The 1,153,433-nt window shown below is 41.8% G+C and overlaps 15 protein-coding genes and 1 long non-coding RNA gene across 53 annotated transcripts; 6 read left to right on the forward strand and 10 right to left on the reverse strand.

Annotated features, from left to right (window-relative positions):
* Positions 1 to 665: 665 nt before the first annotated feature.
* Positions 666 to 193,834, reverse strand: RNGTT (RNA guanylyltransferase and 5'-phosphatase). Of its 4 annotated transcripts, none has more exons than XM_055810192.1 (16): positions 193,596 to 193,834; positions 186,039 to 186,148; positions 173,121 to 173,224; positions 172,912 to 173,000; positions 168,596 to 168,671; positions 165,119 to 165,368; positions 158,695 to 158,804; positions 157,702 to 157,803; positions 137,533 to 137,668; positions 130,969 to 131,040; positions 114,448 to 114,612; positions 92,977 to 93,045; positions 62,589 to 62,689; positions 34,794 to 34,860; positions 6,263 to 6,386; positions 666 to 3,496 (listed from the first exon to the last, which is right to left on the reverse strand). In XM_055810192.1, exons 1-16 carry the CDS (start codon positions 193,657 to 193,659, stop codon positions 3,333 to 3,335), a joined length of 1,803 nt encoding a protein of 600 aa, XP_055666167.1. In that variant the 5' UTR covers positions 193,660 to 193,834; the 3' UTR covers positions 666 to 3,332. The 4 variants fall into 4 exon arrangements, with proteins under 4 accessions (XP_055666167.1, XP_055666168.1, XP_055666169.1 ...); XM_055810193.1 differs by lacking the exon at positions 193,596 to 193,834 and adding an exon at positions 175,382 to 175,586 and having other exon boundaries at positions 186,039 to 186,150; XM_055810194.1 differs by lacking the exon at positions 186,039 to 186,148.
* Positions 193,835 to 216,781: 22,947 nt separating this feature from the next.
* Positions 216,782 to 220,134, reverse strand: BORCS6 (BLOC-1 related complex subunit 6). Its single transcript, XM_055810171.1, is given in 2 exon segments — positions 216,782 to 219,953; positions 219,955 to 220,134. Coding segments are annotated over 2 exon segments (1,263 nt in total). The 3' UTR covers positions 216,782 to 218,870.
* On the forward strand, positions 220,133 to 222,364 carry PNRC1 (proline rich nuclear receptor coactivator 1). Its single transcript, XM_055810172.1, has 2 exons — positions 220,133 to 220,561; positions 221,199 to 222,364. Exons 1-2 carry the CDS (start codon positions 220,133 to 220,135, stop codon positions 221,637 to 221,639), a joined length of 870 nt encoding a protein of 289 aa, XP_055666147.1. The 3' UTR covers positions 221,640 to 222,364.
* Positions 222,365 to 256,837: 34,473 nt separating this feature from the next.
* PM20D2 (peptidase M20 domain containing 2) lies at positions 256,838 to 272,554 on the forward strand. 3 transcript variants are annotated; one of them, XR_008748074.1, is made up of 7 exons: positions 256,838 to 257,349; positions 257,426 to 257,574; positions 261,147 to 261,289; positions 264,180 to 264,334; positions 266,326 to 266,461; positions 268,192 to 268,327; positions 270,789 to 270,896. XR_008748074.1 is itself a non-coding variant. In XM_055810348.1 (7 exons), exons 1-7 carry the CDS (start codon positions 256,900 to 256,902, stop codon positions 271,919 to 271,921), a joined length of 1,338 nt encoding a protein of 445 aa, XP_055666323.1. In that variant the 5' UTR covers positions 256,845 to 256,899; the 3' UTR covers positions 271,922 to 272,554. The 3 variants fall into 3 exon arrangements, 2 of the variants coding, with proteins under 2 accessions (XP_055666324.1, XP_055666323.1); XM_055810348.1 differs by lacking the exon at positions 268,192 to 268,327 and adding an exon at positions 271,725 to 272,554 and having other exon boundaries at positions 256,845 to 257,349; XM_055810349.1 differs by lacking the exon at positions 270,789 to 270,896 and having other exon boundaries at positions 266,998 to 268,327.
* A 4,570-nt stretch (positions 272,555 to 277,124) lies between these two features.
* On the reverse strand, positions 277,125 to 313,404 carry GABRR1 (gamma-aminobutyric acid type A receptor subunit rho1). 9 transcript variants are annotated; one of them, XM_027785974.2, is made up of 12 exons: positions 312,817 to 313,404; positions 310,292 to 310,498; positions 309,557 to 309,692; positions 294,215 to 294,268; positions 292,372 to 292,478; positions 290,929 to 290,996; positions 287,077 to 287,300; positions 284,905 to 284,987; positions 283,561 to 283,701; positions 282,951 to 283,103; positions 281,062 to 281,132; positions 277,125 to 280,261 (listed from the first exon to the last, which is right to left on the reverse strand). In XM_027785974.2, exons 3-12 carry the CDS (start codon positions 309,676 to 309,678, stop codon positions 279,974 to 279,976), a joined length of 1,311 nt encoding a protein of 436 aa, XP_027641775.1. In that variant the 5' UTR covers positions 309,679 to 309,692; positions 310,292 to 310,498; positions 312,817 to 313,404; the 3' UTR covers positions 277,125 to 279,973. The 9 variants fall into 9 exon arrangements, with proteins under 9 accessions (XP_027641775.1, XP_027641771.1, XP_027641773.1 ...); XM_027785970.2 differs by having other exon boundaries at positions 281,062 to 281,258; positions 312,817 to 313,401; XM_027785972.2 differs by lacking the exon at positions 310,292 to 310,498 and having other exon boundaries at positions 281,062 to 281,258; positions 309,557 to 309,649; positions 312,817 to 313,398.
* A 22,432-nt stretch (positions 313,405 to 335,836) lies between these two features.
* On the reverse strand, positions 335,837 to 380,407 carry LOC101918974 (gamma-aminobutyric acid receptor subunit rho-2). The gene is made up of 9 exons (XM_005236904.3): positions 378,425 to 380,407; positions 368,618 to 368,724; positions 355,408 to 355,475; positions 351,539 to 351,762; positions 347,315 to 347,397; positions 345,601 to 345,741; positions 345,222 to 345,374; positions 342,968 to 343,164; positions 335,837 to 339,975 (listed from the first exon to the last, which is right to left on the reverse strand). Exons 1-9 carry the CDS (start codon positions 378,610 to 378,612, stop codon positions 339,667 to 339,669), a joined length of 1,470 nt encoding a protein of 489 aa, XP_005236961.2. The 5' UTR covers positions 378,613 to 380,407; the 3' UTR covers positions 335,837 to 339,666.
* A 142-nt stretch (positions 380,408 to 380,549) lies between these two features.
* UBE2J1 (ubiquitin conjugating enzyme E2 J1) lies at positions 380,550 to 419,177 on the reverse strand. 3 transcript variants are annotated; one of them, XM_027786004.2, is made up of 9 exons: positions 419,097 to 419,177; positions 417,425 to 417,507; positions 399,971 to 400,044; positions 398,056 to 398,187; positions 396,777 to 396,861; positions 395,239 to 395,344; positions 392,809 to 392,938; positions 388,714 to 388,845; positions 380,550 to 381,723 (listed from the first exon to the last, which is right to left on the reverse strand). In XM_027786004.2, the coding sequence occupies exons 3-9, from the start codon at positions 400,028 to 400,030 to the stop codon at positions 381,466 to 381,468; spliced, it is 903 nt and encodes a 300-aa protein (XP_027641805.1). In that variant the 5' UTR covers positions 400,031 to 400,044; positions 417,425 to 417,507; positions 419,097 to 419,177; the 3' UTR covers positions 380,550 to 381,465. The 3 variants fall into 3 exon arrangements, with proteins under 3 accessions (XP_027641805.1, XP_055666557.1, XP_055666556.1); XM_055810582.1 differs by lacking the exons at positions 417,425 to 417,507; positions 419,097 to 419,177 and adding exons at positions 407,617 to 407,995; positions 412,855 to 413,044; XM_055810581.1 differs by lacking the exons at positions 417,425 to 417,507; positions 419,097 to 419,177 and adding an exon at positions 412,855 to 413,047.
* A 4,308-nt stretch (positions 419,178 to 423,485) lies between these two features.
* Positions 423,486 to 443,348, reverse strand: RRAGD (Ras related GTP binding D). Of its 2 annotated transcripts, none has more exons than XM_055810579.1 (7): positions 442,945 to 443,250; positions 436,507 to 436,802; positions 435,896 to 436,095; positions 434,772 to 434,886; positions 428,882 to 429,024; positions 426,917 to 427,065; positions 423,486 to 423,594 (listed from the first exon to the last, which is right to left on the reverse strand). In XM_055810579.1, the coding sequence occupies exons 1-7, from the start codon at positions 443,087 to 443,089 to the stop codon at positions 423,518 to 423,520; spliced, it is 1,125 nt and encodes a 374-aa protein (XP_055666554.1). In that variant the 5' UTR covers positions 443,090 to 443,250; the 3' UTR covers positions 423,486 to 423,517. The 2 variants fall into 2 exon arrangements, with proteins under 2 accessions (XP_055666554.1, XP_055666555.1); XM_055810580.1 differs by lacking the exon at positions 423,486 to 423,594 and adding an exon at positions 423,679 to 424,976 and having other exon boundaries at positions 442,945 to 443,348.
* A 1,213-nt stretch (positions 443,349 to 444,561) lies between these two features.
* On the forward strand, positions 444,562 to 547,240 carry ANKRD6 (ankyrin repeat domain 6). Of its 3 annotated transcripts, XM_055810742.1 has the most exons (18): positions 444,562 to 446,497; positions 447,711 to 447,847; positions 496,584 to 496,743; positions 511,419 to 511,675; positions 520,753 to 520,851; positions 529,062 to 529,160; positions 529,720 to 529,818; positions 533,359 to 533,457; positions 534,509 to 534,607; positions 536,381 to 536,479; positions 536,715 to 536,792; positions 537,599 to 537,703; positions 537,956 to 538,093; positions 538,456 to 538,632; positions 540,743 to 540,895; positions 541,491 to 541,604; positions 543,337 to 543,664; positions 544,923 to 547,240. In XM_055810742.1, exons 4-18 carry the CDS (start codon positions 511,556 to 511,558, stop codon positions 545,495 to 545,497), a joined length of 2,382 nt encoding a protein of 793 aa, XP_055666717.1. In that variant the 5' UTR covers positions 444,562 to 446,497; positions 447,711 to 447,847; positions 496,584 to 496,743; positions 511,419 to 511,555; the 3' UTR covers positions 545,498 to 547,240. The 3 variants fall into 3 exon arrangements, with proteins under 3 accessions (XP_055666717.1, XP_055666718.1, XP_055666719.1); XM_055810743.1 differs by lacking the exons at positions 444,562 to 446,497; positions 447,711 to 447,847; positions 496,584 to 496,743 and adding an exon at positions 507,298 to 507,670; XM_055810744.1 differs by lacking the exons at positions 444,562 to 446,497; positions 447,711 to 447,847; positions 496,584 to 496,743 and adding an exon at positions 508,337 to 508,658.
* A 1,842-nt stretch (positions 547,241 to 549,082) lies between these two features.
* LYRM2 (LYR motif containing 2) lies at positions 549,083 to 551,452 on the reverse strand. Its single transcript, XM_055810745.1, has 3 exons — positions 551,310 to 551,452; positions 550,586 to 550,726; positions 549,083 to 549,650 (listed from the first exon to the last, which is right to left on the reverse strand). The coding sequence occupies exons 1-3, from the start codon at positions 551,352 to 551,354 to the stop codon at positions 549,570 to 549,572; spliced, it is 267 nt and encodes an 88-aa protein (XP_055666720.1). The 5' UTR covers positions 551,355 to 551,452; the 3' UTR covers positions 549,083 to 549,569.
* A 910-nt stretch (positions 551,453 to 552,362) lies between these two features.
* Positions 552,363 to 656,264, reverse strand: MDN1 (midasin AAA ATPase 1). The gene is made up of 102 exons (XM_055809860.1): positions 656,029 to 656,264; positions 650,165 to 650,391; positions 649,320 to 649,544; positions 647,661 to 647,768; positions 647,389 to 647,581; positions 645,258 to 645,470; positions 643,845 to 643,976; positions 642,204 to 642,307; positions 639,750 to 639,864; positions 637,329 to 637,522; positions 636,102 to 636,183; positions 635,230 to 635,325; positions 634,053 to 634,165; positions 633,375 to 633,523; positions 633,197 to 633,257; positions 632,406 to 632,617; positions 630,835 to 630,938; positions 629,645 to 629,789; positions 628,163 to 628,259; positions 626,456 to 626,569; positions 625,665 to 625,812; positions 625,394 to 625,504; positions 624,411 to 624,562; positions 623,781 to 623,959; positions 623,213 to 623,421; positions 622,014 to 622,160; positions 621,115 to 621,256; positions 620,858 to 620,992; positions 620,643 to 620,781; positions 619,561 to 619,699; positions 619,335 to 619,465; positions 617,291 to 617,435; positions 616,030 to 616,159; positions 615,218 to 615,451; positions 614,282 to 614,479; positions 612,656 to 612,864; positions 611,998 to 612,120; positions 610,813 to 611,010; positions 610,613 to 610,720; positions 609,338 to 609,526; positions 608,143 to 608,232; positions 607,774 to 608,034; positions 607,374 to 607,644; positions 606,546 to 606,705; positions 606,124 to 606,240; positions 604,763 to 604,971; positions 604,045 to 604,190; positions 602,982 to 603,184; positions 601,658 to 601,878; positions 600,529 to 600,642; positions 599,601 to 599,733; positions 598,829 to 598,938; positions 598,008 to 598,141; positions 597,135 to 597,295; positions 596,608 to 596,728; positions 595,299 to 595,509; positions 594,920 to 595,151; positions 593,665 to 593,791; positions 592,587 to 592,757; positions 592,228 to 592,442; positions 591,748 to 592,129; positions 591,433 to 591,542; positions 589,593 to 590,289; positions 588,457 to 588,618; positions 587,350 to 587,623; positions 586,108 to 586,343; positions 585,377 to 585,472; positions 585,052 to 585,146; positions 584,204 to 584,328; positions 582,925 to 583,071; positions 582,539 to 582,648; positions 582,015 to 582,088; positions 581,645 to 581,840; positions 580,016 to 580,175; positions 579,702 to 579,848; positions 578,968 to 579,094; positions 577,913 to 578,018; positions 573,977 to 574,092; positions 572,211 to 572,690; positions 571,511 to 571,737; positions 571,025 to 571,171; positions 570,629 to 570,801; positions 570,108 to 570,269; positions 569,844 to 569,981; positions 569,486 to 569,627; positions 568,362 to 568,534; positions 567,987 to 568,130; positions 567,164 to 567,299; positions 566,238 to 566,557; positions 564,513 to 564,674; positions 564,011 to 564,112; positions 563,646 to 563,847; positions 562,874 to 563,041; positions 561,298 to 561,455; positions 559,633 to 559,722; positions 558,616 to 558,731; positions 557,822 to 557,996; positions 557,244 to 557,317; positions 557,041 to 557,155; positions 556,024 to 556,087; positions 554,174 to 554,316; positions 552,363 to 552,994 (listed from the first exon to the last, which is right to left on the reverse strand). The coding sequence occupies exons 1-102, from the start codon at positions 656,125 to 656,127 to the stop codon at positions 552,806 to 552,808; spliced, it is 16,716 nt and encodes a 5,571-aa protein (XP_055665835.1). The 5' UTR covers positions 656,128 to 656,264; the 3' UTR covers positions 552,363 to 552,805.
* Positions 656,265 to 656,433: 169 nt separating this feature from the next.
* On the forward strand, positions 656,434 to 681,250 carry CASP8AP2 (caspase 8 associated protein 2). Of its 3 annotated transcripts, none has more exons than XM_005236898.4 (10): positions 656,434 to 656,785; positions 658,455 to 658,530; positions 659,634 to 659,714; positions 661,580 to 661,680; positions 663,213 to 663,287; positions 664,454 to 664,569; positions 667,073 to 669,579; positions 672,038 to 674,960; positions 676,805 to 676,904; positions 678,239 to 681,250. In XM_005236898.4, the coding sequence occupies exons 2-10, from the start codon at positions 658,482 to 658,484 to the stop codon at positions 678,293 to 678,295; spliced, it is 6,009 nt and encodes a 2,002-aa protein (XP_005236955.2). In that variant the 5' UTR covers positions 656,434 to 656,785; positions 658,455 to 658,481; the 3' UTR covers positions 678,296 to 681,250. The 3 variants fall into 3 exon arrangements, with proteins under 3 accessions (XP_005236955.2, XP_055666560.1, XP_055666561.1); XM_055810585.1 differs by lacking the exon at positions 656,434 to 656,785 and adding an exon at positions 657,248 to 657,360; XM_055810586.1 differs by lacking the exons at positions 656,434 to 656,785; positions 663,213 to 663,287 and adding an exon at positions 657,248 to 657,360.
* Positions 681,251 to 685,499: 4,249 nt separating this feature from the next.
* Positions 685,500 to 699,512, forward strand: GJA10 (gap junction protein alpha 10). The gene is made up of 4 exons (XM_055811262.1): positions 685,500 to 685,671; positions 688,964 to 689,794; positions 689,954 to 690,281; positions 696,691 to 699,512. Exons 2-4 carry the CDS (start codon positions 688,980 to 688,982, stop codon positions 696,727 to 696,729), a joined length of 1,182 nt encoding a protein of 393 aa, XP_055667237.1. The 5' UTR covers positions 685,500 to 685,671; positions 688,964 to 688,979; the 3' UTR covers positions 696,730 to 699,512.
* Positions 699,176 to 895,989, reverse strand: BACH2 (BTB domain and CNC homolog 2). 7 transcript variants are annotated; one of them, XM_055809680.1, is made up of 8 exons: positions 895,917 to 895,989; positions 854,087 to 854,173; positions 808,991 to 809,095; positions 788,941 to 789,092; positions 753,355 to 753,609; positions 723,205 to 724,749; positions 713,431 to 713,637; positions 699,176 to 706,152 (listed from the first exon to the last, which is right to left on the reverse strand). In XM_055809680.1, exons 5-8 carry the CDS (start codon positions 753,595 to 753,597, stop codon positions 705,673 to 705,675), a joined length of 2,475 nt encoding a protein of 824 aa, XP_055665655.1. In that variant the 5' UTR covers positions 753,598 to 753,609; positions 788,941 to 789,092; positions 808,991 to 809,095; positions 854,087 to 854,173; positions 895,917 to 895,989; the 3' UTR covers positions 699,176 to 705,672. The 7 variants fall into 7 exon arrangements, with proteins under 7 accessions (XP_055665655.1, XP_055665656.1, XP_027641744.2 ...); XM_055809681.1 differs by lacking the exon at positions 895,917 to 895,989 and adding an exon at positions 895,227 to 895,846; XM_027785943.2 differs by lacking the exon at positions 895,917 to 895,989 and adding an exon at positions 894,917 to 895,846.
* Positions 895,990 to 988,357: 92,368 nt separating this feature from the next.
* MAP3K7 (mitogen-activated protein kinase kinase kinase 7) lies at positions 988,358 to 1,036,594 on the reverse strand. 11 transcript variants are annotated; one of them, XM_055809935.1, is made up of 18 exons: positions 1,035,965 to 1,036,592; positions 1,024,897 to 1,025,007; positions 1,023,235 to 1,023,300; positions 1,022,308 to 1,022,353; positions 1,021,514 to 1,021,652; positions 1,020,226 to 1,020,350; positions 1,016,636 to 1,016,764; positions 1,014,382 to 1,014,512; positions 1,013,891 to 1,013,972; positions 1,012,593 to 1,012,744; positions 1,011,791 to 1,011,950; positions 1,009,163 to 1,009,243; positions 1,002,780 to 1,002,844; positions 997,017 to 997,125; positions 995,010 to 995,096; positions 994,124 to 994,185; positions 993,462 to 993,577; positions 988,358 to 991,432 (listed from the first exon to the last, which is right to left on the reverse strand). In XM_055809935.1, exons 1-18 carry the CDS (start codon positions 1,036,052 to 1,036,054, stop codon positions 991,252 to 991,254), a joined length of 1,932 nt encoding a protein of 643 aa, XP_055665910.1. In that variant the 5' UTR covers positions 1,036,055 to 1,036,592; the 3' UTR covers positions 988,358 to 991,251. The 11 variants fall into 11 exon arrangements, with proteins under 11 accessions (XP_055665910.1, XP_055665908.1, XP_055665911.1 ...); XM_055809933.1 differs by having other exon boundaries at positions 1,002,780 to 1,002,847; XM_055809936.1 differs by lacking the exon at positions 1,009,163 to 1,009,243 and having other exon boundaries at positions 1,002,780 to 1,002,847.
* Positions 1,036,595 to 1,041,436: 4,842 nt separating this feature from the next.
* Positions 1,041,437 to 1,141,489, forward strand: LOC114012017 (uncharacterized). Of its 2 annotated transcripts, XR_008748166.1 has the most exons (8): positions 1,041,437 to 1,041,574; positions 1,052,702 to 1,052,992; positions 1,088,996 to 1,089,157; positions 1,090,493 to 1,090,583; positions 1,104,835 to 1,104,874; positions 1,132,861 to 1,132,930; positions 1,134,142 to 1,134,517; positions 1,141,335 to 1,141,489. It is a non-coding gene; the product is annotated as an uncharacterized LOC114012017 (long non-coding RNA). The 2 variants fall into 2 exon arrangements; XR_008748167.1 differs by lacking the exons at positions 1,041,437 to 1,041,574; positions 1,052,702 to 1,052,992 and adding an exon at positions 1,060,507 to 1,060,914 and having other exon boundaries at positions 1,132,861 to 1,134,517.
* Positions 1,141,490 to 1,153,433: the final 11,944 nt, after the last annotated feature.

Genomic DNA, 1,153,433 nt, shown 5'->3' on the forward strand with positions numbered 1-1,153,433 from the left:
GGAGTAGGGGTTAGAGAAGTTACCACACCTCTCCAGATATGCTCAAATGCCAGATTTGGTCTGGCATTCACACTCAAACACAAGAAAACCAGAAATGGTTGAGAGAAGTACCACAAGAATTGCACATGTAACAAGAACATATCAGCAGTGGATGTAGGATCTCAATTAAAGAGAAATGTGAAAAATCAAGACTGGCCTTTTAGCTCCTGAAAGATGCGCTCTAGACAGTTGCAACCTGAAAACCAAACTGCCCTATGACAAGTCCGGGAGTTGGTCCAAGTAGGCGGGCTACCACGTTTAGGGTCATGCTGGATGATGAAGTGGCAGGGAAGACCCACGCAGACCTCTTGCACAACTTTTCATGCAACTGCACCTAACACTGAATGGATAAGCTACATAACATTAGCCTGTCATAAAATACGTACTTCAGGTACCACCGGGTTTCCTTCTGATTCGAACTGCAGGAAGAGCAACTTAAAAACGGCATAATGGATCATGGCCACCATGGGCTGGGGGGCTCCCACCTGAGAGAAAAGCCACTGACCTCTGAAAAACATGGATAATTTTCTTGTAGCACTGAACAGCAGTAACACCACAGTATCCTTGTGCTTGCACTGGTACCAGGAAAGTACAGGCATCAGAAGTAAATACAACCTTAGAAAAAGTATTTTAAACCACTGACTTTATTAAAATACTTAATACACTGTTTGAGAGGAATGTACTTACATTTTCTGGAAACTCCACTGAAACCAGATTTTAATTAGATATTTAACAAATGACAAGACAGCGGATGAATTCATGCTGTACACCGAAGACTAGACAAGTTAGGGGGGGTTTAATCATTATTATTTTCCTGGCACAGACTCTTCTTTGCTTCTTAGCTTCCATCTCTTGAATATCTAGTAGCAGAGAAAGGAGGTGTGCATTTCTCACAGCATCAAACCCATCTGGTCCAAGCGAAAATTCATTTGTTTTCATCAGATTCTTCATTCAACCCTTCCCCAGTAGCTTTCTTTTCCAGAAAAGCAAAGGTGATTGACCACTCTAAAAAGCTACAGGTCATAGTGCAAGAAGAGTTTGACAATCAAATGTGAATTTGGAGCTCTAAACCTTCGCAGAGTCATTACTCTTCCAAAATATCAATTTCAAGCTCAGAGTGGAAAAAAAGACAGTGTCAAAATACAAGGGCCACAACACATTCATGGACTTGGTGGAATGCACATGGAAGACAGCCTGCAGTGCTGCAGCTCTGAAGTAGAAGGTAAACCAGAAGCTAGGTCTTGTTGAAATACAAGATGCAAGGGCTAGGAAGGAGAAAGATGGAAATAACCTGGACACATCCTTAAAAGAACGAAATGTCCTAACCTCATGGAGAAGGCTGTAATCATCATACACATTGCAACTGCCACAGAACCATGAAGATCAGTGACAAAGTGTATGCTACGACAATCTCAATGACAAGTATAGTCTGGGGGAAATTATTCATACTGAGTGAAAAAATAATTAACTGTGTGTTTCAATGCAAGATACACAGAGGCTGCATAGGTTTTCACATCAAATTCATAAGGCTCTTTTTAGGAGATAATTTTGCAACCTTGCATAGGTGATATTATACCTTTTCTATAGATAATATGCAGAAACTATGTACAGTTGAAAAAAAGAACTTTGATGAATGCATTTTTTTTCCCATCAAGTTTAACCACAATATAAAAAGTAACTTACAGAACTCCTTCAGTTCTCTAAAACACATATGGAATATCCCAGAAAGAGACGCTAGGAACGCCATCTAAATGATGCCGTGTGCATTTATACAACAGGTTGATACAACTAAAGAAGCCACCACAAAGCATAGTCGTAAAGTTTCCATACAGAAAAAAAAATAATGCAGGAGTTCATTTTGCTTACAAACATTAAAACTTATTTAAACAGAAATGCATTTTAGTTACAACAACAAATTAATGAGCTTCACTAATCAGATTGCTGAATGAACGGATGACTCGCACGCTAAGTAAACTATAGAAAGAGCCAATTTGATCCCTGCTTGATAAATGTACGGTAAACTTTAAAATCTGCATTTGGTTTCCAATTAATCCCAGCTCAGAACAACTCCTCCCTTAGATAACCAGAACGCAGTTTCTCAGAACTAATATGAACATCTGCCAGCGCCCTACAACAAAAGCCATCAGGGCATTCATGCACTTCTTCATTTGGCATGAAAGCAAGCCAGCCAGAGGATGGGCACGGTGCCACGGGACAGCCGACCCCACCTTCGAAAATGAGCACCCTGTTCCCTGGGACTCATCCACCCCCCCTAAGTGGCTTGGTTTTGCCCTGCAATCACCTAAACCAGGAGAACTCCTTTCTGACGTGGCTCTCCTCCACTGAAACTACCTTCTCTTTCACACAGGAGTTGCCTGGCGTGCCTTTTGCCATTTTGTGCCTGGACCTAAGACATCATCATTTCCACTGCTTATTACTCTTGCATATCACAGTGATGTGTACTTTTTAGTAATATTTACAATTGTATCACTGTGGAGAACTAAGCCCTGTACTAGAAACAGTCTCTTAACAGAGACCTTTAATACTAAGGATTTGGTGTATTCCTTATCTACAGATAAACTTAAAAAGGCAAAGCTAAAATCAGCCCACTATACATTTGTTGTGTTAGGTTCAAACGGGAGGGGGGGGGGAACAACAAACACGCAGCACATTTCCTTTCGAAAGGATGCTATTTACAATAAAGATTCATTTTTTTTAGTATTTCAACAACAAAAAGCCAGCTTATTTTGAAATTAGTGAAATCTTAGTTTTTAACCAACACAAAGCACAAACAACATTGCTGTTTTCTTTTAAACACAAGTCTCAAAAATGCAGGGAAACTACGATCAGTTATACTATGGGTGACAAATCACAACCAGTTGAAGAACAATAATAAAAAACCCCTTCTGTTTTTTTTTAAACACAGCCTCTAAAAAGTACAGCATCCCAATGTTTTCTCAGTTCCAGATTGCTGACATTATAAATTAAAGGTGAAAAGAGATCCATATATAAACAAGGCAGCTTTCCATTGACTTCATTGTACTGTTCTTGTCTAAACCTTTGGAAATTTCACCTTCAAATACCATAAGGTAAGGCTGAATTTATCAGTTAGAAAACAATGTCCATTCATATGTGGAATCTGAAGGAAAAAAAAAACAAACCCAAACAACAACCCCCAAACTCAAAAAACCACACCCAAGTATTTACAGCAATTCAGATTTCTTCCAGCCTTCACATTTGTGTTTCACCTTCTGCAGAACTGTATAAACACACTATCGGCCGAGACCAAGGCCTTACGTTATGGTACGTGGCCTTTTGGGTGGCGGCGGCGGCATGAGTTCAGTGTCAGGATCGAGGTGGTGTTTCCGTGTCTGTCCTTGAGAAGCTGCCGTACATCTGTCAATGAACTCAAACAACATCTCCTTCGTGACCGGATTCTGGATGCTGTTGCATACAGCTGGGAACAAAGACAATATTCTCAAGTTACTAAATTGATTTGTTGTAGCTGGCACTTCAACCGTTTCACCCCCTCTTTGCAAAGTAAACAATTTGGCTCAAGTATTCAGCCTTAAACGTGGGCCTTCACAAGATGATTGTGTCAGGAGTCAAGTGCCTCTGCTTTGTCCCCCCAGAAAGCAAACCAGTGTAGTGGGCCCCTACCTTGCAGGAATCTCCCTTTTTAAAACAAACAAAAGGCATGTGTGTGTAGGCTTCACAGGGCAACTATAAAAGCGCCAAGAAGTGACATCTTCTTGAGGCAAGCAACAGCAGCAAAGGTCTTGTGAGACACGGCTTTAAAACACTCATAAAATTCAAATAGCTAGAAACGAGATTGGCTAACATTAAAAACCTCTGCATTAAGATAACCTTTTTCTTCATCACTAAGTACTATAATTATCATAAACCCACCATGCACAGCACTTTTTTTTTTAACCCATATACCTTCACGTGGCAGAAAGACTTGACACCAAGCAAGCTACATGTCAAGCACACCAGACCGTATGATGGAGGAAGGGCCGTAGGTGCTGCATGGTGGCCAAGGCATGCATGTACAATCCAATACACTTGGATTACTTAACATGACTCCCCGAGTCATAGTTTCTAAGTAATAGCCCACAGGATTTTATAGAACAAATAAAAAAGCTTACTTCTGTTAAAACAAATGAAATATTTTTAATACTTTTCCTATAAAACTTTATACTCCTCTAATTTAATCCTTCTGAGACACTTAGGGAGGAGGGAAAGCATAAAGAACAAGAAATTAAGGAGGAATCCTATGACTATCTTGGAAGAAAGTACAAAATTATTAGAGGATAATTTATAGCATGTAAGGATTGGCCACACTATGGATGCAATTTCCATGCGAAACAATCTATTGACCCCCTAGAGTACGAAACAACATTAAGACACTTTAAAATGCACTTGCAATTATAGCATTGTTACAAATAACGACTCTTAAATTAAAACACTCCCTTCTTTCTTGCAGAATTACAGAACCATGCAAAGCATTACTTTCCAATTAATAAAACACCTTCTTAGCACTATTTTTTCATTATCTCACTTTTTGGTGAAAAGGTGCTTTAAAAGTTGCAGCGTATGTGACTTTTGCATTTGGAAACCATTATTATTAGCGGTAGTTTATGAAGGTAATTTGTGCCACAAGGCAGCTGGCATAACTTAGTATCAACTTTTAAGGGCTGTCCTTGCTTTATCATTCAAAAAGCCCTCCTCTTTTCAATTTAAAAGGTATCAAAGTTCTAAAGCAAGACGGAGACAGGTACTTATTTTGTTGTCATTTCAACTATGAGGAAAAATAAATAGTATTTTTCATCAAGAGAAAGCAAATAGAGGAGAAAGGATCTACAGAAGTCTCAAATAAGAAAATACAACTTTTGGAGGTAACAGTTTTTCCTACAGGATTTAATTTTCTTTTAATTTTTATTTTTAGGAAGTTCATTATGTTTTGGCAGAAAAAAAGCGCCAGAAATAACACAAGCGCTCTACAAATGCAGAAAATGAAGAGAAAAAGGGCAGCTACATATACTCTTAAGAATGAAGGAAAGAACAACACGCTGCTCCTCAAAGAAGAGAAAACTCCAAGGGAAACCAACTATTGAAACAGTAAGGTAAAACAGAGAAAAGAAATTTAGGTCATGGTGACAAAGAGATGTACTTGTATGACTTTTGTGGCTCATTCCTCTTTCCCAACAGGACTGCTCAGCAACATTTCAGCTACATTCTGTGCTGGTTCCCTAAGGTGCCAACAGATTTATTATCTCCTGGCAAAAATGACCACGTTTTGTTTGTTCAAGAAAATCCACTCACTGCTCAGGCAGAAATACAAGTAGAATGGTTTGGAGAAAATCCGACATCATCTGTACACGCTCTAGTAAATAGTGTGGTCTTAAATATGATTAAACTTCATTTTGGCACTTAACAAAAAGTCAGTATCAACATGACTATTGTTATTCAGCCTTGCACACTTCTATTCAAACTCTTATACTTCATCTGAAAGTAAACAACATAATTTAATTTACAATACTTGGCAACATGTTTTTTGATAGAACATCATAAAAGTCTCACAATTCTGTGGGGATATACCCCGCTTTTCATTTGTTTCCCTCTTCATTGTTTGTATGACTATTGTAGAAACTTAAGGTGACACTTCCTCCTATTAATCTTCTAGCCCATCTGCCAAACAACAGTTTCAGCATTTTGAATAGAGGTGAAATTATAACGGATTTTTTGTTCAACAAATGCAACTCACAGTGTGCCAGTTTGCATTACATCCCAACAAGCCAACACGATGCTAGGAACTGATGTTAGTTAGTTAGCTGCCATTGCAATGCTATTATAAATAAAAACTTCCTTGGGTCTCAATTAAAAGGCATGCTGTGCCACTTAAGGTCTCTGAGCAAGCGTTTGCAATTCTACAAAGACTTAGGCACTTGCTTCTGCATTATCCGTCAAATACTGCATCAGAGTCTCCGTTTAACTGACTTCATCAAATGACCCTGAAGCCAAAGGCCAAAGGATTCATGCTATATAAAAGCTAAACATGACATAAGAATTTGCAAGATGAGGTATTACTGTAATAAGCTAGAGAAGCCAGCACTCAAACTAGAAATGAGAGCACAGAGTGCCTTTCCTCCTTAAATTAGGACAGAGTTAAAAAATTAAAATTTGAGCCTGAAAAACTTTTAAAGCAATTTATTCTACTCACCCATGGCAGTGCTGTAGGCATTTGGAAAGCTTTTGTCTACTCTCTGTCTCATGAAAACCCAGCTGTTGTTCTCAAACTTGCACTCTATAATTTTATTGTCATACTGCTTCAGTTCTTTTGTCACCTGTTAAAAAAAAAAATTGTTTGGGATAAACAATTTAATTAACTATTTTTTTTTTCTTTAGGGATAAATAACAGAAGATCAAAAACTGCCCTGCATTTTTCAGCAACATGTTCCATCCTACACAGAAGAACTGCACAGATTACATCTCCGTATATACATATGCTCAGCTACTCAACATTTTAAAAATACTTTTCAAATCTGCTGTCAATATACACCAATTATAATATGCTAAAACATCAGCACCTCTAACAGAGGGGGAAAAAAGTCACTTCTGGCCCAAATGCAAATAGGTTTCCATGGGAATAAACTGCATCCAGTGTAAGCGCTACTGCCAGCCTAAGTGCACGAAATGTATTATCCATGTTTCATCAACCTTCTTTGTTGAAGGTCTCAAAGCCAAATGTCAGATTTCAATACCAGAAAGAGCTTGTGGAAAATCATTTCACTCTTTATATTACTGAGGATTTTTCTTCTCTCTTCTTTAAAAAAAATTATTTTGTCTTTTAAGAATTAAGATTGTAACTCCAAAATAATGCAGGATTTCAAATTGCATATGCTCTATATTTCCTTCAGGCCTCTCTATTGATTCAGAGATTTGTCAGCAGCCAATATCCCGAGCTATTTGTCTATTTGGCAATGCTGTGTCATTTGGAAATGTAGTCTATATGCATTGAACTTCCTAGTTGTTTTGGCTACTTCATCCTATGCATCCTAATCTATGATACAATGCAAAATTCTCACGTAACCATGGTAACCTGAGAACCTTATCTAATGCTTTAACAATTTTACCCATATACTTCATTCTGTTCCAAAGGGCCTCTTCAGAACTATAAAGCTGTATTTAACTGCTAGCTGCGTTTAGTTTGCTATACTTTACCCACAAAAAGCTGTATAAGGTAATACAACACTCTGGATTCATGAGCTTACGCATAAGCATTCTCATAAAAAGGGACTGGTTATTGCAATTCATTAGCATAATTTTTCACCTCTCTCGTCTACTTGCTCCTGAGCAGTGACATGGGAATTTACTACTGTCAGAGGGATGCAGGTTTGAAAAAGGCCATAACTGTCTCGAGACAGCTTAATAGCACATACAGTGGAAAAACCCATGAACCTCTTTTCCATTAATTCCCAGATAAAGGCAATTAATTCACGAAAAGGCCCTGAGTATAGGCTGAGTCCTCCTATACTGCATGGTACAGGATCTATCCTTAATTTGGTAAGCAGAATCCCAACATTTTTCTGTATATTTACCCTGAATACTTGTGCTCATTCCCAGATAGGGAGTCCTGGGATTTTACTTCTTGAATGAACATGGCACTGTAAAACCATTTTGTTAAACCCGCTTACAACTGAGACCTAGGACAGGCCTGCAGGACGCTGCGGGACTGACAGAGTTAGAGTCAGGTTTCTGTGTCACACATTATTCCTTCACCCATTCCATCTCCTGCAAAGAGCTTTTTTCCTAAATTCGTTTAATCCTTAAGTGAAGTTTGCAGCTGCTGATTATCACTTGGGTGAAATCAACCAATTGCCCAGACAAGCAATCTTTTCCTTTGCAGCATGCTCTGCGCAGCACATCACTACTCTCCATCCACGCTGAAAATCTATATACAGTCCAGATGTTTGACTGCCACACGTTTGTGGGTGCACTTATGTTCCTTTAGGTGTACGCAGGAAAACACAACATCTTTTTCTAACGCATTATGGATACATAAACCCAGGAAGAAAGTCTTGGCTGCGCGGCGCCTTGGGAAGGTATTTTACTTTGAAAACAGCTGCCTAGTGGAAGCAGGGGCAGCAGGGGGTATGACCACATGTCTGATGATCTGCCAAAGCAGGGAAATGTTAGAAGGATCACCTGCTAGAGAGGTATAAAACCGCAGGCAATGACTTCAACTAACCAACCATTTCATATGGCTTTCCCATGGTTTATCATTCTTCCAGTGTTCAGATGCTCAGAACAGCAATGAATTAGGTGGCAGCTTTATCTGACTGTGGCAATTAAGCAGCATTATTAACTAGGTAGATACTCACTTGGCCATTCATTAGCAATCTGGAAGACAGATCTTTCCACAAAATATGAACACCTGCCAAAGCATCAATTTCGAATGAATTTTCCCTTTAGAAAACCAGTGATCATAGTCTTTAACAATTGCAGGTTGTAGTAATTATTTCACAAAGGAAGAAATACAGCACCTACTTTTCTCAACGTTAAGTGACCTCAGTCTTGTAAATGTAGTTGTAATATTAACAAAGATTTTAGGAACTGCTGGGCATCTGGTTGAGACTACAACTACTCTGAGCAAAACATACTTTTCAGCATTAAAAATACTCTTCTGTGGCATCTTAGGAGACTTCTAAATGGGCATTGTTTATGCACAGGACTGAACAAGCCCATAGTGATCCTTGTATCCATAATTCACACCTTATATCTACCTATTACTTGCATGCTACTTTCTGGTATTTCAGCTTCAAAGCGTGACAGGGAAACCGTCAAATTTAACGGTCTTGAATTTCCTTTGGGAATTCATTCTGAGCTGCTTAGAGCAATGCCTTCTCGATTTTCCTTAGCAGTATGGGGTTCATCTCTCCTTCTCCCCTTTGAAGTATTACAGTCCATAGAGTACCTGAATAATGCACCATCATTTCTCTCCCTGAGAGGTGGCACTTCTAGCTAGTGCTTTATGGGAACAGGAGAAGCATCTGAGGAATGATGGCAGTTCTCAGCCAAAATGTTTATCCTCATCAGCCCCAATGCTTCTGGTAGAGTGTCAATGCTTCTGCCATACTGTTGATAAAATGCCTTGAATCAGCACTCAGCAATTTCAAGACGGAAATTCCCAGCACATTAAGGATCCCATGGAGCCTCCCTTAATTGAATATTTACTCCCTAGCCTTTTTTCGGGTGGCCAGTCCGAATTAGAAGCCCGGAGGATTACCCCTCGGACATGGGGCTGTCAGAGGTGGTGTGCAACAGAACAGTATTCTGGTCTGGGCCGCAGCTGTGTCCCCGGCAAGGACAAACACCAGCCTCTACACTACTTTCCTTTCAAGAGGAGCCAAACTGTTCCTCAGCAGGAACACTTGCTGTTCCTGACTGCATTCGATCTAGTTATCAGGAATCAGCCTACTTGCCCAAAAGAAATCATTTCCCAAAATTATGGATGAGCTTCCTCTTGGAAGCTGATTCACACCGTTACTGCTAGATTGCAAGACGTGATCGGAAAAAAGTGGGCAAAAGCTGCACCCCCATTTCCACAATAGCTCACTATCAGATCAGACTGGACGTAATACAAGCCCATTGCCTACAAATGTCAGATTACATGAAGATGACAGCTATCTTCCCCCCTCCCTGCTGAGAAAGGCTTCCCACTGTCATCATCATCATCTATTCACTAGGAAAATATTCGGTGGGTAAGCTTATTTCTTCTTCTAAGAATGATGACAGTTCAGGTTTAATTAAAATCCCGTTTTCCAGTCTCCCTCCATCCCCAATGTTCTGAAAGAAATTCAAAATATATTTTAAAAAGTGAAATATCTAAGCCATCTCAAATTATCTCCCCTGGCAGAATAATGGAGCCATTTTGAGATGAATCACAACAGTGTGTTTAAATGAAGCCACATTTTATGCTAATTTAGAGCAAAATGTGAAAAAACAATAGTTGAAAAAGAGGAGAAACCATTTACATTGAATGTCGTTGGCTCCAGTCCCATGAACATGCATGCATTATCTCTGCTGACTACCAGCGGCCAAGGCTTTTCTGTGTATCTCCACAGTGCACTTGATCATCAGACTGGTCCGTCACCCCACCAGCTGCTGAGTCATCGTTCCATTTACCTGAAGCATATGTATTTTATGGGAAGACTTCACTCAAACATTAGTCGCATCACCATTAATCCAAAAATAGAATGAAATTCCTGGGCAAGCCGCTACTTTACGTAAGAGGTACTAACAGTAAGAATTTAGATTTTAACGTTAATATTAAGTTAATATTTCAGAAAGCATGCCTACAATGGACAAGCATAAGCTTTACAAATGCATATACCTTCGCTATATTCAAGTTCTTTAGAAAGAAAATAGGAGGTAAGCTTTTAGATAAACGGAAACTTGGTTGAAAGAAGCCCCGCATTTCCATATGCATATTTTTTTCAAAGCAACTGAAATTATTTCAGCTCAGTAAATAATACCCTTTACAGAAAGCAGTTTGTAAGCAAAATCTGAACACGTTCTATTTCAAATCCCTTCTCTCTTTAAATGCCTTTTTGTTGCACTTTCCCCTCTATTACCAAACATTTCTAGAAAGAATAGAATTCAAGTCACCTATTTCTCTTGTTTATTCCACAACCCTAGTTATCAGCCTATTTCTAAGATCCCAGAAGAAACAATCATCATAGTAGACGCAGAGAATGTTAACTTCCATGAGAGAACAAACGAGCAAAAGCAGCAGTTGAAATCTTACAGAATTAAGAAGGTCTTTATTTCTAAATACAGAATTAAAAAAAAAGAGCCATAACACACAGGCAAGATAGATTCTAAATTTAATGGCTTTCTATTTTCTAAGAAGACTCTGCCTTTTCTTTTTATAGCTGGCACGTGCAATGAAGGTATTCCTTTTTGATACACTCAAGTACACAAACTGTTTCCTGGCTTTTTAAACACAAGTTCCAACACCTGGAGGGGAGAAATGCTTAGAGCCTGGAGCCACATAAGGCCTGGAAAGTAGTTCTCCCTCTCTGATGTCATAACTAACTTTTCTCCATTAGGATCCATTCTCACAGCCAAAGCAACCAAACAAGTGACAGCAGCACATCCCAAAACAAACTGTCAGCTGTGTTCACGAGGGAGAAACCTTCTGGTTGCTTCCCAGTCTCCTACGGCAGAAGGACTGGAGCACACACCCTCTCTAGTCAGCCACCCTGTAAAAATCAAACCACATTTTTCTAAGAACTGTCAACAAAATACGACATTTGCAAGCTCCTTGTCCTGAGGGTACTGGGATACATTCAGCCACAAATGACAGTTTAGGAAATAAAATCTCTCTCTAGCAAAATAGCACATCCCAAATCCTGATTTCTGCATTACTCTCAAATGCTGTGACTGCCCACAACTGTGAAGTACTACAGACTTCAAAACTACGTCTCTCAAGCGATGTGGAATATCCTAGACAACAGAGCGAATTAACCTGCCCACTGGTACCATGTAGTAGTAAGGACATCATCTGAAGCCCAGGGAGAAGCAATGACAACAGTCAGGGAACAAAAAGAACAATTACATGGGAATTGGAGGGAACAAAGAGGGGCCAAGACTTCCTGAAGGAACAGGATGGAGACAGAAAAAACAAAGAAGCAACAGTAACAAAATCAATAGTTTCTGAAGATAGAAAGATAAGCCAAACTCAACATGAGGTATTTTTGAAGACTGAAAGGTGACAAGCAAACTCCAAGGACCTTCAGGTCAAACCAAGGCAACTGAGAGGAAATGAGGTGAGAAACAGGGCTCCCATTTACTTTGAGAATACACCTAAAACAAAGCTTCAAAGTTCATGCTTTTAGTGTACGCCCAGCTTTCCAGAGGAATGTGCATATGGGCAAGGACCGTCCTGGAAAAGCACTCTTACATGCAATTACAGAAGTGGACATGAAGATAAGAAACTCTAACAACCTCAGAACATCCCGGAGAGTCAGTAGCCATGTAGTTATTAGAGCCCCCAACACAGCCCCTAATACGGATCCCAGGTTGTTATTTCAGTGCTTCTTCCTAATTCTTGGCCAGCTTGATCAGATGCTTTTAAAGAACTTTTTTCCCCACTCACATAAAGTATCTCATGTTTTTCACAGTAAAATTTCTCAAAGAGCTATAAAAATTTACAATATGGTTATTAAATGCCTGATCATACCATTAGTGTATACAGGACCACAAATATTAATACTGTCAACAGGCAAAAGTTACTCAGCTAAATACTCCGCTTCACATTTTTGTTCAAACCAAAACAGATTTTGTAATGTAACTTAATATCTATATCTTAATATCTATTTCTTAATATCTTTCAAGAGATTATTTTATCAAAATGCATAGACTTGTCCAAAGTAAAATAAAACCACTGGTAACCAATTCTGTTGTTACACTAAACATACTGAGTGTTTCCTTTTAAGTAATATATTACCCAACAAATAGTTATCAGCTTGGGTAAACACAATGCGATTGATATGTTTATTTAACAATAAGAAGCCTTCTAAGTGTAACTACACCATTTCTTGTGTATACAGGAAATGGAAATGCTCCAACTTGAATTTCATTCTTGGAAAGGAACATTAAGAAATATAAAAATTTTAACATTTTTGTTCACGCTAAATTAAACGACAATGTTAACACCAAGCACTGGAAAATCACGGAAAAAGCAAAAAAAGAAAAAAACATGTTTTAAAATCACAAGACTGTGGCTTTTTTAAATTGTGGCACTTTTTTTGTTGGTTTTGACTCTCCAGAGTCTAGCACTCACAGTTCATTATTTATTTTTTCTTTTAAAACATACAATATTTTCTCAAAGAATTTCCCATTCTTACATGTAGTAATTTCAAATATGAATAGTGTTTTCTGATGTATAGAATGAGCTGGGAGTCCTGGGATTTTCCTGACAACTGACTGACGGAAAGAGACATCAGAAATAAAAAGCCTTCCTCTTATCAGTGATATTACAAGTTTAATGACTTTCAGTGCCAGCTGGAATTAGATTTCTTAATGTATCCTGGAAGGTCTCCTGTACACCTGACCTCACACCACCATCTGAACTACCTGGAAGAAACCGATGTTTTCCTGAGCCTAGTTTGGGACTCTCAGAGGAACGCTGGTGTCTATGACAAAGCGTATAGCTGGTAACTGCTAAGACCATGATGTGGAAATATATCGGTGTTTGCATAAATGCTTTGCTCTATGATGCATGCACTTCAAGATACTCTTTTTCTATCCTTGCCATTTCACCCCCTTTTGGGCATTGTAACTCAGGCATCTACAGTACTCAGAAGGCAGCTGACCTTCCTGCTAGACTGCCATCTCCACCTAACTCCTGTGGGAACTTTTCAAAACCCTATTTTCTTTTGATCATCATCAAGAGTGCGACACAGAGATCCAAGGGTCCATACACATCCCGAACAGTTAAATGAAACGAAGTAATAATTGATAACCCTTGCCCAGGCATCCTAATCATCACAGGTATGTGGATTAAAGAAAAAAGATCCCTCTGTATACCTTCTGTAGAAACTGAGAAACCGAAGAATTCTGTGCTGAGGACTCATGAACCTGCCAGACTATCACTGCAATAAGTTCTTAAATGGAGTTATATTTAAAAAACAGCTCATGGAATTCTGACCCTCAGCATGTGCTAATGAAAGAGGAAGACACTTCAGTGGATTTGGGAACTGCAGTAAACACCCAGGCAGTAAGACAGCAGTAACGGAGCTCTCAAAGGAAGCATCAGTGTGAACTTACTGTACAAAGGACGTGTGTTTGGTGCAAAAAGAGCTTCACCAACTCATGAATTTCTAGGAGGTTGAGAACAATGCTTCACTGCAAGCACCTGCAGTAACTTTGTAGAGGCCAGAGACAGCCACCTTGGATTTGGCACACCAAGAATAACTGTGCCACTAATAATCCCTGGGGTCAGTACTGGAATTTGAGGGTGTTTGCCAAAGTATTAAAGAAAAACAGGCAGGTGAAAGCGAAGTAGTCAAATGCCACAACAGGCCGCAGAACTGTTCAGCAGATTATGCAAACACAAATAAGCAAAAAAAATCCTTTCAGTGAAGGACAAGGAATCCACAGGAGGTTTCTGAAAGAAGTGCCCCCCCTCCCCAGAATGTAAGCAACCGTACAGGAGGGGAAGACAGAGTAAGGGTATACAGTGCAAGTTGATAGAAAAAACTGAAATCATAACACAGCTATGATTCCGGGAGGAAACATTGCACCTACAGCCTGACATATTTTGAGGACTGTATTTCTACTTGACATGAGCTAGCTTGTGAAAGCCAGTCTCATTTGTGTTTTATTCACTCAGAGTGCTTTTGCAAAAGGGAGCGAGCCCCAAACTGAGACCGCTGCATGCTAAGACACAAAGATCCAGGAGAAGAGAGTTATGCACCAACAGTAAAGAATATACTTCGAAAACACCACTTAGCTCATTCATAAATTATTAATTTCATAAGGCTTATTATTCTCAGTTTGCAAATGGGGAAACAGAGAGAGATGGTTTGTGGTCACACAACAGGGAAAGCATTTACCCCCCATTAGGTTCTCTCAACCCAATCTTAATTACCCCTCAGGTACTTACACTCATGCTACCAAGAAATCCTGTGACACTGGGCAGATGAGATCTCTTTAATAATTTATCAGTAGAAACCCAAACAAATCTTCCGGAAACAAAGAAATGCTATCACTGTTGTACAACCTTTGGCAATGCTATTTCTATACCTCAAAATAAATGAAAGATAACCTAGGCGACTGTGTCAGAATAGGATGAAGAGTCTTTCTGTCATTTTCTGCCTTTCACTTGTTGATGATGGCTCTCTTGACCAACGTTTGTGTTTATCACACATAGATTTTACAGTGTACTTTCTCATACGATGCTTTTTCATCTTTTCTTTGTGCTCAAGCCGTTGCTACTGTAGGAGTCTAAATTAATCTCATTTTATCTGTACTTCTTACACCCTGCAAGGGGTTCTGTTCCTTGCTGTCACACTGCTGGGGATGGGTTGCAGGGATATTCCCTGGGGCTGGGCTATCAGGAGCTTCCCAGAAGCCTTTCCATGTCATCTGAGGCAAAACTACTTTTATGAGTCAGATTGTATCTGATCGCTATTCATGAGGGCCCTGGATCTACAAACTCTTACCCTTCTGAGTTATATTCCTCCGAGCAGCTTCGTAAGATCAATTAGCCTGCGTTAGTGTTTATCAGGATCAGGCCCTAAACCTAATTCTGGTCCTTGCTTACCTAGCTTCTGAAACGTTCTTAGAAACCATGGCTTTATACTCTTTTAGAAAAATGCCAAATGATACCAGAATAAACAAAAAGAAATTTAAACTAGAATCCAAAGTAGCAGGTAATTGCAAGTGAGTCTTTTAAACCCACTTTTACTTCTAACAACACGCAGCTTTCAAATTACAGCCATTATGAATCATATTCTTTTCTTCTATTTAGATCCCAAACATCCAGTTTTATGCGCTTAAAGTTTTTTTCTCCATAAATCAAAATTCGCCACTGAGAACAACTGTGTTAACACTACAAGGAAATTTGTTTGCCGTGTTAAATTGAGCTTCAAAAACATGAATTGAACATACATTTGTGATCGCAAGTAATGCCTCTTCTTATATCCATTCAAAATGTTTACTTTATTACAGCTTATTATAAATGTACTGTCTAAAATGCAGCAGCATGACTGTTCAATTTCCAGGCCATAATTTTATGATAATCATATGTAATATATTCATGGTGCCTAACAAAGCCCAAAGTGGTTTGTTAGCAGCTCTGCTTTCCCCATGGTTCAAATTTCTTTGCCTCAGAACATTACTGAATAACAACATGAAGAAAGATATAATGAAAATTTTACTTTGTATTCTTCACTGGAGTAGGCAGACAAAGAAACATATAACACTGGAAGCTGCATATGGCATACTGACTTTATCAAATACTAGTATCTAAGTGATATGTAAATTATTAAACATGCTATGCAAGCATTATTAGAAAGGTGGGGGTAGGGAGCAAGATTATAAATTTATAAATGTTTTCAACATCGAGAAATCCTATTAGTACTTGAAAATATTGAGATTGTACAGAGAGAACGTGTGCATACACTGAGACCAGAACTGAGCAAACTTGCTTTTAAATCTCCTATATTTAACATGTGTGTCAGTTTTTGCCTAGGACATATTTACAAAAAGTAGTAAATCTTTCTTCTTCATACTTTCAGAGGCTATTCCTAGTTACGTATGAATCTGATATTAGAATATACCGAGGTTTACGGGACTTGTAGGAAATAAAAATTCAGACAATCCCCATCTGCTTCACTAGACTGAATGGTTTGTCATCAACCAAGACACCTATGAACCAAAGGGTCGAGTCAGAGAGGAGGGCTCAGTCTTGCTCGTCGTAGCATTTACAGGATCTGTGTAATAGGTAGTATTTGTAAAAGAGTGCGCCAGATTTTAAATCACGCAAGTCTCTTACAGCAGAGTGAAATCTTACTATTTAAAGAAAAAAATCAGGGTTTGTGGTTTTTTTAATTTTAATTTTTACTTTTTAAAATTTATTTTTATTTTTTTATATGTATTTGTATTATATAGATAAGCAAGAACTCTGAATTTTCAAATACAAGATGACAAAAAAAGTCAAACTACAATGATTAAGACTTTGCCATTTTGAGGGGGCACTCTTACACCTGATTGCTGAGATTGGAGTTCACAACCCTGCTAACTCAACCTTCATTTTTGTAGCTAATGACATAGGATGAGTTTCAGGTGACTGCCAGAACCACTTAAGTGATGGAGCTGATAAATACCTCAATGAAACACTGCCACAATATAAAACACAAAGCCGTGAAGAGTCAAACAACAACAGCCACCAAATTTATCTACTCAGCAGTGCTATAACAATAAACTAAAGATGTGTTGGGGAAAAAAGCTGCAAATGGCCTATTAGAGATTTTTCATTGTGTTTTCTACCCTTCTAAGATTTCAATTAGAAGGGAAATAATTTTTTTTTCCATTGCTGATAACACATCACAACAAAAAGATTAATGGCTGCTGACTTAAAGTAGACTTTCAAAAATTAGCCTTGATCAAAGCAACTCCTGCAGTGAAAGTCAGCTGCCCTAACTCACTTCTCAACTGCTTTCATGGCATCGAGCTGGCTTGAACTCCCTCCCTTGCTTGAATAGTTTGCCTTAAACTTCAAAGCCTAACTGTCTTTGAGGCTTAAATCATGGAAAGCTTTTTTCCTCCTTTTTTCAAAAGCAATTAAAGGCGTTCCATATAATTGGATCTATAAACTAAAATCTAAGCATGCAGGTCTTCTTGATCATTGTGGGGTTACAGAATGGAAGGAGCTAGATGGGGAAGTTAATCGTGGCTCAGACGCTGCAAATGGTTTCACGGTGCCTGCCAGCTGATGAGGTCAGTCCTCTGAAAGAAAGGTAAACAAGGGCTAATCCATCAATGGCACAAATTTGTCGGTAAATTAGGCTGGAGAGGGGATCTTACTGCTTTACCTTTCATTGCAAACCCCTCCTTCCTTTCCATTCCATATTATTGATGAATCTGCAGAGTTGGGAAGCCAGATTTCCCAGGACACCACGGTAATGGATGTGGGGTGGGGCAGCAGACTGCAGTAATCATGAGGCAGAAGAATGGACAATATTCATGGACTTGGAAGAGTCACAACTGGCTTCAAAGGATTTTATGGATTTTGCCAGCTGTGGTCCAAGAAACCTATGAACTTCTTGATCTGTTTGGGCAGCAGTATTTCTAGACAAATCAATAAGGATTTTATCAGAGTTTCTGTTCTACTATCGACTAAGTCAGTTTACAATTTTGAACGCTGAGTGCTGACAACAGGAGATAATTAATGGTTTGATAGTTGGCCCTGCCAAAGCCCTGAAAGACAGGAAATTTAGGAAAGCATGCTGTACATGAGCACAATTCTCGTGGCTTTGCTCATACACTTCGTTATTGTATACTAGATCATTAACAAACGCAAGCAACAATATTTAGTCTTCATTGTTATTTCACAAAATTACTTTACTCAGCCTGCAAGAGTTAAGGCAAGCGAAGCCAAGAAAAGTCTCTTGAGTTTTCTAACCAGATGATTTCTCCAAAAAACCCTTCCCCATAAAGCTGTGGCCTGCAAAGACCTCTGCATGGGCTGATTCTTAAATTCTCCAGAACTCAGAGCCTAATTTGAGTGCTGTGCTCAAGTGCTACAGTTGTGTTTGAGCAGCCACCCTCCCCAGCCTGAGGCCCAGGATGGAAACAGCATTAGCTCTTCAACAAATACAGCTGGAAATGCTTGGTTTGCTCTTCGCATGATGTAACAGCATTACAAGTAACATCATACACCCATTCTAGAGCCAGCCAACATCACTACCAATTCCAGATAGGAAAGAAAAAATTCTTAAAGGCTCTTCTCTAGAACAGGCACCGCTGGAAAGAGATAAGAGAAAGAAAAACCAGGTCATGGCAATGGCAAGTCTGTAACCTGTTGCCCAATAATCTCAAAAGTGTATTCTTATATATATAACCAGGTTCATTAGCTTTAGATAGAAGAGTTTTATGTTCACAATTCTACAGCTGAAAAGCCCAAGGTAAAAGGGAGTTGATGTGCCAGGCAAGAGCACACACAGTGGGGAAATCCATGAACTGAAATGCAAAAGCCTTAGTTTGTAGTTTCCTGCTATAACTACTAGCACTAATTACTAATTACAGATTTTTTTCCTTAAAGTTTTGAATGAAATATTAACAAGCTAGTAATTAAGTAGTTCAGGGTCTGTTTGCTTTAGCATTAACTTCAGTATTTTAAGTCCAAAACCTCTGACTCACGGATTCATAAGCGTCCTTCTAAATTACTCAGAAATGTCCTTTGTTTTCCTTCTGTTGAAGTTAAGTTACTCTAAAACCTCTTTCTAAGCATTAATGGCATCCAAAATGTAACAGGTAGAAAGAAAATGTGATCATGCAGGAAAATACAGTAATTCTATCTTGCGTTATCGTGTAAAAGAACAAAACCATTCTTGTCTCTAGTTCTGGTTTTGCGTATTCCTTTACATTGCTTCTACTATAGACCAGCCTCTACCCTACATCCCACACAGGTTTCTTCCGAGGTTGAAGTTTGTGTATAGGAAATGCTACAACACTTAATTAATCTGCTCCTGCAATGGTCAGCAATCAAGCGTGGCTAACCATGACCCACTAATGAAATTAAGCAGAAGCTGTGTTGCACTTGTCTGTATTACTGTTAAATTACAACTGGGGAGGTTGACGTATGACACTACTCGGGCATTTTATTTCTTGTGTGGTGCAGCATTAAGATGCAGGCAATGGGCAGCTCCCCAGCGCAGTGAGGACCACGGCTGATACTAAACACCTCTGCAGGACGGGCTGAATCCTAGCAGACTGCGCAGCTGAATCAAGAAGCTTTACAGCACCATTTTGCTATAGCCTCATTCCCTCTTAAAAGCACTGTCAGGGTCTTGGCTGGCCCAGTGAAACAAAGCCTGTGGATGACCTCTGCAGAGCTCAGGTGAGAGAACTGTCCTCCAGCAGAACCTGGGTCTTTACTTCCCTTCTGTACCAATGCTGACTTCTCTGCTTCACGTACGAAAAACAGATTAAAAATTCACATCGGGGCCTGTACAGAATCCAGCACGGCATCTCATGAATCTACCAAATGAGAACATACTCAAATATTTTTTATTACAACACATTAAGCTAAAATCAATAGATTCATTTACTGAAACGGATTTAGTATTTCAGCTAATCAAGGGAAAGTAACATTTTTCTGAAAAGAAGTGACATTTCATTACAGCATTTGGTTGTAAAGTCACTGGCAGAAAATTTTCTGTATGCCAATTAAACAGTAACTCACTGAAGTTAGTAACATAAAAAGCAATATTGCATATTTACAGTTTCCTCCCCACTAAATGAAAACATCTACAGTTCTCAGCAATACAAATAAAGTGTCTGCACAATGGTTCTAACAATGCTGCCACATCTCTGATCTTTCCTTTTCAAATCTTTCTACATTATTTTCCCTAAAGATATAACATGCTATTTTCTCTACAATCAACCTTTTTTTCCTTTGGAGAGAAGCAGAAGTGGCATTTTGAAAACTTCAATTTGCCGAAATATAATAGCACCACTGAGCTCTGTTGTTCTTTACTTTTATTCTCACTTTCTGCTAGAAAGACAAAACTGCAGTGATTTTACTACTGTCAAACAAAAAGCAAATAAATAATTGTTTTGTTGACTATTATATAACACGATGCTGCATCACTATTATTCAACTGATTATTCAATTTAGTATATACTTCTGTCTCAACGGCAAAATTTTACAAATACTATAATCACTCCGGAATACTGCCAAGCAGAGGTGTATATGACCCTTGCAGTGAAAACTGTGAAAGCCAATTTGATGAAAAAAAATATCATTTAATTAAGTATTTCACTGTAAATCATGCAAACAGAAAACAAATTAAGAATGCAAACCCAAACAAACTTACCTGACTTACTGATTTACAGCTTAATTTCCCCCTAGGATTACTGCTTTCTAGGTATCAAAGGCATTCTTCTAATCATACAGGTGCTATTTATCACTTCCTTGTGTAGGAGATAAGCATCCTTCTACTTTTACTAATATGAAAACTCATCTTTTTGCCTACAGGCCAGCCTTTCATGGGCACAATCTAGTTTAATTCTACCTCCTTTCCTATTTGCTAACCTTCTCTAAGAGCCACCGACTCTCATCAGAGGTCTAACAGAGCCTAAGCTTGCAGGATTTATCTGGTTTTACAGATTATATTTAAGGATAGAAACGGTGGAAAAAATGGATTTCTGAAAAATCTATTAGCCGTAGCTGAAGTGACATTTAAGGCACAATGCTTGTCTGTGGGGAATACTATACTGTAAATGCTCACTTGCAGTTAAAACAGCTGCACAATACCAATTTGGGTTTACTCCAGCCTTTAATCTCATAATTGGAAAAGTCCCAGAGAGACAGGCAAGATGAGTATTTGCACCATTACTTTAGGTACTTAAAATTTAGGAGCTAGTTTCGGCATGTAATCCACTGAGAGACACCGGCACCTCTAGAAGCAATTTAGAAGACCCAGCAAGGCAACTGTCAGGCGCTTTTCTTAGAGGTTCCCAGATTCACCCTTGGATTCAGCTGTTTCCCACAGGGAGCCTGTGGGGTACAGGGTGGCTGAAATTAGTTCATGTGACTATCCTCCTTTATAGGTATTATAATTAGACAGGATATTATCCACAACCCGTTTTCCTTTGTAAGCTAGTATCCTGCATAATTATCTCATTCGATATTTCTTCCACCTTCTGTGTTATTGTTTGCAGGCCTATTCTTTTTCATTTATCTAAATTTAATCTGCATTTGCCTTTTACTAGTCCTAGAGCAGCACGGTACCTCTCAATACAGTAATTTTTGCCATCAACTGTTTTTCTCCAATCTTATCAGTATCTGACATTTAAAATATTTCTCATTCATGATGTTCACTATGTGTTTTATATATACTATAAAGAAAGGTCTATGAAACAATTTCCTAGTCAAAGAATTTCCCTGTTACACCATCTCTCACCCTTTTCAACTTCAACATCTTGATTTATTCATGTGCAATTTATTTTAAAGACATTATAATCTGCATTTCGCAAAGGTACTACAAGTTCAAGCTCATTTATCAAGTTCAACCTCATTTGTTCAGTTTATACTCAAAATAACTCACCTCTAAAAAGCTTAACAAATTTAGATATACTCTGTCTGTAAACTGTTCAAAACAACAATTTGCTTTCTTTTCCCCCCTCCAGCCTGACCGTGACTGACCTTCTCATGATAGTTCAAAACAATAAACAATTAAAAAAAGACCTAAAGGACTGAATACCTTTTGCTCTCATCTGATCAGAAAAAAATCCTAATAGGGCCTGTTTTTTATAATTCTTTTTAGAAACTAGTTTTTGTATCTACTTTTTCTCTTTGTCTGTTGCCCGTTCTACAGCTTTTACTTCACTTGCTTGCAGTACCAACAGTAGTCTCTAATGCAGAAAGATAAAATGAAGAACTTAGTATAAAAATCAGAACAGATTAATTAAGAACAATTATGATAACAAATATGACATGAAAAGAATAATTTCTGAAGGAAACAATAAGCACACAAATTTAGGACACTACTTTCTCCGAGAAGACAATTATCTACAAAAAGTTTTCTAAATTGCCTAAAACTCATGAGAAGCTTGAGCACACTGCTATACTGTTTGAGTATTGTACTACAGTCAAAAGAAAATGGAAATGCAGTTGCATTTATGGAAAGTAAGCATGGGCTTGTCTACATCAAAGGAAAAAACAGTCCCTGCTGCAACTCAGTCAAGCACAGGAGCCAGCCCCATAAACAGCTGTTGTCGTCAAGGTATCTTCAATTACTCAGAACAAATTACACTCTCTCTGTGCAGAAGCACACCCAAACCAGGTTTGACAATGCAGTTATAACACAGGAACAGCTGCAGCAACAAATTACCATGTTCAAGAGCTTAAAATCATCATGGACAAATCATCCTCTTCTGCAAGATGATTTTTGTAAAACATAAGAAAGCAAAACAAAAGATGGTGCCAACCCCAATCACCCACGTACGGGAGCCAGAACACTGTCAAACACTCAAGCCTGGGAAAGAACAATGTGACAAAGAGGATGAGGACAATAGCAAAGCACAACTTGCACTACAGCACGAGAAATTTGGCAGCTTTACAATGACCTGATCAGTTATTCCACTGTGACAAGTATAAGGGCTCAAGGCAATGCAGATGAGAAATATCTGCAATATCTATGCTCATTTATTGCTAAAACAAACCTCTCATTCCCAGTCATCTTTCTCAGCAATTTTTAGTTGGTAGTGAGCAATAACTTTATGGTTCAGAGACACAACTTAACCCTTTCGTTTTGCCATCTCTTCAGTACAGAAAAAAACTATCTATCTACTAATGTGTTATTTTAATGAGACATAATCGGCATGTCCTAATGCTCGCATTTATGTGGTATGTTTTCATACCACCAGGCATAGGAAAGACACTGTAAGCACAATCTGCTTATCACTTTGAAAATCCAGTTTTCTGTATGACTGTGCTTCTCAGAATAGTATCTGTATGGGGTCAACAGTAAATATTTGGAAAATTATCGAGGAAGGTAAGAAAGGAAATTAATTCAAGAAGGAATGCTGAGACAAAAAAATAAAATTATGAAAATGAAAGTCTGATGGCACATATATTAGCTGCTGCTGGTTTCAAATCTCATTATTTATAAAATTAAATGAAATGGGAAGCTCCACATCAACCATTCCCAATGCATTAAAAAATTGCTGGTTGCCTTAATCTCACAGGTGAGATGACAAAGTCATGACAAAAGTACTCCAACAAAAAAACTGAAAAAGAAAATATGAATGGTCTTCGGGATTAATTTTGGAGGCTCTTCCTAAGAGTCAGTGTTGCTGCTGGAACAGCGGTCACAGACAAGACTGGAAGAGAAGGGAAGGTATGAATGTTAGCATGACCACGACTTCCCAGCATATACACAAGCTTTGTCTCTACAGTACTCGGATGTCCTGTGCTGTATGCTGCTATGCACTCGTCTTCCCTTGCTAACACCCATTATGCACAACATATACACCTCATTTTGTACATTTACAACGTCTTCTCAGTGGGTTTACATCCAACAGCTAGCCACTGGCTACTCTTCTTCCAGCTTGTTACTCTTGAGTTTTGCTACTAATCTAGCCAGTGCTGACACTTCCAATTTCTTTTCTTGCTACAATTCTTACAAAAATTAGTTATACGGTTCTGAATAATCTATAAACCTCTGAAGTTTTAGAGACATTCCTGAGAACACCAGCTTCTCTCAGTTCCAGTTATGCTCACAGATTTTTAGTTTAAGACACTTTATTCTCAAATATACACCACACACTCCATTAAGAATACTGTGTCATCCCATGAAAATAGCTGCAGAATGACTTCAAAGGAAAAAAAAATCCTTTCTTCTTCTAAATAAACATTTTAGTGAAGAAAACACAGCATATTCTCTGAAAGAGACCCACAGGATCTCTGGAAGGTAATGCAATACTACCTCTTAAAGGAAAAAAAGATGCATCTTTTTGTATTTTTGATATTATGAGAAAACCAGCCACTTACAAAGGTAAACATTTAACAAGAAAAACCCAAGATACTAAGAATGGAAGAACTGAAAGCCTTGTATAATGCAAGTTATGGTTGCAGCCATAGGAAAAGATAAGGAGGAAGAATTGACTGGTATACTCTATGTTAATATTATGGACTGAAATTAAGCTCTATTCAATCAGTAACAGTGGAGGCTCAGCAATACCAAACTGTATAATTTCCTAATAAACACAACAAATGATGCAGTTTTACATATCCTTAAGAAGTAGTTACATTTCACAAAGGTGACTGCCCGTACTCTAGAATGTCACAGAGCCTGAAAAATTCAGGCTAGAAGGGACGTCCAGCCATCACCCAACCCCACCTTCAGCTCTAGGCTGGGTTAACTTAACGGGTGAGTCAGGTTGCTCAGGGCCTTTTCCAGTTAAATTTTGAAAATCTCCAATGACAGAGATTTTACAGCCTCTCCAGGCAGCGGGCTGCCATGCCCAACTGATCTCACCGTGATTTTTTTTTTCCATAAATCCCTTTTCCCCTTCCCCAAGTATCTCTGAGAAGTGTCTGGCACTCTTTCTTCTGCAATCTTACTTCAGGTGGTAGAAGATTGCAATTAGTCCCCCTTCTTCCCTTCTCTTCTAAACAAACCCAGTTTCTTCAGCCTCTGCTCATATGCCACTTGCTCTACTCTGTCATGACCCCCGCAGGAATTGCTCCAGCGGGGTGAATTCTCCTGCACCAGGGAGTCCAGAACAGCGCACCGTTACTCCAGATGCATGTCACAAATGCTTCAGCAGAGAACACCGACTTTCCTTGACCTGCTGGCTATGCTCTACCTAACACAACCCAGGGTATGGTTGGCCTTTACCAATGCAAGGGCACATAGCTGGCTCGTGTTCAACTTGTTGCCACCGAGACCCTCAGGTGCTTTTCTGCAGAGCTGCTGTGCAGCCAGTTAAGGCTCTGGCTTGCTCTGTCCCTGATACACAACCCTGCATCTGCTTCTCTTGGATTTCACAAGGTTCTTTTGTAAGCCCTTGTTTTTCTAAGCTTTTTGAAAATGAGGTAGTATCATACCAATTTTCTATTGTTAGGATGTATTTGTATTCCAAAGCCCAGGAGATGGAAGGCTTAAGAAACTGCAATCTGTTCATTTTCACAATACTCATTAAAAGCATCTGAAGACTTTTTTTCTTAAACAGTTAATACAGAAGTAAATAGAAAACTAAAAAAAAAACCAAACAAAACAACCACCACCACCAATAAATTAATATCTACAATCAATTAGCTATTATTTTAACCTTTCCAGAAGGCTTAATTTACCCTATGCTTAGCAAGAACAAACTGGATTGATTTAAAAAAAAAACCAAACTGCTGGGAGTTGAAATAACAAAAGCTGCCCCGCCCCTGCCCCCCCTTCCCAATCATGGTCCAAAACCCAGCACCAATTATTTTATCTTACTGGCAGCAACAACAGAAAACTGCAGAGGTAATCTTCCTAATTCTGTGCACTTCTATGGAAAACCACATGCTTTACAAAGAACAAATTTTTAAACTGAATTCATAAGTGTAATCATGACAAAAAGCAAAATGAGGACTGATCCATGAGAACAGAGTGAATTTATAAATTATAGCTCATTAACATTTTGTTCTCAGGGGCAGAAATTGTGACAGCATACAAAATCACTGCTTCAGTTTTTGTAGTGCTCATGCAGATTTTCTAGGTTGGTTTTTTTTTTCCTGTTTACATCACCAGTTCCAAGGCTAGATCATTTTTATTAATTTTTAGTATTTTTTTCCCTCTCAATGTGTCTATAGAGAATAAATATGCCAAGTGTATGGTGGCATTTACTATAATATAAATGCACACATGAAATATATTACTATTTATTTATACTACTGGTGTCTTAACATTCCCAGGCAGGACTGAGGGCTCTAACGTTCCAGGGACTACACAAACACACAGGCAGTCAGGACCCCCTTGCCCTTACAAGTCAGTAATTGCTTTTGAGAAAAGCTGCAGCAAAGAATGCCAAGATGTAGAGAAATGAAAGGAAGTCAAGAGATAAAGAATTAAGCCATATGCTTTTTTTCTTCCCCAACTAATTCTCAAAAGTAATGGTTCAAAGGTATCCTGTCTTCAAAATGAGCAAAATTTGCTGCCTTTAACAAACATGTAACTTAGGAATGAGCAGTGGGTGATTTCTTGCTAGCACCTTACAACATTTTCTAACTTGCAGTTTGTTCTGTAAATTCTCTCTAGCACCTCACTCATCTTGTTTACAAGATACAAACTGCGTGGGCAGGGCAGTTTTTTACCTCTCAAGAGTTCCTGTACTGCTGTCACGAATTCAGAATTTTGTTTTTTAGTATTTTCAGATTATTGTCCTTGTTTCAGCTGGGACAGAGTTAATTTTCTTCTTAGCAGTTAGTACAGTGCTGTGTTCTGCCTGTGATGTGAGAACGATGTCGCTGTCGATAGGACACGGATGGTTTTAGCTGTTGCTGGGTGATGTTTATACTAAGTCAAGGGCTTTTCAGTTCCTTGGGCCCTGCCAGCCAGAGGGCTGGGGGGGCACAGAAAATTGGGAGGGGACACAGCCAGGACGGGTGACCCAAGCTAGCCAGAGACGTATTCCATGCCATGTGACACCACGCTGAGTATATAAGCTGGGGGAAGAAGAAGGAAGGGGGGGACGTTTGGCATTATGGCGTTTGTCTTCCCGAGTAACCGTTACGTGTGACGGAGCCCGGCTCTCCTGGGGACGGCTGAGCACCTGCCTGCCCATGGGCAGTGCCGAATGAATTCCTTGTTCTGCTTTGCTTGTGTGCGCGGCTTTTGCTTTACATATTAAATTGTTCTTACCTCAACCCTTGAGTTTTACATTCCTTTCCGACTCTCCTCCCCATCCCTCTGGGTGAGGGGGAGTGAGCGAGCGGCTGCGCGGTGCTTGGCTGCTGGCTGGGGTTAAACCACGACAGACACAAAGTCAAAGAAAGGCACCTTGAACTTGGGACAGAACATTTCGAGATGTGTAACCACTCCAGGTCCTGTCAGGTTCACTTCAAGTCCTAGGCTGCGCCCCTGAAAACCCTCTCGCTGCTGAAAATTAACTTATTTTTAATGCAAAACCTTCCTGCATCCCTGAGGAAGGCCAACACAGCCCGTAACCCTACGCCAGCTAACTTTTCGTACATCCCATATCATACAAGCACCCTGAACATAAAAACTAAGATGCTGAATTTGACTCAGTCCTCCATGTGAAATCAGTGCCCAAGGAAGGAAGGAATGGAAAAGGAGGACAGGTTCAGGCACCAGAAGGCATTACCTCAGCATGGTATGGCTTCCCATGAGGAGACTGTACATTGTCATCTTGTAACAATAAAAATAAGGAACAAAGCTTAAATTCCTACTCTACTGAGAAATTTATTTGGAAAGATTACCTAGCAATCAGTCCTACTTTTTAAGTGTTGGTGCTAAAACTGTTTGCATGTGCTGATTTCTGCGTGACGCACTAATACAAGTGGTTTTCACAAAAAGACGGAGTAAGAAAAAGAGAAGGATGTCCTTATGCAGCTTCTCAACAGCCCAATACTAGCCATTCCAGTGATGCCCAGTGCAGCTTCCACATCTACCAAGAGGATATGAAAATCCTGCTGTAACATCCCACAAAACTCTCGAACATTAGAGCCACCCACCAGTTCTGTTTGAGGATGGTTAACAAGAATAAGTATATATTGTGAATGTTGATTACTTTATCCTAAGGATGGAGTTAGAACTTCAGAGAGGTAGAATATTATGCAGCTTTCTCCTCAGTCTGTGTGTTTTAATTCAGAGTGACTGTGTTTAATGAAACATAGGAACCCAGATTATCTGAGTATACCTCCTCCTTTCACAGCTATCACATCATGTAATTATCACATCCCTTCTCAACATTGTAAAGGTGGTTTTTTTTCCTAGTGGAAGTATAATTCCAGATCTGTAGCACTCAAAAGTATTCTTCAGCTTTCAGAATAAAATTATTTCTGTTCAGCATAACCCATTTGTTCTCCTATCATTACTTTCCTAGTTTAAAATAATCTCCCCTTCTTCCCCTCACCACCTGTGTTAACTCTGCTAATATGAAGATGAAAGAATCCTTCTCTGACACTATCTTACTAAGCTAACCAAGCAAGTTACTACTATTTTTCTTTAATTTGACAGGCCTCTGTTCAGCTCAGTGGTATCTCTTTCAGTTTGAAATCATTTGTCTTCAACGTGAACAACCAGAATCAAACACCTACAGATAAATCTGTATTTCCTTTTTCTCAGGAACATCTCGCTCCAGAGATTCTAGGGCTGTATTTGTCGTCATCTTCAAGCTGAAGGCATGATACCCTTCTGTTTTAGTCTATGGCATTTCACATCGCATAAGATACAGTAACAGCACAAAATAATAAGAAAGGGAGATAGGCAACAGAAACAAAACCCAGATTATGACTTCACCATGTGATAAAAAAGAAGCCTTTTCCTGCTGTGGTAGTGAATGCAAACATCTCTCGGTGTGTATGAAAGTCCAGTAAGCAAAGCATCAAATAATTAGGGCATCAGCATACTCCTACTGGCTGTCAACAGGCATAAAGGGAAAACTTTTACACCTATTTTCCTAAAAGACTGTAGAGACCACGCTGTCATTGCGGAGCTCTGTAAGGACAGCAACTGAGTGTATGGCGAAAGTTGTACTGATTCACCTCCTAGATCTGAAGTAAGTCTGAAGAGCTGTACCCTAACAAGGCGCTCTGTATCTGTCCTCTGTGACTAGACAGTGGCAGTCCACCCAGGTTTGGCATCACTAATTGGTAGTAGAAGTCACTGCCGCTCAGGGAGGAAAACCATGCCAGCTTCAGCTAAGAAATCAGCAGCTTATCCTAGCTTAAGAATCAAGCTCTTGGAAGCAGCAAGTTCACCAATTCATTCCTTTTCCCTCTTCTTTCAGGAGAAGATTGTTCAGCAAATTGTGGCCAATCACTTCAGTAATCACCTACAGATACTGCTCATTTGATACTGCTGAAGAAGTCATGAATTAGGTCTAGCCTGGTTCTCAGACATCGGCTGAGCCTCAGTGTCTGGACAAAGGTAACAGAGCTGTGTTGAAGATGGTTCAGCTCTTGGGAATTCTCTGAGGTGCTGCAAAGCTGCCTGCAGAAGTAAAGGTGGATGTATGTGTATCTGGAGGGTCTACTGGTTTTGATGTGATATTACCGGAAAAATTATTCTGGGGTGATTACCTGCTGTAAGGCCTCTCTCTGGCAGAACTCCACTATGCTTCATGTTTTAAGTTAAAAGTGAATTTGCCAAGGGAAAATGAGGCAGTTGGGCAAATAATAGCTTAGACCCAAACTGCATTCCCGGAGTGTAGGTGGTACGTTTAGCTTCTCAGCAATCAGCAATACTGTTCTCAAGTTTAACAAAATCATAGATAATGGTTACTGAGCTGCGGGCCAGAGCAGAGAGCTTGATTTCTTGCTAGTCCTTGACAGCAAGGCTGCTGTAACTACAGCAGCAAGTTGCCCAGAAGCAAAATTAAAACTTTCAGAATCTTTCCACTGGGCTCCTACCATAGAAACAAAATACTAAGAACACATCACTATTTCCAAAATACTCTTTTCACCATAACTGTCCTCATATTCTATTAAATCAAACAATTCTATCTTGAACAAAGTAGTATTTATTATGAAACTTTTTAATAACTACTCTTAAAATACTAAAAATAAAATAGCAGTAATTAATCTTTATTTAAATGGTAATTTAATGTGTTAAGAGCCCAAAATGAAACTAGTCATTAGCTCAATAGTAAAGACTGCCAGAAGCTTCATTACCGATTAATAATGGAGAACAGAGTGTACTGAACACTTTCCCCTAATCCCAGAAGCAACTTGGAACTGAACTGCAAAAACTTACCATCTTAATAAATTGATTAAACAATATAATTTTCTTTATAGTTATAATTACTGGATATAGCGTTGCTAAGTTTTCTTTCTAATCTACATTGATCAAATCTCTATTTTAAAAACGTGTCATATATGTCATCAAGACTCCTTGCTCTGTAAACAGGTTAAACTGTAACATACCCTTCCATCAGGTGACTATTACGTATGCTGGGACAATGGATGTAGTTACTTCCAGTAAACACAAAATTTCTATGATAAAGATTTTGCCTTAATAGCTGCATTTTACTAAAAGAATACTAACAATAACTTAATGTAGATAGATTTAAGAAAGTTTGCCAGTTAATTACAGCTGATGTCAATGCTCTATCTTGCCGATCAAGATTGTCACTTATAGAAACCTTTTTTGTTTCATCCAGTTTCCAAGAGATATTTAATAAATATAACCACTGAAGAGCCAAAGAAAGCTGCAAATCACTGAATTGCTCCGAAGTTCTTTGAATGAATGCAGAAGTATATGACAGTAACTACTACTACCACTAGCACCGCTACTTAAATGGGAAAAAAAACCCAAACGTAAACATTTATGGTGAAACTGTTCTACAACACCTTTGAACAGACACTAGAATTAAGCAATAATTTAGAATAATTTCATTTAGAAACAAAATAAAATTATTAAGAGAAACTACTCTCTGTGAAATTGATTCCTTCAATATAATCTTAAAGAATAGTCCCCTGGAAATACAATGAGAATTCATTGCCACAGAGAATTTGACTTTCAAATCATTAATTCATTTAATACTCTCAGCAGCTGAAACAGCCATCGTTTTTATAACCCACTGAACTCACTGAAACTTAGTGAATATTACCCTAGAAAAAAGCAGTCACAAACACTATACAATAACTGAAAAGTTCTGTACCATGAACTCTGTTCAAAGTAGCAATACACAAAATCTATGAACTGGTACATTATTGGAAAAGAAAAGTCCTAGGCAGATTCCTCTAGCCAGGAAAACACTTCTTTCCCCACTTCTTCCAATTTATCTGCTATCAGATACAGGATTCGAAACCTTGAGGACTGAATGCTTCACTCTTTTTTTTTTTTTTTTCCTTTTCTATAATGAAATAGAGAGATCAAACATTTATGAAGTACTACCACTGACACTACTGAAAGCAAGTCAGGAGGAAGATCAGGTAATTTCGGTTAATCTTACGAGTTCATCTATGTCTCAGAAACATTATAAATATTAATAAGTATTAATGAATTATTGATAGGAGAAAGACAGACACAGAAAAAATCATCCTAGAAGAGATGTTAGTATTTCAAACTCTTCTCCCAGACTTGCTAGCTACAGCCTTCATCATCAAAGACACTGGTGCAATTATCTCCTGCAAAGTTCTGGAAAAATCAAACTTGTTTACTTTTGGGAAGGGATACTTTGATAAGGAGTTTCTCTCTTTGCAGTTTTGTAAATGCACATAAATTATAACATGAATTTATGAGTACTAGCATGGCAGTTTATATGTTTACTATGAATATTTCAAAGGCCTGGTAACACTCCAATTTGTCCAACTGAAAGTGCACTAAAATGCATTGGAAGTAGTGCTGTATAATAATGCTTCACTTTCAAGTCATAAATCTACACTGACGGAGGAGCGTAGTGGTTTGGGGCATTCCATAATGCAAGAAATGCCGTATCTTAACGGAATACATGATACTTGGGATGTTTGCAAATGAACACGGGTGGGTAATTTATATAATGAGAGAGACCAATCCATCACACAGTGAGCAAAAGTGTATCTGAACTAAAAGGTTACAAAGACTCTGCCTTATAGATATTCCAGGACCAAATGCGGCTCACAGGTCTTTAACTGGGGGAATCATTAGCAACCACGTATGAAAGACCTGAAGAACTGCCGGGGGAAGAAGGAAAGAAACTTGTGTCAATAGCTGCAAAAGACCACTGTACATCTCCAGAATACATACATTTCTTTTCGCAGCACCAACGCTCAATCATTTTTGGTGCTGAGGATCTCGATGGAGTTGCAACCTTATCACTCTACACCAGGCCCTCCTGCTCTCATGCTGCCAACATCCTTCTAGAATCTCCAAGCAATCATATAGGAGCCTCAATTAAAAAAACATTGTTTTTGTTAACTGTATGCCATTTCCCAGTTGCAGCTAATAATACAAGCCACAGAAGAGATGACCCTGAGACAAATTAGCTTGCTACTTCAGGATTACCTTTAGCATCTGAAACAAAGCAAAGCAACGGTGTGCAAATGTATGCCCATATATGCCTATAGCTTCAAAAATAAAAGTTACGTTTTACGGAGTACAGCTTGTGGAATTAGCTTACTCAAACCTGTCCACGTAATGTACAGTAATTTAGTGGGTAATAAGCTTTGTTTTTCCTAGGTAGTAACTGAAAGTTATTTTGAATATCCACAATACCTACTCTGTGGCAAACACGACACTTAGGATGAAACTACACCAGCAATATACCAGAAAGTCTAATATTAACCTACTCAAACTAATATGTCAGACATTTATCAAGCACTGTACCATTTGTAATACAAAAACAGCAAAGAGAAAGCATTATTGTGCTCATATCTTGAATATTGAGCCATTCCTTACCTTAAAAAAGGCAACAGTAGAAATACATAAGGGTACGAAGAATAAAAACAGTGTTGATTGGAGATACTGAATGGTTGGTTACAGGGAACAATTAAATAGTTTAAAGTTTTGTAGCTGGGAAGATGCAAGATTGGGGTAATGTGGAAGAGAAGATAAAGTCAGGAATGACTGCTCACCATTCTTCCTGACATAAGGTCTAGGTTGAATCAAAATGAATTATTAGGCAGTAAGTTTAAAAGAAATAAAATACCTTAACTCACAGAGACAGTGTGGCTTTGTATGCTGAAAATTTAGTGGAAAATCCCTTAGGCACATTGAAGGAGGAAGGTCCATCTAAGTCTACTAAGAACCAGGATGCAAATACAACTTTTCCAGCAGAAAAGGCCCTGCATGCAAATTGCAGGGAACTGGCTGCGTACTTATAGTTATCCTGTTTTTTCACTGTTTCCCTAAGCATTTGCCCGTGATACGATACTTAGTCCTGCAGCCTGACTCTGTGCAGCATCTGCTTTGCAGCTGTCCTGTGAGCAGAAGGCCCTCTGCCTGACTGCAAGCGATGGGAGTACCACTGCCGACCGCAGATGGCTGAAAATGAGTGCAGCATACACCTCCTCTCTCCCAAATCCACCTAGTGACCTTACAAACTCTCCCCAGCCATAGGGAAAACTTCTGCATTTTGCTGTTTATTATTAGAAATGGATGGGGCAGTTAAGGGTGAGAATGGGGCCTCATTTGGAAAGGGAGAACAGTATGGAAGAACTTCTATAAAGCATTTAAACAAGCGCTATTCCGAAATTATCACCAAAACCACACAAGCTTATTTGTGATGAAACTACTGGCAAGATGTTTCATGCAAGAAACATTTAAATTGTTTGATTATTAGCCAAACTGAATAATACACATACAGGAACTGGGGAGACGACAGAAAAGGGAGAGGGAAGATAAAAAGCATTTATCTGTTATTTTCAAGTAATTTTAAAACAATACTAAGGTTTAAGCTATAAAAAACAGGTATTTACTAGATATAGTTGGGAATGCTGTTCTTTCCTAATGTAATTAGGGATGTGGCAAAGGAACACATCTGAGTTTTGGAAATTAAGTTTCATTTTGATGTAAAACAAAACAAAGGCTTTTAACACACTGAGAGGCACAAGTGTGTGCACACAATGGAGGGACCAATGCTGCCAAGAGTGCAGAAAGTCATTACAGGTATCATCTGGGGCAGGGGAACATTTCAGCACTCTGAAATGGATACCCCATTTCCACATCCCAGCATAATGACTAACATGTTGATGCCTCCCTCTCCTTGCCCTAAGAAAAATCCTAACGAAACCCATCAAAATCAGTCCATATATTCTTGTAAAATGTTTTTGTTCGTAAGTGACATGACAGTAACTAATTAGCAACTGGCAAGTAGAAATGTGAAATTATTATAGTTTGACTGAAGGAAAAGAAACAGTAAGTCATAAACCACAAATGATTTTCCAGCAATTGTATGAGTCTTTCATAATAAATCTATCCATACCGGGAAAACAATCTGTGCTTTTTACTGCAGTGTCTTCCCTCTCAAGGATCACTAAAAAATTACAGAGTTCCAAAAGTGGCTTTGTTTTGAAATGTCTCTGACAAGGTAACCTAAAAAATAAGACCCCACCCCAAACATTTTCCTTCCAATAATTAACCCAGAGTAAAAATTAATCAAAAGGATAAAAAACCCTAAACTTCTTTGGCAAGTACACAGATGTAACTAGAAGAAAACCCAGAATATGGTAAACATCACCAAAGTAGCACTATTTCCCATAATTTTTCCTGAAGCTATATTGATAACTTGGATTTCTCTAAGACAAGACTTAAATGATACAGAAGTGAAATAATTTAAATAGCCACCTCCCCCCCCTAGCTTATTAATCGTACCTTAATTTGTGCAAAAGGTCTGTCAAAGTTTCCAACATAAAGAAGACCAACATTCTGGGTGAGTAGCCTAAAAAAATGAAAAAAATCTTTTAAGATATCACTTTACATCCATAAGGTTTTTTTTGCATCTCCAGTAGTTGTTACTGAACCCTAGCAGGGTAACAAGCTTCATCACAATAGCAAGAGCTACCTCTGCAAATCTGATTCTAGTTGAACTACCACAAAAAAGGCAAGACGTGCATTAAAGATGTATGCACACCGGTAACTTGTGTTTATGGTACAAACAGCTTTTCAACAAAATCATTTCACAGGCTTCTTTGTGACGGCTGTCACTCAGTAACATGGAAGAACAGCAGGCAGGTGCCTCTTCTATTAGAGACAAAGGGGCAGCACCAGAAAAGTCTAGTAAACACACATTCAGAGCAGCAGGCCTCAGTTAAAATAGACCAGGGCAAATAAAAATACGCACAGTAATACAAAAGTGACATCACAAGTAGAAAAATAACAAAGAATCTCTGCAATACTGTCTAATGGCTTCCTATATAAAAAGAACCCCAGATGCAGTTAGTGCCTGCTATTCTCTTCAACTCTTTATATAAAGTTGCTGCGTCCACCACCAAGATCCAGAGGGACAGCAGGTAAGTTGACTCAAGCGACTGACTGTCGGTACGTCTGGAAAAGGGTTAGTCTGAGCTCTGCAGATCCCGTGCAAGTCAATGCTATTACTACGCAAGCTCCAAATCCCAGAGGAGCATTAGGGTGAACGGACAGGCAAGAACATCTCTGGCCAGTAACAAGGGTAGGAGAGCACTGTGCTGTTCAGACTGGACAACCACAACGTTCTGGCTAAGCACAGGCATAGCGGTCATTCCCTCTAGTTTAGAGACTCCAGAAGTGTCACACTGAAGTACAGGCACCCCATAATAAGGAGAACTTTGACAAACCCTTGAAAGGGTTTCTGTTTTGATTAAAAGGGACATTCAAACCCCATCATACTGTTCAGTAGCTCCAAGTTTTCATTAAGCATTTGCTATTTTATATTTCCTTCAATTTTACATCCCATTCCCTTTAGTAATATGGCCTCAAATATGAATTAAATTAAATAACCAGAAATAAGTATGAAGGTAGGGATCGGATCATGCTGCTTAAGACTGACACTAAGGTGTCTCTTTCTTATGTTTTTAAGCATATATATAACTTTTATTTCATGCTGAGTTACGTATTTTTTTTCTACATACAAACCAGCTTTAACTTTTAACTCATTTCTCACCATCGCCAGGCCTGTTTTCGTAAACAAAACAGAAACTAAGATGGCAGTAAATCGTTTTAACCCCACAGAATGTACACATCTTCATATGATTTTGATTCTTTCCATTTCTGACAGCAATATGATATATATGACCATAAACGGGTTCACCAACAGTGGGAACTGGCGGAACACAGCAAAATCACAACATCGAAACATTCACATATATAAAACGGTTAAGTAAGAAGTGGTGTGGAACAGTATATTGTCATCAAAGAATCCTTCTGTAATTAGATACGGTCTGCAAAAATTTCCTGGGCATTGACAGAAATACCCAAATGAAGGGAAGACTAGTAAGGATCAGAGCACTTCCGTCACAGTATGGACAGGCAGCTGCCTTCCTCCCCTTGCCCATCCATAGTCCGGACTCCATCGGGAAGATCAGTACTGTTTCGCAATGGTTCTGCAGTATATGGAAGTCATGCTGACCATATCACACTCATTTTCAGTCACAATAAGTCAAATTTATTCAGAACTCAGGTGTCCGCAGTTGGAAAAGCCAGCATATTGATCAAACCTCCTCCTAGGATTATAAAGCAAACCTGGAAAACATTTAAGGGTTTTCTAAATGAAAAGAAGCACAAGTAATTAGCAAAAAAAGGTTAAAAGAGAATCTGTAAAAAGAATTCAGGGTATGTCACAATATTTATGAGGGGCACCTTAAAGGAAAAATGTATTCTTAAAAAGAACTGCACGCAATTATTGTAAGGCCAAAAAGGAAAAAAAAAAAAAATCCACTAACTGCATTTCTAGTAAGGTACCTAAAAAAAGAGAAGACGTACAGTGTGATTATTCCCATGTGGTCATTTTTCACATTGTTTTCTTTACCAGATAGAAATGTAGGACCATTAAAAATCTGAGTCTTTAGAATAGTTTTAGGCCTTTCCAGAAGACCACACAGCCATCCAGTCTACACTGTTTAACTTGCTATCACTTATGTATGCCCAAAACCTGCAAACAAACTGCAAGAATTGGCTTCCTTAATAAGATTGATATTGACACAGCACAGGCTTATTACTATTTGTTCACCTTTCACTGCCTTGGCTGAAAAGTGTTTTACTTGTATTTTTTTATTTGTATTTATATGGCATTTCAAAAAGGCAATGTTAATTCAGTGCGATGCTAGCAAAATTTTCAGGGAATAGAAAGTTATTTGTAACTCTCCATTGCTTAAATAAAAGGTTGCATTCTTTGTTTCTCTAGTTTTCACATTCTTCTTGAATTCTGAAGTTCAACATTTTTTCACCAACATGCAAAACCAGTCAGTTTTTGATAAAAGTACTCAATGAGGCTGAAATGAGCATCCCAATATAATGATAATCTAATGTTCTGAAATACTCTGGTTTTCTGCCTCTAAATGGTCTGAACAATTAAAAAATTCTGAATCTCATTATTATTATAAGCTCTTTTACTTTAGGGTCTTATCAGCATAATCTCCGTATTTCATAGAATCAGCTCACACAGCAGAGTCTGGACAGGTAAGCAGCCGGGGGCAAGGGTCAGTGCTGAGGCTCTGGATCAGCCAAGCTACTCCAGGAGTGTTACCCCCCACTCCACAGCCACCAGTGGCAGTATCGAAAAAACATGTGCCATTGAGGAGAGGGGTGAGAGGGAGGAGGATGTCCCAGTCTCCATCTCACCCATAGGAACTCAGCCCAACCGATCTCCACATTATCATGAAGATGTGCTCCTCACCAATCGGAATGTTCAGGTTACACACAGCCATTCTTGCAGTTCTCTATCATAACATCAGGCTGTATTTTTAAGTACCTAAAATTAACTTTATACCATAAACATCAACATGTCTAAATTGATACAACTATTCACTCCTAATGCTCTCAACTAATTACCCTTTGCCTTTGAAGATTTTCCAATGGAAGGCAGGCTTGGTTATAAGCACATCTATATTTTCTTATGCCAGTGTTCTCTTTTAAAATGTCAGTCTTCTATTTCTTACCTAATTTCACATTTGAACAGTTCTATTCTCAAAACACCATCAGCAGTTCTCAACACCTAACCCTGCTAGCAGCTAGGTGTAATCACCTGTAATTGGCCAAATCAATACCAGCCCAAGAAACAGTGGTGACAGTTTCACAGCACAATTACAATCTTGAATTTCACATTCAAATAATTACCTTAAAATTATGTGAAACAATCGTCAAAAATGTAAATGTCTACTGGCACTTCAATATATATATTTACTTTTACTTGAAAATATGTAGCAATATACAAAGATACCTCAACTAATCACATTAGCTCAGACTGCCATTCAATACGTTATCTCTTCCATTCAATACATTATAACACAATTCCAATTTTTTTCTGGAAGCAGAAGGAAAGAAACATCGCTCCAAGAAGCGGTGGTTCTTCAAGATGTGCTGTTCATATGTAACATTACATTCCCTGCACTCCTGTCCTGTACACCCAAGTGAGCAGACTTCTGGCTCGATGTGCCTGTTAGGGCTGTACCATTACGTTCCATGTGAACAGCATAAAAAAAATCAGAAAGTATCAGGACAACCCACATCTGACTTTTGCAAATATAATGCCAAGGTCTTAAAGCCCTTCAAGTACCAAGAAAACACTGCTATACGCTGACCACCAAAACTCCCGATTTTCTGCCCCCAGAACCCCAGATTTGGCTTTCTCTGGTGTAAACCGTAGCCAGTGTTCTCCACGCCCGAGCTGCAGAAGCCAGGCGCTGCTGCCGGGGGGGAAGCTGGCTGTAGGAGCGGGCACGGTCAGGGACAGCGATTCAAAAAACGCGGTGGCAACAGTGATGTGAAGGGGGTAAATGCAAATAAATACAGGACAGGATTAAGGGCTTGGGTGAAAGAAAACTTGGAATAAGGCAGTGTGAGACAGCAAGGAATGTGGAACGTGAGGGATGAGAGAGGTATAAAGGAGTGGCAAAGCAGCCCTCTGTGTTGGAAAGCATTGGGGCAGAGCTCCGGGCTGAGAAGCCTGACGGCCTAGGGCTACAAGAGCAGTAGAGACTGACATATCACAGAGCTCACCCTCCCTGACCTTGCTTTGTGGGCCAGGACAGTCCCAGAACCATCACCACCTTCCTACCGGCTTTGGCCATGGGAAGTAGACTGACCGCTGGCTACGGACTTTCCGAGGGCAGCACATCTCCAAGAAACCTGACCATTTCCTCTTCTCCACACATGGTCTGTCCCCGGTAAGTCGCCGAGAGCTGTCTGCTGAGATGAAGGTGAGTATTTCAAGATACCCTTAAGAAAGACTGAGCTCACAAGCTCACCGACGCACCAGTGCTCCAGCCATTAAGTAGTGCTTTGTGAAGGCAGAAAGCAGCCGTCAAATAGTTCCTCCACATCTTGTCGGGAGGTATATCTTGGGAACATCACTTCAGCTTGATCTGAACCCCAGACGCTGACCCCTTCAGGCTCCAAGGGCTGCCTGGGAAGTCCGCTCAGGTTATCAAACCGGGCCATGCAAACTGCAAAGCTGAAAACACAACTTCTGAGCAGCTCATACACAAACCAGTCGGGAGTTTCTCTCTAGGCTATCTGGATCCCGGCGCTGCTGTGCAGGAAGGAGGTTTCCAGAAAGGAGCATGCAGAGAAATAAAGGAGCAGGTGGAGCCAGGAGCCGCTGCCTCTCACAGGAGCAAGTTACTGCAGATTAGCTGAACGCGGTAACTTGCTCCTGTGCGAGGCAGCAGCTCCTGTGCTTGCTCCGTTGCAAGACCGGTGGCGTATCGTGCAGGAACACAGACTGAGACTTCAGCTCTAACCAACAGCACAGAGGTCAGACAGGCTGGGAAAGCAGGGAGCACGGAGTGAGAAATGCAATGTGTGTAGCAGAATGGCTGAAAAGAGGTAAGGTAACTGGAAGGGTGGACTGTGCCAAAGGAAAATGATGGCCAATGGACAGGCATGTGGGCTTGAGTTGTCTGGTTTTTCAGGATGAAAGCTGCCATGAAACAGGCAGTGGTAGGCATTCAGAGCTGCTGACAGCAATGCTTCAGTTACTCACTGCCCCTGAGAAACAGAACACCTCTTCCTTATATTTCCACAAGAACACTCACCCAAACCCCAGAGCTGATGACAATTTACCAAATAGTATCTTGCAGTATTTGTATCAGGCAATCCTAAAATGTAACTTGACATACATTGTGGCAGAAGAATAGTTCGTCACTCCACATAAAGTCAGTCATTGGATTCTGTGTTTCTGGGTTTATTATTGACTGTTGCCTGTTCCTTTCACTAGCTTTTGCAACCACCAAAAAACCTTACTCTAGACAAGTCTGTGTTTGTTTTCAAGCTCAGTAAGTGCTACAGCCTGCCACCAAAGCTTTGCTAGCTGCAGTAAAACTTCATTGTTATATCGCATAACCAGGGAAGTATTTGAGTCCATGCAAGACAGCAGAAACTTCCAAAACTCATCTTGACAGCCATGCATATCGGTTTCTACTTCTAATGATGGTGCTGAGGAGCAGCTGAGGGAACTGGGGTTGTTTAGCCTGGAGGGAAGGAGGCTGCGGGGAGACCTTATCGCTCTCTACAGCTGCCTGAAAGGAGGCTGTAGGCAGGTGGGGGTGAGTCTCTCTTCCTGGATAACAAGTGACAGAGTAGAAGGAAATGTCTTCAAGTTTCACCAGGGGAGGTTTAGATTGGATGTTACAAAAAATTTCTTGCCTGAAAGCATGGTCAAGCACGGAACAGGCTGCCCAGGGACGTGGTTGAGTCACCATCCCTGGAGGTATTTAAAAGACATGCAGATGTGGTGCTTTCAGCAGAGGACAAGGGGCTGCTGCTGCTCTGGTCTGTCCTACCTGAAACAAGTCTCTCCAGATCAGACAGGGTTTTTTTCTTGTTGATCTTAAGAGTAGACTGATACCTGAAACACCCTCTGGTGTCTGTCTGGAAGGCATTTCACCATGTCACCCTAGGAGATATGTTTAAACATGAATACCAATTCCACTGATGAGACAGCAGGATTAAGATGCGTGGACTACTTCCACTTCACAGTCAGATGCAGCAGTAAGTAGCTACAATGGGGCTGGGATCTGATCTAACAAGTTCATCCTTCATATGCTGCAGAAATACATTTGCAGCCTTCACAGAGGTTGCTGGTGAAAAAATTGCAGTCCTGAGAAGACGTGTATCAAGAGTGGAATAGATGTGAAGCAAAATGAAAAGAAAATCAAACCTGACACTCAGTGGGGCTACTGACCCTTGTGCACATCCGTATCTTTATGGCTAAGAAGATCTCAGAATACACATTAGTGGCCAGAAATGGAATACTACCTATTTAAAGTATAAATTGCACAGTGAGATAAGATTTTGGGAAAATCCCTGTGACACACTCACATTCTAATCTTCCACATATAACTATATAATAGAGATGAATATTCATTATGGTCTGAATGTTTTTACATTTCATTTTAAGGCATACCTTTTGTGTGATAAGCATATACAAAGAATTCCACTGTTACGTTCTGTACCTAAATCCTAGAATCATTTAGGTTGGAAAAGACCTTTGAGATTAAGTGCAACCACTAACCCAGCACCGCCAAGTTCATCACTAAACCATGTCCCTAAGCACCACATCTACGTGTTTTTTAAATGCGTCCAGGGATGGTGAATCCACCACCCCCCTGAGAAGCCTGTTCTAATGCTTCACCAACTTGCAGTGAAATTTTGCCAGAAATGTGCTTTTAACTGTCTCTAAAAATGGCTCCAGATGCATTTGTACATTTTAGGCAGAAATGACTGTTACAGGTTACAAACACAGAAGAACAATAGCCCTGGGGAAAGAAGCAACACCTTCATGAGTTCAGTAACTGTATTTTCAAACACTATTTGTATGTTCGTCACATATAACTTTGAAGATAAAGGTAACTTTTATACATAGTTTTAGAAATCTTGTATTTCATTATGCAAAGAAATTATCCCAATATGTCATTATTGGACATGATGACATGAGCACAAATAAAGCATCATGACACAGCAGAAAGAACGCAATATTCACATGATGGAGCTGATGTCCTCTTAAGAATATAATAAATATTCTGTATTTATCCTGTGTTCGCTTAAATGGTAAGGGAAAACTGTGCTGCAATATCTTAACCATGCAAAGAGAACCAGTTTCTTAAGTAGTCTCTTAAACCACAACTTGGATTCTATTACAATGACATTACAATTATGTTTTGCTTCTTGCTTATGACAATTGTTCCCCATTGCTTTTCAACTCCAATTATGTATTTTCTAGGAACATGAAATTGAAAGAAAAAGCAAGAAGAAAATCAGAACAGCATAAATAGAGAATTACAAAAATTGATGTTAAGGTCAAAAGAATTAACTTCCTACATTCAATTTTTTCAAGGTCATTAAATATTTCATTCATTCATTTTATAGACTAATGTAAGAGTAACATAGTGAAGATATTATATTAGGTATTATGAAATATAAAAGGATTCAATAAAATTCTGGAAAAGGCTAATACCTTCAGCACAGATAAGGTTGTGAATTTAAACTGACACGCATATACGGTCTGCAAACAACATGCGTGTCATTTTGTTCTGAAAGCATGAACAGCCAAAGAACTTGACAGTTCACAAAAGCAGCAGTGAGCCTTGTACACAGAATACTGACAATGGCAAAGCAGGGGCTTCACAGGCAAGACAGAAGAGCGCTCTCCTTCTTTCTACAGTGCACTCACCAAACCACTTTTTCAGGCTATGAAAATATTCCAACAAAATGATTTACTCATCAGTCATGCAAGAACACTTTTTCCATGGCCAAATAAAAGCTATTCTAGTATAATCATCATGGTTAAGAGCAGACAAATAGATTGTGTGTCTGATTTAGGGCATTCTTCCTCAAATTAGAGCACAAATCGAAAAAAAAGCTAGAAGGAAGAGATACTATGCGCAGCTGGTTACATAGTAAATATGTAAAAAACCCTGGGTTTGAACTCCAGAGAGGAAAAAGGTTGGGAAGCGATACAATTAAGTCTCTTTTTTAAGAGCCTGTAAACAATTTTACAATGCTATCTTCATCTCCGCGATAAACACCCCCGCAGAAACAAAACTTTCTCATTCAATGAATTCTGAATTTACAGAATATCCCAAGCCACGGTGACAGCATGGTGACAGCAATTAACATAAAACTGTATTCTAAATAATATTAACGGGGGGAAATGCAGTGGACAGCACCAACTACAGACTTGAATTTAACACCCTCAGCCTTCCCACAACAGTACTCCAACAGTGTGTGTTATTAGTCATATTAATAAGCATGTTGCTTTCTGAAACACATGCAACTCAGGCACAAACATCGATGTTATGTGCTAATTGCCCTTCATAGGAAAAGCTCCTCTGCGTAATACTTGAAGGGCTTCACTGAACCACCTCACTCCCTAGAGTAAATCACTGCGTGCCGTTGACTATTTATAATGAGAATCTGGGAAGTAACTGATCCCTGAAAGACATACTTCCACTGAATAACGTCACCACAGTTATATACCAAACCCAACAAAAATGACATTCAGAGAGCTCGAAACTGCAAAATGAAGTGACCTCATATTTGAGGTAATGGTCTGCAAGTGATTCTACATCATGGTCAAAAAAAAATGAACGTGACCGATGTTAAGGTTTACTTTGAGCTAGGAGGGTTTCATTTGCATTGGTTTTGAACAAGTGTTTGGCTGCTTGGTTTTTTGGGGGGTGAGGACTGAAGATGAATGCGTTCCTAGAGACAGGGAGATTTTTCAAGAAATACTCTTGTACTTTATAAATAAAACCACACATCAAATATTTCCAAAAGCACTTCCTTTTGTTTGCTGCATTTATGTCTACCGTTGATAATATTTTAATGTTTGTCCACGCTTTGCCTTACAGGCAAATCACATACAGAAGTATTTTGACTACATTTACATATAACTTATCCATAAAAAGTAGAAAGGAAAAGTAAGTAGAAAAAAAAAAACTACCCAGTAAATAATCATACCCATTCTTCCACCAATGGAGTATTATTCCCTGTAGCATAATGAGCAATTTGGCCAGGTTGGCCATAAATTATCTGAAAAATGAGACTGCTTGCCTTTTCCTTTGACAGGGTAAGATTATTACATAGTCTGAGAGATTCACTATTAGAATCTACTTCTGATAGTAAATGTCAGAATATCATCCCCTTCACCTCACTGAAATATCGGACAGGAGTTAGGAAGTATTCCCAATTTGCTGAAAGACCTGCCTGCTACAGGCTGTGCTGCAACTCTGCCCAGATTTATCCAAATATCACAAAGCAAAAGCACTTACCCAGCCCTGCAGCGGACTCACTGGAACACTGTAAATCTATGTTCTAGTCTAGGACCCCATAAGGTCCTTTCACCTTGGCCATCTTTTAAAATATAACAGAGACCACAGTACTAGCAAATTCAACACCCAGAATTAAGTGAAGAATTGACACCATAACATGAAGCCGTAACCGAAGCTTTATATCAGACTTCATAAAATAAGAAGTCTAATTACAGATATTTTAAAGTCAAAACAAAGATGTGAAGTGTCTCAGGAGCTACTTAAGAAAAATAGATTTCTAACAGCAAATAAGATATAGAAGAAATAAATGAGATAATGACAAAAAAAATATCATGTATGTCCAAGTATTTAAGCGGTAAAAAAAAATAATCAGAGATTCACTTGATTGTGTGCTAATACAGGGAGCAACTAAGGAAGACAGGGAGACTGCTGAAAAGCTAGTGGCTTTGTACCCAAAGGAAAAAAACCAAAGACACCTAGTCAGGACCTTTTTTGGGGTTTGGTTTTTTTGGGGGGTTTTTTTTTTTTTTTTGCTCTTCTCCAGTTACCAAAATAAAATGCCTGCAGAAATAGAGGTACTAAAAGAAAAGCTCTGGGGATATATTGATAATTGAGGCGAAGTAAATCACCAAACACTGATGCCACATATCCAGGATTTCTGACATTTCTTAATATGGAGAGTCTGACTTGCTATTAAAAAAACCCACACGCCAATCTTTTACACCCAAATAGGGTCATTTCTGAAAACTTAGCTCCGAGTCCCACCCTTTAGCAGAGCACTGTTCAGCATGCCTGCCTTGGCTGTGCACGGCAGTGCTGCTCAGGAGGTTGCACATCCCCTGCATTCACACTGTGGCTGCATCTGCCTCTCTTTTGATCATTTTAATGAAAGAGTGCTTAAACAGTAGTGGGGGACAGGAGAGGCACCACACTGACATAATTGATTCAGACTGCCAAAAGGCTTCTGTTAGAGTCTTCCACAGTAATTTATTTTTAAAAAAATAAAACTAGGCAGTAAGTACTTTTATATGGAGGAGGCTACTTACTGTTATAGATCAAACCCTGATTAAGAGACTGGACAGGCAGAATAAATGGTCAGTTTTCATCTTGGCAAAGGCCAAGTGACTATTCAATTTCTGTAACAGACTGTTTAGTATATTTATTAGTAATGTGAAAAAGTCATGAACAGAGAAAGGCTGCTGATAAAGCAAGTTATGAAGCAAAGGCTGGCAACTAGCTAGATTATAAAGTTCATCACTTTGAAAGGAAGCTGATGTTGTATTTAGAATCACCCATACAACCTTAGCATTACTTTCCTCAGCAGTGACAGATACGTGCTCTTTTGTGTGTGAATTACAGAAAGGTACTTACACCATTTAATGAAGGAATGTATTATAATGTGTATGAACCTGGCAACTAAAACTCTGCTTTTTCCTAACATTCAAAGGCTTGCCTTCAAAGTTCACTGAACTTCCTTTCCACATAAAGTTTTATCATTCCTTTGTCCTTGGTCTATCTATTTTAAAAAACTCCAAAACAAACAACAAAAAAAAACGCCAAAAAGCTAAACCCAGAAAGAAAAGCCCAAATTTTTGTTCTCCACAACTACTCCAAATCATCAGAGCAGAGCGGAAATGTAAATATTCAGCAATTTTAACACATGTTGCTACTGCTGAAAAACCATGACAAAGAATTGGCAGGAAAGCTACGATAGGGTGGTCTCATCTGGCTATAACCTCCCCGGTTCTGCCCTTCATTTGTCAGCACAGATGCTCCAACAGTTTTCTGCTTTTCCTGGTGCCCTGCATGCTGCACCAGTGGCGGCAAGACCTCACGGCAGACCCAGATTTTGGCAGCTAACACTTTTAAGTAAAACAAAACGGGCCACTCTGCAGGTTGGCCAAATTTAGAGAGAATTCCTCTGCAGTGTAGAAAAAGCACTTCTGGATCCCATGGAGGCAACTCTACCATGTATCAAAACCCCGATGAATTACAGATACAAAAGCTTTTCAGATAAAATACTGTAAACCATTTTGAAGTGCAGCATAAGGTACCCTGAGCAAATCAGTTGGTACCAGTATTCTTTTGACAATGCAGGGCAAACCAGAGATTAATCAGGTGATCCATATTTCATTTCTCATAACAAAAGAACAAAAGGTGACTGAATTATGCCAACTGAGGGAGAATTCAAATCTGATAAATACTTCGTAACAAAACACATTAATTAGACTGGAGCTCATTGACACTGCCTTGGTGTGGCAAGAGAAACAGGCACCGAACACACAGGCGCATCATAAGAATATTTAGAAGACCAACAATTTATCTTTAAAGTAAATCACTAAAGAATATAAAATGCACTTGTCTACGTGGATCAGAGATATAATCAGTATGAAAATTCCTACCTTCTTATTAAAGATCCTCCATGGGAAGGCCTCATGAAAGAGCACCCTTGGCCCTTGGCCATATGCATATGCACTGCCAGACCGCTCCAACTGATTCCTCTTTCTTCCTATTCACCCATACCGCTTTAATAATTTATACAAAACACATACTTTATTAATCAATCATGCACAACCAAATAAATGATCAAATTACAGTCTACAAGCCATTTAGCTATGGGATCATGAAGGAACTATGCAGATTGCAAACCCAAAGTGAAGTCCATAACGAACAACAAATTATTCGTCTGGAACTGGGAGTGATATACACCTCGCTGCCACCTACCCTGATAGAAGTGCCATCACCAGAATGCGTGAACACCCGTCTGCTACAAACAAACCTACCACCCAAAATAAGGTAGGAAGGCTGTCGGAGACTTCATGAACTTTACTGAATGCTTCACTTTTTCTGAAACCTGCACAGATGGTGCAAGACTTAGTTCTTCTGTTCATTATAAAATTAAGTCCCTCAGCCTATTCATTATATGAACTTTTCAGTGGATTTTCTTTTACCGAAATTCTTCAGGTAGTAATAAACACAGAATGAAGTATTCTGCATTCTGAAGTATTAAGAAATGCAGCTGAAGTACTTTCCTGGGTGTGACAATAGAAAGGTCTATTGCCTTGCAATACCAACTACCAACACTGTAAAACTGATTATCCCATCTGTAATCTTAGAAGGCATTGGCAGCAAAGCTGTCCTGTCTTTCTGGTGTATTATTACGCTCTGAAAAATCAGCATCCTTACCCATAAGGCTCCTTTCTCTATAAAGGAAACCATTGCTTTGCTTCACTTCAGAAGTGCCACAGCTCCCCCAGCAACCCCTTTCTCCACTCCTATTTCTCTCCTTTATTACTGACTTTAACACCCAGCTGCCCCTTGTTTTCATTTTGTACAGGCTTTTTAAGATGGCTATCTCCCTCCAGTACATCATCCCCTTCTTCTTTCTCCAAACTTTAGCACCATTTATCCTGATTCCCAAATCTAGAGAGGGGAAGCATACTTTTCTTGGATCTGCCAGGAGGGGAGTGGGAATGCACTGGGATGCTGGCAGCTTGGATGGTGCTAAGAAACAAAGAGCTGCCAGCAAACAGATAGGAATATAAAAAAAACCCCTTGAGGTACCTCTGCTCCACACACAGCATTTGCTTCAAAGCACGTGCCCCCAGGCTGAGAAATACTGTTCCAGCTTCTCTTGAGCAGCCACGATCTCCACAGCAATATAAAACTGATGCAGCTACTAAAACCACACAGGGCACTAGCCAGGCTCCTTTCTTCCTAGGTACTTGGGGTATGGTCACATCTGAGCTCACAAACACCCCAAGAAGTCCCACTTGCTTGCCTGTGCAAGAGCTGAGGAAGAGAACCAGGAACCATCATCATCTTAGGGAGCTGCTTCTACAAACTTTGGTTCAATATAACCATTTTGCAAGCTCTTCGCATGCTATTGGTAATCCTAGTCTCTTTTTCCAATGCCAGCTTTTTAGACCTTACTTGAAATTAACCTGTTTTGTGACACACACTCTAAGCAGTCAAAGAAGCTAAGGCCTGGGTGACGAGCAACTTGCAAAAAATGTATCTTTCCTATAAACTTTGCAAAAAAATAACTGAATTCTTCATAAAAAGTGCTGTATTATTACCACAGAAAGAGAGCATCTTTTCATTTACTGGCCTGAATTACGAATTGTTATTATGTAGGGCACAAGTGAAAGAGCAATTATGATTAAATGCTAACTGCATAGGACAAAAAATTAGTAACTTCCAGACCCTGGCTGATAACTACCGATTTACCTGGTATCAGGATGAGCTGCTCTGTGTTTCCTTTCATCTATTTCTGAGAAGGTTTATGTAAGGTAAATTATTAAGCTATTAATTAACAAGCGTACAGTAAAGCAGAGAGGGTTTTTTTTTCCTTTTTGCAATACGCCTCCAAGACATCATTTTTTACTGCAAGAAATTTTGCATGTCCTTTTGGACTATAATTTGCCTTTGCCAAAATAAGCCTGCTAAAAATTAGTGCAACGTGATCCAGTACGTTTTGATTTTCCAAGTAGAAGATGCTCATGGTGGTATTATAAACTACCTGCACAGATAATAACCCTTTTTTGGTAATACAGCTAACTGCAGTTAATTACAGGTATTAGAGAAAAAAAAATTTACATTGTTCATTATAAACATTGTGAATTTCATTCTGGTCTGATTTAAGGTAAGACAAAGTCTCTAGGAAAAAGTAGTATGTTTTCTTAGGCTAAATGATATATCTGGGAAAAACAAGGCCTGGAGCATGCAAGTTAATCTTGAGTACGAAGGAAGACTTTGATGTCTCAAAATTTGGCTACTTTTAAAATATATATGATAAGCATAATAACATAAGCTATTACCTTTTCCTATATACAGAGTCTTATCTACATCTTCAGACCGTCAGAGAGAGAGAAACTTATCAATCGTAATACAGGAATGCAATTTCAGCTATTTCATGGAAATCCTATGCATTTTAACCAGGACTTTAATCACTTTGGAGTAGCAACTGACAGCAAATAAAAAATAATCACCTTTACTGGCAAACCAACCCTGAACACTCACATGCAAATACGAGTGAGAGAAGTAAAGGAGACTGAATGAAACTTCAGCAGGAACAGAAAATTGAGTCTACCTGTATCACAGAAGATGAAAAGACAGAAGAAAGAAAAGGGCAAACTGGTAGAGCACATATTCCCGTAACAGATGATGGGAAACCTACACATTAACACATCCCTGCTGTTGAGCTGAGTTTTATACCAGCTAGGAAACCCAACAACAGAGTGTCTCATACCTTCTTTTACAACCTGGTTTCTTTAGGGAAGTGCAATTTAGGAGTGGTCAAAGTTATCCCGTTTACTCAACTACTACACATCTACCTGTCCCAGCAGAAGTAATGCACAGCCCCTGGGGTCAACTCTTTTTGGAGAAAGTAAATTTCTTTTTGATGCTAGGCTCCAATCTCAACATCCCTCTGCTACATTTTACATGCACAGAATAGGATGACACTGAGAGTTCCTACAATTCTTTTTTTTTTTTTTTGTCTAATATATTTGATTTCATTCTCAGAATATTGCTTTAATTTTTCACATCTGGTACTGACACTGGAAGAAGACTTATCTATAATTGATGTAAAATGCACAGAAAAAGAACTAACTCTAGGTTTATTTTGTATGCACACACATACTTTCCTGAACCACTGAAACAACATCTATTAAACAACAATTAATACAAATGCTTCAAAATCTAGTTTTAATTGTTCCTGCAGAGAAATCCTTTGTCTGTTTAAATATTAAATAGGCCATTCCTTTCTTTGAAGTTACTTTCAACACCACCTTGTTATTATGGCAGAGAAAATTTATTATCAGACAGCAAACAGGCACTTCATTCAGATATAAATTACTCAAAGCTAAGATAGAATGTAATGATTATGTTTGACATTTGAAAACTAAAAGAAAGGAAAAGAGAATTATCTTCCTTAGGACCAGAATGCAGGAAGAAGGGGTTTTTAGACAAGCTGAAGAATTCTTGTTTATTAACTTGTGAAGAGACCCAGGCTAAAGAAGCCTGAGTGAGGAAGGAGTGCAACCTCATACTTGAAGCTTGTGGGAGTTGCAAAATTATTTCTTACCCAACTTTCTCAAGCTTGTACACATGGCACAAACAGATTTTCTGCACTTGTCGCAATATCCCAGCTAGTCTGTTTTTACTGCAGCTGAAACGATGGTTATCCTCCTCACTACACATCATCCTTTCTCCATTCCTCAGTTTTTAATAAAAACTAGCTTTGTCTAAGCTTATCAGTGGCCTTTCCTTATATAGGAGACTAGTTGCTATCTGCAGAACCCCAGAGTTCGGGCGTGGTGGGGTGATTTGTTGTTGGTTTGAAGTACAGCAATCTTCAGTAGAAAGCTGCCGTGGCTACCAGTAAACAAACAACAGATTATCTGAAACAAGGGCAGAGAAAGAAGCTCTCTAGCTAGAATTAAAATTTCCTCCACCTCACTACTTCCCCCAACTCATCCTTTCTCACTGCTAATAGCTTTCCATAACTTCTGTACTTCTGTCTTCATAAGTCCCTTTGGTAATAAACTTCAGGAACAGGCTTTGTCAAAAAATCCAAACCAACCTGCCAACTTCTTCTGTTGACAGAGTTGCTGTTTTAGAGCTTCAGAAACCAAATTTTTTTTTTTTAAGTTAATTTTAAGTTTAAAAACCCCTGTTTGTGATCCTGGAGCTATTACATCAGAAGAATTAACTTTAAATTATTACCACATTCTTGCCCTTTTGTCATATCCATCTCTGGTTTTCTGCCAGAAAAATCTATGCACTTTGTCTTGCAAGAAATTCATACAAATTCAAATTTAGTGAATCAAAGGAGTAATTCAGATTGAGCAATAATAGATATATATCTTCTGCATTAAACAACAGTACATAACTAGATTGCACTGTTTAAACATTCACATGGAAAAAACTGCAAAAGGCAAATTAACCTGCAAAGTCTACCTTTATATGGATTATATATGGATTTCTGGGTTGTTTAAAATCTTTCTGTATGCAAGCCTCACGTAAAAAGAATCATCCATTTTGTAACACAGTTTTCAGCAATAAACACAAACATTTGGACCAAATGCTATATAAAATCCTTTGGGAAATGAATGATCTTCAATCTATACAATGGAAAGCAACAGACAGACAATGCTATATAATTTCAGTATTAGCTCTTTTCTCCACTAGTTAGGGTTCATTCTTCTTCCTCAGGCTTGTCTAGTAAACTTGTCAACAATGTATGTCTTTAAGCAATGGGTACAGGCAATGCCATGCTTTAAATGCATGGACCGCATTTATTTTTAGTCAAATGAAAGTGTTTTGTAAGTGTAAACACTGGACACTCCACTTGCCACAGACCGAATACAGATGTGCCTTTTGCCAATACAGGCCCTACCAAACCATAACAATTCGCCAGCCAAAGAACATCAAAGAATCTCAATTTTATCTCCCAAAAAGCAGGATATCATCTTCAGAAGACACTTGGAAAATTCCTCCATTGTGAATGTCTCTGAATATTGCAAAGAAACAACGGGCATAAAATACATGTAAAAAAAAAATGTAAGTTTTATAATAGCTTCCTCTTATTTTTCATGTAAGAGAGGTAAGGTAAACAACAGAGAAATTATTACTGTTTTTGCAGAAACCATTCATCATATCCTACTATAAGGCTGAGTGAAAGAGGAAAAAGACCAGTTTTGATTATCTAGTTTTAGTGACATAATTTAAATAACTGAAGCTTAATACTGCTGCTGTTAAAACAAGCTGCATTTATGACCTATGTCAGCTGGAGGAATGCATTTGCATGCCATACCATTACCTCTTTCAAAACCAAAACATTATTCTAACTTATCATGATACGCAATTCATCTCACAAAACACAATTTTCTTATCACTTAATGTGTGCAATTTTTTATCAGACTGGGTATTGTGCAGAAACTAAGCACAAACATCTTGCTCAGTGAAGCTTGAGAGTCATTTCTGCTTCTCTTCTTGAATGAAAGCAGAACGAACAACAGTAAGTCCTGAATCAGAACTGTGTACAGATCATTATCATCACAAATGAAGAAGTCAGCAATATTATATTATTAATACATTAGTTGAGAAGGGTTAACCATGCCCATAGCAAATTTTCCCTTCTGGAGGGGTAAGAATAGTTCAGAGCCTTCATTAGGAGATAACCAGTTCACTTCTGAGTCCAACTATCCTGCTCTACGCCCAAAATCAGTGATCTCCTACCACTGAATATCCACTTTCAAGCAGAATTTTGTACTCCTGAGTAAAAAGATTAAAAACTTGAGCACTTGAGATTTGACGCTTTAACATTCACCAAAAGGGTGAAGTGCTTTTATGAACATCTGTGAGAGACGATGGTTTTGATATGAAGACTTGAGGGGGAAAAAGTAAAATAACTAAGTTCACTAGCCTGTTTTGTTCTCCTCATTCCAATCTTCTCTATCCTGTAATTAGAGATATACACATTATATATCATTTATAATCCACTGACAAATATTTGCTCACAGTGCAATCTTTTAATACTTCGTGGAAAAAGGCTTTATTTTAGAGTATGAAAATAGCCAAAGATTATAGGTTTGAAAATATTTAGTTGTTATAAGGGGGGAAAATGCCATCTGCTGGGTACAGCTGAGGACTGTCCTTTTCTTATTAGTACACCATGCTGCCCTGAGCGAGTTTTCTCTTCACTTCAGAATTCATTTTCCCCCATCCTGAAAACTGATTAGGATATACGTATTGCTTTTGGGGAGAATATAAAAGCAACCTCATTAAAACTGTGTAACATAAACCTTCTTACTGTCGTATGTCTCAGAGATCGGGAGGTCTGACAATAGGATGACTAGCATATGAATAATGATGCTTTTAATCTTTCAAGAACATTAGAATTGTCTCTAAACTCCCCAGTATTTTGTATCTACACATATATAAATTTTGCAGTTAGGTAAAGAAAAAAAGTGTTCAGCTTATACATACAAAGCAGAGCAACATGCTGGCATTTCTTCTCTATTGTCATATACAACTTTTCTACCGTTCATAAGCCAACAGTGGAACATTGGTTGGTGGAGTATAGATGCAGAACCAGTTAGTTACCTGGCTTAAAACCATGAAACCAAGGCATTGAAAACCATATTGCTTAAGCAGGAAAAATATCAAAAAGGAGAAGTCAGGAATGTCCAGTTAAGAAATATACTTACACAAAAAGAGCTAAAAATCGGAAATAGCAAAGTCTGATTTAATCAAATGGATAATCTTCAAAATTAAGAAGTATGACAAAAGGAGGATAGGGTTCCCACATGTAAACATGAGGAGGAAAAGAGGAGTCTTGTTTTGATTTGTAACAGCCAAGGGAATTCTTTTACATTTTTGTTTGTGTTTTTAATTTTACAACATAAAGCAACAGCTGTCACCTGTGTGTGTACACACACATACATATGCATTTAGGAATATACATTTATAAATAAAAAAATCTGATTCATTTCATGTGAAGCTTAAGCAGTTTACATCCTTTGAAAACTGGGTTTCAAAGTTAAAATAAGCACTTATTTCTCACATATACAATAACGCTGAAAATTAAGTAGATCCTGTGTTTAAAAGTCTCGAAGTTGATTTCAGAATAGAATTCAGTACAAAACCTTGTTTGTACTTCACACTCAGTGTCATCAAGACTGCTTTGTAAAAAGCAAGCAAGCAAAAAGTGTATGAAAACAAGGAATTTTGGCCTTTTTAAGATCCTCTAGTAGGATAACACGCTTACGCCTGCTGTCAGATGGAATCAAATCTCTACCGTAAACTATTAATGGCTTTTTACAAAGCACTAGGTGTTCCGGGTCGGAGTGCAGCATGCACACAAGCTCCATACCCAGTAGTTACTAATCTTTTCCCTATCACTTGGGTAAGTAACAACGTAGATTCTGTGTCACCATTGACTCATCAGGCCTTGGCTCTTCAAACTGGTCCCCCACAGACAGATACATGCACCTATAGCCTTACTGATTTCAGTGTGTTTCTACAATAAGGTAAGCACCTTTTCCCAGATGAAAACTACAAGCTGGCCATTAGCCAAAAAGATGACAAGTGCGAATCACCAAGCCTACGGCAGAACCTAAACCATTAAAGTAACAGATTTATTTCCTCAGAATGCCCCTTAAAATGCTAATTTTTTTAAAAAAAATCATCATACATTTTTTATTTTTTTAAATCAGTCATCACAACTGGAATCTCTACAAAATCAGAGATAGTAGATAATTATACAAAAAAATAATTAGGTAGGTTTCTTTTCTAATGTCTCTGAGGTTTTAAGACAAGTGCATGTACCGAGAGTTTCTCTTCACTATCACACAGGGAAGATGAAACTGCTGATGATCTCCCAGTGTTTTAGAAGCCCACAGTTGCATATATACCATATTGATAGCACTGTCATGGCTGAAGTGCAAACAACTCACATCAGGGTCATTTATTTTATTGACATGTTTTGCTGAATCCAAAATACTTGTGAATTCAGGAAGACACCGAAAACTGGGCTTCTAATTCCTAAACCACTTTCAAAACATTCTGATGGTATCACAGCAAACTGAATGGCACCCTTGGAGTTATGACCGTCATGAGTTATTCTTATCTTTAATATATTCACTCTTTAGTACTTGTACCTGTTCTTTTATGATTTGTGAGTTTGGTATTATCAGAAAATTAAATAATAAAATGTTCAGAGTAAGACTGGTGAAGAGTACAAAACATGCACAGTATCTTTGGCTGTCCAGCCTGTTTGTTCTTCTCTACCACGGTGATAATTTTTTCCCCTCTTAGTTTGCTTTGTTATTCTTTGAAATACAGCACAGCATGCAAGGAAGTCATCTGAGCTGAGGGTTTTTACCTAAATACAAGTTTCTTTAAATCCAAACACCATGAAAAATAGTTAAGCCTTCAGATCTGTAATAATTCTATACTAATGCTCTTTTCCAGACATGGTTTTAAATGTACCGATCTGTAAACTCACAAAAATACACAATAAAATCTCACTGAGCAACAAACTAAAAAAAACCCCAAACAACTGACTATTGATTCATACTGCAGGCAATTAACGGAGGAAAAAATATTCTGAGTTAAAGTATTATTTATGGCATACTCACAAAATCTGGAAAAAATACTTCTTGTTCAAAGGAGACCAAATACTTACTACACACAAAAATGCATTTCAAAGAAGCTCATACCAATTTCTAAAATCCATTGAAAGCACTTCGAACAGGATGTTCAAGAATATTCTCTAGTAACTCCTATAATTTAAAAAATTAACTTATACTAGTGTAAAAGCATGCTCACAAGCGAGTTCCAGTAAGTCTGAGAGCAGCATACATATTCTTCAAGCTACAGCAAAATGAAGATAGAAACTTTCTGTATTTAGATTAAGCAATTTTCATATTATGTATCTGGCAAACCTTTACAGCATATAAAAAAGAACAATGTCAAATTCCTCTCTGTAAAAAATGCATGTTATTTTACTTGGCAACTCAAAAATTGTCTCCAAAAGAACAATCCCACAATTTCTAAATTAAATATAGGTACAGCGAGTATTCTGAAAAAGTATCTATCTACATTAAAGAAAGCATGAAGAATTAAAAACAAAAATGCTTTAAAATATTTAGGAGCTAAATGTCTACCAGTTCCATATCATTTGCAAAATATTTAACATCTGATCTGCAGATAATCTCAAAATAACTCTGACTGGAAAGGACCTTTGCATGTCATCTGCCTCATGCTCAAGACAGGGTCAGCTTCCAAGCTATATCGGGGTTGCTCACAGCCACACCCAGTTAATTCTGAATACCTCCAAAGATGGAGACCCTACAGCTTGTGTCCTCTGCTTTTCATTCTCTCAGCGTGCGTCTCTGAGCAGCCTGGCTCCGTCTTCTCTATCACCTGCCGTTAGGGAGTAGTAAACAGCCATAAAGTATTATGCAGCCTTCTCTTTTTTGAACAGAGTGAACCCAGTTCTCTCAGCCCCTCTTTGTATGTCATGTTCTCCAATCCCCCGCTGCCTTGGGTGGCCCTCCACTGTACTTGCTTCAGTACCTCAACATCTTTTTCATACTGGGGAGCCCAAAGCTAGACAGTACTCCACATACAGTCTCGCAAATGCTGAATAGAGACAAGGAACCATCTGCTCTACCTGCAGCCCAGTTATCGGTTGGCCATCTTTGCCACAAGGGCTAACTGTTGCCCCAGTTTCAAAGCTCTGCCCCCTCCAGTACCCTGAGGTCCAGTTTGCATCAATAGTCGCTAACCTGAACTTCCTCACCTGGTGGCACTAATTAATTTCCCTGCACGCTGCCATGAAGTACAGGGACTCAGAGGTCCAAGAGCAGACCTTGCCAGTCAAGACCAAAGCAAAGGCAGCAGTGTGTACCCTCAGCCCTTCTTGTACCTTCTGTCACTACATCTAGTGCTGCATCAGCAGCGCACCACTTGCCTTGGTCTTCCTTTCATTACCAGGGTACCTATAGAAGTCCTTGACTCACTTTCAACTCCGGCTAAGTTTTGGCTTTCTGAATTCCTTCCCTCCACACCCAAACTCTGTTCTCATGCTCTCCACAGAGCCCTGTCACGGTTTACATATTCCTTACACTTCCCTGTCTGCACGAGTCGACCCAGGAATTCCCCATTCAAGCATGCCGGCTGTCAGCCACACCTGCCTGTCTTCCTTCATGTCCTCGTATGTTCTCAGGAGGCTATCCTGGAATATCAACCAGCTCTCCTGGGCCTCTCTGCACTTTCGGGAGCCTGCCATGGGATACTACCTACCCGTTCCTTGAAAAAGCCAAAGCCAGCCATCTTGAAACCCAAGATCATTCCTTCACTGCCCGCTTCTCCCACCCCTCTCCCAGATTCTACCACCTTATAGTTGTTTAGCCGGGGAAGGCATCAGCCCTCAACTTCCATACTCAAAAGCAGGAAGAAAGCTAAGCTACACGGGCAAATAGGAATAGTGTATCCATCCAAATGTAAAACAGGATAGAGAAATGCATGAGAGAGAAGAAAAATTTAGAGGCATCTGGTATTTGGGAGCTTTTCTTAATCTCAGAGATAGAAATGGATCTTTGACAGACTGGATAATCATGATGATGGCTGACATGACCAATGGGAAAGACTACTTTAAGATGGCAGCTAGTTTAAGAAAAAGGAACAGGGTGTATAAAACACACAAGGCTACATTCCATTTGGCAAGCATATAGATAATTTTACAATGATATGAGGCAAAGCTTTTAAAAATCCGGAGAAATGAGTAGCTAAAGTCGAATAATTATCTGACAGATGGAGATTGCCCAAGGCTGCCACTTGAACGTATAAAAAGATGAGACTGAGCTCATTTCTGAAATCCAACATTAGAAATTCCAAAAGCATCCTGAGTATTAGTTGTGGAAGGTACAACATTATGTTCAGTGTACCAGAGTATAAATAGAGGTTAGATTCAAAGCCTCACTTTGAAAATAGTTTTTAAAAACTAAAACGTTACAAGATTTTAAATATCCTCATAGCAGCAATACAGCATAAATACTTCCTACATAAAATGTCTACTGGCTTCCATCACAATGCCAATGGTGGCAGTTGCGCATGCATATATCTTCCATAGCAGCAGTTGTGTCTCCCCTTTCTGTGTCACCGCACCATTCTTTCCACACATAGCATATTATCTTGATCAGTGTGCACAACCCTGCCCCTACATTTCTTCAGAACTAGAAGACCTACTCTTGTAACAGCTGAATGCCTGTAGGTACTAGCTAAACAAATTACTCCTTTACTTGCATTTGCAACTCTCACAATTCTATAAAAAGTAAGCAACTTCGAAGCACACGCTTCCTCTAACAACAGTCTAGCCACAAATGCAGTTAATATATTCAAGCCTGCACTCTTCCTGCTGACATCCCAGCACTGTGCATCTCTGCATCTATTTGCAATGTCTTGTCCTTATTTGTTCCCTAATTGCTGTGTGACATCATCTGCATTCAGCCTCATAACTCCACTGTACCCAACAGCAATGCAGCCCCAATCTTGACTCTGATCTTTGCAGGCTACAGGAATGTAGGATTTTATTATTTTTTTTTTTTATCGCCAGGGTACTATTTGTAAAGCTCTCTTTCTGTGACGGATGGCACACATACGAACAAGTTTGTGCTCTTTGATAATGGATGTTCTCCAAACAGGTGAAGAGGCAAAGAGCTCACAGCCCAAACTGACAATTTATGAATCACATAAAAGGGGGAATGGAAAGAGAGGAGGGAGCAACAAAACATGGGCCAAACAAACTATCATGTCAGTTCTGCAGATCTTAGCTGATTCAATTAACTTCTGTGATTTTTTCAGCTAGTTACCAATTATTTTTTTCAAAGCAGAAGGGCAAGGAAGACTAGCTTATGAAAAGGATGTCACCCTGTGACAGACACATAGCTATATGAGAGCAAATCAAGAACATCACAGCTATTTTGAACCAGCTGCAGCTTCCCACCCACCCCCAAAGCTCCTTCTAATTTATAGAACAAAAAGGACAACATCACATCTAACAAAAGGAAAAGGTTCACGTGTCTGTATTCATGGTATCTGTATTTCGTTGTTGATTTGTAATTACCAATGCACCCAAGATTTTAAGCCCCTGCTGTCAAGATCTGAAGACCCTACTATCCTCAAACGTACTGCACTTTATCACTTGACAATGCCCAAGCTACACAGAACTTTGCCTACACACTGTTTGTTTTTTTCTCCCCAGGTGTTCTACTTAAACATGGATATAATAATAATAAAAAAAGTAGACTTGCAACTAACAGAGAGTTCATATCTACTTCAGATTACTTTTTTTGAAAGAAACAAGCCTTTATTACTATTTCTGTCTTAGAAAATGAGTAAAATTATTCTTTCCAATACTTCAAGGTTCTACATAAAATTTGTATTATTCGGTGATTTGAAATAGTATCAGATTCACCCAGTAAAATATTCATTCAAAGCCAATAAAACCAAAACCTTGCTTGTAATTTGATTTTAGAATGTCTGATTCATATAAAATTAAGGGACTCACACAGGCTAATTTAAAAAATGCAAAAGGAAGCATGGACATTTAAGAAATTCTGGTTTGGGAAGCTACCACAGATCTGGCACTATGTAGACATTTTCTGCTGATACTTGTGACATTTAAGTAAGGCACAGAGTTAGTTTGAGGTTTTTATTTTTTTAAGAAATATTCTTAGAGTCAGACATTTTGGGAAAAAGCATCTCTACTGTTTAAAAACAGTCTTCTCTGTACTGTAACTGAGATACTGCACACCGCAATTAAACACCCTCTACAGTCTCTTCTGATAAGGTCATTTAACTTGTAGGTCATTTGGAAACGCAGTTGATGTGCTTAAGTCCCTGTTACTTTATTTTCTATGAGTATCATTACAATTTAGGAAAAATACAAGGTACTATTATAAGATCAAAGGGCTTCACTTCACATTGCTGATGTGAGACCATTATCTTACTAAACCTGAAATGACAGAGAAGTGCTGGGAAGTGGGTCTACCTTTTTAAAGCACATCTAATGTGAGGGCTTTTCAGTTCAACTGCTGTGTATCACTAGAGAGAAATGACGAAGTGCTCTCTTGTTTAGCTGACTTAATATGTTGTTGCTTTGGGGTTTTGTTTGTTTTTATTTTTTTTAAATAGAATTAACTATATTGATGTCATGAGAAGAGACTGAGAGAGAGCATAAACTGGAATTCTTGCAAACAACATAAAAAGAGTTAACCTAAGCATCATCCTGATGCTTGGACAGGCTGGACTATGACAATACACAGGGGACAATTACCATGGCTCAGCTGATAACCTGTAACTCACTAAGGTGCAACAATGCAATTTCTTTCGAATATGTGCACTGAACAGGAGTGCCAGGACTAGGTCACTGAGGTTACAGAAACCCTGCCTTTCTTTGGGATGCAATAGTTCCTTTTTTTTTTAATGTTTATTCTTTGTTACACAGCCTTCATCTTTATAGGGAAGCTCATTCTAAAAGTAGTTCATTGATTATAATCCAAATCCTTCTTTTTAATTCAATGGTAAAACTCCTTCCAATATCAATACTGAAATAACTGAACCCTAGATAAAAACAATTAGTCATTCATCCATAACCAAACTACATCTGGGGTGAAACACAGCTATTTTGCAGTTAACATTACTACTGCAGACTGATTTATGGATGGAAATGCACAACTGAAAACACAGGGGAATTTTAGGTAAATGGAAAATAATCATACTGACTAAAATCTGACAAACTCCCTAGAGGTAACTCCTTTATTCATATGAAAAATGCACAAGATTGTTTACAATTGTTCAGGTTCTCAATTACATTTGCTATCCAAAAGACAGGCCCAACAGCTGACAGTGCTCTAATCTTATGCTACTGAATAAATAATGCCCCTATATGCTTTTTTTTTACTGTTTAAGTGAACAGGGAACTATAAATACAAGGGCTGCATGGTTGGAGTTTTGCAATACACGTTCATCCTGTATCACTACTAGCTAGGCTGTAAACTGTGAAAAGATCACACACACTTGTAACATAGGTTTAGATATGTCTACAATTCAAGACGTAAAGATAAGCCTGTAAATCAGAACAGAGGACTTGGAAACCACAGACAATCCTTGTTCTCGTTGTTTCAAGCTGTCATTTGAGATCAATACTTTGACTTTGGGTCCTCATTTGTCAGTAGGAGATCAATACAAAGGCATACCTTCTATTTCCGTAAATAATATTGCTTAACCGTACCAAAACAACACACAAATTCTGTAACAGTACTTAATTCACATCTGTATTACTCAGCTGTCAAATGCATGCCAGATGTCTTTTTGATTACTTAAGAAGAAAAAATTCTACCTAAAAGACTGAAAGCAGTATCAATGCTTACTTTTAGTCTCAGCTGGGGTGGGGGGAGGCAGGAAGCCTACTGTTGTTATGTTAGCATTGCCAGTAGCAAGACTTTCAGTTCATCAAAACAGAAATGGTTGATATGTGATATAACTAAAAATTATTTATGGTAGTGCTCAGAACTCAGGAACTGCCTTTTTACAGTCTAAAATTAAAGATGCTTGTTTTATAAATCTAGTCAACAACTTCAAAATCAGTATTATTCTGATGCTTCCTCAAATGACTTCAGATTTTACCAAGCGATAAATTGGATACTGAAATTAACAACTGAAGCAGTTAAATCTGGAGTATTTCATTCATTCATTGTGTTTAACTGGGCAGAAGCTACTGTTTCATAGGTCATTACTTAACATAAATACCTCTCTCCCAACAATGGCAAATTATTTTTTCCCACCCAGTACTTCATTAACTTTTCTTTTGTTGGATGAATGCACTTATGTTACCAATAGCTGTCAACTGTCACGCAAGATGAAGTAAAACTTATCTGGAAGAACTGTACTTTATTTATCAAATGTCAGATTTCTAGGATTATTTTTTTCTTATGCATGTGACAGGAACATAAGCATTAACATATTTAGGTATTACACTATTTACAGATTAATTTGGTTAATTATTTCCACAATATGAGTAACTGAACATGGAAACTGCCCCTATTTAATATGCACAGTGACTTAACTAGGCAAACAGTACGTAGAACTGATGCAATGTAAAGATTTACATATCTTCTGCCATTAGAACTCACTGGTTTTGATTAAGACTTTAATGGTTTTAAAGACAATACCAAAGAATACCCATTGAGTAAAAATGTCAAGTTTTCTATTTCTCTAAGAAAACAAGAGCAGTTTGTCATTTGCAGAATTCTAAAATGGAAGAAAGCATAGGTTGTTGATATTATTTTGCAGAAAACCAATGGAAAATAGTCATTTTATATAAAAACTTAAGCTAGTACAGCTTGCCCACCTTCTGAAAACACAAGGGGTAGTGCCAAATCCAAACAGAGTTTTTTAAAGAGATTTTATGAAACTTAAGAATGAGTGAACTTATGTTATAAACATCTGTCATTGTTTTCAGTACAACACAGATTACAACAGTAGCTTATAGTTTCAGTAAACAAATTCTACAGAATATAGAAAGGCTTAGCCCCAGGAAGTGCCCAGAAATATCAGGAGAGATTCACTGCTAAGGGACATTCACATGAGTGCTATACATTTTAAAAGGGAAGAGGTTACATACCCTTCTCCACCAATTCTTGTTATCTTTAGACGAAAATCAACAGAGTTCAGGCTGGGTGGCTTCCATTTTAAAATATCATCACATCGACCAGGCTTGTATTTCTGTAGCAAATTGAAAAGCAGTTTAATTATGCTTATTGGTTTTCACTGGTTTTAAAAGTAACAATTCAGCATTTCAGACTATATTAGCTGTCTCTAATGAATTACAATACTTATTGACTGAAACAATGAATTCCATTACCACAGATGTAGTTGTGCTTCACTACTTTATTTGCCTGGTCCCTTTTAAAACTGCTTAGCATTGTAGACAAGCCATTGCATATAATAAAAAGCTGAGAAGGGACATAAAAATTAACATACTTCATTATCTCTCTCTGGCTAATGGAAAATTTCATGAAAAAAATAAGAGAGCACAGAAACAAATGAAAATACTGACAGGACATACAGAAAAGATACATTTCTGAATCATTTTATGAATGATATTTTTATTATTCATGCTGTTGGCTGACACAACATGAAAAAGCCAGCAATCACCATATTGCCAACTATCAGAAAGGCCCATCAGAAGCATGTTCTTTCATACCAAAGTAATTTAAGTTATGTAAAGATTAAAGAACATCATGACATACAGGAATATAAATAAGGGAACACTGTTGCTTAAGAGAAAGGGTATATACTTGAACCAAAAGTTGCAAAGAGCAATTTTCTCTTAAATTAGAGCTTTGGTTTCTGATGGTCTCTTCTATCATCTGCTTCAATTTACTAACCTACCATCTTGTTCATCCTCAGCTAATAGTGACAGCCAACCTGCTAACCCTCTCCTTACTACAATACCTTTCTTGGCAACGGAGAAAATCAGTATTAATATGAATAAGGCAAAAGTAAAAGTATAACATGTAGATGAGAATTTCTGGTTGATAGGTATTTATTAATCCACAATGAGAAAATTCATGCAATTTTACCTAAAAAACCCACAGGAATGTCCAGCGTCTTTTGGTAACACAGTGGTTGCGAGCATCACATTGCACCCATGCCATGCTAAATATTTGCAAGACAGAAGATCTACTAATGCTAAACCTAAAAGTTCTAGATCTGAAGTGACAAAAGCAGATGAAGAAATTTCTGTTTTCTGATCTAAGAATGGAAAGTTATTCTTCCCAAAAAAATGCAGTATATCTTTGGCTTATCATTTCTTGATGAAAAGATCGTGTCTGACTTTTGCTAGACAGTAAGTAAAGGCAAGCTTTACATAATTCAAAACCCAAAGTAGTTCCAAACATTTTTAGCCATAATTCTGCTACGCATGAGAAAAATAATCAACTAAAAGTTTCTTCTGGAATTTGAACATGGCTAGCTAGAGAATATTATCTCTTATTTTTTGATCATAGCTTTTAGATTGTTTGAAAGCGACAGCTTCAGGTGTTCAGTTCTGGCGGTCCCAGACATCAGCATCAATCACCTGCCCAAATCACTATTCTAATCATGCACAACTCTGCACTGAATTTCTCTACAGTCTTCTCCTCCTCAACATATGAATAAAATTTAAATGATTTATCCTTGTCCTTAGAACAACATACAGGAGCTGCTTCTGACACATCTTACTATGCCTGGTCCCCTTCCACATCTTTTATTTTATTCCTTCCCAGACATCTTCTAGTTGGAAATTGTCCCTTGGAAAGCAACTTTCTTAAAAGGTACCTCGTATCTGGATCTCCTGCCAAACCAAATCAAACACCCTCATTTCACTCCAATCAGAAAACTAGTAATGTACTGTGTGACTGTACTGTGTACAGCTCATAAAGCTATGAGACTATGTTTCTTTCTTTTCTTTCCATCCTGTTTCCCCTTCATATCATTTCCATGCTGTAACGTCAGCAGGTATTTGAAGAAAGCTAGTTGCCTGTACACCTTTACAAAATGGGATTTAGGAAGGTATTGTTTAGGCAATTTACAAAAAACAGAAAATCTTTCAGCATTGAAGAAATACTCCTTTAGTTGCCACAATCCTGCTATTCCCTCCCTGATTTCTCTGGCTCTTTTCCATTCACCAGAAATATCTTAACTTTCCAATTATGTCCTCTTTAAATTCTTATAGTAATGAAGTTTATCTTGCTTCTTAGTTCTTTCCTTTACTAAAAATCTGCTATTGTGCTGTATGTTTTTAAAAACATTTAAGGACTCATGCCATACATACTATCTGATATTAAATTGATAAAGCAGAATATACGAACTATGATGTTCAGTAAAGCATTTAGGCTTTTCAGATCATCACTTTCTATAACTTTTTTTATACACAGATAATGTATTTATATATATTTTGAAGTATTTACATTCAATTTTACAGAAAGTACTTACTATTTTAGTATATATTCAATTGGTTGCATGCATTGAAAGTGAGAATTACAGTAAAAGTAGATGGCACTAGAATTTCTTTTTCAGTTAACTTTTCCTGCCATTTTCTTGTACTTATATCTGAGATAGGAAGAATATGGAATTACATTCTATGTAAATTTTATTACTAAAGTATGTCCCAGGAGTAACAGGACAAAATACAGTGTTTTCAAAGACATTATTTGTCACTCTCTCTCATCTGCAGTTTCTAATTTGGCCAGAGACCATTACTACTACTAGGTATTTACTACTTAGATCAAAGGAGAACTATGGGGAACACTTTGATTTGCGATAAATTCTGCACAGACAGTGAAAATTTAAATTATGAAACAACCGCTACAGCAAGTATGAAGGAACACAGGGCAGAGCTGAGTAGCTGAAGTTGTTGGAACAGGTACTGATTTTGCTGTATAGAACAGAAGATTCATCTTAATGGTTAGTCTTGGGTCTTTTAGCATGGCTGAGGTCTTCAAACATTCCGTAACAGTGACATCTGTCAATCATACATAAATAAAACAATCATACATACATAAAAAAGAGGCATATTTTCCTCTGTGTGTCATGGCTTCTAATTTATTGACTTGTGATAATCTTCTGAGCAGGATTACTGGAGTGTTTACAATGATAGACGACTTAATATATACTCAAGTAATCAATGCCTTTTTAAGCACTAGGTCATGTGTTTGTGACCTTATGAGCTATTAAGACTAGACCCAGTCTAACTGACTTTAGAAAGCAATCTCAGCTGGTTTAATATAAGGCTCCAAGCCATCCTTCTACATATCATTCCTTTACAGAGAAATAAAACAAGGCTAACAGTCTTCAAGACAGAGGAGATTTTCTCTTTTGTACAGAAATACTAGTCTCAATCAAAAAACATCCTGTAATTTGGGTCCAAAAGGTAAATTCAGACTGCTCCTGCATTCACAAGTACTAAATATTTCCTTCCAGCCGTAAACAGGAGCCTTAAATAGGATTGAAACACATCTGGAAAACTAAAGATCAAGGTTTCTTCTGAGCAAGGTGAGAAAATTCAAAGGCCTTTAAGCAAGGACCACAGGCTTCTTTCAGCATCACAGACTCTTTCTTATTTCTATTTACTTCTGCCTGGAACATAAACCCTTAAAATGCTAGACGTTCCTTTAGGAAATGAATTCTTATCTCTCTCAGTCATGGCACTGAAATCCTGAGGAAAATCTATAGAGGAACCTAAGAAAGTCCTTACTAGAGCTCTAGCATCCTAATTCTAACTAAACAGCCAACAGCATGTGCTCAGGAAAGGTGAAAAACAGGGCAATCATATATGATATTTAGAGACTATCCATTTTCAAGCTCAGAAACTTCCTGACATGGATGTGATTCAAATGTGATTCCTACGTATTTAGTTATTTTCAGTTTCCCCTGCGTGAGCTCATCTAGCTCCCCAGTAAGACCATGTAAACTTCTACCAGCTGCTTAAGCCTGCAGCATAATGTTTCATGTACAACCTGACTACACTGCAAGAAAAAAACATCTTTTATTCTGAACCAGCTATTGTTGGTTTCAAAGACTTGCACTCCCTAGACTCTTACTAAAAGAGATGCTGAACAATCAAACCCCACTGCTTCTATGCTACTTATAATTTCATGTGCTTCTATACGCATGGAAACACGTATAGAGGTTATCATTTTACATGTGCAGTTACAAAAGTTTTTTCTCCATGTACATTACTCTGCAGTTACCTACACAGAAGTTTATGTGCTGTTTTGTTGCTCAGCCACCCAGTCTTGTAAGGGCTTACTGTAATTCTCCACATTTAGCACCAACACTTGCTGATCCAGCAAGAAAATCTCACTTTATGGTTCACTCAGCTTTCCAACTTGCTTACGCGCAGTACGGGTGACTCCTCTCCCTGGTGAGGCCTGAACTGTACCCCACGCCTTGACACCCACTTTTAACCTATTACTTATCTGTGCAAGAACCTTTTCTTCTAAGTCTCACATCTCCTCTAGTTTCTTCAAGAGTTTTTTGTTAGAAACTTTTACACAGGCTTTCTGGAAGTGTTAGCAGAGAATACCATACTATCCTTACTCAGATGATTTTTGATCCCGTTGTTGGAGAGGCATAACCTTCCTTTCAAAAAGGCATATGATTTTTCCCAACTGTATCATGTTTATCCAGGTATCAACTGTAGTATCCCTTGTTATTGTTTCTACTCCTTTGTCCAGTACAGACATCAAGCTTACAGGTCTTACTTCTTTCCTGATCTTCCATGACACCTGCTCCCACTCTCAGTTTTTTTAAATGGCGTTGTATTTTCTACCCTCATAAGGTTAGGCATCAATGTGTATTTTCCACATAGGTCTACTATATGATTTTTTCAAACTCTGTTTTTCAAGACTGAGAAGTTACACTGTCCTAAAAGTCACTACGAAACCAACTTCACAACAGACAGGAAAAAATATTACAAGATCAGTAATGAAGAACAAATTTTTTGACAGGATGGATCTGCATACCTGTAATTGTACTGCTGGATCCAGTTTTTGATTCAAGTTGAATTATAAAATTAATTGGCTGGCTTGCTTGAAGAAGAGTAGGGAAGTATTTATTCTTTAAGATGGACTTACCTATCTTTACCTCTAGAACCAACAGTGTGAAACACACCTCAGCTAAAATTTTGTCCTATTAATAGAAAAACTGAGGAAAAATTATCTGCACCACACTTCAAGTTAGCCAAAGAGATCTTAACCTAGAAAGCAATGGCAATAAACAAACACTTTTGGCTATTACACTTAGTTTTGACCATTTTCAAACAGCACCCTTCTCACTTCACAGCACTTTGTAAACACTGAACACCTGGTAAAGGTAACAGGTAGTTTACAGGTATCTCTCCAAAACAGTTACAATGGCTTAGATAAGCAATCAGACCTCTAAACTCACATTAAGAGCAATTATACAGCCCTCTCAGACTTCTGTTACCATGTTACCAAAACCAGAAATTCACAGAAGTCTAGCTTAAAGAGAGAATTCAACCAAAGGCCACATTAATAATACCTGAGAAGGAGATTAGTTTTTGTAATGGGTGTGTCCATACACACGATACAGCAGTACCAAGTTCTTGAGCTTGAATGCTAAGTGCTAAATCAATTTCTTTAAACACGAGCTGGAGCCAAACAAGCATTCTGCTTGTTAAATATATGAAAACTTCACCTTACATGAATCACTGCATACTGCAGACCTGTTCTGCCTGAAGTTATTCTACATTCTAATTCTAAAACAAAATGTAAAGCAATCTGTCTGAGATCAAACTACTCCCTAGCATTTTAAATATAGCATTCATAGCAATGATAACTTCACCACCACCCCCTGACAACTATGCGTGTACATGACTACTTCTAAAACATACCAGGTCCCATAACATCTCAAATACAAAGTTCATGCTTCAGTCTGAAACCTTTCAGCCTAGTCTAACCACAGAAGTAAGAGCTCTACACCAGAAATGTACAATGACAAATCAGAAACTATCTCAAATAGCTTTAAAGGACTGGACTAGCTGACCTCCTGAAGTCCCTTCCAGCCTAAATTATTCTACAAACTGTAATCTCTCTTTGAACACTTGTTCTTCTAGTAGCCATATTGACAGCATTTTAGTTTGCAAAAGTAATGCACTTTCAGAGCAAATCCCCTGGCTGTTCCTACTTAGTGTATGTCAGCTGAGATAGCTGGGCAGCTCTGGTGCACACAAATTGGATTCCATGTACACAAAACAAAATTTGATGTTTCCCTTCAGGGACACAGCTAATGCACTTCAACCCGCAATACTGACACTAGAGTCCAAGGCAAAGGCTGTACCACCGCAAGGCTTCCCAGCACCTACCTAGCACAGATGAACCTGAGCTGTGAAGATATTCTGCAACATCCTGAAATGCTACTTTAAAGAAATAATGCCGTCGGTGCCTTCAGGTTGGCTATGAAACCCCAGCCCTCAAATTTTTACAACCCAGCTACTCAGTACCTACCTAACTTTTCTTCTATCTTTGTACTATTACTAGTAGTAGTAGTAGTAGCAGTAGTAGTATTATAAATGCCCTACCTTCTGTGGACAGTCTCTCCTGGCAGAATCCCAGCTCTTTCTTTTCAGCATTCCTCTTTTTCACAGCCTCCCATTCCACCCAGGGCTTCACCCAACAGCAGCGTCAACCACCTCAGACACCTAAATATTGAGCTTGGCCCGTTAGTACTTGTCAGCCAGTGCTAGTGGACCAAGAGCTTCTCCAGCAGCAGCATAACTGGTAGAATCAAGAGGTTACTAACCTGAAGAGTGCTGTAGTGTACAAGAGCACTATCAGTCAGCATCACCTGAGCTCAAGAGCCTGAAGGCCAGGGACAACAGATAGGTCAGAAGTAGCATGGCAAATGTACCCCTATTAAGGAGATCCCAAACTTCAGGCAAGAGCACATGAGTTAACCTAGAACTCAGAGGTGCACATCCAAAACCCTGGGATGCACAATAATCACACAAGACAGCAGAAAGCACATCTTCTGGCGCCCGCCCGTAGGCTGCTGAATCTCAGCGGTTCCTAAATTCATATTCGATTCCACAGGCTTAAGTGGGTCCACAGGCAGGGTTTTTTGCTAGACTCTGATGGGCCATTTTAGCACTGCAGGGCAAACTGATGGGTTGCTGGTCATGTTGAACCCCAGTCCCCTGCCCTGTCCCAAAAGTACTGAGTCTAGTAGCCCCCTTCCTCCACAGCTGCCCGTAGAGGGGGCAACTCTTTTTTCCTCTCCCTGCAGGTCAAGAGAAAGGCAGGGCCTCAGAGAACAAAGCTCTGTTATCTGAACTTTTACTGGCAGGTTTCTTGATAGTTGCAGATATTCCTCCTAGGCAGGTTTTCGTTTTGCCTAAAGCCATGCATCTTCTCAGCATTTGCATTCAATGGGTGGTTCAGCAGAAAGCTGAAGGCCTGGAAAATGGGGATGTTAGCAGCCCATAATGAGGATGAATTTTCATTCCAAACAGCTGCTTTGACTGGGATAGACTTTGCTGCTTAGTATTTTGTAGGAGGAAGAGTACGGTTCGTTTCTGGGACTGCATTCTGGGCAGGCAGTCTGGGCTGTGGGGTGTTGTTGACTCACCATGAAGACACCCACCTGGAAGACTGAGTAACTTCAGCTGCAAGTCTAGATATAACAAATGGTTCATTACTGAAAAGGAAGAGGACGACCGAAAGAGAAGTCCATGCCTCATTAAAAGGAGGAAGAGATGATTTCCTTGACAAGGGTGCCTTACTATCTTACAAAGCCTACTCACCCTGCTCCATCTACCTCCCTGACCCTTACCAAATACCATCCTCCTGAAATACAGCAGAACCCAACGTAGGCCACCTTGCATTTCCCTTCCTCCACATCCTCCCTCAGCCCTTCCACCTCCAAATGACAGGAAGCCAGCAAAAATCCCAGCTTTCTTTTCTTCTGAACGGCACAGTGCTGCTCCTCGCCAGCTGTAGTTCCCCTCAGTAAACCGGTCTGACCTAGCCCTGCAAGATACCTAGAGGGCTGCTAAGCCGGCAGCTGCAGACACACACCAATTCAGAAAGAAGGTTGAAAAAAGGGCACAGAAGGGTCAGGGAAGATTTGTTTGAATAACCGTGCTTGCCCAAGAGACATGGCAGGTTGAATACCACTGGGGAGTAGGGGCAGATGGGGCAGGAGGTGGATGGCGTTAGCCAAGACAGCTACCGAGAACCTATTGGACTTCTTTTAAATCACCAAACATAGTTTGCCACATTGCAAACATCACTAGCATTTAACCACACTGAAAATGCAATTAATTCAAATTAAGTATCTTCAAACATGAAAAATACCTGTTAATACATAATGTTTTATATTTGCAAAAAATATTTATAATATTTATAAAAATAAATATATTTATATGTTAAATATATTTAATAAGAATAAGTATATTTTCTTCTTCAATAATTTTAAGTTTCAAATAAACTACCTTGCTATTTCATATTTTAACACCAAGAAGAAACTTCTGTCATTACATAAATGATATCCTAGTATTTAGACAGACGTACCTACCAGGATGAAGACACTAAGAGCATTTTAAAAACATTCTAGAATGCTTAAGGTTCACAAACAGAAAGAAATATTTGCTCTGTTGTAAAAGCCATCTATTTCCATTACCAGTATTCTCCTCTGTTTTAATTAAACTGTTTGCAAGCAACTTTGTCTTCAACATCAAGCCAAAGCTTTTCACTCGAAAGGAGAAAGTTATCAACTGCAAACCTATAATAACACATTGGCTCCTCTTTCCCACTCAAAACAACAGTTAAATATTTTTCTCTGAAGAGGTCTACTTAATTCTGAGGCCTCTTAATATCCATAGGGCAGCTGCTGCCCTACGCAATCTAATTGCATTCAGCTGTGCAAACATAAAGACAGAATGATTACCCAAAATGTGTTTTTATTTTCTTGCACTACAGACCCTGGATCATTTTAAAGAACCAAATGGATTTATTATAACCAATCATTTCAGGCTAGACCTCAGACACAGATGAGCTGAAGAAACTGAAGTTGCTAACACTGTTGACAGATTATGTGAACAAGTCACATCAATGGATCAAGAAACCACAAGATGAAAGGCTACTATTGACTCAATTGTATATTCATAGATTTTTAGGACTGGAAACCATTACTGCACTCAGTGAGTCAGCTCTGTTGCTCACAGGACAGAGAAACTTGAACAATAACATTTAGATCAAGCTCTTAATTCCTATCCAAACTACAGTAATGTTTATATCAAGTTTATAATTCCTATTCAGGTTACAGCGTACCATTATGCAAGATACCAAGTGATGAAGAAATCGCAACGTATCTAGGCAAGTTACCACGGCCATTTCTTACACATGTGCTCAAAAATGTATGCTTATTTCTACACCGAGTCTTGTTAATGCCTTAGTTTAGACCAAAGCTCAGCTCTCCATGTAATTTCCTTTTGTAAGATAAAATGACTAAGTCTGAGTCTCATTGATGGGTAATTTTCCAGTTGGCTAATGTACATATCTTCACGGTGTAATTTCACAAAAGCCTTTAGAAGACTAGGCAACAGAACTGAACCTACCACTCCAATATTCTTTTCACTGCTTATGTATACAGCAGTATACAAAAGAAAGTGTAGATGTACTTTGTATTCTTTTGCATTGCACTGAAAGCTGTTGACAAGGCTGAAGTAATTCTTTTCAGATTCATGCCTTTGGCTGGGACTTTATACACTTGCTCCTAGATATACAGCCCACAACTGGCTGTATTCAAGCAGCGTCATAAGACCAAATGATCCAAGTTAGCCTACATGACTGATCCTTTGGGAAAATAGGTAAATTTGCTGAAAAACCTAGAAATAGTAACATGACCATAAACACTACACACAAAAAAAAATCCAAACCCTATCATTAAAAACTTTCACTGTAACATACTTCTTTATCTGTCACAAAAACAAAAAAGAAAAAAATACCCAAACATAAGACACTAAAATCTACTTCAAGAAATAAGTTATCCCACCAGCAGTTAATCTGTGACTCTTAGCTTCTTAAAGTATCCTGCCTTTGCTGCTTTCAGCTTCTCTTCTCAGTTCCAGCTCCTTTGGTTCCTCAAAGCATCCATACAGACAATTTATATCCTCCGCATATTCCCCATAGACCATCACTGCAATACCCCCATTCTTCCCCATGTACTCTCTTTGCCTGGTAAAAAGCTAAGCAAAAGGGAACGTGGCACCAGAAGTGTCTTGGTCATTGATGGGTAAATGTGATTAATGATTGTTCTTGCTGTATATTGAGCATGACACTGAGAACTGGAAGAAAGAGATACTAGTTCGATCATGGGCCCAACAACACTCCCTAGCCGAGAAGCAGAAAGTCCAGCTTTTCCTACCGAAGTTTGAGGCAAACGTTATTTGGGAAGACTGCTTTACGAGTGGCAGATTCATCCCTAACTCACATCCTTGGAGGTGAAGACAAACTATGCTGTACACGATGGCATTTATGGCATTTAGTGGTGGTCACTCATGACTAGTGAATCAGCTTCAGAGATACGCATTGTATGCGCAGAGAATGAAGATGATCTAGGAGACAAAGGAGAATTAGGTCCAAGAGTAAAAGCCTCCAGGCTCTAACAACAGGGTGTGTGATTGCGAAGACTGATGCACAAAAGCGACTAAAAGGAAAAAAACACCAGGACAACACTATATACTAAGACCAAATATTATCAGACAGTAAGAGAATATATATGATTGTTTACTCTTGCATTAATCGATTGTATTTGGTTGTTATTTAAAATACATCAGAGCTGGCCAAACTGATTATCACACCGAAATCTTTATAGAGGTCAAGATTTGCCATGCCACATACCTCAGAGTCAGAAAGTGAACCCTTAGATGGGGTCCAAGCACATGAAGGGTCCTTGGGCATCCCACAGACACTGACCACACTAGTTTTCAACTGGCTCCACTCCTTAGGTAGCTAGAAATAACCATCACTGTCCCTATCATCCCATCCTGCCCTTGCCAAGCATCTCCTTCCTAGGACAACCATTGTACTGTTTGCAAACTACCACTCGGCCATCCATTGTGTAGATCCAAAGATGCCAAACCAGGTTCACAAAGAAATAGCTGAATCACAGAGAAAAAAATCCAGCCTCATTAAAATCAAGTTCTACACCATAATTCTGCAGCTTAGAAAGTATTATTTAGCCTTTTAAGAGCTAATGGGACTAATGTGAGCTAACCATGCTTGTTAAGGATGAGAACTTTTCAAATCGTTTCCGATTAGAAGCATAACTGTGACTGCACTGCTCCTGAGAAAAAGCATTTTTCCTACAAATAGTTTAGAGAAATTCTGCAGTATTAGCAGAATGTTTGATACCTATGAACCCAGTTGAGACAACTTACTTGTTGATTTCTAGAATGTCTTTTATAAAAAAACCCAGCCTATGTTTTTAACTGCATAGGAAAGATTATTTATATGCAGGGCTTTCAAGCCTAAGAAACTGTATTAAGTAGTTGCCACTGAACTGAATGTTTAAGTGCTCATTATTTCTGAAGGCTGAGAAACATACTTGGGCACTTAAAATATGCATTTAGGAGCAGTGCAAAATGATTATAAGCAGCAGTAAAACAATCAGATGCTAAAGCTGAGGTATAAACTATATTGGTTGATCAAGTCTGGAGAGTCTGAAGAATTCAGAGGCATGTAAGAAACTTCTATCAATTAATGCAATAGATGAAACTTTGACAAACGCAGGTCAGCAAGGGAAAGATGCATTGCATTTTACTTGACTGTATAGATCCCGCTAAGAAAAGGTGCTTCAATGAAATCTCTTCAGTGGCACTCAGTGTCTTAGATGACTAGGTTTCCTTTCTTTAGAAAATCAAACCAAATGTAGCCAGTACTGCTTTTTTCCCCTGTAGAATTCGACATAATTCCTGTATAAATTCTTGACATTTTAAAGCAGGCAGTTTTTTTATAAATGAGTCGATTGTCCCTATATTTATAAAGGAAAGATGGGGAGATGTGGTTTCTAAGTACTCCTAAGAGTGATCAGGCTAAGAAAAACTCCTGGGTAAACACCAGTACTTTCCAAACACCTATCATTTGTGAAAGGCATTTTCATAGTTGAGAGAAAACAGAAAAATCTAAATATTGAATGGAAAATACATAAGAACACAAAATGGCTGCAAAGTTTGTGCCACTCCCAAACATGATCCAAATGCTTTCCAACTTCATGCAGTTTACACACCTTGTATCAAGTCCCTCACCCTGCACAACCTGTGTCTAACCATGGACAGATGCCCGTGATGCCCTAACTAAAAGATGACAACCAAAAAAAGCAAATTCGTCCTTTTCAAAAAAACTTTTTAACTGAAAATAAAATAATAAATGCTGATTTTTATGCTTAGAGTTCTAAATTACTGATTCAAACCACCTGAACAAACAAGGAGCTGCAGTCCTGACTAAACATCAGCTTTTTGCCTGGTTCAGTGATTTGATCAGAATACAGAGACACGCTGATGTTCAATAAATATTTGATCAGCTTGAAAATAACATTGTTAATGAATTCCAAACATTATACAGTGTAATCTTATCACATCATAGAAAGCCGATCTGTAGACAATAACTTTAAAGGCTCAAAAAGATAGGGAAAAGACAGGTTCCTTGGTGAAGCTCAAATCATTCTGTATTCACAATTAAGCCCAAATGATAGAGCCAACTCCTGATAAAGCTTTAAATAACTCATTATTTGACAGTGAAGTCACCATGCTGCTTTAACTCCATGTAGTCAAGCAAATTTGTGTCAATTCTTCCATTCCTCCACTTTAAAAAACAAAATAAGGAACAAGTAAAATTAACACATGTTCTAAAACACAGTAACTCTGGTGTATTCCAGACATTTTTCCTTTAGAGAGACTAAGTAGGAATGATACTTTTTCATACATTAGTACTGGTTAGCCAGAAGTAGCAGTTTTTATTGTGAAAATATTACTATACCACAATGTGTCCGTTATGGAAACGTGACCTAGAGCTATGAAGTAGAAAGAAAAAGGTTATAATCAAAATTACTTCTGAAATATTAAGCTTAACTGCCACAGCAGACTGAAAAGCAAATTATGCTACTAATACGCACTCATTTAAATAGTGTTAGACTATGTTTTATACTAAGGATTTTAACATCTGAATGCAAATCAGGTTTAGAAGGTCATGCAACCTGTATGCAGAAATTAATCTGTTAATATTTTAATAGATTTTTTCAATTGCTTTTTCCAAAAGTGCCTCTGAACTTCAAGATAATGCAAGATTTATATTGGACTTCTTTAGTAAGCATCACGCTAAATGTCTTCTGCTCTTGCACTTTAATTTAGCTTTATACCTCCGGCTTCATTAAACATCTTGTTTCACAACTATACTAATAGCTTTTCACAATATTCCATTAAGCAAGAAGAAAAATATGAGGAAATTTTCCTCATAACTAATGTCATTTACATATTAATCCTATTAATATTTGACAAATGAAGTTCAGTTCACAGCCAAAAATCCATGTTTATAGCAATCAGAACATAGCAGCCACAAAATTACTCATTGCTTTTTCCTGCTCACCACCCCACTGCACATTACTGTAAGCAGCAGAAACCTATTCTTGGTCACTTCTGTTTGTACTTGTCCTTTCACTTATTATGATCTGGAACTAGAAACACTTAACATTTGGTCTGAAGCAAAACCAAAAAAATAAATGGCTTCAAATTATTGGCTAATATATATATGATCCGCAATGGAATAAATTGTGTCTGTCTTAGATTTTAAATTCTACTTTTGGCAAACTAAGGCAACTGTTGAAAAGCCACATACTCGTTCCTACCTTTGTGACAGAAGAAATGTCCTGACAACAGAACTACAGTCCCTGTGGTCAAAGGAACTGGTGATCGTCCATGGATGATACTTAAGGTATTAGATTATATTGCCATTGATTATCTTGTAATTTTTTTAATTTCCACTTTCTAGTATTTATAACTTCATTAAATACATGCTGTGCAAGTCTTCAGGAAAAATTAACGCAATAAGAAGAACAATCAAGATACTTCAATTTGCCTTCTGTTGCTTTATTTCATTCTCTTTATTTCACTTTGGATTACTAACTTGAACAGAGACGGCCTCAGCGTGTAACCACAATGACTACAGAATACTATTGTACTTACTTCTGCAGGTGAAATTTTCTTTCCAACTAAGCTTCACAACTCACTAACAGCCTTAAGCAGAAATTAATATAATGGAAAAGACCAAGTCTACATAAATTTTCCACAGCCATACATTGTTAATTCCCCACCTCTCTAGAAACACAGATAAATAAACTCAGAGATAAGAAGCTCAATAGCTTAAAACAAATGTCCAGAAAGGCCAATGAGAGTTAGGCTAAATTAGTGTTTCACCCCGATCTCCAAAAGACCCTGTGAAATACGGACTGAAATCAATCTTCCTTCATTTCTATCCACCCTTTCTCCCAAAATAGTCAGCCTCTTCCTCTCGTGTGATCAGCAAACCCTTTTCTTCCTCAAGACTTCAACACAATCCTTGCTAAAAACTCCAGCAGTTAGCTTGGCACTGAGCCCAAGGGTTATGTCTACCTTTAATTATTTTTAAGAAGGCAATAATCATTGAAGACTGTGCTAAGGTAGGCACAACAGAGACTGGGAGTTGTAGGTGCTTAATAAAGCTGCTCTCCAAAAGGCACCTGTTTCCCATGTGGTGAATGGAGGAAAGAGGAGTACCTGAAGCTTTACAGATGTTTACATACCTCATTTAGGAGAGCACTCACTGTCACTTGCTCCTCCTCACTGAATATATGGTACTTAGGCGCTTCCTTTACAAATACAAGATGATACCGTGCTGTCTATATTTTCAGATTGATATACTCTTTTTCAAGTCATTATATTACTACATACCTGAAAGATTCACACACTCCTTAAATAAGAACATTGGAGACCACTAACACTTCTTTTTTCTGCTATTCTTTCAGATCTAATTAGGTACTAATATACCTAACAGAAATGCAATGTTTGCAACGACAAGCCACAGCGTGGACTGTGAAAGGCAGAAGCAATTTTAGTTCCATTTTATTTATTAGCTGATTTATATTATTTTCAGTCAACACTAATTGAAATTTAGAAAACACAACAGAAAAACTTTTGGACAACTGTATTGCTAGATACTGTGACAATGCTTAGCTGATGCTTTCTGTGTGTACAAACAATAACCTTTTCAGAACTATCCTACAGTTGATAACACTTCAAATTTTAAATGTTAATATTATCTTTCCATTGTATGCTTAACATTACTGTATCCAAATTCATCTCCGGAGGGCTGTGTAAGACATTAGCTTTTAATTCACAGTTACAGAAGTCGCTGACATGGATAAAGGGATGAGTCTGAAGTAAACTGTTGGGACAACCAAGATAATACAGAAGCACTCCTGGCTCCGCTCCCTTTTTTTTTTTCCTTTTAGTCTCCTAAAGCAATACTTATTATTATTCCCCTCTCCCCCCGTGACAGAACAAATCTTTGAAAGAGTCTTAGGAAGATCATCTTCCTTCTTAATCCTCCTTTCACCTTTCACTGTGATAAAAATCCTTAATTGCATGAAACCAGTGATGTCAAGAGGAAACATTAATTTTCATTGCATAAGTGCAAAGTGCTCATTGCATCACTTGGTTTATGAAATTGATTGTTTATGTCTTACATAACAATGTCTTTAAACATTTCACATGCTTAAAGCTTTGCATATATCAGCCTAGAACTTCTCTCATTTCTCAAAGCCCAACAACCCCAATCTCTCTTCACCTTCTGTCCTTTCATTTTTACTACCTCTGTCCCAACTCAAGCTTAAGTGTAGTCACTTGAATTTACACCAGAGAGTGAGGGAAGTCAGTCTCTCAGAGGACTTATTTCTTTGTGGATGGTTAGTTTGTGATCAAAGGCACCTAGAAATCTCATAAAAGTTGGGTTGGATCAGCGGGAAGTATTCAGTGCTTGAAGTCTGACAGCAGAAGCATCCCAGTGTAACAAAGGAACCTCCATGAACTGAGCAGCAGTGCTCTTGGCTGACTCACTACAATAACCTGATTTGGAAGTTGGGTAATTCACCAGTGTAGAGACCACATTTGCAGGAGGTAAAACCTGTAAATTTAAGGCTTTGTCGCAACACTGATTTTGTTGACATTTTTCTTAAGCTATGATGATAATCAGTATACCAGGAATAATATTTCAACAAATCACCTTTGAGCTCAAGAAGATTTTAATGAAAACTACCGGCCCTAAATAGAAACATGCAAAAATATATTCAAAAATACTTCTTGAGGAATGCCAATCTTGGAAAAAAAAAAAGGACAAACCCTTCCTTACATCAAAAGGCAAACAGTGGGCTAGAGCTTTAAGCTAATGTGAACATAAGGAGAAATGTGCAAGTACAGACTAAGAAATTGCAGCATGCTGGTTTCAGACATAGTCTAATTTCTTTTTTTAATTCCAGAGCTAAAAAGCCCCTTGAGCTGAACAGATACGCATGAAAGATGATGCAGAGAATTGCCAGCAGGATTTTTTCTACATGTTGCCAAACGTATGTTACACAAAATTGTCATTAAAGGCTAGCTTATTACATTTTACAGGGCTACAAATCTCCTTGAATTAAATATTCATGAGTCTTGCTTGAATACTGAATCCCGTAGTATTTTATAAGAAACAACAGAAACTACATTTTTTGACTACATATTCTAATATATAATTATACAATTATGAGTTTTAATCATAATAAATTCATCATTAGCTATGTAGATTGAAATAGCAACCTCCATATTTTACAACCTTAGTTTCACAAGAAAACATTCATACAACATGAGAGTAAATCAACAAAACTCAGCATGTGCTTTGCAGTGCTTTTACTTTGCAAGTAGCAAGCTGACGTGCTTGGAGATAAAAAGCAAAGTGGGAAAAAAATGTACACTGAAAAAAACCAGTATGTATTTTCTCTTTCAAGTCTGCTACAAGACTAATACAACATAAAACTGCATTTTGGGGAGAGTAATTTGGATAATGAGAAGGGAAAACTCCTTGAAGAAGAAAAAACACAGCATGCTGAAGGAGAAAGCGCCCACTCTGTGAGAAATTAACCCTTGTCGTTCTAACTTAGGAACAAGTAAGTCAGTGGATCTGGGTTAAATTTAACAGGGTAGCTATTTCCTTAGCACTGCAGCTAAAGGGGAAAAAAGTGTAGGTTGTGTTTAAAAGAAGACACTCAAAAAACTCCAGTTACTTTTTGCTGTCCTTCTTAGGGAGCATCATTCTCACCCTAAAAGCAGATTCTGATATTGGTTGTTAGTCCTGCCTTGTAACCAATATGAAAACACAACAAAACAATAGTGTCGGCCACATCACATTTTTTTTACCCCCTTCTACAGAGCACGACCACACAAATGTCAATTGGACATGCAAGACGACTTCTCTGGTTTGAATACTGGGATTGGGCAACTCCTGTGAAGAACACCTTCCCACTTTGCTGCTGCTGGCAGGGAACTTTCATTCTGTTACTGGCAGAAGGGTTTCAGACAGTTCCCAATCTCTGTCATTTTCTCTGCTCTCCCTTCTCTTAAATGTTTCCTCTCCTTTAATTACACCAAACATTAAACTAACTGTTTATGTAGCTGTGCTCTGAGCAGGCAAGCAGATGAAGGTGCAGAGAATTAGGGGAGGAGGTAAATGACAACTACCATTTGCAAAGACAAGCGTCAACGGGCTTAGCAGCTTTTAACGTTGCTACAAGCAATGACAGGGGAACAGAAAGAGTGGTTAAGCATGGCTTTTCCACAAACAAATGTAGAATGTATTTAAAAGACAAAATCGAATTTCTTAAGAAAGAGAACTGCTCCTCATGGGGCCAATTCACCAGTATCCATCAAGTGAACACTGAAACGTTTGATGTGCAGTCACTGAACAATTCTGGAAGAAGAAAGCAGACAAACCTGAGCCAATATACAAACTTTTTTCATATCTGATATGCCTCTAAAGGATTTGTCAACTTACTCAGTTTCCCATGCATCCTTTTTACCGATGTCATTAATAAAATAAAAATAGTCCTTTCTTTAACCTCTATAACCTAAAGCTTAACATCTCCATCACAACTGAGAATAATGTAGGGAAAAAATATCACCATTGGGTCAAGGAAAAATCTGTGACAACATTCAGAAGGTATTTTACAAATCTCCTCCCACCTCCAAGATAAAGTGAGTTTATTATTCCAATCTACATGTTACTAAAATGTGAAGAGATAATAATGAACATGCTAGTATGAATTTTGAGCCAATAAACTAGATTTCTGTGAAGCTCAATCCTATTAGTGAAACAATTTTAATAGAACCCTTCAAAAAGTTTCTTATAGCAGAGTGAGAGCGAGGAGAGTACAGAGATGGCAGCAAAGTGAACAAGTCTGCTTGTCGATCAGCAGTTACTCCAAAAAGGATTAGACATGAGCTACACCTCTCTCAACACCAAGGACACTATGTACCATGCTCATTTTATGAGCTGTCTTGTAAAAACCTTTTCTGCTATACACTACATCCTCAACAGAAGGAGAACATTACTTTTATAAACCAAAAACATTTAATAGGCTATTTGTTAAAATGAAATTATTCTAAAGTTTGGACAAAGAGCATGAACCTTACAGTTAGCAGACAGGGAGCCAGTGGCACTAGTTTTGGCAGAAAGATCTAGAAATTCAGCTGAAGTGGAAAGGAAAAACATCTTGGCTAAAATAAAGCTGCAACAATGAATGCGATGGAAGTTGAGGGAGGATATTAGGGGAAGTACCATTTCTCATTTACCAAAATACTAAAAATAGATGGACCAAAATTTTAGTTGCATTAAATACACAATTCTCAGATTTTTAGGCTCCTGGGAACATCTCGCCCGCAGTTGCATACATGTATTTGTGCTTTCAAAATATGAAATTGGGAAAACCTCTGAAAAAAACAGGTTTCAAAAGGTGTATCAGCTCAAATCCTGACAATTGTTTATAACTGTTGCAAACAGACGTATTGCAGAATAATCTGTTCCAAGAAAGGTATCGCAAAGGATCAAAGTTCTAGACTCCCACTCACAAGTGTGTGTGTGTGTGGGGGGGGGGGGGGGGGGAAGAAAGACCATTTAACAAAAAAGACACTCTAGGACACTAAAAACTAATTAGAACAGAAGACTGGTATACAAAGGGAACAACATTCAATTGTTCATTAGGAACAGAAGGCAAGCAATTTTGTCTTAGGGTGGCATAAGAATACTGAATTGTGTTTGACTCAATGCATCCCTTGTCCCCAGCACCCTTTGCAGAGGACAGAATAGGACACACAGCGGTGTTCAACCAGCAGTATTGTTCCCTAACTCCTATTCAAGCACCTAGGGAAGCATACGCACCTGTACTTAGGTATGTGCCATCTTGCAGAAGTGAACCGTGACTATACATGATTGCAGTCAAAAATTTTCAGTGCAGGAGAAATGCAAAAGCTGCCTGTGGATTACCATGATATTGTCTCTGTTCGTTTGTTTTTCTGTTTTCCTGAGTTTCAGGTTTTCCTGAGTTACTCAGGAAACTCCCATTTATGGATACCTACCAAGACATTCACACCTCAAAAGCACTTATTTCATCCTAAGAAAAACTGTGAGCTACATCATTACTTGATTTAAAATTCTACTTCTATCCAAAATTTCCACTACAGCACAAGAAAGATCTCACAGTATAACACCATTAGCTATACAGCTAAAGACATTTTTTTTCCAAAAGCGTAAAACTCAGCTCTACTAGCTGTAAGCTTTTTTTAATTAACCAAAATGTATACAAGTGGAGCAGTATATAACCAGTTAAAATCAAGCTGGAATATCCAATCTAGTAAAAAAAAACATTATAAAAACCCCTTGCCTTCTGGATGCTAAAAGTTTTAATACCTTTTTTCCTCCACTTTTTTTCCTGGCCAGTCCAGTTGCCATTAATATTGCCAAGAAATTAAGTCACAAATGTTTGTAATGAGAGGCTGCAGAGTTTCAGAAGTAATGGAGCAACACTCACCAAATTTGACAGAGGACAAAACCGTACTTCTTTTGAAGGCCTAGCAAAACATGCAAGCAAATGTCATGGAAACAGAAGCTCTTGCCATGGTAACATTATCCCTGGTACAGTAGCTAACCACTCTAATTTATAATATGCTCCAAGACAAGGTACTAGCTTAATTCCAGTTTTCATTTGGTATTTGTTCCATAACATTCCGTATATCTAGCAGCTGTAAATATTTATTAAAAACATTAATAGTTCACAAGCAAGCAGTATCAAAGCCAAAGCCAAACATAAAGGCAAACTGATGAACTGTAATAAAGCAAGTCTGAGTAACACTGCCTTTTGGGGGAAGAAAAGGAAAAAAAAAGAAAAAAAAAAAAAAAAAAGAGAGACTTATGGCACCATAAAGAATTATATTACAGCTGGTTCCCATTACACATCTGACTCCATGTCAGATGCACAAACACATAGAATGAACTATAAAATAAAAAGGCCCAATTCATAATTACAGTTAAGCGATCCTTGACACCTGCCTTTATATAGAATTTTAAATTTTCTATCAATCAACCCAGCAACCAAAATTCTCAAAACCAGCTGAAGACTCCTACTAGTATTGCAGTTGCTCTCCACAGAGACGGACCAGCTTAGGGCATAGCAATCAGAGCCATGGGAATGATTTTCAATTAACAATTTATTTGATAAATTAGACCCTGTTTATGAACTATCTGCATGCAGCTCATGACTCTGACAAAAACTACTATCCCAATTTATTCTACAATGATGCTTGCTAGTCTATTTTCTGATCTGATCACCAATGCTAAGTTTCACTTATCTGACTGTTACTAGATACAAGGCACATGATGCTACATGCCCCTTCAATCCAGAAACTGAAAAGGGTCAGCACTGCAAACGTAAAAAAATACAGTTCCCGTAATATTTTTCCAAGCAAATCAGCAGGCCTTGCATAAACAGGTACAGCAAGCATAGAAAATACAGCTTATCCTGCAGAAGTCTTTTAAAATGTGAAAAATATTCACAAAAATAATCTACTTGGCTGTTCTGGCTCATACGCAAATTATGAGAACTACACTGATGTTCTTCACTGGTTCAAATATTTTAATGAAATGCAAAGTTTAAACCAAATCTTCTAACAACAATTAAAGCATCATGACTGTACAACTTAAGCTGTCTGAAATGCAAAAAAAAAACCTTTACCAGTATGCCTCATCTGAAAAATTACATCTTCAGTTTTGTTTGTATACATAATCTACAGAAAGGACAGGTTTATCTTCTACAGTCTTAGTACACAGAAATAGTACCGTGCTCTGTATTTTAGCGTGTTGTTGGTTCTCCTCAAAAAATCAAAATCATTATCCTAAAATCATGTTAGTGCTCTGAAAAAGTCTTGAAGGTTTGAGAAATACAATATATATGATATGATCCATTACATACAAGTTTATTTGTCTAACAGAAAAATCTGTGTTACCTAAAAATGATGCTTTTTAAAAAATATTCTGTAAACACCATGCAAAGCAGTAACGCTTGTGTCTGCTGTTCTTTCCTGTTTGCCCTTGAGCCAGCTGTGTAAAGAGGGGAGGGGGGGAACCAACCCCAAAAACCAAATCTGAATTTTCTTTGCTTGGTTTAAGCTGATGCTAAGACTGTTGCAAAGGAATATGCTGCCTAAAAACTAGCAAAAACTGACCTCTGCCATTCTTTTCTCCAACTAAACTTTCATTTTTTCCTCACCTTTTCTCAACATAGTATGCATCAGATATCCTGTAGAACAGATTTAGATAGAAAATTGGAACTTTACTTTTTATACATCAAAAGGAATAACCTTGAAACTCTTGTTTTGTTAACCATATAGCAAACTTTTTTCCACGTGTTCTGAGCTCATCCTATGAGCACTGGATCCTGTGATCAGCTTCCATTTGTTAAACAGCTGAGTGTTTCCAAAACTACTTAGAATTATCTTTTATTCTTATGTCATTCCTTTTCCTCATTACCAGCAGAACAAGCCATATTTTCCCTTAACAATGGCAACATCAATTCGCAATCTGACAAGTCCCTAAGACACACATTTTAATTGCTCTCCTAACTTAAAAGTTCTCTCTAGAGAATCCTGTGTTGCATAAAACACAGGTTTTGTTTCAGTAGTTGTATGACTGTACAGATATTAAGATCTTCTTGGGATTTAGTGATCACTGTTTGGAAAAAAATCAACATCCAGTTTGTCAGCTCAAACTTGTCCGAACTTTCAGATAGGATTTAACGAGTGTACTAATTGTTTCTTTAACGAACAATTCAAAGTGCACAGAACATCTGCATTTTGCAAATCTGGGATATTTCCAGCTAAGACTCCTATTCATTTTCCCCTTTCGGAATGAACCAGCAGATACGTCACAGTTGCACATTCCTCTATTTCAGTGGAAAGCCTCTAGAGTAACATGGAGAAAAAGAGAATTTCATTTCAGAAACACAATAAGCAGCATTAAAAGAAAATAAACTCTTGCTTTAGGAATATCCACACTAATTATATAAGTAGTTTTCATCATGTTTCTTATCTCTGTATGATACAATCACATCTAAATTATTCAGCATGCATGTAAATGGAAGACAATGGAATTTTCTTAAAAGCAATTTACAGCTTTCAGCTCAAGCTCAATACTTTGATTGTTAATCATACTTAATGGACTTGGTTCACCATTTTGGGAATGTCAAAGACTAGGAGAGCTCATGAATGGAACAAGGAGTATAATTACAACTGAAACTAAAGTTATGGCAGCCAAAATGAGATCAAATTATCACAGCTGTGTCCTGTTGTACCACCTCAAAACAGAATATTACTCCACAGGCACCTCTGAGCCTTGCAGAGCATACCATTCCGCACAGTACGGTGCATGTCATTACTTTAATGTGTTGGCACCAAATATACACAGTTACTTTCAAAGATTTATCTCATAATATCTGCTATCACCTAACAGACATATTTCTAAAGTTACAAAAATTCAGTTATCCTTTTGTGATATTGATAATTCATTTTCAAATTTGCTATTTATAAGAACAGTGACCCAGTAAACATTTCAAAAACACATTCTGCCTTATCCTGATACAAACCACTGTTTTTGCTTTACAGCTATGTTCCTGATTAATAAAAATGAAGGATCTTCATGGGAACTTAAGAAGTCTGTTGGCTGTCACGTTCTGGCATGCACAATAAACAGTACTGGGGAAAAAACAACCACAACAAGGTAGTTCTTCCAGATATCTTCCTTAATCTTTTCAGTTTTATAAAGTACAGATGAATCATGCATGAGGCATTCTGTTTACTGATAGCTATTCCAGGATCCAAAGAAAATAATGTATTGACAAAATACTTTCTACTATATCTTTCAATTTCCAAGTCATTCCTGATCTACCAACTTCTCAGTCCTGGAAAGACTGCTGTAAAATTTAGCATGAGAAGGAACACTGCCATGGAGACAAGTGACCACTTCATTAGTGTATGTTAAGCATCAAGAGCTGAATCAACTACTCTGATAATTCAGCAAAAAGTTTTCAATGATTTGAAGCAGAAGCTCTCCTGGACTGCCCTATCCAGCCATAAAAGATTTGTTTTTCAAAGCTGATCCACCACACATATAAATTAACATCATCTGCAGAATACAGACTTAAATTGTTAAAAGCAAGTATATTTTGCAGAAGCTGAACAATGGCTTTGGTATTCTCCCCTGAATGCTGCATTTACCGTATATATTCCTACACTTTTTTATTTATTTAAGCTGGAAAGTTCATGCAATCTGACATAGCTGGAAGCATGATAGCCAGTGCACTCAACAAGCTCCTTGGCATCTAGCTTTGAGACAAAGAAGGTATGCAAAAATCATATTTGAAAGCCTTTATGAATGATGATTCTACCTGTTCTAACACAAAATACATCTTTATTTTCCATACATTTAGAACAGTAGCATCCAGAAAAGGTGCTTTCTTTTTTCCCCTTCTTCTAAACAACACATGCAGAGAAATCACCATATTAATGTCAACTGACAATCCTGAGGATGACTAGTACACATAACGTAAAATGTAAGAAAGATCTTTCCTGTCTAATGCCATTGGCAGGCAGGATGATTTAGCTGCACAACAGAAGTTCAAGAACCTATCTGGATAGCTGCCATAAAGGCAATTCCTTGCCTGAGAAATCAGAGAACGTCGGATGTCATAGGTCATAAGCAAACAAATGAGATAACACACCAATTAGAACTAACACTTTCCTCAGGTAATCAGACTCAAGAAACTGACATCTGTTTAGACAGACATAAAAAGGAAGTCAGGTTAAACACTTCTGGCAAATAGCACATACATTTGCATCTGTAAATGTACTACAGGACCAACAGCAGAAAGTTAAACAAGAAAAACTTGTGCTACACCTTGCTATATTCAGAGCTAAAAATGACTCACGACTCCTAACTCCCTCCCGTCTTTTGTCAAGTGTGGACACCAGGAGTTCGTACGTGTAAGAAATGTTCAAATTTCCTGAGGTGTGAATCATCTCAGGTTCTTGGAAAGTAAGTTGAAATCAAAAATCTACGATGTTCCAAGATCATGGCACTTCTATAGGAGTCTTACAATTTAATTAAATGAGCTCTAATTAATTAGACCTTACTTATTGGTGTTTAAGTAGCATTTCTGTTGTTATTTTTATTTAATTTTCTACTTTCCAGAAAATGCAGAAAACAAATCACTTCAAGACAGCAAAGACAAACTTGAATTGGTATAAAAATTTTACTTGTAGTCACAGAAAAAGTCTCAAAGAAATACTGTGCATTGCTAATAAATTTGAGCATGTTCATAAAACATATGATAGAATGGTATATTTGAGATATGACCAGTTATTTAAGAGACAAATGGCGAGGAACATTGCCATGGAAATTGAATATAACAGCTATTCATAGGCAGAAAAGAGTTGTAAAGCTCAGTGGCATTTCAGGAGATTGACAGCAAGTTCTCTGTTAAAGCAAAACCTACAACAGCATAAAAAGTGCGTACTGACATGACAACAGCATCCCCTGACTAGTAACAGATTCAGTCATGAACATTCCTCTTACAGAAGAAATCACATCTAGCAAAGAGGTATTCTAAAGATACATTAAAGGTTTTAGTAGTGTGGGTCAGTACAAAGACCGATGAAAAATATTCTCTCCAAATTTTCCTCCCTTCTGCTGCAAACTCTGGAGAAAAAATAAAAAAATAAAAATCAGGCAGTCTTAGCATCCATGTTAAGGAACTGAGGTGCTGACCTCTTCTCTTTGGTGTCCAGTGACAGGACATGTAGGAATGGTTCAAAGCTGTGCCAGAGGAGGTTTATACTGGACATCAGGAAACTGGACATTATCTTTACTGAGAGGGTGGTTAAACACCGGAACAGGCTTCCTAGAGAAGTGATCAATGCCCCGAGCCTGTCAGATTTTAAGAGGCATTTGGACAATGCCCTTAAAAATTTGCTTTAACTTTTGGTCAGTCCTGCATTGGTCAGAGAGTTGGACTACATAATTGTTGCAGGTCCCTTCCAATGGAATGCCTCCAAATCCTGTATGAATCACTACAAAATTAGAAAGCTAAATCCAGAAACTAGTACATTTGTTAGAAGCAAAAATTTGTTATATGATTCCTCCCAAGACTTTATATATCAGGTTTGATACTGAGACTATATCTGAGCCTATCTGAAGCCGCTACTTGCTATTGCAATAGAAATATTTAACAATAATTGATGTCCCGTGACTGGTAAATGTGATGTCTGGGTTTCAGAAATAGGCCAGCAACTGACCTGACCTATGTTTAAAAAAATCACAGACCATTCAATAAAACATACACTGCTGAAGGAAAGGCTTACCAATTACATAGGATTATTTAGAAGAAACTGGCACCGCTTAATGAAACAAAACATGGCCTTTTGCAGATATTTTATTTGGTGGTACCTTTTGGAGATATTTCATTCAGCGTTAACTTCAATGATTTTGGGTGAACTTTTACAATGGCAGAAAGTAACACAGCCTATTATACAATAGGAATAGCACAATTAACAGGCAACCAAGCATTTCAGATCATCACTAAGGCTGCCATAGGAGGGGAAGGAAGATATATTAAAAACTCATGCAATGTTAGTCAGTAATAAAAACCTGTTCACTATTCTCCTTTCATTTTAAAGGCTAAGCTTTTTGTTGGTATTCAGTATGGAGAGTTATGTGTTAAATAATTCAGCCATTCTTTAAAATAACATTTAACTTAGAACACAGCTCGGCAGCTGCCCTTCTTCCTTCCCCCAAAAAATCCCAAACTCACACAACTGGACTTTACTCCTCACCCAAAACAAGAGCATGGAGAAGTACCAAACAGAAATCAGGCTGAGCCAACACAAAAACATTACACAGCTCAGGAGGCAAAAAGATGGAATAGAGGACAAGAAACTCTGATACAAGCTTTCCACAGATGCTCAAAAACTGTCCTTAGGCCTTCTTAACTGATGGCCAGTGAGCCTTCTTTTAGGTGGCTAAAGAAAGAAAGTAATTCCTACATTCTTTTCCCAAGCCAGGGAAAATAATAGTTCTAGCCAGCAAGAAAGGCCGTTATTAAGAGATTGCTAGCATAAAAATTAGACAGCCTTGAGATACCTAGCAAAGGTATGATTTACAAGGCAGATAACAAAAGTAATTTCACTGATGGGTGGGCACAGGTCAGAGAGCCAATTCTGCCACCAAAAGATAAGAAGCCTTTTTTGAGGTTTCCATTAAAAACGCAGAGGCTGGCAAACTGCAAGTGTCCTAAAACAAATGCATTAATTGTTCACTGTTTTGAAGTAAACTTTTAGAAAAAAGTATTGAAAGATCCAATGTGAATTTGTAAATCAGGTGTTCGGTTTTTACCTGCAAACTAATTCATTCATTGTCTGGGGCATGATCCCAGGGACACACCTGTCCACAAAGTCTCCTGCTGGCCTGTTTCACTCCTAATTAGCACTTAGCTTCTGTCCCTGCTCTGCCAACCTGCTACATGTAGAGGGATCAGAAAGCTGATCAGATGGAATGGAATTGGCTTAGCCACGCGGGAGTTCTTAAATGGATAGAAAATGATGCAGGGAAAAGAAGCATTAGGGAGAAGCAACATAAAAGGGAAATCAAAAGGAATGTGGGAAACAGGCTGTTGGATACAGAGGATTCATGAAAAGAAAAACAAAAAAGGCAGAGAATACAAAGGGAGGAGGAAAAACAATAGTAAGAAAATGTTATATTTGTCTGTCACCACAGAGTTGTTAAAGAGCAGTAAGTTAATCCAGGAGAGGCACAGGGGAGGCACTATGAAGCACACGTATCAAATCACCGACAAAGCATTCTTAAATCATAAACAAGGCAAAAACCTCCATCACTTTCACTAAACACACTCTTCTCATGAGCTGTGAAAGCTTTTGGTCTCCGGAAAGGGAGGAAGGGAGAAGAAGGGAGGCCTCAGTCACTGCCTTTCAATTGTCATTGCGAAATTAAAGCACTTGTATACCCTGGAAAATAACCAATTTAAGTAACTCAAATAATCAGTTAATTAGTTAGGAATAGTAATGCTCAGTTAGCATGACCTTGCAAAATAAACTAACTGCACAGGCAGAAAACAATCTCCTTACCCCTTAACATTGATTCTACTATCACCACTCACAGTGCAAAACAAATTCTGCTTCAGAACAAGAACCTTGCTGCTCATAATACGAGTTTACACAGGAAGACTAATAGAAAAAAATAAACCCTATTTTGTCTACTGAAACCCTAGATTCGGTAGTAAAACTTTTTCATAAATCCCTTTTTATTAAAGCATGTATTCAAAACTGAACTAATGCACAGGTACCCGATGCCAAATCTCTTCAAATCCAAGAGAAAAGTAAGAAACCCCACACCTCTTAGAGGCCAAAAGCATAATCCATATTCACAAATCACTTTGGGTATTTTGATTTTTGTTATAAGGCAGAATTAAACCAAACTTCAAAACAACAAAATATTCTTCATTCATGTTGACTCCCAATACCAGCGTTGCCTATAGCTAGTGGGGAATATATCCATATACTCAGGTCTAAATGCCCGTGTCTAAGACCAGAGATCAAGAGAAACATCCCTGAATAAACGGAAAAAAACCCCACAAGACTGAATTAATAAGCTCAACATTCTTTATATGAGTTAACTTCTGCATGCTGCTTCAACTATTAAAAGTATGGAAACTGTGGATATTTCTCCACAAAAACATTCCTGTCTGTAAATGGCCACATCCCATCCATCCTCCTCTGCTGCCACTTTATCCTTCTCTGTGATTTTGCTTCAATTCCTGTTAACTTTTGTTTTCCCCTACTCAAAACACACAGGAGACTTCAGGAGCTCCCAAAAGATGTTCGTAAATTTCCCTGATCTTCTAAAACTCAGCATCATTTCTGTCTTTTTTTCTGCAAGATCAAGTATGTCAATAAAAATGGTTGTTAGAGAATTGTCTTTTTCTGGATATGCCATTGATCTCTTCACCTGAGACAAACTGGTTTTACAAAGGTATTTAAGTTTCACGGTGACCAAAAGGCAGGCCTCTACCCTGATCAACAATAGGTATCTTCCTCTGTGAAAACATGTCATACATCACACATATAACTCTACAATAAAAAAAAAAAATCTGTTAGTATACTCAAGGGATCATTTATGCATTGTTATACTCTGTTGCCCTTGTATTATTACCTAGTAATTTATGCCCTCTGTACCACATAAAATAAAAAAGCAGTATCAGCTATTTGTATCAGCTTCACCCCTTTCAGTTAATCAGCTTTAATACTTATTTCCTAATTAATAGGTTTACAATAATTTCTTTTGCTCTGCATATATTTTCTCCACTACAAAAAGCCATTGAGAAAACTGCATATGGCTTAATACAGGAAAATCAGTTTAATAACAGATGCAACAAACTTACATTCCATAAATCTTGAAATAATACTGAAAATTGAACATTACATTAGACTAAATAAATATATCCCATGTTTTAAATACGAAAAACTTTTATAAGCATTTATGCAAGCAGATTAGTTTTTCCGTGGGTTATAAATTTCTCAGTATGCTAAATTAGAAAACACAAGTTCCAGAAACACAAAACGTATCAGATATTAATTTCCGGTAACAATAGCAGAGACACACATTCTCAGTAATTTCATTTCAACTAGAAAAGGTAATATTAAATTTAGCTGTAGTAACTGGCCACAGCTTAACCTCCAATATTCAGGAAAGTAGTTTTGAGAAGTCTTTACAACTGCTTTAGATTTTAACAATATTTCATGACACCATGAGGGCTTCTTATGAAAGTATGAACTTTCTTTACCCTAGTAGTTTTGCTTTGACTGGGAAATAGCTATATATTTTTTTAAAAAGAGAAAGTATCTGGTCTAATTGCTTCAGTTAAGTTTATGGTTAGCTGATGATACATGACTTGTGATAAAGAGAGGTTAATGTTATTTCCAGATGGGAGTGTCATCACCCTTGCCAAGATCTAGAATATAGGAAGTAGACCAGAAAAACATGTTTTATTTGGAAGACTAAATACAAATATTTTCTGTGAGCAACTATAAGGGGAGAAATATCTGTCAAATGTGAAATAATCAAAACCAATTCCTTGTTTTACAGGCTAAGAAAAAAATCAACATGGATTGATGTTACAGTTACTCTCTATGCCAACATACAATACACACTGCAGCATATCCATCCTATCACAGGGAGCAGTAGTAGGATGGAGAAGGTCACGCTACTGACTTCCTTTAAAGACACCCTTCCTGCTTGAGAACTATTTACATTTTTTCTTTCTTGTTATCTGCGGTTCTTCTGGTGACTTCCCCCAGCCCAGTCATACACCTTTATACTGGCAGATATGGCTCAAGAATATATCATGCTTTAATCGCACTAAAATAACATGAGTCACAAATTTAATTAACATTTTAACACGTGAACATCCCTGAGAAAGAAAAATAATCCAAGAGCTCAAATCAATGGTTGAAAGATTTACAAAACCCATGCAGTAAGAAAAAAATCCTTATTTAGCAGCATGTCATAGTATGCACAGAAAAAAACCATGAGTTGATTCCCAAAAACTACCACCATGGATTAATCTGAAGTCACACATACTACAAATTAGATTGCAACCAGCTGAATTTAAGTAGTCTGAGGAGCTGGAAAAATCAGAACCAACTGCAAAGTAATCCTGACTGAAACAAAAATTAGGTAGTAAAGGGAAGGATGAGTGGGGAGGCAAGGTGAGAATCTCATTTGAGAGTGAAAAAACATTTTTTGAGAAAAATCCATTTCTACGCTACTTACTCCTGTAGGCTGAAATATCAGGCCATCCACTTCATGGCTAACTTCTCTGGCAAAGCTTCCTTCCAGGAGCTGTAGAACAAAAGGAAAATAAATACTTTTTCCATAGAGAAATATTTCACTTAGAAGACTGCCCATCAAAGCAGATTATACACTACTACTGCAAAAATTTGCTAGTAAACTGCTTATTTATGGTTTAACATTAGAGTTTGGGAAATGTCAACACAGAAAGATTCAACAAATTAGCAATTTTTACAAAGAACACTCAAGGCTGAAACAAGTTTCAGGGACGCAAATCCTTACAGTCCTGTTCAAGGAAAATGCCTTTATCTAGAAAGATATACTGAGAAACCAAGATGATTCTATACACTAAAAACATGAAGAAAAATAATTTCTGATACAGGACACCACAGTCATTCGTAGCCAAATTAAAAAACACATCTGCCACTTCAACACACAAGTAGCACTTACTTTAGATTGAAACTACATACTGAAAAATATTTCAGAGCATCATTCAAAATTCATGTTTGGCAGACTCCCTAACTAGGGCACAACCCAGTAACACAGCTTCACTACTGTAAAACAACTGTCTGAAGTTGGATCTTGAATATTCATTTTCAAAGACTGTGAATTCCATATGGAGATGAATACATCCATCAAGATGCATTTACCAGAGAAAAAACATCTAATTAAATAAACTAATGAAACCAGCTAGTCGACAGTTAAGAGAATTGATTATATAGTTCCATGTTAAATTATGACTTGCTTAAGGAAAAGTAAATAACCAATGAGAACTACAGTTCTAGTAGTAACAAAAGTAATAGCAAAAATTAGGTGAATTACCAAAACACCTCTCTATTAATTTTGGTTTATATTTTACTGTAGAGACAAAGAATCTGTTGTAAGTGCTTTTAGTAACATTTGGGGGGAAAAAAACAAACCAAACCAAACTTTGATGTGTAACCAATCACATGGTCATAAAATACAGCAAATACAGAACTCAGTAAACCAGCCAGTTCTAAAAGCAACATTTTGGTCTAGACTGTTAATTTTGTACCATTTCCCTTATATAGTTCAACTTAACTCAATGACCCACTGACTGTATTATTCAAATTAAGTCAGTAAAGGGCAAAAGTATGAAAGCAGTTGAGAATTAACATTTGTATTTTACTATGGGCTGTACAACTCAAAGTAACGCACTTACATGTTTCAAGGATCAAAAAACCTGATGGCCAAATATTTCAAACAATATTAATATAACATGATATTTCACTTAAATCTGTAACTGTTTGCATAGAATAATTGATCATTTTGTTATAAAAAACCTAGCTTTTTTCCTTATCCACACAGTCATTACCATATTAGTGCCTACAGCTGTGTCAGCAAATACAGCTTCCACTATTCAACTTTTAGATACAATTTAATTGAAAAAACACACTCTTTGAGAATACTCTCAAAGTAGTAAAATACTTTAAGAATATTTGACTCTGAGTAAGAAATCATCCAGTGGAACATTATTTTTCAGTAGAGAAAGCCCATACTTGGAATTTGAATTTGTAGCTTGCATTTACATGTTATCATTTTGCAATTTACAGCTGAGGCTCACGGTATAATGCATCCTCTATCACGTGTCTACACAAAATAACAACAAAAAAAAATCAAATTATTTCATAAATTCACTGTCAGTCTCCGCTTCATCACAGCAATGAGTACATTGGAGAAATATTTAAACAAATGTCAAAAAAGGTTTTTTAATTTTTTTTTAATTTCTACACAAGCGAAGTCTTCTGTGGATCACTTGTAAGGTTACTGTGCAGTTCCAAAACTGACTTGCCAGTGAGAAATATGTAACAAGAATATGTTTCACACTGACAAAAACACACAGGAAAGATTTCATTAAATTCAAGTACCAAAAAATATCTCTCTGAAGAATAATAACAGCAACAACAACTTTAAAAGTAAAACACAAACTTCAAATTAGCTGAGACTATACTAACCAAAGTGGCAAACAGAAACCAATCATCTCCCTTCTGCTTCTTTGAAGTTCTTAAAGGAACTATAATTTGAGGACACTGTTACTTTGGCATTAGAGCTTACATAAATTGTATTATTTACTCTTTCCCAAAATAAAACTTCAGAATACGGAAATAATCTTTTAATTTGGAGTGTGTGACTCACTGGGATAAAGCATAAAATTATTATCATGCACTGGTTTTTTACCTGTAGCAATCTCCACTCTGGTCTACATATAGTTTTAGAAAGCTACATTAAGGCACTATCACAACTTCATAAATGGAGATGAAAATGTAAAGTCAAAATTTACCATTTAAAAAATTCATTCTAGTATTCACTTTCATTTGCTACTTCACCAGAATTATAAAATGCAAGGGAATCTCTCTTATCAACATGACACCAAGTTTCAGACTTGAACTCGTTCTCATTTTGGAAGTCCACAGTGTTCGCACTAAGCCATCTCCTCCCAAGTGTCAATTAGATCTCAAAGACAAATAGATTTTAAAACCAGTGCAAGCCTCAACAGATAACTAAACTTCTTTATACTCCCAGTTATTCTGCTTTCATTCTCAGTTATGCTGCTTTCATTCTTATTAGGTCAATTACAAGTATTTGAATGATAACACTCTAGAAAGGATTTCTTACTAGAAAGGATTAGCAATTTGGGGGAGGAGGAGAGGGAAGTGGGAAGGAGGGAATGGAAATTTTCTCTGAGCTTCTTCCATGCACATTTTCTTGAGAATTAAACTAGAGGCTGTTGGTGAACAGCAAAATATACATGCACTGAATATTGCAGAAAGTTTGGAATGACAGGGGAATGAGCAGAAAAGGAATGTGACATGTAAGCAAGTATTTTTGACACTAAAACCCAAAGTTTATATAAGGCTTTTAGGTTTATGAACTTAAAATGCAGATATTGTGGTTCATCTTTTAAAAAAACATGTTCAACTTTCTACACGTTAAAATTTCTAATTAACTTGAACAGTACAGTCTTTTTTAATCAGCAGCATGATGAATGGCACACCTGCTTGACTGGGATGACTGCCAGGGATCAGATAAAACGCAATGCATCTCAATGACACTTTATACGAGATGGGTAAATGATGCATGCGAGCCAATTCTTCTGGCATGTTATTCCTTGTAGCCTCACGGCATCTATTTCCACCTGTGAACCCCTTTGTTCACTTCTTGTAGCTTCCCACTTCCCTGTGAACATTGCAATAAATCACATACTCATACCAGACTTCATTATTTAAAACTTTTTTCCTTTCTAACTTTATAACTAAATAAAAAATTGCTACATTGAATAATATCCTTCTAACAAAAGGAATAGAATAATCACATGGAATGAGTGGAGCTGTACAATGAGTAACAGCATTTGTCCTTGCTCTTTAACCACTGAGAGGAGGAGCAGCAGTATGTCACCAAAGTAGCACTAATAACCTGCTGAAGCTGATTTCACTACAACACTGAACCAGTCAACAGTTCTTGAGTGGCTAATTGAAAAATCATGCTTTGGACCTCTCTCTATATTTACCATTAAAGAAATCACTTGGCTCCTCCTGCAGGAAGAGGAGAAAATTCAGGTGCATACAGATTCCACATAACGATAGTAGGTTTTCATTAATGTTTCTGCAATTCAGAGGCAAGCCACATTGACTGTGACAAGTTTTCAGATGTTACTTTATTAATGAAATAAGTTAAGTCCCATAGGTATTACTATGCCTTTTCCTTCCCCTTACAAAAATGTTCTAATGGAAACACAACATTCTGAGTTATATAGATTCCAAAACATAATGACGACTCTGCAAAGTCATGTTGACTTTCTACAAAATAATTTGGTTAAGGTCCTTGCACACAACTATTATCGATCTGCTATGTCACAATATTCAATTATTCCTAACCATTTTGTACACATTTCTGACTGAAAACTGATACTGCTTGTTAGTCTACTGAAATACTTGGAGGTACAGAAAAAAATCCCTCTGACTTTTATAATACAAGACAAATATATGTCCATTTTCCATGGTTTTTCAACTTCAGAGCTGCTGAAGTTCAATTCAGTTTCAAGTAGAGCTGGAGCAACTCTGCCTACACCAGTCCCTAAGCAGTTTCTCAGTGGCACTTTCAAATTACTGATCATCTACCTCTTCACTCCACAGTGAAAGCTGCAAAAGGGAACATACTTTACTCAAAAGTATTAGGTACAAATAAACTACCAATCAACCTGTCAGTTAACTAGAATGTAAAACATCTTTGGACATGAGCATACTGTCACTCCTAACTTCACAGAGCCAGCATATTCACTGGCTTAGGTTTCAACTCAACTTACAGAACAAACCCTTCCTCTGATGATGACAGCCCTCACCATCAGACCACAGAGTAATTCTCACATCCTGAAAACTGTCAAGTTTTACAGACATGAGCTCATAAATCTCTGTACAGATAATGCAGATTCTTTAAACTCTACAGTCTTCAGAGAAAGATTCAGAAGTTACCAGCACCACTAACCATCTTTTTTAAAAAGGAAACAATTACTCTGGCTCCTTCCTCACATTTCTCTAACAGAGATGGACTATTCTGCTTTTATCACTCCTCTTCTATTTTTACATTAATTTGTTTCATCTTGCTTGCCAGTTTCTCTATTTACACAACAATTTCTTCAATAGCCCTGTCTCATCTCAGCATACACTCTTTCATGAGATCTTAATTATGCAAGTTCAACATAAAATTTACTTAACACTGGTTGCTGACGTATTTAAGACATCCCAGAAAAAGTTTTACATCCAAAGTAGGAGGTACAAATGCTTTCAAATGTACAGAGGTTTAAAAACATTCAATTAAACATACCTGAATTTAATGTGTCTAGTACTAAGTATTTTTATAATATTTTTGCTAAATAATTCTAAAAAAATCTTCTCTATTATTACATACAGAAGGCTCTAATGAAAAGATCTATGAATCACAAATCCATCTGAAGATCTGTGTACGAAAACCAGTATTTCTACTGGGTAGCCTCCCAGGATTTAAGCTTTAAAAAAAAACTAAAACAAATGAACACAAAAGCCTGCCTAACAAAACTATTTGGCTTAAAAATCAGAACTGAAATATGAAGATCTCAATCTATAAAGACTGAAAAGAAAAATGAAAGGAAAATATATTGAGAATATAATATATTGAAAGCAACCTATTACATAATATCCTCAGTAATCCTGTTTTTGAATAACATCAGAAAGCACAGAATCCTAGAATCATTTAGGTTGGAAAATACCTTTGAGATTAAGTGCAACCACCAACCCCGCACTGCCAAGTTCATCACTAAACCATGTCCCTAAGCACCACATCTATGTGTTTTTCAAACATTTCCAGGGATGGTGATTCCACCACCTCCCTGGGCAGCCTGTTCCAATGCTTGATAAACCTTTTGAGGAAGAATTTTTTCATAATATCCAATCTAAACCCCCTCTGGACAACCCGAGGATATTTCCTTTTGTCCTGTCACTTGTTACCTGGGAGAAGAGATCGACCCCACCTGCCTACAGCCTCCTTTCAGGCAGCTGTAGAGAGCGGTAAGGTCTCCCCTCAGCCTCCTTCCCTCCAGGCTAAACAGCCCCAGTTCCCTCAGCTGCTGCTCATCAGACTTGTGCTCCAGCCCCTTCCCCAGCTCCGCTGCCCTGCTCTGGGCACGCTCCAGCACCTCAGCGTCTGTCTGGTAGTGAGGGGCCCAAACCTGAACCCAGGGTTCGAGGGGCGGCCTCACCAGTGCCCAGTACAGGGGGACAGTCACTGCCCTGGTCCTGCCGGCCACACTGATGCTGACACAAGCCAGGATGCTGTCGGCCCCCTCGGCCACCTGGGCACACTGCTGGCTCATGTTCAGCCGGCTGTTGACCAGCACCCCCAGGTCCTTTCCCCCAGGCAGTTCCCAGCCACCCTTCCCCAGGCCTGTGGCGCTGCCTGGGGCTGGTGTGACCCAAGGGCAGCACCTGGCACTGAGCCTTGTTGGAGCTCATACAGCTGGCCTTGGCCCCATCAATCCAGCCTGTCCAGAGCCCCCTGCAGAGCCCCCCTGCCCGCAAGCAGATCAACACTCCCCCCCAACCAGGTGTCGTCTGCAAACTTACTGAGGGTGCACTCGATCCCCTTATTCAGATCATCGATAAAGACATGAAACAGGACTGGCCCCAGTGCTGAGCCCTGGGGAACACCGCTTGTGACCAGTCACCAACCGGAGTTAACTCCATTCACCACCACTCTTTGGCCTCGGCCATCAGCCAGTTTTTTACCGGGTGTAGAGTGCACCATCCAAGCCATGAGCAGCCAGTTTCCCCAGGAGAATGCTGTGGGAAACGGTGTCAAAGGCTTTGCTAAGGCCCAGGTAGAGAAAACATCCACAGCCTTTCCCTCCTCCGCTAGGCCGGTCACCTTGTCGTAGGAGATCAGGTCAGTCAGGCAGGACCTGCCTTTCATAACCCCTGCTGGCGGGGCCCGATCCCCAGTTGTCCTGCACATGCTGTGTGATGGCCTCAGGGTGACCTGCTCCACAACCTTCCCCGGCGCTGAGGTCAGGCTGACAGGCTGCAGGTTCCCGGATCCTCCTTCCAGCCCGTTCTGGGGCATCATACCGGCTAACGTCCAGCCTTCTGGGACCTCTCCAGTTAGCCAGTACTGTTGATAAATGGTGGCTCCCCCACCAGCTCCCTGAATACCCTTGGGTGGATCCCATCCAGCCCCACAGACTTGTATGAATCCAAGTGGAGCAGCAAGTCATTAACTTTTTCCTCCTGGGCTGTGGGGACTTCATTCTGCTTCTTGTCCCTGTCTTCCAGCTCAGGAGTCTGAGGGTAACTGGTCTTGCTATTAAAGACTGAGGCAAAGAAAGCACTAAGTACCTCAGCCTTTTCCTAATCCTTTGTGGCAATGTTCCCTGCAACATCCAATAAAGGATGGAGATTCTCCTTGGCCCTCCTGTTTCTACTCTATAAAAACACTTTTTTTTATCTTCTACAGCAGCAGCCAGCCTGTTATCTAGCTGGGCTTTCACCTTTCTAATTTTCACCCTGCATAACCTTAAGACATCCTTATATTCCTCCTGAGTTGCCTGCCCCTTCTTCCAGAGGTGGTAAACTCTCATAAAGCAAAAATAGTCTGGCTCAGATTCATCCCAACTATCACATTTTCCAAAATAAATCAAACAGTAACAGGCAATGATGGAGCCATCATCCAAACTATTAACATTCTAAACTCCAGCTTTCAAACATTACATTTTGAAAAGGAGGCCTTCTGGAAAAGAATTAAATATGCTGTTGGTGGGGTGTAAGTTTCCTTCCAGATGATACACAGGCTACTGTGCAATGCTTGAAAACATTTATCAAATGCAGCTTCATGTCAGGTGAGGGAAGCTGGTCCCTCTAAGTACGGTAGTCGTCTCTGCTCCTTCCTTCTCCCCAGAATCTTTCCAGTTTCCCCTGTCCTGCAACATATTTTTTTATTTGTTTGTTTTGTTTCTGCAAGCAGAGAAGGTATCAAGAATTACAGAGCTGCTTCCAGTCTCAAAGCAAAAAAGCATCAAATAGCATGTGAGTAACTATATACCTGGGGCAGGGGGGAAATGTCATATATTATTTAAAAATAAAACTCAATATCTCAAATTTTCCACAAATAAAAGCTGGCTAATTAACATTGTAAGATAAATGCAGCCCAAAATAAAGTGTTGAGAAGTTCTGATTTGTTGACTGAAATTACCACAAATATACAGTAACAGTCTTTAGTGACTTGGGAATACACAGTTTTTGGCATTAAAGGGAGCACACAACTTCTGAAACATGGAAAAAATTAAAATAAAAACCTCAAACTGAATTCACTCAGACTTTTATCTTTTTCATACTTGGGTTACTGTTCACCTCACCTAGTGTTAGTGCTTGCAGGAAACCAGCTGACCTAAAAAAATCCAGTGTAAATTAACAGTCTGGTGGGACATGGGAGAGGATTAACGACACACCTCTGGCAGTTCCACTGCTTCCTCCCCTCCCTGCCCAAAACCAGAGATAGCTGAGTCACCAGTTCTGCCTTTCATACAGCTATGAGGATGAAACCCTCTCATGCATATTGAAGCTCCTCTTCAAGAGATATGCTCAAGTGCCAAGTAATTTTTTTGAAAACTATGCAGTCACAAGTTACAGCACACTGTGATGAAGAACCACAATCTTCATTAAGCTGTTCCATGAAGTACTGCATGCACACTTAAAAAATTAATGCCTATTTCTCTGGATCTTTTCTCTTCCTTCAAATTTTCATCCTGTTTCCTCTATTTAGGCACTGACCAAGACATCTCTTGCAGGTTTTTTTTGTGCAAAGAAACAAGCTTCATATTTCAAACATTTTGCAGGAAAGTAGCTGTAACTCTTCAAATATTTCAATAATGTTCCTCCAAACTTAGTTATTATTTTTTTTCATCAACTGAAACAATCCCAGCTAGACTAGATAGAATATTCTGGAGGAGCCATAGCAGTGAGAAAAAAAATGCACTCCATCTTCTCCTCCGCAGGAGTCTCCTTTCAAGGAGATCTCTGGAGGATATGTATCCAATCTTATACAACACTATCAGTTGAAGTGTATCTTTACAGCAGAGTAAAGTCCAATTCTATAATGCACCCTCAATTATCATTGTATTTGGCTATCTTAAAGATTCTGAATATTTGTTTGCTGGGAAACCAGCAATAAAAAGGCAAGACAGGAAATGCAGCACGATAACTGACAGTACAGTCAGAAATCCACAACTTATACTCAATATTCTTAAGGTAATATACTAAAAAAATCATGAAGTTACAAAACATTTCTTGGCCCATGCTAATGATCTCAAATATGCATAAAGAAAGAGTAGGATCAAAACCTGTATAAAATAAATTTAAAAATGACCTCGCTAGGAAGTAACTATTTAAAGAAGTTTTTTATGCAAAATAAGAACCAAAACATTGAAGAATAACTGCTACATTTTCAGTAAACTAGTGAAATAATCTACTTTGCCATAATGGCATAAGGAACACAAAGTACAAACTTCTCACTTGCTCATTACTTAAAAAGAAATTTCATGCTCTTGGGCTGTAAAATCAGTGTATAATTCAAATTAGATGAAAATCCTTTAAAAAAATTTATGCTTAAAGCTCAAATCCCAGCTTTCACACAGCCATCCATCCACTCAAGATGTTAATCAAGATATAAACAGAGAAAAGCTGCAAACGTTACTTTGTATGAACACGTACATCTTGAAAGCGCTTGTTTAGTAGAATTATTGGTTAACATCAAGAAGAGTAAAAGTAAATTCCAAAGGTTCACGTTTAACAAATTCACCACTATTTTGAACTGTGTAATCTGTGGCAACAGCTGTATCATACTCTGATGAAAATTATACCAAATGACTGCATAAAGACACATGGGAATTTTCTCAGCTGATAAAATTTAAAAATACATACTTTTTATAAAATACTATTTTACGGAATGCCTTTCAGTTTGTTAGCTCTGAAATCAATCATACTGAAAGACTAAAAATAACCTCTTTGCCAAGTTAATCATACAGAACATTTTGGTGCAAAAGACATTAAAAACACCTAATTACTGCAATGGATTTGCTCCTTATAAGAACGAAAGCAGATAATGGCAGCAATGTGAGACTGATGTTCACTAATATGATCAAGAGACTAATTATTATCCATGAATCATTTGTAGCATTCAAAACTTGATTAATGTCAGGTCAAGTTTAACATGTGATACGTTTTATTAGTAATGCTCGGCTATCCCACAGCTTGTCAGTTTAAGCGAGTGCCATCTGTTAGGTGTAGGAATAGCCAACAGCCACAACAAAAGCACAGTGGATACAACTGGTCACTGAGGTACCTTTTAAGAATTCCATAAGCGGCCTACCCTAATATTTTTAAACACACGAGATCAGAATCCAGCACAAAAAGATCTCCTAAAGACAGCAAATCTGTAGCCCAAAAAAAGCAAGCATGCAAGGTGGGCCTTCCTCAGTTTAAAGCTTGGCCAAAGGCATGTTGAACAATACTGAATTTACCTTCGCAGATTGACCAGTCTCTAGTAACAAAAATTCTTTTGCAGGAGAAATACACATAGTTTCCTCTAGACGCTCCTTCATCATGTTTAGCAAGCATTCCTGTACAGAATACACTGCTTTACCCTTTAAAGCGGCACTCATAGTATTGAAGTACATATGGTCCCAACTAACGGCTCATGTAGCAAAACACTGCTAGAAGACAATGAAACTGAATTCATATTCCACAGGGAAACATTTACTGACATTTTCCCACTTGTTCTAATTACAGATAATGGCAAGAAGAATTTTTTTGCTCACTTTCCAGTATTTCACAGCCAGTTTGCGGGTGGCCAGCTTTACCAGGGGTCACGTCTCCTATGTAGAGCCCATTCACAGATCCTGCAGCAGGATGGGAACTTACCTGCTATCGTAAAAGCTCACCTGGGCACCTCCACTGAACTTCCACAAGCTGTGCACTAGTAACAGCGGGAGCAGCAAGGCTGAAATAACATGAAGTGGCAACAGACAGGTGCATGCACAGAGAGGAAGGAAGGTGACCTAATTCTACCTGGGTTTGCTCTGACACCTATGTACTCTCCTCTGGTCTAAATCTAGTTAGAAACTCAGCAGGAGCAATGGAAAAAACATTTATTTACCTCACACCTATCAAGCTACAACAGCCCTCTCATGTATTATGAATACATTCTCATCTGATGGCTCTCTTGCATTCTATGTGGATGAAGCTGAAGGGCTGCGGATTCAGGCTGCCGCTAGCATAACTTGGGGCCTGTACTTCAGCTCCAAGTGTTCTCTTCTGGCTACAAGCATGACGTGCAGGACTCCCAGACTCCTTGATGTCAAAGCCACATACTCTGAAGACTTGATGCTAGTAGGCTAGAGACCATAAATAACACCATGCTTCAAAGAACTGTAACTACTGTAGAGTTTATTCCTCAACTGTTTGCTCATATAATTCCATAGCTGATGACTGACAAGGATCCAAACTATTAGCACCTGGGCATTAGCGTTCTAACTAATGACACCACTCTCCATTGATTGTATTTTAGAAGAGCAATTCTGCAGAAAAGTCTTTACCAGAGCCTATGTATTCTTTCCAGAACAGGTAGGCAATAGAAATTCCTTTTTATAGTCATGTGATGGGGAATGAGCAACATCTCCAAGCAAGAAAGTCAGACTCAGCCCTTCTATCTGCAACTAGCTTTTTGTTATGATTCAGGTACCTCTGAAAAGAACAAGTTATTCCACACACTGGACTCTTAAGAGCTTTCCCAGCTCCTACTAGAACTGCTGCCAGTTCTATAACTGGCGCAATACAACACAGGGGAGTGTTATAGTCTGCTTTTTTCATAGTGATCTTAAAGCAACACATATCATATATATATATCATATTCTGAAACCTGCTTCTTAAATCTCTTCTATTACCCCTCTAAAAGACTTCAAGAAAAGCCATTTCCAGACATATCATTAGCTGGAAGTTACAGTAATCTATGATGGGATGCAACACTCGATCTTGAGAAGGCTGAAAAACCGCACTAGCCTGATTTCATTACCTCACCACAAGGGAAAAAACACTCTAGTGAACAATAATAAAATATATTGTGGAGGTGGCAGGGAAGAAAGTTTGATGGTTCTATTCTTTTTTTAATCTCTTTTTGGGTTTGCAGCTAATTCATTAACCGCACTCTTTACAGATGCTACTAACATCAGCAATATGCTGCGTTCCTTAATTATTTGGATGGAGACATTTTAGAAAAACATAGAGCACACTGCAGTAAGAGTCCCACTGAGCTATCACCAGTTTGCTGGTTCTGACTGAACAACTCCAAAGGTCATGTACCTAATATATTCAAAACAATACCCAAGAATAACACAAGCGCTATGTGTATAAATGCTTAATTTGACAGCACATCTGCATTCCTGAATTCAAAATAAGCATGAGGCATTTCTCACTGTCAATCTCTTCTTAGAAACAAAACTGAGAAATTGCCATCAATTAACTACGATGTTTTCAAATGGCTTTTTCAAATAAGAGAAATAGGCTGCTGCTTCAAGAAACTTTAATTGACTTTTGTGATAGCTTCAAAATGGGAAAAACACAGATTCCTCGAGGCTGTGAGGGAATGCCACTGCCAAACAGCAACAATATTTCATTTATTTTACCTGATGAAGAAACAGCAATATATTTCATAGCTTGGCCATTTAATTTACTGTGCTCTTGCCAGTTCTCTATTTCAGCCCTCAAGGGAACTTCAGTTTTTTCTTTTAGGGACTGGGATTTTGTCCACATCCCTTTCCCCATGCACTCCTACTTGGCAGAGCACACCTGCTTGAGACTAGAGTCTTGCTGGAGCTGGAGGAGGTTTAATAGGTGCCACCAGCAAATTCTCTGACCTATTTACAAACGATCCACAATCTGTGACATTCCTGAATGGATGGCAGATACTCGGTAACGTCTATTACCTGATGTCCTCAACTGAGAAAGGTTCTCCCACTAATGTTTAGAAGCTTCCTAATACTCTGGGTTTGATCAAATACAACACTCAAAAGTTCTGACGTCAAAGGGGAAAATGACATTGAGTTGAGTGCAATGGGTACAAGTACATTTTAATTTGTTCTCTAAATAATCTTCCAACATTACAAACTTGATAGGGTTTGCCTGTTATTCAGCCCCTGTGCAAACTGCTACAACATAACCCAGTCTCTGGTTGTCAAGAATGTGGACAGGCCTGTTTTAATTAAATCAGATAATTAAGGATTATGTTTTATTAAGCACTTCCATTAAGACTCCTGAACAAAGACAAATTTGTATATGCAATAATTCAATTAGACATAAAATGGATGTTCAAGAATACAAGTCTTCACACATCTACTGTTACAAAGCCTGATTCAAAGTGCACTAAGGTATTCCACTAGGCACTGATGCAGTGATTTTAATACAAAAATTAAGCTTTAACATTATATACTAGATGTTTACGAATATAATTCTTCTGTTACGCAAAGGCACTCGAGAGCTTTATTTGCTACAAAACTGAAATTAAAACTTGCCACTCTAAGGTCATAACAGTAAAATGCTAAGATTTTATTATTTCTTCATAGTTAAGAAAAATTAATTTTGTACAGTTTGGGGTTTTTTGCAAGACTGGGCATATTACAAGGAAAGAAAGAACTAGCAGGGATGTCCTATAATCCTGTATCATAATAAACTGCTTTAAATTTCAACCCCCATCTTTACAATTTTCTTTGTGCTTTTATTCATTTTATCCAAATTAAGCGCATGTCTCTTGAACATCATTCCAATACGAGAAGGCTGATGGCTCCCCTGTGGAGCTGTATTGCCAGGAGGCAGTTTGGAAAGTGACAGGCTGTGAAGTGGCACAACAGACAATATTAAACAGTTGCCCCACAATTAATGAATGGAGTGACCCACTTAGTCACCACAGCTGAGTCCTCTAACTAATTCAGAAGATACCAAATATACCAGTTCAATTGCCCATACTGGGATACCAACTGGCAATTAGGTCCAAACAGATTTGCATTTTCTCTGTTTTGGTAACACACCACAAAACTTCAAGTAGAAATCACTGTTAAAATACACTTTTCCTGGTTAAAAAGGTTTTTCATTATTTCTGTATTTCCATTACACAAAATACAAAAAAAAATAATTTACAAAACTTTAGAATGTTCAAAGCTAATGTTAAAATGTTGAAAGCTAAACTGAGTATGTACTGTTCTGATGTTTAAACTTACAATGTGCATCAAGTATAACATTTCACCCATATGCCTTTATTTTTCCACTATTTTCTTTCATACTATAGTTTGGCAAGTCAGAATTTAATTATAAATTTCACATCTGAATTACTTTAATTTAATTTGTACAACTAGCAATATCTAACATGGGCCACTAGTTATGAAAATAATCCTTCATGGAAATATTCAAGACTGTATGTTTTAACTTCAGTAGATCATTTCCCAAAAAATGTGAAATGTAACTAATGTGTGAATAACTGCTTAAACCAAAAGCAAAAAAATATTTATTTTCCTAACCAAAATTATACTGTGCTGAAATATTATACTTGACCTTCAACATCACAAATAATAATAATCAAAAGCAAGTAGCCTAATCCTCTTTTGTTAACTCCAGGAAATGAACACAGATTCTTGTTCGTGAATGGGTCTCCTCAAGTGACTCCACCAGAGCAGGGAGGCTGAAAAGTTAGCCACAGCCAAATCATTCCTTCCCTAGCACAAGGAAAAATCTTTTGGTGTAAACCAAATCTAACCAAACAACTACAGCCTCCCTGTGGCACAGAAAGCAAAGGAGCACCCAGAGGCAGCTGGACACCCCACCAGCCTTGGCCAACAAAGTCTGGGCTATGCTCATCCTCACACTGCCAGGAATTTTGTTGACCAAGCATTATCCACAGCATTCCAGTGCTGCAGCTGGCTGCACGAAATAGCCGCAGTTCAAGCACTGAACTCTAAGCAGCAGTAACTTAAATTCAGCTTCAAAAGCCACAGTTTGGTCATCTACTTCATATACAAAACTACCACTTGCTCTGGTTGGCTGTCCTTAGCTTTACCTCACATGGTAAAATAATTTTGAAAATTCAGGCTGAAGTACTACACGTTGGGATACAAGACAGCTGCCGAGTGAAGATTTCAAATTCTACTCAAAACATAAGGTAACATCTTTCCAGCTTCTTATTCATTACTCATTTACTAGTTTGCTCAAGTCGATGAAAATTTGCATTTACAGGAAGAAAATCACTCCAAAAAGATTTGAGTGAAAATAACCAGCAGCACAAAAGCATCTAAGGGTGGAATAAGGCAATTTTTACATTTGGGGAGATGGAATAGCATATATATATATATAAAGTAAAGAAATAGAAGCAAGGAGAAACAAAATGGTGGATGGGAGATGGGTTAGAAGATAATTAAAAGAAGATGAGATGATAAATAGGCCAAAAGCCTGGAACAGAACAGATGGAGTGAGGACTATGGTGCAGACCAGACACCGATGACTGACTGCCAACTCTGGGTCAGGAAACGCAGTATTGAAAGGTGGGCTGATTAAGCTACTCCTTAAGGCAGAGAAAATAAAAACAAAAATAAAAACAGGGGACACAAGTATTTTTGGCATTAAAAACCCTCCAGATGGTAACATTTCCCCTCCACCGAGATGCAGAATTCAAAATCTCCAATAGACAGAGATTACTTCACACTGCTGCTGCTGCCATTGAATTCTTTCGTCTTCTGCCCCATGACTGCAAACCTTCTCCACATTTTTGTCTGTAGGCTACTTGGTGACATAAGAGGGCTTTGTGGTCATTTACAGTCAGTTCTGGGTTAACAGCTCTCTTGGCAGACATGGATGAGCTATGTCCACATATTGTGCCTTTTATCATGGTTCATTTTTTCTGGCCATGCAAATACTAGCTTACAGCTTCTTCAGCTGCCGGCAAAATACTTCACACCAACATCAGCAAGTCACGTACTTACACAATATCCATCACTGGAGAGAGGTCCACAGTCACTTAATTTTCCAAAGCAAACTACCTCAACAGTAGTTATACATTTATGGGTACAAACTTTTAAGCATTCCACCTTTCCTAACTACAACAAAAGCAGTTTCAAAAAAAAAGTAAAAATAAAAATCCAAGTGTCAAATAAACCAGGAGAACAAAGTAAGTCATCTGTCAGTTCACAGATTTGACTGAAAACTTCCAAGAAGATCCTAGACCATTAATCTTCTAGCAGAGATTACTCACCTTCATCCTAATCCCTCTAGGACAAGCTGTCATTTTAAAGCCAGATAATAGTCTAAGAGCTGACAAGTCATTGACATACAGCATGCTAACATTTGCAAAAGGGTGTTCATTTGACCTGTATCATTGCTTAACCTTTAGCCCTATTGTTCTGTTGAGACTAATGGGCACAATACTCCACGGGATCATGGACAGCACAGAAAGGAACTTTATTTTCCACTCCTGTTGAACAGCACTTTCACTAACAACAGGCTTTAGTAATGACATCCGGGCTGGGACTGTCCGCACAAAAACGCCTTGCAAAAGAACTGTGGGCTGGTTTAGGCAATGAAACCCAAGACTTGCATCGCATCCAAGAGTTTAATTATTTCTATGTACCTGTACTTCCTATTTAATATAACGAAGATAATGTCTTCGTTGAAAATCCTAAAATATTTGTATAAATAAAAGGCTAAAGCTCCAAGGCTAAGAATATACAGCATATAAAGTATTAATCTCACTGGTCTTTAATACTTCATCATCAAGGAAGCCTAAAATTCAGCTTCTTCCACAGACTGCTGCTATCGTTACATGATGGGTGGGAGAGCTGGCAGGTTTGACCATGTCACCTCCTTGAATTCTGATGCACGCTAATAAATGAAAAGAAAGCAAGCTGTGCAAGACAAGTGACCAAACATGCAAGTGTAATAACAAACAGTGAAGATTCAACATTGCTCAAAAACACCTTTCTAAAAGAATTTGGAAGTTATATCAAAACGCAAAATGGCTCACAGAGTACACGTGTTCCCAACTAACACTAAAAGAGTAAACTGTGTTTAATGATTCTTTGATTATAGAGGCAGACAAGTTTAGTGATACTGCTTTCTTCATCAATACCAAAACTGAACAAGGTAACATTTTCAGAAATGCCAAGAATATACAACCTGTCCCCACTGTCCCTTTCTTTTCCTCCTCTTAGCACCACAACTCAGTCTTACATAAACCAAACAAAAGTGCATCAAAACATATTAAAATAACAATACACCATGATAAAGATATAACATTGTAAAGACACAGCCCGTATTTCCAAAATCTTGTACCAACAACGAATAGCAAGGCACAACTATAAATGCTGCCATACTTCATAACTGCACTTTAAAAGTCCATTCCATTTCACAATAAATTGATTTTCAGATTAGAAAAAAAACCACCCAGTACTCTAACTCTGGTATTAAAGTCCCAAATCCATAACTCTAAGAACAATTTCATTATTGGACATATTGTATAACACAGTACAAAGCTTACTGCTGTTTCATGTAATTACTTCAATATTTTCACAGAAAATAACTAACCCTATGTGGACAACATTCATTTTTCCTGGTATAATTAAAAGTTTTAGCCACTTACTCTACTATTAAATACAGTGCTGAGACTCCTGCCCTTTCTGAGTAATCTTCCTACAATCCACCCAAGCTAACACATGTTTACTGATACCTGCTATTCTTAGTAAGAAGAATGGCCAACAACGGCTTTCAATTTGGACCACTATGTCTTAACGCAGGTCACAGAAAGGAATGACGTAGGGAGGCTGTGAAAGGACAGGTCTACAATATTTACTTTTGTGAGGTTCAGACTGCATCCTGGCAACACATTTCAAAAATTGAAGTTTCTCAAAACAAAGATGTGATGTGTGGTTCCAGCTGCTTTTCTTGTCCCTAAGCAAAACCCAGCTACGCTTCAAAAAAACCTCCAAGACATACTCCAAGAATTTTGACGAAACACATTCTGACCAGCAGTATGGGTTTTCTACTTTTTCAGTCTTGAATATGCTGGTGCAATCAGAGATCCACCTTACCTGTGGACAAAGACTGCTATGTCCATTGATCTTTCTTTGAAAATAACAAGCCTTGGGGGTGACCTATGAAGCTCTGTCTTCTGTCAGTGCAGTACAAGAACTGGAGGTAGGGAAGAAACCCACGCTTCAGAAAATGCAGTTTTTCTGAGACCATACATGGGTGTAAATCTCTAAGGACCTCTAGTCAAGAAAGAAATGATCCTGTTAGATTCTTTCCAAATATGAAAGGATCACACTGTTCCTGGAGAAGAACAAGAAAAATGGCTAATTAAGCGTAAGGAAAAGATCTACCTAAGCAGGTCCCATTTGTCAGTCCTTTAGCACCCATTCTGCTGCCACAATCTCTGGAGAAGGATTGATGGATATGCTGAGTCAATCTGAATATGAGCAGACTTAAAAGCTAGAAGGAATTCCTTGTCTCCCTGTAGACCTTGCTGTGCTGCACAGGGAGTTCATAAACCCTGTCATTTGTCATTGATGCAAAAGGAACTCAGCTTGCTCTTTCAGCTATACTAATGAGGTATTCATCGCGATGAGTACATTTGTTGCTATAGTTGCAGAGATGACTGAAGTAACAGAGGATAAAGATCTTTTGGGCAAAGCAATACCATTTTTAAACAGTCCTCTCTCAGAACATGTCAATGCTTCAAAACAGTAGCCTATTCTGACCATATACAATGACAAATTCTGTTCATGAAGTTGTGATAAATATGAAGATGTAATCCCTGCTTCACCATCCTACAGAAGTTTTACAGGAATCACACTCATCAAGTTCACAGAAGTAATGAAACAAAAAATGTATTTTTGAGGTAAATAAGAGCAACAACAATTCTTAGCAACAATTACTCTTCTAGGAAGATATATTTTATGAATCCTATTCCTTTGAGCAGATATAGATTTGAAATATATTTTGAATCTATAATGTTTCCCTTAAACATTTACTAATATTGCTTTAGGTAAAACTCTAGATCAATACTGGTAGCACTACCTAAAACTCCTTAATGTTATCATAGGGCATTCAAACAATTCTTAAATATTGATATAAAAGTTATTGAAAACAATAATCAGATTCAAAGCCTCAGAAGTTTTCTGTTCTAACAGTAGTATAATGTACATGTTTCAATAGGTAACAGTGACTTCAAATGAGGACAAGGACTATTTAAAACCTAGAACGCACACTGTACAAAAAGTTTTAAAACCTATTGTTATTTCAAACCCAAAATGTAGAAAGCTTTACAGTTTGCCCTGATTGCTACTTTAAAAAAATACTCCAAAACCAAACCAAAACAAAAAAACCCCAACAATGAGCACCAAAAAACCCACACCAAACCCAAATACCCCAATAATGAAGTGTACAGATACTCTTATTTCAAAGATGTTTTTAGATGGTAATAACACATTAAGATGAGAATTCGTTGACTGAACTGCATTCACAACATAACCTCAAAGGCAGACTGCAGTGTTCTTTAAGTTCTACCTGGTACAGCAGGCTTATTGATATCTTCCAATACTGCTTTTTAAAAGCTTGAGATAAGTAACAAAAACCAGAAAGACAGCCATGCTTCATCTTTTCAGATGCCCTGCTCTCTCAAACTGCAGAAGTCACCACTGCATCTGTTCCAAGGGTGTATTCATCGCTCATAAAAAGGCAGCGAAACTCTCAGAGGAAAAGGAACCCTCAAGAAAAGAACATGAGCTACATAACTGTACAGCAGAGTAGTCATTGACTTTCACTCACTCTAACTGGGGGGAAAGTTAACTGACAAAAAAGAGCCGTAGTTAAAAAAATAATCTCTCAACATATACAGTTTGATAAAATCTAGGATATTACTCTTACTTGCTTTATCTTCCTACCAATTTGATCTAATACACGCACAGAGTAAATATATCATAAATGTTTGAAATATAAAAATATATGAAATATGAAAGTAAGAGGAAAATAACTGTGGCTATTTGCTCTGCACTACCAGTAGCTCTAACCCTTCTGCCATCTGTGTGTATCTCCAGCTGCTGCATACAGAAATATTCTTCACAAAAATAAAGAAAATTCACCTGATAACTGTTTTAGACCATAATTCACAATTTAAACTTGGTGGCAAAGGACAAAATAAAGAAATATTGTCCAAGCATTAGTGTCAAAAGCAATTATAAGTCTATTAAGAAATTAATTCTAGCCATCTGTAATTTTTTTCTCCTCACCAACTTATTTGATGCTTTACTGCTGGGTAGTAAGACAGTCAACATTTTAAAAGAGTTTATGCTCAGAGCTTTGAGAAAGGCAGATAAAGACCAGTGAACAGCATCACTCCATTGCTGACTTTTAAAAGTGCTGCAGGCAGAACTGGTAAAATCCAATATATTGGAACACACGTGGACAATTCAGAAATCTCCTTTAGACAGGAAAAATAAAGCCGTTGAGCACAGTTTTAATGACCTAGGTTTTGGGAAGCAGAGGACCATTTCAGTAGTCATGTGCTGGCAATTAAACTTATCTAGCACAACATTTGTTTACAGATGTGTTTTACCTAGAAACTTTTCTAGGAATACTTCCAACCATGTTCTTCCTGTGATTTTTAAATAAGGTTAAATAACCTGGAACTTCAGAACACTTCCGAAAAAGCTATAAATTTCTGTTAGAGGCCATTTTTAAAAAATGTTCCTTTTGTTCTGTTTCTTTTAATTTCAGGCTCAAAATCATGTGTCCTAGACAAACAGCCTTTTTCCCTCCATGAAAAATTTACTTCAAATTTATGATATTGATTTTCAATAGACAACCCAGAAATGCAACAACACAAATATAAAGAAGTGATCAAAACATTTACAGAGCCTTATTCACACACACTTCTCATAGCATTGTTTGTGACTTAAACTTTCCAAAGACTGCTACCCTCTGCCAGGTTTTTTTGAAAGTCCAGCTTATGCTTTATCTCTTCATTTACTTTTCAGTCACTCTTGGTTAGCCAAAGTATCATTACTGCTTCTCTTGGGGCAAGATTCATTACCTGCTACAGGATCAAGGAAATGACAAAAGCAAATGGAAGCTGCCAATTTGATGTTCACTGCCCTGTGTTGATGAGACATGGGACTACTTCTAATAGCACTGCTGAGCAAAACAGGTTCCTCTAGAAGAAAGTATTATCCGGGAGTCATTTAACTCATAGAAGAGAATAAAAGTATTTTACAGAATGTTGGGGTATTTCTATACTGAAGAAAAGAGTGCACAATGAAAGACAGGAACTCATATATATATCTTTGCAAGTCATACGCATTACTTCAGAAGACCTGGGGGGGTATTTTAATAAGTAAAAGGTGGAGACGTTAACTAGAATGAGCTCTTAGTAATCGCTGCTGAACATGAAGTGGGAGTTCAAGCACAATTCATGATTCTTATACTATGGCCAAATGGGGACTGGCAGTAAAAACAACATTATACTCTTACCTGTGAAGGAGGATAGTGTAAACAACAGCACTCAGACATTCCCTTGAGCTCAGAGATATCTGAGACCTAAAGCTATTAACTTCTATATCATCATTCAACGTTACGAAACGAAAGAATTAGGTTTTGCCAAAGCATAGCTTTTAAATATGATAAAATAGTAATTCAGAAGGAATAGGCAGCCTAAAACCACTCTTCAGAGTATCCCAAACTGCCAATTGCCCCCCAAGCATTGCTGAACACTTGGTTAGCAGAGGAACTCACTAGAAGCTAAAACAAGCTGAGGGGAAACCTATACCCAACACTGCTTTGCTGTCTTCAGTGCCACAACATAAACAACTGAAATCAAGTTTACCTTTCTTGAAGTGTAGATGTCGAAAAATGGTTTGTTTCGAACACTGAATGGTTCCTGTGCTTTGTCGATAAGACCATTTTTCATCTTTTCATGTCGTGGAAATATAATCTCTTTCTCTATACATGCAAGTCGAACATTGAAATCACAGTCTCCAACAGGCTGTCCCTGCCAAGAGACAAAAATCAGTATTAAAACCAAACACCAAATTATTTGAACAGTCTAAGTTTTCCTTGGACAATATTTAGGATCATACAGATACATAAAAATATTTTGCCAAATACTTGGTTTTCAAACATTTGTATCGGACTGTAAGAGGTTTAGTGAAACCAAAGCTCATAGAAAGATACAAACCTATAATATACGTATTCAAGTACATAGGAGTTAACTGTAAAGGTATTTAGATATTTAAGCAAAATAATTTAAATATTTCCTAATTATACCTTTGGATATAGCAGCTACATATTTGTCCACACAGTTTTCCCCTGAAGTCATTTAGCTATTCTTTTTCATAATATTTTTAATGACAACGCAACAATGCAATTCACCCAGTTAAGCAATCTCACTGCTTTAAATGTACTATATTGGTTTCTTGAAAGAAGCATTAATTCTGTAAATGCTCACTTTTCTGTCACAGAAGAGAAAAATATAGCTGCAGTTGGAAAATATGCCAACAAACAGTAGCTGCAAAAACCTGCAAGACAATCGCTCAGTGACAAAAGGTAGTAAAAGCCTTTCTCTGAGTCTCAGTACTGTACTCTGACCTTTTGATATCTAAAATAAACCAGCAGCTTTATATTGCTCTTTACACATTTGGTGCATTGCACCACATCAGTATGAGCATTCAAAATGCACATTTATCACATTAGTAATTGCTCATAATTATATTTTGAGCATCAGATAGTGAGGAGAACACACTGTGGATATCACTAAGAGGAAATAAGCAACTGGCAACTGGTAAAATCTAAAGTTAGTTTCAATCAGACATATCACTTTCATAATAATAAGGGACAAAACTCATAGATTTGCATTGTTACAGGCACGATACAGCACTGAAAGTTATTTACACGAGATCATCCCTCATGTTGCCATTTCACACATTGCCTCATTCACACAAAAAAAGTAATTTCCAAAAACTATCCTTTTCACAGAGAATAAGCTCACGGAGTTTTGGCTTCAAAACCACAATTTTTCAAAATTTGAAAGCAATGAGCACAGGAAACTGGGAAGACATGGGACTCAATCATCAATGGCAGCAATACAGATGAGGAGGAGAACCAGCAAGCAGATATTTCCTGTACTAAACATAGCTAGAAGAGAAACAGAAAGGGAATCTAAAAGCAAAGAAGCCCAGCTCTAATGTGCATCAAAGAATCAGAACTGGTCAATCTGAAAAAGGAAATAAATGGCAAAATGACATTCTGACAAGGCATACAAAGGTAGGAGATAGAATGAGTAGTATCAGAACAGATATCTTAAGAGAAAAACAGAATGCCAATTTAGACTAATTGAGTTTAACCATGTTCTTTCCAAACTCATCCTGAACCTTCTGTATTTCATGCTCCCAAAAGGGCATTAAGTTTCTCTTAACATTTCCTTCCTAGCAGTAGACCTCTATCAAAAGTCCTCAACCGTTTATTGCAACAGCTTTAAGAACTATGCGCTGCTCCCATACTACATGGAATTCACAACCACTTTCTTTCAGGACTCGGCTTCAATCTTGGACAAGGACAGGCAGCACAGCCACCATCACCTGGGAGGAAAGCACGTCCTGTACAAAGCCAGTGACAACATGGGTGAAATGTCTTCTAATCTCTGGTCATTGATCCGTGCCTGTGAAGAAGAAGAAAGCCTATCTGGCTGTTGACTTTGCCTTCAGCGTTGCCTTCCTTTCACCCATGAAGGTGTTATTAGTAAAGAGCCATTCACATGAATGGAAAATTAAGACTATGGAAAAATCCCAGGAGCAGGAGAGTGGCTCGCTCTTTATTCATTTGCGGCAGAACACAGCTGTGTGATTAAGTGTCATAGACAAAATTCTGGAGAATCACTCTTTCTTTCTTTCTTTCTTCGCCCATGTACAGCATACTTGAGAAATCATCTATACAGTGATTGAGCTTGTCCTGGTTTGCATATCTAATTAAAGCATAGAAAACACAACTTGACTTCTGTTAACAACTGACTGAAGAACCAATTGAAGAATTCTTTCCTGGGAAATCTATATACATATTTTTTATTATTTCAAAGAACACCATAAACTGTTTTCTAGGTATGTTTCAACAAGATGCTCTCTTCCCTACAGTAGCTTTTCCACTCAGCCACATTTTACAAGTAGGTCTGAAAGTGCAAATGAACTAATTAATGTTCCGAATATTTGAGCTTCCAATAAGCAGTAAAGTTATTTAGAGAGCTTCTTTACAATTATTTATTCAAAAACATTTTGCATCGTGACTTAAATTTATTTCAATCCCTTAACAGTTAAATTAAAAGATGAGACAACTTCATATGCACCATAAACCAGCTGAACCATTTTCTTTTCCTTTAAATAATCCTTTCATTTCTCCCATCTACTTGGAACTAATTATTTCCTGCAGCTCTGCCAATCATGTATTTTTATTTCAAGGCTTGTTAAGCAGAAGGGTGTATTACCACTAGGTTCCATCATACAAAGGTCAGAGCTAGGTTGATATAAGATTATATGAGATGGGAAAACACAGATAATGCTACCGAGCAACTTCATCAGTCAAGTAAACTAAAAGTTAAGGAGTATTTCACTCTCACAAAAGCACAAGACATTAGCAATAGGAAAATCACCATAACATTGAATTTAAATCAAGAACATACTGAAGAAAAGAAATACTGGAGGAGGAGGGCTTTTTCCTTATTAGTAGATTCTTGCATAATTACAAAAAAAGTTGCTAATATACAATATATTTATCCCAGGCAGATCCAAAACCTTCAAGTGGTAAAATCCTAGCTTTTATCAAACAAGTAGGAGGGTAACGCAGGCTGCAATAAATAACTCTGAGACCTTGACAAAAAGAGGAAGAGATTATTTAGTATATATTTTTATATATATAAATATATATATATATGACACATTTAAAAGTTGTCCAAAGCCAAGGCATTGATGCATGTATAATTTAAACCCAGACATCAAATACTTGTATGTTTTCAGGCAATACAGATGCTTTATTAATTTAAGCATTCAAATGTTTGAGGTATTATTTAAATATCAAAGTTTTTGCTTGTCTGAGAAGGATGAGGATCATCACTGCCTAACAGCATAGTTACTGGAGTGCATTATGTGATAATTCCTGTTCCAGATGTTTTTAACCTAAAATAAGTTTGTTAGCAAAGGGTAAAACAAAATTAACAAGTAGCATGTTTCCTGTCTGTGCTAGAAAGTTACATTTCCCCCTCACTATAATTAAAATTTATCCTAAAGCAAAATATCATTTAGACAAGCCTCAAGAGAGGAGTCACCTGTTGAATCAACATCTCTTCCTCAAGCAGCTGAATTCTCTTCACCTATCGAAACTTTGTGCATCACACTAAGAGGTCACAGTATAAAGTGGGCTTACAGCAGATGTGACACTTTAAAATAGTGTTTTGGTTTTAAATACAATCCTCCACATATTCTCAAAATGTAAAATGAGATTTCTACCGAGCTTTGACATCTACTCAGGACTGAACATTTAAAAATTTAAACTTACATTATTTCAAATTAACTTCTCAACAGAACCCATACACAGGCAGTCACATAAGATTTGACCAGTATACCAGTAAGATTTGTCCAGTATACTGCAAAAAGAAATAAATGTTTACAAATCCTAAAAAACAGGGCCTGCAGTTCATATAATATCCATTGTCTTGAGGAGGTGGGGAAAGGTAATTTATTTGCTGAAAAGAGCTAAAAAAAATAACAAAAAACCCACCAAAACTCACAATCTCAAGGACATTCCTCCAGCTGGGTGCCAAGAGACTGTATTTGGTCAAGCATCAGGCTGTCCTCCTGCCCTGCACCTAGTTCCCAGAGACCTCCACGCTGAAGTCACAACGTCATGCTGATACGGCTACGAGGCCTGGCGAGTAACTCTGATGTCAGGTCATTAAGTCCAGAAAGGCAGCAGGAATCTCCGAGACAGGTAGAGTAACGGGATTTCTGCTGCGCACCCCACCTTAGTCCCCTCTCTCTGTGCAAGGAGAAAGGTGTCCCCGAGGAGCCACCATCGCCCTCCAGGTTTAAGTCTCCCTTCCCCTGCCTCTAAGGTTGACCTTGTGGCTACAGCTCAGTAAATTCCGTGAGCCTTATGTGGAAAGTCCTTTACCTAGATAGATGCAGTACAGATAACAATGTGGTGTGTGTAGGAGCTAAATCCTATAAAAGTACTTTATTTGAGAATTTGATCTTTTTCCAGCTTTTTTTCTATGCAGCTATAGTAAAAAGAAAAATAATGCCTGGGCCTGTGTACACAGCTGATAACCAGCTTGGTGCAGGATAAATGTAGGCTATTTATTCTCTTCCTCCATGAGATATGGTTCGAAGCCTACCTGCCAGCAAAGCATGCCCCATTTGCTTCCCCAGATCAGTACCTTAGTCATGAATAATTCAGCACATAAACGCATATACGTTCCACACACATCTTCACTTACTGAGCCATAGCAGAACATATGTCACAACTGTCTTAGCTTTAATGATTTTAAGAGAAGAATAAAGAATAAGCTCAGGCTGACATTCTACCCTGTGTTTAACATTATTATTGACAATTCAAGGCACCCACAGCTGACATCTGCATTTCCAACGAAAGCCCATTATTAGTTCTCCCATCTTCTGAAGACCGTGCAGTCTAATATTTTGCATTTTATATTAATGATCTGGCACGTATTTCTTCTGACTGTGGTTTTATAGATGCTGCTGGTTTTTTTGATGCACGTAGCTTTATGTAAAAACAATCTGAAGGTGCTATCTATTTCATTCTCCAAATAAGATTATTACTGTAGTCAATCACCTAAAAGTTTGGGGGTTTTCATTTCCAATTAAGTCTTCTTTTTAAAACAACATTTAAAGTATTAGAGAAATGAAAAAAAATGTAGAATTGTGACTCTAAGATTTTCACTTCTAAAAGGCAGAAAGCAAGACAACCATTATAATCTGAAAATGCACTTTAAAATTTGTTTTTCTAAATTTTACCACTCAAATATTCAAAAGAGATATGTTAATGGCAAGGAATTTAGCAGTTTCAAAATGGTTTCTAAAATCTATCTTGGCACCAATGAGGTTGAGCATGTGAAAAACTGTTTCAATTGTAACTATATAACCAACATGCTGCAGGAACATAATTACTATTTATACGTTGTCAGCTTATACACTGGAATAATGCTTTGATTTATCACTGAATGAAAATGGTTTGGGGAATCCAACCTATTAAAAAGATTGCTTAAGACATGTATTAAATTATTTGTATTTCCTTTAAAAAAAAAAATCACTGAAAATAAACAAGTAAATTCAAATATGTATTAATCAACAAAGGAAAGAAGTTTGTTGCCCATGGATAAACATCAAGACCTAACAGAATATACAAATATAGCTCCACACTTTTTTATTAGCAAACATACTTGAATGAAACAGCAGAACTGTCAAAACTGTGACTAAACAGATAAGATCAAAACATAAAGTTGATTGTACTACAGACGCTGCTCCCTTCCTCACTCTTCTCCTCCTTGGATTGCTCAAAACAGAATACAAATTCAAGATAAAAACCATCAGACCTTATAACTATAAGTGGATGAGAAATTTGCTTCAGCTGTTTAAAGGTAATGTATATAAGGCAGAATATTTACAATGAGTTGAAGTGACTGAATTATGATTCTCACCATCAACATTGTACAATGAAGAGGCAGACTTATGGATATGGGCATCTACCATGGGTGAACACCTAAACCCTCTCATTTTAAAACAAAGCTCCAGTTAAGCACCAAAAGCTTAGTAGCTACTACTTTGAGAGCACAGACAACTCAGTCCAATTCATTGTTTGACTGCATAAACAGTGGCTTCATTTAGGATCTTTGTAATCCTCATAAATCCTTCTGAGCCTTGAAAAACAGAACTCAATAAGGGGGATTTTACTGGGATGCAAATAATAAAAACCAAAAGGAATTATGTTCTGTCTAGACTGGCTGCCTCCCCTCAAGTAATCTGAGAAGTAGATCAACTTCCCATTTCAATTACACAAGTACAAGTCATAATTCTAATAAGCCATAGCTGTAAAACAGATTTGCCATCATCACCATGGGATATTTACACACAAAAACACTGCACATGGGTCTCCCAGGGGAATATAAATTTAAATAATTTATTTTGCGCTGAATTTTGGCCATCCACAAAGTCAAATAGCAAAACCAGGGCTTTACTGCTTCTGTTTTTTCCAATTATTTTTCCTAGTGCTGCTGTTGCACATAGTATGGAGGCATCCTTACCTTAACTGTGACAGACACCACTTCTACTCTCCTCACACTCACTCTCTTTCTACCAGCCATTCACAGTGACTTCTCATAATACCTATTGCTGGGTTTTTACAGGGCTGTCTTTATGACAAAGATTTACCACTTCAGTGAATTAAAAAAACATGGGAAAATTCCTACATCTTGAAGACATTATTCAGGGCATTTCCATACTTGAAAATATTGTGGCACTATTTTTTTTAGAATACAAATCACCTCATAGTATTTAAAGTAAGACTGCCTAGTACAGTAATCATAAAGTATCTTAAAAATTAGAAAAGAGAAAAAAAAAGTAGAAACAATAAGCACTGATTCACAAATACCATCTTAGGAAAGGAACCACCCACTTTTCCTAAACCATGATAAAACTAAAAATCAAGTATCTGCTTGTAATACATGTTACACTTCTAAAGACTTGTAAAAGATCTGTAACTTTAGTACACAATCTGTTTGAAATATCTAGTTCATTGTGTGCATGGTTAGCTTATGAGTGAGAAATACTGATTAATTACTACCATACTCATCTCAAAAGAAAAGCAGTATTTTTCTTCATATTTCTTTTAAATAAAGAGAAATATTCTAGAAAGGATGAAAATATGGCCTTCATATTCTCTCCCAGACTGTAACAGTCACTCAGTTTATTCACACATACTAGCTATGGAAAAGAAAATACTAGAGAGGTCCTGCTTTCACCTTCATAAAACCTATCCTGAATTATATAGTTATTTTAGATCTGGTATAGCCTTCTGATTAACTTTTATTATTTTTCTTCAGTTCTTTTTCTCTAGAAACAGTAAAAAGGTGGAAAGGCAAGAGACAAGGAGAAAGCTGAAACAATTAAATATTACAGCTAGATTAATTGTAGAAAAGGAGGACTTAAAACTAAGAGAAAAAAGACATAACGACATTTGAACACACTCCTGCTGTTTCCATACAATAACCCCGCAACCATCCTATAGGTTTTCCTGTTTTGAAATACACTGGACAAAAAAAGCTCTGTGTTAGACTTCATTCTCAATATTTAGGAAATTGGACATGATAATGCAACCAGAAAACCTGCTCTGCTGTAAAGTTTTTCACACTTTCCACTTCAGTTGTGATCACTGCCAGATTCTTGAGAGGTATGAGTATTTGCCTGAGACAGAAGTTGGGTTTAAGTCCACTTGGCAGTTACTATGGGAATGATCGTTATAAACAGCGAGCTGAAGGAGACAGTTTTTCTATTTAATCATACGTTACGGTTCCTAGCACAACAAGATTAAAAAAATATTGCAAATAAAAAGCAAGGGTTTTTAAGGCGAAAAACATGAAAGACAGAAAACTGTTTAGCAAAAACTATGGAGAAGAGCTCTTTAAAAAGACCTTCTAAGAACAAAAACACTTGGTTGTAGACTTCGTTCTCTAATTTGTATAAGTTTTAAATTTTTCAGAGTTATTCTCATTTACTTGTAACTTGTTATTTTCATTCTCATGTAACTTAAACTTTCAGGTCTTCCTTTGCATTTTTTGTAGCAAGTTTCATGGTTTGCTGAAGAAGCGTCACATCAGAGTAAGCAAGTAAAACCTATGGAACTCGAACACCTGAAAAATAGAAAGGATTTAATAACATGGCAACTCCTAAAGTTGCTCTTGGAGAACTACTTGTCCCTGTATCTCTCTCCCAGGAGCAACACTATGTGTCTCTTCCCCTAACAACTAGCGAGAATCTGCCATTCAAAAAGGTTCTCACGAGACATGCTTTATGTTAAGGTATGGAAACACCTTTGGGGAATAAAAGAAGCATAACAAAATTTGATACACTCCCTTTGCTTGTATATAATACTGCATTAACATTCTTTAATTTGGAAAACGTGGAAAACAAACCATCTTCACTACAATCCATACTGCCCCCTGGGTTGGGAAAAGGAGACTCTAATTCCATGTAATTCCAGATGTATTTTTCACATAATCTAATCAGTAAGTAAAACAGCCAACCTTCAAACTAATTACAATGCTAAAGAAGCTCCCCCAAAACAAGCAGCTTATTAACACAAAATATATAAAAAGAACACAAGCACGCCAAAGATACAGTGGTCAGCATGTACCAATTACCACTCTGAGCAATAATTTACTTTTTGTAGGCATCATAGCAAGACAGAGTTTTAAAGAGGGATACAAATATGAGTTAAAATGCTACTTTTCAGTTGCATATGCACTTTACTCAAGCACAAGGACCAACAGGGAAGAAAGCAGAAATTATCTGTTTGGAAGTTTACAGACTAGGTAAAGAGATTTGCAAATTTTGCTGCTCAGACATGCAAGTCCGGTTTTCTGTGATGATCAACAGGGAAGGGGAATAAGGCAAGAAAGACTGAAAAAGACAGCTAGCTAAAGATGCATTTCTAACCATCCATCTCCACGGATCCAAAAGCTTCTGCAGCATCACTCCCTTACTATGTTGATTCTCCATTTTACAAGTGCTCCTAGCACACCACTTGTTGCCCTCCCTATTCTGTAATGCTACCCTATTCATATAGCCTAAAGAATACTAAAACACAGTACCTGGCCAAGCTGCCCCTGCTCTCAATAAACTGCATTATAAAAATGGGATGAGGAGGAGACAGCACCGATGTGACACCAGAAAGCAAAGTAAGACACAACTGAGTAGACGCTCTGTATTCCATTACCTGACACCTCTAAACCATGACAGAATGAAGGGATATATACAGACTTTGAGAACGTAACACACCGTAAGAGCACTGTTACACACATTTGGGCGCTTGTTGGGTATGTCTCCTCAAGAAATAGAAAGGGTGTAAGAGTAAACATGTGCATGGCATCCTCATTTTCCAGAGTACTATTAGTAACAAAAGCATTTTAAATCCGTATTTTGAGGTGGCACTATTTGAGAAATAACCTCAGAACTAAAAGTGGAAGGGTGACTGGCAGCCAGGTGCATTTGTAAACTGAAAATACTCAATTAAACACTTGCATCTCTGAATTATGGCCTCAAAATGTTCACAGTACGTTTTAAAGATAAGGTTAACAGGCTAATAAATGAGAGACGTCACGTACCATGAGCTTTACATCACTTTCAAATGAGTTTTATAACAGGAAAGTGTGACATGTTAATATTTTACAGGGATCTAAACCAAAAATTTTTCAGACATGAATTCAATGAGCACGTTGGGAGGATTTATGACCAGCGTTATCTGTTTACCATGAAAAATTTTATCTAACAGCTACAGCATTGTTACACATAATGGCAACCAAAGAAATCTTGATCTTGACTTAATTTAATGCACAGAGTATTAGGAAATTTAATCAAAATTCTATCTCCCCTCTAAAAATTAAAATAATTACTCTTTTTCAATCATTCAAGTCTATTCTTATCATTGCAATCTGGTCTCATGAAAACTTGGCTAGAGTTTAAAAATTTAAAGGCCAGGGTTAGAAAGGAAAAGGAAAGTACTATTCATTTTCAGCATCTTTGCTAAGAATGCGTTAATTAGATCCTACATTATGCCAGTGTTACTTTTTATTACTTAACTAAGGAAAAAAATAGTTGCTTAAGTTTAGTATCTATACATCTACATGTAATTATTGAAAATTACCTAAGATCTTGTCTCAGAACAAGGCTTCTCAGGAAGAGCTGTCTCAAAGGCGACTGGAGAATGAAGACATGTTCTTTTGTGGATTGTTTCTGGTGAACAGGGATTTGAATTTGCTTGTATTTGCCTCTGGGACTGTGAATTATTCTATTGTTGCCTTCCTCTGTTCACTAGAATTACCCACCAAATGTGAACCTTTTATTCACTATTCAGGTGAAAGAGGTAGTTATACAGCTATAGCTACCGTAATAACGAACTCGGCTACATGCCGACACAAATCAGGAAGGTGACGAGTACCAGGCATTATATAGCTCTGTACTTAATAAGACTAAACACCGCAAGGAATATTGGGTGCCATTAGCCTTTTATGTTCAGAGGAATATGAAAAATCCAGATTTCATGTGTGCAGAGTGCACACATAGCTAGTGACATAAACGTGGACCAGAACCCCTCAATTAGAGTATGAAAAGCCAAATATATACATGCATTTTTAAGAAATATTTTGTCATTTTCCAATGAGAAAAAGACTCTTCTTAGAAAAAAAAAATACTTAGGATGTGAGAAAAGATAAACAGTGTTGCGACTGATTTCTACTTCTAGAAACATTTCACATGTCAAATGTGACTTCACATGATAATGACATCTTTCCTATATTGGTGCCATCTTCTCCATAGACAAGTAGAAGTTTCATACTAGTTTTCAAGCTTCTTGGAACTTCTTCTACCCTCCAGAAGGGAACGCTGCTGTATGTCATGATATACCACTATTTTTTATTCCGCTTTATTCCCTCTCTTTTCAACGCAAAGAACCTTCACGTCCTCTGCCCTAAGCCCCTAAAGGCACATTAACAGCAGAATACCTGGTATTTCACAGAACAGCACCTTCTGAACTTCAGAGAGGTGAGCCCCAAATCTGCGAACTAGAAGACTCTGGGTACATCTACACTGGTGAACCACCACAGCAAATGCCTCATCTCTGCCCCTGCAGCCACCAGCCGTCTGACCACAGACATACTCTCGCTCTCCAAAAGAAGGTGACGGCATCTCAGAACACTGATAAGAACGGTCCCTGAGCAACGTTGAACTTTAAACTATTCTTGAGAACTGCTCAAGGGCACCATAGCCAGCCAGGGCCAAAACTGTGTCAGGGACCATTTTAACTGCTTAAAAAGAGGATAAACTTTCAGTAGCAGGATCCTGCCCTTTGCACAGCTTCAGTTATTAGTATATGCGTATGCAGCCTCTCAGAAATAGGCTTTGAGAGATGATTTTATATACTTTGAGCCAAATGAAGCAGAAAAGAAAAAGCAGAGATTGCTCTGTGTCTCCTCGGAGTTGAGGTCCAAAGGTGGCCTTATTTCACTAGGATATAGCTTCCTTTCTGTGAATCTCCTTTTAGCATATGAAATGAAAGCAGTGAGACAGCAATGTCGTATTTTGAGTTGCTGTTAATAATAATCAACATCATGATTCAGACTGAAAAAATGACAATAAAAATCTTTTTTTTAATCTCATGAAGAATCACTTGTTTTTCTTGACATAGGCATCTCTTGTAACACAATGAGATGTGTTACCACAAGCTTCTAGAAACTAGATGCCACAGAAACAGTGATTAAAAGAAATTAATCTAAGGGTTACATCAGCATCCCTGACTGACTTTTGCAGCAGCTAGAGGTGAGAAACATCAGAACTCAATACAAAATTTATCATGGAAAAAGACAGCCAAGATAGATTATTTCCATGTTTTCCCTAAAAACGCCAGTATAGGTCTCTCCCAATCACTGAAACCCTTCTTCTTCTTCCTAAGACTTTTCCCATGGAGACGCTTAGAGCCAAACACAAACTACATATTTCAACCAGTCTATTCTCTTAGTTTCGAACGTTCTTTCTAGAAGGCTGCTGTAGTTTATTCCTGATACACCACAGCAAAATCAAAAAGCTAAGTAACAATAAGAGTCACTGATAATAATGTGGATGAAAATTTGTGAAACTTAAGTCTTTGCCCACTCACTTTCTCTCATTTTTCTTTTTATAGCCTCTACTCACTGTTAAGCTTCTGTTACCATTCTCTCCTGATGAACACATCACCCTTCTTTAATGACTTCCTTACCTCTTCTGGGTCATACTCAGGTGAAATCCTGACCAAGTCTGAAGAAAGATGTCATGACGTACTGAGACACTCAACTCCGTGATTTCACGACGTTCTCCCAAAATCACAGTATTGTACATCAAATGAAAACAATTACTTTTACTCCCAGATGACCTGTTACTAGCAGACCACTACTTCTCTTAAATCTCAGATCGATGTTGGTCTCTCAAACACTTAACCTGTCAAACGCCAGTGCTGCAAGGGACAAATTGGACACAACTATTTATAGATTAGGTTCTTTGGGGTTTAGGCTGAAACTTTAAGCATACAGCTTTTAAGAATAAATGTACCCTCTCACAATTTCTGCTCATAAAAGGCAACAGCGCTCATGGTATTTAGTTAACTTAGACACAGAGAAGCCAAGCTAAGTAATTTGGGCTTCATTTAGGTATCGGTCTTCAGTCTTACAAGTCCCTTCGTTAAAAGCCAGAGAAATACAGCATATAACTGAGACAAGGTTGCCCTGTCTCAACTACTACACTTCTAAACATGAATTTTAACACTATTTAGCCCTGTAAAACAAAGATAACGTAGAACCAAAATAAATACAAAAATGGAGTACACTGCAATTTTGAAACATGACAATAATGCTGGCCAAAAATACTGAGAATAGTTCAAAGTGATATTCCAGTAAATGACATTTAGAAATATTATATGACATTATTTTGTTATGATCTAAAATTTAATTCCACAGTTTCTCTGTATACATGTTAACAGTTTCCACTGTAAATATACAGTCATTCTGAGGGGCATAAGTTGACATATATCTTACTATAAATACATGGTGCATTGTGAAAAGCTATATAATATTTTAGTACTAACTTCTATATTTTTGTGTTAGTGCTGGTCATCCTAGCACACAAATTCTCAGCAGTATTAATAGTGCACATAAGTCTTTGGGACTTAATGTGGAATTTGTGACTGCAGTATTTCAGAAGGAATATACTGACAAAGCCAGAAAACTTTGTAACACTGAACTAGCAAAATAGGTTGAGCATTTGAGAATAAGGTCAGATGAAAATATCTCTGTTCACTAGACCTGACTAAAATACGCGGTTTGCCTGAGCAAAGGCGTTTTTCAACAGGGTTTGCATTCACATTTCCCCAGCTGCAATGTCACATCTCTAACAGCAGAGTATGCCAAGTCACTGTGGGGATGAGACAGGGGACATGTTGGAAATCTTGTAACTCACACGACAGACAGCGAGTACAGTTACTCCACCATTCATCTCCAGGAGACACAACTACTTTCAAGATCAAAAGGAGCAATGTCGAATTACAGAGCACCTCATATAACTGTCTGGCAGGTTGCTTTGAGGTGTTGGTGTGGGGTTTTTTTGGAGTGGGAGGTTGTTTCAGAAGAGGGGAATGTTTCATTTTTCAACAGGAATGATGTTTTGTGTAATTATTTGATTTGACCCTTAGCTAGGAAAATTTACACAAATCTAACCTACAAAACTTTAAAAGGAATTTACTTCTTGCAAATCACAAGTTTTTAATACATTTACTTCTCAGTGATAGAATTCTGTTGATCATTTCCTGCCAAGACAAACATCCTCAGGTGCCCAGTTTTGTAAGTTTCTAAAAGTAACCTAAAAAACACTGTGCTTTTTAGTCTTTATAGTAGGACCATTGTTAAGGACTTCTTGCAGCTGAAGCCCTCCTTGTACTCACATGGATAACATTATTTTAGTTTGCCCTTGACATTAAAGTAGTATTAAGTAGTAACTAACTCCTCTCTCTTGTTCCCAGTGCATTTAAAAAACAACCAACCACAAACAAGCTTTAAAGCATTTACAGCTCTGCTCAAGAGAAAACTTTTCCTAAACCTTACCAATCCTCTGGAAACCCTCTGATCATTTTTCCTATTGCCTGCCATGCAGGCAAGTGCGATTCTTCACATTAAGTCTGGACACTTTGCTACAAATGAGGGTTTCCTCCCCCTCCACCCCAAAAATGTTTAACCAAAATAATAATGACTTTCAGAAAGTGTTATTTTGCTGGGACAGTACATGTACATCCCAAACTGAGAGAAGAAGACAATATACTACTTACATTTATTTTTCAAAAGGAGAGTAACAGCAGTGAATGTCAGGTTAGACACAAAGTGAGAGCAGAGACAAGGAAAGACATGAAGGCAAATAAAACACAGAATCACAGGCAGAGGAACAGGTAAGAAAATGTAAAGGAGAAATGAGAACCCAGGAGTAGTTATAGAAGATCATATTTTTTTAGAAGTATACAAAGAATTTTTGCATACTGAAAATTCCCAGTCATAAGAGGGATCCAGGAAACTAACACCTACTTTTCAGAAAAGGTTAAAGAAAACGTCGTCAAGACGCAGAATTAAAATGAGTTAACAAAAAGCTTCTACTCCTGATCTAACTTCTATTCCCCACAAACTATTACTTTCAAAAGCAACTGTCCTAAGTCACAGTGTGACTACACTCCCGAGAATATCAAAGTCCTTTTTGGTGACTAGTACCATGCCTACAGTTGTACTTCCCACTTACACTGAATGGCCTACTTGAGCTGAGTAGTATCTCACCCAGGTCTGGAAGGGTCATCGGTAGTTTAGGAAATCTGAAATGCACTAAAAACCACTAGTGGTTTACTAACACTGTTTGTCCCATTAGAAGCACTGAAACAATAACTTTGTTTTTCCAGAAGCATTTACAGATACTGGAGTGTTTTTCCATAGGCTATTTAGTCACAGGTCTAGTGAAATCTAAACACATTGTTGTGGTTTAACTACAGTAGGTAGCCAAGCCTCATGCAGTCACTCGCTCACTCCCCCTACAATGGGACAGGGGAAGTGAGAAAAGTCACAGGTTGAGATAAAGACAGTTTAACAGGTGAAGCAGAAGCCACGCACGCAAGCAAAGCAGAACAAGGAATTCATTCACCACTTCCCCTGGCACCAGGTGTTCAGCCATCCCCAGGAAAGCCGGGCTCCGTCGTGTGTGACAGGTACTTGGGAAGACAAACGCCATCCCTCCGCACGTTCCCCCTTCCTCCTTCTCCCCCAGCTTTATATGCTGAGCGTGGCGCCATGTGGTATGGGACATCCCTTTGGTCAGCTGGGGTCAGCTGCCCCGGCGGTGCCCCCTCCCAGCTCCTTGTGCCCCCCCAGCCCGGTCGCGGCTGGGGCGCAGTGAGGAGCAGAAAAGGCCTCGGCTCTGTGCAAGCACCGCTCAGCCACAGCTAAAACATCCCGGAGTTATCAGCGCTGTTTCCGGCACGAATCCAAAACATAGCCCCGAATCCAAAACATAGCCCCGTACTAGCTACTGTGAAGAAATTTAACACTAACTCAGCAAAAAACAGTACATGCTGTATTCACAAAGTTCTTTTAAATATTGCTTTCAAAAGACATGTATAGTTAAATTCATCCTTCCTGAAAGACATTTTCTTTCCCTCAGACATAACAGAAAAATCACTAGAAATTTTATTTGATAATAAGAGCTAACAAGCGGATCACATTGTCAAGGTTAGTTCTTCAAATCAGCTTCAGTAGGATACACTGCCATAAGACCTCTGAAGAACTTCAATTTCCGCACATATGATTTTGGGGGGAAAAATACAAGAAATTAAAAAAAAATATCTATGAAAGATAACATACAAGAGCCCTTTGGTGACATTCAAACCTTGACTATATTTGAAAGCTGCTTTAAAGAAAAAAGCTTCCTATTTTCTGTACTGTTTAACAGCTCTTTCTTGCGATCATGAAGACTTTATCCCTGGCTGTCAACAAAGGCTTCTCCTTTTCCACAGCTTCCATAATGTATTTCTTTGTTACATATTTGCACTACAGCCAGTGTAAACAAGAAAGCCTGCTTTTGAGACTTAACAGATTACCAGCCGCCTGGTTTCACAGAGACATCTGAAAAAGAGATGATGGAGCAGCCCAATGAGCAGCACTGTGATGCTTGCTAACAAATACACCACTTACAGGCTAACTTCTCCATCCCCTCTCAATTTCACTGCCTAAATAGTTCAAACATGCTCTAGAAATCAGAAATTTTCCCACAGTGTTTAGTGAACTGTTTCAAACCACCGTCTTTTCTTGAGCAGGTGGAAACAAATCAACAAATTTGGGAAGACAAATGCCATCGCTGCTTTCAACCTTAACTCTGATGAAATGCTTGTTAACAAGTTACAAAATACCCAAACACTTTTGGTGCTCAAATTTACTCTGAAGCTCTTACTTACACAAATAAGATTAAAATAGAAATGAGAATTAATAACCAATGATAAAAGCAATAAAACTGAAAGTACTTACATTAAACTTGATAATGTCATATATCAAGTACCGAGGGACAACCTGTCCATTAACCTTGTCGATGATCATTTCCTTTAAGAAAAGAGATTACATTTACATTTATTTAGAGAATACAGAAGAATGTCAACACATCTATTCTTAGTGCACGTACCTGTAAGTGTGATGCAATCAAACACTGGCCACATCTTTATTATGAAAAAAATTTACAATAGGTCAAGATTATAAAATTAATAGTATGTCTTAAATGTCTCTCATGAAGCATTCAATAAGAAGCCAAGAAGCTGTACGAAGGCTCCACATTCTGATCTGCAATATTTATACATTAGTTTCCCCCACAGCTTTCAAAATCACTACCTTTCTTGAGTAAATAACGAGGTTTTAGAAACCTCAGTAAGAACTGCAATCCTAAGCCAACCAAGCACTTTCGAAAATCTCACCTACAGTAAGTAGTACAACAGTAAGGAAATAAAAGAACAAGCATTCACATCCATTTTCTGTGCTCTAGGTTGGATCTTTTCATGTTAACAGCATCCTAGGCAGCAGTGACAACTGCAATTTACTTGGAATGTTGCATTGTGACTGAACAGTAGGGTTCCTTCAAGTGGAAATATCACAGGTACCATCTGTATCACATCAAATCAGCTAATACATACTACATAATATATAATAATACCAATATATACTGATAAATCATCTTGAAAGTTTGTCAGCCAGAAGACTATTAACAATCAACATCCAAACACAAAGTGTTTCCTGAACTTAATGTTACATACAAAAATATATACATCTTACATGCTGGTGATAAAGTAAACAGAATGTTTAGTTTCCCATAGATTAGTCATGATTGAAAATGGTAACAATCAACCCATTGGTAGCCCTTTTTCACAGACAGTTGAAATATTTCCTTCTCTAAACACAATCAATTTTCTCCCTTCCCTCACCCACTTCTTGGCTAGTAAGTTAGTTGTGCCAGCTAAGGATTTTTTGCTGGCAATATAAAGTTAAAATTCCAAATTCACTCATATAAGATAAAACAATTGGAAAAGGTGAAAATATTTCACTATACCATAATGAAAACAAAATTGTGAGCTCAAAAATTATTCAGAAGAGAATCTTACATCAACTCAATTTTGTTGTCTTTGTTTCTTGCTAGGTCAGTAGCACTTTTATGTTTTACAACCTTTTAACTTCTGTTAGAATACTTAACTTCTACAAAGTAAACTCAAACAAGAGTCTCAAATAAGACTGATTTTCTGTCTCTGCACATACCAAGCTTCTTGATTTGTACCTAGTACTTAATTGCATTTGGCTTTTAAAAATAAGCAAGCAGTTGTAAAAACATAGATTTACTTTAAAGCAAACACCAAGCTTGAAACATTTAAAACTAAACTAGAATACATTAACTACTTGTTCTCAAAACACCCTGGGAACTAAAAGTTGCTTACTTAATATTCTAGTATCTCATCCTCTGTGAACACAATACTGATATGGAGATCAGGCTTTCACAGCCACATGCAGTATTCACAGGTGTTGTGAATGACTACCTCAAGTGACCTTACACATCCTTCCACATAATTAAGAAAAATTAAAAATTAAAAAAAAAAAAGAATGAAAAATATTCCTTTGTAACATTAAAATATCTTATTCTTAACTCTAAAAATCATTTAGTCACAGGTACTGTCACGTAACTTTTGCAAAATGTCTACACAGAAGTGATGTAACAAATGCCATTCTGTTACTTTCCCGTATTTAGGCAAGATACTGGTGAGTGTACTGTCAAAGGAACAGCAGATGCAACACTGCAATGCCTTCCTTGACAATAACTAACTGCAAGAACAGATGGAGTAGGTACACCCTAGAAGAGAAAGAAAGCGTGATGTTCAAAGTTAGAAGCATGTGAAAGTCTATAATTGGGGTGGAGAGTAGAAAACCCACCCAGAATTCCTGATAGTAATCAGGTGAATTGAGTAACAAAGTACAACAGAAACAAAAGAATGCTACTGCATTTCTTTGAAGTTTCAATCACAGTAGCAAATGAAACAGTTTTTTAAAATACATTTAACTGAACATGTATTTCAGGACTCATTTCCTCAGCACATATATTCAGAGCCTCAGCTTTGATGCAGAGCTAAAATTTGTATGCAAAACCCTGGAAACATTTCCATGCCTGGTATTACAAGATTTTATGCCTCATTCTCAAAACCTGAATCTCTGAATATTCAGTTCAAGAAGAATTATAAAATATAGCCAAGAGGATCAAGAATGATTTTTAAACTTTCTCTGGTACATTCAGTTTTAAAACAATTAATTTTATAAAGAAACTTTTTCTCTACTTCAGACATGTATAAACATTTTTGATACTATTACTGGTCAAACTAGCCTCTTTTCCTCACATCCTCACTTCTTTTCTTCCTCCCATGCCTCTTGCTCTCTTTTCACGTCCTGACTGAAATCCCAGCTACTACAGCAAATAAACAAGAGTACAATATGCCTTAGAAGTAGACATGACAAATTCCTACACTGCTCATCTCCATCATGACAACAACATTCACTGCTCCATTAGTTAACGCAAATACAACTGTCACAAGGCAGCTCTAAAGTGGTCGTAAGAATGATTCAGATTAGAAATACTCTAACACATCATTATTTAACAGTCGGATTTCAGAATATTCCTTGAAATTATGAGAATTGAAGAATACTTCAAGGAATAGACCTTGAAGTTCAGAGACTGTTAGGAAAATGTAGTACTTGAGAACTGATCACATTCAAACTCGCTCATTCTGATCTGAGTAATAACCTGGTACTATAAGGCTATATTTATGCCAATTTTTAGATAACTACATCTTAAACCCAAAACCACACACATGACGTAATAGAACACAAGTATCCATAAGATGCACCTGCATCTATGCATTGCCTTTTATATACCCCATGAATATTTACAGCCACTATTGTGTGTTTTTAAATTACTGCTGCTAGTAAGTATGATCTTTAACACCTGTGCATTAGCTGGTAGGTTAAGTATTAGCTTAACCTGTGGGCTTGCAGAAAACGGCCAGTTTCTTCAATGTAATCTGGCAAAACTGCACTGGTGTTAATGTCCTTTTCTCAATCATGTGGTGCTGCAAAGGACAGCCTTACAGAATATTAGAAACAGCAACTGTACTAAGAGCTTTTAGCTGAACAAGTACCAAAAGAACAATGCTGGACTGACAGCTCATGGACTTCCCCACCCCACCCCCATATCCAGCAAGCAACTTGGACTTAAAATAATCCAAAATTTAATCATAAAGCAAAGGATCTCACTTTATCAGCCACTTGCAGAATATATTTTTTGTTGACACAAAGTATGGAATCGGATCTAATCATACATCATCTTTTTGTTCCTTTTCCTCCTGTGCATTACCTTGCAACTCTAGTCACTGCTGTATTTCAGGGATTAAGAGAGCTTTATTTGGTTTGGGTTTATTTTTATTTTTGCATAAAGTACCAGCCTTTGATAACTCAAAAAGTTAAGTTATGCCATTTCTGAGAGAGCTTACAAATAAGTGAAGTCTGTACTGAAACAAAAACACGGATCAGTGTCAATCTCACTCTCCGCTTCTGGAGTCCTTGTATTCAAGTATGAGCAATATTTTATGTATAAATAAAATATATACAAAATTGTATTAAAATTGTAGGAAGTACTTCCAGCCTAAGAATGCTTCTGCATTTTCTGCTCAACTGTTTTAAAGCTAAGCAGAATGCCAAGAAAGTTCCTCAAAATAACTAATTTGTTTTCTTGCATGACAGCCATAACACTTGAACAAATACCTATGCATTCCCTCAGATAGCAGTAGGGATACAAAACAGTTGGCTTCTAAAGGAATACTTCATATTATTCTAGTCACCTGTAGGTAAAATTCAAATAAGCTTTAATGAGCTTTGCAGAAAACTTTCTTCCATGCCAGGAGAACAATCACAAATGAAAAGCTGGAGATGAGCACAAAGTGTCACAGTTGCATCACCAAGATGTAACTGATCATACTAAGAACCGTTTGCAAGTGATTTCAGCCTGAAGTGAATTATAAATGTATTTGAAATTCTCAAAGACAACCACATGAAAGGCTTACACCAGAAGCCTTAAAGCAAGTTAATAGATCACTGAATCCATGGAAATTGTCTTTATGAAAGTTTTATAAACACTGTCATTCTAAATATAGTTAAGGGACACTACCTCATCTTTTGTATTCTTAACACCAGTAGTTGTTTTGCTGCATGGCACCTATATCTCTGTTTTCTCTTTCCTCCTTTCTCACACTTTTTAAGCTTACTGTAAAGCAATGCCAACTGGGCCACTTCATTCTAAACTTTCATTCTCTGAAAGAGAGAAAGCTACTTCAAGGGCAATAAGTATGAACTACTTAAACCTATAATTAAAGAATTAACTTCAACAGCCCTTCAGTACTAATTAGCAAAATATGTTAACACAAAAAAGCCAATTTTTTCTTCCCATGGATAAAAAAAAAAAAATCATGCATATACCCAGAGTAAAGGAACAGTCATGGAAATTACCATTTGGCACTAACATTAAACAAATCCTCAATTACAAAGTTAAGCTGTTTGATGCTTCAAATAATAGCAAATTTTATTTTCAAACCTGTTGAAAGGAACTTCAATTGAAAAGAAAAATATTCTATCAGTCAGTTTTTAACTGACCACACTTAAATAAATTCAGAAATCTGTACTATGAAATGTATTTACCCATTGAAAGGTGTTAGTTTTCGCTCAAGGTACTTCACTGAATCAATACTTGTGCATTTAATGTAATTTTGTTTTCCACTTCATGAAAAAAATGGGGGGGGGGGGGGGGGGGGTGAGGGGGGGGGAAGGGGCGGGGATCACAGTAAGACTAATTTTATGCCAATAAAGTGAAATCCTAAAATACACTGTAACAGTCAAACTTTTACAAAACAACAAATTAAGTGAAATTATAGATCATGTCCGGGGTAACTGAGAGAATTTAATTTATTCTTAAGAGATTTAAACTATAAAAACAAAAAAACACTAGATCAGAGCCCCTCTCCCATGCCCCACAGCCACATTTATGCACGTATCTCAATATATGTGTGTCCCTGTCTTCCACACCATGTACATATTAGCCAACCTAAGTAAATCATCTGTTTTGAAATGCACACAGAAAAAATAAAAAATAAAAAAGCAGCACTTTCCCTGAAGAACACCTAGGATTGCACCACATGGACACCGCCAAGCCATTACTTTCTCAAGAGCCTTATGAAAAGCAGTGAAAAAAATAGTACCAGGCTTTTTATCTCAACAGTAAGGAACCTAATGTATGTCATTAAGATTATTATTATGTATGTCATTAGGAAGTTGCCTCGCTGAAGAGGCTCCTACCAGACATGCCTGTGCAACCACTTGTGAGCTGACAGCAAGCATTTCTTGCATAATGATCACAATTTTTCAGTGAAGCAGAAGTGGTGGAATATATTCCATTATCTGCTTCTCTGTCCCTGAGACAGTACATTGTTCATTGCAGTATTTACCCTCACAGATTCAGTTTATACATGCTTCACATGTAAATCTGTGTTCGGTAAGACAGATCATTCACAGAAGTGACATTTCAAGAAAGATACTGACAACAAAGGCCTGAAAAAGGAACGTTAACAATGGCAGTATGGTCTCCCATATCTGAAAGGTGCATTAGGCTTCAGAAGATCAACCCAGATATTCAGTACCTTGGCAAGCAAGAGTTACAGCAATGCAGAGAGCCTCCAGTGCTACTGAAACATAATAGGAAACTGCATTCATCTACATTGACACGTATTTAGCATAGGAGCTAACGAAGTTGTTTTGCTCATGTAAAATAGGAAGGTCAAGAAAGGAATAATTTCTTGTGGCTACTGTTCTGAAAAAGTTTACCAAGAATACTCCAGGCCAGCCTCCAAACAACAATGTATAGAGATGTTTTATAGCTTGTTTTACAACCAGCTTAATTAGCTGGTTACAACTAACTACAACTAGTTCACTAGCAAGTTTACATAATTTAAATTAGCATGATAACTTAGAAACGTTTTAAACAAATATAACTAACCCATTTCTAAGTCAATAATTCAGATCAGCAAAAAATAAAGTTGACAGAAGCAAAGACATCAATTCACAAGTATCTATCAGAAGATGATGAAAATTTTATCAGATTTTAGAAATATTTACATTAACTGGATCAAATTGACCATGTTTACTGTATCAAAATATAAAACTGTAGCAAGAGACGAGGTTCTGCAATACTTTAGATTCTCTTCACACCTTTTCTCATATTCAGAGAATCTCATCTCAATACCTTGACTTACGTCAAAGACAAACCGCTCTCCCCAGAGCAGTCATCACTGCCATTCTGTAGGTAACAAATAACTTAGGAAGTGTAATTCCCACATTCAGCCAGTGACTAAATCTATGACTCCTGAAATCCTATGATTCACTGATCTAGGCCTAAAAACCTGGCCCTGTTTCCACACAAAAGCAAGTGGCACTGAAATTGTTACAATTGTACCATATGCTCCTTACCCCATCCAGAAGAGTATTTGTTAGATGTGTGCGAAGATCTTTACGAAATGGAAATTCCAGATTAGATACGTGAAAAATCGAATTGTCTCTATCAATCATATAAACTTCATTCTTGCCATCAATCAGCATCATGTACCTGCAAAGGCAATGTTAAGATATTATACTTAAAGGTATATCCTCTAAATCTCTACTGATTTGATTTACATTAAGTGCTAAAAAATAAAAAAAACGCATTTTTGAATTGTTTACAGGTAGAAGTTTAACCCTATTGCTTCATGAAAGCAGATAATTTAGTTCTATGCAATTATCACAAAAAAAAAAATCAAAAATAAAAGTTCAGAATACATGAGAACGTTGCTGTGTCCAAATAAAATCTGATGCCTGAAGATCAATTAAAAATAACAGGAGTTTTAAAGCTGTAAGAAATATATTAGGCTAATTCAGCTAGGCTCAGCTAAAAGACCTTTTACTCCAATTTTTCCTTTATTAAGTGGACCAGACTTTTGCCCAGTATGACTCTGCAGAGTTTCATTCAAAAGAAACACTTTTCAACAACACAGTATTGCGAAGTCCCAGCCAACTACTGAGCCACTTTTCATTAAAACATTGACTAATTTAGCCAAGGTACATTCCTCTCACATTACACACAAAGAAAACCCCAAAGGTTACTACACTATCATCAGCAACTGTCAGCTTCGTTCAGTTGCAGAGATCTGAATTTTCTAAAAATATCTTTCTGTTAAGATGGTACTTGGGTGTTCATGTCATTAATTTAGACATCTCTGTGTGAATCCCAAAGACGACTTCTCCATAGAGGTAACATTCTGTATACAAGAAAAAACAGTGAACAAGTAGAAAGAAAAAGAATAGTGAAAGAGACAAACCCCAGAAGACATACTAAATAGCATGACAGCTGTAACACATTTGAGTCACCTTTGTAAAGTTTTCTTTGATCTTTCCAAGAAGAGTACTAAAGTAGAGTTTCAGGAAAAATAACAAGGCAGCTGTGCAGACAAAGGTCTTCTCAAACTTGTGCAGCAGCCTAGGACAGCACACCTTCTGAGTGGAGCAAATAAACTGAAGACGTTTCAGCAGAAACTTGTATCAAAGGCCAGATGCAACAACTCAACATCCTGGCAGTGAATGAGAAGTAATAAAGATCCTGAGCATACTCCTTCACCGTGATGGTGGTGAGACACTGGCACAGGCTGCCCAGAGCAGCTGTGGGTGCCCCATCCCTGGGAGTGCTCAGGGCCGGGCTGGATGGGGCTTGGAGCAACCTGGTCTGGTGGAAGGTGTCCCTGCCCATGGCAGGGGGTTGGAACTGGGTGATCTTTAAGGTCCCTTCCAACCCGAACCACTCTATGATTCAAATACCACAAGCAGCTCAAAGTGAGGACTAGCAGCTTGATTCTGATATGGTAAAGGAAGATAGAAACTGTTGTGGGGCTCAGAAGCAAAGCAAAAAAAGACCAGAAAAGTGCCTTTATGGAACCAACAAGATGTGGCTGTACTTGGTAACACCAGTGAAACGAATAATATCATTAACAAGATGTGATTGAATGATCAGACAGGAAACACCATGGCTTAACAGCAGTGCAAAAAATAAGTGTACAAGAGACAAAGCTGACATGAAGACTCAAAAGTAAGTTCAAGTTTGACGTCTCAGTCAAACCTGAGTTAAGTCAACTTTACCAATTACCACCTGAGCTGCTGGAATTGAACTTATGCCTAATCATGCCATAACTAACCATGCTGGTGGTCTCCACCAAAACTGTGAGCATGACCCTAGGCTGAGCTTTCTTTCACTGATCCTTTCATTTCACCTTGCACACAGTTGTGCTAAAAGCACAAGTGTTATTACAGAAGTTCTAATGAGAAAAGTCAGAATCACAGAAACCCAAAAAGAGAAGAAATTAGGAGCACTAACTGTCAAGGTAGTTCAATGGTTCTAAAAGTTCACAATATTTAATGTTCTTGAATAGCCTCTGATATAAATGGGGAAGGGACACAAATCTTCCCAGAGCAGCTAACCCATTTGGACTGCACTACAGTTTCTTTGATAGCACAGAATAGGAAAACACTTGATTAAAAGTAAAAGATTACAGGAACTTCACCATCCACACCAGAATATTTTGAAAGTAAGCAAGCATATTTTGAAGACTTGTTCAGCACACAACTCTTCATACTTGTAAGTCTTTGGATGTATGTGGGGGGAAAAAACAGTACTTTTCATAATTCATTCATTCCTCCTTGGGAAGTCCTGGTGATGAAGAAATAACAAGCTATCAGTAGTCTTTTCTAAAATTCACCATTGCTCTTACAAGTAATGCCCACAAGATCTCTGCTGTCAAAACAAAACAGCGAGCATCCCCTAGAAACCCTGCAGGCGAATGTTCTCTACGCAGGCAGCTGTCCTGTTGTCTCCACAGATCCTACCTCTAGAAATCAGTAGATCTGACTACATGAGCACAGTACTACCCATGCAGCTTAAATAAATACTTTCTTTCAGTATTATGACTATAATCATAATTCAGTATGTATCAGCTCAACTACCATTTCTCCACACACGAGTACTTCAAGATGTTAAAAATCAGCTTGGGAAAAAAAAGACATATATGAGCAGAAAATCTAAAGTTGGGGGGAGTAGATTAAATCAATGCAACATTAGGAGAGCTGAAAGCTACACATGACATGCTTTATGAAAAAAATAATTCAATACACATTCAACTACATAACTTGGCGCCAGTTCTTCAGAAGCAAGAATAATCTACAGACAACATTCATTTTCAAACAATGTAAATTAATTGAAAACTAAAACAAAGAGCATGTTGTGTTTTTCTCAAAAGTTAAAGAAACCACGGGGAGGGAAGAAGAGGTGTGCGACTAACATAAAAAAAATTATACACACTACTTTACACTTAATTCATAAATAAGCTTAATTGGCCATCTCTGCAATCCCATAATCATGGCTGGTTTAAGTACGTGCTTTCACTGTAACTTGCTTCAATGACAAAACAGCATCTAAGGCTTCAAGAAATCTAGCACTTAAGAAAACATACTTGCATCATCATTACAAATGTGGTACACTAAGAAATCTTACAACTGCTTTGATTAATAACCCACAAAAGCACAAAGAGTTAAAAACTTTGTTTTCAGCCACCTAAAACATCAGGTTCTGACAACATACAGAAGATTTCATCAAAACCTATTACTCAGACATCAAAACTGTGACTTAACACACCACCACTTTCCCTAGATCTTTCACTCAAAACAAAATCTATGGGAATTTACTTAACAGTTGGTAGCTGGATATCCACTAACCACTAGTGGTGAGATTCTTTTTCTCTTTCAAACCACTGCACTAACGTTACATCTATTCTCCCATGGGTTTTTGTCTTTTTCGTTTTAACATTTGTCACCGTCAGCTGTTTATACTGCAAATTCTAAATGACGGGGACAATGGCAATTCTTATGACTGCATGCAAAAGATTTCCTATCAAAGATCACGAGGAATCAGAATTATATCTTACTTTAGAAAGCTACTGAGAAAAAGCAAAGTGCTTACTTCGAAAACAAAAAAAAATATTTGGTCTCAGGGCAGCAAATACCTTTATCATGGTATGTAAAATACATTTGTCATGGCTCTCATGATAATACATTTGCCTAACTTAGAAGCTGAACAAGTTCTTTGCATGAGAAAGCCATTAGACTGACCCAGATAGATCTGTTTTGAAAGGGTTTTGTTTTGTTCTGGGGGGCTTTGGGTTTTTTTTTTGTTGGTTTTGGTTTTTTTTAAGCTGAGAGCCTAAAAAACACCACCCCCAACCTCCCCTAAAAAGAAACTTTGAATGTGGTCCAAACAACAGAATTCGTCAAAATTCTGATTTTGTAAGACAGAAGAAATTTGGTCAAGGATGGACTGACAATCAGAAATGTTCTATGAGCAGCTGATCATTGAAAATGTGAAAGAAGCAACAGAGATATGTAACCATGCCAAGGTTTTGGTGAAACTGAATTTATTAATTAACAAGGGGGGTTGGTTGGTTGGTTGGTTGGGGTTTTTTGTTTGTTTAATTCAAAAAAGCTTAAGTTCATGTGTTTAACATCAGGCTTTAAGTTTTCTGCAGATGACACATCAAGCTTTCTTGGAGAAATCTTGTAGACTGCTGATCGGTACATTTCTGAATATTATTTGGATGTGCCCTGACCAGTTACATTTTAAGAAGTTAATTAAAGTATTAGCAGCATAAGCAGTTACACCAGAATAGAGAGACTGCCTCTGGGCAACACCACATAGGCAAAGAAAGAAGAATGATGATTTCTCAAATACATTCAGTAGGAATTAAAACAGCACATAGGCGCTTAACTTTCATGAACCGTATTGCATACTGTGAACACCACTTGCTATTATAGCTGTACATTTATTACTAATTATCTATGTTGTGCAAGCACCAAAAATCTCCAATTAGTAAGCAGGCCCCATTGTATTAGATTCTGTCCAAGTACACAAAGATGACATGGTCCCGTATCAGATGGCTTAATCTGAATTTAAAACAAGACAACTGAATAAAAGAGCAAGAGTGGAGGAGCAATAAAAGCAGTATCAGAACTGCTCATTCACCTCTGATAACCAACATGAAAGTGGAGAATCATGTTTGAGCAACAAACATCATCTCCCCAAACTGCTAATCCAACCCCTACAAACCAGCCAGTTTCCATTGCAACAGAAGTTCTGACAAGCAAGTTAAAGGGTCAAGGTGTCCACACAGATTAATCTCACAAGCAGATAAAATATCTAGGCATAGAAATATTAAAATGTAAAGAGTCATTAGAATCTACTTTTCATTCACTTCTGGTCCCCAGGCAAGGTCCGTTATTAATTCTAATTGGACGATCCAAATTATCTAATTTTAATTATGGTATTAACATGATAATTCCGAAAACAGGATGAAAATTTCATTAGCAAAGAGTTACAGCTCTTGGCATTAGACAAGCAGATCTCCAAATCACCTACCAGAGTATTAATAACTTTAACCTTTAAACTTTAAAAAATGTCAACCACCAAATATCATCTTGAGAAGTTTTCTCTTCAGAAATCAATTATTTTTAGCATACCCAAATAAAGGCAACTGTTTCAAAGGCTCATTTGCCTCCACATATATCCTGTTCACGCAGTCCACATCAGTTGAGCCCAAAATACATATTAGAAAAATGATTCTGTTAAACTTTCATTTTTAGTTTAGTTTGTTTTGGTGGTGGTGGTGGGTTTTTCTTTTTTACACAATTCTGAAGCTGACAAGCTACATTGAAAAGGTTAAGTTAAAAACTAAGGTTTCTCCTTTATGTGGATCTTTAGTATTCTCCACCATTAAATTTGAAAGTACATTTCAGGAAAATATTATTTAAGGCAAAATAAGGCAAAGTACTTGGTCTCTCTTCACCTACAGCCAATTCAGAGTCAAGAACAGGAACAAAACTTTGTCTCCCAAGGTCCAAATCCAGTACTGCACCCACTAGAGCATGAAGCATCTATCCTCTTTCCCAGCTTACCAGGATTCACAGAACTGGCTTTGAAAATATTCCCCAACACAGTACGTCACATGCAGCACAGTGCCTGCCAAACCACATTTATGGTGAAACTGAACTCCTAGAAGTTCACAGGACTTTTGCCACTGACTTCAATTTTATTGTGTGCTATACCTATGTTCCCTCAGCCAAAATCCAAGCAACTATCCTAGCAATAAGGTTACATATGTTGAGTTCGTACTTTATAGAGTTTTAAAACCTTAATTAAAAAAAATACAGCACAGCTTCTTCAAAATTTGAGACCTCAGCTTTTGAGTTTGAGTTCAACACAAAATTAATTTTCTGAAAAAAATCTACAAGTGGCAAATGGATTAGAAATATTTTTTTTACAGAAGCTTAAAAATTCAGCTCCTATAAGAGCTTTCTTTGTCCCACAGTATTTCTTTAGACGGCTATATTAAAGAAGATTATTTATTTCTACACAGTATCATCATTGACACTTCTTTTTTCCTTTTTAAATCTGCTTGTGTCTTTATTATCACATTAAAGAATGCAAAATGTAAGAAATTCCATCATCAACTCCAAGCACAAAATACATGGCAGCTCTCCATTCCCAGGGGAGTTCATTACACTCAGCTCAGAATTCAGTCTTGTGAAATCACTGCCCTCCCACACAAATAAGCATTACCCAACTCAGAACAGCAATTAACATCACTAATATGTTCGCTGACGCAGAGGCAACAACGAAATCCTGTTGCAGATATCATTTTTAATTTCTTAATTCCCTTTTATTATTGGCAACATTTCAAAATCAGGAGCGTGTTGCCGCTCTGTAGATCGATCAACTAGGACAAGGCCAAGCCACTTCAGCGCTTTACTTTGGACCCTGCCACTCTCTCCTGGCAAGACAGCACCAGCTTCTGGCCAGATGCATCAAACACTGTAGAAAAGGCCAGGAGAATGAAAATTAATGACTGCCCTCTATCCACTGACAGCAGATCACCTACATGTGTCATGAAGCCGCTGCGGTTCCCTGTCCCTGCCTGAATTCGGACTGAGCTGGATCTAGAGTAAGTTGAAATCAGCCGAGGTTGAGACTGGCCTGTAGCAGATGGAGCAATAAACCCTGAAGTCCCAATAAATAGGGAAGGCTCAGCTTGCTTTCTTCTCTTATATTAATTGCTACTGGCAATGGTCGCTGCTTCAAACTATGTCTCCTGAAGGATGACAAAGCCTCGATACAGGGACACTAACACAGGAACTTTGTGAAGACTCATATTATTTTCAGTGTGTAAACGAAAGGAAAACAATGTCTTTTTAATCAATACACTGACAGCTCTGTCATAAATACCATTTTCAAACTTGTACACACGGTTTCATTTGCACAAGTACAAGCATATCAGCCAGCGAGAAACACTGCAACACGTAAGGAGCTGCAGAATTATGCATTTCACTCGATAATCTAAACTCTAAATACATTTTTTAAAAATGACACACACAGGCCCTTGGAAGTTTGTCTCCTCTGAATATATCGATACTCTGTATTTCTCTTGCATATTTCTAGGCTAAATTCTGCCACCAACAGTCTCCCCAGTATTTTTAACCAAAACACCCTCTTAGATTCTGACTGACAGTCATTCCCAATTAATAGCCTCCAGCTCCAGTATTTCTCATTCATGACCTTGCATTTTCTACATGTAAATATCCTTCCAGTTTTATTATTCTGCTCCTCAGTGAATTCAGTGGCTTGTCTCCCTCATTTGTTTGTCAGAACATACTTGGTTCCTGTTTCAAAATTCTTAATGACAATATAAAATTAATACTCAGGATCTCCACTTGTGGCTTTCTATATATTTTCTTCCAAAATCATCCTCTGACATTTTCTTTCAATCCATTCTTTACCTATCTTACAATTCTAGCAATTTTCATTAGCCTGTCTCTATAATAAACCAAATTTTTGTCACAGTCCAGAAGCACGAGATCCACCACTATTCCTGTGTCAAAAAAAATATTTTCCCTTTATATGGTATACAAACTCCTACCAAAATGGCTGAACTCAGAGGAAATGCCATTCCTCATCTATACTGAATAGTGTGTTACTCAGTCCTGATTCTCTTAATTACTTCCCTTAATTTATCCAAATCTGTCATTTTAAAAGAGAGAACCTACATTATCCATCTATTTTTAGCTCTAATTACAATCATAATTTTCTAAGTTTAAAGCAAAGCCTTTTCATCAATGACCCAAACACATCTTCTACAATCAAGGTTTTTTTTCTCAGTACTAAAATCTGTGTTACTGGGCTGCTGTTTAGTAAGTAAATGTATGTCACATACCTCTTATTATGTTCAGATGCAACTGGATTTGTCACTGGTCAAAATCCTCCACCAATTCTTCACACTCAAAAGAGGGCAGAATTCAGCTTCTGATTAAGTTTTGAAATTGTAATGTGTCCACTTCAGCAGGAAAAGCTCCTGAGCCTTCAGTAACTGTGTGGGCTAAACTCTTACTACATCAGTGGAGATCTAAACACTCAACTTGCATTCAGTGCTAAAGTGTTCTCATACTGACAACTCTGATTAGGTTGAGTATCTGCAACAGATTCAGCAGTAGCCCAGAAGTTTACCTTAACAATCCTGTAGTGATTTTTTGAAAACCTGAACTCCGTAACATTTTTTTATCCTTCAGCTATTATGAAAATAATGTTATCCCTCAGACCTTCTTTTGCTCCCTCCTAAACAATGAATGCTTTCCAATACTCATGTTACTGTCAAGAAAGTTATGCCAGCATATTTGCTATGCCAATGTCCAATTTCCTAAGAAAGTAGAAGGTTCCCAATACCGAGCTTCATCAAGCTTGTTCAAGCTACTGCTGTCCTGACTTGATGCTCCTATGGAAAAAAAACCCACTGTCTTGTCTTATTGATTACCTCATATAGCACAATGAAAGGGCTGTGCTTAATTTCAATATTCATAGAATCATTTAGATTGGAAAAGACCTTCAAGATCATCAAGTCCAACCATTAAACTAGCATTGCCAAGTCTGCCACTAAACCACGTCCCTAAGCACCACATCTGCACCTCTTCTAAATACCTCCAGGTATTGATGAATTGATATTCATCAATTCATCCTGCTAATTCGAGACCACAGAACTTAATTTCCACAAAATTTGTTAAGGTGGTATTCCTTGCATACTCCCTGCATATATACATTTTGTGCAAGTTACCACTGGGTAACAGATACTCCATAGCTTACACAGGTATTCAGTCTCCATAATCTTTACTATTCATCAGTCTCTTCCACTGTTATCAAAACATTGCATCAAATTATTTTCCTTATTCTTGCCTGCCACCACTTTCCTTTAAATTTTGAATGCAAGTTTCCCTTTTCATTTGCTCCCCTTGACAACCAAAGGTCCAAATAAGTTTGTTTTGTGACCGTTACAACCCTGAAAATCATCAAAAGTGAGGCAGTGAATCTGCAGATGACATTTACTACAAAAATCTTCAGAATGCCCCAAACTACAGCAACAAACAATGCACGTTTCAATATCCAAAAGGTACCAAGACTCAGGCAGAAAGACAGATACAACCATATTTCCCAGCCTTACAAGGTTCTAAATTAACTGTCACCTGAGAAAGGTAATATAGCAGCTACTTTTTAGAGGTCAATGAGAGAACAGAAAGACATCTGCAGTCAAAACAAACCCAGTAAACAAATAATTGGGCCACATAACTAATCAGATGGTGCATAATACAGAATAATATTGCATCATTATATAACTTACTGGTATCCCTTCATCTGGCATACTATGCGTACCAGTATTAATAGGGAAGTTGGCTTTTGGATAAGGAGCACAGAAAAATGCGTAGTGGAAACTGATATAACTTCTCCTAATAAAGTATCATAGTTTAGACCGAATTCAAACTTTAATTTTCCCTGGTTTATAAAGAAAGGATAAAGATGCCTTCAATTAATTTAACAGATGGCAAATTCAGAACCAATGTAAAACTACATTTTCTATCTGAAGTATTATTAGACTGCGAAACTCTGCAACAGAGCTGGTAAAACCAAGAATTTAGCAAGGTTAAAAGAGACTACCCAGTTACAGTGTTTTTCTTGACTGCCTTCCAGGGTTTTAATTAAGTTTGACTGCTGTGGGAGTTTTGTTTCTTTATTTCTGAAAGGATATTAAACCTTATGGGTTAAATTCTAAGTCATCTTGTTATTATTATTTGACCTACAACAAAGGGTAAATTAATCTACCACTACTATATATTGAAGAGTTCTTATAGTGCATTATGACATATCTGGTGTAAAACAAAAGAAGAATTGTTAACTAGCTAGAAAAGATGTGACCCAGTAACAGTATCTGTATAGTAGTAGATTTATTTTAAATTCCAGATTCTCTTTGTTTAACCCAAATTTCAATGATGCTAAGTGGTCAAGTACATATTGAAGTCCTTTTCTGTATTAGTGGGATGAACAGTATTGGAAAACAACTGTACAGCATAATGTTCTGATTACTTTTTTTAAAAGCTCTAAGATTAATAGAACAAATTATATCTCAAGCTTGACTGGAGTACTGAATTCTCCTATAATATTTTATTGTTACTGTTATTCATTGTAGATACTGAGCCTCAAGCTTGCTTGAACTTGCTTGATTCCATCCCTTTTCCACAAATTTTAGCCTGAAAATATCTTGGAGATTTAGAGGGAAAATCGTGCCTGAAGCAACAGGCTAAAAAAAACCAAAAAAAAACCGCAAAGCAGCAGTTACACAATGGTATAAGAAAGAAAAATTAGCATCACATGACAAGTAGTTACATTCCTCCTTTCCCGATGCAAGAGAACTGTAACATCTCTCACAGAGGCCCATAACACAGCAGTCAAGAAAAGAATATCACAGGTTTGAAAAAGGAGGTTCCCTTAACTCTGAACTGACTTACATCAGAACGTATGCTGGGTCAATTCTGTCCACGTCACAGGCACAAGCCACAGAAGAGCCCAACTGCCACTTGCGCTCACAGATTACAAGATCAGCTCCAAGGGAAAGGGCTGCTCTAGATATTGTATAGTTAAAACTTTACAAACCGAATGTCATTCTTCCCTGAATGAGCTTAAGCCATTACACTTCATGGCTGTGCTCCCCCCAACCCCCCAAGAGAATCGGCACAGCACACACTGTTCCGGTATTAAAAGTGGTCTGAGAGAAAGGAAAAAAAATAAATAAACCAGAAATCACCAATAGTTGTCACTTGAACATCAGGTACACACGCAGGCACACCATCTATCTTGATCTAATTAGAACATTTTAGGACCACAGCTGAATACTCTAAGATTAGTATTCATCGCACAAGCTACATAATAAGCATTTTAATGCATTAACTATTTATAAATAAACAAAAGAGCTTGCTTAGAAGACAATCTGTCCAAATATTCAAGTAGTTATATATGAATAATCAGTTAAGTAGTTCTTTCCAAAGGGCTCAGAATTGTGACCATAAAGCTTTGTGAGCTGTCAAAAGGCTTCAGAACTGTGAAGCATCAAGCCTGCTACTTCACAAACTATACCTTCTACATGGTACCACATCAGCAGTGCTCCTTAAGCACTTAAGAAAGGGACACAAAAACAACAGCTTCCTTCTGCCTCTTCTTTTCAGAGTCTTGACACCATTGCAGGCACATACAAATGAGAAAACACAACCTAGAGTAAGAATGCCAGCTTTGACTGAGTCAATTTGGAACCAGACTGGGGATGACATATTCTGTCGCACCTATTTATTCATCCCTCTTTGCTGATTCAATGATATAAAAAACAGAATTCAGGAGATGAAGAAACAGCAAAGTGATACGGATGTGCCTTACTATTAAATAAATAAATACATACACCACCACCACCCCCCAAGAAAAGAAACCACCCAACCACCCATTCCAAATGCAACATTAAGATTAAAAAAAAAAAAAATTTCAACTTATTCCAGCAGCTATGAAACCAACAGACCTGGTTTACAGTATACATCTCTACTTTAAATAATGCTGCCTTGTGGGAACATCTTATGACTAACAATATTTATACCCAATAGTTCTAGATATCAGTTTAACACCTTATGACACTGTGCTGTGTTGTTTGACTTACAGTCTGTCAGTCAAGAAACACCTCTCCTGGCTCATAATTCATATAGTTAAACAGAGCTGATGAGTTATCTGATGACACCCATGAGTCTGGCTACCAAAATCTGGCAACTCCTTTTCTGCTGTCAAAGTCAGTCTGCTAGCCAAAGTCTAGGCATGCTCTCATTCCCTGTACAATAGGTAAAAAACCTAGAAAAGGACACCATGCCCTTTGACAACATGTCAACAGGTCGAGGTTATGAGGCCACCCTGTACTAAAGCTTCTTCATCCTGAGCTAGAATGTCTTTACCTCGAGATAGGGGACATGCTAAATACGTTGAAAGTGCCCTTAATCTTACCTCAACTTACTGAAGCTTTATTTTTGCACTCTCAAATCAAAACTCAAGTAAGCATACAATATTCATGGGTTCTAATGCTGTGGGAAACAGGCTGATACCAGTCCTGTAATCCTAAATGCCCAACACAACTATAAGGGATAGGTATTAAAACGTAGAGTGCGCAAAGACTCAGATCTCAGCTACTAAAACTCCAACCTTCTAGTCTCAAAACACATCATTCCTGCCTCCCCAACCCATTGTGTCTTCTACTCCTACCTAAACACACACAAAAAACCTATGAATTAGGCATCTGCTTTTTCAGAAAATTAAGAAGAATGCTGTTTAGAGTGCTTAACATCTGTGAATTGCTCTTTTCAGCAATTATCAGAAAGGCAGTTTATACATTATAATCCAGAATCAAATGTGACCTTTATAAACTTTTGCAGAAGCTTGACATTATGTTATCATTACACACTTAAAAGCTAAACTGTAGGTTCATAACAAGCGATTAGTACTGTAGTCTAGAAAAGCTATTTAGAGCTTTTAATCTTGACTGGAGGTGGGGGAAAAAAGCTTTATTACAACCATTTCAATAATTTTCTCAACTTTTTTAGTGAAATTTCCAGACAAAATATATGTTATCTCCATTTAAGTATATTATTCAAAATAAAGTCAGTGAAATAAATCCCGCATGGATTCCAGACTCTAAACCTAAACCAAGGCTCTTCCAGCTGTAGACCTACAGAACTAGTTTAAAAATGGACAAGCTCATTTTCTCTTAAAGAACTAGTTCACGTAATTACAAAGAAGGACCACAAGGGACTATGCCATGTAAACAAAAACTGCATTTCCCTTCCAAAGACCTTGAGAATGTACCATAAAACAAAGCAGTGCACAGTCAGGAATAGGGGAATAGCAACAGTCACTTTATCCTTTTAACTGTGATTTTTGTTCCAAGTCTTCTCTTTAAATACCATCCCATTTTGACAGTTTCATGGGAATAATAGAGAAAACCTTACAACTACTACTTTGAGATACTCAATGAAAATAATAACAAATGTCTGAAGAGTAGCTGTCTTACACACATGAACGATGTATAATTAACACTCAACAGTTGAGGCTTTGCCCATTGCTGATAGTTACATAAGCACATGGTTTGAATAAAGCTAATTTAGCTTGGAAACAAACCACTTGAGTTAAGCCCAGTTGTTCACAAAACCTGTCACTGCTATAAAAAAATCTCTTTCGTCCCGAAAAGTCTGTTCAGTACACATCCAAACCCCGGAATATTTCTGTCCTTTAAAATTTCAGACCACAGAAATGCGCCCCAACCACAGAGGAAGGGATACACTGCATCACCAACCAATGGTGCAAAACTGATAAACAATTAAGTCTATTTCTTAAGGTAAGTGGGGAGAAGAAGATGGGAAAGGAAAGTAAGGTGTGGTTTAAAAGCATCCAGATGATTTTTGTGGGGGTTCTTCACCCCATCCTATCATTGGGACACAAATGCTCCTTCCTGACCACAAGTCCATAAACATATATGACTAAACGACAAGCCACTCAAAACACAATATATAATAACCCACCTATTCACTAGCCCTCTAGGGTCAGAAAGTAAGGTGCCCAGCAAGGGCGTATTCATACCTTGAGAAAAGCTCTTTACTCACAAATGCCTTCCAGTGATTTAACAACCCTAAACTTTCTTGTTAGCACCGTTTCCAAAGCCATCTGTCAAATCTCAAAATCCTACATTTTTGACCCCCACCTCTAAATTAGTAAAGAATCCAGTAACAATTGCATAAACCTCCACTTCAGGCATTTTCCACTACTGGGCAAAAAAATCCACATCCATGAGAATCTGGTCATGTCATTTGTACCAATCTGAAAATTATTCCGTGGCTTCTTTCTTACACCAACTGAGTCTCTTTCGAGTTCAACTCCACATTAATATCTTTGCTCCCAGGAGACAATCATCCCGTTCTCTAGATCTGCTTTCACGACAAATTGATGTCTTGTTCTTAATAATGAGTTCTCAAGTACATGCATTTGTTTTCTTCAATCTTCTGTTTCTCCTTCACTCTCATTATTATCCCAAATTTCCCTCTAACCTCCTCCTGTCTCTCAGGGATAACAGTTTTTCCATGAACACATTCAACTACCTCTTCTTTAATCCTTTACAGACAGGCTATCATTTTTCTTCCATGCCACCTAATTTTGGCCTCGTTTCTTTTACCTCTTTATTTCAAAAACAAAAGTCTGCTTCTCAGTTTTCTCCATTTTCTTAGAGCTGTTCTTTAGCAATGATCACCTTTTCACAAGCTACTCTCATCACAAGTGACTTCTGGATAACTTTTCATGTTAGGAATCTGCAATTTCTCAGTTACGCATGTAAGCGTCATTTCATCATGCACACAATCAAAGATTAGGGGGAAAAAAAAAAGTATTTAGCCATGCAAATTCAGGGAGAAACTTTTACCTTACCTTCATTACATTTTAACAACATGCATGAAAAGTTACCTTAAAAAGTAAACCTGCTTCATGTAAAGGTCACAAGTATGTTTCTGAAGAGGCTGCAAGTGCCAATAATTTTAAAGTTTAATAAAAATAGAAATGTTCTTCACTTTGTACAAAAAGTTAAAGAAACATGGGAAGTTTGATAATACAGTGACTTACATGCTTTGGATAAATCAAAATTATTTGATTAATAAACAGAACCCAAAAATTTGGCCACCAGTTTTACCATACGGTTAAGTTTAGCTTTACTATTTCTATTTTGTAGTATGATACCAACAATGTGAGAATTTTTTAGGCAACAGGCCTTTTTTCTAAAATGTAATTTGCTAATCATGAAAAAAGAACTAACTTCAGAGATGTTCCTATTTTGTTACAAACACCTTCAGACAATTAGCAGCAATTCTCAGAAGAGCTGCTTTACATTCTGTATCTACTTGTTCAGTTAGATACCTGCAAGCCAATTAATTTGCATGAATATTTTTCAAATATAATAGCCTTTGGCAAGAACTACCTGTTCTGCCTTTTTTTTAATAGCTGCCTTACCGTAATTGAACAGCCATAGTATTATGATCATATTTATTATTTTTACTAAAACTGCCTGTGTACAGATGCGAAAAATAAAAAGGTACTCGTACAAATGTAGAATAATAACTTACGCCTCTTAATAGCCTGCATTTAGTTCAGGTCATATTTTAGCATTATAAAACCTAGCCCTGTTTGATTGTATTAATTTGAATTATTCCACAGCCATTTTAAAAGCTTTTTATTATTCTTAGTGGTAACAGTCATCCTTTTTTTTTTTTTTCCTCAAAACTGGTGTCTCATTACTTTATCAACCATACTCCTGTCTGAACATTCAGCTCCACTCATTAGAACGAGCATCTGCTACAAACTGTATTAATGAGATACATATCAAGGGATACAGCAAGCCGCTAACCACCTGGGTTAATCACTGTACAGTACCAAGTTGATAACAGAGTCATACAGTACGCCTTGAACATACTGTTACAATTACTCAGGTAGCAACTACTGTTTTGGAAACAGCACTACAAAATTGGATACATTTGTAAAGCCCTACATACCCTGTAGCTAATGGTAACATACAGAGTATATTTCAACACAGCCAAAAGGCATGATTTAAGAGTGGGAAATTTACCCTTTGGAATTCTTGTGCCTTATGAATAGACTAGCATTAAAATTACTTTTAAGACTTCAGTCTGACAACTGTTCCAAAGAATATACAGGATAGAATTCACAAAACCACTCAGAACAGCTGCAGACTTACGCGATTTATTTTTTATAATAATAATAATTTAAAGCAATATGATTTTAGAGGTGTTCTTTCCCCAAAACACAGTTGCATATAATATTTACATACACACAAATACTGGCACAAAGAAAATATTTTTCCAGAGAGGCAATGCTAAGTGAGCTTCAAAGCTCTTTTAATTTAAAGTTTGCTTGTCTAAACCTGAGATGTAAACGTGCACATCTTTATACACAGGCATTCATGAAGAGTAGGGCAGTTCACACTGCATTTCCCATTGGAGCAAACATGCTCCAGAACGAAAACTGGATTGAGAACAAGAGGTGTGCCTTGCTGATGTTCATGGAACAAGGGCTCTGGAAACGAGGCGCAGAACAAGGAAGACCATGGTGTAGGCACAAAGTCTGTAAATCTAGACAGACTAAGCAAGGGTAAGTCAAAAGATTTTGAACTCAGGGCTGCAAGAGAATGGAGGAGGATGAGTTTTTACACAAACCAGACTCAGAACCCACACGTTTACAAAAGTGTGTAAGATACCACTCAAGTAAATGAAACATCTAGAGAAAACTACTGTTGCAGGAATAAAATACAGGTATTTAACAATGGTGAAATGTAAGAAGTTTGGCTAAGTTGAGCAAATATTGCTATTAACTGAGATTAGAATGTTTTGGCTAAGTGAGAACGTATAAAGTTATTAGTTAAGCACCTGCTTTTCTGAAAGTCCAATCCGTCTGATGAAACAGCAGTGCTTTTTTAAGCAAAAAGAGAGAACACAACAACAACAAAAAAACAAACGTATGCAAGCCAAATAATATTGTAATAGGCAGACCCTAGACTGCTGCATCTAAACTACACTTAACAGAATGGCTTCAGAGATATTTGATTACAGGGGTTTCATCTCCAGATGAAGTAAGCAGGGGATCCATAAATGGATCTCTACTAACTGATATCTTAATATTAAATTCAGGAAGGTCACGCCTGTCAACACAAGCATTCAGAATAATTAATGAAAACCTGTTTAATTGCATATGGAGTCCAGATCATCAGAGGACAACAAAATAATTAGAAGCATGTCCAATGGAAAAACTGTCATCATCATTTTTCATTGTTGATTAGCTTAACTATCATGCACCGTGTCTAGATGTCCAAATAATAGCTCAGGGTTTCATCTTTAATCTCTCTTTCACATCACACCTTCAGGTGAATATCAGTAACATTGAATCTTTGTAGCACCATTTTCCTCTCTGAACATGCTTATCATCTCTGTATCTCCATAAACAACTACAAGTTATTACGTATTGAGAAAATTTAAAAGAAGTATTTCATTCCCTCAGTTTTATTCTTCATCCAGTCTGTTTTGTCACCATCCTAGAACTGTAAAAACACAGGACAGAATGTCCAAAATACTGAAATTTTCTACAAGAAATTACATGTACACTTTAATTTCTCTTACAAAGGGCAGTCTTCCAGGTGCACTACTATTTTCTATATATTTATTTTAGTATTCAGTATGTATGCATCCTCTACATCTGAGTAAGAAAATAAGAATACTCCCTAAGACTTCAATTTTCCAAATGAATAATATATGACAAACACTCACTCTTCATATTGGAAACACGAACAAAAAAATAAATGTGGAAAAATAGCTTACAGCCCCACGGAATAGCACTAATTGTAATTTTACAACATCTTTGTATTTGTTCTAAGACATACCAATCCATATTAGCTAACAACACACAGTTTTGCACACGTTATTCTTCAGTGGCAATGCACACTAAGAGACACTGCAGATGAACCAATTTTTTCCTTTAGTATCAAATGGTCTTCTGTAAAGAAATTATTTTAAAAAGCAGAATTATTTTCTGCTATTACTATTTTGTGAAGCAATAGGCCTAAATTATATGAAAACACATCCATACTGTCTTTAAGACATACTAAAATACTAGTGTAAACCAATCCCTAAACAAAGGCTTCCTGAAGGACTAAGCTGTGAAAAAAGGCAAGGATTATCAGCATCTGAGCCGCACAGGACATTAATACTTTGTAAACATATTTTCATAGTTATACAAGTCAAGTCCACAGGCAGTATAGCTGGAATGTGGATTAAAAGCATAATAAATGTAATAAATGCTAAGACTCCCATCTGGCTCTTTGCATGGTCAGTTTAAGTTGGCCGAGTTTACTTGTTTAGGCTCAGCAGCTTTTGAATGCACTGTACTGCTCCGAAAATAAGCCTGAATCTCCCAACGCCATGTTTCTGTAACCTCGCACCCTGTGAACACCTGCATCACATTACCCCAGTGCTTGTGCATACAGCCAGCCAATGTTCATAAGCCAAATATTCCCACCCATTTCTTAATGCTTGGATGTTATATTGAGTGCAAGTTTATTTTGTATTTTCACACCACGCTCTGCCCAAGCTAATAAACCGTTGAAGTACAAACTCCACTGATGAGAGAAACCTGAAGGGCTTTTTTTTTATAGGAGACAGCTTAGTTCTGGCTGAATTGTGCTGAACCCTGACTGACTCCATGTGGAGCCACTTGGTAATTCTTCTAAGACACCTAATTCCCCATATTTTCCAAGCTTTTCATAATCTAGGATACTCCATCCTATTACTAAAGATAACAACCCTAACAAAATAAAGAGCACAAGAAAAACTTTAGAAGACAGGCTACACTGCCTTTTATTTAGTATCAAAACTCTGTTGTCTCAGCACATGGAAGGAGAATGCTTTCCATTGCACTGCTAAAACAAAACTCTTCTTGCACTTAGCCATATGCACAACCAGTATTTTAACTTCACCAGCCTGAAAACAAAAATTATTACCTCCTGGTTTTGAAAGTATACATTTCTTCCACACAACTGATGCCTTCTAACTTGTACATGTGTAAAGCACCACGCGCAGATGAGCTTAACAGTCCTCCTCTTACTGTGTCTACATTCACTGTAATTGCACTTTCTCTGATCAAGTCAAAGCAGGTTAGAAATCTACTCATTTGCTCTAAGTGAAGAAAAACTAAAGTCATTCCACTTAGCACAGATTACAATTGCTTAAATACCACTGTATGTGAAGAACATCTTTAAGAAATAAAAATCAAGCTATGGAAATGAATGTGTCTTACAATTTAAATTCTTCCTGTTACTCAGACACTATTGACTATGATGTAAGAAATCACACTATTAATGACCTCAAGCTAGCACCCAGAACAAAAAGGAACACTGTGATCCGAATGCTACATGTAGCATAGGTTAAAACCATTTCCATTAATATCTAGAATTCTTGATTTTAATTTTGAAACCAGAAATACTAAAGAAAAACAGAAAGTTAGATGTAGATGGTTACTTCAAAACCTCAAGAAAACAGTTGTAATTTCACAAATGTTTCAACCTATTAAAGATATTCAGTCCTATGAAAATAAGTATGATTTTGGAGGTTTGGAATTTTACAGAAGGTAGTTGCTTGTATGAAAAGCCACAGTAGCTCCTTGCAAGAGTACAAGGAAACAGGGCACCTAACGTGTAGGGTTTTATTTCAATGTGAATAGCAAATACCTTCTATACCTCATCCAAGCTGCTGGGTATAGGGACAAGAAACCCCATGTGACATGTTTTTTTCATACAAAACAAAGTAATGAAAGGATACCCACTGCTACCAGATGCACACGTTTGAACAACAGAGTCTCATGCAGTTGAGATTGATCTATAACCAGTTAGCGAAGAAAAAAAAGTGTTTTCCATTCTGTATTTGATGATGTTAGCATTTCAGAGCAGAAGAAACACCACACAAGTATACTGGAGAAGTTAAATATAAAGATACGTTTCAAACCAGAAATAACAACACTGAAGAGGTTCAACACATCAATCCAATCAGATTATAGTCCGTTATAAAAAAAAAAAGTTACCCCTACAATGAATGTAAGAGAACTGGTAATGGAAAATTAAGCTATATTGACTCTTTCACTGACCAGAACTACAACTTTGAACTATGGATCACAGCACACATGAAAAAACCCTATGAAATTTCTAATGCTAGACAGCTTCTGAAGGATCAACTAGAAGTTTTAATTTAGCTTTTATAAACAAGTTCCTTAGCTTAACAAACTCTTACTGTTATCTAAGATTATTCTAAGACCTTGGTAAGTCCTGACTGACAGACAGTCAAGGGTTATGAAGAATAAAAGTACATACATTAACAGTCTGTTTGCAGAACAGCTGCTAAAGAAACTTGGCCACAAACTTCAGCAAATGTTAGGTACCAAGACAAGCAAAAAATTAACTGCTGGAGTCAGTTTTCTTGTTAGAATATGCTTTGTCCTTTGTAGAAGCAAATTGACTTTCCTGAGAAAATACAGTCTACCCAATTTACTGGGTGTTTCTTTTTAATTTAAAATTAACTTACCGAGTGCCGTCTGCTTTCCAGCTAACTTTGTATGGCTTCTGTTCCAAAAATTTAATATTTTGCTTGTCCATGGAAACAGGTTGTGCTCCAGGGAATCCAGATCTTAAAAAAACAAACAAACAAACAAACAAAAAACAACAAAAAATACATCCATGTTTATTAATGTTCTGCAATAAACAGTCACACATGGCAATGCATTTTTTATGTTAGACTAAAGTTACACCTTGTACCAGACTTGCTGCAAGGTTAACTTGGAGTTAGAATATCTTCTCCAATAAGGTATTTTGCAAGAGGAATCAAATGCCTCTCTGATAAGGACACAGGTATTTGTTTACGACAAAACACTAAATTACGTGGAACTTCAAAGCTGGAGGAAGAGATATTTGAATTCAAAATTACAAGCACAGGAAGAATTATAAGCATCAGCAGGTCAGTAAGCATGGTGAACAACTGCCTGGATCGTCAGCTTTGGAAAGGAGGAGTTCAGAATGTGAGACATTAAAATCAACATTCTCATTAACATTGGACACAAATCCAAGTTGGCTATAAAAAATTAGTATTGTACCTCAATACTGAAATGTATAAAGAAAAACTATAATATAATAAAATAATAGAAAGCAGTTGTATAAATAAGTTGGGAATGTAGTGCAGCTTCAGCAAGCACTAAATTTTAGACAAATACCTGGACTAGACTACATCTGGAACTTGCACAGGAACAATTCATCTGAAAACATTTTGTATCTCAATGGAAAAGCAGTTCTACAATCTTCATTTTTAATATCAACAGCTGATCACACCATTTCACAGTACAATGCAAGATCCTCATCTGTTTCACTATTGAGTGTTTTTGGGGCTTGCTTTTTTTTTTTTTTAAACAATCCATCCAAAAATAGTTACTTTTTCTCATTTTTACAATGAGTTCTTCCGCAAAACTAGGAATGTAACACTTATTTCTAGACAGTATAAATAAACAGGTTCTAAAGGTTCTCATACCCTTCCCATCCACAGAACTGCTGACATTTTTGCTGTATTCCTCCTAACTTTGGTTGTGTTGTCACTTGGGTCACACATTTAACTGTTATTCCTTCCAAGAAAATTGCACCCTAAATAAAAAAAAAAAATAATTAGTATTTAAGCCTTCATAAAAGCTGACCAGAGCACATTACTACAAGATTGTCTGTTTTTACAAGTTGATCCTCATGAACAATAGTAGCTTAAATATTCCTTAAAAATTTACCCCCAGATACCAAGATACATCACTTGAGATTTGCCAGTAAACTCACTGGTGAGCCATATTATGAATGTAGGAACTAAAATGACTTATTTATGGGGGAAAACCTAAAATAATGATTAAAAAAATTTACAAAGGAGGTAAATGGTAAGGGATAAGCATTGTTTAGCTAGTACTCTCAAGAAAGTTGCCATGTCAAGCTACAGCATCAGACTCATTTTTCATTTGCAATTAAAATTATCTTATTTAAAAAGAAAGTACATTAGTATCAAGTATTTAATAGTAAATTGGTCACACATGGAATTTCAAGGTAATGCAAGATGTTTATTTATGGATGAAAATCTGAACCTAAAGCAAATCACCATACATTAAAGGTCACAAAATCTTCTGGCAGAAGCCCTTGTGACACCACTTTTAAGTGTGTCAAAAAGTATGGCCTCAAAATAAACAAACTGGAAACCAAGGACAGAATTGACATATGAAATGTTAAATAAAGTTTCTAATACATAAATAGTATTTCCAGACCAACAATTCTGTGTTTTCCTTGATTCATGAAAAGCAAGAGCTGCTCACTAACAGTAGAGATCTAACACAGAAGGTAAACCTAAGTAGCTCGGTAATTACTGAGCTCAAGTCACTGGGAAAAAATCTTTAGACAAGAGGTTTCTGCTGGGTCTTTTTAAAGACATTAAGTCATTCTTTTCTCCCTCTAAATCAAAGTTGTATGTTTTCAATTAAATATGTTAATTTTATCAGACCTAGATGGTAACTGCAGTACAAGAAGTTCAATTACATTAATTTCACCTCCAGCTGGGTATCTACCACATTTTATGTCTGAAAACTTAAAACTTACACCAGAGGGAAAACAATTGAAAGAATGAATGTACTTAAACAGCAGCAGACTTAAAGGGCTCTCAGTTGGTCTAGGAAAAATTTATTAACAAAAGAGAAAACATAAACGGCTGGTTTGTAACAAAGTATTTGTGTGAAATTATACTTGCATGATTTTATTCTCAATCTAAACCAAGTTACTAAAGTGGAGGTGCTATCCTGAATGCCACAGAAAAGCCTAAATAGAGATCAATAAAAGAATACTGAAAATAAAACTCAAAAATAACTTGTATATTTCAGAAAAAGTTTGATGCTGAGTGGAATAAAAACAAATTCTGTACAACAGAACACATTAAAGCCATCAGATCTAAAAAGCTACATAATAAAAGATCTCTTTAGAGATCCCAATTTGACCAGATTTATTTCAACAGCATCTCAAATACATTCGCAATGCAGACTAAGAAGATCAAAGCATGGTGTTTCAGCTGTTGAATTATGAATCCTGCAAATGAAGGTACAAGTATTGTGTATGTCATCACTAAAATGTTTGAAACTTGCCTTAACAAATCTAGCTGCACACTACTGATGAAAGGAGCTTTTTTGCTCCTTTTTCCACACACCATGGCACTCATCTGTTCTACTCTTGAGCAAGTCTAGGAACTAATTTGGCAAAAACAGTATCATAAATTAATAATTTTCTGGCAAATTAGTATCCTAAACTAGTTCACCATAGGATGAGTCAGCACTAGTGCCAGCACAAGGGAAGCAGAAGGAACACAGAAGTGCAGGGAAAGCAGGACTACAGTTTTCAGTACATTTACTTAACTGCATTTAGTTAAGATTGGCTCAGTTGCATCTCCAAATTGTATTCTGAGAACAGTACATCCTAAAGAAATACCCTAGTGCATAACCTTAATCACCTTAAGCTCCACAGACCTTTGGTGCATCACTTGTCCCATATTATTTATGTGGGCACCAGCAGGTGCAATGGCACACAGGTGACTGGGCAAGGGAGACAGACAGTTACACGTGCCTGGCCAGCATGTTGTCTGAATTCTGTCTGGTTAAGAGCACCATGACCAAAGAAAAATGGTTGTATCTTCCTTCTCAAATAATGGCAGAATGTGACAGCAGTATGACTGCTATATATTAAAGCAAAAGGCAGGCAACTGGAAAAATTCTCCAGAAAATAAAAAGTCATAAACATGAAACTGGTGCTTGCCATTTGAAGGTCTCTCTTGCAGATTATCTGCCTCAAGTATACTCACTAGCTAAGGCACAGCACTATGAAAACAAGGTGAGTCACTTGGGCACCTGTCCCTGGCCAACTCAGCGCTCCAGGTTTCATGAGGACATTTCCTTGGATAAGGTGCCAAAACTCAGCCAGATCCAGGCGCTTCCCGCACCGTTGTTGAGCTAACAACCCCCTCTGGAAACGCTACACCGGAGAATACAGTGCAAGGATGCCAGAGCGTGCAGCTCAGCAGGAGCACCTGAGGTCCTCAGTGCTGCTACTAAGCCAAGAGCTATAAGCCCTGATGGATCCAAGGTAACTACATGCACTCAGTATCTAGTCTCTGCGCAAGCTGTACTAATTAATCAAGCTCTTCCCACCTGCCACCATATCCCTCCACCCATCACTTCAGCTGAAGGAGAAGTGGCGATATGTATCATCTTGTGTTGGTTCAGATCCTAAACACCACCTGGAGGAGTGGGTGCGAGTGGGAACAGCCCCAAACACACACCTCCCTAACCCTAGTGGCTATCACCAGGCCTGGGTGATAGCCATCTTCAGGCTACTCAGACCTGACTGGGTGCCAGTATGCTCAGAGACTGCCTTCCAGAGGACAAGAAACGTTCCAAAACATGTCAGGAAGAGACACAGCCTGCATCTTCTAAAAGACAGGAAGGGAGAGACAGGAACTTACACTGATCAGCTTTGATTTAATACCTAGAAATACCAGACCAAATCACAAGAACTGCCTCTAGGCATGTACAAACAAAAAAGATACAACAAAAATATACTGACTGTCACTCAGTAACCATGGTGTTCAACTAATCATTTGGTTTTGGTGATGAAACAAGCTTCACAGAATCAGGAGAAGCAGGAAATATCACATCTTTTGATGCTGGTTTTTGGCTCGGCTTTTGTTTGCTTGTCTTGTTCTCAGAGGGGAACTCAGAAAACATGGGGCAGATCTAACTTCTATAAAACAGGAGAGCAACACGTTTTGAAACCAGGTTCAGAGGAGCTAGTGTTTCACGAACAAAATGGAAGAATACCTTGAGGAGAATCTGCGGGGTTGTTTAGGTATAAGAGAGTTAATTTATTTTCCCTAAATTTCCTATTAGCATATTCTTATTTTTGTGACATCTGTGAATTTAGTAACAGGGATACAGACTGTGATGGCAGCTTAAGAATTCAGTGTTATCCTTAATTACAAGAATGGGCTGGAAAAAACACTGTACAATTCAGTATAAACAAAGTTCTACACTTAACAGGGCATAAGCAATTACACAAACACATACTGGTAGGTAATTAGAGGAAAAGATACGGAAGCACCAAGAGAAAAAGCGCTGAATTAGTATTATTCTGTCTTGTAAAAGGCAATTATATTGAGATATATAAACAGAAATACTAGCCTTAAGATACGAAAAATTAATTCCTCTCTATTAAGCATTAGGATGGCCTCAGCTAGAGGCTTGTGTTCAATCATAGGCACCACAGTCTCAGAAAAATGTGAGTCAACACGACAGAATATAAAGAATGACAAGAATGGACAGAAATACAAAAAATATGGACTATAGGGAAAAAGTGAACAAATTGGCATTTAATGTGGAGAAAGAGGAGGCTAAAAAGGAAATTACACCCATATATGAGTATATAAAATGCTGCTGTAAAATCAGAAAATTATCTTTTTTCCATATCCATCAAGATAGAAGCGCTACATATCACACCCTGTAATACCTGTGAAATACACAGCTTACATGGGACTAGAATAGGCGGCATTCCTTATTAAACAGTAAAAGATCCCGTTGAAAATTCTGAAGGTTCTAGCTCAGAATTATAACTTTTTGTCCTATTTGCAAAACCAAGTATTTTTTGCTCCAAAAACTTTTCTCCCTGAAGTGAGATTCTAAGTGTCAGTTAATAATGTTGCTTCGAAGCTACAATTATTATGGCATGCGCTGACAAAGTCAATGTGTGTTTGGATTTGCTGTGTAGCATCTGAGACCACAGCAAACAGATTTGCTGTTACCTGTCAACTACATTCAGATGATGACAAAGGAAACTGTAATGGCATTATGTTCTAACTGTTCCCACAGTTTATGTAGCATAGAAAAGAAAGGCTGTCATGACTTTTTGACATCAAAATATGGAATTTTTAATGCAAGATGCTGCAATAAAGTTTCTCACATCCAAGATGGAGTTTCTGAAATGGACAGCATGCTAACTTCACAGGCTAGCCGGGCAGCTGCTTCCGACTATTCATTATCCTAGCAAGCTGCCTGGGAAGTGTCTCCTCCTCTACCTCTAAACTTTACTTGTCCCCAAAAAGACTTGGGCCAACATGAAATCATTTCAGATCTCACCACTATCACCACAGCCACCTCTAGTTTGACACTGTCTACCCTCAGGTGTTTACAGAAAGAGTCATATTTGAAGGCTGAAAACAAATGCTACAAGAAATCAACATAATGCTGAAAATTTAGCCCTTTAGACAGTAAAATAATAAGAAAATCTGAGCAAGAGGTATTTACCTGATAATCATACCCATGTAGATCACATATTTACAAGGAATCACAAATAGACTGTATCCATCTCTACTGAGTTAAGCAGTCCAATCTGCCAGCCAAGAACCATGGTAAAGAATTCTCCCAGTTCCTCCTCTTCATGTCAAAGAATGTTCCTCCAGAGCTGCAAAACTGAATTATACGAATATGCATATTAACTAGATGTTTCTTTTTTCATAAATTCTCTAACTCATAATTACCTTTTAGTCATTAATATGCTTATTCGTATAATTTAGCTTCCAGCTTTCAAAAGAACTATGGTGGCAGAAAAGAAAAAGCCTGGGAAGCCAGGATCATGATTCCTGTTAAACAGACCAGTTCAGTTTTATACTTGCTGAAAAGAGGCTGTCATTGGATGTCACCATCACACCTCATTTGCTAACACATCAAAAGGCAAGTCAAAAACACAGGTCTGTGGTTCCAGCCCAAATAAATTTTCTGAAATATCAATGTTTTACTGCAAGGCTAATGGAGGTAGTGACCATATCCCTGAGTATATTTTTACTATGGATTTTCACTGTGTTGGCAATTTTTTATTCCAGCTGATAGACTATTTGAAAGTTTTCAAAGTTCATCTTGCTTCTCTGGACAAGATTTTATATTCCTTTCAGGCTAATTTCTTCCATACTCCATCTGTAAACCACATTGAGCAGCTGCAGTAACAACAAAATGCATTTTTGCAGCGTATTTCCTATGAGGATTTCCAAGTGTTTGCAAACAAATACACCTCAGACACAAGTAAATGAATTCAGTGTTATGCAAAAAGAACCGAATCTATTTTTGCACTCAGCAACATTCTCCCCTAGTTTATCTGCAAATAAAATAAAAAAAGTCAGGGATTTGGAGAGAACTGAGCCATTAGTCTTCAGATGATACAAGTATATTCTTCACTCTGGAGTATTAGTTCCATACTATGGTAACTACAGCAACTTATTTCATCAGAATTATGCAGATGTATGTTCAATCACCATAAGCGATCAGCCATATTTCTTATCATGATACAGTTAAAACAGCTTTGAACAAAAAATAATTTCAAAGCTGCCTTGGGGATTTTAAGCTCATATTGCTTTTTGATAACCCAATTCTCAACCCTCCAAAATTTCAAAAGGTAAGAATATTTACCAAAATGAGCAGTGAATTTAAAAAAATTCTGAATTTCATCCACATGGCTACAAAAAAATAAGTAAAAACTGTTTACACATATACATCATAACATTTCACCCCTAAAGATAAAGCGAATAATTAAAAAGTGCTTTACCATTTCAACGCAAATTTATTAAAAATTGTTATATAAGAAAAAATTTAAGGAATTTTTACAACTGGAATAACTGGAAGTTGTAACAACAACTGGAAGTTGAGGTGTTGAATGTTAAAGTTCGAAGTTCATACAGGATGCATAAGAAAGCTTGCAATGAAGGTACCAGTTTTTCCCGGTTAAGAGACAATACTACCAGTCCTTATATGCAAGAGCACTGGCACTTGTTTAGCATGTATTTGATGACTATGAGTTTATGAAATTAAGTATAGCAATTAGAATAGTAAGTTCTTAATCAAAAATACCAGTTTTAGGCGTTCTTTTTTCCTCTTGCCAAAGGAAGAGCTTGATGATCCAGGTTCTGATTCTTGGCCTCCTGTTTTACCATTATCATCATCCTCCTCTTCATCATCATCAAAGCACCATTCTGGTAGCTCAGGTGGTGATGGTGCATCATCTTCATCTCCATAACGACGAAATAATTCCTTCAAATAGTCACCTTTATAAATACCTGGTGGTCTAGCCTGAGCAAAAGTGGCCACAGCAGCCTCAATACTGTCAAATAAAAATTGAAAATTACTCTGGATGCTTAATTTATATGTTTTAGTCATATTCTGCCTTATCAAACCTAAGATTTATTGGGACTGAGAATTAAAAATTCCAAACTGGTAAATGCAAAAAAACATTCATTATATTTGAAACATCATGCTTAGATCAGCCTGGTAACAGTTGCTCTTGCACAAGATTCTGCATAATTATGTAGGCACTGCATATGTTCTCAAAAGTAACTGCATCTTGCACTGCTTCCCTGATTGTAGCAAATAAGTGGTCTGTTGCTCACCTAGGTAAAACTTTTATTGCTACAGAAAAGGCATGAGTGACACATAGACAAGTACTTAAAAGACTGAATGAAGACAAAAAAAGCAACACAAAAAGAGATGAACAAACTTAATGAAGAAAAATGCAAGTGTTGAAATTAAAATGTGGCAACATTTTTCCCCCTAAGAATTATCTCTCCTTTCATTAGACAGTTTGTCATCACATTGGGAAAAAGCATCCTCATCTTTTCAAATTACTTCTCTTTCCAGAAGTCACTCATAAAAAAATGTAATTCAGAAGCCTTTTACTGCGCAGCTAACACTTAATCTTAAGTGCTTTAATAAACTGGAGACTGGATCAAAAAAAAATTAGAAACCAAAATTAACAGTCATGCACCTTTACTTGCCAACTGGAAAGCACTCCAAAATATACACCAGCAAGCACAGCACAAGGGGTTTATGATTACTATTTTCACAATTCCTTTGAAAACAGTTAACATAAAACAATGGACATAATTCTGTCTACAATTTGTCATGGCTGTGTGGAGCACTAATGTTCCATGGACCAACATTTAGAGATTTTGCTAAATAAAAGGAGAAATCACAAAAGGTACATGCCCCTGTTAGGCTTCTTGACAAGCCTTAAACTGGAACAAAAAGTCTTAAAGCTGGAACAAAAGTACAGATTACATGCTGTGATATGAATTTTTTCATTTAAGAAAATAGCCTGCCACTGGAACAAGGAAAACATAGAGCTAAAATGCAAAAAAAGAATTTAAATACCAAAAAGTATATTTTTTTTTGTCATATCTGTACAGTATGAGAAAGAGCCTGAGAATTTTATGAAATAAATTTCCCAGAATAGACAGAAACACCTCCCAAAAACCAGTAAGTTTGGCCCTCTCTTCTGATCTTTGGTAAGAGTAGAAAACAAAACATTTTCCAGAGTAAGACTATCAAATGGTCAGCCATCAGGTCTCATAAATTACAAGTTTAAGAATCTGAATTATTCATATACAGAAGAAGCTTTAATATAAAGAAGCTTCATATAAAGAAGGAGCTTTCTTTGCCATTCTGTTTTCTAAGACTCCTAATTTTCTCCTCACAAGAAATTTTTTATTTTGGTATCTTTCTTAAATTGTTTCAAATCTTCTGTAAGCAATGCCATAGAAAGAACAAAACAAACCAAAAGGGATGGGGCCTGAAAGATGCTTAGATTTGTCTCTGATGATATTAGAAGAACTCTATATAGTATTCTGGAATAGATGGCAATGAAAGCTAAAAGAAGCAGCATAGATTTCAAGCACGGAAACCTAGCTGAAAGAAAACATATTTTGCAAGTTCTAGAAACATAGCAGTCTTCAGGAAAAATCAGTTGTGAAAAGAGAATTAAGGTTTCTGATCACTAGCTGGAGAGCTTTCGGTCTGGATGACCTTTCTTTAAACTGAACTATAAAATACATCTCAGTATTCACAATACATCAGCAGCATTCCTGTATCATACACTTAAGGAATGAATACAGATGGATTTTTCCATCAGGAAAATCTTATTTCCTCATCAGCAAATAACAATGCCTATTTTAAAGAATGATACAGCAAATTGGATTTATCTTGACACAATTCTTAGCATTAACTACCACCTTGTCAAAATTCATTCTTTTGCTGTGGACATTTTTCCCTATCAGATTGTTCTACTAAAAAAATCTGACAGAGATGAACAAACTTGATAGACCTAAATGGAGGGGAAAAAAAAAAATAAAAGAAAAAAAAGAGAGAGACATGGCTGTTAAGTTTTAAGGCTTTTCCCACAGAGTTTTGAAAATAAAGAGAGGCTCCATAAGAACAGGAGTTCCAAATAGATTCAAATGCATTTCCTCTTCAGAACAAAGGAACAATTCTAAGTCTAATTATTGCATACTGCTTTAAAATTGTTAGATTAAAAGCATACAAATTTGCTAGTTCATAGGAACAAACGGATTCATACTATAAAGATATTTGTATCTGTGTCTACTTCTTATGCTCAGCTAAGATTCTGCCAAGATTCAGCCACCCACTACTAATGGTGTTCTGTCTCCATTACTCCAATGTCTTTCTTCCAAGTTTACTAACAGACAACAATGACCTAGTTCTTTGCAAACAGCTTGCATGTACATGCTAAGTGCCAAATAACTGTATGTCCAGTCATATGAAAATGCTGCAACAGGAGTAGAATTTTCTTCACTTAAATGGCAAAACCAAGAAGTATCATCAGAATGCTTAAGGGGCTTGTTAAGAAACATGCCTTGCATGGGATCCCGTCAGCAAAGAAATAGTGTTTTGTGACTACTACCAAACATGAGAAAGTCATGCCCAGCATGGTACAGGCAATTTTTTGTTATTTGAAAAAGTTCACTACTTTTTAGGAAGAAATCAACATTTTTATAATCACAAAAAACCCAGGTGAATCTGTACAGAGGCATGGTGTAGCCCTTAGTCAACAAGCTGGAAACAAGGACTTTGTCTCCCCGCGACCCCTCAGAAGCAAGTATGTCACTCTGCTGTTGCTCTAGCTAATCTGTTCAGAACTCAAAAAAACCAAAAAGTCTACATGCAAATCTACATGAAAAAGATGAAGTAAGAGAAATAATCTTTCATGCATCTCTGAACTCTACATTCTTACTCAAAATGTGGGACACCTCACAGGGAAGAGACACAATACAATGTATACACTGCTAAAAGCCCACACACAGCAGGTACAGCTGACTTTTCACCTACTGAGCCTGGAAAGCTTGACTGAAACAGGCTAAACTACCAAGGGATTACATAAACCATGTTAATATAGCTTATTTGCTCAAGATTAGTAGGCAGTTTTAAAAAACAAAACAGTGAATATATTAGGATAGCTGTCAGGACAGTAAGCCAAACAAACTAAAGATGCCTTTGGTCACTCTCCACAAATCCCTAGAAATTAACATTCAAAGTTACCTCCAGTCCAACTTCTCGACCAAAAAGGCACAGATCAGAAATCCAGTTCTATTGAAACCATGTGTGCAATGGACACCTAGACAAGACAAGAGAAGGGTTAATCATTTGCAAGTCATTTTAACGTATGTCCTTTAGTTTCACAAGTGTGTTTTTGGATCCTTCTACCTTCAGCAGCAACATTAAAGAATTCTCCCCCTTCCCATCAAGGCAGCTTAGATCACATAAGGCGTATAAGCCTAAAAAGCAGTTTATTAAATTCTTTCTGCAAATTATTAGCAACAAGAGTATAGGATACTTCGGTTTCTCCCAATTCAAGAGCACTAACTTAATGCAAATAAAATATGGCTAATACAGATAAGATCCAAAATATTTAATGATTAATGCTTATCAGAAGACAACACAATCAAATTCAATAATTGTGCTTTTAGTGGATTCAACAAGCATTACATTCATTTCACACCATCAGGCATAAAAATCATGTTCAGTTTACCCTACCTCAAACTTGAAAGCAGTGTCAATAGACCACAATTCTATTTCAAATTTGCCATTACCATGCTAAGACCAAACTTACTGATCTTGGGGAAAAAAAAAAAAACCTACAAAAGGTAAATTATACAACACTATAATCACCTTGAATTACTTACCTTTTCAATGTAACAAAAAAAGAATTAAGTTTTCAGCCTCTATTTTACTGAATTCATCCCCCAGTGAAAAGAGGGAAAGAACTAAATGCATTGGAACCTTACTTTTCTCTCAAGGCAACAGCACCATCTAGTGATAAACAAACCGGTCCAAAAATTTGTGTTAATGTGAAGGGTTCAGGCAAGATGTTGCCTCTTCCTCATACTGCATTTTAAATATAAATATCAGCGTATTAAAAGTTTCCACTAACACGAAATGCAATTACTCTTAATATTAACATATTTTTCAATTGTGACCATAGAATCATACGGTAGATACAGAACCAGCTACCAACTCCACCACTAAAGCATGTCCCCAAGCACCACATCTGCACATCTTTTAAATGCCTCCAGGGATGGGGACTCAACCATGGGCAGCCTGTTCCAATGCTTGACCACCCTTTTGGGGAAGAAATTTTTCCTAACATCCAATCTAAGCCTACCCTGGTACAACTTGAGGACATTTTTTTCCTCTTGTCCTGTCACTTGTTACCTGGGAGAAGAGACCGACCCCACCTGCCTACAGCCTCCTTTCAGGCAGCTGTAGAGAGCGATAAGGTCTCCCCTCAGCCTCCTTCCCTCCAGGCTAAACAGCCCCAGTTCCCTCAGCTGCTGCTCATCAGACTTGTGCTCCAGCCCCTTCCCCAGCTCCGCTGCCCTGCTCTGGGCACGCTCCAGCACCTCAGTGTCTGTCTGGCAGTGAGGGGCCCAAACCTGAACCCAGGGTTCGAGGGGCGGCCTCACCAGTGCCCAGTACAGGGGGACAGTCACTGCCCTGGTCCCGCTGGCCACACTGATGCTGACACAAGCCAGGATGCTGTCGGCCCCCTCGGCCACCCGGGCACACTGCTGGCTCATGTTCAGCCGGCTGTTGACCAGCACCCCCAGGTCCTTTCCCCCAGGCAGTTCCCAGCCACCCTTCCCCAGGCCTGTAGCGCTGCCTGGGGCTGGTGTGACCCAAGGGCAGGACTTGACACTGGACACCAAGAAGCAAGTCCCTCAAGAATTTACTGATTTCCTTATTTATCTACCATACTTAGTAAAGTAAGTTTAGCAACAATTCACTTGATGATTATTCGGACAAAACATGATATCCTTTTTCTATATGCTCCCCTACACTTCAAGTTATTTATTTTTTTTACTGGAGATCCAAAAAATGCCTACAAAGAGTAGACTGATAAAATCCAGAAACTTTATATGGGTAAAGAGAAATATATATCAACTGTATCAGGCTTGGGTTTTGTGCCTGCCCCATCAAGCTTCCCTTCTTAAAAAAAAAAGACAAAAAAACTACTATAAATTTCTTGGATTCATCCATTCTAATAATTTAGTAACATTAAAAACTAAGTTGCATCAAATGAAATTAATTTTAGCTTCCTTATAGAATTTGTTCCCAGCAATCACTTCTCCTTTGTTTTATGCTTAAGCAAAAATTTTGCATTTTGTTTCCTTAAGGTTGGCAGGCATACTCCAGTCCTTCAAGCTGCAAAAATAAAGTTTCCATCCTATATTGTTCTGGCTGAATAGAAAATTTTGTTCACTTATTCACAATTCAGTCTCTTCTCATATCTAATCTTAACACTGGAAATTAAATTGCACACAATTGCTATCAGTAAGTCCTGCAGCTGTTAATGACACCAAGAATGTTAAGTCAATAATTTTTTACACATGACAAAGATAAGCAGCATCTCAGCAATAAGACCAACAGCTTGGAAGAGAAAGATCACGCAGGGTGCAGTACTATCACTGCTGCAGACTGCTTTCACTTTTAATAAAAACATTCTCCTCATCAGTCCCTCTGATGCTCTGTGAAGAAGAAACAAGTGTCCAGACCCAGAAATAACTTTTCAGTAATTCATGGAAGGGAAATGGGAAACCCCAACATTTCTCTTTTACTATGAAAGCTTACACCACAAGTTATTTAAAAGCTCAGCTGACACACTATTTTTTCCTTGATTCTTTCTCATCAGCTTTTTTTCATAGAGGTGAAACAATCTAAATAATGGAAAAACATTCCAAAATTCAGAAATGTCAAAAAGTTAGCAACTCAACACTAAAAATGGCATTTTAAAAGTTGAAATACTAGTTAAATGGGTCTGCTATTTACAGAATATCATCATGCTATCCATGCTCCGTATAAATTGCTGACCATAACAATATTTCAAGTTCTAAAATATTGTTGGAGGACCTAGTGGGTGAACTGTGAAAGGAGAGTGAAAAATGAGGAACTGACAAATGCGAGTGAGTGGGATCAGTCACCAACAATATTTCAAGTTCTGTTACAAGTTCTGAAATATTGTTGATGACTGATCCCACTCACTCTCATTTAGCAGTTCCTCATTTTTCTTATCACATAGTTACAGTTTAGCAAAGAAAACATAGGCCTCAAATGTACATTCTATGTGAAATAAAGAAATAAGAAAGTACCTACAAGAAAATCATGTGAAAAAGGGTGTACCCAAATCAAATCTCTCCAGCACTGAAAAAAACTTAAAGATTCTCAGTGGTAACCTGTGACAGGACAAGGACCAATGGGTACAAATTTAAATACAATAGATTCTGTTTAAACGTAAGAAAAATACCCTGTATATTGTAACAGTGAGCAAACACTGGAAGAGGTTGCCAGAAAATGTTGTGGAGTCTCCAGGCTTGGAGATGGTCAAAACCCAAATGGGCACAGTCCTGAGCAAGCTGCTTTAGCTGGCCCTGCTCTAAGGAAGGGCAACTGACTAGATGATTTCCACAGGTCCCTTCCAACAGCCTGAACTACTGTACAATTCTATGATTCTGTATGAATCCTAACTGCACCAGCTTAGTTTATCAAGCTCTTATCAGTGACACCTACACAAACAACTGTTCCATGCACTCCCAAGTTGCACAGTACACTCAGATTCAGGAAGGCTGCAGAATTATCAGAGACTTGAGGATGACACCATTCTGACTCTGGAAACTCAGCTGCAAAGCAATTTTCTGTCTCTGACAGTTTGTAGACAGAGTTGAATATCAATATATTTAACAGAAATCAGAATAAAATGGTTTTAACTAAAACTAGAAGCCACCCAAATTAAACTGAGAATTTCTTTTGCTCTGGGTAAAAAAAAAATTCTTAAGAACATTCAAGTATTCACTGCTAGACAGTACACCACAGGAGAAAAACTTAAGCCTAAAAACTACTACCAGTTTCCAGCAATACATCAGTTGCTTTGTGAGATTTGCTAAAGAATCCCTGATCATTCACTTATCAAATACAACTTCAAATAAGCCAGACCACCAAATGTCAAAACAATGCTTAGACAATACATAACCTGCATCTGCATCAGCAGAAGTTACAAAACCACAATGCAAGTATCGTGTATTTGTAGACAGTCCTTAAGCCTGTATATTTTCCCACATTAAGCTGTGAGATGTAATCAGATTGATGGATACAGAAGCATACTGGTTTCTGTGAAAACAGAAACATCCTAGTTTCTAGAGCAAAAGCAATCACATCTATATATGCATAAACACTGTACTGAGGAAACTCCTTTGCTTAGACTTTCAGGAACGAGACTGCATTTATAAGTAAATATGATATAAATGAACAGTAAAAAATAATGATAGATACAAGATAAATATAATGGATATAAGACAACATACCTATAAGCTCTGAGGGATTCTTATCACTGAAGTGTTCACATACACGGATAAATGTTTCTGTATTCTCAGGTGTAGGGCACTCACCATGCCTGAAAAAAAAGGGAAAACACAGATTAGGAGACAGCTGGGGGAAAGGGAAGAAAAAAAAATTACTTCAGTGTGATCTTTCAAATTAAAAGCTAAATATTAAAAAAGTGCTGACAACTTACCCTTTACACTGGAGCTTTATATATTTAATGCCTTCTTTCTCTATATCATTCCTATCATAGAATCTAGTGGTGTTGGTCAAGTCTACCAGCAAACCCATTTTAACCTAAAAAAAAAAAAAACAAAAAACCACACACAACCAACTTATATATGTGATTCAAATATCAGTGCATAAATAAAGAAGCTAATACCATTAAAATTAAAAGCAATAGCAGACTACAGCTGCAATTTTAAAAATTCTTAAATATTACACTTGTTCATTAAATCCATATTCTACCACCATCACAGTCATCTCTGTTTCCTTGTGAAAGCTGCTGTCTGACTTAGCACCAGCCATCAATTAAAAAACTTCAGTTTGTTCCCATCAACGTTCCTAAATAAGAAAGACCTGGTAACAGCAAGACAGTATCTGGTTAAGAATTATTTTAACACGTTAAAAGAGAAATATGGTGGAATTGGGTGCTCTTATGCTTTAAGTAGAACAGTATTAAACACCAGCACAGTGGAAGTACCATAATAAAAATTAATTACTGAGACATATGTAAGTATACTCTCAGGAAAAATAACTCATCTTAATTTATCCATCCATTAAATGGGATTGCAAAACGAACACCTTTTCAAAATTTCAAAATTTCAAAAATTTCAAAAAATAAAACAATAATTCCCTTAAAATCTCAGAAACATTATTCAAAGCTAAAACATAAAACTACTTCAAATCTTGAAAGATTCTGTCAGTAATTAAGGTGGCAGCATCACACTCTCAGATATTAGGATGCACCTGAATTCAGGCTGCCTTGCCCACTTCATCCTAACGTGTTCCCTTGTGCATGAACTTACTTTTTTAGTGTTTGGGTTCTATAGCTGTAAAATAGGTCTTTGAAAGCAGCCGTGTGGAAGTTACGTTTTTTTAAAAGCAACATGGAAAGCAGAAATTCCACTAGGTGGCATCCACAGAGAACATTCGCAAAGTGCATCCTACTGATCCTTGGTCCAAACAAAATTTCCACCAACCATAAACCCTCCAGTATTACTGTGCAAAAACAGCCTGAGTATCGAAAGTATCCCTGGTTTCCTGCCCTACAAGTAAAAGCAATTGCTTTTGGTCAAAATGCTGAATATCATGCTTTCAAGTAGGCTCCCCACCATGAAACCAGATGTCTTTCAAAAAGGCATTTGAAGAGTGGTAGTCCCAACAAAATCCTTGTTCCACAGCTTTGTCTTTTTTAAAGATACATCAATAGCACACCTGAAATAATACTGAAGCATGTTACAGATGCAAAACTATAGAAGCAACTGCACCTTCAGTATATTTAAGACTCCAACATATACTCATAAATAGGACTTTTCTCAGGTTTCATTTACCTTAAGGTCAACAGACGCAGTAAATTAGCAGTGCAGTTGGAGGAATTGCAAATTAAAACATCACTTCCAACAATTGAGAAAAGATAAATCCCAATTACAACTAGAATACCGTTCAGAAACAGCTGTTTCACATGGATATGTTGTTCAGTAGATCCCAAAGACAAATTTCCAATTATCTACAGAGGTAGTTATCCACGGTATTCAAAGTTGGGACAACATACTTTCATTATACTTCTATACTTGCATAATACTTTTATTTAGCATCATAACACTATGTCAGCAGCATTACACATTTTGAAGTGTAATATCCAAATCAGTTCTGAACTCCTTCTTTACTTCAACTTTGTATATCTGTCCTGGTTTCAGCTGGGATAGTTAATTTTCTTCTCAGTAGCTGCTGCAGCGCTGTATTTTGGATCTGGTGTAAAAATAACTCCATAACACACTGATGCTTTTAGTTATTGCTACGTCATGTTTATAATATTTTTTATATATATATATATATACTCTAAGTCAAGGATGTTTCAGTTTCTTGGGCCCTGCCAGGGAGCGGGCTGGAGGGGCACAAGAGATTGGGAGGGATGCAGCCAGGACAGCCGAGCTGAACTAGCCAAAGGGGTATTCCACACCACAGAACAACACTCTGACTATATAAACTGGGGCAAGTTGGCCAGGGCCTGGCGATCGCTGCTCAGGGACTGGCTGGGCATCGGTCAGCGGGTGGCGAGCAACTGTGTCACACATCACTTGTTTTCTTTTCTCTCTTCCCTTTGAGTTTTGTTCCTCTCCCCTTCTCCCTCCTACTTGTTACAGTTCTTATTGTTGCTACCGTTGTTATTACTGCTTTTATTTCATTTCAATTATTAAATTGTTTTTATCTGAACCCTTGGGTTTTACATACCTTCCCCATCGACCTCCCCATCCCTGGGCGGGGGAGGCAGGGCAGGGAAGCGAGCAAGCAGCTGTGTGGTACTTAGTTACTGGCTGGGGTTAAACCACAACAGTATTGTCTTCAGAACGCTTTATTTACTTCATTACTGTGTTTTGCAGAAATGCAAGCTACTTCAGTAGGGGTCCACTTGAAAACAATGTTACATCACCTGAAACTTCAAATATTTAGTGTCAACCAAGCTGTCAAATACACAGACTGACAGCATACTAGTCAGTGATCAATTTTGTAGGAAGGATACAAAAGACAATTAATCCAATGATTACTTTCCTTCCCCTCCATTCTTAACAGCATTTAGCTAATATTTCAAAGACTGCTTAATTCACCAGTAAGACCACACAAAATTTCCAGGTGCTACACACTGTAGGTCCATAACACTACAACACTAACATAAATCAGTTCAAAATAACTGTTCACAGCAGAATGCCATATTTCCACACCAGTACCTCTAGATGATTGCACAGAACAACATGCTAGGATAGAAAAGTACATCTAAAATGAGCTAGTTCTAGGAAAACTACTTAGATATTTTTCTACTGTTCTACACAAGCAACAGCTCCATGGAGGGAATTCTCAGAGTATCTTCCAGTAACATGCCATGCCCCCAAAAAAAGCATTGGAATTCCCTTTGTGTTCTGCATTCTATCAATAGTGTGATTACAGTTGGCAAAAAGACTCGTAAGAGAATCAGGCATGTTTTCAACAGAGAGCTCTAGACTATGAAGCCACATAAACGGCCCCTAACTACCCTCCTCCCCAACTCCTACACAGCTCAGCTTGATAACCCATATTTTGTGTACAACATGGGGTAAGGTGTAACACTTCTGAGATGTCCTCAGCGAAGGGGAAAAAAATCAATTTCAAAGTTAGATTAAGATTTAATGAAAACATCATTTTAAAGTAAAGGGGGTTGCATTCATTTCCAGTCTAGTAAGAAAGAAGACATTCCAAAATGTTAATTATTCTTGAGAAAAATGCTGTATCATCTGACAGTCTGGAGAAAGAAAAAGAATCATGAGGAAAACAACCCTTAATAAAAGCATGAAGACAGACTGAAAGGTAACACTGTTTAATATATCAAATTGTTAAAGGAGATTTACAAGAAGAAATGCAAGTGATCAGCAGAACATCGAAGAAGAAATGCAAGTGATCAGCAGAACATCGTTCCACATCTTCCCATCCAAAAGTAGGAGATACAATTCCATTTTAGTGTTGAAAATTCAAAGCCCATTCCCAGCCCCACTGTTCTCAAATACCAGCAGCTTCAATTGTTCCCACCAGAAGCCTCCAAACTTCCCCAAACTCCTGCTACAATGAAGAATTATCACCAACATGTGCAAACACAAAAATTAATTCTATGTCAAAGCTTTTATAATCAAACAATACTCACATGTTTTACTCTTTCAAACACACTCACTCACAGATGACAGACATGTAGAAGCCAGAACACTACAACATACTTCAGACCCAACGCATCACTGGGCATTTGGGATGTTGTATTTAATTTGAATATGAGAATGAAATACAGCAGTGTCTGCCAGAGAGGAAGTTCTGAACTACACAACTCTAGGACTTCTAGCCTGCGATTCCTTTGCCATTATTAATCGTTTCAATCATACACAAGTAAAGATCTTGTGAAGTGACAATTCCTCACACATTTAATGGAGCAGTAAACCGAACAGGCATCCAATGTAATTTAGCCAAAGCTATAAAAGCATGTATGACATATAGAGCATATGAGGCCTGACAGCAGCTTCCTTGCTTTACAGAAAGCATAAACATTTGCTCTCTCAATTCATGGAATTAGCTGCACATAACACACTACAATTTAGAGAGTGGAAGGCATGAGAAAAGGATAAAGAAATTTTTAAAAAGTAGGGGGTTATGTAACATATCGAAGTATACAATTATGATGTTTGAAAAAGTCATGTAAAAAACCACTGGTACCACAAGAATCAAAACATTTCTGTCACTGAACTGGGGTTATACTATGCTTGTCCTGACCAACCACAGTTCTCGCCAACAGAACAGATTCTAGTACACATACGTCCATCATACAGGTGCTTTGCTCTGCTCTGAAACCCTGACATCACACTAGTCATCCTCTCAGTCACACTCTCACAAGTTTGCTCCTAGGAAGCTCTTAATAGTCTTTCAAAAAAACAGCTTCTATTTAAGCTACAATAGTCAACCACTGGAAAAAAACTGTTTTTTCAGATGTTTTGCATGAATCACATCTTTGAGTTCACCGCACCCATTGAATGACACAGTTTTGGAAGAAAGAATAAATTGTTGAGCAATTTCTCAGTAAAACATACGTTTATTTCTTACAAAGATTGTTGCAACACTACAATATTAGAACACCACATTGAAACACAACTGAAACTAGTTGTTTTTCTTGCTTCTAATTGTAAAAGATTACTGGATAGAAGGAAAAAAAAATAAAGCTCGTTGATAGCTTGAAATTCTGATCTTCTACGTACAATAATACCAAGATCTTCATACCACCTCCATTCCGCTCATACTTATTTTGGCCAAGCTCTCCACGTCCTCCTACAGTTATAAAAGCCTTCCTCCTCACTTTCTCACATTCCAGCTACCTCCATCTATTAATGTCTTATATATGCGCCCTTGCTGCTGTGCAATTAAACAGGTTTAGCTAGGTTCCCCTTGTTTGACCCCAGAAGTTTCTCATTAGACACTGGAACGTGAAAAAAAAACCTCCCCAGGAGGGAGAGAGCATACCACAATACACTGAATTCTCTCCAGTCCCAGGAATTTTTATTGCACTCCTTATTTGAGGAAAATAGTTTAAATCAGTGATTTAATTTATCTGTGAAAACAATAAAGTGGCTGAAAACTGGCAACTGGTTTTTCTAATGGGCATACTGTAACTTGGGCACGCTAATTGCCCAAACATCCTTTTGAGTTAACTAATATCCTAGCTCTTTGTAACAAAGATAAATCTACCTTTTATGAAGCATAACATTATGAAATACTAACCTACCTACTCAAGACAGTAATTTTAAAAATCAAATTATTCACACTGTCACAAATTGGCAGCTTGGCGAATCATGGACCCTCCAGCCAGTGGCGAGAAGCTTTCTCAAGGAGACTCCCTGATTCCCGGCCCAACGATCTCAGAGCCAAGAACACCGGTAAGATTTAAGGCATTTTTTTCTATATTTATTCTGGTTCTGCCTGCTTGTAAGACGGTGGCAAGAGCCCCACAAGGTTGGGCTAAAGTGGTACCTGAGGGGTTTGACCCCTCCAGGTTGAATCACATGGCGAAAGCCCGAGGTTCCTGGTCTGGTTTGAAGACTTTCAGGTGACTTTTCTGCTTTCTAGTTTTAAACTTTTGGCTCTGTTATTTTGACTAAGATTGCATTAAAGAATTTGGTAACATGAGGCTGGGCTAGTCTCAAGGGAGTATTATGAAAAAGTCACCTTTAGGATATATACTACAACATTGGAAAGAAATTAGTGGGCCCCCAGGAGGATCGGTAGATCGAGGAATATTAAGTATTGTAATTGTAAATTGTGAAGCGGCCCCTTTATAAACTGGATGATGAGGAGAAATGGCCTATGAATGGATCTTCAAATTATAATACTTTGTTGCAATTAATGTTTTTAAGAGAGAAAGTGGGACAACAAGAGGTATGCAGATATGTTTTTTTACTTTAAGAAATCATTCTCAACAGCAGAAAGAATGTGGTATTAATCTACCTCCTAGTGATCCTTTAGTGTCAGCATTAGAGAAAGAGAAGGAAAAGACACTAAATAGATGTTACGTTGCATGGGCAGTGTATAGGGATAGGGAAACTCAAAAGGAGAACGTAAGTTAGTTGCTGTGCTGGTTGGAAATAGTGCATGAGGAGGATTTAGAGGAAGAGGTAGAGGAGCTATTTAGGGGCACGGAGGATAAAGATAAGGGAATGGGATACCTCCCAGACTAAGGAAGAATCAATGTGCATTTTGCAAAAGGGAAGGACACTGGAAATGATAATGTCCAGAATGACAAGGGACTCCTGATGCTGTACTTTTGGTCAAAGTGGAGGACTGAAGACGACCAGAGCAATCCTTCCCAGCAGAACCTCTGGTTAAAGCAGAGCTGGGAAGTGAGAAAATTGAATTTCTAGTAGATACAGGGGCTACATATTCTGTGTTAAATACATTGGAAGGGGAATTAAGTACTAAAAGTGTAAATATTGTGGGTGCCACAGGGTCAAGTGATTCTGGACCATTTTTTAAACCTCTGACAATGAAATTAGGGAAGCAATGGACCACTCGTCAATTTCTACACTGGCCAAATTCACCCAAACCTTTATTAGAAAGAGATACACTAGACAGACTGGAAGCAGAAATTAGATTTAAAAACAGAAAACTTGAAATCCTAATTCCTGCAACTAAAAGTGTTAAAGTGGCAGCTTTTTTATTACAGAATAAAACCTCCAAGGAGATACCAATTCCTTCCAAAGTGGAGGATGCTGTAATCCCCATTGCGGAATTGTGCAGTTCCTGTGGGCAGGAGAAATTCCTGGAAGATCCAAGAGAGCAGAACCAGTGGTAACTGAACCAAAACCAGGATCAACTCTGGTAAGAATTAAGCAATATCCCCTGAAAACAGAAGCAAAGAAAGGACTAGCACCTATAATACAAAATTTTATAAAATACAAGTTACTAATAGAACGTGAGTCAAAATATAATACCCCCATTTTACCAATCAGAAAGGCCAATGGCAAGAACTACTGGCTAGTTCAGGGCTTAAGAGCAATAAATCAGATGGTCCAAGGTATTCACCCCATAGTGGCAAATCCATATATGCTGCTAACATCACTTACAGGAGAACAGGGTTGGTTTACAACGTTGGATGTAAAAGATGCCTTTTTCTGCATTCCTCTAGATACTGAAAGTCACAAGCTTTTTCCATTTGAATGGGAAAATCCTAAAACAAGAAGGAAAACACAATACACCTGGACAGTTCTACCTCACAGTTTTAAAAAGAGCCCCACTATTTTTGGAAACCAACTAGCAAAATAATTAGAAATTTGGAGAAAAGAAAATAATCAAGGAATTGTTTTGCAACACATAGAAGATATTTTAATTGCAGCAGAGACTAAGAAGCAAAGTACTGATTTGACCATAAGCCTTCTGAAGCCTTCTGAATGTCTTGGGAATTAGTGGATATGGACTAGCAAAAAAACCTAAATAAATAAAAATTGGGATTTGAAATTTTTAAATGTCAGAGACAATTAGGGTCTGAAAGAAAAGAAGCTATTTGCCGTCTCCCTGAAACAAAGATCATAAGGGAGCTGCAAACATTTCTGGGAATGACAGGATGGTGTGGTTTATGGATCATGAATTATGGAATATTGGTAAAGCCTCTAAATGAGTTACTGAAAACCTCTCAAAATAGATATCTAAATTGGACTGAGGACACCAGGGCTGGCTGAGATGCCTAAGAGCAGTAGCAGCAACAATATTATTGATTGAAGAAGCCTGCAAATGCACTATGGGAAAGAAAATGACCGTACATGTTCCTCATATGGTAGCTACGTTTTTAGAACAAAAAGGAAACCACTGGTTATCTCCTAGTCGTATGCTGAAGTACCAAGTAGCACTGTTGGAACACGATGACATACAACTACAGTAGCTGTCAATCCTGCTATGTTTCTTTCCGCTGAACAAGAAGAAGGAACACCTGAGCATGACTGCTTACAAATGATCGAATAAGTTTATTCCAGCAGGCCTGGCCTCAAGGACACTCCCTTGGAGATCCCAGACTGGGAACTCTACATAGATGGCAGCAATTTTATCTGGGATGGGAAGCAGATGTCTCGATATACATTGACAAGGTAATTTGAATCTCAGGCATTATCTTTAAAGGTATCTGCGCAGAAAGCTGAATTGATAGCTCTTACATGAGCCTTGGATTTGAGCGAAGGAAAACTAATATATGGACTGATTCCAAATACACCTTCAGTATAGTCCATGTCCATGCAGCCATTTGGAAAGAAAAAGGACTGTTGTCATCACAGAAGACAACAATCAAAAATGCCACACAGATACAAGAACTATTGGGGAGTATCCAGAAGCCAACGGAAGCTGCAGTAATGCACTGCAAAGCACATCTAACAGGTAAAACTGTTTCAGAATTGTGTAATAAGCTAGCAGATAAAGCCACAAAAGAGGCAGCAGAAAAAGGTATCTTGACCCTAGCTCCTGAAAAAGAAATAGTTTTGCCTGACTGATCACCAAAATATGATGAAAAGGATATTAAGCTAATTAAAAAAATCACAGGTCAAAGAAGGAAAGGGAGGATGGGCAGTCATACCCACAGGCCAAATAATCATCTCAACGGCATTGATGAAAGCAATAGCCCAAAAGGAGCATAATAACCACTGGGGAACAGAGAACTTAGTTATGAGTAGAGCCATGACTGAAATCGTTCAGTTTGTCACAGGAAGGTGTGAAATCTGTCTCAGAAACAATCCAAAGTTAGTAACAGATTGGTTCTTGGAGTGATTAAAAGAGGAGATCACCTGGGGACTACTGGCAAATAGATTTTACTGAGTTACCCAGAAAAGGAGGATACAGACATATTCTGGTACTAGTTGATACCTTTGCTGGGTGGCCTGAAGCCTTTCCCTGTCACACAAACAAGGCAAGAGAAGTGACTACAATGTTATTGAAAGAGGTAATTCTCCCATTTGGAATTCCTTTAGGTATATCATCTGACAATGGACTGCATTTTATTGCTAGAATTATAAAGCAATTGAGTAAAACCCTATCCACAACCTGGGATTGTCATACCTCATAGAGACCCCAATCCAGTGGTAAGGTGGAACAGATGAATTACACACTCAAACAGCAACTTGCCAAAATTTGTCAGGAGACATCAACGACATGGCTACAAGTTTGCCTTTGGCATTATAAAGAATGAGAATTCAACCCAAAGGAAAAGGTAAATTAAGCCCATATGAATTAGCGTATGGGTGACCCTATGAGGTTCCACACGTGCCTGTTCCACACATATAATTGGAGATTTGAATCTTAAAGCTAATCTTATTTCTTTAGGGAAAATAAATAAAATAATAAATATATTATATATATATTATATTATATATATAAAAAATAATAAATAAATAAATAAAATAAATAGAAAAAAACCAGAACCGTAGAGGTCTGTAGTAACCAACGGGCCTCTTGAATTAAGACAACCCTGCACATCCCTTCCAACCAGGAGACTGGATTTATATCAAATCATGGAATGCAGAACCTCTGACTGAAAAGTGGAAGGGACCTTTTCCAGTTCTATTAACCACCTACACAGCAGTGAATATTTGGTGTAAGGGATCGTGGATTCATTATTTCAGAATAAAGGCAGCCCCAACCCCATGGACAGTACAGCAACAATCACTGCTGAAAATAAAATTCACAAAGAAAACTGAGAATAATAAGAGGAAAAAGAATTGTATGTGCTTTGGTAAAAGATATAAATTACACATCACGGGCTTTAACAGCCTTAGGAACTGTTAGGGAAGCAACACTAGAAAATCGAGCAGCAATAGATTACTTGTTACTTAGACACAATCATGGATGTAAGGAATTTAAGGGAATGTGTTGTTTTAATTTATTGGATAACTCAAAATTAATAGAGAAAAAGTCAACAACTAAAGGACTTAGCCAAAGGATTTGCAGAGAGACAACAGTTGGATTTCTCATGGTTAACATCCTGGCTGCCTAACTTAGGATGGCTTAAACAATTAGTTCTTTCGATTTTCTTAATTGTAATCATAATTCTCATTTCTTGTTGTTTGATTCAATGTGTACGCCTTTGTAATCCGCAATGAAATAATAAAATGATGATTTAGAATGAGGCTATAATCATAGAAAATAGCCTTAAAAGCAGAGGGGGGAGCTGATGCCAGAAGTTTAATGTATAACCTTAGTATAACTATTAGATTGTAATCAAGAAGTTCAGTATAATTATTCCATTGTGATCAAGAAGACCTGGTATTGCATGGATGAGATTTATGATCCAACTTGAAAGGAACATCTAGGATGAAAGAAAATAACTGATTGAATCTCACAGAAACCTAGCAGGTTTTGCCAAGAAAACATCATAAAAGGACCAAGATGACCAGGTCATGAAGTAAATGTCTCAGTGGTTGCAAAAGCAGCCCTCTGACTCAAATAAGAAGAAACGATGGATGTACAAAAGAAGGAGGGGCTAATGCAAATGCATTTCGGAAAATAATCAAATATGTATGAGATTTTGAGGAAATGTAATGCATATGTATGATTATACAGAATATACGGGACATGTATTTGAGGACAAGGTGAGCACATTAGGTGGATATATCCCCCATGCTCCCCGCACCGTAATAAAGAATGCGGGCTTTCTAAACTGCAAAACAAGTTCATGCAACTGACCTTTTGGTAACACTCCTGCAATTTTTTTTTAATGAGATCATTAAGATACTATGTCAATACTGGCAATTGGAAAAAAAACAGGACTGCCATCCCTTATCAAATCAGTGTCTAACATTCAGATTTTCAGCTACTAGCTCCAAGAGAAAAAGGAATCGTAAAGGAAGCTTGTCAGAGAAAGTTAATCCCAGACAGATATTGTCTTAAATGCTGAACCAGTACCTTCAAAAATCTGTGGTAGCAGCAATATCTCACTATTACCAAAATCCAGATGTAAAAGCTTCTGCTGAAGTCTCTTATTTGGGAGACAAATTATATGGACTTAAGTAATAACCACATTTCAGAAGTGATTCATTTTGCCAAGTACTAGCAGTTAAAACTCAGTGCAGTAAAATGACAAGAACCACGCACAGTAAGATACTTTTGCCTTGGGAAAATCTAGTTTTGAAGGTCTCCTCAATTCCACATTCATCTCATTGCCAGACTGCTGGTAAACTTGTCCCGCTTGTGGGCAGTGCCAATTCACACACCAAGTTGAGGTGTTTCTATCTTTTTCATTCTAGCTTGGGCAAAGTAGGGTGCCAGGTGATAACCCACAAAAATTAGCTCACCTCTTAACACACAGTAAAACACTTTATACACTTTGAACAATTGTTTACAATTACAGTTTAGCCACACTTAATTCTGTGTCTGAGGAGCTTAGTTTCGTTTCCATTTAAAGGTACAGCGTTCTTTTTTTTTTTTTTTCCACCTTGCACACTCTCTGGGGAGGGGGCTTTGTTAGTGTGGGCTTTCTTTGCAAGAGGGTGGATCTTTTGGCATGCTAATTGTGAAAGGTTCACACACAGTTCAAGTAACTTTCTGTTTGGTCTCCTTAACCATTTAGTTCTCCCTAAGCATATATTGTTACTTCTCTAGCTTGACATATTTATGGTGTCTGTTCCTTTTCCCAAGGCTGTGTCTTCTTAACTTTTTGTAACATTCTCTGTTTTTCAACTTCTTTCTTGATTTTTATTATAGATATTTACATATTTTGTCTAAATTTCAAGTTAAATAACAGACTGGCTGTCTACTAATCATATCTCTGCTAGCCAGTCAACTACAATAGTACTTTCTTATCACATTAGTCCATGGGTACTTCTATCACTCCTACGATAAGTAGCTCACAGTCTACTTCATACCTAAGCCTAAATAACTTGCATCAACAGCACACAAAAAAAGAAAGAAAAAACGAGAGAACCAGAAAAAAATGTCACCAGTGTGATTAGTTTTATACAATAGTAAAAAAAAAATGGTGCTAAGCTTCTATATAACAGTTTATTAAACAGATTAAAAGAATTAGGTTGTAAGCCTGCCTTTGCCTGAGAGGTTCAAAATCCCTTTTCCCCCATCTCCAAATGCACTGGACTGGGCACAACACTTCACAGACCTATACGAATAGCTGGGAAGGTCCTGTTCCCCACCTTTATTGTCAAACTCGTGCTACAATGCAGAACAATATGCAAGCTGAAGTAGATAGACAGAAATGGGCAAAACAGGGAATGAAGAAATAAACCAGATAAACAACTCTGTAACCCAATAATAAAAGGATCTACCCACCTTCCTGGGTCCCAATCCAATCTCATTAATTTTTTTTCTATTTATGCCTTTTTTTTCCTTAAGCAAGTTACTGGATAAAAGCCATAAACTGTTTTCTTCCATACTTGGATATGACTGGTATAAAGCATTCTATGCATCAGAAGAAAATTATGCATTGAAACTACAGAAGAGTTCTATGAAGTTCTCCTTTCACTGTTAAACGCTTTCACTCCTATAAGCAAAACTGGAATTTAACATATGCATATGCAAGATTAATTTGTAAAACTACCAACTCTGACCATCTGAATTTTGATAATGCCATCTCTCCAAAATGCAACAGCAATAACAAGAGTGAGATTCTTGCCGCTAATATAGTGAATGAGCTAGAGGATTTTGCACAGTTTTTGCCTATAAGAAAGTACTTTTGGAAATTTAGGAGTTGCAGAGAAAACCTGAAAATGTAAACAAAAAATAAATTTTCTGTAAAGATGTCCCAAAGGAAGCCATCAGCTACTTTCTTCCTAAATCTGACAAGCAACATTTGAATAAACACTAATAATAAAAGTAATGTTTCAATTACACGAAAATTTAACTTTACCTTCAGACTCTTTAAGTAGTTGGATAACATACTCGGATGAAAACGATTTTCTTCAGCAACTTGTTCATCATATCTTGGTCCTAACATTGTCTTCAAAGGTAAAAACTTCCCTATGAAAGATAATCAAATTTTGCAGTATTTTATGTATACTCATATATGTACACTTACTGATTTCAAAGCATTCTGAAAGGATTTAGAGGTTCACATTCAATGAAAAATAACTGCATGAAAAGTATCAATAACAGTTGAATTGGAGTATTTTTAGTTCTAAGTTCTCAGAATTCACAAGTAAGTTTAGAAGTTTTAAGGAAATACAGGTCAACTCATTTAAAACAAAGTAATTTAACATTCTTAGCTAGCTTTTAGTGTGATTTAAGCTGCAGAGCCATAGCACACAACAGAATAGAGAAAATTTAAACTCAGTACAATTAAAAACATGAAAATAGCATTTTAAATCACAGTTTATTACCAACCATGTAAACATGAGCTTTGATTACCTGCAAACACAAAATAAGGTAAAGATTACTGGGGGTGGGGGGAAGCATTTGGTCCAGAACATTTATGCAATACAAATCTTTCTAACACGCTCCTTACGGCTTGTTGGAAGAGTTCTGTGGCAGTGTTCAACCTTCCTTCTGAAACAACATCTACACATGGTTCAAACATCAGGGAAGTTACAAAATTGCAACAAAAACTTGATCAGAATTAGTACTTACTAGACTACATCCATCACTCCCCAGATATCCAAAATCTTTTTAAATACTCATTTTATTTTTTTCATCCATCACATTCACCATAGGGTAGCTGAAATAATCTCCTTAGAGATCTCCAGCTCTTTCCTGGTGAACCCCAGCAGGAACAGGTATTTGAGCAGCACGCACTGACCCACAGATAAGAACTTGGAGCCCAGGTCACGGACACCACATCTGCCTGGGAAGCAGCATACCTCTTCCCATGCACACCTGGGATCCTGAACAGCAGTTAGATGTGGAAAATGAAAGCAAACTGTCAGTAAGAAAGAGACCTGGCACATCTGCCCAGCCACACCAAGGTCAATGACGTAGCCAGGGAGTAAAACTGGGAGAACCTCAGCATTTCTAAATAGCTATGAAATTATTTAAATGAATTACAGCCCAAGACTGATAAAAAAATCCTCCCCCAAGGAAATGTAAAAAAATTATTGTCCCAGAACTTTCCTTTCTTTTAAATAAAACTGTTTCCATGCTGTTAAATAGACAGCCCTTCTAAAACCAAGGAAACGCAATCATATAATTGTATGGGACAGAAGAGCAGGAGAAATGGTTTATTAATGCAGGAAGAACTTCAGACTGGAGCACCAGACATTACATCTTCCAGGAAAAAAAGTGCTGATAGGTCCTGAAGTTATTGAATTAGATTTATAAAATGGCTCTAAAAGCAGTTAACCCACCTACTTCCTAGCAGGAAAAAGAAATACAGTTCATTCTATATATATTTTTTTTTTCTTTTTAATTTCAGTAACTTTTCAAAAGCTTTTCCTATTTAGAAACACAAATATCCACACAATATTTTGAACTAAGAAAAAATGTAACACACTTCTATACTACTTAAAGCACCTGATGCATCTGTTCAGCTATGTAGAGTAACAGCCACCATCCACTAGTCTCTATGCAGTATTTAAATATTCAGTTTCAGATCCTTAAGTGAATCAGCACATCCAACACTAATCCTAAAAAATTATTCTAAATTACTCATGAAAATACTGTTTTCTCATCAAGAAAGAATACTTCCTCACAATGTGAGAGACAAAATCCTCTTGTTTTCAGCAAAACAAAACTACATCAAATGAAAAAGACACTAAAGCACCCATTGTAATCAGCTAGAAATCAAGTTTTGAGAGAGAAGCTCACTAATCTTTGTAAAAATAAAAGAATGCATACCATTTTTACTAAATTAATGCTGCTGAGAGGTCTCTCTATGCAATAAATTGAAGTTCATAGAGTTCTCCGTAGCCTTAAATTCTATCAAAACATCTTACATAGTCTCCAGCAAGCATTTAACTTCTAGGAAAGAGACATTATAAACCACAGAAGACAGGTAGTTATGGAAACTGAGCAGCTTTACATAACTTGTTAGCTCAGGTTTAATGTTTTTCAGCAACATGAGAAACACCCTCACTGTTACACCTGTCTGAGACCATTCCAAACCTTACAACTAAAAGTTATTCACTCCTTTAGTCAACATACACATTAAATGGCAAGAAATTTATAGTCAGTTCAACTTCAACTTCTTTTACTGTTAGAAAAACTCCTAACTTCACTTTACTTCCCTTTGCCTTTTCATTCCACCAGTTATATGTTCTCCACCCTGCTCACAGCTACCTCCCCTCCACATCCTCATTTTTTGATCTAATTTTCTTGCTTCTTTGTGTTGTCACCTTCAACACTACCATTCAGCCTCTCTCACTCACTATTAACCCTTCCACATTAACTTGTAATCCTCCTCTGTAAAGACTGATTATGCAAAACCTAATTTTGGATTATCTTAATGCGAAAATCTATCATCACCATAAATTCTGCAAAACACCAAGCATGCTTTAAAGTTTTTTAACTTTGCCATTCCCATCCTAATACATCCACTCACCCATTACAGAACATGCAGAATGTAACTACGGTTTATTTTTAGCCAAGGCATTAAATTAAGCAAAGGAGCTGCACTGACACAACAGTCAAAGGATACATAAGAGAACTATCATACTTCACACGATACTGGGAAAACGGAACAGAGTTGGAAAACAGTGCCTGGAGGCTAAGATTGTTTCCTGTAGCATCTGATTAGAGACTATACAATCACCTTGAAGACTATCCTGTTCTCCATCTCTAGAACTGAGAACAAATGTATTCATTCTCTTCTCAGTAGTGGACCTTGATTTAGTGTCCAATTTCCTTCAGCAACCATAACACATTCCTGTCCATCACCGGGAAAAGACAGACGAAGCAGTCCAGTCAGCAACCCCTGCAGCATTTCAACACCTTTATACAGCTCTGGAAGTGATGAGTCTTTCAATAGAGCCCATTTATTATCACTTCCAAAGATCAAACCCAGACCTTTGGAACTATTTAGTCGCCCAACTTCTATAAACTCCAGCTTGGTGGTATCACTGAGAAACAGTGCTTACACGGCTGCAGACAAGCTGCCTGCCAAAGTTAGAAGAGATCAGTGAATTAATGTAATTCAGTTCCATTTTACGGAAATTCCGTAATTAGATTATGAAAACAATAGCTCTGGTTTTTCGGTTGGGGTGGTTTTTTCGCTTTTGTTTTTTTTTCTTTTGGTTTGTTGTTTCGTTTTTTTGTAATAAACTGTTTCTCTGCAATAGAATTTCACGTTATTCCTATGCAGCAAACACTATCTTCCTTGTTTACATTCTTGTTTTTTTCTAAACTGTGACTGCTACGCATGTATTAAATATCTTTAATATGATCTCATATCGTATTCCTCTTGTAACAGAAACCAAAGTTCCCTTACCTTGAAAATTTACTATTTGATCTTTGTATAGACTCTTGAAAGTCCTCCTTCCCTGTGTGCATATAAACCCCTCTCAGGTGAGTGTCATTAAGCTACAGAAAATCTAAGCTTTAATCCTAACAAAGACTTCTAACCTTTCTGAGTAATACGGATGTGAATAAATGAAGCAGTAGCTACAGTGTCTGCTAAAGTTTAGCCCTACACCTTATGCTAAAGAATCGATGTAGGAAAAACTGATGCAACAACTTAATCTCCATGCGTAAGCACTTGAAGATTAAATAATCAATTCTTTATGTTGAACTAAGTGATCTGACAGTAATAAGGTGATATTTTACAAGGATATCAAAGCACCCCAAGTCATTAGTGTATCTAAATGAAATTATGGTAACAATTGTAACTCCTTAATCAAACTTTCAAATTAACTCCAAAATGTGACTGGAACCTTGACACTTGATGATTACCTACTTCCACAATTTAAGTTAAAATTTGTCAAATAGTTTTGGGAAGTGGATATTAAAATATTTGCCAAATTAGTTACCTGTATAACACGGTATTACTTTAGGTTGAAAAATAGGTAAAAATTCTAAGAATAAGAGTGCAATATGTCAGAGCATAGACATCAAGTGGATAAATCTAAGAAATCAAAGTGAACAATGTAAGACATCGCATTTCCTACATATACATGCTCTAATTTGGCACATTTTTTACCTTAAAATTTGAACTCTAGAGCATGCCAGTGAAAAAGCTATCCTCAATTGAGTCCAATTTTCTGTGACATGAAACTATTGACTCAGTATGTGATAGCAGCCACTATATTATGTATGACCATGGTATATTTAGATTTAGCATTGATTAGGAAGGCTAGACTGTGTAAAGTGACCATGGCTAAGAAAGGGAAATTTGAATAAAATGAAATACTAAAATCCACAATTAAAAAAAAAAAAAAAAACCTAAAAAGTAACATTCTTCTGTTTCAAGAACAACTGCACGGGGTCAAAGCATACATTTCACCTAGTATCCCATCACCAAAACACGTGATGATGACAATCCATCATCAGATTATTCCCCCCCAACTACAAGCAGCTATAGCTCAGTGACTTCCTGAACGAGAGGCGTTACTCTTGTATTTGAGGTGCTATCTCTAAAACCATATGCGATATGGATGTTTTTAACAGTATCTCACCATGCTGCATACTGATCCCTGATCACTTCAGATCTAAGAGTTCAGAGAAAGCTCTTTTCATCCAGTATGTGACTGAGGTGCTACCACAATGCAATAAATGTGAAAATGTGCCGTTCTGAACAACTGCTGTACCATAAAACCATAAAGCAGCAGAAAACCACCAATATTTCAAGTAAACTGGAAATAACAGGAGATGTAGATCACAATCACAGAATGGTCAGGGCAGGAAAGGACCTCTAGAGATCATCTAGTCAAACCCCCTGCTAAAACAGGTTCACCTAGAGCAGGTTGCAGAGTTGCATCCAGAGAAGGAGACTCCGCAGCCTGTTCCAGGGCTCTGCCACCATCAAGGTAAGGTTCTTCCTCATATTCAGAAGAAACTTCCTGTGCTGCAGTTTGTGCCCATTTCCCCTTGCCCTCTTGCTGGGCACCTCTGAAAAGACCCTGGCCCTGTCCTCCTGATGCTCACCCTTAAGATATTTGTAGACATTGATCAGATCCCCTCTCATTCTTCTCTTCCCCAGGCTACACAGCCCCAGCTCTCTCAGCCTTCCCTCGTACAGGAGATGCTCCAGTCCCCTCATCACCTTCATATCCCTCCGCTGGGCCCTCTCCAGCAGTTCCCTGTCTCTCTTGAACTGAGGAACAGGACACCTCATTCAGAATTAAGGGTTCTGTTAACCTGAATGAACTCAATCTCACCAACAGGTCTCCAGGCCTCATTAGCATTTGAGGTCACCTAGAAATTGTAGATGCCACAACCATAAAACAAGAGGGTCATAACCAAACACTTGATGAATATTAGTCCACAGAAGCCAGACAAACCTTGCTCAGCAACATTATTACTATTACACTTTCAGACAGGAATAAAGTCATGCACAGATGCTTAGAAATATGATTGAAATGCTAATTAAAACCAGAATATAACATATCTGGGAGACAGTACCAACATCAATAAATTCTAAAAATTATCTCTCAGTAAAACTGTTAGATGTTTTTGAATGTAAAATAGCAAAAAAGGAGAGAAGACTGACAGTGTACTGTGACTTCTGGTAAGTTGTACACACTAAAAAACTAAAAATCAGGTGACTAATATAAGAATACATTATGATAAAGCAGCCAAAGAAATGAACCAAACACTTTCCTTTTTTTTGAGCAACTTCTTACGCATGATCGCACCGAAGCAGTTACTGAATGAACAAACACACACAAGCAGCGATGCCACAGCAGATGACATGATGATGACCTGCATGCTTGCTTGCTCTATACTGCTATTTTTGAGAAGTCATGGCTTAAAAGACAAACAAACAAAAGCAACAACTTCTAGAGATCAAGAACTTGCTGAGAAGAAAAACAAAGAATAAAGAGTCATTAGTCTATTTTTGTCATAGTCAAAGGCTAACAACTTAGGCTATCAAATCTTACTTGGATACAAAGCAAAGCATTTGCCAGTGAGCAGGGAAAAAGAGCCAAGCAATGCAACAATGCTGTTATTTGAGTCAAGCTCAGAGAAATATAAGGAACTTGAAGGAAACCAGTAACCCACCAAACTAATACTAATAAATGCCAAATAATGCATATTGATGGGAAGGTTAAGCCTACTGAGATATCTCACAAGTCCTAAATAAATCTGTAAGAAGTCATCAGTATCTTCAGTTCCACAACCAACTGCCATCAAAAAAATGTAAGATGATGACGTGGGGTAGAAAACGCAGGAGTTTTAACTATTAAGCAAATCATGGCACAGTGCCACCTAGAACAGCACACTGAGTAGCAAGTACTGTGTTTTGAAAAAAATACCTTTAAATTATCACAGATGAAAGGAGTGAAAACCAGAAAATACTGTGGCGAAAATCTAGGGGTTGGAACTGCTTACCTTATAAAGGAAAGAAAAATTGAGAAAACTGGAAAGAGCAAAAGTTGTTTACTTTCTCTCATACCAGGCAGCAAGGGAAACATTCATCTGAAGTCAGCATGGTAGTTACCTCACAATCAAAAAAATGTGTGTTTAGATGATACTTAATTCACTGTCACTAGATGCCAGCAAGACTAGGAAGCTAGCAACAACTGAGACAGGCAGCGTGTCATGGGTAATAACATTCAAGATGATGGCAATCACTGACAAAACCTGAAACACACATGAAGTTGGACTACAACACCTCAGTCCAACCTCCAGCTAAACAGCCTAGGAACACACCAGTGACTGGTCAGCCCAGTAACAGATCAACGTCAACTGATAAACGTCAGAGCCTTCAGGAAAAAAAATGCAAGAGGCTGCACGAGGCACTCATCAGGGCTGAGGTATTCTCCAGTGCGGCAGCTTCTGCACACCCGGCTGCCATCTCTCTCACCAGGCGTGACAGATGGGAGAAGTTTTAGTCCTAAACTTAACCACTGCGAAGCGAGAAGCCAGCATTAAGGCTCCCAAGAGCAGGAACGGGCCTGTACCCTGCAAGGGAACCGGGGCGAATCGGTTTCAGGGACTGCACGAGCCGAAGGGAGGGCGAGCCTCTGCGCTGGAGGCAAAGCCCTGCTGCGGGCTGGGCTTTCGGGGAAGCAGTAGCCCTACGGGAAGTCTGCTCCGGGACAAACGTCGGCCCCGGGAGCTCAGGGGAGAACGGCCGCCCAGCGCCCCCGCACCAGCGCGGCCGCGGCCCCAGGACAAAGAGCCCCGGCTGGGCCGGAGAGCGAGGGGCCGCGGCGGCCCCAGTGAGGCTCCCGCCCGCCCCACGGCTCTGAGGAGGAGCGGGGGGCGGAGGGCCGGGACCGCCGGGCAGGGGAGCGCAACGGAGGGGAGACGGCCGTCCCCGCGGACGCCACACAGCCGCCGCGGGGCAGGGCAGGACTGGGCCGGGCCGGGCGCTCACCTGCCACGGGCTGCCCCCTCCTGGGGCAGTGGAGCCAACGCGGCGGGATCTTGTTGTAGGACATGGCGGGGCCCGGGCGGCCGCCGCCGCCGCGACCCGCCCGCGGGGAGGGAGGGAAAGGAGGGGGCGCAGGGTGCGGGGCGGGGGCGGGCGCGGCCCCGGGGCGCTCAGCGGCCCCTCGCCCGCGGCGCCTTCATTCAGACCCAGCTCCGCCTCAGCCGCCGCTAGCCCACAGTGCACCGCGGCGGCCGCTTCCGCTTCCGGGTGGGGGCCCCAGGCTGGCGGCGCCGGGGGGCGGAGCGCGGGCCGGGGGCTGCGTGCCCCGGGGCTCCCGGGGAGGGCCGGAAGGGGTGCGGGGCCGGGCTGGGGCCTTCGGGGGGGCATGAGGGTGGCGGGGCAAGGGCTGCGCGGCAGCTCTCAGGCCGCGGTGTAATCGACCGGCTTAGAATGAGATAAGATGTTTGCATGTATGTGGCTGATAGAAGGTCAGTGTATTATTTAACCTGAAATCTAGACGAAATATGTAAATACCCGTAATAAAAAGCCAGAAAGAATTTGAAAAACAAAGGATGTTACAAACAGTTGACGAGACACTGCCTTGGGAGAAGGAGCAGACACCATCCACGCCCCAAGCTGGGGCACAGGATAAGCTCAAGGAGAACCAAACGGTTAATGAGACCACACAGAAAATCACTCGAACCGTGTGTGAACTGTCCCCCTTAGTGCACTAGAAGGTGCACCCTGGAGCAAAGCAAGCCCCCTGCTAACAAAGCCCCCTCCCCACAGAGCGGGCGTGCTGGGGAAAAACAGCGGCAGGTAGGCATGCTGTACCTGTACGTGGGGAGGGGGCTCGCCAGACCCAAGGAGGATCAAGTGCGGCTGAACCTAATTGTAAACAACTGCTCAGTGTGTGTGAAGTGTTTGACTGTGCGTTGAGGGGGCCCAGCCCTGTGGGCTCACCGCCTGGCACCCACCCCTGCCCAGGGAGGCGATGGATGGCGTCCGGGCTGCGGGGCTTGGCTCCTCGCACAGCGGGCAGCCACCTGCCCTGGCGGCACCTCGTGGACCCATCACTCGTGGGTAGATGTCGCGGAGAGCAATAGAGACGGCATCGCCATGCCGGTGCTGGGCTGTGCAGCCACACAGAGGTGCTGGCTGAGCTGTTTCCCTCATCCTCAAAAAAAGGCACATTGGGGAGGGGAGGGATTCCTGGTGAAAAGTGAAAAAGGTTTTTCACTTGGATAAGGGCAGCCCAAACCAGGGCTCCTCAGCCTGGAATGGGGATGGCCTGGGAAGAGTGGTAGTCACAAACTGCTGTGGGCTCCTCCGAGGGAGGACTGCGGGGCCACTGATAATAAGCAAGCAGGAGGTTGGTTGGCAGTGGTCGGAAGGATCACTTGTGCGACAGGAACTGGAGCTGGGGCATCACTGGCAAAGGCTGTCGTTCATGCAAAGGGTGGGCTTCAGGGGGGGCTGAGCAGGTACTTGAAAGTAATTGGAGGCTACTAAGGTAGCAGACTGCATCAGGCTCGGAAACGATCTGAGCTGAAAATAGCTGGAGGCTTACACAGACATGCTTGCCCTGCTTTTGGTTTTCTCTGGTTGTTCCCTTATAGCCACGGCTGGAGGTGGGAATAGATGGATACCTGCTCCGGCAAATAGTGCATCGATTCTAGTCTGTGTAGTAGGTTTGCTACTGTAGCAGAGATGCCTCTGTACTGGGCTGCCGCCTTCCTTGGTAAAAATGTACGGCTAGGAAGATTAGGCTTGCAGATCGTTCGTGTAACAAAACCTGCATTTCTATACAGAATCCCAGTGAAAATTCTTCATGGCTTTAAAGCGACAGGTCTATTTGTGTGGACACAGTTGAAGAATTGTAGGCTGGCAGTGTCTGCCTACATGAAAGGTGTATTTAAGGTGGTAGTGTGATTTAACTCCAGTAGACAGCTAAGCCCCACATAGTTACTTGTTCAATCCCCCCTGCAGCAGGATGGGGGAGAGAGTCGAAAGGGTAAATGAGAAAACATGGATTTGTTGGCTCTAAATGCCAGTCCATTCCCAGTGTGCAGTAAGCCAATCCTACACAGTGAGACAAGATACCATTTTATTACAGAGTTGCACAAGCCTGGATGCTAGAATACAAAGCTAGCATCCCGCAGCACAAAGTTACAAACATTATATACAAAATTGTATTGTACTTTCTCTGCCCAGAGGGTAGGTCCATATAGATGATTGGCTACACATTTGCATATCCATTACCTAACTTATTTGACTACTACATATGCTCTCTGAGGAAGGGTCTTTTAGTGGGCCTGGGTGTTTCCCTTAAGGGGTGTGATTTTAGTATTGTAATGAGGATAGTTCATTTCTAGGGCAAGGCTGAACACCATAAGAACTGATTAATCAGATTTTAACATGAGCAAGATAGTCCAAGTATGTATGGCTGACATCACAAAGATAGGATGTTCTTTGTTTTATCTTTCCCAAGGCTGACTCTCTTGATTACAAGTCCCTTCATATGTCATTCTTGACAACTCTAGAGGGTCAGCTTGACCTAAACTGTGTGCACATATTTGTTTAACATGTAGTTAAACACTAAATTAGAGTTTAGCACTAAATCAGAGTTCAAGAATTCGGGAGTTCAGACAACAGGTTGACATAAGGAAAAATAAGGAATTAATTCTCCCACTTCCCATTGGCAGGCAGGTGTGTAGCCATTTCCAGGAGAGCAAAGCTTCATTGCTCACAATGGTTACTTGGGAGGAAAAATGCCATAACTCTGAACGTCCCTCCTCTTCCTCCTTCTTCTCTGAGTTTTTATTGCTGAGCACAACATCATGAGGTCTGGAGTATCTCTTTGGTCAGCTGGGTCAGCTGTCCCAGCTGTGTCCCCTCCCAAATTCTTGTGCACCCCCAAGCCTACTCGCTGGCAGGGCAATAGGAGAAGCAGAAAAAATATTAATGCTGTTCAAGCACAGTTCAGCATTAGCCTAAACATCCTTGTCTGATCAGCACTGTTTTGGTCACAAATCTAAAATGCAGCACCCTATGAGGTACTATGAAGAAAATTAACTATCCCAGCCAAAATCAGTACAGGTGGTTTCAGTGAAACATTAGGAAATGACAGCAATGGATTATTTTTAATTTTGTTGCTTATTTCCTTGTTACATTTCAGCACTGTTCTGTCTGGACTGTCTGTTTTTCCATAAGCCAGGTGTGCTGCCTTTGCAATTCAGTAAGCGCAGCAGCTCACACAACTAACCACTATTGTATGTACAGATACAATAGGAAGTCCTTAAGTTCTGTGAACACATCAAAACAATGGAAATAATTTAATCTGTCTAGAATTTATTACAAACTTCATTATACAGTGCCTGTGTTTCCTGCTGCATTTTATCACTCTAGATTTTATTAAACACAGTTTCTTCCCTAGAATATCCTCTCATAGTAATTGAGGTAGCCAGTTAAGTAGTTCACATATCTGAGTCACTAGGTTTTCATACTGCATTAGAAGTTTCTGAATTTTATCCTCTAAGGCTTTTGTCATCATCAGATATTTATCTTCTCATTCTAGCTAAAATTAAGATTCTTGCTTCAGCAAAATACAATTCATATTACTCTCCCTAATACACTTCCATTAAAACGTTGTGCTATGATGTTTGAAGTAAGTGGCTGATTTTTCCTTTACAGAACAATCAACAGACACCAGGTGGTGCCGAAGATCATCCAGAAAAGAAAGTCAAACCAGTGCAAGGAGTGTTCAGAAAGAGCAAGAAGCAAGGAACAACTGCAAGATACTCAGTTTCTGATTTCAGTAAATTGGAAGCAACATACAGTAACATCAGCAGTATGACAAAATTAGGAATGAAACCATTTGCATAATTAGGAATGAAACCACTTGCAGAGATGAATAGTACAAAAATATATCATGAATGCGCAATAATCTCTGTTCTTGTCATCTAGCTTTAAGATTCTGATATGCTTTTGAAACAAACTTAACAGCTACAGAGCCCAAATACCGTGTAAAGTTGTATAGTTAAACTGAAAGGATATGTACACATGGGTTTATTTAGCAGTGCACAATCCGAATAACATATTTGAAATTTTAAATGCAAGGTAGGGAGTTAAAACGAAGCATACAGCCAAAATTATTTTAGCCAGGCATTATCCATGGTTTAGCCTTTTGGTGGTTCTGGGGTTGGCTGAGCAGAGTTGCGGAAGTCCCTCTGGCAAACCAGCGTAATGTGAGTAGCTGTTCAACAGAGCATCTCTACCACACTGGAGGGCTTTTCCCGAGTTGTGACACTTCGGTCTGTTTGTCACATACCATCTTGCTCCACATCAGGTACCAAAGAAATGATGACAGTTTGAAGCCAGGTGCTGAATGAAAAAGAAGGAAGCAGCTTGTTCCTTTTTTGTTTCCCAAAACAAAAGTGTCACAGCTGCTGTTGAGCAAGATGGTGGTCTTAGCACAAGGTGGTCTGTAGATCAGCTGATGGTGATATGAGGATTGGTGGGGTTTGTCTAGATTTTAAGAGTGAATATACTCTATAAATATGACATTAAGAGGTGAAATACAGGACAGGGAATACAGAAGCATGGAATAATCCCTGTTGCTGTAATCACTGTTCAGTGTGTTCCCTAGGGAATTTTACAGAGGGAAAATTCAAACACCCAAAAGGCCGGTATTCTCCAGCAGAGTAGGAGAGTATTCACATGTTTGAGAATGTGTTGCTGTGTTGCCTCCCACAGATACAACACAGATTTCAAGTGACTCTGTTTACTCTTGACTTGCTCTAGTGCAGCCTTGGTGAGGTGTCCTTCTGGTCTGGACAATTTGGTTATTTACAGCTGATGTTACAAGTTGTGCATATATAGTTTACACTGCACTTTGCCATGTTAGACACTTTGAAACAATTTACGCAGGCATAGGATGATGCTTGCATATGACGTGAAACAGTCTTTGTTAATGGACTGTTGCGTTAAGAGACTTCTTCAGCGTGGAGCGGGGAGGATTTGGCACAGACACAGATGTACGGTTACAGGCGTGCGGCACTCACCGAAGCAACACCAGGCTGTGCGGCCCCCGCGCACCCCAGCTGTCACTGGGTTGGTTTGCTTGTTAGACCACATCCGTTTTCTGTTTTGTGAGATAGACATGCTGCTCAAGTCAAACTCCCAGCTCCACTTCGAGCTGAATACAGTTGTGCACTGTTAGGGCTGGCGGGGAGGGCAGGGGGAGCACACCGCCGTGTTCCATCCTATGACCTTAGTCACAACTCGCTGAGAGGAACATCGTAAAATTTGGATTTAGACAGGTTGAGGGGTTCACCTCTCTGTCCGATGTTTTCATCTTCTCCTAGTAAAGGGGTATAATTAGTAAGGTGAATCATCTTTATGTTAACAGCTTTCATTACAGTTGATTTTATGCAAGATATTGCTACGCTTATGATAATTATATTCACAATAAACATCAAAGCATATTGTATTAAACTTTGGATCCAACCGGTAACACCAAGTCCAAACCAACTAAACACTTTAGAAAGCCAGCTTTTATTCTTTGATTCTCAGAATTCACGGCTGTCTTCTGGCATCTGTCGTATCTTCTCTAGTTGGACGTTGAGATTCTGTATAACATTAGGGATATGGATGCAGCAGTCAGTGCTGGAGAGGTTTAGGTAGCCACAAAGTCCATTTTGATGTAACAACATTAAGTCCAGTGCCATGCAATTCTGAAGAGCCATTTGTGACATAGCTTGTAAAGCTGGCTTTGGTAGTATTAGCCAGCCTTTCTACTTGATAGGCTAACTTACCCATCCATAATCATGTTTGCATGGCAGCAGACCTAAATCTCCATAATCCTTCCACTCCCAAGGTTATGCAGGTGGCTGCTCCTGGGTTCTGCCACCCCTCTACATCTCCCCCTGGTTCTGTTCTCGCCCATTTTGTGCGAGCCACCCAGTGGGGTCAGACAGGAGTCCTTTTCCACACAGGACACAGTGTTGGGAGGCCCAAGGTACATCGGAGGTCAGGTAACCCAGCCCACAAAGAGAGATACATATTGCCGTTATTACAGGCCCAGATCAAACCAGCCAAAGCATCACCAGGGGCAAGATGGCAACCACTGCGAGGTGCAAAGTCTGCACTTACCACCTTATATGTTATACTACCACCTTATATGTTATACTGTGGTTCTGACACAGACAGCCCATTTTGAGGGTGATGTAAACCGGCCAATTTAACCCATGTTGGTTCCAATTGGAAGATTTTATCACATTTTGGCAAGACCACAATGCTGGCTCGTTTGATACTGAAGGCAAAAGAGAATTCCATGACAAATGGTGTAAACCCCTGAGGGCCATGCTTATCAAATGCAAACCAGGCACAACTATAGTTAACAGCCATCTGTTTTGGGACAATCTCGCCCTTTATTCCACTGTATACACCAGGATGTAGTTATGGGTTGATTATATTTCAGGATGTTTCTTACTTGTCCTCACAGTCACTAATCTGTTGTTCCCCATATGATCTGGTAGCAGGGAAAAGTTACATTTTCCTCTTCACAATCTGTACACTTTGTGCTACTAATGGTGGAAAAATTAAATGGCTGACTATTGCACAGCAGCTTGCTTTCTTTCTGAGGAATAAGGATTCACTGTTTGCAGAGTATCTGTTGTATCCCACAACCTCAGCAAGCTCCTTGCTATGTCTGTGGGAGGAATACCCATGGAAAGGGGTTTTTCCACAGATTTGGGTAGAGGCAAACAGGCAGTAATGCTAGATTCATTGGGGGTGACTGCAAATCCCTTTACCAAGGCTAGGACTAAGTTATCATCCAAGCTATGGGTGATTTGGACAGATAAAGTTCACCTATTTTCACTCTGGGTATCTTTTTGATTCCAGAAAAGTATTGTAAGCATATTAGCCCAACTCATATTTTCTCAACACCAGTTACAAATATTATGTCTGCCAACCCTAATTATACCCTTCACCTCACAGCCTACACCTTTGTTTACAATCCAAATTTATCCTACCAAAACCAGTTCGTTTATACACAGATACAAAACACACTACATGTATACATACTAAACTTACAGTTCTTCCTAAAACTACTCATACATAATAGGACTATTGATTGTTAAATGGCAACTGAAGTTCTGAATTAATAATACAAACACATGCATTTCAAACCAACACCTTAATATACGTATAAGTTATTTCAACTTATTATCTCAAACAATGTCACAGGTTTGTTAGCTGTGTCCATATTAAAATTTTGGTTTCTAGAGAAGTATGAGAATTAAAAACAGAAATGCCAAACAAATAAAAATCAGCAGTCCTTTGAGCACTCTAGATTGGTATAGGAGAGTCCTTGATTGCAGCTGCAATTGCCTGACATTCACCTGTGAACACAAAAAGGAAAAAAGATGCTCAGTCGTTACTCCACCAGCAAACATTAGGTTAAAAGGTGGGTGCTACCCATCTAGTATTGATTTGATGGAGTTTTCTGGAGCTATCTTTTGCCTCCCAAGCCTAAAGGTTCTTTGGGGTTGTTAGGACCATTGCCCCTGTTCCAATCTGAGGCATTTTAACTCGGACAGACAGAAGAATTATAGGAGGAGTATGCCTGAGTGATAATACCTATTTTTTCTAAATCTGAATGTGCAGCTGCTGGCAAAGTAGTTGTTAAGTTCGCAATGTTTGGTACAGCAGCTGTTAATGGGTCTGTATTAGCATTCAGGCACTGATAATCAATTGTTAAACACCGCCTCCATGTCTGGTTTCTGAACCAGCCAGACAGGTGAGTTATATGGGGAGTGGGTTCTGGAGATAATCTGTCATTTCCCCAAATCACCTATGAATTCAGAAATGCCATTCTGTGCTGCAGCAGCAAGCAGATATTGCAGTATGTTAGCAGGTTTTGAGTCAGGGAGTGCAGGGGCTGCATGCAGCACATGCACTGCAGCCTCCCCAGTTTCTGCCAGGGTTGGGATCAATGTTTGAGCCAAACGATCACACGCTGCCAGGCACCAAGTTCTTCCACTGAAAGCATTGAAACCTAAAGCGTTTTCACGATGATCTTTAACTGCAAAACAAGTAGTCAACATGCCTTCTGATCAGGGAGCCGTAGACTGACCTTGGCAGTTTGACACACAAGACTTGCTCCATTCACACTGCTAATCTTAACTCTTTGCCATCCGGACCGCACACCCAGCTTCTCGGCAACTTATTGTGTTAGATGAAATTTGTGCTCCCATGTCTGTTAAAAACTTCATCAATTGTCTCTGAGGATCAACTGGAATTAAAACGTAAGGACCATCTTCAGCTGTCCACTGGTAAGCTTCCCCTTTCCAGGCAGGCAGGCAGGCCCGATTGCCTTCTGGACGTTACTAATTTTTTTTCACTTCATGTTCTGCAATTCCACCCTAACGGGGAGGAAGGAGTTGTCTTCTTTTCTGGGGACCAGTGCTGAAGGAGTTAAAATACACTCTTTCCTTTCACCATTAGTTTCTGGCATTTTTTAACCAGTTTCAAATTAATGCCAATAGGCTGGCCTTGAACCAGCGCTCTGGGAATGCCTAGGGTTAATGCATCCTTGCATAACTCATTCCTCCATTCTTGAGATTCTGTTCGAAGTTTTTTAGATTTGTTTACCTTTGATCTAGTTTCTGCCCCCTGTTTCAAGGGTCTTACTTTGCAATCTCCTCCCCAGGACTTCAGGTTTTGTTTTTCAGCTAGTGCACCATCCCAGCCCATTTCACAACTGTAGTTAACAATGCTGTGCATCAATTCTGCCCATGTCAGGAGTTGCTTACATGCATTATTGCTCTAGTTTTTGTTGTATTCAGTATCTTTTTTAATGTCATCCCATTCTGAAACTAGATAGGGTTTAAGAGTTATTTGGGCTCCTCTAATCAGTGGTTTAACATTCCAAAATCTATTAAATCAATTAAATTCTGTTGCGGGGCTGAGGGCACGGCTCAACCAGGAATTGATTTATTTCCTGCCAGCTGGCCTCCCCCTGTTGAATCAATTCTTTGGCTTAGGCTTAGTGGTGTGGACCGGGCAAACCCATCCGGGGGGGCTGCTCTGGCAGTTTCCCGGTTGTCAGGCCCACCCAGCCCATTCGGTGCCCATAATTCACTATCTCTTGCAGAAAATTGCTCCAGGTGTTTACGTGGATTTGTTCCTGGGGGATTTCTGCAGCAGCTGCAGCAGCATTCATAACACAGGTGGTCTGTATACAGTCCTGAGCATCGCCTACATAAGTTTTCAAGCTATCTGGGAGACCCCAAATAAGGGGAGTTACTCTTGCCGGATCAATAGAAGCTAGCATTGGGGATTTCATTAACACATTTCTCTCGTACATTGCTTGTATGCAGGCTGCCTTTGGCTCAGATGTGGCCAAAGCAGAGAACCCTGAGGTTTTGATCACAAAAGGGTCACCTCGCTCTTGCAGGTCTATATCACCGGCCCAATAGGCAGGTCGTGTGGTTAATGAATAGTTGTGGTCGCCTGGTGTGATGGTTAGAAATGCTCCAGGGCCCCAGTAACTTCCTGCTTCTCCCTCACTTAGTAAGATTCGGTGCCCCCTCCCGTAAGGTAAACTCACCAACACATATTCCATGCCAGATTCCCCTGGATACCTGGAATACTTTTCCCGGAACTTTGCCAATTCAGTGGGAGACCATGAGACAATACATACAGTAGTACAGACATTGTCATCTCCCTCATTTGCAGTTTTGGGTTTGATCCATGGTGGTATAGACACAGGTTCTGGGGTAGGATCATAACCAGAACCTTCCAGCAGTTCATCATTATCATTATCACACCAGATGTCTCCATCCCACATCTCGGGATCTGCACAGTGGTTTAGTTTGAGGATTTGCTTAGCCAAGACTGAGAATGGCTTTTGATTTAATAAGAAATTTAACATTCCCTGCAGTTGTTTTTCTCGTCTCTCAGCTGAGGCTAACAGCATTTTAAGTTTCCTGTTTTCAGTTCTTAAGATTTGGTTTTCACTTGTGAGGGTATCTACTAGTGTCCAATATTTTTGGACCCATTCTTCTCCCACTTGGAATAGTGCACACTTATATTCTTCCAGCAGTTTATCCATGGCAATCCTGTCTGTGACACCAATTTTCTGTCGCATTAAGTCTGACGAGTGATGGGCAAGGGGGGCGACAGCCCTCCCGTTGAGTCACGAGGTTCGGAAAAGATCTCCTTGCTTTCCAAACTCCTTCTCAGAGAGGAGTCTGGGTGCAGATAGATCCAATCCTAGTCACCGACCTGGGCAAGGGGGTTAGGTCTCAGGGATGGTATCTACAGCCACTCGTCAGAGTTACCGTTTGCCTGTCGGCGTCCGGTCTAAGGACTTTCACTGAGCGTCAGCGTTTGCCTGTCAGAGCCCAGTTAAGGACTTTCACTGAAACAGTTTTGCACAGTGGGAACACTGGATAATTTATTAAGATGACAGATATAACCAATTCAGAATTGCCACTGATAAATACACTTACTACAAAAATCGAGCTCGAGCAAAGAGTACAGCGCTTCTGTTAGTAACATTCTCCCGGTAACGGCCGACAGAGTCGGAGGCGCAAGTCTTACCGAAGAGGCGTCCCTGCCGGGGGAGGAGAGGCATCCAGGCCTGTCAACCCGTCCCGTAGCTGAGTTCTCATCCTCAAAAAAAGTATCCTAAATTGCCAGATTTTATACCCGTGGCGTGGTGGGACTAAGTTAATTGTTGTGTGCTGATCGGCCCTTAACGAGGTGTCAGTTTGGGAGGATCAGCTGGGCCCAAGGGTGGAGCGGGGAGGATTTGGCACAGACACAGATGTACGGTTACAGGCGTGTGGGACTCACCGGAGCCACACCAGGCTGCGCGGCCCCCGCGCACCCCAGCCGTCACTGTGGTCACTGTGTTCGATGTCACTCAGCTGGCTCAGCCCCTGCACACTGACCAGCAGACCCCGGCCAGCTCCCCCCGGCTTATACACTCAGCATGTTGTTCTGTGCTGTGGAACTTCCCTTTGGCTGGTCCCAGCTGTGTCCCCCCTGCAATTTCCAGTGCCCCTCCAGCCCTCCCGCTGGCAGCGCCTGAGAAACTGAAACGTCCTTGACATCACCCAGCAACAACTAAAAACATCGGTGTGCTATATCAACACCAAATTCAAACGCAAACGCAGCACTGTACTGGCCTACTAAGAAGAAAATTAACTCTATTCCAGCTGAAACCAGGACAAGGCTGTAGTGGTTGTTTCAAGGATTGCTCCGAGAAAGCAACTGCAAGTGTTTTAATAGTCTACGATATAACATTTCCTCTGTTCTATATCGATTTGTAATTGATTCCCTTTTACCTAGTGCCATTCTGATGCCTGTATCCTTAGTCTGGTTTCTGCTCACCAACTTAAATCCTTTTCCTGGCAGAGCAGACACTACAATCAAGAAGTGATTTCCCAGGATGCGGTTCATCCTCTGGGCCATGGGTATGTTACTTCTTTGGTTTTGGCTCAGCCGCACTGTTTTAGGTAGCGGAGAGCTGCATTTCTGTTCCCCCTTGACTTAAAACCATAACAAACACACACACCAAACCCCCTTGCAAAGTTTAACTCTTTTTTTTTCTAAGTGCAAACTGAATATTTATCCAAACTGTTGCTGATGAATAATCTTACACTTCTAGTGTCATATATTAATATTGTAAGTAGCTAGGTAATTTAGGTTACTTGTTCTATGCGAAGTGGATAAATCAGGTATTTTGCTTGAAGGAAGACCACACATTATTGCCCTCTTTTATATCCATATAGGTCAACAACTCTATTACTGTTCTGTTTCAGTGTAACATTATTTTCCATGTATTTATAAAGTAATAAGGAATGTAATAAGAAAATAAAAACACCCCTCAGGATGTTCTATGAAACAGACATTTCTGACTATCTAGTAAATACATTTTCTTAAAAAAGCAAAGATCAAATGACTATTTGCTAAACTGAGACAACAACAGGATTTATTTAAGTGAAAGCAATCGTGAAAGAATCTAACTGTACGCAAACATGATTCAAACAGTATTATTTTTCCACTTCATGGTATAGGTGTTCACCTGGAAAGAAACTTGGTGCCATAAACTTGTAAGTTACCATATTTGGAACACAGCAAAATATATTTTCATTTCTTATTTACTGATTCAATTAATTCATTCCTTGCTTATTGGTTTTAATGTTCATGGCAAACTGACTTAATAACAAGATGGATGACTAATACAATGTTCCTTTATCACTGATTTAATTTCAGCATGCCTGAAGCTTTTGCGGGGACAGATAAGTACTGTCTAAATCTGAATAAATTTTTTAACTTTTTTGTTAGTGTAGTTGTATTTTATGCTAATAGCACGTAGATTCTGATAGTGTCAGAACCCAACCAACCCACTAAAAACCAGTACAATTAAAAGATATTTTTTTTATTTCAGTGGAAGTTAATATTATGGTTGCGTATGGTTAGGATCTCTAATACATGTGTAGGATTCTACATTTAAAAATGCTGAGTGTGCACTGACTTTCAAAAATCAAAAGAAAATGCTAGGAGCTTAACATTTTTTTAATTCATGCCTATTTGTTTGGTGTCAACAAATAATTAAGAACCTGGCTTCTGAGACAAATTACTTTTCTGGGTTTGAAAATGAATATAAGATTTAAAAAGAAAGATATCTTATTCCTTATGTGTATAAAATATCAAAAAAGGGATGTTGAAACAAAGCTTTAAGTGCTGCAATATATTTGAGAAAATAAAATGTAATTTACAGTGTTCTTCCTACAGAGACCTTTGAGAGGAAGCCAGCAACAAAATTACCAGTCTTTAGCCTTTAAGACATTAGGGGGCACCACGACCTCACAGACCTAAAATGATATAAATTAAAGTACAGTTACTTTTCCTATCCAAAGTAAACAGGAAACAGCATAAAATAACGAAATCAGCTCCCAGAGTCATTCCCTAGTGTGAGATTATGATGCAGCTCTTAAAAAATTTTGCAAAAGACAACGCAGACATTTAGAAGAATATAGACTCCACCCTCCTTTCTGTAAGAGTAATAAGACAGACTAATGGATGCAATATAAGCAGCTTGCTTTCAAGTCTTTATTTAAATCTTAAGTTTTTCTTCAGGGTAGCATTCTGGGAATACGTCATTTTCAGCTAAAGCCTCTAAAGTATTACAGCATTAGTTCAACCTGTAAAGTAAATTTCTGTATAGGCAGGGAGCACACCGTGAGCTTGGGATGGAGCTGCTTTAAACCCAGGTCCCTGAGTTGGGTATCATGCTTGGGATAGTCACCATCAGCTATCTGACTACACCGCTAAACCTGCATGTGCTGCAACAATGCCATGCAAATCTCATGCCACTACAAGGGGACATTAACAGTCTTCGCTCTGACATGCAGATGTGTCTGACATGACATGTCTGGGAAGGAACCGGAAGGATGTGGATCTGTGCAGAGGGAAGGTGTCTGGTCGGTCCAGGGGGCTGCTGTTCTTGAAGAGGGACAACAGCTGTGACTTCAAGCACTGACTTGCAGAAAACCAAGGTGCCTTGCTGTTGTTCCTCTGCAGCTGAGCTGATGGTGTGCTTGATGTGACAGAGGTAAGCAGCTGGACAGAAAGCTTATAAGCAGATGCCTGTCTTTCCTGGAAGACTAACAAGTCTCCCTAGGGTTCTTACAGTTTGACCTAGACACCTGAGGCCTTACTTGCATCAGCTGTGTAGGATGATTTTCAATGGAAATCTACACTGTAAAAAATATCCAGGTGTAACATCTAAGAATATATGGTCTACTGCATAAAATCAAATCATATAGTAGTGTGTGCTTTGAGTATAAAATAATCAACTAACTAAAATTTCATGATGGAAGATGACTAGCAGTTGGGAAAGGTATGACATAATATATGAGAAACTCGTTTATGTAAGTGGAAAGCATGACTCATAGCCTTTGGAGCTGGGCTGGGGAGTGACTGGATTCTACAAAGTAAAACAGCACTCTGTTGCTACACTTCCTAGTTTCTCTACTGCCTGAATATGGGCACCTTTGTGAAAAACTCGCACTGAATGGAGGTTGTAGTTAAAACTAATGGAGTAACTGCGGTCCTGCTTAGTGCAGGAGGCAGACTAGGGCAGTCTGTAGCTGCTAGAGGGTTATCACTCCACTGCAGCCTGAAACAGCCAAGAGAGGGTCAGTGTTTCAGCATTTCAGCCTACAAACCTGTGTATGTGATGATCAAGTTCTGGGCTGCGATACTGGCAGAAATCTTCTCAAGTGATCGGTCAAACAAAGATATGTATACTATGAATATATGTGAATATAAAGCCTGTAACGACTAATACATGTATGAACTATAATATAGTACCTGAAAAAATACATACAGACCTTTATTTATATGGCTTTATTACACAAAATATGCATGGCAAGCTGTACAAATGTAAATTAAGATCAAAGTGTCTCTCTTGAGATGTTTGCAGCCCTGAAAATACCCCAAGAAACTGTCCAAAGGCAAAGGAAAGGAATATGGAGTAAAGCCTGGCAGCCACATAAGCTTTTTGCAAATAAAATCTGAATATATATGTATATATTATATATGAATTAAGTTGGTTTTCGTTTGAAATATGTTTGTCACTGCCTAGAAATACTCTTTTTCACATTCTCACCACTTTAGGCTTCATAGCACAGTGACAGCTTATGAGGGACATTATGGAATGGACTTTGCCTCAGAGAACATAGTGTCTGTGGTCCATTGCTGTTCATAGATCTACAGCTGAAGTTCATGCCACTTCTTTCCACTGCTGGTTTTACATGCTGTAACTAGGTTAAAATTAACACCAAAAAAACCCCCAAACCTATTCTCCTTGCACTCAAACCTCTGCTCAGTATGGGTATGAAACTGTCCTTGACCTTATGGATTTTTAGGGAGTTACTCAGAGATTGAGGTCCTTGGGAAAGGGAAGGAAGTACAAAGATGACTCTGTACTTGCCTAAAATAAATTTTCTAGGTCTGAGTAGTTTGAAGTTTTGGAATTTGGCTAACAATCTTTAGCCAATGAAGCAGTATGGGCTGTTACTGGAAAATGTTAACACTTCTTCAGAAAAGTAACTTTGTGAATTCCTGTATCAACCTCTGCTCTACAGAAACAGTTTTTCAAAAATCCCTTAGGGGAGAAAAATCTCCACATGTCCTTTCACGTACTGGGAGTTAGATCTCCTAAAATGAGTTCAGTATTGTACTTTTTACTCTAATTGGACGTTTTGTCAGAGACCCACCACACTGACACATCCTAGGCTTTCCAAACTTCAGTGAAAGAGTCTCAGTCTCAGTGGCCTGTGACTCAGGCCCTACTTATACATGTTCCCTAACATGGAGGATTAGAAAAACATGCCAGCAAACGCTGGTATGCAACAGCAGGGAGTCTTTAACTATAACAGATAGAACTATAGAAATTTATTAAATGTAAGTTATTGAACAATGACACAGAAATAGAGAGATTCATACTATAAACAGTATGGACACAGTGCTGAGTATACACAAGCGTATGCTGGTTTAAAATAGGAAGCCTGTTTTGATTATTTGTATCTTAGATGCAAAGTTTGATTACTACAGAAGGAACAGGTAGCATGAAAAGACAAGTAATTTTGTCCTGAAACACAACCCACTTAATTATTTTCTGGGTTTTTCTACACCACAGTTTGTACCAGCTTCAAAATGGGTAGAGCTGTTGCTAGGTAATCTTTACCCGCTTGGTAACGGAAGTTTCAGCCAGGCAGAGAAGGGTTTTTATATATCTCCAACAGCATAAAATTAAAATCTAAGACGTTGCTTAATACCTCTTCCCAGCGCAACCCCGCTCCTTAGCTATGGGCCTCTTTCCTGGGAGCAGCCCAACTACCAGCACAAGCATCCCACTTGCATAGGCTGTAGGTCAACATGCTTTGAGTGGTAGCAGCTGTGAGCCCTCCCTGAGCACCTTCCTTATCTCGGCTGTGAGCATCAGGCTTGCACACCCGTTCTTCTCCACGGTGATTCCTCCCTTGTGCTGAGCAGCTGTCTGTGCAGTGAAACGAGGCAGGGAAAGGGAACTGACGCAGCTGAAAAGCAAACCAGCCTCCCCCTCCCTCTTTGCTGGGCTCAGCTAGGTCAAGTTCCTCGCTTTGGTTTGTTTTGTGGCTGCATAAGCAGTACGGATAAACTCAGAGGGAAATGCAGTAGGTGGTCAGAGACAAGTGGGCTGGCGTGAGGCAGGAATGGGGCTGTTCAGGCTGCCTCAACACATGTGTGGCATTGCCATGAAGTATCAAAACGTAGCCTCAGTTTCTCTTACATTCATGATCTACCAAGGATCTGAAGGAAATTTGGCTCAGCTTAATGTGTGAAGCTGAACTAAAAATAGTACACAACTGGTATATTAATCCAGATCTTGAAACAAACATTTAACTCATACTTTAACAGAAAAACTGTGTGGGGAATTTTACAGCTGTAATTCCAATGTGGAAAAGACCAAGACAAAGTTAAAACTCAAGACGGCTCTCAGATAACCACAGTCAGCAAACTATGGTTGCATCCTCCATTGTTCCTGATCTAGAGATGTTCTTTTCCATCTGTTACTGACACCCACTGTCACCATAAAGAAGCTTTTTTACCTTTGGGTGGCAAAACCACACATAGAAAAATCGGCAATTGTTTTCTCTTTTTCACAGGATGTGGGCTACAAAGGATGGTTCAATTACATTCATTATCTGTTTAATGTTACATATTATTTTCTTCTGCATGAACCATTGCATCCAAAAGCATGATAAATAAATATGTACCCAGTTTCAATGGTATTAATCACCTCAGAGATAAATTTCTGTCACTGAAGGAGATTGCAGCTGCAGTGAGTACTTGCCAGCCCCACAGATCCACTCTGGCAGATTTGTGGTGATACAGGCAACCTACTACCCAACCTGTTTATTATTTCTTCTTACTTCTAGAGAAGCAACCTGGAGCCAAGCTTGCAGATCTCCCTGTGGGATCTCTGATCCTATTCTGCCCTAGGGGTATGCCACTTCTGCATTAACTCACAAAAACGCTCTTCTGCAGTGAGAATTCACTGTCAGCCATGCCTGCTATTGAATAGGTTTCCAAAATACAAGTATTTCAGCCTACTAGCACACTGGCTGTGCCAGCATGATGTATGCATGAAGCATATTTGTTGATTTACTTTCCTAGAGATTGTTTAAAACAGCAGTGCAACTTAGAAAAACGATCCACTAACCAGAAGGAAAGCTGGGAATGGAAAAAAGGGCTCAGTTGTGGCATTCCCTGAGGGAACTAGTAAGAACTGAAAAGGTATCAGAAGAAAAAATTCCTAATAAATAAAAGAGTGTAATAGAGAAACCTTTTTATATGACTCATCCATCTGCCTTTTTACAGAAGTAATACATAACGTTAAAGGTACACTATCTAGCACGCAGCAGTGACAAGTCACGCTGCTGAGGGTACATTGTGTAACGAGAAGTTGATTGCCTATGTTCAACCCAGGAAACTTTTGTTTTCAAAATATTATGCAAATGGTTATCAGCAAGTTATTTAAATCAAAGTCTCACTTACAGAGTCCTAGAGAAAAAAAATGTAGTTTTGTCCCCGTCTTTGTTTTGTCTGGTAGTGAAACTGAACTGTTTCTGAGACAAAGTATTAAACCCTATCTTTGAAGCACAGCTCATAAATAATCAAGGACAAAGACTATGTGCATGTGATTTCACAACCATAAATGTTGATGAATGAATGCTGCAACCAAAAACTCTACAGTGCTGCATAAAGTCCATTAGTCATCAAGAAGTTACACAATTTTTCTGGTTTATATTAACACATAGTGGAAACACATTGCATGATTCCCACTTTACTCAATGTCTAAATCAGTTACCTCACTTGCAGTTCAGCTAAAGTGTAAGAAACAGACCCTGGCGTTTGGTTGGACTGAAGTCTTTGCAATCATTGCTGATAGGTATTTTAGTAAAAAGGCTGTACACACTTATTAAGAACTGCCTAGCTGACCAGTATTAAAACTTGACTTTTAACAACTTTTAAGCTTGACTTTTTACAGCAATTCAACTCAGTACAGCCCAACATTAATTTTTGTTTTAAAGCAGACATTTTAACATTTACGTAGAATTAGTCCTTTGGTTATGACTTGCATTTGTCCACTGACTGGACAATAAGGGAAGAATAATCTTGGTAAAAAGGGATTTATTTGCCATCCTAAAGTATGTGCATGTGAATCTTGGTGAACAAATGGGAGGAACGGGTTTGGCATATCCTGTACCCCTAATATTTAAGCCCATCCTTCTTTACCACCAACCTTCCTTTACAAGGTTTGGTGCAAGTTATAAACATAGCACATCCTATTAAGTTTCATAACTTCCACATAAATATACACAGCTCTTCGTAAAGTCCGCATCAGCCCTGTATGTGTACGTGCCAAAAGGAAGGCAGGGAGACCAGAATTCCATTTCGCAGTAGCCTTACTGCAGTATTTAATTGATCTTTCTATGATTAAAAGGAAAAACAACACAGTTTGCTTTGGGGGTTTGCGTGTATTTTATAAATATTGCATCACCTCGCGATGTCACATGGTATTTGGTATCCTGTAACCCCATCCACAAAAGCTTATGTTAGCAGCAGCTGACTGATTTTTCTGTCTCTTACCAGATGCATCACAGCACACACAGTTATACCAGCATTACTGTGCAAGTAGTTGCTCAGTTTTAATTGCATTTGTTGGCATATTCTAAAAACAGATCAGAGCCAAATAACAAGACCTAGCTCTCTTCTGTTACTGATGTTTAATTTTTCTGTAATGCCTTCCGGTTAGTGTCAGTAGAAATCTACTATGGATGTAGTTTCTGACTTGCCTACTCCCGAGAGTTGACTTAAAAACAAGACAACTGGTTGTATTAGGGGTGTTCTGGATACAAGGAGCATTGCAGAAGACAGCAGCAAGGAAGTCATTGCAAAAGAAAGCATAACGTATTTTACCGAGGCATTTAAAAGGATAAAGGAATGGGTGACACCAAATAAGAACAGGTCAGGTAGGCAGAAGCAGCTAGCCTCGGCCAGGACTTGCAGATGACCATTTTTTAATTTGAGGCAGAATAGGAATGAAAAACAACGAGGGCAGCTGAAAGAGGACATAACTGAGCTAAATAAGAAGGTCGGTGCCTTGGTAGTACAGTAACAACACTGATGTAGTACGTCATGGAATCACAGAATCACTTAGGTTGGAAAAGACCTTTAAGATCACCGAGTCAAACTGTTAACCTAGCACTGCCAAGTCCACCAGAAGATACATGGGATTAAATAATAACGCTGAGAGCTGATGAGGTCCAGAACAAGGTTTTGCCAGAGGAAATGCAGTACAGCTGGTAGCTGTGGAAAATGGTGAACTTCCCAGTTGCTCTCAGCAGACAAAAGCGAGACAAAAGCGAGCTGATGACATCTAAGCAGGAGAGAGGAAAGGCTTCTAGTTGCACATCTTTTTTAAAAAAGGGAAACAAAACCAAACTAGATCTGTATCATCACCTATAAATGGCATGTGGGAGGAGTTTTGGAAAGTGGAAAATCCCAGTGCTGCTCAGCAGTGAGAAACCCCCCTCTCCTTCCAGCTGAGGACATGTCACTGGAAAGTCCCAGCCTGAAAAAAAAAAAAAAAAAGTCCACCAAGTAAACAAATTGTGTAGGCACTAAAAACAGAAAAAGAACAAAGTCAAATGATACTTCAACTTTAAAGGAGTTTATTTTAGGGTTAGCATTTCTTTGAGTGGCAACAGTTTGAGTTCAAACAAGAAACATCTCATTAAAGTGAAAAGGTCTGGTAAACATCACTGCTGATATTAGGCCATAGAAAGAAAGGTTTCTTTAAAGGCTAAGATTTCAGCTTTGGGATGTTTTGGATTTTCTGCAACTGAGTGTAGTCAAACGATCCCAGTGACAAACCAGATACCCAGGATTATTACATCTCTGTAAAATTAGAAATGATTGTCTGGCAACTTTGTGGAATTTTTTCCCCCTTCATTTACATGTACTTCCAGACAAGTAAGCTGACCTTAACAAAGGGCTTCCCCAGAACTCACTGGGCACAGCTTGTTGTCTTACAAACAAGTTCAATGCTGGGAATTTTTCCAGCACTGTCCATAAACAAAAAAAAAAAAAAAAAAAGGAAGAACCACGGTTGGTCACATTAAGACAAGAAAGTGTTGAACAAAATTCTAGGATTCTTCCCTCTCTAACTAGCATTCATGAAAATAAAAATATTAACATAAATTATTACCCTTCTCTGAAATAAATCAGCTTTCAACAAAGGTACTTTGCAGTAATTAATCACAGCAACATTCACTCAAATCCTGGAACCAATTACAGCAGCAGCATTTTCTAGCTGTAATGTAGGAAAATAATCAAGATAGTTTTAACCTTACTTTTCCGCTCTCCCAGTTAATGTCACCACATCCTGACCGATGTTCACGGCAGTCCAACCCTGACAGCAAACAACAGATGCCGGTTTTTGTCTAGACTGCCCCATCTTCAACCCTATCAATATTATAATTAAAATGTAGTGTTTTCTTTTCTTTAAACTCATGTTAAGTGTCATCAGGATTCAACACTGCTACGACAGCCATCTCAAGCATGTTATCCTTGACAGCCAGTAACTATTATTATTTTTTAAACTGCTAGCTTATTTACATCCTCTCAGATTTGGGAAGAGGACTAATTAGCAGTCTTTGCAGGGGGAGGGTTATGGTTGTTTCTATTTTGGTTTGGGTTTTGCATTGCTTCTGATGTGTATAAATAGTAGGAGGGAACCAGAACTGTAGGAAGGTTTGGAATTTTGATTCTTTACAATTTTTCCTGTTACAAAATAAGGACATAATGCTATTACTGTCATAACAGGGGGCAGGAGGACTTGGCTTCTAAGGCAGAAGCTCGGCGCCCAAGTCCATTGATCACATCTCTGTTTCTGGAGCTTTGAACAGCCAAGAACAATGATGACAAAAGCTTTCCCCAGGCACCAAGCTGGAGCAGCAAATGTGAAACTCAGCTGAGTTCCAGTTCCTGCATCTGATGCAATAACTGCGTTAAGCTTTCTAAAGGAGAAACGTCACAAATCTCTTCCATGTGTGCTCTTCAGGCATGGCAGCAGGATCCATGATGTTTCCTGGTTGGGGCCAGGGTGGGGACAAAAGTGGAGACAATATTGAAAAAAATGTGCCGATTGGACCCTTCATAATTTTTATAGGAATGTCCTTTCCTCAAAGCGATTTCCTAGCAATAAAAGCAGATTGTGACAGCATCATAAACACGATCTGCTGATCTTTTAAAGGTTTTTTTTTCAGGTGTACACACCAGTGTGGATCAGGATGAGGTAGCACAGCATCTGACAACAAGAACTGTCTTATGTTGGATGACACCTATTTATTGCAAGAGGCCTCTGTCTTAAAAGACTTTTCAGTTTCAGCTAACACAAGTTTGCTCCAAGAGCTGATATACTAACTCCTCTGGAAATCTGCTGATAATTTCGAAGCTTCAAGTTTTTTGTCTTCTGGTAGTACAGCCATCCTATTTGAAACCATTTCAAAATAGCTGCATCTTTAATGCTAAGAGGTATGCTCTTGGATTCAACTAACATGCTGTTCCTCATACTGGTAACTCTGTCAAGACCTTACTGATGGGAGTAAGCACTACCATAAATCTGGACATTCCAGCCAAGAGACTTACATATTTCAGTGTCTGGCTGGCAGCAAGACACACAAATAGTCACTATGTTTACTTACAGAATACTGATACAATTAAGTAACACTGGGAAAAAAGCCTTAAAGGTGAAATGTCAGTGATGTTTCTGCCTGCTTCAGGTGACTGGTTGGTTTTTTTCAGCTGTAATAAGGTTTTATCTGGTAAAGCTCCTTTAAATGGCATGGATATGGAATCAGTTCAGAGTCACGGAATATAAAAACTCACGAACAAGGGAAGAAAATGTTCTGAATGAACCAGAACCAACCACACCTTCATCAGAAGAAGGATTTCCATAGTCAGAGCTGGCACTTGTCCTGAAGAAAAAAAAAATAAATATCAAACTAACCTAATTCCTGACAGAGTAACCTAATTCCTAACAGTCACTGGCAGTTATCAGAGCTGGGGAGTCATGGCTGGCACACAGCTAGCTCTCTATCTGGCTTTGCTTAGTGCTCTGCACGTCATTTTATCCTGTTAGTTTTCTTCTTTGACCTTGCTTGCCTTGTTACAATGGAATTTCACTTGGTAGCCGATGACAAAGGAAAACAAAACCAATTGTAAAGCTGAGTGACTAAGCAAGAAAATATATGCAAACCCATTTGAACATCTCAGAAAACCCAAATACGGTTTTACTCTGCTCACTGACAGGTTAAGCAAACAAGGCTTAAAGAACCCGAAAGCTTTCACATTCAACATCAAAAAGTTGGGAGCTGCCAGAATTAACACAGAATATGCACAAGAAAATCCTGGACTAGGATCAAAAAGGCAGTACAAAAGTGTCTGGCTGCAGAAGGACCAGGTTCACCGGAGGCTATACTGAGCTGCATGGGGCTCACAAGCAGTTCACATGGGACTTCAAGGACAGGGCTGGCACCAGAGCTGCACTGACACAGATGCTGGCAAGTGCCACCATTCCTGCAGCAATGGAGGCCGGTATGGACAGGGGGGCTGGAAACCATAGCAGCTATGCAGTATCATACCGCTATGGACAGTGGTGGCACAGGACAGGCCCACGTCGTTTGGGCCGTGCGTGCCTCAGGGACAGCAGCCATACGTGGCAGACACCTGGGAACAGGAGCTGCTTCACCAAGCTCAGTGAAGTCTGCCCTTCAAACAAGCTGAAGCTTTCAGACAGGTATTAAAAACCAAACCCGAACAGTGTAATTACCGCTTCATTCATGCTTGTAATTCACTAGCCATCCCTTTTTCATCACATGAATGACATCACTGTCAGAAATTACTGCCAGAGGACCTAGACTGAAACTGGCTCTGCAATCACATTAAAGGTTGTCTGTGCCGATGCAGGAGCAGAGTTTAAATTAGCTTTAGGATTATTTTACCAAATAAGAAAAGCAATAATTAAGAAGTGAAACTCTTCAACAACTAATCACTAACAATTAAAAACATAAAAGTAATCATTTTATTCTACAAACTTGACAATTTTAGCAGGGAATTAGCATTGAATGTAGGTGACTGCAAATGAAACGCTACTGAAAACCAATAGCGTACTGAAATGTGTATGCTTTAAAGGCTTCACCTTAGCATGTATGAATAAATCCTAGCTGTACATATGTGGCTATACAAATAAGCTTGCAGTTCTTTCCTGTACATTTCAACAATACAAGTTAAGCAAGATAAAACTTTGGTTTTCACTTTTGACATATATACAAAACACACTTAGCAACAAAAAAACTACTTCAGCTCCATGACAGACAAGTTCAAACTTTCCCAAGTGTAACACCCCAAAACTACCAAGAACGCAGCTGTTGCTGTGGTGTTAAGAAATCTTCAGTGTCTTCTAGGCCCATGGGCAGGGGCAGTTAGGTTCTTCTTTTTCTCTCTGCTAACCTCTGTTAATCCTCTGGTAAAACTTTCTGGAGCCACAGCCATTCCCCAGAAAGCAGTACCACAAGAGCTGTGACCGCAAAGAGCCTGACCTTGGCACTGCCCACTTCCAGCCTTCCCCCATCGCTAGGGCTGAAAGGCCACACACGAAATACATCCCTGTGCTGAGGGGAAGACAAGGCCATGGTGAGAAGCCCAGAATAAGCCAGAGACAGGTATTACGCAAACCAGGGTGGCATAAAAATGAATTATTTTGTTACAATTCAGTTTTGTCTACACGCAGAGGCACAGCATATCACTGCATCTGCCCCACAGTCGGTGTTTATACTGAGGCTGTGGTGGGGGAGCAGCTGCACCCATCATAAACCTATCTGCTCTTCAACCGAAAGCTACAGGACTTGTGTAGTATTTCTGTTTACCTTTTCTCCAAGGTTTTTAGGAGCCACCGGTCACCAAAAGCACCATTACACATACATAAGATCACAGTGATCATTTCTCTACTGAAATCTTGTTACAAGGACATTTGGGACATAAACGGATTGCTAAGAGCGTCATCTAAGAGGCTAGTTGCATAGGAACCACACTGAGCAGAGAATTTGGCTACTCTCAGGCCTCAGAGGACACACTTACTGATACAGCAAAATCACTTCTGCATACGGTGATGCATTTACAAAAGCTTCAAGTCATACAAATAAATTCTCCCAAGTACCTATTTTATGTCAGTCATACACCCATGTAATGTCATCATGTATTTATGTTCCTTGTCTAATTAAATAGGTATTTTCCCAATTGAAAAAACAACCCAAACAAAATCACAGGATCATTTCATAGTGATGCCATTTAAACTCCTGCACTGTGAGAACTGTAGAGACTAATAGAGGCAAAGCATATTTTATCTGAAAGCTTTTATTTAGAACTGCTTATAGACTTGTTCCTAGATCTGAATCTCAACTCTATCCCATGGATTTTATATTCTTCTCGGAAAGCAAGGATCTTTATATTAAATTTCCTCTTAATCATCTCCTAAACCAGTGTCCTGTAAGAGACAGCAGTGTTCTGTGTGTTTATGTGCTGCAACAGCCACAGCATGAACTACTCTTCAGGCACTAAGTCAGCTACGAATGAGCACGTACGCCTGTAAGCATCAAGCGAGTATTCACGACAATTTCAAATTTGGTTAAAAAAAAAATTAACAGCTGCTTTTAATTAAGATAGGTTAGTGTTTCCTAGCCCTCAATAAATGGAAAGCGTAAGGCATGTGGAATCCGAATTCTTTAATGGAGCTGAAGCTATAAAGCACCGTTTGCCATTTACCCCGCGGTGTCAACCGGGGCCTTTTCCCCCACCGGCTGCAAACACTTGGCTTCCTCCAGGTGCACTGGGCACACCGCCGGGCGGTCACGGCCGGGGCTGGGGGGAGCGGCAGGATGTACGGGCCGAGAGCGGGGGAAGCCGTGTGCGGGCCCGCTGGCGGGGCTGGCGGGGGAGGGCGGCGGGAGGCCTGGCAGGGCGGGCCGGGGCCCGTCGGAACGGCCGAGCCCCGCCAGCAAGGTCGGCGGCGGAGCCCCGGTTTTCCAGCCCCGGCGGCTCCTCGTTCGGCATCCCGGCGGCAGCGAGAGGAGCGCCGGGGCGGCACTACTTGCAGAGCCCCTCCAGCCGCTCCAGGGTGCCCTTCATGTCGCGGATGCGCTTGGCCAGGGCGGGCACGGGCTGCATGGCGCGGTCCAGCTCCTCGCAGCGCGCCACCAGCGCGTACATGGCGCGGATGCTGAGGTCGGCCGCCTCGCCCAGGCTCTCCACCCCGTCGCGGTAGGTCTGGATGCAGCCGACGCTGAGCGCCGTCAGGGCCTGCAGGCCGCAGTGCACGTTGCGCAGCAGCTCGTCCACCTGCGCCGCCACCTGCCCGGCCAGGGCCACCACGTCCTGCAGCGCCCCGGGGTCGATGGCGGGGATAGACCCGCCGCCCCCCGCCGCCGCCGCCGGCGGCTCGCTCCGCGGGGCCCCGCTCAGCCGGATCCGCCGCTCCAAGTTGTTGGCCACGAACTGGGTGAGCCGCCCCTCGCGCAGCACCGTCCCCTCCAGCTCCAGGGCGCTCGCCAGCGTCGCCCGCCGCCCCTCCGGCAGCTGCCGCCCCGCCGCCGCCCCGCCGCCGCCGGCGGCCAGGCTCAGCGCCTCCAGGCTCCGCTCGTCCCGGTCCAGGCCCCGCCCCTCCGCCTCGCGGCTGGGGCCCTCCGCCGCGGCCGGGAGCCCGGCGGCCGCCGCGGGCCGCAGCGACGGCACCTCCATGGCGGGCGACGCGGGCCTACCCGCCAGCGCGTCGCCGCCCACCAGGGGGCGCGCCGCCGCCTGTTTACGTCCCCCTCGATTGGCTGCGAGGCGCGCGGGGGCGCGGCCGCGGCTGTTTGTTTGCCGCCCGATTGGCCAGCGGCTCTCGCAGGGCGGCCCGCCCGTCCCGTCCGCTCGCTTCGCACTGCGGGGCCGCGGCTCGGGGACCGGGGCGCGCCCGCTGTTTGTGCCCACCCGGATTGGGCGGCCTGCGGAAGCGGGCGTGGCCCCAAGTGTTTGTGTCGCTTCTGATTGGCCGGGGCGGGGCCAGCGGGGCCGCCGTTTCGCCGAGACTGGCGGCGCCCGGCGAGGGGGCGTGGGGCTCGCGCCGTCCCTGTACGGCGATTGGCGCGGGGGCGGAAGGGGGCGTGCCCCGCTCGGGTAACAACACCGGGGCGCTGTTGGCTGCTCCTCTCACTCCCCCGCCATGTTCTCCTAGCAGCGGATCCGACTTGCGCCACCATCTCAGCCCACAAAGCCCGGGCAGACGTTTCCCGTCGACCCGACCCGCTCCATCCCCACCTGGGCTCGACCCCTCCTCCCGGTGCAGCTCTGGGTAGCCACGTCCCACCATGGTCACCACGACGGCGCCGCCGCCCTTCCTAGCTCGGATCTCGGCGGGCACCGAAGACCCCAGGCGGCTGCCCTCCGCTCTTCTCCAGCGCCTCAGGCGGGGGGACAGCAACTGTGAGAACCAGCCCAGCTGCTGCCTGGCGGGCCCGGGGGGCAGCGCGCGGCCCGCGCTGAAGAGAGTCCGGCGGAGGAAGGGAAAGATCCGGCCCAGCCCCGCAGGGCTCCTGCCCAGCCGCTACCAGCAATACCAACAGCACCGCGCCGGCCTGGGGAGGAGGACCCCGCTGGGAACACACGGCCCGGGCGAACTTCGCACTCGCCCTGCGCCGACAGGCTCGGTCGCCCCCGGGCTGGTACCCGCCCCCCCCGAGGAGCCCCCCGCGCCCGCCCCCTCGAGACCCGCGCCCAGCAAACCCCTCAGGAAGGAGGTAAAGGCGGAGCGCCGCTACTTCTCACTTCTTTTCCCCCTGCCCCACTTCTCCCGTGCTCTGGGAGCCGGGGGGCCGTCCGCCACCCCGCCGGAGGCGCAGCGGGCGGCGGGCCCCCTCCCTTTGCTCCCTGCGTGCGTGTGGCCGGGGGCGGGGGGGCAGGAGAGTTTCCGTTACGCCCGCTCGGACGGGGCGCGGGGGGGAGAGAGAGGGGCAGTCGCGGGCGGCGATTGGCTGCTGGGCGCCACCAATGGGCGCCCGCCGCTGCGCCCAGCAACAGCCGAATTTAGCCTGCTGGCCGCGCGCCAGCTGTCCCTGCGCGCGCAGGCGGGACGTGCGCGGGGCGCAGCGCCCCATGGCGGCGGCGGGCGGGCGGTGAGGCCCAGCCGGTGGAGCGGCCCCCGCCGCCCGGCAGCGCCGACGTGCTGGCGGGGGAGTTGTAGAAGAGGGGGGCTGCCCCCCTAGCCCCCTCCCCAGCGTCTCGCACCGCGTCCCCGGTGCTGTGCGCCGGCAGCCCGGCGCGGGGGTGGTGCGGGGGCGCTTCGTCCGGCTGGCGGCTGCTCCGCTGGCGGTGCCGTGCCGGGGGCGGCCCCTGAGGCGAGGGGGCCCTGGTGACGTGCCTTCTTTGTCTCTGCAGTTCTTAAAGAATAAGATGGGAAAGACAGAGAAGGCTGCCATCCCCTACAGCCAGCCTGTTCACGGTTTACATCTGTGTGAACAACCAAAGACTAACAGACAGAAGAGTAAATATAACGTGCCGCTGACAAAGATCACCTCGGCAAAAAAGATAGAGAACTTTTGGCAAGATTCTGTATCGCCAGAGATAATTCAGAAGCAGGAGAAAAAGCCGCTTAAAAACGCAGAGAACTTCAGAAATGCCAAGTCCAAGAAACCTATCACCCTGACTGAAGCGAGCCAAAAAGAAAATTATGCTGGGGCAAAATTTAGTGACCCACCATCTCCCAGTGTCCTTCCAAAGCCTCCCAGCCACTGGGTGGGTGGCACAGCTGAACCGTCTGACCAAAACAGGGAGTTGATGGCAGTCCACTTGAAAACTCTCCTGAAAGTTCAAGCGTAGTTTCTGAGATCCCTTGAGTAATTGGCAAAGAAAACTCCATCCAGGAAGCTTAAAACATGCCTTGTTGCAACAAAAATTGCAAAAGACTGTCAAGTCTTATAATCACATTTAAAAAAAAAATAATCCTTGTATTATATTTTTTATGGTTGTGTAAATAGTGTACATCATGTATTATGTGTATATTCTTGTTCATACTTTGAGAGGTACATTTTAGTTTTGTTATGAAAGGATGTATTTTGCACTGCCTGAATGGTAGATGTCTTGTATATAAAATATGGACAATTTTAAGTGTGTGCGTGACACATGAAGACTTGACTTGATTTGCACAAGGTAATGACAATTTTGGAAGGAGAGTACAGCTTTCTGATTTTAAGGTTCCAGATCAAATGTGAATGTTTTATCCATGCACTACTGACAATAGTTCTACATTCTGTGTCTCAATCAAGTACAAACATGGAATTTTCATACAAATGTGAAGTTTTGCTCTCTGCTCTGGAAACAGTATCTTGAATTCCTGTTCATCATGTTTTTAAAATTAACTGGAATTTGAGTAAAATTCCAACCCATCAATTTAAGCACTGCTGATTTCTTTAAAGAAAAAAAAAAAGACAAAAAAAAAAAAAAAACCACCAAACAAACCCAACCAAACTAAAAGAGCAGAGGTTTCTGCCAAAAATCCAATTGGTCACTAAAAAATTAAATAAAACAATTTGGCCTCCCCTTAAGCATGTCTCTTTTTCTTTTGTTGTGTGCGTGTCTGTTAATTCAAGGATGGGAACTTAAATCTCTTGATTGCCTTCTGGTGCGTTGCTAGGAATATTTTGTCCTCAGCCTTTAACTATCCAAATAATTTAAGAGATTTGATACCTCATTAAGAATTTCTTGGGGTTGTTTTTTTTTTTTTTTTTTTAAAGCTTCCTTTGTGATATGTCGGTTTGGGTTCCTTACACTTTTTGTTTCTTGAAAATATAGATGTTAAGAAAGCTGAGTAATTATACATTCAAATTCATGCTGCAGTACTATTTTCATAGTAAATTGTTATTAATAATTGATACTGAAAAGTAGCAATGACAGAGGGGTATCGATGAGGCAGGTTAAACTTTGTGGCTTTAATCAGATTTGTCTCTTGCTAACAGCTGTGCTTGAAATTACGTTCCTCTGATCTAAAGTTTTTAAGGAATTGGACTCAGATTAGTCTGACAGGCGTGTCAGATGGAGATAACATAGATTTGCAGTTGTTTTACTAATTGGTATTTAATAAAGCCGGAAATGGGTGAAATTTGCTTAAGATAGGAAAGTATTTTTAAGTTTTTGGATCCACTGGGAAAAAGAAATTCTGTGGGCACTAATGTACTAGGAAAGAGCTGTTGGAAGAAAATGCTATCAGCAGGGTCCCGGCTGAGGTGGTTCCTTGGCATGAGTGGTGTTTGCAGAGACTGAGCGTGAGCAGTGTGAGCTACATTCATGCTACGTGCAGTACTGCTTCTGATATCTAGCATCACTTTGTTCCATGCGTGTGAATTGGCAGTCTCCATTAACAGAGTCCCGAAACAAGATTGCTAAAAGGGAGAACTTCTTTGCTTCATTTATAGAAATGAATCATATAGTCGCAAAATGTTTCATTATAATGCTTTTAGGCTGTTTAACTATATATTTTAGACTAAGAGCTCATACAAAATTATTTGGTCCGCTCCAAAGAGTTAATGGGTTCATTGCCTTGCAAAATAGACCTGTATTACTTGATGGATTGATTGATTGTACATGCTCAAGGTAAATGTATGGCTTCAACAGCCCAGCTTGCTGCCTAATCTAAATGCTCCATAGTTTAGTGTACCCTAGCTTGGTTTCTAAAACTGAACAAAACGTCTCCTGGTTTTTAATAAACAGTATTAGGGCAAAGAAAAATTTAGTGGAATCTCACAAAGGATGACTCAAGTAGACCATAAGTCCCAGTTTACTGTATTTGGTATATGCTCTATTGATCTACTGTTGTGCTTTTTTTCTTTTTTCTTTTTCCTTCTTTTTCCTTCTTTTTTCTTCTGCCTGAATGTTACCAAGCACAAAGGAAAACGCCTGTAGCGATCCCCTATAGCTTTAGGCAATGGTTAATTTTATCAGCTAAACTTCTGATGGTCTTGAATCTTGATAACTAGCTTGGTAAGAGCTAGTTTCCATCAGCCTTGTAGGTTGGCCTTATTTAAAAGGAGGTATCCTTTTTCCCCCTTATTACCTCTGTTACTATCAGCCTCTTTTCTTCTCTGCCTCTTGGAGCTGACATCAGGTTATGTAGTTTGAATGCCACCTGATCCTGCATAAAATTTACCAGTGTAGCGTACCTCTTCATTTCTACCCTGATCTGCCAACGTGACCCTGGTGATTACAAAACTCATTAAATGTGAGTGCTGATAGTTTTTGGCTTCTTGGCCAATTCTATTAAAACAGTTGGATGAGGCTTCAGAAGTCTTGAAAATTCAAAACTTTCCATTCCTTGTTAGATCTAAAGGTTTTCAGGGTAAGGTAATGTTTTGCTCGCTCTTTCCAAGGGCGGGGCAAGGGGGGAACTGTTCATTTAGCTTACTTCTGTGTCAGTATTCCTGGCCCTGTTCTGACCTGGCAGAAGTGTTGGGGCACTTCCATGTTTTCTATCTTAAGATGTTTGGGTTGAGGACTGGCTTATAAAATTAGGCCTATGTGCAATGTGTGCTTCAACAAGATTGCCTGAGTAATCCGGACATTGTCATCTCTTGGGACCGTATTCTGCACGTATTTTGTCACTTTCCCATGTTTTTTCCTTTGTCGTTCCACAGTATTTCCTGAGAGGGATTTTCACTTTCAAGGTTTCCTTCACTTGTACAGATTTCTCATCACAGTTCCCTGAAGGCAAGGCATTGTATTATATCAACATACTATTAATTGAGTTTAGAGCCAGTAAACAAACCAAAAATATTAGTGTCAACGTTTGGAGGACTTCTTTGCGATACAGTACAAAGTCTTAGGAAGTGAACAGCCTTTTTAAGGAAGAAAATTAACAAACTCGGTGGATATGTTATCAGCTCATCACATGGCTGCCGTACAGCAGTCAAATTAATTGCTTATTAAATCTTCCAGATTCAGTCAAGAGTAAGGAAACTGAACGTACTGCATTTTGGTTAGATAATGAAAATCTTTTTCTGTTCAAAATTCTCTGTCGCAGAGTGTGTTGCAGAACTGCAGGGGAATCAGCTGTGCGAGTAAACTACCAGTCACTCGCGAGTTACTTTTAAACAGTTAAATGTCATGCGGTGATGGTCCTGAAAAATTAGCTTTCATGGAGCACAGAAGTATCTGTTGTTTTCACGCGTGGCTAAGTTTCAGCTGGTTGGACAGCTTCATTAATAACGGCTGGCTTGGTGATCTGCTAAAGCTAAAATGCTTCTGTCGGCTAATGTGACGAGTTAGAAATCCTGTGTGCCTTTGAACTCGTTACACCAGTATCTCCTCAGAGATGCTGCTAAATTCTTGAGTAGTCTGTATTACGAGGATGCAACTTTTTCCATGAATTGAATTTTATTTCAGCTGATGAATATCTTGTCCAAGTGGTGTCATTTTAAGCAGTTCTTGTAATTATTTTCAGAGGGTATATTTTAAGCTCTTGCATTATAAAGTGTTTGATACCTGCCACACTTCAGGATTTTTTTCTGCTTTTCCTGGTATTGAGATCAAATATGAAGCCTATAGATCGTAGGAAGCCTGAATATTATAGATTGCCTTTCATTGTAATTTTAGAAATAAGTTTACTTCTGCATGAGAAGTCTTGACACTTCCGTCATGCAATTAAACATGCATGATGTTCCTTACTCTGCAACCCCTTGTACTCTTTGAATTCTGATTTCACAGTGCGTTTGTTAAATATTTCTTTTTTCATAGTATATATCTGACTGAACTATTTAAGGGGAATTATTTTCTGTTGCAATTTCTAAGAAGGTTTTATTTTATGAATAGGCTGGTCCTTACCCTGAAGAGGTGAGGAGGTAAGCAAGTAAGAGGGATGGTAAAATGTTAGTATTCACTGTGAAAAAACTATGCTACCTTGTTGAACAGGAGCCACAGTGTTAAATATTTCTGATAGCAGGAAATGCTTACTTGCTGATATAATAGAAAAGAATAACGAAGGAAGCATCCATCAATTAGAGAGAAAGACTTTAGCCACTAAAAGGGCTAACTACTGAAGTTGGGCAACAATGTTGTCAGCAGCACAGAGGCTGCGACCTTTTTATGTTGCATTGAGAGCGCAGAAGAACGTTACCACAGTTAAGACAGGAAGGTCAAGAATTCAACTGATTTGGAAAAAAAAAAATCCTGAGGAATTAATTCACACAGCAAGCGCGTCCTAGTAGAGGTACTTCTTCCCCTGTGTTGAAGTCAACATTCCTCTAACTTTTTTTCCCATGAGATGATAAAATCTCATTTATTCAAACTGCCAGAAAATTTTACAAAGCCCTGACTCTGTTGAAGGTGCTGCGCTGGTGCTTTTGTTTAACGTTACTCTAGTGACGATGCTACAAGTTGTGCGTATTCAGGCTTGTGAGTGGCAGATGTGGTTATTTAGTCAGAGCGGTCCATAAACCCTTGTCTTCAGTTGGAGAGTTACACCGGTTACACGTACTCGCTGTACGTTGCCAATGGTGAGCAAACTGGTGTGACTTTCGTAATTTATACCTGAAAGAGGAAGCATTTGGGGATCAAGGACTTGTATTTATAGCACTTCACTAAGTCGTCAGTTGTAGTTGGTATTTGGCTGTATGGATTTCAGGAAGTGGTGTAATCACCGTTGCCATTTTGTTGTTCTTAAGGTCATGAAGCATAAAGTTTTGAGGAGGTGCTATATCTATGAAAGATGTCATTTGCTCCTTTAATGAAGCGGTGTGCTTTCATCAGGTTGGTCTGTGACCCTTAATTTGCAAGTGTCCTTGTAAGTGGTGATGCCAATGGCCATCAAAACAAAATTTACTTTCCATTTTTATTCCCCGAAACAAGACCTAGAGCTACATTCAATAAAGGGCTTAGTATATAGACTTGGGCCTTTCTTGTTTTGTCTCATCACCTGAATCTTGCGTTCTTTACTGCCTGGTGGCAAAGTTGCACGAGAAAGGTGTGCCCTTAATATATAGTTTGAGATCTGTAATTTGCTTTTTTATATTTATGTATATGTCTATCATAAAGCTTTTGTAAGTTGCTTTCCTAGCATTAGAATATTCAGAAATTGCATGTTGCAATATTTAGAATATTGATAGGTCATTGTAGGTATTAATGGAGTAGTAAATTCATAGACCTTGTCCAAACTTTTGACATTCTTTGTATGCAAGTACTAAAGAAAGCGCTGATACGTTTTTGTGCCTGGTACTAGGAGTGCTATAGGAAGAAGTAATTGATGAGACAGAAAAAAAACCAACCCTGAAAAACGAGGTCAACTAAGAGATAAGAGAGAAGCAGCATAGATGCCGCCATTGAGTTATGTGGGAAGGAAAGACACTGCAAGAAAAAATCATCTCCCAAAGGATCTGGTGGTACTGTGCATTTAGGGAATTTCAATGACTAGATGAAATGCAGTTTGCTACCACTTCTTGGCTGGGACCATCTGGGGAAAGACAGTACGAACTGGCAAGTTTTGTAACTGATATTTCTCTGTCTGATCAGTACGTCTTTTTCATTACTAGAAATCGTGGCTTGGCACAGCATTCTTAATGACTAGCACTGGTTTTGGTCTCAGAAAATGCTTACTGCTCTCAGGTTTCCACAGGTTTTTAGGACTGGTCAGATAAAGGATGTATGTTCATGATAGCAGCCTTCATGTTCTACAGGTGAAAAAACAGGCGTACAGAAGTGAGCTGGCTTGCTTAAGAGCACTCAGCAGGCTGTTCCCTAACCCAGGAAGGGAATCAGTTTCTGGAGCTCCAGCCAGGATTTTCCTTTGCTAGTGCATGCAGTTGCTGTGTGAGCTGCAAGTCTTCCTTGTCCTGCTGTGTGTAGTATGTAAAACACAATGAATATAATGTTCTGCATTGAAAAGTTTGGCGTTTGTAGTCAGTGATAGGGCTGGTGAGATAAATCAGGCTGCATTTAGGTTTTGTGTAGTTTTGTTACACTGGCTTTAGTAATTTGCACGTGAAAGATGACTGTTAGCCTTTTTTCCAACCCTGCTTCTGACCCTTTGATACAATATGTTATCTGTATGCACCACTGTCATTTTCAGCTCATCCTCTCTGTCCTCTCCCACAGCCAGCAGTGGGAAGGCTGATGGTAAGTCAGAAGTTTCTGCTTGCTGGCTGCTGCTCTCCACTGCCGTGCAAACACAGCGCAGCCGGCAGCTGGCTGAGAGGGCCACGGGCATGCACAGCATCCTTATAGTTTCTTGAATTTACATTTGCTTTGTCGTGAGGCTCTCATTAAATCCTGGAAAACAGAAAGAAGCCCATCTTTCCCAAGAGAGAGGATGTTCCTGCAGGAGGACAGAAGGTGAAGTTTATGAGTGACCCTGTCTTGCTGTACCACCAGCCAGTCCTTCTTAAGACCTTGAGCCTTCCTATCACCTTCCCCTACTGTTAACTGCAGCTGCAAGTTTCTGTTTTCTTTTATTTACCCCCTAAACACATTTAATCATTCTCAGTTTCCCTCACTTCTCTGCAAATGTTCATAACATATTATTTTTCACCTGAAAAATCAATTTGAGTATGCCACATCTATTTGCTATGTTCAGAGTACATTTCCTCCAAGAGAGACCGTTTTTTTTCTAACGGACAGCTAGATTTTTACAAGATACAATAGTTCTCTTGAGATTTCTTCTGTCAAGGTGGTATGGATTGAACTAGCAAGCATGTAGCACACCTCAATAACCATCACACACCCCACTTGATACCCTGGAGGGCTAGAAATGATTCAGATGAGCTGGTCCACGCAGATACCACAGAATTCATTTGCCAAACACCTCAAAACCCTGAAACCATTAAAGGAGTTGAAGGATTGTTTCCTCAGAGACCAGGAAGTCTGAGAAGTCTGACCTGGGCTGGTTGCTCGCAGGAGGACATGCCAGGCAGATACAAATGCAGTCAGTCACTAGCTGAGATTCATGCATTGAGGCTTTTTATCTAATTTGCCAGGCTGGATCTACAGTTTGACAGCCTGTCACAAGTACAACCTGCTCGCTGCATGTGTCCAAAACTCTGCTGCTCAGCCTCGCGCCTGTAGTAGGGTGCCTTTCTGCGTGGTCAGTGATAGTTCAGTGGTTAGCTATATGTTTCCAACTTGGTTGTGTCCCAGGTGGATTAAGATAAGAGTTTGTACCGCTCCTTTGGGAGGGTCTTATGGTTTATATTCCTTTTTTAATTCATTACCAGGTACCAGATTGGTTCAGTAGCTACAAGGCCTGCTTTCCCTCAGGTGCCATGGCAGAGTTAGTAACTGCCTGCCCCAAAGCACTGAGTCATACGCTTTAGGACAAAAGGAAAAAAAAAAGTACTATACAGGCCTCATATGCCCCAAGCACACTGTGCATGCTCTGCAGCATCTACAGATCCCAAAGCCCACAAGGTCTATTCACATCTGCAGGGTAGTGCGCTATGCCATTTGTATCATTTTTGTTCATTTCTCAGTCTCCTTCACAAATGTAATAAGGGACTTCCCTTTTCAGGGAAACATTCCCTAAACTTGCTCATCAGCAGTTCAGTTAATTACTCATCCACCTTCCCAGAAAGTAGATCACAAATAAGATTCTATTTGCTTTAACATGTATTGGTATCTTCTGTCATACGTTGGCAAAATAATCTTTTAGTCCCCAAGACAGGTATCATAACAGACTTCCAAGGGGAGAGGTTCAGACCCTTTCAAGAAAGAGCCCAATATATACGCAGGGCACAAGAGATGGATGCATCTAAAAGCCAGACACAAGTAAGAGAAAAGTGTCAGCCCATTTAGTCTCCATATCCCGGGCTCTAAAATTGCTGCTTCCAGTGCCTTTGCTATATTCCTCCTGGCCTGTGCCACCTATTGCTTTGGCTTTCCCCCATAGTCCCCATCCATAGTCCTCGTTTCTGCCAAACTACAGCCCTTCTTCCCTCACTGAAAGAAATTGTTCTCTCGTAATGCCTTACTATTCTGCTGCTCATCTACCACGCATCTACATGTATTTGATTAATTTAAAAATTATTTCCAATGTCCTTTGAGCTCCTGTGCTGAAGCTACATTTTCTCTGCATAAATGAAAATAAATAAACCAAAGGCTTTAACATGGAACCTGCAGAGTTTTCTCACGGTTTGGCCAAAGGTAGAATTTCAAATTTATAATAACAGAGATCGAATTCAACAGCAGCCATATGACTTCTTGCTGCATGTGAGTTATCTTCCATAAAGAGAAAACGGCAACACAGGTGCCATTCACACGGGTAACCATGACCAACTAACTGTGCCTGTGCAGAAATTAAACTCCTGTTTTCAAGACTTTTCATTTTAACTCTTCCTTCTTCCATAGTGATTTTTTATTTCTGTTATTTTTCTTCATTTTTCTGACTACCATGCTGTTTGGGACAAATGTCAAAGCTCTGGAGAGCCATAGCTGGGTAGATGAGACTGAACAAATAACATACTCATTGAAATTTCTGCCTTTAGGAAGTGCTGGGTGAAGAGAGGGGTCAGGTGAGAGCCCTCAGTTCTGGTAACCCTCCGTCTGGATCCCGTAGTCACTGTCCTCTGTAATCTTGTGAAATGGGCCAGATTTTATGGCAACTTCAGGGTATTTCGGAGTGTTCAGAGAAGGCAGCCTTCCAACAAACAGGAGTTTTTGCTTCACTGCCCCAGAAGTAGCAGAGGACAACCTCCACACCTAAATATCCCCAAGATGAAACAGAAACTTCTGTACAGGCAAGACAGCCTGTTTTTATTCCTTCCCCCTGTGGCAACACTGAAGTAACTACTAACCTGTATTGCTGTTATAACTGATTACATGTACTGTTTCAAACTGTTGCATTTTTATATCATTTTTAACACAAATATGCCTTACTTTTCAAATACTGGGGGGACACAATGCAAAAATGTAGGGGGAAGGGGGAAGTAATCTTGATCCAGTCTTCCAGTCTTGATCTAGATGCCAGCTTAGTCGCAGTTTTCCTAGGAAGGGCTTTGCTTTTCATGTTATTGAGATGACTGTGGGATGAGCCCTAAGGATGGTGAAGGACAGTGCTTCCCCCCGAGCAGCAGTCTCTTGAAGGAGAAGGAGCAGAAAGCCAATACATGATGACCAAAGGAAGGAGCTCTTCGCTCACTTAGAAACCTTGCACTGTATTCTTCCCTCAGATACAGCCAGCCCCTCTGACAGCACTTTTTAAGTACCTCTAGCAAGTCTCCACCCTTCCTCAATTTCCTACTGCCAAGTCCCCTTCTTGCCAAACGTGCAAGGAATGTGTTTTACACACCCAGTGGCAGCCAGGAGCACATTCAGTAGCCCTTTGGTTCACTTCCAGAAATGATTGATACCACAGAAACAAAGAAATGATGATGAAAGAAAAGAATCAAGAGGGAAAAAATCAAAAAACCTACATTATTTCAAATATAAAAGATGAAACATGTCATGTGCATGCGCAGTACAGAACACTGGTACATTTGTTTTAACAGATGGGGGTTACTGTGGCAGGTGTCTTTACAGTGTACGCATATAGCTGTAAAACCATTCTGTGATTCTGTGGTATGCGTATAGCTTAAAGTAAAGGTCTAAGTAAGTGAGTAGTAGGGAAGGCTCAGTGGCATGGCCTCGCAGGGAAATGGCTGAGTTCCATCTAGTGGCTTGCTTTGGCATTTTGCAGGGGTGGCCCCAAAAGGGCCAGTTTTGGGAGCAGCAGCAGTCCGTCCATCACTCCTCCCTACAGTCTTGCCTGGAACCCATGCTGGTATAAGGGAGCTGGAGGGTACGATCACTGAGTAATTCCTGGTGAGGGCCTAATTGCAAGATAATTTTGAGTTATGTAAACAGATTAAACCAATCCTTTCCTGTATTTATTCTTCATTGGTTAACATGCAGATGCAACCACTCTTGAAAATTCACTATCTGCTTTATTCCGCTGCTTCATTGAGTTGATGTCCACTGCTAATACCTGCTGTTGCTAATACCTGCATTAGACTGAGGCTTTGTGAGACACCAGTGAGTCAGAATAATCTATGGGATGTCACTGGGCAGTTTTGGGGAAAGGTTCTGCAGATGGAAAACATGGCCTGCAGCAGCTGAATCTGTATTTGTGGCTCAGTGTAATGCATTTATTTGAAGTGGACATCAGGCAGTAATTTATTAGGTCAAAATATTGCTGAATTATTGTTGTACTCTTGCATTAGAACATACAACTATGTTGTATGTATTCTACTGAAAAGATAGCAAAGAAACAACAGAAGAAAACAAAGAAGTTAATGTTTTTGGTTTGTTTCAGCTTGTGTTTTACCAAAAGGGCATCTAGAAGTTTAAGACAAATGGATTAGGCAGGAAACCTCTGTTTCTAAAAGAAAACAGCCGGTGCACTTTTGGCAGAGAGTGTTTTTTGTCAAACACAAACTTAGGACGCATTAATTCCCGTGCACCTGCGAGGTGCCGCCAGGGCAGGTGGCTGCCCGCTGTGCGAGGAGCCAAGCCCCGCAGCCCGGACACCATCCATCGCCTCCCTGGGCAGGGGTGGGTGCCAGGCGGTGAGCCCACAGGGCTGGGCCCCCTCAACGCACAGTCAAACACTTCACACACACTGAGCAGTTGTTTACAATTAGGTTCAGCCGCACTTGATCCTCCTTGGGTCTGGCGAGCCCCCTCCCCACGTACAGGTACAGCATGCCTACCTGCCGCTGTTTTTCCCCAGCACGCCCGCTCTGTGGGGAGGGGGCTTTGTTAGCAGGGGGCTTGCTTTGCTCCAGGGTGCACCTTCTAGTGCACTAAGGGGGACAGTTCACACACGGTTCGAGTGATTTTCTGTGTGGTCTCATTAACCGTTTGGTTCTCCTTGAGCTTATCCTGTGCCCCAGCTTGGGGCGTGGATGGTGTCTGCTCCTTCTCCCAAGGCAGTGTCTCGTCAACTGTTTGTAACACCTTTGTTTTTCAAATTCTTTCTGGCTTTTCATTACAGATATTTACATATTTTGTGTAAATTTCAAGTTGTATAACAGATGGGCCGTCTATTAATCATGGATCTGTGAGCTGGTCGACCACACCTGGGTTTTTTTTAAATACAGAACATATTTCCAACTGTACACTCACGTACTTTGGAGGAAATTACAATAACTAGGAGTAAAACTGTATGTTGTTGCTCTCTGTGTTTTTATCATAGGTCACCCAGTGTAGAATATGCCATTAATAAAGGGCCTAAAAGTTAGACACCTATGTCTAACCGCAGCCTCAACAGTCAGAAAGGGGCATGTTCATTTCTGGGAACTATTTTTACAGGTTTGGAGGAGATTATAAATAATTCTATTTCTCAGAATTTTACTAGTTTGTCTAGGCTGGTACCTATCATTGTCAGTACTAACCTAGTCACAGCCTAGAGGAGATAGCTATCAGGTCATTCACCTCCAAAGAAACCTCCTCTAAGCTCCTAGAGACTGATATCAAACCTGATGTTTTTCCATCTCTCCTTCAATGTCTTCTTTTCTTAAATATTTGTAATAAATTTGGCAAACAAAAGTATTCATAAACATAAATACGTGGCAGTACTTTTCAGGCCTGCTGTATTTTAGCTTCGGTGATATTTTGCAGCAGTATGTTACATAGACTAGATACCCATTAAGTGTCGGATTAATTTTAAAAAAGATTAGCTGCTACATGAATGTACAGGCAGCCTATATGGCGTAAAGCAAGCCATGACTCAACTGGCAAAAATATTTAAGAAGAAAGAACAAGTTCTTTCAAAGTCCCTCTTTTATGAAAAGCAACCTAATTGTTGAAATCAAGTCATTTTTAACATACCATCTCACTCTATATGAAGTCAGAACTAATCAGAGTGTATTCTTGGTCTGTGTCCGTACTGTATAACCCACACCACCTTGACCAACACAGCTCAGTTAAAAGCCATACCTTATCACACCTGAAAATGCTCTTTTGCATAGAATAAAACAAAAAAATATTACAGCTTATCAAAATCTCCTTAATATTTTGAACTGAGGAGTCTGATATTCCTTATTTTCCCCCAAAATAATTGTCCAGCTGGTCAAAACCAAGGGAGGTTAAGTATAAAATCTGCTACTGGGACAAATTCTTTCCCAACGTATAGATGTTTGCCTTCTAACACAACACACTTTTAAAATACAGTTATAATACAATGAAGACATAATTCAACAATATGTAAAAGTGATGTGTTCATTTATTTGCAAATATTACGTATTACAGCAAAATATGACTTCATATGCATAAATACACTTTTTAGTTAATATTTTTTTTAAAATAGAGTTTCTATACGAGATGCCAGATGGATACTGTGTCTGGTTTACCTGTGCATCACCTCTCACTGTGCTTAACACAAGCTTTTTATCAGTGCCCTGGGAAACTAGCCTGACTGTTCATGTCTACCTGGATGAGCTTGCTGAAGTTCAGAGCATGGATCACATTTCTGACTTATTCAGCCTGGCCTTTTGCTGAGTTTGCTATTTTTTAGAATTGGGAAAACTTTGACAGGTTTTGCAAGACTTGACAGTTTATTCTCAACTCTGTTCTGGAGCCACTTGTGACTGCTTCAATGTCATAGGCACTTAAATGTCATCTAGGTACAGAACATCAGAAACTGAAGTTCTCCCGGTACTCTGCTTCCTCATATGAACAGTGGTTCTGATCTAATGGAGTTCTTGTAGCATCACCATGTCAGGCCAAATTTTCTCTTGCCAGTGGAATGAATTAAATGTAAACTCAAATTTAGAGATCTGAGAAGAGGACATCCTCAATGTCCTTGTCCTAAGAAGAGGACCCTTCAAATGAAATACCAAATATCAGTGAGATTCTTCATTGTATTCATTTCAAGACAGTGAACGGGTTATTGTAAGGTTAATAAGTCTGCAACAACTTTATAAACTATTATGTTCTATACTCCTGAGAAATTTAACCATTTTAAATAATCTTTGATTGAAATTAAACGTTTCAATCATCTTTGAATGCCAGTCAATAGCCAGTTTCATGACAGAAACTCTGAGAGCTGGAGCATAAGAGAGAATTTGGATATTGTAGTGTTTCCTTACATTGTGCTTTAGTTTGAATGTCAGTGTGTTTCCTGGAGAGATTGGGACAGGGGTCTCAGCACTGAAGAAGAAAATCTTAATTTTGTTCCTTGACTGGAGGACCTTTGTTGGGAACCCGACCCTGATTTTTCCATAGTTTGACCTGTCCCTTAATGCCTCAGTCTGTGACTTTGTCCTTGATCGCCCTGTTGATCTACAGCATCTTGGAAGTGGTCTGGAGTGGAACTGAAACTGGCTGTCAGAGCGTTGTCTACAGTCTGACAGGCAAAACAGACACAGTATTATTACAGCACTTCTTCAGTAAAACTACAGTATTTTTTATTGCAGAAATAACATTTTAGGCATGCACACTTGAGCTATCTTGTCAGTTCTGTGAACAGTGTTCACATTTATTGCTTTCCATTTTGAAACCGATTGAAACATTTTAAGTAGCTTGGTCTCATATCTATGTACGACACCACACCATTTTTCGTATTTAACAATAGTTTCTTTGCATTCAAATTTCTGCTGGATAACAACTCTGGTTTTATGCTTCAAAATTAGTCGTGTAAAGAATAACAAGCATTGCTGTGAGTCAAGTGATAACATCAGCGGAATAAATATAAGAAAACATTTAAGGGACTGTATTACCCCTACCATCTCCTTAGAATAAATTAGGTACTGACATATTTTTGTGAGTCTAGGCCTTTGTTCAAAATAATTTCATAACACCTTTTTCACATCCTGCATGCAAACTGAATAGTCCTGTATGAGCACAGAATCTGCAGGAGATAAAAGCAAAGGAGATATGCAACAAATGAAAATTTAAATTCATCCTAGTCATGAAGCTAAATAAAGCTTCATTGATGATTTAATCCCTTATAATGAGATAAACTGAATGAGATAAAGTGCCCCTCACCGTGGAACCTCTACCACATGTCCAGATAGGTCTCCTGCCCTGGTCCCTTACCTGAGCATGGGTCTGCTGTCCGGACAGCAAGGCTTCTGCAGTACCCAGGGGAGGGCATCTGAAGAGCTGGGAGACTTTCACCCATGCTTATTTTTTCTATTAGTGAGTGGACTTACTGATGTGACAATTTGTAACAATATTAAGCACATACTGAACCTGTCTTCATGCTCAGGGCCTTACCAAAGATTCACATTTGCAAGTTCATTGTGAAGTTACTAATAATTTCTCCATAAACTCTATATACTCCATCATTTTAATTCCCCCCATCTACAGTTTGCATCCCACAAACGGCACTAAGGAGACAAACGTGATCGTGGTCATCCCATGGACTAGGGCAAGACCTGCCCTCTGAGAAGGGTGTGTTCCTCCTCCACCATCATCTCAATGTGGTACACACTCGTGCAAAGGACTGTTTGTGTGGTCTTTCAAGATAGGAAGAAACGTGTTGCGTGCTGCCGGCCATCTATCTGTGAACTCTTCATGGTCTCTAACCTTCCCCAGCCAAGGAGGTGATGTCACTGCTGCTACCGTGGGTGGGCAGTGAGGATTTGTGCCTGCTTGATGGGAATATCCATGTGTAGCATGACATGGCTGCAGTGCCAGTGTGGCTCCCTGGGGACTCCAGCAGCCATAGCTGATGGCTTGTATTAACTGAAGGAGCAGCAAGAGATGTCCCAGCTGTTGTAGGAAGAGAAATATGTTTTGAGGATATCGAGGAAATAATTTATTCTTCTCCTTTGAGGCAGGTGTGTGGTTCCAAGATAGGATATCTGAGATGTTCCTTGTGCAAGCTGAATACCAACACCATGGGGAATGCTGCAGGCCTATCCGCTGATCTCCATCCGCACTGTTTATGCAACATTTGGAGGTTTGGAAAGCGCCTTTGGCACTCCAGAAAGATCACTTTGCTAAGGTTTGCCATGTTGAAGTCAAACACTAGTTCCCGGTACCTGACCATAAGGTAATTCAGGCTGGAAGGGACCTCAGGAGCCCTCCTCCGGTCCATCCTCCTGCTCACAGAAGGGTCAGCTGCGGGGGCAGACCAGGTTACTCGGGGCCGATTCCGATCATCTAAAATGGAGCCTGGTGGAGGGTTGCATGACCGACTGCCTGCAACCTCTTCCTGAAATACAGGATTCCCCCTGCCAGAGAATAGAGCTCCGTAATCCTAATGGTTTGGGAAAGCTTTGACAGCAATCTGTCCCCATTTTCGGCATGTTGAGTGAAAGGATCTGAAAGGTATAAAACATTTAAGAATGAGCAGGATGGACTGAAAAAATCACAATGGCTCTTGTGCAAAGTGTTAATTCTGCAACTGCCATCTAAAAACAAATGGATATTTACTCTAGTGTCCCATGAGAGGATTTGTCCCACATTGGTGGGAAAGCACATCCTTATGTTACATACAGGCAGCCAAGCACATACAATGCACTCATAACTAAACGGAGTGTTTATATGGATTTAAATTGTAAAAAATTGAACAGATGAGAAAAACTAAATGATCCATTCTGGAACAGTAATTTGTTATGTTGTTCTACAAATCGGATGCTCAGCACACTTAAGCTAACTCACTCTGTTCACCAGGTGGCAAATAGTAGTTTTGCATTAGGTGTCCATCAAATCAAGTGAATACACGCTAGTACCATGAATTTTGCAACCATGTTACTCCACAAGCAGAGCTGAGTAAAGTACCTGACCTGTCCATACATTGCGTCTCACAGAATAAAATTTTTCCAAGTTTATTTTTCCTTTACAATTTTGGAAGGATTTATGTGCTGCTTGTTTATGGAAAGTTGTGGAAAAGGCCAGATACGATACTGAAAATAGGTGGAATTTATATACCTGGTGAGGAGAGTGAGGATACTTGGCTATAGGAGTAACACAATTTGGAGATTTTCCTGCCGAGATTAGCAGTAGTACTAATAGATGCTGTGTACCTTAAAGCAGCTGTAAGAGGAGAGTGGAAAAAACTGACAATTACTTTTATATCTTTGGTGCTGATTGAAATCACTGGACTATAATTTGTTCTGTGGAGAATTAATTCGTTTTTTCTTAAGTATCTATTAAAAGTAAAAAGTGGTACTGTAGAATCAATACCCAGCCTGACTCCAGAAAAGACATTGCTAGGGTTGGAAATTTAATTTTGTTCTTTCGAGTCACTCAAACCTTGGACTTTCTGCCAATCTGCAAAGTAATCATGCTAGAGAGTCTTATGATAGAGGCACCTGCTGCTAGGGAACCCAGATTAATATTACTGGCACATATTGAGTAGGCTACAGAACAGCCAACACATACTAATGATGCCCGGGCTGCGAGGTTGGCTGGCAGCCTGGAGACACCCCACTGTCAGTCCCCTGCGCTCCGCCGTCACCACAGCTTCCCAGTACCAGCACAGGCACTCCCTGCCAGAGCAACTCTAGCCTCTATTTTTTTATTTATTTATTCCAAAGTAGGTCACTCCGTGCCATCTGTTGACACTTGAAAGCCACGGAAGTTTCCAGATTCCCTGTGGCATCCTGCAGTTTAACATATATTTTTAATATCCTTTTGCTCTACCTAGCTAGTGAGACTACTCATCACAAGAGCTCATGCAAGTCAGGTGATGTTTTTAGCAACCAAGCGCAGGTCTTGGAGTAATATACTAGAGGTGAGTATAACTGCGTGGAGAGGGAATGCAACAAGAAAGGCCTGATTTTTTTTTGCCGTTGGTGAACACTGCTTTCAGCAAAGAGGTGCTCGTGTTCGCCTGCTTTCTGCTTCTCCGCCAGCCTTGCTGAAAGCTTAGGGAAGCAATCAGTCCCGGATAGGTATACAGTGGGTCTTGTCAGGCTCCAGTTAAATTTGCTTCTCTTGTTTTCTAATGGTGAGCATGTGAGATAAAGAGCATTTCATGTACACAGCTGTCTCTCTACCTTCCTTGCATAGCACCCTCAGCTCTCTCCCATGTGCATGTTCAGTATGGATTACCCCCACACTGCAAGGATTAATTTTTTTCTTTTTTTTTAAATCGTGCTCTTGATTTGAAGCGGTGACATTCAAGTTATCCACAGGCAGAATTCTGGAAAGGCACATCTCCACATGGGTGAGTAGGGGTCGCATCACTGGCATTGCACACAAGTCCTAACAAGTGCCTTTGGTATGTGATACAGATTGATAAGGAGACGGGAGGTCACATGCATGCGATACAAAACATGTATACTATAGCATATATATATATAGCATATAGCCATACTACAGCACACACAAATATCTGTTGGTGCATGAACATTGTGCACGAGAATGTAGGAGATGAACTTTTTAATTATAGGAACTGACCTTGTCCACCTTGCTACTCGCTGGCTGTTATTTGAGGTATACCCATCTTCCCCTGCTAATATTGACCCACCTCTGTCTTCTGTTTCATGAAAAGGTTTGAGACAGTAGAAGGAAAGTCAGATCTCTGTAAGTGTAAGTGCACAGACCAGATCTGAGATTTATAACAAACTGTGAAAAGGTAATATGGTTCTGAAGTACCTGAACAAGCTGCAACTCAGCATCTCGATGATGTGCTTAAAAACAAAACAGCTTAACTGTAGGCAATGACTAAAAGGCTGGGGTAACTAAAGATCAAGCTGTCTTGGACTAGAAACAACTAGAACACATTAGCTAAGTTTGGCAGATGTCACCGGGCAATGCATGACTTCACCTCAAAATCATTTTAACCATTATGGTTAAATGGATTGGACTAGCTTGTTTAGTAATACAGTTTGAACACAACCGTTGGCAATTTTCAGTACTTGTTCACAGGTCTCTGGACATACCAAGTGTCCTAGTTTCCGTGGATTTTAAAAACATAAAAGCATACTTGTTTCATTTCACAGTGATGACTGCACAAGTTCAAACAACCCTAAAACTCTGCAAAGGTCTGCATGTTTCATGACCTGAAAAAATCCAGCTGCACTTTTGTGAGTTATTCATATATCCAAGGTCAGCAAAGTTCATAGCAATGTAAATTAGAAATATGATTCTTTCTAACAGCCCTGCAGAGAAATGTATTTTTTCCTTTTTCACTTATCTGCTTATTTTTTCCAGAAAACTGATATAAATTCAAACAAATCTGCAGATTCACTATACCCATAAACCTCTTCTTGCCAGCAGTAAACCCACGATTATATGTGGTGAGTGCAAACATACTCTGTAAGTGTTTATTTAAGTTTGTGGCATCATATAAATAAAGACTAAAAAAATCACTGTGTGTTACAATGGCTATTGCCAGCATTTTATTGCTTTGTTTATTCCCACTATGAACAGATAAAGTATGGCTTTGCAAATATTTATTTTGAAATTAATATCTTAAGCAAGTAATTGTTATTAATGAGCACCCATAAGGCTTATTGTGTTCGTATTTGCGTGATTGGTACAAATCTGTTCAGTAACAGTAGCAAAGATAATGACTCTTTTTAATGTAATTTCTCAAGGTATTATGGAAAATGTCAACACTTAATACAAGTGTATTTACGATTGTGCAATGTATCATACTTCAGATTTAAAAAATCTAATAACAAAAAAGCTTTGGGGGTAAAGAGATTTGCAATTAGACACAGTAAGCTTCTGGTTTGCTGCCTCAATAGCTCCTCAGTACCACTAAATGCACAACAAAGTACTTAATAGTAATTTGTGATGCCTAACAGAATTAATCCATTTAAGATTCCTGTGGATTGTAAATATATCATAATTTTGCTGTCTATCTGAAAAATAGTATACTGATATGAAACAAACTACAAGCTTTCACATGATTTTTTATGAGATAAAAATCTTCTATATTTAAACCTAAATTTAAAAATAGAAAATAGAATGTTGAATTGTTTGAGTTGAGTGGTGATCTCCTGTCTGTTTAACACACAAATAGATACTGTCTAAGAACAAACAGCTATAATACTTCAAAGACCCAATGGATTAAAAATAAAGATATGTAACAGCTGCAAAATACTTTCTTCCTCCAAGGGAATAAAAGGGCTGGGCCCTGACTGTGGTTCTGTTTTAATCAATAGCAGAATTAAACTTTGTTTCTAACAGCATAGGCTGTCATTGTAAATAGCTAGTGGCATACATATGTTAGTAAAGGGGCATTTTAGCATCAGGAAAGATCAGATTTTTTGAAAAGTTTAGCACAGTCCAGATTTCATTTTTCACTTACATTTGCATTGCCGCAAATATTACAAATATTTTCAACCATTTTTAAATTGGCAGAGGAGAGAAGCAATTAAATGTGTGGAGATTTCCATAAGCATTTTTTACTTTCTCTTTGGCTCTATAGAGATTTAACAGGGAAAATGCTTGGTCTCATGAATATAGAGATGGATTAACTGCCTTTTACAGGCAAGGGGGGGGGAGTTAACAATGACAGTCTTTGACCATTATATACCTGCCTGTTTTCTGTGCATTCGTTTACTGTGCTGTGCCGAGCACAAGTGGTCTGTGCGTCAGGCAGCGAGCGTACAGCGGGAAAGGCAGCAGGAACTGTTGATGTGCATGCTCCCGTCCTTCCCCAAGGTGAGGCGGCTCTGTGCTCAGGCTGTAGGGAGGAGATGCTAGCAATGGAGGCTTAAGGCATTCACATCTTAAGATCACTTTTTCCTTCCCCTCTGGGCTGAGTTTATTGCCCAGTTAGTAAGTCATCCTATGAAATCAATTGCTGAATTTATCTGACTTTAAATAAGCAAAATCTGCCTTTTAGAGGAAGAAAGGAACTAGTAATCTAAGACACAATGAAATATAATATAACAGATAATAATTAAACAAATATAACAAAGGCTCATGATGTCACTAATGGAGCTGTTCTAGCATCAAGTGTCTTGATGGGACATCTATGTTATCAGGCCATTTTCCTCACAAGTCTTTTCAAGCTGGGATAGCATTATGACCATTGATGCTGCTACAAAAAAAATTATAAAAATACAATTGACCTATTGTATAATGTGAAATACATGACCATATTAGCGATTAAAGTACATATGTAAATGTAATGATGTAAGAAATAAAAGGGCATAGTTGAGGCAGGATTTTTTAATTGGAGGAGTGGGAGTGGTTCAAGGCATTTTTCTCCAAGGTAAGATGTCTGGTGTTTGACTCTTTTCTTGCTGTTACAAAGCTAAAGAAGTTTAAGAGCAAGTGGTCACTAAATTTTATGTGTTAAAAAGTATTGGATATCATTAATACCAGAGATTTAATTCTCTCCTTACATTCTGCTGTGCAAACTTCAAGGAGCCCCATAATAGATGATGAGTTTTCTGTAACTCTTCAGAGAGCCAAACCAAATAAAGAAATACGTATTTACCTAGCCCTGCCTTTTAAACAGCAACCTGCCCCAGTTGGCAATACTTAAGTCAGGCAATTTTTAAACTTTTCTTGGAGTTAACTGATGTTTCTTGATACAAAATATTTCCCCAGTTGGAAAAAGAAAAAAAAAAAAAAAAAAAAGCAAAAATACAGAATACAACTAAGCCCTCGCTGCATTCTTGCAGCTTTCTGAGTGCAAATGAAAATCTGCACCGGACAGAAAAGCACTGTTTTGTTTGTTAAACCAGTCTAAAGCTAGCAAAGCTGATACCAGCCTCTGTGGCTAATGGTGCATGACAGGGATTGCTTTCAAAATAACTGTGTCAGTTTTAAATATTACTGCCTCTCTCCCAGAGGGTACCACCCACATAGCAGAGTCAGCAGACTGAAAACGCAGATAATTCTAAGCTGCTTCAGGATAAAGTCCACTGTTTAAAGCATAAAATGCCGGGGGGGGGGGGGGGGGGGGTGGTGCAGCTTGTTAAGCTCTTGGACTTTGTGCTGAAACAGCTCAGAGACACTTGTAGCTCGCTCTGCCATCAGAGCTGGGGCAGGCATCGTTGGCAGGTACGAAGAACTGGGGAGCAGCGGTGTCTCAAATAGCCACAGCTGCCTTCTCAGTGAACGTATCTGAGCTCTGAGCATGGCTTTTACCTTGCCTTTTTGGGTAAAGGTTCACAGCGTTTGGGCGAATGGTGAGGTCTTAACCACCAAGTCAAATACCTAATATACGGGTGACTGGGAAAGGAAGATGAAAAACATCCTGAGGAATAAGCATGCTGTGTGAGGAATTTCAGATTTAATTATTTAATTTCATTTCATTTCATTTAAAACCTGAGGGGAATATTAAGCTAATTTTTTTTTACTCAGTCTGCTCTGGACAACGAAATTTTGACCACACTATGGTTAACTCTTAAGTGGTGGGAACAATATATCTATAGGGAGAAGGCTTTACTTTTCTGAATCCACCTATCCTGCATTTCTTTTCCCTTGATAAGAAATGTATAAGATGTTGTGGCATCCTTGATCCATTAATGGTTAAAGAAGACAATATGCTTCAGTGACTTAAGCCATTTCTCTTCCTGAGACCTTTAAAATTCTTCTGCTCTATGGTGATATTGATATTGTGATTAGACCAAAGAAGTCCTTACCACGCTTTCTTTTTAAACACAAAATCCACTTCCATAGCATTTCATTGTCTTGATACATACTTCCTAATATACAGCTATTTGTAAACCAGACTGGAATGTTATTTTAGGCAAGTCAGTGTATAACTCCTACACACAGCAACAGCCTAATTTTGTTTTTAATACTCACTGTGCTGTTGGTTTTAATACTCACTGTACTATTGTTTTTAAAGCTTTGGATTTTGGCTTGAAATCCAGGCCACCCTGAATTTAACAGCAAAACAGACTGAGTTCAGTCTGATCTGGATTTCAACCTAAATGCCTAATGTTGCTAATGTGGGATGTGGTGAACTTGATCATCAAGTTTTTTATGGCCACAACAGATGTTCCTTCCTTTAGACCAATGGAAAGCTACCAAACCTCATCCACCCTCTAAAACAAAAATACAAGCATTTGTTTACAGCTTGATTCCAGGAATATGAATTGAATTAGCAGCTGCAAAGTTTGTTCTTGTTTACATACAAATAAATATATGCACAATTCTTGCTTTTCCCAATGAACCATAATGTTCTCTGGACTTTATTTCCTATATAAAGAAACAGTATTTTTTACAGTCTAATACTGTATTATAATTTTTTTTAGCACTATCAAAGTATCAGCATACTATTTTTGACCTTGTGTTTAAAAAATGCATATTTTTTTTTCTTTCTGATGTCTAGTAGACCCGAACAACATGTTTTGGATGTATGTTTTGCGTTTTGTAGATTTATAATTTAGGTTGACTATAATACAACATTCACATAATCATAACCCAAGGCACAACCTACAGAAAATAAAGATACTGAATATAAATGTTTTCTTCCTACTGGTGACATTCAATGAATTTTCAAATGGGCATACAATACTGAAAGCCCGGTGCCTTCTTCTAAAGTAGGAGAACTAGTAACTGTGAACTGAAGCTTTCTACTATATGGAGCAAGAAAATTATTCCTTGATTTGATACATGCCATCCCATCTCTGGGGTAAAATATCCAATAGTTTTTCCACACAATACTGAGGAGGAGATAGAATAGGAACAAGACTAGCAGGGCAAAGATTTTGTACAAAAGGAATAGAAGCCTCATTTAGCATGCATCTGTTGCTTATGACTAAAAAACACCTTTTCCTTTGTGTTTCCTAAATTTGTCTGATTTCAAAAGTCACAGCTCTGTTTTTACTGGGTCAGAGAAAAAACATCTTGTGGCCTTACTTAGCCTTCAGCTTCAGTGGAACTGTTGCCTGGCTTTGCCCACAGCTGAGGCCCCCTCTCTGCTTTGGTAATGTGCTGCAGCTGCAAATGAAGTTTAACTTTTCTGCTGTGGGATGTCCTCGACAGTGATGCTCCCAGCAGCTCTGTCAGGATGGGATTTACCGGAGTGGCTGAGCTGACCGAGCAGCTCACTGCTTCCACGCAGCTAGTCTCACTACACCCTCCTTGCCCTGGCAGATTTTGGACCTTTGCCCAATTTAACTCACCAAACCAGCAGGAAATTGCCCGACTTTTTACATAAGCTATTTTTGTGCCAATTTAGTGAATCAGGTAAAGGTCCAACAAATGCCAAAGACAGGACAGCAAGTGGCAGTAGTTTTTGGCTGGGAGAGGGAAAATCATGGTGGAACTGGGGAAGACCCTTTTGGAAGCAGAGCACTATCATGTGTCTTGTGAAACTGTATCCAGCTGAAAAATATTCCTTTTCTTTTCTGAGCTGTTTTTACTGACTGAACTAGCTCAGTGAAGACAACATGGTTGCCAGACCCACACAAGAGAAGCAGCAGCAGGAGCATGTACCAGGAGGTATGGATGGAAGCTCTCCCTGTCAGCAAACCCCTCCCAAGAAACCGCACTCGCAGGCACCCTCTGCTTGGCCTGTGCTGTGCTGTGCCCCTTGCAGAGGAAGGAGAGCTTTCTGGTGGCGCTGTGGTTTCCCGACTTTAAAGGACAGTCAAGCCCCTTGAAGCATCTCTTTGATTAATTGCTGTGATGTCAAGACACCTACCCACCCATTTCATGTTGTTTGCCTACTACATTCTTTGGATTTGTCCTTTGGATGGTTTCTGTGACCTACTGATGCTGACTGGCGTGCTGTCAAAGCAGTGTAACAGTCTTACAGGTGCAAGATGTATCCAAGGAGAGTATCCAGCTGAATGGCCAGGCCTGAGGGTTGTGATCAGTGGCACAAAGCCCAGCTGGAGGCCAGTCACTTCTGTGGTACCCCAGGGGTCGATACTGGGTCCAGTACCGTGGAGCATCTTCATTAATCACCTGGACACTGTCCACGTGATACAAAACTGGGAGGAGTGGCTGATAGACCAGGGGGTTGCACTGCCATCCAGAGGGATGAGCTGGAGAATTGGGCTGAGAGAAATCTCACAAAGTTCAACAAAGGGAAGTACAAAGTCCTGTCCCTGGGAAGGAATAACCCCAGGCACCAGCACACGCTGGGGGCCAACCAGCTGGAAAGGAGCTTTGCTGAGAAGGACCTGGAGGTTCTGTTGGACACCAAGCTAAACATGAGGCAGCAATAAACCCTCATGGCAAAAAGGGCCAAGAGCACTCTGAGCTGCATTAGGAAGAGCATTGCCAGCAGGCTGAGGGAGGTGCAGCACTGGTGAGGCCATGTCTGGAGTGCCGCATGTGGGTCTGGACTCTCCAGTGCAAGGAAAAGATGGAGCTATTGGAGTGAGTCCAGTGCAGGGCCATGAAAATGACTGAGGGTCTGGAGCACCTATCATGTGAGGAAAGGCTGGGAGTGTGCAGCCTGGAGAAGAGAAGGCTCAGGAGGATCTTAGCAACGTGTATAAGTACCTGAAGAGACAAACCCTTCTCAGTGGTGTCCAGTGACAGGACAAGAGGCAATGGGCACAAATTAAAACCCATGAAATTCAATCTGAATACAGGAAAACACTTTTTCACCATAAGGATGACCAAGCACTGGCACAGCTTGCTCAGAGAGGTTGTGGAGTCTCCATCCTTGGAGATATTCAGAACCCAGCTGGGCAGCCTGCTCCAGCTGACCCTGCAGGGGATGGACTAGATGGTGTGTAGAGGTGCCTCCCAGCTTCAACATTCTGGGACTCCCTGACGCTGTCATCTGTAAATCATCTGTAGATGTGATTCGTAGATCACCCTGTGAAAGTCTGGGGCATAGACAAATGCCACCGAGAGTCCCTGTACTGCAAGGACATAGTCCATTGCTTATTTTCTAGGACATGTTGATGAGGAGAAAATCAGCAACAGGCCACGGGTTTCCTTTGTAAAAGAAGAAAAAGGAGCAAGGAAAGGTCACAGAAGGTTTTTCCTTCTCTACGTGAGATAAATTGAAGCACATTCCTCCTTTGCCTGCTCTATGCTGTAATGAACACCTCACACTTCCCCAAGAGGAGAGACATCTCAAAGAGTCATTGTAAAATATTAGCATTCCCAGGATGGAGACCTGCTGAACGTGTTGTATTTTATAGGTTCAGCATTTGTTAAAGTCTAACATGTTTATGCAATCTGAAATATTGTAGTTTGGAAAGAACAATTATATACAGATGAAAAGTCGGGACCTAGCACAAGCAGACATACAATACTAACAATAGAAAATTATGTTGTACATGGAGCGTGCAAATTGCCTGGGTCTGTGAAGTGGAACATACCAAAATAACATACCCATTATTATGCTGACTGATGTTAGCACTAATTATGATACATATTATCAGTTTTCAAACATGCAAGTTGGAACTGTCAAGCTGGCATAAACCCTGTAATGCTTAATTTTTTTTAAATTATCAGATAACTTACTGATGCATGCTTCACAAATCCTCATGGCAGACAAAGAGGACTTTAAGTATATCCTAAAGGTTAATTTCAAGCGATTGAGTCTGTGGTCACATGAGTAATTCAATAATCTGATTATCTGAGATGTCTCAGTTGGAAAAGAAAACAGCAAGCTGTGAGCAGATAACATAAAACCCTAAAGTAATTCAGCTGTTCCCCATGACTGGTAAATTTTCCCTGGATGAGCCAGAGCTAAGTTTGTCTCCCTTTCAGGCGTCTGCATTCCTGTGCACCCCCTGCTCCTTCTTCAGCCCTTCAAACAAGCAGCCGGTTTGTTTGGAGGCCGTTACCACAGTGCGATTTGCTCCATGGCCAAGCCTCGCCACTCCTGTGCCTGTTAGATCAGGCTCAGCTGTAATGCCAAAGCAGCCTACATCAGTCCTAGACTAGAACCAGTCATTGCACTGGCCACTTTGGCTTTGCCCTTCATGTCACAGTTACCCTGACCGTGCTCTGGCACGTCCTCCGCAGCGCACTGTGCTGACTGCTTTCACCTGACCCCACGCAGAGCCATGTCAGCAGCCTGGCAGAAGGCTAACTCAGCCAAAAAGCCCCTTGTTCTCAATTCTCAAATCACAGGCTGCATCATATGGAGCGCTCTCTGCATCGGATGCAGGTAGCCTACAGACTGCACAACAAGTACAGGAGAGGTGGGAGCAAGGAGGAACAGCAGAAGAGCAAACTCTGGAAGCTGTAAAGAAAACAGGGTTTAGGGAGACTGAGACAGGAAACAAGTGGAGACATGACCTGAGCTGGCTGGGCAACAAACTGGGATTGTCTTCAGCAAAGAAGTGGAGACATGACCTGAGCTGGCTGGGCAACAAACTGGGATTGTCTTCAGCAAAGAAGTGGAGACATGACCTGAGCTGGCTGGGCAACAAACTGGGATTGTCTTCAGCAAAGACTGAAAGAGCTTGGGAGGGAGAGACTGGTACCTAGTGGAGGCAGGGAATGCAGCTAGGAGGAGGGAGCGGGACAGGAGAATTAGGATCCATTAAGTGAGGAAAATTATACTGCAAGCACGGACTTGGGGCCTTGAGGGGCACAGTAGCACTTTGTGGGTAATGCTGAGGAGTGAAGGCTGGAACTGGCTGGATTTGCTAAGTGGGGCTGTAACAAGCACCCAGGGATGGTGTAAAGACAGACTGGAAGGGTGTTAGTGGAAGGAGGTGATGGCTAGGGAAGGAGAGGTGAAGGAATTTGTGCTCTGTGGAGGATACTCCTACACTGAAACGGAGCCCAAGAGTTTGCATCTGACTCTCACCTTTTCCCCGTTGTTGGCAAGTACCTATGAGACCTAATGCAGGGATCTCCCCTGGTACTTCTCCTCAGAAGGCCATGACACATGACATGCTCTTGCTTTGTTAGAGCAAATGGACAAGGTCTATTGCAGAGGAGTGAAGGCAGTGGGGTGATCAGCTTTGATAATGTGCAGCTGTGGCCTGGCCTCAGCGGCAGTGGGTTGATTGACATGGATGATGTGCAGCTGTAGCTCGTTCCTGCTAAGTGGTTAAATAGCCCTGAGGGTTGTGGGAGAGGGGTTAGATGGAGGAGGAGTAGTGTGGTTGGATGGAGGAGGAGTAGTAGTGTGGTCGGATGGAGGAGGAGGAGTAGTAGTAGTAGTAGTAGTAGTAGTAGTGTGGTCTGACCTCTGGAGGAAGGAGCTACAGCACAGACAGTAGAATCTGACCCATGGCAAAGCCTTGTTGCAGCCTACTAGTTTGCTTGTGCTGCAACAATCGGTGCCCTGTGTGAGGCTGACTGAGTTGGACTCTGTCTCAGCTACATTGAGCACCAGTTGTTGTAGCCAATCAGGAGAACCTGCAACTCATAGCAGACACCGTGAGAGGTGAGCTGCTGCAACTAACAAATATGGGTGCATTGCAATATTTGTTGTCCATCTTAACTCAAATTGCAACTTTTGGAGTATAGATGGGGACTAATTGATATGGGTACAGAAGAGGAAAATTCTACTTTAACAATGCTTATAGATATATTTGAAAAAAGAAGTGTAAAGTATAACAAGAAGGCAATAAGAACTTTGCTAGGATGGTGCAAAGTAAATGATGTGCTTGTTATGCCAAAAAATGTCTCTAGTGTTCAGATATGGCAAAATGCTGGAAAATTTCTTTTGGAGGCTACCTCAAGGGATGATAAAATTGCAACAATGTCGCTAACAGCATGGAGATTAGTCTTAGAGTAACTAGAACAATTAAATGTGGATAGGGAGACAAATTCTATATTTGCAATGCTTATGGATATATTTGAAAAAAGAGGTGTAAAATATGATAAAATGGCAATAAGAATTCTGCTAGTGTGGTGTAAAAAGTATTTGTCAGTTACAGTGAAAAAGGTTTTCAGCATTCAGACATGGCAAAGTGTTGGAAAGGTACTTCTTGAGGCTGCCTCGAGGGGAGACAAAATTGCTACAGCTTCATTAACAACATGGAGATGGATCATAGATTTGCTAGAACAATCAGATGTGGACAGAGAAACAAACTATATTAACAATGCTAATAGACATATTTGAAAATTAAGGCATAAAGTATCATGAGATGGCAATAAGAACTCTGTTAAGGTGGTGTAAAAGGAATAATTTGCCCTTTAGGTAGAAAATGTCTCCAGCATTCAGATATGGTTAAGTGTTGGGTTGTTACTTTTGGGGGGTGCCACAAGAGGGGACAAAATTGCTACAACGTCATTGACAGCATGGAGATTGGTCTTAAATTTACTAGAACAATTGGAAGCAGATAGGGAGACAAAGGCTGCAGTTGAAATAGCCACATCCCTGGCTGCAGAGATGATGCCCAATAAGGTACCTCTGGTGCCCTCAGATTCTCTGCCATCACCTGATTCACACAGTCAAGGCCGGCAGGAGGAGCAGATCGGCGCCGGGTCAAATGGGCAGAGTCGGTTCCCTTTGGGGTGGTGGGGAGATCTAGTCATTGTCCTGTTGCCTGTCTGTGATCCCAAGTAATCTGTGATAGGTTTATCGGAGGAGACCTCGGGTCATGTTCAACAACCAGTCCAAATTACAGCAGTGGGACCAGATCCTGCCAAACTCTGGAAAAAGATGCGGGAGCAAGCACTCACGGAAGGGGATATCGATGCTGCAACCACCATGGGGGGCAGGGTGTTAGCCTGCCCAGTGCTTCAAGGGATGGTAATGCTCCCCCCAAGTGGGTACCTTTCAATTGGGGAGTGATAAGAGTTAAGATCAACCTGTAGATGGTATGGAATAGGCTCGCCCTATGCTCAGTCATTGTTATGTGCTGTTTTCATAGCAGAGCTTACTGCTCATGATTGCCGTTCAGCTGCACAAATTATATTGACCCCCATGCAAATGTTAATGTTTGAGTCAAATTAGAGTCACTTGGCAAATGAGCAATCATTGATGAATTTAGAATACCCCCAGGATGATCCACATTTTGGGGCAGGGTTGATGGGGGAGGCTCCAGTTAACTCTCCTCAGTTACAAGCTTGCTTAGATCCTTTAGTCCTGCAGCAGGGAAAAGCTAGCTCTCCAAGCTTTATTGCAAGTCCCAGATCATGCCACTCCACAACAGTCATGGACCACAATAACACAAGGTCCAAATGAGGGATACGTGTCATTCCTGGATAGGTTGAAAGACGTCTTGGATAAGCAAATACAGAATGGGGCAGCCAAGGAAGCATTGTTACTTCATTTAGCTAAGGACAATGCAAATGAGGGTTGTAGAAAGGTGATTGCAGGCACGGCGAATTGTAATCCCACTTTAATAGAATTAATGGATGTATGTGGGAAGGTAGGAACCGCTGCCTTCCAAATGGAGTGTCTGGCAAAGACCTTTGCAGTCAGGGTTGTCCGCTGTCATTACACATGTGGGCAAGAAGGTCACCTAAAAAAGGACTGTCCAAAGCGATGGAGGCCAGGAAGGGCTGATGGCTCTGGTTTGGTATGCTGTCGGTGTAACAAACCAGGGCATTTTGCAAAATACCGTAGACCTAAATTTAACTCTCAAGGACGGTTACTTGTAAGTGGCAACATAAAGCAAGGAAACGGGGGAAGGAACCACATGTTGATACAAATGAATCCTCCACAACAATTCCAGGCTTATGCAGCCAACTTGCAGCCCAAACTTCAGGGAGTGCTGGGTTGGATGTTACCACAGCAGCCGCCTTTACAATAGAGGATGATAAAGTACATAAGGTCCCACTGAATGCCGTGGGACCCATCAGCAATAAACTGAGTGCGCTGTTGCTTGGATGTTCTAGTGTAACATTACAAGGTTTATTTGTCTTACCAGGATTCATTGAAGCTGATTATATGGGTCAAATTCAAGCAATGGTGTGGATCCCCACCCCTCCCCGTGTCAATTCCTGAAGGCAGCCGGATTGCACAATTAATTCCTTTCAGGACAAGTTAATTATGCCCATGAGAAAGTTCAGGGCAAAGAAGGGTTTGGTTCAACAGGAACACCACAAATTTTCTGGATTCAGTATACAAAGTGCTTGACCAACTCTAACCTGTAAAATCACCTTTGCCAAAGGGACCCCTTCCACAATACGGGTGACCGGAATGATTGACATGGGAGCAGATGTAACTTATATCTGCGCACATCTGGCCTCGCTCTTGGCCTGTCTGTTCGGCAGGTTCCATGTTGGCAGGAGCAGGTGGTGTGACACAGTATCCAAAGTCAGTATAGGGTGCAAGTTTGAAACCCTGAGGGCCAGACAGCAACAATCCGTCCCTACATGCTTGATGTCCCTATGAATTTTTGGGGATGGGATGTTTTGGGACAATGGGGAGTTGTTATTGGTACCCGGAAGGATTTTTGATAGGGACCACTGTGATGGAGGGTGTACAAAGACCTACTCTGCCTTTGACCTGGAAGACAAATACCTCTGGTTGGGTGGAACAGTGGCCCCTTCCTGAGGAAAAATGTGTAGCCCTCCAACAATTAGTCAAAGAACAATTAGCACAAGGACACCTAGAACCTTCCCATAGTCCTTGGAATACCCCTGTGTTTGTGATAAAAAAGAAATCAGGCGTTTGTTACAAGATTTAAGGAAAGTAAAAAATGTAATGGAGGGAATGGGAGTCCTGCAATAGGGCATGCCTTACCCAACGATGATCCCGCGAAACTGGGGCATTTTGGTAATTGATTTAAAAGATTGTTTTTTCAGTATTCCTTTACATGAAGCTGATAAATGTAAATTTGCTTTTTCAATACCTAGCAGAAACCATATGACTCCTTGTAAGTGATACCAATGAATGGTGTTGCCGCAGGGTACGAAGAACAGTCCTACTATACGTCAATGGTATGTAGCAAAGGCATTGGCACCTGTACGGGAACAATTTCCACAAGTATATTGTTATCGTTATATGGATGATATTCTTCTATCAGTTGCAGATAAGGCTGAACTTCAGCAAGTGTATCCAGTTTTGCAGCAGTCGTTGGCCACCTTTGGGCTATGTATAGCACCAGAAAAGATTCAACAACAAGCCCCGTGGAAATACTGGGGAGTTAAAGTGCTAGATCAAACGCTTGAGCCACAGTCTATCCAGCTCCAAGTACATGTCAGAACCCTAAATGATTTGCAAAAATTATTAGGGACCATAAATTGGATAAGGCCATACTTGGGCCTTATAACAATTGAAACCATTCTTTGATTTATTGAAGGGTGACACTGATTTAACATCTCCCCAATCACTAACTAAGGAAGCCAGCTTAGCCCTAGAGAGGGTGGGTGGTCAATGGTCTGCAACAAAAAAGGGTACACTCTGTAGACTTAGAAACCCCAGTAAGTTTATATATCGTCATTGTTAACTGTCATCCCATGGGATTGTTGGGCCAATGGAATAAGTGCTGGCAAGATCCATTACATGTCTTAGAGTGGTTATTTTTATCTATACAACCACAGAATACAGTGAGCACTCAGATTGAACTAATATCAAAAATCATCGCCAAAGGACATACATGGTGCGTTCAGCTCACGGGCCAAGATCCCAATTACTTGATAATTCCCATTGAGCGTGATTATGTAAGCTGGCGTTTGGCAAACAGTTTACCATTTCAGTTGGCTCTGGAAGGATTCAAGGGACAAATACCCTATCATCTTCCCAGTCATAAATTCTTACAAATTTATTTAGACATACAAATACTTCAAAAGCCACTGGTAGCAGATAGCCCAGTGCAAGGCCTTACAGTCTTTACAGATGGTTCTGGGAAATCGGGAAAGGCAGTGGTCACTTGGTATGATGAGAAGCAATGGCAAGAATTGATACACTCGACACAGGGATCACCTCAATTGGTTGAACTTAGTGCTGTCATTGTTGCCTTTAAAACGTTTTCTTGATGTGCTGTAAACGTTGTTACAGTCTGCTTATGTTGCACGACACATTGACCGTGTGCTGCTTAAGGAGGTAAATTCAGAATGACTATTGTTTTTAATAAAAACATTATGGGTAATAGTAAGTCAACGTACACATAGATATTACATCCTGCATGTCCGCAGTCACACTGGATTGCCAGGATTCATCTGTGAAGGAAATGCCTGTGCTGATGCTCCTGCAGCTCCTGCTTGGACTCCTCCAGTGCCAGATCTGATACGACAGGCCCTCATGTCTCATCAGTTTTTTCATCAGGGGGCTCAGGCACTGCTCCGTCAATTTAAAATATCTTTTGTGGATGCAAAATCAATTATCACCGCTTGTCCAGAATGTCAGTGATTGGGTCCTGGACTAATGTTTCTATGAGGGGTCAATCCACATGGATGTCAGTCCTTGCATCTGTGGCAAACTGATGTCACACATGTGCCTTCTTTCAGTTGTTTACAGTATGTTCATGTCTCCATTGATACCTTCACAAAAGTTGTATGGGCATCGGCCCATACTGGGGAGAAGGCTCTGGATGCCATTTCACATCTTTGACAGGCTTGGGCTGCTCTGGGGGTTCTGGAGCATCTCAAGACAGACAATGGACCAGCATATTCATCTGCACGCACGGCCAAGTTCCTTGTCTCTTGGGGGGTGGAGCATGTTACTGGCATCCCGCATTCCCCAACTGGCCAAGCCATGGTGGAATGTGTCCATCATACTTAAAAGCTACTTCTTGAAAAATAAAAAGGGGAAATGGGTTCTGAGACTCTGCATGCTTGTCTATGGAAAGCTGTGTATACATTGAATTATTTGACTGTGCCGGCTGGGAAAGACTGTCCTGTGATTATTTCACTTCTTGTCTTTGCAGGGAGGAGATCCTCCTATCTGTGAGATCTACAAATGGGAAAATGGACAGGCCCGTGGGATTTAATTACCTGGGGACGAGGGTATGCTTGCATCTCCACAGATGCAGGGCTGCGGTGGCTTCCAGCTAGGTGTGTTAAGCCTGTTTTAGATCCTAGAATTGACAAGAGGACATCAGATACCGGCTGCTCCACAGAACTCTCGAGAGGGGAGTCAGAATATCTGGGTGACCCTGATGTGGAGGCTGAGTCAGATGTAGCTTTGTGCCTTCTTAACTCATCCTGAGCAGCCTTTCCACATATCCTGCCAAGGGCCCTACAATAGATGATAGATACAGCCTTTTTGGTTAAAAACAAAACGGGGGAATTGTAGAGGAGTGAAGGCAGTGGTTTGATTGGCATTGATGGTATGCAGCTGTGGCCTTGCCTCAGCGGCAGTGGGTTGATTGACATGGACGATGTGCAGCTGTAGCTCGTTCCCACTAAGTGGTTAGATAGCCCAGAGGGTTGTGGGAGAGGGGTTGGATGGAGGAGGAGCAGCGTGGTCTGGCCTCTGGAGGAAGGAGATACAGCATGGACAGTAGAATCTGACCCATGGTAAAGCCTTGTTGCAGCCTACTAGTTTGATTGTGCTGCAACAGTCTATGTGGTAGATTTAATCTTTCTGAAGAATCATGTGCAAGCCACTGACATGTCACATCATGAAATATTTATTTTTCCGGTTTACAGATTTTTAGAACTACCGCAAGCACCCAACCTTTGGGTGCAAAACTATGGATCAGGTATATAAAGCTACACCTTGTGCAGGATGAATTTGTGCAGAAGGTACAGTAAGCTGAGGAGGACACTGTGTTTTTGTTGATGAAATACAAACCTACACAGTGAGCAGTAATGCCTCAGGGAACCAGGCACTTAGGAAGAAGAAACATGTGTGTGGGCTTTCTCCTCACTAAAACCTCAAGTGGGAGCCAGCTCTTTCCATGAGTAGAAAAGTGATTGGGTTTGATGGGTGCCTAGAGTGGCTGTTCCTAAAGCACACTGGCGCTACCCTCAGCAGCACCCTGCCTACTCCAAAGCACTTCAAGCCCTAGAAATGCCTTGGCAAACAGACCTGAATTATGTGACTCCTTTGCTGAGTATGTGCCCCCTCGGTAGCTAACACGTAGTAACTGCATGCATCCATAGGGAGCTGAAAGTTCAGCGCATGTTTTGGGGTGGAGGGCTTTATTCCACTTCGAAGGATTGAAGGGTGGAGGGAAAGAGCCGACCACGAGCATGATACTTGCCGGAGTGGGTTACAAGAGCAAAAATAGCTGGTAACAAATACAAGGCATGGGAGCGTGAACTCTGCTTCAGGTGACCTCAAGTCCAGTAGCATTTCGGTGTCACTAGGAAAAGAAGCTCCTCCATTGTCTGTGGAGAGGGGACACCTGCAGTTCAGCACACCAAAGCACCTCTCCAGGTGACAAAAAAGTTGTGCAGAAAGGGTGCAGTGGATAAACCATGAGGAAAATAAACAAAAAGTCAATTTCTGGTAACTAAATGAATATAGGAAAAAGACCAGGGTTTGTAATTTCATTTCTGTTGACTTCAGCTTTCGTCAGGTATGGGTTCGTTAGGCAGGCAAGGTTCCCTGCTGTCCAGTTTGTAACCGAAACTCCCCATGAGCCCTTCATGCTTCCAACTTCTGACAAACCATCCCCAGCCACGCACCCACGCAGGATTTTAAACAAACGCTGCGTTGTGCAACAGCTCCGGGGGACAAAGCCCCCAAAGCCAGGCACCCGGCCCTCGGGGCTGCGCTGTGCCAGCCAGCAGGGCCGCAGGCAATCCCTGCGGGGGCTTGTGCGGGCAGCACTACGTGCCCACAAGCCGTGCGGGCCGCAGGCTCCCGGGAGCACCGGGCTCCCCGCAGCGGGACGGCGCAGCGCCGCAGCCCTCGTGCTTTGCGTGGCCGCCGCTGCGGTGGGACAGCGGCCATCACCCCGGCCGCGGGGGGAGGCTGGGGGCGCGGGGGCTGCCGCCCCCGGCCAGCGACGGGGCACGGCCCTCGCGGGGCTGGCGTTCGGCAATACCAAGGAAACGTAAAGAAGAAAGCCAGATACGGGCAGGCAGCGCTTCTAGCTAAAAAAAAAATAAAGGCGACGTCGGGGAAAATAAGGTGTTAATTTCCGAGCCCTGCGGAGTTACGGTGGGTCTTGCACCTGCGGGCAACCCCTGCGAAACGGCACACGCAGGCAGCAGGTGACGGCTGGATTTAGCTTGTTTGGATGGTGTAAACACACGCGCGTGCAAGGCGTGTGCTAAGCCCGCAGCGAAATACGGCGGCTGGAAGTGCGCAGCGGCGCGGGGCGGCACGCCGCGGCGGGCGGGCGGGCGGGAGGACCCCGCGGAACAGCTGCCGCCCCGGGGCCGCTGGGACGGGTAGTGCAGGCTGGGCGCTGCCCGCAGGCCCGGGCCCGCAACGAACTACACTCCCCAGGGCGCCCCGGGGCGCGGAGGAGGCGATAAAAGGCGGCGGGGGCGGCGGGGGGCTGTGCGGGGCTGCCGCGCCGCTGCCCGTATGAGGCCGCAGGAGCCGCCGCAGGGCGGCCCCGCTGCCGCGCTGGAGACGCTGAAGCAGCGGGCGTGCGAGAGCGTGGAGCTGAACGCGGCGCGGCTGGGCGCGCTGAGCCGCGATATTTGGAGCCGGCCCGAGCTGGCCTACGAGGAGCACCAGGCGCACGACGCCATGACCCGCTTCTTCTCCAGCGCGGAGCTGCCGGGCGCCGCCTGGGCCGTGCAGCCGCGCTACAAGCTGGGCACGGCCTTCCGCGCCGAGTGGGGCACGGCCGCCCCGCGGGGCCCGAGCCCGCGCCCGCTCCGCCTCGCCTTCCTCTGCGAGTACGACGCTCTGCCCGGCATCGGCCACGCCTGCGGGCACAACCTCATCGCCGAGGTGGGCGCCGGCGCCGCGCTGGGGCTGAAGGCCGCCCTGGAGAGCCTGCCGCCGCCGGCGCCCGCCGCCGTCCAGGTGAGCGCCCTCCCGAGGGCGGGGGCTGCGGCCCCGGGGCGCCGGCGGGCCCTGACTCTCGGCGCTTGTGCTGCAGGTCACGGTGCTGGGGACGCCCGCGGAGGAGCAAGGAGGAGGCAAAATAGACCTGATAAAGGCTGGAGCGTTTGATGGCCTGGATGTGGTGTTCATGGCGCACCCCTCGCAAGAAAACGCGGCTTACCTGCCCGATGTGGCCGAGCACGAGTGAGTGAGCAGCTCGGGTGGAAGGGGTCGGCTGCGCCTTGGCCCTTTCTCCCTCCCTGAGTAGGGGAGTTGCTTTGGAAGGGGCAGGACCTGGGGCGGGGGACCTTGCAGGTGCCCTTCAGACACAGCGTGGGCAGTCGGCTGGGGGCCGGGGCGCCGCCCGGGGCGCGGAGCCGTGCTTCCACAGTGTCGCGTTCGACCTAGCGCTGAAGATCCCTGACTGCTCTGAGATAATCTGGCGCGTGTCCCAAAAATCCATTCTTTCTTCTGATGTTGCTAGGCGTTTCTTTTTTTAAAAAAGCATGTGCCATCCGTTAAAAAAAAAATACTTAAAAACGCAGCTGGAGGGAGTCTCCTGAATCATAGCTTCTTGCTTTCCTGGGCACCAGGTCACGTAGTTCTCGATACATGCTTTATCAGTTTTGAAAGTGTTCCACGCTTTCTCTCCCCCTTTTGAAAGAGCCAGCCAGCTGAGCCTGACTGCTGTTAGGATCCTTATTAACTTCCAGCCTAAATTTAATCATGGCAATTTAATATCTATTAACTCTCATATCATATATTAACTCTTTTTTTAAATTTTTTTTTATTTTTATTCAAAGTGGTTCATGGCTCTCCTTCACGTTTGCCCCCAGTGTAAGTATAGACAGCAGTCATATCCTCCCTTACCTTTTTTTGCCAGCTAGCTTGCTGGTTGCTGTATAACTCCTCGGAAGTCATGCCTTGTAATTTTTTAGCCCTCCTGTTCAGCGACAGCACTTGTTCATTTGTACTTGGTGTCATTTGAGTTGTGTTGAAGTACTCCGTGCTGGATGTGTGTAACCAGGACTGTACATCATTAGTGTCTCCTTACCATTTTGGAGACTGCTAACATGTTTGGGGCTTCCTCTTAAGTCATTTTCAAGTAATCAACTCTTAGACAAATGCGTAGTCTGTAAGTACATGATCTTTTAAATATTTCTGAGCTTCATTCAGTTCTTTCTCTGCCACTCTGCAGGCCATGCTGTTCTTCCTTTGATGTTATAAACCTTTTCTGTTTTTGTAGTAACCCAGCAGTAGAGCATCAGCAGGCTTTGTTACTACATTTTGTATCACGTTTGCTGATGATTCTTGATCCCAAGGTCATATCTTGCAGAGATTCTGCTAGTTACCTCCCTCCAGTGCAACAGTTTATTCCAAGTACTATGTTTGGCTGTCTCTGACTAAATTCTGTAATATTTAAATAGCTGGTTTTCCGGCCATTTCTGACTTGATGTACTGAAGTGCTGTTTTCAGCTTGGTTGTGCTACCTTCCAGCTCTGATGTGCATGATTTTATTGGCCATTTTGCTGTTTCTGGTGGATAATTTGCTCCTGTTACTGCTAAGTTTTATGGTAAACCAGACGAGGTTAACAACACATGGTCTAGCTAGCTCTGCTCTACTCTGTCAGTGTTGCTGAAGAGCCTTAATTGGTTATTGTCATCTCCTTCAAGACTTACCCCAGCTTGCCTTTTGGTTGCCGTACCGTAAGACTGTATTTGTAATGTTCAAGGTGCAGTTTTCATTGATAGTTTTGTCTTTCTGATCATTTCAACTCCTGCAATAGCCTTTTGAGTTTGATACAGTAAGATTTGGAAATCTTTGTTCAGGGATGATGGTCCGCTGTCGGCCCAAGTCCTAGATGGCGCGCAAACCTTGAATGTGGAGGAGGCACAGAACTGAAGTACCGAGTGAAACAACTTGCTCCCTCAAAAAGCTTGAAATACTGAGTTTGTCATCATTCATGTAATTATGAGATTCCAAAGCTAAAGGACTGTTTTGGTAGTGTGTAATTGATCTTTGGTTGTTTCAAAGTAATTTAGGGACTGATGATCACTAAATTGCTGATATTACTGTGTCTGCAGCCTCTGAAAGCTGGCTGGTGCCTGAAGTAAAATCAACGTACTTGGATAACTGGTGGATACATGCCAAAAATTGCTGATTCTTACTCACTTACCCTTCACTTAATCAGTCTATGTATTGTTGGTCAAACAGGATCTACATTCTGCTGATAAACTGGCTCAGGGTGGTGGTATTCACCAAAATTGGTTGGCTTTTCTGTGAGATTGTGACATTTTGTGTAGCATTAGAAGTACAAGAAAAGGAATGCTGAAAGAAACTTTTTTTAATAAGAAGCATATGTTTCTTGCAAGGAAAAAAAAATGCTGCAACGTGACTTTCTGCTTTGCTTTGCCTTCTCTCCATTTCTCAGAGAATATCCAGGGATCTGTCCTGCCTTCTGTGTGAGTTAATTTGTGGTGTTGTAGTCTAATACTTGGGTGGTTAATAGGTTTTCTTATCTTGATTTCATAATGATAATAAATTTTAAATAAAACACATACTTTACAGAATGGGACGTGTGGTTGTGTTACAGGATGGGGGGTGGGTGGAAAAGGGTTAATTTGGGTTGCAGGCAGCAGGAGACGTTTTCTGCTGCAACAGTTCACTCTGTTACGGCCCTCTTTGCTATCCAGTATTTAGGTTCTGGTATTAGCTTGCAGCTGTGGCATGGTTCAGAGCGTTAGGTGTCTGTTCAGGATAAGTGGTAAAGTTGGAATTTTTGCAAGACAGAGGGACAAGCAAGTTAGGCTGCTTCTAGCTGGGTAAGAGACAAGGTTGTGCATCTTGGGGTGGGGGGGAACTCTGAGCTTAAGATGGAAGTTTTTTATGTAAAGGACTGTGTGTTGAGTATGAACAGATTTAGTTAAAATCTCTACTCCTGGTAAAAAACTAATGTTTGTGTATTCAACAGTAACACCTTATGTAGTTGTCAGTATTTGGTATTTGCCTCTCATATAAAAAGTTTTCATATAATTTGAAATATTAAATTATTTTGTAAGGCTAATATAAATGGCCCTCAGATGAAGCAAAGCACAAATTCTTACTGGTTATGTTTAGGTGCAGTATTTTGACTCCTGTGAAGTCTGAGGATAACATTTGCACTAGATTTCTTCCTTGTTGCAAGCCTTTCTACCAGCATTTTTGAGGTGTGTGGGAAAAGAACATTCTTGCTGTAGTATAGTAATGTGTATTTTATACTAGGCTGTGTCTTTACTACACTTTTAAAACTTGACGTTTTTTATTTAGACGTGGATTGTATGTGATCTTACTAATGTGCTTCTGCTGTGTGCATTTGACAAGAATTGGGACAATCACCTTGTAATTTTGAATCTGAGAAAAGGGTTTGTTATCATCCTCCGACATGAACGTTAGTAACTTCAAGTCTCAGAACAGTATAAAAAACACGTGTTGGAGAAATTTAGTACGAAGCCTATACTTCTCAGGAAAAGGCTATATAGTGGTATGTTACTTGTAACTCTTTTGCCTGATTGGCTCTTGGTATTGTCCCATGTCACTGGTTTTCTAGAAATCTCTCAGCCTCTTCCTGCATTCAAAGATAGTTCAACTTTGCAACAGTGTAGTGTCAGGTAAATTGTTTGTTGTTCTGCTGTACAAAACATTAATGAAAAATACTTGTGTGAACAAAAGGAACTTTTTATTTTCGAGGTTTTTTCAGTGAATGAAAAGCAAATAAGCAATGCCTTTTATTTCCTAGTGTGACTGTGAAATACTATGGAAAAGCTTCTCATGCTGCTGCTTATCCTTGGGAAGGAGTTAATGCATTAGATGCTGCTGTTCTTGCATACAACAATCTGTCTGTTTTAAGACAGCAAATGAAACCGACCTGGAGAGTTCATGGTGAGATCTTCATTAAATCTAATGCAAGTAGGAGTTTAGGCTGTTGAAATACTAACTTACGCAATCCCGCAATTTAAGGTATTGTGTTATTGCACTAAATCAGTGTAGTCACTTCAAATAATATGAAGTAGCATTGTTTCATTGAGATAGTTTGTCTGTAGTCTTTAAAATCATGTCAGTGTCCAGAACTAACTGCTGAAAACAGGCTTATAGGTCACATTCAAAAGAGGACACGGGTACCTAGGTAGAGGCTAGACAGATGTTAAGTCTTTGCACTTGAAGTTCAGAAAGAAGAAAGTGCTAAGCTAATTTTGGAACATGGCCTTGAATTCCTTAAATTTAATGTACATGTATTTTTCAAAGGTGTAAGATTAAATGTTTCTGAAAAATGAAGTATTCATGTTTGTGTTGGACATTAATTAGATGGCATTTATTGGAAAGGTGTGGTGGTGTAGGGTGACTGAATTAATTTGCTGAAGTACACAAAACAAATGATGGCAGAAGACATGTTAACCATTAAGCTTGACTCATACTCCTTCAACACCATAAATTTATTTTTGTACAGAGAAAGGTTCAGTTGAGATGAAAGCTGCCCTTCAGTGACAAGCCCAGGTTTCCCTTAGTATACCTGACACAGCTTTTTCCAAGTTGAAATTAAGGAACTTTGCCTTTCTACAGGAATTCTGAATTGTAGACCTGTTTATTTGGAATACTTGTTAGGAGCTTAATACACTTCCAGAAGTTCTGAGCTTATCGTGATATGTCTTCGCTGCTTTTGCTGTATAATGTGTGTTTCTCTCCAGGATATCTGGATGGAGTCTGAAGCCCTAACCCTTTTGACTGTAGATGAAGGTGTTTGCAGTTCTGCTGTGCAGCATACCCAAATGAATTTCAGACAGCAGGCATAGCCTCTCTATCCTATTGCTCTGTAGGAAACTTAATTAATAATGAGTTTTGGTTGTGTTGCAGGTTTAAGGGTGGAGGTGCCCAAGTCTTCTATTGAATCTAAGTCTAAACCCTTAAGTACTGCCGCCTTCATTCATGATTTCTAAAGGCTGCATGGGTACCGTAGGCAAAACCCTGAGTATTTAATCGAGCCTCCTAGAGGTAACACTTCCCGAAACACAGCAAAACTTAAATTACTCTGTTGATACAACTGCTGTCATAAACCTTGTTTTCAAACTGGAAACATTTAAAATACTTCTGCGAAAGTATAAGCAGCCAGAATGAGATTTAATTTTAGGAGTGTTTTTTTTACAACAGTGTGTTGGAGATCTTGTGTTATAGGCTTGGCAGTAACAGCAGTGGTTGACTTAAGTGATACTAAAAATCTTAGTGTTAACCCGGTAACAAAACCTGAAATTTCCATTGCTTAAAGTCTGGAATTTGTAAGCAGCGTTTTATATACTTGAACTTTGTTGGTTTGAGTTTGTCTGATGTAAGTTGTCTGTCTTCCCTGCTTATGAATGGAGTAAGTGTTGCCCCCTTGAAAAATAAGAATGTATATTTTTTTCTATTCAAAAATTTATATGAAATGAGTTAGAAGAAAAAGTTTCCACCTGCAAGAAGGGCAGACTGGGTGCTACTAGTAATGTGTAGGCAACCTGCTTTTAAACTAGACCTGCTGTCCAGTCCATATTGCAGTTACTTTGAAATTTAAGTGTAGACATAATCTTGGACTCTATCCAATTCCATTTACAAATGTGCTGGACAAAACAAGTGAAAGTTGCTTATTCATTAAGGTACTTGTTTTGTTATGGTATGTGTCATGCCAATTTGCATGATTGCTGACTTGCTGGTTCCTTTCATGTGATGCCTGTCCTTCTCATTTAAGCTTTTTTTTTTCCCCTTTTGTTATGGACTAGTACTGCTAGTGGTTTAGTTTAGCACTTTGTTTACTTTGACTGTATTCGAGACAGGAAGGGTTTTATTTGAGCAGTTCATAGTATTAATAGATTTTGTGCCCCAGAAGTAAGGATTCACTCATTTGCATCCTGATGGTGCTGGCTTTTCAGGCTTCAGTGACACATATCAGTAATTTTGTGCAGTATTTCTAATTATGGTAAATAGTTTCTCAGTTCTACAGAAAACAAATATTATTTCACATATGTAAGTTGTGGGTAGGAGGCCAGGCTGTTGAAAGCAGCTAGCTGTTAATACATTGAAATCTAATGTAGAATTGAGGTCTACAATGTTTTATTGTTGAAATACATAAATATTACGGTCTTTCATGGTAATGCCTCTTATGCCATAATTGAAAATTATGTTGTTGTCACACACTTCCTTGAGGGAATATTTTCAACTCAAACTTCACTCTTGAATAAAACTACATATGTTATACGTTGCAGTATTTCTAAGTAATTAGTATGAGGAATCTAATGAACTTTCTGTGCACTGCAACACACATGTTACACCAGTATTGGTGAGAAATGCAACTTACTCAGTTTCTCTCCAAGCTGGCAAAATGTTTGAAACATTCTAGTTGAGGAAACCTTTAAAAGTTGGAATCCAAGGTAGCCTTTATAACAAAATCTTTTCTTTCAGTGGCAGACAGATTGCTTTGAGTCCAATGCACTGAATTTCAGGGGATTCATTAGAAATGCTAGTTTGGCTTGTCTTTAGATTTGTAGCAAAACAAACAAAATTCTAACAAAAAAATACAATGAAATTGTGCTGAAAAAACATGTATGTCCCACTTAATCTGATGTGATAAAGAAACTTTGTCCACACACTGTATTTTTGACATTCTTTGTATTTCATGCTCAGCTGACCTCTTTTTTTTTTTTTCCATTGTTTATATATTTAGGTCTTGAGCAAGTAGCTTCCTGACAGGGCTGAAGATGAAGCAATTGTATTTAACACTGATAATGTAACTTTTCCCTTTCTGCAGGTGTAATAAAAAATGGTGGTGTGAAACCTAACATCATTCCATCTTACACTGAACTAGAGTTCTACTTGCGTGCTCCTTCAATGAAAGATCTTTCTGTGCTGACAGAGAAGGTTGAGAACTGCTTCAGATCTGCAGCACTGGCCACAGGATGCAAAGTAAGAATGTGTTCGTGGTCTTGTGTTTCTGTTATGCTGGAGATAAGGTAGGCCAGTGTAGGAAATTGAGGCTTACAGTATTTGTCTTCATGGTGTTTAGGTGAAATAAATCTAAATTTGTATGGTACTACTTGCCATTCTGTTGCTTTGTGTCCTGAAAGAAAATTTTAGTTTATGCATAGACTACCAGAATCATAGAAGGATCTAGATTGGGAGAGACCTCCGGAGTTCTTCTAGTTTAACCCTCTGTTTGGAGCAGGACTAGTTAGACCAGATCATTCAGTGCCGTGTGAACTTCTGAGTATCTCCAAGATGAAATTCTGCAACCTCTCAAGTGCTCTACCCAGCTCGTGGTGAACAAGTGTTTGCCCAATGTTTCTGCTGTGATGGCTGAGTACTGGAATAGGTTGCCTGGAGAGATTGTGGTGCTTCAGCCCTTGGAGATAATAAAGAGCTGCATTGATATGGCCCTGGGCAACCAGCTCTAGGTGACCTTGCTTGAGCAGGAGAGTTGGACAAGATGACCTCCAGAGGTGCTTTCCAACTTCAGCAATTCTATTGTATCTCATAGAAATTTCCTTTGTTGCCTCTTGTCATATCACTGGGCATCTCTGAGAAGTCTCACTCTGTCTTCTCTGTACCCTTCCCATCTGATAACTGCAGACAGCAATAAGATCTCCCCCCTTAACCTTTCCTGAAGGCTCAACAAGTCAAGTTCTTTCAGCCTTTTCTTTTATGTCATGTCCTCTAGCACCCTAATAGTTTTGGTGGCCGTCCCATGGACTAGCTCTAGTCTGAACACAATACACTAGATGTAGTCTCGCAGGAGTTGTCTGCATCAATAATAAAGCTATTGAAACAGTAGTGCACCAGTGTTGATTGCAGATGAGTGCTACAAGTAATGGCCAGCAATTTGGATTTTTTGTGCCACTGATCATAATACTTTGTGCTTGTGTATCTTCTGTGTCCTCTGAGCCAGGCATGTCATCATGGAAAGCTAAGCTTGGTCATGTACTGTCTGCTCTTCCGTGAATATATGCTGGATGCTCACAATTGCCTTGTGGTTTGTTTGCCTGGATATGGGTCTCGGGAAGATTTATTTGTTCTATGATACCCTTGGGAGTTCTAGGATGTTGTGCCTGACCAGTCTGTTACTTCCAAGATCCTTCTCTTGGCCTGTCAAGGTGCATGTGACCTTTAGCTCTTTTTTAGTGAGCTGGAGCATCCCTCTGTTTCAGCGACATTTAAAACATGATAGCTGCCTGTTTGCATTGCTGCTTCTCTCTTACTTAGCGTCCTTGGGTGCATCCCACCTGGTCCTATATACATACAGTTTCTTTAAGTGTCCAATAATCTTGGGTTTTTGCTATGGGTGATGCTCCTCCTATAGACAAGTGCTACTAGGCTCAAAGACCTGGGAGGCTTGATGGCAAACCACCAGTAGGAATGGGCAAAGCAGATATTGAGCGTTTTGTCTTTTTTTCCATGTTCTTTGTTACTAGGTCCTTTGCTTTACTGAACAGCAGGCTAGCTTAGCAACCAAATGTGAAAGACTGAGTGATTTTTTTCAGTTAGCATTCTTCTCATTTTTTTGCTTTTAGTAAATGGAAGTGTTCTGAACAATGGTAAAATAAAATTTGGTGAAAGCCCAAACTGAATTCTCTGTAGTTTAATAGTACCTGCAGTGGAAATCATTAGGTGCTATTACAGGAAATGTTTTTATTTTATTTTTGGGGATGCTATCCATGAAATCCTCGCTTCTGGGATTTGGCTGCCTAGTGCAAGCTTGGCAGAGCACTGGTTGTGTTTTGATCGGGGTAATATTTGGCAGAATGTTGTATTTTTCAAAGAAACTTAGCATTTTACATCTCTTTTGGCATGGGCCTGAAGTATGGATATGTACTTATTTTCTCTGGCCTTTTAAATGGTTTACATTAAACTGGCTTGAGTTGGAGAAAAATTTCTAATCATTTGGAATTCTTTCTGTCTAGGTGGAAATAAAAGGTGGTGTAAATGATTACTACAATGTGCTTCCAAATAAGAGCCTGCAGAAAGTTTACAAGGAGAATGGACAGAAGCTTGGAATAGAATTTGTAGCAGAAGACTGTATCTTGAATGGTTTGTCAGGTAACTCCATCTGGATTTTTTTGTTATGATTTAAGCTTAGGTTGATCAACTCTTTAAGTGTATAAAACCATGGGGTACAGCTAGGCTAAACACTGTTTGGTCAGAAGAAAAAGCCAAATTAGAAAGTTGAAGCTCTGTAAAAGGGTTGTACCTCTGGTCTGTGTTTCTGTACTTGTTGTATAAGCTGAAAAACTTTCCCAACAGGTATGAAAAGCAGTAATCATTTTCTGATGATATTTCAAGTAAGAAACTGTTTGGGGGGAGGGATGGAAGGATGGAAAGCTAACAAGTTTTACTGAGTACATGATGATGTGTAATGAGTTGCAGCTCATTCTGTTGCTTTGAGATACAGAATCCTGGTTTACTATGAATGGAGATGAGACTTAGTTTTTAGGAACTTCATTTAATATTTTCCCAGCTTATGTATAAACAAATTTACTAGCATGTCACTAATACTTTAGAGGGAGTTTTGAAAGAGATTAAGTGGAAATTTAAGCATCTCAGTAACCCTAATTTAAACCTCTTTCCGTTAACAGGTAATTCTATGCTTCTAATTTTAGTTCATGAGTTTTCCAGATTAGTTTTCCAAAGGGGTGCCATTCAAGTAGGTGTTCACTTCTGTCTTGACTGTGTCTCAAACTGTGGCACTTTCTTGGTCTCTCAACACTATAGTAATAGGAATGTGAATTCTTGAATATTCAGGTGAGTTTCTCATTACCCCTAACAGTTTTTTCCGGTATCTTTCCTACAGGAGCTCTGTTCGTCATAACTCCAGCTGATACTTTATAGCCTTCACTACTGATCTTAACTACATATAAATGTTTTCATTGCACTCACGTTAAAGGTTTTTCTCTTTGGTTAGAAGGAAAAGATTGTTCTCAGCAAAAAAGTTGTTGTTCTGATTAGTTTGATTGTGATACTAATCTTCTGTATCTTACATGCAGATTATCTTTGGAAAGTTGAGTTCCTGGTGTTTAGGGACACACTTCTCCACTTTCTTTTTTTGGGTGGGGGAGACGGCATATCTGGTAGTATTCTGGTTGTTTCTCTCTGTTTCTTACTCTTTTCCAAATTAGGGCAACAGTAGTATATTAGTTTCAACTGGTTCGTTATCTTGGGTTTGACACCAAATTATAACTAAAGGCAGATTTCTCTTTTTCTTTGGGGTGAAACAAGTAAGATTTACTGCTTTGTTCATTTTGCCTAAGAAAGGGGCTGAGGAGCTTAAAATGACTACTGTAGTGAAACTTCCTGGAGGTCTGCTTGTTGCTTCCTTCAAACCGTTGTGTTAAGAGTGAAGAACATGAATGCTGGTGATCTTACCGGTTCAGAGGACTTCAAATGAACTTAGTACAGCCACCTAGTTGTAATAGTGCTTTCACATGAAAGTTACATGATATGCTAAATGTTGACCATTAACTTACTTAAACTGAAACTCCCCATATGCCTGTCCTGTCCTTAAATTGTTTGTCAAATGTCAAAATGTGCTTGAGCAATTGTGGTTTTCTCTCACACACTGCAGTAGGCTTTACCACATTTTCTTTCCACAGCTTCTCTGAATTATTGCAGTGGGGATTCAGCAGTGATAACAAAGCACAGTCTCCAGAGACTTAGGAGTGGACTTTTGTATGCTACCCTGGTTTTTTGGGGGGGTTGAGTGTTTTGTCTCATCTTTTCCAAGACCTCTATTTCTGTTTAGTTTTCATATGGTTTTCAATGTTTTCTTTTAGGATATCAGTTTCTTCTGTTGAAAGGGAAGGAAGATAGCTCAGTTGCTTCTCCATGTCTGTGCAGCAGAGAAGTCGTTAACAGATGAGCATACTCGCTGCCACCTCTACATGGGTATTAGTATCGGTCTGCTTACAGGTATCGCTCTAGGCAGCTAAGCCCTACAAAGAATTCTTTTAGTCCGTCAACTTGCACTGCTGTCTGTGTGCCTTGTGCACGCTCCACTCGTTTGGCACACAGCCAGGATGATGTGAAACAATGTGAATCCGAGTTTGGCTTTGACCAGGGGCCATGACCTGTTTCTCCTTCTGCTGGTAGGGTAGCTGTACTACAGGCTATTGAAAACCCCCCAAAGCCCATGGCTTCCTTTAGCATACCTTAGTTGAGGCACCCACGCTTGTGAGATAATTTAATGTGGTACTTTTAGCATTCATGGGGTTCATTGGCTTCCTGTGCACGTAAGAAGGAGCCAGTATGTTTTGAAAATACCACTTTTGTAGCTTGGGGCTTGTATGTAAATGCTTCATGGAAGCTTTTGCGTTTTCCCCTCCATTCATGTTTGTGGTAATAACTGACTTCCATTACACATTCAGTGACTTGAAGAGGCTTCAGTTTCAGCTTCGAGGTATATTTTTGAGAGGATGGAGCTCCCAGTACCTTTCTGTTGAAGATAGTACATGACTCTGTACATTGCATTGGTAACTGTGCAATTATTTATGCTTCTAGAAGGAATCCTGATCTGTACATCTCTAGCAGGCATACAGTTCCAGATGTTTGTATGGAAACCATTGCAACACCTGATGTTTTAAACATGCCACTAGGTTATTACCGGTAAAGGATGTAGCATATTTTCTGATAGAGGGGAAGATTGGACTGTCACTTTTGTTAAAAGCTACCTGGATTTTGGCTTGGTAAGCTCGCCGTCTTACTAGGAATTACCAAGTTTGAATCTCACATTCGGCAAAAATAACTTGTAAACTGGTAGTAGATTGGATATAGATATAACGCTAAGTAGAATTACATGACAGAGAGCTGAGATACACTGAAATTTCCAATGCTTCATTTGCTGAGTGAGAGCAGGGAAAAAGGCCAACACAGCCTTTCCAGCAGTTTGTATATTAGGAGTTAGTAAGGCAAGATTAGAACTGGTTTAGTCTGAAGTAGGCAGAACTTTGAGACTTCTGGTTTGTCTTTCCAGACCGACCAAAGAATGGATCGGTGGTGTAGACTACTGAAAATTATAATCTTGTTGCTGTGCCAAGAGTTGGAATTTTCTTCAAGTGCGTACTGAACTTACGGGAAAGGATCATGTTTTTGGACAAAGCTTGCAGCTTCTCTTTGTAGGCAGAGCAAAATAGCCAGCTAGTCTTGTCCTCTTTGATCACAAAATATAGGCTCTGGACTCACTTTTAATTGGTGTATGCTTCCAAGTAATCTGTATCCTTCAGTCATTTCGTTTCTGAGTCTTAAGGCATTAGCAATACAACTTCTGTCCATAAACTATCATGATGTGGAGGCTACCTCATGTGTTACAAACAAATTTGAATCTTTGTAACAGTCATTTTATGTTACTGCTACAGAAGAATATTCTTGCAGCTCTTATTGGCCTAAAAAATGTTCATTGAGATCTTGATCATCCCTATTTCTTCCTGCTATGAAACAGTGCTTCATCCTGGTATCTGAATTTCACAGTAGCTTGTATGTTGATTTCTCCAGCTTCTGAATGTCATTTTAACAAATACGGGATGGATTGCTTGTTTGGGTAAAAGAAAAAAAAAGTTCTCAGAGTAGTTGCAGGCTCTTGGATGATTTACTATGAAGGGTCTGCTACTTCTGCATGGTTACCATTAAATAGATCAGGCGGTACTCTGAGATAGGTGCTGTCACTAGCTAGCATACTGGAAGTGCTAGTCAGGCATGAAAGAATCACCATTAAGATCTGCAGCACTCCTATCAAGAATTGTTTTATGTCTACAAAGCACGAGCATTTTGTCAGGAGTTTAGTTCTGATCTTGTTATTTCCAAGAGTGCTTGTAACGCGAAGGTTTTCATAACTGAGAATAAACAAAAAGCACAGGAAAAAATAGTTGTCCTCAGTCTGTTTTTGTTTAAAGATAACTTGTTCCTACTTCAGAGTCCCCTGCTTAATGCTGAATATTTGCATACTGGTGAAAAGTGGGAATTGTTGGGCCTGGTTCTAAGGGCTGTAGCAGGAAAATAGCTGAACTGCCCAGAACTCCCAAGGTTTGCAGCTTTCATTGTTTCTGAATTAACAGCTTACTCTCAGGAGATGCTTGATAAAAATTTAACAGTAAATGAAACAGGAATATGCTGATAGATCTTCATTGCAGTCCAGTAACTGATAATTGATCAGAAGCGCACTGGAGAGCAGCATCTGAAGGTGGCTAGTTAGGGAAAACATCTCTGTGATGGTGGAGTTTCGTATGGATAATGACTCATTAGAAATGCTTTTATTTTAGTATTTGGGGCAAAGGATATTCTATTTTAGATAAAGGCTGGAGATATGTCATACATTTTCTTACAGCATTCAAAACCCTTCAACACTTGTTCATTAAGAACATTTCTATGCTGCTTCTAGGTTCTACAGACTTCGGAAACGTTACATTTGTAGTCCCTGGGATTCACCCTTACTTTTATATTGGCTCTGATGCATTGAATCATACCGAGCAGTACACAGAAGCTGCAGGTGAGTGGAAGTGAAAAACATTAGACGTTTATATTTGGAACCCTTATGCATTTTAGGGACTGGTTGCTGACTCGTCACTATGATGAATCTAGAAATTAAAATATTTAGAATTACAGAGAATTAAAGTTTTCACATGCTTCTGTGGTATTGAGAGCTGCTGTGTAGTAAATGCATGAAAGTGTAGGTACTAGATCTGAAAGTGGCTGCGTGTGAATACCTGTATAGAAATGAATTGCTTTCTTCAAGCATGATGGGATCTGAGGTGTATATGGACCCTGAAACAATTAACTAAGTTAATTGTAGTGTTGCAAAAAAAATAAGCTGACAAAATGTAAAATTTCTATTTTTGTGTTTAAAGTGAAACGTATATGGGAAGGATGACCACTCCTCATTCTAAAAGCCTGACTTAATATACCATCTAGACAGAAGAAATTAGAAGGATTATCCCTAGCAGCATATTCAGAGGAATTTCTAAACATCAGCCAAAAGACAAAATTAATTTTTAGTCATAAAGCTCAATACTCTGGAAATAGAGGTAACAGTATAAAAGTCTGCATTTACTAAAAAGGAAAATGTGAAAACAAGTAAATGAGTGTTCAATCTCATTTGTTTTCATCAGTAGCAGAAAGTTAAGTACTTGTGAAAATTTGGTTTGAGGCATCAGTAGAAAGACACACTTCATGCAAGTATATTGTTAAGAAACTGGTCTTGCAATTGAAACTTGGAAGATCTTATTTTTGTACAAAAATAAGATCATGGTAAGCTAGTGGTTTGTAACTAAAATTCGTAATCTAACCTGAAACTTCTTTCACTTTTTTTTTTCTGCAGGGTCACAGAATGCTCAGTTCTACGCTTTGCGCACAGCAAAAGCTTTGGCAATGACAGCACTGGATGTCATTTTCAAGCCAGGTCTGCTAGAAGAAGTCAGGGAAGACTTTAGACAGGTGAAGCTAAAAGAAGAGGGGCAAATAAATCCAGCAGAACCTAACAAAGAATCTGGTGTTGGCACAGGAGCATGTGACTAAACTTTATTAAACTTCTCAGTAGGATTGACTTCATGGAGACGCTGTATTTAAATCCCTGAGGGGGCTGGATAAACACATAGCTGAAGAAATGCTGATTTATTTTATTTTTGGACTTTAGGAGACGCAAATAGTACTGCTTTCAAAAATGTGAAATTTCATCTAGCTGTAATGTTTGCTGTATTCAATATGGTGATGAATTTCAGAGAGGTCTCAAATACATCATTCTCTTTAAGTTGCAGTGTTGAATAAACAATAGTGTTTAGATCTCTTGTCAGTGATTTTTTTTTTTCCTATGTATTGCTAAAGTAATATTCCTGATACGGGGAATATGGCATTTACATGGTAATTTTTATTCTAAAATAAGCATTGTTCACTTGGTGATCATAGGCTGAATCTGATCTGCAAAGCATTTTTCTGGCCAGTCACTTTTTTCTTGGGACAAGATAGAGGCATAAAACCTGAGCTGGTTTCACTGGAAGAAGGATCTATGTTTGGAAGCATGACTGGTTTTGATGATGGCAAAACTAAGCAGAATAGAAGTTTTTTTGATCTTCTAGCAATGGAAGAGAACTGTTGGTATGGAAACGTGTTCTGTAAAGGTTGGCTGTCCTGAAATGTGTTTACCTTCCTCCTTCTCCATAACACCTCCAACATTTATTAGGTCTTGATCGAAAAATCAGAAAGCAACTAAATGTTTCTAAACAAACATTTAAACTGCTGCAGAAAAATGCATGTGCACCTTTTTTAAGTTCTACTCTAAAGCAATACAGGTGCCTACACAAGGTGTTGCGCTAGCTTGACTGATCTGTAGGATTTGTATAAATTTAACTGAACCAGTGAAAATATATTCTGCAAAGATGCAAGCGTGATACCGTGAAGCAGTAGATGAAGGTAACCTTAAACTGGTTATGTGCACTGTAGTAATCTCTGGGAAGCTTTCACTGAGGCTTGTTTGTGCATTAACTGGCTTCTCAAACCATTTTGTTCCCATATCCTAAGCAGCAGGTATGTTAAGTCTTGCCAGTTGTGCTTTCTCTGTTGCATGATTAATCTATTTAATCTTTTCTACTTTGTTTTGCTTCTCAGAGATGTTAATATTGCAAATTTTATCTAGGTGGTGTTCTGTGTTCAAGCATGTTAGGAATTATTTTTAATTCACTTATTAAAGGATCATGTGAACACATAGAGAAGGAGCTAATCTTTTGTTCACATACAAATTACTGAGTCAATGGACAGACTGAGTGAAAAAGCAGCTTAGTGGTTAACGTTTTCTGACACATCAGTATTACAGTGAGCTTCTGCAAAGAAGTTGGGCAAACTGTATTCTCCAGGAAGTCAGAATACCCGAAAAAAAATTCAGAAGACTTTAACAGCGCTAGTCTCTAAATGGTAAACTCTAGACTTATAATTAGAATATGTATTTTATTAACTCCTATATTCAATTTTTAATTTCAAAAAATCTCCAGATTCCTTATATTGGTTTAATTGTGCACTTCCTCTGCATTTCTGCACGTTCTTTAAGCACAGGTCTCCAGCTGCTATTTAAGAATTGTATTTCCTTTCTTTCTTAGAAGGAAAAAAGCATGGCTAGTCTGGCTTGTGTCACGTAGACAGTGTAAATGACATAAATTGACTGTCTGATACTTCAGTCTCTGTGCTTATGATAGCAAGACACAGGCTGTCTGTTGATACTTCCTTTTTCCAAAGACACTATTTAATGTAACTGGATATCTTTTTGTAAGAACTAGTGGAACAATTAAAGGGATTTGTTTTCTATTAAAGCCAGTTATTTGAAGCACTGAGCATAGCTGTAAGTATTCCAGGTTACAGGATGGTTCTTACACCAGTATCCTTGCTTTCATTAGCAGAAGTTTTTGAAAAATAAATGCGTGAAGCGGATGAGGGTTGAACTCTGAGCTATAGGCACGTCCAGGATACTAAGCCGGATGCTGAACCCAATTGAAATTTGGTCCAAGGTTTATCAGAGGAGCTTTGTCCTTAACTTCCAATTTAAACCCTGCCTTGCCAGGTCTCAGACTCAAATGACAATTCATTAAGTTCTACTAGGTTAACAAGCTGGTTTATGAATTTCCTTACCACATGTGGCTTTTTATTTCCCCCTGTATGAACTGCCAAAGTTCTTGCTTTGCCGTTTTTAGGACGGGGTGTTGGGATCCTAAGTGGTAGATGCTGCACTGTTGTGTTTCCTAAAAGCTGATGTGCATTGCAGCCTTCTTGGCTCTCTTTAGCCAGCTAGTCTGGACATTGGCTGCATCTTGTTCAAGATAATTTAATTAAACACTTCTGTACTAAATGCATGTTTTAGTTTTGTTGTAATCATTGCTGGAATTAAATGGAGGTACTGATTAAAGATGAGTTGATATCAATAAAGCAGTTTAATTGTGACTGAATTTTCTTGTCTTTTGATTAATATTGGGATGCTGCATGAAGCCATTTGAATAGCATGTTTTGATTATTTTTTTTCCTTAGTTTGGTATGATTATCTTAGAGTGAGGGTGTTTTAAGCTTTCCATTTTGGTCTGCTGTAGTGAGCAGGTTTTTTGTGAGGATTAATGCTTTTCAAATTCAGTATTTAATGGTAGCCTTTAATCTTAGGGCTGCTCTAACTATTAAAACATGGTAGAAATAGAATAATAGGAATGCTGCTTGGGAAGGCTCTCTTGGAGGATCTGTGTTAAGCTAAACCTGGTCCAACCTCCAGCTTGAAGCAGTAGGTAAGGTGAGGCTGACTTCATTTGCTGAATCCTGGAAGCCTCCAAGGATGGTGACTTTAGCTTCGTCAGGCAAGTTAATTCCAATTTGTGCCTCAATGTTCATTCCTAAGGTCCAGAACTAAAGCGGTTTGGGATTTAATGTTCATAATGACACTATGTATGGAAAAATTTATTTCCTGTGGGAATAAAACTCACTTTAATTTTCAGTAATTTGTGCTCATAAATCACATATGTATGAAAGTATTTGACATGTTTTTTAAATTACCCTAACTGCAGTCGTCTTCCCCAAGCTGTTTGTAGTTTCAGAATATTTGTTGAGAATAGTAGTTCTAACAATGAATCAAAATGTGTAGGTAATAAACTGTAATTGCTAAAATGATTCTGGACAGCTGATAGCAAATCACAGCTGTTTAAGGAGGAGGTGATTATGTCCAGACTTTGTGAAGACATTAAAGCACCTGCCAACCTATCAAGGTACAGTGCTTCTTTATTTAATATCTGTCCTAGAACTTGAGTACTTACATGCTTGGTTTAAAACAAAACAAAAAAATAAACTATAAATTGTGATGGATTTCTTCTCAGGGAAAGATTGGAAGGAGAGAACTTGTAACCTGCTGAGTTATACTACCTGGTGTAGAAGGGTCCAGCAGCCTTTTTTCAAACAGTAAATGGGAAGGAGCTTTACGTTCTGGTGAGTCGTATTTCTGCTATCAATTTGCTCCCGATGTCAAGAGTGCTCTCTGCCTGATTGCAGTCACGGAGAGCAAGGCTGTTCCTGTGATGAAGAGTTGTAACACAGTAGCTGTTGAAGTCTTGGTCTAGTATTCATTGAGTGATCTTCTAACTTGCTAACAACGTTCTTTGAAACAGGTTTTTATTTAGAGCAAAGTGTTTAGGATTAAATGATCTTAAAACAAAGAAAAAGTCAGCCTACATGATATCATTATTTTTCCCAAGGTTTACTATTTCCTGGTTGTGAAAGTAGCAGCCCTCCACAGAGCCTTTGTCTGCCAGCCTCTTTGGTTGACTGCTGCTGGCACCCACATTTTGTTGTTTTTATTAGGGAGCAAAAGTGCATCCCTCAAGAACTCTTACCCAAACTCTCTGCTAGGCCAAAGTTGGGTAAGAATGCAGCTGTTTTAGATTGCTTTAGGCACTAATGGAAGCCAAAAGTATCTGACGAACTCATCAAGGATTTTCTCAGCCACAGCTGCATCTGAATGTCCTTATTTAAAAATACAGTGAGAAGCCAAATGCTTTGGTCCCAGGAAAGAATGAAGTCCACATGGTTGTGGAAAATCTTACTGGCTGTTTATACAGTTCTAGCATTTTTCATTGCTCTAGAGCACCTATTCAAAGTTATCTTTTCAGCTGTTTAGTCTCAAAGATAGCTGGAAATGTAGAATTGCTCCTCTCTACTTAGCTTCTCAAGACCCTGTTGAAGGATAAAAGCACACAAATGTAGTACATGTTCATCAGAAGTACAGTGCTGGAGTCATGTTTCGTAACTGATAAGTACTTAAAATTCATCAGGAGTTGTTTCCCTGTTTTATATATACTTCAGGTTCTTGGAGACTGGAGCTTCCTTCACGCTCTGCAGTTTGGCTGTCGTGGATTTGCTTTGGGGCCTGAATGGCTGGCCATCCTGTGCTGTACTGCGCTGAGCTACTTGTGTCCCGTTGTGGAACATGTGGCGTGGGTGGCCTCACAGCTGCTTTTCAGTTCTCTGTGCTGCTGCTTCAGTGGCCCATCAAATACCATGTTGCCATATGAGCAAGTACAGGAGAGGGGCATCCCAGGGGTTTCTGCTTGCTCATCAGGGCTTGCAGGTAATTTGGGGCTGGTTTGTACTGAGCATTGCTTACTTGGACATGCAGCGTGTGGGTGGACATCTAATGATACGATGATGAGAATATCTTTTTACTGGGGAAGGAGAGATTGATCTTTCCTCATGCCTTTTCACTATTGTCTGTTGCTGACCGCAGTTTGCCTCCTTGCTGCTTTGCCCTATCAGTAATTATCAGCATCCTTAAAGACTATTAAGGGCTTCAGTTTCCAAAGCTCTTAACCTAGACATGCTTACAGGCAGAACTTGTCTATCCGTAATCCACATGGACCTACCAATACCCTTTGACTTATAAAAACAGCATCATCCCAGGCTGGGCTTTGGGCTAACTTCCAAGGAATTGGTCTGAATTTTGTTGCAGAGTATCAGCCTAGGCATGAAGAGTGAGGGCTGTAGCACACGGTCTGGGGTGGAAAGCTTAATGTCACCTTCTCAGTGATTCTGAGTGTGTGCAGGCTGATTGTCAGAGCCCTGCCTGTGAAATCCCAGGGCTCTCCAGCCCTACCAGTGTCACAGGATTTAAGGACATTTGGTATTTGGCTGGCTCGAGTCCTGAGCAAAAGGTCTTGCGTACATGTATAAACTCACGGAGATTGTTCTTTTGAAGGTAGAAAACACACAATGCTGTACAAATGCGAAGTTTTATTGTGATTTTGAGTGTTTCTAGAAATAAACAAAACCAAATCACTAATTTATTGTGGACATGGAAAGGAGCAGATTGTTAATGATTGGATAAAGGAACCGTACACCAAAAGCTTAAAAGCCAAATAACTGTGTATGTAAGTATGTTCAGTGAGTACAGCTGATGGCAAACGCTGGCTGTATATGACATATGCTGTACTTGGAGAATACATCTATATAAGACTGAAAAGGCACTAGAGTTTCCCAGATAAAAGACAAGTAAATTAACAATGTGAGTCCAAACATGGAGGCTGAGAGGAGTCTGTTCAGGGAGATGTGCTGGGAGAGAAACTTTGAAACTCACATGAGAAGACAGAAACCAGTGTCCCGCTGAAAGCCAGGGAATTTGAAAGTCCAGCTGCCATTTGTGTCTTCACAATCTCCCTCAATATACTAGTCAGATGCCAAATAATGTATGTACTATGGGATTAATGAGCCTACAAAGGAATGTACAGTACTGCAGCAAACTACATAGCATTAAGCTTAAGAAGCTGGACAGCTTACTGTAAAATCTGGCGCTCCTCTTTGTGGTGTGCTTAAATTGTAGAAATAAATGGTTTCTTACAATACGGAGAATCTAGATACGATCCTGTGCAAGCAGTACCCAAGAAATCTTGGAGCTGTTTGTTGGAGAAGGTGCCACTGGAATAAGGTGGCCAAACCTGGTGGCCAGCCTTTCCTCTGCTTTTGCCAGAGTGACCTTTCTACCTTCGTTTGACTGAAATGTTTATGATTTAAGAAAACAGGTATTTTTTTTTAATCTCTTGGAAAAACCTACTGGAAAATAACATGATATGAAGGAAACTTGATAAAATGAAGCGAAGGTAATATGTGTATGTGAAAAAAAGCTATGTAGAAATAAGTACTAAAACTATCTTACGGGTGGGTGTGTCTTTTAGTGATTTTTAGCTTTTGTGATTTCATTGCCTTACCTGTGGAGTGTAGGCTGTAAGTGCAAGGTGAGCGTACATAGTTATGTAGGTCAGGATTTCAGCAGTTGTAAGAAATGCTGAGTTTGTTTATGTGACATTTATTTACATGGGAAATCAAAGCAACAACCAGCAGCCTTCAAACAAGTACAATGTCTGTGTCACAAGCCTAATGGTAGAGTGGCAGATCAGTCAGGCCAGGGTGGATTTCATGTAAGGAGATTCACTTCCCTTTTGGAGACACAGCTGCTTTGGTCTGATTCTCAGACCGGTTGTGCTTGTCAAGACAACAGCATCTGCTGTGCAGGGAATAATGAATTTTGTACTTGTGTGCAAAAGCGTGCATGTGTTCAAAGTCCTGTTAATCCAAACACTCAGTTAGCTTTGTGGATGTAGGTGTGTAACACATGGCAGCAGACCAACTAAATGTCCATGCTTTCTGAGACACCTTTGGTGCTCCTAGTATTGTAAAGGCCCCTGACTCCATCCAACCAATTCTTGTTTTCCTGAAATATTTTATTACTTCTCCATTACAGATTTTGCCTTTTCCATACGGAGCATTTATGCTGACTGGCTGCTTTGCAGAAACTGTGATGGAGGCTTGGGACTTAAGCCATTGCTGAGTGCCCCTGGCACCAGATGCGTCTTCTTGCTTCTGCCCTGGAAGGTGCTGACCCTGCTCTAAGAGCACAGCCGGCTGCAGGGTGCCAGGGGCATGACACAGTGTGAAAACCAGTCAGTGAGTTCTACCTGGGTCTGCAAGGGAGCTGTTGTCTCATGGTAGGAGCTCCTTTTTACTTCAGCCCAATTTTTTCGGCATGGTCTCTTTAGTAACTCAAAGATAAAGTCCTTACTACTGCTTTGTCAGCTGTTGAGCACCTTTCTGTTACGTTTTTACTAAAAACAGATGGACTGGGCTTTTCCTGGAAGCAAGTACAATTACTGGTGGCTTTACAGGCTGCAACAGGTTCTCAGGCTGTACAGACCAGGAATGTCCAGGCTATCTCAGAGAAAAGAGGCTTCTCCTGAAGTAGTTTAATTCTTTTCATAGACACCTGTTTGTCTTCACTGTATCATTTTGTTGTATCAATCTGTTTCCTCCTGTAGAAAACTCAAGAGCAAAACTCCCACTGACCCAAATAAGCAGGTCCAAGGAGATCTCCTGTGTTTCCCAGAGGATTTGGTTAGCACAGCAGGAAGCCTGGCTTTTGTTCATTCCTTAGTAAATGCACATTGCAAGTCAAATTTAAAAAAAAATATTTTAAAAACTCTGAAAGTATTCCTACATGGACTTGTCAGTGCAGTACTGCTAGGGCAGCATGCGTTAAGCAGTGCAAGCAAGCTGTAGCCATCAATAATGTGTTTCCCGGTACTGGCTGTTTTCTGTTTGTGATGACCCTTTCTGACCTCATCCTGCAAACACACAAGTATTTGTGTATTCTCGTATTTATTGGTATTGTACGTGATAACTCTGCTGAGCTGAGAGGAGTATGCATGCACTCAGGTACTTAGAATTAGGGTTTCAGGGGCACAGAATGGAGGATGCACCATATATAAGCAACTGGCAATTATAGTCACTTGTTAAAACAGTTTACAGTGGCCTGCGAGGCACGAGAAGAAACATAGCACAGCCTCAAATAAGTATAAAATTTTAGACTGTATATCCTATATTTTGCTGAAATGCGAAACTTGTACAATTATTTATGCCACAGATAAATTGCATCTAATAAAAAAAAATCCTGGAAAAAGAAAGTCAATCTTCCTTCCATTAAAATAATTCTTCATTTTCTTTCTGTTAGCCTATAAGACTGTACTTTTGTTTAATGTCACGATGCTCTGTGACTACAGAAGTTACATATATTTATGAAAAAATGGACCAGTATATCAAATTAAATAGAATGTATGCACCAGGGAATATTATCCTGGAGTACTTATCAATGGCGTGAGTGTTGATGCGCATGCTGACGTATCTCTGGTTTTTCCTCCTGCCTGAGCCCCTCTCGGATCCCAGCGCCAGCTGCACCATCATTCGGTCTTGTTTGTCCCCGTTCTCAGACACGTAGTGCCCCAGTTCACTCACATCGCCGTCGTTGTAACTGCCGTCCATCATCATGGGCCGAGGCTGGGCCAGGCTGCACGCGCAGGGAAGCTGTGGGCACAAGCAGGTGCAGGGTGGGTTTGAGTCGTGTCTGGAGATGCACAGACATCCCTTTTCCCCTTACAAAAGTAGAGGGGACAAGCCTGGGGAATTCAGGCTGCTGGGACACAGAAAGGAGAACGACAGGATGGTGCTGGGCAGTGATTTTTCCCTCTCCTTTTCATGTCTGCAAGACACAGTGTGGTCAGGGGGAGTGCAGGGCTGTCTGTGGAAAAGCTCATTTGGCTTAAGCGCTGCTATCGGGGTGTAAATAAAGGTTGAAGCTGAGAAAATCAGAGGAAAGAGCAGAGGGAAACCACAAGGAGGAATATATGGAGCTTGCCCTGTTGGGAGAGAGAAGCTTAGGCTGAAATTTTGGATGGTTATAATGTAATGTAACAAAGGCAGAAGGAGGAAATTTGGATCGTTGTGTAAGTTTAGACCGTGCCTGGAGAAAAGTGGCGGGTATCTGCTGTGTTATCCAAAACCCAGGGCAGAGTATCCATCTGGTGCTATTCACAGGTTTGGATCTGCAGTATAAAAAAATGTTTAAAGGAAAAATCCTAAAATTTATCCCATTTATACAGACACTGGAGGCCTATATGTAGAGGGAGTTGGCGTCCTCGGACTCTGAAGAAAGAGCAGCGAGCTTGGGTGCGGGTTGGCTGTAGCGAATCTGTACAGCCTGGAACGCCTCACTGCTGGCGGCTTTTTGTACACAGCGCATCCTCCCCCGGCAGCTGAGGGCAGCACGCTGTAGCTGCAAACCTTTCCCAGGGGCATGAAGCTGCACTGGAGACAGAAAACCTCACCTTGTCCCGCAGTTTCCTCTCCTTCCGCTCTTGCACCGTAGTCAGGTAATTCACAGCCGCGTATTCCAGCACTGAGAGGAAGACAAACACAAAACTGACCCACAGGTAAATGTCCACTGCTTTGATATAGGAAACACGAGGCATGGAGGCGTTCACCCCAGTGATGATCGTGGACATGGTTAGCACGGTGGTGATCCCTGGGAATACACCAACAGAGAGACTGTAAGACACTTTCAAACCAGACTCTTCATCACAAATACCGCTGTCGTTGCAATTTCTTGACACCTGAATTTACCTTGCAGTATTGTTTTTCACATTTGGGCAGTGGGTTTCACTGCCTGAGGAGGAGGGTCCAGGCAGCCCTGATTTCTAACTGGGGTTTTCTTGTCTTTTCAGTGGAAACAGCTCTACTTCTGGTCTTCAGGGTGCTGATAGCCTGTTCTTGCCACACCACCAGCCTCCCACCCCGTGGGCAGGCAGCAGCACTCTGACCCTGCGCTGGCTACACCCTGTCTCCAGGCTCAGGACAGTGCCTGGAGGCGTACAAGTACACAGAGTTGGACTCAATGATCCTTATGGGTCCCTTCCAACTCAAGTTGTTCTATGACTTTATGATTCTGAGTATTTCAGTTTCTAATTCAGCCCTCCCACAACAGGGGCACAAGTGAATCCCAGCTGCCGCTGCTGCTTCTACCACTTTCCCCAGGCCTGTGTTTTCCGTCTGCTCCAGGGAAGTCCTGCTGCGGGGGAAGTCACTAGCCAGCTCTGCTGCATGGTCTGTGCTTTCCCTGGAGCCAGAGGAATGGGGCTCCATAGGGCAATGCTGCCCGGCGTTATGCCATGGGCAAGCACAACGAACGCATCAGCAGGGCAGGCGTCCATGTAGTTTGGTGTCATCCTGGCTCTGAGGGAGGCTCTCTGTGACCCTCTTGTGACAGGGGCTAATTATGTCACATTAATGATCCCTTTGAAAGTTGAGATTATGTGTATAAGCACAAAGGGCTGAATTTACAGTAGTATCTAAGTGCTAACAAGTACTGCTAAAGGCAGTCCCTACATCTTCTGAAAAGCCGTGGCCCAAACCCTTATGCTCCTTTTAATGATGTCTCAAGGCAATGGATGTTGTTCCTAAACACAGACATGGATAACTGCCCCGTTGCCGTCTCTGTTATGCCTATATGTATCCTCTCCACTGAGGAGTATGATTTTAACAATAGATGAAGTCTTCAGGTGTGTTGCCTGGAATAAGCAGAAGCAAGCTTGGGCTTGAAGGCTGCAAACCCACAAACTTTGCTAAGGCCAAAGCATCCACTTCAGAAGAAGATTTATGTCCATATCCTAGTGGTGCTCCCATGGTGACCGACATATGACTGCATCTGTCTGAAAGGTGCTGCAAAAGTGGAAGCGGAATCCCTCACACTGCACTGTAAACTCATTTAACAAGTTGAAGAGTGCGGCTCAGCTGACTCTGCTACCTCCACCCTCTCTCCTCTGGCAGAACTCGATAAACTGAAATTTTGCCAGGGCTGCTAATACTGATTTTCACCTCTCTTGCTGAAGTCGCTGAAGGATACCGACACTTGGCTTTGTGTGTGCCCCGTCTCTGTTAACAGAAATAAAAGCAGAGCAGGATGTTTGCTCTCTGATTTGCACCACATGCAGCCAGTGCTTGTGCAAGCAGGGAGGGCGATTCGCTTGTCACCACAGGGGAGATGGAGAGTTTATACCACGACCAGTCCCCTGCACGGGGGACATACCTGTGGCACAGCTGATTTCCATGCCACAAGGCAATGTGGGGGAAGCGCATGGCACGGGATTTCAGCTTGATGGTCAAGGCTGCAGTTGCAGCAATTGTCCCTTAGGTCTGCTGACTACAAGATTGTTTTTACCTAGTGGGACTCTGGCAGGAACTGCTCGGCGATCGATCCAGAAGGACACCCAGGACAACATGACCATGAGGGTGGCGGGGAAGTAGGTTTGGAGCAAGAAGAAGAAGATGTGTCGGCGTAAAGTGAAGTTTATGTAGAGGCGATTGTACCATCCTGTATGACAGAGAGAAGGAAAAAGAGAAGTCACAACAACATCAAACTACTTTCAGATAAGGCAATGTTGCATCAGGGGAATAGCACTTCATTTTCTTTTAGAAAAACACAGTTAATGACCACTGATCATTGCAATGTACAGAAAAGACTCGTTACTGAACCAGCTATCAAAGTGTCTCTCAGGACCATATCTTCCAGAGTTTATAACATAACCTGTGCACTCAGGGAATTTAATTCATGTTAAGGCTTGTGATCTTGAAGAGGGATTGTCTTTCTGACTCCGTAACCATCAGGATGGAAGTCTGTGGCAGGGACAGCAGCCTCAGCATAGAAGAGATGCAGGTCTGATGGGCCACAGGGAAACCTCCCAGTGGACAATCCGCCATGGTCAAGGTCAAGGGAAACAGTTTGCACTTCTTCCCCCAGCCCGCTCTCTGACAAGCACTCCAGCACCCACCTGTGCTGCTGTAAAAGGCGAGTTTTGTGGTGGTGTGAAACTCCTGGATCAGGAACTGGGACAGCGATATCCTCTCATCTGTTTTTAGGGAATCATTCCCATTCTTCCAGTAGAGCATGAGGTCATCTTCAGTGTAGGCATCTAGGGGAGCAGAGCAAACCTCAGTGCAGTGCACCGAGCCAGTTGCTATCACACCCACAGCCCAGGGTGTGCCCACACACCTTCCAGGCTACCTGTGAGGTCCTGGCTGAAAAGGCTAAATGCCACCACCTAGCTGAGAGCCACGCCGCTGAGGGGTATGGTTGTGGCAAGGAGTGGGCTAGTTCATTGTCACAGCCCTCAGGCCTGATGCCTGGTGCACTTTGTAAACCCTTCTGTTTCTCTAATCATAATTTTGCACACACAATATGTGTGTCAGGTAACCCACCACACCAGAACTTGAAAAATTGTCCCCTGTGAACATCCTAAAATCCAAAGCAAAGGAAAGGAGATGTGAGAAAAGAGAATGCTCGGGGTAATGGGAGGAACAATCTATCAATAGTCTGAGGCATGCAGGAGGAAAAACGCTTGCCGGTGATCACACATGAACATTACAGCTCTTGGTTTTCTAATACGTACAAATACAGTAAATGTTAATCCTTTCAGATGGGTTTAGTAGCAGCTCTTCCCAGACGGGGAGAAAAAAATCACACTTCAATGTTCTAAAACAGAATTAAGATTATAATTTCTTACTGCAAACTTAAAAAGGAGAAGAAAGAACCTCCTAAAAAGCTAAAAGTTTAAAATGTTGCTGTACGGAATCTAGCCATTCATATGTGTGTCAGACTTTGGACAAAGGAGCTACATGTGGGTGTAAGCTGGGTTTACCTCAAATAGCTGTAAGAAACATAAGAGGAAGGTGATTAATGTCACTGTCTCATCATGGTTTCTACACCATGGATGAGCAGATGGGGCACATGAAGGGCACAGGGCTATTTATTTATGTGTTTGAGGGCACCTGGGCAAGCGGGTGCTGCTGGAGACTGCTGACCTGCAGGCAAGTGGCCTTGGTCCTCTGGGGACAGGGTGGCAGCATGACAGGCTAGCTGGCTCTCGGGGATGCTAGCCAGACAGTGCTCACAGTTGGTCTTTAAGAACACTACGTTGTTGCAAATGCCATCTAAGGCTAGTGAAAAAATACGGGCAGGGAGTTTTTTCTTAATGTTGAAGCCTGCTGACTTTGGGTAGAGCTCCCATGAATGTAGCAGCAGTTCAATTATTGGCATAATTATTGATACAATTAAATACATTTTGGGTGACCATGGGGTGCAGCCCTTAGCTCCCCTATACCTCTGTTTTACTTACAGCTTTCGATCTCCAGGGAACATGTCTGTGTGTCCAGGGGAAAGCGACTAAAATCCATGTTGCACATTGCTGTTACTGTAACTCTAGGAATAATAAAAACCACTCCGTTAAAAAATTGTCTTCTTATGCAACTGAAAAATAGTAAAGCTGTGAGTTTGGGTTTTTATTAAGTAACTACCTGGCCAGTAAGAGTCCACTGAAAATAAATACCTTCCATTCAGCTAAAGACATTAGCCTTTAGTTAAAAGCCATTTCATCTCAGCAAACTAGTGTTAGAAACAATGACTAGAAAGTTAGACCATTACAAATTGCTACTAGATCACAAAAGTGCTGGAGAAGAAAATGGGAAAGGGCAGAGAGGGCACTTTTTCCTATTCAGCTACCAGCAAGTATCTCTCTGCAGAGATCTGTGCTTTCAACAATTGCCTTGTGCAGTAAAATAATTTCCATCAAAATTTTATCAAAGCTCTCGTAGTGCCATGAGGGTAATAGGTAGTTTTCTCTGCACACAGTGAATTTCCAGGTGCTCAGTGAGAACCCAGTGATGACACATGGGTACCAGCCACCAGAGTACACATGCAGCGCCTCGAGTTAGGGCTGGAGCTGGTATGCAGAGACCACTGAAATGCTCTGCCCCATCGATCAAAAGCTCTAGTCTTCCTACAGTCTGATCGTCTCATTTTTGAGAGCACAATTTATGTTTGCACTGGAAGCATCCATAGATCTTGACTCAACTGGCTTGAGCTTTAGGGAAGTAAATGAAAATAGAAATAGAAATCATAATGGGGGAAGAATTAATGAATTATAGCAAGGCTAATGGTAGGCAGACATCTGTCACATAATGATAAAAGCACAATGCAGTCCCTTATGTTAGTAGTCCTTCTGCATTTGTGCGTTCCTGCTGATGTTGCTTTCCTATCTGGATTTAATCTTGGAGTGAAAGTTCTTGGCTCAGATTTGTTGTTTAGGTGCCACTGAGGTGTACAGTCGTTTCCAAGACAAGAGAACACAAAGTCTGACAAAGACAGATACCAAGATAAAATACAATTTACAGGCAAAGACATTTAGCAAAGGCAGGCAGGCAGCAACGACCCATTTGCTGTTAAGGGGAGACGGGCATTCATACTTCCCCAGCACTCCTAAAGCGCTCCAACCTGCAGCTGCCACCGAATAAAATAATGAAACTCTGTCAATTTGCTATTCAAGACATTCACCACCATTTTGTACAGGACAGTTGTCTAAGCACAAGACCGTGCATGGGAGGATCTGAGTAGTTTGATAGCCTCCTGTTCCCATCTTCTTTAGACAACTGTAAATGCTTGCAACACAGATGATTGGTGTCATGCAGCTAAATGAAAAGGTATATAGACACGCATGCTATAGGTGAACATTATGTCATTTTATTGTCCTTTCTTTATTGTACTATGGACCTGAGCAACTTTGGAAAGGCCTAAGTAACACCTGAACTTTGTCTAATATGTTGAGTGAAGAAAAGGCTTTAATAATGAGAAGGTAGACACTGTTCAGGGTGTGAATTCCCATCAACAGTAAAGATAAAAATATCAGAGAACAAGAAAATTCTTGTCAAACTGATAACCCACAGGGAATCAAGAATTTCTTTGTTTGCCTTCCTTTCATAAAATCATAAAACACCCTGGCACGCTGAGGACTTGATCTTCTCACCTCGTGGCAGGCCCATCTCTACCTGTGCCACTCCTAAGGCTGCTGTCTAACATGCCCTTAAAGACCTCCACAGGTCTTTAGCTATAGCTGCCCTAGATTTCTGTTTATTGCCAGACATTCTCCTCTTCCTCAGATCGTGCCTCGCCTCTTCAGCTGTGCCCTGCGGGGCTGGCAGCCTGCTGGTCCCCGGTGAGCTGCCCCAGGGGACTGCCACATCTGGCCACAGCTTCCCAACAGCAGGAGCAGGGCTAACCAGGCACACAAGGCGAAGGGACGCTGGTGGAACCAGCAACGCTGGCAGAGAAATTGGCTTCCTGCGCCAGGCACTTACTGAATTTGCGCAGGGGCTCAGATGCCTGTGGATGGTCAGCACGTTTCTCTTTGTTATTTTATTTTTTAGTATGCAGTCATGCCAAAACACAATGCAGGAATCAAACCGCTTTCCCTCTCACTGCACTAATAGCTCACGCTGACTGAATGCAGCTTTACCTGAGGCTATAAAGGACCTTCCCGTCTGGCTGGACCCGCAGCATGACATTGTCTGTCGTGGTGTCATGGATGAAGGAGCGCTTGGAGTGGACGAAGAACATATCAGGGACCCAGATCTTCTTCACCAGCCTGCCGTCAAATGTCATGCTTTGGTTGTTGGTGCTGGGGAAGGACAGCCTCTCGTCTTTCCAGTAGTGCCTCAGATAAAGTGTCATGGTGAAGTCCTGCAACGAACACACTTGCGTCACCACTTACCCCTTATCGGCATAGCAGTGATTTCTCCTCTCTGGGACAAACCACGAGCTGTGAAGCACCATTCTGAAGGCACAGCCGCTCCCTGAGCTGCAGGGGGAACGACTGGCTGCAGCTTGTTTATTCCTCAGAGCAGACCCACTTACTGGGTTCAGAAATCAGAGGCCATCCAGGGGGCGAATCCATCTCTGGAATGCAAATGTTGCATTGTGCTGTCTTCGGGCCATTCCAGTGACCAAAAGGCAGACATGCCGAGGCAGCGGCAGGCACAGGGTGCTGCCGACCACTTAACCCGCCATGTGTTTCTGGATGCTGCCCATCAGGAACCATCCATGAAGAAACACTTGCTGTCTGCGCTGCCCTCCACGCTGCTCCGGCAGCTGCCTTCCCCCAAGCAGCTGGAAGAGCATGCTGCAGAGGAACCTTTTGCTCCAGCACGGCCACTGAAATCTTTTTGATTTGATATTTGACCAAAATGGGGGGCTTTGTACTCTTTCTCACCACAATCCTACTCTTAGATCCAAGCCATGCTCCTTCCCTTTGAGCTGTGTTGTATTTGGAGTCAGACCCCAGAGGTCCGTACACTCGGGTTTGCCTTTGCCTTGATTTCCAAAGAAGCCCTCACACATATGAAGATAAGCTCACGCACAAATGTTTATAAGCATGGCATCTTTGAGTGCAGCATAATATATCGCTCATGAACTGAGGGACATCTCTAAGACTGACCAGCTGCCGTGGTATCTGGGGCAGTGGAACTCAGATGGGTTTGGGGTGGTTTCTTTCGAAATTATTCTACCCTTGAATTTTTTTTCCACAACACTTTCCCAGCATTTTGAAATATGGGGGCTTCTGCATTCTTTTTTCAGAAGTGATTTGTTAGTTGCAGCCCATGCTATTATTACACTAGAGGCCAATATAATCCTTGGAAATGCTTTCTATTGCATCCAACTGAAGCTCCCAAAGCCACTGACCATGTATGTAATTTGTTCTTTTCCATTTGATCTGTTCTATAGTGTTCTTTAACATCTTTTCTCTGTATTCAAATTTAGAGAAGATTGTTCTGGGAAACCTTTTACATTGACTCCTGTGTGTTAATGTGTCCTTTAAACAGTAATAAACTCACAGATGTTTGCTCTTCAGTGAGAAGTCAATGCCTCACTTTTTTGCATAAAGTTATATTTATGGTTGCTGTGGAAAAATCAAATATTGTTAGCTTTCATTAGGAAATATCTATTAATACTGCTTTTAGACTATTAAACCGGGAGGCACAATATTTTACAATGCATCATCTAAAAATTCATCAAGCAACAACTATATAATATCTCCCTCTTCTTTTGGTCCATTTCTCAGAGACACTATTAGCTCTCCCATTGTGCCTGCAAATGAATTTCCAATCCTGGGTAACAATCTGGTTTTTTCCTTCTTCCCATCTTTCCTCCAGGTAAAACAGCTGCCCCACACATCCTGCAAAAGCTCTGTTAATTTCAGGGTCATTGGCCCATAATAGGTATTTATAAAAATTTTAACTAATTAGACAACAAGATTCTGATTTGTGACATCCTAAATTTATAATGGCCTCTATTATTTTACCACTTTCTTGCAAATAGAAAGTAGGAGAAAAGAGGAAAAGTTTGATATATCTAACCCCTCAAGCTTAAATTTATTAGACAGTGAATATCTCTGTCACTGATCTCTCTTCATTTAAAAAGCAAGCAACAATCTTGCAAAGCGCCATGGCTGTTTTTCTATAACCCTGCAAGAATTAAAAATAATTAATTCCAACAATACAAAGTCGTCTCCATCAGTATTTTGCAAACAGGCAAAAATTGACCCTGAATGCTTTTTTAACCCAAGGCAACACAATGCTTTTCCCATGAAACTGGGTGTTGCAGCACCGTGTTAAATGAGGAGCAGGGGCAGTATTCAAAACCCAGGGGAAGTCATTCAAAATCATAATGCTTGCTTAAAAAATGAGTGGAATGGTTGTATTTTAATGCCAAAATCCTCAATGTTGAGTTCTTTCCCTTTGTTTTCAAGTTCCAAAGTTTTTCAGGGGCTTTCCAGCCACCTTCACAAGCTTTCTCATCAGCGAGAACGGCTGGGGCCATCCCAGGAGAAGCGAAAGCTTGGAGTTCCCATGGCTGGTGGTCAGGGTGCCAAGAGCACCAGGGACAGGGTGACAACTGGAGGGCTCCCCGGGGCTGGGGAGAATGTGCCCTCTGATGTACCTCAGCATTGCGACCCTGCTGTACCCTGCGAGCGGTCGGTTGGCTGCATCACCTGCTCAAAAGCTGAAATAGCTGCAGTGAGAAGAGCCCGGGCTGGCACAGCCGTGTTCCTGACTTAGACATAGGAGGAGGCTGGGCACAGACTCTTTAACCCTATGGCTGTTAATTAGGATCACCGAGAAGTTGGGGCTTTCTGTGAAAGCTTCCGAGATGTTTGATACTTTTGTTGAACGAGCAAAACATTTTGAAAAGTATTTTGTATTGGGGTATGATTCTTTTTTTCTCTTCCAAAGCAAAAGCTGAGCTGTTCAAAGAGCCTGGGGATGCTCCAACAAGGTGGGTCTGACAAGCTCTGGATTTTGAAAGGGTGGATAAAATTGGTGTATATCTTGCAACATACATTCAGGGCCATCTCTCGTTTCCCTTCTGTGCTCCTGCTCTCCTACACAGGCTGTTGTTTACGTATCATCTATGCATGTATAATCTTCCCATGGAAAATCTCCTGCAGAAATCATCACACCTTACTTTCAGCAGTGTTTTGTGATGAAAAAAAGCCCCTATAGCAAAAATCAAGATAAAAACCTACACCACTTTGAGAGCATTTGAAAACTGACCATTTTCTCATTACCAATTATATGGTAGGAAAAGAGGGACAGAGACTCACTCATGAATTTAGCCTGTGCAGAGAACCAGCATTAGTCCTGCGTGCCTCTGAAATCCTCCTTCAGCATCACTGCGAGGTCACAGGAAGAACCAACAGAGCCTTATGCTGGTCCTCAGCACACAGCAGGGGTGGTACAACTGCTAATGCAGCAAAGGCAAGTTCTGGAGGAACTTCTCCCCTCCAAGTTCATTCTGGCTGTCCTGTCAAGAGCAGTAGTTCCCAGTCTGAATCAGTGTTGCTCTCAGGATGGCTACATAGCTTCTGGTTGGGAGCTAGCTGGCCCCTGACCACCTCAGAACATGGCCAAAGAGACTCTGTCGTCGAAGTGCCTTAAAACTAACACATCAGCTGGTCTCCTCAGAGCTTTTAAATGCGTTATCACTTCTTTAGAAAATGTAAAAACCCAAATCCTTTGGGACAGTCTTGGCAGTGTTGTAGCATTTTGCCCTAGAGAAAAGAAAATATCAGATTTCTTCCTTCTGCTTCAAGGGAAGACAGTAGCATGAGGTCAGTAGAAGAAATTGTTGGCAGATTCAGATCAAATCCGAATCTACCTCCTTGGCTGTGGGGTGTCTGTTCCTGGAGGTATTCAAACCCTACGGACACAAATCCAGGCAGCCTGCTCCAGCCAGCCCTGCTTTCCGCAGGGGTTTGGGCTAGATGGTCTCCAGAGGTGCCACCTAACTTTAGCCCTTCTGTGACTCTTACCATGTCCACCTCAGAAATGCTGTCCAAACTTTCAACTTGGACATCCACCCCGACAGGAATTGCAGGGCCTGGGGAGAAAAAATTAAAAGTTGACAAAGTATGAACTTGGTAAGACAAAGCAATCCTCTGGCTTTTGTATCTTAGAGATAAAAACAGATGCTCAGTCTGAAACAGAAACAACAGTAAACAGAAAGTAGAAATTATTGGAATTAATAACAAACCCCTCCTAATAGTGAACAAAATCAGCAATGAGACTGACCTATTAGTGATCTTCTCTTTTTATTATGTCACCCTACATGGATCCCTCCAAAATTTAAAAGCAATTTAAATTGCTTTTAGCTCTAGCGCTCGGGTCCAGGGCTAGTGAGACGGATGCCCAGCAGAGCATCCATTCACATGGAGAGCAGAGGCAGCTCAGCTATGGGAATGTGGGAGAGTTACTCCAAATTTTTCCCTCATTTCTGCACCTCTCTCAGGCTAATAACGTCCCTAAGAGCTACTCCGTGTATTTGACTTTCACATGGCTCAGTGCTCGGCTGTGGAAAAGGCAGGGTGATGGGAAGGGATGTGTTGCAGGACACAGACATGTGCCACTGAGCCTGCGGCTCCTGAGAGAAGGGTCCGACTGTGACCCCACATAATAAGGATTTTGATCTTTTTTCCCTCCTCCAGGATCTGACTAGCCCCTCTTATACCTCTGGCAATTACAGCACAGAAGATCCGTCAAGATAAATGATGCTCACATTAGCAGACTGCTATGAAACTGAAACCTTTTTAAATTAATTGAACATGCTGGTATTTGGTATATTGAGCATTTAGCAATAAAATCTTCTTTCATCAGAGTATATAATGGTATCCTGGATTTGAATGACCATCTGTCAGCCACAAAGGGTAGATAAATTACAACATTCTCTAATCCGATGGGCTGAAAGAAAATGTGTTCTCCTTCATCCATTTCCCTGAAAGCTTAAGTTGCTCTAGCACACAGCCACAAAACTGTGAGCAAGCATTAGCACGCAACAGTCAAAATATTTTGTGTTATACATTAAATGGCCAGGTCAGTAAGTGTGTTACATGATGTGATTACGCACGCACATCACCATAGTAAGATGAAATCTTAGAATTTCCCCATCATCCGAGAATAAACATAAGGTGTATTTGCAGATTTTTATTAGAAGTGTTGCTGAATACCAGGAATATTCCATTGCCAGTATTCTCATTTCCATGCCTTTGACTACACTATTCACTCATCAGAGGAAGGCTATTTCACTGCACCCTTAACCCCCCAAGCATGTAATGAATTCACAACACAAAATGACAAAAATTAGAGACAGAAAAGGCTCTGCTTGTCAGTGTTCACAATGCCTGTTCACCTGAGTATGTTACAGTATAAAGGAGTGACAGTATATAACAGGAGCAGTGACAACTGGGCACATTTCATACCTCCAAAACCTGGTCTCATGCTGAAGTCATGGTCATCTATTCGCAGCAGCTGCTCTGACTTCGTCAGGGGAGATTTGGTGATGTCAGGGCTTCGTTTTAGGATTGGGCTACCAGGAGGAGAGAAGCACAGCTATGAGCCCTGAGCAGTGCCGGTGACAAGTACGCGCCCGCTTCGCTCCATTACCCCTTAGACCATTTGCCCTTAGACCGTAACGATGTGACTGCCTGCAGTGGTTGGCAGCATGTCATTAAACAATGATTCCTGCACTCAACATACAGCTTAGGCACCTGTGATAATTCTGGCACTGAGAAAACACTTCTTTGGCGACTTTTCATCCCTGTAAAATTACCTCTGTTTATAGCAGTTTGGAGATAATAATTCAAAAGTGTGAGCTGGAGGAATTGTGTGTGTGGGTACGTGGAGAAATGGAAACAGGGGGAGGCATTTCTGACATTGAGTTACCATGGGGCATGAGGCCACGAATTAGGGAAACAATATATCAAATAAGCCACTGGCTGTCGCCCAGGAACAAAATGGAGACAGGCTGGGAACCAGGCCAGGAGGCAGGCCGTCTCCTAACTTGGGATAAAATGATTAGCTTCTGCCCCAGATTTCTAACAAGGATGAAAAGGAGCGTTAAAGACCTGGGAGGTCTCTGAGCATTAAAGAGCCTGGAAAGGTCATTTCAGAAGCCGTTGGAGTTGCACCAAATCCTGGGCAGAGGATGCTTTGCTCCCTCTCCACATCCAAGGTGCCAAATGCTGCTCAGCACCCCAGTGCTTTGACAGCGATGGTGGTGACAGCAGCTCCTTGGCTGCTCCTTTGTGTAAGTGAAGCCTTGCCACCCTCAGAGCCAGCTGCATGCCAGCCGCTCGGGCGGCAGAAAGGCTCAAAAACAGGAGGAAAGGTTTTGCTGGTTCTTAGTTTGAGAAAAGATGGCATGCTCGGAGAGGCACTTGTTCCGAATATCCAAAGCACAAGACAGAAACAGATTAAAGGCAAACAGGACAACAAAGAAACTTGGTGGGAAATATATTCCTGAGATATAGCTCATCGTAAATACGACTGCTTAGCCGTGCTGTACTTCTCACAGACTGGTGGGCAGTTGTAGCAACAGAAGCCAATACAACAATCTTAAGAGGCCAGCAGTGCTGTCAGTGACTCCTCTCTCAAATGCAGAGCTTTATCTGGACTATGGAGCATCTTAGAAAGATGATCGGTCTCAGTTTAATAATTTATAGGAGAGGCAAGTTGTTTACCTCCATCAGTGAGTTCTAGTCATGAATTATCCCTCAGGCATTTTAGAAGGTGGTTCCTGCTTCTGCTTTAAGTTTAATTCAGCCTCCGAAAGACTCGTGGCATTGTGACCGTGCGCTGGGGAAGATTTATACCTGGCTGAGATGGGGGAATGATATTAGCAGGTTGCTGGCAAAGCCTTCAGCATTTGTGAGCAGGCTTGGCCATGCTCAAAAAGATGCTTTCTCCCTGGAGTGGCAGGGGGAAGAATGAGCAGCGTGATGGAGAGCCTGTGGAGTGGGGCTCAGCTCTGCAGTGGGGATGTTCGGAGGGAAGGCGCCCGCTCACGCAGCACCGAGCGGCACAAACCACGCAGAAGCACAACGCGAAGCCCAAGGGGCTGTGGCGAACGGCCATGGCATCACACCTCACCTCCATGATGGCTTCCTCTGGGGCCCACTGCATACTGCTAGCGGCATGACTCCTTCCTAAACACGACTGGCATGCTCAGGTGGTGTCCCCTTCCCGTGCCACAGCCACAGCCCGGCCACGGGTGTGCAGCCAGTGGAGCTGGGCCAGCAGCAGCCGCCGGAGGGTTTCACCTACCTGCCTTGCTTGTGCGCCTCGCCGTGGGCCTCCCGTCGCTGCCGCTGGGGCCGGCTGCATGGAAAGGACAGGAAAAGGGAGAGCTGAGACGGGCAGTTACGGGTGGGTGGGTGAGGACATCGGCTGGGAGGCACTGATCCCCGCGGCGATACCTTCTGCCACGCGTGAAGCGGCCCTTACCCTTTTTTTCTTACCTTTTCACCAAAGGGCGGTGTCAGGCTGGGCATGGTGGAGGGTGCGGACGGGGGGTGCCAGGGGCTCGCAGCCAGACAGGGGAAAAGGGGAGCGGTGACCCTTGTGAGGTGGGACGCCGCTGGTTTGGAGTGCCTGGCAAGGGACGCGGGCGGGCGGCTCGCCCCCCTCCTCCTGCCACCATGGCCGGCGCCTCGGGGGCTCTGGAGGGGTCTGCACGGCAGGGGCTGGGTGGGCTCCCCTGCCAGCGAGGAGCGCGGCCATCGCAGCTACGCACCGCAGGCAGCCGGCTGTTTTCATAGGAAGAAAATCTTTTCGAAGTATTCCAGTGGGGGAAAAAAGTAAAAAACTATGGAAATATTTGGGTTTAGTTTCATACTGTCTCCCAGCTGGCTGTCAAGAAAGCTCCTCTCATGATCAACCAATGTTTTATTTTATCATTAAAGGAAAAAACATTGCTTTTAGCAACATAAGTGCTAACTTGAGCAAAAGTAACATTTTAAACATTTGACACTTCTAACTCATTTTTAATTAAAAGTTACAAAAATTAGCTTCCCTCTGTAATAAACACTGATTCTAATCAACTCTACTAATGAGGCTTTTAGCCCATTAGCATACATTTCAAATCCCTCTGTAGAGATTTACAGTGGCAAAACTCCTTTTGCAATGACAAGTGTCACCACCTGAGCACCATTGCCCCTTCAGTGAGCAGTGGTCGAACCCCAGGCCTTGCAGGGTGGTTTCTCCCTGGACTGGGAGCTCGCTGAAAGCTGATGGCATTGGAGGGACATTCATCTTTTTGCTGCCACCGAGAAGCGGACCACCTCTGCAGCACCCAGACGAGGGGTGGGCACACTAGGCTGTATCGCTGACTCACCCTGAAGCGAAGCCTTGGCTGAGCGGGATTGGGTTTTTTTCCAGCATCTGCTAAGTCTGGGATTAAGCCCACAGGCAGACCAGTGTTTGGGGGAGCCTTGGGCCATGCAGCAGCATCGCTATTACAAGGAGCAGCTTCTTTGGCATTGCTTGGACGTGGGTGTCGTGTGTCAAAATGCACTTGCAAATGCAAAATGTGCTTTGTAGAGGCTTCTGCCTTGTCAATATGCCCTCGGGCTGCCGCTGACAGGTTGCTCTGCTGCCTGCTTCTCATCTGCTGGCTGTCAGGAGGTAATTTCACATGTGTTGGGGGTAAGCAGATTCTGATGACAAGCTGACAGACTTCCGTGACTTTAAAGTGCCCTGGTAAACTCTTTGGCTGTACAGGAGCTGGTATTCAAACATGGATGAAGCAGATCATGTTCTTGCAATTTCTAATTTTCATTTCTCTTTGTAGAGCTTATCTAATACTTCATGTTGACCCTGGCCCTATCATGTCTGTTGAGGGAACCTTCAAGGCATGGCCATCAAGGATTCATGGCCAAATTCTCCCTATCCTCTGCACCCAGCAACACAGCATAGCTCATTTTATTTCTTCCAGGTGGTTCCCTGCTGCCTCCAAATTAAACTTCATTTCCTTGTCACATACTGGCATAAAATGTCCCCCATGCTCCAGCCACCGCAGGGGGCTGTGTTCATTTGTGCTTTGGTTCAACTCCTTCACTTCTTTTTGCCAGTCCCATTCCCATTATCACAGCTCTGAGATTACCGAGCCTCCTCCGCTTTCCTGCCTCCTCCTGTGGCAGCCAAACAGTTTTACCTGTTGCAAATCATTCCCCAGCTACTGCGATTTGAAGCCCCATTTCTTTCTACTCAATAAATAGCTTTTCTGGTCTGGTTCCCGAGGAATGCTCTGCTGGGTAAGTGATCGATGGCAGCTCCATCACAGGACCCCATTAGCCTGCCCGTTCTGGCTGTGCATCAATGGCAAGCTAATACGGATTCCCCTCGCACGTCTGCTGTCCCTGAGCATTTGTGGCAGACAGCCGCACTCGGAGATTCCGTCCAGACATTGCTCACAGATCGCTCAGCACAACTGTTTGTCACTGCAGCCAACACAGTGTGACAGTATTGCTCCTGTCTTGGCTGGGGTGACAGGCTGTCTTTAGAACTAACCAATAACTCCTGAGGTAAAATACACTGAATAATGAACAAGCTTCCCCCCCTCCTCCCCCCATGTCCATATTTATCTCCTAACAATTACAGTGCCAAAAGGCATTTCATGGCTCATGAAGCTCAGTGAGATGCTTTATGAAAAAGCAACAACTGAAGCAGAGTAACATTTATTCACAGCGCTCCCTGTGCATTGCTGGAGTAGCTCTCAGGCTCCTGATGGCAGCTGGGGTGATGCAACCTCTCCAAAGTCATCATTATTTCCCCACATTCTCCCACAGCTTCAAGGGATCATGAGATGCCTCTGCCCCAAAATCTCAGGCTTGCTGGGTCCAGGGGGAATGAGGCAACTGAAGCTTAGGGTAGCTGGGGGAAAAAATATTCACCCAAACCAGATTTTCATCACTATGACTACAGACACAAAGCAAAAAGTAGTTACTCCTTTTTTAAAAGCCTGGGGTTTACTATGGCTCTTACAGTCCCTCTGACACAGGAAAAAGGGTTGCAAGGCTAAGGATAACCATGTCTGATTTCAGAAGTGACAGTCCAACCATGATATCTCCAGGTCCCAGCAGGCATTTCCAAATGCACAGCTTCACAGGGTGTGTGCCAGAGGAATGCCAGGCTTACACTTGCACAGTGTACCAGAACATCCAGTTCTTCATCTTTGAAAGAAGAGCTTTTGGAAACAACTACAAGAAATGCAAGAGAAGTCACTACCCAGCTTAGTATTTTAGTTTGTAATTACTTATGCAGCATACATTTCCCCACCTATAAATCACACCTTTTTTTCTCTACAGGAGGCAATACTTCTGTACTAGAGTGACCTATTTTACATTTTTATTAGGAAAATCTCATTAGGATCTGAGAGCATTTCTTCCTTGAGGTGTTAAATCAAGACACAGTTTTGGTTCTTCAGGAAAAAGCAAGATTTGATATATTTTCCTCAAGAGAAAAGTGAAAGTAAGCTGCTGAAGTAATGGAGCCAGATTCACACAGTCTTTCCTGGGTCCAAAGGGTGACATCCTCAAGGAACAGTGCTGGTGGATTTAGCAGACTAGGCTAACACTAACATTACTATTATCAGATTTCATGAAGTTCTGGAACAGTCTGTTCTCTCCATCCCTTATGGTATCAGGTCGGCAAAGAGGATGGCAGATCAGAGAAGAGATGTCAGAACAGATCCTGTCTCAGGAAACACTGTTGAGATGCTGCTGTGGCATAATCTCTGTCCCTTGGGTTACTTGCATCATCATGAACATTTTGGCCAGGGGCCGTGGCTGCAAGTGATCCCAGACCTCCTGCCCTGAGCAGAGGTGCCTGCCGCCCCGGGAAGCCGCCAGCCAGCACCTGGGGCAGAGACACCCGGGGTGCCCGTTTACTCTCTGCTTATCTCATGCCTGGGTGATGCCTCCACCCCTTCTCCAGTGCAGGCAGAGACTGTGGACTCTCCCCGCTTACCCTCTGAAATCACCACATGCTTAATTTTGTCAGATACGAGCTCTGCAGCTCACGCTGCGCTGCTGGGCAGCCGATCCACAGCCTCTCCTACCACTGACGCAAGCCAAGGGAGGTGTGGAGCTTGTCCGGCCAGTTTTCAGCAGGACTTTTAAATGAAAAGTAATGTAAGTGACGAAAACTCCCTCATCGCTGCCAGCCACGCCATGGCACTTGGCTCCGGGCTCCCTGTTCATGGGTGGACAGTGGTGGGCAGCCTCCCGTCCCGCAGCCACTGTGCTGCACAGCCTGCGTGCAGTCAGGGCAATGGCAGCAGCCACGCTCTCCTCCGTCTGCCCATAAAACATTATGGCTGGACAAATCCCTGACAAAACACTGCCCGGGAGAGAAGGACCAGGAGAGAACAGCAGAGGCAGCTTAACTCCGCACGGGGGACAAGGCCCTGGCAGGGGGACACACAGGAATGGCAAAGGTATATTGGTACTACTAAAGAGTTGTGGGAAGTATAAAGGCCTTATTAAAGACCTGCGCCTAAATATTTGACTAGTTTTTGTTTCTCCCTCTGTTTTATGACCAGTTAGTGACTTGGGTTCATACCACATCAGCATCGCGTTAAAGGCAGAAACTCGGTGGAGGGTGCTGGGTCAGGGAATGAGGGAGAGGTGGGAAGGGGCTGGGGACTGCATGCCAAACATACGGAAGGTTTCTGCAGAGAAGAAGTGGGGCAGAGGCAAAAGGAGCTTGGATCTGCAACAGAGCCTATGCATGGGGTGAGACTGAGGAGAAAGGCTGGATAGGCAGAGATAGGGAGGGAGGGTAACATGGGGTAAGGCCAGAGGGCAACATGTCAGAAGGAGCAGAGAGGAGACACTAGGCTCAAACAGTGCCTCATCATTGTGTGGGATGAATTCTGGGGCACGGACACTTGGGACAGTTCTGCATGAGTTGGGGTGTCCCCTCACCGCAGAGCGGTGCAGGACAGAGATGCTGCCCAGTCCTGGGGATGCATGAGACTTGCTGGGCTGAAGAACCCCCCACGCTGTGTCCCAAAGGAAGGAAAGGTTTGGGGGCAGGGCGTGACAGAAAGTCCCCCCATAATGTGCCTTTGACTTGCACATAAATTGGGAAGATCTCCTCAGCAAGCAGGCAGTGCGGCAGGTCTGGGTGAAGACTGAGAGGCAGTCCAGAGCCCAGAGAAGTGCTTTGTGAGTGGATGAAAAGTGAGGCAGCTAAACGGGGGGAAACCCACCCAGCACCTAAGGAAGGAGAGAGCAAACTTGCAACAGGAGGAAGCTGCTCTTATCCGGTGACACGCGCTGTAGGAGACACTATGCTAATTCCCAGGGATAATGTAGGATAGAAACCCACTAATTTGTACTCAAACTGGCAGAGTTACAAAGTTATGAGCTGTTAACAAGCCACTGAAAACTGAGGAAAATTAATCATTAAATGTATTTTGTCTTGGCATTTGGCAAGACCTTGTTTGCTTGTAATTGTGAGTGGTAGGTTTAAAGAAAGGTGACCCATTGCTATTATGGGTGGTTAAATCTGTGAAAAGAAATGGGGAAAGAGTGCTATTTTTTATGTTTACATCACAAAGTCTGAGATACAGTGGGATTCAGAGTTCTTCTACATCTTATTTTTGAGCAATACGGAAAATTCAATGAGAACCCCATTTTAATCCAGTATTACATGCATATAGATCAGTCTCAGAATGCAAAATAGACAGAGGCAGGAGACACATATATATACACCCTTTAACTTTTGCACTTCCTTTGTTCTTTGCCTGGACATAAACACTGGCAAAAGACAAAAAATGAAACAAATGTACACACATTGATTATTCACAGAAATGTCATGCCACCTGGGGTCTTGGCACTGTGCCTGATCTGGCAAAAACGATAGTACCCTTATGTGGCAGACATTGCATCCAGCAGATGTGTGTTTGTTGGGTTTTGTGTTAAACGCGTTGAAAGGAAGGTCAGAGTGAGCAGGAGGAACATGGCTGAGGTCACTTGTGCCAGCTGAGGAGGCGGGCACGGCGCCAGGGCTCAGCTAAGTGAAAAAGAGAAATGGATGAAGGGAAGGGGAGCAACTAATGGGCCAACACAGAACGTGCTGAAAGGTTTAATGTCTGCTGCACTCTTCAAAGAAAAGTTGACTTGTAAGCAGATGTCAGCGCAGTGCAGATCAGGGAAGAGCATGTTAAGGAATATTTAAATAAATCAGAGGTATTTAAGTCAACAGAGGCTGACGGCACTCCCTCAGGAGCACCGGGAATACCAGCTGTCACAGTTTCTGAGCTGTAAGCAGGTACCTCTGAGGACCCCTCACACATGGGTGATGCCTCTGGGAGAGGGTGAGGGTGAACAGGAAACCTGGTTTTAAGCAGGGGACAAAAGAGGGATGCTGGAGTTTTGACATTTGGAAAGAAACTGGGACAAAGTCGTGATCCATTTGTCTGTGCTCCACCCCCACCAACCCAAGATAATGAGATTATAAAGTTCATTCAATGTGAATCTTTGCAATAACTGACGTCAAACCAGTCTAACGTCCTTTCTGACGGTGTAACCGGCTGCCTTAGCGTAAGCAGGAGTAAAAGTAGATTTGAATGAGGTTCTAAATATTTCATTACTAAACTAGGGACATACGACTGAGATGAAAATGTGACTTGGAGCATGGCTGAAAAACCATGATTAGAGTAACTGCCACTAGTTTGCTGTCGAGAGACATTAAATGACATCTCAGAGATTTCATCCTGGAAACTACTAGTCAATTTTTTCAACAATTATGCAAATGACAGAACTATAAAACTAATGCATGACAGCATGCTTGAAAGAGAGACATTTTGGGGTCTAGGATCAGAATTCAAAGCAGCCTCAGCACATTGGAGAAAAGGTCTGATGTCAATAAGATGAATTTCAGTAAAAGAGAACGTAAAGAACTGCATGGAGTACAGAGAAATAATTGCACAAATGCAGAATGGGGAATAACTAGCTAATTATGGATACTACACTTGTCTTAGTTTGTTACTTACAGCAATGAAAGTACTTTGCCTTTATAAGGGAAATCAAAACCATCAATAAATAAGGAATTCACACTACAAAAATACAGAATTGTTAGAACTCTGCTGTGGGGCAATGTTAAGCAATACTCATACTGACACAGGACCAGAAACAGATTTAAAGTAAATGACCTGAATGGTAACAAGTCATCAGGTTTCTACCCGGAAGAAAGCTGAGCAAGAAACTGTTGAAGCAGTATTTAAATTGTCCCTGGTGTCACAGGAGTAACACTTGGTATCACACTTCTTTGGAGAAAGAGCTCCAAGTGGACTCTGAGAAGCTACAGACTGCTCCACCTGACAAATTAGCTACAAAGACAGTAAAAAACACCAATAGTAGACACCAGATAAATGAAGCATATGCTGAAGAAGAGTGAGAGGCATTTTGACTTTTCTTGAGGGATGTTACGCACTGTAAATATAATAGGCTTTTCTAAAAAGTTAATGACCTTCTAGATGACGGTGACCAAGATGGCACAGTGTACCTCAATTTCTACAAGGTGTTGACAGGTCCTTTCCAGAGACTTGTAAGGAAATCAGCCAGTCAGAAAGAAGTTCCCCACATGTGAATTGTTACAAAACAAGAAACAGAGGAAAAATGGAGAGTTTTCACTGTGAAGAAAGGTTTTCAGCATAGCCCCATGGAAATCTGTGATGGTATCACTGTTATTCAATAGCTTTATAAATAACTTCGGAGAAAAGCATAATTACTGGCAACAATATTTACTGAGGATATGTAAGCATTCGAGGTAGTCAAAATCAGAATTATGCAGCATGAAGAATTACAGCAGAATCTCATGATGCCAAGTGACTTCAGAAAAATACAGTGTTAGTGAATTCAGAAAAATGTGCATTGTTTTGTACTTTGTATTTTAAAATTTTTCCACTGTACTTTCAGAAACAATGTTAAGATCGTGGTTGCCCTCAAATCAACTGTTACTGCTTAGGAAGCAGGCCTCAGTACCGTTGTGGCTATTTCTTGGTAAACACCAGCTTAATGCTCCCCAGTGCTCAAAAAGACAACCAGGAGGTTTGGCGTTATTGGGAATGGAACAGCAAACCAAACAGAAAGCATTGCAGCGTTATTAGTAACACCAAGGCACGTCCACATCTGACATATCCAATGCCCATAGCTGGGAAAAACAGCAGAGCAAGAGGAGAGAGAGAGCTCAGAGGTGGGGAGGGCTTCCAGGCAGCCTGAGCAGGGCACTCTCGGTGGGAAAAGGGACAACAGCCAAGCGATACAGTGCAATGATACAAAATCAGGAGTGACGTGATGAAGGTGAACAGGAATTTGTTGCTCAACAGTTTCCACAACACATAACCAGAAGAAATTTGAAAGGAAGCACACAAATACAGCGTGTCATCATGCTGTGAAATTCACTTTCATTGAAGCTGTGACAGCTAAAAACACAAGTGAGTTTGGGAGGTGACTGGGCAGTTTTGAGAAGAAAGACCAGCAGGAGCATTTGAGATGTGAAGCTGTGCGAAGTGTAGCCCCAAAATAAGTTCCAGAAAGGATGAAAGGAGGCTGATGATGATGACAAAAGTAGAAAATATAATTTTCAAAGCATTGTTATTTGCAACGATAAGCAGAGAGAGGACACTTTTGGCTGGGTTGTGAGAAAAAACAAGATTTCCAAGAAAAGTTGTCATGCAGGATTGAAGTTACTTGAAAGAACAACAGGGATGGAAAGGCAAATGAGAGAAATAGCAAAGCAATAATGAAAAATAAGTTAATGTATAATAGTGTTACAGATCTGCTGATAAGTTAGAATTAATTAACTTTATTTGATTTTATAAAATAATTTTAATAGAAACATAGAGGAATAAGAAATATATTTTAATGAAACTAGTAGTTGCACAACAAAAGCTGCTATGAAATCCTCTGTACAGCCCTGTACCAAGGCCAGAAGAATAGGTCAGAATCACCTAGTAGGAATGATTATAACCTAGATAACAGACTTAAGATTCAAAATAATTGCATGCAGTATTTACAGGTAGACTAGGAGAATGCATTGAAATGTCAGAATGTAAAATTAATGGGAACTGGGGAGAGGATTTCTTTGTAGTTGACTAGTCTTCTGTATGCAGAAAGTGTATTGAAATGTCAGAATATAGAATTAATGGGAACTGGGGAGAGTCGACTGGAACAGCTTGTAGTTACCTGCCAAGAAACCGTGAACTTTAGTAAAAGGTAATTCTGGCAGGGGGAGATCGCGACCACCGACTCATATACCACCTACCCAAATTGTACCCTAGACCCATTTCTAGACTTTTCCAACCTTTACTGCGCTGAATCGGATTTGGGAGGAAGGTATGTTAATGATTTTTGGGAAATATTATGATTTTTCATGAATAATTAATGAATATGCATGACTAAGTTCTATATATGGTGTATGATTTTGAAACTTGGTGTGCGTTGATCGTGAGAGGACTCACTCACGCACCCGGCCGTTAATAAAGAAGTGTCTGCTTATCTGCATCACATTGGTGTCGGTAAGTTCTTCATTCCGAGGTTTCGGCAACAATAGGTTAAAGAAGATGAGCACTGTTGGACGGAAGAAAAGGATTTCTGGAAAGGGGAAAAAGAGCTAAAACAGGCAGCAGCAACAGCTGCTGGAGGGGAGAAGGAAGTTACAGAATAATACAAAGTGGAAAGCAACAGCAGAAAACTTGGCAGAGCTTGTGTGACAGGGACAGGAGATGTGCCTAGGGATACCTAAATGAGGCAAGTGAAGAGAAGGGCAGAGAAAGCCAGGGCCAAAAAACAGAGAAGGAGGAACCATGAAGCGGGGAAAGGAGTGAAGGAGATGGAGGCAAATGGAGGAAAGGGAATGGCAATATACCAGCAGGGGAGATGGAGAGACTCCAGTTGCATCGGCCTGAAGCCCATACTGGGCCTCTTGTTGCTCTCGTGCTTGTCACATTGCTGGTGCAAATGGTGTCAAGGCACAACACAACCTGCTGATCCTAAAAAACAGTGCCTTGGGAGCTGTGGGTGCTCAGTGCGCCACTGGATCTGGCTCGCTACTGATAATGTGCTCCTATAGGCAATGCTTTCAACAGGCTTTTTACAGGCTTATTGTGCACTCTGAAGATCTGATCTAAAGACAGCTTGCATTAGTAAGCTTTGTTCACGCAAATAAATGCTTTCAGGATCAATCCTGAAGATAAGACACAAAAGCAAAACTCTAGGACAAGAGAATGGCTTAAGGATTGCTGGAAAGTAAAGGAAGAATGCCTGCTAGGGATGAATTTATAAGGCCAGAGAAAGCATTAGGAGGGCAAGAAGGTAGGAGCTGCCCTACGTGTAAGAGGCAGCCTCAGTGCGGGTACCAGGATAGCCACATGAGATTTGCAGTGTGCAGACCTCTTGCACACAGCGTGGCTGAGGTATGGAGGAGCTGACAATATCCAAGTCCTACCCAAATTCAACAAAAGCAAGGGAAGTGAGTTTAGTGTTGTAAATGTTGCAAAATAGCGTTGTGAAATAGGGCTATGAAGCTGGTGAAGGGTCCAGAGAATAAGTCTGATGAGGAGCAGCTGAGGGAACTGGGGCTGTTTAGCCTGGAGGGAAGGAGGCTGAGGGGAGACCTTATCGCTCTCTACAGCTGCCTGAAAGGAGGTTGTAGGCAGGTGGGGTCGGTCTCTTCTGCCAAATAACAAGAAACAGGACAAGAGCTTTAGAGATTGGATATTAGGAAAAACTTCTTCACTGAAAAGCTGTTGAAGCACTGGAGCAGGCTGCCTGAGAGGCTGGTGGAATCACCATCCCTGGAGGTGTTTAAGGATGTATAGATGTGGTGCTTAGGGACATGGTTTAGTGGTGGACTGGGCAGTGCCAGGTTAGCGGTTGGACTCAATGATCTTAAAGGTCTTTTCCAACTAAATGATTCAATGATTCCATGTTTAGTATGATGCTGAGCCTTTGAGAAAGGACTGGGAAGGAACCATGGCCATAATGATGCAGAGAGGCTCCCATCACTTAGAAATGAGTGACGCTAATTGCAGTAACATCAGAAAATGTCATATAAGAGAAAGATCTTTGGCCATGAGAGAGACCCTGTGATAACAAGCCTCTTATTGTAGAGGATGTCATTCAACTGCTGTAAAAGATAGCTCTTACTGACAGAAACATGGACAGGAGCTCTAGACAAGCAGAAAATGAGCTGCTATTTGGGGAACAGAATAAGGCTAAATGACCATAACACAGCCGGGAAATGGTAGGGACATGACTAAAAACATGAAGCGAGTCTCTTAGCTAAGATTAAACCAACATGATTCATAGATCATTTTTGTGAAATCTCTACACAATTTCATACGGTGAAATCTTTTCTGCTGAAAGTTGTTTGTCTGAAAGGTAGTTATAATGCTGTCCAGAGATATTTCAGTGTTAAAAGAGATTTTTTCCCCCAGCAGTTAGCTTTGGCAGAACAACCTGGGCTCAGCTCCAGGCCAGTTCTTTTCCTATCGCTCATCCTCTCTAGCAGATTCTGCAAGTCTAATTAGCAACACAGGCTTTGGCCCTTTTGTTGGCATAACGATGTTGTGACCTTTAGCGATGCTTCTCATATCCTTCTAGTAGCCCTCATGCAGCCTGGTGGCTTTCCAAGAGCCTGAGCAGTTGGGAAAGCAGCAGACAGCCCTCTTGCTGGTGCTTCAGATCTCAGCTCCTTCCTGTAGGACTTCTGGCACTGTGGATTTAACAGGAGTAAAAAGCTTTGCAAACCCTGCGGGATTTGCACATGGCTGACTGCAAACAGGTCTGCAAGGTGAGAAAGGTTTTATTTTTATATTGCTGCTCTTTGAAGTGAAATTCCTTTGAGGTGATTTGTCCTGGAGATTAACAAAAATAAGTATTTGAGTCTTTGACTGGCACACAGACATTTTTACAGTGAATTACAATATTGGAGTGCTCTGTAGGAAGTCCTGCAATAAAGCTTTCTACTTTGCTGCTTTCACTGTGACTGTATGCATGCTTTGACCTACACTTATTTGCCATTTTCTTGTCACACTTCGCATTGTGTCCCAAAGCCTCATCAGCTTTATTTAAGGGATTATTTGGGACGTTTTGCAAAATTCCTGTTGCACAAACCCAGTCCCCAAAAGACTGTTGTGCATGCATGAACTCTCATGTGGAAAACCATACCTGTCTGCTCACCCTTTTTCAGGGGCGTTGTGTCTCATGCTAGAATGGCTGCCTTGGGGGACCTGCTGTGCCAAAAATTGTGACAGAGAAAGTGTCTGACCCTGTGGCCCCCATTCACCCCATCCACCACATCAGCAAGAAAGCAAAGGCTGTGGGCTCAGCTGGATTTATTAGGATGAAAGGACAAGCCCTGGGGCTGAAAACTGCGGAGCAAATGGTGAGTTTTAATTTAAAAGCAGAGTTCAGAGCAAGTGAGTCTCCTTGGAAGAAACCAACACTTGCAGCACAGCACCCCATCCAAAGAAACAAGCCAAAAAGCCTATGTATTTCCTGTCAGCTGCACCATAAGAATCAGAAGCAGAGCTGGAAAGGTCTGTCAGGGACAGCAGGACACTGGCAACACACCCAAGGTGGCAGCTCTCCGCAGCAGGTGCCTGTGCTGCCTGCCAACACCGGTGGCTGGCACAGAGCCCTGACAGTAGGGCAAGTGGATGGTCTTGTGCCCCGAAAGGGCCTCTGGGGGCTAGGGAGGCCATAGGTGCAAAGCAAGCCAGCCTGAATATCCTGTGGTGGTGCGGAGCCAGCCTTTCCCACTTCAAATAGATTTCCCCCCTCAGTCTCCACCGAGGCTCCCTTCAGAATGTAAAGGCTGCAGTGAAGGGATGAATTTCCAACCTGGTCCTTACCACAAGCTGTATGGAGCAAGAGATAACAGTGCCTAGGGAGGAGTAACAAAGTCATTTGCTATAACTTCTTCTGCATAATGGATATTCAGGGCTGAGTGTTGAAGGGAGGGTAAACAGAGTCAATAACAAAATGTTCAGGAGCAATCTTCACTGCAAGCTTTTTCTGAAGTTCTATAGCACCCTGCCTTGCTCTGTGTCCTTCCAGGATCTAATTCTATGAAAGCAGGCATTGACTTTAATTGAAATGCAAGGGGACCGTGCCTACTTCAAAACTGTCTTACATGATCAGCATCTTAATGTATAGGGACCTACACATGAGAGCAAAAAGGCTGTACCTCTAAGATGACATGCCCTGCCATACGCAGATGCCCGATCCTGTTGGGCAAACATGACCTTCCACTTCAGGGCTGCAGTGGAGAGCATGACCATGATCCCAGGAGGTCAATGGGAATAACTCTGTACGCAGCACCTACAGGAGGACTGTACAAATATTGCACCCAGTCCTGATGTCAATCCTGAGAAAGCAGTGAAGGGACAGAGGAAAACAAGCAAATGACTAAATCAAGGCTTGGGAAAGATGCTACACTGGGAAATATAAAGAGATTAATCTTCTAAATATATCTAAGCAGACATGAAAAGGGGGCTTGATCCACCTGCAAAGACATGGATGGAGAAGAGACAGGCTAGCACAGAACAGGACCAAATGCATGGAAGCCAAACTAGTCACAATCCTATTCTGAGTTTATTTGACACTGAAGGTAATTATCATAAATTAGAGGTTCAGTGTACAATTCATACAGAAGGCTTTGTTGTTTGTGCTTAGCAGGAAATCAGATGGATGACCATAATCATCCTTTTTGTCTTTACAAATTATAAGGCCATTAAAACCATTGGTCTCTCACAGCCCAGCCCATCGCAGGGGAAAGCGAGCACTGTGCTGGGCACCACACTGCTGATGGACAACCTTACAGACACATGCCAGCTCTGCTCCTCTCTCCCCATCAGCCCTCCTTAGCATCAGTACTGCTCTACTGCAGCAGAAATAGGCCAGAAATGACCTCCCAGGCCAGCATGGTCCTGTTGGGAGGGTGGTGAGCAGAACTTCTCAGAGCTGCCACACCTTGGGGCTTCCCGACAGGCTTGTCCTGGCACAATCACACTGTATATACAAAACACGGCTGAAGAGGTTGTTCCTACACGAACTCAATAGCTATTTCTTTTCCATTTTCACGTATTTTTAACTCTCTGCTGCTGTGATATGTTACATTGTCACTTAATTGCACTGACACTGTTAAGCGTTTGGTGCAGTGGGAGTTTTCGTTAAAGATGTTAAACAAGAGCACAGCTGTGTGTACACACTCCTCTCTGCTGGATGCTTTTCAGCCTAAATGGTGGTACCTTGTTTCTCATCCCTTTGTTTTGCTACAGCCAGCGTATCAGCCCTGCTGCCACTGTCACTAAGCCTCAGCAAAAACAGAGGTTTCGTGGCTGTCTTTTATCCATACTGTCTCTGGTAACACATCCCCCGGGGGCTGATCATGAACAGAGCCACCCCATTCACCTTCCCAGTTACACCTCCACAAAGGTGGTGTCACTACTAAAGCCATTTCCTATGTATAAAATGGCTCATGGACCCCCAAGTGCCAACGGGGACAGAGTCGCAGTCACTCTGTAATGTAGCCCTGACTTGCTACAAGGGGCTAGAGGAAGACAAAAAGGCACTGCACTTTCCATCCCTTCCACCTCTCAGTCACCTTTCCTGAAGGCTAACAGCAGTGGTTTGAATTCCTCAGGACTGAGACATTCCTGCATTCCTATCCCCATACACTTCAAGGTATTGATGGTGATACGGAGTCATTACAGAACAGAAAGAGTACAGCATCGGTACAGCAAAGCAGATACAACATAGGTTCAGTCTGTCTCAAGAACAAGTACACAACATTTGAATAGAAAACTAAATGTGTCAGCTATATTCTCCAAAAGAAACCCAAAGGATTTTACCTCTAGGTGTACCTTATTATATGCCTAAGTATAAAAATCCTCATACAAAGTTCCAAACTTTGTTTCCCAAATAGAATATAAGTAATCAGAACTGAGCTTTAGCAAAAAAACCTTCCTCAACTCAAAACCTCCTAAAATGGCTGTCTACAAGATAGTGGGAGCGAAATGTCATAGTCTTTTTGTGAGAGAGAGAGAAAGAGAGAAGAATAGACAACATTTTAAATAATTTTGAATATCTTAAATCAATACACTAAATGCTCTGTTTCCTCTGCTAGCTGACCATATTCTTGAAGTTTGCAAAGATACTTGATTTTTTCCCTCTCAAAAGCTCTATAAAACAAATGGCATGGGAATAATAAAATAACTTCTAAATATTTTCATTTGAGATCTCAAGTCAATCTAATCTCCAGTGAATTCAACAATTTCCTCTCAAGTTTCATGTAGGTACTCTACCACATTTTAATCCACAATAAATATAAGCAAATGCTTCTTTTTTTGCACCCTTTCAAACTCTGAAATACCTCACAAACCCATTTTTTGGGAGGGAGCAACAATTTTTACTGTAGAAAATGCATTAAAACTTATTCATTGGCAAAAAAAGCAACAGAAAATATTTTTGACTGAGAGATCATGATCTGCAAATGCAAACTCTAATTATCTTTTAGTCATTATATCTTCACCTGAAACATTACATTTATCCAGACTGTAGCTATTTAAATATAAAAAAAAAAGAGACTCACCTGCCTTTTTTGTATACCTCATGTATTTCTTTTCCTTGTCGGTGGGCTCTGCATTCAGTGGATAAAACCCATCCCCACAACAGGAGGAAGATGCTAAAATGCATTTTATGGACAGTCAACATGTTACCTGAAGGTTCTGTATCCAGAAATAGTCCATACAAGAAGAAGAAAACAAAAATGTAGATCCTGTTCCTCTTTTTAAGTCATTATCAGTCTGATTGTTATTGCAAGGATGTTTACTCATACAAAAAATCATCCTGCAGTATTTAATCTGGACAGTGGGGAAAGCAATTTCCACTAAACCTATAAATCCTTCTACGTCAGATGGCAGGGATTTTCTAGCAGTGTTGAATTCACGTATTCTCAGAGAACAATTACTTTTTGTCTAAACAGGCTATTTTATTAATTGGTTGAAACTGAACCCTTTTCAAGTACCTGTGGGATTTGGCATATATGTGTATTTCTGCCTGGATAACCAAAAAAAGTGCAGTTGGTCAGGCAGGTGTCATTAATCATTCTTTAATCACCAAACTTATCTGTGTAGCAGTGACGTTTGTTAGAAGCATTGCAATAGACTGAGAACTGTTAATAAACGTGTATCAGTTTCCAGCAAAAACTCATTTCCATGTAGCTCTAGAAACAGTATTTTGTTCCCGTGTGGTTTTTTATAGTACTTTAACATACAGTGGTACTGTGGCTGGAGTGGTGGGCGCTTTCAGGACTTGTGACACGTACCTCACTTCTCTGCTGAGCAGGGTCTCTGGAAAGTATCCCGCTGTACGGAGGACGGGGGAAGGATGTCATGGGGGAGATGGTTCTCCTCTCTGCTCAGGGCTGTTTGGAGGGACTCTGCTGAAGCAGAGCAGCAAGCACTAGAGCTGCAGGAGAGCTTGGGGGGCTGGTGTGCTGGCTCTCATGGGGCTGACAAAATCCTCATTGGTGCTGAAGAAAATAAAACAGCATGGGTAGAAACACCTGGTCAAGCCAGCCACCTTGCCCATCTCTTTGGAGCTCAGCCCCTCCCTGCATAACCCACAGCTCTGTGTTTACCCTCCCTCTCCCCTGTGCCTCCCCACCCAAGGCCTTACAGCTCTGGTCCCACCTGTGCCTTATGGAGCCCCCTGTGCCCTGCAGACACCACTAGCCTTGTCCCACCCCTTTGCTGACAAGGCTCTTCTTCCTCTACCTGCTGCCCATGGATTTCTATTTTTGAGCACTTTGTCAAGTCACCCATCTCTTTCCATGAAAGCCCTTTCTAAAAGCCCTGGGGAGCAGATCTCTGCCTGGTCTAAGCTGCCATGGCTCTGTTGACTTCAGTGAGCATTTACACTGCCTCAGGAGCCACAGGAACAACACATTGCAAGCCGTTGAAATTTAATTCAATCAATCAAGATTGAATTTAATGATTTGCTGGGCTAAAACTTTTCCTGCACAAAGTCACACAGGCTTCAAGAGATGGACAATCAATCACCAGCAGTTTATTGCAATGGTTAATCAATGTTGCAGTTCAAAGAAGTTGTACCCATCTTTGAAAATTACCTGCATTCAGTTTGCACTGATTCACGCATCCTTCTCAAGAAGAATAAAAAGTACCTTAATAACTGTTCTTTTCATCTGTAGTGACATTAGAAATACTCTTCTCAGTCTTTGCAATAATCTATATAAAGTTTTATGATGTCTTTCATCAAAGGAACTTTTTCTTCTCTTTGAAATACATTTTTGTTACTTCACATTTAAAAAAAAAGGCTAGTTCCTTGCTTACTCATCAGAGGAACAATGGGGATTGACAAGCGATGGACAACTACGAATTCACTTAGCTGCCCTGGGAAAGCTGTAGGTCCCTTGGTACATGTGAGGAGGGGAGGGAAATATTCGTCTTCTCATTAATAGAGGCAATTTTCTAAAAGAAGATATAAAGAAGCCCCAAAAATGTGTTCAATTCTCCTTTTTTTAGATTGTTGTTCCTAACAACAGTCTAGTTCTAGTTAGAACTAGAAACAATAGTTCAAGTATGAGCTATTAATAGAAAAATCCTGGAACAAATCATCAGACAACTTCTAAACTCCTGGAAGAAAATGACTGGCTGAGGGATAGACAGGAGCTCATGAGGAACAAACACGTTGAACAAACTTCACCTCTTTCCCTAACGGGCCAACAGGCTTCATAGCTTGGGGAGAAGCAGTAGGTTTAGATAAGCTTTCAACACCATCTCACGCAACATTCTCATAGGCAAGACAGCATGCTCTTGAAATGTTTGTAGGACCGATGCAGAACATTGCTGGCTTTAACTCAAGTTTGTCTTGCTGTATCTCAAGAGAAGTTATCCGTGGCTCACTAACATGCAAGAAAGTAGCAAGTTCTGCAAATGATCTGCAAGGAAGCTGTGAATCATCTGGGTGCATAACCCGAGGTGAAGGCTTGAAAGGGTGGAAGTGGCACAGTATATGTCTTCAGGTACGCAAAAGTCACTTCAAAGAGGAAAAAATACTCTGTTCCAAATGGCTGTGACATACAGAACAAAAAGTAATGGGCTCAGAGATTAGTAAGGGGAAAATAACGTTAGATATTACATTAGCTACTAGGAATATTTTCAAACAATGAGGACAGAGAAGCATTGCAGTAGATTACACATGAAGAGTTTTTAATTACTAACATTAGAAAAAATTAAGACAGGTATAGCTGATCTTGTCTTAGGACCAAAGGTTAGACTATATTACTTCTCAGGGTCACTTCCAGCACTATTTCTTTCTGATTTTCCTAGAGGAAAAATGGTGGAAAGTTGGCATAAGAGAACTAGAACAAATGTGAAAAATTCAAACATCCAGAAAAAAGATAAAAGATGGCTATGTGTCTTGTATATGAAAAATACAAGAAAACAGATAAATTGAACAAAATGTATTTTAAAATGTTGTCCTCAAACTTTGCTTAATCTTGAGCTTGATGGAAAATTAATTTTGCCTGCTTTGTCCGTGAGAACAGTATTTTCAACAAGTTCACCTGTTTTTACAGCCTGTAGACTAGCTGTGAGCTAACTGCAGTCTCCTCAGATGACTTTATTATTTAAGCTTATCAGATGATATATTGGGGGAAAGGTCCTAGGGATTTGTGTCAAAATATTTTAAATTTTAATTATTTAGTTTTATTTGATTTGATAATCTCTCAGCATTTTTTTCCTGTTCACCCATCAAATAAGTGTTCACAAATATAAACATACCCTCTGCTTTCCAGATTCCCGTAACAGTAATAACATAAATACTAACCTTCCACGCACAGCTGACAACATTCACCAGATCTCAGAGCAAATCTTAAAATGTCCGTTGAAAGCTGCAATACCATTGACTTTCCTAACTTTCCCTTGACTTTCCTAACTTTAACACCGGTTCTACAGGTAGGAGTAGCCATCCAAATGTGAAATGATTGTGCCAAATCCCTTGTAGATAGTCAGTAGCTGATCCAGGAACAGATCAAGAAGTGAAGATGGACTGTCGATGTGAAGTCAGCTGAGCAACGCTGAGTTTTGCTGTAGGAAAGGCTAACTATTTCCGATTTATGGCTGAAGCCATCTTTCCTGGAATGCTTTTGTGCTTGAAGCCAGATACCAGACTTATTTGGGTCAGAGTGGGAGCTGAATGCAAATGATAATCCATGAGACAAGAAACGATCTCAGGCAGCTGAAACAAATTATATTGAACAGGAAAGGCTGAGTTCTGCTCAAGCAGAAACGAATAAGACTTGCATCCTTCACGTTGGAGGGCAGTCCCCAGCAGCTGCCCTCGCACACAGTGGCTTGGCCTGTCCCCAGGGATGCCACCCCCAGCTCCTGCTTAGCCCAGGGGCCCCACTCAACAGCCACCAGCTGGTGTTGCTTTCCCTGCTCCAGGGCTTTATCACTCTGGTCACTTCATTCCTCAGAAGAGTTCAGTGGCACCTTGGACTTTTACTTAGTTACTGAAGCCATCTAAATGCAGCTTTCCCAGACTGCTTGGGACTCTGATCCTGTATTTCCTGGAGTTTCATTAACAAAGGATGATAAGAAATGTCAAAAAGTAAACACTGCATTCCATTTGACCCAACCATATTATTATAATTCATTAAATAAACAAATTTTGAGCCAACAGACATGCTTTTTCCATTTGACCACAGAAAAAGCCAGCTATTTGCCCAATTCTATTTATAACCCATGTATCTCCAAAATGAGAACACAGGAGAAAATACTGAGACCATTTTTTGCCTTGCTGAACTTGTCAGGAGCAGAAATCCAGGACAAGCAGGAGCCGCCAGCCTCCACAGGAACCCAGGAGTACTTTCAGTGCCCAAGAGGGCAAGGCACGATGCAGCATCTGCCATGGTAACTCCAGCTGAACCACGAACCAGGCCTTTTCTTGTTTAATTAATTACCCAAACCTTCAAATAGTGCAGTAATACACAATATACACCATGTAAAGACCCCTGGAGCTACAAGCAGAGTGCAGCAGCCACATGTGAAAGAACCCCCAGCACTTACATTTTCTAACCACTTCCTAATGGGTGTCTGCCTTTATCTAAAAGCCTTTGATGCAAGTGTGGATGAACGTGTCACCGTTATCTGTACCGTGATTTACACTTGCAGAAGCTGGAGGAGCACCAGGTACCCGTGTAACTGATAGGATGCTGTTTGACTTCTGGAAAGCTCTTTCCCTGGGCAGCTGTGTTTCGTCTCAGAAACAGCACTCTGTGCCTCTAGGGCACACTGGTCAGAGTATAGCTTTTCACTTCTTTCATCGAAGTCATGGGTTCTTGCAGAGGAGTGAAGGCAGTGGGGTGATCAGCATTGATAATGTGCAGCTGTGGCCTGGCCTCAGCGGCAGTGGGTTGATTGACATGGATGACGTGCAGCTGTAGCTCGTTCCTGCTAAGTGATTAAATAGCCCTGAGGGTTGTGGGAGAGGGGTTGGATGGAGGAGGAGTGTGGTCTGGCCTCTGGAGGAAGGAGAAACAGTAGAATCTGACCCACGGTAAAGCCTTGTTGCAGCCTACTAGTTTGTTTGTGCTGCAACAATTGGTGCCGTCAGACTTGAGAAGTCAGGCTTAATATGAAGTTAGTGGGGTTTCTGAACCCATTGCTTATGTCCCTTTTTAACAAGTATACTTCTATTCTTGGGGCACTTCACAGGAGATCCATGCTCCCTCTGTGTTGTGTCAGCTGAATCATTTGTGTGTGTTTGGATATAGGACCATCTCCGAGGAGGATATTAGTACAGATGACAAATAGGATTTGAATGACCTGGGGATAAGTGGCATATTGACTGAGATTCACCACGGTGGTGTCAGCAGAGCTGCTGTCTATTCATAGCGCTTTTTGCATTCCTTAAAATCAGGTGACTCCGGGAAGTTGAGAGGATGAGAGAAGTGTGAATACATGTATTTACACTGAGATGATTAAAACTAAAGAAGCCCACACAGAAGGGGAAAGAAGATAATATTTTCTCTGCAGGCACAAGAGGCAAATATACACTTTTCTGATCTGTAACTCAATGTGCTGTTTGTGGAGAGCAGAGACCAGGAACTGCTTGGCAAGAGCGGGGTGGGGAAGTGTCCAAACAAGAAGATTTTACTTTTCAGTGTTAATCAGTGTATGAGCTGGCATAAATGTGCACCAGGATGGGAATCACACCACTTTTATACTGACCAAGGATTTCATCGCAAATAGCTCTTGCGCTTTGTTATCACATTTGGTTTTCTGCCCCTCCTCCTCTCTGGTCTCTCTTGCACCCCTTGCTTAAAATATCATATCAGAACAGATTTACTTGCTCTACATGGCAAACCCTGGGGCTTCTCCAGGTAGTGGCAAGGACATTGGTGGACCTCAAGAAATCATAAATACAAATTAATTATTAGATTTCCATGCAACATGAATGACAGAGAGGAGACAAATGCCAACGAACCCATGACCCCAAGCCTTCTTATCACAGAATAGAAATCAGATAGAGGCAAGGCACTGTACATGTGCCTCTAAGCCGCTATAAATCCCTAAATGGATTGTGTACTGTATGAAAGGCAAAGGAAATAGGCCAAGCCTGTACTGGGCAGAAACCTGAAAGGCTACAGCAAACAATGTGCTTGAGTGAATTGGAGTGCTTCAGGACTAATGCGTTCAGCGGCTGTTTCTCTTTGCCAAAATAAACAATGCTACAGCACCCCAACAAGGCACATCTTCAATACCACTCTGGTTTCATTAGAGCTCTTTCCTCAGGGAAGTCTTTGTCCACTGAATGCTTCTTTTCTCCCCACATGATGTGTCTTTGTGCCCGTGGAGACATATTTGAGTTCACAAGTGTCTTTACGTGGCTTTACGCTCTGTCTGAGAGATTATGTGCCTTGCGTGCTGATCTGTGTCCTTTTGTTTCAGCCCCTTCTGCAATTTCACGGAGATGCATTAGCTGGATTAGGTGGCTTTGTGTGTACTTGGCCGTGGGGCACCTGACCTTTTTGCATGGAGGTTCTGCTACTGAAACTGGGAAAAGATACTTTAAAAAGTAAAAGATAAATAGAAGTTTAAAAGACACTTTTGGAAGGATACTTTACTGTTAGCAGTTTAAGCAGGCTAAAATTATTGAAACGTGTAGTAGTGCCTAGTGCAGTCCATTGGAAAGTGTTTTTGTCTGCTATAAGCAGATATACTAGAGGAGGCAGACACGGCGTGCTACGCATGGGAAGGATTCCCCCGACCCTCTCCCGTATGTCCTAATCCCCAGAGCACACAATACACTCACTTACCAGGAGGGACTGCTCCCTTAAAGGGTGTGAATTTAGCTCTGTTGGAAGATCCAGAACTAAAAGCTATGAAAGCATTCAGACTGGATTGAAATGATGCTCTACTTATCCTAGATAGGGACTAATTTCACTCTACTAGATTCTGGTCCTCAGCCATCCTATCCAGCCCACGTCATATTCCCCTTTTTTGCAGTAAGTACATTTCTTACACATAGAATCCCAGCTACAAAGGGGTTCCCAGTTTCCTCTACAGTTCTCACAGCCCATCTGCATCACCCCCATGGGGAATTTCATCAGCGATACGCTAAGGGCCCCTGCCTGTCGAGCAAGAAATAATTCAAAATGCTTTTCAAAAGACAGCAACAAAATGGAAAGACGAAGAGTGATGAGTCAGAAAATCTTGTAAACATCTTGTAAAATCTTGTAAAAATCTTGAGAGTTCAAGGGGACCATCTCGAGGCAAAAGCTAACGCAGATATGGATAACAGCTACGGAACTGTCAATAGCAATTCAGAGAAGACAGAAGTGCTTAATAAGAGAGTTGTTCTGCCAATATTCAGAGGGGATTAAAGGAACAACTGGAGTAATTACAGCCCTCAGCCTGACACTGATCCCAGGCAAAATATTGGAATGGCTGATATGACACTCAATAAATAAAGAGTTAGAGGGTAATTTGATTAATGTCAATTAGCATGGCTTTAAAGAAAAATAGATCTTTCCAAGCTAATCCTTTTTTGATTAATTTAAAATGTGTTTACTGGAGGAAATGAAGCTATGCAATGTGCTTCTGTAAGGCATTTAATGTTACATCACATGGCATGTTGATTAAGAAACTGCAACAATACGGTTTTGAGATAAAATAAGGAAAATACTTTAAAACAGGATTAAAATCCCATATTGAATATGACTGTAAATGGCAAATTGTCATTAGGCAATGCAATTATCTCCCCAAAGAGACTGGTTCTTTATCCTGTTCTGTTCTTGTCAATAAGCAAGAATAAAACACAGACTGCTTCCTGAATAAGCCTGAAGTATATCTGAAAAACTGAAGGATCACCGAGAAGGAGTAAGTGGAGTATCATAGGGAAAGGCCCAGAAACCACTAGTGTCATTTGATTACAGCTTACTGCAAAACGATCCATCTAACAGTCAAGAATGTGGGTCATAAGTTTTGGATAAGGAGGAGAAATTCTGGACATCAATGGAGAATTTTCTTGGAAAATGAGCTGAACTATCTGTAGCTGTTCTGTAGTTGCTATATGAAAAAATGGCCAGAATTTGCTAGCTTGTGTGTTTAAAAAAGGGAATATTGTAAGGGTGTGAAGGTTATGTTACCTTTTTATGTGATGATGCATTTAATCTTGAAAGGGAGAGTTCTGCTCTATGCAGCAAACTAAAGATTTATGAGATCTGTTAAAAGATCCACTGTCTGGAAGACCACAGAAGACAAATATGAAATAGAGATAAATTCATTATTTATTTTTTTTAATAGTAAAAACTATGTTTATCTCTCTATCAGTGTATTTTTTAAGTGACAATAGTATGATTTTCTAAAGGATATGGGCTGGTTCCCTAGACAGAGGTAAATCTGGGGAAGTCCGATAGCCAGTACTGTAAGGAAGAGCTGATTAGATGATCAAATAATCAACCAGCCAGGCTCAGAACCATCAATTATTGGCACTAGCTAACAGGGAAAATTCCAAACAGTGCTTTTGAAAGACAAATTTGTTTGGATCTGACAGCCTTTGCTGAATTTTGCAGTGATAATTAACCTCAGAGGGCAGTATGTTGTAACAGATTTACAGAATTGCTGGTCACGAAGAGGTTCTTAAGTAATAGATTATAACAATTTGTATTTTTTTTAAATAAAGGCAAATAAATATCACAATATTCTCCATTGGTAGGTGTACTCTGAGGTACATAGTGGTTTGCAGCAAGCTGCTTCTTGGAATCACCCACTTCCATGGGTGGCCATCTGGTGCACCCACCAGCCAGCCACAAATGATCTGTCTGGCCATCACTCACAGGACTCACACATTGCAAATATCACTGCAGCATCACTTCTGACTTCTTCAATCAAACACTAGGCATCTGTATAGCTTATCTTGGATTTATTCATGGATGCACACATAAACAGGACAAGGGAGAGAAGCGTTTTTAAGCTACATAGTCTACTGGCAGCCTCTGTACTGTGCCCAAAGCACTTTGCACCTCCCACTGTGTAAGGAGCCGGGGGATTTGCCTGTTCAAATTCCTTACCTGCAGCATGGACAGCTATATCCAAGCCAGCCATCAGGAGCTGCTGGAGAAGTGTTTCTGGGAAACGGTGCATTTTATCAGGAGGTAGCTGCCTAAGGCAGCTGCATTGCCTTCCAGCAGAGGCTGTTAAGGACAGCAGCCTGGTGCAGCCGGCTGGTGTACAGAGCCGTGGGATCCTCCTCATGGGCTTGTGGCAGTATTTGACTAAGTGTGCAGGGTCAATGATGTGATTAATGTCAGCAAGACCCACCTTTCTACTCTTATTTTGTTCTGACAGAGTCTTGTATGTTGAATGCCTGGAGACAACCTATCCCAGTGGCTTCCTACGTGTTTCCCCTCATTGGAGCCACTGCAACCTTTTACTTTTGGCACAAAGAAATCCAGAAGCTTTTCTTTTCCTTTGTGGATATACTACACAATCTCCAGCTCTATCAATTCTGATATATTTTAAGGTCTTGCACTAACATTGGAACATGGCTGCAGGTCAGGACAGCTCTAACAACAATATTCCTTGACTTTCTGTGCTGAAGTGATGCTAGTCTAATATTTAGATTTACTGAAGCTCTGTGAATTACACACAGTCATTTGGAAAATTACCAGTTGTCTCCTTTTCCTCTGCTCATGATCTTCATTGCTAAAACACTGATGCCTCAAAGCAGCAATAAAAAACAAACTTAAAAGGTATTATGAACTGCACAGAAGCACACTAGGAAGAGAAGAGCAAACAAGAGCCACCAATCTGTAACACGCAACTCTGATTTCAGTGCCCAACTTTTAAAATTTGCTAGATGGGTTATTGCAGATAAACTTGCCTGACACAGTTTCACCACCACAACTGGTACTGTTTACTGCCTCTGGATCTCAAACTGCCTGCAGTCCTTCCAGGTCTCCAGATCTGTCATGAAACAGAAATGCCACAGTAGACATTCTCCACTCTATCTCCCTTCAGCCTGTTGCCAATAAGCATAACCCTACTGGTGTTCAATTGCTCTGTCATCCAGATTTACATAGGTGAACTGGAGTTAATTTAGACCATTTTCTCAACCAACAAATTCCCTGACAAAAATTTTTGCACTGGATAAAGATTGGATTTGGATTCCTTTATTTTATTCTAACTGAAACAATTGCCTGCTTTATTTGAGGTATATGAAGGCAGAGACCCCAGGTGAGATCCCCCATTGCACACACAAGCACTGGTTCCATACAGTCACTTATCCACCCAAGTCCCACCCCAGAATGTGCCTAGGCGCAGCAAAGCACCTTTGCAGCCGGGTTACGCTCCACCGAGCTGTTTGCCTCCTCCGTGCTCACCTGAGGAGGTCCCTGCTTCCCAGACCCTTAAGCTGTGGGAGGCTCTGGGCAGCCCCTCATTGCAGCCAGGTGAGCACAGAACTGACTTGCAGGTGAGCTCAGGGAGCCAGATTTAGTGCTCCTTGCTTCCTCGCTGCATTTCAAGGCACAATCACTCTGCAGCCCGGCACCCGGGCAATGAGCAAAGCTTTTTCTTTTATCCCAACATCTAGGGCTCGGGAGAAAGCAAGAAAAGCCTGCACAGATTTCGGAAAGAGCCCTTACATTTATTGTCTCCCAGGATCTCAATTTAGCAGAATATCCATTTGCTCAGTTTGTCTCACTGGTGTTGTTAATGTCTTTATACAAACAGTGGGCTGAATCCACAGTGAAGCGCATTGTGTATCTCCACCAGCTTAGCTTCTGCCCCTTGTCTGCAGGTACCATATGGTGTAATATGGGAAGATACAAGACTGTAATTAGGAGAACATTAGTCTGCTTGGAATATTTAACTGAAATAAAATACTAATAAGAGGTCTTGTTTTGCAGCAAGAGACTGCAAGCGTACAGGAATCAACAGAGGATTATGTAGCATAGAAGTGACTGCCATTGGCAAATGGGCAAGCTTAGTATGTCTGTAGAGCTTCTTGAGTATTAGAGCATCCTGCTCATCCCTCTGCAGAATGAGAGAGTTGCTCAAGTGTCAGCACAGACCATTCTTGGAAGTGGCTCATGTCACAGAGGGAAACAAAATTAAAAAAAAAAACCAACACCCAAAGAAACCAATGAGCTGTTCTGCCAGTCTGACCCAAGAGAAAACTTCCTTCGGTATTACAAAACTGGTGATCAGGCTAATCCTGGGCACACATGAAAAACACATCAGACAGACACCTAAAAGCTTTTCCAGGACAAGTCTGAAAAAGTGACCTTGATGACCGGTATCCTGTCTCCGTTTGTCACCAATCTCTGTTGCACTACAAAACCAAAGCCCCTCCTGCCCTTTCTGTCACGCAAGTAAAATCTGTGAAGAAAATCAAGTATGGCAGTGTCCCAACCTACGAAGGTGACTGGCTCAATACTGAAATATGTCTTAAATCCTTGTGATCCAACTTACAACCATCAGCTTCCCTTACCACCAGCCTTCCTTGCAGAACCCTTGTAAAGAAACCAAGCAAATGGATGCCCAAAGCCCACAAACTCATCTCCATAAACTCAAAAAGCCCCATCTTGTAACACATTCGCTTCTCTGACCTCACTCCTTGGTGAGTAACACAGATCCTCCACATTACTGATGGAAATCTCGTTTCCGGTTTTGCATTATTCAGTTTTATTCACTTGAACCTGTATCAGTTTACCCTTTGACATCAATAATTCTCTTTGACTGGCATTTATACTTCCTGAAGTGCCCACAGACTGCAATCATATGCCTCCATAGCTGTGATTTTGCAAGGTTCACCAAGACAAGCTCTTTAATTTTCTCCTTGTCAGACAGCCCATCTATTTCCCTAACCATCCTAGCAGTCCGTCCCTACACACCTGCACTTCACGTGCATATTTCTTCAACATAGGTAACCAGAACTGTACAAAATATTAAAAATTAGGTCTTACCAAACACTTTACACCTGGAGATAGTATTTTCTGCCTTTACCAAAGAAGTTACCTGCTAAAGTGTCACTAGCAATCTCTTTAGTATCTGATTTTCCTGGTGCCCTATCAGTAAGGAAGAACAATTCACATCCCTATTAAAGGTAGGGATCCTCTGCTTGACCAGCACAGTCAGATCTCTATCCTCAGCCACTTACAACTGATGAGCCCATCGGTACTTAGGAACTGTGTATCTGACAGTCCAAACTTTGTGCAGGTTCTCCAGGTACACAAGTTTCATCAGCAACAGCAGATCTTTTACCTGATGTCGCACACTATTAGCAGAAGAGCATGGCTGTATAACGGAACTCATCTGGGCTCTTAGTAGACCTCAAAACGGGGCAAATGGCAAGAGGGGTTTGATGAAATACTGTGTGGCAAAGCCCCAGGGCTGGATGTCAGGGTCTGTTTCCGCTTACAGTGGGGTGTCTCTAGGCAAGGGTGATGTGCACAGTGCTATCCATCCCTTGTGGGTGCTCCAGCAGGGTGATCCTTCTGGTGCTGGGCAGCTTGCTCACAGTCAGGAGGTGCCCCTTTGCCCAGCTTAGCCTTTTATGCTCTTAGTGTTACCTCCATGGAGGCTGCTGAGATGTCTCAGGGATTCTGCTGAGCTACCAAGTCATGACCTTTAGTCCTGTCATTTCCCAAGCTGCGTGTCCACAAGCGGCTGTTTAACTGTCAAGCCTTAGTGGCATCACAGGTTTGTGTTTGGAACAGAGCTTTTGTCAATTTTGGTCTTTATATCATTTAAAATTTTGTATTAGTGTCATTTTGATGTTCCTTTTGCAGCACAAATTAATATTGATCTCCTGAGATTTTACTGAAGAATTTGATAGGCTTTGATTTCACATCCTTTGATTCACACAAGCAACGGGGCTTGGATGTGAGACCATCAGTCTTGGTACCTGATTCCTTGCTATGCCAAGAAATTGTTTGGGAGCCAGACTTCTTACTAACACAATCACTGTCTAGAGCTGAGGTATTTTTCCTGTGCCATGGTTTTAATTTCTCCCTTTGGTTTGCAAGAATATTTGAATCTTTATACAAGTATGAACTGATCCTTAGGAAAAAGTCTTTTTTGAATGTTTGAATTCTTTTCTGATGAGCATACAGTGAGGAACAGGCTTGTTTTCCTGCATGATCTACTAAAAAAGTCTTGATGGTACTTTCTGCCTGGGACACCCAACTTAGACCAGGCTTCTCAGGGGCCCGCAGAGTTGAATTTTGGATACCTCCAAGGGTGAAGTTCTCACAGCCTCTCTGAGCAGCTTTCTTCTTGTACCCTGCTGCAGCTTGTGACTATTGCCACTTGCCTTTTGCTGAGCATCACTGAGAACAGGTCTATGACTCTCAGAAAACCTTAAAGCCTCCTGAATGTGCTGTCAACATTGCTGGGTGAAGCAGTGCTTCCTGTGCTGACCTGGGAGTGGTGATTAAGCAGGGGACATCCAGCTCAGCAAGGTCAGAGGTGCCTTGACCTGCCATGAGCAGAAGCTGCACAGGAAAAATAGAATGCCAGATGTTGAAAAGAAAGGCGTACATCACTGGGGTTGTAATGTGGTAGGTGAGCTGCGTCACAGAAAAAGACAGTTCTTTTTTGTAACATCCTCATGTGGTTTCACTGTTGTTTCTTTTCCCTTTCAAACCAGGTCAATGCCAGCTATGTGAATCCATGCACATCCCACTAAAGCAGTCACGTGCAAAGGCCATTGAAAAGAGCCACTGAAGTGTATGAGCAAGCATGAGGTGCAGCACTGGGGGGACTGGGGCACAAAAGGTCCATCAGAAAGATCTCAGCAGCTCACTGAGGGGGAACAGATAGAAAAGGCAGTGTTTATCTTTCATGGCTCTAATTCCAGATAAAACAGAGAAAACTGGATGTACACCTCTTCGCAAGCACACCAACAGAGTGGTAGAGTTTAAAACAGATACACACACAAAAGGGGAAAGCCTCAACAAAAGTAGAAACATAATTAGTACAGGTTTTGCTATGACCATTTTGTGTTCTCACATCATTCCTTTCTTCACATTTGTCCTCTTCACCCTCTCACAGCTAGCACCTCACCTTCTCAGTTCAGCCTCTTGCTCTCATTTCATTGCACATTCAAGACAAGATATGCAGAAGTGAATGAGCCGCAGCAGCAGCAGGTCAAGGCAGCCCTGAGCAGCTGCCTGTCCCTCAGGATATGCATCTGCATCCTGGCTGCCCCACTTATGCCACCAGAGCTGTTTTCTTGTGTCCCACCTGGGACTGGCCTTGGGGACCTTTTGAGATGAGACAGGATGGGAGGTGAGCCTTACACCCAACACTGAAGTCTGTGGCTGTTCCTGTAACTGCAGCCAGGGGATTGCCTGCAATTTTTGTTTCCACTGGGGTGCAGGGACATAGAGGATAAGGAAGAGAAAGGGTAAATTTTTGTTATTGTCCATTCTCTTTTTCTTGTGTTTTTCCATCTAGAATACCAGCTTGATACTTTTTCTTGGCCAAAGTCTCAAGCTATGCAACAGGCAGCTGCACTGGGAAGCAGTGCTAACCCAGGCTGGCTTTCTGCCTCTTGGAGTGCAGTGTGAGCAGTGGTGCAGGCAGTGGCAAGGGAAGGAGTGGGGGCAGCAGGGCATGCAGGTGGGCATTGGTTGGGACCGTGGTGTAAGCAGTCACACAGGCAGGCAGCAGCAGTGCAGACAGGCAGCAGCAGCGCAGGCAGCAGCAATGCAGGCAGCAGCAGTGCAGACAGCAGCAGCAGTGCCAGGCAGGCAGGAAGCAGCGAAGACAGCAGCAGCACAAGCAGGCAGGCAGGAAGCAGCAGCGCAGGCAGCAGCAGTGCCAGGCATGCAGGCAGCAGCAGCGCAGGCAGCAGCAGCAGCACAGGCAGCAGCAGTGCAGGCAGGCAGCAGCAGTGCAGGCAGCAGCAGCACAGGCAGCAGCAATGCAGGCAGCAGCAGTGCAGCCAGGCAGCAGCAGCGCAGGCAGCAGCAGCACAGGCAGCAGCAGCGCAGGCAGCAGCAGTGCAGCCAGGCAGCAGCAGCACAGGCAGCAGCAGCGCAGGCAGCAGCAGCGCAGGCAGCAGCAGTGCAGCCAGGCAGCAGCAGCACAGGCAGCAGCAGCACAGGCAGCAGCAGCAGCAGGCAGCAGCAGCGCAGGCAGGCAGCAGGCAGCAGCAGCGCAGGCAGCAGCAGCGCAGGCAGCAGCAGCACAGGCAGCAGCAGTGCAGCCAGGCAGCAGCAGCACAGGCAGCAGCAGCGCAGGCAGCAGCAGCACAGGCAGCAGCAGCACAGGCAGCAGCAGCGCAGGCAGCAGCAGTGCAGCCAGGCAGCAGCAGCACAGGCAGCAGCAGCAGCAGGCAGCAGCAGCGCAGGCAGGCAGCAGGCAGCAGCAGCGCAGGCAGCAGCAGCGCAGGCAGCAGCAGCAGCAGCAGGCAGCAGCAGCGCAGGCAGGCAGCAGGCAGCAGCAGCGCAGGCAGGCAGCAGGCAGCAGCAGCGCAGGCAGCAGCAGCAGCAGGCAGCAGCAGCGCAGGCAGGCAGCAGGCAGCAGCAGCGCAGGCAGCAGCAGCGCAGGCAGCAGCAGCAGCAGCAGGCAGCAGCAGCGCAGGCAGCAGCAGCACAGGCAGCAGCAGCGCAGGCAGCAGCAGTGCAGCCAGGCAGCAGCAGCACAGGCAGCAGCAGCAGCAGGCAGCAGCAGCGCAGGCAGCAGCAGGCAGCAGCAGCGCAGGCAGGCAGCAGGCAGCAGCAGCGCAGGCAGCAGCAGCGCAGGCAGCAGCAGCAGCAGCAGCAGGCAGCAGCAGCGCAGGCAGGCAGCAGGCAGCAGCAGCGCAGGCAGCAGCAGCGCAGGCAGCAGCAGCAGCAGCAGGCAGCAGCAGCGCAGGCAGCAGCAGGCAGCAGCAGCGCAGGCAGGCTCCCACCTGCTGGGGACACGCAGCTCCACAGCTACTTTTCCCGGCTGCCTGGCAAGAGGGTTCGCGGCGCCTGGCTGGGATGTCCACACTGTGCAGCCCCAGCAGCATCGCCCAGGGGCCAGGGTGGGTCAGGGAAGGGGGGGGGAAGGGGGGGGGGGGAGTGGGATGGGGGAGGGGATGTTGTGGAGCAACTTGAGGCTGCTTGTTTGTTGGTCACCCTGAGCAAGCCATGGAGGAGTGGAAAGGGAAGGAGGAATAAAAACAATACGAAAAACTCTTTCCAAGGGGAAAAATCATTTTTACATGAAAAAAACACGTGACCAGGAGACTCTGTTTAGTATATGTGTTGCTTTTGAGGGTCTCACTCATGCAATTTGATATATCAGGGAGTTCACCCCAGCATGAAAAGGGACTGTAAGCAGAGGCGTATTTATACCTGGAAGGAAACAACACCTTTCTGGTACCCTCTGGGGAAGGAAGAGGACTGGGGAGGCCCCTCACGGCCAGTGAAACTGCCCAGGGTGGGGGACGCGTGAAAAAAATCCAGGTTGCTACAGTCCACAGCTGCCCTAATGTGTGTGTAACTGGAGACTTTGGGGAGCTGGCTGAGCAGCTTCTGCAAGTAGTAGAACTCACCCAAAGTTGCAAAATCCCAAAATAAAATACATCTATCTTTTCTTCCCCCTCCCTCTTCAAAAGGCATCACTCTCTAATTATGAAAAGCCGCCTAGCATTAGTGATTTTGTTTATGGCTTTGGTCTGAATGGCAGTTTCAAATGAACTCTCAGGCACTTGAAAATGGGCTCGGATTTCTTAGGCCAAATCCTTTCCCCTCCTTCTCTGGCAAAAGTGAATTTGTTATCAGAGGCTTGATGCTAATTGCATTTGAATGGTTTATCATTAAAGGAAAATAATGTAATTATTTCAGAGAGAAATCCAGGGCAGAGCTAATAGAAGGGGAAGCAGTGGTTTGAGATGCTCTGGGCAAGGACCCAAAAAGCAGACTGTGAGCATGTGTAGTTGCAAGTTTATGGCTTTGCAGCACAGCCTGCTGATGTCAGCCCAGAAATAGTCCAGGAAAAGCAGAAATCTCCTCTGGAAATTCAGCCCATGGTATGTAAGAACATGATGGCTCAGTTTTGTGCTGCATATATAAAGCATAACATGCCTGGGAAAACAACATATGCTTGCCAAAAGAAAGAATATTCTGAGATCAGGCTGGTTTTGATTTTAACAGGAGAGAAAGTTGTTTTTTCATGAAGGAAAATGGAAACACAGCATAATTACACTCATCCATGGATTATAAACCTGCAATCACTGTAGGAAATGGCACTGCACATTTTTTCCAGACGTGGGCACTTTCAAGGTGTAAACGAGAGACTTGGGGTGTCTGATTGGGTTGCTGAGCATACCCACCGCTGTGAGGGAGTACCGCTTTATGGCCATACTCCGCTCCTCTGGGCATAGAGAGATGTGGACAAATTGCCCCATGTGCCCGTGAGTTCCCAACACACGGACATTATCATCGGTGGCCAGTGCATGGTGTACTAGACTACCACCCAGAGCTGAGCTCTGCGAACACGGCTTCTCCAACACTGAAAAAAAAAACCAAAACAGAGCAGAAAAAGACCCCAGAATCATCTTCTATTAAAATATTTCTGCAAGCTTTTCAAAGTTTAATTTTGTTCACTTTCTTCATTCCTCTAGCTTATTCTAATAGTAAGACAGCAAGGAAATGAAATAAATCCATAAAAACTACAAAGCAAACATTTCTAAAGCAGTGCGTTTCCAGACAGGAAGTGTTGGTAAATGTTTTTTTAAGACTTGATCCTTTTAAAACCCCAAAGCCCCAAATCATATTGTGATTTCTGCAATACGTTGTCTGTTCTTTTTTGTCTTTCTCTAGTGCCAGAGCAAATAAAAAAATATGGTCGGTATTAATTTGTACATGCTTTTTGCACGTGGCTTCTGCAGCTCCTTGGAAGAGCTCATCTCTCCATTCGGCATTAAAGGCATTGTCCAGTGCGCCAGCGCCGAAACAGCCATTAACCATCTCCAGGCTGGCATCCCTTTAACCGTAACTTCTTTCACAGGCCAGACAAAGTATTAGAAAACATTCAGCATTTCTGAGAGATGATCAAGATGATCTCACGGGGCTGTGCCATCTCTGATGTCAATAATCAAATGTTTTCATTTCATTGCTCACTTTTTATTGGTGTCCGTAAGTTTTCTGTTGGTTATAAATGTGGCCTGTAATTTTCATTACAGCACATGCAGGGTTGCCCATGGGTAAAAAGAAGTTGGATTTCGCTTTGTGCTGGGAAGCATAAAGCTGCTCATGCACTTCACTGGTAAAAAACAGTGTGTCAAAAAGGCTCAGAGAAGAGGCAATGACCATCTTCTCTAGAGGCTCACATCAGTACCCAGCCCTCATCGCTTGCATGGCAGCCTACTAAGAAGCCTCGTTTGCACACCCTGGTACCATCAGCTGACAGCCCTTTGGTGGTCAGGGACTCCTGGAGATGTCTTCCCTGGGCAGCGTTAGCCTGGGCAGCAGCACCATGGTGGTTTTTTTCGCCTTTCTCTGCCACAGTGGCTAGTTTGAGCTGTGGAGCAGTTTTGGGGTGCGGCTGGCCAGGCTGTTGCATTGGCAGCATGATCCCTCAGCATTGGTGCTCCTGCCCTCCCATCCCTGGGACTGGGGTGATGGAAAGCCCTTAGGGGCAACATCATGCTCCCCGATAAGAGCACAGGGATTTGCCAGGTCCCCTTAACACAATTGGCAAAAACTCTAAGGAATCACTTAAACAGAAGGTTGCAGAATTCAGCCTCGCTCACACAGCCTGTGTGCCTCGCTCCGGTTGCACCGATTAGTTGCAAAGTCAATCACCTGATACATCTCTTTTGAAGTCTTTGCCTATGACAGTATCTCTGCCGCCAGCCTTTCTCCTTGTTTGAAGTTCTTTGCCTGCACAGAACTTACTTGTTCACACACTTCTTAGAGATTTAATCTGCTTTCTGCAGCTTGGTATCATTGCAGAAAAGCAAGGTGAAACGGAAAGGAGATGAAAGAAAACCCCAGCATCTGAGGCAACCCATTTTACCTGCTGGGGACCCACGCTGCTCAGGAGATGAGAGCCTCATTTGCCTTCTATTCACATGTCGCAGCTTGTGGGGCTTTTCCTGCTTTATGTACATGTATTTTGTGTAAGTCAATACACCATAAAAAATAAAATGCTCAAGCAAAATGAAACTATTCTTGCTTTAAGCCGTAATTGTAAAATTTCTTCCAAATTTCCTATGAGATCATCAGTAATCAGTAGGAAGATTCCTATCAGATCGTGAGTAAAATGAAATGTAGTAAAAAACCAGTCCTTACAAGTACAAATCACTTTCCTGTATGTGAACTGGTTTTATTATACCCATATCCTTAGGTCACAGGATAACTAGCGATTTTTCTTCTTCAGTGGTTGAATAATTATTGACATTATTTATGGATGTTGCCAGCGGATTTGGCTTTCTAGTGAGTTTTTGCTTTGATCTCATGGCTTTGGGAGAATATCTCAGACCTCTGTGGGGGTGAGGGCAGGTGCCTTTAAGCCCCCCCCCTGCAAGGGTGACACTGGCACAGCCTGGAGAGGTGGTGTCACCTGCCCAAGAACCAGCTCCTAAAGCCTCATCTCAAGGAATGTCTTAAGGGAGGGAAAGTGACCGAGCCAGTGTGAAATGCATTGCTTTCTTGCAAGCAGAAATAAAGGTTCCAGGAGTCTCCTAATGGCTGCAAGGGTAAAAGCCTGTGTATGTGTGTGTGTCCACCATGACACTGGCTTCTGGGATCCTGGTGGCTGCATGGTGCCCTGCCAAGATCCCTGCTGCTTAAGCTGGGTTTGAACTCCTGCTTTTCACAGCCAGTTTCCTTGTGGCTGCTGAAAGGTGAGGGCTGCATACCCCAGCCCAACACAGCTGCACCTCTGCTCCTCGCACCTTTCTGGGGCGATTCTGTGTCACCCAGCATGCCCTGACACCCATCAGCCAGCCTCAAACACCCGTGGGGGTGGCCAGGGAGCTGGCATCATCCCACCAGATGTGAGAGCCCTGGCATGCCTGGGGCTGCATGAGGCCATCTCCTGCATCCCTGGGGCACGCGGTCTGCACGGTGCCCCCCTCCCGCCTCACACTGCCTCCTTCGGCACAGCCGCATCACCAGGCTACGGTGCAGCGTATTGTACTCTTTAGGAAACAAGCTCAGTGCTCCTGGAATTAGGATCCGAATGACGCTGGCTGAATCATAACCTTTAAAAAATAGCAGATTTTTTGGGTTTTTTTCCCTTGGTCTATTTTTCCAGCAGTAGAAGAAAGCCGGATTTAAAGGTCTGCCGTGGGTGGATGATTGCAACCCTTGATCCCTGGCCAGAAGAATTACATTACATAATGAGTTTTTTTCTTCATTAGGAATTAATCTGTGCTAACCAACTGTCAACTGCTGGTAACAACCGTTTATTAACATGCTGCCCTCCCCAGACTAGGGGCATTTAACTGACTTATTACATTAGATGTAATATGAAAATGCACTTATCCATAACCCAGGCGTGCACGGGGCCTGGCTTTCCGCCTGCCTGCCCACACATGTGCTGGCGCAGGGGAGCGAGAGCAGCCGTGTAGGGAAGGGCAGGGGCTCAGTCCTCCTGCCTCTCCACTGCCCTGCTGCAGGAGGTGGCCTCAGCCCATCAGAGCCTCGCTGTTGGAGAGTCGAGCCGGTAAAAGAGACCCATCCTGTGAAAGTCCTGCTTTGCATTGTACCGGGGACATTATCCACCACCATGGCAGGAACGAAAGGTTGCAGTGATGCAGAAGGCATGGAAAAGCACTTCTATGTATTTATGGAATGCGTGGGTATGTTTTATGGTTAAGTCAGGAGAAGGGCTTATTCTGCCCAGTAGAATTTATGTAAATGTTCAAAACTAGTCACTTCTGGGCTGCCAGGTAACCTCAGCAGGTGTTGTGGAAAGGATGGGGCTGTCGTTCACAAATAAGTTATCACCTGTTTGCAGCATAATGCGACATTTAATAAAATCGCTGAAACACATATATGCAAAAAAAAAAAATCATCAAATTCCAACCTCAAGCCATGCTGCTTCTTCTGCAGAAGGAAATGGTAGGAGCGAGCAGGGCTTGTACAGCTTGGTTGCAGAAAGGCTGCTGTGAGGCTTTTCTGTAAAGAAACGGGGGCTTCAAGGAGGGTCACAGACAGTGGAGATCACCAAAGGAGCGAAGAGCAGAGGAAACCTGATAGATACCTGCACAAACTTAGGTACATAACCCTTCCCTCGTATCCACTGCAGGTAGCACAGGGCGTGAGAGACCCAAGTTACCGCAAGGGACATTCAGCCAGGCTACAAGTAAACACTTTCTGATTTTAAGGCTGGTTAACCACTGGTATGAACTGCCCGGGGAAGCTATGGGACTGCAGGGTTTGAAGAGCAGGCTGCATGAGCATCTGTCAGAAATTAAGTGCTGTCAATGCTGCCTCTGGGCGCGGGAGCTGGCTGGCCTCCTCGCAGCCCCACCAGGCCCACTGTGCCTGACTGCTGTGGCAGCACCGGCGTAGCGGCCTGGTCCTAGGCAGGGGGACGTGCCCCAGGGGTACGGTTCCTTGGCCGGCAAGGTGTTGGTGCAGGAACCGGGCTGAGCCGCGCTGCATCAGAGCCCTGCCACACACCGAGCCCTTGTGCCACATGTGCCTGCTCTGCCCAAGCACCCAGGGACCAAGATCAGCAGCTTCACCCTCTCCAGCCTTTCCATTTCTCGAAAAACATTTCTCAGCCTCTTTCCCTCTTCTGTGGTTGCCATCAGCTTGTTTTGGTGTGATGTCTGATGTCTTCTCGCAACCTTATGAGGAGCAGAAACAAGGATTAGGGTAGACACCAGAAGATGGCTGGAGGGGTTGGCAGCAAGTGCCTGTTGGCAGCAAGTGCCTGTGGATTCTTTGTGTGCATGACCTGCTCTAATGACAGCAGAAGGCAGGGAGGCTGGGCTGAGATATGGGCAAGGTGCTCAAGGTGTTGAGGCACATCCAGGTTCACAGAGGCAGCTGGGAAATGGTACCAGGAGCAGCTCAACATCACAGGGCTGAGCAGAACTCGACAGCCAGTTGGGTGGATGAGCCTGAAGGCTCATGAGAAATGAACACCAAGGCATTCAGCCCCATACGGACTAAACCAGGGACCAGGGGCATGCCTTGGAGCTGCCATGAGGCTTTGGGGCAGGCTCCGTTCTGTAGAGGAATGAAGCTGGGTTAATTATCATTGATAACATACAACTGTGGGCTCCTTCAGGGGCGGTGGGTTGGCCGATGTAGACAAGGTGCAGCTGTGGCTGATTCTGTGAAGAGGTTGGGCAGCCACAGAAGAGAGAGGAGGGAGAAGCAGAGAGAAGTGAGTGTGTATCCTGTATGAGGAGAGACAAGGAGAAGGCAGCAGAGGGACTGGCATGAAGAGTGTGCTGGTATGTGATGGTAAAGGGCCTTGTTGTAGCTGGTAGTTTGGAGAGTGCTGCGACACCGCACTGGGAACAGACATGCCTGGAACTACCTATGAGCATTTTAGGGCTTAGGTGGCAGCCCAGCAGCATGGGATGGAGAGGCTGAGGGATGAAACCCTGGTTCTAAAGTGCTTCCTGGGTGGCTACTCCAGTCCTGGGCACACTGGTGTGTCCTCCTGCGGGCTGCCTGTTGGTGCTGCACCTGCCAGCCAGCTGGGCCAGGTCTGTCACAGCTGTATGCCATGCATCTGCACCGTGTTGCTTGGTACCTGAAGTGAGGGTAAACCTTCTTTCCAAAGCTGCTTCCTTCTCTGTGAAGTCAAACAGCTTTGGGTGGGAGGTTTTTTTTGCACTTTTGGTGGGTTTTTTTTGGTTCCAGGCAGGTACCTCCTCCCAATTAAAGTGCTTCAAGTAATGGGTTTATTGGACTTATATGGTAAGGAAGTGATCTTACAGGCAGAGTTTGTACTTGCAAAACAGCCTGGATGGTTTCATCCCTTGGCAGAGCACCAGCACAAAGGTGGTTTGCACTGGAGCTGTTAGTCACTTATTTTCATGGCTTTTGTCACCAGCTGAGGCGTGGGAACAATATTGACATGCTGTAATGCTTATATCAGTTGCTGGAGGACTAAGGAAGAGAAAGCACAAATGTTACAGCTGTGATTAAAGGAAAGCTGGAGAAGCAAGGAGCAGCTAATGACTTGGTAAAATACTGCCTTTGGCACAGTCACAAGAATACTTACTTTCATTTGTGGGGGTACTTTTTTCATTTACTTGCCTCTTTCGCCTTCCCTACTGTTTTCTCTTTTTTAAGGAAGCCATGTTCTGCTAAGCACTGCGTGGCTGGGCCTGCACAGGGGTGGGCAGGAGATGGGGAGAGCCCTTCTGTGGGAGACTGAGCTTGGGGAAGGGCAAGCTGATGGGCAGATCTGCTCCTGGGCAGCATCACTGCTGGGTACCATCACCACCAGGCAGCATCGCTGCTGGGCACCAGGCATTCCCGTGCATGTTAGTGAGGTAAAGAATGAGACCCACAGAGCTCCTACCCCAGCCCTACTCCATGTGAGCAGCAGTGAGAGCTCTGGGCAACTCGGTGAGTGACATTTCCATTTAGCAGCTCACTTGTTGCAGAGTTTTCATGTCCTCTGCCATTTAGGACACAGTGTCCCAGAGCCTGGGACACATCTTTGATCCCATGTAATCAGCTGGGCCTCCTATTTCGATCCTCCCATTTGCTTTCTGTGCCATACGCCAGCGCCTCTCCAAACCAGCCCTTTGAAGCAAGAGCTCCTCTTCCTCCTCTTCTGGGCCACCACTGGGGTGAAAGGGAGGTCTGATGTGACAGGAATCTGACGGGAAAATCCTGCAAACAGGCACCACATCTGCAGACCAGGGCACCAGCCTCCCTCATGGACGTGACACACATGGAGAGCCTCCACCGCCCCAGCCCCAGAGAAGGAGAAAGATTTCCTTCATTCCTTCAGTGTGCCATCCTGGGGCCAGACCAGAGCCATTTGAGGCAGGTGGACACTGACCCCACAAAGAAAGGGTATCACAGAGACATAGAATGTTGGACCAAGCCCTGAGGAAACATCCTTTGTCACCTTTTCCCAAGTGGCAGTTTGCATCCTTGTCACCATCGTGGCTGGGGGTGATGGTTAGGGTGACAACCATCTGAGATGGTGAGTGTCTCCAGCTCTGGCCCAAGCAAGGAGTTTCCTTTTCCTCCCCGCACAACCTTACGAAGTACTCCTCAGCACAGCACCAAGCACCTAAAATATGTGTTGGATACCATCTGGAGCAGATGATATGGTCTTTCTCTTGCCCAGCTCCTCTAGGAGTGTCTTGTCTCCAGGCCTAACACTGAATAACTCTGCCTTTCCTGTTTTGTGGAGTGGCAGCTCTTCTGAAACTCTAGATGAAGAAAGAGCAGTATTTTTTCTTGGAGGCTGCTGCAATTAAAATCTGTGTGCAGCACTGAAGATCTCCCAACTGTACCTATAAAAATGTGGTCATTTCCACCTTTGTAAGAAAGGTTTAAAAATTCATGGTTAAAATGAATTTGGACCCTAATAAGAATCCATAAAAATGGAAAGAGCCAGGAGGCTAGAGAGTTTTACAGCTCTAATGTTCTGTCCCATTTCCCAAAATATATTTGTTCAAGTAATTCAAACTGTCATTACAATTAACTTCTCCTTTCATTTCCCTCTCTGAATTCCCTCTAAGCCAAACACACAATTTTCTTCTATAAATCTGCGTGACAAGTAGAGCAGTAAAATCTTCCCCCCACCCCCATCACTTATATGCATTTTGCACGGATGGAGTTGCCAGGAACTTTTCCTAAGCTAACATCTATGGTTCCAAGTGTGCACATCCACACTCAGAGACCCTGAAAAGACTTGTGGGAGAAGTCCAGTTTGGGCAACTGGCCAAGATGAGTCTTACGCATTTTCTCCAAGCAGGAAATCTTAAAAATCAGGTGTGAAATTATCTCCTAAGGGCTTTGCTGCTTGCTCCAAGGAGCAGGCAATGCAGGGCTGTCCTGGTCACCGGGTCCCTTGCAGAGGGAGGTCTGCCTTTTGTGGCGTGCTGGTGATGTAGCTCCCATCTCTCCAGTGCTGGTGGGACGAGCTGGGAAGTGGGGGCACACCTGGGGGCTGTACATGCCACTTGGCATTGGCATGGAGGGGCCTCTGCCGGGTGTTTCTCTGCCCAGGGCTGCTGCAGGCGTGTGGCTCCCCCGTGAAAACCTGGCTAAAGGCCAGCTAATGACACGCATGGCCAGAACCAAACCCAAACCTCTAGCCAGAACGGCCATATCACCTGCGCTGCACCACCCCTCGTGACTGCCCCATGGCTGGTGGGGATCCCACCACTTCTGGCAGAGGATTGCTTTTTCTTGCCCAAATCAAGGAGTGCCGCACAGGGATGTGTGATGCCCAGGCACCCCGTGCCTTGGGAAAGCGGAGTCCTCTGGTCCTCGCCTCCACAGCGGGCTCTGCACAGCCTGGCGGTCACCTCTGCGCTGCCACAGGAGCCCGACGCTGAGAGCAGCGCCTTGCCCCCTGCTTGTGCACAAATTCCCTCCCCACCCCTCCTTGCTTCATCTGAAATGGTAATTCCTCTGACCAGGAAAGTAATGACCCTGATACGTTATTTCAAATATCATTTTTGCAAAGGAATTAATCAGCTTAGTGTGAGACAGGATTACATTTTAATTTTAATAGTGCTAAAGTCTTGCTGTTTTTTAAATGCATTTTTCTGCTCTTTAGATTTCGGCAGGGCAGCATCTCAGCTAGATAGTACCTTGCTGTAATCTCTCCATTGTGGAAACCTGACAGACAATAGCCATTATTCAGTGGTGGGGAATCGGCCTCGCCTGTGCGCATCCCTTTAGTCCCATTGTCTGCATTAGGGATAATGGCTGAGATTGGGCAGCCAGGACCTCAGAGCAGCTTTATCTTCCATGGGTAAGTGTGGAGACAATCTTTTCAAAAGCACAAAGGAGGAATTAAATGACAAGTTTTCATTTATAGTCAAATGGAGATAGAGAGATATATACACCTGCCATTTGGGGTTTTGAAAATGCGCCCTTAAATGTAAAGTAATTATTAAAATTTCTTCAGTTGTGGGCTGCAGTTTTCACAAGAGGTCTCTGTAGCTTATAGCTGTAATTAACGGCTCGGTTTTCCCAAGGAGCTTTGCATACTTCCAAGCACTTGTGTGCCTTCCACTACATTTCTTCCACCTTTTGAGAAGTTTTTTTATTTAAAATCAATTACAAATGAGGTATTTATTCAAATCCTTTACCCCTGAGCATTAGCTCACTGATAAGGGATCTCAAAACAGAATTAAAATCACATTTTAAAGTTCACGCCACCAAATGGACTCTTTTTCCAGTCTTTCCATCCATCATTTTATTACCAGGTTTGATTACAGCAATCAGCACAGTACTTACTGTACATCAAGTTTAACATCAGTCTTTCTTGCAAACTCCTCAACACTTCCTTTTTCAGAAGGAAAATGTGAAAGAACCTATAATTTTTGCCAATACCTCATTTCTTGGCCCTTGGCTTGCAATAAGAGCCTTTTTCAGTTCAACATAATAAGTTTTCTGGGAATAATAAATGGCGATTTACATACGATATATTACAATTTCACATATGTACACTATTTAACATAGGTACGTGACCCAGCATCTTCGTTTGTTATATGCTACCTGCATAGACATTATATGTATGTGTACATATATTTATATAGAGTTACTTTCTTTCAAAAACATGATTTGGGTTAGAAGTAAGTCAAAGTACAATGGAGCCAGATGCAGAATGAGCAAGGCTAACATTTTCTTTCTTTGCCATTGGAGCAGGTTACTCAGAGAAGGCATATTCATTAAGTGGCTTCATTTGCCCAGATCTCTTGTACGCTTCTGAAAATCCTGTCCTTTGGTAGGTTAATTGTCCAGATGCTCAGTGCTTCACAGAATTGGGTTGTATCCATCAAACAGTATTCAGAGCCTAGCTTCAGGCACTGTTTCTCAAAACAGTGAATCTTGCGACTAGAAGTCAGTGCTCATGGTGTCTCTTGTAATCCAGGGGAGATGAAAGGTAAAATACATTGTCAATACCACACTTTAGATATTTGTTCTAGCTTCTGGCCTAGCTGCTTTCCCCTTAATAAGCAGAAAAATACAATTCATACACCTCCTGAAGGAGATGTCTTTGTTTTATTTGCATCTATATTTTTCATCTAATTTTTTAATGAATAAGTGTAAGTGGTGCCTAAAATAAACATTTATTTGTTTTTTTCCTTTAATGGAAAAATACCCTTCTTGATGGTTTTATAGGCTGTATAATTATGTCTGGTAGAAATAGACATCAATCTATCAGTTATGTACACATGCATATAAAATAACAGTAAGGTAGCCTCTCCAAAATATGTTTATTAGCTAACATTTGGACTACAGGCTGTGCTAGTACAGAGATGATAGGATCTAAAGTTCTGTCTTTGTTGCCACGTAACTTCTGAGGGAACAGGAGGTGTGATAAAAACAAATGGCAAAGTAAAGCACTAGGACGTCTCTTTTTTGTATGCCAGGAGGCATTATTCGCTGACAGTGCGTGCTCACTTTTTGGCTGTTGGGCTACATTTATCTCTGGTTTAATATCATTATAATGTGGGGGAGTTATCTGGCTTAATATCATTATAAGGCAGGGGAGATACCCGCTTTCTTCCAGCTGGACTGATTCAGGGGACACGTTTGAAGAACTCACTGGTAACTACGACAAAAACCTTTGGATTGAGTGACCTTCTCAGAAATCGTAACCGTGCCCCAAACACATGCTAGCTAAGCAAGTTAAGCCCTTCAGCACCTCTGAGGTAGGTAAATGTCATTGCTCCCCACTTTCCAGGTGGAGAGATGAGGCACTGACAGGTTAAATGGCACATGCCATGGGTAATGCAGAAAGACTGGCAAAACAGGGAGCACAGGAACCGAGTTTCTCACTCCCCACACTGGTGACTTCATGGTGCAGTGCTGCTGCCTTCCCCCAGCAAAGGTCCCTTCGCTGTGCTGCCCTGCTGCCAGCAGTGGCATTGGTTCCAGTCTTACACTCAAAACTGAAGAATGCACACTCTTACGTCCAGGCTTCAACCTCTCAAAAGATGAGTGGGAAATTTCTTTAATATTTTTGCATCTTTATTGTAGTGATCTCCATCTGTCAATGTGAGAAGTGTCCCGATTTCAGCTCCAAGAAGAGCTATGTGTGGTAAACGCACTGACCTGGTGCCTCAGGAAAGAAGTGGCAGGCTGGGATGCAGGGCAGTCCTTCCTTTCAGATACTCTCCTTCCATGGCTCCTCTTCTTGCCAGTAATTTCAGGGCTTTTTTCACTGTTCTTACTTCTATGAAAGAACAGAACTCCATTCATGTCAGTTATTAACGTGGCTGATGAAAGGAGAACACAGTTCATTTTAGTTTCTGTCATCATTTTTGTTTCCAGTAAATCAGTGCAACCATCAGGGTGACTCAGGAAGCAATTTCTGAGGCACAAGGGAAAACCTGGGTATTGTTGACAGCCCGGAGTTGACACTTCCCTGCCATCTTCTACATCCCTTGAGATTTAGGACATAAGAATTACTGCTACAGTAAGCAGAAAATTTCATACACCAAAAAATAGTTATGTTTTTATTAGTATTTTTGTTTGCTTTTTCTTTATTTTTGTGATTTATCTGAATCTTCATGGCCCGACCCCAGACAGATGTATAACAATCTTATCATTGAGTCAGCTTCTAACCTCAGTCTTGGGTCTTCGTGATTCAGGCTCTGCCCACCCTGCTGAGTTGCAGCTTGGTAAACAAATATTTTGATGAACACAACCTCTACCACAGCCAAAAAGTCACCGTGTTTTCTAAAAATAAGAAGCACACAAACCTGTACATCATTGTCTTGTTGCTATCATGTTTCTACATTTGGGTTTTGCTGCCAGTGTTGTTAGCAAAGGAAAAGGAGATATCACGGGATAAAAATTGAAATGCCAAGCACAGAAGCATGTTACAATGCTCTCCAGCAGTTTCAAAGAGCTTACATCGACCTTGGAGCCCACAGGATTATTCACTAATCTCTGACATGCCTGTGCTTCTGCAGAGAGATGTTCTGGCAGACACCTCTCCCTCTTGATCCAAAGCAGCTGAACAGAAGAACAACATGTTGACTGGGAGAGGCACATTGGGATATACAGCTTCTCTGTGGGCTTCAGTTTCCTCACAGGGCTGAGGAAAATACATGAAAGCCACCAGTGCTGCCTCCAACACTGTTTTCTGCTTCTGGAGAGAGAAAGTGATGATCCCCGCGACACTGCCCACTCACCATGTGCTGACCGTACATGCTACACGTCAGCTTCCCCTCTCGGCGGGCAGGTGCCACATATCACGTGCTGTGCTCGTTACAGGGAGAACACATGTCTACATCTCCCTGTTTTCATTGCCCATATACCCTGGGAGCCATCTTCTGTGAGTCTGTGGACTTCTTTGCTCTGCTTCATCATCACTCCTTGCTTCTAATCTGGAAAAAAAATGACCACCGACTCAAACATACCATCAGCACGTAACCAGCCCTGTTGACCCTGGCCAGCCGACTGTCCTAAGGGTATGGATGAAGGTCCTATCCAGAGAAAGCAGAATTTGGACCCTAAAAGGAGGTCTTTTTCATAAACCAATGGAACAAAACATGAAGTTCATATGTCAAAGATAAATAAAATTATTTTCTCAAAAGCAGAGATTTTGAAAAGGAAAGGCCTCATTCAGTTCCCTTGCAGGAGATGCACTGTCCAGACCTCCCCTTGCAAGCTGCAGTAGTCTAATCCCTGACAGCCCACATGAGCACTGTCTCCGGTTGTCCATTGCACGGCGGGCCACCAGCATGGCTAGCCCCAAATGAACATACAGCACCTTTTGGGTGAACGGTGAGCACATATTTTCAAGTATGAGAAAAGACGTGTCTTAATGGAAGTGGGAACTGGGATGTGGGTTGGAAAGCAACCAGAACAGCAGGTACCTCCATGATGCCTGCGCATGAAGTTGCCCACTGGAGGATGTGCCCTGCCCTTTACCCTCCAAAGAAGCAATAAAATAATCAGTTTTCTGGCTTTGCATCCAGGTTAGGATGAAAAAGAACCAACAAAAGAGAGTTTTGTAAATGTCTTCTGCTTCAGTCACTGCTGAGCCAGCATGCTTAGCTAAAGACAGACCAATATATCAAATTAAAAAATATAAAGGTGCCTGGAAATATTAATCTTGAGTATTTATCAATTGCATGAGTGTTCTGGATAATGCGCAAGCCCACATGGCCCTTCAAGCCTCTCTTCCTTGATGAATTAGATTCATTGCTCATAGCTAAGTGCACAACCATCTTTTCTTGTTTTTCTTCCTCTGGGACCATCTGGTTTCTTGTATATCCTGCCAGGCTGTTGGCATCAGATTCACTGTAGTTTCCATCCAGCATCATAGTTTTCGAATGAGGTATTCCACACATACATGGAAACTAGGAACATAAACAAGAAATATAGCTGAACGCTGGAAGAACACATTAGCAACAGAAATGATGCCTTTCTATTAACAGACAGCTTGTAAACAGTGGAGCTTGAGATTTTAGTTGAGATACTGTAAGTTTCTCTCTTTTTTTTCTTTTTTTTCATGCTTGTGTTCCAAAAAGAAGAGGCGTGGTTACACTGCTTGGACGAGCAGCTTCAGAAAAGATTAGAAAAATGCTTCAGCGGACATAAAAACTAACCAAAAGGTTTTCTTAGCGATCACTGTTCAGCCTTGCTGTCTTGAGGCTCCTTATTTTGCAGTCTTTGTGTTTATAAATATTCAAGGACAAGATACAGTTTTATCTCTGGAAATGGCTTATCTAGTACACATTATAGACAAAGAGGGGCCAAGTTAGTTCTGGTTTCAGATACGCATGTAAATCTGATTTTAAACCAAGGAGAGGACCAGCTAAAAGCCTGATGTAAAATCCCAGCTCTGTTGAAGTTAATGTCAAATCTTGCATTGACTTCAGCAGCACCACCAGGAATCCCACAAGTCTAAAAAAACCAATGAATACAGGTAGAATTTTGAATAGCAAATACTGCCTTCTCTTGTTTAAAATCTGCAGGTTTTCTGTTCCAGAAATATGGATTATGTATTTGTATGCTATGAAAATGGACTCCAAAACCTCCTTTCTGCTAGGTGTTCCTGACTGATTCCCCACAGACTGCTTTCCTTATCCGAAAATACTTTGCTCCCAGCTCCCTCCTCCACCAGCTTTCTTGTGTGGGTTTTCCAAGGACTTGTTTGCAAGGATAAGTTCAGCTAAAATAATTAAGTGTATATACACAGAAATGTATATATCCTGAATAGATATATAAATATATGTGTATGTAAATAAATTTATATATACCTGAATATGTAATATTCAGGATGCCACTGGAAAACTCTGCACTCAAGGCTTTTCTTCAAATTATTTAACCAACAGATCACATTGCTTACTGAAAACCTGAAAATCAACTTAAGAATTGTTTTCTGTGTTCTAGTTATAACAAAATGATAACAAAATCAGCAGATTGTGTGCAGAAAAACATGACAAGTTTGTAGCCCGTTTGCTCTACTTGTTAGACTTATCACTCCAGGAGTTTTTTGGAGCACTCCATGGGTACAAGTTTTAGAAACTAAGGTTTTAGTTTAGATACTCCATGCCTTGGTCCCAGGCACATTTCATTTCTTAATGTAGACATAACATAGGGCTCTTCTCTAGGCAGCCTAACATATTCATATTAGGATTTTCTTGGTCTTTCACAGGGGAGCAGCACTGACTAACAAGATCTACATTTACAGTGAGAAATGTCTCTTCTGCTTCTTCAAGAGCACTCATCTACATTTTGCCACAATCCCCTCAAATAATGCTGCTTGTTATCTCTGTTCCCATTACCGCCACTGAGGATTAATATTGTCACATGCTGAAGACTGCCTAGAATATTTTACCTTGTGCAGTAAAAAGGCATTTGCTGAATACAGAATTCAATGCACAAGACTCAATAAAGGGCAGATTTGTGGCATAAATAACAAGCTACGCCATCACTGGATGGGGAAAACATTCCTGAAAACTTAGCTAAACAGCAACAAACCCTCTCAAGTTCATTTCATGCCTCCAACACAGTTAAAGACAAGGGGGGGGAGGGGGGGGCTTTCAAAAAAAACAAACAACACCCCACCCCCCAAAAAAACCAGACCAAGTTTATTCTAGGCAAGTCGAACCTAGCAAAGATGATTTTTGTTCTTTCCCGTGTACTGTCAAGAAGCCATCTTCTTCCGACACGGGAAGTGTGAGCAGGGCTGACTAAAAGGCCACCGAGCACTGCTCACCTGCAGGGTAAGGCACCCTTGACTCACTGTGCTTGCACAGAGCATCTCTACCTTGTGTGGCAGAGAATTTCTGAGTCCTGGGTGGGGACTAGGATGGGGGCACAGATAAATCCAAGATACTCGGGACCTGTTCAAGTTGTTTTCCAGAATCACACTGTTGTTGAAAAGGCCTTGGAGAGAGGTAAAAATTCATCACAGGAGTCTGTTGAATTAATTCCAATCACTTTTTAAAATGTATCTAACTAAATTTTTGATGACATGTCAACTTGGAAAGGTACTGGGCTGATAGGTGGTCTACTCTGTACTTCAAGGAAGTCATAGGATGAAGCGCAAGGGGAAGACCAAGTAGGTGACCAGTGTTGCCTGTGTACTGAAGTGGGCAGTTCCTAATAGGGAGAAAGAAGCTGTAAAATACAGTGATGTTCTGGGTATATGGGGACTGAAAAAATTTGGTCCCGATCCTTAGTGTTAAGAAGGTAATGGTGTTTTGTTTAATTACAAAGAAGGGCTCACAGGTATGTAGGATAGATAATTCAGGCTGGAAAGGACCTCAGGTCTCCAGTCCTATCTCCTGCTCACATCAGGGCCAGGCTGCTCAGGGCTGTATCTGGTCAGGTCTCAAAAAACTCCAAGGATGCAGGATAAGACCTTTCATAGCACATTAAAAAGTTCAAGCATGAACTTGGTTGACTGTTTGTGTTTGATAAGGGCGAACAACTCCACTATTACATCCATTGAATCCAGTTTCCAGAGTAAAGCTGACTGTAGTGGGAGGAAATGAATTTGCTCTGAATAACACCTTTAGTGTAAAAATACAGCAATTGTGGCAGCTGCAATGAAGTATCAGATTTGATACTTTCCCTTCTCATCCCCACACAGTTCCATGTTGCAGCCTTCCTCAGTTCAGATCACACTCTTCTCTGGTGTTTCTGTGAAGACCCATGAGACCAACTCCTGTTTTTCTGGTGCTAGCAATTCAGCCCGAGGCGGAGTGGTCTAAACATATCTAATTATGCACACATAGATGCCAGTGTTTTTCCCATTTATAGACACAAAACAGTCAATATGAAGACCAGATCAGCTGTAAGAAACAAAGGAACACATGGATAAACAAAAGTTTTTCTCACCTTGTCCCGCAGTTTCCTCTCCTTCCGCTCTTGCACCGTAGTCAGGTAATTCACAGCCGCGTATTCCAGCACTGAGAGGAAGACAAACACAAAACTGACCCACAGGTAAATGTCCACTGCTTTGATATAGGAAACACGAGGCATGGAGGCGTTCACCCCAGTGATGATCGTGGACATGGTTAGCACGGTGGTGATCCCTGAAAAGGACCAAGAGAAATAAATGTTATTGACTGATACAGTCCATAAGGCTTTTGTCTCAAGAAAAACAGAAATTGTGCTCCACATGGTGCTCTAAAAGATGTTAGATATGAAATAAATTTGTTGTAAGTATCTCTCCTGCCTATGCAGAACTGTTCCACTGTCTGCACTTCTGTGTGCATGATGGGTTTAGTATTGAGGACCAACGGAGCAGCCATCATTTTTCTAGGAATAGCATGTAACTCGCTCCTTTACATCTAGGGTTTAAACACACTGCTTAGGGTCAGGTCTGCTAAAACCAGTGGTGACAAGGACTCCTGTCTCCCAGCTGTACCAATCTGTGTTACAGGCACTGCCAGAAAACAACCTAGTATTGACTTTTGGTTACAGCTAAAGAGGATTTTATCTGAATTGTTGATCCTAAAAGGAACGTGTTATAATGATAAAATGTTTTGCATGAAACCATGTGAAAAAAAAGCATTGTGTTTTTACCTGTAGGAATATTTGTCTGTAAGTTCAAGTGCGGGAATCAAAAAGTTTTGAATAACAACCATTGTATTTTATATATATAGATGTGTGCATGTGCATGTGTTTATAAGCATATATGTATGTATTTATGTTTATATACATATATATGTATGTGATTATGTGTATATATATACACACACACACATATGTGTATGTGTGTGTATATATATAGACAGAGATAGATAACATCCTGCAACATAGTATAGAGTTTTGATCATCATGTAGAAAAGAATATTTACAAGTTCCCAAAGCCACTTAAACAGAGAATACAAAGCCAAAACGCATTCGTGGCTACTTCAGCCATTTCAAAACAGTCACCACTGTAAACACAGCTACTGTTGTTCACTTTTCATTGGGATCGAATTCTTTTTTAAATAATATCCACTGAATACATTTCTTTCAGTAGAGCAGACTCTCAGCTGCCTCTTCTCATGTGTTTGTTGCAATGCCTATCCCTCTGAGTCAGAGCTGTGGGCTAAAATACTGTTTTTATGCTTTCAGTATTGGAAGCCTTACATATTAACATTCAGAGATTTTTCCCATTACGTTTTTGCCTTCCTCTAACCTCTGCATGGAGTGATAAACAAATCAGCTTTTTTTCTGCTCTGCTGAAAGAGAGCCCTGACATAGACAAAGCTCCTCCTGATGGGTTTTAGATGTCCGAAGAGGCAGATCAGTGTGCACAGGATTTTCGAAGCCATTCCTTCTTTGCTTTCCCACTCCTTCAAATGAGAGACGTCCCTAGCCCAGAAACATTGGACCCTCAGTGCGATGCCCCCTGGGAGAGGAGAAACCCAACCTCTGCCTCACCTTGGGGCTGGTGGCCTCTCATCCTCAGCGCTGCAAGTGTCAGAGGAAAGCCATGTTCCCTTCACTGCCCTGCTGTTGCCTGAGGCCTGATGTTACAGAGATGCCCTGAGTGTCCCCAGGGGCACATTACTGCAGATGCTTGTAAGACTAGATCTCTTGCTGCCTTCCTTTCCCAACTTTGTCAGGATGTGCCACACTGATGCCCTCCAGGCAGCCTGGAGAAAACCACCAGCCACAGCACTGATGCTGGATGGTTGAGGAGACATGTACCTGGACTGGGACACCTACTGTTGCAGCTGGGACACGGCAGCATCCTGCTCGTTAAAATTAAACAGAAGCCTTTAATTCCCTGTAGGTGCCTAAACTGTGAAACTACCCTCACCAATGGCAACACGTGTCTCAGAACTGCAGGACTGGACAACAGGGAAAAATCTTGATTCATTGAATCATAGATACTGAAACCTCTCTTCTCTGTCCAATTTTATTTTAAAAACCACATCTCTTTCTGTCCTGAGCTAAGTATAGATCAGGAAGATTCCTTAGTGATAAGGGACTTAAGGCAAACTGCAATTTTTTACATTATATTAATCATCAGATTAAAAAAAAAAAATTGTTTGCCCAATATTTTTAACCATCAAAATGAACAGTTCCCTTTCCTGCCAAAACTTCGACATTCAAAGATTTTCACACATTCGTGGCTTTTTGCAGTTGTTCTCACCCAAAGAGACTCTGGCAGGAACTGCTCGGCGATCGATCCAGAAGGACACCCAGGACAACATGACCATGAGGGTGGCGGGGAAGTAGGTTTGGAGCAAGAAGAAGAAGATGTGTCGGCGTAAAGTGAAGTTTATGTAGAGGCGATTGTACCAACCTTAGAGAAGGAAAGCCAGAATCAGTGAGAACAGCCTGGATGGTAGATCTTTCTTTTGATCTTTTATTTCTAAAGGGTAGTGAAAAGAGAAACTCATCTTTCAAAACATGTATTGTCCAAACCGTGGAGACTACATTCCGGTGACATATAATCCCAAGAGCTCTCTCACAAGTAGTTAATACAGCATTAGGTTTAGCAATAGCATTAAATCAGAAAAGGCCAATACCTGTGCTACTGTAGAAAGCCAGTCTCGATGTAGTGTGGAATTTTTGTATCAAAAACTGAGATAAAGAAATCTTTTCATCGGTTTTCAGAGATTCATTCCCATTTTTCCAATACAGCATCAGATCTTCATCAGTGTAAGCATCTTAGGGAAAGAAGAAACACAATGTGATGTGACTTTAGCTTAGAGGGGAAACAAAAGTTAATAGAACCAGTCAAAATTAACCAACACCAAAGCATCTTCATCATGAAGTAATGTCACAAACAAGTTTGTTAACACCAGTGAGTAAAAGAGATCTTGCCATGTGATATACCATGACAACAAGAAGAAGAACAACAAAAAATCCAGGTCCTCTTAATTCAGGGGCACACATCCTCTTTTTTACTCCACATTGATGAAATGACAGCTAGAATGCTACTTTTCTGAGCATCACATATCAAAAATAATAGACAAGGTATTGCTATCTGATAAGAATAACTCAGGAAATAGTCATGGGTAAAACACCTGAACATAGAGGAAGGAGGAAACACCTCAGATTTTCTTAGAATGATAAAAGCAAAGGTGACAGGTGTGATATGAAGCAAAAGTCTAGAAATATGTGATAGCTGTAATGAAAAACTTAAAAAATTAGTTAACGTACTAAGTAGTAGGAATAGGGAATGAAAAAAGGGTCATCAAGATGGTCAGGGGGCTAGAGCACATGGCATAAGGCCAGAGGCTGGGGGAGCTGGGTTTGCTCAGCTGGCGGAAGAGCATTCTGTGGTGGGGCCCAACTGCTGCCCTGCTCAGGGTCGTAAAGAAGACGGTGGCAGGCTTTTCTCAGACTCTTCTCTAAGATGCAGAGTGAAAGGACAAGAGGCAAGGGTTCAAGTTGCAATGAAGGATTTTTTCAAAGCAGGTAAAAGGAAACTTTTCAGGATGAGGGCTGTCAAACGTTTGAACAGGTTGCACAGAAAAGTTGTAGAGCCTCCATTAGCTTGGAGATGTTCAAAACCCAACTGGACACAGCCCTGAGAAACACACTATAAAGCTCTCCCTGCTCTGAGCAGGGTCTTGGAGCAGCTGACCTCCAGACTAATATAAATTATCCTGTGATTCTGTGATTCTGTTGTTTGTAAAGGAAATTTTCAGTTAAATAGCTGGGAGAACCTCAAAACAACTAGATGTTAGCCTTGCCAAACCCCAGAGAAAGATTACAGGACAATTATGAAAATCTTACTGTTCACTTAACTATTTCTGCAGAACAACGTCCCTAAGAAGCTGAGCCCAGGTCACAGTGTTTGCCGGATCATGGTTATACCATACATAAACCACATTGATGATGAAGTTTAGACAAAATCAAAGATCACTACAATCAACTTTTTATCGTGACACTTGAAAGTACCACATTCCTGTCAGAAGCAATGAACAGCGCAAAACTTCCCCAGTTTTCTCATCAGCAAGCTGCTGAGAACCAGTGTATGTTGAACATTTCTGTTCGTGGTTTTTTTGAAAGTGCCATCTACTAAAATTCATACAGGGATGCTTTCCTTGCAATTTCCCTTGTCTTGCAGCATAAGGGCTAGATATACAGCATGCTAAGTCAGTAGAAAGACTTTTAGTAACTCTGATGAACTACTTTTTCAGGCTCTATAACAGGCTGCTCTGAAAGGTGTCCAGTCTATTTTGTGCAGCCACCCACGGAGCGTGTGTTGCGAGAAACACAGATACAACGTACAGCTTTCCAGCTCCAGAGAACATGTCTGAGAGTCCAGGGGGAAGCGGCTGAAGTCCATGTTGCACATTGCTGTCACTGTGATCCTAGAAGTCAAAAATGAGAAAGGTTTTTTTCTATGAGGAGCAATGAAGAGGAGAACATTGTCACAGATAAATCATTCTGTAGCTTTAAAGCCAGCAAATATGCATAATATTAGCATAAAATCCCCAGGAAGATGCCTACCAGTTCCCCGAGTGAGATGCATTATACACAGAGACATACAGCTCCAAAGGAAGCTGTAATTTCAGTATCTATATCAAGGAATTAAAGCACCATCTTGGACATCACAGTAACACTAATGTCAGTATGGATATTGCCACTGTGGTTTATATCCAACTGTTTCCCTACAAGGCAACAACATAAAATAACTTCACCATTTACATTCAAAGGTTCCTTTATGTCCAGTTTGATTAAGGTTTCCTCATTTTCCGCATTGCTCAGTGCCCTCCATAGTCACTCCAAGAATGACTGAACCCTGAGGAACGCAGCCATCCTTATTGCAAGCCACAGAATTCCTCCAGTATATGTATTATTTAGGCAAAACCAGTTTCTTTCAGTCATCGATCAAATTCTTTTGATCTGGGGGGTGTTTGTTTCTGGGGCAGGGCGTGTAGAATGGGTGCAGCTGTTTTTCAACAAGTGCAGTTTGCCCGTGTTAAGTTTGTCTTAGCTAAAGAGCTGCAGCAATGACAGCTCCAGTTCTTAAATCAGTCCAGTTGTGCACAACATTACATAACAAGTTTTCCAGTGGGTCAGTGAACTTTCTCTTGTGGACAGATTTGCAGCAGAGCCCTGATTTAGTAGAGGCAAATCAGCTGTGAGTCGTTGTTTCAGAGGCCAACTTATGTCGCCCACGACCGTTTTCTAGACTCATTGCAGATGTTGATAAAGGACTTTTCTTCTGTTCAGGGGATTGTGATCCAAATCCTGTGCTGACCTGTGCACTCATCACCCCTGAAAAGCACACACTGTTCATTTTGACTATAAAACTAGAGAAAAATTTTGCCATATGAGCAAAACTTAAAGAAGTTTTTTGGGGATATACTCCAGAAGGTGTACTGTAGCAATGACCTCGCCTAGCTGTGTGTAGCATTTAAGCATTGTATAACCCAGTCTCACTACAATGTGCTATTTTCTCTCCTTGGGGTCACCCGAACTGTGGCACAGCCTGTGGTCATTATCAATTCATTAGTCAGGGACAGCACAGAAACTCAGCTCATCAATAAGATATTGCTCAATTTAAGCACATTGTTCAGGTGTCCTTGAAATCCCAGGGCCCAGATAAGAAATGAAACATCCCTCAGCCCAGCACCAACCCCATGCAGACATCTCAAGACGCCTAAGAGCATTTCTGACACCGCTGGACACCCATGCTTGGTCAGCCGAATCACGTTCTGAGTGTCCTAAACACCACCAGGCCCTAATACCATGCAGGTTCTTGTCCTCCTTGGGTTTTACGTATCAAATTATCCATTTAACTCTTGTGTGGTCAGCTGCAGTTAACTCACATCCTCTTGTGAGTAACATTAGCAAGTCACATCACTTCCTCCACAGCTCACAGAAAATTTTGGAAGTAAATACTCTGCATGTGGGCAAATGAGCAGTTCTAAATAGAGCCAGTGTTTGCCATTAAAAATAGTCGTTCCTTGATTTTGGTTATTGAGCACTGCTAACAAATGGTGTGTTGCTGGCTTCAGCACATGAGAACTGCGGGGTGTGAGCAATGGAAACTGATATTCAGTTACACTGATCAACACCTGCCAAGAAGGTCCCTACGCTGCCTCCTGCCCCTCTCCCCTCAGTGCTGACCCAAGCTTACAACTAACTTCCTTCTTCATTTTTCTTTCTCCTTCTTGTCTCTCATGCTACATAGCACCTTCATCCCCATCCAGTTCTAATAAAATATACAGCGTCTTTAGGTGCTTAGTTAAGGTGTGGGTAATCAGACCTTTCATGCAATAAACGGATTCATTAAATGGGTTCAGAACAGGGAAAGTGTTCCCAAGTGTTTGGTTAAGGTGGGATTTTCATCATTAAGACCAGGCAAAACAAAGTGGCAATATAGTGCATACTCTCTTTCTTACACAGACACACACGTTATCTTAATTTAATAATTTGTCCAATTTTGTTGTTCTTTTTATAAATAAATTCAGTAGAACTATATTTGGACTATGAAACCAGTGAACTTTAGAGCCCCCTGGTTTGGTGGCATATTGTCCTACTGGGATAATATCACCCACTATGCTCATTCTTCAAAGAGAAAGCCTCCTGAATCAAACTTTATAGAAAACCTTTCATAGCTTTTGATAATTATTTTACCATAGCTGAAGTAAATAAGTTCCAGAAAGATCCCAGAACAGAATTCCTTGGCTACAGAACATTCAAAGGTCACTGTACACTGAGAGCACATTTTCTGTCCTGGGGAAATATCCTTTTGCCTGGGCTCTCAACCTTTTCTCCTCTGGCGGCATATTTTTCTCTGCATCTCTTTTTGCATTCTTCTGAAGGACATCTGCTGGGATGTTGAAGTGAGCAGCCATAAAGGTGGCCTGGTTAGAAGGGGGAAATCACTGAGTAAAATAAAATGTCTGCTGAAAAATATTGACAGAGCAAGGGCTGCCAGCCTAGGAACCAGACACATCCTTGAGAAGCACGGCCAGGCTCTGTGAAGTGCAGACAGGGTACCTAGAAATTGGAGGCATCCTGAGATACCACTGGTAAGTGCAAAAAAAGAGATTGTAAAGGCAATTTGTTGTCTGAAAAGGTGGAAAACCTGGAAAATAAAAATTGATCTGAAAGAACAGAAAACATCAACATCTACTGGCCGACACATATCAAAAATAGAGATCAACAGCACCTACTGGCTGCCCAAAGCGGTAGTGTGATGGCTCTGTGATATGAGGGCACAATTTTTATCCAAAATAAAACCTTTCTCTCCGAGACTGTGCCATACTGCACATACTTTTCCATTCCTAAACAGGCTGAATTCACTGCATGAACTTTCTGCCAGCTCTCGGACTCTCCCTGGGGCCACCTGGCTAGCTGCAGACTCTGTGACACAGAGCAGACCTGAAGTGAGAATCTATTGTCTCATCAGTCCTCCTCTGGGCCCAGTTTTGGGGTTGTTTTTGTTTGTCCTCCCACCCATGGGGCGATTTCATTCACTTGATGATGGTATCACTTGATACCAGTATTATACATCATACAAGCAATCTACCACAAGTATACCTGTTATTATACTGTTGATGAGTTGCTCCACTAATGCTAAGTTTGTAGTAACCTGTAACAGTATATACCTAATTAGTTATTGCTGTTATTGGCTGTTGTTATATATATGTTTTATATATGTGATTATATATGTTTGATATTATATATGATTGATACTATATTATTGATCGCCTATAGTAATTTTTAATAGCCTGAGATAGATAGATAGATAGATAGATACTCACTTTGTTAATCATAGATACACTTGCTAGTGGTGATTTTGTGGTATTTTACTTGCTAGTGGTGATTTTGTGGTATTTTCAGTAATCTGTAATAAGGTAGAGAAGTTTAGAGGATTAAGCCTCCATGTCCTTGTGTATTACAGAAAACTGGAAACGCACGGTCACGGTCTGCATACACCCACAGGCTGGGTAACCCTTCAGGTCATGACAGACATGCCTCAGGATTCTTCCAGCTGACAAATCTGCTAGAAAACCAGGGACTATAGGATGTCTTTAATACTGCCATTTCAGCTTCAATAAACTTAAACCTTTACATCAACACACAAATGCCAACAACAACAACAACAAAAAAAAATAACCAAGTTTTTCTAGACAAACAGGAAGCAAAATAGGATAATTATAGAGGTCACCATCTGGTATGTCAGCAGCTTTCAGTTTAATCACACACTGACCCTGAGATGAACATTCCTGCTCGACTAAGCCCTCCTCTGAATGCAAAGAGTTGGGGCAAATGCTCCCCTTGGGAGGAGATTATCCTGTTACTGCCCACAGCATGGTTTCTTGCAGCTTCCTGTGAAGCATTTTCTACTGGACATGCTGGAAACAGGGCTCTGCATCAGCAGTGGGAGTAACAGGGTTGGCAGTAGCAGTCCTGGCGTCACCAAAGACATGTCAGGAGCAAAACTGACAGCAAAGCCCCAGGGGATGCTCAGGAGCAGTGGGACTGCACTGTTACCTCATGCTGTAGAGGACGTGACCATCAGGGAACACTCGCAACATGATGTTGTCTGTGGTGGTATCGTGAATAAAGGACCTTTTGGAATGCACAAAGAAGACATCGGGGACCCAGATCTTCTTCACCAGCCTGCCATCAAAGGTCATGCTCTTGTTGGTGGTGCTGGGAAATGAGAGACGCTCATCCTTCCAGTAGTGCCTTAAGTACAGTGTCATAGTGAAATCCTTCACAAAAATGGAAGAGAACGAAAGAGAGGTCTGTCAGTGTTGCCCACTACATCTAGGAAACACTAGAAAGAAAACTCACTCCTACCAGGTACATGAAATCCCTCCCCTCTCAAGTCTTGCTTCTTTCCTGGACCAATGCTCTGTGTGAATAGATTTTCCTGACAAAATAATTTCAGCCAAGACAAATCATAAACAACCAATCCATGTATTACAGCACCTGGTAATGTTCAGTCCCAAAAGGATATACATATGCCCCAAGAGAAGCACCACCCCACAGAAACGGTTCTTCAATCCTGGCAAGATGATCTTGAAGAACTATGGTATCAGCAGCATGTTCAAGAGGAAAAACTTTCAAAATTAGCTTAATGGTTAGTCTAAACACTAAGCAATGTATCCCCAAAAGAACTAAATTGTTGCAGACAGCAACCAAATGAGGGAACTGTTTTTCCTACCATACCAGTGTTTAAATAAAGCTCTCTTTAAGCTCGTTGAGGGGGCAGGAGCTTCAGTCACACAAAGGAAAACATCTGTTTGTTGATCCCAACCTGGCAGCTGCTGCTTTCAGAGCTGAACCTATTCTCTCGTGTTGAGAGATCAAATACACTTGTTTTCTTTATATTCCCAATTAAGTGAGCGGTTACGGGAGCCGCAGCTGCTAAGCCCGGGCAGGCAGCAACACAGGCCAAGACCTCTTCCTAACCACATGGCAACTGCTTTCTAAAGCCGCCGCCACCACCACATCTTGCTCTGCTGATGACAAACCATTGGTTAATCTGACTCTCTGTTTCTGAGGGCTGCCTGGCAGCAGCCACACATTACCATGAAGTTTTTCACGAGTTTGTCGAAGAAGTTGTTGGTGCCAGCCCTTGCCTTGCTGGCTGGACACCTCCCTCTCTGACCATGGCAGAGACCTGCCAGAGGGACAGTTCTGCTCACCCACCTGCAGGTACCCACCTTTGCAGACTGGTCCCAGCCTTCGTCCCTGCTCCCCCCAGGGATGCTGCCAGCTCCCGTTCCCTACTGGCCGCTGGCCACTTTCCCCTTATGGCTACAGTCCCAAAGAAACACTTCCAGCGCCTGCTGCTACCGGCATGGCTTAGGCTGCAACCTGGCTGGAGGAGCCAGCCTCAGGGCTGGCCATCAAGTTCATCAGCTTGACCAGTGCTGGGAAAAAGGAAACCAAGGAAGAGGCATAACTGGTGATTACTTAGGAGTCAGTGCCAGTTACACCAGAAGTCAAAAAAGGGGTAAAAAAGAGCCTGGCTGTTCAGGGTCACCAGTGCCCACCTCATGGCCTGGGGCAGCCCCCAGGCCATGACATGAGACAAAGGGACACGGGGCCTTGGGAGAGGAGGGCCAGGCAGCCTGAGGCTGCAGAATGCCTCTGGGCAGCTCCATCATCGGAGCACAGGGAAACGGGGGCTGATGTGGCATCAGCCAGGCACCCTCAGCACGACTTAGAGCCACCACAGAGGAAGGGGAGGCACTGCCTGCAGGGACAGCACAAGAAAGGCCACACCGCTTTCCAGGCCACCCTCTGCCCTGTCCCATCGGGCAGCAACCCTCTCTTCTCTCGCCTTCAGCCCCCTTCTCTCTCCAAAGAGGCTTCCAATGGCCAGCACACAGGGCACAAAGTGCTGCAAATATGAAACCAAAGTGGCAGCTGGTCACAGCTTCTAAGTATAAAATCTAACTTATGGATGTTTTCTGGTGGCGTGAGTCAAACAAGGCAGTTTGCAATCACTGACAGCTTGTTCCTTTCTGACCAGCACACACGCTAGTTACAAGGAGAGAAAAGTGGTTTATTTCAGCACTCAGAGGCAGGAAAATCCCTTGAGAAACAAGTGTTGCAACAAACAGAGAATGCTAGCACCTGCCAGAGACACAGCAAACGAGCACACACAAGTGCCTCACATTTGGCAGCACATTTCACGTCTATGCCACGCTCCAGGCATACTCAACAGCATGCCCTGCCAGCGCACGCAGCAGCAGCCCATCCATGCTGACTGGACCAGTTTTAAAACCACGTGTGCTTTAAACAGCCCCTGGCTGCTGTCATTGACACAAGCTGTCTTGCAGGTACGGTGGGCTCCAGCTGGTGACGATGCAGTCTGGTGCTTCTTCGGAGCGCTGGGTACCCGCTCAAGCAATGATAAGTAAAGGCTACCCAGCCGAGGGTGCCTGATTTCTAGGGCCAGTAACCCTTCAGACTGGTTAGCAGCAAGCCCTGCCTGCAGCTCTGCCCTGCCCGCAACGGAGAGCCGAGGAAGGCACCCTGCTTCAGGCACAGCCAGCCCAGGCCCCCTGGCCTTGCAGACAGCTTACTGCCCCCTCCCCTCTCCGCAAACACCCATGCTGGGATAGACTGCTGGAAAAAACACAGCAGCGTAACTTAGACTGACCTGGGAGACCTTTTTTCCACCCCAAATACAAGACAGCAGCTGCTGTGGAAAGTATTTACCCTATGCTAGGAAAATAGGATTGTGGAGCTATCAACAGCAAAGGGAGGGAACTGACATTATCTTGATGTATCAGAGCCCCAAGCCTCCTTGCAACAGCCGTTTCCCGCACAAACAGCTCCTTCCCACACGCTACGCTGCCACTGCATGCATCCCCCCAAACCCTTTCTTTCAATATGCAGGCAGGCAAGCTCCCTGGTTTTAATGAAGGTGTAACTGCACCACAGTAAAAACCAATCAACCTAAAGCTCTGCCTTTAAGTCTTCATGTTTTGTCCAGACCAGAGAAGGTGCCCAAGAACAGGAATGAAAAGGCGGAAGGAGGAAGGAACTAAGAAGTTTCCTCTTCTCCTTTATGCTCCCCTTTCCACTTCTCTTTCCAGTGTTTTTACCCCATTCCCTATAGTAAAAAAACCTCAACAACAAACCCTCAAAATCCCCACAAAAACCAGGAAAATAGATGTAAACACTTCTTTTGCTGGGAACACTTTGAAACCTGTTGAGGGTTAACAACTGCATGCATTTCTTCCTCTTTTTTAATTAATAAAAAAATTGAGATACTGAATCACAATTGAACTTGGTGCAAATTTCCTGAACAGTGTCATCAGTGACTGAAAGACTATTCCCCCACACCAAATTCCACTTTGGCAGAGTCAGTTCAGGCTCCCCCTGGCAGTTCCCCCTCATTCACCTCAGTGAGGTTACTCCCAGTGACAAAGATGCAGGAGAAACTCCTCATTTAAGATGCAGGAGAAACTCTTCATTTAAGTTGCCAACTTAATTTTCTAATGCTCCTCCCAGAATCATGCATTTGAAACAAATGGATGCAATGGCTCCCTAAGGAAGAAAACTCTTGCAGCAAGCGTGGCTTATGTGAACTTTGCCATATACCTTCAAACCATCATACACAGATGTTCATAATTTTGGCTGTGATAGGTCCTTCGTAGTACTGATTATTCACTAAGGTCCCTTTTTCCTTCATGCTTCTAATCTTTATCTGAAGATACAGAGACAAGTCTTTGATCACCAGGTATTATCAAGTCTTTAGTTCTTAATGTGAGCCTCTGAGTTTGTCAAATGCTGCCACTGCTTTCATCTGACCAATAATTTGAAACCCACAAGTTTCAACTGGGAGGGACTTTTTATGATTAGAAATAACTGACACTTAAGAGAGGATTACATACCATGTCAACCTCAGAAATACTGTCCAAGCTTTCAACTTGCACATCCACCCCAACAGGAATTGCAGGGCCTGTAGGAAAATGAGATTTAGATATGTAAATACCTGTTCTTCTGCATTTAATTAGAGCTATAAGGTGGCATGAAAAATATTTCTGAACTTATGTTATACTTTTCTGTCCATGACCCTTCATGAGGGGGCTAGTAAAAGAGCCAGTGAATAACCACGTGAATCCCCTTTTGAAACACTGAATTATCTTCTCCTGGGCATGCACTGCAATGTTGACACTCTGCCCAGCAGAGTGGATGAAACATCTGCATATGTTTTTAAAAATGGAGCCATCCCATCATAAACTTTAGGCCTTTATGAACAAATTTAGCTCCAAGAACAAGGGACTGAGAAGAGGAAACTGCAAGCAGTGAGCAGCTCTTCCTTGGAGGTTTCTCATTTCTTATCAACATGACAAGCTACATGGCTCTCAAGAGCCCATCACCATTTTGATTCCTATGACTCATGATGATATTACTAGTTTTCCACAGCAGTTTTTAAATTATCAACCAGAGAAGTCACAAAGAGTAAATAAGCAGAAAAACTCCAATAATAAATGCACACTCCTCTATTACTAGAATCCCTGTATCAAAATTTCACTGTGGACTGCTGCTCGTTGGTGACCAGAAGCTCCTCAGGTTACTCAAGTTCCCCACAGTGTGTCCTCTCACCTTTTTCCCTTCTCCGGTGCACCGAGGGGGTAAGTGCCCACAGAGACGTGCACGACCCACTGAGGCAGGTCAGCAGGGACTGCTGAGGAGCGGGCCAGGTGGATCCACTGTTATCTCGAGCTCTCAGTGTGTGGCAGTGGGTCTCACAGGGCTTACGCCGATGTCACTATCTAGAGCATATCTCCAGCCTGGGCACGGTCAGTGGGCCAGGCCATGGCGAAGGAAGTAGCAGCTCTGCAGACGTGTCTGGGACTTGCCCTGCAGAAATGAATTTTCTGAGGGCCATAGTGGCTTCCATGAAGGTTTGCAAAGACTTTTAGCACCTAGATTTTGAACCTGATTAGCACCTGGATGGTATTCAAGAGGCACCACCATCCCTTTGTAGATCCAGACCCATATTTGCACAGCGCCGTGCACAGCAGGGCCTGCTGCATGCATGTATTTAGCTACAGTAGCATCTTCCTCAAGACTACATCCAAGCCCTGAATGCACTGTAATAAGCCTAACAAGGCAGCAGAAATGCTGTTGTGAGAAAGCAGAGCACTTTTGCAAGCTGTCATCCACCCTGCTTCTGTACCTGCAGCAGCACGCACAGGCTCCCACGCACCTTCAGGGCTTTTGAACACAGCCTTATGTTTGCTGCTGCTGGAGGAGAAAGAAGCACCAACTCAGCTTTGGTAGTGAAAGGGTAATTGCAAAGCCCACGAGACAAGCAAGTTACTGTGACTGGCCCTGATACAGACTTTACTAGGGCTTTGATAAGCCAGTCTCACCGAATTACAGCAAAGCATGCTGATGGCGACGCTGTTCCCCTTCCTCACGCACGGCTCCAGCCTGCTGCACCCACGCCATCCATCAGCAGCTGTACTGGGTACAGCCACCCTGAAGCAAGCCCTGTAGAGCAGAACCAGACTCCTCAGCACCACCAATTCCAATTTAAGTGACATGCCCTCAGCAATAAAGCTGAAACATGGCTAACTCAGCACTTTTAGATGACTACTAGATGCTTACAAACACCTGCATGTCATATTCAGACACATAGCTGTGCACTTCATGATTAAAAAAAATGCCAGCAAACATTTGCTTGCTCCTATTCATGTCCTTATGGTGTCTGTCCAAGCTGAAGGGTGCTTGCAAGAAAATTTTCTTGCAGAGAAATTCCAATCAATCAGCACTGTCACATCTCTTGGGAGCTCAGAGACTTTGGTAAGATTTTTCACTCCAATGACATGAGCCCCTCTTGCTCCCTTTCAGTTGCTTATGTATCATAAGGAATCTCTGGAGGTCAAGGAAATTCTTACCCTATTAGTACTCAGTTTCCCTTCTCCCAGGTATTCCCCAAAACTGGGAAAACCCACAAAGCCCCAGTCTGCACCTGCTGATGAAATGCAGACATGTTGTCACAACCACATGGAGACTGGAGATGAGCGGCATTCCTCAGGGCTCAGTATCGGGACCGGCACTGCTTAATATTTGTCGGCGACATGGACACTAGGTCTGTGTGCACCCTCAGCAAGTTTACCAGCAACACCAAGCTGTGTGGTGCAGTCAGCATGCTGGGGGGAAGGAACCAGAGCAACCTTGACAGGCTTGAGAGGTGGCACTGTGCAAACCTCATAAAGTTCTACGAGGCCAGATGCAAGGTCCTGCACATGGGCCAGGGCAATCCCCAGCACAAATACAGGCTGGGTGGAGAATGGACTGAGAGCAGCTCTGAGGAGAAAGACTTGGGCATGTTGATTGACAAGAAGCTCAACATGGTCCAGCAATGTGTGTTTGCAGCCCAGAAAGTCAGCGGTATCTTGAGCTGCATAAGAAGAAGCATGACCAGCAGGTTGAAGGAGGTAATTCTCCCCCTCTACTTTGGTCTCATGAGACTCCCATCTGCATCCAGCTGTGGAGCTCCCAACGTAAGAAGGACATGGACCTGTTGGAGTGAGTCCAGAGGAGGGCCACGAAGATGATCAGAGGGCTGGAGCACCTCTCCTGTGAAGACAAGCTGAGAGAGTTGGGGTTGCTCAGCCTGGAGAAAAGAAGGCTCCAGGGAGACCTCGTAGCAGCCTTCCAGTACCTAAAGGGGGTCTCCGAGAAAGCTGGGGGGGGACTTTTTACAAGGGCATGTAGTGGTGGGACAAGGGGTAATGGCTTTAAACTGAAAGAGGGTGGCTTTAGATTGGATACTAGGAAGGAATTCTTCACTACAAGGGTGGTGAGACACTGGCACAGGCTGCCCAGAGCAGCTGTGGCTGCCCCATCCCTGGGAGTGCTCAGGGCCAGGCTGGATGGGCTTTGGGCAACCTGGTCTGGTGGAAGGTGTCCCTGCGCATGGCAAGGGAGTTGAAACTAGAGGATCTTTAATCTCCCTTCCAACCCAAGCCATTCTATGATTCTATGAACCACACCCAGCAGCAGGGCTGGAAGTGCTGGAGGACTTTAACTCTTGCACACAGCTTTACAACACAGCTGAGCTTGTTCAGCAAGCAAGAACAGTCCTCAGCCCCCTCCTCAAATTACACGGGAATGACTTTCACCAAATGGTGAAGTTGCACAAAGGAGTAGACTGAGTGCAGTGAGACCTTCTCTAAGACTGTTCGGCTCGCTGACCACAGAAAACAAACCCAGCCAAAACCAACAGCAGCAACAGCAATTGGACTATTTTCTTCCAAATCAGTGACTTGAATCAGCCCGGGAAAAGACCTGCCAGGTGACCGAGTTGACCACCAGGGCCAGAGGTGAGAGCTGTGGAGGAGGATGGCAGGTCAGAGAGCCATCTGCCTTTGGTGGCATCGGCTCCCTCCTCATGAGTCAGTCCCTGCCTGCCAGGCCAGGAAATGTGCTCAGTCGCTACTGATCAGGCCACAGGATGCAACCATTCACCAGCTAGCGGATTTCTTCTCGGACCATTGTAACTCATCAAAGAGAGGCAAATCCATGGCAAAATCACAGATATCTTTTCCTCGTAACCCTTGCCATGCATCCTTTCTTTTGACTGCCTCCTTGTCCCGGGAGGAGACATTGCTTACCTCCGTGGCAGTTGTGTCCTTCCTAATACGCAATCCAGCATCCTGCAGACAGTGACTGTCACATGGCCCTTCTGTCAGCTCACAGATGTGTCATCTTCTGGTTTGACCAGAGGAAATGGTGGCTTCATTAAGTGGAAATATTGCAGCAATGGCTTTGCAGTATTCTGTTCCCTTTCATCCTCATTAATTGAGTAGTTGTGGAGTATGATAAGGTCTAACAAGCAAATTAGCTTATAGAGTGCTATTTTTAAGGAGGTGTTTTGTTACTTCTGGTTCTTTCAGTTGACCTATTAAGCGATGCTATACCTTACTACATACCCCCGCTTGTCTCACATACAGTATTTAAGGCAGTCCTTTTCAATCTGAAATCACTCTATGAGTTTATACCTTGTTTGGAGCCACACTTCCTTCTACTCTTTACAATTATTTAGGACATTGAGTAAACAAAGTTAAAAACAACGCCAAGAGAAAGAATTTCTACATGACATACCTCCCGCTCAGTAAAACGTGCTTGTTTTTTTAAAAACAAGGTAGTAAAAAGCACTGTATCTGTGGTGATAACGAGCACTTTGATGTGCAGTATAATCAATAGGGAAACAATGCCAGCCTGCTGATGGGCAGTGCCCTGCTGGTGGCCAATTAGACTTCCTTTGCTCAGGCACCTCCTGAAGTCATACATGGTGGCCAGGAAGAACTTGGGCAATGATTCAAATACTTTTCTGTTCCCTTAATGCCTTTAAATACTAATAGCTCTTCAGTGTGGTCATGTTTGTGACACTCAACTTGGACCTCTGCTACAGCGAGGCTCGGTGCTCAGGGTAAGACACCCTGTGGTCCAACACAGCCTAGTCAGAGCAGGCACAGGGCTGCTTTCAGCACGGCCTCTGGCTCTTGCCAGAGAAAGCGTTTGTAATTAATATTGTCTGAGGTCAGACACAGCTGTTGACGTCACAGCGGTGCCCACAGCGCTTCCAAGCAGCCGTGGCGTGGCAGGCATGGCGCTAACAGAGAAGACACGGTCTCTGCCAGGATGGCTTCGCAGCGCAGTCAGGCTGTGCCAGAAGAGGAAGGCAGCAGTTAGCCATGGCACTGCCCGCTGGGTCTCCCTGGTGCTGAGGATCTCTGTGCCCACCACATGCTGGGCAGCCCCCGCAGCTTCCAAACTGCTAGAGACACTCTCTGGTGGGAATGCTTAATTTAGCTTTGATTCCGGAAATCAACACCCATCCAAAGTCTATGTACTGCTGCAATTTTCACGCTTGTCTGAACACTGAACACAGATTAAAAAAAAATAAATCAACAAACAACCGAAAACCAAACGCAAAAATACAAACCCACAAACAGAACACTGCCAAGTTGGTATTTGACCCTCTTTCCTATTCCTTCCCTATCTGCTCTTGAAGATAAAATACTATGTTCATATTCTTTTCTTTTTTTTCATGCTCCTGCACCAAACACTCAGTTCGGCTCCCAGATAACCAGCAGTGACCTCACTGCAAGGATAAACTTTAAGGTTCAGTCTGGAGCTGCCATGAAGCTTTATTATACCCAAAAATAAAGGGTGTTCAGTGTAGAGCTGGACAAGCTGGAAAGCCCTTGAGAGAAGCCTGAGGTTGAGTTAGGTGTCCTGTACATCAATGAAACTGCTTTTACTTTTTTTCTTTTCTGCAGTTAATCACGAATTTGAGGAGTGATAAAACAGTGAGTATAATAGAGAAAGGGAGAAATCGTTTGATCTCTGGACTCAAATGTGAAGTTCTTCATACAGACAGTATGAAGACGTAAAACTTTCTTATCAGTGGAAATATTTACTCTGCCTTTCTTGGGCAAAATCCTACTACTGTCAGCAGGAACAATCAGTGCCTTTCTCTTCTCCCCCCTCCTCATTCAGCACCTGGGGCTGAGGCAATGAGAAAGCACACAAATGGGAACAAGGGCACATTGAGACACCAAGACCCTTTGGAGAAGGCTTGGACAAGAGGTGGGGCTAAGCAGGGAAGAGTGGGTGAAGGGCCTGGGAGCTAGTGGCAGCAATCAAACAATTGTCGAGCCCTGCTCTAGGCGATGAGCATAACTGATAATGATAATGCATATTCACTTAGACCTTCACTCTTCAAAACTTCTACCAAGATGCAGTTTTGCAGAGGCACTTGATGCAAACAACACTGTAAATGCATGCAGTGTCTGAAGAAAAACAAAAGCCTTGTAAAGAAAAAAGCTCAGAAACTAACCCTGAGTTTCTTAATGTCATCTTGGCTACAGCACGTACCATTGAATTAAATGGCTGTTGGTCAGTCACCGGAAGGTGTCAAGAGATCTTTGGTCTCACTAATCCTTGGAGTGAATTAGGAACGGCTAGCTTTTTAATCTTGTCCCTCTGGAAACTAAACTGTTGAACCACTGGGGCTCCCCGTGCTTTGCCAAATTCCCCATCAATGCCACTAGGGATGAGCAAACAGAAAAAAACCTCTTTACTGAGAGGGAGCAGGGGGTGAGGAAGGTGTGACTGGGCAGGGAATAGAACAGCTGGGGTGGTATCTGACTGAACAGGTAGACAGAGGACAAGTAACTTAGATTATAGCATTAAATGTAAAAAGACCCCTCATCAACTAGCCTTTCCTTGTCATAAACAACATCTTATCAATATTCATTTTTTCTCCAGAGAGAGGAAGTACTGAGGGATCAGCTTGGAGAATTACAAGCAGGGAAAGACCTGAATACTGTAACACTGGAGGAATCTCAAAGCTCAGGCTCCTCTCTAGGATGTTCACTGCTGGACAGGAAGGTAAACAGATCCATGTGAATGCTGTGGGTTTGGCTAAGAAGAGGAAGCTGTGCTGCTTTGCTCAAAGACTGCAGCCCAGCAAGGCTTTTCAGCTCATACTTTAAAGGTCTCTGAAAAGCATCAGCCAAATTCATGGAATTATTCAAATTAAACATGAGCTCAAGTATTTATAGATCAAGGTCTAGAGAGAAATTGTATAACCTTCAACTGAAGCATTTCTTCCAGGAACAGCAAACATGTCAACATCCATTATCTCCATCACCCTCCACAGCAATATCTTGCAGAACACAAATCCTAATTCAGCAGGACTGATAAAACCAGAAAGCAAATCCTGGACTCTTAAAAAACTTCATAAAAGTCGCTGTCGTGGTTTAACCCCAGCCGGCAGCCGCTCGCTCACTCCCCCTCACCCAGAGGGATGGGGAGGAGAATCGGAAAGGAATGTAAAACTCAAGGGTTGAGGTAAGAACAATTTAATATGTAAAGCAAAAGCCGCGCACACAAGCAAAGCAAAGCAAGGAATTCATTCGGCACTGCCCATGGGCAGGCAGGTGCTCAGCCGTCCCCAGGAGAGCCGGGCTCCGTCACACGTAACGGTTACTCGGGAAGACAAACACTGTAATGCTGAATGTCCCCCGCTTCCTCCTTCTTCCCCCAGTTCATATACTCAGCGTGATGTCATATGGCATGGAATATCCCTTTGGTTGGTTTGGGTCACCCGTCCTGGCTGTGTCCCCTCCCAATTTTCTGTGCCCCCCCAGCCCTCTGGCTGGCAGGGCCCAAGGAACTGAAAAGCCCTTGACTTAGTATAAACATCACCCAGCAACAACTAAAACCATCCGTGTCCTATCGACAGCGACATCGTTCTCACATCACAGGCAGAACACAGCACTGTACTAACTACTAAGAAGAAAATTAACTCTGTCCCAGCTGAAACCAGGACAGTCACAGACTTCCACCTACAGAAACGAAGCCACCCATAAACTATTCCCCTTGCATCCCAGGCACAGCATAGTGGCAGCTGCCAAGAAAACTCAAGACACTCGCACATTCATTAGAGCATTTGATGGTACAAAAGTTGGAAATGGAAAACAGGAGATTTCCCTTTTGAAGGAGATATTTACATTTGCATGTTGAGAGAGGACTTAAGTGACCTGAAGCACAACCCAAGGCTGACGGGAGCACTTCTGCATTCTCTTTTACTGGGCAATCCATTAACCCCACAGTTTCTGCATAGAATTTACATGTGACATGATGGATCATCTTTGGACCATCTCACTGTAAATGTACCGCCTTCCAAAACTGCATCAGCAACATCTTAATTCTGTAAATTCCTGCATGTCAGTGTCCTTGCCTTAAATCAAACTTGGGTATTAGAAAGATGCTCGGGAACCAGCCTGTCAAGGTGCTTGTGACTTTATATGGCTTTATTCCTTTGCCAAGTTCACAACCCAGTGTCTTGAGAATCAGTGGCAAGAGTTCTCCCTCACTTCTCTTTCCCCTGCAGTAAGCTGCCCTGTTTTGTGACCTGCTCTTCAGTGAAAACCATTACACATTCGACTTAGGTGCTGCATATAGGAAAGATGCTGTACAGTATACCTTTAGAGAAGACTCACTTAGCGCCTGCATTCAGTGGTTGTACAAGGGGAATAGACAGACCCAACAAGTCTCCACTTTGGGTGGGTTCTGACACCAAGAAGACTTTGTGGCTTGTTTCACCTTGCAACAACTCCAGTTTGAATTTCAAACTCTGCCTCAGGTTGGATGGGACACCTGGTCTGAGGCTAAGCCCTCCAGGGAAATCAGGAGGTTTCCTGAAGTCCCATTCAGGAATGACTTCAGAAATGGCCCAAAACTAATGCCTATTGCATCCCAGCGTGTCTCGGCACCCAAAATCACACACTGAGGGGAAGCATGCAAGCTGCAAAGAGTGACTTCATTCCCAGTCAGAAACAGATACTGGACACAAACATTTTTTTATTTTTTTAACACTGAAGCAGGCTTTGGAAGATAGGGAAGAGCGTGCTACCATGAAAATGCCTGGAGTCAGTTTTCCACTTCAGCTCTGAGACTAAAGCTTTGCCACATCTCTTTAATTTTTCTCTTTGGCAGCGATTTCAAAGGCTCTTTGTTCTCTAAGGCAGTCTCTCTCATGTATCTTTGAAGGAGTTAGGCAGACATAGGCCCTGAGATGAAAAATAAAATAAAATCTGCATGGGAAACAAGCAGGCTTGAGACTTCTCTACTGCCAGATATTTTGTGCACACCCAGAGAGGCTTCCAAATGTCCATAAGAGATCCCATGCCTGCAAGCTGCAAGAGTCTTCAGTGTTTCTGCATCTATGTGTGTGTGTATATATATATGTTACCTTTTTAAATGAATGTATATATGTTTGGGACCTCTTAGGTGTAGGCAGCTTGCAGGCAGCCACCACCAGGATATGCTCATCAGCTGCTACGTGCCTGCAGAGCGCTTCATTCCTCTGCAGCTCACTGACAGCTGGTCATCCAGGGAGAAGCAAGTTTTATTCCAGCCCTTCGTACTAACCGTAAGTGAACTACTTATGCTTCATTCACCCCACCATTCATCCATCCTGACAAAAAAACTGCCCAGAAATGGCAGCGAGGACCAGCTGACATTAGGCTATTAGGCAGTGAAGAAATATAAAAAGTATAGCATGAGGCTCTTCCCCAGCAAAGAAGATACAGCTATTTTAAGTATCAGCTAAAGCTGCTTATTCACAGGCTCCCTGTAAAATACAAGATGTCATAGATGAAATGCTTAAAATGGATGTTTAAGGAAGGCAGCAAAACAAACATTTGCATAACCTTTAAGTACTAATATTTGTAAATAATACCCAAACATCTGCTAGCTAGAACAAGGTCACTGACATGGAGATAACTCCCTAAGGGTCAAAACTAATGCAGTCTGGTTTAGCTTGTGGAGGCTGCTTGGAACATCAGCAAAGCAAAAAACTTTGTCATTACCATCGTACCCACTAGCTGCCTCTAACGGGCTGAGAGCAGGCAAGACAAGCATGCTTATTGGGCTGCTAATAACACACCTTACACAACATTTGCTTGCTCGCTTGCTCTTTACAAAGATACTTTTTCTCAAAAAACCCTTCACCTTTTCTCTACTGTTTTTCTTCCATGTTACCTTGCAGAACCCCAGCCTGCTCTGCCCAGTGGCCACAGCTGCGTTGGGCTGGCAGCTGGCTGACTGTCCTCTGCACGCCAGCAAGAGTCACTGTGGCCACCACACAGCAGCTACAGACCCCATTCCCTTTTTAGCTTAAAGTTCACTGGTGAAATTGTAGACTGGTCCACTAAAAATGTTGAAGGGTAACAGCTGCCCATCATTTCGCCAAGCTTGGGAACCATCTTAGTTGCAGAACTGGGTTTCTTTGTAGTTTAATGTCACTCACAATTCCCTTATGATATTATTTATGTTTCCCAGAGTTGAGCTGTCTTTCCCACCTGCACCGTAACATCACACGCCCCATGCAACGCCGTGAGGCTGGACCCCCCGTTAGACTGTGGCCCTTGAGCTGCTCTCAGAAAGCAGGCAGCGTCTTAGGGCAGCGACCGGTTACAGTCACACGTGTCCCACAGGCTCCTCTACTCCGCTTCTGCAGTACAAAAGCTTTTTCATCCTACTCAGGTCAGACCACATCACTCTGACTGGCATTGCCACAGCAAAGCTGGACGAACTCACAGTGCATAGCAAGTCACTGTGACTGCCTGATGAATAACGTTACAGAAGAAAATGTAAGGATCACCTCTTACCAGACTTTTGTTTTATTTCCTTTATTTTTTTTTTCCATCGGGCTTACCACCTGTCACTAAAATACACTGTGTAATTCTACAGCCATGCAAGAACCTGTAGCACCCAAGCTATCTCCGTGCATGTGAGTCCGGCTTTCTAAGGCTGGAGCCTCAACAAAGCTGTTGCCATATTTTGTTCCTTATCACATAGAACTTCAGCACAACTTTGCCAATACCTCACCTTTGTCCCAGGTAGCTCTGCAAGATAAGGAAGTTTTGAGCAAAAATTAAAGAAACACCATGTTTTTCCTTTATAAATAAAGTCACCTTTTCTCTGAAGGCTGTTAGAATATTTTTCAATTTTATAAATGTTACTCCAAGTTTTTAAGCTCTAGGAGTACCCTAATGCCCTGATGGGAAGTAACATGGGAAAACAAGACAAGGGAGATTAAAACACAGTTTTACATTAGCACTGGAAGAGTAGCCGTGTAACTATGTATGTTTGGTGTGAACTGTGCACAAAGACGACCCTCATGGGCTCTGTGACACTGATAAAAATAGCAAAAATTTGGTCTGCAGAAATACAGTGCAGTGGTGACACCGGACATTGAAACCTAAACCATTAGGACATGTGCTGGGCAAGCCACGTGGGATCACCGATATCCATGACGGAACAGCGTGCCAACAAAACAAAGCCAGACTGAGGCAGTGGACATCCAGCCAGCACCTCACAGGTTCAGCCTTTGCAGGCAGAACAGAAGAATGGAAAAAGGAAGGCTGAAAAGTCAGGTAAAGAAAACCAAGACCAAAAATAGACAAACAAACAGGAAACTGAGCCAACAAGGTGGCTGGCTGGACAATCCCGACAGTGACCATCTCCTCCTGGAGCCAAGAGGCTTTAGGTCAGTGCATGAAACAAATCTCATGGTTCCCCAGTCTTTCATTTTTCAGAGGTCAGGTTCCTTCCTAAATCCACCCTGCTGAAAGGCTCACCTTCCAAAAGAAGCAACCTGGCAGGAGAGGGAACACCAGCAATAAACCGTAATCTTCCTTTCCCACCAGAGAATGTGGCAGCAGTGTCACTGCCAAGCCAATACCCACCTGGAGCAGGTGAGGGACCTGAGGGCAGCTCACTCCGCGTCACTTTATAGCCAATTCAAAAAGGAGCAGGCATGGCCAGTGCCTCCAGAGCCAGCTCCCAGACCTCAGCCCTGAGCCTCAGCTGCATGCCTGGGCTCCTCAGAGGTGCTCACACCAGCTCCAGGCAGATTTGCCTATATTCCACCCAGAGGACAATTTAAGTCAAACTCTTCAACCTTAGAAAATAGCAGATCAAGTTTACCACTGATTATCAAGAGCTACCTGCAATGGGCAGGCTGGACTGCAACATGTTAGTAAATTACAGCGGGGGTGGGGTGAGGACGGGGAGGGGGAGGGGGACACCACTAGTGATGACACGTTTTGGAGTCTGGAGTTTGGAGATATATGAATAGTGAGCATGGGGAGAGCGCTGTGCTGTCTGATCAGCACATCTGCACTGCGGGGCGAGAAATGTCTTCCCAGCCACGCCAGGAACGGACGGGTCAGTAAAGCTCTGTTCTACAGACCAGGTGCAAAATGCAAAATACCTGTGTGACCCACTGGACAGGGAGATGTTGCGCTTCACCCTAGAAGGCTGTGTTAGAAGGACGCGGTATTAGTCATTCATCAAAAACTACAGAAAAATCTTCTCTTAGCTCATCTGATCAGAAGAGGGATTTCCATACTGGTATTCCAGTACATTTTTTATTCAGGTACTCTCTTACCTCTGCAGTAATAAGTCTAGAAAGATCAGGTGAGCACATTCCTGTAACCGGGCATGACAGAAGGCAGAAGTGAAGGTGACGGAGGTGTCCCCTCCTGCTCTTTTGGTTGCTTTGAAACAGAACAAGGTCTTAAAAAAAAGATTATAGTCAGGATGAATTTGGTACATTGCTCTGGGTGATGCTCTGTTTGTGTACTCTGAATAATTAGAAAAGTTTCCACTGACAATGTTAAAGGAATGTACTCCGAATAATTAGAAAAGATAAGGTGGGCACCTGAAGGAGATAAGGAGACCCTCAAGTCAGGAAATCGTTGAACAAAGAAAATTGAAAGGTCTATTCCACCTAGATCCCACCTATTGTGAATGGAATGATTGGGTGTCAAAATCAAATGAATATGTATGTTAAGATGTTGTGTAACCTCTCACAAAAACTGTATAAAATACCCAACTTTTCACTGAAAACTTCGGAGCTAGTTTGTCCAGTGTGAATTGGCTAGCTCCCCAATGTTACATGAAATAAATACCTTTGCTGCTTAAAGACAAAATTTGTCTCTGAGCAGTTACTCTGTGCCGTTTTGGCATCAGCTTTAGAGAGTTTGATCCATGATTTTATCTGGACAAAACTACTCCCATTTTCTCCTAGCGAGGATGGGCTGTGATCCACCTAACGAGTTCTTTACTTTGCAATTTGATCACATCAGCTGAAAAGCACATTGCAGCTTCACAACTACAAATGGACATTAAAACCCACATTATGAAACAACAACAACAAAAAAATGAGCATTGAAACCTGTTCATCTTTTCAGCAGAGGAAAACACTTACTGGGAGGGTCCATCCTGAGCTCTGGGGAACGCTAGCCAGAAGGAGAGCCAACTTCAGCAACGGGAAGGAGTGCAGGAGCTCTACAGAGCACAGAGGGCTACCAGGTGAGGATGAGTTCTCTCTGAATTGCCTCAAACATCTCCTAAGACCACCCAAGTCCTTTGCCTTCACACTGGTTCATCTGCCCAGGCATCTGGCTTTTTTTTTTTTTTTTTTCATTAGACGATTGATTAGATGATCAGATGATTTTTGATTAGATGAGCATGAAATCAAGAGAACCATTTTATTCTCACCTCCAAAAGCCGGCCGCATGGTGAAGTCATGGTCATCGACTCTGAGAAGCTGCTCTGTCTTTCCTTTCCAGGTTTTGGTTACATCACGGTTCTTCATGTAGATGTGACTGCAAAAGACAGCAACAGTCGGTCTGCCGCCTCGGTGCCCCGCCGGCTCTGCGGCCGGCGGCCCAGCGTTGGCAGGAGCAGCAGCGCTGTGGGCACAGCCCCGGGAGGGACGCGGGGTGGCTGCTGGCACCCCGGCACGGGCCAGCGCGGCAGCCTCGGCGCTGCCGCTCCACAGCATTCACTCAGACCTGGCCTCTCCTGCGGGCAGCCTGCTCTCCGACCGGCTCCGAGACTGGCACCGTGCTGTCTCCACCCTGGGCATCACGGCTCCCAGGGAGGCACCGGGCTGAGAACGCAGCGTCTCACCGAGGAGCTGGGATGCAGCAAATGCCGCAGCCCAGAGCAAGGAACAGCAGAAGCAGCTGACTGCCCCACATGATACCTGGCCAGGATTTGGCCAGATACCAAGGTGGCATTATCATGAGGAAGCTCTTTTTGATGGTCACGCAATGTCATACACTATTCTTAGACTACCTATCCGCCTCCTGAACACCAGTTCAATACTGGAAGTTTGTGCGGACAGAGGGCTTCCTTTCTCTTCTGACTTCTAAACAATGACAAAACCACCCGTTTCCCTCCACAGCAGCAGCAGAAAAAGAGGGTTTTTACCTAAAGAAGTCAGCAAGATCTGGAATCCTCGCTTTTCTGAATATTAAGGGAGGAAAAAAAATTATTTAAAAAAACAATTATTTGACAGATTGTGCAGTAACAGCAGAACAAGGATGACAACAAGCCCCTGAGAAAAGTGCAAGACAGTCACTAAAATCACATAAAGGGATAACTAAGCAGCAGACAGACAGCTACTGCGTGCATTTCTGGAAGAAAATCCAGATCAGCACCCCTGGCCGTTCCCCAGTGGTGCAGGGAGGAGGACTTAGACCACTACGACTCCTCAGCCCCTTTGCACTGGGCATAAGGTCTGCCAAGGTTATAAATATTGCTGCAATTAGCTGTTCGTCAGTAATTTACTAAAATAGTTAAAATAATAAATAGAAAGAACTTCATACAAAAGGGTTGCGATTCACTCGCCCGCGTGGGAGAAATACTACTGACAGTAAAGAATAAAAAAATCTTGGAGGAAAAATAAAGGGACTACTCTAATAGATACAAAAATGAAAGTGACTTAAAATCTCGGTCAAAAACTCAGAGCTTACAGAACAATCACCACACTCATAAGCGTTGCTGTGGAAAGGGATAGGCAACGTAACTCGCAGATCAGAAGAAAACTTTCCCATCAGAGCATTCATTTCAAAAAAGAAATGATAAAACCTAAGGGCTGTTGACAGCTGCTGCTAACATTGATGAACTATTTATTTTAATAAGGACGTGTGAAGGAAGCAACAGAATTTAAAAAATTGTATCAAATCGATGCTTTGAAGCAATATAAGCCCCTGTGCTCCAGGGTACATGCTCCATTGGAAAGTTTGGATCACCCTCACCTCACTTCGGGTCCTGTTTAAATCAGGGCATGGGATCATCTCTACCCCTTCTGGCTGTAAAAAAGGACCCAGCTGGAGCAAATGCACTCCGAACACGGCTGCATTAAGGGTTACCCAAAAGCAGGGTGATAAACCCCAGCACAGCCATTAGCGGGAATGGCTGGAGGCAAAAATTTAGCTTTTAACTGCTTGCTGCAGGGGGACATTGTGTTTCTTTGCAAAGGCTAGGGCTGCTGACAACACACGCCGCCGTATTGCCTCTCTGCCCGAAAAGCTGGAAGTGGAGAAGAATGAACTTCCAGTGTCTGCTGGACTTTAACCGTCAGGGAAAGACCTAAATACCAGTGAATGTTCAATCAAATCTCTCTACTCAAAGAAGCGGGTGGGGAGTGGTGGTCGTGGGGTGTCAAATTAAAAATCAAATAAAGCTTTGGATTGCATGTTCTATGCGGAAATAGCATGGAAAATCCTGATGGTATTACAGTAGCACCTTGTAAATCAACGGCACGGCCTCACTGAAATGCCAGGCTCTGATCAATTAATTTAAAAATTATCAAAGAGCAAATAGCACGCAGGAGAGTTGCTAAGAACAAGTTTGTGGCTAAAGAGGCTTCAGGGGTTTGTCTGGGGACACTGACACTCTGAGGAAGAAAACAGGTTTTCAGGAACTTCCAAGCCAGGGGTTGCATTTAATAACCAGCATTTAATCATTAATTCATGTTCAATCCTTCAGGCATGATGGACGATTCAGAATTTACAGACAGAGGTCTGTCATTTAATTTTTAATCAATTTAAAAATATTTTGTGGAGAGCTATTTGTAATGACAGGCAGTCTACACAGACTTTGAAATGTATAGTAACTATTTTTGTCAATTTAATCCAAAAGCAAGACCAAGTTTGTTTGAGAAAAACCATTCTTTGTAGCAGCACATGACATCAGCTATGCTGGCATCTTTTGATCCTCTCCAGCCAGCATCCCATGCCATCTCCACCACTGTTTGCCATAGGAAGCATCTCATTATCTGCAGCAAAGGTGAATAGAGCCGCCAGTGCCTTTGCAGAACTGAAGGACGCGTGGAACACTCCTGCCCATCGGGGGCCTTTACTGACAATCTGATCATCAGTATCTCATAAATCCTCCCTGATGTACTTATGGTCTTTAGCACTTCTGATTATAGATTTGTCAGGGTTTCTTTCAGCTTTATGCACTCTCTGTAATTCACCACTATTCATTTAAAGCCATCCACCTCCCTCTCTCTTTTTTGCCATGTTTTTCATATAAGATTTTATTGCTGTTTACACTTTGTTCAAGTGGGACGAGTTTGATAAAACTGTCCATTGTAAGGACTTGTTCCTGTTTGCAGAGGAGAGAAGAGGACAGGTATCTCATTAAGTTTCTGTAAAGGCTTCTCCATTATTGCCTAAATTCTTTTTATATATTTTCCTTTCTAGTCATTTTTTTTAGAATTGTTCTCAATTGCATAAAGTAGATCCTTTATATAAAGAAAATTAATTTTTGACAGCACAAGGCATGACATTTAGCAGCTCAGGAGGACACAAAAAAGCAGCAGGTATCTACGCAGACATGCGGACCTTTCCAGAGCAAGATAAAGAATTAGAAAATTGGAAACAGTCCTCGTGCTACAGGGTGTAAGGCAATGGCTGAGTGTGGAGCCTGAAGGGACACGTGATCTCCACCTCAAGCATGGCCTAGCTGCTGGCAGCCAGCGCCTGGGAGGTTTCTGCACCTCTCACTGCAGAATTCAGCATTGACTTTGGCCACAGGATGGTATCTCATGGTCATGGGACGTTTGTTCCTATTATCCTGTTTCCTACTGGGATTCAGAAAAGTATTTCTACAGTTTCAGTGACAGTCTTACCATACTTCAGTATATTCTCTGGGGAAAAAAACCAAAACTATATAGAGAAAGGTAACTGAGGTTCGCTTCTCGGTCAACGGTAACTAGAGGGTTGATTATTGTTTGAGACTCCCAGAAGTTTTCTTAAATATCTGTAAGGAGTGTGCTGAAGCGTCGCTGAGTTTGTATAGCAGCCACAGCAAGCTGGAAGAGATGCACACTCTGTAAACCTAGCACCCAGAAAGGTACAAAACCTTCTGGTTTTTTCTAACCAACAGAGCATATGACTGCTGCAAAGATCTCCTAGAAGATAAATGAAAAAGGGAAAGTACAATAACAGTTTATGACTGCCATAACAACTTGCTCCTAGATGAGCATTCAAAATTTATTACATCCACTACGCTACGAGTGTATCCCACATAGATGTGTTATTTTTAACATTATTTGCATGGATCACATGGGATCAGATACGGTCAAGAACTTTCTGACAAGCTGGGAACCTCAAGGTTTTGGGTGGGGGTCTCCTTGCGTTGCCTCTCAGGGCCACCAACTCAAGGACCTGACAAGTCCTGGCTGGCCAAGAGGCTTTGGTAGCTCCACCACAGGCCAGGTTTGCTCTGGTTTACATAGATGGCCACACCAGTCCCTATTGTTCCAAGACTGCAGGGGAGAGAGGCTCTGCTGCCCTACCTCTGCATGTAACGTTCTCCGTACTGACTCACCTGGGGTTTTATGCCTGGAGCAGGAAGGAAAGTGCCTTTCCTTGCCACATTTCTAGAAAAAGCTACATCAGACTCTGGAAAATGATGGACACAAATTCAAAGGATGTGCACAATGACTGTTACTGCACATGTTAAGAACATCTCATGGCCACATGCCCAACACACCTTATCATCTATTGCTTAGGAACTTCCATTTTTGCTTGGATTTATAAAGTATGGTTTTTAACCAGGAAAAAAAGAAAATCTGCTCTACGGTTGTTCGTATTTTTAGTGTATTACTGATTAATCAGAATACCTTTGTTCTTCACAGCAATAATTTTTTTAATTTTTTTTCTTTTTTATCTTTTGTAATCAAGCATGTCGCAAATGCCACACTCCTTGGCTCTTCCTACATCCAGCCAACCCAAAGCCAACAACAGGAACATAAGCCAAGGGTAAAATTCACAAGGATGTTTTACGCAGCGACACTCCCTCGCAAGGATAAAAGGCTCAGCCTTTTATTTTCACTATTTCAGGGCAGAACTATCCAACTTGCCTGGCTGTCCCCACGCCCCGGTCACTTAAGACGTCGTCTTGGGCTCATGAAAACAACCAAAAAAAATTACAGGCTCTCCTCACTGTGAAATCAGTGCAATTTGCACCCACATCAGCAGAAGCAAAAGTAAACCAGCATGTTTAATTGCAGAGGTACAGCACTCGGCTTCCCAGTACAAACAGGTTGCTTGGGCAGCGCACACTGCAATGAGCCGAATGATGGAGATATGGGGGATAACGGGTCTAGCCAAGGGAGCCAGAAGCTGCTGCTCTGAAGAGGCAGGAGGAGGCACGGCTGTTGAAGAGACAGCACCAAATGCACACAGGCTGGTGAGGAGCAGCGTTGCAGCTCTAAAACCTCACAGCCCACACAGACACCTACAGAGCTGCAGCACAGAGAGGGCAACATCAGCAACAGCAGAGAAATCATAACTGCAAACGTGAACCCCAGCTGGAGCACACAGCCAAGGTAAGGCATGAGGTTCGCTTCTCCGGTCTTCTGTTGCCACTCTTGCGCATGCATGCCTCTCCCTGCGCTTGTTTCACGTTGCCATTCGGCCCTGCTGTGATGCTGCAGTGATGGTAGAAAGATCTCAGAAGACATCAAACCTTGCATAACTAGAGGCTGTGCAATGCCCTGGACTTGAACCCAGGTCAGCAATGCATCTGTGAAACAACGGTTATCAACATTTGAACCTCTGAGCCACTTACTAATATTGAATCTTCTGAGAAACCATCACAGAGCAGAGGGGATCAGCAGGGGCTGGGAGGTACCAGAGGGCAGAAGACATGTCTGCAGCACCTGGCTGAAGGTCGGGGAAAAAATGCAGCCCTGCAAGGCAGCAGAGGGAACACCCTGGCCAGCAGCAGCTGTTTCACCAAGGATCCCAGCGGACCACTCTTTGGAAAACCAGTCTGTGTGCTGAGCCTTGCGCTGCCATGACCTGATGGTTGTCTTCTGCTTCTGGGTCCCAACCTAAGGCTGGCATGTAGCATGCTCTGAAAATTACATCTCTAGTGAGATACTCCAAACCACTGACCAATTCCAAAAACCTTGGCCAGGAAGTCTTTAGCTAACAGAAGCTCAAAGCCACTTTCACTTCAAAAGCACAGTGTCTCTGCTGGTTGGAGCGTGAGGCTTCTGCTGGTGGGAGAGGAACAGGCAGCCTTGGAGCCAGACAGGTGGAGGCCACTGGAAACACGGCATTCACCGGCAGCGCAGCTGGGGTGGCAAATGTCCCCTGAGCCCCCTCTCCCAGGACAATTTATGCAGAGTAATACACATTACCAGAAGCATTATCAGCAATTTTTATAGAGCAATAAATATTAACCAAAGCACTACTTTTCAGAGTTTCTTTTTCTGTGTGGAAGTTCTGCCTGGCTGGATAGTCTAGGAGGACTGCTGGTTTGTTTGCAATTCCTGAGATGCAACCACTGCAGAGCTACTTACTGAAGAGTACTCCAAACTGTTTCAAAACCCCAGTATCGGACACGCCAACAGCACTTGCTTGGCACTTAAAGTAAGCCTGATGCTCCAAGGAAGCTTCAAGCACACACAGACACACTCCGTACTGTCAGTACTACACACAGCAAGTCGGACACGCCTTGGCAGCAGTAGCCTAGACAGTGCACACAGTGCTCTGGAAAATCCCAGCTAGCAACACGGCAGCAGAGACCATGGTCCATCCGACACACACACCTGCGCCTTTCCACATTTCCACCGTCCCCTTGAGCACCAGTCTTTTCTTCTTCTCTGGAAATGTATTCCCTGGTGTGCAGGTAAGGCTGGGGCCAACACCCCTGCCCAGCAGTCACCCAAGTGACTCCAACAAAAGGTTTTACTTTGCAATTTATTTATCACTTTTTCCCAAACAGAATGAAACATCAAATTTTTTAACCAACAATTTGTTAATTATAAGCCCTTGGTGTCACTGAAATCAGGAATAAGAAACCTCCTTAACACCAACGTAGCACTGAGAAGCAGGCATTCCTTCACTGCAGCGCTGGATGCACAGGGGATCGTTCCACCTAACGTGCATGCCGTGTGTTACATTTAGGCAAGGTTATATAGACCATACATATGTTTATGCATTACATTTCTCGGAAGAGTCATACATATTCATTCATTTCCCAAGAACAGGTGGTACTGTGTTAATTAAGCATCGTGCACACTCCTTACAGGTATTTTAAGAAAATTCCTGGGGGTCTCAAACAACAGTCGACCCTCTAGTTACAGTTGACCGAGAAGTGAACCTCAGTTACCTTTCCCTCTATGGACTTGTTTTGACCACAGTTCAACTCCTTTTGGCAAGTTTGGTTTCAAATCCGGCTTTGCAAGAAGATCTTTTGTTTAAGTTCCTTCTTGGAATTATTAATTAACCTTCCCTTAACAACATAATGTTGCACAACTGCTGTTTGATGGCAATTATCCATTACACTGAAACGAACAGTAAGTATGTGGTGACATTGGTTTCACGCACCGTTTGTCAGTTTGCACATCAGCAAGAACACCCTCCACTCCAAACAGGTGTCACTAATATCCTTCACTCAGTTTTGCAATATAAATGACGGAGACAGTATCCCTGGAAAATGTCCAGAACTACCACCAAAGTACAAAGCCGGGAGCTGTTACTCAAAGGCACCCCCCAATTTCCTACACACAGCCTGGGCTCTCCAGAGCGTAACGTGATGCTGCGCCAGGCAATGGTCACAGCAATGACGCACAGTTACTCCTTAAAGTCCTACCCCAACTTGCAGAAAAAGAGTTGTTATCAGTGAGGTGGGGGAATGCGGGAATACAGGAAAATTAAACACGATACAGTTTCCAATTAAGCAAGCATTATCCATTCAGCATGCGTGATACCTAGAAAAAATAATGCATTACAGCTCAACGTTAATGTAAAACAAGGGGAGTAATTAAGGGTGCACAGGCAACGCTTAACCTGGCGTTTCTTAATTTGGGTTCCGACCTCCACAGCCCTAACCTGGCTTCACCATCTCCCTTTCCCACGAAGGCACAGGCTCACCAACTTCTCTGTGTCCCTGGCAACCAGCTGTCTCGGCACCTGCAGGACCCCAAGCCCTCAGAGCTCCACGGGTAAGAACCCGTATGCAACTTTCAAGGAATGAACCAAAGAACTGAAGATATTCTGCACTTGCACAACCCAAGCTAGCTTCTTGAAATCAATATAAGGATCTTTAGATCAGGCTGATGCATCACCTTAGAGGACACACCAAATATTGAACTTATCAAATGTAGATTCTAAAACACAGGAATAATTTTTTTGGCCGTTTACTGTAAAATTTACTGTATTTCTTATGGTAAGTCAGCAAGAGAAATCCTAAGCAGAAAATGTGATGAAATAATTCTAAAGGACACTGTTTTCATTTCTCTTACACAACCAGAAAACCAGCATAGACACTATTTTTAATTTCCTTTTACTAGAAGAGTCTGCTATTCATTGCTGGTTTAGAGACAACTATGTTGTTTCTTTGTAACTGGAAGAAGAAACACTCTCTTTTTTTTCCTCCCAATAACTGCAGAATTCTCTGTTTATAATGTCATTCCTGTTTGACAGTCCCTAAAACTCCATTTTCATATACTTCTAAATAACCACATTGCATAGGAAATATATATATATATATAAAAGGCATATAGTTCCCTAGGTTCTACCTGGCTGGAAAACCATTAAACCAAATAATTAAAATCATTTTTCCACAGAAAACCAAATAGTATCAGTTAATCTTCACAGTAAATAAATAATTCTAGCAGTGTTTTGTCTTCCACTCTATCACAGCTTCACAAAAATAACAGCACTGTAGAAATTGCAAATTATTTTAGCAATCTGTAAATAAAGTACAAAATATTCAAACAACTTTTAACCCAGAGAATGGTACTACTTTTGGTCAGTCATGTTTAAAAGAAGGATTTATACCATCTTGGTTCTTCAAAGTAGATGATCTCTACTACATGTGAACGGTTTGCAAGAAAATGCCACTATTGAATCACCCACATTCCCCAGAATATAAACTTGGAAAAATCTGCAGAGTTAAATGAAAGATCTTATTCAATAATGGAGATTCTGTGTAAATCAGTGGTAAAACTTCAGTTGGCTTTAGGACTGCAGGATCAGGCCCTAGCTGTTTGTAACATTTACGTCACTAAAAGCAAATGCTACTGTACTTTTTCAATATGTAGTAGAAATCTGAGTGCATATTGGCTATTCTTTGCTTTCAATTATATGACGTTTCTTGGTAAAACATTCAAGTAACAACACTCGCTATAAAAGTGTTGAGTGTTAAACCAGAAAACCCAACAAAATAAATGGAAAGTTGAAGGTTTACAGCCATAGTGAAGTGATTTAATAAGCCGAATAAACTCAATTTTATTTTTGAGCCCTTTGAACAATGAACAGTCTTGTAAGATATAATTGCCGCTGGATGACATAACTGCAAAAAAAGATAACATACTTTGGATTGTCTGACAGGTTTGGAAGATTATCTTTTCTAATATAAACCTCCAGTCAAATCTCAGCAAAAGGAAATCTAATAAACTACTAAGACCTTTAACTCTTTCTTTTGCCTTTGCTTGACTTTAAAATATGGGTGGTTTTTTTAAGTTTCCATGTATTTCTTCAAAATACATTTTAATTTTACAATCCCTGGGTAATTTCCAGGGATTTATTTATTATTCATTAGTACAATGCATGCTAACCAACATTCCTACCTCAAACTGATGGAGAATAATATGCAATTTCAAAGGAACGCAAGCAGCACTGACATTCCAGTAAGCGGGGTAAATAACCTGCTCTTGCAGCGGTGCTGGAACAGTACGTAGGTTTGAACATCACTATTAACTGCAACTCCTCAGAATTCTCCCAGTAATTCCCACACAGGGCTAAGAATATTCTTACCACGATCACACTGAATTGTTCAACTTCTCTGCAAAACCTGCCTCCTTAAGAGTTAATGAAGGTTAAATACGTCCATTTACAGTTGAAACGGATTACCAGAGTTATACAAAAACATTATCTACGAAGCTGTTTGCACACACACAGACACTGACAGGGCAGATTTTTATGTCTATGTAGGAATGTATTTATAAGACTCCAGCAAGAGAAACATACCTATTTTAATAACCCTTACCTCGCCCTCTGTACCTCCAGCTGGCTTGTCCACCTCCTCCTCCTGTGCTTTCTGCTTTCCACAAGAAGAACTAAGCAAAAGATTAATAAAAGGAGTTTTGCAAAATAAGGCATCTTGCTGGAAATAGCAGTCGGGCACTCTGTACTCCAGTAAGCTCCTGTCGTATAAGTCCCCCTGGGTTTAAACATTGAATCAATTCAAATTCCAGCGTCGAGTGTCCATGGGCGATGAGTGGTAGAACCGCCGCTTTCCTGACGTGGTGTTTTCCACAGGCTTTCAGAGGCTTCTCACTCAGAGCTTCTCCCTCATCACCGCTAAATGATTGGCCATGGCTCGTGAAGTTTGCCTCACCAAACATTTCCACTGGGTCCTAAAGGATATTTACTAAAGCCGTTATGTAAAACCCCGCAATTCTGCATGCCAGCTTTTTGCTCAGTCCCCTAATCTCAGCACAGTGCTACTCTCCTGCCAGACCGTGTAAAACCAGGCTGTCCCTTTTCATTAGGTTTTCTGTTCCTTCACACAGCATCTTTTTTCAGCTGGAAACTGCCTGTGCCACGTTTCAGACATGCGTATCGTTGCAAAATGTATGTGCTTTGATGGGTTTATAGCAGCTGAGATTTTATCTTCTGATCTAGTCTCACTCTTGATGCTGTTAAAAATAAAAGGTGAGCTATTTCCTCTGAAAACGATGACTTTATTTACCGTTAACTTTTAAAGGAAACTTAAAACATACTAATGCCCAAAGTACCTATACATGCAATTGACTCCTTACATAAAACAAGCTCCCATTATTTTATTTTTAAATAGGTATTTGCACAACCAGGCATTTTAGATTTTATTAATGAAGATTGAAATAAAAGTGAAAAGCAGCTATTTCCTTAATTGCAAAAGGCTGTTTTCAGAAACCCTTTGAAGCTTATTTTCTCCCAGCTCATTCCGAGGGCAATGCAGAATGCCTCTTTGCAGAAGGCTTCCCTGCTTTACTAACAGCCAGCACGTGGCACAGGTACGAGAGCACAAGTTTGCTTGGCATAGCAGTGAGTCTCCAGGAGAGGAAAAGCACATTCAGAGCGAAGTTTCTAGAGGAGTAAGCAAGTCAAAAGCCAGCAAAACCATCTTCTGGGTCAGACCTCTTCCAGAACTCTCCTGTGAGCCCAAGCTTGCAAGACTTGAATATTTAGGGTATTCAAGCAACACACCAACTAGGAAACAAAACTTCCTCTCAAAGATTCTTAGAGGCTACAGGACGTGGAGAGGTTTGGGGGGGATTTGGTGGGGGTTTCAAGGGTTTTGTATGGTATTTTTTAATTTCTAATGAAATAAATGTACAGATGATTTAGAAATACATCAATATATTGCCATCAAATTGTTCTGCAGCAGAATGTAACTGCTGAACTGGCTGAACAAACTACATACTTCTGTCTGAACCTCTGAAGAAAACTGTTTTGATCTTTGTTCCATTGTACCTGCAAATTAGATTTTCAATAACCCACAAGAAATGTTAAAAAACCCCGCGGGTTTTGGTTTTGTTTGTTTTGGTGTTTTTTTTTTTTTAATTTCCATGTTTAATTTTAATTTCCTTATTTTAGGAGTTGTTATAGCTACCTTAACGTTTCAAAACACTAACACATCCTATATTTAACAAAATTTAGGAAAACTGCAGACAGCTTGGTAAGTAGTTGCTGAGAAACAGGATGAGAATCTCACTTAAGTCAGTGCTATCATGTTTGACAGCAACAAAACAAAAGTTAGCTAAATTTCACTGTCTTTGAAATAAACATGCTAGAATACATTTAAATCTGAACAGTAATACCAGATGAAAATTATTCCACTGGTTGCTTTCTTTTCGTTCCCTGCAGTACTTAAAACATTCACAGACAAAACCACTCAAAACCCTAACAACTGTTGGTCTATTGCTTGTATATGTGATCTCACAGCATTCAAGAATATTACCAGTTGTTCGGGTTTTTTTTAATAAACTAATCAGTAAGAAAGCCTCTGGGTCCAATACTGATTTTAGGTTAAAGAACCCCACTGTAACAACAACAAAAAAGCCCCAACATAACCAAACCCACAAACAAAAAACCAAAAGGCCATGTGACACTTGAAACATAACTGAAGATTGGCTTTAAACTGTTTATTACTACCCAGGTTTTAATAAATATTTCTCTTAAGCGTGTTCATACATATGAGAGTTTAAGTTTTAAATTTTCTTTAGTAAATAAAACCACATATGAAATATCCAGTTCAACACATTATGTATATTTCTGGTATAATTAAAAGACAATAGCTCTGGGTAAATAATTATATTACATATTTATAACTATTGCAAGAATAGACATGTTTTATATAATCTTCAAATTTAAAAAAACCAAGATATACAATTGAGAGTATTAGAAGAGGACATTCAAATCTTGCAAAAGATTATCCAATCTTTCTTCAAAAAAATAAAAATCAAAATAATGCAAGCAGTTTTCTGGCCCCTTCTTTCCTCCCGTACTCCTTTCCCCCTTTCACACACACAAAGCAGCATCATAACCAATTCGTATGTGTTCCCCCTCTAGAAATGTGTCATGGTAAATAAAAGTGGTTACTAAACTGTATCCCCTCTAAATTAGGAGTTCACTGGACACAAACACATAGCAGTGTTACATTTTATAATTCCTTCTCCAATATCAAATCTTATACTAACTGAGATGGGGTGATTAATTGCATTTACATTCCACAAAAGAAGTGAATGAACCGCTTTTTTTCAGTTGTCTTTTTCTAGTTGATAAATTACTCAGATTGATTTCCCTACCACATGCCTTAATGTTACTCTTCCACTGCACTTTCTCTTGTGGGCGCTCAATTAATACTTGTTGTAGTTAAATAGCCGACTTCGCTTTTCTTACAAGTAATGTATCTGTAGGTACATTAGCATTCATAAGGATTTAAGCGTGAATACAAAAGGTAATCTTTGTAAACAGTTCTCATGTCATACCCAACACAGAATGTTCAATGAAGCATTCAGGTCACTGCTGTCACAACGAACAACCTTAAAACTCAAATATATACTCGTTAGCCAAACATATTCTACGAAATATAAGAGCTGCCAATGCAAAAGTCAGAAGGACGATCAGAACAGTTGATCCAGTGTGGTTCATGTTGACTCTTGGTTGCTGCACCCGATTAAAGTCAGTTGAAGACGGAGCCCGTCTCTGACTCTGCTGCTGGGCACGGCGCTGCCGAGGACTTAGAGATGTGTTAGTGGACACCGGCGGAGTCTGCTCTTGACTGGCCGTGGCACTGCTATTCTGAGTTCCACAGTAAAAAGGAATCATGGAGAATTGTGAGGCAAGACAGTGCATAAGATTAGCAAGAAATAAAATCATTAGGACTAAAATGTACTCTTCAGATAACTGTCAATACTGGAAACACGGTAACACATGTCACTAGTAATGACAAGATTGTTAAAGCCATCATTTCTGCCCACACACTATCCTGAGAAGTCTATTTCAAGCTTGCAAATCAGCAGTTCTAAGGACAACGTAAGTCTGGGGAAACTCTGTCAAAACAGTATTTGAATTCTAGACCGGTTCCAAATCAAGAGATTTCAAATATCTTTGTCTAGGATTTTCTTAAGTCTTTGCAGTTGAAGAAATCTTTAATAGTCCTCCAGATAGTTAAATCTCCGAGGATTTGTACTGTCACCTACACTGAAGGGGAAACAAGTTGGGGAGGGCAAGAAAAGGAGAGAAGTCGAGGGAACTGTAATTCAGCAATGCTGCAGTGCATCCTGCGGACAGCTGGGTCCAAAAGCCTGTTCTCATCCCCAACAACACTGGAAAAAAACAGAACAGAAGTGCTGAACACAGAACGGCCCAGCGATTCCAGCAGGGATCGCCGAGCACCGTGTGTGCCGGCACGCACCTATTGCCCTCTACTGGTCAAACGGCGCACTGCCACTACACGCAACCGATGTTCAGCTCGGAAGAGAACTATCCTGAAGAAAATTTTCCAGTTTGTAAGATCGAAACCATGGATTCAGAGAGTCCACCAGCCTAATCCTGCTTGCAATAGCAAAAGCCTCAAGCTTCCAACGTTTTAATATTAATAACAGTGACACAGCACAATTGTTGGAAAAAAAAAAAAACACCCAACATTTTACAAGGTTCAGTTTTAAAGTGTTTTAAAAAAAAGCAGCTCTGACAAAAAGTTGTGGGTTGGTTGGGTTTATTTCCAAGTCTTCTTTTCACTTCTCAGAACAGTTTGCAGGTATTCCCACTTACAGCAACCGCTATTTTCCAGAGTCAGCTTTCTCTGAACCCTCCCTTCTTCTAAGAGACCAATTAGCATTATTGCAGATAAAACTAGAATTCTGGACAATTTATACGTACTTCCGAGGAAAAGCCTTTTGATGGACATAATATCTACAACCCTAAGCACTGCTTCGGCCAGCTACTATATCCATAAAAGATATTCCTTCCACATGGCCAAACCGGGAGTATCCTCAATGGTGTATTGGGTTTGATGATCCACAAGACAGAAATTAGCCCTTGGTCCCGTGACTCTTTGGCCATATATCTGCATGCAGGAAAATAATTCCAAATTTTCACCTAGTCAGTGATTTCACTAGCCCAGGGAAGAGACCTTACCTTCCTTTCCTACCTCCTCATCATTAGGATTTCCTACTATTTATTATCAGCAAGGAAATACTGGTGTAATTACTTGCCACATTTCACAGCTTGCCTGTTTACACAGGTTTCTTGCCTAAGCTAGCTAGCAGCTTGGGTAGCTTCAAAAGAAAAATATTTTTACAAGATTTATTTTATCAGCAAAGACAGCCAAGAACACCACAAGCAGCTTGCCACAATTTCCACTACACTGCAGAAGAAAGTCATTCTGCTTCATATTGAACCCACTTGAAAGCTCCTCATGCCAAGGAAAATGAAGACTTAAGGAAGCTGAACCTTCGTAAAATGAAGCTCCTAGATTCACCTACACTCTCATCTTTCAGAAGAGAAGAGGGTGAGAAATTAAATCAGGAAGCAAGAACTGCAAATTCAGCAGGCAAAGCGTCACTCTTCTTAAAGTAGCTTTTAAAAAAGGAACTAAAAAAAAGTTCCAGAAATATTCCTGATACTTCATACTCACTAACAAAAGTAACTAGTGCTGGCTGTCACCCACCTGGGTTTCTTCAAAACTGCAAAGTTTTAACTTAAAAGTAAAACAGAAGGGCACTGTTCTGAATGAGACAAGCTGCTGTACACTAACATCAGTGGAGCTGTGATTCAAGAGAAACTTCACGTACAACCGCAAGGCTTTAAATTATTTTTTGGAGGACATTATATAGATGCATCAGGGCAGCGGCAGACCGACTGCTTCACGCAAAGCTCAGCTAACCCACTGCCTGGGAATTCCCAACATAATCAAGGACCAACTATTAGCAGACATACAGAAGCAACTTAGGTAAGAAAGGAGTGATTGTTACCCAATATAAATCTGGGACCAGATGCTACTGTATCTTAAATAATACATACATCTAGATAAAGATTTTTTTGTTTGAAGACTTTAATTGTTAAGAATCCCCAAAATGGCAGATGTCTTCACTTACAGTAAGTTTTTAAATCCTTCTCAAGCAAAAACGTCAAGATTTTTAGACTAATGCAACACCTCACATGGCACAATTTCCACCCAATTTTAAGTCATTTTCTGCCAACCCATGCTGGGAATGTTGGGGATGAGGGCTTAACAGACTGAAAATACAAAATATTTAATAAGAGCTACACTGTAGCCACCTTTAGCATCAGATCTTTACAGTCACTGAATATGTACTTTGTGTGCTATATTATTTCTGAAGCTTCTGAAGAAACTGCTAGGACTAGCCAAAAACTTAGCTCCAAGAACATCCAAGTCGGATGAATAAGGCTAGTTCAGTAACATATATTACATATATACACTACATACATTAGAATTAGCAAGAAGTTCTATCATATAACAAGATGCAAGTAAGGGAATTTACACTATGTTCAGTCTACTGAAGAATAGTAGCATTCACTGCATCATTTATGTTTCCAGGCCACTATTTGAAAAAAAAAAAATAAAAAAAAATCATCAGAATGCTGGAAGTACTCAATAATCATCTTAGAAAAGAGTTTTAAAATATAGCAAGCTCTAGGAACTCAGAGCCATATAAATCCTCTGGGTTACTGAAGCCTCTCAGTTATACTCATGATCTCATTTTTTTATACTCATGAAAGATACAGGAATAAGAAGATACAAGGACCACTGAAATAATTGTTTGCCCATATAACTTCCAACTGAAGAACAGCCAAAGTTTGACACAGCATGGCTTAATAGCTAATAAGAAAAATGTCTATTTTTCAACAAATCAAAGCTGGGCAAGTACTCCTGATTGCTCAGGCATTTTAAATTGTTGCTCTAGTACTACAAAACTTCAGACAACACTTAATACTGATAAAAGGAAACCCTTTTTAACAATATATCATTCAGAAAGTATGATTAAAGGTAAGGGTTTCTATAAATCTCATGCATCAGAACATAGCCTCATTTTCTCACAGAAACCTCCATCAGTTCAAGATTAGTTGACTTCAGTTACACTGCTTATTTCATCTCCCCTCATCACAAGGCTTCACCCAGCCAGTATAGTAGCGCAGGGCACTACTTACTACAGTGGTTAGTAACAGGTGCACTGAGGTTTAATGTATTCCCAGGTTTAATCAGAGTTTTTAGCTTGTCACCTTATAAGTCGTATCAAGTATCAATTTTATTCATCAACTATAAGCACCAAGGTGGGACATCATACCACATCAACACACTAAATGTAGGTTGCTACAGGTGTGGTAGCTACGAGTTCAGGCTCCCATCATATTCCACATGGATTTAGTCATTGCAATCAGGGGTACAGACAGAGCAACGTAGCCTACCAACCTCTGCTTCTCAGTAAGCTGCAGTTCTCTCTAGCCTAGTCTAACTAGTCCTGCAGACTGTGATGAGAATATGGTATCAACATTTAGGAGACCTTTGGCATAGTAGGTGACTTAATCTGGACCCGAGTTCAACATGAGTATCTGCAATATACTCATTCAAAAACATTCTTTTGCTCAAATGTGGAAGGACCTCATTTTCTTAATGTTAAGGTGAATTACTCTTACCGAGCCCACTTCCAGTAGTACCTTGCTTGCCATTTGAATACTCAAACAGGAACAACGTACCATTACTTTGCCCTGAGCAGACATCAACAGCTACTACTACTAATGCTTTAGGTAGCCATTTGTTTTAGCCTTAATAATGCTTAAAGCCTGTTATTTGCAGCTCTGTATCCTTTTACCCAAGCTGCTGTGGCAGCATTTTCCAGAGCCTCCATGGCAGCATCGTTCCTTTTATTGTTCTCATTGCCTTGCACCAACAAACCTCAATAACGTTATGGCAAGTTCTCCTGGGAAGCAACTATCGCTGGTGTGAGAATCATCCCCTTTCCCTCCTTGTTCTTTATTCAAATAAAGTAATTTAAGTACTTGATAAATATTCTCTAAGAATATAGGTGCACAAAATTTTAACCACCAACGTGCAACATCTGCACTAGCGTTGCACACTTCAGTCATTGCTAGCAAGGCCATGGATGGGAACAACCAACAAGTGGGTTTGATGAAAAGCACATAGTACCAGGGGAAAAACATGGCAAAAAACCCCTTCATCATCAAGTGCTGCACTGAAGAGACAACTTCTATCCTTCTGTCTGCTTTTTAAATGGCAGGAACTAAGGAAATACATACACAGCACTGCACTGGGAAGGTATTTAGTCCTCTGCTAGAGAGCAGACTGAAGCGGACACTGTAGTAATTTTAACTGTGGCATCAAGATACTAGCTGCTGGTCTGGCAAAATGACAAGAGAAGGTGGGGAGGGAGGGCTGTGACCTAGAAGATGAGGTCAGGCAGGGAGAGCACAGAAATCAAGAGCACTGAGTGCACCTCTCCAACAGCACAAACACACCCACACGACAATTACATCACACAGTAAGTCTCTTCACAGGCAAAAATCTGTAAGACTAAAAAGTAATAAATAACACAACAGCTCACACTATGATAGCATTGCTGTTGATATAACAATTGCCATTACTAACACAAACTATTTCAATTTGAGTTTTGAATTCTGAAAAAACAAGTATCATTAACTGAAATACTGTAAGTCTTAGGGCTTCTTTAGTCAGTGAGGCTATATCCCTTTAAGTGAAAGGTGACAGAAGGGAAAGCTAATTCAAAATATCTTTTCTTCTAATGAAATGAAAAATTCTCTCTTCAGGAATAAGGCCGTGTGTGGAACAGTGAGAATGGAGTAAAAGTGATGCCGTGCCAGAGACACATGGCATTGTGCTTTTCACACAAGAATTCAGTTAAACGTATGCCGGAAAGGGCAACACTGTGCTCACAAATACCTCGTCATTAATTCATTGCAAAATCTCTGTCCTTTCAAGCAGCTTAAAAGGTAAAAAACACGGAAGAGACGATTGGTGCTGGAAGAACAAACTCGCCCATGATGCAGCCTGTAGATTGCTTCTCCCATAGTGATAACATAGCCTACAGATTCTCTCCTCTTCACCTATTTACCATCATGTTTTCAACGAAGACTGGTTACATTTTAACTTCGTTACATTAAATGAAGAGGGGTAAACATTTTATCCAAAAGAAAAAGAAAATTGATCTGATGTTGCCCACACCTAACACTTACAACTTAGTAAGGTAGAATTAAGTCTTCATACAAGAACTAAGACAATAAATTGATTTTACACATGCAAGAAGCCCAGTTGAGCAGAAAGGATCCAACTTTGCACGGATACTCTTTCAGATCAAGGCCTCCGGCCCCCTACTTTGGGAAGATTTCTGTCAACTTCCACATTAATATGAACACAAAAATAGCAAGCTCAAATTCTTTAAGTAATCCTTCCTGTTACACATTTCTGTCTTCCATTGTGTGGCTGTACATTTTCACTCCCCAATGGCTCCAGAAAATTTCTAACACTCGAAATGGGGCAGCCCAGAAACAGGGGTATTGCTTCAAACTCAAACTAACAATCATGACTGTGATCCCTTAAAATATGAATCCACTTTTCATCGTTTACAGTTTATAACATGTAAGTATTTTTACCTACATTTATATATTTAAAGGTCTCATTTCACATGGGACTGTTCTGCTGAACATTAAGTTAATCATTACTTATTAATCCGCATAACTTATTAAAATAAAATCTCTTAGAAATGGGATTAATAAAGAAAAAACAGTCTTTTTCCCCAGGAAAATGCTAGCAATGCCTTGGTATTTTGGCTAGTACTACTATATTAGGCAGGATTTGCAATAAGAAGAATAAAATAAAATGGTTTATTAAATCCTGAACAATCTGGAAAAATCCTTATTGTGGAAAAAAGTATGCTATTAGCATGTTTATATTTCTACATAGCTTGAAAATATGTTGCAAACACACAACAGATGGTCTGACGTTATTTGACGTGTTTTAGGTTTTTTAACCGATCTGCAGCCCCATCTCTCTAAAAAAGACAGCTTAGCTGGGATTTGCCTGCAATTTATCAGTGAATTTAGATTGCATTTGCCACAGTCATAACAGCAGCTGCCTTGGCCCACCACCAGGCCTCGGTCACTTCCAAAACCATTATGTAAGTCCTACACCTAGTAGTATTAAAACGTAAGTGTCATACTTCAAATGGTAAGAATATTTCAGTCAGACTTACTTGAGAGCTTATAAAAGCTAGGAAGATCTATTTAATCAATATTAAATTAAATTATTTATATTATATATATAATTTGCATTAATTTATATCTATTATTTATATTAAATTATTTATTAAATTAATTATTAGTTAAGCTATAAATTATCACAAACATTTTGCCTCTGGCTAAGAATTCTGTTGCAAAAGTCTGTGCTACATTATGCAGACAGTAAACTGTAGTACTTCAGACACTGCAACTTTTTAATGAACTGTTAACCCATATATTAAAGAAAACTACTAGGAACAAGAATTGCTAAAATAACATTGTTTATAATTTTTAAAAGGAGGAAGTGAAAGCAAAGTGATCACTATATCTAAAAGTGATTCAGCATACTATTTGCTCATTTTACACATAGATTTTTTTATAAAAGTATGCAGTTTTAGAAGAAACGTATTAACTACATACTCTTAATGAAACCTCGGATCAGCTTAATGGTACTGATTTCACGTTCAGACTATGTCTGTACTTGCACTGATAAAGCTCAGAGACAGACCATACCATTGCGCTTGCTGGGTCCTGGAGCACTCTAGCTGTACCATCCTGCTGGGGCTCACATGAAGCGGCAGAGTGGTTCAGTCCCGATGTGTTTGACGGTCCAGCATCAGACTTCCTAGATGAATTTACTTCTGCCTACAAGGAGTACATATGTACACTTCAGAGGCAAGATTCAAATCGCTCCAAAAAGATTTGGCTTATTTTCAAATATGTATTTTAATGTATGGAGAATATGAGACATACTGAAATGTAATAATCAAGTACACCAACTGCATTTCAACTACACACCAACAGGTTTAAGAAATTCTCATTCTTTAGAAATGAGACTATAGATGTGCAAGCATCAGTCTAAAAAAAATTCTAAGTTCCTTTGCACATAACAACATGTATAACATTAAAAAAATGCACATATGTATAAAGCAAAAAAGAAAATTCTTTATACGATCCAGGACAAAATAATGCCACAAATGACACCATTTTTTAAAACTTCTGTTTCTCATGTCCTTAAGACAATGCTGACTACCGTTGTTACAAATAAACTAATATAACCTGTTTCTCAGCAGGGCTAACTAGCCTCTGCTAAATGCTAGTTTAATGTGGTTATACTTCTAGTACCAACGTTGCCTCACAACCAGAGTGGGCATAAACACATGGCACTACACTGTCAGGCACACATTCCACAGTTTACAGTATTTAAATTTCAGCACAAGCAAAGCAAAATAAAAATAAAAGTTTTATAATACTGTTTTTGTATGCATTTATAAAATGCCTAACAAGCATAAATTCCCAGAATTTAGATTTCATGCATTTGGAAATTTGAGACAAGAGATCAGTAGTGACATAGAAGTTCATGTTTAAAACAGTATATATGCCTGCAATAATCCTTTGGGAATGGAAAGGAACATAGCATCAGAGTCCTGAACTGAAACACTTTAAAATTTATACATTTAATCTATTTAAGAAAAAATAAATTAATGATCAGATCAATTTTTATCAGCAAGCATGTCTCCTTCCAAGTCATGTATCTAGATCTCAATTTATTACACAAATGACAATTCCAAATCTAATACCTGTTTGCAAATGCAGATGTAAGTAGTGGTAGTAATAGTAAGAAATACAAACAGTGTATTAGAAACCAACCAGTTATGGTGATAACAAGCTGATAAGATCAAAAGATAATGATATTCTTTCAGGATACTATTTTGTGTGAGAAATTAAAATTCCCTGTTTCTTCATGTGTATTATCTCAGGAGAATCCAAAAAAATGTCACTGAAACAACCTGAAGATGAATTTAAACTTAACAACACTTAATCTGACAACACTGCTCTCCTTTTGCACTTCACTACTATGAACTGTAATAATATTAGATAGGACAAGTTCTGACTCAAATATGGACCAGCAACAAAGCATCACAGGATTATGAATAATTTAGGCTGGAATGGACCTCTGGATGACACCAGGTCCAACTCCCTCCTCAAAGCAGAGTCACATTAAGTCAAGTTGTGAGCATCCCCGAAGATTCTACAGCCTCTCGGAGCAGTCTGCTCCAGCATTTGACAACCTGCAAAGTGAATTTTCCTTTCCCATATCCAGTTCTAAGTTCCTTCCCTGGAACCTGTGACCACTGCTTTTCATACTTCTGCTTCTTCCAATACAGCCTTCATTTCATCTTTACTGTTAATCTCTATAAAGCACATACACTACAAAATGTGCATTTGATTTATTTTAGTTTAGGAAAGTACTAAGTCTAGTATGCTAGACTGAAGTCAGACTAACATTCAAATAAATAACCACCTGAAAGTTCCCAAAACTGAAGTATCTTTTTTGTCACATAGTCTCATTTTTCTGCAGCCCTTACCTCTGCTTCCAGAAAAGTTGGAGAACACAGACAACAAGGAAAGAAAATCAACATATGTAAATGAAATAATGAGGGTGAGAATTAGTTTTACTGCACAATATGCCTTGTGATGGCAATATGTAGATAAACTATAGTGTTTTACAGTCATGTGTATGCTATAAGTCATCTTTCTTTTTTTCTTTGAAGTGGAATGGAATTTATGGTATATAGCACCTAAAATGCAGAAAACAATCTGCAAGTCAAAGTAAAACTAATAAAAAAATATGCAGTTTTCTATTAAAACAGACAGGAACAAAGGTGAAGGCTCACAGAAGCAGAAAAACTAACAAGAAAACGTGGTTTATTTTTCCTCCTGAATTTCATATTCCTTTCTCAACACCTCATATGGTTTGTTTTTTCAAAAATTACCATTTTGCTTAAGGCTGGTATGAAATGATTTCTCATAATCCCAGGATCATCTAGAAAAAGATAGGAAATCTCTTCTTTAAGGATCAAGATAATGCAGAGATTGCTAGTATGTTTGCTAGTAGAGAGGCTCTCTCCAATTGTACACTCAATCAGCAATCTGATGTTAAATCTTACTCCCTAAGTTGACACGGACTATATCCAAACTACTAAAAAGCTTTTTGTGTTCTCTGCTAGTAATTCATAGTATTAGTTTACTAAAAAAAAAATTAATCAAATGCCTCAGCCTAACATCAATCAAACAAACAATAACAAAGTCAAGGAAAGCAGAGAAGCAGGAAGCTTAAAAAAACCCAATCCCAAAAATTTTATTTGAGAAAGGGAGGGAAGGCACAACCAGAGGACAGAACTGATTTACCTTGTAAAAAAAGCACAAAGGATACTAAAAGGCTCTAGAAACCTGAGGCTTTTGAAGCACAATGGATACTTAAAGGCTCTAGAAACCTGAGGCTTTTGTTCATTCTTCCCTTGCTGAGTGCTTGTTCTTAGCAGGTGGCGTTAAGTACGTGGACACATGAAATGCACCAATATTCTTTAAAGGTCGATGTCCCCAAGTCTTTCATTTTAAAACTGAAAAAGGTATGAAATGAAGTTGAGAGTTCTTTCTTTAAAAAAAAAAAAATCATACTCCAATATTTCTAGAATTTCTTGGATGAGGATTAGCAGTTCTCAAGTAAAAATTAATCATATGTATTTTAACCCTCATATATTGTAAAAAAGCCAGGAGGCAGGCAGTCCATTGCTCCTCCAAGTAGTTCCTTTTAAAATTCTGTCCCTGTATCTCCTCACCTTTGTAAAATATTTTGAGATGGTTTTATCATATTATTACACACAGACCGAACCATGTCAACATGTCTAGATGCGAGATCACACAGGAATACACAGGTCCTGCAAAACTGGAGTAATGCTCAGTAGAAGGCAATCTCACTCTCATGGCACACACACAAAAAAAACGTAGTCTTAAGGACAGTGTTAGGAGAACACTGTTGATACAAGGGGACATACCAGAGTCCCCAGCCTCAGTGAGGATGCATTCTGCACCAATGCCATATTGTCATAATATATTTCATTGTAGTTCCCCGCCCTCATGCACATCAGTCTTCCTTAGTGGCCGATTTAAAAGTTTAGTGGAAAACCCAGTGAAAAACAAGACTGTGCATGCAAGACATGCAGTTTTCTAAGGCACGTATTTGGCTAAACAAATCTTACTTTCACTGAAACACAAGCTAGAGAACACCTTTTTGGGTAACAGCAACTTCCATACCAGAGTTCAACTTTCAGTATCTTCAGCTGCAGGGTAGTTCAAAAGAATTTGCAACCATTTTTCAGTAGGAATATGTTTTATTCCTTCCATAAGCCAAAAGGAGGAAGAACAAAAAAAAGAAAAAAAAAAATCACAAAGGAAAAAAATTTAGGTTAGCTTTGGCCGAACTTTGCTAACACACTTACAGTAAGACTAATTCTGGAGAATTTAATCAAGTTACTAGTGACCAAAAACATGGAAGTAAAAGCAACATAGTTAGGGAGTTCTTACCACAGTGCTCACCACTGAAATCAAAACTAATCAATTGGTGCTTGAGATGCACAACTTATTAATCGGCACATTTCAAGAGATCCACTCCTGTATTTCTCTTTCAGACTGTCCTAAAAAAGCAGGTTTCCACACAGAGATTGATGAAGGTTTATGAAATGAAGCCTTCTGCAATTTACAAGTGTTTCCTCAATATTATTTTTTTTAAATTCTATACAACAGAAGTTTAAACAGTGACATCACCTTGAAGCTAATTTGTCTGGCAAGTTCTTTAGCTTCCTTGTCTGCCTGGCTTGACACGCTTCCGGATGTCAGTGGTAAGAGAGCCGTCTTCATAGATGTGCCACACATTTCACAACAGAAGTCTTGTGACCTGGCCACAAATGACACAGCTCAGAATAGCATGTTCTCATGATGGTCTTGTGCGCTTGTTTAAATAAACTAGTTGCAAAACAACCCACAGAAAGACAAGTGATGTCAAGACCAGTAGCTTAAAAGTACTTCCCACCGCCCCAAATCACACTACTCTGAAAAAATGTTGAGAATAATCTATACTACAATGACATATTCTCTTATGTCATTTAGGAAAGTATTAACAAGTGACTTACATATTGCTATTATCTATCCTTTATTAATAATTTGTTACATTTTAAAACTTCTTATCTGCAGCAAACTAAAATTGTAAATTATAAAGATCTAACTATTATTACAAATATTAAATTGGAGCCAGGAGCTCACACCTCAAATCTAGGAATTTCAGCTTCTGCAAAAGCATTACTTTTCCTCTCTTGCACACAAAATTTATCTACAGGGCACACTGCAGGCAGCTCTCCAAGCCAATGAGAAACCACACAACCTTGATAGCACAGTATCAAAACCAACCCACTAAACCCTGCCTCTCACCAGGGCTTATTAGCTTTGACCCAGTGCCATGCTAACAGGAAAGCTGCAGCTTCCGATTGGCTCAGAGTACGGGCAGAATAAGCTCTCACCTGCCTGCAAAATAAGTTACTAGTTACAATTTAGAATACAGTAACTTTGCTTATAAATAGGGATACAGTCTTTCAAGTACCTTCTACTTCCCAGATGAGGAAGGGAGAAAGACCAAAAAGAAGGCAAAGGTGTAAGACTTCACTTAAGGACTATCACAGAGTAATTGAGCTTGAGAGACACCTCTGGAGATCATTTAGTCCAGTCTCCTTGCTCAAAGCAGAGTCAAGCAGAACATGTTGCTCAGGTCTGTTTCCAGTCACATTTTTAATACCTCCAAGGACAGAGATTCCACCACCCCTCTGGGCAACCTGTGCTAGCGCTCTGACCATCTCCACAGCAATAAAAAAAAAAAGAAAAAAAAAGAAAAAAAAGTGTTTTCTTGCATCCAGATCTTGTAGGTTTCAGTTTGTGCCCATTGCCTCTTGCCCTGGCACTGGGTGCCACTGAGAAGAGACTGGCTCTGCCTTCTTTACACCTTCCATTCAGATATTTGTACACGAGTAAGATCCCCTGAGCCTTCTCTTCTCCAGACTGAACACTCCCAGCTCTCCTTATACGAAACATGTTCCAGTCCCCTGCATCACCTTTGTGGCACTGCACTGGATTCATTCCAGGAAGTCCCTATCTTTCCTGTACCTTGACCTGGACCCAGACTCCAGATGCCTCCCCAGCGCTGACTGGATCTGTCGGCAACGCTCTTCCTAATGCAGCCCAGGACACCATTAGCCTTCTTTGCTGCAAGGGCACATTGATGCCTCATTAATAGCTTGGTGTCCACCAGGTCCCCCACTTCCAAGCTCCTTTCCAGCTGGTTGGCTGGTGTTACTCCTCTGCAGGAGTAGAACTTTGCTTTTCTTTGTTGAACCTAAGGAGGTTCCTCCAGCCCCTTGAGGTCTGGTGTATCAGCCACCTCTCCCTGATCTGTATCTTCTGCAAGCTTGCTGAGGGTGTACTCTGCCCCATCGTCCAGGCCATTAATGACACAGAATTGCACTGGTCCCACTGTGGACCTCTGAAGTACACCAGCAGTGACCAGCCTGCAGGTGACTTTGTGTTGCTTACCACACCCCTCTGAACCAGGCAGCTCAGCCAGTTCTTAATCCACCTTACTGTCCCCACTTGCCTTGGCTGTACTTCAGAGCCTCTGTATGAGGATGGTAAGGAAGACAGCACCAAAAGCCTTGCTAAAGTCAACAATAAACAACATCCACTGATTTCCCCTTGTCCACTAAGCTAATCACTTCATCAAGTCACAAATTCAATTAATTTCTTAAAAATCATTCACAAGCAGTTGTTTCAGATTTTTTTGCCATTGTTTCATTATTAAGGGAAATGATACATCATTGTTTTGGTTGTTTTCTCCCCCACCAACACTGACTATCAATTCCATCACACTGATTTTCCCTCCACACTGCAATTACTACTGTATCACAACACTAATTACATCTCTAAGCCTGAATTTCAGACAAACCTCTGAACTGACCACACAGTGCTGGAAGGAATACAGCCCTCTCAAATTATTTTGTTTAACCCTAAGTTCCAAGTTTGCACAATATTCCGGAAAAAAAAAAAAATATATATACCCACAAGGCACAGACCTTTCTGTTATAATTGGAATAAATGCAAGAGAACAGACTGAGGCAACATATATTTGTACTTACAGTAACAAACAGTGCTTACTTTTTAGCAAGAGCTCTTCTTTCTTCAGGTGTATAATCTAGAGATCCTATTGCTCCTTCACCTTTGGTTGGCATAAATCCAATAATGGCTAGTAAAGCTGTTCTTACTAAAATGGGAAAACAAATACAAACAAGGTTGCAGAAACAACTGCTATGTTATCTCACTCTACACTCAGCATAGAAAAGCTGCAGTTCTGCCTGAGAAACTTCATTTTGGCTAAAGGAGTAGTCTGAATTTCATACAAGCAGCACAGGGTTTTTTGCTACACAGCAAGGCTTTCTTAAATTTTTAATAGTTATAATTATAAACTTCACATTATAAATGAAAGGTAAGGCCTCACTATTCCATCAGTCAACACAGAGAAGAAAAGCTAAGTTGTTACAAAAATGTTGCATCAATATCAAAGTTACAGTTCAAGACTTTAAAAATGGGTTCTGAAGTAAAAAAAAGTAAGGTAGAATTAACATAAAGGGGGAGGGGGGAAGAAGAGGATTCATAACATCGTCTTCTTTCTGTGCATGCTTTCTATTAGACACAAATTCTGCAATCTAGTGCACACAATCTCAGAGGTTTTCTTTTATGTAGAATTTGCTCCTTTTATGTCATCATGTTGGGGAAGAAGCTCACTTAAACACTATAACAGCAAATAACAGAATTGCCATCTAAAACATTATTTTAGACAATATCTACCCTTCAATTTTGTTTTACATGGTCATGAAATTTAAGAATTCAAGACACTTTGCTAGTAGATTTGGTATATAAATATCACATGAAGATAACTACCACAAAATAGAGATAGGATATTTACACCTCCTACTCAGAAGACAGTATTTTCTACTCAAAAAAACCAAGACACTACCAAAGTTGAAGTGGTCTGTTATAACACTCCTAAGATCTTAAGTACATATTTTATATCTGCAACTGATATTGAAAGAGATAATTGTTGCACTGTACTCAGCAAAACTAAAATTATAAAAACACAGAAATATTGCCTTAGATTGTCTGTGGCAACTCTCAATTTTTGCGATAATGAAACTTTAAAAAAACCTGTAGAAAACATTCAGTTATTGTGAACTTGGACTACTTGGACCAAGTCTTTCCTCTTGAGTGTTCAGAAGTACAGCATCACAATTAAAAGCTGATCGCACTCCCCTCTATCAATATTCAAGCTGGTTTTAATTATACAAAAACAGGGTAAAGTAACAGGATTTAAAGTATTTTCATAAGAACAATTTTTAAAAAAAAACACAAAAACAAAGAATATTTTAAGTAGTCTGCAAATTCTTAATGCTTGTGCATCCACTAAGAGCCTACCATCAGCCCTCAGTTTCTCAACCATTTCACCCAGTATTTATTTACTTATTCTCAAATCTTCCTATGTCGTTCTTTCATAACTTTACATTTCTCAAGTTCTCCTATACTTTTACTCCCTCTGTCTCCTTTTTCACTATAAATATTCCTTGTGAGATTATTTTCTTTTCAGTTTAAAGACTTAGTTGCTTGATGGGGGGAACATTTTCCAAATAACTGTTACTTACTACTCCATGAAGGCTGCCATGTTTCAGGATGATGGCCCGAGATGCTTAAACAAATTTTCTTCCCCACTTCAAACCTGCCATTGGCCTTCAAAGGAAGAAGAAAGGTATAGTAAAACATGCTGGAAGTTAACTCTTGGGTTTTAGTAAAAGTTGTAAAAAATCATGATCAAACAAATCTATATGCAAACAACACTTGATAATTACATTACTGCCAACCTCACAAAATTGGCATTCAGCTTTCTGAAAAAAAAGAATCATAGAATGGCTTGGGTTGGAAGGGAGATTAAAGATCCTCTAGTTTTAACTCCCTTGCCACGCGCAGGGACACCTTCCACCAGACCAGGTTGCCCAAAGCCCATCCAGCCTGGCCTTGAGCACTCCCAGGGATGGGGCAGCCACAGCTGCTCTGGGCAGCCTGTGCCAGTGTCTCACCACCCTCGTAGTGAAGAATTCCTTCCTAGTATCCAACCTAAAGCCACCCTCTTTCAGTTTAAAGCCATTACCCCTTGTCCCACCACTACATGCCCTTGTAAAAAGTCCCCCCCCAGCTTTCTCGGAGACCCCCTTTAGGTACTGGAAGGCTGCTACGAGGTCTCCCTGGAGCCTTCTTTTCTCCAGGCTGAACAACCCCAACTCTCTCAGCTTGTCTTCACAGGAGAGGTGCTCCAGCCCTCTGATCATCTTCGTGGCCCTCCTCTGGACTCACTCCAACAGGTCCATGTCCTTCTTACGTTGGGAGCTCCACAGCTGAATGCAATATTTTAGGTGGAGTCTCACAAGAGTGGAGTAGAGGAAGAGTCCCTCAGCCATCTGCCTCTATTCATGCATGAAGAAACCCTTAATTGATATCTCACATGTTCCAGTGTGACACAGTGGCTTGCCTGTTGCTCCTGTAACCCACACACCACATATAGAGAGCCTGAAAAGCTATAGCTCTATGAAACTATGCACAAATGTGTGCCTTTGCCCCAAACCATAGGTCTGCCTTCCGACATGTGACCAATGTCTCCAACAGAAACCAAGAGAGCCCATGGAGAGAAGGTTAAGCAATCATATCAGCAATGTGATGACTCCTAGAGTAAAATTTCATATATTAGGTGCAAAGCTTCATGTAATTACAGAATACCAAAGTCACTTCTGGTCTTAAATCAGCAGCAGTAACTGTACTATGCCACCTCTCTTACCAAAATTATAATAATTTAAATGCCAAGAATATTTCTCAGACATCTACATTTCAAGTGATGATGTAAAAAGGAAAAAAACTGGTAAACATGCTTACCGTCAGCAAAATAATGCTGGGTGGTTTCATGGGATATTCAGGTGGTAGTACTATTCGCCCGTGATAAATCCCTCCATCGAAATCTGAATCTGGAGGGCCTCTAACAGTAAAATGCCATTCAAAAAGATTATCCTAAAATGCCCCCATCAAAGGGAGATTAAAAAAAAAAAGGGAAAAGTGCGTCAAAGTAGTAAACAACTAAAAACAATTTTCTTGACCAAGGACAGTCCACAGCAGAAATTTTAAGAAGTCAAAATCAAATGAAAATTAAGATAACCAACACAGCACTAAGATTCTGGTTAAAAGGATAAAATATTATAGCTTTCCGGTATTTTTCTTACACAACAGCTTTTTTTGAAACCCTCAAATTCATTATGCAAAACTCTTGTCATAACTGATACAACTAGATACCCAACTAGATACAACTTAATACCCAACACATGGAAAACTGTCTTTGCGCCAGTGAATCATTTCTGGAGAACCAAAGGGAGACCCAGCCCAAAAAAGAATATTAATGACAGCATCCTCAAAGCCCCTTCCATGATCAAGTCAACACAGGGACTTGACACACACCCCAGAGAAATCCCATCCTCTTTTGCTCCTCCATAAACAATTTTTAAACAGCTACTGTGCCTTACTGCACAACAGGTACACTTTCCAATTTGGAAAACTATTTTCAATGGACATCTACATAACTTCTCTTCAAGCATTATTTCTTCAGGGTTCTGCATTTGGCTTTGTGTATCAGATCTCACAGTGCCCACAACTCCCTGAATATTTACAAGCAGAACAACTCCTACTATTAATACAGGAGTCCAAATGAGGTTTGCTGTCAGTAAACAAGATCTCTCAACTAACGCTGAACACTGGTACCAGAGGGCTGTGACAACCTAGTTACGATTTTTTCAAGGATGGGAGGTAACTGGCAACACTTCCAGCATTTCTGTTCATTTGCCACTGTTCTCTTCCCGGCAAGTCACTGTTCTAACCCAGAAATAAGATCTTCATGTAAGTTACAAGTAATAGCATGAATTAATCCTTACATTTCACCACAGGAAGGGGAAACACAAGGTACAGATGACAACTAGTTGGTAATAACATGTATTTCATAGTACCTAGGAACACACTATTTTCTGTATGTTAGGTGCACTACGTATTTCTGTGAACAGCTAAATCAACCCCCTAAACAGAATACCACAGAACATTGCCTTTTTTACTATTCCAGTGAAATCAGAAGGTGTTTCTGTTTAAGCTTCTAACCACCAGAACTTCACTGCCCTATTAGCCCAAAAACTTCATTGGGCATTTAGAAGACCTCAAGAAGCTACTATTCAAGCAAAATCTAAGCATTCTCTCTTACAACGCACCCAGAATTGCACCCATTTATATTTTTTACAGGTTGGTTTGTATGCAAAGTAGTGAACCCTAATAGATCACCTAGGCTTAAGAATTTTGTTGAACAACTCGGCAACTGAGCCAGATGTCAGGTTTGGGTGTTGTCTTAGTTTCCGCTGGGATTGAGTTAATTTTCTTCTTAGTAGCTAGTACAATGTTGTGGTTTGATGTACACCAGGACAGGTGTAAAAAGCTTAACTTAAACATAATGCATTTATGTAGTCTCAGGAAGCAGGACTGGGGGAATAAACATACTATATCTGTGCAACAAAATTACTCCGGTCCAACGTAAAACGGGTATTAATGTATTTTCACTAACAACCTGGAACTACAATACCATTAAAGTGGAATTCTGCTGTTGATTTCCATCATAGGAAAAAAAGAACTGAATCAATTTTAAATGTTCTGCTATCATCTAAATAGGTACGTTTTAAATATATATGCACATAGAGAACTTAGAAAGCGTGTATATATAACACAGCCTAATTACAAGTTCTTGCAAACATACAGAGAAACAAACCTCCAAAGGCTGTGCGTGATAATGATCTGTAGGATCCTTCAGTTCTGCAGCCTCTTTCATCAAACGTTTGACAGCTGAAAAAGAGAAAGTGTAAGACATGAAAATAAAGAAAAAAAATTCATACACATCACATACAAAAATAGATAAATATTTCTTGAACAGCTCCTTTCAGCTAATGTTTTTCAGCACACCCCAGCTTCTTCACTGGAGTTAATAATCCAAGACACAATATAAATTACTCATGCTGAATAAACCTTAAATGACTTATACAAGCACAAAGTTATGAAAAATATGTTGCATGGCCACAGACTTTCTCAACACTGTACAATGGGACTAAAGTAGTTTTACATTAATAATTGCACCAAACACATAAGGAAAAACATAGGTGCCATTAACAGAGTTTCAGACTTTAAATACAAGATGTACAAGACTTACAACCTCAACACCTTTATCATAAAGGACATCACGTGCATCTTTTAACAACTGCTGAAAAGCTTTACCCTGACACCTCCCATGACTGTTACATGACTACTCCCTTAACTATTCCAAAGAAGGTCACAGTAAAGTTTGGGAGAAATCAACATAGCAATAATACAAGGAGATAAAAGTTTTATACTAGATCTGAAAAAAACATATGCCCAGCCAGAAAAATTCACCCAGGGCCTTTGCAGTTTGAACCTGCTACTGAGTGTAGACACACAGGTATTTTCCTATCTTAAATTCAGGATAGACATTAGTTACCCTCTCCAATCTTCTACTTCGGAACCACCAGCACAATCTGTATTTTCTGCGCCTCCCTTTTCCTTCCCCTCCAATAAGTTCTGACACACCACTTGTCCTGTCAGGTGCCCTCATGTGCATCATGCATAAATGCCTAACAAAGAACTCAGCCAAACCAAAGAGCAGACCTAAACATAAAAAGTAAGAACTACAGACAAGAAATTCAAGAATGCCATCTCATTAATAAGGTTAGGTAGGAAGTTCTTACTCCCTCCTTACTTACTGGAAAAAGTTCAAATACCAGTTACCTCTTTAAGTAATTACATAGGAGCAGGATCCCATAATCCACCCTCCACATTCAGTTCAAACCACAGAAGTCCCTCCCACTCATGTAATTATCTAAAGGAGAAACACTACCCAAATCCCCTTACATGTAAGCATAAAGACATGGTGAAAGTGAACTGTAGTTCCTTGATTTACAAAGCCTGACATCACCACCTGACTGTAGGCTGTGTAGAACACTCAGACTCCAGGGCTTTACTCACTCTCATGACACTGTGAGGGAAGCTACTCTAACCTTCCTGCAGAGGAATTTTGATTTCAATCTACTGTGAAAAGTTCTTTTCCTCCTTCACGCTTCTTGACAGCTATAAACAACAGCTCAAAGTTTGAGAATGTCACTTCTTACAACGGAAAAAGCAAACAGACTGTGGAAATTTGCTGTTGCCTGTTGTCCCAATTCTGCTGCTGCCAGGGGGAGGTGTCAGCATCCCGCCTCTGCTGAAAAAGTTTGTCTCTTTCATCTGCATTAAGGTTTACCGGTTCATTAACGAGGAATAATAAGAAAACCAGCCTGGACCAGAAAAATCTTCAGACCCAGCACTGCTCCATAGCCAACAAGCCTGGATTCTTGCCTTCAGAAGAGTGGCATGCACCAGGATGAGCTAATTCAGGAGCAAACACCTCACAAAGCAGAAGGGTAACTATAACAAAACTGAGAACATATATAATGAAACCTAACAAAGACAGAATAGTCACGGACGAGGCAGACAACTCTGTTACCAGGATTTCCCAGATGAGGGATCAACAGAAAAGAAATACAGTCCCCCTATATCAGCATTACATGCAATTACTCATATTAACTGAGGGAAAGCTAACCATTAGAGAGGGAAAAAAAATTTCAAGACCATTCTATGTAAGTCTGCTGACACTCAGAGAAAGGCCTGTACCCAGCGTACCAGCCTAAAACTGGGAGTGGAATCACTGGTAAAGCACACTTGCACCTTGGATTTGTCCCAGAAGGAACAGCCTTTTACAGCTTCAGCTCCACGGCTGTAACCTGGGTGCTGGCATGCAGGAACAGAGAAACCACAGGTTTGTACTGAGAAGTAACAGAGACAGCAGCCAGGTGGGGAAAGCAAGCAGGTGGGCTCCTGTTAAGTAGAATTTGAAACAGAAGCAAATTAAAGCATGGGGGTTTAACATATTTTTGTATTTAATTAACAGTGACAGTGATGCTGTATGTATTTTCTCATAGCATTATTTTTCTATCAAGGAGCCAGAATATAGATATTTTAAGAAGCCAGCATAAAATACACTGAAAGAATATGAAATTTTGTTCCACTCAGAGCATAAAATACAGCAAAATATACAACTTCACTTTTGTATACCATAGTGATAATTTGCTTATAATAAGTTTTCAGTATTAAGCAACCTAGGTTACCTTAAGAAAAAGCAGCACAAGTATATGAAGAAAGGCTGAGAAAAAGCAGCACATTATGAAGAAGGGCTGAGAGTTGGGGCTGTTCAGCCTGAAGAAATGAAGGTTCTGAGGAGACCTGTTGTGGCCTTTCAATACTTACAATGGGCTTATAAGACAGACCAAGACAGACGTTTTACCACAGTCTGTAGTGATAGGACAAGGGTCATTTTTTTTATTTTTTTTTTTTTAACTGAAAGAATAGGTTTACATTGGACATAAAGAAGAAATTCCTTATGATGAGCATAGTAAAACACTGGAACAGGTTTCCCATAGAAGCTGTGGATGCCCCATCCCTGGAAGTGTTCACAGGTAGGTTGGGCAGGCCTCAGAGCAACCTGGTGTAGTGGAAGGTGTCCTTGCCCATGGCAGGAAGGTCGGACTAACTAAGCTTTAAAGGTCCCTTCCAGCTGTCCTGGTTTTGGCTGAGATTGAGTTAACTTTCTTTTTAGTAGCTGGTACAGTGCTGTGTTTTGGATTTGGTGCGAAAATAATGTTGATAACATACTAATGTTTTTAGTTGTTACCAAGTAAAGTTTATACTAAGCCAAGGACTCTTCAGTTCCCTACGCCCTACCAGCAAGAAATCTGGATGGACACAAGAAATTGGGAGGGGACAGAGTCAGGACAGCTGACACAAACTAGCCAAAGGGATACTCCATACCATACAATATCACGTTCAGTATATAAAGCTGGGGGAAGAAGGACGGGGAAGACATTTGGGGTTACAGTGTTTGTCTTCCCAGTAATGCAGAGAGAGCCCTGCTTTCCTGGAGATGGCTGAACACCTGCCTGCCGAGGGGAAGTGGTCAATGTATTCCTTGTTTTGCTTTGCTTGTGTGCACAGCTTCTGGCCTACCTATTAAACTGCCTTTATCTCAACCCATGAGTTTTCTCACTTTTCCGATTCTCTCCCCCATCCTGACGTGGCAGGGAAGGGAGTGAGCGCGCGGCTGTGCGGGGCTTAGTTGCTGGCCAGGGTTAAACCACGACACCAACCCAAACCATTCTGTGCTTCTATTTCCACATTGCTGAAAAATGCCAACTGACAGACCGCAAAGAACAGCCTGGACTGATAAAGGTTCGTTCTGAGAATGTGTGATCCAGCAGCAAAAACATGAAACTGTTTCTTCTTTAAGCACAGCTGCAGTATTCACAAAAACAGCCACTCCTTTGGCTACCGAAAAACACGACAAAAGAAACAAACGTAATTCACAGTCTGCCTGCAACAAGTACAGGACATTCTTATCCAAACTTCATTACAAAGAGTTTTGATGCAAAATATGGTATTTCAACCCACTTAAAATCACACTGAGTCATCTGAGTAAATGTCTGGCTATGGCGCTTTTGAAAAATGAGAACAGTTGGGGCCATTCAAAATAAAGAATTGCAAACTGTCAATAAAGTCAAAATGTACCACAAATTCAACCAAAAAAAAAAAAAAAAAGAAAACAACAACAAAAAAAAAGACACATTCAGTTTGTTGAAGACAAGTTTTAGATACAAAATAATGAAGGTATTTTTTAACATGGCATGACTGTCAGCATGAAAAACAACAATGCTTTCACAGGTATACTCTGCAACAATTTATCATAATGTTCACTGAAATTAAATACTGAGGAAATTAAGTTTCTGGACTAACTCTAGAGAGCAAAGGAGAGTTCCCACCCTGGCAGGAGGCGCAGGAGCTCTCCACTGCTCTGGGGAGGAAAGGAAAGAGAGGGTGCTATGGGCCAGAGGCTCTGCCTGACAATTGCCTCCTGTATTGCACCAAACTCATAGAATTTTTCTGAAAAGCAAAACCACAGATGTTAAAAACCTGAGAATCAAATTGAAAGCTTGCTTTAGAATTGAGCAGCAGCGGAATAACACAATAAGCAAAATTTGTATAATCTATGCATATAAGATTTGTAGATTCACTTCTGTCAAAAACCATCCTGGTCAAATCCTACTTTTATTAACATTTATGTTAAGCTATCCTGAACTTTCTGTTCAACCCAACTGCTTGTCTTGGATACACCTTGAAGTCACATTCCAGTACTCCTGCTATCACACCCAACTAGACTAGTCTGCACCTGGTGACTGGAAAATCCTTCTGTACACAGAAAATACAAGTGATCAGTCTTCATAAATGTCAATATTACTGCTTAAAGAGACGAGATTTGAACATCGGTGGTGTTCTTTTACTAAAATATTACACCTTTGTTTAAAAAAAAAGCAAATCACTTATTGTGAAAATAAAAATAGTCTTAAAATAAAGCAATTGTATTTAGCCTTACAGAGCTCTGTTAGTAGTCTTCTGAATTTAATAAGGAATAACTTCAGTTCATTTTTACATTATCAGTGAACAGTAAATGTTGCAATCAAATGAGCTGATCAAGGCTACATTAACGTTAACATAACACACAACATTGCAACAGGATTTATTCCAGCATAATGAAGTTGTGTACTTTTGCTCACTGGAAGTTCTGAAAATCTGATACAAGTTCCAGCTCTCTCCAACACTCAAAACCCCAAACCCCAGAAACCATTACAAGCCTCCTAAAGATCTGCTGCAACTTATCTACAAAATGCAATGGTACTCGGGTACAAGAGCTCAACAGGAGAAACAGACCCAGGGGAGACCAGCAGTAGTGGTGAGGTGGGTGACATTGTAATCAAAATCACATTTGGAAGCACGGGGAGGGCGAGGTCACAGTCAGCAAGGCTCAGCCCCTTGTACTTTCTCACATGAAGAGACAGCATTTTCTGCACGTAAAGATGATTGCGGCATCACCAGTGAAACAAATTCATATTTAAGTGATACGGGATGTGCATGACAGTATCTTCCTCAAATGGATAGCAACCATTTCATTCTACCAAATTTCAGTTCTTCTGTTTGAGAAAAAGAAAGCACATTAAAAAAAACCACAACCAAACAACTCACAAACAACCAAAGGAACCCAAAACAGCTGGTATAAAGCTAGAGATCCCTAATTTTTCAAGTTGACTTACCTGATCTGGAAAAAAAAAGGAATAAAACAACCTGATAGCTTTTACTGCTTTAGCAAATGCTTGCTGCTTTTGGGGTTTTTTTAATGGCTTCTATTTTTTTTCCCCTTCATTTTAAGTAAGATTAAGAGGTCCACTCAGAAGAAATACAGAAAAAGTAATACTTTTTTCCCATGGCTCTGCTGACCAAGGCAGCATAAGTAAGGATGCAATTTATTTATTGAATCCAGTTTTTCCAATGGATTAGTAAAACTCTTCTAAAGTTTCTCTGGGATGAAGGGGTTTATAACTACTCAACCCACTTCAGCTATTAGCAAAATACAAGACATCTTTGTTACATGTTTGTCCGCTAATGATGCTATCTACAACTAGGAAAAATATTAGACACTAATACTAGAAAAATTAAAAAATTGAAATCACATAATCAATTTTAGACAAGCATCAAGGCCCTTCAATTAGATGATGCATATGTCATGGATGACATTTTGGGAAACTTTTATTAAATCAAGCTGGCTTTGGTTTTTGCCCCTCCACTTAATACCTGACCACTGAGCCAAGAGTGCCTGACCCATGGCTGGCGTAACCACCAAGTGCACAGTGTCACCTGCTGAGCCACCACCACCAGGCCTCACTGCAGCCCAAAGCACCCAGGTATCCATTCACTCAAACTGCCTGTATTTGTATTTGAAAGAAAATTCCATTTACTTTTAAATTTCACATAAGGGAATGAAAAAAACAGTGAATCACAGTCAGTCAGTAGTTCAACTGCACAAAGACAGGATCATGCAATTAAAAAAAAAGTCAGGATTACATTTACGTGTAAAGTAAGACTTCTTGTAAAATGACAACACTCAATGAGCTTTGACATTTTAAGTAAAAAAAAAAATCGTGTTAAATGTGGTCACTAAAGCATGCAAGAAAACATTTAAACCAAAAAGTCATAGCAGACTGGAGACTTATGAAATACTTTTACTACAGCTCTTTGATATGGAGAATGGTATTTTTTTAATTAGTGTTGTACTCTAGAGAATGGTTTATTAAATCTAAACATACAGAGACTCTAACAGGCTCACAGCAACCTGCACCAGTGTCACTGGGTAATTGTGTGTCACCTACTCCATTGTGGATGTGTTTTTCCTGGACAGCTGAGAACCTGTGAATGATATATGACCATTAGAGAATTAAAAGCAATAACAGGGGAGGGAAAGCGGGCTTGACACAAAAGTGCCCTGAAATATAAATTACAATCCTTTTGCAGAACAGCGTGTCAAATAGTATCTACTTTAGAAATAAACCCACATTACCACTTTCAAGTGCCCTCCACATTACTAATGCTTATCTCCTGTACCATGCCATGACTTTATTGGTTTTGCCCCCCCCTTCTTAACCCTTGTGAGTCCACTTCTGTCTTTAAACAGACTTTTCAGTTCCTGTATATATTTTTGTATGTAATTTCACAAAAATGTGACTATGTCAGAAAAATTTGCGTAGCAGTTTACAGTCACTTAATTTTTAATCAAGATCACATTTAAGTTTTATTAGGACAGAGATACCTGATCTTTCTTCATTTAAAAAAAAAAAAAAGGACACACATCTCAGTTGCATCCACACAGAATAAAATCCCTGGAAGACAGATGAGACTTCCAGTTGGGCAAGCCCTTAAAGCACTAATGAGGAGAACATACTACATACCCTGCTTCTTTAAAGCTCTTTTCCAAAGTGTTCCCTACTGCCTCTGTCTATGATGGGAAGTGGACTACACAAGCCTTAGCTCTGACAACTCAGCAACAGAAGTATGTACAAACAGGCATACCAGCAACACACCATGCAAAGACTTTGATTTTTAGAACTAGAAAACCAGCAGTGGAAGCAACCATAACACTGACGATTCCTTCCATACTACCAGTGGAAGTATGGAAGTATGGAAGTGAAAAAACTACAAAACCACCTTATCAAACCTACACCTCCAGAGCTAGAGGAACGGGCATAATGAAGAGTCGTCAAAACTTCAAACTCAGGTGAACAGCACCACCATTTTAAAGTTGTCTCCACCAAAATCTACTGTAGTTTCAACATTATTCTAAACATCATCATCTGTGGAACACTGTTTCTCCGTACTATAGAATCACATTTCTTTGTCTAAGTAAAAGCAAATGAAGATAACGAGGTTGCTCACCATTCACTGCCTCGGTGATGTTCTTCACTAGTCAAGTTCCAATTTTATGCAGATCTCAAGTAACAAGACAAAACAATTGTTCTTACAAAACTGAAATGTGCCATTGCAGAAATGTAACAACTGTCTGGGGCAGCCATATGTTCCCACACTGCTTTTCTTTTAGAATTTGGTTTGGCAGTTCCTTTGACTTCTGGTACAAAACAAATGGAAACACCACTTATCAAGAGACAGGCCAGCTGCTTTCCATCTTCAGGGTCCCAGATACATCCTTTTCCATGACCCACAAGCCTCCTGAATAGCTGCTTTACATCTTCACAGCCTCACATATATCCTTTTGCAAGACCCACAAGCCTCTTATGCTCACATAAAGTATTGACAACTGTAAAAAAAGAATACTTTTAATTAGTCTAGTCTCTCTTTCCGTTCACCCTCAGAAAGGACAGACCTTTAGTCCTCATTTCCCTCAGAGCAGCAGGAAGTACAGTACTCTTCCCGAAAGTATAATTCAAGACAACTGTTCAGTCAACACAAAGGGAGATAAAACTTATCAAATTAAGGTCCTTGTTGAATGTACTAAGATCAAACACTGTCTTCAGCCTTAATAAATCCGTTAACATCCATTCAACTTTTTAGTTTTAAAACATTCTATCTTTATTTCATACATGGAAGGTACTAAGCAGCACAATACCTACTGGCCATTTTCTACTAACTGGTTTTAATTAACAAAGAACTGATGCGTGTTTGTTGACAAGGAACACTTCTTACTTGTAAAAAGTGGAGAAAAAAGTATAGTTTGTAGGAAAAGCAGTAAATGTGTTGAAGATGACAGCTAAGAAGATCACTATCTCAGCACGTTATGTTCCTTGTGCGTCCAAGATCCAAAAGCCCTGTCTCTGGGCAGCAAATGCAGGACACGCACCATGCCTCCCTCCGCCTGCTCTCCCCAGTCATCCAGGGCCCTCACTAGCCAATTCTAGATGAGGCGGCCTGCTGAAAACAAACAAAAAGCTGCCCAAAACGAGTACTATTGTTTGTGGGCCATATGCAAGTCACTGTAAGTAGCCGTTCACAATTCTTCAAGTGTGTCTGTGCTAAATACCTGCTCAGAAGACTGGTAACATCCTACATGAAAGAGGGAGACCGTCACTACAAAAACAGTGACTGCAAGATCTGGTGTCTGATCTTGCAGCGGGCTAAGGGTCACAGCTCTTGGAAAAAAAGTAAAGAGATTATTCCAAGTAGCTGTGTTATAAATTTCAGAAAATAGGGATGTTCCCGCAGCATGAAGAGGATGAAATCTGTGCTTTAGTCAGCTGAGCTTTAATATTGATGGGAGAGGTTTATCAGCCATATGGTAGCAGGCTGATATACAGTGACTAATCCATTTTGAAATCCTAAGACAGAAAATAGCTTGCCCTTTTACAGGTGCCAAAAATAGACATAAAATGTGAAGCAACATCTTAAAAGGCTTTGCTTTATTGAAGTAATACAAAGAAGCCTGAAGTGTGGAGCGTGAAATTTCTTCCCTTCCAAAATTAATGGTCTTTTGAGAAAGGAAAAGAAATAATGTTCAAAGATGGCGTGAGGAGACAGCTTCAGGTGAACGCCTCCATACCTCTGTGCCCTTATAGAGGGTAACTGACAGGAGCCAGCAGCAGCTCAGCACACCACCCTCACCAAGTCCAGACCTTGGTGTACCTGTGGTAAACAGAGACCTGCCAAAGCACCAGCTGCACTGCTTCTCATCAACAGAGACACTATTCCCCTGCATACTACTTGTTTCACGTGGAGGGGAGTTACCATCTTTCAGCGACGTTGGGATGAATTAACATTAGCTAGAGAAACTGGGAAAAGGAAGAAGATTAATATATTGACTAGGAACAATTAGCAGCAGCACAAAGTTGTGTAGCAATATAGCTCTTCATGCAGTCTATTTTAAAGCACACAAAAAGAAAGGCACTAAGAGCCTAATCAATCCTCATTCATTAATCTGGCCTAGCACACCTACTCACAGAAGGACGATTCCATGTAGCCATGTATAACCACAGAAGAACTTCGGTTCCTGTCCTACCTCTACAGCAGAATTAATTAAAAGGCTTAAAAGGAAGATCAAAGCACAGGTTTCTTGAACAAAATTTTCCTACTTCAAATGTGTTTTCCTCTACAATATTTCAGATAAAGCCTACTATAATCATTAAAATAACTTACACTAAAACTGTAAGCAGTATTTACCTTCTTTAAAACTACTGAGAAGACAGATGTCACCATCTGCAATCAAGAGTTTGCTCAAGTCCAAAACCAGATTTGATAGAAACATAGAATTAAGTTGGAAAAGACCTTTAAGATCATCAAGTCCAATTGCTAACCTAACACTGCCAAGGCCACCACTAAACCATGGCCCTAACCACATCTATGCATTTTTTTAAACACTTCCAAGGATGGCGATTCCACCACTTCCCCGGGCAGCCTGTTCCAATGTTTCAACACCCTTTCAGTGAAGACATTTTCCATAATATCCTATCTAAAACTCTCCTAGCACAACTTGAGGCCATTTCCTCTTGTCCTATCATTTGTTATCTGGGAGAAGAGACCGACCCCACCTGCCTACAGCCTCCTTTCAGGCAGCTGTAGAGAGCGATAAGGTCTCCCCTCAGCCTCCTTCCCTCCAGGCTAAACAGCCCCAGTTCCCTCAGCTGCTGCTCATCAGACTTGTGCTCCAGCCCCTTCCCCAGCTCCGCTGCCCTGCTCTGGACACGCTCCAGCACCTCAGCATCTTTCTTACAGCAAGGGGCCCAAAACTGAACACAGTATTTGAGGTGCTGCCAGGAGACTTCAACAGGAGAAGCCTCTTCCGCAGGCACAAAACGATTACTTTTTTCACTCTCTCAAGATAGCACATTCCAAATCCCTAAAGCTGACCCGGACTTAAAGGTTAGCAGCTTGGTTCTTCCTCTATTCAAGTCAGAGCAACAAGAACAGGCACAAGGACATCTACTGGTTCTAAAGCCTTAGAGGGCTCAGTCACCAAAATAAACACTTCAGTCCACAGATGATAAACCATCTGAAACAGGAAACACGATGGATTTGATTTTATGTCGTTCAGTGCATTCACGTCAATTAAAACCACTGCAATATGAGAACGCTCTACATGTCCGTCTTAAGCCTTCAGCTGAATGGCAAGTGTAAGGTACCATCGTTAAACTGCACATGCAACTGTAACAAGATAGGAATTGTAAAACTTACACAAAAATATTAAATAATCACATATGCTTATCTACCCGATTAGCAAGAGAAGTGCCAGACTAAAGATAACGGCTATACACAATTACAGCCAACTAAATCTAATGGACAACAACTGTTGAAGAAACAGTATTTTTTTTTTATTTATTCAATAGCTTTTCATCCATCTTTTTTAAACAGAGATGTCACATATATTAAGCGGCTATTGAAATGAGTGGTTTAAATCATCTTACAGAGATTTTTAAAGTGATTTAAATCATTTATAGACTTTCAGCATCCATATGGAAAGAAATAATTTATTACATTAATATGCTATAGAGCAAGTTTAATTTGGGAAAGCAATATTGACCCACTGTATGAACAAGTTTAATTTGGGAAAGCAATATTGACCCACTGTATGAACTGTTCATCTTTGCCAAGTAAGGTTCATTTTACTATGGAACAGCACAGGTACTAAAAATCAGTTCCTGTAAAGGAACTTGTTTTCTCTTGAAAACAAGGGGGACTAGTAACAACAGAGGGGAAGAACATTTCTAATTAAGCCACAAGTATTTGCCCTCCACACCCAGATCCCAGGAGGCTGTCATAAAGCACACCACCACTATTTCCAATGACGTGGCAAACCATAACTAGTGAGCACATTTGTGTGACTTTGTAAATTCACATACGTAACACATCTGGCATATCTCAGAAAAAAAAAAAAAAAAGGTCCTCCTTCCTGATACTTCAAACTATAACAAGTACTTCATTTGCTTTGTGATCCTTCTTACATTTCAGTTATGCGACTTTGGTGTGAGGGCGAGGGATATAATTTAGCAATAGATTCATCATCCACATGAGGCATGTTTTGCAAATAAACCTGTCATTTACATTTGTAAGGTACAAGTCATCATAACACTCAGTTTCTCCCCACCTCCCAGGCTGGTAATAGGACAGTATGATTAAAGAATAAAGCCACTATTCATCATAATAATAGGAAGCTAACAATACCTATTTCCCAAAACCTGATTAGAGGAAAGATGGGGCAGAATAGCAACCAACACACAAACCCAACTGGCCCTTGCAACTTGGGGAAGAGGTTTTTGGCTCAGCAGCAGCGGCAGGCCTCCAGCTGCACGCGCAGCTCCCAGGTGAAGCCCAGCTCAGCCAGCGAGGGGCCGCTGCTCCAGCACAGCCGGACAGGAAGGTCCCCACCTGTCTCCAGTTTCCCTTCCTAGGAAGCAAGACCTTCCCTTCCAGCGCTGCTTCTCGAGATATCTCCAACATCTCGAGGCACCTCTCTCACAAAGATTTACAAGAAAGTCTAGGAGGTAAAAGGCATGAATTTTAACACAGAATCCCACGAACACATGTAAATACAGCGCATACGGTAACACTTCTATAAAACAAACTTTTAGGCCACCCAAACTAAGCTATGGTTGTCCCCTCACACGCACCTACTTGGAAAGGAGGCGATACCCAGGGGAACAGGGCTCAGCCACCTGGAGAAAAAGGTACGCTTCGACGAACCAGCAAAAAAGCATGGGCACACACACACACACCCCCGGGCAGCCGGGGCGTTCCCAGCGTTGCGAACCGACTTCAGCTCCGAGGGAGTCCTCAACGCCACCGCGCTGCGGGCAGCGGGGACCCGGCCCGCCTCCGCCCCGGCGCGCAGCCGACCCGCACCCGTGGGCGTCGCCGCGGCCCCGGGCCGCCATCCCGCCTCCCCTCCGCGGCCTCGGCCCGGCCGCTGCACCTGTCCCGCCGCACCCCGGGAGGCGACAGCCGGCACCGGCCCCCGAACCCTCCGCGAACCGCGGCGGCCCCGGGGCGGGCACAGCCGCCCGCCCACCTTGGCAAGCGGCGGCCTGGGCAGCCTGAGGCACGGCCGCGCCCCCCCGCCCGGCCCAGCCGCCCCCCCCTGCCCGGCCCAGCCGCCCCCCGCCCGGCCGCGGCCTGCAGGCGAGGCCGGCGACCGCCTCCCTGGCGCCCAGCGGGGCCTACCGCGCCACCTACCCGGGCTCTTGAGGTTGTACCGGGCCTCCATGGCAGCCGGCACCGCTCGCTCTCTCCCTCCGCAGCGTCTCCGGCAGCGGGGGCCGGGGCCGGAGGAGGAGAAAGGCCGGGCCCAGCCCAGCCCGCCTCCCCTCGCCTCGGGAAACTCCCCTGACGTGGCAGCGGCGGCAGCAGCCCCGCCGTGACCGCGGAGGGAGGCACCTGCCGCGCCGGCACCGCCCCCGGGGCCTCGTCGTCCCCGCCCCGCGGCCCGGCCCCGCGGGGTGGCCGGCGGCAGGGCCCGCCCAAGCCGGGCAGCGCCGGAGCAGGGAGCAGGCCGCGCAGCCGGGGCGGGCGGCGGGGGCGCGGCAGGGCCGGCCGGCGGGCGGGCAGTCCGTACGGCTGCGCTGCACAAGTGGGAATTCCCAGGCCGCCCTTCCTTCCCTGTGGCAGCGTGGGGGAAGCAGCTGGTCTCCAGCAGCGATGGCTGACGCCGGGCCCCGCAGCAGAGCGGCGGCTCCGGGCGCAGGGGCTGCGAGGCGATGCCGCAGTCTTTAGGCCGCGGCTCTGCCGTGGTGGCTGCGGCCGTGACGCTGCCCCCGCGCCCCCTCTCCCCTCAGGCTCCAACCGCAGCTGCCATGGGGTGAGGTGCCCCAAGACCTCTTGGCAAGAGCCGATTGTTTCGTAAACTGGGGGCTTAGACAAGGGGCTTCCGGGACCCCACAGATCCACCGACACCCCCCTAACCCCCCCCCCCGAAAGACTTAACCATCCTCTCAAGACTTAGCAGCATCTTGTTTGTTGGTTTTCAGGATCGCAAAAGACTGAAATGGTGTCATGACACCAACGATCGATCGTTAATTTAGGCAAGAATTAACTAGCAGGAGCTTGACTTGATGAGGAAATCACTCCATGCCGCAATGCCAGAGGAGTATTTGTTTGCACCTACAACTTTGGTTTCTCTCCCACCTGGTTACAGCCACAGTACACTTGGGATAGCACTTTTAAAAATTTATATTTAAGGAAATACATAAATTAAAGTGGTTATAATCTCTGCAGTCACTTTCCCTTTAATTCAGTACAAGCTGTAAAACAGAAACATCTCAGCTTTTATGTGCTTGTCTTCAATAGCATAAGCTTGAAACTCATGGCTCTAGTTCATGATTTGTCCTTAATTTCACCCATGTTTCTCTAACATTCTTTTAAATCATCTTTACAAAAATAGTTTTTTCATGTTTTGATGTCTTAGTTGTCTTTTCTTTGAACAGCAATGGAGTGCAGTTGTAAACAAAAACATTTGAGTTTTTCACCTCCTCATGTTCTCAGAATTGCAAAACAAGGTGTTACTCTTCGCTTACCTGTTCTGTTGCACAGTAATGCGGGGGTAACAGCAATAAATCAATAAAGCAACTTTACTCCACCCTAACAAGTAGCTGAATTTTCGAAGGGGCAAAGTGATGTTCCTTTTTACAGGACAAAGCACTACAAATAATGTAAAGTACAGATAATTATATATAGCAGAAAGGAAGGGATAGCATCAGACCTTGGGGTTCCCTCTTACACCAAAAGCACCCCAGGGCACATTTGATGGCCAGAAACTCTTGAGGACATCTCAGCATTTCTGGCTAAAAATGGCTGATCTGACTGCTGGAGATGGTGAGCTGCAGGCACTGGTTGTCGTGCTTACAAACTGTTTTGGTTGTTCTTAGCAGGTATGTCCCACCTTTCCTCATTTGCCAGAGCCATCTTGCTGTGTGGTAGGAGAAGGCCTCTGGGACCATCTGTGACTACACCTTGCCTTTCCCCAACGTAGGACAGCAGTATTTTGCATTTGAAAATCTGAATTTCCATGTAAAAAGTTCTGAGATCTATTTTGATCAAAGATAATTTTTTAAATGGTATTATAATATGAATAATGGCATGAATCAAGAAGTGATAGTTATCATGAACTACTTAAGAGTAATGCGGAGTTTGGCTTTCCCTTCTGGGCTCTGGCTTTTGACCCTGACCACACTTACAAGGTCATTTTATATAGTTCAAGGAGGAAGCACCTGCTGTTAACATGCAACTTGGGCTTTTAGCTAAAAAGAGAAATACACAGGCACTGTAACTACATGACAGCTAAGCACTATTGAAAATAAGCTGAATAGACCTAAATTTTAAGTAACAGAAATTCACTGATAGGATGTATACATTGTCCCTATTTAAGCAAGCTACGTTGTGGCCTGGCTGGGTGCTGGGGCAATCGCCACGTGAAATTGTGCAGAGCTAGCAATACAAGACCGCTTTCATTTTGAGATGTATTATTAGTTAAAAATCAGAGCTGCAGGAGGTGAATGCTGCCAGATGAAACTGCTGATTCCTGTGAGGTAGTCAGCATATGAGGAGAAATCTGGGGATTAATTCCCAGCCCCTCATGGCAGCAGCTGCTTGGGGCAGACAAGGAGCAGGGACAGCACCGATCTTGCACAGTCAGCGTTACACGTCCCCACCAGCAGCCTCCCTCCTCTTCCTGCCTCTGATCAAAAATGCCCTTTGGATTTGTGTTTTCATCTGCCTTTTGTTTAGACTTTTGCACAGAGAAGCCATTTTGTGCTAGAACTTGTGAGTTTTTTACAATTAACAGCCAAATATAGTAGCAAAATTGCATTCAAATCCTACATGCTGGCAGCACTTCAGGTAGCTTGTGTATCCTGTCATATGATCTAACTTGCTGAAAAAATAAACATGCTCAGCTGAATCATATAGAAACTGAAAGTTTGCCTGAACACTGCTGCAACAAAGATTTTATTTAATACCATGCTGAATTCTTGCAGAAAGATTTCATGCAACTTCACCAAATTGGTTGTAGAACAGCAAGAATCAGTTTTGACAGCTCAAAATACTAAAAAATTGAGTGGCTTTAGTAAATGTTTTACATTGAAGTAAGGCTTCAGTTTGACAAAAAAAAAAAAATCTGCAATAATTTCTAACTATTTTTATTTGATTTTTGGTTTCCAGGAAGATGGTTTTGCTCATGTTTGTATAGTTTGGTGAAGCTGTGGTATACTGAATTTTATTTTTTATTTTTTTATGAAAACAGAGGCTCCAATACAGCCACCTAGCTTCAAGCTGATGAAGCATATAGGCCCCTCTGTTGCAAAAAAATATTACATCTTAATTAATGACAATCATAAGGTTTGATAAAATGAATAATTCTTCAATTGCAGCCATTTCTACTGGGCAAAAAAGGCCAAATCAGAGTAAGCATATGGGCAGAATTCCACTGGACAATTGCAAACTAGGGGTACATATTTCTGAGCTGATTACCAGAGGCTCACTTTATAGCTAATGGAGAAAACCAGGAGCATTTACAGCAGAGTTCATCTTGCCTCAAATAGATGTTAGCTGTAGATCCAACAAATCATACTTTCAAAGTTCCTGGATTTCTCCATTAGTTGCAAATGGAGATTAGGCTAAGTCATCTCTGTTCAAGACCATCCTAGTTAGGTATTTTCATATGTGTGTACGTACAGCTGCATCTGATATATATAGCTATCTATAACTGATACAAATGTATAGTGCATTTCCCCTCACTTGGAAAGAATTACAAACATTTCACTCGATAGACCCTCTTATTTTTAACAGTAGGACTCTACTCTTGATGAACTGACTTTAAAAGTCTGAGAGGAGAGCTCAGCAGGTAGGAATGGGAATCATGGAGTTCAGCATGCGGAGCTGGGGGGATGGACACCAAGAAGCCCCTAGCAGAAGCCCCCGAAGAGGGAGTTACTCCTGAAACCTCCCCTTTCTCTGGGCAGCAGGACACCTGTGTGACACAGGCGTTCGGGTTTTGTACTTGGGTCTGATGTATCAGTGCATATTCTTGCAGATCTCAGGGGTTTAGGCTATGTGATCTGACGCTGAACTATTGTTCATTTCTCTGTGCAGGTCATATAATTGTGTGAGGTAAGGTACGTTTCAGCAGTGTATACTGTATGTTAAGTGCTCACCTAAAGTCAGTTCATTGGGGTTTGTATGCTTTGTAGGCTGTCTCGTCAACTGAGTTACAAATTATTTCTTCTAGAGTTTTGAGATCACACAAGCTTACGAAAATACAATAATTATTTGCACAAAGCATCCACACCCTGCTTTCATAATTCACAAAATGTAGAGCAGTTTGCTTCATTTATAATGCTATTCTGTCAATACAGTTGACTGCAGAATTAAACTCTAATGGAATTAAAGAATCTAATATTAATATACCTATATTATGAGTGGGAACAGATATGACTCATTTGGAAGAGAAATCATTATTGCGCTCATTGGTGACTAATACAGTCTCAGCTTTTAAAATCCTTTATGTGAATTCAGACCTGGTAAATCTGGATTCAACAAGTGCACCTCCTCCTCACCGATAAAAACAAGCACGGCATTGTGTAACCAATGCCCTGTAGCAATTGCACAGATGCATGGTGCTTCTCAGGAAAGTGATTATTGTCTTTTCTTCAAGCTTAGTTCTAAAGCAACCATCTCACAAAACAGGCAGCTTTGCCAGCTGACTTTTAATTAGCATTATTTCAGAAACAGAAGAGAGAATGAAAGAAGTTACCAGATTGGTGTAACTGCCCAAGCAAGCAAGTGCCTGATCTGGAACATCAGTGCAGTTTCTGGAACATCTTGCAGTAGTCCACACTGTGTGAAGTCAAAATAAAGGCACTTATTTATCACCCCATATTTATCACCTTTTTTTTCCCCCCTGAAGAATGGGAAGAGTCATGCCAGTCACTTGACTCACACCCTTCTGGCCTCATTGTTGTAATAGTTCAGATGGTTTCTAGTTCAGAAGAAACATGCAAAGAAAGGCACAAATCAAAGTTGCTGTTCATGACTCTGGTTCCCTGATCTAGTTACTCTGTGTTAGTAACTACAGATAACGACAGAAACTTTCTCTGATGCATATTCTTTACCATGCAAACTGCAGAGAGCACTAGATGGTTGGCGAGTAGCTGTGAACTCCTCATTAAAAATTATTTTGCTCCTGTGCCACTATTCTGGGAGAAAATACCAGGCATAGACTTTGACTCATGCAGCCAGTTTTTCATGATCCTCACTCTCCAGAGCTTCAGGCCCCAGATTTTCTTCATGTCACTTTTTCCTTATGCGAGTTGCTCCTCATGCCCCTTCACTTTAACTTACTCCCATAAGCTTCCTTCTGGGAAGGTAGCATCTGTCTTCACAATTACACAGCAGCTAGAGGGAATGCCTTCAGGATTACATCTGTTGGACTGCCATCAAGCAGTCTTTCCACCCCATCCATTCCGAAAACATTACTCACAACTTTAATGTGAACTTGTGGGTACCTGCTTGATACAGCTCCTACTGACTCAGCAATGGGAATAAAGGATTTATGAGCAGGCTTTTAGTTTAAAGCTCCTCAAAAAGTGTTTTACAATCCGTGTAAGGATGATTACAGATTACTGTGTCATTAATCAAGACATACTGAGTTATCAGGTGTCTCCACCAGCCTCCTGCAGATATCTGGGACACCCAGGAGTTTCTCAGATGGTTGGTGGAAAACTAGGGCTTGACTCAACTGCACACATATAAGCATCTGATGCCATATGAGGTATCCTAAGGTACGCCAGATACCCATACAGAGCAGAAGGGTATGATACGGGATACTGGTGCCATTCCGAACAAAGCAGTAGGTGAAGGGCACGTGGAGTGCCTAGAGCACCTTCAACGACACGAGGGACCCATGGGGGCAACTGGACTAAGCCCCTAATCACAGGTCAGGGGAGCCCAGAGAGTGGCTCTGATGACCACTGTACCCACCCTCTGGCAAACTGCACTGCTCTCTGGGCTCCAGCCACCTGTATTAACCCAACCTCCACTGCCTGGCAGCAAGTCACCACCTCTGCAGTTTCAGCTGCTTGAGCTCCACAGCCCAGCCCCGCAGCCTGGGTTCGGCACTCTCAAGGGATCGCTACGCCATGAGGAAGGGCTGCACAGCAGAGCCAGGCAAGATAAGGCAGAACTAGAGATGGAGGTAGGGTTGTTGAGATGCGGTCCAGGAGAAATAGACCAATGTGCAAAGGTGTAAAATGCTGGAAGGAAAAAGCAGAGTCAAGAAAATGGCAGTTTGGTGACACTGGCCAGTCAAGACTCATCTGGTGTCTTGCAGAGGGATGTGAGCATGTTAACGCTAAGTCTAGTAGCCTACTAGTCATAGCTACCTGTATTAACCAATGAATTACTTTACAGTCCTAAATTGTGTGTACCTGCTTGCAGGCTTTTTTGCAGGTGGTGAAAGGTGTCTAGCAAAGTGACTCACAGCGGTGCAGACTGGCAGGGGACGCAGGCTGCAGAGGAATTTTGTTATTCTGAAAGATAGGTAACAAAAGCTGAAAGCCATTGTGCAATCTGGTGTTAAGTATTCAAATCAGAAACTTACAGCTTGAATTTTATGGGGACTATTAATGGTAGCAATATAAAGAGGGGAGAGAAGTGAATGAATGTCTTCCATCCTGAAGAACTTTTAAGGATGCGGTCAGTTCATGGAGCAGGAAGCTTTCATGGGAGAGGGTGCACTGAGAAAAGCAGGAAAGGCATCTAAAATCCATCAAGAGAACACTCCATTTAAAACCAGTACTTAAGCTTCTGCATAACGGGCTTTATGAAGAATTGCAGAACTTGGAATGACAACTGCTGCTTTATAGATAGAAAATGTGGGATTGAAATATGAAATGAAACTGCTGAAGGAACAGGACTGGAAACAGTGCTGAGCAAGGGGAACAGCACTGGTGGGAGCGAGTTGATTCGTGTGCCTCTGCTGCAGAGCTTGCATTCAGCATTTAGGATGTGAGACCAGACAGCACAATGAATGGTGTAACAGCAGCGAAAAGGAGTTCAAGCAGCTGCAAAGGGAGTATTGAAAGAGAAGCAATTTGTGGATCAGATCATTTGGCTCACCAGACTCAGTCTTTGGGAAGGGCACTGCAGAAAAGCAGAATATGGTTCCCCTTCTCAGTGCAGGTTTTAGAGACAAAGATGTTGGCCCCTGGGACCTTTTGATTTGGCTCCACTGGATTTCCCAGAAGGCACACCCCTCTTCTCTCGGTATACTGCTCTGCGAAGGCAGTTGAAATAGATTGTTTCCCACAGCTCAGATGGCTCTGGCCATTATCAAAGTAGCCCCCAAACTGATATGGATACACATGAACAATAAGAAAATTCAATCAATATTCAATCAAATTCTGACTTAACCTCAGAACAAGTAGGAATTGTATCACAGGTGTCAGGTCCCTGGAATGATACCACTGCAAAATGGGTGGCGAGGCTTCTGGAAACCCTAGGAGTTCTGGTTAAAGATTTTAACTTTATTGCTAAGGATATCCACCACTCCATCCAATTAGGCAGCTTTACCAGCAGCATTAGAGGAACTCCAGCTGCAAAAAGGTACTTGCAGCATTGGGTGTGAAGGAATCTGAAAGCATTACTGGCTCCCCACCTGCTGGATGGTTGTTTTATCTGGAATAACAGAAAGCTGAGGACGGACGTGGGCAGCATTTAGCAAGGCAGCACACACTAAGTACAAGAGCCGGGGTTTGTATGGCAAGGAGCAAGGAGGCAGCTCCGTTAGGAGGACCAAGAACGTAAACTTGCAGCGATGAATGGATTGCTACTAGCTGAGCAGACACCTGCCTGACATACAAACACCTAAATGCAAACATGAGTTCATCTGGGTCAGAAACTCAAGAGTGTTGGTGAGAACATGAGCTAAGACCATAGCATTCCCTGATGCTAGCAATCTCCAGGAAGTGACATGATCACCACAACTTATACCCCTTTTTATCGACAAGCTGAGGTTCCTCTTGGACATAGTCAGGCTATTTGCTATCCCTGCACTCAGCAGAGGCTCCACAACATTGCTGCTCTCTTGCTTTAGAAATCCATTTCTGATTTCCAGTGTGAACACGTTCACGCCTGGTTTATACTTACATTTGTACTGACACTATCCTTTACTTCAGCAGAGTCCAGAATGGCTTTTAGTTCACACTGAGTGGGGGTAAAAACCTATATAAGAAGGGAAAATCCTGCTATAACAGTGAAGTCAGCTGATATTGTCCTGCAACTCCCTGCCTACTACATGGGCCTTTGAGGACCACACGGTGCAACCGATCTCATGCAGACCACCTCCACATGGTTCAATGTACATGCAATGCAGCCTGTTGTGATAAGTGCATCATCTTTTCCTGGCCTGCATTTTGTGAAAGAAGGCAGCTTCGAATGGACTGTCAAATGTTCTGGCCTGCACACTAGGCCACTGTGGGTTTTTTGTCTCTCACGTTTGCACTCATTTGTGAGGTGATTTGTGAGGATCCCAACCCTCCACAATTTAGGCTAATGCAGGTTTAGTTACTGGTTTGGTGTTTTGTTTGGGTTTTTTGTTGTTGCTGGTTGTTTTTTGGTTTTTGGATTTGGTTTTTGGGTTTTTTTCAGAAAGGATATCAATAGTTTTTTCTCTACCTTCTGGTACTCAGCAGTTCTGCAATAAATAATCATTCCTTCTCATCATGGCTTCTGGTATTATTAAGGAAAAGATTCAGTAGATCATATCCTCTGATAGTCTCCTGAAAATCTTTTACCTTATTAAAAATGTTAGTTTAGTCCAAGAGACATTATGACAGACTGCTGCATTAGATCTATTTTTTCCCTGGACATATCTATCCATATGAATGTTATCTTGTAAAATATGTTCCAGAGATGATGAAGAAATGTTTAGAATCTGACTGCCAGCATGAACTGTAACTTGAATATGAACATGTATTTTATGGTGTGCATACATACCAAGCTACAGCATAAATATGTTGAATAATTTTTAAGGATGTTAGTAGCATGTAATGGATTTTATACAATTCAGCTATTTTTGTACTTAGTATTTTTTCAGTAGCTTTTTTCCCCAAGACCTAGCCTGTAGCTCATAATGCCTATAAGCCAAAGAGAAAATAGACTGGCAGGAACCAAGGAAACTGGGTATCTGACCTGTTCATGACAAAACACCTACACAGAGACAGCAAAATGAGAAAGTTAACACAGAAGATACCAAGGCAAAAGCAAAATGAAAAGGAACAGTCTGTTAGATTCTTTTTAAAATGTAGCCATTAGAAGAGATGTACATGAGCTAATGTGCAGATATCAATACAGTGGGAAACCAAGTGGGATGTCAACCATATGCACCATATCAGAGGAGCCCAACAGTTTCCCAACCAAGCTTATTTCTCATTTTCCACACAGCTGAAGTGGGTGAAATTGAGGTGTTTGTTGGTAATTGAGTAAATTCATATGTGTCTATCAATAAATATTTAGAATCTGAATACGAAATTTTGGTGTTAATGATCAGATTTCCCCATTGAAAAGGACAAAAATAAAGCCGCGGCAACAAAGATCACTATGTAATAACATCGTGCACATCATTCTGCACAAAAATGGAAAAAGCTCAATGTTCAATTTAAGAAAAAAATATTCTGCAATGACTATTGCAAATGACAGGGACAGTAAACATGTCATTAAAGCAAACAGTTGCTACTGTATATAAAGACCTGTTTAGGGTGATTTTCTTTAATTCTTCAACTTAATCTGATGATACATATAAAAATGGCTGGAGTTTTTAGGTTCTTTAAAATTTATTTTAAAAATCACTGCAGTACTTTCACAGAATTAACTCCCTTAGTATAAAACTTTATCACAGGAGTGCAATTTCACATGCAAGAAAACCCAGAATTTTTCTTTTAATGAGAAAAAAATAATTGTTCCATCACAAAACATGCGGCTTCAAATGATCCATTTGAATTATACTTTATCAGAGTAGTTTGCTCCTATCAATCACACTTCCACGCTAACGCATAGCATGTCTGTAATCACAGAATTTTAGAAAGACATTCCAGCACTGTAACATTTTAATATCCATGTTCCAGTGCATGCTTAAGGATGCATTTTAACTCTTCAAAGAATCCATTAAGTACTCCAGGCCGCTGCCTACTGAATTGCTTACAAAGATTTCCTCAACTACAGCAAGTTGCTGGAACCAATCTTTTACAGTTACACAGCTCCTGACTTTAAAGTGTCTATGGGATGCTAAATTGATTTAGGTTTATTCTAAACCAGTGTTTTAAAGAGACATGGCTTGTTCAATAATGGTCCCTATTGTGTGTAGGCAACTCCAATGATACATAAAAATGGAGACTCACAGATCAGGCATTTTGGAAATACTGCACTATTTGGAAAGTGATTACTTCTTGCACAATTTCTAATTTTAAAAATGGTACCTCAACACTGCCTTGTCAGAAGTGGCTCTTGTAGCATATGGGGTATTACCCTTTAAAGTAAAGCCTAGGATCTCAATAAAATCTAAAAGAAAAAGAAAGAGATTTGAAATACAGAAACTTTGCATTTGCATTGAAACCACAACTGAATTTAGACTTGCTAACCACAGGCTAAACCCCTCCTTATTCAACACTGGGGGCTCTTAACTCACTGATAGACATGTAGCATTATGCCTTACCTTGGCTAAGGGAAAACTTTCACATTTCAATTTCCCATCTGTCTCCAGAACTATCTCAGCTAGGGGTAGATTAGTTATGAATGAGTGAGGTACCAGCTCCCCTTACCTGTCTCTGGTGTATGGCAAACTGCCTCTCATTCAGCTCGTGCTCTTCCCTCTCCCAAGAGCTGCCGACAACACTGCTGGACTGTGCATGCAATTGGTTTGTGGCAGGACTGGGGGAAAAAAAAACAGTTGCTCTTCGGACTAGAAACTGTAATTTTGTATCATTAATTAAACAAAACCAGTGGATACAGAACTCAGAAAATAAGCTTTACTTTTTTAGGTTTGAGAGTGCTCTGCTGTCCTGGCTGCTCCTGTGGTAAGTCTGCCCATGTTCAATATTAAAATAAAAATTAGTGATGTACGCTGATTACTACAACAGGTAAGGTTGACCAGTCCTCATTTTAATGGCCTCTTCTTGATTTCAATCACAGACATACCCCTGTTAGAGGGAACCAGAACACACTGCCAACACCTTTAGGACTTTCTATCAGTACATCAGAACACCAGGGTGGAAATACATAACACATTCTTCACTGTGCCAACTGTAGATGTGCAGGCTCTCAAATCAAACTTAGCAATTCAAACTTTCAGATACAACACCCTCCTCTGAAGCCTTATAAAAATACAAGTGCAACATAGAGCCATTTTACAAAACAATTTATCTTTATAGAAAGGTATTTTAGTGGTATATGCTGAGGTAAATAATAAAAACAGACCCAATAGAGGGCACAACCAGTGTTATGGAGAACTCCAGATGAAATCTGGCCAAAAGCCTGTTTTATAAAAGCTAATATTTACCTACCAGTTATGATCCCTGGAAAGGTGCTTATTGCTGTAATACTTCAAAATTATTCTTCAGTTTACAAATTGAAAAATATATGAAATTAGATCTGTATGAATGTTAGGTATTAGCTGTCACAAATTTTTAAAGGCATTGTACCAAGTTTTCTTAATTGTTTACTAACCAATTTGATTGTAGCAGGTAAATAAACTACAGCATACATTTTACCTGACACCATGCATCAAAATCACCATAAAAACTAAGTTTATCAAAGTCCAACTCCACAAGTAAAACATGAAAAAGTGCAAATTATGTACCCAGTATTTCTGTCACAGCTGTTTTTTCTTAATATGGCATGAAAAAGGTTTACAGCATATATTAAGAAAATTCTTACAAGTGTTCACCTCAATGCTTATATATACAACATTTTTGCTCAAAGTGCTCACTATATGAAAAAAAGATTGGATAAAAATATTTAAACAGTGCTTTCTGAACATTCAGGGCAAATTCATATAATACATCAGTCCCGTTTGTTTTTCTTTTCACTCAGTGCAATGAGATGCAGAAGTCACATCAACTTCAGGCAAACTTTGCTTGCCACACTGCCAGGAAACCTCAGTTACAGTGGCATTCTTGGTGTCCCATTGGGAGTGGGTCTTTTATTTTTTTGCATGTGGCTTTGATGTTTTCGAGATCTTACTACTTTCATTCTTACTTCAAATACTTCTTGTATGGCTTTTCGAAAACAATGGAAATTGTAGTCTATTAATCCTACAGAGACAGAAATATTCTCCATATTAATAAAAACATTTATATACATTAAGTAATGAAAAAATTGCTTATATTCTACATTTAGTGAAATACCACACTCTCTCTCTGGAGGTCATGATCAGTGAATTTTCCGGGCATTTTCTTCTGTGCTAAGCAAAAGCACGTTTAATTAATACACATAATTCACTGAGCATTACAGTTTCATACTACATCTGATACTAAACATACTTTCTAGTCTTAAGAGAAAACAAATAGAAGTTCACTGGCAGATAAAGCTTTAACTTAATAAAGAGCTTTGAAGAAGTGCTCATCACACTGCAAGAAAAAATATTTCAGAAGATATCGTGTCATTTTGTAAATCTGCTTCACAAAATAACTGTGATAAAAATAAGTAGCATCTAGTAATTAAAGAATTTTCATTTTTTGACAATGCGTAAGCTTTGAAACAGATACTTTATAGAAATATCACCAAATAAGAGCCAGCTATATTTCACCTTACATTGTAGCTGAAAAATAACACAATAGACATGCTGTTAGATTACATATATACATAATAGGCAGATAACATTACCATGTGAGTAGGCTGAATATGATCCCACAGAAAAGCTGTAAAGCCATATTGGTAGTCAATTGGAAGACACTGGGTGCTACGGTTGTATAATACTGGAATACAATTTTAGAATTATGGTACTGTGCGTATGACCTCATTCCAGGTTAATGCAGTAAGTTTTCTAAACTGAAATACTGCAGTGTTTTCCACTTCAATTTTGCTAAGAGGACATGGTATATATTTCAAGTGGTTTAAACTCTAACCATGTTACACTTTTAATTTTTTTCCAGGAATTTTTTTTCTCTCTCCCTATAGTTCAGACAAAATATTATGTGGAAGTCTCCAGGCACCAAAAGCTAATCTGCATTGTAATACCAGAACTGTACTGTTGAAGAGTACAGGCTACAGCACAAAGCGTCACAAACCATACAGACGCAACAACTTGACACAGTTGCGGACAAACCCTAAGAGCTGTTTACTCAATATGGTGTCTTTTCTGAAACAGTGTTGTTGTAGGTATGTAGAAGTAACACTCCTTATGCTTACAGCAGAAAAAGAAAGTGACCACATCGAACATTCATAGATAATAAAGGTGGTATGGGTATGAAAGAGAAATCTGACCAGTTGAAGTTCTATAAAATAAATGCTAAATAGCTGTCAACAGCTCAGCAGACATGGTAGGAGTACTGCATTCACAAACACACCAACACTGACTGGTGAATTAGTATCAAGATGGCTACACAAGCCCAAATGATGGCTCGTTCTTCCACTGCTCAGTTCTGGTCTCGGCATTTCACTAAGACAAGTAACTCAGTGAACATCATGCCAGCAAGGAGAGCAATTATGAACTAAGCTTTCAGTATTGACCTTGATCAGGGTCAGAGATAACCAAGAAATTTTATGCACTTTAAAACAGCAAAATATGAAAGCCACCTAGGTCCCAAATACGCAGCTTTTCAAAAGCCTCCTTTCAGAGATGAGAAAAGCAAGAACATATTTCTATCAGCCAGTTCCAGTAATTTTCCCGTGGTTATGGCACACAAGCTGTTCCAAATGCATATGCTGGCGCCAACAGGCACAAATCAATGTCAGCCAAGATAAACTGACACATTCTACTGTTGCAGATGGAAGCTTTACTGCTCTGGATGTAAACTTTCCTATGCTTTCATATCAGAAAGTTGTCAAATACATTTATGATTTCATTTTATCTTAATGCCAGCACAAATACTTCATGCCTTAAACATGTTACGTAAGCTCTATCAAGCTGTACTTACCTTTAGTATTTGTGATACACCTAAGAGACCGTTATCAGCTAATGACAACCACAGTTACTCATTAACTCACTAATACAAGGGAAAAGTAATGCTATACTAGAAAAGGGGAAAAATACCTTTTCTCTCAAAGCTTTCTTCTCTGACAAAACAAACAAGAGCAAGGAATTTTGTCACCTCTTTTAAATACAGGACAGTTGTATTGTTCAGTTTTATGATTGCCATTGATTCTTTGTCATAAGGAGTTCCAGTGCCATCATCTTTAAGCCTAAAGGGTAATATTCAAACAAACAAACAAACAAACAAGGAAAGATAAGCCACCAGACAAGCTAACAAAAGTACTCCCCCCATTGGTTCTTTCACCAGATGATCTCAAATTTTATGAAATTTACATTTTAGCCTTTCAGAGAGACTCTTCCTCAAACTACACTTTACGTAAACTAAGACGACATAGAGATTATATCTTTTATCCAATAACATATGAAATCTTAAGATTTGGGGCTAGAAATCAGATTGTTTGACTGCAAAGTACCTGAACTGAAGCTTTATTTTTTCCTCTGTTAGTTACCAACCTTTTAGCACAAGGCTGTATTTTCTTTTAATCAATGCACTGTATTATGACTTTATCTAAAACATGTGAACCAGTAAGTCTGTACTGATAATTCCAAATCCAGTAAACTTGCTTGAGCAGTGGCAGCTGGCTGATAGTTTAAGCCATCATGAGACTTGCCTCACGAGATGCTGACTTTTGCAACATCCCATCATGAAGAGATTTCTCTTTCACAGATGATGTGTCATGATGATCACTGTATTAGTTTTGTACCTTGCAATTTTGCCCTCGTTCCTGAATGCACACACAGATCTTGTTAAATGGGTAGTTATCACCAACCTCCCATAAAAATTAGTATCAATAACATATTAAGGTAGCAAGTTCCACAGACGCTTCAGGAACAGAGCACAAGAAATTAACTGTAGTATCATGCCTTTACTCTACAGCTAAAACATGGCAACCAGATTTCTGGTGATAAACGCTAAGTGGTTACACAAAGACAGTGGCAGTGTGACATTCTGTGAATAGTGTTCCACAAGTGGTGTTGTACAGGCAATAAGCACACGTATAGTCTTTTGAACTACGCAGCAGCAACTTTCTCTGTACAAAAAAAATGCCACAGAATCAGCATCCTTCATTGTGCACCTCTGTAAAACACAAGTTCTTCTACAGTTACTGAAGTGACTGACTCCAAAATCCGGAACACACAGTAGAATATACAAACCTAAGAATCTTTAGAAAGATATTCAAAATTTTCCTTTCAAAGTTCTAATGTTTATTGCACACCTGCACCAAGATTCTCCCTTATACCTTCTCCAACAGTGCAATACATCTGTCAGTGGGTAAAAATGGAAGGCCACCTAAGAATCCAACACTCTAAGCATGCTGTGATTTAGCCTCCAAGTCTTCTTAATGCACTGACTCTTAATGTGCCCCCATCTTTCCCAGGAATAGCTGGCATTACATTTGGCCAAGGGCCAAGGCATTTAAAACATAACTTGCAAGTAGATGTACATGCTACCACAGGAGATCTCCAGCTACCAATGTATAAGGAGGAGAAAATGAAAAAAAAACCCACAAAGGTCATGTAGGGAAAAAGAGGACAGACAATGAAGAACCGAATGAAGCAAGAGTGAAGCAGCTCACTAAGGCCAGTAGAGGCCACTAGCTATTAAACAAAACTAAATATGGCCCCAATTTTTTTTAACATGTGAGGCATCCTTCTGTTAAATTCGTCCCTGGGGAACAAAAAAACGTTGTTAATGTTTCCTTTTATTTTAGGTTGGTTACTTCCCACTCCTTTCTCCAAAAAAAACTTATTAGAAAAGAAGGTGTTCACAAAAGAGGCTAGGCTGGAAACAGTGCTTGTTGCTAGCAGGGGATCTGTAGCTCAGAGGCCTGCCGTTTCCTCCTTCTTACCTGTCCTGACAAATTACACATTCTCATTATTGTTTATACTGACATCATTCCAATTCTGAAGGCCATTCGGATTCCAGGTACACAGTTTTATGAATAACGTTAACAATTTACTTACCCATATATACAAGAAATGTCAATGACAACATCTATCATATCACAGCAGAGCTCGTAAGTTTGCATATCCACTGGAGTACTGTCCGTTGCAATATAGATCTTACTGACTACATCAAATAAAAATGCTTTTTCAATCCCAGAATTCTATTTAAGAAAAGAAGAAAGAAAAATAAAATGGAAGCCATGCCTTCAAATTAATAAGCTTTTTTGTTCCCCTACTTGTCCGTTACATAAAAAGCTAGGCTGAAGAAGTGGAAGTTAAACTGCAATCAAGCTCATTTTGGAAGAACTGTACCTACAGCACTCTCATATTTGTAGCAAACCTTGATGATTACAGACCTTCTGACACACTCTGCCTCTGAGCAGACATGATGCCAAGTTACACTCCCATACTCCCCCCTCTGGAAAACATCTGGAGAGATTACATTTATTTTCAGGGGGAAAAAGTCTTCCAAGATCAAGCTTTTGGGTTCTTGACTGTAACAATGGACATATAAAGACAGCTGTAATTTAAAGTTATTCTAGCTGGACATGCAAGAAGGTAGAAACAAGAAAAAGAAAAATTTAATGGACAAAGAATGCAGCAGTGCTTAAGCACTAATTTCTCAAGGGAACTGAGAAATTGTCTCTGGGGTTTGTAGATGTTTTAGTGTCTGGTTCCTTAGAACATCTTTCAGAACCACAGGAGAAAGAGCAGTATTTTGATGGTGCTCTTTCAGTTTTCATGTAGCATTGGTGGTTAAACCCATGTTTATAATGCTAAGGCTTGCTAATGTGATGACAGCTATGTTCCTGTCACCCTGCCAAGCTGATTACGACTCACTCCATACTGGAAATGTATTGTATTCATGGTTCTCAGAGGCTAGCCAGGAATGCTAGCTCATACTCTTTGTGTAGATAAGGTAAACTGCTATAAGCCTCTGCTTCCTGGACGAGGAAAAAATATGTACTGCTTAACTGAAAACAGTAGTTTGCTTGCTGATACCAAGGGATTATTGCACCTGAGCAGCTGTCCCAGCATGAACACAATGGGCAATTTCCCAGTACTGCTAAAACTCAAGCTACAAAATGTCCTTCAGAATTCACATATACAGGAAGAGAAGCAACTTTCTTCATCAAACCAAATTTTCTCCATATATGGGCTTCCCTTTTTAATATGGTTTGGGACTGCTGCCACAGCGGTTTTGTAGCTACCAAAACCACACTGAAAGCCCCTGACACACTTTAATAGCTTCAGCTTCCTTCATAGTTGCAGAATTTTTCCTTTTTTCTTCTTTCTTTTCCAAGTCAACTATTTAACAAAGAATTAAGAGATTAAAAAGTGACCCCCCACTTTCCAAATTTCTTGAAATAGGTAGAAAAATTTTAATGCTAGGTATGCTATTGAACAATGGCCAGCAATATTTTGGCCATTTTCTTCTTAAAGAGGCTTAATTCTTCCACCATCACGCACACAGCTGAGGCTGGGAACTTCCATCAATAATAAGAGCCCAGAGGTGAATTTCTTGCATTTCATTGTGGAAAAGACTCTGTGAGTGGCACATTTCAGTAAGTCATTAATAAGAAGCAATTTAAAATAAAGTATAAACTGTGGATACCTTAGGTGCATAGGCTGAAGCACACAATGTACAAGGATAGTCTCAAAAGAACTGGCTTTGTTCAGCCTGAAGAGAAGAAAGCTCATTGCTATCTACAAATACCTAATGTAAGGGTGCAGAGAAGACAGAGACGAAGTCTTCTCAGAGCTACCATGTTGGAGGACAAGAGGCAAAAGATGCAAGCTGAAATTCTAACTTGATACAAGAAAAAAAAAAAAAAGCAGGAGAGTGATGAAGCACTGGGACATGCTGACCTCAGAGTTTGTAGTTTCCACCCCTGAAGATACACAAAGCAGGGCTGGATCCAGCCATGAGCAACCTGCTCTAACTAGCCTGACTGAGCAGGAGCTGACCTCTAAAAGTCCTTTTCAGCCTACACACCTCTGTAAGTCTACATTCTTTGAGCACTAAGAACAAAAACGTATGCATGTTTATTTTGGTTATTCTGGCCACAAGTGATAATTCTGTAATTTTAATTTTTAAATAATAATTCCGACAGCACCTCACAAACTTCAACAGATGCTGTAAAATAAGATTTATCACAAGATTCACCTGTAACTATTATGTAAGTATATAGCCATAATTCATTGCCAGAATACGTATTTGAAAATAAGTCATTTTAGACAAAAGAAGTTGGAACTCAAGCCCTGTAGTGTCATTCATGAAGAATCAATTATGAACTTTTGCATTATATAGAGAGCTATAGTGACAATTTCAGCTGTACAGGTGAGACATTTTACATTATTGAGATGCAGTGACAATATAATAACATTTAACAATGAGAAGTGATTTTTCCATCTCAGAACTCCAGCTGCTGCAGCCTGCCTGCTGTACTCATAGTGACAGTTTAAAAGGTTTTTACCTGGAGACATCTGCCATGTCAGCAGTTATGCCTGATGGTAAGGGCTGAGCTTGGTGTCTTTACTTAAACCACGCTCATTGTCACTGAAATTAATACATCGTGGTAGGACTTACTGAGAAACTTTCTTTTCCAAGTCAACTATTTAACGAAGTTATTGACAGACTGCTTCTGTCAAACTTTGTATGATGACAGTAACCTCTGCAACAGGGTAGGATAGACTGCTGGGAGTAGTAACCACTGAATTGTGCCCACATGACTCCAAAGATTTTATTTGCCCTGGGTTTTAGTACCACTTTAAACGAAAAAGTAAAGGATTTGCCAGAATGTTTGAGAGGAAACTGCTCAAGGGAAAAAAAAATAATCACAAACAATAATTACAAGTCATAAAACAAATCAGGAAACAGTGAATAAAAAATACTATTCAAAGAGACATTACATCCTTAATGCTCAGTCAGGGAAAATGAAAATAAGAAATCAACTGTTTCTGTTACTTCAGCAGTAGGGTTCCTTATTACAGAAACAAAGGCCAACAGCTGCCTTACACAACTGAACAAAATGCTGCCGCTGATGTCAATGAGAGCAGGGTCAGAATAAGCACTAGTTATCTCTGACACAACCCTACAGTCTGGAAAGAAGATGTAATGTGTGCTAGAAGCTTTATCAAGCACTCTGAAGTGATGCAAGACTCTTCCATGGCTAATCTGAACCCAGAGAGTCACTATGAAAAATCTGCACAAATATATGAGATTTTATTTTAGATAGGTAAAAACCATGAGGTAGTTGAAATTCAAACCATGTTTCTCAGCTACACTTGGTATGATAAAGTAGAAGGCAGTTTCTATTCTTTAAATGGAACGGGTTCAATAAAACTGGCAGTATTACTCCAATTCCTAGGTTAGGTAAATAGGCTTATCTTTTTCCTTCTTGAAAGTATGAAGAATAAGCCAGAATTTGGCCCTAAAAAGTAATTTTTACAAGTCACTTACAGTTAGGAATGAACTTTGGACAATTATTTAGACAGGTCTTGCAGCAAACTGCAGATGTCCTGAATGAGTTTTAGCTTGAAATACTACATTTGAATTTACAAATTATAAAATTTAAATAATTAAACAAACAAAACAACTTATTTTTATCATGATAACTCATTGTTTGTTTTTTTAACATCTCTCAAAGAAATCCCAACAACGCTAAAATGAAAATCCACATTCCCATGTCACACAACTTGATTGCTTGGTAAGGTCACAGTAATTAAAAACCAGAAATCCATCTATATGCTGATAAGAGTTAGTCAGGTAAGGTTTACATGGGTTCTGAATGCCAAACCAACTGTTACTTCATGATTTACAAGCAGTTACATTAAAGAATGTAGAAGCAGTATTAACACACTGATGGTTCTTCAAACATACAAGCTAACACACTGTGGCACTACGAAGGTAGGCAAAAACCTGCTGTGAACTTAAGAGTGATCACAGATCTATTTTTGTAGTCATCAGCTTTTCATGTTGGAAGTCTTCATGGCATAAATGAAAGCACATCCTCATGAACGTTGCTGCAAAACTCAAACTAGAACACCAATACACCCACACTTGGATATCCAACACACTGGCTTCCTGAAGTAAGGCATGACCAAAATCCACATCAAGATTTGTTGTCACTAAAGTGCTAAAGTAAAGAGGCACCTGCTAACTAATTCTGTGCTGGAGAATGATGTTTAGTCTTCTTGTGGTTGCAAATAGTCATTCCAAGTCTCCTGTCTACAGATAGAAGACACTTGTAAAAACAGACAGTAAGCATGCTGAGGACATAGTGATACAGCTAAACCTTCCTCTAGGTCATTAACAAACCGAGTTTTGCTCTCTTTGGAGCTAAGAATCAGTTTGAGACTCTTTCTCATACTGAACAAAGGAACAAATCTTTTTTGGACTTCCCATATATTTGAAAGACTCATTCTTCCTTACAAATTACATCTGACATTCTAGATATTATTGGAGCTGCCTCCTGGGTGTTCTGGGTGCACAAGCAACTGTCGTCAGTCATTCAGGTAGCAGCTTGTGCTTGATTCATCTGGTGGTTTGGTACAAATTCTTCAGCACCTCCAAACAATGAGGAGACCCCATACAGAGATGTGACTCACAATATGAGTCACTGGGGTGACTCTGGCACAAGCTGGACTATCATTCAGACAGCTTTCTCTTTAAGACTGTGTGGCTTATTCAATATCCAATATCCAACTGCTCCAGAACTTCTGTCAATACTCTTCTGTCCTAAGTGCATTTTGACACTGGATGGCACCTGGTATACAGTCCATTCATTGTGAAACAGCATAACTTGCTACTTAACAGTAGGAGAGTATGTTTTGGAAAGACCTTCCTCTAACCCTAGCTTTCCCTTTCAGCAACACATCCAACTCTTCTCTCTCTCCATTTTCACACCCTACACTGAGAAACTGTGAAGTCTAATTTTATTTTACAGGCTGTTGAATGATATTAAATATTTCATTACATCAAAATCACAAAAAAGGAACAACAAAATGCCTTGCTTGGAAATTGAAGCCTGACAAATCAATGCTAGATGCAAGGTGCAAAATTAGAATATTGTGAGAAAGGGTGCAGTTTCAGGAGCTACTATGACCTGATTTAACGACCACCAAAACAGGGAGTTCCTCCTTTTTACAACCTACTCACTGTGTTCCCCTTTGCTCATGGCCACATGTTCCCATCTCTTGTCTTGTGCCAAAACAAGAGCATGTTGGACTCCTCCATGACCTGCTTTTAACTAAATTAAACAGCGCATTAGTGTGTGTCAGTGACTCCACGAGGGGACGCGTGAGTCTCAGAACCAGTATAAAGGAGAGAGACCACACATACAGGAACAGCGGAGCCTCCACAGTAGTAACAAGCCACTAGATATACAAAGATCCCTAACTGGCCTTCAGAGTAACTACAGAAGTGGTGAAAGTTGTGATGGACTCTATCTCTAAAAATTTCAAGATAAGAAGAGATTTTTTTTTTTGAAGTGGGGTAAACTTTGATACAATGTAGAATGAATTCTAGGAAGCACTATAGACAATTCTCCATAGGAGGTCAGACCAGATGATGTTCCTTTAAGAATTCATTTACAGAAGTTTTAAGTACTACTTAAATGCATGCAGCACAGACCTTTGCAACATTCAGATCAAGGTATGAGCAGAAAAGGGACAACTGCTAACCCACTTCATGTGATTCAGGAAATACTCTCAGCTGCGCAGCAACACTGTGTAATAGACAGGGAGGCGAGGCCAAGCTGCATGTGGGTACATTTCAGCTAAGTTCTGGTAATTTCTCTGAGAGTTCACATTGCTCATAATGTCTCAGAAGGCAGTGAACAGAGTATCTGAACATGCATGTTGGACAGAGCTGGATCTACAGACAAAGTATGTAACAAGTACTTACTGAAATAAAGATGTTAAGCAGGTTTTCCAGTGTTGGGAGCTGCGGAATCAGTTTCTGTACCACTTTGCTAAATGCTTCAAATATAGAATGATCATATATGCTTGTCAGATAAAAGCTGGAAAAAAACGTCACCACATTTTCCTTTTAGCCACATACTGTGAACATGATGTACCTTTCATAGTATGAGTGAAATGAAATATTGTCAAACAGCAAGTGCCTACATTTTATGCAATTACCCCTTGTGATCAAAAGTCATTTGTTATGATTGAAGCATAGGACTTCATCTCCATACAAAAAAAAAAAACTCTAGACACTGCAAACTAGGCCTTGATGTAGAACTTCATGATGCAACTCCCACCTTGGTATTCCTAAGAAAATATTTTTCAAATTGCAGGAGAGCAATATTACTGAGTACATCTGTTATGATCTATTTTTTGAAAGCTGTGGACCTATTTATCAATTCAATGATGCAGTCAAGTAGTTAAGAGCTCTAAAGAGCTCTTAACTTGGAGCAGGTCTCTCTTTTTAATATATTTGTACTTGGCTTTTGAATATATTTGTACTTGGCTTAAGTGCTAAAAAAGCCATGACAACTTCATGTCCTCTAGTTCCCAGTCTGCAGAAGTCCACTATTTTCCATTATTTGTACAATAATCTGCTTTATCAGCAGACAACGCAAAGATACAGCACCTGTCTTCCCCAAGTGGCTCCAAGCAGGCTGCAGCAGTGAGGACTAGCGACTGGGAGGGGACTGTGAGGCAGAGAGATATCAAAGAAGGCAAAAGCAATGTAGGTGGCATATACAATCTACTGTCTGGAGCTCTACTGGTTGCTGCCACTGTCCAAGAAACTTATTTCAAGAGAGCAGCTGCAGCAAAAACTGGTAGGACTCTGTCGTATTTGTCATCTGTTTTTAAGCACATCTCCTCTCCAGCTTTCCCTCCAAGACAGCAATCAGAAATAAAATACTTTGTTTGGCTCAGGTCAAATGCAATGTCTCTGATTATCCTTTTCCTTCATATATCAAAAGCTCGTTGCCTGCTACTTCAAGAGAACAGAAAATGGTAACTTGTCAAATAAACTGCTCTCCTCTTTAGGATACTCTGCATAGCAGCTTTTCTCACCTGAGGTGAATCTTCTCCAATCCAGCATCTGCAAGGTCATCATTTGCCCTCTGGTGAATATCTCTTTGTGTTTCAATCTTGTGATCATCAGATAAACCATCCACTTTATGGATAAAGATTTCAAAGTTGATATCTGGATTCACTTTATAGGCTCTGGTCACAGTAAGATGCAGCCGAGCTAATGCTTCCATATAATCATCCTAATGAAGGAAAAAGAAAAGCTACAACTGTTGGAAAGTTCCTAAAATATATATACAAAATTTTGCAATACTTACTTTTAGATAATGCTACAGTTCAACAACAGCTTAATTTTTAAATTCCCTAGAAGCCTGAGTCTACATCCAGCATGTGCATCAATCTCATGCTGTCAGCACTTAGGAATCTGAGCAAGACCCTTGAGATGTTAAAGCAAATCAGGTAACTTTTGAACATACTGCAAAGAGAGCTTAAAAATAACCAAGCAGCTCTTCAAGTTTTAATGACTTTCTTTTAATGCATTTGTGATCTAAGTTAAGTACTTTATTTGCTCTGTAAAAAAATATCTATGCTTTCCAACCCATTTATTGCTGAAGGAAGAAAAGGAAAAGGTAGTTTAAAGCCCCCTTTTTTACCTGAGAATCAATAACAAATATCAGTGCTCCAGTGCCTCTGAAAATCATCTCATAGTCAAATGTAGGATCAAAGAAGTCAATTTGCCCAGGAAAATCCCATATCTGAAAGTTGACAAAGGAGCTGTTGGAAACATCCTCTCTGCAGATCTTGTTTGTGCTCTCCAAGAAGAGAGTTTCATTAGGTGACATTTTGTGAAAGACAACTTTCTGAATGGAAGACTTCCCACTTCTTCTCAATCCCATGAGCAGGATTCTTGGCTTAACTTCAGTACTGAAGGGATCATTGAAATCCAAAACTGAATAAAATCACACAAGAAGAAAAGTAATAATCTATGGCAATACAATCAGTAACTACCAAATAACATGCATTTATTTTCATGCCATGTTTACTTGGATTGATGCAAATGTTACCAATTTTTAAGCTTAGGGAGCAGTGCTACAGGCATCTTAACTTGAATTATTTGCCCCTTAGCCTATACTATCAGAAAACCCACTTTTCACCTGTAAGAGGCTGCAGAAGGCTAAACCAGAAAATTTTCTAGTCTGATCCAGTTATATTAGCATAAAGGTGGCTATGGGAGTAAACTATACTGTTATATCTGTGAGGACATGAATGTATAGCTATCCACACCTGTAAGGACATCAGCTTCAGTTTCAGGTATCTCTAATCAAAACAGCTACAACAGTCTAAATTGATGCATTTAGTTGGCCTATAACTTTTAAAGTCCTTTGGTACTGAGCTGAAAATTACACATAAATGGATAAAAGCTTCCAAACACCCCTGTGATACCCTGTCTGCACCATCAAACACAAGCAACACAAAAAACTGAGTTGTCAATGCTAAATCTGCAGAGTAAAGTTCACAGCACACAGTGGTCAGGTTTAAAACACTGATCAGACAACAGGCTAAACACACTAGCTGTCAGGCAGACCTTCTCCCACTCGCTGCAGTACAGACTATTCAACATAATTCATAGCACAACATGAATTGTATTTCTTTCTCTTTTTCTGCTGGGATAAATTTTGAATTGCAGAAAACTAACACATAATTGTTCATACACATCCTTCCTGAATATCCCCCCCCATACGTTAAGTGATCAAGTTTACTCCAAAAGTACAAAAATCCAAACCAAGAAACCTCAGCAACAAACTGAACCTGTTGATTTATTACATAGCCTTACAGGTTGAAAAACATGGAAAGCTTGAAGGAACCCTTTGCCTAGGTGCATGTTTCGCACCCAGGGGTGGCAATCACATCTGTCCTCTTGCGCTCCTCAAGCCTCACTTCCAAGTTTCAAACCAGAAGAGCAGGACGTGCCTTCAGAACCTCGTTCACGTCTGGTTTTGCCTCCTGAACTTCAGTTACAGAGAATGAGGGCTTCTCCACGGAAGGTCTCGCAGAGTTAGCATAAAAGCATCCCTCGGCACCATCTACTGGCTTGTCAGTGGTTACACCACTCAGTGGGGGCCCCTACATCCATTATCGGTGGGATCCTATCCATTTTAAACCCATTTGAAAGGCCTTGACAGGTATTAACACTTACTGTGCTCTTGCCAATTATCACGCATTAAACACTGCCAGGCTGGAGCAGTGAGCAGATGAAACTCCTTCAAGCAGAATAGTGACTGGTAACTCCTTAAGAACCTCATCCTCCTAATGCAGCAATGGCCAACTTCTGCTGACTCAGACAATAAATTTAGGAAGTAATAAACCACAGTCAACACGTTGCTCTACTCTTCCTGTCCACCAAGACAGTGATAGTACCCTCCTGCGGCTGCAAGAAACACGTGCCTACAACACTTCCCACCTATAGAAGAGTAATAAACATCTGCTCTAGGACAACGTAACAATATTTCATGTTTTGGGGGTACAGTCTTGTCAATAAAGGAAACCAAAGGTACAGGATTCAATGGCGTTTCCTCCACCCCACTCTCTTCTTTAACGCACAAAGTTTCCACAGCTGCCAAATGCAATTTCATTAATGTAATTCCATTAATGTGCATATATCCATATATCATGCAATTTGCATTTTGGTCATCAGAAGGAAAGAAAATTTATTCAAAGCTTTACAAGAACTTTATAAAGGCATGTAAAGAACACTCATCTGGTTGAGGCTTTATTGCATATTTCCGTAAGTTTAAAAAACTCCCACTTGCTCAGACCTTACACAACAGAACTTATGAAGCCTAATTTGCTATGGATTTGTACTTTGTGTCCCCTTCCTCTCCCCACCACAATAACCCCAACTTCTCCCTGCATGTCTTATGACATATCCTGCAAAAAACAGATATGACATGCTATGGCTGATCTGGAGCTCAACCCATGCTGGTTGGCTAAACTGTACACGTGTACACCAGTTTGCCAGCTGCTGCCACAGAGAGTGCACACAGCTGCTCCCCTGTCCCTCTCAGGACACTTTCATGTGGGTCTCTCCTCTCTTCTGAATGCCAGTTTTCGTCAAACTTGTGGGAACTTAATCATCCTTGAGATGTCTTTCATTCAAATTTGGTTGAAGGTAGACAGCAGTTTCCAAAGTTCTGACTGGTGATGAGACAACCAGAAGACAGGCTACCTATGTAACTCCCTTTTCTTTAAGAAACAGGCTAAAAACTCACATGTAGCTAAAAAAAAATATTTAAAATAACTTGGGGTTTAAAATTGTTGTTGTATTAAATTATCCCGTACTGTTAGATTTTTATGGACTGCAATACTAGAAAGAAATTGCTTTATATTAAAGCCATACTAAAAAAACCCCACAGCTGCAAGCACAGAGTTACCAATGAGAAGAAGGAACACCAGCTCTTCTGCTAGTAAGACTGTTATTTAACTTCTGAAATCCTGCCAGTTCAAAGACAGGGAAATGTAAATGAGTATCATCCAAACCTGATTAGATAGCAAGGCTGCTATAGCACTTTCCTCTGAAAGTTAAGAGATTACCTTATATGTAATGGAATTGGACGACGCGCTGCCTGCCCACATTCCTTTGCAGAGTACATGACAGCTCCTTTAATTTGCCACAGAAATGCCAGTAGATGTATCACTGCAGCTTCCCAGACTAGGTTACTGAGTGAGATCATAATATGCCTAAGAGAAACGGTAAACTCTTCCCCATTCTGTAATGGGAAAGATAACTTTCCCTATTGTGAGATGCAATGCATTTCTTGCTTCATTCACTTTTGCAAAGAGTAAATGTTATAAAATCCCAGTTGCCAATGCATATCAAAGTCCTTCATATTTCAACTTTTCTAAGCAGCCATAAAGAACTGAAGTAACGGAAGTCACAATGGTTAGAACTGGTATCCTTTGAAGTATTCACAAATTAAACTTAACAAAGCCAAAAGTACTTTCCCCACAGAGAAGCACTCAATTCCTTACAAAATTTCTGTAATTGCAGTTGCCCTGGTTTATGGAGTGGAATTTATGTGCATTGCAATACGCAGAAGAGCTGAGGAGTTAACTGAGAACTGCACGTAGTAGCCCTGACCTGTTCTCACCAGGATGCACAACTCATAATGAATACTTCAATATCTCCATGCTATTAGAGATATTAATTGATAATTAAAATAGTTTTTGAAGCCCATCCTGTATTCCACATCAATTGCAATTAATTGTCAGAGCAGATGACTATCAGTGCTTCACAGGCATACGTGATGGGGATGCCACGTCGGAAGGTGTATTTGTAGATCTCGCCAGTTTTCAAACATCCAAATAAAGCACTGCAGTTCATCTGCTCAAATGATGTCAAGTCAAAAGAAATTATTTTGCTTATGTTACTGTCCATAAGGTGACAAGCCTCTGAGTTTAGTTTTAAACTAATACAGATTATAATGATTTATTTTTTTTTGCTCACTAATGCAATTATGTCATTTTTAAGTTTTAACCTTTTTTGTGTAAAGGAGAATTAGGAGTCCCAAATTTTCCATTCATGTACCTTCAAGCCCACTGATCTCATAGCATTTCCAGTGCTACTATGACTGTGATATCTACAGCACTTTGGAGTGCTGTCAAAAGACAGTAGCCTTACAAAACACATACAATGAACATCTTCAATGCTAACAGATGGCCTGAGCCTAAACAATTAACAGAAAAAGCTTGTAAGTAATCAGGAGAGCTGTTCAGCTACTGTGGGTTTATAAACATTGCAGAAATACCTGGTGGAAGGAAATTCTTGTAGCTAAAGAAAAGACTCAGAACTAGAAGACCTCGTTCCACTCTGCCACAGATTCATCAATCTGCAACGATATGCCTTAAAGCTACTTCCCTGGGGACACTGCAGAGGGTTTCCCTGCTTCTAAATACTTTTTAATTGCATATATCAAAACTACGACTAGGCTTTATGTAAACTTAAGTGCTTTAAGGTCTCTGAATATGACCATACTTATAAAGTAAGAAGATTAAGAAGAGGAGAAAAGCATGGTTTCAGCATTCAGGCTGGAGACAAGAAACCAGTATGGGGTGAGAGATAACCAATATGAAGTTTTGAAATCTCTTGTATGCCTACAGGCACAAATTACGCTTTTACTTTTAAGCCTGGCTTCTCCCTTCACTTTCAACAGCAACTGATTGAAGCTGTTCTCCTTACACTGCCCTTCCATTCTTTCTGTGTAGATAAGTGGAGGGTATGACACTGAATTTTGGACCACTTACCGTACAGATCCAGGAAGACAGAGGACAGAAACTGGGAAAAGGAAAGTCCCTTGCCTTGCAGCCCAGTATTAAATACACAAAACACGGACCCAAACCGCAACCCCCTCCATTACAGATGCTCTGTGTCTCTCCAGAGAATTCAGAACGAAACAGAAAGCCAGGGGATCTGGATTGTTAAAATGGACCTTTGTTTTAATTCTGTGTAAAAAAGGTCCCTGCATGGACTGTCTTCTGCAATTCAGGATGTAAAGGTTCGTTTCTGTTAAGTACAATATTCTGGTGTTGCTACGGAAGAAGCAATTGAAATTTTTAACAGCCTAACAAAGTTCCTATTGAAAACCACCCAAATAAATTCCTCTGAGGACAGAATACAGATTACTTCTCTATGGAAAAAGCTAAGTTCGTTTAGCACTAAAGAAATATGCTAAAATATATTCTCTTTGTGTCAAAATAAAAGGAATTATTTAGCAGTTGCAAGTAAGATTTTAATTAGTCTCAGCTACAGCTCTTACATCCTAGCATTCCCATATTCTGTAGCCATGAAGGATTGTACTCAAAACACCCCCCTCCCCAAAATTTCATTAGTCAATGTGATACCTCCTAAAGCCCGCAGGACCGGGCCTTTAAGGAGAAGGTTCTGCATGCTAATAACCAGCGTAGGTTTAACAGATGTGGCCTTTCCTTATGCTATCATAAAAAGGTAGCTCTTTTTTCACTCGGAGATACTGAGCGTTCTCCAAGCTCCTTTGTGAAATACATCTCGGAAGAATGAATTCAGGCTCTGAATGAAAGCAACAGGCTCTGAGCTGGCATTGCCTTTTTTTACTGAATGAGACTGCTTTTCTTGGTAAGCCTGTCCTTCCCAGCATCACCATCCACACTGACACAGATACGCAGTGAATAACGTGGGTCCTCATATGCACAGACACATGGACAGCAGACATCTAGCGGAGCCTGCCACTGTGGGAACTGACATCCACAGCTGCAGAGCAGCCCTGCACACAGAGCTGCATGTCACCGCCACCTTTTATAGCCTGACACCCAACCCCCCCATCCCCCGCCTCCTTGGCACACTCAAGTCACATCAGGCTGTGGCCACCAGTAGCCAGCAACTCTCACCCCAGACATGGAAAATACTGAAAGGAGATTACACACACACACACACACTTTGCCTGCACTCCTTTTGCTTCCTCCCTTATCCCCAGTCCCTTCTGCTACCTGGCAGACCTTGCCCTGCTCCTGCCTCTGAGCTCCCCGCTCTCTCTGTCACGGCGGTAGCCCCCCAGGAGCGCCCTGTCCCCGTCCCCTCCCCCGGTCCCGTCGGCAGCATCCCCGCTCAGCCTGGCCTCTTACCACCCAGCCCGGTCCCTGCGAGGCCTGCCCTCTCCCCGGACGCCTCGGCTCCCTTCGTGCCTTGCTCACCCTCGCCGCGTCCCAGACGCCGCGGGAGGCCCGGCCTCCCCCCTGACCCGCATCCGCAGGCAGCCGGGCCCGACCCCCGCAGCCCAGCCGGGCCTCCCCGGCGGCGGCCCCGTCCCGCCCGCCACCGCCCCTGCCTCACCTCGGCCCCCGCCCGCCTCACCCGCACCTCCGCGCCCGCGGGGCCGGCCCTGCCCCGCACCGCCTCACCCCACACCCGCAGTCGCGGCCGGTCGCTGCCCCAACAGCCCCCCTCCGAGGCCGGCGCCCGCCCCCCCGGCTCTGCGGGGGCAGCCCCCGCGGCGGCCGCGACGCCGCTCCCCGCCGCCCTCGCTGCCGCGGCCGCTGCGGCCGCCCCGGGTGGCACTCACACGCCTCATCGCCGCCGCTCTCCGCGTCACCGTCCGAGGACTCGGCCCCGTCGGCGTAGCCCGCCAAGCCCACGATCTCCTCCTCCTCTTCCTCCTCCTCGTCCCCCTCTTCCTCCTCCGGCAGCTTCCTCGGCACCTGGCTCATGCCGGCCGCGGTCCCGCCGGGGCTCCGAGGGCCCCTCTGCCTCCGGGCGGCCTCGGGGCGCGCCTGGCCGCGGGCGCGGGGGGGCCCAGGTACCGCGCTGGCGCCGTGCCCCGCCGCCGCTCCCCGCCGCCGCCGCTCCCCTCCCCCGCACGGCGCTCGGCGGAGCGCGCGGCGCAGCCTGCCGGCGGGGCGCGCACCCAGCGGGCGGGGGAGGCGGCGTGACCCGCGTCACCTGACGCGGCCGGTCACGGGCCGGCGGGGCCTCCGCGCTCGCCCAGGCGCGGCACCGCCGCGGGCACCCGCCGCTGGCAGGCGGAGCCGGGCGCTGCGGTGCTCACGGGCGCGCCCCGGGGCCTGCCGGCCGCCGCCGCCTCCCGCCCCGGCCCTGCTGTCCCGCGGCGCCCTGCGCGGGCCTGGAGGCGCCCGTGGACGGCGCACAGGCGAGGCGCTGCCTCTGGTGTGCGGGGGGCCGAGCGGGGCGGCGGGCAGGTGTGCCAGCCTGCAGGTGTGCCAGCCTGCAGCACCGCAGTGACGGCTGGCGGTTTTGTTGCAGCCAGCCCTCCCGGGGGGCCTCCAAGTCAATCGGGTCCTTGTCCCGCGTGGAGCCCAGCCCCACGGCAGGCTCTCGAGGGTGGTCCCCTGCGTCACCCCCACGGGTGCCTCTGCCTTCGGCTTGTGGGAGACCCTGGGCCTCTGGCAGGACCCGCGTCTGCCCGGTGCTGCTCAGCCTGCGGATCCACTGTGCCCGCTCAGGGCCCAAATGGTGTTGGCGGCGCTGCCTGCGGCCGGCCTGATGGGCCTTCCATGGCGGCTGTGTCATCGTATGGCCAGGCCCAACACGTTAAGCCAGGCACTAATGGTGAGTGGTAACATCTGCAGTGTGGGTAAGAGAGATTATTTTGTTAATAATACCCTGGATGAAAGGAAGACTAAAGAAAGCCATGGCAGTGAAACCTTCTTGGAAGAGGAGGAGGTTTTTGAAGCCCCTGACAGACTGAGGTGCACTCATCTGCCTGCCATTGCTTCCTCCAGACCAGCACTGTGAGGACAGACCTTCTACCCCTCAGCAAGGCCCTTTCTCAGGTGTTTCCAGTGCTGCTCTTGTCTGAGCACCACAGCATGTGCGTTAGCCCCTGGCGGTCATCCCGCACTGCCTGCTGTAGTGACAGGCAGCTGAGTTCCCAACTCTGCGGCAGCACATTTTCCTCTGTTTCTCTCTTACTGCTTTTTCCTGTCTTGTCCTCCCTCCTTGCATTCAGTATAATGGTTTGACTTACGTTCGGAGTTTCCATATGTTCCCTGCAGCTCATTATTTTCCTACCTCTGTGCTGCGTGACAGTCTTCCCATAACCAGGCTGTTCAGGCTGCTGTAACCCACTTGAGATAATGGAGGCACACTTTTGTCCAGAAATGGGGGAAGAAATCCCCCTCTTTTGCTCCAGATCGTGACAAAGCTACCAATACACAAATGTATTGAAATGCCTTTCTTTATTCTCAATTTACCAACCTGCTTGGAAGTTTTGCTTGAACAGATTAACAATGTACCAAAAGATTATGGGAAACATTTCAAAGTTAAATCCCTTACGAGGAATTAGGACTTAAGTTTTAAGCAGGATTTTTTTAGCAGTCATCTTTTCAGCATTGTATCGTGGGACAGCCCTGGGAGGCATTAACCTGCTGAAAACTGATGGAAAGAGGAGGAGAGCTTCCAGGTCTGTAATGAATGAGTCTGTCTCATTCACCAGCTGACCACATCTGCGCAGAAAGGACTATGAGGTTTCAGGGCTGGTTATGGGAAGTGGGTCTTGCCCAGAAATCTGACTGTCTCTTACGTTTCTTTTATACTTACACAAAGAGCTATGAAACATCACCACTGAGAGAGAATAATCTGGAAATATTGAAATACTAAATCAAGGTGTAGAAGCTCAGGAATGAAAGGACTGGTTATGATGCAGCTCTTCCCACAACACTGATGTCAGTGACCTCCTGTTTGACCACAGCTTTGGGGTCAAAGCCACATAGACTCCAGGCCCATCGCTGGCTGGGTTTTTAGAGTAGGGCTGAAGCACTTCTGCCAGCCCCTTGGCAATATAATCTGTCATGGCCTCTGCATGAGCTTCAGGATTTGCTCCTCCTCTGTCCCTTTGCCACCAAGTTGTTTTCTGTCCCCTCTGCACCTGGCTTTTTTCTTTCCTTCTTTTTCTTTTGTCAGGTCATGTAACTGTGAAGCCTTTTGCACATAATGAAACAACGCCCAGCCTTCAGTCACAGGACTTGTAGTAAGGGCAGGTAGACAAGGCGTTGAGTCTTTGAATATACGATGTGTACAATATCAGATGTGACTGGGCTTTGTCTGCGGGGAGCTGCAGTTCATAGGCATGCCACACTTTCTGTTTCAGGCAACTGAGGGAATCCCTTATGAATTTCCTTTCCCGACAGAAAAAAGAATTCCAGAAGCAGACAAAATTGGATGTCTGGATTAAAAAAGGTTAACGATAATTAAACACAGGGAACGGTCCCGCTCACGTCCACACAGTCAAGGAAGCCCACCTGCATCGGGGTTTGCAGGATTGTGACAGCATCTCATCCTAACTCTGTTAAAGGGGGAGAACTCTCATTAAATGGATTGGTGACAGATCAGTGCCAAGAAAGCCTTTTTCTGCAATGTGCTAACATCTTGTTTCTCAATCATAATGATCAAACATAGCCAAAGTAGTCCTGCAAACATTTATATATATAGAACTTACATAACTTAATTGTTACTCGCATTAATACTTCCATTCCTACATCAGAATTATATACAATGTCAAGGAAAATAAAATTCCCACGAAGCAGGCCTATCCTGAATATGGGAACGGAATCACAATATATTTTTTTGTATTTTAGAGTAACATCCTAATTTCAGTGATGACACCAGACTTCAGTCTAGTACTGGAGTTTTGACAAAGCTACAAAGCTTTGCTGAGATCACAGAGGCATCAGAACACAAATTTTGGTCAGTAAATCTTTCCTGAGGAGCACCGAGGGTTTTGGTGCATACCTGTGGTGTGACTTGCCACAGAACAATGAATACCGTAGTAATTGTTTAGTGAAACATGCGTAAGTAGACACATCTGCAAAAGCATCCAGAAGAATACATCCATCACACAGCCGGGTAGTGGTTGTGTTACTTCAACGTTTAGTTTGCTTAGGGCATAGTCCTAAGAATGCCTTCGAGCCAGCGGGGTGGCCTTTGAAAGCGATGATGTGCCGGTGGGAGCGGGCACAGTACAGGGAACAGCTGCTTGCTTTCAAGTTTCCTCCTTCAGATCCCGCTTTTCTCCTTTTACTCAGCTTACTCACACCAACTCCTTCCTCCTGTACCGGTGCCTACAGACGCTCCTGGCTGACTCGCCGCCCCACCGGCCTGTGAGTTCCCGACGCACACTCGGGGCAGCCTGCGCTCCCAGCTGCCGGGGCTGAGGGGCCCGGGGCGCTACGGCAGCCGGGCTGGGCGAGGCGGCGGGCGGGCACAGCCCGCTCCGGGCACAGCCCCCGCTCGGCTCAGCCCGCTCCGGGCACAGCCCCCGCTCGGCTCAGCCCGCTCCCCACCGTCAGCCCGGAGTTCAAAGCCCGCTGGCCGGCTCCCGCCGGCGGGAAGGGCCGCTGCCTGCTACGGCGTTGGGCTTGTGCCAGTTCTGCTCCGACGCAAATTGTTACGGGCTCCCATAGTCGAGCTGCGAAGGAGCCGCCGCCCGCGAGCGCACCCGGCGCTCCCGGAGCCTCGCTCCGGCCGGCTCCCCGCCTTCCTGGCCAGCAGCGGGTACCTCGCCCCGCTGGAGGCCGGGCCGGTGGCCCCACGCCCGCGTTAGCCCGCCCAGCCCGCCGCTGGTCCCGCTGCCCGCGCCGGTGCCAGATGGGGGGGCCTGGCCCCGCACCTCCACGCCCGATCTGCCCCGTGTCCTCGGTAGGGAGCGGCTGTGAGGGGGCCGGGGCGCGGCCGGGGCGGCCTGTCCTGTCACGGCCCCTCGCCGCGGGGGAGGCGGCCCGGGCCGGCGGGGCGGGTTGGAGGGGCGCTGCCCGCCCGCCCGCCGCGGCCGCTGGGTGTCGCCCTCGCAGCGGGGACGGTGGCGGCGGTGGCGGCGCCACCTGCGGGGCAGCCCGGCCCGGCGGCGGAGGCGCCGCTGGAGGCGGTAGGGCTGTGCCCGGCCCCGCGCCCGCCGGAGAGCGTGTGCCGCGGGGGGGAGCGCAGGTGAGCGGGGCGCCGCCGTGGGGCAGGCGTGGGGCCCGGGGCGCGGAGCCGCGCCCGCCCGCCGGGGCTGCGTGCGGCTGTGGTGAGGCTGAGGGGCGCGCCGGGGCCGGGGCCGGGGCCGGGGCCGGGCGGGTGGGCGCGGGGCTGGCCGCGCTGCGGCGGGGCTGCGGCGGGGTCCCGGCCCTGCAGAACCCGCGCTCGGTGCCCGGGCGACTCAGGTGTGCTCTTGTTACGGCCCAGGAGTAGGGTCCGGGGGGGAGCCCCCCCTTCCGCCCACACGCGAACTCCGGGCAGCCGCACAGAGACAGGAGCCCGTGTCTGCGCAGGGGCTGAAGTGCAGGTTCAGGGGTACAAATGAGGAGCCTTAACGCTCTTGTTCCAACTTTTAAGGCCGTGTCTGATGAGAAATGGGAATCTGGCTCAAAGTCGTCCGCAGTTGCTGTTGTTGACATCACCTGAACGCTCCACTGAAAATATTTCCACTAGTTTACTGCAAACGTCGGCTTCCCCTGAGGTCTCAACACCTTGTGAGTATACGCAGGCTGCTGGTAGAGCTCTCTGATTTTAGAAATCCACGGCTACAGTGTGTAATTATTCTGCAGTGTTCATTTCATTGCAAGCATTAATAAAGGGCTTATCATGCCCTGGGGTGTTGTGTGCATTACGGTATAGGCTGTAGATAGTGCTCTGTTTTTTTAAAAGGCATAACCAATATCTTTGTATTTTTATAATTACGTGTGATTATTGGGGTATCTGGTATTTCTGCAATACATGTCTGCTACTGAATACCTTTAATTCACAGGGAAAACATTGAGGGGTAGAAAGTGGCTTACTGGCTGGTGGGTCACTGAATCTTCCCCCCATGAGTTGTTTAAATGAATTTTGAGTGTCCTACCAATGTTGAAGGAGCAATCTGTCAGGAAGGTCAGTTAATCTGTCTCTGTTCAATGACGGAAAAATATAACAAAAGCTAAATTCTTAGGCAGCACTAGTTAGGAATGGTCCAGATCTAGTAGGCCTGTTTGAGCGTATGGCTTCTGAGGAGGAGAATGTTATTTGCTTGCTTGCTTTCAACGTGATATGTCTGAGTGCGTAGCTAGTTTTATAACAACTTATTCTGGCAGGCTGAAGTTCCAAGTATTGTGTAATCTTCATTCTCCAGATACTTGGAAAACAAAGTGTTTCTGGAGATGTATGATTACGTGCAAGATCTGCAGTTGCCTTGCAAACCTCAGGACATGGAGTAATGACACTAATTGAGAACTTCATAATGATTTCTGAGCAGAAAATACCAGTTAGAGCTGCTGCGTGTACCAAAGCTGCTGTTGGCTGGCAACATAAAGTATTAGGCACCTGCCTGCAGATTTCAGTGAGAGGTTAAGGTGTATGCAAATCTTTATTTAGATGCCTGTATGTACAGGATGTATGCCTGTTTGTGTCAGTGAGGAGCTAATAGTCTGTGAGAGTGGATGGGAATTCTGTAACAGTAGTAATCTCATTGCTTCTTCTTGTTTGAAAAGAAACTGTAATAAAATTAAGAAGTGGCTTCGTGATAGTACTCAGTTGGGAAAGTGTTCGTTTTTCTCTACTTCTTGATATTTACCCTGACATTGCTATCAACCTCATGTAGGAGACTGTGTTTGAACACTAGAAATGAAATGATGAGTAAATGATTGGTAAAAATAAAGTGATCAAGCTCCTGATCATTCAGGTGCTTTTCTTCAAGCTTTTTGTAGAGTTCTTTTCTTTTGGGGGGAAGAGAAACTGTGGGAAGCTGGCTTCAGAAATGGTGCTCCAATGTTTGCTGACATAATCTAGTTGCAGCACTAGGCTGAGCATCCTGCCTTGTCAAAGGTGGCATGTTGTGGAGTTCGGCTTGTCAAACTTACGATGTTCTTAGACTTGATGAGATGAATGATATCTTAATAAATCAGGTGCTTGTAGGGTATGGTAATGAGCAATTGAGCTGCATTTCTCCATCTGTTTTCAGCTTCACCTCTGCTTGACTTTGCCAATGAGTCATTTTGTGATGTAAGAAAAAAACTTGCTGCCCCTTACTCTCTAAATCTCTATAATAGGACTAACAATGTTTATCTGTTTGGATGGGTGGCATGACAAATGTTTGTAAAGCACTTTTAGGTTCTTAAATTAATTATACCATCTGACAGCTTTATTTTATTTATTCTCATTAGTTTCAGATTCGGATTTTTCCCTCAACGGTTAGGACTTGGGGTGAACTTCCAGAGAACTCATAGTTGTATCTTTTCTTAGAGTTACATCAGTGCGACATGTCATCTGTGGAAGTATTTCATTTGAAATCACAAATGTGGTACCATGTTTCACTGGCAAGATTGGCCTAGAGTGGTATTTGTCAAAGACTTAAATGAATTGTAATTGCTTTGGGCAAATAAAAAATTGAAACAAGTCATTTTAGCTCCTTTTTTTTTACTAAGAAATTAAATCTGTGACTTCTTAAAAAATGATCCAGCCAAAAATAGAAGGTGTAAAGCTGCACTTTGGAAAGACCTCAGTCTGTAACAGTATAGCAAGGGCCTAATTTTCTTCCCTGCCTCCTGGACAGTTACTTTGGCCTCAAAAATCTTCAGAATAATTTCTGAATACAGTAACAGCAAATATTCTTGCATACCATCACTAGCTTGTGGACCCTTTAGGAAGAGCTTAGTTACTTCTCTCTTCACTACTCCCACTCCTTGTTAGCAGATGCTGCTGAAGAATAGTTACAGTATATTGATAGCAGTTGTGAGAGAGAAAAGTGAAATCCAAAAATCCCCCTGTGATCTTTCACTAAATTATGTGTAAAGGCTTCTTTCTAAACTTTCTCTTCTCCTCTTTCTGTATTTGGTTTATCTCATGCTGCCATTCAAAGGACTGTTGGGCTTTTGAAGGCAGATGTCCAAAAGTTAGAAAAAGCCAGAATAAATGTGTGAATTCCTGGCTTATTTGTTGCATGGCTTTCAAATGCATGCATGCCAGGATGTTCTCTGTGTATCGCCTCCCTGGAGGATGTGGTTGTACACGACAGACAGAGTGATGCTCTGTGTCCGAGGTGGTGCTAGTTCGGCCATAGAAGTATTTTTCTTGGTTTCTGGAAAACCCTTGAGGTCCAATTGCAGATGTGCAGGTCTTGATAGTGAAGCAGGGAAGGATACTGTCAGTGTGTGGTAGTTCAATACCAGGGTGAAGGATGCTGTCAAAAAACAGTAATGACATGAGTAAGTGTCAATTTAGAACACATTTTTGAGAAGTGTGTGATAAATAAAGTATTAAGGCTGCACAGGACTTTGAGGTTAAAAGAAACCTAGCACATTAACTATTAGTAGTAATCTGATTTATTGAAAGAGTAAGATGTCCTGTGAAAACAGTCCTGTTGTGATAAATGAATCCATGTTGGGTGGCTTAACCAACACAGTACAGCTTGAATTCCTGCATTATCTGGTTGTGGATGGGTCTTGGTAGCATCAGGGCTGTACTTCTGATGCAATACTGAGTACATAGCTAGCTCAGGATATGGTACAGGACTGTAGATTGCTGGCTTGTTCTTGCAGCATTTAACTTTTGATCCTTTGTCAGTGGTCCTGACATGTGTGGCATGAAATTCAAGGTTCTTGCAATCAACAGGAAGACTCTGTCTTATGTCTTACTGCCAGCACTCATGTCTTCCTGCCTGCTTCTCTGTGCTCCCTCCTTCCCATTCCCCAGACCCTGTACTGGTCCTCCAAATCCTAGGTGCATCTCAGCCAAGCCATGGCTGTGGCGGAAGCTGGCTGCGATTGGGGATGGGATTTAGGCACATCTGTGGGAAGCGGTGGATGGAAGTATCTGGTATGGATGCTAGGCAGAGGGTACTGGGGCTATGGGGTAGCTGGGGTGCGATGTGCTGAGTGTGGGCACCCTAGTGAGTTTGCCCTAATCTTGAAGAAAAATTTATTTCGCCCTATGTCAAAAAAGCCTAAGCTTTTTTATCTTATGCTGTGATCAAAAGCATATGTAGAGTACTCTTCAAATCATGAAATCTCACCTCCTTCGAATCCTGCTTTAAAACAAGCTGCTTCTATCCCTTACTTTTCCTTTCTCTCACACAACTTGCCTTCCTTCCCACCTGAACACCATCCGCTTTTGTGAAGTGATCCACTGAAGATAGTTTTTGGGTGCATGACCTGGCACGGTGTTGGATGAAAGCATTTGCGTTTGCATTATGCAAAATGCATTTGGATTTGATGGAAATTAATTCCATAAGGGTGTGTATCTTCATTGTGTCCACATTACAGTGGGATCAGTTTCTTTTCCAGTTTGAGATGCCGATTGCCGATTCCAGTCAGGTATATTTTCTGTTGGTTTTAACAGCATCTGCAATGTGACATCTTAGCAAGGCCTGATGCTAGTCTATTTATATTGTGCTGATACACTTCGGAGTCAAAATTCTCTAAATTGTCTTAGATGGGTCAGTCACTGAGGAAAGTGCCAGCTTTAAAAAATAAAAAAGCACCACCAATGCATGGTAGTCATGTATCAGCTCAGTATTTTTTTAATAGTGATCACAGTGAATCATTTTATGTATGTTTTACTTCTATTAAAAGTTTGATGTCTATGCAAGCAGTACAGTTGCAGAAACTGCAGTTGATTTGGAGTCTTGGGCAGGATGTGATCTTTTCACTTTATCACTACTGTCTCAGATAATTGCACGAATACCTGCAAAGCATACCCATTACTTAAGCCAGTTCATTAGTATATTGTAAAGCTCACATATGAGTAATTTTCCTTCATTTTCTTTTTGACCACCTTTGTGATTAGTCTGTGTCTGGCTGAAGTCTTTTGAGAAGATTTAGGGATGGGGGACGGGGGTTGTCTTTATTTTTCTGGCTGTAGAGCTATCTGCCTGCCATCTGCAGTCTTTCATTGATAATGTTGTTCAGATCTAGATTTTGAAAGTACAGCACTTTCTTATCATTTTGTCTTTTCTAGACTTTACAGCAGTTTCTGAATTGTTGCAAGTATGGGTTTTTTTGATAGCTTTTCACAGCTTCTGTTTAAAATCAGGCCATGCTCTGTCCCTGTGCTCTTTTTTTTTTTTCTCTAAGAAGTGGTACTGGTCTTAAATCTTTACATTCTTCCTCTTCTGTTACACTGTGATGTAACTTCAGCCTTTGACTAGCCCCCAAGATCTAAAATTTCCGTGTATGGAAGCACAAGAAGTACAGATAGATTTCTGTTGGCAACAGAACTGCAGAAGTATCTGTCTTCAATGGTGTGGTTTTTTCGTTGAAGAGTGCCAGATGATGGAGTTGCAGGCAGATGTCACAGCAGATGCTGACCAGCTTATTTTTTCATTTCAGAGTCTGAAGGTATTTAGAATAAGAATAAATGTTATGTTTTAACGTGTATCATGTTACCATTTTTGTGTGCTGTCATATGGTGCCCTACAGGTAAATGAGTCTTTGCCCAAAATTCTTGGTAGCATGGAAAAAGCTCAGAGGCTAGATGTAATTGGAAGTTGTTTTTCTTCCTGCCCCTGTGTCATGTTGCCTGCAATAACCATTTCTTTCATGTGTTTAGGTTCTCTTAGATGTGGTGAAATGCAGTCCCTGGATTTGTAGGGTTATGTCAGATGCTGCCCCCACCCTCCACCCCCCCAAAAAAAAAAGAAAAAAGACATTGTGGAGGATCACGTTCCCCTCCTTGAACGGATATAAATTTGCTTCAGCGGATATAAATTTGCTTCAGTGTGGGAGATTGTACTCTGATTCTAATGTGTGATGATTTCTTCCAGAGGTGTGCTAGTTTCCTCCAGAACAGCTGTTCAGTATGGTTGAATGCCCTGTATTAGTGAAGCTATGGTTGAAGTCTGTCAATATGAATGGGAGACTCTAGTGTGGAGTAAGCTGAAGTGTGAATTTACAGTATTTTATTAATGATCAGTCAGTTACCAAGTAGTTGGATGCTTTTGTTTCACTGTAAGGTTACACTTAATCAGTTTGGAGAAGCCTGGGTTTAAGAAATTGTGACTTGGCATGCACTGGGTGAGGCCATCATCCATTTCACTTTCTCTGGTGTCTTGATGGGCAAGTGGAGATGCCTCTGCAGATGGATAGCGTAGTTACCAGTATGCTTGGTAAAGCAGGACTGGATTTGGGGTGAATGACGACAGCTCAGTCAAGAGAGAGGTTGATGTTAGCTGTCTGAGTTGCTACTAGCTTCAAAATAAGCAAAAGCAAATGTAATTTATTTGAAGTTTAATAACATAAAGAGTTTTCAAAAACTTAGCAAGTGATATAGATGCTTCTGATGTACCTTGCAAAGACAGTGTGCCTAATGTCAGCTGCTTCTCTGTGTGACTGTCTTCATGAATCACATTATTTCAGTCACCTTGAAGGCACGGAGCGCTGCACATCTCTTGCTGGCTTGGACAGAACTGTCTGTCTGGGAAGATTTCTTTCAGTTCTTCCTGCATGGTGGCCAGTGGCTGAGCAAGTTGCCTGCCTACAGGTAAAATGAACCTGATTTAGAGGTATAGGTGAATGCTTTCATGGTCAGTGTGGCTAATTCTCACATCTGTTATGTTGGCTGCATTTCATTTGCAGGGAAAGAAAACATATATTCTCCTTAACGCCTTTTACTCTTTTAGGGCATCCATGTCAATGACCGTCTGAAGCTGAGGAGGAAACGTGAGTGAGTGGGAAATAGGCTAGGAAAACACAGCTTGAAAATTGCTTTATAATAAGAAGAGCCATTTCTTCTCACTTGTTTTGAGCCTGAGATCTGCTGATTTAATCTGATGCCCTCTAGTATTTCTCCAACCTGATTTTCCTCTGCTTAATCATGTCCTGCCTTTGGTTGTCTTATGTTCTTCCTTGAAACTTTTCTAGTTTTGCTAAACCTTTACTGAGAAGAGATGCCAGAGTTACAACTTTTGGGATGCAGTTGAACTTTTTAGACAGTTGAGTAAGGGTGGTTTTGCTTGTATTCTCTGCAGTAATAATTTTTAGCACTTTCCCTGCTTTCTAACTGTGCTGATACTTTCATAAGAACAATCCACTATAAATCCAAGGTCTCATTCCTGAATAATCCAGAGCCCATCTTTATGCATGGGAAGTTGAGGTTTTTCTTCCTGCCATGAATACCCATCTTCTTTTGAAATGGTATTGAATTCTGCCAGCCATTTTACTGGTTATTTGGTGTCATTAAGTCCTTCTGTATCTCTTTGCAGTCAGCACTTGCCTTTATCCTGAATAATGTTATCCGTGAGGTCTGTTATTTAACTGTTGTCATCTTTCCCTGTCCCGCTGTGATTCGTTAGTGGTATACTGGACACAGTATAACGCAGATGGCCATGGGGCTGCAGAGTTGGTCTCCCTCCACTATGAAGACTGACGGCTTTTTCCTTGTACCATTTATTTTCTGTCTAGCTGGTTCACTATACAGATGAGGAGTTTTCCTGTTATCCCATAGCGGCCTAGTTTTTATAATACTGAATTTTTTTTTTTTTGTAATTAAGCAGCCTTTCTTCCTTTGAGGGGAATCTTTGGGAATTGGACCCTTTTGACTAAGTTACCATGGCTTGAGGAATAACTTTACATCAGCGAAGCTGTGATAACAGGCTATGTGTAAACACAAATGTGAAGTAATTTAATTTAAACATCTTTCTTGGGTCCAAACAATCAGCATTCAGCTGTAATTAGTCCACATTACAATCACCTCCCAGATTGCTTCATAAAGTGTTAAGTTTCAGTATTCTTTTGGGGATTTAGTTTTGGTTGAGGAGTGCCCTGAGTGAATTTGTTAGGTAGGTCTCAAATAAAAACTGTTTAGAATAACTCACTTCTGCTTCTTATTCTCCCTACTTGTCAGACCAGGTTTACTATTTCTGCATGTAAGCCTCCCTTGCTTTTTCAGAAAGTATTCGGTCCTTTCTCAATGAGAATTTTACACTTCTCAATGAGAATTTATATGTCAGCAAGATGGGACCCAACGTGAAAAGTGAACTGCAGAATTAAGTGGTACGAATACTTCACCAAGTAGCATGCCACACCAACAAGTTGAAGCAGAATTTGTAGGTATAAGCTATAGTCCTTAGCAGAGTTTCTTAACTGAAAAAAAACTATTTTAAAAAATGATTCCCAGATTCATTCTGTGCCTACAGGAATAACTTAAGTAAACAAAGAAACAAACAAACCCCATTTTTTTTCTGCCTTCTCTCAGTTCCCTCTAGCCCTGCCCCTGCCCACCAGCATGTTTGCTTCATAAATTTAAAATCAAGCTTTTGGCTTCCACACTCCATTGTGCTTTCAGAGAATCTAGCCTTTCATGCCTATAGCTGTGCAGACATACAAATGAGGATGTTGCTGGTTCAGTTACTAGAATCATGGCGGGGTTTTCTTCTTTTTGTTTTTAATCCTCAAAGTGAAATACTTGGCATGGAAGCTAGAAGCATATTTTATTAAAAATCTAGCATGCAGAATTTGGATGCACATATTTCCAGCTTTTAAGAATAATTATTTTTGAAATATTATATTAATATGAATTTGCTTATGTATTGTATGTGGTTTTGTACATCCAGAAAGTGTCTGAATATAATTATGTGGGATGAGCTGGTTTTGCCAACACACAGGCAAACCAAGAAAACAGGTAGTGGTACATTCAGTAGAACTAAGCACAGCACTTAAACCTTTAATTTTTTAATTTATGGGTTTTTATTTATTCTCCATCTCATATTTGAAATTAAGAATCTCTCCATGACTAAGCTGAAGCAAGTGCTGAGTGACTCATTAGGCTGTGGTGTAAAGCCAGTTCTACCTGGAATCTGGTCTTAGTGTTTCCAGAGATGGAACAAAGAGTATCAGTGACATGGAGATCTTACTTGGTCCTTCCGTCCTCTGTAGCTCTCGTGACACACAGTTACTCTGCCTTGGTAGAAGACACACGAAGTGCACTTGTCAGGTGAGCTTAGCCAGGGAGGGTTAGCAGAGTAGAGTGATCCTGTGGTGGAGTGTCTCAGCACAGTATTAAATGTGTTCTACAGTGCGTCACATTAAGATGATGGATTTTCCTATCATATTAGAGAGCTGTATACCATCATCTTCCCCCAAAACACTAAGATTTTGAAATGCATTAACCATACAGGCAGTGTCTCAGCCTGATTGTTATTAATAAATTCACATTTTAAATTTTAATATAGCAGGCAAACATCTGTTGCTTGTCTGTACTTTTTACTTGATTGGTTCTCATGCCTCAGATTTGGAGTATTCGCTCTTCTGCTAACAGAAGTTTCTCATGGTTTGAATATCTTACACTTACAAGTTGTCCAAATATACATGCTCTTTCAAGAAAAACAGGATAGGGCAAAAGTGTCTGTAATGTAAAAGTTAGCAGATTTTACCAAGTACCATTAAAAAAAATCACATCTGTTATGCTCTTTCAATGGGATTTTCAGGCCTTGCTTAATTAAAGATCAAGAATAAAATTATACTAAAATAATTACCCTTCTTTTAACAAAATTATCTTGATTTATTTTTGAATTACAGTATTGCCCATAGAGAGGTAATTATCAACAACTTGTGGGTAGTAAAATTATAATTTGTTTACTGTATTAAATCTCAGAAGGGTAGCCTTGAAAAACAAAACCTTCAACTAATCTTTGCATTATTAGATAGGTTAAAGATGGATGCCTATTATCCTGGGCTTTTTTAAAATTAATTTTTATGCTGTGTTTTGTAACAGTAATGCCGGATCAAAGCCTGATCTCATTTAATTCAATCACTGTTTATGTGAATAAGACTCAAAGAATGTGGCTTTGTATGAAAAACATCCTCCCAGAGGGAGCTGTAGTAGGCTTACACTTAATATAAAAAAAACAAAAACCAGAAAAAGGAAACCAATGTTTGTGTTTCCTTGTGTCGTTGTATAATGATTTTTAGTGAAGTTTCATGTTATGTGAAATTAAATCTGTAGCCAAGGTGACATGATATTGGACAATTTTTATAATTCATCATGCAGGTCTGTGCTGTTGAAACAACAGGCTGAATGTTTTAAGGTGCAGACAGCCTGACTAAGGAGTGTTGCAAAAGAAGTTGTAGAGCGTTTTCAGCAGAGAACATGTTAACTGAGAGATACTTGTCAACTCTGCATGCTATGTTACAATCATGAGAGTAGTTAACAAGATAAAGAAAATCTCACTTTCCTTTCTGTTTACAAAACTGGCCTTTCTGGAAGGACTAGAAGACAAGAATACAAATACATAATATGCTTGCCTTCTTTTTCTTCCCCTCCTTTCTGCCTCCGTGTATTGAGCCACAAATAAATGGGAAGACCAACGGTAAGAAGGCAGCACTAGAGTAAGTCCTCCTCTTCCTTAGTTTTCTCTCTCTGTTTTATAGACTTGAGAGCTGATGGCTCCTGTGATAAGGCATGATTCATTCCTGTAGTGCCGACAGATCAAAACTATGCTGCAACTCTTCCTTAATCACATCGCAGTAGCCACAAGTCCAAGGATGGATCAGCATGGTTCAGGAGTGAAGTTTGATCTTGTCTGCACTGAAATGCCAGCATGCATTTTAGCCATATTAGGCCACTCATGTGGTTGTATGTGAATAATGAAAATGTCCTCAACCTTTTCTCCATTTAATTTTCCCATGCAAAATCTCTTCATCTTGTGCCACTTCCAAAAGCTTCTCTGTATTGTTCCTCACCTTTGTGTTCTTCCCTTTTTTGTCCTAGATTACTCTCACATCCTTGATCTGGGAATCATCTGGTTTTCTTTGATCTGTTCCTCATCCTTACAAATCTCCTGTTGTTTTTCTAACTGTGCTCCTGGCAGTGGTTAATGAGTGCTGAGTCACCACTTTGAACCCAGACAAGCTATGAATAGAGCAAAAGGTAGTTTAACAAACCTTTAAAAAAGAATTTGTGAGAAAGTGAAAAAGGATCCCTGTCCATCTCCCATGCTCTTCCAGGTGCTCTTTACCAGCTTGGTTGTTGTGACATGTCTTCTGAGGCTTTTTAAAAGCTCTACATTTGGGATTTTCTTCCTCATCCCCCCTTCTAGGCTTTACCTGTCTCAGTTTGCAATCTCATTTTTCTATGCTTTCACTTTAGTAAAGCTGGGGTCTTGGGGCATACTTTTCCATCTCTGACTTCTTTCAGCTCTGTCTACTCCAACATCAGCAGCTCGTGGGCTGTTCTGGTTGCTTTTCCAGCTTTGTTAGGTTAGGCTTCCAGTCCTTAGCAGTGCAATGGGTTTTTTGATATACTGGTCTACTGTGTTCCTTGGTAGGAGTGAGGGTGAAGGAATATATCTATTTCTGTCCTGTTGGACAAGAATTTCCACCTCCTTGAGATTTTTATTAGGTTTTTTTCTGTATGTTGTAAAATAAAGATGGGATCTCTCTGGAAAGAGTGTCCTGGAATATGAGAGGCACAGTGGTGCTGAGCTTCATGAAGGTAGGGAAGCAGAAGGCCAGGAGGAGGATCCTGCCTGGTTCTGGGAATGTGATGTCCCTGTAGCATGATCCTGCCCTTCTCTATTATTCCATCATCAGCTTTTTGTTTTGCATTTCCATTCAGGACCTGGGCAGCCTTTGTGGGCATGTGGGCAGATAGTGTCAATGTTCTCCCTGTGTTAACACTGTCTTGACAGGCTGGCCTCATGTGAAGTATGAAGGAGACTCAGATATGCTGAAATTTAAAAATATTTTTTAACTATAAAGCAGGTACACTGAACTGCATGATCCTTTTCATAAGGCTAAAGCATTTCTTCTTGGCTGTAGGCAAATTGGAAATATAAGGAGACCGAAAGGAGTGTGACAAATAGTGTCATCCTCCATGGTTCCTACCAGTGGCTGACCAAGGAGGTGCTTGCACGAAGGGATCCTGACTTTGCCAAGGTGCAGTAGCCTGGCCTGGTGTAGTAAGGCTTTTCCAGGCTGTGGGAATTCTCCACAAGCATTAAGAAGCTGAGTCTCTTTAAACTCAGCTTCAGTTCCCAGAGAGATGGCTTCCAGTGCAGGGTTGTTCCTTTGGGTTCCTGCAGGGTCCTCAAGCACATGGGAAGAGGTGGGGGAACAGGGAGCAGCAAGGGGGACTGGGGTCATTTGTGTTCCCTTTGCACTCTCAGCTCCCTGTACCTGACAGAAGTAGAAATGTTTCTGGGTCATGAGCCTGTGACTTCTTGTGTGTAGCCATTAGGGCAGAGTCTTCATCAGGAGCTCAGAGTCTGTCCTGTGAGAGGAGCAGCTTTCAAGAGATGCAGTGTTTATGGCATAGAGACTCTTTAATCACATAAAATTACATTAGTGGTGTTCCTTTTTATCTGTGCGAAGAGACTGCTGGTATGGGAAATTTTTATTTCACCTGGTTGGGTATTGCATTTTGATGCAGCAGATGGCATATGTCTGACAAGTGCCATTTGGTAAGAGAGTAAATGTAGCAAGAATACACCCCAGCCCATCGGTGTTTACTTAGTTTTTTTGTAACATCAAAGCACCCTTGTGCCATGCTCATTACAGTCACCTGATGCAAGATCCAAGGTTTTGTGATGCCTACTTTCTTCTGTTGTTCCTGTGTTTGTACAGCTGGCAAGATTCTCAGGAGATGTATGGAAGAGCAGTGTTATATTCAAGGTGAGTTGTGTTAATTGAGCTGTAGCCTGCACTGAGAGTGGTTACGTAAGATTTAACTTCAGTTACTTGGCCTGAAAGTACTTTGTGTCAATGCATAGGTTTTTAAAATTCATTAATTGAGATCCTACTTTGCAGTATAAGTAGAATACATCAGGCAGATAGGATTTTGTTTATTTTGAGTTTGATGTGGAGGCATTTCTCATGAGTCAGATGGTGAGCTGGAGGTGGCGGACTGTCGCCCTGCGTGGCCTTACCCTGCCAGAACAAATGAGGAAGAATGTTTCAGGACCTGGGCTGTTTGATGGACTGGAACAAAAAAGCCCTGGAATAGGGAACTGTAAGTCAGACTTCTGTTACCTGACTGAGATTCCCACCACTGGACTCTTGCATGGTGTGGGAAAGATTTTTTTCAGGTAGTAATTGTTAAGTTTATTAACATAGGATAACTCCCATGGTGGTATTCTGTCTCTGCAGGTTTAGTGATAAACTCCATTTCAGTTTTAATTCTTCTTCTTTGCATTAACTGTATTATCTTTTTGTTTCAGTAACAAAACCTTTAGGAATTACAAATCCAAATGTAACCCTGTTGTTCTTATGTTCATGGCACTCACTTTTAGGGCTGATGCATTAAAAACCTCACTGACAAAATGAATGTATAAGAGAAGCAAAATCATGGAGTTTTAGACTAGTGCCCCTGTTCTTGACTACCTGTGTTTAATTTACATCTTGTAAAGTACCAATGAGAACGTTGTGCAAGACAGATCCGAGCATCACAGCATTACATCCTTGGATATGAACGTTGATGAGGAAAATTTATTTTTCATCTTTTATTCATCTTGACATACTGAACTAAAAATCATAAATCTGTACTGCGATTTATTTTATATAAATATATTTTAGATGAATCACAAAATATATTTTATTTTTATATAATTTAATATTATATATTAAATATTTTATTGTTTATATTTTATATAAAAATTATATATTTTAGATGGATCACAAAATCACAGGGTGGTTGGGGTTGGAAGGGACCTCTGGAAGTCATCTGGGCCAACCCCCTGGACTGGTTGCCAGGGTTACTTAATTTCTTTGCAGTGTTTTGTATCAGTGTTAGATACCTAAATGTTTGCATGTTCTGTATCTTAAAAGGAATTCATGCAACTGTATCTTAAGGGTATTTTAACCTCTTTTTGATTGAAAAATCATTGCAAAAAACAGTGTTCCTTTAGGCAAGATCATGTGTCAATGTTGGTACTGTACAGTCCATAAAAACTGCAGATAATAGGTGCACAGATGGCTTGATTTAACAGACTGGTGCATGAGCATGGCTGAGAAGGATGGAGCTGGAGCGGAGTGGGGGAGGGATTTGCCTCAAGAAGTAATTCTACAGGCAATGGATGTTTTTTTGGTTTAAGATGTTACTTAATACTTGATATCTGAAGTATGTGAATGTGAAGGAGTTGGAAAGGACTGAGATCTTGGTGAACAAACTCAGTTTTGCTGATCCCATGCAGAAGGTGTAACAAGAGCAGGAATGGTGTGAGATGGGTCAGTGCAGCCGAAGGCCTTTTGCAGATAATTCTTCAAACCTCTGTCAGCAAGGTTATTCACTGATGCTGGGACTGTCTTCAGAAATAGGTGTGTATTGCATAAACTAAACTTATTCCTGGACTTTCAGGTTGTAACATCTGAGTCAGGAAAAGTATCCTACTAATATATTCAGCCCAGCACACTTGGATGAAGCAAAGATTTTGTACCAAAACCGTGCTGCTGTCATTGTTGTGCAGTCTGTCCCAGCATAGCCTTTTCTGAAGTGTAACCCCTCCTTCTTCCCCCAAAATCTGCAATTGTAAAGATCCTACTGGCATGTCAGCACAAGTCTTCAGAGAACCCGAGGGGTGTTTTTAATGAGCATAGCTTTAGAATTCCTGGCTTGATTTATGAGGAAAAGGAAAAGAAAAAAAACCATCACAGAACCAGTATCCTCTTACTTAGGTTTGCCTTCTACTTAATGGTGATATCAGCTTAACTTTTGCAGATTCAAATTGAATAACCAAATGTTTATTTACGTGTTTTCCACTTATAAGGATAGACTCTTTCTCTGCTAAAATGCAGTACAATTCCAGAGAGAGGGAAGTGGAAAGGTAAAGGCCTAGAGGTCTTTGTTCTAAATTATGGAAGAAATAAACATTCAGGACTTTAGTATTGGACATTTCCTGCAAAATTTTCCTGTAACCTGTCTGTGAGAAATAAAGTTCAGAATTGTTTTTATGAGTCTGCTGTACTGTTCTGAGATTTTTGTAACTTGGACAAAGTGAGAATAACAAGACAACAGGTCTTTGCTTTTAGTTCCCATTCATCATCCCAGCTATGTTAATGTAGGCATTTCAAATCTTTGTGTTTTGAGCAAGGATTTACGTTGCAGCCACAGAAATAAGGCAAATACAATCATTCTGCATTATTTATATTCATACATGTGTAATAATAATTCATATTCCTAATCATGTTCATGGGTACAGAAAACCACTGCAGCCCATTGTGCTGTAGCGTACGCACCAGTTAAAACAGGTGCCCTTGGTCTTACCTGCATCTACATTGGCTTTCAGAAAGTGCCAAACCTGTTCTCATTTATGCTGCACCCGCACAGTAGACATAATTTCTCACAGTTCAGTAATACCTCCCCCTCCTTCCCTTTCTTGGGGGGAAAAAAAAAAGCTTGACTCCCAACATTCCTCTCATGGCTTACAAATATTTCTGTAAGTCCTTGGCAAGAAGCTGAGTCTTCCTCAGCACTAGCCAGTCTGCTTCTGCTGCCTTGTATACCTATTTCTTCCAGCACTTACTCCTGTGGTTTAGGTACCAGAGAAGGTGTGTACTGTGACTTCAAACGCCCTGTATACAAGTCCTGTGGATCATTAGCATGGGCAAGTAGTATGAGAGAAAGTAGAGGCGTGGGATGCTGCTGGATATTTGGTCTTACATGGCTTTTACTTAAAAGAGGAATGAAACATGAAAAAATGTGAAAAAAGAATGCTGCGGTGTAAATCTTGAAGATGTCATCGTGTGTGTGTTACTGTGTGGGAGACGTGCCTTGTGTGGTGCACAGGACAAGCAGTGACTGGGCTGGGCTCAGGAGAGGTAAGAGTGTGCTTTTGTGTGGAAGCCGTGACCTGGAACCCAAGAGCAGGCTTGCACCATGGGGAACAACGGTTGACTAATTCTGGCAGTTCAGCCCTCTCTATGATTTGCTTTAGTATTACATTAACTCCTTCGGGGCAAACATGTTCCTTACGTTCCTTGTTCCACTTCCAAGCTGACACATTCATCAAAACCAGGATAATTTTCTGTACATCAATTTCTTTTATTGTATTCTGTTGCATGAATTTACACTGCATGTACACCAGGAAAAAAATGTGTTCCAGGATTTTTGGTTCCTTGTTTTAATACCTGTCGCTGTAGTACTATACCAAGGGGTTAGACCTCTGGGGAAATGTCTTACCATAGTAATGATGGTCAGTTTACATCAGTTTAAATCCAGGAAATGGAATAATAACTAGATTTTGTCCCTTGTCTGATCCTGAGCAGAACTGCCTCTAGAAGTGCAGAGAAAGGATTCTTTGAGAGAAGACTGGCGCTCTGTTGCAAAGGTTGCCCAGATGCCAGGTCCAATACTTGATTAACAAATTCCTTGCTCCTGTTGGTTCTGCAGCCTTTGTTTCACCCTCTTTTAATTGGTTTTTGTAAGCTTTGAATCAGAGTAAGCAAGAGCAATATTCTTCTCACAATAATGATGGTAAAACTTTTCCAAAGCAGATGAAAATGCACATCTTTAGGTCTCAGTGTCCAAATCTGGTTAATATAGACTCTCAAACGCCTTATAAGAGAACAGCTTCAAGTTTGTTGATGTAAAATTGCAAGTATTGTTCACTTCCGTAGTTTGTCAATATTACTGGAGGTACCAAAGTACAAAAAGTAGAAAAACCCCTGTGTTCACCGAGGGGGACAGTCCTGCTCTGCTTGATGGTTCTGGCAGAAACTTCCCTAGGACAGAAGCAGGATCAATTTCAGATTCTCCATTTCTTTAGCCTTTGCTGCTTCCTGCTGAACTGCTTTTTTTTTTTTTTTGTCTTTTTTTTTTTTCTGTAGCCTGAAACACATTCCAGAAATGTCTGTGTGAGGGAGAACAGTGAGAGTGCCAAGGCAGCTGATGAATAAGAGACTTTGTGATGAATCTTGTAAAATTGGACCTTTTCATTCAGAGAATGGTTCTCCATTACTGAGTCTTTTGTTGCATTCTTTTGAATTGTAGGACAGAGGAGGAGTTAAGTTAAGTTGTTAAGTGTTGTCCTGTGACACTTCCCTCTAGCCTACCTGAATTACCAGAGGGATGAATTTGCTTGGGGTGGGGAGGGGAATGGGAGAAAATGCAGAGGAAGTTGATTCACTCTCTTAAATCTGAAGATGCAGCAATGGTATTACTTCACTTCTAGAACTACCCAGTTTAGGAAAATTTAAATTTACATTGAAAGTTTGATTTTTGAACTATATTGTTCTAGGCTCAGAGAGTATAGTGAAAACTTTCAGTTTTAAAATCACTGTTTTTTTAAACAGACATTCAGATCTTGTTGACTGTCAGTCCCTTGGAATAAATCTCTTGAAGCTGAGTGTTTTTTTCAGTTCTAAACTATTTTGCATCTGTTGTAATTTTAAGATTTGTTTTGTTAAACATCAGCTTGGAGCTTCCTACAAGGTGAATTTGGATTGCATGTATATTTTATCCAGGCTGTGTCAGAATCCCAAACATACAATTTTTCCTTGCTGAACATACCACATTTCTTAACAGTTTCCCTGGTAACAACAGCTGGAGAAAAACTGTGGCAGTTTCTAACTTAATTAGGTGACATGTAGTGTGTGGTCAGGGCTGCAGCAACTGTGTTCCAGGAGTACACCTTGGTAAAATTATCCATTGCACCTCAGATGATAGTATCTGATTACTAATAGGTAATAATTAATACGGAAACATAGACGTGTGAGCTGTTACTTCAGGAAGGGGCACTTGATGCAGTGGAGGAACTGTATGAAGGAGCTGCATGTAGCTTGGCATGTTTAGGAGTCCTTGCTTGTGAAGATTGCAGTTAGCAGAATTGAATCTCATAAACTTGTCTTTAAACCTTACTTAGTCATTAGTTATGACAGGGATTCATGCAAAGGTCTTTGGAATTAATCCATTATTTGAAACTCCTGTGGTGTTTGTTCACTTGAACATCTTGACAGAGAGAGAGAAGTGCCTTTTAATAGTTCAGTACTTTTGCCCCTTCAATTATTGCAATAGCTCCTATTGTGTCCATTTGAGATGTTTCCTTTCTCCAGGTTGGAGTGTGCAGCTCTGTTGCAGCAAGTGCTGCAGCATCTGACTGACCAGAGCCGTCAGTCTCTAGCTTCAAGGGAGCTGCCCTGTCTCCACAGATTGCTTCCAGCTTTTTGTGTTGGCTGCTGGTGCATTGGCTTGGCAGTTGCTCTCATCTGGGAGAGCTTTTTAGAAGACTAACCCTTATTTCATAAAAAAATCTTCTGGACAAAATTTTTAACTTGGCGAATTAAGCTGCTGCTTTCCACACTGCATTCAAATTCTGTGTTTGACTTCTTTATAATGTATGAGGCGTCTGGCTGGAAGACTGTGCTCCCTCTCTGTGCTGTTGTCCTTCTGAACAGCTGCAGCAGTTGACATCCCTTCAGATCTCAGGAGGAGACCTCGTAACGCAGTGGCAACCATCTAAATCTTTTCAGTGATGGGGTAACTGGTCCTGGCAGGATGCTTGTTGGGTAGTGTAGGAAGATACGTGGCTAGACGGGACCTCCTTCCCTCCTTTTCCCTCTCTCCCCAAGCAAGAAAGGAGAGAAACAAGAAGTGGGTGCAAAAAGATTCAAAGGACAGGCAGCTTCTTCTCCCCATACCTGTGAGGGTAGCAACCCTGACAGTCCATGCCACCGGCTACACCTGATGCAGAGGTACACTGACGCTTCTTCCCTTTTCCCTGCAGACCAAAGATGTCAGATGCAGGCTGTGCCCTCCCTGATGGTTTTGTTGTGGCAGAGCATCCCAGAAACATAGTCCCTCTGAAGAGCTCTCCACATTTATGGGGATGGTGCAGGTGTGCCAGGCTCATACCCCACAGATATGTAAGCTCCTGATTTCTAGCCTGATGGGTTTCTTTGTGAAACCTTGGAGACTGATGGGGGGTGGGGGTGGGGCGGGGAGACAAGCACATTCCTCTTTTCAGAATGCTTTTTGTGACTAGTTCTGTTCTTCACACTGCAAAGGCTGATACTACAGGCATAAAGCATTTTTAAGGGAATGAATAACCTGTCATAAACCAGCATTGCTTCTTTTGCTCATTTGAGAGAACTCATTATGAAGTCTATTTTTCTAGCTGGGGAGCACAGCGCTGGCTTCTTGGGAGGCAGATAGCAGATCACTGCAGAAAACAGCTGTAGACACATGGTTCCCTGCAAGGGTGCTGAGATACCCTTTTCTCTTGTGCTAGCAGGTGATGATCTTCCTTCCCAGTGAAGGGCCTCCTTCAGTCTTAAATCTTTAACATTACTATAGAAGTGAATCTCTGTTCTTAAGGCAGGACGGACAAGCTGGTATCCTCAGTTCTTTTCAGACTTTTCCTTGTTTTGTTATGGGATCATAGAAAGTATTGCTTCAAGTCAGAAAATACTGAATATTGTGAAAATTGCAGTGTGCACCTGCACAAAAAAACATTATAGCTGTATATTGCACTTCCTGCAGAGTGTTGTGGAAAGGAGGAATTTTCTGCCCGGTCTAAAGGTTTGGGTCTGAGTTTTCTTTTTTTTTTTTTTCCAAAGGATTGGGCTGTTGCCTGGTGTTACTGTTACAGCTCTCCAAGACCTAGCGTCCAGGATGGAACACGTTTTGCAGGCTTCTCTGCTCTCTCATCGCTGCCCTCCTCCCCCTAACCCCAGCTTGCCACTTCCTTATCCATTTAATGAAGACAGAGGGCTCTTTATTGTATGATACTCAAAATGTAATATGATAGTGTTGCAGGAGAGCTAGTGGAGTGGTCATTACCAGGTGTTCGGCGTTTTCTATTTCAGGGAGATCTGTAGCTATAACAACGGCTTCGGTCTTACTCAGTTTCTGTACAGGAAAGGAAGGCAGGTTGGGATGTCTTGTTGTGTGGCACCATCTGTGCAGCCACAGGCTGCAAGTAGATGTGGATGGTGTTGTGAATTAGGTCCCTCTTAACCACCTGAGCAGGAACAACACCTACTGTTCGATCAGAGGCGAATGTGGAGCTGGGTCTCACAACACGTGGAAACCTCTGAGTTCACAAACCAAAGAGATGTGAAATCACATACAGAATCTCCAAAAGATCCGATTTTGAGCCATGCTTTTTCATGAGGGAAGTACAAGCAGATCTGGCATCAGGATCAATTTTTCTCTGGCCGCTCGGGAAGGAAGAAGCTAAGGTTTTAATTTAGGATGTGCTTTTAGTTTGCTGGTCAGATCATCTGCTGTAGATATTCCTGCTGTTTCTGTTTCACCTTCTGTTTTACTCCAAGCGAGCTTGCACTGATCACAGTGTTGTCTTTTCTGGCAGGCAGACAACAGATAAAGCAGGACTGATCCAATTGTTGTTTCATAACTGCTTCTTGGAAGACACATATATCATTCTGTGGACAAGCTCACTAACCAGAACATGTTTTCTTAGCGTTTGAAAATGTGGCTCATTGAAACATGTGTTCTTTGGAAGTGAAGTGCATTTTAATGCACAGTAAAAGTCTCTGACAAAGAGAACATGCATAGCCTACAGGGAAAAGTAGCTTAATTCCCCTGTCTTTAAAGATTAGTTTCATTTTGGAGCTTTTCTCCCAACAATATGATTAAAATAAGACATTGTCAGTGGTTGTCTTGGACAGTTGAGTCATTAAGATGGTCAAGGTTCGCAAGGCTTTCTCAAAATGAACTAATAGCAGTAGCAGCCTACCGTTCTCTCAGAGAAAGGCATATGTGGATTTTCTTCTTTTATCAAATTGTATATAGGTATTTAGAAAAGGGTTATTGTAAATATTCTCTTGCTGAAGGAGAATTCAGCCATCATTGGAAGTAATTCTATTCCCATATGAAACCATCCTTTGGCCCGTTAGTATCTTGTATTTCTTCTGGCAAGTAGAATACATGCAGCATAAGCCTTAGAACTGGATTCTTACTACAGTCATTGTACAAATGAATTTATTTTTAAAATGACAATGTCTTTTCATATTCTACCAGTATATAGGCTTATTAATATTCTCTAACCTCATTCGTATCACATAATAGTTGAGCCTGGGAGGGACCTCTGGAGATCTGTGGAAGCAGCACACTTCAGGTATTTAAAGTGCTCTTCTAATACCTGAAGGGAACTAAATCCTTATATACTATGCTATTGTGATTGAAGATGAAACCACTTTGGGCTCAGAAGCTTTCACATATATTGCTATCTCCCAATAGTAGCACACGGCTATTGATTTACTCTCTAGTAATCATTTCAGAGTTCCCCTTACATCATTGCCATGGTTTTTGTCCTTCACCCTTGACTGAGGTTTTGAGCAGTGAGCATCCCGTTGAAGGTAATGACAGTCATGGAAAAAAAAAAAACATTCAGGAAAAGGCAGTGAGGATTTTTGCACCAAAAGGTTTACACTGGGCATTCAGCTTCCTAGGTGAAGCAGTTGGATGTCATCAGGAGGTCAGTCGTTCCGAGAGTGATTGGACAGTCACTAGGACACTGCAAGGTTTGTGCTAACATTATGAAGAGAGGTCATGCCGATCAAAATTTCAAGGTTGTAAGTAGTAATTTCTTGATTTTTGTTTTAAAAAGGTGTCAGTATCTCCTGCTGCCATGAAGCTAGCCTCCAAAAAGTGAGCCTGTCCTCCACCTTTTCTGCCATTACTAGATGATGACTTGTCAGTTGACTACACTGATGATTCTGCTCTTGCCCCTCTTTTCTCCATGGCAAACCTACAGCCTGTGTGTACTTGAAACTGTGTGTAGGTCTCGGGTCTCTACAGGCATTCATTCCTCTCTTGCCTTAGCTGCTTTGCTGTCTGTCAAATCACTAATGGTCAGCCATTTAAGGGACGAGTACTTGATGGATTTTAAGGGCTTAGAGCATCCCCACTGAGGTATAGTTCAGGGTACAGTGTCAGACACCAGACCAATAGCTTATTTCTAAGTAATGACGCAGTAGCAAATACAGATCAGTACTACAATTGCCCAGGTTGAAATGACAGCAAATCCAGTAATACACCAGTTCTGGACTAAGCTTAATATCCAGGTGCACAAAGATTTACATGACCGTGGTGACCAGACAGGCCAGCAGAAAGAGCCAGGTATGGATCTTCTCCAGATGAGGAGCAACTTGGAGTAGCAGAGGGGCTCAGGGAAGGCCGAATTCCACAATCTGGTGGTGTTTTTTTACTGCTGAGCAGCAGAAGCAGTGCCTGGACTTGTTTACTAATGACCACGTCCCGCATCTCTTCCCCCACTGTGCCAGTTCAGTCCTTGGTGTGCACAGGCACGGAAATACTGCATAAGGCAATACTAGCCCCATGCTTATGCCTCTGTCGACATGGCTTGTCAGTTGGGAACTGGTTATTCTGATTTTGGAAGGTATGTGTGGTGGTGTTGGAGGCAGATGATTCCCTGGTGTCAGAGGTGGGTTCTGCTCCCAGGCAGCTGGCCATTGTAATGGATGACCTTTGTCTTTACCATTAATGGAGAAGAGATTTATTTTATCTAAGTGTGCTCAGTTTCCTCACTTTCCATTCTTACTTTGGAAGGCAGGCAGAACTTCATTTCCTAATATTTTTAAGGAAAAAATAAGTGGGTTAGTGAAGTGGGCCATTTAGTCAGTCATGGAAATTTAGGGACAGGAGTAGGGTGGCCAAGGGTGCTTTTTACTGTGCTCATATGTTTTGTTTCATGAGTTTTTAATGTTAGCGTCCTGAAGGCTAGGATATGAGTTTAAAACATATTTCAACTCCCTCAAGCTGTAAGGGGGTCAAATTTGGGATTTCTGTTCTCCTTACTTGCCCCTTACAGGAAATGGTTGATGTATTTGTAGCCTTCCAAAATGGGCAAGGAGAGGGTGGTACCTACTCACGAGGGTTACTGTTACTTTATTACTGATTTTACAGCCAGTCCCGTGTATCTTTTTACCTACTGTATGCTGAGTTCATTTGGATACAGCTGTTACTGAAATAAAAGGCTGTTTTGCTGTCTGTGTTCACCTACCTAAAAAGCTACGATGAGCAGAGGAGAAAATAGAGAAATACTTTGAATCCGTTGAACAAGTTAGGAGGGCTATAATCATCACTATGGGCACGTGAGAACTGAGATAATAATTGTAGTGGTCTAGTTTTTTTGTAGCCCCTCAAGGCAAGTGCTTTTGATTATTTGCTGTTAGATACAAATAAGAAGCAGTATGTTCATTAGGATTTGGGAACTGTCACATTAGCCTTGTGTAAGAGGGGAAAAAGAGCCCTGGTAAATTCCGTAGTGCTAAGGGAAATTCTTGCAATATCCCTTATCTGCAGCATAGATGTCACGAGCCATTTGAAATCTATACTTCTTAAAAACAAATTGCTGGATACCCATATTTAGTCGGTTGATCAGAAAGGCATTACTCTCTTCTACAGCTTTTGCTTCAGTATCCTGATAGTGCTTTGTCCTGCATAGTCACTCTGCCGGGCAGCGGAAGGTGTGGGAGGAAGGAGGGTCACTGCATGCTGTGAAACCTCTCCTCCAGCCCTGCATTACCAGGCTGCTTGTTTCTGGTCTGTGTAATACCCGTTAGCTGCCCCTCGTGGCATGTTTGCACAAGGATCATTCATGGAGTGCACTTGGCCCCAGTTAGTACTGCAGCTGGATTTGATCAACCCAAACGTGTATGCAATTATTTCCCTGGTTAAACTGACCTTGGGAGTAAACCCATTCCCTGGGAGTATGTCTGTTTTTATATATGTGCTAGGTCAAAGTATTAACTGTTAGCCAAAGTTGCTTGCTAGTTCATGGTTTATTAAAAATAAAGCGGACAAGCTAACACTGAATTGACTGTCTAAAGCTGTGCTAGCATTCTGCTTGCCACCCCCCGTGGGGGCCTAACCTCTTTCCTCTTACCAGTGGTTTTGTATACAAGAAGCTTAACTTGTCTTTATTATCTCACTTGTCAGTAAAAACAGCTGTGAGATGAAATACAAAAGCCCATCTCACCTGTTAAAGAAAATTAATCTTTTACCCTGTTACACAGAACATAACAGGACAATATAGAAGTGCAACCCATCTGCCTATAGAAATGAGTAGGTTGACTCAGAAACTCTAATATTAAGGGTCAGTAAACAACATCTGGCTTTTCTCATCTCAGCATGTCCCCTAGACAGTCTGGGAGCTGCCCAGTGTGTTAAAGGACAGCATGGGACCTAAGATGCTGTGTGATCCCAGGCAGTGCAGCCACCATTTGTGGATGTGGTCGGAGCTGTGCTCCAGCAGATTCTGACACTGGATCCTGAGCATCTACAGCTGTGAGTTACTTCTAGCCTTGCCTCTTCCCTCCTGTTTGGAAGTGATGGTACTGTCTCGTCTATGAGAGAGACGATGGGTTGGGAGGATTCCTTTCAGAGGTTGCATCTGCTCTGTAACTCCTTCTCTACCCAGAACAGCACAACATTTTGGGACTGCTGTGGTCCGCTTTTATCACAGCAGTCTTTGCTATGCCAAAAAACATCCAAATGAGACCTTCCACCCTTTTCTGTCTTCCTCAAGATACATGAATAGTGCCCTTGAGAGTAGTAATAAATACAAGTTTGAAACACTGGCTTTATATTGCTTTTTAACTTTTACGTTTCTTCCTCAGTGTTTCAATTAAGGTAAATTAAAAATTAATCACATAACGGGGTATATGATAAGGCCATGCAAGTTAGCAATATAAATTCATTGAGTATGATGAGAGCATAAAAGAAAATGAGAGGTTTCAGGAGGTCTTACAATGCTAATTTCATTAGCAGTGAGCAAAATACGAGACTGAGATCTGCTAGGCTCAGTGGGATCCCAGGATGAACTAACCATCCACAGGTCTGGATGTTTATCTGGGATCCCGGTGCACACTTTATTATCCATATTACATGACCATTTCCTTTCCATTGCAGAAAACCCACCACCAAAACGAAGACAAAATGCCATGTACGCTTCTATGTGTAAGAGTATCTGCATATCCTGTGCTTGTTTTAATTCAGGTGGTTGGTTTGCTGGCTGGAGATCTGTGGCTGGTTTCAGCCTCTGGAGGCTGGAATATTGGCACCACTGAATACCTCTTTGAACAGATAAAGTAAATGTGTTTGGGTTTTTTTGTTTGTTTGTTTGTTTGTTTTTTAATTTGAGGCAGTCGGCCATCTTAATAATAATGATAATGTATTTTTGTAGAGTATCTTATGTCATTTGCTAAAATCAAAGCACTGGGGCTTAAATAGCTGAGCTTCATTAAGGAAATGAATGAAGAGAGGCATCTGGCAGAAGAACGGAGGACAGTGTAAAAATAGAGGCATATGTTAGTTTGAGTAGCATTAGTCATTTCTGATATTATGTTGCCTATGAACCTGTGCCCCATTCAAAGCAGAAGACTGAGCCAACAAAGCCAATTTTCAGGACATTCACAGCGTGTTCTTTTCTTCCTGAAAACAAGCGGCTGAAGCTTAGGGAAATTGGAGGTGCCTTTGGCCAGCAGAAGCCTTTGCCACAAGGACAATTTGATAATGTATCCTAAATAAATCTTAAAAAACCAAACCGGCAATTTTTGTACTGTCCTTCATTTATTTAATTCTTGTTTTAGTAAGCTGTTTTCCTAGAGCATGTCCTGATTCATTGTGATCCGTCAATACTGGAGAATATAACTTAAATAAACACACCTCTTTCTTTTACATGATTATTTGTATAGCTTGTATGAAGAGGGTAGCTTGCTTTGTGCTGGGTTGCAGAGTTTTTGTCTTAGGCTGTAGTAACATGGCTAAATGGAAAACTGTATTTCAGAAGCATTAATGATTTTTCACACTTTTAATCCTGAGTTAGAGTCAGTTTCAAACTTTTGCCGCAAATTTCTTGTTTCATTTTTTTGTTGTGTTCCTTTCATTTTGTCCTTTTCCTCCCTTGCACTTACCTACTCTCTATTTTCATCTTTTTTGTTCCTTCTAAGAACCATAGCTTGGTGCAAACACTAGTGCATTACTTTTTGCAGTACCACTGTATGTCACAGTAAATCTGGAATCAGCATCTCTCTTGCTTGTAAATCAGAAATGTAGAGAAATTAAATGACACTCTCAACAGCACTGAGACAATTGCTGTCAAACCTGGGACTGGCATATAGGTGTTCTGGTCACATCACTGGACCCCACTACCTCTGTGTCTAATTGCTGCTTTATTTGTCTGTCCTACCTTTTCAGCTTTTTGTTCTCATTGTTTTCCTTATTTGAGCTCATCTTTTCTGGTCTAGGTTGCTTCAGGCCTGGCCACCCTGGAACTGATTTGGTATACACGTTCACTTGGCTCTCTGTAACGCTTTGCATCATGGTAGTAATGTAGGCGTGAGGTTTCTTCTGATAGTATAAATATGCCCAATAATAATATGATGGTATATGGATATAATACTTATTAAGAAAGACTACAGAAAATACATCTGTTGTTACCTATGGAGAACAGGGACTTCAGGATTATTTCTGGTTAATATAATCGTGTGCATCATTATATTTAGAGAATGAATGTTTCCTGAAATAGAGGAAGCATTTTTGGCAGTTTGTTGAAAATCCCCTCATGTCACTGACTGTATTGTAGAAATAACGTGGTGTAGTGAGCAGGGAGTTATGTTTAAATAGGATTTACTTTGCTTTAAAAGTCAAAGTGCAAAAGCAGTGCACTGTAATAAGGGATGGCAGGTGCCAGTTTGCTAAGGGAGTTTTTCGTATGTAAAGATTTTAATAGTAAGAAATACAACAATCCTGTATGCTGAATGCTTCTAATTATGAAATAAAAGGTGCATCTAAACCAGTTTTCTTATGTAAAGAGGGACAAAATTTCTTTCTGAAATGAAGAAGCTGTTTAGCTCTGTAGAAGTGGTGAGACCTGGGCTGGTTTTGAGTAGACACAGGAGAGTTTCGGCGCTTGCCTCGGACTGTTTTGCTTCACTCCATTTCCAATAGGCAGCTGCAAATGCTCAGCTTTTCATGCGTATTATTGAAGTAATTTTTTTAGCAAAAATGGGATGATATAGAAGTTACTTCTCTCAGAGAGCAAATTCACTGGTGAGATTTAGTGTAGTTTAATACTGTCTAGTGGTCACATGTGAAATTATTTAAGTGAAAAATAAATGTATCAGTGTTCATGCTTCACTGTCCCTTGTTGAGGTGGATAAATCTAGAGGAACACAAGTAACTTGGATAAGTAGCCTAAGATTTCTTTATCAAGTTATGCTAAATTAATTAAACATGGGTTACTTTACAACAGCGTTGTATTTTTTGCATCGGTTTAAGTTGTTTTTAAATCACAGTCCTAAGTCACACTGGCATATCTTATTCACACAGATGAGCCTCTGCGTTTTTCTTCCCAGCCACTACTAACATGTCTCAGCCTGAGAGGTGTCTTTTATCCATCAGCATGATATTTTTGTTTACATGTAGTTTTTGATTCACTGTGTCTAACAGGTGGTTTCCTCCAGTACTGCTGCTTAGTCAGTTCGTTCCTATTTTTACATTTGTAGAGTTGATTATTTCTATGTAAATCTGGCACTTTGCACATTATTGATTGCATCCTCTTTATTCCAGACCATTTCTGCAATTTGAAATTACTTTGAAATGTGGATCCGATCTCTCTCTAAAGGCCTTGAAACTTTACCCATTCCGATGTCAGGCACAGATTTTACAAGTGTCATCTCTGTTCACTTGGTCACAAATGGGACTATTGAACAAAACTGGACCCAGAATAGACACATATGGGACCCTGTTAGAAATTGCTGGACAGTTTGATAAGGAAACATTGATGACTACTGAGTTACTGATTTTCTAAACTACTTGTGCACCTAGCTTGTACTCCTAGAATGTATTTCCTCAGTTCATGTGTCAGCGTCAAAAGCTTTACTGAAGTCAAGATGCATATGCTGCTTTTTCTTTTTGCCTACTGACAGGTTGCCCTGTCAAAGTGGAACGTTAGATCAGACATAATTTTTGATGACTTCTGTGCCGGTTGGGTTTTGTTAGCTCATTGCTCTTCCTGTATTCCCGTTGTGGCTGCTTAGTAAAGGCAGGATGGCAGTTTGTTTTTTTAGTTTTTCTTTTTTTCACTTTTTCAGTGACAGTCTTAACTTTCCTTTGTAAACTTTGTATTTTCTCTACCTCTGAGATTTAGAACCTCAGTGAGTTCCTAAATGTGAGCCTAAACAGGTTTATAGCCATTGGCTGAGGGTTTTATTTGAGGTTATTTTCCACAGCGTCCTGACCTCCCCCAAATTTTCTCATGTGGGCTCTCCTTGGTACAACAAGGTAAGACAGGAAAAATGAGTGGTTATACAGGCTCAACTAGATCAAAAGCTTCTCTTCCACCTTGCCTCATTGAGTGGCCAGAAGTGGATGGCTAGGGAAGAGAAAGGGAAAGAAAAGAAAAAACAGTGTGTTACGTCTTCCAAAGGCTCTCTAGGATACTATCAGCTCTGGGACTTTAAGAGCCAAGTGTGGTTTTGTGTATTTGTTGTGCCTCAGTAGATTTTTTTTTTTCTTTCTCCTGTGCATTTGCGTGCTCTCCCTTGACCTCGTATGTTCTTTCGGCATCTACAGCATCCTTTGACAAGGAGCTGCAGAGGTTGAAAGAAGAGTTGCTCTCCTCTTGCTTGTTCTTAAACTGGCTCCTCCCAGCTTCCTGTGATTTTCTTTTTTTTTTCTTCTTTTTTTTTTTTTTGTTAGAAAGGGCAATTAACAGTTCATCCATGTGCCACCTAAGTTGTGCTGCACTAGGTCACCTCTCAGCAAAGTTTCCTCTGTGCCTTTCTGAAGAGTTTTGGCTTGTGTTGACCATTCTTGTGTGGGAGCTGGTGTCTCCTTTGTGGGTGGGGAGGCCAGAACCTCATGCAAGATTTGAGATGTGGACTTTGGTTTATGAACTGTGTGTTTGTTCAGTGGTATTTTGAGGACTTCTTATATTTTTTCCCCTAGCTGTTTCTAATGCTTTTTGGCCCAGTTAATTTCCAAGGCTTTGACCATGGCTGGTTACGAGCCAATGTTTCACTAACCTTATTGTCATAATCCCAAGATCCCTGAATGTCAGTGATCAGCTCGCTCTCGTTTCATGTGTGATATCCAGCTCAGCAGTCCTGTGAGAGAAGGATCCCTCTGTTGCTGCATCAGAAGAGCATTCACATCCCACCTTGGCTTGGTGCCTGCTCAGTGAGTTGAACAAGCTCCCCCCTTGGGGTCCAGCAACAGGAGCATTGTGCATGGCAAAGAGTGTAAGTGTTCCCATTTCAGCAGGAATGTGCTGTTGAGTCATCTTAGCTGTGTCACTCACCTTCACACTTCGGATTTGCTTGCTGGGTTTGACTTTTACTTCACTGCAGATTTCCTGAAAGCCTCCTACCATGCTGACCAGAACAAAGTCTGAAATGGTAACTTTAACCCGCCCTGGGCAGCACGGGCTATTCCCAGCACACTGCCTCAGTGGGCTACTTGGAGCTTGCCCTTGGTGCCTTTTGCACAGTTTTCATGAGCTCTTTGGAGTCTGGAGACTGAGAAAGCACATGGCAGTTGAAATTGATGGGTGTCTGGCTGAACACATTTGCACCTCAAGGACCACCGCTGTCCAATGAGGCATTTCGTTATTAGATATAACTCCTCCATCCTCTGAACAAAGCCGGGGGGACATCCTCCTGCTCTCTCCACGCCCTCCTCACTCCCCATTTGCAGCTTCTCTTTGGGCACAGCCTTGCATCACACCAGTCCTCCTGGGACATAGGATCTTTGTATCCCACTGCCACTCCTCCAAATTTGTGCCTTTTTCTTTTTCTTTTTACTCCCAAGACCATACTGAAGAAGAAAATGCCACACTTCAGTTTCTAAATCTCTGTCTGTATCTTGACATCTGATGTATTTAGGTTTAAGGCAGTTGCTTATATAGATGAGGAGCCCTTGAAAGAGGGAACAAGGAACGAGGATCTCCGGCAGCAGATGCTTTGCAAACATGCCGTGTCATAAGGGCTTTGGTGTGTGTCTGCGAGTAGTGTAGATGCTGTGTTTGGCCTGGGCAAGGTAATGTAATACCACTGATTTTCCTCTATCCAGCAGCTACAGCTGCAGCACATGTATTCAGGGGGTGTGTGAAATACTTCTTTATCTGCTTTGGGAAGAACCACTGAAAAATTCAGACCTGAAGTTTTTTTGCTCTTCAAATTGTCGTCTGTAATGTGTTAGTAACAGACTTTCTCTGGATAACATGAGATTGGGTAACAATGACCCAAACTTGATTTCCTACATTTCATAAATGAATATTTGAGTTAATTTCTGAAGGTGAAACAGTTCTTTTGCTGCAGTGTAGTTGTTGCTGAATATTTCATCAGACTGTATTCACATAATAAATGTTTATGTCTTCCAGCAAACCTTTCTTGTAATTTCTCCTGGTATTACCCTACCACTGCTGTAGCTGCAGATAGGAGATTTTTATGATAAACTGTGGCATGGCTTTGGAAGGGTATCTGGCCTAGAGAGTTGAGGCGGATACGTATATATTGTATGAGAATTGAATGACTGCAACATTATTTTGGGAATATGAACATGACTGATAAAAGTTTTATGTAAAATGGCTAAGGATCATTGTATTGTAAATGAAAACAGGAGGCTGCTTTCGGGGAAGGGTGATGAAAGAAGAATGACAGAATGAGGTGGAGCAGTGGAAGGAGAGAAAAAAGCATGAGATACACGCTCAGTACAGCTGGGTGAACATACTGAAGTCAGGTGCTTTGAGCTAAGGAGTTGTAAATCTGTGTAGGTCTTAGAGATTAGCCTGCGAAATGTAAATGTCAGTGTTGCTTTTGTGTTACAAAGCTGATGATTGGGAAGGTTAGGCTGTGTGAAGTGCTCACCAGGTCTGGGAAACTTGCCAGTTTATTTGCTTGTAGTTCATCTGTGAAGGAAGGAAGAAAAATATATATTTTTTTTATTTCCATGATGCACACAGCAAGCCTGAAAGGGACTGCTGTTTCTCTTGACTGCTTCGCTTTCCACTGTAGCAGTGTTTCAAACACCAAAGTCTTTTTTGGCTGTGTTGGAGGTTTCCACGGAGGACCAGCATGGCTCAGCTCTAGGCTGCGAACTGGGATGATACTGGAAATACTTCAGCAATTGTGCCGAAGTGGTGCATCTTCCTGAACATAATCCAAAATCAAAGTAACAAGAAGGATTTTTCTTTTCCTTTGGCACTTTTGCAGTGATGCTTATTACTCTGACATGACATTTCCAGTCATTTGAGACATCCCAGAAGAGGCAAGACCTGAATTTCTAATATAAGTAATAAACAGTAGTGTTTCCCTGCTCACTTAAATATGTATTTTAATATGACAGAGGCACAGGGTAGGTTTTCTGTGTCAGGTAATTTTGAAGAGGCTTCCACACAATTTTTCAGCCAAAACACTTCACTGACTTAAATAATACTGTTACAGAGATAATTAGTAACTCAGAGAAAAATTAAGAAGCTCAGGCAATAAGGGAAAGACACATTTTCTCCTGGGGGGGGTTTGAAATGAGTTGGGAAGTAGATGAGGCAGGGAGGTGCATGAAGGCTCTTCCAGATGACATAAGCAGCATGGAGAAGAGTTTGGCACCAGCAGTGCCAGCATAACTTTGGATGGGCAAAGAAGTGTCCTGAGGTGCTTGAGCCAAGAGGCAGGAGCATGCATTAGGGAAGAGACGGAAGCAGGATGCCAGCGTGAGGGATGCAAAGGCTCAGCTGTGCCATGGAGCTGGGCAGGCTTGTGGTTTGCGTGCCCCCTGTCCTGCATGGGTACCACGGGTCACGCAGGTGCTGTAACAAAATGTGGCCTCCTCTGAGTTGCTTACAGATGAGGAACAAGTGCATTGACCTGGCATGTTGTTAGTCTGTTTAAATTTGTTAATGCATAACAATGTGAGAATTTAGCAAGAAATCCCCTTCCCTCTGCACTGAGGCTGCTGCCTGTATTGTTTCCTTTCTTCTTTTCCCTCTTTCTCTTGCAATACTCACCAGACATCTGGGATAATGGAGTTCTTCGCTTCTACAGCAAGTGCAGCACCTGCCATGTGAAATCTTTTTCTTTTCGCGTGAAAGCTTTAAGCAACACTTCTTCCAGACAGAGATTAAGGCCTCAGTATTGCTATCTGGGCTGGACATTTGATTAATACAGGGTCCCTTTATTGTCACTCTGCCTTTCTGCCCTTCCTCATTAGAAATCAGTGACTCTTCCCCAATTCATTCATGACAGGGAGAAAAGAATGCCTAATGATACACATAGATACAGACAATATACAGCATGCATTCCTAGTAAAATGAGCTATTTTCCCACGTGGAGAGGGGATTAAGCAGGGGGTGCATTTGCCTCCTGCAGCTGCTAGTAGAAGCCTCTGTCAGACAGCAGCACAATATATATGCATGTATGCACATACATACACATGCACGTAGAAGAAATGAGCACAGTTGCTGTTCACATATAAATTTGTTTTGTGTTTATGTTTCGGTGAAGTGACATTGTGGCCTGGAGCTGTTTGGTTGTTTTCTTTTCCCCTCTGAAAGTTGGAAATGGTTTTGCTCCTGTGAGGTACTGAGCGCTTCCGCTAGCATTTGACAGCACGGTGTCAGCTGTGAGAATATTTATTTGCTGGGGTTTGTCCAGGAAGGAACTGCAAGGAGGGGTGTGTGGGTGTGTTTTGGCCAGAGCACAGTGCCCTGGGGCCATAATCCTTCCTGTAATGAATTGCACAATGTACTGAGTTAGGAATGGGTACGTTGATAGTTTGCTGGAATCCTTTTAGCACTTACATCTAGGGTTTTCTCCACTTTTTAGTGATGTAGTCCCTCCAGACGCAGATGGCATGAATGTGTGCAGCAGTTCACCTGGGGTTAGGATTTGACAGCTGCGTTTCTGCTGTCCTTTCTCTGGTGTCTCCCAGCTGAGCTGCCGGTGGCCGTGCCAGGGCTGGCATTTGGGGCTTGCGGCAGTTCCCTTCAGCCTGGGTGGAAGCACAAGCCCAAGGGGTGCTGTGCAAAGCCCAAGCCAACAGCTCTCTTGGACATGTGCTGATCCTGAGCGTGGGGACTGCTAATGCGGAGTTGCGGGAGTAGCTCAGAGGAGAGACCACTCGTGTCCAGGCATTACCGAAGGGGGTTTGATGGGGAGCAGAGGCTTTCTTCTGTGTTGGTGAGATGGTTACGTGCTGTGTTTGTGGTGAGACCAGTGTGGCCAGGGCTTGACTCACCCCAGGGCAGAGAGGGCAGAGCTGCTGGAGCTTCAGGCTGCAGGGTTTGGAGCTGGCTAGAGTCTGGTTACAGTATGTGCCGGTGGTGTTGGGAGGCAGGGTTAGCAGGTCCAGCACGGTAGGTGGTGTTACAGAACAGAAGAAGGGAGACTCACCTTAGATGTTTATAAACATCTTGATAATGTAGAGTGTAAAAAGGAATGTGAACAAAACCATATATAAAAATATGTGTGCTTCTTTCTGAGTGAATTCAACTTTAGGAAAGATTTGAATGTTACACCGAGGTGGCAGTGAACTGGGAAGATCTTCCTAGCTCTAGGCAGCACAAGAGGCAGCAGGAAGGAGAGAGCTGTCAGAAAAGGGACAGAATTTTCCTTCTGTAAGTACTAAATAAACTTAGATGTCCGTGAGTCAGAAAAGAACACTAGTTCAGAGAAGGCATGTGGGGGCTAGTACTTTAGTGTGCCTGAAATAAAGTAGCTCAAGTTTGAGCCTTAGCAATCTTGTGCCAGTTGGGGGAATCTGTCTTCTGGTGTTCTACAGGGAATATAAACCCAGGCTTCGTGTAGTGCCAAGCGCTCGTATCAAGGCATTTTGTGATCATGTAGCTGCACTCTGGAAATATGTGAGGTTTTCTTCTTTGAGTCTGTTCCTGTAAACCAAACTATTCTTGGGAAACAGAATACAGAAATATTATAGGCTTACATGTACCTCACGCATCTATATGGATGTCAGGGAATTAACTGTTGAGAGTCTCAGGTAATGTGGTTGGGAGACTGCTGCTATTTAATGTCTATTCTGAGTATAAAGCAAGGCACTCTGCACACTGCTGTTCTGCATTTCCTTCATGCTCAACCTTGATGGTCTTGCACTTTTGTGAATCAGGTATCTGACAGACATAAGGATCAAAAAAAAAAAAACCCCACAAAACCACCCAGCTCTGGTTCAAGACCAGTTCAGGTGAAATGGAGAATGCAGATGGGGGAAAATGTACCTGAAGAACAGGTGCTGTGCGAGTACTTTCTCAATGAAAGATGCTTTTCTGTCTACTGCCTCGGCAGTGTACTGCCTCCAAAATGTAATGGATTCACCACAAATCATAAGGTGTCAGTGGTCATAAGTGCTGCCTTTATCTTTCAGTTGGTTTTAGTTCTGTTTTTAATGTTATAGCATAGCAAAGGTTTTATCATTGCAGCATCTCCCTGAAAAACTTACTCTTCTGCTCTATAAACTGACTTGGTTAATAATTCAGTTAATTATTTTTTATTTTAACGCACTAAGTTCTGTGGGTACATGAAACTGGCAGCTTTCTTTGGCCATGGTGCTATGGATCAAAAAGCCCTAAAAGTCAGACCTCATAAAGAGGGTGTTTTCACAAGCACCTGTTCACTTTGTTTATGGAGGTATGTCTCCAGCACAGGATGAAGCTCATTCTTGCAGCTCTGGCATATGAGCTGTGACAAGCTCTCACTGATGCTGCTGCTGCAAGTAATAAGCTAGAGGTTACTTTTCTGGATGAAATACATTTAAATGGCAATGAAGGAGAGGCTTGTGATTTATTTTGATTGTTTTCCCCCATGATATTTGCATACTGCAGTATGTAATGTGAGCAGCTATATATAATGATATTTTTTTCCTCCATATGACACCATAAATCAAGAGAGAGGTTAAAAAATAAATTGTACTTAGTGACATTGCCTTTGCCTTTGCAAAACTCAGAAGGAGCTTAGATCTGGGTGGTTGAAATGAACATGCTGTTGTATTTGTGTTGAATATAGCACTATATTTTTGTGTTGGGTAATGTATCTGTGAGGCAGATATCATCACCTGAATATGATAAACATTTAGAATCAGCCTTCATTGTTTTCATTCTCATTCCCAGCTCAGTGTTAAAGAAATAGTTAAAACTATTCATCAGGGGTTTTGATAAACATTCTTCTATAGTTGTCAGAGTGATTAAGATGTAATAACTTGTTTGAGATAGGCTTGACTAAAAAGCACTTAATAACATAGCACTGTACTAGCTGTTACAGAACAGCTGTATTTTTTTTCTCCTTATCAAAGAGGTTATAGATTAGGATGGTTTACTCTGCAAAGTCAGACCTCTTTCTTACATTTGGCTTCATTTAAATTGACAAGAACATGAAAATAAATATGACAAAAATAGGTATAATCACTCAGAATTCTGCATTAAGAGTGTATGAGTGTGAATTGAGGGTACAGAGTACATCCGAAGAAGGAAAACGTAAATTTAGTCTGTACTCTGTGTGTAACAGCTTCAAATGATATCAGTTTAAAAAGTATGAGAACCTTGGAAGGAACTTAGGCAGCAATAGAAGAATTTTACTTTCTCGCTTGCTAGCTTGTTCACACATGCGTGCACGTCTGCTTGTGTTTCAGACGATTGGGCCAGCATGGTAACAGTTCTTGTTTGGCACAACAGCGCTTCAGTCTGCTGAGACTGTGATGCTTGTTTCGCCCCAGCATCTGGTGAGATTAAGTATTAGTGCTGCTGTTTAATGAACAGTTTGCGGATGTATATGAGTATTTGGGGTTGTTTTTTTTTCCTCTGGTTTGTAGCCAACAAAGCCTTCGGGATGAACAAAGCCTTCTGGACTGCCTACTACATAGATTAATTTACAGCTGCCAGTTTATATTAGTTGTTCTATTTATTCTGCTTGGGTGCTTTTTTGAGGAAAGGAGTATTTCTTAGTCAATTGTCTTGTAAAGAGAAAGGAATTCAAGAAATGTGAAGCAAACAAATTCCCGCTAATTAGGCAAGCTTTTGGCAGCTGAGTTGTTTGCTCCCTTTTCTTATGTTTTTATGTTACACAAAAGGGCTGAAGTTCTAAAACAGAATTTCAGATGGGGTGCGAACTTTGTCTTTACCCTCCTGCACTCTACGCTGGTGATGCCAGGGCTCGGTGAATAGCAACTATAACTGCATTTTTTGCCTGCCTTCTTGAAAGCCTGGCTCTTCTGAAGGTTTTGACAAACAGAGCAGCGTATGCCTCTTGCCTCCACAGCTCCTAAGATGCCGTAGGTTTGTCGGGAACCCTCTAATGCTTCCTATTTTTGTGATGTTTCTCTGTAATTCTTCTTTCTGTCGCTGTTTGTGCCGAGTCCTGGCTCCGTGTGTTGGCTGCCTGACGCAGCCAGGTACTGCTGGCTCGTCCTGCTGGGGAGGTCCAAACCTGTGCACGACTCGGCGCCCCCTGAGAGGTGACTCTGCACTGGGTGGTTACGAGTGAGGGCATGAAGGAAGTACCTGAGTTTATCCAACAGCCTTATGGATATGTCTGGATATGGATAATACAGACTGGCTGATGTCTTTGTCTGTCTTCTAAAATAATTGCTTTGGGGGACTCAAGTAGTTCAGAAGGGGATTAGTTACTTTGCTTATGGCAGGATCAGGCACAACAGGAGATGCACCCTTCTTCCCCACCCCCAGCGGAGCCAGAGCCCTTTGTTGCTCAAATTACTGAGAATGGGATCAAACTGGGCTAAACATCTTAAACAATCCCACACAGAGGGTTCCTTCTCCCTCTCCCCTCCCCCGGGTTGCAGGGTGGGGGTAATGCATTGGGCCTGTTTGGAAACCAAGTGGAAGGTAGCGAGACGTGAAACATCCCCGATGTTCCGAAGAAACCTTGCAGGGACAGGAGCAACTGCTCTCAGGACCCTGCAGTGTCGGGGCAGCCCACTCTCTGCTGAGCCCTTCCTGCTGAACTGCCAGCTCGGAGGCGATGCAGGGAAGTAAAGTCTCTTTGGCTTTTGGAAATATTTTCCCTCCTGCTTGTTGTAATGAATGGTCCCTTGTGTAGTTCACTCATAAACCTTGGCAGGTAGCAGTTACAGTATCTTGTGCATTTTGATGCAGGTGTCTAATGAGTGATATATCATACATAGATACATAGGTGCATATATATGAACATTGGCGTTTTTTCCTTTTTTTTTTTCTCTGGTGAGAAGTAGGTGCTTTCTTGCTCCATAGTAGGTGATTAGAGGGCATGATATCCGTGCTGTGATCTCTGCTTTCTCCTGACTTGGTTGGACTTCGGCTTTGAAGCTTGCAGGTGTCTGACTGTGGCAATGGTGCAGGTGTTTGCTATGCAATCTGCAGCTTCATTTGAGAAATACTTTCTTCTCCCGTTTTATTCTTTATTTGAAGGTATTTAATTGATTTGGAAAAATCCATTTAATTAATGTTGTTTTTTAACTGTTTCATATCAGATGTTAGAAGTATATGTGTGTTCCATTTAATAGGAATTTTATTTGTTGAGTGTGTCAAAAGTTACTTGAGATGTACTATGTGGAAGGTTTCAAAAGCTTATTAGCTACTCTTGTGTTTCTGAGATCGTGTGACAGAATGGAGCTGGTGCTGGGTTTCTTCAAAGTATACTTTGACATACAGTGGGGTACAGTTTAAAACAAAAAAACATCCCTCCCAAGTGCACCAAACCCCAAAACAAACAGTCAGCAATCTATCAAAAAGAAAAACCCCTTTTTTTTTTGTCTATTGTATGTGGTTTTTTTGTCTATTATAACCAGTCTTTAAGGTGGTCTTGGAATAATGAATGGAACTATTTAAACGCACTGGTTTTCATCATTGTAGTTGAAGTGTCATTTCCCCCTAAAATATGCAATACTGAAAACTAGTAATTGTGTTGTATCAAAAATACACCCAACAATTCACTCTTTTCTAATACTTTTCTTTGTACTGAGTAGATATTTATTAAAATGTAGTATTTCCTTGGTTAAAAAACAGAATTGTCAAATTGTACTATCAAGTTTGTATTTTGTTGCAAATTATTGTGCCCTTTTATCATCACTAGAGATACTCAACTTTCACATTTCTTAAATCACATGTAAAATTGGTTCTTTACATTAAATCAGTTCCTCCCAATGCCTGATGAGTCTGCTGCTCAAGAAACTCTAAGGAATCTTCTTTTTGGATGTAAAAGCCCAGGGTATGTTGGGCTGTCTTTGGAAGGTGTAAAGCTGAGTGAGGTGTAGTTTTTTCTGTTGCAGTTGTGGGAGCTCTTGTTCCTGGGGCTAAGTGCCAAAACTTCAGTCCAGCCTCATGGCCCGTTAGCTGGCTGGTAGTGATGAGATGTTCGAAATGATTTGCTCTGTGGTTGGGATGGTTTTGCAAGTGTGTTGCTTCGCCTTGGTCACATCCAGTTCCTCTGCCATGAGCTAGAGCTGTAGACAGGCTGGGTACCCAAAGGCCTGCTAGCTGCTGCACCTCTTCCCTCTTACTGAGATGGTAGGGCAGATATAGGATAATCTTGTAAAATACTTCAAGTTAATATTTTTTCTTTTTTTTTTTTTTTTTTTTTTTTTTTTTTTTAGTACAAACAAGATGACCAGTCAAATGGTTTTTGCCTTTAGTTTGTGAAAAATATATGGACATCTAAATCCTCTTAGTGCCTTTTTTGCCTGTTATTAAATAACTGTTTTTGGTTTATGGGGTCACTTTTAGAAATTCCCAATGGTTATCTTTTGTCAAGGAAATTCCAATTGTTACTAAATATCTTACGCATTGCTTTGTTACAGCTGAATAAAGAATCAAATTTGTTCATTAACTACTACATGCCCATGCAGCAATTGGAAAACCTTAGGACCTGAGTAGATGTGAGAGAACTAAAGTACTTCTCAGTACCTGACTTCTTTATTTCATGTAGGTTTTTTTCTGTGCTTTATTTTTGTGTGCGTCTAAAATAATTCTGGTGTTTTTGATTGTTATCAGTAAATTGAAAAGTCTTACAAACAACTGCAGGCTACTTAATTTCCTTCTTTCTCTTTCATTCGGCAAAAATACCTATCTATCACTATCTATTGCACCATCTAAGTCAATAGAGGCTTAATCCTTGTCTGCATGGGAAAGGGAAATTGCCCTGCCCTGCAGATGGACAGAGCATAGGAATCGGTCAGTATCTGTGTTAAGCTTCCTTAAACATTTTTTAAGAGTAAAACCTTTGACAGATTTTGTAGTTGAAGACCTTCCTCTCAAATGGTGGTATGGGTTTCCTGATTTTCTTTCATGTGCACAAATGACTTAACCAAAATAATGACTGTTGACTATATTATAGAAATATATGTTCAGAGCATGCATAACTAATAAGACCTTGTAAAGTAATCGATGTGCAATAAAAACCCACAAAAAGACTTGAATTTTTTTTTTCTTTTGAATGTTTTCTTTTCAGTTCCTGACTTTTCCATTGCTGCTTCTGGTGTTTTTATTAGAGCTGATGACAATGTTGTTTTAAAAAGCAAACCTTTTTATTCACTATTTTCATCATCACAGATACTCTTTTTAGCAAGATCTGATGGGCTTATCTCAAAATTGTGTGCTTATTGGTTACTCTCAGGAGAACAAATAAAGCAGAAAAATCTTTGGGATATTTTTGGTTTTGTTTTGCAAACATTCCAGTTGTAGCTATCCACTTGTGTTACCTGATTTCGAACTTTTTTCTCTTTTTTATTCCTGCCACAGATGGGAAGCAGGCAGTGCGCCGAGCAGGTACGTACTTGCAAGCACAGTGCTTGTACTTTCAGGCAGACCTGCCTGCCTCTCCAGATCCACCCGTGCACCTGCTCCGAGCTGGATCTCTTAGGGAAGGACTTGAAATGAGGCAGTAGTGGCAGGACAGCAGGAACCACCACTGAGGCTGAATCCTGTATTTGGGTCTCAGTATCCAAAACAGAAATGGGAATAATCTCGTGCCCTCACATACCTATATGAAAAGTATGCGCTTCTGTTTATATTAGATGAGGAAAAATAGTTCCTGTATTTGCTAATGTATTTCAAACGTGATGATTTAGAATGGATGCAAGAAAGATAAGCGGGTCATTTTGTGAAGTCTTTCAGGTGTTACTGAAACATCAGGCTAGTCAAATTTGGACACTTTCAAGCCAGTCTACCCTGGTACTCTCTTCTAGTGAATGAAAAGTATTTTCTCCAGAGGGATGTTCAAAATCCCCAAATTAAGTGCCTAGTCTGGATTGCCTTCTGTCTCTGTCTCCATACGCGTGCTCTGCAGTCAGCAAAGAGGATGAGTCTGGGATATCTGTGTGTATGCTTCCCCTGTCCCTTGTCTGTCCGTAGGGTGGTGGTTTGGGTGCCAGTATGGTGGTGAGGGAGAGAGGTGGGGCAGTGCAGACATCAGGTCCTTCAGTTGCAGAATGTAGTTCAGGGGAGGAAATTTGACAACTTTTTCATTTGTTTGAATTAATTCCTCTACATGGTGCTCCTGAAACTCCCGGTATTTTAGAGAAAGCTGAATGAGCGACAATCTGTAGGCTAGCTGTTCTGTTGTTCATCTAAAGAGCTCTTCTGTTTTCATGTGAGGGCACCTCATTCCCACGGTCATACTGCTCCACAGCCCTTTGTTTGTCTTTGCCTCTCTTTTTGCCCCTTTTGGATGGAAGGGCATAAATCTCTGAAACATCCAGCTAAAATGTCAGGGTACTTAATCAAACAGTGATGCAGCTAGTTACATACATCTTGAAGAATTTAAACAGAGAAGAATAAACTAAGGCAGCGAGTTCATATGTATAAAGGTAACGTTTTCCTGCAAGAACTGTAATGGTTCTGTGGTGTCTGTGCATTGTAGACCCTTACAGTATCAGGTTTTAATGTGTGTGCCTTACAGTAACTGTGCAGTTAGCTGAATTAGCGGCTGAATTAGCGTGTTCCTTTGGCAGCCGGAACTTTGAACTGACTAAATTTTATGCACTTAAACTTCCCCTTTAGCATTTCTCCCTTTTCTCGTTTGATTTCCTTCTGAAAAGCAGTAGAGAAACTAGCAAAAGAGAGGGAAGGAGGACACGATGGAGAAATGCCATAATTCAGTTGAATACATGTCTGAATTGAAGAACTATTCTTTTTAAAATTCATGTTTTGGAGTTGTATTGCAGGCTGGCAATCCTGTTCGCTTTGAAGAACATACCTGTATTTTAAACAGCTGACATTACATCCAGCGGAAAGAGGGAGAAGATCCACAGGTTAAATGTTATGAGATCCAAAAAAGATCTTATATTCAGAGATCCAAAAAAATATCCTGAAGATTTAAATTCATTTGCAAATATGATCAATAACAAGCCTTACAGCTCTCTGGGTATCAGGAGCTGGGGCGAAATCCAAACCCCATCAAAGTTAACAGCAAATTCCCTGTGACTTAATAGGGTCAAGGATCATACTTACTTTCTACTTAAGGTTTTGCATGTGTAAGATTAGATATACTGGAGGTGGCACAAGGAATGCCTTTGCTGTTTAAAGATGCTAAATGGTAGATAAATGAACAGTGGTTAAAAGGTGCTGGGAATCCTGTAGGCTGAAGAGGGGAGCTCAGAGCTATAATTACAGTTTAGAAGGCAGTTCATAACCAATTTCTAGCTCTTTCTTTTGGAAGATGGAAGCTTTGACATAGCAAAATACTTTATTTAATGGATGGCCAGTTCCTCGTTATGTATGGGGTTCACAGCGTCTAAGTAGAGGTGCTTGAAAATTAGAGCTGAGCTCCCTTTGTGGTCAGACGAAGAGGCCAGAAAGAACCTGGGACACGCATCCTGTGGCTGTATTACAGCCGTTTCTCTATCTCCATTGGCTGTAGAAGGAAATTAAACTAGTCTAAACCCAATCTTGTATAAGGTTTAAGTTAGGCGAGGTGTATCAGCATGATGGCTATTGCAGGGCTTTGAGAGGAGCATGTATGCCTAGTCATTGACCTCCAGTTAAGTGAAAGAATTCGAGGGAATGCAGAGAATTGGCTGAAGTCTCCAAGTTGTGTCATTTACCACCCTCCTTGCTCCTGGATGGATCAGTAGAAGGGGAGAGCAGTTATGTAGTGGTTTTTTTGCCCATCACTGTATGATGTTAGTTTGATACACACAATTTACTTTAAAAAGTTTAAGTAGCCTTAATAATAGAAAGCCCCAGCAGAGCGGACACTAATGGTCTCCTCAGTTGTCAGTCTCAATAGAGAGATTAAGAATTGAATGAATAAAGGGACCAAATTACCATCTCCCCCCTCTGGGTGTTGCCTCATGAAAGCAGGTATGAGCCATGACCGGGGGTGGTTGAGCAGACTGGCTCTCCACCATGCCCTGGTGCGAGACAGGACTTTGCCTGTGTTCTCGGTTCAGCACCGTTCCTGAGGGCTGCTGCAGCGTCACTCAGTTGAGCTTTTTTACACAAATGGTCGAGTCCAGTCATCTTGAAAGAAATGCAGTATATCATGCACTGATACTATATATTATTGAATACTTTTCAGATGCTAACCATCTGATACGCTGCGTTAAACCTAGCTCAGCTAGGCCTACTATTTTTTCTACCCAGTTTTGCACAGGCAAATCATCTTTTCTTGGCCAAAGCTCTCAGTGAGGTGTAACAGCGCAGCTCTGCGGGGTGTGCACCCAGAGGTGGATATGTCTCCAGTGTATTGGGTTGAACTTGCAAAAATGTCTCAAGGAAAATAAAGCATCTGTTCCTGATTTCATCTGGAGCTTGGAGAGCCTTAGTTAATAGTATAAGCACTGTCTATAAATACCTAAACACTTTACTTTCTGAATACTATTCCTTGAATATATTATAAAGTACAGCGCCAGCATTCCTTTGCCTCCCTTCTATAGGACAGGTTTGTACAATCAGTCCAACGTTCAGGTAAAAAAAAAATTGCTGCTGCATGTGCTATGTATTTTCGGTCTGTTTTTTGTGTCCACTGCGTGGAAGACTTTAGTTGCAACTCGCTTCTCAGTGAGACTGTTTGGCCTTTTTTTGGGAGTGTTGCTCATTTTTTTTTTTTCTGTAGCATGTCAAACCGAAAATTTCTGACCATTAGCAAGTAAAACAAAAGTGTTTCAAGAGGGTTTTAGGTGGGCTTTACCAACATGGGATTTGATCTGTGATGATGACTGACTGTGATAAGTTGACTTTTTACCTTATTCAGTCTCAGTACTGAGAAAAAGCAGATCACCTTTCTGTGAACAGCTGATTTTCTAAGATACTGTTGTGTTGACAGATCAGTTGTTAAACATAAACCAAACGTTCGTCCCCTGGGTTTAGGAGATTAAAAATATAAGAGTTACAGCATCAGTGTCAACATTATCTAACCTTATCAGACTTGGCATTATTACTCATTGTATTTTCCAACATCACTTATGATACTTTGCCAGGTACACCATGTGAATAGTGGAGTTGAACATATTTATATTTCAGAGGTAGTAAAATAGATGTTTTGCATTTCATTAACTGAATGTATATGAAAATATTTAATTGATGGTTCTATAGAGGAACAATCCTGCTCTTATACAATATAAGAACTGATGATTTTTTTTTGCTAAAAATATATTTAAGATGCATAACAAGTAATATTTTTGGCTAAAAATGGATTTGCATAGCTTTGTATGTTTTCTTATGTGCATATGGCGTATAAATGAGCTCTGAGTACATTGGATTCATGCGATATTTAATCTCAAGTGAAATGCTTGACACTTGTAGCAGCAGTTGAGATGAGGATGGCTTTATTGGTGTTTTAGGGTCACACTTTCTTAAGTTCAAATTTTTGTCATACTGTGGTAAATTAAAGTTTTGTTATTGATCTCCAGCTATTAGAATTTTCTCCCTTATATATCACAGTGTTGTTTTTTAATTGATTAGTGCGTGCATTAAAAAAAAGGGGCGGGGGGGGAAATGTTATTAAACTTCTTCAACGCGGACTTGCATGACTGATACAAAAAACAGGAGGATGTTAATCTTCTCCTTCCTACAGAAAATTAGAAATATCTCCTCCTCCTAAATGGACTGCCATGCATTTTGGGAAATACCTATGTGTTTCTTGAATCACATGCACTAAGCAAATCTGACATTTTATAAAGATGTAGTAATTTGTTATAAGTATTTAAGTATGGCCTGGATTGTTTTCAGAAGGCAAATGCAGTGATCTTGAGACTGAAACAATTTTATGTGACACTTCCAGGAAACGTGCTGCTGTATCTTTTGTCTTGTCTGACTGACTGTTGCCTTGTCTAACTTTTCCAAGGAAGAAAAATCAATGTAAATATAAGCAAAACTTTTATGAAGCAGAAAAGCAATTTGGTTGCTCTGTAAAGGAGGAATTTTTTTTTTCTTTCTCTCCGAGGAGAGCACATGGTAGACTTGCTAGATATTTTTCTGTGAACTAAACTTATTAATTTTTAATATCTGAAAATTTTTCAATAATCACTGTTTTTAAAAGTTTTCTGGTATATCTCTTACTAATTCTTAGAGATACTCTAGTTTTTAAAGCAGTGAATGTGGGGAAAATGGAAAGTGTCTGAACAGTGCATCTAATAGGGCAGTCTGCCAAATTTTTCCTGCATCTTTTAGCTCTTATTAAGTTGGATAAATCTTTGTTGAGTGAAATGTTCAGGTTTCCCAGAAGGCTTTAACAAGGCAGAAACTTAAAAATTTCTTAACAACTTGGGAACAATGCTGTGCAGACATCAAAATAACATAACCCCAATGTGTCAATTATATAAAATACATTTGCTCCTTTATTGCATACCAAGTGTAATTCCAGCATTCATTTAAGGATATTTAAAGGTACGTATTTTCTTCTGATGCATCTTCCATCTCGTTGGAATAATACAAGAATCTGCTCTGACATCCCCCCTGTGAGGTGCTTCTGGGCTGGCTCTGTGCTGGTGGGGCGCTCAGTGCCGGGCTGGTTTCCCATGGTTCTGCTAGGCTGGTAGCCCTGCGGTCCCTTCAGCTTAACAGCAGTCCCTCTCCACAGCCCCAGTGAGGTTTTTGCCAGCTTGGGCTTGTCCCTGCCGGGCTTCCTTTTTTTCTCCCTCCAATTCTCTGGGTGGGAACTCAGCAATTGCTTTGAAGAGAAGACTGGCAAGAGAAGCTTTTTTACTGCTTATGCTCTCTTCTCCCTTCTTACAAGCCCTCTGTTCTCCGGCAAAGGCAGTTCTTTGCCTGCCCTCTTTTGCGAAGCCCCCCACTAGCCCTGCTGGTCATGCACCACCTGAATAATTACACTGCTTTTCCATCTCTTCTCTTAGTATCCACCCTCACCTCATGTTCCTCTGGTTTTGCTAGCAACATAAGCTCATTTGAATCTCTTCCAGCTTGAAAAAAAGGCCAGACCTTCTAGGTACCCTCTGCAACTCTCTCCTCCCTCTCAGTCCTCAACATGCTATCAGTAGCTGTTGGTGGAGTGTCTTTCTCCAATGCACCTTTTCCAGTCCAGCTTCGTACATTTAGTTCTGGGCAGCATCTTTACTAACCTCTTCCTCATCAAACTTTATAATGTGCACTGCCTCCTCAGCCTCACTTGAGCTGTCAGCTGTCTGCAGTCCCCAGTGTTGTTTTTTAAATCTTGCCTATGCTTTTGTTCTCTGGTCACGTCCTCTTCAGGTTCTTCTGCCATGTCAGCAATATGCTTGGAGGATTCTTTCCCATCCTGCTTTTTGGTAATTCTTCTCTGTGGTTATGCCCTTGGTCATTTTGTCTTTGGTTTCTGTGCCTTGTGGATGAGATCACCTTCAGATAAACACCAGCTCAACTTCTGTGTTCATGCTGAAGACTTCTCTTGGTTGCTGTGCACCCAGCTTACCTTCTGTATGGGCCAGAAAAACCTGTCTGTCTTTTCAGCATAGTCTTGTGGGCATGGAGATGCCAGCTGACATTTTTCTATCCCATAACCTCCAGGTTTTTTCCCCTTTTCCAAACTGTCACCAGCAATTCTGTATTTTTGATCATTTGGACAATACAGTCATCCTTCTTGACACTCAGATTCCTAATAAGAAGATCTTTAATTCAGGATTCCTCTAGGTGATTGTGACCACTCTGTGCCTAAAACTTGCCGAATTCTTCTGCATCCATCTCTTTTGTATACTCCTGTACTGATAAATCTGTCCAGAATTTATGTCTCATAATTTGTGCATCTGTTCCTATAACATGCCTCAGTGATGTGTGAAGATTTTACCCTGCTGTTCTGGCATACCTCTGCAGAGGTTGTTTCCTTAATCTTAGAGGTTTGACCAAAGCACCTTCCTCCTCATGACCATCCTTTTCTCTACCATGGTGAGCTTGAGGTGGTTGCCATTTTTTGCTGGGGGGAGCCTGTGGTGACTTTTCATCTTTCATTCAGTGTTAAAAGCTCAGCTGCTTCCCTGGCTGATTCAGAATGTCACCTTCTGTTCCCTCCTTGGCCCATTTTGACACAAACACTTATGCCCAGGGAGAACTACGCAAGAACATCCGTGGTGCTGCCTTGGAAGCCTCACTCAGTGCCTCCTCCTTGTTTTACTGTGATGCCTGAAAAAAAAAATAATGGTAACCAAGGTGCTGCTAGCATGCCTGGGCTCTTAAATTGTTGACAGCATTGTTGCTGAATCCCTCCTACATCATATACCTGCCTGTCCAGTTGCTGCCTCTTGGTTTTTCTTTCAAATTTAGAGCAGGGATCATTGATTTCACCTTCCAGACCCTTTTCTTTGAACCAAGTTTCAGATTGTAAGTAGTCTTTAACAAATAATGTGTAAATTATCAGCATGTTGTGGTAATTTCATAAATTGCAGTCTGCATTCTAGACATTAATTGCCAGAAATCTACAGATTTCTGTAGAGGTAAATTTACTTCTGTTAGTATATAGTTTTCAAGGAGTATAGGCAAGAGATAAGATACTCAAGTGAAATCACACCAGCTGTATTCCTGCTGAACCTGGTGAGGTGAACAGAATGATACAGCTAATCAAAATTAAATTGAATTAGGCTTAATTAGGTTTACAGCACTAATGTTTTGGTCTGTGTTTTTTTAAAAAAGGAACCCACTATTTTTCCAGTTCCCTAATGCAGTTGTAAGAGCACATAACCTTTGTTCCTTGTATACCCTCTGTGGCATGTTTGGGAACCTGTTTTCAGGGTACACCATTTCTTCCTAAGTAGTGTATAAGTTTGTCCAAACTGTAACAAGGCATTAGATGAGCTCTGGAGATCTCTCTCTGATTTCCATTTCTGCAATTAACTTTAGGCTGCGTCTTTTTGCATGACATCTCGAACATGGCTATTAATAGCCTACCTGTAGTTTAGATGCAGTTTATTTATTTGGTTCTTTTTATTTCAAATTATATTCCTAATAAAAATGAAACAGAAAGGTGTGTTTGCAAGACAGTGACATTGTCATTGACAACAGTCAGCAAAACAGTACCGAAAGGTCCAGTCAGACATAACTAGCAGTTAGATTTCCAGTGCCCTTCTGTATTATCAGATTTTTTTGTACATAAGCACATCTGCTGATCTGCATGCATTAGAAGAAAGGATAGGAAAAGCAGCTGAGTTATGTGGAGATGTTAATTAGTAGGAAAGAGGGACGGTAAGGTCTTCCTGCAGCATTTTCTAATTGGTCACTGAACTGGCATTTCAGCGATGATTTCTGCTTCAGAGATCAAGAGAGATTATTTATTCTTAGCAGTTTTCTGTCTGCAGCTCTCAAGAGTTCAAGCAGGCCAAGAAACTTGCATCGTTTGTGAACACCGTTGAACAAGCCGTGACATTGCACTGAGGCCAGAGGGTTCATTTCCAGCCTGTGGAGCCAGGCACTCCCAGTGCAATGTCAGCATGTTTGGGCTCCTCTCTGACTGTAAGGGGAGGAGATGACCGTTACTCCAGTTTTGTTTAATGAAAAGGCATCACTCTTTCAAAAGAAAAAAAAAAAAAAAAGGGGCGGGTGGAAGACCACCCTGTATAGATACTAACTTTTAATAAGATGTATGTGAGTTTAGTGAAGCACATGCTTATATGGTCTTTTGCAGCCTTTCTGTCACCTGTACATGAGAGTGAAGAAGTGTGGCTGGACCACAAGTCCATCTCCCAGCACTTGCCTGAAGCAGATACCTAATGAAGCATGCAAGAAGCAGGCAAGCATGGAGTAATGCTATGCTAGAGTACTCCCCCCATTTGCTAGCCATGTTCATATGAAATACTCCCTATCTTTGCTGAGTGTAAGCCGTGGGGCAGGGGAAGCTTCTTGTAGCTAAACTGTTTCTGTAGTGTGTCAGTGGTCTTAAGGGAGTCACCTTTTTCCCGAGCGTGGTCATTGCTGTTTAGAGGTGATAGCACATCGTTTACTTTATGGCTTGCTGTGGTTTACCAGCAGCCCAGTCTCTGGCAGATCGTTTGCTTCTGCCTCAGGGATCTGAGGAGGAGAGTAGAAGTCCATTTCCTCCTTGTTAAAGTGGCAGCTGCTCGCTCTGCCTGTGTGCCCTGGGGAAGCTTCTGCAACTTGCTTCTCTACAGATGTACCAACCTGCCATTCCACCTTTGGAAAGGAAACCACCGTGATCCCCTGGCCCCTCCACCTGTGTGTACCACAAGGGTTGAATTTATGACCCGGGAATAGTAGAGACCTGCTTGTTTTGGCAGTGTAGGCCTGTAACTCATCTCATCTGCTCATGAATACTGCTAACATAGTAGTCTTTCTGGAGTTTTGAGGGGATACGCTGGCTTCAGAAAGGATGTAATGACAGATACGGCAACAAATAAACCTCGAAAAGCAGCAAGAAAGAGGAGCTGGTAGGAGTATTTGTGTAAAGAGAAGAACAAGAGAGGGGTCACAAGCTGAGAACGGAAACCTTAGTGAATACATCTAGTAAGTTCCTATTGCCAGAGAAAAATCAGCTTACTCTCATCACCTAGGTGCCATGGCTGAAATGGGATACCTGGGCTGAGGTGACAGCGAGATGTGACGGGGAAGGCACTAGAGAGAGAGAAGTAGAACAAGTCCTTTTCCTGATTTTATTGATTTATTGCATGATTTCTGGGAAGATATGAAGGTCTCTGCCTTTTGTATAATTGTGGAGCTGCCACTGCTTTGCATTTTCAGAGATCAGTTAGTGGGAGCCAAACTGGAAAGCCATGATTTGAACTTGTTTTGTTTGTAGTGGCAAGCAGGTGTATGAAAACCTCAGGAGGAGATAGCTGGGTTTGCCCAGGTGTATTCAGGCAGCTGAACGCTGCGGAAAGCACTGGTGTTAAAGTTCTGTATTCCTTGGTCTGCTTTGACAATCCATTTACGATGTGTTTCTCCTCATGCAGGAGCAGCCTACCATACTGTGTGTGGTACAGATACTCTCTGTTGCTGTCAGCACTGGAAAAGACTGAAGCTGGCATCTCTGCTGTCCTTACCCAGAGGTTGCTCTGCAAGACACAGCTGTAAAATGTTCATCAGAAAAAACTGAACAATAGATCCTTAAGAGTGAGTAAAAAGCAAATCTAACTTTTAAAATTTTTTTGGGTCTTAAATGTATAAAAATAATGCCATGCAGAAATGCATTTGGAAATGCATTGAAGTTCCTGAGTAAATAGGGATTGAGAAGAGCTCAGAGTTTTTCCCGTGGTGCTGGGTTATGATATTTATGTCGCACTGCTGTGTTCTTTGGAGTATGTAGTTCCTAGTCTCCTCTGCTGTCCGTGTTACACCCCTGCTGAACTGCATTTCTAAGGACTGGTGGCTCAAGGCTAGTGAAGAAGAGTGTCAAGCGTCTTATTGAAATGGGATTTCCCTAAGCAAGAGGCTGGCTCCCTGGAAGGAGAGCTGCTCTGTCAGGGAAAAGATCACCTGGGAGGGATCAGCTCCTTGGGACTGATATGAAGGCTGCATGGGAAAATACCTGGACAGCTGTATCAGGAAAGGAGTTGTCCTGTTTCGTGGGCCATGTTCACCTGCTCAAGCAGGGAAGTTGTGCAGGAATGAAGAGGATAGTGTCCTGATCTGCCTTCTCCAGGACACAGGTGGACAGCAACAGTTTCCAATGGCAGAGAGAGACACAGAACATCTTAAGGATGTTTTCTCAGTGGTTTTCAATTGCCCTTTACTTTTGAATTCTGAATGATTGTGTTCCAAAGAAACCCACTGCAAAGTGCTTTCTTAGGTGTTTTGTAGGCTGTAGCTCTAGACTTTTAAGACATGAACTTGTAGACCCAAAGGATCGCATACTCGGTGGGATGCTGCAGAGTATGGGGCAGCAGCTGGGGAGGCTGGAGGGAGGTGGCTCCGGTGTCCAGGCCTTGCCCTGGTGTTTGAACCCAGGTACCGCTCCTGCCTTCCCACAGCTGGAAGAGGTCTGCAGAGCCCATCCTTTGAGACGCATCACCTGTGCTCTGCCCAGACCTAGCTGGGAGAAAATGCTTGTGATTCAGTGACTGATTTCCCTCAGAGTAGTCTGAGGAGTTTCCTTTCCTGGAACGTTTGACCAGCTGGGATATTTGTCTAAGGTATATATAGTATCAGTTAGTAACTTTTTAGGCGTGGTACAGCAATGCTGTTTCGTGAACCTTGAGTGAAAGCCAGCTGTTTTCAGCTGCACCTGCTGGAATAAGGTTTGTGATGATGATGGTGTTTTTCAAAAGAAAGTCAGAGACTGTTCCCGTGGAAATCTCCCTCCTCTGCACAAGGAGGGGCTTTCTTTGTGCTAATCCGTTTCATTGTTTCTGGGAAATAAGGCAGTCTTGATGCTGGAGGATGAGCCAGGCCTGTGGGATCATCGCCAGAAGCAGCTTAGGGCTTAGAAAATAAAACCAAAGAGCATGGCATGATTTCTAAAGTCCATGCAGAAGACAAGTCATTACTGAGATTTGCTGATACTTTCTGCACCAGTTGTTTTTTTCATTTCTGTTCCAGTCTGAGTGTTTTAATTCTTAATAAATCACAGTGATTTACCATTGACAGGAGATGTCATGGTGAAGTCAGGCAGATAAAAGTCCTCTAGCAAACTGCAGAAAGCTTAGTGTTTCTCACAGATACTGTGGATAGGATTCATTTAATCTAACTTTGGGTATTTATAGTGCAGTATCTGAGATGATGCTTAATGAGGTAAGTAATTTTAGACTGTCATTCATCTGACAGTTGAAATGTGCTTTAGGATGACATGATTCATGTCCTTTGTTGACCATAAAGGGAGTCTAGCTGAGTAAGTCAGTGGCAGATGTCTGCACTGCCCAGTGAATCTTTTTCTTTACATCTGGTGTCACAGTGCTGTCCGGAGAGCCTCTGAGTTTGGAGAGTCCTGAAAATTTGCATTCAGTCATCTGTGATCAGTGCAGACACAGCAGAGGTGGTGCCAAACACTTCCTTGCAATTGTTTTCGTGTTTGATTTTTTTTTTTTTTTCCTTTTACTCTCATGAATCTGAGATTTGGCTTTAGTCATCAATTACTGTTTTGGGAGGAACATCATGTGATACAATGGAAAGGATAATTTTTTAATTGTTACCGTGAATCATAGCTCTATGGTAAAACTTGCATGAGAGCTTGTGTCTGGAAGTGTAGTCCATGCCATACAACCTCTACAATAAGAATTTATAAAAATACAGCTCTTTTTTTTTCCTGGTGGATGACAGAGGAATCCCAATGTTTCTGGCTTTTAATCCTTTGTGAATTTTTTTTCAAATTTCACTGAAGTTGGAGTGAACCTGGTTGTCGCTTACATTTATTTGGAAAAACCTTCCTGTGTAGAAGAGGCAGGGAAAGGAACATATGAGAGTGATCCAAATGGGCAGCAGACAGGGCTGAACACAAACTGGCCACGTGGGTGGTAGGCATGGTCTGGATATTGTTTTGGAGCTCTGTGCATGAATGAAGAAGCTACCAAGGAGACAGTAGACAAAAACGCCAGTAGTGCTGAGAAAAAGCATGAGTGTGCTCCAGGGTGGTGTACTGCAGGAGCATGCTTGCACTAGGGATGCTGTCCTGCTAGTTGAGTCCCACTGGTGAAAACCTCTAGCTTTCCTAATCTCATTTCAAGAGAAACCATTTAGATGGCAAGTGTAAAGAATTAATGTTTGCTGTGCAGATTATTCTGTCGCTAGTGCATACCCTGCTGTTTTATAGACTTTCCTGTTTTCTGGATGAAGAAGTAATTTCCTCTTCTTGTGCTGTAAACCTTCACCCAATGAGCATGTGTGCAATTTTAAACACATGGTTCATTTCAGTGGCTTTAGGTGACTGTAGCTTAATAAATTTTCCAGCAAAGAGCCTCGCAGGAACTGGAACATCTCTCTTATGAGCAAAGGCTGAGATAGTTGGGACTGGTTAGCTTGGATAAGACAAAGCTCAGGAGGATCTCATCAATGTACAGAAATACCTGAAGGGAGGGTGCAAAGAGGATGGAGCCAGGCTCTTTTCAGTGGTGCCCAGGGGAAGGACCAGAGGCAGGGGGCACAACATGAAACACAGGAGATTGCCTCTGAACATCAGGAGGCACCCACTGCGAGGTGAAAATACACAAAGTACCTCGGCCTCCTTCATTGACAGAGGGAGATTTTCTCTGGTAAGTTAGAGAGCTTGCTTCAGGTGGTAGTTCAGGAGAGGGTGGTACCTGACAGTGAGCAGTATGTGCGCAGGGACCCGGACTGGAAGCCTTGCGCCTCAGGGGGTTACTGCAGTATGGGGAGCAGACTACCTAGTTACACTCTGGTGCCTTGCGAACTATGGAGGTGGATGGGAAGCAGTGAGCTGGGAAGGTGCAGGTTAAAAGGGGTTGTGGAAGCCAGTCAATACATGTTTTACCTATGGAAGATGCACCTTTGTAACTTGTAAGAAAGCATCCCTTGAGGACTGTCCTCAGCTTCCATAATGGAGACCTCTGATCCAAAGCCTGCGTGTGAGTTACTGGGGAAGAAATATTAACTGGCAGTGTCTAAGGAGGGTCTTTTTCCCTGCAAAGCCTCCCTTACTAATGTGCTCCCACCAGTGCAACTTCTGGTCTTGCCAGAGATTTTCCATTGGGAAAATCCCTGCACAACTGTCTCCTATTTCCCTTGCAAGCTGACATGGAAACAAGATCAGCCATGCCATCAGCATTAAAAGGTCTTAGGGTTAATAGCACCATACACTAAAGCAGGACGGGGAGGCGGGGAAACTGTTGTGATGCATATAACCCTTTCCAAAACGCATTTTTTAATTAGTTTTTTAAAAAGTTATTTTTATCACCCAGACTTCTTTTTCACAAGGATTTGACTTATCTAGATACTTTGGATTGATTAAGCAGTTGTGGGGTACTACTAATGAAAGTAATTACTTTAGTCCTGAGAGGACTGCAGCATGTTATAAAATAGGTTGTAACACTCATTTAACACAATAAAAAAGGGTTTCCAAGTAGATACTCTCTGTTGCTGCTTGAAATGTTTGTGGGTTTTGGCTTTGAAAGCTATTACTGCTTCTGTCCCTCCTGTTTGTGTAACTACACATAAATGGGCATTAAAATAGGCCTGTTGGGCTCCTCACGCTCACTTAAATGTGCTTTTCTTGGTGCCCCTAGTTTCTGAAAAATAGAAACAGCGTTTAACCACCACAAATGGGGTGGTGGGACAGAAAGGGCCCGTAAACTCTGCAGGAGGATGGAGTGGGGAGGAGATGCAGGAACTTCAGAAGGAGAGCAAATCCATGGGGATTTGGCTCCACTGAGACCAAAATCAAGAGGATTGAACTCTGCAGAGGTGACTGCCAAGCACTATACTTGCCTGTCTGTAGGAATGGATCCCGGCTTCCTACAGGGCAGGGCACGACTGATTAGGCTGCAGAAACAGTCTAAGGTTTGGAGTGGGATGGGAAGTGAATTTGATCTGATGCACTTGCAATGAAAGGCAAGACTGGCTCTGGGGCTCTGGGATGCAGAAATTGAGCTGTGGAAGAAGTCAGAGAGAATTATTAACTGGGGAGTTGTCACAACCTGAAGGGTTACCTGGCCTGCAGGAGTGAGGAGATCATGACTGGCATTCTGTAATACACAAGGACATGGAGGCTTCATCCTCTGAACTTCTCTGCTTTATTAAGCTTACCAAAAATAACACAAAATTCACCACTAAAAAATAACACAAAGTTCACCTGTGATCAACACAGCGAATATATATATATCAATATCTCAAGCTATTACAAGTTATTAGCAGCAATCAATAATAGCAGTAATCAATAATAACAGCAACAAGCACATATATAATATTGCAGGTTACTACAAACTTATCCCTAGTCGACTTACTGATATATAACAGCAGATATGATAGATTCCTTACGTATATATGCATATATATGCATGTTCATCATATTACTGATACCAAGTGCATCAAACCAGTCCCAGAAGGGGGCCAAAGCATCCCAGAAGTGGGAGGACAAACCGAACTGACCCCAGAAGTGGGCTGGGGTAGACTAATAAAGCAACAGGCAGAGTCCCACTTCAAAGATGATCCTTGTCATGGAGTTGGGAGTCAGCCAGACATCCCTGGCGAGGATCCAAGAGCTTGCCTAAAAGATCTTGTAGTAGGCTCATGTAGGGAGCTCAGCCTGTTTAGGCAAAGGAAAACATGTGCAGCACAGGAAATTCTGAAAGGGAAAACCTCAATTTTGGGTAAAAATTAAGTCCTTTCTATAGCACAGAGATGTAAGAGGGTGTAGGATACCACCCCTTCAAGGAGCTAATAGGTGCTGTTAATTTCTGGGTTTTTACCTGGCAGAGCCAGTAGATGAGGATGATGATTTCTGTTCTCTCAGACCAACTTTTTTTATTTTCCAGACTGTTTTCCTGTTCTTACGGTTAGAACAGCCAGTGGCAGTTACTGGTCCTTACTCTCTCAGGATGTTTCCCCCATTTTCCAGACTATTTTTCACCTTTTCAGATGATAAGTTGCTGTTACAGTCCTTTGGTTTTGCATCTACTGATGGCATCTCAGTATGCCTCCGGTTTCTAGGCACCCAGCTGCACTTCGAAGATGCTGGCTGGTTTCTCAAGGATGCTGCAGGTTCCCAGGCTGGCAGTTCCCAGGCTCACAGTCCAGCAGGCATTTTCTCTGTTGGTATTTCAGCAGGTATCTTCTGCTCAGTATTTGTCCCCTTGCAGCCAGGTCAGCTTTAGGGCTGCTCACATCTGGAGTCCTCTGGAAGTACTCTGGTTTTGAGTACCAAGCATCAAAAGAAGTACAGCAGAGGATGAACAAGTAGAGAGCTAGGAAGTGATCTAGAGGAAAGGGGTAAAAAAGCCTTCAGTGTGTTTTACCTGAAATAGAAAGCAATGGAGGAAATGAAAGAAGGGAGGGGGACAGGAATCCCCATCCATGGGCAGTGATTTTCCATGCTTCATCATATTTGTTAATATATCAGAAAAAGATGAGGGATCATTTTGATAAAATGGCTTATATAGTGGGGGAAAGAAGCAAGTGTAGTAATTGTCTGGGGTACAGCACTGACAGTATTGAAATGTCAGTTTATTGTCCTCGTTTCTTTATCATTATATGCCTCCACGTGTAAGAAATGATGTGGAAGTCCAGTCTGTTTGCTGAGACTGTGAACAAATGTATCCTTTAATATGCATTGCAAATTTTTTTTGTCATTTCTGAACATCTTTGCGCTAGAGTTAGAGACCTTCAGTGGGTGTCGGGTAGGATCCTGCACAGCCATGAAACAGCAGCTTTGGTAGCTGATCTAATGGTGCAGAATTGAGCCTGTGGTGTGAAGAGAAAGCTTTGTCCCCTTCACCTGCTGCTGTGTAACCTGTAACAGTGAGAAATTACATGAGAAGTGTGCAGCATAGAGGCTTCGTGCACAACATCAGAGATTCTTTGCTACCTTTCTCACAGATAGGATAAAGTTCCTAAACGCACACCTTTTCAGCAGGCTTTGTGGTCTCTGAACGATGGGCTCTCTTCTTACTAGGATTTCCTCAGAGATGCTTTTAAGTTGCATCCCAGCATTTGGAGACCATTTTCAGGGCTCTTCTGAAGTCTGCTGAGGCCAGAGAGAACTCTCTGGTAGGCTCAGCAGGTCTGGGACCTTCCCTAAAGCGGTTCCCTGTGTGAATCAGGTGCAGCTAGTTTTAGCCCATCAATAATGTTTTTTCTTAGGTGTTACAGCCAGCTTCTTGACAGCAGCACTGGGGGATCAGTGCACGCGTTTAGGAAGTGAGAATTACTGTCCCGGCTGTGCTGGCTGCTGGGGTGGTGCCATGCCCCATGCAGTGGAATGTGACCTCCACATTCGCTTCCCCACTGCACTTGTTTTCTCTTGCTTGCCTGTTTTCCAGGGTATGCTGAGTCCCTGAGTATTTGTGCTTCCTTTTTGTGTTGCAGTACCTTGTGGTAGGAAGCAACAGGAAAAAATTACCTTGTCTGGACAGTAGCAGTGTGCACCATAACCAGGGTACACGCTGCTCTATGGGTTACAGTGGACATACTCAGCATTTCCACCCACGTTTCTCTGCATATGTGTCTCTCCCACCCTGGCCGCTCCATCCCCAGGGTTTCATCCACTGACTTGCAGCTTGAGCCTCATTAAGCTTTTAATTGACACACTGCTTGCCAGACTCGTGCACTTATGCCAGATGCCTAGCAATACTGAGGACTGTTGTGTTAATACTGTAACCTCTCGGGTACTCGCGATGTCTTTGTGATTCAATGCTGAACTGGGGGGGCACCAGTCCAGTGACCTCACTGCATCTCCCAGTGCTCTCCCAAGACGTCAGCTGTGACAGTACAGGAGATACTGTGTCATCACTGCTGGCAGCTCACAAGTCATGCTTTTCTTGAAGAGGAAGAACATCTCCAATGTTCTTTTGCCAGCTGGAAAATGCTTTGAAGCTGGTAAATGTGTGTTTTCTTCTTCCCTGCTCTGTCAGTCAGAGCATTTTCTGGTCACTGCCTGGCTGCACATTTTTACTTGTGTTTATAAAACATAGGATCTATCTCAAATAGAAGTTTGTGGCTTGGTGCTGGCTGGCATTAGATTATAGTAGTGGGTTTTTCTGGCCTTGAAAAATACCTATAAAGGTAGGGACAGATTTTTTTCTTTAAATTCTGCAGCATGCCTTTTGCAGAGTTTACCTGAGTTGCAATAATGTCCTGGCTGGGAGAGTCTGGCATTGCTTGTGCTAGTAGGGAGGAGGGTTCTGATCAAATGTGGGGAAGAGACCTCTGCACCACCACACTGACATGGGGGCAGTGAGGTCCCCAAACTGAATGGCAGATACTGCCCGTGCTATAAGTAATTTGAAAAGCAATGTCTCTAAAACCATCTTTCTTGTATGGAGGTGGAGCAGGGAGGTTGGAAAGCTTTTTCTGGCAGCAGAAGATGTACCTTGGAATTAAGAAAGGAGGTAAAGCATCAGAGGAGGAGAAAGAGTTTGTTATGGAGAGGATTTTGGCACCTGCTCCCAGTGAGGTGCTGCAGTCAGCTTGCATAGGATCTATGTGGTGTTTTAATTGATTGGCAGGTGGCTTCTGCACAGAAGATGATGGTGAGGGACAGTTCTCCCATCCAGAAGCCCCACTGTGTGTGAGTGTAACCTAAAACCCTACTCTCCCACGAGTGCAGCCATGTGCCTGCTTAGTTCCCAAGGTTGGGCTCAGCACTTCTGTTAAGTAGCAGTGAGCTGGAAAGACCTCCTAACTGGTTTTATGCAAATGAGTGTGAGGTATCTCATGCGTTTGTGTTTGCACACAAGCACTGTTCCCTATCAAACAATAGATACTGTTTTGTCATGTAAATAGTGCTCAACTGATGAGGGCTTGCTGAGGTCTGAGCTCCTTGCACTGAATGGTTTTGACATGTGCATGCAGGTGTTGAAAGAGAGGGTGGGGAGAGTTGGGAAACTTCAATGAGATAAGCCAAATAAAAAAAACCAAATCATGTTACATGGGAAGTGGTGAGTATATAACCTGCTTATTTGATAAGGGGGGGGTCAGGGCTACATGGCAAAGAGATAAGTAGGAGGGGAAGAAAAACAGTTGTCTTCATACAAGGAGATTAGTGATGTCTAACCGATGACTTGAAGCTGGCTCTGATCTTCATCGTTGGTCTCCGTGTGTCCGTATCTCTCTCCAAAAGCATTCTGCTTGGCAGGTGCAGCTTTGGAGGTTGGTTTTGGTGGTAACAAGGCATCGCCCAAGAGCTGCCAGGCAGCTGAATATTTACATTCAGTGAAGCTGACGGTGGAGGCTGGGCAACGAAGACGTACTTGACAAAGCAATTGGGGAAGCTGTGGTCGCTGTCTCCCCATGTTTGTTGCCGTGTGGGGTTGGCTGTTGGTCTGGCTGCTGGCAGCCACCAGCTGCAGTGGAGCAGTGACATCAATCAGTCTGATCTGGTTGCGGTGGGAAGCATGATGAGCAGCTGTCATGCAGATGCTCCCTGGGAGGCTGCTAAATAGTCATTGTTGAAGTAATTAATAACAACAAGGGAAGGGGGAAAAAGGGAGCGCAAAAAAAAAAGTTTTAAGATGTTCCAGACTGTGCTGATACTTAGGGTGATGAATTGCACAACTGCCCATATGAAAACTGAATAATTTTACTTGGTGTGATAAGATATGCAATGGAAACAACAGTAAAAAAAACAGAGACCCACACATAAGCTACCAGACTTTTATGTAGGTGTCCAGTTTAAGATGTTGATTGGTATAAAATCTAACTCAAAAAGTAGTATTGATGTTCTTGTAAAGAACAGTATGAATCAAAAGCATATTGTTCTTGACTTGGTGGGGTTTTGCTGTTTTTCCAGATGCAGCTGCTGCAGTTGTGGTTTTAATAATGATGCCTTTGACTGTTTTTTTACTCTCTTTTGGGGCAGGAAGGGGGGAGAGGCAGAGTCCTCCCTCCCTTTAGCAAAATACATACATTTTTCCTGAGTAGTTTATACTGGATCCATGACGGAATTGAAGAAAAAAAATCACTTAAAGGAAAGCAGTGCTGCAGGTCTTGGAAAAACTCTCTTAAAGTCAGTTTAGAGAAATGGTAGATATATCTGCATCCTTCAGTAAATGATAAAATGAGTTCCAGAAAACTCACTTCATAGTGCAATAATTGACTCTGTTGAAAAGTGCTGCTATTCTAAAGTGAGTACAATCTCTGTGTTTATGCCACATTTTAGATATGACAAACTCCTTTGCAAAGAGGCTGGACAAGAAAAGAGAATTTTATAGATTTTAGTATGCTGTTACGTACTAATAAGCAAAACAACCCCATTTTGCTCTGAGAGCTGAGCAAAGAAGAGATGGGCAGTATTTAGACATAGGAAGTTTTCTTAGAAATACTTTTATTATTATGACATAGTAGCTATTCTGTACCCTCCTATAAGAAAATGGTCTGAGTCCATATCTTAACACTGGGGCTATTCTAAAATAATTTAGAATAATTTTATTTCATTCTTTATGTTGCATAAAATGAAGTTACCAGGTGCTGAAAGTTTTTCCTGGACTGTTCAGCATAATTTCTGGTGGTAAACTAGGAAAGAGAATTTGGGGTCCCTTGCAGGGTTTCTCTTTCTTTTCATACTGCCACCCCCACCCCCCCCACCCCCACCCCCACCCCCAAGTACCTTGGTACACACCAGAACTTTGTTAGGTATGTAAGCATTCTTTTATGAGGTTACTAATTTAACTTTGTGATTGTACTGAGAGTGACCTGTCCTCTGGCATTGCATCTTTTCCACTTAGTGCAGGGGACTTTATAATGTTCGTTAGCTCATGGCTCTTAAATCTTTCATAGTTTTCAGCTTTTTTGTCTTCCCTCACAGAAGCAGCTGGGCTTTTTTAATCCTTTCTGTGAAATTAGGAGAGGCAATCGCCTAGCCTTTCAGTGTCTGTGATGTTTGATATGTCCTGGACTTTCCTTTGGCTTGCAGAAATCATCATTCCTGTACTTTATTACTGACGTGTAGGCAATACGGCCGCTGAAGCAGCCTGCCAGCAGTTTGGAGGGGAGGGAGCTGGGGAGGGGGAAGGTGCATCGAGTGTTTTTCGCCTGCTCTGCCAGTTGCACGGCAGCGAGGCAGGAGCTGCGAGCGTTACGACCCTGAGAAGCCGGCTGCCCACCCGCACCGTGCTGTGCCATCCCAGCCAAACATCTCCTGGAGCATCCATAGGGCAGCGTGACGCACGGAGCCGCAGGCATCGGCTGGGGGGATGCGGCTGGACCTCGGCGCCTGGGGACGGTGCCTCGCTGCTGCCAGTCGGGAATACTGATCCGTGGTCAAGCTGTCCTTCTCCACGCTCTGCTGGTGGGGTGAGCAGGTTATCCTCGGGGGTGAACAGGTTATCTTCAGGAGGAATTGCCCCGTGGCAGAGCAACTGAACCTTTGGGCATCACACCTGGCCAGCTTCCCTGGACAGGCTCGGGAAGTAGGTGTTGCTTTCCCAGCCTGCCCCAGGTAAGTAATCTGATCTTAAACAAAGAAACACAGAGATGGGTATTTCTTATTTAAAAATACGTTAAAGCAAAATCCTTTGTTTTTGTTTTAAAGGCAGAAGGTGTGAATGTTCCCGTGCTCTGTGCTTCGGGAGAAGTCCCAGATTTGGGGGATGATAATGAGGGATTTAATTCTGGGCAGCAGGTGCTGGCAGCAGGGATGCGATGCAGCGCCTGTAATCATGTTGTCGGGATCATTTTGCACCATCTGGGTGTAAAAGGGGCGGTCGAGCTTTTAATTGTAGTCCTTGGGCATCTGGTACCTTCCTCCTCCTGCTGCGGGTGCAGACATGTTCCAGGAAAGGTGGTCTGTGTGCCTGAGGTGTGTAGAGACTTAGAGCTGGTGGGGAGCGATGCCACTGCCCCTGAGCCCCTGCGCTGGGGAAGGGTCCTTTGGTGGGAGGGGAATGAGAAGGTTGTTCCCCTTCCTGCTCCCGCCGGTCACCCATCGCCTTTTCCTACCAGCTCAGGAAAAAAACAAAGTTGGGTTTACAGTTGTGTGGGCATCCTATCCCAATCGGACACGCTTTTCTGAGTTGCAAATAATCCCAGCTGAGGAGGTGTAAAGCAGCTGGCACGGGAACGTGACCTGTTGTGCGAGCGCCTGTCTGTGAAACAGCCCAGAGCAGGAGCCAGGCTTCGGGTGTGACTGCCTCCGGGAAGGGGCACCAACAGCTGCTGCAGACTTGGGCAACGTGGGAGACATCCGTAAAAGACTGATAGCTGAATCAACTCCGTGCTATGCTTTTATGCACGATCCAAGTGGTGGAAGAGGCAAGAAGGCAAACTACACGGTAACAGTGATGCCATCGCAGTCTGTCACTCCGGTGTGGCAGGCTGAGGAGGCTCGTGATCTCCAGGGGGAATGTACTGCAGTAATGAGAAGGCAGTGAGAGAGAGGGAGAAAAATCGAGCCAGGGAGTACAATTTCCAGCATTTGCCTTGCATAGGTAGGTACCTGTTAACCAGACTTTTCCCTGGCAGCACTAAACGTTGCGCTGTTGCGAGTCAGTTGAGGTGTTAGTGTGTTTCTAGTGGTGTGGCTAAGATGTAACAAACATCTACAGTTTCTGTGAATTTGCTCAGAAATGTCAGGGTGTCAGGAAAATGTTTCCACTGAGATTTTTGCAGTGATTATGGGAATCTCTCAGTAACAATGATGTTACTGCTTTTTTCAATTTAAGGGGTAAGAAAACCAAGCAAGGTCTGACCACAGATGTTTTTAAGAGGCGCAGAGGTGTCAGTGTATCGTACATGACTCCATCCAAAGTACAGGCAGCCAGCTTAAGCGTAAGGATGGGGACACACGAGTGGTAGTACAGTTCATCTGGAAACCACCGCTGCACAGGCATGGGCTGGCAGAGAAACAAACCACCCCAGTGCCTGAAGAGCTCATGGAGAAAGATCCCAGCTGTCCGGCTCGCCCTGCCCTGTGCGTGGGAGGGAAGGAGTGGGAAGCACCCCTGGGCTGAGGTGCTGCTTTGAGATGTGATGGGAATGTCAAGGGTGTGTTGGGAGCAGGGAGGCTGGGCTCAGGGAGTTCAGCTTGCTTCAGTAGCACGAGTCGCTGGAACACAGATACTTAGGGAGGTGAGATTGAAACTTGTGTTGCTTTTTACAGATAAAATTACTAAGTGTGGGTAATCTGTATTTCTTTGGGTTTTTTTGTGGTTTGTACTCTACCGTGCACATCCCTGCCAGAAGAGCAGAGTATGATGTGTGCAGTGCTGGTGAGGGACACAAGGGGTTTTTCTTGTCTTCCATCTTTTTCATGTTACTAGGGTGTCCAAACTGTGTCCATCACATTGAGGGTGTGGGTGAGATTGGTCCAGCAGCACAGGCTACAGCACCGCTTCTCTGTTGTCCCTTGTGCTGCGTTTTGGGCCCAGAAAGTTTCTCTGAATAAATGCACAGCTATTTCCATGTCGCTCCAAACATGTTTGCATTCAGAAGGCAAGAGAAAGGTGAGGAAAAACTAACCTGAATCTTTTACCTGGAAATAGTTACCTAATGCTTATACCTAGAGATCGAGTCAGTTATCTGGCGTTATTTCCTGGCTTTGATGTAACTTTTCTATTAACCTTGGAGGAACCAGTAACTTTCCTGTGCCTTCAAGGTTTTTTTTTCTAAAATGCAAGTAATGTTCTTGAGCATATTATTCACCTCAAAGGGTGTTATAAGAACTAATGCTCATAAAGCGTTTTAGAATTTATTAATACAAATTACCATAGGAGTGCAAATTCTGCTAGTATCACCTACTAATACAAATTAACATGGTTTTAATATACATGATCAAAAATGTTTAGTGTATATCGGTGATCCTGCAGGGTCCAGGGACTTTCTGTACTGCTTTGGTGACACTGAGGATCTCAGTACCCTATTAACCATTCAATTAAACAGGACTGCAGCATCTTTTTGTTGCAGAGGTGTACTGGTGGATATGATTTTGTAACACTGGAGTGATGTTCATTAAAAGGTCTCACCCCCAGCATTCAGGAGACGGGGAATTCATGCGCTACAGGCACCTATACATTCTCTCCTTGCTGCTGTGAGTGTCTTCCTGATGTGAGGATTGAAATGAAATCTTTCTGCTGTTCTGGTAATGATCTCCCTGCTGAAGCTGTTAGCAAAAACGTCAGTACTCTGAGTAGTGGGATTATCATGAGGAGGGGTTTGTACTATCAGCTAAACTGAAACAAACAAATAAATTTAGGGAGGCAGAGATGCATTCAAAAGGATAATGTGATGATCAAAGACATTGTATTCCACTATCAATCTCCAAGATTATCTAGTGATACTTTGAGAGAGAGAGAAAGGTAAATCACCTATATACACACTGGCAATCTTAAAGGTGTTTTTCCTGTACTGAAACAATTAAATACCAATATGAAAAGCACAGGTAAAGCTGAAATCCTCCCAAACTGGGCAGGTTCTGCATCCTACAGCTGGAAGTGATCTGTGGATACACTTTCTGGAATTGTGTCAGAAATCTCTTTTCAGCTGTGATGGCTCATTGAACAGGTCAGTCGAGCCTGGGAAGAACACGCTCACAAGTTTGCACGACAAGTACTAAATCTGATTTGTTTCTGGGGTCAGTGGGGTGTGATGTCAGCACTGTGGGGGGAACATCATTTATCGCTGACAGCAAAGGTGAGCGTTTCCCAGTTGCACATTGTGATCCCTCCCAAAGGTGTCCTTGGGATGGTTCAGGGGAGGCTGTGAAGCATTTTATACTCATAAGGGAGCAGTCAGCTGCCTTTAATTGCTGACTGCACTCAGTCCTTCCAGGGCAGAGGATTGTATATTTATATCAGGAGCCAGTAACTATAACCTATTCTTGTTCCCTTGGCCAACACAGGCTGAGCAGTGGAGCTAGTTAACCTGTCCTTGGCCAATTAAAGTCTGTGAAACCTAGAGGGAAGCAGAGAATGAAAGGGGACCACACAAATACAGGTTAGGCCAAAAGAGAGTTAAGCTCTCAGAAAGTTAAGGATATTTGTCCCAAACTAGGGGGACTGAGGGCACGTTGAAGATGTGCTACTGTCTACATGCCTCTGCATTGCAACAGAAGTGCAACGTCTTCAGGAGGCTCTGAGGGTTTTTTGCAGCCCCCTCCCAAAGCAGTGTGAAGACAACACTCTGGGAGGAGCTGCTGCAGCGCTTCCATCTCTGAAACCCTGCTGACAGCAGCCTTGTTTTCTGATCCACAGGTCCAGAGGATGGCATAGCAATAACGGCGCTGTCCAGGGAGCTGCGGTCCTTCCTTGCCTGCCTGCATGCTGCTTGAACCAATCCCAAGCTTTTGTTTTTGGACTGAAGAAACCTGAAAACCTTTATCTCCTAATTCATGAGCCAGCAGGATGTGGTCGCCGTGCTTTCAGAACGCCTGCTCGTAGCCGCCTACAAAGGCCAAGTGGAGAATGTGGTGCAGCTTATCAACAAGGGTGCCAAGGTAGCGGTTACCAAGGTAACAAGAGAAAAACGCTTTGCAAAATCCCTGGGAACTAACATAACTCCTAGACCATTGTCTGTGAAAATGCCCTCGTAGCTTTAGCAGTCTGAATGTGACTGAGGTTAGTGTTTAGATTTCCTTAAATTTTATACTTAATAACTCATGTGAATTTAGAATATAGGGCATGTTTTGTATTTATACACTTCCCAGTGGATGCGGCTGTGGTGAACACAGAGTCCTTAGAAACGTAGTGTGTCGATGGAGGGGCAGCAACATTTTTCAAAGCATGCATTGACTTTTGAACACCGTGTGAACTGATGAATGGAGCGATTCATCACTGTCGAGGGAAAGTTGTTCAGAGTGCCCATCTTTCTTGGTGAGAGGATGGGGAAAAGCCACCTGTTGCGGCAGGGTAAAGGTACACAGAAAGTGTTCCTTGCCACTGAAGTCTCTCGGTACAACGGCCTTGCTTATACCTGACATCTTCATTGATTCGTGCTGTGTAGTTCCCGGTCAGTTCCATACTTGGGGGTTGCAAACGGTGTTCCCTGTACCTTCGATATAAGGTCAGCATCCAAGGATTTCTGCTTAGATATTAAGAGAGTTCAAACCGATACTCACATATTCCTAACTCTCAACATGTTATAAATAATACTAGGATATAAAAGATGAGATAGAATTGGCTGTTGCAGAGAAAGTTCAGCAAAAACCCTTAAAAATAATTTAGGTAAGTTAGATCTTTATAGCTGTAACATGAAATTTGGGACGTCCTGGTTTTAGGAACTATTGTCCCCCATTGTATCTAGTTTTATTTGTATTTCCATATTGCTTTGAACATTTTGTATGTAGAGGAGCTATTATTTACAGATAGAAAGCAAATGTGAGTGTATTTGATAAGTAATTTACCTTTTCCTCTTTTTATCTGTCAGTGACAGTTGTTTTCAATTCCTTTGCAGTGTTTGAGTTGTAGATAGTATTTATTTTGAAAGCTGGAGTGATCCAAGGACACCTGGTGTTCGTAAGTTTTGTTTGCCGAGACTAAGTGGCCTCTCTTTGATAGATACAAAGTGTTGGTGTTTCTGTTGGAAAGTTGAGCTCCCTGGTGATGTCTGAGACCGTCCCTGTGGCTAACCGGGTACTACAGGATTGTAACTATTCTTTCCTCGAGGTTGTGGGTCATCCCCATGGAGCCCAGGGAGGGGGGATGACAAAAGCTGTCCCTCTTGTCATCCCAGCACATCATCAGATGGCACAGACGAGGTACTTGGGTAGCCTGGTGACAAGCCCTGCTCAGAAGAAATGAAGTCAGGTCAGCAAGACTGTGGAGAAGTGCTCGGAGGAGTGGAGAGGTTCTCAGAGGAGCAACCGAGTTTATGTGCATGTGGTATTTTGGAGACAAACACTTACACCTCCCATGCTGTGAGCCAGATAGAGGTGAACTCAATGTGAACCACGAGGCATGAGACCAAGCTGCTGCCCTCATCGAAGCCCATCAGTTCAGGCTCAGGAATGTCCTATCCAGTTTGCGTCTGGCTCTCACCCAGCCATCTAGCTGCATAGGGAGAGCATGTGCATATTTGCCTGTGAAAAGCTGTATAATCATACCCTGGAAGAGCTGGGTTTGCTAATCTGGTGACACACAAAGGCTGGAAGGAGAAAGAGACATTTAAAGTCAAGGACAAGGTTGTCACAGGAGCAAGCATGTGTAAACTAGCCTCAAGTATATTTAAACTGGAAATTTGAAGGGATTTTTTAGCTATCATAGAGCCAGGTTTTTGTGCAGTCTTTCAAGAAGCAGAACAGGTACAAAATAAGAACTTCTTTCAGGTTAGGCGTTAATTTTAGGATGGAAATTAGATGGCAGGCTTGTAGCAGAGAACTATTGATCAAGCTTTCAGATAAATTGAAACTCAGAGCCTTCTTCCCTCCCCAAGATAAAACCTGTTGCAAAATTAGGCATAGAAAGAAATGTATGCACATGCATGCCTTAGTTCTCTTCTACCTGTATATCTTCTGCTTTTATTCATAATTTTCAGTTTGTTCTGTCAAATTAATTTTAAATTCTAGGGATTTGCTTGAAAATTTTTTTTAAAAAGGGGTGTTTTTTACTTGTCAGCCAAAATTCCTGCTGAATTCTATCATTATGAGTTTTATTGGAAGAAGACATGCAGAGACAAAGCTCTTTGGAGAGAGAGAAAGTTTCCACATCACTTTAGGCTTTAAAATATATTTCTGATATGCATCTGTAAGTGCGGAGCAGTTCTTGTGGAAAACACTACACAGAGATCTAGAGCTAAATGCTAGAGAGTTCTTTATTCAAACAGAATTAATTGATCATAGCTTAAGAAACATAAAGGATATTTTCTGTAACAAACCAAGTACTATTAAATGCTGGATAGCTGGCAAGCTGATCCAGTTCTGTTTTTATCATATATATGGAAGGTCATATGATGTCATTAATTGCTGCTTCAGTAAACGACTGTTCAGCTGCAAAATAGTACTTCATTTCTGTCACCTCTAAGTAGATGATTTTAGAAGAAGAATACAAAAGAAACAAAACTCAATGGAGAATCCGTGTGTCCACGTGCTCACTTACACATTTCCTCAGGCACGCACTTGTTTTGTTTTGACAGTGTTACTAGCAAGGCAGCTGTGCTGGTGAGGTCAGTATGGAAGTGTGCACCTTCCCCGACTCCAGCGAGGACACTGGGGCTCGTTCCAGATTTGAGTCTTTTTAAATATGTGAAGAAGAGCTGGTGGTCACTAGATCACACCGCTGTTGACGATCTGACATCAGGGAGCCCAGAGCAGGAGAGTGCTGGTGGCACCGCGTTGAACATGCATCGAGCACTTGTCCTGGTGCTGGGATCTCTGCCACCAGCCGTGAGGGGTTGTGGCCGAGAGATGGTATGGTGCTCAGCAGAGGCTTCATGGCTCCGCTCTTCTCAAAGGGCACCTTCTCAACCAGGGTGCTCTGTTGCTGCTCTGCCTGGTAGGACAAAATGATAATTTCAGGTTTCATGCCTTTTTGTCTGACTTCCTTCACGGGTGTGAAGTTTATGGCTGTTTTCTTTATGAAAAGGGCAAAAAATACCCTATACAACTGATCATACAAATTGGCTGATCCAATAACCAGGTGCCTTTATAAAGTATTTTGGTGAATATGCTGTAGAAGCTGGAAAATTAAGAACTAAGCCTAGGATAAATCTTTTCTTCCAACCAAGAAAGCTGGTCCCTTCTTTCAGTCCTTTTTGTAGTAGAGCTTGCTTCCTGTAGTTACTGACAGCTGCGTTTTTGTCATGAAAGCACTGGGACTTCTGCTGAGCTGCTTTGCCTTGCTGTCCTCCCAGGATGTTGTTTTCCTTTTCCTGGCTTACTTTTATTTTTATTTTATGAGTCGAGATAGATTAGGGAGAGGGCTGTGGACCACTAGGAGTGGCACAGGAGGAGTGGTGGTAGTGACATCTTGGATCAGGTTGGCTCTTCTCTCAATCCTGTCCCCAGAATGGTGCCTGGAGGATGAAGAGAAGCGGCATTTCACCTCCCAGGCATCAGCCTCTGGTGTATCCCAAGGATGTCTGGCTGAAGCAAGGTACTTCGAGGTGAATGGAAGCTCTGTGCCTGGAGATGAAATTTCCAGGTCTGAACCTCTGCACTACAGCTCAGAAAAACAAAAGCGTTACTGGGCACTGGGTTTCACTGGGGTGTTGCAATATGGGGCGTAGCGTTCAACAGCGAGAACTAGCAGTGCCAGAAAAAGCTGCGCATTAGCAAGCACACCCAGAGGAGTGTGCCACTTCTTTGTTAAACGTGGAAAAGATTGCCAGAGGAAGTCATAAAGGTAGTACGGGCAGTTTTAATGTAATTTGTGTAGTGCTGTGGGGTTTATGATTATTTTTTCAAGGGAAGCAGAATATAGCTTTTCTTATGGAGCATAGCATTAAGATCATAGCTATAAAATTGAATTCTGTGGAAAAGGGATGGAAAAAACCTTAGAAATGCAAAAGGTAGTGCTTCTTGTTTGATTTGGTAATTTTTGTTTGTTTGACTTATTTTTTGAACTAGTCATGTTGTGAACCTGCCATATGGCAACACTTTTGTAATGCTGGGGTACTTCTCTTCTCATCAAGATTTCAACTTCAGAGCATGTGGAGTTCTTTAAAAAGAAATTCTCTTTGTTTTCTTACTTTTTAAGTTCAGAAACAAAAAAAATAACTCTGTGACAAGACTTAGTTTTTGTTTTCAAGCTTTCAAATAAAACGTGGATAGACGTGTTTTTGTCTAAGTGCAGGATGGATGAATAAATAACAGTCCTTGTGCAGCACAAGAGCAGGGTGAGATGGAGAACTGAATCTACTTTCATAAAAGTATCTACAAATACATTAAACACAAGGAAAAATCACGTGGCTCATGGTGCTAAGGCTCCCCTGTATGGGTTTGGTTGCAGAGTGCATACATTGGCAGCTGCTCTAAAAAAATTCTGCTTTTAAATGGTATGTATCGACAGCTACCTGTCAATGTCTGGCAGTTAGAATACAGATTAAATACAAACAAACACGGTAACCTTGCATTTTACTGCTGAAATTCATGTGGCTGTTTACTGTGCTTGGCTGCAACCTGATATGCCCCATAGCTACAGCAGCGGGTCACAGTTGTTGGAAGTTGCAGTTTTAGTGTAATAGGTCCCATTTATTTTGTCAATAAGCCTGTGACATGAGAGCATTTGTATGATTTGTTGCCTGCTGAAGCAATTATTTACATTTGAATAGAAGTCCAAATTGCATATTTTTTATATGAATGACTGCTTTATTGGTTCATTAATCCCAAGTTGTAGCAGTCTCTCAATTGTATTTCTGTAATGACCCCCAAACCATTACAGGTCATATTTGGAAATGCTCACAAGCTTTTAAGTTGGTAATCTGCATGTTAAGCAGTGCCTGGCTTTAATGTTGTCTCCTTGCAGTGAGCATCTAGGAGGCTCTTCGTATATATTTCCTTTCCCGCTCGGACCTGTGCGTGCATTCAGATAAGCCCCCTCTTTGGTGCTGCAGTGGTGAGTGTGAAATGTCTTTATGGAGAAGACGCACAGAGGTAAATTTGTCTGTCATCTGCCTTCATCTCTTCTCCCCCTAGATATTTTAGGTAGGATGCATTGCTGTGAGAGAAAAACTTTGTGGGCTGTTGGTTTGACTTACAGATGTGAAGGCAAGAGCAGCTCTGACTGTTGCTGCTGGGGCTGGCAGCTGTGGCGTGGACCCTTTGAACATTTCTCTCCAAAGCCGGTTGTGCGCGAAGTTTGTCATCACAGTGTAAGGGGCAGACAGATTGCCCTGCGTCTCCCTCCTGGTCTGTTCTGGACTGGTGTGTGCAGGCCAGTGTCTACGTATGTTTGTGTGGGGAGGTGGGTGGGAGTGTTTTTCCAGGGTTTGTGTTGCCTGCACTGGAACACTGTCTAGCTGTACCGCTCACCTTTGCTCTCATTTTGATGTTACTGGGAAGAAAAAGAAAATCTGGCATTGCCAGTTCTTGCATGCTTATGATTAATCTTGAGGTGATCAGTGCTCTTCCGAGAGCTGGAGCCTTTAATCAGTGTAATGTGCTGGAGCTGATCCTCCTCCTCGTTCTCCCATCCTCGGTAGGGTCATGGTTTTCATTTATAGTGTCCCTTTGTAGGGGAGGAGCTCAAGGACTGCGTGTATGCAGTAGCTCTGGTCTCTGAAGGTCTGTTTCTAGGGGTCTCTGATAGGTGGGATACCTCAACCTATGCTTTTGGGTAGAGAATCTCAAAACACACAAGCGCTCTGGAATAAAAATAATCCTCTAGTCTTCTGTTTCAATAACTCAGTTTTTAGTTTTTCTTTTTAAACCTGAGTTTTGGGGTTCTGGCTGAAGTTTTTGAATGTTTGGAGATGATGATAGGGGAAATGCAGTTAACATGCATCTCTGTTGGCTGAGTGACAGGAACAGCCAGGCAACCCTTGCTGGAAGCTCTCCCTGGCCCCATGGTGGTCTCCACCAGCAAGTGCCCTCGTTTTCTCCAGCATCCGTCTCCTGTGGCTGGCCATGCGCTTGGGAGGCTGTCCAGCTATGGAGAGCTGGAGGCTGGTCCCACTGAAGGGAGAACTTTGTGCTCCCTGGGGCGAGGGCAGCCTCCTCCAGGAAAGCCTGTGCCCCAGGGCAGCTTTATTTTAAGGTAAGGCACCGAAAGGCAAGGCGGGTGAAGGCCACGTGATCTGGATCTTCTGCGGTTTTGCAGCCTTTTCTTGGGCTTGTACTCTGCCACCTGGCACGCTCTGTGTGGCAGTCGCCTGGGAGGTTGTTGGGTGTGGAAAACATATCCCTCACATTGAAATAGCCTCATACTCTACTTTCTTAATTTACTTTTAACACAGTACCTGTGGCTGCACATCTGCTTTTTTTCAGTGGTTAGAGGTAGTTATCTTACCAGAAAGTTTCCCTGCTGGGATATATTCATAGTTGACATTGTTTTCCTTTTAAAGTACATGAGCTGGCTTCAGTTGGGTTTGTTTGGGATTTTTTCTGCTCTATGCACAGATTGCAATAAATTGTCTTCATAATATATTAGTAACCTGTGGAGAAGTGAAATGCCCAGATTAGGTCATTTACTTATTTCCATTAAGTAATAGAAAAAGTCAGAACCCATAAGCCTAAATGTGCTGGAGCACATATTCATAGTCCAAACATATTGTTCATAGGCGGGAATGATTTGTCCATCTGGCTATCTGGCTTCCTTTTTCTTTTCCCCTTCTTTGTTTTTCATCTTTTCCCCTTCTTTTTCTCTTCCCACCCACCCCCTTGCTTTCCTCTCTCTTTTTTTTTTCTTTTTGCCCTCTTTCCCCATTCCCCCCCCCCCCCCCCCCCCGTCCCTTCTTTTTTCCTTTTTTTTTTTTTTCTCCCCACGTTACTTGGGAACATTTAATGTCTCCTGCTATTGAGTTACCTGGAACAGCGACATAGCCCCCGCTCTCCTCCAGGCTGATGGAGAAGGAAGAGTGCTCAGTGCATCTCGGTGCCTCTCACCGTAGGGGCAGGTGTTTAGGGACCTGTGGCCGGGTTGAGCGAGAAGCGCCCAGGCAGCAGGCTGGATGGCACCCGGGGGCAGTGGTGACGGCCAAAAGCAAGCCCTTCCCACACCTTCTGCAGGGCAGGAACGGAGGTTTCCCACGTGGGTATGAGCTGCTGCCACTAGCAGGAGACAACATTTGGTTTTTGCAAGATCTGCGTGTCAAGAATGAGTGAGGACTTTTCCCTTAGGTCTGGCCCTTCAGATCAATAGTGTAGGACAATTAATCAACGTTTAACTCTTTAGGAGCGTGGCACAACTAGTCAGTAGTGAGACATTTTGTCCCCAGCCATTCTGTGGATTTCAACACTGGTTTTCCTTCTTGCTCTGAAGAGGCTGAATTCCTGTGGCTTTACCAGCTATGCGGATATGGCATTTGTTATGTGAACACAATCCTGTCTTGAGCTTGGTTTTTTTATTTACTTGGAAGTTGCTTTCCCAACAGAGAAGTTGCTTAAAACCTCAGAGAGCTGATGGTTGCCTTCTGCTTACCTCAGGCCACTAGTATTCAGACAGCTCTTGAGGTGTTGGCTCCTTCTCTGGGTGACATATTAAGTCTGTTTATCTTCTTTGCAGGGTAAATCATTGGGTGGAAAAATACACAATGGCAGCGGTAATGAAGAAATAGATATATAATAGATAGAGGAGTGATGTAACTCTCCTTTATCACATAAAATGCCTAGTGGAGAAAACTGGATTCTTTGTGAAGCTACTCTGTGATTTTAGCAATGGCTGGAATCCTTTTTTCTTAGTTGTGATGAAATAAAATTTGCAATGAACAGTTTTAAGAGTCTTCCTGTTTAGCAGTTCTTAAGGTGCTTCACTCACTTTTCATGTTGATGCTTTGAGATTTTATAAATATGTGTATGTATTTTTATATGTTTATGTATGTATCTATAAATTTCCTAGAGCAAGAGTAAATTTTTGATTTTCTCTTATGAGCTTGCTTTTTCAGGTTGTGTGGTTAAATGTTTAGGGATTCGCTTGTTGCAGCTCTTCTCTGTTGTCCAGACTGCCTCTTACAATCTCTTCCCTCTTTGAGCCTCTTTTCACGTGGATTCTTATGCTTCTTTTAGAAGCAGCAGTTTATTCTGCTTTTCCTGAGATGTTTAATTTTAAATTCTGTCAAAGGATGATCAAATGGGACTCAGTTACAAGTAACTATAGTATTCCTCTTGTAATTTCACTTAGATTTTTGGAACCCATTTGTTGGGGAGGTGCCTTTTTTAAAAAAAAACCAACCTAATTTTACTGTAAGATTTCAATTTTTTTGGTTTTTTTCCCCTCCTAAAACCATACATCATGTATCCATCTCACTAATATGCCTTTTCTGTCCTTCTGTTATTAGGGAACTGTCCTTGATTACACCACGGATCGAATTTCCTCTGAATATTTATACTATTTCTTTCATGTGGGTTAGAACTTGGTAATGTTTGTTTAAAAATCAGCATTATCTAAAAAACCTGACAGATCTTTGGCAAAAAATGAGGTTGGTTGTTGTACACGTGAAGTCACTTGGAGTGACTACAAGCCTTCCATTTCTTTTAAGGGGAGCATACATCATACGCAACAGTCCAGTAATTTTTATTTCTATTGCAAAGATGGTACCCATTACAATATATGTATTAGCCTGCTCCTGCAACTTTGTCATACGGAGCGAAGTTGAAATCAGTTGACAATTCTGTGCTCCAGAGAGACAGAAACAAAAGGGACGTGAATTCTTTTTGGACACAAAGCCAGATCCAAGCTTGTAAGGAAGAATATAATGTCCCTTTTGTAGAGTGTCATCGAGATAAACTGAAATGTTGCAGAAGGGGGAGGAGGAGTTTTCAGCATACAAAAAACTAAGGTAAAGCGTTTGGCACACTAATATGTGTCAGTTGCTGCTATTGCAGGTTTCAGAGGGCAAGGTATGAACAGAAGAAAGAGGAAAATCAGATAAAATTCTGGTCAACTACCATGCATAAAAATTCATCTTAAGTTATTATTATTTTCTTCTCATTCATAGCATGGCCGGACCCCCCTGCACCTTGCTGCCCACAAGGGTCATCTCCACGTTGTCCAGGTTTTGTTGAAGGCAGGTTGTGACCTGGATATTCAGGATGATGTAAGTAGATACAACCTTCTTGCTTGGGGTGGAGGAGAAAAGGTAATTTGCAAATAACAGTAGGCTTTCACTTATTTGAAGTAGGATTAGATGAAAACAAAACCCGTCTCTCTATTTTCTAATTCAGAGATGTAAGCTATAATTTGGAGATGCAAAACTATATGGGAGACAATGTAAAATATGTTGTTTCAATGAATAGTTTGGTCCTCTTGCTCAAGCTGCAGAGCTTTATAAGAGCTGGTTGCATCAGGCGGGTATGAGTAAGAGTTACTGTATGCCACTTGGTGCAGAAATGAAATAAGAGTTCATTGTATTCTGTGGAAAACCACTGGAGGATGTCAGGTGGGGGACACAATCTGTTGTGATGTTTGCCTGAAGTGGGAGATGCTTTTTGTGTAGGCACATGCCACAGCGTGTAGAGCATTGAGCAGCTGCCCAGAGCACTGTGCAGCGTTGCAGGGAAATCGCCCTGCTGGCAGCCACACTCCATGTGGGGCCGGTTGCATCTGTGAGGCTGTCTTGTGGTGAAGCATACGCACACTGAAACCAGGTTTGAATTTAGCAAATGGTAGTTTGTTTTCATTTGGTAAAATATGCGAGTTGCTGGAATTTCTTGGTTTTCCGTAAGTAGTTCTAAAGACCAGGCTTTAAGGCACATTGGAGTGACTGGTAACGTGGTTTTAGTTACCTCACTCTGACGAACAAAGATGTAAACTTAAATGTGCAGCAGCAGTTGAATAACCATGACTTTTTCAGATGTGTTGCTAACTTCTGATAGCAAGCTGGAACAAATTTGAGGAAGGGTTGCTTTTATTCCCCCTGCAATAAATATGGTGAAGATTCTTCAAAGGACCTAGAAGTCCAAAGGCGGTTAGTAGAGGCACCTGTATGACTGTTAAAAGGACACTGGGAATGTCTAGGTGCCTTTTGAAAATCCCCTTAGGTGTTCGTTTGCATCTAGAGAGTCTTAAATACCTGTAGAAATTGGAAAACTGGTTTCCTTCTCTTCATGAGTAGCTGTTACCCTGTGAGATGTGAGCAGTCTGTCTGACAAGTTTAGAACTGGGGTACCAGTGCAGCCAGCTTTCGACTAAACTTGTTTTTCTAGAAAGAAACTTTGCTTCCTGTGCTCTTTATTCTTTCCCTGTGCCCATCTGTGAAATGGAGCAGATTTGCAAGCATAATGGGAGTATCAGTTTATTCAGATGTATCCTGAGTATGTTGTTTGACTTCTCCCAGCAAAAATGATTCATCAGGTATTTAAGACAAAATTGCAGGTACTTTACAAGTACAGTCAGTTTTCCTGAGAAAACCAAGTTACTGCTTTAAGAATGCAAGAGCTTCTACTGATCTGGTCAAATTGGGTTTGTGTGAAATCTGGGTTTTGAATAAGTCTGGGGTTTTTTTTAATTCTCTAGGAATAAAAACTAGGCTGTTTATACGTAAACGTGGTAGCCATAGTGGAAAAACAGTAAATCAGTGTTTGGCATCATTTCACTTTAGCAATGAGTCTTGCACTGTAGAAATATTCAGCTTGTAGAAGACCTACTTCACTTGCCTTGCAAGCTTCTGAGGGGCTTTGTTCATGACAATGGGATACTGCTTCTAAATGTGGTGACTAATCTGAACAGAGTAGATGCATGCTTGATTCACAGATACTGTTTCTTTAGAATGTATTTTGATTTTTAGCTCTGTATTTAGTACTAGTAATTTGGCTGGGGTTGAGGAGAGCCTCAGGAGATGCAGAGTCTCAGAGGGTGTGTTTGGATTTGTCTCAGAGGAGGAGGAAGGCTAAAACTCCAGTTGAAGATTTTTGCTTATGAAAGGTATTAACTAAAATATTTCTGCTTTCCTTTTACATAGGTCTTCAAAAAAGGTTCTCTATTTATGGTTTCTCCTTGTATAATTCATTTTTACACCTTATTTATGCCGCACAGAATATGTTTGTATTCTCTTTTAGTTGCAATCTATTGATTATGCCTTCGGTTACCTTTTTACTGTGCGCTTATTTGGCAGGGAAGGCGTCTTAGTTTCAAGCGTTGATTAACATCTGTACATTTCAGTGCTGTTTTTCAGGAATACAAATTTAGGTTCAGAGATTAAATTGTTCATGAGATTGGGGACTATCATATTTAATCGAACAGTAAATTACTTAGTTGATTTGTCTGTGGCATTGTTGTAATAAGACAAAAAACCCTCCAGGTTCTGAAAAGATGACCTATATTTTATTTTTCTAAATAACAGGAGAAACGTAAACATACTTTATTTTGGAGCTGACTCTCTTTAGCTAATCAACGAATGCAAGACTAACTTTTCATCTGCCACACGATAAGCAGAAACTTTAAAGTTGCTAGATGTCGTAGAGAGATTAAACCACTCGCTTCATGTTCTGCAGATACATTCTTTAAAACACAGTAAGAGCCGTAAGGATTAGTTGAAGAATGACCTCCAGTGGCCTGGAGTGGGATTATTATGAATTTCAACCAGTGGAGTCCAGCTCTGTAGAGTACGCCACCCCGGGAGCTAACTCTTTCCTTCTCCCTGCCAATCCTGAAAACTCTTACTGGGATGCCAGTGCCATCTCTGAATGGTCCATGAGTATCCATACAGCACACACCTCAGAAATAGTCAAGGAGAAAGTTGTCCCGGTGAAGGAAATCAAGGACGAAAAAGATAAGAGAAACCAGAAGAGAAGGGCTAGGAAGGAACCTAGAAGATCAGAAAGAGAGAAGGAGGTTAGAAATCTTGTTCATCAACCCTGCCTTGAGCTTGACATCTCCCCTGGCTGCATGCTGCGAAACATTGGTGTGGTGGTCTGGCATGACCGAGCTCTTCTGCGGTGCATGACTGCATGGCCGGCTGCGTGCTGGGCGCTCTGCGTCACCTTTCCTGCCCCCTGTGCACTTTCTGGGAATCTAACTGGGAAAACAAGCTGATTTAAAACAAAGGCCTGAGGCCCCAAAACTCCCTTTCTGGAAACTCCTGTTTAAGAAGCAGAAAATTAATTTCAAATGGAATTGAACCCGGAGTTCACAGTCATTTGTAGCTGAATGTAAATATGAAAAGTGATTTATTCCTGTACCCCCATTTCAGTCTCATTTAAACTGTCATTTGTTTCGTTTGTGATTATTTTGTCATGCCTTGATCACTTCTGCTGGTCGTGCATCGTCATTTATCTTTCAGAGTGAAGTTGTTCTTACTGTGTATCGTGGTGATTGCCCTTTTTTAGCAGAGGAGGAGGAGAGCAGCACAGAGCCATTGAGAAACACTGGGGCACGTTTGGTTGCCTTTGTTACAGCTGCTCCAGGATATCCACCTATGCTTGTATGCCCCTGCGAGTATTTAGCACTTGGAGATATTTTAACTTTAAAACATTTTGAACTTTATACCGTGGATTTAATGGTTTGATTTCATAGGGTAAGACTTTGCAAGTGTTTTTTGATACTTTGTGTCAGGATTGAAGGCATGAGGTTTTTGCTAGTTATTTTGGTGCAATTCTCCTGTAGCAAGACAGTTTGGTGATTTCTGCAAACATGGAGAGCCAGTGAGGAGGCAAAGTGTGACACTGGAGAGGGGCTTTAAAGGAGACTGTACAACTGATGGACGCTCTGGAGAATAGGAGCGTGCAGGAAAACAAGATATGGTGGTTCTAGTATTTTCTTTTTTAATCAGAGAAAGGAAAAAGCAACATGTATTACAAACTAATGTCAACCAAATCTCGTTAAATTTGGGCAGTGGAGTCTGTAACAGAGACCCCAATAACCCAGGACAGCAGGCAGGAGTACTAACACCTACCTGAAACCCTTTTGTAAGTTCCTTGTGTGTTTCCTTTCCCTTGGGGTGAAAGATGTAAAATAGATGCCTATCCAGTTCCCAGGGGCCTGGTCCCAGTGGTTGCATCCATGCTTTAAGTTTGTCAGCAAAGGAGGAGACTCCGGGAGGTAATTGCAAACACCCGGCGCCACCAGCCTAGCCAACACAGAAGCGCTAAAGGAAAAGGTAATGCCCAAATCCGTGGAGAAAGTCAAGATTTAGTTGTCTGCCTTTCTTCAGGACTCCCAGCCCGAAACCTTCTCCTGAAAGCAGGTGTTTAAGCTCTCTGTAAAAAACGTGGTTTCACCCTTCGGAAGCGTACCTGCTGGTGCTGGGCGTTGCTGTGCAGTAGCCTTGTTACAGGCAGAGCTCCCAGGGTGTGCAGTCCTGCGTCCTCTGCGCGGCGTGATGCAGTCTCCCATCCCAGTCTCCCATCATCTCCCGCTCTCTAGCCCAGTGAATACCAAGATTTTTCTTAAAACTTTCAACACGGCTGTGCTCTCACGGCAAGACAGGCCAGGTGAGTTCCATAACCTTTCGGCTGCTGAAGAAAAGCCAGTGGCCACCTCCTTCACCGGTCTCATTTCAAAGTTGCGCACCTGCAACTTGTGTGGAGCTTCTTCCTGCAAGCATGTGATGAGGGTGCTCACAGGGCAAGAGGGAGGAGGGGAGACGCCTGTGTCGGGAGGGGGTGTGCTACACGACAGCCTCCGCGGTGCCACCGTGTCTGTGGTGCCCTGTAGCAGCGTGCAAGCCGAGGTGCCTGGGGCGTTGGGGTGGGAACACCCGAGTTTGAGTTGCTTTCGTGGCTAAGCAGCAGCTGAGCATGGGGATTTGAGATGCATCGGTATAGACTTAAGTGCCTTAATTCTACCAAGCCTCACTTAAGCACCTAGGTGTCTTTTTGGCTTCAGGCCCACATCTGCACTCAGGCAGACTGTTGTTGCTGTCAAGGTCACGTTTGCATGGCACGGCACCGGAGTTATCTCTCTTCATTGCTGCTGAACTGCAGTGTGTTCCTAAGGCACAAATCACTTACAAATAAGATCATAAATTGTGCCCAACATAATAGTCTGGGCAGTTAATGTGCATTTACCAGTGTAATTGCTCTCTGAGCCTCTGGAACAGCCCCCTAATGCCTTGCTAAAGGCAGAACTCCGATGAGCGCTTTCAGAGACACTTATTTTAGCAATTAATAAAGATACATGAGTCAGTGATTACACTGTCTGAAAATTCACATTGTGAAAAAATAATAACTCATCTGTGTTCTCTGACTCCATAAGAGGCAAGAGAGGGGTTTGCTCCCCTGCTGATGGGGGGGCAGGACAGGCTGGAAGCGCAGGGGTGCAGGCAGTGTGGTCTGTAGGTGGGCTGCACCACCTGTGGCTGGGTTGCTCAGTGACTGACATGCAGAGGCCGTCACAGTCAGGTGGTTCAGCTTCCACAGCACCTCTAAGCAGTTGAAGGTTAATGTGTGTGCTGAGGTCCGAGGGGACAGTCAACCCGGTCCTGCCCTGCTGGCTGAGGGGGCCCTAGGGGTGGTAGGGACCTTCACCAGGACATTGATACCTGCCATCTCTTCACTGGGAGGTGCCTCAGTCCAGGTGAGGCAGGGTTTGAGAGATCCTTTGACACTCCCTGATACATGGATGAGGTATTTATTCACCCGGTCAAGGTGCTGGTTGGACCTTACTCTTAGATCCTTGGCTCTCCCTGTACTTGTGTAGGGAAGATGTCAGCACCAAAGCCCACACCTTGGGCAGGAGGCACCTGAGCCTGCCACCTGCGGGACCCGTGTCCCTTCATCTACCCAGGCTTCTGTTTTAGGGACCAGAATACAGTATGGGACAGAGCCCAGGCAAGGCTGAAGCTGTCCCAGTGCCGCCCTGCAGCCACAGTGAATGGCCCCCCAGCACATGGGCTGTGCTCCCGAGGAGACCTGCTCCTGCAGCAGTGAGGTGTGCTTCCTGCTTTCCAAATATGTGTTTGGTTTTAATTTAACTGAAATGCCATTAGAAGTAGCTGTCATACCGTCAGACCCCAAAACGTTGAATGGCCTTTGACCTCACCGCAATTACTGTGGTGGGATTGGGCTTATGACAAGAATAACCTTGATTTAAACTGGCCCAGCAAAAAGATTTTTAAGTATAAACTAAATCAAATAGAATCCATTCCTGCCCCCAGTTTGGTCTTCTGCACGATCAATTTTCTGGGCTGTTAAAAAGCAGCAACCATTGATCAAGCTTCATCTGTCGCAATGGCAGATGTCATCTTTTTTTAGTCTTTATTATAATAAAATCTTCTGTAGTTTTGCTGGTGCGGCAGTACCAGTTGGCAGGGATAGGTTGGCAGATTATCTTCCACTTCATGGGAGTCAGAATGACCTTTGCACTGTCCACACAACCCACTGCTGCAGCAGCAGTAGCTTGCCCGTCATCAGTACCGTGCGTTACCCAAAGAGGGTGTTAAAGTTTTGCCCAGCTTCTTGGCAAGCAGATTTCTTTATAGTGATAGTTACTGGAATCTGTCTGACACTTGCACTTGTGGGATGGTATAGTTTGGACATTTGCTGTAGTATTTTGGTTATCTTTAACTTTGCAAGAAATACAGAAATTTAGAGACATTGCAGTGCTGTCAGCTTTCCAAGACTGTTTTTCTAAAAGTCCCAGTTTCTGGAACCACTACTGTCTTTGTTCAAAATCTCTTAAAATACATTTCCAGTCTTGATAAGGACAAGAACAAAAGTAAGAGTATGTAACCTCTGGAGACAAAACATAGAAAGCAATTTTTTTTTTAAAAAAAAGCCTTCAACACAATTTTTTTAAATCAACTTCATGATTATAAGTCAACTTAATTATTTAGTGGTGGTAGGCATTACAGGGGTTACTGAAAGGTTGTGGTTGACAGTGCTTATTGTGCTCTTGTTTTTATAATAACTATTAATCAATTAGTAACAATTTTGGTGTCGTTGGCACAAAAGAACCCCACCAAGAGCAACTTTAAGTGAGTTGCTAATTGCCTTTGAGAACAAACTATTCAAATGATCCAGTTATCTAAAGACTTGTAGACTGCAGGACAGAAAATACAGAATTTCCTCTAGTTTTAGTATTTAATATAATCTCGTATTCTCTGATAAATATTTGTAGTAGAAAAATTTCCGATCTGTTTAGGACTAGCTTTCCTGCAAGCTTTTTTCCCTGAGGGTACAGCGCAGATGCCTGCCCTGCACGTGCTTTTGATGACCATTATCTAGATAAGCAGAAGTAGATTGGATTCTCAGTCTGTTTATTCATCCCCAAAAAAGGCTGCGCGCAGCTTTGAACTGTCTTTGTGCCTGGACCCAGGCTGTGCTTCAGCACTGCAGGTTCAAAGCAACTTCAAAGGAAAGCCAAGACAGGTTGTTGTGGCAGCAGTGAAGCGACTGCAACTCGTATTCCCGTCGGTCAGCGTCTCACATCCCTTACGTGCTGCTGCATAAATCCTCCTATTCCCCCTCTTTTATCCGGGTCTCACCAACATGCACATAAAAGTGTATAGATAACCCTGGATGGGCAGGGCCAGTAGTTTGTGTCTCTCTAGCTTTCAGTTTGTGGAAGGCTTGTAGAAAATTAATCTTGGGCTCTCTAGCTAAGCAAATGTGTCCAACAGTTGTTAGAGGGGAGATGGGTGGGCAGTCAGACAAGATGACCGCATCAGCATCATTTGAAAAGTTGGCCATGAAGGAAATAAACTGATGTAAGAAATTTGCTTGGTGCTGCTACATGGCAGGTCAATGAGCAACGTAAGTTGTTTGGACGTCAGGATCGCACAGTCGCTTGGATGAAATAAGTTGATGGTCTTGCAGTTGTGCTCCTCATCATAAGATTGCCTCCACTCTAGTCCTAATTGGTAAATTCATCAGAGGTGCTGAAGAGACCGATCTCATCTCATGCTCCTTATCCTAAGTAGGGCTGATGGAGCAATCAGAGCCAAAACGGGAGAGCCTCATCCAGTTAGTCTAAGTACTGGAGGATCATTATGATGAATTACGACAGCCTGTGATTCCCTTTAGTTCCCTACAGATACTGCTGATTGTTGGACATGTAGTGCCAAATCGTGTTACATTCACTGCCCCCTAATACTGCCGTATTTTTAGAACGCTTCAGCGCTGTGTATGGGGTTGTGATGACTTGCAAACTTCTGTAAACAGTTGGTTTGTAGCTCTCTGATACTTTCAATAACTTCATAAATCTTAGAAACTTTAATGATAGTTGTTTACGGGGACTGTTTTCAAACGCAGTTTGGATCTGAGCGGTACGTGTGTTGAAGGTGCAGGCCCCTGCGTGTGTCGTATGCGTTTGCGTTGAGTCAAAATGAGGTGGGAGTGGTACTGATGGCAAATCTGCTTCTTTTCGCAGGGGGATCAGACAGCATTGCACCGGGCTGCTGTCGTAGGGAACACCGATGTTATAGCAACTCTGATTCAAGAGGGGTGTGCTTTGGACAGACAAGACAAGGTAACAGGCGAAAGCAAAGCCCTGTGGGGTGGCAGCTTTGCCAGCCAGTAACGTTAAGGTCTCAGAGAGGAAGTTGTGGTTTATCCTCCTGAGTAAGTACTGGATGCTTTGAAAGTAATTTGAACAGTTACATTGAAAACAAAGCTGTACCATATCCTTAATATAAATGACTGTTACAGTTATTTCTTATATCAGGCTGGTAGTTTTTGGTTTAAGAGTGTCTTCTCAGCTCATTAACGGGGGAATTAAAGAAATTTACAATCTTGCTATGCTCTATGCAGAACACTGCAGTTTCTCTTGATTATCCCAGAAACTGAGAATGCTGGGCTGTAAATTTAGTTTGGGAGTAAATATAACTTAATTCCAAGTTCCAAACAAAAGGAATAACAATATTTTTACGCTCTTCTAAAAATAAAATAAAAAATAAGCTAGTAGGAAAGGAAAATGTTTTATTTTTCAAGTGAGCAGGTGGGGTATGCAGCTGCTGCGTTCTGATATGTAATACTACCGCGCGTGTGGACACAGCGCACTAACCCTCTCTTGTGTGTGTGCTCTCCAGGATGGGAACACCGCTCTTCATGAAGCGTGTTGGCATGGATTCAGTCAGTCTGCCAAAGTGCTCGTTAAAGCAGGAGCCAATGTTCTTGCCAAGAACAAGGTGAGACCCATGCAGGAGGAGCTTTCAGTTCCAGTGTAAGGTGGCAGATTCTCAGCACTGGAGATTTCTGGCCATGGCACTTCTCAGCGGGTGGGGAACCAGCTCTTAGTGGGATATTTTTTTTCTCTTCCTTTTCTGCATTTACTGCGCCTGGATGCTTCCGCCACAGGCATTAGGAAATTCATATTTTGATAGCTGACGCAGGAGGAACTCAATAGCACGTTGACGATACATTAATTACGGCTGAGGTGTGCTGCAATTCTTGTGGAAATCCCATGGTGCTTTAATTTATACCAAGCGGATTCATTGTGATTGGTGTGATTTAAAATGAAAACTAATTGTACTAATAGGAAAATGGCATTCAGAATCTTTTTTTTTTTTTTAAAAAAAAAAAAATTAAACAACCAAAGGAACGTAAGCCACAGAGGGGAAATAATAGTGTATCTTTTGTTACTAAGTTCTTCCTAATATACATTAGTGTAGGCTTTTACCAAAATCTTGTAATGAACCTGGATTATGTTCCTCTTGGTATTTATAATACCTTGAGAGCAGTTTAGAGGAGAGGATAACAAAGCAGGGAGTTTTAGTTCCACTCTAATTGTAATACCTGTGGGAAACTTCAATTCACTAATTCAAGAGTTAATGGAATAGTCTGGGAAATGGCAGTAGCAGCCTGTGGTGCGAGCTGAGTCCGGGTTTGGACCGATGGGTCAGCCAGATCGCACAGTTGGCACCGTGCCCTTTGTTAGAGGTGAGAGGGCTTTGGGATGGCTTTATGGGATCTCTGAGCGTTTTTTGGTAAACATGTCTCTAAAACTACAGCTGAAAGGGGCTAGTGAAGAAAAGGAAGAAAGGAGACAGCTGGCCAAGGACTAAGATTTTGAGTAAAAAGGCACGGTGCCTGGGCATAGTGTTTTGTATGTGCACGTGTATATGTGCAGTATATATACATATGTTTATACAAGCATGGTCACTTTGTGGTCTGTAATTGCATCATCTTTGATATTATTTTATTTGTCTTCCTTCTTTTATATTGTTCCAACTTCCAGGTTTTATTTTTGTAATGGTTTTTGCTGTAATGTTTACCTAGATTGGTATCAAAGGGACTTGGGCAACTTCCCATGCTTGACTTTATAGTCTTGTGAACCATGGTACTGCTATCCCTGGCTAGGCTTGCTATGCCTGTACGTGTACTGCTGTACAAAGGTGCGGGCTTAAGATGCAAGTGTGGTTATCCTGCATGCTTGGATGCCTCAGGGTATTAGAAGATTTAGCTTACAATACAGCGTATGTCAACAGGAGACAGCCTCTCTTGGAAAGCATGTGCACAGAATAGCTCAGCGGGGTTGACGTCTGAAACATGAGTGGCAGACTTTAATACTGCGTGAGCAGCTCCTGCGCTGCTCTTTGATGTCTTACCCACACAATCCTCTCCCTTTGCATTTCACTGTTTGGGTGTTTTTTAAGACAGGATCTTTTCTCAGGAGCTGCTGGAAAATGTGGGAATTGTGCCTGCTTGCACACACGCATGGGCTTTTACCCCTTTTGATTTCAAGAAAAATGAAGAGCCTAAGTCTGCTTAATCCCAAAATGGTTTCTCTGGTCTCTCAACATTTTATGTTACTCATGAAAAGGCATAATCTTTCTGACAGCTTTCCAGGCAGCCAGGGCTGAGTGCCATGTGCAGGAGCACCCTATGGGCTGTTGACTTACGCCTGGGCATCATGCAGTTTTGGCTGGATGGGACAGATACAGCCTGCTAGATTTGCCATATCCTGCTAAGCAGAAGAAGACGGGAGGGATTTGGCTCTATTTGCTGTAACTCCTGATTAATATCGCCTGAAACTGCTTGGGGAACGCTTGTATGGATGCACTTCTTGCAGCACAGCACCCCGAGAACAGTATAAAAAAGAGCAATGCAATTGAAGACAGCTTCTATATTAAGTGAAATGCAGAGGACAGATAGGAGACCTGGGATTTTAAAGGCAAGTCAGGCAGGCATTTGAAGAATGGGACAACACGTGGGTAAACCACCGGGGTAGCAGTATTCCTCCTGTGCAGCAATCACACTGGAATAGATCATTCCGTGAGATCGGTTGTGGCCGCCTTTTAGATCCTCCATCAGTCTGTACATTTCAGTGGAGGTTCAGTAGACCAGGGAGGACCCCCACATCAGTACAGCTCGGACCCGCTCTCCCTCTCACAGAAGGTGGTGAGAGATTTGTCGCCCCTTGGGAGATGAGCCAGATGAGCCTGATTTGCGAGCCCTGACCCTAGGCACCGGCTCCGTGACTTCTTCCACCACTGAGGTCCTCACCTCACAGCACCTCACCCGTCACCTGCTGCACAGGACCTCTCTGCCTTCCCACCAGGGCTGACCTTCCAAACAGCAAATGATAAAGACATTGCAGAGGCTTTTCTGGATAAACCCAGGAGGGAAAAAATTGATGCTTAAAGTGCAATTTAGCTGAGAAAGAAAATCATGTCTGCCGTAGCCACTGTAGCTGCCACAGTAAGCCCCAGCTACATTCAGGCCTGAAAGAGCCTGTAATGTGGAAATGCAGACCAAAGACCACACCAAGAGTTGGCCTTTTGTAATTCAAACCCTGCAGCTTTGATCGGTGTGTTGAAAGCACAGGGAACAAAGTAAAGGACATAATGAAGGTGAACTGGCAGCCTAGTAAATGCGGAAACCCGTTTTACTTGAGCTGGTTTAATTTCTAGCTCCCAATAGCCAAAACCCCCAAACATTTTCAGGCCAACAGAAGCCAAATGCTGCCAGAAAAACTCGTCAGACCAATAAAATCATTCAGTGTTAGAAAGACAATACACAAACAAACTCTTCTTTGATTTCTGTCTGTAAAAACTGTAAGTTTACTTCTTTCAGGAACCTTAGCGTGTGGTTCTTTGGGGTTTGGGTTGCTTTTTTTGCCTCTTCTCATCTTGGCTGGAGACTGGCCTGCTTTCTCAACATTGAAGCTTCCCGATAGCTTAAAATCTGCATCCTGCCCTGTGAAAGCACCTACAGACCCAGCCAGACTTGGAGCTGGTTCGTGTTAGAGCTGTAAGGAAACAGACGTTACTGTGACCCCGTCTGCCTAACACCTTGCAGCAGTCACGGCTGGCTTTACTTGAGATCAGAGATGCTGTGCCATGGCAGCATGATTCTTTGTGTGTGTGCACGGGGGAAACCCGAAACACAGGAGTTATTTCTTTAAATGAAATATTTGATAGTGCTGTTTGATATTAAGGAACAAGGCAGTTTCTAGAGTCTTTGCTTCCTGCAAACAGATTTGACTAACACAGATATCGTTAGACTGTCCAGTTTCTCCCTTTACTATATCCCAGATAAATAATTTTAATGATGAAGAGGGTACTTCAGTCTCCACGTTCATTCAGCTCATATCTTTGGGAAAATAACAGCGACAGTTTCCCACTCCTGGGTGGATCTTCTAGCGGGAAGACCTGTGAGGCTTTATTTTTTAACGCTTATGTCCAATTTCTAAATACAGCTTTTATATTTTACTGTATTCCTCTAAGGCAGGTAACACACCTCTTCACCTGGCTTGCCAGAACAGCCATTCCCAGAGTACTCGTGTTTTGTTGCTTGGAGGATCTCGAGCAGACCTCAAAAATAATGTGAGTTTTGAAAAGAACGTGTTATTTTTTTTCTGGGCCTTTGTTTTAGTTATATTGCTTCAAGTTGTAGAAATACTCAGAAATGCTTTACGCTGTGGTTTTTATTATATATGCTATTGAAGAAGCCCACTAACGAGCCGTTGTATACATCATGTACAGGAATGCTTTTGATAGGACTGAGCGATGCACTACTTGTACCCATCTCTTAAGCAGGGATGGAAGAAGCCAAAGAGGGTTTTGCTGTTGCACAGACTGAGGCAGCTGGTCCTTTCCTGCTTTTTGGGGTCCTGATGGCCCGACCCATACGCTGTCGTGCAATTCTGCAAAAGGGCTTCTCTCTCAAAAAGGTGGAAAGCTTAAAGGGGTTTTATGCCAGAGTGGTGAAAGTCCCTGTGCTCGCTGAGACGGATAATACATACTGTGCACTGGTCTGTCAAATTAGGTAGATTCAAGGTGACTTCAATTTCAGACAGCTTTCTTCCTATTGTATAATGATTCCGGCATGACAAAGGAAAAAAAAATATCTACAAAAGGAAGCCAGATGTTTTTGTCCCTGCTCGACAACAAGGTGGGCAGAGGCACACAGAAATGGAAACCCGTGGGGCTCTGCTCCCAGCTGCCAGTCCCAGCTGCGCATGTGCCACCCCTGGTGGGGACGCTGCTCTGGCCCACACTCCTCATGTTTGCTTCATTATGTGCAACACCGAGTTGAGTTTCCAAATCACACTGGTTTGTGGTTCAGAACAGATTTAACAGAAAAATGTAAATCAGGTTTTGTAGTGCAGTAAACCAGCATTTTTTAATTCCAGTATTTCCTGTCAGTGGTTAAAGAATTCGTACCCCCACCTTGCCTGACCCCAGCTCTTGCTGCACCTTCCCACCCGTGACAGTAGATTCTGTACTGCAGAGAAGACAGCGTTGCTGTTCAGTGGGGGGGTGTGGCAGTTACTGCCCTTTTTGGTTTAATGGGGTTATTTCATCCCTGAACACCATGACAAGCACAAGCTTTCTTACTGCGATTCAATGCTCAGAGCTTTGTTTCTGTTTGCAGGCAGGAGATACCTGTCTGCATGTTGCTGCTCGTTATAATCACTTGCCCATCATTAGGGTGCTGCTCAGTGCTTTCTGTTCTGTCCATGAAAAGAACCAGGTCAGTGCATGAACCTCATTGCGACTCTGTGCCCTTTGCATACAGCTAGTTGTTGGGAAGAGGGATTCCTACCAAAGTAATCCCGCTTCACTCTGTGTCACTGTACCGCCATATGCCTAAGCTTTTAGGAATAGCCTTAAAGTAACCGCATATGAGGGCGTTTATTATTTTGCCATCGCATTTGCATCATTTCTTTAGAGCATTGCCTTTTTGTGAGGTTCTGCAATGGTGTGTTGGTGTAAAGGGGGGTTTGGAACGGGGGTGGTAGCATAGGGTTAGGAGTTGGTGCTCCTGGGTCGTTACCAGTTCTGTGCAGAATGAGACTGGGCGAGAGACCCGTTTTATGGGGGCCCATTTTCTCCACCGTAACAAGGATTTAATGATCCTACAGCCATTACAGAGACATTGTGAAGCAGAACTCACTCATGTTCAGGTGCTACAAAAGCGCAGATTCCTCTGGAATACTTTACTTTGCTGCATTTTGCAGTAGGGGGAATTGAAAGGATGTAAGTGAAGAAAAAGTATGCTTTAAATTCAAAGCAATGATTAGTCTAACCTAGCATTAATCATCCATAGCTGTTTTATAGAGAAGTAATTGATTGCTGTATCTATAGCGTAGCCTAATTGGGTGGTAGAAGGGAATGGATTTAGTACAGTAAAGTGTGTTAAATCTGCTAAATAAACAGATTATGTGGTGCTTAACCACATTGTCTCGTATTCCTGGGAAATTTTCCACATGTAGTTGAGGATCATAAAGATGTTTTCTGATCTGTGCATTTAATCTTTTGTCTTAGATATGAGATACTACAACAAACAAAATGGGTTTCAGCATGTTAAATTTACTATGTAATTTTATTTGGAAATGAGTTTTTTAACTTACAAAATGAGCTACTGAATATTAAGATTAACTGGTGTGAATCTGGCCCAGAGAGACATTCCACTCCTTCACTCCCCAGCACTACCCTGAGTTGTTCCATATTTGCACATATAATGATTTTATTTATGAATATGCCTCATCCAAGTTCGCAACGAGCAATAGATACTCACTAGTCTCAAGGAGATCTAATTTTCTGAAGGCAAAGGGGACAGGAGGGCGTTATATACACGTGTCCAGTCTCCCTCGAGCAGCTGCTGGCTCTGTTACCAGTGCCTAAATCTGATCACAGCTGTCTTCACCACACTGCACCGGGACAAGGACAGAACACTGTGTTAGTGCTGGACCTGGATTGTCTCCTGGCTTTGGTCCAAAACTTGTTTTTCTTGAGGAATCTCACGAAGAGAACACCAGCCATCTCGCTGCTGGTACTTACCTGGTTCTTTCCGAGTAATGCGATACGTGACCACCTGTGCACCAAATAATCAAACCTGCAAAAACAAAAAAAAAAAAAAAAAAAAAAAAAAGAAAAAAAAAAAGAAAGGAGGTTTTGGTGGGAAAACTGATTCTGCCCTCAGATGTCGTACCCATTTGCTGGTGTTAGAGCTGAGCTGTCTCTAATAAGCGGCATTGTGTGTCACTTGGTTTAGTTAAACCAGGTCACCAGAACCCCAGCTGCATTTCTCAAAACAAGGCTGAAGTAGGTCCTTGCCCCCTCCTGTCCCCATCTTTCCTCCCAGCTCTGCGTTTTTTTAATTGACCAGGCCTTATTCAAGCTTAGCTGTTGCATCAGTGTTGGTCTTTTGACCTCTTGAGTATCTTCTAGGAAGGCGTGTTTTCTGCAGGGTGAGGCCCAAGGACTTGTGTTACACGGTTGTTTTCTGCTTTCTGACTTGCAGGCAGGGGATACTGCGCTCCATGTAGCTGCTGCTCTGAATCACAGGAAGGTGGTTAAGCTGCTGCTGGAGGCAGGGGCTGATGCATCCGTTGTCAACAATGTAAGCAGGACGTGGAGTTTCTCTGGTATCTGGTATTAACGCAGGCCCCCTTCAACGCTCTTCATATCGTTGGTAGGAAATATTTGGGTGTTAGAGTTGAATTAAATCTGGGTAAATGAGAGCAGCTGGTCACTTTACTCTTGTGCACAGAGCATGTACTAACCTTGGGTGGAGAAATTCCACTTTTCTAGTAGCTTGTGTTTTGAAGGAAATGGTGTTTTCTTTTTGCTCTCAGGCAGGTCAGACCCCTCTAGAGGTTGCCAGACAGCACAATAACCCTGAGGTTGCGCTTCTCCTGACTAAAGCGTCACAGGTATCTTACAAACCCCTCCCCAACACACACATACCCATGGAGCTGAGGCCAGTCAACCTCGGGAGGCTACATCCCCTGGTCCTTAATCTTCTGCTGTGGAAGGTGCCTACATTTCTGCTGGCGTTGTGTGCTGGCCTCAGGTCTGTGGATGTGGAGCCTTTCACCCCCACGCCTAGCACGGTGTCTGGATTAAGCCCCAGCATTAAGCAGGCGCTGTGAGTGGTGCCGCTGTCCTGACCAGCAGAGGATGGAGTGGCCAGAGGCACTTGTTCCCTGCAGTGATTAGAAAGCTGCCTTGTACCCAGAATGTTCCTGGGTTGTGTCACTCTGGTACCTGCCTCAGACACATCCCATCCCCGGGATGGTTGCTCCCACTGGAAGATGCTTTGCAATGGGGACAAAACGTCCTGTTTATATTCTGCTGCTGTGTGTGAAATGCTGTAAATGCTCTTCAGCCCAGAAGGCACGTGGGAGGGCTCTGTATCGGGGTGTGATCCCTGGCCTGTTCCTCTTGGTCACCTCTGTGTGAGAGGGGCTGGGCTGGGCTTGGCAACCAGCCTGAGGACACAGGAGGAGGCGCTCACCCTCCCAGGGTGCAGCAGAGTGCCCCGGCAGGCTCAGCTCGGTGGCGGTGGTGTGTTTTCGTGGCTATAAACACCCACGTTGTGCTTGGCCCATCAGCCTCCATCTGGCAGCACGCCCTCCTTTATCCATTGCCATGGAGGTGAAAAAGGTCTGCCCTGTTACTTGGCTTCTGTGGTAGGAAGAGTGTGACATCGCTGCGTAACAGTGTGGTCTGCCTTCAGGTCTCGCGTTTTAACCGTGGAAGAAGCCTGAGGAAGAGGAGAGAGAGACTGAAGGAGGAAAGGCGAGCTCAGTCAGTACCACGGGATGAAGTGGTACAGAGCAAGGTACAACCCAGCGTTACCAGCCGCGTCTGCTGCGGGGAGGGAGCGCAAATAAAACCCATTGGGACCGTATCTTTGGAGCCATCACTTGTGCATGACCACGGCAGCTGTCTGAGGCAATCTGTCATGCTTTGCTGGTACAGAGTTGCCCACTCACATGTGCACAGCAGCTTAAAAAAACTGGGGAAGTGAAGAAAAGGTGCCTTTTCCCCATCTCTGCCACTGCTCTGACCTCCCTGTCTTTGCTTCAAGCAGGGCAGCGTCTCAGCTGCTGATGACACACTGAGCAGCGACCAGCCACCGCAGAGGAAGAGCGATCTGAAGGATGAACCGCGGTTGAACTCACCAGATCCCAAAGGAAAGAAGAGCAAAAAGAAAAAGCCAAAGGAAAAGGTATATCAGTAGATTTAAAATGGTAAGAGAGAGAAGGATAGTTACTGAGCAATAGTACAGGTGTCCCTTCAGCGCATCGGCGAATCAGGGCAGCAGCCTCACCATGCCCATGGGGCAGAGCTAGTCTTCAGGCAGAACCCATTGCTGGTGGGGAAATTCTGCTGCAGAGGGTCACGTGAACCAGAATTGTACAGAAATTGCATTATTGTGCAGACAGACACCAAGCTTGTGGCCAGCCACTGCAGCTGGACTGCTGTTTTAATCAGCTTTTTGCTGTAATTGTCACGATGGATGTCCCGTTCCCCTCAGGAACAGTTTACCAAGAGGCTCACAAATAGGGGGAAATGTTGTATTTTGTGCAGGTTTCAGCACTCTCGGACCCCATCTCCCCAGCCGATCAGCAGCCGCTCCCTCGGCCTCAGCAAAATGTGCCCAAGCGCAGAAGTAAACATCACTGCTCCTCTCCCCCCCCGCCCCACGAGGTCCGAGCCTACCAGCTGTACACACTGTACCGAGGGAAGGACGGGAAGGTGATGCAGGTGAGCGGGAAGGCGATGCAGGTGAGCGGGAAGGCGATGCAGGTGAGCGGGAAGGCGATGCAGGTGAGCGGGAAGGTGATGCAGGTGAGCGGGAAGGCGATGCAGGTGAGCGGGAAGGCGATGCAGGTGAGCGGGAAGGCGATGCAGGTGAGCTGCCCCCGGGCAGGGTTGCCCCGGGGATAGAAAGTCCGTTTGATTAACTCACTCTGGGTGGTATGAAGTGATGGCTGCGGGTTTGTTTTCCTGGTTTGGGCTTCAGCTGCATTTTGGCCTGAAGTCTGATGAACAGTAGGCTGGTTTTGTGGATGTTAAACGTGACATGCTTAACTAGTTTTGATCTACAAATGATTTCCTGTTTGGATGTAAGGTGGGAACTGCGATTGGAAATGACACTGGAATGTTTATGATACGCTTTGAAACATTAAGATTTGTGACAGGAAATTCAAAGCGCTTTTCTAAGGAGAAAAAGTGAAAGCAGCGTGGCAGCACTGAAGCTTGCTACCTAAGCCAAGAGCTTGAGTACACTCAATAGGTTTTGTTTCAATTCTTTCTGTTTATTGCAACATGTCCTTGGGGATTCAAGGAGGCAGGAGCTGTACAGAAACTTGGAGTTGGCAGCTGGTGTACATTTATTCCAGTTTAGAGGCTGGTATTTTAGTCATTTCATTCTGCAAGTATTTACCAGTACACATTTATAAAAAGCATAAAACCGGTCAGCAAGTTACCCTGTAGACATTATAAATGTCTGTATTGTTGTTTTCTGAATACTGCCCTCCTGTACCTCTGGGAGGTCAGTCCTTTCATTTCCTTAGCTTCTCACATGCATCTACCCGCTCTCCTCAGCCCCTCGCTGTCAGGAAAATCCAGATGATTATAAAATAAAATAGTAGAAATTCAGCAGATGCTGAAGATCACTCAAGTCAGACTTCAGAGATTTTACTGGCCGTATTTTCCAGCATCTCCCTGTACAACACTTGGGAAATTTCCAGACAGGGGCACTGTGGCATTATCCTAACAGCAGACACCAGAAAGGATGGAGGAGCTTTCATATGTTAAAAGGAGTATCTCCCTGCCCCTAGGATCCGATGGTAGGAGCTTGGGCCAGGGGGAAGGACTTGGGGAGCAGGAAGAAGGTGCAGAGAGCAGACAGGATTTGTATACAAACCTAACCTATTCGCGAGGATTAGCGTAATAGAGCTAGACTCTCGTTCCTCCCCTTCTTTTTTCCTCTCTTTCTTCTTTGATGCCCTCAGGCCCTGAATAGCAAACAGAATTTAAGTACCTGTATTTCTGAAGCTTTCTTTAGTGCTTAGCAAACCACCTGCCTTGCCCTGCCATGGGAATAACATAACCCCCAATTTGTCAGGGCCTAAAGAGAGAGGGAGGCTCCTCTGCAGCCAGATTCAGAGCAGCCCCTGCGGGTTCCTGACTCACCCCCTGAAGGAGCCAGCCTTGCCTGTGGGCAGCAGTGGAAGCCGATGAGGGTTAGCTGTCCTTGCTCAAGGGAGCCTTTGGTGACCACCTCCCTGAGAGATTTAAACGTGGTCGGTGCGGCTCCCCTTGCAGAGGAGCCTGGACACGGTGTCATGCCAGTCCAAGGATGGCAGCGGTGTGCACAGAAGACAAGGGGCAGCTGAAGGCCAGCAGGAGCTGTGGGACCTTGACATAGAGTACAAAATAATAAAAAAAAAGCGCTAATTATTGGCATTAGGTTAAAATACAACCGCCCCCAAACCCACCCAGATACACGTCAGGGATTTTTTGTACAATTCAGAATGACAGCGGGGGGGGTATAGGCCTGTAACACGGTACCCTCACACGCACACAGTGCCACCGCGTACGTGATCTGAGCGCACCGCTGGTGGCCGCAGTGGAACCGGCACTCCGTGCGTTAGGATGCATCCATATAAATCAGATCAATCCTTTTCTAGTCTCGCTGCTTTTCCAACTAAGCGCCTGTTTACTGAGCTACGGTAAGACGTTATCAGGAGGGTGAGATACAGTACATGGTACAGAGGAGCCCAAGACTGACTCAAGAAAGCTGTGATAATGTTCCAGGTGTGCTAAGGGAACAGTGGGATGTAGCAAGTAAATGTATTACTCCTTTCAGGCACCGATAAATGGATGTCGTTGTGAGCCCCTGATAAATAAACTGGAGAATCAGCTGGAGGCAACGGTGGAAGAGATAAAAGCTGAATTTGGGACAGTACAAGACAAGATGAATGTTAAGCTGGGCCAGATGGAAAGCAAAACTCAGCATCAAGTAAGAATATGACCCTGAGGTCTGCTTGTCCGTATGACTACAAGAAACATACTGTAAGCTTAATGAATGTTTCCATTGCCATGATTCGTTTATTGGTTCTTGTGTTGTAAAAATGAACCTGAGAGCTAATACTCAAGACCAGGGAACTGTGACATTCCACAGGGATCTAATGTTGCAAACTAGAGTTTTGCAAAAAACACTTTATAAAGTGTTAGGGCCTCAAGCAGTTTAGATTTATTGTCTAAAGAAGCACTGGAAGCCACTTAAGAGGGAAACTTAAAAGTCAGAAGGCAGTTCTGCAGCTGGTTGGTTCATAATTGTAAAAATCCCTCTTGCTGAATTCTGTTTGCACTGAGATCCAAAATAGTCTAAATTATTTTTTAATTGTTGTTCATTGATAATTTTGTGACTGAACCTTTTTGCAAACTACACCTAGTTGTAGTTGGCAGCATTCCTAGAAATGAAGACTGAAAAACAGCCTGTACTTGTGACTTACCAGGTTCACAGGTGGGGGGTTTATTTGCTGTTTAACATGATCATCTCAGCTAAATTGTTTTTTGGTTTTTTTTTTTTTTTTTTCTTTTTTCCCCCACAGCTCCGTGTTTTAGACAAGCTTATGGCTGAGCGGCTGTCCGCAGAGAGAACAGAGTGCCTTCACCGCCTGCAACAGCACACTGAGCTGGAAAAAAATGAGGGGGAGAAACGGCAGGTAGGGCTTGAAAGAGCTACTCCCTGTTAGCTCCGATGGATCACCTCACGAGTTTCATTCCAGCAGGCAGAGAGAATATTGGAGATTTATCTCATCTGTTGAAACAGGCAAAAGAGTTTCAAAACCCACATTATTCCTATCCACCACCTTAATATCTAAACCAAATTTATACAGCTTTTACATTAGAAATGGGGAATGTGAAATCCAGTCCCACTGTCATAGTTTAATTTGGTGGGTCTGAAGCAAGACCTGTAACATAGGTATTTTTTTCGTATAACATAGTGCTTTGCAAAACTTCCTACTACTAAATTTTTAACAGTTGTACTTTCAGCTTTTGCTTCATTAAAGGACGTCTGCAGGAACATCTGCAAACAGTAACAAAGGCCAAGATCTGTGGTGTTCCTTTTAGTTCTCATCCATGTGACCGTGTGCCCTGGGAATCTCTCCCTTCTGTGTTTGATCTTTTTTCCCCTCATGCATTAAGAGGCTTCAGTTCTTCCCTCTGACTTTGGCAACAGCGCACTACCTCCAAGTTGTGTGTTACTGCAAATAGGCAAGTTCTTTTTGTATGCTTGTTTAACCAGCACTACAAGAATAACTGTTCCTGTAGAGATCCAGCTCTTGCCCTTCTAGCTTCTGCAAAAACTTACCACTAAAACATACAAGAAACTTGTGTTTCTGCACTCACACAGGTAAATATAAAACACAATTATTTTTCTCATTATTGGTATTCTTCTAAGAGTTGAGAAATACACTTTGTGCTAGTAAAATGTCACTACTTTTTAAAAGACCATTCCAAATCTTGTGTTAAATTGGCAGCTGTGATAATCCTAGCATAAACTACCAATCAAGATACTTCAGTCTGCCATCTGCAAAACACTTCGCTCCAAAAGGAAGTACTTACCAAACTAAGGCAGCGTTAGTTTTTATTTCATAATAGGAGACAGTATTGTATTGGCTTCTGAACGCCTAGGCTTGTGCTCCATCTCCTTGTAATCTCTGTTTAAGAAATGAGATACTGGAGTGACAGGTCAGGTGAACTGCTGAAATTTCATTAAGTGCTATCAGCTGTTCCTGTTGTGTCGTGTCTAATTGAAGCTACTGGAAAACCCGAGCTGGGCCTTACTAAATGCACGGACTAAGCGTCCATGGGCATAGGAGGGCCTGACCTGAATTCGTGATGCTGTATGAGTAAGAGGGTAAAAGAGCTACTCATATTTTAAATGGTTACTGGTAAATGCCTCCGCAGCTGACACTTACTAAGCACCTTTGTAATTTGAAAGTGGTTAGTAATTTGTCATTTGGCGTGGGACTCATCTTTGTCGCTGAATGACCAGAGAAGCAGAGGTTGGCAATGGTATAAAGCTGTACCCCAGAAGTGTTTAATTTGACTCTTAAAAAATGGCAGTTTTGGCCACATGTGATGTTCCTTGCACTTAGAAAGTACCACTGACTGTACGATCGAACAAGTCATCCCTGATCCAGATGACTTACGGTCGCACCTTCAAACTAAGAGGTGGTAGCTTGGACTAAAGAAGGTGCCTTTCGCTAGCTAGTTCTTCATCTTTCCTAGTTTGCAGTCCTTTAAATATTCCCAATGGCAGCACACATATCTGTACAGGGAGTCTAAGCCCACAGACAACCTGGCTTGCTTCTCCTTGTCCCTACCACACGTCCTCAGCAGCTCGGAACCAATCACAGGACCATCTAATTTACAGTCTTTTTCTCATAGATTTCCTTGGTTGATGAGCTGAAGACGTGGTGCATGTTGAAGATTCAGAATCTGGAGCTCAAGCTTTCTGGAGATTCCAGGTCATCGAGACCAAAGTCAACTTTGTCCACTTGTGAGTCTCTCACTGAGACCCTGGATACCGAGAACCACCCCCAGAGTGGCAAGGACTGCAAAGCCAGCCAGTCCGTGCTGCAGTCAGAGGGCTCCCACCAGCACTCCTACACCACGCTTCCCAACAGCCTCTCGGAAGACGGGGGAAGGAGCAGAGTGCAGATGCCAGGACAGAGCTTTGGGCAACATTTTTGCAATCAACGCGATGATGGGTCAGGTACAACCTTGTTAGGTGCTTAGATGTCATAGTCATTCAATGGCAAGCTAATTAACTGAGGGATGCTTCTAGTAATACCATGGATGTTAATCCTGGCTGTGTGTTTTCCCTCATCCATATGCCTAATGTCTCGGGATTAGAATACACTTCAAGGCAGCCACTGGGAATATTTTAAGACATGGTTGGGTGGAATTCCACTGACTCTTCTGGGTGCTTCCATGTCACTGTGTCTTTGAAGCCAAATCCTTTGGTGCTCTGAATAACTCTGTTTTCTGAAATTTCTCCAACTTCCCACTCAGAATTGTTCCCACCCTGCTGTCTGTCAGGAAGGTGTGCAGATTATCAAAGTCTACTGAAGAAACTGTATTGCATTTAGTGATTTTCAGAAGCATGGAAGCTATAATGGCAGGGTGCAAGGATGTGAACCTAAAATACTAATTTACCGTGTTAATATTTGAAGTGCAAGGACGCAGAATAAACCTTCACTTTTTCCTTTTTTCCTGAACCAAAGTCTGTTTAATTATTAGTTCATTTGACAAGAACGAAAATAGCTGAGAGCATTCAATCCCATTCAGGGATCGAGGCCACCCAAAGATATGGTTCAAGCCACATCTCTCTCTGTGCTTGGTCAGGGAAGCTTTTGAGAGAAAAAAAAAAACAACAAACCCACCCAAAAACCCCAGGCAGAATGGCCAAGTCTCCACATCCAAGAATAATGCTATCAAAGCCCTGGACTTCTGTAAAAGACATTGTATATACCCCCAAAACGCCATGCAAAGTGAACAGCCATGGACAAGGAGACACCCTGTCAGGCTAGACAGGCAGAAGACCACACAGGAGATCTTGTGGTAGCGTGACTGTGAGTTATACTGCATTGAACGGTTCAGAAGCATCAGAACGTGTTACCTTTGCAAAATTATGGGCCTTCGAGTTTTGTAGCAGCAGGGTGTTCATAAACTAATCTGGCAGTCTAGCCTGATCTTTGTTCCACAGCCTTCTGATGAAGTCCTTTGATGGCTGTCGGTCTGTAGTCCCGCAGTCGCAAGGCAGTGCCTCTCTGCCTAAGCCAGCTTTTCTCTTTGAATGACTCTTTATCACCTGACTGGGAAGACGTGATAAACTAATACAGGCCTTTACAGTGTACACACAGCATCGTGTGTGGGAAACGGCATCATTCACTGAACAATGAGGATTTCCAAATGCTAAAATGCATGCCTGGGACTTTCATAACTATGTATGTCTGTATCTTATTCTGTAGGTACAGAGCAACAGTTAATTGTTGGCGGACCAGCTGCTTCTTCTGCCCCTGCTCAAGACGTCAGGCCAAAGGACAGAGGCGTTAGTGCCAGCACGTTTCACAGGTTCCAGCAGCAGCTGCCCTCCTCCGAGCCTCTGGGCTCCAAACTAAGACACGTTAAGGTTCAAGCTGCTTTGGAGCCCTTGACTGAGCCGGCAAAGACTGAACCACAGAGCGGCTACTTCATTGACAAAGGAACTCAGACAAAGAAGTCCAGCAAAAGCGGGCAGTCAAGGCACAAAGCTCTGCACCATGGCGGGGCACACCAGAGCCAGGAGCAGCAGCCCTCCACCCTGCCTGTGGGACAGCCACCTGCCCCTCCGCTCAGAGACACCTCCCAGGCCCTGGAGATAACACAGTACTTCTTTGAGGCCGTTTCCACGCAGATGGAGAAGTGGTATGAACGGAAGATAGAAGAAGCCCGGTGCCAAGCTAATCAGAAAGCACAGCAAGACAAAGCTGTGCTCAAGGAGCATATCAAAAGCTTAGAAGAAGAGCTCAGCAAATTAAGGACTAAGGTGCAGAAAGAGAGCTAGCATCTACCCAGCGCGTAAAGACAAGCAACAGGACTCATTCTGGAACCTGCTGTACAGGAATCTGGAATACTGATAGGTATATATATATATTTATATATATTTGTAGTGCCTGTTACATGCAAACAAAATGCTCTCTTTCAGGAGTAGAAATAACTTTGGGAACTCTAGAACTGAGAAGAATTCATATACTCATATGCAGACTGTACTGAAGACAATGATGCTGCAGGGTAGATCCATTTTTTGTTACTTCCAAGAGTCCGTTAAATATTACATTCTCAATTTCCAGGTGCTGCTTGAAAACAAATTGCATTACAAACCAAAACTACTTTCTGAAGAGGAAATTTCCTCATTTCCACATAGGTCACGTGTAGCTAGAGGGTTCCACTGTGTGCTACGTGTAAACATGTAGTGATACCAATCCTACAAGAAATCCAGGATGTTTAAGAGCTTTTAACAGAATTCAAATAGGGGTGAAGGGCTATTGGTACTATTTTAGATACTCCCCAGCGTGTGTCTCTATAGTCAGTGGAGAGAAGCTACAGAACCCACTCAAATTACAAGCCCATGTAAGTGACAGATGCAGGTTTCCAGCTGGGCTCTCATGGAGCGAGGTGCTAAGGTGAGTCATTGCATTGGGTACAGTGGTTTTAGTTGCTACTTTGCTTTTCTTTTGGTTTTACATTACTAAAACAAATTCTAAATTAATTTGTCTCTTTTTTTTTTTTTTAACGGTGTCCTGGTTGCAAAGCTCCTTGTACTGAGATGTTTTGTTTAGGGCATGGATGGCAAATATTTTACCATAACGATGCTCTATTTGTTAGGTATAATTTTTGTGTAACTCTCCTTCCCTTCAAGCAGCAAATGGCTGATTTCTCTACTACTGAAGAAGCTTGAAAAAGTCCTTTATCTAAAGAAGTGAAAGCTTGGTTCCCTGTACTCAAATGTTACTTTTTCTGCGGAGTCAGGATCCTCTCCTAGACACCTTATTCAGACTGTCTTCCTTTGTTCCTCTGAACGATTGATTCCGCTCTCTGTTTTCCCCCATGAATCTCTAAAAAGAGAGGCCAGGCCGTGGTGAGTCTGCGGGTCTCCATGAAACCAGTCCTCGCAGTCCCGCAACGTGGAACTTAACGCACGTTAAAGTTCTTATGGATGTGTTTCATTATAAAAATCAAAACTTACCCTGACCAAGGTTGTCCGAGCTGACAGACTCCAGGTAAACTAAAGGCACTGTAACTCGCTGCATCTGCACCCCTTTAGGGTTTCCTCCTTACACCTCTGAGAAGGCTCCATCAGATTCTGTTAGACGAGTAAGTTTACTTAACAGTTTGTGATAGAACAATAGTTCAAACACAGGATAGCACTGTTTCGCCAAGGGACGATTTTTGTTTCTGTACTGAGGAACCCTAAAATCAATACAAAATACTTTACAGTATTGAAGACAGCATTGACTAATTAGTAATTAAGCTTTTGTCTTCTTAGCAGATGTATAAAGCAAAGAAAACTGTATTATATATCAATATTTTTAAAGTTCCTATTAATGCACTATCAAGACAAGTATATCTGCAGTTATGGAAACACCAGTTTTACTGCTCTGACTTCCGTAGTCTAATATAGACACTTTTGTATGTTCACAGTTTTGTTTAAGCTACTGTAGGAACGCAGAAGCATGCTATTTAAGTTTTGTATCATCTGGATAAAGTGAATGTTTTGCCAAGCAATTAAAATAATTGTTGCTCACAAGTCTGTGGTGTAACATTTTCTAGCCAGAGAAAATGGACACGATCCCCTCACTTGACTTAGAAGGGGGAGCAGAAAATCAGACTTCAACTTCAAAACTTGGGTGTTTGTGGTTATAAGACGCGGAAACCAGGTCTGCCATCTGTCCCGAGGGAGGCTGCAGGGACCAACGGCCATTTGTTAGCTGATGCACGCACCCACCCTTTCAGAACTTTCTGGCACAGGGCTGACTTATGCAGCTGATCACACACGTGCTCCTGAGCTTGTACAAGGGCGAGGCTAGGGCTTTAGCTAATTTACCTTCCATACAAACTGCACTACCGAGTCAGGCGTTGGAGTAGTAATTTAAGACAGGAACTTAGCCTCAGAGTACTGATTTTAGAGGTTTTCTGAAGCCAAGAAGCATACTGTGAAATAAAGGCATTTTCTGCCAGTTCCTTTGTACTCCCCTCAGTAGCCCCCACTTCAAAACTGCTAGAGTTGAAGGACTTCTTCATAAAATACCTACATTACCTGCCTTTCTCTGCAGCACACACTTGGAGTAAATTTACCTACCCTAGCAGGCTATACCCGGACTCTGCAAGGCCTCCGGCGGGCAACTTTATCGGACAAGCCCAGAGAGCCACGGAGAGGACAGGCAGCAGCACTCATGAGATCAGCAGTTGTCCAGGGCGCTGCCGCTCCAGCCCTATTCCTGGATTACGTGGCCACAACCTAGAAAGTCCAAACTGCAGAGTCAAAGGAGTAATGCAGACGCAGGGCTCCGAATGGAAGGCGCGGTGACGAGGCAGCAGGGTAGAGTCTCCTGATGCAGGAGCCGAAATCCAATCACTGGCTGAAGGGAAAGGGAATGCTACCTGTGAGAGCTGATTACAGCTTTGTTTAGTCAAAATTCCTCTCTAAACTGCATTTTCTGGTAACGTGAAAAGTCAATCTCCAACACATTAATGTTCTGTCAGACCGTTCTACCAGCAAATGTTAAGAAAATTGAAATTTTAACAAAATATTTAGTCATACATATTTTTCACTGACCAATTAGAAGCTTAAAGGCTTCTGTCTACGCAAACCTGAACTCTTTTACAACCTCACTGGCTGCCTGAGCCACATCCTGAAATGTGAAGAAGTATCATAGGAAAGGATTCTGCAATGACTTTCAGAAAAACAATCAGAAATTAAAAAAAAAAAAGAGGCACTTTCTTGTTAAGCAGCAGCCTTTTGCAAACCAGCTTTGTTGAAGTACTTAGTAGTACGAAGACACTTTGTTTGGCTCCAGCAAGAAGCACACCCTTCAGGCTCCTGAGGGGAGTCTTTCTTCCCCCCTGGAGCCGGGAGAGGGAACACTGTCTGTCCCTTCCCCTGTGGCAGCAGTGGCACTTACCAGAGCTGCTGGGAGGCGATCCAGCTCGCCCACTCAGCAGAAAGCCCCCTTGGCCAGGGGAGGTGGCTCCTTAACAGCGGACTGGGAGAGGGAAGGGGTCCCGCATCCCTTGAAACAACAACTGAAGTCGCTCACAGCTCCTGGACGGTCAGGTGTTTATCTACTGTTGCCTGGCATTTGAAACTGATACGGGGAGGGGGGTGGGGAAAGCAACACTGCCCTTCACAGGAAGGTAAGAACAGGCGCAAGCAAGAAGGTAAGAAGGTTGCAAACAACCATAATATTTGCAGTTAGTATTTTCTATCTGTAATTTTGCTTTATATTGACTTTTAAGGTCACTAACTTCAAGGCACTTGCCGTTAAATTGGTAATAAGTGGTTCTGGGGCTGAAATTTCTAATTTTCATGAAGATCTCCCTTTTTAAGTTTTATTCAGCTATAACTGAAAATCAACATCTACGTACAAAACATTTTCTTAATGTTTTATTGTGTTTGTCTTGGGCCCATTTATTTATCCCAAATGCATTTTTTAATCTCAAGTTTTGGTACAAATCCTTGGCACAGTCCAGAAAGAGCTGTTACCACGATGAATGTTACCACTTAAGAGTTGCCACAATAGAAAACAGGTAAAATGATGTGGCTTACATTTATTTTCCATTTCCCTGGCACAACACCGCTGCTGTAATTTTTGGTGCTTTCTGCTTTTCTCACATCACATGCTACATCATCCATTCACTTTTTTGAAGTTCTTTGTCAGGGTGATTTCCACACAGGAGGGTAAGCAAACCAAGAAGAACAGGAAGGGGAAAAAACAAACTAAAACCCCACTGTGGCAGAGCCCACCTTCAAACATTACCAGGTTGTCAGCAAAAGCTGCTATTACAACCACATTCTGGAAAAAAATACTATGTTTGTTTGCAGCAGATGAAAATCCAGCTGTCAACAGAAATTAAGATCAGGATTTTGCCAGCTTAAGCGCTCTTTGAAGTTCCTGAAGTTGCATGTTCCCTTGAGTAATCATCATCCTGATCGCGTCCTGTAACACAAAATGGAATGTACTGAACCGAGCGTCTGGACACAGCACAGTTTTATACACGCATGCCGATTGTAACACATCAAGTACATACAAGTCGTACCAGCACTACTGTGATCTGTTTCTTTGTGTGAAGTAACACTGTAGTCACTGAGATGGTTACAAAACAGGTGGATAAACAAACTAATTTTCTCCAGTTCCTTAAATGATGGGTTTAGGGGCTGGTTACGGCTTTGCTTTAAAGCTCAGTTTTGAACTGGATTCAGGCTCCTAATAATGTTTTCTTTACGCCTCTGCATCTACCACCTTTGCAACTAAGTAGTGACAACTGCACGCTGGCATTATGAGGACAGGTGTTTTACTGAGGAAGTGGATGTTTCTCTCAGCATTTTTATCTAAGTACACTAACACATTGTCTGCAGAATTCAGCCACCAATTCCTTGAGCACCGACCAGAAAAAGGATCAAACCAGACACAAAACAGGAGACATACAAGAAACGCAAAGGTTTCTGCATTTCATACATGCTTCGTATCGACAACCATCCAATTTAATTGTGCTCAGCTTGAGTATTGTTGAAATTAAAGATTTAAAAAAAAAGCTATAGAAAGCTTGACCATTAATACATTTATGATATTTACCGTCTTATTCGATATAATTTTTCTGATTTGTGGTTTGAGTAAGCAGGATTTGTTTTGTTTTTAGCTTTCTAATTCCAGATTATTATCTGGAAATTAGAGAAACATTACTACCACCAACAGAGGGGATAATATTTAGAGATGCTGAATTGTTTCTTCATATAAATGCTTAAGAGAAAATAACAGGAGACTTCACAGCAGTCTAGAAGTGACACCTACGAAACAAACGTGACAAAGCACAGGACAGCTCACTGACCGTTCCCGAGGGCAGGCAGTCAGGGTTGCAGGTTCCCAATCCTCACCTCTTCTGTAGCATCCTTATTTCTCCTGAATTCTTCCCTGGCCCAGTCCTTTAAATAGTGACGATCTGCTTCTGCAGGGACCTCACGGATAGCCCGCAGGATCTTCCTGTACAACTGAAGAACCTGCTGTCGCCTCAGGAACTGGGGAAGGGAAAGTGAAATCTATCCACTGTCCCAGGACACTGCTGCGCGCTGTGCCCTCGGTGGCTTTGAGGGACGCTTGAAGAGCGACGCCCATCGCCTTTTCCATTCCAAAACGTGCAGTCTTGCTTCAGATCCCCGTCCGAGGAACTTAAGTTTCACAAAAAGGAACGTGCTGAATGGGAGTACCTCGCGGTGCCTAAGGCTACTGGCAGCACAGGATCATTTCGGTTTGAAAAGCCCTTCGAGATCACCAAGGCCAGCGCTGACCCAGCGCCGCGCAGGCCGCCGCTGCAGCACTGGCCCAGCACCACATCTAAACGCCTCCAGGGCCGGAGAAGCCACCGCCTCCCCGGGCAGCCCGTTCCCGTGCCCGACCACCCTTCTGGGGCAGCAGCCCCGCCCGCCGCCCCCGCCAGGCCTCCCCCGGCACGGCCCGAGGCTGGTGCCCCCCGCCCCGTCGCCGAGGCGCGCCGCCCGCCTCCCGCCGCCGCCGGGCGCCCAGGGACGGCCGGGCCTGGCGCTGCCGGGCCCGGCGCAGCCCGGAGAGCGCGGCCCCCGCCGGCAGGCCCGAGCCCCGTACCTGCCTCAGGGTGAGCGCTGCCGGTGGCAGGCGCCCGGCCGCCATGACGCGCAGCCCCGCCGCCGAGCGCGGCCCAGGGGCGGCCGTTCCCCGGGGCTGGGCCGCGGTGCGCGCCCGCTCTCCGGCAGCCGGGGCCGGCCGGGGGAAGGCGCCTCCCCCCGGGGCGGGCCGGCTGCTTGCGGCCGCTCGGAACCCCCGAAGCCGGCGAGCGTTCGCGTGCGGGTGGGAGCCGCCGCGCCCGGCAGCGCAGGGCCCCGGCCCGTCACCCCGCCGGGACGGCGCGGCCCGCTGGCAGCCGCCGCGGGGGGAGGGGCGGGGGCGGCGGCAGGGCGCGGGGCGCACGCGGCTGGGGCAGCGCACCGGCACTTCCAGCCCCTTTCTGGGCCGCGGCGGCACCACGCTCACGATGAGGCACCGTCGGGTCTCGTACACAAAGAAAATCTCCAACGAGAGTCCCGGGGCGTATAAACACTAACCTTCCTTCCGCTTGTCACCGAGAAATCAAAACACCTGGGCCCCTGATCAACCCCCGGTGCTGGCATTATCCTCACGGAGGACAGCTGCTGAAGTTTCATAAACCACAACACATCTTCGGATGAAAATTCCTATTTGTGCACTGCTAGAGAATGCCCAGCATTTCCAGGTAAAGTTGGTTAATTTATTCAAGCTTTGATCACCTGAAGGAACTGACATCATAATTACAAACAGCGGTAACTTCTTTTTATTAGTACAGACAATATAAGATGCATAGCTTCGGCAATGAAAAATCATGTCCATGCTCTAAGCCATCAGATTAATGACACTTCTCCTTAGCGCCTGCCGGGACAGAGGGGCAAACTTCACAGTGTAAACTGCTTCCACAGGGGTTATCGTACGGCGTGACTCATAAAACTCCCTGTTGATACTATCAGGCAAAAATTGGCGATAATTAAATAGGATGTGTTAAACCGCAGAATAGTTTCAAGTATTCAAGTACTTACTTTTTTGGTTGTTTAAAACCATCTGCTTCTCCTGCTCCCCCAGTCCTTCCCACAGAGGCACCAGCCACAAGGGTGAAGCTAAAGAATGATTTTTTTACAAGACACCTGAAGTTCTTCTAATGCAGAAATGCCTTCCCAGAAGCAAGACCGATTTTTCTTATTGCAGTAGACAGTGGCAGGAATAATTTTACCTCCGTGAACATTACAAATACTTTTTTGTCAAAGCAGTAAGTTGTTACAAGAGAAGTTGAACGAAGTTTTAAGTTTTACATTATCTGTGGGAATAGGCAACCAAAGACTGTGATAGTCTCTCACCATTGCATAATTGTCCTCTGACAATCGTGACAGAACGCACCTAAACCATCTTGGTCTTGTGCAGCCCTACTGCCAGAGGGCAGCTCCTGCACATTAATCCCAGTTAGAAAGATTTCTGTCCCATCAACTCTCCGATCAAACGCAGTTTCGTAACATTTCAGCAGTTTAGCAGCAGTCAGGTATTGACTTAGTCTAGAAAGTCTACAAAGAATCTGAGGCAGTCACCAGTTCAAACCACTGCCTGAGTGCATCACTGAGAGTTTCTGGAAGCGCATTCACATCTCTGAGGATCAGGTAGAACGGGAATGGGAATTCTTCCATGTAGGATCTGATTTCAGGCAATTCTCCAGGTCCTTTGAATATAGGTACTTTAATGTCCAAAATGGAATCCTGTAAAAAAGAATTTATGTTACTACTAAACCACGTGCATTTTTTACAGGCCTTTGATATCATTTATCCCATTTTTCAAGTACTTCTAATTCCTCCTCTGTTAAACTAAAAGTTAATAAAAGAGTTTTAAGATTAACAGCCTTAAGCGTCCAATGGTAAATCAAAGCAAAAGCTGAACACAAAGCAGTTAAGTACTTTTTCCCTTTTAAATAAAGTGCTCTAATCAACAAATCACAGACTAGAAGAGACTAAGCTTAAGCTTCTGCAATACCAAGTTCCATAATTAAATCCTGTCTTTCCTTCGTATTTTATGATTTGAGTTTACTGTAAGCACTCCAGTTTTACACATTTGATGCCTTCCCGACAGTCAGCTGTAAGCTCTCTAAGGTTGAGTTCAACTTGCATCTGTGCAGCGATCCAATACAAGATTCTTCAGCAAATTATTTTATAATATTTCAACAAATACTACCAACTCAAAAATCAGATTAAACTCCAGCTGTGCTTCTTGGAAAGTAATTTCTTAGTTTCCCAGTGTAGCAGCTCAGAAAATTAATAAAGCTTATGAAAAAAAAAATAATTTCACTGCCCAGAATTTTCACCTGACATTATGGGCAGGTTTCATCAGAACCTTACAATAGTTTGCCAGCAAGAGAACCGTTGGTTAATTTTTCAACAATAAATATAGCAGATGAGTTTTGTATGGAAAAATAAAGATACAGGAAGAAAATGTGAACAGCAAAATTAGTCTTTACCACATAATTCAAACCAAATGCAGTACCCAGCTTTGCAGGCACTAAATCTCGTATACTTCTTCCTGTGTAATCTCATATTGGCTCCAGCTGCCACATCAAATGGAGACCGCTGTCAGAAATGATCAATTTGAATCAAAAGTGAGACTCTCAAACTGTGAATCTGTGAACCTACCAGCTACTTCTCCAGTGGCCAAAATCTCCAATCATTACATTTGAATACAAGAGGTCTTACTTAGCTGTTCTGTGGCATGGAAGTCTTTTTTTTTTTTAAATACAAAAGAGGATAAGAATCATAGTAGGGAGAAATCATAGAAGATCTGACAGATGTTATGAAAACCTGAAATTAGGCTACAAAAGACAATGAAAAGATTCCTATCAATTTCTCATTCACTGCAGCAGAATACTTCTCCCTTGTTCACTTACTTACCCGGGAATTCGGATTGTCCAACACTACAAAAATAACGAAGATATTGGCATTCTGAGCTGCTTGAACTGCTGCTGTCACTCGCTCCTTGCCTTCCAAGAAAAGGCCTCTTCCATCAGATACAATCAAAAGCAGCTGTGCTGTTTCTGAGCACAAAGAACATTAAATATTCCAGTAAATTAGAGTAATCCATTTAAAAGACAAACAAAGACTATCTTGTTATTAGCCCTGTGGGTATAATGGAAAAAACAAGTATTCATAAGGAAATGAAGTCATTATCAAATAGAATTCTGTGACTTAAGTTGCAGTTACCAGGGCCAAGAAAAAGTTTCTCAGTGGTTTGTTAAACCCCTGAGAATAACTGGGGGAAAACACCCCAGTCCATCAGTCCCATAATCAAGGACGAAAGGCATGGAAAACACCAATGAAACTAGTTACGGCCTCGTCATTCATGCCAGGTTAGCGCCTAGGAGTTAAATATTGGCTGAATTACAGGGCTCCAGCCAGCAGATCATTACCACAGCAGAGCAGCAGCTGCTGCAACGTAAATAAAGAATCCACCTATGGGTGCACTTGTGTCAGCATTTCACCCTAGACTGTGACTAGGCTTTTGAAATGTGTCTCCCTGTTGTCCCCACTTTACTGGGCTTGGCAACCCCGGACTGCCCACGGTGGGTTACTTTTGGAGGAACTTAAAGCAGAAGATAGCTCCAGAGACAGTGTGAAGGCAGTCCAACCACTCCGGGGCGTTCAGTCCTCGGGACCAGGCAAAGCCACTGCGAAGTAAGGCTCCCGAAACACCCGGAGCAGCTGCCGCGTTCCTCCGCACCGGCCACTTTCTGGAGACACGGTACTTGGTGCAAGCTGCCCTCAGAGTCGGAGACAGCTATATCCCTCCAAAGGAACATTCTAAGTTATGTATCTATAATCTTTTACTTACAAGGGAAATCACAGTAATTAGTTGGGAAACGCGAGCCCCTCTGTCCCATTCCCTCCGCAACTTAATGGCTGGGGAGTGACGAGAGCACTGGCTCCCTTTCTGCAGGCAGGCCGCAACCGGGACAGGGCTTGGTCTTTTTACAAGCAGGGGTGATGGATCCTACTGCCTGTTCTCTCGCTAGCTCCTTGATTCTAGGGAGCCGATTGCTGCTGCATCCCAGCCCAGTTCAACACGACTGGATACTGCTCTCCCTCAGAATATTCCGGCAGCCTGGCCACCCTGTGGCAAAGCAGCTATAGATTATAAATGCCAGACGGGAGTACTTTTACGAGAAATTTACAAATACGGGTGCCACCATGACAACAGCACAAAGCAGCCTTTTAGGCCAAATGTGGGTCAGACGCGAGGTAACAAGCCTTCCAGCTTTTCTGGGCAATTCAAACAGCCCATGACTTCAACTTGCACCACAGTGAAAGGCAGGTAGGAGGCAAACATTTACCCTCCTTGGAACGGTGTGCTTCTCGATACCTACAGAATCAAATTCTCAAGCAAGAGCAGAAGTGCCTAGGGAGTCAAGGTCACTGGGAAGCTGGACAGCGCCCTAAAGCAGGCAGTGTCCAGGACTTAAACACAATCTGGAAACATAACATAAAGGGGAACAAGCAAGGTGTGCCTTTTCAAAGAGCCTTAAACAAAATTTCAGTGAATTACTGACAGATACGATATAGGCGTCTTTTGATGTAAATTTCAAGATGTCTTTAGATGTAATTTCAAGATTTCTTTTGACAAAACCAACCCCAAAGCCCTAATGCAAGTGATGTCTCTCTCAGAGCTAGGAGCCTTTCTGTCAGGATACTGCTTTGGGCCTGTAGCGAGCAGCAATGAGCATAGTAACAGAAAAAAAAAAGCTCACCAGGATTACTATTTTGAGACACCTGTTGTGCTGCAGCAAACATATTTGCTGATGACTCTAGAAACTACAGAGGAAACAAGAAGCTTAAGTTATTTCATCATGAAATCACAAACAATGATAACATTTTTAAAGAACACACTTCTGTATTTTAAATACAAGATAGTTTAGTCTGACCACCTACACAGATAGTCCTCGGCATTTTCCTGTATTAACTCCTGCTTCAAACTAGTAAGTATTTTTGAACTATAGAATCTCCAGAAAAGCCTTCAATCTGGATTTAAAATTCTTCCAGTGCTAACAAAGCCATCAAAACCTCAGTAAATTGTTCATGGATTAATGGCACCATTAAAAATACACATCCTATTTCTAGGTTGAAATTCTTTGGCTTCAACTTGCAACAGAAGTATCTAGTTACATATTCCCCATTAAAATGAAGGACATCAACTGTCAAGTCCTCCCAGTTTCAACAATTGTAAGACTACCGTTGAGCTATTTGGGTCTCCTCCTTTTCTGTTTTATATTAATGGAAGATCTTATTCAAGTCTGGAAAGTTAAGACTGCAAGAACCTTCCTAAAAGAAGAGGACTCTGCAGCTGTCCAGGAAAGTTATCTTCAGGTATCAGTCCAGTCTGACAAACTTACAGCCTGACAAACACATGATGCTCTTCCTCCTCCTCCTCCAGTGAAATCCATGGAACACAGAAACCTCCTAAACTCCCACAGACTTTGATGGGATTTGGCACAGGGGTACCCAACAGCTTGTACCCAAAGTACTGCTAAAGACCCAATACAAACAGAGAAAGATGGATGCTTAAAAGTGGCATACATCAGAACTAGAAGTGAGAAAATACTATCACTTCAAAATTGTGAGCATTTTATCTCTTTGTTATCTACCCAGGTATCACACTCTCAAATATAAATGACCAGTGAACGTTACAAAACGATCACGAAAGCATGAAGCTCCTCATGTCTGGAAAAGATTTGCCAACCTGTTGCCCTAGAGGCATTCTTGTGTACCTGGGCTATTTTTGTCTTCTTCTGCTGAAATTTGCAAAGACGCAATATCCGTGTCCCTGACTGGTCACTGAACTGTTCATGGAATGGGTGCAGCAGCTGAACAGTCTCTCCAAAGCTTTAGAAAAGAAAAAAATGTTTCAGTGTGAAACCGATACTTACACTCTGAAGTCTAGAGGAAAAGTCAGGACTTCTAATATACTCACCTACACACAGCAATTTGTCCCACTTCTAGAAGTGTCAGTGCATTTCCAATAACTGCCAGGGATTCATATGCTAGCTATTAAAGAAAAAACCTTATATCAAAAATAGAATTTTCCAAGTTTACTCACAGCTCAGTATTAAATATGATGAATGTTACTGAAATTACTTTTATTGTCTAGTAAAAAAAAATAAATAATGAAGAGTGCCTGTTTTTTTCCCTGTTAGAGTTATGCAAGATAGCCCTTGCAATAAAGACACACTAGTTCTACTTGAAGGCTTCAGCTGATTGATTTAGAGGTACCACTTCAGGCAGGCTAATGACGTAACCACTGAAATAAAAATGTGTGTTTCCTCCTAAATAGTTAATAAATGAAAACTCAACAGGTGAGCCATGATGAACTAATATTTAACCATCCAATGAACTGCATAGGTAAGCAAGTTATGGGCTTTTGTAGGCTGCAAAAAATAATTTTCCAGTGGCTTTCCAACAGCCACCAGCTCTGTATGAAACAAGTCAGCAGCTGACACACTCATCAAAAAAAGGCAATTTCTTCATACTTCTTCCAATGTTTTATTTTACCTGTTTAGAGTGATTGTCTATCATACTAGAGGAATCATCAATAGCCAAGCAAATCTGGTACTGTCGTTTACTGGGCTTGGTTCTTCGCAACCAGATCTTATCTTTTCGGAACTGACTGGCAATATATGGAATCACTTTACGCATGTTCAATCTCTTCCCTGTTCTGTAGTCTCCTCTAAAAGTGAAGAAGAAAAATACAGTGACAGGGATTATCAGCAAATACCTCATTCTGGAAATCTGAGCACAGGCACCAAACAACAAAATTTTGTAGAATATTATAAAAAAAATTCAGTAGTTCTAATATTCGTTTTTTGGTACAGACAAAAAAAAGTCTTGCATTTTTAATGCAAAATGGATACTCAGTGTTTTTTTAAAAGACGTTTTTAAATCTACATGCCTAAAATGGAAGGCAAACCTTGAATTTAGACTCCTCCATTTTGAAACAAGTCTAGATCTCTTAAAAAAACAAAACAACCAACTTAACATTAAAAATAACATAAGCCACTTTGAAATTTAACACTGTCTTTGACTCAACAGCACTTCAGTTGGTTTGGCCACCCGTTGCACAGAGGAAAAAAAAATAGGAGGCAATACGCTCAGTGTTGGTACCTACGACTCTATCACGTGCGCATTTCATAAAATAGACTAGTGCTCCCACACAAAAGTAAAACAAATGCATTTACAAACAGGAATAATTGCTATAAAGTAAGAACAACATGAAGTCATAGAGAGGTTAAAGCCCTCCAAACCCAAGAGTTTAGAGAAACAAAAAGCTTCAGAAAGACCCAACTTACTTCAATTTGGCTGCCTGAGTGGGTTCCAGTATGAGCCGTAGCTGTTCACAAAGCTGCTGTGATAGAGGAGCTGTCAGTACTAAATACCTCTGCCACAACTGTGCTGCTTCCTTCTCCTAAAACATCATACATACAGAAATAAATAGAAATGAATTATGAAAAGACAAGAAGTTGGCAAGTGCTGCCTGAAAAACCAAAACAAACTCCCATGTACTAAGGGGGAGGTAGCAGGTAACTATCAGCTGAAATTTTGTGGATGTTTTGTAAGCACTCTATAAAGATGACAGTTTGCATTCAACTTAGCATGCTCCTTGCTGCTACACAGCTGCAATGTGCAGTGAGTATTTCTCTAGCAGTACACAAAGCAACTTTGGTGTTGCTGTTGATACAGGAAAATCCTGTAACAGCCACCAACTGATAGTTGGTATTACAGCAAAGTAAACCATAAAGTCTGCTAGGTTCTCTTGACTATCAAAAATCAAATTTCAGCAAAGTTCAGCAAAATTGTTAAGCCTCTATACTGGCAATTTCATTCAGGAATTACTTCCAAACATGGTTTACAATTCATGACTAGGGCAGTCAGAGCAAGTACCATATTCTGTTGGTTAGTTCAAACTCCACCACTGCAACCAAAGGAGATGCTTCTGTTGATCGTAATTTTGTGAAAGTGGCGTCCAGCATTTAACTGCAGAGGTGACAACTCAAAGTGGAAGGAGCTTGGCAGGGCTGAGAAAAATGTGTCTAACTATGCAAATTTTAAGTCATTATCAACAGAGTATATTTCTGCAAATAGCACACAGAATGCTCAAAACAAGAACTGAAACATCACCCTGCTTGAAGAATAATGTAATTTTTTTTCAGAACAAGTTAGACATTAACAACAAAAATAGTATCTAAATAATGTGATTTTGAATATTTAGATTCCAGCCTGCTTGGCTTCCTAAATGCTTCGGCATAAACCAAGACAAAATAATGCAATGAAGGATGCTTTGACAGTTTTATATTAAGGTCACAAACCTCATCTGGAGTTCCAGACTGCTGTGTCTGCCAAGCTTCCAGTTGCCTTTCAAGTTCCTTTCTTAGCTCTTCAGGATCTCTAACAACATGCTAGAAGCGTAGTTATGAGATTTATGAGACAGAAAAGTAAGTTAACACATCTGGTGATCCCCAAACTATAAAAAAGGTAAAATGCATTGTTCTTACTCTTTTAGACACAAAAGTATCTGAAAAAAAACTTAAATGAAGATTCTAAATCTCCATTTTTTTTTTAATACCTTCTGTGTACAAAAAGGATAAATACCTCCCCACAAATACCTGCACCTGTGACACAATCAACACAGAAACAAAGCTAGAAGCATCTATTAATACATTTCTTTTACTTCTGTTGTGCTTTCAGGGACAACTTCTCTTCCTGACTTGTAAAACCATAGTTTAGCTAAACAGCAGTACATGGTCTGCACAGTGTGCAGGTTTATGGATTAGGGAAAATACGCCTACGAATGCGAACTCAACAGTACCAATAACTTCTCATTCCTCAAGAAGTAGCAGCAGTCCCTCTCTTTACCTACTGCAGGTTTAAGGAGGGCAGGAAGAATGTACAAGGAGGGGGCTTCTTCCCTCTCCATTTTGCTGAAAGAGAGACTTGCACTTCTCCACAAAGCAACGTTCCCCCCTTCTGCAAGATCTCCCCCTCCCGTTTCAGGTTTTGCATGTCAATTGAAAAAAAACAAACAAACCCACCCACAAAAAACCCACCACCCACCCACCACAACCAAAGAGGCACTTAACTTATTCTGGCAACAGGAGAACACTCTTGCATTCAGCAGCCCTCTTCCAACGAGCTACAGCATTTAGCATTAACGTGGAAGTACCAGGTATAGCTGGCACACAGTCCCTTCCGTGTTGCATAGGAATAGTAAAACATTGCCCTCCAAGTACGTACTCAGGACACAATATTTTAAGCATGAAAGGTCAACACTTCTAAATCACTGAAAATGTTCCTACTTTATCAACTGGTTATCCAGAATCAACTGCTTCTATGCCATAGCTCTTTATGATAAAATGTGCTTTTTCACAACTAACAGTTCATAGTGGGAAACTGAGTGTTAAATGAAGCTCTAGGATTTTCTAGGCTACAATAATATTTTTTCAATGGAGACATTCATAAAAGGCTCACAGAAGTTCTACACTTGCAGTCAGCTTTTTTAAGGAAGTAATATATTGTGATGAATTAACTGAGGTGAATACTTTGCGGTGAACACAACGATGATTTAAAGTCACTGATGCCCAGCTTTCTCATCGCTCTGAACCCTTTATCTTCAGGCACACACCCCCTTGCCCCTCGCTTTCCACTCTGTCCAAGCATTTGATCAGCAGACTCGTCTAAGCAACACGGCTCTTGACAGTAACAAAAACAAAAGCTTCTTTTAAAAAGAGTGAGGATGGGACCTTCTCACATAAGGACGAAGAGAACTTGTCATTTTAAAGTCATCATTCAGCTGCATAAACAGCAGTTTGTTGCGTGCTACTTTCCGTTCTGCTATTAAAGAACGGCAAGATACTGAGTTGTGTGAATTAAAGTAATTTTAAACTTTTGCATTTACAGAGTTTCATTAACACAGGTCAAATAAAACAGTCTGTTTCTACTGCTGTAATTATAAGACGACACATTGGACATCATACCTGGGGAGTATCCATCAAAAACTGATGGGCTGTATGTATGGTCGAGTCCTTGCTTCTCTCTGGCTTCTCTTCAGTCACCTTTGGATGCTTTTCTGTTGCAGACTTGTTGACATCCTCAGAGTCAAAAGTCTGGATCTCTGGCTCCACTTCACTTGCTCCTACAATCACAGAACTAATTACACGCTTTGTGGACTTCACATAATGCAAGAACCAATATTGTATCTCAACTCTTTAACAAAGTGTCTAACATGCTTTGTAGTGCAACCCAGACATCATTTTAAGAGAAGTGCACAAATTTTGAGACAATCAGTTCTAGGAATAGGATGAACACACCTTGCAACTCACTGCAACTCATTGGAATATATGCCAATTACTTATGCAAATTGTTTTCTTGTCTTATAACCTTTTTGCCAAATGAACAAAATATTAGTGAACAGATCTTTTAACACCTGAAAATTCCATTGATGAAGTGCATTTTTGAGCTTCATGGCCTCTCTGACAGAGTGACAGGAGGTATAAAGCAATTTCAAAACATTCAGAAAATCATCATTAAAACAAATGGCAATCTTTTCTTATATTTCCTGTCTAGTTTTGTAATGGAACAGTTTCCTATAAATCAGAAATCAATTTACAAATAAAGGAATGGACCAAAGATTTTATAATTGTTTCTACTTGTAGGAAATGTTTCAAAGATCCTAGTGTTTTAGAACATACTGATAGAGAATCACGTGGAAAACCAGACTGACTACACGCATGCCTGTACCAATGCCTGTACACGCTAATGAGTCTAGCAAGAGATTTAAATGAAGAGATTGAGCCTGAAAGGAGTGGGAGGCAAGAAGGTGAATTTGGTCTCCCCTCTCCAGCCAGCTTTTGCTTTGTTTGATAAGAAAACCACGCAGAATTCCAAGCTAGCGTCATTTACTTAGGTTCATCAAAATTAAATACTTCTGTTGCAACTGGCAGGAGATACTTATATCTAGCTTATGTTGTTTGTGTGGGCTGTGTGGCTGACAAGTCAGACCTATCATCTTCTCATCTACTAACAATTCACATCTGATAGCCACATTCGGTTATGGCAACTCAGGTTTGTTTCATTCCCACTTATGGAAGAAAGCAGTCAGAGAGTGACACTTCAGTGCTACCGCACAGGATGTTGTTCAGACCAGCTCCTCAACCTCCTTGACGTTTTGTCAGAAGCTACGCATAAAAAAAGTTACGTGATGCTGGTGACACTGGAATGCATTGTTATAATGCCAATTCACTTAATTAATTGGCATATGTCTAACAATGTGTGCTTTTTACTTCTTCACTTCAAAGAAGCAGATAAAGACGAGAGACCATTAACTGGAAAGAAAGCAGCAAACCCCTCTGTCACTCAACCAACTTAGCAAAGGCTAATAATGCTGGTTACTAGGCAGGAGTAAGAATACTGCTGCAAAAAATTCAATTGAGAACTGATGTTTTAGTCCTGTAAAACGTATACTCATCCATTAAATGTAAATAGAAATACCTACATATACATTTAAAGATGCATATCAGCATACGTTTAGAATGTTTTTTTAAGCTAATATACCAGTTTTAGTGGCAGTAGACTTTTTTTCTGGCTTCAGCTCCTCTGTGTCTACTGCTTTGAGATCCTCGCTGTTCTGCATTTCTGTTTCCATTTCTGTGTCTTCAGAATCTCCCTCTTCCTTTTCTTCAAGAGGCATAATAGGTTTCTCTTGCTCCTTGCTAGCTACATCTGTACAAATGCAACAATACTTGTTAAGGGGAAGGAGGAAGGAATAGCAAAGTTGTATTCTGAGGCCACTGCCTGTCAGTTTTAGTGAACTTCAGAAGAGATTGGAGCTATTGTCTCAAACCTCAGTTTTATCTTTCACTGAGCTGTGCCATGTTGTGTCAATGAGCTACTGCTCTGAAAACTTGATGAATAAAATAGTTACTTCAAGAGAAACCAAATTATTTAAAGTAATGTTTTTAAAGAAACATCCATTTGTTTATACAGAATAAAGAACCTGTTGCGTTTTCCTAAATATTTTGAACATGTGGTAGCAGTTTGGGCTTCAAAATAATTTAAACAAGACTTGGAGAAGACAAATTTAGTTTCTTAAACTGAAATCCATTTTTGTGAGTGAATTCAGTATTTTCAAAAATGTTATCGTTAGTTTGAACCTGATTGCCAACAAGTAGCACTTACTGTAGTGAAATGGTGCTATATCTTAAACCAAAGCAAGGACTTTAAACATACGTTTAAAAAACATACTCTGAAAAACTACAGAAAATAGGAGCACCTCAGGATTTGATTCTGCAATGACAACTCTTTACAGCCAGAAATACCAACGTACCATATGTCTGTGCATCATAGTATTCAGAGCCTTGTTTGATATGTTCGAATGCATCAGCCTCCTCCATGTTTTGTTTAGGCTGAGTTGTATTCTGCTTTGCTTCACTGCTGGATTCTATGGTTCTCAACCGCTTGTGGATGTGTTCATTGTGGTCTCCCATTGAGCGTTCATTGTCTGCCTGACCAGGTTTCCTCTTGAAACTCTGGAAAAACCCCCCAAATTAACACCATGAACTTCAAGTGAGCTGCAACCAAACACTGATTAGAACAAGAGTTCCGACAAGGAGAAATTGAGTCCTGCCTATTTGTTGGTTAATATTAAGACATTAAAATAAGAAAAATAAAAATTAAAAAGAAGAGATGAACCTGGGTATTTTTTCTGCTTTGCTTCTGAGAAGCCATCCGGGCCATGCGTGTGGATTCATGTCCTTCTGACTGATTTGCACTTGAAGCTCCACTTCCATTTTCCTGAGGCGGGGGGAAAAAATAATTATCAAAAATCACGAATCACAACTGTAACTGAAAATAGCAGCTGTTGTAGACAAAGTTCAGAAGTTGAAGTGCATGCAGTGCTGTGCTACTTTCTGCTGCGAATGACAAATGGCTCACAACTGCAAGTACTATTCTTGTGGAGAGCAGACAAGACAGTTCTGCAGCTCAACTGTCAGTCTAAACTTACCACACACACCGTTTTCACTGCTATGAAGGTATCTACACTGTCTTCAATTTTTCCAGTGAATTTATAATTGGTGTTCTAAAAATTGAATCTTGTACACAGTTTTTAAAAGTATGGCAGCAGTTCCTTGATTGTAACTTGAAAACATTCAAAATTCAGCATTTTTAACTCGGATACTCCTACGTAATTTACCTCTTTAGACTGGTCTCTCTCTGAAGCCTCTCCAGCCAGCTCAACAGCACTGTCACTCTGCAGGTTTTCTTGCCCAGTCTGCCCTTGTGTTTCATGCTCCATTCTTTCCTCAGGCTCAGGGATCTGTTCATCCATCTCTGAGTTATCCTTACCCTCTTCTTCCTGAAATAACATCAGTTTATTTTAACATTCTAAACAACATTGGAAAGTGGGTACTATTGAAAGGCATTTAAACAATAATGGAATCAACAGGCACAGTCAACATGGGTTCACAAAGGGAAAGTCCTGTTGAACTAATATGATGTCCTTCTGTGATAAGGTCACCTGCCCAGTGGATGAAGGGAAGGCAGCAGACGTAGTTTTTCTGGGTTTTAAGTAGGGCTTTTGGTACTGTCACTCACAGCATCCTTCTGAAGTTGTCCAGCTGCAGGATGAGCGGGTTCATGGTGTGCTGGGTGAAGACCCGGCTGAAGGGCAGGGCTCAGAGGGTTGTAGTGAACGGGGCTACATCTGGCTGGTGACCGGCCACCAGCGGTGTTCCTCAGGGTTCAGTTCTAGGGCCAGTGCCGTTCCATATATTTATCAGTGATCTGCATGCAGGAGCTGAATGCACCGTTAGCAAGTTTGCTGATGATACCAAACTGGGAGGTGCCGGTGACTCTCTTGAGGAGCAAGAGGCCTTGCAGAAGGGTCTAGATAGATTGGAGCGCTGGGCTATGATTAATGGGATGAAATTTAACCAGTCAACGTGCCAGGTGCTGCACCTAGGACGGAGGAATGCTGGACACAAGTACAAATTGTGAGAGAAGTGGCTGGACACAAGCCCCGAGGGAAGGGGTGGGGGTGCGGGCTGACAGCGGGCTCCATGTGAGCCAGCAGGGTGCCCTGGCAGCCAAGAGGGCAAACGGCACCCTGGGGTGCGTCAGACACGCTGTAACCAGCCGGTCAGGAGAGGTGATTATCCTGCCGTATCCAGCCTTGGTGCAGCCTCACCCTGAACACTGCGTGCCGTCCTGGGCCCCACAATTTGCGAAGCTGTGAAGGTCCTTGAATGCATCCAGAGGAGGGCAACGCAGCTGGCGCAAGGGCTGGAAGGAACGTCCTACAGGGAGCGGCTAAGGACTGTGGGCTTGTCTAGCTTGGGGAAAGGGAGGCTGAGGGGCGACCTCATTCTCTCATTTCTTGGGGAAAGGGAGGTGCTGAGCTCTTCTCACTGGTGTCCAGCGATAAGACGTGTGGGAATGGTTCAAAGCTGCACCAGGGGAGATTTAGACTGACATTAGGAAGCATTTCTTTACTGTGACGGTGATCAAGAGGTCAAGAAAAGGCTTCCTATAGAGGTGGTTGATGCCCCAATCCTGTCAGTGTTTAAAAGGCATTTGGATAATGCCCTTAACAACAAGCTTTAACTTTTGGTCAGCCCTGAACTGGTCGGGTACTCGGGCCAGATGATTGCTGTAGGTCCCTTCCAGTTGAAACAGTCCATTCTAACAGAAGGCCAAGGAGGTAACAGGAATAAAGATGACAGAAATACACCAGTTTAGTAGTAAGCACATCTCTGTTATCTTGACAAAGGTTCTCACTAACATTACACTTACCAATGTCAAATCTGTTTCAGAGTATCAGAACACATCCACTTCTTAAGTCATGTATAAGGTACAAAAAATAAAACACACACATCCCTTCCCGCAAATGTAGTCAGGCTTCTATTTATTAACTCTCTACCTGAGGTTGAAGGCCTTGGTCAGCAGCAGGGATTCCTTTATCTTCAGATGATTCATTTTTTTCCTCATCAGGTGGTTGTGACTCTTCCTCTTCTGCTTCCGCTGCATCCTCAGTGTTCCCTGCATCTTCTTGATCGTTAACATCTTTGTTCCCTTCATCTTCCTTCTCTGCTTTATCTTCAGAAATGCTTTCTTCAGCTGGCTCTGCATCTTGATCATCTCTTTCTGATTCACCAGCATCCTCTTCATTCTGTTCTTCTGTCTTCTCTGCCTCATTTAAATCAACAGGTTTCTCATCTATTTCAAAAGCATTCTCTTCATCTGGATTAAAAAAAATCAGAAAGGTATACTAAATTTTCAGTGAAGTACATCTGCATAAAACTGCCCAGCCAATCAAAAAAACACCACAAAAACCAAAACCTGAGATTTCTGTACACAGAACCTATGATTTTCTATAGCAGATAACTCCTTTATATCATAATTGGTTTGTAACTAACAATACAGAAGGATGAGTTCCTGTTAACTTCCTTTAACCGAATATTCTTGAGGGTCAGCTGACTTTGAGTATGTATGCTTCCGAGAATCATAGAAAAACAAAACCAACCCACACAAGCAACCAGACAATTAAATAAGGAGTTTCTAGCATAATTTAGGGTGTATTACTGGAATAACATGAGAAAGCCTGTTCTGCAGTGTGTATAAAAGGGAGGTAAAGGAAAATGTTGTAATGTTGAGTTCTTATCTGACCCGCATTTGGTGTGTTGATATTTTAGTACACAGAAGTGAATATGCAGCTGCTTCTAATACAGAATCCTACTACCACCTCTGCTTTTTCTACAGAGGAAAAGAGCTCGTTATCTGACCGTTCACCCCCCTGCATTTCCATTTGGCTTTCATCTAGGAATCTGTAGAGATTTTCAGTTGTACCTTCATCCTCTTCCTCCTCATCACTCTTTGCATCATTCTCCAGGTTCAAATTATCAGGAAGGTCCAAAGGTTCAACTTCAGGCTCTTTCTCTTGCCGGCCATGATAAGGATCTACTTCATTCTCATCATACTCACGCTGTCAGCAAAAGAATGATGGGGGGGTGGGGGGGTGGGAAATAATAGGTACGCAGTAAGTAGGAGGGAATGCAAAGATTAAAAAAACACTACTGAATTCCCTGGATGCAGAAATACTGTATACAATATTGATACAGTATTACATTCTGATCAGTTAAAAACAAATTTCCAATGGTACACATCCTCACCTATGAAGAGCAGAAGATTAATTTTGGCAAATGCAATTACATAAATCGGTGATAGTTAAAACCAGCAGGTTGTGTTCAGAATCTAATTTTCCTACCTGAAAGATCTCTGAACAGAATCTGCACTCCTGCAGATGGCAAATGCACTCTTGCATACTATGCAGAATCTTCAAGCATACTGTACACAGATTTTTGAGATGAGTCACAATGACTTAAGGTGTTCCTGTTGCTAAAAACTACAGAGTAAGAATTTTTAAGCTTTGTCCATCAAAACATCAGTTCAGCGTAAAGCCTGTTTTGGCAGCCACTACAAGTTCAGGTTAGTGCAAACAAAAATTCTTTCTGAATTATGGATCAGAAAATATACATATAATATAATGGATACAATATGGTTTACTTTTAGCTATGAAATGAACTAACTTTTTTCAACGCACTTCACACTCTCAGAAACACTGTATGAGCGACAGAGTATGGTTTAACAGCAAGTTAACGTGTAGTCTTACCTCATCAATTTGTTCATGGATTTTCTCTTTGTTTCCACTTTCATCATCTTGATACTCTTTTTCCTCATCCTTGGGAGGCTGTTTTTTATTATCCTTGTTTTCTGTGTCAAAATTGTCATCTTTTGCAACAAGCTCTGAATCCTCCTATTAAACAACAAATCCAAAAGAAACTCAATTAAGCTACCTGTCTCAAAGTGTCAATGACAAGACATCATCTCCTAAAGAAAAAAGGCAACACTAAATAAAACTTCTGATATACTCAAATTACCCCTTTCCAAGACCAAGAGATACGCAAGAAAATGCACAGTCTAGGGCACATCAAGTTAGCAGAGCTTAATTTCTTTGATTTTTTCTTCCTACGCCTTTTCTCTTTACCTCGTCCATTCCTGGTCCAGTTTCTTCTGTTTTACTACTGGCATCATCATCATCATCATCTTCATCTTCATCCCCCCAGAGCCTCTCATCCAGTTTATCATCAGCTTCAGCATTACCAAGATTTCCCATCTGCTTATCCAGCTCTTCCTCTTCCTCTGAATTTTCATCATTTTCTGTGTACGGTTCAGAATGTGTTTCAGTACAGAAGAGAGAAAGATGACTTCTTTGTTAACTTCAGAAACATACAAGCAGTCGTATTCAGCACCTTAACTTCATCGCTTTATGCAGTTAATTAAAAGATATGGAAAAAAGACAAACACTAAAACCCAGAAAAGCAGTGTGTTACCTGCTCTGAACCCAATTATGTGGTTCAGAGTATTCTCTTGGACATACTGACACACAGAGAATTCTCTCCCTCAGGCTAACGTGTCCCAGGTGCAAAACTTGGATAAGTTAAACTCTCTGTTTGTTACCCTCTCCATCTCCCACTTCCAAAACATTTTGGTATTACTGGGAGTGGGAAGGTCCATTCTGCTTTATCTATTAGTTTCAGAATTTCCGTTCTTGTGCAATGAAATTATTCCTGGCATTTTGTCAGAGATTTGAAAGTAGATTAACACTACCATAATTTATAAGCCACATTAGCTTCACATGTTTGAGCCGTTAACCCTTTCAAGTGAAGAACTGCTACCCTCTGAGTAGCAACTTGAATAAGTCTACCAAATGTTACTACTTTTTCCACTTTAAAAAAGTAAAGTTAAATTATTTTCATTGCTTATAAGTTAGCAATAATTCCATTAGTCACATTATAGCCATATTCTCAAGTATTCTGTTGATTGTCAACAGCTCCACAAAGTGACTAATTTTAAAATGCACCTATAGGTCAACTCACAACAGGAAGAAACTACTGGCTCCCTTCATTCCAAAACCATTACAGTGAAAGAAGATAGTCTTTTTCTTTGTACACTTCTTAGCATTCATATTAATACTACTTAGTATTCGTATACAAATGGCACTACTCTGTTGTTGAATGCTGAATTTTCAGTTTAGGCTTCATTATATAAGTATGAACCATTACTGCATCGATCTATAATATTTCTTATTTTGCCATAGAAGAATGAAACCTTTTTTCTCCTGTTCCCCATCATGCATTTTTCCTTCAAAGTCTTCTGACATTTCAATTGCATTGTCTTCTCCTTCAATGTCTGGTTTAGAATCTTGATCCTCTTTCTTCTTCTCTTCACCCTTTTGAAAACTGTCTTCTATCTGAATTATTAGCAAAGCCAAAAATTACTATATATGTTAAAGCTTACTTAAAGTACTACAACAATATTTATAAGCTTACATGCAAAGATATAAGCCAACCTAAATATGGGACTGAAGGTAACCTCATGTTTCTTCTACCTGAAACACCCACAACATGGATTTCAAGGACTTTTCTAGTTTTGCTTGAATTAAACAAGAACAACCCCAAACACTTGCCTGATCTTCACTTTCTATTTTGTCGCTCACATCCTTCTTGCCTTCCCCATCTCCAATACCGCCATCCTCATAATCATGAAACTGGGTTGCTCCCTCCCCAGCTTCATCTTCAAGTAATTCTTTTGGCAGACAAAACCCCTATCAAGGCAAACAGAAAACTTTCTGTAGTAGTAAGTACACCTTTCAGCTTAGTTTCTACTTAAGACTTTTGTATACATTAAATATATGCTTACCATATATCCACTGTTATCTCTAACAACTTACCTTTTGGGCAAGCTCTGTAAAAATGCCAGTTAGAACAGAAAGCAATTTTCCAGTAGTCCTGTGAGAAGCCAGTGAAACAGTGAGGTAGAACAGGATGAGGTCTGAATACTTGCAGAGCATGGGATTTAGACGTGCCAGCAAATAGCAGGACTGGTTGAAGAACTGCAGTTAAAGCCAAAGAACTGCTGTCAAACATGATTACGTACATCCTGAGATGCACCTCACGAAGACTGACAATGGATGCTCAAACCAGAAATATCAGTAGGTGGGTTTAAATACAATTTCTAAAGGTTCCAGAACTTTTTCTACATTTTCACAAAACCTAAAACTTTTCCATCTTACTAAAGTAACACCTGGCTTTTTTGCATTACAGAAGAGTATCTATATCTGGCCTTAATTTCTCATATGCTTCTAGTTCTAAGGCACTGGACAATAAGAAGCAACGCATGTTTAGCCACCAAAGGTCATAATTCCAAATCTTTTGAGACCCCCAAGCCAAAAACTCGAGAGAAACATTTTACCTGATGTTTATCGGAAGTGTAATCTTCCCCGTAAGATTTCAGATTCTCCACGAGTTCTGAAACTGCTAAAATTGCTTTTTGCACATGCAAAGAATCCAAATCAGCAGAGAGATCTTCATCCAAAAACTTAGTTATATGTCCCACTTCAATCAAGTCAAATGAGGCAGCATCCTCTTTGTTTGAAATACATAAAAAACCAGAGAAATCAAGTCAGATATTCTAAAAATCCTATAGCAAACAATCTAGAAATTTCCATCCTATCTGCTTAAGGAGACTTCTATTAAAATGGCAATTTCCTTGTGTATTGGTACCTCTGTTGGACACACTGTTTAAAGAACTTTTACGTTTGCATAGTTTAAACTCTCTCCTCCCTCTGAAGTAAATTAACAAACTTACCATTCTCCTCTGCAGATTTTTCTTCCTCTTTTCCATCTTCCTGTTTTCTCTCTACCAAACACTGGATGGCATACAGAACAACATGGATAACAGTTTCCACTTTTGCTGAGAAGTGCTCCACAAACTCTTCATCTGACCGTTGATTTCCTTTTGAGCCACAGCACAGGCAGTTTTACACAGAAACACATGAAATTACAGGTTACTATGTTGCCTAATGATAAACACTATGCAATTTTTACTACATAGTTCTAAAATCTTCCTAATCCTGACCTACAACTATGGCATAAGATCTGTTCTCAACATTGGCTAAGTGGGAAAAAATATTACTACACAAATTAAGTCTGCACGGAAGTTTGCAAGTTTGAATTTCATCAAGTGTTTCTGGATATCCGAATGAACATGGAGCCATCTTCTGCAGTAACCAAACTAATGAATTCCTGTATCTTCATCTAAATTACAAAACAGGCAGAAAGGAATTGTCCTTACCATTGCAGTCTGACATAGAAGCAAGAAGCTGTGTTCTCCAGGCTGTGAAGTCTGCAGATGTTTTATTAACTACTTCTTGTATATATTTTAGGCTCTTGATTAGGGCCATCTGATTTGCAGCTTGCCTGTCTTCCCCATTTGGAAGAAACAGGGACTCTATGCCTTGTAACTGAGCCGACACTTCCAGCAAACAACTCATAGCCGATGTGCAAACTTCAAAATCTCTCCTACAAAAAGAAATACCATAATTCTCAAAGAAGAACAAACAGTTCAATTTAAGATTAAACCTTTTCTCGGGGCACAGGTAAGGGGGAAGCAGCTGAAGTTTAAAAACAAGCAGATGTGCCACATACACTGAAGTGGAGAGAAAATCAGAGGATTATTATTATTAAATAGGCTACAGATTTATTTTAATATAAAATTTTCTGCATTAAGTTGTCATTTGAAATTCACCTCATTAACTAAGGAACTATGGGGATGAAATCCCAGGGAATCAAAGACAAACTGAGAAGCTGGTGGACCAATTTTTTTCTGACTTGTCAGGGGAGTGGGAGAAGACACATACATTTGTTTAAAAAGCTAGGCACTGCATTTCATGAGAAAAAAGAATGGAAACAAGCTTCAAGAGCATCTGAATGCACTTTTAAAGACAGGCATAGGCAGATACAGAGATTCCGTTTCATGCACATGTAGAACTCACCAGGAATAAAACGAGGTCTCATGTGAAACTTGTCTTATTTTGTCCACTTCCACTTTCATCGCTTTCACGTTTGCCAGCATTGCACTCAACTGTGTAGCTACCTGCAGCCATAACTGATCCTTATTTCGCATCCTGCATCCAGGAGGCAATTGCTCAGCTGTTACTGGAGACAAGTGTTTTAGCTCTAAGGGAATTAGGTCAGGTATTCCTGTAAAAACATTTCCTACTTCAGGTCCTGAACTCTGAAAAATGTTTGCTTTGGCATCTGTCCTTTCATTGTCACCGCACTTTGTTGACTCTTCTTTTGGGCAGCATTGCATAAACCAAGACAGCTCCTCAAGAACCATCACGCACTGCATGGAAAGTTGCTGCAGTTTGTCAGTCCAGTGTTGAATACTGTCTTGAGGAGGAAATGCTATGGTATATTTTCTGTCAGCAGTCAACCTAGACTCTATCTCTTCTATACAACTCAGGAGGTTCCTGTTTAAGAAAAAAGGAAAAGTTACAATCGCTGAATTTTATGTTATACTTTCCTTTTAAAAGCTCAACCTTCAGACTAAATTCATAAGATCTAGAACATACGGACTCAGTGTAAGTCAAGCTTTTTCTGGAAAAACTAAAACAATAGTATTTTTTTTAAAGAGGTTTTGTTAATTAGTAGATTTTTCTCTCCATTGCGTATGATTGAGTTGTCTTTATGAAAATAGGATTTTGTGAGATTTCTCAGACCTACACCATCTTTTCAAACAATCCTTAAACTCCGAGTCTGATACTCAAATATTGTTAATATTCCTCCATTATAAAAGCAAATTAGCTTCTAACACACCTTCATTCTCTAAAGTGCTATGGACCAGTCAGCTCACAACAAATGATTAATCTGATTTGCAATGCGAGTCAGCAATGCAGATAAGTGTCTCAGAAGTTTTACTCCTCCTGCAACTGCTAAGTTGAGGATTGGGCTTTTGTTTGTTCTGTTGTTTTTTTGTTTGTTTTTCCAAGTTTCCTAGGGTGAACAGAAACTTTGCACCAGTAATCTCCAGCCTAGATTTCCTTCCCCATACAAAGGAAATAGCTCCTGACGTAACGTCAAGAAGTTTTATGGATTACATTAGTGATGAGCATAAATATGCAGAACAACAGTGGAGTTTGCAATGAAACCGATGAGTCACGCAATGGAGTGAAAAATCACATCAAGTAAGAATTTCCTATACGCTTTTCCTTTGCAGTTTTGACACAAGATCAAGTGTCTTCCACCTTTCTAGAATTTTTCTTTTTAAGCTGTTGAGGTTTTTTTCATTTTGGCTTAAAGTGCCATCCAGATAATTTCTTTGCTCCAGATCAAATTAACAACTTGAACAGAGGCAAAATTAACATAGGCCAATACCAAATGAGAGAGATTTCACAATCTGTAGGTTTAATGGTTTAACTTGTTAAAGTTCAGTTGAAGTTCAACTTCAACTGTCTAATTAACTACAGTAATTATTTCATAGTCTTCATTTATGCCTAACTTCTTTTCCCAAATTATTTGGATTCCAAAATATTGGCAGCCATGACAGGATAACCAATATCTAACACTATCTCTTTTTGCCACCCCCACCCCCCATTTTTTAAAATCTTTTCTATCTAGACTTAATTGAATGGAGGAGAGAAATGGGAAAGTAGGGAAGAATTCTATTTTCTTCCAGCTTATTTTCCGTATTTCTTGAACTGAATTGCTTACTGTCAAACTCCTTGCCAACATTTCAGCGCTGGAAAATGCAAAATACCTCAGTAAGATCCACTGTTCTGTCAATGTGGTAAGAGATCGTCTCTGTCTGACCAGAATCTGCATGAGATGTGCAGTGAACCCTTTGCATCGTTCAATGCTACCCAGTCCAATATCCTAAAGAAAACAGATACAGAAAAAGCGGGAGGGGACAGTTAAGATGAATAAGCAGACATCATCCTCCGTGCCTCCATTTCATTTCACTGAGGAGGCTAAAAGGTTATGGTTTAATTGAACAACTCTAAAAATGCAGACCAAAATCATAGTTATTAGTTTCCCCATCTTAATTTTTCTGCATCTTGTATATAACCTGCACACAAATTTCATTTACAAGTAGCTTCTGCAACAAGACATATTAAATTGCACTCTACTGCAATAATTCTTATCAGGAATTTAGTTCCAATAGTAAAGCTACCTTACATAAATGGTGAGGTACCAGCCTACATTTTTACATTCATGACCATTGCTAAAACTACTCAGAGAATCATCACAGCATCGTCGGGGTTGGAAGGCACCTCTGGAGGTCATCTACTCCAGCCACCTGCTAAAGCAGCTTCACACAGAGCAGGTTGCACAGTCACATCCAGGCAGGTTTTGAATGTCTCCAGAGAAGGAGACTCCACAGCCTCTCTGGGCAGCCTGTTCCAGGGCTCTGCCACCATCAAGGTAAAGTTCTTCCTCATATTCAGGTGGAAATTCCTGTGTTGCCGTTTGTGCCCGTTGCCCCTTGTCCTGTCCTGGGCACCACTGCAAGGAGCCTGGCCCCGTCCTCTGGACACTCGCCCTTAAGGTATCTGTAGACATTGACCAGATCCCCTCCCAGTCTTCTCCAGGATACACAGCCCCAGCTCTCTCAGCCTTCCCTCGTACAGGAGATGCTCCAGTCCCCTCATCACCTTCATATCCCTCTGCTGGGCCCTCTCCAGCAGTTCCCTGTCTCTCTTGAACTGGGGAGCCCAGGACTGGACACAGCACTCCAGGTGTGGCCTCACCAGGGCAGAGCAGAGGGGGGAGGATCAGCTCCCCTGACCTGCTGGCCACGCTGCTCCCAACGCCCCCCAGGGTCCCATGGGCCTTCTTGGCCACCAGGACACACAGCTGGCTCGTGGGCAGCTTGCTGTCCCCCAGAACTCCCACGTCCTGCTCTGCAGAGCTGCCTTCCAGCAGCTCAACCCCCAGCCTGTGCTGGTGCATGGGGTTATTCCTCCCCAGGTGCAGGACCTTACACTTGCCTTGGTTGAACTTCATCAGGTTCCTCTCCACCCAGCTCTCCAGCCTGGCCAGGTGTCACTGAACGGCAGAGCAGCCTGCTGGTGTGTCAGCCACTCCTCCCAGCTCTGTATCACCAGCAGACATGCTGAGGGCACACTCTGTCCCTCCATCCAGGTCACCGATGACCAAGCTGAACAAGACTGGAGTCAGTACTGACCCCTGGGGAATGTTGCTAGCTACAGGCTTCCAGCTAGACCTTGTGCTGCTGATCACAACCCTCTGAGCTCTGCCCTTCAGCCAGTTCTCAATCCACTTCGCTGTCCCCTCATCCAGTCCACGCTTCCTGAGCTTACATAAGGGGATGTTATGAGAGACAATACTGAAAGCCTTGCCGAGGTAGACAACATCAGCTGCTCTCCCTTGTCTACCCAGCCAGTGTTTCCATCACAGAAGGCTGTCAGGTTGGTCCCCTTGGTGAATCCATGCTGACTACTACCGATAACCTGCTTTTCCTCCACATGCTTTGAGATGACCTCCAGGATGAGCTCTTCCATCACCCTTCCAGGGATGGAGGTGAGGGTGACTGGCCTGTAGTTTCCTGGGTTGTCCTCCTCACCCTTTTGGAAGACTGAAAGTGATGCTGGCTTTACTCCAGTCCTCAAGCACCTCTCCTGTCCTCCACAACCTCAAGGTTACGCCCTCCATAAACTTGAGGGTGCATCTCATCAGGGTCCACAGATTTGTGGGTGTCAAGCTTACTTAAGTGATCTCTAACCTGATCCTTCTTGACCAAGGGAAAAAAAAAATCTTCCTTTCTTCAGACTTCCTCTCTTGCCTCCAGGGTCTGGGAAACTTGAAGGCTGGCCTTGGCAGGGAAGACTGAAGCAAAGGCAGCATTTAGTAACTCCACCTTCTAGGTGTCCTTTATCAGCAGGGTATCCACCTCATGCAGCAGCAGGCCCACATTTTCCCTAGTCAGCCTTTTCCTACTGATATACCTGAAGAAGTCCTTCTTGTTGTCCTTGACCTCCTTCACCAGATTTAATTCCAACCGGACTTTAGTCTTCCTTACTGCATCCCTGCATGTTCTGACAACATTCCTATATTCCTGCCATGTGGCCTGTCCCTTTTTCCACATCCCATAAACTTCCTTCTACTGTCTGAGGTTTGCCAGAAGCTCCTTCCTCATCCATGCAGACCTCCTGCCCCCTTTGCTTCCTTTCTTACTTATAGGGATGCACCTCTCTTGAGCTTGGAAGAAGTGACACTTGACTATTAGCCAGCTCTCTTGGAACTCGCTACCTCCTACAGCCCTAATCCATGGGATTCCTCCAAGTAGGTCCTTGAAGAGGCCAAAGTTCGGCCAGGGCTACAATCCTACTTATTGCCCTTCTTCCTCCATGCAGAATCCTAAACTCTACTATCTCGTGGTCCCTGCAGCCAAGGCTGCGCACAGCCTTCACATCCAACCAGTCCTTTTTTGTCAGTGCAAGATTTGGCAGCACACCTTGCCTTGTTGGCTCTTTTACTGCCTGCATCAAAAAGTTATCATCAATGTTCTGCAGGAACCTGTTGGACTTGTGCATGCACCTAGTTGTGTTTCCAGCAGATTATCAGGGTGGTTGAAGTCCCCCACGAGAATCAGGGCCTGTGATTATACAGGCCATCTCCAATTGCCTGAAGAAGGCCTCATCGACTTCCTCTTCCTGATCAGGTGGCCTGTAGTAAACAACCACAAGCATCCCCCATGTTGGCCTGCTCCTTAATCTTTACCCATAAGCTCTTGACTCGTTCTTCATCCACCCCTGGGGAGAGCTCAATACATTCCAGTTACTCCCTTACATAAACAGCAACTCTACCACCTGTCCTTGCTGCTCTGTCCTTCCTCGAAAGTTCGCAGCCAGCCATACACGTTATCCCACCATGTCTCTGTAATTGCAGTGAGATCAAGGCCCTGCGCTTGCACCCAGATCTGCAATTCTTTCTGCAGAACTCTAATTCTTCCTTCTCCCACAATTTGTTTTTCCAGATTTACTACTTTCACTCTTTTCATTAGAAGGGATCCCATTTTAAAGCTTAGAACAAATGTTCACAAGACAGACCAAAACTGATCAGAGCTACGTTCTATTATTTATGGCCATTATCAGCTGTGATGTCTGACAACATCATGTTGTAAAACAAGAGGTGAAGCACAGTGAGTGAAGAGCATCTGGGAGAGATCCCTTTTTCCTGGAATACTGGAAAAGTGGTACTGATTTGGCAGAACTCATTTGTTCCTTCTACTGATTTTAGACCAATTTTTAAGCAAGGAAATATATCTGCACTTTTTGTGTTAGACTCCAGTTATGCCCAACTATGGATCTCAACTGACTTTTTTCATGAGCATCAACTAATCATGGCTTTGTATTCCCAACATTTTTTGATTCAGCATTTTGGGACTTTCCTTAATGCACAAGAAGTAGCAATTTAGGATCTGTTGGGATGAAAGATACTGTACGTTGAACAGATTACTAACTTAGTTCACTGAATTGATATTGTTCATTTATAAAACAACAGGTTTTAAAATGCTGCGCTTAATAATTGGTCCAAAATACTGTATTTTGTATCATATTACAGAACATAGTATTATCTCACATCATCCTTTTACTACTAGAAAATTTGAGTCCAAGCTGGTAAAATAGAGTTAACAAAAATGTGATTTCTGTTTTTACTTCAGTGTTTTTACCTTGGCAGGTGCTAACAATGCTGTCTGAAGTCTAGAGTGGCGTGCAAGTGACCGATAGAAGTACTTTTGGCATCCGTCCCAGGCAGAAGAAAGCTCTGTCAGCAACCTGACAGAGCACAAAAAACAGGTCGATATTAGAAAGGTAATGTAATTTCAGTACCTCAGCACACTGACACTAAGTCAGCTCTTCAACATAACAAGTTTGCTTACCATGTGTTATTTTGCAAATACATTGATCTTTTAATTCTTCATTTTCTCCACAAGTATTATAGTCTTAAGAAAGCATTTAAATTCTAAAATAAACTCTAAGGAAACCCTAAGCAACAGGAGCAAAGTTTCCATCTTTGAATATCATTTAACTCTTAAGAGATAATCTGGATTTTAGTGGCATGGGGGGAAGAAAAAGATAGACAGGGAAGCCTTTATTCTGGCCTTGTTGAAAGATCCTATAAACTAAACCCTTACATCTCAGGAAAACAACCACCAGCATGTGTTTGTGACAAAAATCACTTGCTGCCAGAAAAACAGCACAGAAACACCTGAAAGAACATCCTTCCTCTAAGTTTTTCCAGAAATGACCACTTTGAAGTCTCCTGTAATATCCCATTAGTCAATGAAGACAAAACAATGAAGTAATCCTCGTAAATTACAACTCATCTTCAATAAAATCACTAGCAGTCTACATTCTAGTATGATGCTAGCAAAGCATCCCAGGCAAAGCTGGACAGTGGAGGGCTAACTGAAATCTAATTCACGGAAACAATGAAACTGAGGGCAGAGTTATCAAATGCACAAATTAAAAACAGAAAAAAAAAACCCACAACAAAACAAGCAACCCCCCCGCCCCCTCCCCAAAACCCTTGCTCAGTTGTACATGCCAATACAGTATGTACAAGATTTTCAAACTGAGAAGTAATGGGAAGAAGGGAAGGAAATATGTAAAATCCTAAAGGAATTACAGTCCAGAAATCCCAGTCTAAATCCACATGCAATAAATTCTTTAAGTTATAGCTGCAATTCATAGAATCCGAGGGTTAGAAATACTGTGTACATACGTGGCATCCAGCTCATGTGTACAATTTACTCCACCTAATGCACTATGCAAGTCCAGTGGATGTAGGTAGAGTATTTCATGACAGTCTTTTGAACGGGACCAAGAAAGACCTTTCCGATATGACAAACCTGGAATGACATTTGAACATGCTTTCTTTTATGCCCTCATTCTTTTATATAAAAAAAAGGTCACTTATACAGTTGGTATTAAGGTATAAAAAAATACTTCAACGTTTTTTTCCTGATGCTGTCTGATGTTGACAGTCTTTGAACATGTTGCAAGTTTTGTAATGTAAGAACACATCATAGCTACGCTCAACCACAATGCTGCCACTCTGATCTCTGCCAGTCTATCAATTGAGAGATGGGCTCTCCTTCTAATGAGTTAACTTAATTTCAGTTCTGGATCAGAGAATGGATACAAGATAATGAGCTTCCTTCTCGTTTCTAAAAGCTGGGCAATAACTTCTGACTGGAGATAAAGCAGATTTCAGAAAAGCTACTGTTGTACATCTAACGGAATGTAAGAAGAACAGAAGGCATCTGAACGGGCTAACACACCACGCCTCATAGTCAATAGAGGAAGAGAGACACTTAAAGATGTTCCTACATATTAGTGGCTCAATGACTTCACGTACGTAATATTTTACGGTGGGTTTAGATGTATTGGCAAAAACAGTAAAATGCTTAAGAACTCTGTACTTTTAAACTAAGCACATTTTTAGCCAAAGCTTACCTGTTTTAGCAAGGCTTTTAAAGAGATCTGACAAAGCCCGCTGCTTTTGCATCTGAATATGCTTTGCCTCTGATTTCTGCTTCTCCTTATCTGCTGTCTGATCAATCGTTAAATCTTGCAGTTCAGCTACAGAAACAATGATACCACCTGTATAGAAGACAGCCAGGAAAGGTAAGATGTAAAAATTTCATGTACGCAAAGCAGCCATGGGAAGATAGTCTGGGAAGGGAACTATGTATCTACACTGTTCCCTGATTTGTTCTATGTATGTTACAGAGGTCAATTATGGTACGGAAATCACAAGACTACTTAACCTGTAAATTGGTCAAGATTTTCTACCAGACTCAAGAATGAATTGTTTTCTGTAACTGTTGTACATATTTTCTTCATTTTTTTAGTAAGCTTAGACAGACGATACTGAAGAGATTTGGTATGAAACATAATGCCACCCTGACATTCTTCTGGGAGGGCCCTCTGAGAAAACAAACAAACAAAAAAAATTATATACACATACTCAAAGCTGTCTTGTTTGACCATTATGAGTAAATTGCTGCAAAAACAGCAGCTAAAATTTATCTGAAACCCCAAAACATGTTCAAGTGATCCTTTGAACAGTTCAGCACCAAAACTTCAGGGAAATCACAATATATGCATGTCAGGCACACATTAGTTTTGCAAACAGCCAAACAAATGGAAGACGCTACAATCCTACACCTCTTAGGTGTTTGCCGTTACTTCTTTCATAGCTTCAGGTCATTTTCCCCAGCCTTCCAAGCTCAAAGACACATTACCCTAAACCATAACGCCCTCGCAGTGTTAGGGCATTAGTGATAGTAAGAGCACCAGCACTTACTTTCCACTAGACCCAAATTTAATTGCACTGCTGAACAACAAAAAAACAGTGCACAATTATTAAATAACAAGTAATCTCCCAGCATGTCCAAAGTTAATCCCTAGGGTTTCTTCAGTTGGAGTTTGCATGCATCTTGTCTAAGAAATGAAGATAATGTGAAACTGCAACAAGTGAAACAACCAACCCTGTTAGCTATCAGTAACAAGGCTGCAAACAAACCAACCACCAACCAACGCATGAAAACAATAACCAAGCACATTAGATTTGCATCAGATTTCTCTCTCCTCGCTCTACCCTCCCGACTGTCACAGGACAAGAGCAAGATCAGCCACCCTGCTGGTCTGAACAAAGTGAACAAAACCTTGGAACCTGAGAGTAACTAAGCATTTCCCACTCACCCCCAAATTCTGCTGAGTTACAATTGTCTCTTTTCATCTTATTAATAAAAGCAACAGACGTGAACTGGACTCTATTTCAGGAAGAAAACTGGTTGACTTCCTCTCTGAGCTGGACAGCTTTATTAGACACCCACTAAACTGTGGCACTGTGGAGCAGGATTAACCACTTATCAGCTAGTCCAAGGCAAATGTTCACAGTATACAAGTAGTCAGCCAGCAGCAAACATATGACAAAGTAGTGCATTCCCCTGTCAGGATTCAAGATCAAGGTAATTTTATATTTAATTAGAGTTTATATACACACAAATTCTACAGCTATATAATCATCTGTCAGGGTCCTTGTTTAGAAAAAAAATAACAATGGGGGTAATAATAATTTCAACTCCTGGTCCATATTAGTAGGGAAGTAACAAATTGGTGCAGACAATACACAAGCAAGTAACGCTATCATCTCTACATTAGAGCACAGATCTTGTGCCAAATCAATACAGAACATGCTTGTCTTTCTGTGCTGCATTCCCACCCATGTGCAGTGTTTCATAACACTGAACAAGTAAGACCAAAAAGTTGATGATATATTCAACAGATTTGACACTTACGTAAGATTTTCCTGCATAAATCACTGAAAAACAACATATAGATGAACACAGAGAAAATATCCTTCCTGCACTTAGAACAAAGAAAACAGTCACCTTGGCAACATCTGTTCTAGCAGACAGAATTTTTCTTAATATGTCGTTTAGCCTCTGAACTTTGGTTTCTTTGTTCTCAGATTCTTCCTGCTTTTGCAAGCAGTCCAGCTGCTCCTCCTTACCAATCTCCACCAAGGCAGACTGACATGGCTCATTCAGAACGGCTTCAAACTTCTTCATGAATTTAAAGAGGGTCCTAATTACCAAAGAAAAGCAGATATAATCCTGGAAATCTTTCAGCTGCTGGAAACAAGCATTTCCACTGTCTTATGAGCAGAAGAAACATTGCTGCATTCAAATCTACCACCACAGAGAAATCATCTAGAAGGAAGATTCCAAATATGGAGCTTAATTCCAAGCTCCGAGTTACCTGCGTATTTTTTCAACGGACTGTTTTATAGCCCAGAAGCTGACATCATTCCACTTCGAAATTTTCACAAATTCCTGTTAGGAAAATAAATAATCAATGGGATTACTTATATAAAGGCAATGAAGTATTTCCATATAAAAGATGATCTTTAAAGCTGATCAGCTATGATGACCTGGCAGTCTTAAAATGCAAAACACTTCAATAAGTGAGCAAATTATTGTATAGGCATCTTCTTCTATTAAAATATGTGTTTACTCTAAAACTGATGCATAGCCAAATATTGTGAAATCCAAAGGGGCTTCACTACTGGGTTGAAACCTCCATGGCTAAATGGGACTGACCAAACATTAGCGACTTAAACCAATGCCTCCCCCCTCCCCCACCTCAGAAAAAAATTCTTGCCAAAGAAAGTGTGATGTATAGTAGGGATTTCAGTGGCTAACAGAGCTACTATATACGAATTCAGATATCTCCTCCACTGTTCCTTTGACTAGATCACTATATTGTCCAAAGTTTCCTTTTACCTTAAGCTCCTTTTCTATAGGCTGACGAAGTTCAGTGATTCTGGCCTCAACACACTCTGAAAACTGCTTATAATAATTGTGTAGATTCCACAAGATGCTGCACAGAACATCTACGAGGGATAGACAATAACAAGCTTCTTTTACAACAGAATATTGTTTGGTATCAAGAAGAGAAATGCATCCCTTTTTTTTTTTTGTTAATCATGAAGCTTAGCAACACCAAAAGGTGGGGTAAACTGACCAACAGCATTCTCCATGAAAATGGGAAACAGCAGCATAGGCTTGTGTTGTATTTATGAGCTTAGTGATCTGTTTGAAAAGTCTTCAATACCTGACGGTCAGGTTATTGTGAAAAAGACTCAACAAATGTAATGCTATCAACTTACCCTTTTGTGCTACTTGAGGCATCAGCAAGACATGGCAGTGGAAAACCAGTAGTGCTTTAAGTCGTGCATGAAACTCTCCCAGAGTAGATCCTTCAATGAAAGCTTGTAGTGTGCTGACCAGTGTTTTCAGATCCATTTGCTCAGTTCCTGAACATTGTACCAGAAATTTAGAAGGGAAGTGGGAGAAAAACAAACGAACAAAACAACTCTACATGAAAATTTTTGTCTGCTCTTTGTAAACATCCAACTAGATGTCACATCTCTATTAGGAGAAGCTCAAAACAAAATAGGAAAGGAACAATTCTAATTTAATAAGTAAAACCAACAAGCAATACACTGGAAGAAAGGAGAGGAGACAAGAGGCAGAAGTGAGATAGCAGCTGAGGCAGCCAGTCACATGTCCAATGTCAGAGTGCATCAAGTATGTAAAGAATACTTGCTGTTCTCTATGAATGAATGGCTTTTTTGGTCATGATGAGCCATACTACAAATTAGTCACTGCTAGTTCCTTTAATCTACAAAATCATGAAGACAGAAATAGATCTTAAAAGAATCTGGTAGAGAACATTGTGTCTTTAGAGCATTACCTATGGAAAATGACATGCTGTTCACTTCGTATAAAACAACCCAAGCACCTGAACCTCATCAAGTGAGTGCATTAGTCAGTCATGAGATTGGAGGAACCCTGCCTCATGCCAGAGGACACTACCTTCATCTTTACCATTTCATTAAATGGGGGGGCGCCAAGGGACTGAGACCTATTTTCTTTCCCCTATTTTACATAATGTGCACACCTGCAGACAGATTTGTTAGGAACAGTATGTACCAAAACATCCTGCGCAAATTTTTTAGGCTTTATACAAAATGTTAAGAGCAGTTTAGCTGGGATATGAATTATGTTTTGTGCAGTTAAAATAAAAGAAGACACTCCTTTTCCAGCTGCAGATGGAGGCGGCCTACCCCCCAAATCTGTTTGAAATGCTTATATATGCACGACATAAAGTTACCGTGGTTCTAATTTCTTTCAGATGCTTTATTCAGACATCTTTTTTCTTTACATCACCTACAATGCTGGCCCTATGGTGGTTCCAGAAATAAATGCCAAGCAAAGGTCACTCTGTAGGGAAGACCTATGCAGTCATGGAATTTATTGCAGGGCAAAGAGGAGAAGAATTATATCTGAAAGTGCATTGTCAAACTCTGGCATTTAGTACCTTAATTATACATCCTTAGTAATTGCTGGAACTGCATCACACACTTATATAAGGCCAGCACTTACCTTCTACGTTTGCTTCTGTCTGTTCTTGAACATACTTCTCAATCATCTGATAGATTGAAAACCAGTGCTTTGTGGACTTCTCTACATGCTGCCTCATAATATTGTCCAAACTTACTGACCAGCAACTGGGAACAATAAGGAAGTGGAGAGAAGAAAAAATAAAGCAAAAATATTGTGGGTAGCTTGGGCTCCAAGACAACACAAACTTTATTCGCTGTTTCTACTAAACCAAAGGCAAATTTTACAGGATGGAATAATCTGCACACACGCTTAATATACACAATCAACTCTTGAGGATCACTGTTTTGCTACTACTATTAAATGTGAAAGAAGAAATACAGGAACTACGGACAGCAGAACAAAACCAGTCAGAGCCAGGTTCAAAAGTTTCTTTTCACAGAACTTGAGATAGACTTGTAGAATTACTGATTGTGGCACACTGTGGATATAAAAATTTTACATGGTCTTAACAGGAGACTGGAAATAATTTTTAAATAAAATTTAACGGAGATTGTTAAACAGACAAAACACTGCATGCTCACCAAACCCTAGGATGAAAACAGAAAAACACTACGAAAATACTGTAGTACTGAAGTACTGTAGTTATCTGTCCTGCTTCTAATCCTCCTGAGGCATATACACAGGGTCATCATGGGCTGGGCATGCTCATCCTGAGCCAGTACAGCTGCTAGTTGGGTGAGGTTTATCCCCACATTGTTACTAGTACATCCATATAAACAGAAAAGCATGTTTCATGATTAAGACAATTCTGCATTGGAATTTGTCTCCATACAGAGACAGAAGCTTACACTCTCTAAGAAAAAGCAGTAGGGAAGGATAGTTCTTACTTCAACTCCAATCTACGCCACTGAATAATCAATTGTGTGACCAAATCAAGATGTTTCCGCAAGGACAGAGCACGACTAGCATTCTGCTCCCAGTCCTGAAAAAAACAAAAGTTCCCCTTTATACAAAGCCAGAAATTGGTCTTTACATGGCAAGACTCATGCATTATTCTTGATTACATTCTTAACTCCTTAAACTTACGACATGGAACAAGTTCACTTCCCCAAGTCCTGGCAGTCAGACAGCTTTCAGTTGGTTTTATATTGGTACCAATATAAATAAGGAAGCACAGAAGAGAAAATAAGTTCCCCTTAGCTCTTTTCTTACCTGTGCCTTTGCAAGTAGAATTTCCAAGCCATTCAGAAACTTTGAGAGAGGACTAGAGAGTGGAAAACTCCGGATTCTGTCCATCACAACTAACAGCTGCAGAATAAAAAACAAGCATTCAACCTATAGTAACTGATCTTCAACAGAAGCAGTCAAAGTTAAGCTAATTTGTATTAGCATAACCCTCCCTTGCATGAGATAAACTTCTTCCTCATTTTAGTATAAAAGCACTTTAGTAGTTCAGTGAAGGCCAGCGCACTCGGGGGAAGGAGCACAACGGAACTAATACAAAGAGTTCCAATTGATTTTAAGTTTCTGCATTACTGTAAGAAATTACCCGAGGGTCACACAGGCCCCATAAATGGGACCAAAGATAGCCATTTCAAAGCACTATGAAAGCATTTTGGGAAAAAAACAACAAACCAGGAGCCCAAACAGCAAAAACCTCAAGACTCTTTGAGGTATGGCAGATTGAAGATTGCTTAAAACTGTAAGATCAGAGTAGGTGGTGAATACTGCTTAACATTTCATAACTAAAACAGAACAGCTAAAGTACCTAATACCTCTTAAGAAAAAACCGGTATGGCTTCAAAACATCTGCTTAAGTAATACAGATAACATCTAGGCAAGTGTATACATGCACATGTCTATGCATAACTATACGCATTTACACACAAATGCAACTATAAAATGCTCCAGTTTCCCGCAAACACTTGTTGAGGTCTTTCTACCTGTACAAGTACTGGATGCTCTGGCCATTCCTGCAATAGCCCATTTACTTCTTTAGCAAAATTATCAAGTACAGGTTGGCACTGCCGGACTTGCTGAATATTGGGATGCTGGTAGAAATCATACGGGCTATCTTGTTGCAGCACAAGATCTGAAGTTAATTCCTCAAAAAAAGTATTGCGAAGAATAGTGCTAACTAGAAGTTGGCTTCCCAAAAGGCGATCATTCATTTCGGAACCTAGTAAGCAGAAGGAGGAAGACATCACACATGCTACTAATTCTTTTTCCAGTCCAACAGATGAAGTGTTTTTTCTCTTGCATCCCAAGCCTTAGCATGTTATGTATTACAATGACAGAAGAATATGCCACACAAACAATGAGATGGGAGTATGGAATACGGTAGACATACTTAAAAGTTTACGTTCTCTGTGTTATCAGTTTTTCATATAAAAGTAAAATCAGCATCCTAAAGGTGGGCTGTGATCTTGTCAGAAGACCACAGTTCCTCTGTGCATAAATTCACATTAAGGAGATATTTACTACAGCATTAGTACCAAGACACTGCGAAAAAATAATCCAACATAAACACAAAAAATAAATTGCATATATTACACCTCAGGTATGAACACAAAAATAAGTTACTGTAGAAACAACAGCCCTTATCTGTGGCTTCTTAACTGCACACATATACATTTATTAGATTAGAACTGAAGTATAGCTCTTCAGAAGTGCTTCTTTCAGAAGTGATGATCCCGAGGTCTTGCACATTGTTATAATGATTTACACATCAAGTGTGCCAAAATTCAGGGTGGAAAAAACCCCAAAACCAAAAACACTGCCTTTTTTGAAATTATAGAAGCTTCATTTAAACCAATTATTTTATGAATTTAATTGCAAATTTTACTTCTGGGAAACTTCAAGTGCATCATCTTCCACAGGATAATGCAGATGCAAGTGAACAAAATTTCACTTAGCATTCAATTTATTTTTGAACTGTGTTAGTCATATGCTAACAAATGGAATTACACACCCCACCCCCACCCCCCCCGTAATAATAATAATAAAAAATCAAAGCATTCCACCAAGACAATTCTGAACATGGGGCAAATTCTTTGGAAAAAGAAAATCTGGTTTTGTACATTTTTCCCATAATAAGTCTATTTCATGACCTGCAATACAATTAATTTAAAACAAATCATTACAAAGCTAGACCTGCACATCTGAAATATTGCTAGAGATCTTACCAATTAAAGGATAGAATTGCGACACCAGGCATGCACCAGTCTGATAGCAGGAAATAAAGGCACTGATATAATGTTTGGCTTGATAAGAAGGCAGGCTCTGTTGATACCACAGGGATCGAGCAAAGTTTAAGCACAACTGTTGATGAACCATCATTACTGTTTGCATAGAGGTCTTGGACAAGAGAGCTCTATCGGCTTCCAGCTGATCTTCCGATGGATCTTCCATTTCCATTTTTTCTTCTAGGCTTGGCTCAGCTGTGATATCTTCAAAGTCCTGCAAATTACATGATAATCAAAAGTCAATTATTTCTTCCTTTAATGCCTCCTCTCCCCATCTCCCTTTTTGCACTTTTTAACATTGCAACAATATGTTAATGATTTGGAGTTGGCACTATATAGATACACTGTCTGCCTCACAGCTCAGATGTCAGTCTGAAACAGAACATGGGTGGAACCGAACAATGCAGGGCATAACCACAGCAGACGAGTGCAGGACAGTGATCCCTGAGCTGCTGCCAACTAAACCTCTTTCAGAAAAAGCAGCACGAGTTCTATCTGTTGATAAACCAGCTCAACGCTGTTTGGTTGCTTGAAGACCTGAACTACTACACCCTAACATCACAATGACACGTGTAATTGTCTCCGGGATTTTTGTACTGCATAACATTGCTTGGTGAAGACACATTTCAGAAGTCATTCAGTAATGCAGACTAGTTAAATCTGAAAAAATCTCACAGCTTTATTTAATCAAGGAGATTAGTCTTCATAGGCAATAAAACCTCACCTGCTAAATTAAACAAATTCCAGAATTTTACAACAAACTAATTATATTGTCAATTTATATGCCCAGTAACTGGGCATTATTCACCTGAACCACAGTACAGTTCAAGTCTGGAAATTAGTTCCGAAACATTTTTACAACCAAAAGGTCAAATAAACTAAAAGCACAGTAGTTAATACCTTTCTATCAAAAATCTACCCCACATCTTTCTTTTGCCTGAAGGAAAACACATTTCATTCCTCACTTCATTTTACTTACAGCATGTATTTTTCAGGAGCTATTTTAGATGTTATTTTTCTGTTTCTTTACAGAGTTACAGTTGTTACCTTTTCATGAAAAGGAAATCTTCTTCTAAATTCTTCTTCTTCCTCCTCTTCCTCACTTCGTCCTTTCCCACGACTTTTATTTCTGTATCTGTACAGACTGCGTTCCATTGCCTCCTGCTCTTGGGCCCGGCGTTCCTGTTCATCCCATTCATTTACAATTGCCTAAGGAAACATAAAGCAGCATGCTTTTACACACGTTAACATTTAAAATCACCTCATATTTCATCGAAGGGGCAGGATCTATCTTGTTTGGCTCTTGCCTCCTCTACAGTCTACAACAGTACAAATCAAAGCAATCTATCTTGAAAGCAGATTTGTGAATTTCCCTCTCAACAAACCAATGAGGGGAGAAAGCACAGAGAAGAGTATGCCACAGAGTCCTTGGCCATTCTAGTCTCCTTTCTTAACCATTCTACAAAGAAACTCCCTGCAAAGTTTGGTTTTGTCTTCCTTTGTGTGGTTTTGGCTTTTATTGCTTTTTTTAAACTAATAAAATCTTTAGCAACCACTACAGGCTATGATTTTATGCCTTAATAAACCCAAACAAGTTAATCCAGTCAATTCATTGGAAAAAATAACCCAAAATCTTAAGAACATTATGTTAACAATTATCAAGTAGAACCACAGAATGGTTTTGGTTGGAAGGGACCTCCAAAGATCATCTAGTCCAACTCCCCTGTGGGGGAGATGGTAGATGGGCAGGGACATCTTCCACTAGACCAGGTTGCTTGAAGACCCATCCAACCTGCCCCTTCAACACTTTCAGTGTTGGGGCATCCACCGTTTCTCTGGGCAACCTGTGCCAGTGTCTTGCCACCCTGATTGTAAGAAATTTCTTCTTTATGTTCAGTCTAAACCTACTCTCTTTCAGTTTAAAACTGTTGCCGTGCCTTGTCCTATCACTACAAGCCTTGGTAAAAAGTCTCCTGTCCTTCTTGTAAGCCCTCTTTATATACTGAAAAGCCACAGAAGAGTCTTCCCTGAGCCTTCTCTTTTCCTGGCTGAACATCACAAACTATCAGCCTTTATTCATGGGAGGGGTGTTCCAGCCCTCTGATAATTTTTGTGGTCCTCCTGTAGACCCACTTTCTTGTACAAGAGACAAGGTAGTTCAGTGCAAGAATCCTGGATGTTACCTGACACAGGTGTCTAAAAAGCTGCAGAGATTTCTGGTCCATCTCTCCTCTGGATAGTACATGGCAGCGAAGATGCAACAAAGCATTCACTAGGAGCTGTTCCAGAGTTGGGCAAGGCTGCTCTACTCCCTCAGGTTCTCCTTCAGAGTGCTTCAAAAAGAACTTTTTAAGTCCACGAAGGACCTCAACTGAATTCACTGAGCATAAAATCTCTGCATGAGCAAAGTAAGTGGGGAAAGCATGGCCAACTGAAGGAAATGACAACAAAGTAGTAAGGAGGTTGGTGAGATCAGCTGGACACACAAAAGTTTTGAGTGCTGCATAAACTTCAGAAGCCACTAATCGCATGCCATGTTGCAACTGTAAGGTGGCAGCTTGCAGTGGAATTATGGCATCAGGGAATGCAGCATACTCCTCTGCCAGGTGTTTTCTAAACTGATGGTGTGATTGTTGCCAAGATGCTTCTTCATTTAACAGGCTTTGTACTGCTTGGAGTGATTTAGGTCTTTCCCCACGGAGGAAGTGTAGAAGGCGAGCTAAAAGATCTTGGACTGAAGAAACCCGTGCTATGCTGTTGATGTACTGGTGTGCCTCCTGGTATAAGCAGTCATAGGGTGGAGCTGGAGGCCTGAAGGCCTTTTTTCTGGAGAGACTGCTTATTTGCTCCTTCAGCCTTTGCATTCTTTCATGCAACAGTCTGTTAAAAAATAACATTGATCAGTTTAGACTTACAAATGTATTTCATATAAAGATGTTCATATATATCTAACATAATAGTTAGATGTATAAAAAATTTCAGAAGTATTCTTCTAGTTTGTGTGAAACAGCAAATAAGGAAAAGCAAGAAGTGACACCTGTATAGCATACGTATGCAATTCTCTCCTCTTCCCTCATGCCCCCCCCTGCCGCCAACGCTTCAAAGAAACTTCAATTACTTTTTTGCTTGCGACCTGACAGCTCTGTGAGCATTAAGGAAAAAGTAGTATTGCTTGAAGCAACTGGTAAAATAGCCATTCAGAACTTGTTTTCAATGGCTATCTTTCTCTTTAAGCAATAGCACAGAACTATCAGTAGCTCCACGCATATAATAATGAAATAAAGAACTTCCATTAATAGTGGAAAATCATGAATAATACCCAGTTTTTAATCTCCATGTGCAAGGAACATCTGGAAACCTGCACAAAGGAGAAATCTCTGTTCACTTCAAATTTCCTCCTCAAGTTCCTCAGATTAAAAAAAACAAGCAAAAATAAACCAAAAAAACCCAACAACAAAACAATGGCTACAAATTTTGAATGTCAACAGTGGACTATGTGGTAAGCAACTTCATCCATCCACAGCACCACAGGCAAAGGCTGTCACTAAAATACACATCTGGAGATTTCTACCCAATACAATCAGTCCAAGAACTCTGCAAAATAGCCCTGGCATCTATCACAGCCTTGAAGAGTTACAGTGATAGGTACATATTCCATGTCATTTTAATTTGTTGATAACATTGTCACATTTTAATGACATGACCATAGATTAGATGTATGGCTTTATTTTCATTTCTGGGCATAGCTTCAATTTTATCAAGATGTGAAAGGCCACTGCTTTAACTGCTGTATTTACAGCAGTAGAAAGCATACAGTCAATTCCTTAGACACTGCAAATAAAGAAAACAGCTTCTGTATTTGTCCTTACCACCTCAGTTTGCAAATTCATACTTCAAAATCAGAAACTCTTAATTCTACAGAACACAAAAATTACAAAGCTGTGGAGAAAAGCTTTGGAGTGCAAGCACCCAAAGATGAAATTTCCAATCTAAAAGAAAAGAGCTGAGTGTCAGAGATGTTACCTGAGATGGGGATGAATATAGTTGCTGACTGCTTCATCTTCAATAGTTTTTCCAGTGTGCAGCTGGGATGAGAAATCATTTGTTTTCCATTCACACTCAAGCTGGTATAACTAAAAAGGAAAGAATAAACCATTCTCTAGAGGTTCTGGTTTTGGTAACCAAGTAGGTACATCACTTTCTTGAACATTAAAAGAAGTTCTAACTGTACAGTTTAAAAATCATAACCAAAGATTCTCCCAAGAACACCCAAGCCAAACTCCTTGGTGTTGATTTTATACATTACAGAGGTAAAAGCCAACTCAGATCCATGCTCACCTCTTCTTTTGCGTACTTGAGCTTGTATTCTCTTTTAACAGCAGGATCAAACCTGGTCTGCGGAAGCCACACCTGGATCTGCACCAAACCAATGTTCACCCAGAGGCTTCCACGCCAAGCTGTCTCTGGTAACTCCTTAAGCCCTTCCCCAAAGAACTGCTGCAAGCAAGTTAGCAGGAGAAACAGGAATTCTTTAGGAAGTAACTCCTGATCGGTGAGGCTTCTAAGTATCTTAGAAAGGTACTCATACGCAACAGGATCCTTGAGGTAGAGCTTTTCACAGCACTCCAAGAATTCTTCTTGAAGTTCCATTGGAACCAGATCTACCAGAGCAGAGAGTTGTCTGCTTAGCATTATTCCTTGTAGTCTAGCATCTGTGTGTCTGGAGAAAAAGGAATGAGAAAAGTTTACACATGATAAGGAAGCTCTTCTAACATGCTCAACTTAAATAACATATATGTGGAAGAAAGGTCTCAATACCTAAAATCTGCTATTGAAGAGACAGCCAGGTTGGTCCACAGTGCTGAGCTGACTTCATTAAGCTGCTGTGCTCTCTCCATCCATTCTCCCAGTGTCACATGGGATGATGACAGAACAGGAAGCCCACTCACATCCCACTGGCTTGTCTTGCTGCTGCTAGTTAGAATTTCAAAGAAGCACTTTGAGAAAACGGCTCGGGTCAAAATACCTGGGCCCTAAATTAAGAGATTAAGAGTTAGATTGTTCAGATACAACTTGCACTGACTATGCTAGAACTTACAGTATTGCTTTAGAAAGCTGTTGAATTATTTAATAGAAGAGTTTCAGCCTTCAGTTTGATTAGGTCAGAAGAGACAAACCTTCATAGAAGAGTTCATATTGGATTTAGAAAAGTTCTTTTCCTCTGTTGCAGGTAGCGGCCTCCAAGTCAACCAGTAGTCTGGGTCTGTGGTGAAAGTACTGCTCCAAAAGGATGCTAACGCAGCATTAACTAGCTGAGATGACAGAACAGATATTTCTTCAGGGGATATCTAAGGAGAGAGAAAAACTTAAGAGCTGAGAATAATTTACAGGGAACAACAGAGAATCAAGGATGGACACACACACACAAAGTATGAAACTATTTTTCGGTAGGGATAGTACAAGATATTCCTCAAGATCCTTTTCAAATTCACAGTGGTTGCTTGCATCTCTTCTCAACAAGGAGTACACATCCTGAGGTCTGCACTGCCTCCTGTCTGTGAGATATGCAGCATGTTTACAGAACAAATTTTCAGAATACAGCCTCTAGTATATGACTGCGCAACCTTTTGTAACAACACACAAGGTTGCATAAGCATGAAACAGATAAAGTGACTCAATATTCTGCTCTGAAACATTTAGAAGTGAACTTGCTGGTTTACTGAGCTTTGTGGGAATACAAACCACTACTGTATCATAACTAAACACTAATTGATCAGAATCTCTCTGGTGTATTACGTGCTTTACAGAAAATGCATCAAATAACTGTCTCTGTATATTTGACTTGCAATACAGACTTGAAAAAAATAACATAGAAGCACAGGAACAGAAGCAAGTATTTTTCAGCATAAAATTACTTTGAATGCATAGATACAACTAGGCTGGCACCTGCCATTCAATCAATCTCCTGCTTTTCATTAGGTCACATATGGATGACTGGAACAATATGACCAGACTAGATCATACAGAACTATGTTATTTCAGATTTTGTTGTGTTTTGTTTATGTTTTAGTGCTGTGTTTTCATAACATTTTTTGCAGGCTCACAGTTAATAACCTTTCTTATTAAAAGAAAGAACAGTTAGTGTCAGGCACAGGTAGAAAAACTGCAAATAAAAAAAAGTTACAGAGGTAGACCTATTTTGAAGAGTTACTTGAAAACTTCTGCAAGACTAATTAAACTGAAATTTGTTCTTACTTCATGGAAGTGCAACAAGTACCACAGTCCAGACAGTTGGTGAGAAGCAGCTGGTGTCAGCTTCAGGGAAAAAGCTATAAGCTCAACTAGATCCGAACATATATGTAGCTCTTGACAGCCGTTCTCCCTGTAGGAGGTAAAAGAAATACAGCCTAAATAATGCCTAAAGCAGGGCACATGAAATAAATAATTTGGATAGAAAACCAAATTGAGAATGGCAGGCAAAGCCACAATAACAAAGACTCTGTGAGATGTTAAAATGACAACATTCTAAACACTGGGGAAGAACAAGCACTCAATACTTGTAACACTCTCATCCTTCAAAACTGGCAAAATCTAAAGACAACAAAAAGGGGAAGAAGTGCAATCTTCTGCAGCTAGAAGCTACATGTTCAGCAAAACATGCAAAACAATTGGAGACAAACCGTCATCCAGCCTTATAGTTCTTGTGAAAATCAGAACTTTGCTGAATTCAAGAGTGCATCAGTGATTCTAGGAGTCTCACTGCACAAAAAATTACTTGCACTGAAATCCATAAATTAAGAGCTCTCTTCTAAGGAACGGTCAAACAATCAAAAAATAAATACACTTGGCCCTTAAAACAACATTAAGCTGCGAGTATATGTGTGTAGCTTACACGAAAGGAAGCATGCATACCAGTATACTTTCTCCATCATGAAGTCCAATTCAGACTTTCTACAGTAGCCCCCAGCAACACTGTGATAAACACCTTCATATTAATTCCTAATATGAAAGACTCTTCTATTTCATTAAAAGGCAAATGTTAGTATTTTCCTTTTGGAAATACTTATGTAATATTTACTACATAAAAGGTTTTAGTTGTACTCCAGCTATAACCCATTCATCCATTAATAAAGCAATTGCTGGATAGTAATGTGTTCAGTCAAAGGGTCCTGGACATCAGCATTCCTATTGTTGCACCAGGGAAGTTAGAAAAGAAGTACAGTACTTCTTCGATATAACACTAAACTACTCCTTTGCTGATACTTTTTTATAGCTGCCCAGCTGCAATTCTGCATGCAGACAAGGAGTGCATATGAATTTATATACATAAATATATAAGCTTATGTGTGCATGACATACATATATATGCACATAGACACAGCTATAGATACAACATATATGTACACATGCAGATTTACATACAGATGTAAAACACCGAAGTTGCAGCTTTTAGCTAGAGATTCTGGATCTCATGAATGGAATATAGGATTTCTTTCTCCAACCTTCTTACCTTCTTGCACAAGCCTTGGCCACATAATCTGCTGTCAGTCTGTACTGCCATAGCACACCTATGTATTCCATTGCAGGCCACAGCTGAACCCTACTGCAGAGCTGGTTTAACAAGGCAGGGTCTAACTGACTGGAGATGGTGTCTTCAGTAAATCTTTCCTCTGAATGACCATAGGTAACTCCTTCTGCTCTCAGCTGTGAATGCACAGCTTTCAAAAAAATCTTTAGTTGACCTGTTTGACAGAGTGTAAGAGGCACATAAATGCATGTACTATGTTTCTTGCCAGTGAACATGTCACAATCTTTACATTTGTATATTTAAAAAAAACCATTGACATGGAAGAAATAATCCTGTTAGGCTCTTCAAAAGTGTCACCTACCCAGACTAACATCTTCTAAATGATTGGCTCTAATTATCAGGCCATCTGCTTGCAGTAACGCTTTCTTCACCTTCCATCCAGCAGCAGCAATTTTCACACAGCACATTTTTTCCTGCCATCTACTTTCTCCAAAGGCCAATCTTAGCTCCAGGATGTTAAGTGGTTTGCTGAGGACTTTTAACTGAGAAAAACATTCCATGCCCAGTTTATCCTGGAAACATGAAAAGAACAATTTGTTTCAGCAGCACTAACAGAACAATGAACAAGATCTGTGACTGCAGTCAAAAGTAAGATTTCGAATTACTTCAACTGAAGTACAAGTATATATAAACCAACTTGCAACAACTTAATAATTCTTTCCTAGCCCTACTCAATAAAGTAGGAAGAAAGAAATTTAAATAGTTTAGGTAAGTTGCCATGCTGAAGTATTGTTTGTCTGCATAATCTGTGTAGTTTCTTCATGAAGGAAAAATAAACTTGGCAAGTAAGAATTGTGGCAAACTAAGGGCAGCAAATACACAAAGTAATAAAAATTTCAGTAGCTACTATCACTTAAAAGAAACTCCACTTGTGTGTAAACCACTTGCAATTTAAATACGTTTGGATGCCTAGAAAAATCTCCCAAAATTCTCAGTAAGCACTGAATGTTCTTGAGAGTCCCACAAAGTAACTATGTGCACTTTTGAATAGCTGACTATCTTTGAGAGATAAGGTCATAAAACCCTAGGTCTTAACAGCCAACATCAGCAGCCCACATGACTACTCGTGCCCTGCTTTTAGAAAGCGATTTATATTCTTTAGAAAATTTTACTGTAAGATTTCTTCTTTTAATTGATTGACAACAATTGCTGAAATAAGAAAAAAAATCAAATCTGTCAAAGTAAAAGGCCTTGTCTTGCCAAGTCATAAGGCAGCCCCATCTTATGCTATATAAAAGGAAGTGCAGCTATCTATTCTATACACACATTATGTTCCTAAATAAGCAAGCGGCATATTGACCATTCACAAGTCTCCAGAACAGAGCAAGGAGTAGTATTTTTATTCTTGGGCACCACCCTATATTGAATAACTGCTATCTATACAAGACATTTCTATTCTTAATTATGCTATCTGGATAAAGTGCTGTATTTCACAAAAAAGATGTACATTAACATTCGCTGAATTTGGTTTTTTAATTAATCTAACTAGTCCAAAAGGAATGTATTTTTGCTGGCCTGGAAAGCAAGTGCTGTAAATCTTTATGATCATTTTAAAGCATTATTTGCATATTGCTGGAAATACAAATCTTTTGCAAACAGAGTACTAATACCTTAAAAGGAAGAGGTCTTCCTAGAGACTTCTGCAATATCTTCATATTGGCAGAAATGCTAGCAGGATTGGCCAAGCAGCTCTGAATCTGCTGTGAAACAGATTGAATTTCCTTGGAAACCCTTGCAGATTAAAAAAAAAAAAAAAAACAAAAACAAACAAACAAAAACACAACAAAAAAAATCAAACAAAAAACACACAGGGAAAGGGGGGGGAGAGAAAAAAGGCCACAGTTAACTCAGAAGTTTGAGAAACAACACGAAAGGATGCATAAAGAGACAAAAGTCCCTTCTCTTATCCTTCTATTAAAGGGGTAAAAATTCTAGAAGACCATTTGCGCAAGCATAAGACCAATGCTAAGAAACCTGAATTTTAAAGATGAACAGCTATTTAATCTAACATACTTGTATCACTAATGGAACACAACTTGGACACTAATGGTAAACAATATAGCTAATTAGCTATAACACTAAAGAAAAGAGTAATTAATACATACATTTAACAGAAACACAAATCAAAACCACTCACTTGTGCTGGTCTGATCCAATAAGCATCTGAGGAATTCTGTCAATTAGATGCTTCATAACCCAGTGCCAGTGCAGGGACAAAAGTGACAATCCTGGTGAATCTACTGTCAGGGTGTCAGAGACTGCCCAGAACCGGTCACGCCACAACAAGCAGTATAAAATCTAACAAGAAGCCAGAAAGGTTATAGTTTTCCCATTGCTGTGTGTTACAGAATACTTTGTACTTCAAGCAAGAGAAAAAGCAAACACACCATCACTTGCATTAACTTCAGACTCACACATGCTTTGTATTTAGTTGTACACAACCACTACTCAACTATAGCTCCCTAAAATTACCACATGGCTCTACTGGCAGGTGGAACTACACAAGTCAAAACCAAGCAAACCGTGCACCAAGTCTACAATGACATTGTCAGATCGCAGCAAAATTATCTTCATGATCTGACAAGGGAGAGGAAGAAACAAACCACCCCTGTGACCTACATGTCAGCTATCCAGGTTCAGGTATCTTTCTCTGAGATAGATGTGGATTCTCTCCACTGATGGTAAAGGGAGTAACTGGCACTTCTGTGACACAATTCATACCATCCTAACCGGGCAGAGAAGGCTTGAGATATCTATGTCCCAGGTGTCTATATTTAGGAAAGATAATTCCCACCTAAATATCTGCAGGTTGAAAATCTACACTCCACACAGAAGAAATGAGAAGACAGAGCACAAAAACAGTCACTGACACACTGATGTTAGGCATGTTCTGAATACCAACAGAAGCACTGCAATGTACTCAGTGGTCCCTGAAACTAAAAATAGCATGGTGCACACAATCTCATGTCACTTGACTTGCATAAAAATACTACAAAAAAAACCTACTCACATCATGCATGTCATCGTCACTTAAGGCCACCTGAGTAGACTTCACCCAGTGAAATGCAAATGCATCCCAAAGTTCAAAGAAAGCAGCAAGGTTGACCACGATTGTATGAGGAAGACAGTTGTAACTTCCTGGATCTGAGTTTTGGGGAGGAGGGAAAGAAAGGGAGAGACTGAGTGTTCCAGCCACATCACACGACACAAGGGTCAATTTCTGATCACTAAATGCTCTCTGTGGTTGGGTGGTGTGCGGAACCACCTGAAAAGATCTAAGAATTGAAGTAATAAAAGTAGTCCTTCATTATTTGTACAATCCTCTATTAACCCCTACGCATTTAATGAAGAGTAGTCCATAACGAGGGAAGCATTGACCAACTGCTTCTATGCAATGCACTAACTTCACTGCTTGATTTCCCCCCCTTTGTTTTAGGAGTAAAACATCCAATTTACATAAAAAAATAGAAAGAGGATTAGCACAAAAGCATGTCTGAAGAACTTGGCTATTCTTATTAGCCAAAGACAAAATGCTATTCCAGTTTTTCTCCACCATCATCCTGCAGTTTAGAATTAAGAGAGGAATGATACTCACTCATTACCCAGTAGAGGCTGGACATAAACGCTACATGTAACGTAAGATGTATCTTATTTAAGAACAATGTGTTACACAGCAGAGTAACTCTCATCTCACTGCTTTAAATTCACACAAACTTTCTCTACACATTCAGGACACATCATGTTTAAAGTACACATTTCATAACAGTGCAAATTAATTATATTTCAAACTGACCATAGAACCAAAAGGAACAGTGAAAAAAATCAGCCCACCTTTGTGGAAATCTAGAGACATTCTTAAAACACTATTTCTTGGCTTCTTGCTGGTAATCAAATTCTTCTCGGTGTAGCTTCTTTTTTCTCGGTCAAGAAATAATACTGCCCTGAATAAAAAAAATAAAGTCGTTAGAAATTCAGTACCATTTTTAAGTCTCTGCCTTATGGGGATGGTGAACTACAAAGTGACAGTTGATATTTCACTGTATTATGAAACAAGAATCAAGTGCAGCATAACTAATTGCTTGAATATGGTTTCTGCAGAAGCAAGCTTCACAAACAGCAGATTCCTGACTTCAGCAATCACCAGGAAGGAAAAAGTACTGAGCTACTGAACAGATGCACCACCACCACCTGTAGTACATGTGAGCAACTGCTTCCTTGTACTGTAATTGCAAAATCAGGCTATTTTTTGCTCTTATTAGGAAAATCAGTCCAAATCCAAAAGCAGGGCAACTATTTAAGTTTTCGGTCACAAATTTCACATTGCTGTTTCTGCCTCTTTTATGCTTCATCCCACAGTTCTGGTTGGTCCTTGAACTACTCCAGCCTATATGGAGAGCCCTGCTCCCTGTATTAAGTGATTTGTTTTAGTCTGAATCTACAGAAGACAGAGGCAAAAACCACAAATACCTGGACAAAACCTCAGGCCTGGCATTTTAGATGACATCTATCAAAACCTAAGAACATACTCGGCAGATACCACAAGCATTTCTACAGCACCGATAAGTCAATGGGCAGTCTTTACAAGGTGGCTTGTTTAACCCACCGATTTGCTACAGACTTCAAAAGGATTAGAAGCTGATCTGTGTGTTCCATTTCTGCATCAAAGTTCATCGAATTTCTGATGATATCCAAGAACTGCATATTCCACCTTGGGTCCAGAGGCATCACATGTTCATCTAGGAAGACAGACAAGACAGAGCACAGCAGTGGAAATGTTATTCAGTGAAAGACTTTCCTCAATCACCATGCCTATGCAAGAACATTAGGGAAAGAAAGAAGGAAACCTAAGAGGAAGGCAGAGTCTTAAGCTCCCTCTCACTCCAGATATCCAAACAGAAAAGCATTAAGTTGACTGCAGGTTCTGTAAAACAGAACAGTGAAAGTAAATTAACCAGTGGTCAGAGTCCCCAGAAAGACAGCCGGGAAACTAAGATCCAACTCCCTTTCCCTTCACAGTTCCAGGCAAGATATCTGGGACCATGCATAAAGGCTCCAGTGTCACTGTATGTAGCTTTCAGGCATCTAACAAACTTGGAAAGGAAACCACAGACCTGAGCTCCCAGTAAAACACTGCAGGAAAATTATAGACCTCAACATAGGTTTTATATGGGCCAGCACAATAAATACTGGGAAAAAAGTAGGATGCGTAACCTATCTGGTCAGAAAGGCAGTAGATATATGCATTGCTCTCAATAACATCACTGAAATCTGAGCTGTAGGAATACAGAGTCAGGATTCATAGCCATAGCACTCTTACCTAATTTGCACAGGATGAATGTATTTAATCACCACATTTGCAGTTCTAGACAGCAAGAGTGGCTTTGTTGTTACTTTTTTTGCAACAAGAACAACATATAGTTAGAATGGAGCCTTTGTTTTGTTACACACATTCCCTAAGAAGGGTTGCAGTGTGCTCAGAAAACAAATAAAGGAAGCACCTATGTCTTACGTCAATTTTTTTTCAGAAGTACCTGTCATAGTCGGCTGTAGCAACTTGATCATGTTACTGACTCCAGACGAGAGGGGACTGGCATAGAAACTACCAAGGGCTACAGCACCTGCTTCCAGCTGAATCCGCACTGGATCTGAAGGTGAAAGGCAGAGGACACAGGTGTAAAAGAGCATTTAGTACAAATAAATAAAAATAACTTCAACTGAAACAGCCAAGCAGCCCGAATCGCATCTATGCATGCACCCCAGACATGCTGGTTGCTCCTACTTTGTATTAGCTCCAAGAGCTCTTAAAAGCAGTCAGAATATCACGGCCAAAGAAATAAATGCAGTAAAAGCGTTCTAGTTAAACTGGTGATACTACGTGTATGCTATCAAAAGTATGGCTTATGAAAATCCATGAGTTTATGCCTTCAAATCTTTCTCTCAGTACATCTATTATTTTTTTTTAATTGGGGGGAAAAAAAACAAAGGTCACCTAAGAGCACATGTCACTAAAGTAACTTTCTAGATCTTTTCTAGTTTATAGACACACCTGTCTAGAAAGACAGCAAGATCAAAGGGGAACTATCCCATTCATGTAGGGACAATACAGCCCAAGATTTCTCACACACTTAGCTTCCTTGTATAGTGTATTACTTGGACTAAGGCCTGTCTAAATTTTCCACAAGTTTAATGTAATTAAAGCCATTAAGCAAAATACCTCATCTCAGCTGCTATCCTGAACGTTCAGGCAACACAACTTCAGAAAATCTCAGTTCTGCAGTTTTCTGGCTTTCTAACCGTTTGTATTTCAACACAAAACAAACAGCAGGCATTTTACTGGTTTTAGTACCATTATTTTTAAAAAAGTGATAAGAAAGGCATATTTGCTTACATAGACCAAGAGGTAGTCAAAAATAACTGTAATTCAGAAGCAGGACAAGCTACACACATGCTTGATGTTTAGCCCACAGTCTCCTGTTGTCCCTAATATGCACAACCTGTTTCTGTCTCTCCCTGGAGCCTCAATGCCCTTGATTTAGCATGGATAGTTGAGAAGTTTCATATCAAACCATTTGAATGGTCTATATGTTTTGACAGAATACAACTTGTGAAGATAAAATAAACCAGTCCTTAGGCAAAAGGGTAAGTTAAGTAATTACATACCAAGCACCTGTGGCAGGTTTTTGGCTAAGGAGTTAAGCCATTTAACTCTCAATGTCCAATCTTGGTTGGTCGCCTTTTCTATGAACAACTTCACCGAAGTCTGGAGAACTTCCATTTTATCCATCCAGCTTGCATCTATCTCAACAGCACTGAACTTGAGACCCTCAGGATTAGTGGACTGCATAATTTTTTGAAGGTCTTGCAGAGTCAGTGGTAGTGTCCTGAAACACAAAGAAGTGAAATCCAGCAATCTAGGGCTTGAACTGCCAGTTCCAGGAAAGAATGTATTTTGCAAGTCAAGCTACACAGCATACAACTGTCTTCAGGCAAGAAGGCAGCAATGCAATAACCTCTCCTCTTTTCTTTATTTGGCTTTAAAGCCAGCTTCCAACTTCATATCAGTTGGGAGTACCTACTATTATGAACTCACTATTGCCAAATGTTTGATCAGTGTCAGAAGTGAATAGGCACAGCATTCCACTGAGAAATTATCATAGGTTTTTGCACCAGAATGATATGTGAAGTAAGTTAAAAGACAAAGATAGAAGGCAAGTGTCACTGATTAAAAAAAAAACAAAACAAAACACCACCACCAGCACATAGCTAAGGTTTCACAATTTCAACATTACATCTCTGTACTAACTTCTACAGCTTGTTCATTCACTGGAACCAAACCACAGCACCTGTCTACAGAAGGTCACTGAGCAAAGCAGGCAGGCAGACAATACTAGACAAGTGCTGTGAGAACAACAGTTATATTGCACAAGAAATCATTAGAAGAGTTCTTGCATATGGCTCCTGTACATGAGACTTCCTTCAGACAGCTCTGTTTGAAGGAGATTTGTTTTATCACCTGAAGCTACTGGACCTAAATAACTGATGAATAATTGTTTACATTAAAGCAGGAAGGACTGAGGATCATTAGTATATTTAAAACCAGTGAAATTTTTTTTTTTAAAGCTCAGAAGGAAACTGAAGGAACAGATTTTTGGGCCTCTTATTGCCTTGTAAACCCACTGTTTGCCTTCACGTTTTCTGCTAAATCCCTACTCCTAACAACTTAAAATGGGTCATAGGTACTGACTAAAGATTGACTAGAGTCAAGTATTTTGGACTGAAGAATAAAATGCTAATTAAACTTGTATTTGTAGTGGTTGCATGGAAACGTAACAGGAGCCTCAGTTACAGAGTGTGGATGACCACAGTCTCTACCCACACAATTTGCTCAGGACAAAGTTTTGCAGGGAACAACGACATGCCACCAGTAGTTCATGCATATCTTGTTTCTTACTCATTTATTAAACACAAAATGTTTCTTGCCTACCTGCAGTTTTTAAGGTTTAGTCTATTCACACAATACATTAGGACCTGTGCATCACTCTGGACTGTGGAAAGAAGCGAGTCTTCAGCTGCAAACAGGCCTGTAGGTAAGGAGTCTGGCCACAGTCCCACTGCTAGCAAGGAGTCACCCCAAGTTTCAGAGGAAGCCAGAGATGAAGCATGCTTCGTAACCAATTCTAACACAAGCTACAACAACCAACCAAAAAGCAGTTCAGAATCATAATGAAACATATATTCAAGTATAAAATAGCTCAGGGAACTCTTTAATTACATGTATTTATTATGAAATCACTACAAACCAAACGTTCTACAAATGCTATATAACCTACAGAAGTACCAAAACACTCCAACCATGAGTGAAATAGCAATATTCACTTCCTGTTTTAAACTGTATAATATGTTATCTCCATATGTCAGTGTTTCAAGCTATAGTTTCACCAGTATTAGTATCCCAAAGTCTCAGCTGAAGCTGTCAAAAAACAAGTAAGCCTCAGAGTCCCACTCTGGATCCCTTATGCTGCAGAAGTGAGCCACTATCTACAAAATGTCTGACAAACTGTATTTATCCCTCAGGGAATATCTCAATAAGCACATCCCAGTCTTTATACAACTCTTGCTCATTTGACCTCTGTCTCCAGCAGCATGCCACCAGGCTGAAAAAACATGTCACAGAAGTACAGGTGACATCTGAAATTCACTGTACTTCACCATGCAATACCAAAAAACCCAACTTCTGGAGCTTCAACTGATCTGTTACAGAGTAAGTTATATGCAGAACATTACTGCTTTCACTGGAGCCAAAAAAGGCTCAGAATCTAAAAGATATAGAAAATGCCCCAATGCCACTTAACCCCTCTGCTCTTCATCACCTGACAGATGCCCGAGAGGACATTTAAAATTTTTTGGATCATCTCTCAGAGCACCATCTTCATCAACCTCTTGCTCAGGTACTTAGGAAACAGAGAAACTCAAAACTAGCCTCATGAAGTGGTATCTGTCATTTATCTAGATGATGTAAGAAAAGCTTTCAAACGCCAGACTTTTACCTTTTGGTTAACCTGCAGTTGCTGTGAGCGGCCATAAACTTCCCAACAGGCTCTGTAAAAAGACTTTGCTAACCCAAGGCCTCTTTGTACCTGCTGCACAATTAGCACAGCAGCCTGAAGCAAAGGTGACAAAGATGACACAGAACCTGAAAGACACAGAGCATATAGGACGATATGAACGTTTAGTAATTGTCAACACTCTCTGAGAACAAACACTAGTTTAGACCCTGACGAAGATCCAAAACAAATGAATCCTACTGTGTCCTGAAAATTGAGTGGGTTCTTCCCAGGGTTAACAAAAAAATCTGACAAGACTGTAAATAATAGGTGACCAGCTCAAAGTAAGACCTCAAGTAGCCAAGATAAACAAAATTCAGTGTCGTCTTGCCCCAAAGAACAACTTGAATAGGCCTTGTGCAAACCCTCTATTTCACTGATTTTCATTTAGAATATATTGCCTTCCCTATAGCAACACACAACTGACACTTGCAGGTGTCTGAGGTCTCCTTACAGAGTGCTCAAGTTACCATCCTTTCATGACTTGGGCCTACTTTCTGAGAACACAAAACCCAACCCAAAACTACCTAATTATACTATACTATGCATTTACATATAATAGGACATAATGTAATAAAATAACCAAGTTTAATATTAAAAGAGTTAATACAAACATATGTAATGAGCCTAAGTTAATAAATATTGAACAGACTCTTCTTACCTGCTATCGCTGCCTTGGTTTCTGAATGCACAGCCATAAGTGCATCACAGATGCTATTTCCCACTAAACCCAAACCATGCAGGAGTAACTTCAAATCCAGATCATCCAATACATTTCCATCATTCTCCCCAGGAATGTAAATTTCAACCCCACGATTTCGCATGGCTCTGGATATTTCCCCATGTGCAGGATCCATGGAAAGGAAAAGCCTGACAGACATTAGAATAGAATAGTTCAGTTCGAAGGGACCTACATTCTTAAGATGTAACTTAGGGCTTTAAACCGCTCTTCATAAATTAAGTTCATCTTCATAAAAATGGGGATACTGATATCTAGAAAGACAGAGACATCTACTGGATTTAAATGAGAAATCTGTATGAATAATTATACTTCGAAATTAGCCACAGATCCATTGCATGATTTTTAACTCAATTACATCTGAACTATGTTTATCATTTACCTACTTAAAAAAAAAAAAGTTAAAATATGCCTCTGAGCTCTAAAGACCACCATTAAAAGTCTTAGCAACAGCTTCAGATAAATCTGTGCTATTTAGAAACGAAAAGTATCCAACACCCAACTAGTTAATCCTATCAGTAGACATCTCATAAAAGCAAGGAGAGAAAAAAACTTCCAAGATACAATGCAGCAAAAAAAGGTTACTAGAAAGTCGAAGACCTTGTTTCCAATTCAGAGGAAGCAGAGCACATCAGCCCCAATATTCTTTTCATGAAATTATAAAAGGTAGGAATTATACAGAATAATCTGTATGTACTCCTCCCATCTTCCCCAGAAACCACTTCAGATCTGAGAGAATATAGACTGTCTGGTTGGTGTTTTTTTTGTTTTGGTTTGGTTTTTTGTTGTTGTTATTTTGGGGTTTTTTTAAGTTCTGTCACTGCAGGAAACTCAAAATTTATGAATGGGATGGAAAAAGCCGGGAAGAAAATTATTATGTCCATATACCAGTTTTCATCACCAACATATCTGAATACTTTGCCATCTTCAACACATGTATTGTCAACTCCATTACAGTGAGACAAGGAAATGCTGAAATCCTAAATTAGAAATGGAGAATCAAGGCAGAGATATACTGGTATGAATTTTCCAGTGTAATAGCCTGTGTTGCAAAAGGGATACAAAGCCAAGTCTCTCAAGCTCTCTAACATATGCTCATCACAGTGTAGTTTTCTTCCTTGCCAGTGTCGCTGCATTACATGGCAAACTGAACAGCATACAAAATAGCAAGACTGGCTCACTGCTGACTTTTTTCTAATCTGCTATTTAGTAGGAGGAAAAATAAGGTAAAAAAAAAGCGAAAAAAAGGAAAGAAGGAAAAAAAAAGCAGAAACGCAAAGCACCTGAAGTTTGGATGAGGAGCTATTGTAGGAATTGTGCCATCTATCACACCTCTCTCACTCATGGTAAGAATTCCTCCTGGTTCAAGTAAAGCATTCAAGCGGTCCAGCACAGAAGGGCTATGATCAAAAGAAATGTTTATGGTTATAAAAAGGTAACAATTCAATCCCTTTCTGATCTGAAATCAAAATGGTACCGTTCTTAAGCAAAAAGCCAAACAGCTAATTACGACATAAGACAACAGGAAAACTATCACCTGCTAAGCTGTCTGAGAAGGAAGACACACTTCCAGAAAAAGTTACTGCTCCTGTGTGTTGTTATCAAATGCAAAAACATTCAGTTGTGAACCATACAGTAAAAAGCAAAATAAATTAGGGAGGCCAAGGGATTTTCTCAGTGAAACAAAGCCACTAAAATCTCTTACTTGCAGAAGTTAACATTGTCCATCAACAGCCAGTCTCCAGACTGCAGGGCCTGAACCAACATCCCATCCACCCACTCAAAAGTGCCATGGCTGTTGTGGTCAGCAGCATGGGCCTGCTGCAGCTTGAAACGGCGAAACTCTTCTACCAGGTGAGCAAACTCTGAAAGGAAGTGTATTTTACACGAAGACGTACATTACTGAGGTAGCTGCCTGCTCCATTCAAGAAAAATAGTTATTTTGTTAACAAGCATACGTGCTTCCCACTTTTTAAGGGAACGTAACAGCAGAGGCTCCAACTCTTCAAGTAGCTTCCCACAGGCAAAATCCATGAGGACAGTGAGGGTTTGCAAGCACAGAGAAATATAAACTAGACTGACACTTCTCTCCAATGCTTGTCCCCCATCAGATGAAGTTTGATGGGTATTAACATCATACTTTAGACAACGATATAAAAAAAGGGAAAGAAGAAAAAACAACCCATACATTATTCTCCTGACAGCTGTAATGCTCAGCTGATCAGTGCTTCAGAGAACAAATGCAAGAATAGAATATCCAAATACCCTTTCTTAGGAATACAAGGTAAGAGCTTTATAGCATCCTATGTTGAGTAGTTCAGTACAGGAGAATTTCAGTATCAACTACTGATCACTAGCAGGTGTAACTACACAAAAAATAAACCTGAAGAGCCACCATCAATGTAACTTTTTCAGAAGCTATGAAGTAGCACAAAAAAACCCCTACAACTCCCTTGCATTGCAGATTTATTATTTCTTTCATTTTCTCCAAAGGAACATTATAGCGTCACTTCAAATTGCCCACCATACATACCTGCCTTTGAGTAAGAGTTTATTTTGTTGTTTAGTCGCTGGGTAAGTACAAGTATTCCCTCCAGTTTGCTCACTAATTCAGTTGTAACACTTCTACCTCCTTCACCCAGAGATTTGGGTTTGTAATTCAGGATGAAATTGCTCCAAGCACGCAGCACAAGTTCAGCATCATCTGCACAAATTTCTGTCAGCAGGAGACTGTCCCTTACTAGTGTGCTCACAGCATTCTCCACTTTTTCCAAAAGGCGCTGCCATGGCCTATTGATATCAACCTGCAAACATGCCATTAGAGTTAGTTTGTCCGGAAGACTGTGGTGCCTAAGGCTCCACTTGGTGCTTGAACACTAAGATTTGCAGGTAGGAAGAAGAAATTACAGCCACACTACCAACACAGTATTTACCTGTTCAAATCCACCCAGGAGTTCAGTTGTATCCATCGCACTGTTCATTGCCATGATTTTTAGTCGATGACCAGTCAGATGGGCCAGCAGCTCAACAATACTGGTTTTGCCGACAGCTGCTGGGCCCACCAGGATTACCATCCAGCTCATGTGCACACATTTCATTATGGACTCGAGCGACTGCAGTGAATGATGCAGAAGTGAGAGATTTCTGCCAGGACGATGAATATAGTTGCCACGAGAAAGAACTGAATAACCGATCTGGAATGGATGAGACACAAATGGGTGAGTACTTCAAGAGGCAAAGGGGATTTCGCTATGCCAGTCACTTCCTTCTCTCTCAACTCTCAAAAACTCTTGCCAGTTTACCTGAACATTATATGGAGTGATGTGAAACTCTCTGGTTCCTGTATACACAGCAGCTTCCTCACCAAAAATGTCTCTAAACGTAGATATAACCTAAAAGAGTTGAAAGAGCAAAAAAGAGACTTGTCAGTTAAGTTATCCATTCTTCTAAAGATTTACTTACAAAATAGCCTTTCCTCTCAGCCCCACAGCTGTGTGATGGTAACTAACACAGTTTAAACTCAAGTGGCATTTCATTCAAAGTGCAGCAAGCAAGTAAAGTGAGTGTGAGCTACCCACAGCAACTCCTTCATTAACCATGCTTTCCTGTGACTCGAAGTACTCTAAGTAATGTTTCTCTTTACCAAAATACCGGGAAGTAAGTCACTCCATAAATAAGCTCTTTGATAACACACAAAAATTGTAATACTACAGGGAAGGGGAAAGTATGCCTGTGAGACAAATATCCAATCACATATAGTCGGTAACTTCAGTCTTGCAATTTGATTGACTTTTAGTTTAATACCATGTAAATGTTGTGAAATGAAACACAAGCAAAGGATTTCTAAGCAAGAGAGGGATAAGTGGGTAGCAAAGGTGGAATAACAACTGCGGTGAGTGTGTTTTGTAAGAGCAACCTTAAGCAGTGAGTTTAACAGAACGAGGGGAGCCATCTGACAGGCAGATGAAAGAACTGACAGATAAATTAAAGTCAATAAAAGAAATCCAAGCCAGAACAATTTAACAACACTGGCAGGGAAGAGCAGAATTAAAGGACATTATTTTTATTTACCATACTGACACAAACGCTTTTTAACCATAAATTTAAGAATCTCTCCATATCTCAGTGCTATTTCTCTTCTCTGCTGTCTTCTTTCCTCACAAATATGCATGCAACCCGTGCCACTTCTATGAGAACATTATTAATGCAGAATCACACAAGAATATGCTGTGTTTTGCTCTAAGTCCTCTGTTATTCTGCTTGCCTTCATTTATCTCAGCTTTCTGCTTTTATACTAGTAGGTAATCAAACTGGTATTTTAAATGACAAGAGGAGCAGGTACCTGTGTGACACTTCAAAACCCGAAACCTACCTGTTTTTGTTTTGTAAGAGGTAATGTCTATGAATGAATTTCAAGGCATCTTAAAGTTTACACTTGGATTTCTAGAAATACTTCCTGACAATCTGAAGAGCAAGGAAGAATACCACATGGCTCACCTTTTCTTTGTCTTTCCTGGTTCTCATTCTTTCTCCATACACCAAAAAAACATGCTGGCCTGGATCATAACATCCTGGTGACTGGTCAACAAGCATAAGCTGGCACCAGCGGAAAAGATCACGTAAGTTGAACTCCCAGGGTCCTCCTTTCTGTCCCCACTTTTTTTCAGTCATTACTTCTTTGTCAATCTGGAAAAGGTAGCATTTTAAAAAAAACAACCATCTTTTATTCTGCCCAAGTGCTGGTCTTCAAATATATTGTTTTTAAAATTCAACTGAACTTCTGCCTTTGGCACTGCTTACAAGACAGAGGATAACAGAAAGAGCAAGCTGTATTCACTTTCTGAAAACATCAGGAATCAAAGCTAAATTTAATTTGTCTGTTACTAACTCTCTCAATGCTCAGATTGCACACTATAAATGAATATTCTGTAAGATACTGCCACAAAAGATTTTACATAAAGCCACGGAATACTACTTTCACTTAATATTACTACCGGGTTTTTTTGTTTCATGACATGAAGATTAAATGTAATTTCAGAAGCACGACCATCAATAAAATTCTTACTGTGAATTTTATATTCAGCACTTTGCTCAAAATGGCAGCATCTAAGCCACAAAATAGCAGATTAAGTTGATGCCTTGCAGTTAATGCTGGTTGAAAACCTTTTGAATTAGCAAAATTTTAGATCCAAGCATCTCTGAACCCTTTGCTATGGGCAAATCCTATCAGGAAAGGCCTTCCTTTATTGGTCTCAGTGTTCCAGAAGAATGCCACATATACTTACAAGCTTCTGCTTCTGTAAAAGTCAGATGCTGCTTTCACAAACAACATGCCATAATAAAGAGCAGATTAAGAATTCAGACCAGGAACAAAAATACACATTTCAGTTCAGATACAGCTCATTCTGTTTGTGCTTCAAAAATAATCTATATGTGTGGAAAAACATCATTTTCTCAACTCACTTCAAGCTAACAAACCATAAATTTTTCCACCTTTTGTGGAACAAAGCCTTTATTTATTAATTTATTTTATCTTCTGTGAAAAGTAACGCTTCTTCAGTTATCAACCAAGTATCTGACTGTAGCGGTACAAGAGTTCAGGTGGGTTTCAGTGGTGTCTCCTTTACTTTCTTCTGCATATACTTCCATTCTGCTTTTTTACCCACATACTTCTCCGTAAAAATGCTTGGAAATATAACATTAGATTTAATTTTTAAAATCTTACTGCCTTCTGCCAATTTCTACACAAAAGAAATTAAGATATATATTTACCTTGTTATTGAAAGCAACCATGTTAGCAATAATACTTTTATCAATAGCAGGAAACAGCGTATTCCCAATAAACTCCATATCCTCTGCAGACAGTGGATCAACATACACCTGTAGAATCAAGAGCATGCCAAGCGTTGATACAGTCAGAAAACTACAAGACAGGATTCGTGACATAGTTTAAACCAAAAAAATAAGCTTGCCTGTGTAAATCTATTAAGAAAGGACTTGGGCAGACCCTTTCTTCCACCTCCTTGTCTGTAAGGATTCTGGCATCCAAAAATCTTAGTCATCTTGTGCTGTACGTGAAAATTCATTCCCAATTCTGGAACATAAATCTCTGCTCTGTGGTCAAAGCATGCATTGAGCCCCTCTAACACAGACTGAGAAGCCAGGTTCAACTGAGGAAAGAAATAAGGATATAACATTAATGCTCCACAAAATACTTTGGCATAATCTCTAGTTTAACAGTCTGGCATACTCAGAAGGTATGATGCAACTTCTTTGCTGTTCTAGCAGTCATATGTTATTACATCCAGCTAGACTGTTACTACACTGAAGCAACTAACACTTTTCCTAACGTGCACTTGCTCTCTGAAAATATATTTTCACCATGATAACGGAACAATTCTCCACTGTAAAATCTGCACGTTCAAGAAGTTTCTTCTGAACTTATGTTCACAGATCTGTGACATTCAGTGTTTTGTTTGCTTGTTTTTTTAAAGGAAGGAAGTCTGGGTTATTTAAATATAATGGTTGTTTAATGTGGTATTCTCCATAACAGGAAAAAAAAAGGTATAAAAACAGATAAAGAATTTAAGATTTTGCACTCTGCAATAATCAGAATGCATGCTGCCAAGAAGCGAGCTATGTGCGTGCGTATGCTTGAAAGCACTTGCTACATGGTACAGGAACAAACCTGTGGTGGCAAAACGGAACTCTTCATCATAATTAAATCTGTACCTAGTGTATTAGCACCAGCAAACCCCCTCCTATTTCAGTGAAATTATATCTATATAAGAGCATGTGTATCAAAACTTCTGCTGACGTGCTTCCCAAAAACTCTCAAATGTAAATTAAATCTATCCTTGCTTTTCTGCAGGAATTTATGCTGGGATTCGATCCTTGTTCCTGTGTCTAAAAGAGGTCTACTCAAAACCAGTCTTTTACACTCCCTCCACAGAGGGCCAATGGGCAGAGGGACTTGGAGATTATTTTTCTTTTAAGCAGAACTATCGCTTTCAATGTGGCACTAGATGCACATAACTAAAAGTAAGCAAAATTTATTTCAGCCATCAGCCCATGAAGGTATTTATCCTACATGGCAAATCACCCCCTTTGCTCTTCCAGAACATTCCATTTTATTTTTACCTCAAACTTGAATTTACCTCATCCAATACAATCCAGTGTCCAGCCTTTAATGCTGCTAGTAGTGGTCCATCACGCCAGGCAAATTCTCCTCCCTTCCCACCTTCAACAGGCAAGTCTGTCCCAAACAAGTCTGTTACATCCTTTGGGAAAAGAGAACAGGGGAGAGGAAGGGTGGGATTACAAAACTTCGCAAAGGTTCATAAACAGCCTTTGTTAACTTTACTTCACGTTTTCTCCCTCCCCTTCCCATACGTACATTTTCCCTCTATTTAAAAAAAAAATCAGAACTTGCTGGATGCTAAAAGGTTTTCTATGATAGGACTCCAGTGACCAGCTAGTCACTGTTTTTAACACCAAAAAACTAAATTAGAACAGAAAAACTAAAAAGCCTTAAAACAGTTTCCAAGTCACTTTACAGAAGCCAAGAAAAACCACAGGAGACACAGATACACGTCTTCACTTGAAAAGAACAGAAAAAACTGGTAATTGGTATTCGCTCAAAGAAGCTCACTGCTTTTTCTGGTTCCCCCTTCCCATCTAGTTTTATCTTGAGAGCAGGAAGGAAAAAATGACATTTCAGACTCAGTGTCAAATTTAAAAAGAACTATGCTTTTTAAGTTAAACAAAATCTCCCCCCTGCCATAAAAACTAAGTTACAAAGACATTTTATTCTACCGTTTGCTCAGACAGGTTGATTCGAACAAGACAGTTTCCCGAGGCTTTTGCCAGGGCAGCAACTAGACTAGTCTTGCCCACTCCTGGTGACCCCTCCAATAAAATAGGTTTGTTAAGCTGTAGGGCTCTTAACAGTCTTTGTGCGTTCACTGCTGTAGTCCCAGCATTTAGAGCATAGTCTGTAATGTTGCTCCTTTGAAGAAGAGGGCCTAGAACAAAGGAAAGGTAAACCAGAAAACAATTAAACCAAATGTTTACGCTGGAGCTGCTGACAGCGTGCTTCTGAATGAAACTGTTCTGTTAATCACTGATCTCATTACAACAAGCAACGGAGATCAAGCTTGTACCCCATTCTCACAGACGGAGCACATACTTCCTGTTTGACCTGCAGTTGTGTCTCAGCCCATCTCCACATGCTTTTGTTGAATTTTGTAAAAGCATATGAATATACGATTTATTTTGCCATGATACTTGGACACTTCCTGCTTCATGACCTAAACTAGAGATCTATCACAGAAAAAATCATACATCTGTACTTGTGCTTCAGATATGTGGACATAAAACTCAAAAGCGGCTTTTGAAAATTTGGCACTGAGGGATACAATTCAGTCATGTTATAGAACAACATATTAATCTGCTCCATACACTGCTAACTCTGTGAAGGAAGACTGCTTTAATTAAAACGTGGCGCTAGGCATGTACTTCCTTTACTGCTACTATGACATACAGCAAGGAGAGAGTACAGAGCTAGTCTGCCAAATTGCAGCCGGCACAGCTCACTGGGACATCACTCTGCAAATTCTGTAATACAGCATTGCTCAAGTATACAAGATATTAATCACCACTTTATCTTACACATCTTGATACCTGTTTAGTAGCAGAGGGGAAACTAAGCAATTTACAAAGAAGCATTACCTTGTACAATTTTATGCATGACTAACATAACCCACGGATATAAAAAAAAATGTTCAATGCTGAATGATTAATACAGCATTAGGAACATATAGTTCTATGTATTAAAACCCAACCAGCTCAACTAGAAAGCTCAGTCATCACTTTGTAGTGATGACTTAGTCCTGTCACTGTATTTTGAGGGTAGAAAGCAGTATTTTGGTAGTTCCATTTGCACCAATTTGTGACATGAGGGACTAAATTTTGCACAAATTGCAGTTTATCTTTGAGAGGCTACAGCAAGGCAGGGCTCTAGTCTTCATTCTGTTTAGCACTGTATGCAGGACTCCTGCTTCCCATGCTTTACAGAAGGGCCAGGATGAGCTGTAGCTTTAGTTAGTGGAAGTTAGCAGCCATTCTAACCATGCGAAGTGACAGAAAATTACAGCTCAGAATTAAAGAAGCTTTATTACACCAAGAAGCCTACCAAAACTAGACCATTAACCAGTAATTTTAAAAAGTCAAAGAAAGCAATTAACATGTGCCTTCTTAATAAACGTGACCCAATTGCAACCAACATACTTGGAGGCAGAAAAGGCTTTTTTTCTAAGGCCTGAAAACAAACTATAGATTGTACCATGATTGCTCAGGTACCCTACTTAGACCTAGTGGATAACAGAACTATTGGGAATAAAACCCACAGAATAAATGTCCCACTCCCACAAAGTCTCTTGCCTCTTGGAATAAAAAAGGGGTGGATTCCCATAAAGTCATCCATCCACACAAACTCTTTCTCCTTTGTTCGGTCATAAATCTTCAGTTCATTCTTCTGATAATCAGTCAGCTCAAGGAATTGACTCATTTTGTCATGTAAGAATGTCAGGCATTTTTCACGAGCTAATAAAGCCGTATCAGCTGAGCAGGATGTTGTACCTGTAATTAGAAAAGTTAAAAGTGCTTCACAAACGTAACTAGGCACATGTATCTTATGACTAAGAAACTCAATTCCTTCACAGATGCCATTTTTGTGCACACAGGTTTGTATTTCATGTTAGGGATTCTACTTGTCAGTGCTTCCAGTAACATTTAACATGGACAAATTGTTCTGTGTGCAATAATTAAGGACACCTTATTTCCAAACCCCTTTATTCTACCATCACTACCATCCTGACCCCTTGCCATAGTTGCTCCAGGCCTTCTTTCCCTGCATTTCTTGTGGTTTTTTCGCTTTTTTCGCCACTCCTATCTCCTATTTATCAGCTGGGCCCGTGACCGGACATTGAAAGATGCATTCTGAGCTATGCACGATACAGGCTAGTATCCAGATGCTGACATGTGGGATGGGAGAGAGAATAACACATGGTCATGTGATTAAGTACCATATCAGCTCAGAAAACTCAATAAAAAACACAAGCTTTCTTAATTTGTGTGCTAGCTTTTGAATTATTATGACTACCTCTAATTTACTTAAGCTTGCTGGATTACTCAAACTGTTGCTACTGAAACACAAAAAAGGCATACAAGTACAGGATATTGTTAAATGGAAGCGTAAACAACTCTTGGAAAAGTTCCATGCTGCCCCAAAAGCATTTTATTGCATTCTACTAAAAAATATTAATACAAATATATACCTTCATCTTTTCTGCTACCAGATGAGCACTGAAGACTTACCTGATCCTATCCCATCAATGTATACCAGACATGCAGCATGGACAAAAGACATCATTGGAGATATGTAAAGAATGCTATATTCCTTGGCAGAAGTTGACTCTTCATTCTCTACCATGACATTCATAAACTTAACCCAGGACAAAACGTCTCGCACACTGAGAATACACTGGCGACCAAACTCTTGATTAGTTAGCCATTCAACAAAGTCCATCATGAGCTCTGCTATGTCTGCCCCTGAAAAGAGTAAAAAAACAAACCCCCAAAAAAATCAATGGAGCTACCACATAATTTTGTTGGTCACACCTACTACAGTGTTGCATAAAAAGCATCAATAAAGTAGACATAGCTGTCATATGCCTGAGCAACGTGGATGGGTACTCCATGTCCTAACAGGCAGGATAACCAAAGAGTTAGTCCATACCTGTGCTGTCATTACAGATAGTATTAGTCACTTGATTCTGTCTTGTTACTTGAATTTAAAACTAACAGTGAAGCTGCTGGCAGAAAATGAAGTGTCAGTTCTTTCAACACCTTACATGGAAACAAAGAATGGGCACTGAAGGGCTGGGGATAATTCAACTACCTGGACAGTGAAGCAAATACAGCCTTGAACTTACTTCTGGCTAGCCGTGTAACAACATACACAATGAGGGAAGAACAAAGTCCGAACTATTTCATAACTGTCCTCAGACAGAAATGTACTTATTGAAAAAGGGGACACACAGGTGTAAATTCTGACAAAATTTCAGCAGCCTCCATACTAATTTGTTTTTTAACAATGTTTGAATACCAATACAAGGAGAAATACCCACCTCGATGGTTTATTCCGCTCAGTGACAACCCTGGATGAAGATTGTGTTTTACAATCTGTATCAAATCATCACGGCCATTGCTTTGCGGACACCATATTTCTGTAAATCTGTTGCGCAATGCAGGAGAAAGCTGCAAATGAGCAGAATGACATAGCAGTTGAAGTTACATTACAGCATATTACATAAGGTTGCAGTTAACCGATAGCCTTGTAGCCCTAGTACTTGCAAACAATAAATAAAATTACCAGTCTAGACCTTTCCTTCTAATTTTGCCAAGGTCACTCTGTAACACAATCTTTGAGAGAATGTGGATTTTAAGATTTCTAGTATTGGCATCAATCCAGGAAATAAAAGATGAAGAAAGTTGAAAAGAATATGGGAAGAAACGGAGCTGGTTTGCAAGCACCAAAGCTCCATTTCATTCTAGGACATCACGTATCAAGCAATAGCTACACAATGTCCCTTCGCATACAAGAAGCAAACTACCACACGGAAATTTGCCTTCAATTGGAACTCGCTTCTGTAATTCCTCTTTTCCTCTGGCTGAATTAGTCAAGCAAAAAAACATTAGTGTAAACATAATGCAGAAATAAATCCCCTTTAAACACATGGCTTTACAATGAGTTGTTCTGTACTGTAGAAACCACTGTAAATGGAGTATCCATCTTCTTTTGAGTAGAAGAGCTTATAATTCCTTTTTTTAGTCCTAGCTCTCAACACTGCTTAAAAGTTTATTTTGTTGGGTCCCCCTCCCCCCAGTCTGTCCTAAGTTACTTAAAGCTGAACTTCAGAAACAGATTTCCTCATTTAATGAGAAAGGTCTTTGGGGATGTGATGTTCATACCCACTGAAAATTACAAGACGACTTCCGTCACTTTCTGAACAGTATTACAGAGAATAATCTATTACACAACTTCACACTACTCCAGACTCATGTTAGAGTTGGATTTTCTTGCTTCCTGAGCCACAGTTCCTGTACTTGAAGTATTCTACATACCAAGTCTACCTGGAGTATTTAGAGGCCTGAAGTTTTCTGACTTTCTGCTGAGCATCGACTTAATGTTGTCAAAACGTCAGCACACAAAAGTGACGAAAACTAGATACATCCTGATCCTCCTCTACAGCAAGGAAGCAGATACCTCCTAGGAAGCACCGGAGGCCAGAACTGGCATGACACATTTTTGCATTGCACCTCCAAATCACTAAACAGTCAACATGACCAGAAGATACAGGCTGTATTTCCAGTTGCTTTGACATTTACCTCTTTTTTCCCAAAGTCACCTCCTGGGTTCATGGTTGCAAGGATACGGAATTTCTTTCCTGCAACTAACAGCTCTACCTCATTTTCCTCATCGTCTTGACCACCTTTTTCAGCAAGTACCAATGTCTTTTCAGCTTCAAGAACACTAGAGAAGGTTAAAAAAATGTTTTAAATTTCATTTCACACTTCAAAACGTCACTTAAAAATGAAAATCACATGAATTGGGCAGAAGTCATATAAAAATTCAAAATAATAATTTTTTTAAATCTGTTCATCCTCCCCAAATGAGAACACTTCTGATATTGTTCAGAAGGAAACTCTACCCAATCCTGTCAATAAGGTTCAGCTCAAATGATCTGTCAAAAAAACCTTACCTAATAAAGTGTTGCAGCACTCTCCAAACTAGCCGGCTGCAACAAGGCCTTTTACCATCACATACCAGCACACTCTTCATGCCAGTCCCTCTGAAGTGTTGCAGCACTCTCCAAACTAGCCGGCTGCAACAAGGCCTTTTACCATCACATACCAGCACACTCTTCATGCCAGTCCCTCTGCTGCCTTCTCCTAGTCTCTCCTCATCCAGGGCACGCTCTCTCTGCTTCTCCCTCTTCCTCAGCTGCTCTCTCTTCCGTGGCTGCCCAACCACTTCACAGAACCAGCCACAGCTGCACCTTGTCTACATCGGCCAACCCACCGCCCCTGAAGCCAGCCCACAGCTGTATGTTATCAATGATAATTAACCTGCCTTCATTCCTCTACAATAAAGTACATACCTCACAGATCTCTTTACAAAAGCAATGGCAAAATGTACATTCATAGGAGCTAGATAAAGAGATCTGCACAGTGAGCCAATCTTCAAGGTGAGAGATTATACATCTGAGAAGCATTCTACTAGGTTTCTGTGCTTTGGGGGGATTTTGTTTGGTTTATTAGCTGTACTTCACTGTATGCTGAAAGCTGTGAAAGTTTGAGCTATTATCTGTTTAGAAAGACACTGCTTAGTATCACTGCCAAAATAAACTTTAACTGAACTTTATGAAAGATAGATGCAATAACACAATGAAACAATCCCAGCTTGTAACAGAGAGGGTCTGGATATGGTAGAAAAATAAAGCTTCTAGTCATCTCAATATAATGGGCAATGGAAAAGACTAAAATGAGGGATACTGCTACAAAGAGATAATGACATGAAATTTGGTTTTTGGTTTGGATTTTTTAATTTTTATTTTTACACACACAAAGGAGGGGAAAAAAACTAGATGTTGTTTCTGGGATTTGATAAGATGCATCATTTTCAAGAGCTCACTGACAGGCTGAAAATATGAATATTACAGATGGTAAATTGGAGATTTTACTTTTAGTTTCCAATTTGACTAATGCTGTAAACTGTCTTCAAATACTGTTTAAACTGTTTCAACCGAACTTGGGTTTATGTTCTTAATTTCTTTATCCAGGGACTTGAGCTACCGAATAAAGGAAACACTTTCATCTTATCTTTGTCGATGAAACAAATACAGCAATTTGAGCGCAGAGCAGTCTGCAGCAGCACTATAAGGCCAAATGGAAAGTAATGGCACCAACCAAAGCATTTAAACCCAATGATTCAGCGTACCAGTATATGTCAAGCAAACATATACACATCTGCTTTTCAGTTGAAGTCCCTTTCATTTTTCCAGGTATGTTAAGACATCAAGGCAGGTAAGACAAGGAAGTTTCATCTTGTCTTAACTTACTATCTTTTCCCCCAGCTGTAACTAAAATTGCACACAGCACAAATTGTCTAATTAATTACTGTGATTAAAGCTAGCACCTCTGTCAGATGACAACCAGAAAACCAAAGGAAACTGGCACAGAAGTTGAAATACGAATAAGGCCAGAGTTATTTGGGTCATTCTCCCTTCCAGCAAGGCCTACAACAATGAAGACAGCAGCTCCCCCAGGCCAGGAAACAAATCTGCGTAAAAGCAGCTAGATTTACCCTGTTCACACTGTATAATGAATAGACACACTGAGGATACTTAATACTCACACATTTAAGACATACCTGTTAAGTCGCTCTAGTACAGAATCATCTGCTAAGGAAATCTCATCAAGGAGAAAAAAACCCTCCTCCTTCATTGCTAAAACAAGGGGTCCATCACACCACTCAAAGAGTCTAGAACCATCAGATTCCTCCTAAGAAATGGAAAAGGAAGTCAAAAGTCATTAGTAATTGCTACTTTTTGCTTCCATTGTCACACCATCCAAACTGCTATCTATGCAAGACAAACCTGGTCTTTTGACCTCTGTCTGACTGGTCGCAGTCCTCCCAGGAAGTCTGACGTCTCCATGTGCAAGTGACAGTTCACGGAGTATAGCTTCTGATTTGTTAATGCTGCAAAGATCTGACAAATGGTCGTTTTACCACACCTGCAAAGTAATTTAATTGAAAGGGAAGAATAAAAAAACCCAAACCAATCAGCTCACTTTGGACAGGATTCATACTTTTGTTGAAGACCTATGCAGCAAGGACTAGCATGCAGATTTCCTTCTGCTCCTTTCCTTGAAAGAAATGTATGCGAAGTGAAGTCATTTTTGGCACAACTACTGTTGCCAAGTTGGGCAAGATGCCTTTAATAAAATTTAAATCAGTATCTGCATTGATGGATTTCTGCAGGTTTAAAGTCAAACTTATTTCAGCTTGCCCCCACAGGTACTCAACTAGCCAAACACTGCACTAAACTGGAGATGCTACATGTCTAGACCGAGCCTAAGTCTGAGGATATAAACTGCTGAGTATCTAGAGTTCTCATTTATTACCTAAATAATTTTACTCGCTTTTCCTGCATTTTTCTTCCCTTCTCTCCTACAAAAAATAACTCTCCAGATTTATAACCAGCATAGGAGCAGACACCATCGACTTCCACAATCTCCTTTACAGCATATGAAGCAGTGGGGGAGGGGTGAAGTAGTTTTAAGAGCTTGAATATAGCCTTCCTACATGTAAAGTGAAGGTGCTCTGAAACACACAAGTATCAAGATTCCCCAAAAGCAGTCTCTCCAGTGAGGCACAGTGAGACTCTACAGGGCATCTTGTGAAAAGCGGTGACAGAAGTCAGCTCTTTCCATTTTTACTACTTTCCGTATAATTTCTACGTAGTTATACATAATGCAGATAATCCCCTTCAAGATTTCTGCTGATGTAGATGTAATTGCTTCTCCTCAATAGGGAACTGAAAAACTTGCAAGTCTGCCTAGACAGAGGCTGAACTATCCCAGGTAAAGCAGCACTGAAGCCCACACAACCATTTTGTGTCCGACTCAGTGGCTGGTGCAGCACTAAAAGGAACTACATAATGAAAGTTAAGGTTACCCAGTGTCTCCCACCAGCAGTACGGGTTCGCCAAACTCCAGGGCTCGTCCCACCAAAATGGCAAGTCTTCTCATCCCTTGAGTCCAAACAATATGGTTAAAATCTCTGTCCATCACTGACATCTGTGTGGAGGATTTATCTGCAGGACACAAAGCAATCCATCAGCTTCCATCACATCTAGGGAACTACCAGCGTGGTCCTTCTAAGAAACTCACCCAGTAGCTTTTTGACGCTTTCCCCTGAGAAAAGACACTCAGGATGCAGTGTTTTCTTGAAGTGTTTTTCAAGGACCCTCTGAATAACATCTACCTCCTCTTGCTTCCTGACTCTGCCTGCCAGAAGCATAAAACCTATATAACAGAGGAAGAAAGCAATTACTAATCAGTGGTTAATCAGCAACAAAAATTTATACTTAAGAACTGGGGTTAGAAAGCAATTTACAGACACTTTAACCTGATGTAGCAGGGCTCACCATCATTTGCTAAGTGCTGAAGCCAGTCATAGTCCTTTTCCAGCTGTTCTGCCAATCTGTACCTTTCAGCCCAACGAAACAGATCCCGCAGGGTAATGAACCCATGCTTCCCAGCAAACACCGTTGAACCTCTGCGGTAAGACTGTCATAAGAACAAAACATGAGCCATTTTTTCATGAACCTGTCTAAATACTTAGAGCAAAGCTAATCTTTGCTGTGACACTATTCAAACAAACTGTATGCAAAAAAAAAAAAAAAATTGTACAGTCATGACTCCCTAACTCAAAACTACCTTTAAGCGGGTATTTTATAGGTACCCAGGAACAAAATATTATAAAAATAAATAAAAAAACTAAGAAGAAAATAGGTACCTGGAAGAAAATAAAATCCAAGCAAAAGATTAGGTTCTACACCAAAATACGTATTAGCACTTTGAAGCATGGTCTGGTTTGTGTTGCTGCAATCGCTTTTAAATACAAGATAGTATGTAGCTACATACTGAGGGTTAAATGCCTGTTAAACACAGGAATGTCAGAACACATCCAAAATTATTGCTTAAACACAATACCAAATTTAGCATGAGCCAAAGACAGCTACGAATTCAATACCATACTTTGCATCCAGAGTAAGGGATTATTCTACACATCAAATTCCAAGGCCTTTGGTTAGTAATTTTTTTTTTTTTTCTGCTAGCAGTCTCACAAATCTGACAACACCTTCTCTATTCTCTGCCTTAACTAGTGAACTAAGTACTTTGGTGGGTCCTCTTCCATCAGTTATGGTTTAGGTTTTTAAGTATCTGCCAGCTAGCAACACCTTGCCTCTCCAAAGGAATTTCTACCGCTTTGTGCTGAAATATGTTTGCATGTCTTCTACAAAAAGAAGAGAGACTCTCATACTTGCAGGTCTAACATGACTTTGACAAGCTTGCTGCAGTAAGAAGGTGGCAAACTGCATCGCTTGTACAGGATTGTTTCCAGTTCAGAGCTTGGCAGTTCATCAAAATGCAGCTCCACAAAACGATTTCTGAAGGCTCTGGACAAAACCTAAAATATGAGAACATACTATTGCTTGAACTTTTTCCTTTGATATTCCTCATGTCATGTATCTTCCCCTGCACATCCAAAGAAAATAAGGATAGTGCCATAGCATATAAATTAGCACATACACATGAACATTGAAAGAAAGTTAAGCACCATCTAAGCACCAAACAGAACAGCCACTTTGCTCACTCCCCCTACAATGCGATGGGAGAGAGAATCAGAAAAGTAAAGGTGAGAGAATTTGTGGTTTGAGATAAAGACAGTTCCGTAGGTAAAGCAAAAGGTGTGTACACAAGCAAAGCAAAACAAGGAATTCATTCACCACTTCCCATCAGTAGGCAGGTGTTCAGCCATTTCCAGGCAATCAAGGCTTCATCAGGCGCAATGGTTATTTGGGGAAACAAAGACTGAACATCCCCCTCTTCCTCCTTCTCCCCTAGTTTGTATTGCTGAGCACTATGTCATATGGTATGGCACATCCCTTTGGTCAGCTGGGGTCTGCTGTCCCAGCTGTGCCCCCTCCCAGCTCCTTGTGCACCACCAGCCAGCTCACTGGTGGGTTGGGGTGAGAAGCAGAAAAGGTCTTGACTCTGTGCAAGCACTGCTCAGCAATAACTAAGGCATCCCCGTGCTATTGACCATTTTGGTCACAAATCCAAAACATAGCACCATACCAGTCACTATGAAGAAAATCAACTGTTCCAGCCAAAACCAATCAAAACGGACACCAACAGCCTAAATCAAATCTCTTTGCCGGTGCTCTTGAGCAAGAAATGCCAAGTCAAATGTAATATACATGAACTCCAGCTCAGTAAAGCACTTAAATCTCAGCTACTAAGAATGAACTAGAAATTGGTATCTGCAAAACGAATAGCCAATGTAAACAGAACCTAGCTGTTTTGAAAGTTAGTCCACAGCCACCTCAACTTCTACCTCTTGACAGTTTCATGTTAATGCTGTGCTACACATCAGAAAGTTTTCACATCAGACTTCTATGTACAAGAAGGATTAATTCCCTAGAGCCATAGCTACTCAAAGGAAGAGATTATACAGACCTTTCTGCCACCATAGAGTCCTGGAGGATTTTGTGTAGCAAACAGCATGAAGCGAGGGTGAGCTTTGACAACTTCCTGGGTTTCAGTAATGAACAGCTCCCTGTTATCATCCAACAAACGGTTGAGAGCCTCCAGAACATCAGTGGGAGCCAAATTCAATTCATCTAGAATAATCCAGTAACCCTTTCTCATTGCATCTATAAGAATGCCTTGGAAGGAACAGAAAAAGTCCTAGATAAAAATCTAAGAAACTAAATGCAACAGAAGTATGCATTCAGACTTTCAGCAACCAGTTTTACTCAGTATAAAATCTAATCCAGAGATGGAAGCAACAGTATTGTTTAAATTGTTGAATTATCTTCTTCATGTCCAATAGGACAAGTATGATGAGACAAACATGAACTCTTAAGAATCCACTGAAATTCACGTAAGTGATCTTCATAATATGTAACTACTAACTTTATGACAGGCCATTTCTCTATTGTAATAAACCAGACAAGTTAAGCAGAAAGGAAAAAACAGTGGAGTGAGACAGGAATTTGGAGTAAATATAATTATGCCCACTCACCTTCCTTAAATACCAACTTCCCAGAGGCATCTGATGTATAACAGCCAATATATTCCTGGATGTCAGTATGCTCATGATTGTTAATCCTTACACAATGATTCCCAGTAGCAGCAGCCAACCAGCGAATTAAACTGGTCTTACCAACAGAGGTGTCGCCTTGAATCAGTACTGGATGAGTCCTAAAAAGGGTAACCAAAGTAGTGGTTTAGAAGCACAAGTCATATCTTTCCAATATACAAGATATCAACATTGTTTGCAACTTTCACAGATCTACATCACCAAACTTTGGAGTATCCAAGATCATATGCTAACAGGGGAACATGAGTAACTTTACTCCCAAGTGCTAACTGCTACCCACGGCAAGTTTTACATAGCAGTGTGAAATAAACAGGTTATTCTAACTACAAATTTCTAGATTATCATTTAAATAAAACTAGGATGGCAGTAAGACGGTTTAAAGAGACAAGAAATAACAGGTATGAATTCAAGTCACTGTATAATGAAAATTTAACTGTAGAGGGAAAATAGGTACTCATGCCAAACAATAAAGGCTAGACAGACAGCAACACCTGAGGCCCAAATAAACATCTTTAATTTAGTTTTTTAATAGAAAAGTTCAAACCAACTTACCCTGCAGACACAACTCTGGCAATGTCTTTCAGATTAAGCTTAACTGAAGGGGTTAGCACATACATCTCATCTACAGTAGGTTCTTTATCTCCAGCTGAAATCCAGTATCCTTCTATTAGTATAAAACTTCCTCTTTGGGGTTTTGGTATTTGCTAAGGAGACATGACAGAAATAACAGATTATACAAATGAGTTTTAATTTGCTAATGAAGACAACTACTATTACACCACTGCAACATACTCTGTAAGAAGCCATTTTAAATTAACCCCTGAACACTCCTGCGGTAAGCACTGTCCCCTTGTCCCAGAATGCAAATTACAAAAAAGCCTGACCAGATTATTTCAAGGTCATGAAGCAAGAATCTTTGCCAGTGCCAGGAAAATAAAAATGTCTCAAGAGTCCTAGCACTGAATTTTGAAGTATGCTTTCAAGCAGGAAATCAGCTTCTATCTTTTTATATTCATACACATTTTCTAATATGAAGTGTTTTATTTTGAAACAAATACCTGTCTCTTACAACTGGCTTCCTCCTCCCACCTGTCCAGTCCCCTCTGCAAACTCATGCTGGGCTTCCAGCACTTAGCAAGATCCTTCCTTTCCCATTAGAGACAAAGCACGGATGTTTACTTTGTATCCGTATGTCCTGCATTCAGTCTAAAAATAAAAAGCCTGTGGAAGCTCCTCAAAGTCTGTGAAAGATTTACAGTTGCAGGTACTGTATTAAGCTGCCCACATTCACAATGCTGTAATTATTCAGACTTCCATATAATTTCAAATTAACAAACTAGCTAACATATGGGCATTTCAAGCAGAAGTAAAACATTACAAAGGAACTATTACTTTTTTTTTTTCCTAGTTCTTATCTTTGTAACATGAAAAACAAGATTAAAAGAAGGAAATGTCAAGGAAAAAGGCAAAGAGGACAACTCAAAATAAATTCTACTCTGAATAATAAACAGTTCTATATAGGCTTAGTTACCTACCTGCTTGAGAAGGCTTTTGATGTTGCCAGAGACTATATGTTGGCAAATTAGCTTTTGAACAATTGGGTGAGAACCTCTGTCAAGCTGTGTCAGGAAACTCAAACAGAAGCCCTAAGAAGGAGGATTATTTTCAGTGATAAAATGAAAAATTATTAGGGGAAAAAAACAATATTAAGGAATCATTTCTGTTCAATACCGAACTTAGAAGAGAATCATCATCCTATACCCAAACAGCCTTTGTAGTGAAACAAACCCAAACATAGGTAGTCACCTCATACAGTGAGCGTGGTATGCTGCTACATGGATTAGATGCTGCAAATCTCAGTGCCCTGCAAAGTGTACGGAGGCTGTAGTGAGGTCTGTGGCCAGTTCCATCTACCAGCTTTGTTTCTGCTTCCTTTCTCACAGATAAATAAAAGCTGCAAAAATAAAGAATTAGATTGTACTATTACTGATCAGACCACTGGAATTAAACCCGAAGTATGAACACTTAAGCCTATCTCCAACTGTCACTCTTTTCACAGGTTAGGAAAGCCATGCCAAATTCTGCCATCTGTACAGTCAGTGAAGCAAAACAACAGAATATTTTAGAACCTTATTTTTGAGAAAGCTTGATATACAGAGAATGCCTATAAACTCAAAGTATTCTAAACTTACAGTAGTGCTGCAGGTTAATGCAGTGAGAGAGTACACCTTAAACTAGGGAAAGAAGGGTAACTTGACAAACACACAAAACTTTCCTTGGTATGATCTACAGAAACAAACCATTTTATTAGCCTCTCAAATGGGAAAGAGGCCTGCAACAACAATACTACTTTTTAACTGGTGCCATCAAGAAAGCAATTCTGAGTAAGAAAAAGTAAATCTCCTCCCCACAAGAACAGAAACCTTCAGAATGAAGAGGATGGATGTCTATGCTCTTCCATTTCCTAAGGCTATGTGAACTATTGCATAGGGAGCATTATGGGGTTTTCCAAAACAGTCTAACCACAGACTACAGTTACATACTTTCTTTTTGTGACTTATTCCCTCAAAGATTTGAAGAGATTACAACCAACTTACTTCACAATTCCTTGTACTGTATTTTTGTTCACATTCAAGCCTCTCAGATAATCCATGATAAGAACTTGCAAGTCTCCTTCATTTCTCAATTCCTCTACATAAATTTCAGTAAACCTGTAAGAATCAAATCAACCCGTAACACTTAAGACATCTGACTATATTAAAAAAATCATATTATATATGACTTGCATGGCATACACATCTAGAATTTTGTAAAGAGCAGAGAAACAACTTTCCAGACTACCTATACACAGACTCAAGAACCAGAGTAATTAAAAACCAAAAGATCACTACTAATACTTCCAAGCAATTTATCTGCATTATTTTAACTTAGTAGACTGAAAATAAACTATGGAACTGTATTTTTTAAAACTAAAATTCTAACTGGTTTGCAACAGATATCCAAACATTACAGCCTGAACACTGGAACACTGACACAGCACAAGCACTTTTCAAAGTGAGCTCTCTAGTGCTCTCTATTTTTAAAGAGTGGACACTTACAAGATATCACCCATTCTAATTTTGTTCTGACTAGCATATCCAAATTGTTTTCTACTTTTACAAATAACCAGCTCAGCAATGACAAAATGAGAAAATTTGACAAATAAGCAAAGGAAAATTAGCAGCAAAACATGGGCTCACTCAAGTTCTGAGTATCTTTAAACACGTCAACAGAGTGCTTCATATTTAGTACACTACACTGGTAGCTCTAGTTAATGAACATACTTTCTAACTGTTACGTAGTCCAGTATATTTGCATAAGGTTTTGAAAATTAGTCTGCAGCCCTTCCATACCATGCATTATAGCTGAAACAATAGCTTAGAACACACCACAGCAAACCCAAAACAACTGAGGAATGCCATTAACTTCAGAGGGGTGGATGTTTTTGACAAATGTAAATACAAATTCATTTAAACTTAACAAGGCATGCTGAAGCTGAAGTGTCCTTTCTTCTGTATTACACTTTCTTTCCTTTTGCTACTAAGTTAGGTGAGCTAATAGCAATTGAACATTACTTTGCTATTAATAACTATAAATGACTAGTTACATATAGTTAGTGCCTCTCTACAGCATTTATGAATCTGGTGAGGGACTTACACACGTGACTTTTGGCACTCATGAGGGAAACTGCATCAAATAAAAGCAGATCTTTGCATTCAGAAACAGGCAGTACCGAAGAATGGATGTGCCACAACTGCAATTTCCTGGCTACAGCTTAATTGTTTGAAGATTTCACATCAAATAATTTGAGTATCACACATCTGCTCCACCATGCAGAACACCTTCCTTCAGAGTGACCAAGCCTGGATATACAGCACCTCTGAGTTATTGAAAGAAAGGCTCCTGAACAGTCACATCTCTCTATTAACCCCATCAGTAACAAACGGCTGCAGTAGCATTTCCAGACACTGACAGCTTAATTGTAGAGAATGATCATTCCCCTGCCCCCAGTGACAGCACTCTGCAGTACTGCTAGACCATTTGCTCATGCTCAGCAACTTTACAGAAGTATTTTCCTGATACTATTTCATGAAAAACCTTCACCATGATGCGGAAAGTACCTCTCGCAGGAAGTTAATTTGAGTTCAGACTTACATCCCCAGGCTTCAAATAAGGTGCTCTTCACTGGGTCAACTCGTGAAGCTAGTTAAAACTCTGAAAAAGACAGTGACTAAGTATTCTGCCACAGAATCATTATTCCCTACCTGTTTCTTATTCCTGGAGGAAGATTTCTCTTTCCAACATCTGTAGCTGGATTCATGCATGCAAACAAGCGAAAATCAGGGTGACGGACAAGAGGCTCTAAACAAAAACAGAAATAAGAGACATAAGGGTAATGCTAAACACAGTGTATTTATTATGTTAAAGTAGGTATATTTAATCTGAGTCAGTTTTCTATTACTGCAAAACTACATTTTCTTAAAATGCAAGGGTGAAAAGTTTTCAGAAAACAACCCCATGTAATTTTGTTAGAAGTACCTCTGCACTTTCACAACAGCCAGAGGCAAATGAAACTCTGACTTTTATTTGTGCATAGCAGGACGTTTTAACACCACAAAATATTTCAAATATTTTAAAAGCCCTAAACCTGGAACTCCTTCTGTCTCTTCCAGAACAATGGCAGTGTTTCCCTTAGCCAGGAAGAAAACGCAGTCTAGAAAGCTCATAAACATTTGTGTCTATCTGTAGCTCCCAAAAACAATACTCAGCAATTGCATTTTTTAACCTTTACGTCTGTACTGGCTCTGACTGGGAAGGAGTTAACTTTCTTCACAGCAGTCCCTGTGGTGCTGTAGAGAACACACCAATGTTTTGGTTATTGCTGAATTGTGCTGGCACAGCCTCAAGGCTTTCTCTTTTTCTCTCCCCTGCTCTCCCTCCTCCAGCAATTAGGCTAGGAGGGAGCAAAAGGTTGGGAGGGAACACTGTGGGGACAGCTGGCTGACCCAAACTGGCCAAAAGGATGTTCCCTACCATATAATATCATGCTCAGCAATAAGAACTGGGGTAGAGGAGGCAGGGGTGGTGATTTTTTTTTTCCCCAAGGTGGCTGCTGCTTAGAGACTGGCTGGACTTTAGTCTGTTTGTGTGAGCTGGTTAGTGACTGCCTTTGCATCACTTGTTTCACATGAGTTTTCTTGCTTTTACTCTCCACTCATCCTGCTGAGGGGTGATGGGGTGGGAGGAGCAAGTGAGCAGCGTATGGATGCTTACCTGCTGGCTGGGATCAACACACAACGACTCAGAAAAAGCAAAAGCGTTGTACACTTATTTCTAGCTGGAGAATATATTCACAGGATCAGTGAAAGATAATTACTACAGCAGCAACTGAACCTCATGTCCCATGCCTTTATCCATCTAGCTACCTCAATTTTATTTAAAAAAAAAGTTACATGCCTTGAATAGTCTTTAGAAGCAGTACTTACTGAGGGCACTAGAGAGCTCTGCTCCTTTTAGAGTACAAAAATGCAAAACCTACATCTGGCATGCTGAAATCTCCTGAACCACAGTGAATTAAAACTCCCACTTCTTGTATAAAACAATGAAGTCTAGAAAGAACACATTATTCTCTTCTGCACACACTCGTTTTAGTGGTAAATATTCTCAACTTATTTTCTGCCATGTATGATAAAGAATTCAGCTAACTGGATAGCAAGACATACCATAAACAAGCACAGAAACAGTACCTGTGTCTCCTCTGTCTAGTAACACCAGTGACCCAGATGATCCTTCCAATAAACCACTCAGGCACTCCAAAGTCTCTGCTGCAGCCAAGTTAATCTCATCCAATAAAATCCACCCTCCTTTTTTTACTGCTTGTGCCAGAGTACCCTAGAAGTAAGATCAATTTGTTAATTATATCATGAGCAATGCTATATCAACTGAAGCATCTGTATACTGGAAATAATACTTGTTTTGCAGCACGTGGGTTGATTAGACAAATGGCAATTTCAGACCATTTACAGCAACAGCAGTTTTATTGCTTTCCCTCAATAACAGCAATTATTTTGCAAACTGCAGAAGTCAGACAGTTATCACCATTATCAGCTGTGATTTACACTGGCTCAAATATAACAGAATTACGATCTCTTATTTGTACAATGCTACCTGTCAGTGACATCCATCACTGTGGTGCATAAGCTTCACTGACACCACTACAAGAATAAAGACAGTTAATTTAAAGAAATCCAAAGAAGAAAGCAATATTATGTTCCTTAAGGAACTTTATCTTATTAATTAAAACAATACTTAATTCAGAGGTTCTCCAACTATTCATACAGGTATTTTTTAGAAAGAGGACTGGTCAACGTTTTACACACTTTACACAGAATTTGGGAGCATATATTCAGTCTAATATGGTGACAAGGAACAAGCATGCATAAACCAACATAGTCACCCCTAATCACACAATGTCATTAGAATATTATATCATGGGTTTGAAACATTTCAAAAAATCGCTTCTAGATAAAACAGCATAGCTTCTTAATATTAAATCCTTCACAAAAATCCCTAGGCAGGAGCATGTCCTCCTGGAAATTGGTCAAATGTTTTTTTCTAATCTCATATACTTGAAAAGATATGGCATACTGCTGACACTCTTCAATCATACCAGTCCTAATTCCTATTATACAGCACTGAATTACTGTGTGACCACAAAACACTCTCCCACCCTGCATTTAACCACCACGTCCCTGAAGCATGGTGCTTCATTCATTCCACAGAGTTATCATGGAACAAGTTTTACTTCACAGCAGGATTCTTGTAGGAATAGGAAGCTATTCATACATTACTGATTACAAATAATAATAATAATAAAATACTAATTTAAATGCTTCTCCTTACTCCTCCTATCATCAAAATGCAAATTTCTACATACCTCAACAAATGCAAAGAGAAGAGCATTTTCTGTCATTTTCATCTGTTGATGAGCATGATTCAGTTTAAGACCAAATGCCTCCCACTTCTCCCTCAGCGGTGAGCCTGCAAGCAGAGCAAATTTTAGCTTGTACCATCAGAACAATAGCACAAAAAGTGTTTAACAACAGTATTTTAATCAAGTTGTTTCAAGCAGAGATACAAGAGTAAGCTTGACTGAGCAATGAAAACATTCAGGTTGTACAGATGATATCTCATGAATTAAAACAAACAAAACCCCCAAAATTAAGTTTTGCTGTGTTTTTTTGTTTTCAATTTAGCTGAACACTACTGATATGTGGGTACAAATAATTTGCTATTCATTCCAGCATGTTCTAGCTTAGGAACAAATAGTTATGCTGCTCTTGGTTCCAGCATGGCTGTTACCACTCTCCTAATTCTGAGACAGACATCTCAGAAAAACAAATCAAAAATTACAAGCCTTATGACAGAACACATTAACAACGAACACTTCAGTATCAGTAAAAACACTGTTGCTTATCAAACAACATTATTTACTATTGCACTTATTTCAATTATTTGTTTAAAGCTACAACCTGAGGTATATGCAGAATCACAATGACTTAAGTTGCTAGCTTTGCAATTTACAGATTTCAGCTTGTTTTTATTGTAGGATTGTCAATACTTGGAAGAAGTGGTCTTTAAAACTTCTTTTTTTTTTACATTTGCGGCCTTTTATTTTAATATCTGCATATTCAAAAGAACCAGTTAAAAGAAGCAGGGAGACAAAGTTCATAATTAAGTTTACTTCAACTTTTTACAAAAGCTACAACTTCACTTGTTCAGCAAGCCTAGAATCAGAAACCACTCCACAAAATACCAACATTGCCTCTGTCCCAAGTGGGTAGTGAAGTACAAAACAGGAAAAACTTATTTGGAGACAAAACCACAGTGAAAAATATTAAAGCACTATGCAAGCCAGCATCACTGGCAGTAAAACCAAGTCATCAGCAAGCTCTTGTAAGTCATTACTACCCTAAGAGAGCTATTACTTTGTGTTTGGGGTTTTTGTTGTTTTGTTTTTAATGCAGGATCTAAAACAGACCCAAGGAAATTCCAGGAGTGAGATAAATTAAGAATACATTCACACAGAAGACTAACACAAACAACAAAAACTGTTCATCCAGACCACAAACCAATAAATGCTGAGTGGAGATCAGATGTTAAGGGCACCACAGGTCAGACAAGTCAGCCTTCAGGCTGTCAGACATAGCTATCTGCAGGGATGAGCTAGAAAAAAAAGAGGAAAAAACCCCAACGCCCAAAACCCCAAAGAAAAACCAAAACAAAAACCCAACCACTATTCTAACAGTGTTGTGAATGTTTGAATGTCTTTATGTAGACACAGATTGCATTTTTCAAAACCAGAAGAAAGGATGTCATAAATGGTGATAAAAACAAAAAAACCCAACCATAAACAAACCCAAATTCAACAAAAAAATTCACCAGCATACCTACTCTTTGCAATGGTTCACCATTAATGATGTGTATTTGATCAGTCTGAATTCTCACCTGATGCATTTTCTTTTGCTTCCTTATTAACAGCAGATTTATGAATATGCTGCATTAGTTTTAGCAGATCATGCCAACGTTTCTGCCTGTAGCAGGTCTGAATGTGTCCCAAGAATGTCTGATTTTTCTTCCTAGAGAATGTCTGAGAGAAAAGTTCTTCAAAGGACTCTCGCAGAGGTAACCAGATCAGCTTGTTATCCACAGGCTTATAACTGAAGAGAAGCAAAAAAATAATTACTTATTTGTGACACAAGAACAAGAACTAGCATCTGTGAACTAAAAAACAAACCCAAACAAAAATACCAACAAACCCCCAAAACAAACCCAAAACAAAAAACTGAGTTACTGAAACAACACTGAAGGAACTCTGACTTCCCCAGTTACATCAGTGATGTAAAATTGCACATATTTAAATGCACCTTAAGAGGCAATCTTATAAAGACAGGACCACCCTGGTAAGTCAAATACTTTTACTACTACCAACCAGTATGTCCAGTGAATATTTCATTGTATTTATATTGAACAGCTTAGCCATTTTTAAAGAGACATTGGGTTGTACTTTTAAATGACTTCATCACATACACACATGTGCACACAATTCAGTGAAACTGCCTCTGTTCTTCAGCAAGGGCAACAAGGTTTCTCCATGCAAACGTGTTTAAGACATTTATGCTACATGAAACAGGTGTCTAAGAACAATTCTTTAACAACACAACAATATTTGTTAGAAGCTTGTTCCAATACTGCCAATTTGTTATGCAGAAGGCACAAAACAGTAGTCAGTGACTCACCCCCCTAACAGATCTGCTGTGTCACTTTGTTGGTTCATGTTGATAACCCTCAAATGGTGTCCTTGAAACAGAAATAGAAAGCACAATCAACTTGGGTTTGTTTTTTTTGTTTTGTTTTGTTTCTTTGTTCTTTTTAAAATCACCTTCGTATAAGTTACAGTCTTCACACTTTATTTACCAGTAATATGCGCAAGGTACTGAACAGTCGAGGTTTTGCCAGTTCCTGTTTCACCAACCAAAAGCACAGGCTCTCCTTTGACAACACAAACAGCAAGCTGTTCAATCAATACTGCAGATGGCCGTGTGGCAGCAAAGGTTTGTTTTGCTCTGAAAAAAACAAAGCAAGCAACTAAAAATCAGAATTTACCAAGGAGCTTGTTTCAAGAGGAGTGAGTGGTTGAATGTAGGGGTTTTTTTTCATTGAAAAAACAGGTTTGGGAAAATATAGTTCCAAGATATCCTTATAAGATACTTATTTTTCTCAAGATACAACCTAGAAATTCAGGTTTTCTAAAGAAATTCCTGTTCAGTGGAGTTACTGCCACATACTACAAAAATCTCCCTTTACAAAGATAAATTCATCAAATCTTGTAACAGCAGCTGTGGATCCACAGTGCTTTGAAGAAACTAATTCAACAGAAGCTGAAAATCTCCATGCTTTGACTGCCAGAAGTATGATGCAGACAGTCTTGAAGATACACAAGGTAAGACTTAGATCACAAGAGAAAGAACTCATCACATTCCTTTCATTATAGTGAGAACATCCAAATTCCACTTTTTAAATCCTATGACTTCCCATCTATTCTATTCCACCACAAAATATTTTGGTTCACGTGGAAACTACCACATATTCTACCTTTGTACAGTGAGAGCCTGGGTTTGCTTCTTCATGAGATGCACTCTTCCGACAGAGACTTCTTGTTCCCGTATTAGAATTTCTGGTTTATAGAGTTCACAGAAGAACTCTACCTGTGGAGCAAACATCAACATTTCCAATACTGATGTTGTAGGCAACATCGCACTAAGAACACCCATGCTATGCTACCAGTATTACTTTGCAGCAAGCTAACTTTTCATGGTAAGATTTTAGGTTTTGCAGGTTTTACATACTCATCACCTAAGACGATCATCTTCTGAGGACCTCAGAAGTGTTATCGCATGCACAAACAATGTCTTTCCATTTAATAACTTGGTAATGGGTCTACGTCTATGCCATTATATTTCTACTTCATCTACTTCCATGGTAGTTCAACTACATAAACCTGAACCTTGAAACAGTTATCTTTAATAATCAACAAACATCCCTCAAAAAAATCTTGTGTAAACATGGATATTTTGCCCTTGGCAGAGGACAATACACTCCTGTATTGAAATAATGTAAAGTAAGAAGAATAAACAGAAAAATCCATAGAAGATTCAAGGATCCACCTGTCCGCCCAGCTGGCAAGTTTTTCCATCTTAAAGTAACAAAGGAGGAAATTTTCTTTGCAATCAAACTTCTGTAGTCAGACATAGCTGACAAAGTAATGATTTTGTGTAATTCAGACATTTATATCCCACACTATTAATACATAGTTCCTAAGCTCTAGAGAGAGACTCGATTTTGGAATCAATGATTACAGAACAAGTAGTAAGGAAGATGATGTTTCTTTCTGATCTCTTCATTTAAGTGATTAAATTCACTGTAACCACCAAAGAAAAAACACATTCTTTACTGCTCTATGTATCTAGCAGTATCATGTGCTTAGGCAACAGTGCCTTTGTTCCAGCTGTGTGACCATTCTTTTGCCTAATGAGGCCATTTGCAATCTGAAACAGGTTCACCGGAACTTTCAGAGAAGAAAGCATAGCTGAAAATAAACAGGAGGAAAACATAGATCCTGTGATAGTACAGAGAGCAAAAAAAGCATTTGGAACAGAGAGATGGGCATAATTTTATGAAAAATAGCAGAACACATTCAAATTGATCACTAGAAAAATTGCAAGTTATGGAATATTACCAATAAACATAAGTTAATTATAGCTCAACTTACCTTTTTTTTGGAAATGTTTAATTTACTTCCAATAACTTTTGCCATTTTCTGTCTGCTCCCTTGGTTGGACAGCATAGCTGTGAAACAGTCCAATGCCTGTCAAGGGTAAACCAAACCAACTTCTTCAATACCAGTTTTGTATGATATCATCTGACAAGCGCCCTATCTCAATTTACACGAGCCCGAATCCAATCCAGCCATGGTAAATAACATTATTTCACTGTCCGCAGACTGAGTCAAGCAATGGAGTTCAAAAGGATCTAATAAAAACTTCTAGACTCTATAGTGTAGTGGATTTCTACTGAAAGAAAAAAACCTTTCAGCGCCCAGTCACAGAAGCTATTTTTAGACGAATGGACCAAAACTAAGAAGGAAGCAATGTTGTAAGACCTCACATCTTAGAACTACTTCTAACTGATGCACACCTGAAAAATTCCAAACCTGGAATATAAATTATGCATAGGAAAGTAGGAAAGAAGCCTCCTATTACAAGAAAAAGGAAAATTTAAAAATTTTACTCTTAGTCATATGCGATCCACACTATCAGTTAAAATTATGTTGTAGCATGCTGTTGATATGACAGCAGTAAGTCTGGATTGGCTTTCAGCACATTACCGAAAACAACCTTCCCAGTAGTAAGGAAAGCCTCCAACAGACGCATCATAAAAATTCCAACTATAGTCCAATTGCTTCAGATAAAACTAAACATCAACACATTCACTAAACACATAAGCATAACATAAAAAACCTAAACATAAACACATTCATTAAACATAAACTAAACATCTCACATTCCCAAACAGATTATTTTAAGATATGTGAGACAATGCTTGAATTTGGGTAAGCAATTTCTGGATCAAGTCTTACCGCACCTCCTGAAAAATATTCACTGCTGTTGTTGAAGAATTGCTGTCAAAGTTGTAAGCAATCCTGCCACACCAATTTAGTAAGTCTCTAAAAAGAAAACCAGAAAAAAATTTGTACAATCAAAACCAAGCCAAAAACACACAGTATCTTCTTTCACGTTCAGCTTCGGTCGTTATATTATCTTCTGGCAATTGCAAATTTAGTTGTTGTGCAAGTTGTACACGGGAAGACACATATAAGTAGGGTGCTAATTCTGAAGAGCAGCAGAGCACATAAAGACCAACAGTGTTGCTTTCAGATACATTGCTTAGAAAAAGATAATACATACTCTATTAAACCATAAAGTAATTACCAAATTGAAAAAATTCAAAGCAGCAAGCTCTTCATCCAGGAAGATATAAAACCCTATTTTTTCAAGATACTGAAAGATACTTCCAAGACAAGCATGTGGGTGTTTTCTACCACTTTTCAAGACTCCTTATCAACAATAAAATTTTAAAAGACAAGAAAAAGGAAACATCTAATCCTAGAAAAACAACTGCTGTTTCAAAACTAGTGGCATTCTTATGCTTCAAAAATATTAAGATACTACCCACACCTAGTATTTACTGACTAGTTCACAAAGCACTACTGGTTACAGAAATTCCACGAGTAGAATTAACATTTGTTACGAGACTAAGAAATAACTGAACACGAAGCTGCATTTCGTCATAAAAATTCTGAAATTAATAGTACACTACAGATACGATTATTTTCAGTCATCTAAGTTAGAATGCTGTGTCTAATATGAAATTATCTAGATGAGCAAATATATACTATTACTGAAAACATCATGTGCTAGCTCTTGTGAGAACATTACATAGTCCATTTCAATTCTTAGCTAGAACTGATATTTTGTGTTAAAATTAACAGAAAAATAATTCATATGGCTTGATACCAAATTAGCAGCACATATGACAAAAGATACACTTTTTCATCACACCCCCCACAAAAGGATAGCAAACAGGGAGTCCTAAATAATTCACATTGAGGTTTTTTTATAACATAATCATATTTTCAAATGAAAAATGGATTTTCCCAGCTTTTATGAAATTCCAGTTTAATTTCTCAAACTTTTATCACTATTTAAAAAAAACCCAAAACCCAAAAAACAAACAAACAAAGATAAATCCTTCTATCTCTACAGCTAGATGACTAAACTTCCTTCAAATAAACATATAAGAAAAGGCAACCTTAGAGATAGTTCTCTTCCTTCCAGATTCGGTTTCTTATTTTCTGATCTTGATTCTGATGAGTCTTCTGGTATGTGCCTGGAGCCAGAAACACTGTTTTCTGATGCCTGATACTTATCTCCTGTAAGGTGAATGTAAATGTCTAGCAAGTGATCGGTTACAAGAGCAAGGCTGGGGTATCTCCTTTGAAGAACCTGAAAAAAAATATTAAAAAGAATAATTTAAATCTTTAGCACCAAAAGTAAACCATCAGCCCCCCAGTTTTCACAGAATATACTTCAATAGATACTCAAGCTAGCAAGCTGCGCAAACCCACCCTCTTGGAATCTCTCATATGAAGAAAATGAAAGTTATTGTGATTGGCATGATATTGATTTGGATGTCAAGAGTTAATTTTGTCAACTCAACTCTACCACAATTAATTTAATACAGTTGCACAAGTACCAACAGTAAGAACAAAAAGTACATTCAACCTTATCTAAACTCAAATCATGACCATACAACTTTACAACTGATAACAGAAGTTCTTACCTCCTGTCCTTTTTATGACTGAACTTTTTTTTTAGAATTCAAGTTGTCTATTCACTGTGCTGACAAAGACACATTAAGGGACTAATTTTTCTTCTGTAATTTCCTTTCAGCTCAGTTCTCTCCACTAAAGTTTGCCAACCAAAATTATTGCTTTACCAAAATAAGCTTTTCACAGATACAGGCCAAGAACACTGGTCCTACTGTGGCAGACTGACTTAAGACTACACAGAAGAACATGAGTCTATTTTCAAGAGAAGAACATGGGTGTTTTCTACCACTGTCTCTTCTACTACTACAGAATTTTACTACTACTACAGAATTCTACTACTACAGAATACACAGCCTTCGATTTATGTATTTTTGTGACTTAGGTTACAAAGTTACAAAAAAGAACAGCAAGAACTTAGTGGTGACACATGTAGCACTGAAGCTTCCTTTTTTCTTAAGGTTTTGACATTCAAGTTTTACTTCAATACTGACCCTTTCTGGAGGTCGTCTTCAACATCAGTTTGGCCAGATAGCCTTTTTGAACACTGCAGCTGTGAGCTTCCTAGAATTCCTGGACACATTAATCTATTTGCAGTAGAAACAACCACAGCACACAAGCACGTATCTCCAAGCAAACTGTCTGCAGAGGCCTTCCTATTAATCTACTTGATTCTCCTCCAACAAAATCCACAAGTATAAACTAAGTGCTGTTCTTGCCCCATTCCTGACAATTAGCTGACAACAAAATGGAAAAAGACACAGATATTTAAGATCAACCATAACTGTGCTGGCTGCTGAACAAATCTCAAGGAGTGAAGGAATACTACTGAAAGTCTGTCTTCTTCATCCTAGAAAATACAGAACTTTCTCATCAACTCCTCTGCGAGAGACTATTCACCCATTTTTCCCTTAGGCAAGGCTCTTTTTAAAAGCAAATCCTATTCTGAGCTTCATATCACAAAGAGAATCTCTATAGAATTCCATTTTCATTTAAGCCCAGGGCTTCTTTAATGTTTTGAAGGACTACACAAAGCAAACACTTCCTAGAGATGTTAACAAAAGATGTCAATAGAAACAGTTACTTGTAATTGATAACTGACCTACTATTTTTCATCTCAAAGCTTAGAAGTCATGATTAGAGTAAGCTCAATTTTTTTTCCTTTTTCTCTGGTTTTAAATCTGTAGACTACAAAATGGCAAAATATTTTGATTCTTAGACCAATTCAAAGCAGAACTGTGTTTGTGAAGGCGAGTTCTAGGGATCTTTGCCCAACCCACTTCAAATTTTCCTGATCTTAGAATTATTTAGGTTGGAAAAGACCTTTGAGATCATCAGATCCAACCGGTAACCAGAATTGCCGAGTCTACCACTAAACCATGTCCCTAAGCACCACATCTACACATTTTTTTTAAATGCCTCCAGGGATGATGATTCCACCACCTCCTTGGGCAGCCTGTTCTAATGCTTGACCACCCTTCCAGGGAAGAAATTTTTCCTGACATCCAATCTAAACCTCCCCTGATGTAAAAAGAGGCCATTTCCTCTTATCCTGTTGCTTGTTACTTGGGAGAAGAGACCGACCCCCACCTGCCTACAACCTCCCTTCAGGCATCTGTAGAAAGCGATAAGGTCTCCCCTCAGCCACCTCCTCTCCAGGCTAAACAACCCCAGTTACCAGGTGCTCCTCATAAGACTCATTCTCTAGACCCTTCACCAGCTTCGTTGCCCTAAAATGATGAACTGCCCACCATTTACTTCAAAATTGGCAGGATAAATCTGAAATTATAAGTATGTATTGTGTAACCTGGGAGATAAAAATCAGTATCAAATTTATTACTGGAAAACATTTATTATCCTCAAGTGAAAAAATTATTCACACACAATAGAGAAACACATCATACCTCCTTGAGTTCTTCTTTGCTCATGCTGTCCAGATGTATTTTAGTCCAATATTTGTCCAAAAGAGCAGCATGGCTGCTTTGCTGCCTGTACCAACCTCCACCACAACTGAATATCCTAAAATCAAAACAATATGAAGAAACACACCACACTGTGTCTTGCTGAAGAATTCAACATTTTCAGTGCATTCTTGTGCATCAAAGAACATGTTACACACTGCGGCTACAGCGTAATGCACATGCATAGAACACCTAGTGTTTGTCACTGTACCTGTCACACAACCTACCTTGCCTATCTCTGCTTTTCAAATTATCTGTTATCAGTGCTTTTTCTGCTGTAGTACCAAATCTAGAGATACTTGCAGAAGGATAACTGACAGTAAGTTTTTCAGAAGCAACATACAGAACACTTTGTACAGAGAGAAGCCTGACAGAAGTAGCCTGGGAAATATCTTCCACAGATCCTAAGAGGTCTGTGCTCTATTGCAGAGATGCAGGAAAAGCAATGTCCAGTCCCTGTCCCTCCACAGTCTTTCCTGATTATTTTGCCTCAATCTTCAGGCTCACAGTCTTTTCAATTATATATTTTGTTCCAGTTTTGTTTTTTCTTTTTTCGTTGCACAAATAACTATGCAGCCACGTGTTTATACTGACTGTGCAAAGCATTAGTCATTGGGTTTGTGGTTTGCTTCTTATCTTCTGGTGGTTTTTTGTTTGGTTTTTGGTTGTTTTGTGGTGTTTTTTAATTAAAATAATATTCCACAGCTGTAAACTGCAACAGACTTACTGAATCTGCTCTTACAAGCCCAATGGAAACTATAATTTGCTGCTATACAAACGGTTGACCACTGTGCTGGTTTTGGCTAGAACAGTCGATTTTCTTCATAGTGACTGGTATGGTGCTATGTTTTGGATTTGTGACCAAAACTGTTGATAACACAGGGATGCCTTAGTTATTGCTGAGCAGTGCTTGCACAGAGTCAAGACCTTTTCTGCTTCTCACCCCACCCCACCCCACCAGTGAGCTGGCTGGTGGTGCACAAGGAGCTGGGAGGGGGCACAGCTGGGACAGCAGACCCCAGCTGACCAAAGGGATGTGCCATACCGTATGATGTCATGCTCAACATATAAAGCTGAGGGAAGGAGGAGGAAGGCAGAGGGGACATTTGGAGTGATGGCATTGTCTTTGCAAGTAACCATTATGCATGATGCAGACCTGTTTTCCTGGAGATGGCTGAACACCTGCCTGTCAACAGGAAGTGGTGAATGAATTCTTGATTTTGCTGTGCTTGTGCACACACCTTTTGCTTTACCTATTAAACTGTCTTTATCTCAACCCATGAGTTCTCTCACTTCTACTCTTCTGATTCTCTCCCCCATGCCACTGGGGGCAGGACAGAGCAAATGACCGTGTGGTGCCTAGTTGCTGGCTGGGGTTAAACCATGACAATCAAGTACACAGATGAAGAAAATCTTAGGAGACGAGGCAACCAAAAGAGAGAGGGATCCAAAAGACTCAGTTCCAGAAGAAACAGATCAGATAAATAATAATAATAAAAAAAATTATGGAAGGAAGACAAAAGCAGAAAAATTTGTTAAAGGCTTTGAAGGAAGCTACAAAGCATTTGAAAAGCATGTACCCATTCTCCTTCTAGATATCCTTACCTTCAATCTTGATACAATATTATGTCTTAATACACAAGAAGACATTTATAGACATCTGATGCATGAGCCATTAATACAGTGAAATTGTCAGGGACAATACCTTCGATTTTTTTCTGATTAGAAAACATTACAAACATCCACAAGACTTTCACAAATCAGATTTTCTTAAAAAAAAAAATGTTTATTTCTTTTTTTTCATTAATCCCAAATAAAATAACTTTATCTTACTTATTATAGATGCAGGGTTCAGTTAAAATTGTTCATGAAACTCTTAAAAAAAACCCACAACCTTCCAGGGAAAACACGTATATAACTGCTCAAGCAGGTGGAATAAAAAAAAAATAAATAAACCGCAGCAAACTAACCATTCAGTAGTCAGACTACCAACTACCCAAAGATCAGCACAGCTAAGAATTATTTTTACACAGGTGCTGTTAAAACTAGCAAGTTAAGACACCTTGTGGATATCTATCATAAGCCTTCTTCACACAGTAATTCCTGAGAGTAGTGTTTTGTTTTGGAAAGGGGTGGGTTTTGTAGGGTTCCCCCCAGGAAGTTTCATTCCTTCAGCCTTGTTGAAGTGACCTTTCTGTACAAAGGCTGGATTCACCCAGCAGTAATATAAGCTGCCCTAAATTTTAAAAATCCCTTTCACAATTTCTAAGGCTTCTATTATTTGTTGAACAGAAATTGCTAAAACACTGCTGCTCAAGTACCTTGAATGCTTCCTCTGTCTTTGATTTTAAAATAGGACACCCATGCTTTTAACCTCATTTAACTTTACAAGCCTACCTCCTGGTTGCAAAAAACTGGAATCCCGATGCTACTTTTAAACAGTCACCACGACCAGGAATCAGCAACTCTCTTTTTTCCAGAAGAGGAATAAGCACAGAGATCTGAAGAAGAGAAGAAAATTTATAAAACTTTTTTGTGTGTGAAACTTTAACAGACAGCACACCCATTCAAACTCATTTCACATTGGAGATGCTAGACCATTTACAGCGAGCACAACTACATTGTTAGCAAATGTTGTTCCTGCAGACTGCGCTTCCAAGTGACACTAACAAGAATTGCAGAGTCCCTCGTAATTTCAATCAGCAGTGGAAGTCACAGGTGTAATGCTTACCTATCTTCTTTCTCCTGTATCCAGATTTAATGATAAGAGAATGGAAATTACAGTCTTTACACTACAAGTCCAAATCAAAACTATTTCTTTTGAGTTGCCAAATGAAGTATTAGACACTTGCATATCAGAAGCCTTATTTTCTCTATCTGCCTGAACAAAGATGACCTGCATCTCAAAGATGTCATTCTCAAATATCAACATTTTCCACCTTATACCCTGGTATCCCCAGGAAAATTTAGTATCTGTTTAAAGAATCTATTTTTCCATGCAGAAGGACAGTAATAATAATGGAAGGAAAAAAGGGAGATAGGACCACAACGACCCCTCAGCACAGGAGGCAGCAAGTACGGGGACTTTGATATGGAGAAAGGAGACAGGATGCCTGCAGGGAGGACCTGAAGAAAGGGAGAGATGAATGCAGGACACTACTACCCTACTCAGGGCATCCTTATGAGTGCAATGAGCAGAGTCCACAGAAGCAAGTAAGTGCATGACCCTCTGGCAGTGAAAATTGTCTAGTATATACAAGCAGTATTTCTTGGCTTTCTTATAAATTCCCTATATTTCAGAAGCCTAGAACCCAATGAACAAGCTGTCAGGTTATTTAGTCACACAAAGGATGCTTTACAGAACAGATATGAAAGAAAACCACTATCTGTGGAACGTTCAGCAAGCTTATACAGCAAAATGTCTCTATGACATTGTTCTTGCAGAAGACATGCTTTCAGCAACCATTACTTCAAAAAGGAAGGATGACAGTCTAACTAGTCGTTCTGGAGCTGGAAACAGGAAATCTGTTAAAACCTATACTGCTTAATGTAACAACACATTTTTAATATCTAAGCCAGAGGTAAGAAAGGTGTAAGAAAAAAAACCACAACCAAACAAGATAAAACAAAAAACCCTACACAACAAAACGCTAAAAAAAAAAATACCTTATTAACAGCACCACTTTAATACAATGACAATACTCTGTGGTGTTTGGGACCCTTGGTTTTCTTCAAATATTTAAACGTGATTTAAAAGACACATAGCTCACTATCAGTGTCAATCCAAAATCTTCAGAATGAAATCTGGCATGAATGGCAGTGTCATGACTACTCTAAAACAATGATAAAAACTAATGCCATATGCTAATACACGACCAAAGACAGACAGGTTAATTCTTTCTAATCCCTTTTAAAGTGGCATTATTTTGAGCATGCTGCTGCAGAACTCATGGTGATTAGACTGCAGAAATTACTAGTACAGGCCTTAAGACCAGTACTTTACAACCAGCACCTTACAACCAGCATGAACCTACGTACCACATCCAGAGGAGCATAATCAATATCCTCCAGAAGTATCCAATGACCTTTGGTAACAGCTTGTGTCAAGGTTCCAGGCTGCCACACAAACTCCCCTGGCACATCTGTACAACGATACATACCAAGCAGCGTCTGTGACAGAAACAATCAGTAAATTAGAGACCTGTTCGTTACATCCCTTAAAAACTCGGGAGTAAAAACTTACAAAAAATGACTGAAGCTGATACATAGGTAACACTTACTTAACCTGCACATTATTAAAAAATCCATCTGGTAATCTGTGCTCAGTGTTATGCTTTTTTAAATTAAGAAGAAAAATTATCATAGACGTGGAAAGGTGAAACAACCGAAACCTAGTAATTAAAATAGAACCAGGTAATTGGAAGTGAACTTACAGAGCTGTGCCACCATAATTAACAATCAACAGTAACATAACAAACTGTCTAGGGTTGCACTAAACATTAGTTTACATTTTTGAAAAGTCTGTGACTAGGCTAATAAGAGGAATTGTAAATCAAGTTATTCAAAGATTCAAAATCACTCAAGTCTTGCTTCTCCAAAAAGTTCTAACTTCTACATTTAAGCATTCCTTAAATTATTAAGTTTATGGTTTCACTGTTACATATTTTGTACCTTGAATTTTATCACTTTTTATTAATATGGTGGTCTTACTCATGTATATATGAAGATATTCCTGTGAAGAACAGTTGTGAAATGGTGAAATCGGCTGTGCTTATGCATGCTAATAAAAACCTTCAGATAGCACTTCTGGTAGATACCAACCACACTGGAAAACTAAACACAAATTAAGCCAAAACCCATAAATCAATTCAAGCTCGAAAGATATATATGCAAAACCAGAAGAATGTGAAATTATTTTCACCTCTGGTTTTGTCACTACAGGTAGAGCTAGATTGCTATTATTTAAGTTCAAGTGTCCTCAGCATCACAGGATATCACTTCATCTCACCTTTACTGCAAAAAATTGGCATCAGATTGAACTGATTACTAGCTCACTTAAACTGAAATAAAAGTGTCCATACAGCCTTTGGCACCAGCTTGTGTCATTCTAGACTAATTTTTTTCCCCAATGCAAATCAATTTTTTTAATGGAGAAAAAAATAAGTAAATAAAATCAATAGGGCTCTTCCACACAGAAAAACCTGATAAAGTATAATCCGAACGAAACAGAAACAGCACAATTACGCACAGAATTTAAAACCTACTCAAGCTTAACTGTGACTTTTCTTCACATTTATTTATTCTCATCAATAGTAAGACCAATACTACAGAGTTGGGTATTGTGAGGTCTTTGGGCAAAAAGTTTAACATTATCTTATTAGAAAACTAAGTGCATGCTTTAAGTAAAAATTACGTCTGATCATCCAGCCATAAAACAACTTCATAAGTTACCTTACTATCAGTTTGATCCCCAAGCTGGACTTTCAAAATATGAGGAGGCTTTGCTCTTCCTGTAACAGCTGCTAAATATTCAATTAAAGAAGTTTTGCCACATCCTATTGGTCCTTCTAATAAAACAGGGCTCTGATATGCTACAGCAATAGCAAGGTTTTGAAGATTTGTGAAGACAGATTCAACCAAAACAAAGTGGCTGGTGTCATTTTCCTGTTCAAACATAAAATCTGAGTTACAACACTGAAATTGTTACTTTTTTTACAGGTTGTATAACAATTAGGAAAGTAAGTCTGACAACTAGAAAATTTTGGCCTGCAGATCTGTCAACACATATCAAATAAAATACAGGGTTCTAAAGCTGTATTTAATGACAGTATTTAAATAGATTTCATCAGAAACTTATTATAGGTGAAACACTTAATAGAAGTATATGTACAATGTATTCCCAAAGGAAGTTCACACTAAGATGTCAGTACAGGCACAGTAACTATTCAATCATAATACACGTCAATCAAATACAATTTGCAATATAAGTGAAATTAAGTCATCGGAATGGATCCAAATCACAGGACAAATCAAACAGCAGTTAGATTCAGACGATACAAGTGTGAATATTAACTGTTGTATTTACTTCTTTTTGCACAGGCCAAAGCATAAGATCATTAAACTCAGTGCATGAAAAAGAGAGGTAAATTCAGTAAGAATTATTTTCTTTAAAATGCAATGAATGTACTTTATTGAACGGTAATTAATCAATGCTACAGATACTCTCTATGTATTACAACTCTACTACAGTCACTTATATATCAATATACAGCACAAAAATGAGTGCTTTCCTGCTAAAAGGCGCAGAGAAAAGAAAGTACATACTGCACAGAAACAAGTGTCTTGTATGGACGTTTCATCTTCTTTTCAGATAGAATTTTGTGTACTTCTCTGGTAATAATGCTAGTTTTTAAGAGCACCTGCTTTCCCCTCAGTTTGCTCCTACCTCTTTGTCAGACCTCCTCAGCTGTTAACTGGAGGCTTATCCTGTGGCTATCAAAAAAATAAAAGCAAGCCTTTTTGGAAATTCTCTCCTTCCTCATATACTAAGAGTATTTTTTCAGCAATCCAGTTTATAATATGGCCTAGCTTCAGCACAGCTGCAGGAGCAATGACACTAAGTAAGAATCTCCTTAAATATCTCTTCCATTTCCCCTGCTGCAACACATTTCAAAACAGATACTCAATCCTGTAAAAAAAGCTAGAATATAGCAAATTCAACTACAGAAGTTGTGAGGTGGGGGTGGGAAGGAATTTGGGAAGTAATTTCTTTCCTTGCTTCTGCTAGTCAAGGAATTCTGACCATTGGTAGTCTTCATTCATTTCTTTCTTCACTGGTACGTTTTTGTCAGTGTTGCAAAATTAGATAGAAATACCCAGCTAAAACTGTACCTAAATGAGAAAACCAGTCAAGAATACTGGCTGCAGCTACGAAGAACAACCTGCACACTTCAAGATGAACAGCCTCTCAAGAGCAAAAAGGTTAAATACTGTTTGCTCAAAAATGTTTATGCCTTTAATGGACTTCCTAAAAACTATAAGGCACTACATTCTGCATTACATTTCACTCAAGTGGAGAAAGTAAGTTCTTGCTCACTTACTCTCTCCTTTTTCTGCCTTCTAGAAGAGTAAGTAGCAGCCTTGTTTTCTTTTAAGAGAAGAACTAAGAATATGCTTGCAGAAAGACTGTTTATAAGAAATCTGTATAGCACAAAAAACAGCTTCATGTAGGTAAAACAAACTGTACCAGATCCTGGCTTTACTCAGCTATGGAATACCACCCTAACTTGGACTGCAGATACATGTATTTTTTGGTAGTATGTGTGTAAGAACTGCTACGTTAAGATAAAATGAACAGCATTATCACACCTTTGTTGCTTCATTCCACTGCAGAGCTTCCTTGCAACATCTGTATCATGCAACACTAGCTTACAGCACACATCAAGAAACTAAACGATACTACAAGGTCATGTGTGTATCTCAATACCATTTAAGCAGGAACTATTCACCACATTTAGGGATTCAATCAAATGAAAAAGCATAAAAAGTACAAACTTAACCCTCTCAAACCTAGGTTACATACCTGCTCTTCAGAATCAAGTTGTAGTCTAGGCAGCACAATACCACATACAGATACTACATTTGCAGAGAGGTCGCCCAATACAATATGTCCTTGTGTATACTGCAGTTCTTTCTCCTTTTGCCAAAATGAGGAGTCTGGATTGGCCAAAACAAGGGCTTGCTCCACTTTCTGCAGCTGAGATTCTTCTAGTAGCCTGTGAAATCAGTGTTTATTTATTCAACTGAAAGTCATCAACAAAATTAAATAGTGTTCAAGATTTTAAAAGTTCTTACTTTAGTCTGAAATGTATCAGCTCCTCAGCACTGAATATTTTCTTCAGGAAAGATAATTTATGTTCATCATTCATGCATGTAACCAGAGCAAGACAGTTTGAAGTATACCTAAAAATTATATTTAGAACATAACATGTCAAAACTGTCTTAAGAGATTTAGTTTGACAACTGTCATTTGCAAACCAAAACATCAAGTTTGGAAAAATACACTGAAAATTTTCTTACTAAAATTATTTTAGTGCTGTGCTTACCATTCTGTAAGATTAGACAAATATCTCAGAATTGAAAAAAGCAATTCTATCACAGCATACTTTACCATTTATACACCAACTTGCTAACCTTTCTCTGAAGGACTGAATGATCAACAGAAATATAGTAAAGGACAGCACTTTCCCAAATAAATGAAGGTTAATGTATGAGACTATGAAAATCAGGTTTTCTTTGCCTGGCTTCTCTTTCAATTTCTACCATCCCCCTTTCAAAATTGCTTTCCATTTCATACTATTTCTAAAATAACCATAACACAATGAACTCAAGACTAAGTGCCAAAAGAAGCCAACTCTTAAGTCTTCACTTCATTACTACAAAAAACTGTTTTGCAACAAAATGACATTTAATACAAATCATAAACCACTTCTCATTTATTTTATCACTGTTTTACCTTCCAAGAACAAAGCTTTCAATGACTTCAAGGGTGGAGAATGGGGAGGAAAAAAAAGAGTTGCCATAAGATGACTGGTTCAGGACAAAATTTAAAAGTCAGCTCATTTACTTAAGGTTATTAGCTGAACACCAGATAAACCAATTCCAGTCAATTAAACATAAATTCTATTCCTTTTTCTAAGATATCTAAGTGTATGTCACCCTGAAGAGCTTCAGCAATGGCTGATAGATTTGACATCACTATTGTTCCTGCCCTTCCTAAATTATACACCTAATTTTAAATGGTGTGTTACTAATGTAATTCTGAATTTATGTTTAAAAACCACAAAGACTATTAAAGACCTTTTCTTAAATAAATATGAGGCATTATCAATACTACCACTCACATAACTAAGGCAGATCATGTGACTACGTTGAAGCCCTTGCAGGCAGACACCCAACATAAAACATTTAACCAAAACCACATGCAAAGTTTGCAACAAGGCCAGTTAGGAAGTGTAGCTTAAACAAGCCAAGCTTTACAGTGACCGAGATGGTTTTCTTCTGTTGCTTGTATATAGACAACTCAGTAACGTGTCAATGCAGAACAGTATAACATATCATCGTGACGTAAGTTAGAGTGAGAGTAGGTCCATCTCCACTTTTTTCTAGGAACACATGCTAGAATGCATGCAATACACAACAGGCTTACAGTAGAAGTGAAGTGATAAATTCACCATCTCCCATGCATCCAGCTTGGGTAAACTGAAGTTATTTCAAAAGATTCTCCAGAGCATAGCTTTAAGCATAACTAAGAGCTAGCCTGCATTTCACTCTGTAATACATCACTACAGGTTTCAAAAGATCACCTAAGAAGCACTGGTACGGATATCATCAGTACAGATTTTGCTGGTATTATTTGAAGATTCTTTTTTACTTGGACATGAACATTGTTAAATAAAATTCAAGATACAGATACATCTTTTCAATGGAGAAGATCTGTGGGTTTTAACTTACCAACGGACTAAAGTGTCATGACTCCTGAGAAGTGGAATACACACACTCCAGTCCCATAATTCCCGGAAAACTGATGGCTCCTTTTGTAAAAATCTATAGGCCGCCTCCATGAGGTCCCGTAACTTCATTCGTCTGCGCCCATATCGGACTGTGTTTGCATCTGAGCTCTCCAGGAAAAGCCTCTGGAAAACCGGTGATGTATTTTCAAAATATCTTAAAGCAAATCTTTAGGAGAAAGAGACAGAGAAAGAGATGAAACAGACATCTAAGCCAGAGGAAAGGAAAAGATGGCACTAACAAAAATGTCAGGACAGAGGTCCTGAGACAGTAACTGACAGTATACTGAGAACTAAGGCCTATATTTAACTTCATCAACACTTGGGAAAGCCAACCAGTTCAGCAATCAGCTGACAACTTATACTTGACCTTATCAGAAATCATTAGTTAATTATCAAGGAGAAATAGTACAGCCTTTGGTGAAATCTCTTTGATTGCTCTTGTGTACTGGGAAAGTAATACTGATTCCTACTTACATAGCTTTGTATTCTACTGGCCTACAGGTCTAATCATAAATGCAGAGATTTTGGTTGTGAGCAATTTTCACGCCAGCTGTTTTGCTTTTCTTTTGATCATTAAGATTAACATCACATTAGATCTTACAACAAAATTTAATTTTAAGCTGTGTTTAAGACTTGCATTTTCCAAATCATTCTTTCAATTCAAAACACATCTGTTATTGCAGGAGACAATCCAAATTGTAACACCACCTCTCATCACTGTTGAGCACTGACAAGCATATATATTCCCTAAGCTCAAATGCTGAACGGAGACATTACATTACTCACGGCAAAACATCAGGGTGGTTAGCAACCAGCTTGCTCATCGCAACACACAGCCTTTCATGCCGATCATGGTTGATTTGGCCACCAGCTTTAATGGCTTCTGCATTTCTTTCCAGCAAATCCAACAAGATTGGCCGAACTTGACGGCCGATCAGTAGAGTACATTCTTTATCCAGTAATAACTGTGCTAAAGCATCAAGGATGCATTGCCGATCCTGCTGAGTCCAAATCTAGAGGAATGGAAAGTAACAACAGGTTTTAATGGGAACTGATTTGGACTTTTAATATCGGAACTATTCATGCAGGATTTACAGTGAATTCTACAGGAATAAATCTTTCAAAAAACCAGAAGAGAGTCCAAAACTCCCAATGGAAGTACTTACTTGATACAGCTCTCCATATTTAAAAAACTTGGGTAACAGAATGAGCGACATGCAGAATGACACACTAAATAGGAATTACAAAAAAGTGCCAAAATCCTAAATTGTATTTTACAGATGAAAGATAAGACAAATAATTTTAAATACTTTTTTAAAGAAAAAAAATGGGAAAATGTTGTAACAACTAACACATCTTTGTTAATAGAATTCCTGCTGATTTTAACAGTTCAGTCTCACGAGAGCCACAACACATCTAAGAATTAGAGTTCTTAAAAAAAGTTTGAGTTGCATTATATTCACTATCTCTCTTTAAATAAAGAACCATTCAGTCAATCATGATTACAGCCTGTTCCACATTCTTCATAGCAATTATAGCGAGCAATGCTCGACAAGCAGCAGCATGTATTCAGTTTTGAAGTTGAGATTATTTTTTCTTACTTTTATATAAAAATTGAACTTTTGTGTAAAACAAAATATTAGGCTTTAAAATAGATGGAAAACATATTCACATCTGCTAGGAAAAGAAAGTAAAACAAAAAACTCAACACCCCCCCCAGACTCTCCCCCACATCCCCCTCAACCTTCTTAACTTTGTTACTGAAGAAAAACAACCAATTTCTTGTGTCTTATGCTTACATTTCTCTGGTCTTTGAGCTCACGTTATTATCCACCTCCATGATGTTTAGTATATAATGCAGCATAAGTAATTCTGATTTGTGACGAATCAGGATTATGAATTTGCATTGTAGCAGTTTTGCTCTTAACTTTGACGCTCCACTCTCTCCCCAGCCTTGCTGACTGAACCCTTATCCTATCAAGACTATTTTATCTTTCTTGGCAAACAGTGGTAAATACAGCTAGGCAAGGCAGCTCTCAAAACAAAACAAGCACTTACTAAAACTCCTACAGAAATATTCTGTGATTCAGGTAGTCTTTCATTTTAGCAAAATGTGCAGCCAATTTCTGCTTCTCCTAGACTTTTGTTAGTCAGGTAAAACCTTCTCCTGAGGCTGCAGATAGGATGGTTCCATTGTTACAAGTAAGACTGCAGAGGTCCTACAGGTTGCCTTTGAAAAGAGTGACCTCCTAAGCTTACACCACTGTCACGCATACTTGTTCAAGTTCCTTGCGTCTCTTTCTGAATTTGGAAAGATATTCATTCCCTAATAGCACATTAAGAAATCAGGGAAACTGCAGTATATACAATACAAACATCAAAACCACCACATTAATTGCAGCAGTTTATTACGTGCTTTGTGTTTATTTTTATGAAACATGATACAAGTTTATCTTCCTTTCATCCATGAGATCAGCATCAAAAATAATTTAAAAAATGGAGCTGAAGGTCTGCATTCATCACAAAGCAAACAAGACACTGTTCATTAGAAAGGATCAGATTCTGAGTGGCAAAATGATTGACAGGCTGTTCAAAGGCAGCAGGGCTCAAAAAAATTGAAGGAAGTCCACTGTAAAAAAAAGTATCTTCAATTTCCAAATCAATTACATCTTTCGCTACCCAAACAAGGCACAACAGAGTGCTTAATTTATTAACCAGAGCTTTTAATATCAAATAAACAGTTAACAATGGTAAGAATAATGTGACTGACTCAGTAAAATTCTGTAGTTACATGACTGCTCTACAACAAATCCATTCTATTACCAATTTTGTGAGAGCAAGCAGTTTTTTAATCATCGTGTGCAGTACCCTTAGGATATATAAAACTGTTCAAAAACCACAGTGGCAACATTCTCATTCTACACAGAGACTGTTCATTTGATTTCAGAGCCTTTCAGAGTGCAAATTAAACATTTTATGGAAAAGAAGAATACTGTCCGAGAGCATTTTAACTAAAAGTTGCTTTCTGAAATACCCAGCTTCCTCAATCAGTAGAAAAGGACAGCTGATCTGAAAATATTTAATTCTAATGTTCAAACCTGGGAGAGTAAATCTACACCCATGGTTCCAAAGAGCTGCGTTAAGAAAGCATCACAAAAGACTGTCCCTCCAAATACAGAATATACACACACATTGTGTATTATTAACAAGAGACACTAAACAGAAGCACAGCTAGGAATGAAACCTGGAGTCAAACATGATCCCAGTTGCTCTTTTAGCGGCATGTTGCATGTTTCTTCCCAATCTGGACAGTACATTTATTCAGTGATCACAAGATATGTAAGTGTTTATAAAGAACCAGCTTAATCCAAAACCCAAGATTACAAAAGAATCACAGCAAGAAATAATCTGTGCTCATGTGAAATTATTGTGGGTCACAGGTGTTTCCAACAGTGTTACACCGTACACAGATTTAACAATGGGTTACTTCCAAAGAGGGAGGGTGTAAGACCCTGCGCGCGCGTAGGAAATACTTCTTTCCCTCCAACACAGGAACACAGGTTTTCAGCTTTGTTCCCTCATACAACCAGTTCTACTGCACAGCAATCAATCTGGCAAGATGATCCAAATTAATCTTTCTTTTAAAGTGTTCCACTGGCTGGAAAAGTTGAAAGAATTTTCCACATCAACACATTCACTGGGTTCAGGGTAGGAAAAGCAACAGAAAGCTGTGGCTTGGCCTTGGGAACAGGCAAAAAGAAAACAGAGTAGGACCACTCTTTTTGGCAGATGTCCAGTTCAATAAGATAAAGCAGAACATGAGCCTGCACTCTTCTTATAACCCACATACTTCAAGAAAAAAAACCAACAAAATGACAGGCGGATATAAAGTCTCACAAGAACAAGATGGCTTCAACCACCCGCAGAACAAGCTGTAACTTCCTACACCTCCTCCAACAGATTGCATTTGATAAGAGTTGGATAGATCGCTCCTTCAAGGATGGTGCGAACATTCTCTTTGACTTTGCATCAGTGTATTTATTAACATACTGCCTCCCAAAAATCACAGCTCTTAAAAAACTAGAAGCAGAAGACGATGAGAATATACTCCAGGATGGAGGCAGAAGTACAGCATACCTTCCCTTATTTATAATGCTACATGATATAAAGCCTAACTAATCTTTCAAATAAAAAACCTGAAGTCATATTTTTGGAACAAACCAGTCTACCTTAGTTGCCAGGATGTCAGAATGTTCTTCTGACAGCCAATGAGTAGCTGGCTGAATTTGGGACAGCTAGGTCACCTTTTTTTTCCCCTCCATTAAAAAAAATAAAATAATAAAAAAAAGAATAGAGGCACTTCTCAACATCAAATGCAAAGACTGAAGGGCTATTGATAAGAGCTTGGAGTTATTATTAAAACAACTTTCACTGCTACATAGAAAAATGAAAGGCAAAGTGAAGAACGCCAAGCTAAAACACTGACAGAATAGAACAGGAGATCCATAACGGCATGCTCGAGATCTCCAGTTCACTCAGGATGGTTCCATAGCCTAAACAGAGCAGATATTCAAAAGGTCAAGTTTTTTTATTTAGATCTTCCCATATACGCACAGTGGCAAGATATGAAGAGCAGAAACAAATATTTCTGCGCTAAAGTTCTATTCCTACTAGCATTTTAACCTTGACATTAATGAACTTCTCTACTGAAATTACACCATTACAGGGAGCCAAAATACATGCAATTACAGAAAATCTGCATTTGGAATTCTACACAGGAAGATGTTCTGATTCAAACAGACCTTTGATAAAAGCACATTTCAGCAGTTTGTGGAACCCTACTGCTTACAGTTTGCTTAAATTATCCAAAAAATAGAAAGACAGGAAACAGACTTTTGAAGAGCTTTTCATCCCATTTTCCTCATTAAGAACACACAAATTTGCTGTACCTCTGCAGAGTTAATGGTATACAAATACTCTACAGAAAAAGCTCTATTTCTATTACATACTGAAGTACAGGGAACAAGATCTTCCATCACCACAGAAATGGTCCCTTACTAGGAATCTCAAAAGACTGTTCTTTACTTCACTGTTGTGGGCAAGTTCCACTCCATTATGGAATACTGAAGAATTAAGTTGCCAGAAAGACACAGTGAAGCTGCAGAGAGTTCTGTATTCCCAGACGCACGCTTTTCAAGTTACATACAAATCAACCAGTAGGAAGTCAGGTAAGATGACTGAAGTCAGTCGTTGTTTAGTGGAAAGATAAGGCTAACATGCTTCCAGATCTGTAGCTTGCAAATAGTAATTCAGTTTTCTAAAAGAACATGTCATTGTTCATTAATGTGCTGTTTCAGACTCTCTGTATATAATCACCCTAATAATTTCCACCTTGCAAGAGTTTGAAATCCAAAGTATATCTCAAAACAGTCACCAGAAGGGAAAGAGCAGTTTCTTTCCCAGTCTCAGATCTTGGTGACTCACTTCTGGTTCACTGCTCCATCTCCTGCCTCACACACCTGCATTGTCCCCATCTCTATTTCTCAGCTGTTTCTTTGTCTTGAATAGCAGCTCTTCATCACTGTTTTCCACCAATCAGCATCAACTCCCCGATGTGGGAATATATATATTCATTTCAATTTCACTTTGATGCCATGATTTGCAGCGACAGAAGAAAAAGCTGTCTGCCTACCAACAGGGAACCTTGACTTACAGTATGAAAGCCTTCCCCAACCGTAACTATGAGACACTAATTCAGATTGAAAGCCAGTGTTCTGAAAAAACCCGATGATTCAGACTTTTCATTTTCAAACACTGGGACAATCTCCCAGACAAACAGAAATATGGATTTTGAGTCCCGAAGTATGTATACAACATAGAGGCTCCAAAAGCTTTGTCATTAAAATTATTACTAATATAATAGCTGATGTGTTGATAGCCTATTATTATTATTATTATGCATTCCAGTATTTCAGAGGCAGAAACGAGCTAGGCCTAAACTCTCCTAGAAGGCAGGTGTACTTTTCACCTTAAGGCAGCCAAAGCATGAAAACACAGAAGACAGGAACGTTTCCAGTATCACTGTGATTTAAAAAAGGGACGCACACCCTAGAAAAACCAGTTCTCTGTGGTTTTACCCCACATGCTGATTTAAGGCGATTAAAGAAGGCCTCAAATAACATCAGGGTAGCATGCTGCAGCTCAGGGACTAGATATTGTCTCAGTGCCTGCTAACAGCATGCCATCTCTCGCTATCGTGCCTTCAGAGTCACCTCATGAGGCACGGAGGACACCCAAGATTTTAACGCTGGGGCAAAATGCCTCCTCAGGAAGCGCAGTACGAGGGGTGCCAGGGCACCGGAGGGGACCCACCTCGCAGGGCCCCAGTCGCACAGCCCTGCAAGGGGTGGGAAGCGGAAGATACCGCAGCAAGACAGAGAGAGAGCGGATCGCTGCTCCCGGAGAGCGGCGCCGCCAGCCGCCTGAGGACGAGGGGGCGGGAGGGCGCCCAGGCGGCGCGGGCAGCAGACGACGCTGCCGGGAGGAGATGGCGGCGCGGGAGCGGGCGGGGGTCGCCCCTGCGAGGCCCGCCCGGAGGGAGAGAGGGCGGACGCCCGGAGGCTGCGCCGAGCCCCGCGCCGCACACTCACCTGCTTCGCCAGGAACCTGCTCAGCTCCGCACTGCTCTTCTCGTTCCTGCGCGCCACCAGCTGCAGCGGCTCCGCCAGACGGAACCTCAGCTCCGCCATCTCCCGCCGCCGGCGGGGCGCGGGCAGCGGCTGGGGAGAGCGGCGGGAGCGGGGAAGGGCCCGCGTGCCCAGCCGCCGGCAGCACAGACCGCGCGGCACGTGGGCGCGGGACGGACGCGCTGCGCAGCGCCAGCTTCCGCCTCGCCGCCGTCGTCACCCGCCCGCGACACAGCCGGCGCCGGGAAGCGCCGCCGGTCCCCGCCTCTCACGTGACGGTGCCCGCGCTGAACTACGGCTCCCAGCATGCACCGCGGCGCGCGGGCCCCTGCTGCATGCTGGGAGGCGCAGGGGAGCCGCCCCCCGGCGGAGCGCGCTGCCGCCGCCGGGACCCGTCCGGGAGCGGGCGAGCCTCTCCCTCCCACGCTCTCACGGCGCTGGAAGCCCGCGCGGGCGGGGCCCCGCTCCCCAGGGAAGCTGGCTGGCGCTGCTGCGGCAGGACTTGCCTGTAGCAGGCCCAGGCTGCGGGCCACCAGCCGCGGCGCTTGCCCTTAAGCCCTTTAAATCCAGGTCGTGGTCCTGACCGAGTAAGAGGGCGGGTGATGATTAACCCAAACCGGTGGTTCGGGCTCGGGAGGAAGAACGCCGGTATTACGTCCAGCACCCCCACGTCAGGCTCGCTGGCCACCGGCGGCTTATAACGCCCGAGTGCGACTCCGAGGTACTAGCGGTGTTTGCGGAGGGGTTTGATAGCGGGCTCGCTGAGAGCAGAAACCGGACTTAAACCTGGGGCCTCCCGGGGGACACGCCGGAGCTGCCTCACGCCCACCCCACCGCAGCCGCGGGGCACGGCCCCCCGCGCCCAACCGGCACCGGGTGCGCGGGGGCGTCGCTCCGGCGGCTGCACCGCCCGGCGCGGCCCAGGGAGCCTCCCGCGACCCCTCCTCTCCCCTTTCCACCCGTCTCAGCCTTTGTAGGAGGCTCCGGCGGCCACCCCCGGGCCGAAGCCCCCCAGCTGCCTGCCCGCCCGCCGGGGGCGGCGCGGCTTCCCGCGCGCGGGGCTGGGGCGGGGCGGGGCGCGGCCGCCGGGCTTCCCTCGCTTTGGCGCCAACTGCTTCGGGCCGGGGGCGGGTTTCGCTGACATCGCGGCCGGGGACGTCCCGTGCGTCTGCGGCCGTTGGCTGCCGCGGCCGGGAGCCCCGCCCCCTCGGCGCCCGGCCTGCGGGACCAGCGGCGACGGCGACCTGCGGGGTGTCGCGGGCCGGGGGCGGCGGGCCGCGGCGCGGCGGTTAACCGGTGAGTGAAGCCCGCGGCGGCCTGCTTGGCGGTGCCTTCCTCTCCCCTCCTCTCCCCTCTCGTCCCTTCCTCTCCTCTGCCGGTGCGGGGCGAGGCGGCGCCGTGTGCGGGTGCCGCTCCCCTCCCCCCCACTCCTGTGCGGATCCCGCCGCCCAGTTCGGCCTGGCCCGGTCCGGGCTCTCCCGGCGCCCCGCGGGCCCCAGCCCCGGCGCAGCCTGCTCGCCCCGGCCCGCCGGCGATGGCGGGGCTGCGGGTGCCACCCGTGCGGCAGCCGCTGGGGCCGCGCTCCCGGGCCGCGGCGGGCGGCTCTCCCGCGCTGACCCCCGTGAGGCCTTGGGTGCTTCCGCCGCGGCAGCACCGGGGCGGGCGGGGACCCCTCCCGGCCGCGCAGGGCGGGTGAGGCCTGGGGAGCGGGACAAGGCCGCCGCCTCCCAGCTGCCTGGCGGCTGCTCCGTGCCTCTGCCCGCCCCGGCACCCCCGCGGGACTCCCGGGCTCGCCTTCCCTGCCCAGCCGGTGCTGTGGCGGTGCAGGCAGCAGCTCTGGCGTCAGGGCTGCTCGAGTGTCCGTGCCGCACGCGGCTGTGCGCCCAGAGTCGTTCTGCAGCGGGTGCTGTGGCAGACGCGCTGCGTCCCGTGGCCGAGCATCAGCGTCACGGTCCGTCTTGCCTGCTGGTGCTCGTTGGTTTGGCGGCTGGTGTCAGAGAGGGGAAACTTGCTCTTAAATAGTCAGCAGAGAAGTCGGGTTATTTTAGCTGGTTAAGGTATGCCTTCAGATAACCTATTCATAGCATGCACTGCTTGTTTTCATACCAAATTTTTTTCATAAGATCTTTATTTGACACATACAAATTAAAAGATACAGCTGAAGAACTTCAGAATGCTTGTTTATGAGACAGGTTTTTACTCCCCTTGATGGGGCTCTACTTTTGTTATCTTGAGGTAAGTTTTCTCATTCTGGTGTTGGATTTTGTTGAAGAGCAAGGGATGCAGGTAGCTCAGGTATAATTGACTTATTTCAAGATGCTTCTGGTTTATGATGTTGTTCTGAAATTATCAATTAACGTGTTGTCTTTCCTCTGATATCTTACTCATAGATGGGGAAACCATAGGGAGTTTATATCATGGCAACAGATGAGGATGAACTGGGACTGTTTGATATCCGCTACGGTGGTAAGATGTGTTAGATTACTTTGTTTTGTAGTCAAGTAACACAAGCAGTCTTCTGAAAATAAATAGATAAAAAAATAACTTGGAAAACAAAATAGAAATAATTTAGATTGGGAAAAATTCTTGCGAGCTTCAACTCTAAACATCAGTGGCCCAGTATCGTAAGCCTTATCCAATTAGTAAGTTTAGATTTTAAACCATAACTCTGTACTTTGGATTTCTAGTGCATTTTGAGGGGGTTCCTGGAACTGGTCTCCCCTGTGGTTTATGGTATACTATTTAACCTTTGCTGCATCTTAATGAAGCGTGTATTTGGGTGGTTAGGAGGATTGTTCCTTTGTTTGCTATTTGCAAGAGCAAATGCGCTATCATCTGGTATAGTACCAGCAATTAGGGTACACAAACTTTATTTCCAGCTCCGCAGTTGATTCGTCTGACATATGTTTGTGAGATTCCCAGCCTCAGAAGGACTGTGGATATTGATTATTCTATTTTTAATAGTAATAATATTTGTTGCAGAACTGGAGAAATACACGTATTGGGGATGAGAGTGATAAGAGGCATTGGAAAAAGATGTGAAGAGAGCTGCAGATTTTGATTGAAATACTTTTACAGTACCAGTTAGTCTTGGGAATAGATGGCAGTACTAAAGCAAACTCTTTGAGTTATGATACAGACTTCTACACTACTTTGTTTAGCCTGAAATGTTTATTTTCACAGTAGGGATTTTATCATACTAATTCTTTTATTTTTGTTTCTGAGTTGTCTGACTTTTGTATTCAATGTATTCTAGGAAACAGTTTCAAATTCACATCAAATTGACTTAGCGTATAATTTTAAAATTTATTTGTACTTAATGCCATAAAACTTGCTTCATATGGCACAGTTCTTGTAGTGTTCAGAAACTGATCTTACAAGACTGTCTTTTCTCCACAATAGCAGTAGCTTGCTGAGTAAAATTGCCTTGTCTTTTACTAGCCTGTGCTACTACTTTTACTACTCTTTACTGGTCTACGATCACAAATGCACTTATTTTATGGGAAAGTTAGAGGTTGGAGTTTACTAAATGTTTACTTTGGCTTCTTTTTTTGTTTTGTTTTGTTTAGCTGAAGCTTCCCCCTTCAGGGAAGGTGATGAGAGCTCGGTGGATATTTATGATGGCTTGGACAATGGTTTGACAGTTCCTGGTAGGTTGATTGTATCTTGCTGCTGCTTGGCTTGGAGCATTATGTACTCTCTGTGTTTCTTAGGCTGGTTTTAAGTAAAAAAACAGTTAGCTTTAAGTTATATTTAGCTGGTGTAACGTACGGCTCTGAGCTACTTCTTTAAACTTAAGACATGTATGTTACACTCCTGTGTAAATACAGCAACTTCCTAAATCTTTTAGCTGAGTGATAGGAGTTTTCATGTGATTGATATTGGTTATTTTAAAAGACTTGGTCATATAAAGAGGTGCAGAGTAATCTTAGCTATTCTATCTGTGCCTTGACAATGGGACATTTTACCTTGAAAAAGGCACCTTTATTTTGTGGGTTTTAAATAGCTTCAGGACCAGACCCTACAGTCACTGGTCACTAAATCCCCAGTGAGAGCTCCAAAGCATAATTTGTGTGATACAGTGCATTCAGTAATCCTTTTAATCTTTTGTTACTTTCTCAGTAATTTCACATCCCAATGTAAATTAATTTCCTCTTTTAACTTTGAAGATAGGAAAGAAATGGACCCCGCACCTTTTTGTTTATGATTTTTTTAGGAGTCTTAGTGTACCGTTTAATGAAATGCTGTTTCTGGTATTTACACAAGTGTGTCTCTAGTGACTTGACTACTGCAAGGCCATTGAATTTTTATTGAAGGGATATATGATATTCTACAGACATAAAGCATCTATAACTCTTTCTCTTGTTTTCCATTTTGTATTTGTTACAGCATATAAGAGTATTCTCTAAATCCATGTTTCACATACTGAGATGCTTTGTCTAGTAAGGAGGAATAAGAGTGCAATGCAAGCGTTTTATATAGTCTAGTTCTGGGATATCTTGGTTTTAAATTTTAAAACAGAATTGGTGAGAATTTTGCTCTATACAGATAAATGTTATTTGCATGTCATCTTGCATTGTGTTAATAATATTCTATGTATTATAGTATTGTCCAAGGGATTGAAGTGCAGCTTTGGTAGCTAACTTCATTTATTCATCTGCAAATGGATCTATATTTCAGAGGTATCATGAGTCAGGTCCTGTCAGCAATGCGTATTTGGTGAACAGAGAACACAGGTTGATCTGAAGGAAAAGCACCATTACCTGAATAATTGGGGTGTTTGGGTGTTGGGTTGGTTTTTGTTTTGTGGGTTTTTTCTTTCATTTCTTTTGAAGTAGAGCTGGGGAGTTTACATTTGTGAGGGGATATAAACCAGCAAAAAAGCACTTATTCAACACAAGAAGCATGGTATTCAACCCTATACCAACTCGACAGCATAACTTCATTTGATTCGGATCAACTGGTCAGTGTATGTGAATGTGTAGGAGGTTGTTAGCATCTGAGTATTCTTTTTCTCAGTAATTTTTTTTCTGTAACTGCAAATGTTTCTAGGGTGGGGTCTGGCCAAAAGCTGTATGAATTGTAGGATGCTTGTATTTATTCTGCCTTTCTGCTATCTATTGGCTCTGGAATTGCAGAACCTCAGATCACTGCTAAGGTGTAGTCCTTCTTGCTTTGTAAATTGGGTAGATTTACTGTGAGTTAGCTCTCCTTTGACTTAAAACAACTTATTAGAAGTCACAGAATGCAGCCATCTTTGTTGTTGGATGTCCTGTATATCTCTTAATTTTTCTAATGCTGTGTTTTCAGCTGAACTTTGCTTTTCATCGTTACCTTTTATGTCGGTGTAAATTGGATCAAATATTTCCAATAAAACTAACATAAATGTTGAAAGAGATGTTGAAATTTAGCAAAGAAATTTCTCCAGATGAGGTCCTGTGTTTTCCTCAGTGACACAATGCATCCTGGCTAGAAAAGTACTCTTTTCTTGATGTAATTGATTTTCTTTCTACAGACAATTCTGCTCCAAATTCTACACCAGCTGGAAACAGCTTAAATTTATTTGATGAGATATTAATTGAAGAAGGGACTGCGAAGGAAGCATCCTACAATGAGGTATGTGTTAACGTGACAAAAATAATTCTGGTGTTCTGGAGGTTTTTTATTCCAAATTTTCTTGTGCAAAGTGCAAAAAATGTTGTCAGTATGCTTACGTTATTGGGAAAATAGGGAAACTTTTTAAGTAAGTAAACCCAAGAGTGTGCTAATTAACTGTTATGTCAACAAGTTTATCATAATAAGTGAACCTCTCACTCTGTGACATGGTCTGTTCTCATTTAATGCCCTTCGCATGTGGTTCATATGTCAGATACATTATGGGAAAATGTACTGTAATGTCTTTCTCGTTAAATATCCATTCAGATGTCTGATACAAAGCTAGTCTTGACATTTCTCCCTGTTGCGACGGAGGGAAGACACAGTCACTCAATATGAGTGATCAGCAGACTTTGTTTATTGTACCTTACAGTCACCTTTTATGCCTTGTTATAATTAGCTCATACATATTACAAAAGTTAAGCTCATTATTGGTTAGTTGCCTAACTATCAAGCCCGCCCCTAGTTTCTCTTCTGTAGTTATCTGTTCCCACCTGCAACATTCTTTTCCCACCGCAATCTTCCTGATATTGTGTAACAAGAACAGCCAAGGATAGTGTATTTTTGCTTTACTTCAGATAAGCTGAGAGCGATGTGCATTTTTGTCCAGCCAGCTGGACTATGTCTATGTGAACTTTTTCAGCTAGCCAGTTATCCACATCTCCCAACAAATTTTACCACACTAAAGCAGATGGGTCATGGATTAATCTTACATGTCATTAAATTTTGGCCTTGAGACTGAAGACAACCATGCAGTAGGTAACTGCTAGCAAATTAGCAGAACACTTACTCATGTAGCATCACCTGTCCTGGTCCATAAGACACATCTTAACTAACCTTGGAGTAAAAGGGACAGACATCCATAGGTATAATGCACTACAGAAGAAGCATGAGCAAAACCTCCAGGAGTCTACAAAGTGATGAAAATGTCACTCTGAAAGCAGTTGACTGTTAAATATGACAATAGGGAAGTTGTCCATTCTTCTGTGAAAGTTTTGTTCCTATCTGCTTTTAAAGAAGGGCTCATGCCAAATGTGTATTTTTGTGATCTCAACAAGAGCATGTCCTTTGCAGCCTATTTTTGCAGTCTTTTTGCACTGTACAGTCCAGTAGTAACTTTGTGTTGTGTTTTTGTTTATCTCTTTTGCATTATCTAAAATCTGACAAGTCCCCATCTGTAGGGCTCTGATAACTCCTGCTCCTTGGTAATTGTCTTGAATTTCACAATAATACGATTTCCTGTTAGTCTGTAGTCTGTTGGGCAAACACATACATATTTCCTCTTATCTGGGTGTTTGTGATGTTTTAGAGACTTGTGTACCTGTTGGAGCATATTGAGGCTTTTTGTTTTAATGTGGCTTTAATATGTTACTTTTGGAAGAAAAGCAGAGATTTTTAATACACGTAACTGTGTTAACTAACTATAAATCCAGAGGAGTAACTTTTCTGTGTAATTAAATCCGCTTCTGTGCTGTGAATTCTCTCCTTGGCAGTTGCAGGCAGAATATGGAAAATGTCAGCAGCAAATTAAAGAGTTGATGAAGAAATTTAAGGAAATACAGGCACAGGTACTGTATTTCAAAGGGCAACATTATCAAGATTTATGTAAAGCAAACTTTTTTTTGCTATTGCTTTAAGAGAGTTAATTTCATGTGCTTTCCAGAATTGATCCATCACATGGATGGTTTGTGAAGCATCTCTGTAGGAGGTTCTGCCTAGGACAGTTGGTAGGATAGCCTACTGATGAATTTACTCACTGATCTTACTAGTTTCATTATGTTGTGTGCGGTAAGACTTTAGTTGCTTAAGCTATTTTCTATCTCCTTAATTAGAAAAATAAGCACGTCAAATGAGTAGTTATCAGAAAGGTATCCAGTTCTCTTGCTTTTTTAAAAAATAGGCCTTTACCACACTATGAAGAGGGTTGCAGCTGTACTTGAGCTGCCATTAGAACTGGAAGATGTCTGCATTGCTTTGAGCACAGTGCTGTTTTGATGAGGCTGAACTGCTCTTCTACTTCAGCTAGTACCCCCATGCTGTGCCATTCTATATAGTTAGATTATTTTACAATTCTGCAACATGCTTTACTGTGTATTACAGATAAGCCCCAAAGGTTCTATGCTTTGCAGTGGTAAGCAGCTTCTGCCCTGTGACACACCTATAGTTTTCTGCACAACTTGTCTGCCTTTCTCAGCAGGCTTTGCTGAGGATAATTATTAAGAGAAGGGCCTATCTCTAGGACTGACAGAGCATTCTGGAACATCTCTAGAAATGCTAGAATGATAGAGCACCCAAAGTTTGGTTTAATACCTTGAAAGAAATACAATTACCCTTTTTCTCTGAAAGTGCTTAAAAGCTACGTCTCTCATTTGATACAGTGACCAGGAAAGGAATAAATCGAGTAAAAGAATGAAGCAAAGGGGCAGACTATAATTTTTTTAGCATCTTTCGGTTTTAATAAATTGAATGCTTGAAACATCTTAAATAGTTACTAGGAACAGAAACAGGAGCATAAATGTGATTGATGTTTAAAAAAAAAAAAATTCCTTTGGAACTCAGTAACTCTGACTTCTCCAAAACAGTTTCTGTATGTTCTACTGTCAGTTTGCGTGTGACGGGACTTTTTCTAATGGTTGTCTTGCACTGTTTTACATTATGTAAAAAGCTAATTCTTTTTTTTTTTTTTTTTTCTCTCTCTCCCCCTCTCTTTTTTTGGTATATATGTTTAAAATAGAATGTCATTCTGCAGAATGAAAACCAAGCTCTGAAAAAGAATATTTCAGCACTTATCAAAACAGCAAGAGTGGAAATTAACCGTAAGGATGAAGAAATCAGTAATCTCCATCAAAGGTACAACTACTCAGTGGAACTGAAAGCATGCTTTTTGTCTGATCATGTTTGTATACTTGTAAGAAACTTTTGTGGTGTTTTACTTAAACTAATGGTTTTCTTCATTACTTAGTAAATAATTGTTTGTGTGGGTTTAAGTACTGGTAAAATCAGAAAATAGGTAAGTGTCTCTGCTTGATGAGGTCTTTGGTTTCTAATTAACAAAATGAGGAGGAATCCAAAGGGTGACCATTGCCACCATTCCTGGTGGGTTACCTAACCATTTTCCATGTTTCAAAGCAGATGCTATCTTACACAGTTCAACTTCAGAACTGGTCTGTTATGGTCTCAACCATGAATTCCTTGGAACTTCAGACAACAAATGAAAATAATGAAGAGACTATGTAATGTTTTCATGGCAAGATATGAAAGCCCTGTCTCCCATGGTGGGAAGTAGCAGCTAGAGAATTCTTGGCAATTTCTGTGTATTACTAATCTTATGGCAAGGAGTTAAAAATATTAAAGTATGGATACGAGAGTAGCTGAGTCTAAGGTTTCTGAACCACTTGAAACCAGAGCACGGTTCCAGAACTGAGAACCCCTAGCTTATCACAGGGTTACCTGCTTGTCACTTGTGTGACATCAGCCACATTAGTTTGTGTTTCAGTTTGACAATTTGATGTTTTCTGGCTCCAAAGGTGTCATAAAGAAAGGTCATTTGATGTTACTGTGCTAGGGGCTATATGCATAATAACTGTGATTTATTTTTTTTCCTAAATACAGAAAATTACCAGGTATGATCTGATGGAGGTTAAGAGGTTTTAACATGTGTAATTCTTACAGTTGATTGGCTTTGGTATGACAGCTATCATTTTCACACCTTTGACTGTGGTATTCTGGGTTTTAAATCATGTTGTTTGAAAAATATTTTTGTTGTTTTGAATACTTGACCTCATTAAAGAGTTTACAAACTCTGTTGCAATGCCTTCTGATGATGATTAAAAATTTATGTATAAGGTATTTGATCTAGGCATTTTGGGGGCATACATCGTGGAAAATTGTGGGGAAAGTGGCACTTTGAGGTATTAGAAGCATGCCTTGTCTGCTGCATGGTCTGTAGTAAATTAGCTCATCTTAGGGCAATCTACCTATCTGTAAAGACTACTTCAAAGATAATATCTTTAAGGGGACTTGTTAGTGCTTATCTCAAAAAAAAAAAAAAAAAAATCAAAACCAAAACAACCCCCCCACTTGAATACAATTACATTTATCACATATGTAGCGCAGATCTAATAGCCAGCCTAAAGCGTGGCAAAAACTTAGTGGTATAGTTCAAAATTAAACAGAAATATAGGAAAGGGTTTTTGATTACAGCAGCTGCAGCTTCGTTTTAGTTCAACATTCACATAGGTGTCACATTTTTGGAGTAGAGCCAGTTGTATAAGATGATCATTACATATTTACGTTTACTGTGTTGGCCCATAGGAAGTGTTTGATTTTATAAAGCAAAACTAACCCCATTTTGTATTGGAGATAAATACAGATTTGTTTTACATGTGAACTGACTCCTTGCAACTGGACACTGAATCAACATAGAATTTTAGGCTAAAACCAAATATCTGTGTGTAACAGCCCCTTCATCTTTGGCTCTAAAAAGAACCATACATTTGGTGGTTTGCTGCCATCATTTGTTGGTATGACTCTTACTTTTGTTTCCCTCTGCATGGATTAGACACAATCATTCTTTTTAGATAAAGGAGAGTATTTAAGAAGGTTGCAATTGTCTTTAATCATGTCATTTTAATGAGATGTTTTGTTAAATATGGCAGAAAAGTGGGTTGTTGTGGTTTTTTGTTCGGGTTTTTTTTCTGGTGAGGTAACTGTTGAGTTCTGTCAGTAATGAGTAAGTTCAGGCCATACAGGCTACATGTGTCCCTTTACATTATTTTTTTTCCTTTTTATTATGACCTTGCAGCTGTAGCACGTGGCCTTGATGAGGCTTGATTATTGTAATTTACTACTTGTTTTCTGTAGCTTGCAGCAAGTTCCAAACATGGTAGTTTATTTGCTTATTGTATAGAGTAAGCACAGTCACATTTTACCTATTCTTTTGGCTGCTGGTTTACCAAGTAGTAAAGTATTGAATTGCTTTGTGTTTTATTTTTAAAAATCACTAGTGCTGTAAAGAATAACTTTTTTTTTTTTTCTAGGGCAAGATTTTTATTGCTGGACAATGAAATACTCATCAGAATTACTGAAATTGTTAGAACCAGTACAGATTTTTTCCACAGATCTTGCTTTTTCTTTAGATGAATTTCATTTCAAAAGCATGGATACAGATTATGTTCTTTTGCTCTATGCTAATGGAAATTTTTAAACTGCTCTTTTTATCCCACATTTTTTTTCAACATGAAGCTGAAAGAAAGCATGAAAAATTTTGAGATCTGTGGATTCATTGCAATTTGACTTTAGTTATGTTTAAGTAAACGCAAAAATAACCTAACTTTTTTCTTTTTATAAACAGGCTATCAGAATTTCCCAGTCATCGAAGTAGTTTCACCAGATACCTTCCAGGATCAACTAATGGAAGGTGCTCTGAGATGTGTAAAACAAAAGATTCCAAATTCAGACCTCCTGATTCAGGTGACAGTGTAAAGATGGAGCACAGAATGAAAAATGACTGTTCAAAAGATACATACCACAGTTACTCATCTCATAATACAGACAGTGGGAAGTCTAGCTCTGAAAAAAGAAACACTCCATATTTGCTGAGATACCCTCCCGAAGAGCTCTGCATTGACAGTACTCATACCTGTCTGCCAAACTATGACCATAGCTCCAACAAGGATAACAGAAAGGAAAGAAAAGAAATTAAAAGTAATGAACAGTACAGTAGGGGAAGTGGCAACAAATACAAAAGAGAAGTACATCAGAGCACTGGAAACAACGGTGACAGTGAAGAAGGAAACTCAGATCCTCAGCAAAAGCTGAAAACTCTTTCAGAGAAAGCTAGTAAAAATGACTTGCAACAAAAAAGTCAGAGCTTAAAATTCAAACGCAGTCCAAGTGTAGAAAGAAGAGTAGAAAGAGGTGTTTCTTCCAGGGAAAAACAAACTACTGGTAAAGACAGATTTCAAACAAGAGGTGAATTGTTTGCTGATGAGAGATCGCAAAATGTATTAAAAAAAGACATTAAAACATATGATAAAGATGAAAAAAATGCTGGCCAAAAAAATAAACCAAATGAAAAGCTACAAGAGCAACCAAGGAGATCTGGTAGAGGGAGTAGTCCACACTCAAAGAATGAACAATCAAAGAGTCTTCATGAATCACGTAAATGTCGCATGGAAGAGTCTAGAAAAGGAAAAGACAATGACTGCAGGAGAGACAGGGGAGCAAATGATTATACTTCTCGAGATGGAAGGACTTCACCTTCTAGTTCCAAAAGCAGAGAACATAAATATGCACGCTTGAAGGAAAACAGTAGTAGATATGAATGGGAAACAGCACATTCCAAATCAGAAAGACACAGAACTGAAGAAAAAAGGAAAAGAGAAAGAGAGAATCAGGATGAGAATAAACATTTTAGAAATGAAAGAAAAGTTGCAAAAGAATTTTTTCACCAATCTGCAAAAGAATCCAAGAAAGGTACAGATGTTACAAAAAGTGAGAGAAACAAGTCCTATAAGCTAGAAGCAACATCCAGAGTAGCAGACAGTTTTAAAGACCATAAAGTTCCCAAAACTAAAGATGATCACACTGGGACAAAAAGCAAAGACTTAAAACTTAGCTTTATGGAAAAGCTAAATTTAACTCTTTCTCCTGCTAAGAAGCAGTGTCTCTCTCCAACAGATAGACTTAAAACATCTTCCCCAAAGGCCGCTGATGAGGGGAGTGCAGAGCTCACGCTGCAGGCAGAACTGTTAGATTTTGCCCACCCTGTTAACTGTGGTCCCACAGAGCAATCTGATTTAACACTACAAGTTCTGGACAGTGCAGCTCAAAGTGACGGGGCACCAGCAGCGCCAGTTCCTGTTAATTCTGAAGACGAAGCAGTGGAAGTTGCAGCAGCAGATCCAGCACAATCTGAAGCATTGTCAGCAGTGGCAGTGGATGAACTGAGCTCGGAAATCTTACCAGAAGCACAAGTGGGTCAGGTACAGCCCCAGGCCTTGCCAGGAGCAGCAGAGTTACCTGTTCCTGATGAGATGCAGGCTGAAACATCAGAAGCAGCAGAGGCTTGTGATGTGGTTGAATCGGAAGCCCCAGCTACAGCAGCGGCAGTGTCAGATCTGAATCACCCTGAATCTTTGCCCCTGGAGGTGGCAGGGAGCGTGGCAGAGTGTGAAAACTTGCCTGTGATGGTGGGTGTGATGCAGGATGATGATGTACCAGCAGCAGCACAGTCTGAACCTGTCAGTGAAAGTATGAGAGCCCTTCCAGAGTCAGCAGCAGAGAAGAAAGAAGATAAAATACGGCTAGCTGCTAACATAGAAAGCTCAGCAGACCAATGTGGCTCTCAAAACCTTGTCTTGGATGACTCTGAAGCCAAAAATTCTGGTGACCTGGAGTGCTGTGATATCACAGATGATACTAGCGAAACAAAACCAGACTCTTTAATGGAAGTAGTGAAGGATGATGATCCTTTGGCTGCAGAAAATGTTGAGTGTCCCACTGAGGGAGAGGGTATCTGTGAAATTAATATGGGTACATCTCAGTCACATGACAGAACTATGTTAACTGAGAAGGATGAAACATTAGTTGACCAGAATGCTTGTGATCTGGAGCCAGACTTAACTGAAATCCATACTGCAGCATCTTCTCTTAGCGGTGAGATGTATCCTAGAACTAAAGACAGAGAAACTAACCCATTTGCTATTGATGATGACAGCTCAATACTAAGCATTGATCTCAATCACTTGAGGTATATTCCGAAGGCAATCAGCCCACTGAACAGTCCGATGCGCCCTTTGGCTAAAGCACTTAAGATGGAAAGTCCCTGCAAAGGTCTTGTGAAGAGTTATAACAAAGGTATTTGTACACGTGTATTCTAATTTCTTTTCTGCATAAAGGCTTAAAAGATCCATTCATGGAAAGCAGAAGTGACTTCTTTTAACTGCTTTCTCAAAAATACAAATTGTTTCTTCTTAAGCTGTTTAAGTCTCAGTGGTCCTTTGTGTTGGAACCATTTGACAGTACAGCCAACACTGTAGCCAGTTGACCATTTACTGCTATAAAAATTGGAGTTTCTCACTACTGCCAGATAAGTCATTGAAATAAGAGTTATGTACTAACTTCTAAAAAGGAACTCCATGTAGGTTTCTTGATTGCATTTAGTTCTGAGTAGTTCACATTAGGTTTTTCTCTGAAATTGTAGGGGCAAAAGTTCCTTAAGATCGTATTGTATTTATTTGTGAGAAAGCTGGAGAGAGTATCTAAGAGTTAATTTCTAGGAATGTCAGCTAAGAGGTAGCTTTGCTCTCCATCTGGATTAATTTCACTGTGAATTCATATATATACTTAATAATTGTAAATCAGTGGGGAGAATAGTAGAACAAATAGAACATTAGGATTTATCATTGATGAAGTAAGAGACTAATAAGTCCTCAATAAGGTATCAAGGAGATAACATACGATGACAGTACTCACAGGAAGAGAAAATAGGTGACCCAAAGTTCAGATCTTTTCCTTGTGTGAATTTAAATCTTTCTGTAATATGCAACTTTCTGCAACTCATCAAAAGCTTTCTTGGAACTTTGGATTTCCTACTAGAAGAAGAATTATAGAGTTGCATTTAAATACTTTTTCTTAGTTTTGGAGCATAATCCTATCTTCTTGCAAATCTTAGTGTGGTTTGCTCAGGAATTGTGTCTCTTGTGCTTGAGACAGCTATTGTTTCACAGTTACTGTGAATTCCTTTAGTAGTTTACATTCTTTTGAATATCTGGGGGAACACAGGAGCTTTGGGATCAGAGTAGATGAACATCAAATAAGAGTATTTTTATGATTTTGTAGTGTTTCCCCAAATTACTTATTAGAGGAATCCATCCAGCAGCGATTTTCAGCTCTGAAGTTAGATGCTTAGTTGTCTTGGTGATGTGACTAACGATACACACATCAAATGTTCTGCATCTGTTAAATTGACAGAAGGCAATGGTTTCTCTTGGTCTTTGACTTCAGTACTCACCTTTTTACTGTTCTGTAGGACAGGGGTACATACATTAATACTGTATTTTGACCACTTTCATTTTATAGTTTGGTTTGTCAAAATATTGATTTGTTTGAGTAGGTATTGATCCTTGTAAAACTGAAATGGAGCGGTGGCAGAGTATGTTTTTGCTCCTGCAGAATCTGTAAAGTAAACTTTTTAAAATGTTGCTTTAAAGTTTTAATTGCAAGTTCATTTTTTTTATGGAGATCAATTTAAATATGATCTTTTATGAGATTAAATGTTAGAGGTCAGTAAGTAGTCTAATTATGTGCAATTGAACATAAGAGTGTTTTATTAACTAGAGTGCCCAGCAAGCCTAAAATTAACTGCAAATCTTATTAATTGATACATATACACTTCAGTGGAATTTTTATACAATGGAAATGAGCTTGCCTTTTCATCTTTTGTAGCATGCCGCTTCGTAGCTAACTGTAATTGCTTATTTTTCTTAACAAAATAGCATTTGGTTTGAATTTAAAATAATGATTGAATATATATTTGATGATATCTCAAAAATATAAAAGATTTAATAAACATCTGTGAGGCAGAGTAAGGCATGCTACAATTGGCAGAACTTTAGCTTTTCCTCTCACGTACCTCATTTCTGTCATTCCGGAACCTGAACTGGAGACTTTGTCCAAAATTTCTGAGAGAAAAGCTTTTTAGGCGGTTGTGCTTAGCTACAGTAATGGTAATCTTAAAAGCACATAAAACTGAAATAGGAGATTTATCATGCGTGTGCTGCCTAGTACTTGTTTGTTTAGTAAGTCAGTTTATTGAAAGACTCAAAAGAGCCTTTATTTCAGCCCTGACATTAATAGGTCATTAATAGGGCATTTGTTCTTCTCATTTTGTTTCGTTAAAAGATAAGCCACTTATTGTATGTAGATGTTAGTCTATAATAATGTTGAAGTTAAATTTTAGATTGTGCAGTGTTCAGAAAACTTGTTAAAATAAATGGAAAGAACTCTAAAGCTGATGGAAACTGCTAGATTTTTTTCTGTTTTCATTGGACGTATTTCTGAGAGAGATCACATGATTTTAGTGAAACTTTGAGGTCTTACTTGCCCTTCGAGGCTCAGAAAAATCCTTTAAACTAGCAGCTGCTGAAGGAAACCACCCAAACTTGTTATAGCTCAGACTTCCTGAGTTGTCGTTGGCAGTTTCAAACAGTTCTGAATGGTCACTTTAGAGAAAAGAATCTTCCAGGTTTTTCTGAAAATGTCTGTTTATAATTGCATTCTTCATGGTGATTGGCAAATTGTTTTCTTTTCATAGATGTAATTCCTGAAAGTACAGTCGTTGTCTGTCCATCAAAGAATTTGTCAAAGGAGTTAAACAAAGAAAATCAGAAGCCAGTTAGCATGTCTGATGAACACTTGGAGATGGAGTCCCAGCTGAGTATCTCTTCAGATGAAATAGAAGAAGGAGAAATCATAAGCAGCGATGAAGAAAAATCTAAACTAGAAAGAGGCTCTGAAAATACAAAGAAGTCAAGACCAAAAGCTTCTCCCGAGGCACGAAATTTGACCAGCAGTCCGCAGAATCAAAAGAGCAAAACTGTGTGTTGCAATGAAGATTATGGAAAATTTATTTCTGTGAAAGTAAGTACAAAGAAGAACGGAGAGAGGCATAAAAATCAGACTTTCAGATCTTCGAAGGATATGAAGAAAAATAAAACAGTGAGCATTGCTTCTCTTGAAAAAATAGTTCATGTTATTGTTGAACCTTCAAATGTACAAGAAGTCATGCAGATGCTAAGAGCTGTACGAAAACAGATGAGGAAAAATTACATGAAGTTCAAGGTACACTTCCCAGTTCAACGTTTTCACAGAATTATAGAATCTGGTATCATAAATTTTACATCATTAATAAAATACTTGAACTTTTCCAAGATGTCTACATTAGGTGAGACAGTAAAATTGAATATCTGTGATATTATAGAGTCCAAACTTAAGCAAGTTAAAAAGAATGCAATAGTGGACCGTCTTTTTGAACAACAAGTATCAGATATGAAAAAACAGTTATGGAAATTTGTAGATGAACAGCTTGATTACTTATTTGAAAAGATAAGGAGAATTATAATAAAACTATGTGATGTGCAAAATGAGAGTAAGGAAGGGAAATTTGAAAAAGCAGGAAAGCAAAAGCACAAGATCGGTCATAAAAATGATGTGCAAAGATCTAGAAAAAGGTCCCTGAAAGCCAGATCTCAAAAGCACGAAGAATATATCATTTCAAAGCAAATTGTGGGTTATCAGCGACCTAAGTGTCAGCACGAGAAAAGTAAAACAGATGCACCAAAACCTGCCTTTACCAAATGTCTTAACTCCATTGATAACACGAGGAATTCCCAAGCCAAAGTGCACCTCTTTAAAGAGAATAATTTGCAAGGCACTCTCACTCCATTTAAGGGTGTTAAATACGAAAAGGAAGGATTCCAACTCTCCAGAGATGCTAACAAATCTGATCTTAGTTATGAGCTTCTTACGGAACAACAAGCATCCAGTCTTACGTTCAATCTTGTAAGTGATGCTCAAATGGGCGAAATTTTCAAAAGCTTATTGCAAGGTTCTGATCTCTTAGAAAAAAATGGTGGCAATATTGACAGAAATGAGTGGGAATTCAGGACTCCAGAGAAACAGGTTTTAGACAGTTATAAATGCAGGGGTAATGCTGCTGAACTGGTGCAAGAGATTGTTCCAAAGGAGACTTGTGTGGAATCTCGACCAGTAGAGGATATTAACTGGCCTATTGTTTCACCTGTAAGAGCTCCCTCTTTAGCATCTAGGCTTCAGATGTCTGTTGATCCAGATGTACTAGATGAAAGCTGTATGTTTGAGGTTCCTACAAATGCAGCTTCATGCAAAGAAGATGAATGCAACTTACAAAAGAATAAATCATTTGTTTCTTCTATCCTTCTTGAAGATTTGGCTGTTTCCTTAACTATTCCATCACCTTTGAAATCAGATGCTCACCTCAGCTTCCTAAAACCTGAGAATAATTCTAGCTCAACTCCCGAGGGTGTTCTCAGTGCACATTACAGTGAAGATGCACTACTTGAAGAGGAGGATGCCACTGAACAAGACATTCATTTGGCTTTAGAATCTGATAACTCAAGCAGTAAATCAAGTTGTTCTTCATCATGGACAAGTCGGCCTGTTGCTCCCGGTTTTCAGTGTCGTCCCAGCCTACCAATGCAAGCAGTAATAATGGAGAAATCCAATGACCATTTTATTGTAAAGATTAGGCGTGCAGTGCCATCTATCTCAACAGCATCTGATCAGGTGGCTTTAGTGAAGGAGGCACGGGTGTCCTCAGCTAAGATTGAAAAAGAAGAAATAAGAAGTGGGGCAAAAGAAAGGGACAGTCAGATTGCCACAGCAGCCACTGTGCAAGGAACTGTCAAACCAGATCTGGTTAAGACAGATCGCTTGCCTCATGTCAGCATCGGAAAAGAACAACATCCTGCCTTACCTCAGCCTCTAAAGGAGTCATATAATAGTATTGGAAAGGAAGAAACTACTGGGTTGCTTGGACCCTGTAGAAAATCTTCAAACGCAGAGAACCATGACACTGAAAGCCCAGATGAAGGCTCTGAGCAATCTCAGGCACACAAATTGAAAGTATCTGAAAACATAAATGAAATGGGTGTTGGATGCAGTTTAGAGTCATATGTAGACATAACAGATGATATTGTTGGTGAAATTTCATGTTGTGCAGTGAAATCCACTGCAAATAACAGGAGCCAGGAAACTTCTGCAGGAAATTTGGAAACCAGTAATAAAAAGGAAGAACTGGAAGAGTGCGCTGGTGCATTTATAGACTTAACAGGAGAGTTTTCCAATGAGACTGCAGCAGGTGAATGTAATTTTGAAACAAAATCCACCTCAAATACTGATGAAGGATGCCAGAAAAGTATAGATGATAAAACTAGTAAAAAAAGGAAAAAGGAGTCTGTCAGAGAGAATTCCAACTCAAAAAGGCAACGACGAGAAACTGAATCAGCAGGTGAAGGGAGTGATGCAAGTGATACAAAGTCTGAAGAGGTAAATTCAGCACCCAAGCTATGTTCTAGTAAGAAGAATGAGTTGCAGCAGAACAAAGATTCTTCTCCTTCAGCGTCATCTGCATCATCACCTAGTCTGTATGCCAAAAACATCATTAAAAAGAAAGGAGAAGTAGTAGTTTCCTGGACGAGGTAATTTCTGATTTGATCTGTTTGATTGGTTTACAGTGTTTTAAACTACATGATAGACTGAAAAGTGGGAGGAAAAGGATAATTAGCTGATGGCTGAAGCTACCGAGTAGCTCGACATCCTGCTGTAAATAGTGGAGCAGGAGCTTCTTCCTGTCTATGCAGGATGGCTTTATGAGGTTGACGTTGTCTCTCAGAGTAGCACTGAGAGGTGCTGGAATCTTGTTTTATCCTTTGTCTGTAACAGTTGTTCAGAGGAATATTTAAAATTTAAATATTTAAAAAATTTAAAAAAAATTAAAAGGTGAACTGATTTAATGTAATCCTGTTAGTCTTTGGAAGAGAACAATTTTTAGTAATTTCTTAGGTAAGTTCAATCAGATTTGCCTTAAAGACAGTGGCTTCCATTATCATCACTAATTCCATCACTTAAACCAATCTCTCAAAACAAAGGATACATTTTGCTTTTGTTTTTAATGCTAAAGTAACGACCTACTATGTTGCACTGTCTGTAATTTTTGTTTCCATGCTCCTTTCCCTGTCCAAAAATTCCAGCCAGGCTTGGTAGGGGGTGGAGGTCTTTTATGTTCCTACAAGGCCTGGAAGCATTAGTGTCTGTGTAAAGGAGAGCAACTAAAGATGCCCTCTCTCTGTGGAGGAGATGAAAGCAAACAGTTTTCTTCTTTGGGGCCTATGCTGCTCAGTCTGCAGAAATGTACTAACAGTTTAGCCCATATATTCCAGTTAGTAGGATGTGAATGACAAATGAGGTGATTCTGTGTATTGAAAATACGTGCAAAATTATTGTGGTGTATTTTTATCCTTACCATAGCTACCAGGTTTTGCTGTTCTTGCTACAACTTGATACAATCAATATCTCTTATAAAGTGGCTTCTAAAATTTTCAGGGCAGACTTTTCCAAACTACAGTTCAGATATAAAGGAAGTTTCTAGGTAGCATGTTAAAAGAAAATGCACTCCATGAAAAAAAGACTGTGAAAGCTAGCATGATTTTTAAATGTGCAAACCGATGAGATAGGAAGAGACTACTACAGTTTTCCTTATGAATACGAGTTTTTTTTATTTCACAGTCTTTGTCCATCTTTGAACTATGCCTAAAAAACTTGAGTTTATTTAAATAACTAGTCATTACATTTTGCTTTGAAATGGAGGAAATTAAATATAATTTATTGGAATATGGCAGGTTTCAACCAAATGTACATAGTAGCTACTGTACAACGACTGTCTATATACATTTTACATATACCTAAATTCTTTAGTGAGACAAACAGCAAATCAATGACACACCCAAGAGTAGACTATCGGTCCTTTATTCTTGTGTGGACAGTAGATGTGCTCGGTGTTTGTTGTATTAAGCCACTTAAGAGAAGTCAAACATCTCTTTTTAATCTTTGAGTCAGTGGGCCTAAGGTGAAAGCTGCTGCTTAGCTGTGCAAAATGGGGCAAGTCTGTCTAGAACTGCTGGCCCCTGTTAAATTTATGAGGGGTTTTTTCAATGGATGTTTAAATGTCTGGTCTAGAAGCTTAAAATTCTTTTTTATTACTTTGGTTTTGGGCTAACTCAATTGTAATAATCCTCATATGGATACATATTACCCTTTCTAATAGGGTAGCATGATCTCCACTACCACTTGTTTGTACTGAGCCCTGTTACTCTGTGCTGGGAGAGGAGGATCCTCCGTAATTTCATTGCTGCTGTTTGAACTCATGTTCCACAGTTTGGAAAAACTCAGAATTTTGTATATGCCTGTACAATTTTTTTTGTTTGTTTGTGTGCATGTACACATATATATGTATTAATATTTTTAAAATGCGTTTTTGCTCTAGAAATGATGACCGAGAAATTTTACTGGAATGTCAGAGAAAAGGGCCGTCAAGCAAAACCTTTGGTTCCTTGGCCACTAGGCTGAACAAAAGTCCAAATCAGGTAGGTGCTATCATTCATATATTTGATAACAGCTATGTTGCTACATTTGTTTGCAGTTGAACAGAAACCTTTGGAGATCTTCTGCAAATTTGGAAATTTTTTTCTCATGTCTTTTGTTGGGGGGTTCTTGAAAAAAAATATCTTAGATTCTCCCAGTTATTACTTTTTTAAAATATACACGATAGGGATATTATGGTCCAGGGATTCTTCAGTACCTGTTTGATTGGTATTGAAACTGCTGTGTCCAATCATAAGCTAGGGATGACAGGATTGTTTCTGTCGTTGAATCAGTACTTAAAGAAAGGCAATTTTGGAGAGGCCCAAAGCCTTTGCACACTTCTAATAAATTAGAAAAGAATTAAAATTAAAGCTGGGAAAAAATACCCCAGGATTTTGTAGAAAAGACGTGTCTCATGAAAATGGTTCCTTTTTTCTTTCAGTTTTTAATTAAAAAACTTCAAAAGACACAGATGTCAAGTTGATGTAGCATATTTCCAGGGGTTTGCAGATAACTTTGTACGTGTCTTGAAGTGCTATCTTAATCTCTATCCTGCAAATATGGAAAGGGAGAAACACCCATTTGACTAAGTCAGGAAATCCTGTGTACTCAGGATTTGGCTTTTAGGATGTTGTGTTGTATGATTACAGAATCTTTGCAGGGTTTAGAAGCTGTTGTGGTGGATGGTTGGGCAAGACAGTGTTATCTGGGCGTTTATGCCACTCTTCCCAGTTAGGTGTTCGGTGGATGGTAGATACACTCTAGCAATATGAATTATTAACTTACTATTGAATGAGGTTGCTATGTAAGCTGTAACTATGCTCAACGAAGAGATGTTTGACTCTCATCTACAGACCAGTTTTGTAAAACCCTTAGTAGGCAGATTACTTTATGGTGAGCCATAAATACCTGAAGCAACAGTTGTACAAGAAGGTAGAAAGTATCCAATAAACTGTGGAGTACAAAATAAGCTTTTGTCCTTACATTTGAATCTTACTCACAAGTTATACCTGGCGAAATTCAAGTCCAATTGACTTTGAAACCTTCAGTTTTTCCCTCCTTGTTGTAAGGAAACCTGTGTTAAACCAGTAGTTGATCTAGCTCTCTGTGAGCTGACATAGAGGCTATTTTAGATGTCAAAGGGATAGGAAGACTTCCTACATCCAGTTAACCTGTTAATGGTGCTCCTAAAATTCTCCCGCTAAAATTTATTGGAAGCCAATAAAAAACAAAGAAGTGGTCTTTTTAAGAAAACTTTATGCTGTCAGATCAGTCTGGTTTTGTAGGTACAGAAATCTGGGGCCTTAATGTTATGTCTTTTTGTGTCCTCCATTAGGTTTCAGAAAGATTCAAGCAGTTAATGAAGCTGTTCAAGAAATCCAAGTGCAAGTAAACTTACCAACAAGTTGCTTCATGGTTATGGGGTTTAACTGTTACCAGCAACACTGGACTACAACCACTGCATTCATGTGATGGGATTAGTGGAAGGTATCCAGTATACTGAGTTTGGTCATCTGGTGCACTGTTATTTACTTCCCTGTCCAGTTTCCTCTGAAGTGCTTTATCAGAATAACACAGAGGGGACTTTACAAACAAGCTAGCTAGGAAAGAATGGGGACGTGGAAATGGAGAGGTATCATTTCAAGGGGTAACATCTCCTGTTGGTTAAATGTGTTCTATAAGCAAAGACAAGGGCATGCAGTCAAGTGAAAATGGTGGCTCTTGCTTAACTTCTCGGAAGTACTGCATATGGTGGTGTCAAACTAGGATTTTAAGAAGAGTGTTTTGGAATCCAGTGGGTAGATAATCCTGGAAAATGACAGGTATGTAATCTTGGTTATCTTGAAACATATTTTAAGAAGTTAGGCATTTTCCTTTTAAAATAAGGCAGGGCAATGATAGCAACGGTTCCAAAAGCTGCTTATCTAGTGTCAGATTCTGATGGTAAGGAATAGGTGGTTCTTGCTGCTTTGTTAGTCACTCATAGTGGGTTCCAAGGAGAGAATCTGAGTTCAGGGTTTGTGTTCAGCTTTAAGCACACTATCTAAGCCAGTTCTTAATGACTCCAGTGTTCAACACAGGTGAATGAATTTCTCTTTTAGGACGTCCATCTGTCGTCATTGACAGTGGAGAAAATCTAAGCCAGTTGTCTAGTCTAATCCCCTAACTTTTCAATTTTTGAAGTCAAATAAAGTGAGTCCCAACCTCTGTGAAAGAATGAAGCCAATCATTAATGCAGGGACCCGTTTTTCAGTTTCTTTTAAATTGTGAAATGCTGTAGTGAGTGTTCATTTACAAAGAATTGTCTTGTAGTTTAAAACATTTTGCAATTCTGATGATATTTTAAAAGACAGTATTGAATTTTGAATAGTTGGAGGGTTTTTTTCCACGAAAAATACGTTGGAAATTTTTCAGGTTTTTTTTGTTTTTCCTTTGGAAAAGGCTAGTATATTTTTCTGCTCCAAATTACATCTGGGAAAGGTACTTAGTTTAGGTCTTCAACATAATGAACATTTTGTCTTACTAAAAAAATAAAAATTGACAAGTGATTTTCTTTTTAAAATTAATTTAGAAACAGACCTTTACAGTTTTATAAAATGTGATTTTATACTTACTAACCAGGAGAAAAACTTTTCTGTAAAAACGGGCAGTGTCAAAAGCTTGTCAACTTGGCATGTTTTGACAGCAATTGTATCTATCTTTACAAATTGTTTAGTACATTAGAAATTCATTATGCTCTATTTTAAACTGGAAGCAGTTATAAGAGTTCCTTTAATAATACATGCTAAAAGTGTGTATGTATGTATATGTATACGCACACACACCCCCATATATTACTTCTTTATCCCAAATTTCTGCAAAGCTTTTTCTTTTTTTTTTTTTCCCCTAATAAACATACCTGGAAGTTGCACAATTTTTTGTATTATGAATTCATTGATGTTTGAGGTTTTATTCTTTTTGGAGGATCAGAACTGCTGTAGTCCTTGTTCAGCCAGAACATCTGCTGAGTTTAGTTAGACTTCGTTTAAGAATCCCACCTAAGCACATTGCCTTACAATTTAGGATTAAATTGGCTTTTTTCCGGAATCCAATGACTGCTTCTTCAGTTTCAGCATAATGGGGTTTTTTGCTGCCCCTCCAACTGATGGGACAAGCTTCTCATTCTAATAAACCATCAGATAATTTGTCAGTGATGTTGCCACGGACACCTTTGCAGTATTGTAGATGTGACCTACAGAATGGATTGTCATGCTGCCAAACAGTGCATTGTCCTCGTTTTAGACAGTGCTCTGGAAACTGTTACAAGGAATGACTTGAGTAGGTGATGATGTCAGTTCTGGCAGTCTTCCATCTTACGTGCTTGCTTCTGAAATGTTTGCTTTTGATGACCAAGTGTCATTTTCCATGCTACGCTGGCAGTGCCTAGTGGTTTCAGTGGAGAATTGGTATACCTGCTTTTGCTTGTTCTTAACAAATATTTGTGACAGTTGTTTACTTCTTGGAGATTTAAATGAGTCAGTTTGCAGAATAGTTTGCAGAGTAGCATTCATGTTTGTGAAAAAACCCAGACTCTACTAAGAGTACTGTTTTAACCATATCCTTAGAGATCAAAATGTGCACAGTACTGAAGGCACTGAGGGAAGTAGCTTCTCTCCACTTAAGTGCTTCCTCTCTGTCTCAAAATAGCAGGCAGTATTTTGTTACAAAGTTGTTTATTCCTTGTCTGTGTTTATTTACTTTCTTATCTGTACAGGTTGGGGGGGGGGGGGCGCGGGCTTTGACTGTTTTGGTTCTGACTTGGATTCCTTTTTTTGTAAATTACGTAACTTTTTTTAATGTTCTGTCTGTTGTAAGTATCTGTACAGGTTCCTACATGGTCATGTAAAATATTTGATGTGTGTATATATATATATATATATATAAATATCTGTACAAAAATAGAGAGAACTTTGTTTAGCCAAAGATGATTTTTTTAACTATATAAAACTCCAGGTTTATTTTGTATAAACTGAATAGTTTGCTTACTGTAAGAATAATGCAAAAAATAAAACTGTAAAATTCACACACACACGTTCTTGTTGAACAAAGGGTGGCTTGGAGTGGTTTTGTACCATTGTTTGTAATTTATTTCTCCAACAAGAATTTTGATACATATATGCAAAATGTGCTGTATGTAAATTACAGTCTTATTTGTGAAACCTCAGGTAAATGAAAATATTTTCTAGAACTGTTGGCTAATGGTTCGACGACCAGAAATGCTGTGAAGCAGCATTAAAATTTACTTATGTTGGTTTGTATAAATGGGTAGTTATGTTGATGTTCTGGCCAATAAACATGGAAGTAATCAGCTGCTGCTCTGATGCAATTACTGCTCTGAATACATACTACTTGTTTCTTAGTGGGTGTGACTGGATCAGAAATTGGACAATTTCACAAGCGACATAAAACTTTTAAACCTTTATGAATTAGAACCTACAGCTTTTCTCTTTTTTTCTAGAAGCGTTAGGTTAGTGCTGAGTGGAACATTACAAAGGAGAAAGACCTTTTTTCATCCAAGGCTTTTCATTGGAAGAGTGTAGATGGCAGCTCTTTAAGAGTCTCGCTCCGGTTTGCTGTTGAAGGATAGGTCTGCTTTGATCCTACACGTACTTTTACAGGATTCAGTTTAAAAATTCTTAATGGATGTGAGTATTGGAAAATTTTCCAAAGTGGACATACAGAGAGCAAGATTTATGGAGGTGTGCATAACAGTGAAATCATAGAGCATCGGGTATTGAATCTTGAGGGATTTTCTCTAAAGTGCCAGCTAACTGTCTACATACAGCTGCTGACTGGACTGAAGGCATTTCTCTTAGGTGTCAATCTAGGAACCCACAGCTATTTCCATTAAGTCTTTCCTCTAATTGTCTTCACTCTAAAGCCAGCTGCAGAATAATCTTTAGCAATTTGTCTTCATGAAGGGAGGCAGCAGTAATAAAGCATGCCAAGGAACAGGTTTAAGGATTTCTTAGTAGAATGTAAGAAATCAATCAAGAGGCATTTCAGGAGCAAAATTGGCTTCGGTAGGAAAGATGAATAACGTTTCAGTGGTGGCTGGCACATCCTCTCCCATCGGAGTCTAGAAGTACTGTGCTGTGCCACTGAAAGCAACCCCATCTGAGTCACAAGAGATAACATGGGGAATAAAATGAACAGGGAAATACTTGTAGCAGAAAGTAAGTGGCACAGGTCTTGTTAAACTGAAGAGGCCAATGGTTTGTATCTGTGAACCTGAATAGTTGTCCATGTTATTAGACTAATTAGTATGGGTCTTTGATAATTAGCCCAGTCCAAATCTGTGCAGCTAGTCTAGTACCGGTAATGTTCATCTGTAGTAAAATGGAAAAATCTGCAAGTTCAAGTGAGGTGGCTTTTTTTTTTAGTAAACAAAGGGGTTTCTAGCCAGTCCAGTTACACTGTGTGTGGAGTGGTTTTGGCTAAAGGTGCTAAAATTCTGCAGTCTCATCCTGGCATTTCAGTGTGCCTGTACCCGAACTGCTTCGGCCACAGCCTGTTGTTCAGCTTGCTGTTCCACATGCATTGGCTTCAGGGTTTTATGGTGGGTTTGGTGAGATGGCAGAAAGCATGCGCTCTTTGAAGTGGTTTTGACCCTGTGATGTTAGCTGGTTTGAATGTCAGAATGGTAATACATTAGTACAAGGAAATGCTCCTGTCTGTGTTATAAGAAGATTACAATTGGTTCCCATACGTATCCATTTCTGGTTTTCAAATGTGTGAATCCCTGACAAGATCAAAAGCTGTAATGCTCTAAAAAGTGTTTTTGGACCTAATACCTTAAGAACTTATTTTGTAATAGCTGCCGCTTATTATTTTACATGCTGTCACAGCCCAGACATAGTAAACACCCCGTACTGGGTTTGGATACTGGGGTTTAATGAAGAACCAGCGCGAGACTAGAGCTTTTGCCCTACTTGGTTTTCTGCAACTCTTGCCCCAGCACTATGGGCCCTCTGCTTCCCAGCAGGGAGGTTGCTTCTGGTCTGGGAAGGTCAGGCATGAAGTTGTGCTGGTTCACACTGTGCCACCGCTCAGTTACCTGTCTCAGGTGTCACTGGCCAAGGTCCCATCTCTGATCCCCAGGATATTCCAGCCCCCTCCCCACACTGCCTGTTAGCATTCACACTGTAAGCTGATTATGGCAGGTGCTTGTAGCAAGGAAGCGTCCTCAACCTCCACAAATTCTTGCTCGTCTCCAAATGCAAAGGACTACACTGCGCTCCTGTTCTTCATCTCGATTCCTGCCACCGCCCCAGTGCCTCAACCCTGCTTCCCTTCCACATACAATTAATTGTATCATCCATTAATAAGTTTGCATGAGCAGTCCTTTAGCAGCACTAGTTGTTCTGCTGCGAAAGCTGAAACACAGCAGATTGTCCCTAAGCAGCCTACTGTCACGTCCACTGTCCCCTGAGAAAACCAAAACCTTAAACCCAAGTTACTCTGAGGGCAGCCTGAGGTAGGCAGCCTGTGGTTCTGGCGCTGTGGCCTGCCGAGCGGAGAGGAGGTGAGCTGGGCCAAGAGCAAGCTGCTTCTGCAGTAAGCGGCAAAGCGTGTTCTCCCTAAGGGGTGAGTAAGTCACAGGTGCTGCAGCTCTTGCTCAGTTCTCAAGTTCTCACAGCGAGGAGCGGAGCTGAAGAGGTGGTGTGGTTTAACCCCAACCAGTAACTAAGTACTAGGTGCCTGCTCACCACCTCCCCCAGGGGGATGGGGAGGAGAATCAGGAACAGGAAGGAATGTGAAACTTGATGATTGAGATAAGAACAATTTAATAATTGAAATGAAATGAAATAAAATAATAATATTTATAACAATTATAATGAGAAGGAAGGAGAAGGGGAAAGGAATGAAATCTAAAGGGAAGGGAGAAAACAAGTGATGTGTGACACAGTTGCTCACCACCCGCTGACCGATGCCCAGCCAGTCCCCGAGCAGCGATCGCCAGGCCCTGGCCAACTTGCCCCAGTTTATATACTCAACGTGATGCCGTATGGTGTGGAACATCCCTTTGGCTAGTTTGGTCAGCTGTCCTGGCCGTGTCCCCTGCCAGTTTCCTGTGCCCCTCCAGCCCTCCCGCCGGCAGGGCCTGAGAAACTGAGAAGTCCTTGGCTCAGTAGAAACACAACCCAGCAACAACTGAAAACATCAGTGTGTTATCAAGGTTATTCTCACACCAAATCCAAAACACAGCACTGCACCAGCTACTAATAAGAAAATTAACACTATCCCAGCTGAAACCAGGACAAGAGGGTGCTCCTGAGAGACACCTGGGAGCTGTGGAAGCTGCTGGAGATACTGGGCCAACAACACCTTCTGGTGAGGCAGCACAGGGCACACAGGCCTGAGCTGAAGCTCTGAGACAACTGTAGCAGCAAGGTAAAGCCTTAGGGCTTTGTGACCGACTTCAGAGAGAAGAGGCATGAAAATAAAATGCCAGCAGTGTACATGGGCTTGAGAGAGCACGAGAGCATATGGATGAGAAAGGCCTGTGGAGGTCTGGGTGGTTTGGATTAACACGTCTCTCAGGAGTAGGAATTGTAGTGCTACTGCCCCTAAAGCAAACATAACATGCATAAACCACGCCGCTGGTGCATTAGACTGAGGCTAGAGGAAAGATGCTGTCCTGATGCAAGGCAAAGCTCTGAAGGCATGGTTAAACAGGACTTTAAGGGACACAAGTACAGCTTGTGCAAGACAGAAGGATGCACCGGTACTTGCATCTGAGATAGATGAACCAAAGAAGAGGTGGGGGTAGTGTCTTTTGAGAACTGGCCACCAGTTAGTGGGAATACCTTTAGGCAGAAGAGACTGAAGTAGAAATCAGTCACACCTCTTTCAGGACAAAAGGAAAGGGGCAAAAGTTCTGGAGCAAGAGAGAAAAAAATGGGTATTTGGGATTTCCATAAAATTTAGGCCTAGGCAGCAGAAGCTCTTAGGATCAGAACCTCAGCTCTGTTGGCCCAGATTTCTCACAAAACTCCCATTTTTGCAACTCACCTTCCTTTTTTAAACCTTGTCTCTGATTCTGAATGGGCTTGGGGATGGCACTTTAACCCAACTGAAGAAGGGTTACTGTGCCAAAAGCCTGTGTTTCTAACTGAAGACTCGAGTCTCGGTCCCAGTGGCCTCCATTTCCAAAGACTCAGTCTAACGCATCCTAAATTAACTCACCAGGCAACAGAGTATGAAATCGGACATGACCGATCGATCCTTGCGCATTGATTCAAAGCAAAACTAATGGAATGTAAAGAAAATGTAAGACTCTATTGTACAGTAAAGGCTGCCTATTTAGACATTTTACCAAAAAAAATTCATTTGAGAGCTGGGTGGAGGCATAATGTTTGAAGAACCAACTAAAACAAGGCGTAGGGACATTGCAAACTATTGCTGTACAGATTGAGCCTTGAGGGAATGGCTTTGTTAGATGCCACTGACTAAAATAATTGCACGATAATTTTGGCTAGGGGCACCATCCTATCATCTGATGATTTTTAAACCCTGCACAGATAGTTTAGACTGAGTGATCTTGGCATCCAGCTACAAAGAACCGAGAAGTCCGCTCAGCATACCACGTCTATGCTTTGGCTCTTGAAAAAATAAAAAGATGTCCTAGCACTGTCGAAGGAAGGTCTCTGAGCTGTAGCAATCGGCAGCGCTGCGTGCTCCTTCTGCAATACTCTAAGATAGACTAACCAAGGGCTTTCTCCTAAGGTAAGCGGCAGAAAAATAATTCTTCCTAGGGCAGTACGGAGCAGGGAGGTCCCTGTCAGCCTCGAAGCAACGAGAATTAAACCCAGGAGTATTTGCACCTTAGCGTTTAACTTTTCCTGACAAGAAATTTAAGATTTAACTCTGCTTTTTCAAATCACAGCTGATGAAAACCTGGCATAAATTTCATACAGAAGTGATTTGAAGAGTGGCAAATAATCAAAAAACTTTAAGATAAAAAGTAGCAAAACTGAGAAATAAACTTACAAGAGAAATGGTGGGTTTCCATCTGGTTCTAACTGATGACATGCATGAGTTTTTATTGTTTTAAATAACCATTTAAACATATTTGGACAGACACAAAGGTCGCCAGATGGTATAATGAGAAATATCTCAGGTATGTATTATCTATACTAAAAATGGTATCTTTTTAATATACTAGGCTAGTATACCAGAATGCTAGAATTTCTAGTCTATTAGTAGACTGGAAATAACGATATCATTGATATTTCAGATTACTCTCCTACAGTGAACTGAAATACTATGTTACACAGAACTCAAATAAGACGAGGGAATGGAAAGATGGAAAAGTTGGAAGCACATTGCTATGACAAGGTTGTAGAGTATTTTGGCTGATTTCTTAGAAACCCCTGGCTTTTGCGGCTCTAGATTAACTTCTTTATACACAACATTACCGTGTCAATATTTATACTGTGGTTCTACCAGTGCAGGCTTGAGGGAAGGTGTCTTGGTATAATAAGCTCACTTAGAGAGTGAGTTAGACCATTCCTACAATTACTGTCCCCTGTTGCCTGCTGTAACGGAAAGGTGAGGACAGAATTCTTTAAATACTGGTAGAAGCAACCTAAGAAACAAACATCTGGAGAGTCAGTGATATGTTTATACTCCTCTTCTTGTCCTCTCTTACCCCGAATGGTTACATTCACTTTCTGTTCCAAAACGGGCAATGGTAATTCCTACTGCTAGAGGAATGCCAGCATTTCACCTTTGGGATTAAAACATGTCTCCTTTCCCTTTTATTCCTGCATTTACATTTTAGCATGTCACTTGGTTTTGTTTTGTTGGGTTTGTTGGTTGTTTTTTTTGTGTGTGGAGTCTATGAGTTTCAGTGAGGGATCAGCCATTTAGCAGGCAGCAAATATACCCAAAGCTCCTTTGCTTGACTGTTGTGTTGACACCATTCAGTCACCTTTCAGGGGAAGCAGCACAGAGCAGTCAGCAAGTGTCACCCACTTCTGCTTGGCTTCTTGAGTACTCTGGGTTTGGGAGCTTGCTCTGTGTAAACCTCTACTTCTTGCTTTACTGAAGGTGAACTATTCTGTATCAGGACTTCCAAGCTTGGAAAAACAGATTGAACATTGTTAGCTTGAGATGTAACATTTTTCAGCAAATATTTTAATGTAGAATCGTAGAATCATTTAGGTTGGAAACAACCTTTAAGATCACTGAGTCCAGCTATAAACCTAACACAGCCAAGCCCATGACTAAAGCATGCCCCTAAGTGCCACAAACGTCTTTACGCCCACCCAGCCTACGACATTGCGATGATTTGATATCTGCCCTGAATAAAATCCGTATGAAGTCAGAAGAAAGATCTGCCATTGTTTGTTAAAGATGAGGGAAATGGACTACAATAATTCTTTCTGAGGGTTGGTTTTTTTTTCCCATGTATCTTGTTTCATTGATATACGAGGGAGAGAATGAGCATGGAAAGAAGATATTCCAGGAGCATCACAGCACCAAAGAAATTGCTGGACTAGCTAAGTTTCCTCAGCCAGTTCCCAGTGTCAAAAGAGAAGTTCATTGTGAAAATTCAAATTTGAAGAACCCCCCCCAAATCCCAGAGATGTAATAATAAAGTCTGTAGAATGGCTATGCAGAGAATGTCGACACTCTTGATTACAACTGAAAATCTTTACTTGCAGTGTGGATAAATACAGCCTCAAAGCAGAATTGTATTACATGGGATCATACCATGAGCCATAACCAAGCCTTACTGATAATGGTGGTATCACCCAGCTGTGCCATCAATTACAATTACGTTACGATTTTGGGTACTATAACCAGCCACTCTCAAAAAAAGTTTAGAAATTGCACTTTCCTAAAGGCTGTGGTTTAGTGGAATTTGGGAAGCTTTGAAAGTACAGTAGCATAAAAAAAAAATCAAGTGCAAACCCTAAGGTAGATATGATCCCAGATGCTTTCAATATTTTATTACCACATTAGCACATTAGCAGAGAAAATTCCAGGGACACAACACCGGACATGTGGTGCACTCACAGACAAATACCTTATGTTTCAATTCCCCACATCACCTGAGGCTCCTGAATAGTTTCCAGAGAAGGGGCTTGGAAACCAAGCGTCTGGCAGCAGAATGTAGATCATTTTGCTGGTAAATCAAAGACGTTCTGGGAAAGTGGTAGTTAGAAAGATCATCTCACACTCACAGCTAAAAACTTCCACATCACTCCAGCGTGTAATCCCTGTTTTATTTATCTCATATCTTGAAATTCATAATTAAGACAAAGTCTTGGCGATTCAGTAAGACTTTAAATGCATAAAATTAAAGATTTTAATCCTAGAAGCACTCTTAGTTTATTAACTTAGTTATCCTAGCACTGAGAGTATTTACACATGCACAGTTATCTGTAAATTAACTATGTATTTTTAGTTTTAGGAATCTGAGTGAGAAACTTGTTAATTGTTATCCTGGTAGACGGGAAAATATTGGATGTATGGCACTGATAATGCTACTACCTTGGGGTAAAAAATGAAACATTCTTCTGTCACAGAGAAGGATGCTTCTCAAAACTTTATCAAACAAATGAAAGCCATGAGCATTTGATGTTATGGCAAAACTATGGCAAAACCGTAGACAGTGGAATGGAGTGAGTGTAGAACTAAACTATACGTGGCAAAGGATTTGTGTCTTCTTTCCTAGTGGGAAGAAAACAGTGTAGAACTGTAGGAAGTTAAGAAGTACTGTCGCTTACAGCTGAAATTAAACTCTCTTAAGCTTAAAATAATCTCATATTTGCATCTTTCACCAGTACTCCTGAATTCTGCATTAATTTAAAGATCCATTAAGTGAAAAATAATGAACTTCTAAGAGCTGTCTTGCTCAGAAGACTGTATATGAAAGATCATTACAAAATAAAATAAAAAATAAAAAACCAAAAAACCCCTAACCCAACCAGCCTGAACCAACTAAAAAGGGCCATTTCCAAAAGAAATCCAGTATTGTATTAAATGAACATCAGGTTTTGTATTTCAGGTATGAACTTTTGGCCATGGGGGACTGGAACCTGTTGGGCAGCATCCTCGAAGAAGTGCACATCCACTCCACCATAGTTGGCAAGATCTGGCTCACGATCCTATTCATATTCCGGATGCTGGTGCTGGGGGTGGCTGCCGAAGACGTGTGGGACGATGAGCAGTCTGAGTTCATCTGCAACACAGAGCAACCCGGCTGCAGCAACATCTGTTATGACAAAGCCTTCCCCATCTCCTTGATCAGGTACTGGGTACTGCAGATCATATTTGTCTCTTCTCCATCGCTCGTTTACATGGGCCACGCGCTCTACAGATTACGGGCTCTCGAGAAAGAGCGACAGAGGAGGAAGGGCCACCTGCGGGCTCAGCTGGAAGACCTGGAGCCCACGTCCGAGGAGCACAGGAGAGTGGAGAGGGAGCTGCGCAAGCTGGAGGAGCAAAAGAAGGTGCACAAGGCACCCTTGAGAGGCTCCCTGCTGCGCACCTATATCCTGCATATCCTGACCCGCTCGGTGGTCGAAGTGGGCTTTATGATAGGTCAGTATCTTTTGTACGGGTTTCACATGTCCCCCCTTTACAAATGCACGCGCCCCCCTTGCCCTAACACGGTGGATTGTTTTGTGTCCCGACCCACAGAGAAGACCATCTTTATGGTCTTCATGAACAGCATCGCCGCGGTCTCCCTGTTCCTCAACATCCTAGAAATCGCCCACCTGGGCCTCAAGAAGATCCACAAGAGCCTGTGCGGGCGGCCGCGGCGGCCGGCGGGCCCCGCCGAGGAGGACGCCGGCCTCTACCCGCCCCCGAAGGGCCCCGCGGCGCCGCCCCGCCCGCCCGGCGCCGCCTCCCCGCCGCGCCCCGCCGCCGCCCCGCCGCCGCCCCACGCGCCCGCGGCTCCGCCGGGCCGCCAGCCCCGCGGGGAGCTCTGGCCGCCCCGCCGCCGGCACGGCGCGGCGCAGCACCACGGACAGCAGCCGCGCTCCTCCAGCAGCGAGGAGGCGCCGCGGGCGGCGGGCGGGGCGGCCGCCTCCCGCCGCGCGCCCCGCAAGCGCAGCCGGGTCAGCGTCTGCCGCGACCTCGACGAGCAGCGCGGCGACTCGCCGGACAGCGGGCACTGCCCGGGCACCCGCAAGTCCAGCTTCCTCTCCCGCGTCCTCGCCGGCAGCCGGGCGGGCAGCGACAGCGAGAGCACCGCCTCCCGCGGCGGCTCCGGGCCCGGCTCCGGCCCCGGCTCCGGCTCGGAGGGCAAGCGCGGCGAGGAGGGCAGCTCGCCCGGCGGCCCGCCGCCGCCCGCCGCCGTGGGACGCCGCAAGTCCATGGCAAGTAGCGCCCCGCGGCCGCCGGGGGAGCCCGCGGGAGGGGGGCGGCATGGGGGGGGCCGGGCGGGCGAGCCCCGGGGCCGGGGGGCGGGGGCAGGGCTTCCGAGCGGCCCCCGCGCCCTCCCGCACCGAGCGCAGCTCCCGCGGGCTCGGCCCCCCGCCGCGGCGCGGGCAGGAGCGCCACTGGGAAACTGCGGCGCCCCGAGCGTCCCCCGGCCCCCGCCTCTTCGCGCTCCGCATCGCCCCGGTCGCGGGGACTGTCCCGGGGCCACTCGCGCTGCCTGACACCCTGAGAAAGCCCGGCGCCTCGGGTGCGTGGGGTTCAGGTTCTCTAAGCCCCGGGGGGAGGGGGGCGTTCTCCCAGAGGTGGCCACCGAGGCGAGCAATTGCTCAATGGATAAACGAGATCCACGCACGGAACGCCAGGTCATTGCGATGCTAGAGCCAACCACCACAGAATTCCCTTTTCAGCAGCTGTTCCTGTTCCTTGGCCACACACTCTAAGCTTGCTTACAGTCAGTGCTGGTGAGGTGTAGTGCTTGCATTCAAGAACCAACGAGTCTGGTTTTATTACAACTAAATTGAATTCTGATTTCCCCAGATTGCAGGATTTGTCCTCTGAGAGCAAAAAAGCTCCTTTACAAATGCTGGCAGGAGCAAGCCCTTAAAAGCCTTTTTATAGGGCATGTAAGAAACGGGAGATTACTTCACGCACTACTCAAAGTTATAGATTCCATTCAATTTTTTCTCACTTTTCTTTAAAGTAAACACTTTTCCTAAATACAAAACAAACAAGCCCAAGAAAACAAGCAAACAAAAAACTTCAAATCTTGTGCGGCAAGAAGCAGAAGGCACTCTTACATGTTGCTCATCAAAAGACCGTTTGTGGGTTCCTGTTTTCATGGAGTTGTAATTTCTACAATACATAGTCAGCATCAGCCATGTTAAGTTGTCACTTAGATGCAATTTAACCACTTTCCGCTTCAATGCTTCTAATACAGGGAGAAGACCTAGAGTCCAATCTGTCGATCTGCTGATTTTTGATAGTCAGATAAGAAGGCTTTTTAAGAAGGTGAAAGGCAAAACGTTATTCAAGCGAGACCGAATTTCAGCAGCGCCCTGTTGAGAACTCCCAGAAGTTGCCTGGCAGCTTTTACTGTTTAATGACAATGACGCTATCTTCCAGGGAGCTCTCGCAGAGAAATACAGTCCGTTTGCAAAGCAATGCCATTACTCTTTAAAGTAACACCTCTGGCGTGCTGCCTTTGGGTACCATTGTGCAGGGGACTGCTGGAAGCGTTTTAAGATATGACTCACGTAGGTACACGACCTGTTGCTTCCTGCTTACTACACACGTGATATTTTAAAGTAAAGGTGCTTCTATGTACAATTGACTCAGGATTTTGGCAAATGCACTTTACTGTTAGCATTGCTATGGCAGTTTGCGAATACAGATTTCAATACACAGATATGCTGGTGCATCAGAAAAATGTTGAATCTGGGCATTAAAACGTGTATATCCTTCTACTCTGTATTTCCCAGTTCCTATATTCACTATTTAATTCTGGTTGTCGAAGGCACTCAGCATTGGTCTGACATGTTTTAATTTGACTTCCAGGAAATAATCATCATGTATTAATGTTCAGATAAAAGAAAAATATATACGATTAGATTTATCTGTGTGACAGGAACATTCAAAAATCGGTGATCCTAAAGTATTTAAAAGGAACTATTTAAAAAATTCCAACTGAAGCACACCAAAAAATATTATCTACTACCATGCCTGATTAATAGCGACTTGCAACAGTAATGCAGAGAAAGGACAGATGTTTTTTAACATAACAATGAATTCACATGCACAAACATTTTCTAAACAGCCAAAATGCAGTCTGTTCTAACCTGGCTCTTACTAATCTAAGACGGATAGCCAAATGGAGCAAAATCATAGTGGAATTCACAATGTTCTTCCATTTTCTTTGATAACTTTCCCAAACTATCATTTTTAGTTCCATACTCTCTTTCCTTTCATTCATACAGTTCTGCCAGAATTTGTCTGTAGCATTCTTTGCATTAGCTCAGTGAGAGAGGAATATCAACTCAACATTGAAATGATCACTTTCTGTACCTCAACTACCATTCTAGCAACCTCTAAACACATACCCACGCTCCGTGCTAAGACAGCAGGACAACTGCAACTGCCCACAACCACCATAGCTTTCTTAGCTGATGGAAAATCTCAAAGCTACACAAAAAAAAAAAAATCAAAAAAAAAATCAGTGCATCTGATATTGCAAGAGTCTGCATACAAGTCAGCCGAATCCCATGAGCCATAGCAATGAAAGCACCAATCAGATCTAATAGTATAGTTACGGATGCTTGACTTTCAGCCAGTGATGAGATGTTTTTCTGGAGCAATATTATCAATACCATTTCCACACCAAACTTGAGTGTCTAACAGATAAATAATTATTATTAGGGAGAGCTAAATGTTGTCAAAATTACCCCTCATAATGTATTGATCAAACCATGAAGACTAGGTGGTGGATAGTAGTTGCCCAAGTGATTTTTTTCCAAGGAAGTACAAAACTGCGTCCCTCAAGGAGAACAGGAAATTCTTCTTAGGACTTCCTCTTTGGAGTCCTAAGAATTTGAAAGATTTGAAAGATTGGAATTTGAAAGTTTACTTTGGACTCTTAAGAGAGAATGCATTCAGTCCTTCACTGAAAACCCTCACGGAATGGCTCAGTAGGATAGTGAATGCAAAATGCATATTTGGCATGAGGATTCCTCAACTTTTTAGACTTTGGTTCAAACCAGACCAGCTGTATACATAAAGGAAGAAAAGCCCTTCCCACGGGTAGGATTTGTACAAGCCAGCCATGTTTGTCCACAATGCCAACTAACAAGGCTGTTTAAAACTTCCTTCTCTGGAACTGATGGAGATGAAGAGCCATTTCTTTATTTCATTCATGTCCAATTGGCATAAACCCTTGAAAAAATATTTACGCTCCAACTGTTTAGTTTTAGACCCAAACCACTCACTCTTCATACTCTTCAGTTCCTTGGTCATTGCATTATCCAAAGTCATCCATTATTCAGATTGGGAAGCAAAAAATGAGAGAAGCAGATTTTTGGGTTAAAGGCTTCTCAAGAGACTCTGACCCACCGGGGAAAAAAACTTTTCCTTGAGCCACCGCTGGTCAAACTTTAGATGTACTAGGTTTTGAGGACAGACCGCCAAAACTGGACCTTCATTGCATCAGGGAAAGTACACAGCAAAGCATAGGAGGAATGAGTCACTGCATGACATGACGGTAATTTCCAACTGAATTCAGTCTACCTAAACACAATGACCAGAGCATCACCAGCTACACAGGTGAGCTAATCCCAACTCCCTGGATACCTGGGATAAATAACGTTACAAAACTCTATATTGACAGGGGAATTCAGCATCTGTGTACAGCTGAAAACAGGCTGTCTGCAAGCCTCCAAAACCTTGGCGATGAGGAATGCAGTCAGCATGCCTTGAAGTGATACTGAACAATTTGTTCACTGATAACTCTCCAAGCTAATAATTTCCAAGGCTTACTTAGGGGATACGTCTTAAAGAATATATGGCATCTTATCTTCTAAGAGATATTGTGGGTACACACATAGTTCTCCCTAAGTTTTGCGTCTCTTGCCACATTTTAACTTTTATTTGAGGGGAGCAAAGTTATGGAGCGAAGGGGCACCTTCTACATGGTGCTGGGCTGCCAGCCTCCCTTTGGCAGGCAGGCCTTCAATGGCTGCTTTTCGCACACAACGCAGTGAAAAGAGCTGCGCTGAATTTACTATAACTACAATCACAAAGGACAGCTGGGAGCTGGATTCACAAAGGTGTGTAAAAATTACGCTGCTGTCAATAGGATGCTCGGCATGAATGACATCATGAGAAAAAAGCCTCCTAATTTGAACCAGCCAGGCACTTGACTGGTGCATGATACATTTTTAAGTCTGATAAAAATAATAGGCTGATGCAGTCAAAGGTCAGTATATAGTTAGTACAAATAAAATCTGTGCTCTCTTGAAAACAGGCAGGGCCAGGAATTACAGCCTATAATAGGCACCTGGCTCTCAGAGCGTTGTGCTAAGGGGCATTGGCTTACTGCCTCAAGTGTGCAGGATTGTGTGAAGCCATTGGGACCATCGAATAACTCTCTGGAGGGATGAAAAGGAAAGATCTGAGCACTCCAACTGAACAATTAGAGAGGGAGAGAGCTTTACTTCCAAAGCCACCCTTTGCCAGAATCAAGCAATCTTCCTCCTTGGCTTTTTTCTACAAACAAAAGGAACAATTGCAGAACATCAGAAAGCTCAGCTGAGCATGGCCGCAGCCTGGCATTGCATCTCCAGAGCGTCACAGTGTCATCACAATTCAACAGCTGAATGCAAATGTTTCTGCAAAAGCTGGAGGCTGTGTGATATTTCATTGCTAGCTGTGTCTGAAGTCTTTTGCTAACTGTGTCTCTCCCCACCTTTCTAAAGCAGAGGACTCCAGCTGCATGCTGCCTGAGCATGTCCAGCGTCGGTTCTTTCTGGCCTATGTACAATAGTTTCCTAAAGAATCCTAAGGTGTGTTGTAAAACCTATAAGCTTTAATTTGGTTAACTGGGACTGGAAGTATTTACACTAGATTTGTAACTTTTCTCACAAAGGCACCATCTTTCAGATGACTTGGGGCATTTGCACCCTAAGCCTAAACCTGCACTGAGACAACTACTGTGCCAGGCCTCTTGCTAGAATACCCAAAGATACACCAAGAAGACGGGGAGACTTGACATGATCTAATGGTTGTGCCTTTTCGTTGAGCCAAGATAACTTCCTGGAATCGCAGAACAAAATTGGACATCATTAGAAGTTTTATAATATCCTTAGCGATATTTTAGCTCTCCTGGGAAACCAAAATTACTAGATCAAGGTTTTCAGAAAGAATTAGGCATTTTAGGAACTCAATTTCAGATTTTTGTTTTTTTCAAGAGTGCAGTTTTCCTCACCCTCCCGTCCATTCCTTATTCTTTAGCCCACCCTCTCCTCCAGAGACCCCGATGCTTTCAGAGTGCCATTTCTTTCAGTCTATATTTTTGGCTACGAAGTAATGGAAGTACCTTTAAAAGCAAGGCCCCCTCCTCATGGTGAATGAGGGGGATAAAGCTGCTGCTGAAGCAGCTGGTAAAGCTGATACTCTCAGCTCACAGAATTGGACTGAAATAGGGCTGCTGATTTTATTCATTTGCAGAAAAGAAATCCTGGCTCTGTCAAAGCTGGGGAAATTTTACAATTCACTGCGTCCAGTTTCCCTCACTGCATTGCTTTTTTATTCCTCTGTGCTGTTCAGTTCTTTTTCTACTTCTCAATTCTCCATTCAGTCTTTTACCCAGTGGGAAAATACTCCATAGTGAGCAGGGTATGAAAGAGAGAGCTGCTATTCAGCCTGAATGCTTGCAGTCTTCTCCAGAACAAGGCATGTTTACTCACCCTTTCAACACCACTTGAGGAATAAAAATATCCACTCATTTAACTAGCTGCTCACCCACTCTCGCTCCTGGGGCTGGGACCAGTTTGATAAGAATGAACGTACATTGAAATAACAAACATGGTAAGTACAGAGGAGTGAGTTAGACAGCTGAGCTCCACCAGGAAAATCTACAGGTGGGGTAAGGGACTGGAAAGACTCTGTGTTCCTCTAGGATCTTAGAGAATCCCTAAGGGTAGGCACATTTACCTATTGGTAGCTACTGCTGGTTTTGTACAGTTTTTCTATGCAAACACCTCTTAAAAAGAAAAAAAATCGGATTCCACAGTACTTGTATTTTATTCTGCCCTGGAGCACTCAGGAGAAGCTCGTGGTGATGACACAGCCAATGTACCAATTAGCTGGCAAAAGCTACTTGATCGCCGAAAGGTAACCATTCACCAGTTGCACAAACACAGACACACTTTGGGGGCCAGCAGCAGCTGACAACTAATAAACCCCTCTGAGGATCTGTGCAGCAATGAATGGATAAGCTGGATTTTAGAAAGTGGAACTTGCTTAATTGAGTCCACCTTCGTATGGGTTTAAACCAACCAAAACCATACAAAACCCCTTAACATGTAAAGCAGGGGCTGTAGGATGGGTTCACCGATTTCAAGCCAGTTACTTCAGGGATTAATGTGTTTGCTTTGGTTTAAAAGCAAGGTGTTCCCCCTATCCCTCCCTTCCCCTTAGCACTGAACAAAGCCCTACAAGGTAAGTGTGTCGTCCGCTAAACACAAGATTCCCACCTTCCCGGGTATGTATGTGTTGAGGTTAATTACCATGATAATATGTCTTGTTCTTCTTCAAGCCAATTCAGCTTCATGCTTTTTTTCTCTTGTTATCTTTCAGAGCATGCTCCTAGAACTATCATCTATCATGAAAAAGTAATGACATTCTGAGAAGAAATAAACCAAGGGATTGAGCACAAACTGCCTTCAGCAGAGAGATAAAAAACAGATTATCTGTTGCTATGTTCCCCTCTCCTGCCACTATAATGCTAAATTTGTAATACAGTTTAAGAAAGCAAACACTTTGTTCCTCTGTTTTATGCCAGTCCCAACCGTATCATACTCTGATTGCTGGTGTTAATGGGCAGCTCACTCCACAACTCAAGATTTTTCTCCTGTAGACTGAGCTGGATCTGCTCAGTGTGTGCTGCCACCGCAGGAATAGCCTTGTGTCCTTGGGAGAACATTTTGGGATGTACAACTTGCTGTGCACGCTAGCAGTGTTCATATCAGAAACCAGCCTGATCTGTAGACCTTCAAGGTAGCGGAAGACCCAAGGCACCTACAAGAAAGGGTTAGTTCTATCTGAAAGTAGCCTGAAAGGCTACGTGGCCTCTGTCTCCCCAGACTTCAGCAGCTGATGAATAAATGATGGAAGAAACGCTCAAGGAATCTGATGGGACAGAGAATTTAAGAGAGATAAAAAACCAGCTGCAGAATATGCTGCTGCTTGTCTGCCTGTGTTAACGCGGCCCTCGAGCTCCGATAGAGACTTCCCATGCTAATGTAGCCTCCTTGTAGCCAATACTTTCAGCTTCGAAACTGAAACTAAGTAAAATCAGGCGATTTATTTTAAAGTGCAAAACATCTGTGCTTCAGTTTGCTGTTCAAGAAGGTCTGCAAGGTATCACCTCAGGGTCATGAACAGCTTATTCCCTTAACTGCCTCATTAGTTCATACAGAGAAACTGAAAGAGAAGCAAAGCCAAAAAGAGCTCATTTTCAGTTTGCTAGGACAGACTAGCTCTGGAAGGTTGGATTTCTGGGTTGAAGGAGGCCCGAGAAAGCAGCGCTTCCACTTGCGTATCTGTAAAATAAAGCACCTTCCTCTGACTGTCCCTGACCCTGTTTCTGGCCACATGCTTTTTGGCTGATTTTATATATCAAGCTTATCATAGCTCGCCTTTGCTATCACCACAACGGCAAGCGATGCTTGGAACAAGCTCATTTGCTATGCCCGTCTCCCTAAGCAGAAAAATCCACTATGACTTGACACCTCTAAGGCAAGGTTAGAAAGAAAGCAGGACAGCAGGAAAAAAAAATATTCAAGCATAAAGATTGCCTGAGGTTACAGTGGATTTGTTCTAGTGTACATGATTTACATTCATATTCCGCCTCACTACAAACCCATTGACAGTTTGCCTGTGCATTTGTTTAGTATTTTAAGTGAAAAAAAGGAAATACTTAAGATGGTGGCCGTTAAGTGTCAGCAAGAACTGATCAGGGATGGAGAAACAGCTTTGCTGAAGTACATTCTCTACTGTCAGGCTATGAGTAGTAGATGTGGTGGATGCTCTGTCTTCTGACAGATTTGAGGGGGTGGGAAGCTTTCCTCATACATGCTCAACAGGAAGATAGATAAAGCTGGGGAACTCTGGAAAGTAACATGTTCGGTTTTCTTCCGTGAGAATTTTAAGACTGAGGAATCGCAGGCACGTGGCGGACGCAGTTTGCATCCCTGTGGATGGTGGTCCAGGGCACACGATCTAGGGTTTCCTGTCTGGTGATTAAAAAGCCTGGGGACCTCCTTGTAGCAGCTTGCCCGCCTCCCTGCTCCCCGCAGCAGCATCCCAGCAAGTGTGGGGACCAAGGCAGGACAACTGGTCATGCCACTGCCCCCTTCCCAGGCCTCCTCCTGCCAAGCTGCTGAGCAGCTCTCAGGTTGTATCCAACCCAAGGACGGAGGTGGCTGACAATGCACCCTGCTGGACCCTGCACCCTGCATGTGGCCATAGCACCTAAAGGCTGCATGTGATTTCTTTTTGCTTTTCTGGATCTTCTGCAGTATAAGTGATGCCAATGGTCCATGGCACGAGTTCCTCCAAACGCTACCTTATTTGGGTTACACACAGAGATTTTCAGCTATATTTTGTTTCTACAGAGAGCTCTCTCAATTTTTCTCAGGTTTTCAGCAAGGGGGGAACATACCCCAACCCCTCCCCTTGCTTCCCAACACACACACTGACACTTCAGAAGACCAAAACAAAGACTTTGCAGAATTGCCTTAAGTCAAGCACTAGGGGATGGGTATAGGTACAGCTTATTTGATCTTCCAAAGCAACTTACTTCATCTTCACAAAGAAAAACCCTCAGCTGTTCCTGCAGCAGATAAAGATAACTGGATCCCTGGATGAAAGATGACTAGTGAATTAGCAGTGGAACCTTGTGAGTGGAGATCTCCTCATCAGTCCAGAGATTCACCGGGCACTATCAACCACATCCAACCTACTGCCACCCCCCCCACCCCCCCACCCCCACCCCCGGAATCTCGCCTACAACCTGCACATTAACTGAGCACCGCAACATCAATTTCAGAGTCAAGATGAGTCGATTTACAATACATAATGATATGTCTTTATTTCATCAACAGAAATGGTGTCTAGACAAAATTCAGTTAACACTAGCAATTCAAATGAATGAAAAGGGTCGGGTGGTTTTTTTTCATTTTTGTTTTTTGCACAATACTGTATTTACAATGAGTAAATGACATTTTAAATTCATTAGTTCATAGCAATGCTTTCTTCCAAAAAGGTAAAAATTCTTAGTTAACAGAGAGTAAGCATCAACAGCCACCTCATTTATTTATACAATAAAAATCACAAGAAACCACAGTCACCTAGAAAAAAAATAAAGACAAGCTTAAGAACTAGTACAATAAAATGATGCATTGAATTAAGTTACATTAATCGCATAGAATTTGTGTAAAAAGTATGTAGAAAAAACACCTGATGTAACCTGTTACAGTCATTGACCAGTTATGAGAGGTACAGAGGGTTATACAGGTAGATATGTGTGAAAACTGTCCATACTGTTTGACCTGGGGAGGAAGAGAAGAGGGGTTGCACCCCCTTGCATACACTGATAAAACCCTGTTTTGAATATGGCCTCTGAAGTTTGTAAGGCATATATAAGAGGTGCACTTGTAACCAACTGGTTCTGGAACAAACTCTTAGGGCATCCCCACCCTTGAAATCAAGGGTGATGCTTGGAACTACGAGTAAACAGCCACGCATCGAGTATCACCAAAGTGTTTAGTATCATTCCTGCCGGTCTGAGGGATCCAGATAGCTTCAGGCAGAGCCAACGCAGTAGTGAGAACAGGACTGAAACCATGCATGTTTCTCTCGGGTGCATCACAAACGCAGGGGAACACCGGCCTGCACGGGAGAACCCAGCCACAACCCCGGCGTGGGGCAGCTGCCCCCTCCTCTGCCCCCCTCCTGGAGGGTGGGCTCCTCTGGCCGCAGGGACGAGCCCAGCCGGCGACTGCAGCCCCTGCTCGGCTCCCTCCAGAACGGAGGGATCGGGATCGTTCGGGTCTGTAGCCTGGGACCGTCTCTGCTTCTAAGCGATCAATGAAATCAAACACTGCCAGTTGCCATTTCTATTTTAGGATGCTGGCTTCTTTCTGCCCTTCATTAGCCCAAAGGGACAACAGTGGCACTGCATGACCCAGGCAGTGACTTTCACCTACGGAAATGGCTCTGCCCACAGTCACCAAGATTTGCACAAGAACAGGAGTCATCTAACTGGCTTTTTAGCCGTTGTTGGGTTGGGGTAACAGCCTTATAAAAAGGCATTTTTAGCATTCCTTCCTGCCAAAAAGCGATTTTATTTGCAAAAATGGCAACTTTATCCATGTAATACCTTAAAATGCATATCAATATTTGACTTTGATATAAATAACACCTATCTTGGTGGAGTGTAGGAAAATACTGTACACTTATAGTCCTTGCAAGTAATGCCATTAAAACTTTGAGAGTAAAGGGAATAATTATTCTACAGACCACCACCAATAGATCTTTTAAATATACACACAGTATTTGAACATATGCATATACACATATATTGTATTCTACAGCATCAGATCTGATGCCTGAGTCATGAAATACTCCAGGGAGTATTATAAATATACAAATATGTATTATAAACAGGAAAATACACAAACACACAATCTGACTAGAATTATAGATGTATGTGTACGGTGTACATACACCCATTATATATATATAGATGTAAAATTGACTTGGACTATGTTGGCAGAGACAAAACTGAAATGAAGTCAAAATCTGTTGAGAAAATTTCTAGCAGGAAAGAGAGCATAAGTTCTTTATGTTAATAGTTTTAGTTTCACCTCACTTCCGATAAAAATAAACCACTCCATACTTAGCAGATCCCATCCTCATGCAAAACCATCAACTCCACTGCTCATACGGAGCTAAACCTTCCCTAGGCAGCCCTAAAATAGAGACTTTTGAAATGCTGCAGCCTTGGGCCACAACCGTCACCCAGAGGTACCTCCAAATGCATCTCAGATCAGAAAATAAAGGTGAAAGCAGTGCTCCTTATTGCAACAGTAGAGGACATGAAGTGGAGCAAAATGTGAGCTTGCAGAAACCTGGCAAACGTCTCACGGCAAAATTTACTCTGGGTCTTCTGTTCTGCAGACCCACCCCTCTCCCTCTCAACCACCACAGCAGTGGATCACAGGACACAGGTGAGGATGTGGTGTTGATTCTGGAATTGCAGTGCTTCGCCGTGCTTTCTTCTAGCGGATCAGATTTTATTACAGGATTATAGTGATTCCAGCATGCAGATTTGTTTTATTTACTAGGCAATCATAAAGTTACATATTAAAAAAATCTAACTATATATCTAGGCATTTTAACTTCTATTTAAGCGCTCTTTAGAATACAGACTTGACAAAGTGTTGGACTCCAGATTAACGACCACACTATTAGCATTAATCATTTCTCTGGCAGCAGTTAATCCATTTAGCAAAGTTACACATCTAGTTCCCACTCTCCTTTTTAAAGAGAAGTAGCAGTTAGCATACTAATCACTGTGGCTTGCCTTTGCAGCACATTTTACTTCCTTGGGAAAAAAAATAATACAAGGATTAGATCCAAAAATATAGTGCATCTTAAAAGCAGCATATACCCTTAAAAAGACATTTAATAAATTACTTGTACAATATATAAAATAATAGTTTTATACTGCAGCATCAAACTCTGACGCCTGAGTCATCATGTTAGGAAGTCTGTGATATAAATACTGGGATCTCCTGATAACACAGCCAACATTTTTGCTTTTGTTTTGCTTGTTTTCTGTTTTGTTTTCCCTCTCATTTTTTTTCACTACCTTTTTGTTCCAGAATCAGCTTGCAAAGAGCTTTAATTGTGTCCAAGGCACCCCTAGAGAACGCAGAGAAACAAACACATTATATAGTGTAGTACTCACCCGACAAAGCGCAACAAGCCTAAATAAAATGAGGTTTCTTGGCAATACAAGTATAGCAATGACAAAGGAAAAGGAGGACTAGATACAGACTGGACAAAGCTTCAGGGACTTTCAGACCCATGGAGGTGGTGCAGTGCCCAGCGGGGAGATGCGGCGTCACCATGCCATTTCCAAGCAACACCTGACAGGACCGATGCTGCATGCATCCTCCTTGGCAAACGCAAAGAGATTCTTACTTAAGATCATGGTGACTGCTGGCCAAACTCTTACAATTCACAAATACTGCAGCGAGTTGTTTGGTTTTCTTTCTTTCCAACGGTATTCTTGCAGTCAGTTGTTCTGACCTCATAAGCCAAGAATGGCTGGGTATGGCAACTGGCGTCCAGGTCTGAAACTAATTCTCCCAATGTCCTCCTTTAACGTTAGTTCAGTAACTGCTCTGAGAGCCGCATGGTTTGGAATAGCAAAAAAACCTCAAAACAAAATAGTAACAAAAAAACAACGACCACCACCACCACCACCACCAAAAAAACCCCACTGAAAAACCATGATACATGTAAATATAAGAAGCAATGACATAAAATCAGCCACTTCTAATGGGAAAGAATGAAATCAAACATCCAGAAAAGCTCACGGGGGAGGGAAAGAGAGAGAGAGACGAGAGAAAGGTTGAGGAAGAGACACTTATTTGAGCAGTGGTTTTAAATATCAGTTCCCAAGGTAGAGGAAATCAAGATACCCAGCACCAGTATGAAGCCAGGTCAAACCTAAGAGCTGCAGCGCAATGGGTTGTGTGGGTGGGTTTTTTAATCCGTCGGAATGAGGTCAAGAGTACCAGTTGCACATGAGTTGTTAGTAGAGTAAATCTTCATGTCAGGAAGCAAGTTAAAACTTGGTTTTATACTCATAAAACATTCTATCTATTCATATATATATATAGGAGGTCACTTAAAAATAAAAAAGGCAACAGAAAAACATCTTTAAAATACTGTGTCAGTTGACCCTTCCCTCCCACCCGCCCCCAGCCCCTCCAAGTAGCTATGACTCTATAATGTGATTCACATTTAGTTTTAAATTCTAGCTTTCACCATGGTCTCATAGAAACAAAACTTCTCTGCGAAGCACAGAACTGCTTTGCAACGTCAACAAATTCAAAGGAAAATCAAATCCCCCTCCGCCGCCACAGAGCTTCTCAGTCAGTAACCTGCAAAAGATGGCTGGGAGGGGGTTCAGATATTTTTAGGTTAAGCTCTTTTAAAAAGAAAGGACGACTCCCCCCCCTTTTTCAACCGTGTGAACTAGGAGTTTATGGCATTTGTATATTTTCGAACATTTAAAGGTAAGGATTTTGTACAGTAATGATTAATACTTAAACATAAATATTCTCCTACATTATATACTAGCTTTTCTTTGTACATGCGGGGAAAAAAAGTATTTTCAACAAACATGGCACATGCTATATGCATTTCCTCCTCGGTAGCTTGGCTACAATAGTTTGGGTGAAGAGGATAAAAGCAAGACTTTGTGGCGAGTGGGCGACGGTCCATGAGCACAGTCTGAAGATGGAAGAAGTGGAGAGAGGGAGCTGATTCCTCCTCCAGGGTCAAGATGCTGATCTACTGAGTGCCTCCAAAAACCACCAGCGCACACCTCTAGTGTAAACGTTAGCACAGAAGACCACATTATCACTTAGTGCTTCTGAGAAGCTGCTTCCCCATACTTTTTTTTTTTTTTTTTTTTAAATAGGTGTGAACAGCTGGTAATTTTTTTTCAGCGAGAACAAACAATATCAGCAAATACAACATCAGTAAAGCACATGACAGTTGTCGTCGATAAAGCCACGCAACCTGGCACACATAGGGCAAAGAACCACAAAATAAAAACTCAGTACATTTAGAATAATAATTATTAAAAAAAGCATTAGGAGGATGTTCTTCTGTCTACACTGTACATACAGATGTTATGCTTGGAAAGCTGCTGTCTCACACAGTCATAACATGAGTCAACATTGCTTAAGATACAAATCCAATACGGTTACAACTAAGCCAATTCACTGAGTAGTCTCCTTTGAGACAGCGCTCTTTTAGCTGTGGTTTGTGCTGAGGGCAATGCTGCAGGACGAGAGGATCCTGGAACACAAGAATTTGATGGGTAAGCTATCGAATTGGGTGTTGGCGGATGTACGTTTTGCTCTTAAAGGATACAGTGCTAACTTGACTTCTGTAAGGAAACCAAAGTCAACAGCTAGGGGTCTGATCCTGCAACTCCACCTACCCAAGCAGGATCAGACTTCACCAGACCCACTTCTGGGTCCAGTGAGGAAAACGGGTAACATCTGAGGACAGCTGAGGTGAGGCTCTGGGGAACAGCCGGAGCAGCAGTTGCTTCCATGAGTAAAGGATGCAGAGCAGGGCTGGAGAAAAAGCCCCCCCACAAGTGTATTGATGTGATCTCCGTTTGCTTTACTTCGTGGAACGTATGATGAACTGATCCAGTTGTCAAATACTTTTTTCTCTAAAGAGTGAAATATACTTTCCCCTATAAGAATCCAAAAGCATCATTAACAGCACTTAAACTTGGTTTGTGAAACAGAAAGAAGTCTGAATATAAAAATAATTCAAGCAGATTCTCTTTACAAATTGTATAGTGAATTCAGTATTTGGCAAGACCGTTTTTACTACATAATGAGCTCCTGAGTGTTTGTCTATTAGCTAAAACTTTTCTATTTCCTTTAAGCCATAAAGCAAAGAAAACCATATACTCAAGTTATACTGAAGTCACGACTTCATTTATGAAAAGAGGTTTGACCAGAAACTCAGTGCAAGTGGCAAAGTTGACCATTACTGTACAGTATCTGCAAGAAAATAAAATAACTCCACATTGCTCAAGTGGCACGAAATGGTTGTGCCAAAAAATTGTCTATAATAAAATCTCAAATAAGTTTCCAACATCAAAATTTCATAAATAAGTACAAATCGAATGATATTGCTGAACTGCGAACCGAGAAAAAAAAAATTATCGTGTAACAAGTTACCAAACTAGTTCTAGCATCGAAGACAAAAAGGAATGTTGGAACTTGTTTATACAATAGAAATGAAAGCTTCCAGTTTGTAGGATGAGAAAAATTGAGGCATGCAGGGACTTTTGCATATGGATATATATATTTTATATATATTATATATAATATGTACAGATTAGCTATAAAACTTTGATGTGTAAAGAAGCTGTCTTCAATGAAAAATTGAACATTCAGAGGAAATTCCTGAGTTAGGGTTTTGTGACATGGGCCACTGAGAAAAAAGCTGCGGTTGGGTCCTCAGAGGTGTTATGTCCATCCCTGTTAAGATTGAAATCAACATACAAAAACAGACAGTGTTACCACTGCTTCGTTCCCTGCCTGAGCAAGGGATAGCACCATTGTGAAGAGAACTCCTGCTTGTAGAGAGGAGGGAATACTTAAAAACAGTATTGCTGCTAAGACCACTGTAGTGTGCACCAAATACGTTCTTCTAGACAACAAATGAACACTGCCACTGGCTGACTGAAGAACACCTGACCAGGTGTAACGTTAAACTTACAAGTCACTAGGTGTAATCTTTCCGAGGTTGTTCATCTGTTGTACATTTATCAGTCATTTCCTGACAGAAGTCTACTGTGACCGTTTGGCTGCTCTGCTCTGGTGGAAGCTCTCTCTCGGGATAAGTACCTGTGTCAGCTCCATCCAACCCCCCGCCAGCTGAACAATTTTCTGCGATGTTGTTGGGCAGCCAGGGCGCTCCCAGTTGCACTGATCCTTGCTCCGAGCAGCACTGCATGCTTTCCCCAACACACTGGGAGGTCACCAGGCTCTGCTCCACGCCAGCTGGGGAGGGGCTGATGGTAGTGGCTGGCTGTAGATCCATGGGTCTGAGAACGGGGCAGTATCGGTGGAGAGCTTGGATCTGTTCTGGGCTCTGCATGTCTCGACACACTTCTTGGGAAAGACACGAGAAGTTGTCTAACAATTCTCCCATGCTTGCTTTCAGCTGGTTCCTTTCTGAGAGCAATTTCTCTTTCTCACACACCTGAAAAAGAAAGAAGGCATCTCAGGCTGAGGAGGGGCCGCCCACTGGCTGCACACTCCCGGCACATATGCAGCGGTACCCAAGAAGACCAACACGTCACAGTTATTTTCATACAGGAAGAGGGAAAGTCACAAAGACATCAGGTATTTGACCACCATGGGGTCCGTGTGGACTGCAGTTTGGGGAACATCTGGAGAAAAACATGCTGAGCTGGAACTGGACAGAGTCACAAGTTATTCTGAAGAGACTGTTAGTTCCCTTTATAGACTAAGGCTGCTTGATGGATGACACAAAAAAATTCAGAAAGAAACACTTGGACAGAGAAAAGCCACTACCCATCTAAACAGCAAGAACACAGATTTTTTGTTGCTGAAGTGAGGATGCTACAGAAGTTCGGTTCACCCTGTAACTGCTGGGTCAGTCGGTCAGGCTGGGTACACCTGCTTCGGCCCGTGTGCCAGCTGAGCACCCATTACCACTGTGAGGTGTGTTATTCAGAGGAGAGGATCTGGATGTGTGCTCTGTGGCCTGTACCATGGCTTGTTTTCTTATGTCCTGGTGCTTAGTGGTTTGGGTTTGACTTAAGGTATTTTTATGAAGACGTGCTGCTGAAAACATGAAAATCCTAAAGGTTTGGTGGGCTTCTTAACGCTCAGTACAACAAGCTCAATGTCTTTTCCCCTTTGTTATGCTCAGATTCTGCCTCACTTGCTCCCAAATGTCCTCCCCTACCAACATCTAGCTCGTGTGTTTTCAGAGTTTCACTGTGTCAGCGGGCTGCTCTAGGAGGGGGTCAGGTGAGAGGCAGGACAGTACTGGTGAGGAGGAAGAGCGAAAGAGTCTGGTGGGACTGATATTTCACGCAGCATTCAACAACTGGGAAAAGGAGCTCAGGCAACAAAGCACCGGTAAGGGCCCTAGCCCTAGCTAGTGCAGGGTGCTGTGTGATGTGCTGCAGCGGGACTCATCTCCAGCTTAGACCTCATGTGGCTGGCAAGCCTCCTGCGGGGTGAGCGCTGCCCTCCCCGTGCCCAGGAGTGAGATGGAGGGGTTAGGCACGGAGCCAGACCCAGCCTGGGGTTACACCTCTGAAAAGCGGTGTTGACTCAGTGCAGACTGACTGGGGCGGCCCTGCTGCATCACTTTCTGTCCCAGGAAGGTGGGCATACAGCTTGAGGGAGTAGATGAGATTTTGTAGAGTACCAGAGCTATTTTCAGAGCTGAGCTGGTCCCAAAAGCAGCGCAGCCACGTACCTCACCTAGTAACACTGCTAAACCCAAGCTGTCTTGGCATCTGAGGTGTGAAAACTCCACAACTCAGATAATCCAACTATGGGTAGTTGTTGAACAGCTGATAGTATTGCCCTGGGTCTGAAGACGGCACTGGAAGCCTACAGCTGTGTGAATGAGAAAGAGAGCAGTGCACATGAAAAGAACCAACTGCTAAAATATTGATAAATCTATCAAGAAAGCATAAAAATAATAAAAAAATAAACAGATGCTCAAGTACATCTTGAGATAATGAATTATGGAAGAGAATATGCTGTGAGTTTGCAGGGAAAAAAGGGAATGTGAGTGGGTAGACGGATGAGTGAGGGAAAGCAGAAAAAAAATTACCTATCAAACTCAGAGGATATGACCATTTCACTCACCGTCTGCTGTAAAACCATTTGTGTCAAGAAGATGGGTGACTTACAGGAAGTAAGTGCAGGGGGCGAAAGAGGTCTTTCATAAAAAAGACCCAGCTGAGTGAAAAACCCCTTCAACCCTAGCAGCATTACATAATTCAGGAGACTGGAAATTACTGGTCACAAAGCGGACAGAAAACGACAAAGGAATTTCCAGTGATCAGGTATTGTGTGAAGTCAACTGGAGTTTCATTGCTGGTTTTCCTAAGAGTAAAAGTAAGCTCTTGAAGCACACCACCTGCTTGGAGAGTGTACATATGAGTGGAGGGCAGGAGCGCTTCAGAGGCAAAGTTAAAGCTGCCTAAATTTAATTTTGCAGCTTTATACTCTTGTACACCCTGTGACTGTCTTTTTTATGAATGCCCTTTTTCATAACGATGCACCAGATTCCACAGAATCATAGAATCATTTAGGTTGGAAAAGAACTTTAAGTTCATCAAGTCCAACTGTTAACCTAGCACTGCCAAGTCCACCACTGAAACCGCTACGCACCACATCTGCACGTCTTTTAAATACCTCCAGGGATGGTGACTCAACCACGTCCCTGGGCAGCCTGTTCCAATGCTTGACCACCCTTTCAGGGAAGAAATTTTTCCTGACATCCAATCTAAACCTCCCCTGGTGAAACTTGAGGCCATTTCCTCTCATCCTACCGCTTGTTACCTGGGAGAAGAGACCGACCCCACCTGCCTACAGCCTCCTTTCAGGCAGCTGTAGAGAGCGATAAGGTCTCCCCTCAGCCTCCTTCCCTCCAGGCTAAACAGCCCCAGTTCCCTCAGCTGCTGCTCATCAGACTTGTGCTCCAGCCCCTTCCCCAGCTCCGCTGCCCTGCTCTGGGCACGCTCCAGCACCTCAGTGTCTGTCTGGTAGTGAGGGGCCCAAACCTGCACCCAGGGTTCGAGGGGCGGCCTCACCAGTGCCCAGTACAGGGGGACAGTCACTGCCCTGGTCCTGCCGGCCACACTGTGTCTGACACAAGCCAGGATGCTGTCGGCCCCCTCGGCCACCTGGGCACACTGCTGGCTCATGTTCAGCCGGCTGTTGACCAGCACCCCCAGGTCCTTTCCCCCAGGCAGTTCCCAGCCACCCTTCCCCAGGCCTGTGGCGCTGCCTGGGGCTGGTGTGACCCAAGGGCAGCACCTGGCACTTCGCTTCATTGAATTTCATACAGCTGGCCTTGGCTCTTCGATCCAGCCTGTCCAGAGCCCCCTGCAGAGCCCCCCTGCCCTCCAGCAGATCAACACTCCCCCCCAACCAGGTGTCGTCTGCAAACTTACTGAGGGTGCACTCAATCCGCTTGTACAGGTCACCAATAAAGACATTAAACAGGACTGGCCCCAGTGCTGAGCCCTGGGGAACACCACTTGTGACTGGCCACCAACTGGAGTTAACTCCATTCACCACCTTCAGACTTGGCCATCCAGCCAGATTTTTTACCCAGCACAGAGTGCACCATCCAAGCCATGAGCAGCCAGTTTCCCCAGGAGAATGCTGTGGGAAACGGTGTCAAAGGCTTTACTAAAGTCCATGTAGACAACATGCACAGCCTTTCCCTCATCCACGAAGCAAGCTACCTTGTCATAGAAGGAGATCAGGTTCGTCAAGCAAGACCTGCTTTTCATAAACCCCTGCTGGCTGGGCCTGATCCCCTGGTTGTCCTGTACACGCCGCGTGATGGCACTCCAAGTTGACCTGCTCTAGAACCTTCCCTAGCACTGAGGTCAGGCTGACAGGTTCCCTGGATCCTCCTTCTGGCTCTTCTTGTAGATGGGTGTCACGTTTGTTAACTTCCAGTCAGCTGGGACCTCCCCAGTTAACCAGGGCTGCTGGTCCATGACGGAAGGTGGCTCAGTGAGCAGTTCTGCCAGCTCCCTCAGTACTCTTGGATGGAATCTATCCAGCCCCATAGACTTGTGTGTGTCTAAGTGGTGTAGCAGGTCACTGACCATTTTCCCTTGGAGTATGAGGGCTTTGTTCTGATCTTCATCCCTGTTTTCCAGCTCAGGGGGCGGTACCCAGAGAACAACTGGTCTTACCATTAAAGACCGAGGCAAAGAAGGCACTAAGTACCTTGGCCTTTTCCTCATCCTTTGGCACTGTTTCCTCCCACATCCAATAAAAGATGGAGATTCTCTTTAGACCTCCTTTTGTGAGTAATGTATTCATAGAAACATTTTTAATTGTCTTTTATGGCAGTAGCCAGATTAAGCTCTAGTTGGGCTTTGGCCCTTTTAATTCTCTCCCTGCATAACCTCATGACATCCTTGTAAGTCCTCCTGAGTTGTCTGCCCCTTCTTCCACAAGTCATACATTTTCCTTTTTTTCCTGAGTTCCAACCAAAGTTCTCTGTTCAGCCAGGCTGGTTTTCCTCCCTGCTGGCTTTTCTTTTGGCACATGGGCATGACCTGCTCCTGCACCTTTGAGATTTCCTTCTGCAAGAACGCCCAGCCTTCCTGGACTCCTTTGCCTTTCAGGGCTGCCTCCCAAGGGACTCTTCTGTCCACCAGGCTCCTAAACAGGCCAAAGTCTGCCCTCTGCAAGCCCAAGGTAGCAGTTCCGCTGACCCCCCCTCCTTAGTTCTCCAAGAATCAAAACCTCTATAATTCTGTGATCGCTATGCCCAAGATGGCCTCCAACCATCACATCACCCACAAGTCCTTCTCTGTTCACAAACAGCAGGTCCAGCGGGGTGCTTCCCTAGTTGGCTCCCTCACGACATATCACTACATACTGAAGGACAGCTTGCTAAATAGAAACTTCAACATTTATTTTGAAGAATCTTAAAGGGTTTTTGATTCCTGAAATTCAGCAGGGATCAGGCCCACAAGGTCACTTGTATGCCTTTCATTCATTTCCCTGTGATGTGTGTGTGTGCTGGGGAGAGAAGAGGACTTAAAAAATGTATTTTGCCTACACACCGTTGATAATGTTCAACAATAACGATAACGCCACAGGATTACGTAAAGCAAATGAACCCAAATTAATTTTCAAGTGAAGCCTACAGCTATCAGGCTGAAGCCTCCCTTGCTGCTAGTCCAGCCCTTAAGAGTGCTGCCCCTGGTGCTCTGCTCTGGAGAATGACAGACATGCACGCTCCATCATCAGCTCGGTGTAGAGGGATGGGCATGTGCAGCCAAGGCTGGACCAGCTTCTCCTGACAACCTGGACGAGGAGCTGCTCTTTCACCCTGCAGAACCTCTGACTCACCCTGCAGCACTGTGGATTATGCTTGGTGCAGAAAGCAGTTGCTCACTATTTTATTTATCTTTGATGTTTTGTTTGTTTTGCATCACTGGAGCACTACTCTGAACAATGTTTTGATTTTAATTTCTTTTTCCCCCCCAGGGCTTCAGCAGCACAGCATCTGAAGGCTTCACAAGCCTTGATGATTTAAGCCTCCTAACCAGCTTGTGGGGTCAGTGTCACCTCCCTGTTGCAGACGGGAAGCAGACAGGCACAGGCAGTAAGCAAGTAACCCCAAGTCATGTGGCTTTCTGCCATTTGTGAGGTGACAGTAACTCAGCTTCTTCCAACAGATCCCTGCATCCTTCACACTGCTTTTGCTACAGCTTGTGCAGAGAATGAAGTACAACAAAGCCCACACTTAAGGACACTTTCAACACGCAACCTGTTATGACAAGAACAAGAAGTACCCCTTCCCCAGACCCACCAAGTACAACCTACAAACAAGCATGTTTTAGATGTGCACATAGACATTTAAATCAAAGACTCCAAATAACCTTTCATTTTCATGGAAGCTGGGTACACGGAGATCTCAGTAAGGAAATCAGCTTCAGCTCCTTTTGTTCTATCTGTGTTAATGAATTGATTATCACTCAAACCCTTCGATATTCAAAGGCTGGGTTTAATGCTGGACTCCTAAATCTATGCTGCATAATGCAATTAAACTGTCCAGTACTGCACGCTGCACACCCAGGCTTCTTCTAACAGCTGAACTGGGAATATTGCATTATTTTTGATATCTCAGAAAGCTTTTAGGACTTTTAAACAGATAAGGAGGTGCTAACTCATTTTGAAGTGTTGCATTTCTCCTGCCGAATGACACACTGTAGACATGCTTTCCTCCATGACCCTTGTCTCAAGCTTTTTTTTTTTGTTGTGTACCAGCTTGCTTTCTCAATGGGCAAGGGTTGTCACGAGAAAAGGAGCAGGGCCTTGAGACCACAGGGGCACTGTCATAAAGGAGGGGAGTTTTTTCAGATAAGGTACTTATACTAAAGCTAAGATGTCTACGTTTGGCACGGCTCTCCAGGTGATCTTGTTTAGGGATGGAGAGGAACAGGCACTTCTGCTGCAGTATGAGACAAATAAGACTTGATAGGTATCTACTTCATTGACTATGAAGGAAACCAGGACAACTAGCTCCATCAGAGGTGTCTATATTGTAGACATCTGTGTTTAGCCACCCAAGCCACACCTGAGTTGTCCATACCATGACTGAAAGAGAGGAATTTCCCAACCTGCCATTTAACCTTGCTCCAGTCACCTCACTCCCTTAGATTAAAACGTGGTAGCACCTCACTGACACTTTAGCACACAGGAGACCTGTCCCCAGACGTGCTCTGGCCGCGGAGTGAGGCATGTTTTGCTCTCTTCTCTGCAGCAGACTACTGTCAGACACAGGTCAAGGAGGGTTGGGCCAAACCAACAGTTGCCACCTGAACCTGGGGCATGGGAACAGGCCTTTTGTGTTAAATAGTCCTTGAATCACGGGAGGGGTTCCGTCCACAGTACATCAGGAGTGTCAGAGGGAAGAAGACAGCAGAACCAAGGAGGAACATACCTTAGCCATCTCACTGACCTACACTAAGGGGTGCCCACTTGTCTGGATATTCACATTCCTGGCTTTTCACTTCCCTTGCTGTTTCTGCCATTTTCTCAGTGAATGAAAGAGCTGAAGAAAAGGCTTAAAGAGCTGAAACATCCTGAAAAGGCTAAGCTGCCTTCTAGCACACCAAAGAGACAGAAAACCTCTACGTAGAGATGAAGCTGACCCTGCCATATCACACTACTGTTCGGACCAGACAACCTCTGAAGCTATCTTCATACTTATCTCTTTTGAGCACTCCACAAATCCCTGACCAACCTATTTTTATGGTAGTTAGGGATGGAAATGGGCCTCAGATGAGGAAATACCTTTGTGGATGCACTGTAAGTACCAGGGGTAAGTTATTTGTGGATGCACTGTAAGTACCAGGGGTAAGTTAAACTGCAAGAAGGAAGCTGGGATACAGGCTTCCCTCCTCTTCCAACTCACCCAACAATCTGCTCTTGAGGTATCAAAACAAGCAGATATCTAGGCCTCATTCCACTGGAATTTTGTGTGTGTATATAACACAAATATGTGTGTATAATATATTATACACACAGACACTCTAAATATTTTTGTATATTAAATTTTCACACATATACTAAAATATTTTTGTATATTAAATTTTCATACTAGTGGCTCTGCTTACTTACATACAAACTGACTGAACCCACTAAACCCTGGACAGGAACTGCTGTCAGCACACTGCTAGCTGTGACACGAGGGCGAGCAGACCCAAGATGAGAGCAGGCAACTCACCAACTTGCGGATTTCACATTCTAGGTTCTGAATACAGTCCAGTTTCCTCTTGCGGCAGCGCTGAGCTGCAATTCGGTTCTTGCTGCGCCGGCGGACATCGTGGATGAACTCGAGCTGCTCTGAGGTTAGCTTGTGCATCTTTATCATCATCTGGAAATCATTCCTTGGAAGATCTGTGATTTGATCAACAGGAAAAGGAAGTTTCACCTAAACCAAACAAATACAAGACAAGAGCAAAGAGTCATAATTTGATTGCTGAATGCAAACCAGACAACAACCAGTAGAAGGACAATTACCTATGCTGCCGCCCCCTAAATAAACGACACACCAAGTTTTACACTGAAAAAGTTTTTAACACTCCCTTGTGGCACATTGTGGAGGTCCAGCTGGTAAGGGTCAGACTATAATTGTACTGAAATAGCAATCTGGACGAATCCCAGGTAAAAATTTCATCTTTCTAAAAAGCTCTAGTAACAGATTTCCTTGCATTAAAAGAAGGCTCCATCCACTAAAAGTCATGGCCTTTTGGAAACAGTGAAGTACCTCGCTGCTATTAACTTCAAACTAGTTTCAAGGAACAGGCTATTATTGCAGCAGGAAACCTGTCTCTGCATGGCTTGCAGGACTAAAGTTTGATTAGGTGTGAGGTTAAAAATGCAACCTGACACCTCAAGTGGATGAAAAATACCGTATCGCAATTAGGAAAGGTCTCCTACCCAGCTTTTCAACTGAGCAGTATACCATATAAGAAGAAAGGGTCAGAGGAGTGCGATGCTAAAATATATGCATTTTGAAACAAACCAATATTTGCCGACAATCTAATATTTCTGTAGATTGAAGAGCACTCTGGTTGCATTTCTTGAAATAAACCCCAAACACTCTAAAGCCTCAGTTACTTGCAATAAAACATTTTTCCTCTGGGCCATGAACTGCCATCCTGTTTTGACTGTAGACCATGCGACAGTATCTCCAGGTTCTGACTTCAGGAATTCCAACCACCTTTTCAACTCCTACTGATTATTCATTAAAGCAAAGTAAAACACAAAGCTTCTGCCAGCTTGGAGCAATGAACACATACTATCTGAAAACAAGGAGAATGGCAGGTGTACTCAAAGACTTCTGTTAGCTTTTTTTCCCCAAACCGATCGGCTTGCTCAAATCAAAGTGAGCACCTCTCCCTTACAAACCTTGCCTCACTTGTAGCTTGAGACTAATAAGATGACTATCAAAAAAAATAACGTTCCTCGGTGGACTGTGTGTTTGGTGGTCATACAAGAATCAGTTGACAAAGCTGAAGGAGATGACAACCGAGTAACTCCATTGCCCTCTTTTCTTTTTTTGAGTCATACCCACACTGCCCAAACGATGGCAGTAAATATCTACATTTCTGTCCCCGTTCGGTACAATCCAGCCTTTCCAACAAGGAGACTATTCTGCGTGCAGGCTACCGAAGAAGATACGACTTAAATTGCTCCAGCAAAGCAAAAGAGATGGGTGGAAAAGGTTATATATATATATATATATTTGAGATATATATATGTATGTGTATATATATATATATATATATATATACACACTTTGATATAGAAAACATGGTCATCATCTTCAAACGGTGCACTTTAATTATTTGGAGATAAAGAAAATAACAGCATAGATTAGAAATAAATGACTTTCATCGGAGAGCTGAGTTTGATTATGCAGAACACTTTGCTGAGGACACACGTACACACAGCAGTGGCCTCTGGCACTGGCAGTCATGGACCCTCACCAGGCAACAGGACCTGCCGATAACCAGCTCCGCACCTTGTTTATAAGCTTGCGTTTTCTTGTGTTCTGTCACTGCTCTGTGCGTGTGTCCAAGCCTGGGCCAGAAATTCAGTGCAAACACCTCCACACCCTTTCAGACAGTTTCATGCCCTGAACATTGCCCCTCTGCCCCACGTGTCCAGGCATCGCTTCGTAACATGCTACTTAACAGGTCAATTTAAACCAGCAAGAAACACCAAACACTGCCCCAGTCCCCCGCTTGTACACACAAAGGCTGACCTTAGGCAAGGTGATGTGGACTACCTTGTTTACAGACTGCTAACCAGTGACATGAAACCTGTTTGAGTTCCCTTCCTTAGCCTTTGGACGGTCAACATAAACTTGGTGTCACCTGCTTTTCTCTCAAGCTTCAGTCAGAGTCTGAAAATGAAAACATCTGTGCTTTCCCCAGAAAGACACCACTGTTCTTCACTGCAAAAAATGTTCTTTCACGTTCCCAGTTTTTCCTTATTTTCTTAAGTCCAAAGTGAAAAGTGATGTTAACTTTATTTCTCCCTCCCTCTTCCTTTCAAAACATACTTACTTGCAAGGAGATGTGCTTGCAGCTGGAATGGGAATGAAAGGGAAGCAGCTTAAATCTGTCAGGTAGAAGTCGTTGAAGGGAAATAGGAAAATAAATAGAAACAGATTCACAGGGGAAAAAAACCCCAAACAACAGATTGAAAATAAAATCATCTACACAGCAGGCCAGAGACTGCTATCAGTAAATCCAGCATAATCCCACTCTGTCATAGGCAGCACAGCACAGGATTAAAAATGTGAAAGGGAGAGTGGAAGTGAGTCAGACTCGTTTCCTTCACCATTCACAGCATTTTTATTGCCCGTCTCCCTCTACGAAATTAGCTGTCAACTGAAAAAATAAAAAAACCACCAAGCTTTTGGCATGGACACAGTGAATAACTGCACTGGGGTACTGCTGCAGTGAGAGGCTAATGGTGTTTTACACCAGCACAGGGCAAGACTCTCAGCTGGTATTTACCATAACAGAGTGGTAAGTCAATTTGCAAGAGCTGAGGACTGTGCCATGGGTGGGATTCGTCTGACCCACTTAAAGCTGTCTGAAACGATGGGTTGGGACTAGCTGCTGTCTAGGTCCCTGCTGTTGGCATCAAGGCCAGAGAGGCCTTTGGACTGCAATGCATCCTGCATGGCTTCTCCCTCCTCCCGGCTGCAGAAAGAGCTGAGATAAGACTTAGGGAAGATGCTGCATCTTACAGTATCTAAGGTAGGTGAGAGAAACCTTACAAGAGATGTCTGAAAAAGATCTAAGATGTGTAAGATAAATCCAGCAAGTATGTTTTCTTGTAAACTTCTCTTGTTGATAACTATGAATTTTGTACAGGAAATGACTCTGTACTCTTTGGTTTGTACTATTTCAAATTAGAAATGCAAGCAGGATCTCTACTCCTTCCAGGAGTTACTCCAGCCAGAGCTAATCTCAGAGAGCTCTAAAATCTTCCCTGTCAGCACAATCACTCTTTCCCTGCATTTTTACAGCAACAGCAGAAGCTCTGTTTCTGCAACACAACAGATAAACCGGCACTTCCCAGTACTGCTGCAGCCTCTACCGCCACCGGCTCTAGCTGATAAACCCCTGCGAGATCAGCCAGCCCACCCTGGTGAAAAAGAAAACTTACGACTTTGTGGCATTTACCCCCTCGTATTAGCATTAGGATGCCAGTGCAAATGTCATTGCTTTGAGCAGCTAAGTAACAGCAATGATCTAGACAGACAGGGAGAGCCCTTGACTAAGCACACGAAAGGCCCATATATAATCAATTAATTCCTTCAAGCTTCACTAGTTAGTGCCAGCTTGGATCATACGCCAGTTACTGCTGTGCTGCTCACTTACTGTACTAGTTACTGCTACTGCTGCTCTCCTCACTCTCTTTTTCTTCGGAATAAAGGACTAAGGCCCTGTATTTACTCACCTTAAAATATAAATGCCAAGTGTTGGGAATTTCCTTATCTTATAAGTAACATTAGCTTTTTCACTCCTTTATATGTAAAATTTCAACAGCATCTTCCTTGAGCTGCCAAGTCCTAGTGGAGACAATGAACTTCCCAAGCCTGGCTTAACATCACAGTAACTAAAAGTGTTCATCTATTATACATAAGAAAAAGTCATCATTATGTATTGGGCATGGGAGGGTGGAACTCAAGGTACCAGCCTGACCTTTATAAATGGTTTAAAATCTTGGTCAGGTGCTCCAGAGTTGAAAGAAATAAAACTGTTGCCTTAATGCCCGTAAAATGAAAGCCAGTTATTGAAAGCTTCGGACACTTAAAATTGCTCAGCCCTTGGAAAGCTCTCAGGATCCGCCCAAGCAATTTAGCACAGGGGCTGAAACATATCAATGTTTGTTTAATGTAGAAATGGGCAATTTCCTCCAGATAGAAGAGCCCAACACATTAATGCTGCTACTCCTAGTATCTTCCTCAGCATGCAAGTCTGTCTTCTACAAACACTCAGGAAAAAATTCATCCCAGGACAGGAATTGAGGTGTGTCCACTTGTGTTAGGGACTCGATTGCCCACACGCTAGTTCAGGCACCACTTGTGGCCCCACAGAATAGGGACCTACCTGATTTCACTCGGACAGATGCTAACTATGAAGCACAAAGCCAAGGGGCCACACTTAGTGTAAGGGGGAGGACAGGCAGGATGCACTCTAGTGGCACAGGTGAAGACTTCAAAACACCTCTTCTTTTCATACCATGTCAATCATACCATGATGGCAGAGGACTGCAAGAGGAGAACAGTGAGCCAAACAGCAAAGATCTACCATTTGTGTCAACAAACCAGGTCTGAAATGGCCTTGATCAGCAGGTCCCACTGCAAACGGCCTGTCTGATATGCCACAACACAACTGATGGCCACGTAGTTGCTCAGGGTCAACTCCAGCCTCCCCTCCTGAGGGCCATGAGAGGTGTTTGGGTCAGCAAATGCTGTCTGAGAGGGCACCGCTATGCACTTAGTGGAGGCAGCCTGGGCAACCTTTTGATTTGCCACCTGCCTCAAATAACTGGCAGAAGGGGCTAGTCCCATGGCTGAGGGCTGTACTCCAACAATCAGGAGACTGTTGGATGGCCAGGGTTCTCATCCTTTAGCCCATGAATTGGACCTGTGTTCAGATCACACACTGCCAGTGCTTAAAATGCTGAGCTGACCTCTTCCTATTCACCACTTGCATTGTCCCCAGCTTCCAGACCTTCAAATGGCACAACAATACAATACTCCTGCCCATAAACAGGCTTTCCAAGACCAGGGATAGCTCAGAAACCCCAACGGAAGCCATAGGTGCATTTGAGAGCGGCAGATCAGGCAGTGAAATGAGGGGGGATAAACTGCAGTATTTCTCTGAAAAATCTGCTTTTGCAGGAAAAAAATGAAGAACTAGAGAGTCAGTCCCTCAAGAGCTCCAGCAAGGTCTTCAGCTCAGGGCGTAATAGAAATGATTGCAGGCTGCAATGAAATAAGACAGCATCTGAAAGGACTTTCCTGAAATTTCAGACTTGTAATGGAAAACTCTCAGTGTTGTAATCCAGTAATTCTCTGCTACCGGCATGGATACCACTCCTACTGGAGAAAGGAAAGAAAACAAAACTGCCATGGAGTTTATCTTGCAAGACCGATGTTTGACGACACTCCATTTAACCAGATGTTGCCAAACACAATTCCCAGTGCTCTGCTGATGCACTGAGGATCCTGATCAGAACATCCACCACAGAAGAATGTGGAGAGTAACTTTCTCATTTTCAAATTAGTAAACCTAGTAAGATCAGGCAAGCTGGGGTGACCAATCACCAAATTCTGGGGCGGAACTATATAAAAAAGCAAGTTAACACCTTGACATGTATTTGTCTTGGTTGTCCTTCTTTCTACATATTACTTTTAACTAAGTTGAAATATTAAGAGCAAAGAAGGCTCAGGTTAGGTAACTCAGCACTGCTCCAGCAGACTTCTGTTAGAACAGCTTTGGTTTACCCCCTTTTACTGGGGCTTTAATACTTTGCTAAGCATCAGCAGATGAACAGAGAAAGGGCGGCTGCCTATTGCTTACCATGGAGGGGTCTGGACTCTCACTGAAGGTTATTTGCCTACAATATCCTCAGTGTTCCAATTGCATTCGCTTTGCCTTTATGAGCATTTCCTTTGAAAAGTAAGTCTCTAAACCAGGTGGGAAATTCTTTTGAAAGACACATTTATGCAATTCTCTAGATAGTAATAGTTCTTGGAAAACTCCACCTCTTACCTCCTCCTACCCTTGTTTATTCTTCTCCTAAGATAACTCACTCATCAAATTAGATCGAGCTGAGATTTTTTTAACTGGTTTAGTAGTATAATATTTTTACAAGTTTTCTAGCCGAAAAAAACCCATAGATACTTGTTGAAGGAGTATCAAGAAAGTAGGCAGTGCTGAAGTTTCTGTTCCTAAGTAGGTTAACAGATTGACAGACTACTTCCTTCTCAACAATTCATTATTTCAGGGCTTATTGTTTTGTTGTTGCTATTTTAAGCAGGATTGTCAGAACCTGCCTGCAAGCACTGAGCATAAGTATTCGCTCTAGTATTATATGCCAATAACTGATTTGAACAACCTGTTGGGGCCTAAGGGAGCTGGGTGAAAAAAGGAACACAAACTGTTATATATTTCTTTAAAGTCCCAGCAGCTCAAGTAACAGCCCTGTTCCTGCAACTCCGTAAGATGGGAACAACCCATTTGCTGCTTCTGTCACAAAACCTTAAGAAAGGGAAATCTCAGAAAATTCTGGGTGGCTCCCTTAACAGGAAGGAAAATGAAAGGCAAATACATCCCAGCGAGCAGTTAAGAGCAGTGTTACAGGGACGGCCACCTCCTGGGACACTTGTGACTGCAGTCTGCACCCCCTGTGGGGCAGGGAGGCCGGCCATGGAGAGGGGTCACTTGTACCCACCCAGCACTCATGCCAAGCCCTAGCACTCCTTTGGCACTGAACAACTTGGGCACGTCCTCCTGAATGGCATCTGTCTGTGGGAAAGCAGAGTGCCTGAAAATAAGCAGAGAGAAGAAACTTTTCACCTACTTCTCACACAATCAATACACTGGCAAATGATGCTTTGTGACATTACTTCTGGAAAAGACAGCACTCTGGGACCCAAATCAAGACCAACAGAGTCTGAATTCCAGGGGAACTGAGCAGCCCCATGAGATAACCAAGGGTCAGAGTCCATCAGGCTTATTCCCATTAGGCCATCCCACCCAAACCAAAGCCCACCTGTAGCTCAAGAGCCTGCGTGGCTGCTCTCCAGAGGGGTGAGTGCCTGCATGTCATGCCCAGCTATCTTATCAGGTGCTTTTTGAAGAGAAGTCCAGCAAACACTGTGTGATTTGATATGGCAGGGGGCAAGGGACCCCATCTGGAAAGTCATCAGGACAGCAAGGGCAAACTGACAATTTCAGGAATGGAGAAAGATTGCCATGCAGCTTGCAGGAAGGTGAAGAACAGAAAGCAGCCCATTTCAGACTGCTGTGAGTCTCTCCTGCTGTTCTAATGGCAGCCAAACTGCTAAAAGTAGGTAGAGCGACTTACACAAGAACTTCCTGCTGCTATTAGAGATTTTCTGCTGCCTGGTTTAACATATTTTTCACTGAGGTTTCTACAGCAGCAGACCTTCAAGGATTGCAGGACATACACCCCAAGTCGCTGTATAAACATGGCATTGTTTAATGAGGCTGCAATGTCCTTTCTCGTATTGGTAACAACCTTTACAAATGCATTTTTCAGAAAAAAATCTAGTGTGATCTGTTTACCCGTAGTTTGTTCAGAATAAGTGCAGTGCAGCCTCACGGAGCATTGATTTCCTCACCACATTTTTAATGCCTAGCAGTCCTAATCAAAATGCCCTGACAAAAAAAAAAAAAAAAAAAAAAAAGCACCTTATCAGCAGTCCCAGGGAGTAAACTTGCTCACCACAGTGCAGAAAATCCTCCTGGGAGGAAACCAGCAGCAAACCCAGGAGTGTAGCAAACCCTCCCTACCTTTGCCCAGAGCCGGAGAGGTCTGCCTGCCAGCGGCACAGCAAGATGGCTTCCCGTAACCCACCCATTGTCTCCTCTTGGGAATGTCCCTCCTCTCATCCACAGCCTCCTGCACACATTCACGTAATTTTATTTTTTTTTCCAGGAAACCACCACCAGTCCCCTATAACCTTCTCATTTGACTCTTCTGGGCTTGTGTCTGCTGCAGCATCTCCACACAATTAGCCAATTATGACAGCTAATTAATCATCTAACCCCAAAAGGCTAACCTCCTGCCCTCTTTGCTGCCTCATGCTGCTCATTAGCCCTTGCTGAGCAAGCAGCACACGTGGGTGGAGACCCGATACTCTTCCCAGTCCCACTCCCTGCTCCCTTCCACCGCTTGTAAATTTAGGCAGGACTTCACCAAGTAACTTTGGTGTGGCCAAGCAGATCAGTTCTGTTGTAGGGCTTCCCAAATGAGGTCCCATGCGGCCTCCCAAGGAGATTCCTCCCCCTTCTGCATTGTCCCCAGCTCAGGACATGGGGACAAACAAAAACTGTCCTCTCAAAACCACTGGTACAGCACGACAGGGATTAGGACACCACAGGCTCCCCGTCCTGCTCTTCAGCCCTTCCTCAGAGCTAAGCAACCAGCCAAGGGAACCAACCACATCTGTCTGAAAAGGTGTCTTCCAGAGCCTGGGATGTAGTTGGAATAAGGATTAGGGGATAAAATGAAGTTCAGTTTTTTTCATCCCTAGCCCACAACTATGCCCACCTGGTTTGGAACTGGGCACTCACAGCGTGTGAACCCCCCAAGCTTGCACTCGCTGCTCCCCATGCTGAAGCACGAGCTCTCAGTGGAGCATTTCAGTGCTACTAGAGGGGCCAGATATGCGATTTCACCTAGATGCTCTCCAGGTCATGTGGTTTCCCAATGAAACTCTATGAAAACATCCAGTCTTTTTTTTTTCCAGTTTCTGGGCTCCACAACACATCCCCATAATTTAAGTCTTCCCTCAAACTGGTGACTTCACACAGGCAGTTTATTCGATCACAATTAGCCAGTTATCACCACAGCATCTCCAGCTGGCCCATCTCTTAGTTTTAGAGCAGGCCCTCTTCCTCGTCCCTCTTGGGGGACTGCTGCATTCAGTTCACAGCTTGCTCTTCAGCGCCAGACCACCCCCTTGCCATTCTCCTAACAGTCCTGGAAATTAAAAGGATAACTTCTCTATGAAACCAATTATGCAACAGCTGCCAGAGCTCACCACCAAACAAAGAGGTCATGGGCAGGAAACACCATCTCGGTTGTCACTTAATGGAGGTGAAACCCGTTACCTGCGTGTGCAAGACACACACACACACGCACACACCCTACACAGAGGGAAGATGACTTGCATACCATTCCCACAGCTGAGGGTGGCCAGCTATGCAACTGTTCAAGTCATTTCAACCTCTTTCTCCTCCCACTCTGTCTGTCTCCTCTACTCAGCTGTTAGCAACTGCAGCAGGGCTCTTTGAGCAGGCTGCCTGACCCCTCGTGTCGCTCCAGGGTGCTCAAACACACCAGCAGCAGTAACAAGGGGAGCTGGAACCCCCTCTGCAAATTAAGGATGAGCAACGGTGCTTTGTGCTGCGCAGGTGGGTGAGGGAGGGAAGAGGGCAGGACACTGCTAGCAGACTCCTAAGCACATCAATTAGCAGTTTGCTGTTGTCCCATACCCAGACTCTGATAAGCACCAAACACCTCGTAGGTCAAGCAAACCTATTTACGTGAAGTCAACCATGTGCACGCAGCTGACAAGGGAATAAACAGAAGTTACTCTTGGGCTCTATAAACAAAGAAAGTGCTGGGGAAATGCCAAGTCATTTGAGAGAATCAAGGAGCGATTAATTGGGTCACGACAACTGCGATATATGTACTTATCTTAAATCCCTACCTCATGCCCTCTGTCTTGCACAGGACATGATTCACTGTCTGCTTCTGAGAATGACCCAGACTCATCGCTGGAGTTTGTTCCATAGGATGGCTCACATTTAATCTGGGCTCGGACTGGGTTGTACAATCCATCCCCCACCACACCGGGCTCCTGGTGCTCGGGCGCCAGGAATCGGGGGCCTTGGGAGCAAGGGGAAGAGGAGAGCTCGCAAAGACGCAGACTGCAGGGAGAGCCGCCGCTGCCGTCCTCTGCGTACGAGTAGGAAGAGCACGAGCTGGAAGTCCTGGTTCTGGTTTCCAAAGGAGGAGAACGAGGGCAAACTTTAATTGGCACTGGACAGCTTGTGTTCGGCCGCATCCTTCCCGGCAAGTGATCAGCTGTCAGTCCACTGTGCGAATAGGTCTGAGAGCTGGGGAGAGACTGGCTACCGCCAGCCCACAGACCCTTTGGCACAGTCTCAGTGAGGTCTTTGTCCAAGCTGCTCACACCAGAATATGAATGCACCGAAGTGTTTACTTGGTCACAAGCATTTGAAGAGAATATAACACTCCTCCTGTCCAGCTCCCCTTCTTGCTTACAGAGAGTTTCAAAGCCAGGCCCCCTGAGTGGTGATCCCACTGTGAAGTTGGAAGCATCCTTCTGCATGGCATGGGACTGTCCATAGTTCCCTGTGAAAGGGATGTAATCAGTTTTGTGGTCACCCTGAGTTGTCCCTTTTTCAAAAGGGCATGCTGGACTCCTGCCAAAGTGCTGTTGGGAAGTGCTGGGGAAGCCAACCAAATCTATGCTTTTTGTTCTGTTGAAGAAAGACCGCAAGCAAGAAGGAGAGGACCCACTTTTCGGCCTGTCAACGCAAGTGGGGCTTGGCTGTTTCCTGTCCATTTCAACATCCCCTTCTTTATCCCTGATGTCAGGTTCATCTCCAGACAGGCAAAGTGTGATGCTTTCTTCATCGTTCTCTTCATTCTGAGGCTCGCTTTTTATCTGCCCCATAGCAAGTCCTGATTTGAGGCCATTTCCAGAACTCTCTTCGCTGAATGTGCTTGCAAAACCTGAGGTACTGATGTGTGATGTGTTGTAGACATTCTTGGTACAAGCAAGCTGGTATTTCTTGTATCTGGGGTACCGTGTTACTGCATCTTTGTCCAAATTGTCCTTGCTGTCTCTCAGCATGTCAGAGTCAGGCAGCATCCCTTCGCCTTTGTCTGCTCCAGCAACAGTGGTTTCAAAATTGAACGGCTCTTGGTGCACCCTCTCTCTTGGGCAAGATATTTTTGACGTCTCCGATTCCATTGTCTCCTCCTCATCTCCATCTGAGTTCTCCTCATCGTGCATGCGCTGACAGGTGGTATCTTTTTTGCACAGGAACAGGCCATCTTCATTGTTCAGCAGTTGTGTCTGAAGGAAGCTGAAGCAGGAGTCCTCCAGGTTGTGCATGCGCAGGAATTCAGCGCAGTGGATGACCTCCTGGATGTTTTCTCTGCTGAGTAACAGCTTAGCAGTGTAGGCAAACTGTAACAATGGACCAAATCCCCTGACAGTGACCTGGAAAAAAAAGAGAGGGAAATTGCCAGTGTTACCATCAGCTCATGATATCATCCCAAATCCTTCATCGCGCAGTCAGACAACCTAACAGATAGAGCACCCAGAGAGAAATACTGCTCAGTACCAGTTATTTTTCTACCATGCCAGCAATGATGCTACATCCAGTAACTAGCACTGCTCCCTTTATGTTGCTTCTGTACATCACTGTACAGGTTGCGCTGAGCACTATTTTTCCCAGGTATCTTGAAGACCTATTAACTAAGCCTCTGCTCTAATAAAAGACTGAAAAAATCAGACTGGTGTGGACACTGCTGATTCTTGAAATGGATCTTATTTAACTGTGGTGCAGCACACTTCCATGAAAGTACCAGTACAATTTTGATTCTTCTGCCCTGATGGAAGGTCTGGTGAACAGCGGTTTCAACCTTAAGATACCACTTAAATCCCAAAAGTGTTTTGGGAAGGAAACATTTAATATTACAGCAAAATTCAACAGAAAATACCCTTCTGCCTCTTTGAAAAGCAAACCGGTTTCTTTTTTCTTCTCGAACTTTTGCAAGCCATTGCTGAATAAATAAGAGGTAAGTACTGACTGCACAGCTCTTTCCTCCCTCCCATGGAGATTATTCTCCTCATGCTGCTCCTGATTTTAGCGAGTCTAAGGCAGCTAACAGGAAAGAAATCCATATTCATAGTTCAATTGATAAAAATCACTCCGAGTCTCACCTCAGTACTTAATTTTCCACCATTTTATTTGTAGAAAGAGTAACAACTGTTTCCAGGAGACTGATCTCCAACCAACTGTTCCAGGTCTGAGTTATGCACCACTATTCATCCTTTTTTCTCATTGTACCAACTACATTTTACATCACATATCCTATATAAAAAAATGCACACTTCTCCCCCACCCTGATTTTTTTAAAGTGGTATCTTCACACATTACTATCAAATAACTTGCTAAGACACATAGTAAACTATAAATACCGTTTATTTTTTCACCGAAAATGCACCGGCACTAACTTGCATTGCATTTTTTCCCCCAATGGGCAGGAAAAAGAGGTCTACCCTTCATGAAGCAATGAGAGGTGGCTTTAAAACCAGGGCTCACCATCAAGGATAAAGGCTTCTCCATAAGAAGAAGATTCAGTGGCCACTAAGCTGGGATTTGGGAGACCATAACTCAATTTCCCATTGCACCAACCACCTTCTACATGACCCTGGCAAGTCACTTCAGTCTCAATTCACCAAGACACCTTCTTGCCTTGCTTGCAAGTAGTATTCCCAAATCTGAGTTCCCTGTGCTCTGCATACCAAGGAAAAGCATCTCGATAGGATTGAGAGCAGCCAAACACCTGCATGCCTATGTGAGGTCGGGATGCACAGTCTGCAACCTCCTTCTGGCTGTAGGCATCTTCGGTAGGTGTTCCCAGTTCAATTTCTTCTTTTCAAACAAAGAAGAGAGAAAGCACTACTGTCCCCCTTTTGTAAAATGGCCTAAAGATCAGAAGAGGGACCTAGAAAGTAGGAAACCAGGCCCCTTCCTCAGGCTGTGGGGATTAATTTCCCAGCTCCTCGGAAGGATATCCTATCCAGTAGGTATGGGAGACCCTGAAGGTGAGCTGTTCTTCCCTGTCCTTCCAATTCAATTAATGCCACTGAGCAAGAAGCTGTTCAGGAGTTTGGTGAGACATCAGACCATGGATTTGTGATGGTCTTATTTGTGATTAGCATAAATGAGTGAATAATTTGGTTCATCCCAATAAAAAGCCTACAAATGGCCTCACTGTCTTTGATGATGTGGTAGAGCTCACAGATTTTTATAGAAAATCCTGACTTCCAGAAAAAAGCCTTTGTTATTCATAGATCTATACTTGTGATGCTGGATTATGAAGACAGCACAAGTGGTGCAGACTTTGATGGAGAGAAAAATATTTTAAAACACCTCTAAAATTGCTCCCAATAGCTTTTCCATACATAATATAACTGCTGTATCTGCTATTTTAAGAAACGGTGCATTTTCACGCACATACTTACACACTTGCACATTCCTGTTTTACAATATGCCTCTGGCACAGAATTGCCTAGATTCACAGCTGGCTATTAAACTGACTCTGCTTTATCAGTGTTACACTTTCTGCCTATTTGTTAGATTATCAGCTCAGTAAAAGCATATCTACATTTTATCTATGCAGCATGATTAACAAAATTGCTTGGGAACTTAATAAGCTACTCACAGGCCAATGTTTCTCTTTGATAAGATCATCAGTGTGGGGGCTTACATATTCCTACACATCTTGTAAGCTCCACAGCAGCATAGGTCTGTAGGAGCAGCCATAAATACCGTCTGGGGTTTTGGGGTCCCTTCTGACAAGCAGGAGCCCTGGAGCACAAACCCAGCTCTCCCGGCAGTTGTGGCACTTGGCCACTAGGTGGGATGGCTGGAAAGCAAATTCAAATAATTCCCTGCGCTGGGCCAGGGCTTCACCTGCCTGCTGCTGCCCCAGCGCAGGCACCCCGCAGAGCCTCCGACTGACTCACGCCGTCCCGCAGCAAAGGCTGTCTCCCACGCTGACTCAGGTTTTTGCTCCCAGTAAGCCACCACGCCAACAAACAGCAGCAAACAACAGCTGTTACAGCTGCTCTGCACTGGAAGTATCAGAAGCAGAGCCTAAGATTGCACTGTGGGCTCCCCAGGATGCCCAGCAGATGCCTCAAGTGAAGGATGATGAAAATGCTGGCCAAACGTGTGCCCTGACTTCCTTACAAGATTTTACCCAGCAACACGACTTTCCTTGCTCTCAGATCCAAAGGGGGAAATTTTCTTTTCAAGTACCCGGTGCTTGTCCTTGCTCTGAGAGAGGAACCTTTCAAGGGCCCAGCGCTTGAAACTGCATAAACAATAACTTTGGTAACAAATGGATACAAAGCTTGCTGCCAAGTGTGAAAGCCAGTGCAATCTCTGTCGCCTGAAGCTGTCCAAATATTGATTTGGCTCCCGTGGTGGGTCCCCTGTCTCAGCCTCATCAGCTTTGGGGACCACTCGCATCTGATGTATTCTGGCAGGAAGGCTGGTATCGAGGAGCTGGAGCGTGGCTATGAGCATTGCACGCTAGGAAAGAAAAGGCTTCAAAGCTGCACGTATTACCATCACACATGCATTTCTGTAGGAAGAGGTAAGAACAGTCTTTTAAAATTATTTGACCTGACTGATGCATTCCAGTGAAAACAGTTAGTGAAACCAAGTTGATCCGTGTTTACAGAAGGAAACAGATCATTTCTCTGATATAACAGTCTCCATTTACAAGTGAAAGAGACCTTTGCTGGATGGGTAAAACGCATGCCAGCAACAATCTCAGTTTTTTGGTTTTTTTTGCTCTACTGTAAATAAGATGCCATATGTCCAAGATTTGTTTGCTTTTAAACCTTATTTTCCATGCAAATTAGTGTTTAAGTAGGCAGGTTAATTTGTGGGAACCTCCACTGGGCACCTTGTCCAAGCTCATATGCCAAGTCACAGCTTCCTTGCCCTCCGATCATTCGCCTTATTCCAATTTCTACCTATTCCTATTGTTTAAATGGAATCAAATGGCTACAAGAAAACCAAGCAAAGGTGAAACATACATACAAAACAACAACGCCCACACAGGCAAGAAAAGCAAAGCAAAGATCTCAGCTTTCCTTTTTCTTCCAAGGCAGGCTAGGAGAGGACTTCTGTACTTGAAACACGTCAAACACCCCACCAAGTCTAAGGACAAATCCGTTTATTTTGCCTTGCTCCTGTCCCCCATTGGTCTTGTATGCATTAACCCCCTTCTGCACACCTAGTGCACAGAGGACACGGGTACTGCAGCCCTACCTAAGCCATGTGGCACATCTCGCTCTACAGCAAGCCAAGAGATCAAGCACTGGGGATCCATGTGCAGCTCCTGCTTCTGCCGCGCTGCCACAGATACACCATGCTCAGCATGTGGTATGGAAGTCTACGTCAGTTCAGCATTGTGGCAAAAACAAGCCTGACCACTAAGGTGAAAGAAAGAAAGTTAGTTCTCCAGCCCTTTATCTGCCACTTGTCTTTCAGATCGAGCTAGCTGAGCCAGGGGATGCGCTTTTTATGTCCATGCCCTCATGAGTTTATGATACTGAGGAATGGCCTGGAAATAATGCAATGATACAATCACCGTCAAGAGAGCTGTTAATCAGCATTAGCCATATTGAATTTACTGGAAAAATACAGACAGCAGCCCTGCAGAAAATATGCATGCAAAAACTATTTTAGTTCAGTCCGACACTGCTTTTCTCCTTACAGAGTCCTGTGGAGTGCGATGCTCTGGTGAGTTTTAATTGATTTAAGTGACCAGACTTCCACTGCTTCCTTTGGGAGATCATTGCCAGACTCTACTTAAAACCTCCTTGTGAGGAAATCTTCCTTCCCTTATTTTCCTCCATCATCTCTCATTATATTGCCTCAATACATTCCAGGCAATGCTTCTTCCTTTTGGAGAAATAGTTGTATTGTTGTTACACTCTCTGCCTTCCCTTCTTCTTTGGTTGGTTTTATATCATTGACAAAAAACTGGCTAATTCAAGGGAAACTATTGATCACTGTCAGATGGGAGAATAAGATGCTGAGATGAGAGTCAGCAACGAGACACGATAGTGAAGAAGGCAGCATTACAGATGCAAATATAGAGCATTTTTAGCACAGCATTTTTCTAGTACTGGACACGTACTACTCTAAAATTAGGAAGAGGGCTAGCTCACTTCCATGTTAGGAACACTGTATTTTCTTAAGGGACTTCTAGGGCAGAAATTCTATTTTAAATGTAGTTGTACACACCCCCACAGGCACTACAGGAGACACAGCACTGTGGGTGAACTCTCTCTCTGGCTCCCCATTGTATCGGGTCTCCTCCGTGACGGCTGACCAAGCGCCTCGTGGAGGCCTCCGCGCTGTTTTGAACACATGGGACGTGGCCTCAGAGCACATGCAGAGGTCTGCCATTTCTGCGGATGGGCTGGCCTCACTGTGCGCTGCAGAGTTCATCGCTGCATGCTCATTAGCTGGCTGACCAGACTTCCAGATGTCTCAAAATCCCAGACAAGTAGACAAAATCCTCCAAGTCTGCACAGACGGTATTTCTTACAGGGGGGAAAAAAGGTTATTTCCAAGGGAAACATGGATGTCTGGTAACCCTGCTCCGAATGGCATCTCCATGAAAAGCTTCATCTGAGGCCGGGAAGGACAACCCCTGCAAAATGCCAGCAAGTCTGAGTTCAATTTAAAGAGGGGAAAAGTGATTAAGGGCAAGGAAAGATCACTGTAAACATGTAGGAATGTACAACTTGGCAAGGCAGTATCTAAAATGGAGCAAGAGAATGTTTACAGTCATCTGATGCATACTAACATCAAGAACAGAGAATTGTCTACTTTGCTATGGGGTGCTGTTGACGACTGCAGTGAGAAGAAACTGAAGAAATGAAAATGCAGTGATTTTTTTCCTGACTCTTAACCTAACAGCAAACTCAGTGAGATCCTGGAAGGCTTTCCAGGGAAGATGATGGATACTTTATGTCTGAGTACTGCAAAGTAAAACTAACAAAGCAGAACCTTGTTTTGGCAAGGTAGGCTTTTCCAGGCCTAATCTCTGTATTAACGAGGGCACAGTGCCAATGATTTCTAGAAAACAGCATCAAAGTTCAACAGCAAATGTACACGCAATTGTTCCTTTTCAAATAAAGCATACCTGGGGCATATTCAAAGAACAAGCTTATTGGCAGTGATGTGGGAGGGCAGAGCCCCCTCCTCCCCTCTGGGAATATGGAGTTCTGCAGAACATTAATTGCTAAATCCTGCCGAATTGGGGATAAATTAGATGTCAGACCTTCAGACCCACAGAGAACACAGAAGTCCTGACAGAGCAGCACAGGCGCAGATTATTATCTTTATGCATCTGAGTAGTCTTGTTGAAATCAATAGGAGTACTGATAGGTTTTCTATGAAGCATACAAGCTGCTTGTAGGATTATGGATTATGTTTTTAGTGTTTTGATTTTCAGGTTAAATTCATCACCAGGCACCTAAAAACAGTTAGAAACCCCGCATCTCTAATCTCCAAACATCGATTTAATTGTTAAGCCATTTTGTGGGGATGGAAGAAAGGAAATTGAATCAAACCTCGCACGCTGAATATCAAATCCCAAACTAAATATTAATTTAAAAAAAATGGATAGAAACATGGAATAAATGCAACCATTTCTTGCAGAACCCAAAATCAATCTGTTATTCACAAACCATTTTGTAATGGGCTTACTGTGATACCCATGCTGTTAACCTTTCAGTGTTGCTGTTGCAGTCTAAAGGCATGTGTGGAGACCTTTAAATCCATCGCAGCCCTGAAGTTTGTCTAATTAGCCCAAGGATGTAGCAAACAAACCACTAACTTCTCACTCAGCCAGCGTGTTCCTAACACTACAACTTATATAATCAAACACATGCTAGAAATAGGAGATAAGATTAGTGACAGTTAACTGCTGCTATTTTTTTCCACAGCCTGAAGAAGGTCTCTGGGATTAAATATTAACTCTAATCTTATTTGCTAAAATTAGCGCACACTGTATTCTTTTTTTTTTTTTTTTCAGCCAATTGCAAGTATAGAGCAGAAGTTATTTTCAGAGTGTAATCTGATAACCAAAATCGGTCACCAAAGCTGTTATTCCATTAAGAGTTAAGAGACTTCCCAGTTATTTACTTAGTTATTTTTACTTGGGATGGTGGAGCCTGGCAGATCCTGTTTTCCTAGCTTGAGCTTATTTGGTTTTGGAAAACTCTCTGAAATATTTAAATACATTACTAGGCTCAAACAGGTTAGGCACATGTAAAATGGTGCTAGACATCATGCTTTGTTCCTATATATGCACAAAGAAGCCAGCAACAGTCAGGAATTTTTTTGAAATTGTGATCCTTTTATATAGGGTGGGAACTTGGAGGAGGCAGCAGAAAGTCAGAAGAGATGATAAACAGCAGAGTACTTTTGTAACCCAATGCCATGCTGGTATTTTACTGCATTTCCCCCTATTCCATTTAACAGCATTTAAATGTTCTCTCACCAGCAGCCTGTAGATGTATTTCCCCTATTTGCTCATAAAGTGAGAAGCTCCTAAAATGAGTAATCACTCTTTAAAATTCAGCTTGGACAAGAAGCATCAGATGGTGCTATTTGTATTATCTGGGCTTTTAAACAAGAGAGGAATGTACAAATCACTAATGGAGACGACTGATGAAGAGAGGCCTTTGTTTTCACTATAAACCCACTTCTTTAATTAAGCAGATACCCTTCTGGCCTCAGTTTAACATTCTGGCACTTCAGGTAGCACGTACAGATTTGGGTGGAAGAGTGACCCAAAGTCCAAGTGACAGTCTGGCATCTCCCACATCGCATCACATCGCATCACATCACATCACATCACACCACATCACATCACATCACATCACATCACAGGGGTGGGAGGCCACCACACTGCCACCATGACAGACACCCCTGGGCACGAATGCATGCCAGGGGAAGGGAGAGCTTGGACACATAACTCCTTTCCTTGAGAGGATGATTCACCCAATTTATTTTTATAATTTTTTTTCATGAAAAAGTCCCACTGAAAAAGCTGCCACCTGCAAAGCCACACTGAGCCCGGACTAAGGGGCATCCCAGTATCTTTCCAGTGCATCTTCCACAGCAGCCTCTTGAGGTGTCAGGCTGAGAAGTTCAAGGAGAGGCTTAACTCCCTTTAGTGGTACTTCTTTGAAAGATGCCACATTGAAAGGGCTCGTCCAGGTTCCAATTTTGTACTTTTGAAAACAAAAAATGCACAGGTGCCCCCCTCAGCCTTCCCCCTTGTTAGTTCCAGCTTTCGGCCAGATGACAGAATTACACTAGAAGCCCTGACTGCCTATGTGAGGGTATTCACAAATCGAGGAGGAAACCAAATGACTTCTCATTTTCCTCTCTCTGGCATAACAAAGACGTCCAGGGGCAGCACTTCAAAGGGCCTCCTCCCTCTCCACTTGCAAGGGCATGCAGGGGATGCAGGTGCGATTGCAGGAGGTGAGATGAGGAGGAAGGAGAGGTCATTCACACCAGGCTCGCCTCCAGGATGGGGAGCAATAATTACAATCCGTGTCCATTGCCCTGTGAGAAGTGCGTCAGAGCTGATGGCAGGGCAAGTGGCTCAGAATTGATTGCCAAGCGTAAAGATGGTGTAAACAGCCAGCAGATCGATGCCTATGTTATTGGTTATGTCAGCGTTCGACCACACATGACTAACGGGTGAAATGTAAGAGTTAAAGCACCCGCATACTTGGGTTTTTCCGAATCAAATTAACTGTGGAAATGGCCCTAAATTTGCGGCATTCTCCAAAAATCCTGGTCTCCAAGCCTGAGACCAATAGTGTCGGATGAACCAAAGGGGGAAACAGAATCAGAAGACATCTAAGAAATAAAACAAATAAAGTTCATAGTAAAAGTAAGAATAAAGTAATCTCTGGTCCAACTGCACTGCTTATTTTAATCCACAACTTCCAAGTAGAGTTACTGAAGCCCAACCAAAATTGTTTTGACCTTCAAAAGCGAGACTGGTTTCAAACCAAAATGAAGAAATTACTTTTGGAAATCCTGACAGTATCCCTGGGCATTTTCAGCATCCTTCCCATTCCTGAAAATTTTAAGGGGAAACTAATCTGCTGAATTTGCCTCACCTTTCAGAAAATACACTGCTTATTGAGAAGGTAGAGATCACTAAACATACCAACACTTTGCTGCTGGCACACTTCTGTGCATGAAACAGCAGGCACCTTTACCAAACGTGCTTGCAAAACCGAACGGCTATAGAACTGGAAGATCCAGTGTTTTTCCATAGCAGGGATGCACTGCCTGGATCACACCTACTCCAGCCACCACTCGCTGGCAGATGTCCCCTGGCACATCCCATTGGGCAGCTCTGGGGTTTACCATTCACGGTGGTTTGCTGAGCGTAAGGGGATATTTGCTTGCATGGCCACCACTCCTCTGGGCCACAGCCTGACGTGAGAAGCTGGGCAGTCAAGGGAAGCAGGTGGCACCAGGACACACCTCCCTCTGCCACTCACTGTGGTGCGACATCTTTGGCAAAACAGCACTTGGGTTGGAGACGGGAACTTCTTACACCCCTGCAAGCAAACGTGCCACATGATACCCGTCACAGCCTTTATTTAAAACCTCACTCGGTAACTCGTACTGAAGTCAAACACCAGATCACTAGACTGTGAAGAGAGTGCTGCCTGTAATACTATGCATCAAATGACAGTTGCAGTGCCCCTGTTTGGAGAAAACACCTTAATGAACTTCAGCAGAAGGAGACAATTCTTTCCTAACTAATTATGTAGTTTGGGGTATGTTGCCAATGGTAGAGGCTTCCCAGGGTGGAACTGGAGAACACAGAAAATTCAAAATTAAGGCCAAGAGAGCAGGCAAACATAGGTGAAAAAGCCTGGGCGAAAACTTTCAGGCTGCTGAGGTCAGACTCTGGGTGGAGGCGTTAGAAAGAAAATCAGACACAAGGATGTTTCAAATAACCTTTTCTCTGAAGGTTATTTGTTCCTCTTTCTAGGAACAAAGCTATGACACGACCGAATCAACAAAGAACACATAAAAACCAGTGGCACTAATTAACATTTCAAACACTCAGGTATGAACCGGAAGATAAAGCAAAGGGAAATTTGGTTGTGATATCTGGCAGTTTGCAATACACTTTTTTTCCCAGTGCAGCTTGCACCTTAAGAAACCTGGAATGCAGTAACAAAGGATGACATAGGAGGGTGGCTCAGCAGAAATGCTACCTTCTCTCTTCGGGTGCCCACGCAAGCCATGCTGAAACCAGTGGGGAAGAAACAGGCAGAAGTGAACAGATTTTAACCCAAGAGCATCATCAGAATTAATGTGCAACTCTAATTTAAAATTAAAATCAGTCCCATGTTTTTGCAAAAGGAAAACTAAACTGACCCCAGATTAAAAAAGACAAATAAAAAAAAAAAAAAAAAAAGAGAAAGTGTTGAGCAGTGAGGAGCAGGGAGGAAGGAGTGGGAAAGCTTTCACAGAATATAAATTGTGAGAGAAGAGTCTGTGAAAGATCTGTTTAGGTGCGTATCATGAGCCAAAGAGGGGAGGAAAAGGGAAAACAAAAAGCAGTTTAAGAACTTCTAGAATGAAGAAAGAAACTCTAGAAGCCTCCAAGTTACATTAGGAAATATCAAAATAAGCAGAAAATGAAGATGTGTATAGAAATTTGCTAATCAGAGGGTGCTTAGAGGAGTGATTGAGAGTTTCTGAAGCTGCAACTAATACACAAGCAAACACAACAATACAGAAAAATTACAAAGACCTGTAAATTACACCAATACTCCTCTTTCCCAACCACACCAGAACTTGTTTAAGTGAATAAACTATATAATACGGTGTATTAAATACACAGTGAACTAAATACACTGTAATTACTCCATAAAAACAAGGAATACTTCACAGCAAGGCATCTCACAACAAGCCCTACTATTATACTTTGTGTAGTGTACGAGAGGCAGAAACAGGGTCTCCGAGATACAATTTAGGAAAACACGAGGCTGCACTCCAAGGAGCAGAACTAAATCAGAAGACAAAGGAGCTGGATAAGAAGTAGGCTCAGGAGATTGGCCAGATAACATCCGATGCAGCTCACGGATGCTCTACCACAGTTTCCATGGGGCTGACGATGCCAGCGCTTCCAGAATTGACCGTGACCACATGCTGGCGTGGCACAGCATGTAACATCACTGGCATCCTTATGCTGGGGTGGCAGAGAGCGCAGCTCAGCAAATACCATAACATTTCAAATCCAGAGATGCTTCTGCTGGGCTGTGGAAGGAACTGAATGTCAAAGACTTTTCTACTGTGCTTCATGAGGTAACCAGGCAATTACAATTACTAACTGGTAGGCTGAAACCCTGTATAAATAACCTGGCTTCCTGCAGGCATCATATTTTTAAAACAAAACCTGCCAAATGCTGCATTTGTTCCAATTTTCCTTCCCCTCCTCCCCTGCCTGGCCTTTTAATTTCCGGTATTTGGACACGCACTTTTTCTGTGTTCACTTCGTTTTCGTTCTTGCACAGCTACTAACAGATCTGAGGATTACAGTGGCTTTTGTTCCACTGCTTTGCGTTCACTTTTCATCAACGATGTCCACTCAGCTCAGCAAAGCACGTTTGCAAGGAGAACTTGCCAGTGCTGAGCTGGCAAAGCTGCTCCCCTCCTGTCCTCCATGAGGAGCAGTTAACTCCTCCCGCAGTGGTCCAAGAGGTTAACTGGGCTCCATAAATCCCACCAGAAAATCGGAGGCATTTGCCTTCTTGCTGAGATTTCATGTCTGCTGTGAGCAAAGGTAAATGGCTCTTTCAGTCCCTGAAGAAGCACAGGCTCAGCAGCAGCACCCCACAGCAAAGTGGTTGAAGTCAGGGAAGGACAGGCAATGGCATCCCAGTGCAGCCACAACCCTGCCAGGCCCCGGCCTATCCCAAAGGAACTGGCCTCCCCCTTTCCACTTCACACGCAAGATTTTTAAGACCTACCCAGAAAGTGAGGGGTAGAAAATGCCATCTACTCTAGGAGCCCTGCAAATACTCTCCACACAGAAAAATGATGGCATTTCCAGCTTGACATGTGGCTTCCTGGGAGGGTGGAAGTCAGGACTTTACAGCTATTTGTGTGTGTGTGTCTACATATGCTCACGTGCACCCACGCATGCTAGTGTGAGAAAGAGACTAGAGAACATGAACGTGTGTGAAAGGGACTGAATTAGCCCCATCTGCTCCAAAAAGATCATTTTCTCCTTGGATTTCTATTACTGTTGTATCATTGCCACACTAGAGTGCTTCTAAAAGGCTACAGCTCTGGCAGCCAGCATCATTACATCTGCTCAGATTATTAACAGTATAAATAAACTCTCAGAGACACTACTAAGAAAATACTAACTACAATTATCACTGTCTGATAAAATAATGAACAGTGAGGTGTTATTCTGCTGCCTCAGTCACCAGTGTGCATTTATGTGTGCCGTGAGTAATGAAAACCAGTTTATTTGCATACTGAATCATCCTGGAATTGGTTCTTACTATTTTATTTTATTTGTTTTTCTGAAGATCAAGCAGCACAGGCTGAAGCTCTGTGTTTGCAGAATTCAGTGTACCCTGCCTCCTTTCCTGCCGTATATAATCCCATTAATTCCAAGTGAACAGAAAGCCATGCCCGTAGCCATGTACATGTCTGTTGGAGGAGGGAGACGGGGCAACGTGCAAACTACCAGCATCAACTCTAAAACCTTGTGATGGACTTTTATTCTTGGGCCTTGTTGCTTTTTTTCCCTAGACGAGGAGCAAGGGCTCACACGGTGTCAATGCCATGTTCGCTGCGTAGATCCTCCTCACTGTTGCTCCTCTGCTGGCCTGCACTGCTTTGGCTTTGTGAACTCGTTCTTCCTCACATGCCCCAGCGATACTCCCGAGTTCTGTCCTTTCTTGACAGCAGTGGGGAGCCTGGGCTTAGTTTCTAATAAGAGTTGTTAGTTCCCTGCAAGCCCTGGGGAAAAAAGTTCTTAATTGCTTGGAGAGCGGGAGATGGGAGCAGGAGCCTCTCACCCCACGTCCCCAAGCTGGGCTCCAGCTCTGGTGCCCGAGCAGCACTCTCCTCAGCAGTCATCTTCTCTTCTTCATTGTCTGTTCGTTAGTGTTGCTCATTAAAATGAGGAGAAATCAGCTACTTGGGCCTGAAACCACCCGCTGCAGGGCAGACATGACTCCGAAGCTCTAGTCCAGGCCACCTGTTCTCATGGCCCCGATGCGGGAGAGGCTGCCCTCCTCTGAGCTGGACTCAGCCCCAGAACATCTTCAAGGTCTTCCCAGGGAAGTGTCCAGTAAAGCCCCTGCTTTGTTCAGCTCTTCCCTACCAGGCCTGGCTGCTGTGGGGAGGGACAGAGGCGAAGGCCCGGGGCCGGCCGCTGGCGGGGGTTGGCACAGGCGGCACCAGCCTCCGTGGGCCCCAGGCCCCGCGGGCAGCCCACGCTGCCCCGCGCCGCGGGTGCGAAAGCTGCACGTTCTCCGCCAGGGCCAGGGCTGGCGGGGAAGCTGACGACTCGTGCAGACGGCAGTGCGGCACAGCTAGCACGAGGCACGCTGCCGCGCTCAGCACGTGAGCTGGGCTGTGCCTGCCTGAGCAAGGCAAGGGACTTGCCCAGGGCGAGCGTGCCTGTTGGGCTCTGGGGAGAGGGCCCTGTAGGTATGAAGGAAAATCAGGATGATGACAGACAGGGGCAGCAGCGACGAAATGCAGCCAGAAAGGAAGGCAAAAACGCAACGCTGAGTGAGAGAAAAGGGAAGAGGGCATTTTCTAAAATAGCTTCCCTCAATCTACGCCAGAAAAACCCTACACTGCCCACCTTTAGTGTCTGCAACCCACTGCCCTTTTTCTGTGCCCTCTTCCATCGTTTCTCCAACATTTCACGCTCCCTGCCTGGTCTCTTTTCCTCATCCACAAGCCTTTTGTTCCACCGACCCCCACTTCTGCGCTTACTGCCAGCTCCGAGCAGCCAGCCATGGCGCGGCCACCTTTTGATTCGCACACCCCGAGGCTCTCACCCGCCTGGGTACAGCAGTGACAGAGGAAGAAAAGCGGGGTGCAGAGGCTGGAGGAAACACCCTTTTTGAGCATCCCCCTCTGCCAGCTGTGAGGGAAGGAGAGCTTGGAGGAGGCAATCTTCCCTCTCCGTACAAATCACTGCCAGGATGAACCTCCGCCCCTGGGAGTGGAAGAGTCGAGCCACAGCCATCCTCGCTATTTTCCTTCCAGCATCCTCCCTCTCCTCATTCTCAGCAGTTGGCCTCTTCTGGCCACCGAAGCAGGTTAGATGTGGCTTGCCCTGAATAAGTGACCTACATTAATTTTTCCTCTTTAATTAAACAGTTCTCCTGTGAAACAATTTATGAAAACTTCTTTGCTACGGAAAAGAAAACAACGTATTGTTCCACACATGTTTACAAAGACAAAAATGCTCTCTCCAAATGAATTTTGTTCTCCAAAAGCCTCTATGAAAGGCAAAACACAGAGAATAGTAAAGGATTCGCTGAAGAACTGAAGTTCATTTTAAACCAGTGTACCATGTACAAATGCTGTCTTACAAATAGGATTATTTAATTTAAACCTTAGATCTGTCAAGTTCCATTACTTCAAATGGAGCTTGTCGTTTCTTGACTTCATTATAAATCAGGATTATATTACAATTTACGTTAAGTAAAGTCACTGCTTTGATAGGAGGCAGTGAAGAAAAATTACACAGCAGTCAGTAAATACAGCAAAGTCATTGCATTGTTCTTGAAAGGCAAAGAGTCATCTTGCTAAATGAGGGTCCGAGCTGTCCTGTACCGAGACTGTTCCTAATAAATAAAAGACCTCTGGGAAAAGTGCTGAGCATACGCTGGATCTATTTTCAGCTTGCATCAGCAGCTGCTGCCCCTGGGATCGCATCTTTGCTCATATCCTACACCATATGTAATCACTCCAGTGCTGCAACCAGTAAGATAATGAAAGAGCATGGCATAAATCTATACTTGAGTGGAATGCTAAATGAGAAAAATAATACAAAAAAGGGGGAAATAAACCACATTTTCAAGTCATTAGGAAGAAAGACTTTGACATATGAAGTGTTGCAACCATTAATAGCACTTATCATATAGAGTGGAGACAAAGAGACAAATTAATCAAACTGACAGAACTGGGACATTTTATGCTAATGCAGGCTCCTGGGTTTTCGTCTGTATTCCGCTGTGTCTAGAAAACTGATACCATTACAGGGCAGGAAATTGCATGAATAACATGCAACAGATCATAAAAATTCACACACCAAGTGCAGAAACACTGCCAAAAGCACTGTAAAAACAAGGCTAGAGACCTCAACAGAGGAACTACCAACAGCTAATGAATGCAAATAAGTACAGGAATATTTCCCATCCATGCATAACAATGAGACATAGGCTGTGACTCCGCAGTCTCCAGTAGTGTAGGTAAAATAAAGCCTGGAGAGTGAACATGCAGACAGCTGGGGGGAACTGCTGGCCAAGCCAGGGTCTGAATTTGTTTGCAGTATTGCAGCCAGCAGTTTAAAGCCATTGGGGAACTGGCATAGCCAAGTGTCACCTCTGTCTAAACGTAGAGCTATGTTAGATTTAATTTAATGTTTCAGGTAGAAGAGAGAGGGGGAGGAGGATTCAAGAGGAAATAAAACAGAGCCACAAAACAGCACATAATCACACGAAACAAAAGTCCCCTCACCCCTGCATAAATCCACAGCACGCAGTACAAATCCTTGCAGATAAAGACTTTAAAAACATTATTAATTTGGGTAAAACAAAACGTGCTTGCTGTCCAAAGCCACATCCATGTTGTAAGGGGCAGGAAATGGCAAGAACTACATGAATGCTGAGCAGGGCATGGCATAACACAGGATATTGCCAAAGTTCCCTCATTTGCCATAAAGGCTTCTCATGGACCTTTAGAAAACCCTGGCAAAACAGAGCACTCCTAAAATGCAGAGAGCTCACCAGCCACATAAACACCAAGTGACAAATACGTCCACTCGATGGGCAGCTACGGCATTTCTCATTGCTCTCAGTTTTTTAAAAAAGTGATGCTTGCCCCTTGTAGAGTAGCTAAGGTACAAACCTAAGGCGGGGACTGACTCTTGGGGGTAAAAGGAGTAAAGCTGATACCTTTTGGAGCTGTGTCATTTCCAGCACGGCTCTCACCTTCCCCAGAATAGAATGATATGCAGCTGATAGGATTGAGCAAGAGCATTTACGTGCCAGTACTGCAAGAGTAAAGAGGGTGAGGAAATGCCAGCCTGCCCAGGGGTGGCTGCTTTCCTGCAGAGCAAGTAAGGTTTAAGTCCTTCCTGCATTTGGTGCTGGAGGGCCCCATGTTCAGAGGCGGCAGGGCAGAAGCTATTTTACCCCAGCAGAGATGGACACAGAACAATACAGAGCTCAGCTCTCCGTCCACTCTCCAGCAGACCGCTGTGAATATTTTACAGAGTTTTAGCCATGTGAACAGGGTTTACCTCCAAACCTCAAAACCTCCTTCTGTTCCTTTGATCACTACTAGAGTCTCAACAGGGTGCTTGCCATGGTACCAAAAAATGGCGCACACACACAAAAGCAAGCTCGTCCAAAAGCTTTCCAAAGACAAAGATGGTGTAACCTTTATTCTAAGGGGAGAAATTAGAAACAGGCATTCATTAATTCTTGTGAATATACATCCATCTGACAGAAGGACAAGGGTTGCAAGGTGCAAATGGAACAACTTTCTCCTTTCCCTTAAATTAAAAAAAAAAAAGCACAGACAATTATTACAAAAAGGCCTCATGAAATCCTTGGCCTTAAGAAGTTTTAATACCAGGAGGGATACAATTTGGTCAAATAGTTATAACGATGTTGATATTTTTCCGCTCTTTACAATAGCAAAGACATCTTTGAAGTCTCAAGAACACATATGACATCTGACCCTTTCTTTTCCTTTACCTGCAATCAGAGCGGTTTGGGAAAAGAAAAGCCTAGTTAAGAGTAAAACATCTGTTCCTGAAAGAGAATATTTAGATAGGTCTTTAATACCACCTTATCGTTCAACTAAGAAGTAGAAAGCACAGTGACAAGAAATGACCATGAATTCTCACACCCCATTTAGCTATGCAATTCCTCTTCAGAAAACCAGTTTCAGAACCGGAACGTAACCTCACCAAATAATTTGGATTAAAACTCTATCTGAGAACTAAGATGAGAGTGCAAGAGCAGATGATGAAAACAGTCTGGGTCCCCAAGGCTAGGATTGACTTGAAACCCTCTGAGCTTGCTGTGAAGAGCAGCTTATGGTCTGCAGCGCTGATCTGCTCTACAGAGCTGCTTAGAGGAGGTCCAGCACAGCAGTCCTGACAGTGGCTCCTGCTAGGGTCACCTCAGCTGTGCACCACCAGCTGAAGATAGGCCAGAATGTGATCAAATGCTTGTCTTTAACAATTTACCTCCCTACACCCTCTCAGCTGAGTTTTCCAATTGGAAAGTTCACGCATGACGGTGAAATAAATCCCATAGGAGGATTAGGCTCATCTTTGAAAAGGAAGCATAAACCAAGCTCAGGGTAGCTCTCGCTGTGTGTTTTTCTCAGTCATCCAATTGCAAGATACGTTAAAGACATGGAAAGAGGAAAAAGTTATTGATTTAAAGGTTTCTGCCACTACTAAAAGCAACTCCTTCTGCTTTCTGAATGCTATGACGACTTTGTAAATGTGAGGAAGCTTACTTGTGGAATGCTCCAATGCGTATATATGTATCTCATGGACACCTCTTCATCCTTCACTTCCTTGCACAATGGTGTAGGTATTACTTGTTCTCAATGGCTACTGCTTATATAAACTGGATATGACAAGGATAAATGGCTCTCACAAAAGACAGGCAGCTCTCTATTTTTTGTGCTTTGCATTTGACAAATTAATTAAGACATATAAAACATAGCCTTGGTTTGATGTGTCCAGTCTCCTGAAAACTAACAAGTTCAAGGTAGACAGGAACTGCTTGATCTGACTTGTATGTCCACACAGAAATGCCATATGCAGAAAGCCATCCATAGGGGAACACGGAAATCTGCAGCCAGATAAAAATAAGGTTAAAAACCAGTTCAATTCAACAGGCAGATGGTATGGATGGAGGCCTGTCCTCCTCAAGTCCAGCTTCCCCTTCCGGAAGCAGAAATGAGCACTACTCCTCTGTGGAAAGCAAAAGGGAAGTTGTCAGGACTTGTCTTTCCCCAGCTTTTTCCTGTCTTGAAAGGTTACTGGCTCCAGCCCTGTCCTTTAAAAGAAACAGGAAATACCTTGAGCTTATTCTGCTTTTACTTGACCAAGAATCACCTCACAGGGAAATTTTCTCTGAAGGGTGTCTGTGTATCTGGGGAGAGAGGTGGCTAGGCATGTTGTACTACTGCTGTGTGGTCAGCGATGGAAAGATACTTTGCTTTCGGAGTTAAGACTGGTTTCTGACTAGCTGCAGGCCCTTGAAATAAGGGGACCACAGGTCTGAATTTCAAAAGTGAGCAAAACCCCAACACATTTCCCACGGGCAAAAGCTTTACACAGCCAAAAATGTAGCCTCAGCCTCCTAGCTGACAGACTGACAAAAATCCCAGACCACTTAATCAAGTGTTTTTTTCCTGAAACTGAGAACTGTACTGGTAAACTTTGCAAAGCCTTTTTTTTTTTTTTTTTTTCCTTTACATGTACTCTTTTTACCTTGAAACACCACAGACTGCATCCACACCCAGTCTGGGAACATAAAGTAAGAGGTATATGCACAGACCAGGGATTTTGGTCGGATCACAGTTCAAAGCAAACAAATTTCAAGTAGAGTATCACCAAGTGTTTGATGCACAATCCACTGGTTGCCCGCAACTCTTTAAACTATTAGCACTGTTCAGGTGTCTCTCTGGGTCAATTGATTTATTTGAACGGTCTCCTTTCTATTTTACTACCTGCCATAAACCCACCCCAGCCCCGGCTTCAGGAAATACGTCTGATGCCGCAGGCGCAGAAGGCAGCACTGAATACAACGCTGCCCCTGAATCCATCCTGGGTCACACACGCCAAATCCTTCTGCAGCCCTTAACAGTAAGTCTGCACACTTCCACTTCTCTAAAGTGTTGTTCTGAAATGATGAGCAGCTGCTGCAGGGAATGAAGTGGACCAGGTGGAAGATATACTCAACTAAATATGGTTGCTTCAACACCAAACCAAAAATGCCTGTTTTTGATGTCCTGAAAACAAACCCACATCTCCCATCTGCCAAGACTGATCAGCTTTCTGCGGAAGAGATCAAGTCTTGCTAGGTACCTACTCATCTACTGGTTGGGATAAATGGGATGCCTAAAAGCTACAATAATACAGGAAAAAGATTTTACATCTTGCTGTAAGTATCAAAAATATTTTTTTAATTAAGAATTTATTTTTGAACCTGGCTCTGCAACAGCTCCATCATTTAAACAAAAATTTCTAAATAAGCATCCTCAAAGTGTCCCGGTCCCCTGGTAAGGGACTGGAAGTCTGTACTGATTCACAAACTCACTCTGATTTGCTCCATGCCTCCAAGTGTACTTTCCTCTTGCCTGTGGTGGTCTCAGCAGCTGTTATTGACAGCAATGCACAGGACCTCAGGGGTGATGCAGGAAGAACAGGTAGAGGACACAGAGTAGAGCCCATCAGTCAGATAATGCCGCGAGAGGCTCCAACCTACTCCAATCAACTTGAGAAATGCTGCAACTAGTTGGAAAATCCCCTCAATGCCTCCTGCATGCTTAAAAGATAGAGGGAAGAAAATGAGACTGAAACTCTGCTGAGGAGTGATAAGCTGGGAGCTCTGGGTTCAGATACATGGGCTGCTCTGGGACCAGCAGCTATGCCAGCTGTGGGTGAGTCTGTTCACCTCCCTGTAAGGTAATGTGAACCAGAGCATTTAGATATGTAAACGCAGCTGAGTCGTTCACACAAGGTGATTTAATCATCACTGACCTGGCGCACAGACCTGCACTGCAATTCCCCTCTGATGCATCAGCTTCCACCCCAGCATTTGCGAAGTGGTGATGACAATATTTTATTTGTTCACAAGAGACCTCAAAAACCTACTGCTGAAGGTTTTATGTTACTATTACACAACTTCAGAGCTGATACCTCTCAATTCCAGCTGTTTGGTGACACCTTGTTTATGTATTTGCTTTACTGAAAGTGCTAGTCCTCTGATTCTCTGCCATTCTCAGCTCAGCTATGGCTATTTTAACTGTGGACCCCCAGCTAGCAGCAGTCCTTGCAAGTCACGGCAAGCAAATCCCAGTGCCACTTCAATTACGCATTAACCTCTTCTTCTGCACAAAGTCTTCTAAAGCCTCTATCACTGACTCTTCAGAGACCCAAAACATGCATCATGCAAACTTTAAGCAAAAAAAATCCCAAAACCAAAACAAAACCACCTCACCCTCCACCCCCCACCCCCCGAAATACAAAACAAAAATTAAGAAAAGATTTCAACTACTTCTGGGTGTGGGAAACAGCCACACTTAACCACACACTTTGATGCCATCCTCTCTTCACAAGGTCAGATCAAGCAAAGTGAAGGACAGAAAGGTTTATTAGCAAATCTGATTTATGTTATCTTAGGATCTTAAATTTCACTCAACTACATCTGTACTGAGCACCAAACTTCTTCAAGGGGTGTCTAAAGCTCATCCCTTTCCAAGGCCATTTGCCTTACAGTTATGAAACAATATGCAGTCATACACATCACTGAGCAGTTTGTTGCTAAAAACACATGCCAAATTTTTCAGTCGATTTTAATCTGGCTTCAAAACAACTGCCAGTAGCTCTCATGATATCTTTCTCCACTAAATTAAAACACGCTTCCTAGAGATATGCCTGATACTTTCTTTTCATTTAAGTATTTAAACAACCACACAAACCTCCTCTCAAGCTCCTTGGCTAGATGGATGTGTAGTTTGGCTGTTCCTATTTATTTTATTAAAGTAAATAAAGTGCCAAAGGACACAGCTTTTAGTAGTGTTAGACTGCACTGGGACTCAGAGGTGTTTGCTGGCAGTCTCCCACCAAAGTGGGGCAGATGAAAATTCAGCATGGCACAGAAGTCCTGGAATAAACCAGCTCTTTCTCCCTTCAGAGCCTGCATCGAACATGTAACAGAAAGTATGTCTACTCGTTCCTCTAAAAAACTCAACAGCCTGTCCATAAAATTCACAAAGAGCATCTCATTCCCAAATCCTAGTACAATTCAATTCCCTTCTGTTCACCTAAACCCAGTATTTCACTTCCAAATTGAACCATACTTCTTAATGTTTGTTGCCTGCTGCAATGCATCATTTGAATACATGCCATATTCCACCCCATAACATGCTCAATTTAACTGGTAGCTGAGAAAAACAGTTTGACATTATTCACCAGGGAATCCTTGTCAAAAAGTGCTCCGTAGAGATAAAACCTTATCTTCTTTGGGTCTTAGGTACACTAACAAAGCTTGGTACTGGGATCAGGAAGTACCTTACAGGTTGTGGTCTCTGATGTGGTGAAGCTGAGGGGGGTGTTATCTGGGCCTTATCTGTCTGTTTATTCAAATGGCAAATGCTCAGCCTGTATTTCTGGACTGTTAAACGAGCAGATACTTAGTTTGCTGGAACTGAAGAAATTCAAAGCTTTTTTAGAGGGAGAAAAACCAAAAGTAAGAGAATCAAAGGTGGAGGGAGAGGAGAGGGGGAGATCTTTCAGTCTGCAGGGCCAGAGTACTCACAGCATTTTTATTTATGCCTGCAAATATATTTGAATATAGCAAATAACCCCATCCCAGATTAAAAAAACCCCACACAACAAAATACACCTCCTGTTACACATGCTTATTGCTTCTGCTCATGCCCTTAGCATAGTCTACCTCTAGGACTTACTCTTTGGGACACCTTTTACATTTTAGATTATGTTTGTCATGTTTGAGCAAGAAAGTTTTCACACTGCAAAATGCCTTTTCAACAGCAAGTGCAATCACAGTCAATCAGCCCAATTTAGCACTAGCGGCAGGCAGGAGTCTAACAAAGGCAATGAAATTGAGTCCACTTATCATGGTGGTGAATTTAATTCTGTGCATTCATCTCCATATCCCCTTCAACAGTACATTTTTATATGCTGACTTGAATAAATAAATAAATAAATACTACAGCTACTGCCAAAGGGAGGGAACAGAGTTATTGCAAGATTGTATGTCTGCATGACTTTTGTTTTGCTTTTTTAAGCCTAGCCCTCCCCACAACACAACAGAGACGTATTTTGCTTTTCTCCACTGGAAAAGATCAGAGAAGCATTATCAACAGCAAGACAGCCCACATCAGAAAATAATGGAAGGTATACCACGCAGAATGAAAAGTATGTGGCTAGTTTCTTCATCATACTTGAGGAATGAAAGATCAGGCACTGCCAGAAGCCTTTGCAGTGAGACATGGATGGAATGTCGTATCACATCTTGATGGACTCATTTCTATTTTATTGCTCACCTGCTAGAAACAAAATACGTTGCTCGTACCTTGTACCATGCTATATAAGCAACACATATAAACCAATGTCCATTTTGTCTCACGGTTTCCACTGAATTAGTATTGTGTCATGTAAGGCCTAAAAAAGTACCTAAATGCTCAGTTTTGCTCTCACTGCAGACCTGCACCCTGCAGTCATCCTTCTGTGTGGTCAGTGTCAGCAATGTGAATCAGCACGAAAAATAAGACATTCCCTAGGAGGAATTTAGGAAACAAAAGACCCAACTTCCATCCATATGGACTCACTGAAGTGGCATTGCTGAAGTAAGTCTGAAGCGTAAATGATTTTGAAGCCTGACTTTGTTAGAAGCCTGGTGGGATTCAACCTCTTACCATCACAAAAAGTTCTGTGGATGAAGGGGGTGGTGGCTTTCTGGAAGGCTTTCAGGTCACTGCCACCTCCTGAGTCAAAGCAGAAATAATTCTGGCCAGTACTGCAATCTGTGAGGAACATCAACGGCCGATAACGGTCATGTAAAGAGAAAACCACATTAATGCTTCCCATTCTCTAAGAACTAACTGTAGTTACTCCTAATACATCTCTGGAGTGCCAAATAAGAAGTGCCTTTCCTTGTTCCCTACTGTGTAAGAACATCCCTCCAGCTGGAAAAGAAACTTCCAAGCAGATACTTTCTTCCTTCCCTCTTGCTCCTCCTTCCCACATTTATCACCTCTTCCACTCCACGCTCTTGTGCAGAGCACTCCCAGCTCAGTCCCTGCATTCCTTCAAGATATTATATTCAAACATATACACAGCATGCAGAAAGGAAAGAGACAAAGTAAGATAATATTGTTTATTTCTAGAGACGCAAAAAGGAATACTAATTGCCTTTAGCCAGCAGTAATATGTAATAGTTGACCTTCTGCATCCTGCCTTTGATTTTCTCCTCATCGCAATCATCTTTCATTGGCTAATTCCCAGAATTTCTCCCTCAGGCTGGTGGGTTGGCATGGATGGTTAGCAGCTGCCAGTATCTCTCCTCCCTGTCAGCTACGCGCCACACTAATGTTAGATGCCTGCCTCAGTCCCACCCAGGGTGCTGCATACCCGCGCTTTCCAACATACTCGGCTTTTGCCAGCCTCGAATCCGAACTGAGGTCCTGTCCTGCCTTTCCCCTTGCAAAGATTAAGCGGGTGAGGGAGTTAACCCATGTCAACCGAAGAAGCAGATGACAGATTTCACGGGGCTAGACCTCATGGGGAAACAGCAGGTTTCACAGCAGCCGTCAGGGAGCAGTAAAGCAGTGAGAACACAGAGAAATTCAGCCTGTGGTGTGTGCTAACATCTACTTTGAACATCATTCTCTTAACAGCAAAGAAAAGAGCTGTGCAGATAAACAAACAGAAAAGTTCCCCGAGCACATCCCACCCCGTCTTCCTAAAAGAGATGCTGCTTCCCTTTGCCCCTTGGAAGATTTGTAAGCCACAGACAACTCTGTTTAATCCTTTTGGAACGCAATATTTCCAGCAGATAGTTCACTGCACTAAAAAAAAGTCACCAGTAACAATCTTTGAGACAGATTCAAGAAATTGGAGGGTTATAGGTAAAACTAACCAACCTACTTGAGAAGCAAGTTGGTTTTATAACAGAAAGGACAGTATCAGACCAGTGGTAGAGAAAGCTTGTTCTGTTACTTCAGAAGACCTGTGTTTAACTTCAGCAAAGAGAAAGGCATTTGGTGCTCTCACAGCTGGAATGACCAGGTGAAGGTTTTTTCAAATGTACACCCCGAAATCAAAAAAATGAAAGCAAGGTCAGGTATCTCATGTCTAACTTGTAGGAACCTAGTGCAACTGAGGGGGTTTATTTGCTGTTGCTGTTTCTGTCTTTTCACCATTTAAATGGAACCTCAGCTTTCAGGAAACCAAGTGAATAATAAAGCGTTTGCACAGACCATCGTCTGCCCGACGCCCAGCTTCCAGCTTGCCTATATAGACTCGTGTGCGCTTCTGTTAGCAAAGCCAGGCAGGTAATAATAGCGAATAAAAAGCCTGTTCGACGAAGCACTGGCTCCTTCTCAAGTAAAGCAGAGTACCACTACAGCATGAATGACTCAATCATCTACTTGAGAGCTATTACTTGCAGCGATGAAGCAATGTTAATTGGATAATGGCCTGCTGCCAGCTAATATTGGCATGACCTACAATACCCCTGGCTGACAGCCGTGTCTCTCTCTCTATCACACCTTTTTTTGTAATCGGGATGGGAAGTGGAAACCATTAAAAAAGCCTCATAAGTGCCATTTAACTTCTTATCATGAATTAAAAGCTTAATTAAGTGCCTTGTTAAAAGGAAGGAAGACCGGTTTTCGTGATTAAATAAAACAAAACAACAGTTAGGGGTACGGAGTGAATGACTAACTTTACAGATTTAAACTTATTTCTTGGAAAATACTAATTCTGGGTTGCATTTAACAGCACCTGCTAGAAGAAGACTGCGTAACTGTTGAAAAATACCCTGGGTGACAAGCAGGCAAGGTTCTAGTTGTTTACCAAAAACTGCAAATGAAGAGAAAAGCATAGAAGTTAAGAGCTAACAGGGTCCTTTTTCATTAGCTGTAGGCAGCTGACACACTCCGTCTAACTCTGCTCTGAGGGCTGATAGTTCAACACACCATGGCTACATCTGAGCCCTTGTTATTACATGGCTGTTTTTCCAAGCACTTATCTACACACTAAAATACACTGCTTTAACAAAAGGTGTAGTATAAAATCAAATTACAGAGGCTTGCACAAAATAGTTTATGGACCCTTTTCAATCAGTACAGAATTAGCTCCGTACTGACTTGGTTTAAGTTGATTAGGGAAAGGTTTGAACTGAGCCACATTGAATCACGCTTGAACTGACCTGAAACGTCTAACACAAAGTTTTGCAGCCGTTTAAAAACCTGTAAATTCAACTAGTCCCAATCCTGAAATAACTGGTCTATCATAAAGACTGCTCTCACTTGTAATTGGACATAAACGTAAAATAATGTAAAAAACATCTGTTCACTGTTTAGCTAGACAATAGTTAACAATGTCTGGATGCCAGACTAACAAAAAGACCCTGATGTGCTATGAAGTAAAACAAAAAAAGCACCTGCAATTTGAGAGTTCACAAGCAGATGTATTGCTTTGAATAATCAAAAATAAGTTCTTTAGTTTTGATGTTAAGCTCCCTCAGACCAACATTACATGAGTGTAAATGCTTTATATATCAAGCTTTATCCAGCTCCACCATCAAACCTTTGAGTAATAATAATAATAATAATAATAATAATAATAATAATAATGATGCCCTTTCTCCACAATTGCGTACTTTACCAGTTTTCAAACCACACCAGAACTTAAAACGCAATGCTTGTACAGCTGACTTGAAAATAGGTTTGCTAATTTATAAGTGATCGTCACCTTCGGAAAAGTTTTGAACTGTGAAGTCTGTATTTAAAAATTATTTTCAAACTCTGTTTTTCTATAACAACTACATGCCAACATAAATTGTCTCTAAGCCTGAAAAAAGTACTGACTCAGGACATTAACTTTCAACTTCTGTTTGAAATTTTTCCACCAAAGGAATAGCTCTCTACATGACAGTCAGTTTTCACAAATACTTTCAGAAATAACTCATGGGCTGCCAGAGCTCTGCAGACCACGGACTAAAAACAATAGCCTTGGGAAAAGCCATCAGCTTATGAACTGATAAAGATCCTGCTGCCTTCTTTTAATGCAATATAATTAAGATTGTGTTTCCCCAGCTCTATCTGCTCTTAAAAACCAGGAGCGTTTCAGTTCCTTTTGTGGGGTGCTCCGACACTGTTCTTTGTTGGAGGCACTTCCCATATCTACACACAGGCACCTACCAAAGCGCCCAGCACTCTCAAGCAGAGCAACACCAGAAGCAGAGATGTGCACCTTAACCAAGGTGTGACAGAAATAACGAAGTGCATCAGGCAGCTCTCTTTACCCCAAGTGACCAACATTTGTGAGGAAATTATTTAACTGACTGTGTCACATACGGCTATTCAAATAAAGTAGCCACTGAGCCAATTAGATTCAATGCAGTTAACACCAATAATGCTGCATGTGGAAAATACCTGTACAAGTAAGCACTGGTTGACTAGGCATCTTTTTTTTAATAGGCTAAGAGAGTACTCTTCCAGGATGAGAAAGTTAAAGCCCTGGCACTCTCCAACTAATAAAAGCATGTGGCAAAGTAAAAGTGGTGGTCTTACGTGAAGTGTGACAATTTCAGAGTACCGGGAAAAAACCTGAGAACAAGACGCACTGCTTCTGAAAATCTGTGGACTTCGACGGAGCTGTAACAGCTGCCAGTGTAATCTTCAGACACTAAAACTTTTTGATCTCTCACTGAAATATATTCTAAAACTCCAATACTTCCTTTATCCAAAGGGGACTCACTTAAATGGAAATCATTTATGGTTGAACTGGAGAACTTTTTTTTTATGTAGTATCTCATATAAAACATACAGAAAGACAAACCTTTGTGGTTTAAATCTTTCGTGTCATATGAACATAGGACTGGGTCACAAAGAGCAAGACACCTCATGACCCACTCCCCACCCCAGCCCTGTGCTTCTCCCACTGACCTGCAGCTCAGCACCTCACCACTTCTGTGATTAGAAATCTGCTAATTTCCAATCTACTTTGACTAAAAGCCAGTTGAAACCAATCAATGCTTGTGTCAACAGTCTTTTAGTATTAAAGAGAAATAACTCCTCTCAGTTGTTTCATCTCCTCTGCCTACACAGAGCTGTCGCATGTCTCAGCTGTCACACCAGCAGCACGAACCTGCCATGGTCTTGCTTTCTCCTCCTTTAGGCCAGGCTCCTACTTCCAAACACCTGTTAACTCTTGTATATGCTTAATTGAATTTCAGTTATTTTTCATCTAACAGGACCTCAATCATACATGGAGGTCTCTCACCAAGGCTTTGCAGAAGAGTGCTGATACCCTCCTGCCTCTTTGCACCTGTACACCCCTGGGCATGTTTTGTCACCTCTTTACTCCTGCACTTGCTCTGCAGTGTGACAGATACGCGACACTGACTGAGACTCAGTTCTTCCACTGGAAATTATCAGTGGACACTGCAGAATCATAGTGTGCATCCTACTGTGTCCTCTGCAATATCTCTAAACTCCTATGCAAAATGTCTCGGGGTGAAATTTCTTCATGAGTAATATTCAGTGTCAAGGCTCACGAAGACACACCCAGTGACCTACTTCTAATGTTCTCCCACTTGTGTGGTGACAACATCATGATGCTGCTGAAGTCTCTGGAGATCTAAACCAGAGGGGAAAAACCAGTGTGTGACACTTTGGGATGCATCAACATTTGAAAACACACCATGCTTTCTCATGGGTGTTAAGCAAATGATGGTGAAAACCCCTGTACAGGCCAGAGCACCTTCCCACTGAGGACTGCTGTCCTGTGCTGTGGGTGCATCGCCACTCTTCTTGTGCCATCCTTTCCAGCTGGAGATGCTGGGTAGGCCGTGCTGAGGCAGTGGGTGATGGCAGCCCTGGCCAGCAGGCACATGTCTCTGCTGTGTGTGCAGCAAAGCCACCGGTGTGCCCTACAGTAGCTGCGCTGTCATGGCTGTACGGCTGTGAGGAAATTACAGTGGGGGTGGAAGCCAGCCAGTGAGATTTTGTGGTAAAATAAAGTAAACTTTCCAGTGAGGTATGTATTTTCTACATCCCTTGGCTTCCTGCTGTGGGAGCCATGCCACATGAGAAACCCCATGCTTTTTGACAGACTCTGTTCATGGTTTCTTGGTGGAAAACACACAGCCTGAAGCAGTAAAATCCCAAACTCGTTCTGAGGGGAGGTGAGAGGAAGCAAGGCTGAATGAGGTGCAGGAGTGCGGAAAGGGGAGGATGAGCTGCTGGAGAGGGGTGGACAGCAATGAGACTCCCAACAATGTGACAGCTCAAATGATTTTTCATCAATAACCTGCTGTCTAACCCCTTTCAAATTTCCTGTCTGGACGAGCAGAAGAACAGGGTGCTGATAATTCCCTGAACGATGCTATGGTAACTAAGCATTTGGGTACAACTCCCTCAGCAGCAGTGACAAAGGTGAGCTGAAGCATCTTAAAGCTTTGCCACCATAACCACTAGCAGTTACTGCTGGTGAGGAAGGCTGGTGTGAACATGTCCATCCTGCAACCACTAGCAGTTACTGCTGGTGAGGAAGGCTGGCGTGAACATGTCCATCCTGCAGCAATTTGCAACCCACCCAAAACCAAAAACTACATCCAGAGCCATGCCGGGGCAGGCACTGACACCCGTGCCATGCTCCGCTTGGCCACCTTAGCAGACTGTGGAGGGATGGAGAGGGCTCGTGTTTATGGTGAGGGTATGGTGACATACTGTACCTCTTCCGGCAGGCTGACCACCAGGTCATTTTCCGTCTGCCCTACCAAGGCCTGCAAGAAGTACTCGCTGCAGGCAGCCAGCACAGCCCGGTGGGCGCGGAACTCCTTCCCCTCCACGATCAGTGTCACGTCACAGAGAATGTCCTGCTTCCGCTGGTCATTTAAGCAGAGGAGAATATTGGTACAGTGCACCGTTGACTCATACACATACATGGGGGAGTCAGTCTTCTCATCCACAGACATGCCGTTCACACCCTGCAGGGGAGAAGGGAGGAAGAAAACACAAACAAGGCAGTGAGGAGCAACACAGCCACTGGGCAAATGTGGTGCGATGCGGTGGGATGCTGCCTGATGTCTGGATACCCTCGGACCATGGCCAAGAAGCTCATTAATTCTTTAACCCAAGCAAGTTGCCCGGGAAAGATATCAGGAAGGGTGTCTGTTGCCACTGGCTTTCACTCCACCACCTTTTGATTACCTACTCCCCCCGCCCCCAACAACTTCCCCCCTCAAAACCAAAATAGGGTTTAGATGGACTGCAAAGTGCTTTCCTTCAACCACCTACTATGCATCTGTGATTTTCGATTTAGTAGAGGCAGTAACATGGGGACATGGGAAATTTTAGAAGATTTTAGCAAAGAAAGCAAGAGTGACTGTTGGGTCTTCTAATAGCGAAGAAAAGGGCTTTGTGCTTGCTTCTGTTATTGTCAGACTAAGGGAAAAAAACCTCAAACCCCCAGCCTATTCTCCAGCAGACTGGCAGCACTGGATGTCTACACTGAAGACCTCAGCTCAAGTGAAAGGCAAGGTGAAACCATACCCAACAAAGACAAGCCACTAACTACAGTGACTTCATTTCTCAATCAGAATTAGAGTGATTTTAAGCCTTAAGGGAGAGAGAAAGATGTTTACTGGCTTCAGAAGAAATGTGTTTCCAGATATGACCAAAGCTTACACGCCTTCATCAGTGGTTTAATGTCATTTACAGAAAAGAGCAGTTTCTGAATTCCAGACCCACAGACCCAAGAAAATCCTCTGACCCTTGTGGAGGTCCAGCCCTGGGCAGAGGGCAGCACCTGGGTGCCTGCAGATAAGTCTCTCCCTCCTGACAGTAGAGCAGAGTTGGAAGAATGTAAGACACCTGCTACAACTGCGTTGAGCTAGGAAGTTCTCTGCCTGACTTTCTGCAATTTCTGACAAACACAGAACTAACTGGCAATGCCTCTGAACACGGGGACTTGACTTGTGGTGGTGATGGTGGTGGGGATCAGCTTTCCCCAACATCCAACACTGCATGAACCCCTGTCACACTTTGAAGTAGCTCTTTTACCCAAAACTTTCTGCCCAACAACAGACTGAATCCTCTTTGCATTATTTTCCCATTTCAGTTTCTCTGAGTAGAAAAGTGTAAAAGCCTGTGCTGTGTCTGAACACACTATGCACCCCAAAAGAAGCCGAACACTCTTGTTTTAGGGCTTACAGGGGAAACAGGATTATTTGTATGTATTATTCTATCTGCTGCTGAAAGGAAAGTCATGCAAATGCACAGACTTCAAGTATTTTAAGTAATTATGTTTCCTTATTGTGAATAACAACCACCTCCTGAGAGGTAAGATTCAGAGGCGTAGAGGGCTACAGGCAACAGACAGCGGCATTTTGTATAATACTGCTGCACCGTAAATGCGATCACTGCAGCAAACAGAAGCAAAATCCCTCCTGTGCTACCCTTTAATGTAGAACTTTGCAGCACTTTCCTTTGCTAATACAATATACAGGTACACAAGTAGACACAACATGACTTCAAACTATTTCTCTTACCATCAGTTCAAACCAGGGTACCATTTTCCTACAGTGTCATTTCTCTAATACTCTAATACTAAACAAGAATGGACTTTGGAGGACCCACTTGTTACCTGTAAGTATTTATCTTCCCACCTTTATAGCAGTATTTTTAAGCCAGGGGCTATGATGACCATTTCTGCAAAACAGGTATTTTTGCCAACATTACAAAACTATAGTATTACTGGAAGTCTTAGTAAGATGCTTATGGCTTCTCTTCTACTGGAATTCTCAGTATTTACTGCTGACTCATGCTACACTTCTGAGTACCCAGCTGAAATGTCTACATGAACAGAAAAAAACAACCAACCAACCGACCCAGATTAGCCCTTCACTGACTTTACATCTAGAGAGAAGATACATAGCTGCTTATTGATCTGCATATGGGCAAGGGAGGCAGACACCGGGGGTTTTTATGCTATTGGTTAGATTTCTTTATCAGAAAAAAAAAAAAAAATCTCCTCATAAATTGAGACTAACGAGAAGAATTGACAGCAATCATTTTATTAGCACTCTAGTAAGATAAAAGAGAAAATGATACTTAGCTCATCCCACTCACAGCTTTCTGTGTAACTCAATTCTGATGCTAACGATAGCATTATAATGATGTTCTAAGTGGTCACTCTTGCATGCTATGAAATGAATGAGTTTACAAGAACAATCTAGTGGGAAAACCTGAGAGTTGCAAATGACAATGCAAAGGGGAAAGTGTTAATTATTTTTTTCTTTTTTTTCCCAGGCATGTCTTATACCTGTAATGTCTCAGATGATGAAAAAATGTACAAGAAACGTGAAACCTGGCAGGTAATGAGCAGAATGTCAATTATATTTTCAGTGACTTTTAAAAAAAAACAAACAAAAAATGCTGTTTGCCTGAAATTGCAACCCTTTTTTTACAGTAATAGTGCAATTTGTGTGAATCAAACCCTGAATTACTTGGTTACTAATTAGTAATTTCCCACTTTTTAACTACAGCTCTCATCAAGTGTATTTTTAAAAAAAATTCATTGCATGCCCTGTGAAGTGTCGAAAATACCATGGCGTATTTCCCCACTGGCGAGCGAGCCTGCCTCCTATGCTAGGAAACCTGACTGGTGCGGTACTGAGATGCTGGGGCTGTAAATCGCACCATTTGCTCCAGCGGATCCCTAACTACATTCCCAGGAAGGACCTCCACCCAGCTGCTTCTATCGCCATGCTTTCCCAGGGCTACTGTTGTGACTCCAGGGGCTTCCTGGAAGCAGATCCATGCCATGCCCCCTCCGCAGCCCCTGAGAGCCTGCATGGATGCCCTGGTCGATGGCTGCAATCTCAGCCCAACACAGACTTCCCCTGGCTGTGCCCCTGGCTGCTCCAGGAAGCACCCTGAGCCCTGCATTGCGCACAGGGAAGCCAGGGCTGGGCTACCGCTCAGGACCACCTATTTATCAGCTTTTAATGTTTCAACACAAGTGATTTATGGTCTTCCCCTCCCTTCCCTGCCATCGACTGAATAACCTCCAGGCAAGAGGTGTTTCCTCTCCAAGAGGGCTTTATCCTGCATGCAGGACACGAGCAAGACGGTGAAACCCTGCACTGGGAAGTATATTGTTCATTTTCACAGGGAAAGGGTTTAGAGTGCAAAGAGAAAAGGTCACCGTAGAGCTTTGGCATGTAGTAGCAAGAAAATCAGCAGCATTCAAATTTTTTTTTCCCCGCTCCTTGGAAGAGAAAGGCAGGGTTGGGTATTAACTCTGAACTCTGAGGCAAGCTGGGCTGGAAGTCTTTTATACAGTGTTAATTCAAACCCGCATAATTTTTTGCTGAATTCAGTATTACGCTGAGCTTGCAGAACCTTCATGGAAATCATTGCTACACACTTGGTATTTCTTCAAACCGAAGACAGAATGTCTTAGCAAGCCTTTCTCTGGCTCAAAAGAACACGCTGTGCATTTGTTTGCATATAGGTCACCATACTGCCAGAAAATGCCTCTTTGAAACAAAAGTTTCCAGAAACTGGCACGAACTATTGTGGGCAAGGAAAGCACCACTGAATCCTTGCCAAAAAAAGTTGCTGGTAAAGGCCAGCAACTGCAGTGAACTGGAACGTTGCTTACAGGGTCCTTCCACAGTGACAGGTGGGAGATCCCGCTGAGCCTTTCTGCATGGGCAGCTGGGAGGAGGCACATGAAACCTCAGGAGACCAAAAAAGTTGCTCACGGAACATGTGAACCAATTCGGTTTGCAGCATGTCGTCCCTACTGGCTGGTGCACACCCTGAACTCGCCAGGAACTCATAAACACACTGCCTCAGCTGCTACCAAAAATACATTACCTATCACTAAACCCCCCGCTCCGCTCCTGCCTTACGAGACTAGAGAGCAGGCAATGTGCTGTCTGTTTTCAACGGGAAGCATTAGGGGAGAGAAAACCTTATCAAGACAGACCAGAAAGTCTTCATCAGAACTGGGTTAATTACATGAAAAGGTTAAGTCTTGGTTCTTGCAGAGCTACAGAGCCCTTAACCAGGCAAACAATCATTGTGACAAAGCGGCATGGCTTCTGCAAGGGAAAGTCATGTCACTGATGGGCTCTGTTAGAATTCCTGAAGTGTGTCAAATTAGCAGTGAGGAACACTGGTATGCGTAATTAATATTGACTTCCAGAAATCCTTTGACAAAACCTTTACAGAAGGCTGTTAGAGAAGTTCATTTGCCATATGGTGCGAAGTTGCCTCAGACTGGGAATCACTTAGGCTAAACTGTATTCAACAGAGAAGGGATGCAGGGGCAATTTTCAGCAGGTTAACAGTGAAATTCCTGCAGAAACAGAACAGCAGCAGTACTGGCTCACATCTGCCTACGGTCATGCTGTTCCTGAGCAACGCTGGGGCTAAAGCATTGGGCACACTTAGCACTTGTACGGGAGGCTACCCAGCTGTACCAGCACCCTAACAGCAGCCTGCCACTCCTACAAAGAGGTCATTGAGAAGATGGAGCCAGACACTGGGAGCACTTTAAAACAACAGAGTTTTAGACTAGACATAAGGAAAAACTGAGGAACAGGTTGCCTGGAGAGGTTGTGTCATCGCTATTCTTGGAGGTTTTCAAGACCAGACTGGATATAGCACTGAACAACCTGCTCTGATCTCAAAGCTGACCTGCTTTGAGCAGGAGTTTGTGCTAGGAACCTCCTCAGGTCCTTTCCAAAGTGAATTATCTGATGATCCTACACTGATTAACGACCTAGAAGTCCACAGACCATGACAGGGGGACTGAAATGGATAAAATGAGTTCAAATGTTAAAGGTTATAGGGCTTGGTGGGAATTTAAAAAAGACTTAATATAACCAAGAAAAGAATTACTCGACTAACAAGGTAACACACTTAAATCCAGGAGTCTCTTTTATACACGAATGGCAATTAGAGGGGAAAAAAATTTACAGAACGGTTGAGGTTGGAAAGGAACTCTAGATATCTTGTAGTCCAGCCTCCCTGCTCAAAGCAGGGTGACCGAGACAAGACTGCACAGGACTGTGTGTAGCAGGGTTTCAAGTCTCTTCAAAGGTGGAGACCCCACACCATCTCTGGACAACCTGTTGCAGTGTTTGTGTCACAGTGTCGCAGTAAAACAGGAACTCACTGACCCGGAATCTCAGTCCCAGTTTGGAGTCTCTCATGAAAAAGACTGGAGACAGACAGACTGTCATAACCTAGAGACAGATATTAGAGATGTGTTTTAATAAGGAGATATATTGTCTAGTTAATTCTGTCGTGTGGTGTCTGTAACTGATTACTGATGTTGAAACAGGGAGAAAAGAAATCCTTAGGAGAACAATGAAAACTATTATTGGCAAGGAAAGAGAGAAACCCCTCCTCAACATGTAAGATCATTTCAATAAACACTACACAAATAATACAAAATAAAAAGGCCAAAGCAGCACTGCTATTTATTGTTTCTCGTGTGGCAAATAGGAGAGGACACCCAAGCAAAACAAGCAAGAGAAATGCAGAATTTGTAAAAAGAAGAGCTATGATTCTTGACCATAGAAACAAACTGAAATTGTACCCTCTACTCATAGGAAGATGCTTATCTTGCTTTTCCTGAGAGATTCCACATCACTGCAATAAACCATACGTACAACTGACCACTTCTGCATGTTACTGGGCAAAGAACTCACTGCATTTGTAAAAGTATTAGTCACTCCTAACAAAAATATCCAAGGCCACATTATTCAGGGTACATGAATATTCACATGCTTCAGTGCACTAGCCAACAACAAACTGGGCAGAGGAATGTGCCTGTATTATCCCTCTTTCCTGACCTACTAACCGCTGTCTCAGAAACCAATCATTTGATGGATGACAACACAGATGAAAATTCAAATCTATCACCTCCACACATGCCTCCTAGACCCCTTTCCCCCTCTGCCCCCAACTGCAGAAGACAGCAGTGGGCATGCTGTCCTGTGCTCCCCTCACTTGGAAGGGGCACTGAAGTTGCGTGGGACCAAGCTGTTGAGAGCAAGCAGCAGAAAACATCTGTCCAAAGACTACATGTGTGGGTGTCACTGACACCAGGGGCTCCTGCTCCCACTGGCTCCAGCAGAGCAATGGGTTTAGGACATGAAAAGCCATCAGATGTTCAGCTCGACTCATAGAAGTTGCACAGACTGCAGTGGAAGTGCCTTTGTAGCCTCTCCACGGCAAAACACCAGTGAGGAAGGGGATGGGGAAAAAAGGAACCTGAAGGCATCATCTCATCCCATGAAACAGAAGCTCACTGTGATCCCAGGAGGTGTAAGCAGGACATCAGATCTACAATAGCGCACAGAGGACTCTCGACAACTTCATGGTAAAGGCTTGAAAAGGTTTATCAGCATCTCCTCATTATGCCTGTAATACTACATTTTAGCATGGAAGCCAACAGATAACAACTCTGTGATTTCTCATCTAGGAATCGCAATTCCTGACTTGGTGTAAAATGAACCACAGGTTTTGCTTGGAAGCATAAGCTGGAGATCGATCCCATTATATCCTGCTATACAAGGTGACTCCCAGCTTTCTCCTGATTGTGTTAAGAAAGGATCAATACTGAACTGGGGCTATTTTTAGTTCCAGTTTACATTCTTCAAATCAGCTCCCCTAATAGCAAAAAAAAAAGACACCTGGGAATAACTCGAAGTGGTCAGTTTGCACGCATCTAAGGCTTTTTGATCAGAGGTAGCTGGAGAATCCGCATCACAGATCTGCATGCAAACTGACAGTATTTCCGTTCAATAGGATGCAGAGAGTGTGAAAAAATGCTCTTTTGTTCTGAGGTTTTCTAATAATTTTTTTCCCCTAACGATTCCGCAAAAGGTACAAGGAAAAAAATGGGGAGAATGATGATAAAATAATGAAAAACTTGAGAGGAACCTGAACTTCTGACAAATGGCAGCAAAAGCGCATCAGACTTGACAGCTTTTAGGGATAAACATGCACAGTTTTTAAGTGGCAAGTGGGAGGAAAATAATTTTCCAGGCTTCCTTCCCCATCTCCTAATATTTTTTCTGTGAAAAGACTTGTTCTGTGTAATCAACACTTTGGTTTTAAAGAAATTTATCAATAACTGACACTTCAGAGCTCCTAAAATGACCATCCTTGTAATTGGTTATTACGATCTCTCAATTATAGCTATAACAACAAAGGATATGATTATATTGTCACTGCTTTCCTTTGAAAAGAAACTATTGAAGGGCCTAATGATTAATTCACCATTTTTGAGCGCTCACTGTAATGACAGAAGACTATATACAAAGGTCTCTTCAGCAAGCCCATTATTCAATTAATAAATGCTGAATACCGAGCAGTCATAGTCATATGAAACTCCCAAGAATTGTGTGAATTTTTAACCAATTAATTATCAATTACAACATCATAAAACACCAGCACAAAAATAGAAATAACGAAATTTAATTATACATTATTCTTCTTAGTTGCTGCAAATACTATACAAGACTGATTTTGATTAATAATTCATACAGCAATAAAGTATCAGGAAAGATAATTATACTGTGCCACAATTCTCACACTGATTTCTGTAATTACAGATTACAACAGTGTTAGCAATTTAAAAAGGTTAGGGAGCAGTAGTAATTTGCTATGTCATCCTCAGCAATATTAATGTCTTCTTCTCTGAGCACCCCAGATAATTGAAAATAGACTAGCGGGCCGCCAGGCTGCACGGGCTTGCCTCCTGCCAAACATACTGCGGGTGCCAGGGCCATTAGCAACAATATCTTCAGAAACGAGCTTTTCACATTGTTCAAGTAACTTCTGCTGTAAAGCAGAAGATGCGTGGATAGGTGGAAAAGGCGTAGAGCATTCTTGGCCAGCGGCTGTAGAGGTGTTGCTGCTGATAGCAATAGCTGGTGCAAGGCCTTTGCTTGAGCACGAGCGGGAAGGAGGGTATCTAAGAGAAACCCAAGAGAGGATGCAACCACCGGCCCCGCAGAGAGGCAGGTCTGGCTGGGCATACAGCAGGGCCCTGCAGACATCTGGTACCACCTCCTCCAGGCAAGAACTCACATTGCTGAGGAGGCCGCATGGCTCTAACACAGCGAGCGTACAGCCCAGGGAGCACCCTCTGAACTGCTTAACAGCTGCATGTGGTTCAAGGGCCACAAACTGGTCCCCCATGAGCTACACCATGGGCAGCGAGCAGAAGTATCAGTGCCTGGGCTGGCTGCAGAGCTGGGCCATGGGCCCTGTGTCCATATGGCAAGTTTCATGTGCTTTTGAAGTAGAGATGAGAATACTGGGAATTCATTCCTTAGCTTAAACCAACAGCAACAGGGATGCATCCTCCAGACTGTGGAATGGCTGCCTTTGCACAGCTCATACGCTGTCACAGCACAGAAGATCTGATGTAGGAAGTAAGTCCCATTGCAAAAGTCACTTACCAGCTTTGTTATACTGGACCTAGATCTTCTGCACATCTGGATAGAGACAAGGGAAAAAACAAAAGGGACTCTGATCCCGCAGGCTTTTAAACAGAACCGCTGAATATACCTTTTGTCTGTAGCACTTTGGTTACTTACAATGTTTTTGCTACTGGTAGATTGCACACATAAACAGAAATGTACCACAGCTTCATTTCTGCAATGGATCTTGGGTTTTGTTTGTTTTGTTTTGGGTGTTTTGTTGTTGTTATTGTTGTTGTTGTTGTTTTTTTTTTAATTAGTGTCAGGATACCCATAGTCCCCACGATGAATGTTTATTTAAACCCCAGGTGTCTACTCTAAAGAACTGTGCTTCAGGTTGTTCAGAGATTTGTACCATAAGGAGGCAGGGATTCCCGGTGGAGGTTGCTTTGAAGAGTCCAAATAGATTTATGTTCCACATACAGATAAAAACTATTTCTTGACTTCACAGGGTTGTGGTGTTACTGTTTTTTGAGAGAGAGTAATGCAGCTGAACAAGGTAATGACAGCTCACAGTCTTTAGGGACTTTAGTTAACATGCAAATAATAGTTATGCATGGTACATGCATTGACATATACATTTATACAGGCCTACTAGGCAAAGTATACATGTGCACCTTTTTATGACTCAGGAAAAATTGTATAATTGTACTACTAATTGTCCTACACTCAGTAAGTCAGGCTTCATTTAACATGCATGTTCAACATCCTTTAAATATAAGCAATGATACCTTCAGGAGAGAGGCACAGTAGAGGGGGAAGGCATAGACCAGGTAGGAAAACAGAAGGAACAACAGAAGAACTGTCTTCTATGCTCATTTCGCAGAAGCCACTCAACTGACGTATATGTACGCTGAAAGTTAGAAACACAGAAGAACTCTTCCCTGATACAGTGTCTCTTCTCATGGCTCTCACATTGCTCTTTACTCAGTAGCTGGCTATGGTGAAGGGGACTGGAACCAAGTCTGCTACTCAAAATAGCTTATTCAAAGCAGAGTGGGAATGGCCAACACTGAAACAGTGCCAGGAAACCACCAAGCAAAACAAACGATGTGTTTTTCTGAAGTGCTCAATGGCTTCAGGACCTTGGGGAAAAGACATAACCTTTTGGGTTATTCTTGGGTAAGCTGAATTGCCACATTAAAGAATCAGAGAGGGAAAAATGAAGCACTGATTTGTTCTTACCTTGCCCTCCAGCTTGGCAAGCTCTCTGAAAAGTTTTAAGGTCTCCACACAAATGGAAGCTGGAAGTTCTGTCAAGGGCCCACCAGATTTACGTCCTGCCTTGCTTGCTTTAAATGAGCATTTGAGGGCTTTGGTTGAGGAGTGATACAGTGATACGGCTTTCACCTTTTTCCTAAACATTCAATTTACATGTGTGTCTATGGGTGCACGTGCACGTGTACGCATCTATAATTTGCAGTATGATGCCATCTGAAATGATGAAATTGCTGAAGCACAAATGGTTTATGAAGTATTTAGGTCACTTGCCAGTATGGCAATACTTTGGGATAGTAAAGAATGTGTCTTTCTATTTTCAGTCTCTTTTGCTAATATGAGAACAAAGGCCAGGCAGATATTGACCCAATACCACCAGTGTTTGGTAGCTACAAATTAAGAACAGCAGCACTGTTCTGCTCCTTTTAGCTGCCTTTTAATGTGAAAGATTATGCCAACAAGTTATCTAAGTAAAAGCTATTGATTTCCCTTCTGCTTTATTCTCAAGAAAGCCCAGCCTTTAAAAACTCCAGTAGAGTTCAGTGCTGAAGCTCTGTACTTGACATTTTAGCTTGCTATCAAATGAACATTGGTTTTGATTTTTTTTTCCGGAGGAAAATAGAAAAGTTGTCTCCTGAAATTTTATCTCATGGTTGATTTTCTCTTCACTTCTCAAGCTGTGCTAATCACTGCTTTTCCAGCTTATCTGCAGAACTGGTGGAAGAAGTTCTGTCTGCATGAGAGGGTATATCCAAAACCACTGCTAACAGCTTTGAGTACTCGAATTTTAGAGGTTGCAAAAATGACAGAAACCCATTTCCTCCTGTCATACTACATAGTCATTATGGGATAAACCTGCTCTCTCTTTTTTCCCTTTCTCTCCACTCCCCCCACCCCACCCCCCAAAAAGAAAAAAAAAAAAAAAAAAGCAAGCTCTTCATCTTTGGTGCAAGTTAGCAGGTGTTCAGAATATCCTTCACGTTTCCTTGGGATGCAAACTGACATGTCCTTTGGAACACATCTATTGTGATTAATGTGTGAAGACCAGGAGCGCATGCAGTAGGTCACTGGGTTAAATTTGGGACAGATTTTCATAGGGTGTAACTCTGCACCTTCTGCTCTTGGGAAAGAATACAGGTGTCTCCTTCTCCTTAGAGACCGGGCCGCTATCTGCTTCTGCAGCATTTTCTACAACCAAATTGATACCAACAATAGTGTTCTCTTTGACAACATATGTACCGAAGGAAAAATAGTTCCTTATGATTAAATCATAGATTTTTACTAATCTAAAAATAAATGAGTAAATAAATAAATAACTTCTAGTGACTACTGGCATTAGGATCCACAGATTTACAGCTCTGAACCTTGGAAGGCCTATCAACACATGCAAAAAACAATTTTCACATGTTTTTCTAACCATCAAATCTGATGGTCACTGAAATGACTATTTAGAAACTCTCAGAGCACGTGCCAAAGGGATACCTGGGTTATGCCATGGGATCCTGACAGTGGTTTTGACACTGCAAGCACCTGAGAATTGCCATTTTATTAATGGAAGGTTTAAGCAAGGGCTGCGAGTCTTCTCATGATCCTCAGTCTGCTCTTATTCTGGAACTAAACTGCCTTTCCTGTTGTAGACAATAAATCACGCCATGGAGGAAGGCGCACGGAAAGCAATCACTTCTGCTGCCGACACCTACCGGGCTACAGCTGGGGTAAGGGGAGGATGTGAGAGAAATGGGCACTGTGACCAAGTGCAACTGCAGCCCGGAGGAGCCCAGAGTGAAAGAAAAGATGTGATGCATTTGGGTCCTGGTTCTGAGGGAAGTACAGCCAACCGAGCACCTGCAGTAGAGGACTGCAAAGACAACAGAAGGCAAAGACAAGCTTTCTAAGATCCAGAGGAGCTTATGAAATCTTCTTTGCCATGGTAAAGAATGAGGGATTAAAGCTGCAAAGGCTGCTATAAGAAGAACGTGGATTTAATCTTTGTTTGAGGATACTTATTATTTGTTGAGCTTTTCATGCAGCTTTTTGAAGTTTGTTTGCTTTCTTTGCCTCCCCCCCGCCCCGAACTACCATGTACTCAACACGCTTAAAGCTGCAAAAGCCATCAAATCAAATCAAGTGGGAGATTAACATGCAAAACCAAAAACTAAGCCACACTTTATCCCAGGGAGTGGCTTGATTATTTCAGTTTTAATTAGCGCACTCTGTCATGGGAGTTTTAATCTCAGGGCATTCCTTACACAGTTCACAAGCCTGAAAGGCAGAATCTGGCCTCCTAAAGGCAGCATCAACAGTTGCCTTTATCATGCAGACTTGAATCCCAACAGACCACAGAAAACCAGTGGTTTGACAAGCTGTCTCTTTAACTGTTACTGGAATTACCTATACCTTTAGCCTCCAAGTTCTCTCTTGACAGATCCTGAAATAGCTGTTCCGCTATTTTACCCTGGACTGACGTCAAGCTAAAACAGCCTTCAGTTCCCCGGGATATCCCTTTTATCTTTTCGAAATATCGGAAATACAGTTGGCAGCCCTCCAATTTTCTGGAATTTCCCCTGTTTCCCAAGATTTATTATAAATTAACAGCCACTTAACAGAGCTTTTCAGCTACCTCCTTTAAGATTCCTAGATGTAAAAATTACTAGGATGTGAAAATACTTAATTTCAACCACTCTTGCCTGTCTCAGATCCTCCTTTGCTACAAGCAGCAAACTTTCTCTTCTTTCCACATCATGACACAGGATGGACACTTGCACTGTTTCAAATACAAAAACCATCTAGGGAACATTTCTACCTTTTCTATTTTCCTTTTTTGATATTCAATTAATTAATGTTTTATCACAACTTCTATTTCTTCATTTAACCGTAATGGCTTCTCATTAGAGCAACGTTTTTTTGTTATTGATGGCAGTGTAAAATTATAATTTTGAGCAGCTGGCAGAATATTCTTCAACAATTCCCAGTGTGTTCAACGCTTTTAACTTTAAATGTAATGTTATGCCAACACAACAGGTTCTAACTTTGGAAAACATCTTTCTCAGTTCTGAGTACAGTGCATGCATAAATTGATGTTCTCCTGGGAGGTGGTGTACTCCGCTTGCACAAGGTCACATTATTTAAGACTGTCCACAAATAATAGCATTTGACAAACTGCTTCCCTTCTTGCTTCATTTTCTCATGCAACAAGATGCAAACCTTTATTTTCCAGTCTGTTTTTAAGAGAACTGCTCCCACTGAAACTCTCTTGGATTCCTGCTCATGTGCCACTCTCTCCAATGCCTCTCCCGTAACGCTAAGAACCTGGCTAATAAAAAGTCAAACGGTGATTCTTGTACAACACGCATGGTTTAGATGTACGTATAATGAAAGCACCACATAAGGGTGGTTTATGCGGTTGGGTATTCACTGATGTCACTCTCTCCCTCTGTGATTAATTTACAGCCCCCATTTGCTCATCCGTCTTCAAGGGGAATGTACTATTGGTAGAGCAAGAGGCCACCAAACGCAGACATTCCCCAGAGGCCCTGCAGCCCACAGCTTGGAGACCCACGAAATCCCAAGCCGTTCTCCACCCTCAGCAGCGTGGTGAGTGCAGCCTGCTGCTACCTTCTGCCTTCCCTCTCACACGGCGACAGGCGCTCCACCTGACTGTGCCACATCCGAGGGCAACACAAAACAAATCAGTAAGGACCTTGTCCCCACAGAGGCCTCAGCATTGCCACACGACTTTCAGGACCACGGCAGGTCTGCTCAGGGCTGTGTTTCAGCCAGCTGTGACCTATGGAAGCTTTGCCTGGCTGATGAAACATACCCCATACCTACAGACTGGACAATCTTTAAGAGGTAATGATATTTGATGTACAAGCAAATGCTTTTTTTTTCTGAGAAGAAACAAGTGTGTGTGCTTTTTCTGATGTGAATTGAGAAGCTACATTCTCCACAGATCTTGGAGACACGCAATTAAAGACTGTCAAATGTGCATGCACATAGGATCCAAGTGAAGGCTGAACAGGCAATGTTACAACATTTCTCGCTTGACTTGATAACCTTATATTCTTTTAACAGCTTCTGTGCCTATTTTCCTACCTTAAACAAACTATAGGTGCCACTGTGTAACCTGACGCTGGAGCCCACGTGGGTCAGGAGCCACAAGATTTCTGCCTCCCGAGCAGCGCTGGCTGACCACCGCCACTGGTTGCAAAATCACAACCCAGCAGCCTGCAACGCCACACTGAATACGGATGGAGCGAGCAGAGCACAGCTCTGCAGGTCCCCCTGGTTTGTCAGAAACCAGATTTCCAAGGCAGCATTGAACAGAAGCTATCAGCTGCCCTGGGCTTTCTTTTCCAAAGTTTCTGGCTGGTTAGATGGATTTCCATGGGAATAGCAACAACAACAGCTGCACCTGTGGCCTCAAACCCACACTCCCCAGCTGAGATCTCATCTCTTTGCTCCACAGCATGGGGGCACCAGAACTTTAGAAGAGCTCAAAAAAACACTGAACATCGGAAAATCAACACATAATTTCAAGCCTTATTTTCCTTTTTACTTCCCCCTCTGCTGAAACACGTTGGCGGTGGTTTTCCAACTACAGGCTGAGAGAACATCACAGCAAGGAAACTGTGACCCTGTGCACCTGAAGTCTGGCAAACCTACTTGGTTCAAAATGAAGGCTTTGTAGAGGGAAATGACAAGCTACAAGGCAGGCAGTCCCACTTGTGCTGCACATGTAGAGTGAGAAGCACTGGGAGGTCTACATGCAACAGGACTTAGCTGGCACATTCCAGCACTTTTTTGGCAAGGTGTCGAGTGCCTTTAATCCGTGCCCTTTAATGAGATTTGAGATCCCCTGCAACAAGCGGGATCAAGCCATAAAAGCATGAAGGAGATTAAACTACAGATTAATAATTATACAGTAGAAACAATCTGGGATGAAAGAAAGCTCTTTTGCTCCATTGGAGATTGACATGTTTATGTATAAAGTGGGGGATCTATAAAGCTTATTGATTAGTATTTCAAACGAAACTAATCTAAAAGCATTACTAATTATTAACTGAAATATGTAATACAAATAGCATGCTAGGAAACAATCAATACTTCCCAGTGCTCGTAACCCCCTACAGCAATTTCTGTGCTAAAAAGGGGACCAAGCCTAGATGGCAAACCCTAGTGTTTGCCAGGGAGTTTTGCCTCTCCATATACACAGAAGAGAACAGTCTGCAACGTAAAAGCAAGCACACTTTTTTCTTGCTTCTTCCCCCTCAGCTCCTGCCTACACTAACTGTACCTAACCCATACTGCAGGATGCAGTAAGAAATAAATAATTTTGAAAAATCACCCCACAAATCTAACTAAAGCAATGTATTGTGTTTCTTGGACTGTCAGAAGAATGCAAATATTGTTATGCAGGACCAAATCCAGCCTTCTTAGATAAACTTGACCACATAGCGACATAGCTTCATGGAGGGAAGAGCCAATTTTCTACTATCAGACTAAATGAAGATTTTGCCATTAAAACAATTCAAGTCTTGTAGAAATAGACTCAGTTAACGTATATTTATTGGAAGTCAAGATCAGGTAAGTATATTTACAGATTCGTGCCATTACTTTAAGAATTGAAGTCCTAGTACAATATAGTTCAGCTACAAGCCCAAATGAATGTTAAATAGCTTTAAAAATACTTGTTGCTCGATGAAATACAGGACAGTCACTACTTTGTTATGAATAACATGATGCTTTTCATCACACCATACTATGCTCCAATATAGTGTCTTAAAAATAGAGATGAATTTGCATGTGCATATAGTTATATACATATATACAGGTACACAGACATGCATGTATATATATATGTGCACACATATGCACAGTGTTTAATTAGTAGCCCTCAGAAAATATGTATCACTGTCACTGCATGTTTCTGGAATAGCCCATGTTGCCTGGCATGAGTTTTTGAACATTAAAAATTGACATCTCTTGGGCCAGTCCTATCAACCCAGACTTATTTCAAGGAGGAAACGCTCCTTTAACTCTGTACAAATTAGGTGGGCCAGTATTATTTGCAGCTGTTACTGTGTGCATTTCTCACCTGACGTACACATGCGCGCACACATTCTTCTCTGTGGCATGTAGCAAGAATTTTTCCAAAAGGAACATAAAAGCAAGAGGAGAAATTAAAATCATGAGAAGGATGTTTGTGCAAATGCTTTCAGTAATAAAGGAGGAAAGAGATGTGTGAAAGAAGCTCTGAAACGGGACTAATCCAGAGGCAATGGCAAAAAATTGAAGGGATGGGGAAGAGCCAGAAGCAACATCCACAAGGATGCTAAAAATTGTGTTACTATGGATGTGTGGAAGTATTCAAGACAAAAGGAAAAGGACCAGGCTTACCTCAGAGAGAGAGAGGAGGCTGACGAGGCTGAGGGCTTATGGATCAAGAGTTACGCAGAAGGAAAGGTGGAGGAAGGATGGCTGGAGAACTTTCAAGGCAGAAGGGCCTGTAGTAAGGGCGCAGGAGCCCAGTCCTGGCCCCCTTGCCTCCAGGGGGGTGGAGGGGCAGAAGTGAGAACAGGGAAACAAATAATGGGAAAGAGTGGCTATTTTCCCATATTTTCAGTGAGCAGAAAGAAACTGAAGAAGCCAGAGATAAAGCCATTGCATACTACCAACGAGTGTGTAAGGACGCTTGGATGGAGCAGAAAAGAGTAGATGGGCAGCAGAGAGAGGCTGCGCCACCCAGAACAGAGAGAGGAATGACTGCCAAGGAGCTGGAAAGCGCAGTGGGAATGGAGGTGACACCAAGAGAAAAGGTCCCCAGAAATGGTCCGTTCCCCCACTGAGAGGTGGGGTGATGTTGGGAGGCGAGGGGGGGGAAAGTTGCAAGCACTCAGAGAAGCAAACAGGGAGAAGTGTAGAAGTAGAGAAGAGACGAGAGGGGCGAGGTAATCGCTGGTGAGAGGCTGGAGAGTGGATGAGGACACAGCGCCAAGAGACAATAATCCAGCTGATAAGAGCATTAGGCCCAAGAGATGTCAAGCAAAAGGCAGAGAGCAGAAGAGGCTATGGAGGTGGCAAGAAGAGCTTGAGCTTAAAATAAAACTGTTAAGCTCTCCGAATGCACCAGCCATACGCTTCTGCTCTGCCTGGTTCCTCTCTCATTGTGCCACCGGAGACAGACTACCTTATGGCAGGGAGCAAACAAAAATCCAGCCACCCTCAGGCTGATCCTGGAGCAGCAACAGAATAGAAAAGACGCAAAATAAAAGCAGGCTGACAATAGCTGCCTGTGGATAAAAAGGAGGCTTTTAGCACAGCTGTGTGGCTATATTTGATTTAAGTGGGCTTCTTCATGCAAAACAGAGACACAGCAGTGCAAATGCTTTGTAAAGAAAGCACTGTGGACTGAAACTCCTGCACATTAGAAAGACAGAAAGGAAACGCTGATGTCCTGGGCCACACCAGGATGCATATGGACCTGGGAATCCTGGCCCAGGCAGCCAGCACAAAGGCGCCTGCACTGCACCGTCCCCATGCAAGGCAGTGCTATGCCCAGTGATGTGAGGACTGATGTATACAAAGCCCGAAGTGCCTTCTTAGGTGGCTTAGTATTTTGAATTTGAGTTTGACAACCCCTTGTAAAAAAAAAAAAAAAAGCTTGCCTCCTCAAGAAAATGACTACCAAATACTGTAAAAATCCTGTTCTTTGTGACAAAGAAATCCACTTCCAAATTAAGGAACAAAACACAGTAGCCCTGATTACACACTACACATTTCCGTAATTGTTCTTTTTCTAGTAGCAAGTAATTAATCTTGTGTTAGAGCCTGAAAAGTCCCTACTAGTTTTTGAACTTGCAGACAGCTGGAAAATGCCTACTTAGGCTAGTGTGCACATCTTTGAGTAATTCTTACTTGCTAATTACTCATCTAGAAGCTGCCAAGAGCTATTCTAACATTTTGCTAACTAGCAAGGTATATCACATCACATTATCATGTATCATGTGAATTAACAACAGGATGCTGGTGAAGTGATGGGATAAAAATCAGGTAGTTGAGAAAAAAAATTAAAGCTAATTGATTTGCAACAACAACAAAAAAATAATCTGTGGTACGCAAACAGTGTTTCAGAAACGAAGAACACGGCTGGAGAACAAAAAACAAAAGCGAAACTAGGATTTGCAGAAGTTGTCAGAGTAGATTCCTGTTCTTGGTGACAGATGAGACTGAAGCCTGGGACCCCTTGCAAACGAGACTTGCTAATACTCCACTAACCCACTGCAACCAGAGCAATATTCCTCTCTGCAACACAACAGATGTGATTCAAACTGGCAAGCCCTCGCACATAAAAGCACAATGCTTTCCCATGCTCAGTGAGGTTTCTGCAATTTTCATCGTAGTGGCCCAGAGGGAATTCCAGTTTGCTGTGTGCAGGAAGCTCACTGGTGCTCCTGCATTGCAGAGCAGACCCTGCCATGGCTGAAGGGGCACCAAAGGGCACCAAGCAAGTGCTGCTGAAGGAACACCCTCAAGGTGGATCCGCCGGTGGCACAGGCATCCCGTGCAGCCCTTGGGCCTTTGTGGGAGGTGGGGGGAGGCAGCCTGGAGGGGAGTCAAAGAAGCACCTTTATACATGTGCATGCACATTAACTGCAGTGAGCTGATGCAGGATTTGCAACAGGAACAGCTGCCCTGAAAGTGGCAAAGGCAAGTTATTATCAGGATGAACATCCTTACGCAGCATCTCAGGGGAGACTCTGGCCACCTTTAATCAAATGTCTTTTTCCTGGAATGCTGTTAAGCTGTGGTCATCAATCCCATTTAAGGGAACGGAAAGAAGGCTTTGTATCACCACCTTCCCTCCTCACTCGATGTGACATAAAATACTGGCACATCAGCGCAGGCAAAAGAAACAGAGCCTGGCTGACAATGGTCACACTCACGTATTTATTAAGCAGCCCGGGGACAGCGGCACCAGGAGCAGAAGATGACTATGCAGCTTGTTCATCGAATGCCTGCAGCAGCAGCTTCCTGCTACTGAAGAGGTTTCCTTGAAATACCTCCATAAACGCTCTGCAACCAAAATGCAAAAGCAGCCACTTGCCTTGTTCCGATTGTCCACTTGAACTTTTTGAGAAGGTTGCATGTATTTACCAGCAGTCTGCAGTGCTGTGTTGCCAGCCGACTTGGGGCAGAACGACTGCAGAACCTGACTGTGGTACTTACACGATCCACGCATGGCTTTGCCTCTCATTCCTCAAAAGGGCACGTAGGGAGACCCAGCAGTACCCCCATGCCCTGGCAGGCTGCGGGGGCAGGCAGATCACCATCGGGTGGTTAGGAGCTTGTGCTGCCGCTGCCAGGGCTGTAGGTAAGGCAGAGGTGGTTACCTTGACTTCTTGGCTACTCATCCAGATTGGTAAAATCAGTTAAAGGACAAGGCGATTTTCGTGATCATTATGGCCTAGACAGGGGCTGGAATTTGACCCACGCTGGTCATTCAGACGTTTCACTGCTGGGCACTGCTACAGGGTTTAGCGTTGCTGCTGCCTTCAGTCTCTTTCCACAGCTTCATCTTGTCTGTGCTCTGTATACATAAGCACACACAGACCCTGAGACTCACAGTGAACCCTTGTAATTCCGGCTGTCAGCAGCTGATGTGGAGTCAGAAAAAAAAAACATCCTTCAGCAAGAGGTCGCGTCTATAAATATGGCAAAACTAATTATCCCAAGAAGGGTTCTCCTTCCTCTTAAAATTAGCAGTGTATACAGTCGGATATCTCAATGTAAACACATCGCTCTGAATTTCACCAGCTTCACCATCAAGCACTGCTGCACTGCTATGGAATGAAAAGTATGAATCCTGTACGAGGTCTCTAACAGATACGAAATCTGACAAGTGAAAAGTTTTACTGTAGTGTTTTTAAAAGAGTGAAATTAGAGAGAAAAAGTGTGAAGCCTAAAACCAGCAAGACACCAAAAGTTACAAGAGAAGTACAAATGGTGCGTTAACAAGAGAAATATTAAATGTGTGCATGTGAGAAACGGGTAAGATAGGTGAAGACCTTCCTGTGACCAAGGCAGTGGGCAAGCTCCAACCGAGAGTCCAGGAGAGAAAAAGGGCAGGTAGTCGTAAGACAGGACAAGGGAGCCGATGCTATCCTGGGTTCAAGAACAGGAAGTCTTTCCAGAAAAACTGCTCTGGGTAGTTTTAAGTAATTATCTATAAAATATAGGGCAAGAAAGAGCCTCCAGGACCAGGCAGACCTGGGGACTACGTAAGCCACATCTCGCAAGCCAGAAGAGCTCAGAAACATCCTTGCTAGGGCATATCCTTGCTAGATCCTTGCTAGGGATGCTTTTTTTTAATTTTTTTTTTTTGAGGGGGGGGGGAGGGAAATTTTGCTTCATTATTTCAAGTCTGGTTTTAAGTAAATACTTCTTTAATCCTTAAAGGCATCCCTTAAATCTCCTCTAGTTTCCTGGTTTTTCAGAGACAAAAGCAGAGTGCTGCATTCACTCAAGTATGGTTGTCCCTCAAACTGGTGAACGGGACATCTCCTGCAGTTCCCAGTGGGGCTACACAGATCTGCAGTAGCAAAAGGATAATGAGACGCATACTCCCTCATATTTAACAAAGGAGCCTGTACGAAAGAGTTGTCTTCCAGTGACCACTGCTAGACTGGAAAGCCCTTTAGCATGCAGTTGGAGGGTGGAAAGAAAGGCAGAATGAATCATGAATGAGCAAATAAGGTTATGGGACACCCCCACACTTTTCCATTTCAGCTCTGTAAAGTTCAGCTATACCCAGGTGGTGCTACTGGAACCCCCATCCAGAGAGAGAGAACTGAGCAAGTCTGAATCAATCAGATTCTGTCTAAGAATTGAGCAAAATCCTGCAACACAACAGAGGATGGAGAAGTTGTCATCATTTACACAGGAATAACAAAGAAAGGCGAGTCTGGCAACCTTATCCTAAACAAAGAAATAATCAGGTGAGCTTCACCCAGCACAGTTGTTGGGAGAAAAGGTCAGATTTCTGAGCAGAAAATTGACTTGTCTCCCAAACCCTTCCCATGTCCTCAGGTACAGAAGCACTGCCAGCTTCTGCAGAGGAAGCCTGCCCTGGAGCTCCACAGGAGCAGAAAGGGGGACATGACAAGTGCCATAGGCAAATTTTTGCAGCAAAGGAGCAACTACTGCTTAACCAATGCAAAACGACAGCCTCAAACGCTCGTGCAATGATGAAGCATCAGCAAAAGCCAAATGGGAGATGAACAGAAACACGCTCTCACATCCAGAGCCATCTGTCCCTCTTCCCTCATTCTTGTTGTTTTACAAATTGACCTACTGTTCCAAATCCCAGATTTTCAGAAACAGCACTGGCTGAAGGTATTACTGGGAAAAACGATCAGTGTCAGCTAACCAATGTAACTGAGGAACTCTTTCCAGGAGGCTGAGGCAGTGATGACAGAAACTGGAAAACCAAAATGCCAGAGAGGGGGAAGCATGGGACACTTGGATACACAGGCAAGAAGCAGCAGGACCAACATTTGACAGTGCAAGTGGTGTTCTCTTCTGCTGAAAGCAATTGAGAAGTTTGCTTAGCAAAGATGATTCCTGTTTTTTGGTATAAATGGTGTATTTCAGAGGACAAACAACCATCCCTTCCCGACTCTCCAGACTGGCCTCAGAGTAAAGGAGATAAGAATACTCAGGAGATTCCTAAAATCTATTACTATACCAAATAAATAGCTAGTAATCTCCTGTGAACTGAAAATCCCTTTGCCTATTCCCAAACAATTACTGCCTCCCCACCCTGTACAAAGATAAATTTCCTCTCCAAGGTAATTTTTAATATTTTAAGTAGGCTTGGTAATGGCAACCCTGTTACTTTAATATCCTCAGAGACCCTTACCATCTCTCCCTGTTGAGGTTTTCCACAAAGCACCCATCCTCATAGTTTTTTAGTCTTTTGAGCCCTTAATTTCCTATTAGATTGGCATGTCTTCATTGGCCTGACTAGTTTTACTGTGTGTTTCAATCGGTGGTGAGTGAGTAACCCCCTCGCAAGGCTTTTGGGGGGGATTTCCTCCCAGCACTGCCAAAGGAGCCACGACTTGATGCGTGTCCTCCCCCACCTTGGCGCTCCCTCTCCCTTTGAAATGGGGAAAAAGGAAAACTAGAAAACGCAACAGATGGTCTGAAATCCTCTTCCTGTGAAAACCATCACTACGGCAGCTAGCTTAGGCAATATTTCAAATATTTCCGCATGTACCAACAGCGGTATCCATGACTAGGGAAGACGAGGAGACTGCTTGTCAAACTCCCCCATAGGCACACTGTTTCCAGTAGCCTAGTCCTCTTGTTGAAGGCTCTCTTCCCTACTATAAATCCAATAAGAAAACTAATCTTCTCCAGATTTAAAGCTGACAGGTGGTACATGCATAATTAAAGATGACCTAACAGAGAATGCTCTCGTTTCTGGCATATTATCAGACACTTAAGCAAAGCAATTATCAGTAAGCAATCTTTTCTGTCAACAGAGATTGGATGAAACATTTTGGCAGTCAGGAAGATACTGTAACAATGATACACACGTATTTGCAAATACTTCAGCAATATAACATAGGCTTAAATCTCTCCTGTCTCAGAGGAATGCCTTCATCACCTATGGAGGACTACAGTAACTTCTTCTCACATTTCTGTGTTCCCCTGTGCTACTTCCATGGACTCATGGTAAATACTGCACAGCCTCCACCTTGCTCCTACTCACGTCAACCTCTTCCTTCAACTCACCTGCACTCCCTACAAATCCTGCCGTTCCTCCCCACCTAGTCTTCCTGTCCTCCCTAGCTCCCACACCCCTTAGACCTGCACTAGCTGGTAGATGGTTGATTTGTCCCCCAGGGAACCCTGTCCTACTGCTTTTTTTTTTTCTGCAAAAAGCAAGCAAAACCCCAGAAAACTTGTCCTTCCTCTTCCTTACTCAAAAGCAAACAAAAATCCAGCTCCTCCAGCAAAACCCGGTGAAGCCTCCCCCAAATGCCCTCTTCTTCACCTGCAGGTAGCAGCCACCTGCGGCGTGTCAGCGCTATGTCACTCTCTTTGTCCTCATTATTGCTCTTGTGACATGAACACCTGTGGGGAGGAATTACAGGCCTCATATGTTACGACGGACTGTGCCTGTTGTGAAGAACCACGTCTTACTCATTGTGGACCACGAGCTGAACACCTTTCCCCTGGGAGCTGTGAAGGTGGAAGAGATGCCTTGCTCTGCCCAGCTTATAGAGGGGGCAAGTGCAAGCGAAGATTGGTGGGGAATTTTATGTGGAATCAACCCAAAAGTCTATGCTAGAACTAGGAACATCTTCCCTGCTTTTTGGTTGAACAAGCAGATGGCATTGCCTCCCAAAATAGCAATGTCACCCATGCAGTTTGAAAGAGGCAGAAACTTTTTAACCTAAACTCTTAAAAAGCTTCCTTCAAGCAGTGTTTTGCCATGAATCCAGAAAGCGTTCTGTGCCTTTTTTTTCCCCTCCTAAGAAGGGATTTTTAAAAAAGGATCTTTTGGGGAAGAAAAACAGGCAGAGCAAAAAATAATTAGGAAAAGGAAAGCCTAAAAAGGTGAGTGGTTTTCTTAATTTGGGGGAAATTAGGATTGTGAGAAGCATTATAAACCATAATTACATACACACATGGGACTGCACTTTACCTTACAAAAGAGCTGCTCTTAGGGTATAAAATTGCTTTAATATTGCACTAAGACAAGTGTTTTTTAAAAAAAGACTTATGATAATGGATTTTCAAAGCAAAAGTAAAGCTGCTTTTCCCTGAGAACAGGGCTTTAGAGCAGGGAAACTTCACAATGCCAGTGGTGTGCGTTTTGCTGCATTTCACAAGATCTCTCATTATTTAAATTCCAATGTATTTATGTCATACATGGATAAACGATCTTATTGTTCAGAACATGTCTTTATATGAACATCTCTGCTGTTAGAACTAGTGCTGTTTTGCCTTTCCCCCCCACTCTCCTTACCAAGACAGAACAAAAGTCTCTTTTACTGCAGTTTTGGGAACTTCATGCAAATGGCAGTTTTTACACATCAATCGTCAGTTTAATAACACTAATGATAAGAGGGGAATTAATGGTAATGGGCTGACTTTTTGGCAAGCAAATCAGAGTTTATAGAGAAGTTTCTGCTATGTCAAACTTCACAGCCATGTGTTATCAAAAGCACTAGCAGTGAGAATTAAGATTAAACCACTGACTCATTAGCAAGCTGGGCTTGCTAACCACAACGTTTCTGCACAAAGGTTGATTATTTAGAAATGCGTTGTACAAGATAGGAAGTCTTGGTAGTCTTCTGGGACAGCGGAGAGCCATTTACATAACAAAATCCATTTGCCAGGGGATATAGATCTGACTGAGGAGGCTCCGTATCTCCCTCAGTTAAAGCAATACCGGGTTAGTCTCTCATTCCTCCCCAAGGCACAGAGCGTGGTCACTCCTTCTCCTGTTCCACCCCACTCTTGCAATTGTGGTAATTTGCAGCATTTGAAGTCCAGTCCTGCACCCACCGCTCCCCATGCGTGACCCTGGTGACTTCACAGGTGCTGCTTACAGGCGCTCGTGCCACAAGACCAGCGTGGGAAGAGGAAAACGGCATCATATGGAGAGCTGGGGCAGCGAGAACAAACGGGTCTTCTGTGGATTGACGGACGACTACAAAGAGCCACATTTTGAAAACATGGCTCAATCATGACCGCAGGAATGACACTGAATATAAGAAAAAGCATATGCTTCCCCAACACGCGAAAAAAGAAAGATATGTCAGAATGCCAGGTTTTGACACAAAATACCACGGGAGAAGTGAGCGACAGCAGATTTTCAGTAATACTACAAATGGGTGCTTAAGCAGGCATAGTAGTTTCCCATGGTAATGACGGTCTAAGGACAAGCTTCATATCTCTTAGATGTTAACTGTTTCACCCCGACAGACAGACACAGTCCCACACTCCAGCCCAGTTCTAATGCGGGAAATGCAGATACAAATTACACTTTGCTTCCTCCCACTCACCTTTGGCTATGATCAGGACTGGCTAATAAATTGCTCTAATATTGAATCCCATCCCACTTAGGGCATCTCCTTTTCCACGCATGCCTCACCGCTTTTTCACACTGCCTGTAGGTTTGATGCTATGGTTTCCAGCTATGGGCTGTAAGGACTGAATCCCGCATCCTGAGGAGGATGGGCCATTCCCATGGAAGCATTTAAACCACAACGTCTCCGGAGTCGATACCCTTCAGCTTGGCTGTATTTCCTGGCTAATGCCCCCACAACTTGAAATGGTATTTCCAGGCAAAGAAACCTATGCTAAGGACTGCTGATGTATCTGCGCTGCATGTCCATCCTCCTGCCATGTGTGGGCTTTGCTGAGAATCAAGTTTTGTAGAGGAGAAATGAAGTTTGCTCCCTTATTATTTACAATATGCACTTCTCAGTGATGCTTTTAATGAGTAGGCAAGTGGAAAAATACATTTTTAAGCAGTACAAAATCTGCTAAAGTTTTAGAAGCAGCCCCAAGGCAGGCAAGCCTTATTACGCACTGCAGGGATGAAATGTAGCGTTTTCGGGGAGAAGCCGTTTTACCACTGGGAGAACTGTGGGAGCTGGGCTGTCCCACCCATAAGCAGACTAGGAAATGACAGGAGCTGGTAGATGTTGTCTGCATGTATGGTCAGAGACAGAGAAGTAGTTAAGCCACATCCCTGAGGTACCACCCCTGTGAGGGTGGATGTAATAGGTCATTACAGAGGGAAAAAAGGTGATAAATAACTATTCCACTCAACACCATCACTGTGACTGGGGGAAGCAAGGTGGCATTAGCACTAGGTCTGGGTGGGCAACGAGCAAAACAGCGTGAGAAACACATAGGTGCGATGTGCCAGCGCATGCATGCTGAAAGGGATGAAGTCTCTGATTTTTGCTGCACTGTTGATATGATGTCATGCTTCTAGCTGCCTGCATCATGGACCTTGCCATGTCACCCAAGTGCCTCTAAACAAGACCGTAAAGTTTCTGTCCCATGATCTGCTGCTGCTCACTACAATGCAGCCCCAGACATTACTAGTGAGAATGGTAATAACCTTCCTCTCCCCATAAACCTATGCTAGAATTACTCTATAGCCAAAACCCAGCCCCAAAATCAAGTCCTCAGCCAAATGAAGCAATGCATAAAGATCACTGCTTGAGCTGGGAACACACACCTAGATTTTTCCCAAGTCTGAAGGAGTCCCAATTCCTACCGAAAAAATGGGAGCTGTGCATGTTCAACCTTTTGCTGCAGGCTGGTACGCACTCTGAACACCATCTCAAAAAATACTATTGCTTCATCAATACATTTGTAATTCAACCAAAATAATTTCAAAAAGCATCTGAAGAGCTTTGCATGGTAAATATCAGAAAAACACCGCTTTCCAACCCTGCAGCCAGTTGTTCTGTAATATCTTCTGCTTTGTGCTGACAACCTTTTTTCCCTCCAATCATTCAGACACAATGCCTTCAGGTCTGTCTAAGTAATGTAATTTACTGGAGTGGAATTCCCTTGATACCTTCTGCAGCACTCAGTGACAGTATCATTTATACTCTACACTGTCATGCCATGACACTGATACATTGGCTTTCATCCCTCATTCAGCACAGAGGGTGCAATTTCACCTTCCATTGTGCCCTTTTGCAGACTGCGCGTACAAATTCCCTCCATTCATTCCTAATTACAAACCTCTGCTGAAATACTCTCATTAGATTTATATTTCTCACTCCAAAGTGTCAATCTGATTTGAAAATTCCAATTTTCCGGAAGATTCATCCATTAGCAGCGACCTCCAAAGCATTCCTTAACTGAGTGCATTAAAAGTGAAGCTGGCAGAGCAGAGACGCACTTAAAATACACCATTACAGCAAATCTCCATTGCTAATGTTTTTGCATTATTCGAGCAATGCAATAAGGAGCTTGTGACCAGGCAGCTCTGTTCCTCCGGCAAGTGACAGGCAGCAGTCAACTGCTCTGTCCGGCTCTGCTCCCGTTGTGAGGCTGCACCACATCCCTAAGCATCCACCATTCCCCCCAGGTATGTGGGAGGGGGTCGCTGGCTGACCGGGGTCTGTGGCCACCGTGTCACAGGACCTCCTGTACATCGCAGGGAGCAGCAACAGCCCAGGTGGCTGTTTAAAGGACTTCAGAAACTGAGAGACATAGAAAGGGTTTATGACAACTGCAAAAACGCCCGAGTGCAGCTTGTTTGCTGCGGGAAAGTTAAAAAAAACGAAGCTGGGGGGTTTCTGAGGTAGCAGATCTTTTGCTATGCAACCCAACAGGCTGTTAGAGCTCTTCAGCTAAAAATCTCAACTGTATCACTTTGGTCACTTATACTAATCCTAATTTAGCAGCCACATGCAGGACTGTTCCCTTCAGACTGTATACTGAAAACACAACTCCACAGACTCCATGGAGCAGCTCTGCGAGTGGTTAAAAGGATCAAAAAAACATCTGTCCACCTTTTCAAGAGAAAGGTAAACACCTTGCAAACCTGATCACCATACAAGGGAAAAAATGAAGAGCCCAGCAGTGGGTACTGATAGTTGCACAATGCGCCCTATGTGCCATCTCTAAAAATAGCCTGTGCGGCGATACCCCTGGAAAAGACCAGCGTGTCTCATCCAGCTGGAAAGTGCGGCAGCGGTGAGCGGTGCGTGAGTGCCATCACCGCATGACGCGCTCTCTCCTGCTGTTATCTTCAAAGCCATCAGGTTTGAACTCATCAGCATCGGGCGCAGCAGTAGAAAGGAGGAGGAGGGAGGAGAAAAAACCCACCTCTACATCTGTACCTAAAAGGGAAAATTTCACCGAAAAAATGACAACAAGCACTCACGCCACTTGTCAGCATCTGGTCACCTACAGGACTGGGACACGCAGGCGATTATAACAGATGTAATGTAATTCCCTGCAGCAACCACTGCTGTGGAAACTAATTATTGCTGAAGTTTTGCCTGTTCCCACCTGAAATATTTAAAACCTTGATTACTGCATTAGCTCTCTTGCCTTTCGTACTTTGTATCAAGGCAAGAGACGGTCCAAGGGGCGCACACAGATGTAAAAGCAGAAATGTGCATTTCAGCAGAAAGGCAAAAGTAAAGCAGCATCGACAGGCACTGAGCTCTTCTGAAAAGAGGGGGCGGGTTACACCAAGATAATTTAAAAGGATTTCATATTGCATAATAAAAGACTCACCGCTGACAGCATGGCTGTTCCATGGAACAAGCGTGTGTGCCTCTAAGTGCCCCCAGCACCCTACATCCTCCGTGCCACGTGGTGTTGTTACTCAGAGTGAAAACCTATTGTCTCGCGCAGCCCAGTTCTCAAGACCAACACCTCTGCTACCCTGTCAAGCCTGGAAAACCTGGAAAGGTCACAAAGCAACAAGGAAGCAGCGAAGCTCAAGCTGCCACACAGCAGAAAGCAAGTTTTCAGCCTCTACCTTTGTTTCTGCAGCTCTTGGATAGATGCTCTCTCTATTCATCCATCGCAAGAATGACATCAAACCGAGAGGCCTGACATGCACAGGCACACTCATTCTCTGGAAATGCCACGGCTACTTAATGAGCGAAGCTGGGACAGCACCAAACCTGACACCATGAAGTTACGAATTTCCCTGCATATGCTGACAACGTCTCTCTTGAATATTTCTCTTGGCCACAAGCTGAACTACCAATTAACGTGGTCAGAGCAGATTTAGTAGCTCAAGATATTGCAACTAATTTAGTAGGTTCCTAACCAGTACAACTACCTGGAAAATCTACCAAGACAGCATATTTCAATACTGTCACCCTAAAAAACAAAGCAAAAGGATTTTAGGTGCCAAAAGTTAACCCTGAGAATTTGTTCCTTGATGATCAGCAGTTTTGTATAGTTCTCCTTTCCACCCCCCCACCCCCCTCCCTTATTTTTCTTTTTCTTTGCCAGAAGATGAAGCTCTGGATCAACAGTGACGTTCTGGAGGGCTGATTTTAAGGATCTTTCAGTCCTCTCCAAAGCTGCTCTTTCCAGAGAGCTGAACAATTCTTCTTCCAAAGTTCTTTCATCACTACCTCTTACTTATGCTCCAAGCCTAACTCTATTTTTTTTCTTTTTTAAAGCAAGAAGCTGATGAATTAACATAGTTAGACCACACCGCAAGTAAACTCTGCCTCTCCTTCCAACACAGACCCATGTACAAGCATTTAAGCCTAGGACTCACCAGACAAAGCTGAAGTCGCAGGCAAGCCAGTCATCAGAGCTAGAGAAGAATTATGCTTGCTCTACAAATTCTGAAGCATTTGAACCTTATTTTTAGTTGTACACAAAGGGCAATAAATGGAAAATCTTATTGTAACCACTGCTTTTTCATGGCCACCCACACTTCCAACACCTACAGCAAAAGTATATAAATGCAAAAACCCCAGAACTCATGGCTCATCTGAACAAGGGATGCAAACTAGCTAATGGCTGTTACTTTTTTTCCAGTTTGTATTTACAGTGCCATTACATTCTGTTAAGCATCAAGGACAGCTATTGGTATGCAGTGCGTATCCACTGTCAAGGATCCTGCTGGATTTTCATACCTTTAATTAACTGCTTTCTCCCAGTTACCTGGTAGAGTCCTTTTCCAAGTTAGCTGACCACTGACCAGTTTTTGAATGATGAAATGGAGGAGTTGCCTCTCCCTAACTCTCAGTTTTTTCCCCCACTGCCCAAACTACTGAGGTACAAGGAGTTAATGCTTCACTCACCTGTGAGAAATTATGCTGAATACTTTACCCAGAAACTGGTGATTACGAAAAAAATCCCTTTACACTCATAACAGTAGAAGAACTTCAAACAAATTGCTGTCAAGGATGATTTCATTGTGTTTAAATCCACTTTAACTCAAGTCGCTTTGCAAATTATTCTGTAATTTAATACCTAAAACTCCCAGGTCTACTACGATGCCAGTTTACTTTCCTGTCTGTCCTATGCCTGATTCTTTCCATTTACCAAAAGCAACACAAGAACGAACCTGATTATCATCTGAAAACCTGCAGAAAGCTAACTCAATTAGCTGAGTAAAGAAGAAATACAGAAAAAGGTCCATCTTAAGACCAGACCCAACAAGAGTACAGGTGATGCCACATCTGCCGATGGGGTAAAGACGAGTCAACAATCTCATGTCATTAATTACCTTGCTGTCTCTGAAAATGCAAGTTATTATAGCCAGAGAAGCATCCGCTACAACACTTTTATTTCTCAACTTTTTGCAAATTATAACAGGAAACACGTCCCATAAACTAGCAATCAATATTTAACAAAATAATCTAAGACAAAGTGCCAGCCCTGGAAAAATGTACCTTTACCTGCCTTTGGTCATTAATTGCCCACCAGACCCAATGGCCCATCACCTTCCCACAGCCCCCGGCAAGCCGAGCGCAGAGCCGGCTGCTCTCTACGCGCACTGCTGAGATCAGGTGTGTGCTTCTCTGGCGAGGATTTAGGTCGTAGGATCTGTGCGCTGAATGCTGCAGAAGCACGGGTATCTAAGTATTATGAAAATAAATGGGTCATACACCACTGAGCTAACAACCACACCACCCCCAAGCCGGGCACTGAATGACTGTGCAGGGCTCTGCCAGAGGGAGAGGACAGATTGAACCAGCAGTGAAAACAAAACTGTTGTGGTGAGATGGATTTTACTTTTCACTGGTTTGGGTTACAGAGAAAGTTGATCTTGCCATCACCACCTCTCAGTTTTTCTGTTAAAAAAAAAAAATAAAAAAAAAATAATAAAGCAAAATGTGGGCAGGTAAGCCGTCCTGTGGAGATGGGCTGGCATCTTGCCCCCCCCCACCCACCCCGGTAAGGGGAAGTGCCGCTGGCCCTGGGCGGAGGGAGGGCTGTGACTCAGTCCCTCAGGCTGACACACACACGCACCCGGGCTGTCACCTGTCACAGCGAAAAATAGAAGTCCTCACCACAACATGGCAGCCACGTGGGAAACGCCGAGTAAACAGATCAGTGACACCGCGTACCCACGCAGCCCATCGCACCACTGGGGTGAGGAACAAACAAACTTGTGGTCAATGGCAGCAAAGGTGAGAGGTGTCGGAATAAATTTGGTTTCATATGGCGCGCTATACTGCAACAAACACCACCGTCCTCCCCCACAGGCTCAGCTAAGCACAAGCAGGATGCTCCTTCGGGCCATACAGCCCATGGTCGCCACGTGTACCCAGACAGGGATGCCTCTGGTACGGGGCTCTTGGTCAGAAAAATCCAGAGTGGGATGTCCTATCACTGCCCACACGTGTGTGCACACGAAGCTACATCGGCACTTTCCAGACCATACTGATTATATTTGTCCATATATATATATATATATTTAAAATTGTATTTTTCATATATATCTGTTATTTTTATATATATACACACATATGTATACATACATTAAAAATATATTTAATCAACAGATGTATTTGCTGCAAACACTTATCAAAAGCTGTCCCCCGCCACTCAGACTGGGGGTGCAGCCTGCCTCAAGTACAGAGGCACTGACGGCACCGAGGAGCACCTGATCACAACGAGGGACCGACGCAGTGCTGGCAGTGGTCAACAGCTTTATGTATTCTCAACGTGGGGGCAGTAGGAGTAACTGGATTAATTAGTAGCAAAGAAGATTTCCCCTAGTCTGCAGGAAAATGCTCTTTGGTGCCTGTCAGCACAACAACCAGGGCAGCATGCCACAGGAGGTCGTGAAGCTCCCTGGGGCAGGAGATGCTCCACGTGATGATGCATGAGGTGCAGAGCCCCCATATGCCAGTACTATAAAATGGGTAAGAAAATGCCTTCTCCACTATAAAAACAGCACTCCAACAGGAAAATGTACCAGAAAAATCATGAAATTCAGACATGGCCATGTCTTACATCAAACCCCAGTAGGATAAAACCATCCGTGTCCTCAGGTACAGCCATGGCGCTTGAGAACTGGATTTGGTACGAAGAGTTAGGAGTATTTGATAAGTCAATGTTCAAAGGGATGCGACTTTGCCTTCAGAAATCTGATTTCCTTCTTAACTCAGTCAAGTTACCTGACCTTTTGATGCAGATTTTTAAAAAGACACATTTTTCCCAGGCTGTGGTGGTAGGCGGGTGACAGACATTTAATCACTAAAAATCTGCATCTTAAAATTTTACATTATTTACATCTGCCTACAGATGGTTGTAGGACAGATTTCAAGAAATCTTTTTTAATTTTTTTTTAAATATTCTGAGGAACTCATACCTAGCAAATAGGAAATTTGTGTGCAGAGGTTTCTGCATTTTGGGTTGCCTTTTTTTTCCCCCGAACAAGGCACTTAGCAGCGCTTGCTGAATTCTCAACACTGGATAGATAAGCATGACAAATTAGGACAACTTATTAGATGCAGATTACCATTGATTAGGACGTTATTTTTGCTGCTTTTAAAGGAAAACACATGGGGTAAAACTAAGCGAGAAACGTGAGCAGAGTGTGGAAATTGCTAGGAATCACCACTCGCCTCCGCGGGGATGCCAGCAGCCCTGCCCCAGCATCTGCTCCGAGGCACAGCCATGTCCCCAGCACCTGAGCAAAGCCCCATCCATGCTTTGCCATTAGTGACCGTTTGGGATAACGAACTGTAAGCTGCTCAGTGAAAAGCACAGCTTCTCCCTAATTTGTGTACTCCCTCATTATAATACACACGGTCTAACCTGTCCAGGATTAATTCCCAGGGGCGCTGGATATTCTTATTTTTTTTTAATCTTGGCACACGCACCATAACAGGGTTTTGCAATCTGCTCTGTCAGAACAAGGAAGATACCTTCTGCTTTGAATTCAAACTTCAGTACGTATTGGTTTTTTGGAAATCACATAAATCAGCATCCTAGTAGTATTATAAAAACTAAATAATAAATGGAAGCGGGGGAAGGAAAACTTGTTTACGAAATACACTGCACCCTGGGAAAAGCAAGAAGAACACGGTTGTCACAGCTGGGTCAACCTTGTGTAACTGCTCTTTCCAACAGGGCTAATTAACAAGGGAAAGTTCGCTTCTTTCTATGGGAACTGCTGTAACGAAGTAATTGTTACATGCAGAGTTTGTTATCACAAAAAGCCAGGCAGTGGGAAACACAGAGTTAAATAAGCAACCAGCAGCTTGCCCTCGCATCTACCTCTGCTGGCATGGATCCGCTTGTACAACGGCTACAACCCCGGTGGTACATGTGTTTTCTGAGAGTTAGAGCACACATCTCAAGCACTGGAGCAGAATAATAAAAAAAGGAAAAGAAAAAAAAAAGGGGGGTGGGAAAGAAAAAGGAAAATAAAGTAAAGCACTATTTGATGACAGCTCCTATATCCCTACACCAGTTTTCAAGTTTATTTGGCCCTCAGACCTGATTTTACCACTGGAAATAGAGACTTCTGATTGTTTGCAGCACAAGAAGCAGCAAGACGAAACTTTCTATGCACTTCTTGGAATGAGAGAGGTTTTCTTCCATTTACGTCTATTAAATTCCTGGCTGTTTTTTCAAGTGCCCTAAGAATGATGCCATTTTTAAAGTTAGTTCCTCTGAAAGGGGTTTTAATAGTGAATCTGCAGGATGCCTAATGACAAGCTTTTCAAACATCATGAGAACAGCCTACAAAAAAGTGTGAATAAGGCTTCCAGCCTCATGGGAATGGTGCTAAGTAGGACTGATGAACAAGGTTTTGCTGCCTGCCTAGCTGTTACAACTTGTATTTTCAAGTTTTCTTCCCTTAAGACAAACACTAGAAACAAGTTTCAAGCCAGATCCAGAACTCTCCTGTAGTCAAATGATTCCTGCTATCAGGGGGTTGACTAATAACTGCACCATATATTGCCAAGCCCACAATGAAATAGCAATGCTCTCCCTTTTTTGGACAACAAAATCAAACCAACATGTTGTAAGGCCCCTTTGACAGTGAATTCTGTTACTACCCAACCTTTCTCTGCTGCCTACTACTTCACTATTATTTTTGCTGATACTCATCATACCAGAAAAAGTTGTCTCCTCTCTTTAAAAACCGAATTTCCATATGCATTAAAAAACCCTGTCCTCCTTTCACAATAGACTTTTCTTGTTTTAAACAATACTTTTAGTGTCACACGATCAAATTAAGTACCTCAAATGAAGGTATCTTACTAATACAAACTCTTCAGTTCCAAAACACTCCTGTTTTTTTAGAAGTAGTACTACAAATCCGTTCCTAAGATTAAAAATGTTGTTAGTAAGCATTCAAGAAAAATTGCCCAGTGATGAGCGCTGTGGTTGGCTTCACTGCCCTGTCCTGATTTAATCATTAAAATGTGTCATATGGATTTGTTACTGCAGTGAACGAACAGGGGCAGGACATGCATAGTACCACACTGCGAACCACAATTTTGTATTATCTCTGGCTCAGGCAGCCTTTTGCCAAGCTGCTCTACACCACTATCTGAATGATAAAAACCTCCCAACCACGATGAGATTTGGCTTTATTTTAAAAAGTAATGGAATAAAATTGTGCTCAAGCCTTTTTTCAGAATTCGCAGCTCTGGGATGTCCCACCCTCTGGACAGCACAGACCACCACATCCATGCCATCCTTGTAATGGTCCAGAGGTTTCTCCACCTGCAGATCCACCCCAGAATTAGGGTTAGAACCGCCGAAAAGTAAAAAAATGGTCAAACCAATTTCTCCCCTCTAGAACAGCCCTCCGATTCCATGCCAGGCTGATGCCATGTGACGTTTTAGAGGAGAACTTAACCACGACAGGGGACGAAATGTGTGCATTTGGGAGGAAAAATCAAAGCATGCAACACTCACCAGGAACTACTACCCAGACTGAGGAGATAGGAAGGAGACTGCAGCTCCCCTTTGTCCCTAGCAAATCTGTGTACAGCTTCCTCCACCCTCCTAGAGCCAGGTGGAGCAGCTAAATTTTTAAGCTGATGCTTAAAGAGCCTTTTGGGGCAGCAGGCTGAAAGGAAAAGCAGCACCAGGGCTCCTTCAAGGGAAGTATTCTGGAAACCCCGAAGGAGGATATGGGTTTTATGATGGGAAAAATACAGGGATGCCTGCAGTCCTGCTGAGCAAAGGATGGCCTCCAAACTCACACAGAGCACATGCGGCTTCGGCACAGCACACCGAGATAAGTGCACGCACACTTTCCCAGTTGTGGAGAAAACCAAAGCATAGTTAGGGGGATAGCATGCAGAGACGTGTTTTAAGTACTTTTTGGTATGGTTTACTATGCTAGCAGAACACTTAGAAAAGCCTTCAAAATGACAATCAAGATTTAGGTTAAAAAAAGCAAGTAACTATTCAATAACAATTTATTCACCACCTGTTGTTTGCTGTTGAATTACAGCTTTTACAGTATTTTTCTGAAGTATGATGTTTACTGCCTCCACCTTGCCTCTCCAAGACCTTTTTTTCTTTCTTTCTTTCTTTTTCTTTAAATAGAAAGGAATTTGAATCATGACTTACATGTAACTTTTCTAGGTTCTGTGCTGGCTAAAATGTTCTCACGATGCAGGGAACAGGATCAATGGAGAAATTAAGAGGCTGCAGCAATCCATTAAGAAGTGGCCCTCCAAAGCTTTGTGGAGCAATGTTCTGGCAACTCAGTCAATAGCAACCTAAAATAAAATAAAGGCAGGCATTAAAAAATCCAAGCATTGAATCTTCACAAAACCCCTCTTATTCCCCACCTCCTCCTTTAATTCTAAAACCAGTTTAGGGGCCTTTTTTTAAAACACAGAAGGTCTTCGTGTTAAACATGACAATTACACTATTCCCATTTCATACCTCCTATCTCTTTCAAGCCGCAGACACCTTACAACAAAGACTGCTTTTCTTGCATTCATATAGCACCTAGACATACGAGGCCCCTGAGAAGAATACGTCACAGATAAACCAACACTTCTGTGATTATTCTACCAGACCATACCACAGGTACGTGCACACGCACTGAGAAATCCTTCACCGTGAGGCTGGGGAGGCACTGGCACAGGCTGCCCAGAGCAGCTGTGGCTGCCCCATCCCTGGGAGTGCTCAGGGCCAGGCTGGACGGGGTTTGGGCAACCTGGCCTGGTGGAAGGTGTCCCTGCGTGTGCCAAGGGGTTGGACCAGATGAGCTTTAAAGCTCAACCTAAACCATTCTGTGGTTCTATGAAACTGCACATCGCACCACAGACGTGTTCCAACAAAACTAGCAAAACAATCTAACGGACTTTAAATAACAATTAATACTGGGTTTTGCCAAAGCTTCACTTTGATTTTATCAAGGAATTTAAGTTAGAAACATCAAATTTATTCCCCTGTTTCTGCTTTATTCTGGGGAGCTTCAGAGAAGAAACACCATCAGCCTAGTTGGGTATCCCCGGGTCAGTGCAAGGTGCGTCCTCTGCGAAGCAAAGCTGCCTGTCGCACTAGTCTGTGGCCAGAGGAAAGCGGAGAGGGAGCAAAATGTTTGTGTGCCCACGGCAAATCCGCTGTGTGCAGGGGCCTGGGGCGCAGCCTGCGGAGGGGGGTACGCTGGGACAGGGAAGGGGGCCGCGAGAGGGGGTGAACCTGCCAGCGCCTGAGTCCCGGCATCCCCATACAGCCCAGATCCCCCCCAGCGCACAGTCCCAGCTGACTCCAGAAAGGCTTCCCCCGTCTGTCAAGGAAGCGGTCACGCTCTGAAGTGGTTGGGGAGGAGGGTGGGAAGGAAATACTTGTGGAAGGAGAAGTAATTTGTTTTTAGTTACAGGGGTTTTCAAGCCGCCAGTGCCCAACACTTTACTGTTTTCCTGGAAAAATACATTTGAACGCTTAACTACTATTTACTGGGATAAAACTGGCAATTGGGAGTGGAAAGGAAAATGATTTTCTTTTGAACAGAAGGGGACAGCAGCAGTACAAGCAGTGGCATGTACCTGTCTTCCCAGGATCACTGTAAGGGCTGCATCTGCAGAATCACCAAAAGTTGAAGTTAGATGAAGAGGGAGGTGAAGGAAAGAGTATAAAACCCAGAAGTTTAGATTATTTTTCTTAAAACTACTATTAATTTCTGAAACTTGCAAAAAACTTACTCTTCAGTAAAATCTTCTAGTTTCTCAAGAAATGTCTACTGCCTCCATTAGAAAGTAAAAAAAAAAACCACCAAAAACACAAATCAGTGCAAATGAAAGAGGTTTGGTTGTCGGTTTTTTGTAAGTATGCGGTCCCTGGTAAAAAAAGTTTAATACTTTCAGAGCACTGATGCTGCAGCACTTTATTCCAAGCCTTGTAGAGAACATGACAACAAGTAGTTTCTTCTGGATGGAATCCTCCTAGATGATTTACCAACAGATGCTCAAAATACTGCTACCTTTAAAGATTACCTACATGGGTACTTCAAAAGAATCATGAGGCTATGCTAGGAACACAACGCTTGTGTCTCTTCAATTTATATAATTTTCTCCAACTCGGCATAACATTCATTGACAGACTGTAAGAGGACCAAATATTTATGGTCACAAATACGCATTATCTAAATTGCCTATGAAAGGAAAAAAATAATCTCCAAATCTGTTCAGTCATAAATCACTGGTAGAACAAAAATAACTGCTGTTTACTCAATGGTCAAAGAAATAAGAGGAGGGAAGGCTCTGTGTTTTCAAGGACAGGTTAGGTTTTTGAGCTCAAATTGCACTTGCCACTGTGTATCAGAAGGAAAGGAGAATAAACAGAAGTGGGGAACAGGGGAACAAGAAAAAAAGGGGGGCTGGAGGAAGACTTTCAGTGCTGTGCTTTTCTGAGACAGTGTGATTGATGTTCACTGCTGTAGAAAGCGTAAGGCTGCATCCCAAACATTTCATTCCCTTCTGCAAACGTCTCACTCTCTATCTCGACCCATGTTCCCCAGATATTCTTGCCCTACACAGGACGATCCAGCCAGCATCAGGTTTTACACATGATCTAAAACACGAAAGCAGGAATCTCTCTGCCCGGGGGTCAGCTTAGGGTAGAATGAAACCTAACCCCCGCCTACGCTCAACATGAGGGCTTCTTCATGCTTTCCATTTGATAAAAAGAATTTGCCTTCTGAAACAGGCAAATTATTAAAAGCAAAACTGTTGCTACAGCTGTAAATTTACAAGGAATACATGAAAAAACTGAGCTAATATGAAATGAAGAGCCAATGGTGCATCTACTGAAGAGGAGTTTCAGCATTTTAACATGCTGACTGGCCAGGTTTATGGCATGGAAAGTGCTTGATCCTAGGCAGGGGAAGACGCACTCTCTGCTGCAAGGTTTGCTCATACCAAGGTCTCAGCTCTCAGCACAGACCTGCATATGTAGGCAATCAGTTACAGGATCATGAGAGGCCACAAAATCATTGTTCTATGTCAACACGAAGATCTAGCTCCTGCCATCATGGGGGGTGCAAGGAAACCTTATCATTATTTTAAAAAGAAGCATCTGCCTTCACAGCTGCAGAGAAAGCTAGAAAAAGAACAATACTTCAGATGGGACACGCTAAGGGTTTTTGTTTTGTTTTTTAACTTACGTTAACTACCTCTTGCATTTTTTGAACCAGGTTACCTTTTTCCCCCTCTTTCTGAGGGCTTCCAGTACTGCTTGGCAGCTCAAATCAGCACTGAAGAATGCAAAGGAAGACACACCAGACACCGCAACTGGCAGAAGAAAGCATGAAACTAAAAAAGTATTTACTTCAAGAAAACACTTTCCAGCTTGGATTTCTGTTATACAGAGGGTGCATTTCAAAGAGAGGTTTTATTGTTAATGTAAAATAACATGAGCTTCGATGCTTAAGAGGAGGAAAACTGGTAAGTTCTTCAGTTTGCAATGAACAAACCAAGAAAGATGATTTGAGAAAAGCACGATGAATGTACTTGGATATTACTCCATCTGGCATGAAAGTTCTTTCAGGCACAGAAACTCATGTTATCATGCTCAAGAAAACCAGAGAAGCTGGGCAGCCAGTGAGGGAGGTGAGTAACAAATATACAGTGGGGTTTGTAAACACACAGATGTCCACAATCGGTGCATAAAATTAGCACTAAGTAAAATGAACCTACACGATGAGTTGGTGAGCTGCTCACAGATGTGAACAGGAGAAAAAAAATATTTAAGGAAGGCTGCACACCGGTGAGTAGGGAGAAGTGAGCACAGAAGTGCAAACAGAGCCGCTGTTTTCTGAAGTGACACCTTAGTGGAGTGCAATGCTTCTTACACAGATGTGCACACAACTTAGTCCCAGTGAAGTCAAGGATCCCAGCCTGTTACATGCAATACCATCACAGATTAGCAACGGTGTTTTCTTTACGTTTTGTGTCTTTCTAAGTGAAGCTGAACAATATTTCTTTCTGGTTGAAACAGCTTCATTGGAACATTTGTAGCTTGCAACTGCTTGAAGGATCGCCTGAGGCTGAGAAGGCATTTGCAGTGCTCCTAACATCTAGTGCAGGATCTCTCCCTGAAATCCATAAATTAAACCCATGATGATATTAATACCTATGTCAGAAAAGATGCATGGCCTGCTTCACTATCAGTGCATTTAATTTCCCCCTAGTAACTTGCTCGGTTCTTCCAAAGGGAAGGAACATGCTAATCCATCACTCCTGCTTGTGCTCACATGCAACGTTTGGCCAGGGGCAGCCAAAACCAAGAGTCCGAAGGGCACAGCAGCTTCTTCCCTGGTGCCCAGAGGTGGGATGCGGAAGACCACCACAACTGAGGAGGTGTGGACCAGAAGTAGGGGGGTTATGTGCCCAGAACTGTGAGGACTGGCTCTGCCGTGTGTCCCTATCTGGGTGAGCTGTGTCAAGTCTGTGGACACAGACAGTTGTTCAGGTAATGGTAAAACCACACGAGGAATCAGTCTGGCTAGAAACCACAACTGAAGTCATCAGGAGAAGCAGCAGGGAAGCAGTGGCTGGGGATGCACTCCAGGGTCTGCAAACTGGATTTTCCCCACCAACTGGGCTTAAATGGAAAACCCTCAGAGGAGGTGGGGGATGTGCATGGGGGGAATTTTCCACCCCCTCTTGTCCTCTGGTTGCAGTTAACTCTGTGACATATCAACCGGGCTGGGCTAGGAGAAGCAGGAGACTGTAGTTCAAGAGCATCACCGCAGGAACTTGTAAATCTTTTTATGTAAAATCTGAATGACTTCATCATTGGAATACACTCAAAATAAAATCACTGTTGAAAATATTTTATCTCGGTGGCATGACTCGTGAAAGAATGGCCATGTGTAAAAGGGAAGTTAATATATGGTGTGAGAAGGACCCCTACACAGCATTATCGAATGACACCAGACGAGTATTTATGCCCCATGCAGTAAAACCAATATACAGCAAAAGTCACAGCCTAACACTTTGTGTCAGATCTGATGAAAATTCAGATATCTGGCTTATTTCTCCTTAAGGACTGGAGATTTTGGTTAATGCACACACAAACAGGAGAAAGTAAGATGGTTCAGTGACGAGAATGAAATTGCTGTCCCTGAGCCTGGCATTTTGGAAGACCCTACCATACTAGCCAGCGCTGGGTCTCTCAGGTAAGGATGCTTCCCAAGGGACCATGAAATGATGCAGCTCACTGGGTTTATGCTCGGGGACTCCTGCTCCAACACACATGAACCACAAGAATGCACGCCTGCCCTGCCAAAAGGATGCTCCCACATTGTGTGATTATCAGAGTCAGGCTTTTACTGCCAATTTATTTTAGAAAACGGAAATCGAGAAAACAGCTAACATACAGAATGAAAGAACGGGCCACAGTCAACTACAAAAACTCCCCATAAGGTTCAGCATGTGGGAAACAGATAAGTAAATGCTGCAAAAGATGAACAATATTTAAGTATTAACACAAATGTTTGTTTTGGGAAGGTTTATCTGGCATCTCTACCGGTTTTCTCCCAAGCTCTAATACAAAAATAACTATATCTAACTGCAACTGGGAGAGATGGCAGCAGCTCAACATTGCTCCCTTTTCTTCTCTGTAGTCAGAAGAAACCCTACTGTCTCACAACATCAGACAAACTAGATTTCAGGTGATTTCAGATCAGGGTGAAGTCAGCATTGCATCTGCCAGTTCAGAAAGTTCGGTCAGTGGTCTCATTTCATTCAGCCTGTGAAATGAGGACATACACACACAACACAAGGGCAGGAGAAACACATCCTTCCTCTGAGCTCTACAGCTGGTCCCCTGTGTTCTAGCGTGAAGGAATCATTCTTTACCTCATACAAATGCTGAATGCAACAGTTGCGCATCACACTACGAAGAGAGGGACCATGCTGATGGAGGTACGTGTCTACCACGAGCCTGCACAAGCTGTGGTGGGGCTGAGAGTGGGCCAGTGCTGTGTCTCACGTGAAAGAGCTGCCCCTCAGCTTCTCTGTCTTCACCCTCACACCAAGCAGGGGAAAGTTGAAAGACCTGAAAATGTTCTGTGGGTTATCTTCACTGGTCATAACAAACAGAAAAAGAGAAAGGCAAAATCGTGATGGGAAAGAGCCTCAAAAATACGTTCCCTGTTGGGTGAACTCAAGTCTGTTTAACAAGAAAAGCCAGAGAGACCATGCACAGTAATGATGAGAAAAAGGAAATGGTACTTCATTTTAGCCAGAGTCATAAATCTTACCAGCAAGCCTCTAACGGCAAAACAGCGAGCAGGGGAATTTTTATACACAGATAATTAGTTGCAAGCTGATACCGGGTTTACTGTGCTGTGCACTCGGTGTGTGCAGCGCCTTCTCAACCTGCAAAGCACTGCATGAAGGTCTGGCTGCCTCATTGCTGCTGGCTTCAGTGGGAGGTGTGTGGACAAAACTCTCACAAACTTTTATAAAAAAAAAAAAGGTGAAGTGGACAGGGATATTCCTGTTTCAGAGAAATCTTTCTGAGGCAAACCCAGGAAGATTTTTTCAATGGGGAAAATGCACCATGCTTATAGCACACCCCCTGCTGCAGGAGAGATGGACCAACAGAATGCCTTGTCCCACCATTAGCACCCTTGTCTTCTGGGGCACTGACACCACTCACAGACCCTGCAGCACAGGCAGTTCAGCAGTCGGAAAAGGCTGACCTACTGAAGCAGAGAAAGAAAATGCGGTCAAGGAAATTCATCAGCCAGAAGCAGCTGCAGCGCTGCCTTGCAAGGACTAAAGTCAACTGGGCATTCCCACCACCTGTGCTGGGAACAAGGAGCCCATCCACCAGTGCTTGTTCCTCGACATCTTGCTCCGTTTCAGAGCGCAGCCAGGGACTTCCACTAGTGACAGACGCATGCAAAGACTCCACTGCATCTAACAGTCAGACCGCACTTCCAGTCAAAGAAAAGCCGCTTTTCGGTTTCTAGATGAGAGCGTATCCAGGGGGCACGTGCCAGCAGCATGCCGAGCGTGCTTGGTGCTGGCACGTGTCCCCAGCACTTCTGATGCTACCGTAGAAGGGAACAATTTAGTCTAGAGGAGGAGGTCTGGAAGCTTTCATCCCCAAAAGTCATCCGAGTTACAGAATGGCTTGGAGAGGACAGCAGCTTGCTGCTCTAAGACTGGCTGAGAGACACCTCGTTGAGCAAGGAGAGCCCACCCCGTTTGCACCAGGAGCTCCGAGGCTACGGCTCCCACAGGCTACTCTGGTGCTCCTAACTACTTTCTGCTCATCTTCTATTCTCTTTTTCATCGCCAACTTGCTGCGAAAGGGCAGACACACTGCATTGTTCGATCACACTCCTCTGCCAGTCCAAAAGAGCTGGACAAGGCTATGGGGCAGACCAGCTCCACCATGCCTGCAAGCTTCATCTGCACAGGGTTAAGCAGCAGCTCTCTTGTCCAAGGCTCAGTTCTCTTATTACCGCATGTTAAACTGAAAGACCAATCTGCGTTTACTGCACTGAACTACCATTATGGGATTTTTTTCTAATCATCCAGCATAATAGTATACAGTTGTCACAGAAATCTTTGAACACATCACTGGCTCTCTTTGAACTATTAACCAGGTAAGGAACCTTAGCCAAAAGACATGAAAGGATGGGTCCAAATTTCAAACTCTCAGCTGAGCAAAGAACTTCATTCAAAGAACTGTATGAAATGGAGGGGGTATGTGTGGGGGGTGTGTCTGAGGGGTGAGGTCCACAACACAAATGAAGGGTTTATTTACTACTGATATAAACAGGTGAAACACCCTGCGCCACTCCGTTTAAGAATCAATGCACGCCAGCCTCAGAACGGTGCTGACAAGTATTACTGCCACGCCGATCTGTGTGAATGCCAATATTAATGTTTTTTTCCAGACCGGAATTGAAGGAGAACCTACCAACAAATCGAACTTTACACTGAGCAAATCTCCTTGTGATATTGAAGAGCTCCAAGACCGCAGCTCCTTCACCCAAACTGCTTCTGTTCAGCGTGTTTCTTTGGATAGCATAACGTTTTTTAAAAAAATTCAAGACAGCTCTTTGCATTTGCTTTTACTTCTAGCACAATACTTACTATTCCAATCAGAACGTTCTGTAATCTTGTCCAAATGTTTTATTACTAATCGCTGTACCCCGCACCCCACCTTAATAATTATCCTTGGGAGAGGTAAACATTGCAACACGAGTTACTTTAGCTAAAGCCATGAATATGCATTATTTATTTATTTAGGTAAACAGTAATTAAGAAAAATCACCCAGACTGTCTTCTCTTTGAAATGAGCACTACTTCACCAGCCTTGCCATGGGAATTGCAAGTCCCTTAAACACACGCATTCTTTGTCCTTCTCCACTGTGATTTACATTTGTGGGCCTCAGATCACACCACAGCTTCCAGCAAAGCAGTCCCTATGCTGTCCAAGGCCATGCAACGAGTCCAAAGCATTCAGACACTCTCAAGGATGAGCAGCAGGTACTCAGATACCAGCAGATAGTATACAGTATACAGCAGATACAGCATAATAGTATACAGTTGTCACAGAAATCTTTGAACACATCACTGGCTCTCTTTGATGCAGCATGAGGACCAGAATGCTGCTATCTACCACCTGATTTGCTCATTTCTAAGTTTTTTTGCAGCAAGACCAAGTCTACTAAGATCAAAACGCTCATGTCCCCCGTCTGCTCTCTCTCCATGGACAGAGGGCTACGTCCTTACAAACTGAGGGGCTGGCACCACCATGGCCTCTCCATGCTAAGCTGGGGAGCAGCCAGCTGCAAACCAATGAGTGCCTGGTGCCGGAGCAGTCAGGTAGCCCCATGTGCCATATATATATATATATATATATATATATTTTTATATTATAACCTATGCATCGGGTAATAAGCACCTGAGTGACTCCACTCAATTTCCCTGGATTTCTTCCTCAGTATTACACAACCTCAAATACTGCAACATCCCACCCTGCCTAATACTTGCACTAACCTCTACCACACACCATGGCAGAATCAGGCAGCACCACAGGCAATGAAGCCATGTACAGGGAACTCAACTTTTTTTTAAACTAAAAAATTAAGACACGTCAGACAGTCCTGATGTGGTTCATCATCCAGCCTAAGGACTGCACCAGTACTACAAGAGAGGACTCAAAATGCCTCCCAAAGAAAAAGGGATTTTCACAGATCTCAAATTGTTAAGTAAATAGATAAAAATGCGGTCTGGGCTTTGTTTCAGTTTTCAGAGCTAATTTCCGGCCACCGTTCAGAGAAATGCTTTGCATTTCCATTTCTGACTCACCCGTTTCAACAAGTGCGCTCGCTGGAATTACTAAGCATGGGATCCGATCAAAACATTTCGCTTTCTGAATAAAAGTGCTTCTCAACTTTATTGATGCGAACTTATCTATCAATTGAACATGGTGACTGACAACACCGGTGGTGTGCGGGTGTGGTCCGGGCGCACGATGCGATGGGCTAGCGGACCCCTCTCCCACCGGGCATCCCACTGAGGTATGGGGATGCCTCCCAAATTCTGCTCACAGCATGCTGACGCCGGTCTCTCACGTCCCGATCACAAAATGATACACGCTCCCAGAGAGACGCTTAAGTGTCGCATATGAATGAAAACCATTCCTGAAAAGAAGCTGTTATGAAACCGAAAATCGGAGACCGCCGCAGCACTGTGCCTAAGTTGAGTCATCAGTTCCCTTTACAGCCTAATAATTGACACTGCCTTGATCAGAATGACTGATCTGATTGCTGCTTTGTGTTTGTGTGGGATTTTTTTGTTTTTTAGGGTTTTTTGTGTGTATTTTTTTAATTAAAAAACCCAACACATTTCTTATGTAAACAAGCCACCTGCCATCTCGCAGGAGTATTTGTATTTGCCAGATCATGGGAAACATCTGTCAAAAACAGATTTTGCTCTCCTCAGTCAACTCGGCACAGGCTGAAGTACAAAGAAACTAAAACCAGGTCTTGTTATGGAAAAAATACGCTGCCAACTCTCAGTGAAAGCACTGATTTCACTGCATTTTCCTGGGATTAAATGTAGCAAAGATTATTAGAAGAGTTCCCTCCTTCCCCTATGGGATTTCTCCCCCAGAGGAAATCTTGGGAATTTAAGAGTGGTTTTTCTCCCCTCTTCCTGCATTTCTACAAAATGAGGTTCCTTCTAGGAAGAGACAGATAGGAGAAGAATTAAGGTTCAGTGAAACTTCAAAGCACGCTGATTTCTTGCCTTGTGATACCAGTACTCGGATAATGGAGTGAATCCCCTCCTGATTCTTTCAACAAACAAACAAATACTCCCACGCGTCTGCATCCCTCAGGTCACACCTCCCCAAAATGATTCATTAAGTATTTTCACATCTTCTAAACAGGGAAAGATCAAGTGAAGCTGCAACTGCCTCTAGTGGTGTTTTCTGAAGAAAAGGTGACGCAAAACAGGGTGGTTGCTACTAGCAGGATAAGGGTGATGCTAGACAGCCGCACTGTGGTGCTTCTGCCAGGGAAGCTGCCCTGGAATAGCAAAATCGTTGGGGGGGGGGGGGGGGGGAGGGGGCGGGAAGAGAAAAGGAAAGAAAAAAGGAAAGCAAAGGGACAAACAGGTATGAGACTTTAACAAAACGAGGATTAGGCTACTCCATTAGCGTGAAAATGGAGAGGAGATGACTGGGGCAGGAGCACCAGCCTCAACAGGTACCACCCTGGTGTCAGGGCTGGAACTGAGCAGAGCCCTGTTAAATGGAGCAATAATTTACAGATTAAGGGGACAATATTCGGAACATTTAATATCGACATTTAACAGTGGATACATGGTCTTACTAGAAGTATGTCCCTGGATGGGTGAGAAATTTATGGCCATGTCTATATTAGCCTTTGCCTGTAGAGTGAAACCACCAGTACTGTGCAGTTGACGCGATGCCCAATTTTTGTGTATTGCCTGGCAGTAACTCCAGCCTGGCGCTGCAGACTGAGCACACACCAGCAGCTGGAGTGCATCAACAGCGCTGCAGGAGGCACAACTGTCAGCTTTTATCAGTAACTCATGGATTACACAACATGCTAGTAATTCTTAAAAACAAGGCATGGAGGTAGGAGGAGAACCTCGATATACTTTGGAGAAGACGGAGGAAGACCCATTTAAATACTAAGTACGGCCACTAACACAATGGTAGATTTTAAAACAAGGAGACAGACAAAATCCAAAGCTGTGGAGAAGAAATGATGAAACAAATGGCATAAAAAAGGAAAAGAAAATTATTTACTGGCTGAAGTTAACATCAGATTTTATTTCTCTAACTGCAGCGGATAGTTGGACATGAAACTAATACTTAGAGGTATCTGCAAAATATTGTACGCTGTCTCCTTTGAATAGGGCAGAGGTGGATTTAAATGAAAGTCTTGCATTTCAATGACAAAAATATCTTCATGCAAGCAATTTACACAGCTCTTCTGAAACAAGAAACAACTGCAGAGCTACGCTTACAAAACAAACCTATGACAATACTAAACAAGATGTCATCTCAACTGTGACTTAGAAATAACGTCCAGAAGCATACTCTGTTCAGCACAGAATCCAGTGAGTATCATCAAACTTGCAACATTTTGGGGGAATTTTGAATTTTTCTGAACAACACTTAGACCTACTTCAGCTATTTTAGACAGAAACATACAGCCACACTCCCAAAACATGAGGAGAAACACTATTTTGGTCAGATTTCAGAAGAGAGTGCACTCAGCACTGGTTTTATCTGCCTGACCTAGGATAATGCATGCTTTTGACTGTGACTTTTCTGAACGCTTTAAAGTTTTATTATTCCAAGGTACAAGGGCAGCAATATAAAGACAAGAGGAAGCAGAGAAAAACTGAATGGGAATTAAAAGCACTTTGCACTCTCAAGCCAGCAAGTGAAAGAATCGTTATCTGGCTTCATGACAGCATTGCCAACACTAACAAACCATTTGCCGTCTGGCGCTGCACACCAGCAGGTCGTGTACAAATGTATATTACTGTTTTGATGCAAGCTAAGCGGGCAAAATTCGAAGTGCCACTTGTATTTGCTTTTTAGTTAATTTTGCACGAACTCTTGGATGCCACGATGTAAAAAATAAAGGCATGGGAAACAAAGCGAAACAGGGTTCATCACCTCATAAAGAAAGTTAACTGAAACAGCAAAGATTGTATTTTGAATGTCTATCTAGTTCTCCCATACAGCTCAACACAAACAGAAAACTTAGGCACTACATGAATTTCTTCTTCAGTTTCATGCCAGCTGAAAGCAGAAGTTTAATATCACTATTGCCACCATCCCAGCTAATTATCAACTAAAGCAGTAGCAAGAACCAGCATGTGTTAGGCCAGAGTCAAAGCAAACTCCGTAACTAGAACAAAGAATTATTTTCTTAGCAAGCCCCCTTCTCTGCTTTTAAACTGTGGCTATGCCAGCTTCAGGGACGTCCAGCACGATCCACGCTCAGCCCTCGTTCCTGTAAGAACAATGCTCTCTGCACCCAGTAATTAGAGCTTAACTTTGCCAAGTGAAAGGGTCTCTCTTTCCAATTCTCATGGCTTTTGGAGGTTTGCTTGGGGTTTTTTTTGTCTTTAACTCATACCACAAAACCTGCCTACTCTTTCTTGATTATCTTGTTTTATTACTCTCTGTAGTCCTGGCTTTTGTTTAAAATGATGTAAAAAATAGGCAGTTGCACAGAGAATGATTGGTACAGCACATGCCGTACCAAGCAATGTTAGATATTTTAGTGCTTATGAAGTCAGTGTACCAGAACCAGATGAATCTGTTGGTTTGGTCTGAAAGTGTATTTTTCCTGTCCTGCTTGCAACAGGAGAATTAATACTCAGAAGAAATAATGCAGAAAATAAGCATGGTGGTAGGTAAGCACTTCTAATGACATAAGCTCATGTTTGGATCAAGGACTGAGGTTTGGGACATACCTCTATGAAGAAAGAATAACTAAGTTTGTGGCTCAGAGTGTGACAAGGACACTTGCCACACTGTCTGTTCAGCCACCATCCCAAATTACTCATTACCTGTGCTATTGTCCTCGTCCCACTGAAAAAGCCTGTACTTCTCCCTGAAGCTCTGCAAGCAAAAAATTCAGTCTAACGCTTTCCCATTTGTTCAGTGGCTGATGAAAAACTCATTAATGAATGAATACTGGGCAAAAAACATTCTCCACAAATACAGCGCACAGTTATAACAGCCAATGCATGATGGCCAGCAAACTTTTCTATGTAGAAATTGGCTTAACACAGCTTCCTACTTGGTAAATACTGAGAGGAAATTCTGCATAAATATTTGTTTCCCCGTATTTATTTCTATACTGGGTGAGGCAAGACAAAAGGATGTTTAGGCACTGAACTGTTTTCAGGTTTTGTTCTCTGCACGATTTGGCCTGCAACGTTATAGGGCTTTTAATCTCATATACCTTGTGGATCCTATTATCATCACCATCATAATGAAACCAGACACAGCTGACTTCCTGCTCCCCCAGCCTGACACCGGCAGGGCACGCTGAAATGGCAGAGTCGCTCATGTAAAACCGACTGAAGAAGGCTACCCATGGTTTCAGCCGCTCGGCTTCACCTCCCCACGCCACACGGTGCCACCTCAGGCTGCTCCTGCCAACACGCAGGTCAAGCAGCAGCACAGCCCAAGCCATAAGGATCAGAAGCCAGCCAAGTCGGCTCGCCCGCGGGAAAGGCAGGAAACAGTCCCCGTGTGTTTCTACAATTCCTGTTGCTCTCAGCGCAATTAGACTTTATTGAACCGTAATCCTAGATAAGTATATTGAATCTTACAGCTGAAGTCAATTACATTGCGTTAAATAGCCTTCCTGATTTGCAGGAGGAAAATCACTTCTTTGGTATAAAACTAAATTAGCTCAATAACTCGTTACTTATACTTGGGCACACAGTTGAAACAGCAACGGACAACTAAACGGTTGCCGTATTTTCAGGCACCAGTCCTTTAGAGCTGTAAGCAGACTGAATTCCCAGGTTTACCAGTGGGGAAAAGGGACAAATACTGCAGTCGGAGAGGGGACATCCAGTGTCAGCAGCACCACGTCTCAAACCATCCATGTTTCTCATGGCAGGGGACTCTGAGCTAACCAGCCTCAGAAGGGACGAGACATGGCTTCTCCTATAATTAAAAGTCTCCATACTAAGGGGTTTGGCTGAGCTGCAGCAGTCAACGCGGAGCTGCACTAAATCTCTCCAAATGAGAAGCGGGCTCTCCATTCGTCTAAAATGGCAGTAACTCAACCAAAATGGTGCTGCTCCAGAGGCCGCCAAAGCTTACGGAGGGCTCTAAATCACAGCCCCTCCAGCGCATCGCATCCCCTCAGTGCCTGGCACTACTCGCACCTGCCTTTTCATGCACTCTCCATGGATGTCCCCCCCGGCCACAGCCAGGGGCAGGGCTGGTGGACCTCTGGCCTGACCCTCATTCAGCACTCGGGCTCAGAATTTAGGCTGCTGTGTGCTGCCATTAACCAGGGTCAAAATGAGAAACCAGAACCAGACCAAACCAAACCATGTCATGAATAAGAGGAAGGAAAACAGGTTGCAGTGAAATGGTGGGGAAAAATAAACAGGAAAGTAACTTGATGAGAGTTACTGAAGAAAAGCCAGCCTGCCCAAGACAAAGGCTGGCTGCCAGTGGGAGTAAGGAACAAGCAGAGGAAGGAGGACCTGGGAGGAAAGAGCACATCTCGTGTCACTTCTGTATCCTACCAGACGTAAGTCATGATGGAGAAGATACACCTCACGGAAGGGCCAGGACAGAGAGTATCAGTGGCAGAAAGTGGTCCAGGCAAGCATGGATCTCAGGGTATGGCTGGGGAAGTGTCTCTGTAGCCATGGGAGGAGCACTGAAATATGTCAGGGATGGGAAGACTACGCAGGTCCCAAAGAGGAGGATCTCTAATTAACCCTAGCAGCTCAGAGAAAATGGAGGGTCAGGTCAAAGGAAGGCTTGTGAAATGTGAAAACAAGACCCCAAAAAAGGGACGGCAGTAAGAAGGTGGGAGGAGGGGGAACAGCAAGAGCTGTTGTAGCAAAATCAGTCAGCAGGCTCTGGTCTGAATATGAACCTGTCTGTACTTTCAGGATCTCATCAGCGGCTGGAGAAGAGCATTACTAACATTTGGAGAAGAAAAAGAGTATATGGGGTTCCACGCCCCCTTACCAGAGAAAAATAATTCCTGTAAGGGGTGAGAAAAGTTTAACTACCAACCCTCAGGAGTTGGTAGTTAGAACACATCAAAAGGCATATGAGTTGTCACTTCTGATTCCTTATTCAGAACCAGCATCAGCACTAGGTGAGACTCATGTAATAAGCTCTTAAATGAGTATTTGCCTATCAGGGGCTGAGTGAAGGGGCAGAGGGGATGAAGACCAACAGTGGGGACGGGCTATCTGGACACTCTCAGCAGGTGCAGCAACAAACCCTGGGCCAGCGCAAACCTTGCTGGGAGGCCGGGAAGGTGATGGCCTGCTCCCTCATAGCACCTTCCTTAGCTGCTAGGGCCACCTTTGGCAACCCTCTGACCAGGCTCAAGCATTCTTTGGTTTCTTTCTTACACACAACTGTATTTAAATGTCAACAGATCTCCACATAACTCAGGAGATGACAGAAGCTGCATTTCTGATGCTGTTGGGTTTGTGTGGGTCACACATGTTGAGCAGACAGGAATGACTCAAAGCCATAAGTAGACAGACAAGAGCAGAAAGGCAAGAGAGAGGGAATACTCCAAATACTTGCTACTGCACCGTGGTAGCCAAACTCCGTGAGAAATAGGCCTGAAAGACTTAGAAAAAAAAAAAAAACAACAAAAAACGAACCAACCCTTTCTAGATCTGGAATTCATTTTCTCTACTCTTGCACACTGAGATGCAACCAGCATGGGTGATCAACCCATGCAAGGAAGCACATCCTTTTCATTCTCATCCACATGGTGGCTCTCCCCGGTGCAACATCCACATCTTTCAGCAGCATCAGTAGGCTTCACCCTCATGATGGATGGGAGAAGGATGATCTCCACTGCACAAATGAGGAAGTTGGTCATGGGGTAGATGAAGGAGGTTGCCCGAGAACGCAGAGGAAACCTGTGACCAAGGCGGGGAACGGAACTCAGACCACGAGTTCCAGTTGGGTGCCCAGTCCAAGCTGGGTAGCTGAGAGATCACCTCTTCTACTAGGGCTTTGAAATTTTAAGTTCAGTGGGTTTTTTAATGAATACGTTTATTTTTTTTTTCCTTTGTCTAGCCACTACGTTTCATTTCACTCACACTTCTGCTTTGTGGAAGCATTTTATTCTGCTTCTCTTTTTTTTTTTTTTTTTTTTTTTTTTTTTTTTTTTTTTTTTTTGTTTTGGCTTAAAAAAACAACATAACTGAACATTAGACAGAATTTAACTTTCACTATTTGGTGCTCTCCCCTACCAACACCAGGCTCTCTCTACCTCAGTGTTAAGTGCCCTTCGGGCACGCTGCGCTCACAACTATAGCTTCATCAAAACACATCAGTGATATTTAGAAGGAGATGTCTTATTCACAGCTTCAAAGAATTGCAGCAACTGCTTGTGCAAACAGCCGTGTTGTGAGGCAGCAGAGCAGATCTGGTGAGAAAACCAGAGAAAGGAGAAGCACAAAAAAGGTAAGTTCCAAAGTAAATGCTCTGATGCTCCTATGCATCACGCCAAAATGAGCAACTGGCTGAAGAACAGCTACCAGTAAGCCACCACATCAGACTGCCTAGAATGCTTTACTGGCTTGGCTAATGAATCACTGGGCAGATATCAGCAATGTGCTCACAGTTAGGATAGTCTTCATGGTGTGTGAGAACAGTGTCTCTTCCATTATCATCATGATCTGTGGTTTAATTGGTATTTGAAAAGTCTTAAGATCTTAAGAAAGTGTGAAAGGCACAGTGAAAGGCACATAATACATATTTCTAAGACAAAATTCTTGTGGTATTATACTATTTGCAAGGAGGTGCAACAAGTCAAACCGTTCTTTTGTGAAATAATTAACACTGGCTGAATCCCTTACAGAAAGTCTCAAGATCTTGAGAGGGAAAAAATAGCTAATTTCCACCTGTGTAATAACTAACACAGTGAGAAAGAAGAAGACTTCAGACTTTTGTGAGAAAATGTTGCAAAACCACAAACTTTCAAAAGTGCCCAATATGTTATTTTCAGCTTATGTGGATGTAACCCAAACTATCCACGGCTAACCAAGGTGCATCAGAAGATTGTCGTCATTCCACTTCCACCACAGGCTTTCAGTAACTTGTGCCCACTCTGCATCCAAGGCTGTCAAGTCCCACAAAATAACGTAAGACTTTTAGGCTTAAAGCAGCTGAGCAGCTGCAAAAATAACCCCCTAAAAATATTGAAGAATTGGTCCCACTCAGCAGCTGAAAAAATCAGTGTTTGATATTACTTAACAGTTGGGGAAAAACTATTTGTGAATCATAATTAACATTTATTTAACTATTTAAAAGCATGCATCTGCTGTTTGAGGCTTCAAGGAGAGCCAATATGTGGCCTTCTGGCACCATTAAACAGACTAATACTGTTAAATTGGAAGGACATGAGGCAGAAAGCCATGCTGGAATAGTGAATCCTTCGAGGAACTGGTGTAAGTGAGATTGTCTCAGTAGTGTGCACCCCGCGACACCAGGTCTGAACTCGCTGTACCAAATGAGTAGCAGCTACCTCAGGGTAATTAAATGAATGCACAACTCCAGCTCCTGGTGCCACAGCAATTCAAACACCATGACACAAACTGGATTAAAATCCAGCACGAACAGCAACAGACGAAAAAGTTCCCTTCAAACAGCTGCAGAGCTGCTCACGGGCAACTCTACGGCAGTGCCAGCCCAGGGCCAGGTGGCAGCGGGGTGTCCTGATGGCAAACGCTGCGGTGACCTGCGAGAAAGGACCAGAAGCGCTCATCGTTCCTGGAGGAGCCAGGCTCGCCTCCCACGCTGAAGGTGTGGCCAGCGGGACCAGGGCAGTGACTGTCCCCCTGTACTGGGCACTGGTGAGGCCGCCCCTCGAACCCTGGGTTCAGGTTTGGGCCCCTCACTGCCAGACAGACGCTGAGGTGCTGGAGCGTGTCCAGAGCAGGGCAGCGGAGCTGGGGAAGGGGCTGGAGCACAAGTCTGATGAGCAGCAGCTGAGGGAACTGGGGCTGTTTAGCCTGGAGGGAAGGAGGCTGAGGGGAGACCTTATCGCTCTCTACAGCTGCATGAAAGGAGGCTGTAGGCAGGTGGGGTCGGTCTCTTCTCCCAGGTAACAAGTGACAGGACAAGAGGAAATGGCCTCAAATTGTGTGTGGGACGTTTAGATTGGATATCAGGAAAAACTTCCTCACTGGAAATTGTCAAGCATTGGAACAGGCTGCCCAGGGAAGTGGCTGAGTCACCATCCATGGAGGCATTTAAAAGATGTGTAGATGTGGCACTTAGGGACATGGTTTATCGGTGGACTTGGCAGTGCTGGGTTAATGGTTGGACTTGATGATCTTAAAGGTCCTTTCCAACCTAAATGATTCTATGATTCCATGAAAGCAACAGCAGGTTGGTCAGGACATTAAGTTCCAGAAGCAGACAGATCATTTACAGGCAAGACGCTGAAAGCAAACGTTTTGCCACTTTCTAAATTTCTAATTAGGAAACATTCTTAGAACTTAATCTTTTCTAAATCCTAATTTCCCCCAGGCAATTCCCTCGGCTGCTCTCTGCCCATTTGCCACAGCTAAGGTGTCCCATCGCTGACAGCAACTGGGTCCTTTTTTCACCTCATTCCCACCCACCCACGCAGAATTGGGCTGAGCACCTCACGGGTCCGGTAGGCACAGAGCAACGATGAAGTGGCAGTCAGGGCATCTGGCAGGTAACTGCTGGCAGAGCTGAGCCAAAGATTTTCACCTGGAGAGTGACCCAGATGTGTCAGTTGACCACACAGAACAAAGATCCACAAACAAGAAACCTATTCGGACAGACTGACTCAGCTGCTTTACAGCTGTTGTGTTTGAAGGACTTGGTGATGGGATTAGCATAGATGTATTTTTAAAACTAGTTTATGCACAGCAGATGAACCTGTTAGGGAATATTTTGCAAGGTGCTGAGGAGTGTGAGCAGCCTGTACAATATGCTTAACTAAGTGATTTAAGTCCTAAGTCACTAACTCTTCCACCCTTGCTCTCTGAAGCAACGGTGTTATCAGAGGCTATTTCAGGGGAAATGCACTTAAGTCATAAATACTTCTCGTATCATACTTCACATAACCTGCATCAGCAGCAGCAGAAAAATGAAGGCAATATAAAAAGAAATAAAAGTTATAAAATTTCAGGTCACAAACATCCCCAAATGGATTGTGCTTTCAGAAAGGAACTGTATAAATAGCATGATGAGGGTTCCCCGGTGTACATCTTCGAGTTTTCTAGGATGATGCTGTTCATTTCAAGCGCAAACATGTCCTCAATGCAATCGGCTTGTAACGTGAAATGGGGTCTTTTTCATCAACGCTAACTCATCATGGAGACAGATGCAGCCGACCAAATTCACTGCCGCCCACAGCCTACTGAGGTTCCCTAGCCATACCCACAGCATGTTTGAAGAGGCAAACCAATGCTCTCTTCGGATCAGTTAGGGCAGCTATTCATGGACCATTTCAAATTGAGTTAGGCAGATGACAGTTTTTAAAAGTTTCCGCAAAGCAGTTGCCCTGGCAGGGCTATACCAGCATAGCTAAAACGCACTCCAAACACATGTATGCCACAGAGCGAATGACAAAACAGATCAATACGTATTCTGCCGATTTCTTTGTAGGTTTGTATGAAGTTGCCTGTTCTCAGAAGCGTTCAGGGACTGTGCTGAGAAGCTTTAGAGCAAGTCAGCAAAGTGCCTTTACAGGGCTTTAGCTCTTTACTTTAGACATGGGAGTGCCCATGTTCCCACATGCATTGCTACTGCTACTGTCTTCTAGATGTTAAAACTATGAGATTATAAGGAACAAACAAAACATCCAAAAAAATGCCCCAAAACTGAAGAAACCATTTGATATTGCTTTTGCAAAAATACTTACAACACAGTCCTGGAAGCAATTTCCAAGCAAGCCAACTGCTGCTCTAGACAGTTCACTGGATGGTGTGGCTCAGCTCTTTCATACAAGCAGCACCTACAGTTATATCTAGAAAAGGAAATAAAACCAAAATTCTCTGTGAGCAAATACACAAATAAAGTCATCTTTCTTTTTAAAGCCATAACCAGGTTAAAATTAGCTCTAGTAGGACTCAATAAATTTCTCATGCCAGGTTTCATGTGTGCTGCCCACTTACAGGAATAAGCTCCAAGATGCAGTCAAAGCCCACCTAAGGTGCTGAAGCTGAGAGCAACTGTGCTTGAGAAAAAAGCCCCAAGCCGAGCGTATCACATCAGCGAACAAATGCACACATCTGTTTTTCTCATCTAGTTCTACTTTACAACATTTGCAGGAAACACAAGATGAAACACCGGCGTTAGCGCCAAAAAATATAGGTGATTTCAGCAAGGCCAGGAATTCCAGGCACCAACTTCTCTTTCTCTCTCTTGAGTGGGTGTTCACTTGTAAGTTGTAGACATGTTAGCAATTCAACGAGTGAGAGCATTAATGTTCAACTTAACAGTCATTGTTAGGTTGGGAGGTTATTACTGCTTGTTCTGCTGAAGTGACAGGTTAAAATAGGTTTGTATCTGAAAAGTTGTTTGCTACCATATATATTCCCTGGCTTTTCGTATCAAATAATTTTCTCCCATCATGTCAACTCCTATTGTATGAACCACCACTGCCAGCTCCACTACAGCAGCTGGGATAGGAAAGGAGAAACAGCAAGGGGACAGGCGAGGAAGAGAAAGCACTCAGCCCCCATCATTTCCCTTTGGGCTGCCATCTGATTTTTTTCCCCAGGTATTTTATGTTGTTGAAGTGAGACTTCTCAACAAAGGAGCATGCTTGCATCTGCGGGACACAAGCAAGCAAAGGCAAAATGCATGAGTACAGAGAGGGCTCTACTTCATCTAGCCACTAGACTGAGAAACCCATTAGCTATCAGGCACTACTTGGTACATGGGATGGAGAGTTGTGATTTCTCAACTTTGCAGGTGATATTATTAATGGAAAAACCAAATTTTCAAGGTTGAGCTGACCGGTATGGAGGACAAAAAAAAATACCACCACATGTCGGATTTTTGCAGACTCAGATCCATTTTGTACTAGTAAATGAGATTTTATCCTTCCCTCCTTTGCTTTTTTTTTTTTTTCCCCCTTCTTTCAGGGTAGCTCACAAGCTGCTGACAACTCACACTGTACTAAGAGCTGTTCACACCGCACAAAGTGTTTACCACTCACAACTGATGCTAAAAATTAATTTACAGCACCGCTACAGCAAGCTTTGACAAATTGTCATGTGTTGACACAGTCATAAGTTGTTGGTTAAAAAAAGTAACACTTCCCTCTTCTGCCACCTCATGTTTGAGACCAAGGATGGGCACATTATGTAAAGTTTGAGGGTTTGTAAGCTTCACAAATGTTTGGGCTTCACAAAACAAGCTTGGTTGTGAAAGTTTTTTCTTTTACAGTTAGGCATGTGTTTATTGCCAAAAAAGAGTCTAGTAAGAAGAAAAAAAAATCATTTCCCATCTACCAAGATCTGTGTGTTGTGCAAAACTAGGAGAACAGGCTGTAAAACAAATAACGTTGCATGACACTTGTTCTAGGTAAGATCAGACCAGTGACAAATACCCTGTATCAACTACTCAGAGCTGCAGACAACATCCTCCTACAGTGGAAAGGAAGGGGGGGGGGAAATAGCTGCAAGTAAGAGTTTTAATTGTTCTCAGCTGTCACACAATGTTATCTTAAGTGAACGCATGTATTTCTCTATTCTTCTGTATAGTTCCTTATGGAAAAAAAACAGGCAGTGGCATTCACCAGACAAGGTCCAAACTGATTTCGGTGTACTCAAGATAGTAAACATTAGTCAGCACTCCTGTGTGCCCAGAAGTGGCAGCTCTTAAATTTTAACTCCTCCTCTTCTTCCTCAGGGCAGGACAAACAGACTGTCTAGTTTACACCCTGGAATCAGTAACGGTCACAAAGGTGGTGTCAGCTGAAATGAGCAGTTTTGGTGGTGATGCTAACTTAAAACGTTAGCCCCATTCTAGCCTAAATCAAGGTAAAGAAATAAGGCCAATCATGGAGAGAACCAAACCACCAAGAGACAACCAAGGTATCCATTTGGTCGAGGTGTCAACAGCTTCAAGGTATCTTTGTTTTTCTTGTCTTCTGACATTTAAGTTCCTCTGCACTTCTGCAGAGACACCCGTGCAAGCTAAGGACTGCCATCCAGCAGCCAAACCAAGCGGTCAGTTGGTTTTACCTCCAACATTGTTGATGGTCAGGACAGCAAGACTGCCAACGCAGCAGAGAAAGGCATAAATGACCCCAGGCATAAATCGAAATGCTAGCAATAGTCTGGAGCAGCAAAGCACAGTACTCTCAGCAAAACAAGCACTCTCAGCACCTGCCACATGGGCTTCACGAGGAGCAGTCAAAAGCCACCACTTTATGTTGTGCGCCAGTGACCTGGACTCTCAGTGCCCCAATACCTCTCCCTAAGCTCCACCACCTCTCTGTGTACACACGGTGCAAGAATGCAGAGGAAATTCATTCAGGAAATTAACTTGGCAACACAAGGAATTTATTCTGGTTTTTTCCCCTCTAACACTTGCACAAAGAAGAGATGTTTCGAGTGGTTCCCAAGTCCTGAAGAGAAGCAACGCTGTACCTCTGCAGAACTGATCCACCTGCCCCATGCCTGCATCGGTGCAAGTGTGATCCATGTAATTTCTCCACAAAACTCAAAACACATAACATCAACCAAAAAGAGCTCCTGCAAAACACTAAGGGGGATGAAATTTCACACGGACTCTTCACTTGCTCACACCTCAGACACCTTGTACAGAATTCCTTCATCATCTGAGCTGTTACTCTGACAAATGACGTATCTTACTCTTTTGATAGATCTAATGGAAGAAAAGGACATTTACGTCATTACAGTCAGGCTGGACATTATCTTGTGCTGCTGACTGGCATGACATCATCCATGCTTAGCTTAGATTGCTGTACCTTTAGAAAAGCACTCAAGTGGCAACTCCTACCTCTCTGCTCCAAAGTTACAAAAATTCATAAATATTTTGAGTGCATCACATGAAATGCATTGTTTCACTGGATTTAGTCCAAGAGTCAATAAGGATGAAATAAACATGATTCAACTACTAAGTCAAAAACTTCAGCTGTGTAACTACCCAGAAGATAACACTAATCTTCCTCCACCTTGGTGGAAAACTAATAAAACCTTAAGTTTTACCACAAGTTATCTCAACTGCCCAAATATAATCTCTTCTATATAATCTCTCCTGTACATTTTTACTTCTTTGCTCTATAGAAGGAAACACAAGGAACTTAAACTCCCCGAGTTCTTACTTCGGGATGGAAAAGGCCCAACGCATCCCCACTAACCCAGTGGGGAACACTATTAGGAAAAAAGTGGGACTTGAGGTTTTCTGTTTGGTTTTTTTTTTTTTCTTTTTTGAGAAAAAGCATCTATTTACTTGTGACAAGCTCCTTCTTGATGGCTCCAACTTGTGAGTGTGAAGAATCCACCCACAAGCAGAAGGGCGTCTCTTGCCAAGTCCCTTGTGTGAGCTTGTGCCTGCTCGAATGGACGCAGGACCAGCGCAGGAAGGGCCAGCACCAGGGAGAGGCAGACCCAGGATCCCCCGTGGCCTCCCTGCACCACAGCTCTCCGCTCTGCCCTCCAGCTTTTGTCATGGGGAGGACAGCAGAACCTTGGCCAGGCCCACAGCCGCACTCCCTCCCATTGCTATTTTCTATGCCCTGCATAAGAAAACCATAAAGATGACACTTGCCCCTGCGAGCCCTCACCAGGATTTCAAAAGCAAAAGGGAATATATGAAGCCATCCTGCTGTCTTGATGATGCACACATGCAATGAAAGGGATAAATATATGTATTAAATATATATATTGAATATATATACTAAATATGCACTGGGTAGTCGCTGCCTGCATGAGATGCAGACTGTGTGAAACAAACGCCCCTGGTTAGAAATTAAAAAACAAAAGGAGGGTTGCAACTTTCTTACTCCCTGGGCACCACCCTTCCAGCCGGCGAGGACAGGATGCTAACCCCAACGCTTCAGAGCTGCTGGGGTTTAAAGGGCCTCTCCTCTCCTCTTCCCAGGGAAGTGGCACCAGTGACTAACTACAATGTGGGCAATTTTCCTGTCTCTGCCTCACGCCTGTCTTCACGTCACTGCAAAGGTCACCACGTCCTATCTGTTACGCTGAGGTCTGCCACCCACCAGCAAACAGGGAAGCAGCTTATCTGGACAGCCGGGCAGGACCTCCTGCCAGCCTTTGGGGGCGGGGGGAAACCTTGCAGCTCTCCTCTTGGCACGGGGGCGTGCTTCAAAAATGGTTCCAGTTCTTAAACCTTAAGAAGGGACTGAGATCCTCAAATTGCCTTGAACTGGAAGGATCTCAGCCTGCACCAGCTTTGCACAGCAAGCTTTGCTCAGCAAAGCCCAGGCCCTAAAGCTGTTCCCCTCACAGGAGAGGCAGCAATGGGAAGTGCGAATGAAACTGTTCCCCATGAAACAGTGGGAAAAGGCATCAGATCTTTGTCCGTGCCTCTCTGGAGCACACCTTGTGCTTCCAGCCCTTTCAAGCAGAAGAAACTTGGTGGCCCTATGAAGAGTGTAATCACCTGAAAGCCAGCATCTGTGTTCCCCCTCTGCCGCTCCGTCAAAAAGGACATGCAAGGGCCCCTCAGGAGGCAGGCTGGGAACTGCCTGCCCCCCCCAGCATCCTCACACACATGCATATGGGCATCCATCTCCTCTGCTTTGCTGTTTTTTCTAACTGTATACACCAATATATTTTGCATCACTTTCTTAGCATTACATCTATCGTATGGTATGTGACAATCAGTGCCAGCATTACCCAAAGCATTATCACACAAGCATGTAATTCACTGGAACGGGACTTTCTTCTTCCTCAACTTCTTATAGCCAGTTTTGTCAAATAAATCCATCTGACTTCTTGCTTGACTTGTGTCTACTCAGATCAGACCTTTACCAAAGCTAGAAGCATTTTATTTCTAACAAATATATTCCCATCCTCCCAAATCAAATCTCTACTTCTGGCTGAGACAATGTCATTCAACTTTTACTGTAGTGCAATGCTTCCAAACAAGTGACCTTAAAAATTCAGTTAAATGGCAATGCACAGCTGAAGGCCTCCAGAGGTTTATTTGTCACATGGCAAAAATCACTCTTTGTATGGCATTTGTATAAATGACTACAGGATTCTCTGGAGGCCAGAAAGGTAACTAGATAACAAAGAAAATCATGTCAAGTTTTATGAGTACTTCAGCAAAAATGTTTAAATCAGACCACGTTGGTTAGTATATTTTGAAATCCTCCTACCTGCTCCATGTGGTGTTAACTTGTGCGTGCAACCCAGTCACAAGTCAGGGGAAAGAACCAGCTCGAGAGTTTTTCAGAGATTAGTCCCACCTACAGCACTGCAGCTGGAAACTTTGCTTGACGTTTTGATCTACAGTGATTTCCACAGTAGAAATCACTGCAGTAAAGGTACCAGTCAAAGTAGTTAACTAGCAGTGTACGAGCCATCTTTTATTTTATATCTGCTAATACAGACAACTCAATGAAAAGATGAACATACTCCCCATGCCCTCTAGGGCAATTTTTTCTTTATGGGGTGTTCAAGGAGCCACAACCCCCTTTATCAACTCTTTGGTATTTTGCCCAGAATTACAAAAGCATCCCGGTTTTGGGAGATGCTGGGCCGCAGTGAGGACATGCTCAAAGTGCTGTCTGTTCAGCAACGTGGATGCCAGCATGGGTATAAGCAAAAATTTCATTCAGCACAAAGCAAAGCAAGACCAGGACACAAGGATCCTAAATTAATCCAGTTCCTGTCTTCCCAATTACTTCCCCCACCACTGGAAAGACTTTGGTTTGGATTTTAGTCAAGTCTGGTTTACAGTGCTCAACTTCGGCTGTCAAAAAAAAACCCCTCAACCCTGCTGGAATGCCTTACTCATTACGCAGCCTTGCAAAAATTATTAGCTACGTTACAAGGCATTTCCCTTTGGGGACCAGAAGGGGTGAAGAAAGAGGATGAAGAGTGACAGTTTGTGGTTTCTAATGCAGCAGCAAAAAAATAAATAAGTAAGAGGAATACAGGATATAATGTGTTTACATTTGTCAAAACAAGTTTCCTGGAGACACGGAGGGTTCGTGCTGCTGAGCTGTCACTTCTGCTTGAAACTGCTGCCTCATGCTATCAGGAGGTCACTCACTGACCTACTTTCTGATAGAACTGAATTAATTTGCTACTTCTGTAAACAAACCATTTTTTTTTTTAACGGAATACTGAACAAACCTATAAAAAGCTGCCTTTTATCCAACTTGAAGCTTCAACTGATGCTGTGCAAGGCTATTACACACCCTGGCAGAGGGCCCACTGTGCTTCGTCTGCTTATTCTTTTGGAAAAATTTGTACAGAATATTTTTAAAGAGTTGGCGCTGCAAATAACATCTTTCCTTTTTGAACTCCTACACTACACTAATACCAGCGATATAACCCACTACGGACAGTAACAGAGGCTAGCATTCAAATATGCTGTGCTTTGTCTAGGCTGCTCCTGAAATAGATGCCTACCGCAACAGGATTAGCTACCCAAATAGAGAGATGCATGGCACAATATACTTACAGGTTTAAAACACAAAGTTATTAATAGAAAACAAGATGAGTAGGTGAAACTTATAAACTAAACATCTATTGATCTGATCAACCCCTGCACAAAGCCAGTTAACAAACATCTGTGCTCACCAGGAGATGGTGGTATGGTAAGAGCACTTGCTCTAAAGCATTATACTCAGAAAGCCAAGTGGCAGAAGTGGTAGCAAAAGAGATACCACCTACTTGCTCTCTTTGCTTAATGGCTACAAGCACATAGCTCTAACGTCACTACACAAATCCTTTCATTAAAATAAAACCATGGTTGAGGGTTTCACAGCTCTTCCAAATCCTTGGACCGTCAAAATATCAGAAAGTGACTCTTGAAATCATATGCAGCAATGTCATAATTGAAAGCTTCACTGCTGGGGTGGACTTATCTTTCCGGGTTTCTTGTGGGTAGCAGCACTGCTGTTTGGAAACAGAAAAGCAGTGTACCGATTCCATGAAAGCATGGTCATACTGCATTAAGGCTCTGGACTAATATTTGGAAGATGAGAACCCACAACCCACACTTGCATCAGACCTCTTCAGCAGCTTGGTCTGATACATTCACGTCACCCTCCATCTGCAAAGCGAAGAAAAGGATCTTCGCCAAGTGTTTGACTTGCTTAGTACCAAAACACTGTGGGTGAGAGTCATAGCATCATTCAGGTTGGAAAAGACATTTAAGATCATCAAGTCCAACCATTAACCCAGCACTGCCAAGTCCACCACTGAACCGTGTCCCTAAGCACCACATCTGCACGTCTTTCAAATACTGTAGGGATGGTGATTCCACCACTTCCCTGGGCAGCCTGTTCCAATGCTTCAGCACTCTTTCAGGGAAGAAATTTTTCCTGACATCCAATCTAAACCTCCCCTGGTGAAACTTGAGGCCATTTCCTCTCATCCTACCGCTTGTTACCTGGGAGAAGAGACCGACCCCACCTGCCTACAGCCTCCTTTCAGGCAGCTGTAGAGAGCGATAAGGTCTCCCCTCAGCCTCCTTCCCTCCAGGCTAAACAGCCCCAGTTCCCTCAGCTGCTGCTCATCAGACTTGTGCTCCAGCCCCTTCCCCAGCTCTGCTGCCCTGCTCTGGACACGCTCCAGCACCTCAGTGTCTGTCTGGTAGTGAGGGGCCCAAACCTGAACCCAGGGTTCGAGGGGCGGCCTCACCAGTGCCCAGTACAGGGGGACAGTCACTGCCCTGGTCCTGCTGGCCACACTGATGCTGACACAAGCCAGGATGCTGTCGGCCCCCTCGGCCACCCGGGCACACTGCTGGCTCATGTTCAGCCGGCTGTTGACCAGCACCCCCAGGTCCTTTCCCCCAGGCAGTTCCCAGCCACCCTTCCCCAGGCCTGTGGCGCTGCCTGGGGCTGGTGTGACCCAAGGGCAGGACCCAGCACTGAGCCCTGTTGGAGCTCATACAGTTGACCTCAGCCCATCGATCCAGCCTGCCCAGCCCCCCCTGCAGAGCCCTCCTGCCCTCCAGCCGATCAACACTCCTGCCCAATTTGGTGTTGTCTGCAAACTTACGGAGGGTGCACTCAATTTCCTTTGCGTTTCCCTTGGGTCCAATCTAACAATAGTGGAGGCAGCACGAACAGCCATAATACAAGACAACTATTGGTATCACAACAGATTTATGATCACTCGAGTTCCTGGACTTGATGAGGCTCACGTTGCCAAAGATAACTATACCAGACCCAGCACTTGCAACTGCAAGTGCACTTTTGTCAACCTTCTTAGCTTTTATCTGTGCATATTTACAAGCCCTGAACCTGAAGTTCAAATAAATCCAATAATTCACTCAAATCCACCAGGAATTGAAAACATTAGGGAAGTGTCAAGATGTCATCGAGCTTGTTCTGCAGAAAATAGCACTTTATAGTTTCAGAAAGAAATAGACAAGGGAGCTATTTAACGAGATGGTGGCATATTGAAACATGGATAGATAAGTAATTAATAGTTACCTTCTCTAAGTGAAAACTTTTCTGAGTGAAAAATCAGTTTATATGAAAAACTACAAGTCGATTGCTGCCATTTTTGGGTGGATAAGAACTGTCACACGTGTTATCATCTCCATTACCATTAAGGATTCCAGTCCTTTAAGCAACTCACAAAGACCTTCACATAAAACAGCATGTGGGAAGCAAGGAACTAACAGAAGGAGACACCAAAGAAATGTTGACGTTCGTAACTAGAATGCTAATGAAAAATGTTACCAGAAATCCATGAAAATGGGAGAGAACTTCTGCCACGAGAAGTCAAAGCTAAGGCAACAAGTTCATTTTAGTCCCTTAGGAGCAAGAGTAAATGCATGGTTGTATAGGTGCTGGCATTAGGATACAGATTATTGGACAAATAACCTCTGCATGCTGGTAGCCCAAAACACTTTCCTATTAAAAAGCTGCAATATTTCCCTAGTAGATCACCCAATTCAGAACCCTCTTAACCCTGACATGCAGGTTTCTTTCCCAAATTTCTATATAGCTTAAGTGGAACATATGGCACCTTAAAATAAACAAAACAGGAGAGGAAAAATAGACATGCTCCAAGAAAAAGGAAATATAGACCCATTAATTAAACATTCAATTCTTTTTATCCCTCATGTCTGTCTTCACAGTTTAAAGTCTCTCTCAGTAATCAACCAATTTTGGGATTCAGTGCTGTCATGCCAATCGTGGCAGTACTTCAGTGAAAAAGGCACTGTCAAACATAATGAAGTTTTCCTTCAGTTTGTACCCACACTGGTGCTGCGTACAGCACACATGCTGCCTGGGGGGGAGGTGGGGGACAGGGCTTTACTTGCCCTGGCTCCCAAGGACCACTGAGCAGCAAAGGCACAACGGAATCACACTGATGGCTGAGACTACCATGCCGCAGAAACCATCTTGCAGCCTCCCATACAACGTACAAATAGCACCCTATGGGCTTTGAAACATATTTGAGAATTTTCAGTTGTTTTCTTGTATTTTCTTTCCAACTTAGTGGTGGACTTGGCAGTGCTATGTTAACGGTTGGACTCAACGATCTTCAAGGTCTTTTCCAACCTAAACAATTCTATGTTTCTTTTCCAACCTGCACATGCCTCGGACTAAGGCAAACTGTAAACATGGAAAAATTTCCCAGTACTTCACTGTTACAGCTCAGCTTGCACCTATGGGCACCATTCCCTGTCCTTCACCTAGAGACGCTGTGCACAGAGCACGTGGAAGGACAGGGCAGAGGGGTTCCCCATTGGGAAGGAGAAAATAAGTCTCTCTAATTGGTATTTCTGTTTCTATCAGTTCGTTTTCAGACTGGTCCCACTGGAGCTGGTGTTGTCAGAGAGCAAATAGTAGGCCAGGGCTTATAAGGCTTTGCAACGTACGATAGTCACTGACACAACGAGCGGTGCGTTTGTATCTGCTGACTCAGGCAAAGACGGCAGTACGGCTGTCCTGACTGTACACTGCACCTACAATGCACATTCGGCCGCCTCACCTGAACTCCCTCTGCTTTATCTGTCCCTGGTAAGCTCTGGCCTGGCAGCCGATGCTCCTGAGCAGCTGGCGGCAGCAGCCATCTGAAACCCGTAAATCAGGCTGCTGGCTGCCCGGGCAGGGGCTGTCACTGTGCAGTCTCCCAGCACGTAGTGCAGTGGGACTCCAAACTACTCGGTCTCCGGGCATCACTACAACATAAATGAGGATAAACCAAGTGCCAAAGAAGGGTAAATATTCAGTCCTGGAAAAACGGCATGCTTTACAGCAAACGTGTCACGGCCCAGAGCTTGAAATAGAAATTTATGTGACAAAAACTTCATGATGTGAAAGTCTGCATCAAAAAAACCAGCAAGCTGCACTGTTTGACATCTTGGTTTCCAAGCCCTGTGAAGTCCAAATAGCTCAAATATAAATCTGTAATATCGTTCTCTGAGTAAAACCTATTTTAAACCGATTTTGGCATCCCCTAATAGTTGTAATCAGGATGCCAGCTGTATGGTTTCTTGTCTCCTTCTCCTGGCTCCAACTGGCCGGCAGCAGTGAACCACTCTCCTTGCTCCAACTGCCTGCCCTGCTAAGGAAGCTCTGGCACCTCCACTTCCTTGAGACCAAAAGTGCTGGGTTCCTTCAGCGAGGAGAGCCTGCCTTTGCCACTCCACGGACAGATGAAGAATATCACCAATAAAAATCAGAATCTCCAAAGTTTCAAAAGTTCCCTTTCCATAAAACAAGCCTTAGACAGAGAATAACCAATAATGAGCTGCAAAACCCTTTTTATAGGCACTCACTTGAGATGACCCACATAACTCATCCACTTTGCCACTTACCATTTCCAAACTTACAGCAGTATAAAAGCTTTCACAACCACACATGATCATGTCACTTTTTTTGCTTTATGTATAAAAGCACCTAGTGCATTTTTTAATTTTTAATTAACATCTCCACCAACACGTGGACTGTGATATCCCGTTATGAATGCCTGAAAATCTAACATTTGCCGATCCTGGTTGCTTCTGTGCTTCTCTTTACCTTTGCCACTAGCCTCCTCTGAAACATCTGAGCATGTTTCAGCTTTCCAAACACCAGCTGACCCAGAACTGTGGCTGGAGCACAACCTGCCATTTAACAACGTTTTTTTCCCCTGTGTCCCCAGGCTGCACAAAGCTCCCGTCCTGGTTTCCTACCTGGGAATGCATGATGGGAGGGTAAGGTTAAGCTTTGTCACCACACAGCAAAGGCTACAATGCCTTAAACTAAATAGAACAAAATACAAATAAAAATAAGGAAAGGTCCAAAACAAGTAAATTCCATTTCTCCAGTGCACACTGCAGGAACATACATGTCCGCGGAAGGGATTAGCATACTGCATCTGTGTTGGATGGAGGGAGGGGGAGAGGTCAAGTCAGGAAAATTGGGAAGCAAAACCAGGAATATCTGTAGATAGCACTGCAGAAAGGGGGGGTGGAGGTTTTTTGCACAACCACGGCAAAGCCTGCAGGGACAGGAATGTGCAGGGGAAGCGGTGGGGGTGGGAAGGGACGTTGTTCAAACGGCATTGCTGGCAGAGCGTGAGGTCAGTCAAAGGAGGTCACGTCATTCCTGCAGACAACCCTGCTGGAATTATCCTACTGGGCAGGAGCGATCATCCTTACAGAAAGAGTGCAATGCACGGGCTCGGTCAACCCAAGCGACCCACGACTTCAGCTATGGAAAAACAAATGCCCGAACACAAGGCCGTTCCTGACAAACTGGACACAGATAGACTGCAGCTGCTGAAACATATTAACGGAGTGACATAATATTAGAACATATTTTTATGCTTACTAAGACAACAACAAACCGAAGCCTATGCTGTATTTTCGGCACACTAGCTCAAACTATCTTTAGACAGGAAAAGTGTGTACGTACAGATGTTCCAGCAAGCATGGAGAGCAGAAAGCTGGAAAAACCACTCGCTCACTTCTGAGCCTTATAAAAAACGCCTGTTCTAAATAAGGGTGGGAGTAAATACATCAGGCAATGCCAAATCAAAATAAAACAAAAGCAGGCAAGAAGCCAGTAGATGGTCAGGGACTAGAGAGGTTTAAGGGCTGCACACCTCCTCCAGCTTCACTTCTCCCAGTAGATGTTTTCAGGTGTTACCCACTCCTGCAGTTCCCCCCTACATTTTACTCCTCCTGCCAGCTCTTTCATCCAGCTTTCAAACTATCTCACTTTCACAGATGCTCTCTTGGAAGCATGATTGAAGCTATAAATTCACGTCTACACATCTGTAACAAAAATAGTTTTTCTAAAAGCTATTCTTCTTCCCTATTGATGGTGACACAAATGATACAGACTTGCTGGCAATTGAGGGGTCTCGCTGCAGCTTTAAACACCAAACAAGACAGACAGCGATGCTCTGCCTCACAAGGATAACAGCAATAATGGATTTTATATATATATACACATATATATATATATGAAGCTGTTATTCTTGGAATCATTTCTGTTTGTGAAGAACTGAAAAATACAAGAAATTGCCTCCAAGCTCTTGTTCTGTGGAACAACAATTATTTTTTTTATGTAGAACATAATTATCACTTCATTCCAGAAAAAACCTTGGAGTCCACCAGTGCAAGAACAGATCTAATTTACCACGATCACTGCTCAGCTTGCAGTAGTAGAAAGATAAGGGCAGCAACCGCATGAAGTACAATTTAGACCTTCCCTGGCAAAACCCCTGTATAAATAGGACACAGAAAATTAGGATGCTTCCACATGAGGTTACGACTGAGACCTGCTTTTAGCCAAAAAACCCCAATGTGGTGTGGCAAAAAGCTGTTACACCTCAGGTACAGAAGGCCCTGGACCTGGAGGGCTTTCTGCCACAGGGAGGACACCTCTGCTGCTGCCCACAGACCTGAGATCCAGGCATAGCGGGGACAGGGTCCCTGCATGCATCTTGCACACATCTAGATGCGTTCTTCCTTGCCCCCCGTGCCTGCATGTAAGGAAATCCTTGGTGCCATGACCAAAGCAAACAATGCTTGCAAGGTCTCTAGAGGTGACCTGAGCATACTAATGGTACAGAAGACCTTGCTCATCTCACAACCTCCACATTTTTCTTAATCCCAAGCCTGCGGCAAAGCAGAAATCCCAAAGCACTGTTCCTGCAAGCAGTGCTTGTACAAGACAACTGTGATCTGCATGAAGGCACATCTCCTTTGGGCTCAACTTGATTTGCCTTCATGGCAAATAAATTAGCCATGGGCAATCGTTGGGTTAACATTGGCACAGCAAAATCCAGGCATGAAGACACGGGAGAAAGAGCACAGCTTTGGGTGATGGAGACAGGCCATCAGCCTGCTGGCAGCAGGGTGACGGGGGAACCAGATAAAAGAAAACAACAATGTGCCAACAGAAGCAAAGAGAGATAGCAAAGAGACTAAACAGACCGATCTGAAAAAAAACCCCACAAAACAAAACAACAAAAAAAAAGCCAAAGGAGGGAAGCTTAGCAGACAGGGACAGCACTTGCGGAAGAAGCTCTACATGGTATTTTTAAAACAAGGGCAGGGAAGTAGGAGCAGAGTTTAGCACTGGACCTGGAAAGGACTGGTCCACCCTGGTGAGTGCCTCTGGCTCCAGGAGAGCCTGAGAGCACTCCCGAGCTCCTCTCCTCTGCACGCACCCAGCACAACAAAGCTCTGCTTGCAATGGGCACGTGGTGCCACTGCAACTACTGCGTGACAGCAGCTTGCCAACCAAGAATTCCCTGTAAATCTAGTGCTGCAATGGTATTTGCAATGATTTTTGTTAAGGTTTTCATATTTAGCAAAGCCACTACTGTTTTTATCGAAATTCACACACACACAGTGCTTAGAGAGAGAGAGGGCATAAAATACAAGCTGAATTGAAAGTTCAGCTGCTTTCAACTGAATTTGTTAGTAAGTTCATCACCATTTTTTGACAGAATAATCTTTCCATGGTGAATTATTTCCACTGGAAAAAATAGGAGACCAACAAATTGCTGGATATAATTTGTGCCTTAAATAATAAAGCAATTAATGGCATTTTAGCAGGAACACATTCTTCTCTCCAGAAATAAAATCCCTATTTCATCTCATCTAAATTGCTTGGTCAGCTTCAAATGAGTGCAATATAAATCTCCTTCCCATACTGCTTCTGTTATCTATGATAAAGGGAAGAGACAGAAGGTAATCCTGTGTTCTGTATTCACTGACACATCATTTTCATGCTACACTACACTGTAATTTATTTCTAATGGGATAAACCTCTTGTAGTCTTCCCGCATTGTTCAGCCACACACACATACCCAACCGGTACCAAGACTGCGGGACTGGCAGGTGCAACACCCAGGGACCATGCCCGGTGGAATTAGGATGTCTGCTGCAAATTTCAGCAGTGTTACAGCTGTGAAAATAAACAGCTAGACTGTATAATTAAGGTACGCTTTTATTCCTTCCCACCCACTGCCTCGTGGAAGCAAGGCAGACAAAGAGTACAACACTTTTCAGTACTTCTTGTAACTGTCAACTAAACTTTTAATTTTTCGTCTAATCAGTTTGAAACAATTCAAGAAGACAAGCAGAGCCAGAAGAAATTAAAAGGCATGGAAGCCAACTGAACCCAAGAAGTCCTTACAGTCTTAGCTATAACATAGATACAAAGGTATCATACAAAGGAAAATATCTTTAAAGCTCTTTCTGCCTTCCTGGTCGAGAGAAATATAAGAAATAAGTAAACCAATGTACGAAAATCAAGGCAGAGCTCTGAAATGCTAAATGTATTACTGTTGCTTACAAACATTTTCTTATTCTTTTTTCTTTTTTTTCTTTTTTTTTTTTTTAAGAGAAGATGAAGATGATAAAACCTGTGGCTTTAGGTTTATAAAAGCTTTCTTCAAATTAAAAAGGTCTGGACCTTGGGCCAAACTGAGGAGCCAGTTATTCTCGATGCAATCCTGAAATGGCTAGGTGCACACAGAAAGCTAGCTAGAATGTTCCTGCAGAAATCAATATATTTTTAGAAAAATAGCCATATTTATTTGTAAAACATTTTTATCTGTTAAAATGTACAAGACTACCATAGTATACTTAATCTGCTGCCAGTTAATAAACGCTATTACCAGGTACCACCACTTAAAGAGACAAGAATCTCAGTACTACCATGCCTTTCACACCTACCTCTCTGCTTCAGCTGATCACTGTGCTGACATACAGAGTGCACCTCACAAAGTAAAATACTATCTAATTAGCTGTCTACTGCTTATCCAGCCACGTCTACAGACCCACCACCCCAGCTGTTTACAACCGGATTAATCTCATCTGATTCAGATGCAAAGTAGAAAGTTGCAGCCAAAACAGTCATCTGTCCAGATTTCCTTTCTCATCGATACAAAGTGACAGTCCCTTCCAGGGCACATGTCACACCAGTTCAGGTACCCATCTTTTGAGGAGATGAGCAAACCCCTTTGCTGCCTACAGAAGGGCCCAAGAGCTCCGCTGTGGCCATCTGCACCTAGACAAACCCCTGCTCTAAAAGGGGCTGGCAGTAGGAGAGCTGGCTCTGGTCTCCTGGGCTAAGGTGGCTTGCAAAAGCGTTTCAGCAGCTTTGCCATTTCTGGTGGGACTGGGGTCCTCTGTGCACCCTAAGCCCCTGGGCAGGATGACAATAGCAAGAGCAAGTCTACAGAGAAAGGGTAGAAGAAACGTAACGCCGGGCACCGGCTGTGGGGTTGCAGCTGCTTTATACTGCTTCTCACTGCAGATTATGAATCTGCCCTGTTAGCTCTGGTTTACCAACAGTTCACGCTTCAAAAATCTGACAAAATACCCCAAAGGCTAACTCCTGCTGAACTGTCCCTGCTGCCACGACCAATTTGTATTACGACTTTGTTCTAGGGATGTGTCTGCAACCACTTATGTGAAGGGCCCAAATGACTTGGTTCAGCCTCTCTGTGCGGGCAGTGCTGCTCACGTCGGCACTGGGTCATGGGGGAAGAGAAGCCAGCTCAAGAAGGCTGGCTACCAGTTTAGGAAGGTTTCCAGCTGAGATCCTGCAAGAGAAGCTCCCTGCAGAAACCGCTGAGCAGCCTCACCAGATGCTCCTGTGGCTCCGCACAGTGCCAGCCAGGGAAGCCCTCGGGCATCCAGAGCTGCCCCCGGCAAGCCCCAGTCCTCACAACTGGCCTCTGCTGCATCCCAATCCACCTGCGGAGTTCAGTGCCAACCTATATTCTGATGTCTGCTGATATCAAAATGTCAAATACAGCAGGTCCCGTGTTCATTTAGGCTCTTCTCATCCAAAACTCCCTCCCAAATGCAATCCAGATGAGCTCCTTGGCGTGGACAGCACAGGCAGCGGCTGCCCTCGCTGTCTGCAGCACCGTTTAGCAGACTGTTTTCAGAAGGGAGCAGGATTATTTTAGATAGACTGCCTTTCACTGAGGTTGGAAAGGGGCTCCTTGATCACACTACCAAGCTCAGACCCTGGTTTCTGAGCATCTCTGGAGAGGGAGGGCAGCGTAACTCACACCACCACCAACATGGGAAAACACTGTGCCTTTACTTAGCCGCTTGTGATGCTTATCGGCTCTCACAGGGAAAATGCATGGCATCGCTCTTGGCTGGCAAACAGATGACTGTACTTTGTCATCCGGTGGCTCTAGACACAAAGGACAGCATCACATGAAGCGCATGGCTCTGTCCACACCTACTGCCACGGCTCACCCTGCTGCAGGGGGGCTCCGCTGCATGAAGAGGGCAGGCAGAAGAAAGCAAACCCTCGAACGTGATGCTCAGTCACAGGCTTCTCGTGACCAGAGGCTGCCGTTATCCTACAAGGCTACCGAGAAAGCCTGCAGGAGGAAGAAACAAAAGGGCCAAACCTAGCTAGCCAGGAAGTTCGTGGTAAATGGCAACAAATGCCCTGGAGGCATGTGCAAGTAAAACAGCGAGATTAAATCCGGGAGGAAGAGGTTGGGATTCTCAGTGGGAACAACTCCACGGCAGAGAGCTTGGGTTTGGCTGCTGGAACTGCCTCCCCAGGCACAGGGCTGGGATCTTCTTGTCTCAACCTTTTAAAGCTAGGCTGGATGAGCAATAATAGAAGGTTGGCAGGGAAAGCGTGAGCAGATGATCAAATAAGCCTTTTCTGCCTTAAATTTCTAACTCTCTGAAAAATCAGCTTCTCATCCAACAGGCTGATGACACTGCCACTAGGAATAAAAATGATGGCTGTTTGTACCCAAGTGTAGATGTCAAAAGAGGAGCAGCAGAGGTGAGGTTGTACAACTGGCCTAGCAAGAGGGGTGCAAACTACTTCAACCCTGATGCACAAGAAGGTGTTAACCTGCAGTGGTAAAAGCAGGGAGAAAGAACAGGGTCTGATAAATTTTCTGTGAAAGCAGAGTTTGCGTCAAGGAACCACAGTTGTAAAACCCAAACAACTGAAGTGCAATTTGTACTAATGAAGAAAGGATATAAATGGAGAGTGGGATGTTATTTTTGTTACCATGTTCTACAGAGTGATCTAAAACTCAGTAACCTCAACACTTTTTACTGTAGTAACTGCCATCGTCTAGTACACCAAATGAAAAAAAACCCACAAAACTGTATTAAGTCAAACCTGGAAGCACCCACACATGAGGAAGGTAAGGGCTAGCGTTGACCTCTGAGGATGATCTGTAGGTAGTTAACATCATCTTAGGTCGCTTTTAAATAAAGCTACAAGCAACTTCTTTACTCCCAGTGCAGTGTGTGAAACACATGCTTTTTTCCTATTTCCACAGCAACTTGCTTCACCTGCTAGCCCCTGCGGATGACTGCGAAACCAGAAAAAGTAGTGTACTGTCCACTGTTCCTAATTAAAATCCCATAGTCTTGTGGTCAGAGAGCTCTGGAGAACTGGCAGGGTCACGTGATTTGCTTGAGGTCAGACAGTAAGAGCAGACACTAGAGCAGAGACGAGATGACGGATCTCTTGGCTCGTGCGTGCAATGCAGCACTCTGCAGCCGGGGCCAGAAAAGCAGTCACAGGGAAGCTCTGGTTCCTCTCAGTAACCTAACCCTAAATAGTTCAAATTTGCAAAGGAGAAAACACCGCATAAGCCCCCCACCCCGCAAGTGAACCAAGAGTAACTTTTCCCCCAAAGCTGTCCTGCACCCACAGATGTTGCTCTGGAAGCCAAGGCAGCTCCGCCGTCTGTGCCGATCTTTAGCCGCTCTCCGCAGTTTTTCTGTATCATTGAGTGCCAGTAAGCGTTCACACTCCAAGTAATATCTCGCCTGACCATTTGCGCGCTCCTCCAGCTGCTCAAGAGTCCATCTGCTCAGGCAGGCTTGCTGGCTTCACTCTGAGCACAACCCAAGTGTTTCCATCACTTACCCTGGAGAAATTGGGGGACACTGGTGACAAAGTGACAGATCTTTGCATTTATGACAAATTCACTCCGTCTGTTACCTAGTATTTCCCCCAGGTAATTACTTCTGGAGGCATGAGGTGTCTGTGCTTTTGGTGAGTTTCCAACACTCACATCCACATGTTAAAATGGAAATAACATCTGAGTGGAAGACTCCTAGTTTGGTCTTTACATTTGTATTTTCAATGACTAATTTTGTTTAAGTTGGTAAACGCAGCTGTTGCCTTGCCAGTTGGTGACATTTCCTTTTGGACTTCCCCACTGGTTGGCGTGTTTCTGCCAAGATATGTAAATTGACTCATTCCTTGTATTCCTTTGCCTTTTAATGTAATGCTTCAGATGGGATTTGCTGAAGGTCTCCTGAGATTTGTTTTCCTAAGTAATTATTAGCTCTGCAATGTCAGATAGTCTTTACTTACATGTTTCTGAATTGTCACTTAAGCATCACATGCTCAGGACGCTGGATCTAACTGATGTAACACTTCACTAAATTATATCTAGCTGTACTTTTTCTCATGGTGACTTGGTCATGTCAACACCAAGTCAACAGCAACCATAAAGAGGTGACAGAACGCACGTCAGTTTTACACCAGTGTTATCCACGACAAACCATACACTCAGCTCTCCACTTACTTCAATGAGTCAAGCTTGTCAAGACTTCGCAACTATTGTAACTACATACTTGAAATGAGTAGCTTAGCCCTGAAAAAGGTAATAAAAATACCCTCCCCTTCTCCCCAAGAATCCCAAACAAACAACTGCATCAGATTGGCAGGTAATCTGCCTCAAGCCAGGGAGCAGGAAAGGCTATCCAAAAATCTGGCCATTCCTTTATCTCCTAAATTGAAATGGATGAACTGAAGCTGTAAATAGAATTTCTGTTTTGTTTTGTCTTTTCATTTTTCATGACCGTACCACTGAGAGGAACAGAACCTTTATTCAACTGTTGCAATCACTTACATCACCTTTCTAGGGTACTTTAACTGGAATACATTATCTCCATCAGTTACATATATTTTTTTTTCATATTCCCGTATTTCTTGAAGAACTCAGCAACTACTCATTCAATCATTTTTCAGCAATGGTCTCTACCTGCAGCTTCTCCAAATTTTGGTTTGAGTTTTTCACATCCACCTTTGCTGTGAGACAGCATCTCTACTTTGGCACTCTCAGTTTCTTTGTGCATTGGGTCTGCCTGAGATGGAGTTACGTTTTCCCCACAGCAGCCCTCATCCTGCTGTGCTTTGTATTGGTAGCTGGAAAGGTGCTGGTAACACACCAGTGTTTCAGCTGCTGCTGAGCGGCGCTGGCGCGGCGTCAGGGCGGTGTCTCCAGCATTGCCCCCTCACCAGCAGGCTGGGGTGGGCAAGACCTTGGGAGGGGACATAGCCAGGACAGCTGACCCAAACGGACCGAAGGGATATTCCATACCATCTGATGTCTGCTCAGCAATAAAAGCTAAGGGAAAGGAGGAGGAAGGGGGGGGGGGGGGGGGGGGGAGACATTCGTTTTTACGACATCTGTCTTTCACAGCAACTGCTATGAAGCCCTGCTTCCCAGTAAGTGGCCGGACGTCGCCTGCTAATGGGATGTAGAGAATAACAGCTTTTGTTTTCCTTTGCTTCCATGTGCAGCCTTTGCTTTTGCTTTATTAAACTGCCTTTACCTTCACTCATGATTTTTTTTCCATCTTATTTTCTACCCCCTGTCCTGCTGAGGAAGGGGGTGACAGAGCGGCTTGTCCAGCCAAGGTCAACCCACCACACTTTGGCAAAGTCATAGTGCTCCTCCCATCATGGTCCTTCTTCTCCTGTCACTAAACAGTTTTCACTTGTTAATGTCAGACAGGCCCACTGTGTGGTGGCACCTTACCTGCTGAGCTGATGCAGACAACAGCGAAGGGGATAGCTTTTTCAGGAACCAGATCGGATTCTTGGGCAAGGCTATCTGTTTATTTCTCTTGGGACCCTCTACTCTTGCTCTGAAACCAACTTTGCTGCTGCGTTTGCTGAACACATTCAGATGTCTCATGTTGGCTTTGGTATTTCCATCCTTGGAAAGCCCACTATTTGGGTTTGCTTAGCTGAAAACCAGTTACATTTTTAGCAACCCATGCCTTGTTCACTTGGTAGTAAAACTGAAGAAACACCTCTCTCGCTAATTCTCCTGCAAAGGTTCTTTCTTCTTGTCTTTTTAGTCCTGCCACAAAAAAAAATAACAACTACTTCTACTGCACATGGAGGTCTGCTGAAGATATGCACTGTGTTTGCCTCCGGTACACTCCGACCACAACAATTCCACCAGCTGCTCTGGGGACATCTTTACACTATACCCACACAACACCAAGAGCCTCGAGAGCACGCTGAGCTCTGCCAGGCCCCGTGTTATGGCTCTGGAGACAGAAGATTACGCTTGGCCATCGATTCCTCCACTCTGTCACCGTCCCTAGCCCCAAGAAGGAAGTCTTCCCATTAGTTAGCAGATGTCAGGCTGAGGAATGTGGTCCAAATCTGCTGACAGCTCTTATCTCATCATAGTAGTTGTCTGTTGGTAACACTGTGTAATTGTCATTTCATGTACTGTGTTTGAAATCTAGTTCAGAGCAATCGACCGCTAATTGGTTCCCAGTCTAGAAGCTATTTTTCTGCCTTGGAAGTCATAATTAATGCTACTCCCTCTGAGTTATAATCATCTTGCTTCATGAATATATTATAGCTTTGTTTTCATTCTTAGATAGATTGCTCTTCATCAATTCCTGGTCACAGACATTTTGCTTACTCAAAGGATTTAACTTAATGTATTCGTCCATCTCTTTCACCTGCACCTCTTTTGTTGTTGCAGCCTTTCTTCCAGTGTTCCAGAAACCTACTTTCAGTGGCTGGTTGGGTTTTTTTCCCAGAAAACTTTCCCTGAAGAATTTCTCAGAGGCTTGCCTGGCTCACGGTTTTCATCAAAGCAGGACGTATCATTTCACCCAAGACGGAATCTGTTACTTACCTGGCACGTGCTTTGCTGGAACCTTGTCATCTTCCTCTCAGTTGCCTCCTCTCCAGGGACAGATTTTTGCCTGAGCCCCAAACAAGCAGTGTTGCGTTACTGCTTTTCATCTCAACCATGTCGTTTGCCCAGTTTGGTTTGGGTCATGAAACTCTACAGCCTCGCCCTCAGCAGAGTTCAGATGCCACCTTGTTTTGGTCGTTGAGTTAGGTGGTACCCATGCACCACCAACCGCTAAGGGAACACAACAGTTTTCCTGTCACCTACGTTCTACTTGATAAGGATGCTGCAAGATGAAAAGATTGCAGAGTACTCACATTTTACAGTAACAGCAAGCATTTCAATACCTGGCTTAAAAAAGAAACCACATCTTCTACCTCAGAAGCAGCTGTGTTCTGTGAATTGTTCGTACCTTCTTCAGCATCGCATTTTGCATTGCCTTCCTCCCCTGTCCCCAAGCACACTAGTATGTTAGTAGTTATCACCGCTCAAATCTTATGCAGGTTCACGTTAGGACTCCCTAAATACAGTGAAACACAGAAACTTAACACCTACCAGAGCTGGGAGAAAAAAAATCCAAAGAATTTTTTTTTTGGCTACTGAACTAGCTTATATTCTTCTATACTTATGGTGCTATTTGGTTCAGCAGATGGAGAATGAAAAGGAAGGTCCCTTTTGCCAACAATTTATACTAACTCACGTGAGAGATGTTATCTGCACTTGGGCCCCACGTGACAAAGTCTTTCTGGACCTGACAGTGGGTAAATTGGAAGGGAAGAGCAGTCTTTGCACTTGGACGGCCAAGCCACAGACCTGACATATTAACATTCAAAAGCTGGGATTCAAGACAGAGCCAAAACAGGCCAGCAGTGTTGAAAAAACCTGCAGTTCACCATGACAAAAAGCCCAGACCTTCATGCAGACAGGCTCCACAGAGGGGAGAAATTTAACTCAGATGACCAGTACCTGGGGCTTGCTAACTTACTTTTTCAGAGTAAAACTGGGGGAAGGGGGGGGAAAGGATACTCATTAACTGAACAAGAGATGCAGAAGCCAGACCAAATCAGGATGTTACGAGCTGCTCTGTAAAACTGCAGGATGGTCAATGGATTAGATCAGTGCACTACCTGCACTGGTGGTGTCATCCTTGGCACCAGCCAGGTTAGTGAATGGGGCAGGAGACAGGGTGGAGAGAGGGAAGACGGAAAAAAAGAGTTCAGGGTTAAAACAGAGTCTTCTGCTTAAAAAACGCGACAAAAAATGCTATTATCTGAGATATTTGGAAATCGGCATCAGCCTTTTAATCTTGCCAAATCAAGACTGAAGACACAAACACTGAAGACGAAGAGACGTTTGGAAGAACGTAAAAACCAGAGACAACTTAATGATATTTGCAGATAATCCGCTCTCAAGTAGTATAAATATAGACTGAGCAAATGTAGCAAACGTATAGCTTGCCTTAAAAAAGACAAACCATCCGCATTTCACCTCTTCTTGTTAACACACTGTAACAAACAGCCACATAAAGGCTAAATCAAACAACAAGGGACCCAGGTTGCGTTAAAAGCCTTGTATAACCCCAAGCAACTTTGTGCCTCAGCTTACACACATGTAAGAGCTGTGTATACTGCAATAAGTGCCTGTAAGATGGGTTCAATTAAAATTTGGTGGTAACAGCACCGTTCAGTGTAAAACAGAAGAATTAAGTAATTTTGGCATTTGCAGTTATCTGATACATCGTTTCTCCCTAGAAAACACAGCTTTTTCCAAAGTACAAAGAGCATAAAAAGTGTCCTGTGTTTCTGAAATTGAAAAAGACTCTTGAATCCACTTGTTCAAATCCAGACTTTAAAATGCCCTAAGCAACTCCCCATGACTTTCTGCAATGCAGACCACCACGCTGCAGTTATCCTCTGCTGAGAAAGAGTGAACATCAAGCAGATACAGGACAGCACCGGTACCCGTCTGTGCTAACTCCCCACCAAGTCTCCGGGAAAGGACTTCCAATGTACTTTTTTCCTAGCGAAGAGCAGGTGTCTGAGTAAACACAGGTGTCACAAAAATCTGCAGCTATTAGGTCTCAAATGAAGAGAGGAGGAAGTTGAAAGAAGACTGAAATGACTATTTCAGATGTGCAAGAGAACAGCTAGCTTCTGTTGCCCCAAGTAATTACGATACTGCTTCATTTGCTTTGATTAAGAATTTTAATTTTGTGATACCTAACTTTCTTTGCTTGGCCTTACAATGGCTAGACAAGAAATCTCTGTGTGACTGTGCTGAAGTTTAGTTTCTACCTCTTGACAATTAGCCCTCTTTGACAAAGCACATTTTAGTATTATCTGTGCTTCCAGATAAGCCAGGCTGCCACCACAACGCTCCATCAAGGTTGGGTTTGTTGTCAGCTTTTGATTTTATTGCTTGTGAAAAAGCAGTAAGTGCAGACATGAAAAGGCAAGAACTGAAGCATCAGCCCAAACAGGAATGGGCCCCAATGCCTGTTCCCAAAAGCAAGCACTTGAGATACTTGGGAAGCCTGGAGAACACCCAAGGTCACCTCCTCCCGAGTTTAACTCCTTCACTTCTGTACCTCTCTTGCCTTCCATTTTAGCAGCTGCTGAGCAGACAGAAGAAGAAATACTTGGGGGGATGAAGACTTCCTTGCAGAACATTTTTGTTTCGTTCTTCATTAGTGGGTGGGCGACAGCCATACATAGTGACACGGGTGAGCACATGAGGGTTTGACGGAAGACAAGCATGCCAACATTCATTCCCAGGAGGCTCAGTCTCACTTATGTGATGCCCACGTTCACACTGCAATCACAACTGCACCAGCTACAGTTTTCCTTTCTCACAGGACAGTTGTTAAAGATATCCTAAATGCCAACCCCACCTCCCATTATCCCAAGTCCTCTGACAGCAGACTCAAACTCAGGATCGTTTATAGTAACAGAGAGCTTTACCACTAATATAATCTACCAAGGAAGTACTTTTCATTACGTGTTTTAAAATATATGTTGGTCTGATATATTAGCCTGATTACTTATTCCTTATCAACTCCATAAAACAACAGCACTAAAGAAGGCCAGCAATACAGGAGCTTTTGATGTTTGCAACTTGCTTACAGGATACAAATCTAAGAGACAGCATCATTGCATCAAGAAATGTCACATCAAGGTTTCCAGTAGCTTCAACATTTCCCATTTCATTAAATGAAAAAGGGGGTGGAGGAAGGAGGAAACCATATTTCTGCTCCACTTACTTGACGAATGCAGGAAACTGTGTACAGAAGAGATCATCTGACACAACCTCTCTGAATCTTGCTGAAACACACAAACAAAGCGATATCAACCCAGACAAGTAGAATTTGCTTCCATGGTTTAGGCAAATGGTTTAAAACCCAAAAGTTTCTGGATACCTTGGCTGAATGCTTCCAAATAACAAATACCTGCATGCAAGCATGCTTGCCAGTAAATAATAGGTTTCAGAATTCAGTGCCTATCTATCTACACCACTTCAGTCTTTCAACAGATTAACTCCGTATGACAACTTAGCTACAAGTCTCAGCCTGGAAGCATTTCCCTTCCCCCTCCACCTAAATCACAGTCAGAAATGCTCTGAAGGAGATTAGGGAGACACTTTTGCAAAGCACAAAGCACTGACCTAAATGTATTCCCATTTAAGTGGGTGGAGGTTCTAAATTTGACTGAAACAGCAACGTTGGGTCCAGCCCTTTGTGTTTTTCAAGATCTGTGTAAGCTTTTAAAGCCTCTCACGGCATTTAGAGCAGGTTTCACCATCTCTACAAATGTTTTCTACTCTTAGCCTATTTTGCTATAAACATACTGACAAATTGCACATACATACATTCTGCTGAATCTAGAGAAATGAAAGGTTTTGTGCTTCACCTGCTAGCTCTGAAACAGCAACAGCTGCAGGAGATGCTCTGGCTTGTGCCAGCATTTGGTAGCGGTACTCCAGCGTACGAGAGGGATGGCTGCTTCATCAAACAACATGCTCTGTAAGCTTTTACATTAGGCAAGATCCCAAAATATAGGCCAGCCACATTTCTTATTTTCACCCATACAACACTGTTAAATCAATGGGATTTGCATGGATTAGCAAAGGACAAATTAGCCTATTTTAGTAATGATAAAATGACATTAAGATTATAACCCATCTCACACTCCCAAGACTAATTACTTCCTGACTCAATGTATGGGAAGGCTCTTTCTGCCTAAAGAGAGTTATGTCAAATGAAAATAAAATGGGGTTTTTTTTCTTTCTTCTTTTCTCTGTTTTAGACATGATCTATTTTAAAACTGAAAGAAGTAATCACTTCGTTTTCTTTAAAGAGTGAAAAAGGAGCACAGGCTGCTATGCCGCTTCATTAGAAGAAACATCAGACTTGGAGGCTGCTGCCCGCTCACTGAACCCTGAGCTATGACATCACAGCTGGCCGTGACATAATTCCTTTCGGAAGACTGAGCTCTCTTACACGTCAGTGAGGCTGCTGTTTCCCCCAGCTGCTCCTGAGGTTCTCACACACGAATAAAAGTGCCTCTTTGGGAATATTCAGATAAAATATCACTGAGGTTTTGAAATAACCAGAAAACATGTTGTGGTATTAGTTCTGCTAGACATTATGAAATTTTAGTTTTTATCAGCCTCTGCAAGGATGAATTTCCCAGAACGAAGTAGCTGGGGTCTCAAAATGATCTGAAAATGAAAGTTTTGTTGTCCTCAAATTAGAGCTCTACATCCCCCTCCCCGTGCTGAGATATGTATAAAAAAGCTAATCTGAGGGCAGCTCACACATTGGTTTTAAAGGGACCCAAATGCAAAATGGGCTGAAGGATGCCTAGGATGATGCAGAGAAACCACACTTTGCATGTGTGGGGACACAACCGCCTCAGTATCATCTAAGGAGCCAGGACCCACAACAGCCACCCCTCTGTACACTGCTCCTGGAGCACGGCCACCACAACCAGCTCTGCCCAGCTTAGCCTACAGCTACAGTGGGTTACTCCAACTGTAGCTGCTGACAAGCGAAGGGGTTATTTGCTTTTAATACAGTGAAGATTACTAAAAGCAAAAGTTACTGACTCAGAGACCATGTGGACACTCATTCAGCAGCCGACCTTCCAAACGTTTGTCCTGGAGTGCTGGCCCAGGGCTGCACCCCAGCTGCACCCACAGGCTGGGGGGGGGTCCCAATGCAGACACAGCTTAGTGATCCCAGGGTGGGCGACTCTGACAGCATCCCGAGCTGAACCCATGGCTGTCGTGCATCAAGACTGAGGATTTCCATAGCATTTTCCTCCAGAAGGCAGTTTATTCTGGCTGCTTTGTTTCAAGCTGCTCATATCCATCACTCCCTGCACCCTCAGCAAATGCAGGGCTGGTTTACAGCCTCTGTCCTAGGGACTGCATCTCAGCAAGTTTGCATACGTGCACTACAGTTTAAGTACTTTGGGACTGCTCAAGAGTGAAAAGCATAAAATGCTAATGTATTACTAGACTCCTACAATATTTTTAAATAGCATCTCCGGTATATGCAATTATTTTACAAGCCAGTCAGTGTTCCATGACACCAAAGATTTTTTTTTTATCTTTTAAAGTTTAAATATCACAGAAAAGTGGGTGTTGATAGGATCTGCCAGCAGCACAAACAAAATGTACAAATCCAGACTAGAAATGAAATGATCTCTCCACAATGGGGAAACTGAGGCAAAGCGATGGGGAAAAAATCCACAATATACAGCAGCTTAAAAGTATTGAACAAGCAAGTAGAACAAAGATTTCAAAGCACATTTGGACATGCCCTTCTACAGGCAACATGTCAAAAACACCACTTCTCCTCCCCTTCTCCTTGACAGATGGTCTGACTGGGCCCGAAGCCACACCACCAAGCTGTGATCCTGGCAAAACCTACAAGGTAAATAAGGTTGGGCACAAAGTGCAACTGGATGGGAGGCATGTGAGTGCAGAAGGATAAGATGCCGGTGATTTAGCAAGCAGCACAAACTGCTCTGAAACAATGCACCGGCGCAATGCCAAGAGTGCTCTGGAGGTAAACGCTACATAGCCAGGGCTGTATCCATGTCCAGTTGAGGCCCTTGTATGTTTAAAAGGTTAAACGCTTCAAATTTCCTGAGCAAATCCCAATTCTGTTCATTTTTCTTCAAGCAAGTTGGAAAAAAACGAGGGGAAAAAAAAAAAAAAAAAAGAGAGACCAAAACCTCAATTATCCAGTTAACATTTAGCAAATTTTGTTTTCTTCTGTGCTCTTAGTGTGGCATGACAATGCAAGAAAGTGATACCATGCTCTTTTGCAAGACAGGATATATTTCATGAGTACCAAGCCACCTATATGTGTGCTTTGTAAGAGCAGCTGATTCCCTCAGCACTAAAAAACACTGAGAGGATGCCAAGTCACATTATTTAGGCATTTTCTTTTGTTTTAGCATTGAGTAGCGGAACCAACTGCATAAGACCCAATCAATAATCAAAGCCAGCCACCGCCAGATGACAAATCTCTCTGCTTCTGCAGGTTTAAATGTCAAATTACCAATGCCATTCGAATTCTGGTTCACTTTTAACTTCAGATCAAAGCTAACATAGCTGGGAAGACAATGCTTTCCACCCTCCCCGCCTCCTCGCTGCTCTGAAATCATCTGTCTCCAAGCCAGAAGTCTAAATGGAGTGTAGGGCGAGTTCAAAACAGAGAAGGTTGATGGGAGTCTACTGCCAATTCCGCTCTGCAGTCACAGCTTGCTCCCACAGCTCCATTAGCTGCCTGCAATCAAGGGCGGCCGACTCAGTCCTGCTTGCTGTCCAGGTTTAATAGGTTCAGCTAGTTAATGAGCAATGGCTAGATTGCATTCCAAGACTTCACATCATTCACAAAGCAATTAAGTGTACACTTCTTGGTCTCCTCCAGGAGCCCAAGAGGAGTGCCTTGTTCCACTGAGACCGTAAATGCAAGCCACAATTTTCAAAACTGAATAGTGTGACACAGTGGGAAACCGTCAGAATATTCACCTTCTCTAAGTATCAAGCTGAACGCACCGTTCCTTTTCCGCAAGCCTCTGAAGCCTCCCCTTACCTGTACACCGCTGAATTATAGATTGATCTTGCCAGATGAAACCAAGAGCTGTAAGCCACTGGGAAGCATCTCAGTGAGCTGCTGACAAAGCAGGCTAGGGAGCCATCGTGTTAACGAAACGGAAAGTATTTAATTTGAAAGCCACTGCAAAGGCAGGGGTACTATTTACATGTAGACTTTTCACACGCTCCCAGCAGAGGACTAGCAGGCATCTTGCAAACAACAAAACACTTACCCTCAGACTTACGAAGCTCAGAGCTAAGTGACTTAAGCCTTGGGCATCCCTCACAAAAACCAGACCATGTCCCTGGAGGACAAGACTACCTCCAAGGGCAGAGCTGGGGAAAAAGCAAGCATTTTCTTTTGGCTCACACAAACCCATTCACTCCTCGTGCTCCTGCACTACGTTACCGCCGTTAACTTATATACCATTACTGCTCTGATGCACCTTCCAAACGTTTGCGCCTTTTTAAGCTCTCAGTTCCAGGACAAACATCCTACTGTTATGGGGAGGCGATTTCTCTGGCGGTATAAAGGATCCTCAGCCTTAAGCGGGTGATTCACAGTTGGACCAAAGATGGATCTTCAACATGTTCTGAAAGGACAACTCCTTACATGTGCAGGCTGCCTTCTCCAGGCTGTGCGGCTGGGAGAAAGGAGTCCTGCTGGCAAGGACCTCTTTTCTTTCCACGAAGGGACTGAAAAGACACGCTATGTCTGACACCGAACATTGAGAGCCATGATCACAGAGCTAGTTAGTAGATGGCAGCCACATCTAGAGAACAAGGAAAGAGAGGTGCTGGTCATACATTCTTCTCTCCTCATCCTACATGCAGCGCTCACGTATAAGACTTACGGAAGCCTGGATACTTACTGGTTTATAACACGATTGCTAAAAATAAAAGAACAACAACAACAAAATCCCCAAACACTCAAGACTCCTTTACAACCTGTTTCTGTAAAACAGGAATCAAAAAAATCTATCTTAGACAAAGGGATCTTTTGAATTTTTAAGGATCGGATTGCCCAATCACTAAACCCACATGGATTCAGTTTCTCTGAATGAAGACACACAGAAGTATTCACTACGTAAACAGGAGATGAATTTGGGGGGTGTGTGTGTGTGGAATTACCCCTTCACTCATTTACCAAAAAACTCATTGCTAAACTTTAAAAAAAGACACAGTAACACAGACCGGTCTTTTTACTTTAAATGCAAAACCTTGGTATGGAAAGGAAGCGCAGCTGAAGAGTTATGTAAGTTTTTTCTTCTATTATTCTCCATTTCCTTTGCGCATGCCAGTCAAAACTATAAAATACTTGTGGGAGAAACGCAGAAGGCACGGTTTCACATTCCAGAAGATCTGTTTCCATGTGCTGTGTACAAGCTAGGCGACCACCCAGGAAAGTCAGGCAAACACGATTTGGCTCACCAGTGCTGCAATCACATGCCAGCAGCCCTTCTCCATCAGTGCTTTACACTGTACTTACTATGAGAAGTAACCACCAAGCCTTACCAGCAGCCGAGCCTGTGGCAGGATCACCTTTATGCCTGCTCTGAAACAATGCTAACAAGCAGCCCTGCATTTTCTCCTTTGAGAAGCTGTGGCAAGCTCAGAATCCATGCTGAAATATTTTGAATAAACTATCCATGAGAAAAAAAACCACCACAGTAGATAATCTTAATCTGGGAGCCTTTAGTATTAGCAGCTCTCTACTTCTCAAACCCTTCCATCCCCTGTGCCTCTGCCCTCCACCACAACACTTTCACCCCAGTTTTACTAAGGAAAGGAGAGCAAAGGTGGGCCATTCGTAGTCTTGGGAAAGGGTATGACCAGTTATTTCCTCTCCTTAAGAGCCCACGACTACATTATTTTCTTTTCATATGTCTATCACAGAAAGATTTGGTAACTGTTTCAGCCTGTCAACTGTTTCACTAAAAAGGAATCAGCCCCTTGGAGGCCAAGTGGGTTGAGAAACTGTGCTGGCTGGAACAACACAAGTAGGCATGACTTGCCTTTAACAAAGCAGAAGGCATTTGTTTTAGTTGAACGGGTAAAGGGCAGTAAAACTTGGCCAAGTATTTATTTATTGGACTGGACTGCCTGCAACAAGAGAGGAGGGTGAGGTGTGTGTAAGGTTTTTGTAATCCCAACCTTGGAAGGAAGGTAAATGAACTTTGGTTTCACTGATGAAATGAGATAGCACAGAAAAGCTTTGCATGTGATGTAGAAATGTTGATTTATAAAAGGGATGTTCTGGGTGTGTGTCGAGGTGCAGGCACATGACCAAAAAAAGGTCTTTAGAGCTTTCCCAAACCTTTTCTACATCTGTTGGCCATCACTTTCTGCCAGTTCAAGATGGTCAAGAACACGAGGAGGTTAAAAAGCAGCTAGTGAAATTGTTTTACAGGAACGATGCTTTCACTTTAGCACTGAAGAATGCTGACTGTACCCTGGGTGTTGCTCGAAGCATACCCCTCTGATCTCTCCAGTGGGAACACCAATTAAATTTAACAAAAGTAACAAGTATTAATGGAGCCTTACATAGTCTCAACCCAAACCTACACTCAGCAGTGTTACTCCTGGACAATACTTCAGTGCATACTAATACATGTCCCCCCCAGCTGTGACCCTGTTTGGCTCTCAGTTGTGTCCTCCGCTTGTTCTGAGGGTAACATGAGAAGGGTGGGCAATGAGAGACCCCAGCTCTGAGCTCACATCAACTGCAGCAAACGTGACTGACTATCACACCACGGCAGGGGTGAAACACCAGCAGGTCTTCCACCAGGGATGGTACCACCCAGGGATGCTGCACAGGCTCACTGGGTGTGTGGCGGGGAGTGAGAAACAAAAACAAAGAGGAAAAACTGGGTGACCTCGCAGTGCTTAGCTGGAGCTGTCAGGCAATGGTTAATGCTGAGGAATCTTGCAATTCTGTTTATATTCTTTCACCACAAGCAGGTGTTGGGAAGCCCAGGATGGGAGGGGCATGCAGATAAAAAAAGAAAGAGGAACCACTTCTTTTCTGACGTGCGTGATCTATTCAGATGAATCTTTTTTACTGACAGGCTCTTTTCCTGGAATCAGCACAGATGCCCGAGTGTCAAACCCAGGCCTCCCATAAACAGCGTACCTCAAACGTTTCGGCTGTGTTACCTGTTTCTGGCAGAGGATGGCATGGCTTTGACAGAAGTTCTGCGGGAACCAAGTAATTTTTAACAAAGATATTATTAAAACCTCCAGGCTTTTTCAAATTTAGATTTATTTTGCTGGGGTTTTTTTGTTGTTTTCATACTATTATAGCCATGTGCTGTCATGTTTGCCGTCCAAGAAGTGAGGAATAAGGGCCAGATCTCCATTGACATCCATCTCGTTTCTCCCCTTGCTCACCTCGCGTACAACTGCGCATACGATTTTTACACCAATGGATTCTGCACAGAGAAATGCTTTGACCCGCAGATTTCCCCCCACCCGCCGCTGCTCCTTGTCCAGCACCGCAGCCACCTCACTCTCTCCTTTCTTCTCCAGCTCTTTGTTCCTGAATGTCAGGGTCATCAGTGCCACTGGCTGACATGATTAGTGTGCCTGACATTATACCACTGCTCTACAGGAAGCAGGCAGAGGGCAAAGGGGGGGGGTGATGGGGTGGGGGGGTGATGGGGTGGGGGGTGGGGGAGGTTGGGGGGAAGCCACCCAAAACAAAACCTGCAGCCATTTTAGGCAGACGGAATCAGGCTCAAATAGCTCTTCACAACCTCACTCTTTCCAAATAAAGAGAAGATCCTTGCACCACAATAGATGTATGCAGTATTTCAATGCACTCCGCTGCTCATAAAATCACTATGCTTGTGCCCACCCCAACAGATATCCTGGAGGTGTGCTGCAGTTCTTGGAGATCAAAGGCAAAGATAGGAAGGGGGGGAAAACAAAAATGGTTTAGAAAAAGAAAGAAAAAACAAACACCAAGAAAAAACACAACCAAACCGGCATCAGACAGGAGATAAAGCCTGACCCGTGATTCAGCAGATTCGAGTGCTCAGAGGTACAACAGCCTGTGCACTACTGAAAGACAGCAGCAGTCCATTACATGTATTGATTTGCAGCACTTTGTCAGCACTAATGATGTTACCTCATTAAAAGAGATAAATGCCCTACTGTTCTACCAAAAGCATCTGCTCCTTCTTCCTTCTCGCCTGTTCTCCAGCAGGGCCCTCAGCAGCAGCACAGAGAAATAACATCAAAATTCAATGCTAAACTCGCTTAGAGACGCTTGCTAAGGTTGCTTTGTTGTTATTATGTTCTTTATTTATTTTAATTATTTTTTTTAAATGGGGTTATTCTGTGTTTCCTATCAGATATCTTGTCTTTTGACACTCAATGGGGACATCAGAGAAAAACAAAGCCCTGTGAACCAACATGGCCCTCCTGCCCGCGAAGGACTTCTCAGAAAATAATGCCTGCCTAGGATAACTCATTCACTGTTCAGTAAAACAATATGGGCTACAACATTGATCACAACAGGTGAAGTGACAGGTAACAAGGAGATAACGACTTTTGTCCACTAACCCCCAATGATGTGCTGTCACATACAGTGCACCAGTTTTGTTTCCACATATTCCTTGTTACATGCAAAGGTAGCAGTTTACCGTAATGAATGTTTTATGCATTATTCCTTTGTGTATAGGGTCTCCAAAGTACACATTATTAAAGTCTATTAAACTCTCTGTTTAGCAGAATTACCAATGTGCCTTTGGGGAAATTACTACAATGAAGCTGTACCGGTATTTAAATTCCAGTTGTTAAACAATCTTTTCCTGATCACCAATCCAGGTGTCTACATTAAAGTGCAGTCAGACTTCTTCCAGCACGGCATGAACCTGCCTATGAGCTGTTTATGGAAATTCATTTTAAAAAAGGAGTATTTCAACTTGGCACGTTTTTCATAATTAGGCTTACACAGCTACTGCTTTAAAAAATCACAGGAACTCCTTCCTGATCCTCTTCACCAAGCCAAGCACTCCACAGTTAAACCTGGTTACAGAAACAATTAACTGTTTGCAGCCATACCATTTATACCAACACATCAGTATCTGCAAGATACGAGCCTGTTTAAGGAAAATTTGGCTAGCAAGGTCCCATTCTTTACAAATGGTATTTCTTTGAGAAAGGACCTGCCCTTGCAGCCCACCGACGCAAGGACGGAGCAGCCCAAAAGCTGTATACCCAAGTGCCTCCATACCTGACGTACCTGCTGTATGCCCAGGTCCCTCCTCCGGTCCAGCTACTAAACTTTCTGGGTTGTATGTAAAGCAACAACAGATCAGCTACCAAGTGTTGTCTGTGCCCCTCAGACCATTTCCCCTTTTAATATCGCACACTACAGCTATAGCTGGCTACTCTAAACATGCCGGTTTTCGTGGCAACGAGTCCTGAACTCTGTTCCCAACCTGTAAATGTGTGCCCATGCCTCCTGTGATAAGAGCAGATATATTTCCAATGGGAAGAGGCTCACGTTTCTCAGGGGAGATGAAGTAAACTTCATCACACTAGAAATCACAGGACTCAGCTTCCTGGGGTAGGGTAGAAGAGACCTAGATCCCAACCTTCCAGGTTTCCTCCATGACCTTCAATAAATGACCATGTTCTCATCAGTACAAGGGTGGTATTTCATCTTCTTTGAGATGCCCAGAAGCACTCAGGTTCTACCTATGGGGCAGTCAGGTTCTCCAGCAAAGACAGCTGAGCAAGTACCTAAACTGATGTCTTGCCCTTGCCACTACATCACACCAACACTTTCACAACTTCAACACCAGTTCAATTCTCAGTCATCTCCAATGACAAAAACAACATTAATTGAATTTTTTTGTATTGAAAAAATGCTGATAAAAATCTTACGAAACCAGTGGGCACAGGAACAGAATATAATGAAAAGGAGTTGCTCAACAGGGCTTCAGATCAAATGAATACGCAGAATTCAGGCCATCATACAACTGCATGTTTTGATATGCCAGAATTCAAAGTTTATGTCCAAGTACAGATGAAAGGAGGACTAAAATCATCATTGGAAGCTGGTACATAAAGTAAAGATTCCTCTGACAAGTGTGAGTCAAATACTGTCTGCTCTTTTTGGCTCTAAGGCAAATGCAATGCCCTCCGGCAGGCGTACACAATGAAGCTGTTTTCATCATGACCAAAAGTCCTTCGGAGAACAACCCTTGGAAAAAAGCACAGCAAATGGGTGGGCCTATTTTAGATATACACTAATTCCCTATAAATCAATGGGCAAAAGTGCTTCCTTTCTCCTGTTACAAACCCTGAGCCAAATCACCTTCTCTTTTACAAAGGCAACCTCATTGACTTTGCTCATGTTACACATAGACCATAGCAGACTTTGTCCTTGCATGCAATGGGAGGCCAAATCTCTCATAAATAAGAACAGAAACAATCTGTTCATCTTAAGTGAAGTGAGACAAGGACCATACCTTTCACCTTTAAAAAGGAGACATGTCCAAGAGACAGAAGGGAAAACACCTCTAATTGTTTGGTTTGCGAGTCCATTAGGAAAGACTCTCATAGGCCTAGAAAGGATGTGGTTTTCAGGCTCTTAGGGTTACTTTATCTGACTGCAGATCAGAAGTCCAAGAATATCCAATGCTGGCTTAAAAAAGCCTCCAGCATCTACTTCACCATCCACTGAAGAAGTAAGTCTTCCATCCTGTTTGGCAGGGGTGGCACATCAAGGGTGCAGCTCTACTGCAGCCTGAAGCCACCAGTCCCTTTTTCCTATCACTTGCTCATTTGCCTCAGCTCTAGTTTCACCAGCATGAGGTGAGATGGTTCTGCTGAGCTGCACAAAATCCAACCACGTCTTTAGTTTAGTTAGTTGTTGGCTGGATTAACCCATCAAGCAGCTCATGGTACCATGGCTTCACAAGCACCAACGCTGGAGCAAGAGGGAATGGGGGGGAAGTCCTGGCCAACGACACCGTGGGGAGAGAAAGAGGATGAACAGCCGTTAACTGGGACTGGCTTAGTCTGCCATGAAACCTTCAGTGCCTGACGCCTACCAGAAGACATCATAGAAATGCAAGGCACAGTGCGGCATTTAACACAGGCATTGCAACACGTGCCTAACGTTCCCATCTTACGTCCTCACGTTTATCACAACAGATGACAGATCTCAGAAGAACATCTGGCAGTACAATGCCACTTTTTTTGCAGGGTATTGGGTGTAGACGTGGTACGGCCTTCATTTGTTATTGCAACACATGGACAAACAGCTACTTCAGCCAAGCTGTCGCTTTGTCTCTCCTGCCACCTACTGTACTGAAAATCAAAATATACGTCACAAACTCGCACGTGTCTCCACTTCTTTTTGGAAATACCAACCTTCAGTTCTTCTAGAAGTACACTGCGTGCACGTGGGAACTCCCTGCTGCCACAACTCCTCCAGCAACGCTATCCACTCTTTCCTGATGAAGGCTAAAGGCAGTACTTCGAGCTCTGCTTAACTCACTGATTGTTCAGGGTTAAAACTGGCATTAAATACTAAAAATTCTCCAGAGTTTAGGGCATGAACTCCTCTCTTCCTTTGCCCCACAGAGAATTAATCACAGAAGATTTATTTTAAATGGTGAACAGGTCATGATGCCCCATAACCCTCCGTCCCTTTATTTGCTGTTATTTCCGATGACAACACTCACATGGGGCAAAACCCAGCAGAAAAATAACTTCTCATCGGGTGTGTGACTGTCAGCCCGTGGGCAGGGGTGAAACTCTTGCTGCACTTGAGCTGTGTAACCAAATGAGTGTCACCCAAGAACAGACCCGCCAGATGCAAGAGTCTGCTTCAGACCGTGGTTTACCCTTGTCCTTTTAACCTCTTGCTCTCAAAAAGCACAGCTGAGCGAGGCTGGCCGTGCCATGTATACCCTCGGCAGCGCAGTGCCACCCATGCAAGATGCCCTCCCCAGGAGCAGCATGTGGTCCTGCTGCCTCCAGAGTCACTGGCTGCAGAAGGGGATTCACTGATGCTTGTGCTCAAGCAGCACATCCAAGGAGAAGAAAATTACTCTGTCATAACCATCTGGGTTCTGCCATCCACCCAGACACAGTTAATCACAGTGAATGGCATCAAGAAGGGCAGCAACAGCTCTGAGCAGGTCCGGCACAGTTTAAGCCCACCGCAGGCGCTTCTAACCTGTTCATGGTACTACATGGAAGCCAATAAGCAATGAACCAAAAAACCAGTAAACATATATCCCATGTTAATTATTTATGCCATCCTCCCAGAAGGCATGACAAGTTTATTTTTTAGTATTTTATTATTAATTTTGAGAAGGCATTCAAACAGAAAACAACAAGCTGAAGTTGCTAAAAGAAATCTCATTATTTCCTATTATGTAGCTACCTTGCGGGTGCTGGTTTATTTTCCCATGTATGGCATTCCCTTTACCTAATCAACAACTTGAGGCATTGTAACAGCAGGTATCTTTGATAAAAAAGTATTCTGATGAAGGAGAAAGACATTCAACACTTGCATGATCAAGTAAGCTATCACGTGTATTTATTTATGCTGTGACCATAGTAATCAAGAGGTATCAGATGTGGAACTGAACATCAGTTAAATGCATTTTAAATCTGATTTTTCACTGGTTGCAGTAAGGAAATCGTTGACTAGCAAGACTCTTTAGGGTCTTTACAGGCTGCAATTAGAGAAGCGGATACAGAAGATGAATTACTCTACTCCTCTAAAAGCAAGTCTTACTTTTGCAAGTAATAGTGGGCCTTTCATCTTAGCACTTAGAATTTGATCAGCTGAGAAAAAAACATTAATGTAATTCCACTCACTCACAGATAAACACCTCTGAAAAATAAGGACATCTCTTTTCCTTAAACAAATCTGACAAGCCTATAACTAAAAATATTTACGTAACACACACAGTTCAGTATGGACACAGGAAAATAACTGGCATGAGTTATCAGAGTGTCTAATCCCAGCTATTTAGGCACCAAAATGCCTCGAAGAGCTGTGATATGTCAACTTAAAGCCAAATATGGTTCCCAAATATCTTTTAAACATGAATAAATTTATCAAGGAGCAACAGTTTGTTCCCATTAATTGCACAAATGCTGCAAACAGGTTAAAAAAAAAAAAATCAATCTTTTTACACCATGTGATCAGAAGCAGCTTTTGCTGACACCAATTTAATTTATAACAGAATCAAGGCTAAAACTGAAAGGTTCACGTTAGCCGTTAGTAATGCTACAGGAACTATCAGTGAAAAGCTAATGGAGTGAACAGAGCCTTAAAACAATGTGAAGCTTTTTAACACAAACTTGAAAAAGCTGCTACTGTAAGGGCAGTGTCAGAGGGTGCTCACACATCCTTGCTAGAAACCCTCAGATAACTCTCAAGGATTCTTAAGGATGCTCCAAGGGAATTAAAGAAGCATATTTTATACATGCTGTGCTGCCTGGGTTGATGTCTCGCTAAACCAACGGGCCAAGTTTAATCTCCAAAAGGACTTCTACCTCTGCGCTCGACCAAACGGAAGGGAAAGAGATTAAAACTTGTTCGGTCTATGGCCAACGGAGACTTTCTAGCAGAAATGGAAGTCATTGATGAGGAGGTGATAAACTGCTCCAACCTTGCTTTGAGTGGAGTGGAACGGAGCGGCTGGGAGATTTTCAGAGCAGATTCTCCAAACAAGCTGTTAAGAGAAGCCGCTATCCAGAAGGCTCCTCCAGAAGGAGGAAAAAGGAAGCAGGGAAATCACAGTTAATGGGATCTGGCCACAGCTAGAAAACAGCTAGGTTTCCAAGTACATTACAAACAGTCCTGCGCTTCACCGCTGCACTAGCTCGTTGCTGGATGAGAAAAATTTACACAGATTTAATGCCTTAAAAATCTCCATGGAAATTTAGATTAATCTGTTTAGAACAAATCTTGCCTCTCCTCTGGGATACCCTGTACCTGTACACATGAAGAAGAGGAAATTGCCACCACTACACCATAACTTCTGCGATTTTCTGTAAGGGGAAGCTGTCAGGCTAGAGATTTATTTATTTTGAGGTTCTTTCATAAGTCCCATAACTGAACATTTGCAATACAGGGAGGTCACCACCCCACTCACCTTAGATATCACCACAGAGAATTATAAATTTTTCCCAAGTTTTCTGTGGGAGGGAATTGCTATCTGATCCTGTCAAGTAGGATAATTTTAGCTCAAACATAGAAGGTTACCTCGCTCCCAGAGCATCTCTCCTTGGCACAACTTCAGATTGAGGAACGTTATACAATTAGGGTACAGAATAAGGTCTTTGGAAGGAAATATAGTAATCTCACACCTGGAGGAAAGCAATCAAACCCCTGGCTACGGGTTGCATTGCTTTGAAAAGAGCAGCCTCAGCAGGAGGTTGAGCAACCTCAGCAGGAGGTCCGCAGTGGAGGAGCCTGAGGACCTCCTGCTCATCCTCCAACCGAGGTGGAGAAGAGACTTGGTTGCTTAAGGCAGCAATGGAAGAAAAATTACCATAGATGATACCCTCTACCTGTCCAAACTGAAGCTAAGCGCGGGGCATGACCCAATATGTAAGAAATCCAAACTCATCCTTCCTCAGATCCCAAAGGAGGCAGCGTCACAGTACATACGAGGAGGGAAGATGCCAGCAGCAGAAAAAATTCTGGTCTAATCATAAGCTAGAGGAAGAGGCAGTAGGAGCCGAAGAATGGAAATGATAGGAGAAGCAAGATAAAGGATTACAGGGCTGATAGCATCTTACAGAGAACACACTTTTAGAAGAAGGGGAGGAAGTTGAGCAGCCATGACAGGAGGGGAAGGAAAAGTAAAGCTGATTTTCCCGATAGTCAGGTCATGAACAGTTCCTGAAATCTGTCTAGTCAGGCTGGTTGTCCAACACAAAGATGCAAAAATCAACACATGCGGCACCTTCACAGCAGAAAAAGGAATATTGGGGAGTGTGGCACTCTGCAGGGTAATTTAAAAAACTACAAGTCTTCTAAATGTCATAAATAGAGATGAAGCTATTGAGCTCTCAACTGATAACGAATGCAAACAGTTAACAGAGGAGTTATGCAGAATTGTCCACTAAGACAAAAATCTTAAAACTTTGGCTCCTCACACACAAATGTCTTTTTTCTTTTGGAAATCCCACAGCCACTGCTGGGAGATTAGCTTTATAAAGTGAGAATTTAACTGGAATTGCCACTCTGGGTAACTACGGGAAATGTTGCTCACAGCAACAGAAAATGTAGGATAATTAGGTATTTTGGGGAAGAGGGGAAAGAAACTTACAGTAACTATGTAAACAGTATAAATAACAACGCTGTCCTTCTCTGGGACCTTTCCGAGGACCTTAGCGCAATCTACAGCCATTCCTTGTGAAAAGCTGCCATGCTACAGCCGCCGCTTACTGCACAATCCAGGTCCCAAACCTGGCTGTATTTCTCATCCTTATACTTTATCCCTCTGCTGATCCTCGCCCCGGACAGCAGCTGTAAGCTGAGGGGCCAGGACCCCATGTGGGTCTGTGCAGCGTGGGACCCCAGCCGGGACGCGGGGTGCTGCCAAGTGCTCCTTCAACATAATTAACGAGGGGCGGCCTGATCAAGAGAGAGAGAAGACAAAAGATTTCCACCAAGTGAGAAAACTCTCAAGCACAAGAAGTGAAGGTTCTCCCCATGCCGAGCGTGCTCAGCGACACAGCCCGGCAGGGCAAGTGGGCTGGGAAGGCTAGCCAGCTTTCAGACAAAAGTGTAAAAAAGAAGCGGGAGAAGGAAAAAAAAAAAAAAAAAAAGGGAAGACAAGGTCAAGCACAGGGAGGCAGGCTCCAGCCAAACCTTTGAAAGCACCTCAGCGGACACCGCTGTGGAGTCTGGAGAAGATGCCGCTCAGCGGGGGAAAGGGTCAAGTTAAAATACAAACCCACATTTACATGCTCCCATGAGTTCCTTAACTGCAGCTGAGAATTTAATTAAATGCTTTGCCTCAGACTTGTTTGATTGCACATATTCTCCACCAATTTTCAGTTCCAGTTTCTGCCCCTGCTCTGATTTTTAATCATCGGGACAAAACACTAGTATTCAGATGCTGCCTTGCTAAGAAATCTGGAGTAACTGGAAGTTACATTAACAATATTTAAATACAGTCCACGTCTATTTAAAGGTTTGAACACATCTTGTTAGAACACTGCATAAATTAACCCAACCTAATTCTCCTGGATGCATCAAGATCTGAAAAGCCCCAAGTTTGATGTTCTCTCTTACCACCCACTTAAAGAAAACAAACCCAACACACTGGGGGTTAGCTTAGGTTGCAAACAGTAACAAAATCAACATTCAACTGAATAAATGCAATTTACTGCCTGATGTAATGAAAATCATGCCACAACCAGTTCAAAACCAAAACAAGAAGAGGCTCTCCCCTGCCCTCTCCATGCACACACCCCACCACACACCCACCCATTTTTGCTGTGAATGACGCCCCAGCACAGCCTGCCCGCTTGGCATCCTGCATCGCTCCCTCCATCCCTCCCCACCGCCCGAAGCCATCCCTGGACAGAGCAAAGTGCGCGCTGCTCCCGCCAGGCTCCCCGTCCCCACCGCCCTGCTTGCGCTGGCGGCCAGACAAAGCAAACTCTGGTTGCATCACGGAGCAAACTCATTTTCCAGCAACCTCCCAGCCCGGAGTTTACCGCTACTGTAATCCGGTGCTGTCAACAACGCCGTCTTTGTTGCGCGCCTGTGTGTGCAGCTTGCTTGTTGGTTGGTTGGTTGTTGGGGTTTTTTTATTATTATTTATTTTAAAGGAGAATTTTTTAAATGCGTAATCTGTTTTTGAGTGATTTCTCCTCCGTGCTGGCTCCACCCTGTACTATAAACGAGACATTACCTTATACAAGAATGAATCTGCTGCATTCCTCTGTCTAGCTGCCTCACAGCACATTTCCTACGCTTGCAGCAGCCCCAGCAGCGCACGCTCTCCCACCCCTTCCCCCCACCTTTTTTTCTTTTTTCTTTCCCCCTTTTTTTTTTTTTTTTTTTTTTCCTTTTCACTGCCTCGCTGTGTTTTTGTGTAAATGATCTCACATGACTCAACAAATCCATCTGCCTGGAGCAGGCCAAGTTTGGAGCCTTCCCAGGAGGGAGGAGAAGAATTGCTTTGTGGAAAGGACCTGGAGCTTTGCCCTTTCTCTGGCTCAAATTACCCGCCTGTCAGGCCTGACGGATTTGGCTAAAAATAAAAGGAAGCGGGCCGTGAAAAGGAGATGAATGAGCTCAGCAGTTCCTTAGATAACATGGGCCTGGTGTCGCCCAAAGATCCCAGAGCAGGAACTTCAGATGCCGGGCATGTAAGTGTGGTGCTGCAGCCTAGGTGAACTTGGCTGCTCAGGGACCAAAAAGAAAAAGGCACAAAAAAAGGGCAAACCCAACCATACGCTGTTGGAAATAAACGGATTAAAGACTTGCAGAATGGGAAAACTGCCTGCTGTAGGTTTCAGTTTGTAAAAGGGGAGATTTATGGCGTTTCCAGTGAGGAAAGGGGGCATGGGGGGGTGTGGCGGGGGGACGCACGTGATGTCAGCCTCCCGCCCTGCCCAGGGAGCCTCAGCATCCTCCCTGCAAATGCCTGCCCAGCGCCCGCAGCGGGTATTAAGCACTTAGTTTGGCAATGTAATGACACACTGCAACAATCTGTAATGCGAGGCAGTCAGCAAAGCCCTGGCTCGCAAAGCTCTTTCTCCTAACCATTAACCATATGTTTGGCTCCGCTGCCGCCCAAGCGAGCGGGTGTTCCAGCGCACCATCTGGTTTCTATCCACACAAGCAACTGCAAAGCACAGAGTATTTCCCTCTGGAGCAGTGTCTTCCTCCCCGGCTCTCCCTCCCCACCCGGCCCCCCACTCCTCCACTCCCGTCTTCCTCCTTCGCCCCCTTTCAGCAGCAGCCTCGCCTCCTCACCGTGATGCTCAAAGAGCTGGGGACCGTGGCTGCCCCACCAAGGATGTGGTAGAAGAGCGGGGATTCTGTGTTGTGCTGCACCCCATGAGCTTGTGCACGTGCACACACACACACAGAGGGATCACATCCCTCATCACCGATGCTTGGGGTACCACGTTAAAAAACAGGCGTGTTCTTGACCAGTGCAGGAACTGCTGCAGTTCCCATCGCATCTCACTCACGCACACATGCGCACAGGGAGCGTTCAGTTTGGATTACATCAACTCCATCCCAACACTGCAGAAGGACATCAAGAATGAACCTAACAACAGGAGGACAATTAGCACTGTTATCGCCGGCTCCCAAGTAGGGCTTTCTAGGCACATCGGGTGCTGTTTCCCCATCCCACCAAATTAAGAACATTCTGGGGAAAAAAGAAAAGAGACAAAAAAGGAGAAAAGAGAAAAAGAAAGAGGAATGGAATGAGAGAGAGGTGAAGAAAAAGGAATGAAAATATTTACTTTTCCTGTGATAACTAAACAAGCTCTTTGTGAAACTATAAAAAAAGCTTTCAAGTGTTATATTTTAGAAGACCTTGTACCATATGTTTGCTTTATGATTTTATAAATTTTAACTACTATTTATGTTTGTAAAGCACTTCCATCCTTCTGTTTATTTCTGAAATCACCTATGGGAGATCAGCAGTAATTTTCCTCTCAGGTTGGCCAATTTAAGATTAATCATGACCTAATGCAAATATTCAGGGATGCAAGCAATAGGATATTCTACAAATCCCACACTTGCTCCTTTAAAATAAGTTTATACTCTGCAATGAGTCACACATACAGTGTTTATCCAAGTTACCAGTGCTACAAGGAAAAAAGCCCATTACATTTGCAAATACATACAAATCGCAGCTGTAAGCACCCAACTGCTTACACCAGGACTCGTTTCTATGACTGGATATTGATTTTTTAATAATGTGTCATTATACCAATGTTGATACAGCAACTATCTTCCTGGAGTATGCAATTTAATGCTAAAAAGAAGCTGGCTCTAGGAAATATCAAATCCACACCCATTCATATGCTATTTAAACACCCTTCTTGGTCATGACTATAGCAAGGCAAAGCCACAATTGCATTTTTCCCACCTAGCACCCAACAAAGAAAATGCAAAGGATTCGCTAGTTAAAAACAGCTCAGTCTAAGGCAACTAGCTCTGCTGATCTGCTTCTTGATAAAATCCTGCAGAACCTCTCCAGCTGGTGCTGGAAAGCAAGAGGCTATGTTGAAAAGGGTGCATGTTTTTTGAATCTCCTTGTACGTCTGAGAAATCAGTACTTGAAAAAACGCGCTGTAGGCCATTATCCTGGAATCATATACAAGCGGGGAAAACCTGTACGCCTGTGAAAAGCCTGATGACTTCACTGGGATTGCCTAAGAAGTTTGAGGGTAGGATATAGCCTCAATTACAAATGTGGAGTGCAATTAACAGTGCAAACTCCCCATCCCCCCCTCCCCCTCAGTGGGGGAAATAATTAAAATTATTAAAAACATAAGAGATTTATTTTAGCTAGCAACTTACATTTCCTACAAAACAGGATCTAAACATGTAAAGTCCATTATTTTAAGAAAAGATTGTTGCAAACATATTAGTAGCATGCTTAAACATCACACATTAGGTTTCCTACAACCATGCAACAACAAACTGTCTTCATTCACACACAGAAAACAACTAGCAGTAGTCCTCTAAAGCAATAAAGGTCTAGGTCTGGGTCTTTTAGCAGATAATGATCTGCTCTGATCCAGAAATCTTTTAAAAGGGGTAGTTCAAGGGAAATATTCATAGATTCAGAGTTGTGGAGTCTGAAGGGACAGCTGATCATTTGACCTTCTTCCATAGAACCGGCATGGAGCTTCCCTACCTGCACTGACGCAGCTGTAAGAGGTTGAATTAGAAAATCTCTTAGGGTAAAAAAAACAACAAACCCAAAACAAAAAAAAAACCAACACCCCAAATAAAACAAAGCTCAAAAAACCACACCCAAACATAAAAAAAAATCCCAAAACACAGCCTCAGATTCAATAGCTTGACTTAAGGAAGGAAGCTACCGCAGCCCCAGCCGTGTTGCCCTGTGCAGCAATCGTCCGTGCTGTGGGAGCATTCACACTCTCTCGCCTGCTCTGAATTAATTTAACAGCCAGCCACTGGGTCTTGTTATACTGTGTCACTTTCCTCTACCCCTCAATCCCTTACAAAAGGCCACTGTCAGCCTGAAACCTAGACAGTTTTTAAAGCGTAATAAAAAGTGGTGTCACATTATTACCTGAATCCACCAAGTCCTCCTGCCAACAATGATGTTTATGCAATCACATTTTTCTGTTTTTAAAAACTTCTCTCTTGCTTCATCGCTCTGTGTGAAAAACAACACAAAAGAAAAAATTGATTAACTGCACACAATCATCTATTATTTGCATTACAGCAGATGACTTTCCAGGCAAATATTTAGGTCTTTTGTTTTCTGCCATGTGTCATAAAGGTATTAAACAAGAAAAAGTTTTTTCCCCAAAACTGCTTATTGACCAAATAGAAGTGAAAGAGAACAACTTAAAGGGGCAGCCAAGGTACCACAGTCCATCACTTGCAGAGCTGCGCAGAGGAACACAGGTCTCCTGCGCCTGCATCCTCTGTCTTCTCCCCAGGGCATCCTGCCTGGCAGCGCTGGGACCAGTGCCAAAGCAGAAATACAGGGGAAAAGAGAGCTGCTTAAGTTTCTTTCAGTTTTGACAGTAAATACATGCCACTAATAACCGCAGCAGCAATGTAAAAATAATACTTGCAAAATTACATTGACGGTAAATTACTTAATCGTACAATTTCCCTGAACTTTGTACCTACAGCATTATTTAAGTAGTGACTCTGCTTAAAATTCTCGAAAGGGTCTTTCAGTGTCTGTGTTTACTCCTCACCTCACATATTAGTAGCTTTATGCTTCAGTGTCGAATTCTCCTGCCAATACACCAACGAACCAAGATGTACACTTCATATAAGAAATTTCCACACTTAAAATAAGGAGAAAAAAGCCCACATGGTAGAAACCCAGTTGAAGATAAAACCTCAAAAAAATCCACCAGCCTCCCTGAGTGGCCAGAAGACACATCATAAGTAAAGAAAAAATGACACCAGATTTTCAGTACTGGAAATGCCATTAATGTCAGTATTTCACTGCCCTCTCTGAAAGCAAACAAAACAAACCCTTTCACTTAAGAAGATGCAACTCAACCATCTGTATGTGATCCCATGCCTACCTCCACAAGGGCATATGAATTAAACACAACTACACTGCTTAGGGTGCAAGATACGGCTGTGATACCCATCCTGTGATTTCAGGGCTCAGGCATTTGGCATACTCTGTCCATCGTTGACATGGATGTCTGCCAGAAAGATTTTCTTGCAAGGTTTTGGTTGCAGGGGTCTGATTTGAGCTATTCCCAAAGAAGTGGCTGGAAAGACTCAACAAATTCTGGCAACCACTGGAACTGAGAGATTAAACCTAGGACTAGCCAGGTGACACAAAAAAGCAAAGAGCACGGTCTAGTCCAGGGCTGAGGAAGAGAGTTGGCCTTTGCCTCTGGCATCTGCTCCTGACCGGGCAGGGCCACCTCCCAAGCAAGGAAAGGGATCAGCCCTCTCCCCTGCTCCAGGTGGTCTCCCTGCCACAGCCCTGGCAGCCTGGAGCCACCCACACTCAACACAGAGCAGCCAAGAGCTGGGCCAGGGCACAGCAGGAAAAAATAGGTCAAACCAAGAAACTTCACTTAACTGGGAGAGAAAACTGGAGGTAGGATGGGGAGAGAGTGACAACCTGGTTAGGAACAGAGGGCTCACGGTGGCTGTGCAGCTGCAGCACTGCCAAGGAAGCATGTTCAAGCCTCTGCGATGCCAGTGGACGCTGTTTGCCACTTGTTTGCCTCCTGTCTTTTTTCTTTGGTGGACCAAAGCTATACTGGCAAGACAGAACACTGATGAGCTGAAGCACTAAAAAGGGAGGGGAACGTGGTGGGCGAGCGCTGCCCGCAGCGGCTCTCTTTGCCCTCTCCTGCTGCGCTCAGCACAGGGGACGTAACTGACCATGCACCAGGGCTGTGGGATAACAGCACAGGACAACTCTGACAGGTGTTGGCAGTGAAGATAGCAGCCACCCCGCCACTCCCTGCCACCCCTTCTCAGTGCTCAGGCAGATGAGCCGTGCCTTGGAGAGCTGCCATGCAGCTCTGATGCAGTGCCGCTCCAGTCATTTAAACCCGGCGTTTCCCAAGTGGCCATTAATGGCAAGTTCCTAACCAGCCTGAAACCCTGGCTTCTCTCAAGCAAAACTAATGAACACTCACAGCAAAAGGGAATTGTATTTCCAGTACATGAAATACTACGACGTATGGAGACATCTCAGCAGCAAGGCTGTAAGATCCTTAAGATCCTTCGTCCTCTTGCTTTAACTCTCTTCCCATGAAGAAGTGACCACGCTTCCCGAATTCTTTGTCAAACCCTCAAGCCTGAGGCTGATAAACAGAGTAAGTCTGTGAGGAAATGGCAAACTTCTTCAGCAGGATTTGAAGTAGTATGCCATAAATAGAAGCGTAGAGTCAAACATGGAACAGCAGGGAAAAACCAAAACGCTGAAGAGGGCATTTGCCCAGGGTTTGCAGATACAGCTGGAGGCTTGGCACAAGGCAGAGGACTTGCAGAGAGAAAGGAGAGTGTGATACGTAATCAGAAGCTGTCCATGCATTCACAAGACTAAAAATTAGGTCTACAGAAATCCTTTTTATACCTCACTGAGCCGCACTCTGACCTCAGTTATAATACCGTAACATATTTGTGTACAAAATTAAAATTAACAGCAAATAGCTGGAACCACCCTAGATACTACACTGCCTTAGACATTCAGAGCATATAACAGAGCACAGGTCTACAGTTAACCAAATGCACAATGCAGGAAGACAGACCTTAAAGGTAAATAATTCAGGGCTTGAATTCTTTAAGGTAAATAATTTAGGGCTCTAATGAACTCGCTGACTGTAAATAGGGAGTTCCACTGCTAGGAACCCTCCAAACTGCCCTACATCCAATCCTCACAGGAGTGCAGAGCAGAAAACTGTCAGCAAAAACACGCCTCAAATATTCCTGGCTATAGCAGCAAGGACTCAGTCTAACACAAAAGGAGTCTCGGATAGGAAAAGGCAGCTTTGCAGACTGCTTCCAGTGCTCTGTACCGTGCCCAGGAGCTGCTGAAAAGGAGGTGCAATTACAGAAACACCACTTGGCAAGCAGTGAGGTGGTCTGTGTAGCAAGGTAGCTGACCCATGCCGTGTCCCGTGAAAGCATTGGAAAACCCTTCAAGGACAGCCAACACAGTTTGGTCTAGAGGTGCTAAAACCACACCTGACTCCAGGTGAAACTTTGCTAAATAAAAGAGCCCATAGATGAAAAGTAACCAGACAAACCTCCAACTCCTTCTCACTTCACAATCTCCCTTCCCTACCCTCTTGGGGAAAAATTGGCTATGGTCAAGTGCTTTTATCAACACCTGGGAATTCCTGTGCATGCACCAAAAAGCATCTCAGCCAGACAAAATCCATCAACAAACCACAGTATCAATCCTCATCAGATCTTAAATTACCAGCAAGCCTCAGCCTTCCCAGCCCGTATCTTTTAGTTCCAAGGGGTCACTCACAAACAGAAACTACTCCTGACCAAGCAAGGAAACTGCATTAGAACAGAGATACAGTGAATCATCAGTTATACAATGTTGTCTCTGCTAAAAAAACTCCATGGATTTTTATGCTGTCTCACACATACATAAAAGTAGTATGTAAAAACATCCTGGAGTTGCCTCACACCCTCTTATGAGACCTACATGAAACCAGAGCATGGAAGAAAACCCCGCCTTTTGCCGCCAGACACGGGCACGTCAGCAGCAATAGCCAAGGCGCTGCAAGGCTGCTGACAAGCCTGGAAACACCGTATGGGAACATGCCCGTGGATCAGTAGTTGAAAACACAACTGCTGTTCTCACTCTGTGCCCAGTGGAGATGAGATCTCATCGCCAGCAGAGATCTGGGTCACCACCAGGAAGCTGGAGTTATCCCAGCATCATCTTCTAGGTAATGCTCCTGAAAGGGGAAAAAAAATCTGCGGCAAGGTTGCATCTGACAAGATCCTAGGTGTAAAACAAAAACAACCACGAGTGGTTTCTTTGCCCCCTGCTGATACCATCTGACTGAAAAAAAACCCCAACCCCCCAAAAACAAAACACCATATCCGTACCATGTGATATCTTGTATGCAAACTACTTTGCAGAAAGTGTTTGTTGTAAATGCAAGGTTCAGATTGCAGTGTCTCAAGAGCTGGCAAATGCATCTTGATTGCCAAAGTCTGCCTCTTAAATGCCAGGCTAAAGAGTATTTGTTTGTGTATCCAGTACTTCAAAATGAAAATCCAAATGCAGGGAAGGAGAAAGTGAGAAAAACAATGAAGTATCAATTTTAAACTTAAGACATTTGTGAAAAATACGTGTTCTGAGTCTCTGTGCAATCAAGTAGCTGATACCTATCCAGGCACAGGACTGAAAACTGAACCAGCTTTCCAATCTCTGCTAACCAAAGTTTTTGCAATCTTCCTGTACACCATTTCCCTGTTTACATCTCATGGTACTGGAGTTAAACTTTTGGAGAAAAACAAATGGCGAACCTAGAAAGTGAAATGCAGTATTTTTTACAGCATAAGAGAGCATGCCGTTAGCAAGAATTCATAGCTGCACACATCCCAATCCCGTTCCTCAGTCCAACACCCACTCCTGAAATCCTGTACCAACCAGATTAGCCGATGTGCACATGCTTGCGCTCTTGCGGAAACAATAGTCTCTTTCAGTCCGTACAACCTTCTGAAGAACCAGGCGAAAACGTCATGGGAAAAGTTAGGAAATATCTGCAGAAAACAGTCCACAAGATGAAAGGCAGAACAAGCCTTTTAACTTGTACGAAGTACGTAACATGGAGGAGAAACTCATAGCCTCATTACCTAGCCCCTCTTCCAAAGGGCTTTTATTTTTTTCCCCAGGATGGAAAAGGGGACTGAAACAACTTTAGAAAATAAAATACTCTGGTGGTGGAACAGCTCCCCTGCAAACAGAGTGCTGCAGGCAAAATTCAGCTCAGGTAGCTGCGTGGCAGATCTGGGAGCCGATACCTGCTCTCCTCACACACCGGGATCTCCCGCTGACGGCAGGGATACTGGCTGGCAGGATGAGTCCTCCTGCCCCCCCCAGTGCACAGTGCTCCTCCCTTTTCTCCCCCCCACAAACACTCTGCAGCTGTGGAGGGCATAGCACAATTCTTTTAATTAATCCAGCACAAGGTTTGAGCTGCCCCAGGGTTAAGCTAAACATTTTCTGTCTTCAACCACTATGGCAGAAGTAACTACAGAGAAAAACACTCTGCCATAAGGCTAGGAAATTGAGGACAGAAAAGAAGCTGCAACAGAGCCACCCTTGACCTCTCGAAATTTTGCCTCCAGAGGACTCAAAAATAAGGAACTGAATTTTTAATCAGCAGGGAAATGGGGCAGGGAGACTTGCTCTCAGTAATGTTACGGTTGGGAATATCACATAAAAGGTATTATGGAGTTGTACCATCCACCTTCTGTTCCAAACTGTAGGTCTCAAAAAAAACTCACCAGAAAAAAAATTCCCCCTGTTATCAGGACAGCACCAAGCGCTCAGAGGCATTTAAAATGAATACAGTTCTACAAATCCTTGTTTCTCCTCTCACAAGGGGCTACGTAACTCCTGCAGCAAACAAACGCTCCCCTATCAAAGCAGATTTTCTCTGCATGCACTCACGCTGCCTATTATTCTTTAATCGTCTGGTATGCCTCTTCCTACAGGATTGCTTATGTTGAGGGAAATACCGACTTTACCTGTGCAAAACCACCAACTCCTGTTCTGTGCAAATGCCATGAAGGTTAATAGCAGCAATCGTGGCTTGAACTCTGCCTGTGCCTTGCACTGAGCAGACCATATAACCACTGGCATCTTACCTCTTATGTCCGCTTCCCCTCAACTCACACTCACACTCTGCAGGATTTCACTGAGCGGTTTCTCTAAACCCGATAGTACTTCTCAAACTGTAGGAGCAAGTCAAAGTATAATTTGATGTGTCTGATCGCACAGACACCATATGAGAATGTGAGAGCTGATCACAGGAGAACACAAGTTGCTTTTTCATTTCACAGCTCCAAGAGTCAAAAAGGGTGTGTAGGACCCTGATATATACCAGATGTTTTAAAGTAAGGTGGAAAAACTGGTGTGGACACCATTTGTCCATCGCGAAAGCTTCCCGACGGCAACCAACTGGCCGTGCTGTAGTAAGCAGGCTTGCTGTGCCTGCAAAAGATTACAAGCCTAATGGAACAGGAGTATTCACAGCTTTCATGCACATGTATAATCCTGCTCACTTTTCCTGAAAATAAATTTGACAAGCCCATCAGTACGATGTGTGAAAGCCTCAAAACAGAACTCGTTTTGTTAGATATATTCTTGCACCTATTTAAGAAAAACTGATTATTTTAAAGAAAAAAAATATTTTGGGCTGGAGCACATCCATGGTTTTACCAAGTTCTACACTCAACCCAAGAAATGAAAGAGCAGAACTTTTTCATACATTTGTAGCAAGTCTTGAGTCAGTTTAATTCAGAAAATTTTGTTCAGAATTTGTGTTCGGATATAAAAACATAAACAAAAGAGGCTTTCACTCCAGCTCCCAAGGGACTCAGGTGGTACTCTCCCTGTACTAGGCACTCTACAAATACATACGGAGACTTCACACCTCTGTCTGGAAAAGCCAAGTTTCATCTTGTAGTTACGAGACCGGTGGTTGTTTGTTTTTCTATTGGAGAAAAAAAAAAAGGAAAAAAAAGAAAAAAAAAAACTTCATCATGAAAACAAAAAGAAAAAGGTGGTGGGGTGGGGGAAGCAGCCCTGCAGGAAAATGCTATTTCTGATTAACAAGAATATGCACCTATTGTCCCTTGGGTGAAGCTCATTGCAGAGATCAACAGTTTTTTGATGGATTTGTGCTAAACTCTGGAGTTCAAAATACTGCCAAGAGCGGACACCGCTGTCCTTGACCGTGCAGCGTGAAGGTGCGTGAACGCAAGACCATATCCAACCCAAACCAACTTCCTCACTGAACGCTGCCTCAATTCTTTTTCTACGTGAAGTTTGCAATCATAAAAGGAGGTTCTGGAGATTCACCTAGGACTTGCGAGGTGACAGGATATTTTGCTCACAGTCCAGCTGAATAGTATTTATGCCTGTTGTTTTGTTTTCATGTTCCCTTGTGCACATATACCACCCCCCTCTTTCAGCCTGGCTCCGCCTGAGGAGCAGAACTGCCAACTTGAGGCTCTCGGAGGAAAGCTCTGCCTATGCCAGCCTCGAGCTCAGCACTGAAATCGCTCATTCCTGCACAGGACTGTGGAGATAATCCTTTGCCCATTAAATATCCCATTTTCTTCCTTGTTGCTCTGGAAGGATGCAAATGAATGAACTGCATTTTCTCTGGACACCACCTTCTGCTTTTATTGAGTACCTCAGCTACTGGTTCCAGCTGCACTTCTCTGCCCTTCAAGCCACCAGTTAAGGTTGCTGGGTATGATTTCCAAATCCCCAGCTACAAGTCTTTTTGAGGAAAAAAGGGTGGTTGCTATTAGCCCGATGAGAAAACATGCATTTAGTCCATAACCACAGGCTCCTGAAACACAGCTGTTAAGCGCAAATACGAGTTTCTGAAATTTTCTTTCTGTTGCCTCATTATCTTCACTACATCCCAGCAGAAACCAGAGTTCCTGCAGGTGGAGGGAGGAAGCCTTTCTGCTTCCAGCTGCATCTAATGCTGGCTAGTCAACCAGATGCAAAATGTTGCATCAACCTGATGTTTCACTTCAAAGTCTCAAAATTTTTCTCTTACTGCTGGGACTAGGTGCTTGTGGCTTGAGTTACCACTGGGGAAATGGAATCTCACAGCCAGCACTTCAGACTGCTTCCCAGCACTGCTGGGCTGCCCTCATAAGAAAAACAACCAGAAGATGTCAGACACAAAGTGGCTTAAATCAGATACCTAGAAAATATACTGTAATAAACAAAAAGTTAAGTGTCATTAATTGAAATGAAGGCTGAAGCTCCCAGTAAGCCATCATTTCAATCTTAAGCATAGGACAGGACCCCAAAGAAGCAGTTCTGGCCAAGAGGTCCTGACCACTAAATTTAATGCTGCAGGTGCTGACTTCATGCTGCTATTGTCTTCCAGCCAGACTGCTACAGTTAAGCAGTCTTTAATATTTTCAGCAGAATCCATAGAATGAAACTCCATTTTTTAACTATAGTCATGCACAGGAAAAAAAAAAAATCAACTTGCCAATGAAGAACAAAAATACCAGATTGGTGAATATGCAGTCTTAGAAATCCCTTTCAAAGAAATGCTTATGTTTAAATTTAAAGTTATGTTCAACATTAATCTTAAGGAATTTTACAACAGAACACACCAATTTTAAAAGGATTCTACAGTTTTAATGAACTCCTAGAACCCATAGACAGAAATTAAAGGGGAGGGAATGGACCTACAGTGTTGGCTAGACATATTTCAATATTTGTTACCATAGAAACAAGCCAGCAGATTTAGGTTTTGGAGTTATCCTTGCTATAAAATATTAAACTTCTTACAGTTTTTGCATATGTATATTATGGCAAGAACACTGTCAATCCTGATAAAGCCCAAAGCATCTTAATTATTTAACAGGATTTTAGCTTTTTCTTTTTTTAAACAGAGTATCTCTTAATTATTTTTTTTCTTTAATAGACTGTATTTTAAAATCTTCCAATACTTCCAAGATACCAGAGACACTTCTGGCTGACAGAGTAACACACAGGAGATAAAGACTTATTTTTCCACAACGCTGTGGAGAAGTGCTAGATGAAAGAAACACAAACATATTCTGGTAAAGAAGATGCAATAGTAACAATGAAAATAATACCAATTAGCAACTGTGATAATTTTACCAGCCAAAAGTACATTAAATGCTGTATTTCATTTGAAAGAGAGTTCATGCTTTAAATTTGGTGGGTTTGTTTTCAACACTAGCAATGGAGAATTACTGAAGCACGGAATTTAAGTGATTGAGATAACATCTCAACACTTCAACGCTATCAAATACTTCTGGCAGATGCCTGAGAAATGAAACAAATGCATTGTCCTTTCATGCTTCAGAAGAGCATTGACAGTTGTGTTCAATCCACAGCGCAACCAGCATGCGAAAGGATCAGCAATTCAAACGAAGAGGAAGGACAGATGTTTACTCCAGCAACACTCCTTCAAAAAGGAAGGAGGAAAAGCTTGTTTGGACAACTTGAATAGCAGAGGGGACTGACAGCTCAGCTTGCCATCCAGAGGAGTCCTGAATGTCATTCGTTGCTGGGACACAAGCTCAGCTGGGAGCAGTGGGGAAGAACAACACTTGGGCAAGCGCAAGCTCACTGCTGCTGGGACTGGATGTGTGCAAGTGACTCTGACTCAATTTCACAGCCAAAACTGGTTGCATGTCGCAGCCCTTGCTTTTTGTTTGGATTCAAGAAAATCTGTTTACTGGAGGCTCAACATGAGGCTTCCACATGACCAAAAAAAAAATTAGAAACTTGGGAGTAAAAGCCATAAAACATACAGTTGTTTCAATACTATATTCCAGCACTGAAAGGGACCAGGAAAAACACCAACACAAGCAAAGCAAAGCAAAGCAGAACAAAGAAGAAAACTAAGTGAGACTGAAACACCCTCTTCTTCCAAGAATTAAACAATGCTTTTTATGAAGTGTAAAGATAAGCAGCGGGACTACCATTTCCTAATGCTTCTGAGGTCAGTCCTCTAACACCGGTTCTCAAATAGCCAATTAGATGTACACGGCCCTCACACTCAAAAGTATACCATCATCTCTAAATTAAAGCCCAATAGCCCAAGCCTCTTCACCAAAAAAAAAAAAAAAAACAAAAAACCACCAAAACCAAACCACCAACTAAAACCTTATTCTTGAAGGCTTGCAAGACAACCCTTTAACTAATGGAAAATCTTCAACGCTTTAAAAAAGGAAAATGGTAAGAAAGCTTAATTTTAAATGAGTAAGAATTTAAATGTCACTTCCTGCATGTGACATCGATTTGAAGAACCTTGCATTTTTGTTTTCTTCAGTGTGGTTAACGGTGGAATCTTTGTAAAGTACATTTCTACAGCATTTACTGTTGCACATTTATGCTCGGCAACTGCTTTGCATAATTCTGAACACAAGAAAAGCATAAAGTGATTTTTCCTCCATAAAGAAAGATCGATCTCAAAAGTACCATGCTACTAGGGCTTTCAAAGAAAGAAAGACTGAAGAAAAACTCGCAACACTCAAGGGAAAAATGCACAATTTCCTTCCACTGACAGCTGCAGCAAAGTACAATGAATTTATTTTATCTGAGCAGTTAGGGTATACACGTTAAAGGCAGAGCAACGCTAGGTACTACAGAGAATTCACCCACACAGGTCCACAAAGGGCACCACTATCAACCTGCAGTTGAGAGGTGGGAAGTTACTGGAATGATAAGAAATGCAGGCAACACATGTTGTCAACGATATGGCATTCAAACACTGAGCTACAAATCCCCTCAACGCACCCTCTCGTAGGCTCCCCGGGCAAGGTTTGTCCCCCAGGGAGCTGCACACCACCGGGCACAGCGCTCTGGGTCCCTCCTTTCCAACTGCTGCTGCGGGTGTCAACACCTCAGCACGTCCCTTCATCCTGCTCACCAAGCGTTTTTAAGTCAGGGGCTGCTTTGAAAAATGTTAAGAAACTTGATGTGGCTTTTAAAAGTTTTCTGTAGAATTCAAATAAATTCAAGTAAAATAAAGCAGACGGGAGCCTACGCATGCGCTACAGTTATATCTTGGAACAAAAGAGCTATCATTCCATCAGACCGCTCCGCTGATAGACACCTCTCCCGTGCTTTGTCAACCCACACCCACCCCAAGAAACACATCCACAGTGACGGCTTTTACATCTTTTGACAAACACCTCTCCAATTTAAGTGACATCTTGTGGCGTCACTGAGGATGGCTTGGGTTACCCTCCTGCGCTGGTAGGACAGCCCAGGGCTACTGCCCAGCCACCCTGTGCCCGGCTCTGAACAGGGGCACCCCAGCACCGGCTGGCAGAAGGAAAGGGGAGACAGCAAAACCCTTGCAGCAGCGCTGCTGGGCGGGAGGAAGGTGCGCTCCCGTTCTGGGTAAGGTGCTCCATTTGGTCTGCTTAAATTACGCGTTTTAGAAAATTAACTGGGAAGAGAGGAGATTGTCTTTCTCTACCTTGCAACACAAGAAGAAAATAAATTTCAACCAATTAAAACTCAGCAGATGTAAAAGAAAATACTCTATACAACATGTGATTTACCCAATAGTAATTCATTCCCCTTGATGCCAGGGAAGCCAAAAGTCCATCTGGATGCAAAAAGGGACTGGACACAAGTTTCCCATCTCAACAAGACTTTGGGAAAAAGCATAAATGCCTCATGTGCCAGTCTTGACCCAATAATTAAAGGGTAAAGCCACCCCAGACTGTCAGCCTGTTGTATTTGCCATTGGGGGGGGGGGTGCAGGCAGGGGCAGGAGTACTGCTCCTTCCCCCAGACAGTCTTGTTGTCAGTCACCAAAATAAAGAGAGGAAACTAGGGGACACTGACACGACCTGAACTGGCTTCTGAACTGGATCTGAACAACCCTTCTCATATTGGAAGATTAACATGCAAGAGAGTTGATGAACGGGAAGGATTAAATATAGAACAAAAAAAAATAAGTGAAATGATTAATTGCTAGGAAAGGGAACTGATGATTTATGGAAGAGAAAATTAGTAATATTGAGGAATGTGAAGGGGATAAGCCGCAAGTGTGCTGCGGGGTGGGACCATCTGGTGCAAGGGAGGCACAGCAGCACAGGGCACGCTGCCCCCTGCTTCGGCTGCCCCTCTCTCCTTCCCCCAGCCCCGGCAGGCGCGGAGCAGACACAACTGAAATAGGCGGCGTTTAGAGGTTACTGGCTGAAAATAACTGACTTCAAAACCAACAAGCTGCAATCAGTTTTAAATAATATCCTATCATCTGAAACAAAAGAAACTTGTCTCTTCACTCAGTTAAGCGCTTCCATGTGGTCTTGCAGCAGGCTGGTAGCACTGTCAAGCTCATGCTCTCATATTCCAGCACTTTCTAGAAATTTCCAAAAACAAATGGATACTTGTTTAATGCTGGTTTTGTTTATTTTAAGAAGGGATAAGTAGGAATGGAAATGAAAGATATTTTTAGCATATTTATTTTCTATTTTGGGGTTATAACATCTCAATAGTAACCCATGCTTTTGGTCCTATGTCCTATGCTTCCTTGCTTTGCAACTATTAAGATAATTGAACTCTTTTATAGTCAGCATGCAACCAACAGCAGCATAAACCTGAGCAATAACCCAGCACCTTATAGTCCATTATGATCAGCTGTTTGCTGGTAATGGTAACGCAAAGAAAAAAAAGAAAAAAAAGATATGCTGTGAGACTGTAAAAGCACTTCACATTTTAGCATAACACCTGCTTGGGTTTTGTTTGTTGTTTTTTGTTTTGTTTTTTTTTTACAATGCCATTTTTAAATCACTTACAAAAATACTTTTTTCAGTTAAAAAAAAAAAAAAGATACAACCGACTACATCCTCTTTGGGTTATGCTCATGAATGAGCTACTGTCTGCATTAGAAACAAGCACCTGGATCAATTCATGGGCATCCAGCGAAGCCTGTTGGTTTCCTTTCCAAACGCTAACTTACAAAAGACACCTCAAATCCCAGCCTGCGAGCAGCCGCACTTGGGGGTGGAAGCGATGACATGCAGGAGGCAGAGGGGCTGCTCACCCCGGTGGAACCCAAGGCTCCGGCTCGCAGCAGCCGTGCATGAGAAGGAGACTGCTCCCTCCCCCGGAGAGGTTATTAAGATACCAAGGCAAATACTTTCCATACTTTTCCGAAGGTCCCTTATGAAATGCTGTACCCAAGACTCATTAAGAAACAATTTTGTGCTATCTTTGGGAGATCTTGCATTTCCTCACACAAGTCCTTCTATGAGCTCATCCCCTTTACAGCTGAATAGTTTCTGCACGGGGTAAACAGCAGGACCTGGATTCGCACAGCCAGCCAGCCAGGAAAGAAGTGGTCTGAGGCTGCGGGGAAGCATCAGCATGTTTTGTTTCAGGCACAGTCGTCTCAATAAACAAAACATCCAGCATTTCATCAGGCACCTTTCCCACCACCCTTTGTTTCACCTGGTCCAGCTCCCACACGTCCCACCCAGGCAGAAGTTTCCCATCCTTTGCTACCCAAAGGAAAGGACAAGCTCAGAAGAGCTGCCACTGTGTCACCAACACACCCTGGGGCGCTCCAAGCTCTGTAAGAGGACCGAGATAAAACTCACCACCACCTGCACAGCTTTCTGTGCCAGTCACTCCCATCTGACAGTGCCTCAACAACCTCTCTCCCCGTCTGTCCTCCAGAAGGAGTTTTCTTTTGGACATGAGGACACTCAGCATCAATTCAGAAGGACTCCAGCAGCAACTCCTGCTCCACTGAAGGAAGATCAATACAGACTTAAGAGTCAGGGTTTAAGGGACACATTACCTTGATGTATTTTACTTGCTGAGGTCCAGTTTTACTCATTAGCCTTTTGAAGGAGCACTTTTCATTCAATGTGAGTATGGAGAACTCCATACCCTTTCCCCTATACAAAGGCTAATATCTAGAGGAATAGTACACATCACCTGCCATAACGGAATTCTGCACAGAGAATAGTAATAAATTTTTTTTGAGAACTAAGAATCAACACGCAAGCCTCAAGTTTCAAGAAATGTACCGTTCTCAGTTTAGTGCTGTGGGCTACAACAGAGCGTATTGTCCACTCAGTAGTGCTGTACCATTTTCCTTATTAACTAAACAAACTCCCGTACTTGATTTAATGGGAATCTGTTGTTCTAAACAAAATATATAAGGCAAGACGGTTTACTTAAGCTGCCAAGTACTTCAATGAAATGGAAAAGAAAAATCAGACCAGGCATAACACATTTCACAAAAGAGCAGCTATAATAATAATTTAAGTTGAAGTGGCCAAGAGATGAAGCAATAGAGAATTGGAAGCAATTAACATGTAATATTGAAGAAATATTAAATCCATACTGAAGACTCAACATGGCATTCACACAAAAAGATGTGATGATGAAAAGCAGATACTTTGCATAATCAGCAGCAAGATATTTCGAACATAGCCATCAAAACAGACGAGACAGGTAATGCCACACTGAGAAAAGCTAGCTGCGGAACAGCAGCACTGGCAGCGTAGGCAGGAAAGGACAGGGTGCAAGCGCCGGTGCATCACCCCCACCACCAGAAAAAGAGGTGACAGCTACTCACAGCCCTTCAGCTCTGCCCAGGCAGAAAGAGCATCCACTTGCTGCCAGCCCGATAGGTACTTACAGCTTTGGTAGGTACCTCTCCCTTGAAAGAACATCTCAATAAAATCAGAACCCCAACCTGTGCACCCAGCAGAATCACAGCGCCTGGTCAGTGCCCACTCCCACTGCCGGGGGAGCCAGCTTCACCGTCTGGGTTTCTCTTGACCCATGTAGGCACCAACACCGGCCCTTCTTCTAGCACCACCTGAGATGACCCTCCCCACCGGCTTCCTTCAAAATAGGACATCATGGTCTGGCTGTCCCCCATCCCCAGACCAGTACCATCCTCTCAGGCTCCCAACAGGCTTAAGCACATGCTGACCCACAATTCAGATCTAACTCCAGGTCAGAATCACAGGTCAGGGTCTGAAGGGACCTCTGGAGATCATCTAGTCCAACCCGCTGGTAAAGCAGGTTCACCTAGAGCAGGTTGCACAGAATTACGTCTAGGTTGGTTTTGAATGCCTCCAGAGAAGGACAGGTCCGCATGTTTACATCTCCCAAGGTACAGAGGAATAACTCAGACACACAGATAGATTTTATGTGGGCTCTAGAAACCAACTTTTACTTCAACAAGTACCAGAAGCGCATAGCCAGGCAAAACAGTAGTTCCCTACATGCTCTACCCTCTCTTTCAGCTGATGCAGAGCAGGATACAGTAAGTATTCTTGGGACATCACTTGCTGGTCCAGAATCACAGGGCTTATCCTCCATGTCAGGGGCCAACACTGCCCTTCGTGCCCTACATCAGACTGCAACGAGCCCCTGGGCTGAAACAAGCCCACTTACTACAGAACCACACCTCGCAGATCCTCTCTGGACTCATGCAATTCCTTACACATTCTCCCAGAGCCTCTGTAAGCTGGAGACTCCCTGTTCATGCTACAAGGCAAAAGAAAGGAGCTTGCCAACCACATCTGAAAGAGACAGAAAGAATCGTGATGACAATGAAGTGCTGGGTTTTCTGTCTCAGCTTTAGGTGGAACTTCAAGATGACAAAGAAACCTTCCACTTCATCACCGATGCAGCTGCTAAGAGAGCCTCTTCCTTTGTTTTTCTCTGACATTAATATTTCAAGAGAATGAAATAATTTATTATTTTTTAAACTGAATTGCCATGAGCTTTGAAATACCACCACACTTACAGTGTGTGGCCTGGCAAACTCTGAGGAAAATGGCCGATGAATTTCAGATATTTTTGTTCTGTTGTTCTTATGTTTGATAGTCACACTTTGAAACCTGAAAATATTGGAGTGTTATTGCTCTTCTTGCAAAATAAAGGGTGTTTCTACCACAGCCCTGAAATACTGCAGGGGTTACACACAACATGCACAGCTCTATTACTTTATTGTATCAAGCCCACAAAGTTGTTACCTGCAGAAAATCAATTCCTACACAGTAGTTATTACAGAACATTACCTTAATTTGCACAAGGAAAAAGTGTGTTCTCCCTGGGCTTACAAAATTATCTTTTAATATTACAGCCTTTTGTCTTCTTGGGAGGGATGAGGAACATCAAACTAAGAAAAAAAACCCCCACAAAACAACACAAAACCAAACAAACAGAAATCTGAGGTAATGAGAGAAACCATCCAATTTTCAACCACCAGATGCAGAGTCCTCTGGAAGGCAGGGAGGCGCTTGGGCATCCCGTTGGTCTGCACGGTGCAGGAGCTCTCTGCATCCCATTTTCAGACCCTGCTTTATGTGTTGGGCATTATCCAGCACAACTACAGGGAGTTAAATCCCCGAGGATGTGGAGTGTAAAGGGCAGGAAGGGGAACCAGTCAAGAGGGACAAGCCTCGGCCAGAGACACCACCAGGAACCTTAAGCAGATGATGGGGAGGCTATTAATTGGGAGGGGGGTGTGGGGCTGCATCCCCCCACTGCAGAGGCAGCGTGGACTAAGGGGAACAACACAGAGCTCATGAGGACAGAAAGGTGCTCAGCTAAGTGGGAAGAGATGGGAAAGCATTTACGCCACTGATTCTGCTACACGAGAGTAATTTGTCCTGAACCAGGCTTGGAATTTCTCTGGAAGCAGGCACAGAGCTCAATTTTCCAACGCACTTTTGGTGCTCACCTGGATCATGCTAAGTGGTAAGGCTTCCCTCTCCTGGCAGGGCTTTCGGGGGAGGCCCAGGCCAGGCAGGCGCAAGGCTGCGTGATGGGGCCCGAAGGCAGCATCCCCCACCGCAGGGCGCGTGCCCAGCCAGGGCGCGGGGACGTGCCCACGCGGGCGCCCAAGCTGCAGCTCGCCTTCAGGCCTGGCTCGTGCGGCTCCCAGGCGCAGTTCGTTTCTCATAAGCTGATTAAAGTCAACAGGTTTGTGCTCGTATTCACTGAAAACGCTTTGGGTATTTTGCCTCTGCCTGTCTTGCTTTGCTCGCTTTAAAGCAGGCTGTAGGCATCCCACAAGAGCCAGCCAGCCCTGCACAGCCCTGGTCTGGCCGTGGCTGCTGATGGCCTTCCCTCCACCCCACGCCTGACCCCGTCCTCACCAGCTAACGCTCCTCCTCCCCCCTTCCCATTGCCACCAGAGCAGACATACATCATGCCACCCTGCTTAGCACTTCTTTCCGAAGCCAGCCCTAAGGGGTAACTAATCCCCTCTAAGCCCAGGGAAGACAGGTAGCCTCCATTTTATGTGTACAGAAATGGAAGACGGGGTGAAGTAGTTCAGCCAGTTTCTTCCAGCAGATCCCCAAAGATCAAGCCCATCATCAGTAAGCATTTTAACTTAAGCTCTTAGGCAATACAGGGCCAACCTACCAAATAAACCTTAACAAGCAGGCACTGAATGTTTACAACATTTATTTACGTGACAAAAAAAAAATTTACTCTGGGCATGTTCATTGCTCTGTAAGCTTGTGTGTGCACACGTATGGCTGTATCGTCTCCTCTAATCCCCAAGCTAATTTCAGCTAAAGAATTGGCTGGAAGCAACAGGAGCAATCCATGCAGCCTTGCGAGCTTCCTTCAGAACTCTTTGCGTGGACTACACAAGCCACACTTCCCATTCCCCTAGCCTAACTGCTAGACAAGAAAGTCAGGAAGACAAACAAGAGCTGGAGAACACCATCTGCAGAAACCACGAGGTAGCCAGCTGCAAACCTCTCCAGCACAGGAACTCGCCAGCTCGCTGCCAGCATCACCACTGGGCATCCCACAGATCTCCTGCCCTCTGGGCTTCTCACATGCGTGGTTATTAGGTAAGGTCACACAGTCCAACACGTGTATTCCTCAAAGAGATGTGTTCCCTGGACCCCATCTAGAGGATCAAGGAGAGCTTCAAGAAAATGCTGCTGTTCAGTCAGTTGTATCCTGTTTGGACACTTAGTGGGGATGACCCTAATCTTCTAGGAGGTTCAAGACCTCAATGGAATTGTATTAATTAATACAGTGGAACGCCACAGCCGCATTACATGTTCCAGGAGAATGATCTCCAGTACCAACGGTGGTAGACATTATCTAGATGGAATACAAAAGTTGCTTTAAAAATACATAAACCTTTTAAAACCACTTTATAATGTTAAGATTTTAAAGTGACTGAAATAAATGCTATCTGCTAACAACAACATTTAAAGTGGGTGGCAATCCTGGTTCTAGCACACCTAAGTTTTGCATCAGAACAAAACTATCATAAATTGGTTAAAACCCACAGTGATATGCAGTTGACACCCACGTATGTTATACTGGTGCCCAAGACAAATGATACATGGAACATACTGAGATATATTATACATGTATCATCACTTAAGAATAATGCAAAGTACTTAAAATCTAAAAAAAATCTAATGCAGTTGGCAAAAAAAAAAGCCTCTCTTGCACACATACGTATTCCTCTACATTCTCTATAAAATCAGTATTGTTTACTAAAACATTCTTTGTATAGATAGCAAAAAATTAACCAGAGGTCATCAAATCGGAGAACATAAATGAAAGTGTATTTATAACTATGATGTCCTCCGGTCCTTTTTCCCTATGTTCCTATCCTAATACATACACTGAAAAAGGAAAAATCAATGTTGTTTATAAATATGATACATGGACACACAAATACCACCTGAAACACAAAATATTAAGCTGCCAAACATGGCTTCTAAATTACAGTGACTCCTTTGGATATTCCAAGTAACTGCAGTAACAGGAAACCAACTAACAAAATCACCTTGGTCAGGAGCAACTGTGCTCAATGGCCATAAATACTACTGATGTGGAAGAGTAGTACATTATAAAAATCATCTCTCTGTTTTGCAAAGAATGAAGTGCTGTCTGGCTCCTTGCCTGCAGCTCCACAATACAGTTATTCTGACTGACAAACTCATCTGATTTCCAATCTAAAGTTTGCTTTATCTCGGTCTGCAGAATTGCACAGATGCTTCTCCCATTAAAAATGAAATCCAGACTGCTGCTGACACATCGCTAGTAATCCCAAAGGCAAGAACTGTGGACACTTTGCAGTTTAAAAGAAGTTACACTTTTCCGCTAAAACCCGAGTATCAGTTCTGACAAAGTCCTATGTGAAATCATTTGCCTTACTTGAGGAAGAAAAGCTCCGTATGCTTTACTCAGCAGGCACTCCACAGACTAGCTGAGCAGCCCTTCACCTGCTGGTGCAGGGAATCTGTTAGAGGAAGGTTTCTCTGCTCTCACCTGCACGTCAAGGGTTTGCAGAGCATTCACTGCTTCCTTCAGGACAGGGGAACGGCCCTCAGCAGAACGCACAAGTAAACCAACAGCCATTACTCCCCTTCATCATTTGTTTTTCTTCTGCAAAACACACTCCAGCAGGTGATGCTGCCACTAAATTTCTCAGTGTTTTAACTACCTGCAAACACATCAGCAAAACTAACCAAGGTGAAACGACACTTCTAATGTCAGTTTCCCTGGGGTTCTTTCTGCTACAGAGGAAAACTTCACTAGGGAAAATAACTCTACATCAGTGTTTGGAACCAAACACTTGGACTAAACCTCGGAAATCAACTTGGACAGGAAAAAACAAATCTTTCACTTTATGAAGGGAATTGATTATTAGCTTGCATAATCCCAAATTCTCCTCTGGTTAAACAAGACATTCAAGACAAAGCATAGACAAAACCCAGGTACCTACTGGGACGGGACAAAAAAAAAAAAAAAAAAAGCGCAAAGGCAAGAAAGAGTCTTTTAGGAAGACCATATTAAATTCACACAAAACCCCTTTTCTGAAAGCCTGAAAGTTTCCCTGCATTTATTTTCCCACATTTAGCAGATTATTTCCCCAACAGGCTTGAAAAGACAAATACTAATTCTAGGTATTATTAATGATCACAGACTACATCTCCTAACTGCAATCATCCTAGGCTGAACTTCACGTAGTAAACACTGCATTCCACAGACTGATGAGCCAGCTTTCAGATAAACATGCTTGCTTAAATATCAAGTATTAACAGCCTATGGCAATCCAAGTCCACACACAGTGACTCAGTGCAATTATTCCGAGTGCAACAATAAGTGGGCAGTCATGCGGATTTGTAACTTATTGGTTTAAGCATGAAATTAAACAAGCAAGAGAAATTAATGAAAACTATTCAATTTTCAACCAGACTAGATACAAAATATGAATAAGTATTATAAACATGACATAATCTCATTTAAAGAGACCATATAACACACAGGTTTTAAAAATATTTACAGACATTAATCTTGTTAAGTTGATTTCCAGAGTTTTATTCAGTAACAGGATTGATTGGCTGGAGAAACACAGGCTCAGACAAAGAAAAAAACACAGCTGAAAGCTCTATTTTTGTCAGAATGATGGATCCTTTTCTTAAGTAACTTGTTTTGTTGCTTTTGTTCCAAGACTATAAACATATTAGCAGTTCTCCAACTGGCAAGAGAGGCTGAGATGTTTCATCTTCACCATTCTGGATTGCTTTTTGTTTTCTTACACAGCCCAAGAGTCAGGGAAGCGGCAACAACTTTGACTTCCCTCCCCTGTAAGATCACCTTTCCTTTGCCCACAACTGGGTCTTGCCTCTAAAGCAGTGCATATACACCCGTCCCATGGGCTCACGCTTGCTCTGGAACGAGATGAGTTGCAGATCCTGATAGGCAGAACTATTGCAGCCTACAGGAGTTTACATATCTGACATAACCAACATTAACATCCAGTTCCCTGTTGTTTATTTGCTTCCCATCATCGCTCATTTCCCACAGCTGAGCCTCCACACGGCTTTCATGTGGCCAGAATTATTTCTGTTTGCACTGAGAGGTCATTTCATACGTTGCTAGCAGAAGGGATACTGCTTTCTTCTGTGACTTCAGGCAGCTTTTAGGAAACAAAGATTTCCTGCCCCCTTTCCAACTAACGGCAAAGGTCAGTGAGTCTAACAATGAAGCACAGTGTTGTAGCTCGATATTTTAGTGCTAAAAAATTTACCCACATAAGAGGACAATTGCTATATAAAATTACACACGCTGGGCCCAAAACGTGTCCTGTCCAAACCATGTGCTTGTAGCCCAAGCAAGGATTTATGCCCACTAAAACAATGCTATTATGTATGTATAGGCTTTCCCAGAAAGATGACATGTTACTAAGCAAAAGTCCAGTACATTAGAATTGGTACATCTGTTTTTTTTGTAAAAAATGAAAAGTAAAATGCATGCAATATGAACAAAATAGGGTACCTTCCTTGCTGGACTCAATAGCTAATGGTCACATTCACGCTTTAATTCCACGTTATGACCTGCCCCCACCTCTCTGCCATCCCCTTGACCTATCAAATGCGTTACAGCCAAGGGCTGATTTTTTTTCTATCAACATTGCTAGGCCAATTATCCTCCTCTTTTCACTAATGAGGCCACATCTGATACACTGTTCTACCTCTATGGTATTCCTCATATTCAGGATCCAAGAGGAAACATATTGGAACAGCTCTGCTGTAAGTTTTTCAGAGCAGTATAAGAGTGTTCAGAGCACCAAGGCCTCACTACGTACTTACGAGCAGCTGATTTTCAAACAATGCCCTTCCCCAGGCACAGAAAATAATAACGAAAAAAACTCACATTGAAAATTGCTTCATTATTTGGGTCAGAGCCCGAAAGCATGGTCTTCGCTGTCCTGTACAGAGAACGGCAGCTTCTGTGCTAACTTTCACTGTAGCTATCCTACTCCATTTGGAGGAGATGGGGCCCTAAACCTGCACAGGTCAATGTGGTGTATCCATGACCCCATCAATCAATGGGAAGCCCCTTATCTATTTCACTGGATACAGCCCAGCGATCTGTTGGATGTACTATATTACATTTAGTTTTGCAGATTTTCATTTCTGTAGAAGCTAGGTGTTCCCCACACAGCGGTACTTTTTGTTTACACACTTTTTCTGTAAGACTTCCAAATGTATCATTTAGAGGAAATACTGGCAATGTTTAACAGTAACCGTATGATAGTAGTTCATACTGTACACAAGAAAATGCCTTCTCAGATCACGGTCCACTCCACCATCAGCTTCAGGCAGCAGAGCTACAGAAGCTTCAGGGCAAGGTACAAGAAAACTAACACTGGTCAATCACAGGAAAACCTACCCCATCCTGTCTCTTCTGTTCCCCTTGCCCTGCAGGAAACCAAGCTCTTAGGAAGATGCTTATGCCCCAAAGCACCAGGCTGCCAGCTAGTAACTGTCTCGAATAGCTTCTATCCTGGAAGGCCTCATGCCTTTGGGTTACTCACCGGGATGCAGAAAAGGCCCATGCAAACCTCTACGGCTTCTTCCATAAAGAGAAGCTGTCTCTGCCGCAGACGTTTAAGCACGCTTCCCTCTGCAGCCTCGGTGATCAGCATCCAGCCACTCACACGGGTGACAAAACTCACCATGCAGGGTGCTCACCACAGCACTTCCCAAACGAGTCAAGCATGGGGTGGAATAAGGACGTACGCAGAACAGAAATCCAGCTGCTTTGCCTGAATGGCTTCAGCAAAATTAAAACCCTCCATCTACTTGCTGACTTCCTCCATTTAAGCACAAGTAGTTAAAACGACATGCATCACTGTAGAAAACAGGTGTGTTGTACCCAGGGGTTAGAGAAAGACAAAAAATATTTACTATATAGGCAGACTGCCTGTATATGAGGAAAACAGACTGGTATAGACCAAACTTGCGCATGCATCAACAGCCAAGAAAGAAGAGTTAGGAATGAACAGGGAAACTTCTACAGTTGCCTCTTCAGCCAGCCAGAAGCAAGAAGAAGGGCCTCTGGCAGGTTGCACAGATGACTTCTCTTTTGACTGCTCTCCAAGGAAGGAGGCAGGCAGAAAAGGAAGCATAAGCCTTAATGCCAGAAGAGCAAAAGCCTGCTTTTCTCATGCTCCAGTCCCTGGAGAGCTGCTGCCTGACCTGCAACACACCATTATTTTCACTAGTCCTCCATCTCTCTGCTTGTGCTCTACAGGGACCCTGATTCATGCTCCAGCCCTCTGTCCCCACATTTCTTGTCCAGCCCCTCCATGCCTTGGTCAAAGCAGTGGAGGAAATGACATGGATGGCTGCATAATGGCCATGCAAAGGACCCAGCACCCTTTCAGTGGGACCTGGTAACTCCAGCCCAGGTAGTGGCATGGGTTCCCTGAACAACAGAGAACCTGCCAAACTCAGCCGCCACTCTAGCACGGTGTTCCTCTCCCCATGGGAAATCGCTTCCCTTACACTGATTCACTGATTTACAGCTGGTTAAATATCCACACACACACACCTCCTTGGTGAGCATGCACACATACACAAGCACATGGTCTGCAGCTGTAGGGAGAAACTCTAGGGGAGGCAGAGCAATTGATGTGCCATATATGGCCTGCCACTGGTTGAGAAAGCTCCCAGCTGAAAGGAGAAATTGCTTATCTTCAGCATCAGATGTTCTTCTCACTGTCTTAGATGAAGGATCAGCTCCCATGCCTAAGCCAAACCCCTCCCCATCCATAAAAATCACACAATAAGGATCCATAAAGGAAAAACCCTCTGATTGCAACAGACTGCACTGCTTGGTCCACGCAGCGCTTTCCCCCCTTTGCTGCCTTTCTCATGTAAGTGCCAAGACCCACGTGGTGTTACCTTGGGTTTCTCTTGTTTTGAGGACAGAGAAAGGCAGCTGAAGAGCACTCCTCCATACAGCCTTTATTTCGGGGTGGGCCAGGTCTAACTGCTGTCAAGGCAGCCACAGCAGCTGGGACCACCAGTGTGCTGTGCGTGGGGGCCAGCCTGGGCTGCAAACCTGACTCCCACTGAACTGCAAGTATTGCAGCTTGACTCCCGTGGTACCCAAATCAATCTGTTCTTGGTTAGGCTGGCAATTTCAGTGTAACGCTCCTACACATCTTAACTGGATCCTGTTTTCAAGGCAGGGGTGATGGCTTTATATGTTGCAGGAATTAAAGCAGAATTAAAAAAAAAAAGAAGTGATGGTAGGAACGGGACAGAACGCTAGCCTACTTGATTGGTGGAGTCCAAGGATAGTACACTGGCCCACATCCTCACAGCCAAGGGACCAGTTGGTTGAGGGTAGGTTCTTGCATCTCAGGAGGCTACTGATGAGAATGCCAACAAGAGAAAAATGAAATAAAAAGCCAGGTCACCAAGAGTACTAAATGCCAAGAGCTATGAGAAACATATGCAGAAAGGGTCATTAATCATGAAATACCCTCACCACTCCCTCCTGTGCCTTGCATTGGGGATCCAAGATAAACACATAAGTTTTAATCTCTTTTCAAGAAGTTACACCAAATGACATTTCTCTGTGTTTGGGTTTCTAGGCAATAAGACTTTGGTATAACCCTATTCCATGCCAGGTACTACTTTTAAAATGGAAGTCAGACCTGGCTGACATTTGATGGTGGGAGGTCTGAGATACTGCACTGGACCAAGTCTACTTCTCTGAAGACACTGTGGGATTCCCCCCCCACTTATACAAGAAGCGGCTGTTTCTTTTTGTTGTCGTTGGTTGCATGTTTTTAATGTGAATCCACTTCTCCTTCTCCAGAAAATGTTCCCAGGGTACTGTGGCACCCTGAGAGTAAGCCTCGTGTGGCATCTTGCTTGAAGGGAAAACCAAAATTTTCTCCTACAGAGAACTGAGGAGACTCAACAGCCAGGGTCCTCCCAGAGGAGACCAACAACATGCTCCCAGGGGAAAAGCAGAAGCCAGGAGCTCAGAACTGACATCAGGATCTTCAGCCTTCCTACCTAGTAACAAATGTTATGCTAGCACAGTATGTCTGTAAGTCTGAGATGTAAAAATAAGGTCCCTACAATTAAATGCTGAAGTAAGCTACACTGAACAATCTAAACAGGAGGACCCAACTAAGTCACATTTTTGGACAACTGCTCAAAGTGGGCAGTTCCTTACATAAGGCCTATTTTTAAGGTACAACTGTTATATAGGGACTTAACAGTTTTCTCTATCCCTTTGGCCCTTAATGGAGATTCCACGTAGAAGACCATTTCCCCCAAGGAACAAACGGCATTGCTGCAGACTAAGAAGAAAAAACAACACTGAAGGGTGCAGGCCCCACTGCGTGTACCTGCAGCAACACCAGCTCAACACATTTCCACCCTCCCCTGTCTGCTTGATCCCATTTCTCCTCTGCCACAACTCACTGACCCCTTGCTTTTTCCACTTTAAATTTCCATAGCCTGGATTATGAGCAACACAGTCAAATGGCTGGGTTTGAAATATCTTTAAATAAAGTTGGGGTGGGTTTTTTCCTTCCTAACCTGAACAGTTCATTGATAGGGGTTGTATTAGAATCATAGGATCATTTAGGTTGGAAAAGACCTTTAAGATCATTGAGTTCAACTGTTAACCTAGCACTGCCAAGTCCACCACTAAACCGTGTCCCTAAGCACCACATCTACACATCTTTTAAACACCTCCAGGGATGGTGACTCAACCACCTCCCTGGGCAGCCTGTTCCAATGCTTGACCACCCTTTTAGGGAAGAAATTTTTCCTGACATCCAATCTAAACCTCCCCTGGTGAAACCTGAGGTCAATTTCTCTCATTTTATCTCTTGTTACTTGGAAGAAGAGACTGACACCCACCTCGCTACAGCCTCCTTTCAGGTGGTTGTACAAAGTGGTAAGATCCTCCCCGAGTCTTCTTTTCTCCAGGCTAAGCAACCCCAGGTCCCTCAGCTTCTCCTCATAAAGCTTGCTCTCTAGACCCTCCACAAGCTATGCTGCCCTTCTGTGGACACGCTCCAGCACCTCTACATCCCTCTTCTAGTGAGGGGCCCAAAACTGAACACAGGATTTGAGCTGCAGCCTCACCAGTGCCGAGTACAGGACAATCACGTCCATAGTCCTGCTACGAGTAGCTATTCTGGTGCAAGTGGGTGAATAGTAGATGGCTGCAGAGAGGAGAAGCCTTCAGATGGAACTTTGCAGTCCTCTGGAGAAGCCCCACGTGAACCCACACTTTCAGCTTAAGTTACCAGCTATAGATGACCGCACACCTGTGAGATTCTGGCTTAGCCCAGCATGAATACGGCTGCCCTAGCTATGGCTCTACAGCAGCAGGTATGATGGTGACACACTCTTAACACAGGGCATGTTAAGGTGCCAGCAGAAGAGCAAGGTATGTGAGACTTACCTCTGGCTGCTGCCTATAGTAATGCACAGACCAACACCATCAGACCAAAGAGATACGGAGCAAAGAGGTGGAAAGGCCTTTCTTTCCCTGGAAAGCTACTGGAACAATAACCATGGCATAAAGGGTACCACAGAAACTTTGCATGCTCACTGCTAATGTCTGCACTGTCACGCTTCTGGCTCCTGGTACCCTGTCCACGCATACTTCAGACAGGGCAAAGGGGATAACCTTATTTTAGTGACTAGTTCAGCTATCAACACAGGCACATTCTCTGTTCATCATAAGCCTCCTTTGTATCTGCCCAGCACAACTGGAAGGGGAGGAAGATATTCTGCATTTATGCTTCTGTTAATTCAGCAAGAGAAACAGATCAAATGTTCATTTATTCTGCATTCCAGGACACTTCTCCTAGGCACTATATATAGATTCTCAGATACCAGCGTCTCCCTCACCTACATACTCACACTAATGCATATAAAACTATGAGTCATTGCACAAAGTTCCATCCAGAAGAGTAAGCCATTCATCCTTTGGGGGAGGAGGAGAAGAGGGGAAATTAAGAGCTGTTTCCAATTTAATTGGCAGACTTTACATTTCTATTCTGCTTCCACTGGAAAGTGTGGTGCTAATTTTTCTGCCACAGCTTGCAACCACAGCAAGATCTTGATCTGCTTCACTTATGTCTACCAGTAGGACCTCTAAAAAAATAAAATTAGAACTGTATTTGCCATAAGCCTCTGGTCAGCATATAAGTTCTGTGTACCGAACGAAATGCTTGTGTTGCTTTGGAGACTCAAATGTTTTAAAACTCCCTGCAACTGCTAAGTCCCATTTTCACCAAACGGATGGCAAAATGGCAGGGTTTAAATGGCACACTAACTCCCACAGCAACTGCTCAAGCCTCAGTGTCATATCTTGCGAGCACCTATGAGATACTTTCTGAACTCATGTTGAAAAAGGGAGAGTAACATGGATTCACTTACTATGCTCTACAGCATACCCTCTTCTTTTGCTTTCATACAATAAAGGACATATATGCCCCACCCTGTCTTTTTACTGTATCTTCTAGTCAAAAACTTGGTTTCCTGTATGCAGGCAGCTCTTTTTTTTGGGGTAGAGTTAATTTTGAAGTGAGGTTGCACAGAAAGCAGCAACTTGGAACAGGTATGTGTTTCAATTCCTACATCACCTACTTCAACACGGGAGTTTTAATTATGTGTTCCCCCTTCCAATGTGACAGAGAACAGGGCTTTGACTTCTCATTTTTTACCCTTCGTGTAATTTCTGATTTTTTTCTCAGCTGCATCTTGGCTTTGCATGACCTTCTCTCTCTCATTTTCTAATCCAACAATTCCAGCCTGGCAGCTGCACACAACATTTATGTCTATTTCAACTCAGCCTCCCTCATCTTACTCCTTTTTGCAAACAGTCCCTAAATCAGGGTGGCCAGTCTTTGCCTCCCGAGCAGTTCAGGGGCCATTCCCACAGACTGTGTCACCCAAGAGATGTGAGGGCTCAACTGCTGCAGGGACCGGCCGTTGCCCTGCCGGTGTTGAGATGGGTGAAGTCCACAGGAGCTGCTGAGCCCCCAGGACCACCAGCAAGGCAGCACTGAGCAGCAAATCCTCCAGAGAAGGACTGGCACCTTCTGCCTGAGCTGCTCTCAGAGCTCCTGTAGCTCTCAAGGATGGATGCCCAGGAAACATGAACCATACAAAGATTTTGACAAGTGGACTGTAGGGTCACAAAGACCGACTGGCCACCTCAAGAGCACAGCAAATCATACACAAGAAACAACAGCTAAGCAGTCTTTCTACAGGAGATGAACTTGAGCCAAACACTGTAAGACTTTCAGCACCTTTTCCCAAATTAAATCAATTCAGTTCTGTATGACTTTGCTAATGATTCCCCTATCTTGCTACATCTTTGTGGAGCATTAGAATTCCCCGCAGTTACTTCTTTTCAAAACATGTATCAAGCCTTAACATTTCCACAATGGCTGCGCATCATCTTCAAAAGTGTCAAACACACAGTGTAGAACTACTGTTGGGCCTTTAGCTGCAGTCTCAATTAACGACGAGATACAAGGTGGCACAAACATCAGAAAGACTGCTCTACACTTCTGCTTGATATCTACCAGCTACAGTTGACAGTTCATCCGGCTCAAGCTCCCCTGGAGCAGAGCATTTGGAGCTCCTGTCAACCACCAGCTGATGCCGGATATTCCAAGTATCTGCATGGGGAAAACACCCCTTTCTTCGCTAAGAAGAGGAGCAGGTAAATTCTATCCTCTCCATGGCAGAACAGGACATGAACCGGGGCGGGGAAGGAAAAAAGAAAAAAGGAAAAAAAGGTAATCAGTAGGCACTAAAGCTGCACAATCTGCTAAGAAAGGTGTTACATCAATGAGATGTACATCTAAGCGTAGGTCCACACAGGTCCCCCTCCCTTCCATTACCACCTCCCCCCCAAGCTAGCACGTGCAATTTTATCTTCACCATTAGCATAATGGCAGTGCAGCTTGCTAAGCTATAGCATTTCATCTAAAACGTTAGGGAATATGAGCACACATGCAATACACTCAACAAATATCCGAGGCATTAAGCAGCACCCGAACAGTTAAGGAAAATTACAGGCCCCCAAGTAAAGATTTCAAAATTGCAAGGAAACAAATCTGTACTTGCAAATGTTAACACCACGCTTCCTTGGGTACGGCTGCAGAAGAAAGGCATCTCGTCTAAATACCTCACAAACTCCAGGTATTTAAGCTTCCTTTTTATTGAGTTTTAAGGCTTACCAACAGTTTGTATTAGATATTTAAACCTTAAAGGCTATGAAATCATTTAATCTCAAAAAACTATCTTTGAAAGGCAAAAAACGCATACTTGTAGCTGACGAGTAACGATCAGGGAAAACCTTTTTCTTTTAAAATAAAAGTTAGGCTTCTTGCCTTCTAAAAGTTGTGAAAACTTTTAAAGATAAAAAAGGCCATGTCAAGAAAAAACAAACAAAACAACAACAAAAAGAAAAAAAAGAAAAAATGCAACACTAGGTAATTTTAAACACTTTGCATACCTAAAAAGGGCATATTAAACCACAACCCTAAGTCATAAACCTACAACAGCAAATCAGTAAGAGCAAAGATGAAAAACTGTGGGCACGACCTGCAGCCGCCTGGCTGTCAGCGAGGCAGCGGGTTCGAGCGCACGACAACACACGCCAAAGGAAGCGGGTGTCATACCTCGCCCGAGCGCCGCCTCCTCCGCCCCCCACCCTCCTCCGACCACCTGTAGCAGCCTCAGAGGAAGCAGACAAGCTCCCACATACTTTCCAGCTACGCTGCACCAGCCGCAAAGTACGCACGCAGCCATCGGCACACGTATGAAAATAACACACATGGAGTACCACCATTTAGTCTTTCTGCAATGATTAACCTACTTTGCAGGCAGCCAGACTTTCTTTCTTTCTTTTTTTTTTTTTTTTAAATTTAGGAAACAAACCAGAAAAGCAACCCAAGAGGCAAGAGATACCCCTCTATCCCATACGTGTCCTTCCCCTTTCTCCCCTCCCACTCACACCTACTCACTGCTGGAAAAAGGCTGTAAGCAGGGCATTACCACCAGTGCGTCCTGGGTATTGGGAGCTGCGGTTTTGAGATTAAACACCCAAAGAAATTTCACCCGTTTGAGCAGAATTTTCCACAAGCAATCAAACATGGGTTAGGAAAATAAATTAAAAAAAAAAAAAAAAAAAGAGAGAGAGAGAAAAATGTCTAAGTTTCCTCTCATGCTCAGATGCGGCAGTATGCTTAAGATCACTCCTCTGCGATAAGCTAAAATTAGGGCAAAAGGGGCACACACCAAGTGCCTGAAAGATGGTGGCCAGCTGTGGGGACCACACTGCTGGAGACACCGGGAGCCAGTGCCCAGGCAGCAGGACCTGGCTCCAGGAGTTCTCCTTGCAGGTTCCAGAAGGGCACCCCGCCTCCACTGGCTTCAAATATGTTGCTATTGGTATCTTTTCATCAGTTGTCAGCCCTTAAAAAAAAAAAAGCAACAAACAGCATGCAATCTAACTCTCAGAAAAAAAACCAGCACCCACAGAAGTTTTACCCCTGTAAACCCCAAATAAGCAAAGAGCAGAAGGGAACAAGTGGGGCTCGGCGAAGGAAGAGGTGCAGGATCTCTGCCATTACGAAAGCAACTCACTTTCCGAGGGTCCTCTGGAAACTCTTGGTGCACTTTGCATATTCTGCAACAACGATTTTCCCTCCTTGAGCTGTTTCAGCCTCGCCAATACGCCAGGGGAGGCACCCGTAGGTGGGGAAGGAGTTAAAAATAAAAACAAACACTGAAAAGCTATTTGTAAACTGTTTCACTCCTGCGATCATTTCAATCCGTGGTTTCTTTAACCGACCGAGCAGCACACCTGCAGAGCAAGTTGGGGCAGGAGACACCCCTCTATAAATACCCGGGAGAACCCTCACCCAGCTGTGCCTCCTCAGGCACCTCTTTGCGCAGGAGGATGACACCAAGCATGCCCATCTTCATGGGAATGTCTGAAACTTTACAGTCAAGAAACAAATTGAAGGGGGGGGGGGCGGTGTTTGCGGAATTCTCAGATGAAAATGCCCTGAATACAATTTCATCTTTGCAACAGTCACCACTGCCCTTACCTGGGCTTCCACAGCTACAAGGTTTCAGGCACTGGGTCATCTCTCCTTCACGCCACAGTCTCCTAACTAGCCAAAGAAAACAGCTGTGCAACTGTTAGACCAAATACAGCTGTAAATCCTGTAAAGCCTCCTCTGCCCTGTCCAGGTGACCTGAAACCTGAAGTCCCAAACCCAGCGATTAAGCAACCCCCAAACACTGTGCACCCCTGTGAAAGCCAGGTGCCCGTCTCCTCCGGTGCCAGTTCAGCACTCAAGGTCTGCAGCCTGGCATTGACCACTGGAGGTCCAGAGTAGAAGTCTGGAAGAAAAGGCATTCCTCAGTTTCAGTTTACTCATAACCCAATGAAACAGCACCAATTCTCATCTCTGTGTGTATTACTTCCTTTTAAAAAAAAAAAATAATTTGAGATCAGGCAGGGGAGCAGCAGTCATACAGACTGGCTCCTGGATGCCTTTCAACCAAATGCAGGTGAAAGCTCTGCTCACACTTGAGCCAACTGAGAAGCGGACACACCCAAGAAATTTTCAAATTCCAACCCAGCATCGCTCCTGAAAAGTAAAGCTCAACAGCTGAAACTAATACCTAACAAGAAACAAGTAATTTTTAAAATATGATAGTTGCAATCCATCTAAAGAGGCAAGTGCATTAACTAGCACTGCTGATGTTGGAAAACCTGCAGGTAATCTGGATGGGCAAATCCCAAAGGCTGGGGTTCAAATAAGCACCCCCAGCATGGCTGTTTGTCCAGAGCGTAATCAAACTACTCAAGCTCGCTGGCGTGCAAAATCAGTCTGCAAGGAAAAACCTTTCAGAAGCCATAATTCTTCAAACTGGAACATGGTGACCAGAATGTTTTGTGCATTTACATGGATTGGAACTGGATTCTAGGAACAGAGAAATGGATTTTTCCCTAACTCTTCCTCCAGACCAATTGATTTTTTGCTTATTCTGACAAATGCAGAGCACGACAGACTTCTGCTGTGACCCCATTAGACTGTGGCAGGAGGTGGCCACAGGCTGCCTACAGACCCTACCACAAACGGCTATTCCTTCCCACCCACTGGCTTCTATATTGCCTGTTTACAGAACTGTAGCATCGGGGACACCCTAAAACCATCTGCACCACAGGGTAACTGCACACAGAGACAATGACTTTGCTGCAAGAAATGGACTGAAGTTGCGAGGGAGGACAACAGATGCCTGAAGAAGGAACAAGGAAAGTGTTGGGCCAAGCAAACCACTCTTGGTACCCATGTTTATCACCCCCACCTCACCCTACCCCCCGTAGCACTCAAATCTCTCCTGCACTTTGAATTCCTTTGCTGCTGAGCACGGCAGTCAGCCCTTTCATGTTATTTTAGAGCAGACTGTAAAGACTTTGGTCCTATATAGTTCTCCCGTGACATTACTGACCTTGTTACTCTTTATGCTACTCCAGTTTCCGTAAGAAAGAAAAAAGTAGTTAAAAAATTCTCAAGTGATTCAAACAAGTACTGTGTTCATCTTCAGAAATGACTGGCATCACCTTGAGATCAAAACATCTACCCGATCGCTATAGGAAGGCTTTATAGATTCAAGTTCTATATAGATAACACTTCAACAGCACAATCACTTTTTTCCCTGCCAAAAAGAATCATGAAAAGCACCAAAAATATTTGCAGCAGGGAGCTAGTACCAGTTCCAGCTCTCCTTCCAAGCTATTTTCAATAAATTAGTCTTGATAGCATTGCAATTTGTTGAGGTAGAGAACAATATAAATTAACAAAGTCGTGGCAGTCTGGGAAGGGAGGGAGGCAGTATTTATCCCTTGAAAGTAGGAGCTGCAAAGAAAAACACAAAGCATTACACTGATTAAGTAACACACGGGTTGGTGTACAACAGAACTCGTGCATTACATTTGCAGGTTTGTGTTTTGAGTTAATAACTGGGGCTAGACTAAACAATTGGACTGTAGCTGTACCACACTGCATGCCAGACCTTACTTGCTTTGATCTCACAGAATGGTAAAAACTTTGAAGAGAAAGTTTGGAGATGACTTAAATGATGCTCACAGCTTTTTAAGCTTGGAATTTGGTGGTTAGTGCATTAAGCATTACTCACTTTCTGAACAAAGTGGAAAGTTAACATAAATTGGCAGATGACTAACTGTCCAAGAAACAGATTACTGAATGAATCACTGACTCTACTTTTAGCCTAATAACAAGACAAACGAAGAGGAACAAGAAGAGGAAAAAGACAAAAAATTTCCTTGCAGAGTGCTTGTATTTGCACTGGCCACCAAGTTCCAGCTACAAAAAACTACACAAGTTTCATTTACCGTGAGTGAGTTGTGGACCACACTACCCCTCAGTACACATTTAGTAACAGTTACAGGAATAAATGACAGGATTGGAATGAAGTTAAATTGTTGAGCAGTCAGAAGCATTTGGCAGGTTACAGGTTCGACACACAGAAGCACCTCAGGCACAGCAGATACCTGCACTGACCTGAAGCACAATTTGGGTTTCCCCACTCAAGAGCAGGACCTAACCAAAAGTCTGCAGACAGTTTGATTTTTGCTAGTCAAGTTCTGGCCAAAAGTCTGGCCAATACGCATGGCCACCTTTCAGCTTTGCATAAAATCCCCACTGGCGCTGCTCAGGAACACGGGAGCACGCCAGCAGTGCTGTCCCCCTCCCAGACACTGGCCAGCTGGCTCCAGCAGCCACACAGGGTGAAGCTATGCACAACAGCTTGAGGCAATCCAGGTTTGCCACCTAGCAAAGGTCCTGTGCCACCACCACTGCTCCACACCCCCCCCCAGCCCCATCTCTTACTCAAATTGTCTAGAAAATAACCCAGAAATCTAGTATCAAGAAAAAGCCATCATCCCCAGAGTGATGAAGGGTTGCAAGGAAGACCTGAGGGTCTAGGATTGCAGTCACCTGGTTCAAACAAAGGTCTCCACAGTCACCAGGTCTGCTCATGTCCTCAGCTGTAACTTAAGGTTGAAACCTAAATTCAGGGGAGCTCATCACAGAGGGGAGATTGGTGACACAACCAGGTCAGATCAGGCCAGCAGCAACCAGAATCAGGTATGAACAACAATAGTTATTTGAATATTTGCAAAAGACAATACTTTTGCATTTTGTTAACGTAGAAGACTTGCTTGAGTTCTGTTTCCCTCTATCGTTTCTTTCAATTGTCTGATACAAATACAAGCCAAAATTTAAAAAGCCCAAACTTTCCATGCCCTGGAAACAAGCTCCTACTGCCAAGCTACAGGTGAGGCTGGGCACAAGCTGCTAATGGTTTTCTGCAGTGCCACCACATAGCAAAAGCAAGACAAGCGTGATCTTCAGGAGATGGGGCATGATGCTGTGACAGTCATTGCGCTTTGGGGACCAGAGGTCCCATGGTCAGCTCTAGGTCTTTCAACAAATTTTGGTTTAATTTGATCCCTTACAGAGGTCCTTGCCAGACTCTCAGTAAAACCAACGAGCAGAAAAACAAACCCTATACATACAATGAATAATCTTCTGCCGATTTAGCTCTCGGGGCTGGCCCACTGTGGGGATGAGACAGGTGCCGGGGCAAGTGCAAGGAACGGAGAGGAGACGATGCAGAGCAGAATCATAGTCTCAAAATTCAGTAGCAACAGTGTCTGTCACCCCTTACAGGTGCAGCCCTCAGTGATTCTGGACACAAGTCCCATTTCCGAGTCAGCAGAGCTCAGAACATGGATGAGATTTAGACACATCATGACCCAACCCTCATGACACTTCTGATGCCAACCTTTTCTAAAGAAAAGCTGAAATCAGAGCACTGAACCTATGTCCTCTTGAACTCTGAGCAGCCAGTGACACCTTATTTTGCAGTCCTTACCGATTACTCTTCTGTGAACTTCAGTAAGAACTGTCCATAAATAAATCCTTAAGCTGGAAGTTGGCATTTTCTACTATACCAATCTGAAAATAGCAAAATCTGTCTTATTGTTGCCATGTAACAAACAACTGGATTTTCACATGTTTCAAAGTTGTATCTTCACAGGCTTCTGCGCCTCTATTTTTAGTGAGCCTCTCCCAGTAAGAAGCTACAAGACAAAGATTGTCCATCACAGTCTGGTTATACAAGCAACTAACACACCCAAGATATCACAGCACAATCCCAATTAACTACATAAATACATTTAAATATTTAGTGGAAAAACATGCCCATGACACGGAGGGGGCTGGGATAGGTCTAGATATTACTGAGAATCTGCCCCAGAATGGATTTTGTAAAAAGCACACTCTGCTTTTAAAAAAGAGTAATAAGAAACAAGGAACCATCACATTGTTATAAGGAATAACTTACTAGTATAAATGTTGCAACAACAGAGAAAGTAAACACCAAGGTTTCACAACTGTTGGAATTTTCACTCTTAACCAGGAAGAAAAGACTAGCTCTGCCTCATTTACAGTCTTTAAATCTTACAACAACACAGGCAACTTGAAAGCAGGCAGTCACACTCTCTGTGCAGCAGATCAGGAGACACTGATTGCACTGCCATTAAAAGAAGAACACCTTGTGTAGAAGAATTAAAATCTGATATACTGTAACAGCATGGAGGGCATGCTTTGTTGACATGTAAACAAAATAACCTCATGTTCTAGGAGGCACAGTTTCAAACAAGATGCAGTATGTGCCAGGGGTTCCTTCACCGCACTGAACATGGGGCGGTCTTTAGAAAAAGATTTCAGCCTCATAGGTAAACAGCTAAAAGGATGCCAGCACATTTGAAAACTATTACTTAAACAAAAACAAACAAACAAACAAACAGAGAGAAAGAAAAATTTAATAGATCACTTTCTGATTTGCCCTTTTTTCAGTATCACTTTCAGTACTGGAAGACGTGTGTTTCCTTCTAGGTAATGACAAACACATCCTGCAGTTGTCATTTATTCTTCAACTCCTATTTTCTGTTTACTTTCCTCTTCGGTTCCTCTGACCCCAGCTCCAACAGCAAAACAGGTCACTTGGCCGTCTTACTGTCCTCTCTCTAATGGAGTGGAAGAGAGGTGGAGAACAGCAGCTCAGCAAGACAAGGTAGTATGCCAAGTCTTCTCCCACTCAACATAAATAGATTATATTTTCCAGATGCACATCTCTTGACACCAAGGCTAAGTGTCGACAATACTCACTGCAGTGAAATGCAAAACGCTGAGGAGACAGGAGAGGGGAAGATTTTTAGCACTGCAAGAAGTGCTACAATTAGGGGGTTTTGGGAGGGTATGAGATCTTCCCCTGTTGCACAGCAAATCGCTAAATCTTCCATAAGTTTTAAAAAAACAGAAGCTCAAAGTAATATTTTCCAACCTTTCACTAAGAGTAGGGGCCAAAACCACACGTTTTAAAGGTCTTCCACAGTTTTATTATTAGAAACAGAAACACTACTGATACTGATGAGTCATTTGTATTGGCGGAAACCAAGAACACCCATTTTCTTCATCTGTTACAAAGCTTTCAATGTGGTTTTCTATTCATTACTGGTCAAAGTAGTTGACTAAAAACAAAACAAGTGACAAGAACTCACCTTGTTGTTATTAAAGCCTGTTCTATACCAGCTGATTTTGTTTATCACACTTTCACAGATTGTTTTTTGTCCCATTCCACAAAAACAAGAAAAATACACAAAGGACAACTACAAATCTAAACTCAGTGACAGTAAATCCAGAACTGCAGACGAATAATTCACTCCGCTTCTGCAAAGGCTTTTGTGATCGACTAAGAAAGGAAAAAGAAAGAAGGAAAGAGAAAAAAACCACAATAAGAAGATCAGTTAAAAATCATCAGTCAGCAGAAGCTATCATTTTAGGATCCTTATGAGTAATCAGAATAGAGGCTGTAAATAAAGAAGCAGTTTTACAAGAGCACAAGTTTTCATCTTCATGCAAATGAAGGAAACCTTTCATGCTAATGGGCAGCGATACTGCCACACAGGAGATAATAACCAAACTAAGAAACAGCAAAATTCTGAAAACTGAAGATGGCTAAAGCCATTTTTTTAAAGTTTAATTAGAATTCCTTGGTGGCTTTAAAGATTTCTGCCATAAAAAGGAGTGGAGGGTAGGAGACCGTACAGCTTGCAATTGGCAAGGGAAAATACAATTCATACGCTGGACTTGCCACATCCAAATTGGGAACAATGCTCGGGGGGATTGTTTTTTGGGTTTTTTTGGTAACATCCCATTCACAAAAAAAAGAAACAAAATAAACCCCACAGGTTTATTCCTGCTGAACATCTGCAGCACCTAGCTGTACTTTAAGCACAACCTCTGCAGTGGTACGATGGATTTCTACTTCACATATGCACCTAGGAGAACAGCAGCCCGGCAAAATGACAGTGTATTTTGATACTACTGGGGAAGAAAACCACAGCAAAGCAATGACCAGAGAACTGAAAATAACCTTTGAACAACAGCTCGGCACTGACGGTCTCTCTGCCTGCGCTTCCTATTGTGGATAGTTTATAGCAAGGGTAGCTCCAAGCTGCACCAGACACGTGAGTCAGCAAGAGCAGCTTGCAGGAAACTGCTGACATGTTCAATTGCTCTCACATACAGTGAACACACCTACCCACTAAATAAAAAAACAGGCTGCATGCAAATCGGGGTAAAGGAACACCTCCACACCTACAGTTCCTGTTTTCCTAGTTCAGGTTTAAATTTTAAAGCGCTCACTAATAAAAAAATAAAACCACCCTCAGTGGATGTCGGCTATAAGAAGTAGCTATGGTTAAGTCTCGAGGGTCATTTTGTTTACTTAAACAGACGTAACTGCTTTTCCTCTTTGCAAAAAACAAAATTGCTGCTCCACAGCCCAGCAGCCCTGTATGGTCACAAGCAGTAAAGGGTTCCTGTTTTTCTTGGTGGGGAGACTCCTTTTGAATCTATGCATCAAAACCCATCTACCCATCACAGCCCAGCTGAGTGTTTTCAAAGCTCAGGAGCAAAAACATAAGCTTCCAGCTTCTGTTGCAACTCCTACTAGGTGTAAACTGGAAATCCCCAGCTTTTTTGTTTCTAGCAGCTTTTCAAGCATCTGTTCAGCTGATACAATAGCAGAGAAAGCTGTATGCAAATTATAGGTCTCGGGAATAAATCTGGGAGAATCTGACCCTTTCAGGTCACCTTACACACTAAAAAGAAGAAGAAAATGGCATACCTCAGGTCCTGGTGCCTCTCGCCCCTGCAGCCACCACCACCACCACCTCCTCCTCTTCTTTTGAGGCACTGAATCTAAAGTGTCCCATCTTGTTCCGACGGCACGTTTGCACCAGCAAGTGTAAACAGCAAAGGGGGAGCAGCGGCAGAGAAGATCAGGGAAGGATGAGGGGCTATACACACAGTGCAGCCCTCTCACCCACACAGCAGCACAGTTCAGCCCCCGCCACGTTAGCCTTTGCAGGCAACTTGTTTCAAGCCAAACAGGGACACATCTATTGATCTACTGAGATGCCAGTGCAGCACAGCTGGTGCTCCTCTGGTTGTTGCTGTGGCTCTTTCTGCATAAAGATCGATACAATCAAGAGAGGAGCCTTCCGAGCCCAATTTTGGACAGATTGAAGCTCTGCTCTACATGTAAACTTTTAGCATAAAAGTTTTCCCAAACTTATTCTCTCATTCCTTTTTATTTACCTGTTCTGAACATGTGGTTGCTCTTTGATCAATACCATTACTTCTAGCAACTTGGGAGCTTTGAGTCCATCACTGGCCACAAAGGCATTTGTATACATTCCATTGCTTGCCTGCTTTAAAATTTTAATTCATAGCCAAGAGTGGCACAGTAAGTAGTGCTCTTTTCAATCCACTACAAAGATGTTTCTGCCTAACTAAAAAGCAGAACGAACACATTGCAACTCAGCTGGCAATATTCATACATTTTACATCTTCTCAATGCAAGCTTCAAATGAATGTGTAATATTCTAGCAGCTGCCAAGGTTAATGTATTTTGGCTGAATTTAAAGGAATGAGGACCATTTTTTTGTAAAAAGCTGAACAAGCAGTTTGAGCACTGTTCTGGAAAACCTTGGGGGGTTACTGGGGATAGAAATCTACTGCCCATTCAGCTACTGCAACCTACTCGAATATCAGTAAAGAACTGCAACACCAAAAAGATTCTCTTTGGTATGTGGTCAGGAAGAACACCGAAAGCAGCAGAACTAACTCGGACTTAGAGAAAGCTTTTAAGTTTAAATCCAAATTTTCTTCAACAAATTAATGGAATGATTGGTGTATTTCCCCTAACAGTTCAACTCAGAAACCACTAATATAGGACCATCACACCCAATACGAGCAGACCTGGAAATTCAGACCCAGAGGTGAAAGATGGAAGCATCCATGCCTTCCAACGTAAGTCACATCTGCTAAACACTACAGGTATGTTCACGCAACTTGTAAACTAAGAAGCCATTCAGAGAGCATTCCTTTGAGTAAAAAGGCACCTACATTTTGACTTGCATATATAAACCATGTTCATACCACCTAAATTAAAATCACAAGAGACTCTGTTCACCTCACAGAATAAATGCTATCCAATTTACACCAACAGTTTATTACATAAAAATGTCATTACTACCAAAATGATTACTTCGCATATATTAATGTTACACATCTCATTTTTCAGCTTAGCACTGTAATTGTCTCTCAGCTACGCTCTAAGAGATCTCCCCTTTATCTGTGCGTATGTGAAGTCCTACCCAAAAAGAATGTCACAAGCACACAATGAGAAAACATCTTTTTTTATTCTTCTTGGATTTTCTTTTTTAAACGTGATCGCTGGTTGTTTGGTTTTTTTTTTCCATGGCTGGTGATATTTTTAGAGAAAACCTTGAGGAAAGTAACTAATTGGCAATCATACTGTAGCCTCATTAAGAAAAATAGCTATTACACTTCAGAACAGAAAATCAAGCAATTGAAGTTTTAAAATAAACAAGGGCAAGCAACTCTGTCACATATTTCACACTGTACATCATCTATACAGGGTTTTATTTTCAGCTCTCTTTGTTATTAATTATGTACATGCAGAAAGAGATATGCAAGATTGCTATACAGTATGGAGATTTTACTAAACTCATCAATTTCAATGAGACTCTGAGGCCTTCTACAATGTCAAAGATTTACTAGAATCTCTTCGTATTAGGAGTGTCATGTCAATGCCTATTTGTTGGGATTTGGACCGTTACTCTCAACTAGCAACTCGGGTGCCATCTCCAACTTTCCTTCACGCCCAGCACAGAAGAGTGAACAGACAGTGTTTTCTTGCTTCAAAATGAACGACAGAAAGCAAAGAAAGGAGATGAGGGTGTCCCACCTACATCACCAGCACATCCTGCCAGCATGCACCACCTTAATACCAACAGATGCTCCAGATGTGCCTCCACAGCAGAAAAAGACTAGGAATACCTGCTCTAGTACTGTTTCCCCAGTTTGAGACATCTGGGCATAAACAATCGCTCACGATTAACCAGTTGCGATCTGTCAGCATGTGCATCGGTCATGTATCTGCTGTGCACACCTTTCCCATGTGTGCACCTTTGCCATGTGCACCTCACAACAGTAAAAGTTCTCAAAAATGTTGTTTAACCACAAATTGCACGGCAGAGTTGCCTAGCATTGTCCAGAAATGCATACTCTGCTTCTGCAGAGCACTTCTGCAAAACATCTCTAAATATCCTGACAACCACCCCATCTCCAAAATCACTAGGGACCTTTCTTGTCCACTTGACAGCTCAGCGTACTGGTGTACATCTGTTTGAATGGCTCGTCCAGTGTTACAGAGCTAACGAACACAAAAAGTAGACCTATGATCCTGATTTTTCAATCTTCTACTTTTCCAATTAGTCACGGCTTCCTTCCACTTCTTGCCGAGCACCTTCAGAGCAGCCTTTGAAGCTGGAGGGTCAAATGTGAAAAAAGATGCTGAAAGCACAGGTTCAGTACACCGCAGGGAAGTACAACGCCGATCCATTTTGCTGCACAAGTGCCCAGATCCCAGCGACGGGGGCAGGCAGGTGGGTACAAAAGGCAACACGGGCTTTTAAAGGAACAAGCCCCCATCTGAAGTGGAATTTTATTTCTATCTGTCAGATGTAAAGCCTCCTAGAACACTGGTTTCAAGCTGTTGCTACAACAGCCCCATAGACAACAGCTTCAGACGAAACCTTATCGCTTTATTCTATCCATCTCATCAAACGCAATTATCTCAAATTTCAGTATTTACGTACCTGAGCGAGTCACTTCACCCAAGCACCACCACGCTCTTCAAACTGCTGAGCATTCCACCGGCTACGGCAGAACCTCAGACAATTCCCAGCCTGAAAAAACCCGACTGGTTTCTAGCTCGAGCCCCGGACCGCCCGATTAAAATATGCACAAGTTTAGCGACAGTTCCAAAGTCTTTGAGAACGGGCTTTCATCACGAAAACACTGACACGGCTTCAACTAGCACAAACAGCAGCACCGCGATTTCCCAATCTTTCCAACACCCTGAAGAGTATTTCTAATAAGATGTCATCCCCGCCTCACGTTTATTACCATTGAATGACAAACGGGGTTTACTCCGGAGCTGCCGGGGCTTCGGCGACAAGGGCACGACGATCTCACGATAACTGAAGCGTTTGAAGCAAGACACCCGCCGCATTACAAAAATAGCCTGCTCCACAAAAGGAGAGGCACGATTTCACACTTAGAGTCTTTCATGACAGCCAGCGTCCCCGCGGCGCGCTGCCTTGCCTACACGCTCCGTTCTAACGATCCAAGAAACTGTTACCGGAGTTCGCATCCCCCCCGAACCCGCGCGGGGGGGCAGGGGCCGCCGCTCGCCCGGGGGTTCTGCCCGCTCGCCCCGAGCGGCTGCAGGTGGCCGCGGCGGCGGGACGGCGCTGGGCGGAGGGGGCTGCCCGGGGCCTCCGGGCCGCCCGGCGGTGCGGAGCGGTGCGGAGCGGTGCGGTGTGAGCGCGCACACGGACAGCGGGGCGCCCGCCGCGCACTCCCCGTTACGCAACGCGCGTGTTTCCCACTTCGGGGAGCGGGCAGCCAGCACAGCCCCGGCCGCCCGGGCGGGGCGCAGCCCCCCGCCTGACCCCGCGCAACAGCTGCTCGGCGAGGAGAAGGGGAAAACCCACGCTGCGCCCCCCGCACCCCGGCCAGCCTCCCCCCAAACTTCGCCCCCCCCCCCCCCCCTTCCCCAGCGGGGCTGCCGAGCCGCGGAACAGGCGCACTCACCTCGCCTCCGCGCAACTTTCGGGGGTCTCCCCTCTCGCTGCAGCCTGGGGGAAGGGGGGGGGGGGGGAGGCCGTGGGGCGGGGTGGAGCGGGGCGGGGGGGGGGGGAAAGACTGTTACGGCTGAGGAGGTTTGGGGAGGGGGGGGGTTGCTCTTGTTGTTTCTGCTGCTGTTGTTTCGGAAATTCTTATTAATACGTCTCTGCGGTCAGAAAACTGCACCCGCCCCCCCCCCAAATGAAAAAAAAAAAACCCGCCCCAGACGCTCATCACATGGCGATTGCTTTGAACCAGCTGCTTCCAGCGCCAAAGTCTTGCGGAGAAAAATAAAGGGGGAAGGGAGGGAGGGAAGGAGGGAGGGAGGGAGGGAGGGAGAGGGCTGGCAGGGGGGCCGGAGGAGGAGAGAAAGCCGCAGCGGAGGGAGGGTGGGAAGGAGGGAGGGAGGGAGGGAGGGAGGGAGGGAGGCGGGGGGGGGGGAGCGGCACCGCGGCGGCTGTGTCGCTGCCGGAGCGGCCCCCGGGGCGGGCGGCGGTGGCAGCCCGGCGGAGGCGGTGAGGGAAGGCGGCACCGCGCTGCTGCCGCGGCCGCTGCTGCCCGGCTCTGCCGCGCGCCTGCCGCCGCCGCCTCGCGCGCCCCGGCCCAGCGCCGCCCCCGCCCCTCAATCGCTACATTGTTGACATTCGCAGGCTGACATCATCCTCCCCGCCCCGCCGCCCGCTCCATTCACAATAACGCTACGCCAACGGCGCAGCGCCCGCTCCCCGGCCGGCCCCGGCCCCGGCCCCCACGCACGGCGAGCGGCGCACGGCCGCTCCGCCAATGGCGGCGCCTCTGACGTTCCCCCGCCCCGCCCCTCCGGCCGCCGAGCGGGAGGCGCATGCGCAGCCCGCCCTCCCGCGCTTCCCGCGGTGGGTGTGTGCGGGCGGGCGGGAGCGCGCGCGAGCGAGCGCGAGTGTGTGGTGTGTGTGTGTGTGTGTGTGTGTGTGTGTGTGTGCGCGCGCGCGCGCGCGCGCGCGCGTGCCGCCGGACCCCGCGCGGGGCTCGCGCCGGCGGCCGCAGGGGGCTCTGGGAGCCGTAGTCCGCCGCGAGGGGCCGCCGGGGCCCGGGCAGGCCCCGCGGCAAGGCCCGTCCCCGCGGCGCCGGCGGCGGCGAGGTGCGGCGCGCGGCTCCCGGGCGGCAGGCGCTGGGGGGGGCCGGCGCCCGGGCCGCATGGAGGCGAGCGGGGGCGCGGCGCGCGGGGGAGGCGGGGGGCCATGGGCAGGGCGAAGCGCGGCCGCCCGTCGCTGCCCGCCGCGCCGCGGTGTTGGTCCCGGTGGTCCTCCACGCGCCCCGCCCCCGGAGAAGCCTCATCCTACTGGCATTGCCGCCCGCCAGCGCCCAGCAGTCCCGAGTCAGCCCCGCCGCGCAGCGCAGGGACAGCTAAGCGCTCCCAAGACAGACAAACGAGCCCCGGTATCCCCGCCGAGTGCCGCCGGCGCGGGGGCCGCAGGGGGCCCGCCCGGGAGCCCCTTCTCGGCCGAGGCCGGGCGCCGCCGGGCCTTCTGCCCAGCGGGAAGCCGCGACTCCCGCAAGAGATCCGGCGGCGGCAGCTAGCGCTTCGGAGCGGGACCCCGAGTGTCCCGAGAGATGAGATGCAGTTGGGAGAACCGGCAGATGAATAAACCGCGTTCTGCAAGCCCGGGTTGCGCAGCCGGGCTGAGACGGAAAAACATAAAGATGAAAGACGGCTGATAAAAAGGAAAGTTAGAAAATAAATGATTCACAATAGGGGCTGTGAGTGAGATTATCTCTGGACACATCTCTAATTAAAGGACGTTGGATAACTAGAGGGTTACATTTTCCTGGGTCAGTGGTCTTGAAGAAGAAATTGCAGTTGCAGTAAATGTCAATAGAGAATGATGGTGACCTGCTACTAACAAAAGTACATTCATTAATTAACGTGGGCGTGTTTGTTATTTTTTCTGTGTTTATGTCAGTTTTATTGCACATTCTCTGTTTCCCCCTTTCACTACAGGGAGATGATAGATAGGGTTTTCCGTGTCTCTTAGAGTGGCGCAGTTTCTGTGAAGTTATTTCACTGATGTCTTCTCCTGAAATTGCAGCAGCTCCATCAGCCTACCTGTGTTTTCAAAGTCTACTAAGCTACAGAAAACTATGCAAATGCCGCATGCCAACGCAAAATCAACTCTTCATATGCAACGACAAATATATCATCACTTTTTAAAAGCATAGTTCTCCCCTGGCTTGCATTTTGCACAATTGCCCACTTGTGTGAAGTGAAAAGCGTTTCAGTTTGGTAGCATTTCACCCCTACTTTTCCAAGCTATGTGTGGCTGCAGAGTAGCACCCCACTGGAGAATTTGACTCATAAACTTCACTTGCCCTTTCCAAGTAATGTTCATATAAAGCCTTACTCACAAGTGCCACTTAGGTTCTGGTTCTGCAGACTTATATGGTGTTAAGCCTGTGAAAAGTCCCGCAGTGTGTAAGGGGACATGCCATGTTTAAACACTAGCAGGACAGCCTTCGTGTTGCCTTGTTTTTCCTAGAGACACAAAAAAAATTTTCTATTGGTGTGACAGATAAAAATACTGTATTGAGAAGGACAGGGAGATAAAAATAGGCCATGCAGCATTTGTAATGCTTTAGTTAGCATGCTATGTGCCCATTATGCTGCTGCATTCAAAGTGCACTTACTCTGTTATTTACAACACACTACAGGAGATACAGCTCCAGGTAGTTAAAGCCAGCCAAACAGAAAACTCGGCAAAGCGATCTGTATACACCTGCGCCCATGGCACGCGTTTCTGAAAGGTGCAGTAATTGCCATTTATCGTACTGGCCAACATTTTAAAATTAATGGTACAATTTGGCTTAAAGGAAGCGTAAAATGAAAACATCCATTTTAGATTTTATTCCTCTATTTACCCTGTGATAGAATTTGCAGTGACTTCAGTGTGAACCGGATCAAACTTGTGCGGAACTGAGATCAGCACAGAGTAAAAAAAGCCAGAGCCAAGCACGGACTGGGCACTTAGGCTTTTTGAAAACTCACCAAGCACCTCTGTGCAACTTGTGGTATCCAAATACTCTTAATAATGTTGTGACCGACTCATAATGGAAGACGGTGTTCAGATTCCGGTATATCATTCCGATCGTGATTTTATTGTAGTTGTTATATCTATATAACACTAGAATAAACTGGGGGAAAACTGACAGTTGATTTTCAAAAACAGAAGGAATATTACGCTAACCAAATGAAACCTACTATTTAAAAATGCTATTTTTATATTGTGTATTATACATTTTAATGCATTGGCTTCCCAGTTAATTCCCAAACTGCTCATATTCCAACAACAGATCTAGTCTGATCCTGTTTCCATTGCAATCAACTATTGCCACGCCTCAATTTTTGTGTATGTAACTATTTCTGGACCGTTTTTCTTGTAGTACAGCCAAACATGTATTCCAGACAAATATGAATTATTTGAAGAGATGTCATGTATTGTCTCTCAAAATGATCCAGAGTTTGTCAAGCAACATCAAAATACGATAAGAATAAATGTGAAGAGGTACAATTTAGAAGTTATCCCGTGAAAACCTGAGGGGTAACTTGCCATGAATGCTGCAATGCTATCCTCAAAAAAAGGCTAAACCATGCATTCAGCAACTGGTTTTAACCCAGCTCTATGGAAAAATTTCCTGGTTACACGTTACCTTTACTAATGTCTTAATTACATGGTTTCTCCACGCTGCCGTGACTTCACCCCTTTAGAGAGGACTGCCTTGTTGAGCTTGTGGCAGTTGACCTGCTTTTCAGTGTTTTCTTTGTGGATAACACAAAACTTTCCAGACTATCTGAATTACGAATATATATTTCAATCATGTTTCATATGTAAATTTAGAAGATTTTAGATGGAATCCAATATTGTAAAACATGTCCCAACATCCCTTTCTGAGATCTCATTTGCATATCAATCTTGGAACTTGAATAGTCTTAATAGTGCCACTTGTTGGAGAGCTCCGTGTATTGCAAGGTATTTCAATCATGTATCTATAAAAACAAATTGCTTTTTCCTGGTGATTGGTAATTCCTACTTTAAGGTGCTATGGGAAGAGATGAAAGTACTGCACAGAACAACTTTTTTTTCAGTCTCGGCTTCAACCACGCTGACTCAAAGCCTCTATGAATGAGCAACATGTTAGTGGATCTTATGCAACTTGATCTTTACAATGGTAATGAAGGAGTGGAAAAGGAAAAATAAGGACAAGTCTTGTGGTTTTTAATTGAGGAAATCGTCATTTCCTTCTGAAGTACATTTTACCCTGCAGCATTTGGGTGAAAAGATCAGCTTTCCTGGATAAGCCCTGGTCCTGCGCACAGATCCAAGTCATTATTGATAATTATGCACATATTCTCCTGGGTTGTGCAGGTAGAATTAATGAAATTGCATCATTTTCTTTGCTGTGATTAAGAAATTCATAGATGATTAGTGATTACACTACAGGCACCATACGTCTTTTCATAACCAGATCCTAACACACCCCAGGTACATTGTGTTTCCAGGAGCACTGACAGTACGAACAGCACGCCCTGAGTCAGTGGCTGTGACGGCTACGAAGGAGACATTGTCATGGTGTGTGATATCAAAGATCCACAATGTAATGTCTCTGCAGCGTGGCTTGACATTACATCAAAAGCTCCACAAAGGAACATTTGCCATGCACAGAGCATCAGATTTCCAGCATGATATTTTGAGGAGCTGGTGAGATATAATATTTGAAATATACTGAAGTATTAACAAAGCATTGTTGCTGGGACTAAAATTATAATGTCGGGAAGCAAGGCAAGAAAAAATGACAGGCACTGACCTTTAAAAAAATAGATGCAGATACCATAGTAGAAAGGGAATTTAAGGAGCTGTTGACATTGGGTGTCAGGAAATCGAGGGTCAGGAATCACTAAGGTTTATGCCTTATGTCTAAAACGTGTTCTGTGGTCACAAAGTCAGAAGGTAGGGTCTTCTCTGGTGTTTATCTTTTTCAAAAAAAGAGAAGTAAACTGTTCAGATCACCTGCTTGCTGGGGTTGATGGGCTTTGGTTTGACATACAGTAATCTGGGAAAAGTAATTGCAATACCTGTGCTAGACAGATAGGATGAATGACCTGAAGATTGTTCTTTCCATTGGTTTTATGGGAGGTCAGGGTTCATCAGACCCAGAGCAAACACAATCCTAACAGCCTTCTGGTGTCTTGAAGTTCAGTGCCATTAGGGGCAGTCCAAATACAGCCCACAGCAAGACCTGGAGATTGCCAGCTTTGTCCTTGCCCGTTTTGTCTTTAAATCAGTGCTGCCTTCTGAGATCTTACTCAGCTGTAGTAAGGCTTTCAAATTTACTTAGTACATTCATTATTTACAATTTGTGAGTAACACTTTAGAATTGTATTTTAAAATATCATGTAAAATTATATTCTTTTTTAACATTCTAAAGGTGACATCTGGCAAATTCCCTGATTTGGCAGGTCAGGATGATCCCAGAGTCTGCTTCCAAAGGCAAGGACATCCGTAATGACATATTTAAATCTCAGTTCATATTCCTTTATCACTAAGAATCAGCGTAGGCAAATCAGCTCCAAAAGTCGTCTGAGGGCAGTTGTAGACAAAGCTCAACCTCGTTTTAGCTCAGCTTGTTCAAAAGCCTTGTAATCCTTTTTTTCAACAACTCTCTGTCTTTACGATTACCCGGAAATGTGAAAATAGCTGCAGCAAGCCATCAGAGTGCAGACAAAGCATCTGCTTGGCCACGGCTTCTGCAAATCAAGGAATGCACAAGAGGGTTAGAAGAAAGCTCCTTTCTCTTGAGTAGTGCTGAGGGAGGGAAAACATCTTGGATGGGGGAACAAGGAGGGCAGGTGGTGGGTTATCCAGATGTGATGGAGCGGTGTTTGTACCTTGGACAGTAAATTTCATGCGGGAGACTTTTTCCGTTCCAGAGCACTGAGATACTTCTGAGCAGTCTAGGTCCCAGTTCTGACATGTCACAGGATGCCAGTAATCTGGCAAGACTTAATTCAACGTCATGATTTTGGGAAAGAACATAAGATGGGTAAGAAAAAAAACATTACTCCCTGGGTAAAGGTTACTATTTCTAAGGAGTCTTCTACTCCACATAGTCTTTAACGTCAATGAGAGTTTATGCACATGCACCAGTGGCTGACTAGACCCAAATCCACTAATTAAGAGTAAAAGCCTTGAGGTAATTATTACTCACAAAGACACGGAGTTGGTGACATCTCTGACTTTCCATTGCCCGTGATTCTGCTTTCAGTGGATAACTGTAACGGGGACTTCGTGCAAATAAATCTCTTTCCTCACAGGCTGGACTGTGCAGCCACAGCAGAGGGCATCTTGTTGTTTCAAGGAAGTCACAAGGAGTTTCTTTAAAACTGGCATGGCAGTGGGATGTTTGAGTGGGTGCCCAGCTGCTTCTTGTGCCTCTGGCGACCTCTCCCTTGGCCCTCAGCACTGGGCTGCCATCGTGGTGGCTGTGCGCTCCCCTTGCCCTCTGCAGATGGAGGCATACTTTGCCGAGCACACTGCTGCTTCAGCTGAGGAGGTATTTCTGGGGATGAGTCATGCAGGATGTAGCAGATGGTGGGAAACATGAAGCCATGAAGAAAATGCAGTGCTGGTGGGACTGGGAGAGGAGACTGGAGCACTGAGGGTGGGCAGTAGAGATGGAAGGGGGAAGGAAGCAGAGTCCAAAGCCATCAGCTTTGGCAGAGTCCGGTGGTGGTGGATGTAATGTTGTGGGGCATGGCCAAGGTGCCCATCAGTGTGCCTTCAGAGGGAAGAGTGGGAAGTCACATGCAGCAACATGTGGGAATGTAAAATTTAAGAGGCAAGTCTGATCATTGTGTAGCTTCATAATAACGTGCTTCATGTAGCTGAGACATGACTGGAGCATAAGAAGGCTTGTGGAGTTTGGGGATGGCTTCTGGCTGAACAGAAGCTGGAGAAGGACCGGCAGGAGGGCAGTTGGGGAACACAGAGGTTGCGGATGTACTGGCACTTAGCAGGCACACAGTGGCTGTACTGGTGTGATGGTCCCCACTGCCTCTGATGGTCTTGGAGTAGATGTTGGAGTATTTTGGACTTGGTGTTCCAGGCTAAACACCTGACACTGTGGAGTTATGAGGTGGGTTTGGAGTGCTTCAGTGCTATACTGAAGGCTTTAGCTTTTGCAGGGTCAGTTTATTTTGCTTTTAGCTCTAATACTAACCAAAGAGCTTGGGAGCCCAACAAACCTGTGGGTTTCCACTCACATAACTAACAACAGTTTGATTCATTTACTTCTCATATCCATTGCTTTCAGTTTTTTCAAAAAGGCTGCAGGAGGTTCTTGTACTTTAAGCAAGGACTGGGACCGAAAATATATTTCTGTAGGAATGAAGATGGCTCTTTCCATGCAGAGGCATTTATAAGCTGCCTTCATATATTTTTTGATTAATAGATAGTGTTGCTGAGGTGTTAGCACTCAAGGCAGAGGTCAAGTCTGTGTTATTTTTCTGTCTTAGAGGTGAAGGCAGAGTGCATTGGCTTGCAGCATGTGTGTGATTTCATTTTTTTTTGTAGCCATGGCAAATAATTGTGACCCCTGATTATTGGAGTGATTTAAAACTGCTCTTCGCTATGTTAACTTGAAGTTGTGAACTACAAAGGTCTGCTGTGAATAGCATATGAATAGAAAAGTGACTCTGTTGGAACTCGCTATTATGTTTGAAGTTGGTAGAAACTAGAGACTGAAAAGACCCACTAGTTCACTGAATTAATTCGTTGCACATACAAGACAGAAACTCCTTGTACAGCGCATTTCTCAGGAAAAAGAAAATTTGGGGAGATGTTTCTGGAGGAAATGCCTTGACACAATGCCGTCCATTAGGATGTCTACATTTTGACCTGGTCTGCCATCTAGGTAATTTTTGCATCAAATTTGCAGTGTCTGTTGCAGAATGACTAAAAAATTAAAGCTTCACATAGAACAAAGTTTATTTATGTATTACTCTTTCTTAACACTGAAAGGAAGTACTATTCTGTAGTTGTAGCCATTCTTTTTCTCTGAAAAACTGTCAGTTTAGCCTAAACGTAAATGTTGTGAAAACACAGGTGAAACACAAGGTTGATAATATATTTTTTATTTTTAAATACAATACAAGCCCAATGAAACATTTTTAAACAACTGGCAACCTGCAGTGTCTGAAATTCAGTAACGATACAAGTAAAACCTTGAAAGCAGTTGGTGAGGAATGTCACATTACGTGTATGAGTCTGACGCATGGCTGGGGGGGAAAAGCCCCCTCGTTGAGTCACGAGGTTCGGAAAAGATCTCCTTGCTCTCCAACTCCTTCTCAGAGAGGAGTCTGGGTGCAGATAGATCCAATCCTAGTCACAGACTTGGGCAACGGGTTTAGTCTAAAGGATACAGCCACTCACCAGAGTCAACGTTTGCCTGTCAGAGCCCTCTCAAGGACCTTCACTGAAACAATTTCATGAAGTTGAAGAGAAACAGATGCTTTATTAAGGCAACAGATATAACAGATTTGGAGTTGCTGTTGATAAGTGCAGTTACTGCAAAAATGGAGCTCGAGTTAAAGAGTGCAGTGCTTTTGTTAACAGTACCTTCCTGGGTAACATCCAGCGTAGTTGGAGGCACCAGTCTTACCACAGAGGTGTCCCTGCCTGGGGAGGGGAGAGGTCCAGGCCCATTGACCCCTCTGGTGGTTGGAGTTGTCATCCTCAAAACAGAGGATTCCAAACGATGAGTTTATACTCATGGCAAGAAGTGACTAAGTCAATTATCGTGTGCCGATCGGCCCTTAGCAAGGATTGTCGATTCTGGAAGCTCAGTGGGGCCTGATGGCTCAGCACAGGGCTGGGGATTTGGCACAGACCTACAGGGGTCTTCCTGGCAGTTACTGAAGCAACACCGGGCTGTGAGACCCCTACCTCACCCTCTGCATCACTCAGTTGGGTTGATTGTTAGACCTTATCCGTTACCTGTTCCGTGAGATAAGCGTGTTGCCCAAATTAACCACCCCCCCACACACACACCTCACAGCTTCCTGCTGACTCCTAGTAGCTTCTGTAATTGGCACCAGTGTCCCACAAGGAAACAAAAAATTGGTGATATTTGGTGATTAAACCAAGCGAACAGAAAGAAAATAAACCAAGCCTGTAAAAAGTGACAAGCAAATTCCATGAGAAGAAATTTCAGTCATCTAGTAATTTAACTTAATTTAACTAGACGTGTAGGCCAAAAAAACTTTTTTTTTTTTTTTAAATGGACTTTCATGGGAAGATGATAGAGTTCCTCAAAGGAATAGACTTGCTAGCTGCAATTTATGTATGGTACAGCCTACTTTTGTCTTCAGCTTATGAAATTTGGTCTAGTTTGTCATGACTACTTTCTTTGTGAAAAGGTAAAATGCACATTGGGCAAATGTTCTATGGCAATTTGCATAAAAAGTGATGACAAAGAGCAATTAATTCCTCATTATTATGCACTGAAATGCTACTTTGCTCCTAAGTGACTGTAGAGGAGGGTTTTTTCTCTGTGTGTAAATCTGTTGCGGCATTGTTCTAAAAATAGTACTTAAGAGCCCTCTGCACTCTTTATAAATCAGGGTCTTTGACACTCCATTCGATTCTCCACAGAGAGATTTTTCTCACACATGCTGTACACTACAAGTATCACTCCAAATGTTCATCACAATAATAATAAGCATCAGAATTTTGTTAGATAAAGCAAGATAGAGGAATTTAATATTTTGTCAAATTAGATCTCTATCCTTTTTATCTGGAGATCAGTATTCAAAGTACACTCAGATCACACACAAATAGAAACATATTCCTACCACACACAGTTAGTCTGTGCAGAACAAAGAGTCAAGATACCGTTTTCTATGAAGGCTTGATTCTGAGTACAGATTTCATTACTGGCTCACCATAGGATAATGAAATTCCTTCAGGGCAAAGATGAGGTACATCAAAGAGGCAGCGTGGAGAGGCAGACTTTGTTAGTGCATGCTCTGTCACCTGCATTACTGGTCCTTGCCTGCCTTTAATTTGTAAGGAAATGTTAGTAATTCAAATCCTTTATTGGACCAACTTATATTTATATATATACATGCATCACGCACACAGAAATATATATCTTTCAAAATACAAAACCTTCTGGAAGTTGTGTGACTTCTTTACAGCTGAAACAGAATATATAAAATAATTAATTTCTTACTAGCAAAAATGACCCAGGTAGGTCCTAAAAGCATCTTTGCATTTAGTAAATAAATGCTGTCTGCACCATGTAGATAAATAACCATTCATGCAACTTTGCTTTTTTATTTCTGTAGCAGTTCAGAGTGACTTTAGTGCTTATGGAAATGAGAGGCCGATGTTCGATGTTTGGTAAGACCAGGAGCTGCTGAAAACATGAATCACCAAAGCTTTCCCACAAAGCTTTGCCGATATGGGAACAAAAGGGTTGCCCTACAGAAATGCATCATGGGTCTATCTAGTCCAGCATCGTGCCTCCGGCAGCGGCTAGTAACTGATGCTTCAGAGCAAATCAAAACCACAGCCAGCACCTAGCTAATTATGAGATGCTATGCATAGAGGAAAAAAAGGTTGATCCTGACTCAGAAGAGAGCAGTTTATGCCCTGAAGCGTGAGGTTTGATTTCCCTTGTATCCTTTTGCTTAACTCACACAGTTGCAAATACTATTTATGCTTAAAAGAGTTTCTAATCCTCTCTTGGATCCTAATCAACAATCTGCCTCAATAACCGGAGTTACCAGGAAGTTCTTGGGGCTGAGCACACACTGCATGGAAGCTTTGTGCTTTGCTAGTTTAGGGAAAGTTTTCCAGCCTTGGCCTAATACCCACTGCCCTGAGGATCAGACCTAATTGTCTAGATGAAAAATACCCAAGCTACCACTCCCTTCTCCTTGAGTCCTCCCTAACTGAAGCAGTTCTTTCCCACCCCCCACTTGCAAAACTATTGCTTTGGGTAGATTTCTTTCGCTGGCACAGGGCAGTGGCTCCCGCTTTTCATCCTTCTAGGAGGTTTGGACAGGTTCCTCTGTGCATCTCACCTCAGCATGGGAGCGGTCTGCATGCAGGCAGAGGATGCTGCCTGGCCATGCTGTCTCCCACTGTTGCAAAGGACAGGGCAGTGACAGGCAGAGGAACAGGGCAGAGGAGAGGCTCACAGAAGGCAGCAGTGGTGCCAACCTTTTTCTGCTCTTCCAGCATTTCCTCATGAAGTAGTGGGAACTCCGCTTGGACTACTCTGTGAAAACATGCAATGCTTGTGAGAATCCCTCTCCTTCCCATCTCACTTGAGATTTTCTGCTCTCCTGGGCAAGAATGCAAGCAAAGTTTTAAACCTATCCTTTTATGACCTTGAATGAACTTGAACATCAGTGCAGAGTGATCCTGGCTCCATTAGAGCAGAGCAATAATCCTCTCTGCACTCTCCCCATCATTGAGTGTGGGTTTCTTCTATGTACATCGCAAAATGGTTATTTAAATCTAGCACATGGACCTTAACAGCAATACCAGCAGGTAAAGGACATCCAAAAAACCCACTTGACTACTCCCTATGGGGCCTCCATGCTTAAGCCTGAAGGTGTGACCTGAGCTGCTGAGCAGAGAGGTGCCTCCTAAACAAAGAGGTGCCCACACACTGTTGGTTTTCATCTCAAAGCTTCGCCTTCATGACCTGAGGCTGTCATTGCTACACAGGCACAGACAAGCCTTGGTTTTGATGGTGGCAAGCAGACTGAAGCCTAAGGGTGCACTTCTGAGACAGCTCCGAACAGCCCTGTGGGCACTGCTGCCATCCCATCCTTACCTCTGGCTGTGTTTTCCCATCTCTCCCTCGCCGCTTGCCCCTCGGGCAGACACTGGTGTTTGGCCTTGCAGTAAGCCAGTTTGAAAGCTGAAGTGGCGGCACATTTCTTTGCAGGATTAGTTTTCTGCTAGCTTAACTTCCTAAACCAGCTGACCAGGAGATCAGATGAGACCCAGACTGGTGCAAAGGCAGGAGTGGAACTGGAGGCTGGGGACAGCGCAGAGCACCTTGGGCTTGCGTGGACCCGCAGCCTCAGGAGTGTGGCCGTGAGGTGCCTCAGCCCCAGCCTGGCACCCCACAAGAAGGTGCTCTGCCTGCTTAATGCTCCCCAGCATGGAGGCTCACCAGCACCTGCCGTGGGGCAGAGCCGGCGGCACCACTGCATTTTAGCAAGGGCAGTGCTGTAAGACCAGGGAAGAGCAGCAGATCAGTGGGGTGGGAAGGGAGAAGCAGGGGCACAAGGGGGTCAGGCAGTGGGCTCAGACTGTGAAGAAAAAGTGATGAGTCTGGTGGCTCGCCACAGAATGAGAGCCGGGAAGCTGTTGAGCTCTGTGAGCCCCTTTCGCGTGAGGCAGAGGCACTGGGCAAGTTGGGAGCACAGTGAGGGCTGGGAGCAAGCAGCCTGCATGAGCAGTAAGGGTGGGCATGTGTGTGCTTTGCTGGATAAGGCCCATTTCCCTTCGTGCTTTCGCCATGCCTAACATTAGCCATGCCTCTGCTTCCATCAGCTTTCGCAGGATCTCTTCAGCTGTCACTCCAGCTATGGTGAACAACAGTACAAAAGCCAAATCAGAGCCCTTGTTTAGCGATGATCTGCACGCCGAGGATACAGCCTGCCAAATACACAGGTCTGAAATGGCCTGTGGTGTGTCAGTCTGTTTATCTAGCATGGCTCATGCTATTTTATTTCCTTAAGTGTCATTACCTGCATCCTGGGAGAGGTGGGAGGGATGCGTTCCATGACCTGTACTGAATTTTCCTGAAACCACCAAGCGAAGAGAATGCCATTTCATGTCAATAAACTGTTATTTCACCTAGGTGCGTGTTATGTTGTATTCTTCAGGCTACATTTTATATGCCTGGGGTGTATACGTGTGATCTACTGAAATCACTCACCATCTTCCATAATTTATGCTGCCCTTCATTCTTAGCAGAGTGCATAAACTTCGGCGACACATTGTCACTCCTCTCTAAATCATTGTGAAGGATCATCCAAGGAACAGCACCAGACCTGGGGCATTCTGCATTTTGCCTGCTCCGCTTTCCAGACCAGGCTCCAAGGTGGCAGGATGACACAGCAGAAGAAAAATCACAGCCAGCAAAGTGTGAAATAATGTCCCTGATGGTAAGAAATTAGAATGGATAATGCGTTAGCATGAATCTTGGCATGGCTGTTCAGCCTAGCAGTGTTGTCCTGGATGTGGCAGAGTCAAGGAGAACCCAGCTTTCCTGAAGGCAAATGTTCCCCCTTTTCTTCAGGCAGCCTCTTCATAAAGCCTCACAATGAGCAAATAGATGTAGCGGAAATGGGAAGGTGTGAGGGTTAGACTTTAAGTCACTAGGGGTTTAGGATTTACTGCTGTCACGCAGGACTCTACCGAGATTATTTATTTCCTATCGCTTAATCCATTTATAATACAGCATACTAATCCACAGTTTGTCATTTGACCCATTGCTTTGCTATGAGGAGCTTTGACAAAAGAATTTTGAAAACCCACTGACATTTCCCGCTTCCTTAGTTTACTGGGACTTTTTTGCATGTTTGAGGGGGGAGAGTGACAGCCCAGCTGGCCTGATCCTTCATGCCCAAATTATCCTTGTCCATGGTTGCACACAGTGGGCAGCCTCAGCCCTGGGGTCGGCATTACCTACGTTCATTTCTGACTCATATTTTGGAACAAGGAAATTCTTTACTTTTGGGAAACACCCTTGTTTTTCAAAGTCGCATTGCAGGCTCTTGCCAGTCGCTCTGTTCTGAAGTTTAGCTTCTGAACACTCCTGGATTCTTTTAACTTCATCAGCTCAGGTTTTCTCAACTTGCTCCAGCACCTCTTCCTCAGAAATGTTTATCTTTACAATATCACACTCATAATTTCAATAAATTTCCAAATCCCCCACTACAGTGAAGACAAACGTAAATAATAAATTCAGCTTCTTGAAAATGTCTTAATTCTTGTTAATTGCATCCTTAATTCCTTAATGACCTGGAGGGCCTACAGAGACACGCATGCAGCTTTATTTATGTTTAGTCTTTTTGAATAATTATGTGTTGTTTATCTTAATATCTTTGGCTATTTGTTCCCTCTCCTCCCTCTGAATTACTATCTATTTACGGTTTACTTGTGACTTGTGCTGAGCTGGTTTGGGCAGAATTTCTAACAAACACGCCTGTGTGAAAGCTCCCCCGGTGCTGTCCTGGAGGCAACATCTCTGAAGTTCACAGCACCACGCTCTTCTTCCACTACAGCAGCTCCTGCCTTGAAAGAGCCTTTAAGGCTCTGGAATTTCTTGTAAAGGTTTTGCTTGCCTCAGTTCAGTATGGTAATGCAGTACGATGTGATAATTCAGTGAAACATTTGATCTTTTTAAATATTATTGCCATTAACATAGATATTGTCCAGGAAAGCAACTTTACTTTAAGGTCGTCAGTTACTTTCCTCCTGTCAGATGCTCATAAACTGCCTCATTTTATCCATTGCAGATGGTTTCTTCTATGGTCTGTGTCAAGCTAATCTATTAAAAATGTGGGGGTTTTATGAAGAGGAGGGAGGATTTTTGGGAGGGAGACAGGCTGGGAGTTGAGGAAGGAGGTGAGAGTGGGGCTGAATTAGTAGCTGGAGGGAAATACCGAGGCTGCCTGACCCAAGGAGCACAGCTGAAACAAAGCCTCCGCACCCACCAGCCCCTCTTGGCTGCCTGTGCGGGTGACTTAGGGCATGCTTTCCTGGAGCCTGCAATTTGTACAAATGAGACTTGGGACGAGACTGCAAAATTAATTTCTATGTCTGATGTGAACTAACATTGAGCCAAACCCATAAAGATGCACTAGCTTCTGGTTCCAAGCAATTTTAATTTTCACTTGTCACTGAGAAGCTCATGAGAGAAAAAACCTTCTGCCTAAGTTACCTTTGCCTTCTTTTTATGACTTTGGTACAAAACAGATTCATTTAAAAGGAGAGAAAAAGAATCTCTCCTTTTCTCTCATTGCAAGATCCACATATGCTGCGTAAAGCAGAGAAAGAAAAGGAGTGAGTGCTGTAAGTAGTGGATTACATTACGTACTTCATGGGAAAAAAATGTCCAGCTCATTTCAAAGAAAACTGTGCCTACAATACTTTAAAGGGAAGTAGGAGGAAATAATAATAATTATATCTGAATTGGCTTAGGGCTAAATTCTGTAGATGAATATGGGTGTGACCGGACAAAATGTTGTCTTGATGTTAACCCGAAGGAAAAATGAACCTATCAAAGGTTTGCAATCAGATTCAGTTGCAAAAAGTGTTATGTGTGTTATTGTACATCCATGCAAGGATATTGGATTTTTTTTGATTTCTTAACTGAGTATGCAAATTAGCCTACTCCTTATTAGCCTTTGTAGAAGCATATTTGTATGAAAAAGTATGACAATTTAATTTCAGTATTTCAGTCTTAAAGATTCAAAAAGGCCAATGTAAATGTTAGCAGAGAACAAGGAAAAAGATAAATTAATTACTTGAGTATTTGTGGGTTTTGCTCTTAAGTAGATGGGAAAGTAAGTAAGGATTAAGGAAGGGAAAGACCAGTAAGCTTTTCTTTATCTGTGAGGTTAGTGATATCTTTATGGCAGATGGCATTATGTTATTGATCAAGGCCAATAGCCACAGTCATAAAGAGTAATAAATAAAAAAGTTATTGAAGGGAGCTAATCATAAGAAAACTTTGATTAGTGGGGCGTTACAGACAAGTTGAGGAAGGACTAAAGAATAAACAGAGTCCCACACTGTGTGGTGGAAAAGAGAGCCCTGCTGTAGCTCTAAACCGCAGCAGTCCTGATGTTACTGAGAAGCAATTCTTTTTCAGCATCCAGAAATGTATGAGTTAAAAATTCTTTCTCAACTGACAAGGGCTCAGCTAAACAGATCAAAAAGAGAAGGAAAACCAAAACACAAGCTCAGAAGTTGCCTTTGCCTTGTACCGGGAGTCAGAAAGTGTCAAAAGATGTGTCATATCTTGAAAGGCTAAATGAAAAGTTATAGTTCCTCAGTACATGAAGAAAGAAGAGCTTTATTGAAATAGTTTCTTTGTCACATCCTATAAAAATATTATGAGGACAGCATGTATAAAAGAATAAGAAAAACAGAGGTTACTGGAAATTCATGTAAAGGCGAGTTTCTCTGTTTTATAGCATAACGAGAGAAAGCCATCACTCCCAATACTAGTGTTTCTAATTATCTGGGATTTTTTTTTTGTTTTGTTATAGTTTCTAGACTTTTCTGCTAAAAACCTATGGCACTTCCTGAAAACAGACTGTTCTGCATGTTAACCAGAGTAGTTGGATAACCCATCCATCTTTCCTAACTCTGATTAAAAAGAAGAATATTTGTATTCTCCAGAAATGTGTTTTTTGAAGCCAAGGGCCGAGTTTTTCTCTGATGGATTTTGACATAGCATCCATGAGTGGTGACGTGCCAGCGGCCACTCCTTCAACAGCACCGTGCAAAGTGCCTTCCCCTGCCATGGGCTTCAGAGCTGTGGGGATGCTCATCTACACTGGGGCTGCCACTGCTGATCCTGCACTGGTTTTCTGTCAAGCCAGACCTTGAAAAAGGCTGGAGAAAACGGGTTGGGTCTGGCATATGGCAGCCCCCAAGAATCCTCCTGCCAGCTGCAAAAAGCTTAAGTTTCAGTAGTTCCAGCTGTTCGTCTTTCTGTCCCACTCTGAGCTGATTCCTGCTGGGTGCCAGGTCTGGATGGAAGCCGCTGATGGAGTTGAGCTGTACATCACTTCTGTAAATCCTGGAGATTTTCTTACTCCATTCCTTGCCCTGCTGGAAGTACATGAGCAGGGCTGAGGAACCTGAATGAAACTACCTTCAATGTCTGGGGGCGGGGGGGCAAGCACTGAAATATTTTCCACTGAGGCACAGGTTACAGATGTGGGCTAGAGCATCAACACACAAAATTACTCTCAGTTGATTTGAAATGCAGTGAAACTTTGAATGTGTGGTAAGCAAGGTGAGATATCCTAAATATCCCAGTTGAGTCTAAACCTTACTTCAAGAGGGTTTTGGATGCTACTGTTGAGGCCAAATTTTCTGAGGAACTGTGGTATTCAACCTGAGAGTCGTGGCGAGATGAAAACTGGCCAAAGCGAGGGGGCACTCAGGTGTGTTTCTGAGCCTGTTCAGGGCTGTGCTAACGCTGGTGGGGAGAGCAGTTCCCGTCTTTGTGCATGGTGCAGCAGCCTCTAGGTGGATTAGAAGACTTGCAGTGTTTCTTAGAAAGAGCCCAAGACTGCTACTCAGCCTAAACTCAGATTGAATGCAAGCACGGTAACGATTTGGGGGAGTTAGGACACAGGCGTCTTCAAGAATCCCAGTTTGGATACATCTTTTCCTCACCTATGACCAGGTTGGAAATGTCTCAGTTCAGTTAAACAGGGAGAAGTTCTGCCTTCAATTAGATAAATTCTGCTTTCAAATTCTTATATGGTTTTTTTTTCATTGCTTGCTCACTGATACCAGTGCAAACTGGTCATAATTCACTTCTGAAATGGGAATGGTTTGTAATAGGCATGCACCAGAGAAATGACTTTGCAGCCCACTGGAGACCCTGTCCCATCAACTTTGCTAGAATTAGGTGGCTGTAACTGAGACCGTTGCTGACCCCAGATACCCTGATGGACACCATCTATTTAGTCCACTGGCTGCTACACTTCATTGTTTTTTTCCAGTGAGACTAGAAAATGGGATAGGCATCTATAAAGCCGTATCCAAAATATTGTGTTTCTCCTCTTTGTCTACGTGCTGCAAGCTCTCCTTCTTTTCTTCTTCTCAGCCAAGGAAATACTGCTGCAGTGCATAACTGAAACCAGGTATTTCTGCTATTTTTATGCTACAGATGTGTGCTCTGTGAATAAGTGCTACATTTCCTTCTCCCAGCTGAAAACCAAGTAAAGGCAAACCTTAACCATAATACTGGTAAATAACTAGCTATGATTTCTGTTTAAAAAGCTTTTTTTTTCACACACAGTGGAGAAGCAGCAGACTGGGAGTGTTGTTAGCAATATATTGTCTTCTCACTATTGTTAGAGTGGCGCATCATCACCTCATTCTATTTCTTCCATCTGTTTCATGATGTGTTTGCTATAATGCTACTTTGAGGTTAGTACAATCATTTGTTTGTATTGATATCAGAAATAAATATAAAATGTTTTTGAAGGCAGCATAAGGGTAGAGAGTTTGATGGGATTACAGTAAAAGCAATCAAGCTGTGAGCAAAGACAGAGTGCTGCAAGATACATAATCCATGGAAGAAATGAGTTAGAGGTTATTAAGGGAGAAGGAGAAGAAAGATGTTCTTGTGACTAAGGCGCTGGACTTACACTAAAGAGGTCTGGTCTTAGTTCCTGGATGCAATATTGGATTCCCATGCGACCTGTGACAAGTCACTTAATCTCTCATTCCTTCAGTTCTTCGCCAGTAAAATGGAAGTAAATAAAATTTCTTTGCCTCACTGATCTACTTCAGAGATAAATCCATTCAAAAGTTATGAAATGCTCAGCTGTTAAAGTGATGAGCACAGGAGAAAACGAGTAAATCAATGAATTCTAACTCTCTGCATGTGATGAGTTTAGCGAGTCATTTCTCTGGCCAGTGAACCTGGTATGAAGAAAAGCTCTGGGTTTCTCCTAGTCAGAGAAACATCAATGACCAGTGTTTTGTGTGAAGTCATAACAAGGTCTGAGATACTCCTAATGATAATATGTCAGTAAAGGAAAAAAAAAGATGAAACCCCCTTTTTTCTTATTACATCAAGGAGGAAAAGACCCAAGAGAGGGAATGATAGATGTCCTAACTGCATACAATGAAAGCTTGAATAGAGGAAATGCATAGCTTTTCTACCACTGGGAAACTTTTAAAGATTAAAACATACATTTTCACTGCTGGGTACCTTGCACAGTCAATTACACGCACTAATAGTGAGAACAAAATGCTTCACATATAGCTGGTTGCATTTATATTCCCCTTGCACCTGCATAAATGACCACACAAGTCTCTAGGCATGGAGAATCCATTTCACATAGATTTCCAGCGTATCACAACCTGAGGATGTTGCTTTATTCCTCAGTACCCTGTTTGTCATCAAAGCTATAGAGATATGATGCAAATGCTATCAGTGAATCACACCCAGAAAGCTTCCTAATCCTAGATAACTACTATGTGATGCTGTATGTGTTTGGAACTGATAAAGAAATCTTTTAAATTTCCTATTATCTTTGGTTAGATGTGGGTTTGGGTTTGATTTAGTGTTAGGCACCTACTGTGACGAACAAAGGAGGTGTCACAGATAACAGAGAGATAATTGTTTTAAAAAGTGAGATCCCTAAGAGAATAAAAAGCAGGTTGTTGAATTTCTTCTCATTTTATTGATTATCCTTTCACTATGATTATCCATCTGCGGAAACATATGCTTTCAAAGGAGATAATCTTATCTGTGAGATGACTAGCATGCACCTAAATTTTCCATTGTTACATACCAGTGACACATCTTTAAAGCAGACCTTTCTCCTGAATGTGTCAAACACCAGTGACACTGACTGGTTTTCCTTTAGGATGAGGACAAGCAGTTTTCTTTGAATTGCTGTGTTTTCCCTTCATGGCTCACATTTGAAAATTATTTGCAGGCAGATGCTGACAATTTCCTGAAGAAACTTCATGGTTCATTACCTCCCTTTATGATAGCAGCAAAATAAATTGCTGTAAAGTCAGTTAATGTGATAGAAAATGTTCTAATTTCCAATAATAATAATAATAAAATCTCAATGCTGCTCTCTAAACTCTTCCAAAATACTTTCCAAATCACCTCCCCTTCTGCATTTGCACACAGATACTGAGTATTACTTTGTGCTAAGTAGAACAAAGGTTGCCTCTGCGATGCAAATGCTGCTGGTTTATGATGCCACTTAAAGAGATTCTTCAGGAAAAACAACGTGCATAATTTAGTGCAACTGCTGGATGAGCGGAGGAGAAACGGGGAATGGGGCTTGTTGCTTCTGCTGTGTGTTGCTTGCTAGGTCCCTAACACGAGTTGGAATTACAGCATACAACAGAATATTGGTTAAATACATGCTCACATATTCCCTAGAGAGGGATGGAATTATATAATAAATCATGCATATAGCTACTGTGTATATTCTGGGGATCATAAAATGAGTACAGGCAGTACAGTAAGCAAAAAAGAGCAGACAATCAGGCTTTTCCAAATTGCAGTGTCTTTGCCGTGCTTGATGTTAGCACTATTTGGAAGTATTTGTGCTGGTTTACGTTTTACTGAATGGTGCCCGGGTTTCCGAAGGGGCTTTAACCAAGCTGACTCTCTTCTTCGGAGGGAAATAATAACAGGGGTGCTCTGAGCTTGCTCCTGCCAGTCCGGAGGGGGATTTTCTCCAGGGCTAAGCTTGGATTCTGGACTGTGTTGGCACAGCCCTTGTGTACCATCACTGGCCATGGCTCTCAAAAGGGCAAAACGCAAGAAGGTGAACAAAAATAAGAAGCTGCAAGGGAGTGTGTGCGAGTGTGTGTGTGTGTGTGCTAACTAAAGTCGATTGTCTCGATCAGCATGGGAGGTCCTGCATGGTCAAAAGGGTGCAGGTGTGGTAGCCAAATGTGACCTGACCCAAGGCAGGAAAATGCTTTTGAAAGCTCAATGCTAAAGAGCTTGCATGTGGGTCAAACAGATAATATCCTTCTATTTTGAATGATAAAGTGACAGATTCTGTAAGTAACGGAGGCTTACCCCCAGGTCAGGCGGCTGGTTATGACCTCTGTAATGTTTGTTTGTGTCGATAAAGCACACAGGTAAGAAATAGTAATCTCATAGCAAGCAAATCATTCTAAAGAGATTTGCATCTGAAAAGCATGCCCTAAGCCAGAAGATAAGTCTTTCAAAGCCTGTATTTACCACATGTAGCACATGTTTAACTCTGGGTGATGTGATTTCTCGTGCAGTTGAACCTAATACTACAGCGCGAACTCCAGGAGAACACAGAGATGGGCGGTGTTTTGAAGTGTGTACCACTGGACAGGCTAACCATATCAGCTGGAAGAAAGAAATAAGGTTTCTGAGGATTGGATGAAACCACGGCGTGTATCCTGTTTCTTATTTTTCCATTAAGCCTGATCAGTAAGTAAAGGAATAGAATCGAAATGCAGACCTGTAAGTTCATCGCTGAGATAAAAGATGACACTCAGCGTGAAGGCACAAAGGCACAAGAAAGGAAGACAGGGAAGTAAAAGAGGAAGCAAACGGCAAAACTTCAGTAGAAAAATCCGAAGCATCAGAATGGCTGATTTCAGCTTCAGAGAGTCGCCCTGAGCATACATTAAACTGGGTTCAGCTGCTCTATGTACCATCAAATATTTCATATTAATAATTAACAAGTCACTGGCTGTCAGAGCAAGATTCAAATGGATGGAAGGGGAGTTTGGGTCACCTTCCCTAGGACTGAGAGTTTTAATGAAGGGATAGCTTTACTGCACTGTTGAGGAATGATGATATACTAGACAGATGGATTAAGGGATATACATCTTGAAGGCTCCTTCCATGCTTGCTCCCCCATAGGAGGGTATTTCATTTCCTCTTTTTATTCTTCTCCTTGATACACTGCCAATGTGTACACATAAAGGGCTCGGTCTTGCCTGCCAGTGTGTGATGTACTCCAATGTACATCTCCAGAAAATTAGCTTGCATATATGCAAACCCAACAGCAAAGGTGCTGTGTATCAGGGACATGACTGCATTCAATGACTGTTATAAATCAGAGTGCTTGGTGTGTCTTTGCTGGACACATTCTCATTTATCAAGGTGATTTTTAAACCTGTGCCTAAGTCCCATGTGTGAGAAATGGGAATTCACTGAAATCTCTTGCAATGCCTTGTTCTGGCTTTAGATTTTCTCCCCAGCACTCCTGTTCACCTTCAAACCTACTTGAACATAAATGATAGACTACAAGGCACTGGGTTTATTGCCTTCCTATCGATCACTGATGGGCTGTTACAACTTATGCCATCTCACGAGCAGCTCAAAACGGCACAGTCAAACCCCAAGTTTTCCTTGTTACCATCATGAGGTGGAGAACGAGCTCAAAGAGGCACCAGAAAGCTTTCACAGCCTTGGCTGCAGGACCACTAGTGACCACAGCTAGAGAGAATATCCCCCGCAGGATGCCACAAGCAGATTTTAAGAGAGAAACTGAGGAAACAACAGTCACTTCAAGATCAACTGTAAATGTTTGTGAAGTCAAGCTGCCATTTGCACCTCTGGCTTCGGATGAAAAACGAGCATAAAAGCTGTGCAGAATTACCTTTTTTCTAGTCCTGCAGAAGGACAGACAGACACATTGACAAACTCTGAAAGCCCAGAAGAAAAAGTGGCACATTTCAAAGAGCTAATTACAATTTCTTTCCCTTGGAGATTAATCCACTGACTGTAATTAAGCTCCCTCTATTTTTGAGATCTTGGCAAGATCTAAGAAAAGCGCGAGTGAGCGAGAGAGTGCCCTTGCTAGCCAAGCAGATTTTTTTTGCTAAGCTCTATCAGCCCTAATTAATAAACCTTTGTGTAAGACCAACAAGAAATCAGATTTCCAATGGAACTGAATCAAATGGCCTTGGCTACCTCTGCACACAGTTCGTTAGGAGCCAGGCCACAGACAGGATTTACACATTCAGAGGATGAAAAAGAGGCATAAGGGGGAGGCAGGATGAACAAGCTCCCCCCTCCCCAGCTCCTTCTTCTTTTTTGCTGCTGCTTTGTTCTGTTTGTAATCTTACCAGATGGCCAAGGCAGCCTAGAGAAGAGATTGCCTGAAACAGGCAGGTGATGAGGCCAGCAGCAGGGACTCCGGCAGCAATTGAAGAAACTGATACAGCTCTCTAACCCTTGCTGCTAACAAAGCGCTTTGTTATTCTTTTGCTCATGGCTGCATTGCATTTTGTGCCTTCCTGATGGCCAAGAAGGATTCTGGAAGCCAGATCATCAGCTGGCACAGTGAGGATAGCATCACTAACATTCCTAGAGCATGGCTGATCTGCGCTAGCTGCAGCTTTAGCCTTTAATTGCTGCACAGCCCAGCTCTGCTGTTCTCCTTATGGCTTCTCCTATAAGCATGCAGGCGTGTGCCTCTCAAAGCAGGGAGGACCTACCCCTTTCCCACAGCTATACCTGGCAGACAACATGTTTTTCTTTCCACCCACACTAGGGTAAAGCTACGGGCAAACAGTGGTGCAACAGAGACCGAACTGGGTCATGGAGAGCATTTGGAGATCCCCAGAAATCTCTAGAGAGAATATTGACTATGCCAACACCACCCTCAAGAGCAGACTTGACTGTTTTCCATATTGCAAGTCTGTAAGTGCAGCCTCTGCCTGGGTTCAAGGCGTGCTCTCTGCAGCAGCTGCAGGGACCGTGCTTGCCTGAGCTTGCTCCATGGGCTAGGATGCTCCCAGGTGCATTCAAACAGGCCAAGGGCAAGCTATTTGTGCGGCAGCTGTATGGACTGAAAGTGGGTGGGATGTGGGGCAAAATACGCTCAGAGTCACTATGGGGCTGGTTTTCAAAGCCACCAGGTCTGTTCATGTTCAGTGATCCTTTGTAATACAGATAAAACCATGGCACTGCCAGGAAAGGTTGGAGCAGCTCACTCTCCATTTCCATTGCAGGTGCCAGCAATTTGGTGTGAAGAATTAGCCCTTTAAGGAAAAAAAAAAACCCCAAACAAACAAAACCAAAACACCTGTTGGGTGCTTAATTCCATGCAATATATATTCTGGCCCTACTCTCATAAAATTTAATAGTGAAAACGCTGATGGCTTCAATGGGAGCAGAACTGGGTCCCATTACTGCACTGGTGAAGCTGTAAGAACAGAGCAAGGCTCACAATGGCTTCCAGTTACTGTTCAGTCAAAGACCCAACTGTCAGTTCTTTGGCTTGTGGATTGAAATGACAGAAATTGAAGTACATTTAAAGTTCTAATATTCACCCACAATGAAATAAATAACAATAGAAGGCTTGTCTTTGTACTTAAAAAAATAAACTGAAAGCCACAGAACAAAAGCTGAAATACCATGAAAATAAGGTAGGCATATTTTTCATAGCCAAGCTTATATGCAGTATAAATATCTTTTGTCTGACTTTTTCTTTCTGGATAATCAAGCATTGAATAAAAAAAAAATAGGAAAAAATATTCTATTTCTTTTTTAATCTTTATTTTAATTATTTTATAATCCTTTTCAAAACTGTTTTTCTATAGGACCTTAATAGTATCAATTTCTTAGTCTGTATCATTGTCAAACACTGCTAAGACTTTTTATATGTCTTTTAAAAGTGAAAGCACATTTACTGGATATGTAGAATTGTTTATTTGGACCAATAACTCTTGAAAAAAGACAAAGTTTGAGCACAGACATCTCGTATAGAAGGTTTTTCTCTGGGAGTTTGAAAGTTTTTTTTTACAAATGCAGTGATCAGGATGGGAAGAGCATTGTCACTTCTTTTGACCTCTACCACATGTCATATTTGCTTCTTACGTGTGGCCTCCTTGAAGTGGGAGCTACTAGACCTTCCATAGAGGGAAGAAGTTAAAGGTCTTAAGAAAAAGCTGATCATCTTCCACAAGGCCAAAAATAAGAAAGCTTTTATGAAAAGTTTCCTTGATCTGGCCAGTATTATGGCAAATCTTTCAAGCTTTGGCAGTGGAGGTAAGTTGCCCAGGGAACATGAGAAACAAAGAAAGAGGTTGGCAATTTGTCATGACCAGAAGCAGAAGAACTGGAACGTTATCGTCACATCTGGAGGTATGGAATCACCACCAGGTGCTGAATTCAGACATCTGAATGAAGAACCTGCAAGAACCAACTGGATGAGAGAACACACAGGTGGTGGAGTAGGAAACTGAGAAATGCTGCTCGTCTCTAGCTGGGCTGGGCAAACCTCCAAAGAGCCCATGAGGGCCTCCAAGCTTGTCCCAGTCAAGACAGACAATGCAGGGGGTCATCTCGGCAATGGCAGCCTGGCAGAGCTGGTAGTGCATATGGCTCTTGGCAGCACAGGTGGATCCCAGAGCAGTTTTCTGCTTTCCAGAAGTGAAGGGCATCATCACAGTGATAAAGGACACTCATGTGGGGCATCCCAGACTGGTATGTTTGGTGGGGATCTGCACTGGTGACATTAGTTTCACCTAAGGCACTGTCCATTAAGGACATTGCTACTTTTTAGAGCATTACAGATCATGACCAGGCTCTCTGAAAGGTTATAGGCTACACTTTCAAGTCGTGAATTAAAAAGATGTTGGTGTTGGCGAGCATTTATTAAAGTGCATCTAATCCTACATGCTCTTAATCTTTCTATATAATGTGCGGTAAAACTGCATTATCATGTGCACCTTTCTCTCGGGATGCACTGACTAGACTTCTCTGGTCAGTAGCAACATTTCCTGGGTTTCCAGAAATGATGAATGATTTCTTAATGCAGAAGTGCTGTGGCTTCACTGCAGTCACCAAAAGCAGATTAAATTAGTATTGACCTCTGTGCTGCAGTAGCTGCACAGCTAGCAGTAGAACGAACATATGACGACTCTGCATACCGGTTCTCATTCTGCTTGAAGAAGATGAGATCATCACTGACCCAAAAATTGGCAGCTGCCCCTGCACCAGTGAAAGCAGCCTGCTTTCATTGACCTTGTAAAGAAAGTGCCAACATCTATCACGTATATTTGGAACTTGAAAAGGGAGAGTTTTCCAAAAACTCAAACCTTTTGTGAACATAACTGATTTGTAACATGGGAACCATTACCTCAAACTGAGGATTGTTTCATGCTATCCGACCGATGTCCCTCAGCTGTGGTTCTGCAGTCACACAGGGAAGTTGTGCTGCTGGGAAGATTTCCAGGCTGAAAGGATGGACAGACAGTGAAGCTAACAACTGTAAATAATGCACAGCGATGTGGAGAGCTAAAGGAATCGCTCACATAGCTTGGGATTACACGGCTAAAGGCAATAAGAAGGTATTTTTGTCATATTAGGAATAAAGAATTTGTAGGTCAGGTAAGGGTCCACTGCTGCTTGCAAATAGTGGATGTGTAAATTGGATCTCAAAAAGGCAGACATTTTCAAAGAGATTTTTGTGCTGTAGGTGGGGTGGGGCAGGAGGATATGCCTGGCTCCGAGCAAGTTACAGCCAGAAGTGGGAATCTCTCCTGTACAGAAAAAGCGCATGAAGCAGCATCTGCTAAAGATCAAAATTTTCAAACCAGCCTGTTCAGATTAAGCACAGTCAAGGGGTGAAAGGAATGAGTCAGGGTGCTGAGAGCCTGAAAAAACTCAGACACCTAGGCAAGGAGTGAGCAGTGTGATTCAGGGAAGTATAAGGCCCTAATGAAGATCTTGGTCAAAAGAATAGAACAGTGAATTCAGGACTCTACAAACAATAAGCTCTGAAATTATCGCAAATATCAGTCAGTGTGGTTTCAGGGATGGTATGTCTCATCACACAAACCTGTTGCCCTCTTTTGAGAAGATTACTGGCCCACAGATGCATCTTCATATGCGCTTATACTTCTCAAAGCCATTTGACTTAATACGGCATCTTATTTTGATTGAAAAATTTGCACAGAATGAGGAGCACTTTCTTGGAAGGTGGTACTGAACAGAAGGGCACAGGGGTCATTGCAAATAATTACCCAACTACAAGCACTTAACGCAATACCGTGGTAAAAATTGGCCAGTGCAACCGGTAGATGTATAATATGGGAATATGAACTAAAAGAAAGAAAGTGATTTTGAATTAATGAGTGCTATTAAGATACTTTGTCCACTTCTCATTTTCATGCTTCAAGAAAGATGTGAAATACTGCAGAGAATTCAAAGGACAGCTACAAAAATGACCCAAGTGCTGGAAGGCAACCCCCGAAGATAAGGCTTATGCAGGCTGAGAGGTGACTTGATCTGTGTTTATAGGTATCTACACAGAGAAATGAGATCTAGGCCAATGTTTTAATGCCATATATAAAACCATAACAAGATCCAATACGCATAAGGTGAAGTTAAATTAATTCATCCTTGAAATAAAACCAGCTTCCTAGCAGTGGTGGTAAATGAATATCGAAACAGCTCGCCACAGTGCTGATGGGCTTGACATTGCTTTACATATTTAGGATGAGATGTTGCCTTTCTGAATAATGTGTCTTTATCCCACTACTGTCAGGAAGTCTGCGGTGATGCAACCCTTTCTGTCTTTGGGGAGGAGGAGGCTGAGCCCGCACCTGAGATTGATGGGAGCTGTGATAGAGGCAGAGTCAGGGTCAGGAGGGATATGGTTCTCGGGTGGCGCAAAGGGACGAGAACCAGGTCGGTAACTGAAGTCTGTGCAGCAGGGACAGAAGCATGCTGCTGGGCACATCTGGGCATCACCCCCCGGTTACGTCCTTTCCACAGTGGTGGCCGGAGGCATCGGGGGAAATCAGTAATTTTCCTGCATTGGTGGCTGAGGGTCCCAAGGCTTAATTGAAATTTGCTCCCATTATTTAGGCTACATAAGGTTTATATACAGGACAAAATTATTGTTCATATAAGGAATGTTAAGGAGCTAAACCAATATAACTTCTAAGTGATGATAAAATTCCTGGGTGGAAGTTTAAAAAAAAAAATTAAAGAAATGTTTGACAACTACCTGTAAATCATGGACCTACCTGATTCAGACCAGGGAGCACAGTGGGTTTCACAGGCTGGCCTGAGGGCCATCCATGCAAGCAAGCCAAGGCTCAGTTTTGCTACAGCTAAGCTGATGCAGCCGGTGCTTTCAAAAGCCCCTTCTACCTCTGGACCTTTGTGGTCCCACATCTCCCTGGCACTGCATTAACCAAGCAGGGGTTGCTGACCCGGCCCTGCAGTGACCAGGCTGGGGCAGAAAGCCAGCAGAAGCTAACCCCAGAAGACGAGGTGAGTTGCTGCCGCCTGGTTCAGCTCCTGTAATTGGAGGACCCTGGCCTCATATGAATGGCAGCACCCCAGGGGAAAGAGTAACTCGTGAGGATGATGATGATGTGGAGGACCACCATGAGGTGGCAAACCTCATCAATGGCGTGCCTTAGGTGTAATGTCAGGTTATGCTCAGAAGCCCCCTGAGTTCACCTATGCCACCCACTAACCTCAGAAGAAGACCTTGCCATCACAGGGAAGATTTTCAAGGCCCACCGTTCAAGGAAGGTTAAGAACAACAAGAGTAGGTGGTACCATCCTCTCCTTTCCATTCTGACTTGGTATGTTTCTGCGGTAATGACGGAAAAACATCAGCTGACAGAAGGATGATGAGAGCAGAGGCAAAACCCACATTATGTTGGTGTCACATCAAACAGGGAAATGTTTAGCCCCAGCTCTTGGAATGGCACCAAATAGGATTTGTCCTGGTCTCCATTGACTGGCACGTTGTGGGACAGTGCTGGCCCAGCTAACTGGGTTCCTCAGGGGTGTCTCTGAACAGCTCTGCTTTGTTCTATTATTTCTGTGTTTTGATGGCTTTTGTATTCCATATGTAATGAAAAAAAAACTTTTTCTAAATTAAAATAACTGTTAAACAGTTTATTATGCAAGTGACCTGTGTTTTTACAGACAGCATTCTCTAGTCCTGAGATGGCCATATTATTAATACTGACTTTTAAAAAAGAAGAGGTAATATTAAAAACTCAGATTCAAACATACAAGCAACGTGGTATAATTATTTAAAAAGCATTAAGACAGGTGTTAAAATTAAGAATAACAATAGTTTTGCTCAGTCACCAAGTTCAGGATCAATCATGTCTTTGGACAATCACGTCTTTGGACAATTCATGTAAAACACTTCTTCTTCCCTGTTCAAGGAGTGTGTGTGTGTTTTGACTGTAGGTGTGCATACAGATTAGGTCAGGAGAGGACCTAATGGTCCTAGCAGACATATAGGCTATCGGACATAGCTGCAGTTGGATCCGCTCTGTTTGTCATCAGTACTTATATATACATAAATGCACAAAGACACCTTACTCTGAGACATTTTTCTACTGGGATCATAAATTTATATTAGAGTACTTTTATTATAGTCTGTTTTTCTTGCCTTGAAACAATCAGAGTATAATTTAATCCTCCCCTCTTGCTGCCTCTCTTTTCTGTTCCTTCCCTGAAGTGAAGCAGCTTGCAGTCAGTAGTGGCCAGAAGATGCCCCAAGGAAAGCGTGGTCTCCCATAAATAGGAAATGAAACAGAAAGCTGCAATCATGAAAGAAAAGGCTAGGAAAGATTTTAATAACATTCTTCAAAAGTTGTCTTGTGAACACTCACCACAATTTAATCCTCGAGTGTTTAAGTGTTTTTGAAATGTTACATCTTCTAAAGGGAGGAAAAAAACCCTTTCTTCTCTAGTGTTTCTAAACCCCATCATTTTTTAGCAGTACTTTTTCTTGTAAAGCTAATACATGAGGAAGGGAAAACCCCTTGCGAAAGGTTTGCACCAACGCCATCCTATGCTGCCTGCCGTTGTTGTTAGTGTCCCCTTCCCGAAGTCAGCCAGAGGAGCCCTCAGGCACTGACTGCTCTCGTCCAAGGGGCTGACCGGCAGACTGGTACAAGGCAAATGTTGCAGGTTTGGCTGTTTTACAATGTGCTGGTAAAGCTGCATAGCTGCATTATGCCTCCAGATATGACCAGACCTGCTGAGTAAAGGCTTGCTGTCTGAAAAATTACATTCTCACCCTGAGCTTGCCACTTTCCCAAGGACGGCACATGCTGGGTTTGAGGTGAGGGAGACCAGTGGGCTATGGTGCCTTTCCTGGCCCTGAGGTGGCCAAGGAACTGCAGTGGGAATTGCCCTGGGAGCTGGACTCTGGAATCCTCCGGACTCCTCTGGACTCCCAGCCCTGCAACGCTGGGCACTGCAGGAAAGAAAAAACCTTTAGGAAAGGCACACGTTGAAATATCCGAGCGAAGAAAGGCACTGCAGAGAAGGAAGCAAGCGTGTACTGGTCAAGGAATTAGATTACTCAAGGTGGTGACTCACCCACTAAGTATTCAGTGTTTGCGGTTAAAAGAGAAACCATTGCCAGAGAATGACTAAAATCCATTGGCACAGGCTCTAAAGGAATCATGACTGGGCCTAAATGACTGTGTACGCAAGTGAGTTATTTTTCCGCCCCTTTCCACTGAAGCAAGGCAGAGGATAAAAAAAAAATACACCATCCCTGTTTACGTAGGTTATTACAGCGCTGGAGTTGCCTCAGGGGGCCTTTCCAGCAGCCGCTGTCGCTGGGGCCAGGTTCAGGCTTACATTTCCCTGTTCAGGCTGGGCTGTGATTTTTGAGTTAATTTTAAAGGCTTGAGTTGGCAGTGTACAGCTAGCTCTAGGGCATTCATTCTTGCTTCATTGAATGGTATATAGGAGGAGAAAGAACAAATTCCAGGATCTTGCAGTTTTGCCACAGAAATGAAAAACAGAATGACTGGATTTTGCAGGCTGCACCAGGGTAATCTGGGACTAATCTCGGCTCAGTCTCTCTGAGCTGCCGAGTCTGGCTGTGGCTTGTTGCTCAGCATCTGGCAGGATCAAACCCAAGTCATCTCAAGTAACACAGAGAAAGTACCACTACATATGCAAAAATCCAGAAAGACGTGGTGCGATTGAGAGATAAATGAGATGCCTGATTTTCTTCCCACTGGTCTCCAAAGTTGTTTTCATGTTACCATTTTCTTTGTTTAATTCTGAGATCCCCAATGCCCTGATTTCTTTCCTCCCTACAGCCTAGCAAGCCATATTTGCTGTCTTTGTCAAAGGTCAGTGAAATATTTCAGTGGCACAGGCTGTCAGCAAACATGCTTAGAAGAACTTGTGAGTATTTGGTTGCTTTTGTCATTTTTTTGTGGCTGTAAGGGAACTATGGCATGCACAGATGTGTATTTCCCTCCAGTAAAGGTTAAAGCACAGCCTTGGCATTATTCAGAAAAGCCTCCCCACACCTGCTTTTCATTTCCTTTTGCTATTTCTGGTAATGAAAATTGGAAGTGTTGCTATAGATTTGGGGTGTAGAAGGCCTTCTACACATTTTTTCATAAAGGCAGGCCTGGGATTAAATGAATGTTTAAGACTCAAAAAGATGAAACTAGAGAATTTCTGGAAGGAGGAGAAGAAAAGGGAATAAAGCTTGCTCGCGGATATTATTTTTTACTATTGATCCAGCTGGGAAGCTCAAGTTGCCTTTCGTCCTTTTCAAATCTCCACTGTTTTTGCACCAGAAAATCCACTGCTTGCTGGAGCTGCCCCTTTCTATGGTTTAACATGGAAACAACAGAACTGCAGACTGTTTTACAACAAGCCATTGAGCTTCCTGTAGAAACAAATTCCTTTCCAGCACTTTCTTCCCCTGCCCGCCAGTCAGCCTTTTGTTCTCTGTCTTTTCAAAGCTTGGCTGCGCTGCCTGAAGGAAAGGGGCTAGCCCAGCCAAGTTCGCTGCTCCCCCCACAACCCCAACTGCTACTGAGACACCCCCAGGAGACTCTGGCAGCAATTAGGGTGCTCAAATCCTCAGGGAGATCCTTGTTCATGTCTCCCCCTTTGCTATCGTCACTTGGCTTCGACAGGACCTTTGGGTGTGTTGTGTTTTTCTGTGTGGGATTTCTCAACCCCCGGAGGCAGAGCAGTGCCAAATTCCCACCACTCCTGGCAAAAGAAACTGCTGCCTTAATGGCTCTGTAAACAGTGCAGGCGAAACCCTCAGACTGCACTCGAGTTCATATCTCACCTGAGCGTGTTTAGAGCATTTCCCCAGAACATGCAAAGCCCAAGCTTCGCTCTTGTGCTCTCTCATTTGGAGGAACCGCTTTGAATGCTTGCATCCCATAGGATCCCACCTCCCACAACAGGCTATGGACCATTGCAACTAGAATGGCCTTAATAGAGGAGGATAAGACTCATCCAAAGCTGTCACAGTCTGGCAGCGAGGGCAGCCTATGTACACGGTGGATGTCCTGGACTCCATAAACGGCTCCATCAGATGTGTGGGGCTGTGAGCACCGCTGCTCTCCCCAGCCCGCGCTCTGTTTCGGGGCTAATGGGCATACAAAGCTGGGACAGAGCAGGAAAGCTCTTTGCCTCCTGCAAGAAATGCTTGGGCAAGTTTTGGCAGCCAGCTCCAGGCGAGAATCCCAAATGGAGCAAAAGGTACAGCTGTCTACTAGAGGCTCTGCCTAGCCTGCTCTTGGAGCTAATGGCCACCCACTTTCACATGGCTGGTTGCTCATTCCCCACTCATCTCGCCAGCCAGCGTTTCAAGAGCCCACTGTGAGGCTGTTTATCCTCTGCCTGCAGCCTGTGGGGAACTGGGGTTTCTGCCCTGGGGCTGTGTTTCCTACTGATCTGAAGGGCTAAGTCAGGCAGCTCTGAGTCAGGAGGAGATTTAGCCTCCGGTGTGCCAGCACCCTCAGGCATATTTGCAGATCCTGTCCTATGACTCCAGCCTCCTTTTTCCTGACAATGCTTTTTCTCGTCCAGGGTTTTTTTGGTCAAATGATAGTGATGCAATGCCTGTGTCCATAAGTGACGTTTTGAATACATGTGGATGCGCAGATTTGAGTGTTGTGTTCTGAGATATGGACGAGACAATCTCCAGAGGTGCCCGCCTACCCCAGTGCTTCTGTGTGATTTGGGGTGTGGGATTTTGTATACGGACTGACATCCCTGCCCTTCCCACTCTCTCCATTTTTAAATTCCTTTTGGTACCTCTCCACACTTTTGCAGTCCATTAACGTTATTAGCAGACACTTAGGAAGCGTGTAGCTTGGCCTACCCACTCTGAAAGCATCCCATCTAAATGGGAACTTTATGGGCAGGTCTCAAACCCCGCAGGTCAGTTTAGTGTTTTCCAGACACTGCATGTTCTTTTTTTGGCATTCATAAAGCAGACTGACTCCATCACTTTATCTCACGGCTTGGGAATAGAATCTCTCTGCTTGCTAATATCCTTACTTTAACATGTAAGACAGAATCCCAGTTGCTGTATACAAAGAGTGAAACTGAAGATGACAGGCCTTGAAAACATGAGCAGGATCTGGTCCTGAGTTAAGTACAGCACTGCACTTAGCTCCAGGGAAAGCAGGAAGGATGCAGAAAAGCAATCTCCACGGAGGCATTCCTTTAGTACAGGTTTTGTATCTCATCTTTATTCTCTGTCAGGGTTTCCTCCACCTTCTTTAAACCACAGTGGATCGTGTGTGCTCTTTTGAAAGAAACATTCAACTGTTAATCAGTGTATGTGATGCATAATAAAGAAATAAAGAAATAAAGAAATTTAATAGCTGAAGCTTTTGACTTTGGCAGTATCAAATGTCCTGATTTACCTATGGTCTCATTTCTTTTTGGTAATATACGCTGAAAGTGCTGTAACATCCCCCATCACGGTAAGAATTCAGACTTAAAACAACAACCCCATCCTTTCTGCCTTTGGCACTATTTGCTGATTAACCATCTGCTGTCGTCAGAGTCCTGGTGAAAAAATGTGTGCTCCGCAGTGCTGGCTGAGCGGGTGGCGACTGGCAATACCAAACCGCAGAAATACCCAAAGCAGCATCCATGCAAAGACCAGAGCCCCAGGCAGCGTATCTATTGCAGGCTGGGCAGAAAGCCAAGGGAAGAAACAGGAACCCCTGGTGCTGTGCAGGGCTCCAGTGATGGGCATCGCTACTGTTTGCCTCGGCTGTGCTTCCCAGACAAAACGTTTTCTTCATGGGCTGCCCCATGATATTAGTCTTGCTTTGGGCCAAACCTCCTCAAGTATTACTGGGGTATGATACTGGCTTCTGTGTTCAGACTTTCAAGTGAAAAACATTCACAGGAAATGAGCGCTGTGAATGTGAATGCTGTGCTATCTGCTCTAAATTTTTAGGAGGAAAGATTCCCAAACAATCAGGAACAGCACTTGGTCAAGAACACTCATTTGTGCCAATGAAGCAGTAAAAGTGCTGTGTTTCAAAGAGAGCTGACCTCCTGCGGTGGAGTGTTGCTGCCCCTTTGCTTCAGGTGCTCATTGGTTTTCATTTGCCATGGTGCTCTTAACTCATTATTCGCTACAAGAAAATAACTGCCATTTGACCTAGTGATGCTAGTCTGGGCATAATAATAACAGCAACAACATCACATCCAGTGCGCCATAATAATACATTACATAAAGACTCTTTCTAGCGAAAGAGACCTTAAAAAAAGAACATTTTCTTGCTTGGTTTCCTGATTATATACCACACGCTCGGCTTGGAAGGGTGGATCTGTGCATGAGACATATGAATGACTCACTTGGGCACCTGTGCTGGCCCACAGATGGGGAGGGGGGATGCACCTTTGGCAGGGTGCAGAGGACACCAACGCCTCCTGACTCTAGGTGGGCAATGAATTTGGTCCCAAATGAGTGGCAGGAATATGGCCCACACCTGGGTAGGGCTCTGTTTCACGGATCCCCTCTGATGCCAGTGGCCTCTCCTGCTGTAGGATTAAGCAGGGTTCAGGACAGCCTGTTTGAACACCCACATTTCAAGACCAAAGGCCCTAAGCTGCTTTCTGCGTGAGGCTGACGGAGAATGCAACTCACTTTGCATTGAACTGTGACAGAAATGCAATGATGTGAAGAAAAATAATGTAACAAATTAGGGCAGGAAGGGGACACTTTCCCCACACCTGAAATTACTGAGCGAACTCTAGGGAAAAGAGTATCACCTTGGTGGAAATTTGGCTCAGGTGCAACATTTAACCCCTCTACTGAAAGTGTATCTGATGTTCCTTTTTCAATTTCTGGTTAGCTCTTAACAAAATGTCTGTTGCAATTGGATCTCTACCTAGTTGATAGAGATCTTCTCCCAAAACCAAGAAAACAGAAAGCAAAAGTGCAACAACCCCTATAGGTGGAGAACAGCAGAAAATCTCCCTGAACCCGTTAGCTGGAGAGAGTGCCAGAACACATGATGGGATAAAAAAATGCGTGGTGAAAATTTAACACACTCCCTGAAGCTACAGAAACAGGCTCGCAAATTTTAAACAATCCTCCAGCGTCCCCAGTGCTCCTATTTGGGACCAGTGATTTATTTTGCTATCTAGTTAAAAAAAAGCATGTTTTGAGACGTGGCTGAGTGACAGTAGGAAAGCCAAGCAGCAGAGACAGGTCCTACATTACTATACACAATAGTTATTGCCATTAGGGGATAAAGGGATGCAGCAATTGCCCTTAATTTAGAAACAAATGGCAGAGGGACAACTAGCAGCTGAGGGAGTCTGCATGCACATGCCCTAACAGAGAATCTATAGCATGGGAGCAAGAGGATGCATTTTCAAGATGACACGGAAAGAACCCACACTGAAGTTCCCAGGCTGAGTAAAATCAATATCTAAATGCTTCAGTGAAACGTGTTTGATGTTGTCTACATGTAGAAACCCAATAGAGGCCACTTATTATTGAATAGTACTAGGCTGTGCAAAGTAGGTCATATTACAGCTTTGTTTGGGAAGCAGTATTGTACCTGCCAGAACAGCATCCTTAATGCATTGTATCTGGCACTGGAGAATAAGTAGGATCTGCACCCAAACCACCTGCAAGAATGAGTACACAGGCAAACAGATCTAATCTGTGATTGTCCTCTGAAATAATCCTTGGTCAAATTGCCACATTCTGTGAAGTGGGTACTTGAACCCATCTCACATGCCAGGCATTTGTAAAGGCTATTTATAGACCAACTGTGACTGTGGTGGTGCTGAAGGTCTGTCAGCATTTCCATTACAGGCTCCTGTAACTTGGCAGTACGATACCCACTCCAGGCTATAGCCTGACACGAAGGGCGGGATGTTTTTTTAAAACAAACCCCTTACATTTGGGTTTCTTTCCCTAAATGCATTAAAATTTGTTGGTATCTATTAGACTTTTGAGTTTCTGCTGCTTTAAAAAAATAGAATATAAATCTTCTTGATTTTTTAAACAGTTGTTTTTCATGATGAAAAACCAAGTTATATTTTCCTGTAGGGAAAACAGAGATGTCTAGAGAAATGGCAATGGCAAGTGGCTGCCCCTGTGCTTTATTAACACCGTTGTTGGCTGATGGCTGTATGTGACGTGGGGATGCTGTGTTCCTGGGGAATGCGTGACATTCTCTCTAGCCACGTGGAGGACTGTCAGGTGATCCTCGCAAGACACAGAGAGCTGCTCCACTCTTGTGCTTGACAGCCTCTGACACCATCACATGTTTCAGGGCATAGTCGTTCAAGCACACATGGGGCTGGGTCTGTCCAGACCGGCAGCGGGGCATGGCACCTGCCTGCATGGACACCTCTGTTTCTGGGGTCAAGGAAAGGGCTTCCCACTGCTGCTCTCGTTGCTCAAGGCCCCTCGTGTCTCACCTCAGGGACAGCCTGGGAAGAAGATGACCCGGCTTGCCCAGCTGCTTTGTGCTGGGGTAACTCCACCCATACGCTGCCTGAATTGTGGGCAACCCCAGCTGCGGCGCGAGCGCTGTGTGCACAGCTGGATGGAAACATCCTACGCCCACGTGTTCGGCAGCTGTCCTGCCTGTGTGTGCCTGTACATCACGCCTGGCTGGAGCCACCTTCTTTACAAACGGGAGGTGGGCTAGGTGGGCAGAGGGTGCAAGATGCCAAATGCTTCCCTCTGATGCTCCCCGCTGTCCGCGGGCACCGCAGGAGATGTTCTGCCAATGTGCCTTTCCTTGCTTACCGCCTCACTCTCGTCTGGCCCAAGAGGGACTGCAGTGCCTGGCAGCCCCAGCTCCTCGCCTGCTCTCCTACGAAGTCTGGATGCACATTGATTTTTCTGCTTTTCTCAGACTGCACTCATCCGTCATTTTATATTACTGGAGATACCATTAACAATAAAATAAAGGATGAAAGGTACAGAACCCATTAGAGTGCTTACTTCATGTGTATGAGAGAGTGAGTGAAACAATTAAAAGCACATCATCTTATAAACATGCTGATACAGTTATTAGCACAGTGAATAACATCCAGAGCATGATACCAGGGGATAGAGATGAAATCTCCACTTTCCTTTCTCCTTTTCTTCCCAGGAAGCAGAGGGAGAGATCTGATATTTCATATTCGTGCTGAATGTATGTAGCCATAGATATTGTGCATGAGCAAGACGAAAAGAAGATTGAATAATAAAATCAAGGGACATTACACAACAACCAGTCCACAGTTGGCTTCTATTTCAGACCTGATGAATTTCAGACCCACAGTGGTAAAACTGGAGTGACAGGAAGGTTAAATGTAAAAGAAGAGGTAGCAGTACTGTCCTGGAACTAGTTCATAGTAAGCTGGGAAAAGCTTCAGCAAAGAAGAAGTTTCATTATTCCCATTCATGGAATGATTTAACCAAAATCCTTCTGAGAGCTTGATACCCTGTGAGGATTATATGAGCAAGAATAAAATGTGTATAAGTATTAGATGATAAGCAGGCACTTGCTCACCTTTCTGAACACTCCAGTGTCATTTGCAAGGAAAAACATCTGCTGTGTAAGTTTCGCAGCTTTTGTTTTTACCTGCCTTTCACTCTCAGCAGCCTCAGGTGAGGTGCCCCGCATCGGGAGCCCCATGTAACTTCAGTCAGAAGGGCTGATCACCCCTCGGTGGTGGTGTTGGGTCTCTCCCTCCAGGTTTTAGACCCACTGACTCCAAAGGGTTGTGTGCATGGTGCTGCTGTGGGTTAGTGGTCCCCACTGCACATAGACTTCTGGCATTTCCAAATAGTGTTCCAGACAGTGTCCTGGGAGGTCAGGCCAGGTTAGGACCAAGCCATTTTGGAGGCTGACAGTGCTTGAAAACTTGCACAGAACACCAAGTTATTGAAGAGTTGCACTGCTGTTTTGGATGGGAGTTTTTATGAAAGGTCTTTTTGATGAGGTCAATGTCGAAAAAGCATGGACTTTCTGTATTTTTATGTTTCTCTTCGAGACTGCGTAGAAAAGAGCTCCTGCTGTGACAATGTACTGGACAATGATGTACCAAAGTGGGGTGGGTGAGTCAAGCACGACAGGGGTGCGGAGGCGACACAGTTAGTTAGCCCAGCTGACAGCCTGCAGCTGCTGATGCACCCTTGCCTTTGCACATTTTCCCTGCCCTGGAGCACACTGTCCTTGGTCAGAGTCTTTGCGATCCTTGGTCCTGGTGGTCGCTGTTGCTACGTGCTTGTGGCTAAGAGCTCAAAACAGCCAGTGAGCCAGCTGAACTCAGTAAAGCGTAACCGAACGTTGTCCACAAAGTGCTCTCTGGGCACACCACCCTCCTTTCTAGAAAATGGTATATGAATACAGATCTTAACTCTGCAGAAAGATGGTTGCTAGAAGTTAGAGAGTTTGTCCACACCCACAGTTTAATTGTGAATCTCTCTGGCCTGGTTGGGGATGTGGTAATACTCATTTGTCTTGCTCTATGTGTAGAAGCTTCAGTTGAGTCCTATGAAGGATACCTGTGTGCCAAAATCTACTCCAGGGTTCACTGAGCAGATGTATTCACACTGATCAAAACCTGCTTAATACCTCACCTGTAAGCTAAATGAAAACAACAGTGTGTTTACATCAGGCTTAATAACTCCCTGTGGAGTAAAACTGTGGTGCCTCCATGCATGAGTTCAGCCACATTTGTGCTTGACAAGGATACAGACGGCAGAAATTGAAGGTGAAATAGAACAAAAAATGCCCTCAAAGTTATTAGTTTGGTAAAGGGGGATCACTGTGGGGGGGGAAAAGAAAAAAAGAGGAGGGGGAAATTATCTTCTCATTTTGACCTGCGTAGTGTTTTAATCTTGCTTTGAAAACAGCCACTGCAATCCTTCAGTCTCTGATTTGACACAAAGTTTAAAGTGGAGATAGAAAAGACAAGATGGATCCTGCAAGCCTGAGCAGGTTTTGAGAAGACGCATAGCGTCAGGACATTTCCATGGCCCAGGGCAGGCAGCAGGGCTGCAACACACCTACAAGTGGCATGAAGGCTCCGTCCTGGTGAGCAGGAGGCAAGTGTGCACAGGGAGAGCAAAGCACAGCTCTGGTACACACATACCTCGGTTCCTGTCGCGGGATCAGGAAGGAAATGCTGACTAACAGAAGAGCTCTCAACTGGGTGGGTTTTTTTTGTCACTGATCTCCTAACATTAAACAGTGATTTTGCAGGGACTGACTCATTTCAGATATCCTAAGTACGGAAAAATAACTGAAAGATCCCAAATCTATCACAAAGCTCATTTTGATTTAGGTATTTGCCTGCTCAAATATTTAACTAGATCACATCAGAACAGCAGCATACCCCTTCTGGATGCCTCGGTTTGTGTTCTCAGGGAAACTGCCAAATGCGATTGTAATTTCCCTTTCTTGTGTGAAGCAGCAGTGCCCAAACTTTTCTAGGTGGCTGGGCCACGTGGCTTGTCACGGCGGCAGGCAAAGCTGTGCCGCGCAGTGCCTCTGGCCGAGTGTACCTCCTGGGGCTGCTGCGCGTGCACTGCACATCCCAGCCAGACCGTGGGGAAGGGGCTTCGGGAGCCAGCAGCGCTCGCCCACAGCAGTTCATACAGCTAGACCTGAACCAGTTGCTTCCCACGGCAAGCAATTGGGCAATGGACTCCAATGATTTGGGGCGGCAAGAACCTTCCCTGTCTCCCTGGGACATCGGGACACCTCTCTGCTCCCCTGCTGTGCAGTGATACCACACGGCCATGCCAGGGCTGTGCACCCATGGGAGAGGGGTTGCTGTTATCACCGCTGGATTTGGCCCACTCCTTTGGATTTCTGGGAAAGGGGATGACTAGGCCATGGGATACATGATGATAATGTGGCCAGTTATCTGGCACTGCTGATAAATGGGCTGTGCAGTGAGCATCCCACAAGTCCTCTTAAAATGGTCAGGCACAGATTCTCAGAGGGGATTTCTGTAGTGCCTCATTCCTAAGGGCTGAAAGACCTTGTTTAACTGAAAAGACCCTTTATTTACATTCTTTTCTTCTTCTTCAGAACAAATAAGGTTGATGGAAACAGAAAACTGCCAAAGAGAAAACCTTGTGAGTGGGAAAAACAGAGTAAGAAACAATGAGAAGAAAAATATGAGAATAAGCCAAAGCCACTCAGCTCTTTGCTTTGCCACAACTATTTCCTGACCTGTTTATTGCAGTAAGTGCCTATTAATGGGCTGACTCGAGCTCTCAGATGTGTGAGCTCCTGCCCCAATAGTTATGTTGTGGTAAAAACAAAGCATGAACAACAACAACCCCAAACCCTCCACAACCAGTTCTTGGCACTGAAAGTGTTAGCAAGCACTAATGTAGTAATTAAATGTACCCGATGCTTTCTGACTTCACAGATGACAGTCTGTGGTTTGCCTGCCCACCCAAAACGCGTGGGAGGGCAAACCCAAGTCTTAGAGCTCTAGCTGCGCGAGTGTCTCATCACTTTCCTTATCAAGATTTTCAGTCACTGGGAAAGGGTTGCACCCATTAGCAGGAGACATTCCAGCACAGGAGATGAGATGACTTTCCTACAATTCAAGTTGCACAGGATTCCTGCATAATCATACTCCATATCTCATCTCTTTCTGCTGTGCACCTCTTCCCTCCTGTGAAATTTTGCATCGCTTCTTCGTCTGAATGTAAAGGAAACGCACAGGAGAAAGCAGGAGTTTAAAGCAAAAAGAAAACACTACAGTTCCAAAGAGACCTTAGAGGCACGGCCAAGGTAGTTCTACGGTGACCCTAAGTACCCCTGTACATTCAGGAAGCCTTTGACAAAGTCCCTGACAAAAAGTTAATAGAGCAAAGAGTCACAGAACGAGGGGAGCTGTATTTGATGGCTGAGAAATGCAGGGCAGGATTAGACTGGCAGTTCCCAGCATGGCTAAGTGCTAACAAGGAGAAGCTCCAAGCACCTTATCTAGAGCAAGTGCTTGAAATACGTCAGTCTGGAACGGAGGGAAAACCACTGCAGCCACAAAGATGTACACAACTCGTCTTTGGTTCGTGACTCAGGAGAGGGCAGTGAAGAGCAACAAAGAGACCTGAGAAGATAGACCAAGATGGCAGGAGGGAAACGGTGCAGTTGACAACAGTGGTATAACGCTTTTGGAGGCTTGGGTCTGCTAGGGTTCTTGCTTGGCAGCTGTATGGAGAGGTGAACTTTCTTTCTCCATGCCTTTAGTTTTTAGGGGTCAGATAGCTTAAACAGTATTTCTGGCTTTGGAGCTATAGGCGTGCAGTTTTGCCAGTGTCCAGGTACCTGTGTTTTGAAACAGATGCATCACAAAGGTTTTCCTGTCTCCTTGCTGGAAGTCCTCTATCAGCTTGGTGCTGCTGACAGATGTCATCTCATTGCTCTTCTCCCCTTCCTCCTCCTCTTGCTGCTGCTGCTGACCAGGAGTCTCACCCTCTTTCTGACACCCACTGAGTCGCTGCTTGTCAGGCTGACTGTGGAGCTTAAACAGCTACCTGATCTCTTAGAAAATGTCCTTTGCTTCTGACACCCATTTCCTTGTTTTGAGAACTGCTTCAGCTCAGTGAGAGATCCAAGAAGCACCGGTGCTGCAGGATGGGAATCAGTGCAACTGCATGACCAGGATGTAGAGGTGTTGAGAGGAAGAAGTGGGGCATCACCTCCTGGCAGCAGTGACCCGGTCTGACAGCAACTCAGTCATGGTGCCCTACAAGAGCTCAACCACCTCTGTGGCCCATCACCAGGGGAGAGCTGGGCTGGCTGTTCAGGTTGCTGAGTGCTGTACAGCTCTAGCCCAAACTGAGATTTTCCAGAAGAACCAGAAGGATTTGTGAGTATTTTTGTAAACAGCCACATCAAGACACCACACAATATACCATAGCTATTAGAAAACAAGAAAGATGCTTTGGACAATTTAAAAATGAGTGAGAGGATACCCTTCACATCTGCAAAGGCATTATAAGGTAATCTGTCATGCAAGGTATGCTCGCTTTTGTGTTAGGCCAATCTTTCCAGAGAGGATACAGAAACCTAGTGAAAAAACAACTAAAGTAATGGGAGACTTCTTGATGGAAAGTTGACAAAAAGGCTAGGCTTGTTCAGTTAGACAGGAGGTGAATAAAAGGAGACAGAGAGGAGCATCGCATGGCACACAAACAATGCATATAGCACTGCCTGAGTTAAAAATGAAGTGAAACTGAAAGATAACCATTTCCAGTAAATTGTAAATACTTTTTCAACAATTTGTCAATTTCATTGCCTCAAGACATGAAGAAAGTTAAAGGCACTATTAAGCATTTAGACATTTACATCAATAAAAGAATACATACCATCATTCTGTGTAGGATAACTGGAAAATCTAAGGAGAGAAATACATCGCAGATGATAAGCCACTTCCTTTTCCTGTTGCAGGTAAATTGGAAAGTGTTTTGGAGACCACAACTACTTAATAAGATCCTGGCACCTTTCTCAGAAACATCTAGAATTGGCCAGTCTCAGGCAGGACACAAAAAGCTTTAACCTTCTATGGAAATGCTCCTATTCCTAGCACAATAAAGAAATCCCATGTGAGCACAAGTGCAGGGAATGTCGGGAGCTCATTTTTCTGAGACGAAGAACCAGGGATGTTTGAAGGAATGGGTAATGGTGTGACCCCATATGCCCATCTCTGTCTCCAAAAACGGCGATCGTGAGGTGCAGTGACAGCCTCTGAACAGCCATATAAAGGCATTCAGGGCAGAGTGCAAGACCCCTCCCCTCTTCTTCTCAGCTTTAACCCAGGAAATATTCAGCAAATCATGTAACCCAGAATTATAACAGATTGTCTCAACAAATGGCACTGCAGGGCTGTGTGATGTGAGGGTCTTCTGGCATGTATCGCCACAGAGGTTAAAAGAAGAACAGCACCCACCCGTGAACAGCATGAGCCGGGGAAACTGAAATTGAGAAGGCTGCTTTGTGTTAGATTAACAGCTCTTAATGGCTTTTTGATCTGCCATTCTCTATGAATTTATAGTAAAGAACTGACTTGTTTTGGATCCATAAATAATCATAAACAAATGTTGGACCAGACAATCTTGCTCCTCCACACAAAGGAGGATTTTGCAAACCTTTCAGAAACATCACGTCTTGTTGCATTTGGGTACAGCAATTAAAGTTGCCTCGAGGCAGCTTTAACTTGTGTGACCGACACTTACAAAGCGAATCACAGTAGGTTTTACTGACCTTGGCAAAATCAGAGGTCATATTTTCACAGATATAAGCCTTTTTAGACATATTCCCCTGGCGTATTCACTGTGAAAAGGTTTCTTTCTGTTACCTCTACAGAATGTAATGCATGTCCTCACCTTCATTCTTCTCTCTTCAAAGTATTAGTGAGGCTATCGAGAAGAAAATTAAGTTCCTTTTAGAACATTTCAGTACAATTATTCAGGGCAAGATTCTCTGCCACGCTCTCGGGTATTTTTATATTTATGAGTTCTCTTTAAGGCTTTAATGGGGCAGCAGCCACAGCAAGATGAACCAAATAGGACTCTTAAAGAGAGACGTGGTACATTAGGGGCAGATTCTCCTTCTTATTAGCCTTGTAATTTTTAATCCTCTAAGCAGTGGCAGTGATTGCAATGTGACTTGTATCTGAGTGAGGTACAATGTAGGTTGAATCCACCTTTCAGAGTCTGACCCTTCCCTGTTCCCCTAGAACAGCTCAGACCAAACGGCAGTCATTTCCTGCTGCAGAACAAGGATGGACAAGGAAGGTTATTGGATCAGCATATCTTCATTTTCTCCATAAAGGAAGCATCACTGCTGACATTTCAGGTAAAATAACGAAGAAGACAAAACACAGAAAAAGAGTGATGTCCAGAAGGTTTGCAAAAGCCTAATACCAAACATTCTGTTTGCCTTTGTGTGTTCTGTGAGTTGCTCCTTTTAGTGCCAAGTAAAAGAGCAGGCAATGCCAAGGTGGAACGGAGTAGTACCATAACTGTGTGTGGGCTTTTATAAATTTATGGTAAATCTGAAGCAGCTGATGGAGATTAGCTTTCAGTGAAAAACATTCAGTTATGTCACGTATAGCACAGCCCGAGATCAGCTCCTATGGCTCAAATGATGCAGTATGAGAGGATTTTGCCCAGGCTGAAGCCCCAGCTAGCTCAGTACCCTGTCTCTAACAGTGACTGACAGCGGATGGTTTTGGGGTGACAGTGATACAGGTATATTCCCAGCTCCTTACAACCTCTAACCTAGAAACTTCCTGAGCCAGAGGTGGCATCTTTGTGCATAACAGCTCAGGGTGGCCTTTTCCTGTGACTTTGTCCAATTGCTTTCTGGAACCCATGCAATCTTTTGGGATTTATAGCATCCTGTGGTAATTAATTCCTCAGTATACCCTTTGCGTTGTGAAAAAGTGCCACCTTTGTTTTGAAGCTATCTGGTAGGTTCAGATTTTGATGCAGTGTACATCCTGTTGTATAGGAAGAGTGAATTATCATTCCCTATCCATCTGCTCCATGCCATTCAAGGTTTCCTAGATGCCTGTCATCTCCCTGTGCATCTCCCTTTAGGTGAAAGACTCCTAGGTTGTTTACTTGCTTCTCGAATCTTTTTTTCCATACTTTTAATTGCTTGTGTTGCATGTCTGTCATTTTTGTAACTGTACCGTATGTTTTTTAAGATGGATGGGAGGACTGGAACTCCACAGAGGGTTCAAGGTATGGGAATAACAAGGACTTTTGGTCTCTGTTCCTTTCCTAATAGTTCCTGAGATGCCATTTGCTCTTTTGGTGCTGCTAAACCCTCAGCTAACATGTTTGTAGAAAAGGCTGTTGTAATGCCAGCCTTTTACAGGGCTAACAGGCAGCTCAAAAGCCACCTCTTTTTGTTTCTTTTAACTTTAATCCATGAAAGAACTTTCCTCCTAGTTTAGCATCTTTAAAAACCCTTTGTAATGGATACTGTGAAACCTTGCTGAAAATCCACTCCTACTTTATCAACCAAATGAGCTGCATTTTACATGCTTGTTACCTCCTTTAGAAAACTCTGGTAAATTTGTGAGATACGGCTACCATACTTTTCCATGTGTCTACTTGTTCTATGCTTTTTTTAAAAGTTTCTATTGATTTGTCCAGTGCAGCTGATGGTGTTACTGATAGGGCAGCTCCCTGTTTGCCCGGTCTTTACTTCATGAAGCCACATGCCAACCAGTGATGTCCGAAACATCAGGAAGAGAAGCCTGGAAGATAGAGTCTTTCTGAAATGTCCAAGGGATGCAAAGATTGCTACACAGACATTTTCAGGCCTCCTTCCTGGAACTGCCATCTGCTAGCAGATATGTGAGCATCAGTTGCTATGGTAGCACACAAAATACTATGTCCAAACCTTGGAAACACAGAGTACAGGTCTAGAGCTGGGCTGTGGACCAAGAATCTCTGAGAGTTTTATCCCCTTCCTGGCCTATGCAAAGAAATCTTTTTACTGCTGTATAGTCTCACGGCTGTTCAGTGGCAGATATTGTCATCCTGGCTGGGGATGACAATATGTAGAGCTTCTTGTAAAACAAGCCTTACTTTTGTTTTGCAAATCTCCCAGAGGAGAGGCCTATATGGAGGAGCAATGGGCTGCAGTGAGACATTTCGGCTGTTTCCCAGTAAACTTATGCAACAACCATTGTGCTTGTGCAGCCTGTTGCAAAAAAAGGATGCCATCCCCAGAATGTTGGCTGAATATTGATTCAGCAATCGGGGAGAAAAAAGGAATGAAATAAAAGGCCATTGTAGCTGGTACTGCATATAAATAGCTGGGAGGTTAATTTATGTTATCTATGGAAATCTGGAATACTGGGAATGCTCTAACGCTTATCCCAGCTAGACTATTAGTGCTGTTCAAGTTCTTATATGCATGCATCAACGTGTTATCTAAGTGTCGCTAAGCCCTCTTTAAAAGCAGTCAGGCAAGGCTTTAAACAGACTAGAAAGGGGACTGTGAAAAAAGTATCATTTTCTGTATCTATTTATAAACCTAAAAGGATGCATGTAATACAAGTGCATGTAAGAAACGCTTTTATTTACCAAACAGTAGAGAAAAACTGCAATAAAAGAAGGAGAAAAAAAAATAACATCCCTCCTCCAAAAGAAGAACGGTGCAGGGTGTTTTTTTAAAAAACACATATATAGTGCTTTCCTTTTTTTTTTTTTTTTTCCCCCTGCTGGAAGGGTGTACATATGGTTAACGGAATCTCTCTGAACCAAAGAAAACAGTTCAGACCAATTTATGTTCAACACAAATTTACCTTGTACAAAAGACACACTCCCCTCACTCATTTGATTATGCAAATAAATTAAGAAAAGAAAAAAAAGCAAATGGAATCTATATCTCATCTCTTACAGGGATGATAACCACAGCACTTCTACGAGGGGCACCATGATTTGCTCTCAAGCCTTCTCCTTTAACAGCTTGTGGAAAAGGTGTGACAAGGAGATCCAATAGTGAAATGGCTGTGCTACATCAGCTAAAAATACTCCCTGGTCAAAGCAAAGAGCGGATGAGAACGTGCCAGAGGTGGGGAGGGAGGCGAGCCTGCAACGTGTATAAACAAATGCCCTCGTGACAACCGGAATGTATACGAAGTTATTGTCAGAGATTTCCTACACCTTCAGGGGCTCATTCTTCTGCTGAGATGCACAAACATAGATGCTGTTCTGACAGAGTATCTCAAAGAGTGTAAAAGCAAAAGCCACTGCTAAATATAGATGGCTGTCACATGTTGCCTTTAGTCACATTTCAATTCATTGTAAACTGCAGCATGCCTCACACCATGCTTCTTTTAACCTTGGCGATGCGTTTGAGGCATTTTGTGTTTGTGCACATCCCTTCCCCCCCCCCTAATTTGGAAGTGCAAATGTAGATGCACAGTCAATAAACAGGCAGTTTTGATGGTCCTGTTGAGCTTTAAAATGTACAGGCATGTCTGAAACAACATGGAAAGTGCTGGTGGAAGGGGGAGTGAGTGGATGAGTCACTTCTAAAGCAAAGCAGGCAAACTGGAGCGAAAAAAAAAGAAAAAGATCTGTGTCTTGACTCAGTGCCCAAACTCTTAAGCTGATGCTTCACCGCAGACTCTGAAGTTCAGCTTATTTTTCTTCTCATTTGTTCTCTTATTTTTATGTCTTACATAATGCAGCTTTGATTCATAGAAATCTATTTATATAGTCTAGGATTTGGGCCAAACTCTAAGTCCTAACTCTGTCTTTCCTCAGGCAAAATGGCCATTGTGGTTAACGATATGAATGAGGTTTGCTAGGACTGTGTGTTCAGAGCTGGATTCCTGGGGGACTATGCTTGATCGCCCCACAACTTCTTATATTCTCGCTAGAGCAGTGATTTAATGTGAGGAACTCTAGGCTGTATTGCAGCTGGAGGACAAATTGCCCAATGAGAATGACAAAATATCCCGGCTTTTACTGGTGAAGCCAGTACGAGCCTGTGCTCCCTCCACATGCCCAAGGGCCACCAGTCAGATCTTTGGGTCCCAGCTTTTTGCCTTATTGCCTTCCTCCACCTCAGTCCTGCAGCAAGACAGATGTGGAAGCCACCCTCAAGCTGCTTGCCGGGAAAGCCCTGGCCTGAGGGTGGGGATGAACTGTCCCTTCCCATGGCTCCAACACGGGATGCTCGCTGCGGAGGAGGAATGGCTGGACCGTGAGGCACCGGCACCACCCCAGCTGCAATATGTCTTTCCAAGGGCTGCAGCTGACTGGTATGATTGAGGGCAGGTTTGCAACTGAGGAACTGAATCTTGGGAGTGGGGAGAAGGAGCTGGCTTCTCCTGGGGCTGCTTTGCTTGAGGTGGTTGGGTGCGAGCTGTGCTAGGTCCATCTGAGGAGCTGGAAGAGCCAAGCTGACCTTTTATCTGACAAGCTGGCAGCGAGGAGACGGTTGCCAGAGAGCGAGCTCCCTGCTGACATCAAGAGTTATTCTTGGGGCTAGATGGAAAACAGTGAGAGATAATGCTCTTTGCTGTAATGATGAGGCTGATTTCAAATACTTTGCATGAAAATAGCAACCCAAAGCCAACTAAGTAGGTCAGAGGAGCAGAACTGAGGGAGGTTGCTTCTCTGTGGTACTGTGACCAGGGCCTGGAGTTTCTGCTCTCTAATGAAGTGTGAACCCCAGAAGAAGCTCTTCTAGGGGCCAGACATGTCCAGGAATATTCTTAGCAGTCTGCTAATACCTCAGCTCACAGTCCAGCATTTCTTCCAGTGCAAATGCTCTTATAATCCTGTTTTTTAGTGGATGCTTGTGAGAATGCAGCATCTTTGATACTGCTGCCTCTTGGTCATATCTGATGATGCCACGTTCATATTTTAGCCAGACTAAAGGAGATCACTGTAATGATTCGGGGGAATCAGGGGAAATGTTTTCAGTTTATACTAGAGTACATACACACATATTTATATATAGCGTACTCTCTCTCTACATTTTTGCCTTGTGACTACTTTGCCACAGTTCAGAATGCAAAAGCCATAGGTAAAGTACTACAGTTTTGGGCAATACCAGAGTAATGAAATAGCCAAACAAGCACTCCTTAGCCCTTCGCTCCCTCAGCTATTAATCTTTGAATGTTGGAGATAAATGTCATTTGTAAATCCCACTCATTGCTAACATTAGTACTATGCATATGTACTTCCTTTGACAAGTAACCCTACTAGTGAAATCTGTAAGGCAGCAAACTTTAAATGGTTTTCTTTTAAGCATGGATAATTAGAAATTGGGGGCATCTGTCTCTGCTCCCCACTCTGCACCCACGCTCACTTTTCTTTAAGGTGTTCCAGCTTGGTGACTTACAAAGAGCCTTGAAACGTTTGACATCCTTTCTCCTAATTATGAACTTCATTATCAACTCTCTCTCTGCCTGAGTGGCTTTTCCTTTCTCTCCTTTTCTCTTTCATTTTGCAGCGCAAACTCTGCCTATGTGGCTCGAGCTATGCTCCTTTTCACTTACAGCCCAGTAAATTAAGCTGACCCACAGGGTCCAGGACAACCCTGAAAGACTTGAGCCTGTTGGCTCAGCCGCTGCCTGGCCCCCTGCCAGCTCTCTGGGACCGTCACACAACGGAGAGCAAAGCTGCTCTTGTACGATGCCATCCCGTGCCAAGAAATCTGAGGACCCCACTTGCGTGGGAGAAATCATCCCTTTTTCCCTAGAAAGATGCTGCTCCTCAGGAGCCTGTTTCCTCCAGGTTGAAGCTTGTTTCTGGTTATATTGCCACAGGAGGCGCCGGGATGGAAACAGATCATCCAGCCCAGCGTGCAGAGCTACTTTTTCCATCAGTTACTCTTCATCAGGGAGAAGAGTGCATTTTCTCCCTCTGCTTGTCTCCCAGGGTTTAACCTAACAAGAGGGAGAGTGATAACATTAAAGATACCTCAAGCCAGTGTCACTTGGCTCCTGCTGTGCTGGAGCACAGGGGCTCCAGAGGACACTCCAGATCTGAAATCTGTTAAGGTCCCCAAAATGCCTTCTAGATTTGCCTTTCTTTCTCCACTAACTCCAGCGGACCCTTGGGAAACTGGCCTTCAAAGTTGGCCTAGAGAGGAGGCAAAATTCTAAAAGGTAAAAACCATCTTTGCTTAAATTAAGCTACAGTGTGAATTTTTTTTTTTTTTTCAAAGTACAATGATGGCAATGCTGATACACAGAATTTAGGAAATAAATGTTTCCAGGCTGAGATTTTTATAAGTCAACCATAACACCCTTGCAAATACTACCACAGTTGCCAAGCTATACACTTCTAAACCCAGAAGTTAATGAGAGACATTGTCACTGAAAGACCTTTGATGGTAACAACACTAACGGGTGATAAAACAGTAATGAAAATAATAGCTCCTTGCAAATAAAGGATGGGTAATGTCTTTCCATGGTAGCCCCATACCACACTGAGCACACAACGCAGTCATGGCATCTGCACTTTTCAGTGATTTTATGAAAAGCAGTTTGCAATTCACTGACTATGTTACATTTTGATTTCTGAATGGATATTGCAAGGGATTCAGGTACCTCTAAACTGAGGAAAATCATGAGAAAATTATGTTTCCTTAAGTTTACTTGACTCCTCACTGTAATCATTTTTCTTCTTAACAAGCTTCAGCCCATGTGATCAATGAAGAATGCATGTAGCAGCTCAGCGTTGTGGACCGTTTCATCAGCCGGGCAGCTCTTCTGTCCTGCCCCGGCCAGTGAGCTCCCTGCAGCCCTGACACACACGGAGGTGCTGTGGTGGCCTGGAAGGGACCTGCATGCCACGAGGACCTGCACGCCCCAAGTCAGCCCTTTGCCAGCTCTTTCTAAAACATGTATCGCAAGGGAAGCACCATTGGAACAACGCAAAATTACTTCACCTGATGCTGGAGGTGGATGGAAGAAGTATCCAACAACATGAATTTTCCAGAGTTGAGTGAAGAGGAGAAAGCAGGTAAGCTGCAGTGGACTCACCCATGCTGCCAGGTACTGCAAGAGCACACCTGGGGCCCGATACCCCTTAGAGTATGTCTGCCTGCCCCAAATGGTGACCCAAATGCATTTTCAACACATATTCACAAAGCAAATATAATTTATAAAAAAAAAAAAAAAAAAAATTCTTCCTTTCAGCCTTGGCATTTCAGGGCTTGAATAAAATTGCTTCCTGATATGTGATTTGCCAATCTTTTAAACACAAAACATGCTTGCCAGATGGGCAAAGCAATGGTTGTAAAACAGTTGCACCGCACAAAAGAGGTGGCAGTTTAGTAGTAGTGATGGAGGGCTGCAAAAAGCCCTGCCTCCTTCAGACTCAGCAGTACCTGAGAGCAACACCAAACATCTGCAGCTGCTGCCTCCTTCACCCCAAAGCATGACAATAGTTCCAGGCGATTTTTTCTTTTGCTATTAGCAAATCTGGTTGGTCCTATGGGTTGCTGCAACTGGATGCTTATGTGACACCTCTTAGTGTGAGCACAAGCTCGTAAAGAAAACAGCATGCCTGAACTGGAGATATTTTTGTGAAGCTGTGACTTATGTTTTCTTTTCTCAGTACGCTTTCCCCTTTGTCTTCCACTGCTGTTGAATTTTTGTTTTACCCTGCAGTAATCTCTGCAAGCTCATCTGTGGTCCTAGTAAATTTTTTTTCCCCGACAAGGAGGAGTCCGTTAGTGCTTCAAGGAGGAGAGAAAGTGTTAAGTAGCTTTTGGGCTAGGTAGAGAAATCCCTGCTGGGTATTTAACCTACATTAGTTTTCGATTTACAAGAGTGTTCCTGTCTAAATCTGCTGTTAAAGATGAAAACAAAGTAACTCAGGTAATTCAACAGGATTTAGCTGAATTACTGAAGGGGCTATAGTAACAACATTTGTAGAGCCTTTTCATAGAGATCACAGCGTCTTGAAACAGGGAGGAGATTACTGGAGAAGTTTAATTTCCTCAGAGCTGACAGTCTTACCTTTCCCCAGTTAGCAGCTCATTTTAATTGAAAAGGAAGATGTTCGCTGTCCTAAGCTCAGCATTTGACTGACAAATTCAACACCACGTGGGTAATATTAGTCCCTGGCAGCCCTAGGCAGGTTGATGAGAGAAGCAAATTCTGCAAAACAGGGAAACAAAGGCAAGTGGCAAGCCACACAATGCATTTTTTGTCTGCACGTATGTGAAGTTCATTGTCAGAAGCCATCCTTTCCTCCAACTGTAGGAGAAGGCTGCGATTGTGGAAATTCCCAACAATGGTTTTGAAGTAACAGGGGCTCTATCGCATCTAGGCAGAAGTACTGGATGTTCAAACAGACAAAAGGGAAGGCCCTCTAAAGCCCAAGAAACTGGAACAAGGAAGGATAAACACGTGTTCTCTTTATAAAGCCAGCTACTGAGCAACTCTGCTTCCCTTGTAACTCCCAGCTTTTTAAACTCTGCTGCCAGATCTGCTGTACCTTAAATTCAGCATTAGGTGCTGCATCTTGTAACAAGGAACTGGTTAAAGGCAGGGCAATCTTTTAAAATTCTGCTGAAGGATTTTGCCTAGAAATTGTCTGCGTAGGAACATTTTTTCATGCTATGGTCCTGTCTGTGCTTTCATTGTGAGTCTGTAGTTTCACATCTAGGCTGTACTTAGAGAACATCTCTAGGCCCATGCATAAGTAGTTACAGAAATAGCTGAGAGTGGACAAAGCAGTTGCTTTGGTGTGTCAGGTAACTGTTGGGCAAGTTACCCAAAAGAAAAGCTGACTTCTTTCCTGAGAAAGGTGTAACAGTCCTTCTGGCTTAAGGATTTTCAGATATTAGTGAAAGCACTTTTTTTTTTTACTTATTTTTTTTCTGATGACCTGAGTAATTAACATTTTCTCTTTAAATAAACATGCCAAGTTTATGCCTTGCAGATTTCTTGTTCATACTCCATCTACATATAACCTTTCCTGGCTGTCTGCATAGCTTCTTAGCATCCAGCATCTTAATGTTTTCATTGCAGCAGGAGCTTTGCTGCAATGGTCATTTCCTTAACCCATCGCTTGGACTACTCCATCATCACTTTTTCTTTGCTGGTTCCTTTCTCTCTGTGGTGATCACATTCTTATGCTGGCTCTCACCTCTTTGTGATATGAGGTGGAAATAATTTTTCTTCACTTGCAAGCTCTATTAGAGCTATCCCCACCCTGCCCTTAAACCTTTATCCACCATCAGGAGGCTGGCTTCCACCTCCATCAACCACAAGCAAGGACCTCTGCTATTTTCTCCTCGGGCTTGGGAGGAACTCCTCATTAAAAATGTGCAATGCTCTCTCCCTTTCCTCCAACCCCTGTTTTCAGAACGGCTCTGCTTTGAACACTGCAGGCCAAAATCTTGTCAGTAGTTCGTTGGACCTGCAAAATGGCTAAAATTGCCCTGTGCTCTTTTGTGTCTCTGTCTCTGGGTCAAGATTTTCATGTTTGTGTTGCAAGCAAGAGCCATGTTCTTGTGTGTTGACTAGTACAGTGGGGATCCCAAATGTGTGACAATGAACCACCAGTGACTCACTGTATGGGAGCATGCTTGGGCAGAAGGAGAGGAAGGGAGGGGAAGGTACACAGGGATTTTAAGAAGCTCCTCTCACTCCCTTTAGACACTCCCTTTGATACACCTCAGCACCATCCCTCCAGCAGAGTGCCGTGTAAACCTCGCAGACCTTTACTTCAACCTCCAGCTCTGGCCTGGCTTTCTCCAGGAATGCAGGAAACTACACAGGATGCTTTCAGATATTGCATTACTGTCTGGAGCCGAGGCAGTGCTTTCGAGTGGAAAACCCAAGTCAGCCTCAAAGAATTGGGAATTTGGTTGGAAGCCAACTCCTTCTGTGCAGCTCTGCTTTTCACATCGCCCTGCCCTCCCTCTTCCTCTAGACTTAGTCCTGCGGAAAGTTAGGTTCTTGCTTTCTCCAAGGGTTTTACTATTCTGAACGGTGCAGCGTTTTACCCGGCAGGTGCGTCCTCCCTCCGTGACCATCCCCAAGAGGAGTAGCAGCGCAAGCAGGAGATAAGAACGTTGTGAAGGACAGTTTATAAATGACTTTAGTGAGGCAGAGTGATGTGTCAGTCTGGCAGAGAGCCCATTAAAGAGGAAGCACTGCTCTTGAATGCGTTCAGCTGGGGTTTCTGAGAACTCCTTTATACCCACTCATTATCCATTTCACATTCTGGAAGTGGATGGTTATGTTTGCCTATGTGACGCAGATCTTAATAGTTTTCTGCAGTACTACATCATTTAGCTCTCAGCTAATACAAAACCAAGCTAGTAATTAACATTAAATGCTGAGAAATGGATCTGATGTGATGAACACTCAGCACATAATGAGAACGCTGTGATTTCTTACTTGGAAGCCATTGTGGTCTTACAACGTAACCAGTTGTTACAGATGCCCAAACAGAGCCAGGATTAACAATAGGATCTGGTTACACTTGCAAACCTAATTGTTGCTAGTCTGGTAGAAGTTACGCTCTCGGGCTCCACTTCGACGGATAACAGCTCTGGCATCTATTGTCATTTCATAATGGTGTAATGCTATTTATGCCACAGAAATCCCAGCTGAGCCATGAATTACACGCAGATCAGGCACATCACAGAAAATGCAGCTGTGTCGGGGGACGAGGCTTGCAAGCAACTGCTCTGCAAGGCCAACTCGTACACTGTGGAGTGGGACAATGTAAGTCAACCATAACAATTATTAATAAAATGATTTGTTAGAACAGCCATTAAAGGGCCAGCAGAACTGGAACCCGAGTATGTCAGACACTGCAAAACCAGCAGCTGGTTCCTGCTAGACAAACAGACAGACAAAGCCAAGCCTTAGCAAGGGGTAGGCTGGACACCTTGCCCTTGATGCCACTAAGAAGAGGGATGCCAGGAGAGGGTAAATATGCCACAGCCTTTCTGGCTCCTGATGCTGTCCTGGAACTGGTGGTGGTAGTGACTGGGAGGGCTCCTGTGGGACCACAGCCTCCTCGGGGTCAAGGACGAGGGGACCAAATGTCCTGGGATGAGCCCTGGATACAAGGGCATGTTCCCAGTATCCTGGTTATTCAGATTGAGTTGTGGAGGGGAGAGGCCCCAGTTTCTCGCCCCATGCAACCTTGCTGCAGAGCCCCAGCCCTCTCCATGCTGGGGGGTCCAGGCCCCTTAAAAAGCACCCAGGGAAAACCTGTGATAGAGAAATACATGGAGAGGCTGTCCTCCACTGTGGGATGGTGACCTTCCCCTCTCGACAGAGCCTTTGCCTCCCCCAGTTTAGCTGCTACTGCTGCATTTCTCTGTCAGGAGGGAGGAACTCATTGGGGCAGTGGAGATGACCAAGAGCCATGGGGAGGAGAGGATCTGCCCCCCACCCACAGGGTGCCCTGTCACCCTGTGTCTCTCTGGCCTGGATCCTCAGTGCTTGTGGCAGGGGAGGAAAGGAGACACAAAGAAATGTTTAAGAAAAGAGGGAGAGTAAGGTGGCCTCAGTTGCCAAAATGTCTTCATCTAGCTCTGGACTGAGGCAGAAATGAGATGTAATGTTCAAGCACAGCAAATAATGTGACGGCAGCAAATACGAGACTAATTGCATGCTTCTTGTGTGCTTTGTGCTTTGGTTTTAGGTTTTGGGTGGGGTCTTTTGTAGGGTTATATCTCCAGCTGGGAAGGCACAATCCAAGTGGAAATGAAAGATGGGTGGGAGGAGGGGTTAAGAAATGAGAATAGGGAAGAAACAGGTGAGGAGAAAAGAAGAGAGTGAGCCCAAGGTGAAGAGATCACAAGCAATTTACACAGATTTGAAACAAAGAGCTGATCAGCCCAGGCCAGCGAAAAGCCAGCCTGTACTACGGAAAATTTTGAGTGTGCTGTATCAGACTTTAGCCTCACCCTGACCAAAACATTCCACGTCCATATCAGGCAGATAATAATGAAACTTCCTATAAAAGTTCACAGACAGCAATGCCTTGGAAAATACAGTGATGTGAATCCTACGAGTGTAAAAATAGGTAGAGCACTGACAGGTATTCACTTGGTTTACCTTGTAAAATTCAGTGTTGCATTGATTCTACTAAAATTGGAACTTGTCTCAAACCTGAAGTCTGGATCACAAAACTTGCCTCCTTGGTGAGCGTGAAGGAATTCTTTGCAAATGGTAATTAACTTGTGGCTTACCACAAAGTGCCTTATTTTCCCTTTTTCTGATAAAAGTACATTTTTTAAACTGCTGTAAACTGAATTGAATAGAAACTTTTCTACCAGATACAGGGTGCTGAACACTGAACACGCTACTTGATGGCCATCTCTCTTGGGTTTAAGCCTTTGCTTTGTGTGTTTTTAAGATTTTGTGTTGCTTAGAATAGCCTGCAGTTGAATCAGCAGGCATTTATAATATATCCACAGTCCTCGACCAAATTAATCCCAAAAGACACAGAAACAGGTTGTCAAGGGGGATTCTTCATGTACCGTTTCAGTCAGTCCTTCTTTTCTCTGTGCTTTTGTTTTTCAGTTTTTAGTGTAAAAATATTACATTTGTGATCTCTCTTGTTTGTATGCTGGTGATTTCATTTCCCAGATTTGTTCGGTTCCCCTTGAGCTATTGGATCCAAAATGCACAAAAGAAAAATAAAAATATTTGAGTCTAGTGGGGTAGGGTCAGCTTTGGGCTTGCAGTATTAATGAATGGGGAAAGGATAATCTCTGACAATGTGTCTTCCTGCACATTCTGCGATGGCATATATTAATTTTTAATCTATTAATTTTCTAAATTATTCATGTCAGAGAAATAGAATAAAGAGAGGAAAAGCAATGGCAGTCAGTACCTAAAAACTGAGTTCCTGCGCAGCTAATGGTTTCTTTCCCTCTTGGTATGCTCTATTTCTCCTTCTCTCCACCCCGGTACTCTTGCAGGCACAGCTGTGAATGGGCATAGGTTACCTGGCAGCAGCAGAGATGCCCATACCTGATGCTCTTGAGGCTGAGCTTTGCAGACATCCCAGTACTGGTGTCAATGCCAACTTTGGGAGCCTCCACCTCATCTTCAGCCACTCTTTCCCTCCCTGCAGGGCTCCTTCCTCTCAGCTGTGCTTGCAGAACTGCTTGTGGGTCCATGCTGTAAAGTCATCTTCTGTAAAGGCATCTCTTCTGTTTAAAAGAAAGAAGAAAATGTGTATTTTTGGGGTTCCTAGGCCTAGAAGCAGACAGTTCACAAACAGTTGTGTTGATACAGATGAAGAGAGGGTTTGCTGTGGTGTGAGGGTGGAAGATGGGGTAGGGCCGCCTCGTGCCAGTATTGCTACCGAAGCCCCTGCATTGCTACGCCATAGCCCAAGTCCATTCCTGCATGAGAGGTGTAAAGCACCCAGAATCAGGGGGGAAACAGCCTTCGAGATGTGCGGCTTTCCTGAATATTTCTTGGTAGGTGTCTTATGGCTTCGATGCCTCCACAGTGTAAATGGGTGTGGTGACCATGCGCTGACTCGTTGTGTATACATATGTGCAAAGAGTGGACTGAGGATTTTGGGTGTCAGCTCAGGAAAAGAACCAAAATTCAGCTAAAAGTACTCCCAGAATGGATGCAGCGCATGGGCAGAGCTGTGATTTTGTAAATCAGATCAAGATATATTTTGACAACACCTTGTCTTAATAGTGTCAGTAGTGCACATGTGTGCAGATAACACTGTACAGACCTGGCCTCTGGCTTCTTCAGCCTCTGCTCTATCTGTCAGATGGGAGTTGATTTTACCTCAAGATGCTGTACAGATCAAAAGCAGCTAGTTAAATATGCCTACGGATTTTCAGACCTGCAACTGTATCTCTCTGTGTATTGGGGCGACACACAGCACGACTGATGCTGATCTTGATTGTGCCTTTTTTGCATTACCGACAAACAAATGATGAAAAAGCCACGACTGGCATCCTCTAAGGTATTGCTGTCTGTGTGCCATCTCCCCGCTTGATTTCTTCAGATCGGTAAGACTGTAAGAGCAATCCTCTGCAGGAGCTTTTGTTTTAAATTAAAGATGCTACAAGACTGTCATGAGGCATCATGAAAAATTTGATGCTTTCACCCTGAAAGTGCACAGTGCAACAGCTACATGCATTGCTGATGTTTGTGTAGGCACTGTGTAAGGTCCTCGAGGGCAAGCAGGGAGGCACTGCTTTGTTCTCTCACCTGTGCTGAATAAAGAATGTTATCAGTGCACCGATAAATCCTGCCACAGAGTTTTGTTACATTTGGAAGGAAAATAACATGATGTGTTACAAAGCCCAGTAGGTGATAAGAAAAGTAAAAGGTTTGCTTTGCTTTGTTTTAAGTAGGAGTTGTTTTGTGTGTAGGCATCTGCACAAGGGGATACAGCACCGATGAAGACAGCCAGGTGTGGAGACAGATAGCTGTGTTTAAAGACCCGAATTCCAGCACCTTGCTCTGTGCTTATTTCTTGAGCCATCTTCAGCATAAGTCTCCAGGTAAAACACTGTCTAACAAACAGTGCCCCTGCTGGAAAACTCGAGGCCAGTTTTCTTCATTGCCCAGGTGCCCAGCTGTCAAAGCAGTGTGCAATTCAGCTAGCATCTCTAGGGGTGAAACTTAAAGGAAACCTGGCCTTATGTTGCCCTCCACAGCACCCACTCTTGGAAAGATGGATGGTGCTCTGCAACACCCTCTTCCCGAGCTGCCTCTGAGTCTTCCTGCGTGCAGCCATGAAGCTGTGAGCAAACCGTGTGACAAGACTGATCATATCCTCATGCACCTTCTGGCGGTTGGCCTATACAGAACCACTCGGGCACAAGGCAGAAGGTGTATCCTGGTGTACGGCCTGGCTGGAGCCCGGTGTCCTCCTTGCCCTACCAAAAAAAGTAAGTATAGGATTGCTGCTTTGGAAAAGATGTCTGCGACAGCCAGCTCTGCGCAGAGATTGCTGCTGAGGGTAACGGGGTTTTGGATCAATTCATGCCACAGGAAACGGGAAGATCTGAGGAGAGCCCAGCACCAGTCTAGGGAGGAGAATGGCCCCAGGAGTGAAGTAAGGGTGTGAGAGGCAGCTCTGCCACAGATATAAGGTGCTCCACACAGCACCTAAGCCTGGCCCTATGGATAGCCCTGGGAGGGGTGAATGTCCCAGCTGGCACATCTGCAGGGTTTATCCCTTCTTCTGACACAGCCAGACCAATACCCGCATGGAGACCCCCAACAGCTGGGGCCAAGCCTCTGCCTTGGCTTGGTGGCCTCCTTGTCAGGATCAAGATGGCTTCTGACTGTCTTGAGAAGTTCAGGTACACTGGACAGAGTAAATGACATCCCGGTTGTTGCTGAGGAGGCCCAGAAGAGTTACATTTGGAGAAGATCTCCTGAAAGTCACATATTTAAACAATGAGCCACACCTGGACTGTTGAGAAAGACCCCAGGGAGCAGCAACCCAGGCAATCCTGAGGACACTTGGCAGCAACTTTACTGCCAGAACTTAGCTCTGCACCACCTTGTGCAAGACCATGAATGCGTAGCCACAGTTGCCCCCCACACCCCCTCAGTGCATCAGAGAGGGGTCATACTGGCTGGTCGCACCACTGCGAGCCTGATGGCTCTGCCTAGGTAGCCCTGCCTGTGGGACATTGGCCTCAGAGCCGGGCAAGTGAGCTGGCAGTGGTTCGCCAGGTTGGTAAAGGACAACATGAGAAATGAGAACAGGACCCAAGGGAAGACCGTTGGGCTATTTTCTGGATTTTACACCCCTTTATTTTTCTTTTGGTAGGGTAAACTTTCCTGCCTCTGTTCTTTTATAGGTGACGGTAACAGATCCACAATACCAAGAAGATGGATGGATAGCTCATAATCTGGATTCGAGACCTGACGTGGTAAAGTCAGAAAGGGCTAGTGGCTGTAATGTTTTGTTTATCACACTTCTGCAAACCCCAAGTACGTGCTAAAAGGGCAGACTATATTTTTTTTCTTATTTTTAAGGCTTTGGCCACATTACAGTTTTATGCTTTCTGTGTTTCTGCACTAACTTATTCCAGCCATAAGCCAGTGACAGTTTGGGCACTTTTAATCAGAGGGGATTCCAGATGGCTGTCGTAATAGAGAGTGACCAGCCTTTCAGTGTGTGGTCTGTGCTTAATCTGAGCTGGTCCAAATAAAAAAGCGATATGGAAATACCTCTGTATCTGTGGATTCTCCAGTGAGAAAGTCTGGAACTTTTGTAAAAGTTTCATTTTATTTTTAGTTATTAATGGCACAAAGCTTTTAAATGTGGACCATTTTTCAGGTTTACCCCTTGCCAGTAGCCTCTCTGCAGGAAACCGTTAGAATTTTCTTGCATTTGAGAACAGCAGTTTTGGCATTTGACAATTGCAAAATATTTTTGCACTCTACAACATCTGCTTGTTATTTTGATTTAGGGTCTTGGGCAAACTCTTATTTCTCACATTGTCTTCCATCTCATCTGCATGAAAAGCAATTGAGGTTCATGATAGGTTCCCTGAACTTAACAGCATGGTAGAAGTAGCTTCTAGAGATTTTCAGAATTCCTGGTACAGGGCAGACCAGTCTGCCTGTAGCCCTCTGCGTTTGATCAAAACATGGATGGTGTTATTACCCTCCTTTTCTAAAAGGTGCCTTTTTGCACACCCATATCCATCTACTTTAGCACCATGATGAGTGGGAAGCTGTGAGCTGCAGGGGTTTAAACACCTGACATGTCTGGAGTTCCAGGGGTTGGGTGTAAGAAGTGCAGGCACCTCAAGTATGGGACAAGCGGCAGAGTGACTCTTTGGGTCAGGTTGTTTGGTCAACCATACCCCTGGTCTGATAGCAGCTAAGGTATCCTAAGGGCTTGCACCATGGTGGTGGCCTTCAGGAAGGACCTCACCAAACCTTGTGGGCACTGCCTCAACCTCCTGGGGCCTCTGTTGTGAGCATAATGGAAGATAACGATGCTTCTGTACCTTACGGAGGTATTGCATTTGTGTTTGTAAGGTTTTCTGCAATGGAAGATAATTATCTAAGCAAGGGAAACCAAGTACCTAATGTAAGTAGACGAATTTTCTCATTTGCTTTGCCTCATGTCTGGCTGGAGTAACTCCAATCACCAGTCGCAATTCCCCCTCTCCTTAAAAAATCAATACTCCACTAAATCATTGTCTTTTTTAACTCCAGACATGAGCATTTTATTGCACAAGGACATCTACCTCAAATCCAGGCATTCTTTCACCCTGAATGCCCATGAATTTTAGGGGCCAACATCTGATAATGTTGAGAATAGCATAAATGAGTCACATTAGGTATTTTGGTTTACAGGTTCTTAAAAACACTGATAAGCTCGAAAGAAATATTCTGTCAAATGCAGCACAGAGCGTACACTGATACGGCATAAACACACCATCTACTCTCCCTGGAAATATGACATGACAATTTACTGGTCTAGCATAAGGTCTTTTCACATAACCAGTCAGCCCACACCATATGGGAGTCACCTGCCTGTATCTTAATTACATTTTATAGTCTGGCACCAGAGCCACCCTCACCGTGCGTCAGTAAGCAGCCCATTTTCTAGTGCTGTCAGACCTATAGAAAGGAGAAGAAAATAATTGTTAATGTTCTGGCAGAAAGGCTAGGAGAGTGATGGGGACTTGCGGGTTTATTGCTGGTAGGTTTCCAGCCCTCAGGGTGGATGTAGCTAGGTACACTCCCAGGTACGCTGCCTCCAGATGGGGCAGGGTGGGTGACCAGGGCATCAGTGTGAGCGCCAGAAATGCATCAGGACTTGTGAGCTTGAGCTGGGTTATCATCTGCCCGTGTGGCCACCACAGATGCTCAACGCAGAGCGATCTGAAAATCACTGTAGGACTGCCATGACTAAAGGTTTGAACTTAGCAGCACTAATCACTGCCAGCGTTGGTCCAGCAGCCCGCTTAGAGGCTGAATGAAGTGTCCTTCCTGTAAGCTACGTGACATGTCAGGACAATGGCTTGTTTGCATTTTGATCCACTCTTTTATGTGAAGATGACAAGTTTATTGAGTCAAACTGTGAAGCTTTTGTTCGGAGTGGTGGTGTCTCTACTTGACTTGAGGGGAGCTTTGCCAGAATAATTCCTGAATGAAAAAGGAGGCAGGGCTTCAGGTTTTGATGGAGGGTTTTAACTGACGTTTTAAGTTGAAACACATTTGTGAGAGGACTCTGACCGAAAGGAAGTTTTTGTGGCAAATGTAGCAATTTGGGATTCAAAAGAAGTTGGAGAATTATTGCCATGTGTGCTGAATCTTATTCCATGCAGGAATCCTTCAGATAGACTTTAACTAGTAGAGTGGGTGAGATTAATAATGATTTGAATAATTTATATCACTGACATTTTTGTGGGGGTTTTGCACTTCCTACAGATGTCTCAGTTGGACTTTTAGCCACGACATCTAACAATTTTGAATACATGATTACAAATGCTTAACTTACAACAAGTATGTAATGCTTTTTCATGCTATTCACCCATTAGTAGACATCCAGAATAATAAAAGCTGATCAGGGCATAAGGTCTCCTTTCATAAGATCTCCTGTGCAAATATCTTATGAAAACAAAGGCATAATGAAGGTACTATTATTTTCTCTTCACATCACTTGCATATGCCACAGAGATGGAAAGGAGGAAAATTTTACCAAATAAGGAGAAAAGGAAAGCTTTTAAGTGGGTCCCGAGTGGGTTTCTTTCCCAAATGGAGCTTATTTGTCACTTCATTAACACAGAAGAAGAGAGCGAAGGTGGGATCTCAGGGCAACCCTGCCTGGAGGCACACCTCAGATTAGAACGCCACATTACAGCTTTGTGGCTATGTCTACCAGTGGCAGGGGTGGAAGCCGTGGCACCTGTGAAGACTTGGCCTGGAGAGGTGAGGAGAAAGCCTGAGGCAGCTGCTGACGCTGAGCAGTGCCCACCAGTAACCCACCTGACAGCACCACATCAGTGCTCCAGGTCTCTCGCTCTTGCTCGGGGCCTCCTGCTCACAGAGACTGTGTTCTCACAGGCATGTTGTGTTCACGTCTTACTGCCCACCGGATCTTTGAAAGAGGGATGGGTTTTTTTCTGTTACAGGGGTGTTAGTGTCTCACCGTGTTATGCCATGGTTCTCTTTTAGTGCTTACAAATCCAGCTGCAATGTGAGTAAATCTTCCTGCTGCTGTTGCTGAGAGTGTTAGCAGTGAACCTGGAGTCAAAAAGGTAAAGGTGAGATGTGGGCTGCGTAAGAGATATTTCAGGCATCAGAAAAGGCCTAGGTGTATGAAGCCTCCTGCATCCCTGCAAGAGAGCCCTTGTCCCTTGCCGTCCTCCCCATGTCTTTGAGGGGAGGGGGACTGGGTAAGACCACATGGAAAAGCTGAGTGAAAATGAGAAAACGTCATTAAAATTGTTCAGTGGACCTCAGTAAAAATGTACTGAGCAGTCCTGGCTGAGAGAGACATTTTTCACACTGTAATGGCCACATGGCTCCCTAAGTGGAAGAAGGAAGGTCATTTGCTTCACAGAAGAAAAAAAAAAGTCTATGAGATCATTTATAACATTACTCACAACCATTATCTATCCCAAATAATTCTTATGCCTTGTCTGTGATATTGGCTGCCTCGCAGTGCTCTGAGTCTCTCTTAACATAAAACCCTTTCTTATTCCTTAATGGCATACCAGCTGAAATATTTAAAGCATTTGCAGACAAATTATCTAATTGTATCCGAGATGCAGGAAGGCCCCGGGGAATGCGAACTGCTGCCACAGTCACATTTACCTGCCCTGGGGGAGGCTGTTGTTTCAGTAAAAACCCTGTCAAATACAGGTTGGTTAATAAGAAAATGCTTTTCCATAAAACAGAGCGTATTTAGACTCACGTCCCGCACTGACACACTCTTTGGAGTGGTAAAAGCTTCCTGAGCTCTCCCACCGCCCGCTGGCCCGCTGCGCCCTGCTGGCAGTGCCCAGCCCACCTCCAACCACCCCCGGGGTCCTCCTTTGCCTGAAGAGGGGGGGGGGGTAGGGGCATGGACCGGGTTGTCCCCCAAGGAGCTTCCATGCTCAAAGCTGGCCCTGAGTGCGTGATTACATACAGGTGCAGAAGAAGGACCCACACGCTTGTTCAGGGTCAGGCAATGGAAGAAGACCAGATCCTTGTTGGCCCTGAGCTGTGCAGTTTCTTGCTGGGTTTGTACTCGTCCCCACGGGAGACTAGCCTCAACCCTCATGTGTGTGAGAATGGCTTTTCATGTGTGACCCCAGTGGAAACCCCTGGCCTCCAGCCCACCGTGATGGCTGATCTACAGAACATTTTGAATAGTTTCTTGCCTGTGCACAGTTTTTAGTGGTTGGGCTAGCAGTTAAGGAGTGATGCCCGGTCCACCGCATGAGGGGCAGGTAAGGACTGGTCATGATCTCCTGAATATTTTTTTCCTCACTCACTGCCTTTATTTGCCTGTAAGTCTTGCCCTGCACTTTCCAAAAAACATTTGTTTTGACTCTGAGTCCAGGCTGCAGAGCTGGATTGATGCATTGCAGGGACCTGGGGGAGTATCTGCATTCCCCGCCCCCCCCCCCAAATCATCACATTTTCTTCAAGAATCTGGCGCAGTTGCTTCCTCTGACTGGGGCTAGTGAGTGGGTCTTATTTACCATTTGCTGGGAACATGAGAAATGGCGATGTGCCTGTGTGAGGTAGGGCATCCAAAAAGAAAAATGCTTTTTGGTGTGTCCCAGTGCTGAAGAAATCACAGCTATTGCTCAGGATCTCTGCAAGCAAACCGTGAACCCTGTTTGTTCCCTAGCATGTTCAAAATAACCACCACACTGGTAAGACATTATTTGAATAGCAGACAACTGTGGAAATGTTTGGCAAGAAAATGTGTGGGAGATAACAAAGCAATTGCAAACTTTGGCTGCCACGAAGCAGAGTGTTTGAAAATCCTGCCCAGAAAGTCCTGAAGGGAAAATGTTACTTGTGGTGCCCCAGATTATTTCATATGAGACATTAATATTTTAGCTGGTAATGACTGTTGCTTTTCCCGTGCTACTGACGGTGCCCTAAACTGATACAAGGGCAAAAATAAATTGTTTTGCCCAGCTCTTATAACTGCAAACCAGCATTCCCTGTTGCCCAGAGTAAAAGTGGTTGAATGACCTACTCTAAGAAACATGACTCCAACTATTTAGTGGCAGCCATCTCAGATCACAGCAGTGCAGCCTCAATTAAAAAAAAGAAATAAGTTGAGAGGTGGGTGGAGAGCAGCTGAGAACACCGTGAATGAACATGGGTTTGTCCTAAACCTGGGTTAAGACTCACAGCCAAAGAATAAAGGAACTGGGGGTGGGGGGTGGAACATGTTGTTCTCATTATCTGCCAGTGGTTGCACATCTGCAACTAAAAGTCAACAAAAGGGCATTTTTTGTACAATTGCACATTGTGTAATAAGATAAGAATAAAACTAATTCACATTTATCTAGAATGTCTCAGAATGGTTGTAGTCCCTGTAGACATAGCTGACTTTATAAAATGTGAAAGTCTGAGTCACACCAGCAGATTGTACATGGCAAAGGAAACTAATCTGATGTAATAGAAATGTTTACAAGCCCCATAACCCTTCTCCCTCCACCCTCCCCTGCTTTAAAAAGCCACAGAAGGCCATGGATCAAAGCGATGCAGTGGCAGCATACTCAACACTGAAACAATAACAGCCCTGACTTCCTCAGACGTCAATAGTACAAGTTACCAGAGGATTTTTGCATTCACTGAAGAATGAGGTAATATAATCATATGCATCAAAGGCTGGAAATGGAGCTATAATACCACCAACTCTTATCACTAAAATATTGCTAAACACGATTAAACACGGTTCAGTCAAGCTGACTACCCAGTGGGATCAAAAAGGCAGCAAACAGTTCAGAAATGTGTACTCAGTTAATGCTTACCAGATGCAATCAATTTAGACTAATAGTGAGCTCCAGTCCTTAATTTATATCTTTATGAAATGAGTACTCCTTTTATGTCTAATAGGTCTAATAGGTTTCCTGCCTCTATTTTTTTCTTTCTTTTCCAAGGAACACACCACCTTTGTTTTCTTGAACTCTTCGTCACTCCTTAAGCAAGCCGGAGGTTCCTTCCAGAAAGCAAATTTGCTGTTGCTTCCTGAGCAGATCTCAGGTTTGGTAAGGGTAAATGTGATGACACAACACATTTAAGGTTTTGTAAGACATGTGAAGTCACTGCGCAAGACACTGAAAATAAATGAGAAGTGCAAAGTCAAAAAAGCCCATACTGAACAGATTAAATGTTGCCTGTAAAAGAGAATTTGTCACCCTGGGGGATGGATCCTTGCAGGGTTCCATGTGTTTCCTTTCTGGTCCTAGTGGAAGATCTGGAAATAACAAAAAACTGGTGAAGAAGCATTAGGATAGGTCAGCTAGAAAAATTGATCTGGATTACTTGTTAAAAGAAGGTCAGTTAAACAATATACATTTTGACAGCCAGATGAAAGACCGTGAAGCTAGGGATAGATAAAGGCAGCTTACCTACAGGAATGGGAGCTTTATTCTAGAACGTGGTGGTTTAGCAAAGGATTTAGGTGAATAGGCTGGTGACCAAGCCTATGGGAGCTCTCAGGATAATTCATAGCATGGAGGCTGATTTGAATCTCAAAGAAGAGCAGCAATATATTTAGCTGCCCTACTAACACGCTGGAGAAAGCCCAGACAAAAGCAACAAGAGTGATCAGAAGTCTAGTAAATGTGAACTTGGGGGAAAAATTGAAAGATGAGACTGTCTAGTCCAGAAAACAGAAGATGGCAACAGCCTTCAAATATGTAAAAGGTAGCTGCAACGGAGAGTGTAATAAAGTGTTGTTCATATCTGCTGGCAGTAGCACACCAAGTAACATGCTTAAATTGCAGCAAGGAAGATTTATGTTAGCCATCAGAAACAGTTTCTGATGATAAGGACCACTGACCACTAGAACATATTGCAGATTACCATAGGATTAGGAACTGATTAGGCTGGTGGCTTCCAACCTTTATTTTGCACCAAACCTCAACTAAGAGAACTGGCAGGGTTTTGCCTCCCATTGTTATGTTGCAAAATTGTTTTGTCTCAAAACAAAAAGCCTTACAGGCTTTTGAATACTGGGAATAATGATGGCGATGAAGATGACACGCAGAAAAGACATCACACAGGGAATGCACCAGCTCTATTAAAAAGAAATGAAAAGTCAGCTTGGGAGTTAGCCACCTCTTGTAATGGTCTTTAAGAGTGGGAGGGTGCTGGAAGACTGGCTGGGACGTGACTGGGGTGTGCAGGAGCTCATATGGTAGTGGAGGCTGGGAGGCTGTGCAAGAGGAGTCATTGCAGAAAACTGCGATGAATCAGTTTTCAAGCAAGCAAGAAATAACGGGGTTTTGGGATGAGTGGAGATGAAGGGGAACTAAGGACTCCTGTGGGTGGTCATGGGATTACTGGCATGACACAGGGCTGGGAGCAGAGAGGACTGATGTGAGGGGCATGAGATGATAGTAAGGCAGAGGGCACAGCTGGAGGCATTTGCTGCTGGGTTGCAGCAGCTTTTCCTTCTCCCTTCTGCCACAGCTACGGTGACCCCACAGTGTACACCTCGCTGGTGGGACTCCCAACAGAAGTGGCCATGCACCTCTGAGGGAGGCTCAGACCCAGTCTCAAGGTGACAGTACTCAAGCAGGCCTTTTTATGATTGCAAATACCTACTGAGCAGCCTTTGCCAGATATATTGCCCTTGCCAAGCCAAAAGTGATGCAGAGTGCTGACAGAGGGGGTTGTCTTTCTGTTTTCTGTGCTGTTTAAACTGTACCTGTCTAAAGCCTAAAAGTTGCGCACTGACGTAAATATGCATGTGAAAATGGGGAGGTCCTGCTCTGCTGCCCATTGAGGGGCTGTGCAGATAGTGCCCTCAGTCATTCTTTTCCCAAAAGCCTGGGGACATGTCCTCACTCCTACAGCCCCAACCGAAATCCCTTATTGCTCATGTTTGGGAACTAGAGTCACGATCTCAAATGTTGTCACAGTAGCTGGGTAGAGAAATGCCAGGCCTCCCACTATGTATGTGTGGGTAGCACCTTTGATTAGCTCAGAATACTTTCTAATAGGAGTTAACCTTTGTGACATCCTTGGGAGACTGGCCCACTGTGATTAATCTTAACATCGCTATCTTACAAATAGGAAAATCATTACCAAAACTTGTTCGACATCATCCTCTAAATCATTGCTTAAGCCTGGAAAAGAGTATGCTATTTCTTTTTCTTTCTTTGCCCACTCCCCCCACGCCCTCCACGAGCTGCTCTAGCAATTAAAATGCATTAGTAGATAAAGGGAAGAAGTTAATTGTTAATTTGGAAATGCGACTCCGTAACTGTATCTGTATGTTAAAGGTGGCCTTACTGGTATCATAAGCCCTGACGGGACTGGATGCATCTCTACATCCTCTCAGTTCCTGGTCCAGCGAGAACTTGAAATGTGTCTGGCTGAAGTCACAAGGCTCCAGTGCTTCCCCAGTGCTGTATATTCTGTAATTCCTCTTGGAGGGAGTCCCAGCCCATGCTCAGCACCCTGGGATTAAGAAATGCTCAGAAGTGTAAAAACACAAATCACAAAACAAGCTCAGTGAAGTTTGAAGAGCAGTTTTTGAACACCCCGATGTGGACGGTAAACCACAACAACAGTAACAGGAAAAGCAGCACCACAAACGAAAACGCAGTACTCCATTTGAAACTGAATTCATTTAATAAACTAGAAGAAATTCTCAGCAATGAAAGACTCCAGCACCACCACCCTGACCACATAAGATACATAAGAATTAACAGACTTGTGGGCACACCTCAAGCAAGCTTAAAACAGCATCCTCCTCCAAAACAGTCTCCACACTAGCAAGGTGATCTCACTGTCTGGTAGAAATAACACTCATCAGCCAACTGTAATCAATCAGTTTCACAGGAGTGCTTGCTATATATAAAAACGGAGGTTGGTAAAATGTACAGGACGTTTGTGCCAGACCACTGTCTTCTGACCTCGATGAACAAACTGAAGATAGTTCTCACAGAAAACAGTTTTAGGTTACAGATGAGGTAATAACTTGGGAACTTCATCAAAGGACAAATCATAGTTCAGCAAACCCTCCAGAAAACGTCTGCAGTGACGCTTTAGATTTGGTAGCAAAGTCCCTCTTGGGGTCTGCTTTTGCAGAGGGGTCCAGGAAATGAGTTTTATTCTTGCTGGTGCCCTGGAGTAACAGCTTTGGAAGGTGAACGATCTGTGTTGGAGAGGCAGGTCATAAAGGGGATGAAGGTCTACTTGCTGCAGTAGGTAGCAGGCAACCATGAACCCCTTTCTGATGCTTGGGCACAGGACTAATTGATTGAGCAGGGGAAACATCTAACTTCTCTGATAACGAGCAAGACTACATGTAGACACACAAGTGTCATATCAGCAAATGGTAAATTACAACATTTCTTACTCACTGTGTGAGAACTAATTTTTCCGTGATTTGTGTCAAGCCAGTTGATGGGCGGAATTGGAAAGTCAATTAAAAGTACACAATTCAGATCTCTTACGGTCATTTGCTATTAATAAAAGAAACCCAACTGTTTCAAATGTGCTAGGTGTTTTGTGGGGAAGGTTGAATAGATGAGGCATCAAAACAAGTTTTGTACTTACATCTAACGGACGTACTAAATAAAGGAAGTAGTAACTGTAGTTTATGAACGGACAGGCTGTTTCTGGTCACTGTGAACTATATATTCAAAGACATATAAGTGCTTAAAGATACCGATGAGCACTCTGGTGTTTCTCAAAGCATCTCACTGGAAATCAGTGACAGTTGTGTGAAGTGGGAACGCTACCTGCTTGAGTTGCAGTTTGGAAAATCTCACCCACATCCTTCATGTTTCTAAAATGAGTGTGTCTTGACCTTGCCCACCTGTTTCTAATCACAGGCTGGAAGAGGAAATGAGCTTTGCTGCTTCTTCCACTCCCCAGTGATTTCTTAACTGTGAATGAACAAGTCCAAATGAAGAAAGTGCTCTTTTCACACCCATTAGCTAAACTGAAACCAAAAGTCACTGCATGACTTTTCTGCATAACAGAAAGCAAAAGTCTCTGCATTTAAAAAGGGTAAATACTGAACAGAAAAAATATTGATAATGCGATGCATGATGTTCCATACCAATCTTAAGAGTTAAGATGGTTTCCTCTTTTTTCCTGTGACTTTGAAGCTTGTCTTGAAAGTCAATGTTTTCAAACTGGCAAATCAAGGGCAGAAATTGCTGGAGCTGAAAGAAAGGTTTGTCTGAAGTCTCTTCCTTCTCTGTGTGACCTCTTCTGCTGGGCAACACAGATGCTCTCCACCCAAGAAAAGGGCATCATGGCACTAGGCCTTCTCCCAGTGTATAAGATGTAGTGGAGAGTGCAGATGGAAAGGATAAAAAGGATGACCGATGAAGAAAAGGAAGGGTTTGTGAGGTGCTGGGAAGCTGGGTGTGTTGTCCGAGGCCATACAAGAAATTTGTGGCGGGCAGGTGAGCCAGCCACTGGCACTAGTGGAGGGTGTGTGCTGTTTTCAGTGCCTCTTCCTTGAGAAGCTGCCAAGGCAATGATATGTGGATTATCAACTGTCATCCATGTCCCTTCACAGTGACATTATCATTCATCAACTGCTGGTAGAGTACATCCACAAGTGACTCGGCACAGAAAAAAATGATCTTTTGTGCTAAATGACATTCTGCTGTATTTTGCACAAAGCAGGAGGTATGAGGACATCTAGCAAAAAGTGAAGTAACTGGAAGTCACCTAGTAATACCATCAGGTTACATTTGATACTTAGCCAAACCCATCCCTCTCAGATCCTCAGATTATGGACTAATTCAGCTCTACCCAGGCACACACAAGCTGCCAGCCTGTGTCAGCATTTGCAAGATTGGTGCTGAACATGGTAAGCAACTCTAGTCTTCACGGTGGAGGTAATTTGGCAGAAGAGACAGTAAATTATCTCATAGTAGCCAATTAGGAAGGATTCTCTGTTTTGACAGCAGCTCTGCTACCAAGAGGGAACACTATGAATCTTGATGCAAGCGCAGACTACAAGTTAATAGCCCTATAGGAGTTCTACCATGTTCAGAATGCTTGTTAGCATAACTAGTCTTGGGCAGTTGTTATCATTAAGCGGGGAAGAAGAGGCAGAGAGTTACCTGCCTTTGCTAAGACCACTGAGGTAGGTAGTGTTCCAGCCAAATTCCTGTAACTTGTTTGCAGAGATCCACTGGGTCTCTTTGTATTGTCCTCACACATACTCCACAGCATCATACTCCAGCACCCCCCACCCACCCCCTGCCAAGGCTGGGGAGTGGGTGGATGCCACAGGTGAACTTTGCAAATTAGTGAACATCAGGGATTATTTAAATTCTACCAGGTTTGGGAAGGGGAAACAGGGAATGAAAGAAAACCACTATATGCTTTCACCAGAGGAGTAGGGCAGTGCCTACGAATGGAAAATGGTGGGTTTTCTTTTGCAACATTCATAAATCTGGACTCCCTTCCCTTACTCCCCACACCCTCCTGGGAGCTTCTGCTGAATTGTAGCTCCCTTGACATGGCCCTCAGAGCGGTGTGTGGCTTTCAGCCACAGTATTTCTAGCTCTCTTTGGGATACAAACTTTGGGTTTCATTCAAGAAAGCACTTAGGCATGTGTAATTCCTTAAATTTCAATGTGACTATTCATGAGCATAGAGTTAGCACATATTTAATTGCCTTCCTGAATACGGGCCAAAATAGACAGGATCCCAGGAGTGCACGGGAAAGAAACTTAGTTTTCATTGCTTTAATAGAGATAGCTGCTCCACTTATAAGCATTTGCAAATGGTTTGGGAAGGTTTGGGAATTCTTGCTAGCACATCTCTAGAGAGTAAAGCAGGCAACCAACCCTACTGCAAATGAGATGAGGAAGGCTTGTGTCTGCACCAACCCAAGGGGGAGGACTCACATGAGAATTGATACTTTTTCTCATTTTTTTGTATGTCTGCCCAACGAGTCCTCAGCCCCAATGTTCTCCCCATTCATTTGTGAATTTATCAGTTTTTATTAATGTCCTTTGGGAAAGAGCTCTGGATCTAGAGTATTCAATCGTGCAGGTAAAAACAGAAAAGAAAACTTTTAAAGTGTCTCATTTTTAAGACTCGGCTTTCCATTTTAAAAATAACTGGAAGGTGATGAGGAGAAAACCACGCTTTTCATGTTAACTCTGACATGGTAACAAGTTAGAGGTACAACACCAGTAATGATGATACATTGCCTTAGCACTCAAATTGCCACCTAGATCCCACAGACCTCCACTGCGTTTAACTGAAATTGCTATTGAGTGTGAAAAAACACCAAAATCTTTAGTATTTACCACCAATTCTTGACCAAATACACTCTTTACTTTTCAACACCAGCTCTAAAACATAGTGTGGGTTGTCAGTGAGCAGCAGCAGTTTGCATTTGGCTTTTCAGTTGTAAATAGCGAGCATCTGGAACTGTGCTTTAAGTTCAAAACCGAAGCATTTTGCCCCAGATCTACATTCATTTATCCACATGTGAGTAATTATGGTGGATATCTCCACATCTGTGATAAGATTCATCTCACCTTAAAATAGACATCTCTTACACATCTTTTAATGGTAGCTTGGCCTGCAGCAGTCATGACCCATATACACACATGCCAAGCCAGCTGAACCATGCTGAAGATTAGCAGCCTGACCGCTGCTTAGAGGGTTTTGGGTTGAGTCATGTGTGGGTGGGGGTAAGGCTTTCTCTTTCACAACCAGTGTTATTTTCACTGACTGCCTGGGCAAGATGGGGGAGGAAGGAGGCTAATCAAACAGCATGTGTGTCCTGCCTGTGGCAGCATCAGACATGACTGTTCAGCATGCTGGAGTTGAGGGGGGGTGTCTGGCCTCCGCAGTGGGCGAGAGGCTGTTGAAGCCTGCAGAGGGCACATGGATGGTGCCTTGGTAGCTTGAGGCCCCTGGGGTGTAGAATAGTCCTCTTTTTGTGGAGAGAGGCACAGCTGAGCCCTGAGATGGGGCTGGTACTTTCCTACAGCACTGCAGAGTGCTAGGGACTCTGGGGAATGGCTGGGATGTGATGGGGGCTTGGTGCAGTGCCTGTGTGCTGCCCCGTCCCACAGCTCCTTCTGCCCTCTCTGCAGCTGAGCTGCTCTTCTTGGCATAAATGCTCCTTCACCTAAAGGATCCCAGGCCATTCCCAATTTTGCAATGGGAAGAGCTGCTTGGGGCCGTAGGGTGAAAACAGATTAAGCCATGGTCCTTCCCTGACGTGTAGGAAATGGTGTCAGTGTGCACAGGAGCGTGTGTCTGATGATGCTACACAGCAAAGTACATTGCTGATATTGCAATACGCTTCTCCACCCAAGGCAGCACGTGAATGCCTCCCGGATTTAGGCGAGAGAATTGCTTTTGAAAGACATATGAGAGAACTCCAAAGTTAATTTCTGTTTTGGCTGTCCTCAGGAGGATAGCCTAGGAAAGGCAAAACACAAGGGCTTACTCACATTTACACACAAGTACTTTTGTATGTGGTATGTGAGGGTGCTGATCATGCTTGGAGACAGGGAACAGAAAGTTTGCCCAGGAAAAATGCAATTCTAAAGCAAAGCTGACCCGTACGAAGAAAACACACTACAACCGAAAGGACTGTTTTCAAATTAGTGAACCTTGACGGTACACTTTGGTGTTTTTTAGTTTTTTGGTTTTTGTTTTTTTTTTTAATAATCTTACTTCTAAATATAAAGCCATGCTTACAGTGGCATCTAGTGGCTATTTTGTTTATGGAGCTCTCTTACCCAGCGGCTGTTGAGTGTAGGACTAGGAGAAATTTGTGACACCAGTTGTGTTTTTGTCCAAGACTGACTTTTTCAGAAGCATTTTTCTTGTGTATACCTTTTTTTTTCTCAGAATATTGTCTTAAAGATCAATGCTGAAGTCAGGGGAGTCCCAGACTTTAGGGTGAACGTTGGGTTAGAGCACCATAAAAAAAAATCCAGGTGAAGTTCTGGACTCAAATCTTCATTTTATTTCAGAATAGAAAATGAATTTGAGAAGGCAAAAATTTGGGGTGGTTCAGATTGACAAAAGCTGGAGGCAGCTCAGACCCAAGCTCTCATTTCATGTGAACTTTTAATGTTTCAGCAAATGGGAAAACCAAAGAGCAAGTGAGCTGAGTTCCAACCGTGCCTCGCTTTGTGCTGGCTGGCGCTCACCTGGTGGGACGGAGTCAGAGCATCTGCTGGGAGATGGGCCATGCCTTCTCCTGCTAGTGAGTGCCCTGAGGGGGACACTGACAGCCACGTTGCTGAGCCGCTAAGCGCTCCTCCTCTCAAGAAACTGAACTGGCAAAAGAGTGCTTTCCCACAAGACAGCAAGAAAAAAGAGGGAGGTCAGCACTGATGGCAGCTGCAAGGCCATGCCAGAGAAAGTGCAGCTCTGCGGCCTTGCCTCCTGCTCCTTTCCTTTGCCTGCAGCCACCTGACACGGAGGACAAACACCCTCATCGCTCCTCTTAGCCGCCTGCCCGCCTTGCCCCAGTGCAGGCTTCCCCTTCCTCTCCTCAGGCCTTCACCAGCGACCCCAGCTCTGCCTGCTCCCATCACCCCAGCGCTCCTCAGACCTCTAGCCTGTCAACACCCCCACACTGGCGGCCCCCGTGACATGCTGCAGCCCAGCTCCTCGCTGCTCACAGCTTCCAGCATCTCTTCACTTCCCTCTCGGCCGGCTCCCCAGCTGCATCTCTCCCCTTCCCACGCTGTGGACACCACCGATAGGAATTTTAGCTCGATACTGAGATTTTCTAGTGCAGACTCCTCTCTGTTTCATCTGCCATTGTGCTAGCTGGTGTCTCCACCTTCACTGAACCCTACACCAGGAGCTGCAGCTCATTTTCACCTACTTTGGCCCATGCCTATCTCTTCCTCTACCCGATTCCCTGCTGCCCCTTTCTGCAGAGCTCAGCAGGTTTTGCTAAGAAAAACAGAGCGCTCTGCTGTGACCTATCTCTTCCATTTGACCCACTCTTTCCTTTAGTCACCACCACAGCTTTGACTAACGATGTTATTCTGGGGATTACGGCCTCTCCTTCTGCGAAGTTCAGGTGTAACAGCCATGCTTCCGCTACAAAACTCAACAGGCCAAGGGAAAGGGCCTCAGTGGTGGCGCGTCATTGTCCACACAGTTAATTAGCAAGGCTGTGGCACACTAACACTCTCTCATCAGTGCTGAGACATAGTCCAGGACTGCTCCCAAGGGGCTGCAGCAGCTGGACGGGGTTACCTGCATGGTGTGAGCGGGTGGGTGTCAGCCCTAAAAACCAGTCTCAGACCCATTTTATCTACCAAGGTAGCTGTAATCAGCATGATCAAAACTGTTATGACGAATGACTTATTGGCCAGAAGATGACACCAGTCCTCACTGAATAGCACTCCGGTCCTTCCTTCTCAGCAAGCAAGGGCTGTACTGGTGGGGCTGTGCACCTCCTGTGAGACCTGCCCTTCCCTGCAGTGCCTGTCGGGAAGGTGTGACAGATGTGAGGAAGCACTCAGATAAATTAATGGCAGAAAGACCCACCAAGGAGCTTCAGACCCTTCATGCTTTCTTCAAAGATACCCCAAGCTCCAGGTGACTGAGGTGAGAGGAGCAATTGGGCGAGGAGGATCACCTCATACCTGCTCTGCTTCTGACATGGTTCCCTAAGCATCCCCCACCGGCTGCACTCGGGGACGGGCTGGATGTGTCCTGGGTGGCTGTTCCTCTTTGCTTGCCTTGTATGCAGTAACAAAAGCAAGTTCAAGGGCCAGAGCTCTAAGGATGGCCTTTTCTTCAGTGTGAGGACAGACTGATTTACATACTGAATTGCTGTGTTGAAACAATTCAGGCAACAACATGGGGGAAGACCTAGAGAACTCATGCGCTACAAAAACCCAAGGGACTTTTTTCTTATGTGCGCATACCTTATACTGTAATGTATGAAATATTGTAGCTAGTAAGTCCCATTTACCTGTGATGTTAATACATCCACATCCTGTACCACTTTATCTTTTGACATTTTAAAGCTGCCTTTTTTTTTTTTAATGGAAGCAATAATTTTCTTGAGTATATTATCATGAATTTAAACACCTAAAAGCTCAGCTATAGTCTAATTGTGACATTGATATTGGTAATACGAAATCTGCTTTTGCAATGCAAATGTCTGTCTATTAGCAGATTCTTGTAAATTTGATTTTGAGTTTGGAGCAGCAGCTGTTTACTCAGTTCGCAGGTTTCTTGCGGTTTGTGGCTTCTTGTGGTTTAAACATCTGCAGGGTGTAGACACTGAGAGCACTGGATTGTTTATGGTGATCTTTGAAGCAGCATTGCAGATTTGTTATGAATTTTTGCCAGGCCAGCAGAAACATATTAGACTTTCCTTATGCAAAGTCCCACGTGCGGAGTAACCTCGCTAATCCAGTGCTTTGGGACCATGCCACCATGCAGGTCAGTGAGAGTTTATATTGCTACCACGTGGCAGTTGATCACACCCTTTCTTCAGATCTATTATTTGGAGGATTGTCTTTTCCCTGAAATAGACCATTCAGGCGCAGAGCAAAAAAAAACCCCAAACCAAGCTATTTTAAAGTGCTTACATCAAAAGCCCATGTAAAGAGGGCTGGCCAAGGCAGAAGGTTAGTGGTCATCTCAGTGACTCATGAATTAGCTCTGTAAAGGTGACACTGCACCGGGAGAGCATGAATGGGCCCTCCTACTTGGAAACCCATCTCTTACAACAACAATCTCCTACCAGAAACAGTGAGGCAGAGATCCTCTCACCTCTTCTGTGTACTTTTGCTGGTAATTTCATGCTGGTTCCACCACTGCCTGTTTTCCATTTGAGTAGTCAGCAAAATGACTTTCCAGGAGCCCAGTCAATTCGTGCCACACTCCCTTGCATGAGCTACAGGGAAAATGCGCTGGTTATCCCAGACTCAGAGAGCAAGTGGCCAGACTTGTCCTAACGACTCCTGAGTTCTGAGTACTGATTGCGGAGTGGTCCACTAGATTATTATCACCTTTCTAGGGAAGGAGAGGAAGCTTAGTTGAAATACGTTGGGCAAAAGAGATATAATTGTTGAAACAATATTGCACTGTGGAGGAATAGGAAAATTAATTTCACAGGCCCTTTCCACCTAATTCTTGATGACACGCAGTCTTCCTTAGGTACATGGCAAAATGGAGCCCTCTAGGGTAAGTGTTGTATAGGAAGATGACAGTTTTGCGGTTGGTTTCATTTTGTACTTCAGCAGCTATGAAGGTTCATGAAAAACAATGATTTATGTTGCAGCCTCCAGCTCAAGGGAAATCCAAGCGGCTCACCCAAGCCCAGGACACTTTGCCAGCAGAAAGATCTCAGACTCTATGTCTTGTTTCTCTAAGCATCCTTAGAGAAAGGCTGGAAGGGCTGGCAAACCTTTGTAATGGCTCAGTGGCCATTCTCATGCTCCCTAAAATGGGGTGTGGATGGATGAAGATGAATGAATGCTGGGGAGTGGACACCCTTCTTACCCAGGTCCCATGCTGGCCTTCACTTTTTGCACTCCTATGAGTGTGTTACAGCTGCTGAAGCCCCATGTAAAGGTGCTGCTTCTCCTTTTCCCATCGTTACCCACCATCACACGCTGCTCCCACTCCCGGTTACCTATGTGCTGGCAGTCTGCCAGCCATTGTGTCCTATTTGGCTACTTTTTATGTAATTATCATGTCTTTTTCTTGCCCTGCTCTTGGACCCCTTCAATAAATAAGCAAGCCCACGCTGCTTGGCTTGTGTATGCTGCAGGGGGGGTGAGGAGCACAGAAAGGCAGGAAGAGGAGAGCAGCTGTGGTGTCAGTGCTGGGATGAGGAAAGAGGTGAGGGAGGGAAAGGGAAAACTGGAAGGAGTGGGATTGACTGCGATATTTAAAAATACAAGGAGATCTTTGTACCTAGCAAGTTAAGTGGCTTCTGGTTTATGTAGGGTCTTGTCCTTGCTGTTGACTGAACGCAAGGCTCAGACCGGCTCCGGTCCTGTGATGGCAGCCCCGAGGACAGGAGGATGCAACAAGTCCCTCAGCACCCAGTCGGATGGATGTCCTTCAGACTGGGCACGAGTGACCCCAGCCAGCAGCACCTCTCCTGCCGCTGCCTCACCAGCCCTCCCGTGGCACCCGTCTCCGAGGCACCACATCTTCCGGGCTCTGTAGCCTCATGCCCTTTTCTCAGTAAGGATTTACTGTTGTGTCAAGTCTAATGATACTCCTTTCATTCTCCCTGCCATTTTGCTAAAGCACACAGCCGTAGCTCAGGTAAATTACAGGTCCGCAGCAGAAATTACTGGGTGTAACTCCCTGGCCTGAGTTAAAAGGATGATAGAGCCAGTGACTTCAGAGCTTCCTCCTGAGCCTGAGAAACCATGAATCGCCTTGTGAAGCCTGTGGTTTTGCACAGTACTGCAAAGTCATCTTCTTTTTTCAGTCCCTTTTGTTTACCACCCCAACGCCAGAGCTTTTACTGGCCTGGGCAGCTGCGCAGCTGAAGGACCATGTATAACTGTATGTTCTCTGGTCTTTCCTTCTAATCCCAAAGTACCACAGACAGCAAGAAATTCTTGTTCAGAAATTACTGTCAGGGAGACACTGTAAAGCATTTTCATTTCAATAGGATTTTCCATTTCTTCTTTTTCATCTCTCATGCCAGAGAACTAGAAACAAGCGGTTTTGCCTTGGGTGCCAGCCTGTGGTTGCTCCTCTGCCATGTGCAGCAGCTTGGCCTCCTGCTCCCACTGGGACCGAGCTTTCTGTGCAGCGCCTGACTCCAGGCCATGAAATATGAGGTGAGAGAGTGCAGCTGTTTGGGTGAGAAAGGCACCGCAACTCTTGGATTGCTCTGCTTGTTAGTAATGGACTAGAGCAAGGGTAACAGCAGCAAAATTCATTTCTCTTTCTTTCCTAATCAGATGCCATGGTAGCATCAGGGATAGCTATGTGAAAACTTCCTCTCAGACCTCACTGCTGACCTGGAGTATGCTTTAGATTTCATTTTTTTTAATTCCTCTGAAACTTTCATCCAGTTTTGAACTGGTTTAACCTGGGGGCCATCCCTATGTCAATGTGCCCCTCTGCTATCTGTGGGGGTGTCTGGTGAGTGCTGTGGCTAAACACGTCATGCTTCGCCTTCTGCAAGGATACTTCACTCTGCCTGCCCAGACTACATCTCCTATCATTTCTCCCTGTCCCATCTGACTGAATTTCTGAGGTGCATCCTGGTAACCACACAAGCACAGAGGGGCTGCAGGCATGGGAGCATGGCTCACGGGAGCAGGGAGGGCTACGCTGGGCAGAGCTCATGGTGAGATCCGGCTGGAAGGCAAGGCAAAGGGAGCACTCACCCACAGGGAAAAGTATTTTCAAGAGCTACCATCTGGCACAGTGCCCTTACCTTCCCCTGATGGCAACAGCCTGTTTTCATCAGAGAGCTGTGAAGGCTTCATCTTGGGTCACCAAATGCCATCAGTCTCCAAAAATACTTTCCTGCTTCTAACACAAACCTGGTTATTGGGTCAAGCATATTCAATACCCAGTAACTAACACAAGAGTCTGGCTGTGACAGATGCTGATTGTGAAAGGTTTCTCCTGATAAAGAGTTGCTCAATTAGTCAATTAGTTGCTCTAAAGGAACAGAGAATGATAAAAGACCAGATTTTGGGGTACTGGTTGCCACCTCTGGAGTGGCAGAAATCAGAAAGTGTAAAACACAGCACACAGGTGAGTTACACAGTGTTGCCAGTGTCCTGGTCTCTGGACCAGAGAGGGGAGGTCAGAGCGTGACTGTCTTGTCTTTCACACAGGCTTTTCCATCCCAGCAGGCTCAATGTTTCTGACACATATGCTCCTTTTCATCCAAATACTCCCTTTTTGGGGGAAAAAACCCCCAACAACCGAACAAAAACCAAACAAAACTTTAAAAAAGGATTGGCCAAAACCCAACCAACAACAACCAAAGAAACTAGCAAGTAAAACTCCATGAGCTCCCTCCGGACAACGTTTCTGTTGCCTCTTGAACTTGAGAGACTCATTCCCCATGGTGGTGGGGCAGCACTCTAATGCCTAGCTAGGTAGCAATGATGCCACATGCAAATTAGTGTCATCCACTGTTTTACAAAGATTGGTTCATCAGATGCTCATACAGACGTTGTAGCTCCAGAGCATTTACAAGAGGCAAAGAGTGACTTAACAGCTCCCAATTAGCTTGTAGAAAAGAATACACGGTGCTTAAGATATGCCAAAAGAACAGCATGCAACTCGTCTGAAAAAGCAGTGCTGCTACTCCTTGTGATGCTTTAGCCTCCTGCGGTGCCAGATGTAGCTAGTGTTTTACTGTTTCTTTCTTCAAATAGCAGTGCTCAGGGGGGATAAACTTTACTTAACCTAATTAATTTTAATCACAGCTTTCAAATCTCATACTGTGCAAAGAATTACAAATTGGAATACATTAATAGTAGGCATGGTTTATGCTGCAAGCTAATCGGGAAGTGCACATTTACATTTTCTGCATGAGTTTGCAATTACCATTAAAATAAAATTCAGTTATGTCCTTTTAAATTACTAAAATGTGAAGAACAGATTGAGCTGGTCCCATTTGTTGTAGAAAATGACTTCAAAATGGCCTACATTTCAAAGAATTAAATGATTCTTACTGAATAAGAGGGTTTAGAAAATGATTTCCAGTTGTCTAGAGTTAAGCTGCTTCCAGGCATTCTGGTTTAAACAATCTTCCTTTTAAAATAATGGATTGCTTAATGTTTCCTACCTGCTTCAGTACAGGTTCATGGAAGGAACAAAGAGAGTTCTCTCACAAAGCCTCAGCTACATCTTCCTTTAAGAGTAAACCACAGAAATAACAGCTCAGCGACCACATCCAAAACCTAACTCCAAGGTATCACAGCACTAAGGTACCACAGCACCGAGCGTCAGTCCAGAAAATTTCCTTCCTAGTGGGGAGGTTTCTCCTCCTGTTGTGAATAATGGGGTGGGGGTGGGCAGGGAGATTTCAAAAATATCCCCAAATACTAAAATGTAGCAGATCTAGGGTTTCACTACAAACACAAAACTCCTCTGTGTGTCGCTGAAACTGTAATTCTGGTAGGACCAGGCTAAAGATTTTTGTACCCACTAATTTAAGAGCCTTTGTCCCATTTAAAAAGAATAAATGTATCCACTTGGAAGACTGATCCCTTCAGCCACTGATGGTGACTGGGGCCTATTCCCCAGTGTGGGATTGCTGGACCACTCTTCAGCAATGCCTGCTTTGGTATTGGGAAGGTTAGGTGCCAAATTTCTGTGGTCTGCGTCACCCCAAGTCTAGGGGCTTACTTTTCAGGGGTGCAGTGACTACAGAAGGGGTAAAAATAAGGTGCCCTTGGCCTTGCTGATATATGCTGAAAGAGCTGATCTTTTCATTTTACAGGACTGTGATGCTAGATCAAAATGATTTGGCCAATTAGTGCTCATCTTCAAAAGAAACTCAGTCTTTTAGGAAACTAAGTACCATTGACTTCAGCGGAAACCTATGCTTCAAGGTGCCAAACACCCTTCTGAGCATGCAGCTCAGACACCTAAGTCATCTGGCTTTTCTGAGAAAGTGTTATCTCACTCAAAATGGCCTTGTTTGCCAGAAAAGTTGAATTGTTCCCGAAAGGAGCGTAGCCCTCAGGAGTGTATTCTGTGTTGGACAGTGCCCAAAATCTGTTTTAATATAAAGTTTTACATCACAATGTTAGTGTTCAAGAGAGTACAGCAGTGTTTGTATTTATTTTCCGGTGTAAACCTGCTGTAACTTCACTTTTTTTTAAAAAAAATTCAAGATCATGTAAAGCAAACAGTGCAAAATCAAGAGGAAAACCACAGTCTCATCATAGTTTGTACAGACACAGAAACAGCTTACTGTTTTGTATAGCAAAGAGGTCAAAATGATGGCTTTTGGGAAAACACAAGCAGATGTGTCTATTATAGATGATAACCTTTAGCTAAGTTGTAAACTTCATGCTTATTAAATAATTGATAGTACATCAAAGCTTCAGGAAAGCCATGTTTAACATGCTGAATTTAAATAAAATGGCTTGTGATAACGATTTCTTGTAAAACATAATACAAAGTACAAATATTGACAGACACCGACAGGATGAAATAATTTATTAAACAGATTATTATAAGTAAAATAGCTCTGAACCTCACTAAAATCTCTGGAAGAGGAAAATTACCAATGAAATATCACTTCAAACTTGTATTCACAACAGAAGGCTTGTTGAGGGTTTCTTATCTTTAAAAATGAAGCTTAAATGCTCTGTAGAGTGCTCATAACCACAGAATGATATAAGCAACTTTAAGGAAATGATGAGCTGATTCTTAACTGATGTAAATCACCAGAGCTCTGCTAGAGTAAGTGGAAATCTACTCGATGGACAATTTTAATTTTAAACATGATACAGACTGCAGGTCCACCAAAAGAGTTTCCATATACTTTCTTTAAATTGCAATGAGAAGAGAAAAATTTACTTTTCCACTCCTCCAGTTTCCACAGGTGACTGTGAGACTACATGTTCATTTGGCAGAAGGAAATGCGAAAATATACCTTGTTTTCCTTTATGGCACACTCAGGTAAATCACTGGTAAGTTTAGGAAGGTTGCAGTGCTGCAAAAAAATAGTCAGAGGGAGCATGTAGTTAAACACAGAGATGCCTCATCTCTAAGTGATTCATCTGCATCTTTTATGCCAGCCAGGAGGATGAGAGTGGTGCAAATGCCACACCTGCCTTCAAAAGAGCCTTGCCACTGCAAATTGCGAGCATCCTTTGGCTGCTTGAGTAATTTCAAAAGCTACTCCAGTAATTAATCTGGGTGATTTTGGCACTGTGTCGGTTTTGGATTTTTTTTTTTAAATGTGGAAAATCCTAAAGCAAAAGTTACATCCAAGGTATTTATTAAAAATAAATAAAGGCTAATTTCAGATACTTCTAAGATTACTTCTTCTTAACTGCTATAATCCCACTTCTTTTTTGAGTCCAAGCTTGTCCAGCTGCCATCAAGGTCAGCCTGGGTTTTCAGTAGGCTCTTTGCAGTAGCTGCAAAGCCCAGCCTCTACCCAAGCGCACATTTTCTTTTCTCTTCATTATTAGTGATGTCTAATTTCAGACACAAAGCCATTTTGCACCCATTAGAGAGGCTCTGTGCATTTAACGGGCTCCACGTGATGTTCCTTCCCAACAATTCTGGACCAGGAGGAAAACACTGCAATTCCCATTTCCAAGCCGTTAAGCAGCTTTCAGCACCACCAGCTGACTACTTACTGCATTTTAATTAGCTCAGGAACGTTCCCAGGCCACTGCGTCAGATGAAATGTGCGCACAACTGAGGACTCACTCATTGGCAATCACATTTTTAAGTTACCGGCCTGCAGAGTTCTCTCTGCAGAGCAGAGCCGCTTCTTCAAAAGCAGCGATGCTCCTCCAGGGGCAGGGAAAAAAAAGTAACACCCCACACCCCCTGCTTTATCCCCCCGATATTTTTGCATAGTCACAGCTTTCAGTAGTACCAAATCTAATGCTCTGTGGGAAATGGCAAAACAAAAAGTCTTGGTAAGTGCAGTGTCCTCGGTGCTCTGACATATTAATGCAAGGGGAAAATTGCCTTGCACAAAAGAGATTATAAGGGCTATTTGGCACCATTTCTCTGTTGCCAGGTCTTTTTTCAGGCTCTCATTGCAGAGACCCTCTATGGAGCAGAGCACCGTGGTTTGAAGGGCTCCGTGAGCAACAGAGCTCAGAAAAAGCTTTCTCCTGCTGCTCAGCCCTGCTTCAGCAGAAGTTTCTCTCACCTCCAAGAAACTCAGGTTATAGCATGATGTAATTTAGCCCCTGCTGGCAGTCTCAGTATTGTTTAATTAACTTTTTCAAATTTATTGTGGTTTCTTGCAGATCCAGCGTAAACGCTGTGTCTTGGCTACTGCAAAGCTGACACTGAGAAACTTTGCAGAAAAGCTACATGTATTTATTACCACATACATAGTGAAAATATATTGCTTTTGGCTATTAGTATGCACAATAAAAAAATGGAACACCACATTTTTCTTTTTCACTTTGCTTGAATTTAGAGGCTGTTGTGTCTGTTCTGTATTTATTTCTAGATATATTTATTTCTATATATATATTGGCAAATAAGGTCAATAACTGGGTAGTTTAAAACCCATCTGTGCATATGTCTAGTCTTACAACAGAGATTACAAGTATGGGATGACTATGTAAGATCTCTGTACTTGCTTGAACTTCAGTAATGAAGAATATGGGAAAAAGAAACCTGAGCTGGGCATGAAGAAGCCACTGATCAAAAAATCAACCGATAATTTGAATCATAATTTCGGGAATTGGTGGTGCAGATCTCTGGCATATTCCACTGGACAGGCATTGGCCTTGGCTGGCTCCCTGGATGGGGCTGGGCAAGAGTCCCCAGGGCAAGTAACAGCCCCCCAAGTTAAGGAATTATAGAAATTTCAGCAAGACTCAAAAAGGCGATTCTCCCTGCAAGAGATGACAAATGGTATGCTGAGAGCAAACAGAGAACCCAGTGCCATTCTGTAGTGTTGTGGGTTTTGGCTGTACCCTCCTGAATTCAGCTGTATTTTCTGGATCATTGGAAGAAACTCTGGTATTAATTTTTTTGGGTTTTTTTTAGAGTAAGGAGAGCTTGGCCCCGTTTCTCAAGCTAAGTAGGCTACAATTCTCTCAAAATGATGGGCCTCCAGGGAGCCAGGAGTAACTGAGCTAAATCAAGAGACCAGTGAAATTTATTGGTTTGTAGAGCTTTAAAGGTTTTTCTCCAGATATAAGTGAAACATGCATTTATATATTTTTTCTCTGCTTTCTTACTGGCGTCACAAGTAATTAATGCATTTTTATTCACAGCTTTGCAGACACTGCTGGGTTCATAAACGGAAGATGGTCTTGCACTTCCTGTGTTCTAAATAGTAGAAAAGAAAGAATTTGAGCTTGGTGAGAAACTTTTTCTTTTTATGAGTACTACATGTGGAGATGCGGCTTTAGGCACATTCTTTCCTAACTGCACAGCATTTTAATGTAATTAAGCAGTCACTTGTAAGGACCATCATGAAGTTTATAACATAAATAGGTTTCTGTTAACCTCTTACTTAACAAAAAATGATACCATAATTTTAAAATGCTTTTACAGAACTTTAAACAAGCAACAATGTGTTTGGTTTAGAATATTTTACTCTTTCCCTGAATGACAATGTTATTTAGAGCATTAACAGAAATTTGCCTCTTAGATTGTTTTATTTCATTAATAATTATGACCTTGGGCAAGATTAAGCAGAGTCAGCTGGTTTGCAGCAAGCCCAAAATCCACAGTCTTTTATTAAAGCCTTTTATATGTAGGAGACACATTATCTCATACCAAGATGTAGTTTCACCACCCTGCTATGCATACCCAAAAGATGTACCCATTCATTCATTGCTATCCCGCTTTCACAACAGCAGCTAACCTGGTTTGTAATTGGTTTACTTCCATTTGTGTAAGTCTTATCAACTTAGCTGCAAACAGCAGGTAAAAATAAAATTTATAAAGCACCCAATCCTTGCTAACTAAAAGGATGTACTCCAGCCAAGCTAGATCCAGGAAACCTCTCCTGAATTGTGCTGCTTAACTGATATATAACCAGGGACAGAATCACTGGAGCCCACTACATAAATTACTGGTTGGACAGGCAGGGAACTTGGATCTTATTCCCAAACGAGGTATGGACCTTCTGGAAGGTCAGTTACGCTCCCTCGGCCCTCTATTTTCCTGTAGTCATGCTTTTTGAAAGTGATTTGAAGCCTTCAGGTGAGAAATACTCTGCAAGTGCTATATATCCGTAATACAAGTAGGCCCAATGACCACAACTTGTTGCCTTAAAGGCTTCCCGTGGGGCCAGCATCACCCATAGAGACTGTTCTGCAGCATTTCGCTCGTGTTTTCACCCTATAAATTGTTGCAAGATGGGCTTTAGTCACTGGTTTATCATTAGAAGCCTGGGCTGAGACTCGTGCATCTAAATACTGGTGAAACCCCCGTCATTGCTGTAAATTTTCGTATTATCTACGCTCTGTACATTGCCATTTAAGCTATTGCCTCCTGGTTGCTGCAATGACGTTTTTTACAAGACACTGCTGCCTGCGAGACCAGATGACAGTGCTAACGATCCATGTCCTTGTTCTCTGCTTCCCTTGCTTACGCCTCTTGTTTCTCCACACTCAATTACAGAAAGGAATTGAGGTTAATATTCCTGTCCTTGAAATTAAATCTTTCCTTGCCCCACAGTGCAATTAATGAAAACAATTTGGATACAGAGCCTTTCATCTCCAGGCCACTGTTTATTTTGTAGGGGTTGACAATGACTCACACCATTTCTTTGTCTGCTGGGTGGCAAACAGAGGTGAATCAGCGACGTTAGCCTAGATTGTAGGCATTCCCCTTACAAAACCACTGCCACCAGTTAACACCTTTACTACTCTTTGAGATGAAGAACTGTGGTGGCTACAAGACTTCTTGTGTCACAGGTCCTCTGGCAGCCTGTCTGCAGACACACAAAGGGTACATATGGCCTGTGCTGCTCTTGATACTACTAATTCTAGGGATAATCAGAGAAACCTGGCTATTACACATCAAACATTAGCCTTGGTCCAAATAATAGGGCAAGTTATGCTATGCACTCTTACTGAGAAAACTGCAGGTCAATTATACATTTGGCTATTAAATGATTTTAAGGCCCAGAACATGTTCAGCAGCACAGACACAACAGGAAAGTCGAAATGGGGGTAGGTATCATCTCTGGTTTTCCTCACGAGCAGATGCTGAACAAACAGGGAGTTCTTAGGGTATTCACAGACGCTAAAAGGCACCTGAGAGCAACCTCTTGCAGATCCACCTGCATAGTCTGTGGGGAGGGTGACTAGCAAGGCAGAGATGTGTGTTCTGCATCACCCACTTCAGAAGCCCAAATTAGCCTCACGGCTTGAATTACTGTGGAGGAACACATCTCTCCCTCGCCTGTAAAGCAAGTGGGAGAAAGTGAATACTGCTACCGCCCCTCCAGTTACCGGCTCAGAGACCGAGCTCTGAGAAAGCGGTTAGTATGGGAGGAATAGTCATATACTGAGTAGAGACAGCACCATCCCTCTATAGCCCGGATCCTTGTTATAGTGAAGGCTGCATAACTTCAAGCTCACAGCAACAGGAACTTCTTCGATTTGCTGCTGCCCTGCCTGATGGGATAGGCTTTCCAACCCTGACAAGCACACTCAGCTCTTGGAAATAAGAAGAAACTCGTAGTTGTCTTTCCCACGTCTCTTCAGAGCAAAACAAAAAAGATCCCGAGTTACGGCTTGCTTACAATCATATTGAAAATTTTTGAACTCTGCTGTGCCTGCAAGAAAAAGGAGCCGGCATTAGTGCATTGCCATTACTCACAGAACAACGATTAGGCCTGAGCAGATACCATGGGGAACATTAGTCCAAGTAAATACCAGTCACTGGATCAAAAAGGTTCAGGAGAGCTCAAAGTGCTTAGTGTTCATCATCTGATTCTTAAGGGATTTGTATTTATGCCAAGTGAATAAGTGAGCAGCATAGCCTGTGATTCATTGCCATACCGTACAGCAACATTTTTATACAACTGACTGCAATAACACTGATGTTGCATTCAATTTTTGACTGGCTTGCGGAGGCAGCCACATCTCTTGATGTACTCAGGCTGGACCGCAGGGCAGACGATGGAGTTGATAGCATTGAGATTTGAGACATCTGTTGTGATGATCTTGCAAAAATCTCCACAACAGAGTGCTGCTGTGGTGGCTTCAATACAGATGAATAAACGCCTCGCCTGAATGCTTCTGTATTTAAGGCATATTTTAGAGCTACCACACGCTTGTCCACTGGTGCAGCAGGAGGGACACTGAAACAGAACATAATCAGTCAGCACTTTTAAACTTCTTTTAAGCACTTTTAAAAACATTCAGTTCATTCATCCTGCAAGCAAAACAGGCTCTTGAGACCTGGCAGCGCTGGCTGACAGAGGGCTACTACAGAGAATTCTATATTACAAAGCCAGCACGGACAGGTCTTTTGTTTTAATATGTGATCTTAACCTCAGATTTCTTAAATATTAATTTATAGATTACTTTTTAATTGATTCTAGTGTATTTTTTGGGGGGGTATATAAATAATTATGAGAAATGCTGTCTTTTGGTGCCAGAAGCCAATTCAAACAATGAAACCTTAAGCAGCAAGTTGCTTATCATGCTAAAACATTTATAAGAAACTCAGCCATCGCAGCTGCTGCTGTGACATTAGTGAGACTTTCCTGGAAAATGTGGAAGAAGAAGATACCCTCTTCCTACCCCTGCCTGCACTGTCACTGATCACGGACTGTATAGTCCTGGGAGCCTGATACTTGCTGAAGAGCAGAGTGTGATACTGTCTGTAGCTGACAGAAAGGGTCTCAGCCAGGCAGCGTTTGCTGGAATAGTAACAACCTCTCAAGACCAACAGAGCTGGAACACCACCTCCCTCCTGCAGGTGTGAGAATAATAGACCAACCATTTGCTTCTCTGTCCAGCCAGTTTTAGACAGCAGGATTAAGGTGCCAAACTGACTGCAAATTCATTTTTCTCACTGCCTTAAATTTTCCTGCAAATTTTTGAAGTTTCAGTATTTCGTTTGATTTCAGAACGGGACTCTGCAGATTCACTGTCTGTGAACCCAAAGCTCTGCCTTTCCCCAGCAACTTCAATACCTAGACTAGAAATAACCACTCAGGCAAGTGAAGATGCATTGCTGCTTAAAAACTTGTAACATCAACACCTGCCATCAAACTGATGCTCTCCCTATTAAAAGATATTCTGAAAATGATTCACTTAACTGTTAGAAAATCCGCTCCCAAATAAATCAAGGCTAAACTTCTCTAGAGTTCTCTTCTTTGTAGTTAGGTTTTATGAGTTTCTTTAGCAACTGTTTCATCTCTGTAGAAAAGCCTCATTGGCAGAGACTAAATTTGTAGGAGCTGAACAGAATACAGAAAAGCTGTGTGCAACTGGTTACGTCAACTAGCTCCTCTTCAGGCTCTGAGACTGGGCATCAGGGAAGGAAAAAACTTCCCAAAATCTAAGCTCTCAAACAATTAAACCAAGTTAGATTCCTAATGTCCATCCCTTTTTGCGCCTTCCATGATTTATCACAATAGGACTATACTAAAGAGAGATCAAGTTCTTAGCCTGAGGTCCCACTCCAGTACTTGGATAAAAGGTTACGCTTTATGGAGGGGCAAACTCATCTCTCCCTCCACCTGGCTCAAGTCACTGACTTGGAGAAAAGAGGTTGCTGCTGCCGGTAGCCCTAACGTGAGCACACTGGCTCCTTCCACTCTTGGAAAGGGGCGGCCTTTTCAGCTATGCCCGCTCAAAGCCAGTGAAGGCTGAAGTTTCCCAGGAGGTGCAGGTTACCCATATAATAGAAACTGCTGAGATTGAAAACTCAGTTTGGCCTATAGCGCTTTTTTTGGGGTGTGGTGGGGGTGGGGTTTGGGGCATGCCATAATACGCAAAACAAGCAACAAACCAGCCGCATTCAGATTCCCAGCTGTGTTGGTAAGGCATTTTCTCCTTTCTGGTCTCAAAAGTCAGAGCACTCAGCAAAGCAACCGTGCAGGCTTCCACCACAGCCCTCGTTCCACCACGTGGTTCTTTTGGTAGCTTGCTCACAGGAGGGCTTGTGCCAAGGCTATGGGTGTGTTTCCCTCATCAAGAAATGTGGGATACAGTGTGCTTAATGACCCTCACCCTAGTTTTTTTATTTTGTTCCCCCCCCCAAAGACTACAAATCCCTCCCCAGCCATCCCTTGGTACCTAGCATTTTTGATGAGCATAAAAAGCTCACCTTAAACCTCACACTTTGCTACAGCTTCGGTGTCTGCCAGCACTCAAGGAGACCTGGAGCAGCGGCTAAAGATCTCCAATGAGCAAGGGCAGCACAGCCCCCACCAGACGCCTGCTCACATTCAGCCATGGTGCAGCGCTCTGATGTAAAGCACAGCTGCACTGACCAAAACGGCTCCTCGTCCCGTCCCTGCCTCTCAGGTCCCACCCGAGCACTTTATTGACAGAAGCAATTTGTGCCCAGCAGCCCCCCAGACCCCAGGCAGCCCTCAGAGGACGAGCTAAATTAGCTTCACCTCCTACCTCATGAACGATTCCCAGCTATGCTCCAGCCACTCTGCTAAAGATGACGCAAGAAGCTTTAATAAGACTCTGATTTGCACATACCAGGTTTAACTCTTTGGAGACAGCTGTTCAAAGACTCCTTTGGTGATGGGCACAGGCAGGCTCCTCTGGGGGCTTGGAGAACAAAGATGTTCTCAGGAACACTTCTGCAGCGACAGCTTGGCAAATATAGACATCCTCAGCTGATAAGACAATTTATTCCCTCTTTTAGCCTAATCTTTGTAACTTTGCCCATTTTTAGAAGGGAGTCTGAGTAATCTTACACATATATTGTATAGATACCAGCAATGCTGCATAAAAGGCTCAGTGCAAACAGCTCTTCTTTCCTTAAGGAGCTTTTTGGCCATGTCTTTTCACACCGCAGTAGACACCAGGACAGTCGTGGTGGCTTTGCACATCACTCAAAGGCAGCCCAGCAGGTGAAGTCCGTGTTTCTGCCCCTCATGAAAAAGGAGAGGAACAGACTCAGACAGAGCTCTTAGGCACATCCACCTCATCATATGATCTTCGAGTCCCCTCAACTAGGGATTTTTTCCGATTTTCTGATATAAACTAACAGCGTGCCCTATCCCCCATGCCGAGCCCGTGGGTTATATGAATGGAAATCACTTCTTGGTCCTCTGCCTAAATACCACGGGAGAACAGCCTACGTGCAGCTGCTCCACAGCCTCTCCCGCGCAACAGCAGTGGGGGGGAAGAGCATGGCCAGGAAAAGGGAAGACCACTGCATTTCCACCAGTCTGCATGTCAGCGTTAGCTGATTTTATTTATGCAGGGAGCACCCACTGCTTAAGGGCAGGAAAAGGTCAGAAGGAAGCCAAAACGCGCAGTTCAGCCCGTGCGCTGCTAGGGAGCTGGTCAGGGTGCCCTCCACCAGCCCCCCATCACCCCCAGCACTGGGAAAGAGCTCACACCAAGGAGCCAGGGGCTCCACCCCACCTGCTTCCAGGTCTGCCTCTCCCAGGCCTTTTGCTTCACAAGGCTGGACATGCTTTTAACTGCCTCCAGTGCAAGGATCGCTCCTCTCCTCCCACCCACAAAAGGCAACAGTCCCCAGATGCACGAGTAGCTGGGCTGCCTTTACGCACGTCAGAAGCGGGGTATCGACAAAGCACGTGTAATTATGTGAACACAAGCCTATTTTATCCTTTGGAGTACCTCAACTTTTTAGCTGTTTGGTGTAAAGCACGCAGCTATGAATAAAAACCTCTTTCTCATTAATGCTTGTTTAGATTAAAACCCTAGGATTGGTGGTGCTCTTTAAGCATTTTAAGACAGTATTTTACTAATAATAAAGAATTTAAAATATTTGGTCTGAATTCAGTTTTGCTTTTTCATTAAGTACCCCTCCATGACCAGTCAGGATCTAGGTTTGAAGTCAAAAAACATTTGTAGCAAATCTCTCCAAGTGCAGCCGGAGATCTGAATTGTCCCTGCAAGTAGAAAAGGGTTACATGGGCACAGAAAATAACTGATGCACTCTCACATACTCACCTATACTTACCTGCCTCTGTAGAACTTGATCCTCAAAGGCTTAAGAGCACCACTCATTAGCGACATTATTAAAATAAATAAAAGCTAACTACAGGAAGGTCAGATTTTGGGAAAAAAAAAAAAGACACCTATCAATTCTGACTTGGTCTATGCAGCTCTCTACACCTATACGCACTGTACACAACAGTGTGTATATGTGTGCATATACACGTACACGGGCTTACTTTGACAAGATCCTCCTCTTCAACTAGTTTGCCACAGGGAAATCTGTATTTTGAGGGATTGAATGTGCCGCACTTTTTTTTGCCCTTATCCTTTCCAACTTCCCTGCAGGTTTGAGCAGGGCACCTGGAACAGCAGAGTTGTTCAAAGCAGCTCAGAACAGATCCGAAGCACAATTCCGTGCTCTTCACAGGCAGGGAGACAGTTAAGGGGGACGGTCTCTGTCTGCGGTATGGTAATGGAAACTCTCAAGCAGTAAAATCCATTATGAACAAAACAGAGAAGTTCAGTCTGGACAAATTCCCATTCCCTGGAACAACAAAAGATGAGCGCTTATCTTTTTGTGGAACATCCGTACGGAAGATACGGCATTCTTAAAATATCTTGATACTCAGTTATGAGTAGGACTATTCATCCTACACCCTGCTTCTGCACACAGGAAGGGAAGAGCTAATAGCAGAAGAATTTTCTTTCGGTGGTGGGAACAACTGCATGATGATTATCCCCCACCCTGTGTGGGATTCCACTGGAGATAAAGGATGCCCTGGCAAGCGTTGGGGCATTACTACATGTTTGTGGAAGTCTCTCAGCTTTTATTAATTAGATTCCTGACAACGCAATAAAACCCTGTAGCAGAAAGCCACACTGCTCATTCCTGAATCATATGAAATCATTCACCATTTTATGTACAAGTTTTGAATTACAATCTTCAACTTCTCATCAGAAAGAAAACAAACCAAAAAGCCTAAAAAAAGCATTTTTGGCAGAACTGCACAGTGTACAGAAGCATACTTTCAATTACACAATATCTTACAGAACACATACTGCAACAAAAAGCAGAGCTTGTTACCTTTTCTGAGAAGGCAGTGCCCAGACAAAACTAGATGTTTTACCTCCAGAATTAGAGGAACAGCTTTAACTGCACAAAAGAGTACACGAAAAAAATTCCTGAACACTCCAGATCGCTTAACAGAAAAATAAAAGTACATTAATTGTAAACATCTTGAAAATGAGAGCCTTATGAAAATAGTAAAGGTCACTGAAAGTCAAGCTGTTAAATTCTTCTTAGCCCAAACAGCTATATTCTACCCTTATAGTCTGGTGGGTTTTTTTGGTGGTTTTCTGTTGTGGGGTTTTTTTTTTTTTTTGGTTTTGGTTTTTTTTTGGGTTTTTTTTTTTTTTTTAGAAATGATACACAGATTTTGCCACACAGAACACTTCACTGAGAAATCTGGGCAAGTATTTTAACAATTTTTGGTGGAATTAAGAAAGGGACAATTTGAAGGCAAAAGGTCAAACTCCGAATTCCCTCTGAAAATTACAAGAGCAATATAACCTAACTGTCGAATAGAGCCCAGTTCAACAGCGCATGGTAGCACAGTACTACTTTTACAATTTGAGACTCTTTCTGACGTAAACCCTGAAAAGTCATAAGCAACTGTTAAAAGCAACTGTTAAAACAGACTTTTGTATTATGTACCATTAAGTTAGCATTGCATTCATTTTCATTATTCAAACTTTGCCATAAAGTGACTTTTCATATGCAATACTGATTGACCTTAAGTGTATCTGCTTTATGCCAAGACAAACTGTAAAAAATGTCCTGGGAAATGATTTTGTGTATGCAGTTATCAACCACATACCTGAAGCCGAGCGTTAGTATTTATGCTGCAATACTTCCTGCCTCAGCACATGTGATCACCGAGCGTGCCCGTTTCGGTAGGCGGACAGACGTATGTGAGCAGCAATGCTTTGAATAACTTGTGCTATTCCTAATACTACAGTTATTTTCTTTGCCAATTACATTTTGCTATAAATATGCATGCCCTTAAGTTGATCCCAATATCAGTTTCAGCTAACTAATCAAATTATCTGCTAAGGTTTTGAGAACGATAACCCTTCCTTTATTTAAATGAAATGAGGGAAGGGTTTTTAACTCCCAAAGGTTTGCCAACAATACACTTAGTTTCAAGACAGGATGACACTGCTCAGTAAACTGTTCATCATCTTTGCTGTTCACAGATAGGCACAATAGTGTTTTTCCAAGTTCTGCTCGTGGGCTCTTATGAATACTTACTAATTTGAAGTCAGCACAAGTCAAATTTCAGATTACTTATATTTTGAGGGCTCAGCAGCTAAACTTCAGTTTTCTATTTTCCTTTTGCAAAAGGGTGTTACTAAAACCCTGGCCACAACTGACTACACCAAGAGCTTACATAAGGAATAATTTCTCATTATATTTAGAAGTGCCTCATTTTTGTACCAGTTAAAAGTTAATTCATAATCCAAATAATCAATCTGCAATGTAAACAAGTAGTTATTTTCTCCCATGTAATAATGGTAAATAATGACACCGATCATTAGATATTCTGCTTGAGTTCATTAAATGCAATTCTTCAGTTACAAAGGCAGCAGGCATTCTGTGATGGACTTCCTCTGAACTATGTTCAAATGAGTGGACTAACTGAGATTCCTGACGGAGATCTAAGCCATTCTCCTCATTTTCTTAATAGCTTCTGCTATTTGCATACTCAACTCCATTTCATAATTTGCTATTTAAAATAAATTCATTTCCCCAAACCCTTCTCTCCCTATCTAAACCAAACTCATTTACATTTATGGTAAATGCTTTTCAGCAAGTAGTTGTAAGAAAAAAAATAATCCAAGAAGTGGTATAAAGGGAGCAAGTATTTAAAGTTTTCTATTAATTTGCTTTCTGAATTTCCTTCCAAAGGTACTACACAGGGACAAAAGCTTTAAAGGTTTAAAAACACACTTTCACACATTTTTGCTTCTCTATTTTATACAAAGGACCAACTTTGCATAGCGAATCACCTTTTTAACTTCTGCCTGGTAACTAAATGAAACTGCATGTCCTTCCCCCCAAGAAAGTAAAGAAAATACAGCCTTTAACTTCAAATATTTTATGAATGCAAGATTACAAGAAATATATTAGTCAAAATGCAGGGCTATCAAGCACTGAATCAAGGATGCTGGCATCAGTTTGCCTTCCATTTTGAATGTGGAAAAAAATATACTACGTCTACAGGTAAAAGGCATCACTAACGCATCATGAATTACTCTGGTCAGCCAACATCACCTTGGTGCATGTTTAAGTCCTGAAAATAATCATTATATTGATAGTCTGAGATGAGACACTGGAACAAAACCATTCTTAAACAGGAAACTTTTTGTTTTGCTCTTATCGAGGTAACATCAAAAACTAAAACCCAGATCTCACAATTTAGCAGCCACTTTAACACTTGTTAGGCTAGCCTTCACACAAGGAGCATGCATACAGCCACTGTTCTTGCTTTAAATCGAGGGCTGTTGGTTAATTCAAGCCACTGTTTTCTCACCTTATTTGATTAACCTGTTGAACTGGATGTTCATCATAGGAAAAAGAAAATTAAATGATGTTAAGTGTAGCAGACAAATACAGATCACACCAAGAAGATAACACTCATGAGCTGTCATAATAAGGGATAATAATAACAATAAAAAAAATATCAGTCTTTTCTGTGCATATTTTTCGTTTGGAAGGTCCCAGGAAGTCATGATGTGCCTGGCCGTTTCTGTTGCTGATTTCTGATGACCTCTAATTGTTTTTTGCATTGCTGATAGTAAGTTGAGAGACTTTTGTTTTCATCTAACAGCTTTTTGTGTTCTTGTACCAGACGGGATGTGTTTTGCTGGTCTTTTTCATCCTGGTCCAGTTCTGCTATTAGTTCTTGTCTAAAAAAAAAAAAAAAAAAAAAAAAGTTGCCATTTATAATCTACTTCTATTTATGTACAGATGACTTCACGTGTTTCAAATCAGTATTTGATTATCAGTCTGAACTCATGGCTGGTGATATTTTGTGCAAAAAAAAAAAAAGCTGACAAAAAAGCAGTCATTCTTTAGTGTAGTCTGGGGAAAAATTCTCTTCCAAATCAAATCCACATTTAAACTTTAAAATAGCTGCAAGCCCTAGCCTCAATCTCTAAAATTGTCCTTTATATGATGTCTTTCAGACGTAGTTCTATAGGTCACAGTAAAACATCTAAGGATCTATAGAAAATTTCAGAAATATATTCAACTCTAACTTTGCTTAACTATATTTACATTTGAAAACACAAAAGGCAACTTAAAAGACAAAACTGCAATAATTTTGATAGCTTTTTAGTGAAGTGCTGTCTTCTATTTGGACTTGAATTTCTTAAAGCAGTGGAAAGGCAGAATCAAGCAAATTATTTTCGTAACTGTCATTTCACTTAATTTATGCCATAAGTGTTCAGTATGTTTTTTTAGCAACAATTTTAGAGGAACAAACACACTGATAAACTTGCTATAAATTATCTGGCAAAACTGATGTAGCAGTTTGTTTTACTATTTGTTTATGAGGTGACAAGAAGGCAAGCTGCCAGCAATATTTTAGCAACAAAATAGTAGAGGAGAAAGTTCATGTTAATTAATTGTTGCCATATGGTTTGTAACTACAGTTAAAGAAAACTTAATTATTCTACAAAGGTTGAACCAATAACTACCTTAACCAGCATTAAATTCATCAATCACAATACTATTTTTTGTTTTAACACATATGGGCAATTATATTCTAAGAAGAAAGTTTCAGAGAAATGTGTATGCAGACTTCCAGAAAAAAAGCTAAATTAGGAATCTAAAGGTACAGAATTAACAGTTTTGAAACAGACACACATTTTTATATAATTTATTGATCCTTAGAGACAACAAAAATAAAACCAAAATTAAGATCTTCATGCTAGCTTCAGTATCTTCTAATGCAGCCTAACAATTCTAGTTGCATTTGGAAAAAAAACTGTTTGCAGAATGTCACGACAAAACCGAATAGATGATAGGCCAATCTTACAGTACTTTTTTCCCCCGTTCTTTATGCTGTTTCTAATATATGAGAGGTTTATATACACAGTTCTCTCATTAGCTATTCCACAAACACCAAGGCGAGATCCTCAGCTTGCCTGCAGCGGCTCAGGCACAAGCTGGTTACCTGGTCTAGCACAGGAGTATATATGACCTCTCAGAACTGCTCCCCAGCATCAGCAAACCGAAATGCTAAGCAGCAGAACACAACAAAACGTATTGCAAACTGAAGTTCTGAATCAGCAATAACTTTGGCTCTAATCCAGCAATACACGCAGTTGTTTCGCTTATATGCGTACACACGCAAGAGGAAAGAGTCTATTTCTAGCGCACAAGGATAAGAAGGTACTCAATGGCTTTTGAGTATCAGGCCCTAAACCCCTGGTAGAAAAACAGAGGACGTGTGTTGATAATACTGTAGTAATTGCAATGATTGACAGAAGTCAGATATAAGACAAAAACTAACCGTAAAATGAGTTAACGGTGACATATTATTCAAGATTCTATGACCCATTATCCACGTGATTATCTACAAATTAAAATCTTTAACTGGACAGCACTGAAAATTCCAAGGTTTTTCAACAGTCCAGGTCTTTCATTTGAGATGACAGAAACTAACATTACTAGTTTGTTACACACACAGATGGGCCACACACATAAAAGTAGGACTTGTCTAGAAGAGTCTTGATATTGATTAGATTTCTCAATTACCTGCTCTAAATATCTCACCTGTACTGAGAAGCCCAGTATTTCTGAGATTAAGGCTGGAAAATAATTATGCCCTATGAAATGTTACTTCAGAAAGCCAGAAATAATAGTCACAGGTAACAGACTCTGTTTAAGAGAAACATACAGAACATAAAAGGTTAAATACATTTCACTTACTTCCTCTGCAACAGCAATGCAATTTCTGTCTGAACTTTCATATACTCTTGTGCCATTTTGCAGTGCTGTTCAAACACAGCCATAGATTCTTTGGAGTTTGGGCACGGTGCTAGAGGCTGAAAATAAATCAGACATGTTAAAAACTAATGAACTGATATCTTAGCATATAGTGTGTTACAGTGTCTCTGCAGTGTATTTATAACATCTTTTAAAAACCAGTAAGCTTTTAAAAATAAGCATTAAACCATGCCCTGGAAAATGTTAGTGCACTGATGCCAAAGTTGTCTCAAACCTCAAATCTGCAGTTATTAATCTGACACTCTCTGTCACAAAAATCCAAGTAGTGTTTAATTCCTCACACAACAAATAAAGTGTATACAACAATATAATTCAATAACACTCCAAGAAATAACATCTTATTTTGACAGTCAAACTCAGCTTATATTTGGTTTTAGGGATCATGTTTCCCAGGGCTTGTTTTTAATAGCTTGATCAAATTTGAGTCAACCAATCTCAGATTACATAATATATTTTTTTTAGCCTTGGTCGAAAGCTAGACAAGAATATAAACACAGGTAAATACGTAGCACTATATTTTGCAGCCCAAAATTTATACGTTAGAATGAAATGCAGGATAAAGGATCTAATAAAGCACTTATTACCTGTAACTGATGATCTAATGTAAGATATGCCATTGGGATGGAGTTATCTGACCCATTGGTCTCTGTAACAATACCAAGAAAATTTTAATGTGTTTTCAGAGTTAATTCTATTCTTACAGGACAAAAACAAGAATTCTAAATCATTTCACAATACACAATCTGAATGTGGAAAGGCAAATGGAAACAGCAGCGTTCCAATCCCAAGGCAGATGAATCATTTTGCTTTTCTAATAAAGTTAAGAACTTCAAAAGTATGGTCTATCACACTAAGAAGAAATAAAGATTAAGGTTATCATCTTACACTCCTAGAAGCCATATAACAGCATACAGATTTTAAAAATACTATATTTGTACAGTTTGCAATCACGTTCTCTATTTATAAAAAAATTGCCATTTCATTCTTGTTTATGAAGGATCAGCCAGCCAGCCCATGCATCTAATGATTTTAAAATTAGAAGCTGTGCAAACCAGCTCGGCCAAAATAAAATAAGCACAACCTCCTGCTCAGTTTTGAAACCTGTTCCCAGTGAGGTCTGTAAGTATCTTCCTCACAACATGCTCTAGGGCATCTTCTCTGCTCTGTAGAGATGCTTCGTGGGTAGCATAGAACCCAATAACCGATCTGTCCCCTGGGCCTGGCTGTTCTCTTCTTACACTGCAGTCACTCTGGATTTCTCTAGTGCTTTCATTCCAGATTTAACATGTTCTGAATTCTTACAGATTCTATCTTTTGGTAGCCCACAGCTGGGGATGACAAGGTTACTGTTAAGCTTTAAGAGACATAGGAGTAAAGACACATGGAGAAACTACTGATTTTATAGCTGCATTATTGCTACTAGAGGATTATATGGAGGAGGGTAGGTGGGAAAAAAAAGGGGCTGCTTACCCATACCCCAAAAGCACCTGCCACAGAGTAGTCGTGGTAGAGAAACTAAGGTGTTGCCCTCAAAGACTATGCTATCTCCAAGAGCAGCTTCAAAAGGAAACAGAAATAAGAGGGTGGGAATGGAGAAAAAGTGGTTAAGTGTATGCTTGTAAGGAAACTGGAAGGTGGTAAAGAAAAAAAAAAAAAAGATAAAAAACGAAAGACAACCCTAAAACCAGAGACTTAAATCACCACAGTATCTTAAACGAGAATAATATAAAAAGTCCTTCCCTAAATTAGACTACTGCCATATACGGAATACTGCTACAGCAAAGGAATTATTGCAATGTTTCAAATACATCAATGCATGCAAAATACTTCAGATGACATTCCTGAGCATTTCAGCACTGTGTCACAGAATGGTAACTTTTCCTGAGACTGACCAGATTTGGCTGCATCTTCGTTTTATCATTTTGGCTCATCAACTTAAAAATGTACCTTCTTTAACAGAAAACTAGAATTATTTATGTCTTTAGAAATTCAAACAACTCTTTGTTCATGGACTGCATCAACCTAACACGAAAAAACATACATGTGGTACATACCGTATTTACCTAAGTATAAGGTGAGGGATTTCTGTGGGCCAGAAAAGAGACCTGACTTCACTGCTGGGCTGCATTTAAGGCCAAAGACTTGGGACAAACTGCCTTTGCACCGGCATATGATCCGCAACTTCAGTTCCCAACGAACTGTTAACTGGGTAAGAACTTGCTTTGGTGTGAGGCAGAGACTCCCATAAATGCTCACTGCCTAAAGCCAACTTAGGACCCATGCTGCACAAAAGAGTGCACAGGGTGGGCTGTGGCAGTGGGCCAGGGCTTTGGGAAGTTACGAGTGACAAGGTAAACAGTGTGATCAGCAAAGTGACAATGGACAGAAAGAAGAAAGTACAGAAGCAAAATACAGGAGCATGTTGCCCTCCTCCCACTAAAACGGGGTGGGGTGTTGGGGAAGTACACATCTTACACACAGAATCACCTTATATTTGGTAAAATACAGGTGTGCGCATATATATATATACACACATATGTATACTTGTATATATACATATATATACTTGTGCAAGAGTCAGTCCACGTGTGAGTTTCCATTTTGCAGTTGGTTGCAGGAAAAGAATGAGAAAGTCTGATCAGCCAAAGATGAAACAGATCACAAGAAAAAGATTTCAGAATTTGAGGCACCATGAGGTACCAGCTTGAGACTAAGTTTCAGATTCAACATGTATATTTTGGTAACAAAAACATAATTCCTATTTATATTCGAAAAAGGAATTTGTGGGGATCCCTTGTTTTCACGCAGTCTAGTACTGGTTCCTTTTATAATGGAGTGCATTATGACTTTAAAAACTGAATTCAACTACTAAGTTATGTTCATTCTTAATCCTAGTTCATAACAAAAGAACAGTGATACAACAGTAGAAGTATTTACAACACTTCTGCAGACATATTCTAGTTCATTTAAAAACAGTAAGACTGTGTGCACATGTACATTCTGCATAAGCAAAATTAAAAACAGATTAAAAAATAGAATTAACTTATTCCAGCTGATACTCACCTACATAGCATTTCATTCGAAAAGTCAGAGCAATGAAAGCTCTAACTGTGCATTCGTAATACAAATGCACAAGACTAAAAAGCTCCAAGATGTCTATTCTTCTAATTCCTCAAAAACATACTACAGTCAAAAACTGGTGGTAAAAGATTGACATTAAATACTATCACTGTAAATGTACAGTACTTTCTTACAAGCTGAACGCTTACAGGTTTATGTAACTTATTACAATCTATGAAAAATTTTCTTAAAGCCAGTGTGCAAAACAAAGCAGTAATGTAATAATTTAATTTAAGCAGAACTAAAATGGACTGTGACTTTCACTGCTTAACTTTGTTAATGTCTAAGCACATACCCCACATCATAATCAAATAAATATATTTTTTACAGGCAAAAAGCTAACTAACAAAGGATTACCTGCATCATCAGGTGTCCATGGATTACGAGCTGGCTTTTCAGAGGTTGGTCCCGAGGTAGTGATCATTCTCACACTAGGACTAGATGATCTACTGCTGTTTCTACTCTCCTGAAGGGATAAAAGAAAATAAATTAAAATAACAAGAAAAAAATACAGAGGATTTTTTTGAAGGGTTGACTTAAAAAAATGTAAAGAAACCTCAACCTGTAATCCTCCCTCCTCCCAAACCTTTTACCCTGAAAGCTCTCCAGATAGTTTGATAAACTTTACATGCATTGCAGGGATAATTTCATCCCCATTTCTACTCCACCTTTACCATGTAAAAAGAAATGGATATAACTTGGCTATTCAGCGTAATAAAAAGCAGTGCCGAACAATGTGTTCATCATCTTTTATATAGAAGCGTGAACACATTGTCTAGTAATTTTCACACCACCATTCTGTGATATCTAGCAGCTTCATAATGTAAGGAAGAAATACAGTTTGTCTCCAATGTTTAATCAATGAATGGAACTACATTCGATTAAAGAAATGCAGTTCAGTAACTGTGCTAAACTGTGGCGTATTAATCTACAGTTTTCTTCTGGTTCTTACGTTGATGCAGAGGTTATGTTGTTCATCTTCAGAAAACATGAAAAAAGTGTTCAAATATATCGGATCAATCAATTAAAGCAAAGCAATTAGAAAATGAGCACATTCTCTGTCACAAAGCAAATTAAGAACTAAAACAAAATTCTGTAGTAAGTTCCTTTATATACAGCTTGACTCCTCTAATTCTTTTGTTTGCCAAAGCACAAAACTATAATACAGACTTCATTACTCTACTGAGCTTCTTTTTCAGAATTATTATTTACAATATATATTTTCTTGTACCTCATATACCCCTTCACTGACATAAAATTAACACAGTAAAAGACTTAAGACTATAAACCTCAGCAAGTTTCGCAGGAAAAAAATGAAGTAAAAAGAAAAGATCCTATTGCAACTCTACTATTTTCAATATGGTGTATTTATCATGAAAAGTTTTAATTAAATGTCCCTATTTTTCAAAAGAAGTATTCAAATATGCATTACCTAGAAACCATTTCTTCATGACTAATTTCCAAATATCCTACCTTAATTTAATTTTTAAAAGGCAGATTTCAGTCAAGTAACAATCCAAAGAGTAACAAGATTCTACACACTGAAATATCCATTATGTCAACTGTATTATATTTGTCCTGCAATTTTTATTAACCATTTAGTGTTTTTATGTTAGTAGCCTGAAACAGGGCAATAAACTAGTGCAGAAAAAATCCAACGGATAATATTATCAGGATGATGGCATAAGACATTTTGAAAAAGCTTTTGTTTTCAAGTCTTTGTTGATATTAAGCAAGGTTTAAGTTGTCAAGCTTATTGCTTGCTGTCAGTGTCCTCAGATATGAATGATAAACACACTACGCTGATGTGAAAGGTCAGAAGACAGTGCAAGTACTTTTAACAGTGTTTAAGTCCTTTAGGCAAAAAGAGATTTGTTGAGTATCCACAGCTGATAGCAAAGGGTACCTGAGAAGGACTCTAGTTACAGTAACTTCTCAATGCTGTACTAGATTGCTTGCTGTACCAGATCATTTTGATCCATCAACAGAAAAAAATAGAAGTATTCCTTGATAACATTGTTTAGACAAAATACTAGAAATCGGAATGAATGCTTCAGATATGAATCCTGTCTAAAGCATTGCGAAATCCAAGAGAAGTTCCCAAAACTGAAGACCCATTAAATTACAGCAATTGAGTGCGTGTTAAGCGAGATGCCTTAGGTCTCCTGGACACCAGCCCCTCTGACAGGTGAGGCAGTGATGACTGACTGTTCTTCAGCATCAGTTTCTGCTACCCTTTCACAGGTACTCATCCTTGCTTTCTCCAGGTATCTCAGTACACTCAACAGAACTGTTATCAGGTTACTTTCAAATCATCTCTGCCAGGTGGCCAAACCCACAGGGCATTGTTAGCTTCTCAGCTTCCATTTCTCAAAGACTTTCAGTCTTGAAAAGGTGGTGTGCTCTGAGGAATAATCCTCCCCCTCAAGTTTAATTTAAATGGGCAACCCAATTTAAAGAAATCATTGTTACTAGCCTTTTAAAGAAATTTAAAGAAGAGAATTTAAAGAAAGCATTGTTACTACAGATGAGGAGACAGCCTCATTTGCAGATGTTTATCTTGCTGTGAAAAAAACAAACACAAAGTGTGTATGTGACCAATTTAACAATCTCATGGACAGAATGATTCATCTGTATAGTATCAGATGCCCCAAATTATCACACTTGGCTTGCATGCATGTGAGCACATGCATTCCGACCTTGCTCCTCAACTGTTCAATACAGTACATGTTTTTCTTTAATATACTAAATTTTTTTCCACTTCAAAGTAAACTGTGAGAGTTATGGAGACCCAGCACAGTTACTACTAAAAAAAAAAAAGTTTAAAGGGTAGTTTTGATATTACGATAGCACTGTGAAGGACGGTGTACCAGAACAACCGGTCCACTAGAAGATACAAAAACAAGGACATGGATACTTTACTAGGCATCTGATCACAACCTGCAGTTTGAGTGATAATGCCAAGTACATTTCTCAGCATCTGTATAAAATATCTGTAAATACTATCCAGTGTAAACAGCAGGTTCGCTGTATTCCTTCAAGCCCACAAAAGTGTTTACGGCTGCAATTCAGAGCCTGCACATCTGTTTGTGTTACAAAGGTGCCTAAGCAAGAGCAGTAGTGCTGGACAGGTGGCACAGTACAATGTTTTAAAATGCATGTACAGGGAAATGGGAAGGCAGAAGAAACAATTCAGTGTAAAAAAAATTATGTGGAAAAATGACTAGAGCATCACAGTTATATAGATGGAAACAAACTGTACAGAGAGGACTGCATTAGTGCTGCTCATGTCACTGGGAGTAAGGTCCAGTCTAAGGTCACCAAACACTAGAGAAATCTGTGAAAAAACAGGATTTAAATAGATGTTCTCAACACCAAACCACTCCAACAGCTGATCCAATGACACAAAACCTTTGGCTCAGCATATTTACCTATGTAAACTGTTGATGTAAAAGGCTCAGTTGAGTAGTAAAATCATCGGCAAAGCACTATTACTGTCTACTGTTGGTAACGTCAGTAAAAGCAATACTGGAAAATCCTTAAGTGTCTCAACAACATCAAACCAGAAATCATTAAACATACAAACCCCCACAAAAAATTCTACTAGAAGTACAACACAGAAATAAAATATACACACAATCATAAAACACACAACAAGTTCAGATTAAAACAGACCAGTGGTTAAGCAGGTAGACGAAAGTCTTGGTTTATGCTTTCAGGTAAACGCTCCAAAGTGCAGTATATTTACTATTATCAAGTCCAGTGTTTTCCTCCACCTCAACAAAAATTCCATTATGAACTGGAAAAGCTTTCCTGATTAAGAGAATAGTTATAGCAGAATCATTTTCTATTGACACCGTGGCAATTTTCAGGAAAACCACGTTTAATAAAAAGATTTCTGATCAGCTTTAGTGTGCCAGTCAAGCAATTAAAAGACGCCAAGCGGCACCACGGCAATCCTTCAACTTTGAGCAGGACGGGGGCTGACGAGGCCTGGGCGCGGGAGCAGAGGCGTGCAGTGCCACGGGGGTTAGTGAAGAAGCCTGCGCAGCAGGGTGGGTGTAAAGGAGGACGGAATGCGGGAAAGAAGGATGTTTGCAATGAAGGGAGGGAGGGGGAAGAGGTTTTTCACATTAGAAACTATAACCTATATATGGTACGGTGCATATGGGGATATACGATATAACTGACCAGAGCTACAATAGTCACAGATGTTTCTTTTGCTTTGGCTAGCAGATTACTTATATAGATAGCAGTTCAAGATTTTTAATAAAAAATTAAGGCAGTGAGGTCCAGAGCTATAGAAACGCATAAAGAATAATCTCAAGTCTTTTGCCATAATGACATTGCATTTGCTTTCTTAATTATTTTGTGGTTTGGTTTTTTTTATATATAAACATACAGATATCAAGAGTTAGCATTAGTTTCAGCAGACTTTTCTCCCTCTTCTCACACCAAAAATGGGATGAAAATTCATTATTAATTTATATGGACAGTGCAAAAGTTTATTCCAAAATGCAATTTTCATGCCTGTTAAAATATTATGTTTTCCAGATTTTATCATAATGTATCCAAAACTGCAGGACAGAAGCAGGTAATTGTAATTCTTCCACTTAGACTTCAATACGTGAACTATCAGAAGCACATAAGTGTGATTCTGGTACTTCTGTAGATCCTTATCAGAAATTGGTAAGGTAAATACCCCCCCCTTTCCTGTATCCTCCTGGTCACAAGGACAATTTAGCTAGAACATCCATACAAGCAGTAAAACAGGTTTCAAAGAAAGATTATTGTAATAGTTATTAAGACATGAAGTGCTGAAATTATGTATTTTTAAATATTAGCCATTAATTAAAAGGAACACAATGAAAAATTCTGAATAAAAAAGCTACAATTAAATACATTCATACATCGATCAGTGCACTTTGGTATAACCGATGTACTGTTGCTTAATTTCCTCGCCCCCCCCCCTCCCCCCAAAAGTCTTGTATTAATTTTAGTTCTACAATTAACCAAACAGCCTGATCTATTTCTTTACTAAATTTTGCAGATTCAGTTCTTTCTAACAAACCTGTCTTCTCTGAAGATATTTAAATACATTTCTCATTTGTTATTTTCCGATAGATGCACATAGTAAATTTAACTAAAAATACCTGGGGGACTGCTGAGGTTTCTGTGGCTATCACACTCCGCAGAATTAAAGAAGGATGAAATGCTGATCTCACTGATAACTACACACCCCAAAAATTACCACCAACTTTAGAGAATTGCAGTGGGTTGTTTAATATGGAAACCTGATTAACCTGACATATAGGCTAAGCTCCAGCTTCCTACATCCAAATAATAGGGATCTCAAAATTGCCAATTCACACTAACAACCAAATAATCCTGTGAATTACTGAAACTGACAACAAAGCAATTAAAACTACAAAATAAACACATCTGAATGAAGCATTAGCTATACTGCTCTCATTTAACATGTTGTTAGTTTAATTTGGTTTTAGTTTAAATTCAATTTAGAATACCACTGCGTCTATTACCATGGTCGTTACAATACCAGATAAGAAGCAATGTTATTATAAAATATCTTACTGAGATAGTCTTTTTGTACACAACACTGTGTGACAACATCCTCCTGCAAACCTTTCACAAGAAATGGAGGGCTATTACTGTGAGTTACTATTCAGGGGTCACAGATGAATGATAAATACTACTACTGAACATGCTTTTTATTTTTATGCAGAAAGTGAATCTGTGGTGTGTATAACTGCTTCAGATGATCATAAATAGTAATTACAATTGTTTTCTACATATAGAAAGGAGAAAAGGCTTTCCTGCATAACATCTGTCCTCAGCCAAATTAAGTGATACACAAAACCTGCGTACATAAAAATGTAAATGCTGCTTAATCTATATAGAAAACACTTCTCATCTGGAGCTCATTCATAGATTGCCCTCATGGAATCTCCTTTAAATGCAATACAAATGACACTACAGTCTGCCAAGCTTCCACATCATTTCTATGAAAGCATCAAAGGTGAAGATTTCCAGACCAGTTTCCCTGTACAGATTTGGTGTTGACTTTACTGAAAGATAAAGAAGAGACAAGAAAGACGTTACCTGACTGGACTCTGTTCCAGCAACACTAAGATCTTGAATGGATCTGCGCCTCTGCTGTCCGTTTCCTGCTGGGAAAAAAAAACAAAACAAAAACAAACCAGTGAAATCTATTCAGAACAAAATAAGAAGGGTGCGACTGTTGCAGGGGAGCTTGGAATTTGTACAAATCCACAGAGAGAAAGTGAGAGGGAGAGAGAGAGACAGCTGCAGAATTTTAACTCAAAACACGCTGGCCTGTCAACAAAAAGTATACCCTAATACAATAACCACTCCTACCACATGAATAGCTGCTGCACTCTACTCCACCATCTTCTGTCACATGTATTTGGTCTGGCTTAGTACTCGGGGCAGGAGCTGATGACGACATCTATTTCAAGTGCGTTACGTTATGGGGATTTCTAAAAGCTAGACCGCGAAGATAACAGGCTGCCAGCTTTAACCTGTTGCTCTTTGGCATGGCTCAAGGAACACAGCAAGGACTTCTGCCCGTGTGCTGCTCCCCTCACGAAAATTAAGCGAAAAACTCTTTCTTCTGGTCTTTGTCTCCTTCAGATGAGCAAAACTATGTCCTATTCTCATGCTTTGAGAAGTGTGAAAAGGGGACTGTTCAGCTAAATCACATCTCACCATCAACCTCTGAGCACAATGCTGTAATCTTTTCCTCTTCTCCTTCCACCTGTTAGCAATTATCCACCAGTGACAGCTATATAAAACAGTTTAAATTTTAACACTGACACGCAATCAAAGGCATTTCCAGGAAACAGTCTCCTTAAAAATAAAAGGAGATTATGCAACAGAATCTCCCTGGCTACTTTGATTTTTATTATGGTGATTGTTCATATTGCCTCTTGAGAGCAGGTCAGCTGTCCAAAAGGAAACACCAAAACGTCCCGAGGAACAGCTGACAATGCTCAAAATTCTTGCTCTTAGCTCTGCATTACGTAACTTTTCTACCAGAGGGGAGCATCTGAAACATGTCCTGCAGCCGTGGCAGCCCCTCGCCCAGCGATCCGGCACGCAATGACCAACCCAGTTCACTCAAAGCCCTGCAACAGGCATCACATTTTTAACCTTTTAGATACTTCTTATTCAGCATCATTTCCATAAGACTCCACAGCCTAGCTTGACAGGTGTTTTGATTTGTAACAGTTACTACAAAAATGTAAGACTACTTAAAATTAATCAATACATTTAATGGTATCATACTTTAAATTTTAAAATATAAGTACTATTACATGTAGAAACACATTACCACAAAACAGCAATAAAAAATTCTCAGTGTCACTTTACTGATCTGTCATGACATTTTATAGTCTAAAATGGGAATATATTCTTTGTTCTGACTATAAATGACTTTGAATTGCAACTTTTCTGTGGTCTTGATCTTTTGCTTCTAAAATTCAGGGAAAGTACACACTTAACCTAAGCAACAATGGCTATATTATGTTTAATACTTCAATATTTGCAATCGTGTGAATGACAAACCTATGTCAAAATTTCTGGACTTGTTCATTTGCAGTGAACTCTTTCACTACCTAATCAGTTCACAAACAAGATTATATATGTAATAGAATTCTGTGCTGTGGATACTTCAACTGGCTGCCACAACTCATCTCAATATTCAAGATATGGAAGATACACCCATGGCCAATAGAAAATTATGTGCACGTTTCACTCAACAACACTAAGTTATGAAATTAGCTCAGCTGAAATAGACTTGCAAAAATATTTGAAATTCTCATTTCAGATTAGAAACATTTGTGAATTTAAAGAACCCAGCACATGTGTTACTGAAATATTAGAACATGGCTGCCAAAACGTTAAAATAATCAGGGTGGGGTGCAAGAAAGAAAAGAAAATGCCTTGGGGGGAGTCAGAAGGGCCAAAACTACTGTGTTGTAATAAATGAACACCTTTAAATGAAGAATCTTAAGTTAGTAGCATGAGGGAAGAGCAAGCTCTACTAGGCAATGCCATTTTAATTAGTATAATTACTGCAGACTTCTGGCAAATAGCTTAGACAAAGCAGAAACAGACTACGAATCAACAAATACTTATTGCTCCAGATTCAAGACAAGTATCAGTTTAAAAACGTACAAGATATAGTCTTTATTTGAAATTATCACTCCTACTTCTCTATGCTTTCCTGTCACAGTTTTGATCTTGTCCTAACGTCTATGTCCATTTGAAACTGATTTCTTCTCATTATAAAACCTAAGCTTTGTAAATGCACAGGAGTTAATATACAGTAGCTTGACGCACTCTGTCAGGATTTCAGTGGTTTACAGGATTTTAAGATTAAAAATAAAACATTACAAACACACTTCCTGGCCTCAAAAAATAAAACATTCCACATGCTGTTGTTTGTTTTCTAAAATGAAATTCAAAAGTAACAGGAAACTTCCATCACGTCCTGCCCCACATGCTCCAGCAAAAACAAATTCTACAATTTACGAAGGCTTTGACCACCCCCCTGCCAAATATCCAGACCAGCTATGAACTCTTCTCCTTGCCCTTTAGCAGATACTTGCGTCTCCTTTTACACTTTCTTATTTGCGCACAGTACTCTCTCTTCCTTACATACCTACAAGACCCAAATCTCTCTCGGAGCGCAGGACAATCCGTGAATGTAACAGTGTTAGAAGACATTTTAAAGAAGTTAAAACACTGATCAGAATTCCAGAAGAATGAAGTGATCTGGGGAAACAAGGGTAGGATTTCTGTCTTATATTGTTTTTAAAAGTACACGGAAAAATCACAATACCTAAAGCATCTATCATTCCTATCCACTTTCTAAAGACACTCAACAAAATACGTCTATCCCAAGGACTCATTTATCCAGTGTCAATGCTGTGAAAATCTTAATGCTGTAGCACAGTTTCAGATGACAAAACTACAAAGCCTAATGCAGGTGTGCTATATGCATGAGATGTCTAATGTTGCCAGTGAAGAAAACGTTGTACTTGAAGGTACATTTCCCAGATGCTGCTTGACTGGTTTGTATTGAAAAGGTGTTCAGATTATTTTTCTTGATATATTACAAACTATACCTAGATGTTTGTTTGTTTGTTTCTTTAAACATAGCTACTTAAGCCTTTTGTATTCACTAGGGTTTTCATTTTTAATATACATATAAGTAAAATGTTGGTGCTTCTTACCTATTCTATATATTATATATACTATATATTGAAAATAAAAAATAGATACTCCACTCGCCTAGCTGGCTGCAGGATACCACCACTGAAAACAACCTGGCAAATGAATTACATGAAAAAGGAGTCAGAAACTGAAAAGTGGATCAACTAAGTTTTGTCAGTGAGTAACACAAAATGCCATCTGAAATGAACGGAAGTTCTGTTCACCCTTATTTAAGCTTATTTAGAAAGAGGAGCAAATACATATTAGAAACTTCCCCTTCTGCCAACATTTTACCTTCAACTGACAACTTTGTGTTTTGCGACCTCAGTAGCATAATCATTTCATGGACGAAAAGCAGCTGAGGCAACACGTTACAAAACCCCGCAATGATAGCAGATGTAGTACTCATACTTCTAAAATAGCCCTGCCCCAAAGCAGCTGACTCATGGTAACATGCCTGCATGGTGCCCAGCCGCTCCCGGAGCAGCTGCTTCACCATGTGCTCAGCAGAACTTCAGGCAGCGGCACAGACTGGGCTGGCACTCGCGCTGCCCCAAGGACGGAGACGGGCTGCTCGCCCCACTGACAGACACGGCCGGCCAAGGAAGTTTGGAGGAGCTGGGTACGTGGCAGAAGTGCTAAGAAATGTAACGTGGTGGGATTGAGACAGAGGTTCCAGTTTGGGGGTCTTGGAAGTATAACTAGAAGGAGAAAAGCGTGTTAAGAGACTAGGACTGAAAGCCTTGTGCTGAGAAAGTAGGGCAAAGAAAGAGGTGAGAGACAGGCTATGTTACATTGTCTTTAAAGGAATAACTGAGCAAGGTCCTTTTGAATAACTGCTTTAAGTATACAGAGAAATATGATTAGTTTACTGGGCAGATGGTCGCATCCCTATCATTTAATGATTAATCTCCTTTTTTCTGAATTTGGGATTCTTATGGGAGAGTTGTTCTGACAACCACAAAACTTCTAATAAATATTCTAGATCTATTTGGAAACAATTCACATCTTTTTTCCATAGTGCCAATACTGTCTTTTAGCTTAAGTAGTTCTCGCTTCCTAATCTTTAGCTGCAGATTCATTTCTCAGTTTTCATATTGTGGGCTAAAAAAGCCGTGCTTTCAGATCCTTCTTTATACTCTCCATACATACCATCCTAGAGGAGCTCTTACCATTATTTCAGAGTGCATATACGTTTCTTGTATATTTGTATGTTTCTGCATAGATTAGTAACTTGGAACTTCTGATTAAACCTCAACAAAAGCCTGTAAATATACTTTTTTATATATATAAAAGATATAAAAATAGCGCTAGTGCTTCCTTATCTTTCCTGGAAATGAACCCTAAGATTTCACAATTTTTCACAACTGCATCACGTTAGTGGCTCATACTACCTGGGATTGATCTGCATGGATCTGCTGTGGTCCCATGTAATTTTACTAAAAAACCCTGTTGCTGGTGTATAGCCCTCAGTGCATGACCCTGGATTTTACTCTATTTTTCCCCAGTCACAACAAAATTCACCCTTTGTGATACTCTAATCCTGCTCTTTATGAAGTTCCCTCTGATAACACATTAACAGTGAATTTCATTACTGCTTATTTAAGACTTAAATACCTTAAAGAGTAAATGTTGAGAAAATCATTAATATGCTTGCTCCAACATCCTGTACCTTCTTTCATTTCTACAGGTTGCTATTTCTCTTGTATTTATTCCAAATTCACCTTGGAATTCCCATCCTGTCAAGCTCAATTAAAATAGTCCAGGTGAAGAATATCTAATGGACTTTCCCTGACTGAGTATGTAAACCCAACAGACTGGTACAATCTATTTTGTGACAACGACACGGCATTTTCACTGACTCTTTAGTTATTCTGTAATGAAAGTGTCAAGGTTTCTTTGAAGCCTCAGTGCTGTCACATGCAGACAGCATGCACAGACAGGAGGCACTCAGTTAGCTGGAAGCTTATGTACCAGGCTCTCATCATCTGTCAATGTTGCAAAACTCAACAGGTCTCTACTTTCTCTTTCCTTGCTCTCTCAGGATTTCATTTATGTATGGCAGGCCGGGACTGTTACAAGATTAGTGGAAGGCTACACTAGTAAACTTTCTTGCTGATTTGCTAGCCTCAATGCCAAACAGGTTTTCTCTTCATGGGTAGTGCTATTATTCTTTAGAATCTGCTTTTCGACATTCTGTATTTTTATATGTAAACTTCAATAAAGTTATGTGAAACTTTTGCACAAAATTATTTTTTGCATTCAACTTTTAAATACCAATGTCAAACTTTACAAGGAAACTTCCTCAGATAACACAAATTTAGAGTAGGTGTTCCATGTTTTTTAACGGATCTCTAGATTAGCTATGTAGACGATATTACTTGCATCTCCTGCCTCTTACAAATCATTCTGAAGCAACTTGCGTACCGCTGATGGTATACCTATTACAGTTTGGGAGCGATTATACTTATTTTTAGGCTTTGAGAAGCACAAAAAGAAAGAAGGAAATCCACTTTGGTTGCAAAAAAAGGAGTGGGAAAGAAAAATGATATGCTGATAACTAAATATAGACTTGGGATAGATGAGAATTATTCATTAAAGTCCCAACTGAAATTACCAGCTATGGTGCCTCATTATACTGATTTTTCTTCCTGTCAGAAGACTCTCCTAATAATTTTAGTTTGCATTAAACACAACAGAAATACCTCATGCAGACACATTTTGCTCTAGAAAAAGCGTAGTCAAATGTAAGAATAACATAGATTGTTGTTTTTTAATTACAAGTATCATGTAAATCTGAAGTTCTGTATATAATATATTTAAGTTTTTTTCTCTACTAATATTTTATTAGATAAAAAATGAGTGCTCAAACACAACAAAGATCAGGGCAAGATAATTAACTAGACAGAAATTTTTCAACTTACTTCCATTTTCACCAGATGAGGTATTGTAATAAAAGACTGCATATATAGTTTTGCTCTACAAGAAAACTCTGAACATCACGATCATAAAAGGAAAAAATCCTTTATCAGTAAAAGTAAATTCAAACTAGATTATCAAATCCTTTACTGATAAAAAAGTAAGCTTGCAATAAAATACCATGCTCTTCTCTACAGAGACATGAAAAAATTATTGGAATAATTTCTAGTTCTGTCCTAGAGCAACTGGAGCAAGAAGTATTTTTAGCAGTCTGATCATTATTCCGGCATCTTAACCAATTGACCCGTTCACCTGGTCTGCGATACCTGGTATGATGATCTCAGGAACATCCAGAATGTTGCCAAATGAAGCAGTTTTACGATGGCCTCGTTTAGGCTTGGAATAGGCTGAAAAAATACACATATACAATACACATGCAAAACACTAAAATAGCAATAGCAAAATTATTAAATTCCTAATATTGCATTTTTCATAAACTTGGTTAAACTATAGTTCATGCAAAAATGTGTCATGCAGAATAAACTGCATTGCCTTCCACTCATGCTTACACATAGTAAAGCAACTGTTAAAAAGCAAAAAATGCAGAACTAGCCATCATTACAACACCATATAATTAGTTATAGTTAGCAACACAAAAGTCAAACACAGAAAGCAGCATAGCAACAAAGAAGGGAAAACCAAATGTAATTATCCAAAAAGAGAACAAATGAAATTATTTCAGATCACCTGTATATTCAAAATAAATTCTTGATTGCCTGAAATTATATAACATTTTCTTTCTAGCGTTGGGTACAAACTATTCTATAAACCAGATTATTCATTGTACTTCTGTTTCTTTAAATCACCTCCTTTTAAAGGAAATCTCGCCCATCTCTGTAAAAATGCTTACTCTTACTACATTTGACAAATGTCGCTGCCTTCCGTTCTTTTGTCCTATTAGTGAAGATTTTTTGTTTTGCAAACTGGGTATCACTATCAACCTTGTACTTTTTGAATGATGTTCAAGAAATACTATAAGCTTTGGAATAAAATTTAATAATACATTTTTTATTTTACTGCTTGTGTAGTTTAAGGTAAATAGTTCCTATTTAGCAAAAGGTCTGAATGCATCTCCCAAAGGTACAACACTGTAGCATATCCATCTCAAACTTAGTAAGTAATGGTGATGTGCATTATGTGATTTACTCTTACACTTAATCTAGCAACAGATGGAACAAGACGACTAAACAACTCTTGATGTGATTTACTCTCAACAGCCCAATTCTCACCCAGCCACATAATTTTTTTAAGTTCACAACATGTCATTTCTGTCACACAGTCAACAAGATTAAAAACCAAGCAAAATGAATATAGTGCTGTTTCAGCTCTTTTTGAAAAAGTAACAATCAGATGGGTTTGATCTCACTTCTTTTTAGTGGTTCTTACTGCCTAAAGTGATTCCTTAAAAACCCACCCCACTCCCTTCCCCTAACTATTACAGTCAATATACACTTCGTTTCAAGAAAAAGAAATCCTACAGTCATTTCAAAAAAAAGAATAATCTTAGAATATTCTGAAATGATGATTACTATTCAGAGCAAGGTACTTAAGGAAGACAAACCAGAAAAATTAAAAACTCACACAAAGGAGGGCCAGGTTATCTCCACTAACATCAAAAACTTACATTGCCTTTGGAGTGTCAGTGTCCAAAGTGAGTCCTGACACATTTAAAAATAAAACCAGCACGTTGTTATTATCAAATCAGTACACAGCTGCCTTCTGTGTTAGGAAACCTTTAGAGATATTCAGGGTGAGATGGGCTACACAATTATCCAGTCAAAGACTGACAATACAAAGGACAGATCTTGGAATAAGGCTTTAAAATAAGAACATAAGAGCAAAAAGTGTTTAGGGCAAAATAAATATTATTTCATGAGTAACTTCAGTATTTAGTAAAACAAGATCTTGGAGTGATCATAATACAATGAAGAACAAAAACTAAATAGTCATGGTACACAAGAAAGACAGAATATGATGCATATTTCCTTACTAATTACAGCTACTCAATTACCCTAGTTTTCAGAAATAGTTGAAAAATACTAGAACAGCTAAATAACCTTGGACTAACCAAAGAAATTTTGTTTGATTATTTAAATCTGTGGTTATATACCATAACAAGTTTCACATATGAAACTTAAAACCTGAAGTTTGCATAGGTTAACAAACAATATCTTTGATGAAGAAAAGAGACAAGAAAGTGTTTGCCAAGTATAGACATGTTTATTAATTTGTTTTTCTGGAAGAATAAAGATTGCTTTCGCCATAAAATTATTAATACTTACACATAAATTCCAATTCACTCAAGGATTTAATATTTAGACACGAAAGTTTATAGCTACCTGAATGAAACCTGGCAAAACACCTGTACTTTTTTTTTTTTTTTTAAAGACAGCAATGCTTTGTTAATCTGATAAATAAAATCTACCTATGTTTCCCTTTCTGAAATCTGACAAAGTTTATTTTAAAACTTATTTGAGAACATGCTGAATTTTAAACCCACGTCGTAATTTCAAAATATTATAGGAATAACCTGGAAGGAAGTGTGATTTTAGAAGTATGCTACCAGAGACGGAGTAACATTATTTCAGATGCAAAGGAGAAAGTTGTGCATTTGGAATAGGAATATTTTTGAAAAGGTAAAAGCATAATTCAACAAAGGTAGTCTCTTCCATAATGTTAAAAGTACCCAATTACAATGCTCAACCTTGTTGAGTGTACAACTGTGAATGAAGCCGTTTTCCCCCACAATTCATACAAGGACAATAAAGACTACATGGGAAGTTAAAGTACTTTCATACGGCTAACGGCATTAACGTTTTGTAAGACTATGCATGTTTTACATCCTCCTTCCTTCCAATTCCTTAGGCTATCCCCCATACATCCTTTAATTTTACCTGTGATGGAAGCTATTCTTGCTTCAATTTCAGACATGTCAGCACTCATCCTTTTGGCTTCTCCTGAAACGAGGGCTGACTGTGGTCGCACGCGAACATCTGACAAGCTCTCTACGCTGCTCCCACGAGATGGGGGTAAACTCAAACGACCAGGATCACCCTGTTGCAACAATCACATTTTTGAAAAGAAAAAAAATCCTGCAGAAGCCCCTCCATGACATGCACAGTATGTAGGTTAAAATATGTTTCTATAACGTGCCTCTAAAAAGTGACAGGATTTAAAATCTATAAATCAATAAATGGTAATAATTTAGCTATTATTGGCATACAAGAACCAAATATTTGCAACTTTCAAGAGAATCTAACCTTACACAGATAAAAATTGAGTAGAATTAGGCCAACGCTGTCACAAGAGAATCTTGTATTTTTTCACCCTACTTGAAAAAAAAATAGTATTTCAAAAATTCATGTAAATTTTTAATCCTTTCATGTCACACTAATATTTTGGTTCTAAATTAAGGCAGCTATTTTCAAATATACTTTTTTTCACCTAATGAATCCCTTCAAATAAAATCAACTATTCTTTTGTTTCATTGCAGGTCTTATTAGAGCCTTCCAGTTTACCTTTTTGTAATCACTGAATATTTTTCCATCACCTTTCATGTTCTTTTCCTGTAACTAACTGGCTCCAATTTTGTACTATTTTTGAAAGAAGATCATAATTTTTCATAGCAGTTACATCACTTTGGTTGATCTTTGTCCATTTCATTATTATGGCTCCAAAATGCATGTGTTGGCTTACCGGCTGCTTGGCTGTATTTTTCATTTGCTGTGCCAATTTTGACTCTAAACGTTTAATAGTGTCATTGGTAGAAGCTCCTTGGAAGTCACCTGGTTCCACATTAGCATCACTCTTGTTACTTGTGTTTGTAGAAGTGATGTCCATGAATGAACCTAGAAATAAGTAACAAGGAAACACATTTGAAAAAATTCATTAAAAGTACTAGAGTGCATCTCTTCACTTGAGCATTCTCAGAAATCTAACTGCTTTAAAGCAACACTTCTGAAAACTTTTAATGAAAGGCAAGCTGCAAGATTGCAACAGATCCATTAATGTACAAAGTGAAAAAGAATACACAATTGAAGTACTATGATGACATTCTAAAGTCAATCTTTAGCTTGCTCTGAAACTGTTGGGGTAGATTTTTATTAGCACCATGACGAGCAACCTCATTCACAATTAATGACAAAGTCCATCATTAACCATAGAGGAATATATTCACAGTTTAAACAGATAGATCATATCTTCAAATCACCAGCTGAGGGGTGGAGAACAGCTACTACAGTAAGATGCCACAGCTGAAAAGATTTTTGTAACATACAGGTCACAAAGTTGCAAAGCAGCCAAGGAAACTTTATCCAAAATAACAGCAATTTGTTTGGAGATAGTAAACAAACCAACCAAGCAGCAGAAGGTGAAGACACTCAAGATTAAGAACTACTTAAGTAGGAAAACTGTACTTTAAAAAATGAGCAGACTGAATAATCTTAATTTTCCGTTATTAAAAGAATTTCTCTGAGGCCAAGACTACCTGAAAGCCTAGCCCACATTTTGTTCCATTCATCTTTCTAGCGATTTCCTTGATCACTGTATTTATTGAATCTTAACACAAAACAACTGCAAGGTTAAATTGTGGAGATCATAACCAAAAGAAGATGTGGATTTCAAGGTAAGTAAAAAATTTTTAAATGCCAACTCTTTAACACTACATAGGACTGAAAAGAGTGTCAATTGCTAGCAGCCTTTATTGGGAAAGAAGGAGGAGACTTTAAACCTAGACACTCTGTTATTATATGCTTGTTCTCCATTAAAGGTACGCTTCAGCAAAAACCATTTGGCTGAGAATACTAAATATGATGTGGTATGAGGTCTCCACAAAAACAAAACAAAACAAACAAAAAACCCAAAAAACCTGCCAATACTTAAGATTTTGGAAAGGTTACCGTTCGCAATTTGAGTTCAAAATCTGTATGAGAATGTGCTTTATAACCCATCTGCACCACTTCATGTTGCTCTTCTTTTCTCTTATACAAGTGTACCTGTACTAGTGGCAGAGTTGCTTTGCCCTTCATCTGAATACTGGCAAGGATACTGCAGAGGTTCATCAGCTCCTGGAAAGTACTGTGAAAAAAAGCGCAATTGATTTGATTAAGAAGTAATTAACAATTGTTTTAAAATTATGTAAATAAGACTTCATAAAATAATTTATAAATACTAATTATATATAATGCTTATGGTAATGTATTAGAAGATAAATAAATGCACTTATTTTTAGTAATACATTAAAATACATCTACAAATATTTTTATTAATTTCCCCAAATCTGTTATGAGTTAGTATACATCTGCCATAAGGAGAGGAACAATTTCCCTTCTCTACTGTAATAATCTGAAAATTTTTATCAACAAGAGAAAAGGAGAAAACATGCAAGCCTGCCTTTAGAGTGTGATAAAACACATACCCTTCATAATTCAATTTCCCAACTTAATAGCTTAAGGAATAATTAAGATATAAAAATACATTTTTATACCCGCATCAAGTGTGTCATTATTTTAACAATTTCTTCCATGGATGGTCGCTGTGAGGGATCCTTGGACCAACAACGGGTCATTAAACTCTCAATTGGTTTAGGTAAGTTTTTGATCAGTGGTGGCCGAGTACCTATAATTGAAATTAGAAAAAATCCTTAATTTGTTAAAACAGACTATAAGATGACTGACAGCAACTGATTTCTCTCTGGTATTTTGCTAAATAAATACAGGAAAATGTATAGTTAATTCTAGTCTGAAAAAAACGGCTTGTACTTAATTTTCTCTCTTACCAGCAAAAATCTGACAAAAAAAGTTCCTTTGCACTACATAGAAGTTACAATTACATACAAACTAGTAGAAAGAAAATGAAACTTTTCCTTCAGTAGTGGTCTGAAATTCACTGACTGACCAAATACAACACATTATAATGGCTAATGAATATTACCACTTTCTGAAGAATAAAGCTTTAGGCCAAACTAGGAAGTAATTAGCAACAGTCTTTGGTTCCTAATGCTGTACTTACAAGACCACCGGGTGGTGGTGGTGGTGGAAGTATTTTTGAGGGCAGATTTTGCTCTTAAGAACTTCCTGAAAAATTATTAAGCACTGGAAACACCAATTTCAGGTGACTTTTTCATGGTCTATACATGTTCTTAATTACACATTTTACTTCAATTGTATCACTATTCATCCATTCTTTTGGTTCCAGTTTCTACTCTTCACTATTTCAACAACGAATACAGTTAACAGACATACAGTTGTGTTTAATAGACGAGATGTAGTGACATTTTGCACAGAAAGCAGCAAGTGTTTAAAAGCCTATTAAGCATAACAAGTAATACATCAAGTAAGAGTGCCACAATGGTTTCAAGTGAGATGAAGCGCACTAACATTTCCTTCCTATGAAACGGAGGGTGGGGGATGGAGGGGGCGGGGGGAGGGGGCACACAGGGGAGAAAAGAAAAAGGGGAAAAAGAAAAAGAGGTAAGTTTTTAAAACCGAACCAGGGACAGACAGGGAATCTGTCTTCCCCTAAAGGATACTTCTGCACCTTACTGAGGCTTTCTGATTTATGACTATTACATTTACACTTACTTTGACAATCAATGCTTTTATGAGAGGCACTCATCGCTCCTAATCTCAATGACTTATGTCCTTGAAAAACTGAAATGGAGAATCTCTCCATTCAAAAATGCCATTTGCAAACACTTTGTGTTATTACGACTGTAATGCTCATCCATCCTATCACTGTCCGCCTCTCTCTCCTCTTCGTTGAATAGGATGCCTGTGCTCACCTTAAGCTTCTATCATTTAGTACTGAAGCAATGACACTCTGGCAAAGTACTGGCCTTCACTGCTTGTTTGTTAATTACATCTTCCAAACAAGTTCGTGCTTTCTTTGATGTTGTCTTTCACAAATGGCAGAAACTCTTTGCAGACATTCACTGAACTACTTCACTATCATTACTTTATTCTTCTTAAAACTCTGCTTTGCCATGGTACCTAAAAACACACTGTTAAAAAAGTTACACTACTAGCATGAAGACACTACACTCTATTATTTGGACCAATGTTGTACCACTGCTTTCTTTTGTCCATTTGAATCCAATCACTGTCTCCTGTTTATACCCTAAGCTCCTGAGAATCTGTTCTGTATAGTACCTAGGAGAGCTGAGTCCTGCTCCATTCCTGTAGGCACCTAGATATAAAACAATTCAAACAGCAGAACAAAACCAAAAAAACCTTAACCCCAGCAGCAAAGACAAAACAACAGATGAAAAGCAAAGCAACATTTTTAATGCCTAGTAGTCCTGCAGGAATTCGACAGTTTCTAGCATTTCTATATAAAGTCAAATTACTTAAACTCACGCATTTACTGTAGGCGCCCAATAAAAAAAAACTTGGCTAATCATTACTCATCCAGAGGATGGGTTGGGGGTTTTTTTGTAGCACAATTCAGATCACTTTTAAAATGGAGTGTCATAACTAAATGAACATGGCCCTTTTCCCTTGTTTGTTCATATGCTAGTTACATGTAGCAGGAAATGCAAGCACTGTAGCAGCCAAGTAACATAAAACCCACATGACATGAAACCAGCAGTGTCTAACTCTTAAGTCTTCATGATAAAAATGCATATTTAATGAAGTATAAACCAGAAAAACTAGTTATTTAAAGCTCACAGTTAAAAATGTTTAGCAAATTTACAGGTCAAACAGACAACTTCAAATGTAATGAAAGTATTTTCAACTCACCATTGTGAACTGCCCACATTATGCGGAAAGCTGGACCACCAATCTCATCAAAAGGTTTCCTACGGGTGATTACCTCCCAGAGAATAATACCCCAACTGAAAACGTCACATTTTTCACTGTAATTGCTACCTGGAAGAAAGCCATTAATATGTCTCTTTTCTATATACCACATTACAAGAAGTACAGTTTGAGCTGACAAATAGCTCTGTATGCTTCCTTTCATTTCACAATTGTTTTGCTGAGAAAAAACAGTTTTCTAAAGCTGGCTGATTCACACTAACTTAAGTCTGAAATCATTTGACAGTAGAATTGTTAAGAATGCCTCCCTCTGGAAATCAATCCGTTTCACTCAGAGTCATCCTTAAATGATAAAATGCCTTAGTTTTCTTATATAATTTAAACTTAATAAATTGTGGTTTATAAGATCTCTTGCATTCAGGATTTAACTGACTATGCTTGCTTCCTCCAAATATTTTTCAACTCATTTCTTCCATGCTAGTCACAATATGCCAGCCAGTAACATCTCTGTCATACCTACTGCTCTTTATTATTTACAGGTCTTTAGCAGAACTAGTAAAATAGCATATGAACACATCAGCAGATTCCTCAATTCCTCACCGCTTTATTTCCTCTCCATTTATTACTCTTACTCTTTCTGTCAGGTCATTTCTTAAAGTTCTTTGACCATAAGTTCAATATTTCTAAGACTCCTGTTAAAGGCGCAGAAGACACGTAGGTGATACAGAATAATGAATAAAAATGTTCAGAGACTGAAAAGAAAGAATGTATGCTCTGTAACCATAACTCACACAAATACTAAAAATACATGTGAATAGCTAATGACATGATCATCAATATGTGCGTATAAATAATAGAAATCTGTCTTCAAACAAGGATCAAAATTGGCATCCAGTGGCCAAGAGATTTCTTTTTGTTAATATGTAAACAGAAAGCATTGACACAAATAATTTCATAAAATGGTGGGATTAGAGAAGCGTAGTTTCACATAGATACCCATCATATAGCATCCAGTTTCAACAGGCTCCACTAACTACAAGCCACCTTCCTCTGCCCCCATACCTCCAACAAACTGCACAAGAGAAGCAGCATATTCTCAGGCTAGCTCTTACAGACCCACCAGTCTGCAAGGGAGACAGGCTGCAGCACAAACCACAAGTCATCTTTAACTGAAGACACTAATCTGGACTTCTCCTAGGTACAGATTTTACAAAACTAAGAACCTGGCATCTCCAAAACTCTTTACACCTGTGTCAAAATAGCTGATGTGGCTAATGAGTTCAAAAGGTACTGAAGGGGAGTAACAAAATCAACTTCACCAGTCAGGTGTTTAAAAGGTGCTGGGAAACAAAAAAAGCATCTGTAAACAATGGCAGATTGTTAAGGGAAGCAAAACAGTCTCTCTCATCTATGCAGCCGCAGCATTTCTGTGACCCACAGCCTATGACAAGGAAGTAGTGTTATTTTCTGGATTGAGCAAGGAAATCCCATTTTGTAGCTGAGAAGCCTTGGACTAATTCTGAAAACTGAGAGTGCAAAAAGAATGATACAGTATTGTGTATTGTTTCATTATGTAAAAGACCAAGGTAGGATATACACAGTCTGTCCTCAATTTATCCAATTATCCCCAAGCAGTTTTAAAACATTTTCTTCTAAAGGGAGTTCTCAAATTAGAGCACTTGCTCTCTTTCACTTTATCCTGATCTAAATGACACTGTTTTTATTTAGACTGTTTGATCTGTACAAGGCTCTCAATACCCTATAATGCTAAAATGGGGGGAAAATTTTAATATTAGGGCAGCTACTTCAATGAGCACTCTGCCATCTACAGATAGTTCTAGGGCCTTTATTGCTCTCATCTGAAAGCATCAGTACTAGAACAGTACTAAAATGTTAGCATTTATTCCATTGTTGAATTCTGATGCAGTTGCATAACCAAACAAATTTTTAACAATTTTTACATTAGACATGAGTATTTTAGTAGTTTAATGACGGCTTCAAGAGCGATTTGATATGCCGCACCAAAAAAAGCTCACAGATTCCTTTCTTTCATTGATACTTGTTCTGGTATAAAGATTTGTGTCGTTATCAGTAAATGCTTTCAGATAAAAGTACATAAAACCAACTGTAAACTGAAGGCTTTTGCTGCTGTCCAGCACTAAATTTGTAATACAAGATTTCTTTGTTCTGCTTTGTTGAATTCGTACACCAGAGGAATTAGAATATGCACTGCAAATCCCTAGTATAATATACTTATTTCAAAATCCATTTTAGATTAAGGCTTTCCACTCAAAAAAATCTAACTTTAACAATGACTGTCCAATTGATTATTTCTAAAAGAAAAATATATCTCTTACTTATACAATTTCATTTAAGAATAAATAAATGTCAAGAAAAGAAGCATTCCTAGCTAGATTTAAAGAAATAGAGCAGGTGCCTCAATACAGAGTGACAAAATGGAAAGTTTCTAGGCACCAGAATGAAACAGATCACCCTCTTAGGTGGGTCCCCTGAACAATATATGGGAGAAGATGGTACCTTCAAAACAAAAGCTCCAAAGGCAGTGTTCAGGAGAAAACCTGTTAAAACTGTAGATGGACACATATAATTTGCTGCTTCTCTCTACAATAAGGACACTAAGAGTGGCCACTTGGATCCAGAATCTGGGAAACCACTGCTGCACAGAGGTACTTGCCAAATCTCTCAAAGCCAGGACACCTGCTTCCTAAAGCAGGGACATGACTTCTCCAGACCACTCTGCTAACTACAATGATAATTTAAGGTACTGAATGGCTAAAAGGTGCTTAATTTTCAATCAAATATTGACTGGATTATTTCTCTGATAATCATGCAGCAATTATATCTAATTATCAAGTGTCCTCAGTCTTTCCCAGCTACACTCCAAGAAATAGCTTGTTCTCCTACTTAACTAAATTAACTGTTAATAACAAGTCCCTCAGTATGTAGGAAGAAGGAAGTGCATCAAACCTCTAGATTACACAAAAAGCAGATGAAGATGGAGTTACAAGAAAGTGGGGACTGGAAATGAAGGCAATTATGTTCAATTTATAGACACTAACAGGGGAATTCTAAAGATACAAGCTGATCAGAATAGCGAGTGAAAGTAATGACAATCAATTTAAATGTCAGAAGAGTTTGAAATGACTTAAGAATCTCGGAAACAGCACAATCATGGGGAAATAGCCCTCTGGCTGCATTTTAATTACTTATAAAATGAACAGCAGTTGTCTAAAGGTACTCCTTATGTAAATCTCAACAATGACACAAATAAAGATTCCATATCTTCATGTAATTAACTGTCTAATACTATCACGATGGTCAGTTCAGTGCTCCACTTCAAAACTCAGCATAACTAGATCAATACATAATCATACAGATTTTGAAATAAATGCTAGATTTCCAGCAAGACTCTTTCAGCTGTTACTTCAAACGTTCGTACACTGATTGAAATAAAGTAAGATTACACGATGCTCTTATTTCCCATATCAAATTAATTCACCGTTGCATCCCTAGGAAGAACACATAACATTGACACTGTAAATTATAGTTACCTTCAAAAACTTCAGGTGCCATCCAAGCAGCACTTCCCTTATTGTTGGTCATGTGTGTTTGAATATCACAGGCTGTACCAAAGTCACAGATTTTTAGAACTGTCCCCCCAGCTACCAAGAGCAAACTGTCAAAGAAAAAAAATAAAATAAAAATTAAAACTGTAGGATGAAATAGTCTGGTAATAAACCACTGTTGTTGGGTGGTTTTTTTATTTTTTTTAAAATTTTTTTTAAACCCAACAACTATCATTTTAATATATCTGAATATCTATTTGCTTTGCTTCTCAGTGCTTTAGTTTTGTAATTTGAGAAATAAGTAAGGTCATCTGAACATACAAAATATTTTAAAATAAGCAAATACATATTGCAATTTATTACTATTTCTACATGCTAGATTTTAAGTAAAAATCTTCAGCCATAGTAAACTGCTAAGCATATATTGCCAAAATTAGTCTTTCACATGGCAGAGCTGAAAAATAACAAGTGCTGTAACAATTTTACCAAAAGAAGAACGATCGAGAGTCCTATTAATGTCAGTCAATTTAGCTATTTATTCAAATGAAAGCACTTGAAGTTACATGTTAACAGCTCTCTAAATCAAAACTGAGGATACAAGAAAAAATTAAAGCGTGGCTTCAAATTATAATTTTATCTTGTAGTAATGGCAGGCTACCATCAAAAGGGAATGATCCTGATGATCCCCAAATCTCTGTTTCCAACTAATCTGTGGAGCCAGATCTGAAGCTGTAAAATGAGTCGGATCAACAAACTGACTGGGTAGAAAATGTCTTTGTTTCAGTGGACAGTGATGGGAGATTCTGGCAGGGGTAGTGGAACAAGCAGAAGGAGGGCACAGAGGAAGATGGCCATTTGCAGAAAAGCTCTATTTTATCGGATTAAATATGATGTTAAAACCAAGCAACCAAACACCCCCACCCCCAACCTCCCACCCCATGTTCATTGAACACCACAACTCATTGTAAAATTGGGGCATTGTAAATGCCTCTGATAAGAAGCCCTATCCCTATCCAAATCCTCTTCCATGATACAGGGCAGGAGCAGGATGTTTTTCCAGTTTAACAGAAAGTAAATGAGTACAGTTCGTATCCTGTACCTTGCACCATCATTCTGTAACTGAAGTTTCAAACGCACAGCTTTCATTCAGAATACACTACATCCAATAATGTCAGTAACAATTAAAGCTATTTCTTTCAAATGCAAATAAGTCATTATAAATTATCTTAAATTCCAATTGTGAGAAAATACAACGTATGAGCCATAAGCCTACTTTGGTGGTTTCAGGTCTCTGTGAATTAGAGCCTTTGGTTTCATGCTGTGGAGATAAGCCACTCCTTGGGAACACTGTAAACACCAACTCATGGCATGTGCAGCAGTATAATGAGGCAGAGGTTCAGCACCATGCAGCACTGCAAAACAAAGGCACAAACTAAAAAGAACTTTATTGCATATTACAACAGATACAATGGAGTTAACAACATACCAGTCAGAAGCTCCATCTAAGTAATTATCAATGCCTCATTACTGCAACTGAAAATACCCTTCTGCAGACTGTTAAATAATGGAAATGTCAAAATATTTCCCCTTTTTAGTATGTTTTTCATAATTTTTGATGTTGAAATTCAATATGAAAGATGTTGCGTGTTCTTGGCTATCCCTGCTAAAGTATGTTAAACAAATGCTCAGGGAATTTACAAGTTATAAAGGAATCTGTTCCACTGGAAAACCTTAAATGGCTGGTATAAAACATAACAAACTGGTATCAAGAAACAAACCAGAGGACTGAAAATGTAGGTTTTAAAAGCACACTCCTTTCTCCTTAAAATTACATTAAGAATTTTAAAGAACCGCAGAATGGCTAGGGTTGGAAGGCACCTCTGGAGGTCCCCTGAGCAGGGTTAAGCAGGCCACCTACAGCCAGTTGCCCAGGATTGTGTCCAGATGGCTTCTGAGTATCTCCAAGGGTGGAGACATATGTGTGAAGCAACTTTATATTTTACATTGTGTTTGCCCTAACACTAGTACTTCAGCTCCAGGAAGACACTATGTTGAAATGATACTCACCATTGTATAGAGAACCTCCTTCAGCATACTCCATAACAAGACACACCTTTGGGGGCAGGGAGGGGACAAAAAAATAGGAATATTTTAAATGCAGGGGTGGAAAACAGTTTTTTGTAAGTGTAAAGTTCATTGAGATGAACTGCAAAGTCTCCATACCTAAGCTAATGGAAAATTTATCAAAGGGTCAGTCTGAATGGTATGTATTTACATATAGCAAACAGAAATCAGTTTTATACTTAGTTCCCACTGTAAGTTAGGAAAGAAGAGAATGGCCTCCCTCCCTCTCAGTCTTGAAAAGCAAACACCGTCTTCAAACTGCAATTCATTTGCTTATAGTGGCTTACAAAAAGATTTTAAACACCATGTCTAAAAAATTTCACTAGTACCAAGAAAAAATGGGATGCAGCATTACTTTAATCAATTAAATAGCCTATACTAGAACTAGCTAAGGATACATCTGTCCTGTCACAGTACTTGCTTTGAGAATGTTTGCAGCTGTGGCAGAAAACAAGCAAATCCTGAAAGCTGCATATCTGAGAATAGGAACTGATTTACAAGCTATGATTCATGTGTTGCTAATGTATTTTCTTTTCACATTGCTAATTTGCAATTAATAGGGCTGTAGATGTGAATGACACTACAAGTGTAATACACCAGATGCCATTCTGACAAACTGAAGTGCAATCTGTGTTTAGAAACAACTTTGGGTTTTTCTTGAAAGAATTTATTTCTCACAGCAGGGGAAAGAAAAACCAAAAACCTGAAAATATCAACCAACCTACATATCTATGTATTTCCTTATTATGGCTAAACCATACAAAATTTATGTAAAATATACGCTTTTGTGTACAAAACACATTTTATGCATTTATGCTTGAAAATGTTAAGCTAGTCACCTTTTGTCATACTGACAAAGCTATGACTTACTGGGTTTAGACAGGCTCCATATAACTTGACAATATTGGGATGGTTTACTCGTGACAGTTGTCGAAGCTGCAATACAAATCACACTTCATTTCAAACCATGGGCGAAAAAGGCCAATGCTTTATTTTCACATGTATAATTCATACACCACAACAGCAATCACAGTTTTGTATGTCTGCATGACCCTAGACGGTGATTTTAGGAATTACAAGACTGACGTCCCTGTTTGCATTTTAATTTATGTAATTAGGTTTGTGTCTAACCGGAACTGTGTTTTAAAAGAAATCCTGAAGAAATCAAATTTAAAGAAAGTATTTTTTTCATGGTGTAGTAAAATCACTCAAGTCATAAGTACTGTGCAACCTCTACAGGTTTGGTGCTCTTCCTGGAGCCTCCCGTTTTGGAATCCTGATTGTCTGGCTACATATAAAATCCGAATAATACTGACTTTATTCACAATATAATTACTGTTTAAAAAAACACCCCAACCCCACATTCCTATAAAATAAGCCAGCCAGTTTAATATTAATGTGACATAGTTCCAAGAACCTACTGCTGCTTGTATTGACAAACAGACTATTTTGCACTGAATTCTTCTTTACCAGTGGGTAGTAGGAGGAAAGGGAAAAGGATTTTTTTCCCCAATTTATACAGGCTTCTGAGGCAGCTTATGCTATTCATCATCTAGGGAGTGAATGTTATTTTTTATGTATGTTTCAGAAATTGTAAAAAACCAGAATGAAATATTACAACTGATGCTTGCACCGTGTAGGGTTTCCTGAACCCCAGTAATTACAGAAGTATTTCTGGGATTATCTCGGTTCTGTTTTGAACAACAAAAAATATGCTGATCAGGTCTACTCAATATTAAGTCAGATCCAGACTAACAACACTAAAAACTTTCCATGGTAATGAAAAACATACAAATATTTACACACAGAGGCCTACTACAAATATGCTTCCTTTAACCCTACAGTGTATTACCTTTTTAGTTCCAATTTAAAGTATTTGTTTTTATCATGTTTTGTGTATCTTGAACATCCTAGATCCTTACTGACTAAATACTAAGCAGCATGTCACGATACATCTCATTTAAATTACTTGGGTACTTTTGAGTCTAGAATATGTTATGTATCTTGGGAAGCTTATCAGTGTATCTGAACTACTCAAGGCCTTTCTGAAGTAAGACATTGAATAGAAAGAGTGATTACCCTTAAATGAGTTACATGTACTAATAAACTTACACGTAAGAAAAAAAAAAAGAAGTTATTAGAACTGCTGAAAAAAGTAAGAAACAGTTTCAAGTGTGGACCTGACTGTACAAAGAACCTACACTGTAGCCCCTGGAAGCACTAATCAGCTCTTCGGGTGTTTCAACTGCACCCTGACTCCACAACGGGACAGAATCTAGGAAGTGGCATTTCCCTACCTGCCTGCCCCTCTCTCTGCCCCCTTGCCTTCCAGTTTCTATGGGAAGAGAACTAAAGGAGCTGCAGTGTGCTCTGACAGGTGTCCTGTTCGGCAAGTAAAAGGGTCTAGGCCTGTACCGTACTGGCTGCATTTACCTTGTAATACAGACATAGCTTTTAGTACACTAAATGCACCCATGAGTTTAAGAAAATAAGCTCTACCAAACCACGTATTTTCCAACAAACGTACTGTACCTCTACAATGAAGGCTTTTCTTTCAGATTCACTTTCTATTTGTTTAATAGCTACATCTTTAGCTCGCCATTTTGCCTTGCAGACCACACCAAAGGCTCCTCTTCCAACAACCTAGAATAAAATAACAAACACTTGAATTAAAACTTGAAATGGTTCCATTTGCTGTACAGGATTTCACAAACAGAAAAGAAATTTAATGTAGAAAACTGAAGACACACAGAATTGAGTTTTGCAGCAGCAATCTAATATTATGCTGTCACAGCATAAATGGTGCTTAGCTAAGCTTCTTCCGGAGATCATTTACAGAAGAACAGAATGCAAAAGACACATACAAAACATTTTATTATTAACATGCAGTAACGGTATTTCAGAAATATATGATTTTAATTATTTCAAACAAGATTTGCTCAGAAGAAAATTAGGGCAACGATGGCAAATTTATTTTTAGATATAATTTCACTGGTCAGATCTATATCTACTGTATTCGTTTATTCTTGCTAGCAACAGGAATGTAAACTTCTGAAATTTAAACACATGTGCAAACAACTACACAGGCCTACGATGAAGTCGGGATGAGGTGTTCAGTGTGCTCAAGGATATCCTTTAATTTTCTCTCAGATGCCTCAACAGTGTGAGGGCAGTAAATTCTACTGCGAGTCCTCCAAATAAGCACAGTATCTGTATAAACTATGCTTTCTCTATTTTTGTTGAAGTTATCTTTCTAGTTTATTTGGAATTAACACTGCCTAAAAATATACAAAACCAGACAAGAGCCACAACTCTTCACCGTAACTTCACAGAAGCAGTAATAGCAGCTTCTGCATACTACATTCCTTGAAACCAAGCACAAAAAAGGAAAGCAGGAGAGAGAAGTGTCCTTTTCCTAGGTGGTCACTTTCAGTTACTGGCGAGTTATAAACTATGGTAAACAGAAGTTTCACTTCTTTTTATTGTGTTCTTCAGGGGAAAAATGGCAACATACAGAAATAACAACAAAACATGCATATGCAATGTAAGGTTGAAAGCAGAGTGTCACCAAAACAGTGACTCTAGGTGCTACAGGAAAGCACAGACTGGCAAGTTGTTACACATATGCTCAAAAGAAAAGTAGTGAGGACGAGGAAACAGAAGGCACAGAAGCAGCTAAGGGATAGGAGCTCCTCCAACTCCACAAAATGCAAGGCAAGGCAGATGAGAAGGACGGGCCTAGTGGGGCGGGTCTTGGGACTCTATTTGCCCCTAGCAGCCTTTCTTCACCATTGGTTTTAACAGCGTTCTGTGCTCATGTTCCTCCTAGTCCTTGATTTCAAGTAGTTATCATATGTATTCTGAGGAGCAGAACAAACACTTTTTTTGGAAGGTAAATGAGAAGAAAAGGATAAGGAAGAGGAGTAAGGAGAGGGCGGAGTGGAAACATTTATAAATGTGATTATCACAGCAGCTTACTGTGGCAGAATTTAGGTTACATATGGATATAAGAGACGGACGCCAGGCAATGGTGATCAACAGCATTCTCCCCTTCTATTTTCCTTAACACAAAGAAGTATTTTCTTCTTTTACATTACAGCACACACTTAGCCTTCCAGAAGTTCCTAGCTTCTCACCTTTACCCTCCACAACAGTGGTTCATAGACTGAGTCTACCACAAGATATCCACAGCAGATCCAGAGAACATGCCTCGTTCCGCCCATCCAGTGTACAAAGAGACCTTGACTGTAAACTCCTCCCCCAGCTACAGCATAGGGGTCTTGACTCCTCTCTTGACATAACACACACCAACTATTTTCTTGGCTTTGAATTTCTTTTGGCTTTGAGTTGAGGTTTTGAACACCAAGCTGTATGAATGATAGTCAAGCAGCCTACAAAAATAGTACATATAAACAAAGCAGAAACAGTGAGTCACTGGAAGACCTAAAAGTCCCAAATAGCCTCCCCTGGCATTTCCTCTTTGCTCTCAAACAACACTTTGAATAAAATTGCCCAATTTCTTGAGGCTGGTAGGCCCCTTCTACTGGCACAAGAAAGGGACAGGCAGTTACAAGGCAAGGATGCCACAGAGCAACCCAGGCAGCAGCAATTCAGTTCCAGGTCTGCTGCTCCCCCATGATATGAATGTACCCAAACTGATCAAGTAACTGGGGAGAACTCTCCCCTCCACTTAGGGAAAAGGAGGTGTGCATATGATTTCTCCTAGCTGGACACAATTGGACTTAGAGCACAAGGCTGGGTGAAGCTCCTTTTAGGATGCTCCTTCTCCTAACGTACCTTTTCTCATACTCTTTCACAGTTTTTGACTATACCTCTGCCACATTTGGTTCAGTGATGTGGAAGAAAAATTGCTATTTAAAAACAGTGAATGTAATCAAGTTAAAAGATTGGTACTGATACATCTGATAAAATTTAATGAAGCAATATGACCTTTTTTCTTTTTTTACTTAGCCTGAATCATTTAGAAAAGTTTGTGATGGATCAGGCTTGCTTTTTGGCTAGTTGTATCTTTCCTTGCTGAAAAAACTTGTATATGCCCATATTTACAAATATATTATATGTATTACAGGTATCATTTTAACATTATGACTATGTAATATATGCTACATATTTTTATATATTAAATGCATTTATTTTTCTTATGTATGTAAAAAAATTACATGTATAACTAAAAAGAGAAAGTCCAAGTACCTCTTGCATTTGAATCCACATGGTCAAATTTAGCCTGTAAGCCAATACAATTGCATATTGTTCCCCTGAAAATAAATCCATGGCTATAAGCAAGTTAATATCAAGAATTGGTACATGTATTTCCAGTTCATATACTAAAGAAACCACTATTTTTCAATTTGGGTGTATTTTTAAATAACTTTTCTATACAATGAAGAAACTTAAGATAAATGAGTACACTAACCAATGTGATGGTTTACATCATGCCATAAATGTCACAAAACTTGGGCTCAAGTTGAAAAGTGGAATAAATTCCAAGAATAAGAAGCACTTTATGAAGTTCTGATGATGAGAGGGCAGAGAAAGGAAAAAAAAAAAAAAAAAAAAAAAAATCAGTGTGAGGCACCATGAGGAAAATTTTACCATGTAATCTAAATCTTAATTATGTAACAGAAAGCTGTGAAAGACCATCAGATATAAAAACTTTATGGTTGGTAAAAAGAGTCTGATAAATGACTACTCAGTCGAGGTTTCATAACAATTTATCAGTGACATGGTGCCTGCTTAGACAGAGGGTTGAACTTGAGAAGAGGACACAAATGCACTGAATATTTACCTAGGATACAGGGAAAACAGAGAAGAGCTGATCCTCCATTAAAGCAGCTCAGCCTCTTGGACAGCATATGAGAGAATCAACAGTCAGAAGCAATGACGGATCTGATACAATCTTGAAGTTTACCATATGTGAAAGCCCACTATGTCTTTCCAATTTAATCTGGAAAAAGTATCTTAGTCACTGTAAAAACATCCCTTATAATCAACAGACTGCAGCTTGTGGTGGATTCCACTTATATTTCATTTTCTTCCTTCGAATTTTCACTTAAATTATTCTTTAAAGGAGTAAGTCTTAGATTTTGTCAGAATGGTTTAAACACTGCGTAGTTTCCTTCAACACCGTGTGCTGGAACTAAGTAACTTAATAGCACAGGACGGAGGCTCTGCCTGAACTTTAGTTTCTTCACGCTCATTCCTTCTTGTCCCCTGCTGCTGGTGCCACACCATATGTTTGGGCAGTAGTGCATATTCTGAATTATATGAAGCACAGTTAATGGAACTATTGACACAACAAATCAATAAACAGCAGTTGACCTGTAACACCGTGTATGTTTGGAAAATGATCTAAAAATAAACACATTCTTTTCGTAAATAATTTTGGCCCTCTAAATATCTTCTATAAGAAAAAAAGGAAAATATAGGGCAGATGACACATTTAGAAATAGAACACCAGTGCTTCTGCTTTTCTACAGAATAGAATTAAGTTTGTCAAGAACCATTTGATTAGTATCTGACACACATTTTATGCTGACAGAAATGCTTAAAGAACTTTAAAAATTGAAAAGTTTATACAGATTTATTCTTCTCCCTATAAAATTCATACCAGTAAAAGGTTATGTTTTGCCATGTGACAAAATGACATGGCGAAAGAGAGTGACGTTTGCATGTTTTCCAGATAATGTCTTTAGAGTCTTATTTAAAGAATATGAACCACACAAGAGCCCTGGAACAAACATTACTTCTGCCTCTGTGTACAAATAGTATCAAATGCTGTACATAAACAAAGATACATGATATTGACTTGTAAGTATGGAGACTATACTGACTGGTAAGAATGTAGACTAGAAATCATGTGGGAAATAGAGGCTGTTACGTTAAGACTTTAAGGATTTATTTTGTCCTAAGGGATGTGATGACTCCCCTCCCCACGCTCAGTAAAACAAGAAAAATGCATCTCTGTTTATTCAGATGCACCCTATTCCCCTATCAAATGTCAAAACTCTGGAAGAATCAATTTCAACTTTGTGTGAACCACACAGGTTTTCTATTCACTCAAAAGTATAAACATCCACAATTTTCATCTCTATCCATGAACTTTCAATGTTAGTTAGCTCTGCATGCTGAATACTTTGTGCTTTTCTTTCTAAAAAACCCTTGCTGGATATGTAAGAAATATAAGCAATAAAATATAATAGCTCCCTGGTTAGCAGATATAGTATTCTTTGGAGAATTGTCTTCATAATTTGCAGTATCTGTATGACATGTTTTTTTATGATTTTGGGATGCAAGACTAGCAGTTATTAAAAAAAAACACCACCACAACACAAAGCCAACAAAACTCATGCTTCCAAACAGCCAGCAGCCTCTAAATTGTCTTTAATATCTATGTCCCTTTGGTCACTGGTATATGTACACACGAAAGGTTTATGCAAAATGGACTTTTGGATCTCTAAAGCTTCAGACACAATGCAAGATGTTGGGGAGTGGTGGTGGTGTTCTACAGTGCTCTGCAAAAACAGAAACAAATTTTTAAATTTAGCTCCTTCTATTCTTTCCGTCTTCCACAGTTCCAGCAGTACCAGTAAACCATACTAGTTATTTGCAGTTTTTCACACATCTGCCTGTAAGACATATGGAAAGCATAAATATAAAAAAGAAAAAATGCCAAAAGAAGCCATGAACAACAGTTTACAGCCCCTAAAAATATATGCCTACATGTTCTACCATTCATTCAACCAGCCTCAAATTCCAACTTTGGTTCCTCTGTGTGCTATGCTTTATTAAGTAGGTTGAAGAAAATTGGCCCCATGCCACAAATGACTGTGGCCAATACCCTGGCAGCACTTTTAGGAAGGAGTTTAGATCTGCCAATTCTTACAGCTATATTCTTTGACTGGTTAAGTTTATTTGTACCAGTGCTCAACCCAATTTTAAATGTTGCTTTCCCTTTCTGGGATTCATATAGCAACAAAAAAACCACGAATCAAAAAAACACACACACACATCCCCCAATGCCCACAAGCGATCTCACTAATTTTAAGTAAACAAAATAACCGAGTTTAGATTTAATTTTCAAATTTAAACTTTAAAGTTATGCAAAACACCACAGGAAAAATATTTCTTGATGACAAAAATATTTAGTTATTAAAAATCAACTAATATTCCTAATAAATACCCATAACTTCTGCTTGCCACAAACTATGTCCATATTTAAGACATCACCTGTTAGAGCTGCACAACACTATACAGTTATTATTTAGTGTCTCAGCTATCTGAATTTAGTTCTCTTGTAAGAAGTCATTCTCTTTTCAACTTTTTCAGAACATGTTTATGGAGAATCAAAGTACTATCATGTATGTTTGTAAAATTACGGGTGTTTCCAGATACTATTCTTTTGCTCTAAACACACAAGAAAGCCTCTTTTGCGTTTTGCTAGCTCACTCATTCTAAGAAACGCGTGCATCTCAAGCAAAGATAACAGTTTATCACCTTATACTTTCATTCCAGCTTTTTACACACTGATAGTCTTCTACACGTGTCTCAACAACTGAATTCATTTTAATTACCAGCAATCTAAAAACATTAACAAAACACTTGTCTTATGTTCTAGTATGAATCAATTTGTTCTGTTACAGCAGCCCAGACAGGAGATTCAAGTTTTAGACAGAAAATGCTGGGTCATGAGGCACTAAGGGTGAAGGAATCCAACATGAGTTGGGCCTGCTGGGCTGGTGCAGTCTAAAATTACTGGTCTTTGAAAAACAAATAATCATTCTGGAGTCAGTAAAATAGTGCTAGAATCCACTGGGTGGGGTAAATAAGGGATATGTGAAGCTTCTTCTGCTTTAATTTTTTTCTTAGGGAAAGGCCTCCTCCCCAGTTTCTGACAGCAGTTACACTGTCGCTCAGTTGTGACCTTAGCTGCTGCATTAGACACGGAAATTTATTATTATCTCACAAATACAAATCCTGCTTTCATCACTGGAACAGAAAAGCCTGTGAGGTTTCTTTGCCATGCATTCTTTATGAGAGTAAAATGTAAGTAAAATATAAGTTTATTTTACAGGACACAAATTAAGTCACTGAATAAATCTGCATGTGTACAAATAAGTGTAAAGTCTTACATTAACAGTTAAACTAGCTTATTAGCCATCTTCTAATATTTATTGCTCACTAAATTTCATCCATGTGAAATTGGTGTTGTGTAACTTCCCCAGTAATTCACATTTCAGCTGACACTTCAGCTATTTTCTTATGTAGATGAATGAAGAGAATCTTGCACTGGTATAACTATAGTAAATTTAAGTAGTGATTTGAATTAAATCAGAAATGCATTTAGAGTAAAACCACAGAAAATTCTGGCATATGTTTTCACCATGTACTAACTTTTCTGCCTTTCTAGATCCCCATCTTTGCACCTTGAAGTCTTAGTTTCTGAAAAAGTTTCAGAGATTGTAGATGCAACTGACTTCAAACAGATTCCTAGCTACTACCCTTGGCTCCTGAGAACCAAGCCTTTCATACTCACGTCAGACATCAAGAATATTTTTCAGATCTCAAATCACACCTGCAGCTCTCGTCCAAACTTCTTCCAATTTTGCAGGACACAATCCCCCAGGACATAAAAACAACAGAGGTAGTAACTACTCCATGTTTAGCAGCAGCTTAAGCAAATCCACTTTACCTTGTAGTGTAATGGACATAATCAGTCACTTGCATCTCATCAACTTTTAAAAAGGTAACCTACTATAAAGGGCAGCAAACCCCCTTGTCTCCCTGTATTCCTCATTCTCTTGTCTCTGAACTGCTCTGCTCCGTAATTACAAGGAACACATGCAGTTCTCAGCACACTTCTCAGACAGTTAATGAAATTATTCAACTGTTTCTAAAATGTCTAAGCTAGGTGAACATGCCATAAATTGCATCTCATTAGTTGCTGTCACCTATATAGGTTTTCTAAAATAAGTATTTAGAAATTTTACCTGTTCATCTTAAAGAAAAATTACCCTAAATCCCTAAGAATTAACCACTGTAGCTCAAATTAGATTGTTGAAAATAAACTTCAGTGTGTACTACAGTATACCAGCAGAGCGTTAAACAACGATTTTCAAATAATTTACACTTTCAGACTGTTGAAAAGTGACTTGTAACTACGCAAACATGGCAATGGCTTTCAACCTGGCTACATCGGACAGTGACCAGGCAGGGCCACAGAACACATGACTAGACATGCATCTTTTCACTGTACACTCCAAGGCATGCTACACACACCATGTGCTGAAAAGATCTGAGTTTTGGTCATGTATGGGACTGTTATTAAGTTACATGATGGAGGAAGGGCTGTGGGATTTTCAGGAAAGAGTGGCAGGGAGCAGGCTGCCCGAACAACTCAAAACCAGTCTGTTCACTGCTTACACATGAAAGCTCCTCTGGGAAGCAGCAGCAGCAGTATTTAGGCTAGATTTAAATACGAGATTTTAAGATAGGGCTATTAGGCTTTTTAATGTTAACTTTATTTCAGTTACATTAAGTTTTCAGATTTATTCTGTCATTTTATTTATTCAGTTTCTAATGTTTCATCTATATAATATCTGAAAACTTAAGAGAGGACATTCTCACAGTCAAAAAAAATCACATGGTAAAGCAGGGAACATCTCTATTGAATCCAAGTTTATGTTGTTTTTCCCCCTCTCATTTTGAAGATGCTCCCACTGTGCCACATCAATTTTGATTTGACTCCAACTCATCCATAATAATCACCTCTATATTTTACTTCAAACTAAGCACTTTAAATAATGAAAAGACAGCTTGAAGCTGGAGACATGTTTGACTGGTGCGATGTAACACTACAGAATAGTTACTCACGCACATGGAAGCTAAACCAAAATATGATATATTCTTGATGTTATCAGGTAGAGTTCAGCCAAACCTAAATGAAAGCACACTTATAGATCTCACATTTATTAGTAAGGACTCACGGCTCACAAGTATTCCAGAACTTCAATATCTATTAATATACCAGTGGCAGAGTGGGACTGCTATCTGCTGACAAGACAGCCTTGATAATACAACAGCAAAGCTATGATTATACAAGCATTCATTTGAGTTGCCAGTGTAGATCTGTTGACACTCCATTTTGAAACATCAGAAGTTTGCCAAACATATTAAAATCTGGCCATTTTGAGTCCTTACATCCATTTCAGAATCCTTGGAAACTTCTGAGCCTGAAGTGAGAGAACAGAAAATCCTCAGTAACGACATCAGTTTTGCTATGGCTCCAAAGTTGACCGTGCTGAAACTGCATCATGAGTAAGAGGTCTGACAAAGCTGACAAAAGCAAGGTCTAAGTACGGTCCCTAATACACCTGCTTTATCATAAAGTAGATCTTATTTCTCCATCTCTGCAGTGATGTTGAGACAGAGCTCAGTGCTATGGTATCTCCATTGCCCATAAGAATTTCTGGTAGGACAGGTACACTGAGTATAACTCAAAATGCCACAGCAGCCACCATCAGATTTTCTCATGGAGAGAACACTTTGTCAGAGCTCCCCAGCTTATACCACAGGAGTTCTGTCATCTCCAACAGAGATACTGCTTTGAGGATAATGCAACAACCACATAAATAAAGCACAAGTTACTGCTTAGGCATCGTCTCTACATAGATTTTTGTGCATATAGTCCTGTCTCTGAGTGCTAGGCAGGTATGCAGGACACAGGCGTGTTCTGAAAACTAAACCTTAGAACAATACATTCTAGTTAAACCAATTACACACTACGTAGCTCCACATTTCCTGCATGTAATATAGCAAGATAATCCTTGCTAACAGCCTTCCCAAGGGTGTCATGAGGATTCAAGATCTGTATAGCATTTTATTGATTCAAAGTGCTATGTCTAACATATTAGATGTGCCACTCACTTCTATGAGCCTTCACTGGGCACCTTTTTATGATGGATAAATTGCTATCAACTTTACTTTCTTCTTCAGGTGAGAAAAGCCATTTCTCCCCATAGCGTATGATTTGATCCCTGTCCATTAATAAGTGTTGCAAAAATGTCAGCGTATTATCAAATACAAAAATACTTTCAGCTCCCAAATACATTAAATTTTCTCACTTCAGAACAGCTAGATACATGAAGGCAAGAGGAATGATTAGACGTACACAGTCAATAATCTTCATGATTGCCATATTCATAGAAAGCGGAAAAGGCAATCTTTCGGAAGACACTGCCTTCTGATAATTTCCACTGTCTGCTCTGGTGAAAGCCAAAGTTGCCACAACACTACCTGAATAGAGCAGAAAGTGTCCTGGTGTTCTATGGATTATTACAGATTTTATGTTCTATGAACTCTCCCAGGCTACATGAGCCCAGCTTAATGACTACGAACAAACCAGTATCTAACAAACCACTTTAAAAACATAAGATGCTGGTTGGCATACTTATAAAGGCTACTACACAAAATCAAATTTGTTTCCACATAAATTATTTCTTAAAAAGAGGGTAATTATTACTGAAAGAGAAAGACAATCTACCAATAAAAGCACAAAGACTGTTTCAGCAGTTTTGGATGTCTGTTAGGTCCAGACCCTACAAGCTGGCCTCATCAAATTCGGTATAGATCTGCATGATGTACCTTCATTCCTGTAGAGAACTTAGCGCGGGAAGAAGAAAAAAAAATGTTCAACACAAGCAATACTTTTGTGTGATCCTGAGAGTTAAACATTGCGATATATACACACTACCGAGCCCTTTAGTAAAGTATGTAAGCTATCCTAGATCACACCCATCCTACTTTCACAGGAAATCCAAACAGATTAAAAGGTATGTATGAAATTCTATACTTTATCCGTCCCATTCCATCCCCAAAGAATTTAAGGCAATAACTTTGATATGAAACTTTCTACAGAGGAAGAAATACTTGCTTCCAACTGTTACACAGTAACTGCACGGCACTTCCTGGGTAACACGCACAGGTCGCAAATGCAACGTTACAGACCCTCAAGTACAACATCACTAGCCTATATTCAGAAAAAAAATATAAAAAAAGATCAGTACGTCCTTACAGCTAACCGAGCTGTAAATTTAGTGAATAATTAACACCGGTACAATGATTATATATACCGTGGTTCAGTTAGGTGGCTGAAGGAGGAAGCCGGGGCATGCAGAAAGATCCGAAAGAAACATCAGAATTCACACTTCCCTCTCGTCACAGCGTTTGACAACTGTTTGACACCCATACTTAAGCGGGCGGCATAACCGGCGCTGAAAGCTTTACAACGAAAGTCCTGGATAAATCTATCCCGCTTAAACAAAACCCCACGGCGCAGCAGGCAGCACCAGGGCTGGCAGCAGCAACGCTGGCCCCTCCGCTCCCAGCCACACCGCCTTTGTTCGCCGGTGCCACCCGCTGCAGCATCCGCAGCGGCGCGGAGCCCCGGGCAGGTACGCGGGAGCAAGCCGCCGCCGCCCCTTCCGCGCCCGGGGGCCGGTAAGGGCCAGGCCGCCCCTGCGGCCCGTGCCCGGGGCGGGGGGCGTGCGCGGGGAGGCCGCCCGGCGGCGGGGCCCTCACTCACCTCTTCCACCTCGATCTCTTTGTAGTCGATTTCTTCGAAGTTGAGGACCGGTGGGGTTTCAATCATTTCAGCGGAGGCGGCAGCGGACATCCCTCCTCTTTCACCAGGGGGAGGAGAGGCCGGGGCAGGCCGGGGCGGAGGGCCCGGCGCCGGGCAGTCGGGGGCCTGGGCCGGGGCTACGCGGGGCGCGGCGGCGGCTCCTGCCCTCCGCGCGGGCGCAGGTCGGGGAGGGCCTGGCCGAGGCGCCGCCTGGGCCGCCGCGCGGGGCGAGGCCGCATCCGCGGCGGCCGCGGGCCTCAGTGACGGCGGGCGGAGGCCCCGCCGGCGGCGCCGCCGCTCCGCATCCCGCGCCTTCCCGCACCGCAGCGGAGCGCCGCCCCGGCTGCCCTAGGCCGCGGCCGCTGCGAAGCCTGCGAGCCGCCTCGGCCGCAGCGGAGAGAAGGGGGCGCCCCCGGGGCCGCAGCTGGCCGCCTCCGCCAGCCCCGGCGGCAGCAGCAGCGGGCGAGGGGGCCGCGGCGGGGGTGGGGGGCCGCTTAGAGCCGCGCCGCGGCCGCCGCCGCTGACATCAGAGCCGCTTCCTGCTGCGCCGGCCGGGGAGGCGGGGGAGGGAGCGCGGGGGGCGGGAAGGGGAAACGCGCCGGCAGCGGCTGCGACTCCAGCGGCCGCGGCGGGGCCACGGCCTGGCGGCGGCCCCGCCCCCGCTGCGCCCGGCCCCGCCCCCGCTGCGCCCGGCCCCGCCTCGCCGCGCCGCGCCGCGCCGCCCGCTTCCGCCAGGGGGAGCAGCCCCGGCCGCGGCCGCGGTGCCGCTTCCTCTCCCTGCCGCCGGCGCTAGCGCCGGCCGGGCCGGGCCCGTGGCCGATGGCGGGGGCGGTAGCGGCGGGCGGCGCAGGCCGCCCCGAGGCCGGAGGGACGTCGCTGTCTCAGCCGGGGCTGGCGGGGCGGAGGCAGGCGGGTTTCCCCGGGCTGCGCGCCCCGGGGCCGCGGCCGCAGGGTGACTCCGCGCTGCGGGAGGGCGGCGGGGGCGGCGAGCCGGGGCCGGGGCAGCCGCGCGCTGTGCGTTACCGCCGAGCGAGCGGGGCGGCGCGCCCGCAGCGCTGAGTGTGCCTTGCCGGCATACGCACGCGTGTCTGCGTAGCGCCCCGGGGGAAGACACACGCGTGTGGGGGACGCGCCTCCTGGAACACGTTCCCCCCGAAGGCAGAAGCGCAGCCTTGGGTGCCCCGCGCTCCGCAGCGGCCCTGGCTGAGGGGGGAGCGTGTGTGGGGGTACCCGGGGAGCGGCGGGTAACCGAGCGAACGATGCAAACACATAGCAATAAGGGGATGGGAATCAGGAGCGAACATATACCGTAACCCCCTTCCTCTCTCCAGTTGCCAGCCAGTGGGGATCTCAGCCCACAGCTGGCGCCTGCTTCCACTTTGGCCGGAGCCAGCACATGGGTCTTACGGGGGTAAATATCCCAGGCCGGAGGCTTCAGGGTGGCCCAGGAGGTGACACCGGGGCTGGGGTGGGTGGACATAGCTGCTGTGTTTCACTGAAATGGCTGTGCTTCGTTTCGCTGTGTTTAGCCTCGGGGCTATATATAAAAAGTTATGTTATTGTACAATACTATTAATAGTATGTAATTTTAGTAAACTTTCCTAGATCTTCCTCTACTGAATTGCTGGTGAATGTCTGTACCTCACAATGAAACCTTGTAAATGGGACACAAAACTGGTCTACAGAGCTAGCCTGAGAAAGCCGCTTAAGCAATTAACTAGGAAAGAGAAGATCAAGGATGAACATGGGTAGAGAACTACTCTGATGATGGTTCAGCTGTTAGAAAAGCTAAAGTGAAAGTACCTCTGTCAGAGGTACTGCGCTGTGTGACAGGCTGTCATTTTGGGTTGTTTGCTCCCCTCTTGTCTTTTTCTGTCGTGTTTAGTAATTTGTCCAGGATTCCCAGATATCTAGCAATCCAGAAATCCCAGCCAAGCAATCATGGTGCAGGTACCAATTGACTGTGGTGCATGCAAGATGAAACTGCTCGCCAGAACAGGTTGGGTTGGTGTGATGGCATCACCCAAGCAACCTGTGTGCGCGTGGGGAGCATACTCATATCCTGAATGCATTGAGTGCCTGTTGCTTTTTGATTTTCTGATATGATTTCGTCTAGAAAGATTTAAAGAGGCTTCTTTTAGACATGGGGAGGTTCCAGGTAGCGTAAAATACGGCTAGTATCTGCTTCATCCAGCAATGGTACTATTCAGAGGCCCTGGCCCTGGTTTCTCAGAGATTGTATATAGGTTTGACCCCACTGCTCTCCAGATACGTAGTTTATGGATGATTCTGATCTAGCACCTGTTTATGTCCATGTTTATGAGTTTTGTTTTCATGAAAGCCACCCTTAGTACACATCTTGATCATATTGTGACATGAAGTCACAAAGTACCATGTTTGTAACTGGACCTGACAACTTCTTAAAGGAAAGTATTGCTTTTGCATAAGCAGCTGCTACCATCTCAGCTGCTGAGTGTGAGTATTGGTTTTTGGTAGATGAAGAATATGGATTTCTGAGGTATTGAGAAACTGCAGATCAGATCAAAACCAGACCTGTCTGAAATAAATTCATGGTGTTCAATGAATTGCTTTGGTTCTCTAAAAACTCTTAAGACTGGGATTCAAGGCAGCCAACAGGACTGGTATTCAAGTCAACAGAAACCAAGGAACAAGAGTGAATGGGTAGAAAAAAAGGAAAAAAAAAGGATGTGTGAAAATCTATCACTGCTGATCTTGATACCTAGTTGTGGTCTTGAGCTTGTTGTCGGGCAGAATTCTGAACTTAAAACTTCTCTTCTGTTTTTGGACATGTATGTTAGGCATTGGGGAAGGTGAACTACATTAGTGCTTTTTAGAAAGACTGCAAGGTGGGTGGTGGTACTTTAGGTGGCAGTTGGTGATCTCTACTAAAAGTTACTCAATATTTGCCTTTTTGTTACATTTCACAGACCTCTCTTCAGGATATATATCAGGCAACTCACAGTTGCAGTCCTTTATATTTTAGTGGTGATATTTTTCTGTTACCTTTGTGGGTTTGTTTGTTTGGGTTTTTCTGTTACCTTTGTGGGTTTGTTTGTTTGGTGTTGTGGTTTGTTTTTTTTTTTTTTTTTTGTGATTAGAATTAAAAGTGCAGAGAACAGCATTCCAATTGTAGTTGCTTATCAGGTTCATTTCCTTTCAGAAACTGATGTAGAAATATGAATCTCAAAAATAGTGAGTGCTCGCTTTGTGAAGGCAGAGTGATCATCATCAAAATGTCACTGTTGGAAGATCAGGTGGGGTTTAAAGGATGTGGTAATTTTGATGTTACTTCCTTTTGTTTTCTGACTGACACAATCTTACTTATCTGTGTTGGGGACTGGGCATAACTTGTATGCTCCCAAAACAGAATGTTTTAAATACCTATTCAACAAACACATTTGAAGTGCAAAGGAAAAGTAAAGCTGCATCCACCATAGGCTGTGTTTATCTCAGAGAAAAGCTGCTTTTGTGTTTAGAAGAAAAAACGTAGAACCTGCAAAGCCCATGTTCTGGGTCTCAGTCACCTGTCTCTAACATCAGAAAGAGGTTACACTGCAGGGAAGGTGACCACTTAAAGATTGTTGGAAGTCTCTGGGTACTGTGGTCAAAGTGCATGTGAATGCTCAAAACGGAGAACTGCTGCGGAGCTGTTTGTAGCTCCTGTCATAAAGCAGGTTTAAGAGCTATATTTTTTCAGAAGATGAGGCCATAGGTCGTATGCAAAATATAAAGTCTTCATGGCCAGCTTAACAGACCTGAGGCTTAGCCCTAACATCTGCATATCTTAGCTAATATTTATCCAACATATGTAGAATCATACAGCTTATGATTGTGGCATTTTTCATGAGTACAGACAGAGGCGCAGATACATTATCCTGGCTGCCCTCTGTTCAGCTCCCTTAAAATTACTCCATGTAACTGTTGTAGGAGTTTTTTTTTAAGAAGAGCAAACCAGCATTATTTTATCTAAATTAATTTAGAGAAAGGTTATGTGATTTCTTCTTTCAAAAGATTTCAACTTGTATTTTCAATACATGCATTTTTTTTTCCGTTGGTTAAAATAACTTGTTTTAATCAATGGAAGAATGATACTAGAAAGCAGTGGTGGAAGGTGTTGGATGGTCTCAACAACTGGCATACCTACAAGAAGAAAGGTTCCCTTCTAGCTTTAAGCACAGGAATAATTCAGGTTTCTGACAAGACAGACTCTATTTTTTTTCTTGTTAAATATTTTCTTATAAATATGAAGTTATGTCATTTAAGTTTGTGGGAGCCCTGTGTGATTAAAGAACTTGACACCAGCTGTAAAACTGGTTGCGAGTCATCAACCTCGTCTCACCTGTGTGTTGGAAAGTGTCTGGATACACACTATTCATAGGAAACCTGCGAGAGTTAAAAAAGAGAGGAATTAGCCTGGATGCCTGAGTGACAAGAACCGGTGTATGAACTGTCTTGTGCATTGCTTTGCAAATGTGAGGCCAGAGCAGGTCCCTGGTGACCAGTGGCATGGTGCATACCATGAAGCACGTGTAGTACAAATTCAGGTCCCAGCTGGGAGGGACACTGGAGAAGCCCACTTCTTGTTCCTGTGCAGGTGCAGTGAAAATACCTCACGAGGACAGCTCACCATGATGATATTGAAAGATTTCTGTTGCTCAGCGTGGCAGAGTTATTGCCCAATCCACTCTTCTCATGTAGCTCCTTAGTCTCTTGTGTTAAGATTTCCCAAGAGCAGGTTGCAACATCTTGTGTGCCAGATTTCACTGTGAATCTCAGTGATTTCACCAAGTCTGTCTTGCATTAGTGGTTTACAAACTCTTGCAAAGCAGCATGAGGGTGTCTTCTGCCAAATAACACTGAGATAGCAGCTCCAGCGTGCTTCATGTTGTCTTATTACTTTTTTCCCTTTCTGGGAGGACTTCCCCACACTATGTAAAGTGTTCTAAAAACCTATGAATTACTTCAGATTTGGTGTGCCTTATCATTTGTAATAAAATGCATATATATACACACACATACATTAAAAAGTAATAAAAGCCTTGCAAAATAAATGCATTGGCTGCCTTGCTAAATACTAAATAGAAGTGTATGCAAGGAACTGTATTCACTTCAGTAAAAGGAAGAAGAAGTTCTCTGTATGAATGTAACAGGAACTTAGATGGTCACAGTTGTTTCTGGACCTTCATTTGCATCCTAATCTGAGGTGTGTTAGATCTCCCGAAGTTGTCCAGTAGTCTAAACCACTAAGAGAGCTAGGAAAGAGCTGTAATGCAGCCACTGTGCAGTAAGGGCAAAGTAAAGGTGAGATATGATCTAGAATCTAGATGCAGTCCTGAAACCAAACTGATGTGTTTCCCCTGTTTCAGTTAGCAGCAGCTGGAGCTGGCCAAGTGGTGAGTGGGAAAAAGATCTCTACTAAAAGTTACTCAATATTTGCCTTTTTGTTATGTTTCACAGACCTCTCTTCAGGATATATATCAGGCAACTCGCACTAAAAAGTTAGCACACAGAGAAGGAGACGCAGATGGCAAAAGACTGGCCTATCTTCAGGTGAGAGCTCTGAAAGACATGGCCCATGAAATGTCTTGTAGAAGATGTGTTAGAGAAAGGGAGAAATGATACCAGATAACAGTAGAATAGCAAGAAAGGTGCAAAACCTGATCCAGGCATCTAAGTGTGTGCTGATCTGTTCTCAGTAGGCTTTAAAATAAAATGTGAAGGAGAGAATAATAAAGAGCATGGAGGTAAATGGAATAAAATGTCACATCTCTTTATCAAAGGTAGATTATCTCAGATTAACAAAAGATCATTTTTGATAAATTCTGTGATATTTTTAGGCAAAGGGGATGGATAGAACTATTCTATCTTGATTGTATTTGATATATTGCCTTGTGGGAAATTGTTAATTAAGCTGTACATGATAAGAATCATTAAAAGAACTGAAGGTGGGTAAGGAGAGTGTGGGAGTAGTCAGAAGACAATGGGGACTATCAAAAGGGAAGTATTGGAATGAAGTTAGTAATGGATTTTTTTTTAAGACTGAATTTTGAGAGCAACCTTGTTAATAATTTCATTAATGATATTGATAAGAGAATTAGGAGGTAACAGTGATTCTGGTGACACAGGTGATTTTAGACAACATAGTTAATGAAGAGGAGGATAAGAATATCAAATGGGAAAAATTAGACAGCTCCAAGGACAAGAGAAATAAAGTGGCTAATATTTAAAATACTGGAGTGCAAGTTCATGAGTTAATTTGAGAACTCATAACATCTTGTTAGCCTATAACAGACCTCTTGGGAAGAGCTGAAGAATAATAAAACTTGCATGTTTTAACTGGTTTTAGGAGGACTGTGAGTCTTGTAGATAATGCACCTGGAAAATGCAAGCTTGACACATCCTGTATGATATATCCAATAAAGCTATAAAAAGTTATACAGACCTCATCTGAAAGGCTTTACAGTGTTAGTTATCTGCATTCCAAGAAAAATTAATTGAAACTGAACTAGTTGCAGAGAAAAGCTACAAAGATGGTCAGGATAAGAGAGCTCTACCACAGAAGGGAAAATAAAACAACTTGGCATGTTTAATCCTGCAAAACAAAGGCAGGATATATGTTGCCTCTTCTAAAAGAGATTGGAAAGCTGAAGATGCTGGGGAGCTAAACAGTACTGATGGAAAACTTTTGTTTAAGCAAAAGGAAACTTCTTTTGGCACAAGAATCTTATTAATGCATGCAGATTGGAAACCTGAAAAAAGTTTCTTGGCATTGGTGCAAAAGTTGCTTCATTGGATGGTACCTGATCAGTGAACTCATTTATTTGTCATAACAATCTGTGAGACCAGAGTACTGTATTAATTGCCTAAAAAGTTCTCTTCCAATCACACGTTGGCCAAACAAGTGCTATTAAAAGTATAAATTATATAATGAATTATTATCCTGATCTTTCTTTGAGTATACATTGAAATTAACTGGTATGTTCTCAAGATTAAGTAAAAATTATATTGGTAGAAGTACCTGCGTGAGGCCTTGTTCTGAAGTAGGAGGTGAAGTTTGGAGGGAAGGGGGATTTTTGGCTTTATTTTATTTCTTGGAGAAGGAATATCAATCTCTTTTTCATCTTTTAAAGCTTCACGCTTGAATCAGCAAGTGGTGGGAATTCTTGCATGTGTTAGTTTTAAGCACTTTTAGGAAAGGGTGAAAATGACAGCCTTGTATGTTTGACACGAGACTCACAAGTGGGTGTAGTACCACAAAGCACTGCAGCAGCAGACTGGAAGCTGGGGGCGAGACTGTTCATGACTTTCATCGCATAACGAGAACAAAGACTAATGTAGCCTGAGTGCACGTACACTGAGGCTTCTGTGGATGAGGTACTTTTTTTGTAAAATGTTTTTGTTCTACAAGATCTGTTTTGCTATTTAAATGAGAAACAGGAATAGATGCTATGTGTGCTTAGTTTTCGGTTTCATACCAGCTAGAACTGACAGAAACAAGGAACGGGTAGAGCTGTAAGTCAAGTGGAGAACCTGCCCTATAAGGAAAGTTTGAAGGAGTTAGGCCTTTTCTGCCTGGAGAAGAGAAGGCTCAGGAGAGGACCTCATCACAGTATTTCAATACTAAAAAGGTGACCACAAAGAGAATGAAGGCTGTCTCTTCATAAAGAGCCACATGGAGAAGAAAAGGGGCAATGGGTACCAGTGGCACCAGAAGAGGTTTCATCTTGATACAAGAAAGAATTTTTTTACTGTGAGAACAATCATTGACTGGAACAACCTCCCTAGGGGAGTGGTGGAGACCCTGTCACTGGAGGTTTTCAAGATGTGACTGGGCAGGGTGCTAGCTAATCTCACCTAGCCTCCCTTTCCCACACAAGGTTGGACCAGATGATCTTTCAAGGTCCCTTCCAACCTGGACTGTCCTCTGTTTCTAGGAAGTACACTAGCAGGCTAGAAACATTTCTGCAGAAGACAGCCTGGTTCATGTCCAGTTCACAGTAGCCAACAGCAAGAGTACAAAACAGGGTCCGGCAGCTCCAGCCTGGCTGGGTGCACAGGGGTGCCTTGTGCGTGGCTCTGCCTTCTGGTTGTTTGTGGATGTGTGTTTCGCAAACAGCCTGTGTATATATATGGAGGACCTAAAGATGCCATAAAATAGTCATATTTCTAATTGATGTGTGATCCACATGTTATGTAACCAATGTGCTGAAAGTCAGTGTTTTGTAATGTAAATAAAAATCACAAAGATCTGTCTCTTTTCAAAGAGGTACTTGTTAACTTGCTTTGCCATACGTCATTAGGATGGCATATCTTTCTAGAAGGTATCTTAAAAAATGGTCAGTCAAAATCATCCGTAATCAAGATAACATTCTTACCAGTGGAAGAATAAAGCAAATACAGTCACAGAAGAAGGAAGCAAGCCGTTTATATCATTGTATCGCTTGTTTGGTAATGAAATATGGACATTGTCACCTGATTTACTGGGAGCACGAAAAACATGATGCTCCCAATTAAATGAGATCGAATAGGAGCAAAAGTCAATGTAAAACTGGAAGTGACAAATCACCAGAAATTTTCCTGTCCCCCCTAGAAACTTGCAGTCAGGTGGTACCTGACCACTGTCAGTAACTGAGTGTTTCATAAAGGCAGTTGTTCTTCAGGCCATTACTGTAGCCGGTACTTCAACAGCAAGATCAATATAATAGAAGTGCCGAGACAGTTAACTATTTAAGACCTAATTTTTGGCATAACCTCAACAAGTTTTAGTATTAAGCATATAATTCTTCAGTGAGCACAAATATATCTATCTTTTGGTATCAGACCAGTAGGTTAGATGTTAATGGCGCTTGAGAGAATTTCTGTTCAGTGAAGGTCAAGCTGCTGAATGTAAAATCATTATTCTCTTTTATACCTAGTAGTTCATAAATTTACTCCCTGCAGTAAAGCTCAATTTCTTTAAGATTTGAGATAATTTTAACCTACAGATGCTTCCTTCCAGTGGAGAATCCAGCCCCAAAGACACTGAATGTTTTATGTGGGAGCTGCTCTCAGTCATTACCCTTGATACTTTTCTACCCCATGTGATCAGCTTGTTTATTGAAGCAAGAGAAGGAGCCCAAAGAATGCATTGTTTCCTGCTGACTCGATTTTTTGAGTTTTTACTCAAAGCGAAACAAGAGAGGAGGAAGAACACTTAATTCATAATGCCCTAAAAATGGTATTTAATGAGGTCTTCGGGAGATGAATGTTTGAATCCCCTCAGGCAGAGGAAGGATTTCAATGGTGGTCTGTTGCACAGTGACTAAACTATTTAGATGAGAAGGGTTTGTAACAGTGATCCTTGCTTCTCCTCCATCTCCTGTTGGTCAGTCTAGCACAGCATTTGGCTTGATTTCCTTGCAACCCCCCTAAACCAGAACATTAATGCTGAGCAATTAAAAACCTGAAAATAACACAGTGTGCAAATATTTCAGAGTAGTGGCTAATTTTTCAAGTTGAGAAGCTTGTAGTACCTTGTGTCATGTGATGGAGGAGCAGAGGTGCATCTGCAAAGTGCTTTCACCACTGCTACACGGTGCTCTGCAGCTTTCTCCTCTTGCATCTAGGAAGAGCAGTGAAATACAGTGAGATACCACTGACCATATCACTTCCTTCTGGGGTCAGGTAGATCAGATTTTCTAAGGCATTTTTGTCTAAGTCATTTACCTTGATGAGACCTGAAGATCTGTGCCCTCTTGGGAATCTAGACCTGTGTCTGTTGGTCCCTACTTGTGAAAAGGAAGGAATATGAAGTTTTGTAAAAAAATTAAATGCATAGACCTCATGATTGTGGGGGAAAAATCAAAAGATAGCTGAGTCTAGATTCAAAGCCAGCCTGAAATGGTAACTTTGAGAATTGCACATTTTTAATCTGAGAAAGTCTGTTGATCTCCCAGGCTGTGGGGCATATATGGCTAGTGGCACAGCAGGCACTCCAAGGAAGTGCTGGGTGAAGGCAGCAGCCATAGCTCTGCATTTTGTAGAACAGTATGTACTGGGATGGGTGACAGATCCACCCTGATGGAGACTAGGGATGTGGAGATTGAACTTGGGGAATCTGGGGAGAGGCCATGACTTCAGGGTGTTGGTTTGCTGAGGTGGAGAACATGGTGAGAGGGAGGCACGTGGCAGGAATTGGTATTGAAGTCTTTCTGCCAGCTGAAATGTGTGTTTGGAGAAGAGGGGTGCTGCCTGCATTGGGTCCGTTGGTGGGTCCGTAAAGCATGGGATCCTGAAAGAGCAGCTGGGTGCAGAGGCATTGCTCTTGCATATGAACACAACCTGGCAGGCAGACCACAGTTGCTGATACTGCTGCTGATTAAGGCAGGACTTGCTGCCACCATTAACGATGGGACCTGAGCTGACCACTTGGAATCCTTCCTATGAGGCTTGTGGTATAATGTATACATTATAGTTCAGATCACACTATCCAAACCGTATGTACAACGTGCAGCCCAAAGTGTATTATTGGGATGCAAAAAATAGGGAGAAAGTCTATAATCTGTTGTACATAGGTTTTGGATTCATCTCAGCAGAATGTGATCACCTGAAAGTTAGTCATCTGGTTTCCAGTTGCCTTTGGTCAGCAAGGAGAGATACGAATCTTCAGAAGGTATTACTTCCCATCTGTCGAAGACATGTATATGTCAGGATGTGATGAGTTACTGTTTGGAGATGTCTCTTTGCTGACTATAGATGGAGCCTATATGACAAACTTCAGTCAGACACTTAGGGCTTGATTCAGCTTCCCACCCATAGCCATTTAGTGACTTTGGAGGCCCCCAAAGATTTCTGTGACCTCTGCATGGGGCTGGTAAATGTGACATAAGTCATGAGCTGAAGGTCCAGGAAGCATATCCTGGGGAATCTGAAATGGTACTAGATAGGTACGTATGGGCAACTGGACTGATCACCTAATTTCTGGTTACTTGGAGTGAGGTGAGAGGAGTTCCACCTTTCGGATCTGATCCCAGCCCAGCTAAAGCCAGTGTCCGTCTCTCAGTAGAATATAGCTGCAGGTGGATCAGCCCCTGAACTCTAGATGTCTAAATTCACAGCCTAGCTTTGTGTCAAAGAGTAAACCTGAATACAATTTTGTTTTGTGGGTTTGATCCTGCATTGTTTCCGTTAATGGGAGGCTTTCCACAGCATGAATGCAAATGGGTTTAAACTTTGTTTTTATATTGGGAAAAACCCACAAAACAAAAATCCCCCAAAAGAATACACCCCCCCCCCCCCCCCCGACAACATTATATTAAAGACTATTATACATGCTTTGACACAGTTTATCCCAATTTGACCCGAATGTTGATGTCCAGTGAAGAACACCCCAAAATGAAGTGTCAGGAAGTGCTGCCCATTGATAAAATGCAGAAGGAAGCTTGCCTGTTGGTTTGGCTGATACTGAAACCGCTTAGGAAAGAAAGGACTGGTTGCTGTGCTTTATTAGGGGCGTTAAATTCAGAGATGCCTGTAAGAAGTTACATTTGAAAGTGTGAAAATTACATTTAACAGAGCTCTTAAAGTATGATGACTAGGTGACTTTCTTCTGACAGCCAGCAATTACTTAATCATACACATTTCTTTCACTATGTGAAAGAAATGGAGAAAAGCAGGTGATAGTTCCCTTTGGGCATCTGAGAATTTGATAACCTTATTTCTTCAGATGTACTCAGGAATATTAGTGTCTCTAGTCTCTACATCAGTCACAGAAAAGCAATAAAAAAAAGTCATCTCAAAGATCCTGGCATTATTTTGTTTATGTCATAGCCTTTTAACTTTGTGAAGCATTTTGTGGGGGAGGAATTTGACATGCCTGATGCAATTGTTCTCTTGATTCAGTGTAACTAGAGAAATAAATTTGCAGCAAATGGAAGTCAAGAAAAGAATGCAAGCAAATGTAAAAGGAGACATTTTTCTTCCAGGAAGTTTTTACATTAGACTTCTGAAAGATTTTGGCTGGAACATGGGTTTTTCAGAAAAAGTAATTTGACACTGAGAGAAGTCATGCATCGCATATGTTGCTGGTGCCTGGGTCTGTTTCATTTGTCTTAGAATTTTATGTTTATATGATGGGTATTTCCTGACAGTGTGCGGTGAAAGAAGTCAATACTGAGGCCATTTTTTTTCCCCCACAAGGTGGTACTGTGGTACCGACTATAGAACTCTTGTTTTGGCTATAGTTGATTTATTTCTGTAACCCTTCTGCAGATGTTTTAAAGACAGATTTTTGTCTGCAAAGAAAGTTTTGGTGTTAGAATCAAATTTCGTAGCAGAATGGTCTCAAGAATTTTTCGGTGCGCTTTCTTTTCCTAACCTTTTGTCTCATTAAAACCAGATTTTATTGCAAGTTGCAATTGGCAGAAAAACTCCATTATTGCTGTTTGGTATTTTTCACCTTTTGTTGCATTTTTAAAAATCCAATCAGTCCATTTGAGACTCCCTTGTTTTTCAAACTAAAACAATAGCTCTTCTAAGTTTACTCAGGTTAATTTCTTTTTTTTCCTTTAGTTACATGTAAGTAAAAAGGCACCTACAACTAATTAGAGAAATGAAAATAAATTACAAACATGAAATATTCAGGAGAATGCAGTTTTTCCCCTGAAAACAGACCTAACCACTACCAAGCAAAGAAACAAAACATAATTAATTGCTTAAATCAACCTCTGTGGCAGTACATTGGGTTTTTCCAATTGCTTGCAGAGTCTGTAAGATCTATTGTGAACAGCTCCGTGTATTTGTGCACCCACCGTCACCTTTGAGAACTTGCATAGTTTCTGTGGTCATGTCTATAGTACTACACTACCATAGTTTATAGCTTATATTAGAAAATGGAATAAGGCTAGGGTAGAAGCCTGAGCACTAGTCTGGGGGTCTGCATGCTGTTAAATGGTCAGCATACTCCTTGGCAGGGCTTTGGCCCAGGACACCAAGTACTCCCCCAGATGGAGTTAATCAGAGTTTGACCATAGCCTGTTTTACAAGTAAGAGAGTTAAGCTATAACGATATGTGCTGTGCAGTGATTATTGGTCTCAAGACCGGAGGACAGGCCCTGGTCCATTTTATTCACCAGTATCAGTGTAACCACTAGGACCCACTGAGCCATGCTTGTGCTCAAAACTAAACGTACTCCAGTAGGTTTGGGGCTGCTTAGTTTTAGAAACATGAACTCCTGTTTTTTATGGTCTAGCTTTTACATCCATTATTTTTCTGTGTGTGGGCTGTTTCTGTTCACCCCTTGTACATGTATATACTATGGATGGCTTGAAAAAGCAGTTACGCTACAGGTACTGGTTGTACAAGACATGAAGTGTCATGCACGATCTACAGTTAAAAGCAGGGGAGGACATCAAAATGAGCTCCAGTTATATAAAATGAAGGTTTTTAATGCATTTGGAGGATCACATTTAACTTATTAAAACAAAAATGATATTAGAAAACAGTGATTTATGCCTTAGTGATCACAGAATGACAGAATCACAGCGTGGTCAGGGTTGGAAGGCACCTCTGGAGGTCATCTAGTCCAATCCCCTGCTGAAGCAGCTTCACACAGAGCAGGTTGCACAGTCAAGTCCAAGTGGGTTTTGAATGTCTCCAGAGAAGGAGACTCCACAGCCTCTCTGGGAAGCCTGTCATAATATATAATAGCTTTTTAAAAAATGTTACTTAGTTTTCTGTAGGTTTTCTGTATATTCTTCATGAGTGGAAGAAATACATTTGAGAGCTGAGTGTGGCTATCACCTTTCAGATCTTTTCAAATAGCATCCCACTCCAGGTTCTTGAGCTTCAAGGCAGGCCAGGGACTGCAGTGTGCATTCGGCAAGTGATAGAGACCTGAAGCAAGTCCTGAATTAACGAGGTGCGTCCATGTAGCATTGTACAATCGTTTATCAAGGCAGAGTGAATACCTTGAGTTCTCAAGCGGTCTAGCAGGCCTCATTTGCCAGTGTCCTCAGCCTAGCCTTCAGGGCCTCTAGGTTAGAGGATTGAGCGGGTCCTACTGGGGTGAAAATGGGACAGAAGATACTCCTCTTTTTAGGAATATGTGACTTCTCGACACAAGAGAGGATGTGGGAGGCATGGGAACAGCAGATAGGGGCTAAAAGAAGAGATGAAGGGCTACTAATTCCCTCGTAAGTAATGTTTGCAAAGCAGATCATTGGGGTCTCTTGTCAATATTATGGTCATGTTATTATGCTGGAAGTAACATGAAAGTAGGATAGGAAGAGCACACAAGACACTTCTACTCAGACATTCTGTACACTCAGCAAACGGGAACCCTTTCTTTAGGTATCAAATGCCAAGCAAAGAATTTATCTAAGATTATATCTTCTCAAAGCATAAAGCTAGGGTCTCTTAAATGCCTGCACACCCTACCTGGAAAATGACCTAACAGCATCTTCAGCTGTTGGCTCTGATTTTGGACAATCTCCGTCTATTTTTGTTGATAAAAGCTTCTTTATATCTACTATTTTCCCCCATTACAAAGAAGGCCCCTGAATCCTGGGGCTTTTCTGCAAATGTGCATATTTAGAATACACTTTCCGTGGGTTCTTTTAGATTTCCATTTTTTCTTGATGGAAATAATTAAGAATATGAATTCTATATGAGAGAAAAACATATCCAATGCCATGGGAAGGTGTTCTGGACCTGGGAGCAATGTCTCATATGTGTTTGAAAGAGATTTAATAGAGAAGAATAAACGTGTCTTAGGCAGGCTCTTGAGACTGCGTGATGGGAGAAATACGCTTGGAGGAATCACACTGAAGTTGTTTGCCAATAGTACATAGATAGGATTGCTGGTAGGGATATTTAGTAACATGGGTATGGTTCTTGTTTCCAGGACTTAGAGTTCATAAAAAACAGGTGAAAAGAGATTAAATGCTTCTCTGACATCATTTTTCCATGTCAGAATTTGCTGTCCGTGCCACAAGTCATCTTTGCAGGGGGAAAAGTGAGCTACGTAGCTACAAGCAGGAAAGGGAGGTGTGCGTATGCCCTATAAACTGAGAATCTTGTTTCCCATGACACTGGATCCTGGTAACAGTATTTCTTTGTTATAAAAATGCACTTCAGAGATTGAATTGAAGCCATACAAGACAATTTTAAGAACTGTAGTTCTGAAAGCAGAGGAATGTCACACACAGAGTAGCAGACACTGAAGATACTTGCCCTATGGTTTCCAGCTTTGGTTTCTGTTCCTAAATGCTCCTTCTCTGAAGCCTAAGAAAATTGTTAAGTGGGACTCACCCCTTCACAGGCCACACTTAGCTCACATGCACTCTAAAACATCTGCAGACCGATGTAAAACAACCATAAACCCCAGTGTTTTACGAGCCATTTTGGGCTTTAGGGAACCTCTACTAAAGCACAGCTTTGGTATTATGAAAAGAAAATTAAGGGTCACCAATTTGAGATGGCCACCAAGGGGGTCGGCAGGATCAAGATTGTAAGGAATCTTTCAGGAATGCACTTAAGAGGTAACAGATCTAAGAAAATGACCTTTGGAAAGTCTCTTACTCTCCTGTAATTTGTCAGTTGTATGTCTACATGATGCTCTAGGGTGAAGTAGCTTGACCCTCAAAGCTTGGGAGTCCATATGCTTTCCTCTTCTATGGCTTTGTCGTTTTTTTGGAATGATTCAAACATATATTCTAGTCACCCATAAAGAATGGATTCTGCTTTATCTAAAAAATGATATAAATTGCTGGTCTGTTCTATCTGGAAATGAAAAGACCTCAGATAAAAGCCTCTCTTTATTAAGGAGTCAAAGATATTTTAGATCTCATTTGGCCTTCACACCCTACTCATTCCTCCTCTCTTTATCTAGTGGTGCTCTGCTGATAGTTATTATCCTTTTCAGCTACTCTAAACACATATTATTAATTCTACAGCTGTCTTTCTACCTCCAGTCCTTTTAATAGTAAGCTCACTAAAATCCTCTAAGGCATCCTGTAATCCTTAGGATCACCCTGTATGTTTCTCACCTGAGCATGCATACTCCAGTTCCCTCTGAATGGTCCATTTGAATCATCCCCTTCTTGCTCTGTTCCCTTGCTGTCTCTTTTCTCCTTGCTGTGCTTCACTATCTGCATCCCTTCATCTCCTGTATCAGGAAGACTTCTTTGTCCTCATTTTCTGAATGTTTTTTTCCATTCATCAGGAAGCAAAAAAATCAAGGAAATGGGCGATAAGGCTTGTAATTGAATCCCACCTGTGCGGTGGGTTCAAGACCTAGGTTGAAATATTTCAGTGAATGTCCATTTTGACATTACAGCTTGCTTTTTGCATCATATAAAATGGTTGGCCTAGACTACCGTAATGGTTATATTGGCTGGTTTTAAAATCCAGGGCTTCTTCTTTAAAGACTCACTTAAATAACCCACCACTTCAAACAATTACTTCTCTTTCTTGATTAGTAATACCCTCACATGCTCTTTGCTACAGTGTTGTTTCATCTTGCATTTGTTTGTCCTAACTAATTTAGATATTAAATCCTTGGTGACTGTCAAAGTGTCTATCTATGCAAAGCACACTTAAATAAATTAATTTAATAATAATTAATAATAAATATGCCAGCTGAAAGCTGTGCATCTGAGCTAGCAGGATGACACTGACATTGATTTATCTTGTTTCAGGAGCAGTGCTTGCTGTTCCTCTGCCATGGCTCTTTGGGAAGCGCTGTTATGGCTGCTGCACTCTGAGGGATCTCAGGTCACCCTCTCACAGTCCTCCCCATCGGATAGTCACTCTGCCTTGAACCTCATCACTCAACAATTTGAAATCCAGCCTTCGGAGCTAACACTTTCCTCAAGAGAAGAGGAAAACCCAAGAGGAGAGCATGGAATCTGTTTTGGAGGAGAGGATCCTGCAAATCCCTGATATATCCCCAAAATCACTTCACAACTAGTGCCAGTCCCTTACAGATGGTAAAATTTTTACATCTTTATTCATCCTTCTGTGTGTGGTAAATTATTTTTAATCTCTCTCTTCCCTCCCCCTCCTCCCTCAGTTTCCTATATGTAAAAGACTTGCAAAGTAAATGAGTGCTTTTGTGAAACAGGCTCTGTAAACACTCAGGTAGAATCATTGAAGCTGGCAGGAAAGAATTCATGTGGTGTGCGTTAACAATTGTCTAAGCTAGAACACTATTTAATCTGTTATTCCTGGTGGGCACTACCTTGTAGAAAAATAATATTATTACAGATATAATCTTTCAGTTTGTAATAAACCTCAGGAGTGGTCTGGTGGAGAAAGGGGAGAAGGGAATCCTTCCTGAGCAGAGGTAAACTGGGCAAAATCTGCCCTTCATGTGTCTGCCTTTAGGAGCTCTGATAGGAGCAAGTTAGTCACAGTATATATTGCCTCTATTTCATTAAGGGAAGAAAGGATTACTTTGCATGTATTTTCTCTGGTCCATCCCGTAGCTAGAACTACAATAAAAGCCAGGAAAAGAATAGCTGTATAATATGTAGCAAAGGCAGAGGAATTATTGTAATTTATATGATTATTAATCCATCTGAACATGACAATTTTTACCAGATAAGGCAATGGCTAGAAGGTGCTCACTGTAGTAGCAGTTTTACTGCCATCAAAATCATAAAGTATTTACTACCACAAGTAACGTCTGTCACTTGGGGTTTGTTCTCCCACTTCACCCCTGGGGAAGAGGGTTCAGTGCTCATGAGCTTTGTTTTTTGTAGAATCTCAAATTTTTACGTAGGTACAAAATGCACCTTGGAGGAAGTTGTGGGATACTCTGTGGGATTCAGGAGCTGAAGACCAGACCACACAGCAGTTATTTCTCAGGGGAATAACTTTTCTTCTTACCATGTAAGGCTTCATTGTGACAGAACTTCCCAAGTCTGGGGAGTACCTGCAGTCTTAAGCTTAATTCAATACTTTGTGGAGTCAGTGGAGAAAGTAATGTAATTTGTTCACTGTAATCAGCTAGTAGGTGTGTGTCTCTGAGGGTCTGATTGCTTCACGTTCAAATAAAATGCACTGTTACAATCCAGATGTGAGTTAATGATGGCATATATAACTAAGATGGACTTATTTAGGATGGAGTCTTTTAACCAACCAGAGATAAAAGAAAGCATTATCGATGGATATGGCTCCTTGGGAGCTTGGCGTGAATGAGATATCCAAACCTAAACTAAATACTTTGGGCATGTAGCGTCAAAGAAAGGATATTGCACAGTGACTACAAACTTTTTGAATATTGCTGCAGAGCCTCCAACACAACCTTCATGTCTCTCAAGTTCCAGCTTGTCAGTAATTTTTTCAAGCAGAAGCTACATTTGGCCCATGTGGTGATGCCAATGTACTCTCCCTTAGCTTCTCCCCAGCTTTTTCCTTAGCAATAGCAAAGGTGTGGGCACTTACGGCATCTTTTGCACTTTATGGTGATGTGTGGCTCATTACCAGTTTGGGGATACAGTCAGTGGGCTCAGCCATCATGCATATGCAGCTGTGATTTGAGCAAAGGTGGGGGATAATAAAGGCTATGCAGAACTGCGTGTCACTGCTGGATTGTTGGCTTTTTAGTCTGCATCATCTGACCCCACCATTTCATGCCTGCATGTAGATGCTGACAACGCCTTGAGAGAGAATTGTTTCTTGCAGAACTGTGTTTTTAAGAAGTTTGTTGACAGACAAGTGTTTTTCTCATTAGTACTTGTTAGGTGCTTCTAACCCTGAAATAAGCAACTATTTTAGCCTGTTCCTCATGATGACTTTCGCTTCTAGACAAGACAGCAATACCTGTCAGACCCTTTAAGAAGGCACGTTTGCAGCTTACCCCAGGATCTCATACTTGCTATATTGAAGATCCTATCAGCTTCATATGAAGCAGAGAAATGCTACATAATGGTCTTCTAATTGTTGTTTCTTTTGACGGCTAAATACCAAGTTGTTGTGAATGAGACTCAGCAGCTCAAATGCAGCTGTCTGTAGCTGAGCAAATCACCTTCCTTTATTAATTAATGAAGAAAACAAGGCAATTGGTTTTATACAAAAGTAGATACCTCAAACATACGAGAGGTGATGAAACCTGGAAATTTCAAAATTAGTGACCTGATAAGGTCACTAAAATTAGTTCAGGCCAAGAGATAGGCTGTTTAGGCTTAGGGGACAACAGATGACTATTTATACTTTACTTATTAAGAGGAATCTTGGTAATCAATATTCCCCTCTTTTGTAGTACTTTACACGAATTGTTTTTCTAGTAATTTCTGTCTTTTTTTCTCTTTGGGAGAAGAGACTGAGGATTCCTTTCTTACTAATTCAAATGTGACTTCCATCTGTATTTTTGATAGGCAGTTCTACCCAGGGTTCCCTGAAGGAGCTGAAACTGGAGGATGTGTGTGACTCAAACAAATGCAGTGGGCTCAAGGCAGGACTAACTGGGTGCTATTTTATGGGCAGTACAGGAGGTCAGATTAAATGATTCAGTAGTCCCTTCTAGCCTTAAAATCTATTAAAACCCCTGAACAAGTTCAATAAAAATGTAATAATGTTTTACAGAAATTACTCTAAGGCCCCTAAGAATTAAACAATAGTCATTAATAGCCTTTTTATGATGTTTTCACTATATATTTCTAGAGCAACAAATCCTACAGAGAGGGATATATTTCTCTTTAAATTGATGATGTGATGGAGAAAAACATTCCTCACTTGAACAATAAGCCCTGGTAAAGCAAAAAACCTTGTTTCCTAGTGTGGGTGCCTCATACACATTTGCAAGTAGGAAGAATAGTAATTTAGAAATGAGAGAGGGATCGTACTTTAATGTGAATTTTCAAAGCATCACTCTGTGTATCATTTAGACAACCCTTGGCTCTGACCGCTGAGTGCAAATGCACGAGCCAGTGTGTGTGGGCAGTGCGAGTCATGCAATTTTCCTACTATGTAATAATAAAAACCCAAATGCTGGTTAAGCCAGCATTTAGGTCTAGAGAAGGAAGCTGTGATAATGCCATGAATCCTTGCACTCGGGGATCAACAGTGATGGCATACAAAGCAGACACAATGACAGGCAGATTCTTGCTGAACTGATGTTGAGCTGAGCTGCAGACACATTTATCCAATCTTATTATTATCTTGCAGCTCCTGTACCCTGACTAATACCTCTAAGAAAATGAGTGGTGCTTTAGAACATGGTAACTCAAGCCTATAAGTATTAAATACATTTGAAAACAAGTTAATTCATCCTGGTTAATATCACAGATTTCTGGCCTTTCTTCCTTCCTCTTAATCTACCCAGTTATGTCTGGTTTACATTTTAATGTAATATATTGTACTGTAAAGGCAGTAGTTTCAATTCATGGTAGTGAAAAAGAATAGAAACCTGGAACTGCTGCAATACCATGTGCCTTCTGGGGATCCCTGTAGCCAAATGTGTCTGGAGAACTTCCCTTCATAGGATATAGCTTCTGCATCATCCCTAGTAAGAGACATGATTAACAGCCTGAAATATAGTTAAATACCTACTCTGCATGCACAAACAAGTTTGTTGTGACAGAAAAAATACTTCTTACTGCTTTTATTAGTAATTACTGCACAAAGACTGGACTAAGAATTGTTCTTACAAATTTTATTTGTGGAGAGACATGGGTATTTAAAGAAGATCAAGTGTGGAAAGAGAATATGATTTCAATAATTTTTAATAAACAAACCATCACATTCAGGTTTATAGTCTGGTTGGCAATAGTGTGATGGTCCAAATGAAGAGAACTGACAGTGATGACTGTCAGAAAGGGAGTATTAAGTAGACAGGGAAAGAGTCAATCCCCTAATTCCATTACAGTATTCACAGATAAAAAATAGCCAATTCAGTGGCACATAAAACACTGAGACGTTCACTCTAGAGAAACTTGGCGAGGCCATTCACATGAGCAGAATATTAATTCCAATGGCAGAAATTCTGTGTGTAAAATTGAATTGCTCAAGACTCAGAAAAAGTTTGGGGTCTGAAGTGCTTAAAAGTGAAGCATTATTTCTAGCTGTATATAACCTACTGAACTATGGAGACTTTAAATGCTAACAAAATGTAAATACCTTTTAGTAATGTGCTGATGGTGATGCTTAGTGATGCAATGAGAGATGTGGAAGTGCTGATAGTGATACTCTTGCATAATTTTTTCTCCATGTAAAAGGGACCAGGATGTGAATCAGAAGCATGGGTATGCCACAGCAATGTCCACAGTCCTTTCCCAGCCCTGCTGGGGCTGGAATACTATAAATATTCCTGTGAGATTTTGATTCAAAATGGAGCACAAATTATGGGAGGGCTGAAGACTGTTTATTGTTGCTGGAGCAGTAAGATACAAATTAATAAAGAAAGCAGCAGCAACAAAATGCTGCCGGTCACAATTTGTGATATAAAATTAAAGTAGACAGCCCAAAGGAGCTAGTGACAATAAGTAAATAACATTTACAAATATGCTGGAGGAAAAAAAAAAAGGCAAAAGCAAGAGAAGCAGTCAGTCTCTTGATAGACGACAAGGGTAATAAAAACCAGAGGGATGAGGCTTTGCACAATTCTCTTATCTTTCTGGCCTTGTTCTCACTCATGCATCCTAAGCTGGAAATGGGATCCTTTCATGTTTAATGGGAAGGGACATATAGTATAAAGGAAAGAAGAAGAGCAGACATATTCCAGTGCCTTCAATGCTGCTTGTGTGAGCTTATCACCATATGGGGAACACAAAATCTTCAACCCTGTGGCAAAGCTTAGCCCCAAATGTTTGGCAAGGCTCACAAAACTGCAGTCAAGTCCTGCCTTTCCTGCTAGGTCTTTACATGTGGCCCCTCCACCTTCCCACAGCATCTTCACCCTGGTATAAAAGAACCCATCACAGCCCTGCATGGGCACTCCAGGACTAGATGGGTCAGGAGGCAAGCAGCTCTTGTGCTTCTTTCTGCCTCTGCTCTAGCTCCTCCACAAAGGGTTTATCTGCCTTTCTCGTATCATGTGCCCCTGTACTGTGGGTCGTCTAAAGCTCCTCCTTGTCTGCTAGAGATGTGCATCACACGAAAAGGACGCAGCACACTTGAGTGACTTTTTTTTGACTTCCCAGATTCCGTCCTAGTGCAGATGAGGCTTTTTTTTTCAGCAGATCAAGCTACTAAACCAGTGCTCCAGTCCTTGTATTTCCCTGCTCTTCTCCCTCTGGGTGCCTTGACATCGGCCACCTACTCTGGCAGGCTCTGCTAGGATTCCCATCGCAGCCTTGCCACAAAGCCTCCTTCACTGGTGCCTGTCTTCACCCCCTGCCTTCCCAGCAGCTGTCCCTCACTGCCTGTCCAGGATTCACGGATTTCTCAGTGCCACTTCTTTCTCCTGCCTCCCTCCCCCCTCCTCGGCCTCCTTTTCCCCCCATCTTCCCATCAGCAGCAGCCCCGTCTCCATGTCAGCTCCGTGCCCCTGCCTGAGCTCAGCTGTTAACAGAAGTCCCTGGTGTAACATACAATTACATGGTTACGAATTATGGGGCTCTGTTTAGTAACCAGACCTTTGCTTTACTCCAAGTGGCAGAATGTAAGTAAACTTGAAGCTTTACTTTCTGTGGAAGTTTAACGGCTGAGGCAGGGAGCTACATCTGTGTGGAGAGGAAGCTGGAAAGATTTATGGAAGGAAGGTAACAAGAGCTTGACAAATAGTGAAGTTATCCCGTAGAGGATCCCTGTGCTCCTCTCAGCCTGCCTTCCTCAGAGCCGGAGCAGCGCCGGCCTCCAGGGCTGTTCAAAAGGGCTCTGCAAACCCGCAGCGCGGCGGGAGAGTGACAAACGCAGCCAGAAACGTGCTGGCAGCTGGGACCTCCCCGGGCCCGTAAGCTGCTTCTAGCTGGAGAGGAGTGGGATGGAAGGGCGAAGGAAATAATCCGGGGGAACTCCAGATGAAGAAGGTGCCTGGGCTGGCTGCCGGGGCCTGCACACCGGTGGGCCCCCGGGTCTGTCCCACCCCAGGGAGAGGGCTCAGGCAGTGCTGGGCTTGCACTTTGGTGCAAGATCTTAATGACTTTGGCGTATTTAGGAGTACCATAGAAATGCTGTTAAGTTTCTTTATGCAGGATTGAGTTCTTCTTAGAATGAGATGTTTACATTTTCCCCCAGCTGTTGGTTTTTGTTGTATTTTCTGTGAATGTGTTCAAAAATGCTTCCTGAGAGAGCTGGGGTGTCCCGGTGCCCGTGGGGACCCGCGCCAGGGGCCTCTGGGCGGGAAGGTGCATGGAGGTGCCCGCGGCCCAGCCGGCCTCGGCGGAACGCAGGAAGAGTCGTCTTCCACTCTGGCACGCCGAGTACGCTGTGCACGCTGTTTGTCCTTCTCTAGCTGGTACTGGCCTAACATGGCTACGCTGCTCTTGCTAATGTAGCAGATTTATCGGGAGCAGATTGCCGGTGCTGCGGCCTGGGTTTGCCTTAGGAGCCTGCTCAGGTCGCGAAGCTCAGGAGAGCAGTGGGTGACCTGGGCAGCTGGCCCTTCACACCTGCGTGGGCTGACACTGTGGCCTCCAGCACCTTCACTCAGCACAAAGCTTGGAAAAATCAACAAGTAAAACCTGTAACAGGCTGAAGTAGATTGACTAATGCAAAGTGCTTTTCTTCCCCTGATGCAATTATGAGCTAGTTCTTCGTTTAAATAAATACGTTTTTTGCCACTAACATGCAATACCTACAATTCCTCGTTTGAAAGCTGTGGTTTGATCACGCATTCGTGTGTGCAGAACGTATATCACATATGCATTGCTTCTGTCTATAGAAAATAATGAATGTATAGAAAGAATAGTAGTGAAATTCCATAATTTCACTACATAAAGTAAAATTCCCACAGCAGTGTTGCTGAGCAGCACTGAGAGCACACACTTAACATAAAAACCATTCCAGAAGGAAAAACATGTCATATGTATGATGCAAGATGATAAAGCTAATACCTGTCTTGGAACCTGAAGTTTTGGATCTTGTGATTTCTGTGTGTTTAGCATTTTCAGATGTTGTGATAGCAATCTTTTCCATTAATTTGCCATCTAGTTGCAAAAACAAAGCACTGCTTTTGTTTTATTTGTTTACATTTTATTTACAGCATTCCTGCTTTACCAGAGGTGCGTTAAATTATTAACAGGTTATGTCCATGTTCACAGAAAAGCTAAATTGAATCCAGTACAATGTGGGCTTATTAAAAGACTGGCTAACAGATTCGCTTTGCCCACAAAACTGTGCACTGTAGTCTGGAATATTCCTTTTCCAATTAAAGCTATTTATTTATTTTGATTTCTAGCAGTCATGGTGAATTCTTGTCAGTGGTATTTTTTTCCACAGAAATGCTCTGTATTTTTGCAGGAGTAAAACTGCATGTTTAATTGGTTATTTTAACACCTTTAGTGCAATATCTTCATGCTTTAATAGGGCTATAATTTTTAAATGTAGGTCCGTTATTTTCTATGGCATGAACATTGCCAGACTTCTCAAGTGTCTTGCTTCTCACTGGTGTCTCTGATTTCACATTAAAATCCCCCTTTGTCCCTCCTCAGTCCCTGCTGATGACCCTTATTAACCAGAAGGATTTCTACAGCTGAAAAGCTTATCAGGTTAGAAAAGGGCATGTTACAAAAACGTGGTTTTATCAGAACTTAAAGTAACCATCACGATAAAGAAAGAAAAGCCTGTGGTGTTGCACTGGGCTGCATAAAGATAAGCATGCCGTAAGTTAGCTGACTTTTTCTTAGTATTTTTTCTGCTATGGCGGGATGAAGCGTTAGGAAGCATTTAAGTTTTACTCCACTGAAGGGCATGAACTCTGCGCAGTATCCTGCTTACCTAGCACTTGACTGAACCTTCATGTCATCAGGTCAGTTCTTATAGATGTTGAGAACCAGGTCATTTACCTACTTTTCATATGTGTTTGGGGAAGCTCAGCTGAACTCTTGCCCTCTTTCTGTCCTATCTGGTAGAAAAGGATGTGAGGGACTGAGAGGAATATCTGTATGAATGGCTTATGCTGAATGCATGAGGACAGATACTGCATTTGTGTCAGCTGGTGTCACGCCATGGGCTGGCAAGGGGGACTTTGTTCACTGACACTGGTTGGAACCTGGGTTTTTGAGTTGTGCCTCTTTAGATGGCAGTTTAATTGATTTCATCAGAGCAATTAACGTAGTTTTGCACAACTTTCTATGAGTAAAGTTAGCAAAATAGGGCCAATTATGGTAAGAAAAGTGTTACATTCTAAAATGCAGTGTGACTGAAAAAGGCTAGGGCTCATGGTACGCTTAGCCACTGAATGGGGAACTGACTGGGAAGTGCCAAGGGCAGAGGATAAACATGATGTTAGGTGTGTAAGGAAGGAATATCAAGTATGAACAGGAAACTGATGTTTCACATCCTTCAATGCTGGGGAGATATTTGCCGGAATAATAATGAATCTGGCCAGAATATCGTCAAGAAGGATACTGAAAACCAGGGAAGTGTTATTACCCTCATCACAAATCTTTCACCAAGATTTAACAAAGGTAGTTTCAAGTCTATAAATGCACCATAAATGTAGACATGTAAGAAACGATGTATTTTGATTCTCCAAGAGGAGATTAAAAGGTGAACTGATTATGATTTACACTTACGTAAGGAAGATATTTGTGGAGATAGGTCTTTAATACAGTGGAAAAGCCATAATGGGATCCAATAGTCAGAAAATAAGATGGACAAATAAGATGTGTGGTTTTAGTATTGAGGGTAATTAATCTACAAAATTTAACTGGGAATATGATGGCTTTTCAATTGCCTGGTGTCTTTGAATCAATAGGATATTTTTCTCAGAGATGGGCTATAGCTCACCGAGACATTGTACACTTGATGCAAGACTCAGTTGTTAAAGTTCTGTGAGGATAGGAAAGGTCAAGCTAACTGATCATATCAATCATATGATATCATATCACATAATATCATAGCATAGCATAGCATATTTTATCATCTACCCTTGTACACTTATGAATCAATTATGTCATCTTGTCCAGCTCTACGTTTTGATTCCTGTTTTTATCTGACCTAAGTTTGGGTATAGAGACTTTATGCACAGTAGTCTATAAAATCACGGAGAGGGTCAGCATTATTTCTTGGGAAAATTTGTGAACTGCTCATTTTTCTGCATTTCCGTAGTAGTGAACATCAACTGTAAAGCAAATGGACCTTGAAACCCACAGTAATCCCTTTGCTGCCCTGACCAAGTGGTCAGGTGGTATATGATAACGTGTGGCTGGGTTCAGGGTCCACTGTCTCAGCCTGCATAGACATGCAAAGAGGACGTTTTTGCGCAGCGTGAACCCCTATAGCAGTAGTTCATGCTGAGCTGAATATACAAGAAGATTTGCATTTCTTCTCTGTTAAACACTTCATTCTTTTTAAAGTATGTCTTCTTTCAAACAATACTGTAAGGGAGGAGTGGAAATAGAAAAGACCAGTCTTAGGAGGGTTTTTTCTTTGTAGCCACTTAAACCAAGAACATAAGTGAGGATTAAGCTATCTGAACAAATAGAAGGCTGATTCTCCATAAGTTGAGACATGTATCAAAGCAAAATTAAAATACGTCCTTTGCAAAAGTCTGTCATTATGTTGCTGGTGCTTTTGAAAACACTTGTTTTATTCAAAAGCTTTGTTATAAAATCTTCGTGGGAGTAAGGAGATGGCTAAGAAGTAGTCCCCGTAAGCTGTAATTGCAGAATCATAGATGTAACAATTATTTTTCTGCTCTTGGAGTCTGCACAGGACTGCCTTTCTCTCATCAAGGATTATAATAATGAAAAAATTACAATCATGTTGTCAGAGCATGGTTCATACTTTAATTCAAAGTATGTGGGCTTAATTCTGGCAGTGGTATAACTACAGTGAAGTTTATTGAAGTTACTCCACAGAGGGATTAGGTGCTGTTTGCCTCCTCATGCCTCTGCTTTCCACTCTGATAAGATACCTTTATGTAATCAGTCAGGTTTTTCAACCATGGGTGAAATATTGACTATAATATTGTTTTTATCATTTCAAGCTGCAACTTAATTTTTGTTTCAGTAATATCTTTTTTCAATTGGTGACAAACTGTGGTATGTTTTTTCTATTTAGGCTGCAAATATGCGATAAATACATACTCCTGGAGTAATCAGAAGCTGAACTCTAGTAATTATGATTAATACTGTTTGGAAATAAATTGTGTTAATTTCAAGCTTAATGAAATTCCAATAGTCGATTTTCACCAAAAATTATGCTTGCAAGATCGTGCACCACCCCCCATCTGTGATGAATGTATTCATGTTACAGTGCTTTTATTTGTGAGGAAATCTCAGCTTCATTTTGCTTTGCAATGCAATTTATGGCATGAAAATGCTACAATCCAGAACTGTGCACTCCTCCTTTCCAAAGAGCTAACACATGATTTTTGACTTGCAACAAATCCATTGCCTAAAATAAGAAGGAAAAATTGGGGTGGGGTGGGGCGGGGAAGTGGGGGTATTTCAGTGGGGGTATCTCTAATTCGAAAGTCTTTAACGTATTACCAGTGAAGAGAAGCAATATATTCTGACACCTCAAGCACAGTAATATCTCCTGTGTCATCACATTACAGAGGGATTACATGTATTTAGATATCCTTTATGGGATTTAAGAAGAAATGTGAGGCATATGTTGTACTACTCTTAACCCTATGATGTAGAGGCACCTAGGGAAGCCGAACTGATAGCTGTGCACATTTATAGAGGTCTTCTGATGCTTGGTCAGTGCAGCACAGAGTGAGTTTTCTGGAAAACATAACTTCCCTGAACTGTTCCAGTAGCAGCATGGAGTGTTTGTGCACCCTCCAAGGACCATCTGCGGAGAGTGAAATGGCGTTTCTGGGGTAGGTGTGCAAGTGTTGGCTTGTCTGCAGGGGCAAGAGCACAGTAACTCACTACGGTGGGAACAGGGGAAGCAATGAATGGTGTACAGCCACCGTCCCGGCTATTTATGTGTTACTACCTTCTATAGGCCAAGCTGTAGGGTGTCATAGCCTCTTTTCTTGGAGCAGCTCTAGAGCACACAACCAAGCAGGATGGGGGAGTGTTACCTGGCAATGGAGGGATAACAGGGGATGGTCCCTCCATCTTTTGCAGGGAAATAGGATTTTTCCTAAGACCTTGGAAATCCAGTTGTTAGTGGGTGGAGAGTGATGGGATTTTCTTGTCTATGTAAATATACTTTAGTTTTGACCTAAGCAGGTTCTAGTTCCATGTTTGTAACACTTTTCCTGTGGCAATTAAAGTAATTATTCAGTATTTGATTGTATAAAGCTCACCTCAATGAACAGCAAAACTCCCATGGGTGTCTGTAACATCAGGTATTGCCTTCTGTTCTTTGGGTACTCCCAGTCAAATGTGTCTTGACTTTGGCTGTAAGGCAGCTTCCAGGCTCTAATGGTTACTCTAATAGCTACAGAGCATCCCCCACCCTGGGAGCTTTGTTTATCTTTCCTGTCCCTATGTCCTCTTTGTCTCAAACTCTTGACAATGCTGTCAGTTGGTGTGGCTATTGTGTTTACTCTCTTCAGTTTCCCTTTGAAAAGAAGGACTTGGAATTTAAGTCATCAAACCCATGGTTTTGACAATACAAAAAAAACCTTCATCTAATAAACTGTATGTAGAACAAAAATAAGTTCAATGCAGTAAGTGAATGAGTTAAGTTTTGTGTCACTGGGGGAGTGTTCTATAAAAGCTGTGACAGGGATGAACATTATTTATCTGTTTTCATGTTTCATAGTTTCTCAAACTGCAATGCCAAAAAGGCCTGTTAGGATCATCTAATCTGGGCCCCTCCTGCATAAATAGAATTTCACCCAGTAATTTTTAAGTCAAGCCTGATAATTTCTTTCTCCAAAAATGTAGTCTTTTAGCAGCTTTGTGCTTCTTAATGGTTATTATTGATTTAAGCATCCTCCATCCTGCTCTTAAAAATGCTTTGTTTAAGGAAGGAAAAAGTACACTTTGTTTCTTGGCTGAACAAAATAAGCTTCTTTACTCAGCTTGGCATTTCTCTCCTTTCTCTGTAACAAGAAACTTCTGCATAGCAGCTCAGGGCATTTCAGGGAATATTCTCAATTGTCAGTAGAAAAAGCTCTATTGATTTCAGGTAACAACTGGAGAAAAAAATAGAAAAAAGAAAACAGGAGAAGAGAAAATGTGAATACCTGGCATATGATTAGCAGATTCAGCAGCTTCACTCACTTCTGAAATTGTTTATAGACTGAAGGACAGGTTGATAGCAATCACTCACTTCCTCCAAAATAATTATACTGTCCATGTCAGCTTTGCTTATCCTCGCAAAACAGTTTGAAGAGTTGACTCTCTGAGATATTTATTCCTCAGTCTAAAAGACAGGAAAAAACAGTGATAGTGGCATGAATTTTCAGAATTGCATTTGAGGAACAAGCAGGACGAACTGGAAACGTAGGTCAGTTCCCAGAACTATGATATTATTGGTATTAGTGAGACTTGGTGAGGGAGTCCTACAATTGGGGTGCTGAGATGGTGGGCTACAGGCTGTTTAGGAGGAATAGGCAGGGCAAATGAGGAGGAGGTGTTGCACTATAGGTAAGAGAGTGGTTTGATTACACAGCCCTTACATTTAGTAAGTGGATGATGTAGTGGAGAGCCTCTGGATGTGGATTAGGGGGATGGAAAACAAAGGAGATGTTGTAGTCGGTGTCTACTACTGATGGCCCAGCCAGGACGTCAGCACTGATGAGTTACTCTATAGGCAATTAGGAGAAATTTCTGGATCAGTAGCCCTTGTCCTTATGGGGAGATTTCAGCTTCCCAGACATCAACTGGAAATATCATAGTGCTGTGATGAGCAGGCCTTGCAAATTCTGGGGGTTTGTAGGAGAGAACTTCCTGTCACAGGTACTCAGTGAGCCGACTAAAAGACTCCCTCCTAGACTTGCTGTCTGTGAATAGAGAGTGGCTCGTGGGGAATGTGATGGTAGGTGGCTGTCTTGGCCACAGTGATCACGGAATAGCTGAGTTTAAAATTTTCAGTGTAATGAGAAAAAAGGACAGGAGAGTTGCTACCCTGGACTTCAGGAATGCAAACTTTGAGCTTTCACAGGGAGCTATTTATCCGAGTTCCATGGGAATCTGCTTTTGAAGGCTTAGGAGTCCATGAGTGCTGGTCATTCTTTAAGAACCACCTTTTAGAAGCACAGGAGCAGGCTATTCCACAGTGTTATAAGTCAAGCAAGCAGTGCAGAAGACCAGCTTTGCTGAACAGGCAACTCCTCATGGAATTCAAGAGGAAAAAGAAATTGTATGATCTCTGGAAGCAAGGTCAGGCTTTGCAGGAAGAGTATAGAGCTGTGGTTTGTTTATGCAGGGACAAGACATGGAAGGCCAAAGCTCACTTAGAGTTGGAATTTGCCAGTATTCTTTCAGATAATAATAAGGGTTCTTTTAAGTATGTTAATAGGAAGAGGAAGTCTGAAGAAAACATTGGACAGATCCTTGTTGAAGATGGTCATATGTCTAATAATGATGAAGAAAAAGCAGAGCCATGCAATGTGTCTTTTGCCTCAGTGTTTAATAATACTGATAGACCTTGGGCTGCCAGTCCCCTGAGTTGGAGGACCACTAATATGGGAACAGCAGCTTTTCACTTTGGGACACTGAAACTGTAGGGACCAGCTGTGTCAGGTGAATGGACCCAAGTCCATGAGGCCTGATGGGATTAACCCCAGAGTACTGAAGGAGCTAGTGGATGTTATGGCAGGACCCTCTCAATCGAGGTCTTGGCAGTCTGGGGAGGTCCCCACTGACTGGAAGCTAGCCAATGTTATTCTTCTACAAAAAGGGCATGAGGGAAGACACAGGGAACTACAGACCTGTTAGTCTAACGTCAGTTCATGGAAAAATTATGGAGAGGATTACACTGAGTGCTACAGAAAGACATTTAAAGAATAATGCAATCAACAGGCACAGTCAACATGGGTTCACAAAGGGAAAGTCCATATTGAACTAATTTGATGTCCCCTGCCTAGGGGATGAAGTGGATGTAGCTTTTCTGGGTTTTTAGTAAGGCTTTCGATACTGTCACTCACAGCATCCTTCTGAAGTTGTCCAGCTGCAGGATGAGCGGGTTCATGGTGTGCTGGGTGAAGACCCGGCTGAAGGGCAGGGCTCAGAGGGTTGTAGTGAATGGGGCTACATCTGGCTGGTGACCGGCCACCAGCGGTGTTCCTCAGGGTTCAGTTCTAGGGCCAGTGCCGTTCCATATATTTATCAGTGATCTGCATGCAGGAGCTGAATGCACCGTTAGCAAGTTTGCTGATGATACCAAACTGGGAGGTGCCGGTGACTCTCTTGAGGAGCAAGAGGCCTTGCAGAAGGGTCTAGATAGATTGGAGCGCTGGGCTATGATTAATGGGATGAAATTTAACCAGTCAACGTGCCAGGTGCTGCACCTAGGACGGAGGAATGCTGGACACAAGTACACATTGTGAGAGAAGTGGCTGGACACAAGCCCCGAGGGAAGGGGTGGGGGTGCGGGCTGACAGCGGGCTCCATGTGAGCCAGCAGGGTGCCCTGGCAGCCAAGAGGGCAAACGGCACCCTGGGGTGCGTCAGACACGCTGTAACCAGCCGGTCAGGAGAGGTGATTATCCTGCCGTATCCAGCCTTGGTGCAGCCTCACCCTGAACACTGCGTGCCGTCCTGGGCCCCACAATTTGCGAAGCTGTGAAGGTCCTTGAATGCATCCAGAGGAGGGCAACGCAGCTGGCGCAAGGGCTGGAAGGAACGTCCTACAGGGAGCGGCTAAGGACTGTGGGCTTGTCTAGCTTGGGGAAAGGGAGGCTGAGGGGCGACCCCATTGCTCTCTACAGCTGCCTGAGGAGGGGAAGCGGAGAGGGAGGTGCTGAGCTCTTCTCGCTGGTGTCCAGCGATAAGACGTGTGGGAATGGTTCAAAGTCCCTCTGGCAAGAAAGTGGAAAAGGTGAGGAGGTCCACAGCCCTAGCTAAATAGTCTGAAAAAGAATATAAGGAATAGAAAAGAAATGGAAAATATAAGTTGTGAATACTAGAGGCTTTTGTAGTGATATACATTTTTATACAGTTCTTTGAATTTCAGATCTTAAGTAGCATAATGTTACAAACTAACCATCTGTAGAGTTAGGGCAAAAAATATATAAAACCAAAGGAACCACAAAGTAAATGGTGTGTGTGGACAGCTGTACTGCTTATGTTGATGTTTGGTTTTACTTATTCAGTTAACAAATGGGAAAAGAATATAAGGGATAGCAGCTGGCATAAGGCATACCATTCTCTGTTCTTCGTTGCTTATTCTGTGTCTCCTGGGAAGGATATAACGGGCTTGGCTGGACCTGATAATCAGGAGTACTGTACAGCAAAGGACCCTGTAAGTGACACTACTGCATTTGTGATCGAGTATCAGTACCTGTGCTGGCATATTATGAGGTGAATGCTGTTCTGCAGATTTGTACCTAACAAACATGAGAACAGAACAAGTGGTTGCTTGTATATACATCTTAAAGGTCACTAGATAAATTTGCAAATATTTATTACAAATAAATTATTGGATTTTGTAAAGAATTTGATACAAATGATGGCTCTGTAGTGAATACAAGATTTTATTTCTCTGGAAGGGCCCAGTTAAGTCATAAACTACAAACCCCCAGTGCAAATGGCTTATGAACGGCAGCAGAGCTCTAAGAATGAGTTCATTTGTTTTCATTTTGGGGCCATCTGTTGTTATTTCTAATATGTACTTCTTAGCTTTCGCCTTTGATCTTTGCAGTTTCCAGTTTTTTAAACTTTTATAGATAACGGTTACATGTTTTAGTGATGTAAGTGAAAGGATATTATCACTTTAAGTGACTTAGTGGGAGCTTATTATTAGTTTACTACCCTGAGAATTGCAAATAAATAAGCCGGTAAGTAAATATTATGGAGACATGGTTGTGTCTCTATACTTAGGGGTTGTGACTAACTCTGTGTTTCAAAGTTGATTGTAATGTGCTCCCTCACGGGAAAGTTCACTAAAACCAAAGCAAGATGCCTAATAAATCACACATGAAATGTCTTGCTGGAGATTAATCCACTGTGCAAGCTCTGAGGGTACTCAAAACAAGGCTGGACTGGAGTGCAGAGGTAGTATTTTACCTGCATGTATACTTACCCTTTTTTCTTTTTTTCTTTTTTTTTTTTTTTTAATGAAATCCTCAAAATTATTTTCTGGAATAGTGCCAAATATATGCATGTGAACTAAAGCAGAATGAGTCACTCTTGCAGTAGTGACTGGGATACAAAACAACTGGTGGGATAGCAGTTAGCACTCAATCTTTTCTTCTCTCTATCTGTCACTTCCCACACTTCATTATGAACTGGTCATGTTCCTGAAATGAAAAACATACTCTCCAGGAAAGATAAAAGCAAAAGGAAGTGGTATTTATCTGTCTATCATCCTTTCATTGTTATTTCTTAGTCCCAGTCATCACTAGAGCTTATTTCAATATTCCATTATCACTGGTTTATATTCTCACTAACATTGCTTTGCAAACTTAATGCTTCAAATACTCCTTGTTTTTTGCTAAAGGAAACTCTTTTTTAAGCACACCTAGCCGAAGTCACATCTGCCCAGAAAACCTGCAGCCTGGATGAACCTATGCTGAGAACATGTCCCTTTCTTCTCTAACCTCTGCCTGGATCAAAACAAGTTTTAATTCACTGTGTGATGATTCAGGACTCCTCTGCTTAGATTGTTTCTCCCCAAAATCCAATGCAAGAAGGCAGGGAATGGGTTTGGAAATCAAAGTCATGCCAGGAGAGATTCTTCTAGTCAGCTGTAAGCAGCCACAGTCCAGGCACCCGTACCTGCCCTAGGTGTGTAGTGTACCTTTACAGGCAGCAGGAAGGAGCAGCAACACGAGAAGGTGCTGATTATTTCATCTTAGAACAGGTGAAAAAATAAATCAGATGACTCATGTCTGAAGGGGGCCACTCCCTAAAAGGAGGTTGGAGTGACTGGCTTGGATGCACATAGCTGCTGTAGGTGTGACAGGTCCTATGGTCGCTGGCATATAAACAGAAAGCTCTGTGGCTCAGATCCTCTGTCACTCAGAACAAAGCAGAAGGCACCATTTTGCCATTATAACTTTGGTGTGCCCCATTTTTGACCACTGTGAGCGGTTCTGGCTCTACATCAAGGAGGACATAGGGGTGTTAGAGCAGATGCAGAGAAGGTGTAGGACAGCTGCCTAATGAGGAGGGGTTAGCAGATGGGGGATGCTTCACCTGGAAAGGAAAAGGCTGAGGAAGGATATGACTGAGATTTTCAAAGATTTCCAAAGTCACCAAGGAGCTAGATAAGGTAAAGGCAGAACTGTTGCTATTCACCAAGCCCTGTACAGTTGGATCTAGAGGACAGCATCAGGAGCAGAAACGTACCTTCCAACACCCCTACGTCAACAGCTGCAGGTGCTGGGGTACACAAAGAAGAGACTGTAGAAAGCAGCCTGGCTTGTGGGCTGTCCTTAGTAGTGTCTCTCTTCTTGGGCAAGTTAGAGGCATGATACTAGGCTAGATGGATTACTGGTGAGACCCAGTGGGGCACATTTTAACGTTTCCCTTCACTGACTGTGTAAGAAATGAAGAATAGCTGTGCTCCTAATTTCTATTTCTTGACAATTAATATTGTCTGGCATCAGTCCCAGGCTGGGTGCTCTGAAAGCAGCTACCTGTGATGTTGGTCTGACTTTCTGGAACCACAAGGGTCCACCAAGAGCTCTGTCTTTACTAGTGAGGTTTTGTTCATCAGCCTAAATGACCTGGGAGAGAGCAAGTTCTCTCTCCTCCTAATGAAATCAATGAGAATTACGGGCACTGAGTGTATTCCAGCAGGTGTTCAGCATCCCACAAGGTCAGCCACTTGGTTAATAGACTGAAGCTGTATAAAATGGTGTATGCTATTAGCAGCCAGGGGAAAAATCAAAAGGTAGAAAAGGACATTGGGCAGAGCTGTCAATTACATATTGGAACAAGAAAAGAGAGAGACTGTAGCACTTAGAGCAGAAGGGTTTAGACAAAATAGAAAAAGGCGCTAAATGTTTATTGCTGTCAAATTTATTCTACCTTCCAGAATACTAAGTATTTTTAGTAATGAAAAAATTCTGCAGCTTCAAATGTACTAAAGAATCTCCAGTGCACAGTCACATTGCTCAGTGATACTGAACCCTAACTTGCCTCCAAGTTTGAACATATTCTGGCTCAGGTTAGACCTACATATTTAAGTAAACTTGACTTGATTTTGAATGCTTGCATGCACAAAATAAGCAAGTCCCAAAAGCCTGGTCAGCTCAGGTCAAAACAACAGTCCATAAAGTTTTTGAAATGAGTAAAGAAATTTCACGGAGCTGGTAACCTCCATTTGACCATTCACCACACCAGTCATATTTGCTAAACTTAATTCATAGCATCTGTACAAGCCTGTGTCTCACAGTAGTGTAATTAAATTCATAGAAGCTTGTCATACTTTTAACTTTGCAGCTGGGTGTAGCATTCAATAAATAATACCAATCTTATACCACAAATTGACTCTAATGCAAACAGATACAAAAATCAAGCCTGTTCAGAAGAGGCTATTAGTCACGTAATGGAAACAATAACTGAGTTAGAATTGCTCAGCTAATCAGCACATGCTTTAGTATCCCATTGCTTTTTATTCTGAGTTCTAAGAGACCGTATCAGAGGTTAAGTTATCAAGTTCAGTTTAATTTTTCTTCAACAAAAGCTTTAACTGTGAAGGACTGCGAAGACCTACCCCATGCCTCATGGTCTGGGGAAGGCTGTGCATCGTCTGTCGGCAGCAGGAGCTCAGTGCAGTTGGTGCTGTGCTGAGGCGCTCATCATCTGACAGCAGTGGTGGAATGCTGCCCACAATAGTGCTCTCTGAGAATCAATTACGTGAGTAATTCTGGCAATTAGTAACACAAACCCTGTGATATTGCTATACATGGTTTGGCAAGATATTAACGTTGGTAAATTCGTAGTTCCTTCATTAAAAGTGGCTGTGAAATGCATCTACCTCTTCATCAGAACTGTAGTGGTGGGTTCTGGGTTGCTCTGCTCTTCTTCTGCACAGGCAAGGAACATTTTCCACCCCTCTCAAACCCTCTGGGCCAAGAAGAATCTCTCCCAGATCTCCTTCATTTTAACTCTTCACAGTGCTTCTTGCATTGTGCTGGGCTAAGGTAGCTTTATAGTTTCTCAAGATCAGGTATTCCTTTCTCATATTTGATTACTGAGCCTGTGAATACTTCAGGGCATGCAATATCCATTGCCCTAGCATGGTGGTTTTCTCACTTGGGCTGAGGCTGCTGGGTGCTTCTGCAATAGGAAAAAGATGATATTTTTCCAGTTTTCTAATCATCTGATATTGCATTCCGGTATCAAAACTCCCCTGAAGTAATTGTTCATCCTTCTGATCCCTAATTGCATTTATCAACTCAGTATGAAACCTATTGCTACCTGGAGCTTTGTCTTCCTTTATCCAAATATTTCCTCGCAACTATTTTCATAATCTGCAAAAGCACCTAGAAAATATATCCTCACAGGAGGCACTGTTAGAATTCTTCTTAACAAATACAGAGAAAAAAAGTCATTGAGTTTTTATGTTACATTCAAAATTACTGTTAATATGAAGGAGTATTTTTTTCAGCATACAAATCCCATGCAACACTATAGGTTGTGAGATAAAAATTGTTTGTATATTATTAAGTTCATGCTGTTTTGAACCACAGAATCACTTTGGTAATATTTTTCTTGGAAAATCAATTATATATGAAATTGTGTAGCAATTTAGTAACATAAACTCAGGTAATAATATAATTAAAAAGAAAATACTTACTTGCTGCACAGGGTATTTTGTATGCATCTTAATTATGTACCTTTGCTTGCTGACTTGTATTATGTTTATAACCTTTGGGTAGGTTTAGCATCAGGCGGATAGGAAAATAATAAAAACTGATATCATAGTTAGACTTTAGTTGTAATTTGAAAAATGATTGGTATCTAGATCTTCACTGCCAGTGGCACTGTGAATTAGGAAAATGGATTAAAAAAATATTCCTCAGCTTGTAGGTCTTACATACTAGTGTAACGAATCAGACCTCAAGTATCCAACTGATCATGTTTTAAGTATTTTAGGCCAGATTGGTCTAAGTAGCGTAAATAGTTTGACTCCAGCAAAGTCAAATTCTTCATAGTATTTGTCTGCTGTGAGTCAGCTCTGAATTTGACCCTTTGTTTTATTGTTTATATTAATGGAAAGGACTTTAGGAAATATTCTTCCAAGATATCTTTACAGCTGTAGACATGTACAGGGAAAGATTCCATTTTTCTTATTTTATCAGAAGTAATTTCTTTGGTTCCTGTCTCAGCATGATCCTCTTTATACATCTTTTTGCTTGAATTAACTGTTTTATTAGGAGCTGAAGACGATGAAATCACTACATTCATTCTCAGCATCACTGAAGTAAATGAGGTAAGACTTAGCCAACTAGCCAAGTGAGGATTTCAGGCTGATATATCAATATTCGTCAAAGTATTTACAGACTTTCAGAGTCATTAATTAGCTGTGGCATGTTGAAGATTCAGTTCAGTGAAGACAAACAGGCTGTATTCCCTTCAAAAGCTGGATGAGGTTTACTGCAGTCCTGACCTGAGGATTTGTTCTGCGTTGCATAACAAATCAAGCACACTGTGATTATAGCTCCACATTAATCACTTTATGCATTGTTTCCTTACCAGTCCTAACAAGTTTTTTTTCTCTAGGACTTTTAAATTAAGTCTAAAATCCCTGAAGAGGACATGTCTCCACTACTCAGAGAGCATGGGCACTTTCTTAAAGGAGACTGCTTCACTAACATTGCCTGAGTTTAGGTGGGCATGTCCAATGAGTAGATGCCTAGTTTCCTGTTGTGGTCACTGCCAGTCTAACCAAGACGATCGATGGAATTTATTCTTCTGACCAAATGCAGGCCAAATAAGCTGCTTTCCAGACTCCCCTGTTAAACTCAGATGTACTCATGTATGCTGTATAGACCTTAATATGAGATAAAAGCAACTTTTGGTGCCTAAAATGTAGGTGAAAGTCAGATACCCATGTTAGATAGACTTGTTCTTTAAACTTCACCATTATGAGAGGCAGCCTGTTGTTCAGGGATATATGATGGATGCCTTATGTGGCAAAGACATGTTTCAGGTATTGGTGGAGTTTGCTGATGTTGTCACGTGCCCTTTTACTCATTTTGAACCTGCTGCCTTTTTTAATTCTGTAAAGGTCATATGTTATGGTTTCCTGTCTTTTGACAAAAACTTAGCCTGCATCACACCCACAGGAAAAAACAACCTGTGGTGGAGGTGGGTAGACCAGAAAAGTGGCAGGTCAGCTGGTCTAGATTCCATTGTTGTCTCTGTGCAGGGTGTTTTACTGTCCAGTTTGAGGTCTTTGGGGGTGCCTTACCAGCAGGGAGCTCTGTTAGTGGAACAGAGGCAGGTGGTGTGGTCCTGTCCGAAAGCTGCACTGAATGCACCCCTTCTTTTTGCCTGCTGCCTTTTTTCAGGCTGTGCTTTTTTCATTGATAATGCTTCTTTTGTTTACATGTCCCTGTTGCACTCTGGTCTGAGGTGTTTCATTGGATTCTAACCTGAGAAATTTCTGCCAGTTTGTTCAAACTCTTACCACCAGTCTCTTCCTATAAGGTGCTGGCTTGAGCTGTGGTCTGACATATTTTTCTTTAGGTTTTAATATTTGAAAGGACTAAATAGATCCTAGATCTCCTGGATGCTTTTTCTGTTGTAGGCATTGCAAGATAACTCCTTCTTTCCCTCCTAGTTGCGGTCTTACTTTGATGTAGTATTTTTCTCTTTACCAAGTATAGTGTATCAGCCTTAATATCTACCTCCAGCTGTACTATTTAACTGTGGTTTTAAGTGGGTATTACTGAATTTTCTTCCTTTTTCTACACTGCATACCTGTGGACTTTCTTCTATGCATCCTCCTTCTTCTTTTTTAAGGTCACATAACTGCTGGATTGTTTTCATTTCCCCCCTTGGACCTTTTGAGTCAGTATTAAGGTGCTTTTTAAGGTCCATAATGGATCTTGAATTGAGTTGGAAGGAAAGGAGACTGGAAGGAAAATAACTTACTACTGCAACATTTTGGGTAGGTCAGCTTCCTTCCTGATGATCACCTACAATACAACATCTCTGTACTTACTCTTGTAACCCTTTCTAGTACATGATAGGAATTGATGGGGATTGGTTAACCAAAATGAGCGACCCCACCGTTATGTAAAAAGGAGAGGTACTAAATCTGGCAAGCAGTAGTTCTCCCTTTTTAAATCTCTACTTTGATTCCACAGCCTATTAGAAAAAGCAGCTAGGAACTGACTTCTGCTTAAGAAAGCCAAGTACTCAGAAATATTCTTTATCTCTTTGTATTCACAGTCAAAAATTCATATTTACAGATAATAGAAAAGCTCCACAGAACAACCTGAAACAATACAAACTTGCCTTTTGGCCAGTAGAAAAGTAATTTATTTTTGTGACCCAGAGGAAAGAAGGAAGAATTAATGCAACAAAGACAGATACCAGGACATGCTTTAAAATTCCCAGGACATCATTTCAGACCCTGCAAATCATTCTTCAGATACCACTGAATAAGAAGAGTATGATGATAACCTGTTTCTCTAACCTAAACTAGAATTCCAACAATGGTAAATTCACCTGTGTGCCCCCTTTTTCTGTCTGCATGAGTGAATAAGCATTGAATGTGTTTCAAAAGTTTCTCCAGTTTCAGGTGGTTGGACAACCCAGTGCAAAATCGCAAAATTAGGTAAACACGATAGATTGATGCTGAGGACATTTAGGGTGAATAAGATCTTCTAGTTTATACGTGAGGCAGCCAGATAAATTAATAAGGGAAATTGAAAATCATTTATACATGCCACATCAGCAGGCGTCTCAGCAAAACTGCTGGTGAAAGGTCACAGCTCATCTACTGGTGAGATGACCAGCAGTCAGGCTAAAAATTATCCATTTTCAGACACTGCTTAGGTACTTTGTTCTCTGTAGAGGCAGAAGACCTTCTTTTTCTTCTTCTTTTTCTTTTTTTTTTTTTTTTTAGCAGGCAGAAGCAATAAATCAGCTGGTTTAAGAAGACCCAGCTAGCCCAACACAGATCGATTTCACGGGGAAGTCGATGGGCTGCTAATAGAATTACAACTACCTGTCAAAATAGGGAAAACATATCTGTGACAGTGACAAAGGGCAAATCAATTGAAGAAGTGTTGTGGGCTCGTTTTTACTTTTTTTTGGAGTTATAGATGCAAAGTACATCTGTGTCTTTCAAAGCCTGCAGCTGTGCAAAACAGCAGTATGTTTATCCCTTTACAGGAGTCACCAGTCCTGCAATACTGAATTTTGTGGTTACTCTATTTCTACTGCAATCACTAGGCTACACCTGTGAGACAAAGCTAAGGAGCTGCATCCAGAGCTATGTGAGCATGTATTTCTTATGTATTATGCAAGCTATTTAAACAGGTTTTATTAACAGCTGTAATAATTTGCTCCAGGTTAAAAGCCTTGGCACATTTTGTTTACCACAAACTGTGGGGTTTTTTTTTCAATTACGCACACAAGTTTGCCATTTTCAGGTGGTTTTTAGTGTTTGTATAGCTCAAGCAGAAAATTAGTTATAACAATGTTGTTGGCTTAGAAATTATGTTACAATTTGCGATAATTAGATAAAAATTGGGTTATTGAACAGTGGAAAGTTGCTGTTATGCTGCAACACTATTCTGCTGCCTGTATAGCGTGTATATAACCTCTGCCCTTCATACATTACGTATCTGCATTAGAGATCAGAAAAATTACATCTAGTTAAAAATGTAACTAAAATATGTACATACTTTTTGATGCAACAGTTTGTGTTGGCTCTGCAGATGTCATGGTTGAGTACTGAGGTTGTGAGATACTTACCAAGTCATGCCAGCACAGGCTTCTGCTCTGCTGGTACAGCTCCAAAATATTGAAGAAATACTATAGGAAAATAAGTAGGGTGACGCTCCTCATTGTCCTCTCACTGCAGCCGTTCCTGAGTCTAAAACTGCCTCTGACTTTCTGTAGAGAAGACCACATATCTTTATGAATTTTGCATACATGTGTGAATGACAACTTGGAAGAAAACTGTAATCAGAGTTAATTATCTGGGAATTTTCCTCTTATCCCATTACTTGCATTTATAAACCAAAGAAACATAAGCCCTTTTGTTTCACTTCTTAGCACATGTCACTTTGGACAATGATTGGGTGCTGAAAACTGTCCTGTCAAAATTAAAAAAGCAAACATTTTTATTCTCCAAAATTTACTCACGTGGTTTCTTTCCAATATATGTATATACAGACACATATATACATGTGTATGCCACACATTTACAGAAGTAATGAAAGCAGTATTTAGAGCTATACTGCTTTGTTAAATAACCTGAAGGACAGTTGAGATGATACATTTTGCAGTGCTACCTGTATACAGGCCCAAATTACAACGCTGCAAAATATGTACAACTAAAGCGGGGAAACTTCCTTGAAGTCATTTGAATTTGCATTTAGATAGATGATAAAACTTCCATTGCCTTCCAATGAGAACAGGATTTCATACAAAGCAATTAAACCCCACCATAAGAGGAGTCAAGGTCAAAATTCTCAGACCTGAATATCTTGCTTTTCTTGCATTTCCTTGCTTCCTTTGCCTATACAAAACCAGTGCCCAGCTGTGCTCTTTATCACATGCTGCAACTTTTGTTGACTTTGTTGGGTCCTTCAGGCTTACATGAGTATGGCAACAACGTCTCTGGAGGCAGAACCGTGTTTTAAATTCTTTGGAGCAAGGAATAAACTATAACATTAATCTTTTTGTAGAGCATTCTATGCATTTTTAACACTGTGATTTTTAATAGATAGTAATAATAGCAATTTTGAAGTACCCTGCAGATTCTAGTAAAGGACTTTCCTTCAGAAACACTAACCCCTGCTGCTAGTTTGCAAATCTTCTAATTCATTGCCACATGGAGTGTCCTATGTGAGCAACATTTTTTTACTTCGAAACAGATAAAGCTGTATATTTTACCAACAAAGGTTCCCTGACGGCATGTTACCATTTCTCCTGCGTGGGACTACAGCTACTTTAAATCATTTCCAAATAATGGTAGTGGATAGTTTAAAGATCATGTATAAGTCATTTATTTAAATTAAGGATTTAGATTACCCATCTGTATTTCAAAGCTTATAGATCTGTACTAAACCAGTGTATTTTTCCCGAACAGTGTTTTCATGATGTGAGCTATTCAGTGAGTCGCAGTATTCCTCAGAAAGTCACATCATCCTTAAGCTATATGTATCTGTGAGAAGTGCCTTCCTGTCCCCGCCACGCTGTGGATGCAGGTCTTTGTGCTGCGCAGATCTCGGGAGCCCAGCGGGGAGTGGCTGGGCTGGCGGTTCACAGCTCCTACAGCAGGGAAAACAACGGGGAAGCTATTGCTGAAGCTCTCAGAACAAAAGGTATGAGGTTAGATCCAAGCAGTGAGTGATGACGGAGTAAGTGTCTCTTCGCTGTAGACCACAGCTTTCTGGAGCCTTACTCACTTCAAAAGTAAAACTCCAGGAAAGAGGGCAGACGTTCCCATTAGTTTCAAACAGGTATATAGAACCCTGGGTAACCGAAAAGGGTTTAACAACAGCTTTGCATTGAAACTCGGAAAAGAGCAAGTGGCTAGAGCTTTGTCATCATGGCTTCAGAGTATGTCTGGTTTATGCAGCCCAGTCTGAACTGCGCATGCCGCTTTAACTTTGATCTATGTTTTATAAAGCAAGGCTTAAAACTCAAAGCCTTAGGTGGGAGAGTTGCCATGAACTTTTAATATCTCACAAATAAAAAAGCTTGAGGGAGGGTTTGTCTCTCCAGAAGTGCCCGAAAACCCAGTTGTATGTGTCTGGGAAAAATATGTGGGGGAATAGGTTATGGAAACAGTGAATCTTAAAATACTAGCACAACAAATACCCAGCAACTGCAGGTCTGTGCCTTAAAAACTTGGCATCCTTGTGCTGGGTGGTACCTGGGAGCAAAAGCTACTGGAGACAGAATGTGTAAGCACTGTAAGCACTGGTTTTTGCTCAGCATTCAGTCACTATCATGGTTATGTTTGGCCCACTTCTGTAAACTATGTGCTCTAATATGCATTATGGGCACTCCACTAACAAAGGTATTCACTTTTCTTAAATAGAATTTCAGTGAAATATGTCTTGAGAGGATGTATGACCCTTTAAAGGCAAGAACAACTATTAGTTACTATGGAAGCCTAGAAAATATTTGTTCAGTGCTCTCTTAAGCATGCAGCCTGAATGCCTCGCAAACACAGTGTCACCATTATAAATTAAGCAGAGACAAAGTGCCTGGCTGTCTTCTGTCGTTCCAGTTTGATACACAAAGTCCTGTGAACTCCAAGGCTTTTCAGCATCATCACATCGGTGCAACACTGGAAAACCAGATTCCTGGTTGGTTTGTTAGCACTTTTGAGAAGAGATAATGCTTCTACCCCTTTTGAGGATCATGCTTACCAGATCCAGTTTTAAAAGGGCTAATGTTTTAATGTTGTGCTTTAGCATGTGTAGCATATACTGAAAATATTCTAAAATACCAAGGGTAACAAACCCTGATGCAGCTTTTAAAAGACATTTTTGGAGCCCATTCTTGCACCATTCAAGCCACTGAGTGATTAAAGGAGTGTACTCAACACCTGCAGTGCAGTGTTACCAGAACTGCAGATTTCCACTGCATTTTAAAGGAGCTGAAGAGCTCATGTCTCCTCAGTGCTGGCTTTTGATATATGATCTAAAATAATGTTGGCGTTTGATATGTGATCTAAAATAACCCTAAACATTAAATAATGTAAAGCATATCTGAAGGGTTTTAGGCATCTTATCTGCATATTCAACTTTTGGTAATTTCATCGTAATTTCCAGATAAGAAGAAAATTTTGAAAGATGAAAAATTGAGGAAAACATTTTTTTTACTGTATTTTTCAGTATTAGTGCTACCTCCTATGACATCCCCCTCCCCGTGCTTCCACCGAAATAAAATTTAAAACAAAATTTGAGCAAAAATAAAGCACTCCCTCCAAAAAAGCTCAAGCCCAAAAGAAGGCAAAGTAATTCTAATTAATATAGTTTAAGACCTACCCACAATATGGAGGATTTATTTTCTACAAAGCTTTCACTCTAATTCATTAGTTCCTTCACAGAGTTATAAACTGCATTAACTCTCCTGTGCAGAAATCAGCACTGTTACGGAGCTCTTGAGCAGATGTGATACAAGAGAGCCTTTTGATATATTTTTTTTTTTTAACTCAAAGAGTAATGACACTGCAATATCATGTGGTGAAGGAGCAATAATTTGATAAACATTGTCTTTGCATTAGATTAGAGCAATTAATCTGATTCTAATTTAGCTGAAACATTACCATACTGGAATCCCTAGAGCCCGATGAATAATCTCTAAACACATTGACACACTCAGCAGACAAACATTATCTCCACTCATACTGTTATTCCATATGGTCTACTCCCATTCTGATGGAGGGCACCCTGCTGTTTCAATCAAATAAATGTCAATTATCTGAGATAGATTTTTTTAGTTCACGAGCACAGGCTTACAATTCGGCAGCAGCGGCTGTGGAACAATTGTCTGCAGTTCACCCCTGATTGCTGCTGCCTCCTTTTTCAGCTGCAGACCTTGCTGGATTGTTGTCAGACTTTGTTGCATCATACACAGTTTCAAAGGCTCTCTCTTGAAAATTGTAGGCACAGAAAATGATTTGTACCTGGGGAGAAAGCAGCAAATCGTAGAACTGGCAGAAGGGTTTGCCATGTAGACTTCTTTACACTATTAGCTGGGATGGTCTTTATTGCCTTTTCTATTTGTTGATCTAGCAGGGTGCCAAACTCTCAGTGACTTAAAGCTGCTTAGACAATTTGATAGGATCTTACTTTTCTAAGGCAATAATGAAGTCTTTTGCTTCAATGGGTTATGGGCACGTTCACCACTTCTCACTGGCTGCCTTGCACTTGTAGTTGAAAACACTGTGAAAGAAGACAGGCTGAAAACTGCAAGCCCTTGGAAGCCACAGTTCTGACCACCGCTACAAGTTTCAAAGCTTATCCAAAATACCCCTTTGGCATGGTAGTCAGACTGCTTAGTATATTTGCCTAATGTAAGACTTGTGGATGCTATGGTGTCTAACGCAGAGGGAGTGATGTGCAATTCAGGTTGCATAGTGCCTAATGCCATCAGCAGAAACAGTCAGAGCATCCAGGGTAGATCACTCTCAGCAGTGGTCTGAACACGGCACTTTGCAGGCTGAACTTGTTATTATATTGTATCATGTATGTCCCCTGTTATTTAGGGTAACAGTTTTCTTCTCTGGATGTGCCATGCTAGGCAAATACACCCAATGGGAAGGAAGGATGGAGATGGAAGATTTTGTTGAACTGTGCTCTCTTCAGCTTTCAGTTTGGATGCTCAAAGTAATGTAGCAGAAGCCACTCTTTCTTCGTCAAAACACCTTAAACTGTGTCAGATAATCCTATCGCATGTGCTCCGAGGTATGTGGCATAAAGTTGATCAATTATAGTTGTTCATATAGATATGCCGTGTTAAAGAGAGTGTGTTGGAAAAACCGCTTGGCAATCTGACATAGAGAAAGTTTTAAAAATTGAGAATTCTGCACTGTTTTAATGATACTTGGAATACAGCTTGACCTAAATGACATGGCCATTGGGAGAAGAAAAGTTTGATGAATTTGGCCTGTGATCTATGTGAAAAACTGCTCCTCTGATCATATGTGTGAGGGCCAGTGCGGCATTCCTGTGGCTGAGAAAATCTTTGGCTTGAATAAGTCCTTTTAGGTCCAGTAGACTGAGGTAGTAAGTACAGTGTGAATGATTCTCAGCAGCTTTAAATCATGCCTGTGAAACTGGCCTATTCTGACTTACTCAGGTATAATCTGCTCTTCCCAGCTCTCTTCCCACTTGCCTTCCTCACCAAGTTCTCTTCAGCATGCATCACATAGACCTGAAATGTTGTACTATCTTACCGCTCAGGAAAAGTCTTATTTTTCAAGATGCTGGCTACCTTCCCCTCTTCCTAGCATCAAATGGACTCCCAGATACTTCAGTACCTTAGGAGAAAATTCATTCATTGCCCTTCCACCAGATATTCCTCTTCCCTGGCACAGGCAGCTGGAAACACAGAGAACCTGTCAATAAAGTGTAGTGATTTGCATGCAGCAGTTATCCATACATTTCAACAGCAGATAGGGCTTTCGAACAGCCGTATGGTTGTCAGTTTCTGATCTGGAATTTTAGGCTATCTGTAATTGTGTTATATAAATAAAAAGTGCCTCTTACTTTGGATTTGGACATTCTGTCACCATTAATGTGCCAATAAAGGCTTTGCTTGAGGGACATTGTGGAACAACATACTTCTGCTAATGTTGCTCAATAAAACTATTAATACGATCAATTTGATTTGAAATGTCTCTTGTCTTGTGAAGTATCAGATCATTAACTTTAACAACGTCAGAGAGTTCTGACTATCATATTCAACTAAATTAATGTCCAAGGAATAGCTAAGAGCTCATGTTGCATAATGGAAAGTATTAACGTGCTGTAGTGGAAAGTATTAATGTGCTGCTGGATGTAAATAAACTCAGCAACCTTCAAATGCTTCAGGAAGGATGTAGGCTTGCGCTAGTACACGCCATAAAAGATGATGCGATGAAAGACATGAGGCAGAGAAGGAAATAATAATGATTCTTGAACTGAAGGTATGAGATAAAGAAAAATGGTACTGAACACCTGACATTCGCTTGTAATCACAGGGATGTGTTGATTTCTCAGGGTCTCTGAATGAGGCAGGTTATATGCTATTGGGAGACAAGAGTAGGGTCAGGAAGTGCCCAGAGAAGAAACTCTACTGGTACTGTTGCATTAGCATTGTAGTTCAAATCAGGACAGCACCTCTGAAACACAAATCTTAATCTTTCCAGTTTACAATACTTGGGTTCACATGTAGAGCTGCCTTGGAGTACATGAAAGTAAACTGAAAGACGTGGTCCCAGCTTGCACCTAATTCACTGTTTGTGGCTGATCAAGTCCATAGGAATAGACTAGAGCTAACCAGAAATAAAATACCCTGAAATTCTTGTAAAGTGTATAGTGAGTCCTCAGCCCTAACTATTAGACATAGCTAATCCACCTTTACTGAGCCACACTGCTTGATTGTGTGAACGTAGCAGTGAAATATACTGGAGACTCCTTTCTCTGCCCCATACATATGTTCTCACCATAATATGCTCTGGCTATATGGACACACATAACTATTGAACAAGCTAGTAGCAGTTGTCCCAATTACATTTGGGAAAGTCATGATTTTAAGCCTGTTTTCAAAAGTATCTGTGGATGCTCTTGTACTGGCAGTTCCAACAGCTGATATTAATAACAACATGGGGCAGTGTGAGTACAGAAGGGGGGAAAAAAAGGGGATAATGGGAACTGAACGCATTACTTTTGAACTTCTATGGATGTCTAGTGCTTTGGGTATTTTTTTTTATCCTTGCCTAAAATGAACTCACACACCAAAAACACTGCGAACTGCCTGCCTGAGTTGTAACTCTGCTGAAAGGACCAGGTGGATGCCAAACTGAGCAGGAGCTGGCAGTGCACCCTCTTCAAAAAGGAGGCACATGCGTGTTGGGGTACGTTAGGAGGAGCATGGCCAGTAGACTGAGGAATTTCTCTCCCCCAGTCCATGCCAGTGAGGTTGTACCTAGAACAACTCGAAGGCCAGTCACAAAGATGACACAGCTGCAGTGCTTCAGGTGGTGGCAGATCATTTGACATAGGGCAACAGCCAGAGACCACATTCAGGTTTGTCATTAGGAAAAAGCTTTTGCTGTTGTAAGTGCAGCACTGGAGAAGGTTACTTAGGAAAACTGCGTAATCTCTGGTGCTGGGTATTTGCCCATAGGTGGGGAAAGCTGATCTAGTGCTTGTAGTGGCCCTGCTTCAATGTGGCCCCCTCATTCTCCCACCCAGAAGTAGCTGCTGCCCTGCACATTTCCAGCTGCAGTGACAGCCATGGCTGATTTCCACCCTGGCAGCCTGCTGCCTGAGGCAACTGCCTACATCACCTCACCTTGACGACTAGCTCTATTCAGGGCTTGCAAACTTGCTCCAGGGAACAGAGCAGCTGTATGGAAAATATTGAGCAGACGTCTTCACCTCCACCTCAGTACAATGAAGGCTTGCCTGTTCCTCCCCGTGGGGTGACTCAGTGGTACAGGTTGGGAGTGGAGACAGGTGTCAGCATGGCCTTCGTCAGAAATCTAAATTTTCACAGCTTTACTGAGATACTGGGAGATAAAGCCACAAGCTGGCCTCAGAAATGTCACACATATGGAACGGCAACTAGATGTGACCCACAGAGGCATAGCTGAGCAGGTGTCTGCTTAAAAAGCAGCTGCCTGGGTGATGGGTTTTCTTCACTGCCTATATCAGTTTTCTCATCCAAAGTCAATGGGATAATGGCATTGCAATTACGGAGTACATTGTTTCAGCTCTAATTAAAAAAATTAAAATGTTTGTAATTAAACCGTTTTTCTTTCAAAATACAGTTTTTTTCTAGTTTGACTTTTATTGATTATATTTTTGGTTAAAATCAGAATTTAAATTATTTTTCTTAGAAATCTGTGACTTTTTTGTTATTGAGTTCCTTTCTAATAGTTTTAGTGATGCAGAAGAAAATTTCTGTGTTGTGGGACTGAAGAAGCAGGCTCCATTCACAACAAAACCATCTGTTAGCAAATGGTAAATATTACCTATGGCTGTAAGAATCTAAATGGAGTTTTTCCCCTGCTCTATTTTCAAGATGTGGCAAAATTACTAGGTAGCCTATGTATCCAAAGTCAGAAATGCACTGGGAGCTGAATACTGTCAACAATACCGGAGAAGCCTGATTTTAACTCCATCGCAACACAGCAGAGTTCTACTTTCATGGTGCGTTAATTCAACACCTGCAGGCATTCTCTTTCCTTGCTGAAATTACAGGCTGTCTAGTGAGTAGCCAAGGCTTTGGACTGGAGTGTGGAGCAAAGTCATGTCGTCTTTATTGATCTGCACAGGGCCAGGTTCTAATAGCGTGATGTAAGTTACAGATGGTCCCTCGTGTTATCTAAAATGGAGAGAAAGGACGAAACACAGCTGAGATGTTTTACTGACACGTCCAGTTTTTAGAGTACTTCCACCTTTAGCCAGTCATCTTTAAAATAATAGTTTCTTTAGATTCAAAATCATGGTGCTGGAAAATGATCAGTATTCAAATCTCTTCATTTACTTATCAGTTGAAAGTATAATTTAAAAGCCACCTCAGGCACTCAAAAAATGTTTTGAAACACAGGACCATATGAATGAAAGAAAAGCCAAACCAAAAGCTTTGCTTTTGTTGTGTGCATTAATACATTAAATTAGAAACATTAGAGAAGCTCGATTTAATTTGAAAGTAGGCAGTTGACAGCATTCTTTGGCTGTCGGGACTATTGAACCAGCCTGGTTCCTGTGCTGGTACGGAGGGTCTGGAAGTAACAGAGAGGCTGGAGGGGAGGCCATGAATAAAAAAGACATTTATTTCAGTATCTTGGGTAAATGTTTAACAGTCGTAATGAGACTGCTGTGGGGCACATTAATACACTCCAATAGGCAATGTGTTATTTTTTTTTTTTCTTTGCTTCCCTAATATGGCAGTTGCATTACACGGTCTCTGCCCTGCAGAGTAGAAAACAGGGATGCTTCTGAATTTAGCGGAGAGCAAGAGCTGCTGCCTCATGCCAAGGGGGGATCCCACCTCTCTCCTGCATCTGGAGCAGCGGTGATGCGGGGTTCCTAAAGTGCTTTGTACTGCACTGAGTTATGTCTCTTGGCTGGTTTCTCACCTTCAGGCAGACAGTAGCTCTCAAGCCACTGTGCTGTGCCAGAGCTTGGAAATGAGAGCTGCTGTGTCACCAGCAGTGGGTACTTGGTGGTCTCTGTGGTGGAAGATCGTGCCGAATGCCTGCTGGTCTTCACACTGAGCCAGCTACCTAAAAGTCTGGACGCGGTTCAGTTTATCAATGGAGTTATATATATATAGCTGCATATACTGTTCCACTCTTGAGTGTTGTACAACTTGCATAGACTTAAAGTGGACTAGTCATATGTTGTAAGTTTAGGACATAAAAAACCAGACTATAAGAACACTGAATGGGGTGGTACCACATGGCACTCTAGCTCTCTGTCCTGCCCCTGGTGGCTGCCAAAAGGAGATGTCCAGGAAAGAGTATAAACCCAGGGTGCACGATACATGATACTTCCCTGGGTACTCTCCCTGCTTCCAATCATTTGCAGCTGAAAGACTTCCTGACCTAGAGATGCTTCTTTGAATTTACAGCCTGAAATTATTTCTGATCTGTGAACTTGCTGTGCCTCTCCTTGAATCCATGTAAAGCTTTTAGCATCAGCAACATCCTGTGGCAGTGAGTTCATCAAATGCACGTGCTTTTCTAAGGTCACAGCCTCAGAGGTCAGGCCAATTCCTTGTGTCAACAGGACTCAGTCCCGCATTGCCATCACAGCAGGACTGGGCTCCAAACCCAGCTCTTCTTCAGTACCCTCTCTCTGTACCTGTTAATACACATTAATATTGATTAATGCGCTCACCGCATATGGTGTAGGCACTTGTCTTACTCCCTCTCCACCCGGGATACACATTAATCAACAGTACAGCATGGTATAGAATGTCATGTCTCATTGCTTAAACATTTTCCTACTCCCTTGCATTGTTTTTAAATTGAAGAAAACGAAGTTCTCAGACAGAAGTAATAGATCAGTATAACTGGATTTGTCTTAATGCACCCCAGATGAATTTGCCCAGAAGAATTTCACAGAAAATCTTCTTTAGCATACAAAATCTTTTTGATGAGTTATATCACTGAGGATTGCTTTCTGCAACTGCAGTAAAAGCCAAAAAGGCCCTTTGTTCTGTTCCTGTGTCTCCCACAAGATAAAGATATTCTTTCTCTCCCTCCCCTCCCCCCTTAACAAAAATAATAATTAGATAACTGTCTTCAGAAAGAAAGCATTTCAATTTCCCAAACATTTAGTTTCCCAAACAATGTCCTGGTAATAGGTTATGGGCTAAGTACAACTCTAACTAACTCTAAGAACAACTAAGTTCAGTTGAGCCCAATGATGGTGGCACTCAGCTTCCCTGATGTTCATCACCAGAAGTCAGGTGCCTGGTCTGAGACACCAGCTCTGTGGTGGACACAGAGGCACAGAGGGATGGGTGCCTCCTGAGAAACATTTATTTTACCCTGTAGTAGGTGTTTAAAATAAACCTCTGGAGATGTCTTTCCCGCTTGTTGTGGTTTAACCCTGGCTGGTAATTACGTACCACGCAGCCACTCGCTCACTCCCCCCTCACCCAGAGGGGTGGGGAGGAGAATCAGAAAGGAATGTAAAACTCGAGGGTTGAGATAAGAACAATTTAATAATTCAAATAGAATACAAATGAAAGAGCAATAGTACCAATGATGACAATAACAGTTATCATGAAAAGGGGAAGGGAAAAATGGCATCCAGAGGGAGAGGCAGCAGGGAACACGTGGTGCACAGCGCAACTGCTCACCGCCTGCTGACCCATGCCCGGTCCCCGAGCAATGACCTGCCCGCCCCGGCCAGCCCCCCAGTTTATATACCAGGAATGACGCCCCATGGTATGGAATACCTCCTTCGCTAGCTCAGGCCAGCTGTCCTGCCTGTGTCCCCTCCCAATCCCTTGTGCCCCCCCAGCCTTTTTGCTAGCAAGGCCTGAGGGACTGACAAGTCCCACATCAAAGCCAAAACACAGCACCGCACCAGCTCCTGAGAAGATAATTAACTCCATCCCAGCTGAAACCAGGACACTGCTCTATTGATTAGGGGTTATTGATTCATTGCCACCTTTCCTCTGGGAAAAGTTAGACCCTGGAACCTGGAGCCTAGAAAATAAAGCAGCACAACGGAGAGTGATTTCAGTTGCATTTGGTATAACAGGCTTCAAATATACAAGAATCCATATTCAGTAGACATAAAAAAATGCCCCCCCCCAAGTTTTAATAGAAGTGTAATGCACAGAACACAAGCCAAAAGGGCTCATGGGGCAAACATCAGTTCCCTCCAGTGTGAGTGGCTGCTGGTGTGAATTGTTTTGTTATAGGCCATATGACTAATTGGTATGTCTGACTGATCACTAAGTCAATATTGCTGATTTTAGTTTAAGTGAGGAGCTACTCACTGAGAGCAGCATGTGGTGGAAGCTATCTCATAATAAATATATTTACTTGGTGTGTCTGTGACAATAATGAAAGAGCAAAAGAGCTGAAGATGATCACCAGAGGTTTTGCACTCTGTTCTGTGCTGTCTGACCTGCCTCTTGTGTACATGCAGTTTCTTTTACATTTATTTCTGACATTATGGACACAACTGTGTCTTTTATTACTTAAGAATTTTCTGAGCTCATACACAGCCTCTTAATTACATGCTGTATTTTAATGTACTTACACAAAATGACCAGGTTATTGTTGCTCATGCAGTCCTTACCATACCGGACCATTTTATCACTTCTGAATGCAAGTTCCATGATTCATTAACATAGTTTCTGAAAATTATTTTGAAATTCTGTCAAATAAGCCTGCAGCTTCCTTGGTGCTTTTATTTTCTAGATGTGTGAAGACCATTATCAATATGCCTTGCGGATTATTGGTACTATATGAATACCAGGAAGAAACTATGATGTTCTTACATGGCCTGCATATCAGCTGCTGTGAAATAGTGAATACAGTCAGACCTTCTGACCATTGCAAATGTAGCTTGTGATGTGAAGGGTAAGTCCAGAATAACTTTGATGCAGGAAGTATTTTAGTATTTTGATGCGTAATTGAGAGCTTTTTCATGGAATGATACTTTCCAGAGTATTTACGCAGTGCCTTACATCTTTAAGCAACTGTATACACAATAAATAATCCTCCTCATCAGTGCCACTACATTGTATTGCGTAAGTCCCCAGGGCGCTATACGTAAAGGTTATCTTGCAGCCATCAATAACAAACAGAAGAATGTAGTGGAATGAAGCTGGGTTAATTATCATTGATAATATACAACTGTGGGCTGGCTTCAGGGGCGGTGGGTTGGCCGATGTAGACAAGGTGCAGCTGTGGCTGGTTCTGTGAAGTGGTTGGGCAGCCACAGAAGAGAGAGAAGCAGAGAGAGCGTGCCCTGGATGAGGAGAGACTAGGAGAAGGCAGCAGAGGGACTGGCATGAAGAGTGTGCTGGTATGAGATTGTAAAAGACCTTGTTACAGCTGGCTAGTTTGGGGAGTGCTGTGACAGAAGAAGAAGGATTTCCTCGCTGACTTTTATGAAGTTTTCAGTAGTGTTTTGATTTGATTCAGCATTTCTGATAGTGGTGTAGTGTTTGCCTGCCTGCCTGAGATGTTCAAAGGCAAGCAAGTTAGGTTGACAAACCCCACAGACCTCTGAAGGACTTCAGGAGCTTGCTGGGCTGTTTGGTAACTTCACTACAATCCGCTGCTCTCCAGGGTACGTTTGAAACTGAACCTGTGTTGAAACCTGTGTCAGGACTGTCCCTGGGCATGCCTATAGGATGAAAGTAGGCCAGCCTGCTCTTGCTCTAAACACAGGTTTTTTTGCTCAGGTTCAGAGCAGCTTGTGTGGCTGAGAGTATCAGGCAGCATAAATTTGTGTCTGGCTCCCCTTACCTACTTAGACATCTGATGTCTCTTGATAAGTATACAAGCCCTCATCAGTGTATAATATCTACAACTCCAAATGTTAAACTATTACACGTTACAAGGTCCTCATGAAGTAAGAAACTACTGTAATTGTAATTGTAATTTTACAGGTAAGAAACTGAGGCTTAGGGGCAAGATTGTTAAAGATACTTTTGTATCTTTTTGATATACGTAGAATGGGGGTCTCTTAGCATAAGAGATGTACTTAACTTCCCATGAAGGAGCCTGTTGGACAACGTCAGGGAATGACTTCTCCTTACTAGATATCCCAGATCAAGTTTGTTGTCCTTTTCTTGCCTTCAGTTTAAATCAATTAGAAGAAAGGGAGAGAAACTTGTTCACTTAAAAAAAATAATATTAATTATATATCGGTTAGTATTCCTCTTAACTTTTTTCTTTTGTCTGCAGATGCCTCCTTGCACTTACCAGTGAAACAGGTGAAGAACCAACCATCTTCTGTGAGCACTTTTTGGCTTCAGGGCACGGGGCGATACAGAAGGTGAGGGCAATTTTCACAAATGAGTAAGGACCTCTGGGCTCAAGTCACAGGCCCCTGCAGGTGCCAAAACTGCTTTGAAAATGGGGCTTGGGGTGTGAGAGTCAACTGAAATGGGTGAGGCTTTGCTGCCTTCAGACCTCTTTCAGACTTTGCCACTTCTGTGACAGTGCTTAGTGAATTGCACATTAACAACTCTGAACTGCCGTAGTTTTCAGATCTGTATACTTAAATGAGCTAGTGAGTTACTTGTTTTGACAAGCCACAGGAGTTTTTCAGTGGCAATCCTGGCAGTGGACATAGCAGCTGTAGCAAGAAGGATTACAATCCACCTCTGCAAATAGCACCACTGGCTCCTAAACTGGCTTCCAGTTACTTTGCAGAGCAATCCTTCTGAAAAAGCCAGAGTCTTGTGCATTTCTAAAAAATGTTGAAATTTGACATTTAAGAGTGTAAGGGCAGATAAGGTGTGCCTCCTCCATTCACCAAGAGTGGAAGTTCAGGCTGATGGTGCAGAGACCCATGCTAGTAGGGTAAGATTTAAATCGGAGCCCACCCAGTTGGAAAAATTAGTTTGGCGTGGGCTAATGAGTGGTGCTGACACTTTGAGATTGTCAATTTATGTGGAACAGGCAGCTGCACATAATGTGCTCAAGGTGGATTAATTTGGGCAAAATGTGCACTCTGTTTTGAGCGCATCTGGTATGGCAGAGTAAAATCTAGTGAGCCAACCTGCACAACAGATCCTCTGTACGTCCATGGGAACTCCTGTTCCCTTCGGTGAAGTCCTTTTATGCAGATAATGTGACAGGGCAGGCTTTTGGTGTCACGCATGGGTGCTGGGATGGTTCTTCCTGGTGATCACCCTCTCTTACTCCTCTCTGTGCTCCAGCTGAGCTGCAGCCAGTCAATAAGAACTCTCCACCCCTTTTTCCTTTCCTCACCTCTCTGCCCAGGAAAAGTGTCTTCCTTACCCCTGGTGCTGTATAGGAAAAGAGGTCTGTCTTTCATACCTCTTCAGTGAGTAAATACAGAGGTGTGCAATTCAAAATTTCTGGAAGATCAAGTCATTTCTGAGTCACATTTGCAAATAATTTTTACCTGTCCTGATTTCCTTACTTATTCCTATGGTTCATAAATTGTGATCTGGCTTTTTAGAATCACGCATGCTGGTGGCCTGTGTGAAAGGCTTTTCCCTGGTCCTACATGTGCAATGACTTCAAGGTGCCATGGTTTAATCTCCAACCCCCGCCAGCAGCACTTTTCTGTTCCTGTCACCGGGACACGGAACTTGTTCTGTTTCCTCTTTATTTGTATGTTCCTTGTGCTGTTTTGTTTCCCAGCTGTGATACATGCAAGACAAAACTCAAAGCTCAAGTGAAGGAGAAATTTGAAAAAATGTGATCAATCAGAGAAGACACAAGTAACCTGAGGAAGAGTTGAGTTGTAGATTTCCACATTCAGAGGGCACTGTTTGCCTTGTACCTTTCAAACTCATTAGTGCAGCTGCTGATCCAAGGAGTATTTCTGGCAATTCTCATTAGGGCTTTCCTGCCCAAAGTTAATGGACTGCCTGTGTCATACAGCACAAGGACTAAACCCACCTTTGCACTGCATATGCTAAAAACATGACTGAAATGCTACCCGTTCATAAGAGAGCAAAGGAATCAACAAAATAGTCTGTGTAGGATCTAGTCAGATATGAACTCCTTCAATGACCTTTATATCATGGAAATGATACTTCTGAGAGAAATAACCCAAAATGTTTCATAAACTTTTTTTGACCTTAATATGAAACATAACTTTTCAAGGGCTCCAAACATCAGCTAGCCCCATTGCCTTTTATTACCTCTGAAGGAGAATTTTGTAGTAGGCTTTTACTTCTAAATTGATATTTTTTTTTAAGAGAAAACAAAGCTAACATGAACAGACACACTAGGTCTAGAAATGTTCCGATTTGTTGCAACAGCAAAGACCACCTGTGCTTTAGCAGAAGCCCATGTTGAGCTGTTATGCCCCATGCTTTTGTCATGCTTTGTCTCTGTTTAAAATAAAACCCAAAGCTGCTGTTGAGTCAATCTCTGGTAGAGCAGAAGTGGCGTTAAGCCAGTTTTTCTTGGTTGAGAAGACACGTTCCCTCTGTGATAGTGCCTTTTTTTTAAAAGACAGTAATCGGTGAAGTAAGAAAAATCAAGGTAGATCCAACAGTCACAACAGAGAGTCTATTCATGTACGAGAAACCTGCCTACTTCTCATAACACCACCACAACAGACTGAATAGTTTTTGTTTTTAATTTTATGGCAACGTGAGCTTTGCTGTCTTTACACAATATAGCACTCTTTGTACAGAAAAGTGGAAGTGACATCTATCCAAATACACTGACTCAATGAGCCTTGGTTTTGATGACCTTATGCCTTTTTGATTTAACATCTTCTGGTTTAACTGTGGTACTTTTACTGTTGGCTTTGAAGCAGTTAAATGTAGTCTGAAAACCTTTTCTTATTTCCTGCTTTTTTTCCTCTCCTCTTTTTGTATTCTCATTGTAGGAAAAATACTATGTCAAGGACAAACACTTAGGTTATGCATTTTTTTCTTTTCTATTACTATTTTTATTACAATGCAGCCCTGAAGACCTTTTAATTCTCTTGATTGTTTAAAAAGGCTTCATGAAAACATGACATCTCAGATGTGAAGATAGGTATAATTGAGTGCAAAATTCTCTTTGCCAGGACTCTACTGTAGTAAGATCCTAAGGAATTCAACAAAACGGAAAGGGTCAGTAAGGGTTTAGTGGAATTTGATAGGAGGCCCCATACAAATATCCAGATGAAACTGTAGCCAATTATTCTGTGCTGAATATTATGCCCTGATGAAAATAAAATACCTGAGTTTAATCTTTCATTCAGAGTAAAGATTTGTAGTATAATGACCTGATTTAGCTGAAAAAAGGAAAAAATAAGTAAGTCTGACAGCTGAGAACAGAAGGGAGATTAATCTCAAAAGTTGCTAGTCTTTGTTTCCCATCCTTTCATTATTGTGCAATCAGAGCAAAGAAAAAAGTAGCTGCCCTGACACAGCTCCAATTGCATTGCTCAGAGGAAGGGGGAGGCATGGTGGAGAGAGGTTTTCCATTATTTACAGACAGAGGAACTGACAGGCAAGCGGAGAGAGATGGAGCCAGTCAGTCCACCTCTCGATGTGCCTGGGGCTTAGGGCAGAAGCAGGCTAACAGTGCCTGCATTCACCGCCAGCCACAGCGAGGGCAGCTGCAGGTAGGTACCACAGGGTGCACCAAGCCCACTGAATATGCATCATTATCCCACTTTTCAGCCTTACATTTGACCTCCAGTGTGCCCAGCAAGACGAGAAGGAGGGAAATGATGCTGTAGCATACATTAGGGTGCTGTCTGCTCTTCCGACCTCTTTGATGGCGCCTCTTCTTGGCACTCTCATTCCACCTGTGAACATTTACAACCACCAGCTCCACTACACGCCCCTAATGCCAGTGTTTGCTGCAAGGCAGACTGCTGTGGAGCTGCTCACTCCAGCTGACCAGAACTGCACTTGAAAGTACCACAATATAGCTCGTACTTCTAACACCAGCTGTTCGAATTACTGCTTGAGTTATCACATTCTCAATAATCACCACGTTAAAGTAGCAAGGGACAGAAAGGCTAGCAAAAAAACTTCCCGTAAGTATGTTAGAAGCAAGAGAAAGGACAAGGAGAAAAAAGTGGATTCACTATTAAAAGAATAATAAAATAGGCTGCCAAAAAATGAGGTTGAGATGGTTGATATGTTCAGTGGCTTTTTTTGTGTCAGTCTTCACTGGTCAGCTGTGCTCATAAATATAACAAAGCTAACCTCAGAAGAAAATAATAAGGAAGGAGACAGCCCAGTCGGAGAATATTTACCTTTTGGATGTTTTCGGGAAGAAAACAGGTTACATGTCTCAAGAAATTCACTGTAATGTGAAGCCTGGCAGAAGCAACCTTAGAGCTATTAGTGGTTATCTTGGATAATTCTTGGAAGATGCATAGGCTTCCAGAAGGCTGGAAAAGAGACCATGGTGTCTGCCTTTGAAAAAGGGTGACATGGGGAACTAAAAATCATAGTCATCTGCTTACCTTTGATTTCTGGAATAATATTGGCACAAATATTCAAAGTATTTTTAAACACCTGGAAGACAATAAGGAAATGAGTTAATAGCCATTATGGATTCGCCAAGAACAAATTATGTCAGTCATCTAATTGCTTTTTGGAACTAAATAATAACTGCCCTTATGGATAGGGAAGAAACAGGCAATGACATGCTGCTTTCTCCTGATAAATTCTGGTATTATCTTTCATGACATTTTATAAACTAGCTAAGAAAGCACTTACTAAGTTTAATTATCGTAAGACTAGTGTGATGCTGTTTGGAAAACTGTATTTAGAAAGCAGTTATCAAAAGCTCACTCTCACCTTTCAGTATTTTCATGAACTTTCAGATGATACCAACATTTAAGGAGCGTACTGGAGGACAGGATTAGACTTCAGAAAGAGTTTGACAAGTTGAAGATGCAGTCTGAGGCAGCACAATGCAGTTCAACAAGAAGAATTTCAAGATATTAGGCTTGGACAGGAATAATCTTCTTGCATCAATACACAGAGAGAATAAGAGGTTGGAGAGTTGAGTATTCTCCTCATTGGAGAATAAGAGGTTCGGGTGGCTCTCCCATCACAGTGAATCACATACTGAACAGGATTAAAAATGTAATTTTGTTGTGAGTTAATAGGATAGTTACACAGGGGTGTTACTTGTAGGGTATGCAAAATCATCTCCCACTCTGTTAAGTTTTGGTAAAGGTTTGTTTGGAATATGCCTGGTTTTGGGTGCTAGCTTTTGAGAAACGAGTGGCTCAACTGGAGAGATTGCTGAAAACAGTAATTATAGGAGAAGAAAATGTGATTTATGAAGAAAGGCTTAAGAAATTGGGATGGTTAAATTAAGAAAGGAGAATATTAGTGGGAAATATAACAGTCTTTGCACAACCTAAAGGAGGGAGGAAACTGTTCCCTTCATGTTCTATTGACAGAGCAAGAAATAGGAGGCTTTAATTAGAGCAATGAGGATTCACGTTGAAAGTTAGAAATAACGTAATAAGAGCAAAGACAGGAAAACCGTAGCACAAGCTATGAAAGGCTGTGGGATCTCCACCTGAGGAACTCCTCTGTCAGGCATGGCTTTGGTATAGTTCAGTGGGGAGAAGGGTTAGATGTACTATTGAGGTCACTTCCACTCTGATTTTCTGTAACTTTTTGCTGAGACTGTTTTTGGTTTCCTTTCAAGATGAGGTTCATTCTCAAGAGTGACTGTGATGTGAAACACATACTGTTTAGCAGAAAAAGTTTAAATGGACTTGATTTCCACTTAGGTGCTCAAATGTGTGTTTGTGATCGCTTCTTACAAGCTCAAAATGGGCTTTTTGTGTCCTGCATAAGCACGGGATGCTTGATGAACCTAGCAGGTAGATTTCAAAATACTCTTGCCCTACTTGCAAATGCTTAACAAGTCTGATGAATTATAATGCATATATGAGACAGTTTTCAATGAGTCAGAAGTCAGCCATACTCTTTTAAAAAATGCTCACTGTTTTGGAAAACCTCAAGCTTTGGTTCATCTTGAGATACCCAGTTGCCTTAAACTAGGCTGTACAGCAAAATGGTGCATGAAATTGGGTTCCCACTTTGGTGTTGCCTTTGCTCACTGTAGTTCAGCTTCCAAAAGAAAACTTCAACTGTCCTCACTGTAACCTTCTTACTCTTACAGCTGTAGGCTATGAATACATTGGCACTCAACCTATGATCCAAAAGGTTTTCTTGTTAATAAGTTTTCCTGTTAAATTTCAGGGTTGTAAGGTCAGGTTGCAAACACTTGGGAGTTTTTCTGTTTCATCAGAAGACTCAGAGCTCTGCTATTAGAATTGTTGATTTTGGCTTGTAATTGCAATCAAAGCTGAATAATTAAAAAAAGCAGCAGTGGTTCAAAATGATTGCCAGTTGTAATTACAAACCAAAATCAACAATCCTACAGCCTACTGGCACCATCTGCTTTTTTATGCTCACTACAACTATACTTCCCCCATTTCCTCTTCTCACGTAGCACTGGACACCTTCCACTTGCTGCTTGACCCCCTTGCAGGGCATCAGAGCTGGGATCTTACAGGGGGCTGTTGTTAGCAGGCTGTTGCAGGCATTCTGTTCGCGTATATGGGTTTTTGTCATCTCTTCTCCCAAGAACCTGTCATTTGAAGAATACCTCTTGTTGAAGGAAACATCAGGTAGCCAACTGAACTGATTAAAAAACTTCTATTATTGTTTGTTAAACTGACAGCTGAAAATTGATTCTCAGTTAACAGTTCTAATTTCTATTACTGCTTATCTAACTCCTTCCTGAAAAAGTTCAGATTTCTCATTCAATAACTTGAATATATTATTTTTTCCTGTGTCATATCCTGGATTTGCATAACGAGATTTGAAAGCATGTCCAGAGGTAAAGAACCCTGAAGATAACCTAGATTATGTTGAAGGAGACAAGGAGACATTAATGTATAGAAGCCAGAAGAGGGTGAAGAATAGCTTTTTCATGGCTGTTAAACATTCTGCAAGTTTACAGTATCATCTAGTATGACATTTCATCATGGGCTACAGAAGAAAAAAATACAGCATAGAGCATTACAAACAAATGAGCCCAAAGTATAAATACAGAAGAAGCAAAGAGGATAGTTTTGAATATTATTCTTCGTACTGGTCAGGGGCCATAGTGTACCCATCTTCAGCTGCCCAAGTATCCCATTCCTAAGCCTGTACCTACTTTTAGGTTCAATTTTCTGCTTTCTGGAGAAAAAAAAAACACCAAAAGAAACCACCACCAAACACCACCACCAATTGTACTGGTTTCCAGTGATTTTTCACTAACTCTGGTGATGTAAGAGAAAGTATGTATTTTTTATCCTGTTTAAATTCTTGATGAAATGTTCAGGAGAATGAAGTGACAGGAAAACCACTTAGGTTTTCTGACATTTAGCCCCATGAATTTCAGTACTGCTTATGAAGAAGCTGCTTGCTAGTCAAGACTTCCCTCTCAGGAAAAGAGGAAATAAAAGGCTTGTTGAACAATATAATCTATGGAGATACGGGACCTGTAACCACTTCAGTTTGAAAGGGAAGAAGCAGATTACCAGACCCAGGCTACAAAGCTGCAGGTGGTACTGAAAAATGAACTACAGAACTGAGATGCTGGTGGGGTGAAAGGAACATCATGTCCTGTGTTGTATAGAATTTGGGTGGCATCTTTTGTAATCTTTCATGAAATATCTAATGTCGCTACCTGATGTTAAGAAGTGACTGAACACCAGGCAGGGCATGACTAAGTCTGTAAACAGACCAGACAAATTGGTGTGTATTTAGTGAACACAATGATGTGTATTTCAGCTGTGCCACCTTCCTGTTCTGAAAAGAAAAAAAAAAAAGCAATATAACCTTAGGATCAAACATTCCTATTTCCTTTCCCTTCTATTATATGTTAGGAATTTGAACTTTATTGTTAAAATCCCGTAATAAAGGATTGGCCTAATAATTTTAATAGCGTGGTAGAAACTAACTTATTTGATATGCTCTGTGGTACTTTGTATTCAAACATTTGCATAGTGGAGTGTTTTCTTTAGTGTTTGCTTTTGTGGGAAGACGTCAAGAAGGGTGTGCTGTGCTTGTGAGAACACTGTGTTCTTTGCTGTGTACATGCTTTATATTTGATGTGCTAGGGAAGAAACAGCAGTAATGAGGTTAGATTTGATAATTTCACATAAATGATGAACAAGAGCCACATACTTTCAAAATAAAACTGAAATTCATTCTAGTAGGTTCCTATTAATCTTAATTTTAATTCCATATTTCACTTTATTAGGTTGCTAGATTTTAGGAAGCTGTGTTATTGTTCTTATATACTTGGTTAATTTTTAATTCACAAAGTTTTTCTGACTTCTGCATCTGGAAAGGAATGCCAACGTTTTTGGTTTTTTTTGTATGGGTGTTTATATGCTAAGCAGCATCTCTCTGATTCAAAGCAGCCAAAGAAAATTAAGGAAGTTCTGTTTAAGGACAGACTTCTGTACGTGGGATAGATTTGGTGGAGGGCTTCTTTTTGTAGTTCAGCTTTTAAAACAAAAATATTTCGGCCCACAAAGAACAGGGTACTGGTGGAACAAACTGACTGTATAGCACATGCGTAGCTTCAGAAAGCTGCATTCACTTTTTTATTGTCCAGGAGGAAGACCTGGCATTTGTAATGCAGTACCTGGGAGGACAAAAATCTCAACCTTGTTCTGTGCACCTTGCAGGACTGAATCCTTTGTAAACTTGCTCATGATTAATATATGTTATGAATATCTATTAAATGTTACAGTAGGTTGATAACACCCAGCCATATCACTCATTTATTAAAAGAAACTGTTCAGTCACCATCTGAACAGGGGGGTGAGAGAGCAACTCAACTGCAGTTAGATTGATGATGCTTCTAAAAATTGTCCAAGCATGTGTGCAGGAACCTGTCAAAATAAGAGTTTAATAAATGAGAAAGTGAAGGACAGGTAACTTTCCCAATACACAGAAGCTGTACACATGCGTGTGCATGCTTCATTTATTCCCCACTCCCTAGCAGGTAAACGATACAGAAAGAGAGTCTGTTTGCCATTTTTGAGCTAGATTGTCTGGAAAAGAAATTTGCCAAGTCAGTTATTACTGGGGTTACAGCGGCATGCAACACAGTTTCACTAAAGACCGCTTTTGCATCAGCAGATTTCCACCAAGCTCAGTGTAGCAGTTCTTGCCTGTCGCTCAAAGAACCCACTCCAGTCTTCTGGGCAGTGTCAGCAACAGCAGGATTTGCCCCCTGGGAGGACAGGCAGCTTCTGCAGAGGGGATGGGGAAGGCAGGGCGCGGAAGCAGGAGACAGACCTGAGACTGGGGAGCAATTGATGCTGTGGAGTTGCCTACCCCAGGCAGCCCCCCACCCTTCCTCTGCAGCAACAGCATCAACCCCTGATTTCAGTGGAAATTTGCACTTTTGAGAAGTCTGTTGCCCAAGTTTATAGCTGATTTTGCCTTTGTCGGAAGCTGCCCCTGTTTACAGCAGAGTTGTGAGGTACCATGGTATTATAAAACACTCAAAGGCAACAGGAGATGTGAGATACCAAAGCATTTTCTTCTCTACTCATAACCTGGAGGTGTTTCTGGTGAATATTGGGTAAACTAGAGGAGGAATAAATTTTGAAAAAGAATGTGCCTAATATAAGGATTGGAAGTTACCTTTAGGCATGTACCTGATGTGGAACAGACACCATCATCTTAACTCTAGGCTTTGATTGTGGAAGTCTCTGACAGCAAAATATAAAGCACTTGGAAATAGCACCCAAGCAGAAAAGGACTGTTGGCTGAGCAGTTCTCAGTGCCTGAGCACTCCATAAGGAGAGTCTTTTTGGTGCAGTCATCTGCTCCAATTGCTCTCTTATAGCTACAGAAATTATTGCATTTATGATTACATTAAGGGGCTTGACACAGTCCATGTTTCCAATAAATGGCTACAATACTCCTTAATCAGCTAGTTTTATTCATTACTAACCTTGTTTCAATATGTAATTAATATGTACTCAGTAACCCACCAGGAGCTTTACGTATCTGGGAGTACAACCTCCTCTGTAGTCCATGTTGCCATTTTGACGTTATTAGTACTTATGTGACTGGAGTTCTGGCATCTTTTCTTAGCAAGTGGGCTATGGGTTGTCTATGGTAAAGTGCTGTATAGCTAACTTCTGGGGTTCAGGGATTTTGTTGGAATAAAATTGCAAAGACTGAGTGAATTTTCTTTGCTTGAATCTCTGTTCTCGAAGCTGTGGTTACTATCTGGGGTGTCATTTGGTATGATGTGACACATGGTTGGCTGAAGGTGCTACCCTCCAGGTGATTATGATTACCTGTGTTCTGCTGTATGTACACTAAGAAAGCATCCTGGAAGCTGGCTGGCTAACCTTGGTATTCACTGCCCTTTGAAAGGGCAAGGACTCTGCCAGGGCTGTGAGGGCACCGAAATGCCTCTGTTGCCGTCACCACCCATGCATCCCCTGCCTATGGACAAGGAGTCCCATTTCAGCACAGGTTCCCAATCCTGGCTGAGACGTGTCGGGGGCTGCTCTGTTTCCTTCTGTCTTGGCTTCCTGATGGGTCTTTCTGGAGGGACCCTATGCTGCAGTCATGTCCCCATCCCTGCCTCCCACTGTTCACAAAGGTCTTCCTGAATGGTCCACAGGTCTGACTCGTTCACCTTGTCTGATGGTCACCAGCTGGTTGGTATCTGTCATACTTACTGGGATGCCTCTTTTCTGATGTGGTGGGTCAGCACCTTGGTAGGAGAAGATACTGCCCTCAGCTCCTGTGGGCTCCTTTTCCCTCAGGAACAGCCCAGCTCCCCTGGAGGCAGTATCTTCCTCCTCAGTTGGCTCAGACAACTGGTTGTTATATACTGACCTCTTTGAATTGCCTGCCCCAAGTCTCATTGGCAGGAACAGGAGCCTTTGATAAATCCAAAATAGATGAGGGTCACTTTGCAGTCATGGTCAGGTTGGCTAGGAACATCTGCTTCCTCTAATGCCCTTTGGTGCCTTCTATGGGAAGGTGGATTTGTCCGGGCATGTGACGTATTTAAAGAGTGTGAGTCATCAACAACCGAAAGGACTTTAGTGCCCTCGTGTTTTGTGCTTGGCAGTGGCATTAAATGTAAGTGAAGACAGTGTGCTGAGCCATATTGGAAACACTCACACCATTGTGCCTCCAGAAGCATTGGAATATCTCGGCAATCACTTCTCTTGGCTCAGCTTGCCCCTCTGAGAGTGAGGAATAATAACTTATTATCAGGTTCTGTGTGATATGAATCATGTGCAGTTCTTGCCTGTTCCCTGCATAATTTGTCCTGAAATTGCACTGTGATTTCTGCTGCACAGTTTAATGTATGTTAAATTAAATGTGTTTCTGGGAAAGGGGAAAAAAACCCCAAAACAAACCAACAGCCCTCAAACAAACTAAACGAATTGTTTAATAATTTACCTTGATGGAAGAGGCACATGGATGGGAAAAAATTAGCCCATCAGGGAAAACAGTATCAGCAGTAAAGAACAGTAATCAATGTGAAATAATCACCGCGGTACCTGAGTGCTTGTTCAAATTCCAAAACTCTGCATCAAGTCCCAGCCTCCTCCTGGCAGGATAGAGGTCACGGTGTGTCACTTTCTGTCATCTTGGCATAAATTGCATAATATGAGTACAAAATATAATCAGAAAAAAATGGCTGAAGTCCAAGTTTGGGGTATGTACCATTTGTAAAGGAAGTATACTATTCAGAAAAAATACTCTGATTCATGAAAGATTTAAGCCAATGCTAGATAGATTTTTAGTGTAGGTTACATAAAAGGCTGTATAATATGGTTTCCTCTCTTAAACTGAACAAACTTTGCATTCATCAACGAGTTTCTTGGCGTGCAAAAGGTATTCAGGAGCGCACAAGGGAGGGGAAAGGTGGGCCAGAATAGAGGTGAAGAATGAGGCATTGACACAAATGATACCAAAAATGCTGATTTAGGGAGGAAAAATGTAAATCATTTTTAATGTCTTTTGAAGAAAGGTGCCCAAGTTAAAGTTTCCTTGAAGGCATATGACCCAGCCTGACATTGCTTTGGCAGCAGAATGTGAAGGGTGCATATGCAGAGATGAAATGTCCTTTGATGAAGCATGCTTACAAACATCCTTTCTGACAATGACAGCAATGCCAGTACCTTTGAAGTTCCAGTTATTTTTTCTGTCTCTGGACAAAGAGAATCTGGTATGATTTATTAGCTGTGAAGCAAAATGGATCTCACTTTCCATACATGTGGGTATTTTACTCCCTGATTTCTTCAAAAGCAGGTAGGTAAACCTAGCACTAATTCTGAGCAGGTAACTAGTTCAAAGCCTTGTTCTTTCCTGGGGCAGATACTGAGCTATCACTTTGAAATCATCATGCCTGTCTGGGACTGAACCAGCAAATAGTTACCACTTCAAAATACTGAACTGGCCATAAACTGACATCTCTGCTGGGGAGCTATTGAGCAGGGGGGCTGTTTGTACCTTGTAGGGTATAAAAGGTCACATCACATATAGCCTACATACAGCTCCTACCCATCCTCTGACTCTCCCCAAATCTCTCTGGATTTCCCCAGTGTGGGCAGGAGAAGCCCTCATTTCTGCACCACAATATACAAGGCTGTGCTGCTTGGCAGATGCTAGTAGGTTCTTATCAATTCAGGTACTTTTTGTGCTCACCTAGCCATATATTATTTTTTTTTATCCCTTCTGTTAAAATAGGGAGAAATGCATTTTTTTGCAGCAGAGTCCTTTATATGTGTTTTGGACCTTTGCAGTTCTGTGAGGTACATCACTCTGTAGGTGTGTATGAATTACTGTACATCTGGGATGTAAGCGTATAGCAGAGGGGCTATTTTTTCCTTTCTTTGCTCAACTTCCATAGCAAAGCAACACCTGCATGGCATCACAGTTTCTCTCCATCTTCTCAAGCCAGATGTGAGGAGTACAAGGACCCTGTGGTGCTGTGCTGTAAGTGCAAAGGGTGCCTGTGCTGCTGGGGGAGCAGGGACTGTCCCTCTGGCTGAGCTACACACTGAAGTTTTGCTTTGTCACGTGCCCATTCCCATTTTTAAATGCACCATTTTTTAGCGTTAAATGCTTTGAGGGGTTGCTGGACCTGATCGTGACCTGTTATGGGCTTGAACTGGGACCCAAACTGGAAGGATTTTAGTCCCAGGTTAAATTGAACTAAGACTGGATTGAAAACGTGCTGGTTCAGCTCCCACCTGCAGGCTGTTTTCATTTCTGGAACCTGTGTCCCACTACACGCACTCAAATCTCCAAAGGCTGAAAAACAGCTGCTGGTGTTGGATGGGTCGATTATATTCTGCAGCAGCAGTTCCAGCCTGAAGAGCTTTAATTTCTCCCGGTGCTCTTTTGTGCAGATTGAAAGCTTCATGGACTATCATCACCATCCACAGCCGCGGGAGCGGGAGAATTGGAAACAGGCTCTTTGCAGAGGCTACCTGGGTCCTGCTGGGAGAATGGGATAATTTCAAGGTGGAGGGGAGAGACTTGCTAGCTGTGTCTGGGAACTGCTCCGGACCTCTGCGGGTTGCTGTGGAGGTGAAGCCTGGGACTCATGGCAGTTGTCTTGAAGGGCAGGACTTTGGTTTGATTTCATCTTACAAGAATTAGAGGTGTTCCCTTCACTAATTCAGAAAATTCAACACTGCCAAGTTTACCTATGAGCAAAGGGCTCCCAAGAGAGGCTTAAGCCCGCTACTTGCCAATGCACTGCTTTGGCTTTTTGGATCTACCCTTTGCAGTTTCTTCATGTGCTGTGTTCTGGGTAAAACTGACCCCCAAGGAGGCAGCCTGAAGTCCATGCATAACTGACCTCTTTATTTAACCTTGTGCGGACCAGTTACACAGGAATAATTTGAATCCCTCCTGACTTCTGCTTTCCAATATGTGTTTTTTAAAAACCCAAATGAACTGAGACCTTTTCTCTTTTGCACAAACCTTAATAACATTTCATAGCCTCTAAATTCTTGGCTCAGAAATGTATTTTATTTCTGAAGAATTTTCTGACTTTTAATAATGAAGGAGCTGCCTGCCCCAAGCAGAGAAATACAGCAGCACTTTCTTTTTAGTAGTTATTCATTAAAATCTGGTCTCTAAAAGAAAGGTTAATAGCTTGTGACCTGGGTCTATCCACAAGGAAGCTTACTAGTATAATTTGCTTAGTCCTAGATGGAAACTATTTATTTATTTATTGGTATTCTACAAAAGGGAGATTTGTAGAACCTGCTTGGAGATTTAGGGAGATGTTCGTTGCTTCATTGCCAATTTAACTTTACTGTTTAATCTACACAGTATGTGGGCTTCTCTTCCATATTTTGCAGTGGATGCAGTGTAAGAATCATAATATATCACTTTTACAAGCAATTTAGCACAGCATAAGGGAGGAAACGTAGCTGTACTGTCTTAGTACTTATTTTCTAATAAAATTCTAATAGATTCTGGGTTAATGACACAGAAGATGACATTTATGTCCTAAGTCTTTTTTTTTTTTTCTTTTTTTTTTTTTTTTTTCAGCAGCACAATGAAGCAGGAAGTTACAAGACCAGATGATAAGGTAATACACTCCTTGCTTGTGTACAATAAAGTACCCTTATAAAAAGCTGGCTTTGCCTTTGACGCTTAACTAATGTCTCTCTGTGAGATAGTACCTGGCAGGCCAGAGTCAGCGAAACTAGTTAGGCTTTCCTTCACTAGAGATTGATTTGCTCTTTACTTGAAAGAAGAACTGCTTTAACCCCCCAACAAGGATTATCAGACTTTTTAGAGAAAGGCAGGGGAAACAACAATCATTTTTTTCTGTGGTTAATAAAGGAAGAAGATTAAAGACTCCCCTGTTGATAAGATCTAACCATTTATGTTCCTATGTGATGAAAGGTGAATACTATTTAAGATTTATTTAGTATTTTGTCATCTATAATGAATCTAAAGGGCACAACAATTTGTCTTAACATTCTGTAATGCAACGAAGCTCATTTTAACAAATAACTGTATAAACAACACATTTACTAAACCCCTCGGTTGACTGATCTTGTGTTTGAGCTGTAAAATATTTATAATTGATAACAGAGTGAAGATGAAATAGCAGAATGGATTCTTTCTGTACAGAAGAATAAGAAAAAGAGTGTAAGGCACTGCTAGCTATGTGTGCATGTTTCTGTAAAACTTGCTGTGCATCCATGTAGGGTCTTATTTCATGCCTCTCAAAGTAACTATGAGGATTATCGCTAATTACTTTGGACATTACACTGGACAAGATCTAGTTTGAAGTGAAACCTCTTCAAATTCTTTATAACATAAATGAAGTAAGCATCACAATCTTTCTCTGAAATGTCACAAACTCTCTGATTTCCAGAGGTAGAGAGAAGGATTCTTGTTTCCTGATCCCTTGTTTCATATTCTTACTAGTAGTCAGTCCTGCCACTTGATACAAAAGCTCATCATCTCTGTACAACAGAAGTAAAGAATATAGTGGGGGTGGATTTGTTGTTTATAGGATTGTGCAACCATTAAAAAAGTTGTGAGACCTTAGTGCTATCACCCATGACCGTCTTTTCAGTTCTCAATGGCTGTTTCAATTCAATGTATGTGATCTTTGAGTAGGCTTTTGTCTGGTTTTGTGAGTCACTCAGCTCATTTTTGTACAACTGGGAAACAGAAAATCAATAAGAACATGAGAATACACCATAAAAATATGCCCAGTGGAAGAATTAGTCAAGCTTCCCACACAACTGCATGAAGCATCTCTGCTCTGAGCTGTGCCTACCTACAAAATAAGTGTGTTCGTAGATCTGAGCTTTAGTTTCTGGTGCAGAGGATATGCTTTCTTCAGCAGTTCAGTTTGGCTGCACTGGAGTTTAGAGGGAAGGAGAACAGGCACTAGGCTATGATATACAACTTTTTCCTTCCAGGGGAAGCCCTGGAGGACTGAAAAAGGCACCATTCATATGTCAGTGAGTTTACTGGAGTAAAACAGGTCAGCATGTTCATATTTAGCTTGAGAAATAAAGCTTGAGCTGTATCTGGAGAAAATCTGGTGCTGTTACTTAACTTCAGTTGGCTTTGGGCAAGGCCTAAATATTTTTGAAGTGTGCAATACTGAAACGATTCATCAACATTCTTGTGGACCCCTGAGAATGGTACTTCTGCAGTACTATCTGATCTTTTATTATCTCTTTCTGAAGATTAAAGGAGTTACATCCATGCCTATTTCCCTGAACACACTATAAGAACTCCAGACAAGTAGCTCAGATGTAGATCTTTAGTTGCTAATTAGAGACCTAATGTTAGGTGTCTATATTATAGATGCTACCTAGCAAGTCAGTGAGTCATTCTGAATTTAACTAAATTAGAGTTTCATTTCCATTAAAACATTTTCAAAAGTAAAATACATGAGGAGGACCTGCAGCTACAGTGCTGGAGCAGAGGAAGTGAGACTCTTCTGTGGTGGGACTCTAGACGGTCCTCTTGGGGTCTTCTGCTCATCTACATGCTCTCTTAGATGATGTACATGCATTTGTTAGAAACAACAGATTGAATGCATTAACCACGACCTTTTCACTCACCTTGTCTAAAAGTATTTGTTCTCTAATGCCAGTCACAGTTCTTTGCCTGCATCTGTGTAGTATTTTTTTTTTTTGAAGGAAAAGAATGCAGTCAGTGCACAGCTGAATAAGTACTAAGATTTTGTCATAAGATATGTTGAAAGCTCTTCAGATGTTTAAAGGAAATAATCAGAATTCAGAGTGTATATTAAATTATCAGCTATCTAATAAGTGTGCTACTTCCCAGCTGGGATCCTTCTGGTACATTCATTCATCTTCAACCAGTGTAATTAAAGACGAAAGGTGTAACACTGATGATCCTTCTCTAGAGATCTCATCAGTTTAATTCTAGAACTATCAGTGGAAAGGGAATATCATATAAATTGTTCAGGTTTAATTGGACACCTGCTGGAGGTCAAGCAAAACAACCAAGGTCTACTGAAATAAGGATTGCCTTCAGTAATTCAGTAATTTGGTAGGAGGGATTTTGGCAAGGCAATGCAATCTTTGTCTCATGTCTGTTAAAACCAAACTGGATTTGGCTAGCAAAGAAAACACTAGGAAAAAAGAAGAAAACAAGAAGAACAAACAGGAATGCACTTAAAATCTCACCATGAGAACTGATAACCTCATGCATGCAGCACGTGAAGCAAAAAGCGTAGTGCCAGGGTTGCATTAAATAGCTTCCTACTGGTGTGACAAGGGTATGCAGAACTATTCCTGGTTTAACACAACTTCCTTGTAACCTTCTACTCTGATAAGTGTACCATAGCTGACTGAGTGAAAGAAGAGTATTTTTTTTTCTCAGTTGTGATTTTAAATCACATCAGTGTATTTTGATGTAGTTAAAAAAAAAAAAAAAAAGAAAAAAAGATTACACCCGTTTAAATAATTTTTCATCTGGTGCTGTCAAAGATAATTTTTCATTGTGATGATGTCACCAGACCCACTTGATCTGTTTATAGCTGTTACTTAAATTGCTGTTTCCATAAATGTATATGACTGCCCTGAGGGTGTCTATATTTGTTACAGAAGGTGTCTCAGGAATCTTGGAGCAATCTCCCAATCTAATTAAGAGTGCTATAATTACAGCATAAAGAGCTGTGTTGCTAATACTAAAGGTTCAAAATTCATGAGTCAGGCCCATGATTTGAAACTGGTCCCTAAATGTGAAGATTTGCTTTTAAAAAGAATAAATTATGTCTTGGGCTCATTTTTAATTTTTGAACTCCCTCTGCACCTTGCCATGGTTTGTGTGTGCACATGCGTGCGTGTGTATGTGCAAGCGTGCAAGCTGCTGTAATTCTACCAATAACGCTACCTTTTCACCACATCTTTAGGAGGATGAGGCAGCGCTGGTCCCTATTCTCATTCTTGCCTATCCCCTTACCTTTAAGCCCCTGCAAGAATTGTTACTCCGTGTATCCTCCTATAGTACCTCATATTATTCACTCCTTGAGAAAGTGACAAATTGCAGTGTCTTGTCTTCTTCCTCAGCCTGGAAGGGAAAGAGATGGGAAAAAAGAACACAGGGAGCCTTCCCACATAGGGGGAAGGGATGAGTATCTTGAGTTCCCAGACTCTTTTTGCTTCGTTAACTTCTCACCTGAGTAGAAAAGAAACAATCTCACTGGCTTTCTTTTTCCCCAGAGGTGGGAAAGTACATGGTGAATGCAACAAGTTCTGAAATGGGACCACCATCTCTGGATTTATCTAGAGATTAAGCCAGGACCTTCCTTGTCCTGGCTACAGCACAAAGCTAAGATTTGGTGATAAAGGATTGAGCTCATGTGCTGCAAGAAAGAGGATCTATTATGCAGTGTTCTACTTCTGTCAAGATTGTATTCAAGTTCTGTATGTACAAAAGGTGCTCAGCTACAACACTGATAGGTACAACATATGTCAGTCTTCCAGACAGAACAGAGGAACATCTGCTTGGATAGACTAATACAAGAGTTAAACTCTGCATTTCTTACCAGTTTGCTGTAGTTTAACTAATTCCTGGAATAACTTATTCCAGCTATCCCTGGAATTTCAATTGGTGAATTACCATAGAGCATCACCATGTCTTGCAAGGCAATTTGAAAGTTTTGTCTCAGAAATGGCTGCATTACAACTTCATATAGGAGCTGCTGCTAATGGGTGGAAATATTTTTGATTTCCCTCCGCATGGCTGTGACATAAAGAAACCATGCAACACTCCCCACACACAGCAGCAGGGAGCTGCCTCACTAGAAAATGTTCTTTGCTGTGACACTTCAAAAGGATCTTGTACTAATTGAGATGGATTTTTTTTTAAAAGGATAAGAAGCTTTCCAATATTCTTTTAGATCCCTATAAATGCTTCCTCATACTTCAGCCTTTGCCTTATCCTCTGAATTGCATGGCATCATTTCATATGGCCTTCTACTTGCAATCCTCCTTCAATAATTTATCCTTTTTATATCAGCTGACTCGAGGTCCCTGGGTGCTTTTCTCCCTTCATGGTATGGGTAATTTTTGAAGAGACAATGTTATCTAGTAATGACTAATGGGAGATGTCAAGTCTGACAAGACATTTTCTCATTCTAGTAAGTGTGTCTGTTACTTGATTTTCTTTCCTCAATTTTGGCTCCACTGAATGGTGCTGACGGTGTATCATCCATCCTTGTTGACTGGGCCGACCACAAAGACCACATATCCCCATTCTTACCTCTTGTTTGCATACTGTCTACGTTGCACTTGAGCAGTGAGGTTCTTGAGCAGCCTCCTCTAATTACTAAGGACTATATTTTTAAGCTGGAGAGCTTGGGTGTCGTTCCATGGGACTCTTGCTGTTCTTTTGCAGTCTTTTGGAATAATGCAAAACTATGACCAGGATGGGGACTCCTTTAATGTTATCTGAATACAGGCAAGTCATCTTTTATTGTCATCTAAACTCCATCTGTAGTCAATAGACAGAGAAACAGGTACTACAGAGAGTGGCTCATTTTGTCCTAAAATAATTAAATTTGTCTAAGATAACTAGGAGAAATTGTCCTCTACAAGTACCCTTAGTCCTTCACTTACATCTAGGGAACTGTGATGTCTAGTTTGTGCAGCCTAACTTTAAAGACACGTCAGGCCCATGCCTTCATTGTCCCCTTTTCCTACACTGAGCAAATCCTCACGGGATGTAATGGAGCACCAAGACTGTTATCTCTGCTCCAGGTCCAGCTCCTCCTGTCTCACTGGTGGCACACACCAGGTACCAGGCGTCTGAGAGATGTTTAGGGTGCTTTAGTGCCTGAACAAGACAGTGCTTTAGAACCTGGTGCATCACCTTGTTAAAGGAAAAAAAAAATCTTTTACCTGGAAATATTGCTACTTATGTTTTGTCCTTTGTTCAGGATGCAAGTGTTGAGTGTTAGCAGTACATCTTCATCGTATGAGCCAAACACCATTCCTGTTCCATCAGCTTCCTGTGCAATGGCACAGGGATACCACATGATTCCCCCAGGTTCAGCCAACCATAATGACTCAAAACAAAACTGCATTCTGCTACAAGTTCTTTTTTTCTTAATAAACACGGCCAAACCCTGAGAACTACATATTAACATATTAACACTAGTGGGACAATTGTATTGCTAAGCCTTAACAGTGCATGAGCTGTGATTAAACCCTTTCTGTTAAAATTCCTCAGTTCCAGAGACTTCCCTTGTACTGACAGTTTAAGGTGAATTTGTCCTTGAAAGGACACAGTTCTTTCCTCCAGACTTCATGCATTTTTCTAGAACTCCCCAATGTTATACCTAGGTATTTCAGTGTTGCAAAGTATAGCATCAGTTCAGTTCAGCAGCTATTGAGTTATTGTACTGCTTAATATAGTGAAATTTATACACGCTTAATCACATTTATTATCCCTGACAACAATGCAGATGTCCTGAATGCTAAGTGAGTTTTCTATAAAGAATATAATTAATTTTTCTGGCCCTGTCCAAAAATGCTTAGTGGTCAGTTTTGCCTCTGAAATGTATTTAATAATATGTAAATGTGGCATTTTGGGAAGTAATTAAAAATAAAGTTGCTGTAATTTTAAATTCAGCTAATATCTGTATTACTCGTGTCTAAAGTGGTAGTAGGCTAAGTGCTTGAACTAATCGATTTTTAAAAGGGTTTGGTTAGTGATCTCGGGGGAAATAAGGTAGATTGTATGAAAACATATTAATTATAGAGCCTTCTTTTTTAATGATGCATGCCCTTTTTAGAGTACAATATATTGATGTAGCAACTTCTTCAACTTAAATCATCTAACAAACCTTTCTAGTTTTGTCTCATCTATCTTGATTGTTTGCTATGTTTATTACAGAATGAAAATAATATTTTAGATTTTTAATTATTAGCTATAAAGTATTCCATAGTAGCTCAATGAATTAATTCTACTTTGTAAAAAGTATACAACTTCAGCAAATTTTTGCTGACTAGGAAATTTGTCTTTCTCAAAGATTAATAGTACTTTCCTGTTCAGTATGTCATATTTTGCTCTCAAGTGTACAGGTGTACAGAAAGCTTATTAATGAAAAAGTTTTTACTCTTCTAATAATATTTGTAATTATGATTAGAATGTGCCTGTTGCAGCCTTGTTTGAAGTGACTCAGTATTTTAGGATTTTTATTTAAAAAAAAACCAAAACAAAACCGTTGCATTTAATGCAGAGATAGATGCTGTGCCTAGCTCCCAGGTTGGAGATACCAGATCATGTGGCAGGGGGGCTGGGTTTTTACCTGCAGAATGCAGGGCAAGGCTGGAACTGCTTCCAAGGAATGGGGGCAAAGTTGTTGCTGATGGGCAGGTCCTCTGTGAAAGAAGCTGACCTCCTGTAGTCATGGTGAGACGTGGCAGAAGCTGCTCTGCAGATGGGAGGATGGGAGGTCAGGATTTAGGGAGGATAGCATGGGAGGTTAGCAGTGGGCACAGCCTCCTGGTCTAACTGTGACAGGATGCACAGTGAACCAGAGCGCTGGTGTGGAGCTGCCTGCACCTTTCTCCTCCAGTGAGCACAAAAGGGCATTGGGTATCCAAAAGCTTCAGTTTAATGGAACACAGCTTCAAATACAATAGTTTTGAAACTGAGATAATTCATGTCTGCTCCATAAAAAACAAAAATGAAAAGCTTTGAAAACAACTATTTCTCTTAACCATTGCTCCTTGAAGGACAAGTCCTTTCCTCCAGCTCTTCTCTCAGTTTTAATGACTTCCCAGGTTACAGCAAATGCTATATAAAAAGTCTGGTCTTCAGTACGACCCGTGGTCCTGTGTCTGCCCCTGCTCCTCGGGGCATCTGTTTTCCTCATCCTGGGATCTAGAAGGTCAGTGCGCTTGGGGAAGACCCCCACTCCGTACACAGGGTTTTGTTTGACCCAATGAGCACCTCCTCACACAAATCAAATGGACAGCCTTCCCCGCTAGCTTCTTCATAAACAAAGCATGATATACAACAGTGAGTGAACCATGGACCAACGGATAAAATAGAATCATAGAAACATAGGGTGGAAAAGACCTTTAAGATCATCAAGTCCAACTTTAACCTGGCACTGCCAAGTCCACCACTAAACTGTGTCCCCAAGTGCCACATCTACACATCTTTTAAATACCTCCAGGGATGGTGACTGCACTGAGCCCCTGGGCAGCCTGTTCCAATGCTTCACAACCCTTTCAGGGAAGAAACTTTACCTAATATCCAATATAAGCCTCCCCTGGCACAACTTGAGGCTGTTTATTCTCATCCTACCGCTTGTTACCTGGGAGAAGAGACCGACCCCACCTGCCTACAGCCTCCTTTCAGGCAGCTGTAGAGAGCGATAAGGTCTCCCCTCAGCCTCCTTCCCTCCAGGCTAAACAGCCCCAGTTCCCTCAGCTGCTGCTCATCAGACTTGTGCTCCAGACCCTTCCCCAGCTCCGCTGCCCTGCTCTGGACACGCTCCAGCACCTCAGCGTCTGTCTGGCAGTGAGGGGCCCAAACCTGAACCCAGGGTTCGAGGGGCGGCCTCACGTATAGGCACCAGCTTTCCTGTTTTGTGTAATAGATGCTGCAGTTAAGATTGAAGGGTGTGTTTTGCTAATATGTTTCTTCAAACTCACTCACTAAGGTAAGATTGCCTGACTTTTTTGTGTGTGGAACACATTTCAAAGAGTATGTTATTTTAGGAATATCTCCACTGCTAGGTGCGATCCTGTGCTGTCTTTGTGACAAATGAAACCACTGCTTACACAGGTAAGGCAGTATTAGGCAGACATTTCAAGTCTTTTTAATGATCTTTGCAGCTGAGAAAGCATATCTTGTATCATGGGACTGGTCAAATTCTTCACAGACCATCAGAGAATGTAGCTTTCAGCTAAAACAAAATAATTTATTGAATATTTACATCTAACTACCCTTCCTGAGAGGTGTGAGAAATATGAGTATCTCAGTTACTGATTAGATAATGGAGTTCTGTTTGTGTTCAGGTGATCAAACTCTTGAGGTGTTTGCCTGAGCTTAGCAAGATGGTGACTGGACAGTGGAGTACCTGAAACATACCTGAAGATGCCCATATTATCAGTCCCATTTTTAATGTCGGGATGCAGATGACAAGAAATGCGTGTTTCAGAAGATGGTTGTGCTAATCTGGCAACACAAGAGATCCTGCGCCTCCTTTTCCCATTGCGCTCTGGCTGTGTGATCCTGTCTGTTTTCTTTTGCTGCCTCTGAAGCTGTCTCTTGATGAGACATTTCGGCTTATTCAACAGGCAGAAAATTATCTCCCTTTTTTGTTTCCTGAGTGAGCTGAATTGACTCATCAAACTGTTGGAGCTAGCACAAAGGAAGTGGTAAGTACACACAGCTGGGAGGGAGGAAAAGGGGAAAGCTGAACCATATTTTAGTGGTAGGAAGCTGTTAGACCAGCTCAGCACTCCTGTGAAAACTCATTCTCAGCAAAGAACTCCTGTGTCATATTCATTCTGCCTCTGGTGTGGTGAAACCCGAATATATTGGCTGCTAAGGCTGGTGGTTCTGCAGAAGCGTTTGCCAGAAGAATGGTCGTTTGATTTAAGTGGGTCCCTCGGTGGAGATGTCATTGGCAATGAATATTGATGGGTTGGAGCTAATTACTAAGTTTTAGTGCATAACCTTTCAGTTCTTACATGTATTTTTATAAGTGTAAACCTGGCTATAATTTGTTGACTCTTGCAAAAGATTTTGCCATTTGCACTTCAAAAACATTCATGGAACTCCAGAAGTTTTTGTTAAAACTACAGATGTATCCACTTACTGTATCTGTTAGTCACATGAACAGGATGGGAATGCTTCTGAATCTGCAGTGCTAAATAATGTGGGACTTACTGAAGAGAATACTTGCTGGAAAAATGTAAAGCCACAGAGAAGTGAGCATATTGGAGAGGTTTGGTTTTGTCACTATAGATGAATGCTAGTGATTATGTCAGGATCTTCAAGTTTTTCAGTGTCTAGCAGCCACCATTAAAAAACCCCGCCATAATAAAGGTACAGATTTTCAAAATAAACCAGCTCCTGTCTAGGCATTACAGAAAGAGACAAATTCTTGAAACTATATTCAATACCCTTATATATGGTTCTTCTGGGCAGTTTTCAAACATAGTCATTACTGAGATTTCAAGCTCTTCAGCAAGTTTTGGTTAAGCTCTTCATACCATGCTGAACAACTTCCACGCAGAAGCAGGGCCGAATTGACTACCTGTTTACAACAATAGAACAAATGATATATCCAGATTCAGGCTGGAATGAATCAAAACAATAAAAAAGAGAAGGTTTTGGTGACCTTCAATGAAATGTTTCATTTCCCTGAAAGAAGTGCAAAGAATGACAAAGTAACAAAGATCAAATCATGGATCAAAGGTGGGTGTTTTAAGAAGGCTTTTAAAGTTCAGTCCCAAGAAGACATTCACAGGAAAATACCTTTCTTTGTAGATGGATTTCAGCTGAGCAACTGTGTTACTGAGCTTCTGATTTGCAAAAATGACAGAAAGGTTTTTGAAACTGTAAAATGACAGAAGATGGCTCCGAAAAAACTTGCATAATCCTTATAGAAGATTATTGTTACTACAATTTCTTACAGGTTTCTTATATGGATAAACAGGTATAATATAATATATAGAAACTGGGAAAGTAAAGAAAAAGAAAAGAAACTATTAGTAGGTGAGTACTGGATTGAGACTGGCCACAAGGGAATATGTGAAATAGCAATACAAGGAGTGCAGGCCAAAAAATGCAGACATTAGAACTGCTAACGTACAGAATGAAATTGCATATCACAGAGAGAAGAGTGGTGGCCATGGGTGGAGCAGTGAAAGATATGAAAGGTCTAAAAGATCAGAAATGTCAGAATCAAATAAATTACCTTCATTCAGTATTTATCTGTGTGATAAACCAAATGAAGAAAAAACCCAAAACCCAAACAACAAAGACAGTGGATAAAACAATCTTGGAGTCAAAATTATTTTTGAGGAAGATGATAAAAGTCATAATATTGATTTCAGCACTGGAAATTTAACTAAAACTTAACTTGTCTGGGATAAATTAGCAACAAGGCCTGTGAAAAAGTCCATCACCATCTTATTTCTAAGAATGGTCTTCCTAATTTTTTTCCTAAATAGTTACTGAAACAGAAAATGCTGATGCTATTTTGAGCTTGATTTTGCATGAAGGGAAGATGACTGAGAAAAGAGTATAATAGAAAATTACTTTGAATTGAAGGGCCCTGCTGGCTTTCAGTCTGATGAAAGAACAGACAAAGGAAAGTCTGTGGCATTCTCAGTTGGAACGGGAGAAAAGCTCTTTCAATGGAGGGGATTTGGTCAGGGAGAGCAGCAGAGTGAGATATTCATAGACTTGTCTGTGGAAGAAATTCAGAAATAACTTGAACATTGAAAATGAGTTTAGAGAAATGCAATGGTGTTAATGTTCACTGTAAGAGGTATCCTAGGAATGTCAAATGGCCTGTAAGGAGCTATGGACTCATAGTGCCATGACTTCTAGAGGTCAGCTAGTCCAAATCTGCTCTCAAAGTGTGATCAGCTAGACGAGGTTGCTCAGGACCTTGTGCAGTCAAATTTTGAGTATCTCCAGGGATGGAGATCCCATGGCTTCTCTGGGAAATCCTCTCGGCAAGAAGATTCTCTCCCTTGCCCTTCTCTTCTTAAAGCTAAACAAACCCAGATCTCTGCCTCTTCTCCTCCATCATCCAGGTAGCTAAAAAGGAATGGCCTGCAAATAAAGAGATCTCGGAGCTCAGAAAACATAGGGATAAACCACAAAATTCCAAAAGTCAAACTGAAGAAAACCTTGCAAAGTATGTTAGAAAAGAAACAGTTGCAAGTTATTAATTGAACCTTGTAAGGAGATGAGCAAGAAAAATAGAAACAAGGCTCACCAGGCACTATGAGGCATTAAGATTACAAAAATATATGCTATGCCCCAATAGCCAATTTTATGTTCTGTTTTGGGTTGGTTTTTTTTGTGTAAAGATGACCTAGAATAACTACAGACCTGGATAATTAGGAGGAGTTAGATATGGAATGGTCTTTTCTGTTTCCAAAGTGAAAGAAATGGATAATTTTGAGGCAACATATAATTCTTATTGCAGAATTGTGAAAAAAACAACCCATGGAATCTCAGGCCCAGTATCTAGTTTTTAAATGGTTTTCTTGATTTTTGAAGTGGTTCTATAGTGGGTAAAGAATCTGTTTATGGGGAAAAGTAACCAGAGAAACCTACATCTCCTAGCTGAATACTTTATAAAATTCAGAACATGTTTTGAGAGAAAGAGTTAATTAAGGACATGGAAACAAATGAGAAACTGGACAAAACATCACAAAATTTTACCAGAATAGGAAGCTGCAAACCCACCCTCTCACCCTTTTTAGTATAATGAATTATTTTCTAGGCAAAGGAAATACAATATACTTAACTAATCAGAATTGCAGTAAAATAATATGTGACTTTCCTATTAGTAAAACCTGATAATGAGGATGGTAAAAAATCCCCAACCTGTGAGGAGGGGAACTGGGTAAAAAAGGAGATAGCCATGTTTGTGATATAGGGTAGGAGTTTAATGTTAGAATTCCCCTGAAGAAACTATTGGAGTGTATCTCCTGCAATCTTTTCATTAATGTCTGTGTGAAGGCTCAGTGCTTAGAACATGAATTAATGAATTTTGCTGATATGTAAGTTGTGGGAGGGAGGGGCATCATTAATGCAGAAAAGGGTTGTACATGACAGTGGCAAGGCTTAATGACCTTGAGAACTGTGATCACAGAAATGGGATGGAACTTAAAATTCAAAGTGCAAGGGTCTCCTATAAAGATTTTCTGCTGTGATTTGGGACCTCACCATTAGAACAGACAGAATAAAAGAGATTTTTGCTTGATCAAAGAATGGCACAATTAGCAGAAATGATGCAACGCTACAGAAAGAGAAGTCAGTTCCAGCATGTGTCTGCTGAGGAATGGCTAACAGCAGAAGAGTGGATGTGACTGGATGAGGAACATCTTCATTATATTCAGCCCTAGTGACCTGTGTTTGAGAAAGATAGCTGAAGCCAGAAAAGCTGCAGAGGAAGGCTAGGAAGATGACTGAGGTTGTGGAGGGTGAACAAAAAGACCGTATTTTTCAGCCAAACAAACGGAAGGCTGAGATATTACTTAGCATACGCCTGTATTGCTTGAATAGGTAGTTGTCTGAGACTGCTGGGAATGAAACTCTTCCAGTCAGATATTCCTACATCTGCTGATTTTGGTTTCTTCACTACTTGCCATGGAATTTCTCTTAAAATGCAGCAGCTATTTAGAGACTAGGCATGGGGAATTAAAAGAATTTAAGTAAAATAGCATATGCCTAGATGCTTTCATCCCGTCTTGAACTGCCATTAGATGCATTTAAGGGGAAAAAGCTGTGGAAAATGTGCAGAGTGAGTTCCTGGCTCCAGTGAAGACAATGGTAAAACTGAGTGGTTATGGTTTCCCCCAGCAGTATACCTTGTTTGAAAAAAAGTAGCTTGGAGAGAACTAGTTCATTTTTATGGTCATCTGATCTCTCCATTGTTCACATTCTCTGTTCAAATTTAGAAGTGTTAACATAACTGTTTTTTAAAGAATAAAAAGCTAAGATTATAGAAGACTAATATTCCTAAAATGAGGAAATCGGGACAAGTCCTGTTTTTTTCATCTGAGCAAACGATTAACAGGAATTAAAAAAAACCTCACAAATTCTTAGGCACACTTTCTTTGGAATGAAATGTTCTTAGATTATGGGAGAGAGGAGGGCTGTAATTTTGCTACGTCTTTCACTGTCACTCAATAAATTTCAAATATTATTGGAAGCAGGTTCACACAAGACTCTGCTATTTGTCTTTTGAAATACACACGAACTCTTCGGACAGTTCATCTAAATCACTCTGAAACACCCGGCAGCCTGGTACTGTAATGCAAACAGAACTATTTTATATATCAGCCAGGAGAGCTCATTCTTTAAAAGATATGCTACATTACTGAAGGCAAAAAGCTCTCTGTTTTGTTATATAACAATAACAATAACTCAATTTAAGTGTATAATGACCCAAGTCAGCAGTCCACGGCAACAAAAATTTAATAGGAACCTTATCTAGTTTGCTGACATGTTCTTCTCTAGAAGCCATTATAGGCTTTTCAGTATACAAAACAATTGGCTCTAATCTTTAATATTGCTAAGCAGCAGGGGGCAAATAGGCGTTTTAGCACAGCTTTGCTTTTTATAAACAGCATTTAATATATTCACATGCTCTTGGCCATGGAGCTGTATGTCAAATGTTTCTGAAGTTTGGTCATTAGAACAGGCTTCCTCCAAATAGAGGAGTGTGCCTGCGCTCCCCTGATGCCCTTTGAAAGGGACCAGATAGCACCGTGCTGTGAAGGTGGAAGACTCCAGCACCGGTCTCCTTTGGGAACAGCATGATTTCCAACTCTCTCCTGCCTGACATAAATTAAAGACATGATAAAATGAATGGGCTCCAGAGGACCATTATAAAGAAATTCACTCTATTAAATGCAAAACCAAATGTAATTTCCTCCCTATTTCTTTCGTTGGTTTTCTATATTCTATGTTTAAAGAGTACAGACTAATGCCTATATTGAGCAGGTTGTAATGGCCACTTTGTTTATGATATGGAATATTATTCTTGGGGTAGTAGCGCTGAGACAAGGACAGCAGCAGATGAATAAGCTGTCAGAAGTAAGCTGTATTTACATGTCAGTCATGGGTGTTCAAAATTCATGTAAAATTCATTTAAATGCCATATTTTTACTTTTACAGTTTATGATGCAATCAGAGGACATTAGATATAGATACAATGTATAGAGATATAATATATAATGCATACTATTAATATATAATATTTATAGACGATACATAATAGATTAAGAGAATATGATTAATAGATAATACAGATAGATATAATATAGGTAATTTTTTAGTGAATCTGGTATCATTGCAATGCTTTAATGGTATATATTGTCCCTTCATTGAAGAAAGGCGGAAACTAGTGTGCAAAAAATCTACTCTTTGAATGAAATGCAAGATTTTATACAGAAGGCACTGCCTTAGTCACTACAGTCCAGTCCCCTGCCGTCCCACACTGCTGATTTTTAGCTCAGAAGGCTCTTCAACAGATGTGTCTCACACACTTCCTTGCACTCAGACCCACAAAAATCTTCCCAATACCCTGTAATAAAGTGAAAACCAACAGCAAAGGTGGAGGCATCCTTAGAAGAGAAATGGGAAAGAAAAGTATGTGTGGTAAAAGGAGTGGTGATAAAAGAGGCATTGAAGGATGCAGCCAAAAAAAGACTGGGAAATCCAGAGGTAAGAAATGGAGAGGGAAGGTGTTTGGGTATGCTCGTGGAGGTCCAGCCTCAGCTAAGTCACACCATATTTTCCACGGGGTAATGTCACAGACCTGGACGGTCACTGCACCTTACACGACCTGTGGGGTGAGTTTTATTTTACTGCATATGTTTGTGATATTAACTACTGTGCCTGAGCTAGCCAGCCTAATCTCGCTTTATCCTAATGGAGAAAAATAGGCAGTTTTAAGGTAAGACCAGTTTCCAACAGGTGCTTTAGGATGGGATGTATTGGCCCATGGATGTATCTGATTCTCTCCATTGAGTCCTGTAGGCTTTTTTGATTATTTTCATTCAGTGCATGAGAAATAGATCTTGCTGGTATGAACATTTTCTGTTGGAAATTTTATTACAATATACATCTTCTGTGTCCAGCCAGCGTAGGCATGGAGCCATTCTCCCATGCATAATGATACGGTTGTGTGTGATGAGTGCTGTCAGTGCTCTGTTGTGATGGCTGTGTTTGCGTCCTCCCTTTCTCTTGATTGCTCAGCTAGCAGAAAGAATTCAAACGGTTTGTGTTTATGCAGCCAGAAGTGAAGGGAACGGAAAACCAGGAACTTTGTGAAAAATCATCCTGTAGAAGGAGGATTTTTGGGAGTTTCATTCCATTATATTATGTAATTCTTTTCAGTGGCTGCTGACAACTTCTTATTTAGCATTGCCAATTTTTTCTAGTGTTTCTTTTCTTTAGAGCTTGTGGAGCATTCTTTTTATTTTAAGTACCAAATAGTCATCTGACACCTTGTGAAATAGGACCTGAGGACTAATGAAGTTGAAAGTGTGTGTCATGTGAGGATGCTATTTGACAAGATAACTGTGCTGTTCCAGCAGCTTCCAGCTGCCAATGGGGGCAGTTCTGCTCTTGCATTCCCTGCTCCATCCCCACTCTCAGTTTTCACTTGGTTCAGCACACTGAACGGCCAAAGCTAGACTAGCAAAAGAATAAAAAAAAGAAAGAAAAAAAAAAAAAAAGAGGAAAAGGGAAGAGGTCATAGAGCACCAGAGCTGCTGAAGTTGAGGCAGGACTGTGTGTGCTGAGGGGATGTGCCTGCAGAAAGGAGGCGGCAGAACCTCTCCATTTGGCAGCAGCCTGTTGCTGCCTGTCTTAACTGAGGATAAATGTAATGACTATAGTGTGAGGCACCTGAAGAAATGAGAAAGAAGCTGCAATGACCTAGGAATCATAATGTTTACTTAGAAGTTGGTCCAGGCAGGTGGGTTTCACTGCATGCCGTCCTGAGGTAGGGCTTGCCCCACTCTGCTGGTGCTGGGGACACTGGGGGCTTACAGGACTTGAGGAAGGGCTGCTCAGGTGGGTTTGCCGTTTTAGGTGTGTGAGTAGGAAGAGTCTTAGAGGCTGAACGTAATGTTTTGCATCAGGTTTGTTGAAAAAGGTAAATGTGTGAAAGAAAGAAGAGGTTCTGGAGGATTTTATGAAACCAGTCCCACTGAGTTTCCTTTGGCTATTTTTCTGATTCCTCAGTGGGGACCCTTGAAGGTTAGGAAAACGCCCTGGTAAAGCATTTCCCACTTCTAAAATAATAGTGTTGTGCTGGCATTAGACCTGTGAGTTGGCCTTAGGTCTTACTGTCTGTGATAAGGAAGGAAACTTGTTTTACATGCACTAGAATGCCTAAGGAGAAGTTGTTACTCTTCCTCCACTTCCCCACCATGAAGCTGCTTTTATTCCAATTAAAACGACTTTGGATTTTTGGAAACATTTAACACTTTTTGCATGCTTTTCTTTTTCCTTATGAAAAGTAGCACGGTCCAGCATCCCTGCACAGGTGAGCCAATGTCTGAAAGAGTGCTATTAGCTATCAGGTGGTGAAGTGTGAACTCAGCTTGTCTCACTAAGGAGACTGACAGAGTCAACATCGCATTCTCCTCCATGTAGCCATCATTGTAAGGCACAATGATTTTTTGAGTCCTGGGAAAGAAAAATTCCTGTGAGAGTAAGTATTACTGATTTTATCATTGCTGACCTCATAAGGGGCTGCTGACTGAGTTGTTACCAGCCAACAGGAACATTCCTAGTTCTTTTAAGAGAAAATGGGCTTAAGAAAATGTCTGTCATTGAGCAAACCCATAGGCTCAGAGGATTTGATATTGTTTATTTCCCTTAGACCTCATTCATTATGTTTCCCATTCTTTTTGGATTTCAGAGGCTTATTTCAAAAAATGAACGGTTGAACACTGATCCACGCTAAAGCAAACACAGGGTACATCTGGTGTATTGTACATCTGTCCTCAGACAACAGGAGGCGATGGGACATTCTCCAAGAGGGTATTATGCCACAGGCCGTGCTTTGTCTTGTGTTTTACGAGAGATGTCGGACTCTCATTTTTATAGCAGTGTCTTAACTTAGAGATGTTTCATTTTCTACTTTACCCTTAGCATCCTTCAGGAGATTTTATCTGTGTTATCATATGAACACAGACTGTAAAATGAAAATATGGTATAAAGCCAGAATGCTGTGGTTGATTCAAAGAGCTAATCATGGGATTCTTCCTGCACACAACCATTTGAAGGTTCAGGGCCCTAGTCTGCGATATCTACAAAGACAGAGATTGGAGAAGATCAAATGATTATATAATGATGATTAAACACCAAAGCCTTTCCCTAATAAAGAAATGAGGTATGACCTAATTACTACTGTGTGCTAGTAAAGATTGACCCATTTATCATTTCAGTCTCTGCAATGGTTAAAGCATTTTCCCCCAATTTTTAATCAAGTGGAACTTCTGAAACCTTTTGAAACTTTTAAGTTTAAGGAAAAGGTCACATCACTTATTTGGGATCAAGTAGTCACAATCAGATTACAGTGATCTGAGAACTTACCATGCCACAACTACTCTGTGCTTTTAGCCCACCTCAGTACAATGTAAAATGCTAAAAGTTTAAGGATAAACCTTAAGCTTGTCAAAGTTCAGTCTTTTTTACTGAAAAGTAAGTTAGCAGTTGGGACTGGAATGCACCAAAAGTATTCAAATTATGGACTAGGTTGGCTCAATCGACGGACTAACCCATGAGGCCATCAAAATTTGGTCATCCTTCATCAAATGCCAGAGTTTCAGCATTCTTCTCTGATGTCCTGGGAAGAGCAGGGGAAAGTTACATTTAACTCCTTGCAGTGTCCCATGCACAATGATTTAAATGTGGAGATATATCTGCTTTCCCCACCTGGCTTTGAAGGTCTTTTTAGGCATCAGCAACAGGAGAGCAATAGCATTGTGGTGGGTGTGGGTAGTGGTTGAATTAGATGACACACTCTCATTTTTGTTTAAGACAGGACTTGTTTCAAAATATGATACCGATTAGATAGTATGGCCTTTGATAGCCATGCCAGAATTGAGGCTTTCCTTTCTTGGGCCAACTGTCTCTTGCCACTAGTGTCTGTGATTCAAGTAGTTTGTCTGTGTTTGGATGAGGGTAAACGTGGCTCATGAATTCTGCCTTGCAGTGCTGTGACAAAACTTGTGCAGTCGATGGGGCACCAATGGTACAGAACACTTGAAGATAAGTCTGTAGTCCTCCTTGGCTAGTAAAATTTCTATGAAGAGGTTATCCTAAGCAGAATAACTGAGTGAATACATCCAATACAATGAACCCTGAAAACTGTCCTTTGAAAAGCGAGGCTGACCTACAGGGTTGGGCATTCATAGAAAATTCCAACACTTCCCTACCATAGGATGACTTCTTTCTGTCCTGTGCGTACCTTGTCTGAGTGATGCTGTTCATCCCCAAGGTACAGGCACAGAATGCAACAGATTCTTTTCTGCATTTTAGGACTTTTGCCCTAAAACATCCGTAAAGCCTAGCCCACAAGTGGCTGTATTTTTAATTTCCATCTCCATTCTTCCTCTTCAGCATCCTTCTGAAGAATGTAATACAAGACATGTTTCCTATAGTCAGTGTGTCACAGAAGAGAAGGGAGCCTGGCCTCCAAACTGGTGTCCTGGACATGATTCAAGTGAAATTGTAGGAAGAGGTATAAACAAGGATATGAATAACAGGGATACTCATATTATCATGGAAGTGGGAATGGCTGTTTCAGACCAATGGTGATGCTGTGGAGGTACTTTTGGCTGTCTTACTTCATGTCAGACCCAAGAATGGCCTGGCTTTTTCTGTTGTGGTGGCTGTATCATTCATGAAGAGGTGGCACACTCATGCAGGACTATTGTTTGTTTCTGCTGGTGCATGCTGGGTTTGCCTGTCTCACCTCTGCACTGTGGCACAGCTGAAACAAAGTCAAAAGCTCTTAATTGGCGCGGGCCTCTGAGACAATCCAGAGTAAAATTTGGCTCCTGCATGCTGCCTATAGGTGTGATTTCTGGGGTCAGTCCCATATCTGGCTGGCTGGAGAGCCTTAACCAGTACTTTGGGGTCTGCACAGTAGTGACTTAACTGTGTTGGGTTCCTCTGCTGCAGAGAAAGCGTTGCCCTGAAGAGAGAGGTGAATATACAGTAAGCTTTTTGCCATAAACCTGGCTCAGCTTCAGACTGCTGATGAACAGGGAGAAAGGTGTCTTTACTATAAAGCCCAGGTGAGATTGTATATGTGGAAAAGTGAAGGTTTCAGGTCTTGTAAACTTCTAACACCCAGTGCTTTCCAGAAGGACAAGTTCTTAATTACAGTCCCTACTCAAAGTTCAAACTCTTTCAGTAGACCTGTTTTTATTTATCCAGGTAGTTATAGGAGAAGAGGATTGTAGACAAAGAGATCAGGTGATTTACCTGAAAACTGCTCTCAAGATGGCAAGACACACACTTGGAATGTGCCTATTGCAATTCCACCAGCAGACGCAGAACTTCGTCAATAAGACAACCATTGAAGCTAATTTCCACTGCTCCCACGGAGCTGTAGAGTCTGATCATGTCTGTTGAACTGACCTTTGGAGAAATGTAATGGAGTAAATGACAAACTGCAATTGTGTGTTTTCAAACTTCCCAGTAAAAGGGAAATTTCTGATCAAAACTTTATCAGGACATTTTAACCTCTTTACATAGACTTTGGAACCTTCAATAAAAATATGTTTACTACTCCAACTACTGATGAAGGCAGATTAAAAAAAAAAACCAAAAACCAAACCAAAACAATTTTACAGTCTTTTCCTGTTCAAACAAGGATCAATGTACGAACTTGTCCGTATGAAAAGTGTATTGTTTTGTGTAGTTCCTGTTGCTAGAAGACCTGAGGTTTTGCTAGCAATTGCAGTGAATATGTTACTTCCGTTTTTCTGAAATTATAAATGAAGAGGCTGATAAAATGTAAAAGCTTAGGTAGGACAAGTGTAGAAACTATTCAACTAATTGCTGAGTTGTTCTCCTTGCTAGGCCTGGTATTGTTAGAGCAGGAAAAGGAAAGCTATGGGCTTGTGGTCTGCTTCTTTGCTGGTGCCCGGGTAGGCATGTGTCCTTTCTTCACAGGCAAGCCAGGAAATTTCTCTCGCCTCTTCTTTTCTCCTCTGTCATTCATTTCTACTACCTTCACCTTTATCTCTGCTGATGCTAATGCTGGAGCAGATTGGACGGTGCACTTGACACTTAGAATTTTAGATGTTCAGTCTAACTTTAGACTTAAATCTTTTAACAAATAAAAGATGTTGAGTGAGGTTTGTGGTCCTCTGGAGAGCTGAAATTCATTGCTCCATAAATGTGTACAACTGCAGCCACAATAAGGTACTCCCTACTCCTTTCCTCATGCTATAGATTTTATGACTTTGCAATACACTGTACTGCAGCTATAGAACCCCCCTTTTATTTACCTTGGTTTTTCCAAAATATCTTTGCAATGGATCCTTTATAACCTCAGACAAGACCCATGGTTCCAGTGGCTTGCCTGTGTTGTTCTCTCTTACCCTGGCATATATTGTGTGAGGTCCCCGAGAGTTTCATAGTTCCTAGGTCCAGCTGAGCCCCACGTAGACTTGCGCTGTGCTTATCGAGTCTCCTGATGTGGGTGATCAGAAGACTGCAGGGCACATTGTGAAGTGCCTTTTGCCTCCAGTCTTGAAAGTCTCTTTGGGCTGAGTCTAAATTGTGTTTTATTGAACTGGGTGAACTGTTCTTGTGTTCCCCAAAGAAAACAAGAGAATGAATGAAGAAAATAGCAGTGAGTTCCAGATTGCAACAGATCAGCTGGGCTACTGTGCGAGAGGTCTGTTTCATTCATCACCTGCAAGACAATGATGTGAAAAGACTCTGTTTATATTAAATCATACTGTCTGTTTGCTAAAGCTCTTATTTCTAGTGTTTCTCCAACTATAGCCACAATTCCTCTCCACTGAGGTGAGGATTGACTCTCAGAAGCCTCCCACAGACTCTTTCTCCTTGAAAACATATTATTCTTACCCCTTTTCATTTAGGCTAAACACCAAGGAAAAGGCCAAACTTCTGTAGGTCTCTGTCTGTCAGACACATGCACAAGAGGACACTGAGTCTATATCATTTGACCATGCAATGAAAAAGAAAAAAGGCATCTGTTTTCAAGATAATTGATTTTCATACATTTTAAATATATAGTCTGTAAAGGGCTGACTTAGCATGTTAAAGAATATTAACCATTTTCCCTCAATCCCATCCTCCAGTTCTGATTATATTTTGCATGTAGAATTGAGTATTCAGTTAGGCATAAAGCTATGGAAGCCAATTTTGCTGTTTCTAATTGTACTGCTTGCTTCAGTTCCCCTTAAAATAGTATTGTATGCAGTTGTATGCATTTTATCCTGCATGTTTAACATAAACTACCTGATTTTTATATATATATATATATATATACACACACACACACGAGAGTATTTTCTGAGTTTACAATGATCAGACCCTTGACTCTAAAATGCCAGCAAGGTTGAAAGAAGTAACTATATAATTTATCTTTGCTAGCATCCTTGTATTTATTTTATTTTGAAAGAAATCCAAGGCAACAAGCAATTCAAGGGAAAGAGCATTGCGGTAATAGAGAACAGGAGGTCACTGATGAAAGTTTAGAACCAAATTTCAAATATGGCAGAGAATAAAATATTTTTGATCACTTCTTCTTTCAAAAACTATCAAGTCAAAGAAATCTGACGTGGAAAAAATCAAAAGGCATTAATGCATTTAAATATGTTGTGCATAGGGTCTAGTAGTAGCCATTTCTTATCATATGCTATTTTCACGTTGTATAAGACCCCAATAATTCTAGCAGAAAAATGATGCTATTAAATTGTGTTATCATTTCACTGTTTTGACCCTCAGCTTCTGGATAAACCCTGAAGGCTACTGTAAAACCGCCTGAAAGGAAGTATCCTAACTCCCCATACATGTGTCAATTTTCTTGTGCTTGCTGAGGGATGCTGCTTTCTGCACATGCTTCAGGAGAAGAGCTGTGGGGAGCGCAGCCGGAGCCCGGGGATGCTGCCACAGCCCCTGCTCCGGGCTCCCTGTTCTCCTCCCTGTGGGGACATGCGGCGCCCAGCAGAGACACGAGTTTACAGCTGCCCTGTGGGGCAGGCAGAGCATTCCTGTGGTTCTGGCCAATGCCCTTTTTATAGGGTGAAACCCTATCCTTGTGAAATCAGTGGGATATTTGCCATCACAGGGCCAGGGTTTCTCCCAGAAGCTCCTCATTGTAATCTGAGATAGGCAGGCGGGCATCACTGGGAGTGTGGAAGAAAATTCCTCAACTTGCTCTAGTTTGCTCCTGCTAGGCTCAGTTTTCCACTGTCTCGTATGTGAAGTTTAATTTTTCACTGTGCCTGAGGCCTGGCAACCTGGGAATGAGTTAGGACTACCTGCTCTCTTTATCCCCCCCCAGGCATCAGCTGAAATTGCAGGAGGAAGCCTTTGACTCAGGCTGCTCCAGTGGGCTGTCTAACAACAGGAGGGGCAAACTAGAACTAACACTTCACCTCCTGTTTTTCCTTTTCCAAATCCTTTCCTCCCCACTTGGCTGTGGGTTTTTTGGTTTTTTTTTTTTTTTTCAGGGTGAGGGTGATACAGGAGGTCCCTTCCCTCCCTCCTTCCCCTGGTGACGGTGCTTCTTTTCCCCTTGGTGCAAGTGGGATGGCTGCAGGGGAGGCGGGCGATAAAGGGAAAAGGACAGGGTTTTCAAGCACAGCCAAGCACATCTGTTGTTTCTCAGATTAGAATTGAGCCCATAATAGTTGTCTGACAATTTGCAAGTTGGATTTATAAATCTGCCCTTGTAAGAGGCTGAGTTATAAATGCACTGTGCAATTTATAGAACCTGCCAGCAAATCTTAACTGCAAAGTCTTGATTTATACACCATCCTTTTAAACAGTGATTTTTAGTTTGGTTTTTACTAAAGTGTTTCAGTACATGGTAAGTCAGAGAAAAAAATTTCGTATTCAAAATGAGATTAACAAATCTTAAATCAGATGTAAGTCCTACAACAGATTTACAAATCATACCAATAAATTAAAAATAAAACCTCTTTTTTTATTCCTTTTTTTTTTTTTCTTTTCTTTTTTTTTTCCTTTAGCTTGCAAATTCTGGTTTTGCAGCTGGTTGGTAAGGAAGTGATTTATAAAGCAAGAATTTAAAGCTCAACTGAGAGGTCTGGCTCTCACATCTTATCTGAGTGCTTTGATTTACAAGCTGTAGTCAGGCTCTCTCTATCACAGGTTTTCTCCTGAAATTTGGAGTTGTTTATTATGAGATCTACAAAAGGTTAGACTCTCTGTATGCCGCAGTTTGACTGGCCTGGCAGTGTTATGGAAAAGGTGATACCTAATCAGATTGCAGCTGGCAAAAGTGCCCTGCATAACATTTGGTTGTCAGAGAAAACAAACAGCAGCTGAGCAATAAATTCTTGAAATGTTAATAAGCTGAGATCCCTCTTTCTTCTTGCATGTATCTGTAAGGCACAATGCACACCTTCCACAGCTATAAGAACAGAGATGCAGGTCCTCATGCCACTTTGCACTTAAGTCCCATTAGATGTAAGATTAAGCATAGGTTGTATGCTTTACTGAGTATGGATGGACTTAAAACACATGCGTCAGCTTGTATTTTGGTACACTGCTGGATGGGATTGTAGCGGATTCTCTTTCAGATTTGAGATTGGATTTTCTTTCTAACTCTGTCAATACCTGCTTTTGAAATTCATACAAATAAAAATACTAGACAATTAAAACTGGATAATTACAGAACACATTCTGGATACTGAAATAAATGTAATAAGCTGTCTCCTTCCAAGGAAAGAAAAAACCCCACTGGCAATCAAAAGCAGCTTCAGTGACAAGGGAATATTTAATTTACGGAATATTTATGTGAATTTGTTTCTACTTGACAGATTAGCTCCTACTAATCAGATAAGAAATTTAAAAGTCACTTTCTACACTCTAGAGTGATCACTTTAAGTGCCCATTTTTTCTTTATCAATAGTCAAGCTTTTCTTTATCTCATCTAACTTGTTTTCCTTCTACCTACTCTTCACCTCCTCTTTATTGATTTAATACCAAGAATCTTTTCATATTAAAGAACTTGGCAAATGTCATGTAAGAAGCCTGCATCCCTGCTGCTGTTTGGATTTGCTCGCTGACACAGGCTTACAACATCTTGTAGCTCAGAGGTTGCTTTCATTATTGTTTGAGCTGTTTGAGAGGGGCTGGGCATCTGCAGCCAGAAGACACAGCAGCAACCAAGTCATAACGCAACCTCTAGACCCACGTTAATATTCCTGTCTTTTTAATAACATTAATCAGTATTTGCCTAAACTCAAATGCAAATGTGTGGTTGTGCTTTAGGGGTTCAAAAATGTGTTTAATATATTAGGTGGTGGAAAATAAGTGAGCCAATACAAATAAAATTGGAAGCTGAATTAATAGTATAAAAGGAGATTATTTTAGATTTCTGAATTATCTGCCTAATATGATTATTTTGCTGAGTTTTGAAGCAGTTATTGCCTCATGTTAAAATTTAATTAGGATCTGCTATTTTACACACAGATGTATTTGTATGGAGTAAGCCTGTACCTGCCAAACCCAAATGATACTAGCTGCAGCTGTTGGAGAGGTGTTTAATTGGGGCCAAATGTTGTTGTGTTATTACTTGATTAGTCTAATATTCCCTCCAAGGCACAAAACGGGCTGGGGGACAGCCAGTTAATACTGCACTGCATGCTGGCCTCATTACTCCCGGAGTTGCTTCAGACTTTCACGCTAAGTTCAGGACAAACCTGACTTGTTGCAGCAGAATCCACGCAAAACCGGAAAGTCCGTTGCCCTTTTCCAGCAAATTCACTGAGACTCCTTAAAAAGTGGGCAGGATGATGCTGGTGCAGCTAAACATCCAAGTTTTAGTGTGATAAACATTGTGATTTGACAGACAGCTGCCTGGATTTGAAGAGATGAGATCCGATGTGCTGGTGCCTACTGATTACACAGTGATTATTTAAATCCTTGTTTGTTGTTGGGAGCTGTTTACTGAACACAGCAGCCTATCAAGAAGAGACTTCCCAATCTGAACAAATAAACTGTGTAATCCTAATAGCTAACAAAGTGTTACAGAAATAATGAAAAACTTCAAGGAGGGTGTGGGGGCTGGAACGTGGGTGAGTAACTGTCGGAGCGTACATCCCTCACTAGCGCCTGTCGGTAGATTTTCAGGGAGCAAGCAACTCCTCGTCAGGGCAGCGGGTTGTACTGATAACAAGATAGCTCGTAAAGGTAAATGAAATTACAGTCATGGGTCTGTGTCTTTTTTTAAGAAAAACCTAATTATTATAGGAGTAGGGTTTTAATAATGCATGGGGCTGTTCCAGAATAAGTAAGTATCTATTACCGCTCACGAAAACTGTGTTTTACTTTACTTGCGCTTGGTTTTACCCAAGCATACCAAAACTACTTCAGGAAGAGCTATGGGATTTGAAGAGCTATTTGACCCACGATGAAAAGGAAAATAAGAATTCAAAAATTTGCTTTGTGGCTTCTGTGGCTTTAACAAATTGGAAGAAGTCTCATATATACCATGACGTAAATATATTTACCCTTCTGCCTTGGAGTAATGGGCACTGAAATCTGCTCAGAAAAAGCTTATGTAGATCTGGGAAATTGTGAAGTAGACAAGTCGTCATTGTTTTTATTGTCGCAGTTGTCATACAGACAGACCTAAAGTGGTGGTTGGATTTCCTCAACTGCAGATCAAAATTTTCAGGACTTCCTTAAAAACCTTTGCCTGGATAAACTAAAAGCCCTGGAGATTTTGTACAAGGAATGGCATAGTAAGGGATTTGAAGTGAAAGTGTTTTCTGCGTTGCTCTGCACTGAGCTGGAGGACTAGAGCATCCCAGGAACCTTATGTGAAGTGCTGGTGTATGGCATCCAGGAGGGGCAGTTTAGGCCACATTACTGAATTTGAGGATGGACTTTTTATGGTCTGAGTATGAAGTGTCATGTGAATGGCCCAGAATTTGGTTTCACAATTATATGCTGGGATTAGTTCCAATTTGTACCAGAGTAAATGGGTATGGATTCAGGCCCAGTAGGGCTTATTAAAATATGTCTCTACTTTTCTTGGAAAATTCTGTTTTTTCCTTTAAAGCATGGAAATACTTGGCTGCAAACAGAAAGCAAAACATTTATCTCAAGTTGCTCCAATGTGATTTACAATGTCTCAGTTTTTATCTAAACCAAACCAAGAGGTTTCATCTTGGGACAATCTGATGTTAAAAAGTTTAGCTTTAATTTTATATATATATTTTTTTAACTGTAGTTTACTAGGGCACCACTGTGATTTTCTTACCATTTGAAGTGCAGCTAGCTTGTACCTCATTGGGCTGCATGGGTCAGCCTGCCCTGCCTGTACCGCAGCACGCGTTAGTGCAGGGACTTGTCGTGGTACAAAATGGGAACCATTGTTGGGAAGCAGTTCAGAGGAAGCGGGTTGCTTTGGGAAAACGGGGGTGTTTAGCTCTTGAAATACAGTTCTTATGAAGCATTGTGACAACTTACAAGGATCAAATTGAATATTGAACTGAAGTGAAACATTTGCTTATATATGCTAAGATGTTTTGCTTCAGCAGAATGACATATGTTCATATTTCCCTGGAAAAATCTTCAGCCTTTGGCTAAAATATTTTTTTTTTTTCTTTCTCTTTGCTTTCACGTGTATGAGCTCTTTTTTCCCCCCAAAGAAGTCAAAATTATATGTGGAAATAAGACATTACTATTGGAAAAGTATATTTTGAGAACATTCACAAATATACAACTATTTTTGATGAAAAAAACCCTGTTTTGGTCTATTGTTTCCACCATCCTAATGCACAGTTTTGCAGCTCTATTCATGCACAATCATGTGCAAATATAAACAGCCCTACTTGGCTGATGTACTTAAAGATGTTCCAAGCATTAAAGATAAGATGTTGCATTTTATTCTGGGTTATAAAACACTAACAACCGTTTTTCAGCACAATAAAAAGAGAGATGGGTAAATGTGTTTTATATTTAACTTTTGAGGTTTTCAGCTTGTTCTGGACAGGAAATACTTGAACGATAAGCTGTTGCTGTCTGTTCTCAGCTCTTCCCAACCCTACCTCCACACTCCCACTAAGAAAGAAGTGAAGGGAAAGAAGAAAGCTCTCTTTCTGGGTAGCTGGAAGATGGAAAGGCTCCATAGGGAGACAAGAGAATAGCAACCCTCCATACTATTTTCTCTGTGTGAGAAGAACAAAGACAGTTTTCCTGGCCCTTTGCCTTGCCTCCCCCTCTTCTCCCTTGGTGGTGGAAATCATCCAGCTCTCACGTCCCAGCAGTCCCTGGCAGTGGGGAGGAACTGCTGTGACTTCTCTCTGTGTTAGGTCCCTTGTGAATTAGTCTCAGATTTGATAGGGATTCTCTGTTTCTCAGAAAAAATGCATGTTATTGGAGCGAGTGTTCAAATCTGCTGGTTTATGGAGTTTAAAATTATTGTTAACCTTTCATGGGAATTCCCGAAGAAGAAAAGAAGTAAATATTTTATGAACTTATCCAGCTCTTAAAAGCTCCTTTGATGAGTCCTCATGTCAGAGGAGATTTAAGTAAAAAAGAGAGAGACTCCTGATGGGATAAACTTTTTCTTATGTCTTTGAATTACAGGTCAGGCTTTGCTTTTTAACAACGAAAAAGAAGTCGGAACAGGTATTGACTTCACAATGATGCGGATCAGGTTTGTGTACTCATGCAGACATAAATGAGAATTCAAAGCCAGACACCATCTCACAGAGGGAAGAAATGGAAAATTAAACCTCTCATTATTGCATTGGAAATTATAGGATTATATCACCCATAGCATGTAACAAATGTTGTAGCCAGCTTTGCTGAGTGGATTTGCAAGACTCTTTGGAAACTAGAAATTTAGAAATACTAGTTAAAGAAAGAAATAGTAATTGCAAGCTACTTTTTATCTTTGTGATACATGTATAACTTAGAGCTTTCTTAAAAGGAGAGTTATCTCTCCAGCCTCATCTGCTTTTAAAGTTGATTTCATTGTGGACTAAAGGAGCAGCTTAATGAAGACCATATCCTTTAAACATCTGCATCCATTTGATCAGTAGACCATAAACCTGTGTTTCCCTTAGGTGTTTTTGACCTGACTCTATCCTTACTGGCTTCACTTGCAGCAGAGATTTAATTCACAGTGTTTAATTTTCAATTCTTAATACTCATCTATGCTGTCTGTTTATGTAACAAACATTTAATATTAATCTAATTCAACAGAATGTTGTTTAAAACTGAGGAAGTTCTGATTTTTTTCTACTGCTATCATAAATTGTCCTAAAAAACCCAGAACATTATATAAGAAAGAAAAAAAACCCAACAGTGGCATTTAGAGCTTACCACTGAGCATCACACAAGCTGTCAAACATTTGTCTTTGACTTCTTGACACAATAAAAAAAGACTTAAAGATTTTTTTTTTCCTTTGGCACTTACAAATATCCTGGAGTTTATGTGTGTTTCTGAGGAAAAGAAGAACTTGACCTAAGTGGTTACTTTTACTATTTTGGATTCTTATCCATTACAAATGTGAGTGCTTCCAAACGCGATGGGCCATGGAGTGTAGCCCTGTCCAGGCAGGGTATGTGTGTTCAGGTTTCTCGGGCATCCGTGATCAGTGAATGGAAGGAATTGTTAAACCGTACTAAATGAGAACAAAAGCCCCAGTGAAGTATTCCCTTACTCAGAGGCAGCTTTCTGTTTCAATCTCCTTATTCAATTACATCATGGGATAATATGCATGAGACATTGAGCCAGAATCACTTTAATCAAATAAAGAAACTGAAAAGCACTTCTACTCTCAGTATCATTTTATTGAGATTAATACTGTTATTGTCTACAGTGTCCATATCAAAGCATCTGGATTGATTTAATCATTTCAGGCAAGGTTACAGAGAGTATCCTCAGTACGTGTCCATCAGCATATCTTTATGGAGATCAGTGCCCTCTTACTGGTTTACATCAGCCCAGGGTTTACCTGGTAACTTCAGACCCCAGCCCAATTGGTAAGTTTCTGGATGAACTCTGACTCACTATTCAATAATCATGAAAGGGAGCACCGTTATTTGAAAAGAAGTGGTATATACTGTTTCCCATGTGAGACCTGTCTGCTTTTTACCAGGTGAGAGGTGGCAAGAGGCTCTGTCATTGCCCTTGCCCTCTAGGGCTCTGTTGGTGCCTCTGCTGCCAGCGCAAGACAGGACCTGTTTCCAGGCTCGGGGAACACAGAGGGCTGCCAAGAGCTGGTGACTGCCAAGGGTAAGTGATTACTAAGAATGTAATGAGGTAAGGAAAAGCTTCTTGGTTTTCCCCCTTCTCTAGTACTCCCATATGTGGTCAGACATGAGCTGGACTGAGTACAACATTTCAGCCAAGCCAGATGCCACAACCCTTAAATCAGCCTGTGACAAGGTGAGAGAGAAACAAGGACGTGGCTGCTCCAGTTTGGCTGGAGCTTGGTTGATCCACTTTGAATCCATTTTTAAAAAAACACGAATGGACCGATTTAAGTCATTGCTATGATTAGGCCTTTGGTGATCCTAATTAGGGGTTTGTCAGCTAATGCAGAATGGTGTTTGAGAAAATATGGCTAGGGTCTGAATGCCAAAATGTAAGGGCTTGATTTGTGCATCTGTGTTAACAAGCTGTGTGAGGGGATTTTCATCTGCAACATGCCTTCCTGGTAAGCCATGTGCTCGGTGACAAAGATAAGGAAGGTGGCATGAACAGGGATATCTCACTCTTACTGCTCAGCCTTCCTTTGTTCAAAAGATTTCTGTTGCCAAACCAAGGGAGAAAAGTGTGTGCTATTGCACACGCTTATCAAGCCACTGTGACATCAACAGCAAAGATGAGATTGAATCTGAGTGTTATCTGACCAGAACATCAATAGAAGAGATGGCCAAGTACCTCCACGTGCCAATTGTCTCTCCAAGTGTCTGGCTGATGGTTGTAAGTGGCAAACACATACCCTGTAATACACATCAGTTCTGGAACAATTTGCGAAGGGGAACAGGTCACAAATAACTTAACTATCACTAATAGTAATCTGTAATTAATACCTTGTTAGGCTCTATTCCTTTAAAGCTACCCCCTGGGAGAAGCCACTAAGTCAAGGGCACATCTTGGACAGAACTCCCCCTACAAATCTCTCTGTGGGATTACCCTTGTGTTTAGCCTTGCTGTTGAAATAATCAATTACGTTCATCTTCTAATTAATGAACTAGTATCCATTTCATAGAACATGCTCATGCTGTAATTACCGCAATTGTGTTACCAGTGGAGCACACAGGGAACAAACGTGTATGGAGTGCTGTTGAGCTTGAATCGCATGCTGCGGGGAGGCGAGGGTAATGTTGCCTCTGCTGTTGAGTAGACACGTTTTTTTGATGAGAAAATAGAGAAGAATTTGACCAAAATGCCACTAATGAGATATTTTTTTCTCTAGTTTCCTCTGTATTAACCATACCTTTCTCTTCTATAATCAGAATTTATTCAGGTTTTGGTTTAAGCATTTGTTTTATCTCAACTGCAGCAGAAAGTCTATGCTGCACAGTAGGAAAAGTCTCCAATGCACATTGTATGTTGAGAAAGAAAAAGACGTTTAGCTTCCTTCTATTATTTTTTTTTATATATATAATATACTGTCAAACATTTGTGTGTATAAGGTTTCAAAATTCCGTGGTATCTTGAAAATCTTTAATAAAAAGTATAACATCAATATTAAAGATGTCTGAATAGAGGCTTTATGTGGAGTGAATTAGATGGACAGTTTGATCACTTGGAAAGTGATACTTCCATTTGAAATGAGTTTACCTGATAATATTTTAGACCGTGTATCAATTAAATTCTATATTGAAAATCAGAGAGAAAAAATATGTACATAAAACTTCATTAAAGCCAGGTAGAAATGTCACAGTGAGTCACTGGGGCAGTTCTCTAACCAGTGTAAATTGACCTGGCTCCACTGAATTAAGAGAGGACCTAACTCTTTAAGTTCAGCCTTCCAGTGAATCTAAATGTGACTCATAAATATATACATGTACACATGCAATTTCTTGTACGTGTTTCTAGGACTAGTTATAAAACCAGCTTTTCTATGTTCCTTCTGGAATCTGAGAATAATATACAGATTTATTTCAGTGAATCAGGACATGCAGCAATGAAAGGTAGCTGGGAGGACCACGTAAGGGGCTCTTTGTACATTGAAACAAATGAGTAGATTCGTAATACACTTTTGTCAAAATGTGAAACAACAAAAAAGCAAAGGATTTGTTTTGTGGATTTTTTTGTTTTGCTCTGTCACTTTTTCCCCAGATGGTTTTCTTGTTATCCTTTGAACACCTTAGACCTAGTTTAAAATTTGCGTTTCAGTTGGTTATACAACTGGTATTTATTTCATAACACCTCTTTGCTACTGATCATCTGGTGGAGGAATGTTGCTGTATGCTTAACAAGTTAATGTTCTGTTATGTAGATGATGACAGAAAATATCTGCTTGATATAATTACAGTTTTAGACCAAAGAAGAAGAAAATTCCATTAATAATTTATACATATGATAATCAAAGCAAGTTATCTATTCCATACTCCAGAACAGAAGCAGTATGTAATAATTTTTCTGGAAATTAAAGCAACTATTTCTCGCTTTGGCTTCCTCATGCATTTGTGTGCCAAGTTTCAGCCTGAAGCAGATTTTAATGGTTGTGTTATGAAACTCTCAAAGCGGCTGTGATGAAGACACTGACAAACCGAGCAATACTGGTGTTGCCCAGTTACACTGCTAAAGTTACACACAAGAAGTTATATAAATCATTATGCAGTTGATGTATGTCAGCTGCCAAATGATGGGATTTGAAAGGAAATTCTGTATGTGCAGCTTATTCCAGAATTTTCTTCTCCAATGTTTCTTTTACCTGTCAGCAAAATCACTTGTCCTGTTGCGAGAGTATGAATATTGAATTAATGGACCTCTGTCCCAATACAGAGAAAAGTTTCCCGATGGAAATTCCTATACTTTGGAGCAGCCAGCTGTACTAGGGCTTTGAACTGACGTGTATGTCTGGATGTGTGTTTGCTTCATCAGTGGGATGCACAGAGACAGCACTTCAGAAACCTGTGCTGGCTTGTGCTCTCCCTCTTTCCCCTGGATCTATCAGGAAAAAACTTTCTCATGAAGAGGCATGTGAACACTCTGTATGGAGCTGTGATAAATTACAGATGCATAGTAGATTAAATTTATGCTAGCTACCCTTGACCTCCCCCTGTATGCTTTACTTATTAATCTCTTCTGGGATCACTTCTGCTGAACAGCTTCCGGGATATCCCCATTTTAAAACTAGACTGCTAGAGGTGTGCATGAACACATGATGCTACTGAAGGAGGGAGGAGATGTGAGTTAGAGACCTCATCAAGGAGAAATGTTTTGCTGGTTTGGAAAACTGAACTAGAATGGAGGAAGAGGAGGAAAGTTACATCTCTGAGCAACACTAGATTAATGTCAGTGCCTTTCAGCACTGCTTCCTCTTTCTGTCTGTATTCTGGTGGTGGTGTGCTCATACACAGACAGGTATCTAATCATGATTAGGATACAATGGCCAAATCTCTGCTCCATTTTGATCCAATTCTGGATTCAGATCTTAGATGATAAGTCAGTGAAGTCAACCTCTGTGCTACCCTCTCCCATGTCCTCGTACTGACATTTTCATCCTCAGCACAGAGGCTGTGAAAAGGGGTCCATATAAACTCACTCAACATGTCAGCTCTGGGAAATTGTGCTCCTTCCTTTCATGAGCCAGTGAAGATAAAAATACTATCCCACCACCATCCATTAAACGCATTCTCTATATATAGAGAATATATTAGAATGATACTACGGATATTGAATTTATCTTCATGAGATGGGGATGGTCTCATCAGTCATGAGTGTCACAACTAAGCAAAGACACAAGTGAATAATGAAGCCACCCTTATCGAGTACAGATGAATTCAATTTCCTCTGCACTATAATGTCATATTTGATTCAGTGAACTATAACATCTACTTTTTATTTTTTAAGTTGCCCATGGGTTCTATCTTTTTCTCATTCTCCCTCTCTAAAGTTGTTTATACGATGCATTTTTCTGCTTTTATGCATCTTGCATGCCTTTTTCCTCTGTCTGACATAACAACTAAGTTGAATCATAAATGGCATACACAGAATGAGAACACTTACCATGTCAGGTGCCTGAATTCCCTGCCCCTACTAGCTTTTCTGGAGGACTTATCCCTGGCAGTTATTATGACAACACCTCAGGCACAGAACTGCAGGCCATGGGTAAATGGGCTTATTCTGGGGTATCTGTAAGGCTATGTTCTCTTGTATTTTTTTGAAAAAGTGTGTGAGTCTGTCCACCTGACGGACAGAGTAGCATGAAGGAACTAACTGTAGGAGTGCCCTTGGTGTTAAATAACCATAACTGTCATGAACAGAGGCTGCAAAGAATAAACCAAATGTATTCGATACTGTGCGGCAGTAGGTCATTACTGTAGCCTTTCAGTAGTCAAAGGGGGCTTGTAAGAAAGATAGGGACAAACTTTTCAGAAGGGCCTGTTGCGGTAAGACAAGGGATAATGGCTTTAAACTAAAAAAGGGTGGATTTACACTAGATATAAGAAAGAAATTTTTTTAAATTCGTGTGGTGAAACACTGGGACATGTTGCCCAGAGAGGTGGTAGATGCCCCATCCCTGGAAACATTCAGGGTCAGGATGGACAGGGCTCTGGGCAACCTGATCTAGTTGAAGATGTCCCTGCTCATTGCAGGGGGAGTTAGAGTAGGTGACCTTTAAAGGTCCCTTCCAACCCAAACCATTCTATGCGCAGAACAGTCCCTGTGAAAACAAAGAAGGAGCAAAAATTCCCATGGCCTTCCTCTCTCTTATCAGGACAGTTTTTAGTATAAGTAGAGCTAATCAGAAAGCGTGCTCGTCTCCACACCGCGTGCCACCTACCCTTTCCCCTAGAAAATGCCTTCCCTGTGTGCTGCCTATCAGCCTGCCCAGTACACTGCTCTTTCAGGATGCTTTGGATGCACCGGCAACAAATGCCAACCTCACAGCGCTGCCGCAGCCAGGCGTTAGGCGCTGCTAGAAGTGCACAGGGACAAAGCATACTCAAACCCTTCTCCACGCCCACCACTGAAGCTGTGCTGATGTGCTGGCTGCAGACAATACCAGATTTGTTTTCAGTCAACTTCGCCGGTCACATAATCCTGCAAAACTGAGGTCTATCTGCTTAAACAGGAGAATGTGCCACTTAAGCTACCAAGGGCTGAGCGTAGCGCTGTCTCTGGGAAGATCTCCTCTGGGCTGGCACAGCACTTAGCACGGTGGTGACATGGCCTCTGGCTCAAATCCCTAGAGATTGCTGTAGTTTTTCCTCCTTGCAATACAAAGAATAAACACAAATGTGTTGCATGAGCAATGCAGCTGCTGCATCGACTCTGAGCATGATGCTGTTTTGTACTAAGACTGTATATTCTGTATTGCTTAATACAGAAAAGAGCACAATAGCTCAATTTCAAGCTAATTATAGCAGTAGAAGATTCTGTGAGAATGCCTCTCCAGGTTTTACCAATAAACTCCTTAGAGAAACAAGGAAACGTATTCACATTATATTTACCTAATAGATGAGATTCAGTCTATTAGATGAGATATGAAGTAAATTAAATTCCATGGCAGGTGAACACCCTGAGGGTACTGTAGTTTATAACACTATTAATATTCTGTAAGACCACTGCATGAGCCTAGTACAGCTAACTTCAAAATTAGCTTTACAGGCCACCTGCAGAATTTTTTCTGGTTGCTTTCATAGCCAGTGCTGCAATCATAGATAATTTAACATAAATATTAAGTAAATAATTGGTTCAGAATATTTCAAGGTTAGGGACATAAATCTCATTCCCATTACACAAATGCAAACCATAAAAATACAAGGTGGTACTTAACCTGGCAATTTTAATTTCCAATGAGCCATATTCCCTTCCATTTATTGAAAAATAGAAAAGACCTAAACAAATTCTACAGAATGCAGTTACAGAAGGTTTAGAAGAATAATTGTGGAGAGGAGATATTAATTCAGAGCTCTATGTAAAAAATGCTCAGGCTGATAAAATTACTGTAACGAGCACTACTAAGGTTTTAGAGTGCATTTATATAGATTTAGTGATATACATATAGAGTGAAGCTTTTTTGTTATGCTTTTCTGAAAATGATTTCTGAAGCTGAGCACTAGCTGAGGTAACAAGAAAGAGGTGGTAGGTGTGCCTCATTATGACAGCTGTGGTTATGAGATGCTTTCTAATTAGCCTCCGGAAGCTTACAACTTGCAGGTTAGCCAGAAGTAATCATCACAATAACTAGGTGGTCTCTTAGGCGGAAAAGTACATTTACATTTTGAAGGAGGTAAGCTCTTTTTCTAATGCAGTTCTCTAGTGCCAGAACTTGGGAACGGGATCAAGAGGAACTGATCTCGGATGTCAGACTTCCAAAAAAACCTTAGCAGTTTGTAGCAGTGATATTTGTGGGGAAAGTCAGCAAGGTACTATGTCTATTATGTACATTTTCTCATCATCAGCAGACATTTTATTTGATTTTCTTTTTAGCATACTGCTTGCATTTTTTTCTGACTGTAGTGTGTCTGTATAGATTCTTGTTTGATGCCCTTGTTTCTAATTTGTCCTTAAGGGTACAAGGAAGCTTGTATTTTAATTATAGCTTCAGAGAGTAAGTTGGTTTAATTAGCCTTCCATTGCTTTCCAGGTTCTTCTCAAAACATTTGCTCTCTGTTATTATTGTCAAATTGTAAGAGGTGGCTGAGGAAAGAGAGCTGCAGGTGTTCCTCACAGATCAGGCAATGCCTGTTAATGTGAAACTGATCTGAAGAAATAATTTTATCAGCACTTGTCATAGAAAAAAATGCAATCAAAGAATCTGCTTTCAGAGTTCAGCTCTGTTGGCTTTTACCTGTTGCTTCCTTACTACGTATGGCAATTGCTTTAGGTTTAGAAAGATTTTTATGTGTTCTCTGTATTTCAGACCATTAAATATTGAATCTCAACAAGCTATGTCTCCTTTAAGTGATTCCATTAGAAGACATCTGCAGAGGATACCTGCTGACTGTTCCTCCGCTGCAGCAGGGAAATCTTGTGCGGATATAAAACTGGGATAGCAGCATCTCCCTCTGGGCTTTCTTTTCAAAGGCAGGTATGTGGAGGCATTGGCTTTGCTGGGGAAGGCCATGCTTTGAATCTTCCTGTCATGGTAGCAAAACCCACCAGAGATGGTTGTTAAGACTGCATCTGAATATTTAGTAACTTAAGCAACTGTTGGGAATGCTGCTTAAGAGTAGTTGCAATGGATTAAAAAGGAGTCAAAATCCACTGAGATCCTGACAAGAAATCTGAGACTTTTTAGGCAGAAAGGTTTTCACTGTCTTTTCTCATACATGCAATGGATGTTCCTCTTCCTGTATACCCAGCAGTGACGACATCTCCATGTGAACTTTTAATTATTAAGTGATGTATTGATTTGGACATAATTTCTCTTTCAAAATTGAAGTAGTCTTGTGTATACATAGTGCTAAAAACCCTCTCACATAGGAAAGTGTGAACAAAACTCAAACTTGGAGCAGGGAAACAAAGGACAGAAAACGAAGGTGGAAGAAGGATATAAAAGAAAGGCAGGGATTGTCTTGCTGCTTCTGATAACTTTCTCCTCAGGTTTATTGAGGTACTAAGGTGTGTCTTGATTACATTTTCCTGTGTCTGCTAACATTCTGATTTTGCTCTTTGATACTATGCGGACTCACACCTACTATTAAACTTTCATGATTGAATAATTTCAGTAGGGAAAAGTCTGCTCCATTAAAGTGCATAGAAGTTCAATAGCTAAAGTCTAAGGCAGACATATGAGGTAATATATAGTGTAACTTTTTATATTCTCAGTTCTTCTTACTACACCCTGGAGATGCTGGGACACAACGGAGACAATGTGTAGTGAATGACAGAAAATGTGTGTAAAAGCATCGTATGGTGAATAAATTAAAGCCTTTAGTCATAAGACCAATAATAGGAGAAGTGTGAAATTAAGAAGTATAAGCAAGGGAGACAAAACATCTAGCAGAACAAATGGATATAATAATTTTTGAACATGTCAGCTCGAATCAACTAAGGTAAACGACTGGAGTCTCAGTGCATGCCTGGACTAGGCAAGCTTTGGCACTGAGTACTGTAAAACGGAAAGGAGTCATAAAGTGTTGGAGAACAGAGCAGGAGTATGTGTCTGACCATTTATAATTTTTTAATCAAACATGGAGCTCATAGCTGGAGTCCGCTAGCTTTGGAGACTACTTTGTCTGTGTATTCATAGACCATTCACAATGCAGTGAGCCATAAAATGCTCTCTCACTTTCTTGCTTCAGTAGTTTCAACACCTTCCTCTGGGACAAATTTCTTTAATAACAAGAGGTAATTCAATTTTGCTCTTGCTCCATCCTAAGCAAACAGTTCTGGCTGTTGTGACTTACCAGATTTGTAGAGGTTGTACAGGGAAGACAGGGTAACAGTCGGAAGCTACTGGGTGCCCTCTCAGGCTGTAAATTGACTGTTATATGGACTATCATGGATACTGATGATTCAGAAACCTGAAGGTATTGCTGTGCTTTGTGGCATGGTGGAAATCAGTGCCTGCCCCACCACACCTTCGTTTATAAGGGTGCTGTAGGCGAGCCTGCGACACAGGGAGCCCAGCCTCCCGCTGTGACAGATGGAGGCAGTCACTATCCATGGGGTTGTACGGTGTGAATACTTGTGGTGATGGCAGTGGGGAAGGTGGTTTCAGTGGTGGCAGCAGGGTCAGAGGTGGAGGTGGTACATTCTTCTGCTGTGTGTGGTGGGGACGGTACAAGGGAAGGGCTCTAGAGGGGCAGCATTGCTTTCCTACAGCAGCCAGGGTGCCTTCTCCTCCCTCCTGCCACCACACTGCTTATGAACTTGCTGCTTAGCGTGTGCTTTGCTGATTTTGGGATCTATTGAACAGAATAAGTTGAGTAGTGCTCTTCATTCCAATAGCTGAATTTCTGTCACAGATATAAGGCATCGGCCAGTGGTAGTGCAATTCAGGGGGCAATATGGCTGTTTGAGTATTCACACGCTGTTCTAACTTGGATTTTATACATCCCTTTAAAGTTGCAAGTCGAGAAGTTAATTTAATTTGTGAAACTGTTGAGTCTGTGAAGAATATCTTGAAATTATCCTTATCCAGTCCTTTAAGATCCTGTCTTATAACTTAGAAAGTATGCTTGTCTTTGTTCTTACTAATAATGAGTACTTACTGACTTGTATTTATATTGCTGCAGAGAGAATGCACATAGCTATATCAGGGCATGAAAATTGATTTAGAAATTGAATAAACTTTTATTCTATCGTGTAAGAACCAAACATTGATTTAGCTGGGTTAGTTTAAAAAGCAAACAACAAAACCCTCAACAGACAGTTTTTCTTTGCAAAGTTTCTCAAGCCTTCCTTTGAAGCATCTGCCCCTTTCAGAAAGAGGATAGCAGAGAAGCCCACTGGTGAAATTTGCCTTGTCAAATCAAATATTTTCTTCCTGTAGCTATTTTTCTCTCTAACCTATTAATTTGAGGCTCATCTACAGGCCACATGGTGCCAAAGCTCTGGTCCTGTTTTGTAGTGACTGGGAGTTTCCCTTCACATCGGGGTTTGACAGAAAGCATCCTTACTGCTCCTGAGGATTTCCTGGTGGAAGAGGTTCTGAATGCTTCTCTGTTCTAAAGATATATATATATATAAATATGTTTTTTTAATTCCAAAGCAGCTGTGTTCACCTAACATTTTCCTATATTTTCCTTTTTTCTGCTCTAGATGGCAATGTAACACTTTTTCATCCACTGGGAGCCTCATGTTTCTGTAAAATTTGTATAAACCTAGTAAGCGAGCAATAGATTTATCTTATTATGTGTATACAGTACTAGCTGTAATGGCTCCCCTGCCACTCAGCTGTGACTCTCGCCCCATCACTTGTATCCACTCTCCTTCCCTGTCTTCCTTCCACCCTCACCTCACAGGCTCCCTCTCCTGCTCTTGCCACTGTTACTCCACCAACTTATTTTTTTGACTGCATCGGATCAGGATAACTGTGCATGAGATGGCCTTGACTTATCTTTTCTTCACCCTTTTTGTGACACTGGTCCGTATCTTGGCTTTCACACTCTTAACACACTCCTACATTTCCACCTGTACCTTGATGCCCATATTACTGGTTTTGTACCCATTCCCTCTTTGTATGGGTGGGGTTTTTTTTTTTGTTCCAGAGCAAGAACTGAATTTCTATGAAAAGCTCACTCATGATGCACTAATAATGAAAAAAATCCCTGAGTAGACTCTTCTGTTTTGCCTCTGAAGTAAAATGTGCTATACTGCCAATCTGTGTTACTGAAATTAGGAACCAGCTAATAGCACAGCTTTGCAGTTATTTAAAAGCAGCTGCACTGCATCAAACTAATATCTACCTATTATTCTACTTTAAGAGTGACCAGTGGTGGATGCTGATGGAAAGAATATTAGAAAAGTGATGTATAAATTCCCTTCAGGTGACATTCAAGATTTTAAAGATTACTTGAGCCGAAGGTTGTTGTGTATTGTTGCATCTAATAGTTTTGATGGGATTTGTTATGTGAATTGTGGAGTCTGTTCCATAATTAAATTATGAAACATACATAAACAGCTCTTAGTTTTCAGATACTTTGAATCTTCTTGATAATTACATATGGTATCCCTAGTTACTGGGTTATAAGACACTGTGAATAACTGTTATCCTTATTTTTTAGGGGGGGATGAGGTAAAGTGAACTGTATGCAGTGTAACAGAGTTGTGTAATGATACCCTCCGCTTTGTGCATTTTTCCTTTCCTGTTAGTCCCCAGTGGTCCATTTTACCTTTTTTAATCTGCTGCCGAGCATGAAGACAATGTTTTTTGGGATGAGTGCAAGATCTCTTTGTAAGGTGTAACATCTAATTTGGAACTCATTTTTTGTGTTTACATTGTATGGTTATTTCCCTCTCCTGTTCTTTGCTTTGTGTTTAGCGATAGTGGATTTAATTTGGCATGTTGTTACTTATTCACTTAGAAACATGATATTTCCTCCAGCTCTACACAGTCAGCTTGCAAGTGAGTAATTCTGAATAATCAGGAAACTTAGCCACCTCATTCATGAATGTGTTGAGGAGCATTAGCTTAAAGTACAGAAGACCATTGTTAGTAACCTTCCTGAAATGTGAAAACTGACTATTTATTCTTACTGTTAAGTTTTTATCCCTTAACTAGTAATTAATCTTTGATGTCCTTGAGGGGACCTTCATTTTTATCCCAGGAGAGCGTAGTTTGAAAGTCACACATGGTGAACCTTGTAAAAGGGCAGGAGGAAGGTATCCTCTGGATTACATTTTTCCATATGCTTTTTAACTCTTTCAGAGAACTCCAGTGCATTCAAATGCATTTCTGGGGCATGACTTCCATGGAAATCTGCTGACTATCCCATTGAATTTGCCCATTGTCACCTGAGTTGACTCTTTACTATTGTTTCAACCAATTACTGATCAAAAGTTTGTCAAGAGTATGAGAACTGGCCCTCAGTTTTTGGACCTGTGACAAACTTTTGATTCAGAAAATGGGAAAAGCAATGGTGGAGGTAATGAACCAGTTACAATATTACTGTTTGGAAAATGTGAAAGTGGAGAGTGCCTTGAATGAGAACCACCACAAAAATGGTAGCATCTACTTAGGAAGGGAAGGAAGGATAAGAGCAAGAAAACAGATTTTTATTTTTTTTTTTTTAGTAAACTTAAATACAGAGAAGTATGTTCAAAGAGGTGGTGCTGATGGCACAGGCAAAAAAATACAGCAGTGACAAAGCATACTAGGAAGTGTATCAAAAGCCATCTTTGTGAAATGGCAAGGTCACTGCTGACCTCTAATGTGCACACACACACACTGAACCTGTGAGTTAGTTTGGATGACTGTAACAGAGCACAATGGGGATGTAGGGACAAATTCCAAAAATCCAAGGCCAAGAATAAGAGGCACCTGGTAAAATACATCAAGAGTAATAGGAAATCCTTCCATGGGTATGTAATTGCTAAGAGAAGTACCAGTGAAATAGGTTTCTTTCTCTTCCATGCAATAAGAGTACAAGAAGGGGGTGAGAAGGCTTAGTGGGATGCAAAGTCTTTTTTGCATCAGTCTTTGTAGAAAAGAATTCTTGGAGTAACTTACCTCGTAATTAATACTAATTGTAAAAGGAGGTAAGATTCAAGACTACAATAGGAAAGAAGAACCTAGAGAGTTCTTAGAAAAATTAAACAACTTCAGGTGGGTGGGGCTGACCAACATTGTCCTGAGATATTTAAAGAGCTCGAAAATACTACCACTAATGTTTAAGATATAGAAGGTAACCATAACACCGGTTATCACAGCAAGTAAGCACTGAAAAACTAGAAAAGTTTTATATTTACAAAAGGGAAAAAAAGGTCTTCATTTAAGTTCCAGAAAAATTCTGGAACAATTTATGAAACAGGTTGTGCTACATTCACCTTGAAGATGAATATTTAACAATTGGAAGGACTTAGCAACGGAGGGTGGGGAGGGAAATCAAAGAAATCCAGTATCTTTGTGTGATAAGAAAACAATCCACATGGGTAGGAGAGAAGCAGGAAATACATCTCTTTAGATAAACATGGTGTTCATGAAAGTTTAGAAGGGAGAACGTGAAATTGGTTGATAGCCAAATCTAGACCGTAACTCTTTGTGGTTTTTGTCTAAACAGAAACTGACAGTACTATCGAGATTTGTTTGGGGTCTTTCTGGTCAGACTTTATCCAGGACTTTACCAGTGTCCTGAACTTGGCCTTGACATGAAGCTGGGAGGCAGTGCAAATCCTCTGGAGGACAGAGTTGGAATTCAAAATTATCTCAGTGAACTGATGAAACGGTTTCTAATAAAAACCTGTAAATCAATAGGGATATTCAGTTAGACAGTGATAATCACCTACACAAATATGGATGGGAAAAAAACTGATTAAGCAACGGTCCTTCAGGAAAGAGTCTGTGAGTATAGTGATAACAACCTGAACATGAGTCAACAATGTCTTACTGTTACACAAGGACAAACTTCATAGTGAGCAGCATAAGCAAAAGGAAGTTTGCAAGTCATGTGATGTAACCTTTTTGCTCTATTCAGCCTTGGTAATGACACTAGAGAACTGTGACTGGTCTAGAGTATCTCATTTCATGGTTATGGGATTACGACAATGGCCTTTGAAGATGTAAAAGCCTTCTGCAAGAGAGTAATCTGTTACATGTATTTATGGCGTGGGCAATGGGCATGAACTGCAACCACAAAGGTTAAGGTTAGGTATGAGTTCCTAACAGCAAGGAGACTGAATCACTTGAACAATGTGCTTTCCCAATGTTATAGAAGCTATATTGTTGGAGGCTTTCCCACCACATCTGTCAAGGATGATCTTATGAGGTCATCTTACAGCTGACCCAGCCTTGAGGCAGGGGATGGACTGAGAACATTTCCAGTCCTGTTCTCTGTTACCCCTCACTTTACTTCTTTCCCCTAGCTCCCTTGTTTTCAGCACTTATGAGCTCCTTACCATCTGCTTCAAGGCCCTCTGCTTCCTGTCTCAAGTTTATTTTTCTTGAATTCACCATGGAGAGCTATTGAGGCCGATGTCAGACCTCACTATTCTTTTACTTTTCCAGATCATTCATTAGTTTATTGAACAACAGTGGTCCCAGCATTGATTTTTGAGGTACCTGTGCTGGCAAATTCCCTACCTTCTGAGAATGAATCATTTGTTCCAACCTGTTGCTTCCTGTTTTCCAAACTATTATTAATCCCTGAAAGGTCTTCCCCCTTATCTTGTGCCACCTTAATTGCTCTTCAGAGCTGTTCCCAAACAGTCTTATTTAAAGTGTGTGGTTGGGTGTGGTTTCATGTTGAACCCCTGCCGCATTATACCTCCTGAAACCGTTTTCTCAGCGTCCTGAATCTCTGTTTCACGAATTCTAAAAATAATGTTGATTCTGCCTGAGTATGTTACAGTTATTCATGTGCCCACCTGTTCTACCTTCTATTATATTTTATGCTAATTAGCAAACATGAATTTTCTGGTATGTTAATCAGACTCATTAGTCTGTAATTCCCAGAATTGCCTCTGTAGCCCCTTACAAATCTTAGTTTGACATTTGTTTTTTCTCACTCTGCTGGAAAGTACTAGAGATTGCAATAAGCAGAAGGGGGTGTACTTTTGTTAGTTATTCTGTTTCATAGCTGAATTTCTTTAGAACTCTTTTGGGGGGTATGCTTTGAATTTTCCATTGCTACTTAACCGTGCTGTTTAATCAAGTTGTCCATAAAGAAAGGCTCCTGAAGACCACCCAGATTTCAACTTCTGTTGATGAAAAGAATTCCTTATAGTGGTATTACCTCTCTTGAGTAAGTGTCTTTCAGTCTGAGCATCATTTTGCCCACTGTCTAGTTATTTTTTTTTTAAAGTATATTTTATACCCTTAGCATTGCCCTTCCCTCCTGATCGACCCTTGCAGCCAGCCTTCAGGGAAGAGTTTCCAAAAATTAAAAATAAGCTGCCTAGGGAAAAGAATATGGATGCCTTCCATGGCATCCTCTAAGTACCTAAAACATTAACTTCTTTCTCTTTGAATGTATTCTTTGCTAAAAATTCAAAATCAATTGGCATTAGTTAATCAGAACCGAGTAGTGTACTAGCTCTTCTTGGAACAGCATTTGTTTATATATGGCTTTACCACAGTAGGGTCCTAGGTTGCCGAAGGGGCTTTCAGCCGTTCTAATACTTCTACTGTTACTGCTTTTACTAAATCCAGCAAGAAAGGTATGGAACTGCAGTCCTTCCCAAACCAGTGAAGTGTTTTAAAGATATATAAAAAGACATCTATAAAGAAAGAACACAGACCTGTTGGAGTGGGTCCAGAGGAGGGCCATGAAAGCCATCAGAGGGCTGGAACCTCTGCTGTGAAGAAAGGCTCAGACAGCTGGTGGTGTTCAGCTTGGAGAAGAGAAGGCACCAGGGAGACCTTACTGGGGAGACCTTTCAATACTTAATGGGGCTTATAAGAAAGACAGAGAGACTTTTTACCATGGCTTGTAGTGATAGGACAAGGGGTAATGGTTTTAAATCAAAAAAGGTAAACTTAGATTATATATAAGGAAGACACCTTGTTGGATGAGGCTGATTAAGACAGTGGAACAGGTTTCCCAGAGAAGTTGTGGATGTTCTACCCCTGGAACTGTTCAAGGCCAGGCTGGTCAAGGCTTTGAGCAACCTGATCTGCTAAAAGATTTCCTTGCCCATGGTGCGGTGGGTTATACTAGGCGATCTTTAAAGGTCCCTTCTAACCCAAACCATTTTGTGATTCTATGATTTCAGTTTGAACTTTTTCACCTGATTAACGTTATTCATATGAAAATAAAAAATACATAAAATAACCTAATATATAAGGCAGCACCTAGAAAAACTAGGACATGCATAGCTCCAATCATCAATTTCATGTAATGAGTTGGGATCTCTTGATCAGAGTATCGCAAAGGCACTGGTCCCATTGGAAACTGTCTCTGTAATATGATAGGTCCTTCAGCGAAAGATCTTGTTGGAAGAGTTTAATTTCCTAAATTCATCAATTATTTCATCTGACACCTGCTTTACCAGTTCTGTTCCCCCTATAGTACAGATGCCAGAAGGAAAAATGACCATATCATGTCACCTGAAAATTTTGCTTCTCTAATAAAGGATGACTCTAAATGGTACAGTGCAAATCTAAATATGTTTTGGAGAGACGGGGGGGCTGTTTCTCCTCATAGCAATATAAACAAAGGAGAATTAGTATGTTGTATAACTCCGTATGTTTCGGAGTGACTTTCTGTCACTAATCAGCTACCATGCAGTGCAAATATCAAAAGAAAAATTTATGCACGTTGGATCCTTTCTCTAAAAGAAAAAGTGAAGTAAAAAGTATCTGTGAAGCAAATACTCCAATAAATAACTGAGGCTTGATTCTGCAACTCAGTATGGCATCCACCACACCTAAGCACTACAGAGCAATTGAAAAGGTGACTGTCCTGTGACTGCTGGCTTAGGTACAGCTGAGAATGTGATGGATTTAACATCAAAGAGCTAATGTGAAATTTCCATAGTTTATTGGTCATGGTTGGTGATTCTGGTATACCTGATGATTGTTGCACATACTGTCCCACTGATTTGTGTTGCTCTAGCAATGCAGAACAAAAGTAAACTCAGCTTAACTACCCACCTAAAATAATTTTCTGACTGCTTCATGTCAAAGGAGTGGCAAAGCAGCCAGACCATGCTAGTTTACATGTCCTACCCATGCAGGCTGGCTGATCAACAGGAGGACAAGCATTTTGGGATTAGAGCGAATCTGTGATTTTTTCATTCTTTTCCCAAGAAGGAATGTTGTGGACTTCAGTGCACTGGTGTACTAGCAGATAGTAGAGGATGAACCATTTGTAAATAGTGGCAGCAGCTTCCTTCAAAAAAGTGAACTCTTGAATGTCCTGTGTCAAGTCTTATCCTATGTAGTTTCTCCTAAACTAGTTCTTTCCCTTTTCTTTCACTTTTTTTTATCATTTCTGCATTACTAGATGTCATACCACCCTTCAAAGTAATTTTTCAGCAGATTTATGCTGATACATTATTAAAGATAAATATTTCAAGTGATGCAAACTTCTTTTGAACTATATTTTTAATATCTAGGAAAGTTGATGTTTCAAATCATCCCTGATCTTAGTGCCCTAGGGCTTGCAAAACATCGCCAGTATTAATGAATGTAATCTGAGGAAAACATTTGTCAGAGGGAGCTGGGAAAGGGACCATGAAAAACGTGTTACGTAGACCGGAGCAAAATGGCTAGCCTTCTGATTATAAATCTAAAATATTAAAATAATGAATTCATGGAACCCCTATTAGACATCAAAGCTGGTGTCTTATTGGGGTATGCTTTTAATTTATATGCCCTCTTTCAGGCCAAAAGCAAACCTGATAAATTGAACAGTGAATTCCTAACCTGATTGAAAAAACCTGACTCTGGATCATTGTTGTCAATAGAAAGGAGACTGTGCAAGCTGAACTCTGATCAAGTAGATGCCTGTGGTATAATTTAATGGCACATTTTCAAACCTTACAAATTTTAAATACAGAGCTAAACTTTAAAGCAGCAACTTAGTAGCCCTTATGCTCTTTTTGCTTTTTTATCTTATTTCAGTTTTCTTTGTTTCAGAAGTCTGCAGCAGAGGCAGCTGTAGGAAGAGAGAATTTAAGTGCTTTCAGTTGGCAAGAGCAGCCAGTATTAAAGCTAATAAACATGATGCCTTTTCCCCCTTGCTTTTTCCATAGGGGTGAGCAATGCACTGAAATGAATAGGCAGGCTGTTCATAGTCTGTATGTTACCAAACCCAAATCTCAGTTTAGCAACGTTTAAGTGCTCTTCATTACATAACCTTCCCTTTTCAGAAAAGTGAAGATTTTGTTATATTCCACCTAGAAGCACATACCAGAGATGACAGATAAATATAGGGGATGAAGCATGTTAAATATTAGTAGTGAGTGCACAGGATGAGAGAAAGCAACTGATTACGGTGCTGATGTGAGATTTGGGAGACCTGCTTTTAATTCCCTCACCCAGCCACACGCTGCCTCTCTGAACTGGAGCAAATTTTCCTCTCAGGCTTAAATTTACAAATGTGTTTAGGCACATAACTGCCTCTGTTTAAAGAAATACATTGCTGATAAAATGAATGGTAAATTGTTGATTACTGCATTTGGTTCCCCAGGCTCCCATTTTTGCTCTGCAAAATTGGGGATGATGTTGCTCCATTAACTTAGAGTTGTGCTAGGAGCACAAACGGCTTACTAAACTCTTGGGATGCTGATTGTCCATCTGTAGGAAGTGTCAGATAATCTCATATGATTATACCCCTGTATGAATTCATGTCGAGTTCCTTTCTGATACTGTATTCAGTTCTGATCAACCCATCTCAAAAAGCCTACAGCAAACCCAAAGAAGGGCAGTGGGAATGATCAAAGGTATGTAGTGGTTTCTGCAAAAGGAGAGCTTGAATAGACTAGCACTCTTCATCCTGATCCAGAAGTGACTGAATGGGGGGGTGATACCGACCAACGCTGCTGTGAACAGGACACAATTACTGAGAGTTTCTCCCCATGTAAGTGCTGTAGACTTATTTTTTTACCCAACAAACAAACTGCAGGACTCTTTTCCAAGGGGGTTGTGGGTGACAAAAGTTATGTGGTTTTAAAATGCATACTAGAAAAATTTCTGGATGAAAAATCCATTCTGGATTATGGAACACAAATGAATGACCTTGGGTTTAAGAAGTTGTATAGGCTCAGGCCACAGAAGGCTGTGGGGAACTCCTGCCTCCTGTTTATCCCCATATATTTTGGGCACGTTTGGTACTGACCACATCAGAGAGCATTCTAAGATAGATGGACCTTTCATCTTGCCTGACACAGCCATTTTTATGTTCTTCCTTTCTAAAGGGAAACAAATATAGACAAATTTGTGCTTCTGTGCACATTGTTGTGTTTCATCGATTCAATGACAGCTGGTAGGTGTACCCTTCGCTGAGAAAGCTGAGGGGAAAATGATGAAAATATATTTTTGCATTTATGTTTTATCTTCTTTCCGTGGAATGAGAAAGAGCATGTTCTCCTTCAGTGGCTGAATGTGTCTAGATTGTATCTTCAGGGTTTAGTATAAATGAAAGTCAAACATAGTGACAACCATCTTAGCAATGGACCAGAGAATCAGCTGTGACAGCCTTCTGCCACATGCCATCTTTGCTCTAGATGGGGAGTAAACCATTACTTTCACACCATAACTTTCATCCTTCCCCTACCCTTGTCCAGTTAGTTCTGGTTAATAACAGAGAGCAGAGCCTGCTCACCTATGGCTCTTGGTTGTTGAAAAAAAGCCTGAAAGGTCAGCAAAGTATCCCTATTTTCCCTAACCATGCTAGCTAGTACCACAGCCACA

The sequence above is a fragment of the Falco peregrinus genome, chromosome 7 (genome assembly GCF_023634155.1).
Source record: "Falco peregrinus isolate bFalPer1 chromosome 7, bFalPer1.pri, whole genome shotgun sequence".
In the NCBI taxonomy this organism is placed as follows: Eukaryota; Metazoa; Chordata; class Aves; order Falconiformes; family Falconidae; genus Falco; species Falco peregrinus.

Excerpts from the sequence above, each read along its gene's own strand:
- CASP8AP2 (XM_005236898.4), top strand. The coding sequence starts at position 658,482 with ATGGCAACAGATGAGGATGAACTGGGACTGTTTGATATCCGCTACGGT. Across the intron at positions 664,570-667,072 it reads ATCAGTAATCTCCATCAAAG|GCTATCAGAATTTCCCAGTC; the intron begins GTACAACTACTC and ends TTTTATAAACAG. Across the intron at positions 676,905-678,238 it reads TGAACAAAAGTCCAAATCAG|GTTTCAGAAAGATTCAAGCA; the intron begins GTAGGTGCTATC and ends GTCCTCCATTAG.
- MDN1 (XM_055809860.1), bottom strand. The coding sequence starts at position 656,127 with ATGGCGGAGCTGAGGTTCCGTCTGGCGGAGCCGCTGCAGCTGGTGGCG. Across the intron at positions 580,176-581,644 it reads CTAGAACAGATGTTGCCAAG|AGGGCCCTCCCAGAAGAATG; the intron begins GTGACTGTTTTC and ends TTGTTTTCTCAG. Across the intron at positions 568,131-568,361 it reads CTGGACCAGGAATGGACGAG|GAGGATTCAGAGCTTGTTGC; the intron begins GTAAAGAGAAAA and ends GTTGTTTAATAG.
- LYRM2 (XM_055810745.1), bottom strand. The coding sequence starts at position 551,354 with ATGGCGGCCGGGCGCCTGCCACCGGCAGCGCTCACCCTGAGGCAG. Across the intron at positions 550,727-551,309 it reads CAGCGCTCACCCTGAGGCAG|TTCCTGAGGCGACAGCAGGT; the intron begins GTACGGGGCTCG and ends TCCCTTCCCCAG. Across the intron at positions 549,651-550,585 it reads ATAAGGATGCTACAGAAGAG|GACGCGATCAGGATGATGAT; the intron begins GTGAGGATTGGG and ends TTTGTGTTACAG.
- MAP3K7 (XM_055809933.1), bottom strand. The coding sequence starts at position 1,036,054 with ATGTCCGCTGCCGCCTCCGCTGAAATGATTGAAACCCCACCGGTCCTC. Across the intron at positions 1,023,301-1,024,896 it reads GAAAAGCCTTCATTGTAGAG|CTTCGACAACTGTCACGAGT; the intron begins GTACAGTACGTT and ends TTTGTATTGCAG. Across the intron at positions 1,013,973-1,014,381 it reads TAATGACACACTTGATGCGG|TACTTTCCAGGAGCTGATGA; the intron begins GTATAAAAATGT and ends TTTTTTTCACAG.
- PM20D2 (XM_055810348.1), top strand. The coding sequence starts at position 256,900 with ATGAGGCCGCAGGAGCCGCCGCAGGGCGGCCCCGCTGCCGCGCTGGAG. Across the intron at positions 257,575-261,146 it reads CCCGATGTGGCCGAGCACGA|TGTGACTGTGAAATACTATG; the intron begins GTGAGTGAGCAG and ends TTTATTTCCTAG. Across the intron at positions 261,290-264,179 it reads ACCGACCTGGAGAGTTCATG|GTGTAATAAAAAATGGTGGT; the intron begins GTGAGATCTTCA and ends CCCTTTCTGCAG.
- RRAGD (XM_055810580.1), bottom strand. The coding sequence starts at position 443,089 with ATGAGCCAGGTGCCGAGGAAGCTGCCGGAGGAGGAAGAGGGGGACGAG. Across the intron at positions 434,887-435,895 it reads TTGGAGAAGATTCACCTCAG|CTTTTATCTGACAAGCATAT; the intron begins GTGAGAAAAGCT and ends GTTTTTTTCCAG. Across the intron at positions 424,977-426,916 it reads AGAAAGCTTTGAGAGAAAAG|GATTAATAGACTACAATTTC; the intron begins GTATTTTTCCCC and ends CTGTCTCTGTAG.
- BACH2 (XM_055809679.1), bottom strand. Across the intron at positions 713,638-723,204 it reads TGCAAGACAGAGGGCATGAG|GTGAAACTTCCTTTTCCTGT; the intron begins GTAGGGATTTAA and ends TGTTTGGTTTAG. Across the intron at positions 706,153-713,430 it reads AATGTGAAATCCGCAAGTTG|GTGTGTGAGAAAGAGAAATT; the intron begins GTGAGTTGCCTG and ends TTTCTTTTTCAG.
- UBE2J1 (XM_055810581.1), bottom strand. The coding sequence starts at position 412,885 with ATGGAGGCCCGGTACAACCTCAAGAGCCCGG. Across the intron at positions 400,045-412,854 it reads GTACAACCTCAAGAGCCCGG|CTGTCAAACGTTTGATGAAA; the intron begins GTAGGTGGCGCG and ends TCTCTTTTTCAG. Across the intron at positions 392,939-395,238 it reads AGAAGAGCTCTTGCTAAAAA|GTCACAAGACTTCTGTTGTG; the intron begins GTAAGCACTGTT and ends ATTTGTGGCCAG.
- GABRR1 (XM_027785970.2), bottom strand. The coding sequence starts at position 309,678 with ATGTTGACTGTCCATAAAATGCATTTTAGCATCTTCCTCCTGTTGTGG. Across the intron at positions 281,259-282,950 it reads TCCTGCCAGAGTCCCACTAG|GGATCACCACCGTGCTAACC; the intron begins GTAAAAACAATC and ends GTGTATTCCCAG. Across the intron at positions 280,262-281,061 it reads AGAGGAAACTGCGGGACAAG|CTTCCCTGCGCGTGCAGCCT; the intron begins GTGAGGTTTTCT and ends TTGTGCCCACAG.
- LOC101918974 (XM_005236904.3), bottom strand. The coding sequence starts at position 378,612 with ATGTTTAAACCCAGGGGGACTTATACGACAGGAGCTTACTGGAGTACA. Across the intron at positions 368,725-378,424 it reads CTGGAGGTACAGAGGGCGAG|TCACATCTACATGAAGAACC; the intron begins GTAAGGGTTATT and ends TGTCTTTTGCAG. Across the intron at positions 347,398-351,538 it reads CACGTCCTCTACAGCATGAG|GATCACAGTGACAGCAATGT; the intron begins GTAACAGTGCAG and ends TTTGACTTCTAG.
- PNRC1 (XM_055810172.1), top strand. The coding sequence starts at position 220,133 with ATGGTCACCACGACGGCGCCGCCGCCCTTCCTAGCTCGGATCTCGGCG. Across the intron at positions 220,562-221,198 it reads GCAAACCCCTCAGGAAGGAG|TTCTTAAAGAATAAGATGGG; the intron begins GTAAAGGCGGAG and ends TTGTCTCTGCAG.
- ANKRD6 (XM_055810742.1), top strand. The coding sequence starts at position 511,556 with ATGAGCCAGCAGGATGTGGTCGCCGTGCTTTCAGAACGCCTGCTCGTA. Across the intron at positions 529,819-533,358 it reads ATGTTCTTGCCAAGAACAAG|GCAGGTAACACACCTCTTCA; the intron begins GTGAGACCCATG and ends TATTCCTCTAAG. Across the intron at positions 543,665-544,922 it reads TCAACGCGATGATGGGTCAG|GTACAGAGCAACAGTTAATT; the intron begins GTACAACCTTGT and ends CTTATTCTGTAG.
- RNGTT (XM_055810192.1), bottom strand. The coding sequence starts at position 193,659 with ATGTCCTACAACAAGATCCCGCCGCGTTGGCTCCACTGCCCCAGGAGG. Across the intron at positions 173,001-173,120 it reads ATAAAGCTCCAGTGTAAAGG|GCATGGTGAGTGCCCTACAC; the intron begins GTAAGTTGTCAG and ends CTTTTTTTTCAG. Across the intron at positions 6,387-34,793 it reads GACCTTTTGCACAAATTAAG|GTGACAAAAGAACTGAAGCA; the intron begins GTACGATTAATA and ends TTTTTTTAACAG.
- GJA10 (XM_055811262.1), top strand. The coding sequence starts at position 688,980 with ATGGGGGACTGGAACCTGTTGGGCAGCATCCTCGAAGAAGTGCACATC. Across the intron at positions 689,795-689,953 it reads CCCGCGGCGCCGCCCCGCCC|CGAGGAGGCGCCGCGGGCGG; the intron begins GCCCGGCGCCGC and ends CTCCTCCAGCAG. Across the intron at positions 690,282-696,690 it reads TGGGACGCCGCAAGTCCATG|AGCATGCTCCTAGAACTATC; the intron begins GCAAGTAGCGCC and ends GTTATCTTTCAG.